Source organism: Nomia melanderi, chromosome 2, assembly GCF_051020985.1.
Source record: "Nomia melanderi isolate GNS246 chromosome 2, iyNomMela1, whole genome shotgun sequence".
In the NCBI taxonomy this organism is placed as follows: Eukaryota; Metazoa; Arthropoda; class Insecta; order Hymenoptera; family Halictidae; genus Nomia; species Nomia melanderi.
Genome location: NC_135000.1, coordinates 15,818,157 through 16,934,599, shown reverse-complemented (window position 1 = coordinate 16,934,599; position 1,116,443 = coordinate 15,818,157). Strand labels below are relative to the sequence as shown.

The following is a 1,116,443-nucleotide window of genomic DNA, read 5'->3' as shown; positions in this document are numbered from 1 at the left end:
TTTCTTTAAGAGACGTAATTAATCTAAAACACGAAGTACAATTTCTAAACCAAATATTAACAACTACAACTGACAACGTTTACTTTCCCTATAAACAAGATAAATGCTATCCATATAAAACTCACAATTTCATCACAACAATAAAAATTCCAACATCTTTATGTCACCTATCCGAAACGAAATTCAACAAAACGTGATCCAAAGCGAAGTAATCTAAAAACAAATGAAAGTTCAACAAAACAAACGCGAAGCCACAAATCACAGCCAACGGCTTAACGAAAGTAATGAATCTCTATCTAATCAGCCGAGGAAGGAACGAGCGTTAAACAAGTTAGTTTACACGCGGCTTTGCGCGGTTACCGAAAGCGTTGCGTCGGTGCTTTTTGCGCCAGGTAAATCCAAGATTACGAGCCATAAACGAGGATGTCCGAGGACAGCAGTTATTTGCTCTCCGAGCGAATCTGTCATGCGATGTCTCGGTCATCCCCCGTAACTCGCGATCCCTACGTAATTAACTGGCATAATGACCGTTGTAATTATATCATAATTGCCCTGCGGAACGCGCAACCCTCGTGAGCGTTGCAGGCCGCATCGCGACACGCCTCCCGTAAGATCATTCAATCCCCGGTTCTTAACGAATGCATATCATTGTTTAAGGGCGGGTCGGGGAAAGAGAAAGTGGCTCGAACGCGAAAAATTGAATACCCCGCCGCGGAGTGGTAGCGTGCGAAGCCAGCTCGCGCGGTTGCTCGTTTTGCTTCAGTGATACAGTGATTAGTAACCACCGGCCGCGCTGGATCCGATTTTAAAAGTGTCTGATTGCCGGCTCGATGCCTGGAATGCAATCGTGTATCGATTTTCTGGTAATAATTAACTCCTCCGATCGCCTGGCCTCTTCCGCTGGCCTCTACCGATCTGTTAATGAGATGGAAGTCGTATAGCATTTAATTATGCAGCATCATTTTTCCCGGTTCTCTATTTAGGAAAGACATGGTGAATTTATTTTCTGATATCCTCACGGAGGATGCCGCGAGGGTAATTAATGATTCGTTAAAGTGTGATTAAACGCGGGGTCAATGGAACACGCGTCAACATAAATGGATACCCTTTCGTTGGTTAACCTTTTACGACTATTGTCTCTCTGTTTGTTCTCGTGCGCTTCCTTTACAATTATAATTTGTTCATTGTTGGTCTTGTTTGAATTGTTGTGAGCGTTCCAGTTGGAAATTTAATACCCGGTGTTCCTGGAATTTGAAGGTTTAAGAGTGAATCGATGGTTATGGTTAATGTATATTTATTTGAATAATGGAACTATGTTTTCAAACATTCATTCCCTGTTAGACGAATTGATTTCCTGTGTGAGGAGATTATTTTTCAATCAATTAAGAGTAATTTTTTAAACCATTTCTATTGTATTTCGTATACACGTGAAATCCACAGAGCAGAGTCTCCTCTAACAGAAAGGTAGCATAATAAATCGCACTATATAGAATTTTCCAATCCCAATGTGGAAACACAGAAATTGAAGAGAATATCTTAAGCAGCAACAGCCAGAATAGAATGTTGAATACTGACAGATTTTTACATAATTCAACATTTCTGTCTAAGAATCGAGGCCGAATATTATATCCCCATTGTCCATGGTGTCTCGTAATCTCGCATAATCCTCTCCATTCATTGCAAACAAGGAAAAGGATTAGCCAACTTTTGGGTTATTCAGTCTGCCTAAAAATAGGCACACAACTTAACAGTAACGGGCGCGTTCGTGTATCATAAATATTATAAGTACGTGTGTGTCGTTATCCGGGCTCGTGCCAGCGCTTTGTCTCGCCGTTAGTGCGGCCCGTGGTCGAATAACTATACAGATAGCTAGATAATCGGACGGATGGCTAGATAAATTGCATGGTGGGCGGCGAAAAGGGCGCCTACGTCGGCCGAAGTTTAAAAACGGATAGAATGAGCTCGGGGATCATTGTGCAAATCTTGCAAAATCTTTTCAATGTGAGCCCCGTTTTGCAATTCATTGTATGTACGCCGGAATTTGTTTGAATTCTAATAGGTTCATTCATGCGTTCAGCCATCGAACGGCCGACGACTATCTATCACGATGCAGATGACAGATATCGGGTCATTTGTGAGCCACGTCGATATTCTTGTTGTACGTAATTTAGAATATTGGTCTATGAAGTGTCTACTAAAAGTCGTTTAATATTAATAATACATGGAATGGAGTGAAAATGTTCAAAGAATATGAGTATTTAGCATTTTGTTTTAATTTGATTTATTCTCTAAAGAATTTTCATTTAGAAAAGTAAAAATTAAAATTCTTCTAATAAATGATTTTCTACTTAGATATCCTAATTTTAGTGAATATACTAAATACTGTAGGAAAAGTTATCATTGAAGATAGAATGTATAATGTTCATTATAAATAAATATAAAAAATTATGGTGTACTTTAAACTTACGAATGAGGTCTATTTTTTAATGGAATTTCGTGGACATATAGCGAATATTTATAATTTCAATGACACGTCGTTGTAGCAGATACTCGATGACACATTTAATGATGACAATAATATAGTATCCTCTCATCAAATTTCTACCCATTAATTTGTCTTGAACAGCATATTATTTATTATCCTATTGATATTTTTATTTTATTCAAAAGTCACATGATTAGTTCTCCATGAATACTGACAGGTCTATGTGGACAAGAAAAATGCGACAAGTTAAACCGAATTCGTACGTGAGACAAATCAACGATCGTTTTCCAAACGACAGTGACATTTGAGCGATAGTTCCTTAATATTCGAAAACAAGAATTTATACCGTTTCTATGATTCCAAAATAAAAATCGATTGTGCGATCAATGATAAAGCGCTCGAGTATACTCGATGAAAATCATAAAACGCAAGTCGTTGAACATTGTTCCGTCTCCATTCCACTTAATAACACAAAATTAATTTTATAGATGATAAGACGTGTAAATGTGTTTCACAATTGGTCGATCATTTGTTTTTTTTAATTTATTTATAAAAATTACTGTAACGTAAAGGTTATTAACGACCTCGCAAATCCTTATTAGCGTACTTTATAGCTGAATAACAACTGATCAATGAAGCAATGAGCTATATAAGATCAAGGCGAAAGAATATAATTAAAAATCCTCTCAGCTGCTTGGACGAACACAATATGATTCTCCCATTTATTTTAACTGACAATAAATCATATCAACAATTAATTAATATTCATGTCAATTCCTATATCTCTATATTTATACTCTGCCTGTTTGTACAATAACATTTACATCCTACACTTGCCTACAATTAAACGAGCTTACGCAAGTAGCATATTAGAAACCACATCTTTTCAACCACAAATAATTGTCCGTGTACCGTCGAAATGCCGGAACTCAACGAAAAAAGGAAAGACTGAAAACAACAAACTCCTCAATCAGTCATTTCAATCCAGCCGCTTCGATTCCATTCAATACAGGGGAATCCCGCAAGAAACGTTCTATAATACCCTATCCGAGGTAGCTAAAAATCCGAGCAGAATCCTTCCCATTTGCGGCTGACATTCACCCCGATTCCGGGTTGTCCTTATCGCGGCGGCCTACCCTACCTTTCCCCATAAAAGCGGCCGCGCGAGAAAAATCTCGTTAATTACACTGCGTGAAAAAGCAACGGGCGGAAATCCTGCGGACCCAATGAATGGACGACCCTCTGAAAGCGTTTAGCAACGTAAGCTCGCCCCGAAGGTGCCGGGTCTGCTTGAAGCACAAAAGTGCATCGCAGCAGGATGCGCCATATACTGCATAGAAGGTGCATCATATAACACGCGGAAAGGAACAGGCTGTCACTAGGCGGTATCCTATTATCGTAGGTACAGTGTAAGCGAGAGAATACGGTATTTATGCCGATGGACAAACAATGGCCGCTCTATCTTCAGCTTAGCCGCGGGAAGGCTAGGCCACGCGACAAGAAGTTCACCGTGCGGCGCTTTATACGACGGGAATGTTAATTATCGGCCCTCCTGCGGGATCTATTAAGTGCACTATTCGCCTAGCCGTCCCTCTCTTCTACTCTTCCTCCCGTGTGTACTCCCATCGGACCCGTATAGTTTGCCCTCCGTGTCCTTATCGTCCCACCGGTTCCTTAATTAATCAACCGGTCGTGCCGACGTTCGACGACTTTTCTAACACCGGGGCGAACGAGGTTCCTGAACACGCGGGACTGTGGAACAGAGACAAATACCCGTGGAAATTGTTTTGAATTTTGGTTAGAGAGATGAGAGTATAGATCGTTTACCATTTGATGGTTAGATTGAGAAATGGACAGCTACTTGGATGGCATCATAGGAGATACATTACTTCATTTTAGGGAAAGTGGTACATGTACCTTTTTATTTGTGAAAAATTCTGTTGTTAACTGGGGTTTGGATGGCAACTATTATGCAGTAGTTAGCTATGTAACAGGAGTGTTTGTTTAATAATAGGATTATGTAAATCACTGGAGAAACTGATAGTGATGAATAGAGCTATCAGGGATAATTGATTGTCCATTATGTAGATATAAGCGTTGTAATAAAGTGGTCGACTGTGTTAGAGGTTCTAGGAGTGAAGGTGACACTTAACATGGCAACACTCACCTAAGTATCGTGTTGAATTAAGATCGAAGTATACTGTCATTTTTTGGATTGTTTCTTGTGTTTTTAAATTAAATTAAAATAGGTTTCTAGTTACGTGAGTAATGGTTGCGATAAAAGTAAGGAACAAATGAAATAAATTAAACAATGGATATATAATTCGATTGTTAAATACGAGAAACAATTAAACAGCAGTTACAAAAGGATGCCTATGACATTTATAAAATACTTCCTTTTAATAGGTGAAGACATGAAACATTTGAATTAAATTCAAGGGAAAAACTTAATTAACATGTTAACTATGTTTGTTTTCTTTTATACGTTTTTCGAGAAGTTCACTGTTTTTAAATTATTCGATTTTTCTTTGTGATTCTTACATATTTAATGATATGTACAAATATTCATCGAATTCACGTGGTAATTAGCAAACCATTGATAAAAAAGAGCAAAAAATAAAAGCACGTGCACGTTCTGCACTTCCCAGCTGTCGTGTTATTTTATACACTGATCCATTGTCCGCCAAACAGGCTTGTCTTCTCTCTGTTACTCCCGTTCGTTCTCCGTTCCTCTTTTCCTCTCTTCCAGTCCTCAAGTTTCGGTTTCCTCATTCTTTCGAACTCTTCAATAATGTTTTCATGAATCTTATCCTTCTAATTTATTTTTATTTCTCACATATAATTATTATTCCACTTGCTTATTCCTGTAAACTCTTTCTGGTGTATATAACATACAACCTCATTTAATTTTGTTTCATGATAAAACAATGAAATTCAATGCAATATTTGCATAAAATTCTCTGCTTCCTCTAATCAGAAATATCAACGAAGAATTTAAAATTGATTTATTCAAAATTCTAAATGAATTAACTATCTTATTCAGTAAAATTACTAACAAACTAAAAGGGCGCCACTTTTAGTTAAGATAATGGTATAATCGATTAATTCTAACCCACAGTTGAAAGGATCGAGTTAGATTAAATTGAAATCGATGGATTCAAGTCAGGTGAAGTCAGGATACAGGAACACGAAACGAATGATTTTAGTGTTCTGAGAGGTTCAGAGGTCCCTGAGGTCTCAGGGTCTGAGCCGTTCGAAGTTAAATATCCTACCATTCTCTAAGGCCTTCAAGACCCCTAGAAGCTTCGGCATTCCGCGGAAATCTCCGCGGTATCGAACACAGTAAAATTTCCGAATTTATTAAAAAATATTAAAATAATCTAAATTGTTTCGCAATTATAATTTTGGAGTTTTAAACTAAAATTGCTTCCACTTGAGAATCTTTACTTTGAGATTCTATGACTTGATTAGCTTAACATGAACTGATATGATTTAAATCCATCGTTAATAGAAGGAAACTGTTCGTAAATTTTTTAATTGCTTTGGAAAAAATCATTTTATCATTTAAAGCGTTAAGTATTTTAAACAACCTTTTGAAACTCGACATTCTGGAAAGTAAACAATGCTCCTTTTTCTTACAGATATTTCTGTGTACAGATTCATCAAGTTTCCTTTTTTCAAATTTTCAAAGTTTGAAAATCAAATGTTCCTATTTTACTTTGATTTCCTTCACTTCTGTAACTATGTATCTCTTATCTTGAATGGTTTAATTTCTATAAACTGAAAAGTTTGGTTAGCTTTTACTGAAACCTGTGTTCGCATTTATTTCCTGTCGCTATTTATGAGTTCTTCCTCCGGATTTTACTCTCTTTGGAAGTTTCTTCTTCGTTGCACTTGGAGCTCATGCGGTCGCACGTGTACACATTTTATATACAGAGATTTGTACACATGAGTACCTCGATGGAGGTGGATAATATTTCATAAACAGTGTCGGGTGTCCCGATCGATTTTACTTTTTCGTTTTTCTGCGTTTTTTAAAGTTTAACCGACGGGTCGCCGATTTGAACTGTTCAACGAAGATTGATCACTGAGGTCCTTAATCGTGAAACTTTGATATTATACTGTGAGTTCCATGAAAGAAATAGAGTATCGAAACATATTCATAAGTTTAAACGGAATAAACCATTACTTATTAATGGACATTAAATGAACATGGAAAGTTTTATTTACTATATGAATGATTTGAAGATCGAAATGAATTAGGCAAAGAACTACATGCATACATCAAATTGTCAAAATTAAAATTTCCCACTTTCTTTCTTAAATAAATTAATTGATCTCTAATGGGACGAAGAACTTTCTTCGATACGTATTGATACAAATATTAAAGTGAAAACAGAAATTTATTCCTACATAATAATTAAAGTGCATATGAAGCATTCAGATAGTGGTATATTGTAATTAATTGCTATTAAAATTGTAGAGTACATATAACGTCTAAACAGAAAGATTATAAGTATAATTAAATGTAATTAACTATAGCAAGTATTCTAATTAACTCAGTATTCATATTTGGACCATAGGAACATTTGTAAACATTTGTGAACATGATTGCTAATTATTGCAAGGTAGTTACGACTTCCATAAATAAATGAAAAAAAGGTCATAATTAAATGAATCACTGTCCCATCCATATAAGTATCTAATTAAGAACTGTTACGATTAATTCAGATGTCACCATACAGCAATTGGCATTGCGCCAATCAACGTTAATGTAGCTAAATAACAACCGTAACAAAGTTAACAACAAGTTTTTTAACACGTTGCGAACCAGATAGTCGATACCACGCCTAGTAGGCATCAATTTATTCGCGTCAAGTATTCTTAAGTTACTTATACCTGATAAATAATAGAAACATGTATTATCTTTTAATATTCTGAAACTACATTTATATCCAAACAGAAAAAATTGAAAATTAATAAATAGGAAATTTTCATTGATCGGAAATGAACACATGCATTTATATTATATAACCCAACAAAACATATTCCACTATCGCCAAACACTTTCTCGTTCAAAATTAATTAAACTCTAGAAACACGTACCTAATATCGCAAACAATACAATCAATAATAATAATACAATACAATTACCTTATCTATTCAAAACGATTAAAACTACCCAAGAACCCCGAGAAACCTCATTACCCGTCAGCGCGTTAACAAGGAAACACGAGAATCGAACGCCGACCGTATCTTCCCGCTCAAAGGACGCGAAGATCCCGAAGCTCTCGCATAACTTAAACGAAAATTCGCGGCGACGACCCCAAGGGCAGGGAGTCGCGCGGCGACGACGAGGCAGCCAGCCCCTGCCCACCGAAATAATAAAAGAATCGGGCGAATGAACCGTTACAACGATCCCGCGTTCTCGCGCACACATTAATTACAGGAGATCAGATTCCAATTTAGGATCTGGCTAGGTCAAGCGACGCGACAAGATAACCGCAGACCTTCGAAGAAGGAGGACATATCGGTGGAAGGTCTTGGCGCGGGTACGTGCCACGTATGTAGTCGCGTAATCCTGTACAACAGCTGGGCCGACCAGTGTACCCAGATGCCTATCGACATTCCATCCACCCACGATGTTCGCGCGGCCGCTGGTGGAAGCGGGGAAGTTCGTCAGCGTGGACGGCCCCGCGCTCGCGCGCACGGTTCCTCGGTGATTCAGGATTCAGACCTATTTAGCATAATGATCGCCGCGACGATCCTGGGCCCCTTCGAGATCATCCGACGGCCGGTGCCTCGATTAAAGGAGATTATATGCTAATAAATTCTCGGTTCTACCTGGGCCCGTTTCGACGTTCATGTCTCTTTCTCTCTTTTTCCATTTTCTCCTCCCACTCTCTCTTTCTCACTTCCGCGAGCCTCGATTTCTGCCACCATTAAGTCATCTGATTAGGTACGAACCGTCGTACCCGCTTGCTTTCCGATCGACTTGCCGGACGCTCTGCCCTCGTAATTGCTTAATCGGCAATTGCCGGGAACAATGGCTCCGAGCTTCATGGATCGCCTCTTTTAACCCTACCGATGCTGGGTTCGCGAGACTCTCCGGTGAATCGGCGCGCGAAACGTGGAGAAATCTGTTTCAATGTGGAACCTTGTTAACACTTTGTTGGGAAGCTGTTGAAACTAGGGAGGTTGATTTGGTGAGATTCGGACCGGATTGGTTTTTATTTCAGTTGAAGTCTTGTGAGTATGAGGTTTGATATTGTGTTTATAGTTTATTTGTTACGAACAAAAAGAGAGAGAAAATATTTGGGCTAATGTTATAGTAATTTTGGTAATTTTCAGTCTTGAAACTAAAGGGAATCAATCTTTCTTAAAAAAGAAATTAATGATTTTCTTTTATTTAATGATCCTATCAGATATCCTTTTTTTAACAACTCGAAACATTTTTGAAAAGGGAAAGGGTGTTATTTCATTTAAATACATATTAAGTAAATTAAAAAATGGTATACAAAAAACTGAAACTACAAAAAGATTAATATTACAAAATTTGTTATATTACTTTATTAAACAAGAGAAGAATTTAGCGGTAAACTAGCTTCTTGTGTATCCGCCGATGGATTACTTTAGGAACGACCACACTTGGATCTCGCCAATGGAGTGTATGGGGCACGCTCGGTGATTCGACTCTTTTTAATCGCCCACGTGGCCCTTTTTTTCCTCGAACACCCACTTACGTCATGGCCTTTGTACACGCTGAACTGTGCTGCATATGAAATAACGGCCCGGCTCGAATTCGGGGTTTCCTCTTCGCGTGGCGTGCACCGTGGACCATGCTTCGAGGCAGCTAGTGAGAGAGAAAGAATTTATTACTTGTTGCAGTGATATCATATACTGTTACGGTTTCTTATTTTCCGTTAGGTCTACCAATAAATAATCTACTATATTTTTCTTTTTCTTTTTGCAAACCGCCACTAGAATTTTAACAGTTAGGCAATCGATTAAGAAGAACCATAACTATAATCTTTCTCTTTTCAACTCATAACGTAGAAATCCATAATACCTAAACAGTTCTCTTTTCGTGATCAAATAAAAACCATCTCAAGGCATTCAAAACAAACATGCAAAAATAGCTTTACTAATACCTACAACCACTATCTAAGTTCCACATAACCTCACGCAAACCTCCAAAAGAGAATCATAACTCCCCAAACCAGCATACTCACTGCCATTCGTACAAGTACCCATCAAACAAGTCAAATCCCATTAACAAAATCCGCTGTCCAGTTAAATGGTGACGGGCAGTTGCGAATTAGCTCGGTGCACCGTTGATTGCGAATTGTTTGCGCAAACGTAACGCGAGCTGCCGCACGAAATTCGAAGTTACAGTTCAGCTGCAGGCATTCCCGCGCGGCTAAGCGGCCGACGATGCTCAGCATTGTCAGCGTTCCCTGGCTACCGGGATGTTCGCCATAAATCAGAAATATTCCCGTGCGCGTCGCGCGAGACAAAGCGGTCAATCAAAGGCGCGCGGTGTCCCGCGGGCGTGGTGGTGAGCGTCGAGGACGAAGGAGGCGAGCAGGAAAGCGCCCGGGTCGGCGTACGGGAGTCGTTTGAAAAATTCCAAATGACCGGGCGGCAGTGTGCAGCTGGTGACCGCTACTTTCTCAAATGGTGACGCGTAGCCGGTCAGCCCGGGTGCGCGCTACTGTATAAGGAGCAAATATGATATCAGTAAAACATCTGTATATGGCCGACGGTACACGTCCCCCCTAAGTGCACGTCTTTCGTCCTCGAGCGGCGGCGGCGGCGCGCGCGCGATCTTGCGCCTCTATATCTGGAGCAACCGGGTCCGTACCGAGAAGCTGGTAATAGCGGTCGGGTACCTCTTTGACAGACTTATTAGCAAATATAAATCACGCTCTTTGCCGTTACCAGCATCCCTCCTCCTCCTCCGCATCCTCATCCGAGCATATCTCTTCGAACGATACCGCGCGGGCTGCAGCCGACATCTACACGCGTGTGTACCTACACGTTTCTGCAGTGGTACATTCGACGAAAAATCGCTAACCCCGACATGAAAAAGCGATCAGATCTTAATTAACGCGAGGGACACCGGGGTATACTACTTGCTAACGTAACGATCCAGTTACGTTTGATTTACGGGAACTGTTTCAACGGCTCAGCTCCTTCTTTGTGCGTGATTTTGTTGCTGTGTTTGTCGAGGGACGAGTAGTTTGTTCTATTTTGTGGGTTGTGTGTACTTTTCAATGCTTTGGGGGTGCAAGTAACCCTGTGGAGAATCTTCGTGAATTTAAACTAGGTTCATTGTATGTTAGACTTTATTATGGGACTAGTTTCTATTTTGATTCGTTTTCCTTTTAAGATTTTCATGAACTTTATAATTTAGATTGATTCGTTGTTACGAAGTTTTATATTGAGCTTTCAGCTTCATCGTGAAAATGCTACGTTACACTAACCGTCTTTCTAAGTATTCTTTTTCTAATACTTTACATTGTACCTTTGAAACGATAAAGACACTTAAAAATACTAAGTATATTAGAATTCAAAATCTTTTCATTGGCAACTAATTTACAACCGAGTCAGTTGTCAAACGAAAACTCACCCCAAGTTCATCTACCTTGATCCAAGGCACAAGGAAACAGTGGAGATAGTTCGGAGTAACAATACAGTCGCAACAGTCTTTCGTGCAACTCAGAAACCCTCGATGCATCTAGTGATTCATCAGTTTCCAGAGGGTGCACGTTCATCGGAGTGGTACAAGATTTCACAGGCGACATTTATCGTAGCCAGAAATGAAAGACAACGCGGTAGAACGGAAAAAGGGAGACGGCGCAGCGCGGCCGTGTCGAACGATCCACAAATAAATGCTTCCCTGCGAGCACACGCATCGACTATGAAGTCCACGCAGTCGATGACCGTGTCACGGCATGTCCAAAGTGTCCGTTCCGCTCATCGCCGGGGAACCTACCGCAAGAGCGGCTTCGTAATTGGCAGGTATGGCAACACGATACCGCGACGCATCGCAGTACACTGCACTCTGTCGCATCCCTCCTCTCGCTTGCGGCCTCTCGCAGTCCCTTATCCGCCAAGGTTCACCCACACTACTGCCCTTCAACCTTCTCGCGGCGCGTCTCCGCGGGCACTACGCTGCTCCACCGTCCACCCTGAAGACGAGTATCACTTTGTATCACGTCACGGCGTGCAGCCTGCAGGCTGCGTTCCGCATGAAACTTTATATTTGACGGCCTTCGTTTCGCCGATGAGAGAAAAGCTGAGCTCACCTTCCTTTCCGTTTCACTGTTGCGCACGGAAATCTTGATCGATGTTTCCCATTGACTTCAACCCCTTGAAGTGTCATTTCTTTTTCAACTGCGGGCATTAGAAGTATTGTTCTGCTGATGATTTACTGAAAATAAAAAAAAATTTTTAAATTGTTCTGCTTATATTTGAGAATTTGTAATAGGTAAATTATATTTAATTTTTAGTCAAACGGATGGAATGGTATTTGTATTTGATAATTTTTCTTGAAAAGTTTTGTTACGAGCTTGACATGTGTGGTAAGGTTAATGACGATTTTCGCGAGATGTAATTTACTGTATCTTAGGAATATTAATATTAGGAATCTTAGGAATATGCTATGCGAACTAGAATTTGTGAGTATTCTAAAATAATGATATTTAATAAAATTGATAGTTTATTTGTTATCCTACTAAAGTTACAGTTCGATGATAGCGAATATTATTTCACTAATAACTACTACGCCATTTGTCACATTAAAGAATATTTGCGTCATACCTAAACATACTGAAACTGAATTTTTCAATTTTGTGCGGAACATTTCCATTTTCACAGAGTAAAGAAAAATAGAGATAAAATTTTTTAATTTCGTATAGATCTACATTGCTTTCAGAAATGGATAAATGAAGCAAAACTGTTTTGCTACTATTAATAGGCAATAAGTGTGGATGATTAAGGCACTAAAGATTCGAGTGATACGAAAAATATTTTCTGCAGCGTGTGCATGTAAATAGACGCAAGTATCAGGCACCAAGCCCGGAAGCAGGATCCACGGAGGTTGCGGTTGAGTTCTGCTGACCGCGGTTTCTGACGACGCGTGAATGATCCAATAGAATTCCATTCGTCTAGAGTCTAGAGGTCTAGACGCATACTTAAAAGCATTTCCCTTACAGCGCGAAGAAACTGCTGCTTTGTACAGTGCGCGCAGAGTACGTCTCTAGCACGTTAATCACACTTAATTCCCCTGACACACTGATAGGAACAAGAGAAAGCGTATCCCTATTGTTCGCAGACACGAAGAAAACTCTCGTATTTACCTGCGCATGTCGCCATAGATTTTCTTAGCGAGAGAAAGACTTCCATCTTCGATTGGAGACACAAATTTCTTTACCGAACGTTCAAGTAAATGGGAAACCTCGAGCTGCTGTATCTGTTTAAACGTTAAAACAGTATCGATTTTCCTCATTTTTATTAGAAGCACATTTAAGATTAAGTAGTTGAACTTAATTTATTGTTACGTAACTTCTAATATGTTCTAATGTGAACTTTCACTCTAATTCTAATTCGTTAATTGTAATTCGTAGATGTTGTGCAATTTTTATGCAAATTCAAATTTTTAAAGGTATAATTAAGAAAACAGAATTACGATAGAGAATGATTTTTTCACAATGAACTTTATAAAACTGCACTTCAGATGTATTATACATATTTTTGTTTCGTGTGCGTTCTATATAATTGAGGATTTTGAAATTTCTCACAACTGCATAGAAATCTGCAGTTCAATAATAGCACATAATATTATTGCTGTTGAGTTTCTCTAGTAAATTAGGAATGCTGGCAATGATACATATTTACGTAGTTTACCTATGACAGTCTAATCAAATTCAATTAGCTTCTCCACTTTTTCGAATGCATAACAGAAACCATAAAAAAAGCCAAGCTTATAATCCATTAAATTCATAATGAAACTAGTCTGTTATAGTTTTATTTAATCCTATCGACCCTAAAGCAACGAAATGAATTACGTGCCTAATCGTATCCGCGCCGTTTAACACTCGACCCAGACTAACGTAATCGAATTGAGACACACTCCGCGGCGTGCATTGACTCGCGATAATCTCGTTTACCGAGACTGCATCGTCTTCAATTCCGTCATTTCCGTGACTATATTCTACGTACATCATTAAAATAACATTACAAAACACTTAAGAAACAATTTTAAAATATCTTAAATACAAGTTTCAAAAGTTACCGTCCCTTATAAAGAAAATACATTACCGATCAGAAATTTCATTCTACATATCGAAAACCTCCCAACACCTACAATCCACACACAACCTCCGCACAGAACCAGATTAAAAATCATCCGCTATTAACATCTACAGTTTCACTTTAGCATCGAATAACAATTTCAAGCTCAACTCCGAAGCGATCGAGGCGACCAGCATCAAGGAAAGGAACACCAAAAAAGAAAAAAAAAAGTAATCCACCGTTCATACCGCAGATAACAAACACTTTCCCGCTTTCGACGGGTTAAGGGGCCACAAAGTGATCGCGATTGCGTAAAAAGATGACCGACGAAACGGCGAGCGGCGTACAGGGTGTGCAAACCTCAACGATTGCAGGAATGCAATCAGAAGTTACGCTCAGTGGCTTGCTCGTATTCTTTCTTATCAATAGTTATCGCAAGCATCTCGGGTATTAACGTTAATCGAGCAGAAAGATGACTCCGGGGCTGCGCGAGGCGGTGACCGGCGCGGAAAGCAGAAGGCGGAGATCCGCATAAACGAGCATGGACGGAAATTAATGCGCGGCAAGTCGGTGCGAAATGCGGCGAAACTATCTTCCATTGGAGATAATTAGTCGGGCGCCAAAGCAACCCGCAAGAACTCGGGTATGGCCGTGGTGGCAGGAATGCCTGGCAACGCACATAATGCCGCGGATACGGGAGAACCAGCTCGCGGAGACACGCGATCCCGGTTACACGCCGTCTGGTCGCTTCAACGTTGCGCGCCACTCGCAAATGGCACCGTGACAATTACCGTGATACTATTTAACTCCTTTGCCCCTCTCGCCTCTGCGTCCTCGCGCAGCAGCAGAGCCAGCCATTTGCGAGACGCGCGCGAGGAAAAACTCACGGAATTGTTTGGAAGCTCGGGATGCGTGTCGTTTTAGAGATTCTGGACAGGTTCAGGACGATGTTTAGTGTCGCCGTTGAACATTTTTAACCTATTTTGGAAAATTCAATTTGAAATGGAATTGTTGGAATTTTTGAATGAAGGTTGAATGCGGAAGATGACTTTGATGAAGTTTTGGGCATAGAATAAGGTTTGGGGACATTGGTGTTGCATGGAAGTATATTCGTTTTTGTAAGAGTTCTGTTGAAAATATGTTGAGAACGTTTTTGAACTGTTCTGAAGTTTTCTTTATTTTCTTTATTTTCTTTATTTTATATTCTATATTTATATAGTGAATTTTAAGAGACTACATAATTAAAGATATTTGTTGATAATGAACGAGAGTATAGATATGATTTTAATTCAAATAAGAATGAAATGGAATATTTTAATGTCTAAGAGGGAAATGTGTTAAAATTTTTTAATATTGAAAAGAAGGGATTAAAATAATAATAACAATAATAATTAAGCACTAATGGAATAGAACGGACAGGAATAAAAGATAGAGCATTAAAGATTAACCCTACTATGTCGACACATTCGCACGTAATAACCGAACGTGATCGAGTATCCCGTGGCGCCAGCAACACTGCAATACCTACCAAATATATAATTTCTGATTGCACTAAATTTGCAACGGCTCGTCAGAAGAACCAGCTTCGAGTAAGGTTAAAAAGCGATCTCGCAACACGCAAGAACGTCAAAATAATACTTCTCCAAGAAGTGAACCTTGCGGACAAGGTTCGTAACAACACAAATGATAATTATATATTCGTTCCAGAGTGTCGCTAATAACCGAAAGGAGTTGCTAATGCGATACTAAATACTTACGCAGAACTGAAAACACCGGACGCAATCTGCCAATTTAAATCCAATTCATGCCATTCACCAAGGTACGTTTCTTTATTTTCTGCAGTCTCAATAAAGCTCTAATCATAAAGCTATTACCATAAACTGAATCAATACTTTCTCTACAATTGGAATGATCCTATTAAAATCTACAGTTCGTACGATAAGAGCCTTCAAGAATACAGAAATAGCATACCTACTATTTTGTGTGTACAATGATCTTACCGCGTAAAAATGGTAAGTATCGAAACCGGGTTTTGTATTCCCTACTCGAAGTAAAAGTTCCTTCCGCGGTACAATTGCTCGTACACATATGCACGCGTGTGCACGCACGGATCGTAGGCCGTTCTCCCTTGGAAATCATTCTTCTCTCCTCACTTTCGATCTCCTTTCTCGCGTCTCGGAAACTCGAGGCCGCGGCCTCATACTGTTTCGGTCATTAGCTCGGCCATATCTGCGCTCCCACCGGCACTCTTACATACTATTTGCATCCAACGTAAGTCCCGATGGAATTCATAGCCCCGCGCGGTGGCCGTTCGAGAATGCAGCCGCGGCGCGAGTGCATACTTCGTGGCGCCCGCCCTAATCATCCCCAGCCGCTCTCCAACCACTAACTTCGCCCGCTTACTTAGACCGCGTATTTTCGGTCCTTCGAGCATTGCGGAGAAAAATCATCTCGCGTTATAATTCACCGTGGAATATGGCCCCCCTTTAACGACGAGGATACCCGGGGAACACGGGTGGACCGATGATTTCGTCCTGCGAATCTGTTATTACGTGGAAATCGCGGCTCACGTGATTGCCGGTAAAGGTGAGCTAAGTGCGCGTGTTCCTGCCCCTCGGAAATGAAAAACTTCCGAATTGGCTCGCGAGCGATTCCATTGTCCGATCGGTAACTCGCGGATTGCAGAATATTGGAGAGTTTACTGTGAAGACAGTTTTTAAAGTAATTCTTGAGAAGTTCAAATGAGATGGAAATGATGGTGTAAGATATAATATCGTTATACAGATGAATCCTATTTAACTGTACATGTGTTTCACACTAGAACTACCAAGTTCTATGAAACTTATAACTGTGTATTTACTAAGATTTCAATTGCCTTATATTTCAATGTAGGTATTACTAAATCAGCTTCTTTAACGATTTCTCAGAGAAGCATCTGTACCTTTCCAGTAATTGTAAAAGAATAAATCAGGAGTGGGTCATTCTAATTCATCTGGTAGTTCTAGTGTTAATATAAAATGAAAATTCTATTGATGTATGTATTGAACTACTATTTTCTAAAGCAGATTATATACATATTATGCTCGAATTGTGAAAAATATGTAAAATTGAATGAATTATTAGTGAAATTATGAAATAGATACATTTGAGAAGAAACAAAGTGGTATGGATGAAAATACGAAATAGTTTATTACAAGACATGGAGTTTTGTCTTTTAAATACTCTCACGTGTCTTATTGCGCGCATATGTATACATTATCCACCGTACTATCCAAAATATGTTGCTGTTATGGTGCAATAAATTCGTTTAAAGGATTAATAAATAAAGAAGAAACTGCAGAGAAGCGTCTCGCTTCTCGACTCCACTTTTCGAACCTCTGGTCGTTTGCCAGAGCAGGCATCGACCTCAGTCATTCAGTGGGCGTGTCCGCCAGGATATCGATTCAGCCATTGGTTCCAAATATACCTTCAAGTTTCGCTCGAATTTAATGCAACTATGTGATACACATCAATTATATCGCTGTCAATTGCTTATTATACAATGGAGATACAAATTCGTGTAAATGGAAGTGGTGGGCGTTGCCTGGGCAACCCTTTGCAGGCAAAGTAAGGATCAACGGGTTTTGGAATGCAAAAGACGCCAATAACGACTCTTCGATTTGAATAAAAACATCGTGGCATAATGTTGCGAAGAAGTTCGCTGTCGTATTCGAATTCTTCCTGATTGCCAAAATATTCTTCCATATCGAATATTACAGTTGGATGCGACGTTGTGTGCACACTCAGCCACCAAAACTCTTTTACCGTTTCAGTTATATAAAACCTGATATTTATGTTAAATAAACGTCTATTATTATGTTAAATTTATTCGAAGTTCGAGAAAAATAATAAATTTCATTTACTGTTTAGAACGATGCACTATATTGCTACTGTGCATGGAAATTAATTCCGATTAATATGATACTACTGTATAAAATTGATACGATACGCAAACGGTTAAAACATTCTATTGAAGCCTTGTTCGAATGCCGGTTAATATATTACTAATTAAAATTCTTCTATCAATAAATTGTCATATAAATAAAATTCTTAAACATTCAAATATATTTTTCAACAAATGTCGAAACATCTTAATATAATAGTTCGTATACGAAACGTGTCACGTTATTAATCATATCCAATGAACCGAGTTTCAAATATCAAACCGACTTGTACTCAAGAACGCCTACATATTGAACTCATACCGATCTGACATTCTACTAATTAAAATTCCTTCGAAGCTAAATACAATTATCAAAAAATTACTTACAATGACTTGTATAATAGATAACCTAAACTTATATAACAATTCATACGCAAAACGAGCCAGATTATTAACACGCTGAATTCCGTACGATTTCATAGAGCAAAATACACACAGTCGAAAAAATATAATATTAAATCATTTGATTAAATTACATTATTATCATTGCACGTTTAAGTAGCTGAATGTCACTGCATTAGTATTATTTTGTAATACAGAAATATTTTAAAATAATCATCCTAGTGATTTGATTTTGTTGGGATCACTGGTGACCTTCGTGGCATTCAACGTATTAAACCTTTGCACTCGAAAGTTCTCCACTACAAATATTCAGTATTTCTCAATATAATATAGACGAAACTCTTTTGAAATTAACTACTAAGAAGACATACATAAATTAAGAATCAAAGCTATTTTATTTCAATATTTCACGCTCGATATATTATATAAAACTAACATTACATATACGAGTTTACAATTTTACTATATAGAATTAAGTGGTGACTGAGAGTCGCCTCTCGAGTGCAAAAGGTTAATTGTCCGCAATAAAGCAAGTCTCAGTTATCGAACTGATTCATATTCACTGGCACGTACCTACGCATTGAACCTGGTCCCATCGCTACTCATGACGTACCGGCATTGCGTCGATATTACGGGAGCGCAATAAGCACCTACATACGTGCGCACGCGTGGGTGCAACGTAGGAGTTTTTTCCCGAATATCGTTTCCCGAGTACGCTTCTCTATGCCGTCTGAAGTGCGCTCGCAGTGCGTGGGGAGGCCGAGCGGCTGTATACGTTTCAGGAAGAGCCAGAAACGTCATTTTACATAAGCGTTACGAACGTGAGACGATATTTTTAATTCGTCCACGGGGCAAGAAGTAAACGGCGCGTTTGAAATAAATTGTTGGCCTGTTCCGTTGGGTCGAGCGTAATTAAATTTCTTTGCACCGGCCCTCTCCATGCTCAGCTTGAATTAACAATGAGGAAATAATAAAGATGGCGAGATAAGCTGTGTGTAGAACATTGTGGGACTCTTGGGTAACAGATGGAAATAGTGTTCTTGAATGCGCACGTGGGTCTACGGCGAAGATGTTTTGATGTAAATTGTCCGGCGAGATAAAAAGGAACGATCTCGGGATCCTCGGCGAGGCGATGCAACAATCGCCGGGTAAATTGTCTTTATTTTCTAATTCGGCGTATCCACGTAGGAATGCTTCGCGGCTGACGCCTAACGTAGGAATTGTTCCAGATGTCTCTGCATTATTCACGGTTATGTATTCGCGCTATTGTGAGTTCTAATCTGATGGCAGGAATATTACTGAATCAGGAAATTACTTTCGCAAAAAATAAGGAACGGCCTGCGGTTGTTTATGAAACGTGGATTTTCTTAATTAACGAGTGTAATTAATGTCTAAAGCCTTACGAGATCTTCATTAACCCTTTTCCTTCAGTGTTCTCTTTTCCGTTCCGGTGGTAATTATTGCGTGTTAATAATTTTGGAATGAAAATTATATTCACTTTTCCTCGGTGAATACTGTATACACAATTTTTCTGCTATTTATATTGATCAAGACTGTTAAACAAACCGCTTGCTTGAAAACTTTTAAATAATTATGTTCGATAGAACTCATTTTTGAACGTTGCATTAATAGGCAGACATCAATTTACAGTATAATATCGATGTTTATTAAAGTTAAATCGAAATATTCGCCTCATGAATTTCTTTCGGATTGTAAATCAAAGGATCAACATTTTTTCGATAGGATTTATGGTAGGAAACGAGACTTGCCTAACTGAACAGCTTATACGTTTCAGAATACATAATGTATTACTACTTGGAACGTTTTGTTTGATTACTGAATATTGTCTAACATATAATTTTTAAAATATAATGCAAGCCTGCTGAATCGATTATTGAGAAAATTCAAATAAAGACGTGTAAAAAGGATGATACGAATTTGATTTCATGAAACTTGAAGATAATAGTTGAATATTATGGGGATATTTACCAGAAGAGAATGGGTACTTTCAGCGTTCAGTGCATCAAATATCCTGACAATAAATGAATTTCAGGTTTGAGAGAAGCATGCAGGAACAGTTGATATTAAGCACGTGCACGGAAGTCATAATCTCCTTGAAGAGGAAACATACTGATGCGTAATATCTGAAAATTATATCTCCCTCGAGGGTTAGGTCAGTGAGATGTACCACGATGTTGAGGACCGGAAATGAAAGTGGGTGGAGTTTTCGAGCATATGTATAAGTAAGAAAGAAGCAAAGATACTGTTATTTGCTAGCATTATCTATGTCACGTTTTACAATTACTATTCATTCTATTATAAGTGCCCGGTGATTTTTTAAATAAAACTTTTTAACAATATAACTGTGATCTGCTTAAATATTAGGTACACACACTGTTCTAACCTTTATCTACAAGATCTTGCTACGAGATTATTAAATTTAGGTAAAAATTTGTGATGAACTTTCGATATTTCTTAAGTTAAGGAACTTTTAATTAATTTTTTAACTATAATTATGGATTAAAAAATTCTGTTAAGCAACATAATATAAATGTTTCTTTTGGGATTATTAATCAGACTAATATTCTCAAATTTATTTCTGATAGAGCACATTCATTGAGAAGTTTATTAATAGATATCAAATAGGTCAAAAATAAATTATTATCTTATCGTAAAATTCATGACACTTTGAACATATTAGAGGAACCATTATTTTTATTATATTTGCAAAATATATAGCGACTGCATAAAATGAAGCAAAAAATGCTTCGCTTAACGATTAATAAATTTTCTTCACATCATTCAATTTTCAGCGATCCATTATTACCCATCTATCTATTTCAATTTCAATGCACACAGAACATTCAGTGTATTTCCTAACTGCCATAAATTATTCGAATAAAAATTTCCGATAAATCGTAACAGCCGCCACCTACACGAACTTCAAGTCACAGTGGTGAAACAAAAAAGTTCAATGAGACTGTTTACTTTCCCGAACAGCTTGCAATTTGTTAAGATCTTGAAACATAATCAGCTTTATTTTATGATCTACTCGGATACTCGACACTCCCCCGGTTCATTCGTTAGATGGCTGTTAGCAATAAGTAATTACATAAGGAAATTTGTAGACAAACATACGTGTATACCGTAAATTAGTTTGTAAATGGTACCGATATAATGTAACTCCGCGATCTCGGTCGTGGGTAGGTTAGAATTAGCGAATCCATCGAGCATGCCTCGCGAAATCATCAACCTGCAGCTAATTGGACGGCAGCCTACACCTGCGGGCGATCCTGAAATAGTGCAACGCGTGCAAAGATACGTTCCCCGTGAACTTAACTGTTCGCACAATAAAGAAGGTTTCTGGAAAACGATTAGAACGTACCGCGAAACAAGTCAGTTCGGTTGGAACCTTTTGTGGTTTAAATTGTTTCCGAGTTTATTGAAATAGGGATCACATTGTAAGTGTACACACAAATGAGATTATTTATGCAATGTTCGACAGAGCTATACATTAGTATGTGTGTACTGTTGTTCAGTTAGTTACCAATACAAGTATAGTGTTAAAAAGTACTTGTTCACTTGGTTACTAGTACGTGTGAAATGTTCAAAAGTATTTGTTCACTCGATCACCAATATATTATGTTCAAAAGCATTTGTTCATTTGATCGTCAGTACAAGTATTATGTTCAAAAGCGACATAGTAACCAATACAAGTATAATGTTCAAAATATTTGTTCATTTACTTACCAACATATGTGCAAAGTTGACGAGTACTTGGTTAATAATGATCTTTGCTTTTCTAGTGAAAATGATATAAATATATACTGGAACTTTTGTACGGATAATATTTCAGAAAGTTGCTGTTATTTGTCAGGTAATTTTGCTTTACGTTATCATTCTTGCAACAGGTAGTCTGTCGATGACATTCTGGTTTCAAGTTACTTTCACTTAAAAATCGAGTTTCACATTAAACTTGACAACTTTCGAACTCGTTTCTTGTTCTGTAACTTTCATTGAAAGTATTTGAGATTAAATTTGTTGATAGTTCCTTGAATTTCCTTTAAAGGTCAACCACTATGTATATCTGTACATTATAATATTTCTATTCTATTGGTAATGTTATTGTTGATCTATGAATTTTTATATATTTCTAGTTTTTAATTAGACTCTGAAAAGGAATAAAACAAAATTTTTATGAAATTTAATCTTTCGTAATTTTATTTTTAATCTATTGAAACTATTAACGTAAAAAATAAAATTATATTTCACCTCAGTTTTATCATTCCTTAAAAAATGTAAATAAACATGTTATCCTTTTCTTAAATATCAGAATGCTACTCTTTTTATTTGTAAAGTACCTTTTATATATAAAAATATTATTTCCGGTAAACAAAACATTTCTTAAACAATTTCACTTATGAGTAAAACTATAACTGCCATTTCGTAAGGGAACAAACATATCGTACATATAATTTTGATGAAATTCGTGACATATTAGCCATGTTCGCAAAATCAACATGAAAACGGGTCGAAGTATTTTAATTAGTTGCAAATATAATTTCGCGCGTTGTCGGCCACGCTGGAAGATTCCCGGGTATGCGAGCGGTTGTCAGTGTTCCTGCCGCGCCAAAATTATTAGTTCAACAATAACTCTCCGCTAATCCTCAGGGCGGATTAGCTAGAGACTATCTGTCAGTTACACGTAACGAGTAGGAATATTAGTCAACCGGTGACACGAATCTGCGATTCAAAACGCGCCACGGTATCCCGGATACGCAAATAGAACTTGAAATTCAATATTTATATGCCAGCGTCGCGAACGAATCGAAAGAATTTTTCCGAATTAAACGCGTTACGATGACGTCGAGTCGTGTAACAGTAATTCTATCACTTTGTAACTGCCCTGCCTCCCCCTTCTATCGTTAATACGTTTAATGTGCGTTTTACGTAAGGTTAACGATAATATGCAGATTTAAGTTACCTTAACCGTAAATATATGTAAATTATAACTCTCGCAAATTGCTGTGCACAGATGCAAATTCTACAAAGTATACGGTTAATTAAATTGCACGATGGTGGTAACTGTACTTTCACATCGCGTACGTGTGCACGTGGACACTCACGATTCGTTATTTATTTATGAAACCGACCATCCGGCAGGATATCGTACGTCAGCGGGCCACACGAACATCAAAAGACCGGTAACCAGTTTCAAGCTTCTCAAGTATCCGGCAAATGGCTAATAAAGCACACCTGTTTGTTCCCCTAGGACTACCGAATTATTTGATAGTAACCTCTCCCTAATCCCTTCATACTAAATTACTTCCAATTTCATTTCATTGTTACTACAAACTGGAAGATTCTGTTTCAGTTTATTCTTCGTGTAAATGGTTCACTTGTTGTTAGAAATTTAATATTGTAATAGAAACAGGTCTTTACGTTTAATGGCAAACAATCTGCATTGTACAGCTCCTTTTCCTCTTATATGTAGTAAATATAAAACTATATGACTCGTCATCCAAGCAAATACAACATGGATCATTAACTACCTTCAAAATTATCAAATACATACTCCAACTTTGCAATTCAGAATTTACCAACAATTCCTTACTAATTCTTATACAAATTCACATTTCCGACAACTCATTCACGAAAACCAAAATTACATAAAAATTTACATCTACCAAATATCTTAGACCGAAACCAACGCAAGAAACCAAAAATTCCATAAAACAACACAAAAATGTCGATTAGCTTGTATTTCAAATATATTCCTCTATTATCTACAAACACAACCATCTACAGCCTATTCCTCGAAATCGCTGTCGCTTGTATTTTACATTCGTCAATTGAAACGCGACTGCTATACTGCAAGAAGACTCCAACGAAATCCAATATTTATGAGAGGAAAAAACTGATGTGCGATCCTTGAAACTATGTCGCTTCGATGGGCCATATATCTGGGGTGGATGTAGGACTCGGCTCGAAAGAAAGGCTAGCGGAGAAAAATGTAGGTAAGTCGAGCGCAGGCTGGACGCGATCGCAATAAATCGTGCGCCGGGTCCTGGAATCGTCGAAGAGATCCGCCGGTAAGCGGCACCTGTCCGCGTTCCCGCGACGCGACGCCTAAATTATTCGATAATAGTTCCACGCTAATCCCCCCGCGGCAGATTAGTCCGAGGCTATCCGTCAGTTGCGCGAGGCGGATAGGAGTATTAGTCCCTGTCACCGGATCGCGACAGCGTGTGTAACGAACGCGTGCACCGCACGGCAGCCTCTTTCTCTCTGTTCCACTCGCGGCCGCGATATTTGCGGCTGAGAGCGATTCGCGAGAACGACGACGAGGCAGCCAGCGTTACGCAATACCGAACCGCCCCGATGCGTTACCGCACTGCGGTACAGAATCAATTTTTGGCCCGCGGAGGATCAACCCTCTCTGGCTAATCGGTGGCTCGGCGAAGATCTGCTTGTGAATGAAATGGAGATTCATGATTCTAACTGTTATGTTTTTTAATACTGTAACTACTGAACAGTTAAATTGAGCTTTTGAAATTTCTCTGTAACAACTGCAAGAGTGCATCTGTTAAGACTAATTGATTCACAATTCAGTTTGCGTGGTGCTAAATCAATTTCTTTCATAATTTCTTGGAGAAACATCTGTTACCTTCTTAATAATTGAAAAAAGAAGACCTCAGGATTGAGCCACTTTGACCCGTTTGGTAATTTTAAATGACAATTTTGGAGGAAATTTTTGAAAGTTTGGATTTATTGTTTTATTAACTGGTATGTGGTTGTTGGCGGTAATATGATATGTGGATGTGAAGGATTTGTTATAGGTGGTAGATTAATTTTGATTTGTTAATATGGTTCGAGAGGAATTGTTATTTTATTTTAGTTTGTGTATTGCCTAAGTAACCACTTTAATAATTTGTTAAAGAAGTATTTATGTCTTTTCTATAATTGCAAAAGATAAAATCAGAAATGGATTATTTTGATATATCTGGTAGTTTTAATGTTAACAATTAAAATTCAATCCAACGAATAGTCATCAGTATTTAAATAATATAAAATAACAATTCTTTTGGGATCGTTATTTAGAAAAAATAACAATTACAATCACGAAGGACCAAAATTTTCTAAGCAATATAAAATTTCTTTTGGTTTATTACTAAAAAGATACATTATTAAATTTATATTTAAAGCAACGTCAATATTAAGAAATTACTTAACAGTCTTCCAGTAGATAAACTCTCAAAATAAAGAAAAAGACTATCAGTTATTTTAGCAGGAACAACAATAACTTCAATGTCTTCGAATTGCCCATTCATTTCCCACAATGAATTCCCAGATCTTCGACAGATACGAAAGAATCACGATGTGTTTCGGGAGAGTAAACGGTTAATTATCGAGGCAACGTATCAGAAATTAATTGACAAATAAATTGTAATTTTAACTGCCTAAAAGTTGATATGATGGCAGGCGGTTCACGGTGCGTCTAACGGCGCCGTGTGTCTCCATAAAGTCGCGTGCCACGCACGAGTGAGAAACGGACGGTCCTCTCGTCGTTTTCTCGCGAGAGCGAGTCGATGAGAGGAGCTTGGTGGGGAGGAGAAAGAGAAATAGAGAGAGAGAAAGATGGAAAGAGATGGAAAAGGATAGAAGACCGGGCTCCTCTCTAAGGTGGAGAGGATGACAGAATGGGCTCTCTACTTTTCTCGCGGAATCCGTAAATTGGCATCGAAATAGTACGGCACAGCACACGCGTGCAGCACCTTGCGTAAATCTCAAGCGCGGGTCAGGGACCAAGGTTCTGCGAAAAGATGTAGGATAAACCTATCCCCCAGCGTTGTTTACCCCTCGGCCTGTCTCTTCGTTATTCTTTTGGCTGCTTATATAAATTGTTTCCCATGCATCCTCCGAGGAATTATAGGATCTTAAGCATATTTATGTGTTTATGCGTCTTTTGCGTTTTGTACGGACCTCTTAACCCTTTGTCATCCACATTTTTATTGGGCAGTTTCAGTATGATTTAATTTGGACCCATGACAATCTTGCGTCTGATTAACCCCTTGCTTTGTTACATGGAATCAACTTATGAGGATTTGAAATAAAAATTATAGATATTAATGTCGTTTATCTTTTTGAAGTTGAAGTCATTCATGTTGAAATTATTTATTTAATGAAATACGAACTGAAAGGTTCAAGCTCATCGATTTTCTAGAATTTTTTAAAGAAATTCGAAATTTTGTATTTTTATTTGGTATTATAAACTGGATAAAAGTTGTGAGTTGGATTGTGGAAGCAAAGGATTTTCGGTAAATTAGTTTAAATGTACGTTTTCATGCACGTGCAAGAATACAGTGCTGTGTTGCTTCACTGTAATCATGTTTCGTCGACCTCTGTAATTGTATAACCATCTCTCCATATCATAGAGCTAACTGACAATAGGCGAGTCTTGTTTCTCGTTGACAGTGAAAGTGTTGAATGAGTAAAGGAAAACAATATAAAAGCTGAATGGTATCCAATGAATGGAACTTGAAATTATACCTACTGTTCTCTTCATGTTAATAGCCCTGAACAAGAGGTTAAGAAACGAAACCCTTTATCTTCGTCTTGAAAAGTTAAAAAGTAACACTTAAAAAGTGTAATAAATAAAATCAATAGAGAATTCAAAATCTTATTGAGTTAATCAATTTACAACTAATTACAATTAGAAATATTTTAAAAAGTTCACTCTTCTCTAATACTTTAGTATACCTAACAACCTCGCACGAAACAAAACTAAAAAATAAGAGTCTCACGAACAATCGCACATCTGCTATCATTACAAACTAGAATCTAGCAACTGATATTTAGATTACAATAATTGAAACTAACAAAAACACGAGACACTAACACTCGTCATTAAAAATTTTACTAAACCCTCAAAACTTCGATCATTCGAATAATTAAATTCTAAGTAAACAATCAAATGATATTTTCAGCAATATTCATATCCTTTCCAAAAGCAAACTCTTCAAGATTCTACGCTAAGACAGTTCATGTTTCCTTTACTATTCCAAATAAAACACATCAATTCCGCAGCGACCCTCCAAACTCAATTTACACACGGAAAGATCGTTATGCAGGGAATTAAGCAAGATTCTTACATTTCCGCGTATTAGTTATGCTGTTGGCGCATGATTATCTTTCATGGCTGTTTAGCCGGCGTCCGATGCGCCCCGTCGCAGCCGCGCGAGCCGAAAAGAACGTGAGAGGATCTCGCTAACGGCCCGCACACGACAGATTTAACACATCTGCCGAACTAATTGGCCTGTGTTACTGATGAAGCGCCGGTCCCTCCTCCCCCGCCGCCGTCCGTTTCTCTCCACTTCCCTATCATCTCACCCGGTCTCTATTCCGCGCGGTTATACAGTTATTTTCTTGTCCCCCGTTCAACGGGGCATCGTACATGCGCGCTAAACTTCTCCCTGTTGATTATTTTCAGATATAAATCGATGTCCGCGCAGCCACTGTCCGATTCTACTTGCGTGTCGCAACCACTTAAGCCAGCAGCGTGCGCCGTACGCAACTGAATCCCCTTACACGCTTTTGTCTTCATTCGCCATTGTGTTTAGGCCTAACGCGCGCCAGCAAAAAGCGATAACTATGTATACGCCAATCGTGTTCGCTCTCTAACGGGGCCGGGAGTGTAGGACTCCACGCTCGCTTCCAGGAGCAACATCAGAGACACTGACAACGAGTCGCGAACGGACACAGCTGCTTTCTGTCTTGCTTACAATTAGACAGCGGGCGCTTGTTTATTAATGACGGCTCGTGTTTTATTGTCTGACCTGGAGCGCTATTGCTGGTCGGCTAACTGATGAGTGTAGTTGCAAGATTGTTGCAAAAATAACTTATTATTACTGTTAGAATATTAGAGGTAGTCTAGAGTAGTTCGGAATTGAAAATGATCATTTGAACATTTTTTTAATGCTACGGATGGTAATTGATGATGTTTAGTTTGCGGGGGGTGTGTATATAATATGTGTGACAAAGATATACATAAATATATAGGAATAAATTAATGTTTTGTTAAACGTTTAAGTGCCATAGGATGCAGCTTCCATTGTTACAAAATTTAATTATTAAAATTCCTTTCATTTAATTCAGTTACATGAATTTCAATAAATAAATCTTAGTTAAATAAGTCTCACGAGAATGACGTGGAAGATACTTTTAACATAATTACTTACTTGGGATATTAAAAATTACAAAAATTATGAAGTTTAAATATTAATACTATCTCATTTAATTTCGTATCTGTACATTGGTACGCAAATATTGATCAGAGCTAGAGAACACGTGAATGCATTCACTCATTTTTCTCGGGATTCCCAGACAGTAATCATTCCAACTGCCATTCGTAGCACCTAACTGTATTCTAACTGTATCCTCTTTTATACATGTATAAAGGATCGATAAATCACTCGGCAACGATGAAACCTACGTAGCACCCTATATTGCATTCTGCTGCGTTTCTGCGAACGTTCACGAGGATCTTTGGCCCTTGATCATGAAATGCAGCAATCTATCTGTCTGTCTCCCCCTTCTCCCCGTCTCGTATGAATATACAAGAGATCCATACGAAGGTTGGATGTTCCGTGAGCAAGGAGAGGAGAGGAAGACGCGAACGAGGATGATAGAATTCGACGCGGATTCCAGTGCCGGACGGAAATAGAGGGGCCGCGCATCGTGAATACCCTCGGTTCACATGCCATGCTGCGATGCACGGCGGTGCATGCATCTATGCACGGAGTCTGCGAAAAGTACCAATCTGCTGAAAAATTAGGGATTATAAAGTTTCAATTAGAAAACATTTGCACTTTCTCCGTGTAACTTGAATAAACATTCTTGACCGAATTGTGGAAAGGGGATGATTTGAGGGATGAGAGTTGATCAATTAACCCTGAAATATATAATCTCTCCAATATTATAAAATACTTTGAAACCAACATATTATGTGGTAACAATTATTATTGCAATCATAATGAAGTTATAATTATTATTCTTTATATTACAGACATTTTATGTGAGGTTATTAGTAAAATTAAATTTTTCATAATATTAATTTTCTACTTTTTTATTAACAAAAAATATGGTTTCTGTTTAATTCAGGTATATTGGGTATGTAAAGGAGTTTAAGTACCTACTTTGAAATCCTAGAACCACGTAGGTGGTGCCTTCATGTTCCGCCAAAAAATTGCGGGTAAATGGGCACAGGCAAATCAGAAGAGCTATAAAGAATCTAGAAAAGGCGGATAAAGTTGGCATAATGGTAAAGAGAAAGTGTAGTATTGGACATTGTTATTCGTTTTTGTAAGTCTAGATACACGGTGTAACAATGATCTCTCTCTCCTTATGCACACTGTGTTCCCCGGAAGAACAATCTTAGCTACGAGCATAAAATAAACTTGGAATAATTATTGCAATTACCGAGGGCTTACGTGTAACCCTATTGAAACGCCAATTTTGTCAAAAGTATTTATTTTCTTCAACAACGTTACAATTCCTTGTTCCTCTAAAAAGCTACGTGAAACACAATATTAGCAGCAGTAAATTGAAGTTGTCGGACATTTTCTTGAACCCCTCTTTCTTATACACGTATTCTTTATTATTATTTGTTTATGTTTTGTATAATAGATCACCCATTCGTCTCATGGTTTTCTCAGCAAGTTTATTTGCCAAGATGGTTATCAATTTTCTAAAAGAAAAGGATACACAATATTCATTATAATTCTACATTTATCCTAAAAATTAAATTTGTACAAGAAACGGTATTTAATTTCAAATTAAAAGAATCATATCCAAATATATTCAACTCGCTCTAAAACGTTCACCAATTTGCTTCGATGTTACCAGACAGGGAATTCGTAATAAATAATATTAAATTAGCCAAAAAGTAGTCATTATATTTTTCAATATAGAGTTTACATTACAATGTGCTAACAAATATTACGAACAGACAAATTAGAAAGCAATAAAAAGTTTTCAAATAAAATACACAACGCAAAGTTCAATGGAGATTAACTTAATGTATCGAACTTTTTCCTGAAACTTCATTAAAAAATACGACAGGACTTTTTGGCCAAACCAATGTAGAAGTAGTTTGCTCGATCGGATACTTTTCGTCTGGTAATAGGATATTTCAATAGCGGTGGCAGGAATTTCCCATTCCTTGCCACCTGCGGCGTCTAAATTCGGTGGACGTTCCGGCCCAAGGGAATTATTAGGGAACCGGCGTGATCTATCGATGTTTAAACTGGCATTCCCAAGAAGATTGTAGAACCGCCGTGGAAATATCGCTACCTGTCTTCGGGGTGACTAATTTTCGTGGACCCTAGAGCAGGAAATTCTACGCCGGGATATCGTGGACCTCAAATAACCTAGCGCCGACCCCAGAGAATCCGCAGGAAAGACGCGAGGACCAATTTGCATAGTTGCCTTTGACCCCACCGTGGTCGTGTGTACGAGCGACCCTGATGATTATCCTGCGGGCCGAAGGCTGAATCCATCGTAAACGTCGACGTCATGAAACAAACGCCACCCACTGACTACGATTCTCTCCGAGTTCTTTGTCTCGGCCGTCCGCGAGGAAAGAAACGGGGCATCGCTGTGTAATTTGTAATAATTGGAGACAAAAAATCACTATCATTAGCCATCTCCGACGATTGTTGATCCTTTTATTCAAATTTCCGAGCCGTCCACTACTTTGATAAAAAGAACAAATCGCGCCTCGGGTGATTTAAAGAACGAGTCGGGTAATGAAGTAAACAGAGCGTGTCAGGTTACAATGAGCCGTGTAACCGGATCAATTTAAGTAATTTCGAGGATACAGTTGTATCGACGTAAATCGGTTTCCTGAAAACAGTTGAAATAATAAGACGGTTTGGAAATAATTGTTTTTGAAGTATATATTTAAAATATAAACAATTTTAATTCTTTTATTGTTTCATTTAACCCTTGCTTGGATGGATAATTAATTCTTTAGTAAACGTCGTATAGATAGCTCGTCAAAATTTCTCTAACCACATGTTCCTACTAATTTACATAGAATATTCTCCCATTTTAGACCGACAATTCTGAATGACTTGAAAACAATAATAACATACAAGATAACCGATGTCGAATGAAAATGTTTAATAACGTAACTAAGCCGATGATAGTGTAATGCAAGAATAGTAACGCCAAATATTGAATAATTGTTCCTGCTTTTTTTCGCTACAAAAGAATAACTCTACGGCAAAACGGTCAAGATTTTCGTGGCGCTTATTCTGTTAATCCTTTGTGCTCGTATGTCATGCTGGAGATGACAATACAAATTTATTATACTTTACTTATGGTACTCTAAGAACTACCACATTTTAAAAAATTATAAAAATTAAATTTTATAATAATAATAACTGAAATAAATATAAAACGTTGTATTCTATCGCTGTAAATTACTTTAATTCATTTCCCTAAAAATAAATACAAGTTAACACCCAACAACATTGAAAATAAATCGAATGCAAAGAGTTAAATATCGTTCTATCATGTCCATTTCAAACAGTTCATCATCGTGTCATCAGATTTCCTCGAAAACCCGTTCACAAAATGTATATCGAACTTAGCCAATTCTCCAAGAATTCATAGGACACTTATTCCTGATCGGGTCGGAACGGACGCCGTTTCGGTCGACATAATTAAAAAGCACCGTTATCCAGTGACGTTTGTGGTACGGATTATCGGTAGTCCCGATCCGGACAAATAAGTATAGGCTGCGACAGGATATCGATAAATCTTTCGGCGAATGACGACGCCGTGGCGACTGTCATTGATACAAACTATCCGGCCATACCAGGCCAGCCACACGTGACCAGACGAAAGAAGACTACATGAGGCAGCGAGACGTGAAAGAATCAAAAGCGACACGACGAACGTCGAGGAGGACAGAAGCAAAACAAAGCGAGGCGAGACGCAGCTCGCTGAAATAATCGCGCCTCGCAGGATTTATACGTCGGCGTAGAGAAGCTTCGGGGCACGCGGTGTGTCCGCCTGTCAGTGACATTGCTTAGCGTCGTGTTATCCTGACCGTGTATGCGAACCGCGTATCGTGAATGAATCTTGATCCGCATAACGCGGAATGACCGAGTTGGAAGAAGCGATAAATCTCCGATGGAACAATAATGATTGGAATGCCACGATCATTTATCTACCAATTTATGACGTGGCATTAGGAGAAATATTTCTGGCTTGATTAAATTTCAATTTGTTTTCGGAAAATTATGTGTAAAATATTGACTACTTAAGAGTGTAATTAATTATAATAGGAATTTAATTATAATAGAAATTCTAAAATTAAACAGATTTTTATTTAATCGAATAATTTGTCTATAGTTTATATTCGTTTAAATTGACTTCATTATATAATTCGAAATTTTAGAAAATATAGCAATGAAATTGTATCGTGATACATGTTCAATACCAATTTGAAACAACACGAAAACAGAAGGAAGGAGCTTTATTTCGGTACACTGATAAATATCCGAACGAAAACTGTCTAGTACTCAATAAATATTCGCTATAACAAGAAACACCTCTTTCTAATAAACATTTATAGAACAAGTCTCTCAAGGCGACAATGCAACACCGATCCATTGTTAAAATTCAAGTTTATAACGTCGGAGCCAACGATAACCTACCGATCGAGCGATTCGATGTATTATCGAACTCCCGTATAATGGACCATCTATCGTCTCGATTTATCCTAATTGCACCGCGCGCCTTAGCCACGGTTATGGGTCTCGCGCCGGGAGCCCTCGATCGCGATCTATGACAGCTATATACCTATTCGACACGCAGATCGTTTCGATAAACGCGTAACGCGCGCGTTAAATCACAAAAGCGATAATTTATGGTTCCACGCTGTCGCGACGATTCTATTTATAATTGCGCGGAACCGGCGGCGGTCAGAATGCACGGTAGCCATCCGTGTGTCATTTCGCGCGGAACGAGCTTTGACGAGCTTTTGAGATTAGCTTTTTCAATTTCGAGGATACCGAGACGGATCGCTTTCCCGCCCACGTACCTTATTGGTCTCCCTCTCATCGGGCTCAGGGAACGACCCGGAAACCGAATCGATAAGGAAGTTTAAAATTGTCGCGGGACAAATTAGACGGTAATCGGTGTTGCTAGTTATATAGATTAATGACATAATTTAGATAGCCGTATGCAGTCCGTCTGAAAATAAGATAGCTGGGCGTGCTAGAGACTGGCTAGGTAAGATTACAACTTTGTTAGCACGGACAGGTCAACGTACCGGTTGTGGACATCTTATCCGTTTCAGTTATTTGATGTTTGTTCCCTACGCGTTTATTAAGTAAACTGACGATATCTGCACGAGTTTCTGGTTTACATCAGATTGATAATGTAATTTGTGATTAGAAGTTAAATAGAAGGTTGAATTTTATTGTTAAATTGTTTGAATTATGTAATTATGTGTATATTGCGCGTATTCGTATATAATTTCTGTAGGTGTAGAAATGATGAAAATGATTAGAAGAGGTGTATGAATTATTTATTCGTCCAAGTGAGGCGAAAGTTGAAGAAGTAGATAAAGTAATGTAGTTAGAGCATCAATTAAATATTTTGTTATTCGAATTCGTATAAAATTGAGTCGTTTTAGTACTAGGAGCATCAAGTTTCTTTGAAGAAACTAATTGCGAGGTTCATCAATCTGAGGATAGATAACGTGGAAAATACGCTATTGGTAAGATGCAAAAATTATTGTAGGTTCTCGCTCTTAAGACCGAAGTACAGATGTTACAATTATAAAATATTAGGGGAATAATGGTACAAGTCGTTAAATTTACTGAAGGTGCTAAAACTGAATCATTTAAGAGAGTTTACTGCCTCATGAAAGTCCTTATTAAAATGTGAAACCGGTTCGTAGCGGTTGCCTGCAAAATTGAAAGAAACCCTACGTGTACAGTCGGGATCTTCGTGCCCTGGTAGCATAAGTAAATATGTGAAACGTAGGTGTAACAATAGAGACTACAATGAAACCTACTAATGTTTATTTTTCATTGAGAAACTAATAAAGCCTTTAATAGAAGCAATACGTTTCAATTTATTCTCTGTATCGTGTATGCATAAATCATCAATATTATCACTCTAAAATATTTGATCTCTAGATTAATAAATAATGTTTACACTACGCATTTTATGTATTTATTGCTGTCTTGATAGCGTGTCACTCGACACAGTAAAGAATATTATATACAATAGTTCAACGAGGTTCTCGTTTTATTGCGACCTTAATAAATCACTTAATAATAGATCCAAATTTTGATTTTTAAATCTTGTGTTTGTATGAAAACTGCAATCTAATAATAGGAAATTAACCTTTCATACTCGAAAACTTCTATTGTCCACATATATTTATTATTTTCCAGTGAAACATTGATTAAATTATTGATTCTATATATTAAATCGAAATAATACATGAACAAATGGATAAAACTATATTTTAATATTTTATGTCTAATTACGTTATATAATATATAATATTGAAGCTTCTCGAGTGTAAAGACTTAACGATTACAAAATGATGATTCTTTTATTTATGTTTTCTGTAGACTGTGATTATTAAAACTCAACAAATAGTTGCATATGTTTGTAGTCCACTTATATAGATAAAGTACACAACGCTCCCTACTAATTGGAAAGTTACATAGTGTTTTTCCACACTCTAGCAGCGTGACTCTTGCTATTTCTAAATAAGGTTCATACAATGGATACAGTACGAAAAGAGAACAACAACCTGCAACATCATTTCTTGCACGTCTGCCAAGCAAGTAGATATTCTAAGAATCTTTATGATCCAAACTGTAAGTTGTACTACAAGAGTGCTCTTACAATTTATCGATAAATCGATAAACTTTAATGACTAACCACAATCATGGTTTCTTCTTTCTATTATGGAAAACGTAAAAAATATTAAAATATAAAAACACAGTGACGTCACCCGTATTTTTAAAAGATTAACTAACATGAAAGTATTAACTAACTTACGCGATTAAAGTCTCTTCTATTATAATTTACACTTCAATCAATTAATTAAATTTTCTTCTCTAAAAATGAAGATATTAATTTAATTTTATTTTGAAATATTTCTTTTTTTATTTACTTTTCTTTCAAAAAGGATGTCTGTCCTATAAAAAATGTTGCCTATCTGGAACCAATTAATGTTTAAGAAATTTTATAGATTATGAAAATAACTAAAAATATTTATTTTACTCTGAAATATTTATATATTTTCATAATGTATAAAATTTTCGAAAATTAGTTGGTTCCAGATAGACAACGTTTTTCTTTTAAGAACACAGATCCCTTTTTACGTTTTTGGCTTACAGTTCTTGTTCAGTAAATCGGAACGAGTGACTGGTAACTTGTCATAACATGCTTGTAACGGAATGAAAGTGAAGCTGGTGCGTTCCCCGCATTATATCGACCGAATAGCAGATTAACTTTCTTGACTTTCCTCTAATTTGATAATCATTGCGTGGCCGCGCCTCATCTCGCGAATTTGTAATGTCACGTGCTGTCCTGGCGAAGACAACGGTCTGCGGCATTCTTGGGAAACATCGTTCAACGATACTGGTCTAACTTTCTAAAAGTGAGCAGTCGTTGTTCATGTTAATGTCGAGCAGAATCGCAAAAACGAAACGCGTAATTTACTTGTAATAATTCGGGTTTTATCCGCCCAAAGAAATCTCGCAAACGATTGCTCTTAATCTTTATAACGATATCGGTCTGTAGAATAATCTACTGTTGAAAATATCGAATTACTTAAAATATTGACTGCTCCTGTTGAACGAAAAAATTGCAATAAAATATTTCACTTGATAATTGTATGATCACCGCTTCGTTTTTAATATCCTTTTGATTCCCAATTAAAATTTAATATATTTATAATACATTAAAAATTAATGAATTAACAGGAGATCGTGAAAGAATTTTTTTCCTTTTGATATGATAAACTTTTATGACATGGAAATTTTATTCTGCGCCGAATTATTGTGTACGAATAACCAACGTCCGTAATATTTTACGAGTTACCACACTTTCAAGGGTATTACTTTCGATTAACACGTTTAGATATAAATATTTAACTATTTTCCTTGGTCCATGACTTTTTAAAATGTCATGGATAATTACTCGGGGAATATTTAATTGGAATTCAGGTTTTATGATGTATACAAATGTACAGGATACAGTGATAACGGTAGTGCAAATGTATAATTTATTCCTCGAGCAAAAATAAATCGAAAATGCAGTGTAATTTTTATTTACGCAAAATCCTCCTTTACATCTGTTTATTTATTTACTAATTATCGTTCTAAAGTTTGGCGTTGCTTATACCACTCACTGTTTATGGAAAGGAATACAAGAAAAACCTAATATAGTTCACTAGTTTTTGCCTTCAGTAGGTTTATTATTGGTTTTTCTATTATATTGCCTCATCCGGTCTTTACACCACCAGCAAGAAATGCTTTGTTGTTTTTTCTCTTTTAATTCATACACCTCGAATAATTATACAAATTATAGGATTTTCTCGTCTGAAATGATTTTATTGCATTCTATAGGCCATAATGCTTCGCCTCGTCATTAGGCAATTAACTTTCTGCGGCAAAATCCTCATTAAGAAGGGGGAAATGTGTTTGGTCAAAAGAAGAGTAATAAAATAGACTGAAGCGGAAACTTTAATAAATATGGATGAATAATTGTAATGTTATCGTTCTTCTTAGATATTCGTTCGTACTTTTCCCCTTAAAATATTCAAGTTATTTTATTAGTAAGTAAGCGATCCTGCAGTTTCGAATGACTGTACGTTTATGCTTACAATAAGTAGAAATGGTAAGTAATGGACGGACACGACAGCCTACAGCTCCCGACATATTTGATAATATGTATAGCAAATAAATGTTCAAGCATAATTTTCCTAAAAATGTGCAAATAATTACTTAAAAAATCTTCCTACTTAATATATTTTTATCGAAGATTAAAAAAATAAGTGCTGCGATAAAGTTGGATTTGCAAAACTTGAATTTCGATAAGAGGATGGTCGTACCTTTATGAAAAGTTTTATGCGTTCTGGACTGGCGATCAACGTGTTAATTGCTCCAACTGCGATGTTTTACGATCGTTACGCCAAAAAGAAAGAGTATAGCCGTGCAAGATGTAATTTAAATCTCGCATTAAACGGTCTAGAGAAATCGAAATATGAGGGACATTAATCATTGCTGATGTAACAGCGAAATTTATTTTCGCTCGTTTCGTGTAATTATCATTGTTCTTACGGTCGTTATTACCAAGATAATAAATTTTCAGTTCCATAGTGCACGATAAAAATGAGGAAAAACAAGTATTAGGTAAATCGTACCAATAAGAAAAATAATAGTAACATGTAACATGACATATCATTAAATTTCTTATTGTAACAATAACTAGATTATCAGTATTTACACAAATTTAAATATTTACACGCTGGTTTTCGAAGGTTCAACAGAAAATCATTTTCCGTAATAATTATTTAGGAATGTCTTATTGGGTCAAAAAGAAAATAAAAGGTTCCTACAAAAGCTATATCAAAGAAATCACTTTCAACATTTTCTAATGCTTTAACATTCTTCAGCCTAACAAAGTCGCGATGAAAACTGACACACATATAATAAAATAAGTATTTTTCTATCCACGGGAAAACACATATTTTCGAAGGAATTCTAGCGCTTATTTTGAAAGAAACGCGGCGAACGGTCTCATTACTCGTTGAAATTGTAGAATTAATGCATTATGGTATGTATGTTAATGTATACACGTTCCACTCGACGTTCCCATCTCCCATAAAAAATTCATTAGTCACCGTTTTAGCACGAAAGAAAAATCAGTAGTCACGTTATCAGGAAGCTGCGGGAATTCCTCGCATTGATAAACTTTCGCGCTAATTACCGCCTGCTACCCGTGACGGAGTAATGAAAATCGCGTAACAGCGCTAATTGTACTGTTACGATTGTCGACGAACGATACAAAACGCATTCCGCGTTTTTCTGATTTCGTGAACCGCAGAACGTGACGAACGATCGTTGACCCCGCTGCGCGGCTGTGGTGCGGCACTCGTAATGAAGAATGACAGCTGTTCTTAATGGCTATTGAATATCGCTGCGCGGATCCAGCTGTTCCCTCTCACTAGAATTCAGTTACCGCGGATCTCCTCAAATATTTCGCAGAAGCTGCTTTAATTATTTCAGAGCTGCAGCGAAAACTCCGCGACGGGACGTCTTTCAATTAAATTAATGCCTCATTTGTAGGATTCGGTGAAAAATGTTATTCCTTTCGAGCGATTCCTGCGCTGAGACAATAACGCGAATTAAAGGTTTTATGGTAAATTGGTGGGATGCACGAGAAATGGATTAATATTCGACGGCGAATGAAGATTTCATAAGAAATTATGTTCGCGAATAAAGATTGGAGTTCTCCTTATTTGTACGTGAAATATTCGACGATCAAGTATTACGTAAATTTTTGTGAAACACTAATTGCTAATTTGTTCTAATAATAGAATTAACGAACGAAGGATGGGAGTATTATATATCAGCAATGGTATCGCCGTTATTTAGTCTTTCTTCTTATAAAGAAGAAACTGTTAAGTGAAAAAGTTGTTTTCTTAATTTTGAAATAAAAAGATTACTCTACACAATTAAAATTAATAGAGAACTACAGTGCGAATATTAAGGGTAGACCTAAAGATATTTTCTTGCAAAAGTATGATTCAAATCTTACAGAATCCTTTCTGCTGTCAGACTGCTAGCAACAATGCTCGATTCGTTCTGTGCAGTCGTGCACCATGGATTTGACAATAACAGCGACAAACGCAATTTCCCGCCGTGAATTTATAATATACCTTTGTGATTTCTCGTGCGTATAACTGAGTCGGAATTATGTCGACACTTCCTGCGGAACGTGTGCCCGAAGAAACAGAATACGTGCACACGTTCGTCAACAGATTCAGGTAACTGTCGCAAACAATAAAACACGGTTTCCAGCGTAATTCTTTTCACTGGGGCAATTAGAAACACGAACGCCGCGAGCCAGTACTGTTATCAACACCGCAATTGCAACCCGATGCATTGATTGTACAGGACAATGCGACACGCTTCTTTGTTGTTATTATTAATCCCTAACCTGTAATGAAGATGTGTACTTAGCACGACATTTACACGGTCAGTATTGTGTGACGCACAATAACGCCAAGAAAGTAATGTGAATTAGATCATATCTGATGGTTGCGATCGGACTGTTTGTAATTAGAAGTCCGACAGTTCTAGATATGCTAAACCAATTAATTATGATTTTATTATTTGAAAATTCTCATTGCTGGAAGTACTTGTGTCGTTTGTAATTAATAGTACTTACTTTAACCCTTTGCTTTACAATTTATTTCTCAATTATAATCGTTACAACTACTTTATTATTAATAAATTATTGAGTATAAACAAGCATTCTAGATATAGTCTGTGTCATTATTTGGTATAAAGTATAATAATTGATAACAAAATTTGAATTTACAAGAATTCGTTAATATTGATGTTTGTTAAGTTTTATTTAAAATCTTCACCACGAGTCTAACACGTTATTGTAAGGCAAGGGGTTAATTTACAACCATAGTATGTGAAATATCTATGAATCATTTTAAATTAAAAAATGAATATTTAAACTGTTACTGTTTATATAATTACTAGTTTTCACTTTGTGTCCTGAATGTCCTGCAAGGTATCAGCTTCATTACAATACTGCTACGTATCAAATATAGTTCAAATTCTTGTCAGGTGAAATTTGATTGAAAAATAACTAAATGTAGATTTAAGAAAATAAAAAAGTTAATTTCTTGTAAAATTGTATTTTCCAAATGTCACTTTGAAATAAATATAAACATGGCAAACAGAACTAATTGAACGTATATAGCTACACAAATACTATACTTTTTACTAAAATTAGTAACTATAAAATTGCTTGTATTCAAAAGAGTGCAAACATATTTTTCCTCAGACTCTAAACATCCAAGGACATAAATACATTCTAATTAGCTTTCTAGTAAATCGATGTTGCGAATGCGATATCAAAGTTTAATTTTTCTGTAGTTGTACCAGTAGCTACTCTCACATGGGAGAAATAGTTTCTCGCGACATTTGACACGGGACACTGAAAGACACCGTCCGCGGTTTATCTCCATAGAATACGTGGAATACCGAAGATTAAGAACCGGAAATTCCTGAACTACAGTTATTCCACGGGGGCCCAGCATCTCGTGATTCCTTCACCCGCACCCGCCCAACTTTCTCCATTGTCGACCCAATCGATTATTATTGTTGCGATCCGGCAACAGATAAAACCACGTACAACGGGCCGTCGCGTTTCTGTCCTGTCGCATTACAGCACCTCTTATGCTGTTTAACATTTTTATCGATACCGCGAAAATAATAGACTTCCGTTCGAGATTTTCTATGCTAAGTATACGGACGTGTGTAATGGCAAAATCCGGAGGATTATATAATGCGAAACAATGCAACGATAAAATTGACGAGGTTGTGCAATGCGACGTGGAACCAATGAGGAATGCTTGGTGCCGCTGACACGCTTCGAACCTCATTGATTAACAAAATATGGTTGCGGAAAAAATTAGAATTGCCTCGTACACAAGTAATATGTATAACGATTTTATTGAAATACTATAATTTTATTGTTTGCAACGTTTTTTAACGGTTATATAAGATAGTACAGTACAAATGTGTATTTATTTTTTATAAAAAAAGATTATATGATTGTGTTCATTGTTTTATTATTTCTTCTCTATTAATATTTAAGTTTCATATTATATCAGTTTGGCGACTTCGAATTTCTTTATTTTTAAATATTTCTACTTTTTCGTAAAGCATGTAAATGATCCTAAATTTTTAATGCTAAACTTTTGATCGAAGCATGAACTCTGAGTTCATCACAATTCAGCGATATATGTATATAAAATATAGAAGCTGTTCGCTGTACTTATGGTACATTACAATGGCGGCATTCTGGAGCAACTACAACTCGAGCGTGACACTGGCTTCGATTTTAAGGTTGGCACGATATATCAACACCGGAATCACGTACCGTTTTCGCTCGCTTTCAACTTCGCGAAAGTCCGGCTTCTAAGAAAATAATGACCCACAAAGAAACCTCATATAAGAACCAGCAACTATAAATTATTTATAAAATTCAAACCGTAGCTGTCTATTTTGTGATAATATTTTTTAATTACACGAACGATAAATAAAAGTTTCCGCTTACGTAACTGTAGAAATTATAACAGGTGTTGCTCAATTGAAAACAGTAGGTATACGTTAAAACTGTTGTTTATTGTGTATTTTATATAAGACAGAAATAATTTACGAAACGAGCGAACATGTAGAAAGTTTTCCTTGAAAATCTAAGGAGCTGTCAAATAGATACCGTTAACCGAGAAATTATAAATATTTTGCGATCAACGTGATAAAATCTTGTTTACTACTGCGGTCACGTGTTTACATATTCAAAAACAATAAATGGTCGTTAGTGCTCGGCCGTGTTCGTAAAAATAGTCTCGTGTAAAACGATTTCAGCAAAACGGGTCTTCCTCCTGCAGTATTTCATCTTTTTAATAAAAGCAGAAAAGTTTTACATAGATAGTAGAGATAAGTAGTCCAAGTTACGTAAAGTGCGTTTCACGAGTTCCAGCCGACCGAATGATCATATCTTAATTAACTGAACATTTTAATTATATCTGAAAAAAGAGATTTAATTAACTGGACGAATATTTAAGAACCGTATCCTTGAAGAACGATAATCTCCGTTGGTCCTTGGGGAAGTTCATGAACATCATAAAATTTCACCTACCTAATTGGCAAAAATGCAATATCTTTATATTAATAATTATCACTTTGGCTGTCTGACGGATTTTATGTTTTGCTATAAACAATACAATAAAATTCTTACTGTATGTAATTATTTATTGTATATGAAATATTTGAAAGTATTAATATGGTTTAATTATACGAATAAAAAGTAAATACAAGATACTAAAATGTCAGTATTATAACTATTCGTTGGACTACAGAAATACGGTGAACTAATATCTTTGTAAAAATTGTTATATAAACGTGAAAAATTTTGATTAGAAAGTCGATAAAAATTATACTTAAAAATACCATTGTTTTATGAGGATCTTAATGCTAAGCCATCTTTGTAGCACTTTGTTCCTTAGACCTCCGTCGGTGATTTCGTTTGTGTAAATAGTTTGTCAGTGATTTGACTCAATCCAAATACAACTATCAATACTGTATCGCAGTGCTAACAATTTAATAGAATGTAGCTTTAAAGCTACAACTTTTAAGGAGGGAAAATTCAAAGTTCTGAACCGAAAGTGCATTTTGATTTTTCATAGCAAATACTGAGAAATCCAGTGTCAGTTATTAATAGGATCTATGGTAATTAATAGATTGCAGATGTTATTCAATTTGTAAATTCACGCAGTGATGTAAATCTAAAACATGAAAGAAAAAATACTAAACATTTTACCAACACATTAAACATTTCCATTATAGATCAACTCTGGAGGTAAGAATTTCAACTTTTAATGTGTCGGTATTATATTAACCTATACAAATTAGAAACAAAAATGATTGGGTTTTATTCATTTAAGAATCAGAAGTTCTATTAATTTATTACAAATCGCAGTGCCATGTTACATTTACGAAATAGATTGGATCGTTGATCAAAGAAAATTGACCAATTCCAGTGAATTATCAAAGACTCGATTATTGCGAAGTTTATACACGCGGCTCACCTCGAGTGTGAAGTGCATACAAGGTAGCGCGGCGCAAGAAGCAGATACGGGCTCATATTGCAATTTGCCGGGCTTATGGCGTTGTACCGCGATAATTCCGCGATTTTATCGTGCACGGTGTTAGCTGTAACGGAGTGTCGGGAGCAACGCAATATAATTATATTTATCACAGGGAACTGTTTTTGTGTGGCCGACCTTACGTAAACGCGTCCACCACGAAATAATAGAACGCACAAGAAACCCGCGCATTCCGACGTACTATCGCCACGGAATGATGAATCGTCCACGGCGATACACGATCGATCGGTAGATCGACGCGGTATCGGCTTCAAGCATGATATCGATCGTGGACCACCGGTGTACCCAGTAACGTGTCCTGAAACGCTCGCCTTCCGGGTCGAAGCTTCCTATTATTGGATTCAGCTCTGATCAAGATTTTCAATCAATTCTTCTACCATATCTTTTGTTTTATTCTATTTTTATTTTATCTTCTTTATTTGAATTCTTTAAGATTTGATCGTTAAAACGCTTCATTGGCTCTTGACTTTTCATATTAACAATAAATTTCTTTATTACTGGGTGTGATACCACAAAATAACAAAAATTCTGTTGCCTATGCAAAATTAGCTGTAATAATAAAACTTACTTTGGAGCTGTACTATTTTATACATTGTACATATTTTTTAGATTAACCGTTTGAGTGCTGAGGAGCGCTATAGCGCTCTTCTTGTGTTGTGCCAAAATTGCGGAAAGCGCGGAGGCGCTTCTCTTTATCAGTATCAATTATAATTTTCTTACTATATTCTTCAAAAAGTAAATCAAAGTAAATTTATTTGAATAAATATTATTTTTTGATATTTTTCTGTAATAACACAATATTTGTTATCTCATTAGATAAGTACCCTTATTAATTTTTTCGCATACACAACCCAATCACTTCCGCATTTCTGGTAAATATCCACAAAAGTTGTTTAGTATCCAAACGGTTAAAGGTATGCCTGTAATAATAAAGTGAAATATATTCTATAATGATTATTTAATTTTCTATGTAAAGTAGTTATTGCATCACTTTTCTCCATTTTTTGTTGTATGGAGTTAATCGATTTAGCAAGTGAGTTATTCAATTACGAAGTTATATTTAACCTGTTAGCTATGGAATTGAGTTTGAAAACTCTCTTTTCTTGCACGCAATAAAATCGAAACATGAAGTGTGTACTCGTCAAACATAGGACGAATGCACTTAGGGTATATTTTAATGAAAACTCAAAGCGAAACAAAGAAGAACTACATACTTGTCTTAAAAAATAAATAATTCATCGTTGAAAGAATTAGTATCATTTCAAGCTTTAAGCTGACGTGAATACTCGTCAAACGCAGTTAACTGATTGAACAGTTTCTAAATGCTTCAAAACTGATATCAAAACAATCTCAAAGCGACTGTAAAAATTATAAAAAAAACATGTGACAGATGTAGTAACGTGAAAAAATATCTATGGAAGAAAAGTATTGTTTTCTATAACAGTAAAAACCTCACATATTCTAATAATTACATAGCAATTGCCTAAATACATAGTTACACGTTTTTGTTCTTTAATATATTATAAACGGAAAGTAGAATTAAAACAAATCTGAAAGAGGTATCTTCTCCAAATAAGACACACTTGTTCCACAAATCCTAATGAACAGACCGTACACGTTTCCGATCCCATTCAAGAAACTGTTAGGTCATTTTAAACAGCTCGCAACAAATTATCATTCATCACAAAGCATCCGAAAAAATATAGCGAGGCATTAGAAATCTACAATGATATACTATCGCGCACGCGGTGCGAATACGTGCACCTTGCACCTCCTCCTGCAGCCGGAGGGCGCAGCGCATCGAAGACGGTAGTTTCAGGATTTTTCCAGGCTCATTGGTGTGGTCTGCGATGAGGTCAGACTTCTGACGAGGAAGTGCCACGGGGGCGTTGGGCGGGGCACGTCTTTCTCCGTTTTCCTTCAGGAAGACCATCGGCGACTGTAAGTAGGATTCCTTTCCAACTGATGTTTCCGAATGCGGAGATAATAGATCACGTAGTATTAGGCGTACCAAGAAAGTAAGTTCCGTTAACAAGACCGCCCGAGAATTTTGCATTGTTACTTACTTTACTTTACTTTTATAACCGGACTGCCAAGCTTTATGCAAATTTAAGTTTTCAACAATATAATTAGAGAAATAGAACTACTTTATATATTTTTATATGTTTAAAATATTATTTAAAGAATATTATAATATATGTACGTTTAAAAAAATGTTATGTTTTAAAATATTAAAAAAAATTACAATTATACTACTTTTATATATCTTTTTGTATAGCGTGCATTTTATACAATTTTGCACTTTCTTTCCTGAACGTCGGAGAACTAAAAAATTCGTCATTTGGGTCTTGTAGTAAATAGATTTTTATTATTTTTTCGAATCTAAATGGAATAAAATTTTTGCCAAGTACAGATTCTTTTATGGAAAAAAATATGTGAAATGTAAGCGATTACCTAAAAGTTATAATTTTATATAAGGTATAGTGTTTTTACAAATTGTATAAAAAAGACTACCTTCGATCGATGTTGAAGCAAGAAACGCTTGCCGGATATGTGTTAATATTCACTGCCGTTGCAAAGTTGCAGGCGCAATTGTTCCTATGCCTGTTTCGTTCTTCTGTTCATTAGCAAGCCACAGTCATAACCTTTCGTTATTCAAGTTACATTGACTCCTTTTTGTGTCTTTAACATGTAGAAGAAAATTAAACGACCAGCCGCCTATGAAATGCGGTCTGCTATCTGTTTCCTCGATGCAAGTATTATGCAATCAGCAAATATTCACCGTCAATTTTATGAGGTCTATGAAGAAAATGTTATGAATGACCTAATGGTAAAAAGGTGGGGTAAGAACTTCAATAATGAAGGTAAAATGTATAGGAAAAACAGTGAAGATACCTATTTAATTAAAAAATTTAGCTGGGAATAAATTGATTATCGCCGTTACAGCCTAGCCTTAGTACCAAGTGCTTCTCATTTGTCTGTGCACGTGAAAATGTTCCTTAACAATTGACGTTTTCACGAAGATTACGTCAAGGCTGTAAAATTTCATCAAAAGCTACATCATTTTTCGAAAAAGATATGCAAAAACTGGTGTCCCGATATGACGAATGTCTTATTGTTTCAGATCTGTAGAATATCAAAACAATAAAATTTGTTTAATAAAAGTTTCCATTTTTCGTAATAGTCAATTGGAGTTTACAATCATAATACGTCAGAATGTACCGCGACCCACATCCTGCTTGAAACATGAGAAAAATCTTATCGCCCGCTGAGAAGTTCATTCTGGTTGCATAAGTCGTGGCGATATTACGGCGATGCAATAATTCCGGATACTTCGATTGTTATGTCATCGAACGGTTGCGGTGGAACGCTTCCACAGTGTTAATTGCCGTAGAAACCACGCGTAAACCGCGCGGTTCGGATGTTTATTGCTGGCTATTGCCAGCGACGCGTTACAAATTAGATTTTCCGAAGGCATATTACACGTCATTAGAATCTTAATACGTTACTTTCGTACGGGCAACACCCCGAGATTTCTCCGGCACTAACACACTGGACGTGTTGTTAGCTGCCAAACGCGTTACAATAGAAGGAACACGTCGATAATGTTTCTGTAATTTTCTGCAGTCGAATTGGGAATACAATTGACGTAACCGTTGCTCCAAGCAATTTGCATTCCTGTTCAATCATTTACGCGCGTCTAGATGCACTAATTTCAAATAGAAAAATTTACAATGGAAAGATAATGGATATTTCATAAGTGAAATTTCGAGACAGCTGAAACGGACTTCAGATCTGTTTGGGTCATCTAGGTACACTAAGAAAAGTGAAAGGCGATGTAAACTTTATTTTCTATATTGACAGAACAATCCGTTGCGTGCAGACTGATACTACATGTGCTTTCAAACCGTCAGCGAGTTTTGAAAAGTTTATTAGCAATCTGTCATGGTTAATTTGAAATCTTTGTAGCAACATTGTTGTCATAGCGGAGTGGACATTCATTGTTTGCGAATAGAAAATAGGATAACTATTAACTAATATTGATGCAAAATTGATCCGGATTACAGTTTTAACATTTAATTTATTATCGATTATTTAATAGATAGTCTTATATACAATTAAATAAAAGATTCCATACTAAAAAGTAGGCTTCAAAGCACTCAATTACTTAAAATAGCACAACTTCCTTTAAAACTACAATTAACAGAAAAATTATGAAGTTCTCATTTATTACAACAATACTAAATAAACTACTGAGCTTAATCATTTTAAACAATATAATTTTCAAAATCACTATTTAATAGAAAGTTCAAAAACTCTCAGCCAACACAAGACAGACATAAAAGAACTTACCAAGTCCACTATTCAAAATGTCACAAAATATTGAGCATTCTTTCAGACTCGTACATCACCCGAAGCAACCCTTAAATCATCCCGCCGCGCGCTTCGCCAAACTCATAAACTACATCCGTCAAACAGAAATTACCCCTATCAACGTTCACTCGAGCGTCGCGCACAGCTTCATCCGCGACCAGTTTCACAGCGCGATGTCTCCGCGTCAGTCTGGAATCAAGTGGAACAGGAAGAGGAGGAATCCGCTCGGCGCAGAAATCAAAATGGAGTATGGAAAGCCGTGTTCCTTGTCGCGGAGGCGCGAGCAGAGGTTTCGCGACGCGGAAAGAAACCGCACGGCGCGGTGCTCACCGGTACAGGACACGCGACTCGTTAAAACGTCCCCGCGCGACAAAAAAGAAGTCAGACTAGCATTGCGTGCGAGGGCGTGACGTCAATAAAACGTTATTTACAGCGGCTATGCTGGGCCTAGGTACTCCTCGAAGGGACACACCACTGTCCGGGGCCCCGAGTCGAAGCGCGCGTTATTCCCGCAGTTACTGGCGTAAATTATCCGGCAACTTACCGGGAATATTTCACGGCGTTGACGGTAAACCTTGCGTTAACGTCCGACTTGCTTGTCCGCGTGAATTTACGAGCGGTGTCCGTTCATGCACGATGCGCGCCGCTTTTTCGCGGCCCGCCTTTTAGATCCGTTGGGTACCTAAATAGGTGCGCGCTATGAGACCGCTTGTAATGGATTTTTATGGATTCTTTCGACTCTTCCTTTTCGTACAGCCGCCCTAGCACGTGTCCCGGGCTGAAGGACCGAGTGGACAGCGACGCCGAGTACGCGATATTTAACGGGGCACAAATTCTACTCCGCCGACCGCTCTCCGAGCCCGTTCCGATGAAGCCGTTGAAAGCTCGAGTTGAATGGCTTGTTTGTCTTCTTCAACCCTCGGGATCACCGATCCCGGGAGAGTTGCTTCGACTAGTAGCTACGATCTTGTTCCTACTGATGCTCGCAGGGGGATTTTACTTGTGGTGGATCGTTTGAATTGCGTGGTGAATTGAACGTTGAGCGTTGGTGTGTTTGAAATGTATATTTGAATATGGAAAAATAGGCTTTCTATTTAACTAGTTTACTGCGTTCGACGAGTATACACGTCATTTGCTTCATTTTATTGCGCGTAAAAAGAGAGATTTTTTAAACTGAATTTCCCAGTTAACAGGTTAAAAAGGTTCAGTTGACCTAACAATTTCTTTTAAAGTTTTATCTACTATGGAACAATTTTTATTATACTATGTTTCGTTCCTAATTATAAATTTATTGTTATGGTCGATATTTTTTACTGTTAATCATAGTGATTACAATTTTCTAGATAAGGTAGATAAAGTTAATAAACATTCTTCATATTAAAAACATTCCAATGGTGATGATCACACACTGAGACACCTTTTTAGAGTAAAATCGTCTATATTATCATATCTAATATACTTAGCTTAACAATAATAACAATTTAAATTCTTAAAAATAAATTTTTTAATCGGAATCCAACATATCATTAGTAAAATTTCGAACCGCGTTACCTTAATGTAAGACCATTTAATGCGAATTAACTTAAACACTACGCAATATAACCTCAACGTGCAAAAGAATGAAGCAAGTATAAACGTATACAAAAGCAGATACATATAAATAAATTACTTCATCAAGCGGAGAAAGTCAAAGGCCGATAATTCATCTCATAATTCCGCGCGTTACAGCATAGTTCGAAACAAGAGGCAAACATTTTTGTCCGTGCCGCGAATGAAAATGCAGCTTATAAATACCCGAAGCGGCGTAATAAATGTAAGGATTAGCGGGAACGGGCCGCGACTATATTTACGAGAAAGTAACCGAAAGAGAAACACAGGCCACTCTAAATCCTCCCTGGTAAAAAGGAACGCGCGCCGCGCGGCGCGGCGTGTCTTTCGCAAAGAAATCAATAATGAAACGTGCTAGTACTTAGGTACCTACTCTAGGCCTCTAGCCAGGCAAGACGAATGTCCACCGGCGGTGGAAAAATTCGCAAATGAATGTGCGTTTAAAGTACTTTCATCGGACGCGCCGTAGAACATTGCCAGGCGGATGCAAATGGCGGACTTTCGCCGGAGATGCATTCTCTGCCGGGTATCCATCACAATAGAGCCAGCGGGGCAATTAATTTCGAACCGAGTGACCGTTGTTACTTGTATTTACGACGCGTTCTTCGCTCCTAGTGCTGACGCGCGCCTCCTTTAAGGCGGCCCCAAGCCGTTTCACCAAAATTCCTACGGAATCAACACAAGCCCGAACTATTTTAGCGCTATTATTCTTTGTTGCAGAATGCGATCGGTTGTAGCGGTTAGGGGGACCGTTATTCTGGTACGGTTCGCATAGAGGAATCCAGACGGTGTTGAACGCGAATTGAAATGCTCCCCTTGGAGATTCATTAAACTGTCGCATCCCTGTTCAACTGAGAGACAATTGTTGCGCGACAATGAGAGGAAGTCGCGGATGACTTTTGGCCTGGATTTATCTATTTGGGGATTGACCGTTAGAAGTTGAATATTCTGAAATTTATGAAGGGTCAAATGTGTAACTAGTGTAATTATGTGAAATAGAAATTGCGTAAATTGTACTGTTAGTTATGGTTACGTTGCGCTGAGGTGTTTATATAACGTTCGAGTGGTAATTTGTGGGGAGAAAAATGAAGTTTAATGTATGTGTGAAATGGTTATTGAGAGTGTAGGGTATTCAATTAATGGATATAGAATGATAAATATTAATTTAGTATCGGTAATTATTAACTGTTAATTACACGGTGTTGTTATTTCATAAGATACCTATATTTTCTGATTTAATAAGCACGTGAACGTTTATTGCATATTGCGAAACAGTTTAGATAACATGTGTACACTATTAGAGAATATAACGTTCATAAATCAAGGGTAAATTATTGAAACTTAATTTAGCCCTGGCTTATACGAAATAAGGAAAATGTAGAATTACAGTGCATTTGAGTTTAATTATTTCTGTTTAAGCAAATGACTCTAATGATGAAATGAAGATGAAACACCTTTTAAAAAACTCTTTTCCTGTGGTTTCGTAGCACACAAAAGAATAATTCTAGTTAAAAATATTTAATCTCAGAAAAATAAGGTATTTAAGGATTAAAAATGCTAATTCCGTATTTGCGTTCTAAATGAAGCAGCCAGACTACGGGCACTTTTACAGCTTAACGCGAGTGTGACGCAGGGTTCACGTGTGCGCAATTAAAACGTTAACTAAGCCCGTGCGAATATTATTAGAATATCCGAATGCTTCGGATGCCAAGAAGAGTAAGAGGTCTAATCACGATACACCCGCCAGAATTCTTGCCCGTAGTGACGATAGCTTAACGAGCGCCTTGTTAGCGCGAGCACGGTCGAACAAGCAGCGAAATGAATATTTCATCGCGGTGCAGGGACGCCACGTGGGCGCCACGTTAGCCGGGCCTCGATTCATAATACCTGAGCCGGCGCCGACGAATTGTGGGGTAAATGATCGAGCATTGCGGATCATAATCAGAATTTAGCTTCCCCGTGTTGTCTCTGTTAGCGCAATAAACCATAGTGACACGTGCAATAATTTAATAACCATTGTGCATTTATAGAACGCCTGTTTTTAATTCTCGAAGGTATTGGTCGTTAGCCAGTTCCAGTCAAATATTTCGTACACACGCTTAGCAAAGAGAACAAATCATAGAATTTTAACAAATATCATAACTCACTGTTTGTTAGAATGAATGAAAATTAATTTTGCATTCTTCTATTCGTTTTTATAAAATAGAAAGTGTACATTCTTCTTAGTTTTGTATAGAGTATACCCAGAACATTTCTTTTTAATTTCTTACAACTGTTTAAAAAAGTGGAAACATTGGTAACACTGAATATTTCGAAACGAAATGAAATAGAATTTTGTTTACCAGTTTTACGAATGTCAAAGTATCTCGATCAATGGTGAAATGAAGTATAAAGCAATCACCGTAACTTTTTTTCCATAGAAAAATGCACACGTCCGGAATTTTACGGCGACAAAACTTTCCAAAGAATATGAATTAAGACATATGGAACCTCTAAAGAGGCTGATCTACGATGCGCCGAATAAAACAAGAAATAATCCGATCGGCACAATTTTCTCCTAATCTTTCCGCAAATAAGAGGATCAATTTTACGACCACTTCTAACCTGCTCCCATAATTTGCGAGTGCCCTTTATACGACGGGTGGCGGGCGTGTACTTAATAATAATTGATAAACAATGCGGAATGGATCGTGGAGCCGAACCGAACGATCGTTTCCTGGTCGCGTGGGCGTGCTTGTAGCGTGCATTTACGCACCAATAATGCGGATGCTACAATAACGCAAGAGATCGCGATGCTTATAGGGCCACGGAAGCAGAATGAGTTTAACCGCAATAATAAACTGGAGAACCCTGGACGATAACGTGTACCACGTGCACGGCAATGCTTGATGCAATCGTCATAGTTGTCGATGGTTACATTTTATTTCGCCATGTTTCACATTACACTGATGGCGGGTGATCAATAATAAAGATTGACCACATTTAAACATCTAAGGAAAATGTTAAATTCTTTGAGAACATAAGGACATCGATGAATCTCTAGAAGTAATATTACGGAATTTGATAAAATATTTACGTCTGTGGAAAAAATATTAATTTTATTGCTTTTTAGGTATACAACATTCAGTTTCATTGAAAAATGAATATGTGAAATGATTTTAAAAGCTGTATTCAAGCATTAATGTTTAATAAAAAGCTAGTAACATTTTTAAGGAATTCGTACATTATTCTATATATGAATTTTAAATGACTTTAAAAGGATTTAATGAAGAAAACATCTTGTTTAATTTATGCGTGTAAATTGTGCAAGGTATGAAAAAGTTAGGTATTTGAATAGTGTTGAAAAGTTAATTTTCTTAATGGTATACACTGAGCAATTAAATTTCTGAATCATTAAAAAAATCAGTAGACAAAAGTTCATTGTGTAATCACTCGGTAAGCTATTAGTCATTACAATCTGTAGTCGAGTTTTCTAGAGCAGACAGTATTAAATGACTCGACTAAACAGTATTTAATGTTATGCGGCATTGTCAATTGTTTCGTAAAAATAACTAATAAAAGAATGACACGTAACACGCCGTTTTGTATCAACTTTAATAAGCACACTAACCGGAAAGTGATAGACATCAATATCAATGTCATAAACTGATAAAAAAGCTCGTAGAAATTAATAGAAACAGCGATATCGGAGAAGTACTAAATCAAATTAAATTGACGTTTAAAAGATTTATGTTTGTTGCATCTATTTGACACAGACTGGCGACGTGTATGAATAAGCCTCGAATCCGGAAGCAAGTCACAAACGGGTCAGGTTACGTCACCATTAATTAATGATGCCTTAAACTGGACACAGACACGGAGTAAACGAAAAATAAATGAATCTGACACTTCGATCGTGTTTGAATGCAAAATTTTCAACAGATTAGATTGTTTATCGTCAACGAAGGTAAAATTAATAGCCTACGTCCCCGCTCACAGCTAGTATGATAAATCAATACTATACTCATTGGTGCCCCTTCAGATCGATAGCAACGGGATATAATTTGTATCATTAAAACCAATAACTACTTTAGTCCATATGCGATTATAAACGTCTATTTGTTGAAATTATTTAATGGTTGGCATAGTTAAATTTCAAAAGTGTACTTGCAAAGTTTTCAAAAAGTTTGAACTATATTTTTCAATTTGCCAAGATTTCAAGATATTCAACTCATTAATAATTCTTATAAACATTCCATTGTAATATCTTAATACACATTCACTATAGACTACTGTGCTTAGATCTTATTCACTTAACACTTAATGCTCTTTTAATTCCCATAAAATAATAAACAAGTTCTCATACAAACAAAATCACGATAATTCTTAGAACTTTAAAATCATTACTTCGATAATTATATTTAATTCTTTACATTCTGAAAATGTGTTCAAACATCACTTCCATGAAAATACCAATACGAATAAATTATCCTTTAACCATTCAACATATTCTAGTAAAACGTGTTCTTTCATTCTATCATCTCATCTTCCATAAAATACCCTCATAGTCAGCACGTGCTTCATTTAAACAATTCCAAAGCAAGCAGAACGCAGATAACCTGGGGAAAAAATGATGCTGTCGTAATTCAAGCCAGAAATTGTTAAAATCGTGCAAGTTTCATTCGATGCACTTTCTTGCGTATGCTAATAGAACACGAGTTATTTCGAGTCGTCAAGTTGGGTGAATCATCGTATGCTAGACCAAAGTGTGACTGATCCTACAATGCAACGAATACTGTGATATAGTTTCGTATTACGTATACGCACGTGCACGCGACGAGCTAGCCTGATACGTGTGCATTCTTAAATCCTCCGTGAATGCCTGGGAAGCTCTTCGTCGTTAATCTTGCCACAGTCACAGTGTAATCACTGTCCAACGATAAGACGATATCGGAATGCCGAGGCGGCCCCACCCGATCCTGTGGCAATCTTAAAATACCGGCACGAGACGGCTAGAGATATTCGATACATCCTGTACCGGGTCCCTATTATCGAGACGCTTTGCGCTTCACTTGAACGGGACGAGCAACCGTGGTTCTACGTTCCAGGCAGAAGAATCTTCGATGCAACCCTGATTGACTGGTCGACCAATCGAACGATTCACATCGAATCAGAACTTTCACGTGCATCAACCCCTTGCCTTGCGACTTATTTCTCAACTATGATCGATACAACTACATTGTCATTAATAATTTATTGGAAAAATAGAATACTTTTTTGTTATATTTAGAAATGAAAATAAATGAATACCTTTTCTAGCATATAATGTTTTCCTTTATTATTTACAGATTGTTCTTCATTATCTAGATTAGATGAGAAAAAGTATTGTTCATCTTAATTTTTGAAAATGAAAGTATAAACTGCATTATTTATGCGATGGTGGAATATAATAAATAGTCAAAAAATGTTTATGGTGAATAAGATTTCCTTCGTGTAATATGTTAATGTTGAAGTACAGACAATATTGTACTTATATTGTACGTTATATTTTACTACACTCTTCATATTTTTATGCCATATAAACGTATAAAAGTTCATCCAGTTATATGTTGAAAATGCAATTTTATTAATGACTGAAATTGTTTATACTAATTATCTGCTATTACCATCACCTGGTGGAAAATATCCTTCAATGAATTTCCATGTATGTTAAAAATACAACTTTAGAAATCGTGTCAGTAATAAAAATCTGACATCCAACACGTACTTGTCAACATACTATTGTTTCCTTTTCCAATGGTTTTTACATGGTAATATTTACACTGACTATGTAGAAAATTGTTCAAGCTGCAACTACCAGTAATCTACGAAATTTGATTACTTTTAAGAAAAAGGAAAACCTCTGACATACATTCGAATAAGCCACAAAGTGGATTTCTGTTCCAATTTTCCATAACGGCGGGTACTTTCCTCTCCACGAATTCGTCCCACTTTCGCGTTCCGCTACGCACATTCTAAAGCATATTAGCAATAACAAAACCTGACAGTTTGGAACGTTATTCCCGGCGACTCTTTCGTTCCATTCCATTCTACGGTATAACTCACCGTGAAAACGCGCGAAGAAACAGCAAGACAGTCCGATAACTCCTTCTATATTCTTCGCACCTCTCCATCAATCAGATTAAACGCATCGCGAGGTGTTGCGGAGCTGTAGGACTCGATCTGATTTTATAATCTCGAACTCGTAAACGCCACGGCGCGTCGTAAAACGTTATCGAAGTCTCTCTATTTCATCTGCGGACAACCTTGGCACTCGTAGTACTTAAGGAAGCGTCGGGCACGGTGCCGTTACAGATTGGCATTAAAACACTTGCCGTGAATCGTTGGGTAACTGATTGTTCGAATTAAACCGAGCGGCGCGTTGTACTTCCGGAATATCGACTTGTCGCTCGCCAATACAATCGGGTGAGGTGTAATTTGATTGTACATCTAACTTTTGTGGACGAGAATTTTTGAATAAATTACAAATCTTTTTTATAGGAAGCTGCATTAAATATTAAACTTATCATTCTATTTTTATTAAAGGTGTGAAAATACATCTTTTAAAATTCTAATTCAAAATTATTCTATAAGTCGAATCACACTTGTTAGATTGATATTTTAACTTTTCCTATGACGATTATAGAATTAATTTTGCAGTGTATGATTTTATTGAATTATATTAAGTAATTTGATTGGTTTTACTCGATTACTGTTTTATACCATTTTAAAAATGAGTGTATGGAAAGAGGGGTAAAAATAGTGTTAAATACTAGAGAGTAAGGGAATTACATGTGGATCTATTATTAAGATTATTCAACTCTTTGGTTGCAATTTTCATTTTTGAAAGGAAACCTTAAAGGAGTTAATAACAGGTTTCTATTAGTAGATAAAGTATTAACTCCTAAGTTTCTGATTATTTGTGCTGTATGAAATAATGATCCCAAAAGACATTATTATATTATAATATTCCCAATAACTGTTTTAGTTCATGATGACAATTTAAAGTGCCTATTGCAAAATTGATTAAGAAACCATTAATTGTTAATTATATTTCTAGGAGACTATCAAATTTTTACCTAGAATTGTTAATTTGAATCACCATGATTACCTCAACTTTCTCCTAAAAAAATCCGCGATGGCCAACTCTTAACCTCATTCTCCCAATGGACATCAGGACGACCAGGACGATGTGGCAGCTTCTGAAGGACGAGTCAGCATGAACTTCGGTATCTTTAGGCAACACGGATGCAATTATCTTGGTGAACCTTGAATACCATATTTCATTGCACTCAATGTTACACAAATGTTGCTTAATAACAATCAAAAGTCACAAAAATAATTTTTACTGAAATCAACAATATTGCCTGGTCAACCATTCTTATCGAATGTCATTTTGGAACATTCGTGAGAATTTTAGTCGGCACGATCATCGTAACTTCGCTCGGCCTTTCACGAAAAAAATATTGCGGTTTCAATGTTGCGGTCGCGAGTTAGGTCGGGGTGCACCGTATGCCTCAATCAGCTGCTCCGGTGCGCCCAAGGGAATGAAGTTTAGGAATCGCCGGAATCAATTACTTAAATGCGGCGGTAACAGCTTCGGATGGTAGAGGATCGTGTAATGTTACTTTAGGAAGATCGTGTCCGTGATTTTTGTGGAATGTAATACTGATCTTGCATACTATGTTGCGAAGATGTTCGCGGTCTGAAATATACATGCGATCCTATTAACCTGTTTACAGTGAAACACAGAATCCGACATTACTCTAACTGAATTTGCTTGGATCGTCTTCTGGGTTATGGAAACTCGTGACTACTTTGTGGATCACATATGGAGTGAGCAAAAATGTGGGATCATTTGAAATATGCATGTTTCAACTATATATCGAGAAATAATAAACGTTCTGTAAATTGAGGTTCTTTTTCATTATTAATGATTGAAATATAAATGAAATTTGAATTCACAAATGGTGAAAAGTTTTTTAATTTATTATTTCGAATGATTTTATGCTTTTGGAACAGTCTGTACAATTGAACGTTTAAGGGAAATTAGATTATAGAGAATTTACAGAAAAAGATGAATTAGAAACTTTCATTTTTAATTTATCGAAAGCATTAAGAGAAAGTATAAATTAGGTTTTACTGTCCCATATAAATTAAATACTCCAATCTGGTGGAAAATTTATTTTCCCTAATTATCACAGTAAAAATGTAATTAAGAGTACATTAAATTGTAATAAAGATTGAATTTTATCGTCCTTTATATAACAAGAAACTATTTAATTCAGTATCCGACATTTAAGTACGTTCGCAGTTTAGTAATACATGAACCGATTAAAAATAAGTAGCACAATCATTTGCAGTATCTTTCTAAACTATATCTACAATCTAAGGGCAAAAAGCATATATCAATTTTATATTTCCTCAATAAAACATTTGTTCAAATATTTAACATATTCTTTCAATACAACTTAATTCCTTCAATACGTAATTAACCTTATTGATTAATACAAAAATAGTTAATGCAGCATATACAATTTGACATTTATAGTAAGTGTTCTGTGCTCTACTTTATCGAAAGAAATCTCATTAGAGTTTTGTTATCTAACGTTTCACGTGGTTTGACGTCTATTGCAGTACCGGTAGTATTGAAATGCAGATAGAGGTGTAGATACTTCCTTATCAGCCGAATAGTTGGCACGGAATAATTTGAATTTGATTTTTACGACGGCTCAATTTGTATCCTGGATATCAGTGACTCGATACCAACACCTGGTTAACATCCCTCAGACGACCATATAGAGGGCTGATGCGTATCTCGGAACTGGTTGGAAGATTGGGATCCGGTCGTCACTAGGTGCCAGGCAATGATCGTTATTTTACGGAAGTATACTGCCGTACTACCACTTATCCCTCTATGCACCCGGGATGCACTTATCAAGACGACATTACCGGTAACGAACAAGGAGAGTGCGTGGCTCATAGCTGTACATTTTTATTTTATATTAACTCCGGAGCCAAAATAGTTCACGAGCTTCGTATTCAAATGTTATTGCGGTTTTTTGTAGTTAATTTAGTAACTTCCTTTGCTCCTGATCACACGGTGAAATAAACTGTGAAATAAGAAAGTCGTCCTGTTTGTGGCTCGAAGATGATCTTCTCACAGCATCTGGTTTCTTATATTATTATGTTATTAATATATTATGGAAACGAGTAAACTCAAATAGGATATTAGTCAGTAATATTTGGAGTACAATTTTAGAATTTATTTCGTATTGGGACATTATTGAAAGTCACATAATATTTAAAAACACATTTATAACTAACTTTGAAGCTTGACGTTTTAGAAATTAAAACCGTGAGAACTGAAAAGAAGAACTGAAACAATACTATTATCGAAAATGCATATTTAATAACAGCTTTCTTAATTCCCACCTAGCCTCGTTCATTAGATTACATTTACAATTTTTCATTCTTCTCGCACATCTTCAAAAGATCTTCAAATTCGATGAAACTTTATATTCCATCGAAACAGTTAGCTAATGAATTATTATATAACAGCTTATGCGCTTTCCTTTCGTCCTTACGTAAGATCGGACCTACGACGGGTTATCATCAGTCAACGAAACGAGGATTTAATGGATGAAGACTACGACGGCCATACCGATAAAGTATGATTGCACTCTCGAGCTAATTAGATAACATCAAGATCACGATACACGATCCGATCCGGATGGATCGCGCGAATATTAACCTCGAAGAAAACTGATTCCTCGCGTTGTTCGGGCTAATCGGTCCCCTGTCGTAAAATCGGGAGACAGATACCGAAAGTAGGTGAACCAGCGACTGCGTCTGATATTCTCGACAGCGTTTGATATGCGGATGATCCAGTGCCGTTATCCAGCTAGACGTAGGTGTAGTTTTATGGTCGGCCTTCCGTCTCATGTTCGACTTTACCGTGAACTCTTTTTCCTGCATACAAAGCGTCGCTATACGCGCGTTACTGTACTCTGCCGGTAACGAAACATCCAGCATACGATATTCCTGTCTCTGTATATATTTCATACGGTTTTTATTATTTCACTGATACTCGGCTGCATTCCTACGATATTATTTCGAGGTCGCGGATGCTTATGCAAATCCACATTTGTGCACGCGAGTTCAGTCAATCAAGTGCCATGGAAATTAAAATTACTTGCATTTCTGTTGAAACTTTCAGTTAAAATTGTAGTTAAATTCTTTGTAATTGTGTTTTAAGTATCATATAAAGTTGTATTTGATGTAAGTGATCGGTTTTAATATGTTTGAAGAGTTCTCGTGAATTGTGAATATAGAAAATAGGAGTATTAAGACCGAAAGATAATGTATAATTTTTTGTAGTGTTTGTTTAACAGTATTGTAAATGGTAGTGTATGTCGAGTAATTTGAATCTAATATTTCGTTTCATGAAATGGAAACTTTTTTCTTGGTTTTATATGTAAATTTATTGTTTTTATAATACAATGCAATAACTATGCATTTATTTTTCTATTTGGTAGTCGTATTATGCATAAATATGTATTTTAATATCAATTTCATGGGGGAAATAGAAATTTTCGATAAGTATAACTATGTAAATACTAGATAATCATACGCAGTTGATTTTTCAGTGGTGCGTATCAACCAACGGTCAGCCGTCAAAGACAAACTTTTTCCTTTTACCGCAGTACTCTTCTTTTGTAGCATATTCTTTTCGAATAGAATTCAAATCTCTCAAATGATTTATATTACTCCTCGTAATTCATACTCATTTTCATTATTTAATCATTTGTAATAGACTTGTCAGCTGTCATGTTACTTCACGAACGGAATAAGATTAAATTGATTTGATTAGATACTTATTCCCCTGTAGAAGATTTATGGATATCCACTGTGCCATCAATCTTATGTTAAAAAGATTATTATAGAGAAATCCTTAAACTGTAAATTGCAGCACGCTATACTTTCTTTGCAGAACTTGTTCCAACATTTTTCTATGTAACTTGTCTTATATATCTCTCCGTATATATTCAAACATAAGTGCTATCTTATTTCGTTATTATCTTAAAAAAAGAAATTAAATATTAACAATTTAATTTCAGATATTTATGAAAATTAGCATTTAAATTAGTTAGAACTTAATTCACAATTAAATAGAATTCTTATTGCTATATTAATGAACCATAAAAAAGGACAGAAATAAAAATAAAATTGTGTTATAAAATATACAATAAAATTAAATTAAATTATATAGCAGACTAGAAAACTATTTTAAAGTGGTATTAAAGACCATTGAATAATTATAAATGTATAAAAACGTGCATTATAAGATAGAACATGATTGTAATGTATAATTACACGTTTCATTAAAAGTAAAAAATAGTCGAAGTAAGTTTAGAATAATTACCGATTTCCTTAAATTCTAATGAATAACACCGACGTAATAGATTATCTCCAGACAGCGTCAACAGTATCAGATGACAGGTCACATTCAACCGATTTTGTTACCATTTCAAACCGGAAAGTGAGCCGTGTATGAAACGGAGAAGTCCAAGGCCACATATTCATTGATTAAACATCTGTTTCACACTGAAACGAGCTTGTATTTCACGCGATCGTCCTCAATGCATAACGACAGACCGATTGATCGTAAAAGTCTTTAAGCGCGTCATGTTAAAGAGACTGAAAAAAGGGAGCAAAGATAGATGAAACGCACGACTATTCATTCTTAAGGCCGTCCAACTTTATTATTATCTTTTCGTCACATTACGCTTGAACAACTGTATCTCAGAATAATGTTTTCCGACGCATCTCTGCGGGGATACCTATTTCACTGGTTCTATTTATTATTTAATGAACTGCTTTTCTCCTAACGGATTTCATGTGTCAGTCGTGGACACTGGCATGTGGCAGACACGGCGAAATGGGAAATGCTTCTTCTCCTACTTTTCCATGCTTGAAATAAACCGGCTTTCAAATCTAAACAACTAGTTGATTTGATTTTATGCCAAACGAATTTACATATTGCGGTAACAAATAAATAAATCTTATATTACGTTCTTCGTTTCATTATCTATTTTGATGATGGTTTTCGAAATTTGAAGTCAACGTTGATTTCTTTTGGAAGGATAATGATAAGAGGTTATTATTAGTTAGTAGCTTTTTAGCTATTTACTTCTTCTATGTTTATTGTGAACATAGATTTACTCTAAAGCTTAATTGTTATCAACTAAAGGTGATATTTTATCTTGACTTTAAAACCTGAATAATAACTACTAGTAATTCAAACACAGTAACAATTAAAACTAAAAATACCCGACTTTTGGAAAACATTAATCCTTTTGGAATGATTAAAAAGGTAACAAATGTTCTTCTAAGAAATTATTAAAGAAACTGATTGAGCAATACGCAAACGGAATTGTAAATCAATTAAAGTCTCAATAGATATACTCTTGAAGTTTCTATAAAGGAATTTCAAAAAGTCAATTTAACTGCTCTGCTCAGTGTTAACAAAATTTTTTGGAATAGATCCAAATAAAGTATTTTATTCATCTATCTATTGGAATAGATCCAACTAAACTATAAAATTACTACTAAATTCTATCTACCTCTCCTATTCGCCTCAGTCACTGATTAAATGAACACTGAAGGATACTCCCGATTGACAGGCACTTACTCCTAGTCCATATGTTGATAAAATTTCAACGGGAACTCGCAAGGAAACAAAAACTCCAATACCCACGACACCTTATCAGGTTTTTGTTCAATCGTCGAACAGTTGCACAAGAAAGAAAAATGAAATTTCAATTTCAAGTCCTCTTTATCATTCCAGTCTTCCTTCTAGCAACTTTAACCGTGGTAGTTTTTCGGCCCAACAAGGAGGAATCTAATCGATCCCTTTTTGTCATTGGCTTCGGAGATCGAGCGAGCAGACAGGTACGCGCGTGTGTATACCGCGAGTGTGTGAGTGTTAAGAATCACCCTGGCATCGACCGCAATGATCTAGGCCTTGGCCGGTCCGCAGAACTAGTTTCTCTATCCGTGCAGAGGATCTCTCGGAGAATGGCACGTAGGACGGCGATTATTTAGTGGCACTTCGGTCCCGAGCGCGGACGACATTGTAACGGTTATAATAGGCGCGTATCGGTAATGTATGTACCATTATGTACATACGCACGTGTACGTGCAGCTATTGCCACGTGTGGAATGCGCCCCGGTGATTGTGTACGCTCGCGTCTTTTCGCGACAAAGCCCGGTGCATTTACGAGCGGCCGGCCGCTGGTACGATGTCGGTCATTGCGCGATGTTTTTGCTCGCGCGCAGTGGTTGTTGTGATGGCTAGCCTGAACTTGAAGGAAAATTCACCTAGCACGGTTTCTCGCTCCATTTTGTTATTAATATATTTTGAATACACCCGGGTACAGAATTGAAGAGTTCTTGTGAAGGACATTGTAAGGAAACTGGCAAATTTTCTTTTTCCATTGTTGTCTTGTAGTGTACAAATTGAATTTTAGTTTTTTAAGGAATCGGAAGATAATAGCAGGTATTTATAATATTGATAATGTTAATAGGTGACGTTATTATGATATAATGTTCAATGAAACATTCGTTGATGGCACTTGCAATATTTTCTACGAATGCTCTTCAATTGATTGTGTTCTTTTACAGGAAAAAAGAAATAAAGGTTTGTTTCGTATAGTTTTTCTGTGAAGAGTTTGGGAAGTTAGAAATGGAATTAGAATTGTGGTAAAAAGTATTGTTTGGAGATACGAAGGTTTACAAGTACAAAAAGTTAAAGAAGGAAGTGACATTTATATTTATGTACAATATTGTATTTATATTTTATCAGTTTGTAATAATACTTATTGGTGTAAATACTCATCAGTCTGTTAAGGAAACTGAACGAGACTTAGTTTTAGCAGATTTTTATTAATTAGCACATTACAAGTGTGTAATAATATGTAAACACACATATGCAACACTGTAATGATGTATAATTAGAAACTGTGTTGGTAATTACATTTCTTATCTTCATAAAAGAGGGTAGAATGTTTTAATAATGGTGGGTGGTCCAGATGTCTCCTTTCATTGCTTTCCCTGTTTCATGAAACTATTTTATTTGTGTCCCGATACCTGCAGGTAAGTATGTTAATTACTGTAGTCTCAATCAAGCTAAGATTACCGCCAATTACAGCTTGCTGCATCCAGTAAATCAATTTCAGTATGGAAGGATATTGTGATTTTCAATTTTCTTGGTATTAGTAATTAAAATTGTCCTTGATACAGAACAACTGAAAGGAACCTTCAAACAAGAAAAAAGATAAATTCCTAATAACATTTGTATTCTTAAATATCTTATTAAAGAAGAAGGAAATATATAACATATGTTATTGAATATTATTATTGGAAGTTAGTATCGTTTCATTGTTTAGTTCATACTGATAAAATAAACGTAAATGCACAGATATTAACTTCGTCGTGAATTTATGAGACAACGTAATGTTCGAACGCTAAATTATTGTCTCCGTTTATCGCAAAGACGGATAATAATTATACACTCGATACGCAGCGAACAGTTGAAAGACTTGTTTTGTAAAGAGGAATTTCAGTTCAAAACTGGTCTAATGCTATCTAATGCTTACCAATGTGTGACACTAATTGCATTCAAACTAATTCTCAAATAAAGACATAATGATATCGGAATAGCGGTACAGACTTGTCCAAACGTAGTGCATGTGAAATGGTGCGTGTAATAATTTCTGCATCAGATATATTCAATTATTTGTTGAATTTGAATAACCTTTCCATATGCAATGTAAGTAGGAGACGAATTTGAATAAACATACCATGTACAATATACGTAGGAGTTAAATTTTAAATCATTTCCTTATGGTTAATATTATAATTGGAACGTTTTGATATGTAATACGCGACACTAGATTAAATTAATAACTACAAAAAATTTGAGCCACTGTTGAAAACTATTTATTAAAAATATTATATAAACGTAATGAGTTATTATTAACGTAGAAATGTATAAAAGAAATATTTGTAACATATGAAAGTATATTAATTACTGAATTGCGTACGTATTATAATTTACGTTAGAGTCATCGTATGGGACACCTATATCAGATACAAAATGTGAAGATTTGTTACCACGAGTACCAAGGAAAAAGTGTACAGATACGATGTGTACTTAACGAGGTACGTGTTTCTGTCGTTGACGCAAACAAATGTTCCTAACGTAGATAATGGTGTTTAAACTTATACTTAGATATAGTGCATTCCTAACGAGGTGCTTGTACCTATCTCCACGGAAATTAATGTACCTCGATACAGGCGTGCAGACTCAAAATTTAAATGAATATTTGTATCTAGTACCATTCTTGTTATAAAATTAAATAGAAGAAACTGTGGGTCTGACAATCAGTAAAATTAATTTTTAATTGTTGTAAAGATTTTGATCAACGATTCGTGGTATAAGAAACCTATTTGCAACAACAAAGATTACTAATTCAACATTTCTCCTGACTTCAAGAAATTTTCTTGGAACAGAGTGGTAAACTTTAAGTAAAAAATATTTCGAGAAATTAATAGAATGTTTACAATTAAAGATTACTATAAAATTACAATGATTATTTACTCCCTTCTTAAACTTCTGACTTCTTATTCATTTTCACAGGGTATACAGACATGCATTATCAAAATCTCTATTTCTCCTTGCAATTCTATAAATATTCTAATTATTCTCCAGAAATTCTAAACAGCAAGACATTAATCGCGGATACGTAAACGAAAGTATTAATTTTTAAGTACAACGTAAAATTTTAAATATTCCCATTTTCCAATTTTAGAAACGCTTCAACCCCTCATCTTATAATATCATGTTAGACTCATTATACAAATTTCAAATAGAGTTTAACAAACATAAATATTCTTCAATTTTTTCGAATTTAAATAAAATTCTCCTAGTATCAATTATTGCACTTTACACCAAACATCGACATAGAATATACCTAGCATTTTTCAATAAACTATTAACGACCAAGTAGTTGTATCGATTATAGTCAAGAAAAGAATCACATGGCAAGCGTATATTAACACCATTTAGACGTGTTCCAAAACTTATTTTAACACCTTGCCCTATGATTTATTTCTTAACACTAAGCTTACGGGCATTTATTGTACGGTTCATTCTACTGTTTCTTGAAAAATTCATATTCGTTCATTTGGATTTTGAAAGTTCGAAGTTTAAAAGTAGACAATTGAGATATACTGGTGTGATTGTATCAATAAAAATAGTGTTTATAAAATTCAATGTGTGTCACTTGACGCGTTCCGTAAACCTAGTGTTACGGAACGACTACGTTATCCTTAATAATTTATTAGAAAAGATAAAATTCTGGTGCTAATTCTATGTTTACGTTTACTCTGAGTATTAACAATTTATAACAGAAAATTAATGTTTAATTTAAATTTTTAAAAAGAAGCAATACTTAGATTTGTCAAATTCAGTTTAAAATATTTGTCACGAGTTTGGTAAGATATTGTAGGTCAAGAGGTTAAATCAATCACATACCGAACCATAGACGCTGGTATCCACGGATAGGTGTGTCACGGATGGAAATTAGTCCAACATTAGGCGCGACCGTGGCCGCTCGCGCGCGGCACAAATTGCTTGTGTCGGATATTCTAGGTACGCGAGGGAAACGACGCCGTACAATCCTTAAAGGAGAAATTAGTGGCGGTGCTCGAATAACAGAACCGCAGCAGAGAAGGTGTGCGGCGCACTTGTATTCGTTAAACACGCGATATATCATCGCGTTCCTGATCGTTCGTTCGCGCGCGCGCGGGCGCGCGAGTGGAACAGAGTGAACGCACGTAAAGTGCACGCGCCGCGGAATCAAAGGTGAACGATAGTGCGCGGACGCAAAAAGACGTGTTACACACCCAGGGACTGGGTTATTAACGCGATTTATCCCCACGTTATACCCCGAGTCGCGCGATAAAATTGAAACTATGATGTAGACGTTTGCTCGGTACGTGGCTACCATTATTTTCGGCTTCCAGTTTATCGCGTGATGTAACGGGGAAAAGGGGACAATGGGAAAAAACCTGCGCGTTCGATAGACGATCCTCTTTCCCTTGAGACCCGGGAATGATAGCGCTTGCGTAAACGTCAATTTCTTTCACGTTATACGCGTGCCGGGCAATAATTTAGGTTTAACGGAATTGCGCGAAACCGGATGGTACTTGGGAAAATAATTTATTTTCGCGCGCAGAGTTCGTTTTTTTGTGTGCAGGGTGATCGACATAAATAGTGAGTGATAGTTTCTTGCTGGTGTAATTGGAATGAATGAATGAAGGAAGGTGAATGAATTGGAAGGTGCATTTGTTAGATTATTTTTACTTCGTTTCTTAGATTTAAGATTTGGATACTTGATGGAATTGTTAATAACTGTGAATAATAATGTGATATATTGCGTAGTTGTCTTTGTTTTGCGGGATTGTCATATTCAATTGTTTAAGTATCGGTAATTAACATGATTATTAGAAGTTAATCACCAAACGTCTGTAGAAAATAACACAGAGATTTGTATTAAATATTTTTAGATAATTTTTATATAGGTCACTGTTAAATTATCTAACCGAATTGTATTCAAATTGTATTCCATCAACCCTCAAGTTCCGCACATAATTCGGAATATAATTCCGCTACCGAGAACCGACCACGGAAGCGAGACATGGAAATCCATTTAACGAGCGTATCGGAATCATTCTCGGAAGCCCCGTTCCGGGAAAATTACGGATTAACATTGTGTAATTAACAGTCGCGGAAAAATCTTCCGTACCCTTATCAGTTCGTCCGGCCGATAAAAGGGTAGGACTCCGCGAATACGAGGAAGGCGACTGCCTCTTCCCATCCCTCGCATCAAACGAACCGCCTCCGCGTACACCGGGTAGAGACCGTTACGCCGAATTTATCAGGAGACATGATTTCGCAAGCGTTTACACGTGAATCTCTGAGGCGGAGGCGGAAGAGGCGCTGGGAAGCAATCAAAGGGAGCATCTTTCGAGAGAGCATCGAGGTCACCGACGTCGCCCATACGTCGCAATCACGCGTGAACGCGAGAAAAAAAACGGAATAACCGCAGCGGAGAAACGGGAGAAAAAGGAAAGGAAGGAGAAAAAGGCGGACCGTGGCCCGAGCTGAGTGACGATACACGCGGAATCGAAGGAGCCAATATCGGGGAGGAAGAGGAAGAGATGCGCACCGGCGCGCCGGAATAAGAACAAATTAAACGCGGGGAGGCAGATAAATGCCCGGCATGGTTATTCGTGAATATTCATGAACGCTCGACGCGCACGGCCGTGAACACTCCGATGGAAAGTGAAAAATGTTATCGTGAATGGAAATCGAGTGGAACTTCATACCCGACCGCTGAGAGTGAGTATATTAATCTTCCGCTTTGCTACTGTGCGCTCCGAGCGGGCACGGGGTGATTGTCTTATTTCATAACTTTGATTGTGAACGAAGACTTATTATCGGAGTCATTACAGCAGCTGAGATTACTTATTATTTCGCGCGCGAGATTTCGTGCAATTCGATTAGATCGGAGAAACGCCGCGGAGTGAATGGTATTCACGGTGCCGGGGCACTGTTATCCGCGAGCAGTACAGGGTGGCCTGAAATTATGTTAACGCTTATATGGAGTGAACATTTGAATTTTATTTTCTATTGTTTTCAGATGCGCTCGGGTTAGTGCTGGAAGAAGGAAGAGCTGGATTCAATCGTTTGTTGTTCCGCGTTGAAAATGGAGGACAGGTTGAGAGTTTATATACGTACAACGCTGTTTTATATGTATGGTGTGGGAAATGTTGATGAATTGTAACTCTTCCTATCATTTGAGTATTAAAAAATATTTCAAATTAAGGTTTTATTATACATTCGAATAAGCTGTACATTTATTTATTCGCTCCAGTTAGGCTGCTGATATTGTAACAGTTTTTGTGTAGAAATCTTTGAACAAAGGTTATGAATAAAAATAATTAACGCCAATCAAGGTAAAGAAACAAATTATCAGTATCACACCAGTTTGGGCTTTTTAAACAGTTTTCTTTATAGGTTTTATCTTATAATTTCGTGAAGCGAAAGTAATTTTTGTAATAGTAAAAAATTGATAAGAATTGTTAAAAAGAATATGAAACAGTATAATAAGAACAGCTATATTTAAGTTGGCATTGTAATAGTAATGCAGTAGAATCTTAATAAGAAGAGTAACTGTTATAAAAGACCGATGCTGTTTGGATGCAGTGCCCATAAACAACATCGTCAACGTCGTCAAGCAACTTGAACATGTCTGGACTGCAGCGAAAAAAGAATTCTTTAGGCGAGGACACTTTCCCTGCTTGACATTCTGCAGAAAGGCACTGATTCTGCAAGGGTAGGCATCGATAATAGAGGATTGATCTTGCCCGAGAAAGATCGTGACGTAACTCCGATTGCTGACTTGCGTTGCATCACTTCTGTTACGGAATTCAGTTATAGCATCAGAACCGATAAATAGACTGCAACTGTTCATGCAACATTCGATTTTTAAAAAGATGTTTCCAGAGATGTACATGAAGTGGAATTTCATTTTATTTAACAAAAACTTTAATATATTAAATTAATATACAAATTTGATGAAAATTTAATTTAATCATTATTCCTTATGTTCATTTCAATACACAAACGTGCGATAATTGCATCTTTTTATAAAATTCACTACTGTTTAATTCATCGTTGAATACTGTATACTACGTACACATGCTGTATTCGAAACCGAAAATACATCTTAAAAAGGGCAAAGAAATGAAGTATAAACACGTTAATACAATTTCACTCAACAAAATATGAAACAATATTAACCTTTTCCCGTCGAACATTTTTCACTAGAACTATTCAACATTTCCCAATGAGATATAGACGATACTATTTGAAATTAATGAGAAAACTTTTATTTCAATATTTCACACTTTGATGCATTCTGCAAAGCATAACCCATTTGCATCCTAAGGAAGTATGAAAAAGCAGGCCCGTATCACCAATTTGTAAAAAATTTTATTTAAGTAGAAAAATTACAGCAAGTAAAACAAAATTCATATTTCAGCATTCTCTAATAAACGATAGGAAAAATAATATAAAATATAATAGAAGTTACATAAAAAAGACTGTATCGCAAAGAAGTGGTATTGATGTTGATCTCTTGTGATAATAGCCAACAAAATTGAGCGTGTATATACGCTGTAATGACAGTGACCGTATATATAATGATGCAAATGGGTCAATATTATATATAAGAGTATAATTTTGGTACATAAAATCAAGTGGTGATCCAGAATCATCCCTCGAATTCTAAGGGTTAACAATGGTCAATATTAACTCTCATACTATCATCATCCACAATACCCACAGAAGTACAGTCTGAGAAAGAGAAAACTTTGTCTGTCCTAAAAGCTAAAAAGTTGAGGAGGAAAGGGGGCACTTCCACTGACAATGTTAGAGCCGCCTCGATCTTCCACGCATGACCGCGAGACCGAATGCGGCGGAGTGAGATGTGACGATAGAGAATGAAGGCGACACTATGAATTTTATTTTGTATCGTTACATCTCACTTCATCGCATTCGGTCTCGCTTCCAGTGTCTTGTTGCCACCCTAACTTTCTATCCTTTACGAAAAGCGAAATCTTTTCTCCGTTGAACTATACCCGCGCAAACGTCACGTGCACCGTGCGAACGCATGAAGCGCATTAATAAAAACGATCACTCATAAATTCGTGCGAAAGTCCCACGGGCAAGGGGTTGAAGGATCAAGAAAAAACTCGAAAAGAAACGGGTCTGTGAAATGGCGCGCACACAAGAAGGCTCGTAAAGTTACGTCCTCGCGAATGATGGAAACATAACGAAGACCGCATAAACGGGAATAACATCGTTCTATGCTATCAGGATAAAGGGAGGCGCGGAGGAAGCGGGTCGAATGAGCGGGAATGAAGAAAAAGCGAAACAGAATGGCTCGTAAAATGAAGATAAGGCCGGAAGAAAGGGGAGGGGAAAATCCAATGGGATAAGAAAAGAACGAAGAAAGCGAGCTGAGTTCGTCCGAGGAACCGCGAAGAAAGGCGGAGCCGGCGTTCCGTACCTGCGGAGAGGTCGTATTTCGGGATACCGTAAAACAGCCTCGAACCAAGATTTACTCTACGCGGAGTTTCGTCTTAGACTCGCTCGCGTCTGGAAACGAATATGTAGACACCGGGCCCCGTGGAAGAGCCACGCCGGAGAATGATGTCGCTGGGCGAGCACAGCGATGTAGCGATTATATCTGCTCACGGTGGCCAGAATAAACGATTACACGCGGCGCTGGTGAATATTTATCTCGGACGGTATCTACCATCTCGCGTCTGATCGCGACCGGGGCCCCCTTGTCGTCACATGTACGCTGGGAGTGATCCTTGTAAGACGACGCGCCGGTTTTTCACCGCGCACCGGAACGATCGCAACGTAATATCTTCGGACCTACCAATCATAGCAGCGTGGATGGGAGAGGCTAGGAGAAAAATTCTCGGATAGCGAGTAAAAGTGAAAAATGACCGTTGTTTGAAGGGATGGATAATCCTTGTTCCCTGCTTGAGTCGATCTTACATGCGACATTTTGACGGTTGAAGTGCTTTTTAAAAGTCGTTAGATTGTACATGAATTTTATTATTGTTGTACATGGTTTATTATTATTTTCTTATGTTATTTGCGAACTATATGGAGAATGTGGGTGTCATTGTTGCGTGAATAGAATGCGTAAGAGAGGGAGAACTGAAAATGTGTAAATGAATTCTGCTAATTTAAGGTTTAGAGGCTGGACTCTAGATTCTTGCGTTATATATATATAACTAACCATATATATATATATATATATATATATATATATATATATATATATGTATATGGTTAGTTTCAATTAAATGTTTAGTAATATGCTTACAATTTTAAAGGGGTATGTAAGTATCCATCAGTATTCCTCGGGTAATATTTTCTATTCTTTGCTTGATATCTTCTAATTACTGTGAAACACCAAGAAAGTTATGGCTGCACTTCGAGATGTGAAATTGTTATGATTCGCAGAGATTCCTTACCATATATGGTTCCCTTTTTCATCCATAATAATGCATTCTTCGAGTCGAAGGGATCGAATGACGCGAATTGCAACATTAATGAAATCGAACGGTTGATCGCAAGGTCGATTACTCTTGGGCAATTATTTCTTCACGGATCGATTCTTTCTCCGATGTAATTGCCCGATAGAAGCACGAACAGAGCCTGGAATAACCGGCGAGTTGTTTGTTCGACAGCCGTATAATTATTCGGAAATATTCTTGTCATACCGTTCCTTTCCATGTAAATACGGTATCAGTTCTTACGTCTGTTAATTCGTGTAACGAGCTTGTCGGAATGCTCCACATCAAGGAAAAGTTTGTCATCTGTAAGGATTGTTGTTTTAAAGTATTTGTATCTGTCAGTTTTTTTAGGAAAATGTTGAGACATGCTACTAAATGTTGCGCAGATTCAGTTACTTCGTTTTCTGCTCGCCTTTTTTTACATAGAACAGAAATACCATTGATTGCAAAATGGTAACAGGTGAACATAAATCACTGCAGATATCTAATTCCACAATCGGACAATGTCTTTGTCGACTTTAAGAGTTAAATAAACCTTCCTAAACCAAAGAGTTGAATAAACTTCATGGCTAGAAGTAGAAGATTTCCTGTTATTTGTAACATAATCAGAAAAATAACGGTTCTACAAGAAATTTGAAAATGAATTTGAAGAAATTTGTTTGTAATGTATTTTATTTGGATAAAACCTGAGAATAAATTGTATTTTTATTTGAGAATAAATCTTCAAAGATGATTTTTTCAAAAGCAATGGTTTGAATGAAAGAAATTCTATTCTAGATTTTTCGTTTATTTATTCACGCAGAATTATTATTCTTCAATTTTCATTACAGATTAATAAGATTTTTTACCTTTTGTGTGATATAGATAATATCCCTACTTAACAGACATTTCAAGAATTTCACTTTTACAGCAGCAGTATTTTCTTTTAAAGTTTTAAGTAATTAAATTGCTGTTCCAAAATGGCAAACATTTTTTTTAAATACTCTAATGAGAGGTGCGATGATCCAGCCGGAAGCAAAGAATAATTTTCGTACCAAAGTAATGACATAGTGTATTCGCTGTTTACTCGGGGCTACGTTATCAAATGGAAATGCAAATTACTTGTAATGAGAATTCTTGCGAGGGGTACCGCAATCATTAGCGTTCTATGTCATTAATATTAACTCGTGATGCGTACTAGTACTTCCGTGTTCTGATTGCATAAATAGTTCAGTTCATTACATTTATTGATTATCACGATCCTAGCTGAATATATTGAATTTGCCACGACAGAATGCTATTTGTCATAATTAAACGAAGGATGGATTAGTCTAATTTTGTCTGTGACAAATGATTTTGATTTATATTGATCCTTGCATTCCTTCCTTTTTTCTCTTCCATTTTACGTATATTTTAAGTGAAATGTCAGCGAGATGTTCGTAATGTTAAGTTTTACGAGAAAAAAATTTAAAAGACAAAATTATTACATATTTTCTGATACAATACTATTTTATATTTTTTAAAACTGTCCTTTTATATTTTGTCTCCTTATCTTTTGAAGAATATTCTCTCTTATATTTATATGCAAATATTTTCTCTCAAATACGCATATATGGTACAAATGTAATCTGGGTTATTTTATGTTACAAATCTGAGGAAATATCAAACTGTTCATTATTAATTACATTTCTATATTTCCCAAGATAAGAAGTTACAAAAGTGAATAAATGGCACAACAAGAAAAGTTTATGCAATTATTAAAAAAATCTTAATAACATTTAACAAAGAAATTAATTTGCTTCTCAACCAATTAAAATTGTTCATTAACGTAATTAGTTGCTAGTCAAGCCTTGGTTTCATATAAAAATCTATGAAAATATGGATATGTATTAATTAACGTTCATGGCATATCTATAAATAATTATTTTCTACAACGAAACTGTGCTTCTTTATGAAAGTATTCTAACACGAATTACTTCAAATCGAATTGGGAATTGATTTGCACTTTCTTCTATGCGAGATGAGATCCTAGTTTCCAATTACCCGCGAAAGGAAAATGTACAACTACAAATGGTATTCGGTATTGGGGTTAAGAACTTCATTAACTTGATAGCTTTGGCATTACGATTTATTATATAATTTCGATTCAAGATTCGAGAATACACTGTGAGAAATAACATGTAGTCAGTTACATGATTGCAACCGAATTATGTAGATATGATTTCTGCTATGGATAAATATGTCTTCGATGGTGGTCGATTATCTCCTCCGCGATTTTTACGATGAAGTTTGAATAATGACATAATCAGGGAAAAGGTACTAGTTGAAGCGATATTATTCGCTAAGATTCAATCCGGTGCAGTATAAATTACACCGCCTACCAATTTATTAATTCTTGAATTGACTTACGTGCATTATATTAAAAGTATTCGAAATTAGTAATTATTCTCCGTCATCAGTGATGAATATTGAATAAATTTGAGTTAATTTATAAAATTAGTTGCAGCTTCTTTATAAAAAAAATTAAATATCAATTCTATGGTAGCAAAGCATAATTAAATGTTTCTATTTAATCGATTTACAAGAATAATTAGAATTTATAAAAATCGTTAAAGACGTAACTAAAAATGCTTATTTATTTGAAACTTGAATGTCCTTAATTTTTCAAAGTATTTCTAAAAAAATTCAATTTATGTAGTGAAATATTTTCAATCCATAGATTTGCTAATTTTCAATTCAATATAATTGAAACAGTGAAATTGCTCGTTGCTCGGAAGAAGGTTTATAAGATTGCACTGTATCTCCTATAAACGAATTGCATTTCGTGAAATGCCGATTACAAAATGCGATGTTCCATTTTTCCGGGATAGTGTCGGACACGGCATCGATTTATGCGTGAAATATCATAAAACCGTTACGGTACAGTATCAACGATGGCCACTTAAAGACCAGCTACAAATCACCACGCCCACGCCTCCCACGAAATGCATTAACTTACTCAATCATGGAAACGTTTTGACACTAAGTCACATTCAGCGGGCCTCGTGGTCTTACGTAGGCGTAATACTTTCACTCCGGAATTTAAAATGTCAAGGAATCTTCATAAGCCGCTGCCCGGTGGCAATTAATTCCTCACCTCGCTGTTTCACCATTCGTTTACAATCAATAAAGGCACTAAAAGACGAGTAGAACAGAGAAAAAGACAGATTAACCCTAGACATCTATACATTCGTCTAATCATTTTTTGCCACATTTGGGAATTCGAATTTGGGAGCGCACTTTTAACATATTCCAAGAATACTAACGTTAACCCCTTACCTTATTTAGATTTATTTTTCAACTATGATCGATACAACTATTTTGACATTAATAATTTATTCATAAAAGAGAAAAATCTTAAGTATATTCTACGCGTATGTTTGCTCTAAAATATAATAATTGAAAACCAAAACATAGTATTTAATTTGAATTAACAAGGATTGGGTAATATTTATGTTTGTTAAATTCTGTTTAAACTCTTCATCACGAGTTTCACACGTTATTATAAAGCAAGGCATCAACTTTGAACGCTTTTTTACTTTTTAATTAAAATCTAATAATATATCTCTTAACCCCTTGCCGTACAATATCGTGTCAGACTAGTGAGGAAGATCTCAATCTGAAATTAACAATAGTAAATAAATCTCAATTTTCTTGGGTTCAAAAATAAACATTATGTTTCTGTTATGAATTGTTATATTTTAAAGTAAATGTGGATTAACAAAACGTGTTTATGGAATTCTCCTTCGTTTCTAGTAAGTTATTAATGACAAAGTAATTCTTGCGAATGCAATTATGAAAGAGGTCATAGGTTAAGGAGTTAAGTTGTGCTACTTTCTTTGAAATAAATAAATGAAATATGAAAATACACATGTCCTTAATTTGTAGTCTATGAGTCGAATATTTAGTTACATAGTAACACTAATTTCAGTTTAGTTATCTAGGCTTAATCTTCGTGTTCCGATGAATGAAACCGAACGAACCCGAACCTGTAATACGAATTCCGCTGCAAGTCATGTAACCGAGCGGTATTCTTTGAATGGAAAATATGCTGGAAGCTGATCATTCCCACCGATTTTCTTTCACTTTCACATATGGTTACTTCTTTTCCTTTTTTCTCCTCTGGACCCCCGTTGTGTTCCTGCATCGCGTGTCTCGTTGCACAACGGGCCCCGCGTATTTCCCACCAGACGAATTCGACTAGAAGCGGATGGGAAATCTGATGATTTTGATCTTGCCATAGAAACTCGTGCCAGTTCAATTAAGACGGATGCTCCGCGGTTGAATAATCATGGGATAATTCGAGAAATCGCCCGGCTGAGCGTAATTCTTTCGGTCCGATCGTCTGATCTCTGCAAGTAGAAAATATTTTGATTAGATATTATTCCGATTACCATATTGATAGACATACTACGATCAAAGTATGAATATTTTTACATTCATAATACTGAAGACCACGCAATATCAATAAAATGTGAATATCAATCATAAAACTGAAAAGAATTCTATCTTTATCCTAGGAAACTCACTAATAGAAATAGCACATTTCATTAACAAGAATTTAAAAACGAATAATCAGGACAAACAAATGTCACAAAAATAAAATGACTATTTCTCAAACGTCAAGTCTGAGATTTGAATATCAAATAACCATTCACCTTTGAATAATGCTATAGAAAAATATTAAACACGATCTAATCGATACGTAACGTAAAACTATTAAAACATACGTCGATTAAAGAATTCTCACGGAACAATGTTATTATTGAAACATTCATGCTCGAAACCACTTAGCTTGCGAAAATAAAAAGGAAGACCGGTAATATAAACGACTGCGAGCCCTATTTTCCCCCAGTGATTCTTTCACAACGGAACGGCTCGCGTTCGCCAGGACACGGAACAGTAAAGACGGTAACAGTCCAATGAATAAAACAATATGATAAACATCGAGAGTTCGATCGTTCGTCACAATCGAACGAATTCGTTCTAGATTCCGTTCGAAAGCGATTCCTACGTAAATACTTATTCGAGAACGAGCCGGGCCTCGTTCCAGTGAAACGCATCAAGCTAAAGAAACTTACGGTCTTTTCTTCCGATCGGGATTATGATTTCCATCCGAGACGATACGCTGCGGGCCCCAACGGGCGGATATTACCACGCCGGTGATAAAATTAGTTTCACAACCGTGCGAATGGCTGACTATCGTTCACGGTATACCGAGGATGGGGTACAAGCCTTTTTTCCCAATAAAACGTTCGACGGTCTGGAATAAAGTGGCCCGCTAATAGAGATAACTGGACCAGGCACGAGCCTGCTTCCAGACAGTAATGACGACAACCGTTTCTAATCGCCGGAGAAAAATAGCCGCGTGGATTTGTAGTTCCGAACGCGGCCCGCCATCAAATATCGATGAGTAAGCTTCGAATAATCGTATTCCTGTGTTCCATTCTTTGGGTTTCAGTTATGGCTAGACTATAGAGTTTTACGCGTTTATGGGAATTTCGGGAGTGCAGAATTACATAGAATGCATGTGATGGGAAAAGATATACAGAATTGAAGTATAGTTTTTGTAATGTGTGATGGGAAAAAGTATTTTCTATTATAGTTCTGTTTTCCTGCTTTTATTCTTAAAGATTGAAATTTGTATCAAGATACACAGTTTAGTTATGATAGTATATGAAATTATTATTTGCCTGCCGAGGATATTTGCGTTAAATAAAATTCTTTTGGTATAATTTACAACGACTGGAGTTGGACAATAGATTACTTGTTTCCGAAATAATTTTAGTACTTTAACCTTTGTTTTAGTACCTTGCAGAAAGGCGTAATAATTGGAGAGATTCTAATGGGAATTTTATTCTGAGTGTAAGAGAAGAACTATGTAATTCTGGTTTATGTTTAGAAGATTATAGTTTTAACTTTGGTTCTGATTTATTATTCGTGTTATACCATTTTAAACACATTCTAAGTGTTCTCATTTCTAAGGTGTAATGCTATTTTAATAATAAAATGCATGCAATAATGTCTTAATTGAAATGTATACAGGTGTATCTGTAAGTGCTATGGTTGTTTTGTGTGCGCTGTACGGAGTCCATAAAAGTGTTCCACCTCCGCAATTTAAATCAAAAGTAAAAGCACGGTGAACGTAACCGTACACTGAGCAAACACTTGTGAATGACAAAAGACACCTGTAATTACTATCAACTATGTTATTTCCTCGAGAAACATTACATGGAAAATTGCAACACAGCGATTGGCAATTTTCTAATACCGTATGTGTCGGTGACACGTATGTGTACTCTCACCAGAACTTAAAACACTCACTATTTACACATAATATGTAAAAAATAAAATTGATTGCCTATCTTTTGTTATTTCGATATTATGGTATCGTTGTAACAGTATATGCTAATTTATGAATAAATTTGTGAACCCCTCCTCACATTTCCTACTTTTCCTAGCATATTATGGAAAATAATTGCATTGTTTCAAATACAAAGAATGCATAAAATGCATTTACGATCCATGAAAGTGCAACCTGACACTTATAAACAGCCACAGTCTATTTATCACTTTAACGATATCCTGTTCATTTATGCATTGGAAGCATCATCGGAGAAAATTGTCGGCCGTTTTACCTCCAAGGAGATATAACTTTTCGACCGAGTGAAGATGAGGGTGCGGCGTAAAATGTGCGAGATTAGATACGTGTTAGGCCGATATGAAAATTCACGCCCACGCGTAATTATCCTAGCGATGTAAGAATGCTTACCGATTGGTTCATTGCTAAATACCAGGTGAAAACCTACCACCTGAGTTGGATTACTTAATGGTAGTACCTGTGGTTACACGATTAAGCCACATTCATTTACAAAATGAGTGGTTTTTTATCCGGCTACTTCCACGTTTACGAAATCCCATTGCGTGATACTTTCGCCAAATAACACCGACGATCACAGTAAATGAGAAAATAGAATAGATATTTCGATAACCGAAAACATAAGATTCTATTTATAGAAATACCTTCTTTTAATAAAATAGTAAGAAGAATTGAAATGAACTTTTTCGATTATTTCCCTATTTCTTGTAAATGTAAATGAATATTTTCGAAATACTTTGTTATATTTTGAACAATAATTTACCTAAATATTACATTAAAGTGTAATTCTAAATTTTATTTTTATATGATCAGCATATTTTCTAATACAGTAATAGAACCTGCCAAAAGAGTTATTGTGAAAAGTACTTTCACCATTGGTCTTAAGAATTCTTCACTATGATTCGATAAATATCTATAAGTACTATCGCATATCACGTATAAACTTTTTCTTTCAAAGGTTTCGCTGTGGTGTTTAGACGAGCGATATTCTATCCGTGAATGATTCTTAGAAGGAAATCTTAGACCTATGTTAGTACAGTGTTAAATACTGATTATGTTTCGGTAACGATGAGGAATAGAGGAGCTATGCATTTCAAAATGCGTCTCATCAAATTAGTTAATTCTCCATTCTTCTATTTAAAATCATTTCTATATATAATAAGCAATAAAAAATATAATAAACGAATTAACATTATTAAGTTCACCATTTATATTCCACAAAACATAATATCAAAAAGTAATAAAAATTATCATGAAGAATGAATGTTAAAATCATGTTAACACTAAAACTACCAGACGTGTCAAAATAACCCGTTCCTGATTTCTTTATTTTGCAATTATTAAGCAGATAACAGAGATGGTTCCCTGAGAAATGGCTAAAGAAATTGATTAGCAATACGCAAACTGTATTGTAAATCAATCGAAGTCTCGGGAGATATATTCTTCAAGTTTCTATAGAAGAATTTCAAACAGTCAATTTAACTGCTCGGTAGTTTCGTGTTAAATCATGTTAAAAATCACGAAAATTCACTGTTCCTCTAAAGCATCGATTTTCTGAGCAGGAATTATTCTGCCACGAGACTCTCTCGCTACTTCAGCCTTTGACGACACGCCGCCATTATTACGCGTCCGAATCTTTCACTTGCAAGACAAGGAGGCGAAACGCATACTTCCACAGCATAAGAAAATGTATGTTGTATCTAGTTAACGGACGCCGGCGCCAGGGGAAAATTTAGCTACGGGAACCGTCATACCGTTTGAACATCTAAGTTAACGACGCGTCGCCGAGCAATCTGTCTGACCTCTCGTCTACGGCGAATTGAGTCCCGGACAGTTTGAGATAAGTGCCGGACGCGAGCCGTCCGTGAGTACTACTGTACGCGCCTCCGCCGATAGAGGCCGATGCATCGCCTTTTGATTTATTAGACCGCATTCTACCTCGAGCTTCTTCTGCCCCTATTTATATTCTCTTTACGACGAGCATTCATCTCCACTCGTCCGCCTATTGGTCCGTCTATTAATCTTCTATATGATATCGGAACTCGAAACGGCCATGTGAAAAAGGAACGACATGACCGCCGAGGGTCGTGGAAATTGGTAAACGTCGGCTAATTTAATGCACCGGTCTCCACATTCTTCAGCGTTCGGACAGCCCCTTGATGAAAATCGTATTTCCGCGATGAAAATCGTTTCTGTGAAATGTACTCGCGGATAAAGATGACTTACTATGATTTCAACGCTGGACTAGTTCGCCTACGATATATAATTTTCTGATTAAAATACCTCTCTAATTGAATCGATAATATTTTTAACGCTATCTTGTGCATACGACTTACAGGTTTATGTGATTTGTGGAAAGGTTGTATAAATCATGCATTTGATCTTCCGTGTAGTTAGTGTGTTAGTAAATCTTGTTAAATGGAAATTTTAGCGTCGTGGATAAATGTTGTGCAAACAACGTTTCAATTAAAAATGATGTATACACCGTGTGTTTAGTAAGATATTGGATACATACAAGTCATTTATTTTATCTATACTTGTGTAAATTTATTTTTCTGAAATTATACGTGTCCTTTATGTCTTTTTGTATTATTACTATTCATGGTGTATAATAATGTTTGCAAGATTATATACCTTTAAAAGAGGTGAGCTTCGATAATCACAGAAGGTATTTAAGTGTTTCCATTAATAAGAATTACGTATATAGTTGTTTGACAAGGCTATCTTGCGAAGCAGGAATTCGCGAAAATATTCGGGATTACGGCATGGTACTTCGTGCAAGCTTGGAGGAGATTTTTCCCCTTACCTTGAAGGGTCTTGGGAACAATTACCTCGCGAATCGAATGCTACGCCGGGATAATTATCGTTAAGCGATTTGACCTCGTACTCTGCAACTTCGAGAGATTTCGTGACCTTCTCACAGACGGAGTCGAGTAATCGTTCGCGGATTTTTTAATGCAAAGAAGTTTCAAGACTTAATCGTTTCAAGACTGAGGACCTAATTTCGTTGGACACGAAATAAAACGATTTTGTGCACATCGCACGTTTCTAGCGTGGAAGATCGTTGTATGAAAGTGCCTAGCAATTATTGAACACAAGATTACGAGATATGAAAACCTCTAAAGGTACGATTTACTAATTAATGGAAACATTGTAAGCATATCTACTGAATAGTAACGCAAATACTAATTAATCTACTTAATTGAAGAAAGTTGTCTACTTTTCTATAGTCAGTGTGTTTACTTTTAAATAAACCAATTATTATAAGACGACGAGGTTAAGATACATAGTACGTAACTATAAATTTGTACATTCTGTATAAGATATTGAGAATATTTATATTTTATATAGAAAGAGGTAATTTATTACTGATTTATAATACACATAAGAATGTAAATATTGTATGAATATATATTTTGTAAGTATTTGTTCTTTTTTCATAATGTTCAGTAATTAATAGCGTTCTACAGAATCTCAATGGTTGCAATTTCTGGCTAAACATGTTTCTCTCTCGCGTAATTGAAGACGCTCGACGTGGGCCTAATCACAACTGCCAAGCCCCGAATAGAGTGAGGACCGCGCAATCTAGGAGGAAAAGCAACGGTATACAAACAGCCCTAATTATGTAAATTGGATTCTTAAGCCTGATTTACAAGAAGATATCGTTGCCCCAGGGGCAACTTCGCGTAGCTCGATCACGGTGGGGCACGTTTTGAACCTATGCTTTGGCGAAACACGACGCCGATGCTTCTAAATTAAGTTGCGGACACGGTAGCGCAAACTGCTCATCCATATGCAAATGTTTTAGTAAGTAATAAATTTGTTAAAAAAATGAATCCAGTTTTCCGAATCATTTTATATGTTAATTTCGACAGATGATACAACTGTTTTTGGATTAGGGATGCAGCCAATCGAAATGGTTGCCACACTTTTCCTGCGTATAAATGTTCATTTCCATAGTAGACACATTATACAAGAATGAAAAAAAATATTTTCTGTCGTGTCAACGTAAGTAATTTACGTTGAATTATAACGACAAAAATTACCATCAATATTATGTCAAATTAAGTAATATAACTTGAATTTTCTACAAAGAGAATTAATTTTCTAGATTATTTGTTTCATAACGCAAATTTTAATTATTGCAATAAAAATCTAGTACATTTGAAAATGATTCAATACCGTAATGACATTCATTACGTATAATGATGTAAGAAATAAGTATGCTCCTCATATTATTATCTTAATGGTAAACTGCACATTTCTATGCAAAATAAAACCATTCAAGTTTCTGTTCCAGTAACTTAAATTAAGTGATATTTTATACGATTCGCTGATAAGATATAAAACTAATTGATCCTTCAAATTACATACTCGATGTTTATTATATTGCAACTGACACACTCGAGTACAGTATAGAAACAAAATTTACAATTCAATCATCACCAAAACAGTTTTAGAAATTTCTTCTTTTTTAGAAATTATTGATTGAGTAGCATAAACAAGTGGGACACGTCATATTATAATTAACTCACATGACACAAAACTATCCAAGAAATACATACCACAGGATATATGTCACCTGTTGACACGAATTTAACTGATCCATAAAAATGTCAAAAGGTTTAAAAGTGTTCTAGCTTCTGCAAAGCAATACCGAAATCGATATACACAAATCCTATACCAAAAAGAAATATTTTAATCTAGAATAAAAATTCCATAATTCATATTTAAAGCTAAGAACCAAAAATTTCGGATCTTTACACAAATATTCTAAAAACATTAATTAGCAAAATAAAATTACGATAGCAAATAGCCGTCCCTAACAATATATATTATATATATTATATATATTATATATATATTCATATATTATTTTATATCGCGTGCACCCTACACAATCCTGCACTCTGAAATTCCCCATAAAGCATCAAAATCCAGTCTGTCCGTAACAAAAAATCATCTCACAATTCATAACACAACCTTTTTTTACAATCTGTGTTTCCGAGGATGTAATTCGCCCCCCCCCCCGCATGCAAAAACCCATCAAAATGTTAAAAGATTGGATTAAATTTTCGAACAAATATAGACAATTTTTTTAATTTAAAGAAATTTGAAAATGATGAAAAAAAGTGGTAATTTGACTAGAAAAATAATATTATTATAATATCTGTATTAAAGAAAAGCATCATTTAAAACTATTTCAACATAAATTTAAAAAACAACCCTTTCCTATGAACAAAAATTTAAAGAATATTTTGTGTAAGTTTTGACACTTTCGAATGAAATTGATTGAATTATGAGCAAATTATGTGCAAAATTTGGGTGGATATATGTTCTACAATAATAGTAGAAGTACAAAAGTAGTATAACACTATAGAAACAAAAAATATTTTTTCCGTGAAATGCCTAGTGTTTGACGATTTCGACCCACTGCGAATCGTCTCTCAACTTACCGTCGTGCTCGTTTTCGTTGTCCCGCGGCCGTCGCGACGTTCCTGCGGGTGTTAGGGTACGCGTCCATTTGAGAGTGAAACTATCGCGAGTGGTTCTCGAGAACATTTCTCGCGAGTTCATACTGCCTTGAGAGTGACGATGACTTTGACGATACTCCGAGACAGATACTTTTAAGCCCTAGACTGCTGAACCTCTTTTTGCTTCGCTTTGGGACAAAATTAAGTTAACGCTATGCGACCCGATAGCACCACATTAGTGTCGAATATAAATCATCAATATTCATCAATTTTTTTGTATTTTCTAGTTTATGGACTTAAATATTTTGGCAATTGAACGACTTGTGTTGTTCTAATTTTTATAAAAAGTTGGAGATATGTCGTGTTCCTTATTTGGTAGGTTTAGTGTTATCGAATATTTTTTCGGTGGTGAATGTGTTAATGCAGTATCTAATTAAGAAAAAGAGAGTAACTCGCGATAGTTTTATCAAATGTGTCCGTTTTTCCTTCGTTAATCTCTCGTTACAGTTTTCTTTGTTAGAATGTTAATCGTGAATGTTCACAGTACTCGAAAGACAAAAGGATCACTAGCATTTGCTTGGTATCCCAGGTCAAGATAGACACCACCGAAACGTGAGGGAAATACCGGTAGGTATGCAAAGAGAGAACTGTGACGAAACGTGAAGGTAAAAGTGAAGGTTCAACGGATTGGGTGCCCTGATGAATTATTCAATTGGGTGCAGGGAAAGGATCCAGGATATCTCATATTCTAGGCTAGTAGGAGAGCCGTGAATCGAAACCGGAAGGGGAGGAGAGAGGAAGAACACTTTGCGCAACGTGTGAAAGCGATGTAAGAGATAATCTTATCGATCGTTACTTTGTAATTAGAAATTAATTAACAGGTCTCTGTGATATATCTATTTTTTGTTACGTGTAATAGTACGCCCCACTATTTCACTAGGATATTGCATCTCAGTGAAAGACATTATGAGTTACTTAATTATACAGAATACTTTGAATGAAGTAAATCTTACCCTCTTGCATTGATTGTTTACAATCTTCGACGTTATGAATTAAAAGATGACGCGAATAAACAATTTTGATATTTTAAATTTCAAATGGCAATAGATAGTTCCCTTTTACTTCATTTTTTGAATTTTACACATAAATTAGTAGACGAGATGTTTAACGAATCCAAAACACATGCTGGGCTTGCTAAGCAACTAGCATCTCCGTTTCTATAAACACCTACTTACAAAGGAATTTAAATAAACCTAAAAATTGTTCTCTTCTACATCTATTTACTTTGAAAATCCTCCAAAGAACTTCAAGAATCAGAAAAACGCGGAAGTCACCATTACTGTCCCATGCGACTAGAATAAATTTTTTTCCTTTGTTCGATCAGCATCGAGAGATTTAACCAGTTAACTATGTTTGGCGACTATAAACGTCATCTTAAAACTTAAAATGATACTAATTCTTTCAACGATGAATTCTTTATTTTTTTCGGATAAGTATGTAACTCTTCCTTGTTTTGCTTTGGTTTTTCATTAATACATTCATTATTCTGATAATTGATTAAAATATCAATTAACATTTTTTGATTTTATCGCGCAAAACGAGAAATTTTTCAAATAAAATTCTACAGTTAACCGTTTAACACTTTGATGGCTGCACAATTTATGGAGTCGTTTGTAGTGTAAGTGAAATAATTACAGTATATTCATTGAAATAATAGAAACATGTTAGCAACAAAAGCAGTTTTCGACGAAAACACGTGATGTGTATTGACATGTACCATCAAACCCGTAACCTGAAAGCATTTTTATACGCTTTCTGAAAATAAGGTTGCGAAGTCACATCTACATAACAGCAGTCATCAAAGTGTTAAGAGTGAACAAGGAGATCCTAAAACTATTAAACGAACGAAACAAGAAAAAAAGAAGTTGCGAGAAAGAGTGAAAGTGGAGTGGGGCGCTAAAGGTACGCTCTCTTGGCACGGCTAAGGCGGATGCTGCAGGGACGTGAGATTCTTGGCAACGGAACCGCTGCCTCCTAACTCGGTACCACCATAAGGATCGCGGTCGTCAGATGTTTATATTCGTGATAGTGCCTCTCTCTGTCCCCAAATAACCGGCCCGATGGCGACCGATTCCCGTGCCGGTACGACATATTGGCCGCCTTCAAATAGCGGCCGCCCTGGTCGTTGAGAGAAAGAAATATCGTCGCGTGTCCGTCGTGTTTTGTACCTACGCGAATATGCTCGCAGTTACCGGCAACTTAATATTGCCCCTTTCGCCTCCGGGACAAATTGACTCTGTGTGTAGCGAGGCAATAGAGACAGCGCGTTTACCGCAATCAGAGGACTTTGAAAATTTTACGAGCGGACCTAGCGCGGTAGGAACGAGATTGCTGCTGCAACAGAACCGTAAACGCGGACGCGGGATATGAATTCGGCGTGACTTTTACTGCCGATTCGAGCATGCACGCGTACCCGCCGCTACTTGTCACGTTATTGTCGGCCGTTCGGCGACGATCGAACCGCAATGTCCAACTTACCGGCGATAACCTCCTTCCATCGGGATTGACGTTGCCCGCGAAAAGTAGAACGCTTGGGAAATATTATGTGAAACAGTACCAGCTTTATCCTGGACAGCACGCATCTATATCTAACCACGTATTGCTCGGACACTTCGTTGGTTTATGTTCTTTCCTGGAAAAGAATGCTTAGGGTAGAAAATGTCAGCTGTTCCGAGTAAAAGGACTGCATTCCTATGCGACGGAGAAGGAAGGGATGCGGATGGGCTTGCACTGACCCATTTAAGGACTTGCGAAATCGCAAAAGTGCACTGAAGACTAAACCGTTTAATTTGTCTTCGAGAGTATTAGCTTCTAGAAGCATTTGTTCGGACTTGCATATTTGAATTGAAGAATGTGTTGTTCGTAAGTTGATAGTGTATTTGAACGCTTGGAAATGTTCTTGTGCATGTAATTTTTGTTGTATTTCTGCAGCCTCTAATCTATTATGCTTAAGGAATTTTGTTAGCACTAAGTAGCTTGGGTATTCTATGAGAAAAGTTATTACTAAGGAATTGTAAAATATTAATTCTACTAATTCTACTACTAGATTAAGCAAGGAATACTTCAATAAAAAATTAACCTATGATATTACAAGTAACTGAGCAACTGCTAAGGCTGACAATATTCTTCCGAATGTTTTTTAATAGAAAATCCTCTTTATTAGATTCTCACTTGTCCACGACTCGATGTATTTGCGTTACAAAAATTTGTGGTGGACAATGAATCCTGTTTATCTCGGGAAATGCTTCACGTGGCTTTCGGCAACGTGATAAATCCTTCCACCGCGGTCAGATACGCGTCACGTGCTATAAATAGGCAAAGGTACGTTCACGCGGGGACGATCGGTTAAAACATTCAAGACATCTTTGTATGGACTCACCGCGGCGCGAAGTAATAATTTCATTACTCGCCAACCAGCTCGGCCGAAGTGGTGAAGGTATTAACGGCAAGCCCCGCATTCTAGACACTTTTGTGAAATGTCCTTAAGTAAAATGCTAGGCTTATTTTGCACGCTGAATCGCTGAACACGTTGATTAAAAATATCGTCTAGATCGAGCGTTTGATAAATCGACTGCTGCGCCGTTTACGCATGTTCCATACAATGTTCGGTGAAATAGTTATTAAAAGTAAACGTTAAACGAAACGAGATCCGTCGAAACAGATAAAATTAATTGAAGAAAATTGAACATCCATATAAAAATTGCTTAATGTAGGTAAATCTAGAAAAATTGTGTAAACAGTTGTATCTTTAACCCCTTGCGCTATGATTTATTTTTCAACTGTGATCAATAATTCAACTGTGTCAGCAATAATTTAATAAGAAAGAGAATAATTCTATGTTTATTCTATGTTTACGTTTGCCCTACAACATAATAATTGACAACTTTATTGTTTTTTAAATTCTATTTAAAATGTTCACCGCGAGTTTCGCATGTTATTGTAAGACAAAGGGTTAAAGCTTCTACAACCATTCTTTCGAACAGTTTCAAATAAAATGTTGGTTACCACTTTTTAATGCGAGAAAGAAAGTTTCACATTAATATATAGGGTCATAGTCAACATTGAAATCGTTATGTACCATTTTTATTGGCCATTATTTATTATAGTAAAATTATTCTTCGCCGTAATTCCAGAATATTCGAAGTGGTAGACTAATTTCTCTTTTGGCACGGCGATATGTAATTAGGCTTGGCGCCGTAATTGGCGTAAATAATATCCATCGGTGAGTTCGCCAAGTGGGTACTCACGTTGCAAGCCATAAACACATTGTGCACCAGAGACGACGCGTTTAGAACCGCGCGCCGCGCCGTGAAGCCGTAAACTCAACATATCGTCAACGAAACAGGATTACCAACATCTTTCCCTTATCTTCTATCTGTTTCTTCGCCGCCATTCTATCTGTCGTCGGAACACGTAATTAGAATGGAAGCGCACAATGGAATTCTACTTCTAGTTTCTGCAATCATTTTCGTGTGGACTGTCTGCATCGGTTCCTCGAGATTCTTTCGCGTCGATGTTTACATTAAAAAAATGAACAACGCGATATACGACGGAATGTAAAGTGCAACGCGACTGTTCCAGGAATTCAAGAAATCTCCGAGTACGAATCCTTTCTGGCCACCCTTCTACCCAACACGGGGTACTTTGGCATTAAAAATAGCGCCGGAATCTTGGCGTCGTGGAAAGGACATTTTCGTTGCTTTATTTTCGACATGTAGGGAAATACGCGTCAACCCTTCTCACTCCACATGCACTGTGATATGAATGATGTTTTCTTAATGGAGAAAGTCGCAAGCGAACTTCATTCATAACATTTTAAAAAGACTGAAAAGTTAGTCTTATAAACAAGTATTTTCGAAAACGTTGGGAAAACTTAGAAATAAAGACGTCAATTCACAAATCAATGTTTTTTGATCTTTTTGAAAATATTTTTTGTTTTAGTAATGAATGATGAATGGTACACTTTTTTAAAACTTTCACTCTGTTGTATTTTTAAACAATTACATCAACGCATGACGGCCACAGTCTAATATTTACATTTGTTTGATTTATATTTTCGTTTACATTTCAATACATTCCCTATGCATTTTCCCTTGATATAAGCTGGATTAAAATCTAGTTATTACAATGAGTACTCACTTTCTTTGATGCTTTCTCTTTTCTATGTTCGGCGAGCCGCAACGTACACTACCGAGGCTAATGGCAGTCTGACATTATCTGGCAGTTGATCCCTTTGCTTCCGTGTCCATTCTGAAACAGAAATCATTAATTTAATTTACATTCTTCTTATTACTTAAAATCAGTTTTAATTAATTCTTAGAAAATGTCAAGAGCTTCATGTGAAAACGAAGGAAATGAATGTAACTTCCAAAAATACGTTAAATATTAACTTTGTTGGGAATTTTGCGTATCCAAATATGATCTTACAATAATCAATGAGTTAATAAAACATTATCGAATTCATTTTATATAACAGTAATATTATAAATTAATATTTTATTGCGTAAGAGATGTCTAATCTATATACAAACAAAATTTCTCAGACCATAATGACATAATTTAAATTTGATTAATATTATTAATATTAGAGGCTTCATTTTAAATTTAATGGCTTAAATTTAAATCATGCTGTATGCTACAGTAGCTGCAATTTGCAATGGAATAATGAAATGACCCGAGCTCCTAACTGCTTTTGCGAAGCTTGTCTGACAAGGGTAGTTAGTACCGGAAAAAGAGAAATATAGCTTCGGCAAAGAGTAGTCGGGAATCTTGGCGCCGGTCATACGACTTCCACTGCTCGATTTTTGCAGCGTATGAGCTGAACATTATGCAATGTTTCTATGAGCTATGATTGTTATTTTCGGATATGTTTTGCCTTGAGGTATATTCTGGGATCTCTGCCGAACGCACGATTTATTTATACAGTTTCATAACAAATCAATCTTTTCAGTAATGTTTTATAAAGACGCAACATTTACTCTAATTTTATGGACACTATGATATTAAACTGATTATTGAACTGACAGATGATTGTTGAATATTCAATTGTTAATATTTGGAAACTAATAGTCAACTTACACGGTGAGCAAAAACTTTTTCATTAATACTTCTGTGAGGAATATAGAAGTTATCGATTGTCATATATTTTTAGGATACTTCGTATTCAGCAATTTATGGTACACAGATTGTAATTGTTCTGGATATTTCATATAATCTACAAGACTTTATGTAATGTACATTTATATCAAATCAATTCAAAGAATATAAAGTTAGTATTCAATATTGTTTGAAATAATTCACGTAGAATAAAATGAGTGTGCGACAGAAGTTAGAATGTTTCTGCAGGAAATAATCAGGAGTTAATGCAGAACTATATAATAATACATATTACACAAACAACATTCTTTCTTCTGAATCAAATTTCCTGTAATAATTCCGCCTCCCTTAAGCACTTCGTTATCTGCTAATGTTCCATAATATGAATGTGTTCAGCTAAGTTCACCAGAATCATCCATGCCAGAATACGTTCTTGTATGTACAGTGAATACATGTGTTTACATCTCGACATTATACACGGTTATCTGTTTCAAGCTAACTCGCGTGCTTGCCCCTGACGCGTCTATCTAATATCGTCCGCCTTAGCGTCGACAGTGCAATTACGGTGCAAATGTGTAGACTACGTATTCACGTACTGATTTTTATGATTCCGCCGATACGATAGGAAAAGAATGAAAAAGTTCATGTAAAAATCAGTCACATCTGAAAATAGAAAATGTGAAAGCAAACCTGTTTCACTGGTTGAAATTGAAATTTCGTTTTCTGTTGATACGTACAAAACTGAAATTTACTGCACATTAAAATTGAAAATTATACAGAGGAATTATTATGTAAATTATCATGTTACATCATATGTAACTGTGCAGGGAACAGCAGAGTTTATATGTTATTATAAATTAAATAATGTTATCATTTAATTTCTATAGACGTTCTTGAGGTTTTAAATTCATTAGATACGTGGAAATATAAAAATCTGTAAGATCCTCGTTCAATAAAGAATTATTTACAAGGTAAGATGATGAATTTAGAGACAGTGAAATTGGTTAAGATAATTATTAACGACTCAAAACTGCGAGTGTAATTTGTACATCAACCAGAAACACCAGAAACTTAAGTTATAATATTTTTAAATGGACGTCGATCTGATTATGAACTTGTTTCATGCTTCTCAAACTATGAGTGCATAATCAGTGGAAATCATTCAGCCAGCTACTCACTTTCTGACAACTCAACTTCATCTGTCTCCACCCAGGCCTTCATACAACGTGAAATATCCGGGATGAAAAAGATTTAACGTGCAAAAAGGGTCGTTTATGTTCGTCTAAGGTGGACAATAATCTTTAATAGAGTTCTCATGTCGGCAGTATGATCGTTCTAACGGTTGTAATGCATGACCGTTGAAACAAGCTATTAAACTCGACTATTTCTATTTCATCGAGCCTCAAACGTGTTTCGTTCTGTAATCGATAACGATAGTACTAAAAACACTGCCTTTGAATTTTCAATTGCTCGCGATCACAAATTATCACAAGTAATATTTTAATCTCCGATGATATGTATCAACTATTGGAAAATCGTTTATTTCACTAAGCAGTATCGCATTGGAAGAATTGAGACTTATACATTTCGATATGATCGAGCGATGCGTGTGTAATCAGTTGCTGAATCGTTTCCGTTCGATAATCGAATTTCTATTACCCGTTATGCAATTAAGTTGATGCGATTCTTCAATAAAATGTGTACAAAATACAGTTTTACGTATTACAAGGAGAGAATATAAATGTGGAAGTAGTTTTGTAAAATGAACACATTCTTAAACAATGTCACAGTGGATTTCAAATGATTAAAAACATAGGTTGAAAATCCAAATCTAACATCCTACCAGAGGATTCTTTTTCTGTAAATCTTCAAGGATGTCACGAGATGATTCAGCGATGGATGCATGGAAGAGACATGCCAAAAGTAACTTCTATGTTTATCGCGCCTACTACGGTAACTATATAAATCACTCTCTTTCTGAAAGAAAACCTCCATTTGGCAAGGTTCTGCTTCTGAGACAGCAGAAAGAATGAATGCGAGCGCCGATCGGGGAGATATCGAGCGAACGAAACTTTTGTTCGATGCCAAGTTCTTAACATTATTCCGGAAGAACTAGACTTTCAGTGTGAACAGCATTCTAACATTAGAACACATATTTTCTACTTAATGATGCAGGTTTTTTTGCAAAGAACAAAGATTAAAGAAAACGTACTAAAGATTTTATCTGTTTAAATACTAAGTATCGTCAATATGCTGTTGATTTTATGTATTTATTACATTCTCTGCTGTGTAAAGCTTCATTTCATATGTAAACTGAACTCTTCATTATATTATTGATTCTAATAAAATCTTTAACGAAAGAACTGAACATTTATTTGATTCATTTCTGAGAAACAATCTATAAGTGAAGTATCTAAGTGAAATGTGTTATGTAAAACAGAAGATCACAGAAAACATCAGCTTTTACTTGGAACAAGTTGAGAGAAATTCCTGGGTCTCGTTTTCTGCAATTATCGCGTTGGTACCATCTTTGTCAGAACGAATTTCCCCATCGACAAAAGATGAGACGTGTATGGTATTCTAAGAAACCATTGCTACAACTGTGAAGAGCTGCATAGTATTTATAAAATAGTAAATCCACATCTAACATGCACAATTCTTTAGAAATCAATTTTTTGAAATTTAATGAAACTCATAGCACAGTGTATTTTTTATTTAATCCCACTTTATATAAATTGATCTTAAAAAATCTACATTCCTCGATAAATTCTTACAAGTTCCTCCGCCTATTTCTTGTTCATTCATTTAGAAAATTTAATCATGTACCATAACCAAAAACGTTCCATTAAAAGAAACCAGATTATGTCTTGTTCAAATATTATTCAAAGCTATACATAAAATAAATGTGCCGATAATTAATCAGTTAAGGCTATAAGAACACTATATTGGTATTACAAACGCATATATAAAATATAAACATAAATACTCATGTAAGTATAAATATTTATATTAAACATTTCATATTAAATATTTCCATTAAAATATTTATATTTATACAACGCTAACTAGCTATTGGTACATTTACCTTACCCTCTTTTGTAATATCGGTGTTAACAGGCGACAGGATTTACAGCGCGAAGGAACAGTTTAACACACTCATTCCCCGACACCGGTGAAAATAATCGGCGCGACAGAGAATTAAGGGAACGTCAACAGATGCACGTGGGTGCATATGTCAAATGTCGAAACGTGTTAGAATGTTTCGTCGTTGGGTTCGACGGTACATGTCGGCGCGGTCCGGAGACGGACCAAGTGGAGCCAACACGCACGTGGACTCGTTCCAAAGTAAAGACGGTCGGCGTTCATCGCGTTCGGATTATTCGCGCGACATTTTACTTTCTCGTTTCGTCCCCTCGCTAAATTTATGCGCCGCGATCATTACTTGCTCTGTGCCGGCTCTATCGACTAATTCACCAACCTCGTTTTCCGCGCTCTGCGCCCAGATTCGCGATCGTCGACTGCGCCTCGCGAAATCGTCATCTTGTTAGTGGCGCACCAGCTGTTACGCTCAACGTTTTACTCTTTCTGTTGCAATTATAAGGAATCGGCGTTGAAGCGTGCCAGTACCGCTGCCTCATTTAATAATGACGCCGATTGTAACACCGGAACAGGTGACGCGTTCACAGTTTATAAACAAGCGGCGCGCCACTCGTAAAAATCCTACAGTCGAGGACGTTTATTCAATGAAGTGGAAAATAAAAGTTTTGATTTAACATAATAGTTATTTTTTTGACGTTCTTAGATTTTATAGATCTCCGAAGCGTTAAATTTATACAGTTGTGATTGATAACAAATATTTTCTGAGTTTGCACTGAGAATTGAGTTATTTGTAATTTTTTAAATAAATTGAAACTTTTATTATACATTTTTGTTTGTATAATATGAAAAGATTTTTTTGTCGAGAACATTGATATATTTTCAGTGGTTACATGAAACTGTTATTATGAAGATGAATTGTTTTTAATTGTTTTTAATATGAAGAAATTTTATAAAAATACTTTTAATAACACAACCACTGTATCAATCAAAATGACTGGTTTCGGTTTTCTTGTTTCGCAATTATTGATGTAGTCAAAGCATTGAATATTCGAAATGATTTTGAAAATAAATAATTTCATTGAAATACTATAATGAATGCGTGAAGGAAGTGAAAATAATCTATTGTTATAATTTTTACAGGGATTACGTGTCAATCATATTGAATTTTAATATTGAATGCTCGGTAGTTCTAATATTAATTACGTAGATATATGAATGTTTTTTAATAACTAGATATTTTTAGTGGAATAATGTTCTATGTGTACATGTAATATAAATCACACAATTTCGCAGCTTCTATAATAAAATATACTGCAGCTCACAAGTTGTCGCATGTTCTGTGGTCAGATGCAAAGCACAGGAAGCAAAAGAAACAGGTTAAAACAAGAGTTTGTTTCGTATGACATATCATTTCAACTTCTTGAAACACTATATGCGTCTATAAATATATTCCTAAGCAGATATACTTCTCGTAGATTTTCTTAAACCTATCAAGAAAAAAATGCATTCAACTCAATCAGCATTCAATTCCCTCCAGCAGACGTCGAATTAACACATTCACGTCGAGGCATGTTTCTACATCATAGATCATAATAATAACAATCTTTACAAAACTGACATCAAAATTTAATCTGTTGCCACGTCTCTACTTTTCTAATTTCAGTCTCTAATTACACGAAAATATAAATAAATAGTTTGATAAATAATTAACTTATTAACGTTGACTTATTTTAATTTTATAAATCAACTGTGTACCACCAGTGGTACATACCAGCGTGAACATGTTAATCCGCGCGACGAGCAATTAAAGATTGCAAACTCTGTAAACGTAGGTATCCGTGTCCGCGGGATTCGGTTACAAAATAAACAGGCAAGTAACGAAACTGCTGGTCGCAGTGCGGTGAATGGGCTAATAGCGGCGACGAGAACAGGTATCGTAGGTCGTCGGAAAAAACTCGAATTTCTAGTGAAAACTATATCCATAAAAAGCAGAAGCAAATCGACGGAACCTATCTATAACGGTTGTCCCGCGTCTCGGGACCGTTCTTCCGCATATGAAATGGATTCCGATCGATGGACAGCAGAAAATAGATCATCACGAACAATGTCGGGTGCTATGCCGGGGCAACCTTGGAACAGGAAGCCAGAGGCTGCGGTGCTGTAAAACGTCTTCGGTTACAATCGGCCGCAAATCTCTGTTTATACGTCTGATATCTTGTATCTGATATTAGTTAACGCGTCAACCCGGCTAGATAAATAAATGTTAACGTCACGCAGCCGTGGCACCCGGTAACACGATCGTAGGAGATGCAGAAGCAAAACGAGCGGCCGGCCGTCACGGAAGCACGCGAAACTCTCCCGCCCCGTGTCGCGGACACTCAAAACGCTTTACACTTTCCCTACGATTTAGGACAACACTCAAAACCGGCTAAAAGCACGAGATATCGACGCGTTAGCGCTACGACACGTGCTGTACATTTTCGCGCGCGATAAACCGCGCTCGGAACATTATCGCTTGGCTTTTACAGAATTTTCTTCTTTACTTCATTGTTCGAAAGATATAAAGCTTGATTAGTTTTTATAGACGCTGCGAAGAATGTTGTTGGGGTTGGGTATGCTATTATGTCAAGAACAGTGAGAGCATGTTTATACTATATTCATATATATAGAGGACTTATGCTAATTTAGAAGTAACAAGTTTTAAAATGAAGATAATGAATACGAGTAATTGATGGATTTTATTTTTGAACGAGAAAATTATTGGTCTGAGAGGAAGTTGCTAAAAATGGTATGTGATAATTTAAATGTTAATAATGTTAATTATGGTAATATTGTGTTAGCAATCAATTTTAATACATAAGTAATGGATTATTTGAGTTAAAGAACACAATATTATAATAATGAATATTTGCTCTTTATTGTAATAGTTTTCTACAACTAATGATTACTGAAATACAGTTTCTGCAAAACAAAATAGTTTGTCCAGAAACAAAATACAGTATATTCGCAGTGACTACTTCAGTTCGTACATGTTTAACGAGTGACGGATTGAACTTTGGAATTTTCGATGAAAAAATTTATTGTGAAAGAATGGCTGTACGCTTAGCGTCCGATACAATTCGTTAGTAATAAGGTCTTCATTGATGCTTCCTATTAATTGTATTCCACTTAACTGTACGTATTATTCCAGGTTCATTGTACGCCATTCAGTGTCTAAAAAGAGACATAAAAGATCGGTCAAAGTCTCCAATTTACAAAAATAAAATTCAAGAGCTATGCAAAGTAGGGAAAGTTCAACAAATTTTATCTAAATCATTAAGCAGTTCTGATTCACATAAAATTCCTCCAGAAAATTTATATCGATGTGAAAAGCAGGTGACACATTAAATTCGTATTTATAAATTAACATCATATAGGTACTTATAAATTCTATTGAAAATTAAAAAAAGAAAAATAACATAAACATTAAAGATTATATCAAGATTTTCATTTTACCGTGTTATTATTTATGTTCGTATTGTCATTTTACGAATGTATGTCTCTTGTAATAGAATTGAATAACTTACTGTAATTATTAATTCAGCTGTAAATTTTCATGAACATTTAAGCGCAAAAATACAACCAGCGAGAATGCACTGGTGCACAAAGTCCATCGAAATGATCGTCCTCTACGCAATAAAGTACCAGAGCGAGCAAGATGCGACGAATTGAATGATATTCTAGCTAAATGGAACGTGCGCAAACCAAAAACTTAAAATTACTTCATTTATTTCAATTTTCATAGCTAATAACATCGCGCAATGTAAATTTCATGTTAATCTGTGTATCATGTGAATTATTGTAAATGTCTAATCGAAAACCATTTTAAAAACAGATAAAGTATATAAGAGATATAATTTTAATTATTTAGTATTTTAATCTTTATGGATCTCATAACTTAAAATATTAAAAAATTTCCAGCAAGTATGTCAAGATAAGAGATCTGTACCATAATTGAAATGTGTAGTAAGTGTATTTAATTCAAAAGAAATGAAATAAATACATTTTCCAATAAACAATCTGTCTTAATTGTCGGTCCACCCTTAATCCATTAGTTTCTAGGAGTACATAGTCTCTTGGCAATATAACAAAATGCTAAATGAAGATATATTATCATACATAATTTTGATGATGCACAAATTATGTCCGTCACGGTATTCTGCAAAATTGGCAAACGGTACAGAGGATGATCCTCGAGAGTTCTCTAGGTAAATACGATTCTCTTTGTGCCCAGACTATTTTAATGGCAAGTTTTGCGGTCATCACTCAAACCAGCAGTCTACTGTAGCAATGTAGTCATAGTTCAAAGGCGAATTTCGAGAAAATGAAAAAGTTGAAAAAGAAAAGTGGTTCGAGATCTTTTCATATGTAGGTTAATTTGATACTTACAATTAGATAAGTTATATTGATTTTCTATTGTGGATAAGAAAAATGATCCTAAGAAATATATAATAACGCAACATATCTTTTTGGTGACTTTTTTCTTTACTTGTATAATTTCTCAATCGTTTTTAAACATTTGAGTTTGCACTCATTATTTATTCTTTTTAAATTTTCTGATATAATTTCGTTCTGAGGTATAAGAAAATATTAGAAGCAGAGATATAAAAGAAGTAAATATATACGTAGACCAAAAGTAAAAAAGAGTTAAAGCAAAACGCAAAACAGCAGGATACACAAAAACTTTCATGCAACATTCATCAGATCCTCACAGAAAAGCTGCGTCGTTAGACAAGATTCAATATCCGTCTATTTAGGTCAAACGTAGTCCCCTCACGAAACATCCGAATCAATGATTTAGCCGATCCTAGCAAAAAGGATCCTGAAGATTGGATCGGTCGATGAACTCAGTCCTTCTTAGAATCAACTAAATGTTGCCTAACAGAACCACATTTATATACTACACACGTAGTACCTAAAAAACTAAAATAAAACTGTAAAATAGTTGTAACCGAAGTAAAGTAAAAAAAGGAAAAGTTATTCTCGTTTCAACCTAATATAATTGTAAAACGAAATCCGAACGCGTCTCTGGTGTAAGAGGGAATAACCGCAAGTTTTAATAGGAAACCGTATAATTACAAACCCTTTGTGAGTCGACAATTTCGTCCAAGTCGTAATGGTATAATCGTGGTTCCACCAAATTACAAAGTTCTTAATGCTTCGTTCGTGATTTATGACCCACAGTGTGCACAAAGGAAGGGGCACGTGCAAATTCGATGCTTATGCTTAACGGTAACGACACGCCACACCACGCCACGCGACGAGACGCGACCCGCGCCGATCTGTTCCTTCGCAGCCATGAAAGCTCATGTTCGTGCTAGTTTGACAAGCGGTCAGGCCACTTTGTCACGTATACGACGTGCTCACGTTAAATAATGCTGACCCCGGGTTACACGCCCGATCTCATTGATATTCCACTTATAAGAAGCGCGAGCAAACACTATCAATACTCGCGAGTAGGCGCCACACAAACAGTAATGCTTTCCATTCTGCCATAAATACCGTCCTCCACTTTGTTGCTTGCCTATCTTTACATCTATCTTTGCTACGACTTAATACATTAACACTAAAACTGCCGAGCAGTTGAACCGAGTGTTTCAAGTTTTTCTATAGAAACTCCAAAAGTGTATCTATTGAGATTTTACTTGATTTATAATCCAATTTGCGTATTGCTAAATCAATTTCTTTAATTATTTCTTACAGAAACATCTGTTGTCCTTTTAATAATTGCAGAAAGAAGAAATCAGAATTGACCAGTCTGGTAATTTAGTGTTAATGTACCATAAGACTCCTTATAACACAATTAAAAAATCGCTGAAACATAACTAGAAAAAAGATTCTTCATAAAAATTGGCCCAGTATTCAAAAGGTAATGTGAAACTTAACGAGAAATTTGTAATTGTGAAATCCTTATAACAGAGAATATTTTAATCTCATGAGGTTCTACTGTACTGTATTTGAGGTTTTAATAGTAGGTATATCAATGTATAATTTATACATTTTTTATTAATTTATTGAATATTAAAATGTTATAGTTACTTATGCTAAAATAAATTTTCAACATAAGTGTTTCGATATGTAATGCTTGTTAAAATCAGAAATATTCAATTATTAAACAATTCCAAAACTCAGCCATAAGTTCTTAAGAATTGTTCGTATAAAGTAGTATTCAGTGATAGATGATGAAACGAGAACTGTTATTGAAGATTATACTCGCAAGTTTGTTGCGTAAACGAGCAGCATGTCACGTAAAATAAACTCGGAAGTATAATATAATAATAAGATAAGAAGCAATAGACGGTTCGAAGTAATTTCAACGGTAACCCTTTTTTCCGGCAGCGCAATGAAGCGAGGAGAGTGGTTTTTATCGACGTAAATGTTTCCGGGATAAAGCTACCATTGGTCATGTAATCAATTCCGTAAGATCGATGTAAATACATGATATTACAACTATCGTACGTTATCGCCCATAATGCGACGCATTATGAAGAAATTACGGATTACCTTTAAATCTCCGTCAAAAGTCATAAATTAAAATCAGAAAGGAAGCAAGTACCAGCTGCTTCATTAAATCAGGAAAGCATGGGGCGCATCAAGAAGGAGAACCGTTAAAAAGCGAATATACATATATATTTTTTATAGCCGTAACGTTAGGAATATTACGCGGTCATTTAAGTGTTTTTCTTTCTGATGGTATTCCGGTCAAAGCGACTTCCTTTTTTTTAAACAGCCTCCGAAGTGATACTCCGCGGAGCGAATATGACACCCACCAAATTTACATCCGTGAACTCTGCTGAACTCCTGAACTCATCTCATCTTTCCTTCGAGGACAATGACGGAGGAATGGCATCCATCGTTGTGCGTGTCATTGCTCACCGGTTCTGTCTCGGAGCTTACGGGACTTTAGGACGCACTCCCGCCTCTTTTTGCATTGCAAATTACACGGACCGCAATTTAAACGCCCTCGCAATTGAATTAAAATCCGAAGAGGCGAGGCGGTACACCACTAGCCCCGTTACAATGTGAGATCTGACTGTACCGAAGGGAAGAAATATTTTGTCCTTGCGGATTACCGACTTTTGTAAAGATTCAAATAATTATTAGGAATTATTGTGAAGCGTATTTCAAAATTGTAAGTGAACGAAAAAAATAAAAGCGAAAAAAGAAATTCCCCCACTTAGCAGAGCGTGGTTTCGATCCACGGACCTCTGGGTTATGGGCCCAGCACGCTTCCACTGCGCCACTCTGCTTGTTGTATGTCTACTCCAAACATATATATAAATAGCACAATAAATAACAATTTAAAATATAGAATGAATATTGTGTAATAATTTATTGAATATTCATTATTGAAAACCAGTGAAATGCACAATGCTTTTGTCAAATTTTATCCTGTGAGTTTATTTCTTAGAACTTCTTCATTTATTGATCCATACAATACAGACGGTAGACGTGAATTAGAAACGCGGTTAAATATTGTTTTTTTAATACGATGTAGCCAGACCTTTAATTTTAGACGCCTATATTATTCTTTTCATTATCATTAAGAATAGTAAAAGTTCCGTAAACACCTAATAAAGTGATAATAAATTAAAAAATATTGTAGCATAGACATTTAAATACTTACTAATATTACTATCCCATTTGTAATTCTGCAAAGTACATAAGTTATCATTATATAAATTAAACGTACCGTACTTGTTCTTCCTGAACTTTTCCATGGTAAGTTTTTATATTAGCAAGAAGCAATGTAAACATTCACCAAGATTATCCATCAACGTATTATGTTGTTCTGTAATGTTTTTTTTCGAATGCGAGCTCACGGATATGGAAATAAACAATTAAGATTAATTGAGGTAAAAATGTGCTACCTGAATTGAGAACAACTTTGTTGCGATGCTGCCTGCGTAAGCCTCGAAGCGTGTAATCTAACCGATGTAAGATAGATCAACCACCTAAGTCAAAGTATGGAGTTGCAGCGGATGCAAATAAGTATCTTGGTCGATCCAGGTGCGCTCCCCTTTTAGGATCAGTAATCTTAAACTAGCCCCCACCTATACAGTATTCGCAGAGCCACGTGCTTGGACATGAGCAATAAATCTACTTTATTCTTACGACCTATTAGCATTTAAACGTTTCTTTACGAGTGCGCTTAATTATTATATTAATACATATAACATTATACTGTCGTTAAGTGTACGTATGTATTTCGATCTGATAGTTTAAGAACATAATTTAATATATGATCGTAAGTGAAGTATCATGTCACATTGAAAAAAGTATACATGTTGTTTTTAGCACAAACTAATTAGATAATAACAAAGTAATTTGTTTGATGTAAAATTTGATATTAAGAAACAAATGTGTGTTTTACTTTGAGCGTAAAGGGTAATTAAACAAGTTAATAAAATAGCTCAATTGCTCTTGAACTTAATTAAAGTAATTACTAAAACTTGAATTAAGTTATTCAATTTAATAATTGAAGTAATTATTTAAATATGAAAATTTGAAAACGATATTATTTATTTATTTCGAATTTATAGTGCTCAGTTCTATCTTTAAGTTTCAAGCATTCCTCTATTGCTAATACAATATACCTATCCTTTCTTGATAGGTAACCTACCTAGCCAGTCCTTTTTCCGAGGACCCCATGATTCCAATCATCTCAGTCAGTGGTAGCCTACCTGGTCCCTTAAGTTCCACGAGCCTTTGAATACCAATACCATTCTCATTTTATTACTGACCACCTAAATTTCATAGTCTATAGACTGTCTAAGCCTTGCTGACAAGTAAATGGGGCATCTCTTATATTGTTTTCATTGTTAAGGAGACTAAGCTGCTAAGCATGATACCGTCTACAACCATTTGTAATGAATACCTGAAACTGAGTCCTTTGTCTTGTAGTGCTATCGATGTCCTCCCTTATTGTTAGCTGTGATGAGTGTTTGAAAAAGAGTATGAAATATAATAAGGATCTCACCCTTAGACATGACGAGTCTAGCGAATCCTAACATTTGATATGGTATATTATAATAACCTATCAAATTAAATTCAAAACATATTAGCATAAACTTTTCCAAAGTGTTCAATGATTTGTTTACGATTATCCTGTGCATCGAACGACACAATAGAGTTATCAGGATTCTACGAAGCAATGGCGGATTTAGCAGCGATGCTATCGCGTTTTAATTTAATGTAACCGTGCTCGTCTATGGCTCGCTATAACAACGTCTTCATCTACACGGTGGCAACTTAAGTGTGCGCGTTTCAAAGGCTTGATCGTTTCTAGTCTCCATAGAACGTTGAATAAGCGCATAAAGTGTAACAAAGTGAGACGTGCATGCGTGGCGGATCGGTGACTCGGTGGATGCAGTTCCTGGTGACGTCTGACTAAGCGTTCTATTTCGACGCACCCACAGAGGCCGCGTGAGTAATCCCCAAACCGCATATATCCGTGCAGGTGGAACCCGTTCGAGGATTTCTGCGAGTTTTGGATAGAAGGCCGGAAAGTCATGTTCAGATGTAGCGGACCCTATAATTACCATTGTGATATTATTAACCTCTAACTACCATCTCTGTTTTGACATTGCGCCGCTATAAATGATCCGACTCAACTGGTCGGACCCACAATTAAGTCCGTAATTCGTGGTACTAATTATACTACTAATAATTTGAATATATGCCATTAACATACATATGAATTCAAAATTTGCATTTTCAGTTGAATGCATTATTGAAAGCATACTTATTATTGGTGGAATTGAAGATGTATATTGCCTATAAATTTTGTGAATTTGTTATTTTTTTTGTAATATTACCGTAAGTATTATTTGTATTAATACTACGGTTATATTTCTATTAGAACTGTAACTATACTACCAGATATTTCGAAAAATAGAAATTAATAAATTGATGAAATTATTTTTAGTTTCAGAAAACGTATTAATACAAAAAGAGAAACATGTATGGAAAATTGCAAATTACTTTTATTAGGTATTGTTTTAGCCTATAAGAATGGTAAAAGGATTATGTTAGAAGGATTTGAAATATTTAATCCAGTAACGTAACGTAGAAGTCGATTCGATGCAATAAAAATATTCTATCATTATTTTCATAATTTTATAGATTATTGTTCGTTAAGTTTCCGCGTAACTTTCCTCGCCAATAGTGACGGTAATTGACTATTAATTACTTCATAAAAGGGCGATCTGTATAGACGGAATAAACCGGATTCCCGAGTACTTTTTGATTTTATGCAATTAATTTATCATTTGGTAGACCCTGTAGGCGGTGATTTTTCATGGCGCGTCGTTAATATTCTTTGACAAGTGTTATAACTAAAATGGACATACGTCCATTTGGAAATGGAAATTTTCATCAAAAATGAAATCCAATTTTGAATTGGAACTAAGAAAAATATTTACAAATTCATTTTACAGTTATGGTATACAAAAAAAATACAAAATATTAATATTCATGATCTTTCTTACAATAGTATTTGATTAAAGAAAAACTTAATATAATATCTTTCTTATCGTAGTCTTTTCAAATCATAAAATTATTCACTGTCATATTCTCATTCCTACACACTATCACAATACATTAAAATATTAACATATTCCGAATCTCTTATATTTCTATATAGTCTTTTATAAAGTAATAATAAACATAGTGTAATACATTTGGCTATGCAAACCTTTTTTACACTTTAATGATTCTCAATATTCTTATACACTTAAAACAAATGATTTACTTCACCAGTATAAAAAGAATTATAATACATTTACAAAATATTAATACATTGTTGACCGGTCACAAGTTAACTCGTGTTTGCATTTGCATTAGCTATTCGTCTTATTAAAACGAAGGTAATGTAGAATGTTCCAAAAGCAAAATATTAAAAGTTATATAAAATATATGGTAATTTATATTAAAGTTTATTTAAATTATTTCACTTTTATATTTAATTACAGAATAATAACCGGTGACAAAAGATAGCTTCTACGTAAAACTGCTGGCGAACAATATGTTAATAACAATTTTTCGAAATCCCTGTCCAATACTCAATTTTCATCTTCAATTCCAGATACACTAAGTATGTAAGCAACCACAGTAGCACTTCCACGAAGATCATAATCTCCGAACTTTAATAAACATCTCTTAATAGCGTTACGCGGAATATCTAACACTGCGAAGCGTTTAATCAAGATCCCTCTGTTACCCAAACAAGCATATCTTCGTCCATTCCATTCGAGCCCATCTTCGCAATGGGGGCACAATGCTCGATTACCCGCCAACGGGCGCGTGGCGCGACCTTGCTCTCCATTATGCACACGTACGGACGAACATTTGTATTATCTCGAAAAAAAATCGGTCCCCGGCCTGCTCGGGCATTATCTCGGTTCGCGTAGCATTAAATCAAAGTGCATACTCTTGTATGGGTGCAACGCGGAGAATACGAGGCTGCAGTTGGGTGTGATTCGACGGTGCACTTAACAAGTCGCCCACGTGGCTCGCATCGATCGTTTGGTCACGGTGTCTTCGTCGTCGTCGTCTTCGTTGTTCGTACGAGTCCGCGTGTATAAGTATGCAGGTACGTGGAACCGCGCGCGTGCACGCGAAATGGAGTGCATTAGAAGACGCTGCGCGCAACCGCATCACGTCACTCCTTTAATGCAAATTCGAGCCGCGAGCGTAACAGAAAAACCGTATCCCGCGATACCAAACACGGCGGACTCGTCGATGCACGTAAATGGCCACTACGGAAAATTCTGAAACGCGGCTCCTCCGTTTGCTTGCGCCGCGTGTCTGCGACGCGTCTTCGCAAAAGGGATTCCCTGCGGTTCGGTTTGCGCGAAGGAGAAAGTTCTTTGAAACGTATCGACGCGCCAGCAGGTTTTTACTCGGTGACAATCTCCCGGAGAACCGGGAAAATCGTGCCTCCCGGTGGTAGAACGATGCTGCGGTTTTTCTTTTGTTCTCTAACAGAGTAGCTTACGGTGCCATTGTGCGGGCGTTGAATGTTGTAAAAGATGTAATACGTGAAACAAACTTAATTGCCTTTTCTAACGGTAGTAGTATTAAACATGAAGAAATGTTCTGTTTTGTTTTGTTGGAATTATTGTATTCGTTGTGTTTATATTAGTTGTATGAGGAATTGTTTTGTTATTATATTAGTGAATAAGATTTTCGGAACATGTTGAAAGTCAAAGTTGTTACTTAGAATATGTGTTTTTGTGATATCTGTTTAATAATGTGAGTCACTGAAATAGAATGCAATTGCGATGATGTTCAAAGGGTTAAGGAGGGAAAAAGCTATTTTTTGACTGTGGAAAGAACGAAATATCAAATAATATTTAGAATTGAACACTAGAACAATGGTATCATAAACAAATTTTACTTTTAACAAAAAAACACCTGATACACGCTGATTACAGCCTGATCATCGCGCAGATGCAGATTGGAGTTATTTGAATGCACTTAACTCCAAGTGGAGTTAATGGTCAGGAAACTCCCAGGAACTGCATACTATATACATGAGATATAATTATAATGCTATTACTGGTCAAGCACTTATTAATCTTGTAGGTTGGCTAGATCAATTTTGTACGTATGCAATTGAGATAATCGTAGGTGCATTAAGTTATGGCATTGTAATGAACATACTTACATAATATATGACGATATTAATTCCTAGGCTACGGTGTTACGCGCATGAATTTACTCGCGAACGAAGCTAACACATGCTTTTACGCATGTTTAAATTAAATCGGTTTCACTTCAATACGTATCGGATGTTATTATATGCGCAATATCAATCTTTTTGTACATCTACTTACCGTATTTTAATTAAAACCTCACCTTTTTAAAATTCACTTTTCCTCACTGGTAAAATCGAACAAATTTAAAATCAATTTCACAATTGAAATTAACAAATTTGAAAAGTTTATCTAAAATTAAATCTAAATTTTAGTTTTATTTAAAAAATTAAAATCACTTTATAAATTTAGATTTTAGAAACAAGTTGGACTTGATGTTTTCGCAATTAGATTTAATGAAATTAAAATAGTCTAATTTATTTATAATAATTGTAAACGTCGAGTTTCGATAAAAGTAGATCATAAAAATGGGCATATTTATTTCAAATAAATCGTAAGGTAATCGATTAATGGTGGAGAAACAAATTACGATGTACATAATTGAAAGGTTACCCATATAAAAGTTACGGAGTGCTAAATGTGAATTCTTTATCGGTTTCGCGAAATACGCGTGAGCGTTAATGAATCGAGCAGGTTGTGCCGCGCATCTACTTTTTCGAATCACATTACTTCGAAAAGGTACAAAAAGCACCGGCTCGATTAAAACGGTAGGCGGAACGGTCAACCCGTCACTCGTGTAACTTTTTCCTTCCTTTCTAAAGGAATTCCTCAACGTAGGATGCAAGAACTGTTTGCATGGAGAGAATTCTCGCTGAAGTGTCAATTAACAAAAATATATTATCAACACTGTTGTATGTTTTAAACAGTAAATAAGAAAACTTATTACATTAAATTTTCTTTAAATATTTATTACTACATACATGGTATATGTATTTAAGAACCTTATGTATAAATATAATTACTAATACTTGGCTACATGTGTTTAAACTTATTTTTCTCCCATACAAAAACGTCTCAAATATTTTATAAATATTACTGTACTCTACTTTTATACTCCAGAATTTTATACATAAAATATGTATTCCCATTTTCGAAAACATTTATTAATTTAGTATCTAAAATCAGACAAATAGTTCAATGGAAAAAGATAGATGAACCAATAATTCAATAAAGCCACTAAAAATTAAAATAATTGCGAGCTTCAATATTCATAACATCTAACTAAATAGTATTACATTAGACAGTCAGAATAAACAAATATTGCGTAAACATTTACCAATGTCGTAAGAAATATCGTTCTACCCTTTTTCTATAGTCGCTAGTATAGAATAGAAGATCTAAACTGAAGGTAGCTCCTACCACATGTAACATCAAAGTCAGACCAAACTAAACACTCACGTGACTCTTCACAGCATTCCCGGAAACGTAACAAAACCTTACGTCACGGTCGTTTCATCGTCGTTTCGTAGCTAGTCCGGCAAGAAACAACGAATATGCAAATCCCGTGACACATAACGAGATGTGGGGAATGCGTCGCGTCGCGTCGTCGCGATCGCTTTCGTCGGCAATGTGACAAGAATGGCGAATAAGCGAAGCGCGCCGTTATGAGATCACTTTCGTTGACTTTCTTCTCCTGCCGAGACAATTTTTTTGCGAGCACGGTGCACGAACGCTCTAAGATTTCCCGGTCTCGCTAGAAAGTCCGAATCGAAAATTCGAATTGACGCATTGTGATGCCACGTGCGTGAGACCCGTCACCGGGAAGGTTCGAGGGGACGATTGCCATTTATCGAGTTGCCGCCGCGACAATCCGCGCCGATCCGCCATATGCCAGTTCGTTAGTCCTTTTTCCAAGATCAGAATGCACGAGGCGAGACGCGGCGACTGTTTAGAATGTCAAATAAATTTGGTGTCTGCCGATGTGCGAATGCGCGGCACGCCTCGCACCGTCGAACGTGATTTTAAAAGCGGCATCGTTTTCTTGCTTCCTTTAATCACCGGCCAGATTGGGAAACGGGAAATTAAATCGCGCCTTCAAGAATTACAAAACTATCCGTTAACGTCCCGGCTCGTCGTTGCCAGTGTTTTTACGCAACGTTTGTAAAATTACACCTGTCGCCGTCGTTGTCGGGAGTAACGGGTTACGGGAGTGGGCTTGCAGGCCACTTCCATTAAAGCTGACGAGCATCTTAGTCGTAAACGGTGACTTAACTCTGGTGTAATTATGATTCTGGTTCTCGATAAAGTAGAATCGCATCAACGGACCAGCGGGGAACGATCGGCACTTGGTTCTTGAGAATTGGAACAGGCGTTGATGCTTCCCCGGGAACTTTTTGTTTTCGATGTAATGCGTGGAGATACGAATATCGATAACGGTCGTGGAACAATTACGGGGTAGGGAAGAGGATTAGAAAGAAAGTAAACAAATTTATTTCAACGACGATGGCCTTCTAAAATTTCTCCTCGTGGAATCCGGCGGGGAAAGTATAAAATATAGGTATAACTACAATGACTCACGCATTGAAAAAGAAAACAGAAACGATATGACTCGTGTTTCAGTGTCTTCTATTTTTTCCAGGTTTAAACAACTTGCTCCGGACACGTATGTGTACATTTCAGACGGCTGATTACGGAAAAAAGCATTCCAGTTGGAATATGATCGCGTTGAAATTTCGCGAAAGCGGTGTTAAGATGATCCTTTCTCGTTTGTAATATATGTAATTCTAAGAAGTTTACACTTTAACAGATGCCGGTTGTGACATCGTAAATAATGATATTAGCAGATCTTGTACTGTTACGTGCAATCGTGTCGGGAGAGAAATTTGATCAGATTTTTGTATTTATAAAATTCTTCGAATTTAATTTTAAAGTATTTGACTATAAATGTAGAAGATGTAACATAATGCGTGGAAATTGCTGTGAACGTGGATTTACTATTGGAGAGCAATCAAGTAATTTCATGTAAACCTTAGTTGAATCGTTCTCGAAGTTATGGCATGTTTCTCGTTATATTAGTTAGACCGATTAACTAGGTTGTTATATCTCATTTCGTCCTGTTATTTAAAACTGATGTTTGATATCTTACGTATAGCTGTCATAAATGATAATAACCTTAAAGTTAATTAATTATAAGATATCTATAAGATATAAGATCATTACAGTCGTCTCGGACGTTTCTTGTTCAGATAATTTATAACGAAAGGCCACTGATGTGAAGGACTAGCTACAAGGTATAACTAAGGTCAATTGAGAAGTACATTTATCATTTTTTATTTTAGTTCTCAATTTTTATCGTTCGATTAACCAAACTGTTACTTTTTGTTCACATTCGGTACGTATTCCTAGAATATTTTTCCTAACACTGTTTCACCTGTCTTAAAAGATTAGGAATACGTTTTAAATTCAACTTCCACATACATTTAATTGAAAAAAGTAGTTTGTTATTCATTGAAATACATATCAAAATTATATAATAAGAATATATGGAGTAAAGTATACATTTACATGTATAAATATAATATATAAATAATAAATCTATATCTACCTATATATATCAATCTACCAAACTTCTAAAAAATTTTCCTAACATCAGCATCCAAATAAAAATTTCATCGCGATCTTTTGCACTAAAGAAAACTGCTAGCTTCGATCTTTCATAAATTGACCAACTTTCTCAAATAACTTGCCTAATCATGATTTTTTGCGATTCCATGACCGGCGGCACCTTAACGACGACCCGAACACTGGAGATGACCACCAATCTTTTTGCGAGGTCAGAACGTTACGGCCCATTCTACGCGGTGTGGTTACATTCCCCGCGCAATTAAAGCAATTAGTGTGGTCGAACGCAAGAAAGGGTTGAAAAATCCTAGTAGCTACACGACGCTCAACATTCTCGTTTCTTCCAGCCGTTCCAGAGCGACTGGCTGGTGCCCTTCGAGAAGCCTTCTCCCCTGCGATGGTTCAGCAAAAGCAAAGAGAGGAATAATACGTGGGTGTCCTTTTATTTTCAGTTGCCGAGCACGAGATTCTGAGGTGGTAGGTAGTACGTATCGTGTGCCTTGGGGAAGGACGAGCACAGGGGGTGAAACAAAAGGGTCCAGATGGTCCGGGGGGGGGCCCAGGCATCTTCCTGGTTGTAATTTAAAGCGAGAGAACCCACAGGGCACCGACGCGGCCTCCTCCGGGATGATTTCGACCTTCCTTGACTATGCACGCGTACAAACGTCTAGCTCGCCTTTCACCCTCGCCCTTCCTTTCTCGAAACGTCGTCTCTGTTGTGAACGTCCCTACACACGCCTCCCGATACTTTCAATATCCTGACTGTTCGCAGACCTGGGGAGACGGAACTCTCTGTTGTACCCAGTATATTTTCATTTGCATTCGCGCTGCGAAAGAAGTTACGAGCATTTCTCCTTTAACGGAGGTTCCGAGAAACCAGGGCGCTTGTATCCCCGCGAAAGCTCGAGAAATAAAAGCGGGGGAAACGCTTTGATGTCGTTTCTGCTTCTTCAAAGTTTTCCGGGTCAATTCTGACGAATGCGTCCGTACGTGCTGATTACTTTTCCGTTCCTAGAGTCTTAGTTATCGGCTTTCTCTGAGCAAAAGGTGTGCGACTGTTTCGAAATTTCAGTAAAACGGAGTATTTCTTAGAATTTTTTACAACCTAATGTTTTAGTAAAGAAAAGTCAGTTTTTGAGTATTATTAAGCGCTTGGATAAAACGTTCGAATATTCAAATGAAAAATTTGGAAGAAATGCTTGGTAAAATCTCAGCACATCCCCGCAATAACCAATTTTAATACAGCCATTAAATACTGCAAGAATTGTACATTTTGAACAATTTTTTCCTTTGAGAAAAATGTCGCTGACATTTAATTTTTAAGATAATCGCGAAAAACTTTTGCTACCACTACATTGAACCGTACCGCGGCTGCTGGCGGCTTACATCAATGAGCTTATATCGTCTCAGGTTACGTATATGTTCCCTGACAAAAGTTAAAACAGTCCCAGTCAATGGCAACAACTTTATATCTTTCCTCGCATTTGGATAATAAATATCGGTAGGGATGGAGCTAGATTTTTGGGTGAAGGTGTGGGAAAGGGGTATATACTATCGCTCTACCTACGCTTTTATTATATAATTGCCAAAATTCTTCTGGTATGAATCCGACGATTTTTTAATGTAATATGATATCGTATTATTATTATTATCGCCATTAATATTATGTTTTATTACTATTATTATGGTTGTTGTTATTGTTGTTGTTGTCATTTTTTCTACTGAAATTATAGCTTGTACTTCAATTTTACTGTTTCAATAACTATACCTATTTTATAGTTGTTACTAACACTCTACTCCTATATAACCCAGTTAATTTTAAATTAGCAAAAGTACCTAAAATTTAGAATTCTTCCACTTTCTATACAAACTCGAGGGATTCATACGAAAAGAATTTTGACAATTATAAAATGAAAGTTTAACTAAAAAAGCGACAGAATACACCGCCCCCTCCCATATTCAGCCAAAAAAATATCCCCACCTATACTGGTATTTATTATCCAAGTGGAACTCACACCTATATGTACGAGGAAAGGTATAAAACTACCGCCATCGAGTCAAAACTTTTGTAACGCAGCGTGCCATGTGAAATTCGAGTAGGCGACCACGCGGCTGTTTGTGTTTGTCTCACGGATGCACTCACGTTAAAGAATTCAATGAAGTGGTAGCAAAAGTTTTTCGTGATTATCTTAAAAATTAAATGTCAGCGACATTTTTCTCAAAGGAAAAAATTGTTCAAAATGTACAATTCTTGCAGTATTTAATGGTTGTATTAAAATTGGTTACTTCGCAGATGTACTGAGATTTTACCAAATGCTTTTTAGAAAGTGTAAGTATGTTTGTGAAGCTTCTTTAGAAGCTCGCGTTGTAGGTGAATGATCATGATAAAACTTTCCATCGAACACACGATCCACGGAAGAGAAACCTTTTCAAGTCTCTTTACAGAGCGGAACGAAATTGTAACACCGGCCAGATATAAGAATAGATCGAACACCTTACGGGCTTTCGTGGACCAAGGGAGACTATTTTACGAACCTAGAAATTCAAGACTAATTATAGGGTCCACTTTTCATGAATACATCGGCATAGAAAACCTCTATCTGAATCACAATTCGCTATGAATTGTCTTGACCACAACTTTAGAATTACTTTGAATTAACACGTAAAAAATAAACAAATAAAACATGTCAGAAAATATTAATCAACATTCACTAAGCAAATACAGACAACAAATGTCACCTGGATAACACAATACGTAAAAGCTAATATGTTGTTCGATGTCGATCCGCAGCAAACATGTTGAAAAAGCATAATTGAAAGAAAAAGAATCAAGGAATATGGAAATGTTGTATTGATATTTCTGAAGACGTGAATGAAGAATCAATTTTATCTTCGTTAAACGGTGAGGATTGGCAATGTCACGGTGTCAATGATACTGTGACACCGTTGCTGATGAGAGACGCAGAAATAAAAAATGGCGTCGAATGGTCACGGACAACAAAGGCTCTCGGAAGAACCTCGCATAGGTGGATTATCCATCCTCTTCTCCCCGGGATAATGATCTGTACCGGTATGGTGGGATCTCCTGAATATATATTAATGCTCGTCCTTTTTTCGCTCGTGTAGATAATGGTGGGCTTCGTCGAGTCCTGGGAGGGCGAGAAACAAGGAAGAAAGGGAGAAGAGGGTGGGGGAAAAAGATGCGAGAGAGGCGGAAAAAGAGCAGGAGAGAAAAACAAAAGTTGCATTCGTTGGAACACGGGAGCTCTCTCGGCCTAAACGCCGCGCGCCGGCCTCGGCAATAGTCACGGAAAAAATTTTTAATTGCTTTGTGGCGAGAGAAATTACAGACGGTGAGCCGACGGGTCGCGACGGGTGCAACAACCCCCTTTCCGACTGTTATCTAGAATACCAACGACGCATAGAAGGGCCACTTTTATCGATACGTGTGTTTACCGGCACACAGGATATCCACCTGTTAGGCAAACCGCGAGATAATCCGCTTTCGTGCGCTCCACGCGCATTCTTCTTGTCTGGTTTACTCTGGCGCGTAGATTCGTGCCGATATCGAGATACCGTGAACACTGGACACGCATTAAAACCTCTGTTCGTAATTTCAACTGATGCTTCCGAGCTTTGCGGAGTTAATAATCACGTGTGCGTAACAAATTGGCCAAACATTGAATTGATCTGGATGACTTGTAATTACTTATTACTAATTGCTGACAATTTTCACGTAACATTGATAATAGCATCACACGAAGGATTCGTTGGTATCGCTGTATGCAAATTCTCGAGTAGTGTAATTCTTATCTTAAGCGTTTTCAGATATTTTAAATGTTAAGAAAGACATTTAGATGGTCTATCGTGATTCACAGATTACAGTTGTAGAATCATATTAGAAGCTTGCCTACAGGACTGTTATTGCCGACGTAAGGAGCAAAGAGTTTCGTTTCTGCTATTAAGATTGCAGAGTTCAATAAACACCTAATAAAATCAAGAGATTTACATCCTTTCGGTGTGGGACATTTTTCTCATTTTGAAACGCCCGTCATAAATTAACCGCGTTTCCGTTCGCCAGCAAATAAAAGGCATCGCTATTCTTAATAGGGTAATAATGAGACTTGGCATAGACGTATAGACGGTACCGCGTTGAATACGATACATTGCAATATGTTTTTGAGAAGCTGTTTAATCGCCGCGATCATCGCAACGGACTAATAGAACGTCAAAGAGATTACTGGCCGGCGTAAAATGCTTTGAAGCATTTGTTACAGGCTCTCGCGTGTAACACGCTGTAAAAGATACCGCCTAATTATACGACGGTGCACCATGTTCATCGGCCATTTCGTTTGCATACTCCACGTGCCCTTTGGTATTGCAATAAATTTTCAGTAGCCGCGTATAGAATCGTGCAAACGACTGGATCCCCAAGAACGCTATGGGTCCGGATTTCATGGCGAATGTGAACTTGCGTTTATCGGAATCCAATTTTAATAAGACTGTTTTATACGCGCTGGCGGACGCAGTGTGTACGATAGTTAATTAACTTCAGGCATTCGTGGGGCACGGTTCGGTATCCTTTAAAAAGTTATGCTTATTGCGTAGCCGTATAAAGTTCAAGCACGAAACAAAATGTAAAAGAAGACATTATTGAAAGCGTGTATATATTCGAAACGAATAAAACTTCCCTGTAACGAAGTTCTTACTTTGTTTCGGCGCGTTTTGTTTAACAAATTAATAACAGCGCGAAACCGTTTACGAGCATTGTAAAAATGAAGAGTGAAAATAATGAGACTTTCTCTTCTCCTGTGATCCTTGTTTTCGATAATTAACATAGCAGCTGACAAGAAGATGAGTTAACCGTCCGCCATGTGACTCCATAAAAAGGTATTATTAACTCGCATGGTTTGCCATGCGCTTTCTTTTCTAAATGCGGTGCCAGACAAACGTGCACATTAAAGACAACGATGATACAAGGCAGTTCAAGTTCCCGCCTTGTAAAAATATTTAGCTTTTATTTCGTCTGCACCCCTGCGTTCGGTTCAGTTACACAGATGTTGTAAACGTACAACTGTTTTGTAATTCTCCACCTTTACGGTTTTGTACGAAACAAGCCTTGCATCAACAGTCTTAGCTTTGTTCACGTATTAAAGATTATTTATATTCTTCTATGGTATCTTTTGGTGTAATTTAAAAAAATAAGTTACAGTAATTTGTAACGACATGTCAGAATACTTTTGTAATTTTTAAAATCTGATTTATCCTAAAGTAAATTAAATGAAAGATCGTAAAAAGGTTTGACTAAATTCGAAAGTGTTGATATGACTCACTCTTTTACTATTTGTGTCAAAAACTTTATAGCATGTGAACGACCAAATAATCCGCTGTGCCTCAAGAACAAAGAAGATAACTTTCAATATACCATCAATTTTCTGTATACAAACGGTGATTCAATGGCAGGATGTTCTTATATAGTAAGGATGCTTCCTCATTTCCTTTTCCTGTGGAAGGAACGCCCTACATTAGTGTTCGAAATTGTATAAATAATAAATCTCGGCCCCGCCGTTCAGTCTCGTAAACGTCTTGACCTTGGCTCTTTTTCAGATGCTAGACAGCATTTAATCTGGAAGTAACGCAGCGCTGGCCTACTCTGTTATTAGGGGAACGGAGAAGTATCGCTTTATTTTGCTACCGGTTTCATCCGACGCAATTTCGAAGCTACCAACACAACACAGGCTTATAGTGTGAATGCAAACTAGCCTCCTTCTGGATCCAATGGATATTCGTAAATTGCATATTCTACGGATACTTGCTCTTTATTTCAAACAATTTCCTTGATAACTTATTTATACAGGAAGATAGAATAGAATGATGCGAATATAACTAATTTAAAGTTTCAACAAGCAGAACGGAAACGAAGTATCAGAAAATTATAATGGATGTTATTACTGCTATAACGGATTTCATTACGTACACAGTATCAACACTCAATAAGTACATATAATTGCATTATATATATGCACAAATACCTTTGTCTTTCTTAAAATGCAAATTTAATATGCTTATGTTTTTCTTTAATTTGTTTCTATTATTAAAAACAATAAAATTAAGAGAATTGTTGTATAAATTATGCACTAAACTAATTAATCTGGAATCATGAACATATTTTCTAGAAGTTTCTTCATTTATAAAGATGTTGTATCATGTATAATTTTAGAATCAATTACAAAAAAAAATTCAATTCGAAGATAAGCAAATATACTTTAATTGCGTAGTTACGTAGCTAAAGGGCAAAGTTCTAGGTCGCCCGACTTAACTATTTATCTTTCCTCGCGAACATAGCTGACAAACTTATCATTGCTTCTACTATCAAAGATTAAATTCCATCTAAAGTGACAAATATTTGTATAAGAGATCGTCTTTGTGGTCGCGTGTTTGTTAGCAAACCTCTACCTTATTTGACGAAAGTTGCTTTAAAATAACTGAACTTGTAATTTTTACAAGTGACCAAAATTCAATTTCGAATAATTATATCACAAACTGTCAGACATACGTGTACCATTGCAAAATTAAAATATGAAGCTCAGAAAAAATAGAAAACATTTTTCAAAACAATTTCTTTGCGCACAAATACCGTGTATTTTTTAATCAATCATAAGTTTATGTCCGGTTGAAAATTATTCTGCACCAGTTTAACGTGTAAAATTTACTCAAAAAAGATACTTTCTATTTCACTATTAACGTGAATGAACGCAAGGTGTTTAACCAATGAATTGTGTTCGACGAGTATACACATCATCTATAAATTAAAATGATACTAATTCTTTCAACTATCAATTATTTATTTTTTCAAACATGTAATTTTTCTTCATTTTGGTTTAATTGTTCGTTAGAATATATTATAGGTACATCCGTCGTGCGTTTGGCTAATATACACTTCATAGTTTGATTTTATTTCGCGCATAACGTGAGATTTTTCAAACTAAATTCCACGGGAAACAGGTGAAGAAAAAAAAATTAAATTATCGAAAAAGAAAACAAAATTACCTTTCACGTTTCGAACGATGTGCGTTCAAGTCCGGTTTCAAAGAATGGGGCCGGTCGGTTACGTAACATTGGGCAAGGGTGCATTGTGCGTTATCATTGGTCCGATCCCGAAGGGGGCTCTTTAATTCCAGCACGAAAACAGAAACGTTCGTACGGCCTCGACCCGAGCAAAAGTTCGTCGAGGTTGCCAAGCCTGAGGCCGGTCTATGTTCTCTCTGGAACTCGGAGTCAGGACTCGAGAAAGGTCGAAGCTTGCCGGAGGTAGTCGAGCGGCGTCGAGCGGTCGCGTCGAGAGCCGAACAAGAGAGTCTGCGGAACGGAGCGCGCAGCAATCGAACAGCATCGTCAGTCTCTCACGGTGAGCCGGTTCAGTTGGTTTCCTTCGCTCGTCCCCGACTGTTCGCGACGATTTGCTCCGTTAATAGGTGGCTACGTAAACTTCTCTCTCGTGTTCCGTAACGAAATCACAGTGCTCCTCGGCTCCTTTAAATTCCCATCCCGTGTTTGACCGCGCAACGCCGACGAACAATCAGTGCGCACGGATTTTTGTTGGTGGACACCAAGAACTTCCTCGAGAGGACAGGGCTGCTCTGTTTGTGGATTTCTACCCCCCGTCCACCAGTGGATTACTCGACGTCCCGCAAGGGGAATTTTTCTCAAAGGTAGGAACCGTCTCGAACTCTCCGATCGACCCATCGAATCGCGCACTTCGCTCGACCGTTGCTCTGTCTCCCGGCAATTTAAAACGTCCAGCCAGGAAGCTTATTGCTTTATTATAATTCACGAACGTTTGAAGTTCTCACAAGAGATTAACAAGCGAGTCGATGAAATGTCAAAAGCGAAACGATGTCGTACTTTGAATTACACGCGCTTCAAACACTCCGCGGCCGGCCGTCGCTCGGGAACACGCACGTCTAATCGAGGTTAGGATCGTTTTTGAAACAGTACAATTACAACACGAACGGACTTGACCCGGCTAACAGAATCCAGCTTCGGATTCGTTGCAACGGAGATCCTTGATGCGGCCGTTTAATCGATGGGAGATTACGGTAAGATTGAGTTGGAATTGCGTGCCAGTTTCTGCGTTGTGCGTAGGATACTCGACCCGTTTCAATTGTTGTCAATATTTCCAATCAAATTCACGAGTCGGGAATACGATGCCCAAGTGATTCTTGCAGTTCAGTCCGTAAGACGTCTTTTGGCACCTCATGTCTATATACATTAAATTCTTTTGGAACACTGATTGTTAGTATAGGAAAATTTTTTAAATAATGTGTTTACGTGGTTGTCCAATGTGTTTCTTGGGAAATGGTGTAGTCTGATCGAGGAAAATGGAATACGACGATTTAGGAACAGCCGGAGTAGATTAACGCTGTTAAAGGATGCCGGAAATAGATGGTATATTTATCGATCGGCCACGTTCGGGGCACACGGATGAAATGAGCGCGCACTGACTGGCGATTACGGTCTGTGATCTATAATGAATGGTCGTTTAAATTGTAATGCGAGACATTTCTGCGTCCCAACGCATAAATAGTTACTCTGCCTAAGCCGGTCGGCCCTTTGTGAACATCCAGCAAAACGGTTCGAAATTTTCTGTTAAACTAAGTGTTGACACTTAAACGACGACTTCCTTCAGCCACGAAATTACGCGAAACGTTATTTCGTCCGCCGGGCCAAATCTCGGTTCCCCTTAGCTTTGGACACTTTTCAACGGACAATTGTTTATATTTTGATACACTTTCCCTCCATTATTTATCTGGACAGATATGCGTTTTGTTTTGCTGCAAGGAGTCGGTTAAATTGATTCCGATATTTTAAGAAAGAAAATTGATAATGCTGAGCCGCACCGGAGGTGGTACTTTATTAACAACGGTTGGCTCCACTTTCGATTGTGTCATTTCATCCTATACGTCCGCTGGTGTTGCTTTTGTAATAAATTGTCTGCCTTTCCACTTTGCATACTAACGTTAGGCGAGATAGTATCAATGTTTGCTTTTAACTATTTTATTATTGAGTATGTTAGCTTGTGTTGATATTGAGGATTTAAAGGGCTGAATTGAGGACACAGATCTTTATAAATTGTATTTTTAACCTTTAAATAAGCATAAGTTGTTTTGAAAAATCCGACTTGATAAATGTGAGTTAATTCATAATTTTTAGGGTAGTTATTTGTTTAGTTTGTAAATTAATAAATGAAAATATAATTCAAGATTATTTATTGTGGTAAAAAATATGTTAATATTAAAAATGTAAACTGATTTAATCAATAGTAGCAAAAAATTAAAAGCTGATGACACTGTTTTCACAAAATGGTATTATTTTACCAATTCTCAAATTATATACGAAAATGTTTGGTATTTTAATGAATGCCAAGGACTCTGTTATTTGGACTTTCAAAATTTATTTAAGAGGCATTTTAAATATGCATTTGTTAATATGCAATTTTTATGGTTATATGATTTATAAGGTTCCAGTATGGAGAATAAGATGGATCGATATTTTAAAGCTGCTATGGGTGTATTTATGTTCACCTTTAATATGCAAAGCATAAATTCCTTCGAAAAACTAGTTTGCTTCAAAACTAGTTAATATTGAAGATTTATCGACTCGATAAATGTTCATTTTAATAATTTATTCCTCCGATACACTGGTTTCTGCGAAACAGTAAGTTAAAATATGAATCTGCATGGGGTTAAAACCAGTCAATCCGTTAATTGCTTTTGTAATTCTCTTTGGATGATAATTCATTGGCCAGGGAAGGCTTAACGTATATTATCTATAGCCTTAATCGCTCTGTTTATAAACTAAGTTCCGAATATAAGATGCTTCGATACATTGTCGGTGTGTATTTTCAAAGTACAGCTCAGTGGCACCTTGGCATTTAAATACGATTTGCCTGGCGGGTAGACAACACTTACTTGTTTGGCCGAGTGTGTCACGTAGCCACTTGTTGGGTGCAAGTGTCACGTGGTAAACAGTATTTAAATTCTCGCGTAAATGTGAATGTCCCACACGAGGAGATGAGCGTCTAATAAGACCCGTTGCAAGCGAGCAAGTTTTGTCGCGCGTTTCAGCAATGTAGTTCATCTGGACGAGTTTTTATCGCTTGTTGTCGTCGGACGCGCAGTAAATAAAACACGCCTAGCGATCTAAGTGCAGTATAACGTCCGAAAATGGAAATCGAAAAAACGAAAACGAGCTATTGCGTATTTAGTAGACGGGTTTACGACTAACCCTTTGCATTCGAAGCCATTTTACCCTAATACGTCCGACAACCGTACGTTATCTGCAAGTAAAAGAGATTAAAGTTTAAAATAAAGTGTTTAAAGTTTCAGTAATTTATTAGATGCAGACCATTTCATTAACATAAAAAGTTGAGGCGCCTGTAAAACATCTTTCGGGATCCATAGTAATTGGAGTAGTGCTTCAGGGTTCGTTTTAAATAATTCAGTATACTAGTGGGATGCTGGCGCGACAAAATTCGCTCGCCTGCTCCAAGACTAAAACTAGTAACTGGCCAGAAACTTTCCAACTCGACGAATGATTCAGAAGATGTTTCGTAGGGCACCCCACGTAGTCACCCTCTGACTAATCCGCAAACAAAACGCGAGAAGTATCTCTGAGGCTGCTATCAATTGTGCTTTCCGCTTATTTGGATTGAACGATGAAAAGTAGTAAATATAAGAGAAGATTGTCAACATTATTAACGAATTTCGTACAAATATGTGAGTCTGTTAAAAGATATTATTTGTATGTAAATTATTCGCTAATATAAATTTGAATGTAGATATCTAGATATTGAAATTTACATTCAAATTTGAATATTTTGTAATTCATATATGTTTTCGGTAATTGTAAATATTTAAAAAATAGAAACAATGATTAAATGCTACTTGGTTACAGTACCATTTGAGCAGGAAGGTTGAAAAGTGACACTGTTACATTTTAATAGTTCTGTAGAATCCAGTGACAATCTTGCAATCAGATTGCGGTTTCCAAGGAAACGTTGCCTATCATTACAGTTTAATTCGATGGAACGTTTCCATAATCTCGTGACTTGCGGACGAATCATGAATATTTTTTAAGTAGATGTACCGTTTAATGCTGCGGTAAATTATACGTTTTTTTAAGGAAAAAGTTGTATGATTATTAAGCATAGTTCAGAAGAATGACCACAATAAAACAGTGAAATAAGAAATTCCAAAGCACCAAATATAATTTTAATAATTTTTTTTTATATTTCAATGAAGTTCTCATTCATATGATTTCTTCTCTCTGGAAGTAAAATAATTTCTGAAACTTTTATACATTGCAATGTAAGATGAAGATATTACTTCTTACATTACTTGCACGTTTGGTATTTGTGGTTAAACTATTTGGATTATTTGTGCACTTGTTGGTAATTAATATTCTTGTTTTATTTTACGTGTCATGTATCACTATATAAAAACTGTTTTAGTAAGGAGCGACTTAAAACGAAACTTTTAATCAATCATCAGTAAGACGTGCAGTAATGCAAAGCGTTGACATACACGATAGGTGATACGTGCTTATTGATTAATTCCTTCCGCGGCGTTCGAACTTAGAACTCTATAACTAAGATTAAAGCGTTATGAAATACTGGTACTCTTGCATATAACATTTCTTAGATCAGTATTCAAGATAAATATTCAAAAATGTTAAAACATGGATAAATGCATGAAAGCTCAAATATTTGTAAGAATTGAAACAAACATTCATACATTTCAAATTTCAAAAGTTCAAACATTCCAAAAACAGTCATATAAAGCGTAAAAACCATTTCAAACTTCCCCAAACCGAAATAGCCCGCGTCACCCATGCCTCGAGTCAACGGTAGTCGATAGAGCGGTGAATGTCGTGCTCCAGAACCTTCATTTTTATATCCAACGGGAAAGAGGAGTAGAGGGAGTCGCGAACGCAGAAGGGGAGAGGGTTAAAACACAAGAAGGGGTTTATGAAACAGAACGCGGATCGGTGTACCGTTGTCATTCGGGGACGCGTGTTTGTTTGGTGCCCGGTATAAACCGGTCGCCCCGGCGTGGCGCGTTTACGATCGTGTAGGTGAGACGGAGGCATGCTTGCATACTCGCGGGGGAACGCGTCGTGCGTGCGTGTACGATCCTCTCGCGCGAGTACGTCGAGCGTGAGGCGTAGTGGCGATGGGGAGAGCCTTGCGCGCCGGCGTAGACGGGATGGGAGAGAAAGAAGGAGAGAGACGAGCACGAGCGACGTCTCGAGTGCCGTTACAACGTCCGAGGGAACTCTCGATAAACCTGAAACGTGCATCTCCGCCGTGGAGAGCATTAGGGTGAATCGAGAATGGATGGAAAACAGGATTCTCCGCGACGCAGGACTCTGGAGCACTGGCAGAGTCGCTTTGTGCTCTTCGGGGTATGTACTGTTCCCCGACCCGTTCTTTGTTGGACGTGTTAAGTACCCCGAGATTATTCCCCGGATTCCGAGGCTACGTCATTAATTGAGTCTGTTTGGATTTCTGCCCGAGAGAGCCCGGCGCGGAGAGGTTCGACGTTGTTTGGGGTGGTTCCAGTATCTGATCCCTTGGGGCATTTAAATCTCCTCGCGGAGGAAGTAATGTGGTTTTATTATATCGTAGATGCGGCTGCGAGCACGGAGAGATAAACATCGTTTGCTTCTTCGGACGAAAGTTCTTGAGCAGGGCGATAAAAAAGGGTTGGGGTTTAAAAGACAGGCTTCATGTTTGGAGTACGTCATAATAAATATTTTTGGGCCTCTTTAGTGCTTTTTGTTTGGTACGCTGTGCGACTATTAGAGTTTTTGTGTTTTGAATGCCTTCTTTGTTCGGAATTCGTTTTTATTTTTGTGGTTTAAGGACTTGGGGTGAGTTTCATTAGTTTTGCGAAGGATAAGAGGGATGAAGATATGAGAACTCTACGATATGAGTTACTTTTTAGATTTACATTTATTTTAATGTATTGTGTTATCGCATACAATGTGGAGTTTTCATTTTCCGAAGAGTTTCTTTATTCTGAATTTCGTACTTCAAGGGGTTAGAGTAAGTTCTGTGAACCTCGTCAGTATCTGTAAATATATTTTTAAATCATTTATCGCTGCGTGTAAGGTTTGCATTGTATTGAAGAATGTTTATTCGTCATGTCACGCACGAATGAATATCGTTACTGTAAGGAACGTGATTCTACGTGATAAACACGGATTTATTACACACGTTTATTTCTCCGAACGTTCTCGGTGCTCATTTTCCACGAGCAAATAGATATCGAAGGAAAAATAATTAGAAAACGTGATGAATTCGATTCGTCATAGAATTATTCTTTCATTCTCCAGTCGATCTCTCAATTTCTCGAAGAATTTGTAAGAAAGACATTCTTTGAGCGATATCCAACGTTTAATGCTTGAACGCAAATGCGTTTAACTGCAATGACAATTCTCGCTCATTTGCTGCTTGAACGATTGGGCAAACGAAGAAACGTTAGCAAAGTTTTCTTTCCTATTTTTCTATCGCTGATCCCTTCGATTGTATCCAACTCAGGATGAGGAAAAATGATTGTGATCGAAAGCGTGAATCCGTTGTGTTGCACAAAGAAAAATTATATCGTGGAACAGGCTTAAATGGAACGGTTTGGATTTACAAGTAACAATCTCGTTAAAAGTCGAAATAAATTTTCTTTCAGTTGCGTTTAGATTTATTTGAAATTACTCTGGTATTGTTTTATACTTTCCTGGAATCCATGTTGCACAACGTTCGTCCAACTCAGATGCTATTACGAAACGGACTCGATACCAAAACAGATCTTCGCTCCCAACTTTGTGTAGCGCTCGTAACGGCGATAATCGTGAACGTCGTCAGTTGTTATAGATCAACTGATCCCGGTTAGCCAATCCTCGGGTGCTTATCGATCCGAGCGGACAACTTATCGTCGGAGGCCGCAAAGTTGCCGTGAAAAAAAAATCGTCGATCATGCCGTGTTTTCTCTCATGGGGTACCAATGGGTCGCATCCCGCGATTTATCGATCACGTGGTGAAAGTGACGCCGTTTGATACAAATTTAGAAAGCCAACCGTGTCATCCTACATTTTGCTCTGAATGCGACGCGTGTTTTCGCGTTGCGCGGTTTATAGGTCATGTTTCGTTTGGAAATCACGGATCGGTGTTTAATTAACCCGGCAGATCGTTATCGATCTTGTTCCGCGTGTCTCTTGTCACTCTGGAAGCACCCTAATTAGCTGAATTAGATTCATCGCTGATCCAATCGATAACGGGATCTGTGTTGACAAAGTTTCAAGAGGTAGTCTTAATAAGGAATTTAACGATTCAACAGGTTCATTTTAATATTGTATACTGAATTTATATTTATATTTTTATCTTGATTTATTGTTAAAATATTACGATATGATGTTACATTAATTATACAATATTTATGAATTTAAGAATGCATAAATTGACTTGCGTTCTTAAATTAATTTTACTTCAGTTTTAGCACCTGTATTATCGGTATTGGTACTAAATTCGATGTTCACTTCACTATTGATCTTTATTAGCTTACTACATACAAAGTTTACATGCCATTATTTTATATTTACTCAGAGTAGGTACATATTACGTTATAGTGAACATTGTACAGGTTTCTGACGCAACTGGTAGTGGGTGCTAAAAGTGTGTATAGTGTGGACAATTAATACAAGATGCTTCAATTAATTTCAATGTATTCAATTTTTATCTTTTGTTACTAGTAAGAATTTTAAAGGAGAAAATTATTGTAATCATTGTTCTAACTCAAATTATAGCACTGAAAATAAAAAAAGTGTAGGTATAAGTAAATTTTTTACAAAATAATTGGCACATACTAAATGATCAATTTGATTTTTGAATTTATTGTTATTTTACTTTCTATTACTTGATTCCAGTTGCTGTAGTTATAACGCAGGCTTGATTGCACCTCATCGCACAATTGATCGTACTTCCAAGACTTCCACTTCATCATTTGAATCATCAATTGCACATTGCAACAGTAATGCGCAATGCACATTTTCATTTCCCGGGAACAATCGAACCGAGAAAGCGAGTTCCGTAGCCAGTTATTACACGCGATTAAGAAGTCGGTCGCTTTTACCAACGCTGCATTATACTTTCTTCGACACAAGCCCTATAAGTACCATGACCATATACCTCATTTCAAACAGCTTTTCTTAACCTATTTGTTTTTATAGGATTTAATTTAAACCTATATTAAAATGAACAGTGTTAAGAGCTGCAAGGCTAAAAACAAAGTCGAAACATGGTAAAACTTGCAGAAATTGCTTATCAGACGCAATATTTAAATTATTTAAATGTTTCAGTAAGGAATACATTTTTTCCAAAAATATATACAAAGTTACAGAATTTTTATAAGATTCGAAGAATATTTCCAATTATGAATCATTCTTAGTGAAAGGATGTAACTTAAACTTGAAATCCTAAAAACTTACATTTCCTCTTACTTACAATTCTTTCAACGATGAATTATTTATTTTCTCAGATAAACATGTAATTTTTCTTTGTACACACTTCATATTTTGATTTTATTGCGCGCAAAACGAGAGGTTTTTAAACTAAATTTCACAACTAACGGGTTTATTGATGTATAGTAAAAGTTACAATTACATACGTATTTCAATATCAATATAATCTACATTCAAAAAATAAATCTCAGTATGATAGAAACTTGGATTTGTTCAATCGAAGGTACCTTTTGCCAGTGCTAATGTTTAGCTTCTGGTAAGTAGACCAGAAGAGGTCGACGCACGACGGTGACCGTAGCGCAGCGCGCACTACCATGTGCTTCGAGAGACGTTCGTTAATGCGTAAAAAGCTCGAGTAGTCGTAACAAATTAGCCGGACAACAATGGAGAGAGCCACGTATCCCTCAGCCGGTCCGCTGCGGTCACGGAACAACGAATCGGCTCGGTGCAGCAACTATCCGTCATTCGAACCGCTTCGGCGTGATGCAGCAGAATTTCTTCGTGATTCATCTTCTTGGCTGCGTATATCCTTTTAACTAATCAGATTTTCATAAGATTCATCGCGGCGTACGCGCGCCGCGCCGGCTGATTCCGTTTCGAGACAATCCTTGCGTTCGAGGACGTAGTTTCATTATTCCCCGTGTTGCCGCAACAATGCAACCGGTAAGAGAAGTATTTATCGCCGGAATCAAGGTTGCGGATGCAAGCCTGTGTGAAGTACGCTTAATTGTCGGTTTTTAGGGTCGAGCCATTCACGTTGTGGCATTGGGAAAAACGCATGACGTATGCGCTAGGTTTTATACTATTTGATTCTTATTTTTGTTGCGTAACTCGATATAAGTTCAGGTACTTCGAAGTATTTTACCTCAAGCCTGATGGAATTTAACTTTAAAACTACCAGATGGGTTAAAATGACTCATTCATAATGTCTTCTTTTTGTAATTATTAGAAAGATAACAAATGTTTCCCTAAGAAATTATTACAGCAATTTATTCAATACCAACCAAACTGAAATGAAAATCAATTAAAGTCTCAACAGATGCACTCTTGGAGTTTCTATTATTGCTATATAGAAATTTCAAAAGCTTAGTTTAACTGTTCGGTAGTTTTAGTGTTAAACTGGATGCATTTGTGATGCCGGAGGGTATTTAAATGAAATCGCTATTTTTGTGGAAGGTTTTCTAACAAATTATAACTTCTTAGGAATATATTTCTTTAATCTATTATGGGGGGGGGGGAGGGTGAAACTTTACAGTTATGAAATATACGGAAGAAAATTGAAATGGAAAACCTCTTATGAAGAAAGTTGGTAATTAATTTAGCGTTGAGGAGTTAATGAAGAAAAATATTTATCTGGAAAAATTCAGGTGGAGGAATTTTTTCATTTGAAAAATTACTTTCGCTTCTGTTGAAAAAATAGGAAGAAAAGTATTTTCGAGAATTATTTTATTATTAGAATTAATAAAAAAATGTTTTTCTTTACATATAATATCAGACAGTGTGTATGAAACGTTGAATTAACACAGTTACAGTGAATTAAGCTTTCAGTTTTTTTTATTAGTAATTCTGTTTTCCATATACATTCAAAATTAGACGTATGTTAGTTCCCTCTTATAGTTCAAATATTCGCTCTACAATCCCTTGATTGGCAACAATGCATAGAAACTTTAGTTCTAAAATTACGCTGTTCATAGTTATGTACTAGCAGAATTCATCTGTTCATCAGAAGTCTCGAAGTTTGTGAGTTCGACAGTGGTCTGCTATTGTACTGACAGACAGATATTCAGGGTTGAATGTACAGAGGAAGTTTGTCGCGTGACAGAAACTTGTCTATTGTTTGCCGCGCAGGCGCCACCACGGGTTTGCATTGAAGTCTGCAGTGTATTTAGCAGAAGCCGAGTTCCCGTGAAAAGCCTACGCTCGAAACAGAGAGACTGTCTGTTACGTCTATTACACGTCTACTATCTGCAAGGTGTCTGAAAACATCGTTGTCTGCCTCTCTATTCAGATTGCACAATAATGGAATCCTAGAATGCGGAACGTTAGAGCTTTTTGCTACTTCGAATGACGTAGCACATGTATTACTTTCACCGAACAAAATATACGTTCTTTTGAAAACGTTAACACTTTTTCACTGCTTCTTATTTCGCTGTGATCTAATAGTCTCTGATATTTTAATAAATAATCTTCGACATTCTAATAAAGGGACTTCAATATATTTTTTTTAATAATGCTAATAAGTAGAATCATACACTAATGATCCATCGTGAATTAATTATCTACCTTGAATGACATAAAATGACAATTCTTTTTTTGAGATTATCATCAATGAAAAATTCCTAAGCTGCTTTTCTATATGACACAGATATCGAGGAACGCATTAATAGGCTTCCAGTATGCAAAGTATTAAGGCGATCCAAAAAAAGGGACGTTCATTTCCTGTAAACATACTTTCATTCAGTCGCATCGTCGCGTTCGGGTAAGAGAAGTGGAAACGGTTAGAAAGCTTCAATTGAAATGCGACAATCGTTCTTGATAAAATATATGTGTTTTAATGAAATGCATCAACACGAAGACCTATTTTGCTCGTTTAGAAACCGGTTCGCCCCCGGCCGCAAAAAGTAATGAGATGCATCGCTTAAGTGCGCCTACTTTTGACGGATTCCAGGTATACCTTGATCACTGTCGCTACGAAAACGAAGGTAAAAACATAATCGCGATGGCGCTGTAGGATTTCAAGTGCCCGGTGAGTTAAGGAGGACGATGTACCCTTTGAAAGGCTTCAGAAACGGTGACTTTCGAACGATCGATTAAATTATATGGTAGTCCTTGCTCGATCTACTGTGACTTTCGCTGGCGCATCTCGAGTGGAATCGCGAGATCCGCTGGATGCACCTGACCGCGTCCAGTCGCTCGAAGTGGGGAATCAATGGCAGATCTGGCAGCACCGTTTTGTCCATTCATTAAAGTCTTGTAACTTCTCTAACCTAGTCAATCTTCGCATTACGCGAGTGGACAGGTCGTTTATCAAAATTGTCCTATTTACATGTGATTACGGGATTCAATGATAAACTCTAAATTCCTAACAGTATTCTGGAACTGCAATGTCGAACTGTAGCACTTCAACTTCAAATCTTTTTATATTTGATTGCATACTTGGCAGCGTTCCTGAAATGAACTACTTAAGAATTTTCTCGAGCATATTCAATAATTTTAAAGCATTTAAATTAAATGAAATTTTTCACGAATTTATAGAATTGAATTTTTATCTAATGCATACAGTATTGTGTTTGACTTTCATTATTTCATAATGACACCGGCTGTGCATTTGCATAGTGTGCACATCGCACACAATACTTCCAGCACATCTGTTCCTCGTCCTGCCTGTCCTTAATCTGATGGTTTGTCAACGGTGCTTAATCCGGCTTATTCTGAGGATAAAGTGACACAGATGGACTATATTTATTGTGTTCAATCATATAAATTATAAGTTTCATTCTTCGTGACAAAAAGTCATTCTCTGTGTCAATAATACTTGCTAAAAAAAACATTCTTTCGGATATCACATAGTTGAATTATCTCAGATAAATATTGGCATTTGTGTCAGCGTCTTCTTTGCAGTACTATAGCTCTACCAAGGCCTTTCTTCTCATGTCGTGTACACAGTTTTTTTTCTTCCGCCCTTTCACTTCCACGAGGCTGTGTCGCTTTTCCTTCCCGTTTCCTTTCTTTTCAGTGTTGATTCAAAACTTCCATTTACCCACAGTTTTTAGTTACCACGTCTAAATCTCACGTTAAATCGTTTAAGTAATAAAGACATCCCTGTGACTTTTTAACGCTTTTACGAGACCAATCAATTTAACTGATTTCTAATTCCATCCGTGTAGTTAGAGAGGTAACGAATATTATTTTTTTAACAATTTATATTGACTTTAATTAGTGTAATAATATCCATACATATTACAATTTGTTTTTCCCCCTTTATATACCTTATTTCAAATGGTACATAGTAACGGTACAATACAGTATACAATCAATATCCATAAATCTAATGTTATGTGTTTACTAAATTACATATTACATTCTAATAGTTTTGGGTTTATATGCAATTTATAGTAAATTCAGGAAGATGCTAAATATCTAAAAGTTTTAGGTAATAATTTAGATACCATTGAGAATAGTTTAGGATTGAAAGGTTAAGAGAAACTATTTACATTAGTTTTACGATCCCATTTGATCAGGATGCATTTTTCATAGCCTCTTAAAGATCCTCTTCTCAGCGACCCTCGGCTTACCATTTTTTTGCCGTGGAAACTCGGTGCAATGTAAAAAAAAGAACTTCTCACGCTTTGAGTGCACCTCTCGCGGAGGATTTCCTTTTCGTAAGTAGTCGAGTGCATACCGTGAGAAGTAAGGTCCGAATATAATAAAACACTGACAAAATCTACTATCGCCTTACTTTACAGAGAAATGGTAATGAGAGAAATTACGGGGACGATATGATTTTTTAGAACTTTTACTTCTATCTATCGTGTTTACTATTAATACGATGCACAAAGTTTTTAACAGTGATACAGTACTAAAAAAATTAACAGAATAATGTATATTTACAAACTGAAATTTTGATATTAGTCTTTAGTATATAATTGTGTTTACTAAAACTACACTATTTATAATTATCAATTAATTGTATATTAATATTTTACTACCTAATATAATATCTAACGTCCTTATTATATTAAAATATAGGAATTGTTAGTTATATAATCAAGCAAAGAAATGATCAACAAGAACGTAATGGATTGCAGGGACGATTTCCACGCAGACTTGCAAGAGATTAAGGTGTGCTAAGTTAAAAGGGGATAGAATGATGTGTGTTGTTTGCAAACAGTATGGGGGAATATGAGTTTCTCATTACGTAATACACGCACCCTCCATGACTTTTTGTTCGACTGACACTTCGGGATTCCAAGAGTGGAGGGTGAACACCCTTACGCAAATGTCAGATGCGACGCACCGCGATCAATAAGTGGACAAAGTCGGAAGTCTAAAGCTTACACAGTACTTACGCATCCAGTAACACTCACTTGCTGATACATTTTATAATCCTGTTTCATTTAATTATAATTTATTTAAACACAAATAATTTAAAGATAACTCAATCATTTGTTATCAATTTTTTTATTCTTAATTTTCAGTTTCATTAAAGATCAAAGTATCTTATTAGTTTTTTCTTTCTATGAGAAAGGAATATGAACATAGAATTAATATATTTCCTATCGTAAGATTAATTTTTGATGAAGTTTTTTGAAATATGTAATTTCAAGTTGCATCTGTAAACAACAGTATACCGGAAGTACACATTAATAGTTCCTTACATTTATTTTATTAAATATAGCGTCATATTGCCATTTCCTTTTAGTAGTATGTAATATACAAGAAAACAGCAAAATCAAAAAGACGGATGAGTTACATTCTATTGATTTGATGGAAGAGTTTTATTATAATTATCTCATCATTATCTCTCAGACATCTTATTATAATTATCTCATACATTAGCCTACAAACGTCGCATTAAAGAAAATATTAATTTCTTTCTGTTTGTTTTTTATACATTATACATTTATCTTAAATTAACTGTTATTATTTAATCGTAACATTTTGTATGTTATTAACGTGCAAGGAAAAACATGAATGTATAATAGATGTAACAAAGTAGCTTCTTATCTGACTCTGCAGCCGGTAGTCTCGATGGAGGGAGGTGAATCCCCTGCGCACTAGGGGAAATATTTCAATCAATAGTCCGTAGTCGGTTGTCAGGGTGCTTAGCCGCATTCCTGGGGTCTAAAAATTCCATAGCGCTTAATGCCCAGACGTCTCAAGCCCCGGCAGAATTATTTATCAAAGTAACAGGTGTTCTCGTCTCGCTTTTATCATAAAACGTCATACGGTTGTGAATATAACGTTTAGAAACCGTAAATTGGTGCAACAACGTTCTGCATATTAACTCATGTAAATCGAGCCTAATAGCGGTAGGCAAGCGACATTTTTATCCGTTTAAAATGCATATTAATGTTAATATATTCAGCGACGTAATACACGTGAACGGTGTCCCGGTTTAATTATGAAAAAAACATACTCACAGAAGAAAATGTCACCTGTGTCTGTTTCTGCTAGGCAGTCTACGGAATCTAGCGAATCGCTCGCGCATTTATATTCCGATTAAACAGGATTAATACTTATACTTTTGGTTTATTTCTAATTAGATAATACTTTTATTTTAAATAATCTATGCAGGAATGTATTTTGTTTGCGATGTTGAAAGAGGTATCTCTTAAATATCTGAAATATTTATGATTAAAAAGTTGTATTATTCACAATTTTGTTGTTTATTCATATTTTAGAACGATAGCTTCAAAATAAATAGCTTCTCATTCATTATAGATTTATTCTTACGTTTCAAAAGACACATCTAATTTTGTTTAAAAATTTTATTTTGATCATTCTTTCGATAGTTTGTTAACCTTTAGTCACTAATAAAGCAGTCCATTGTATAGAATTCCGCAGGAAGCGACGGATATCCGATGACAATAACCAACAACAGTGTGACCTGTGATGTAACATAGGTGGTATTCGTTTCCACGAACCGTAGCTAAATTTCTGTTTGACTACCTGTTTCAAATTAATCACAGAGTGGGTTATGAAACTATGCATTTGAGTTATCGAACGTAAAAGCTGAACAAATTTGTGAACTCTAATTATATTTTTAAAATTCTGCTCAACATTGAAATCGAGTTAAACCAAAAATTAATAAAAATTCTAAATTTCAGAAATGTCGAAAAAATCATGTCGTAAAAATCATGTCGTTTTTAAAAATCTATATAAAAATATGCATTCGTTACATTTATTCGTAGCTTTTCCTTGTCACTTACTTGAGCACGCTGCGAGACGCTTTGAACGAACATATCTTTTCGTTAGTAGTTGAAGGGAAAGTAGAGTAGAAACAGCGGTACACGTTCAATCGTACTTTAAGTTTGATCTGTAAACGATTAAAACCTCATTAGACAATCAGACAAACGATTGCCAGTATGTACTCGATGGAGCAGTGGCCGTGCACATGTAAACTGTGCGTTACGAATGCAGTACATACAATTTCCTCCCGGCATTCCAACTATTAGAAAGGTGTATCGTGCACAGTTGCAATACGTTAAACACTTATTAGAATTCCAGGATGCTGGAATAAATGATTCTGCTCGCTTCGTTCACCGTCCTTGGTTTAATAATGTTTCTTTGTTGACTTGGATACATGTAGTATTGACGTCGATGTATTATGCAGAATGTATCTGAGATTTCCGTATTTGTTCTTTAGCTGAGAAGAAGGCGTGAAACTTATGTAACAAATTAACCATAAATGATTTATTTGAAAATTGTAACAAATATGAAATAATTCTTGACATTTGTATCTGATGTATATGTGATATTAATTTTATTTTAGATCTTGCTTCACTGTAACTTTTTTTTTCATCGAATCGATTAATTCATTTTTCAATCAATTCAGTATATTTGCTTTGGTTACATTGAATTTATATGCTATTGTAATCGTTCCATAAATTTTTCTTTTTTCATATTTTCCATCAGTTTGTTCGTGAAAGCATTAGACAGTTACCGGAAGTATTAGTAGCCATCTTATACTCTCCGAGGTCCTCCGGCGTTTCAGAGAACTGCAACAATACGAAGATTAAATCTTTGGCAGCTATTAGAAGGCTTTGTGCTTATTTCCAACTGACCTGCTTAACTCTTCGTATACCTGCCTCATCGCAGTTTCTCAAATCATGTTTTCACTCGATCCAGCTGGCGATGCGCTCATCTACCACAGCCTTCCTGTTCATTCAAACTATTTCCTGTCACTGGGATGGCAGATCCATAATTTTTGTCGATTTATCTTTAGACGTTTAGAGGGCTCATAGTATTTTCGATTTACCACCTTTTGTTAGCCTCAAAATTCTAAATTTAACTCTTGTGCGGGAAACCAAAATGTTGGTAGATATCAAAACTTCAAACTTTCGAGAACGTGCAAAGGTATTTAAACAATTGACATGAAATATTTTTTATAATTTACGATACTTTCACGAAATCGTACAAAATTTTGGATAAAAATATAGAGTTAGGTTCAGAGAGTGCAATTGATGATAATATTACAAAGTTATACTCAATTCATAAAGATGAATGGTAACACAAGAATATTTCAAAATTTTTAATACTAAAATTGAACGAAGATGTAATTGTGGACGTAGACGAACAGCCTGTCCCGAAGTTAACAAAGACGAACGAGACAAGAGATAAGAATGTCGTTAGCTAAAGTGACGCATAGATTCAATTAAATTTGCAAATAATTATTTCGGGCGTCATTGAAGTGTTGGTATGTGCGTTTTGGCTGTGATCGTTTCATCCTGAGGTAAAAGAAATTAGTGGGAGTGTCTGGCGAGGAATCGTAGCTTGCGTCGGTTCATCGTTCAATGTCGGACGATTTGGCAAAAACGTAACACTGTTCACAATTAATGCTATCTCTGCGTTAATAAATTGTCGACCCGGTGCTTTTGCGGAAGCGCGAGGGAAACGTTGAAAATGAGCCAGTGGCAAATGAGGACAGCTGGAATAAGCGATGCGGAACACGATGTAACCGCCGCGTCTATGTGTTCCCTGTGCACAACAATTATCACTGATAGTAATGTCGAAAATTCAAGTGACAAATAAGTGCAAATGGAATACACAAAGTTTGTGTTCTACTGTCGACGAATCTGTTAGTCTCTTCGAGAATAGAATCACTATTTATTATGGTAAAGTTAGAAAACAAAGGATTTTTACAACAAAACCACTAAAGTTATTGATATCATACATTTGTTTTTCGCAATAGAACGATAGAAGTTAATAACAGTGTGTCATTAATGAATAATATAAATTATAAAAAGTCTTTGATATAATTAAAAAAATTTTTATTGGTTATATCGAATACGATATTCAGAGTAATATCAGAATGCATTGTCCTCTACAAATTATACTTCATCGAAAATATATCACGAACCGAACAGATTTACATGTATTATCATACTAATTTTAAAAACCAATGAAACCTTTCCAATTTTTCTTTACCAGAAAAGTAATTCTTTTTTTCAATTGTTCGCCACGAAATGCACAATTTAGATTTATTTTCTACGCCCCCTAGTTTTAGAGATACCGTAAAAAATATATTTTCAACTCTCAACTGAGGGGTGTTTTCACCCCTTCAAAGTCGATGTTGGCCAATAAGAAAAAAATACGCGTGAAATGTTTTCCTGCTAACTATGTCTCACATAAGTTCCATGAAAATCGGCGTGTGCCGATTGTAAAGATTCCCTTGTTAGAAGATTCGGGAGGTCAAGTGGGAGGCGAGCGAACGAGTGCGGTTCGGCGATACGTGACGCAATCGCCGCGTAAATACGACGAAGTCGTTGACCTCATCCTTGAGGTCCTTAAGGTGCAAAAACGCACACGCGATACCGTTGGCACGAGTCGACGACGTGGAAATGCACCTGCTTCTGGTTGCCGCGCGGAGCCCCTGCAGTCACGCCGCGTGGACCTGGCGATCCGCCTGCTGAGCGCGCGCGTTCAGCTCGTCCGTGCGCGCACGGCGCGTTTCTTCGGCCGCGGCGCGCCGGTTCCGCGTCGTGGAATCCGCGGAGGTCGCGCATCGCGCCAGTATTCACCGAGGAATCCTCTTTTGTCCTCGACGTAAATTACACGGCGGGACACGGGGGCCGAGAAAAATGACAATGCCCAGTGGATGGAACAGTTGATTTCTGCACAAGTACAAGGCACAGTTAGAGTAACTACCGCCGCTGACAGTTAGCGCTTTTCAGCGCCAGCCAACGTCCCTTTCAATGTCAAACCCCGAGGCGTACCGTTTTCTTTCATCTCCGAAATGAGACGTCCGTGACACGAGCGGATTGTCGCGGGAGACATGCTGGCGACAACGGATCCGAAACGTCGCCGCCGCCGACGACGACGATTCCTGGAACGTTATCCCGCAAGGCGAACTGGAATTTGCGAGTGGGACTGTCACTGCTAAATAGTGCACAGGCAGGTACAGTTAAACAGCCAACCGTCGTCGCCGGGTCACGACGTTCTGATGGGTTCACCGCGGGAATGGCGATTAAACCGTGATCCGAGCGATTGCATTACGGAATTCCTTTGAAGCTTTACGTAACCTTGTTTTCTTTTCTTGTGTTTTTTTTTTAATGAAATTCCTAGTGACTGGGAAAGACCTCGAGGATACATTTCTGCGGATAGATTGCGATCTTGGATTATGATTTGCGCCGCAGTGTATTGTTCACAGTAAAGAATTGCTGGAGATTTGACATTCGACACTTTAAGGACCTGGGGCTAGATGTTCTTGTTATTGTTCAAATAAAGATAAAGGTTCGCTTTTTAATGTGGTTTAATACTTTTATCCTTAGTTTGTATGTTAATCGGTGTACTGTTGGATACTTAACTCAATGACCTATTACTAGACTTCAATGTTTTATACGCTATTGACATTTAGAGTACTGAGTAGTACGATTCTGAGTAGTACGATTCTGAGCAATCAATGCCGATCCTTATTATTTATAAACTAACAAGCCTTGTAGCTGAAACTTTCTGCTCGATAATTGATAAAACTTTCGTGAAAGATCTGTGGTACTATATCAAAATGATAATTATTAATTACCCGTATCTGACATTAACTTGTAGCATATCATCATTCTGAGCGTTTACATGCACCATTACGTTACATCTGCAACTTTTCAGTGGACGTACACATTCACCCGCAGTATCGTAAGAGTTGTAGGCTCTAAATTCCTAAAACTATCCAGGAAGTGGCCCAATAGTGGCGACAATACGTAACGGTATTCGATCGGTGTAACATTATCGCGAACGTGCACGGCCAATCGTAAGTTCCCTATGCATTTGAGTACAACAGACCTAATAGCAGCATTCTAATCTGGCGTTGATTCGAACGTGTGAAGTGGGTCTTACGGTCCCGGTTGCATACGTGACCAGCCGCGATGATACTCTGGGGCCGCGTTCAATTATTTTAGGCCCCTCGTAATCGGATCGTTCACTATTACTTTTGAAGAGTAGTTAAGTCATTACATGCCGGATGGGTAGCTCTCTACGGGAGTACCGCTACGCGCCGATGATTATGCAACTTCGCGCCTATCTGCTACCGTAAAACGACCGCGAACGAGCGGCTCACCTGGCCGATCCAAGAAACGTGCTTTTAAATAAACATTGCCAGCGGCATTGATAACCGGCCAAACGCACTTGCTCTCTTTCGACAGATTGTATTTTAATCTCGTCGTCAGGTCGTAATTCCGTTTTGATTGTGTTTTAACGGGAACGAAATTAACAGCGAACTGTCTGACAACGACATGTTTAGAAGAGCTAGGTCTGCTATGACCCGTTTTGAAAAGTTTCGCGCACTGTCGTTTATAAATATGTAGGCACTAATACATTTTTCAGAGAATAAAGAACATGTTGATGTCTCTTAAAATAATATTCATCGTTAGGTTGTTCACATTATTCTGCAGGACATATCGAATTTTATACACTTATAGAGGTAGACTATACGAATAAAATATACGATTTTAATGCAATTTTTAAATATTTTTGTATTATTGTATGTGTATTATTTTTATTATTTATTTTTGTATATATTGATATTATCGTGATAATTTAAGTTGTAGCAAAACAAATTTCTATTGACTTCCAGTTTTTGTATGTTAATTTATATAAGCTGGAATTTGTACAAAATCTCGCAGTCGAGTGGTAACGGATTTTCCAATGGGCATTGGAAGTAAATGTTATCATTTTGAAATGATTATGTAAGTTTGCACTTCTCGAATAAATGTATGGAATCTGACATTATATAGAAACTTAAATATAAGAGAAATGTAATAGACGTCGGATTTTATTAAAGTTTACTTCGTGCAACACGTGTTCCGTACATTTCACATGCTTTGCAGTGATGAGACTATGTTACGCAATGATCGATTTCTCCCTGTACGAGTTTTTTTAATAATTCAGTGGAAGAAACTGCTTATAACGTAATTTGATATTGACTATGAAACTTGTACCGTGTTACACTACTCAAGAAATGTTGCGAAATGACGCGGGGATTTAGTAACCGCATGGTATATTAATGACTAGATTAAACTTGATTTTAACGGTTTCTACCTTTAGCAAATTTTGATCGCAAAGAAATTTTCCACGAAGTAACAACATGCGAATCGTTGTTGGAGAAGTAAATTGGTTGGTTTGAAACAAACTTTCCAATTGGTGATCACTAATCCGTGAAGTTAACCTAATTGAATTTAAGAGACATGATGCAGACGAAGTTGCGTAGAGAAATATGTCATAGTGAAGACATAAAATGTAGTAAAAATATATGTTTAAGTAATGGATTTACGTAAGACTTTAGTAAAAGTACCAGCTAAATAGAGAAATTATTTTCTATTTAAAACGATTTGACTGTTTTTAATGAATACAATATTCATATATTAGACAGTCTACATACCTACTAAAACACGTTCGTAAAAGCATAATATTTATGTAACTTACATAATAATCTATATACCAGTCCAATCTAGTTCACAGATTTATAGAATGGTCTAATTTCCTGTTGTACAACTGTCCACATTTTATAAATGCATAAATAATAAGTCTAAGTTTGGTCCGGATTGAACATGGCTGTAAATATAAATAAATGAATACGTAATAAAAGTGTTCGTTTAAATTACTCTTTTTTATTCTGCTATCTAGTTTCTGCACTTACTGTTCGAACTTTCCAATAAAAGTGTTAATTAAAACCGATGAATTTTTTATCGCGACATATTCCAGTAGAATTAAGTGTGAGAATATACGTTTTCACTGGTAAATGTTAAAATTTCATTGCTTATGAAATACATTTATCTATTAGTACTGTGTACAGTTACGAAATAGCTCGCAACGATACACGTAAAAGTAAAAATAGAATCGTGATCCACGATGCTTCCTCATCAATTTCGCGCAACCGGCACAGTTTTTCGAGATTTACGCACACGTATGCAGCTTCGAGCGCTACTTATGCACCGTGCACTCGTAAAATATTCTGAAACGAAGTAGAAACTGTACCCGATTACGTTCGATGCCGGTCGCCGGCCGATATTAATGGGAAAAACTCCCTTTCACTGGTCGCACACGCGCTCCCGCGTCAGGTGTATTTAAATTTAAATTAGCTGCGTTCTTATATTACGCGGAGCAAAAAACAGTAATAACAGGGATCGAATGTACAGGAGGCTATCTGGTCCTGAACTGGCAGCTGAACGAACCTGGGCAGACAACACGTTTCCGATTCTCGCTCGGTGAAAGCGAAAGAAAGGGAGGAGGCGTTAGGGTACAGAGATGGTTACGATAAAACGGTAAACCGAATGAGAAGACATCGGTTACATAACAGAAGGAATGCCTGACCTCATGACTGGACACACTAGTCCCTGACTCGGACGTTGTTGCAGTACGCGTGTTCGGCATACGTTCACTGCCGCGCCGCGCCGCGCTCCGAAAGGTCTTTTATCTACGATTGCGCAACCCACTGGAGCCGACAAGGGCGTCGATGCGCCGCTCAAACGACAGTCGTTCACCCATGACCGAACGATTCGTTTGACGAGTTTACACGGCGAATTACCGGGTCTCACGAGTTGCCGCTATTAGTTTTCGTTGACGTAAGGATATTTTTCATCCTCTAAGGCGCTTCTGCTTGGATGCCGGCGTTCGAGTTTGCAGATCTTCGAGACTAGGCCAGCCGATGATGAATGACGATGAAATTGGAATCTTTCCGCTAAGAAAGTTTGTTCTGTTCTAATAGATAATAATGTCTGTATTCTTGACGGAAATGGAACTTAATTCTTAAGTTCGTAGGGGATTAAAGTGTTCAAGGTATTTATCAAATTGGAGTTTTTAAGTTTGATAATTTTTTTATATTAATTCAAGGATAATAGCTACTGAATTTCTCCTGCATAGTGTTCACTGGTATACATATATCAGTAGCATCAAAATGTCAAGATGAAGAAAAGTGAAAACTGACATTATAAATACGTTTACTAGTAATAATGATCTATCAAGTTGTTATGTCCCATTAAAAATTGGTTTAAAGATAAAAAGGATAAAATATTCTAAACGAATTTACTATTATAAGTTCTTGTTAACCCGTTAAACAGGGAATTTAGTTTCAAAAATCTCTCATTGTGCAATAAAATCAAATAATAAAGTGTGTACTCCTCCAATGCAGGTCAAATGCACCTAACGATAAACTAAAACGAAACACAGAAGAATTACATGTTTGTCTAAAAAAGTGAATAGTTCATCGTTGAAAAAGTTAACACCATTTAGAGCTTTAACATGTCGTAACACTCACTAAACGCAGTTAACTGGTTAATTGTACAATTGTCGTTAGTTACCAGTATTCAATTTTTGAGATGCCGAAGGTTATAATTATCTGTTTCACAGTCTGCAGCGCGTTTATAACATTCTTTCGAACAGTTCGCTTTTTGTCTCGTTGCCCCTATTGTCTCCACCAAGAGTAATTTAAGCGATGACCAGGTAAAATCGCAATGCGAATACCTCACTCATCAGGATGTCGTCGTCCCCGCGGTTCAGTCGAATCGATGTTCCGTTTGGTTCGTTCCAAAGTGCCAAGCAACTGCATTCTTATGCAACGGCGCGCAAACGCGCGAAAGAAGAAACGGCCGAGCGAAAAGTCAGCCGAGCTACCGTGCGACTGTGCGTATCGTTTGCGTGTGCGTGACCGTTATGCAATTGCACGGGCGACGTCCGAAAGCATGAAAATAAAACACAAGCGGCCGTCCGAGACGGAGATTACTCCCCTCTGTAGCGAGGTGATGGACGCGCGGGAATGCCACGACACTTTTTGCGACTCCGATAGAAGGTACCTTGCAAAAGAATCTGGACCACGCGGACGTCTTGATACGCAAAGGAGACGAGCGATTTCAACACGGTTTTCCGTGGAATCTTGGAAACGTTAGCACGTTGTTGACGGAAGCGGAGTCAAGAATTCGCAATGAAAATAGGACTCAGAAATAGATTATCATCTTCGAGATGATAATTTGCCAGCAGTATTTTCCACTGGTACACTCAACTACACAGCTCCCAGATTTACATTTCTGAGCTGTCCGTAAGAACGTAACATCAAGATGTTCATAGACTTAAGCTTTTCTTTCTAGATACTGGACACTTACAGCACCTATTAGATCAAATAATTCTGCCAATAATAACACTGATCGAGTATAAAAGTAGAAAGCTGTATCAGACGTATCCCAGTATGAAACACGAAGAGTATTCTTTCGTAAATATTCAAGCTCCGGCACCAACTTGTACGATTTACACGATACCATTAGCATACGTATCCGGGAATGTCCAACAAAAACAGCAAGTAGCAACGATTCACTTGGTGTGCCCCGCGTATTTACTCGTGTGTTCTAGTAGTAGCCCGGTTACGATTCTAACTGGACTTCATTCAGCTGTAGCCATGGAACGATCAAAGGAATTCGAGGATCGCGGCTGTAAGAGATGCGTAGGTGCAATGGTGCACGATCGTCAGAGTTTGTAATTGATAGTTAAGTGGTAGTTGCCGCGCATCTCGAGGCAGCGTAATATACTTACTACGACTAGTGAGCATTCTAGTGCTGCGCCGTCGACAAGAATATCCAATTGCAGGCTCGGTTAGGTGGTTGCGGCTGCCGGAGGTTCCTCAGCACCGTATGCCACGCGAATCGGTCGCGTAGCGTTTCGCGTGCGCGCCGTGAGAGCTGTGCAAATAGTCGCATTAATCCTCGCTGTTGAGATCGACGCGTCATCGACGACCGAGGTAAAAGAACGCACGGTTCTCCCGCGGCCATTTTAACGGAACTGCACCGTTATTTTTTCATCGTCCGTGGCGTTTCTTAAAACGGTGAAAGGCGTTCGGTAAAAGGATATCGGCGGAAGCGTGGATATGAATGTCGAGGATACGGTACGGGCGAATGTGATGAATCACAGTGCAAAGAGTCGTATGACTAAAGCGACCTGATGGATAGTAAATGTTAACTGGAACCGAGTGTATACACGTCGATCATTGCAGTGCGTACATATTATTTCTCTGTTACGTAATGTTTCGCTCGAAGGATACTGTAGCATTTTAAAGAGCTATTTGTTCACAATTCATTGGAAAAAGAGAAAATTTTTGTGTATTATATAAATTTTAATATATTTTGATGAAAGGAGAAATCTCAGATCTTAAAAAGAATGTTCATTCACAAACATGCATCCTTCTGTTAGAAAGTTACATAATTTTACTTAGAAAGTAGTCTCCTATTATTTTATATTGTATTTTCTCTTATCGATACTGTTCTAGTTTCTATATAGATGTTTGCATGTCTCATTAAAATTGCTGATTTTATGCACTTACAGCAAACAAGAACGCACAAGTGTTTTTCATATGCATAAAATGTAGAGTTAACTTGGTATCTAGGAAATGCGTTCAGAAATTGTTTCGTCCAATAAACATTTACAGTCTTCTTGCGCAAGTCGGCTAGTTATGATCTGCCTTATGAATGAACTTAAATAATGGCTTCGTTAACCACGAAAACTCGGTTCGTTATTGAAAACAAGTTAACTGAAGGTAAATACCATCGAGATAGCCTCGAGAGGAAGCAAAGAACAGTCCCGATGGAAATATTTTCTCGTATTAGCGGTACGGTCGTAGTACGACTTCCAAGTCTTCTAGGTTCTCCGCGGAATTGAGAATACATAAAGGTCGTCCCGTGTAAGTCGGGTTCTTACACAAGGTGGGGCGCGTGTTACTTGATGTAATAAAGAAACACACGCACACGGAGGTACACACGTGAACACTCACGTAATCGTTAGACGGCTTCCACGCCTCTAAATGTCATTTATACAGGTTGCACGCTGCGTTGCATAATTTTTTTCTCATTCCATTACTTGAATACGATAAAACTTTCCAATGAACGGATTTGCTTTTGCTTCTAATACCTTCGACAAACTAGTGCTACTTTATTTGATAATTTGAAGTGAATTACTCGATGTCTGTTATTTTAGTAATCTTATGTTGGTTTTAAATGAAGGAGTCTATGTTTATTTATTTATGTTCCTAAAAGTATTAACTTTGCTATTTATTGATCCTTGACGTGGGACGTCAAAATAATCTTGGCATTCAATACTTAAAATGTCACAACTATTTTACGTATAAATCTAATTTTTATACTTCTTAACTTTTACAAATGGATCTCAAAAATGATATATTGAGCTTGAATTGAAAAACATTGATTTAACTATTAAAAAGAAATTTCAAGAGTGCTTTAAAATCAAGGGGTTGTTATTTAATTTTTTTTTACTTAAATACGATATTGAAACAAAAGTATCCCTGCTTACAAAAAATTGTATTTCACCAAGAAGATTATTTCTTGTTCTTTCTCTAGAGAATAACGCTAATTGACGCCCAAAAATCAAGTACTGTGTTATCGTGTTCACGTATTTTTCAACTCGATTATAAAATAGCCCGATGGACCAAATGTGGCGAGGAAGACGTTTACCGTTGAAATTTGACGTTACGATGTAATCTCGTTGCCTGCTTTCACCGTGCAGCACGGATGAAATATTTCCCAATAAACGGGCAATATAAACGTGGACAGGTGGAGACCGCTGACGCTCGTTTATCCCCAATGTTAATGTTACACCACGGCGATTTTCGAATCAACCATGTTTTTCCGTCCGCGTTTCTCCGTTTCCTTTCAAACGAACGACGGTTCCATTTTGTTCGCACCTGGGAGCCGCAAGAACGGTTTAATTCTTCGGTGATGTTTTACGACGCCGCGTAAAAAGTGTCTGTAACAGCGTTTCTCAATTTCTTTTTAATCATTCACCAACGGCTTCAAAGATCTCGATGTCTTGTCTAGTACATTAAAATCTTAAAAAGTTTAACATTACGCTTTACACCCAGGACCATTCAAATACTATTTAATTTACTAATTTTTTAAAATATTTCTTCTAAATACGTCGATCTTTTCATTAAACACAATATAACCAATTAATGATTAAAGTTAGCTGTAGCTAATTAAGTTTTGCTATCATAAGTTAAGTAATATTTTCGATACCCTAATTCAAAATATACATTTCTTTTCTGCAATATTAGCATCGCACTATCAATAATTTATTGCCGACATATGTGAATTTTCAATAAAGACGCCGACGAGGTGACAAATGAGCCATTCATTGTACATATCGATTAACTCCACAAAACAAAAGCAGAGAAGAGTGATGCAATAGTGTGATGCAATAGAGTGTATTTCACTGTATTATCGTAAGTACAGCTCCAATCTAACGAACATGCAAAATGCATAAAATAGTATATCCTTAAAGTAATTTTTATTGCAATTTTTACATGGCCAAAAGACCTTATTTTCTGATACCAAATCCAGTCACAACGAAATTTACTTGAACCAGTTAATTGTGGAATTTAGTTTGACTAATCTCTCATTGAGCGTTCAATAAAATCAAATAATAAAGTGTTTACTCGTCAAACCCAGAGCAAAGAAAGAATAATTACATGTTCATCTGAAAAAATAAAAAATTGATCGTTGAAAACCTTAGCACTATTTCGCGTTTTAAGATGACGTGATACTCGTCGGGCATAGTTAACTAGTTAAATATAAGAAGGTAAGAGCCAATGAAGTGCTTTAACAATAAAATTTTAAAGAATTCAAAAAGTAGAGTTAATCGATTCGGCCAATAAACGGCTCGAATGTCAATAATTCTTCAGTTACACCCCTTCCCCAAACATTCCTATTGCTGGGGCGTTACGTTGAGAAGCACGGACCTACACCTATCGAAATAGAAGGGGGTGGTTGCACAAACGAGGCACCTGTCGTATCGCGAATCGACGGCCCCGGTGTGTTCTATTCTGTTTCTGCTAGCCACACGACCCACCTTGTTCTAGATATTCGATACTCTTCCTTTCTCCTCCTGCGCCCCGTTCCAGACACCGTGACGAAATGCGCTGCGCCTCGTAATGGTGCTACACGCCTTTTATAATAGAGGCGCGCGCGCGAGAAAGAGGGAGAGAGAGATGAGCGGACACCGCATTATGCCGTTGAAGTCGTCGCCGCGATGCCACATGGAGAGTAGCCACACGATTCCTCAAGGACGCTGAGGACCTTCGGGGCCGGGCTGCTTAGCAGTCGAGACACGAGCATCCTTGACAATGAGGAACGGACTTTTTCCTTTCATTGATCCTTCGGTTATTTAGTCGCCTGGGCTCCCCGGGTTGAATAGCTCACGTTCCGCATGGTTAATTCCCCCGGTAATTCGGAATGCTCGGGTGTGGGAGTGCCGGTGCGCGAGTATTCCTCAAATTGGCTGGCATTTGAAAGTCTTCGCCCCGACGGCGAATGGCAAAGAGCCTACAGTTGTGTTCAGATGTGCAACTATTTTCTTTGTAACGGAATTGAGCATTGCGTGGATTCTTTCTAATAAGTGTTTGTTCGAAATAATTAGCTGGATGAGTTCTAGGTATTCGAATATTCCGGATGGATGGTAGCTATTCGGTGTTCGCTGCAAGTTATTCGTGTATACTTGTTTGAAGAATTTATGCTTGTTTCTTTTACTTACGTGGACAAATGATAAGTTAGAATTTTGTGTTTGAGATTGGATATAATTGTCGTTTTAATTGTTCATTTTTTGAGCCCTATACCTGCGAATTTCTAACTTTAATGGCTTCTTGTAAGGAAAAACTTTCCCGTGGACCCAGTTCCCACGACTCATGGCAACTTCAAGCCACGTATGCAACCGCGTGAACGTGCATCCTGCGTGCGATGCACCGTTCGAGTGACATGCGTACAACTTTCAGACAAAGCGAACGGTAAATCAGTTCTCGCAGTGAACTTAGCATCAAACACGGGTGGATATCTATCTATTACTGGTTTACGGAACATGTAATTAACAGGAAATGTAAAACACCGTAATTGGAGAAGCAAGCGTTATAGTAAAATAATTGTCTGAGAAGAATTTAAATTGTTAATTAAACATGTGATGGTCATTAATAATGAATAGCTCCAATAGGATTATTTATTTAATATATTTTTAGTGAAGGAAATCTTCCAAAGCATATATTTTGTTATCACATATTTTTGTGATAGATGCGCATTGGATGTAAAAAATTGAAAAAATTGAAGAAACGTTTGCTTAAATTGGGAGTTAATCTTGATAATAACATAACATTTTGTCATTCAAATATTTTCTTTGCTTACTATACCCAACGTTTGTACAATTGTTTAGAGTCATCGAAGTGACTGTGGGAATTTTATATATGTTTAGGGCTGACAATATTTCTGAAGTCACTGGCAAAGTCTTTTATAATCTGTTATTTTAAAGTACTATATTTAGACACTCAATAATTAGTCAATAGAGGGCTGCCAAGTAAGTCAGAACCAGGGAGTGTGTGAAAATCAACAATAGAGTTAGTTAGACTGTTGGAAGAAAAGCAGTCATAAATTAACACGTCGACTGGTAGATCAATAGCTCTAGAGGTTCTCCCACGGAGTCAGAACGTTTTTACTAACAAAACGGAAATTGTTTAATTCAAAATTCATTGTTCATATAATATTCACGTAATCAGGTTTCACTATTTTTTTAATACAAATCAAAATTTACTACAACATAGTATTTTTAAATAAAAATTTACAACAATATCTTCTTTATTATAGCAAATAGGTAAAATATAAAAAGATATTCTTCTTATACATATAATATTCATATAGACATGCTTACCACAAATTTTTTACAGCCTTTAAATTTCTTCGTTAATGACTAATTGAAGATTTTGTTAAGTTATTATTAGGGCGATCGAAAAATTTGTATGGTCTTGAACGTCCAATAAAAAACTTTTTTTTTAATAGAAAGAATAATCTTCATTGAATTTTATATTTTCTATATTTGGGTGATAAACTTTTCTCACCTTATGCAAGATTTCATTACACCTGTTTTATAAAGACGTCACTTTCGATGTGATTTGTAATGGTTTCTTACATGATATCCAAGATATTTTGTGAATGATATTACGGTAAGAGATTTATTTTCATCGCTCATTACCATTTCTTAAAAAATGAATCTCATTTTTCATATTTTCGCACTGTTAATAAAAATCGAACTATTCGGCCAACTTTAGTACATTGTGGAAAATGGCCTGTTGGAATTTATATAGTCCCGTAAAGATAACAGGATTTTTCATATCGATTGAAAATTATCCTCGCAGAGTAACAGCGTTCTCGTTTCCGGCTTTACAGTCTCCCGCGCCGTGTACCCGGTAAATGTTTCTAATGACTTATAACTACAGACTGTGTCCGCGGTATAAGTAAACAGAGTTGTCTCGCTCGAGAGATTCTTCCAGTTCTTAGTACCGAAACGGTAACTTCGTGGACTGGCTCCTCTGAACGATATATCCGTGAAGAGTTAATGCGGCCATTTTTCTCCTGCCGTTGCAGTAGCCGGTACACTTGAAAAAGAATGCGCACTGGCGCCAGTTTATCGTAAATTTACATAACCCTCGCCGTGCAATCCGTGCATGTATACACGAAGCTTACATCCTAACTTTCCTCGACCTTGCTTTACAATTTCTTGGTCGCGGTTTGTTAATATTTCACTGTTATGGGCGAATTTTGTCATTCCTTTACTATCTAAGTGCGAAAATGTTGGGTCTTAATTCATTAATTATACTTTATTCAGCGAGAGAGATTCCTGTACATATAATAGAATAAAATAGAGAACAGTATGCCGTACCTTTTATTATTTGGATATATTACTTTTCTAGAAAAAAAATTCAGTATAGTTGTATTTAATAGAGTATTGATTTTATTTCAATACTGCAGTTTTAATAGGGTAAAATTCAATATAATAAAAAGTTTAATACAGTTTAATGAGATTTTGTTTTCTTTGATATGATTATAAGTACTGGGAAAACCAAATTTTTATTTCATTATCCTTTCTATTATTTGATGGATATCAATTCGTATTTGTATGAACGTCCTTACAGATGAGCCCTCCAGTGAATTAATCGTATAAGGGCTCTGTAATTGTAACTCGGAGGTTTTAACCCATAAGCGTTTAGCATACCAGACGAAGAAACGATCGGTTAGACATACTACCGAACGAATTGGAACGTCTTCAAGATTTCAAGCTGGTACTACACCCTGGCGCCGTGTCTCCTCGAAGATAACAAAGTGGTTCTCTGATTCACGATTACTCTGGTATTACTCAAGTTAGAAAGCAAGATGGCGCGTTAATACGTTCCTGTATAATTAAGGAGATGTTAGGAGACAACTACACAGTACTCATTATCAGGAACAAATTTGTACACAGAATTGTTCGACAAATATTAAAACGAACAATTAATATAAGACAAAGTCTTAGACAGAGAGTACATTGAGATAAATAGAGAAAATTTTATTAACTTAAATTTCTTTGAAATTTCTCTATTTCTCGCATATTTTAGAAGATGTATCAAGTTGTTTTTATTTATGGCTAAAAATTCTTTGTTTAATTCTACTATATATCTCTACCAGCAAATTTATATCGTATTATAAATCATTCCAAGTTATTTTGCTTTATATTTAATTCTATCTAGATATCGATGACCAACAATTTACTTGATCAACAGATTAAATCAATCTTTATCCTGTCTCTACAAAAAGTAAATTAATGTGTAAAGCAACTGACCAAAAATTCATACGGGAGCTTTTCATCGTAAAAACAACCATATTTGTATCGAGTCACATACTTCAATAGGTATATTATTTGATCAACAAGTTTAATGTTAAAGTCGTACTAGCTAGAGCAAATTCTCAGTTTCCGATGAGACGGAATCGAAGTTATTAGCCAGCACCGACTAGTCCTAGTTGCGGCGGTCGTAGCACTGAGGTAGGGTTAAAAGAGTCTACGGTTTCACAAGAGTTCGACTTCCCGAAATGAAGCACAATATAATTATCTTGCCTAGCTGAATCGTAAAGGTCGTCGTCACGATGAGAGCACGATCGTATGGAGTATCGCCAAAGAGAGGCCTCTGACGCGATGTACCTGGCATCCCCGATCTATATTTATAGGGAGAACGACCGATGGAATATGCGATCGATTGTGTTCGGTGCCAAATGCCTTTTGGTCCCTCTTAACGCAGCTTCAAAGTAACCGAACAAAAGTGCCAGCCCGGTGCCGACTACCGGTCCCAGCTAGAACCTGTCATCTATTCTTTCTTCCCCTCATTGACGGTTTCGTTTCCATCGAATTCGTCACGGAAATCGTAGAAACATTTCAATCGAACCGACCACTCGTTTCCTCGTTCGAAAAGTAATTATTCCCTCTTGAAATAACATTCCAATAACGCTGCACCAAGGTTTCGCATAGACGTCTAACGCGGATCGTTGACACAGTTCAATTAAAACGCCCGCATACGTTCCCAGAATCTTTTAAAATAGCTCGGGGAGGTGCCAATTGCTGGCTAATTGCCGTTCGACAGACATGCTCCGTCGATGAACCGCTTTCGACGCCAGTAAACCCCTTGCATTCTATAAAAAGCAGAATTAATTGCCGCTTCACTGGATTTCAAGGTTTTATTTCGACACGTTGACATTTTGCGCCTGCAGATAACGTCCTGCCAACCTGGAGCAGCAATCGGTCTTCTATTGTTCGATTTAATAAGTACGAAAGAGATCCCGCGATCTCGAGGGATCGACGGTGACGGATTAAAAAGGTTCTTGCGCGCGCTCCCTTTCCATTCTTCGATCGTTTGCGCGAAATAGTGTTGTCCGCGGCGCGCGCCCACCTGTTCGCCGTTCACGGCGCCTTTCTAGCCGCGGATCGGCTGGCAGGATTTCAAGAAATTATTCTAATTAACCGTATTATCTGGTCGGGGAAAAAGAACACCGCCGGGGCCGTAGACCTCGACTCTGTTTTCACAGAAAATCGCGGCCGGCCGCGACGAGCCCTTCCCTTTCCCTGCTCAAGGACACCCGGGCGACGCGAGCCTCGATTTTCATTCCGCGGCGGGAGCATTATTTATCATAAAACTGCGCACCTGTAGCACGCGGCACGGTCAGCGCGCCGCCAGAACCGCATAAATCAGTCGGAACTTTTAATGCAACGTTGTAACGAGTTCTCACCTTCGATCCTCGTGTCTCTCTCCAGCGGCCGTCGGATAAAAAAGAGTGGATACACCTTTCGCTCCTTTTGTAGACGACGAATATGGCCTGCAAGATGAAAACAAAAATGCCACGGCATTAATTGAGCTCCGTGATCTCGCACAGTGGCCGTAGATGCACGGAGATTATACGCACATTGTTGCACGATTTCTGTGGGATAATGCTACCGTGCACTGCTGATTTATCGCTCGAAGAGGCTAAATCTTCGTGCGCTCCGTTCGCACCTTTATCGACCCCCTTGTACACTCGCCGGCTCGCTGGTGTCTTTATTGGCTCGTTCGATCTGAATATCGCGAACTTGTTCTGATTGTGAAAAATTGCGTAATGCGAGTGCGTATTTATGTATACGGTGCAATCAGGATTACTGAAATGAAACATGACTTTTATTCGAGGCGTTAATTTCATGCGTTTTATATGAGAAACGCGATGGGAGTGTAATAATGAAATATGAAGCGATGAATAATGTATTTGAGGTATCACTTGTTTTTTCTTGAGCAGTCATGATATTTCAGTAAATATTGATAGAATGTCTGTGTTTCGAAAGCACTATCGCTTTCGAATTTTATATATGAATTATAGTAATGTCAAGCAGTGAGTATTGAATTCGATCGAGGTAAGTTTTCACTTTCAGTGACCGGGTAACTCCTTGGCCCACAATATCGTGTCAGATTCGTGGTGAAGATTTCGAATAGAATTTAACAAATATAAATGTCACTTAATTCTTCAAAGTCCGAACTGAATATTATTTTTCTATTATTAATTGCAATGCATCGAGTAAATGTAGACATGGAATAAGTATAGAATTTTTTTCTTTTTCTACTGAATTTAAAACAGTAAAACATCTCTTTTAAACGCAATTGGGAAAGAAATCATAGGGCAAGGGGTTAAAGGAAGCTGAACTTTTAACGCAACTCTAAACAAATAGTTTGTTAGCAAACATTGCATCACGCATCGGCGAACCCAGTACACAACGCGCGAAGTTTGAGGTAGGCAATATTTCAAGCAGTAGTCAACGCGAGACTTTCTCACCTTATTATATAAGTTTCGACGGTATGCACCGAACGTCTATAAAACAGATCCGAGCGGCCGGGATTGAGACATTTGGTCACACGATGAAACTATAATGAATTTACTTCGGCGGACCTATCGGCGTATAAAATTCATTGAGCCATTATCCGTTCGATTCCGTCCCCTCGCCGTAGGAATGTAGCAGCTACCATCGGTCGTCCTATTTGCGTGGACGTGGATGCACACGTACGGTCCGGAATGCACCACCAACGTGCGCATTATAATTTCATTGCGTGGGGTGCAGCAAGGACGCCTTTACAGCACTTGTCGCACTCGGAATTTCTTCGTGCCGGAGTCGCCAGACGCCGCTCTCGACAAATAACAGCGTTATGCAAATTCCTACGGTTTTATTTCCATTCAGCTGATTCATACGAACGGCACGATACACTTAGGAATATAACCGGAAAAAAAGAGGCAGACACGTCATGGGATTTTTTTCGATTGGACCTGGACTGGTTCCAAATATGGCCGGTGATTCAAGCAGACTTGCCATAAGATTATTATTATGTGCGTATCTACTCTTCGATGAAGCTTCGCAGAAGCATCGAATTTTTATGAATATATAAAGATTTCCAATACTATCTCCAGCGACTCATTAGATTCTTGGTTACTGTTTCTGCAAATTACTCGACTAACTAATTTGAAATATGGTACGTAAAAAGATCGTTTTTTCCACGTGCTTCAAATAGGTTTCATGATTTATTCAAATCTGTGTTGCTTAGTATTTTGTAATAAAATTCCTTTTTCACAATTCAAATAAGACTCATTTATAATCTTGAAAGTGTAACAATCGTGTTAAATATGTAAGAAGTTAATTGTTTGGATTGAAATATCAACTTTACTGATAGAAGACTATCTACACGTCGTCAACACGGTGCAAAATCCAAGCAATATATTATCATAATATTCAAGTCTGCAACTTTTTTGCTCTTTACGGATTCTAACAAAATTCGATTCAACTGCGAGAAACACGTTCCGAGAGCGAAAGAAAAACAGTCTCGTCCGTATATGATAAACGCACCAGTTAATACTTCAAAATGAAGAACAAAATGCTCGCGTACGCCCATAAGACCACCCAGTGTTTCTCGCAAGACCGTAAATTAAATCTAGGTCCTCGATCCATTGTCCTTGCGTGCATCGAACACCCGCGGAGTCGGTTTCCTTCGCGGAAGCCCCGGCGAGCAATCTCGATCCGCGCTAATCGAGCTCTGTCCAACAGTTTCAAACACTTGTTCATGCGCCATTTAACATACGGCAGTTTAGCTCGAGCCAGGAGCTTATCTCCGCGCATCGCCATCTTAATGGAGGAACGCGGGGGCCGTTCTCCAATCGTCCGCGATCGCACCGTTCCCAATCGGCGGTCGGACACCGTGAAATTCCATCGGTGCTCATGCGTCATTGGTGCAACAATAAATCGCAACATATAATACGTAATATTCGCCTCTCACGTTAATTCCATCAGCCTCCAAGTTAAACAGTGGACAGGGGCAAAGGGACTTTTTCACTCACGATGCTCGCGCTGCCTCGGCTTTTTGATGCATGGACACTATTGGCGCGTGCAATAACAAAGAACGGAAGCGAGACCAAATACGACTGCATGAGACGAAATTATAAAGAATTTTGTTTTCTATCGTTATGTCTCAGTTCATCGCATTTGGTCTCGCTTCTGAGGTGGTTAGTGTGAGGGGAGCGCGACGCACTAGCGAACGAGAAATCGCGGTGTCTCGATGATACCTCTTTTAATAGTAGCGCGAAAGGAACTACCCGAGTTCGGTAGATGAACTGAGAATACGCGGTCGACAAAGGAGTGGACTCGCGTTCGGGCGATGTAGCGTTGTGGCGAAGTTGAGTCTGACCGAGTGACGGTGCACGGATGTGCACGTGGCGGATAGATAGCTGAGAACTGAGGATCGTCCCGCCGGTCTTCCGGGTTATATCCCCCTGTCCTTAGACAAGGACAGGAAGCAAGCCACGCGAACCCCAAAAGCGCGGGAGGAAAAGCGCGCGAAAATCCCGGAGAAAGTGTCCGCGTGGCTGGCTGGAAAAACCCTGGCTCGTGCAAATCTGGCTGCCAAATGCGTGAACTGACCGTAGCCAGACTCGCACGGCCCCGGCGGGACGCGAGAAAGTGTACTATGGAAAATTCCCAAATATTTTGCCTCGCTACACTTCCATCCTGTTACTGCCGCGCGCCAATAGTGATCATGCGTCGAAAGCCGAAGCAGCCTGACCGTCGTGAGTCGAACAGTCCCTTTGCCCCTGTCCACTTTTTAGCTTGGTGGCTGATAGAATTAACGTAAGAAGCGAATAGTAAATCAACCTTGCTCGAAGCTTGCGCACCACGGTTGCAGCGTTATTCACGGCATTCTTGCGAATGCAACGTAACAGGCTATTCACGGTTAAAGCGTCAGTAATGAAGCCGAGTTGAAATTTTCGCAATCAACACCTGTAAGAGGTCCGATCGTTATCGCGTTAGCGGTACGCAAATGTAACGACAGGGCGAGAATAAAATTGCTGGCGCAACGTGGATTATGCCACCGCTCTCGGATGCCGGTTGTATAACACAGGGATTGGTTCACGTACGCGTTTTACCCGCGATCGGAGCAGTTACGTTACCATTCAGACCACGCCTCAAATGCGTGTTTCCTCGTTCCACGGAAGACATTACCTTGCCCTGGCTTCTCCCGCTGGAAACGACCGCTCCGCGAGCGATCTCGACATGAATCCTTCGACTACGCGGATCGATGTTGCCGCAACCGACGCTGGCGGTAGTCGCCAGATCCGATCGCGCCGCTCGCTGTACGATCGAGCCCACTGATTAGTTCCTTCCACGAATCGGCACAGTTAAAAATCGCGCTAGACGCTCGTCGATCCGTAGATTAGGGATTTATACGGACCCGTTCAACGGTTCGTTACTACGCGGTTAATAGTTCATTATCTTGGTACTACGATTGCTTCATTCGCTGGGACTTTACGTCATTATCGTGGAAGAGTACTTTTATGTAACAGAAATGGGGCCCCAGGAGCGAGACTGCGGAAAGGGTTCGACGACTTTAATAGGATACGCTTGATATAAAACGATAATAATGTAAATACGTGTTTCGTGTCTGGTGTCGGGAGCTTTTCCGTTGAGAGGTTGTTAATGGCTCGCTGATCGGGGATTATTTCTAGTATATCAGATCGTTCTATGAGGAATGCCGTTTTTTTACGTTAATTTTCAGGGAAGATTATTAATATTTACATACATTCTTGACATTGAATTCATTGGAATCCTCAGAATGGTCCGTTTCAGGTTCTTGAGTATATAATTGCGGGATCGTAATCACGTTTCTACGAGAAATTATTGAAGAAATTGATTTATTCGTGCGTACCCCGTAATCAGAGTTGCATCAAACCTTAACAAGCATGTTCCTGTAATTATTATAAAAAATTGAAAACACGTTAGTTTTAGTGTTCAGTGCATGTAATGTTTAGTTCCAATGAAAGGAATGATTATTTTATGCTTTATAATTACGAACAAATTTCTTTATGTTCTTCATGTGTAAGAGAACTCTTTAAATATTGAGCTCTATGCTTTACTGGGAATTATACATGCTATGCGATATAGTGATAATTACAGGAAAGAATTAATTACCACAAATATAAAAAGAATAATCTCTATCGATGCAACCGGTTATTTACCATATTCACTTATCTCTTACCACAGCAATTTTTAATTCGCCTTTCATTCGGCTTTCCTTCGATAAGACGAGCGGTTGAATTAAAATAAAATTTATCATTTCCGCGAAAAATTGCGTTTAAATAAAATTTCCGGTGGATTCAGCAGAAATTAAAATTAAAAAGTGTAATAACCTCTGGCTTTATCTTTATGTTTCAGGTAAGTGTCGAGTCAGCAGCCACATAAATCGAGCGAAACGGGCATGGCCGGGGGATACCTCAGATCCGAGCGTAAACTATAAAATTTGAAATTTAAACTCCATTAAGTTTTCACATCCGTGCAAGTAGCGTTTAGCGTCGGATCATTCAACCGATAAAGTGGTCTTTTTAATTACTCACCGGTAAGTCTGAAGAGTAATAGCCTTAAATACATTTAGCGGGGCCGAATCTGACATTCCATCGCGCACCAAAGAGGCAAAAAGAAATAGTGTTTGTAAACCTAGCGTGCGTTTTAGATAATATGCAAAACCATTCTGTTAGGAACGCGTTACTATGAAATTCCAGCCGGATTCGTGCAATGTAAATTACAGTGGAGAATCCGTTTGATACAAAATAAATCCTCAAGTATTCCTGAATTTTGCTACTTCAATTTGGCTCTTAATATCAAATTAATATGAAAAGAAATCTATGTACTGAAAATTTTGAAAAATTCTGTTATAAAAAATGACTAACTGAAGCTGTTATACATTAAGAAATATTATTGTTCGCATTATTCACAAACAATACTGTCTTGTACATTTACCGAACTCGTCAAACTCGCGTAAAAAAGTTTCGACGTTAAAAAAATCGAATGCAATGAACAATACAAAATTGTCGAACGCTGCATATCTCCACGTTCCTATTTTGCTACATGCCGGAAAAATAGGTCAATGCGTTATATGATTTCACTCGAATTCACGGGCGACGCCCTCCATTTCCATTTGAAACCACCCCGCTTTCACCGTGGACCAGTAATACTAGGGTAGGAGTAATTTGCACCTCAAGGTCACTCGATTCCCACGAAGCGGGCACCGTCGTGTTCGCGGATTCAGAAAGAAAATAAATTTCTTCGGTGGCGGCGTCTAGCTTTCGCTCGTTTTAATGCCAGCTCGTGTCCTTCGGCAAAGGAGGTGATCGCCGCTACCGCTTCCTCTCGGTTGATTAACCTATTTAACCCTCTCGCGGGCTTGCAAATACCACGCGGTAAGAAATCGATCATGGAAACAAACGAGAAGCGTGTACATATATACATAGGTACGTACGATGCAGTGTGGCCTGGTCGTGCTGCAGAATAACGTTTCTTTTAGAGCAATATGTTAGGCATTTTCCCTTGTTGAAATTTCTTTCCTTTGCCTATACTAGGGTTAATAGTTTCGAGGTAAATTTAACGTGAAACGAATATTATTGTTCCTGCTATAGTGACATTTTGTGTAACCAAAGCTGTGTAGCAACAAAAATACTTAACACTAAAACCACCAGACGGGTCAATATGACCCATTTCTGATTTCTTCTTTTTACAATTATGGAAAAGATAACAAAAGTTTCTGTGAGGAATTATTAAAGAAATTGATGTAGCAATACGCAAACTGAGTCGTAAATCAATTAAAGTCTCAATAGATGTACTGTTGGAGTTTTTATAGAGGAATTTTAAAAATTCATTTGAACTACTCAGTAATTTTAGCGTTAATCTATAAGTAAACACACTGGAAGAGTTACACAAGTAAAAGCATAGTTAGCAGTAATCCCAACTTCCTTTTTAAATTTATGGTAGATCAAAAGGTATAAAAATAAGAACAAATATAACTGTTATTCAATGTTTATAACATGTAAAAAAAAAACAAAAATTAAATGAACAAGTAGAGACCCTTTAATTCCGTGTAGATACTTAAGGGCTAACGTATTTTTACAATTCTACAATTGTCTACGCTCAGTTTGTTGAAAATGCAGTAGATCACGAGAAAGTTTGTTTTAGTAAATGTATTACCAAAAAAGTTGATTTTGATTAACTCTCTCTGATAGAATGACAGACTCTTGCTTTAAATGCTTTAATTGAATCTAAAGTAAGATAATTGTACCGGTTACACAATCACTTCCTTTCTATCAAATAAACAAATAAAGGATCGGTAACACGAGGCAACCAAGCTAAATGAATCCCATCATATAATTTCTATTGCATAATCTTGCGCGGAGTAACTTTCAAACTTTTTCCTATTGTTTCATCGAACGAGCAACTTTGCTATAACTTCATACAAACGTACCGGTTATTACAGAGCATCATCAAATAACAGGTTGCATTTGTAATCCCGGTTACAAAAGAATGAAAGACACTGATGAGACGCAGCGAAAGAAGATGATCGGTGCTGTTCAGAAATCGTGCCGAACGACTTTCGCTTGTTATAAAGTTGCGCGTCCGTAAAAAACAATTCAATCATATCCATCCCCTAACCGATTAACCTAATTAACCGTTGGAAACGCGGTGAAGACGTTCGTCTATGTCGGTGATCTTACACCGGGAAACGATATCTCTGTTATCTCGCCACGAGAACCAGACCGGGTTTACCTACGCCGTGATAATCACGAGCGATTCATTAAACCAGCTGTTAGCCGAAACGTCTAATTAACCGGTAACCCGGCAGAAAAGCGGATACAATAGCGCTCGGGAAGCTTTACCGAGCTTTCTTCGCTTAAATCGGTAATTGAATCTAAACGAGAAAGTCGATTCTCTCGGGACCATCCTTCGGTCGATCTAACGCCGTTGAACTATTTCTAATGTTGACGGTGTAATTGCTTTGGCACAGTTACCTATGTATCTTATTCCGGAGGAGGAACAATACGCGTTCATCGTGTCCACGCGGAAGTTACAGTATTTAAACTTGCAGTACTGAAAGAGTTTATTGTGTTACTGAAATATTACTGTTGTGTAGAAGCTTCGTCTTAGGGGAAATAATTATTTGTTTTTAAGAGTAGTGATAAATTGCTTTCTAAAATTACACAATGTTATTTCAACTCGTGTTTGCACTTGCATTAGTTATTTATATTTTTGAAATGCAGGGCAATATAGAATATTGCAAAAGCAAACTATTCAAAGTTATATAAAAGATATGTCCAAATTCACTTCATTTCAATTCATTATGTATAAATGAAGTGAACTGAAGTTTATTTCGATTGTTTCACTTTCATATTTAATTACGGAATAATCACCGGTGACATGGGATAGCTTCTGCGTAAAATTGCCGGTCAACAATGTATTACACTGTCTTATTGTTATAAAAATGGTATACACTGTGTAAATTTGGAAATGATGCAATAGATATTTTCGGTAATATTGTTCTCTTCATGAGAAAAAATTTACCCTTGAAAGATAAGAGCCTTAAAGCTTGCTAATTACAAAATATTAGAAAAGTATTACTTTTTTACGTAGAATACTTAAAAAGGACTGATGATTGCTGATATTAAAAAATCATTTTTAGTTTCGCAAAAATATTCTTTATTAAAAACAGCGTTGAAACAAAGGATTTCGGTATCTTCATACCTTCCCAGGGAAAAATTTCCATTTTCAGCACTTCCGTTTAAGAATTCTGTCACATTTTTCCGAGTGAAAGCTGTTTGAGGAAGTGCTGTTCTAAAGCACTCAAGAAGATAGTCTATTTTAGAATTTTATGAATTCTTGGATCCACATAAAAAATTTATTATCTATTTTAGTCATATTTGGTTGATTTTTTCTCATTGTTGTAATTCTGTTACGTTAAATTGCGATCTTTTCTATAAAATATCAATAGGTATTCTATTGATCGACTTTAATATGTTGCTTACTACGGTTACTTCAGATCGTTAACAGTGGCCCGTGCAATTTACTGAATTTTAACACGTAAATAAAACTTTCATTCTGAATACATTTTATCAAGATCGTGTCCTAAGAGCATAAACCGAGGCAATCAACGTGTTAATGCTTCTGTATCCTCATTTATTCGTATCTTATCGCGCAGAAGAACACTTTAAATAGTTTTTATATCCCTAGGGCTTTTATAGGAGAATATGTTTCTACTTTTATTACCATGGAATGGAAGTCTCGTTTGATACACGTTTTCCTAATGCACCGGCATCATTGAACGAGTTAGATTTAGACGAGTTGTAACTGCATACTGGTGCTTTAATTTGTCATCGCGTTTTAGTAATTCATATTTCAGTTAATACCTCGTTATTTGTTTACGTGAGAGCGAATGGCAAAGATGATCAAAAGAAATTAAGTGAAAATTTTATTACTGTATTTTAAGAACAAAGAGAGAAAATTTGTGAAAGATACGTAAAATGTTTTAGAAAAACGATGTCAACAGAATTATAATCTTTAATTTTAAGAAATGATTTTAGTATCGAAAAAATTTGATTAATTATTAAGAATAAAAATTCCCAATATTGATCTTTAAATATCTAAGGATATCCTCAAGAAAAAAAGAAACTTAATTCCACAATTTACGAACTTTTTTCTCGAATTGCTTCAAATATTCAAAGAAATGTTCATTACGAAGGTAATTAAGTGTAAACCAATTTGATCGTTAAACGTACGGTTTAACACAAAAGGACTGTTTCTTCGGAGTCATCGCTGTTTTTCAGCCAGATTTGGGGCATAGTTACACCTGCCGCCGTTAGAGCAACTGTTAGAAAGCTCCGTCTTAATTGCGCACGAAGGAGACAATAAAAGTGTGTAAAAGGTGGGTGAACACGCCGCGTACGTCTCATCGTGCTCCCAACTAATTATCCTAACGAATGGAAATCGTAGTGAGCCGCAGGTTAGCCTGCGTTAGCTCGTATATCCTCATTAATTAACCGGAGTCCTCGTTCACGCGAAAATTGGGTCGAGCACTTTGCGCGAGCGCGCTTCATAACGGGGAGGACTTTTATCGCGCGAGCTCAGGCCTACCATGTAATGGTATACGTTGACTAATTCCTTTCATATTTCACCGTAGACTAAATTAATTTTCAAACGAAAACACCGGTCCATCAAATTGTCTGTTTTGATACGTGATTTAATGCCCGCGTCAGTTTATGGATCCTTAAATACCGTTTACATTTTCAACAGGTGAATGAAGCACGACGTCCGCAATTTACCATCAAAATAACGGTTAGGGTACTATAAAGTTTAGCAACTCCTTAGCATTCGTAACGCTGACTTAAACTGTGTGTATCAGCGACACGGGAAATCAATATTGAGTTGATTTCCATCCATGTCCAATTCTTTTATTACACGTATGTAGATACTTTGGTAGTGATTTATAGGGTTCTAAATATTGCTTTTTAACAGAGGTTGGAAACTGTTGTAATGGAGGTTCCGGGTTTCTACATAGTTTCTAAGAGCTGTTAATTTCTACGACAGTTGTAAAGAAATTAAAAATTTGTTATATTTGTTTCGGTTTCGATTATTCGTTGCAAACTGCTTTTATATCAATTTGGATCACTAATCTATTGATGTTTTACTGACATTGTGTTAATAACGTATCGGTTTTTATTTATCTATTAATTCAACTTTTTTACGATTTACAATATTGACATTATCAGCTAAGGAATATAAGTACTTACGTGAACTATTGAAATGTTTTAAAATGTAAGATTTTCAAAATAAAGTTCGAAGAATGAATAGAATTGTCTATTTAATATTGAACCTACGAGATTTAATACTATTTAATAAACTTTACTATGAATAGAACAGATATCCTTGTAAAACTATATTTTTATGTTATTCAATGAAATAGTTTAAAAGTGAAAGTAATATAAATAGTTTTAATTTTTTAAAGACTCGGATATGGAGAGTTACTGTGCAAAAACGCCAGAATCTACGAATTTCCTTAAATCATTCTGCACACCGCAGATTCCCGGCTGCATCCCTTGTAGCTACGGTATTAATCTTCATGATGTATCCTTCTTCCCACGTCGACTCCGAGGTAACAGCTTCGTAGGAAACCTTATGATTCCTTAAAGCACTGGAATTATCCAATTACCGAGAATGTTTTCCTTCCGGTAATGCCAAGGGGTTTGGATACGTCCTGGCTTCGAAGCTCTATCTGAAATATTAACAATTGGAGCACTTCCTTTGTAAAGTAATACTTAAAGCAGCTAAGGAGAAAGCTATTACTTTCAACAGATTCTCCGTCCTACAAGTTACACTCATTTCTTTATTAAATGAAATCTTTTAATTGAACATTAAACCATTATATTTATTAAATTAAATTTTGAATCTTCCCTATGAGTTTTATATTAATAGAATCTATGATATTATAGAACCGAAAGTTAACATTACAATGTAAAATATTACAAAAGTATTAAATATCCGAAATTATTTTAAAAGTTAATAGATTTACTTACATGATGTAATCAATGTTACCAAAAACTTAAGAAAATGTATTCTTATAATTTTTTGGAGAAGTACGTAACTTTAAGTGTTAAGGACATGGTAACGATATCGAAATTACAATCTTATCACTCTTGATTTTACTTTTACATCCATTAGTAGGATCACTTCCAAAATATCTAGTAATCAATCACTGTGTAATATCTGTTCTCATTTCTTAAGGAACCAATGTAAACTCAAAGAGATTACCAAAATGACTCCGTTTCCACCGCACAGTCATCAATAAACAATTTTTTTATTTAAAAAGACAATTCATCTATAACGACTTAATTTACATTTGGTATACAATATCTCCAATAAACTTAAAATTATACATATATTTAATCGCCTGCTTAATAATCTAATTATTATATAGCTCTAATTATAAATCATTACTTCGCAATAACAACTTGTTTACATTTGTTTTTTCATCCGTGTAAATCTTAAATAATCCTAACTTGATTCTACTACTATATTGCACTATTTATGCCAGTTTATATGTGAATTCCAAAAGATAGGGTTTCTACTTCACAACGGAAAAACAGAAAAAAATTGAATTTATTCAGCGTGAACGTCGTGTCATATCGATGGGCTTTCACCAGGTACGTTAAACCCTAAATCCGGCGGCGACTGTTTCCTCGTGGACACACGTTCGTTCCGTGCAGGTGCACGTCGCGTACGGTCGACCTCGAGTATAATGTTTCCGTTCATGGATATCCCCGGGCACGTATGATGTTACCTGCACAGGTTCTCTATTTCCGTGGCTTTGCTCGAAACTTGGGTCGCTGTCTACGAGAATCGTGAAACGAAACTCCTTTCTGGCTTGGTCGACTCTTCTATGGATTTCCGTCTCCGCGATGGTTACAGAGATCCTTATTGTACCCCGTCCGCGGAAAGAATCGCGGAAACGCCGAGAAATTCGACTGGTAGTCTCGTTTTTCTGCGATTCTCACGGTGACCACAGCTTTGTACACGATGGTTTCGGATTCTCTTTTCATTCACTTGTTCCTTCATTGTCGCTGTAGTTCCGAGAGTGGCGTGAACACAATATTGTCTCTCTTTAGAAGTTGTCTTTATACGTTCTTCCCTTCTGTCTAATTTGAACTGGAGCATCACATAGTGCATATTTTTATCTATAATGTATCAGGTCTTCCATGATTGAAGAAGGTAACACGTTCCCTGAAAATAATTTTTTGCTACCTTACTGTGAAAGTAATGTAAAGAAATGTTTTATTTTTTTTGGAAATTTTTCTAACGAAAATGTTCTTATGAGTGGAATCAACTTAATAATGTACATTAGAAAAAGATATGTAATCACAGTAGCATTAATCTACTAACAACAGAATTTTGTAACAAAATGTTACAATTTTCAAGTATTTTACATTTTAATCTAATCGAGTTAATCGATGCTTATATAATACGTGATGTATAGTGATGTTGAAGTAGTTTTATTTTAATGAATGAAATCACGAGGAAGACAGTTATTTCTACATTTAAATGCCCGTGATGACTTCAGCTGCACTGCAGTAGAGTCGCTGGCAAAGGAATTGCAATCCCCTTGAACATTTCTCGAAGTGACACGATCGCAGAGTCAGCACTACCGGGGCGTAATTGAACCGAAGATAATTCTTTTGAACGATGAAGAGGACTGTTCACCGTTATTGTTTCCAGACTCTTCAATTTCCGCTGTTCCTGGTTCGCCTCTCGTTTTTGTCGTCGTCGTCTCTTGTGAGAAGTCAGCTACCGTGAGACGTCGACGACAGAAAGAAATAAGTATGTACTTTGTTACGAGGAAACGCCTCATGGAACGTACTCGAGACATTCTTGTTCCGTTGAAACGCGAACCATTTCCTCCCAACCCAAATCGAAACGACGACGCGCGGCATTTAACCCGGGGGAGGACGGGTAACTGGACATTCTTGAAAGTCTGTGCTATTTGGGTGTTTCTTTTTTCGTTGTTCGACTTAAAGGTCGTGCATTTCGTTATATCCCAGTAGTTCTATTGATTCAAGCATCGAATTCTGGGTCAGTTCTATCGGGAATATATATTTTTAGTTATTCAATCTATGGCCTCATTGAAAGATATTTCATGGAATTTTTAAAAATCAAACTAATCGTAAATTATAACGTTTTGATCATTTGATTTAGATTTGCATACAGTAATAAAACGTGCAAATGGAATTTATTTTATGAACAAAATAATTAAGTATTGAATTTTGCACTAAAACCAATAGCATCGAAATCTTTTTATCAATAGTTCATTACTTTTTGCAATGTTCTTATAACTTCTATAGAGTACGTTAAAATTATTTGAAAATTGCAATGAAAATTAATTCTCACAAAAGAAATTGCAGATTTTCATGGTATTTTCGTTCTGTTGAAGAACTTATGAAACTTTATGAAAATGCATTTATCATTACTCTTTCCATTCACATTTCTATCACGTCAAAATTTGCAGTTTAATTAAATACAATTAGATACTAGATATTCTTGAAAATTATTAGAGCAGTAAAATTAGTTGCATCGTTTGATTTTCTCTTGTCTAAGAAACAAAACATCCATGAGATGCAGCATTTTGCTGATTGTTATTATATGAAAGTTTTCTTCGCTTGAATATAATCAATAGGAAGGAAGCTTATATAGCTTATTTCTCGTTTATTCATAATTGCGCTATTAACTGCCGAAGCTTCTAATGGTCTCTTAGTCCTTAATTAGCATACCATTCAAAACAAACACGACTGTCTCGTATAACACACATGAGGCCAGAACAACCATACTGTGGTCCATGGTTACCACTATTATAGTGAAGCAGTAAACTCATAAGGGCGTCATAAACAGAAGCACGTTTTATTGTTAGAAATTCAAGACGACAAAATTTTAAGGTTAAATTTCACCCTTTATAGTCTATTAGTAAACATTGTGAATCAGTAACACAGCAGTTTCAGACCATTCTTGATAATTCCAAATGTTCTCGACCTTTTGTTTTTAACCTAAAAATTTAAAACTTTAAATATTGTTACCAATTAATACAGGTTTTTCACTCCAAATTCACCCTTTTACAGATCATATCCTTACCGAAAATTAAGTTTTTCGTGAGGCTAATTAATCTACACCCATTTCCTTCATTATTTCTTCTTTAAAACAACTAATTAAACATTACGCAACTTAATCAAACAACTGACAAGACAAATTCACCCCAGTCACAATGTATTCCTCTACATTTGAATAAATACTTCCTACATAGAACTGCCTTAACGTAGAAACAAATAGACTGGAATAGCATCTGCTTTCAGGATCTTCAAATCAGGACTATTTCCAAACGGTAAACACGCTCGGGTCACAAATGACCCGGTCGTCGATGGATAAAGTTTAATCCTCGAACAGTCGAGGGAACACCCTGCGTACCAAGACGAGTCGGTTATCCAAATTGAATTCTAACCAGAGTGCTCGAAGGAAGGAAGCGCCCGGGCCGTTATTAGACGGAAGACTTGTTCGGGGCGGGTATAAACCGCACCACCGGCGAGAGGAGGCGGCATTCCGTCGATCGTGGCTGTGTGCCTACAATTATCGCGGTTTTCTATTATGGTACCCGGGCCAACGGTTCAGACCAGGCCAACGCGCGGCTGTTCTCTTTGCATTGCTACGTTCCCACGTGCCTCCGCGAATACCTCCACATGCTATACATGACTAATGCCCGGCCTTTCTGGCCTCTGCCTGACTTTTCCTCGGACTAATGGTCGCCTACCTTGGCTTCACCGGACGATATTTCGGTGGTACCAAACTAATAAGTGACCGAGCGAAAATAGACACCCGTGTAGGGTCCCGGCGCTGTTGACAGACAGAGAGGGAGCGAGGCTGGTGGTTCCTGGCATCGCGGTGCCGAATATTAACCCTTTCGCATCCGAATCATGCGCGTGATGCGGTTACAATTAGCACCGGTCTACTTAAACCCAACGCTCGTTGGGCCAGATCCATCCGCTGTTTTGATTCGACGTTTCGGAATGTTGGATTTACTGGCACATTTCAAGCCTCGCCGCAGCTCGACACGACCACTGGAATTTTTATTGCGCGACGATCGCGTGTTTACTCACACTGTCGCTGCTGTCTTTCTTACGGAAATTGAAATTGTATTGTTACCGTAACGGTCGGGATGATGTTGCTTTGGTTATATTCATTGTAAGATCGAATTCCTGGGTTACGAAACAAATTTTGTGTTTGTTAAATCTTTCTGTTGGAAAGTGGAAATTGTGAATAATTAGTGTTATCGAAATGTGTATTGGTGGATTGTAGTAGATTAAAATTCATAAAGATTAGGAAAACAAAAAACAATGTTATAAATATTTTATATTTTGTTCATACATCGAAATTCTTTATGAAGAAAATATGTCTATTTGACGTGAAGGTCTAAAAATTTGTTTTTAAATACTTATATAAACATTCACAATCAAACTGTGATAAATAATGGAACTAATACTAAAAGATTCTCTGGATTTAGTTAGCTACCTAACAAAAATTTACAAACTTGCCTCGATTGAGTATCTTTAGATTAGTCTAATTTTAGACCATTCGTTTTACACGGTGACTGAAGGCAATTAAGCGCCGGCTGTCCTCGTATCTTCTGGTTCGTTGGCAAGAATTCGATATTACTTTGGAATCTTCGTTGACATAATTCCTTTACTTCGGCGCGCTGGACAGACGGAAATAATTTTGGATGAAAGGGTAACAAAATATAAGGCACTGAAATATGGATCACAGTGCTACTGTCTCTATGCAGGCAATTTTAATTGGGAGGAACTAACGAACGTAGCTCAGCGCTTGTATTCTTCTGTCAGAAACAAACATAGTTTCAATCCAATTACAAATTATGTATAACTCGACAACTGTAGAGCTTGATACAATAGAGATTTCGAACATTTATCTAATCTTTAATCTAATCTACACCCCAAACTCTATACAATAAAATTCTTCTAAGTACAATTCAGAAAGATTGAAACTATGAAAAGTTTACCAACATTACACTTCTCTTCCACTATCAATAATTCTAATCCGTTAACAAAAAGTGCAAACCATATTAAATTTCATTGATTATATAAATCCATAAAATCCCACTGTCTAACCGTCACATGTCCATATTTATGTTATCCTTATTTTGCTTTCATCCCTTTATCTATGATTCGACACCACAACTTTCTACCCACACAACAAAATCAAATTACTTATATTGATAGTTACTCCGAAAATCTTACCATTTACGTAAAACTACTTACACTTATCCCATTTTACTCGAGAATCTCCAGATGAAATTTCTCTAATACTCAGCAGCATCATTACAAGCCGCTCGATCAATGAATAGAACCACTCGTTAACCAAGAAAGAGCGTCCCACGTAACCCGGTAGCGGAGTGTTCTCCTTGAGACGGTGCACGCGCGAATGCAAACAATAGGCTTCTTCCGTGACTGACTACATCCGATTATACAGCACGAGCCGGTGGTATCCTGAAGCCCCGGTATTTTCGGAGGAAGAAAAACGGATCTTACGAAAGCAGTGCGCGCGCCCGCGCGCGCATGTGTGTGTTTGAGTGCGTGCATGCGTGCGTATATGCGTGCGAGAGAATGAAGAGACAGAGAAAGAGAGAAGGAGGGAATATATTCGGGTGGCGGACAGGTAGGGGTAGGACAATGACCAAAGAATATATTCGGGAAGCGACGCCGGTGATCCCGCTTGATCGAAACGCAAACCGAATAAATTGGCGTCTGGCGATGCGGACTTGACCATCGCAAAAATTACTTCCTGCTGCTGAATCGTTACCGTGAGTAGAGATTGGATCAGGTTCCATGTACGTTCACTCGTAGATTTGGAGGATCTCGGCACTAGAACATCGTAAAGTGCTGACTATAAGATTCTTTTATGGCAAAAGCAAGGTTGTAACGAAATAAGATCGTTCTCCAGAGAATTATTGAAACTGTACTTAGTGCAAGTTGTCTAAAATATTTGAAGCATTTTGTATTCTATGTGCTTGAGTAATATATAGATCAGTCTAAAAATAGTGTCTATATTTGTAAAAGCTTATGCTAGAAATATTTTATGTTTGAGAAATTTTTCCTTGAGTTATATAAGAGAAAACATGTAACATATACAGTGTGTTTTAATCTTACTAAATAGTGTGCAAATTATGGAAGATACAAAAGATATTTCTAATGAAAAGTAACTTTCTGAATAGAAATTAATGAGCAAACAGTAAGGTAAACTAGGGAACAAGTCAGAGAAACTATAGAGAAAGAATGTTGTGGTACAAAAATTGATTAGCAGTTTATTAAAGCTCCTAGTATTTAATCTAATAATAATATTTCAATTCGGACCTGCTTCACCCTCAATCTAAAAATATTGAAAATACTTTTCATTTAACACTTAAAGTACTGAGCAGTTAAATCGACTTTTTAAAATTCTTCTATAGAAACTCCAAGAGTTCATCTATTGGAACTTTAATTGATTTACAATTCAGTTTACGTATTGCTAAATCAATTTCTTTAATAATTTCTCAGAGAAACATCGGTTATCTTTTTAATAATCATAAAAAGAAGAAATTAGGAATGGATCATTTTGACTTGTCTAGTAGTTTATGTATTAAATCGAAGTTTTCTCAATGGATTCAGAGTTGCGTGATCAGATACAAATCTATTTGTGAGTCGGTTTCACGTTAATCTCTGTGATGTATCCGCCATTCATGACCCGCTAGACAATCAGCTTTCTATGTGAACACGAAGTCGTATTTTCACAAGCATCGATTCGTAAAATGATATGTTTTCAGACAGCGTCAGCGACAAGCTCAGCCTCTTCTAAGGGAACACGATACCCGTTTCGTGTCAGAACTTAATATTTAATAAACCTCTCAGATGTTGTTAAGAGCGAGACTAACGTTTCGCGTGATCGATATCGAGCCGGTGATATCGTCGGTATCGATAGCTCGCGGGGAAACATAATCTAAGAAACGGTGATCTATAGTGAAATCGACTGGAATAGTCAATATCGCGTGCCCTGTTATTATTCATGGCGACGATCGATCGAGAAAGTTTCATCGTGAAATATACGCGGTTTGATAAGTGATTTCCCCGAGGATGGTCATAGAAGTTTATTCTTCGGCAACTGACTTGAACAGTTAATGAGGACATCTAACATCGTCATTTCGAATTCCTAAATTATTGGCTGTATGATAAGTTACTTTAAATAGGAGTTGAATGGAAGATGGGTCAGAAACTTATTAGTTTCTCATCAATTTACACTTTTATGGATACACGTTGTAACCTTTATTTGAAATGTTTATTTATGTAAACGGTAATTTACGAGTAATACGAAGTTGTCAAACTAGCTGTGAGTCCAGCTTTATACAATCATCTAATTTTCGCATATATAAAATGCATTACATGCATTTCATTTATACGAAAAATTTTATTTTAACACTAAACCTACCAGGTGGGTTAAAATGACCCATTTCTGATGTCTCCTTTTTACAATTATTAAAAAGATAATAGATGTTTTTCTGGGAAATTATTAAAGAAATTGATTTGGCAATGTGAAAACTGAATCGTAAACCAATTAAAGTCTCAATAAATGCAGTCTTGGAGTTGCTGTAAGGGAATTTTCAAAAGTCAGTTTAACTGCTAGGTGGTTCTAGTATTAAGTGAACCTTCATACATTAGCAATTAAGTTCATTTTCCAACCTTCCTGAAACGTTTTCTAATGTTGATCTTATCAAACAGTATAGAATTGGAAAAAGATCGCGATCGTAACAAGCAACAGTATCCTACATTACCAACAGTAACAAAATAAAAGTATCAAATGAAGTAGACGTCGCAGTCCTCAAAACCATAATTTTCCAAGGATCGGAAGACCCAGAAAAAGGATCAATTAAATCACATAGTGTTTACACACTTCTTATTATCCAATTCCACTAACTGGACGACATCCACGGCAATTATTACTGCGGACAAAGCGCAATTAATAGATTCCGAGAGACCTTACTCCCCATTAAAAGGTTCCTGCGTCAATACTTATCGTCCGCATCTATCCGCCAGTCGTAATCACCTGGGCGCGTTAAAGTTTAATGAAGTCAGTAGACCAGCACAGTAAATCCATTGTCACAGTCAATTAATTCTTGCCTAACGATACACGGGTTTTCCCCCGCGGCCGAGCCACGGACACGCTGGCACATCTAAATTTCTCGCTCGACGTTCAATACCCGGCGCGACGATAGGATCTGTCCGCGTCGCGGCGATCATCGGCTCAGTAAAGGCGGCCCGCGAGAAAGAGAGAGATAGGCAGGATCGTTAAAGAGTTACGAATTGGTTATCTGAAACTGTTCCGACCGGTACCTATTCAAAACCCGTCATTACTTTCCCGCGCGGAAGAACGAGGTGGAAGGGGTAGGTTCTGGCTGAAATCATGGGGAGCTATTCGCTCGGTCGTAAAGCGACGAGCCGCGACGAATGAGACTCGCATCCGTCTCCGGATGACATCGGCCGGTGCCCGTATTATCGTAACGGTTTTCAGGTAGATTTTCTGAGAAGCGTGGTTTAAGGAAAGGCCACTCGGTTCTCGGTGGAAGAACTGGACCTCGGGATACTGGACACCAGGCAGGGTGACATTCCAGAATAGGCCGATGCCTCTCTCGCGCTTCGCGCTGGTGTCCCGCGAAATGCAGGTTATATGCGGGCTCCTATGCAACCGTTTCTAACAAGACGGGTTCTATACGACCGGGATTCTGTGAAACGCGCGCGTGTGACGAGCCCCGGCCAGAAATTCTCGTGCGATCGTCCCGTTAATAAAAATCTGAAACCGCGGATAATTGATCCCCGCCGCAACGTTTAGACGCGCCGTGAGAAAGACGCGGCATCGACGAGTTAAACCATTGTCGATCGCTTGCTCGATGAAGTAACGGGGGCGGGATTTATTGCCGGTTAATATGATCGACGCGACTCGATCCATGTCTCACCAGGGAGAGGGGTATCCTTTCCAGGGAAGGAAATTTAATGGTGCTCTTACGTTTCATTCTTTCCTTCGTCCGCCCTTGAACGTGTCACGGTAGTTACGGGGACTTTTGCGGTGGTTGCAGCGAAGTTAATGGGCTCTGGATTTTATGTGTCGGTAGTAATTATCAGTATTAAGCGCGTAGTAATCTTTTTAACACGTTTAACTTGGGTTTTTATTCTGTTTCGAAGTATTAGTCGTGTACTTGATGGAGGATGTGAGATTCTTTTTCGCTTCGGATTGTTCAGAGTTTAGTGATCTTTCACGCTCGCTGTAAATAATTTTTGATGTTATATAATAATACTTATTAATTGCAACACTGTTGTGGTTTACTACATCATATGATTACAAAAATTGTATAATTTTAAATGCATAAAAATCCATAGTCTACTTACCTATAAATGCAAAAAAATCCGTAGTCTACTTATTAAAAATGAAAACAAATCAATGAACAACCGACGCAATACAGTGAACTTTAATCGAACCCATCATTATGTCATGCATTATGTACCAAAGGGAAAGAAGAAAATATCGAATAAATGAAGACCCTAAATAAGTTCACTCATGCTCTAATATATTGAAATTTCTAAAAGAATTCAAAATAGCACACTTAATTTAATCAACCATCCGCAACTAAGGAGTACACAATACAATCATACATAAGTAGATAATCATCTGCATAATTTAAAGTAGTGCCAATGACCCATTGGGATTGGTGCAACTTAATGTATACAATAAAAAAAGACCGTGTATTGTTTAATTATTGACACAAAGGTTTACGTGCATAATCTTTGATTACTGTCCACTGTTATTTGATTCCGTATTATTAATCAAGTCCTCGCTGCGAAAAAGGCAAAATTTAATTTAACATTCTGCTGACATTTAAAACCGGCACTCGCTGTTCGAGTATTGACGTGTACGTTCGTAGATTCGATTTCTGAGCAGTCGGCTAATGGAGGCATTCAGAGTTCATTACGGTACCACAAGTAAGAATCTACGGTTCCAAGACTCTCATTATTGTCTCGGGGTAAGCCTGACTGAACCTCGGTGAGTTATTACTCGGAAGCAATCTTCTCTGTGAAAAAATTCACCGGGACACCAATATCTTAGACCAATATCGATTTTTATAGGGTTTCTCTGTACCAGTACCGGCTGGGCTAAATCTTGCGCACTTTTTTCGTAGAACTGTTTACATGCTAATTTCCAACACGAATTCTTAGCACTGAAACAATGGACTTCATCTGTTCAAATTTGTTTTAACCTTTACCTTATCATTTATTTCGCAATTGCATTGAACACAATTATTTTATAATTAATAGTTCACCGAAAAAAAAGATGTCTCTGCTTTTTTGTAAATCGTTATTTACTCTAACGGTAAAATAATAACGACAAAAAAGTTAATGGCAGAAAATGTCGTGTTTGGACTTTAAAAAAATGTAATTGTTTATTAGTTCCTGTTTAAAATGTCCATACCCAGTTTGATTCAATAATACACGGCAAGGAATTAATTTCGTACCTGAATCTATAGAAACCGTTAGCTGATACCTACCAGGTTATTTTAAATTCAAGACAGATAAAACTTGTCTTAAGACGATAACGCGTAGCTTGTGTTTACAGGGATGAAAAAAATCATAAAATAATGAAAATTATATATTATCGTCATATAAATCTAAACAAGTATGAACCGGTGTTATCAATATATATATATATATATATATATATATATATATATATATATATATAAATTATGATTACAATTCGATTAAACTCTTCTAAATTAAAGTTTCACAACAGCCTCTCTACAAGTATATTACTTACAGAAGAATTAATCCATCCTCGAAACTGCCTCCAAAATTCATCACGGTGACATTCCAACGTTCATCAAACACGCTCCAACTCCATTTTGATTAATACGTACATTAATTACATCCGCGAAAAAAAAGAAACTAGTGCTATAAAACGGTCGCGGTGTTGGGGGCTATAAAAATATCGGAGTCTAGTTAAATTTTATGGACACCGAGAAGCAGACTAATTATTTCGCCAATTATTCAGAAACATAGTCCCCGTATACCATATCGGTGGTGCCGCTGCATTCTTCGCTGTCTTCCAATAAACTTGACAGCGATCTATACGCGGCGTTAGGTAATCGACGGCCGATTCCATGAGTTAGAAAGGAAAGAGCGCCGGTTATCGGGGGAGAGGGATACTGCTGCTGTTTCGGGCACGTCGTAAAAGGCACGCGGGACACAGCGATACGTCGAATTAATTCCGTTGCGAAACAGCAACAAGCAATTATTTTTCCAGCAATTACTCGGCCGGCGTACGTATACGTGTGCAGCGTGCAACTTTGTACCACAATGCCGCAACCCGGCGAACAATTGAATTTAATTAACGTAATGGAGAGCGATCAGAATGCTAATTACCGTGGCCGGAACGCGGCGAGCCATTGGCGACCGTTTCTCGATACTTTTTTACGATCGCCGACACTCCCAATCGCGACAACATTCGCGATCCCCAAAATTCGCCGCCGACCGATTTCATTCCTTCGCCTACCCGTTTCTGGAAAACCACGCGATGATTTAACATCGCCCCCAGCGAAATAGTTTATGGACTTTGCGAGCCAATCGAAGGAGTTAACGAGGGATCGGGAATGCATTTTTTGCGATCCGTCGAAAGTGTCTGTGAAGCGATTAATTATTCGGTTAACCTCTTGCCTTATAATAACGCGTGAGATTCGCGGTAAAGATTTTAAATAGGAAGTAATAAACATAAATATTATTCTTCTGTTATCGATTATTATACTTCAGAACAAACGTAGACTGAGAATACGCTCAGAATTTGTCTCTTTTTTCAATAGATTATTGATGATGAAGTAGTTGTATTTATCACAGTTGAGAACTAAATCATAGGACAAATGAAAAAATTAATCGAAATTGAGTCGTTGGATGATATGAGTGCAGGAAGGGGATTCCGACAAAATGAGGTTCGAGGAATAGGAATTAGAATCGTTTAAATAACTGAGAATTATGAGTCATAAATGAAAATTGCAAATTCATAGAGGAATGTTTTATCTGGCTTTAGCTTTACAGAATAGTATAAATATATTTTTGTGATATGAAATGTTGTAATATATCTAAGACGAAATATTTACTTAACCGTAACGAAATATTGAATTTAGCAATATCAGTTGGTTGTGTGTAAAGTATATAAGTAAGTAAATGATAAAGTTAACGTTTGATACCGTCGGACATCCTTGAAGAATCGATTGATCCGTTTCGGAAACAAGCTTCTCCTGGCTTCGCTAAAAGCATGAATTATTCTTCCGTCGTGCAGGGAATTATGCGACGATGTTGTTTACAGCGACAACGGTTATCGGTGCAACCGTTCGTTCCTGGAGTTGCTCGATTGCCCTGGGGCTGCTTCCCATGTCACCTGCACTTACACAATCGCTCGAACGTGCATCTATATCCGCACGTACACACACAGAAGGATTTTGCACGTGCCCACCTACGTGCATCCTATTAATCCTGGCACAGTTAATCTAATAAAACCAAAGAGATTCACGTGTCTTATTTATGCAAAATCAATTGACCAGATGATGATGATAATGGTAATGTTAATAACTATACGACATTATTACTCGTAATTATAACATATACAGTGTGGGATTCATACATAAAATACCTAAAAATCTTAGCTGTTTATAAATACATTAATTTAAATTTGATTTAATAACTGAATCACATTTGGGTCTCAGCAATATTTTAAGAGAAGTAGTACTCTCTTCCGGGATACAAAAATATTAATCTTTTAAATACTTCTCGAATAACTTTTAATAAAAGTTATTTAAATAAAATCCATTTATCAATTAAAAGGCTAAAAAAATATCTTCTGACAAATTTTTCCATAAAAATCTAAACATATTCATTCATAGTTGAAGAGCTTACAAGGATAAATAAGCTATCAAAAAGCCCCAGCCATAACGTATTGCCTTACGAATGGCAAATAAGATATAATTACACTCAAATATTATTCACTTCACTCTCTAGAATACGAAGACTTTAGCTTTTCAAGTGGACAGATTCTCAGACTTCATTTTCATCGGTGACGGTGCTTTCAATAGCCCTTGGTATCCTTTTATTGGCCGAGGCTCGATGTCTTCCATTCGATAGCCGTATCTTCGCATTCAAGAATGCGAATCGTAAGCGGTCGCGACAGATTTACTTTCCGCGGCAAACTTCGAGTCATGCGGCGTCGACGCGGAGAAGGTATGCGATCTACGATCGACGTCGGCGTAGCACGATGGCGGTTATTACCAGTCCATCGAATCGGGATGCAGTAATCTCTGCAATGTTGCTCGATTATCGTCGTTCTACGCCCGTACGGGTATCGTTTTCCCACGGCTGTGTATAAATACATACGGCGTGGTGACAAGCCTTTCGTAAAGACGCACTTCTTGCGAACTCGGCCTCGTTCACGCAATAATTCCGCGTCGAGCACGCTGCCCGCGCTGCTTGGGCAGCATTAAGCCCCGTACATACTTTGCGGAGCCTAATAAACCGTTCCAATTAACGAGACAATCGGAAATAATAAATAAGATTTTCGATCGCTTTAAGAGACTTTAATTATATTGAATGGAAACGTTACTGCCTTTTCTTTTTATTTTCAAAGTTATGGTCTGTTTCGTTTCAACCGATTTTCTTGAGTCATGCAGATTCGGATCATAGTATTTGGCTGCCGAGTATTTATGGTCTTGGTTAGGTCGACGAATAGTTTTAGACGACTAGAAAGCGTTTTATGATAGTTTTTGATAATGGGCGATGAAGAATGTATGAAATTAGCGCCGTAAAAAAGTCAACCGATACTTTTTCAGTAGCCTACACTGGTAGTAAATTCGATCAACCAATCGTTATCTGTCAATATCATAAAACCATGATCTCAAATTAAAATACCCAGGCTTAACACTTTGTGTGTCGACTAAAAATATTTCTTAATGATGTACCTAATAACTGATATATCAAACCCACACTCGCCAATTTTAATGAAACTTACAGGAGAGATTCTCGAAAAACATTGAACACTATTTTTATCAGACGTTATCTGTATTAAGAGGGTAAAAACAGCCCTTAAAGTTAAGGGTTGAAACCATATTCTTCAGAATACCTCAGAAATCAAAAACCAAATAAATCCAATACATATAACGTCTAATAAAAAACCACTATTAAACGTACAATGTACAAAAGCAATCTTGTAAATATCAAATATTTTTTCGAAATTCATCCTTCCTCCAAATTTCATCAAAACTCAACATACACGTTTCGATCAATTAATTCCTAAGTAAATATTGTATTTCGAAGTACAGTTTATTCTTTAACTTAACCAGTTGATTGCGTTTGACGAGTATGCGAGCATAAAATCTTGATTCACTTCATTTTTTAACTTATGGAAACGAGAGATCTTTTTAAACTAAATTCCACAGTTAAAACAGGTTAATATCTAAAGAACAAGTGCGTTCGCTTTCATGAACACAGTGCATGAGTCTTCGGAAAGCGTCAGCGGCAGGTAATAAATTCCGCAATGAAATGCGCGGATTTCGAAGCGTTAAAGGCTAGAACGGTCCTTGGACTCGTATGTTTTCCAACGGTACAGTTCCTTCGGTTCGATCCGCCGGTGTCGCGTTCTGAATCGTTTGCTCTAGTATGCATACAGCTTTAAGGTTCGCGGGCCGTGCACGTGCACGTCCTTCGTGCGCCGCTTGGCGCCGGCCTGGACGACCGTAATTGCCATATTATGCGAGTTCTGCAGGAACGTTCCCGGGACGTGTCGACGTCCACCGACTTTTTGAATTCTTTTCCGCCGCGACGCGATAAATGCCGTCATTCCTGACCGAAGCCTGCCCGCTTTTAATGTAAATCCCGGACGCGATTTTTATGCCGGCCGTGGGCGAACGTTCGCCGTATTCTCTTTAAACCGCTACCAGCAAGTTTCCATGTTAGTATTCGCTCCCCGGACGGATCGATCTGCGGTTATTAGACGCTGCTATATGCGTAGGCAGATTTTTTCCAGGCTAGGGTTTTCCAAGAATTACAATTAGACAGAAATTTATTCGTTCCGTCGAGATTTTTTTTTTGGTTTTTGCTGACAAGCCAATGGCTCTTGCCAGGATATTTGAAATAAATTTGTTTAGTATTCGGAATGATTATAATGATCGGTAATATAGTTATTTTAATTTAATACGGTACAGGAAAAATGCGGATCTTTTTTTCTATAGTGAAAGCTGTTGCAATGGATGTACTATTATCGTGGTAGATTTCAGATACGCTTACGAAATGTCAACTAGTTTTCAAGCAACTTAGTCGTGAGTTTAATTATCAGCTGAAAAGCTGTTCGACTCGATTGAGTAGGTAGCTACGTAGAAAGCAACTATTCGCCATTTTTCATCAAGACCTTGCGCTAAACTTTGGTAGTGTATGTAGTGCGGCAAGTTTTCATGTATCCGCATATTTTGTAATGTAATGTTCCTCGTTGTATATTAATTGAGAATTTTATCTTAAAATTATTGTCTTGTTGAATTTGTATTTTAGAATTGTCTTTAAATAAGATATAGTATCTTTAGTAAATTAAATAATAATATGATTTTTTTTACAAAAATCTCTATGACCTCCTTTACTTATTTAAGCGCTCAAGTAAATCTTGGCAATTCATTACTTTTAGCGTACATTTTATGAATACGCTTCGGTATCGTGTTTAAAAAGTTTATTAAATAATGATACATTCATCTGCATGCAAATTCATAGGAAAATATAATCAAATTTTTAAAGCTTACACTTAAATTAGACATAATATAAATGTTTCACTACGTTTTCGCTGAAATACTAATATCTGACAGATTGTAAGTGAAAAAATTGATGCAAAACCTCTCTTTGACTTGCAAATGTCTTTTTCCCTGTCACAGTTGTACATATTACTTATGGATAGACGTCGGAAGTGTACGTGCACATTTGCATTTGTATGATAAGCAATGTCTGTATAAATACAGTGTCGCGTCCTTGCGTTTCCTCTCGAGTAGAGGAACACCACTCCTCTATAGTTCACTCCCCGATTACATTCACTCTCTTTCCGCGCGGCATATTGCTAGGATCACTGACTCAGTTTTCTATAAGCTCCCGTTTCACTGTTAACTCCGACATTACATTTGCATTCAAGAAATCAAACAGTGCAATTTTACAACAAATATTTCCTCGTGAATAATGTTACTTTAACCAGAATTTATTTCATAAAATAACAAACAAATAAAACACTAAATAAATATTAAATCTATTTTACTTAAATTGAACGTCGATACGGTTGAATTTCTTATAAACCTGTTTTAAACTTCACTTCTATATGACAAAAGAAAACACGTAATCATTTACAGTGAGCCATTATATTTGTTGCAAAAGACAACAAACCATTAAACCTCACTTTAATAGAACAAAATCAAACACAAAACATTCCACTCTAAAAATAAAACGTCATCTATGTTCTTCAAAAAATAGTACATACACAGGAAACTTGTAATGAGCCATTATATTTATTACAAAAGACAACAAACTTCTCTCGTCTTTCATTTTCTCCGCCGTCGCCATTTACGGTACAGAAACGCCGACTAGCAACCGCGCGAACACCCCCCGTAATAAAATTCCGCACAATGGTCGCCAAGTGAACGAAATTAAATTCAGAAAACAAAGGAGTAGGAAGCGTTATCGCGGAGATCAATCGAGTCTCCCGCGATCCAGGTGTCCGCGACAGTCGGAGGAACGCCGGCAGCCGGGTATCGATGGTAAATCGTCGAGAAAGTGCGCGTACATCGAAGATCCTCCACGCGGATAAGACCGTAACGCGGAACGCAATCGGGCTTCCAGAATCGCGGAGACTCTCGCCGGGTTAACTTAATGGCTTTCACGCGATTTATAAACTATTATATCCGCGACGAGATCTTTATGGGACGTGGCCTCCTAAGGACACGTCGGTATCCGTTTAAACCTGATTCACACTAGCGGTCAGCGATACGGTCACATCACGTCAAGTCATAGTCGGTCACGATCGTTACCAATATAATAACATTTAATCCAATGAAAGCATTTACAATGATTCCTGGTGATGATGGAGCACACCGAGATAACACATACGGTTCAGATCTCGAAACTATAAGCAATAATAACGGATTAACACTAAAATTACCAAGTAGTTAAATTGACTTTTTGAAATTTTTCTATAGAAAATCTGAGAGTGCATCGATTAAAACTTTAATTGATTCACAATTCAATTTATATATTGTCAAATCGATTTTTTAAATACATTTTTAAAGAGACATCTGTTATCCTTTTAATAACTGCAAAAAAAGATTTGATTATTGAGAAGCAGAAGAGACTAGTATTTTAATAATAAGAAGAATGGAAACAGAAGGTTCTTCTATATATTAAAAATATTAACGAAATCTCTTTGGAATTGAATTCAAATTTATCAACAGCAATGAATTCTTTATAAGTTCGCATCAAGTTGTGGAATTAGTAGCTCCAGTAATAGTTATAGTAGCTAATAACTTATGAACATGCTGGTAATCATGAACAATTACAAACTTCGGCTGCCAATAAAAATAGATCATGGCTGACGAACAATTAACAGGATTTGATAAAAGAAATAGCGGTTCATACGATTTTAGTCACAAAAAGCATTGCGATCTTATAAAATCGCATAAAAGAAAATTATGAATTGAAATCGGAACTGAATGGAAGTGCAAACTAAAAAATTCTTTGTGGCGATTGTATAATATCTGATTTGCTCAAAACCATCGCCTTTTTAACCATGATTTTTATTAAATCGTGTTTAAAAATCATTGTTCCTTTCTCATTCGAACGAACAGATATGAAATAACTATATGTGTCAACGGGACTTGGTTATTTTTCGTATGATCGTGATCTGATCGTTGACCGTTAGTGTGAATGAAGCCTTCTTAAACAGGTAACGGAAATTTCTGAAGAAATCGCGAGCAGCGATTCGCGTTCAGGGGAACTGGGGCCGGCCGAAGGAGCGTGAACGATAGTCGCGTGCATCGACATCATTGAGCTCGCCTTTAATATGTTAATTGATAGTATAAATCGCGCGAGAGCGAGCTTGCTCGCTGGCCGTTTGTTGGAGCGCACGGCGTGCTTCTTCGAACCGGGCGAAAGAGTTACTTTCCGTTCACGTGCGAAAGTGCAACCGGCCTGCACGGTTTCCATAAACATGCGAGGAAATGAATGCTTTGATTTCCACGAGTATAGCACGCTCGGTTTCAATGTTGCGCTGGGGGGCTGGGAAATTACAGTGTGCGAAGCTACATACGTGGAAAATGATTTGGTGATTTGTTTCGCGGGTGCAATGGGAACGTGAATCCTGTTGCACTTGCGAGTTGCCGTTTGTTAGAATGCTGTCAGACGTAAATGGAATGAGCGTAGCGAGAAAATGGATTCATCTGGGAAACACGAAATTTTTTGTTTGGGTTTCTTTTAGTGTCTATGTGAATGGTGTTATGAACGGAAAAATAAATGTTACTCTATAAATATAATTTATGTATAAAGAAATTACTTTACTAAATGAATTTGATTTTAAAAGCAAAGAAAAAATGATTGAAAACTGTAATGATTTACTTAATTCTGTATTTACATGTCTAGATGTAAATATTGATGTTGAAGAATTTTTATTGTACAATAATATATGTAACCAATTGATTGACCAGTATTTTGAGATTATGGAGATAATAACCTTTGTAAGTTTGGTTAACTATTTCTGCGTTAAAAGACATAAAAAGTAAATTATTCTCTTGTGATTGGTTGTTCCCTGTATCCTTGACATTCGAGAAAAAGGTCATCAAAAATTCTGGTTTATTATGAATTCACCGGGGACTCGGGAGACGGATAGGTCACATGCAGCAACCTTTCTACCACAGACAGTTTATGATAATATGCAAATTGCTCCTCGGATAGAATAATTAAAATGTCATCTTTAATCATGTGAATGTGTACACAGTATCCCTTGTCAGAAACGCGGGATTAAGAAATAAACTGCTATTCCCGTTATTCAGTACCGGAGAATAAATATTCAAGTTTACGTTGCTCGGAAGTTGTATTTTATTTAGATAACGACTCATCCTTTCGCGATAACAGTGACTTAGTTACCGTATTACGTTTACGCGTTAAACAACCACCATTTTCAATCGGTTTCGTTGCGAACTCGCGTGAAAAAACACGTAATTTTATATTGATTGTGATAGAGTCAATTGAACACGCCTACGGTCTGCGATAGACTGTTCTATACAAGGCGAGTTTAAACCCTTGTCTGAGATGTAACTTTCTTATAAGCAGAAAAATAATTTTTATTGACAAAGCAGGTAAAAAAAGTTAGACTATTTACTCAAAAAATATTTTAAATAATGTAAGAGTTTGAATATTTACATTAATCTTATAGTTAAGATTGACTTGAATGTTGGTTTCATTCAAAAACATATATCCGTTAATATACTTCCATGCAAAAATTATTGAAATCGATAACTAAGATTGAAAATTGAAATTGCAATTAAAAATTAACAGTAAAAATACACAGCACTAAAAGTTCGATGCAACTTTAATTATAATATACGTTCGAAATGATCAAACCATACACTTATTCAATAACATCTTAGAAAAGCTACTTTATGTTTTCCATAATGCTGAAGTGAATAACCTGAAATTGATCGTTTTGACCTGTCTGGAGGTTTTAGTGTTAAGGCTCATCCATGGAGCCAATCATAGAGTCACCCTATACATCCTGTATATTGTATATACGCGATCAAGCTCGTCATAAGCCGTGATCGTTACTATTATTGTCGTCGGTATCGTTTCGCCGGCCAAATTGGCCATTCTCGAAACAATTGCCATGCTATCAAGCTGAAATTTATTGCGCTACGTGTTCGACACACGTCGCGATTTCGTAGAACAATATGATGGGTTGCCGGCAAGGGTTCTCCAGAGGAAAATGTCGGTGTTTATTCGCTAATTCCACTGGTGTTTCCTTCGTGGGCGTATCTTTATACCTACTGTATCTAGCTCATGTAAAATCAACCATCCCGTGGAGTTATGTTTCAGATTTTTCCAAACTGTGCTCGAGAAAGTCGCCTGTAACCTCAATACAACTGTTAGACAAAGGATTTTACTCATCTGTTCGATACAAAATTATTTAATCCTTGTTAACGCGTTGAATGCCGTGTCGGTCATCGATGACCGACACTTCTGAATTGCTTAAAACAAATTACAATATGCAAGATGACTGCTGCCGTGTAAAAATATTTCATGACGTAAATAAGTTAACAATTTTAATGCACAGATAATTAAGAATTGTTTCTATCTACCTTTGCTACGAAGGAATAAATCATGTATAAAACATTCAAGATTCTCGTAGCGCTTAATGTGTTAATATACTGTTGATTCTTTATATAAACCCACATTGTGAAGAACATAATTAGAAAAATAGAGTTACGATAAAAGGTAGTTTTTCTTAACAAATAGTACAGAAAACAGTACGCTTTAGATATTTTATATATTTTTCGTATTGCGTGTATTCTTTGCAATTTTGCAGTTCCAAATTTTCTATAAAACGCAAAATAGTATTGATTGAGTATTTATTTTGTAACATCTCTTATTGCCATTCTCCTAGAAATTTGCAAATGGATTTTACGTAATTACACCGTATACTTTAAGAATAGTCATGAATTATTACTTTTCATTTATTTAGACTTATTTGTGACACTGTTTCAAAGAATGCTATTTATAAAGTAGCTATTCCAAAACCGGAATACAAAAGCTGAAATTGAAATTTAATAAGACGTTTACTTTATTCCGAATTTACTAACAAACTTCAAGAAATAAACAAATTTTTGTTTAAATCCACATATCTCTATGCCTCAGTTCTTAATCGGTAGTTTAACGACCAAAACGTCGAAACCTATCTCCCTGTATTATACAGCAGACTTCTCTACAGTAAAATTTTACTGTCGTTGCTCACATGCTTCCTGATTCATTATTCTTTTTAAAAGGCGATTCGATTGGGATTTCACAATTTAAGTGTCCAATAAATGAGCCACTTAGAATTTTCCCCTGAAACTTCTAACGCCAGGGAACCACTATTACTCAAACTTAAAGTGGCGCATTAATTTTTATCGCGTTGAAAAGAAGAAAAAAAGGACGCAAAGTGGAAGGAACTCTTATTTCTACCACCGTGGTAGTAAAATGCATACAATTTAACAGTGCAGGAGCACTGGCAAATGCTTCTTCCCATCGGCTGTTCAGTAAAATCCTGTTGCGTCGTATCGAAGAAATATATTAGCATGAACGGAGAACATAAAATTCATATTCCCCTTTTATTTTCTGTTCCAGGTGAGTAAAGGAGCGCGGGCGCGAGGCAATTTGCAATTACGGGAAGAAAAGAGGCGTGCGTGATTACGTCGGTGAAACTGGATTTCCGGATGAATTAATAATACAGCCAGCTATAAAATCCGGCTAGGCGTTGTGTCAGGTGTTCATCCAGTACATTAGCGAAATTATCGTTCGGCCGGTAAGGAACTTTGCGTTCGTTCGGTCGTTCGTTCGTTCGTACCTCGTCGTAGACGTTCAGTTTCGCAAGCGACCGGTGCGTGAACGGGTATTGCCTTGGTGTCTCGATGAAAAATACTTCTTCTTTCGCGGCGTTGTTTCGCAAAAGAGAAAGACGCCGTTCGGACGCGTGAACTTTTGCGAGAAGACGAAAGAAGAAATTACACGCAGGCGAAATGTCGCGATGAATAAATAGAGAAACACGGGGAAGTGAATGTCTGCGAGCTCCTACGAGCTGATAGAGATAGAGATACGCTGGAAAAGAGAGAGGGACCGAAGGATTGGGTGTGATCGAGAAAAGTATCCCCTCGGAGCAGAAATTCCTTTTACGATCGTGCGGTTTTGTGTCGACATAGGGAGAATACAATCGATGATTATGATCAGAAATGATGGCTCGAGTGTCGCCGTCCGGCACGCCGGAAGACAATCGTGGAAAACGTGAGCTGTCCATTGGGTTTAATTCCAGCGAATCACTAACGATATTTAAATACGATTGCGTCGAACGAAATGGAATTTAAAGTCTGTCGGACTGTAATAAGTAATTGTATTCATTTAATTCTTTGTTTTCGAAATTGTATTCTACTGTTTATTACTTATTTATTACTGCTCGGGAGTTTTCGGGACAGTTGAAATAAGTACAATTCTAATACACAATAGAACACAAATGTCTATGATAGCATTTTAAATTATATCAGATTAAATTCAATTTAATTAAAGTAGCCCTTGTATGAAGTTCACGTAATTGCAAGCATAAATGATTAATTCGTATTACCAACCTGAATACATTTTTGAAGGAGAATATTTTTTCACAAATAGTGATTTCACAAATGTACTGAAATAATATTTTTATATACAATATAATTTTTTAGTCTGTATCGTGAAATCCAATTTCATAGCTAATAAAAGAGTAATTAATATGAAATCAATCAAACATAATTACTTACATAAACCTACATTTTTAGCAATCATACATACGGACTCGAACATTATATCGTTTAGTCAGTTTCTGGAATCAATATTCCACCGTACTATCATTTGAATTATTAACACTAGAACTATCGAGCATTTAGTACGATTGATATGATATTTTCATAAAAATCGTGGCAATAGATTACTTTCAGTTTCTTCGGATATCGTTGTAGTATTCAAGTGAAAGTGTTTATTTTCAAAATCATTTCAAATATTCGATGCTTTTAAGGTATCAATCATTACGTAACAAGGAAACCGAAACCACTCATTATAACTGTTATGGTAGTTCTAATGTTAAAAAAAAGAATCAGTACCTTTTCATCTTGCATGTAACCCCTTGCCTTATAATTTATTTCTCAACCATGATGGATACAACTACTTTCCCACTAACACCTTCGCTGCCATAGCGATCCCATGGGAGCTTCGAATTGACTTGAAAACAGTTATAATTCATGACACAAATGACGTCGAATAAAATTGTTCAATAGCGTAAATAACTAGACACGTAAAATACTGATATTTTTTGTGACAGTCAACGTCTTAATAATTTATTAAACAAAAAGAAAAATTCTATGTACATTCTACGTCTATGTTTGCTCTAAAGTATAATAATTAATAACAGACGAGTAATGTTTCGTTTAAATTCACAAGAATTGAGTAATATTCATGCTTATTAAATTCTGTTTAAAATCTTCACCGTGAGTCTGACACGTCGTTATAAGGCAAGGGGTTAATTGATCAAACGAGATTGCCTCTCTTCTGTTGTACCGGCGATAAGAAAGCTTCAGATTGAAATCAGATTTCGGCCAAAGGACAAGACATCTATCGACAGATACACGGCCGATCGATCTACTTATTTATTTTATCTATAATGAATATGTAATTTGTAACGTTTCTTATTGTTATTCTCCTAGGAGTATGCAAATGGATTTTACGTAATTACACCATATACTTTAAAAATAATCATAAATTAGCCCTTTTTATTTATTTGGAATTATTTGTGACATTGTTTCAAAGAATGATATTCATAGAATAACTATTCTAAAATCGGAATATAAAACCTTTAATTAAAATTATTACATGGCAAAGGGTTAATTGATCAAATGATATTGCCTCTCTTCGGTCGTACCGGCGATAAGAAAGTTTCAGATTGAAATCAGATTTCGCCTAAAGGACAAGGCCTCCACCGACAGATACACGGCCGATCGATCCGATGTTATCTATCCGAGGACACGTGTATGCACTTTTATTCGCGGCGGCTGCACGCGCATGCAACTTACTCCATATGGCAGACAGGCCCCGAACCACAAAGGCATTCCTATCGGCGTATTGTGATCTCGACGATTTCTCTGGATCCACCGGTGAGGATCCGTGCTCCGTGACCATTGCCGCCTGTCCTTGAACTCGTCCTCAACAAGGCCCGAACCGCTGAACCTGCTTTCCTTCATGTCCTCGCCTCCTGCACTTCCACCTCCTGTTTTCCTTACGCCTCCTTCGCGTCTTATCTTTACGCTCGTTTGCATTTAAATAGGCGCACGGGGGCTATGCACTCCTTCGTAACAGCAGGTAACAAATAATCGCGTGATATCGATTATCGGAAAATGAGATAACACGACGTCTCCCGAACAGTGTTTTTCTCTTGTTTCAACCCTTACAGCTTATTCTGTATCTACGTTTTCTCTGAAGGTTAACGATCGACAATAGGCAAGTAATATTTAATTTATATTTAAACAAAATAAATAACACTCAGATTTCGCAAATTCAGTTAAAAATTTTCGTCCCGAATTTGACACGATATTGTAGGTCAAGAGGTTAACGTATTAATTACTATTAATTGAAGGGTAAATAATAGATTGTGAAAGTGAAATAGAAATGGGAATAAGAAGAAACTTAAATACATCCATTAGAAAGTTCAAATTGTATAAGACATTTTTAAATACAGGATGCATTAACGTACACGTGAATCAAGAAATTCATTATACCTCCAGAAATACAATTATTAAAAGAAGGGAGTGGATCTAGATCGAAGCGAGGAAAATCAACGAAATATTATTTATGTAACAGGAAGAAGTTTTTGAACAACTGGAATACTTGTTTTTGATGAATGTTGGTTGCCCCGCGTTTCTTCCGCCTCGCGTACACACTTGTAACCATATGTTACGATTATAATAATAAATATGAGTCTCGTTAACCGGCAATTAACCACGGGCTCTTCATGTACGATGCTTCAACGAATCCGGTACTGCTTTCAAAGGTGTTTTCCTGTCGCCACACGATTTCACCGATTTCGTGATTACCACACATACGGAACCTCTGTTCTAGAACGTTTAGTTTGAATGGCCGATCACACTCTGCAGATTCCAGAATGATCGCCTTATTCCGGGAAACATGAGTCTACAGGAACCGCAATTGAATTGCGCATTTCCCATAATTTAAACGGTTCGATTTATTTCCTTGTTCTTGTTGTAATTCTTTTTTTGTTGTATGTGTGAATAAGTTTCCCCTTTATTTTCACTCGCAATTTCATTACTGTACATGTTTTTCTAATCTGAATATCATACATACTCAAAGCGTACCTATTAGTTTGTTGTAAAAATGACAATTCTCGGTTAAAATGTATTAGGAACTAATTTAATTGAATGGCACGTAATTAATGTACTAAAGAGATATTAACAGAATAAATGAACATGAACAGCTCATTTCGTTATATTAATATGTAATGAATTACTAGTCTATTAGTCAAGTCTTTAATAAGACTACTTATTTATAATATGCTAACATATATAATTTTCACTTTGTTGAAAGAAACATGAAGCTTCATCAATAATTCACATATCAATTGGTTAAATATTTAATGTAATGATGATTGATGATTAATGATTGATGATTGAACGAGGAAAATATATACCTTCTTAAACTAATGATAGATGAAACACTTGAAGTAAACAAATTGGCTAAAGTTAGTAGCGATCAATAAAGGAGATACCTCCACAAACTTAGTCCAATTTTCCAGGGATTAGTGTTCACAAAGTTATAATCTTGTTTGAACTTGTCTCCATTAGACACATACTTCATCCAATTCTCCTTGCTTTCAATACATAGAAAATATTTCCAAACAAGTTGCGTAATCCGAATATCAAATAAAATGTTTATAAATTAAATTTAAATTTACATCCACTCGCACGTATCATTCATCAGGCGTAGTTTAACACTAAAACTACCGAGCATTTAATACGATTAATATGTAATCCCTATAAAAATTGTAACAACAGATTATTTCCAGTCTCTTCAGACATTCATTATAGTATTCAAGTGAAACTATCTATTTTCAAGATCAGTTTGAATATTCAATGCTTTTAAGATATCAATAATTGCAAAACAAAAAATCGGTACGTGGTAATGTGGCTTTACTATATATCATTTCGTCTTATCGCAAACGCTACATGTTCAACAAATAAAAATTAAACAATATCCAACTTGTTCGTAATTAATGTCCCTCATCAGAAAATATCATCCAAGTCTTTACAACGAATAAATTATCAACATCGATTTATTTGCAAATGAAGTTCTGCGCAAGAAAATATCGCTCTACATTTATAATGTATTTTTCATGTAGATTCATCCCTGTAAATGTATTCCTCGACCAAAAAGAAACATACCCTATGGATTAGCGTTTACGATGCGATCTCCGATTTGTCGCGAGTAAATCCGCGAAGAGCCACCGCGATCCCACCCCATGACTCGATTAAACGCTAACGAACACACTGTTAAGCCCGGCTGCATCATTCGTACGTTGAATTACACGGTACGGTGAAATGGAATTTTCAATGGCCTTCATTAATAATCTAGAATCCGGACAAGGAGGGCGGAGAGGGACAAGATCGAGGAGAAAGGAGAGGAGGTCGTAGAAAGGGAAAGAAAGAAACACGGGGCGAAGAAGAAATCGCTGTAAGAGTACGCGTGCGCGGTAATATCCGCTGCGCTCGAATAAATAACCATCCGCGTGAAACTAAGGCCACCTTCACATGATAATACACAGGAACATCGATTAACACTAAAACTACCAGACGGCTCAAATTAACACATTTTAGAATTTTTAGTTTGCAAGTATTTAAATTATGGCAAAGCGTTTACGAAAAGTTGTCAAATAAATTTGTGTATTTATACAGATACAGCAATAAGGGACCCATCGAATCTTGAGAAATATATTGTTCTAACTTCCACAAAAACGTAGAAATAAGTCACTCCAATTGTTTGGTAGTTTTAGTGTTAGTTGAGTTAATGTTTTCACAATATGGTCGATCAGAGTTTTCATTACTTGCAGATATGTATATGCTCTACTTTGTTATCCAGAGTTCCAGTACTTTTTTGCGATAAAATATTTGAAAATGGAATTATATAAAGCTTAATATTAAATATTAAATTATATAATTCTGTATGTGTTAAATTACGTGGCCACTGGTAGTGGCTATTGGAGTACACAGGGTTAATGAAAAACCAAAGCAGAACAAACAAGAATTACATGTTTACCTGAAAAAATAAAGAATTCGTCGTTGAAAGAATTTGTATTATTTTAAGCTTTAAGATGACGCGTGTACTCGTTAATCGCAGTTAACTGGTTAATTCTTCCAGAGGACAATAAATGTTCCAGTTTAACCAGAACTTTGTTTAACTTTCACGAAAATAAAAGTTCGCTGTGTACGCATAAATGTACGGAACAAGAGTTTCAGTTAATATATTGTATTTTATAACAGTGCTCCCGGAACAGAAAGGATGATAATCATAAAATTACAGTTATCTCATAACTAATTGAAAATTTTAATAGTTTCGTTTGACCTCCGGTCGCGATGTATCGCCGTGTGAAAGCGGTCTAACCGATCTGGTTGTGCAGACGCACGTTCGCGCTGCGATACGAGCGTCGCCGGCGCGTCGACGGCGGGAAAAGGAGAGAAAAAAATCGAGCGGGGAATTTCTGTGCCGGCAAGGACGACGATAAATCATAAAATATCTGTAAACGGAGCCCCGTGTGCAACCGAAGGGCTCGGCCACCTCTCTCTTTCTTTGCTCTTTTATATAATATCGACGGCACAACACGAGCGGTCGTATGTCGAACCTAACTATGTATTACGGTGAACACATGTACGTATGGGTGTACCCGGGAACGGGGCAAGATGCAACGATGTTGCAGGGCGCTACCGGATGCGCCGCTTGCACGTTACTCGATCAAAGGTCAGCCACTGGGTGCATCGGAACAATGCGCTCAGCGACGCGCCGTTGATCGAGTTATTTTCTGCCGATTAGGAGCTGCGGAAGTGTTGCCTTTAATGATTATAGCAGCCTGAGTAGTATGTGTTTAATGTTTTATATTATTATTATTGTTGTTGTTGTTATTAATAGACGGAAAATGAGTTTAAGAATATGATGGTATATTTAAATATTGATACAGTGTGCCATAGCAATGAAGTATCGTTTCGAATAATTAGAATTTGAATGATTTTCTTTTGATTGTCTTAGATTATTATTATTAAAATCCCGTTAGAATCCCGTTCAAATTAATTTTAGTATTTCAGTTTATTTAATAAATATGTTGCAGAGTTGTTTATGTAATTGTTAAAGTCTTATTACGAGATTATGTTCTTTTTATTCTTATATCAAGCATATGCTCTGGAAGTATTATGTATTAACAAAAAAATGTGTCTTTATTCCCTTTTTCTAGATACTATAAGGTTGAAGAATAATAGTGTACATATGTATATGAAAAAATCGTGCGGTTAGGCATAAATGTAGGTTGTTTCATTAATTAAATATAAAAATGTACTTTTTTATTCCTTTTTTTATGAATACCAGAATTGTGCGGAAAGAGAGCATAAGGTAAAAGAAGAATAGTATAGATACGTACACGAAAAAAGTGTGCAGTTAGACATAAATGTAGGTTGCTCCATTAATTTCGTCTTCGATCTGAATAGAAGTTGAATAAAAGAACTACGGAGGTTTCTACACGACGCAGTGATCGACGGACAGAAACTGCGAGCCAGACAGGTGTTTAAACGTAGCCGAGTCAGGTTCAGAACCTGGCAACTGGTCATTAACAGGTTTCACGAGCAAGGATGTAGCTAGACAAGGAACAGTTTTTTTTCTATTTCAGTCTTTTCTGGTGAAAAAAAGAAATTGACTCGTTTCGTTGTGGCAACCAGAAGTTACTACTCGTACCGCTCGCTTCCGACATTGTGGAACAGAAATTTCATGTTTGTATCAGGAAGAACGAAATGATTGTAGATTGTTGTAATTTTGCTTTTTCAACGATTCAGATCAATATTGGCGATTTACGTAACGTATAAGTAATACTTTAAAGTGGTTTACCCTGATTCTTGTTCTTAGAAGGCGAATACGTATTTAAACTGAGCTCCCAACAAATAAACTTTGTACTGCCTATTGAATTTCTGGAAATATATACTACACCACTAATAACAGCAATTTATTTTTACGGAGGAAAATCTAAGAACCTAATCTACGTACCTAATCTACGTAATATCAACTGAAAATTGTGAAAATTCTACACTGAATTCGATAAATATTAATATTATTCATACCAATTCGAAAAAAACAATATAAAGAAACTATTAACAGTAAAACAAATCCTGCAAGTTCAATCAAGAATTCATCTATTTACTCACCCAACATTCACAAAAAAGTTTACAGTCCGTCCAATAAATATCTCCAAACTTCAAACCGTAGTCAACGCGCGGCTAGAAGAAGTCCTATAAAAGAAGCGTTTCCCAAGCACGAAGCTCCATAAATATCGAAATCCGACTCGCGGAGCCGCTGAAACGTCGGAAATATTAACATTCTCTCCGCACTGTCCTCACTAAATCATCAAGGAATATTTCACCACATCCGACTAGTTAGACCGTGGCCGAAAAAAAGGAAGAAAAGAGGCGGAAAAAGAAGCAATGCGCGACGCGTCCCGAACTGGTTCAGCAACGAGCGATCAACACTTGAGGCCAGGACACACCGTCTACAAGAAAACTGTGTCGGCCAAGCGGGAGCGTCCTGCGGCGCGCGTCGAAACGAGTTTTCAGGCTGATCGCTGGGAAAGATGCGCTATCCTAGGACCCTACCACCCTAGGACCCTCACGGATGCAACACGGAGCCTGCTACTCGGAATCGGCGAAGGACAGCGTGTCCGGTAGCCGTTGGAAACGTGACCGGAAAGTCGCGGAGGTTGCGCCGGGTCCTGAGGAAAATAAGGCACGAGCCTCGGGGTAGCTAACAAAACGGCTAATGGCCGCCCCGTGAGAAGCGAACCATTCGAGATTGAGGCAAGAAATGATTTATAAGACACCGGTGTTTCATTCGATAGTCTGTAAACGACGCTCTACACGTGGACAGGATCGTTGCACCCTGCAGGACGAGCACCAGAAGCGATGCCGGGTAATTGCTGTGCTATTTAGCAAACGCAATAACGATGTTAGTTAATTGTTACTCTCCTCCTCGTTGTTTTGTAAGTGACGGTTGGAGCTGGGCGATTTGGGTTAATTGTTTTATGGTTTTGTTCGGGGCTGTGAATGGAATTTTAGGTATACGGGTTTTAAACTGTTTGGTAATTGGAAAGTGGATGTTGAACTGTATTCAATATTTTTGTCTAGTTAAATATTATTTTTATTGAGAATTATCAATTATTACTTGTTTATTTAAAATATGTTTATAGACCGAGATAGTAATACAATTTTCATAGTTTAAATAAATTTTCTAATAACAGTGTAATATATTCTTGAAGCGGTTGGAAAGGTTTTATCTGCGACTATTCAGTTAAAAATAACCGTTTTATAGTTGTTGGCAAGAATGATATTTGAATTGTTAGAAATATTTGGTATAATTTTAGAAAGTTCGAATTGTTCGGGGATTAGAATTTTCGCAGCTCTAATTTAATTCGAGGGAAGCTCGAGTAGGGTATCAGACGCTATTCAACACGAGCGTAATAAACCGAGTCTCCGGAGTTGTAGGTAAATAATTTATATCCCGAATGTTTCACCAGCTGTGCTTTTATTAAACCTCTCAGTGCCAGCAGCGTCAAATGCAATTGTTTTGTAAAATATCTTGAAGCTTAGTCACGATGGCGTTACACGTAAATATAGTCAAAGCTATTATTGGTGCTATGCGTAATGATCATTAAATTAATTCGAAGCATAAATTCTTTCTTTGGGACCGTGTATTTATATATGCACACATGGGATTGTCAGCTGAGGTTCGAAGAACAAAAATAGATCTATGTAGACGGAAGCTGAGCGATAACCTCGACAACTGTTTTAAGAAACAGACGGACAGATCTACCACGTGCTTGTACTTTGTGAAACTAACTGCGCGAGCCCGGTTGGACGCATGCCTTTTATAGAATAGACAAGTTGGTGGTAGCGATTGTCCTTTCTGGTTTGAGTCATGTCGAAAATTCGATGTGAACTCTCTCAGATGACTCATCTGGTGAGAATAAGTACGATTAAGGAATGCTTTTAACAACATATTAATGTTATAGGTAATATATAAAGGTTAAATTAATTAAAATTATATTTGAGCGTTATTAAATTAAAATCAAATTTAAATACAGAAATAAGTAGATTTTATTTGTAGATTAGATAGTTTTACTTAATACTGTAGTACAGTAATGGTAACTGTTTTTATTGTGAAGTATATGTTAATATACGATACAAAGTAATCGACGGTAAGAAGAGTAAAAGACGCAGTCTGGCAAAGACGCTGATAATATAGCTTATTTTATCTACCTATTCTGAGAATTAATACTTTTTTGACATTTCCTTTCTGTATCATCATCTATCATTATTTTCGTTGAAACGTTTCAAAGAAAAATTTCTACACACCATTGAAAATAAAAATTTTGATCATAAAACAAGACTCTATGTAAGTACAATAGAAATTTGCTTACAAAATTATTTAATGGATCAGATATGACAGTTCTATGCTTTCTACGCAATAGTTCGTTATCTCTCTGTAACTTTATAATCCGATTACGTCAATCCGATTTTTCATAGCCACCTTTATTCTACTTACCAGAAACAGTAAATAACTTAATAACATAAAGCGCTAAGGTCGTCTTGCACTGTAAGAACAAAGATAATAACAAGAAAACCACGAACGGACCAATAATAATTACTCCGGACTATTGTCTCCGCAATATAATTTCCAATTTCCGCGAAACGATCGGAGGGATTCGATGAAAACGTATAAAGCGAGGTGCACGAATAGCGTTCGCAATGACCGACAAACGAATGCAGCTGGTGCACCGAACCGCGTCAGAAAGAGGGCCCTCATAACAGATCGGGGGACTCGTTTTCTCCCTCGTTGGCAATCTTTTTTTTCCCTCTCTCTCTCTTTCTCTCCTCGTCGTCTCTTCGTCAATTTATCGGGCGCTCCTGTAAACGACCTTGCCAGAGTGGAAGGACGATCGAAACGACTCCCGGAATGCATCCGCTCGTGACCTTCTTCTCGGATGCACCGGTACCGAGGCGCTGATGCATACATGCACCTGCAACGGGTTTCGGCGTAACCGGTCGTAGACTTTAGGACTTTCACCTGATATCGGCGTACAACGATCCACGGTAAGAGCAAAACGACCGCCTCTTAACGGAACGATAATGTCGGATCACTGTGCCGCGCCGTTCGGTTCATCCTCGGGATTCCTGGAACGTTGACGTCGACGGAATTAGCATCGCGGATTAGCTGTCCGTGGCGAATCTAACGTGTAACCCATTGAACGAGGACTGATAGCAATGTTTATATTACGTGCAAAAAAAGTAAATGACACTGGAGAAGCTGATTTTCATGTAATTATTTCGAAGGAGGACGCCTGCATAACGACAATGCGGTTTCTATTTGCATAAATACACTTACCGGGAATGTTTGGACTTCGACTTTCTCTCTTTTGAATGTTGAACGTTCGCGTAAATTGTCTGGGGTGTTGAGATTGTTGGAATTGTGACTCAATGAGTGCTTCTTTAGCTTTGATTTAACCAGTTAACTGCATTTGACGTGTACACGCGTTATCTGAAAGCTTGAAATTATACTAATTCTTTCAACGATGAATTCTTTATTTTTTCCAGATAAGCGTATAATTTTTCTTTGTTTTGATTTGGTTTTTCATAAAAATATACTCCAGATGCATTCATCCTGCATTTGACGAGTACACACTTCATTTTTTCATTTTATTGCGTGCAAAACGGGAGGTTTTTCAAACTGAATTCCACAGTTAACAGGTTAAAATACATTTTGGGAAATATGATTTATTGGTTTATCTTATAACTTACTGTATAATAACTTACGAGTATATTACGAGGAATTTCATTAGGAGTTTGAGTATATTCGCATAAATAATGCATAAAAGGAGTTTCTTAATGAATTAGAAATGATAGAAAATCTAAATAATATGGATTATATTGTTTCATGATAAAAATTCATTAGTGAATTTTTCACTGATGGGCCTAAAATAATACTCAACATAATACTTTAAAAAGCGTTACATTTTACATTTTTACGTCATAATAAACTAACTAATAAGGTACAAAATAAAGTATGTACGTATTACACTTTGAATAGATAAACTTTCCCAAGGTTCCTTTGTAAAATTCAATTTTACAATAATGTCTCCTCGCTGCTTTTACCGGCAACTTCGCCGTCTATAATTCGATACCTTATACGCGTAGCCGACAGTTGGATTTTCTCCTAATACGGTTCCCCACAGTTAGAATCGTCCCGTGAACGCGCACTCACTCCCACTGTCAATATGTCCGTCGAGACAAGAAAAGATCTAGTTTCTCCACGTTCGACAGGAAAAAGGGAAAAATTCAAGGAAGGAAAGCGAAGCCATTTTGTACAAATATTGGATTCTCACGTAACATTTTCTTTTTTCCAAGCAGCTCCTAACTAGGTAAATACCTTGAACAAATGGATCGACGAAGATATTTTTACCTAGTTAACAGCTCGTGACAGAAATAGGCACGACTCTTGTTTCCTTTTCGTTGGAATTTACATGATGAATTGGAGGCATTCTTCGGTTTCCATGGTGTAGCGAGATACGGATCTAGTATATCACGAAACGTGTCATGATACGGCTGATCATGAAACACTGTAATCCAGTAATAAGAGACACTTAAGCTTCGATCATGATAATACGTGAATTGTTCGTATCTTTCCAGCTGATAAATGTTGGCTTACGGTATCATTAATATTTCATCGGTTATTTTCAAAATACCACCAGTATCATTTTGCATACAATATATCTTACTCATAATGATTGATTCTTTGCTAATGACTGTGTTCCGTATTCCCTGGCGGCGCGTTTTGTGCAGTTGTAACATATGCACATGATTAAAACGCAGTACTGTGGATTTTGTGATGAAGTTTCGATACAACTGACTAGACACTTTATTTCATTTTATTGTTAGTATATTGTTAGTATATTCATTGTAACATTTTTCATTTACTTGCGTCTGTATTAAATGCTGTTTAAAACACGTTGTTTATTATTACTTGTTTTCTTTGTCTTCTATCACAAAAAATATATATTTCAAATGTTTTAGTACTCATTACAAAATTTTCAATACAAAACACAAAGCATATAGTACACAAATAATTAAAATAATTCTTTCTATATTTGACACTGCTTCTCGTTCACTTTACTTTGCATAAATATGAATACAATAATTCATACCGTTTCCTTTAAACTGTATGAACTATGAATGCCGCGATGGAATAAAAACAATAAGCATTGTTCAATTGTAAATGTTTGAAACATTCATGCATATTATCCATGCAATTAATAATAAATATTCCTTCTAACAATAAACGTTGTATTTCGATGACGCCATGCTATTTTGACGCAAAAGGCATGAAGCTTTGAAAACTTTTGAAATAAACTTCCAATAAAACGAGTCTGTTTGGATCGACTGTTTTGTTTATCGCTGGTCCGAAGATTTAGACATCCTGGAATCACAGTTTACGATCCTGATCGATGGAATTCGCGGCATGGCAACGCATCTCTTTCGATTATTTTGCTTTCCAAATATAATGAAGAACGCCGGTTTCCAAATTTTCTGAATTTCGCGTTCGTATTCCAGTCCTACGGTCTTGCCAGGCCGGTTTATTTTCAAAACACTCGTCGGCAATAGTAACTGTCTGTGTTACTGTTTAGTGAGACAGCAGTGGTGTTTCGAAGAATTCGAAAACTTCGGAATTTCTACGTGTCTGGCCGCAAAGGCAACGGATTCGCAGCTGTCACGGTCAGCGTTTACGGTAGGTCAGCATTGCCCTCTTACTTACCAACTTGCTCAACCGTATCAGCCGGAGAATCATTTGATTCGTTCTAACTGTTAGATCCTAAATCATTCATAAAAATCTTGTGTTTAACAAGTTAATTGCCATGGCAGTCTTTAGAGAGCGCTATCAGAATCTTGTATTCTATTTATACCTATGCGTATATATAAACCTTAAGAAATTAACGTGTTAACTGTGGAATTTGGTTTGAGAAATCTCTCGTCTCGCGCGCAATAAAATCAAAAAATGAAATGTGTACTCGTCAAACGCAAGTTGAATACACTTAGGGATATTTTAATGAAAAACCAAAGTAAAATAAAGAAGAATTACATATTTATCTGAAAAAATAAAGAATTTATCGTTAAATGAAATTTGTATGATTTCAAGCTTTAAGATGACGTGTATACACGTCAAACGCAGTTAACTGGTAACCATATATAAAGATAATACATAATTATTGATTTCTTATCAATATTCATTTATTAATTGTAAATGAAATAAACAAATTTCTTTGACCCTACCATCTTTTTTTAAATATTTTCTTGTGGTACTTAACGTGTTAATCTCTTGATTACCGCGTCATAAATTTTAATCACTAACAACAATTTCCAATGTTCTTTGTGCAAAATTTAAAAAACATCTCTGGTAGTCAAGATAATGAAAGTTTTGATTTTAAATTCTGGAAAAACGTAACAATATCTTTTTCTGCTGAAAATTTTTGCTTAAAAAACGTATTTTCGAGGCTTTTATCTGGAAAAGTGTTAAAAAATGAAGAAACGATAAACAATCGGATTAGTGATACTGTTATTTGAACATAACATTTCGTGAATATAAGGTTAAAGAATATTTGTAACATATTCACACATTTAAAATTCTAAAATTCTTTTCAAATTGGAATTAACGACACAATTGCATTTTTAGTCTTAATGATCTCAGTAAATAGCATGGGGTCACAGATAATTAAAGAAAATTCATAATCTGCAGAAAATCTATCTTTTCTAAAATCTATTAGACGAGTCTCTTACACAATTTAACTTCCAAAATCCAAAAATTCATCTGATTTCAATAAACTACAATTTTTTCTCTTTCATTTAAAAGAAACTAGTTGCAAGTTAAAATTCACATCCTCACGAATTCCAAGAAATTATCGTTTCCCTTACACCTACCAAAGTCTTCGATTTCCAGTAAATCTTAATACTCAAACACGTCCGTTGCCTCTTCCTCGAATTCGTCAGATGAAAACGATCAATCGCCTGTCGTTTACACTTTCTCCTAGGATCGGCAATTTTCTAAGGAATCAAGCCAGACGATAGACGAGCGGGATCGATAAACAGAAAAGCAATTCGCCGATTGTCCTGCGGCGAACGTTTGATTTTGGCCCGGAAATTCCGCGTGGTTGGTCTCGCACCATAATCAAAAGGACCAACCGTTGCAGCAGCTGATGGGTCACGGTACGAAAATAGGCGGTCCATGGTTATTTCGGGTTCCTTTATTCCACTGTGTCGGTGCTGCCACCGAGATCGTTACCGAGCTTCGGTTAGACGAAGATTTGTTGTTTCTCGCCTACACGCGAGAGTTTTCACGGAAGGCCGCTTTGAAAGGCTTCAATCGCCAGCATAAAATGCGGTGGCCGCGCGTCTTCAAAGCTCGACCCATTTCCCGCTGGAATTTCCAGCTAGCGGGAAACTTAACTCCTTTGCTGCGAAACGTATCTACTCATCCGATTAATTGAAACCCTCAAGGATCGGTTACACCTGCACGCCCGTGTTCACGATTTACTAAAATCCCTGTATAAGCTGAATACATTATATTCGTAAGATAATTACCAAATTACTTTACTTTAAACTGCCGAAATTAATATTTTGTGGACACAATGCTCGTTTTCTTTGAGTTAACACTAAAACTGTCGAACCGGTCAAATTGACCCACTACAGAATTTTTATTTTGTAAATATTCAAATTATAAAGGCGTGTTTGCGAAAGATTTTCAATTAAGTCTGTGTATTTGTACAGATACAGAAATTAGTCACTCTAATCGCTCGATAGTTTTAGTGTTATTAGTACTTACGCTGATGACAATATTTTAGAGAGACTAGAAGACATTTGTTTTTTAAATATTTAGGTGATTTCATGTGTAAGTAGCCTATGTATTTTGAAGCTAGGAACGAGACTTTGATATTTAATGTGATATTTTAATTATAGCAGTGAATGAACTTTTCGACTTCTTTCTTTTTTGAAAATGGCAGATAATACTCGAGAAACGGCGAAATTTTATTAAAATGGTATACAATATTGATTTTTTCATCGTTTCCAGTGTTTGTTAATTTCATTTCTGAATTTTGTTATTGCTGGATTCTTAATTGTGTTTTTGACGTCATATCTGCTTCAATAATAAAATAAGGAGTATTAATTTATCACACAACTCTCTTGCAAGAATATGAATAACTTAAAACAATAATTAAGTAATCTTTTGATAACTTCCCTACAGAAAAATGAAAATAAAGTATGCAACAAATACATTCTCTTCAACTGACTCCGCTATAAACAAATAGAATTCACAGTCTGCTAATTATACCGAGAAACACGTTATAAATAGAACGTTATGAATAGGAAACCGTTCGGATAATATAAACGTCCGGCGCTAGAGGATCTGCAGCATTCCTGAAACTCCAGTTCGATCATTTTGTTTCACCTGGTTCTCGGGGCGATAATAAGATTCTCAACATTAGAAATACCAGGCTGGCTAAAACGGCTCATTCATGATTTCTTGTTTCACAGTTACCGAAACCGTAAATTTGCTTTACCGGGGTATTATTAGACGAATTCATTTAGTCGCACTCGATATCGTAATAAACGTCGCGTAAACTTTAGACAAGCGCGGTCGTGTCGTTTTTCTGAAAAATGACGAACCGTATACTTTAAATCGATACTCCTGGTGTTAAGAATGCGCGATGAAATACCCTAAAGCGATATTAGTGATAAAAGGAGGATTATATTTCCGTCATCGGACACGCACATGTGTTCCCGTGTACGCCTATGTGGAATAAAATTATATTAATTTATTCAAGTTATACGCCCCGATCAATTCATTGCTTCCAACTATAGGTGGGTTCCATCTGTGGGAACCTATCTTGGAAATTTTTTCGTAATACGTGTTTAAATGCGTGGAAGCTCTTCAGGTTTCTCACATCGAAAGAAAATTAATGTGGATACGAGCGTGTCGAAATTGATGCAAATTATTGCACATTAATATTCAATTCGAATTTTAACATCCGACACATGCTATAGTTTCTTTAATCATTATTACGGAGTTCCATCGCCGGTTTCATTCTTTTCAATTCGTCTGTTTATTGAAAGATTTGTTTAATAACTAAATGTTTCAATTTCCTACGGAATTTCATCTTGTTTATCTTGTTCTTTCTGAACGAAGTGAATTAATCCTTTCGGGAGATTTCTGCTCTTAACGACTCGAAATGACGTATCGTTTGCGTTTATCTTATTTCTGTCGTCACTCAACGAAATGAAAGGTCGAGTGATTGTAATCCTCGAGTGCTGTAATGAGATTAATTTTTAATCAACTGTCAGTGGGTATTTAATTTCGGCCACAGTGACATTTTTAACTCGCTATCGTCCAAATCATATCAATTACAATCTTCTACTTCTGTCAACGTGAATCAAAGTTCTTTAGTAATTGTTGAGATTGATATATTATACTCATGTTTTCGAAATATTTTAGAGATATTATCTCAAAATTCGTCTCAGATTGTAACTACAATAGTTTCATTAGGAAATGAAATATCATATTGGCGTCGAATAAATTTTAACAAAAATTCTTCACCCCCTATACTCCAACATTTTTTTATAATCACACTAATGTTTAATTTTTTAAATCTCAATTTAAAAACGATTCAAACCCAACTTTTGTATATCTTATTTTTCACACATAAATTCCAAATCACCCCAAAGATTCATAGAACACTAAATTATCAAAAAAGAATCACAATTCACACATTATTTTTATTCGATTAATTCTCCATGAAAATGTGGAATCTACAGAGAAACAGAAGTTCTGGAAAAAGGACTTCTAGGTGTCTCGTATTTCATACATGAGAACTATCCTCGATAATTTACTCGTACGCCGACGTGAGGTGGTTCGACTCACACGGGGTCGTCCGTGGAAAATTTACTCGCTCGCGTACGAGGAGCTCCGCGCATTGTGCGCGAAGACCGCGTGATCAAAAAATAATGCGCAGGAGGCAGGATGATCCTCGCATAAACGTTCCAGGCAGCGCCGGAAAGAATAATCCTGAAAAGATCCGTTCTTCGGGCTTTCATACGAGAATACAGAAGACGCGCTCCTCCTTCCATTCATTCCCGGCGGCTCTGAAAAGCGGATCCTTGAGGTTCGAGAGGTGGGAACCGTCCCGGGACGACATAGATTCGAAGTACTCATTATTCGTCAGTGAACGCGGCTTGAATTAAGTTCTACGCTGCCGTGGAACGCATACAACTCCGAGAAAGAACGTCCAGTGAATTGCGTTCTTTAATTCAATTTTTCACATTATTCAATTAGACTTTTTGTGCTTGATTGAAAAGGAAAGAAAAGTCTGAATCATTTTTTCTCGTTTTTTTCTTACTCTCGAAGCTTCTGTGCTGCGCTGTTGGTTCTGAATGTGCGAAAAAGGAAAATTTAGCGAGAGTACGTTAATATAATATTAATATAATATAGTGTAATTATAAAATTAGTTAACTCTTAAGACTCTAAGCTGATTTTTAAAGTTATCAACTCCAAGCTATTTTTATAGTACCCCTGGTGAAAACTAATGTAATATTACAACATTTTTTAGATTTTTCATGTTGCTTCTTCGGAAAAAATTTGCATGCGTAGTAAATACAATAATCTTAGGGTAGTCTCTTGAACTTGGTTCATCAAAATATTTAGTGTTATAAATAATGTTGTAGTGAAGCCTACAGAGTGCAGAGAAGTAATATATGTTCCGTATCACATAGCACCAGAATTCGATTTTTACATATACATTCTCATTCATGTGCATTCCACAAATACGATGAATACCAGTGTTACCATCATTATCTCCTACTTCTAACTTTTATCCCCAAGCAACCAGAAAATAACCCCTAAAATTTCTTAAACAAACGTTCCACTTCTTATATTGCCCTACCACAGCTCGTTGCTGTACAACACGTAAACCATGACGTGATAAATAGCGTTAGCAATAACTCCACGGATATTCGATCGAATGTCCGCTTTTGCAACATCCTGGAAAACACGTTCTTCACAGACGTGCGACCGAGACGTATCGACAAAAATCCTGATGAAAAATGGTAATATTCGATTCCAGATGATCTATGTACTCCGTCGGTTCAGGTTACCTACCGACGCACGCGTTCAGCTCTCCATACATCCCGATAAGCCCATTAACCGTGGCCTGGCTCTCGTTAAGAGTCATTAGAAAGTGGACTCGTTGCCGTTAATGAAATAATCGATAAATCCCGGCGGTTTTATCCGGATCGCTGATAAATCCACATTGCGTCACACGGTGCGAGAACTTTATCGCCGGCGACTGCCGGGTATTTCCGTTCCTGAAAATTAACATACGGCCGAGCGAAAAGCAGATTACTTAACAGGATTTATGCCTGCGTCTCTGCTGAAAATTAACCGGATGGAATGTGAGGGGCGGCAGGGGGCCTCTCTCGCTCTCTAGATCATAGATCCTGGCTCTTGTTGAACGTGTCCGACTGTCCGGTTGCGAGCACGCCCGTTGCTCAAAATTAATATACATAAAACGAAATTGTTGGTCGCGCGCAATTACGCGCGCGCCCCGCGGCAGGAAGCGGAGGCTTCCAGTATGGCCGAACCGTTGTTTGTTCAATTTATTGCGCGTCGCGGTAACACAACACGCGCTGCGCAACTTGATTTCCTTCTGTTTGTTTAACGACTTTGTTATAACGTCGCCGGTGATACATTTTCGAAAGTCTGGCGAGCGATGCGTACGTTGAGACGCGGTGAACGACCGTGCCGCGGGAGTGCTGTTTTATGGTCTCGATCTATGCGGCTTGACGATGATTTCAGTGCAGTAGTTGAAATATTTGGTTGTTTACAGTTTTCACTCGAGGAAGTTTTATTGTTTATTGGTATTTATTGTGTTATTATTTTAAAGTAACTGTATGCTTTAGGGACAATTTGTAAATTGAAAATTATAGTGTATATATTGCTGACATAATGCTTATGGAATATTTCCCATTAGGGGACGCAGAAAAGAAATCGATTGTTCATTTTGAGACGAACAATTTAAAAGGAAAGTTTCTTTTCTACATCCCCCAGTTTCAGAGGAAATGAAAAGAATATAACCCTTTTAATCCGTCAAAGTAGATGTTGGTCGATAAGAAAAAATACGTGTCAAATATTTTCTTGAAAACTATTTCTCACGTAAGTTACATCAAAATCGGCGTGTGTTAGTTCGAAAAAGTTCCCTTGTTACATTCAATACTATCCTTAACCCTTTGCCTTACAATAACGTGTCAGACACGTGGTGAAGATTTTAAATAAAATTTAACAAGTAGAATATTACTTGATTCTTTGTCTTTCAATAATTATATTTTAAAGCAAACATGCTGTGGACCTAAAATATACCTAGAATTTGTTTCTTTTTCTCAATAAATTGTGAATGACAATGTAGATGTATCGATCACAACTGAAGAATAAATCGTAGGGCAAAGGGTTAAGAAAACGAGAACACAATTAAATTAAAAAATATGAAACAAACGTAATATCGATACAAGAACGAAGATATAATTGGGTTAAACAGGATTCGAAAGAAGCAAGTAAGATTAAAGTTATTCTCCGGTTATCCCACGATTCGAAAGTAAATTCTGCGCCGCATTCCGCGTCTGCCGCTCGTAAATCGGCTCGATTTCCAAAAAGTCAACGTCCAACTGGAAGCAAGAATCACTATGTACCGTGGTTTCGTAGCTCGGATCATGCGCCTCGAACGTGCCAGTCCAAGGAAGCTCGATCCCAGCTATCACGAGCGCGTGATCCGGTAACGTGTGTATTATGCATGTTCGTATATAATATATATGGCAACGAGATTATCCTCCTCTTGCTTCGTTTCGCAGCGGTTGCACGGCCTTCCGCGAAGTATTGTAACGATCGTGAAATTGCGGCTTAAGTAACAACGATAGATCCTTCAATCCCGATCGGAAAGTCGTAGAGCGTATCGAGACGCGACGATGGGAAACATCTCTCGATCCGAAACGACCGCCACAGCGCAGTGCCGGGAACACAGGCCTTTATAGATATTGAAATCGATTTGGCGGGTATCGGATCGAGAACTGTGCTCGTGATCGCCGCGGAAGAAACAGGCTGCTGGAAATCCAGATTTCCGAGAGGCTTTCGTGCATACGAATTGCGGTGAAGAGGCTTTCATCTATTTCGAGACGATCATGTCTGTATCTGGAATTAATTTCTTTCGCTTCTATATTCGGCTTGGCCCTTTACTGCAGTGCCATTAATCTGAACTCTGTTTCCTGAGATTAATTTTCTTTTCCTTTGTATAGGTAACCATTGTGTAACACGGTTGTTACGTTCCTAAAAAATGCCGTGTTATATGAAGCAAAGAAGTAGTGCAAAAGAGGGAATTAGGTTCGAAAAATTAGGAAAATTCCCATTTCTAAAAATGGTTTGATGATACGCACCTGAAAAATGTTAATCTATATATAATGTAGTAAAAAGAAAACGAAGTTTTAATATGTACTTAATACTCCACGAACAAAATAAGGTTCCAAATTTTAATAAATTTCAAAACTCTGCAGGCAAATCCGATACAACATAGACGCTCAAATAACAAATTTCCAATGAGATGTCTTGCGCACTTAAAAGTTCTTACTTCGTTCCGTATTTTACGGGGGTTTCTCTAATGTCGAACTTTGTTAAGTCAAGAAATTAGAATCTACATTATGTCATTATCAGACTGCGGATTTATATGCAAATTCAGGTTTTCCAAAATATAATTGGGAAAATAAAATGTGCGTAGAAAATGGTCTTTGACAATTGTTATGATACTTTGGATATTTATATATATTTTTGTATTTTATGCATTCTGTGGAAGTTTGAATTTTCAAATTTTTCATAAATGTATAAAAATCCATGGTCTAGTTATTATTATTTAAATTATTCCAACGTGTTAAAATGCTGTGAAACATTGATTGAGCATTGATTCGAGTTGCTTATAATTTAGCTTGCGAATGATGTGTATTTATATATGTCCGCTAGTATTTACACTACTTACAAAGGATAGTATAAGTACTCAGACAAAACATGTCTGTGTGTAGCGATCCAGTTATTTGAGCATTAAGTGCTATTATATGAGCGGATAAACAATAGTGGAAGGAAGAATAGGTGGAATCTCATTAAATGAAGAATCCAGTTATCTAAACTGTTTTGTCTGGTATAAAGGTTTGGTTAAATGGAATTCTGATCTGTTAAACGGTTGATTTTAAGTATGTACAAACCTAGCGGGAACTTTTCCTCTTCTAAAGAAGTGGAAATTGCATATATGCGACTGAAGGATAGGGTGTGTCTCTTCTTCCGGTTCGAATTACTGAAGGAAGTGTACGTTATCCTTCCTGTGCGCAGGCTGGTTTTGTCTGTGTACCGGCTCGTAAATTAATTTATTTGATTCATACATTTTTACCCCCTTTGATCATTGTCAGGATTATTAAAATTAGCTGAAAGTAAACTCATAGTGCAATTAAATACTTTTATAGGCTATATTATCATATGCTGGCGAACGACGGTAAAGCTGACATAATTCTAGGATTTGTTAATATCTTCTTAGTGACAGTTTCTGTTACAAAATTGCAGTCTTACATGTGGCACTCATAAAGTCTATTAACTTTTTTGCATCAGTATTATCGTTTAAACAGTCTGCGTTTTGTATTTCAAAGAGAATGTACACAAAATGTTTCATGAAATAGCATTTCTTAACTGCAAGACTTGCTTTCAAGTTTATGACAGTGTCAGTTGTTATATCTATTATTAACAACGTCAAGAAGTTCTAGTCTACAAAACATATTGAATTTAAAATTTTCATATTTCACAAAACCCTTTAAATTAAAACTAGTAAACTTTCAAGGGAGAAAAACAAAATTCTACCTCATCTTCTTTCATATTAAAAACTATCTAAATTATGAATTCGGATAAACATTCTCAATTGTTTTCAATATAAGTCATATACACTGTCGTGCAAAAGTTTGGTACCGATACATCGGTTTAAATAAAAACTGCCATTTTTTGTAAGCAACTTTTATTGGAGAACATGGACATATGTGTATTAGTCAAATGTAAATATGTGTAATTATTATTTTATTTTATATATTTATAAGATATGTAATTTTGAATTCGTGACGTTACATATCAAGTAGTCCCACACTTTTGACCGACACTGTATAACTTTGAATCAACCAGATGATTAAATATTGATCCTGGGAAATTCATTCGAATCAAATACGTCAATCGTTGAGGATGGTATACAACTTCCGTTCACATTGAACGACGTTAGTAGCTGACGTTATACGGCATGTTGATGGTATGTTCAGGAATACTGTTACGTATGAAATTACTGTTTTGAGGAATCGTAAAGAGACTATGAGCGCAGTATATAGTGCGTGACAGGTGTAATATTCCGTGCCGTCTGTACGCGAGAATATTTTCACGCGAAAATATGATTTAATATACTGGTGGGGAAACACTTGGACAGCCCGCTATACGGAAGCACTTAATTACACTCTTATGTGGGTTATAATCCCATCGAACACGTAAATCTTTTCCCGGACAATCATCAATCTAATTTTTCGACTATAGATTTTTCTTAATGCTCATTTGAAATTGTTTATATAGTTGAATTTTTAATATGAATAATACCACCTTTATATAACATCGCTTTCATAGATTTAATTTTTTGTTACGTTCAAAGACACTAATTACTGGAACAAAGCATACTGCATGTGTACAGTATTTTTATTCCATTGAAAGCAATTATATCTTATTTCTGCGTACAGGATTCATAGAAACCCTATTGTTAACAAAATTAATTAACTGTATTAGGTAATCAGTGCAATTGAAAACGTATTATCAGAGTGAACACGAAAAAAAATAAGCATCCTTAATAGATTTTGTAATATTACGTGCCGTTTGTTTTTCAAGTTCTTTGTAAATTTATTTGAAAATACATATTTTTAAATAAATAGTTATTTTTCAAAACAAGATTATTATAAACAGTATTTTTGAAATTTAAGAAACATCAAATGTCAGTGTGTGTGTACGTTCAGAAGAATTTCAAAGTAGTACATCTAAATTTTTGGAAATCATTCCTTATGTATATTTTCGTAGAAAAATATATAGAATTTCATTGTTTAACATTATATAAATTCTTATTTATAATAATAATCTATTATTCGACGTAGACGCGATTAAATAGGAAAATGATTTAAAAGTCCGTGTAGAAAGTACGAGGCAGAGGGAAACGAGATTTGTTCGGAGTTACTAATCACGGTCCATGCAAAGCACAACGGCGCGGCGGCCGGAAGGAAATTAACCTACCGTTCCGTGAAAATAAAGCGTGTCATCTTTCGCTTTCTAGGACTAGTGGCGAATTTTGTTTTGCGACCTGTGCCGCTAATTAAGCGCTTTCACCGTTGTTCGCCGAAGTGTAGCGATTTCTCTCGCGTCCAGCAGGGAAACGAAGCTTGCTAGAACTCGACGTGTAACTAAACCGTAACACCGTGAGTGCATTGACATTCAAGGAAATAATACATTCTTCATTAATTCCGCTTGTTACATAACACTGACAGATTTGTACAGTCTTTTACTTTGTTTAACCTCTTACTAGGCGATATATCAAACTTTTAATTGTTCAATCTCTTAACTTTTCCCCATTCTGATCAGAAGTTTGTAACAAAACAATCAGAGAAAAATTGCGCTTAATTTTAATTACTACTTACATCATTATTACTTAGCTGCTACTTAAATTAAAATCTAATCGACTAAATCGAAAAATAAAAAATGTTCTTTTAAGAAAGAATTATATAAAGATACAAATAATACCTGCCTTAACACTAAAACTACCAGACGCGTCAAAATAACCCATTTCCGATTTTTTCTTTTTGCAATTACTAAAAAGATAATGGATGTTTTTCTAAGAAATCATTAAAAAAATTGATGTAGCAAATCCGCAAACTGAATTGAAAATCAAGTAAAGTGTGAATAGATACACTGTTGGAGTTTCTATAGAAGAATTTTAAAAAGTCAATGTAACTGCTCTGTAGTTTCAGTGTTAAATTCAAAAAGCTATTATTAAATTCATAGACGATAAAATTCCTTTTATTTATATTATTCAGAAAAATACTTGTTGATAAAAGATATGAGAAAAGTCCATAAAAGCAACGTTTTCAGACGAACCTTTTTTCTTTCAATGCAATAGAAATGGTAAAATGCGATTCGAAAGAGATTAGCTGGGAACAACGGGCTGTCGAGGTTGATGGTAGAACGCTTTGTACTTAATTTTATACGTGAAGCTTGGCTGCTTAAAACCAGGAAATGACTGAAAGTACCAGGACGGTCAGGCTCGGTGCTGGAACCTCGGTAATTAAACTCGGGCGTCCTTTTTCAGAGACACGCCGAGGCAGTTTTCTGAACAAGTTCCAGCAAATTGCAATGTCCAGCGATATCCTCGTACGGATAGAACTGTATTGCGCTTGTCTACCGAGCGACTAAGCAGTGGCGACCAATTCTGCGACAAATTACACGATGAAACCGTTTATTCTGCCGATTAATCCAATTTCGCGGGCTTCGAGGTAATAATTTATCAATGTCCGGCTATCTGGAACAGACACTTTGATATTCATTAATAACCGGGTGTAATTAAAGAAATACTCGAATCGTAATTGAACGTAATATCGGCGGCGTAGTTGATCCTTCAACACCTATAACGCGTCTAATGACTTTCGAGTAAGTTAATCAGTTACTGGTTGCAGTACGATTTCCCATATGTAAATGCTGTGGAGTAATAGCCGCTGCTTTAACACGCGCAATTATCCATCTTCGGCTCGATTACGCAACGCTTCCTCGTCGAGGAACAATTTAACATTTATTTTCGTTTGCTGCGGAACGATCTAATTTATATTCCTCGTTATTTCCCACTAATCATTCTCGAATGTGTTCGAAATATTTTTACTTTTTCTTACTTCCTCCTTCCCACAGTCTGTACCCTCAGGAAATGATATAAGTACTGCAAGTTGTTGAGGAAGTAAGTCAATTATATTCTTTTTTATGTGGTAGTAAATTGTGCTTTTTGTAATGGATTATGAGGGGATATGCGAATAGAAATATTCAATGTTTTTTTTCTGTCCACATTGCAATTAATTTAGATCTTTTTCTGAGGATAATACGACTTCAATTGATTCGAATACTGGGTGATATTGAATAGCCTCTTCTATGCTTATATATTTCTTTATTTATTAATTTATCTATGCGATATATATATATATATATATATATATATATATATATAATATATAATATATATAATTACATTATACGAAGTTAAAAATACGTACAATCAATATGTAAAATACCTTTTAAAATTTTTATTTATAATAATAAATAAGAACGTTGTTTTTTCTTTGCTGGTTGAAATGAAATATTATCATTCAGTTACTAATATTTCATGTTTTGTACAAAATAGTTAGTCTTTCAAACTCTCCATCATATTGCATCCAAAAAATTTTACACCTACATTTTATTTCCATTACATTAATTAGTGAAACAATTCTACAGCAATCTCCGCCATAAACAATACCAAAAAAAGAACGAACTGCATTATATTTTACAACGACCCGAAAACATCAAAGCCGCAAATCCCTCGAGGATCAATTCTGAACCCTGACCGATCCGCTCATTTTTTTCCGAACACAAAAACTTGAAAGGCAAGCATGCTTCCAGGAGTTTCCCGGTAACGGGCAAAAAAAGAAATTTCTCTAGAACCTAATTACCACGAGCGGTCCGGAGGAATCCGGCGGTTTCGGTTGGCTCGGAGTCCGGATTCCGAAAATACATGCGTTCCGAAACGCGAAATTCCTGGCGTGTCGTCCGCAGCATCCTTTTCGCAGTTCGAGGCCCTCGATGTCTTGTTTACACTTCCTCGAGCGTGACTACAAGAAGAACGGAATGAAAAAGCGAGTCAACGACATCGAGGAACGTAGTACCGTCCGAGCTGCCCGGCTGGCTGCTGGTCGGATCGTAAAAGGATTTAGTGCCGGTTGTGGGACGAGGTCGTTCCCGGAGATGACGTAGTAAAATTTACAGTGGGCGTACGGCCGTGAAGGCCTTCTTCCGATCACTTACCTGGCCCCCGTACTTACTCTCTACCGGCCACTCGATCCTTTCTGCTCCAGAACGCAGTCTCGGCCCGGGAAGAAAGACGCTTACTCAAAAATGACCTCCGGACGAACCCGATACCGAGACGCTTCCAGTCTTGACTGTGAACGGCTCGCTTCCCGCGTGCTTTAAATGTTTTATTATCTCCAGAAACAAATTCGTTGCGGTCTCTATTGGCGCTTGGGTACTTAACACCTTGCTGACCGGTGATTTTCTTTTATTGCTTCACTACTAGAGATTTTTTTTTAATTGATCTGGCTGTCGCTATCTATTAGATCCTGTCGCGAATGATGAAGTTGTCGAGACTAGATGACGTTTCTGAGTTTTCTAACCTTTTAATTTATAACAACATGGATAAATATTTCCGAATTCTTTTGAATTCAAATTAAACGTTATTCCTCTGTTAGCAATGATTGTACTTTAGAGCAGACGTGGACACAGAATATGCCTAAACTTTGTCTCTTTTTTCATCAAATTATTAGTGACAAAGTAATTGTATCGGTCATAGTTGAGAAACAAATCATAGGATAAGGGCTTAAGCTTTAAATGTTTTATTAGTTTGAGAAATGAATTCGTTGCGGTCTCAATTGGCACTTGAATATTTGACAGCCTACTGACCGGAGATCTTGTTTTATTGTCTAGTTAGTAGCGATTTTCTTTAATTGATCAGATGTGCAACCATCTTTCAGATCCTGTCGCAAATAACAGATTAGATGACGTTTCTGAGTGTTTTATTTTTTCGTGTGCTGCTATGAGTATTGCTAAGCGAAAAGGTAGGGTAGTTCTGATGAAGAAGATTAGATGGTGTTGAGAGACTTCTGTGCTTGTTACGTGATATGTTTATGACGCGAACACTTAGGTGGATAAAGAAAACGTCTTCAATCTTCAATACACTTTTTTTATTCACCTATATTACGTTAAAATAATTTAAGTGATTTTTATTAATGAACACGATCTAAGATATTTTTACAACAATCTACGTTGCCTGCAGATATAAGTTAATGTAAATGTTAAATGCAACTCAAGTCGTGAAGGTATCGGCTTATGAAAGTGTATAATTTCTTTCAGGTAGGAGATTAAAGAAAATTTATTTATCGGCTCGTGTATCTTTGAGAATGATATTGAAGAATCGTTTTTATTATTTGAGTGGAGATATTATCTCTTGCAAAAAAGTATCGAAGACAAATGTTTATATACGGGGGTAATTTTGTCTGGTCTCAAGGATTAATCTTTCTGCGGTTAATGTCTAGAAAAACTGGTCATTGGCGAAGAAACATTACTACCGCGTTGATGGGAAAATAATGACGGTTTTTGATCGATCTGAAACAGGATCGTAATAGAAAAGATACGATTGGAGATAAAAACATTGGAGATTATGTAATTGATTATGGAATACAGCATCAATAGGAGAAATTGATTTGTGCATTCTCAAAATCAACCTTATTTTCTCACTGATTCAACATATTGATGATTTTATTAAATTTCGTATATGATAAAGATTTCATATTGCATAATCTGTTTCTTCTACAATACAGTAAAAGAATACTTTTCCGTTATTAGAAAAGTATAGTCCATTTTTGTCAAACATACAATAATAAGATTTTTAACGTGTTATTTTAAGTGGACATTTATGTAGAATATACGGTTGGATATAATAGCAGAAAATAGTATATGTATGTATACCTTTATAACACGCGAAGAAATATTAATTAATGATGTCAATGCTATTATAGCCCCTTTTTCAAAAGAAATGACTTAACATAATACCTATGCACCCCAATACAAACACTCCAGACTAATGGTACTATCGTAGTTGAAGGAGGATGAACATCTATTGTGGCTTTCTATGTTTTCCAAATCCTCATTTTTGTCCGCATTCGTCCGCATTCGTCGAATAAAAACCAAACAAACATTTACATATATATACTTGACATTTGACCTATTAAAATTTAAAAACAAGGTAACTCGTCATCTTCACGCATCTTTACCATCATTCACTGCCTCGCATTTATAACGACGTACATTATGAACTAAATTACTCTACAATATTTTATTCACCTTAAAGTAAAATTTCATCAATCTCATAATTCAAAAGTCACTGGATTATGGTCACATACAACATTACATTACTATTATAACGCATTATTAGCATCTTATTATAATATTATACATACATTATTATTGGAATACATTATTAGCATCTTATTATAACATTATACATACATTATTATTAATGTAATATATTAAATCGAACCGGTTACTTTGAAAATGACTTAAGCCCATTAAAAAAAAGGAAAACTTGTTAAAAATAAAAAGATGATATAGAATTGGAATTGCTATAACCATTTTTCTTTTTTTTTTTAATGGACGCAAAGCCACTTCCAAACTAATCGATGCAATGTACAATTATCATAACATATGATACGTATGAATTAATATAATTATTACACACAAATATAATAATACGAAACGAAAACAGCGTCTCAAGCGGAAGACAAAAGTGAAAATGTAGGTATATAGAGGCATAAACGTAGAACGGTAGGGAAAATAAATCGTTTGCCGGTGTTGGTAGCTTGCCCTCGGAGGAGTCTGCTGCCTTGCCCTCGGCCTGTCGGTGCAACTGCAACTGCAACCGCGGCAGCCGACTCGGTCGTTACGGCATTAACGCGTAAGTGCATAAGTGTGGACCACGGTGGTCGAGATAGAGCCGCTTCGGCAGGAGGCTAGAAAAGCTGGGGAAGGTTGCAGCGGCTGTAAACGATGCAAACGGCCGAGGTGAATGCACTTCTTCTCTCACGTTGGATGCACGCTGTGAGCCGGAGTGAACGTCATCGGGTTGAAACGCCGATGCAACGCGGATACCGGTGGCTTTTAGGAAGTGTCTTCGACGTTAATCCCGCTACGATCCCTCGCGTCCCGTATTTCCGTCTTCCCGCGAGACAATCGCTATCTCACGAAAATTTCTCGACAACTAAACGACTCAATCGGTGTGTGTATGATTTGACAGGTATGTTAGGCCAGTTACAGATGATTTATTGTATTTGATGAGTAATTGATCGTCGCAGTCTCAGCTTCATGGTCAGGTCTAATGGTATTAAATGGCTGATTTTTGCTCCTTATGTAACTTTTGTGTTACTTTGCATTGCTCAAGTACTCGTGATTAGTGTTTATTCTTGTTTCTGAAATAGATACTGTTAAAATAAACTTATCATTCATAGATATCATAGAACTTTGTCTATGAAATTGAAGATTACATTAACTCCATGCCTTATGATTTATGTTTTAACTGTGATCGATTCAACTACATTATCGTTACTAATTTGTTGGGAAAAGAACAAATTTTGATGCTTATTCTATGAGCACGTTTACTCCAAAGGTTAACGATTGATAATAGAAAAGTAATGTATAATTTCTATTTAAAAAACACAGATAACATTTAGATTTCTCAAATTCAGTTTGAAATTTTCGTCGCGAGCCTGGCACGATATTGCAGGTCAAGGGGTTAAATCATATTAAATACAGACAGAATTTTAAATAATACAAACACTAACTCTATAATTTAATGCATTTAATAACTGCATTGTAATACATGAATCGTTGTTCAACAAAGTTTGGTTAATAAACAGGAGTCACATACCTAAATACTGACAAACAAGGTCGCAAGCAACAGAAAGTCTAACTTCTCACGGTTTGCACTTCGCCAAAATTTAACAAGGTCCGATGAAAACTTCGATTACTAACGTACAAAGGTGCTTCGAATACCAATAAAGAAAGTCACAAGCCAGCCAGGTTTGCATTTGCATGACAACATGAGAAAAACCACACGAACCGTGTACACGCCAGAAAAAATACAGTTTGGAACATGACGGATATGCTACGGGTCACTTTAGAAATTTGCATTTCGGAAAGTGCGGAGACAAACGAACGCTGCAGGGTCTGTTGCCATAACGTGGATAGAAATAATTAAAGCTTCGCCCTAGCGCCGTTAATCCTCGGCGAACATCCCCCGGCCTTGGGTAATGCAAATTTCGGGAAGCCGAGGCTCACGATCATAGTTTAGTACCACGGATGCCGAACGGATACGCGAACATTGTACTTTACGAGACTCTTTTCTACTCACGCGTGTCTTCTCACGGGGCTCGGCACATATCTTATCCCGCGCAAGGTGAACGAGGTAAATTTACGGCCGCCTAGTCTTCTCTATTGAAAGGACAAGGCACCGTGCACGACCGAATGCACTCAAGCGCCCTGTGTTTTCTGATTTCAGGTGAGTACAGGTGATTCAAGGCTGCGGGGGCTCTCCCGCCCGCGTCCTCGTGTTCTGATTTACAAGGATGCGGGAGCGTGGAAGCGGCCCAGGCGTGCGTCGCATCGGGGAAAGGTGAAGGGATCTCTACGGAATATTGGTAAATTTAACGACGTTGTAAATCGGTGAAAAAAACTTCCGTTCCTTCTGTTTGGATTCTTAGCGACCACAGGAAACGTGGGAAGATATTTTAATCTTCGTGCAACGTTCGGATTAATCGAGCTCGGGGTAACTATTTACATACATTAATCGCGAGTCTTTATCTTGCTTCTTCTTCTTTGTTTCATTCGTCTAGACGAGATTTTATTTGTGCAGATGCAATGTGTGGATTTCTTGAAAACAAAAAATATTATTGAATAATAGATAAATTCTTTAATAAAGTTTTCAAACTCTCTTTGTTAGCCTAAATTTTCACATGTTCTTAGTCTAACATATAAATATGCAATATTATATTCGGAATATATTATAAAAATATAATATGTAAGTGATAATTCTTAACACTAAAATTACCATACGAGTCAAAATGACTCATTTCTGATTTCTTCTTTTTGCAATTATTAAAAAGATAACGAATGTTTCTCTGAGAAATGATGAAAGAAATTGACTTAGCAATACGCAAACTGAATGAAATCAATTAAAGTCCCAATGGATGCACTCCTGGTGGTTCTGTAGAGGAATTTCAGAAAGTCAATTCAACTCCTCGGTAGTTTTAGTGTTAAAACGTCCAAATATAACATCCATTATTCTATACAAGGCATACAAGACGAATTTAGTTATATCATGCTAGCAGATCAACTTACGCATACAAGTTCCGCGAGCCCATGACTCTCAAGTTCGGAATCTCGCGTGGCATCGGAATAATTACAACGTTACTAGCGGTATGACGGGCAGCGCGTAACAAGGGACCGTTGAAAAGCCGTGAGACGTTCGATTTTCGGTTTGCGAAACGGGGGACAATGCAGCATTGTCAGGTCGCGTCGTCGCGTGCGGAACGTGCTTGCTGAACGTTGGAACCGTTTTCGAACGCAGGAAAAAGTTCTTGTCACCGTTCGCGGCTGATCGCAAGATGTTTCGCGAAACGTTACATCGCGGAACAATGGGACACGAAGTTGCGTAATGTGACAGAAAACGGGTTATTTCGCCCTATTCCTCGTGTTTCGTGACAATAGCACGTTGCGCCGGCACCGAGTCACAGACGGCGTCCTGTCCCATGGAACGTACAATGACGAACCGGCGAAGAATTCCTCGGAGAGTAAATAGGCTTCCTGGCTCGCGAATCCCACGAGGCCTTCTGTTAACAAGTATACATTCCGTCCCGTAGTCGAATATCATCGCAACGATGCGACGCGCGCACATGGTCCTCTTTCTTTCATAATCTTCTGCGCAACTCATTCTTACCTTTCACGCAGCGTGCTGAGGTTCTTTGCAAATTTGTAAGAAGTTGGGAATATGCCACTGGATTGTATAATATGCCAGAGATTGTATGAAATATTGTGTTTGCTGTATTTCGTAAGAAATCGTAATCGTAAAATTAATCGTAAATCTTTACGAATTCTTGTTGCTTTATTTATACTCAGTTTAATATATCTAAATAAATTTTATTAGTCTTGCACTGATCGCTGGTATGATTAACAAGGAAACGACCTAAAAAAAAAAAAATAATTTGCATCCTAATACTTAAAAAGGCGTTTCTAATTTATGTTTGTCAACTAACTATATAATATTATCCAGAAAATAATTCATAAAAATTCACAATCTCGGAAGAAATCCATTTAACGTTTAACCCATTGCACTCATATGTCATGCTAGAGATAATACAAATTTATTATAATTTATTTGTAATACTTTAAAAAGTACCGCACTTTAAAAAATTATAAAAATTATATCTTATGATATTAATAATAAATTAAATAAATATAAAACGTTGAATTCTATCACTGTAAATTACTTTAATACATTTGCCCAAAAATAAATCGAGTGCAAAGGGTTAATATCAAATCCCCAAGAAATTTCTGTTCACGGCTGCAAACGAGCGATTGACCTTTTCCTCCCACGCATCCTCGGAGCTCTAAAAAACTATTTCCACGGAGAAAGAGGATTCAATCAGGCCCTCTGTCGCTGACGAACCGTAATTGAGTAATTGTCGTCGCGCGCGCTGTCACCTACACTCTCACTCTCACGCGCGTATATAGAACAACGTGTGCAGCAATGTTTCGAAAGCCACGGAGGTCGTAATTGCAACGGAGCGTTAATTACACGCGACCGTGATTGCACCTGGTGATTGGTCCCCTTTGTCGGTGTGACGCCGGGCCATAATAATATATCGTAATGTTCGCAGCACGAACGATTAGTGGGTGGGGACGAATAGAAGTTTTCGCCGCTCCTTGGAACCAGAGCGGAACCGAATGGAGACCGAAGCGTGGACCTCCGTGATTTGCCGTACAGTGTCCTTACAGTTCCTACACTGAAATTGCACGTCTCGACGCTCAGGAAAGAAATTCTGTCGCGAAAAACATCGGCTTTCTCTGTCCAGTCCTGTACGTTCATTTTTCTCTGCGATTTCTAAAGGACTTTCTGTAGTAGGTCATCATCAGAATCTAATTTTATGTATTTATAATATATTCAATTGTGTGAGACAGTGTCCCGTTGTAATTCTTACAAAAATATTTAGGATACCTTTACTTTATTATAATATGGAAATATACATTTTTCTTCTGTTATACCTCTATTGTATTCTGATAATAATTCTAACCGTATTACGTTAAACATAAAATTGATACCTGACATGGCAGTACTTGACTTTTTTCTAAGTTCACATAGCATTATCATTTTCTGCTTGTTGAAATTAAAGTCAAACAGATGTACTGTAACGTAATTATGTTCCAATATAGAAAACTTATGGCATGCCGGACTGGAGGAATTGTTTGACCCAATACTCTACCTCCTTCAGTTAAATTACTAGGTAGACACAGCTCGATCTCCATAACAGCGTCATGCTCCTCGTGCACAAAGCCCCACCCTTCGAGTGGTTCGGAAGAAAAATGAAAGATAATCAGCGGGTAATGCGCCATTGATCAAACGAAGTATACTCTTTGCGCTATCTCGCTGGTGGTATATACCAAAACCTCCTAACCAGTTGTCCGACTGCATCTTATCTTATCTTGTTTTAAAGTAGTCAGAAAGTACACATTCTGTGTCACGAAACCGTGCACTCGGAATAATGATTGCAACCAGAAATGTCTACACGATTTCTACGTATCCGAAATATCAGAGTTTCTGCCCTTTCTAAAATTTATCTGCGAAGACAAACAGAATCCAAACAATTATCCGACACGCTCAAGCTCCAGTGTTTTTTTTTTAACTTATCTGCGGAGACAAATGGAATTCGAAGAATTATCCAAGATGTTCAGTCTTCAGTGTTTCTTTTTAAATTTATCTGCGGAGATAAATACGATTCAGGAAATTAAACGATCGAGATTCCTGTTGAAACAAACCGCGTCAAAGATCCGACAACGTCGTCATTCCTCAAACATCGTCATTCCTCAAATATCGTATCCACCAATCATCCGGTTTATCGTTGCTGTCGTTTTACGTTTCACCATTCGCGATGCGCGTCACACGCGAAGATGCAGCCCGTTCTATCGGTACAGAAACATTCTTAGCGGGTGATATATCGAATGATAGAATTCATTTCGCCGGAACGGCTTCGCGTGTGAGCCGCATGACAGCGGCAAACGTTCGCCGTTCCCTCGTAGGCGGAATTCCACGCTTTCGGTACGACGATTTCCTGATTCAAGTGCAACTGTCGAATGCACAAGCATTCCTCCTCGTGCGGCAGGAATTTAGACGACATGGAAACGACCTCCGCGACGTGACTGCGTCGCTGCCCGCGCCGCGCGCCGTATTTATGCGTCGGGCATTTATTATGACACGACGGCCTGCAAGATACTTGTTCCACCGCCGGTACCAATGGCCCGTTACTATTTTTCGTTTTTACCTCGTGCATGTATCACGTGTTTCTCATTTTCGAGTTGTGCCCTCTGACGCGCGAGCTATGCACACGATGCAATTAATGTCGCCTAGTATTGTCCGGCCTGGAAAAATGAAAACTACGTGGAATTCGACGAAATCTCGACGAATTTCGACGATGTCGAAATTTCTGTGACACGGACAATTCGATACATATTTGGAGTGAAATGTGAATGGGTGTCGGTTTAGTTAACACTATGGAATAACATTTTTCCGTTTTGATAAATGTTCTTTTATTGAATGTTGGTAATTGGAGATTGAAAAAAATTCTTATTTCTGTGTTTAAATTTTGTTATTAATGTTATATGTTTTTATTTGCAAGCATTAACTCATGTCATTAACACTAAAGCTACTAAGAAGTTAAATTGACTTTTTGAAATTTCTCTATAGAAACTCCAAAAGCACATCTACTGAGACTTGAATTGGTTTACAATTCAGTTTGCGTACTGACAAGTCAATTTCTTTAATAATTTCTCAGAAAAACATCTGTTATCTTTTTAATAATTGCAACACGATGATATGAGAAATGGATCATTTTGACTTGTCTGGTAATTTTAGTGTTAATGGTGATCAACTGTTCTCTTTTCATTTAAAAATTATAAGTTGAGAATATTTGGAAGTATCAAGGTTGGACTCGGTTTGTCGATATTATTGGTCTATCGTATGTAGTTATGTGTTATGAAAAATTAAACGTTTGATAAATGTAAAATAAAGAGAAATTATAGTAGGAAGCGAAGTAAAATTTTTATTCTATAAAATTCCTTTTTCGTAACGGAACATTGTTCTTATCGTTATAATTTCATCGGATCTCCATCAAGCCACATGCAGCAGCCTTCGCCTTTTAGTCTTACTGTAAAGAGACAAAGATATCCAAATGAGCGTGTGACTTATGTAGTATGCAGAATCGTGTCCATTTCTCTTTATAATTGCACTACGACTGCCGAGCAATGTAACTATTTTAAGTTCAATAGCACCTCTGTCTAAAATGTTCAAATGTACCTTGTAAAGTTAAAATTTTGCATACATCAGGATGAAATTAAAATGTGGTTGATTTATAATTGCTAGTAATATTTCAGCAAGTAAAGAAATTTTATTGCAGTTAAATATTTATAAGTGCAAAATAATATTTCCTTCAATTAATGTTATTATTCATAAAATCCAATTTAAAGCCTTATTCATCGTTATAAAATAAGACGTCTAGATACTTTAGTCAAAATGAAATCAGTTCAGTACAAATCCTCCCGAAATATTTAACATTCAACGCTCGTAATCAACTTTCCAATTAAAAAATCCTATCCAACAGGATAATTATTATATATTCCCAACAAACACATTTCACTTTTAAATCAACACCTAACGCGTGAAAAGCGACAGGGTTTCTAAACCAGAATAATAAGTCTATCTTCAATCTAATCACGAAAACTCGAAGAAAGTATTTCCGTTTCAAACGAATCTCACTTTTATTTCACTCCAAGCCAACGTATGTTCTAACATTAAATCAGTTAAGATTACAATTTAGATAGAAAACCTGCAGAAGAAATCGCTGTCATTCATCGCTCAGCTTAGCTTTCTTGCTCTAACGTTATTGTTCTTTATAAAGTAATAAACCTGTTAACTGTGGAATTTACTTTCAAAAATTTTTTGTTTTACGTGCAATAAAATCAAAAAATGAAGTGTGCACTCGTCAAACGCAGATTGAATACACCTAGGGTATACTTCGATGAAACACCAAATCAAAACAAAGAATTACATGTTTATTTGAAAAAACAAATAATTCATCTTTGAAAGAAATAGTATCATTTCAAGGTTTAAGATAACGTGTATACTCGCCAAACGCAGTTAACTGATTAACACTAGGTTTACGGACGTTTATTGTACAGTTTATTCCACTGTTCCCAGCAAAACTGATGTTCGTTTAGATCCTGGAAATTAGGGATTTAAAAATAGACTATTATGGTAAATATTCATTTACTTCCATCAATCAAAACCGACATAGACGTTGACCAAGTAATGTTTATAAAATTCAATGTGCGTTAAATAGACGCGTTCCGTAAACCTAACGTTAAACTACCGCGGGCCTATTGAAAACTAGATAATCCATATTTCCTCGATATAAATCCATCGAACGCGGAACACTTGGAATTCCTATGCGAACTAATGTCGACAGATTGCATTTTCACCTCGTTCCTCTCACGGATAGCTCAGCTACTATTTTCCACCTGTCCTCTTCGCCCCTCTTTCCCGTCTCTTTTCAAACATCGTGTCGTGTCGCGTGTTTCTCGTCGTTAATTGTTGTCGCGAGCATGGGGACATGCATTTTGCTTAACGAGCGTCGCATGTAACGAAAACCGCATGCCGTCTACCGGTCGGGTACAATGAAAATAGCATACTGTTAAGCGGAACACCGATATCCCGCATTGTTCGGGCGACGGTGTACCAGAACTAATTATCAGAATTTAATATTCAAATATTAATCCCGAGTGAAATTCAATCACGACGGAATGCGAAACCGTTCCCGACACGATGCAAATAACGGTGCTTGTTTCCTTGTACACACTGTACGCAATTTCTCATCCGAGTCCTCTCTTTTTCTTGCGCGTCATGTCACGCGTTTCTCACTCTCAATTGTGCCTGCGGAACGTTGCTTCCTCCGGGGCCTGTCGCATATCGTGTCTAATTATTACAAAGGATATATTTTATCGTAACGTTACGCAGGATGCTGGGTCGTGATATGTTTTACGTCGCCTAGGTCATACGTGACCCAAGAGTTTAACAGGTTTATCAAGGAAAGAGTTATTCGTAAAATAATGGAAGAGAATGTAGTAGTAAGAATGAGAATGTAGTAATAAATGCAATTAGGAGAAATTGTTATTTATTGTTCAATTTCGTTAGAAAAACGTTTATTGACGTACGATTTTCTATAATATAGTTTTTATTGTTTCATGTTATTTTAACATTTCTTACGAGTTAGTTGAATTTTCAACATATTATTTAATATACAATTCTAATTTTCTTATTAACAGTAAAACTAAATATATTATTTAGTTCTAATTAATTAGGAATATATTATTTCTAAATTAATTAGAAATATATCATTTCCTGGCAAGATATGGTTAATGTTAGATAAATCGTTACGAAGAAATGATATTATCTTGGAAAGTAGCAGCCACGATACGTTGGATTAATACAAAAATAAACACACTTTTACAGGATTCCAAAGAAAAACATTAAAAATTACAGAATTCTCAAATGAACATAATAAAATATCTAAGTAATTTATTTTATTACAATTGTAACTCCATTACTGTCATCAGTTAGATAGCAGTGTCATGAACATCGGCACGTCTAGGATACTCGTATTATGATAAAGAGAGATGCAATTAGAAAATGACCCAGATGGAAAGGGTCAACTTGTTGAAATTCCGCGAGCGTACTTATGGCGGTCATGACTTCCTGCTTATCCGACCCAAAAGTAAGGTCGACAATACACCAGCCGCATAATTACATTTATATTGGCCGTACACGTGGTCGATCGATGCGCGCGCGGCGTTTCACTGGAAAAAAAATGTTGACGACCCACATTCGTTCAATACTCGATTCGTTCGTTCGATTCCGTACTCGGAAGTCGATTCACGAGCATTAATTACGGTTTATCCGACTCCTAGACCAGATCGCGTTCTCCTGTTCGATCAAGTACGCGATTTAATTATTTTTAACCGTTACGATTAATGATATTAGATTCTAGAACTTCCAGCTTGTCGAAACCGAACGCGAACCTTCGTTACGTTGGCTTTCTCACTGTTTTACATACTAGGTGGCCTATTTGACACTAGAATTGCTAAAGGAGTGGAGATAACAGGTTTCCAATTCTTCATAAAAATCTTTGAGACACATATCGGTGCAGTTTCTGCGATTTTGCGAGAATTCTATTCAAAGTAGATAGCAAATAAAGTAGCTTTTTTTTAATTTAAAAATTTTTTTATTCGATTGCTATAATAGAAAGCCGAACGTGTTACGTATTGAAAGTATACTCGTAATAGTTACAAACATAATCATTAATTTTACTTTTAAGGTAAATGAAAGAAAATATAATTTTTCTAAATAAATTTATGTTTCAAATAATATTATATAAGATTATAACGATCTATTCTATTCCTATTTGTTACATTACAAATAAATAAATTAATCGCGCCACATACAAACAATATACATAAATACTCTCCGAATAACTCAAATATTAACCCCTTGCCCTACAACAACGAGTGAGACTCGTGGTGAAGATTTTCAACATGATTCAACAAATATAGATATTACTCAGTTCATTCGAATTCAAAGTAAATATCATTCCTATATAATCAACTATTATACTTAAAAAGAAATATAGGCATAACATATGCTTAGAATTTTTCTCTTTTTCCAATAAATTATTAATGACAAAGTAGCCTTATCGATCAGAGTTGAAAAAGAAATTACAGGCCAAGGGGTAAAGTGTTAACATCTTGAATGGCGCATCATTTTATAAGATAAACTACACGAAATGGAAAAAATATAATATTAAATCATTCGATTGAATTATTATTATTGCACGTTCATCTAGCTGAATATCAGCGCATCAAGTAGCTTTACTTATAATACAGAAATGTGTTCAAATAATCTCCGTTTAATCGAGTAAATTATAGTAGATGACCCCATGGCATTCAACGTGTTAAAAACGAACTAACCTACATACCAAAACACCAATATTTCAATAAGCAAATCACCTATAAACAAATTAACAGAAATCGAAGACGAAATCGAATGATCCATAGAACCATATATCAATCAGAAAATCCCGAACGATCGTTTATTTCCGATAAAATCGTCTGAGCAGCCAGACTGTTACATAAGTGGGTCTCGCAATTACTTGTAATTAATTCATTCCCCGAGGGATCCAGGGTCGATCTAGAAACTTTAATTACCAGTTATCGAGTTTATCGTCTCGATTACATTGTCCCGCTGCCGATCGTGCGACCGCGATCCCACTCGCGCACCGTCTCGATCATTCGATCGGCCGCTCGCGCGCGTGCACTCCGTCCTCTCGTAGATCGTTAGCACGATCTTTGCCAACCCTATCTGTTCTCCCGTGTCTGGTTTCTGTAACACGTGCATTACGTGTAAGCGCATGCACGAAACGCACGCCGGACTTTTCACCTATGTCCCAACACGGGTGCACTGTGCTTGTTCCGTCGCGGGCCCGTCAAACGTTCGCACGTTATGAAACGCGATTTTTCCTGTACCTCCTCCACTGTTTCTTTTCGTTATCGAGCAATTTGCTACGTCCCGGCAACGATCCCTCAACCAGGAATCGATTTCGTAGCTTGCCGGTTTCCGTGTCGGATCACGCTGTTCCTTCGTGCTCGAGATTTGTTCCTCGTTTTACGAGAAGATACATATTAAGGCCCGATAAGTTTCACGTTATATGCGGGGTGGGATTGGATAGACACGTTAGACTACTTTATTGAATTTATTGGCTGACTGTTATGGCTTTATTTTCAATTCCCGCAGAATTAATTGCTTACTGGTTGTACGATGTTGGCGTTGCTTTGCTTTTGATCGGTTATAAATGCAAGCGGACTCGATTGATCGCTTACTGCGGAAACTTGGCACGGGGATTGAATAATTTGCGAATGTATTTCTTGTCTTTAATCGTTGTCTTTTGTAAGATTATTTTGTGAGACCCGTAGGAAATGTTTACCGCGTCCAGTGCCACGTGTACCATATACGGTACACGCCCATTTCTGTAAGAAAATATTTTTAAGGGACACATGGTCATGGATGGTGGCATGCGTTACAAAGCAGCGAGAACATAAAAGAACAATATCAAAATATATAAAAATGATCAAAAACTTGAATATAAAATAATATTTTATTTAAAAAATCAATACAGTTCATAAGCAAAATATAACCGAAATTTCCGTGATACGAAATGTGTTAATGAAAGTTTACAGCGATATATTGAAATTGTTGAATTGGACGTCAGTTTTGAGAAACATTTGTAAAAATAATAGGAAATGATGTCCGGTTTTGGAAAGTTCAAAGAATTGTTTAGTGAACATCGCTTGAATCGCTGTTACGTTACTGGAAACTTTTTGCAAAGCTCTAATGATCCTGCACGCAAGGTTGCATGCATGTGACTCATTGGATTTAAGTGCGTGTACATGGAAAAGTAAATTTAAAAACTCATGTTGGAGAAAATCGATAATAACCGCAAATTACGCAGGACTCAAGAATTTATGTAGGGAATGGTGTTTCAGTAACGTCACGTTCAGTGTTTATGAAAATAGACATGTACTCATAGAAATGACAATAATCAAGTACTCTTGAAGACAAATTTTAACATGCAAAAAGTATTACGAAAAGTAATTAAATGTAACAATAATAATTTCTAATGTTCTTTATTTAAATTACTAATGTTATGTATAATAATTATTATACTCTATGTTAACTTCAAACACAAAAAATATAATATTTGCAATTTATTTAAATAAAATGTGTCAATTTTCAAATGTAGGTCCAAGAATGATGTATAGAATGCGGAAGTCATTATTGAAAAGTAAATTTCGGAGGAGTTTTGAATGCATAGAAAATCGCGAGTAATCGAAGGTTGCGATGGTATCGAAGTCGTTTAGTGAATGCACGTAACCACTATAAGAAACTTAGAGATCGGCACTGCGCAGCCGTAAGCCGTCTAGTGGGGGATCTCTGAAATACGAAATAATTAAATCCTCAGTCATCGTCCGTCTCTTGTCGGAGAGGTTGTGTCGTTGTGACGATCTCGCGTCCTGTTACGTTCGTCTGACATTGGAAAATCCAATCGAGTGATTCAGTCTTTACCAACCGAAATCAGTGTCGTTTTCAATCCATATTTGCGTCAATATTTAATATCGCTCTTTAATAATATTTTTACTAAACAAAAAGAAGAAAAACGTGTTCAATTCAAATTATTATAATTAGTGTCGTCGTTTTATTTACCTTTACGTGTTAAGATTGTAATTGACATGCTTAAAAAGTTTTAAAGAAAAGTGTTCGATATTTAAATAAAGTTCTTGGTGAGAATGAAATTTATTGTGAATTTGGAGTATCAAACTGTGGACTTGGTTTTGCTTGGACAATTTTAAAAAGGTGAGCTATGTTTTTATTATAGGTATAAGACATTTTTTTAGCGGTTAGAATTGACTTTGGATTTTTCTTAAAATTCTTATGTAAAATCATGTTAGAAATAAAATGAAATGTATTTTGTCAATTTTATAATAGATATTTGAGAGTGATTAGGATTGTAAAAGAATTTATAAGTAGACAGATATTTATTAGAGAATTATGTATTTTATTATTGATTATTTTTGTTGTCAACTTTTTCCTCCATTTTACTTTCGCAATTAGGACATCTAACGCAAAACTAATGCAAGGCACAAAATAGCGAATTTATATTACATCGTGTTTGATCTAAATTGCTTCAAATTAAACCCTCTGTTTGAAAAATAAAGACGTATCCGTTAACTTCGAATGGCAGCATCTTCCACCATAATAAAATTTTAATTGCATCTACATTAAATCTTATATCTAATTTTAATTGCATATGTGACAATTACATGTATAAATGGTTCTTTTTCTAACGGATTGGGTGAATCTGTATTAATCTTTACATTTTTATCAAAAAATTTCATTTCAAACAGTGTCAATATTACTTCGATAACACTGATATACATCTTGACAATCGTATATCATACTTCTTATCTAATCTTGCATGCTTGCTCAAATATACAACCCGATAGGCGAATCGGTAGGTGAGATTATGCTTCGGCAATTCCTCGTGGAATTAAAAATCCGTCTAATCTAGTATCCTTGGATGGCTAAATACTTATCTTCGGCAACGTGTCTGACTAAAATGAATGTTTACTAGATAGAGCCGACGTCGATAAACATTGCCAGTGGAAAAATCGCGAACATGTACAAACTGTTGGTCAAAATCCTGCAACTACTACCAACAGGATTTTCCCCATAAAAATAAATCGATATCGAACATTTTTTATGAAAGTTTCATTTTCGTGAACATTAATTTCACTCTAAAATTAAATTTCAATGTTTTAACCATAATTTATATTAATAATTTAAAAAATGTTACCAAAGTCTCTACTTATTTCATTTTCAAAAGAAAAGAGATTTTCAATTACAAATTTAGAAATACCTCAAAATCACAAATAGAAATATTGTTTCACCCTTTGCACTCGAGGATTCCGAAGCAGAACCATTTCAAGTCTATCATTGCAAAGTAAAATTTTGTCATTAAATATATTACAACATTTATGTCTATAATCGATAAAAAACAGTAAAATACCTGTATGATCTTTTATTAAAATTACTTCGACGTGCTGGTAAATCAATGTGAAAAAGCTTTGAGTGCAAAGCGTTAGAACATAATACCATTCACAATAAACTTTTATATTAACAATAAGTTACATCTATGAAACACTCGTAACAAAATAAATACCCAAAAAATACTTAATTTATCCGAAGACACTAACCGCTTCCCATAATCACAATTACCAACGCATCCAGTTACATTCGATGGCACAAATTCTACTCCCCAATTGACATCAATTAAACAATGATCCGCTCGTCGTACACTTAAAACAACTCACAGATCACTGTTTTTTGACTTATTGTACAGGAGATGTTCCCGTGACCTTTCTTACGGTGTTTCACAGGGTACCATGGTATTTCTTGTTTCTTTTTATTCTCTTCCGGGTGAAAGAGCGGGACCCGGTGTCTGTGTGTGTTTTTTTCATACGCAACGTACGGGACACGATGATTGGCCCGGAGCGTTTTGCAACTTTGTCCGCCCTCTCGTTTCTCGAGTACATACATTAAACGCGTTCGCCCGGCGGAGATCGGCCGGTCGGCCTCTCCACCCACGATTAAACGCCGCGGTCCACACTCCTTTTCGTCGCACGCGCCGCGTGTGGTACGCTCGTGACCGGCCATTTCGTAAATTGGATTAACGGTCGTGCAGGCTGGATAATTGACCCGGCTCGTAATTCGTACGTTCGTTCCTCTTGGCCCTTTGTTGCGTGTATCCTCCATTATTCTTCGACCGCTATACATTGGAAACGTGTATACAGTCATTTCTTTCCTTGACCCCACCCCCTGCCACCGATATTTCTGTTAATCATCTTATACGCGAAATTAATCGGTGCTCGTTGAGGGCCATTGAATTGCAAATTCGATGAGCTGGATTCTTCGTGGAACTATATTTTTCGGTGTTTCTGAATGTGGGTGATACATTTTTTAATTGTTCGATAGTTCTGACGTTGATACGTTGCGAACAGTTTTTATGAACGAACTGAAATTTGGATGAATAAGAGAAATATATTTGTTATAATTATAGAAATATTCGTATTAATAATAGAAGTGGGATATAATAATTTGGTATTTTATTAATTGCTTCTGGAGTTTTATTCTCATTTAATTAGATATGAAAAGATCGATATTAAATAGGATAAAGATGGAATGTGAAAAATGTTGTTATGTTAAGTAATAATGTCTATCGTGTTTATTTGGGTTTGATCTTTTAGAAATATGAAATTTCAATAAAGAATCTGATTCTGTTTTGAAAATTTACTTCAATTTGCAAGAATTAGAATATTGTTATTCTAACGCTGTAATAGTACAGTAGGACTCCGTACAACGCAATTAAAAATTTGCTAAAAAATAACTATGAAAATCAGAGTCTTCATACGAAAATAGTACAAGCAAAAGGAGTTGAAGCAGTATCCAGAGGGCGATGTCTGTGGAAAATAACACGAAATCTGCAAAAGAAGTCACTATAACGTGAAACTTTTTAACCACGTTGTAGGGGATCCTACTGTATATCATGAATCAATCTCCATCTTGAGAATCCCAGTGCGTAATTACAGTTTTTACAACATGCTGGATGTTGTTGTATTGAGAAGGATATAAAGTGAAGTGAACGGAGTGTTACTCTGATTGAAATCTGAAACTGTAGCTTCGCGTTGAATGAAACTTGTACAAAGTAAATTGAATGGGGATGTTCATTGTGCTACGAATTACACTCTTGTGTGGTTTAAATAAATATATGTAATTAGAATGTTGATTCATAATGAATTTATTCATGTGACACATTCTTTCCTGTATTCAATAGTATGACTGCATAGCGTAAATTATTTTCGTACTGCAGCGGTTAAAACGATTCGATGCAAAGTAAATTGGTGATTTTCATCATCATAAACGGTTTCCCCCTGCAGCCTAACGATACTATTAAGGCTTCTTCGTAACACAAATTCTTTCATAAATATGACTACATTGAACTTGAAAATTAATGTTTACAGTATACTATACAAACTACCAAATAAGGATCAGTTATCTGAAGCTAATCAACATACCTCTTGAATAGAAACATTGTATATCAGAAAACAATGTATAATTATTAATTTATTATTCAAATAGGTATATTTATTTAACATTATTAAATATAATTAAACATATTTGTTTATCATTATCAAATATCTTAACAGTAGCTCCTTGACTTTGTAAACCTTTCGAAATGTGAACATTCGTTGCGTAATCATTCAACAGCTTACATGTAACAGAAAAATAATATATTATTATTTGGAAAACAAAAAGAATTCAATGAATCGTAGTCCACGGAGTACGTGGATGAAATCAAGTTGCTTTCCTCGAAACCAGAGCTCCTTCTTTACCGACGCAATTCGCTGGTAGTTACGATTCCATAGCTGTTATCCTTGACGAGTTTCTTGTACACGTGCGCGGAAACGTGCCGTCGCGTTTCAGCGTAACAAAAGGAGAACGAAACTTGCATGCAAAAAAATTTCATAGAAATCCGCCGCATGATTGATACGCGTTTGTTTAGAATTCGTACGGCTCCGGCTGTAGCTTTTCAGGTCCGATTTGACTTACGGTAGAGCGTCGGTTGCTACGATGACGCAGCCGAACAGTACCGTTTCGAAAGGTTACCCCGAAACCGAGCAAGCTCGATCGTTTCCTCAAATCAGACGTTGTTCTTCATTCAGACTTACCGTTCACTCGCTGTACGTGAATTCTTCACGCTCGAACCGCTCGTTCGGTAATTAATTCCTAGTTGCTGCTACTGCCGGTATTATTAAAAAGCCCGGGAAGATCGATACGCGATCTTCTCGTTACTGCATTATATAGTATTCTGCATAAATAATCGCATACGATCCGTAGAAAATTTACAAGTTTACTGATTTCTGTATTTTTATGTAATCTTTATATTCCATTTCTTTTACAACGCTTGTGCGGTGGTCAGGATATTACTACGTTGATACTTCCACCACTAAATTAGATAACAGTTAACATTAAATTAATACGTTAAACACTATGTCATTCATCGATGATCGATAGATGCAAAGGGTTAAATTAATTTATAGAAGTTTGTAACAAAAGGCGCAATTGAGAATTTCCTCGAGTTGTATTCAGTTTTAAGTGAACAAACTTTCGAATATAATTCTGTATAGAGACTCGTCATATTACAGTTTCAGGCATACTGACGCTCGACAGCTGAAGACTTGACAAGACTGCAAAATTACCTCGTCACAATAATATTTCTTTAACCCATTTTTGCCGGAATTTCTTTTCTTTTTTCTCTTAACACTAAAAATACCAGATCGGGTCAAAATGCCCTATTCCTGATTTCTTCCTTTTGCAATTATTATATTAAAAAGATAACAGATGTTTCTTTGAGAAATTATTAAAGAAATTGGTTTAGCAATACGCAAACTGAATTGTGAATCAAAGTCTCAATAGATGCACTTTTAAAGTTCCTATAAAGAAATTTCGAAAAGTCACTTTAACTGCTCAGTAGTTTTAATATTAATTTTTACTGCGTAGAGATCAAATAACGTATATTTATTTTCGAAATCAAATTCAAACAGAATACAAATTTTATTCAGATGATAAAATTCTGATACTGTAGAAACCGCTGTTTGCCTACTATGGATGTAGGACGCAAAATAGCCCGACAGCAAAGTGTTAAGCATTATACTCATTTCAAATGGGAACAATTGAAAAAAATTTCTACGATTTCTCAGATAAATCACCTCATAAAAGAGAACTCTTGCATCGGTAACTGCTTTCTGATTGCACGGCAATTTCCAATATGTCTCGTACTTAGTTACCAAGTTCTTTTTCTGGGACTCTACTAGCGATCATTAGTCAATAGACAGAAAAGTAATTAAATCCGTCGTCACTCGGTGAAGCGTTTAATCGGGGTTAGCCTTGTGTTGCAAGGCTCAGCGATGAAAAATTTGCGTACCTGCTCACCACCACCTGTGAAACGGATACAGGCCCTGCCACCGGTTATAGTTCACTTCTCGAGCGGCCCGTTCACGTCGGATTATGCAACGATATTTTCCTTTCCGGGTGTATCGTTGGAATAAAAATATCCTCGTTTCGAGTTACAACACGTCGATGGGGAAACGGTGTTAATATTGACAGCGTTCCGAGCGAGATACAGTTACGCCGTCCGAATGGGGAATGTTACGTGACTCTAATAAAGGGAATCCGTCAAGTGTTCATATTCGTCTCACTTTCTTTCAGTCGGTTCACGTGCAATATCTCGCGTTCGATGAGTTGTAATTTCTCGTTTAGTTCCGACACCGTTGCACGTTGATTCCACGTTGGGATAGATTGAAGGTACTTCCGTAGGATTTACGTAAATTATCACGTTCGCCACCACCGCCGCCGCCATTTATTTCGGTAACGGTCTTTTCGTGGTTGTGATGTTTTAGTAATCGCTGGTGCATTCCCTTTCCATAAAAAATACAGAACATTTAATGAAGAAGAGTTAATTGATTTCCTGAAGCACTTCAAATAACACGAATGGAATTCGTATAACCGGCTTTATGTAAAACGGGAAACCGTGATTGTGCCGATTGTATAACGCAGATAGCGAAGGTGTTGCGAAAACATATCAAAAATATTTGTATCTCGTTTCAGATTTTTTGCATTATGAATTATTCAATTTATGCAATCCGATTTGAATCAGACGAACGAGTTCGGTGTGAATGCATAAAATCTGCAGGTTGGGTTTAGTCAGAAAGTACTATAAGAATATTATGAACGTAATTAATTTTTAAGCAACACAAACTGAAAAGGGTATTAAGATTATTTCTGAATATTTGAAAATTTGAATTCTAATCTGTTGAGTGCATATGCTGTTCAATATTTATATTGTAAGTTTAATGCTTACATTCTCTGGTATCGTAACCGAGTATCAAGATAACATTAACACATTATTAACCGGTCGCAAGTTAACTCGTGCTTACACTTGCATTAGCCATTTCAATTTTTGAAACGGAGGACAATATGAAATATTGCATAAGCAAAACATTCAATGTTATAAAAAATATGTCTAAAGTTTCATTTCAATGAATTATGTAGAAATAAAGTATATTTAATAAATAAAGTATATAAAATTGCCAGTCAGCAATATGTTAAGGGTAGGTTTATAATTTGCAATTTAATTTCAGAAGAATCTATACACACCCTATTTTTCCCTTCTCTTTTCGTCCTTCTCTTTCTGTAACTCTAACTGTGTTCTGTAACTGTTCTCTGACTGGAATGTAAATGTTACACCTTTCTAACCAATGTGGATATGAATAAACAGGATACTTGAAGGAATAAATCAACTTGCAATTAGTTTCTCCTTTTGTTGTTTGATTTCTGGGAGAACGAGAAACTGGAAATAGGATTTATATAAGCATAGTATATCCTACTTGTTTGTCGCAACTTATAACTACCCTTCGCTGCTGATAACGAGTATTCGTCAGGGAAATTCGGAAAGTAATAAATCAACGACCGGAATTTTCATTAGAATTGATTCCAAGAGCAACTGAATGCAAGAGCATTTGAACTTTGACTGAAATCTCTGGGTCAAATCGCGGAGATAAGTAGATTAGAGATCGGTAACATTAATAAAATCCGTGAATGTTCTACCGGTTCTGCAGGAACGTGTCTTTTTGTCTAGTCAATCGTGTCGGTTACGTAACAACCGGTTACGATTTCTTTTCCGGGTAGCCAGCTGACCGAATCGCAGACGTCACTAATCCCAGGGAAAATGTCGTAACAGTAGCATTGTCAGTAGTTTCAGTGCTACAGTCTGGGGGTCTGAACATTTGGACAGAGTGCAGGGTCATTCATTCAACTCTACAACCTCGATTTTCTAGCTACTCCTTCACCAAAACAAAGAAAAGCATACAGAATTATTCCAGACAGAATTATGATGCCATACACTAATATTCTTATTATCCCGTTTATTCATGGTAATAACTTTTGAAACTAAAACCTATCAGAAACACTTTAGTTCAACGATAATATCAGATTTATTATTCATCAAATGATTTATTAAATTATCAGTCCTTTCTTCTGAAAATTGTATGCAAAACTTTGTCTCACTTATTATAGGTTGCAAATTATACGCCAACTGCAAAAGTAAATAAATTAATATTTTAAGAAAATTATATTACCACCAACAAAGAAAAATAACAATACAATACAACCCTAACCTCTCAAAAATATCGATTTTCAACTAATCACTATCAGGTACCAATACAAAAATACGTAACCTAAAACAGAAGAACACAAGCAACGCTGAAATGAAACGCCATTACCGAGGCAATATAAATACATAAACCATCGGCATACAATGTAACCACCTTAAACGCTTGTAAAGCCCTTATATAAATAGCTCGCGAAACATTATGCAAAGCCGAGTCTCCCCGAACAAGTTAATGAAACCGCAGAACCACTCGGGGCCATTATTTACGCCGGCGAGCGATCTCGCGTGGCATCAAATAAAACCGAGATCCTATTAAAACCGTCATAAAGGTTTTAACTTTTATTTCGTTCACGTGCGTCGCTCGGGTGTCGGACGAGGGTGCGCACGAAATCGACTTATAAGTACTTGTAAATGCGCCGATAATGCGGCGCGGCTCGTGGTCCGAAGGACAGGATTCAGCGGGAGATAGTTCGCCGCTATTAAATTTAACTGTGACGCGTAATTCGAGCGAATTTCCATAATTACACGACGCTGCACGCCCGATGTTAAATGAATCAATGTCGAATCCGCGGCCGCGACGTTGAAATCGCCAGGATCCCGCGGAGAGTCTCGCAGCTGGTCGTCCTTGCGCCGCGTACGCGAGAGACGCAACAGCTCCACCTACGTGTTCTCCGTTGCCTCTCAAATGTCACGTAGAAAGGCCGCGTTACTCGCCGAGAACATCGTGAATATGTTGGGCCCGCACCTGTGCGATTTAATCCTCTCCCTCCAACCACGGCATCGCCACCTCACCTTTAACACTCTATCGGTTAAACCTCCACCGGCCGTAATTAGGTTCGACGAACAGCAATTTACTAATGGCCCCATAAAATTGGAATATAAAACGCGATACGTAGACCGCGTAAATTGCCCACGTACATTTATTAAATTGTATCCTTGCCAAGGCACCGTGAACATTCCGATATAAATATGCCGTTTAATTCGCGGCGCGGCCGGCTGGTTGCTTGGAATTTTATTGGCCGATATTGAAATAGTTCGAGTGGAGCTGTCGTTTTTGATATGGGAATTTTAAATGGATCGGCTTCTTGTGATTTTGACGGGTTGATTGGGGAAGGACTAGTTTTCAGGATGGTTTTAAGTATTGGGGTGGAAGTGTTGTGATTGTATGTGTTTCGGTATTTTGTAATTATGAAGTGATAGTTTTTAGTGAATAATTCGTGTCCTCAGTTTTGTAGCTTTCGATGATAAACATGATAAACATCATGTTTGTGAGAAATGAAATTTTGTGCAGAATTTAGAGTAACTATGACAAATATGAGAAGTCGTATTAGTTCTTTTATGTTAATTGTCTCGTGTATTTTTGTTTTAGGTGAGTGCCATGGTGCCTCGTACCCAAACCGATAAGTTGTTATTGGTTTTAACATGGTATATTATGGCTTCTGGTATCTGTAAGTATTTAATGATAAAAAGGTCCATATTTACACTCAGTACAAGAGATTCATTTACTATAAAGTAACGTAGGAATTAATCAACTACCTTAAAATCAGGGTTACAGCAGTAGCCATCTGCTTGGATGATGGAATACTTTCGTCTTTTTCTATATTTTGAGATAAAAGAAAATCAAATTCAAATGATTCATTCCACATAAGTATTAATATAATTTTTATATAAATTTTACGTTAAAGGAAATGAACAGCACAATTGTACATTCACATCACGTAATTTTCTCAATAACGTTGCTTTTATTTACAAACCTATTGCCAAGAATTTTTTCATTGCTGTAAAACAACGAATTCCTTTTCGAAAAGTCGATAGATTGCGTTGTTTATTGGCAAAGCTCATTAATATGTCTCGTTTGTACGCGACGTGTCACCTCGCCGCATGCCTTCCATACGCGTTGAATACAAAATTATTCACACTCTCATAACTGGCGACGTAAGATCGAATATCCTTTCAAATCTGAGCTATAAAGCTGTCAGTGTCGCATTAATGTTTCAGACACGCGTAATGATCTATGCTGTTTCGTTGCTTGCTGTTTAGTTGATTCGCGGTCACGCTAATCACGGTTTCCATTGTTCGATCGTTGAAAATTCATTGCCAGTTAACGCATTCACTACCACGGTGGTCTCTAGCGATCGGTTCTACAGCCAGATAAAAACATTCAGTTCTACTTATGTAATAGTCCTTGTGATTTTACTAATGTATTTAAAAGTAGAATAACAGTTATCGTTGCTTTGTCTTTGAATAATTTTCTTTCTTTTCTATCGCATACATTATAAATGTTTAGTAATTTGGAATATCATTTTCAATTTGTTCGCATAAAAATATTTGATAAACTTGTCTTTACGTTTATTCTAAATAGTTAAAACTGAAATGCATATAATCTATTATACCAAATAAAATATACAAATTTTACTTTGAATATAGATTTTCGGCAGTAACCATATTAAATTATTTCTTAGAAAGTATCAAAATGAAATCAATATTCATTGACAAATAATTAAACCGTAGATATTGCAAAAAGCCAATATCAATCGATTAACACGAAACCGGTTGTTTCAGTAATACATCTAATAACATCCTTTTGCAATACCAACATCTTTATGGAGGTGCCATAAATTTATATTACTGACTATTCTAAATAAATAATAGCATATAACACAACCATTGTGCCACATAACACCGTTGCGTGTGTACAAATAAAATCGCTAGTCCTGTAAGTGCTAACTTCTCCTCAGTGTCCATCAATCAGACTTTGAAATTAATTTTTCGTGTCACATAAAGGGGAAAAAAGGAACGTAATGATCCATTAGAAGCGAATTAAATGGCCATGATTCAACTGGAAGTCCCCCATAAGCGACGTTAATTATCGCAATTCTGAAACAATTACCGTAATTATGTGTAGTAAGATAATCAAATGCGTAGCCAAGCAAAGGGGGATAATGGTCATTTCTGTTGGGGGGGACCATCGTGGCAGAGGTTTATTTTTGCCTTTAACAGCCGTAGCAACAGGAACATGAATGGAAGGAAACGATAGGCAAATTGCCAAAATGGTGTCCATTAATAGCCTTACGAAGGTGGAGAAGCTGGAAGGGTTCAATCACGGTACGTCGGCGTCCAGGAACGTCATTCTACTGTTCCGCTCGATTAATTGAAATTTATTCCGTACGTCTTAATTTGCCTCGTATTTTCTTGAATTATCGAACCTGCACGGCGCACGCAATCAGCTGAAACTGCTAGAAATATAAATCCGATCATTCTTACCGTTAGAATTCGCCGCGATCTCGTTAGCCGTTCTTTTTCATTTTCGAATGTTGGGCAATTACTCTGTATATCCTTTACTTTTGCGCTCATTATGCACGATCGTTTCGTGTTTAGCCATACCTTGACGGTCGCATTGTACCTATCAGTTTCATGGATAAATATCAAGCAAGAGTAGTTCATAATACATTGAGAAGAAATAATAGCGCGTGTTTGCTTGTGTTTTAATAAATTCACTCGAGTTCCAGGATCGAGAACAATGTTGCACCCATTTCTGCAACGCTTATGTAAATATCTTATTTTACATATATGATCAAAAACATTTCTTTATACATTCTCTTTGAATAATCGTTTAAATAAGTACACGTAATATTAAATACAATTCTATTAAAACGTCTATTCGTAAGTTCCCTCTGCTACGTCTTACGAATACTAATCTGTATAACAGGAATGGGCAACAAGTCGACCGCGAACCAATTTTTTGTCGATCACAGCCAATAAAATATGTTGGTTTAACCTTTTGCAGTCAAATGCCGCCATAATGGAGACCTCGAGCTTTAATATCTAAATTCGAAAGTTGCAAATCAATAATTTAATTATTCAAATAACAAACAATTGATATATACTTTTCTCTTTTTTTAGTATTTATGATTCCGATAAATAACTCAGCTGTTCTACGAAAAAGCTTTTCAAAAGTTTAAAAAATTCTCGTCCGCAAAGGGTTAACACTCTCTCCCCTATTGTCACTTATTAGTACACAAGACATAAGTACGAATGTGTTAAATATGTCAGGATTTTAGTAAGTAGATCGGGACAAGTTTTCAAGAAAAAACATCGATCATACATATATATATATATATAAACAGAAGTCGGCCCCGTTCCCCAGCATATAAAACAAATTCGAATATTAACGCAGCACCGTGCAAAAATAATATTCCTCGTTTTGCTGAAATTCTACACCCAAGGGATAATCGTTAAGATGAAATGGTGTGCTCTAAACGTGTGCTCTTTCAGCGGTGACCGTCTAAAAGCGAATCGTGACACAAAGCAGAGAATGTCCTCTCGAATTACACGACTGTCGAAATCCCCCGAAATATCGAACGTATCTCCCGAAAAGCCGGTGATAATTATAGAAGATGGAGAGACCCGCTTAACCAGAGTGTGGCGATCGCGCAGAATTCGGCGCCTTCGGGCGCGTTTGGTGGCCAAGGGGATATTCCAAGCGGAATATCAACGATCTTTACGACCCCTACGCGCCCAAGGGGATTCAGGGTGAAACACTCTAATGCCAAAAATATATCCGCGGCAAGGCGTACGCTGTCTCCATGGTCTTACTCGTATTTCGGTCTAGGGTAATGCACGGAAACGCGCCGTTCGTAAACACGTGTCCGCCATCTGCTTGTATTCGAATTTTTTCGCGCGACCCGGACCTTGAAACTCGTCACACATCTAGAGCCACGCTGCGTCAACGATCGCGAACACATCGATGGAAGAAAAACGGTCGGGTTGCATCAGACGTGGTGTAAGAACGATTTGTTTAAGACCTGGCAACCTTGTTCGCGGCGCGTGGGCGTACTATTATTGCGGAAATGGTAGGTGTTGAGTTGTTTCGAGGGAAATCGCAAATTATGCTGGATATTCTTGCAGTTCTCATAAGCAGTGGGGTGTGATAATTTGCAATAATTCGTTTTTTGCGCTTCTTTTTTAATATTGAAGCCATTGACATGGAAAATGAAATTGTTTCTTACCTTTGTTTTCGGAATTCTTGATAGCAATGAATTGAAGTTTGCGTAAAATTTCGTAGTTTAGTTCGTAGATGAAACAAAATCGTTTATTTCTGAGTATTTTATATTCATAAATATTCCCCAGAAATTTTTGAATATATTTCCAATGTTTCTAACAGATTCAACTGTATTACATTCATAAAAAGAAGAATCACGTTAAACGTTTATTTTCCCAGCGAATATAGCGAGTACACAATATATCAATTAATGCAATAAAACGCAACAAATATTCAATAGCGCCGCTGACAATTACATTCAAACCGTATTACTTGATACAGTATTATCCTACTAAAGCAGAGAGCACAACGTTCCTACTTAATCGTACAAACTGATTCCGTCGCCGAGATTAATTGCCCATTGTCGAGATCACGATCATCCATCACGTTGATGCAGATTAATATACGATCCGCGGTACAAGAGAAGTCGCCGGGACTCGCATCGTCGCAATTATCGCGAGAGCCACTAATGAAAAGCGCGGGACAATCGCGTGGAGTTTGTGCAATCTTCTTCTAATTAGATTCCTAAATACGAGTGAACCCATAAAATTCCAGTAAATCAGAATCGTCGCGCGAATAGTTGCTCGGGCGTCGCACAATTGACCAATTACAGGCAAACAATCGAAACGCGCATTTAATTGATCGTAATTTCGCTGAATCGCGGAGTCATTCTGTTCGCGGATACCTTTTCAAGCGTGGAAAGAAAAATTCATTTTCTAAGCAATTCGAAAGTCGTCGTCTCGTGCGCGCGCCAGCCTGGCCGCGGTTTCTCCTAATTGGAGGCGGCGCTTCGCTTTAAAAAGCCTCGAGCGCGCTTCGACAATCGATTCCCTTTCCCCCGCGTCGCGGAAAGCGATCGTTCGAGACAAAGAAAGCGCGCAACTTTGGCGAAGCCAGACCGCGAGCGCCACGCGCACTCGTAAATCGAAGTTCGAGCGGAACGCAGAGAAACTATAGAATTTTTGCGTTCGAATTATCGGGGCAAAAATTCCGTACGGCCTCTTCGAATTACGGAGGACGAAATTAGCCGCTTCTCACATTCCTGCGAGTTCAGCCGTAGTGGCTAGTTTCTCGTGAAATATTCGTTACAGAATGTCGTTTACGGTACCGTTGATGATCGACGCGCGGCTGTTAATATGATGGAATTTATTTAACATGTGGTTATTCGGTTGCGGATTTTGGAATTTATCGCTGGAGAACGGAAGCATTCGATCAATGAGTCTCGGTATCTTCGCGGATGTAATAAAATGTGTACTATTTGAATATGTAGGTAATACCTTCTCTCGTGAAATTGATGTGTATGGATACACAAAGAAACACACTGATGACCTTTTCTGTGAATTAATAACCCCATTTTACGTATAATATTAATGGGGGAAAATAATAATATTATTGATTCTTAAAAAACCTATAATCATACATTTTTCCGATTTTAATAAATTTCAAGCATTGATTCTTAAAATAAGTTTATACGTAGTCACCTTTCTAGAGTCAGTTATTGCAAAGTAGCAAAACTAAGACCAATCATTCTACTACCAACATTTCAACGTTAACAATACCTCCAATAAAGTCACAAATACCAACAAAAAGTAAGAATAGCGTCAATCTACAAGGCAATAGAGTTCAGTACACAAGAAGCTAAAGTCCATCTGCACACAAAACATGAACATAAGCTAAATCGTTCTTTTCGAAGCAAGCGTCCGTCGCAGTTTCGCTAAAAGAATAAATCCACTCGACAACTTGGAAGCGTTTCCTCGGGTATGGTAATTGCAACATCGGCCAGAAAAATGTCCGGTGAAAACAGGAACGGAGGTTCGCGGCGCGCGCCGTGACACCGATATAAGCGGCGACGAGCGATGAAAATTTCTACCTCGTTCGTGAAACACACGGAGCCCGGTCGTTCGGTTCGCGTGGATCCGTACGCTTCGTGGCTATTTCTTCTCCGACCCACTTCCGCCGGTGGATCGGCGTCGGCGTCAAGCGCCGCAGGTTTTCTCTCGTTGTGCGCGCGCGGCAAGTGCAAGTGTGACACACTTTAAATCGATCGCCAGTTGCAATTCCCGCCGAGGGGATCGTTCGCCGAAAAAAAGGCAGGTCGCTGTTGGCGATAAAAAAGAATGATCGCGGAATCCGTGGCGCGTTCGCGGCCGAACGTCCATCACTTTTCCACTCGATCGATCAGAGATCCAACGCGCAGTCCAAGATGAATCCTGTGGCAGTCCTCCTTCAGCTGCGCGCGACCGTCGCGGCGGTTTGCACTTTCATCGGTAGCTGATTATCGTGGGAACGACAGGGGACCGTTGGGAATGAGAAAGCTTCACCGACGATTTCGATGATTTCTCGTCACCTTGACGGCATTGATCGGACGCGGGAGCAGGCAGAACAACGAGCCGGTGGAACGCGAAACACGCGGAAACGACCGGTGCCGCGAAAGCACGCCCCGGTATTACGTAAGATTTATCTGGCGCTGGTTCAACGAGTCGTGAGCCGGACCCCTTCTTTTTCGGGAAGCGTTTAAGAGACTAGCTCGGCTAATTAATATTCCGGAATTAATCGCGTTTTAATGCCGCGGACACGCGGATATTTCCAGCCGAGACACCGAGATGCTGAGATACCTGCGGAACACTGTATGAATAATGGAACGCTTAATGATTTTCCGAGTTGGTGAGCGCGTTTGTTGTGTCGGAAGTAGATGGGTGCGATAAATTGGCGCGGTGATTGGGAGTTCGAAAATATGCGATCTGATGGATGTCAGTTGAATGAAATGGAATTGATATTTCAATTTGCTGAAAAATAGGAGAAGATTCTTTTATTGGTAAACTTATGAAAACTTGTTCGTGGATTTTGCATTTGTTGTGTTACAAATGAATAAGTGCGATGAATGATGACTGAAATGTAGAAAAAGTGAGATATATGTAATCTAATGAATGTCTGTTCAATAAAATGAACTGGTTTGTAACATTTTTTTGAAAACATGAGAAGGTTTTTTGATGAAATATTTACAGAATGAATCATTCACCGAGACATACGAAAAATCGTTTGTAACGATTTGTTAAATTTCTTCGAGCATAGTGACATTAACATTACCGTGTAATGGATAATTAATTGCTCACTTGCGTTGGATATGTTGTCCAGTTTTGATACTATCCGACAGCTGACAACCTTCGATTAATTTAGTTACGGTTGAAAAATATTCTGAGCCCGGGAGATTGCAGTTTCTTCGATCGTTACCACGGGAGGAGAGCTATGTTTTTGCTGGATGATGCGTCAAGTGGAAAACTACGAAGAAAGTTGAGGATACCGATAATTTTATGTGATTGCGGTTGTTGATCAAAGGTGAAATGAATAATGTTGTTGTTGATGACAGGCGAGATGAATAGTTCGCAGTCCAGGATCGAATTTATTTAAAGTCGCGATCTACACTTGAACCCTGCAGGGAAAATTCTTTTTGCCATAAACTTTCCACTGCTTTGAAGTTCATAATTTCTGCATTATAAATACATTTTCATCGATCACGATACAATTTTGAATTGACTGATTTTATCACTGAACTATATATTTGCAAATCCATTAAACATTTTACTAAATATACAATTATATTTCTATACAGTAATATATAAAATAATCAAATCGAAAATTATGTATCGTTTTATCCAATTTTCTTACTACAGTCAGTTAACCAGTCAGATTTTTACGTTAACTTATTTTAAGAATCTTTATTATTTTCTTAGTTCTTTCACGGGGCTAACATTAAAAATCCAATAGTTCATACAAATATCCATAACTGTTAATAAAAAAAAATCAAATTTATTATTTTAAAACTGGTTACTCTATAGTACGAAATTTATTATAATTTTATTATTTTTGTTCTTTCAGTTTCACACTACTATATGTAATTGATGAGCTATTTGTAATTTATTGCTAGACCGTTTTTATTCTATATTCAGTTAATCGTAACAGGGTTCAGCTGCAAAGATGAAACGATTGCTAGGAATTCCTGCCCTAGACGAATCAAAAGATGCAGTCCAAGTCTTCCCATGACATTATCAGCCACCGTAAATCACTAAGTAACCAGAAACCCTTTAAACACATGCGTTACGTACAGGCGTACCGACAGCGTCAAGCAATTAGTTGCTGTCATCCGTGACGCAAGAAACGAACGGTCCACACTTTGCGCCTTCCTCGGACGCGTATCCCCTTATTTAAATGTTGTCCCCTATTAATTTCTCAATATCTTTCGCGTACGATATTATAGTTTCGATCGGCCGCCGATGCGTTTGTTAATTAGTCTTAGCTGCGTTTTCTCCTTCCGGTCGAAATCATCTCTCTGTTACTAATTGAATACATACGCCGTACATTTCTCAGTTACGATTTAATTAAATCCGAATTCTCATTAACCATTTTTGTCGATGTTCTTGTATTCTAGTGCGGAACATCTTCACTTGTGGGATCAGTACCCGCGCGAAATTAGAAGAGAAACGAAGTGTAAAACTTTGAAAATAATGAATACATTGAAGATAATTATATTTCTTGAAATGCTTGCAACAAAGATCTTGGATAACTGTTTTATCGCGAATTGTTTAAGGAGATTCCATTCTCGAACGCGCAGGAAGGAGCTTAATGTAACATGATCCGCTGAAAAATTCTAAATCGGTTTTATGAGATTTTTAAAAACATACCACGGAATTAATTAACTTCTCGTACGAAAGAAAGGTATTCTCGTTAATTGTGTTTTCTGCCTGTTAGTTTACCTGTTACAACTAAATTACGTATGTTTGCGAAATCACTTTCTCCCTGAGCGATTTATGAGCGACGCAATTTCAACATGAAATTCTTCCTCCGAGGAACTTCAGTTCATTAATGACGTAACGAAACCATTACTAAATTAATTGATATATTAACGTTATTGCATGCCGCGCGTTCGCATGCGTTACGACTTTATAAAATCTATAGACTATGTAGTTAAAAAAATTTAGATATACTTACGTCACAAAGACGAGTTTACTGTTTCTTATTAATATACTTCTCGTGACATATATCACGACGGAATTGTAAGACTTGTATGAATATTATTTCGTGGTGTATTAATAGTATCTTAAGAATACAATGGGACCAAAATAGCACGCTGCGAAACGTCAACATGAATCGAGTATCATTTCGATCGATCGGCCATAGCGGAATTTATATTAGCCCGAGTTTATTGCCGTGTGATTTATGAATGTGTCCTTATCAGACTGCGACGCGCGTATATTAAAATAAGCGGTGGACGTATAGAACGGTAAATACTGCGCGAACTGTACGCCATCGTGAATAGTGGACACTATGTAATACCGGGTAACAAGAAACGCGTTCGATTACATGGAAGTTTAAGAAGTAAAAGTAATTTAATCTGGAATTTTGTTGCATGTTCATTCGTCACGCGTTCCCGTATCTTGTTCTATGTTTTGTACAATGAAAGCGTGTAATCATCAGTGTTGCGGGCTTGTAATTATAAAGTTTCGGAGATGAGCAAAAACTCGGCTGCTGTCCTAAAAAACAAAATCAATTCTGTTTCTCCACGTTTTTAAAATTACAATACGCTTTCCAATACATTTTATTTTTGGTTTTAGCTACGTAATAATACGTTCGATTCGTTATGTAAAGTTACGCGAATAGTTTTTCGCCTTTGTAAAATCGCCCAGTTAAGAAATTAATAATGTGTGTCGTGACGTAGCACAAATCCTACAAATTACAAGCAGGTCTAACAAACAGCCCCTCGGCGTCCGGCCTGCGATAAATCAGGAGTCCTGGACATTTGTACATAGCGGAGCTAGTCAATTTTAAAAAGACGATATCCAGGACTCCGCATTTGTGCAGACTTTCCCGTGATGGTTAGCGTCACCTTGGTAGGGAAGTCTATAGCATACCCTCCCACGAATTGGAAAATTCAAAAAACTACACGATAACGTCACCGAAGCGGAGAAGAAAAATACAGAAACCGACAGAGCGCATCAAGACAGCGTCCGAGACATATCCGTTCGAAATCGAATACTAATATTCAAGTTTTCTGCAAACGTTCATCAATTCTATCCCCTGGAAGTCACGTCTTCCTCTCCTAATACTTAATCGTTTGGATGCTAAACAACTTTTGTGGACATTTACCAAAAATGCAGAAGTGATCGGGTGTGTAGGCAAAAAAATGAATAAGAGTACTTATCTAATGAGATCAGAAATATTGTGTTATTACACAAAAGTATTAAAAAATAACATTTATTCAAATAAATTTACTTTGATTTATTTCTTGAAAAACATAGTAAGAAAATTATAATTGATACTGATAAACAGAAGCGCCTCCCCGCTCTCCGCAATTTTGGCACAACACAAGAAGAGCGCTATAGCGCTCCTCACCACTTAAAGGGTGAAAGATCTTCCATCGCAATGAAATTCGCATTGGAGGTAAGCATATCGAAAGTATCGTTCATATCGCGTCGCGAATACCTTGCTGACGCCGTAACAATGTGAAATTGATCATTTGTGTGTAAAGTATTTTATTCCAAATGCAAAATATCCTTCATATATTTTGTAAGATTGAAAACGAATCTGCTAAGGTGTCTGATCATTGCTCACCGTTTCTACTTCTAAATACCAAGGCACGCGTGCCCGGACTCTTCAACTCAATGAATATCATCTGCCTATTTTTTGTAATGCTCAACAGTTTCTTTATGTCTACATTTTCTCCAAACATTGTCGTCGAATTTTGCATTCTTGATAATAATTAATAACATATTCAACTGTAAGTAAGTCGTCAAACTTTATCTAGAAATCCATACCTACACTTGAGAAATGACTTGATGTCTAGCGGAACGGCACAAGGACGAGATGTGTCTTTATAGTTTACAGTTCTATATTTTTGATTAGTTACTTGTAACTGTCTTGAAGAACAATAATTCAGTGTTAAAAAATGTCAGGAATTAGAGTATCCCTTTTACAGGATACTAAAACGAATTCAACAAACGTCATAGCAAATATTTCTTTCTGAATCTAAAAAAACTGAAGAAAATTCTTAGTTGGAAGAGCTGTACAAGATTCTTAAATATTATTAAAGAGAAATAGCAAGTCACACTATTGTACACTTTCTACAGGTGTTGACAGATTAGTATTAATCATTATTCACTTGATCCTTCGCATACTGTTTGTAAACATTTCGTTCTGTACCTTGGAGCACGCTTGATGATATTGGACGTGAATTGTTAGTAGTAGATAGCAACACCTTCGCTATCTCTGATTTTCAATGAATTCTTAATAACAAAGTAGTTAGATCGATCACAGTTCAGAAAGAAATCATAGAGCATGTTGTTGATTACCATGGCGCAATAGATCAAAAACAGCAAAGCCGACGAAAAAAAATACCTCGCATTGAACACTGCGAGCGGCAGACCATAACCACGGAAAGTTCAAGCGGCCCCGCTATAATGCTGTCCTTTACTGTCCCGCGAATCGAACCGCGCACGACACCGACGGGGTCGCATTAATTATGCTCCTCTCGTCTCGGGGTTCAGCAACCCATTTTCAACTGGTCCATTTGCACGATGGAATCCAGGCTTCGCCTGCACCCGTCGCCGCGCGCAGCGCGCCGCGTGATTTACTCGTGTCCCTGTATCGGTCGATACCACACGCGCCCGTAAACGAGGCGAACGATGGCACCCCGCCGAGCGAGAAAGTACGACTGGCGGACGGCCTGACGAAATGGCAAAAAAGTTGGAAGATTTTAACGATCACACGTGCAGCGTGAACCGCGCGGCGCAACGGGTTTAACGAGCTCGATGTTCCGTTAATCCCCCGGTCCTTCCGATCGGGAACGAGTAGTAGAACACTGACTCGTTTCCACCCAGCCGTTTTTACGCCGGGAGATTTAGGATGACACGTGACGGGGATGATGATTAGCCCTTTGTGGCCTGCCTCTGCTTCGAGGCCGTCGGCGGATCGGTGTCGCTTTAAAGCGGCGGTGCATTTCCGGTGCATACGCCAATTTGTTTCTCCTGTTTCGTTACGGGTGGTAATGGAAATTTTGATAATGGACATGTAACTGATCAATGGGAATTACTAAATAGTACTGATTATTATATTTGTTAGTATACTATTATTATTTGTTGGCTTTGTTATTATATACTATTATTATTGTTATTAATATTGTTATTGTTGTTGTTGTTGTTGTTACTGATTAATAATATTTTTAATGAAATTTTGATTTCTTAGTATGTATTTATGGCGTAACACATTGTTGACCAGTCACGAGTTAACTCGTGTTTGTACTTGCATTAGCTATTTCAATTTTTGAAACGCAGGGTAATATAGAATATTGCAAAAGCAAAAATGTTCAAAGTTATATAAAAGATATGTCCAAAGTTTCATTCAATTCATTATGTATAAATAAAATATATTGTAAAACAATGTGTTAAGAATACTTCATAGAATTGTCGGAGTTATTAAACAAAGCATCCAAAAATACAAGACGTAGTACTTATTACAATAAACAGAATAAAAGCTTTCTCAACATTTTATTTAGGGAAAAAAGTAATAAATGTATGAAACATCAAAAGAATCATCCGTACATGTTCTTTTACTTGACAAGTATCTTAGGGTGAAGTTGCAATAATTGTTGCAAAAAGAGTCGTCCAAGGATTAATTCCTCTCTTTCAGATGGTGAGTTATCTGAACAATAAAATCCTTAAATGGTCGGCGAGATTGAGTGCGTAATCTATTGTCGCGAGTTTTATGCGAGAACGATGTTATAATTTGACCCCTCTCGGTGGTAAGAACCCCTTTGTTACCTTTGCGTCCGATTTTACGACGTCCGCCCACGGGTTACATTAACATTCACATTACATCGTCATTATCTCTGTCATTCCGCGGTGCTATTACCATTATTACTTGGATCCTTGTCGGATCATTATCGAGTATTATAAGGCGCGCGTTTCTCCCTCGTGGGAAGAAGAAATTCTAAAGTGTATCCCTGTTCCGCGATCCTGTGTCCACGCTGATTTACTTTACAACTTTACCTTTCACTGTCGTTGAAGTTTGAATCGTTTGAACTCGAATTTGTAGCAAATTGATCCTTATGATCTTTTATAGTCGTCGACGACCATAATCTCATATTTCCTGGTCTGAAGTCCTTCGAAACAAGGAAACGCATATAGCAATAGAAATATGTATTCAGTTTCAAAGTATCTTCAATTGAATCGCATGAAAGGATGGAACAAATTTTTATTGGGCGCTTTCGAGCACAAAACTATAAAATGTACACGGTACGCGTATAAAGTTATTCTGTGTATTTATTATTTATAAATGTAATCAATGAGTACCTTGTAAATTAAAGAAGACGAAAGACTCTGAAAATTATAAATGATTGATTCGTTTACCAAAATGGAAAGGAAAAAATTCATAAAATTATACACATTGATCTTTAGAATTTCCTTCAAAGAAATGTTCAAACAAATATTTATAAAATATAATATAAAAATATATTTTCTAATATCATACTGCTACAACCATATACATCAATTAAACGTTCCTATTTCACAGATAAACATCCATAAAATCTAAATTACTAATAAATACAGGATAATATCTTCACCGATCGTAAATTATTACCTGTCATATGAAATTATAGCTATCACATGGCTCTATCCTTTCTCCTGCAGCATTACTAAAAAAAAAAAATATTAGTCTCATTACTTTCATCCCACAGAGACTTCTCTATGGATGAAGAGATATTCATTTCGTCCTTCTGACTCATTCCTAAAGCAATGTACCCAGTACAGCCATGAAATACCAACACCTGACCTTCATCAATGGATTCAAGGTCAGCATTCTTCGTACGGCCGCATTGCAGCGCGAAGGGGATCATATTCTCCATCAAGAAGGTATAGATTCTCCTAGATGAACTTAAACCCCCTGCGCTTGGTACCTTCGAGCCACGAGGTGCAGTACCTTCCAGTCATGTAGGACTTATGTAACGTCGACGCATATGTGCGTATCGGCTCTCTTTCATCGACTCGGATAATTGATAGTCCGAGTTTCCCCTCCGGGCCTATTTCCTTCCACATCCTTCCTCTCGAACACCTTCTTTCCCTTCTGCCTCATCCCATCCCCTTCTCTCCGGGTCGTGTCGCTTTTAATTCTCCTTTTCACCCCTCATCTTCACCAGTCCTCTCTTTCCTCTCTTTCCCCTTTCACTCTGTCCTCTTTCTTCCTTCTTGTTTCATCCCAGCCGACGCGTTGGCTTGTTCGTTTTATTAATCATCGTACCAGATGAAACTCGATTCGCCCCCGCGGCACTGGTATCAATTGAACCGTCCGGTTAATTGAATCGAAGACACCGACGTGATCCCTAATTTACGGGTCGCTGATAGGTCGCGATCCCGTCGCGTAACGAATACGAGAATCGCCGAGTGGGATCCTCTTCAAATGTTCTAAATTATCGCAGTCAGTGCCCTTTAATCGATCCCGTAGATACGTGTACGGGTTTTTCGTTTTGATAATTTGTTAGAGACACCTCAACACTATCGTCAGGAGTAAATAATAAAGCTCGCAGCCCGGTGTTTTGTTGTAATGATTAAGCATTTCGTTGCGGAGATGTTGACTGTCGCTGGGCTGGACAGGGTTGAGCGGAACATCTGCTACTTTGTCGTGTTATACAAATTGTTGGCTTTGTGGACGAGTTGTTTTAAATTACGAATGTTTTTTAGTATAAGTGTCTGGAATTTTTATTGTACTTTTGTTAGATACAATGTATTTGAAGATTTAGAAATTTCGTCGTTGTAAAGAAGGATTATAGAAGTTTATGAACTTATGTCTTCTTATGTTTTTTATCAATACAAACGGGTCAAATTGATCTATTCCTAAATTTTTCTATTCCAACAATTGTTAACAGGATAACAGATGCTTCTCTGAAAAATTACTAAAGAAATTGATTTAGTAACATGCAAACTTAATCATAAGTCAGTTGATGTCTCAGCATTTGCACTCTTAGAGTTCCTACAGGCAAATATTTGTATAGTGTGATAGTAAATGCATGTCGTAGTAATCAGGTTTTAAATATCCGAGTTCTGTCCGAGTTCTCGAGTAATGTGAAGAGTGACTATAGTCAATTTTAGAATGCAGTGAGTATTGAACGTTGGATGACTATGGTCACCTTTAGCAACGAGAGGGTTAAAGAGACGAGTGGTTGAGGTTTATTAATGGTCGTCGGACGCGGTGACCGGTTCAGAGGAACAAATGAAACTTGGCTAACGTCTAAACGACCTCAACTGTCTCCGTGTCATCCTTAATCAAGACAAAGTCACCTCTTTAATGTAGAAAAGATGTCGAACGTTGGAACGTTTAATTTCTTATCCAACTGCACTTTATTCCGGTTTTCTTTCAGCTTTAATTATAGTGAGAGGATTTGAACGTATTCGCATATTTAATCATTAAATAATATGTTTAGATTATCATATTAAAATTACGTAGATTATAAGTCTCAATGTTTCTTTCTTATTCGAGTAATAGACATTAACTTTCTATAAAAAGCAATACAAAAACCTAAATAGTAAAATGAAATTTAAAATCACATTCTATATTCAGAACCAGTGACATTTTGTTATCGAATCTTAGGAAATACTCAAAAGATAATAATGTAGTTTCATTAAAATATAACAAAGTTTGAACTTGTACATCTTAGGCAAATAAATTCATTGAAATTGCTAAGTTCAATATACATGAAAAGAACCAGCAAAAAAGGCATAATATTAAATTAAATTTTAACTAATTTTCATTTCTCTCATTCAAATTTATTCACCTCCTAGACAATTGACATTTAACAATTACCCCTAAAATGCTATTCATTATCTCTAAGTAAAAGTTTCTACGATTCACATTAATTATCAGCCATGAAATATTCGTTGTACGCAACAAAAGTTACTTCCTCCTTACGTAGTAAATTTCCCCGAGACAGTTGAGTAATGATATAAGCAAAGAAGCATGATCCTCCTCGACAGGAACCTGTCGATGTCGGCCTTGCCATCACGTAAGGATCGTGAAACGTCAAAGCTGATTATGCCGATCGATTTCTACTTCTAACTCGGTTATCCACGCTACGTTATGTTTGACATTTGGCTGACATCGAGCGTTTCATTTAAATTCCCGCGTGGCGACTTTTATCGATCTTCCCCTGAAATCGCCGTAGCACGGTCTGGTTAAGATCAAATTTCTTTTCGCGCGGGGAACCGCAATCTTCCAGCAATCGGCCGCACAAAATTACGCTCCTCTGCCCGATGAAATTGCGATTCCGATATTTCAAACCGAATATTCCGAGCGAACTGGAACAGATCACCGGAGAAAGCCCGTTTCTTTCAGCAACAAATTTCGTTCTCGATCTCGCAACGCGATCGACGCAGCAAAGATTTTTCAGAATCGTAATTCAAAACTTTATGGTATCAAGTATATTTTTCATTGAAATCTCTTGCAGTGCAGAACTTCTTTGCGAAAGATTTATTATTTCGCGTTAATTAATTTTCTTCGGCAGCGTTTTATTTCTCATTATCAAGAAGGAATTATTAAAGTCTCCGTGCTGGCTTCTTGCAATCGGGGATCACGATCGCGATCTTTATTATATAGAGTTACCCCCCCTTATCTTGGCAATTATGATCATCGTTCATTGTGGTCGGTGCGTCCAATAAACGGTCTAGTCGATCGTTTTTGGATTCCGGTATCAAGGTCGACTTCGTCGAATGTGATTTCACTGGTAGACACTTAATTTTTATTTGGCCGGTATAGACGTGCCTCGTTACCTTATCCACGCGATGCTTTCCTTTCGCGGATATTCGATTCGTTACCCGCATCCATAGCCATCTGAATCATGTGACACACTTCGTCCCTGATTTTATCGAAGATCGCATCTCTTCTAATCGATCATTTGTCTGTTGAAGTGAGACTGGTATCATCTTAAGTATGCTCATTGTGAAGAGAAAGAGTTTTTATAGGTTGTATTTTATGGCAACCATATTTTTCAGAGTGTAACATATCACTGATGGGAATGTTGCTTATTTTAAATAGTTCCGAAGAAGGTATATATACATTGAAACATTTATTCCGCATCGATTGCCTACAAAGAATATGATTTAAATTATCTTAATCAATTTATGTACTACGATAGGACTTCGATTAACTGAGTCACTATTTTCTGCGATATAGATCTTCATAGCCTTGATGAAATTGGTACTCAATAATTCGAATTCTTAGCTTGCATCTCAGGATATTATGATTGCAATTTATAAATATATTTAACATATTTCTTCTTGAGTCTTTATTTATCTAGATTGTTAGTCACCCAATTAAACCGAATAATTAAGGTTCCACTATATTACTAAGCTTTATAATTCACCGTTTTCACGAAATAGAATTCAAATATATTTTAAATCTGAAATATATTTTCTAATCCAGAATACGTAAATATTAACGTAAATTTAAATTTTCCAAAATTGATTAATAAAAAGAATATTTAACCAAGCATCCACTCTCTGCACACAATTCTAAGTAAAATCAAAAACGAAATAGAAACTCAAGAAACATTACCACAACAATTTCAACTTGCATATGTTCCCCGTCCTCCCTTGCGGGTATATACTAAAACGCATAATGATCCGCGGTTCGTTTGAAACGGAGTTAATATCGTATCTTTTTCACGGTATCCTTTGCGCCATAAAGTTGCACAAGGTACAAAACAAGCTCGTCTCCCAGCTAGAGGTGTGTCAACTCCATCGCCATTCGTAACGAGACAGCCGCGATACAGCCGACTCACGGCGTGCGCGCAATTTGCCGGGGAATTAGCGCGTTCGTTATAATGCACTTACGAAAGAAAAGGAAAAAAAGGGGAACACGACGAGGAGGAATCGCTGGTTACCGATTGAGTGACAGTTACTTCGATCACGCCCGCGTGGAATCACGCGTTTCGTCCACTTAAGCCTCGTTTATCCTTTTTTTTCCTCTTTGTCATCCGGTTCCTTTCTCGGCCGAGCTGTTAAGCCGATTAACCCAGATTTGTGCTCGCACACGTAGGATTATCACGTTCTGCTCAATACTGCTAATGCACTCCGACAGAATTTTTAATTAACACCAGCGGGAACGCCTTGTCAAGCGGATGCTCCATTCACGTTTGTTACTGTTCAGAAAATCGTTTAATTGTTTCAACTTCCTCTTGCTGTTTTTTCGATGTTTACCCAAGAAGTACTGATACCCCTGCCGAGAGAGGAGTTGAAACTGTTTTTGTAGATTTTATTTCTCCCCGTGGAACGCGAGCCTCCCAACACCCGTTGTCAGTCTGAATATTCAAATTTTATGATCTCCACATTGGTACTTCCTCAACGTTCACCTATCAAATTAGTGTCATCGGAATCATTTTATGATTTCCATAAATTCGGGGGAATCTCCTCCAGACGTCTTTGACGTTAAATGCCTCGTTAAATACATTGTCTATGGATATCATTTAATTAGTGGCTCTGTATCCACCGGTGGAATCTGGAAATGCAATTTTCAATTAATGTTAAATGGGAGAATTAGTGTAAGTTAACGTGGTACTGAAATGTAATATGGGAAAATTGAAATTGGATCAATACAGTATTAAAACATACATTAAAGTACTACAGAACTAAGAAACATGAATCAAATGCCAGAGAGTTTAGAGAGTACTATAAATTGTATGAGAATATTCAAATTTGAATGCGCTTATACTTAATAGAGTCAAAGTGAAGATCAAAGAATTGGTAGACTCGAAGTAGAATATATAGCAATATCAAAATGGAACAGCATACAAAAAAGACTGAAGTGGATTTGCGAATACCAATAACTTTAAAAGTAGCGTCTATAAATTCCCGTGCAATTTGAGTTTATGGTTAATTGAATCCAACCAATCTGAGAGCGTCAATCATCGCAAAGGAAACAAACTGAAACGGTTAATTAAATTTGACAGTTAAACTGAAACTAGTGGCAATCACAATTATCAATCAAACATTAATCTCAATAAAATACTGAGAAACTAACCTTCTCAATGTTTTCAAACTGAAATCAAACTGTTCGCTCGTAACACCCAGCATCCGCGTGGGTACCTTGACCTACAAGTTCCGCAAACTCCTAAACACGGTTCCATACGTGAACTAACAACAATGGCTGCTCAATAAACCAACGACGATAAATGATGCGCTCCGTTTCGTCACGATGATAGCACGTTTTCCGGCTCAACTAGCTCCATTTTCTAAAATTATCAACCCACTGCTTTATGGTGGATGATTGCTCAAGTTAGCTCATGCCACGATCGTTAATCTTGGATTTTACAGCGGCGAGAAGATTACTAGTTAGCGATATTGTTGCATCGCAGTGGCAAATTTAAGGTTTTCGAATGGTCAGCCGAGCCTTCGGATCGAGGATCCAGTGCGGCGGCGTTGGTTTCTCATGTAACGAGCCAGGTTGCGCAACCGGCGCGGCGTTCGCCATTGCGCCGCCTAAGCTACCGCCATATAGTCGACACCGAGCATAAAGCTGTCCTTTGCCAACGAACTGCGAGATAACGGTGCGCTCAAATCGTGTCCTATCTGATCGTCACGCTGTTATTCCGTTCGTAGATTTCGCACGCGAATATCGCAGTCACTCCTCGGCTTACGTAAGCTTTCTTAATTCGAGAATCGTTTCCTGAAGTTGATCGCCAGGTACGTCGCATCGGCGGATGCAATGTAGCTTCGGTGAGGTTTCGTGTCTTCACTAGGCTTTCGATATTTTCAATGTTCAGTCCTTTCTTGTAATAATTCAATAAACGAGTTCTGTGTAAACACAAACTGTAGAATAATTTGTGAGAACTAGGATCTTGTAGGAATTTATTTCGTTGGTATCGGGTATTCATATTAATACTAGCATTCAAACAGAACATATACTATGATTAAATACTAACAGTAATATTCGAATAGAGAGACTTGGAGTATAATTAAACAATTGTGACGCCATGTTCAAACTATTTAAAAATTTCGACCTTCACCTGATTCCTTGGGACTTGTTTTACAAGCCGAAGGTATTCGCTTACAGAGCTCAAATAACTGCAGTATTGCCGTCAGCTCACCAAACAAAAAATATTCTGCTTCGCAATTGTTCACTGACATACCAGTTTAAATTGAAGTGAGTCAGTGCGTTACATAAGTATACAACGAAGATTAAAATCTATTTTCTTTATGATATATTTTTACATGAAAGGCCACCTGTTCCGTCAATTAGACTAAGATTAACGTCTTGTGTGTTTATATACATTGTTACATTTTATTAAGTGATCTTTTTTCTTTGGGCTGAATGCGCATAATCTATGTGCCATAAACGTGCAAAATCCACGGTGTATTAACACGTCAGCTGATAGACGAAAAGTCGTAAAAATTCCGCAGATTCAAAACAATTTTTTTTAATCACACGAGATGTTATTCGCTAAGATTTACTGTTGTACTTATTCTTCTACCATTTTTCGGTTTTACAAACTTCAACTGAATCGGTTTTACACGATATCTTACTATTCACAGGTTGGGCCTCATAATTATGCTCACCTACATAAATGTCTCTGTTATTTTTGGGTACGTGAGAACACAGTTTACTACGTTCTAAACAGTTTTTTCAAACACTCATAACTAATCTGTAGATCGGGACAAAATCGAACAAAATAATTTTTAACAAATTTGAATACAGGTTTAATAATCCTTCTTCATCTAACAAAAATATTAATAAAAGCAATAATTTTTTCGACAATTCCACTTTCATTAATTAGTTCTCGAAATCCTAATTTCGCAAAAAATTCACAATTTATCTATAACTGGTCTAACCAGTATAGATATTTCTTTGCTAATCCGAACAAAGGATTCTTTTATCTATAATGTCCATAGTAGTAAATGTATTAGCGATATTATTATAAGTATTAACCCTTAACGGTTGACAATTTTCTATTAACTCCTTGCGGACGAGACTGTCTTAAACTTTTAACATTTCTTTTCATAAAAAATTGAATTATGCATCGAAGTCTTAAAGACTAAAGCAAAACAGCTACATGACAGTCTCTCGTTAGTTGAACAATTAAATTATTCAGTTGCAGCTTTTAATTTTAGCTATCGAGGTTCGAAGTCGCCGTTACGGCGATATTTGGCTGCAAAGGGTTAATACATAACTAATACTACGAAGTAATATCCATAATCAAAAAACAATTTTTCGTTGAACGTGAAATGAAAAAACAATGGAAAAAGAAAAAAGGTCAAGTCCAATGAAAATTTTCGCTGTTAAACAATTTTCACGGACATTGTAACTGCAGCACGCGCTACCATCCGATTAACAACTTCGTATTTCGCAGTCGAGCAACTTGTTAATGCGCGACATAACGAATGTAACATTCTATTAAAGTCGCGGCAATAAATATCGTACCGGTAGCCGTATCGCCATTAATTCAGCCGGATTTTTCTCGCCGGCCAAAATACGAGTCTGCGAGCTCCCTCGGCGATTAGTCGGGGCCCTAGACCAGCATTTGATCGGTTCACTTAACCAAAAGGTAGACACGCACACCGTTGGAGACCAATTAACGCCGCCTCGTTTATCATACCACGTATTTATGTCTATCCCATGATGTTTCGAGCACTCGGCATACCCCGCGTCCTCACCTTTCTCTTTTTACTCGCGAGCATTTCGTCGCAAACACGATCAATTTATCGTTCAATCCCCGGCCGAAGTGAATTCAGCAGAATGACTCACGGATTAGCAGCTTTAATCGGATCGATTAACCCTGTTTTTTTCCCTTTACGTTTCGATAGTCTTGATACGCTAGCTGAACATTCTTATCTCCGTATCCGCGATATAGTTTCAGTGAAAGTCTTCATTCTTTGAATTTTTGACCGGTTGCCAATGTATTTATGTGTAAAATGTTGTTATGGAGTCTTTAGATGTGAAACAGTTTTGAATTTGGTTTTGAATAAGTGAATAATAATTGTTACATATTTTTTTATGTTATGAGATAAGTTATTACTTTATTATATTTCTTTTTTTTCGTTCAAATGCCCTCTTTCTAGTTATTATATTTACTCAAAACTAATGCAATTTTTCATTTCTTTATATAATATCTGAAGATTTGTTTTATTCGTTATTGTAATTGTAGCAGACTGCTACAGTTTAGACGTATGATTATTATTTTTAGTATCACAAGAATTTATAATCGCTTGAGAATGTATAGAGTAATGTGTATTTTTGAAATATTTTTTGAAAACTGTTGATTGCAGTCGAGAGGCGAACGTGTAATAAATCGTTCCAGCTCTGTCGCTGGGTATGATATTCAATGACGAAAATATTGAAGATCGTCTTACGGTCTTTAGCTAGCACTTATAAATCTCTGGTGTAAACATATTATTGTCGGTTTATGTGTCTCATTAATATTGCCGACATCCGTGAGAACGAACTATTAAAGGTAGATCAGCGACAATCTTCCAGCGGTCCTGTGAAACTACGATCTCACGTTGTCTACCATAATTCTTTATCATAATTTATACGATCGTGTTCCTCACGATTTTAAATGTTACAAAGACATGCAGTATTTCATTTCTATCCTGGCCCTGGATTTGATGCATGTGTAGCAGATGCAAGTGACAATTAGTGCAGCACAATCGTTTACTCTGGAAATCGGTTTGAACCTTTTGTTTTAAAATAAGAAATTACGTAAATATCAAGAGGTCCCATATGAATGTAATGCATGTTTTTCAATCGCAGAAATAATAAATATTTTTATACAATTATGAATTTATAGTCTATAATTTCTAATTATTTTTATAAGACTAAATCTCCTTGTTATATACATTAATGTGTGTTAACCTAATAACAAAGACATGCTATAATAATTAATTCTTCAATATCCAGTTAAATATTAATTTTATTAAATTAAAAAATAAAATTTCAATTTTCCATAAATATCCTCAGCCTACATCGTCAATGGCATTAATTCTATAGCTTCATTCGTGGATATAGATCAATGGTGACAGAGTGAAAATAAATTTCTTGTGAAACATTTACTTCACTAAATTGCAAAATGAAATTCGAAATTTCCACCAATATACTTACTCGAATGATTACGGATGACAATGATGCCATTGCTTGATGCTTAGATGCCATCAGTACTGCCATCGTTCACAAGCCGCACGCTGGCTCACCCAAAGCGAAGTGCATACTTGAAACCATAACAGAAACGAGGTGTCGTTATTTCATTAGTTTCGTAGTCGGAAGAAGGTCCCGTAAAGGCATTTAAAGCTTCGTCTGTCTCCAGTGATCATTGTCGGCAGTGAACCCAGTGGATAATATTCGCCTCTCTCACTGCGGGACTGGCGTCGCAAACTGAAATACGCCACGAAAGAATGTCAGGCGCAATAATTCCGAAGAATCGTCATAACACGAGGCGAATTACGACCATAAATCCAGCCAGGTTTACGAGTCCTGTATTTTTACGATTATTGTTTGTCGTAAAGAAGCGAGCTGCTGTGTCGATGCAGCAAAAAGTGTTCCACGTGGATGTGTCTCGATCACGGATCTGTCGATCCCGCGCGTCTCAATAAAAATTAGCGTAAAACATGGGACTAGATGCTTAAGACAAATAAATGATAATAAATTCAGCGTTCGCTTCCGAAGAATTCGCGCGAACGGTTCCGAAGTGTTTATGTCGCGATCTTTTTCGTGTGATCGGTTAGTGACATCGTTGATGTTGGCCTTTTCTGAAATTAAAATTATCCGAAAAAATTTTATTGAGCGACTGCAATTCTTACAATTATATCGCTATTATCGCTATATATAAGGTGATGCAACGATCTTTTTGGTGCGATCAATTTGTGAAATTATTAGCGCTGGATTTTTTGAAATTCAAACTATTTGGACGAATTTTATTGAATGTCTGCAATTCTTACAATTATATCGCTATTATCGCTGTGTATATAAGGTGATGCAACGATCTTTTTGGTGCGATCAATTTGTGAAATTATTAGCGCTGGATTTTTTGAAATTCAAACTATTTGGACGAATTTTATTGAATGTCTGCAATTCTTACAATTATATCGCTATTATCGCTGTGTATATAAGGTGATACAAAGATCTTTTTGATGCGATCAATTAGTGAAATTATTAGCATTGAATTTTTAAAAATTAAAATTACTTGAACGAATTTGAATGTCTACATTCTTTCCAATTGCATGAGTTTTCTCACTGTATTTAAAATTACATATTGTTTAGTATATTTAAAAAGGCTACCAAGGAAAAGAAAACACTTCAACAATTGATAAAATATTTTGTTCTTCGATAAGTATAATGATGAAACACAGCACAAAACGAATTCCTTCTGTTAAAAAGTGGAAGTATAAGAGGAATTGAACGGATCAACCACAGTACTGTATTGTGTATTAAAAATAAACTTAGAAAAAGTATATCTCTGACACAGGGTCAAAGAACGATAATGAGATGCGATCTAATACCATCCGGTGAAATCAATTTGAAAACCGCAATGACATGGCATATTACGCGCGCATTATATGCCTTATTTTCTGTTTATCGTGCGTGTACAGATGTGCGCATATAGATCTCGTTAGAAGGTAAAAGTGTTTTTACAAAAGCAGTTCTTGCCAGCTGGATGTGCGGTGGTATTTCTTGACCATTCTGTTCCATCACGCCAGGCGGTTTTCGTGCGAGCAAAGGTTTCGAAATTCTTTAAACGGGATACGAATTGTCCGGTAATCTCTCAAAAAATTTCATTTTTTTGCTTTAGAACAGAGTATCTTTTAAATATTCATTCTTTTAGCACCATCATTTTTCATTGGATTATAGATTCTATAGAACCTATTTCTATGACATAAATCGCCAAACAATACTTTTTGGCACACTTTTTGATGTTAATTTGAGTCAACTACTCAAAATTAATACTGAATCTATAATATTCAATTGATGAATTTCAAATTTTCTGTTTAACGTTATCGTAATTATTTATCTTATCTTTTAGCAATTAATTATTAAATGTGATTAATTTTATAACTGTATCTTAATACTTTTCTGGGAACGCTTCAATAAAACACGCTATCAATGATCGTGAATATAATATGAATCTTTTAAGTTTCAGTTAACAGGTTCTCCAACGATTTAATCGTTTTAATTTTAAGTGTTACAAGGTCAAAAGGTTTTAATAAAAGAATCATGGATGCTACTTGTGACAACACTCGTTTATGTATAGAAGTTCTCGTACAAGTTTCAACATTACGGTTTCACCGAACTAGCGAAGTCAACTTTCTAGACAATCTTGACCGCGTTCAGAATCTTCGGAGTGATGTAAAATTCATTTTTTGCCTGTACTCGATCCATCGCGACCCGGTTCGCGATTCGTTCGACGCCGGTTTCGTACATCTTATCCGAGATTTCACGCGGATTTTAACCGCTTCCGATAGCATAATGCACGCGACGCAGCACACCGACGTGTCTACATACAAGGAATTCGAATTACTTCGTCGTGAAAGTGCTTAAAATCGCGATATCACTGCTCTTACATATTACTTGCAGATTCTTTCCGATAATATTACAACTGATTAATCAGTTTATTTATTGTATTGAATTAACATTTTTCGTTCTTTTCTTTTCATTTTCCATAGATATTTCAACAGTGAACGCAAAAATGAAATGGTCCAGTCAATTAGAACTTCTTTTTATTCAAGTCTTAAGAATGTCTTTATCTTGAAGGATTAAAAAATAGTAAGAAGTGTAGCCTTATACTTTTATTGTATATCAGGGTTAGAAATATTTTACTTCAAATAAAAGTAATAAATAAAGGTGGCAAATTAGTCTAAGAAAAGTAACAAATAAACTTAAGTATAAATGAGAAATGAGGAATTTCGAATTCTTATTTTTGAGAAAATATATTTGCAAATGATGCATATAGAAATTTTATTTGAATAAATATTTGGATAAAAATTTATTTCAACAATATCCAGTTGTATTTTATACTTACACTTTAAATCTGCAAATTTGGGGGAAAATAAAGAATATTGAATCTCAAAGTCTCCCTTATCGGTCACACATGTCCGTATATATTAAACATTAAGAATAATGGAAAATAGTTGTCGTTTTTGTTTTATTCCGTTTTATCAATTTAATTATGTAACATATTTATTATTCCACAGCAGTAACACTTTAGAGACAGCAAATTATGCATACAATTATCATACAACCACGGTGCTCGAGTGAAGTGCTGTTTTAAAACCTAACACTTAACTTATAAACTCACTTAAATTAGTTTTGCAATGGCATCATATTATTTTTCTATAATAAAATGATTCGCCTGCCGCAGTGGCGGGTACTTTCGTTTCAATGAACAAAAACTGGATAACGCTCATATAACCGCTCCGAGTCCTCAACGTTGAGCAATAAAATAAAATCTTTATTGATCCTTCTTAAAATACTTATTTTATCGTGTTGCTGTACACGCTGTAAACGCATCCAATCAGCTACTTAATTATTACGAAAGCCGCGAGAGAGCGAACCTGGGTAAAATTTAGAGGAAAAATATTTTTATTTTAATAATCTAAACCATAAAGTGAAATATTTTAATCTTGTATCTCAAATGTGTACTTTAAATATCTTTAGCCGATAAAAGTAAATTGAGGAACGAAACGATATTAGAACGCAAGAAACCATAATATTTGGCAAATTAAATCCATTTTTAGCTTAACCACGGCCATTCGCGTATAACAAAGTACGCCGTTTAAAATTTTCATCTATTTCTCCTACTGCTTTGTGGACACAAAATATACTCAGCTCCTCAATAGAAATATTTCAGAATAAAAGATATTTCATTGTATTTCAAACAAAATATTATTTTTATATGTTATTTTCAAAATTTACCACAAATGTACAACTATATAATCCTTTATTCTTCGAAATGGCTTTAATCTATTATTTTCACAAAAACACACCTAAACCAAATACATCAAAATATCCACTTCAATTTCATTTACAATACAAAAATTACAATAAAAGAAGTATCCCAAATTATCCCATACAATATAAAAACTTATAAATCAAAACACGAAAAGCCGGAAAGACGAAATAAATTATAAAAATCCCACACTCAGTACAAAAGTATAAAATAAAATTCGCCATTGACCACTACAGTAAATACGATTCGAAACAATGTTTTATTCGACCTTTCCAAATTCCATCGCCAAAGAAGAAGAGCCTCATTGGTACGGCGCCGGTGAATTTGCGTTACGTCGCGGAGAAAGTGACTCGCGATTATCGCTCGATCCGCGAAACGATTCTCACGGCTACGACGCGAATAAATCATCGCGACGGAAAAGGCGCGTGCGCACGCACGTACGGACAGGCCGGGAAAGGAAGGGCGTAGGGAAGCTTAGAATACACGATACACGTAAGTACATAGTAAGAAAGGCGTCCGGCGTCCTCTGCCGCGGAGAGGACACCGGGAGATCGGAGTTTCGAGATGCCCCACTTTCTCGCGATGCAATTAACGTAGCCCGCCGCGCCGATAACTGCATTATACGGGAGAGTGCACCTACGGGGCTTCTCCCGCCTGGTTTCACGATTGCATACACCGATAGGCTGACGTCTCACGGCCGCGCGCGCGTTGGTACCCCTATGTAGAGCGAAGCACGCGCGCTCGCCGCGATTCATCTACAGAATGAAAAGCATTGCTATTGGTTAACCTCTTGCTGTGTGATTTGTTTCCTGATTAGGCTTACAGAACTTACTTTATCGTTGATAGTTTCTCCGTGGAAAAAGCAGCTGCGGGGCTGGTGATGTTTATTGCGTTATTGCTGGATTTATATAGTATGCACGGGTATCGGGGTAAGGTGATTAATGAAATGATTCGTATTTCAATATTTTGCTTGGAGTGTTGGATGATTTTGTGAGGAATATTTATTTCGATTGGGTTTTTGACTGTTAACCATTCGCACTCGTATGTCATGTTGGAGATGACCATACGAATTTGTTATAGAACGTTGGAAACTCTTTGAAAAAGTATCAGCTTTAAAAGACTATAAGAATTAATAATGATTAATCAAATAAGTATAGTACGTTGAATTCTGCCGCTGTAAATTGCTTTAATTCTTTTGCCTAAAAATAAATACAAGTTTACACACGACAACATTGAAAATAAATGATTGTTCTTATGATTGATAAATGTTTCTATATAGTATTGTATACGTTGATTGTAAGAATTTTATTGTAAAGGTTAAATTTAATATAATTATAAGCGACAAATAGTGTATGTATGTAAATAGAAATAGTGTTTCACTTCAAGTGTGTGAAGTAACTAGTATTGGTATTTAGTAGATTTAATGTTTATTATTTTAGAAATTCTTTTTATATTTCTGAAAAATTGCAATCCTTTAATGAATCTGTTGACTGTGGAATTTAAGTTCAGATATCTCTGATAATGCTCACAATGAAATCGAATAATGAAGTGTATACTCGTCTAACGCAGTCCAAACGCACCTATAATATATTCTAACGAAAAGCTAAAGCAAAACGAAGAAGAATTACGTGTTTATCTGAAAAAATAAATAATTTATCGTTGAAAGAATTAGTATCATTTTGATTTTATACTCATATACTCGTCGAACGCAGTTAACTAGTTAAGGAGATATTGGGATGTTCTTATGGTGTGCGTGGCAAATGACACTTTCTCGTTTTTAGACTATGTATCTGATGTCTGCCAGGAACCATTCGATCAAATGGGTTAACATGATCACTACTGGTATTACTCGCGCCTGTGATATAATAAGGGTCAGAAATGTTTGTACAATAAGACAGTTTAGAGGATAGCCATGAATCATAGTACAACTGGAATAAGAGAGACTTTATGTCTGGAAATAAAACGAAATAATGGGATAACGTGTTGTTTCCCAGAAAAATCACTCTGAAAATCGAACGAGCACGCACCGAATGATGCTGAGCGTAACGGATATCGTCGCGGAACGGTACTACGACTGTTCCTGGACGCGATACAGTGTCAGAACTTGTTTACTATCGGGATTGTCACATGTTCCACCGGTATTAACTATCAATTTTCACTGAACAAACGACATGAAACGGTATACATGTACACTCGTTTGAAATTCAATGTGATTTTTATGGAAAACGATGCCACGCACGACAAAATGCTATTCTATAACACTCCGTTTTATTTTCAACCATAGAATCTTCTCACTCCACTTGTGCTACGATTTATGACTCATCGCGTTATAGCTACGTTTTCTACATTATTATAATTGAATGTATAAAATCTTATACCGTGCAAGCATTTGCGCGAGCAATAGTCTCGCATTAATGACTGCAGATGTTTATGCATTTACGACATTCCTCAATGTATAAAACGCAGTAAAATGAAAATTCAAATATAGTGTATCATTTATATGACGTATAGTCTCCATATACGTATATTACTATTAAAAACTCCATTGAACACCCTAGCACAGGGCATAATGTTATTTCAATTCTCCTTTTCTATGAACATTTGTTAACATTACAAACCGTGTGTGAGCCCAATTTTTCAAATTTCATACTACAAGACATTTATTAATCTCTTCGTGCGATAATATTAATACCCATAAAGAACGTTCCAAACCCAATTTAACACACACTAATATTACTCACTTCCTTTTGGTTGAAACACTGTTTTTTCATGATTAATATTCAACGTTCAGTGCAAACATAATCTGACAGTGAAAGTAGACTTCATTTTCCTCCCACTAAATCATTAGCGATATAATAAGTTCGTGTAGCCTGGTCGCCAGAGAAATCGCAAGATAAAAGGATTACGGTTTAAGTATAAAATATGATACTCTAACGTCGAGACACCAAGAGCGAGGGGACAAGAACTAAACCGAACGAATTCTCGCAGCGCTGTTTTCAAGTTCTGCTCATTGAGTGTTAAATCTTTCCAAGAAATCGCCTGGCGAGCAGAAACGGGTAAACGGGTATGCGCGATTGGCTGGTTTAAATGAATCAAAGCGCGCGCCGGACTCGTTTGATTCGACAGAGCGCGCCCTTGATGCAGTGGAACCGTTTAGAGGCGGCTCGGCCAGGCTCGCTGGGTGGTTAATAGTCAGCGTTCCGTGGCGTGCACGATTAGCGAGAAATTATATTTACGAGCGCACGTGGGCGGTGCGGAATAAAGTCGATCACTCGGGCCCTCGAAAAGGAAGAGAGAGAGCAGACTTCCGCGATGATCTTTCCGCGAGGGTGTGACGGGCCAGAGAGTGTCTCTTATCGATGATTTCCATCGTCTCGGCGCAACGGGGATCACCGTGGAAATTTGAGCGGCGCGCGCTGGTCGATAAATTATAACGGCCGACGCGGCGCGTGGATGAACGCCTTAACGCAATAGTTAAACCCGAGATTATTGATGGATCGACGAGTTTATTACGCTTTCTGAATTTATTCCGTGGAATAGATTCTAAAGAAATCTCATCTCTAACGAGCATGCCAGTAGATTTATGGACACTTGGTTAGCGATATATTGACGACGCGATGGTTTTTTTTTTCTTTTTGATGGAGCCTATTTGTCAGGCTTCGATTGTTTTGAACGAATTATGGTTTGAAGTGACGAGGAGTTTAGAGAGTTTTGTTTAAGAAATAGAGATTAGATTTCGTTGTTTTGAAGGAGTTCTTGTGAATTCTTTTGGTGATCGTGAGGGTCTTTAGATGCTTCACACATTCCGTGACATCGGAAGTTTATTAGAAGAGAATATTAAGTTGTAATGAGGTTTTTGATCATTTTAAATATCATTTGATAATGTTGCGTTATATTTACGCTACTTTGTAACGCGTACCGCTATTCGTGACCATGTGTGTTTTAAAAATATGATCACGCGGCACTGAACGTGTTAATGTTATGATTATTTGTCCTTCTGTTCCTATACATTTAGGCGATTTTTTATCTGTCTATATAATATACGATATTATATAATTATATTAATTATTTAGACTAATTGTCTTGTATGTATTTCTGTTTTAGGTGAGTAGTAAGGTTCTCAAGTCAAGAATCACCTAAGGATTTTTATCGTACCACGCGATTCTTTCATGTCCGTAAGTTCTAACGCAAAAAATTCAAATTATCTTAATCAGTTAACTGTGGAATTTAGTTTGAAAAATCTCTCATTGTGCGTGCAATAAAATCATATAATAAAGTGCATATTCGTCAAATGGAGGGCAAATGCACTTATAATATATTCCAACGAAAAAACTAAAGCAAAACGAAGAATAATTACAAATTTATCTGAAAAAATAGATAATTTATCGTCGAAAAAATTAATACCATTTTGCGTTTTAAGATAACGTGTATGCTCATCGAACGCAGTTAACTGGTTAAGTAGATTACGCAGGACTGTGTATGTACACACGTCTTTGACTACTAGAAATGTTCCCATTTATTGTACATTATTCTAGTCGTCATCAATTTCTGTCAAATCAAGATACTGAGGGATTGTATACTAACATTCATCAAACGCATATATTTTTAAATTGGTCCCACTAATGCGTGTATCTCCTATTCATCATTTCTACTTTCTACTCGCGGTAAAATTGATAGATGAGCACATCAAACTTTATTGGAAAATATTACAAAAGTAACGTTAATATTATCATTACAAGAATAGCACTGTCGTGTGTCTTCCTGTAACCTATAAATATATCAATCAGAGGCAACAGAAGTTTCAAGTCTCTTATTTTTTAGAATTTGAAGTTTCTATCTTCCATACAATTATTTTTACCCGTCAATGAACAAGATGAAACATTTGCATATTTTATAAAAACTCCATAAACTGCAGTTCAGTCATGACAATTCTAAATAAAAAGTTAAAAAGTCGCACGTACTTGAGGGCAACAACTATTGCGAAATCTAATTGATCCGGGGGGCATAATTGAAACCAATGTAATGTCATTGCATAGCCATTAACCGTTTACGTCCCGCGCACACTTTGAAACACCACATTCATTACGACGAAACTATGAACGAAACGCGCATAGATACTCCTCAAATTCAAATTAATTCCATTAAATCTCACTTAACTAACCGAAATAATAACAAAATAACTGTACATTCGCCGATACGCGTTACTTCAAACGCACCAAAACCATCTAACACGAGGGTCAATTTAAAAAAAAACCAAAGACAAAATAAAAATGACACAATCAGTAACATAAACAAACTTAAAAAAAAAAGAACATACTTTGTCACTGCTCCGAAAAGAGAAAACAACAAGCTCCCCATAAATCCGAGCCGAAATGTCGGGGCGGCGGGCGCGTTAAGAATAGGGTAATCGAGAAGATACAATGCTTCAGAATTGTATCAAAAATTAATTTCCCATGAAAGCGGCGTGAAACGGCGCGCGATAAATACGGCGTCGGCCGTCCCGTAAATTACGCGATCGTGGTGTGTACGCGGCTCGTTCACCACGCATTGGCCGCTGCGACGTGTCTAAAAACGGCACTCGATTCGCAAAAAGGGCCGGCTTAACCGAAGTAGATAGTCCGAGCGTCGCGGAGAGAGATACGCTCGAACGGATGCGTGGATCATCCGAGTGGGGACTTTCAGCATGATCTAACAAGGCGAAGAAGAAGAAGAAGAAGATGTAGAAGAAGAAGAAGAAGCAGAAGAAGAAGAAGAAGAAGAAGAAGAAGAAGAAGAAGAAGAAGAAGAAGAAGAAGCGAAGGAGAACCGACGTAAAGTCTCTCCTCTCTTCCGAAGGAAGAGGGCATCGCCCTGACCGTGACCTAGCCACCGCTCCTCGGGCGAACGTGCACACACGCACCGCCGACGTCCACACACGCGCGAGGAAGTACAAAGGCTACGAAGGGCCACTGACAATGAATACCTTATCTGTGCGAGGCTTCCTGAAGAATCTTATACATATGAAATTTCGTATCGGCTTGAATGCTATTTAATTGGCTGTTTCAAAGATACTCGAAAGATTTCGGTAAATGAAGATCTACGAGAGTATTAGTTTATCTGATCTATGAAAGATTGATTATGGATTTCGTAATTGTTTCAAAGTTAGATCGTATTTAGTTAGATTTGTGTTTAATCTTTTGTACGGGCGTGATTTAATTATGGTTTGACATTTATAGTGGAATAGTAAAGTTGGATGATCGGTATTAGATTTGTATAGTATCATTTTTTTATTTACGTAGGGTAGGCCGAGGCGAATCGGATCACACGATGAATCGGATTGGCAGAAGGATCCAGTCCACATTTGTTGTATCTCAAATAATACTTCTCGTTTTTTGTTCCTTATTTGCTAAAGGAAGATTAAAAAATTCCTTTGCGTTTTTCATCATTAACGTTCAAGTATTTTTAGTTCTCTGATGTCAAATATAAAATGATCCGATTCGCCTCGGTCTACCCTATATTAATGATTTTTATGGAAGAATAATGAAGATTTATTGTGAAGATACATGAAAGTACAAAAGGTTAATGAAGTTGGAGATTTAACACCGGAATTAAACGTTTAAATAAATGGAAATTGTTTGGAGTTTGATGGAAGAATTAATGAGGTAAGCAATTTTCTGTTTAGCTATAGTCTCCTTTAAATGGACTATTACAATTCGTTTTTGCATAAACGTCCATTATCTACTGATAATATATGTATATCCTTGTGCCATATGTGTACATAATCGTAACAAAAAAGTGTTTATACATTGTGGGCTCTTATCTTCAGTGGACGATAACTTTTGCAGTAATGCTTAGTTAAAAGTTCTTTATTGTTACTAGCAGAAAATAGTGTTTATGGTGGATTGAAATATTAAGGATATAAGAAACAAGGAAACTAAAGGAATGACGATTTAAAATAAACACACGAAGACGAGTTTCGGACTAGAGTATGAAGTACAGTTATATCGGACGCTGTATCAGCTTACATCAGGTTATTTTATGAAAACCAAAACGACATATCCGGCTGAAGAAAAAATTTATCCCGAACTTTACAGACCTCAACGGAGTATAAAATACTTGATTGTAATAGACCTTGTGGTTAGTGACATTGAGGGGTTTCAATTGATCCGTATAACATCCGCCATTTTAATAAGATCAAATCGGATGGACTCATGCGTCAATGCTATAAAAATCATAAGAAACAATTCTATTATATCATTCAAATGTTATTTTATGTGCTTTTTTAAAAAAATTTACATTTTCCTTAGTGTAATTAATTAATGTAAACTTAACACTAGTGTTTATTAATTATTAATGTAAACTAATTTCGTCTTTCATAATTATTAAAAGGATATAAATCTTTGTCTGAGAAATTTTTAAATAAATTAATATAACAACGTACAAACTAATTTATAAATCAATCAAAATCTCAATAAGTATACTTTCATAGTTTCTATAAAAAATTAAAAGCTAAATCAGTTCGACTGCTCAATGGCTTTTCTATTAATTTTATTAATAAGTTTGTTTCTTCTACAGACTTAGCGGTAATAAGAATGCAGCCGTATGTCATCATCTTTGTTATGTAATCTATACTTGTCTCTGTTTTATACTAGTGTTTTTTTATATTAATGCTCGTATTCGAATTCTAAACTTGAAATTTTTAAATATGTGTCTGGATTAAACGAAAATGATGTACATTTCTTCTAACAACATAAAAAGCATCGGTTCGTCGTTCGTTGATAATAATACGTGGTGTTTTATTCCCATCGCTGGATTTGTAGAGGCATGAAGACAGAATCCACATACGATCACACGAATCGTGACGGGGAAAACGTGTCTATCGTTGTGTCGTGGTCTCGCCGGCACATGTTACTCGTGTGGATTGACTCCGCCGTTTGCATGGTCCTGGAGACAGTGAAACTGAGATCTGAAACGTTGGCTGTTCCCTTATTGAGCACAGAAAATATCTCGCCCGCCGTTGCAATCGTCGATTAATGCAATATTTTCCTGTAATTAATAATGTATAAAGTCCTTTATTTGTCAATCAAGGAATACGAGTTCATTTATCCTTTTGAGTAATTAATTTATCTATATCTTTTAACTATTCCTCATTCTCTTAATTGCTTCACAAAGAATCGGTTACTTCGACGATGTCATAATATCAAACAGTATAAATTACTGTATTATGGGACGCATCACTTTAAATAACGTTTATTGACACGTAATTACACTGTAGGTGGCGTTAAGCAGAAATTCGTTCGTTCAGCAGCTTTAACAGACTCAATTACCAAAGAGTATAGTTGCACGTAATTAAATAATATAGTACGACATCTCAGTTTTCATTTTTATTAAAATCTTTTAAACTATTCAGAAACAATATCATATAGTTTTACTTATGGCGCACAGTCGCCACTTTACTGTTATTGTAAATTTCAACACAGATTTTAGTAACAGAATAAAAAGTGTCAATAAAAAGAGATTTAGTCACACACCTAAAACAAAGGAATATAACCATAAAGCAAATAGCCATCATTTCCCAAAATAACCTAAAAATAAACGTTCGAAAATCTTTCATCTCAATCCTCACATTTCAGAATAGCTCTTCCCTAATTAATCAGCCTCTCCCCTACCATCCGTAATAACAAAAACTATTAAACAGTTTTTATATATTTATAAATATTTATATAACTAAAAAAAGTATATATGTTTATAACGTTTTATCGTCGAAAATCGAAAATATTATTGTAAGGTTGTTGTTAGTAGTTTTATTTGCACCTGTATGCATATAATTTTATTATTTTTGCAAGTAATAACTTTAAAAAAAGAGGGTTAAGCCTTTTCAATTAACTTCCATTATACCCTAAAAAACGAAGAGAACCTCCCGAGCACCAGATTCTGCGATATTTGTAGCCCAGTGATTTCGCAACATGCTGGATGAGTCTCGTTTTCTAATGGTGCATGAAAATCGCTCGCGTACGCAATCCCGAGAGTTTAATCGGCGTAAATCTGACGGCCCAATTAAATTGATCCAGGCCGGTATAACTGGATCCGTCGAGCAACCGCGCATCGGCGATCGTTACGATCATTTTCCGAGAATATAAGTCCAGCCGAATCGTTTCATTAATTTAGCGAACCATTAATATTGGACGGATTCTGGACACGCGGCCACGACCACCGGAATTTTCCTCGTCCCGAGAGCAAGGGGGAAGAGCCACACTCGTATTAATATTTTACAACGAGAACGAACCCGTCGGCTGGATCGAATGATTTTTGCCAGCCGTTTTTCCCTCTCCGACCGACGATCCTCCTGTGCGACGACGCCTGAATTGTAACGTACGAAATAGCGCGTTGCGCATAAAGAAAGGGAATTGAAACGTATCGGGAACACGCGCGAGAATTTATGGTACATATATCTTTTCATTAGGCCGGCATTCGATGAACCTGATCGCCAGGGTGTAACCTTGGAACGGAGACAACTCGCGTAAAGTATTTTGTTGCGATGTTAGCCTCTGCGCAGGAGCATCGGCGATGGTAATTCCGACGGCGAGATAACTTTCGTTCGTAACTAGATGGGGGTATTGATACCTACCGGGTGTCCCACGGGGGAAGTGATTAAAATTTGAATTTATTTTAGTCTCGGAATTTCAAATCAATTAGGGCCTGCAATGGATTGGGGAGCTATTTTGATCGGAGATCACAGATCAAATTTAGTTAGATATCGAGATTCCATGTTGGTTGACAAAATATATGTATATTTACTGTACTATTAAAACTATCCAAAAGATGGAATATAACTTTGATAGAACAATTTATTTTAGATTACGAAAGAAAAGAGACGCGTGTGATTTGAATTTTTCAGTAAAATCTTCAAGGTTACGTTAAGATCATATAAAGATCATATACTTTTTTTTAAAGCGATATATAGTCTTCGAATTAAGTGTTGAAGCAAAGTTAAATAGAAATCTAAGAAAACTCGACGTATTACTTTGAAATGAGCTTGCGTGTGTACACAAACTACCTTCGACAGCAGTTCTTAATAGAAAATAAGTGATCTGTTTAAGATTCGTGCAGAATGAGCACCATAAACTCACTTTATGTGCACAATTAACTGTAATTACACGTAGAAACGAATTGCCCGTCTAGAACTCTAGATTCTCGAAACTGAAATCGCAGTATATTATAAAAGAATCGTTCCTTGTAATTTCAGTTTTTATATCGCGGGTCAATAATTTCCGAGGGGTGACTTTTAGCAATTTAACTCTTCGGACGAAAGTCACGAACGACGACGCGAAGTGCCCGGTTTTCCGGTGGCCGCACGCAGCCCGGTGTAATTCACAGTCGCGGGCGTGCACACGCATGAAACGCAACGCGGTAGAAAAGAGTCTAGTAATAAACGCCCGGCACAAATCGACGTCATAACTATTAATACGTGTACGATATACCGTGTCTCGAGGCCAAATCGAGTGTAACTATTCACTTTCGCCCCAGGTTGTCCGGATTATTCGATCTCGCCGTTTCCATTCGCCCGATTTAGCCATACTTATTTCCCTAACGATAATATCTATTATTCTGTCTTTTACCCTCATTAATTATTTACGAATATTCTCTCATAAATATAACATATTTAATCAATAATTTCTAAATTTGTCACATTCTTCTCAACGATGAGATAATTTTGTTATTCTTGATTTATTGCGATCACTAGACTTAGAATACGAAGATTATTCATGTGGTATTGGCAGATACTACTTCTACAGTTCTTTCGCGTCCTGAGATAATTTAGTTATTAACAGTAAAACTACCTAGTTATTAATACTAGTTATTAATAGTAGAAATTTCTTTAGCAATACGCAAACTTTATTGTCAGTTAAAGTTTCAATAAATACACTCTTGAAGTTTTTATAGCCAAATTTGAAAATGTCAATTCAACTGCTCGGTAGTTTAGTGTTAAAAGATTACTTGGAGAAATGTAAATTTGTGAATATAATATTTGAATAAAGAGGAATAATGTAGGAAAATTTAATTAGCGACGGTTTTGCGTAGCAGTTTTTCATAAAGTCTTTCATAAGTCTCATATTGTCGTGTAACAAGCTGTATTTTATCTTCTTCTTTTTGTGAATCAAAGACAGTAAAATTAGTTGATCACCGGAAGAAGCGTAAGGAATCAGGTGTAAATTATTTCGACCGAATATACGACGCCCGGAAAGGGTTTCGATCACAAAAAACTGCATTTCATACGCGCCAATCTAATATTTTCGCTTTTTTACGTTTACTCCGGACCCGGTTCGCGCGACGATCGAAAGGAAGAAAAAAAACTTCACCGATTACAAATTATTCTGTAAGAAGGACGTTTACTGCTACGTACGGTACAACGCTGCAAATCATTGATGAAAATAATATTATAACGACAGTAAATCCGTGTTCAATTAGCCGGTACATGAAACTTCGGGTGACATTTAAGGGGTTAGTAATAATAATAAAATCGAGGGAGATAAAGCGGTCCGATGCGAAGGCCGTGACACGGATTGCGAAACGAAAATTAATTCTCCATAATATTTCGTATAATTTAACGTTGCGGCCGGCTACTGGAACTTAAATTTGACAACGGCATGTGCTAGACCAGCGGTCCGATGACCGTAAAACACCATGATGTAGATTAATAAAAGGCCCACTTGAGCTCGTGAATCGTGCTAACATAAAGTCACCGTTTTATGTACCATAAAATGTTACGGCACTTCTTCGTAAGCCGCGTTTGCACTCTCCTGGCGCGAGAAAATAAAAAGTGTAAAGGGGAGCACGCTATACGTGAACCTCACTCTTAAACATAGGTCGGATTATACGATGATTCCTAGATACAGACCTACAGGCGAGTTGAATTACTCATAAGCAGTTCACGCGTACACTTGTATTAATTCAATCATGCTGACAGAAGATTTAGATATTCGTTTTTCTGAATGAAAGAAGGACATTGGTGCATGTACCTACATTTTCTGTATTGTCGTACAATTCCACTGGAGTGTAATACAATTCATTCCGCGAGTTATTTAGTTTCTTAACCCCTTGCCCTATGATTTTTTTCTTAACTCTGATCGATATGAGTATTTTATTATTAATAATTTATTGTCCGTGTTTGCTTTTAAATATATTAATTGATTGCAGAAGAAGAATATTTACTTTAAATTCGAATGAATTGAGTAATATTTATGTTTGTTAAATCATATTGGAAGTCTCCACGAGTCTGACACCTTATAAGGCAGGGGGTTAACCATACAAATTTTCGATCTTCTAGATAATTTCTTTTACAGAATAGATTTTCCAATTATTTCATCGCCACATATTATACAATACATTTTTTTTTCTCTTTTTCACACCTATACACAATACAAAGAACGTACATTGTTAAAAGTAGATTATTAAGAGACTCAATCTAATATAAAACAACGTACAAATACTTGCACCATTCACTAGAACGTTTTTGCTGCGGTGTAACATACAATAACGATTATTTGAATAACAATAACGAGTAAATAATTATTTGTTATATGGTTATTTGTTATCCAAGTCATTTACTTATAGGCGTTTACATCCGCGCTCCTTGCATTTTTTGTCTTTGGACGTAACGTTTCTTACGCGAACGCTCAAGGCGTTAAAGTTCGTTCATTATCTGTGATTTGTAACGTCTTTAAATATATCAATATTCTATATCAAGTTTACTTTTCCTTCGCGGCTACTACATGCTATTCATAATTTCTTATTCGCATTTACAAACTCAGTTGATAACAGAGCAATGTCATTTAAATTTCTCGTACTATTGCATTCAGCGCTGAGAAAACTTACTCAAAATAATACGAAAAAATATCGAACAAATTGAACTTATTTATTATGCACGTTTGAATATCCACATCGAATTTATTCTTCCTGTTTTACTCGTTATTTTGTGTAACATTTGCCCAACACCGGTACACAAAGAAGCGTTCCAATATTAGGAGAACGAAGAAGCCGCGGCGAGAACGTAGAAGGGAATAAATCCGGGGTAAAGACGAAGAGGGGCCTCGTTAGAGCCCGCTCATAAGACATGGGAGATACGAGGCTGTTTTGGCGAATCGGCGGATTTATCGTACGATTCGCACGCTTTTTCAGACCGCGTAGCCCCAGCTGAAATTGCCTCGATATTTTCAGAGACGGCCGAGCGCCGTCTGCGACCTCGTCTTCGACCGTCTGCGAACCCTTCTTCCGATTTTTCCACGTCGCGGTCTCCGTCGCCGCCGCCGCTGCTCCGCGCGCGAGCGCGTACAAGAGACGCCGTCGTCTCTTTGCCCATCGACGCGACAAATGATCTCCGAAGCGATTTCTCTCCTTCATTATGGAGGCAATTCGGACGACGACGCGGTCGGGTCGAAGAAAGAATCCCGAGATTGGGGAAATTCATCCTGACGGTTTCTTGTCGACGGCTGACCCCGTTCGTGTTGGCTTCATTGCATCGCGGCGCGGCGTGCCTTTTTTCTAGTTCAGTTGGCAGGCGTATAGGTGACACGGGAACGAGTCGTTTCGTTTTTTAGTTATGGATCTTTTCTTCCTCGATTTAATCGCCGCTTTTATAGTTTCCTTTATGATTAATCGCTGCAAGGTTACTGGCACGCACGGGCGCGCTTAATTTTAGCTTCGCACTAAAGTTCAACAGTCACATGCGTGCGAACTCTGTTTTATTAATACATTTACGATTATTTACAGCTTTCTTTATTTATACTGTTCCGTTCTATTTTTTCCCCTGTTATAGCCTATTCTTTTACTCCTGGCTAGGTCTTTACCGTCAACTCAGCTCAATATTATAAATCAAAGACTTAACACGTTAAGCGCCACGAAAATCGTGACTGTTTTTCACTATCCTTGTAGTACACTATTATTAGCTTAATTACGTTATTAAACACTTTCATTCGACATCAGTGATCTTGCATGTTAGGATTGTTCTCAAGTCATTCAGAAGCGTCGGTCATCAGTGACTGGCATGGCTCTTAACGTGTTAATTTCTTGGTTACAAACATACCAAACTATAATTAGCCAATTTTTCCATTCGACAAAACACGTGTTCATCTCGGTTTATCTCCTGGCACGGTAGCCTCCGCAAACAATGAACCATATTAACTCCGAACAAAAGTAAGGGACTCTTCGTAGAAGGAGTTCTGGAAACGTTAAATCAACTGTTGACGCGGGGAAGGCCGCGCGTTGCGATGTTAGGATAGGCACGATAGACAAAGGAAAAAGACGAAAAAAGAGGGAAGTGGCGAACAGAACCTCCTCGCTCGTTCCTTTTGTCCCTCCGCATTGCCTACGAATCCACGATGCTTCTCTCGCTTCCCCTTTCGCGGCGTTCCTCTCGATTCGCGGCGTATCTTAATGCACGGTACGTGTGCAATATGGCGGCGCGCGGCCCGTATATCGAGGGTTCATCGTGGGGCCCCACAGGGTCACGACCCAATCGCCAGAAATTCCTTTATCTTCATTCCTGCGTTTTTATTACACCCTCGCCGCCTTCTCTGTACGTCGCCCGTTCGATGAACCTTAATTGCTACCCACGGAGGAGTCTTTGTTGCGGCGGGCTCCCCTTTCGAAACGATCATGAATTCCACGCGAGGCGTCAACGATCCCTGCTACAATGTGCTTTATCTGGACAAGCCTGATTTTTGAGGGCACCATACCGACGTAAAGATGGCTCATCAATCACTCAGACCAAAGAATGCACCTTCGGTACGTTTTTTACCGTTGTTCAATTATCACCGATTGATTTTATCGATCGAAAGGTTTGTTAACCCTTTGTGTCCCGAATGATCATTTTTACTTTTTGCCGCTAACTCTATTTCGGGCGTTTCCGAATTGTTCCACACGTAATTACATGACGGATGGAGGTTAATGGGTACTGAGATGAACTGTTATGAGATATAAATATTAATAGAGATAAAGGAGCACACAGAATTTTTTCTTGAAGCGTTCTGTATATTACTAATTCCTTATGACCTGAATTATTTATTTCGCATTGCGCTGGTACCTTCGAAATTTTTTAATAATATCCTTCATAATAATTGGAGTATTTACATAGATATAGTGGAATCCTGAATTGAATTAAACGATTCCACAAATATTTTCTTCTTTTCAACCAATAGAACATTTAGAATGTTTTATTTTTCAGGTGAGCACCTTCCATTAATATTAACAAGAGTTTGATTTTCTTCCTACGTTGTTTCGTCACAGAATAAGTAACACAAATAAGTAAAAACAGTTTTTATTAAAAAAGTATCTTCTGAAACAAGGAAATACAGAAGAAAGGAAAGAAACATTATTTTCTTCCAATATATTTTATATACCAATAAAATTGTGTTATACGATATATTAAATTAAAAATATATTTCAAATCATACAACAAATACTGTCGAAACAATTTCATACAGAACAGTATCGTCACTTAAACTACTAGTCAGAATGACTGGTTTCTGTTTTATTGCTTCGCAAATATTGATATCTAAAAGCAATATTCGAAGTGATCTGGAAAATAAATAGTTTCATTTGAAAACTATAATAAATGTCTGAAAAAAATGAAAATAATCTATTGTTTCAATTTTTATAGGGATTACATAACTAATCGTACTAAATGCTCGGTAGTTCTGGTGTTAATTAACATTATTTTCAAATTTCTATAAGGTTTCGCAACCTTTTCTTTCAATTTCTTGAATACTCTTCCCGAGAAAAGAAGGCACCGTCGCATTTACCGCGTCCCGCAGCCGCAACGCTTCAGTTGAGACTGAAATTACTCCTCTTGCTTCTATCTCCGTCCCACTCCGCGTTTTCTCCCGCGCAGGAAGTTTCCCCGATCGTCAATTTCCTGAGGCAAAACCGCCGTAATGTTTCAATCCGGTCCGATTGAATTCTACTAGCGCGAGTGAGATTTTCGTGCCGCATTTATAATCGCTTATCGGCCGGAGTGATCTCGTTGGGGAGGGATGATGATGAATTCATAATGTAAAAGGGTTCCCACAGGAATTAAACGGATAGCTGGGTACAGGATCGAGATCCTCGCGATAAGGAACACGGAACGATACCGAACCTTGAGATTGAAAGACGGCGGAACGATAACTCGACTACCGTTAAAACAACGAGCGGATTACGTTACTCCGCGCGAAATACTGTTACTTTAGCGCAATTTCGCGAATTAAAGGCTATTTTGCACTGGCCATATCGTACCAAACAACTGGCCAGCTCACCAGTATGTGCATGACCTTATACGTTTCCTTTATTTCAGTCAGCAACCTAACTGTTTCTTTTTTAATTACAGAAAAACGTCTCACAGTCAGCAATAAAATCGAGACAATTGAAACAGATAATTCTAAGTACAAACGGATCAATAAATTAAATGAAATCTTTGTCATGGTTTTGAATAGTACAAGAGTATAGTTTGCTCTTAACTTCGTAATTTATATAATAAACTTCATTTATAATCTTTCATAAATTAATTATCGAAAATTAGAATTTTCTTTGTAAATGGCAGATTTTATTAACACTAAGTTTACGAAACGCATCAATTTAACGCGCATTGAATTCCATAAACATTATTTCGTAAATGTTTACATCGATTTTGATTGATTGCAATAATGCAAACGTATATTTTAACAGATTGTCTGTAAGCTTCTAATTTCCAAAATCTAAATGAACGAATATCAATTTTTCTAAGATCAATTGATTAAACTGTACAAAAAATAACTGTAAAAAATCGTCTTTACACTAAATGTATAAAATTCTCCGTGTCATTAATCAATTTTCTTAATTAAAGATCCTAAACATTCTGTTCAAGCTTGTGGGAGTAAAGCGTTCCCGATCATCGGAGAACAAAAACTATATGACTAATAACCATACATTTTATTGTCCCTTACAAATTACAATTTTAACGATGTCGGGAAGTCGGAATGGCGCTTCCGTCTACGTACATTAGAAAAATCCGTGTAACGTTACCCGGTCACGCAAAAAAATCGCAAAATTATTCGTTTCAGCTATTAGACACGTAACATCCTCCCGATTGTTTTTACATTTCTTTCATTTATCGCGTGCAATGACTGTATCTCAACACGCACGCTTCGTTATTTCGCGAGAAGTTACATTTATTCGTTAATGAGCGCGTAATGTTTTCCGTGTACGAACCGTTAGAAATCTAATCACACTAATTGCGCCAGCACCGATCTGCAGACCGAGCAGAAGGATTATTTTTTTAAACAGACTCCGTTGCAACATATTTAACAGTTACGAAATAACTGAATTCCAGAAAAGTATACTAATTTTCGCATTTCCGTTCCAAGAAAACCTAGATTAAAACTGACTGCGTTATCGCAAAATTAAAGTAGACACCTTGTTAGCACGCCACACGAATCTCCATGAAAATTCCCGATTTTCATCGGTTATTTTCTAAAAGTTGAACGTTTCCTTCGCTGACTACGAGAACAAAATAAACAGCTGATTGATTTATATTAATATGCACATTCGTTTAGATTTTACAACGTTGGACTCGCGATAAGCACATAAATATATCCGCAGTCTGGTTATTAGCTTGGGTTATACTTTCTGTTCCATCAGTGTCTTGCTCGCTCGCCGGTTTCACGGAATGCAGAAAATCCACAATCCAATAATAACAGGCTCTCCTTTTTTTGTGCTGGTCCTAATCACATTAATGTAATTATGTAACATCGCGAAAAAAAGTGGCCGGTTCGTAAAGAATCTGCGATGGGAGGTTGGCTTGCTCCTATTGATCTACCCGTGAACTCGTTAGATTTTAAAAAGGATAAGAATCACCTTGATCCCGATCTCCGGGGAAACCATATTCGTATTTAATAACAAGCGTGTACTGCTGGAATTCGAACGACTAACCTGATTACCGTCCATCGTCCGGCATTACCTTCCACGTCCATTAACCAATATTATTCATGCATGGATTGCCCGTTGAAATCGTAGCCGCCGGATTTCGTTTCGCTCCGCGTGGAAACGCGATCGAACGGAACCGCGCAGCGCCGCGCGACTCGTCGATCTAGCCTCGTGAAATGATATCGTCCGAGGAACCGCCGGGGTTTCTCCTCGATCCTCTCCCGTAGCCTTGGTGCCACGGCCGAGATTTCGTTGCGACGCCAGAAGGTCGTGTTGGACGATCAGAAGTGATTGATCTTGGCGGACAACAGTTGGAAATTTATTTGCCTATCCAGTATATTAGGTTGGCCAAAAAGCCTTGTGGCTTTACTTCTTAAGCCCTTGCCCTATGATTACAATTCGTCTCTTTTTTCTAATAAATTATTAGTGGCAAAATAGTCGTATCTGTCAGAGTTGAGAAAGAAATGAATGACTCTCTTACCAAATCGATTAATTCTTTTAGATTTCTCAAAGTAGTAGAATTTTATGCATTTGCATTTTGTTTTGAGGAGAAGTGTGGAAGATAATATATATTCTTTACACAGTAATGCCGAATTCGCTGTCACACAGACACACGCGCGCGTGCGTTCCGTGCCACGTGTACTATTTCTGGTTCAAACGCATTGTTTGCAAAGGAACATTTTTTGTTGAGACACGTGTTAAAGAACAGCGGTACACGTCGCGAAACAGCGAAAACGTAAAGAAATAATATGAAAATATATATAAAAGTCACAAAAAATTTGAATGTAACTTCATATTTATTAAAAAATCAGTGTACTTTATAAGCAAGATATAATCGAAACTTCCGGTGGCTCGGAATTTGTTAATACGAAGAGAAGAAGCATGGAAATCATGGTTCCACGTAAAAATTGGAAGAATTAAAGGGTTCGGGGTCGCGAGCGCGATTTCAATGGATTCGTTAGCGGTCGAGAAGGTGTTAATGCTGTTTCCAGCAACCCTGCGCGTATCGCTGCTAAGAAGATTACGTAGATTTGCGTTAACGTTTCGAAATTAATGGCCATTCGCGATTGCCACGGGCTAGAAGGTGCCGGTGTTAAGAAGATAAAAGGGTAGAGAGCAGAAATCTTAACTCACTCCTAAACATGAAAGCCACCGCGTCGACTTAGCACGAGTTATACCGATCCGCGAGTACTACGCGGCCGCGACGCTTTAAATTACGGTTCAATGCACGCGATGCTGCCGCACTGCAATCTACTCTAACACGCCGCGCCGATTGAGTAAGGCATCCATTTTGGTACCTCATGCACAGGGCAGTCGATAGCGGGCCCTTTATCCTTTTGCTTTTCAGAAATTCTTCGATTCTTGTATTGATTTACTTCAATATATGAATGCAAATTTTGCATTTTATTCGTCCTTAGTATCTGAATATACTACGAAGTATATATTCACAAGAAAGATCAAATCAACCATAAAACGGAAGAAATTAACCCATCACAAACATGAAAATTGTTATCTTAGATTAACTCGTGTTAACACCTTGGCACACAATATCGTGTTAGACGAGTGAGGAGGATCTCAAATTGATATTAACAAACATAAATAAAACTCAATTCTCTTGAGTCCAAATTAAATATTATATTTCTATTATCAACTATTATACCTTATAGTAAACGTGGATATAGAGAAATGTGAAGTTCTTTTTTGTTTCTAGTAAATGATTAATGACAAAGTAATTTTTAATGGCGTAGTTATAAAATAAATCGTAGGTTAAGGGGTTAATGACTATAAATACAAAAAGAAATTCCGAGTATCCTCGAGATAAAGAGGCAAATGGCCGAAGTATTATACGCATCAGACAAGAACGTTAGCAAAAAGAATGCAGATTTAATCGGTCAGTCTTCATCCATTTTCATCTCAGATTCGATACTGATATACTATTCGTCAATACGGTTATACGCAGTAAATCAAATGTATAACAAAACTATAAATAGAAAACACCCAGTCAAAAAGCTCTTGCCCCTATACCGTCTCACTAGCGTTCTTCTGCGAGACACATGAGTCGAAAACAAAAATTGAGAAAATTAATGTTTCGCCTTCTGAAATTATTATACAATATATTCAGAAATTATAAAAGGAAGAGCTTCCCGATCTAGGAAAAACGAAGAAACGAGTATATTCTTTAATAACTAAAAAGAATATTATTTATTCCATTAAAATTTACAATAATCCGAAAATATCAAAAAATGGACTGAACCGCATTAGTTTCTGAGCGACTCACATAATGTTTAGCTGGTCGCAAAACAGCGAAATGTTCGTCGGACGTCACTTTTACAGGCCCCTAGATAGATATACAGTTGCCGTGACCCGATGGCCAGGGGCCCGGCCACGATCAGGTCGCGGATGCGCGAAAATGTCGCAAGAACGGCGACAGTTAGACGAGGCCCGCCGCGTAGCGCTTTTCCGTGACTCGTTTACGATCACGTTTGTACCTGACATTCCGGGTCTACGCTCGCGGAAGAACGTGTTCTCTCCGACGAGTCACTCCTCAGGAATCCCTTCGAGGCAAGTAAAACCGGCCTTGGACCTCCTTGAGGCCCCTTGTGTCAATATGCTGCGACTGCACAGGCCTTCCCCTCTTTGACATGCAGATCAGTACTGCCAGAAGAAATAAACGTGCCTCGGCTTTTACGAACCGGGAACGCCAAGTCACGACGCGTTCGCCTCGCTGCCCACCGAATCGTAATTGCACCCTCCTATAGATTATACGAAATTGTGCAACCTCGGCTGTTTTATTCCCAATCGAACGGTCGATCGATCGCATTGCTCGACTCGACCCAACTGCGGAAATCGACTGCGATACGCGAGACCGTTTTACAGTTATACAGGGTGTCTCAATTATAATCTGCCTCTTAATACATGTACGATTTTATTCTTATTTAGTGACACTGGAGCGTTTGATTTTATTGTTGATAATTAACCAGCCGAAGAAGATATTGTACGTTCCAGAAGTGAATTTGCTGTCAAGGTTAAATACTCGTAAACGGGATACAATATTTTTCTGTGATCGAAATAAGAGTGAAACGAATTGCGTTCGTATTTATTGAGTTCAGTGCAGAGTCCGTGCCACGGGTCTGGGTCCGATATTGTGAGGCAGGGATTAAGGAAGAATGAGTAAGAGGGGTTATGCCGTTTCGAGATTATGCCTCTGATTTTAATGAAAGAGGATCTTCAAGGTCTTGTGGCAAGTCATTCCAAGGTCATTTGTATTGTATTCTTCTTCTTCTTTTTGTTATTATCGTTAATCAATCGTCGTCGTAAATATCTTTATGGTTGTTTAAAAATTAGAGCAGATTACATACTTACTGATTAAAAATGTGTCCAAACATTGACAGAAGCTGCATTTAATATTATAATTGTTTCGTAGGTAGGAAAATTTGTATTAAGTAAATAAATTTACGTGTAATGTTTAATATAATATTTACTATAAAATTTTGACGCAAAACATTTATTATGAATATATACAGTCATACAAACTACATTATAGCCATTAACAAACAAGAACACGATTAAAGCTAATTAATGTCACGAATCCACTAAATCTGCTTTAACTCTCAGCAAACATCCAATCAGTTCAATCTAATCATCTTTTCGAGTTTACTACTACTCGCAAACGAAAACGCACACGTAAGAACATACCCAACGCGTAACGTATCCAACCGAACAAATTAACGTATCTTCCATTACACGAACCGCATTTCAGCGTCCCGTAAACTCATCAGTTTCAAGCATTAATCGCAGAAGCTTCAGGAAACTCGCCGCGCAGCGTTTTTACGGTTTCCCTATTCGCGTGGAGGATCACCGTGGCGATCAGTGCTCGGGATCTAGCAGAACCTGTGCAGTACGAAATTCTTGGATCGATGGAAATCGAGCCGCAGCACACAACAGGAAATATAAATTTAGGGAAGTTCAATCCATCGAAAAGTACCCAGAGCCAATTAACACTATTGAACGGGCGCAGACGCGAGATGAACCACGACGATTACACGCGACGTGGCATCGGGATCGATAAAATCTTTGAATGTGGTTTAGATTTACGAGGATATCAAGGTATACACAGACGGCGCGCGATCTGTATCGAGGTGTGTGTGTGCGTGCCCGTATCGATATCCTGATTTCCGCCAACATTCTTGCCCGGCCGCATTGCGCTCTTCGATTCAGTATCATCAGACGGAGGATACAGAGCGTGTCGGCATCACGGTTAGAGTTGTCGCCGATTCCATGGCTTCCTTTACCCACTCCCCAAATGTGATTATCGGTGTGAACCGTGTTTCTCCTTCACTCGGAAATCTCGGTATAATGGAAGACCAGTCTTCAGTTTTGCAACATTCTGTAACATTTTTCTTTTATACACTTGTTTCGTACATTCGTTTTGCAAATTGAATTTTCTCATTTTACGTGTGTAAATGAAAGTAATTATGACATAATGAAAAGCGAATGTATTAATCAATAAGAGGAGATTTAATTATTGTATATTATGTATGTAATATGTAGCTGTTTTTCAGTATAATGTTAAGAAAGGAAATTGCTTTTATTATTCTTTTAAATTTAGTGTCGAAGAGTTTAATTACTACTTATTCATATAATTTCTGCTGTTTTCATTATGGAGTTGATCACGCTGCGAATTAACTCGCGAATGATTTGTAATGAAATCTCAAATTTTTATCTTGATTTGTTGCTGTGGCATTGCAAAATTCCACTAAAATATAAAAGATATACGGAATAATAATATAATGACCATAATTGTGAGAATCTGACAAACTCAAATTTTATCAGTCGTAACCTACCTTCTATAAAAATTAATGGTGCCATACGATTTTCTTGTTTCAAACAATTCATAATAATCGTCTAACGCGTGTTTTTACGTCTCAGCATAATAATTTCTAACGAGAATGATCGGGCTCGCGATTGTCCGGCCGGTCATTGTCATCCGGCCGCTTTAAAGCCGTCTCGTTTTCGTCGCAGCGCACAAAGGGATGTATTTTATGTAACGTTTAACGTTGAGTTTTATGGTACAGTAGCCACGCGATGCCGAGAAATTTTTACGGGTGGCGGAAGAGCCATCCGTGCATTCAACGAATTGGATGCATTGAGTCGTGAAGAACAAATCGTCTGACGATGGAGTTGCACATTTATTCGACTGATGCGATGGCTGTAAATCCTGGCTGGATGGGGGATAAATTCCTCGGAATCGAAATAGGAGAAACGCAATCGCAAATCAGTTTGTGAATACAAGCAACGCCATTTTCCTGCCACTTACGCTCGCCGCTTATTCGAGCGTGCTTCCTTTCTTTCAATTCGATGATCTTTCATAATATCCCCTTGTACGGTTTTCAATACAAAAATTACACTGTTTAGCTTACTTGAAATAGAATCTGAAAAATGATTAATATTAAAACCACCTAGCAGTTAGAGTGATTTATTTTCAATTTTTTTATAGAAATTAAAAGAATAGGTTACTTGAGATTCCAAGAGTTTCCTAGTTTTTTACCTGGACAGATTCACAAATTTAATTTAAAATCTTTCGCAAAATGAGAATTCTGAAGTGGGTCAATTTGACTCGTCCGGTAGTTTTGGTGTTAATTGAATTTTAAGCTGTATACCTTAGAAAAATTATTTGTTAGGAAATTAAAGGTGGAAGTTAAATCAGTTTGATTGGCGTGATGTTATTTACCACGCATTAAAATCACCGGGACGACGAACGTGTTACGTGTGTATCGACTTAAGTTTTTGATTTATCTTTTTGATGTCCGTCACATTATATATTGAAATTTCATCGTGATTTGTTTACGACTTAGTTTCCGATGCATATGTCGAAATGATTTCAATTTATACAAATGCGAATGAATGTTATACCACAATTTTAGAATTACGCATTTACAAGATTAAGATTATCCAATTATAAATTCCAAGCGTATAGTATGTACAAATTAGAAAATTATTTCGTGTATAATGGAAAAGGGAAGAGACTGAGGGAGAAAATAGTTTTCATAATTTTTCCGTGAAAATATAAATGTTATTTGTAGGAAAGGAATTCAATATACGTAAATTGAAATGTACAACCGAGGTACAATAAAATTGCAATTTTTTTAGAAAACTGACAGATTTATTCAGGAAACCTTATTACGATTTTTAAAGGAATGAAACAATTAAGGGTGCGGTAGCACTTTTTCGTTCCCACGACATACGGCCCTCATAATGACCACTCCTCTACATGAATATAGAAGTCCGCATACGGTTGCACATGATTTTGCATATTCTCGTTCTCAACGATTAGAGAGATAGAGGCTGGCGACCATTATCGATTATCCATGCTATCCTTCGTAGCAGTATTTCCTTAATTTCCTAGCTACCAGGCATTGATCAATCATTATTGCAATTTTCCCGCAGGCTTGGTTTGCCATAACGAATCGACAACGTTTTTCTTTGTTGGTTATTGCTTCATTTTATATAATAAACTGTTAATATTATTCGATGTAACTCCATCAATTTATTATTCGATAAATATTAGTTATACTCATTTTATTATCAATTAACTTGTATGATCGAGTTTCTTATCTTCCAGACATAAAGATCTTAATTAATCTTATTAATCTTTATATAAAGTAATTTTATGTACGAAATACAATGTCTACGATTAATTAACCTGTTAACTGTGGAATTTAGTTTCAAAAGTCTTTGGTTGTGCACGCAATAAAATCAAACAATGAAATGCATACTCGTCAAACGCAGGTCAAATGCACCTATAATATATTCTACCGAAAAATTTAAGCAAAACGCAGAAAAATTACACATTTATCTGAACAAATAAATAATTCATCGTTGAAAGAATTACTATCATCTTGACTTTTAAGATGACGTGACTACTCATCGAACGCAATAAACTGGTTAAAAAATATATTTTAGAAAACAGTTGAACATCTTAGAAAATGAATGCAGCTTGCACAAAATCTGTACACTCATAAATATAGTACTACAAACATTACGAAAGGGAGAAGGTACACATTTTTCTTTCTTAAAATAGAAGTTCGCGTTTATTTGTAGATAAAATGAATAATCGGCGTGCACAGGCAATAGATTTCCTTTTCGATTATTTTTAATTTCTCGCGTGCCAGAGGAATCCCAGCGACCCAACTTTTTCGCTGGCAGTCCAAGATCAACAGCCTTGAAAAGCTTTCAGCTGATCGCGAAAACGGCGCTTCTTGAAATAGAACTTTCGCAACGGATGCGCTACGCAAACACGACTTTCTTGCAATAATATTTGCTCATCGAACGATATGCGAGGGTTTAGAAACGCGGACCGGAAGAAATATGTCTGTATGAGAATTTTTGGACGCGCCCCTAGCAAATTTCTCGTACGATTACCGCGACAAGTAGCAAACTTTTTATCAACCCTTTGCCCTATGGCTTCTTTCTCAACTATGATCCAAACAACCCTCTTGTCATTAACAATTTATTGAAGAAAGAGAAAAATTCTAAGTTCATCCTATGCATATGTTTAATTTAAAATAAAGCAATTGATAATAAATGATAATATCTTATTTGGATTCAAAAGAGTTGAGTAATATTTATGTTTGTTAAATTGGGGTTAACAATTAGTATTGAAGACAACGGAATCTTCAGTTATAAATTATTATCAGTAGACTGCGGATGTTTATGTCACTAAAGTATGTCAAAGTATGCAAGTGAATATGCATTAAGAGTATGTCAACATTTACTAGAAATATGCTATAATAATTTTGTTACTCAAACGTAGTAATTAACAATTACAATTTAAATTATTTTGTGTAAACATGATGCGTATAAGTGGATATATTGTCCTCTTTCTAATGAAAGCTAAATACATATGGCAGTTGTACATGATCAGTGATCACTTAATCAACAACAGATAATATTCGAAAGAGTGTGAGCATCGATTTCACGAAACAAGATTGTCAGAAACGTACGTGACATATGTAATGTGTTTCTACACACGTTCTTACTAAAAAATAAGTGAAGCACATGAAATATGCAAAATATGTAAAATAAAAAACACAATTTTAAAATCGTGTAGCGATAAGACAAATTTCTTTGTCCAGATTTCACATTTCTACCTATTTTCTGTAAAAATATGCATTTGCATAAACATTCGCAGTCTAACTATCAGTATCCAATCATTCTTATTTTAATTAGAAACTGCTTCTATATCGAACCGTTACCCACAAAGGTGCAAAACATAATAACAGAATATGGTAACGTTACTTCCATAGACTTTTACGAAAGTTTAACAAGAGAAAGTTTAACAAAGATAAGAGACTAATGGAATACTAAATTCAGTAAAACAAGATACATCGAAGTTGCAGTCCTCGATTTTGCTGCAATATTCCCAGGAAGTAATTCTCGCAAATGACATTCAACGCATACATTCTTTACCTATCAACATTCGCACTACAGCTGCGAAAAAAATTTGTCATTGATACTTTCGATGCGAAAAGCACGTATTGAATATATTAGCAAGATCAACTTTCTAGCAAAGTTGCACAAAAATCGACAAATATAACTTCGATACGTTTGATCGCAACGAATCCACTCTATAATCTTCTTACCGACTCGTACATCGATCGCTTATCGTCGACAACTTAAACACACATAAAACATTATGGAAATCAACGAAAGATCATTACACGAAACACACTCCTCTCGTGCCAATTTGAAACTAATCTGTCACGCGATCTTCCGTTAATTGTCACAGTCTCCGGTAATTATCGACGGTGCATATTGCGAAACATCGGGAATTAATCAGTTCATTAATGATCGCCGGAGGAGCCTTTTTTCTGCGTTTCGATACACGCCGGACGGACGGAACAGTTTGCTCGATTTTCCCGTATCGATGGAACCCCTTTGATACGGTTTTACGCCTGTCGAGGTTCTGAACCAGTTCGGTCGTCGGGACTCTCCCATACCTTTTTCCCTGGAGCGTTCCGCTTACCGCGGTCATCCATTTCCCTGTTTCTTTCCTCGTCTATCCTCGCGTTATCTCAGCCGTCTGGCACGGTCGAAAACATTAAATACTCCGCGACGTAACGCGAAGTAATTTAATTATCTTCCCCTTGTCATCTATTTTTCCGACGTTTTCTTTGCGATATGGTTTCTTGCGGCGCTACAACTCGACGCATTCTTTTTGCACCGGTATTCCTCCGATGCTGTTAACGATCCCGGTATTCGATACCGGGTTCATCGATTTTTCCATCGCTTTTTCCTGCACCGCAGCGGCGGCACTGCTGCTTCCTGTCTTTTTGCTCGGCTCCACCCTTTCTCCCGATCTTCCTCGTTATCTGCTCCGATGCGCTCGTTTCTTTGCACGATATACTTTTCTGGCCGAACCTTTTTTTTCTCTATTGCCCGGCCTCTTCTTTTCAGTTCTATTGTCTCGCTGCCCGGTCATCCTCTCTCCCGTTCCAACCTTTCGCCTGTTCACGGTTGTTCAAGTTTTAATTGCACTCTTTGTCCTGCTGTCCAGTGGAGATTTTTCTGTTACTGTTCACGTTCAATTCTTCTCGATTTCATTATTAAGGAGAATCTGGAAAGTAATGGATTTTTTGATAGAAAAGGATAGGTTTAGAGGAATATTGGAAATATTTCGAGTACCAGATCTACAAACCCTCAAAATAAAATTAATGGAAAAAGAAGTAAGAAGAGGAGAAAATGATGATATAGACGAAAAATCAAGCAACAATAATACGTCCGTGTCTATGAGAAAACATTATAAAAATATTAACTATAAAGGAAAGTCCCCGAAATTTGTAATATTCATATATTTATTATACATCACCTATAGAAAATTAATTTTGAAAATATATATATTTGCTTCAACTAGTTGATACTGTCACCAGAAAGATGTGTCGATCGTAAAGGTTTAATACAGTTAATAATAATAATACAAAAGTGTATACTGCTACTGAACAGTGCGTTCAATCAACAGGAAAAGAACAAATTGATAAAAAAAATGAGTATTATAAGCAAAGAGAAAAATGAGATTAAATTAAAGGGAGCAATGTTAGTGCCCAATTTAAAAAATAATTTATTATCATTCTCGCAAATTGTTAAACACGGTTATAAAGTGACATTTTATAAAGACTGTGCTAAGGTGAGAAGACGGTTCGGTGGTGATGTGTGTTAAAGACATAAATGGTTTGTATGTTATGAAAGAAAGCGGAAACCATAGCAGTGCCATAATGCAAACAAAAAGTAATACGTTGATTAAATGGCGTTAAAAACTTCGGTATTTAAATTTTAACGATGTACGCAAGTTAAAGAACAAGCAAATGGTAATCAGTACAAAAGAGGACATGATAAATTTGGAGAACCGTGTTTGTAAAGATTGCATGCAAAGTAAGATACATCAGTTACCGTTTAAGTCTTCAAATAGGAGAGAAAAGGAAGTATTAGGCTTAGTTCATAGTGACATTTGTGGCCCATTCGATAAAGTTTCCTTAGGTGCGGCGAAATATTTCGTCAATTTTATAGATGACAGAAGTAGCTATATTCATCTAATTTTAAAGATTATAAAGTTTCCGTGGAAAAACAAACTGATCAACAAATTGAAAGATTAAGAACAGACAATGGCGCAGAATATTTGTCAAAGGAATTCAGTAATTTTCTAAAGAAAGGAGTTATTCGAAGAGAATTAAGATTGTGTTATATTCATATTATAGCTTGTTTGTTTGCAGTGTCCTGCGGTCAGTGTTACTTTTGCGTTTCGTGTACTTAATAAAAATTTTATTATTTATTAAAAACCTAACAGAAACATCGGACCGAATATAGTTTTCGTCATAATTTTCTTGCCAACAGTCACATTCCACTTATTGCCTTCACTAAAGAACCAGAAATCCTAACAGTCCTAATAATCAATAGTTCATAAAGGTATCTATGAACGATTCGAAAAAGGTATCAATATTTACCACGTTCTTGCGTTCTCACCTCGTCCCACGGGACTCGAGTAGATAACTTGTTCTCGAAAAGGGTTCAGCTGTCGTTAAAGCGAGCTCGCTCGTTGTCGGTGTATATAGCGTCGTAAAACGGTGAATAAAACGACCCATTGACAACGTGAAATTATTAAAAAAAAAAAAAAGGAAAAGCGGGGGTAGGAGAAATCTCGAACTAATGAATCATTCGATGTTTTGCAAGCCTTTTTTCGAGGCTAACAAGAAGCGTCTCTCCCTATTATCGGCGACAGCGGACGCGACGCATGAAATCGCCTGGACGCGGTTCTGCGATCTGGAACACCTCCGCTGACAGAAGTTCATTTCCCGTCGGTTCGTCGGTTTAATAAGGTTTCCTGTTGCTCGGTGTTCCAGGGACGAGGCGTAGGATGGGCCGGACCGTGCGAGGAGTCGTGCTACACTGAAGAGGAGGAGCTCCCTGAAGACGAGAGAGAAGGAGGAAGGAACGAAGGATGCCTGCCTCGCAGACCGCCGCCACGGAGCGGCGAAATGAGAGGATGGTGAGTATCCTTTCGACACCACGTGTCGTTATTGATAAAAAAATGTTCCTCTTTTTCCATCGTTCTTCGTTATAAATACACTAGTTCAAGGAAGTATTAGGTCATCCTATAAGTAATACCGTTTTCTTCATGTTAACTGTTAGTGTACAAAATTAATACTTGCTAATAACTATTAATATTTACTGAGTATTCATTTCTAATACTAAATATTAATAGTATTGGGTCATCCCGTAAATAATTGGTTTTTATATTTCTTTTATTTTTAACAATAATGATACACAAAATTTGTTCTGCATAATTATAATGTATAGATAGACAAGTTGTAAATAATGAAGGCGAATATGTTTTAGATTGAAAACAGTTTTGTTTATCTTTATTTAAAAAAATAAAAGAAATATTAAAAACTCCATTATTTATGGGATGACCTAATACTAAATATTAATATTTTAATAATTAATATTAATACTTTACTATTAAATACTAATACTTAATACTTTTTCTTTTTAACACTGAACATACCATGCCCTGTCAAGTAACCTATTTCTTCGAATGAAAAAAATGCACTTATAATTTCCTGTTTTCGATCGTCGATTAACCGTCGAGGTATCGAGCATCGTGGTATATAATCTTTTCTTTTTTTTTCAATTAATTTTTTAACGTCATTTTCAAAATATTGTCTAACGTTCCCAGCTACTAAAGGTAGTTTTGTTTTATGACGTTGATTTCAAATGTATTAAACGCTTCCTTCCTAACGTTGCAGTAACACGACTGCTCGGAAGGAAAAAGAAAGGTTACCTTAAATCATTAATCAAGAAACTTGTCTATCAAACACGTCTCCAAGCGTTCAAGAATTTACTGAAATGAATTATCTCGTCCTGTCTATCAGAGAAGTGAAATTTTTAACCCGGTGTCTGATATGCGGTAATTCTAGAGGTATTATAAGTTACCTCACCTTTGGTCCACTTTAGTTCCTTTAGTAACGTATAAAGTCGTCATTCTTGAACAAGAAATTCATTTTTCTTCATTAAGTTGGAATTTAGTTAGGAATGTTCTTATATTTTTTATTTTTACATTTATGTACCTTAACATACTTTACTTGTACATATTTATTATGCGGCATTATATAAGTTTTATCCATTAAAAAATTCTATATATCTATATCTCATGCTAGTTAATTTACTGTTGTAATTTCATTCGAATCAAATTTCTAGACATATACGATTTAATTTTGTACTCTATAATACACTCCAATTCCAAAGAAATCAGTACACATTAATATGTAATTCACTTATTCTCTCAAAACTAATGGTATATTAGTACGTGCTATATGAAATAACTGTTTCGTTTTTGCTCTGAGATACGCTCTTCCAATAACAATTTACAAAATCGACGATTACGTTTCCAATACCGTTCCGCTCTGTGTTAGAGTTCCCTGCTCCAACGTTTATTGAATTGAAGTATGAATCGTTAATTTCTAGCATTCGATTTTTCCGAGCCACTCGAAAAACTCTTGCGATATTAAGTTCATATAAAACACTCCTTGCTATTTTCGACATTACGATGCCGTACTTCGCAGGCGAAACACATCAAAACGCTATTATTAGTTCCTACGTTGTAACATTTCTCGTATTACTCGTACAATTTTATTATGCAAAAAGTTCGCCGTATTAACCTGATTTTTCTTATTGTAGACAAAAAAAACTGTAAAGTTTCTTATATACCGGCGTTTGACATTTACGAGTAATTTTACGAGACGGTTTACGAGTAATTTATTTAAATGCACGTGGAGGCGCGTACGCATTTCGAATGCGAGAAATTACAAGAACGTGAAGAGTAATTCTTGTATCGGATTCGCAACGCGTAAAAGGGTGAAAGGAAGAAAGGAATATGATTTTTCGAGGACTCGCTCGACAATCGTCGTTAATTACCGCGCCAGCAATTCGCGACGATACTCGCCATTCGAGAGCCTCGCTGTAGTACAAGCGCGATTCCACTTCCGGTTAACAGACATTGCTGTATCAAATACTTTGATCAGCTATTGGCGTTAGCCCTTTACGTCCTAAAGCTACTTCAAAGTACCACTGTCGTTAAAATGCTTCTGTGAGCCGGGTATGCTTGTATTGTTATTTTTAATTCCTTTTAATTTCATTTAAAGTAGAACTATGCGCATTTATATCCTAATATTAGGAATTCATGTTTATCCTTAAAACAGGTGTATGTTATTTTACGGATTTAAAATATCTCGTACAAGGATAATAGCGAGAAATAAGAATAATAAGTTAGGACATAAAAGGTTTAATGAGGAACAGATCATCTCTTTTCGTATTTCGTTTGCGTCGATTGCTTCCCATTCTATTTCTGAAAGTTAATCGAACTCTTGGCATCATTTTGTTCCACTCGGCTGGCCTGACAATTTTAACAGTGTAACTACTGAATGGTTGAATTGACTAGCTGGTATTTTCTTATTAGAAATTACAAGATTGTATTTATTGAGATTTTGATTGTATTTCTGATTTATTTGTAATTACATTTTATATGAAAATTAAATGTTAGTGTTTCTGTTAATAGATACGTAATTCTACGTTAATGTATATAGAACATTATTTCATATAGTTAATATGGAAATAAAAAAATATTAAGAATATTTTTATTTTATACTGAAGAAGAATAAGAAGAATATTTATCAAATCTGGGTTAAAATTGTGGGAAACGTTATTACTGTATGCCTTTTACTCAGTTCTTCCCCCTTTCATCAATCAGTGACTCGTTCTGACCTATTCTTCTTGAAGTGTTCATTGAAACTATGGCACATCATTATACTCTGCCAGAGCTGCACCCTTTATTGAAAAAATTTCCGTTGTAAGCAAATCCCAAGAGCAATTCAAGTTCGCTGCTTGCATCTCGAGGGTTCGCTGCTTGATAAGGGAACGTGGAGTACATGTCATTAACAGTTCTCCTCGACATAAATGTGCTACAGGATAATTTTTCAATAAATAATAATAAATGTATCGTATTGAACTTTATTGAATATTTTGAATGTAGAAAACTTATGTTTTAATAGATTTTAATGAAATATAACATTATAATTGAAATGAAATAGAATTTACTTTATCTTTGATAATGGATACGATCTCATTAATATTTGTTTGTTTATAATTTACAGATTACACATGAGCCGCCAAAATTGAAAACCACCCTGAAAACGCCTCCAAAACAAGCAACTAATCCTCTTCAATTCGTCAAAGTTGGACCATGTTCCTTGTATCGTACCGCCCAGGAACAGCTGCAAAAGGTTCAAGAAGTAAAGAAAATAAAACAAGAGGTCCGGGATGACCCCGAAGATTGGCAATCGGTATAATCAATAATTTATTATAGTAAAATTTATTTTAGTATTGTATTTTAATATTGTAACACTAAATTCACGAACATTTACTGTACACTTTATTTTATTGTTCCTAAAAAAATAGGTGTATATTCATATAGGTCTTGAAAATTAGAACTTCAGAAACAAAGATTTGAGATACATATTAGTATAATAGTATTATTTAAAAGATTAACAGAAACTTTTAGCAAATAATATTTATGAAATTTAATATCCGTCAAATTAATGGATTCTGTAAATCTAGTGTCAATGAATTGACTTATTGTTATGTACGTGAAATTTGTTCACAGAATTTGGACAATTGGAAAAGCAGTCGAAGGAAGCGTCAAGAGCACATAATAGAGCGGGTGGTGGAGGTGAAGAAACTCGAGCTGGAGGAACATGATCGGCAGCGTCGTCGAAGCAAAACTTTCTCGGAAATGATGGAGGAGAGGGGTAATAGGGGCCGCAAACTGAGTATCAGCTTGGCCATGTACCATGAGGAGGATGCTAATGACCTGAGTGACCTTGGAATAGGCACCAGCAGTGGAAAGAGCTCGGTTAGCGGCGACACTCACGATGACACGCACAGTGTCCTGGTAAGACTAACTATTTCAGTAACTAAATATGTTCTACTTAAATTCCATTGTTATACAACCATGAATAACGAAAGAACAAACATTTCCTCATTAAAGAGAATAAAGATCTCATTAAACTCTCTCAAATATTTCCCTATACTGATTTTCAAAAAATCAAAAATGACAACCGTGTAATCTAATTATTACGTTTAAAAAGAATTGAAACCATTCCATCAAAATATTATGCTGAATACTAATAATCCTTAATCATTATTTGACTTAAAAATGAAGTTCACGAATATTTTACAGAGCGACAGAGACAGCGAAATAGAGAAGAACCATTCTGATTTGGATAACGTACCAAGCGAGAACGTGATCGGCAACGATATAACAACATCCTCATCTACCACCGTATCCGCGGCGACAACGACGACGAAGAAACCGTTCGGCAATGGTTTCCATACGAACCACAACCACAACAACCAGGAATATGACTCAGCAACGACAGCGACGACCAGCTCCCCTGAACCGGAAGAATACACGTACGAGGGTGCGATCCGCAGCTATGTATCCAGAGTATCGCAGAACATACCTAGAAGATCCTTAGCGAGTCTGGACGCGAAGCTGGACAGCGCGAAATCATCGACGAACGGTTCGAAAACGAGTTTGAACGACGAGAGCAAGTCGACCATACCGGTGGTCAAGGTGGACATACTGAAAAGGCGGGAAATCTTCGAGAAGGCGTCGCTGAAGAGCAGCGAGGGCAAGGCGAACAATAGGCTCTCCGGCGATTTTACCGGCACGAAATCGATCAAGGAAAGGCTGTCGAACCTGGAGAAGCAGAAGCACGAGACAGAGAGCGTTGAAAAGAGTGGGAAGTCCCTGAACAGACTGTCGGGCGATATGAGCTCGATCCGCGAGAGACTGTCCCACCTAGAGAAACAAGCTTCGGAGCGGGAGAGTAAGAACTCCGCTCATCGCAAGCTGAGCACCGAGGAATTGGAGACTGTCAGACCACTCAGGGAGAGATTATCAACGCTGGAGAAGTACAGCAGCAGCGACGAATCATCGGCGCCAGGCACCGCTCACGAATCCCGGCACAATGGCGAATTGTCCGCTAGAACAATAAAGGATCGCCTAAGTGCCCTAGACGCGGTTAGAAGTAAAGAGTCCACTGACAAAAGATCTTTTGTTGGGAAACATTCGCTATGTTTCCGGGATCAGGAGAATAGGATCGACACTTCGACTCCGAGCGAAAGAAGCTCGTCACCCGATTCCGAATATCGCGTGCCGAGAGCTGCCTTCCACAGGAGCCTGGACTCGCTGGACGCCGATGCTTCGAGCGGTCCCGACACCTTCGAGCGTGTACAAAGTCTAGAAGAGCTCGACTATGGCAGACGCTATCCGGCATCCTCGTCGTCCGCGGAGCTTCTTAACGATACGGACCGCGAGGATTCCGGAATCCACACGGCTGACGTAAGCTGCTCCGTCAGCCAGGCCGACGAACCGGTGGACGAGGACATTGTGCACGCCAGCGCGATCATCGAGAGGCAGGAAGTTATCGAAGAGAAACCAGAAGAATCCCGAGACGTTGAGACAGCGAATGAACCCGTAGCTGAACAGAGCACCCCCATACCTGAGATATCGACGATTTCTGCCAGCCAGCAGGACGCAGTAGTAACAAAGAAGGTAAGTCGCGAAGATAAAACTGCATGGTTGTTCTTTTATCGGATAAGCCCAGTTTCGACTGTCGTCGTATCTAGTAATCTAGCTTCTGTGAAAGTAAAATTATTCAGTGGAATTATTTTGATTGTTGTCGTTTGAAGATTGTGAAAGTTTATGGTAATCGAGACATTTTTAGTATTGTACAGGATCGATCTTGTTGATTAATGTCTCAGAGCTTTTTGAGATTTTACTAGAAATTTGTTAAAGGACCATATGTCATAGTTGAGTCGAAATGATAGTAAATTCTTTGAAAAGGTATTTGTATTTGGAAATGTGAAAATTATATAGATTTTGTGATTTTCATTTTTATGGATCTTCGTAGTTCAAACTATAGAGAAGATATTCATTTCCAAAGTTCATTTCTGAAATCAATTTTTGCTATTCGGATACGCAACATCAGGTGATACGATCTATCCAATAACTCTTTGGTTCTCTAGGGTACTGCTGACACTTCTGGGGAACTGTCGACTAACAAATCACAATCGCAAGCTCACATAGAGGTTACTAACTCTAGCACACTTCGTTCCTGTCCCGCTACGTGTCGCCCTATCGTATACCAAAGTCCCAAAGTACCTCCGCGAAGAACCCCGCCCGAAACGCTTCCCAAACCAAAGTCATCGCTGCCCAAAGAGCTCACCGATGCCAAAGCAGACTCTCTATCTACCAAAGAAACGAATATATCGACAAGCTCCAAACTCTTCGCAGAGGAACAAGACTCTATCCGCGATACAGACGAAACGAGCCAAAGTTCGAAAGAGGATTCTGTTAAAACCGCTAGTTCATTGTCAGTGTCGCTAGATTTACCCGCGAAAGATAGCTGTCCTGTGTCTTCTGGTAGGACGGCGACCGTTCCAACGACCCTTCAATTAGAATCTAACACTACCTCAGCTTTCATCCCTTCCACGAAGGAAGTCGCTAAGACCACACCGGTCACGTCCCCCAGGTCGGCATCCAAGATCCCCACGCCGCTGCCTCGGAAGACGATAAGTAGCAAATCGTCACCGACAAGTTCCACGTCCTCCCTGAGCCCGCCCGTCTCACCCTCCTCACCTAAAGCGCCGATAATCAAACCGAGAACATCGAACGCTAAGAGTCCGGTCAGTCAGATGTCTTCCCCCCAATTCCCGAAAGCGTCAGAGATACCTGTCCCGGTTAATACCACCGGCCAGGTGTCTGGCAGTATTCCATCCGGCGTACCGTCTCCTTTGGAACCGTCGTCCCCGATGTCCTTCGCGAAACACGTTCCATCATCCCCCCTGTCATCCAGCACGAATCATCAGGTGACGGTGGGTGAAGAGACACTGGCTGCCGAAAGACGCCGAACGGTGGTGGAAATTTGCGAAAAGGTGGTGGTACCTCAGGGCAAGACTCCTACGACACCTACAGTGACACCGTTCATCACCGTGGATCGCGTGACACACAAGCAGAGCCCAGCGACCGAGGTTAGGATCGAACAGCAATCTAACTGCCCTTCGAGAAAGTCTTAAGCGGCCCAAGGAGCGACTCGTGTCTCGCTGTCTTTGCGTAGCGCGTTGTCTCTCTTTTTTTTCGTTCTTTCTTTCATTCTTTTTTTTCCTTTTTTTCTTTCTTTCATTCTTTTTTTTCCTTTCTTTCTTTCTTTCATTCTTTTTTTTCTTTCTTTCTTTCTTTCATTCATTCTTTTTTTTCCTTTCTTTCTTTCTTTCATTCTCTTTTTTTCTTTCTTTCTTCCTTTCCTTCATTCTCTTTCTTTCTTTTTTCTTTCTTTCTCGCCTCACCCCCTCTTTGTTAGACCTAGCTTCGTCTAACATCCATTAGATCTTGTACATAAAAATGGGCTTAGAGCGGGCGCCCAGGTGGTGGGAATTACTCGGTCGCTTGTGGACGAAAGAGCCTTGCGGAGAAATTTAAGTTTCTGAAGAAATAAGAACATTCTTTATTAAAAATATAAGGAGACTATGTTAAAAACGGTAACGAGAGAAGGATTCTTGCTTCAGGCAATTTATTTTTTGCTAATATTTGGGATATTTATAAGAAGATATTCTTTCTACGTTTATTATTTTTCCTTCGAGTACATCTGGTAAATGTTTCGTTTCTACACATTGATTTAAATATTAATAGAAATTCAAAATTAAAATACCCACATAGAAATTCAAAATTTCGGGCAGAAAAAACATTGATAATTCGCTAATGAAGATATTGCAAACCTGTATGGTTAAGAAAAATTACTCATAAACGTGTTTAAATATTTATTTACTAAATTTGTACAGGTAGTTTGGTTTGTATTTTAGCTACCACCATAGTAAAATGACGAGAAAATACATTTTTAGTTTATTTGTTATCTTTCTTCGAAGGTTGGTGGTTCGTTTCGACGTTATTCCGAGAAACGATTTTCTTGTCTCGAATTGTTTCGATCAGGAAACCTAATCCCGCCACTTAGGACACCCAGATAATGTAACCCGTCTTCGCCTGTCGCTTCCACACATATTTATTATCTTCCATTACGCACAAATCTCGTTGGAAACGAAGGCGTGAGACCATAGCTAACGATGTAAATAGACGACGCAGGAGCAAAACGTATATAATAACCCCCAGTATCGAGTAGAATTAGATCAGGTAGCTGGAAACACGTACTAGACGGAGGTAAAGGACGGTACCAGTTCGAGTGAAGTCGATAATCATGATGACTTGCGTGAAACTCGATGGCCTAATAAAACGGGACATCCATCTTGGATCTGCACTGTTTATTCCAGAAGCCACCGAACGTAAATTGAGACAGCTGTTTTTCTGCGAAACCTTAATGACTTCTATTATAAACTTTTTAAAGCGCATGTAGGTTCCCTTTTAAAGGAGCACGCAGTGTATAACGATTATGCAAACACTGGAAATATCTCATTTGTCTTCAAAATTTCTATTATTCATTATTCATTGTACTTGCCTTATTTCGTTTCTTCCGGTAATTTTTTCTGATTAAAGTAAAGATTAAATTGAAAGAATCACATGTCATTTTAAAGATTAAAAAGACTTCAAACTTTTCGTACAATTTATTGTGATTATTTTACCTGTTTAAACGGAAGTTATTTTCTGTAATTTATAACGAAAATCGTAGATATTTTCAGGAAAATTGTTGTTTCAATTCTAGTCTGGAAACTTTCCAGAGAGCCGTGTAACATGATGTCTGAGCGATCGATCACTGCCTAATATATAAATCGTGAGAAGACATTGTGATAATAATCTCGGATTTCTATACGTAACTGTCATTGAACGAAATGGAGATAGTGGCCGTGAAGAAGTAAAAACCGTAAATACCATCGTTGTCAGATGTACTCCAAGTGTAAAACTCCGTTTTAGATTAACTTGTAATCGGTCTGGAGGCGGGTCGTCGACACTTATGTGCGGATAACGATCGATTTTAATACTCAGGAGTATATGCGGTTAATCATATATTAAATTCACTGGGCAGAGGAATTTATCGTGTCGTGTCGCATCGCCATCGTCACCGCAAATAGAATTCAGGTTTTGTCGAGGAAGGGATTTCGAAGCACAAATGAAACGGATTCGGACAATTCGCCGATTCTCATTTTGACGGACGGACAGTCCGAACATCTCCTCCGCAAATTCGGCTCATTTCTGCTTCGGAAAAATCTCGATTTCGAACTCGTCGAACACGTAGCCAGTGTATGTAATCGAATATTAGTTTAAAATTACGCGCACAAGGTGCACACGTCAAATATTTCTATCGGAATTTTTCAGTCTCAACGCATCGATTTTACCACTGTCATCGTCGTCGTAAATTGTTCGAAACGGAAAGTGGAAAATCCTGCTGACTATATTCGAAACGTCTGATCATAAATAAAGGGGAAATAGTATAAATTTTCAAATCGCATTTCAATGATTTGTCTTCCATTGAGTTGATTAATTAAGATGTCCCTTCGTTTTCCAAAAATTACGCAAATGTTTCAATCAGTTGTCCATTGTACGAACAGAAAAGTGTTTAGCAATGAACAATCAATAAGAAATTTCTAATTTTTATCTTGAATTTTGATTTCTATTATTTCTATCATATTATTTATACAGAATTTTACATTTTGCTACAGATACAAATTTGACACTATTAACACTTTGTTCGCTGGCAATTTTATGCAGAAGCTATCCCATGTCACCAGTTATTATTCCGTAATTCAGTATGAAAGTGAGACAATCTAAACAAACTTCAAATATACTTCATGTATACTTAATGGACTGAAATGAAACTTTAGACATATCTTTTATATAATTTTTAATATTTTGCTTTTGCAATATTCCATATTGCCCTGTGTTTCAAACATTGAAATGGCTAAATGCAAGTGCAAACACAAGTTAACTCGTAACCGGTCAACAATGTGTTAATGACAAAATAAAGTTTCAAGAAAACTCGTAAAATAAAATCACCTGTTTAAGTAATTTCTGGAAAAAGAATTTTTCGGTCATTAATGGTCATCGATCGATAAATCAGGATCCACGTATAAACGCGCGTCGCACATCGAAAATCGGCTTATCGTTTCTGCGACGCGTATCATCGTCATACTGCTCGAAGTACAGCACAAGTCGCGCTGCAGCGGCGAACACATTTGATGTGTCGTCCTCGTGACCTGCGGATCGTAGGTCGGTCGGAGTGGCGTTTAATTATTAAAGAACTCGCATTTGACCCGCCGCGATAAAAGTGTCCTGAATTGTTACGATTACTCGTCTCGCTATCGCGAGTTCTCGTATTCGTTTCGTGATCGTGAGTCAAGGAGGTAAGAACCGTATGATTTGCTGGAAATATTAACCAATTGATTGATCGTTGAGAACGTTTATTAATTGAATGTTTGAGCTCTGCGCTCTCGTATAATACCCCTCTTGTTTATTAACCAGGAATGTAATTAATATTAAAAAGTTGTTGGCCTGTAGCTCGACTATTATCGCTTCATATAGTAAAATCATAATTCTGTTTGAGCATAGAGAGTGTTACGTATAATGGCGACCAGGTTTGTGTAGTATCTTTAAAAAGTTCACTGGATGAAAAAAATATTTTTATAACCTTATACTTGTAAATTCTTCATTGATATATAAAAATTTGATGTTTCTAGAACTTTTGAAAGCTATGTTACACAGTTTTTATATGGTTTTAATATTACTGCAAGATATTGTTTACTACTAAACACCGCAAAAGATATTGCATGAAGTGTAATAATATCTTCGCAGAATATGTAATCTAACTGTCAGATAACAAAGTGCCAAGCAATCGAATAAAATGTGGATCTGGGTCATTTCTAATCTATAAAACTCTACAATGCATATTCCATAATTAATAACATTTACCAAAATCTTGTTGTAGAACTGCAACAAAATAATTATTGATTAAATAAAACTCCAGTCTAAAGAAACTTAATAAAGGATTTACAAGCACAAGCTTGAATGTTTTCATCTATTCGATCTATGATACTTCAAATGTCACACAGACAACGTCCCAGTATTTTTGAACACACTCATTAAATCCATCAGGCTATCTAAATCTTTGTCCCTGGTAACTGCTAAATAAGGAAAATTCGATTTAACATTCTCCCACGCCAGAAGTATAAGCCTTCGTCGGAACGACGGAGCATTTGTTCCATGTTACTAGCTTGTTTGGTGTAGGCTAGGTCGGCAAACATCATCAGTGCAAAATCAAGCAAACACCTTAAATCTAAGCTCTCGGCTGCAGCGAGGAGGTAAGCTGGTGCTTTCAATTGCTCGAACTAGCGATAATCCCCAGATCCCTGTATTTTTCCAACGGTTGTTACACTAGTTACCCGCTTATCAGTAGCGGTGTTCGCTCTCGAGACAGGATTTTAATTTATGCATGGCTGCTTAGTTTATTTCAATCCCGTTAAATATTGAACCTGCTCTTCGTCTTTAAACAAACGTGCACATTCCGAGTTTTCAAATATTTTTCTTTTCTTCCAAACACTGTGTACATATGTCCTCTTTTAACACGTTGATTGTCACGGTGGTCACCGATGACCGGAGCTTCCAAACTGCTTGAAAACAATAACAATAAGAAAGTTGATGCCGAATAAAAATATTTAATAACATAAGCAGCTAGATAATGGCGTAATATGTGTACAGTGATACCAAATCATTAATAATTATTTCGAATACCATTTGCCTTTGTTATGAAAGAATCAGTAATACTATACAAAACTGTGGAATTAACTGTAGAATTTAATTTCAGAAATCTCTGACAATGCTCACAATGAAATCAAATAGTAAAACAAAACGAAGAAGAATTACATGTTTATCTGAAAAAATAAATAATTAATCGTTGAAAGAAATAGTATCATTTTGATTTTAAGATGACGCGTGTACTCGTCGAACGCAATTAACTGATTAAGATCGAAAAATCGTGATCCAATACCCTTTCTTTCAGCTTTACGCAAAGCTGATGTATTTCGCGCAATACGACAGAACGAACTGATTACTTAAGACGTCGTTAGCCGTTCCGTTATTTTCTCCCGCACATTATTATATGGTAATTAAGTGCACGACTGTTATTAACGCACATTATGTAGACACGTGGAAACCACGGATTTGACGATGGCTCGGCGACTTCCGGTGACATAAAAGCAAATTGACACATCATTTCGCGAGAAAAAAAACGTCATTGCAGTCCTTATTACTTCCCTTCTGAAATTACATACTGCAATTGCACATTTTTAGGTGTCCTTGATGCTATTTCTTTTAAACAAACGTTTCGGACAATAAGGTAACAAGTGAATCAAACATATTATTTGGAGAAAATGTAAACTTCGAAACTGTATTAACACTTAAGCAATCGCCTAAAAAGAACTATAATTATAACCATTTTCTCTGACTCTAACTGAACTCATTCATCTGATTTGATTAAAAACTTTGTCTTATGAAAGCAAGAAATGTTTCTGATGAATTGCAAATAATCCCAAATCAAGACTTACTAAATACCAAAAGAAGGAATAAACAAAATAGAAAGCAATGCGTTGCTGAGTGAAAAGTGGAAGATCTTCTCATTCGGTGGATTAAGTGTTAAGGAAAGATCAAATTTTTACATTTGTAGGATTCAAATTCTATTTGAAATAATGCATTATAATAATATCTTAAGCATAAATGTTATAAATATTTTCTTCCATTTATTCTGCAATTTATTTTTGTTTTTTATAAACAAAACTCTCACATTTATATTTTATCAAAAAGAAATCCCTGACGAACAATCCTTTGTGTTATGGAATGTTGTCGAACGTAAAACTGCAGTTTCTCGTGATAAGACTATGGCATCTGTTTGAACATAAATAATATTTTCGTTTTTAATCATTTCACAACACCTAAACCATCAAGCAGGCGATTAAGGAAATGTAAAACTTCCAATAATACGTTCAAGTTCATAAAACTTTGTCTTTTATGGCGGTTTTGTGTTTATTTTGCAAGGTGGTCAGTGGAATTAGAATTTTATTGCTTGTAGATTTCTCTGTCTTTACGATGATGGTTCACTTAGAATTTATTATCGTGACTGGACGCGGTTGAGCAATAAATTCACACTCAGTAACAGAGTGAGGCAGATAAAGTAATTAATTCTTTGCTTTCGTTTAGAGATATAATTTTCATACACATCTATTATTTCTTTATAGAAGATTCTTTTAGAAATCAGGCCTAACAATGGCGATATTCGAGAAACACGTTTAGTTTCGAAACTCGAAAGTTCACTTTCTTTTTTTGTTTACTTTCAAGAAACTTTCCTCAGATCTTTATCTTTACTCTATTCTTATTTCTATTCTAGCAAATGCTTCAATTCGCAAAGACACGTGCAAAATTTTTGAACCATTTACAAAAAAACAGTCATGATTTTTTAAATATGGATACAAAAACTATAGATCATGTACATTGTACACATTTGCAAATGGTAGGATAGTATGAATAAAAACTTATACACTGAACGAAGCAAACAACAAAATAAAACAGGAATATTGATCAAATGTTATCAACGTTCTATTTTATTTTCATTAAAATAAAATTCTCAATATTTTTGTGTAAAACAGATTTTACCTATAGTTTCATCAATCTCGATTTTCTAGTCAACCTTCTACTAACATTTATATTAGCCTAATAAAGCGTTGCTTTAAGAGAAAATAATTTAATTTCTTGGCTTCTTAAGATATCTATATGAAGATATGAACCATTCAATTAAAACGAGACTTCGTCTCGCGCGTGTTTATGTCTTTACGCCTAATACGTGAGAAATTGGCGATAATTCACGGTTAAATTAATTTTGAAACTGTACACTGCGTATCTGGAGCAGACAGCGCGAATTGCGAATTCAGTTCCCACCGGATCAGGGATCTAGATAAATTGTTATCGTTATTTTATTACTGACAGATCTTATCTCTGTTTGTTCCCGCTTTCGTCAGTTGGCGGCAATAGCACATGATATCATATTTGTACCAAAACTCGTGACATAAGGTACTGCTCGAAGTGCATGTGTGTCATTCCTTTGATGCAAACGGTTATTTGGTGACGAAATAGTACAAGTAATTGTCTCATACGATTAACCCCTTGCTTTATGATTTATTTCTTAATTATAATCGATGCAACTACTTTATCGTTAATAATTTATTAACAAAAGAAAAAAATGTTGATGCTTACTCTCTGTCTACGTTAACTCCAAAGGTTAACGATTGATAAAAGAAAAATAATATTTAATTTATATTAAAAAGGAATAAATAACATGTAGGTGTCTAAAATTCAGTTGAAAATTTTCGGTTAACAGTAGCGTGTAATTGTTCCAATGGTCCGAGTATTAGTGTTGTTACATCAATATAAAATTTTAGTTCAAATATTGAATACACATTTTACATTTATATATGCTTATAAATAATGTGAAATATATATGTTACGCACATTAAATGTAAATATTTGTATTTGAATATAAAAACAGAAAAGTTTGAGAGTATTTTTTTGCCATTTGTAGAAGAAATTTAGAGCGTGATATCCGAGTTCTCTTGCTTTATTTATTGAATATATATTTGTTGTTTAAGTTTGTGACCTTAACAATTGATTTCACTATAGGAACCTACTTATGATATGGCTTCTGACTGTGATTAATTTTGCCTTAACAAATTTTTCTTACAATTAATTATGTTACATTTAATTATGTTACATTTACTACTACAACTTTTAAAAATTCAAAATCAAATTTAATTAAGTGTTTACTGTATTTACTTTGAATAAATTTGTACGATTTACGCTGTTAATAGTATAATATGCATTTGTGGAACTTATAAACGAACGTTTCATTTCATGTATTACATTCAGCACCAAAAAATTTACAGGAATAATCGTGCATGAACGCCGGTGCATCGATGTCTACCGAAAACATAGTAAACATAAAAAAAACAACAGACGAGCAGAACGAGACCTATAGAATGCAAAACAATCTTCCATTCGGAGTCGTACTTGCCACTCAAGTTATTACTCGAAATCCAGTGTTTCTCAAGCTTCGTTCTGTTACAGTTATTTTTGTTTTATCGCAAATTACAATAGCTAATTTATCTTGATTCCGATAGTCATTGTCTAGCCCAGAAAATATTTTCGCGAGGAGGTAATAATGAGTGCATGAGAGTATACAATAATTGATTAACTGCACAACATGCTTTCGTTATTATTTTTAGTGCACGAGAATGTATAACAATTACTTCAATTTTGAAACAATATTCTTTTAGATGTAAGCAGAATTTTTTATCGAAATTGCTCATTATCTATTGAAAGTTGATATTATTTAAAATAGTAAAAGATTTGTCATTCTTAATAGCTTATTGTCATTTAGAGCTTTTTTTAATTCCAAAAGAATACTTCCTATTTGTCTCTCACTGCACGAAATAAAATAAACTTTTTTTTCAAACTAACTTAAAATGATGTAGATATTCCATTTTCAATATACATATTACTGTAAAAAAGATCAGCTTACATCAAAAATTAGTTACATAGTCATCGAACGTGTTAAAACTACAGAAGCTTTTATAAAACAATTTATCACATCACAGACTTTGCACATGTGTAATACTGTCTACAGTCTACTTGCTTGAAGTAAACTACTTCAAATAGTTTACACCATCACAAATCAATAAATTCACAAACTATTAAAATTGTCTGCGTACAGTTAACATGCAAACATAGACGCAACCGAAGACTAGACATCAAATGGTTCACTTGAAACTGCTTTTTCAATTAATCGCATGCCCCACATGCATGACAACATGACGTCAACCCTTTATGACCGACAAAACCGAATCTGTAGCAATTCAGCTTATATTATATTAAGCTCCATTTTCTTGAGCTTGAAATTGCCATGAACTCATCATTTATAAATTTATACACAAAAACAGAAAAACATTGCTCCCCATCGAACTGCATCCTCTTTATAATAAACGCAGTCAAATATATTTCTATCATGTCATACAATTTCTAAATCTCTTTCAATTTATCTTTTATTGGTAATAATTATTTCATACTCAACTTTATCCACATCATTCGCTTAATTGTCTTAACAGAATGATTCAAAGCAACAATAACCTATGTAATTAATTCTTTTAAGCAATTCATTAAAATGAAACAATATCTATCACTAAAAAAATGTACAATTAAATTACTGACAGAAACTATCCCAAAAAGGGACTAGTACATTATTCACCGAATTGCAATTATAACTTCATATTAATAAAAAAGAAAGAATAACTAAATCACTAATAGAAACTATTTTATTAAAACACTGTGCCATTTTTTTAACTTACATTAACTACATTCGATTAATTTATTTATTGTCCAATATATTTTTGTAAGTTTCCATTATAAATATAGAAATACTCCCAATCACACGGAAGAAACACACATACCTACTTTTAATAAAAAAAAACATTAATGAAATAAATACGAATATTTATTTACTACTATTCTATACTATTTGTTAAGAGAATAAATAGAGTGACGAATACTGATCAATCCATCACTGACCAAATACCGGTCATAAAGGGTTGAAACCACCGGTAGATCGTACACGAGCGCGTCCCGGTTTAACCCTTTGCATTCGATTTATTTTCAATATTACCGGGTGTAAACTTGTATTTATTTTTAGGAAACTGGATTAAAACAATTTCCAGCGGTATAATTTTAAAAATTTTAAATGTTAGAAACGTTTTATGTATCTTTTATTTATTATTATCATAATGAGATTTAATTTTTAGAATATTTTAAAGTGTGGTACTTTTTAAAGTACAACAATCAAAGTATAGCAAATTTGTATTGCCATCTCCAGCATGACGAGTGCAAAGGGTTAAGTTTGAGAAATCCTGTCCATCTGGCACAGCACGACGATGTCAATTTGCATAGAATGTGGCGTTGCAAAATTCGTACGGTGCTAGCCGCAAGCCCAGTTCTGCGCGGCAGAAGCAATAACGTAGTACGCCTCGTCTCTACAGGAACCGATCGTTATCGAGAAAGCGGACGAAGAGGAGGCAGCGACGATTTGTCAGCCGAGCCCGCCAGTCGAACACGAAGAGCACGAGGAAAAGGAAGCGGCGATGAACGGGAAGATCATCGAGGCTTTCGAGCCACCGCCGCGAAAGTTGATCGAGGAGTCAATCGACGCGCACGATGCACCTGAGACCACCGAGGCCGCGAACAACCCCGCGCCTGAACGACCGACGACCTTGACCCTCGGCAACCAAGAAATCGGCGCGCTGGACACGTTCAGCATCCTCAGCCCGATGTCGCCCATCTCGAAACAGGTAATTTTTATTTTAATTTTAATTCGTTTATTGTCGAGTATTTTAGAATTTTTTTTTTTCTTTATTAGTTTTTATTCATCACTAATAATGTTACTCCGTTTTTCGTTTGTTATTGTAGGTTCGTTTTTGTGTTGAATTAGTGATTTATGGAATATTCATGGAATGGTGTGTAATTGTAGTTTATGATGGTTCACAGTGTTTGAAAATTTTCTGTGCGAATCGTTTTTTGTGTTCTACCTTGTGGCGAGATTTGGAATTGTATTTGTTACCAGTTTTTTGCAAATGTGGAATCTCTGTTTTCTAAATGTTCTTTTTTTTCGTTTGTTCGTTTTGTGATTTATTATTGTGGGAATCTCGGCAATTTCTTTTCGCAAATTGAATTTACTTTTCAAATATTCTATTATGGATTTTTAAATTCTGTTCTTAATTAATTTTTATTTTCTGCAAATATGGATTCCCAATTTTCTACTTTTTATTATACATTTACTTTGGTATTAATTTAGTAGTTCATGGAATATTCTTTTTGTAGTTGATTTCTGACTTGTAATTTTGAAATACGTTCTAATAAGTTCTGCAATTTTTATCTAAATAAACCTTATTTCTTCGTAACATAGACTTCAGTTTGCTTTAGTGTGAATTACGTTTTTTATGGGGCAGGTAGGCAGCATGAGTTGTGTAATTAACAGTCTGTAATTAGTTGTTATGACACCTTGTTAAATTTCTCCTCAAAAATCTCTTTTATAAGTATCTTTATCTTTTGTTTAACTTCGTGTCATGGTGATTTATCTTTGTTTGCAAACGGAACTGTTCGAGAGTGTGCTTTATGATTTCAAAACTTGAACTAGTTTATAAAATTAGATTGTAGTTGAAGCATGTACAAAAGAAATGATTTTAAGTCTTTGAACTTTTCTGTTTACGCGGAGACAAACGTTGTTGCATAACTTTGTTGTTTCACTATTTTATATACTAACCTCTACATATATTTTTGTAAAATGAAATCATCGCATTAAAAATAAAAAGTTTTTCTTTTTAATATTCAGGTAGATTAGAAACGACAGGTATCTGATTTCTGCTAATTAAACTTCCTTTGGGAACTTCAGCTAGTGAAAGTGCAAAGCATTGTTCTATACTTAATAAGGCTGTTAGAAAAGTGATTTAATTAATTTAATAAGAGCTATAGAGAAGAAACATTCAGAAATTAAACAAAGCCTTATTAATATCTTCATTGGAAATGAAATTGCTTCAAACTTCCTGATATGTAAATTTTTTAAATTGTAATTGTAAACTGTTTCTGCTTCTCTTATGTTGCTAACAACTACAAAATGCTATCATATGAATTCCTTTAAGTTCTAAACATTTATAGCAACTTTAGTGTAGGAATAAGTTTAATAGTTCAATAACAATTTTTACCTTATTTAAAGAAAAAATTTGTATCTTTGATTACAGACATTAAATTCTTTGAAAATTTATATTTGCCTAAATAGTCACCATTTGATTGTAATATCTTACTGTCATTATCTTGTATAAAATATAATCATTTTTAAAGCAGATATAAAATGAACCTTAATTTTTATTAGATTATAACTACCTGTCATAAAGAAAAACCGATAGTTTTTTTTTTTTATACTTAACTCATTGTTGACCGGTTGCGAGTTAACTCGTGTTTGCACTTGCATTAGCTATTTCAATTTTTGAAACGCAGGATAATATAAAATACCGCAAAAACAAAACATTCAAAATTGTATAAAAGATATGCCCAACGGTTCATTTTAATTCATTACGTATAAATAAAGTATATTGAAGTTTATCTAGATTGTTTCACTTTCATATTTAATTACGGAATAATAATCAGTTACATGGTATATCTTCTGCGTAAAATTGCTGGTCAACAATGTGTTAATAGTTTATTTAATTTTTCTCATTTGCTGAAATTTTTTACAATTTTAACTTCTGATTGGTGTCTTGTTACAGATCTTGCCGCTGAACCTCTCCAGCGACGAAGAGATTGTTACTGGTCTGTCATTTCCTCTTGGACCACCTACCAGTGTAGAACCGCCGAAGGAGAAACCACCGCCACCGCCCGTAGATGTCAGCGACGAGGAGAGTCTTCCAATAGAACCTTTGAAGAGATTAAATTCCACCCGCAGAATCAAGAAAGAATTGCGAACGAGGCGTTCGGATTTTCTTGGAATCGAAGGAGTAAGTAATACTTCATCTATTAAAAATTAAATGTAATTTATACTTACATTATTAAACTCACAATGCGACTCCCTAATAATTATAAAGAAGCGAATTATTATATAAAATAATTTATTTAATCGAACATATAAAATTTTCATAATTTTTATCAAACACCTTAGATTATTCTAAAAAAATTATAACAATTATGACAGTTTTAAGCATGTTTATGAAAAATAATGTTTATAACTTTTATAACAACTCAACAGAGTATTCGTCGATTAGATTAAAATATTTAGGTTATGGAAGTCATAAACGTTGTGAAATATGTTATACGAAGTTTCTGATGAGTATTGAATATAGAATATGGAGATTATTCAATAAACTAATTTTATTTAAAATGTGAACATTAGATTGAATATAAAATATATAGAACTGCTTTTAAAATGTTATATATTTCTGCGTAGAATGAACGTCCAGAGATTATCGCTGTAAAAGTCGACACCTTTTACACTTGCGTTTTTTCACTTGTTTCTTCACTTGTCGTTTCTTCTCACGCGTTTCCACCACTTCGACAACTTTCACTTGTTTCCGGAAGCTAATGTGCCCCATGCCTGTTAATACACCCATATTTAGCGTTACGAAAGATAGTATCGTCGATGTAACATCATTTAATGGTGTTAATTGGAGCACATGAATAGATTTACGCAACATACAATTGTAATTATTAAGTAGAAATGTTAGAATGAAGTTCGCAACTTTGTTCATTGATTAACATAGTTTGAAAAGTAGGGATTCCTTTTACAGTTTAATCACACCGATTCTTCTCCCAAAGAATTATAATATATTTTTTACTCTGTTAAAACCAAAAATAATTTAAATCTGAATTTAGGTATACTTGACAAAGTGTTTACCAAAATTCTAATAATTTTTCATTTCAATAAGAAGTCAATAGTAAAACAATTTAAAGATACTAAGTATATGAAATGTTACAACGAAAACCAAATAAAATATTCTTCTGAGGACATTGAAAATAAATAACACTAACTTTAACCATCAAGTAATAATCAATTAGATTATCCACAACACTAAATTACAAATTGCAGTACTTTCTACAATTTCAGTGTAACACAAATAAAATTGTTTAAATATATATTTTCTTAACTGTAAAATTCTCGAGTCGCTGTGCATAAAAATGGCGGAAGGCTCTTAGATCCCAGTACCAAAATGGCGGGAACAGCCTTCAACCCGGAGACCCCAAACCTAACTTCAAATTTCAAAGAATCATCCTCAACTTTTAGGTGAATGACGACGATCTGGAGCGCGAGCTGACGTTGACGAAGCCACCGGATATGGCGGCGATCCTTGCCGAGGAGAGGCGCATCGAACAACTGCATCGTCGCTCGTACGACACCGACAGCAACTACGAACAAGACTCCAGCCACGAGAGAGACTCCGGGGTTGAGTTGGGCCACGCGGAGGACTGGACGAAGCAGCCGGTTAGTCCGGACATGTCCCAGCACAGTCGTCAAAGCAGCGAGCCGTTTGGCGCGAGCGTGACCTCGTCCGAGGAGGACGAGATCACGAAGAAAGAAAGGGAGATCATCGAGGCCCTCGAGAAAGAGGAGCAGTGGCGGTACGGGAACAATTGTGAGATGAACAGGTAGGAATTCACCGTGACGGTCTCAATGATGAGCCGAGGGTTTAGAGTCCTTATCTGTCGATTCGGTTCGATCTCGCTTATCCTTTGGACCGGCTGTACAGTTCTTCTTCAATTATTCGGGGATTACCACGACATGCGACATTATCCGTCTCCCGGAATTTCGTTCTCTTTGGCTTTCTGGTTTTGTTTATTTATGCGGTATCCAGGTAATTTTTGTTATTTAAATTCACTTTTTTTTCTCGTTTCTGTGGTGTACACCTTTCAACCCTTCCGAAGTAACACATGCTAGAGTGTTCTCCTTTCTTTTTTAAGTTCGGCTAGCTGGTGACGAAGTTTCTCTGTTATGATTTCGTAGCACGGCTACACGGACGAACGAGCGGCTTTCGGAAGATTGTGAGTCTGTGCTTCGACAACCAGACTGCGGATGTATAGGCAAATGTAGATCTTTGTGGTCCAATTCACGGAGATTGGAATCAAATTTATTTATTGTGTTAAGGGTTTTGTTAGATTTTTAGGAGAACGGGAAGCTCTTTAAATTGTAGTATACGGTGTAGTTCTTTAAGTTTTGGACAGTCGCGTGAATTAGTGCGTAAAATCCGCAGTCTGTTAATATCGAAAGATCCGATTGTTCTATAAATGTTTCATAGAACTCTAATCAGTTTCCAATAATTAGAGTTTTCAGACTCATATGTCTTCTGAACCGTCGCTTTCGTTCGGTTCAACGACACATCTACTATCTCTAAGCGTGTTTTGTATGTATATATAAAATTTTATGTTGAATCTGTATGTCGGGATCAATGTACAAAAACGGTTATGAATAAAATAAAACACTTTTATTTAAAATCTGATGGTCCTTTCCTACCGCTTCTACTATCACTGTCGCTACTCACTGCGTTACTCCTTTGGTCTCGGTCATACTTCTCCATTTATATTCATATGCTAGCCTATGTACATATCATTGAAAATGAACAAGCAACAAACGAACTTACAAATAAATAAACAGCACACATACACTAAACAAACATAAAACGATCATTAAACAAACACCAAAAAACAAACAAATATTAAACAATCATCAAACAAACACCAAAACACCAAAAAACAAACAACAAGCAAACGATCAAATAAACAAATGAGACAATTAAGCCCGTTATTTCGAGTAATTGAGAAATTCATAACGAAACAGTGACTTGGGGGAGAAATTGGCACACAAGCTGCGCAAGCTCGAAGAGGAGAAGATGCAGTTAGAGCGAGAACGGGCCCAGGAAGCGGTCCTCCGCCGACAGGAAGAGACCATGCGCAAGAACGAGGACAACATACGCAAACAGGAGGAAGCGTTGCGCAAACAGCAAGAGGAAACGGCGAGGCAGCAGGAAGCAGCGCGCGCCGAGAGCGAGGCGAAGCGAGCCGAAGAGAAGAGGCAGGAAGAGGAGTTGAGGGCGCAGGCGGAACAGTTGAGGATCCAAAATGAGATCGAAGAGGAGAGAAGGGCCGCGGATGCTCGACGCAAAGAAGAGAAACGCATCAGGGCTATGGAGAGTCAGATCCGCGAGCAAGAGGTATGTTCGATCTTGCTTTTTGGTTGCTTGTGGCTGTGATTGGTTTAGATGTGCGGTATTCTCTCTTAATACGTCAAATTAATTGACGTTTATGATTTAGCTCAGTGATAAATCTAAATGAATCAATGTAGATAAGAATATAAATGTACATAAGAGTCTAGTAAAAATAGTTAGCACTTGTTCCTAAATAAGCTAGCAGACTTTTTTGTTTCCTCCTGAGCTAACTAAGCGAATCTGCAATTAGTAAGAGTTTTATTGCAGATTTGTTACTACACACCAATAGCACAACGTATTCCGGTATAAAGAGATCACGCGACTTCTTATACCTACGTAATTCTAGATTCATTTAATCAGACTATGGTTAAACTAGGAATATATAAAAAATTCGAATTTTTTCTAATTCAGAATCAAAATTGTAGTTTATAATACATAATGAGAGAATACTGTACGTGAACGAAAAGATTATAGTACACTAAGTGTACAGTGTTGCACAAAGTTTGTTTAGTCCACTTATTCACCTGCTCACATTATACGTTGTGTAAATCAGCTTAAGAATTGAATGGTTCGAGAGAAAACTGTTTTCCAAGTAAACATTAGAAAATTGTCTAAGGAAAAAATGCATGGTGTTGAAAAATCCACCTTTGTGTAATGTGTGTTTCTTTGTTTGTATATTTTTTTTCTATAAATCTGTATTCTTTGTTGTAATGTATTGTAATATTTATTTAAGCAATAGTAATGATAGTAAGAAGGTATTTTTACATCTGTGTATTCATTATACTGCGTATAATAGAGAAGGTAGCAAAAGTAAATTAAGACAATCATGTAGTGAAGATCCGATCAGGAAGCCAAGTAAAATTAAAATATCTCTTGCAGGCCATAATTTTGAAATTATGTTTAGACAATTCTAACTCTAATCATAGGAAGTCCAAACGTTTGTGTAAAATGTTCCACGAGAGACTTTATCTCCACAAATGGATACAATTTCGGACATCCTTTTTCCATGACCGCAATCATAATTATAACTGTTCCAATTGCCTGTATTTAACCCTATTTTTTCAATCATAATTTTATACGTAGCTTCATCTTTGAAAAGAAACTTCCATACTAAAATAAATTATATTCCATAGCTTCCTTTCCTTTTCTGTTAATCAGTAGCCATTTAATCAGTATTAATTAATTGAATGCTTAGAATCATTTACTTAAATTGATGATTTAATTTGTAGACATTTAACTAACGATATAATGCAAAACAAGAAAATAGAATACCTATTAATTCATGCGACCTAAACATATGATTACGAGTTAGAAGTACACCAACGTTTGCAATTGAATTAGGAGTTTTTATCTCAGAGAAGCTTGCATGTAATTTTAGTCACGCTAACAGGCATTCTGATCTGCATGCTGTAAATGAGATTTGTTGCACAGTAAACCGTTAACGGGCGAATCGTTGATAATTATTCGCAGAACACGACATTGGTTGGTGCTGGGTTGAACGATGAAGAAGACGAGTTTGCTTCTGGGGTAAGGGAACATCATTTTAAACATCGTTTTTGTTACATTGTTCAACGCTTGCTTCTAACAAAAGCAGCTATCAATTTGAAAATCGAAACCTTGAAATTTGAATCAAGTTTTTCTTTGCGACTTATTGAAGATACACCATGAAGTGTACATAATTATTATTATCATTATTATTATATATTATAAAATAATTGAAAAATTATACTTTCTCATTGGGCAGAAAGAATGCAAAATAATGAATGTACTACTATTTGAGCAGGAAGTGCTCAGAGTGGAAAGAGAGTTGCTTCAATTGGAGCAGGAAGAATTGAAACGCCAACGCAATAATCTGGCGTACCGTGAACAGAAGCAACTGAAACTGGCCGAGCAATTGCAGGAACAATGGAAATCGTTGCAGGACGTTGCGCACAGTTCCGCAAATAATATCCAGCAATACAAGAATCAGCCACCGGTGAATTATAGGTCATCGATGCCGAATCTTCAGCTACAAGATGTGCAAAGAAGAAGACCGCCGCCACCACCGATACCACCAGCGAAACCATTGCGTTTGGTGGAACACAGACAAAGAGATGTCACCATTAGGTAATCACGTTGCTCAATAATCATCCAATATTCTTGCTAATTATAATTCTATCGATAGACAATTTTGTGTTCTCTTTTAACGTAATTAAAAATTTGTAATCTTATATAAATTAATAATTACATAAAAATATATGCAGAATTTGAAATTAAAACATATTAGTCATACACATACAAATATTATTTTATTTTATAATTGAAATGGCTATAAATAATGAACATAGTATAATTAATTAATTTCCTACCTTTAATTTATGATACAAAACTATCGACTAGATAATGATATTACCTATTCCTAGTTAATCCCTTTGCCTATGATTTATTTCTCAACTATAATCTATATACTACTTTATCATTAATAATTTATCAGAAAAAGAAAGAATTTTTATGCTTGTTCTGTGTTTACTCCGAAGGTTAACGGTTGATGATAGAAAAGTAATATTTCATTTATATTTAAAGAAAATAAATAACACTTAGATTGCTCAAATTCAGCTTAAAATTTTCATCGCGAGTCTGACACGATATTGTAGGTCAAGGGATTAATTTAAATGCCAAGATAAGAAATCCATGTAACCATTGTTACTTCATTCTCACCAATATAATAACCCCATGAAATCGTTGCATTTTAAAAACGAATGTTTCGCATCTCGTCCGTGCGGCAGCTTCAATGCTCTTCTACCAATGTTAACAGGACACGGTTATGTCAACGCTTAAACAATCGATCCCCAACAGGAAATGCAAATTAGAATCTGAACATACGTGCCATCATTGATCGTGACGCTTAATTTCCTGCTGTAACTTTCCGCTTTGCTGCGCTTGGTGTAACATTTTCTATCTGGGCGACGCGTTGTTTCGGTACTGTGGTCTTCAGTTACCATTTCATCATTCTTACCGTGTATTTCTTACTGTAACACTCTAATTTTCAAGTGATTAAACATGCGCATTGTAGATCATTTCACTGTAATTTAATTATCGTTCTATCGAAGGAATTTTAATGGCGACAGCAAGAGCATTTGGTTAATAACAATGATTAATGGACTGATGATTTGCGGGCATGAACAGGAACAGCAGGATACCATCCGCGGATTCGATTCCGCAACAAGTGGACGCGCCCCTGCGACACAGTGCATCGGTCACAACCCTTTCGAGCCACGCTGGTCAACAGATGAGTAGGCAAACGTTGCAAGCACTTAGCGCGGTTCCTCGGCCACGAATCGTTCAAAGTGACCAGTGGGTCCAACGAAGGAAGAGCGACGTGCCGCGAGGTGCCCACGATTTGAATTACCAACATTGGCTCATCCAGGTGAGTCTTGCATGAAAATTGCGAATTTTTATGCAAATCCACGTCTTTGATCAATTTTTAACAGTAAAAGTTGTAGACGGCTAAATTTATGTTGGCTACAAAATTTATTAACACGTTGAACGCTATGAGAGTCACCGGTGATCCCCGACCAAATTGAATTACTATAATTCAGTCGGTTAAACGATGATTACTTGCAAACGTTCTTACATTATAAATAATGCCGTCTAATGCGCTGACATTCGGCAAGATAAATGTGCAATAATAATAAAACGATTCAATGAAATAATTTGATATTATATTCTTTTCATTTTATGTATCTTGCTACGTGAAATCTTGCGGCATTCAACGTGTTAATTAAAGGAGAATGGCGTGAAAATATCGTTAAATATTCATGACTTTAATTATTTATCGTGGTTTGTATACTGAAATATAAATATTCTAATATTTTATAAAATTGTGTTATGAATTTTTTGACAAGATAATCGTTACACGGTTAAATGTAAAACTGTAAATCTAATAGAATTTCAAGTTCCACATTAATGTGAAAGAAAGACTAATACAGTACACATATTGCAAAGGAGAATTTGAAATAAATGGTAGTTTTATTCATGTATGTTAATAGAGTATATGTATGAGCGAGCAGAGACTCAGATGTTACAACCCAATAATGGAGATAATAAAGTATATTGCAGATTCTGTAATGTCGTGTTGCAGGAAGCGGAACAGAGAAGGATTAGCGAGAAAAATCAGCGATCACCAGCGCGGAAATCTCAGATGCACGTAACAGGAACGTCCGTTCCGTATGCTATGGCACCGACGAGAACGGACAGTAAACCATTACCGGACTCCATTATACAAACTCTTACTCAGAGAGTACAGAACAGAGCGCAAGAAAAGCCTCTCCCACCAAGAAGAAGGTGAATAACGGAAAATTTCATTTGCAATATAATATAAATTTCTAATTTTTGTTTTAGAAATTGTTATAAATTCTTAATTTCTTAACATATACTGTAACTTCCATGTATTTAACGTATAATTTAAATCGTTGAATAGATTCAAATATTGTTATTGTATAGTACAATAAAATTCTATTTGAAATTAGACATAATCATTCATAATATTATTCTTATAGAATTATATCTGCTTTTGTATCTTATGAAATTTGAGTCTCATTTAATATATTTAATGATTTCTTTTGATTTGCTTTCAGACTAGAACACAGCACCAGTCACGAGCACCTCACTGCGTTGCAACATCAATCTCCACAGCATGTTCTGCAACAACAGAAACCTCCACAAGCACCGCCTATGAATCCCGAGAATCAAGAGAAAATGTTGAGCGTTAGTGGGAAGAAAAAGTGTTCGCATTGTGGGGATGAATTGGGTACGGTACAAAGTTATTAAAGAATCATGTTCATACCATTTAAATTTGGTGAAAAGTTTTCTTGAAGAGGTGCTTAGTTACCGATGGATTTATTAATGTTTTACTATGTTTGCATTGTGCTTTTATGTTGTCAGGTCGGGGCGCAGCTATGATCATCGAAAGTTTACGGCTGTTCTACCATATGGAGTGTTTCAAGTGTTGTGTATGTCATGTGCGGCTTGGTGACGGATTAATGGGAACAGACGTGCGCGTTCGAAATCACAAGCTCCACTGCCATAACTGCTACTCCAGTGACGACGGTACCTACATTTAGCTTACTATTAATATCTAAAATCGAAGTCAAATAAAGACTGAAAGTTTTCAACGAAAATGCTCGAAAATAAAATCATTTAACGAAACACGTAGGAAGTTCATTAAAAGTCAAAATAATCTCAAGTTTGTTTTAACTGATACATTAACAATACGTTTCATACGTACTGTTTATAAATAAAAATATAAAAATTGTAATTAAACCTTGAACTCACAATAAATTGAAATAATCGAAATAACTCGTGAATCTTTTACAGTGTTTGTCATTCAGTTATCACTAAATCAATAATTACTAGCACGACAAATTATTAATAAATTATTTAATAAACTTCATTGTGATTTTTAATAAAATAAACTTTTAATCATTAAAATTCCTTTAATAATATTTTCTTTTTCTCTTTAATAGCATTAATGTAGACGTCATCTACCTGTTCCAGGTGTCAAGTTCAGTTGCGTGTGAGACCCGGAAGTAGGACTACGCTGACTAACTTGAATATAGCACTTTCAAGCTATATTTTATAAGTTATAGTTGACCGTTTAACTACCGGTATCCGCGTGACCACGACACCAACTATTCTTTCTGTAAATAAAACTCTGACGGTTGGAAGGAACAAGAGGAACGGCTCTCCGTTTCCGTCACTGTTCCTTCCATGCACTGTAATCGATCGCGGAGCATCGTAATTTCAATGTAACACACCGATTTGTTTTCATCGACTAACAGTAGAACGTACAGAGAACTTGTAAATAAACGTGTATTTATGTAATTAGCATAACAATAGGGAATCAATGGAGCGACGAATCACAAGACAGCCATATCGGTTGTCCATTGAAAACGATTTAGGGTAATGTCGGCAAGAGTTCACTGTATATTTTTGTATGATAGTTATCCCGTGGTATTTATAAGAGGTCCCTGATGCGTGACAGCTATAATTACAAAAACCATTTCTACCCATCTTCCTTTTTTTTCGTCCATCTTGCTACACTATTTGTTCTACTCAAAGCATCTCTTCGAACGCTTGGCAATTAGTAGATTCCTCTGAATCGAATCGAACGATCGTTCTCTTTCCCTACGAAGATTGTTCAGACGTCTAGTTGACTATTACGTAAAACGCAGTGACTAAATGTAGCTGTATACCAAGATATGATTTCTTCTTTTTGTCTTTTCGCTCGAAAAAATTGACGCGTCACGTACCGACGACATCGGAAGTGTCTCCCCCGCGATAGATGATACTCATCGTCGTTCGATACCGCGTCGAATTTACTTACCTATTGTGAAATATTGTATGATACGGTCTCGTGTTATTACAACATGTAATTTTATATTATCGAGAATAAATGTTTATTATAGCGACCATGGCGTACTTGCTTCGACTACCTTCCAAGAAAAATGTTTTTTATACAAACATGCAAAAATAAAATGAAACATAATTTCCTTATCCTTAAACAAGCATTATATTGAAGAAATTAGACTTTGGCAATCTTAGAAAGTGGAGGGGGGGTGGTTTCTCAAAAACATCAGTTATGAAATATTACGAATTTCTTTCTTTCATACATAAAAAAACTTATTTATTATTCTTTATATCTTCAAAAACTGTACCAAAATATGATTTTAAGTTTATTTTTCAAAATTGGTCTTCCTAGGGTTAGCCATAACAGAATCTAGAAATTATTACACGAAATTTAGCAAGCTAGTAGTCTTATACTTCTATTTATATTCTTCATTGTACATTAATTATTATTTAAAATGTCGATAACAGGAATATAATATTTAATTTCCGCCGAAAAAAGAAAAATGATTTTACTGTATAATATAAAAGTAGTATAATAATAATTTTGCTGTAAGTTTACTAAGTAGTTTGAAACCTTTATCACTAGTCTAATTCTACGTCACACAGCAAGGGGTTGAACTCTCGGCTACGATAATGTAAACAAATAGAGCGTAATGCCCGTAGCCACGGGAACCGGGTATCCGTTTCGCCGCACCCTACTTCCTCGGAAGCAATTAATTCTAGGTCGCGTTGCATAATCGTGAAAAAACCGGCGTCGAAGGGAGATGGAATCGGTAGACCGAGCACCGGGTCGCGGTTCGTCAAGCGGAATTGAATTACCGGCCACTTCTCTACTCGCTTTATCAGTTTCAGTAATTCGAGCGGCGTTCCTCTATTAATAGGTGAGCGTCCCACGGCCCTGTGGAAAACGCGCACACACGCGCGGGGGTGCAACGCGAAACTGCGCGAATCCCTGTGACCAGTTTCCGCGATCTTCATGGATCGCACGTCATGTTTCGAGTCGTATTACAGAGGCAGGCTCGATTACAAGAATTCGTTGAATACATAGTTATAACTCCTGCAAAAACTGATTCCTCGAATGATTCTAATTTACGATCTGACTCTCCCACAGTGTACAGGTCAATTTAATAAAAAACGTAAAGTTATTTTTGGATTGTGTTTCTTGTTATTGTAATTCAACCCTCGCCCTCCCCTTGAACTATTCAAAAAATCTTATGTTCAAAAATAAAGGTTTTATTTCTTTATTATCATCAATAGAAAATGTTAAAATTTACTTGTAGATATATTTTTTCATGAAATTGAATTTTTAGATTTGAGTCAATTTAATATTATAGGATGGATTAAGTGGGAAAAATAAAATAGGGATTGGACTTGATATTAATATTTTATATATATTAAAATAATCTATAATATTAAATTATAGGTGAATAGATTTGTTTCGTTGTATTAATTCGTTTTTTAGTGAATATTTAATAGGTAGAACAGGATAGATTGTTTTAGAGATAGGGTCAGTAGGGCAGAGTGAATACTCTTCTCTCTCTACTCACACCCTTCTCTGTCTACTCATCTACCCTTCTACCTCTATTGATCACCCTCGTTTCTCTTATCTCTTCAACTGTGTCGTCTTAAACACAATCTACTCTGCTTTACTTAGCAACGCGTGTACAAGGATGATATATTACAGTTCAAGGTATTTACACGTTTAATATTTATAATGATAATACATTTATAATTAATGAAATGGAACGAGAATAAATATTGCCAGAACTTATCCTTGAATAATACTAAAGCATAAAGATATTTTTCTCAAGAAGTCCTTAAACGTTAAAGCAACAATTATTTATGAAGTTAGTTACAGTAATATAGTAAATATAATAATGATTATTTAGCAATAAATCAAAAATAAACATAGGGTAATTTTCTAAGTCCCTCCTTCTCGTTATCACAGGCTTATTCAGCTTGATTTTAGTAACTACAATTAATTATGTATAAAAAACGATTACACATTAAGATTAATAAAAATGTACACTGGTGTATACGAATAATATAGCAGGCGTAGCTTAATTAACGTTTATATTTTCTTTTTTAAAAAAACAGACAGCAACCAGTATTTTACAAGCTAAAAGAAAATGATCAGCTTCAACAGACGTGGTGTATTCGGATATATTTCCCATTTTGGTTCGCTTTCTTGATATCTGTGTCAACGAGAAAGGGTACACTTTGCATGTCAAATATAGGCAGTCGATAAGTTTTTAACATTATATTTATTAGCGAGAGGACTGTGAGTGAGAAAATTGGGTCGACTTATGTAGGTCGATATAGGGTAGTTGCCCTCTACATAGGTTTTATGATTTATTTCGTAATATAACGAGTAGTTTCAAGTATAAAAAAAGGTGAATTACTAAACGTACAAATTTAGAAATATTTTTTTGTATTTTTGATACCCAAAATCAATATTTCCTCCAAAAAACATAAAAGAAGAAATAAAGATTGACAATAGTAATTATGGAAAATATTTACAGCGGATTATGAAAGATCATCAATTTAAGGCTGTTGACTAACAATACTGGTGTCCAAAGGATTCTCGTTTAGAAATTTAATATTATTCGTAATAAATTTGAAATTCTAAGGAGCAGATCTGCGAAGTTTGATTCATTAACGAACTTCATATATTTTCATTATTCTATTGAACAAAAGCTAGCACAAGTTAAACAGTATGTTCGGATCACATCCACTATAAACTGATTATACTTCAGACAATTCAAACGTATTTGCTTAATCCACTCATTTACATTCAGTTATATTTCTCTCTCTTTCTCTCTCTCTCTCTCTCTCTCTCTCTCTCTCTCTCTTTGTCCTTCCAGTGAAGAAAGATTTCCCTCCTTATTCACTCGGCACCGTTACATGTGTACGCCTATCCTCACTCCGTTGAACACAATACAAACCCTGAACTAGAGCGTGGCATTTCGCTCAGATTCTTTTCAACCATAAAATCATCAATCCATTAAATCGAGATATCCATTAACATCTATATGTCTTAATAAATCTGTATGAAAATTAATTTCGTAGACTTATAAAATAAAGACACATATTTACTATGAAAATTTTAGAATCCTTTAATACGTCAAAATTATGTCATTCGATAAATATTCTCTTAAATAGAAGATAACACTTTTGAAAACAATAAATGAAACCTTTTATTCTTAATCTTTCTAAATAATGTAAAGACAGAATTTAAATTCAATCATTGAGCAATGTACCTACCTAATTTCACTGAACAGAATGATTCTAACCATTTAATAGATAGTGTATAAAGAACAACGGTTTATATAATAAAATCAAAATTGCTTGTTTATACGATTACTATGAAAATCGATTTTATTAGTTAGAATGATCTTTGATTGACGAAAGAACCGTAACGATTTCCAGAAATCTCGCGTGTCACGAAATGATACGACCTGTCGAATCATTTTATCGACATCGTTAATTCGGGTAGTCTCTATTAATAGGCGCGCACCTGCGTCGCTATGCTTCACGTTGTAGCGTGATCGAGCGGCGAGAAACGAACTTATTTTTTCGATAGAACGCCGGAACGCCTGCACCCTCGAGAAGCGAGTTGCTCACGAACTCGTTTAACCTTTAATTAGCGAACCCCTTAAACGGCCTGTTAACGCCGCTTATAAGTGAAAGCAATGTACACATTAGGAATCAGCTTTAATATCATAATCATATAAACAATATATTGAATCGTTATTTTACGAAAATAATGCCTTATATGTATTCCTTCCACATTGTATTAGACAATTACATTTAACGAGTATAGAATAAAAACGAGTAAAATTTATGAATTTTTTATAAATTAATATTATTCAGTTTTTATTAATTCTCTGTATTATAGAGAGAATTTCATGTTGCGTTTGATGAAGAATGTTGAATCCCTTTTCTACAACCTCGTTCATTTCGTTTTGGTTTCAGTGTTCAAGTAAATCATTGCGTTCTGACAGTATATTTTCTAAACATTTCCCGGGCAATTCCACTTTGCAAATTCTTTGGTAAGATTCAGAACACATTCCTAACTCTTCTGGTATATGAATAACACAGTTTTAATAAATTTGAAATTACTATTTGTTTGAGTGCAGAGTGAAATATTCAAATTGTAACAGAAATATATCATAATTTCTTGTTCTAATTCTTACATGGAAATCTTAAGAATTTTTATTAAACAGTATTTAAAACTCGAGCAGAAAGTTATTCTAAAAATATTGCCAAGGTTGAATTTAATAAAAATTAGCAGTCTATTAAATATTAAACTGATTATAATTTTAAATTAGTACATGACAGTATGTACGATCTTTCGTAATATATCTTAATAAAACAGAAAAATGAAAAATTACAACAGAAAGAAACTTAATACTTGTAACCACTGCTGATGATACGAGCTGAACTCTGATCATCTATAATCCAGTTAGAAGTTTTACAGTGAAAAGCAGTGGTTGTTTGACATGTTATGTGTATATGTATACTAACCACAACAGTTGTTCCTTGTCAAGGAACCACGACATATCTCATAGCGGTTAACGAGGCTCTGGATACCAGAGTTGCTTACATTGAAAGGATATGCATCGACTAGGTGCAACATCCTTACACGTATACATACAACGAAATCGTAGATTCCGCTTTTGCATACTAATTATTTATTAATATTCAACTATCTGTTTCGCAAATCGTAATTTTACGTATGAAATTATGTAGAAACTTTCAAGTGTATTAATCAATACTGCTGCAACTCCTACTTCGTTCATTAAATTGTTATTGCGATGCTTCTAAGCTTCTGGGAATCAGTTAATTATTCATTGTAATCCAAATACCGCACCATGAAAAATATTACCTTACAAAAATGTTTATAATTTTAAATTACCTTTATTCTGTTTTTTTATGCACATATTCTTTATTAAGTTAACAAGCTAACATTGTTTTAATATTAGTTTCTTTTTAAATTATAGTTCAATATTTAATTTCCTTTCGGATTTCAATAAATAAACATAAATATTATATATTTCTCTATTATCCTAAGAAATTACATTATATCTTATCCACGAAATCACCGTAAGAACAGTTAATGCGAAATGAAATCCAAGAACAATACTCTCAAAGCATAGTCCTTCATTGAAAATGGTCTTATTATTCGAGTACAATTCACACGCTCAAGTCAATACACCGTTCAACTAACCTTCTTCTCAATGTACTCAGAAATTAACCTACGCACACCGACACATTGCTAATTTCCAACATTACCGCAAAAATCACAATCCAACAAGCATATATCAACGACATTAAAAAAACATAATACTCTAAAAACACAAAACCCCATCGAAAATAATCACGATTCAAGAAGAAAACGAAAATCGCGCGAACTCGAAGTGATCAACAACGGTTAAAAAAGAAATGGGTCAACAATAGAAAGTCCGTATGTACTTTACAAATATCCTCAAAATCCTAACAAACGGTTCCTCGCTCGCAGATGAGCACGCGACGAAAGTCGAGGAATAATTTATTTAATTACAATCTGCCCGGAAAGTGACGTTCCGACTGCAGTTCATTAAGACCGGGTGAAAAGGGAAAAAATCACCCATTCTGTCAAGTGCGATGTAGACGCGCCGAGAAGCGAACAGAGAGAGGAACTAACGAACCGCGAAACGTCAACATTCTCGCTTTAGCGTCGCTGATAGGTGAGCCGCTGAAATTCACACGTGCCTGCCGCGCGCCGCGGGACAAAAGATCTTTCTTTCGCGTTCTTCGGGTTTCGCCCGCGTGTCCCATTTTTAATTTAGTCTACCGCGGATTGCTGACCACTGCTGACTACGCCGTCTACCAATAGACCGGCGTCATATCCAGTATTATCCAACGAAGCTCCCGGCAGAGAGCTGGCTCAGTCGTGTGATAAACGTGGAGCACCTAGGTAGGTGGGTAGAGGTGCGTCTGCACATCCATCGTCGGCAGTGAATCGTACCGGCGAACAATGCGCTCGTGGACCCCGTGAAACGGAACACGACCTGTTCAATAGTCGTGCTAGGAAGTGTTGCGAAACCCAGCGTGTCGTTCGGTTGCCGTATTTTTGTCGGGATCGCGCTCGCCGTGACAATGTCACTCTGAAAAGCGTCTCCGAACCTCGACGAGAACTTGCTACCGAATCGTTCCGCGGTGAACCACGCTTCAACGAATTTGTATTTACTTTGTGTTCAGTGAGTGTCATTGGATCATCGAGAACTGTCCGTTTCCTACGCGAAGTCTTTAACCCTGCTGCGTTCTTCGGGTCTTTCTGAGTCAACCACATTTTCATTTTTTTTTATATTGTTTCATTTCTTTAACAGGTTAAATTCCATGGGGATCACCGGTGATCCACAGTCAAATCGAATTACTATAGATCACTCAATTAAACGGTGACTATTTGAAGACATTCCTATATTATAAATAATATTACCTAGTGAAGTGATATTGAACAAGATAAACGTGCAATAACAATAACGCAAGCCGATATTCAATAATTCAATATTATATCTTCTTCCATTTCGTGAATTTTATATCGTAGAGCATTCAACGTATTAACTAGTTAACTGCGTTCGACGAGTATACACGCCATTTTAATATTCATAGTAATACAAATTCTTTCAATGGTGAATTATTTATTTTTCCACATAAACACGTAATTCTTATTCGTTTCGCTTTAGTGTTTTATTAAAATATATTATAGACACATTTTTCCGTTTGATTAGTGTACAATTCATCAGTTCAATTTTATTATGAGCACAGTGAGAGTTTTTAAATTAAATTCCACAGATGGGTTAATGGTTTTTGATTTTGTTGAGGATACTTTACATTTGGAAATGGTGCATATCGTTACTGGATTATGCGTTTCTATTTTTTTAGTAATATTTCAAATGCGTTGATAAATTGAGGATCATAACGGGATGATATACTTTTCTTCTAAGAAAATGTTAGATTTGTCGCAATCTTTTAGAAATGTTTTATGTACGTTTTTTACGAAAAGTTGGATGTCTGTTTTTTTCAATGTTTTCGGCAAATAAAACTGAAAGAATGTGTGAAGTGTACACTGATTTGATATGAAAATTTTGTTGTAGAAAAGCACATTCTAAGTACGAAAAGCGTGGAAGATGATCTTGCTATACGAAGATTTCACGCAAGGATATATCAATGTATTTTTTAAGTATAGCTATAGAAATGAATTTTTAAGTTTTCAATTGTGACATCCATATATGACTGATAATACAATTAAAATGTCAAGATACACTCTCAATGACGTTAAATGTTACTTCTTATGTGTTTTTTATTTAGAATATTGAGGTAAAACAAGTTTTGCAATCAAATGTTTGAGAACATTCAATTGAGCATGGTCTGATGTTTTAATCAATGCTGAAGTAAATACGCAAAGTCCATGGAAAACTACTCTCTTGAGGAGGTGTGGTGTTAATTAATTCCTTGACAACGTGTTCTGATAATTTTTCTTTGAGATAAGCAACCCATTTGTACATTTTTTATTAAAAAATAATTACAGAAATTAAATGATGAACTTTGAAGTACTTGCATTTAATTAAACAATAGCAAAAGCAGACTTTCTACCGTAAAATGGAAAGTAAATTGAAAATCTAATTAAAGAATTTGTAAATGACATTTAAGTGGATTCAGATATATTTACCATTCGAATTACGAAATGTTCTAATTGTCAAATTGTTAAATTTCAATCAAAAGAAATACTCGTAAATATCGTTATTTATTTGTACGACCGACAGCGAATAAGACTGGCGCCTGGATATCCTAAAAATAAATTCAGAACTTCTAATATAATCTTCCTTTGATGTATATAAATAACGCATAGTGCATGTAAATAGCATCTGTATTTTTTATAAGACATTAATCGATAATTAAATTCCAAACCAACGTATTAATACTGTACATTGATACTTGTGGTTGTGTCATTGTTTTCTCGATCATATAATTGAAAATTAACAGACCGAAACCACCGTTAGTCCCTTGTGCTTCTCCTGTTTATAACCCGACAAAAGGAAACACTTTTACGACACTCTGACGAGAAAAAGTTTAATGTGAATTTAAAAGTTTAATGTCCTTTAATACCTATTTCTATTCAGTATTGAAAAAGCTATATTAAACAATTATAATAGAAATAAAATATAGTCGTAATAAATTAATATATTAAAATATACGTTTTTACTTAATAATTTAATTGAATGCATGTAATTATATAATTATATGTCATCTGCAATAATATTATAAAATAGATTCAATTTTATTTAATGATTTGAATTAAATAAATTGTAAACAGCATTTTATACTAATAACGTGCTAACAATTATTGTAACTAATATAATCCAGACTACTTTGTAACATGAAAATTACCGGTTAAATTCACTTTTTAAAATTCCTTTATAGAAACTCCAAGAATGCATCTATTGAGACTTTAATTGATTTACAATTCAGTTTTCGTATTACTAAATCACTTTAATAATTTCTCAAAGAAACATCTGTTACCTTTTTAATAATTACAAAAAGAAAACATCACAAATGCGTCATTTTGACTCGCCCGGTAGTTTTAGTGTTGAAATAGAATAACACATTTCGTATTCAATATCGTTATAGCTCAGAAAGATTGTGTAAACTCGTATCTTTTACACAACCCCTGCTTTAACAGAGCGAAACTATCTTAAATTTTTAGCAACACCATTTTCTGTTGTTTTGTTCGCCTATTCTCCGATTTCTACTTGCGTTCATAAACTTTTAGTTTCACAGAAATATATTATGATAGAATTAAACTGAAAACATTGATTTTATTCTATTTGAAGAAAAGGAGACGTGGTATTTAATATAAACGTTTGGACTAACATTTTGAAATTCTTCAACTGTAGGTGTCAGAATAAAGAAACTATTAGAAGAGAATGAGTCTTCGCTGGATCCACGAGAACTTAGAAGCTCCAACATGCGACGAAGAATGCAGCGACATTGATGACAGTTGTAGTGATGATAGCTACGATTCTGATCTATCGATCGGCGAGGAGAAAGGGACGAGAAACGAAAAAGAGATCAATGGAGATCGCAAAGGGAAAAGAGAAACGAGGCGGCATCCGACTACCACAGTGAAGTTCGATGAGAATGGGTATTTGCCTGTAATTAGAAACTATCGACAAGATGCAATCTTTGTAATCCTGTTTAAGCATTGATTAAGTTTAGAATCCGGATCGAGAACTTCCAACTAGTAGTTTAACCGATCCGTCGCAGATTTTCCAATTAAAATTCTATCAGTAATTAAAGCGAGTTTGACCTTATTCGTCAAAATCCCTATGGAACGAAACAGTTTGTCCCCGCATAAATCAAATGAATAGTTAAAATGATTCAAGTGTAGAAGTTCAATTAATTCAGAGTTTATATAAATCAGATTTGATTACTAATTCAAAATCAAATATTCTTCTTGTAATAAATGTCGCTTGAAAAATAGGCTAAGAACATACAATATGACACTTAGCTTCTTTTAACGTTTTAACAGACAATAATGCACATAAATACGGAAAAATAATTAAAAAATGAATGATTTAAAAAATTATTTAAACAGTATATTATTCTCTAAATATATCTAGTAATTATAGGTGTCTGAATTAAGTATTCTATGAAATCTTCCGTTTAAACTTACCATGATTATTGTGTGTGAAAAGAGAAATAACATTCAGACGATTTTGCAAAAGAATAACCACTCTGTATAATGTAAAATTTGAATGATTACAGCTACAGGAAATTCATTTCATTATCTATATTAACAATCTCAGTGATATATGAATTACGGACGTTGATGAAAAGGTAATGCATATTTTACAGTAAGTTTCCCGCGAGCGTATTGTGCTGATAAATCCGCGGACGTAATTTCCCTGTAACGCGTACTACTACGAGCGTTCATTAATCACATGAATCGATTAACTCTTCATCCCGTACTCTACAAACTTAATAGTTTTAAATTTGCCGTCACTTCCGCAATTCTTTAGAACTGAAATGTTTACAACATGTCTTAAGATAAAATTAATTAATTTTTCTAACAGTAAAGGAAAAAACATTCGTGAAACATCTAGAATGAATAAATATAAACTGACGTTATTTATTTCTAATCATTTTATTTATTCGAAGAGGAGTGTTACAAAAACCGTACTATAAATGAATTTAATTCCGTACTCAGATTTAATAGGAAATTTAAAAACATCATGAATATTAAAAGTATCATACAATAATTTTGACTTTAAGTAAACATTAAATGAATTATTAAATATAGCCAATAATAACAGTATTATAGAATATTCTCAGTGTATCTAGTAGTCATGTTTATAATATATAAAACATTTAAAATCATTTAATTCTATCTTTTCGGTAAGTTTCGAGAATAGAAATCACAACTGAACTCTAGATCATCTTTTCAATAACATACTTTCTAACGTTTCTACTCTCGAGATTAAAATTCACGAAAGTCTCCTATCAAGTAAATAGGTACACACGTGAATAATATTCCCGAGAGTTACTCACTTGTGAATAATACTATTATATACTTTGTCCAACGAGACGAGGCAGTAGACATAAACAAAACAGTCAGGAGCTAAGCACAACAATTTGCTGACATATATAGTTGTCTCGGTTGCATCTAACAAGAGAACCTTTTCAACCAGCACACGCTACTTTTGATGGAACTTATGTGGGACATAGTTCTTAAGAAAATATTTGACACGTACTTTTTCTTATCGGCCAACATCCACTTTGAAGGGGTGAAATACTTATTACAATATCTCTGAAACTGCCGAATGTATAAAAAAAACTAAATTATTCATTTTGAGACGAAGAATTAACAAACTAATTTTTTTCTACCATCCTCTAATTTTAGAGATATTGCAAAAATATACTTTCAAGCCTAAATTTTTTAGGAGTGTTTTCACCCCTTCAAAGCAGATGTTGGCTGATAAGAAAAAATACGTGTCAAATATTTTCTTAAGAACTATATTTCACATAATTTCATCAAAATCGGCGAGTGCTGGTAGAAAAGGTTCCATTGTAAATTACTTATAAAGAGTTTTTCCACATAAATCCAATTTTCACATTTTTCTTTGCGATTGGTGCCTCGTCTCATTGGACAGACTACGGATAAAATGGTAAAGAATCAGCGCAATAGTCTGCCCCTCGGTCACGACATTGATGACGAACGCGTAGTTACCCTTCGATACTTGGTACGATTTGCACAGATTGGTCACTTGACTCGATTAACTTTCAACTCTATATTGTTGCAGGGTCACTAGGTGTAGTAGGTACCGTTCGCGTTATCTCATTACCGACATTCGAGAACCGTGGTAACCGACAGAACTGCAATTCCGCGGGAATTGCATTAAAGCGCACACGCACGCTACGCCACGCAAAATTAGGATCGACGTTTATGACCGTGCTGGAGTTATAACAAATAGATCGTGCCACGTGTAATTGACGGAGGCGTCTTTACGCAATGAGAAGACCTAGTTCTACAAACGTTGCATTTTAAACTACTGTTGAACTGTTTTTTAGATTGACCTTCTAATCATTCCTTAGGATTTGAATTGCATTGACATAAAAATATTAGTTGATTAATAATGGAACGTAATTAGTTTATACACGAAAAAGTATATAGTAATTATTAGAATACTTTGAATTAAACATATTTAATTATGTCGCTTGAAAATGTTAATATTTTTATAATATATATGTTATCGAAATAATGCAAAAGGAATTTTTCTTTTATCATTTGTAATTCCATTGATTTATAACAAATTTATATTTACTTATATAAATAACAATAGTAAAATACACATAAATTTATTTATTAAATATATGTTTCCATTAAAAGGATTATTAATTTTTTGAATTGGATTACACTGATTAATGTCAATATATTACTCATTTTTATTAGAGATGAACAGGTTCTCGCACACGATTGCGTAGGCACTCGAGAAATATTAATATATACGTGCCTTGTTATCGGTATCATTAGCTTGATTATTATCAGTTGACGTTCCGCTTCTTGGCTGAATTCTATCGACATTACCTTTCTTCCCCTCGAGCGTCTGTTTAAAATTAACGGGGTTGGAAAACGTCTACGGTGCAACGAGCTACGCTTCATTCACGAAGCTTGCTGACCTGAAAAGCCGATCGGCCCATTTTTCCAAACGCAATGAAATGTTATAAATAGCACACCATCTCCAATGTGTCTCTTCACATTAAGTTTACCCATTATACTGTACCTACCGCATTTGTTTCATTGGTCGTGAACAATGCATCAACATTTAGAATAAAAAGAAAAATACGAAACTCTATATCTAAAAATGTCAATTAAAAAATTTGAAAACTTCCATTAAAATTCAGTTGTTGAAGATAAAAATCACGTAAAAACAAAAATGCTGTTTTAAATAACGAGGATGTACAGTTAAAATAATCACACGTTAATCCGTTAATAAATAGAATAGATTAATGTTATTACTGGGTATAATTGATGTATTATCATTATTATCATAAACAGATAATTTGTTAACAGAATGTATTCGTTCTCAATGGTACAGTTGGAAGTTATATATATTTATTGAAAAATATTTATATTTATTGGATGTGAATTGAAATCTTCAAAATCTCTAATTTCATTCGATACTATAAAGAAAAAGTTTAAATTTTACATTGATTGCCATTGGAGCAGCGAAGTTATACGGAAAGAGTTAACACTCTAAGAGCTGACCTCTTATGAGAACAAACAAATTCGATTCGGCAAATGGTTATTTGTGGCACACTGTATTCGATTTCAAAACTTGTAAATCTCGTTCTTTCAGAACTCCGCATTTCGTCACGTCTGGATCGGTTAAAGCCGCGCCTTGCATCATATGGGACCCGAGAAAACCAGCGGAAAATCCAGTCTACAATTGCCTGGTAATCAAATTATTCTGCCGGACTGGTTATCATCTTTCTATTTCAAATTCAGGACGCGTCCGAGGTTTGAGTGGTACTAATGAACCACATGGTAATTATAAAGTTGTTATAAAGAATTTACTATAACATAAAATGCTGTGCTATGCTTCAATTAACAATCAACTTTTAGCCTTGTTTCACATTATACCGGTATCGTTTGGTATAATTCGAATGCAAAGCATCGAGACTGGTCTCTACTTAGCTTTCAACAAGAAGGGTCGTCTGTATGGAGAGGTAATAACATAAACTTTAATTAGAAAAAACACTTCTTTGATGTGAAACAAAAATATTCGACAAATCTGAAGCGAAAAAAAATTAAAAACATAGATCAATTTTTGTGTCAAAATAATTTAAAATACTTAAATATAAAAAATTGGTAGATTCTGTGACGAAGAAAATTTTATTCACTACCTACTTTGTTTATGAAACATTAAAATGTAGATATTATATAACTATATTTATAAAGAAATAGGTAAAATTGAATATGAATGAAACTAATCTTAATGGTGTTAAATATTTAGTTAAATATTTATTCGTCGATATGTTTTCACAGCCAGACGTAAACAAGGACAACACAGAGTGGGAACAATGGAATGTCGGTTCATATGACGCATTTCGTTCACGAAAATATGCGAATTACGGATGGTGGATAGGAATAAAGAAAAATGGAAGAGCAAAACCGGGACCAAAAACACGTTGGGGCCAAAAGGCGATACAATTTCTAGCTATACGTCAAGATTAAATTCCACTGATCATATCTTATACCTCATACTGTAAATCGATCATTTCATTAAGTAACAAAAATATTGCAGATTAATGGAAAATTAAATCTTTACCGTTGAGCAGCTAGTTCTGTTGTGGACCATTTTGTATACAATACTTGGGAGAGAATTTTGTAAGCGAAATCATATATGTCCTCTGTTAGTAACAACACAATTAAAATTCGCATTTGGAGATTAGTAATTTAAATACGAGTTTTTATGGTACCTGTGAGATAAATAAACAACTTCGTTACCTTCCAATAGAATATAATGTTTATTATAACACTGTTACTCAACAACGGAATAGTTTGGGATTGTGCATTCTGCTTGTGCCCTTCAACTGAACCTTCATCGCAATTTGCAGTTTCAAATTGCAGTACATCCTTCTTTTTCTTTCTTTTTTTAATAATATCAGTCGTCGATCGATTATGCTACAAGCAAAGTGTGTCGATCTAATCTGATCACAATCTGAATTTTTCACTTCGCTTGCAGCATTCGTACGAACACTAATCTGTATTTTATTACATTATAATTATATGTAATATAATATATTTATATGCAATTGTATATATATATATTTATATTTATATATAACTATTTCTTATCTCTTTTGTACACCTACATACATTGCATACAGGTATATCGAAACTCTTAAGCGAAAGCTTCAATTAAAAAACGCCGGTGTTCGATTAAATACAGTAAATCTACAAACATTTATTACTCTCGCATTTTAATTTGTAAATATCAAATATGTTGCCAGCAATCAATTTCAACAACCGCAAATTAAAATATTGTAAATAAAATTTATTTCTAAAAAAAATAATAAAATAAAATTCGTTTGTAAGTTTTATTGTTAATTTTTGAGATTAATAATTTCGTTGCTAAAATTAAATCATTTTCCTGGAAATAATGCCATAATGAAGTAGAAAACTTAGAAAGTCCATAAAAAGAGGATGTAAATTCAGTAATCACCAAAGTATATCAGTAATCATTAATTGCTATGCAAAACAGTCATCTTTCCAATAAATTTCTCTTCCAGACTAACTGTAGTAATTTCTAAATTGTTTGAAATTATCTTAGATCCAAGAATTCAAGAATATAAAAAGCATCAGTTTATGATTCAAATAAGCTTACTACCTCAGTACAACCTTACTTTAAAAAATTGGGGAAGAAATATAGTGACTTTCTGTAAGGTGTCTCAAATAAGGTGATTGAAATTAATTCAAAATACAAATAACAAAGTCCACAACCTACAATTTCACAAAGAATGGACTATTCATAGACCATGAAAAATAATTTGAAGTGTAAATTGGGTCTACAGGACTCTAACCTTCATACCTTGTTCATAAAATAGTAATGTTTGTGATAATGCGTAAGTACGTGAAAAAACATAAACAGTGATCATATAAAAGTAGAACAAAGAAGTCACTGTATTTATTCCATCGGGAGTGTATCTTCTGCGCGGAAAACTGTTAACCCTTGGAAAGAGGATATTATTGGCGTCACATAGACCAATTTTTCCTTAAAGACATATGCGACTTTCTTTTTAAACCTATTTCTTATTTAACATGCTACACAAATAGACTAATTAATTAAACAAAACTTTTAAGACATAGTCCAAGGATTAAAATTAAACACTCAAAACAAATAATCTAAATACACAACTCAATTAATCGAGCATTTATAAACTTTGTTTTGAAAATATCAATTCTTTTTCTTCCTTTTATAGATCCTCATGAACTTTGTCCATAATAAACGAGATTCTTACCCTTCCACTATGAGTGAATAAATAAAACTGTAATATATAAATGGAAATTGGAATTCTTTGGCAATATAGTAATTACAAGTGCATTGCTTCTCAAGCAAAAAGCATATAAAGCGACAGAAGGAGAAAGTAAATATACAGTTTAACCCACAAATTTTTAAGTGAATATGATTCAAATAGGAATCATGAGAAGAAACAAGGAAATTTTCATTTATATATGTCATCTTCATAAAAAGTATGTACACACTAACAAGAAATAAATTGCCAGAATAAGCACAATTCATTAAATAATATATTGGATACTCTTATATCTACATTAAATTTCTTTTCTATACTTTTCCTTTTAAATTAGGGTGTTATAAAGGGAAAACATATACATACTTTTTATGAAGAGCTAAAGATCACATTATTTTAAAATCCCTGTTTTTCAGAATTTTTCTCTAATTTAAGACATAGATTCACTTTTTTTTGGTGTTAGGGCTGGTGGATTGAAAAACACTGGATGCAGACATTAAGTTTTCGATATATTGATTGAGTACTTGATTCTCACTTCTCAATTTTAGATTCTCTTCCTTTACACTGTCCACTCTCTGTGACAAGTCTAAACAGAGGGAGAAACAAGAAAAATTTATTTGTTTCTAAGAGATTACTTTTGTAAATTATGTTTAAATGTCCTGTTATATTTTATTACTTTAACATATTAGAAAGTTATAAAAAAAATTAAAACTTCATTACTAATAATCATGATTTTTAAGATAAAATCAATAAGAAGTTTCATATTATCAAATAATAAGTTACATGTGACTGTTGGTTTGAAATTATAGGAATTACATCAACTTTTTGAAACTCTTATTGTATTAAAATATTAATTTCTTACCGTCTAAAGTATTCTGAAGTTCAAGTACTTGGGCAATCAGTCTAGCTTTCTCTTCTTGTTCATCGGGACTGATATCAGGATCTAAGCCTAAAATAAAAATTTTAGTAGATATTAAACTAACAGATAGTTATAAAACTAAAACTAAATTTTTGCAACATACTATTGGGACTACAGCTGCCATTTGTGAATGTTGAGGGAATAGAATCCATGCTGCGTCCCCTGCCCAATGCATCAGATAAATGGCAGCTGTTATCCAGAATTTCTTCCTCAGGAATAATTACTATACATAAAGATATTTTCATAAATATTATAACTTTTCGATACATGCAATGTTAAAGAATGTATAAGGATAATTAATTATTACACTTAAACAACTATTCCTTTAATATAAAGAAAAATATTTACAAACACTGTTTTCCAACAAAAAAGCCGCATGTAATTATTTCAATAAATAATTTTAATCTGATTAAATTTAAATTAACATATATGGATTATGAGTAGTATATTGGTTTATGTAAGGTTTAAAAATTGTTTCATATACTTGATAAATATTTAAGTATCTTATTAGAGTTAAAACAAAAGAAAACAGGTTATAATTGAGTAAGAGGCAATAATGAAATTAGGAAATTGCATTAAAACGTAAATGCAAAGTCCTTTACCTTGAGGATCGTCGTCTGCCAACGGTATACTGTTCATGTCATCTTGAAGTTTGGCTGTGACGGATGTAGACATCTTGACGCCGAAGATATTCGGTGAAAGAAATAACACACGACAGGCAAACCTGCGCGTAAGGTTCGACGTTCAACCCGAACTTATCGATTTCTACGCGAAACTAATACACAATTACTAGCACATTTACTCAACGAACATTAAATATGTAGTATTTTATTAATTTCTAATTGATGTGGGTTATTCCGATTATAAATTAATACAAACAAAGTCGTTAAATCGACGATAATTACTGAACTACTTCAACTTCATTTGACACCATTCGCCATTTGCTTTCCAGCTGACACCTGCAGGTGTTTTGACTTACTATTTCTTCAGCATTATCAAATATAAGATATTTGTATTTTAGGGACAAGAATAAACGACAAATGTATTTAAATGAAAATATTATAACTAATAATTACGGTGTGGTCGGCACCATTATTACAAGTGGAGATTTGATTGAGATATTTCAAATATTAACTTCATAAGACAATGATGAAGGCAAAATGTATCAGCATAAAAATTGTAGAAGTTTTATTGATCTATAAATATGTAAAATAAAATGAACATTTTGCCTCTATCATTTTTTTCAAAATGTCAATATCGCTTGTTCATATTTTAAAACCATGCGCAAGCACCGGCATACTAATCAAGTGATACCTTTCTCAATTACACTGTTAATTACATTGCACTAGAGACACACCTCGTCTATGCTACAGGTTGTGAAGCTAAAGGTGACTACAGCGCTATGATTTTAACCTTATATTTTATTCTAACTACACGTGATTTCGCAAACGATTGTCGGTAATATAGATCAACTATTAAATATATTACATAACTTCAATCAGATAATAATAAACATATTTATATAAATTTATATAAATATATTAAGAAAATGAATTATTTATTTAACAAGACAAATACAAGTTCTACAGTAAAGTAATTGACAAAAGTAATTAAACGCACACATATTATTTACTGTAACTCCTATACCTCGTTTGTGCTGGTATTTAAATTCAAAAATTTATTATTATAAAATTTATGTATTTATAAAAATACAAAATATGAAAACAATAGAGTTGATCATTTACAAATCTTTCATTGGTTTATTTTGTACTTAGCAGAACGGTATTTTTTGCAATAAATTTAAACAAAAATCTTGACTTTCAATTTTATAAACCAAATAGTTTATTAAATATCACATTACCAAATAATATGACTAAAATATACAAATTCTGGCCCTTACATGCAGAAGTGTATTTTTGGAATATGTACTTAAGGGATAAGTACATATTGTTATTTGTTTTAAAAAAACTCCATTTTTATATTGAACCACGTTGAACCGAATATCCATTTTAAAAAAACACATAATCACTATTGTTATTTATTTGCATTTTATGAATATTTTTTGTAATATTCTATTCCTATTTTTATAGAATGTTAAATACGATATAAGTAAATATATATGTGTTACATGATGCGATTCATGCCACGGAATAGCATAACATAGATAGGAATGTGTTTAATTTTTTTACAAACATTGCTGAAGTGTACACTTATTTTGTTTAAAAATATAATTGCAAATGCATTGTTGAAGGGTATATTTGATGCCTGCGTATATATATATATATATTCAACCATAAATTAAAAAAGGTATTTTACATATTCATAAATAAATCATCAATAAGATACTCTCATTTACTTGTATAGTAAAGTAAACTTATATGTTGAAAAAGATTATGATTATATGTACTTGTAGCTAATTACATTCCATTGTATGAATTATAAATGCGTAAGTAAATTAAATATATTCTTACTAGATGACTTGTATTCTATAAATATATTTTTCTAAATAGTACTTTAGTAATAAAAATTCAGTTTTTAAAAGAGATATTCGTAAATAAAGATTTGTTATTGATTTGGATGTTATATTAAGCAAATTGAGTATGCAATATATCTGTAGACGTGATATATTTTTTGGTTTCTTCCATCACTATACATTCATGCTTACCAATTTGGGCACTCAATTGTTCCACAGTTGGAAGTGAGATTTCTCTGGATTTGTAAATTTTGTTATTGTATTTTCTGTATTGAACACTTTTAAATACTAAAAAGTGAATGAAATGCCACCCAAAAAGGCACCTGCTCCTAGTAAAAAAGCGGAACAGAAAAAAAAAGAAAAAGTTATTGAGGTATTTAAATAAAATAATTTTATGTTGTTAACCTAAAATACGTACCATATTTTTGTATATAGCTGCACGTGTACACTTGTGTCTAATATTTTTTCATATAAAACTCTTCTTCTTTCATAGGATAAAACTTTCGGTATAAAAAATAAAAAGGGTGCCAAACAACAAAAATTCATTCAGCAAGTAGAGAAGCAGGTAAAATCAGGTGGTGTAAATCCACGAAAATTAGAAGATCCTAATGTTAAAAAACTTGAAAAAGAAAAAAAATTGAAGGAGCAAAAAGAGTTAGCTCTTATATTTAAACCTGTTCAATTACAAAAAATAGATAAAGGTAATACATAAAGTACAATTATTGCCAAGATCTAATTGAATAATAATGTAGTTATTAATAATTTTCTAAAAACAATGTATATTTACATATAACTTTATTATCATTGATATATCCAAAAATAAGATGATTTTTAATATAAAAGGAAATTAATAATGTAAACTATAATTTATTTGTAGAACTTATTTCAAAAAGAATGGAAATTAAGAATATATCGAGTAAAAATAATTTGTAGTTAATGTTTCTTGTTTTTGCATAAATAATAATCTTCTTTTTAGTTGTGCTGCAAATAATTCTGCATCCATTATGACATTCACTAATGCTTGCATAGCATTGGATTATACAACCATACAAACTATAGATATTACATTATTTAAATTTATAGGGACTGATCCCAAATCAGTAGTATGTGCATTTTTCAAACAAGGACAATGTACAAAAGGAGACAAATGCAAGTTCTCACACGATTTAAGTGTAGAGAGAAAAGCAGAAAAGCGTTCGTTATATTGTGATATGAGAGATGATGATAAAGAAACCGATACTATGGATAAATGGGATGAGGATAAATTAAAAGAAGTTGTAGAAAAAAAACATGGCAGTGGTAATCGTCCAACTACTGATATTGTAAGTACACATTTATGATGTAAAGACATTACCTTTTTTTTTATAATTAAACAAACAATATTATTTGAATTTTAGATTTGTAAACATTTTTTGGAAGCAGTAGAAAAGGCGAAATATGGGTGGTTTTGGGAATGTCCCTCAGGGCAAAAGTGTATTTATAGGCATGCGTTACCTCCTGGGTTTGTACTCAAAAAGGATAAAAAGAAAGAAGACAAAAAGGATGAAATTTCTTTGGAGGATTTAATTGAAAAAGAACGTGCTAATTTAGGACCAAGTCAAGTATGATTTCTTATTATAATTTGTATAATATTGTTCCTGCATAAGTGTTATGAAATATGTATTAATATCTTATACATTTTAACAGACTAAAATAACACTAGAAACATTTTTGGCATGGAAAAAAAGAAAATTAAAGGAAAAGAAAGAGCAAGCAATTAAAGAAGAAGAAAGAAGACGAAATGATTATAAAGCGGGTCGTCAAGTTGGTATATCTGGCAGAGAAATGTTTTATTTCAATCCTGATCTTGCAGTTGGAGATGGTACGTTCATCATTATTTTGTGTTACATTCCTAAACTTTACAGAATAGTTATAAGAAAGTTTACATTTATTATATTTTCTAGGCATTGATGATGGGGATGAAGCAATATCTAGTTATGTCCGCGATGAAGAGGAGGATGAGGAAAAGATTGAGTATAGAGAGCTTGATATGGATAGGCTTGCATTTGAAGCCAGTGAAATTGATACTAATGGAATAACTGTGGCTAGTACAGATCGATTAAAAAATAATGCCAGTGAAGATAAGGAAAACTCCTCTGGTAAGTATTCAATATTTAGAATTACTTGAGAATAACATTAATTCTTAGGAATAATCATATGTTTTTATAATAGTCACTGTAGGTGAAGGTGCAGTTGCATTAGCAATTAATGAAAATCTATTCATGGAAGAAGATTTGGAAGGTTTAGAAGAGGAATTAGAAGACTTGGATTTAGAAGAGTGATCTAAATATTTTATTTAACTACTGTCCCTTACTGTGTGTCTTCATTTATCTATACTCTGACAATATGTATATGTATATATGATTTATATATATATATATTGTCAACATTATTCATATTTTCACTACTAGTTTCAAGTGTGCTGCCTTGTACATTGTTATTTACATTCTACTTGCGAATATATTTACTTATAATGTATATATAAAGAGCTGGTCTCGTGCAAATCACTTTCATTTAAAAGTTTAATGTATTTAAATGTAATTATCCTTTTTTTTTTAATGATTAAAAGTATAGTTTATCAGTTTTTATTATATTCGTAAACTGTTTCAGCACTTATTACCTTGAAAAAGCAAAAACGAACACGATTACATCATTATTATAAAAGTAGTTAATAAAACCATTAAAGGTTTTAGCAGAATTTATTTGTTATAATATAATTTCTAAAGCAATAATTAAAATAGCACTTTAATACAGTTAACGAGACTGGCAGGTGAAACAAAATATATTCTACGATTGAATATTATGAATATTAATAAATTTACAGATTTAAATTTATTTTATCTTTTACAAGTATGCATTATCTTTATATACGTAGCATGCATGAATAAAAGTAGATATACAAAACTTGTTGTACATTACTACATTTATTATTTTCTAAAATATGAATAACAGACACAAATTATCTTAGTTCCTCCGAAATTAAACAATTTTAAATAAACATAAATTCATGAAACTTACTAAAAAAAACTTATATATAATTACAATAAAATTTTATGAGAATGAGTGAATTGGATTTTATGTGATTTACTTATAGTCTGTAATCTATAGATTTATCAAATAGTAAAATGATATATACTTTTACGCTTGTAAATACTTTTTTGAATATATATTTATATTTTAGGAGAGGAATATTTCAATTTAAACCTAAACTATACCTTATGTAAAGAATGTGAGGTTTATTTTATTATATACCGATGCACAGATCATTAATCAAATTATAATGTTTCAGATTCCATTAATTCTACATCCTTTATCTTTGATAGTCCTAATATTCGGCGAGATGCTCGATACTCATACAATTTAAGTTCTGGATGTTTTTCTAATAAGTATTTATAAGCACTAACAAGTCTGTCAATTTCTTCCACTGTCAGTTGCATTGGTCTTATTTTAGGATTTAAATCAGCAAGTTTATACATTATTTCACCTAATTCTTTACGACGTTCTAGTGGAAATAATGTTCTATAAATGAAATAAAAACGTTTAGTATTAATTCATAAAAGGTTTGTACATTTCTAAGTTATAACAATAAAATTTTTACATAAACTATACTTACCCAATGCCTTTCACACTATGTTTCTGACGAAAACTAAAAATGTGACGAGTTACTTTAGTAAAAATGTCATGTTCATGTTTTGTACGTGGAGTAACTAGAGGTACAAATGTTACCACACCAACATCAACTTGTGGCTTGGGAAGAAATGCAGAACCTCAAATTTAAAGAATGGATAAAATAAAAACAGCGTATTAATGAAACATATATTTATTTTAAAATGAAAATTAGAAATATTAATGTACCTGGTATAATAAAACGTAGTATTGGTTGTGTCCAAGCTTGTGCCACTATAGATAATCTACATCTTTGATGATTTAATGGTTCAGCTACTAAACGCTCTGCAACTTCTTTTTGAAATGTCAATGTCATTCTAGTCCTACCATACATCCAAAGACTTTTCTTTTCAGAAATTGCTTGGATCCATTTAATTATTAGGGGTGTCGATACATTAAATGGTAAATTACCAATTATGTAAATTTTTGGAGCTGCCCCATCCCAAGCATTTGCAACACTTTCAGGAAATAAATTAGTTAAATCTACTTTCATGATATCATCATAAATAACATCCATTTTGCCATTAACTGCTGCATAAGCATCAGTTAGCATTTCCAACACCGGTTTAAATCGTGTGTCTTTTTCTATAACAATTAATTTTTCTGGAGAATGTCTTAAAATTGATCTAGTTAATGCACCAGGACCAGGTCCAACTTCTAATACATAACTTCCTGGAAGATATCCTGCCTTTTTTACTATTTTATTTGATAACTTTTCATCTAAAATAAAATTTTGTGAAAGTCTCTTCATTGCAGATACATTATATAATTTTAATATATCTCTTATTGTTGGAAGAGGAGGTAATCTTAGAACTCTTGACATTTTTCTTCGATTTTATGGCAAACTTCAATAATGATTGTAAGTTTAATGTGATTTATTTATAACTGTTTAATATAATTTACAATATATTTGCTTAAATAACTTCTATTTTTCTAACACACAAGGTATAAAATAATACGTATTTCAAAAACATATTACTTCTGTGCATTAGGTGCATCGATTAATATTGTTTCAGGTTCATTAAAGTCATCCAAAAAAGTTTCTTGTTTTACGGCATATATAGTGTAAAGATAAATTGAAAAACTGAAAAGTCCTAGGCACACGCCAGCAGTATTAACCCTTTTACGAAGAGCTTTATGCTTAATTAATCTGTTAACATTTATTGCCTCTGCTTGTTTCAAATGCAGATAGTCTACAGGTTTTAATTGCTCCTTTTTAACTGGTGACATGAGGTCACTATCTTTATTAGCTGTAAGTAAAATGAATTATTAGAAAAGTTAAAACTTTTTTTGAAAATGTTAATTAAGGTATTATTAAGCTTGCCATTCACCAGGATTCATCTTCGCAGTATTTTCTTTCAAATGATGTTATGATCAATTGAATTATCTCCAACAGTATTTAATATTTTAGGTTGTTGTTTCTAACAGAAAAACTCAAAATGTATTACAAATACATTTTTATAACCTTCAAATAGATTCAAATTAAAAGAATTTATATTATATTTATTGTATTTTGTTATTCTACTTTTGATTTTTTAATGATCTACATCATTGTATACAAATAATCGTTGGTAATTTGTATTTGAAAATATAGGGACGTAGTTATATTACGCTATTTTTACCAACTGTATTAAGGTTATATTAAGAAAATTGAAAAATTAAATTCAATAAAACGTTAAATAATCACACAAATTATGTTATATAGAATAACTGTATTACAGAATTATTTTAGTAACTATATTCATAAAAGACCTTACGTAATTACCTTCTAATTTGTAAATGAAACAAAACTGTTCTTACTGAAACAAGCTAAACCGAAGTATAGAACACACGTGCTTCTAATGTAATGAAACATAATACGAAATAAAAGATTCGAGTTTTAAATAGTGTACTGCTTACATTTCTATATTACAATACTATATAATATTTTCAAAAAGAAACAGAAAACAAAAGTGTTTCATTTTGAATATTACTAAATTTTGTAAGAATTTATAATCGTTAATATTATATAATTTCATAAAAACTTTATTATCAAATACAATTTTGTACCTCGTTTTCTCTTAATATTATACTTTCAATATTATTCTTCTATATGTTATTATAGTAATTATTTAAACGGTAATTATTGAATTTAATAAATTATTCTATGGATATACAAGTTTATTTGTATATTATAATTTAATTCAAATACAAATCGTGTATAATAATTTAAATCAGCAATCTTGTCTTCGTATGAAATGGAACAATTATTAACATAATAAATTGTAAGTGAAAACATAATAGATTGTTAAAATAAAAGATATTATAGATGGTCCAAGAATTTTTTATAAAAAATTATGATAAAAATGATAAAATATGATTAATTATTCTATCAATCATTAACTGTATTATAATACGATATTACTTTACTTGTATGGAAAATAATTGTATATTATTCAATTAAGTTTTATGTATCTTACAATCTCAGATAGTTGCTAGGGATTAGCGAATAAAGGTATAACAGTTAAAATAATATAGTGAAGTTAGAAAATACACTGTATCAGAGAAATAGATTTTGAAGTTAGTTGGCGGTCACATTGAAATGTAGGTAATTAATTTAATTAACAACTGATGATCATTTCCACAGATTTTATATTAATATCTTTCGTCTTTTCCGTCGGTCTCTCAATTAATGCCGGTCAGTAATATTTTTATCTAAGATTTTTATTTTAATTAACAAGCGCCATGTCCAATTTAATTGTTCAATTAATAATTTGCACTAAACTACATACCCTTATTAAAATAGATTTTATGGATGTACTACATATTAATTGATACGTAATTAAAAATTGTACATCAATACATTATGAATATAAATGACTGTTTCGTAAAAAATTTAATAATTAATAAATTTTTATAATATTTGTTGAGAAAATACTTATCTTAAAGGTGATTTTCAAAATAAAAATATAAAAAAGGTTATTGATATGACCATGTTTGATTCAGTCATTCTACTTTTAATGTTCACAAGTAGTAATATTACTTGATTAACACTAAAATTTCATTTTTCCGAGAAAAAAATCTTGTATTAAGAATTTATTTTCGTTTTATATTCAATCTTTAAGATTGGATAGTCATATATAGAATTGTACACTATTGGAGCGTGTTATTAGCGTTTTCACTCACATTATTAGTTTACTTTGTGATTTCATCTGCTATATTTTATGTAAAGAGTTAGGCGTAGCCAACAGGGGCATTTAGTGTCACACCGTAACCGCTATCTATTTGCACCTGAGGCAGCTTCGTGACGTTCTGGCGTAATCACACAGTTTTAGTTGCCTCAATTTCCTTCGTAATTTCTAAATATTACTGTTGCGAATTACTGACGACTAAGATGGAATCTACCAATTAGCTTCAAATAAAGGAAATATTATATTACGTTTTAATAGTTCTTACTAAATACGTTTATTATTTCTCAAAAATGATACTAAGAAAATATGGATAAATTTTATATTTATTAAATTAGGTAAATGACCGTGATATGTGTTAGTAAAATTTTATAAGTATACCGTTCAAAGAATGAAGAAAAAATGCATTGCAGTATTCAAACCGGATTTTCCTGAAAAAATCATTCTATATTTTTTTACCTAATTTTTCATATAACATTGTCCTTTTTCCGGTTATATCACTGGTTGCAGACCATTGTGTATGTAAAAAATAGTCAGCCACCTAAAATCGGAGAGAACATAGATGTGTCCAACGACGAAAGTATTTATCAATTGACCGCTGATATTTCGACAGTATATGTCTGATGGTTATTGTTTCATGACAGAACAGACACGAGCTAAACCGCAGCGTGATCTAAAACACGTGGTTTTAACACTGGCAGTTTTAACGTATAACCAAGTTTCACAGATATTTACTTTCCCAGTGTTTACGTTCCATAAGACTGCTAGTATACAACTATTTCATATTTCAAACAAAATTCGAAATATTACGCTTTAAAAAATCAGAAATATTTTCCCCTGAAAGAGTGTAATGAACAGGCGATTAATTCAATTGTTTAATACTTTCAATGATGTGCAACAGATGCATAGTATTATTCAACACAATAATTCATAGAGATCAACAGCTTTAAAATTTGTTACAGTTAATTTACGAGATAGACTTAAACAGACCCTTAGGCAATTTAGTGAATTTTGTGGATTCTGTGAACCGTGCTACCAATGTTAAATAAAGTACTGCTTGAGGGCTAACGTAAACATGCCTTAGGAAATGCTTTAAGATTGGTAATGAAATTCTGAACTCAGTAGCGTATGCGTATTGCCAACATTGATTAATTAACAACTAGAGAAAGTTGATGCCAACAATGTATTTGTACCAAAATGATTCCGCCATTAGAATCATTTGAAGTATTAAAGTATTCTATGTTTTTGTAAGCAAATCTTTCTCAGTATTAAATAACCCTTTGAACTCTGTAGGCTCCAATATCGCACCAGTTAAAATATTAAATATTTTAATGAATCTTAAAGAAACTACCCTAAAATTATTCGATTTTCCACACATCCAAATTTCGTACAGTTGCTGATAGATTACAAAACTATCTGGAGTGCTAAGGGATAATACCTATGAGAATAATATAAAATCATAATAAAAAACAACATTCACTTCACATGTAATTGAAACCACACTTTAAAATGTTTAATCATTAAGAATGTTCTCTGTGGAACGTTAGAAATTTATACTTTAGGATATTTTCATATTTATCATATTTGTATTTGATACTGAAAATATTCCGTAGATTTGATTTGATTAGATTATGTTTGATTCAGCAAGTGCCAATCTTATCAATCTCCTTCTCACGTGTTTAACTCTAAAAAAACAATTTATTTTCAATAAAACCGACCTATGAAACTGTCACAGTCTACAGTTTATAAAATTAAGTTTAATAGAAAATCTTTTTCATTATATAAAAATCTTTTCTTTACAGGCTAGAGAATATTTCATAACATCGGTTTATCACAATAATTTCATTTAAAGGATTCCTTTAATTAAAATTTCGAATACACATGTAATACACAAATGCAGTAACTTCGCGTAATCCGTCGGATGAAACCTGAATATTTAATAACGCTGTATTCCGTTAACCGTGACGGTTATTCTTTTTAATGAACGGTAAAGCAAACGACGTCGTCTACGCGGAGAATTTAAGGCATGTATTAATAATAATTTTTCAATTTACCAAGAAAGTATTTGGAATGTGTGCTGCATAAAAAATTTTATCGGCCGGCCGGGGGCGAAGAGTTTTTTCGCGGACACTTTTTTACCTTGCGGAGAGAAACTGTTGCATGTGTCGACTGTTTGCACGGAATTGATCGATATACCGCATCGGCGAGACCACCACGTTCTAACTCTTCCTCATATAGTACACCAAACGCGTCAGTTTACCCAGCGGGTCAGCAGGAGGGCCATGTGTAATACGCCGCGAGTTTGTATTTTCGGTAGACAACAAGCAACACTACTGAAAAACCCATTTCGGTCGTCGTTTTTCACGTTACCTTCACCCGCTTTTCCTGCCAGATATTTTCCAATAAATTGATCTTCGAGATGCAACGGTTTGTTTCTCTTCGTAGACCGTGGACCCACCCTCTGACCGAAATTCTGTCGCTCCCTCGTCTTTCCGCAACCCTTCCGACAGAAGGCAATTTCAAGGTATATCGGCCAAAACATCTCGAAACGTGATCGGTTCATCGGTTGTACTTATGATCGGGGTGCTCTCGGTTCCTCTCCTTGTTTTTCACAGTAGGATAGAATATTACGATAAAGTCTTGAGCCTAGCTTGGACTACCCAGCAGGGAAGTTCATGTCTCTATGGGAATCGATCAGTCAACGACACTTTCGCGATGTTCACCGATTATGCATTGAATCTATAGGAGGGGTCCACGGTATTCTCGATCTCTCTTTATGTTGCTGTTATGGAACGAATTATAGTCTCGATTTATGATACATCGTTTATTCTTTACGTTGAATAATTCGTTATTTATGGTATGATAACTTCGAGAAACTGTATCATACAACCTTGTGATTTACGGTATCGAGTCAGATAAGTGGTAAAGATGTAATATAGAATTTAATTAATGTATTATTCGGTTCACGTCGACTGGAGGGTAACAGTTTTCATGAATGATTAAACTCTACGGTAAATTTACACTGAATGTACAGTTACGCTTTCTGCCGAGAAATTATTAAGAATGAAGTAACTCTTTTGAGCCCAATGAAGAGGAAAATTATAAGATAAAGAGTTCACCACGTGAAGTCAAGGTTCCTTCTGCACATTAGATATATATAATGATTGCAGAAAGGTTAAAGTTCTGTAAAGGAAGCTATTTACATGAAATATGCGTTGTCAAATAAATATCCTAAATCATCTTTGCAATTACTAAGTGCTTCATGATATACTACAGGTTAGTCTTCTTTGCGTATAATAGATTAGGAAAGGTACAGTTTATTGTAAACTACAAAAATCTAATGAACTTTCAGCATTCGGTGTTACAGCTAATAGTTGATCAAATTAGATAAAGAATTAATGAAGAAGGAACCGTCCATTAGTAGTAGCGAAACGATTGGAAGTCATGCTAGGTTGCACGTTATTGAAACTGTAGCCGAAACTATATCCAAGGTAGGATGGGAAGTTTTTCCTTACCCTGCCTATTCTTTAGACGCCACACCTTCGGACTATCATATGTTCCGTCCCATGCAACGCAACCTTAAAGGACAATACTTCAAAAATTTCGATGAAGTAGAGAAATTGAGTGTGTAACTAGTTTGCTTTCGTGAAACCTTCATTTCTTTGTTGTAGAATTCAACCTTTGTCCTGGAAGAGAGGAAGAGTTATCGAAGCTGGCTACTGTTATTTGAAATGTACAAGAAATTTTTAACGGGATTAATATAATAAACATTTTAAAGTATAGTAACTTTAGTGACTACTTAATATAATGTAAATTTGATATAATTACTGTTATAACGGTTTTAGAATACATATTTTAATGGTCAAAATAAAATAAAACCGTTACAAACAGTTTTTTAAATCACAGTGAATGTTGATTTCGTTCCTACGAAGAAATTCTCCATTACCAGTAATCATAAATTCATTTTAAGCGTAGAATATCGATAATATCGAAATATTCTTTCACTTCTACGCATAACAAACACCATTCATTTTCATTAACACTGAAACTACCGAGTAGTTACATAAATGGACTTTTTGACATTCCTCTATAGAAATTCCAAGAGCGCATCTATTGAGATTTTAATTGATTTGTAATTCAGTTTACGTATTGCTGAATTGATTTCTTTAATAATTTTTAGAGAAACATCTGTTATGTTTTTCATAATTGTAAAAAGAAGAAATCAGGAATGGGTCCTTTTGATCCGTCTGGTAGTTGTAATGTCAAACCGTTCCAAAAATCTTCACCATAAGTCTCACTGCTCATTTTACCCAGAAAATAGTTAGCAAAAGAATTTCCGTGATTCCCCGAGCAACACAGAAAAAACGTACCCCGTCCACGCGTGATCAATCCATTCTCTTTAAATCGTTCCGTACTGGCCGAAAAGAAAGTTTCCTCGGCATCCCCGAGAGCCGCGGGTCTCCCGTCCGCCGACCCTATTCCGGCGTCCACGTGCGTGGAAACGCACGCGAAATAAGGTGCGTCAACGGATCCCTCGGGTCCTCCCGAGGATATTCCTCCTAGCGGTCGGCCGACGGGTCTTTTTCCCTTCTCCTTCGCTGGGTAGCCGAAGGACGGGCTTGCGCCTTGAGCTGGTTGCTGTTCGCTAGCGGAAAGAATAAAACGCGAACGGGAAGAAAAAGGAGTAGGGAAGACGTCGTTCAGACTTCGGCTCCTAAGTTCGTAGTCGGTGTGACGTCCGGAGGCCGGCGCGCGGGGCGGCGCAGGGTGGCTGGCAAAGGATAGAAACCTGCGAAACGGTGGAAGGGTTGAATCGCCGTAGGTGGGAAAAGGACGAAGTTAGGAGCGTTCGAGGGTGGGCGGTACAAAGAGGGCGAAGGAAGGCTGATAGGGGGCGATAGGTAGGGCAGAGTAGTCGAGCTTTTTCGGCAGGCACGTTCTGCGGCGGGGGCTGGTGGATACAAGGGTGTAAGGAGCGAGAGCCAGGAGAGGCAGGAGAGCCGGGAGTAACGGGAATCGGAGGGGCGGCTGGTTTGCTCGGTGGGAGAAACAGGAGACCCGGGCAGTGCAAGTCGGGCAGCCTGCCTGACGGTATCATTGCTATAGGTGGTTGCGGACGTTCCTCCGTCGAATCGTTCGCGCTCACGGCGAGCTTTTCCTTTGCGCGTTTATTTTTCAGACGCGGGCATGCGCGCGCTCTCGTTCACCAGCTACGCAGAAACGCGTTAGGGCACCGCACACCGTTCGCGTAAGAACGTACATGCACGTACGCGCGATCGCGGAACATATGTGCCCTAGGCACGCAGACACCTTTGTCGTCGCGCCACGGGGAACGAGGAACACGTCGATCCTCAGATATGCTGGTACACCGTGGACGACCGTCGCCGTTCGCTCGCTGAAGTACAAGCACGTGTAGCCAGCTGCTCGGAGGGGCAGCCTGAGAACACGAGAGCTGATAGAACGCACGCACTACCCAGCTCGCTCGCTTGGCGCCCGCCGCAGCTTTTTCAAGTAACAGGTTGGTCATTCCGGCTTCTCTCCTAAAACCGCTTTCGCGCGCTCCTATAGAATCGAGTTTCACGCACAACCGATGCTGAGGGTAGTTTGTCCAAGTATTCTTTAACAAACTGCGAACGGTACCGCGTCACTGGTTGCCTGGCGCAAATCGAACGATCGGGTTTCCGCCTACGGTGAAATAGAGTAGGATCGATGGGACTGGTAATGCTTTAACGATGTATCTTATTGTATGATGACAATTTAAAATAGTACGTTTTGATTCACTGTTTTTTATTTGGAATTTCGCTGGCAATCGGATTTTGGGCATTGGAATCGGTGGCGTTATTAATCGCTAGGGGATTTAGGTGACTTCGCGTAATATTCCGTGGAATGCGGTTCACCGTGGAAACCGAGCTACGCATGTAACGTAATTTCGAGATGGATTTGATACCGTTTTAATCGACCAATTTCCGGCCCTATTTCCTCGATTCCCGGGAACGTTCCATTCTGTGCCTGATCTTCTCTTCTTGGACGCGTATCTTGCCGTTCCTCTTGCCGTTCTTCTTGTCGCTGGATCCGCGATCGAACGTTGGACTAAGGGAAGTGGTGTGATTCTTCCCGTATGGGAAGAATTTTCGAACGATTTCCCGTCGATTCGATCCCACACTTTTGGCCAGCACGGGACAGAGGCTGATGGAATCCTGAAAGTGGATAAAAGTGGATAATAGTTTGAAATGCCTGTCACAAATATTTATCAGGGCCGTGTGCGTCGGTGCGCGTGTATGTAACAGGTCGTACGGTGAATTAAGGTTAAACGAATTAATGAATCAATGATAACAGTGTTTGATTTCGAATGTTCATTGCGTAACAAGGTTGCATGTTTTATTAAAACCAGTAAACCGAGTTTTGCTCGGAGTGGTTCATAATTAATATGCAGCCGTTGGAATGATCGCCGTACGTGATTTGTAGCTGCTTTGTGCATCGTTGTCAACAGTTTGGACGGATGTTTAGAATCTTGTCGGCTGTTTGTAAATTTTAAATATAGGTACTCAATGGTAAAATGTAATAGGTAATAAGATTGTGTGATTCCATTCTATACTGAATATATGTATACATTTATAGTGTATATAATTTTTTTTACTGTAAAGTACTTTATCTACTTTTAGTGGAATTTTTTATGATGTATATTCTATGCGAAATAGTGTTTCAAGTAAATATTATTTAACTTTTTGTTATTCTTGATTTTAGCTGTGAATTCATCAAAGTGAATAGTGATAAAACGACTTAGATAAATATAGATTCAGTTTTTCTGGTTTGGCAAGGATTAATTCTTTATAAAGCAATACACTTATGACACGAGATAAATTTATTTATTAAACATTATTAGTTAAGAATTGAAAAAGATTAATTAATTTATTACTTAATATTTTTTAAATATCTTAATATTTTCAGTATTTTTTAAATGGTGAAAATTAAAACTTGCGTGTGTTTGGAATTATCGATGGGTTTAAAATTTTTAAGCTTTCAATATGTCTGGTACACCATATGTCTTAGTTTCAAACTAATGTGTTTGTACGAATAATTTTGCTTGTTCACTTTCTAACGAATATTATTAATTAAATATAAACATTCACAAGCACAGAAAATAATTCTCTATAAATTGAAAGTTTAGAAAAATGTGTTTGTTATGAGATATATTTTGAAAACAATAACTTGATAGATATGTAAAAGATTTCATAAATCCAAAACCGTGTCTGTCTATTATTATCTGTTTTTACTAACTGTGAACTGAAAACTCATTTTTTGTTGTCTACATGGTTTAATTGTATTAATTACTATTACTTTCCTAAAAGTTACCGTAAAAAACAGGGAACAATAACATACGTGAAAATAGTAAGTAATAATCAGTTACATGAGTGGTTGTACTAAATTCATCATGTAACTAAGTATTTTTTTGAATACCTTTAAAATTTTCATAATTATGTCAAATTAAAATACTCATTTTTAACTCTTTGTGTTTGATTATAAATATTTCTTAATAATAAAATAATATTGCATTTCACAGTTGAAATAACTATAATTTTATTAGTTTTCATGCAACAAGTATATTTATTTGTGTATAATATACAGTACTTCTTAAAGAACGTTAACGATACGTAATCAATTTTGTAATGTGTTGAAATAAATCTTCTTTGACTATGAATATAGTAAAGGGAAATTTTTATTTATTATCAGTCGTAAATGTTCAGTTCAAATGTACTGTATGATAATGCATTTTTCTTTTTTAAAATCATTTAATTTCTTAATGAAAGTAATCTATACTTACATAGAAAATTAATATTCTTTACTATAATAAAATAATAAGATAAGATTTGCTTTTGATAGTTTTTCCTTATTTTTTTGTTGCTTTTTTAACTGAACATACTAAATCTATATGAAAAAGTGTCGTATATTCTAATTCCAACACACAATAGCGTAGCTAGACGTTGAACCAATTGTGCCGTCGGGTAATCAGTTCGAAGCTGTCAAACTGAATGTTCGAAAACATTTCAAAGGATCGTTGGAACTAATCTGAAGAGAAACTTTTATAGAGATTACAAAATTTCTGACCAGTCTACTGATAAGCAAATTCGCATTGAATTTCAACAAATTCACTACGTTATACATAACAGACGATATCTTTAAATTTTTAGTTTGAAACCTCGTAAAAGGAACGTGAAACATCTATAAACGTCATTTTAGTGGTTATTTATGTTTCGTGCTTAATACCAGTGTAACATGTTTTCCAATTTCATGGAACCGTTATTGAAGTCTTTCTACAACAGTTTTACTTTTACAGTGAAAGACATTTGTGAAAACGTTCAAATAAACAACATCGTGCAAGCTGTTATTATTCGCGAAACATAGCTAAACTGCCTTTATACAAAAATTTACGTCATTGAAATCGCATGTTGCGTTCGCATTAAAGGTTTAATAGATCGTTTATGAAAACTTTCCTACGTTTTACATTTACAGAATGTTCACGGTACATCGGTGTTATGATGAGATTAAGTTCTTTGTTCGACTCTTCTGATGCATTTATGTGGGACAGGTTTATATATAAAATCCGATTTAAATTTACGAGACAGAATTTTTTACGATGTACCAGATAGATTTTTTTTTCGAAACGTTTTCGAGAGAAACGCGCGTTTTATGTTCGATGAATGTGCATTACAATTTTATTCCGCGTTTCTCGTTCGATACTCTTATTTTCTTCGCGCTTTTGTCTTTGTAAATTGTGAGGTAAAAGAAATATCATCGGCGGAACACAGATGCACGTAGAGCATGGAAATGTTAATAATTGAAAGTACTATTGGAACAATAAAAAAGTTTCTTCGATTTTTGCTGGATGTGGAAAATAAAAAATGATATCTGCAATAAAATAATTTTAAAATGTTACCGTATTCTCTGTGAAAAGCAACTGAATATTTTGCAATCCTTTTGCTTTTATATTGCCTGTTCTAAAGTAGGTTAAAAAAATAAAATATTTTTTCAAAAGCACTGGTTAAAATCTAGGGAAACCGTATAAAATTTTTTGACGATGTTATCCGATTTGGTTGATCAATTAATCTGACCGATCAATATTTAATAGGACTTTCAGTTCATTATATTAATTCGTATTTATTTCAATGCAAATTAATTCAAAGAGAAGTATTATTCAGTGGAACATTATTCAATTTTCAGTCAGATGTATAACGTTCAAACACAACAAGGGGGATAAACTTTCATAAAGCAAAATTGGTTTAGTTTGCTATGAAACCATCGTTTCAGAGGTTAATAATTTCAACAATACATAATAAATGTTTTTAACAATTTTTGCAATTCTTATGAACCAATCTTATTTTAAATTATTAAATCCCCATTTTAATGATAAGAATTTTCATTTTGAATAAATATAACAACGCGATATATATGGTGTCTTATAATATGTGAAAAATATTTCAGGGATTGATTTAGTATCTAAACATATTGAACAAATTTTACAATGAAAATGTAAACTGAACATGTGTTTGAATGAATGTTTCTTTTTGTTTTCATTTACTAAATCATTGTTGAAAATATTCATACATTATACATACTTCTACTTCATGCAACGATTGTTTTATATCTAAAACGTAGTACAATTGTGCAGTATCAATTCCAGACATTAAACAATTGAAACACAATTCTACACACATATGTCAAATTATAGTTAATTCATTAGTTATGACCTGCTACTGATTCATTGGAAATTTGCAGAATATCAACAGATGAATAATTTTAACTCGTTCATTCCTTCAGGTGAAATACACCGTAATCAGTCGGAATGGCATAAAATTAATCAAAGATGATAGCGAGTTTTTTGAGAATACAAGTACGAGTTATTTATTGAAAAAATTGCAAGCACAGTTCAGTACTTCTACGCGTAGGTACCATATCTTTTTGTTTCTCTGTATTTTTGATTCTGTTTTTATTTCTGGATTTCTAGAATTTTATTTCTTTAACCTTTTGTTTCTATGGGTAGTTTGGTGATACCAATCACTTGAGAACGGTGTGAAAATAATTCCAACATCGAAGCTTTAGTCTTTTTAACTTCTTTTTCTAATTTTTTTATATAATAATATTGATACTGTTTTATACAATATATTGAACATGTCTCCATCGCGAAGAAGTTAACTATGTGGTTTTCGGATACTAATTTATAGTTGAATGAACGAAAATTGTTAATTACTGTTATAACGTCATGATATTATTATTAAAATAAGAATATTTCATTTGTCAGAATTTATTTTCCTATTTCAAATAATATTTTATTTGAACTGTGTATCATTTAATATTTGAATGTTTAAATTATTGGAAATGATTTCTACTGAAATTGCTATTACACATGAACGACACTATGTACATTTTGTTTTGTTATCAATGCAACGAGTGACAACGCTAATTTTCGGGGTAAAAAACATTTAATTACATTTGTTTGAATTTATTGATTTTTAAAGTAAACAAGAATGCACTGGAGTGAAATTTCATCCATTAACGTATTTTACTTTGACAGGTTTTAAGGGTTGAATAGTATTTAAAATGTTTTTTCACTGATTTATACCAGTTCCAAAAGTTTATTATTCTACAAGTGTTTTTAGCCATTTTCAGATACAGTTTCATCATTTATAATTAAACTTTATAATTATCGAATTTGATTATTAAAAAATTCAGTTTTAACCGAAGAATATACACAATAATTATTTTACTAGTCCATTACGTATATGATAAATTCTATTTTACACAGTTATGTATAAAATATTCTATTAAATACTTTCTCTATTACCATTTATTTTGCTATCATTTTGTAAATATTCCACGTATCAAATATTTTTAACATTATCACCCCTTCCAAAAACCCTCTTCAGAATTAACAATATTCTTTCGAAACTCTTTTTCTATATGTCGTATTACGTCGACAACGACAAAGAACTCGATCGAACATCGCTGGTTCAGGGTTCATTTCCCATTCTCAAACTGCCGGATACACTCCCGCAAGATAGTTAACGCGTCGTCGAAAGGCGCTATGGAAATATGCTTCGCGTCCCAACGAGAAATTGGTCCGGCGCTCCAGCTGAGACGCCTCGTTTGCAACGAATATGTAACAGAGTTAGTGAGAACTTCAAATTTACAATCTCGAAAACGCAAATTAATCCGACTCAACTCGGCTTGAAAGCTGCACGAGTAAACCCTTCGCTGCTTGGTCTTTCATACACTTCGCGGAACTTGCGTTGCGTTCACTCCTTTTGTTCGTCTGACGCACTGCGCTTCTGGGCCCACGGGATGTCTCTTGTTGTGTTCGCGTGTCCGCGATTTCCGTTTCTGTTTTTCCATTCCATCTTTGTTATCCGTACGAGGGAACTGTGGCGGATAGTTCCTGCTGTTGCCAGCAATTCTTCTAAAAGCGTCTGCATCGATGACAACGCTAAAAGGGAAAAGAAAATCTCGCGCGTATTCGCGCCCTCGCTTCCTTTACCCGTAATAAACACCCTACGGACGATGTTTCTTTATACTACACGTTCCTTTCCTTTGACCGGATGAAAAACTCGGCCCTACCCTCGGAAATTCACATCTTGCTTCTTTTCTTCAGTGTTCGAGCGTCCTGGCTGCGACGCGCGTTTAACCCTTCGTTTCAGTGTGCATGCTCCCGTTGAACGGGATGCTCTGTCGTTTCAGTGCAATTTTTAACAATTGAGGTACCTATAGTATTGTAAAATAAACTCCTGATTATTTTAAATTGTCAGACAGTCAGAATGCAATTTTTAATTGTTCATATACTTACAGTATTGTAAAATAAGCTTGTGAATTTTCAAAAAATCGATTCTTCTTGCTTTTCATTGTTCACTTAATTGATGTTTCAATAATACTCATCTGAAAGGAAATTAGCGAAGTTATAGGCATTCTAGTGACTGCATCCGCTGGTTGGACTTATTGTCACGTAGAACTTTAATCAGAACAGGATTAAAGGGATTGTTATACTACGTAAGAAAAAGTATTTAAATGATTGTAGTGGCAGCCTTCAAAGTTACCTATATTCGACTCTCGGTCTTAACATCTTAACAGATCTTAACATGGATGCTAACTATAATTAGGGTTAGGAGCAAAAGGGTTAAGGTAATCATCCGCTGATCCCTTCAGAACGTCCCAAAAAACAGTTTCGCGTGGGCGTACTTGAACACGGTGTTTAGCACCTCGAGTATTTTTAGCCGAGTGACTTGTCTCTTGACATTTCACCGAGCGTAGGTTTTATCTGGAATTTCTTGCCTAGCTATTGAAATAAGTATCATTTGCTAATGTTCAGGAGGTCTTATTGATGATTCCCGTACGTTACACGAACGTGGGAGTATCAAAGGGACAGGTCATCTGACGTGGGAATTTTATATTTCATCTACAGGTTGAAGGTTCAGAAGACTGATAACAGCAGCAGTAAAAGTCAACACCGGTTTAATTCTGTCTTCATAAATTATCGTTATGGTTACTCCTGGACTGTCTTGTGACGCACTGAATATTATTTTATGATATATAAAACAAAATATATTATAATAATATTATAATAAGATGTTTTATTATATACATTATCTTAACGTAATGTACAATTATTATGCGATTTACGTATAACACGGCAGTGCAATATCTCGTCGCGTGGCGACAACGGTTACGCGCAGGTCAAAGCGACCGAGCAGCTCGAGCAATCCGAGCTTACAGGGTTTACAGGGTTTACAGGGTCGACATTTTGAGAACTGTGGAGGGTAGAATCCGTGAAGTCTTGAAGTAGAAAGAGATAGCCCGAATGGTCCAATCTTGTACAAAAATTTAGTGAAAATGGCACACTAGGTGAAGGATAAGAAAATTATTAGGTTGTTTCGCAAGTCCATACTGTTTTTCTTCGAAGAGAAACCTTTCCACGGTACCACTGTATTTATTTTAACCCTTTGCGCTCCATGATATTCTGTACTATAAATATTCTTACTTTATAATGAACATAAATATTCATTACCTTCTAGTGAAATATTGATAGTACTTTTTGCAACTAATATAAAGTATAACCTTGCATTAATTAAAGGATAGAACTACTTTATTTTAATGTTTCATGTGTTAATACATTTTACAAAATTTAGTATTGAATTTGAATTTTTATAATTTTACCGTGTTTAATCAAATTGACGATTGTTTTTCGAATGCAAACTGTTAAATGTTTTATATTATTTAGTGGTTTCTTCTTTCCTGTTCAACATCATGTTATAGACTTTTAAATTTTGATGAGAATTCCAATTAAATTGTTAAGAAAAAACCAAATAATATTCGGGTTGAATTAAGATTTAAACGCTACTAAACGTTGCTACAAATATTTGAGCTATTTGTGATGAAAATTCTATCAATAAATGAACGTTTCAAATAGTGGCGTATAATGCATTAAAAAAGAAAAATTTCACGCTACTTTTTTCATAATGTAGTTCAAGATTATAATTTTTAAACTGTCTGAGCAGTACTTACTATCATACAGGTTTTTCTGCAGTACTTGAGTGTTGAAGAAAACTTGTTTACTCTACGCTTAATGCTTCTTTTATCATCACATCGACCGAATAATGTGTTACGCAGACGTTCAGGTGAAAATTAACGTTCTTGTAAAAGTGTTGAAGCACGTGCATTTATACTTGCATAGAGAAATGAAGAAGAAGAGTTGAACGTTTTAAAAACTGCAAGAGATAGGAACAAACTTCAAGTAGAATTAGAATTTCATGAAAAGAAATGTCGTATTCGTAAAAGGGGTGGAAAATGTGGAGTAGACTATTTCGTTGTTCATTCAGAGCGAGATACTTATGTTAATGTATATACAGATACACTAGTAAGAAACTTGCATCATTTTTTCTAATAGCGATTGTCGTGTCGTCTGTAAATGTATCTAAAATTGGAAGTCTCTTCCCACAAAAAATGTTGTAAATTTCTTGATAGTGTATCTGTATATTTAATTTATCAAATTATTATTTGTAATTTGTATTCATATTAATTTCATCTCTCATTAAGCAGTTGTTTCCTTGAATTTTCCATTGAAATCATGCAATGTATAAGGTTACGCAACTCATGTCGCTAAGTTCTATTATTAAATCCAAATAATTATTCTAAATGATTAAAAAAAAGTTGCAAATAGTTTTAACGTCTACCTTTAGCATACTTATATTTGAATATTTTAATATGAAAAGAGTAAAAAATATTGGAATGTATGTATTCTACAGAAAGTAATAAATAACAAATACAGAATAAATTGTCTTCCTTTCTAAGAAAATCCAGCTTAAAAATTTGTTAAATGTACACTTGCATTTAGTTATTTACACATGGAACATGTTTCAACTCGGTGGGAACTCTTTTTAGGAAGCAATCCTCCAACAAAAAAATGTTTTTTACATTCTTTAATTTCATACGTAGAATATTTTTTGCCAATTTTACGTTCTATCAATTATTTTACTAATTTTTTTGGAAACCGGATTTTTCACGAAAAAATGTATTCCTTGTATCGATACATTTCTTTTTATAGAATTATATACACCATTCTTAGTTGCATTTACAATTAGTTATCTATATACATTAAGATAGTAACATATCAAGAGATAAATAAAAATTATTAATTTACAATGATCAATCAATTATTTCGAAAACACATTCAATAAATTATTTAATGTAATTTCCTAAATACTGGAAAATACTATGTCAGTCGCTGACGTTACGTATGTGCACACATACACCGATATAAAGTAATAAATAAAAATCACATTAATTGATTGATTATTATCCGCTTAGGAATTGTCGAAATTTAATGCTGTTTGAGGAGTTATCTGTTATTAAAACTTATGAATGAAGTTCCAGAATTTGTTAATCTTGTTCCAGATCGCCTGTTCAGATTTACGAACGCGTGTAAGCCAATTAGTATAAGCCAATTTAGTGACATAACGATATGCACTCGTTTTCAAGGGGATGAACAGGCTGCAGTATAATGTGTAGATTTGAATCATCGATGTGTTGCTAGCAAAAATGTTGTTTTAGGAAAGAATCAACTAAAATACGCGGAGCCAGACTTCGTAAAGGATGAGAAAATATTTGATTATTTATACTGGTTTTATACAACCTCGAGAGCCCATTAACATGTACGAAACATTTATATCCATATGTCTAACTGTATACAGAATAAACTTTTTGCGATTCAAAATAAATCATTTTATTATATTTTGTATTAACTAGACACACAATAGATTATGTTTTTGAGATTATAAGTCCCTTTTGAGAACTATTATAGCAATTTTATCATGACGTTGGTGGTCTACAATCAAGTGTTAAGTTAATAACGTGATTGTGATTCGAATATAGTTTCCGTGTTGCAAAATTTGGTATTATATTACAAAAGCAAATGTTCCAATCAACGCTGTGTGTTCATTCATGCTATGACCTTACTAACATATGTCAATTCTCGAATACCTGAAAAAAATTAGGATTTTGGTTACTCCATGAAGATTAATTCATTTATTAATTAAGAGTAGATAAATTCTGTAAAAAATTATACAATTTTTCAAATTAGTTTCTAAGAAAAAATAGTTGATAGGCTGAACATACAAGTTTATAAAAATATACAGTTAACAATAATATGTTAATATGATTGATATTCGTCACAACAATAATGTATCTATTATTAATAACGTGTTTATTAGTTAATTATCTACAGTTATTTAATAAATGGTTTTATATATGATTCAAAGCCAGAATTTTCATAGCCACATTGGTTTATTGTAACGCTCTGATATGTTGACAGATTGACACTTCCTCATTTTCGTAAATTAACCCAAGTTACAGTATTACTCTAGAACGCTGGTCGCAGGTACAAACTCAAACACGTGTGGTAACGTCGACCGTGCTGACATATTGACATCTTAACGTACTGATATCATGACATTTTAGCACAGGGTACGATATCCCCTCCGGTGTCAAGTGTATCGGCCGATCAAAAGAGAGACGGCAGCGTTCAACTTGAAGAAAAGGAACGTAACAATTAAAAATATTTCACAAGTTGACAAACGTTTATAATTGAAACTGTTTCATAATAATTATTTTTGATGTGAAATAATATTGAATAATTGTTCATTTTTATAGTAAAAATAACCTTTACTCAGTTGTTGATAAAATATAATATCAACCTGAGGAATTTTTATATATAAAAATTATAAAAAAACATGGAATGTTATTTTAGAATTGAGTTAATATTATACAAGAAAGAGTTAAAGATAAATTCTGTCCTGTTTTGTCTCTTAAGAATGATTAATTCTTAAGATTCTTAATTTAATTCTTAATATTGATTAAATATTTTAATGCTTTTTTAAAAATCTAATTCAAATTACGTATAAAATTCGAACATTTATACATACAACTCATATTTTTATTTATAAATAATTATTAGACATACATATATTTTTATAAAGATAGTGGAATTGAATTTTTTTATATTAAAAAACTATTAGATATTTTCTGTTAAACATATCTTTTATTTAATGTATGAAAGTTACTGCTGTTATTGTCACCTACGCTATATTTAGTAATAAGCGTATACAAATTAAAATTTTGATCGGATACTGTTAATTGATTGGAACCACTTAACTGAAATCCGATTAATTATTTCAATAATCTGGTCGGGGATGATGTAAAAATCGCATATTTCAATTTTCGATGAAGCGGAAAATGATAAGTCCCGAAAATCCTTATTGGAAAATTTTAACTGTTAGGCTAATTAAGATTTGCATGCGCATTACGAAGTTATTTGTGTGCGTTAGTTGATATGAAATGAAATGTCTTCTCCAATATTCTGAATGTGTAACGAACATATAATCAAGCAAAGAATATGATGATATTTGATATTGTGTTGCATTATCCATGGTTTATACGTTATGTATTCATTAAATGTTTAAACAAGTTTACAAAAATATATAAATATTTATGTTCTCGGAGCTTGAGCTCAGAAAAATAGTTTGCACTGTTGAATAAATTACTCTAAGTTTTAATGAAAAAATACAAACAAGAAGAAGAGAGAAAATATAATTTGTTTGAAAATAATTATTTACTTAATAGTTTGATAACATAGGATATAAAAAAAGTAAACAAGATTATAATACAATGATATTTACGTTAACAATTTTTAAATATGATAATGATAACAAAAAATAGTTCTTTGCCATTTTGGAATTATCGATATTATTAAATATCATCTTATCTACAAGTTTGGGTTAAAAGTGACACTACTTGCCACAGAGAGGATTAATACTACAATGTCAGAAGAGAACAAAAATTTCGAAAAAATGTTCAATATGTTTCACAAACTTGATTATTAAATTCTGCTAGTATTTTTATTTAAACATATCTGTAAATGTTGAAAAATAAGTACACAATGTAGCAAATGCATATGCCAATGCATCAAAGTATAATCACCAGATTATCCGAAAAAATCGATTACCTGATCGTCCTGTGCCCCAATTAGCCGGTATAATCGAAATTCTACGCTATTGTGCAGGTTTAACGACCAATCGGTTTATTTCTTGTTAACTATTTCCGGTGAATATTCGTCGACCTTCCCTCGGAATTGCCGTTATAATTTTCCACGAGGTGTGTATTACCTTGGTTACTTATTGCAAGAAGGTCACAGGTTGGCCCACTTTCTCACAGCTGGCAATGCGATCTGCTGAACATCGTCGTTCATTATTCTTTCCTCTTTTTCTTCAATACTCTTTGCTATGGCAACTTTATGATTCACATAGTACTGTATGGAACTATTTTGTAGGATTTAATAATATTTGAAATGGACAAGTCATAGAGTTTATAGCAGTGGACCATCCAATAAATAATTCGGTTTTTCTATCATTCTTTTATCTTTAAAAATTAAGGCAAACATTTTAAATGCAATATTAAATCAAATAATGTAAATATAGGAAGATAAGAATAATGATTCTGCTTATTTGGTTAGATATTCAATATTTTAATTATCCACCTTTAGTCTTACTTTCTATAGCAGCGTAAATAATTTAGATATTCAACTCACGTGAAACAAGCTACATAATCATAATTATTTTGGAGAACAGAGGACATAATTTGATACAGTTCGTCAATTTACTGTGCGTCGCAAAGGTGTCATGTATTGACAGTATTAGCAAGTTAAATACGTCTATGGTAATACATGATTCGTAATTTATAGTCTATCGACGGGAACAGTGGTATCGTGTGTTGTGCAAGCAACATGATAATATGTTTGTTAGACTAATTTGTAATTCAGAATAGGAACCTGCATTCAGAAATGATCGAATATTAATATTTATCATGTTTGCGATTATTGAGAAAACACGACCGTTTGGTATACAACGAAAGATTAATTCATTACAAATAAACGATTACCTACATTTAAAAGAAATGTTGAAAGATTGGATATAAATATTTTGTCAGCTTTCAGGGAAAAATTTATTCCATTTTCCACAATATTCTCTAAAAAATGCATGATACTGTGCACTAAAATCGCTACGTCAAAAAACGAATTGGAAATATTGTCTACTACGGCTACCGTTCGCAATACTTCTATTTCGTTTGAATTCGACAAAAATAAACAGCTATTTTAGTCATTCTAACTCAGAAACAATTATATTTAATAAACTTTGAAACTCGACATTGAATCTATTTCAAATTATATTTTTGACAAAATATTTCTGTGTAAAGAAATTTAATTGTTTTTGTTTTAGATTATTTTATTAATTGCAAGATTGTTATTTTGTAAAATAAATATTTACATATATATAAATAGAAGCCTTTTTTCAAATAAAACTGTGATTTCGATTTAATTTAGATTTCGGTACTTCGACTTTCATTTTGAAACCGTTGGAAGTAAAAGTTCAGAAGCAGAATGTCCTATTCTTCTGCATGTTCGATTAGGGAACTCTTCTGTACTCTAGATTTTCACTGCAGATTACACTACGTAAACTACAATGATTATTTTCCTATTACGCGTACGTGTGCTCACAGATATCGATTTTTCAATCACAAAGTTACTGCAATTTCACAGATCTCCCTACATAAATTGAAACTGTTTTTATCTCTTGAAATGAAGTTTTCGTCAATGAAACGTATTTTCGTTCGCTCAATGCACTTCAACGTCATTTAATATAATGTTTTTTTTATAATTTATAAAAAACTACCCAATTTTATTATACGTAAATATTTGTAATGCAGGTTCACCTTATTATTGAAATAAATTATTTATTGTTGGTATAAAATATACATTATTTTAATATTATAATCTTGAGAGTATGATTGATATATAGGAAGTGTTATGTTCCCTTAGTAATAGACTAAAAATTCAAATATCCAAATCTAATTTCTTTGATATACGTTTGACTATACACTGTCTACTTCTACTTGTACATAGCATATCTTTCATTGAGCTTATGAGTTTCTTTAACGTTCGTATAATTATGGAAACCTACAAGTGGAAATTGTAAGAGTTAATAGAAATATTATCTGTTCCTAACATGTAATATTTATTTAATCGGGAAATAAAGTGTAAGATCATTTTTCTGTGTAATTATAACTTTTACAGATTTCTCTTTTCTTGTATCGTGAATTCTTGTAAATTTAATAATACGTTGATAATTTAATAATAATTAATAATTAATAATAATAATAAGTTGATAATATGAATTGTAAAAAATAAGTCTTTATAATTTATTTAAAAAGAAGATAAAACACGTTAGAGACTATGATAAAATTACACAGTTTTCCAATGATGAGAACGAAAAAACTTGAATGAAAAGATCTTATTACACGTTCCACAGTTTTCTTTTTGTAGAACCTTTTCCGATGTTTCTGTAGGCATAAACTTTTTCTAAAACTTTTTATAAAACCTTCTCCAGTAAAACAATAATTATTATTTTATTAGAAGACCGATAAAGATTGTTAAGAACAGCTCATTCGAAAGTGGTCTAGAACAATTACCCAAAATAAGGCATGCACGATACAAAAGAAAAGAAAATGTGCAATCGCTATCAGAGAAGGGACGATTTTATATAAAAAAATTGCAGTCAATTCCAGGCCACTTCTATACAGGGGTATCCGGTAGTTTTCTAAATAAAATAGGTCCTCTGGCTGTGTAACAAGTACCATTTTATTGGAAGTCCGTGTGTGCACTGGTAAATCTCTTTTACTACTACTTGCCTCTTATTGTTAGACTCCTTTCGTAACCGTCGAGGAAACACGTTTCCTTGCCGACTTGAAAGCTAATATTTATGCGGCTTTTTCTGATCATAAATCGCGTAGGCGAGGGAAGGGCGAGCCGCACAGGGGTAACTTCGAAGGGCGCGTTGCTTTGCTAGGCTAGGTCGACGGAAAAGTAGAAAGCTCTCGATGGTATCAAAGGAGCCATTATGCGTTTTCGCGTACTCCCTTCGTCAAATGTCCCTCCCTTTAATGTTCTCCCGGCTAAATTTCGTCGGCGTTTACGTGCACCGCTGCGAATAAAACGCTGGGGCGGGATTTATGTCACTCCTTCCCACTTTATTAGAACAAATTTATTAGTAGTGTTCCTGTTACACTGGTGAAGACGTTAAATGTGTTGGTGCCTGTCGAATGTTACCGGGGTTCGTTCTATAATGCACGCACTGGCTTGGCGGGGGTGCAATATTCAGGTCATTCATGTACTGACTATTTTAAAAAATATTTAACAAATTCTGTTTGATAATAGAAGTGTTGACAGAATCCTTTATTTTATTATTCTTATACATGATGTACGATAGAATTATATATTACTTGTAATTAATATTTGACAATAACAATGTTGATAGAATTTTTTATTTTTTGGTGTTTCATTAGACTATAATTAAATAATGATTTTGTTTCATTTGCTCTTTTATGCTTGAATCAAAATTTCGATGTAATCGTACGATAAAATTACATGTTAATGAGGTTAGTGTCTAGAAGTTTTTCGTTAAACTATAATTAAATAATACTTTAGTTTCTTAGCTCTTTTATGTTTAAATCAAAATTTTCTCGTAAATACGAAGAAAAATGAAAGATGCATGTAGCATAATTACTATATAATTGTAAGAAAAATTTTAAAAATGGAAATTTTCTAATTACCAGAGATATTTTATTAAGAACCTTTTATGTGGCATAGTGAATAAATTGAGCATCTTAATTGCAGTTTTTCTTTATTATTATTATTAGAAATGCTTTTAAAAGTATAAAGCAATAGACAATCAGTAAAAATTTCCCCTTTATCTGAAGCTACCGGAGAACAATATTTCTATAACTAACGTGGATTTTATTTTAGAACAACCTATACTCGTGGAAACTACTCTCTATTATTTCCGTTTCCTTTGTTCGTTAAAATTATCCTCGAATCAGTGCACACATTTCACAGAATACTTTATGCGAGGATTAATTTCGCGATATCTTCTTTAAGCCGCCTGAATATGTATGAAAACTGTTCCCATATACAGGGCAAATGCATTACCGACTCTTATCAAAAAGTTCTTTGATGCTTGCATATTTCCAACACTTTATACTTACCGCATACAACGGTATTCCTATTATAAAAGTGTCACGTTACCTATTTGCAGATTCTGTTCGAAGATATAAGGATACAAAGTGCAAGTCCACCTAAGTACAGATTATTTATAAATGTTATTAGTGTAAATTAGTATCTGTTTTAATTGAATAGTACGTTCGATTTCCAATGGCAAAGTGGTAAACGAATCTTTATTACATACTGTTATACTGGTATATAATGTCCATGTAATGCAATAGATACGATATAGTTACCGTTTGTCTTATATCGAAGACCACTGCTATACGTATAAATACAAATACAAATACAAATACAAATACAAATACAAATATAATTGTCTCATCTCATTTTCAATGTTAATTTACTATTCGTCAATACGGTTACACATAACCAATCGAAACTATAAACAAAGCACATAACGAGCAACCCTTTTTGCCCTTATATTGTCCCGTGAGCCAACTGTGGTACAACGGACGGTAGGTACGGTGAACGGAGGACTACTGTATATCACACATCAAAGATCGCTCGCAAGAGATTTCATTCCTACAACATAAACAAAGAATCAACACCAGCCCCATTGTTGTCAAGTTTACGAGACGGAGTAAAAACAACAGATACCAGACCGCTTTTCAGTTTCCGCGAGAGACGGGGCGCGCAAGAGTCCTTGGGAGAGCTGTACTTTCGAACACCTGTAGGGAGATCGATCGTAGAGGCCTTGCCCCAAAGCGGTGCAGCGCTGCGTGGCTACGTCCGAAACACTTGTTGTCAGTTTCAGGAAGAGAGGGAAGAGGGAGAAAAACTTACATTCCGAACAGATTAAAGTCACCAGCAACAGTATCGGTTTGAAATTCGCCCGGCGGACCGTCGGTTCATGGCGTTTTTTGCAAGCGCAGGCCAACACAGGGGACTGGGTTTCGGACACCTGTAGCTATATTGATCGGTCGACAGTTCTCAACCTCGAAACCACCCCTTTGCCGGTGGCATTCGAGTAGGGGAAGTTAAATTCAATCCTCTTTCCCTTCTCCTTGCCCACATCGACACCGAGCAACTTCGTCTTTTCCGCCTCGTGCATCGAGGAAATTTAATGTTTCCCTGATCAATCACGTCGTGCGTTGTGTTGGCCGCGCGTTGCGAGCAGATCGCGTGGGTGGTTTTGGCGCGAAGAAAATGAATGCGGGCTTAGAGCTCGAGGTCGTTTAGTTTCTTCATTCTTCGCGTCTTATTGTCAGACACTTAGACACGTTGAGTGGCAAGTAAACATTCATCAAAACTCCAATGTGGTTTTCTTAACACTAGAACTACCGCATCCGTATAAATTACAGATTTTAATTCCCTTATTTCGCAGTCATTGATATCTTGAAAGTGTTAAATGTCCGAAAGGATTCGAAAAATAAATAGTTTCATTTGAACATTATAATACATACATATTCCAGTACTTTCGTTATCCACTGTACATTAGAACTTCCGTCAGATTTCTCAATTTATGCCACTTAATTTAAGTTAGCAGCCATTTATATTACGCTTGAAATAACCGTCGACGTGTCTCGAAGAAATAAGTTTGAAATCGTATCTTAAAACATAAATTACCGAGAGTTTTAACGAATCTAAAGACAGCTGTTTATACAGTTGCCAAGAACATCTATTTAACATGAATAAATGAAAAAATAAATGTGCAGTGTAAATTCCTCAGGTTCAGTTTTGTATATTGCTATCACAGCTGCCTGTTGAACAGCGTAAAAGTTCACGGGCAGAACAGAACGCGAGGTGAAAACAAAACGTGTGCGAGCATACCTGCGGCGATTACACGCGCTTTTGCAGCGGGAGTTCGCTGGCATCGCCATAAAAGCAAGCCGAGAATGAGAATTATTGAAAACAAGTGGTCGGGCAAATGGGTAATAAGAGCGTGTGAGATCTGAACGTCGTCGTATCGTGCGATGCGAAGTATCTAAAGCACGATCTGTGTCACTTCGTTTTTCATATCCTCATATACACGTCCCTTACCTCTTCGATCGTGTGCAAAGCTGATACTCGCAGAAATGGAAAGTGTTCAAGCACGAAGTATACGTACCACTTTCAACAGGGTAATGATCAACAATAATAATCCAAATTGAATATCGTATACAGGATGTCACATGTTAATACATTGCCGACTGTTAATGTTTTGTTTAAATTTTCTACGGCAATTTGACGCATATTGAATTTTATAATCACTATTTGGTAAATGTTTACGTCGACTTTGATTGATGCAATTACACAATTGCATATATATATAGAAGAATAGAATATATATATAGATATATATACATGAACTGTTAAATAATAATCTTTTTTTGTTTAGACATAAGTAACTCTAACATTTTTTTTTGAGTATGATATTTGGTAATACAGTTGCCTTTGTGTAATGTAAAATTATAGATGTAGTATCATATGAGAAAACTCGTTTCCGGTCGCCAATGTGTTCATACATAACATGCAGACCATTTTGTTCATTTTAACTTATACTGATTACAATCAACTCGTTTATCTATTACTCAACATGTTCTCGGGATCTTTAATTGCAAATAGAAATACTTTTAATTATATGTAATTCTCAACGTTGTGGGTACCCATATCGGCAGTGCCATAGCCTCTGCAAGGTAGCTATAGTTTTTCAGTATTATTATGGTTTGTTTTTCGAAAGAAGAGTCGTGAGATACACCGATAGCCACAGTAACTGTCCTCCCCACCATAACCACTCCAGACTTATGACATTCGGATGCGTGGAGTGGGGTGGGCAGCTGTTGCAGGTCTCAGTGAATCTCAAGGTTTTTCTTTCGAGATACAGACCATAATACGGTGCCGTTCTTCCATTTCCAACTGTCGCCTGTTCTCGCCATTGCTTCTACACTCGTTTTCAAGTAGCTGAGAGTTTTTGTTCTTTTGCAAGTCAGTTGCGTAACATGTTTTGAAGTAATCTAAACGTACTCTAAGATTACAATTACATGTGTTACTTATCTTCTTAGAGATGAGAATTAATATTCTGGAAATACAATAACGTTTATGATATCTTTCCGAGGCTGCAAGTTATACAATGTTAAAAATATATTATGTGTCACATTTAGAAACTTAAAAATAATTTATTTTAAAAGTATTTATACTTGAATAAAGGTATTATTTTTAAAAATTTCGTTACGATTATATACACTTATAAGTTGCTCAGTTTCAAGCTTAGTGTTTTCAGGGTGATCCGTAAGTGGATTCTATGTTTCCGAGATAACATGAACTAATATACAACAAAACTTACGTTAGAAAAGTTTTCGAAATTTAGTTAGGAAATTCTAGTCCATCTTTATATTCTTCAGGTATTTCGCTAATCAATTATTACTTATTATTTTCTAAGTAAAATTATTTTAACCCGCTGACCTATGATTTATTTCACAGTTGCGCTCGTTAGAACCATTTCATTGTTGATAATTTACTAGAAACCAAAGGAAATTGCATGCCCTTCTTATGTTAACATTTACTTAAAGGATTAATAATTGACGATGGAAAAGTGACATTCAATTTTAACTTAAAGGAATAGAATGACATTTACATTTGCTAATTTCTGCTTGAAATTTGTGTTACGAATCTGCCACGAAATTAACACTGTTATAGTTTGATTTATTAAAGTGGATAAATTTTACGAGGAACTTCATAGTTAATAGTGACTACTTGAACTGAAAGTACAATAAAAATGTGCAGTAAAACAGAAAATAAAAATTTTAAGTTACGAAAATGATAGAAGTAGGTACGAATTTTCGGGAGTATCTAATATGAAACTGTAATCCTTTAAACTCAAATGAATTGGTGCATTTGAATGAAATACCCTATTTCAGCTGACGGTGCATACGCACCTTTCATAAACATAACTGATTGACCATAATGTTTCCCACGTATTTTAATGAAATTAATAATCCTGAAACAATGAGATATTTGTGATCAGCAATGAGAAAGTGATGAATTGAATATCCTGTTGCAACCTAGCTTAATACAAATACTCACATAGAAACATCTAAAATATTGAATAATATTTCAATGAAAATTTATTTGACCTGAAATATATGTTTACAGTTGTTAATTAATCGATGTATTTGTTATGATGTTTATAAGTATTTACTTTTCAAAAGTATGCGAATTGTAATTGTATTCTCTGATGAAAAATATTTCTATTCACATTTTATTAATATACACTTATTGTTAATATTATACTTAATATGTATTCCTCTATTTTTGCCATTATTTTTTAATTTTGCTTTAATAACTTCGTCGTACATAATATCAGAGACGCATTAAAATATTTATAAGTTTATCTTTCGTGTTCTGGTCGCCTTTAGAAGTTTTCTTTTAACAATAGCTTTCCAATCTTACGTTGGGTTTATGTCTGTTATATTGTATTTCTGAGTTGAAGAAACAGTTTTACATTGTTCTCGCTTCGTAATTTTGGTATTGATCGGGCTTGTTGAATGAAGGCACACATTTCCTCTCTATTAATATTGATTTCCATCGCGAAACTTTCAGATTGCTAACTCCCAAATGAGTATGGTAATTTTAGCCACAAAATTATCTCATATTTCTGCGGGAAATCAGCAACAACATACACAAATATTTTGTATTATTTTTTATTATTATATATATATGTATATATAAAAGAAAATATTACATTTTCATGAAGCATAATTAAAGTCAGCGAACTTTAACTTTAATTATTTTTAAATTGATAGATTTAAGGCCAACTGTGTTAATACCCTTTTTACAGAGAAAAATTTTGCATTTTTAGGCGCATCAAACATAAAAATACATGGACCTACTCTTAGATTATGCTTATTTTTTTGTATCTCCAACGCTTTTAAAGATCCAAATGCGTAATAACAAATATATCTTAATATTCGATTAATCAAATTAACTAGGACCAAGATGATTCGGATAATCAAATAACTCGGTTAATTCAATAATAAAATAATTAATTTGACCACAAACAGGAAAATGAAAAACGATTCATCACTAATTTGAATGATCGAAACTTCGAATAACCAAATCTTAGATAATCGAGATTCTACTGTACTTCGATTTATAGCTATTAATTAATTAATGCTTTGAGAAGAAAAAATGAAGAAATGACAAGAAATATTTATTTCTTGTCTCAATTTTGTCATTAATAATGTCTACTAAAGAAAATAGATAAATTTACATTTCCGATTTAATGTTGTACGAGGAATTTTTTATTCTTCGATTGTATCATGATTTTCTCTATGAAATCGAATTGTTTAATCAGTGAAGCGATCAGTAGTAAAATAAAATATCGTAACCTGCAACTGGGTTTATAAATAAGTACGTGCTGTTGTTTAAGAAACGTCAAGAAACGAAGTAACTTTCTATTCGGATCGGATGCGGTCGACTAAGAAAACGCAGGTTGATTATGCATACAGGAAACTTCGACTGGGTATACGGCTGAATACTCGATAACTTTCCACGGATACATGCGGAACGTGTTATCGATGATATTCGGCCAGATAAACCGCGCCCAATCGATCGGCTTGAAGGCGGTGTACCTGCGAGTCTCCTCAAGCCAGACATTAACTGGCTAACAACTAATTCTCAACGTTCAGTGGGTTGGAAGAGTAGGGTAGGGTGGAGATAACAGTCCCGTTTTTCGCATAAATGATTGTATAATTTAGTAATAACGACCTGCAGATGTCTTTTTTTATTTTTCCTAAACCGTAACTATCGTGCTTTACTTTTACACTGTTTTCTGATTGATACTGATATTGGTGTATTATGTTATAGTATAAAATGTTTGTAAACTCCAAATAGACTTTTCGTTCTATACACAGGCCAAAAAGTAAAATATAAAATTATATAAATATAAAATTAAGTATATATAAGATTAAGTAAGTAACAAATTCTTTTCTAATTAACAGATATTTATTAAATAAATCCTTTTTCACATATACCACTTATTTTCTACCACTTATTCTCTAGCTACTCTATAAAATTTCATTTTGTTTCCTATTACCCATTTTGCAACGTACTTAATTATACTTAACGGTTTATAAAAAATACAAACATTTTGTAGTTAAGATGTATTTGGATACTGCTGATCGGTATAGTAAACCGAATTTTTATGTAGGTATAAACTTTACAGACGGATTTATAGAAATTATAATTAAATAAAAATATATTTTTTCCATTAACGTTTTGCATACGGTTAAGACAAAGTACAAACTTCATTGCACTGTATTAAGGTTTGCAGAATTAGAATGAAACTACAGAACCACCATCGGTATAATAGCATTATTCTGTGTATAGTAGAATATCTGGAAAATAAACATTCATTAATAATCAGAGTAGAGAGAAATGGTTGAAATACGCAAAACTAAATTTACATGAATTAACAGACGTTTGGAAAAATCTACCAAAGAATAGCATACTGTCCTCGACAGAAAATGTTTGATCAAACAAATCAGATTTTTGTTAAAACAATTCTTCACTTATTAAGCGTAGAAAATATTTTCATCAATAGCAAAGGCAAATGTAATGATAACGATCTGGGTGTATAAATCAAATATTAATGTAAAAACGTAAAAGCTCTTTGCAAAGTACGCAGTAGAAAATTGAACATGATAATTGAATAGCGAATCGAGGATGCGTTCAATCATCCCTAGACGTTGATGAAATTATTGGCAATCTCTATCGTCGTCTTCTTCATTCGTCGTACGTGTATTAAGAGTGTTTCAATACTTCGTCGTGTCACTTAATAATTTTTCATAATTACATATTACATAGTTGCACACATTATGTTATTTTATGTTTGGTAGAAAGTCGTTTACATTTATTATTTTTAGTAAAATATTAAAATTCTTTTTAAGTATTAGATTAAATATTGAATACTAAATTTTGTTTAATATTATGTAAATTTCTATTTCATTATTTTTCATATAAATATAATATATTTTCTGTTTCAATGAACACATACGCACAAAAAGTTCATGTTCAAAATTTTAGTCGTATACTTTTTTTTAGAGGTACTGTTTATAATAGTTGGACCATAAACATTTTGCATAGATTGTATGTTACACAGAGACAATGTATTCGTTGTCTGTTATTTTATTCAGAGCTTGTTACATTATCTGTAAATTGCATTGTTGCTTTGGGATTACGTGAAAAGAAAAGTTAGATAATGTTGAGTATATTTTAACAATAGGTTTATGGAACACATCAATATAACGTGTATTGAGTTTTATAAATATTATTTGGTAAATGTTTCTTCGATTTCGATTGGTACAATTAGATGAATTTCCATTCTAGTTGTTCACTTTTGAACCTCTAATTTCCAAAATCTAAATGATCGAACATCGATTATTTTAGGAATAGTAAAATTAAAAATAAAATAAATAAATAAATTGTACGATAAATGTCCGCAAACCTAGTGTTAAAAACGAAGTTTGGGACATTTTGTTATATGTTCAAAAGAATATTCCTCACATAACAATAATTAACTAATTAGACAAATTATTTACTAACCAATTTTGTCATTTTCACGTAAATGGATAGAAGGTAATAAGATCGATTGAAAAATATATAATGCTATATCATAATTGATGTAACCAGTAAGTTTCGATGCTGGATTCTGATGACTCATTTAGCTAATTCTGTGTAATACTGAACATGTGTAACAATGAAAAATTACTTGTAACCAGAAGAGTCTGAATTTTAAAGCTCTTTAGCCGAATTAATTAATTAATTAATTAAAAGATTATTAGGTACAGATCATCCGACTCATCCACCTTTGATAGTGCTTTCACTTCAGTTACTTCTACCATAAATATATATATAGACTAATCATCTCGGTATTTAGTTGATGAGTGGCTTTACCAGTTTAAACTACACCATGTTCAATTTTGACTACCGGTAGAGGTCAATAGTGGTCAGACACAACCAATTGTGTTTGAAAGCTAATACCCAGTAAATTTTAAGGTTCAAGTTTCTCGAGTATAAAGGTTTCAGGTGGTATGACTAATTAAACAACCAAGACTTGTGATCTTAATTTCAATTTAAAATGAACAATTTTATTTTCAACACTACTTTTGCATCTTAAATCTTTTATGGCGTGTCTTTGAAAAAATATATGAATATAAACATTATGTCGGTAAAACGAGAAAGTCAATGGAGAAATATATCAGTGAAATAAAGTCGGTAAAATCATTGAAAAGCAGTTTCTGAAATTTCATATAAAACCACCCCAATTAGTTCAAATAAAAAAATTGTTGAATTAGACTCAAGTTTAGTTAAGTTTTAGACTCTCATGACTTTAATTCCATTGTTCACATGTGAAAAACAAATACACATTCATTTTGGGTAAGTAAGAATGAATATAATTTGAAGTGATCTACTATATTTAGTTATATATCACACTAATTTATAAAATATTGTAATACATCATTGATTGTAAGATGTAAAATCCTCTAACAAATAAATAAAAGGAAACAAAATATCTCATGATCTCACAAAATAATGAATATACTAAGTTTTATTTAATTTTTAGTGTCTCCATGATTCCTTATTTTCTCCATGCCCTATGACATAGTGACATCGTACACAAAATGGCGTCGCACAGTGGGGCATTTGACCAGGAAAGCTAGCTAAAATTATTATAGTGTTATTTAAAGCTGAAAAATGATCATGTAGTATATTGATGGATTCACCTAGATATAAGCTACAATATTATAAAGTTAAAAATTGAATATGCTTGAAAAATGTCGGTCACTTTAATTTTTCTTTACTAAAAAAATTATTTTTCGGAATTTTATATATTGAAATGTATAGATGATTGAATACCATTTATGTTTTGTTCGAAATATTTGTTCATGTTATCAGACAGCTTTGAAAAATCATGGTGCACGCACAGATAACGATAAGATTATCGACCTCTCATCTATCGTGTTAACCAAGTCTCAACATCTTGATTTTCTCGAATATGACTTTAAAAATGTAGTAGTATGTTTTTAAAGTGGTATTCTTTTGATGTCTGTAAAACAAACTGATTTTTTCGACTCGTTACATTAGAGTACTAAAATATTAATAATACGTAACCAGGTCAACACTAGGTAGCAAATTTTTATATAGTTATATAAAGTTACATCGAAATATTAACATATATAAAATCCAAAGGGGAATTTTGCGGAGAAAACAAGTTTTCGATTGTTATGTGTTTGATTTTACAGGAGAAAGAATGTTATACTCACATTCTGGGTTTGTAAAAGTCATAAAAGAAAAAAGGGATATAACTGTTAGGAATTTACTTTATATACCTTCTTTTACCATCTATACCTGTCTTTTATGTACTTTTTCATCGGTGCACTTACAAAAATCTACTTGCTCGGTATGAGTATATTAGTCTTCTCGACCGTAAGAATTTTATGCACTTATTCATCCGTGCACTTACAAAATTCACTTGCTCGGTACATATTAGTCTTCTTCCCCAGCGCTTGAATTATTCATTTTCAAACATAACATTTTTCACTAAATATTGCTGTTCCTAAAAAAAACAACGTCACAGTTTCTTTTTATAACTATTCAAGAATAGAAGGACAAAATTTAACACTAAAACTTCCAAGCAGTTAAATTGACATTATCCTATCAATCTCCGAACTTGAAAGTCATGGGCTCGCGGAACTTGTATACGTAAGTTGATTTGCTAGCGTGATATAACTAAATTCGCCTTGTATGCCTTGTATAGAATAATGGATGTTATATTTGGACGTTTTAACACTAAAACTACCAAGGAGTTGAATTGACTTTTTGAAATTCGCCTATAAAATCATCATCTTTCGAGACTTTCATTGATTTACAATTCAGTTTTCGTATTGCTAAATCAATTTCTTTAATAATTTATCAGAAAAGTATATGCTAGCTTCTTAATAATTATAAAAAAAAGACATCAGGAGTGGGTTGTTTTGACCCGTCTGGTAGTTTTAGTATTAAATTCATTTTACTTGAAAATCAAATCTGACCTTTTAGCCAGCTTTTCAAGACGAATGTCCCACTGCACGCCACTCGGAGCGAAAACTCGAGCAACTCTGTCCTTCCGTGTCCGATGGACGCGATTAACGTGTAAAAACGAAACAGAATAGAAAGTAAAAGTGTTTGGGAACGCAACTTGCAGGTCCCCAGTCTGTTTCGTTTTCGAGATGTTATCGGGTCGCTGGCTGCGTTAACAGGGGGCGTACGAGTCACGCGAGATCGCAGTGGTGCGGCGCGACCCGCAGTGAAGGGACACCTTTCACGACCGTAACTTTTCAATGAGTTAAGCAAACGTTACTCACGACCGGTCGCCTGGCATGTGAATTGACCGGCGAAGGCTTATCAGACACGCATCGGACCTTCAACCCTCCGCGCCGACCTTTCCACCGATCGTTTCTAACATTTTTATGACGGCTTTATCGTGTGCCCAGACTCCCATCAGCTCGATCTCTTTTTTCCGACCGATTCTATCTGTGACCCGTGCCCCTTGGCTGCCCTTCGATTTCTAATACTCTTGTCGCGGCTTTTATTCCTTTGGCTCGGACAACGCTTTATTCGATTGCGATGGCTTTGACAATACTATCGACACCTTTAACGGGACCATTCATTCTTTAACACGGTCATTGGATCCGGCCGGATTACTTGTTACACGTCTGAGCTACGGATTTGTCCTCGGCTGTTAACACGTTGAAGAACATAGTCGTAATCCATTTGCATCATACGGAAAAATAGAAAATTGATCCTTGTCACCAAAAATGTTTTTTATTGCAACAAAATGTAAATTAATCTATCTAAAAAATTAAAATGAAAATTTTAATACAGATGTTTTTACGTGAAAAATACGTGTAATGTACGTGTCCACTTAAAAGTGATGCTGCTTTTATAGAAAGCATAATGTTTCGTCTTATTTTGCTCTAAATTTCACTCCTCTAATTTCACCATTTTCCTCATTACGAAACTGCAGATTAATATGCACTTATGCAAAACTTAAAAGTGCAAAGTCACAACAACTGTACATCATGCGAAAAGGTATGTAAAATACTCAAAATGTGGTGCCTTTTATATTCGTTTGAAAGAAACATTTTTCACCGTAATTTTATTTCCTTAATTGCATTATTAAATATTTAAACTTGCGGGCAGACTTGCAGCTTATTAATTACTGTCAAATAATTAACTGATCATACTAAATTATGTGCATGACCAATATGTCAAGTCACCAGTTATAGAGATGAAATTTTGCATGACTCAAACCGTGAGTCATCGATCTAGAATGTATTAGTACCTTCGTAGCTTGTTTGCAATTATATCCGATTGTAAGAATCTGTGTTATATTGACGTTCGTTCTCGCTGGTAATATACTCGAGCGTTGCATCATTGATGGAGAGACCGAAAAAAATGTTACATGGGTATTTTTAGCTTGATGGACGATTTTATTCTATTGCTGGTCAGATTTAGTTCACGAAAGGTTAGGTATAAGTGGCCGAATTGAAGCAGGACATAACGATGAATTAAAATAGAAAGGAATCTACAAACTTGGGCCATCAGTTTCGGATATATATGAACGATTTTCGTGTTCAATGTGTGGGCGTCTAAAGTTAAGTGAACTATACGAACATTGTACAAATGTTGTAACTTTTTGGAAAGAATTTTTCTTGGATTTAGGCTGTTTATTTGAATACTCTGCAAAAGTTGCAACTTTTTGAAAAGAATGGTACTTAGGTTTAGATCTTTTATTTGAATATTTCGTGATATTGAATTCACGTAGTTAAAATATAAAACATTTTTATTAAACAATTCTGATGTAAAAGAAGTTTGGGAAATGTATCTATTTTATGAGATTTTAAATTGTTATACTTTATTAAAAAGCAGATTTTCTAAAAAAATGTGACATTTCATATTATTATCATACATTGATAACTAGAAAATCTTTATTAAAAACGTTTTTCAAAATTGTTCATGAAAATTCTTTGTAGATGCAATAACTGATCATAGATTCATAATGTAAATATTTGAATCTATATAAAAATTATATCTATATAAAAATATAAATGAAGTTGATACCAAATATATTTTTGAGTATGTTCGATATTCAATATTTGTTAAACCAGTAACTTAAAACAGTTCCTCTTGTAATTATTGTTATGCTTTTTTGCCGTATCTCTCAAGTTCTTTAAAAATGACTGATTAAGGAATTAACAAAACTAAAAATATAATAAATATCTAATAATAAACTGTATACTCTTACTATTCACAAACATTAAAATATTATTCACTTGAATAATAATGTATTTGTTGACAAAGCCTTCTTGTATAATTTCAAAATTCCCTGTACCAGACCGAATGCCTCTCATAAATTTTTTATTTCTATTACTATCGCAGTTTCGTCGCTTTGAATATTTTTTACCAGTTCAGTGAACGAAAAGCTGCAGGCAGTACGTTTAAATTTGAAAAACACACGACTAAGTTTCCATGAATTAAATTTGTGTTTCCATCATGGTTGACTGGAACAGCTTTTTCAAGGGGGGCGGTGTATCTCGTTGTAATTCCGCTCATGGCCTACTCGGGAGATCCGTTTCCTGAAATACCGAAACCGAGCAGTTTTACGAACGTAGAACTTCTTTCGCATACAAAAAGGAAACATTCGCCAGGAAAGCAGAATGATGTTTCCAAACAAAAATCATACAAATGTACATCATCTCTTTCTCTTTCTGTACCTTGCTCCATATTAATACACGTCATTTTTGTTATTAAAAATTTTAATCTTTTTATTGTGTATAATAATATACTTTTACTTAGTTCTCTATATATGTAGATCAAAATGGTATGTTTGCCTTAATTGCAAAACATAATTTCTTTATTAATCCCTCACGTTTTAAATCAAATGGTATCTGATCATTTCGACTTAATAGTAATGGCAGAATCTCTACACCCGAAACCGTTGAAAATTAATTAACTTGCAGAAAGTTTATATGAATTCGATTTACAAAAATCGATATGTTTATTTGCTGTGTCTAAAAATTTTATCTAATTAAAGTTTGTTAACTTAAAAATTGTATTATTGTGTAAAATAAATTAGACAGTCACCAATAAATTGATTACCACAGTGACCCAACATGTTTCGTAACCCTGAATGATGGATACTCTTAAATGTACATTTGTTGGTGACAGAACGTGATCAAGTGTTTGCCAGGAAACATTCTTTTAGCGAGTTACATAAGGGACATTACGAAGTTCATTTAACCAACTTTATTTCAGGCAATTTGAAGGAAGAACACATTTAAATCTGGCAAAGCAGATACTGGATATTATAAAGGTTAAAAAGAGACAGCTTTAATTTTTAATTGCTCCTTTTCGTGACGATTGTAGTCAAACGAAATTAATTGTCTTCCATTTGACCTCCTTACACAGATCCTTTCAACCACACGGCATACGAGGCTAAAGGAAAATGCACAGTCAAGAATTAAACAGCGTGGATGTACAGGGTGAATCACCTAATTGTCTTCTTCATTTATCTTTGTTAATTGCAATATTAATTTAATTTAAATTATAATTTACTACTTCTAATTGTCAGATGAATTTCAACAGGTACACTGAAATTATTTAATAAATAGTAATATCTAAATTCGAGGAATTCCTTGTTCATTAAGTTTTGTCATGTTTTAGTAGAAAACAGTATCTATTATTACATGATCTCGCGAAGAATTATAATTTAAATTATATATATTTTATAGAAATGTTATTTTTCAATTTGATACCTTCGTATTTATGTATTTAACATTATATTTTCGCAAAAAATACATCCATGATTATAAAATATAAATTCTGTTTAATAGGTAAATTATTCAGAGTGAATAATGCTTTTTTTGCTTTTATTTTCTTTTAGTCAATAAATACAAGCATAAAAAGTTAACAATAATAACAACAATCAAACAACAATGATAACGAAGAATAACAAAAATCAAAATCAGTATCAGACAATAAATGCTTTCAAAAGATTCTGCCATCTAAAATATAACATATAATGTTCGTATTTTGTTATATTATTATTTCGTATCATTTTCAGTATACTAGAAATCAGCAATAGAAATCCTCAAAGCAGCGTCTAAAGTGTAGTGATCTGAGTGTTCCTGCCAGTTATTGCATGGAAATGTAACTTCATTACCACAACCATCTTCTTTCCTCTCAGCATACACATACAATTAAAAATACCCTATGTCCTTCCACCTGTTTCTTTTTTTGTATAATTGAAAGAAATGTTTTGAATATCCTTTGCAACAGGCGCAGGGACATTTTCATAATTCAATGTGAGATGATCTAAATGTCACGTATAAGAAGAATTATTTCAACAATTTTACATTACATAAAGTGTCCCTTGATGGTCGTTCCAGCCTATGAATAATTTATTACTCCTTGAGAGCTACTACGCTTCTCTGATACGAATTCACCGTCAAATTGGAAATTTCAAAGGGCGAGGTGTCGTTAGACTTTAATGATGAATTCAGGAAGAAGATAAAATCTTTGTTTAATGAATTCGCCCTGTATATTATCATTTAATCGCGCAGGAAATACTCTACTGAAATTTCGTTTCTGCTTGCCTTTGTGGATTAGTATAAATGCATTTTACTCTTTTATTCATTTCGAATTTATACTGTTTAACGTGTTTCAAACTTATCGTGTACGGTACACACCTCTTTTCACACTATAGAGCAATGAGTTTGCTGTTCTGGTTTTGTTTATTACCTTTCTCGCCACTTTTAAATAAAGTTTTTGTAATACTCTTAGTTACTGTATGGCACTTACGCGGAGATGAAATCTGACGTTTGAAACATGGGGAAATTCATGTTAGGTGTTATATTTATGCAAATTTATATTTTTAATCCTTTTGAGTCGACGGACATGTAATGAACATCTGCATGCCGAAAATAAAGTTTTGTCTTACAGTTTAATATTTGAAAAATGAAATAAGAAAATTATTGTATAGGATGTTGGAATATTATGATATAAGTTTTATTCAATGTATGTAGGATTGGGGTTGCACTGAACTGACACCCTGCGTAACGTATAATCATTAGATTTAATCGATAAATTTTACAAAAACGCTAAAAGGCACGAGGTGTTCTTCTTGCCAATGTTCCAACATGACTGACTCTCTTTACCCTCGCGTTGACGTCGTTTGTCTTTTTGTTTCGTTGCGAACGCACCGAAACCTGCTCGCTGTCCTCCGATCTCGATATATTGTATCTACTGCTACTCGCGCGCTACATTCTTCATATGTATATGTACTATAAATTAATATGAACAAGAAAATTTGGCTAGGTTTAGACCTAGAAGCTAGATATCTTATTAGTAACGTGAGTGAAATAAAAATTTGTATTGTATGAAGTAGATTTTGATTAGTTGTAAAACTAAAATGATTGAAAACAGAAAAGTTATTAAACCCTTATTAACCCTTTCAGTTTCTTAAAATTGTTGTGAATAAAATTCTTAACTTATAGTAATAGAGAAGAAATAGGTAGAGCATTTATCGCATTATCTAAGTTCAAAATTATTTACATTATCACGCACTTTACAAAAAAATATAACTAAATTCTTCCTAAATTCTTGTTAGTATAAATAAATTCACCTTAGTATCATGTTTCAAACACGATTAACACTTTAACGGTCGTTGTCACGTTCGCGTGACTTCTTTCAGTCAAGGCGTTGTCAGTCGTTGTCACGCAAACGTTACTCAGCTATTTACAAGTGTACCATTCTATATTAGAATCCTCAATTCTAACACAATGCATCTGCCTTTCTTAAATTATTTCAAGTGATATGTTATTCATATCATTTTTACACATTTAAAACATAGTAATTAAACCAAACACAGCATTTTACGTAAATGTCATATATGTGTGATGTTTTAATATAGCCAAAGTGATAAAACAGGGTACTTCTTTATACCATACGCCAAATATATATTAATATCATCATAGCAACGGTAATTAACAGTGTCACATATGCGACGCGTGATCACGGATGTATCAAATAAAACTTTGATTTTTTTAAAATCAGAAAGAACTTTTTACCACGCCTAATATGTCAAGCCCAAAGGTCATGTAAAGTGTCAGAATTATTACTAAATTATCATGTCAAATGTCAAAATTATTACCGAATTATTGTGTCAAATGTCATGTCATGTCAATTTAATTCATATTAGGTAATTCAAGTTCAGTTGCTTATTTCCGGAAAACACGTTACGTGTCTCCACTGTCGAAAAATTTCCCGTTTTTCATTGCCACTGTCTCTTTTTCTTTAGAGCATCACGACGTTTCATGTTTTCGCGGAAAAATGGCCGCGCTATGACCCCTTGAAAGCTGATTCCTTTGAATTGAATGCGTGCGTCATTTCGAGACCAAGAAATGGCATCTTGGATTTTTGCACGAATGATTTTTTGTTTTCTTGTGTCAAATGTGTGTTGTCGACCGCGCCTGAATTCCAGGCCTAACTGGAATCGTGACAGAATTGATTGATTGCGCGAATCATTAATTTCATTGGACGACCTTGTTATTTTCCTGACAAATTCCGTGCATCGGTATAGCACAGAAAAATAATTATAACGCTTTATTTGCAGGCCATTTCGGATTTCCGCGTTGAATGTGTTTTAAAAATTTCAATTTGTTGAATTCGATTTTCATTGAAAACATGTTAACTCCTCGATGGATTCATTAGAATTTTACAGTTGGTAATAGTGGTATGTATGTATGATCTTATAAGAGGAATTAATCATTTTTGTGAAAATTTATGACTGTATGCTAATATATTTTTGAGTAAATAAATAAAATTATAACTTGTAGTACTAATAGTATTAGCAATGAAAGCTATTACTTTATCAGATTACTTTTTTAATTATCTGAAATTTCCTCAATACTTTCCGCAGAAAAATTATTTACTATCTCCTTTAATTTTACTCTCACAAATTAAAGTTTTATCATTTTTCAAAATAAATTTTTATTATCAATTTTTTATATCATTGTTGTGTCATGTTTTATGTCATAGTTTCATACATTTGCCATCTAGAAATTCACAGTGATTAAAGAAAAATGATAATTTGCTTCAAGTAAAGGAAAATGAGAAAATACGACGGTTAACATGGAAAAGTATGATATATTTAAAGTATTATCGTTATCAAAAGTTGGTTACAGTGCCAAGGTTCTGTCCAAAGGTATTTATTAGAGTTTATTTTCGATGATCATAATTAACTATTTCTACATTGTCTATGTATTATGAAATATTCGGTTAACTAGTTAATGATTTGATAACATCTAGTTCAAAAAAATCCTCAAAATGACTACGAATGGTGACATCAATCCTTTAAATAACGAACTTGTTTTTAGTATGAAGTATTACGTGTCAGATAGTTTTCCATAGGTCGAAAACTGTCCAACGCATTATCAGAGTACAGATCGAATGACCCAAACAACTGAAATTTCAATCGAATCAGTTGACTGTCATATCGTGTGACGTGAGGGTTAACCAAGGTTAATTGTGACAGATAAAATGAATAAGGGGTATTGCGAAAATGGCTGTCCGTTTTACGAATGTAATAATGTTGAACGCCTTTGCAAGCTTGAATTAACTTTTTCAGATCTGATTTTTGTATACAGTTATGTTTATATACCTATTAGGTACCGAAAAAAGATTTTGCAAATTTTCTGTTAGCAATGAATCAGGCCCATTTTCAATTAGTATTTTACTAGTTTAATGATTTACATTGGTGTTAGCAACAAGTTATGTTTATAGCGTGGGTATCAAATAAAATAACATTATTTTACAAAAATGTTCTCTGAGTTTAAATATTGATTTAAGAACTTGCAGGAACCTTTTCTGATACCTAATAACAACAATGGGCCGTTATTCAAGACGCCACCAGTAACAATATTATTTCAAATAAAATAATTGGTAATAAAAAATATAATTTATTTCTTAATTACGATAAATATAATTATGTACTTTATCGTTAATAATTTATTAAAAAAAAAATGTCGATGCTTATTTTATGTCTACGTTTACTCAAAAGGTTGACGATTGGTAATAGTAAAGTAATATTTGAATTATATTTATAATAAATAAATAACACTTAGGCTTGTTAAATGCAGATTAAAATTTTCGCCACCAGTCTGACATGATATTATAGGTCAAGGGCTTAACAAGTTGAACACCACAGTGTTGAAAAATATTTTGATTCTCTGACCACCTTCTTTTTTTGTAATTTGCTGGAAGTAACATAAAATAATCATATATTATGATTTCCTATCTATTTTATACGATTAAGTAGATTTTTTCAATTCTCAGAAAAATTGAAACTCGTTCATTTAGATTTTAGAAATTAAAGATTTAAAAGACAATTAGGATACCTATTTTCAATACTGCGTCAATGAAAATCGACCCAACCGTTCACCAAATAATGTGTATAAAATCCAATATCAATCAAATTGGCTTGTTCTGTAAAGGTAGTGTTAATATTTTGTCATATATCGAAGTAATAAAACGGTGTATATTATAATGCGCGATGATCTGAAGGGGTTAAACGAAGCTTCGATAGAATCAGTCGCAGAAATAAAGACCGCGTCCAGAGCTGGATGGCATGTTAATCAATCATTTTGGCCGCAATCGCGGTTTCATTTTCAAGCTGCATTGTTGAAAGCTCCGGCCGTACAATGGCCGCTCCGCGGAAAGTAGTTGGCTAGAAGCCAACGCGGTGGAACGGGAATGCGTGGAAATGCGAGCGAATGAATAACGAGGCTCGCGAGCAAGGAAACGTTAGAAAGGCGAATAAAATTTCAATGAATTATCGGGTCGGAATTCGAGTTCCCTTGGGTAGATAGGAGATGCCGTTTGTACTCGTAGACCGCAACAAATCTAGTTGTTACCGGCGCGTCTTGGTTCCTTTACGCTTATGCAAACTGGTCCGGCCGCTTTGTCGGCTGCATTGTTGTCATAGAAGGGCGCATTTCGAAAGTCATGCCATTGTTGCGTCTCTCCAGGGAATTCCCTCTTGTAACGCCATCCCGGTTTCGAGTTCGCTGTCGAGTTTATCTTCGGCGACGAATGCGTTGGGTGATGAGAATATTTTGGGGCTTGTAGCTGAAATTTACATTACCGGTCGGACGCTTGACACTAGACCTTTCCATTAATCTGTTAACTGTTGAATTTAGTTTCGAAAATCTCTGGTTTTGCGGGTAATAAAATCAAAAAATGAAGTGAAATGGGAAAGCTACCTGAGGGCGTTTGTTATATTTCGTAACCAATCAAATAATTGGTTATAAAATAAAAGTAAACAAGTTAGGTCTTGGTTAGGTCTTGGTTTCTTCTTCGAGGGAATGTGACAGTTGTCTAAAGTTTATTCGTAATGGTAAAATTGACATTGTTAAGTATATTCTTAATACATTATTAACTATATTATCAATATATCTAAGAAACGTCTTTATAGATACTTTAGAAAAGTGTATGATTGGTTTATGCAATTTACTTTTTAAAAGAATTGAAAAGGAGAGTATTTTTAAAATTGTAAATTGTTGTAGTAGTGATTATTCGAATTGCTTCAGGTTCATATGTCAACGGATATAAAATATTCAACTACTTACATTACGATGAAATGTTTGCAAATGTGGAATACACTTAAGGTTGTTGCATGTCATTTATATTTATATTAATGACCCTTATATTTTATTAATAACTTGTTTGATAAAAGCAACAAGATTCAGCAGTCGCAAGACGCTTAATGCAAATATGACATGAAAATAAAAATTTCCTGGAAATTATGATGTTTCTTACAATAAATGTGAAGAAGATCGTCGATGAATGAGAATGCAGGGATGTACGAGTGGATAACAGTCATGCATTGTAGCGTACTAAACTAACAAGCTTATTACTATTTCCCCAAAGGCCTGACACCAATTTCCTGTGCAATTTCCCGATAACGTGAGATTGATCATTTTTCATTTACGTAGTGACTTTTCACGTAGGACTCCATATTTTCACCTGTATATGTGTTGATAAGTCGTATCAGACTGATAACGTCGACATTCTTCATTTCTAAACCAAGTTTTCTACGTGAACACATTTTTCTCGGGAAAAATTAAAAAAAAGTAAATTAAAACGGGAGTGAAGATTATAGGTATTCCGTGTGTGTCAATTAACACTTTGACTGCCACGTCACCTGACTTGGAGTGACATCATTTTTGTAAAAATTTAAACATTAATTTTCTTGGTGACATATCGAATGAACCGAATTTTTCTGGATGTATCTGATATAAGAGAGATAGTAGAGCAATCGTTATGAAAAATCTTGATTCTTTAGTTTCTACTTTATTAAGAAAACTATTTTGACTAGATAAAAATTTTGATGAGTGTTTACTTGGTAGTCGAACTGTTAATGTGGTCCTTTAGATCAGAGACTTTAATTTTGAAAAAAGCAGATTTGTTTGGATGTTTTTTCGAAATATTGTTCTTTAAAGTTGTTCCATTTTCTGTGTTCAGAAACTATAAGCTCTATCGACTTTTCGGTTTAAACAAATTCTATGCATTTATTGTTACAATGAAAAACTAGAATAATTTGAATGCAAGCAAACTTTAATCAATTCAATACAAACAAGCGTCAACCAGCTGAAACGAAGGAAAATTCCATAATCGTGTTTTATTCGAAAATTATGAACATGTATATAGCGAGAAAACTTTTAAATAAAAAGGCTTAAAACACTGGGTGAAAATGGACCCGGTCACCGCCAAGAGATAACATTGAAAAAGTAACGAATATATCTCCCGAAAGTAATTCCAGATCATTGCTTAACACTAAAACTATCGAACGTGTCAAATTCACCCACTTCAGAATTTGTATTGTACAAGTATATAAATTATAGAGGCGTTTTTGCAAAAGACTTTCAATTAAATTTGTATCTGCACAGATACAAAACTAGGAGACCCTTCGAATCCCCAAGAAACGTATTTTTCTACTTTCGATAAAAAATTGAAAATAAGTTACTCTAGTTGCTTAGTAATCTTAATTTTAACACTAGATTTACAGAACGCTTCAATCTAACACATATTAAATTGTATAAACACTATTTAGTAAATATTTACGTCTTACTGCGATTGACGCAATTACACCAGTATATACTTCAATTATCTATTTTTAAACCGCTAGCTTTCAAAATCCAAATTCACGAACATGAATTTTTCTAACAGCAGCAGAATAAACAGTACAAATAAATGTCCGTAAACCCGGTGTTAATCGCGTTCACGTCTACAGAGATCTGATGGCACACGGTGTGTCGGCGAGGTCACCATACATAAACCGGGTCTGAGCGGGGTCAAAACGCGACGGAACGTCCGAAACTTAGCTATATCGGGGACGGGATAAGCGTGGACAGAGTAAACCGAATGTCGACGCGGACAACGGCTCGTAACGGATGTAAGCTTACAACGTTTTTCTGGTAAAGCTCTGTCTGGATAGAAAGGGGATGACGGGAAACTTCACTACACGCACTCGGCTTCGCCCTACCGATCAATAGCTACAGGTGGCAGCCATTTCCTAGCCAACGGCTGCTTCCACCCTCCCACCATTGCTCCCTGTTTCCCTTTAACTGTATCATTTGCTCCTTGCCGTTATTCTCGCGAGCCTTTGCTTTTCCTCCGACGCTTTCTTCGTGGCTATTAGGCGCGAACATCCGCGAGAAACTAAGTTTCGCGAACATTTTTCTGTACGCAAACCTAATTTTTGCTTGGACTACCTGGGACGTCGTCTTTTCTACAAGCAACACGTTGAAGGATCTTGGAGATTGTAGAATCTTCGGATCCAATTTTTTGATGTTAAACCCCTTGTTCTATGATTTCTTTCGAAACTATGATCGATATAACTAGTTTGTTATAAATAATTTATTGAAAGGAAGAGAGCAATTCTAGGTATATATTATGTCTTTGTTTGCTCTAAAGCGTAGTAGTTGATAACAGAAGAATAATATTTCATTTGGATTCAGATGAATTGAGTTATATTTCCGTTTGTTAGATTTTGTTTGAAATCTTTGTCGCGAGTCTGACATGATACTATAAGCCACGGGGTTAACCTTGAATTGTTGATAGTTTTGTTTAGTAACATTCATTTCATCTATGAAGCAGGAGATTAGTAGCTAAATATTGAGCAAACAATGATAGGGTTTTAATACTAGGTTTACGGTCATTTATTGTATCCTTTATTCTATTGTTCCTTGAGATGTGGATGTTCATTTATATAAATCTTGAACATTAAAGCTTCGAGAACAGAGAGTCTAATATGTATTCGTGTAATTGCATCAATGAAAATAGATATCAATTGTTATCAAATCATATTTATAAAATTCTATATTCGACAAATTTACGGGATTTCGTAAATAGTGTGAATATACTAAAGCAGAAAATGTATCTCAAATTACAGTAAAAATAATAATAAAATAGTAAATAAAGATGAAAACACAGTTTAGTATATTTCTTTATGGTAGAATCTTTTAACGGTTAAGAGTTAATAAGTTCCATACGAGTACAAACAAGATTTTATCAATTTGTATCAGATTTGAATTTGTATTGACAAGTAGAGTAACTATCACCTAATGTTTAATTGGAAAAGATGAGTTCACCTAACATTTCAGAAATTTTTTATTTCCTTATTTATTCAATCCACGATACTTGGAGTTTATTGAACCTTTTATACACTTTTGCATTAGGCTTTTGTACATTTTTATGCCTAACAAATCATTCAGTTAATAAGTTGAAGTTATACATTTCAATACTTACAACATCTTTGTTTACAAAAAGTTTTTATTATGTAGTTAAGGTTAAAATAATAATGTAATAATTCCAAACAAAATAATAGATTCAATACATTTGGATATGAATTATTAAAATTGTAGAAAATTGTAGGAAATAAAAACATACATAATTAATATTTCAGTATTTGTTGGATAATTTATAATCGCATTATTTATTAAATATAATACTGGATCTCGTTATTATTAGAGTGGAAATGATATTTCTAGTGTGATAAGTTACAAATAGAAGTTGATTGCAAATGATTTAAAATGATATGAGCATATCGCTATGGATACGTTTCATGAAATTAAATTTCAAAGATAGAACGCGCGTAACGTGCTTACGATGGTTTTAATTAAAATGAAGTGGTCACACAGATTTTATTTTTTTAACAGATACAATGTTTCTCTCTATAATTACGTAGAAATCTTAGGATAACATTAGTTCTTTATTTTTTCTTTTTTTCATTTCTATGTTATCATACCATTTTAATAAACTTTTCACATGCATATATTCATTTCTATTTTCTATTCTCATAAATATCCATGAACCTTGATAATAACAATGTAGGCTAATTGATAACTAGAATTTTCTGTCCTTTATGAAATTATACCCTCGAAACAGTTTAAATTTCCAAGTACTATTTACCATTCATGAAAGTCACATAAAATTGAAATAATTTATGGAATGGAAACTGAAATAGAAAGATTCACTATAATCATTACGTTTTCGCATTTCACACAGATGTTAATCAAATTTATATCGTTCAATACATTACCATAAAAATTAATATCTAATTTTGAACAAAAGATTGTGACGCCTACGTATGATTGACGCGACAGTCGACGTGTTAATTGAAATTGAAACACTCAATAAAAAAAAGGTGTTCCTGTTTTGTTTTGTACAAATCGAACGTTCTTTGACTTGTATAAAAGAGTACTAGCGAAGGTTCAATTGTATGCATCGAACAATGACCAAAACTATACTAACTGTTGTGCCGATTGGTTTGCCTTTGAAAGAAACCTTTTTTTTTATATGTTACTGTATGTCTAAAAGATCGATTTCCACGCTCTCGCACATTCCAACTAACTCGTCGCCATTCGTCTGACAAAAAGCTAATATTCGGTACGATGATCAGCACTGACAAAGGGAAAGGAAATTCACAATGGAAGCCATACGTGCAGCAGGAAGTCCTTTCTCGCAAAAATGCCAGTGAATTCTTCCGCTGTAATTTTTGTTCGATTTCGTCGAAATGGGTGTGCATATTGTGAACATAAAGTGACAATCGGTTTAACAGCTCAATATACAGTTCTGTGACGTACATGAGTTCAAAGGATTTACAGAGAACCGTATTAAACTTTACTAATTTATTTCAATTCAAGTTTATAATTTATTTCTTCTATATAAACGAACAGCTTTTGTTAATGTACAAAAGATTAATTTTTCATTTTCAATGTTTGTCAATATAACTTATTTTGTAATTTAATAAAATGTTAATGTACCTTATTATTATTTATTTTTTATTATTTTTTTACCAAATTGTTTATTCTGCTGTTTGTCAAGTTAGGAAAAATTGAATGGTAACAAGTTTATATTGATAATCAAATAGGAACATAAGTACTGATTGACTTGAAGTTCGTACATAATGTTCCACACCGAGAAAATTTGTGTATTAAAGGGTTAAACAAGTTGAAGAGTTGAAGAGTACAATATCTATATTAAGTAACACGTTTGTTGTTAACATTTGTTTCATTTGTAATATTCTATTTAATCCAACTAATCTCCCGAACAAGATATTGAAAAAATAAAACTAAAACTGGTCATTGAGTTCCCAAATATAATGTCGAATATTCTAACTTTAAATAACAATATTTCCAAAATTAATTTCATTTTTTTATGCAAAGATTGTTTCCAAATATGTGACATTGGTAGCGAACGTATTAATAACACTACTGTATTTGATGAAATATTGTATATTTCCCTTATATCTCACTGTATAAAATAATATATTTCATTATTAGTTTTTGAATATTCATTATTATGATTATATATAAAAAATGAAAAATTCAGTATAGACATGAGTATATATTCTTTTGTCAGATAATTTGATTTCCTGCAAACAGGAATTGTTTTCCTGTATCCTGCATTTGTTTTCCCAATTCCGTTCATAACTTGTAAAAAGAGGAAAGCGTTCTCATTGCCCTTTTAGGGGAGATAAATTTTTAATATACTTAAGAACAGCTGAAGCCAAGCCAGGGTCTCTCCTGGATTCTCGGAACGTCTTGTTCAGCGAGAGTTTGGTCGTGACTTCAACTTATACTTGAACGTGACGATATACAATAGTGAAGCGGCAAGCTCGGCGGAACCATAGATAGAAGCTCCTTTTGCGAATCCGGGACAGCTAGATCTCTCGTGACCTATAAAGTTTAATCGTTTCAAAAATGGTCGAAATAGTACTGGACTGAAAGAAAGATTAACACATTGATGGTTGCGTATTGTGTTGTAAAATTGTTCATATTTCACTGTTCATTAGTGAATAATTTTGTATATGGTACGTACAGAAATTTGCTGCTTCTTAGTTTCTTAAAATATATGATTATTAAACATTTTATCAAAAAAGGAAGGACACTATTATTGAAAAAGGTTCTTTCAATTTCAGGCACATTATTAACTGAGTATTAACTTGAAGGACCTTATGATATTGAGTTGGAATAATGATGATTTTACAATGAATTTAATAAGTATGGATGTTATTTAGTACGTATCGATTGGAGGAAGGTGCTAATTTCTGTTTGTGAAGATTTAAAGTTTAAACTAGGATTCTCTGGAGAAATTTTGTATAATACAATAACTCTTACCAGTTTAATCAAAAACAGAATCTTCAGGATAAAGGTTGGAAACAAGTATTTTCATTTTGTGCCTTTAGCTTGAAAACAGTAATATTATGATTGCGTGACATTGGTAGATAACCTTTTGCTGACAGGTATCACGGCTGTCTAACACCGGCCAGTAATGTATTGATAAATATGTACATGATTATGTTGAGATAAGATTGTATATACAATTACAGTAAAAAGTGTGTATAACGTATAAAGGTTTATGAAAAGTTTCACTTGAATATTGTTTTATTATTTGTGAATGACGTGAATTGAGTGTGCAAAAGATTCATTTTTCAGTTTTAATCTTTGTTAATATAACTATTTATCTTATTATTATTTACTTTATATTTATTCCTCCCCAAATTGCCTAGTCTCCTGTTTGTCGAGCTTCGATTTAAACTTCATACTAAATGGAACTGAATTTACATTTACTCTAAATTCATTTTAAATAATTCAACTTATCCAGATCAATTTACTTAAGAGAATTTAATTTCTCTAACGTAATTTATCTATTTCTAATTACTATAGTTTAAGACTTAAAATAATCGACCTAGTGAAACATTTAATAATAACTTTAATCTAATAATAAATTTAATAAATTCAATAAACTATTTAATCATTTCTTCCTATCAAGCGTTACTTGAAATGATCGTCCGAATATATCAAAAATACATTAAAGGATAAACATTTCCACTCACGATCAAACTTGATTATTCTAATTTAAATATATATCTCATTCATCCTTTCACTCCACCACAAATACAATAAATACCCATTGCACGATCGAAATTTCATCGGTCCGTTAATAAAAATTAATCGATAATTTACACGTAACAACCTAATCTGGGCTTTATTATACTTGGACCAGCTAAAGTAAACCGTGCGCTGAAACTACGGTTAACGTGGAGGATACTGTTACCTTCGAGATGTAGTTTATCTCAGGGGGAGTCTCGATTACGACATGTAACAAGCGCAGATCGAGTTGGCAGGTTTTAATTGAGCCGATCGATTGGTCGAAGAGCACAAAAGCCTTCGGTAACAGGACAGTACGCAAGGAGAGCTTTGACGGCCCTGTAATATGATCAGAATCCATAGAATTACCATTTCAAGTATTTTAGGCACCGAACTTCTCGCACGGTATTTAAATTTTTTAGGGGAGGCTATAGGGAGTTCAAACTAGCTGGGACAGTATTAAATTGATTCCGTGGAAAAGGAGAGGCACATTCGAATTTCAGTCTGATTCATAGAACGCGTTGCGCATTACCATAATTATACGAATCAATGGAGACATGATATGCATTATTCATTTCAATTATCGGAACTTCTTTCGCTGTTAAATATTAATACGACTCCCTCCTCAACCCCTCTTTTTTATGCACACCGTTTTAGATCGCAGCATTTACCGGAACACGCCTGAATATTTAGGTCATTGTCATATTCATGTTTACGCCATATCGTATTAAATTCTGCTTATTCCATTTATTGGCGCGGTATATAGACAGAATTCTTCCTTCGCCCGGAGGAGCTTCAACGAAAATAACGATCGTATTTTAGCTATTTATTGAACCTCTTCAATTTATGATTTCTCTCTCGATATTATAGTTTCAATCATTCTTTTAGTTAAAATTCGATCTTTTGTCGTTTGTTATATGTCTGTGTTCGTTATACGCGTTGGAATATTAATTAGCGGATAAATGCTGTTTTGTTTCGTTTCAAGGAAATAATTAATATTCATGTGTACTGAACTAGCTAATTAAGTAATGTTCGTAGTTATTAAAACTGAAGTTGTTTCTCTGAGTTGGTGTACATGGTCTATAACAAAAATTGACGTAGTTTATAATAAAAACTAATTTTCTAAGTATTCACCTGATATTACAGAAAATTGCAAATTTCTAAACAAACTGAAATTTCTAAAGAAAAATTTATAATCTGATACTCTTCATACAATCTTTTTAAACGATACAAATGTTACATCATTTACATCAGAATATAGGTTAAATGAATATTTATTGTAATCAAATATAATCAAAAGCCTTTATAAAACCATATTCATATAAAAATATCCAATTTTTATATCACAATTTTTTAAAATTCACTACAAGTTGACGTTAGAAATTTCTTTAATACAAATTTCATGTGTAATCTCCTTTTATAAACTTCTATTACCAATCAGAACTCGTTATTCATTAATAACACGTCGCTACCACATTTACCGTCAGGTTGAAGCGGAAGTCGTGAAAGAAAAATAAAAATTGTCCACGTTCAGTTAGCTAGGAAGCTATAATGTCAGTTCTCATTGGTTGGCCTGTCCGCCTGTATTTTTACAGCCCCGTAAAACGATCGTTCACTCTTATGAGAAACCATTTATGTCGTCGGATTAACCCGCGCTCCGAGGAGAGATTAAATGACTCGGGGGTAATCTTGACAAAAGCCATTTCCCTAGCCGGTTAAGCGAGCATGGTTTCTTGGAGAACCCTTTTCCTGTCCGAGCAAAGACTTCGACGAGTCGTTACGCGATTCATAACCCCGACATATTGATTAAACCGCATATATCGCGATCCATTTCCTTCCCTCGGTTAACTAGAGCAGCCAGAGGGTCACTAGAACGAATCCTTTCCACTGAATATTTCCGGTGGGACGACCGTGTCTGCGTGCGTTCGTTCGTGTGTACACAGGGTGTGGCGACAACTGCTGGCACGTTTGAGCAGAGGGTGGTTTGTTACAATAAAAATTAACCCCTTTCACTTGAAAGTTTCTTGCTAGAAGTATTCAACGTTCTCTGATGAGATATAGATGAATTTTTATTAACACTAAACGTACCACGAACGGTCAAATGACCGGTTTTAACATTTGATTAAACATTCTGAATTCTCTTTCGTTCATTTTATTTTATATCGGTTCTTATATTGTCCGATTAATCAGTTTTTCAATTTTTGTCTTTTCTTCTGTTACTGTTGTTAGTAAGAAATATTTATCGTTTCATTCGTTTATCTTTATTTTATAACCATTTATTTAATCGTTTATCAATTATTAGACGAGAAATCATTTATATATTTAGGAACAGATATTGTATTCTAAGATTTCATATTTTGATGCATTGGTATGAATATTATATTGTTTAGTATTAGCTTAATATTAATATTAAATTTAATTGTAATAATGAATTTTATTATTGACTGGTGTTATTAATATTAATATCAAGAATAGTAATATTAATATTAAACTGGATAATAATAATAAATATTAAGTTTTATAATTTTGCTGTATTAAATCGAGTATGATTGTGTTTAGTTAATAAATATATCGTTAGATTCACGAGAACGTTTATGAAGTTTTATTGAACCTTTTTCGGGAAAAGGTTTAATTAATGTGTTATTAACTGTATTATTAACTTTCTTATCTTATAATTCTTTTCATAACTGCACTCACTAGAATTGTTTTATCATTAATAATTTATTGGACGAGACCGGAATTTATTAGTTTGCATTTACTCAAAACATTGAACACTGATACCAGAAAAATAATACTTTGTTTCGACTGAAAGAAAATGAACAATATTTATGTATATTAAATTGAGTTTGTAACCTTTATCAATCTTATAAGGCAAGAAATTAATGAGATCCTTATAGAAATATCACAAAATTAAAAAAAAATCTGTTCATTACTTTTTATTTTGTAATAACTAAAATCGTAAAATTGATTTTGTGGGAATTACTTTAGAAATTTGATTACTTAAATAAAATTTTCAGAGCTTGAATAAAATGCAATCAATGCATTCTTGCAGTTTTTAAACGATAGTAGTTCTCAATGCTTGATACGTCTGATATTAATGATACCGAAACTCGTATTGGACAGACAAGAAATAAAACAAAACACTGGGCTTCTCGTGTAGGGAATGATGTTGAGACAAGGTAATCTCGGAAACTGTGGGGTGTTCCATTTGTCGTCGACGACCACGAAGACATCTATAAAAGAAAGGCTATTCTTCATGTAGTAGCAGGTTGGATGGCCGCAACAAGTAGTAACGGTTGGCGCTTGGGCAGCCGCCAAGTAGTTCCGAAACATTAAGTAGACGAGGAAGTGTTGCTAGACGTCCAACAGTCCTGATGGAAGTACTGATGGCTCTAATAAGGCAAGGACCTCGATTGGTCGACTTCGATTACGATGATGGCAGCGTTCAGATCCTTGATAGTATATGTGAAACACGAGATGCACCTTCTTAATAATTTTGAGTATATACAATATATAGAATTTAAATTTGATATATATTTTAATATAAATTTAATATATGCATGAAATAATCAAAGTTATATATATACATATCTGATTTTAATATGAATGTTGATTATATGTGTATATATTACATAAGATTTGTTATTTAGATAGTTAGATTGTTAAGTTAAATATATATTGTACATTCAATATGTATTTCAATATATGACATATTTGTACATATTAAAGACATTAAAATGAGTAACTTTAATTAGTTATATTATTCGATTAATCATATTTAATATTTTGTGGGTATTTCACCAGGCATCTTAAGAGGTTTCATGGAAAGTAAAAGGTTTGTTTAAATATATGAAATTTTTCATTTTGAACTTTAAAATAATTCCATTCGTTATGAATGCATAACATTTGCAGTGAAAATTATAACTTATCAAGGATTTGTCTGCTACTATTATGAAAAGCACTTTTTAATTAAAATCGACTAATTGGGGTGCTTTCCTTTTGAGCTGAATTAGTGGCTTGATAATTGTTTTGTTGCGTATCCGAACAATACAAACATATTTGAACATTGACTGAATATAATATAATAAAGTACAGTTTTAAAGTTATATAAAGAGCATTTAAATTTAGACGGGATTATAATTAATGGAACAATAAATTCATTAAAGTTTGTTTAATATAAAAGTATTTAAAATTTTCATGATTAACATCGTGTGTTTTCTGGATCAGATGAAGTTTTCATTGAAATTCGTAATTATAAAGTTTTACTACACTGGAGAATAAATTGACATGTTTTGTTTTAGTAAAAATAGGCGTGTAATGTGCAATTTTGTAAACTGTGATTTATTTTCCTCGGTATATACAAAAGAAAATAGCAGTATAATTTAATTTTCTTACATATAATGAATATAAACAACGCATTTCATCTATAAGAGAAAGAATAATTAAATATTGAATAAACATCTGCAGAAATATGCACAGAAAGTAGAAATTCGACTATATCAAAGAAAATTTACAGAAGAATATTATTTCGCTATATATGCACTTTAATTATAATTTTTTAATTTTCCCTTGGAATACTTTAATATTATTTTAAATATGATCTATATACAAGATAATGTTTAGTCACGCTCCAAAAAGAAATAACTACTTCGTTTGGAAATTTTACAATTGTAATTACATTGATGTGAATCGAATAATCGTAAGAAAAGAATGAAAGGCATTTCCCCTTTCTTTGCGAACGAGATAATCTCGGTATATAAACCGGAAGTGGATTTATGGGACACTGATCTTTGAACGATAATTTATTAGAACTGGTCTCAACGAAAGTCGAGGGCGAATAGTCGTAAAGTTTCTTTCTCTACATCAACAAGATTAGAAAATTCTCCAATTATGTTCATTCCGAATGACCAATGAATGAACAATTTCCTACTTTTTCAATAGTTTAGTATGATTTTGTTTATTTTCTTCAAATCTGATTAAGATGAAAATAAAAATTTATATAAGTTTTTACGAATTCAATTTTTAATGTTACTATATTTTCATGTATTGGATTAAATAGTTATTATTGATAATAATATAAGAATATATTTTATAATTGACAATTGTACACTTAATACATAGTAGAAAAAGCAGTCTTCAATAAATTTACAATAGAAAATCACATCATATAAATTGTGATCTTACTGAAAAAATCCTTACGATTTTATCAATAATCGTAGAATATTTTTATTTCGTGTAAAATTTAATTTATTCCACAGTTTTTAACTGAAATTTGTATTATTTCAATAATATTCGTATATTGTATTAATTTTCTGGATGTGTGTAGAAAACATCCAATTTAACAAACTTTCAGATCAACAATAAAATATATTTCAATACATTTTAAAGTATAAAGTATAAACAAGGAAATCATGATCAATCTATCATACTTTGAAGGTTTTTCGAATAAATTCTTTTTAATAAATACATTATACTTTTTCATAAAATGTCATTTTATCTTGAAATCTTTCGCAATTAATAACGAAATCTTCAACGGTTCTCTATACTGTAGCTTCCGTTATAAGGTTCCACTTATACATATAACGTGATACCGTGATAAGTAGATTCACCCCATAATAGGAAGACATTGATCCAAGGGGCGGGAAATGTCACGTGGAACGAAGAACATTTTTTTATCGAGGCTAGGGGACTGATTTGGCTGTAGGCGGTAAGTATTGAGCTGCTGGAAGAATAATGCCAGCTTTGTAGGTGCATAAGTAAATTCATTTATCATGGCGCTTTCGATACAATTAATCATCTATAAAAAGTGTCAGTATCGTTTAATGGTTATGTTTCGCTTCTTCACGTTCACTTGTCATGCCTATAATCTGTGGACATTGCGAAGAAGACGAATTCTTTTTTATGAATTATAAACTTTTTTATATCAATTTTTATTAATTTTATGTAAGTTGAAATTGAAATTAAATTTAATTTCATAAAAATGAATATTGAAAATATAAATTAAGCTACAATTGCTAGTGCGTTTGAATACAAATTCAATGACCTTTTTGGCAATACAAACCTATACCAAAGAATCTAACATTTAAGACATTTTTAGAAGTCTTTAATAAGAATAATTATTATTTTTATATACAATAGTGTTTTTAATGTATATGTAAAATCCTTTTTTTGTACTCGTTCAACAAACTCATGCTTGGCCAGTTAAAGTTAGGAATAAAACTACTGATCCGCAATATGTTAACCGTTAAATATGGACGTGCAATCTCACAGACCTCCATATAAAATATCAAGAAGTTTGAAATCAGTGAAATTTTCGTTATACAGTTGACACTGTTGCTATGTAGAGATATTTAAATAAGTAAAAATAAAGAAATACAGTAATATTTTTTATTAGTTGCTACAAATGAGAAAATTTGACATTAATCGGTAATTTGCAGACTTCTACAGTTAACATTTGAACTACTAGACAAGTAAAAAATGATTCATCTTGAATTTATATTTTTGCTATTTTTTAAAAAAACATTATGCACTATATGGTTCACTAATATGCATTCTAAGGTATACATCAATTGCAACCCTAACACTAAATGGAGCCTCAAAAAGGACTCTTCTAAAATCGATTCTCTAAAGCTTAAATTTATCTACTTTTTGCAGCATTGTTGGTTAAAATCGATACCTCTTAACTTTTACGAATATTTTTTGGGAAAATTCAATTCTGATAATCCATTGGTTATGATCGAGGGCCCACGTGCAGTTCGGTATTATTCCGAGGATGTAATAACCATACTCTATACTTTCGCTTGAGCGATTTTATGTGGAGGGTGAAGAAAATAGTCTACCATCGGATCCCACAGTTTTGAGAATATCGACAAAGAAGTTGGTTCGTCGCCTTTGTAACATCTGCGCCGCCTACGAATGTTCACGGTAATTCAGTCTCTCGGCTGTAAAGCCATATTTCCCGCGTATTCGTCAGAATTTTCGATGGTTCCTTTGGTGAAGAGCTAGGGCTGAAAGCGAGACGTGGCTTAGAATTTTCCCCTCGGCATAGTTCTTCCCTTCTTGTAGAAACTTCTCGCCATATCGGTAAAAATTTCGATGGTCAACGACCGAGACTTCGGATAGGCTGCTCTGAATCGATATCCGGTGAAATAAAACTTTGAAGGACAAATTTCTGTGAATATACAGAGAAAAAACTTACATAGCGCCATTAAAAATTATCCTAACTACATAGCTTGCTGTTTGAATAGATTCTAAGGCCGTTGGAAATATAATTTTGATTAGAAACCATGGGTAGGTTAAAGTCGTTTGTATCTGTGATAATAAATTTTTAAAAATTTAAGTAAATTTAACATTTTAAGCTTAGTATTTTTTCGCGTAGAATAAAAAATATTTGACAATGTTAAACTTGTAAGGTTTTCACTTAAATTTCTGTATCTTAAACTTCTTGTAACTTACATTTCTGTATTCATTTGAAAATTGTGTGTAAGCATTAAAAAGTGGGTATGTATAATGTTAATAAAAAAAAAATATGTTACGTGGTGTGGAGAAATGACAAATGACAACTTATTGTTCTCTATCCTGAACTTGTGGAACGACCTAATATTTCATATAATGACTACAAGGCACAAAATTAAATTTTCAATTGATAAATACCAATAAAAACGTTTCAATTCAGTGCACACAGTATTAAGTGTTCAAGTTTTAGATATTCTGATATATAACTTTAAGTAAATACTTTGAAACTTAGAGAAGTTTTAAATAATGATATTGCCCTGAATGAATAGTGAAATTCCGTTGTAATGACACCGTACGCGGAGAATGTAAATAAAAAGTGAAAATAAGAGTTGGTATTTTCTAGACGAAGAAAGAAGCAGAATATGGGTTGGATATGGAGGGTGAAGTGGAATTTCAAGCATGAGTCTCATAATGGTCTGGCACATATTAGTTTATCTCGTAATGATGCCAACGAAGCGGCAGACACTCCCTAGTAATTCCTTCAATGCTGTGTGCTCCAAGGAATTTGTCCTCGGTGACCTCAAGAGAGGTGCAAGCTGTCACTCGTAATTACTCATCCAGATCGATTAAATTTGAGTCGATAAACAATTAACGGCGCAACGTGTTTAGATCATGGTTACTTCTGCTCCCAACAAATAATAAACACTAGCGGGTTCAGTGAAATGACTGGTTTCAAAATATGATTTAAAATTCTGCGCCTTCTTTCAGTGATTTTAATTCTTATATTATCGGATTGATCAGTTTATCAATTTTCACCTTTTCCTTTGTTTCCGTTTTCAGTACGAAATATTTACTGTCTAACTGGTTTACTTTTATTTTATAACCAATTATTTAACTGGTTACAATAGGAATTGATACGTACAAAACGCAGTTACGTTTAGTGTTAACACTAAGTTTATGGAACGCGTCAATTTAACGCATATTGAATTTTATAAATATTATTTGGTAAGTGTTCATGTCGATTTTAATTGATGCAGTTATATAAAAATGTATTTCAATCGTCTCCTTGTAACCCTTTGCACTTGAGAATGTTTCTCTCGACTAATAATTATTATTTCGATGCTCAAGTCAAATGGCGACTCAAATGCACTTCTCGAGTGTAAAGGGTTAAATTTCTAATTTCTAAGATCGAAATGAACGAATATCAACCTTTCTAGGAACAACGAATGAATCTTAGACGAAATTTTACTTCATCTGAATTTTATTTTGATATCACTGGAATTATATAAAACGTTTGATGAATGAATTCTTTTTTTTTTTAGTTTTACACCACCAATAATGATAATGATGTCATAACACAGTTCTCACGAGTACTTTGCTGTAAATGTAACAATAGCATTTACGTGTAATGGCAGCTTTTAAGGGTTAAGTAGGCTGTTCCTTTAATAGCGTTACTATTTCGATAGAGCATTCATATAGCGTAGAATTCACAGTAAAATTAATGTACGATGTCACTATAATACATTTGCTAATTACACGCAATTAATTCTCTGGAATAAGCTATTCTAGAAAGAAATATTAAATTATTAGACACCTTTGTGTCAAAGAAAGACATAAATTTTCTGTAAATATCTTATATATTTTAATATAATTCTTAGTATAATATTCCTTAAATCTTGAATTGAATATACACATAAAGTGAATACTTGAATATAAATACGAACATGAAGCTAAAATAAAGTTTCTGTCTCGTCGAACGATAATCCTTTTACTTTAGCAATTCAAATAAATTAAAAACTAAATTAACAGTATCTATAAATAATAGATAATAAATAATAATATTTAAAAAATAAATTTAAAATATTTTCCAAGTTTAATTATCAACGAAACAACTTTCTTGTTCCAGATCACTTCATCGAGAAACTTTCCAAGGAATTACTTCGATGTTGCACGTAGAGAAGCAATCCGGGATTCATGGGAATGCGTTTCTGACAAAGGGGTGAGCCAAGTGGCTCAGGGTTGTGCCGATTCATTCTGAAACATTCTGGTTTTCGGTGCGTTGAAGATATTGTTGTGGTCTTATTGTGAAGTGGCCAAGCACAACCGACATCTGGCCTGAGTACAACTTTATGTCGGTAACCAGGGTTCAGCGAGCAGAACGCCAAAGAAGGCGCAACAGGAAGCTAAAAGTATTTCCGTTTCACTCCTTGAAGTTAGCGCGTTCTTCACCCGCCAAGATGTTGCGTGACAACATGATGTCCTTCGTGAAAAAGGTAACTCCTTTCTCTGAAAATTTAAGACGTCATTAATTTTCTCCTATTTATTATATATCATCATTTTTTCGTTGTGAAATGAAATTTTTCAAAAAGAATATTAAGTTTTGTCAAAAAGTCATATTTCTAAATGAGGTTTAACCGCTTGCCTTATAATATTGTGTCAGACTAATTAATTATTTAATTTGAATGTAAGTTAAATATTACTTGCTTATTGTTCATCTTTATCCTTTGGGGTAAACATAGACATAGAATAAGTATAAAATTCTTTTCTTTTTCTATTGAATTATTAATAATGAAATTGTTTTATCGAACGCAGTTCAGAAATGAATCATAGGGCAAGGGGCTAAAGAAAAACTTCACTTCGTCAAGTTAAACTTCATTGAATTGTGTTTTGTGTATTTTAATCGGAAGTTTTTTATTGTCCTTTAGTTTACTTATTTCTAATGTTTATTGGTGCATTATACTATAAACAATGCATTGAACAGTAAAACAGGACTTTTTGATCAATCTAATAGTACAAAGTGAAAGGAAGTTATACACTTCTTTTATTCTTAAACTAAAAATACGAACATATATAAAATAAATTGAGTAATTATGAAAACATAGTTGTTCGTGACAGTTACTGCACAAATGCTATAAAAACGGTGTTGAATATTAAGATCAAAATTAATTCAGTTTTGACTTCTGTTTGATATTCGTTTCTGAAATGATTGTAATGAACTTAAATAATAGTACTTGCTAAAAAGATATGGGTATATTTAGAAAGAAAGTCTGGTACATATTCGGTGAATGCAAAAGTTTTGATGCATTTCCAATAAATGGTGTAATCGACATTGTCTCATGGAAACAATGGTACAGTCAGTTGTTCGAAATATACATTTTCTGGCTTAAGCGAATCATTTTATGATACTTCATATTCCAATTAAAAGTGCACCTTACTAAACATCATTTACGTGTGATAGCGTTGTGTATTTCATAGAATGTTACTTATTACAAGCACTGTAAAAATATATTTGTAATGTGAAATGTATAAAACGAATATAATCCTTATAAAAATTTCGATTTTTCGATATTTTATTTGAATAAAAATATTAAAAATGTATTTCAATCGAATTACATGTAAGATAAAAAACACTTTAATTTGGTTACAAATGAAGTAAAATACCTATTAAAATATTATTACAGATTAAATGAAATTATATCTGGTTACTCCTATGCACCACAAGTAAATTTTGTAGTTTGATATGAATATTCTACGCAATTTAACATATGCAAATCTATGAATCTCGATAGAATAGGTTGTTACAACGTTGAATATTAATAGACTATTCGTATTTCGAAATGAATAGATTTTCAATTATTTTTATTTCATTGTCATGGACTATTTGCTTGTAACAGAATGCATTCGTATTTATACCCATGTACAATATGTATGCACAAAAATCTCTTATTACATCTTGCAATAAAAAAGTAAATTCGAGTAAATATGTTTCAGAAATTTATTATAAATTTGATAACACATATGTTTAGAATAAATGAATAACCTTTTTATATTATGCTCCTGAAATATGAGTATTGATTTGTACATTTCGTTTTATGTATTTCATTCGCGTCTGTAGTTTCGAAATGTTCAGAGCATGTAATTTTCAAACTTTTCTCATTATGTCAGTAGATCCCGTTTACGCTCTACGTTTTTCTGCGAATATCTAACATTTTAATATATCTACTACTTTGTTCCAATTTATCTCTGTATCCTATATTTTCTATATTAATTTCACTGACTAGAATATTTGCTAAGCTTATGCTATTATTTGGACTGATTCTACACATAATCAACTTTTAATATTTTAATACTTTTTAAATTAATATAGACACAAGTAATCAACGATTAGTTGTACAAGTTCATTTGCTAATGTTTATTTGTGCTTATTGGTGTTAGTTTCATATGTAAATTCACTTAACTCGATTTGTTTACTGAAAAATAAGGTTGGATGGTTTGGGTTTGTAGACTTATAGGTCTATTCACAACTTGTTGCTTCTGTTTTCGGACAGGATATTGTTGATCTTTGAGGGATATCTCATTTAGGAACGTCTTTGTGAAAATTAATCTGTATGCGACCAAAGTAGTCTATTTGAAACTGTACAAGAGAAAGGAATTGCTCGTGCACGCTGTCCAGGCAGTAATAGTAGACGTGGCGTAACACTTTCACACGCCGAATTAACCTTGTGTGAAATAGATGTGATGAAAAAAGGCTTCTCCTTTTCTTGTTCGAAAGTGGACTGTATTTTGTTTAATATTGAGTGAAAGGAATGTGTATATGTTTACAAAGTTAAAGTGTGTGTGTGTTGTCCAGTGAGTACAACGTGATTGTTATGAACTTGTGATGTATGTCTGTCTGTCTTGTCTCGCAATGTCTCTCTCTCTCTATATATATATATATAAAAATACTGAGATAGGGCGGTGTCCTTAGTGACAAATCAGAAGGCTAAAACGCTCGGGGTGTTGCTAGTTATAGTTTTTTAACCTACGCCTACATTACTAGTAGCGGAGGTAGGGGGTACGTTGTCCCTTCTGACCTGCAAAGGTACCGGTGGCTGTGCGCTCGGGGTTTAGGTCGTTGAGCTGCCGTTTTTTTTATGATTAATTTAAACAATCAAACGAATATTTTTAGTGCTCTGACGTTGTAATTTCTTTTTATTTTTTAAATGCTTAAATAGGTTATTTAAATAGATTTCAAAGAATAAGTAAAACAGAAAGATTTTGAAGACAATGGTTTCTCATCTATTTAACTTTTTAAATAAAAGCTATTAATGAATTATTCTTAAAACTTTATAGAATGTTACATCTCATGCACATTTATATACGAAAAAATTGTCATAATATATATTTTCAAAATAGTCATAATATATACTACATTTTTAATAAAAAAATTTATTGGTTTCCGTTAAAGCAGTATATTTTACAACATTAAAATGTTAAAAACCGATAGTTATTTGGAAAGAAAATAAACAAGAATTATTTAAAGTTAATTTGATTTACTGGTATAGGTTATTTTTGTCTTCTTGTTTGTTTGATTTTATTTCGTAGAATAAAGTTGAAAAAATTAAAATTTGCACACTTACTAAAAGAACGCTGATAATGTATATAAATAATCTTATGTGTTCGTGTACATGTGTTTATTATTACTCTCTACATATTCTTATAAATTATATTAATAATAAGTTAAATTTTTCGTTTTAAAAAGTATGTCATATTATCTATGTACGAAGCATCAGCAAGGAGACCGAGCTCGATTACGGTGAAGTTAGTATTTTGAGGGCAAACATGGACTAAGTTTCTTCTGTCTAAAACATAAAGTTTTCAACCAGGTATATGTCATCATGGAGTCATTTGTTATAAATAATTAAGCATCTTCCGTGAAAACTGGAGTTTATATACCCCTAATGCGCGCGCGCATATTTGTTTCCGCGAAAGTTGAACACTTTTCACACACCACATGTATATCCTCTCAAATGAAACTTCGCGATATACAAGTTTGCTAAACAGTTGTTCCTGAACTTAAATAAAGCAATTTTACTTTTAACTTCACAGCTTCGTGCGTGAAATGTAAAATCTGTTCTAAATGACACGAATCAAAGTGGTTTAATTTATTTTCTAACGTTAAATTTCCAAGAAAATGAAATTTGAACATTTTCACTTTCTTACTTGTTCTGTCTATTGTTTCGGTGACTTTAGTGTCTTCACAAGTATTACTAAAGACACTTTAATTAATAATAAAACAAACAAAATTCAACTAGAATAATACATACCTAAGCACATTTGATTTATAAGAACATTTTAATCAAATAAATACTTTAAAATATCAAATTGTCGGCCATAAAATGGTTCTAGAGCGTAAGTGTATTAGATTCGAAGTACTAATAAAATAAACGATTTTTTATCATCTACCTTCGATCAAATAGAGGAAAGAGTTCAAAAATTCAATTTCTGGGGGACAAGGTACAGATTGAGTTGGAAGTCTGCCAAAACGAATCGTTGCAGTTACTACTGCCAGCGGCTTGTGGACATGATATGAAATTTAGTCTAAATTGTTACATTTCCGACGGTACAGAATTGAGAAGAAAAATGTATAAGAAGATTTGAATAAGTAGTAAATTAAATAGAGTATAGTAAAATTATTGCACATTTATTGTAGAACATTAGTATATAATAGTATGCATTAGAATAAATAAAATTTATATGTAATAGTATGTATAAAATTAGTAAAATAATAGTGAAAAATGTTTATTAGTTCAATTTTGCTTTTTGTTCCACCTTCATGAGTTTTAAGACTTAACTAACACGAAGAGAAGGACTTAATTATGGAAGTGAAAGGGTGAGGGGTGTAGACTATCATCAAAGACGTGCTACGCATGACTACTTTGTAACTGAAAGGAGTAAGGATGTTAGGTAATCCGTCAGTTCAAGTACAGAAGTAGTTCTAGTCCGTTCTGTGCCCAAAACTTCGACATACTTCATTAAAGACATGTCACGTCTGTCTACTTCGTAAGTTAAAGGAATGGCAATGTTAGGCAATCTATCTATTCAATTACAACAGTAGTTTCTATTCTATACCCAAAACTTCGTCGCGCTATATCAATGATTAATAGCTTCCTTGGGTAAATCATAACAACAGTATAAATCAACTTTGATTACCTTAAAGCAGTTCTTTACCCATCAACGAAAATAAAATACAGTAAATTATTAATTAATGTCATTTAGAAAACGACGAGAATTAAGAAATTAGTCGAAAAATGGGAAAGGGTCATAGACGACGACGATCAATACCTCAGAAATGAACAAAAAAATATAAGTATTTAATGAAATAGGTAATTTCGCGATTTGTTATGCGGTCAAAACTAACTTATTTACAGCAGTGTCAATAAAACTACATTTTATTGGTTTCAATACCTATATTTTAATTTTTATAGTTTTTAATATATAGTGCATTTGGTTACCTGAATAATTTTTGGAACAAGTACATGACTACTTAGTAACATGACTACTATTAATAGAATATTTTTCAAAAAACTGAATCAATTAATTTTTCATTTGAATACAAAAGAACTCTGGTATTTATCTCCTGGTAACAAAATACAATTGTAACGTAATAATTATTATTAGTACTACCACTAATAAATCGTGCAAAAATCAAGATATGCCCGTGTTAATATATATGAACATTATAAAGAAATCATTCGGATCCCTGATTTATGATAAATACATGATAAATAAGAATAAAAGTAAGAAAGTGATAAGTATTTCTAGGGAAAAATTTGGATAGTTTGATAATTTTTGCAAATTTGATAATCTGAAAAAGGTTAACCCTTTGCACTCGACAATATTCCTCATTATAAATACTTATTATTTTAATATTATATTTTACAACTAACATAATGAAAAACCTTGCATAAATCAAATGACAAAACTTTATTGCAATATTTTATATGTGGCTATATTACAGAACTTACTTTTATAACTTAAAATGATATTCTAAAAACAATTTTAACATTTTACAAGCTTACTGTATTAAATCAAATGACGGTTGAAAGTCGCCTGTCGAGCACAAAGGGTTAATGCACCATCAGAACCATAATCGCTGGTATGTACACGAAAAAGGCCACCAGTATGATATAATCAACCAGAATACAGGTTGTTGTCAAGCATAGAAGTAGTGGATGTAGGACAACGACGAACAATACTGTGTAACTGTATCCATCCGAAGGCTTTCTCTACGTGACGGATGGCTTTAGCGAAGATCTTGTTACTCGAGTATATACTGATTCTCCCAATGGGTTCCGAATCTTGTCAGATACCGAAGGGACGTCAATACAGAAACTGATTTAACAAACTCCTGCGCCAATTGAATTTCGTCCTGAAATAGCTTACGGATGTCGGTAACTTTTCGCTGTAAGGCAGTAGAGGCACTGTTTAAATAATATTAAGTGTCTTTCGTTTTTCTTTTCTTTGGTTTCATTTAACGTCTTTACAGTAAAATAAAAACTGTATCCAACACGGAAACGAGATACGTGAAGAAAATGCCAGAAAACACGCGATGAAGTGCCAGTGAAAATGGTAACAAAGTTGGTTCATGGAATACCGAAAATTGAAATAACAACCAATGTATAGGTTAAACATATTGATAATTACTATTTAAATAAGGAGTAGTAAATATTTGTATAAAAAATACACTAAAGTAATCCTTTTATTACAGTTTTATTTTTTAAGGTAAATTATTAAAAGGTTAATGCTGATTCTTTTATTTTCTTATGCAAATAATCTTGGTAAACAATCTTGAAAAAGTGTGGTGTGAATCGTATTTGATTCATACGAAACTCAGCGTGTTAACACTTTCGCTACTACGGTGGTCCCATGAGACCAGAGCTTCGACATGACTTGAAAATAATTATAATTCATAAGATAACTGACTTCGAATAAAAATGTTTAATAGCATAAATAACTACATAACAGTGTAACGTAAAAATTGTGGTATCAAATAATTAATAATTGTTTCTTTTTATCTTTGCCACAAAGGAATAAGTGATACGTAAAACGCTGATGTTTTTTGTGGCAGTCAACGTGTTAAACGAATGCAGCGATAAAAAAGTAAAGGCGTGATTAGGAAAAAAAAGACCAGAACAGTGTAACGGGGTTAAGATCGATCGAATAATTATGAGCCTATAGTGATCTTGCGTGGCTCTCTTGAGGACACATGTATACAAATGCATACAAACGTAGCATCTGTCCTTCGCCCTTCGATCCACAAGCACAGTATAACTAGAGCCTCGCTTTTGAGAGGATTCCAAAGAGGCCGAGACGAGGACTATCTTAATCGGAGCAAGCGATGGAATCTCGGAATGCAAATTCGCCGAGAATATTAAACGGCCGATATTCTACAGTGACCTTTAGTGATGTATTGTTGACGCACTGCACCATACGAGGAGCTGCTGTCTCACGTTGCTGCGAAGAAAAGAGAAAACGCAATTGAATTCCGTCGATTCGAATATATCGGATATCTGCGTACACGTGAATAAAAGCGAATCGCTTCTTTGAATGGGATGATTGCTGTTTGTTGATTTTCATCGAATCAATTTGTATTATGCTTTATTATGCGTGATCCTGTCAACGATCTTTTATGATACGGAAACTTATAATATTAGATCGTCCCATAAGTTCGTGTCGTTTATTTTTTCCACACATATATGTATATATCTTAAATGTCTTATCTATAAATTTAAACCGAACCCCTTCAAATTCAATTTGCCTCTATAAATCTATTGGTTTAATTAAATAATTTTTTCTTGAATAAATTTTACTTATTTATTAACGTTTTTAGATAACTTACTTCATCAGAATGAAATTTTTCTATATATATAAAACTTTAGAAAAAGTTTTGTTTATCTTTATTTTTAAAAATGAAAGAAATATAAAAAACCGCATTATTTATGGTATGATCCAATATATGAAATAATATTTTATGAAACGTAAAATTCTTATAACATCACGACCTATTACTCTCGAATACTTTCTAATAACTAAATTGAAACATAAATTTTCAGTAAGGCGAGAAGTATTAACACACCACGATACGAACTTATTGGATGATTTAATATAGCGTATATAAAGGGACTTGTTTATAAAAATTAAAATGTGGATGTTTATTTGGAAGAGATAATGTCTGATTACTGCATTGATCTGGATAAGCGCATCGAGTATTTCAAGTAATTAAGTCATAGTTTTAAAGCTATGAAAGAGAAACGAAAATTTCATTAGGAAAAATCAAACGAATGATGTATATTTGCATACTGAAAGTATTTGAAATATTTCAAGCTTATCCCTATTTATGGTGAAAAGGTAATAGTGCCATTAATTCCTTTTTTATTAATTTTATAGACGTCAGTTTTAGTTTCCTTGATATTGCACTTTCGATGCTAATTATCAATGTTATATAATACACTATGTTTACTATACTTAAATTTTAATGATTTTTCTTTAATATTTTAAAGGTTAACTTTTAACATTTTTTTAGTTTAACTTTTAACATTTTCTTTCAATCAAATTTTATTGAAAATAAAATTTCTCGTTTAATGGTCGAATATATATTTTTATGCTCACAACTAATTATTTATAGATCTTATTTAATGTTTAAAGCCACCAATGCATGTCACTCGAAATAACAGAAAAACGCGTTAAATTTCCGAATCACGTACAAAGTTAGTTATCTATAAATTTCGACGGTTTGGGACTCTAATGAAGATTACACGGGAGGTGCTCGCTAGGTTCTAGAAATCGACGATTTCCTGGCGTCTCTAGCTATTACAAAATACAACTTCAATTACGGTTCGCGCGCCCCTGTAATAACTGTGCACGTAACACGAGGTGAATGGATCGTTTTAAACGCTACCCTCGCGAGGAAAATTATTTTCTATTGCAGATCACGACTATTCAACAGTTGAATAAAATCTTCGTCTCAATAAAAACGTCATATAAGCAATAAACAGTTTTATTCTTGAATAAATCTTCTGTATCAAAGAATTCATTGAACTTTCATCTTTTACATCAAAATGATTATATCAGAAGATTATATTGAAGAATTTTCTATAAGGAGTGCTCATGAACGGATAAATTAATTTTGTATCGAGAAAAGAAATGTACTGATACTAATCCCTAGTATAGATCATCCTATAAGTAATGTCTTTTCTTATCTCATCCATTAAGATATTTCTTAATGTCATTTCGAAAATGACAAAAATTAAATTTCGAGAATTAACAAATTAGTCTATAAATAGGGAAAAGTTACAGACAACGACGATCGATGCCTCAAGAAGAAAGAAAATTTAATACCTATTAAATTGATCACATTAAGAAGTCATCATAAAAAAAACATTACTTTTGGACTGACCTAATATTAGCACTTCTAATGTTGCAAGTTAAAAATTAGAATTTTCAGTGCTTTGTATAATATTATAATACTTATTCTTTTATACCAATGATAAATGGTACTAGAATGAATTATTGTTAATGATTTGCTATTACGTTTCTTACGTTACATTATTATCTAGTTACATACGTTACTCAATAACTCTATTTCATATTTTTGCCCCTGTTCCTATGATTTCTTACACAACTATGCTTGATAACAGTACCTTATAGTTAATAAGTTAATAGAAAAAGATAAGTATTCGATGCATATTCTATGCATTTAATTGATGTGAAAAATAAATAAATAACGTGGAGATTTGTCGAACTCGGTTAAAAATGTTCATCATGAGTTTGACTCAGTACTATAAAAGAAGAGATTAATCTTATTGTCATTATTCTCAGATGATTCGGGAGCTTCGATCAGCGTGTTCAAAGCACGGATTGAAAAAGTTCCGAAAATAACTATTTGAAACTGTTACATATCGGTTCCGACTAAAACAGTTGTGAATATTACAACATAACTGTTGTTCAGTATATCGGTTTCGGTCCCGATTCTTCAGAACCGATATACTATCTAAGTAAGGAGGAAGAACCGGAAAACCCAGAACGGAAACCGATACACAGAATAACAGTTATAACTTATTTCGATTCTTCATATCTATTTCAGAAACCAAAACCGGCGTCATAACTTTTTTCAATCTTGGGTCAGAAGAAAATATTTTTTAATTAACGTCTCGAATTGTCTTATTTCATTCAGATGATACCGACCACCGCAACGCAGCCAGATTCCGGCACCACGGGATCGGTTCTGCCGGACGAAGGCGTTAACACCTTCAAGATATTGAGGCAGCTGGGTGGTGGCGTAATACGGGATGGTAAGTTCCAATATCGTTGACATACGTAACTGACCGACTAATTCCGTGACACGAAAAAACTCGCAGGGAAGAATCTTTTTTGCCTTTCTCCGTTAATGTTTTCTTCTCATTTCTTTCTCTTTCCCGCGCGTCCTCTGTTGAAGAGGATCCGACGAGACACGGCCGTGCGTGAAAGAGCTCGCGCGCAAATGGAACAAACCCGCATAAATAGCGTGCTCGTTTTTCACTTAATTACTGTGGGAGCCGCGTTTAACAGCGAGACGAGCGGAAAAGTGAGAGTCCGAACACAATCGCGGAACAACGGATGCCCCGTCCCCCTTTTTAAAAGGCACCGCAGTTCTCGCGAAATTACGGGAGACAACTATAATTCATTCCGTGGAACACGAAGTGCGTTCGCAATTTGAATGCAAATATCAATGTAATTTTAGTCCGGGCATGTAGCGCGTGCCTTTGTCACTTCTGTTTCTCCGGGACGGAGTGCTTCAGCACTTAGTACATAACTTAACGAGCAAAGTTTACCTTATTATAATGGCGTAGTACACTTCCTACCTCGATTTGCGCGGACCCATTTTTACGCGAGTTCTCTTTTTACGCGGTAAATTAGAATACTATTTACACGCTAGTTTTTGGTTACTTTTGTATGATTTTTGGATTTAGTAATATTGACCAAAATGTACTTTTATTTTCTGAAATGTTATTATGATTGTTTCTTTTGTTTGGCTAGGTGAAATAAATATGTATTTATTCAATCATTTGTTTTCTCTTGTATGGATACACTCTATTTACGCGATTTTCATTCGAATTCACGTGGCACGAATTTTCGCATAAATCGAGGGTCAGGTGTACTTACAAACAATTAATGTTTCGTTTTGTGTGCGAGCTCTTCTCGCCGAAGTAGTAAATGTGATAATAAATTTGACGGCATTGAACTTGTACACTGTCTCCGATTATGTGACTTTTTAAAACCTGATTTTATCTAAATAATGAGGTGAGTTTATGTGCTTGTCATCAGAAGGGTTCGTTTAGAGTTTTTATTGCTTTTATATTTAATCTTGGTCCTGTGAATGACTTTAAGTTTTTTGATGTTGCATTGAAACTTTGTGTGTGTGTATATAAACTTCGTGTGAAATTTGATTTGAATACTAGAGACAAATAATTTTAGAATAAATGTTAAAGGAATATTTTGTTCCTTTCATTCGTGGAAATAATAATTTGCGAGATATTTCTAATTCAAGAATCACCATTTTTGAAAACTTATACCAAATCACACAAATATTTCCAAAATTTTTAGTGAAATCAGATAAAATTGATATATTTTCTCGAAATTTAAATAGCTTTAGAAGCTTCGTTAAAGAACTATTTATTTAGTGAAATTTAAAATTTAAAATTTAATTCTTTATTTCTTATTATTTTATTATTTATTGTATTCTATTGTAAAATTCTTGCCTTGTAAACTCCTCACACTTGACTTGTATCTCTTCCTTTCCTGTACTAAAGGGCATCCGCTCGCCAAATGGAGAAATAAATAAATTAATTAATTAAATTCAAGAATTACTGTTAGTGTTGTATAATCTCGAGTGGTATTAATAATTACGTAATAAAATAAGTATACATTCAAAAACTTTTGCACAAATAAGGTCTTCAAGTGTGACCTACATTTTTATCGTCCTTAGCTGTTCATGACTCTCTAAGAGGTGTTCCGTCCGATACGGAACACCCTAATAAAAGATTCTCGAAGTTTCGTTTATGACATGGACAAGACGGACAGTTCAGTTTCGCATTTATTCTTATTTAATATTTTTGAGTTTTATTTTCTACAACGGACATTTTTACCGTCGCGACAGTACAATTTATTTTAGTTAATTTTAATTGTATACAATAGTCATAGAATTTCGTCTCGTTTGTTTTAATAACCGACCAGGTCATAAGCTCGGAATTTCCGGAGTTCGACCAAACATATCTACAACGGTCCTTACAGACAGGTCTCAACTTGCAGGAAATCTCCGCAAGCCAGCGGACCTTCGAGAAATCCCTCACACACATTGCTCGTCAGCCCCGCTCGGAAAGGGGCTGGCTACAGGGCGTTAGCTAGTATTTAGAAAATAGCAAAGATACGCTGATTGGCGTAAAACTAAAAGGACAACTACTCATTCTCAATCCAACACGAGATGTCGAAATCGGAGACGAGAAGACACTTCGTCACTTCTCACAATCCAGTGGGGCAGTCAAGATAGAGTCGAAAGGACTTCGGTCTTTATACATACACCACACACCAAATACATGATCACTGTTCATATGTTTATAATAAATTGAAATATTAGTTTATCGAGTCGCAATTACTGCAGCATCCAACTTCAACATTTTCTATATCCACTGTCCGTTAAATCAGCGAGTAGAGCGGAGTATCCAGTGAAAGTTCCTTTCAAATTTTAAATAAATTTTTTGCTCACGCCTTAACAAGAAGTATTATATAATTCCAGCAAACTCAATATATCCCTCATGTTTCTTATTTTTGACTTCTTTGGTACTTAAACTGTGTTTGACACCAAAAGAATCGAAACACTTCTTAGTCAGAAAAATCAACCCACCTATTTTAATGTATGCATATATTTTTATTGTTTATTAAACCTTCGATATTTCTTGTATCTGATATTCAAATCTTTTTTAATTTACGTAGACAACAATTATAATTTCTTATTACAATTGTATCGATGTAAGAAATAACATAAATTCTATAAACCACGACACTGCCCGGAAGAATGGTTGAAATAAAAATGAAACAGAACCTTAAACTGCATTCCTGCTACAGTTGAAGTATAAACCTACCATATCTTTTACCCTAGAGAATCGGTATGGCTCTTCGGATACGAGAATTTATAAACATTAGGATGAAGTACGGGAACACAAATCAAATAAACTTAGGGAGAATAAAACCGAGAGAAAGGAAAACGAAAAACGAGTTGAGGAAGTTCTTCATCTTTTCCTCTTGCATTGCCCGTTACGCTTCTACGAATTTGAAAAATTACTTCTCATGATAATATATCATTTTGAAATTATATTCCAAGGAATAGTGGTATACATTTTTTTCTTTACTGAGGAACTGGACAAATATTAGGTTATGTACCCTGCATTTTGATCAAAATAATTCACTTTGTTCTTCCATATACGTATATTTTCGTATTTTCAACTTGAAACCTTATTAACACTAAATTTACACACTAATATAACACAAGTTTATTCTATAGTTTCTAGAAAGATTGGTGTTCGCTTGTTTAGATCTAGGAAATTAGATCTTTAGAAATGTATTATTACGAAATATAGTATTATTAAAATATTTTTTTTTAATGTTCAAGAAATTGGAAACATCTGTCAGTCTTCGAAAACAAATTTTTCAAGGAGATTCTTTCCTTTCTTGCACAAATTATGCCTGGTGTTGTATTAAACTATTCTGATTCAACTTTTGTTCGATATAATATATATTTCCACAAAGACAAATTTGCAATTTTCCGAAAGTAAATTAAATAAATATTGAAAATCTGCCTTTTTATCTATTTAATTGCAATGTCAATATTTTTAATCAAGATTGATTTTTGAAATGAAGCAACGGAGAACATGAATCGCAGAAGAAATTGAAGTTGGGACGACCGCAATGTTAATTATTGAAAAGGGGGGCGGATTAGAACAGTCGATAGGAAACTAGAGTTAATTTGCGCAACAAAGAAAAGAATCTCCTTGAAAAATTTATTTCCGAAGCCCGACAGATATTTGCAATTTCGAAGAGGTCTCGGCTCCTTCGAGGCAACGAGGTAACCTACTTTTCGACGATGTTCGCTCTCTTCGTTACAGTCATTCTCATCGAATTTACCAAATGAAATAAACTCTAACTCTGGTCTGTGAAAACAGTTTCCCTTGCTACACGATGTATTTGTCTGCTCCCGGCTCTTTTTTTCGTTTGCCCTACGTCTATTCTTACACCTTTTGAAATCTCTTGAAGTAAAAGGAAAGGTTTTTTTTGATACTCGTGAATTTGTATTTCTTCTCTTTCCTAGAATCAGTTTTAACACTATTCTTTTAATTTTTCTAATACTTAAAGTTTTAGTAGTTTTTGAAACAACTTTCAGTATGATTTTCCTAATTTCTCATATATTAAAACAGTAACTTCAGTAACTTTGCAATAACTTCCAATACTATTTTTCTAATTTTTCTAATATTTAAAGTTTTAGTTGTTTTTGTAGTAACTATCAATATGATTTTTCTAATTTCTCTAATTTTAAAACTTTTAGTAGTTTTTATAACAAATTTCAATAGTATTTTTCTAATGTATAAAGTTTTAGTTGTTTTTGCAATAACTTTCGATATGATTTTTCTAATCTTTCTCATATTAAAACTTTTAGTAGTTTCTACAATAAGTATCGATACCGTTTTTCTAATTTGTCTAATATTAAAACATAGTCGCTACTGCATTCGTATGGATTTAAAATATGGGTTCTGAAAGTAGTAATTTAAATATAAATTTTAAATGTCGGTTTTATTTCGACACTTCTCAGAATAAATTTGATTAGATCGTCCGTCTTGGGACAGATGAAAGCATTTTAAATTACGTTGTTGTAACTGAAACACTCGTGCATCGTCTCTTGTCGCTGAAAATTTGATGAACAGTGGGAAAAGGACAACTGTGACGTTATCTTCCATAACTTTCACGGTGGTAAACTGAAACATGGCACATCCACCCACATCATATTAGTGTTTACTATTCTGTAAGCTCGCAACGATATAACATAATAATCTTTCGCAAATACATGTTCAAATATATACAACGTAGGAGTATACATATAGAATGATATCATTCTATTTATAATCTTTTCTATTAAAATTTCAGTTTATTCGAGTTATCTATTTTATAAAGTTACGCGTAGGTAGATTAACATTTTGCAGAAATAATAAAGTAAAAGGATATTAAGTTTTTAGTGTATTATTTTGAGTGAATGGTTTTTTAGATGAATACACAAGTGAATCCGTTCGTTGAAAATATAATTTTGTAATCTAAAATTCTCGTTTAGTTATAAGTCTTGTTTAGTTTTTAAATAGGTTTCTCAATTTTCAGGTTAAAAGCTGCTTTTATATTCTCAATATATTTTATATTGTTGTCAATGATAAAAATACATGTAAAATATTTTTGATATTTTAAATATATTTGATATTGTAGTGGGAGTGACGATATTAATTGCACAGTCAATTTAAACAGGATGTTCCAAAAATTGAGTTCGCTAATTTTTTTTAATCGAATATTTATTGAAAATGTTTTTGTAGAAATTTGTTGTGAAACAGTGTTCGGTCTATTGCAATTCGTCGATATTTATCTGTATACGTGGTTTACAATATCGGTGGTTTTACGAATTGCGAAATAAAATGTACGTCAGAGACGACGATGACGCGTTTCGTTGATCGACATGCCAGAGTTGCGCAGAAAATGTAAATGTCGTTACGATTATCCTAGAAATTTTCTGCGAAATTTCTCAAAGCTTGAAAATATTGTTTTAATGAGTTTATTAATGCAACAAACATTATTTTTCAACGTGAGCATTAAGAAACATTAATAAATATTGGAAACTTATTGTGAACATTTTATAAACATTCAAAGATAAAGATTTCTAAAAGAATCAGAAACTAATCTGACTATTAAAAAAACACACAAAACACATATAAATATTTAATAATTTTTATTAATATTTTACTAAGGTATTATCATTGAATAAAAATTTTCCACAGCGTAATTGACTAAATAATAATATAATATAACAATTATTATAACAAATAAAAGTAAATATAAATAATTATTGCTTATTGTTACAAATAATAAATGGTACCCAAAATTCTCAAGATTTTCGTGACAGGCAACGTTAATAAAATAAAAGTGTTATTAATCCCGTGTCCTATGATTTCTTTCACAACTCTGCTTGATAAATCTACATTATCATTAATAATTTAATAAAAAAAGAAAAGAATTCGTTGTTTATTCTCCGTCTACGTCTATTCTAAAGGTTAAAGGTTAATAATAACTAAATAGCATTTCATTAATATGAAAAATAAATAAATACCATTTAATTTCGTTGAATTTAGTTGGAAATATTTATCACGAATCTGACTTGACATTATAGGATAAAGGGTTAACAATACATTTTTCAAAAATTTTAGATCACCGTCATACGTATGTATATATGAAAAGCTCTTGCAAATCGAGCAAATACGAATCCATCTGTCTTCCAAGCGAGAATTCCTTGTAATTGTAAAATTGTATAACGCGGATATTACGTAATAAATCGAGAAAATAATATATAAATGCGTTGCAGCGGGCTGTGCACATTTTTCCGAATGTTACGGGTTCCCTTTCCACCGCATTGAACGTATGTTCAAACAGCACGCGATGTATGCCCAGTGATACTGTTCCATTGTAATCTACCACGGTTGTATTCAGGCTGCTTACCGGTCCGTTTGATATTGAGGAGGTCATTGCTGTAATTGATCTCGAAACGCAATCGCATTGTTAATCATCGAGGTAATTAATGGAACACAGAGTAGGTTAGGAGAGAGTCCGAGGTCGGATAAACTGAATATCTTGCTTCGTATCTAGCGCAGGGGGCGAGGGGAAGCAATGGACGCCAGAATCTGCGAGAGAATTTTTATAAACACAGTATGTATGGTTTTATAAGATTGAATTAATATGATATGTTGAACATCTTTTTACATCAGATTCATGTAATGGAGTAAATAATAGTAATATAATAAATAATAAATATTAATAATACAATAAATAGTAACAATATAAGAAATACTATTTATTATTGATATAATAGATAGTAGTAATAATATAATAAATAATAATAATAAAAATAATTAAATATGCCATCCACCATTTACTATATTCGATAACATAATTTATAATTTTCAATTTTTAATATGTCACGAGTCATAATAAAAATCACAGAATCACCATTCTCTGAAAGTTTTCTTTATATATCTTCTTCGTAGAAAAGTGCCTTATATGTTAATGTTTTTTCAATGTCTTTGAAAAGACTTTGAACTTTAATTATTTAATATACTTTATGCGGGAAATTTTGTTCGTGCCAATTTAAATCAGTTACATACAATTCATTCATTTACTATTCAATGTATTTTTGAAAGTTTTCAATGCAAACAGAAATCCTTTCAATTGTACCCTAAAGCAATTGTTCCGTCGTCCTAAGACGGAAAGTTCTAATCGTAAATCTTCATAAAGCCCTCCGTCATTAACAACTTGGCAAAAAATATAGTAAATGACGGGGGTACACGTGTTTTGCAGCCGTTCGGCCGAATGGTAAAAATTCGGTCCGTAGTCGACGGCTTGCAAAACACATGCCGCAGCCTTGGCAAACCACCCCTTGGAGACACCCTCGGAGGGAGAGTGGATGACGTCACACGAAGCCGGAAAAACCCAAAAAGAGCGGGCTCTCGCGGCTGAGGTGCACCCACGAACGGACAGGTGGCGCACGAATCGCCTTGGCCCGAGGGACCCGCCAATTGGGACCGTCATTTTCCGGCATTTTCCGACTCGCTGATTGGTGCATTTCTCAACCACCAGTCCCAGTGGAGAACACGCGAACACGTTCATCTCAGCGAATCGGAAAATTCGACGTCTCCACTTCCGTGTGCCTTCCGTCAACGCGGCAAATTCACTTCCGGCGTGGGTGAATCGAAGTGAATTTGTGTCTCCAAGGGGTCAGTTAGCATCAACAAGTCAAGGGAACAACATCATTCTCCCGCAAAAAACGTATCATTCAAACCGAAGCCTTATCGGAACACAACGTATTCACCCTATCTCTGTAAAAAGTCGTAGGGTCGTACGCGCATCGTGACGTCGATTTTAAAATCGTATCGGAGATTTACGCCCTCCGTTGACTCGGCTCTCAACGCATCCTACAGTCTCGTCGCGAACGCGTACTCACACATTGTGAAACATTAAATGGTCCTTCGAGCCGGATCCTCAGTGACGCGTGGATTCCAAATACTTTGGTAACTGCTAACTGCCATCTCAACGCGACGCTGTCGCTAATTCACCAGCAGCGGTCCACCGTATCGGTCGCAGCATCACCGAAGGATCACCTCAGCATCCTTCGAATACCCTAGTCCAAGGAGCATCTCGAGGACAGGACATCGCAGTAGGCATCAACCATTGGGAAATCGTCGCATCGCAAAGGTAGGCTCGTTTATTATCGCCAATTCCTTTCGTGTGTCTGTAATCCCGTTCCACGATGCCGAAAGCAACAGAACAATCGTCCAGCCAAACCCAATCCACTACGATCGGTATTAGTCTCAGTACCTTGCGACGCAAGCGCGGCAATATAATCGGGCACATCACGACGTTCGCGAGACTCGTTGATAACATGCAACATCCCGAACAACGCGATATCGGTCTCTTACGAGCGCATTTGACCAGCCTCAACGACGTATGGGCACGGTTCGATGAACTCCAATTTGAAATTGAAGAAATGGACGAGTCCGAAGCACCACGTCGATACGAAATACACAATGATTACGTAACCGTCATTGCGCGAGCAAATGCATTAATCGAGGGAGAGCGCGCGAACAGAACCCCGCGACGAAACACGACGGAGTCACACGCGTCCTCTGTATCCGCCCCTATGGCGATAAGACTGCCGGAGATGCGCCTACCAACGTTCGACGGAAAAATCGAAAATTGGGCGTCATATTTCGACATTTTTTCGTCGATAATCGACCAGAACGCGGATTTAACACCCGTGCAGAAACTACAATATCTGCGATCGACCCTTTCCGGAAAGGCAGCCGCGTGTATTGAGTCGCTGAGTACTACGGACGCGAATTACTCCGACGCGATCGAGTTATTGAAGGAGAAATTCGACTGCAAACGTAGAGTCCTTTTGAAACACTGCGACGCGATTCAAGCGATCTCCAAATTACAAACCGACTCTCCGGAAGAATTAGGGGATCTAGTCGATACAATCCGCCAGAATCTTCGGTCGCTAAGAAACCTTGGCGTCAACACATCGTCGTGGGATTGCATGCTCGTCTCAATAATATTATCAAAAATAAGCACGGATACCGCGTGGCACTGGGAGCTATCATTAAAGGACAAGGAAATGCCATCTTACTCGCACCTGCTCAACTTCCTGGAGAAACGCGCGAACTGCAGACCAACGACGCAGAAGAAATCGTTGACATCATCCGGACATATCGTTCGAAACCCGTCGACGAAGTCCCCAGCGCAACGATACCCCACGCGCAGTCAGGCATTCGTAACCGCGAGCAATTCGCAAGATCTCCAGAATCAACGCGAATCGGTTCAAACGCCAGATAGATCCGCGAACACACCGAAGTGTCCCATTTGCCACGAGGCACACGGCATCTGGCGCTGCGAACGATTCCATGCCCTATCAGTCGAGGCGCGAATTACCGCGATACGGAGGGCCTCGTTGTGCTCAAATTGTTTGCGATCAGACCATAACTCCGAAATGTGCAAAAGGGGCTCATGCCGAATTTGCAACAAGCATCACCATACGCTGATACATCAGCCGAAGCAATCATCAAATCGCGCGACCACGCCACCCGCGAAACGCGTCGCACCACCGGTTTTACAGGAAGAAACGAGCGATTGACTACTACGTCCAGAGGATCCCATGGGAACAAACCATCACAGAGCCTTCATTGTCAACGCGATCAACAATGAACTTCTTGTCACCGCTCAGATCTGCGTACTGGACAAGGAGAAACGACCGATCCCTTGTCGTACATTGATCGATACGTGCGCGACAACTAATTTTATGAGCGACGATCTCGCGAGAAAGCTAAACGTACCGCGTAACAAGTGTTCCGTTCCTATCGGGGTCCTCAACGCGTTGACAACGGTCGCGAAGCATACCGTTACAGCCACCATCCGTTCTAAGGTGAGCGACTATCAACGCACATTAACATTTTTAACGATTCCAAAAATCGCACCGCTCGTCCCAGATCAACCCATTGACCGATCGGGAATACACATTCCAAAGGGCATTAAGCTGGCAGATCCAGAGTTTCACCGTCCAGCATCCGTCGATCTGCTAATCGGCTCCGGAGCAACGTTGTCGCTCTTAAGCGTCGGGCAGATTAATCTGTCTCCTCCAGGCGGACCAGATCTGTATCTACAGAAAACGAGAGTCGGCTGGGTGATAGGGGGAAGTCCTCCAGCTTCCACTTCCCCACGCAGGGCCTCGTGTCACACGGCCACGACTCTCCAAGTCGATCTGGCTCGGTTTTGGGAGATCGAAGAAGGTCCACAGATCCAGCATCTGTCGAGTTCGGACAAGAGTTGCGAGACGCATTTTCAGAAGCATACGACACGGAACATCGACGGTCGGTACGTCGTAGCACTCCCGTTCAACGACAACGTTATGCAGCTGGGAGAATCCAAATCGCGGGCGTTAAAACGATTGGAATCTCTGGAACGAAAGCTACATCGTGACGCAACCTTACGGAAAGAATATCACGCCGTCATGAATGAATATTTCGAACTGGGCCACATGGAACGGATTCCTGAAGATCGAGATTCATCCGGCGGATATTACCTGCCTCATCACGGAGTCACGAAGGTCACGAGTGCAACCACCAAGCTTCGAGTGGTTTTCGACGGTTCCGCTGCAACGAGCACCGGAATCTCGCTCAACGACACCCTCCATACAGGGCCAAAAATACAGGACGATCTGCTGTACATTTTGCTCCGCTTCCGTATTCACCGTTACGTTCTCACCGGTGATATAGAGAAAATGTACAGGCAGTTTCTCGTTCGTGACGAAGATCGGAAATATCAGCGGATTCTTTGGCGCGATGATACCGGTCGAGTCAATACTTACGAGCTGAAAACCGTCACATTCGGGTTGTCAGCCGCGCCGTACTTGGCGATCCGTTGTCTCACTCAACTCGCCCAAGACGAAGGGCACCGGTTTCCGCAAGCCGCAAAAATTCTGCGTCGCGATTTTTACGTGGATGACGCACTCACTGGAGCATCTACCATCGAAGAAGCGCGCTCATTGAGGGAAGATCTAACGCAATTGCTACAATCAGCCGGGCTAAACATCAGACAATGGGCGGCCAACCATGAGGAACTTTTAACAGGATTATCGGACCAGCCAATCGACAGGAAACACCATCTCGGCGATTCATCAAACATAAAAACGTTAGGGATTGTTTGGAACTCCTCGGCAGACTCCATGTCCTATGAAGTCCAAACAAAACTCGCGACCACGCACATAACCAAACGCCTCATTTCCTCCGAAATTGCCAGGATTTATGACCCATTAGGCCTCCTCGGTCCCGTCATCATCGTTGCAAAAATCCTGCTTCAGAGAATTTGGTCCGTTAAGGTAGACTGGGACGAATCTCTGCCGATGGACATACATACAGAATGGTGTCAGTACTATAAACAGTTGTCCTTGTTGAACAACATCACTTTCCAAAGGAAGACCGTTATCAACTCACCAGTTGAAATCGAATTACATGGTTTCTGCGATGCTAGCGAGAGAGCCTACGGAGCTTGCGTCTATGTCCGTTCAATGGACGCCAATGGACGTATAAACGTAGAGCTTCTCTTCGCGAAGTCAAAGGTTGCCCCGTTAAAAACGCAATCGGTACCCCGGCTCGAGCTGTGTGGAGCGCTGCTTCTCATCTCGCTCATCGCTACTGCCAAGAACGCGTTGCACGTGGAAATCAACAATATCAGCTTATGGACCGACTCCACCATCGTCATCAACTGGCTACAGACTTCACCACATCTTCTGAAGACATTCGTCGCAAACAGGGTGTCCGAAATTCAAACTAGAACTGACATCGCGAATTGGCGACACGTTCCGACTAATGACAATCCCGCGGATCTCATTTCGCGCGGTCAAACGCCAGAAGAATTCCTACGACCATCCATCTGGCACCATGGTCCAGAGTGGCTCGCCAAGGACAAATCCCGATGGCCAAACCATGAAATAGTTCCGCCCAACATAGTCCTGGAGCACAAGACAGCAGCGTGTCTAACTACAACATCATTAGACACGAGCATCCTCGAAAATTATTCGTCGTGGGGAAAGATGCAACGGATCGTCGCGCGCTGTCTTCGATGGAAAAGGACGCACAATGAAAAGGGTAGCCTGACCGTATCGGAAATCAGGAATGCCCACGACATTCTAATAAAACTTTTGCAAAGCTTGCACTTTGCAAAAGAATTACAATGTCTGACGACAAACAAATCAGAAGTCGGTGGAAAACTGCAACGTCTCAATCCATTCATCGACAAGGACGGGATATTGCGAGTCGGAGGACGATTGAAACACTCCTTAATGCCATTTTCGCAACGGCATCCCATCATCTTACCAAAGGCACGCGTGACGGGACTCATCATCGAAGCCGAGCATCGTGCTCAACTGCACACCGGCGTGCAAAACACGCTATACGCAGTTAGGCGCCGATACTGGCCCGTTGACGGTCGAAGTCAGGTATGGAGGGCCATAAAGACCTGCTCGCGCTGCCTCCGAGCGCAACCACCATCAACAGACTACATAATGGGTAACCTGCCCAAAGCAAGAGTCACCGAATCCCGGCCATTTACTAACACCGGGGTTGATTATTGCGGGCCATTTTATATTAAGGAAAGGAAGAAACAGAATCGAACGCGTGTCAAGGTGTACGTTGCGGTCTTCGTGTGCCTCGCGGTCAAGGCCATTCATTTGGAACTGGTAAGTGACCTTACCACCGAAGCATTCATAGCTGCACTTAGACGATTCATTGCTCGACGGGGATTTTGTAAACGTATTCACTCGGACAATGGCACAAATTTCGTTGGGGCATATAACCAACTACGAGAAATACGCGATCTCTTAAAATCAGATGACCATAATCAAAAGGTAAAGACATTTCTCGCGGAGCGGCATATCGAGTGGAGTTTTATCCCACCACACGCACCACACTTCGGTGGCTTGTGGGAAGCAGCTGTAAAGGCCTTCAAACACCACCTGACCCGCGTCGTAGGTACTGAGCTGTTTACCTTCGAGAATTTGAATACCTTAATCATTGAAATAGAGTCCATCCTCAATTCACGCCCTTTAACTCCTATATCCGCTGATTCAAACGATCTCCTCGTACTGACACCAGGCCACTTCCTCATTGGCGATTCCCTCACGAGCCTACGCGAGCGCGATTTTACAGATATTCCCTCAAACCGTATATCGAGCTGGCAGCACATTCAGAAAGTGAAGCAACACTTCTGGAACCGCTGGCATAGGGAATATCTGAACGAGCTAACCCTGCGCAGCAAATGGACCAAGGGCAGTCATCCAATCAAGGAGGGTACAATCGTTCTTCTAAGGGAGGACAACATTCCCCCCATGCAGTGGGCCTTAGGCCGAGTGATTAAGGCTCACCCCGGCTCTGACGGTATTGTTCGTGCTGTGACCCTTCAGACGGCTACGGGCGTACTAGATCGGACCACGAAAAAACTTGTACCCCTGCCATATCAGCCCGACGAGGACAACCCTGTGGACCCAACATCCACGGACGGTGTTGAACCACCATAGATTCACTACGTATTTCACTCTTCACTGTTTAATCATATATTGCGTGTACTCGTATTTAAGAGTCTTAATTAAGCTCATTACTCACATCATTAATCTACACTTAGTCGTAATACCATTCACATCTTGATCGGTACCCTCTCAAGGGGGGGAGCATGTTCCGTCGTCCTAAGACGGAAAGTTCTAATCGTAAATCTTCATAAAGCCCTCCGTCATTAACAACTTGGCAAAAAATATAGTAAATGACGGGGGTACACGTGTTTTGCAGCCGTTCGGCCGAATGGTAAAAATTCGGTCCGTAGTCGACGGCTTGCAAAACACATGCCGCAGCCTTGGCAAACCACCCCTTGGAGACACCCTCGGAGGGAGAGTGGATGACGTCACACGAAGCCGGAAAAACCCAAAAAGAGCGGGCTCTCGCGGCTGAGGTGCACCCACGAACGGACAGGTGGCGCACGAATCGCCTTGGCCCGAGGGACCCGCCAATTGGGACCGTCATTTTCCGGCATTTTCCGACTCGCTGATTGGTGCATTTCTCAACCACCAGTCCCAGTGGAGAACACGCGAACACGTTCATCTCAGCGAATCGGAAAATTCGACGTCTCCACTTCCGTGTGCCTTCCGTCAACGCGGCAAATTCACTTCCGGCGTGGGTGAATCGAAGTGAATTTGTGTCTCCAAGGGGTCAGTTAGCATCAACAAGTCAAGGGAACAACATCATTCTCCCGCAAAAAACGTATCATTCAAACCGAAGCCTTATCGGAACACAACGTATTCACCCTATCTCTGTAAAAAGTCGTAGGGTCGTACGCGCATCGTGACGTCGATTTTAAAATCGTATCGGAGATTTACGCCCTCCGTTGACTCGGCTCTCAACGCATCCTACAGTCTCGTCGCGAACGCGTACTCACACATTGTGAAACAGCAATAAAAAAGAAAAGCATAATTAACGAGATTTCCTTCTACCAACGTTTCCAGTTTTTCTGATAATAATAGTAAAAATAAAAAAAATATATTTTCCTGTTACAAAAGTTTCTTCAAAATACATTCTGATAATACTACTGTATTTATTTTTCTGATTAAAAGTTATTTTTTCTTCAGTATTCTTTCTTTGCGTGAGTTTAAAAACACACTTTTTTAAAACTTTTTTCTTTTGTATAATATTTCCGTTAAATTTTAATGATCTCTTCAAGTGCTAAGCTAAAATAATTGAATCAAAAGAAATCGTATACAGTAACATTGGATTTTAATTAACGCCATTAGATTTACCAGAACTCCTCTTTAAATCTAAATAGAGTTGAGCTTTTACAATGCGGAATTACGCTTTGTCCCATTGTTTCATTGCATCCTCGTTAACATGACCTGCTTTCTTTCAGTGTGTTTACATTATTTGTTCATGAACGTATCTTGTCAAAAGTTTTCAATTTATACGTTATGTATATGTTTTTTATAATTATACATCAATATCAATTATAAATATATCAATTTATATGCATACAACATTAACACATAAATTATATATCCACGTGTCAGTCGTAGATAATATTGACTAACCATGTGAAATTATTCAAAATGAAATTATTTTCAGCATGCACCCTTGTCAGATGTTTTGCTTTAAACCAGAAAAGCCATTGTTTCATATTCATAAAATCTCGCTGCGCGAGTTTTACAAAAGGGAGTGAAAAAATATTCCCTTTACTACACGCACTGGCTGCAAACAGTCACAGTGGTCAAAAGAAATGAGAGTTCGTGAAAGAATATGATATATAGAGGGAACGATTTAGAGGTTTATAAAAGCGAAGCATTAAACAAGCTTTTATGAAATTTTCCTGATATTCAAGGTAAAAATTTCTTTCTTGTCAAATATTCGCTATTCGAGTAGTTAGTGCAATCGGGAAACGTGCTGTTCGATTTAAACATTCTTTGTCAAAAATTTTCGTTCGTTTGAGATGAGTAACGTTCGTGTGAAATTCACACCTGGAATTATACTTCCTGGGGAAATAAGGAATTTGTTAATGCATGAGAGAGGTGCGAAAGTAATTTATTGCGCTCGAATATTAAACTCGTTGTCACCTGTACTTTTCGTGCTGATAATATTTTAATATTAATTGGAACAGTCACATATTGTGAAAATATACAGCTCACTATTTCGAAATAACTAAATAGGATTTGAATCGTTTTATTTAGTTTATCATAGAACTGTGATGTTATGAAAAGTTATGAAATAAATATTTCCATTACTTTAAGATAATTTTAAAAATTTTATAGAGTACTGGTTTATTAAATAAATAATCATAAAAATTATTTGCACGAAATAGAACTGTAATTATGAGGATTCACTATAATTTGTAAGTACTAATAGTTATTTAATGTCCCTTCAGTGAGATTTTTAAGTTAAATGTTCCATTTACCAATCCTTTTGCGTCCAACGAAATAAAATTTGATAACAATACACGTATAATATCTAGTAATGACTGTAATTATAAAACTCAAGAATAAATCAACAAATAATAATGCAATTTAATAATAAGTTTTATAATAAACATGCGATGGAAAATATATGACTCGATCAATTTCCGTATGTGGGAATGTTAATAAACATAAAATAACGTAAAACTACGTCAGCAGGTGCTAATGTATTAAAAGATTCATAATAAAAAGATTCACTTTGTATAGACATCAGAAAATTTCATGAAATAAGACTATTAACGATTTCCAATGAGCTGCAAAGTTCAGTTTAGGAATTTTACGGAGGAAAAATAGATTCAAAGTTATTTCTTTATGTACATGTTTTTTTCTCCGTGTACAACGTTGTTTAAAACTTTCCAAGAAATTTCCTTTCAGCCATACTTCGGAGGGGAAAGCCAAGATGAATTTTAGATAATATCGAATTAAAGTCTGATGGGGGAGGAAAGATGGAGGTACGGTCAAGTAGCATTCTTCTTATTTATAGGGGTATTTCACCCTCGAAAGCAGAACTAAAGAGGTAATTGTCTGGAAACTTTTGCACGCTACTATAAGTATGAAACTTCATCTTAGAAAAATTGTTTCCCATCTTAAAAAACATTAGCCTGATAAACAATTCTCCTTTATAACGAAAGTATAACGAACATAAATGTACGTACAAGATGTTTCAGTTCTATCTTACAAAACGATGCCATCATTTATTACGTGTAAAACTGGAGAAGGTAGTAGACGAATGTTTTATTACTTGTCCTATGATTTATTTCTCAACCATGATCGACACAACTACTTTGTCACTAATAATTGATTGAAAAAAAAGAGAAAAATTTTGGGCATATTCTATATTCATGTTTGTTTTAAAGTATAATAATTGATTACAGAAAAATAATTAATTTGAATTCGAAAGAATTAAGTAATATATTTATGCTTGTTAAATTTTGTGTAAAATCTTTATCACGAGTCTAATTCGTTATTATAAGGGAAGGGGTTAAATAGGGGTAATACATATAAAATAATAGCGAAGTAAACTTTTGTATGTAGTAAGTTAGTACCGATAAGACATTTTTATAGTAATAAATACAATTTTCCTTGTATATGTTATGCTTTATATTATCGTAAATGCTACAGCAATAGATATTTTATGCAAATAAAATAGTGATCTTCGAATTCTTCTCATGCTAATATCAAAATAAAGCTATTAAATAGCATCATAAATAAAGGGGATAGACCTCGATCGTATTCCGCCTATCCTTCTTATCTTACTCTAATCCCATTTTCTCTGAAACACATTTTAGTTCTCCCCTTGCTGAGCACGATCAAGACTGCAACTGCGTGGAAAATTTTTTACGATACCATGCGAAAACTGTAAGTTGCAAAAAATTGTTTTCAAAACGGGCTTTAACGCGGAACCTTAAATTAATTACACGGCAACCCTTAAAAGCTGCTATTAACGAAAAACGAGTTAATGCTATTCTATGGAATAGAAAATGGATAAAAATATAAAATAAAAATATTATTCCAATATAATTGTTTTATTTTAGAAATCAATTCATTCAAACGAACACAATTAAATGTATTTTTATTCTAAAAATTAATTTTACGTAGATATTTTCTCAAAATATATAACATAAATTTGTCTTTCAATATAATAATGAATAATTTAAGAATAGTAGTAAGATTATTTGCATTCGTAACAGATTTACTTTATATTATTTCGTAAGCTATATATTTTATACTGATTTATAGTTCTGATGTGATCATTATTCTTACGATAATTTGACATGGATGTAAGTAGATCTGGTTCGGAAAATTTCAGAAGTTTGCTCACAGTGTGGCTGTCGAATGGTTTGTTCGATCACCGCAAACAAGACGGATTACTAAAGGATAGAAAGACCCAAGAAAGTTGAGGAAATCCTAACAGAAAGGCCGCTTTCAAGTTCCTCGGGTCTTCTCTATCGAGCTACTTTCGTCAATGAAAATTCGATTGTCAAAATAGTCTGAAGAAACATCTACTGAGAATAACCACTAGTTTAACTGATTTAAAAGTAACTCTCGCCACTTTCGACTCTGTTTAACGTTGCTTTTTTATAAAGCAGATTTATGGATTGTTTTTATTCCAATCCAAAATTTATCTTTTCTTCATTTTCATGGGATAATGACATAAGAATAAATATTAGAAATAAACGAATGCACTGATAGAGGACGAAGAATACCATATTTCTAACAAAATAATAAATTGACGAGTATATTTACTATAAAAGTGATATCTGCAGCATTTTTTAAATACCACACACGGAATAATTCGCACAATTGTTTTTAATAAATATTTTTATAATCAATTGATACTTATTCAATCGTATTGCATTTTCAAACAAAGAAAACAAATAATTTCATTAATAGAGTCTGACCTATTTCTGTAAATAACAGAGTCGAGCTCGTGAGACGTCGATACTAGTAGAATATTTAGATTTAAAACCGTCTACTGTATATAAGAAAATAGACAAAAAGTAAGACACCTTATATAAGAACATATAATATAAAAATGTCTCAAACAATACGCGAAAAATTTCAATTTTCCTTTTCAAAAATTTCGAATCATTATTAGCTCATCATTGCTTATTCCCTTATCCTACGATTTCTTTCATAACTATGCTTGACAGAACTACTTTATCGTTAATAATTTACTAGAAAAGAAAAGAATTTGATACTTATTCTATGTTTACGATTACTCCAAAGGTTGCAGATTAATAATTTTTGTTGTTAACAATTGAGGTAATTTGCAATTAATCCATTAGAAGATTGACAATAGGCAAATAATATTTCATGTATAGGAAAAATAAATAAGTCTGTTCTGTTCTCAAAAAGAATTCGGTCCCGAAGAGGTTAATCTAGGATCCCGAGGAAAAACTGCAAGGGCAGTCAGTCAAACAAGTCATAATTGCACGACTCTCCGTCTAATTTTGTACTACAGTTTGTTGAATAAACTTAAGTAAAATCAATTCTGTGAAATTTTCTCCCTGGAAGCGTTCTCTCAGAGCCACCTCGGTGACAAACGGGATGTGGTGGGGATATGGTGGGGATGACGATGTTGCAATTATCCAATGTTCACTGTAGTACGATGCCAGCTTGTATTCTAATTCCTGCGGACATCAATTAAATCAGCAGAGGAAGTCAGACACGTTTTCGAGGGCGACAGCAATGTCGTTCGATGTAAAATATTTCAAATGGCCCTCCAGAAATAATTTCGTATCCGTTTTTTCCTTTACCAGAGTTTTTAACAAGTACGCTTGAAAGTCTGACGATGCCAGAGGCAATTACGTGCCTAACTCTCTGCCAGTTGAAAGGTTTACGCGAGCAACGACTTCGATTCGACTGCTTTTTTAACCATGCCTTTTTACGTATTCGAGTGCTTGAATGACTGTAATAATAAGTTGAAGCTTCCATTGGACGGGGAGCTTAGTTAATTGAGGTTCCATGAGGATCCAGGAACAAAGGTATTCCCAGATGAGCTCTTTTCGAGAATTTTCCGCCACGCTTATCTCTCTTCACGAATGTTGAAAGAATGCTGATTCTAACCCCCATTTCAGAATAAATGCATATTGAGTTGTTTAAATAATGTTTGGCCGCCTCACATATTTACTTTAATTTCTCGAGCTTCAGTGATAACTATCACATAGTTTTCATGGTGGTTTTTAGCTCATTTTTAAAGGTTCATTAACATTAGAACTATCGAGTGTTTAACACTAAACATACCGGTACTTTATATGCACTTATTTCTACCGTAGCTGGTTAAATAATTGATTATAAAATAAATGTAAACAAATTAAACGAAATTTGTCTTAGTGAATGCAGAAACAGAAGGAAAGACAACAATTGGAAAACTGATTAATCAAATAATAAAATAACTGATTAAGTTAAATGCACAAAAGCAAATGCAGAATTTTTAATCAAATTTTAAAATCATTTTATCAATCTTGGTGCGTTTAGTGTTAATATGATTAATGTGTATCTTTATATAGATTTTATCAACAAATTTTTAACTATATTTTCACACATTCATTATAGTATTCAAGTGAAATTATTCATGTTTAAAATCATTTCAGATATTTAACACTTTTAGGATATCAATAATTGTGAAATATGGAAACTGAAACCCGTAATTTTGACAAGGGTGGTAGTTCTAGTGTTGAAAAGACAAAGAATTGATATTTGAAGTGTTTTTTTAAAATAAATTAATTATTACATAATTAGGAAAATTTTGTAGTTAAGAAAATAGATGTTTTCATCAATAATATTGAGATAAATTGAATGGGTAATAAAATGATTCTATATTTGAAATCGTATTGTATATGTGTAAAATAGAATTCTTAAGAAAGAAAGGTACAATAAGTTTTCGAAAAAATTGAATTTGAACATTCATCGTGTATGCGTTTATTTGTGTTGCGGCAGTTTGGTATGTCTGATTATTGCGAGTGACTTCTACTTCTAAAGAATACATGGTACTAAGAATAATAATAACCAGAAATCAATTTATACGAAATGGTTTTTAAAGATTAATAATATCATTCCACTAAGAATGAGATAAATATTAATACAAATAAAAGAATCTAATTATAATAATGGGTTTTGTAACTTTACCCTTCTCGAAAACAAGTTCTTCTGATAAAAAAATGTTTTCCATTTTTATTGATATTTCCATATAGAATCATTTTAATTGCAGTTATGCTGTCTGTTTTAACCCATTCTCTATTACAGATATTACGAACAAATAAAAGGGAATTTTGATGCGACACACTCTACATAATTAAATGGCTGTTAATTTGTATTGCTCGTAAGTGCGTGCATACATGTTTTCACGTAATTACGCTGGTTTCATGATAGTATTTATACGGTCTTGCTTGATGCACATTCATAATTGAAATAGGTAGATACTGCATATTACACTAAGCACTTTCAAGTGCAATATGCGTTTTATATGGAGTGCATCATTCTACGTGTAGAGAATACATAGTACTGTTTATTCATTATTACATCCACTACAAAGTTCCATTTTAAATATTCAATTCAATTTCATATGAAAGCAGAAGATGAATAAATATTTTTAACTATTTGTATAAAAAAATCGGTTCGATTAATATTTTTTTTAAGGATAGAACTTCATTGTCATTTGAATTTTAGTGAAACAGTGATGAACGTTGCGTACATAAACATTCGAATTGCTAAAATATTTTGTATCTTTATCAAAGATAAAAGCTACAAAAATCATTTTTCATTAAAAGGTATACAGATTTTAATTAAATTTCTGAAATAAACAGTTTTTGATATATATGAAAAATATAGGTACATAATAACCCTTTGCGGTCGACAGGCGACTTACAATCACCATTTGGTTCGATGTAGTGAATTTATAAAGTCCGATATTCGATAACAACATACGTATAATGCAATTATAAATGGAATAATGAAATAGAATAATTTTATCTCTTTACTCGCATATTATATGCATTTGTATTAGTCGTGAAAAGAACCGTTAATATTTCATTAGAAAATGATAAATATATCTGACGAAAAAAGCTTTCGACTGCAAAGCGATAATAAATAGTAATAACATTTGATATCTATAATACATAATAATAATTGATACCTATAACCCACAAGCTCCCATGCGAAGTCATGTAGTACCAAATAATATTCGATTAATGTTGAATAATACTCGTTGACTACGAATTACAAACGTTCGCCTCATTATCTTCGAGACTCCGTTGGATTTTCATCAAGCGCAAAGTTTAAGTAATACGTAAACAAGGATCGCGAATGACCGATTTGCATATACGTATTATAGCGAGGTACTAAAATTTAAGCCTATTAGTCTCCGACGTTTGCTTTGAAACAGGAATCCGATTGTATCGCAATGGGCGACCTCGCTTCGCTATTTGCATTCGTGTTTTTCCATGCACAGAAATTTGCAAGTCTCTTTGTTCGAATCCGTCCTGAATTTTCTACTGTAATCTCTCAAAGCAATTCTTCGTACGAGGCACGAGCATAATTGTCTGTCGCGTTGTGATTGTATTTGGTACCCTCATAATGTGTGATTAAAATGGGCACCCAGTGTCTTTTCAAGGTGCACATTTAGGGGTGATGAATATATTCTTTTAAAGTTATTTTGGGAATCAATTATTATTTTAGGTATCATTATTTCTCTTATGAATATTTGTTGTTTATAATTTAATATTGGAGTCAACAACGAGATGAATTCAAGGACACACATCATGAATTTCAAATAACCTCGTATCAAAATGAGTTTAAATTGAAATACTGTTGGAGTAATGAAATAAGATTGACGAATCCGTTTAATTTATTTAATCACTTGAGTAGGAATAAATTCACCCACACAGAACTATGTACTTCAAGGTACAAGTATAGATTACATGTATTTTACCCGGGGTCTGACTTTTTAATTTGATTACAGTTTTACGTGTTTTCCGTCGCCCTTGTACTTTACGCAATGTGAACAATTAATCACGGAGCAATCAAGTCTACCAGTTTGTATTTCCTTACTACAAATTACAAAAACCCATGTATTAAGATTTTGATTATTTTATCCTTTGGTTTGCGTACTACTAACAAGGAAACATATTTAATAATTTTTCAAAAAATAATTTGTAAGTATCTTCACAACAAGCGAAAAAACAGAAATCCCAAATAAATTATTTTAATCAATCTAATAATTCTAATGTTAATTATAGATACTAAAATATGTTCGTATACCACTAAAGTTATAAGAACAGAAAATATTTAATTTTATTACATTCTCGAAAATGTTCTCAATTACTAAAAAATTAACAGGATACCCGTAATGTACATAGATGTAAATTAAATTCCAATTCGAGTAATTAAGACTCTAACACTTATTAACAGTGAAAATTAATTTCTCAAATATTGCGAATCGATCTTCTTCTACAAGAGACGATAAGAAAGAATTGTTTTTTCTATTTTTTATGATAAGTGTTCCTATTTCATGTATATGAAATAATTACATTTTTGATAATTGTTACAACAACGATAAGAAAAATGAAACTTGTATTTCTTAGATGATACTTGTACGTGTTACCCGAGACGTGTGTATAATAATACTTCGCTGTGTTTACGAAAAGTAACGTTAAACACAAAAATATCAAATTTGCTGGATCGACGTTGTTTTTCTTGGGGGTGTGTCAACTGGTGCGGTAACGATGGGGTGACCGTTCGGAACGACTAGCCGGTTGACCCTGGAGGTTGTGTCTCGACCAGCCACGTAGATTTTCAATTAAATCCTCTTGGGATTGTAAGGCTCAAGATTGCCCTGTCGTAGGACGTATTTACTTGGGCTAGCATCCGCCAAATTAGTTTTGAGCGACTGATTCAAATGGAGTGCAAACAGTATTTAATGATCTGTGTTGTACGAACTTGTTATATGAATATTTTACGCAATAAATTTTGCCCTGGAAAATTGTTTATTGGCTGTGTGAGTACGTCGTTTGCAGTTATTTGAAGAGTTTTGCTGAATTTCAACACGTTTACCTTTTTTATAATCGATAAGTGTGGTTATTTATAATATGTATATCTTAGCATTAAGAAGTAATATGAACATATATTTTGTATCCTATTTTAAATTAATATATTTCAATTGAATATATTTATTTTAAATATTAAATAAGTTACGAGAAACGTAATTTTCGTAACATGCTTGAACAACGACAGAACAACGAATGAAATAAACAAAAATCGTTTCTAACATAATATCGATTATGTATCGCTATGTTATCATTATGTCAGGTGTAATCTCTTACATAGAAAACATTTTATGTATATTTATACTAAAAATACGTAATGGTGAAAAAAATTAAGTTTGAATGTATTACATTCATCTTTATCTGTAATGTATGATTGGGATTTATATTACAAAATAATTAGAGCATTAGTAAGTTAAACATGGAATTCTTAAATTTAAACTGTATTTATTCTATACCGTCCGATTATGAAAACAGTGAATTAGGTTAGGTCTGGAGTATTTAATATTTAACGTATTATTGTTGTACTTTATAACAGTTTCTGTTCTTGTCTTTTGTAGTTACAAAATTCGGTCCTGCAAAAGCTACACCTGTCGAAGAAACACCATCTAAAGAGGAATCAGTACCGGAACCATTGAAAACGTAAGTATTTTCACAATACTGTAAATGCAAACTCTTGAAATCATTTACTTAATTAGTGAAGAAATACAACATTTATTGTTTACTACATTTTATAGTTATGGTATTATTTTTGGGAAGTTCTGTGAAACCAGTTATTTTTGTACTCTAAATAGAAAACGATACATTTTGAAAAAAACTTGAGTTTATAATTAGTGGAGGTCTGCAATATAAAATTTACATTCTTGTAGAATAATTATGGTTTATACTAATATTGAAATATTAAGTAATATTGGCAGTCTACATTTATCAAAAAATTTTGTTATTGTTCGCTCTTTCAATATTTGTGTATTAATACATTTTCAAAATACTAAAGATAAATTTGATTTCGTCTGTTTTATATAGAAAGTATGTTTTCCTAGATCGTTATATGAATAACGAGTATTATGGCTGACATACTATATTAGCGACAAGCTATTAATGATTAATGAAGACAGACACATGTCTATTCGTTACACGACATCTGACAGTACTCATTAAGTGTAATGTAATTTTCGAATTGAGATGCTTGGAACGTAGAGGAATACTTAATTATTGTGCAAAGTTAATATACTAAACGCATTGACTATCATTTTCTTAAGTCAGACAATGAGAAAGAACTTTTTCCTTTCACGTGCACGGTAGTTGAAATGGCATTGGGTCAACAAGCATGGTTACAAAGTGAATTCACTTCCATTTCATTTAATCAGAAGTTATGAAACAGGTTACACAATCATTTTCTGATATTGTCGGAAGAAATAAAACAGATTCTTTTCCTTAGAAATACTTATGTTATTGTGACTTTATATAGCATCATTCGTGGCAATAATTCTTGAAACGATTGAAACTTAAGATCATAATTGGAACCTAGAAAATGATAAAATATAATGTTTCCATTAATTCGATCCTCCTCGTATTAATTTATATCACTTTTATCGACTAAATCAATTAATGAAATATTAAATACGTCAATACGAGAAATTGTTTGACACTAGAATAGTGTGTTTTTTCTGTAGGAACAATTGACTTATTCGGTTTGCGTATTACCGAATCAATTTCTTTGGTAATTTCTTTAAGAAGCATCTGTTATCCTTTTAGTAATTGCAGAACGGAAATTCTGAAATGGGTAAACTTGATCTATTTGATAGTTTTAGTGTTAATAAATTTACTTATTCGAGTGTATGTTATATGTAATAAAAGTGTGTCAAATCTCAATAAACATATTCAGTGAATTTTTAAATTCATTAATCCAAAAGAAGTCACTTTTACAGTAAGATAGTTTCAATGTTAAATTGAGCAAATGTGCACATAATCGTTATCGACAAGTTGCTACGCATTAAGGAAATATTATTTTGTACACGGTGTTCTCGGAATACGCACACTGTAGAATTGAAAAGAATTGTCGGCGAGAGATTCGAACTTGAAAGTTCAGTCAACTTTAACTCGGATGTTTCAGGAAGTCGAAGACCGGAGTCGAGTGCAGGGTATGTCGGAAGTCCATTGCACCTGAAGAAGCTTCGAGAATCTGCTGCGAGTGCCAGCAAAAAGTTTGTGAGGACTGCGCAAGCTATTCGACGACTGCGAATTCTGATGATGCGGTAACACTTCCTGATTTTTAACATAATATTTATTTATGGTTCCACGTCAATCAGTAGTTTCGATCTTTGTTTACATTACCTTGACCATGCTGTTTCCAAGAGGTAACAAATATATAATGAAATTAGAAAGAAAATTAGAAAAATTAGAAATTTTTCAGTAGTGTTAAGAAATGTAAATAAATTTATTCAAGTGTACAATAGGACATGAAAACGACGAGAACAAAAATTTGAGAAAAATTTCCAATATTTTCTGTTTAGGATTGTTTATAATGGTCGATATCTTTTTGCGTCAGTTGTGTACTCTGTTTGTGCACAAAAACATGGCGGCTTTCCAATTAATAGAGTTTAAAAATTGGAGTCTTTTCCTGATGCATTTCTTTTGTAACAAATGGGTATTATTTTGTAAAAAATACCTTGTTCTGGAATAAATATAAACAAGTACATGAAACATATAACACCAGTATTGTTATAGTGAAATTATAAAAAGTTTGTGTTACAGTTCAACAAGTTTTTCAAAAATAATTAGTTACCGTTTATTAATCGACATTTAAAATTTTAACTTACAAAGGATTGTTAAAACAATTTAAGTAACAATTTAATTAAATCAATTAATAATTTTTTCGAAATTATATAAATATTGAGTTTGTAGATTAATTATTGAGCAACGTTTATTTATTTTATTTATTAATATCTTTTAACTTACGGGTAACAATAGTCTGCAACATCAAGAATTTGAAAGTAACCAGAAGACAAATACGACGTAACATGTTTATATTTTCTCCAAAATGAGGTGCAAATTCATTAGAACACAAGGTAAAAATAAATACAAAGAAAATGAACTTAAAGAATAGAAGAATGTATTTCAATTTGTAGGCATAAGCATCAAAGGTATTACAGAAATGAGATGCTAAAAAAGATGCAAAATTATACTAAAATTCTACTTTTAAATATTTTATAAGACTCAATTTAACGAGTTTCATTAATGAATATTTTAAACTCTGCCCATTAAGTGGAATAAATATTAATTCCGTTTGCAGAAAACTCGCGCAACTTCATTCGGTGTAATAAATTTCGTGGAACATAATATTTTAAAAAGACAGAATTAAATATTCAATTAATGTTAAGCCAACTTTTTTTTTAATGAATTGTATTACACTTTTGTACAATGTGCAGTTATGCCTGCCCTTCATTGCCGTTTCCAATTATCCCAATCCCTTTTCTCGTCTATCTCGAATACTCAGGGGGTTTTTAATAGCAGAGCAATGGGCTAATGTATTACGATGCAATTTATTCTAATCTGCTCCCCCTAGTTTCATTTTCCTTCATTTATGTACTTATTCCCCTAACCTTTTCTCATTACTTCCTGTCAGAGCTTTTATTTCTGTTCCGCATTTAATATTTCATGTTCATTTCTGGAATATTCATTCTCCTTTGTTCATGATTCTTATCGCGAAAAATTATTTTTATTCGGTTAATAATAAATTCTTTCTCGCCGTTCGTGGAATAACCGTTCCTGGGAGAATTCTAAATATTAACTCCTTCCTTCTTCCAATTCTTCTTTGATTTTCGTGTTATCATAAATAATTATTTTCCACTATTTAGTAATAATCCTTTTTACTTTTTGTGCAACACCTGTTGTTCGGTAACTAACGAATAATGAATATTAATTTCTTCCTTCTCCTAATTATCCTGTTCTTCGTTTTTTTCTGCTGTAGAAAATTATTGTTTACTATTTAATAACAATTTTACAACTTCTCGTGTAACTTTTATTTTTTAATCACTGAGGAAACAATGAATATTCATTTTTCCCTTATTCTCCTCTTCTCTGTTTTCATTCAGTTATTGGAAATTATTTTTAATCATTCAGTTACGAATTCTGGTTACACTTTTAATGGAAGAAACTTTTTTCAGTAATTAGTGATCTTTAATTATGTGGTATCTTCTACCGTGTTCTCTCATTTAGAGCTTTTTTCTATTTTTGCGTCTTTTATTTTGTTCGTGAGATTATTTTATATTCAATGCATTATACTGTACTTACTCCAGTTGCTACCCAAATAATGATCGTTTTCATTGTGATGAAATCGTATGATCGTATTTAACGAGGAAACTTGTAGATTAATTAGAGTTCGGCTGTACGTGTCTTAACGGTACCGTGTTAGTCTTCGTTACTAGGAGAAGATTAAGATAGGCATTATAGATTAACATGCTACGGTCTCTGGAAAATTTTCATCGTTCTAGTTTATTTTGTAGTTTGTGTACATATAAAAGATTGAACATGATTGGAAATATGGATATAAATATAATATCATTTCAAACTTACTAATTATTTATCGTTTAAGTAAGAAAGGAGACTAAAATAATTTCATATATTTGGAAATTTAAATTTCCCTATCGTTTATGATTCTTATATTGTCTAGTGTAATAATATATTACAGTAATGACATATTTTCATTATTATCTTTAATCGAAGACGAAAAATAGATTTCAGATACCTGAAATGCGTTGATCTATTTGATTATTGTAGAGCAGAAAGAAATAAAGCGTTCATTATTCTTAAAATTGTTTTAATTTCTTAAACAGTTCATACATTAATTGTATTAACAGGTTCACATCAGCATGTACCACCGGTGGTACACAGCTAACTTAGAACATTAATAAGTAAATTATTTTCACTACATTATTTATTTACATTTACCCACAATTAGCAATTAAAGTTAGAAAACTAGAGATGTAACAGAACAATGCATTTTAACATTATTTTCGTAAACATTATTATTATTACGATGTATAATTAAACATATAGAAACATGTCTCAACGTAAATGTGTTACAACACTCTATATATCACAATAAATTTTAGGTATAAATTTTCTTTTACTGTATTTTTGTAGTTATTGCTATGCTCAGAACACAGAAAAATTGTTACACAATTAAATTTTTCCCTTGTTACAATATTTAGTTTGTTTGTCTACGAAAAATTTACTTCCAAGAAAATGGATTGAGTGCTTAAAATGTAATGAAGGGAAGAAATTGAGTTATGCATTAAACTTTTATTTCTCATTTGCTGTCGTCATTTCTTATACATGGGACACTGCACCGCGTTTCAACAAGATTAATCATTCTTCAGATCTTTTAACCGTTAGTGTGATTGAAGGAAACAAAGATTTCAGCGGTATTAAAACTTATTTTATTACTACATTATAGAACTTCATACGGGTATACATTAATATGTTGATATTTCAAAAATATGATATTATAAATAGATATGATAATTAGATATAATAGACATGAAATAATAAAGAGATATTATAATTAAAATGAACATTCACACATGGCTTCTATCACCCTATAACTGCGCTTGCTCTGAAAAGTATACCTATATGATACTTTTAAAATTAGTAATAAATTATTAAGTTAGACTAACATTTCTGCAGATGATAGTTTATATAACCTTTAATTAGAATTTTCAATCAAATTTAATTTCTATAATAACTTATTATAAACGATAAGATTATTAAGATATTATTATTAATAGGTTACAAAATTGCATAGAGAGTCTATCCCGAAAAATAATGCGAATAATACAAAGAAGAATTAAAATCAAAGATAGATAGGTGTCAAAATAATAATAGAAGCACATCGATAGAACAAATAAGTTAAAATAGTATAAAAGCATGTTGCCATAATTGAGACAGCAGCGGATGTATATACATAATAAGAAAAAAATAAAATAGATAGCGAAGCAACAGAAAACAAATAAAAGATGTGTTGTCAGTTAAATAAATCGATAAATAGATAAAGAAATAGATGACTAAATGAACAAACTTTTAACCCTTTGAGGACGAAGGTTGTCATTTGACTTTCACATTTGGAATACAATATTGCAAACAAATGATTTAATTATTCAAATAGGAAGAGACAACACAAAGCTCTCTTTTTCTCTAACATTTAAAAGTTCAATATACACTTCAGATTTCTCTGCTGAAGATTTTGAATACTTCAGAAAGTCCTCGTCCGCAAATGGTTAACATTAAAACTACCGGGCGAGTGAAATTGACCCACTTCAGAATTTTTATTTTGCGACTATCTAAAATATGAAGACATGTTGGTGAAAGATTTTAAATGAAATTTGTGTGTTTGCACAGATACAAGACTAGAAGACCATCTCAAGACAAATATTGTTCTAATTTTTATGAAAAAGTTGGAAATAAGTCACTTCAACTACTCGGTAGTTTTAGTATTAATAAGTTACAAAGTTACATAGAGATTCTATCCCGAAGAATAATGTTCCGAATGAAAATACCTTTTCAGTCTTCTTGGCGATGTAGCGTCTGTCGACTAAAACTCGCGTCTCGAGACCAGCCAATCGTGACACAGGAGTCAACGGATTCCCTGTTGGGAGTTCCGGTCCTGCAGGCTCTACACAGGAGGCACAGCGAAGCGAGACTCGGCTGCCAGAGCGGAAGTCAACTCGGTGGTTTCGGTTCCGAATTGGAACCGCCAAGGAGTCCGGAATTCAGGAGGCATTCGGATGTGTCAAATGCCAGTTTGAAGGATCTCGAGAAAGTGAGTCAGTTTTACCACGTAATACAAATGTCACGCTTCTCAAGGTTTTCTTGACGATGAAGTTGAATACATTGCAAAAATGATGGTATCATTTGAAACGTATTTATCGATAGACTTCAGTGTTGAGTATTATTTGAATTGTTTCGAATAAGTATTTCAGTAATTTGATATAATTAATAATAAATTTTTAAGTAACTTGATAGAATTAATAATCAATATTTAAATAATCTAATATAATTATACTTAGATAAATTCTTGATCGTTCAATAAATCATACAGATAAAAATTAATTGTTGTTCATAGAAAACTACTCTATTTATTGGAAGGATTATACTTTCTTTACTTGTATACTTTATTCGAATAAATTATTTCCAATTTTATTTAGATAATGAATGAAATTTAGGGCATACGAATATAGAGTATGATACATTAGCAATTATCATCTTGGAATTCATTATGGAATGAGAATATTAACAGTTTTATATATCAACGTAAAACAGAAGTATGAAATTGGTCATTACAAATTTGTATTTCACTTTCAAATGGAAAAATTGAATTTCGTTAAATAAAATTTTATAGGAAATATTATAGGTAAAGTTATTAGTTTATTATCATTTATTACTATAAAAGATGTTATACATATATTGCCAGTACTAAAACAGGCCTTTAAATTCAGAATATGCTTCGAGGAAGTAAATAAAAATTTTAATTAATGAATTAATGAATAGTATTTGCGTATTAATAATATGCAATGTATTCATGCCATTAATAATCAGATGTATTGTCCACAATCATGCTTTCATTGCTTTGGTCGTATGCCAAGGAGTACATACATGGACTTATTGTCAATGTGAATGTCAACATGGGCTACTCAACATGCAATATGGTTCTCTAAAAGTGGACGCATGTTTGTGTTTGTTGCAGGGTGGTCTGTGCTTAAAAATACGCTTCATCATGTTTCCTTTTTCGATGATGAAAGAAAATTTCGATACATTTATAAACAATTTCAAACTACACACTGCAACTACAGCATCAGTTTACTGTTGTAAAATAATTCAAAGGATACACAGTGTGTCACATTTTCGTCGATATCATGCATATACAAGTCTGTTACAACTTGGAAATTTTGTTTAATGAATTAAAATATTATATGACTAATTCGATTGTTTGATCTGTTATATTAATTGTAAACAATTTCACAAAAATTATGGACATTTAAAACATGACACCTATGGATGCACAACACCATGAATTGCAAACATGAATATACCTATTATTAAATAACTTCTATACATATTTATAATAAACAATAAAATTTCCATTAATTAAATTATTTAACATAATATAAAATAAATTAACTTATTTAAATTAATTATAACTGAAAATGCTAAAATAACTTAAAAATGTATTAACATAAATATTATTAATATTAACACTTATAAGAAATGAATAAATAAACAATATTATTCTTTAAGTAATATAATACATTTTTAATCGAATTATAATGTTCTAATTAACGTAATTAGTTAAACTATTAAGTACATACCTACATCTTTTATAATATCTATTTCACCACAATCATTAACTTATTGTTGAATAACACAGCTTGGGGTAATCTGCATGCAATAAAAACCAATCTTGAAAGGTTGCGTGATAAATTATGCTACGTGAAGACTAGTAGAGGATAAATGCGAAAATAAATTAATATCTCGAAGCGTATGAGGCTTTCGTGCATATGCAAATGAACTTCGATATCAGAAACGAAGGAGGAAAATATTTCTTGAAGGAAATTTTCAAGGAGAATTCTTTGAAATATCTTGCATGTAAATCTACACTAAAGTATTGCTCTTCTTTATGTTTCTATCTATTTGCCATGTTAAGCATTATAATATTAAATAAAACATTTGAATATTTAATACTAATTACAGTGTTAAATATAATATAATGTATAATTACATTAGTGAATTTAAGAATTTTTTTTCTTATGCACTACCGCAACTGTAATATACACATTGCTCATAAACGTGTACTAATATACGTATACTAATATTATCGAATTGAATTTAAAATTTTCGTCACGAGTCAGACACGATATTATAAGGCTAGGGGTTAACAATGACATCATTATTTTATTCCTAGGCTGTGTTATTCGTGTATGTGCAGGTAGACACTCGCTCAGCTAAAAGTATGTGTAAGTCACGTGATAATGCTAAGTGCGTACAAAATGAAAGTTTAGCTAAGTTGATTATGAGCAAAGGATAAGTGGTTTTAGATTTAGGTAAATTAGTAGGTACTTTAGTAACTGAAGTACTTTAATAACTACTTTAGTAACTTCACTGTAGCGTGGTAACCGATGTAATTAATATTCACAGTGAGAACTAAAATTAAGAATATTATCTGAAGCTATCTAATATAAGTTGGATTAAATTAGAAATAAATGACATGATATATAATTTAATAAAACATTTTGTGCTCCAGAGAAAGAAGTATCTTAATTTTTAATTAGTAGCGCACAAACGAGTATCATGTAATAAATCTTTAAACACTTTACTTACTGGCAAATATTTAGTATTTTTAAAGACTAACTAATATTAACAACTAACAATTTCTTAATAAATCTTTCACTAATAATATTAACTATAATCATAACTACCGAATTCTCTTAAATAATGTAATACAACTTCTTTTGGAATTATTGTACAAGGAAAATTATAAAATTTATTTTCAATGCAACATTTAACATTAAGAAATCTATTAATGGTTTTCAATAAGAAAAAATAATATACATTCTAAAACAAAATAGATTTCGAAAAGATTTAGAATTACTGACACAGAATGATAGTAAACATCTGTGAATCGATTCATCTCTTACCTATGTAAAGTTAATTAACAATGAAGTTCGGATGAGTATTATAGATGTTTCTGACAATCGCAGTGTAGTGGCAATAAGGAAAAGCTATGCAAATCAGTAAAAATGAGACAGAAGACAGGGGAAGACGGTCAGGTTTCGATCGTAAGGATTTATTGGAAATTGCTTTTTGTTGGTCGAGAGAAAAATCGACAGAATCTCATTTCTCTGGAAACGACTACGGAAACGAAAGAAAGTGGAATGAAATTGAAATCAGAGACGAAGCAGTGACGGCGCGCGACAAGGAGCGGGCATCGCGTTAGGGAGGATCCGGAAATCGCTCGCGAAAGGAACGAAAAAGTAAAAAAAAGAAGGTCGTAAATGAGAATTCTGACTCTTTAAATCTTTACCCGGTAAACAAATGGGAATTAGTAGTCATTAGTGATAGAGGATCTCTCTTAACGTGGGCGGCAAAGGAATCTAAATAAGGATAATTCCGGTTTTTTGTACTCCCATTACTACATTTCAGAACTCTTTCACGCATTCGTTCTTTTGCGATCGTTAAGTAACTGAATATTTATACTTTTTATACATAGAATAACTCTTCTTCGTTTTACTGTTAATTTATGCATTGTATCAATCGAACATATTGTAAAGTGTACTATGTTGTGAATTTAAACAATTTTTCTTAAGAACAATATCATTTATTAAATAAAGGAAGGTATTTCAAAGAAGGACAGCATTATTTATTAAATAAAGAAAAATATTTTATTTAGACAAGAAAAATCTAAGTTAAAGACTAAATAATGATATAGAAAATGATAGTGTAAAGTGTCAATCAAATTGGGTCGTCGGTCTTCAAAGTATCGTTAAGATCGATTTGAAGAACGTTTTTTTTGGGAAATAGCATTTAAAGTTTCAAATATAAGTTAAAGTGGGAAAAAAATGTTGTTTATTTGCTTATATTTACTTGTCAATTTCCAGGTAATATAAGTTACCTACCTTAAACGTTGTCGCATTCATCAATTTGTTTTTCATTGTTCTTTTTTTTAATAATTCTCTCTGCTTTCGATCGTTACTAATTTTTTAACAACGACTATTAACAAACATTAAACAATAGAAATCTCTTTGAGAATGAATGTCGCCATTTTCGAAACATCACAGTTTCATACCTGAGGTACCTTAATTATTCAAGTATCAAAAAACCGATACATAGTTCTCATTTTCTTTACCGTGTATGATTTCGAAGCATAATTTAGTTTCCTCTGTTGAAGGTTTTGAATGTTTTAAAAAAATCCTTGTCCACGAAAGCCTAATAATACTATGGGACTTATTTAACTCTTTGAGTGTCGAATATTCCCAGTCGAAACGTACCGTATGGACGGAATATTTCGTTGCTCATCTGAAGATCGATAAATTATGTTAATTCATACAATTAATTGAATTGTAATAAATTGTAATTTATTATAATTTATTAATTGATTAAAAACCAAATTAAATAATGCTAAGAAACGCGTATATTTATCACAGACACTTATAATTGTTATCACCGCACGTGTGAGATTAAAAAGATCGAAAAACACATACATGCGCCCATAGTCCACAGTGATGACTTCCGCTGGACGCATATACGCGCCCACAGCACTCAAAGAATTAACACTGGAAATACGGAACGTGTCAATTTGACATACATTCATTTTTATGAACTGTTGGTTTTCTAGTCAAATAAAAAATCAGTTTTTATTTAAACTGACAATAGGAAAACACGACGTTTTTCTGGTAAATACAGAAACTCGGGATGTAATGAAAACTACCTGTCCATAGCCGACGTGTGCTCCGATGTCCTTAATTCTGAAGGGGCAAGTGCAGCAAGGAGACACGGCCATTTGCTATGAACGTTAAACGCCTCGGTTCCTACCACTTTTTTTATTATTTAAACAAAATACGACAAAGTAAGATACTAATAAGAAGTTTACTCTATATTCATTCTCTACCGTTATATCTCACTTTATCATATTCTGTTTTATTTGCGATGAATAAAAGTAACGAAAACTGCAAATGAAACAGAATACGATAAAGTGAGACATAACGATAGGGAATGAATAGGGGCGTCGACTCCTTATTTGTACTCACTTCGTTGTATTCTGTTTCATTTGTGATCTTCGTTCACGCGATTCGGCTAATAACAAAAACTGTCGAAACTGATGCGAGGTTCATCCCAAATGGTCGTATCCCTTAGCGCACTTGCGCCTTCAGAATTAAGGACATCTGAAGAAATGTCGTCTGTGGACAGTACATACATATGTCACATACACAGCAAATTTCATCTTATACCACATACGCAATTAAAAATATTTCTTATTCCTTTTTTATAAATATTTATAAATTTTGTAAAATTTAATTAAATTTAATATCGAAATTGTATAAAATTCGTTTAATTGCGTATGTGTTATATGTCACAATATACTGTCATATACTGTCCACAAACGACGTTTCTTATATTATCATCCTTGTGATCTGTTGCGATCGTACAGTGACGTCGACACTGCAGTTTGATAAATGACATAAGATCATTGCCACACCGTTTTGTCAATCGCGCGGTATCGTTGCGTGTTCTTATTTTCTCAAACGTATTTAGTGCCAGTAAATTGTTGAGATTGTTGTGATTAAAATAAGTTCAAACACGATGTAAATCAGACTAATTTCAGTGACTTAATGTACTTAACAAAATTAAAGCTTCATTTCTTTAAAGCTATGCACGTCTCTCTGGGAAAAACAGATTTGGCGCATTTACTTCCGTCGCGTTTGTCTTTGCTCAACGGGCCATTTCAATTTCAGTATCGCGACGTCAGTGATTTTCCGTTACGAGTGACGTCTGTGAACATACGTCGTAAATTTGAAGGATTCCAGCAAATCGAAGGGTTCGACGCGTGGCCACGGCAAAGCGAGCATTTCCAACGTGAAGATGACAATAAAATTTATTAGGATTTGAGTTGAAAGGTTTATGGCCCATCACGTGTAGAAATGGTATTTCCTTCTAATGACACATAATTAAGGACTAAATTACTCAAAAATATCAAAATGTCGATCTTCTTCTACACATTTTGATGATAGGTATTTTAGTAATATTATAGAGCGGTTTCATTGTAAAAATTTGAGACTTGAATAAGGAGTAATGAAATTGTAACAGTTTGAATAATTTAAATTGCTCATTGAATTGGCAGAATATTTGACAGTTACGTTGGGAAATTTTAATACGATGTTTGGATTTTTTATATTTTTTTCTTTTATTGATATAGAAATTTTATCCATTAATTCGAAAATATTGTATTTTTCACTTCTTCGCGAAGAATTTTTGACTTTTAGAATAACTTATTCTAAAGAAGAATAATTTTGAAAAAATAATTTCATCGTATAAGAATAAAGTAAGTTTAAAATGTAGCATACATTAACGATTTCTCGTATATTTGGTTTAAGGAAATTACGTGAATGAAAGTTTTAGGGAATAAATTCTGGTATATTAAAGGATATGATTATTCTATCTTCAAATTGTGTAAAATATCTTTATCTACATAAAGAAATGAAAGTAAATTAAATGATTTAATAAGATGTAATAAACTGTTGGATTTAAATATTACTGTTCTATTTATTTCTGTCCTATTATAAGTTTATAACACACAATTTTATACGCTTGTTCCAAATATTGAAGCATTTCATAATACAAAATTTAGTAAAGACTCGTCACTAATGAGGTTCACGTTGACCCACAACATGAATCAATAATTATTCTTATGAGGACATAAATGATAAAATGGTTGAAATTAATATGCTGCCAAGTAATAATCCAGAGAGTCCAGATAATCTAAATAAATTTGAGTTGCGAAATTGCAGCGTTTCATTACATAATAAATAATGGTATTTTAAAAATCATTTAATAAATTGACATCATTACGCTATTAGCAACAAATTTAATATCGAAATATTAATATAATTCTTTTAGATCTTTTTGAGGAAGTAAATTATATTAGATTTTATGGACATACAGCGTGTGAAAATAAGATAAGCATAATAAAATAAAAATATTAACCAAAGCTATAGTTATTTAACCTTCTAAAGATATTAAACAAAAAATATTTAATTAAATTTTTAGTATGTTAAATAACATACTAAATACATTAGTATGTTTCTATCAGATTCTGATTAAAATAATTAAATAAAACAGCAAAATAAGTCAAGTAAGAATTAAAATGAGAAACGTATTTGAGTGATCATTTGAATGTAAATAACAAGTAAATAAACATATTTAAATAAACTTTCATTTCAATTTCGTTCACTCCAAATCATTATACTATCTGCCACTTATAATTAATTAAATACCTTCATTAATAAAAGCCACTTCGCTTTTACCATCCATTTCAATAAATCACTGTTTAAAAGAAAAAATTCATATCTACATCCTAATAATATATTTAAACCAGCTTCTGACGCGTTAGTTACCACACGAACCTCATCTCTTATAAAAAACAATGATTAATTTATTCAATAATAAAATTTTTAATTTTCACTGTTCTACAATTACATTATTCAAAAATTCATGTTCATGTTAGTCTAACAATAATCGTCATAATCTAATCATTTTTAAGCAACTCACTGTGGCGGTCAATGTATTAATGAACATAATCGTATCAGTACAGACGTAACAATTACTGCTTAACAATTTTCCAGACACATCAGACAATGTGCTCTCGACACATAGCTTCTCACAACAATAAACAACTCTCTCCCCAGTGTGAGCATTGTCACGCCAGCACCTTCACAACTCCATCACGCAATGGTGTCATTCCCTGTGAGACTCTAATCTGCGTATCGTAATGTTATAGTTTCGAAAGGTTGCAGGAGAACGCCGCGAAGACCTCCGATGGGAGAGAGACTTGGATCGGAAGAGCAAGTCTAGAGCAACGTCGCCGGATCGTTACCAGGTCGATAGGGGGCGAGGTGTCAGCTCCCAATGGGTCGCTGTCGAACCTTCTTCTGCTGCTGGTAAGGACACTTGTTCACGGTTCAGTATACTATGTTTTCTCACATTGACATCTGTTTTCCTTATGGTAATAGCATCCCTAGTTTTCAAACAAACTTCCATGAGGAACCGCGGGAACGCGTTATTCCTTATTTGCGACGCCACTACGGGGGCTTCTTTGCGATATACACCGCGACGCGAAGTTAACCTCTTGCCCTACAATATCGTGTCAGACACGTGGCAAAGATTAAACAAAATTTAACAAGCATAAGCATTACTTAATTCTTTCGAATTCAAATTAAAATTCTTCTGTTATCACTTATTATACTTTAGAGTAAACATAGGCATAGAATATGCTCCGAATTTTTCTCTTTTTCCAATAAATTATTAATAATAAAGTAGTTGCATCAATCATGGTTATGAAATAAATCATAAGGCAAGAGGTTAATATTAACCATACCGGTATTTTACGGATATCTATTCCTAGCGTAACTGGTTAAATAACTGGCTACAAAATAAGGATAAACAAGTTCGATGAAAAGTTGTTCTTAGTGGAAATGGAAACAAACAGAAAAAACAAAAATTGAAAAATTGACTAATCGGTCAATACAGGAATTGATAAATGAATGAAGGAATATTCACCGTTTTAAATGAAAGATTAAAACCGATCATTTGATCGATTCGTGGTATGGTTAGTGCTAAGCCTGCTACGGTCCTCGGTTTATGTACAAATGTGAAATATTATCGAAATAATAAGAGCGTATAGAGTAATAATAATTTTATTATAGCTTTTTATTTAGAAAAGAGAGAGAAGAATAAAGCAGACAAATGTAATTAATTCAGTTCAGTTTGTAACGTTCATTCAGTGATTCTCGTATTGTTTCATAGACATTTTGGTAGGAACGAGGCAAAATTCATTAATCCTAGATAAACAAACATTCGCTTATAGACTCTACACATTCACTCCTTTAATATCTGTAAAGAGTGCAAACAAAACTTTGAACACTTTTCTAGATTTTAATTAGAATCTAATAATATATCTTTGATATTGCTTTATTTTGTTTGAAATAAATAGAAGAAATATAAAAGTATATATGATTATTAGTAGTCTATGAGTCGAATGTCTAGTTAGAAGGTAACACTCATTTCACTTTAGTTATCTAGGGTTAATACAATAGAATCTGGTGAATAAGTATTAGTAAGTAGTAATAAATAGACTGTGGATTTTATGCGTATACAATGCACATGATTATTTAAAAGAAAATCAGTCAATCATTAACAGTTAGAAGTTTGTAAATTGAGTTTCATAAATATGAATATGTCTCACTTTATTTATGTGGAAGGGAACGGCTATGTTATTATTAAGTACCATATAATTTTGTCGCGATTAATTCTTCTAAAGTGTAAGGTAATTTTTATGATAATTTTCACGAGTTTTTCACTCAAGAACTTTCACCTTGAAGAAGCAGAAAGTAGCAGAATAAATGGCCTAGTATTTTAAGTCCTCTATAAATTTAGGAAGTTTCCAAAAAGTTGGCATTATCTGGTCACCTAAATTTTCCCGTACGCTTTAAACGAATTAAATCATCAATCTAATTATAAGCCGACAGCGAGCAATTATGTAAATTCACATTTATTGAGCAAGTTTCTAGAATCTTAAAGAAAAAAAACAAAAAAAAACCTTAAAATAATAAAATTCAAATTTTTCTAGTTTACTCTTTTCTGAAAGTTTTTGAGAATTTGCAATTTATGTACTTGTATTTACAGAACAAAACGATGATAGTTACGTTTCTTAAAAACTTTTCAATTAACGTCTATAATTTAAAAGCTACATTTTCAAACAAGAAAAATATATATTAAAGCAATTTCTTTTCTTTTTCCACAAAAGAAAGCTAAAGATATCAGGATCTAAAATAATCAGATACCGATGAATGAAATTTTCAACTACAACATGAGAGGCTCAGTATATGTTAATAGCGTATGTTTTGTGAAATATTCTTGGATTAATTAAAAATTAATATTACAATTACTAATAATCAACAATATTAATAACACAATTAATTAATATTCCAATGAATAATATTAACATTTAATTATAACTAATATCATTAACGAAACTCGAATATTAGTATTAAATTAACTCAAGAACATTTCACAAAAGCTTTTCCCGTTACTTTTCAAAAATCTTAAAAATAGGACTTAAAAATATAAACTCTATAAAGTAAAGCGTTTTGGAATGCAAGCATAGATACCAATAAACAAATCTACAGTCTTACTTATGCGATCATTGATTTTAACACTATATTTACGGACATTTACTGTACAGTTCTGTACAGTACTATACAAGTTTGTTCTATAGTTCTTAGAAAAATTGATATTCGTTAATTTAGGTGTTGCGAATTAGATGCTTAACAGTAGAAAATTAAGGTATAATATATTTTATGTTATTTACATTATGTTGTTTACATAAAATAACATAAAATAACATAAAATAACATAAAATAATATAAAATAATATAAAATAATGTATTTGACCGGTTCGTAGTACGGTTAGTATTAAAGTAATATTTTCGTTCGTGATTTGAACATAACCAACGGGATCGGTGTTTTTGAATGTAGATGAAGAAGACGAACGTCGAAGTCGTGGCCGCTGGTCCGGAAGCTCGGTCCGAGGTCCATCTCGCATGACCAGGCAAAGGTCGTACGACGACGAAATGAAGAACACGGAACAAATGAAGGAGCCTTGCCTGAAGCTTCCAACGATGTTGTCGAGGCGGGCCTCAGCCTACGATGTTTACACTGCACCAGGAGTCGGAGGTCTTAATCCCATCGGCATCCCGGCCACTCAACCAAGGGGATCAATCTCGGCACAAGGTAGAATAGCTTATCCGTTATGTTCATGAAATTAGCATATGTTTCTTGATCTGCAGTTGGCCATGTATGCAACTAAGTAGTTAGTGTTGTTGTACTGTTGTTGAATTTGTAAATGCGAATAAGAAACGATGAATAGTAAGCGAATAAAAAAATCCAATACAAGAATAACGAATAATTTGAATAATAAATGATTGAATAAAGGTTCATCATTTATTTATTACTGTTAATCAAATTAAATTTTATTCGATTAATAACGGTATAAAGTGTAATACATATAAAAAGTAGGTATATACAAGTACATATGTTTATTCATCGAAAAAAAGAAGTTCTAAAGATTGTACTAGAAAGGCTCTCCTAAACCAAAGAACTAGGACTAGAAAATTAGAGCGTTAAGGAATCTAATATAGGAGGTGTGTCAGTAAATGATGTAACCAGGAAGGAAGCGATCGCTCATGCGAAACTAAGTTGGAAATATGGAGTGGAAAGAGATTGGTTGAAAATGGTAATTTTTGTTCCACTTGGAAACGGAAAGTTTATTCGGGTTATTAAAAAGTAACATCTGAAAGTTAAAAAAATCTTACAAGCAGCTTACTTTTAACTTAATTAAAGTTTTATCAAAAATGTGTGCAAATATGAAAAAGTATTTAGCTTGTTACAAAAGTTTCCGGAAAGTATGAGAAAAGTTACATATAAGTTTGAACTAATGGTTTTATTGTTTTCCAAAATATTCTTCTTCAACGTTAATACATTTACCATTAAGTTCTGTCAGCACTTTATAACATTAAAACTGTGAACTTTTACGAAAATAGCATAAACAACTGAATTTCGAATTCCTGAAACTTTTGCAGCAATCTACATAATCAATAGAGACCGAACTAACATAGCATTCATACTTCATCTTCATGTATAGTGAAATTTAAAAAAAGATTTACTTGAAATATACATTGTTTAAATTAATAAGACAGCAAAAGTGAATTTTTAAGTTTATAAATACGTGAACTGTAACGTTCTGCTGTGCATATCCACGTCAGTTTTTATTACGTGCTTGAAATGAGGGCGTGCGTGTATAATTATGCAATACTCACGGCAGAGTGAGTGCATTAATTAATTCCGTTTTAATTAATGATGACGTGTCTAAGCAGCTGATAAATTGCGATTTTCTATTACGATAACGCGACCAGCGGATTTCAATTATTAATCACGTTGTGCAGATCTCTTCAACATCTGTATCATCGGAGATCAAGCATAGCTTGAACGAGCATTTAATAATTTTCAAATAAATATTCTCCGATATGGTCGAAATGAAAATGTTTCTCATGTTTCGACTGCTTTTCAGGTAGCGAAATTTAGCGAAACGGAATAACGTTAAAGTGATAACTGAAAAATTTGTTTTCATTGCTCGTCGAATATTTGCGAAGAACTTCGAGTGTTTCCATTAATTAGAGAATATTTTAAGTTTACTTTTTTTATACTAAGTTCAGTTTTTTTATACTAAAAAACTTCGCTTTTAGCGAGAATTACCATTCTTTTCGCTTTCATCGAAAGTTAATGTTCACGCGTTAATTATTCAATATTAATCCAACATACTGTACTTACCTTTTTAAGACAATTTTTCGTTAATATTTTACTTATTTAATTATTGATTGTTAATATTTTACCATTAAATGATGCTTTAATTCTTTTTGTTCATCATACGATTTTAGATGTTTTAAGTATTTTGATATTTCAGTTTTAGATATTAGAAATAACATTCGCGTATCGTTCCAATTATCGTTCGATTTCTTATCACACGAAATTCTTAATTATTCTCGTGAGAAGTAACGCCAGTTTCAACTAAGTATATGACCATGTTATACTTTGGCTGCAACGGTTATCCATAAGACAGTTTCAAAAGGATTTCCACTCGATTATCTGCTTCATGAGCATTGCAGTCCTTCCGGTAATACAAAAGCTCCGCGGTAACGTAATCGAGTCCTAGCTCCTATAGGAAGCAAAGTTTCTAGTTGGTCACAGCTGTATTTATGAGAGAATCCAAGCGTAACTGTGCTTATTTTTGGTCACGTTGCACGCAAAATGTAACACGTGGACTAACACGAAAATCTTCAGCGTTTTCGGTATTATTTATTCTTTTGTGGCGAAGATAAAAAGAAACAATTATTAATTATTTGATATTATAATTCTTACGTTAAACTATTATCTTTTTGTTTATGCAACTGAATATTTTTATTCGATCTCAATCGTGTTACAAATTACAATTGTTCTCAAGCAATTTGTAGGTGATAGTCAACGTGTTAATTTCTAGCATTTGATGAAATATTAGTCACGTTAACCCTTAACAGTAGAAAAGATTCACTATGTGGAAATGTAAACAAATTTATTTTTATTTCTACTTACTGTGAGTATTTGTTGTAGCGTGTGACGTACTTCCTGTTTTATTATATTAAATGTTCTATCAATGTTTTCTCTACATTTAACCAAGGTCCTCTTGTTTTATGGACAGGGAGAATATAACTAAGAAATTGTCGACTGTGAAGAGTTAATATCTCTAATTCATTTTTACATATTCATGCGCACATTGAGTCATAATTCTTTTATCCTTTATAAAAGGAAAGACGTGCGGTGCAAATAGTCTATAAATTTTGATACTTTGACGACTATACTTTTTATTCAATGTTTAATTGCTAATCATTCCATTGATGTCTTCTGAAAGCTCTTTCTTTCAACTTTAACATATTGCCTAGGTATTAATGAAATAATCGTTACTTCAATCGCAATATGCTATTATATTTATTCAATTTTATTTGTTGAAAAATGATTAATCAAATAAAGTGTGTGTAATTAGGTATTATGTGTATACAAACTCGAAGCAAGTTTAAATTGATTTAAATGGTAAAACAGATAGTAATAATCATGAAAATCTTCATGTTTCTTATTGCAAAATAAACAATATTTTCAATGTTTCGCTTCGATTATTTGCAAAAGAAAAATTACAGTAAATATTATTCCAGCGTTTTGTGGTTTTGTGATTTGATGTTAATATAGCTGCACAGCGTTTTCGTATAGATTTTATTAAACGAATGCATTTGATCGATGGGAATAGAATGCAATCAATCTTCTATTACTTCCTACAATTCGTTCATATTTTTTAATCCGGATTTTAATCCAGACTCTGTGACAGCCATTTCAATGCAGTAACTTTTTTTGTTTGAAAAATATGTAATAATTTCCGCTGAGCGCTTTGGATCGTTATTAATCTGATAAATAAATTTGCGATCGAATTATTTTTTCTGCAACAGGTAACAAAGAATATTTTTAACAATATTCAGTAAAACAACATGACCTGTTGTTATTTCCTTGAATGATATCAGTGATAATAAATTTTCAAACGAACACAAATTCGCCATCTATTTTTATAGTTCTATGAATTTTGTACTATATTCTGTAGTGAGCTGACATTTCACGTAGCTTTTGTCGCACAATGCAAGATTATTAAATTTACTTTCTTTAGTGAACATTTATAATTTTGATCGCCAGTTCAATTAAGATCGTCCTTTGCAAATTGATTTAATTCTACAAAATTAAATTTAATTCTACTAAATGATACTGTATAATTTGGACATCGATTTCATTATCAATATATGGCGATATTTCATTGTAAGTACAATCTGCGGTTTTAAAACTGTTGGTTTCAGGAACCGGTGAATCTTTGATTGCACGTTTCATTGGTTTCCGGCTTACCAGAAATATTTTTAAATGTATTGTGAATATTAATATGCTTTATAACTTTTTAACAAGTTCAAAGGAATATTTCCTTGGTTTTTAAGAAATTGTACTTGTTATCGTTATTGTGATATTTTGTTATTCCTCTTATACATACTTAGAAACTTAAATGAATTGCTGATTTAATTTAAATATACGAAAAAACCAGTGAGTATGGACTTTGAGAAGAATTTAAAGAAATGATTGTCAAAAATCAATGTTAGTAGTGTCTGTAAGCAGTATGTCTGCAATAATATTATAGATCTCAGACAATGAATTTTCTACAATCCAGAAAATCAGATGCGTACAAATTATATAGCATAAAATAATAATATGCACTTCAGATATTTAAAAAATATAATGAAGTTATAAACATTATTGATCTTAGAATACAGATGAATAAAATCTAATAATTATTTGTATGTCCTTAAGTACACATCATTAACTGTACCTTCAAACTACGAAATATTTTATTGTTCTTGATGCTATTATCTAACCTTTTTGTAATTTTATGGAAAAACGCAAGAATGTAGAGTATAATTATAAAACAAAAATCAAAATCCATAATTTGTTGTCCTTCACTAATCTTCTTAATTTAAACTATAATCTCAAACAATGAAATTATAAAGAATTACAAAATAAATAATTTCAAATATAGTATAAATTTTCATAAAACTTAGATTATATAAAAGATAATCTTTGAATAACCCAGTAGATGACTTCGTTTTTAAATTTAATATAATAACATTATTACTTACAATTAGATAACAGAAATAATAATTGTCGAAAAAACATCACTTTTCATTTCAATAAAAGAGAACAGGTTCAGGCAAGAATTTTCATTGACCCAGGTAACAGGAAACCAGTGATGCCGTACGAAGTCGGGGCAGAAGATGAAAGCATGATGAACTTGGACGCTGCCCCAATCTCAGTGCCAGTGGTTTCTCCAGCGGTGGTGACTCAACCACCAATTCTGGTTCCAGATGAGGAACGACGCAACAGACGAAAAGGTTCTCAGTTGTAAGTACCCATCATGTTACAACATACTTGTTAATTCTATATAATAAACTATTCTAAGGTAGCATCTCGATGAAAACATTCAACGACAAGTTAATACACCCCAAACGACACATTGCTTTAGGAATAATTACTAAGTCAAATTTAAAGAGATGCAAAGAAAACGTTTATTGAGTTGAATAGAAAGTTGTATCGATAAATTTAATACTAGAACTATCGTATCAGTCAAAATGACTGGTTTTGATTTTTTTGTTTTGCAATTATAGATATCTTAAAAGTATTGAATATTCGAAATGATCTTGAAAATAAATAGCTTTACTTGAATACTATAATGAATATCTGAAGAAACTGAAAGTAATCTATTGTTACAATTTTTATAGGGATTACATATTAATTGTATTAAATGCTTAGTAGTTCTAGTGTTAAGGGGAAAGTAAATATTTATTTTATAAAAAAAGTAATTTATTTCTCAATCTAAGGTATATTGGTTTGATAGAACTATTTTTCACCTATACTTGGAAAACGAAGTCCTTGAAAAAATTTCGTTAATTCGTAAGAATTGTGCGAACAACATTTTTTATTCATCCCAATATAATAAAATTTGTTACTATTATTTCATGCCAAAACACGATTACACATAAATAAGTGACTTAGGTTATTGATTCTTTGCAATTGTTAGTTGTAAACTTACAATTAATAATGAACTTATTGCTAGCAAATCTATATTTTTTAATGCATTAGAGATACGAAAATAATATCTAATAAAAATTGAATGGTACACGGCAGCATACATTTTGGCTGGAAAGAATACTTTTTATTTTATTACTCCCACATTTTAACGATTCTACATTGAATGAAAGTATTCTCAAGGTTGTTGACAATTTGCATTGGAAAAGAAACCAATTGAATCTCTTCTGTGAAGTAGAGATACTTTAATAAATGAGATTGAGAGGACAATCAAGGCTTACATGGTTATTCTAGCAGCTGAATTGAATGAAGACAGAATAAAATTATACAGGAAAAGGGTGCAGGAAAAGGAGGTCAAACGTGCTCTTCAACAAAATTAAATCGACCATGAAGCGTTCGATAGCTTACCAAGAAAAAACATTGTACCAATTTTCAATCTTCCACCTGGAAGGGGTAGTTATAATGAAAAATGGGATTATCAGGTTTGATTGTGTTTTCCTAGATTAATCGCATGGAAAAATCTTCAAGTAAATCTAGCATACTACAGTTACCAAGGTATATGTACATTGTATTAACGTAAATTTTTCTTAATTTATTGCTTGATCTTACGATGAAGCAAGCTGCGGCGTTAGCGAAGTATTAAAATAATTTTACGAAAATAACTCGGCTTAAACTTGAAAGCCGCGGCAGTGAGAACTGTGTGACACCGACCCGTGAAAGGCTTAAACTTCTAACCGTCTAAATCTCAGTACATGCGTGCTTAATAAAAATGAATCAGGTTTCTATGTAATTTAATGTCTAACGCAACTCTTCAAACGGCAAATACGTTATTAATTCATTTTATGTTTCATAAATTAATTAAATTTCTTATAAATTACAAAAACAACTTGCGTTAAATAATATACTTGTATTTATACTTAAAAAATATGTAATTATTTTTGTCTGTATAGAAAAAATCAATTTATTTGAACGAGACAAGTATAAGATCAATAAAGAAGTTTTTTTATAAGTAGAATACATATTATATAATGTGAAAGGTATATTAAGTATAATAAAGTATTTAACATGTAGTGAAATGATTATATTAAAAACTTAAGTTGAACATTACGTTAATATACAATAATTAAAATAAAATGTTTGGATGTGTGTTTTATGTTACAAAGGGGCGAAGTAATATTTAGTTTTAATGTTATATAAAACGGAACATGAAGGCTACTGCTTAAAAGTTCTAGAATTTCACATCCGAGCAGAATTGACGTACAGTATTTTAAAACTTTGTTGTCTGGTTTTAATCAAAACTTAAGTTTGTTTACGAAATGAGTTAACCATCGAGGGAAATACTATATTTTAAATAGTACTGGTCGAAGTTTCTTTCATTTCATCATATTGTATTGTAGAATTTGCTGAGATCAAGTCAATATTCTTATTTTCTCAATTAAAAAAAAACACAGCCAAATAATTAGTCAGACTAATTTGCCTTATTGCCAATTATGAAAGTTAACCTTATATCACTAATTATGATTATTATTATCAAATGTTTCTTAAAACTATATCTTTTCGTGGCTAATAAAACCGGTAAATATTCAACTAATCGATATATAATCAATTAATCTCAACTTACTGAATTTTTATTGAAATATTTATTAATATAATTATTTTCAAACAGCGTATTAATCGTTTTCTGCGATATTCTATTGATGTTGAGTACGAATATAAAAGTACTAATTTTTCAATGTGTATTTTGAAAATGTTCCCGTTTTTAATCGAAACATCTGCCAGGCATTTAAAGTATAATCCGCATTAAACCGATTTCACATGATCGTAGAAATACAAAAGTACGTGGAACGGTATTATTTTAAATGAGATCCGTACCTTGTTGTTTTAAACATTCTGTACGTTTGAATATCGTGAGGCAGAAACTCGTAACTCTTACGTGGTGGACGTGTTCAAACTCCGTTTCTATCTTTCCTGTATCCCGGGAGGTTCTCTTTCTGCAAACAGAAAGTGTTTTCTCTTTGAGGAAATAAGATAAGAGACCCAATTTTGGAGCATAGAAGAGAACTGAATTTTATTTCGAGGAGAGGAACACCTTGTAAATGTGTTTCTTTACTTATCTTTACGTATTGTATTGCATTTCACTGGCGTCCTTTATATTCTTATATATACATACACTCTCATTCACTAGTGTTGAAATATGTGCTACCTTTCACAAAAGAACACAACGTTTAATTAATATTTTTAATCTTCGACGACTTTTTAATGTTACGTTGGCAAGAATTGAGTGAAACTATTATTATTTACGTTTTATTATATTAAGCTCTTATTGTACTATACATTTTATTATTCGTTAATTCACTACATTTTAAATATGTTATTTTTATCATTTTTGGTCTTTGACACTTTTCAACGTTATTTATTTCATCAGGAGAGAAGGAATTTTGAATAAAAAATGTACTCAAGATTATTGCATCAAACCATTACATGTCTTTTTGACCGAAATAATTTCCCTTTTAGTGAAGATTTCATCGTGAAAGCTAATTATCATCATGATTTCCAAGGCGCAATATAATAATTTCGAGCAGAAAAATCCTATTGCCGGAAACAAGGGACATACAAGAAAGAACAGTAGAAATGAATATCTGATACATTGAGTGGAAACAGAAAATTAATCATATTAATATTATTTTATACCTTTTCACAAACTTTGAATACTAAAAGTTCTTCCAGATTTTTTAACGATTTCAGTATACAGATATCTGACAACAGAAGTTAAGATTAATAGAATTCATTTCGAAGTTAATTTCTCGTGTAGGATTGCATTGTGGTTACATTAAGCCAGTAATTGTTCCGAAGAAACGAAAGTAAGAAGTAACATTATAATGGCAAAGGGTGCATAATTCTCAGGAATCGCGTCGCGAGCACTAAATTGCCATTTCCGCTGGCTGACTGTTCACTCTTTCAATGTGTTCCGCTCTTTTCTTCCCTCGTAAGGATGTGCTCGCCTGTGAAGCCAGCAAAAAGTGGAGTAGAGGGCAAACACGACGTTCCCGCCACTAGAGAAATAATTAATGCCGCACCTATGCACGCAAGTGACTACAAACACATCTTTCTTCTGTTATAGCCACGTCTTCTTTTTATGTGTGCGTTGCTATCGCTGCACCATGGATCTGCTTGAAATTATCTCGAGAACTGTCGCGATTCTTTCAGTATTGGAATTATTAATCGCAAAACCAATTGCTACTGAATTTTCATTAAGTAGTAAATAACTAATAATTATATAAATTATATTATAACTACAATTGCATTTAAACGCTTCTATTATATATACACTGTTGGCAACACGTTGAATGCCATCGACCAAATTGAATTACTATAATTCAGTCAATTAAACGATGATTATTTAAGCATTTTTATATTATAAATAATGCTACCCAATGCAGTGATATTCGACAAAATATACCTGCAATAACAGTAAAACAATGCAATGGAATAATTTGATATTATATTTTTTTCATTTTGTGTAGTTTGTTACGTGAAATCGTGCGGCATTCAACGTGTTAATTTTTAACTGATAATGACTGATACTTAATATGTAAATTAATAATTATCTTATAATTGATTAATTATATAAAGAAATGCACAGATTTTTTCAAATTAAACATTGGGTTCACATCAGTGTCGCGATATTGGAAATCAATAAAAGAAATTTATTTTTGTTTAGTCTATTCCAGTTGTATAAATTTGCTCATACAAGTTTGTGTTCGCAAAATATACAGTTAAGGAATACGGAGACTATTTATCTATCTTTACATAAAAACAACTCTATGCACATAGATATATAGAATGCTATTTAAAAAATATACTTGAAACTTCGTAGTAGTCTTGACAAATTTCATTGTATTCCATATAACTTTGCGACATTCTAAATTTTACTGCGGAAGTTCTTCCCATTTTTATTAATAACAAAAATATTTAAATAATTCTCTTTTTGATGACAACATTGTATTGTACAAAGTGTTCAATTATCTGCAGAAAGCAATTTGTGAGAAAGATTTTACAAGCCATTACGAAATGAAAATCAAGGGTAATAAAATTGCGCTTCGAATTTTATTTTGAAATTATTAACGATCATCAAACTTATGAAATATGATGATCCATCACCATATCCAGAGACAGAAAACGTGATATTATTAGTGAATTTAATGCATTACTAACTTGAAAAAGGAATCAATACTGTAATGTTTTTTCATTCTTAATTTTCACTTTACGTTGTCATGGAAAATCATCCTTCAAATTTCCTTTTACATGTCATCGAATTCCTTTTATGATGTTATAAAATAATTTTTAACAAATGTCTGAACAAATTTAGACTGACATAACACAGTTCAATCATGTAAGAATTTCGTAACTTCATTACTTTAATTGTATATTTATTATTAAATCATTTATATTTGAATAAAAATTTAAAATTATAATTCAATGAAGGAGATCGTTTAGTACACGTTTTTGAATTTGAAAATATCCTACAGTATATACAAAATTCATGCACAATATTAGTGAAAGATTTTACCGTTTGAATGGCCCTTCAAAGAATTACGGTGGACACAATGAATCAAAAAAAGTTCATTGTAATTGGAAGTTGCTTATTAAAGCGCAGAACAAAATCGTTGGCGGATGAGTCTTTGAAAGGAAGCAATTTAGAGTTTCTAGAGGCCGGATATCAGAAAGTCCATTTTAAAAGAGTTTATTGAAGCGATTGGAACTTCCGCCGAAAGTATTTCTTGATGCACCTTTTCCTCGATTATAGGAAAAGTTTTTCTTGTCATGAGATTTGGTGTCCGGATCGGTGAGTAAATAAGGACTGTGGTCTGTACGGGTGAATGAACAAAAAAATGAGACTTTGAAATGAAAAAACATACTTATTTTTACTGTAAAAATTAAGAAATAAAGCAATAACGTACTTTTATTTATGAAATAAAATATGAAACTAATAGAACTATGATTTGTTTTGTACAGAAAATAGAATAAAAATTTTGGACTCTTGAAAATTGATATTTGAATTTCTTAATTTTTAGTACGATTGTCAATGTGACAAAAATTTCAATTTTGGAAGAAAACTATGTTTTTTCTGTAACTTAATCATGAGACTATTGAAACAGTTAATTTTGATACATTAACAATTTAACTATATTGTAATAATCCAGTGTTAACAGTTACTTTATATTCGATTAAAGAAGCTTCTGAAAAGTCATTTATTTCTGAACAAGCTCTTATGCATTTAACATAAAAGTTAGAATAATATAATAATAATGTCATCAAAATGTAGAAGAGAACAGACATTGTAATTTTTATATAATAGAAGTTCAGTGAAAAAATTGCAAGATATTTGTTTGTCACAGTATCAATTTCTTTAAAGCACAATAAATATCTTCGTTTACCTAAAATTTTGGTCAACTTTCAATAGAATAGAAACTTCTTATTTACACAAATCATGGAATAGAAATTTCAATTATAGCATTTTATTAAAAGTGTCATTCATTAATGTATTCTATTAAAAGTGATACATATAAAATTATAATTATTTCATAACTAATTGAAAGTTTAAACAGTTGCATCCTACTCGCTGGTTCAGGTGTTCTGTATCGATTCTTCGACGCTTGTAGGTCGAAGCAAAAGCCTCGCGAATCGCCGTGTTTCACTTACTTCAGCGCTTTTCGAGCACGAACCTCGATTTTCTTGACCATGGCTTGAGCATTCTAGACCAAGAAGATCGTTTCAAGTACTTAAGCCGGAGCTAGAGTAATTAGGATTACAAGAGAGTGTACAACGAGGGCGGGGTGTTTTTTCTATGCTAATTCGAAGGCACTTCCGACGAGAGGAGTGAAATAGTAAGGCTCTCGTTTGCAATTATCGCTTTTAGCAGTGAGATAAATTTAAGTGAACGAAACCACGTATTACGGTTGGATAAACGAGAACGAACCTAAACGAACGTTAAACGTACCGGCACTTTATTATCAGGCACATTATTTCCACCGTAACCAGTCAAATAATTGGTTTGAAAATAAAGATAAACAATGTAGACGATCAATTTTTCTTATTGAAAAGATTAACAAAAGAAAAGAGAAAAATTGAGAAACCGATCAATCGGTCAGTATAAGAATTGATATAAGGTGAAATGATAGAACAAAAATGTAGAATTTTAAATCAAATTTTAATACCGGTCATTTGAACAGTACGTTTGGTGTTAACCCATTCGCTGTCGAAGAAATTAATCCCTCGTAATATGATTTCTTTCACAACTGTGCTTGATATCTACTTTATCGTTAATAATCTAGTAGAAAAAGAATTCGACGCTTATTCTGTGTCTACGTTTATTCTGACAGTTAAAAATAAACAAGAAATATTTCATTTATATGAAAAATATAGATTTGTTGAATTCGGTTAAAAATTTTCATCACTTGTCTAATTCGGTATTGTAAGAGAAAAGGTTAAGAACATCTTGCCTTGGGTGTCAAACATTGATTTCAAAGTAAACAAAATTTTTTCTTTATTTTTTATAAATAATTGATTATTATTTATTATTATGTTTTTTTATAAAATTGTCGTTTGTGGAAAGTAGCAGTTAATCCAAATTTATAGTGCGAACTGTGAGATATTTCGTACCTGGCAGAGAATGAATTAAACTATGAGTTCTACTATCGAACTTATGTAACTGTTAATCCGTTCTGTGTTACTGAGAAAAATGATTAATTAATTGGTTGGATTAGATTACCTAATCTATGTTGATGTTAATAGGATGAAGATGCAATATATAATTTGTTATGCATTATAAAATGTTCTACCTTGAATTTTCTATAAATGCGTGGAATATACAATCAAATAAATTACTAGTCTGTTTCAATTTCACCATCATAAAAGTTACGATTATAAATATTAATATTATCATTTCCTTGTCACATGATAATTAATGTTCTATTACTTTCATTATATTAAATTATATTTTTGTGTAAACAGGATGCAAATTTTACTGAATGTATTTTACTATAATAATTACTAAAGAAGTTTCTGTGGTTCCAATAATTACATTTCTGTCGTAAAATTAATTAAAGAAAGAGAAAGGGGGGTGGGGAGAGTGAGAGAGAGAGAGAGAAAGAGAGACTTGAGACTGGGTTCCAATTATAACACAGTGAGTAAGTTATTTATAACTTGTTGTCACCATTTCGAACGTCGCATTTGCTGTAATTAAACATTAATAACTAGTGGTACAAAATCAAAATCTGTTTCAACGAAAGTAGTTTATGATTCTAAGATTTATATAAAAATTATATGGGTATATATTTTAAATAGTTGATTAAATAGTACCATTTGAGAATTCATTTATACTTTGTAGCTAGTATGACATAATATGTATTCTGTTTACATTTGCTGTAAATAATAAGTACATATACTGAAATGAATTGGCTCTAAAAATATATTAATTACTCGTACTCTGACGAATCTGTGAAAATTAATTTTCAAAAACAGCAATTAAAGGGATACACATTAATTTTTATAGAATGATTATTTTTGTAATGATAAATTGTCGATACATTTAAACTGCTACACTTTCAGAAAATAAATTACACAACAGCCTATCTGAACCCATTTTAAACGGTGAAGGTGTTTTTTCTAAATTCTATTTTGATTTTTTATAAAAACGCTTTGCCAGTGGAAAAGGGATTAGTAATATTAATATCTTTACGAAGTGTAACACATTATTATATTTTTTGGAATGTTATCAGGGATTTAAAGATCAAACGCTTCTCTTTATAACGAGTCTTTAGAACTTGATATATAATTTTTAGCTGTCCTTTGACTGCACTTTACATGAAAAATGCGCTGCTTGCTCCAGAATAACCTTAGGTTCACAGAGCTGTGAAATTAGAGGCTGCACCCTTTAAAGCGAGCCCAGAGTACGTTGTTCTTGATTTTCTTTCAGGAAGTTATAATGGTTTAAGTATCGATTATTTTTCATCGAAGATTTATTAAATCTAATATAGTTTGTATTAAAATTTTCATTCAAAGAATCAACAATATGAGAATGAAATTTTTAATTAGCTTGCTCTTATACGTTATTATTCCTTTACATTAGTTTTGTATTAACTATTGTTTCCTAACGGTAAAGTCCAATGTGATTATCAAGTCAACAGAACCAAGTAATTTTGTTTGTATTAATTCCACACGAAAAAACAAGTAAAAAATATTCGACGAGATTTGTTGATTTATGATTTTGTTTTCGAAAATTTTATACATGAATATTCGTGAAGCATACGTTTATTTAGCTAACTTTTGGATGTGTGTATACATATATATATATAGGCAGCCCAATCAACACAGGGTTATTTTGCATGAGAAAATAAGTAAAAACAGGTGTCCAGCGCAATTCTCTTATTTGCAGTCTCTTTTTCGGAGGAATCGTGTCTGAACATATTTCGCCATCAATTAATAAATTGCAAGTGTGCTCGACAAATTTTCAATCTCAATTTCCTCGAAAAGGAAATCTGGAAAAAAACTCTATGTTATTTTATTTTCAATATATATTATCATATGCAGTAGACTCTCGTATAACGCGAGTTCCAACAACATGAATTCTTACAATCATCAGATTTCTGTCTGACTTGATATAGCAGGAGGGATTAAGATTAAGAACGTCTTGCCTTGGGTGTCAAAAATTGATTTCGAAGGAAACAAAATGATTTGTTTATTTGTTATAAGTAATTATTTATTATTTATTACTATTCATTTATGTTTTCCTAAAATTATCGTACGTGGACAGTAACAGTTAATCCAACTTTGTACTGCAAACTAAAAGATATTTTGTAGCTGCCAGTGAATAGGTTAAACTATCAGCTGTACTATCGAACTTATATAACTGTTAATCCGTTCTGTGTTACTGGACAAATGATTAATTTATTAATTGAATTAGACTATGTTGATGTTAATAGAACGAAGATGCAACAAGGAATTTGTTATGCATTATTGAACATTCTACCTTGAATTTTCTACAAATGCGTGGAACATACCAGCAACCGTTGTACGAGTCTACTGTACATTATTTTCAACTTACTTTTTAATCCCTAATGCTCCGGTTATTTGTTTCAATGCCATCGTCCATCAGACAGTTCTCTACGCTTGAAAATGGAAGCTTTAATTTTAAGAAACATAGGCATCTGCTTATGGACGTTTACTTTTTATTTATTCCATAAATAGAAGTTATTTTAATGTAAGACTTAAACTTTTACATTTTGCAATCCACTTTTGAATAAAAAGAATATTATCGTAATCACGTTACATAATTGCAAATGTCTCTGTAGCAGAGTCAACGGATCGTTAAGGGTTAATAAAAATCAGTTTTCCCTCCATTGTACCATTAGTCAGAGCACACTCAGCGCATTCTGTTACTGGGATATTACCTTAAAAGAGAGCATAATTTTTAATCTTGCAATTTCAGACCGGATATAAACGCGATAAAAGCGTTAGCATCTGCAGCTTCTGGATCAGGGAAGGTACCTACTCCAGCCGTGAACAGAGTTGCTGCTGAAGATCGCGAATTGGCACGGCAAGGCAGCCTTATAGACGGAGAAAGCATCAAGATCGTTATCCACCACGCGGACAATGATATGGGTGAGTATCTGTGAGAAGAATCTTTCATTAAAACCCCCGGCTATTATTCGACACCGCGGAAGTTCGGTTACGAGACTTTTATTGTTTTCGACGCCCGAGGCGTCTTATCTGATAACATCAACTTCGCCTAATAATATCGTAACAGCTGAAGAAGCCACTGGGATATTGGAATATAAGAGGGTTATCATAAATGAAACCACTGATGTAATATTCTACAAATATCTATGCTATCGGAAATCGTTAAATGTAATGGGAGCAATGTTTCGCACTAAACGTGGGGTATTTACTAGGCTCATTAATGTTTTATGCTAGATACTATTGCCTAATAAATGGATTTATAAGGAAATTGACAATCGCTATGTATTAGTAACTGAAAATGACTGCAATCTGCAATAAAGTCTATACAGATATTAACACTAAGCATATCTATTATATTCCCATTCCTATTTCTTAATGATATTTACTATGATTATTATTGTTTCCTGATAGATATTGTTGTTGAATAAATAAATTTATATTTTCGGCGTATCAGATTTGTATTTTTTCTCTCTCTTCAATTACTCTTCATAAATTAGAAACTCTTTAATTAGAAATTGACAGTTTAATATATTTGCAAGCGTTTTAAATACCTCGTGCCACGAGGTATTAATGATATTGTCTGCCAGTATGCCATAAATGTTCGATATCTCGTTAAGCTCCTTTCTTTTAATAGGAACTAGGTCCGTACCTTTTGAAAACGCGATTCTCAGAAATCGCTTAATTGTTATCATCTCTAGAGAGTAATACGTCTCCGACTTATCGGATTAGTAGATTCCGCGAGAAGAAACGAAATGAACGAAAAAAATTTGCAGGATTTTATAAAAATCTGTTTCTAAGCTAATGAGAAATGTTTACCTGGGGGAATAAATATTGACAGAAGTGAAGTTCTACTGCAATTGCAAAAACCTCAGTCGGAGCGTGAACTGAGATTGAAAATATAATGGGAATACATATCCTCGAAATTTGCAAATATTAATAAAAAAATTTGGGAATTAAAAATAACTACTATAATTGCATGTGAAAGATTACATGAAAATTTGATAAAAATTTTTTTAATTTCTTATTTGTACGAAACTATATTTAATTATCAAAAATAATATTTTACTTTTTAAGTATTACCTGTTAAATATTATACAATTTTTTATGTGAAGCTACATTTTTATTGAAATTAAAAATATAGCTCTTTAAATAACTGACGATTATTCATATAAATAGCATTAAAATTCAGTTTAATAATATTTCTTCTTATTGTCGTTAAATATTGTCAACAATGGAATGACAAATTGCTTCGGTAAGGAGCAGAGAATATACTTAAAAATATGGTGGATATGACAATGTACAAGCACTGTCATTCATACTGATTTCTAAGGAAATAGGTTAGAACGTTTTAAATAACGTATCACTCATGTTTATAGGGGTTTATATACCCCAACGAAGATTTAGTAAGGACATTCAAAAAAATGATCTGTTATCCTTGAAATGAAAGTTTTATACGAGAAATAGCGAGCTTACAGAATGTTTTTCCCTGGATCATAAAAATGTTGTTAGGACTGTAATTCTGGGATGTACGAAATTCTATATGCGGAGGGATCTGTCTGCGAAAGTAAACCCGAAAATGAAAAACCGTAATTCTCGGAAAGTAAACGTGATCTTCGATGCAATTTCCGGCGGATCTAGGGGGATATGAAATTTAATCAGTTTACAAGTAGATCCCCGAGAAGGGTATCATAGAAAAACGCATTGACAGCTTTCCCGGAAAGCTTGAATTTTGGTCTGAAAATTGAAGATAAAAGGATTTTTACATGGCATATTTCATGTCAATTCAAGAATGAGTGATTCGGAAAAGCCTATGACGTAGATTTCGCTTTAATTAGCATTTTACTAATAATAAAATACATTAAAGTAAACAATAATGAAATGTTTGTTAACTATTCACCTTCATGTTATTTAATTACAAATTTTTATATTATAGAATATATATTTAAGTTTTACAGATGTTTCGCTATATAGGGTGTCTCCAAATTGTATTTAAAACCCGAAATGATTGAAGCTTCATAAAAACACCAGATGAAAATGCAATAATATTTTTATCACTTATTATTAATTTACAAATGTTTATGAAAATATATATTTTTATAGAATGTATGTAAAATAACAAGTTCAGAAATTTCTTTCATTATTCTATGGTTTAAAAAATTTAATTTTCATTTTACATAGAAATGATTTATACAGTTTGTTCTAACCATTGCTTAATTCCCGACACGAAATAAATGTCTATCGTTTTTCCATTGCAGTACCATGGGCCAACGCAAAAAGGAGAATAAAACTGAGGAGAAATCCAACTTTGGATAAGGGGCATAGAAGTAAGTAAATAATTACTAAATATTATTAGAATTCTTATACCATTTTGTACCCTTAAGTAGCTATACATTTCTATGATTCATTTTTATGCATGAAATAATAGTTTATATCAAACTACTTCTTTCCAAAAACCCAAGCAAATATTTCTTACCTTCTTGTTCATATACCTGAAGAAGTTTTGTTAATACAAACAGCACGTACAATTAAAGGTACTTATGTATTATACGGACTACATTTATTTTTATGAAATAAAATATTAATAATAAAAGTAATAATAATAATAATAATAATAATAAAAGTAATAATAATTATAATAATAATAATAAAATATTAATAATGTGTTATAATATTACCTCTCTATAGGCTCGTGTGACTTTGAAGTCACGTGCCAATATATTGGCATCTTCGCAATTCATTTCATTTTTCATAAAAAAGTGACGAATAAAATTAAGCGATTAATTAACTTAAACTTTTATACGCTCAGGCGTGAAAGTTGAACGTCATTGTAACTTCAAAATTATAAGGTATATTCGTTTTAACACAATTATTAAAACTATTGAATACATCGTTAATTTGTAATTAGAAATTGATATTTTTTAATTTTATAAAACATACATTTTTTTATAGTCACGAAAAGAAATTCGTCCCTAACAGGTTTAAATAAATACTAATCCAAACCTAACCCAATTGACCATCCCTCAGTTAGGAAACAAAGTTGGTCCGTATAATACGTAACTACACAATATTAACACTATCGTACCAGTCAAAATGATTGGTTTAGGTTTTTGGTTTCGCAATTACTGATATCTTCAAAGCATTAAATATTCGAAATGATCTTGAAAATAAATAGTTTCACTTGTATACTATAATGAATATCTGAAGAAATCGAAAATTCTTTCATTTTCGATTTTTCAAATTTCATTTTCATTTTTTTCAATATTGTCACAATATTTATAGGGATTACATATTAATCGTATTAAATGCTCGGTAACCCTAATGTTAAATACACACGTGTATGGTTTTGGCAAACATTCGTCCTCGACATTCTCAAAAACCAATATTTGAAATGAAAAAACCCTGTACCCCACGTTCTTAGCTTATTTTCCCATGTAAAATCATCCCTTCATCCCGCTCGTAACGTCAATTACCATAAAATTTCCCATGATACAATGCGAGAGTCGTTCCACCGTATAATCGAAATATCAAATTGTTCGCTGTTCAATACGCTTTCCGCGTACACCCGAGCAAACAGTGATATGAGCATGACGATATTTATAGATACGAATCCAGCGGACCGTATAAACGAGCATGAAACGGGGTCATAAAGATTGATAAAGAGCGAAAGCAATGAAAATAACCGCGCGCTTCTAGTAGGCGTGCGAATGACGTTTAATTACTCGTCGCGCTTTCAGATAGGTTTGCTCACTTTTCATTTCTCTGGAGTTGCGAAGCGAATTGGTCGTTGCGATGGGGCCAGGAGAAACGCGTTGTACATAGGTGCGTGGTTGTAAAACAGGAAACCGAGACGATCTGCCGCGCCGGTTGCGCGAATAGGCTAATGGCACGCATATAAATTAAGATTACCGGGCGCAATTACCGCACCGGTGACTGTGGCCGTGCGCGACTTTGATGAATGTGTAAATCATTGAATCACGCGAGTGATTTGATCGAATACACTTCGCGCCTTGTGCTACGGCATTGAATCGCTGTTTATACACGGTGTTTCACACTTGAAGGATTAACTTTTGTGATTCTTTTATAGGACGAAATAGGAAGAAAAAGATAATGTATACGGAAATTTGGAGGGTTGTTTGTTTATGGGGTTGTTTTTATTATGAACAGAGATGTTCGAAGTTGAAAATGTGAATTGTATTGTGGACTAGGTTGAACGTTGGATGACAAATGTTTAACCCTTTGCCTTATATTGACGTGTCAGACTCGTGGTGAAGATTTTAAACAGAATTTAGCAGTAAATATTATTTGATTTCTTTGAATTAAAATGGAATATTATTGGTTTGTTGTTAATTACAATGCTCTGGAGCAGACGTAGACAAAGAATATGTGTAGAATTTTGTTTTCTTTCCAATAAATTATTAATGCCAAACTAATTGTATCTATCATGCTTGAGAAATAAATCATAGGGCAAGAGGTTAATATTGTATTTCTCGTTTTATCATTTCGTTATATGAATTTGATCTAGGTGTTAATCTTTTACTATACGATTTTCTTCGTGACTATGGTTGTTAAATTTATATTATATGAACACAAGAATAACAATATAGATTTATTAATTGTTAGATTTATATTATTAATAATTTATTTGGTAAATTTATTTTATTAATCATTTACAAAATTAACAAGAAATTTTCGGTTCAATGTATATTTAATTTGAAGGTAAAATATTGATAACAGCAAAATCTTTGTGTTTAGATAAATTCTCCCACAGTATTAGATACCATGTAATAATAGAAACGTGAAGGAAAAGGTCTTCAGCCTTTTGCCAATGAGTGTTCTACCTTCGCTTCCGGATATTAACAGTTGATTGGAAACTCAACTTCCGTCATAATGTAGTCATACATCTGTGGCTCATTCGTGAACATTCTACCGCGATTATTCCATAGGTTCTATCACGTTTTCCACTTTTTTAAAGTAATGTTGTATATATTCATCCTCGATAAACAATTACAAATCATTTACAGTTGGACTTTCACACATACAAAAAAGAAGTTCACTGAAAGTTCACAAATAAGTTCAAAAAACATATATTCATCAAAGCATAACTTGTTTCCTATACTTACAAGTTTCCGTGACACCCTGAGAACTATATTTTCAAATTTTAATGTGTAAAAACACTTTAAAAACGAATAAAATGAACAAAACTAAAATATTCGAATATTTTTTCGAGAACTGTCTTGCATATAAATTTCATCGAAATCGTGGAATATAGTCTATGATACTCTATCATTTAATGTTATAGTTGTTATAAACAACAGTTATTTGTATCGCACAATTTTTTATGATTTTAAGTTTTGCGGTCCAACAATGAAAATTCCCGTTACCGATGCGCGATTAAATATACGTTCACTTCATGTATCGGCTAACATGACAACTAACGAACATCGTAACGCACGCATATAGCATGCAACAGGTTCTATAGATATGGAACGATAGTAATCACGAGATTAGTGGAAGATCCGAGCTAATCAACGCCGTTAATCTTTGAGAGTCTCACGGAAATTTCAGTCTCGGTCTTCCTTTTCTCTTCTGTCCAATGTTTTCCTCTTCACTTTACTAACCACTTGGTTCTGTGGTGAAACAGCAGAATAAACTCTTAACCCTTTCGTCTCTGAATATGTATTTTTCTCCTAAATCAAAAACAGAGCCAAGAACAGTTGCTTTCAAGTGAAATTGAAGCTTTTCAGTTAAGGAAATAGAATAAGCACTAACAATAATAATAATTAGCATTTAATACAGTGTTGACCAGTCACGTGTTAACTCGTGTATGCACTTGCATCAGTTATTTCAATTTTTGAAACGCAGGGCAATATAGAATATTGCAAAAGTAAAATATTACACGTTATGTACAATAGAAGATTTGTTCAAAGTTTGATTTCAATTCACGTATAGAAATAAAGTATATTGAAGTTTATTTAGATTTTTCCACTTTCACATTTAATTATGGAATAATAAGTGGTGACATAGGATAGTTTCCGCGTAAAATTGCCGGTCAATAATATGTTAAGCTGTCAACCGTAAGCAAAGATCTCCGTGTGGTACAATTTTCCTTTATCTTTAAGGCGTTTTATAGTTTTTCGGTAATTTAAAATGTTCGTGTTTGTACCATTCTAGACGAAAAGGTTTACCTAACTAGTACTATTCCGCTGTAAAACCCTTGACTATTTGACCCTTGATTTACCTGGACGTCTTTTGCGCGAGGCTCTGTTTTACTCGGTAATGTAAAACACGATTTACACGATAGTTTTTACGTGCGATCTTGATTTACGCGGCCAGGAAATATATTGTAGTATCTAGAATATTTATTGTAGAATGAATGGTTTGTTGTGCGTGCGTAAGGGCGACCAGGTCGTATTGCGACGGACCGGCGCCGGGATGTTTGGAAAATAGTGTGACTGTGTTTAGACAATCTCGAGTGGCTGAAAGAATGCGAGGAAGAGTGTCTGAAACTGAGCGACTGGACCGTGAGAAAAGCGTGTACGTGACTGCGTGAATTTTGACTATGGACGAAAGATGCGAGTGAGAAGGGTGCAAGGGTGAGAAAGACAGAGCGAATGGGGGTGTGTGTTAAAAGCGAGTGGAAATGCGTGCATGAGGACATTTTGGTCAGCGACAGCGGAGAAGAACATTTTTGATGCGTGATAGAGAGTCGTGTGTTGTATTTTTACGTGTTGTCCATATTGTTTCTTTATCTCATTAAATACATATATATTGTTTCCTAATTCTCTTTTTACTGAAGATCCACATTTTCAATATCTAATAATAGTAACCACTATAATATTTTCCTAGAAGTTTTTTTTTACCGAATCTCGCGGACACATCTCTCATTTCCTACTTTACAATGATTAAAAAGGTACGCATATTTCATTGAGAAATTACTGAAGAAAATAATTTAAAAATATCCAAACTGTAATGTAAACCAGTTGCAATCTTAATTAAGGATGCTGATAGCTTCTACAAAGAGAAATTAAAAAGTCAGTTAATCCTTTCGTCCTGAATGGTACATATAGGTACCACGAACATTTTGAATTACCGAAAAGCTAGAAAACGCCTTAAAGATAAAGGAAAATTGTACCACACGGGCATCTTTGCTTGTGGTTGACATCTTAAGTGTTTTGGCTGATCAGTCCGCAGGCATAAGTCTTTTTTCCAAAAATTCATACTAAAAAACATACATATTCAGGAAGGAAAGAGTTAAACATCAGAACTACTGCATTCGTCAAAATAACAAGTTTCAGTTTTACTTCGCAATTATTGATATTTTAAACGTTTAAAATATCCTACTTGAGTTGAAAAATAAAGTTACATTTGAATTCTATAATGAACATATAAGAAAATCAAAAAAGAAACTAGTATTACAATTTTTATAAGGATTACATATTAATCACACAAAACGTTCGGTAGACCTAATATCAAAAGGAACAAGTAACAAATCCAGTCTCCAAATAACAATTTATCTCCCAATGACTAATCGAATCAAACTCATCACATTTCAAAAACCCTCTTCGTTAGAAAATCTATCTTCGTTAGAAAAATCCCTAGAATTCTTCCTCGCCGAAGAAAATGTCGCTGATTCCAAAGAGGATTAAAATTAATCCCGCGATTAGCGATGCCGTCGAAAACTGGCAAAAGTGATAGAGAATCGAAGGGAAACGGCGTTTTCTCCTCTGACGAGGCAGAGTTTTGATGGCCATGGGAGTGAGAACGCCAATCAAGAGCCGTCATTCAGCCTTAATTAACAGGCCAGGAACACCGGGCCTACGATAAGGCCTCGCGCCACAGGCTTGTTCTGGTAATGACATTGCAGCCGTAATTATCTGATCGGTTGGTCGTGTGCGCCTCGTTTCGCCGCGGGATTTTCCGTGAATTCTGGACACCGGGTCCATCCACGGCTCGTCTAGACGTCAGGGTTCCGTGATTCGAAAATTCACCTCGCAGCGCCACGGAAAATCGAGTTTCCAGGCCAGGCCTTTCTCCCTTGGCCAGCGTCGCATTAATTCGTTGAACCGAGTTAGACCGTTTCAAACATGCTACAGCCTGGCCCGGTCGGCCAGGGTGCGTTTACACTGTCGCGGCAAACTGCGCGTGTACTACACCACGGGCAGAAGCTTCGACATTCGCTGCGCCCCATTAACCAGTTAGCTGTTTTCGACGAGTATACTTGTCAAGAAGAAATGGCAAGATTTTATGTTATGACCAGTATACTCGTCATGCGTAAACGGTAGTGATAATTTGCAACGAACAAATGAAAAATATGAATAATTATTATGAAAAAAACTCTATATAGTGTACATTGTTATAAAAATAATATTCGTAAATGATCAAGATGTTAGTGTTCGATTAAACTAATCATTTTTCTAAGTAATTGATTTTTCATGAATTCTTTTCCTTCTTATGGAAACTATATATGTTCAAGTCCAGTAAATATATAAATGTTAGTAATAAAATTAAAAAAAGAAACAATCATTTCATTACAACTTAATTCTATATTATAACAGCCATGCATACTTTGTGTTTGACGAGTATATTCGTCATCGGTTACTTTTTGCGACACATTTTAGGTACATACTTTTCAAAGAGGTCGCGGCAGTTAACTGGTTAAGCGAGCCCGGAAGACACTCGAACCGTCTAATGAGAGACATTATCCAAGTGTCCGGGATTGATTTTCTTCTATTCGAAGCACACCGCCCACTCGAAACTTCAACTGCCGTTCGCATTTGCATTCTGTGAGCAGAACGGAGGGGAATGGAAAACCCGATGTTAGACTCGGTTCGTTCACGGCCAATTTATAACGTCACCGAGAGCGTCTGTTTCACTTTCCCGGTTCAATTCAGTGCTTGAAATTTGATAATTAAACCCTTTTCCTACTATATTGTGTCAGACTTGTTATGAAATTTTTGAACCGAAGTCAACTAATCTGAATGTTGTTTATTTTTCATGTAAATGAAGTATTACCTGCCTGTTATCGATCTTTAAGCTACAGAGTAAACGTAAATACAAAAAAACCATCGAATTTCTTTCTTTTTATAGTAAATTATTAATGATAAAGTAGTTGTTTTATAAAAAAAATACCGGAATTTTTCGACAACAATATCAAAAAAAAGGAACGAAATGCAAAAAGTTGGTTATCTAGTGATAGAGCTCAACGATATACTCTCCCGTTATGTTTTCGTTGCTTTTGCAATGATTATTACTATTTGTATCTCACAGAAAAAATATTTTTTTACGAAAATTAATGTGTACCAGTGGTAGTTTACACAACGAAAAACGTCTTGACTCTTTATCACTGAAATTTTTAAAGATCTGTTTCCCATTTCCGTTTGAACGATGTACTTCCCAGAGTTCTGTTACTGTCGGGTAGTTAAATGCTTATATGTTTCTATTGGTTAATCCTTATCGATAAAGTATTTATTTTGTTTAATGAGATTTTGGCGACCGAACCTTACTAAGTTTATTATTGTTAGATGTGAAAAGAAACAGCGGCTGTATTTGAAAGCTTTAATACGAAATGATATTTTTCCATTTGCGAAGAATTAGTCTCCGACACAGGCACGCAAAGTTACTTCATCACTGTACATTTTTACAAAACACGTGTGGTCTGAGAGTGTCCTGAAGTCGGTCTGAGTAGAAAGTATCTCATTATAAGGTAGACTCCCTGCAGTGAAGAATTAGGTTGCAGGAAAGGACCAAAAAGTAAGGTACTTTCGTAAGGGCATTAGGAAAAAAGTGAATGTATAATTAATGCGAAATTTCATACTTGATTTAACTAAACTTTAATAATCCTCTCGTATATTTAAAAACTCGTGTCACTTTTTAATATAAATTTCGAAAATTCGAATTAACTGAATTAAAAGTGTAGAATCTGTTACGAACTATATTATACTCAGTAAAGATCAATAATCTTATTTACTTATTTTTATGAAATTTAATTGAGTAACAAATGTTTCAGAGATTCAGTACAGAATAACAATCACCATAAAATTGCTCACTTTACTGTTTATACGTTTAACATAACTAAAGAATTAAAAAACATTTGTCATCGAATTTGAAATAATATACAAAGTAAGTGAAAAGAAAAGTTTCTGCATAAAAAGAATCAATATGGAAATAAGAAAATCAAGTAACGGTTAGGAAAACATCAATAATTTTAATATTACTGTAATAGTGACCTTTAATTATATTATTACGTATCTACTTATAATAATAAAAATTTGTGAATATTTTGATTTCGGTAATTCACCGTTAATTTTCGATGTGTTTCCTTGATTATAAACTTTTAAAAATGTATATTATATATGGGTATAATCTCGTTACAAAAATTAATTATAACTTGTTAGAAGAAGGTTGATGGGAAGATGCCAGGTAGATTACTTGACGTTATGGTACCCTGTTCCTTGGCTATACTTTTTTCCTTCTTTCATTGTACAAAGACTTTGAATCTTAAAGCAGACAAGTCTTATTAAAATCTTGAAAAAAAATAAAGAGCAAAAGCAAATTACTAACTAGTAAAGTTCAAGCGAATTAAAATTTGTAGAAGGGAAGTTCAAGGAATGTGCTTTAATCAGAAATTTAATCTCTTTGTCGAGTGATTGTACTCACGATGCGATGAAATGTCATGAAATTTGATGATTTATTTCGTAACTTTATATATTCACATGTAAATGCGCGAAACTCGTTGTTTATTAATAATGTTTTTAGAACATGAGTGCGTTATGAATATTCTACGGTCAGGTTTCACTGTTTCAGATCAGCAAAAGAAAATTTTGTTTGCGCGTCAGTAAAATCACGGTTTTACTGTTCGCTGATTAAAGCGGCAAATTTTGTTTGCTGCCTGTGACGCCCTACATGTTCGTAAATCCACGCATCGATTCACCTGCTAACAATATTTAAAGCCGAATGAGAACCGGCTAAAATTAGTAGCCCCGAAATAGCAGGTATTTTTTGGAATAACATTTCCTTGTACGTGAATAAAAACTTTGTGTTTATTAAATTTAGCGAGGTCAGAAATTATTCAACGATGAAAACTATTTTATAGAGAAAAAGAAAAGAACTGCAGTGACGGTTTTTATTGTAAAACGAAAATAATTATAAAATACAATTCATTCGGGAAATACTGTGATAAATATTCTTTCACGTTTCATAAGAATGTCGAATATAACATTTATTTTCATTTTACACTAGAAGTTACGTTATATTATAGTTTCTTTACATAAAAGAGAGGAAAAGCAGCGTAATGTTAAAACAAAATGATTAAACGAATGATATAACAGAAATCAAAAATGAAATTCGTTTAAGAAATAGATATTCTCTTGTCTTGTATGACAATGTATGATTATATAATGTTAACGTTACATATATAAAATACAATATTTTATTTCGCCATATATCATTTTCTGTGTATTAACTCTTTAGCCTCCATATATTCGATCTTATTACAAGCAAATCTCCAATTGTTCTCTTTTATGTCCTCATCTATTTCTTTTAGCCTTTCTCTTTCATCATCCACACCTCCATTGGCACACCTATCATGGATACGTCTCTTGTCTCCTCTTCATCCCCTGCACACATTCCTATCTTCACAACCCAGTACCTCTCACCCTCATCGCATTTCCCAATCTGTATCTCGTAACTCTTATACCTTTATCTTCGTTTCACACACCTTCCGGATATTTCGGTTCCACATTTGTTCTCTTTCTTTGTTTATTTTATTGTATTATCCACCTCGTGTCCAGTTTTTAGGCATTCCCGATTCTGTTCGCGTTTTTTCTTTTCTTTTTGTCTCATCCCTTCTAAACTTCTGTTCTATAGCACCGAATTTCCTTCTCCACTTACCCTATAATTTATTCTGCAATTGTGAAATTACCTTGTCATTAACAATTTATTAGAAAAGAAAAAAATAGTAATTACTCCTTACCTTCGTTTATTCAAAAGATTAATTATTTGATAGGAAAAACTCAGTTTTTAAAGTCAAACTTAGTTTAAAACCTTCGTCATCAGTCTAATACGATATCAAAAAGCAAGGTGTCAATGATGGTGCAGTCGTTTTCAAAACATGAAAAATAAAATAATTTTAATGAATATGGTGTCTCTTACTAATATTTAAATCATTATGTACAAATATGTTATATAAATTTAGTTGAAACGCACTTTTTCAATATTTGTAGAGAGTAGAATATTTGTTTCTCTGAAGCTTACCCATATAACCAGAAAGGAGATGATTTTATTAAAAAAAAAATGGATTAAAAATATTAAATAAAGTCTAGTAACTTATTATCGAAAGGATCAAGATTAAAATTGTGTGGATCCCCCGAAGATTTCGTTGACGCGAAATAAAATCTGTTAATATAACCGATAACATGTTATCCTATACAACCAAAGAACAAAAAAGTATTAAATAAAATACTTTAATCTAGGACCTCGTTATCGAAAAATCCCAATTTGTAAATATTTTAAGCTTGTCTATATTTAACAAATTTCTGGTCAGATGTATTCAAATTCGACTTATCTAAAAATAAAATTTTATCTATATAAAAAAAATGTTATGCTACAATTTTTCTTATTCTCTCATAAGGAGTAACTGTCTGTCGATTGATTATTCAAGTATTCATTATTGTATTATTCATTTTCTTGAAAGAAAAGTGTGAAATGAACAAACTTTTCTCTACACTTCAAACTTATTATTTCATTCAGGGTCATTATCATTCTGGTTGATCCAGTAGTTGTAGGACATCCTGGTTAATTACTTTACTTCTTAACTTTTTGCGGTGAGCCTGTACCAGCATTTCTTGTAGAATCGTCGTCTTCCTTTTTGCTAGCCCAAGTTTTTGTTCTCCTTTTATTTCTTATCTACCACCAGTATATTTTCCTTACCTTTTCCTCTATTCTTTCATCTAGTCTCTCCACCATTTCCGTAAATTTTCTACCACACTTTCATTGACATTTTTCGCTTTCCTAGTTTACTTTTCAATTTTACCACCTTATATCTTAATGTGTAACAGTCTCACACCTATTTTACAATTTTCTTGCAAGTTTTTGCAATCACCATTGAACCATTTATCAACCCCACGAACATTTTGTAACAGATATTGTCTTTTTGAATTTGTTTTTAATGATGACTGTAATACCAATTATACAGTTCTTTGTTCACAGTTAATAATACATTATTGTATTTTAAGAAATTAGATTACATTCGAGTCTATTATACAGCAAAAAATTAAAATGGTAACGAGTAGGCTGCGTGTGTTTATATAAATGTCATATGCTAAAACATGCGAAGATTGTAAATATAGTGCAATATAATGCAACGAAAATGCCAATTTTACATTATGAATGCAATTTTAATTATACATCATTAAAATTTAATGTGACTTAAAATCTCAGTTAACACATTGTAGTGTATACGAAAGAAATATTCAAGAAAAGTCAGAAGTTCCATGACATTACACGATTCTTCTGGGCAGAATATCTCATTTTCGAGCTGAAACTTTAATATGATAATCTGACGTTCTAGAAATTTTTTAATTTTCTGTGAAAATTTTTAGAAAGTTTCTCTTGCGCATATGCATACAATATGGTCCTCGCAGAACATTTGAAATATTCAAATTATGCGGAATAAAAAATATTTTTTATCAGAGTCCAACAATAAAATAAATTCTTGTTCGGATTCAATTTTTTCACCTAGTTTTTATAATATATATAATGTGCAGTTACATAAATATCTGCAGTTTACTGATAAGGAATAAAAATATATTCATATTAATCCTTTCTTTTGCAATATCGAGTCGTGACTCGAGTCAAATTCGTGATGAAAACTTTCAAACGAATTCGATAAATCTAAATGTTATTTATTTATTTTTAACACAAATGAAATATTATTTATCTACTACCAATCTTTAATCCTCAGTGGTTTTATTAAGCACAGTCCTCAAAGAAAGTATATTAAAGGGGTTAAAGCAAGAAAAAACGAGTACTTCATATAGTAAAGACCTCGAAATTTTAAACTCTGATTCGGATAACCCAATACAACGAATACCGATGTTGAAGCAGCATCGTTTTCTGAGCATGTTCAACTTCAACTTTTGTCAATAATATTTATTGCTTTGCGATAGTAGAATGCGGTCGTGATGAAGTTTTACCTCGATAATGAAGTTGCAAACTGCATAGAACTATCGAGCAATTTGCTTTCATTTATACAAGTAATTATTAGGTGTACGGAGTATAATCAATGATGTTGGAATTTCTAATTAGGCAATTCAGTAATTAGGTTGAGTTCGCGCAGCCATACTACTTAAAACATTGTATGTCAGATTTTCTATTCGATGTTAACATGTAAACATGTTCATATTATTTTATTTAAGGGTCATATATCATCTAATGAATGAAAATAGTAATAAGAAATATTACAACCTAATAATTAATACGTGTCTTGATTGTGTTGTTGTTACATATTAATTATACAAATAACAAAGAAAACTATAACATTATTTTATATGTAATAGTTCATGCATTTTCAAATATTACATAAACCCACAATTTAATTAAGGTCTAAGAAAACTCCGCGATGTATGATTTAGAAAGAACACTATATTTTATTGAAATGTTTATTTATGTTTTTATAACAATTATACAAAAGATTTAAAGTAATAGAATAATAATATATTTCTCAAAAATTTATGAGATTTATCAAAATTTATCGTGAAATTCTTTTGGAAACCTAAAAATATAAGATAAAATTACAGTGTTACATTATCGATAACAATTATATAAAGCGATAAAAAATTACATCACTTACAGTTGACGTTACATATAATGTATTTTCAGAACTTACAAAACAAAATATAACGTGTGAATATTCATATTTATTTCTAACTATGAATTTGATTTCTTTGGTACATTTACTTTTTCACATTTCTATCGCAGATTTTTCTTTTTATATGAGTAACAGAAACAATTTCTATACAATATTTATGGTACTTTGCTGTGATATTGTCATAGCAAAATAAAAATCAGCTTGCTATAAACAAATATTTATTGTAGCAATAAAAGTAATATTTACCCGACACGTCGGTTCTGTTCAGTCAACGTGAAATACTACAGTACAGCTGCCTGCATCAACCTGAAAATTGAAACTGAAAGTTCAATATGATTCTTTTTATCAATTTACGCATCAGTGAAACATATTTCCACTGTTAACAGTCCAAGATTGTAAAAATTACGACACATAGAAAAAGAATATTACAGATTTATCACAAGATGTTCTTTTAATCGTAAAATGCAAGATTCTATTATGTAGTTTTATTATTGAGAAATATTTTTAGCCAAAATAACAGACACGAACATTTTAATTAGATAGAGTAAATCTGAAAATAACAAAATCACGTTTGCGTGCCACCAATATGTTAAATCTGACAGCTGTCATGTCAAAGTCTCATCGAATAGACTACAATTTTGTTATTTCAGTAAACTTGATTTCAGAATTTTGAATTCATATTTTTTAAACGTCGAGTACACTCTTTGTGATTTAGGCAATCGCAAAAGAATTGACTCTTTGAACTCATAACCCTAGTGTTACGTCACAGCTCCGGCTCGAAGGACTCAAAATGTGACGTCGCAGCGTGACAACCTCGATAGTTGCACGCCCGTACACGATTATTAACGCGGATTTAATTCCTCGGCTAGGGTTGTAAATCCCAGCTTTAACTTTAGGTCTCGTTAATACTCGCGACGCTTCGATTTCCAAATTTCTTCAGAAATCGACTGATTCGATTCTGATCTCCGAATGATTGAGATCAGACCACCGGTTTCTCACGATACTGAGAACCCGTTTGATGTTGCGCGTTTCGAGACGAACGAATTCTCGAATTTCGAATTGGATGCTTTTTCGGAGTGTGAAGCTGGAGTGTAGTTGTCCCGAACGATGGACTTGCAGAATCTGATAGAATCTCGTTACTCCGAACGGTTGAGTGTCTGAAAATCTGATCGGTATCTGCTTGGTGTCTGAATGACAATTCGTAACTGTCGTGACTGATTGTCCCGAACGATGGACTTGACTGGAAGACTGAGTTTCTTCATTGAGATCGTAACTGAACTAATCTGAATGAATGTTTGTCCCGAACGATGGACTTGATGAATGTGTGAAAGAATGAATGATATATCGTCACTCCGAACGGTTGAGTGATTCTGTGTTAACTGTGTTTCTGACTGTAACTGCGTAACTGATGCGAGTGCGATCATGTAGGTGTTTTTATACAACACCTACAGGTTTTGTATCAAGTGCGCTGATTGGAAAGTCGAAAATACCCAATCGGCGTATAATTCCAAAAATCGGAGGCGTCTTCGACGACGCTCCTTGGCCAGTCCTCTTGGTGCAAGGGTGAGGGCAATGGCCACGTGCGAGGGATCCTCGAAGATTTGTCGATGTCTTGGAAATTCCTCCAAGTTGACTCATGTCTGACGAAACTGTTACGAACGAGGTTCGAGTCGACCCTTCGGAAATTCCCGGTTTATGATATGGTCGGTTGTCTGTACGAACGAAGTAAAATTCCAAAACTATTGTCTGGACATGCGCGGATTAACTAAATGATTTTATCATGGTTTAGGGTGAAATTGCCCCTTGCAACAAAAATAAATAAACTGAGTTCGAAAAAAGCTAATCCCGAAAATAAATTTGTTGGCACGTCCATATCATAAACAAACCTTCGAGGATTTTCGCCGTTTTGTTCCGCATCGAACGGAACACATAGGATATCCTTTTAATACAGTGTATGCTAAAAGAATCTACAAAAATTCTGGCCAGATCAATTTACACAAATCTGTGGCGGCTGCGCGGCCAGCCACGAGTGTAGCGCAGCAGCGCAGACCATGACGAAAATCGACCGTTCATCGATCGTCAATTGTCTCCAGCATAGAATCCAAAAAGCGCATAAAAGGACGGATCCACGCTGAACGACGAAGTGTAAATCTAAACGTCGCGCAACTCACAAATAAAACATTTTTCTACGTACTATTTCTTTGCTGCATTTTTACCTTCACCACAAATCACACAAAAACGTTTACACACAATTTACACAAAACTATGTTTGTATGTTATATATTATACTGTATTCTATGTTATATGCTATATTGTGTAACGTAATATACATTATATTGTTCATTATAATGCATAATGTCATTGAATATAATATATTGATACATATATCTACTGCTATTGGGAGATGACTTGATGTCAATAGGTATCTTTCTGATTTACAGCTTTATAATTTTGATTGATTACGGGTAATTGTACAGATGTATAGTAAATTAGCGATTGAAAATATCAGAAATTAGGAAATAAAAGTAATAGAAAATTGGGTGAAAAGAATGAAAAAAAAAATGAATCAGTCCTCAGCCAGTCCATCAACAATTCCTCAGCCTAGCTATCAAGTGATCTCGTAGCAATACATACTTGCATATCTGTATGAATGATGTGATCTTGATGGATGAATTCATATGCAAGTAATACGTTATTCAATGTCTACTACAAACAGTGCAATAGATAACATTGTTGTTTCTCACACTGGAGGGAAATAAATTTTGTCGGAACTTAGTCCACAGTTATACTAAAATACCTACACTCCTACAGTGAATGGATTATGCAGTAACAATCAAGTAGAGTCGAATGTCGCAGTGTAAAGGTTAAGACATTGTTTCGAATTGTCTAACGCCAACAGACCCCATAATTTCGTTTACTCACCTAGGTCACGCAAAACGATATACTAGGCAACTAAATGAGCTCGTGGGATTTTCGTACCATTTTATTATCATTTCAGTCCTTTTAATCCGACGTATCTTCGGATAAGATCGACCATCAACTCTGACCTCACTTTCATATATAAAGAAGTTCTTGAAAATAAAAAGTGTTGTTCTTTTTAACTTTTGGGTTTCTTATGATATTGAAGTGAAACTATTTATTTTTTAAATTATTTCGGATATTTAACGCTTTTGACGTATCAATAATTGCAAAATAAAAAAATCGAGACCCGTCATCTTAATGAGTAAGGTTATGCTAGTGTTAAAGAACAAATTATTATGCATTCATGCATTTTCGTGACTTTTATTGACTTACTTTATTTTAATGTGAATCAATGTTGCATTTTACTTCTAAAAAATATTCAATATAGAATTTTTATAGAAAAGCATACAATTAATAAAAGTATTTATACAGAATAATGAAAATGTACAAACTGTACGAAGGAAGATTGAAAAATACAACTTGCTGAAGAATTTAGGAAGTAATAGGAACGATACACAGTAAAAATAGAATCAACCATTCCTTTCAATAATGTCATAAATTTCAAAATCACCACTCCAGATATCGTTTGTAATAAACATTACGCCCATTATAAAAAAACGAAGATGAAAAAAAAGGAAGAAATTTCTTATTAATATCTTTCCTGATTAAAAACATTAGAGAAAAATGGAAAATCACTAGTGTTCGATGTATAGTGATTCGTAAATGTATATTCACATTTTAGATAAGAAATCTACGCATGAAAATAAGGAAAAATGTTCTATGAATTTATGTCTTAACTTTTTAGTTACAAATTTTTTAAGAAAATATTAAAAGTATTCGCCTCGTGCTTCAACAAACTGTAGGGTTACTAAAATAAAAACTCGCTCAACTGTTGGTGGAATTGAGGCTTGGGCGTTTTCGCACTGTTCCATGTCCGAATGCCTCTGAAGAGCATCTTCAATATCCGGTTCAGTAGCGAACAACCGGGCGATCAATTCGTTTTTGTTGCCCGACACAGGCAGATTCCTAATTTTTAATTGTTCCTTCAATTCGGCCATGGCCAAGTCATTGAAATTTATCTTTCCTGCCATTGTACCACGGTTCAAACTAAATTATATGACCACTTAATAAAAGTTCATTAATCTTTGCGAATAAAACAAAATCAGTCTAAATTCTTCGTTCCACTAAGCACGTCGCAGTACAACTAAAAGTTCAAAAGTTCTAAAACGTACAAAATTCACAGTGTTAACCTGAATTACCTGTAATTACCTGTATAGAAAAATCTGATTACCTGTAATTGTTGAAAGGAAGTCATTAGTTTGTTTTATTAGGGCCATGTTACTTAGAAATAATGGAATTTACATGGACAACTAGGTACATCTTACAAGAGAATTGCTCGAGTAGTCTCTTCTCAACCTTAACTCATCTTTGTAAGATAATATCGTACAGGGCTGTGTTATTATGCATACAATTTTAAACATATTCGTTTGACAATTTAGAAAATATAAGTAAGCAATAAATCACAAAATAAACTCTGTAAACATAAAATATAACAAGAGTTTTAGATATAAATACAAGATCAAAATACAAAACAATAATTTTCTGATATAAAATGAGGGTTATACGATTATAGTTCTATTTTGTTGGTATTGACTTTATCAGATCCTAAGCAAGATGAAAATTTCAATAAACTGCAATATATTTTTCATTTTGAATAAGTTTTGATTAATCAAGACAATATCGAATGTTTGCGAAGTAAATTGTTGGTCAAACTAATTTACTCTTGGAAGTATAATTGACTGGTGCATGTTTAAGCAATTTCTACAAAATTTTCAATTTATTTTTTCAGCAAGTGGTTTCGGTCTACGAGTGGTACGTGGTAACCCAGGGCCTGACGGACGTACTTATGCATATGTGTTGTGGGTTGTGCCAGATGGACCTGCAGCCAAAGCCGGCATACAACGCGGCAACAAGGTAAGGGAATGCCCTACATATATATTTTCCTTGTGCAAAACTAACGAACTTGAATATGGACAATTTACATATTTCCTACATGTTTTCTCTGACGTTTCAATTACGAACTCGCTTTAAATAAACATTTCAAACTCATATTTTCTTAACCATTGTCACCAGAATATATCATGTATTCGCATTATAAATGAATAGTGGTGATGGCCAACAGATGAAATTATTAGTCAGGGTAAAATAATCCAAATTATTAAATAAAAATATACGTATGAATTTTTTCCTTCAACTATATATAATACTTTAAAAATAACTGCTTGAAATATTATTTTATTTAGATTCAATGAAAAAATTTGATAATACGAGTATATTTATCATTTCGTCTGTATGATGTAAATGGATTAATAGATTCTTACCGACATTTTTCACTTACGTATATTACAATATCTAACATAACAACTTGATCTCAAAAGATTTATATTCTTTATACTGTATAGTGTGAATTCAATTTAGAAATGATTTTTTAAATTTAGACTAAAGTAAAAAAAGGACACTCTCGCAATAGGTGTCCACTGCTGCCGGTGACGTTGTTGTAAGCGGTTAATGCGTGCGAGTATCGACAACTATTCTCTGCAGCTGTGATTTTAATTAAGTTATCGACAGCTGCGCAGATCGGAAACGTGATACAATCGCGAACGTGGACTGCGACGTTATATTTCACAAAATCGCACGAATTCATTGACATATGGTCGCTCGGTTTTACACAGTGGAAATGATTCTGCAAATAAGTAATTACAGGTTCACACGTAGTTGACCCTTTTGTATCGCGGTTTTAAAAGCGAGTCGATTATAAAAGAAGTACCAGCAAAGGAATCGCTGTAATTCAAAGTGTGAAGTTTCGTGTCGCCTGTTTGTTTCAACGTTTTTACTTCTCTTTAACTACGTCGAATATAAAAGTGAAGCTACAAAGGAAAACAAAATATTGCCATTGATATTATTATTGTATTTCTCTCTGTATTCCGATGCTAAAGTTACAAAGTTTTATTTAAATATTTTTATTGACACTTTTATGCAGGGATTTTTATGAAGTATCGTAATATTTTATTCATTACAGACAGGTTACTTCGTTCCTTTGTTAATCGACATTTTGTAAATTAGTTTTCTTTAATGCCTTCTATAAAACTGTGTCGCTGTATTTATGATTAATACTAAACTTATCGCAACCGGTCAGATGACCGGTTTTAACCAGTTAACTACGTTCAACAAGTATACACGACATCTTAAAGTCAAGATGATACTAATTCTTTCAACGATAAATTATTTCTTGTTTCAGATATACATGTCATTTTCCTACGTTTTGCTTTAGCTTTACGTTAGAATATATGCTAGGTGCATTTTGCCTGCATTAGATGGGTATACAATCAGTATTTGATTTTATTGCGACTATTATCAGAGAATTTTGAAATTAAATTCTACAGTTAACAGGTTAAAATTTGATTTAAAATTTTACGTTTTATTTCGTCCATTTAACTTGACCCCTTGCCCTACGATTTCTTTCTCAACTATGATCGATACACCTTTACTTTACTTACACCGATAGTTTATTATTAAAAATTTATTCAATAAAACCAAAAATCCTGGGCATATTCTATGTTTATGTTTGCTCTAAACTATAATAATTGATAACATGAGAGTGATGTTCAATTTGTATTCACAAAAATGGAGTAAAATTTATGTTTATAATAAGGTAAGCGGTTAATAATCTTTCTCATTTAACTTTGCTACGAAAAATCAAGTGTTGTGCAAAACACTCAAGATCCTCTAGCAATTAACCTGTCAATTGTGGAATTTAGTTTAAAAAACCTCTCATTTTGCGTGCAATAAAATCAGAAAATGAAGTGTATAGTCGTCAAACGTAAGATGGATACACCTAGGGTATATCTTAATGAAAAACAAAAGCAAAACGAAAGAGTATTATATGTTTATCTGAAAAAATTAATAATTTTTTCATCGTTAAAAGAATTTAATTATTATTAAAAGAATCATTTCAAACTTTAAGATGATATGTATACTCGTCAAACGCAGTTAAATGGTTAACTTTACTACGAAAAATCAAGTGTTATGCAAAACACTGAAGATCCTCTATGAATGAATATATCAAACGCTTTTTCTTTGTGTACAAAATAACGAAAGCGAGGTGTTTCTCGCAGGTGCTAGAATGGGCTGGTGTATCGCTGATAGATCGGAGCTTCGAGGAAGTGTCTCAGATAACCGATCGCAGCGACGATGTGGTCGAGCTGGTGGTCGAACAGGCTCCTGACACGTAAGTACAACAAAGTAGTCGACCGAACCTCGTCAAGCTGATTGTATTACCGATGCATTTGCCTGAACGCGAACGCAGCGGGGATCTGCTGGATGATCTAGGTACGGTACCAGCGACGGGGAAAGTACCAGGAAACTTGGGCATGCTGATGGGTGAGTATCGTGGAGAGTTACGGCCCATTGATTCACGTTTCATCCGGTGAAAAAAAAATCGACCGTTAGACGTCGAGTATTGGTAGAGTGTATACCCAGCTTTGAAATCGATAACTCGTAACGGAGACTCGTAGCGTCTCGAGAAAAACGTTTCAGACGTGTTCCGAATGGATCACGCTCGGAAGCGGCAGCTATCGATTTCGCATACGAATCAGGTTAAAGTACGTTTATTTTGCTTCCCTTAACGGCTCGTGAGTTTAGGGTGTTCACGGATTCATGGCACGGAGTGTTTCAATGATCCTTGCCGTTCAGAGCATATGCCAACCATCTGTGAACGGTAAGTATTGTTGGGGCACGGTACGCAATGCTTGCGTCGCAGATCACGTATGGTACTCTTTAAAATGGACACGAAAGTCGTGATGAACGGTGGTTCAAAGTTGAAACATTTTTTTTTGTGCGATGCATAGTGTGTTTCGGTAAACCAGCTGGATAAAAGTACCAATTGATATATAACTCATTAAAATAGAAGAAAAGAAAGTTTTTCTTAAAAAACTATGTATTATACATAATATTTAATATCTAATAATATATAATAATGAAATTTTAATAATAAATAGATAAGTAAGAAAAATTGTGGTTTTTTTATATATCTTTGATTAAGCAATGTTAGTTCATACTAAAATTTTTCAAGTTCACATCCTTATTATTTCGATATTTGTATTTAAACGGAAATGATAAAATTATTCAGGGTTGTTAACGTTTACAGTTAAAATTTGTAATATATTTTCTATAAATACGAATAGACAATGCAGTACAAAAATTATCTGGTTCCGGGAGGTTCTTGAATTTTTTCAGTTTTTTCTAGATATAATTTTTCTAGATATAATATAATCTGTCCTTTATATATTTCGATATTCTCAGCTTAAAAAATCTGAAAATATTCAAAAACCTCGTGGAACCAGATAATTTTTGTGCTGCATTGTCCATTCGGTTTTATAGAAAACATATTAACAAATTTTAACTGCAAATGTTTGCAATTTTGCAAAATTCTATCATTTTTCTTTAGATATAAATATCGAAATAATAAGGTGGAAACTTGAATAATTTTAGTATCAGCTAACATTGCTTAATCAAAGAAATATAAAAAAATAATTTTTCTTACTTATCTATTAATTATTACAATTTTTTCACTTAAATCTTTTTATTAAATTAGATAAATTAAACCGTTCAATAAAATTATTAACAATTTTGTTATTATTATATATTATAAATAGTTTCCTAAGAAAAAGTTGGTTTTCTTTTGTTTTGGTGAAGTATATATTAATTGGGACTTTTGTCCGGCTAGATTGCTGAAATGGACCACTGTGCGATGTATCTCTTTAGATCGAGAAATAACGATCTGGTTAATAGGTATAATAGGAAGTGTAATAATTGTTTATGATTTTGTATGTTTTATTAAACTCATAATATTTGAATGACTTTTTAAATACTGGGTGTTCATGCGATTATCAATTAGCGCAAGTATTAACATTAAGTATATGGACGAAATAAATAAGAAAGAAGTTTCATTGTTGTTTCATGTCCACTGTAATAGTGTACGTGAAGTTTTAAAATTTATAACAGCTTTGAAAAAAATGAAAACGACTTTTAATTTTTTTAATGATTACCGTATATTTGTTTATATTGTAGAAGGGCTAGTGTTAAAATGAATTTCAACATTACGTAAGAAAGAAATAAAAATGAAAGAAATAAGTCTAGTATTTCGTATTATTGTATATACAATTTTTGTTTATTAATACTAAAACTACCGAGTATTCAATACGATTGATATGTTGTCCGTATAAAAATTGTAACAATAGATTATTTTCTGTATATAGCGCATAGATATTTTCCGTGCACTTACCAAATGGTAAGTTCCAATCCAATAAATGCTGGCTAGTAATTGCACGAACATCCTGTATACATAGTAGTAATTTACCGTTACATTATACATTTGTATCTGATATGACTGTTATCGTAGAGTTTTCCATCGTGATGCTATTGCAAATAGTTACTTATCGTTACACATGCTTATCAAATACTTAGAAATGTATTATTAAGCCAAGTATTTTAAGAATTCTTTTGTTTTCATCTATTACATCGGTGCATATGAAGCATTGGATTTTTAATCGGATTCCATAACAATAGAATTATTGTGTTATATATTTGCGTTTCAAATATAATAGAATTACTGTATTTTACATGAATTTTATTAGTAAAGATATTAGTATCTTTGGTACTTAATTGAACAGAAATGTGTTCAGATCATTGTTGTCGAAATCTTTAAATTATAGGAGGTAAGTTGATTTATTTCTAGAAAATCGTATTACCTGTAGTGTCTCTGTTGAATGATTTCTTTATTAAACAATAGTTGCTACCAAACGATTAATAAAATGTTCAAAATTTTCCCTTGATTCTGACTTTACCCGAAATGTAAATGCGCATGAGAATTTTTACGAATGAAATTTTAAAACTTCGCCTCGATTCATCATATACGGTAGTTTTAATTTCAAACAACGTCAAAATAATTTTATCCTCGAAACAATTAGTATTCCGCAAAAAAATCAAATAAGAATTCAACACGCAAGCAAAGACCGCTCTAAACTACTCTTATTTGGCGTAATCGAATGTATTGATCATCATAATCGACAATTCATATGCACCAACCTATTACACGTTTTAACAATATACGAAATCAGAATAATTCAAATATAACGTACGAAATATTAATAAAAATAAAATGAAACTGCAGACGAGCTGATTTTCTATGTTAATTATTAACACATTCGCGACTGCATATAATTTTCCATAGTCTATAGCTGAATACCGCAAAGGTATGTTATTTAACCCTTACGATTTATTTCGACTCAAATATTTTTGTTTACGTAATTTAATTTTGTTGCAATTTTATGGACATAACTATTATAAAGAAAAATAAAGCATTATTAGTTCGATGAAATGTATGTTTGAAAATAAAAATATTATTTTGGTTATGATAGGGCAGATTTATAAAATAATTTATTTAGTTATTTCCACTCAGGGGGTTAAATATTTATGAATATAGAAAACATATGATGGAATTATGTTATAAATATTTAACTTCAATTTTTTAATTAATGTGGTATTTATTGACCAGCATTCTTTTAAAAAATTAACACTGGAACTACCAAATGTGTCAAAATGGCACATTCCTGATTTCCTACTTTACAATTACTAAAAAGGTACACATGTTTTTTTTTAGAAATCCCGCAAGAAATTAATTTAATAATACCCAAACTGTAATGTAATCCAGTTGCAATCTTAATACAGTACGCTTATAGCTTCTACAAAGACAAACTAAAAAATCAGTTAAACACCAAAACTACTGTACAAGTTAAAATGACAAGTTTTAGTTTTCGTATTTCGCAACTCTTAATATTTTGAAATCGTCAAATATTCGAAAAGGTTTGAAAAATAAATAGTTTCACTCGAGTACTATAACGAATATCTGAAAAAAACTGAGAAAATCTATTGTTACAATTTTTATAAGGATTGCGTGTTAATCATATACGTTCGGTAGTTCTAGTGTTAAGTGCTTGTAAAGTCTAATGTTAAAACTGGGACTACGTTACCGGTATTCAGCTAAATAATTAAAAATATTAGGTCGTGTAATATGAAATGTCAGATATTGCGGAAAAAATAAAGCCTTATATAATGTTGTAAAACACGTTTAATCAATCAAAATATGCTGTATTCGATTCGATACACTTCTACCGACGTGCTTGTAATGAATTCGTTCCTCTTTTCAAAAATTATGAATGTTTAAAATGAGTAAATTCTAAAGACATCGTTATAAAGTACTGTTTACAGTTTATCACGCTCATTTTGCAAAGAAACATCAGCGGAACAAAATTTCGCAAATCAGCGCTACACTGTTCTTTTATCCACAGTATCGTCCCAAAATGTTTTGTATATTTTCAGCGGTTTTTGCAGCATTATTTCCAAGTTTGAAATAAAAGAACATTACACAAATGTCGACAGTACCCGTGTTTCCAAAAAGCGATGCAAGAAATAGTTATTATAATTCGGAAAAATTTGTTTGTAAAAGGTTACTCCGACAATCGACAATGAAACAGTTTAACGAGTTACATGAAGAACGGAGGAATAACAACAAGATTACGAACATTTATGAATACGAAAAACTCACTTATTACATATTACACGGCCTAATAACATAGAACTACGTTATCATCTTCCGAATGCGTTAATCAGTTACTGTGGAATTTACTTTGAAAAATCTCTTACTGTGCGCGCAATAAAGTCAAGCAATGAAGTATATACCCGTGAAACGCAGTGTAAATGTAGCTATAATATATTCTACCGATAAACTATAGCAAAACGAAGAAGAATTACATGTGTACCTGAAAAAATAACTAATTCACCGTTGAAAATATTGGTATCATTTCGAGTTTGAAGATGACGTGCATACTCGTCAAATGCAATTAACTAGTTAAGTGAAAATTAAGAACCAGTTTACGAAAACATGTCTCTCGACTCGGTAAGAATTATTTTAACGAGTACTACTCGTGCTGCTCGTAAAAAATGTGAACACCCGTCAACGTAAAAAGTTCCGCGTCCGATGCAAACTGTTTTTCTCACGAATGTCTCTGAAATGTTTTGCAGAAGCGGAAACGGATAAAACACCCTCATCACCGACGCGCAGGAAACTGCCAAAGACGCCGGTATAACGAGTTCATAAATTGACACGCCTACACGTGACCGTTTCTCTCTCTTTTTTCTATCTCTCTCTCATTTCCACGCAATGTACACGCATATGCATACCCACACAGGAAATGAAAAAAAAGGAATCAAACCAAAAGAAAAATAATGAAAAACCTCGACTAGACCGAGTTTCGTTAGTGTTAGCGGGGAACGTGCAACCAACGCACCATCTTGTACTCTCCTAGAACCAGAAGGAATAATCTGTCTACCGCCTTTCTCGGTCTGTCGCTTTGTATATAAATGTCACACGATTCGATCCCTAATGCGAGTACCGAGCCAACTTCTGTAACTTCTTAACGCTATTTGTACCACGTTGCTAGTTAGGAGATCGATGTGTAGGATTCTACCAAGAACAGGACAAACGTAGCGGCCAGCGACGTCGATAGAGTTGTGCGAAACGATCGCCTTTTGATGTAAATACATACTTACATGACAACACGCGCCCTTTGGTACAAACGAAACGAACGCGGAAGCGCTGAACATTTCGACCACCGATTCGCACCGGAGAAAGAACGGAGGACGCAGGGAAATTGGAAGAAACTTTAGTCTTTCTTGCTGTCCCTCGGAACGGAATGGTAGCGACTATTAGACAGTGGATTTTGTGCGTTTGTGATGGATAGGGACTGATAGAATGTAAACTAGAGAAATTATATATATTTTTGGAGGTTTTGAGAATATTACATTATTCTCGGTTTGTCGAAATTCTTAAACCTTTTTTGTATATTATCGTCAGTCTCGCGAGGAAACTTTGAAAATTAATGGAAATAAATGACACTTAGTTTTTTTGAGTTTAAATTAAATATTACTTTTCTGGGATTATTCTGGTATATAGAAGAAAATATTATTGTTAATTAAAAATTGTAATAGTAATTCTTCTTTGTATTTAGTCAATTGTTAATGACAAATTCTAGAGAGCACAGTTAGGAAAGAAATCATGAGGCAAGGGGTTAAGAGAAGGAATTCGTTCCTATTTAACCTTTCTTTCTTTGTATCACTTTGGGAAATCTTTATTTTCGCATAAAGATCCGCTGTCTAGTGATAATATTTATTTTACTATTGACTCTCGGATTTGAAAACGAATTTGACATACACACGTGTTAACCTAAATAGTAGTTTGTATTTATATATTTTTATTAGTACTTTCATAATATTAACACGTTCGTGGATACCTCATTAGATCGAAGTCGTATTTTTAAATGGAAATGTGTTTCATTGGTCTAGATAACGTTTCGAAGTCTGTCTTTTTGTGTATACTAGGTGTTAATTTTAACTGGAGAACCTAAATTATTTCCGCTATTATTAAAAGTAAGAAAAAATTGACTAAATAGAATGTATGTGGTTTTAAGGCGTGCATCTGATGACGATAAAAAAATTCTATTTAAGCATTCTATGTAGTCAATCTTCTCTTACTTTCAATAATAACGGAAATAATTTAGATGCTCGAGTTAAAATTAACACCCTGTATAATTAGCAGCTTCATGTTACTTCGTTTTATGAAAAGCACAAGTTTGTCTTATCCCAAGTTTAAACGATGTTTCATTGTTGATAGCTACAGCCATCTTGCTCACGAACGTGTTAATCCTATTTGCTTTGTATATCATATGTATTAACCCTTTAACGGCCATCATCGTGACGTATATAGGCACGCTACATTAATAGAAGATGATATTCAAATTTATTAACTTATTTGAATTCAGGATTTCGTTCATTTTTTTATATAAATGAGATGGTTTACCAACGAGGAATATTATCAATTTTATCTTGATAATTAAATGGGAATAAATTTAACACTAAACGTACTACGACCGGTCACATGATCGTTTCAAAATTTGATTAAAAATTCTGCATTTTCATTGGCGCATTCAACTTTATATCAACTCTTATATTGTTCGATTCGAATCAGTTCTTCAATCTTTGTCTCCTCTTCTGTTTCTGTTTTCACAAAAAAATTCAACGTTTAATTTATTTACTTTTATTTAATCGGTTGTTTTACCTGTTATAGTAGGAATAGATATATACAAAGTACAGGTACGTTTAGTGTTAATATTTAACTGGAAGTTTCAGGGTAGTGTATATACTGGGAAAAGTCGTGTGTTAAGGGGTTAATGAGCAGTTATATCTTCGATTTCTTTCTTGCCCTGGTTATTTTTCTCGTTTATTATATCTTCCGTCCATTATCTCTGCAAATAAAAGTATTCGACTAACTTAAAAGTCTTGTCGTTGTTCTTCTTAACGTGTCGATTGTATTATAATACACGACTAAATGTCATAAATAAATATTCTGCGAGATGATATAACGTTGTTGAGTAAAATAAAGGAATAATTTAATGAAGTTTCATATTTATGTTTTCAATAATCTAATTAAATGACATTTGCTTTCAAGATTCGCGTGCTTAGAACTGTATTGTTTAATATGCCTGTACCTTCATAAAGAAAAGGCGAAAAATATAGGCACATGAAATATAAAAATTAGAATCTTTTGTTAAGAATGTTGCTAAATTTACTTGCTTTCTTAATAGTAACTATTCTACTATGTTTTTTGTACCAAATGAATATTTTTTATGCACCGAAGAAGTAAAAATTAATATTTCACTTTGCCAAAAAATCTGAAAAGTCTGAAACTATTAAAAATGTCGAAAGAAGATACCCCTATCATGCTTCATTCATTTAATCCCATTTTGCTCTCATGGGGAGATCATATTTCGCGTGCTGGCCGTAAATTAAAATTAATGAGTCCTTGATGAAAACTATTGTATAACTGATTATACGGTAATGAATAAGATGGATTAACTGGTCGCTTTTAATTAAAGCACATACGTATAATCAGACTAACATTATAATAAACTTTCTATGCAATGAAATAATTAGTGAAAAATGATAAAAGCTCTTCCTAATTAATGGCGGGCATGATCATTAATGTTGGTGCCTCCTCTTTAACACTCTTCCTCACTGCTCACTGTTATGCGTGAATTTGCATTCTGTAATTCACTGTATTTCTTTTACGTAAAGTTATAATGCCCTGTTTTTATTCCCCTATGTTTCTAAAACTTGTTATGTTATGTGGGTTTGCGTTATACGAATCTAATAATAGAGATACTTATTTGCTAAAGTGATTATCTTGTTAAAACGAAAAGTAAAGACAGCTGATAAAATGAAATCATAAAGCAGTGATGAATTTTACATTACAATTTTTACCAATCAAAAGAACGATTTTAAATATGAAAATAATCACTTTGGTCTGTATGTACATGGTTCAACTAATGAAAAATCAAAGATAAATTGCTAGATCGCTGTGGCTACATTACTTTGCTTTAATAACTGTAAGAAATATATTTAATCAATTTTAAATACTGCGCTTTATTTTTTTTTCTTGCATCATATTGAATGAAATATTTTTCTTTGTAGTGAAGTAGTTTCGTTTTTTGAGCTTCCTTCTGCAGAATGTTTATTCGCATGTATGTACTTTGACAAAATGTCACTTCTGCTTATTTATCTTTCCTTGAAAAATCTTTATTCTTAAAGATTATGCTTTTTCAGCATATTATATATTATACTGCATTCTACAGTGATTACCTGTATTTCACTAAAGGGAACTAAATGCCTATTACAATAATTATTTATTCTAATCTCGTATGCAATATTGATGGTGAACCATATTATTTAATATTTTCTGTTTCTAATACATAAATATATATATTCTACACTGATACTGTTAATGATGTTTAATTGAAGTTTTTATTTTCGAGTTTAAACATTTTGCAAGGAGTTGTTTCAGAGAAAAGCAGGATATGAAGTAAACTGTAAATTTTTGTATTCATATACTTACAACACAGTGGGATGAACTGTTTGATAAAGTTGAATAAGGTTTATTTTAGATCCTCGGGAAACTTATAGCACAGCAGAAAAATTTGTTTATTATTTCGGTTCTTAGGTCTTCACTCATAAATGTTTATATTTACATAAACATTCGCAGTTTAATTATGAAACTTTGACTTAGTTTCCAGCATCATATGAGTAAACTTTCGACTTTTGAACTATACTTCGTTAAGAATTTAGTTTGTCGTTATTTTACCAGTACCTGGTAAATTGCAACGACATCGCGAATTGCATGCGTAACATGCAGTCTCATACATGTTTGAACATCGGTGACTGTAATTTATCTATATGTTGTAAAAGTTCCACTTTAAGCATGATCTATTGAAAACACTAACCATTTTGTAGTATATATTTACCCACACCATGCAAACAAAATTTTATACATTTGTAATTGACGAGGGAACTGCACTTTTCTGTGCGAAACGTATTGAAACATTTCAATCGAATAAGAAAGAATATTCTTTTCATATATTTAAATTCTGTAACTCATATTACTTAATTAAAGTAAAATTCTGCAATAATGTCGAAAGGATCAATGCAGATAATATTATGTAATTAAGAATTATTCTCTGGTTCATGCAGCCCAAATGTAATTCCATACTGGTATTAAATGAAATTTGAACCCTTTCGAAATATAAAAATATCACATAAACAAATTTGTAACTTTAAAAGATTGTTGTCTGTAAACTTTTCTATTGGTCAGAAGTAAATGTCTTGTAATTTTTATAAAGTGAGATGCAAATCTGTTTACCAGCACCATAGCCATGGATATTTGTTTTAATTCTTACACAAAAAGTCACAATTAATTTCTCGAAATTACTTATCTGCCATTCGTAAAGGAAATGTTGAAGTTTTTTATAAAATGTCAAAAACATTGATACTAATAGCACATTTTAACAAACTAATACTGATACTTAACATGTTGGCATCAAATTAATCATCGATAACATTAAACAATTAAAAGTAAAAACGTATGTCGTAAACTTTTGTAAACATTACATTTTATGGTATATACGAATTGTATATAATCTCAGATTTATATCATAACTTATGTGCATGCAAATTATTCATTAAAGGTTTACAACATTAAAATATAAATTGGAATGTTTGAAATTATGAATTCTTTATTTCAAAAACATTTATTAGTGACATCAAAACAAAGAGCGACACTGTGGTCATTTAATTCTCCAATTATTTTATTAACGAATACCTTCTCTTTTCACAGTGATTGACTTTAAAGAAAACACAAATTAACACTGAAACTACCAGACGGGTCAAAATGACCCATTCCTGATTTCTTCTTGTTTCAATTATTAAAAAGATAACAAATGTTTCTCTTAGTGTTAAAAATTCACCAGATCTAAATTATTATTTGATATTTGTCATAGTTGTGCAACAAATAAGACCCAAACAATGAATCATAAAACGTCCAATTCAGAACTAACCATCCAATTTCTACCTTTATAACGTACGCTAATGAAACTTTTTATAACATTCCATCTGAAGCAACAAAGTTCAAACAGACAATCAATTTCTTACCAAAAACGCGTTCTCTTCGAACGCGAGTTGTCCTTTGTGCATTCATTTCGACCAGAATTACGTGAAACAATTTCCTCCGTTCTATCTTCCGGAAAAGTCGCAGAGACTAATGATTACAACGTTCGTGTCTAGTTTCGCGACAGAATTTCAAAGGAAAAAAGAAATGAAACGTAGTCGTAGATGGATGGAATTAATTCGCGACACTTTCTGCAATCTCCAGTCTTCTCGGGGGCAGAGGTTAATTCGTACGCTTTTGACCGACGCTTTTTTCGACGATGTTTCGTTCAACGCAAAACCGCGGCGAGACTAAGAATCAGCGCCACGGAGATAATTAATCTCTTAAATAGACGTTACCTGAGACCCATGGACAAGAAATGCTTTCTTGTGTCAATTTCAAACGCTATTAGAGATTGCCTACGCATAAATGTGAACAATACTTCGAACTGAATATTATCTGGCCGTACATGTAGATGTTTCTCCGCAAAAATTTGTTATTGTGGAAATTTTTAGCTACATCTAATTAATTTATAATGTTATATTTATCATAAGCTTATATTAATGCTGATATTAATACAGTTTCGTTTTGTACCTCTTTCGAAAGTTTTCAAGAATTTTTATTCCAACGTTTTAAATGGCTTGTAACTTACATATCAGTTTATCAGTTAGGAAGTCGAACGAAATACTTATATAACTAATGAATACAAAGTGTTAATTAATCGTGTTATACAGAACAAAATGATATACGTACCTATATATTGTAGCATAATTTGATAAACAGATAGTTAAGTATTATAGGAATTATTTAGATTTTGGTCATTTATTTTGTAATAAATTGAACAAATTATATTAATATTTAATATTTAATATTCTATATTTAGTGTTTTATAGTTTACACCATAAAACTACGTATATGGCCAGCTAGTTACTTGCTGTAGAACAGTTCTACTATTACTTTTCCTGCGATCTCTAATCGAGTGTGCTCTTTGTAAGCTATAATTGAGTATCTCTTTCTGGGCTGAATCCACGAGTAATCATACAGGGTTTCTGACAATAGCCGTATCTCTTGTACAAGCAACAGTTGTTATGCTCTGAAACTTACATCTAGAAAATATTGAAGAAAATGCTTCTGAAAGAAAGTGTTTTATTTTTCAAATGAATTATAATCTTTCATGCAAAGAGAGAACAAACTTATTCTACAAACTAAGTGGAGAATTATTTCTTATGAAGGAATAAATTGAAAATATGAGACGAGCATTTGTTTAAAATATAAAACTATCGTGTAACACATTTCCGGTTTCACCTATAAAAAAGATGCATTTTATATTTTCAATTTATTGTGTCATAAGAAATTATTCTCCATCTTGTTTAAATTATGAATTTTTCCTCTCTATGCACTATATTTTTTCGCTTCAGTTTTTTTCTTACTTTTAAGATTAGTATTTAAATCAGGCAATGTAATCTCGTTGTTTGGTTGTTAGACATAGAATTCACGGTCTCGTGTTTCGTTTCCGATGGAGCAGAAAGCATCTAATAATAATAATTCACCGGGAAATCTTGAGAACAATGCTGACCGATTATTGCGGACAATAAATGAGAAAACGAGGCCGAGGTGCTTCGGTGCCCATGAAAATATTTAATAAATCAACGAATTCTTGGGAATCCCCGCATTGTATGCAAATCTTCTTGGTCGTTGTGACGCAACATTCGAGACTATACAGACTTATCGATCAGCCTGGATGACATTAATGCTATTTACGACATTGCTTCAACTTCGAATGGAGAAAAGGGACACGCTTTTCCATACTTTGATTTCCTTTCATTGGAAGGCACTTATTTTGGACGCGGAATATTTAACACTGTCTATTTAGTTATTGCATTTTCGACTGCGTTAATTAACGCTGCTTTACTGAACTTTTACCATTTAACTTCTTGTATTATTGAATTTCACTGATGTCAGGGACTTTTATACAAATTAATTAATTAAATTTTATGTATTGATGAAATAAAAATTCTGGCGTTCTAACGTTCATTTCAGTGTTGTACGAAATTGCAAGAATTTATGTATGTAGATTTGAAAATAATTGAATGCAAGTATTTTGTTTATGAAAGAAATGATTGAAATGTACTTTTTATAAGTATATTATTTCTGATTGATGCATTATCGTAAAAGTTTCTAAAAATACGAATGTGGCAAATAGAACGTTATTTAACGCACACAAGTTTTTTTATGTATACCTCTATATAAAATATATCATATTTTTAACTTCATATATAATTTTTACATTTTTATATACGATCATACAATGGACATACATAAAATACTGTAATGAGCTTAATTCGATTAAAATTTAACTCAACAAACGTAAATTTTTATAGTCGATATACTATCTTCTTATTACCATTATTTTATTTTCACAGTATTTTTGCAATAATGTTTTTTTAATATTGAAGTGTAATATAATTTTTTACGCTTATGTTTATTGTTTAAAGTAAATGTAAGTTTACATTGAAAGTAGAATATATTTTTCTCTTGAGAAATGAATAACAATAAAATCATAAAACATGTTTTTAATACTACACTATTTCTTTAATGAAGCGTTTTTCATCGTTCTGGTGGATTCCGAAAAATTCGAAGCATTGATCTCTAAAATGCGATTAACTCTCGAACAAATGCCCACATGCATTTCGTCGATCGCCAACATCAATTAACGTAGGCCGCTGCATTCGAATACTTTCGGAATTGATATAGGTCGTCCGAAAGGAGCATCCCTCGGCTGACGTCAATTGAATCCGACCGGCATTGAATGGAATAAAAGTCTATATTTAGTTTCTGCTTATTTCGCGTTTGAGCTTACGCTATTTGCATTTAACAAAAATATGTGAATTAACGTGAATTTTCGTGTTACGGGCGCGTCACGATCATTTTCCAGTAAAAATGTCAAAAATTCTGCGATTTCACGTAAATATCATACAAGAACACATCTCTGTACACATTCACACTTTTCAGTCGATTAAATGTTTCACAGTAATAACTCAATAATTAAATAAAAATATTTCGAGTGTAATAAATTCAGAAAATTAGGTTTCATATTTAAAAACGTTAGGTTTATTCTATTATAGTAAATTACGTGTTTCCAAATTTATTAATTTAGTAATTGGTTGGTTCAGTGTGCACGTTCCGAAATAAATTCCAAAATTCATTTCATTTGCAAGTAATAATAGTGTCAAATTAATTTACGTTTTGATTGATGTGTACTGAAGACGTAAATCAAATTGTAATTCTAAATATTACAATGAATTTATAATAATACATAGTGTATAATTTACAACGAAATCATCAATATTAACAACACGAATTGTTACAATATATTATAATCTACAGTAATCACATGATAATCACATACAGTTAGTTACTCACATGATCCCAGCCGTCCTGCGGTTTAAAAGTGTAGAGGGGCAAGGGCATTCGGCAGCGCGCTCCATCTCAGCTCGCGTCTCGGCAAGTAACAAAGCCGTGTCAAAACTAATTTCAGCATTACTATCGGGTTAAACGCCGCGAGTTGGACGTCCTTCCTTACCTCTTTGTCCGTTTCAGACGCGGGCCGGCTGGAATCATGTGAGTAACCAACTGTACATCAGTATCCATGATATTTTCCAAAACATTGTATACGTTCAATTCGAAAGATATCGATACACGAACACTCAGAACAAACGGAAACATAAATTGTCATAAATTGAAACACTAATCGTCTCCAATAATCGACATTTCAAAGATAAATTTCCTAGATGCTTTCAGCGCTATCGCGTTTCATCGCGCTTCCACATTATTTCCCTATCAAACGTAGCTGTATTGTTTATAGAGCGCGATCAATTTCTGTTATTTAATGGAGCGCACGACAATCGATCTACAATAATGAAAAACACCGTGAACAATGTGCGTCCGGTTATGCGTGAGTTAAAGCTGAGAGGCGAGCATCGCGGCAAAGCAAGCATAGCCGAAGCGAACGCGTTGCTTCAAGCTTCTCGGTCGCGTGTGTCTCCAGAATCACGATAAAAAAGAGGAACACGAAAAACGAAAACTGAACGAACTCCTCGAGGGCACGCGGCCCACATCACAGAACACAGAGCGCAATAGTAACGAATATCACTATCACCTGAAACCTTCGCGAAAGCAGAGTCAGGCGAAACGTAATCCGATTACACGTTCGGGCCACCGATTACAACGTAATGTTCGATTCGATTGCGAGTTATAACCTGCAATTATTAACACTAAAACTACCGAATAATTGGAATAACTAATTTCTATGTTTTTACAAAAATTAGAACAATATATTTCTCAAGATTTGACGGATCCCTTATTGTTGTATCTGTACAAATACACAAATTTATTTTCAAATTCTTTTCAAAAGCATTGTCATAATTTAAATACTTGCAAACTAAGCATTGTAAAATAGATCAGTTTGACTTGGCTGGTAGTTCTAGTGTTAATGATTGTAGAATTTGCTGGTAGTTCTAGTGTTAATTAAAATTCGCTGTGATCACGTCACATATCAATTGTTGTTCAGCCAGGATCAATTGAAGAACATAATTTGTAACCGAAACAGCTGTTACATTTGAATCAGATTCAAATCGTAGTCGGATTACGTTCCGCTTAATTTCGCGCGAGAGAGAACGAATGTTAACACTTTGAACCTGGTGCTTAAATACCCTGTACCATACAGCCATCTATTTATCATCACAGAAACTGGAAGACGTTAGCTGTAGGCCAGTGGAAACATTATGTTTATAACGCAGCTCGTTTCTTTCTAATAAATTCAGGAAGATCATAGTGCACTCCACTGTTGTGTTCTTGGCGATTTAACACGTTCACGTTGGCATGTACCACCGGTGGTACACATTTAATTTATAAGGTTAAAATATATCAACGTCAATAAGTAAATTATTTACCAAATTATTTATTCACATTTACCCGCGATTAGCAACTGAAGTCAGAGGTTGGTTTTTAAAGTTTATTTAAAAATTCTGCGTTTTCTTCGGTTCATTTAACTTTATATGAATCCCTGTATTGCCCGATTAATTAGTTTTTCAATTTTTGTCTTTCCTTTTGTTCCTGTGTCCACTAAGAAAATTTTATCATCTGCCTTGTTTGTTTTTCTTTTGTAGCCAGTTATCTGACTGGTTAGAATAGGAATAAGTACATTGGAAAGTGCCGGTTACATTAATGTTAAACATAGAGAAACATGTCCCGATGTGAATGCGTTAAATGCCTTGGTACAGTGAACATTGGATAACTGCAACATCGGGGACCTATTCATAATTGTAACATCGTCATCCCCGCCACATCTCCACCACGTTCCTTTTAACACACTACACCGCTCGACAACCGATCGTGGTTGAAGGGTGTAACATGATTCGACTATTGTCGAACTCGATAATTTCAATGTTTCTTTCATTTCTATTCGTGGCTCTTTTCCATACCTAAAACTTCAATCACTTACTATTATAGGCAATTATGATCCTAATTCTATCGCGTTTGGTGTCATTTCAATCAGAGAAACATAACGAACATGATAGTGATAGTTTCATTCGTCAAAAGTCAGAAATAAAGAAGTTTGATTTTTGAGTTAAAGGTCTCAAGTTCATCGCTACCCTTTAATGTTGCCGAACGCTTCGACTATCAATCTTTCTTTTTCCTTCACTCGAGTTGTCCTTGTCTACGTTCGACATGCTAGAATCTTCGTTCCTTGGAGTTAATTCGACTCTACCTTTTCATAACTGCAACTTTCCAGTCCGGTTGAGTGTTGCAATTATCCAATATTCACTGTACTAATACCACCACTGGATTGAAAGTGTTAAGCTTTTCGTTTCCGAAGTGATCCCTCATTCTTTTCACTTTCGCGTGCGCACACAGTGCGTCCGATGGAACCGGAGAACGGAAAACGAGAGTGTCAGTTGGGACGAGCCGCGTTGTCGCCATTTTCCTTTCTCTCGCTTCGTGCTTGCAAACACGATTCTGTTTCTCGATCTTTCCGGGGCTCCTACGCCGTGACAAGCTTCCGACTCGCCCTCCCGCTTCCGGTCACTCGCTCTCTCACACTTCTTAGCTCGTAATCTGAAAAAAGGCCCGTAAGCGGATGCGGGGAACCGACAAGTTCATATCCGCGCGAGTCATCCCAACTAAATGTGTGTGTAACCGGATGTAAAGATAGAGGAAATAAAATCAAAGAAGAAACGAAGAACATAGATGAGATTCTTGCGCGGAAGCCTCGAGCTGCGGTTACGCGTCAATTCTACATGCCGTTTGATCTTCTTTTTTCGGTTATGGCTTTCTCATCGACTAACGTATGTATACCTGGTGGAAGAAATGTCGCGTGTGACGGTAATTGTTTGGAACGTGGATAGGAATTGATCTTACTTTGAAATATGTATTGTTATAAGAGGTAATACAATTATTGGATGTAGAGATTAATTCGATCAGGCTTTTTGATGAATTTGCTAATCGTTTGGAAGAAAAAATTGTAGGTTTTATAATTGATATTAAATTGCCTTGAATATCGTAATATTTGTTATTCGTCTTAAGTGTTTTGTTTAAACTTTTGGGCAACAATGGTTGATTCGAAAATATTTATATTTTTCAATCTAGGTATTTAAATTTAAAATAAAATTATAAGTAATTAAGTTAAAGAGTACTGAATGAGTTTTACAGCTAATTGTTTTACGGACGTTGTTCTCATCTCTGAGGATTTCAGCATTGTTTTTGAATAAAATGTACTTAAAATGTATTTAAAATCTATGTGAAAGGAGTACTGCAGTTATTAAAGCTTTATTAATTCGTAATTCTATTTTAGTCCATTTCAATGTTAAATGTTTTAATAGGTTTCTTTTTCTTAATTGTGTAACTAATATATTTTCCTTCGATTTAATCAGTCGATAAAGTGTAAATATTCTGAACCGATCTCATTAATGAATAAATACATTAGCATTGCGTAGTTAATTTCATTTACGAACGAAACTTATCGGGTTTTATTGCTAATTGAATATCGGAGTCATTTCTTCATTTCTTCCACCAACGAGGGACATCTTCCGATCGTGACACGCTAACTTTACTGTAACTTTGTGCAAATAGTAGTGCTCGTAAAAACATTCCATTTCTATTCATTTTAATAAATTTAAAAATATATAAATACTTTTAAACTGTGTTCATAGTGTTTCAAAGTTCAAGTATCAGTCATTGTATTCACACAATTATTCATAAAAATTATATATAATAACACCTGTAAATTTAACAAATTCATAATTCATCAACAGAAATTTTTATGTTCAATATTTCTTGTTTCATTTAACAATTAGAGACATTTATAATATCTTAATTATGAAGATAATGAATTATTAAAATCTTATTCTCTTATTCTCTCATAAGATCTTATATTCTCATTATTAATATAATTAAGATATTTGACAAATAAATCCTTCAAAGTGAACACAGAAAGCTAAAGAAAATCATACTCGAATATGTATGTCACAAAAATCTACATCAACGCACAGAGTTATCAAAATCAGCGTATCGCACGTGAATGATGATCCCCGGAAGTATACACAGATGTGAATGTGTACGAACACGAAATAATGTAAGAAGAAAGGTCATATGTACAGTTCGCCTCTCATTACTTGAGCCGCGAACACCAACCTAAAAGTGCACAGGGACCAGGGGAGTCATCCACTCGTGGCGCTGGCCTCGGTAGTTACGGCAACAGTGACGCCTCAGTTTCGACACGTCCTTGTAGTCGGCTGAGTTGCACAACAGAAAACACCAACGAAATCGAATGCGATGAAGTAAGACATAGCGTCAAGTGCTTGCGACCTGACACTCTTGCCTGAGTGGTCAGATTCAAAGCCGCACGCCTTGTCTGACAAGATAGGAGACTACCCACGAGCAAGAAAGTCAGAGCGATAGGAGGATTCTTCGACTCACAATTTCAGACCACCTCGGTCTTCAACACATTATTGTTAATGGCCGCACGGCAATAACAAAAGGTGGAAACGAGACTAAGTGTGGCGGAGTGAGATGTAAAGTTTCCTGTACACGTTACAACCTACGCTGATGCAGACATCACTATCAGTGATCCTCCTGCCGCTCTGAATTTCCCGTTTGTAGATAGTCTGCTATCTCGTCATTGTATTCGATTACTTCATTGTATTCGATTTCGTTGACGTTTTCTGTTGCGCGACTCGGCTAACCACAAGGATATGTCCAAACTGAGGCGTCACTGTTGCCATAACTACCGAGCCTAGCGCTGCGAGTGGATGTCTTTTCTTGCCCCTATGGACTTTTAGCTTGGTGATCGGCACTATAGACGTGATAGGTGAACTGTATGTCCATAAATACATGTCCAATACGTGCGTATACGTACGCAGATGCGTGATCGTCTAAACATGGATGAACCGATAGACGTGCGCCTTCTTGTCACTCTATATGGTCTCCTTATCTGCTACCTCTCATAATGTCTCTCGCTCTTTCTCTCTCTCTCTCTCTTTACCTGTGAAATTTGCCCCTCTCCCTCTTACATTTTTGCATTTTCTACTATTCTATACAGCCTCCGCAAAGCTGCACAAGATACTTCTCTCTCTCTCTCTCATCTTTAAACTTTACTCCGCCCTGTGTTACTTTCGACGACATCCTCACAGCATCGACGTTGATTCACGTGTTTTCCGTAATTTTGAGACTGCGTGTGCTACCAGTTCCACGGATTAATATCAGATGAAGATTACACGGATTCCATAGAAAAATTGTGTTATGAAATATTCGGAAGCGTATATTTCATGGGAACATTGTGAAATGTTACCTTTGTAAAGTCGTAATACGATCTGTAGAAAAGGGGATGTATAGAACTAGGAACATTTTCAAAATTATAAGGAAATTCTATGTTTCTCATGTGGCATTTGTCTGTGGATTGGAGTACACCTATCATTGTTATGCCGATCCTCCGTCGCTTTCTATGCCCGTCCTAAAGAAATTGTTTGGCTACGAAAATGAAAGAAAAAGAGAAATAGACCCGCTGACGAAAGAGAAAAGAAAACAAAATGTAAGTTGTCCATGTTGAACGAAACTTAGCGTATTGGCCCTTCATGCTATACTATCTCCCAACTGGCACGTCTCTAGTTGTATATTTAGCCTTCATTTTGTTTTGCGGCTCGTTCATCCCCTACGTTGGTACCCCTTTGCGTTCTCCGACCGGCCATCATTCTCTTTTCATTTCATTTAACACTTTGACTGCCATACCACTCGAATACGAATGACAACGTCTTTGTTATTAATGTGAACATGAATTATCTCGGCGACGCATCGAACAAATTAAAATTTTTAAAAATTTCTTCATCTATGAGAAAGGATACTAGGATCCCTGTGAAAAGTTTTGACTTCTCAGTGTCTGTTCGATATAAAAGATTGTTTTAATTCTATATGATTTCGATGAGTGCTGAATTTGGCAATCAACGTGTTTACAGTCGTTTAAGTATGGCTACTTCTTGTCGTATAGTAGTGACCATAGTTCGTTTCAAACGTTTCCGAGACCAAGCCTTCGTTTACGTTTCTTCCGCTGCCTTCGTTTCACGAATTTAGACCGTAATGAATGACAAAGGCATGCCGATGTACTAAACGTAGTTATTTTATATGAACTATTGACCAAGAGATAAAGTTTTTAGAAATTCGATTTAACAAATAATAAATGAGTTGCTCTTAATTGTCGATAACAGGTTTCTTACAGTTCTTCATATTATATCCTAATCACAGGGTAATTTCCTCTGAGTTTAACATCTTTGAAGTTTCTCTTGTCTGTAAGTTGTATCTGTTCTGAATTAATTGAATGCGTAGCATATTTTAGAACATAATACTTTATCCAAGTAACATAGCTACTGTTCTGTTTATATTCTGTAGAACGATAAATACAAGTACCATATTTAAATGGAACAATATTTAAAATCATTGTTTAATATTTATATTTAGAAATGATAACAATACAACATCTCTAATGAGTTCATAAATGATTAAATTCTAGAAAAATAATCACTTCAAATTTTAATTAATTAAATGTTACATTACTGTGTTTACATTTCTCAAAGTTTTCTTCGCGCAAATAAAGAAGTCAAGATGTATAAAGTATAATTAATAAGTCTCATTAATTAAACATTTTTAGGTACACATATGAAAAATCTGCTAAAATTAATTTTTGTAAAGTAATTTCTGTATTAGGGAAGGGAAACATATGAATGAAAAATTAATAATTAATAATCGTATACATAAACCTGAGAAATTTAATATTTCATTAGCTATGATTAAATTTGAAACACAGGATAAATTTCTTCTGTCTCTCTTTCTCTTTCGCTCTCTATACTTTTTTTTCTCAATCTTACTCCCCTCTTTCGTTCTCTCTCTGTTTCTCTTTTTCTCTCTTTGTCTCTCACACTCTACTTTCACCTGTTTGTCTATCTATCTATCTGTTTGTACGTCTGTTTACCTACATACCGAATTTCTTTTATTTCCAAGTGCAGATACATGAACAGCAAACTTGCTCTTAAACTGATACGCGCGCCAAACGTCAGAGCCCTTCACATCGAACGGTTTAAATGGATCTCGTAAAAATTTCACGAATTCTGGACGCTCGCCAGCAAAAAGAAATAAAGCAAAAGCACGAAATCGCGGACGTTTGGTTTACGCTTTCCCTGAGAATTTTATTCGTTGAGAATATATGAACGAAACCGTGTAAAAAAAGCAAACTCTGTTTGAAACATTTTCTTGCGCAGTAAATTACTGTAATTAGCGATACGATTGTAATTAGTTAAATGAGCCAGTTTGGTAGAACGTCAATTGGCCTTCTATTTTCGTGAATTTAATATTAAAGTGCTTCGATAGATGTTTCGCTATCAAAATTACTTGTAAGTCAAGCAAAATAAAATTATTTGCTGAATTATGATTGGAGATCATAAATCGTTTCGGTGACAATTTTTGAAGAAGCTGAGAATTCATTAACTTAATTTAACATATATATATACATATATCTAATATTTTTATATGTATACTTAATATTTTTGTGAATATTGTAATTATTATTTGCTATATACTGAATATGTGTGTTACCGACTATTTCATATGACTGCATGGAATTCAAATTTTATAATTCAAATTTAAATTTTAAAGAAATATAATTTCATTACATTGATTCGTTGTGAGCTTATGGTAATTAAAAAATGTTGCTTGTACGCAATTTAACTTTTATCATACTATAAATATTAATGTTTGTTGTATTATTCCATTTTAAAGACTCTTACTACATTTATCTCTAAATTTCATTTTTTAAAATGTATGCATGTATCATTCATAACAAAATTTTAATGAAACTGATGGATGCCTACATTGAATTATTTTCATGGCATAGAAGTATACAAAATTTATATTCAGAAAATTGTTTAGTAATCATTTAAATTGTTAGGCGTAATCAATAATAATTGTAGGGTTTGTACCATGAGGATTTAAATAATTATGTATTAATACATATTCAATGAATGTAAATTGTTATGTAAAGATCATTAATCTATTCAATTTATTAATTCGTTAAAAAAATTTAATGATTTATTCATAGAAGAAACATATTGCTTTATCATGTGATATTACAAGCCAGTAATTTTAACTGCTCAATGATTTCAATATTAACACATATTGCTACTAACAAGTCTGCAGATGACGCAGCGTTGAATAATTTAATTAAATGACAAATGCTCGTTTCCTTGCGATTTACGTAGAAACTGGACATCATGGACAGTAATAAATTAACAAAAGGTAGCAGCGAACGAGCCGTGATTGATTCTATCAAACTAAATAAATGGTCACCTCAAAACCACTCTACAGAATTAATTGCATCATTGATTAGAGTTCATTAATAGCACAAATGAAATTATGTTACAAATAAATTATTCAAACGGTGGATTGAACTGGACCTAGTATCACTGAATTTAAATCAGGGAACTAAATGTCTAAACATCAATATGTACAACGTTCAGAGACGGGATTAAAAAGGAACGAAACATCTCGGTTTTGAGATTTAACGCATGAAAATGTCACAATAATTGATTGCATCGTTGATCAAACTCAGTTAGCGACACAATTGGAATTACTTCGCAGATAAATTATTTAAACGGTCAATTGAATTGAATGCAACGCCATTGGATTTAAATCAGGCAACAAAACAACTAAACACCATGAAAATGTATGATCATAAATGTAAATTAACAGGCGTATAAGCAACACGTTTAATCTGATGCTTAAACAACTAAAATGTCGGCAGTACACATAATATTTCATATTTTCCGAACAAAAAGTAGACAGAAATATAAAGGTTTCAGATACATAGATCCATTAAGAATATTAAACTCGCAAGGGACATCAACCAACACACAAATTTTAATCAAACTTGATACTCGTGCAGAACATCGAGAAATATTCGACTTGTATTTATTTCATAATTGTCTATAATTAATTACATTTTTTAATTACAGTTAATTGCAGTCACTTCGGATCTTTATGTAAATTAGAATTTTTAATCTAATGATATAATAACATAATAGAGAATATAATTGTTAATTTTTTGTAGCAAATATTATAAAAAGTACTACAATTAGGACATTTTACATTTTTTCATATTTATACAGTGTTGCATTTTTAATTTTCCTATAAATGCATAAAGATCTGGAATTGAGCAGCCCGTGAAAGAATCTATATCGAAAATTGATCAATGCTCTACATTTGTATCAAATTCGATTAACCCTCCGGCAATCTGGATTTTCACTAATGTGCCTGGCAATACAGAGTTATTACGTTCAAGCTTAATTTTTCATTATTGTAAGTTTTATTAAAATCAGAAAAAATTGTAAGATACTTAGTGTAGTTTCTAATTTAATATTTAAATGAAACTTTAGCTAAACCTTCATCGTTTTGCAATAAAACTTAGAAATCGTAATGAAGTCATGAACAAATGAGATTTTCGATAGACCTTTAACACTATGTTTACAGAACGTGTCAATTTAAGGCATATTGAATTTTATAAACTATTATGTGGTAAATATTTACGTCGATTTTGCTTGACGCTTTAAACCTCTATTTAACCCATTCTCTGCCAAGCACCAGATACCTCGCAGTTTGCGCTATAAGTTTGAATTAACTGCTACTTTTCACGTATAACAATTTCAGGGTACAAATTAATGAACAATAATAAATAATAATTAATTATTTACAATAAATAAAGGAATAATTTTGTTTTCTCTGAAGTCAATTTTTGGTACCCTGGGTTATAAATTCTTAATTTTTCTAGTAGTGAATAGGTTAAAATAGATAAATATTTCTTATTGGAAACAGAAAGGAAGACAAAAATTGAGAAACTTATTAATCGAATATAGTAATTGATTTAATATTAAATGGGCGAAGTAAAACAGAGAATTTGAAATCAAATTTTAAACCGGCCATTTGACCGTTCACGTTATATTTAGTGTCAAACCTCTATCTAAATGTCTATTTTTAAACCTTCAATTTCCAAAATCAAAATGAACGAACATCAATTTTTCTGAAAACAATAGAAGAAACAGTTCCATGAATGTCCGTAAATCTAGTGTTAATGGTCCATATTGCCGGTGGAGTGTTACAATCTACGCGTTTGGGTTCGTTGCTGTCCATTGTTGGCGAGGACAGGGGAAGCGTACATGAACAAAAAGATCGTATCTTGTCATCGTTGCACATAGAATACCAACGCCATGTTTTTCCCGCGACTCTGCTTCGGCTTTAAAGGTGTTCGCCAAATCAGGCGTGTACGATCGCGCAAACGTGGACTCAAGTGTAATTCGCCTCTCACATTCATAGACCTGATCACTAAGCTAAAAATGCACAGCCGCTGTACCGAAACTGAGGCGTCACTGTTGCCATAACTACTGTCAGTTGTTTAACACGTCAAATTCCATGTCAGTCACCGATGTCCGATGCTTCCGAATTTGTTGAATAAGCTTACAATATGCAAGATGACTGCTGTCGACTAAAAATATTTAATAACATAAATAACTTAACAACAGTGTAATGTAAGAATTCTAATGCCAAATAATTAATAATTGTTAATTGTTTCGACCAATCGCAAAAAAACTAAAGCCGAGAACACACTAGATTTTGTCGACTTAGACTTACATTCCTTCCAAGGCTCTTCTTTCAAATAATGGGATATACTATATGTCTCTCACGTTAGCTCCGTCTACCGCCAAACTAAAAGTGCACAGAGACCAAGGGACTGCTCCACTCATGATGTTCGGGACGCCTTGTTTTTTGACGGAACTATAGAGAATTTTGTTTACTATCATTACGTCTCACTTCATCGCATTCAGTTTCGCTTCCGTCCTTTGTTATTGTCGTGCGCCAATAATAAGCAGGCATCGAATGCCGTAACGCCCCGAGCATTCTGAGTGGAAGAATTCTCTTGCTCTTGTGCACTTTTAGTTTGGTGGTCGATGAAGCTAATGTGAGAGGCGTATAGCACCTGACTGAGCACCGCGAGTGAACGTCTCCCCTTACCCCTGTGCACTTTTAGCTTTTAGATTGGGGTTATGAGCGTGAGAGGCGAATTGCACGATCTCTAACCACTAGGGATGTTCCGTTACCATAAAGGTATCGGTACTTTTAATCGTTACTTGCTTCGAAAGGAAGCTAAGTAGATAGTTGCTTATAACGAATCAAAAGGTTTGGGACCTATAACTGAATAGTATCTGCAGGCTAACAAGAAGATAATAATATATGAAGAAGAAAACTCTAATAACACAAGGCGCATAAAGAGTATGGGAAATACAAACTATATTTAATAGAGTAATTGCGGGGGAGATGGCCAATTCAGTTATCTCGTATAAATAATTGATACAAATAATATTTAATAAATAATATAATAGTAATATTTGTAATTTTAATTCTTGTTAATTGTTTTGTAAGAAAGTAATTGAAGTTTGTTTAAAAATCAAATCTAGTGCTCCAAGTCTTTCAGTTATCATTTAATTGCGTTTCAAAGAAAATATGATTATCCCCCAGAAATTACCCCATACATATTTATATCGATACTTTGTTTATTAAATACATTTCGTCGATATCGAATAGGTGTCGCGATACAAAGTATCGATGCCAAAAGTACTTAGTATCGAATCGAAAGTACCGATACCTTACTTGTACTTATTTGGATCGGAATAGCCGTACTAACCACTGATCGCCGCCAAATTGGAACTTGCAGTCGAAAACGTACCGGAAGCGCAGGATATCGATTCGCGAGAATATCAGTTGTGAAACAAAGCGTCACGCATCAAATTTTCCGATCGTGTAAAAATTTCGTTATCACGGAGGTAGTTGACAATTCTTTTGCCTCGTTCGTCGCGTTTCCTGAATGCCCTGTGCGCCAAGGAACATCCTTACTAACTTTAAGGCCGAAAAAGCGCCGCGACTTAATTTGTTAAACATAATTTATTTCCGTAACGCATGTTCTATTTTATAATCAGATGCAAATGATTTATATGTTTGAGATTTATTTAATGCTTGAATATAATGAATATAGTGAAATGATTGCATAAAATAGGACATGACGGATATTTGGTAAACTGTTTTTGACAAGATAACATCCGAGTTTTAAGAGTTAAATAATTGTTCGCTACTTCAACATTTAATAAACATTACAAAACATTCGCAATTCGTAATGAAACGAAAATTTTGTTAATTACAAGAAGGAAATGTAACATTTGGCGCAATCTTTCCCTACGTGAACATATTTATTTAGGATTCAGAAGATATGATGTTACTTGAGCAGTTCTATATTATCTTTTTATTGTACATACAATATTTTTTATAATCAATATTATTGGTACAGTTCGTTCATACAAGTCATTCCATTTTTATCTATATGAATTAGAGTAGATACTACGCACAATGAAAATGCCTTCTAAAAAACATTATATTTTTACAAATTATCTATAACTTTTAATTATCTAAAATTTTTTAACATGAAAATTAAAAAATACATATAGTATTGATAAAAGTAGTATGTTTAAATTGCTACCCTTTCTGTAACAATGTTTTATAGCCATATATTAAATATTCTTGATTATCATTTTTTATTAGTATTTTTAGGCTGACTGTTTTGCTACCACGGCTTGTGTAACGGCATGCTTCATTGACTTCGTCTATAATTATGTTTTTGTAAATTACTTTGAAAACAAAAGTATAAATATAATACAGAACACAAACAAAACAGTTCTTTTTTTAATGTTTATATCGCTGTAAATAACGTTGTAAAGGAATAACGTTGTAAACTAATTAGTCACTTGAAAGAAGATTTTAATTATACTTTATATCATGATATTAATTCTAGTTTCCTTCGTTTTGTATTCTAAATATCGACATGATTCTTATATGGTAATAATAATGCGTATGAAACATTATCATTTTGTTTTGTATTTTACATATAGGTAATTTTTATAAAAGGTTTTTGAATATAAATTAAAATAACAATTATTTTATTCGTATTCACATTATTTTGTACATTTACCTTTGCAAAATACATCTATTACAGTTATTCAAACTCTGAAAACATTTCTGATTCTTCTCACATAGTTAAGATGACGGAAAAGGAGATGACTGAAACTGTTTGAATTCAAAAGAAGTTGCTCAGTTTGGTTACCTGATGATATTTACCTAATTTAATTTCTTTAACTATTTGGTCTTTTCCAAATTGAAAGTAAATATTGAAGAACAACAGTGCTACGCAACTTTGAGTAACTGGTAAATTTGAATAGTATTAGTAATATTATTACAAATAAATAATTAAGAATATTCCTATGACATCAGAGATGTAGAATATTCCTATATTATCATCGGAGGCGTATTTATTACTAATATTAAATTAATTTTATGAAATGTGCCACGAAACTTTTCTTTCAACAATATACTTAAAAAATTCTGATTATTTACAAAATGTACAGAATTTTACAAAGATTTCCAATAACAATATAGGTCAATTTTGTTCAGTGCTACTTTTTGGTTCTTCAGGTCAATGCACAACATGAATATAATTACCTATTCTTCCATTGTCTTATACAATATATCTTCAAAACAATACCCAATACAGTTAATACAGTACTTAATTAATAGTAAATACAGATATAAAAAAATAGTTTAATCAAGAACACAAAATATTTCTACTATATTTAAAAATACTTTCATAGAATTTTATAATCTACAAAAAAGATTAAAAATCTGTTACAATAACTTTTGCTTTCCAACATCTCTAGAATATTAAGAAAGCTCTCATTAAACAATAATCCAATTGAATGATACTTCCACCCTGAAGTACCAGAAAGATACAGAGAACGGTTGCCTAACGTTCATCATCACCACGCGTATAACCAGAATATCTAAAAAGGACAAAATTTTAAACAAGCAAAACGTGTACAGCCACTGATACCAAGCGTAAAGAAGATTCACCTAATCCATCAAACGCGGGATGTTCATCACTGGTGCTCGCTATCACGCTTCCGTAGCCCGTAGCTTTCGACCGGAAATGCACCTTCCGCTTAGAATCATTCCTCACAAAAGAAAGGTCCTCAACACACATAGTTTGCTCGCTCTTGTTCATCTCAACTTATCAACGAGTAACCCTTCACAAATTGCTTTTGCATGAGAAAATGAGTCTGCCTTTTTACTTTTCACGTAGGAGTTGCGAGTGGAATCCAGACGTTTCACCTTTCGTAAACTTCATTTATAGAAACGATCCCTTTGTATCATATTAATTGAATTCCGATCAAATAGAATTTCTAATGTTTACCGTTTTAATTTCAAAGATAACGAATGGGTTACGTCTGTATTCGATCATGAACTCTCTGTAATCTCGTCGGTATCGATGGCAGCATTTTGTGTTTGAAATGGCAATCCTGATGTTCCCTTTCCTTTATTGTAGGAGCAAATCGCGAAAGAGAAGCAGGTGTCCGGCCGGGTGCAAATTCAAGTTGTGTACGAGGCGGACCGCAAGGAGCTGATCGTTACCGTTTTTATGGCGGACGATTTATGTCTGAGGGAAGACACGGGTTATGGGACATTACCAGAAGCGTATGCTAAACTGGTCCTTGTGCCGGTGTGGTAAGATACCCGTTTAAAATTCATAGCGATTCTTCCTTGATGACACAATAAACTCTGTGTTTAATAAAAAAAAAAGGTAGAATTCGCGTCTCTATTTGGTAAAGTATCCTCCGTCTAACAAGAATACTTTGCTTGCAGCTTTACGGCTCACAGTCAATTTTCAAGACATTCCACAAGGTGCTTCATTTAAATGAGAATTTAAATGTGTCTTTGTTATTTATAATTTTACCGGAAACTTTCTGATTTTTGGAAAGGATGTTTTTTTTTTAAGATTGTTGTTTTATAAGGTTTCGAGGTCATGTTGCATTTTATACGGAATTGTGACATTTGATTTTTATTTGGCTTCAAATATTATGTTAATGGTTGGAAAATTGTTTTATATGTGTATATAACCAAAGTTCAATATTTTTCTATTATTATAATGTATTTTCTTGAGGATTCATTAATACGATGAGTTTGTATAGACTTTTTAAGTTGTTGATTCCTAAATGATCTGATTTCATTTTTTAATGAATTTATTTTGTATTGCATCCTCGTATTATTTGAATTTTTATTGCAAAATGATTACTTGACATCACGATGGTAAATATAACGAAATTAATTGTTTAGTTCAACATTCAAATTAAGCAAACAGAGACAGGAAATAAAAAAGATTAAGAAAATATTTTTATTATTAATATAAATGTCTAATGCAATAATTGATTTTTATTATAACAATTTTTCTCATAGAATTATAAATAATAGATTCCTAAATGTATTCTGTATAATTGAATGTTTTAATATCAAATAGATATCTATTCATTAGTTAATCAGATTTCTAAATATATTGTATGTAACTGAGTATTATAATAGAAAATAAACGTCTAATTAACAGATAATAGGAATAATGGAAATAGTCAAAGGTTCATGAAATTAAGTGTTTCGAAGTTCTTCGCTGTATAATGTATCGTTCGTCTACAATATTGCAGTGGTGAACAAACTACCTTGAAAACAGTAGTCGCCGAGCCGAGTCAAAAGCCAATTTGGAATGCGACATTACTCTTTTCCGGAGTTGATGGTGAAAGCTTAATGCAGCGCGCAATCGAAGTGACTCTCTGGGATTTCTGTCCTGATGGTGATAACGTTTTCCTCGGCGAATGCAACGTTGATTTGCAGCGAGCTCTCGAGAATGACAGGGCAATGTGGTATGTATTCTAATTAACATATAAATATAAATGCTTCTAAATTGAATTACTTATGTATGTTAGAAATACAGAAGTGTTCAAAAGTTATCTGCCAGAACGTTTTTGGAACTTTTCTTATACAATAAAAGTTTTAAGAACTTTTTGTTGTTATGACATACAAAAGACATATTGTATGAGAGGATACTGTAAAAACTTTAACACCATCTATTTTTTATACATATTTTTAAAAAAATAAATAATTCAGCATATTCAAAGGTTTTTGGTCAGAGTGTTTAAAAAAGAAAATACTTAATGCTTGTTTTATATTGTCATAATAATTTAATGTATGGTATTTAACAAATTACACTTAGTGTTTTGTGGCCATACCCTTTGCATTCATGACAACGGTACATCGGTGTGGCATGGACTCAATTCCAAAAACGATGTGGCTGGAAACTTTTGAACACCACTATATTCCACAGTGGGCGCCCAATTTCAGAACGTTCGTTGTTTCTTTCATGAATCGATCATATTTTTGTTTTGTTTTATATCGCTTTTGTATCTCTCTAAATTGGTTAAAATGTAATTTATCTGTTTCCAAAACATTTATTTCACTTGATGGAATTTATTAAATCCACTTATTACAAATAAATAAAATTTATCTAAGAAAATACTTCGGTTCATCAGTGTTTATGTTTAAACTGTTTATTGAACCGTTATGTTTAAATTATTTATTAAACTATTTATTTTAAAACTATAACATATATAAACCGTTTATCACTGTTATATACATAATGATATTTCTACAATAGTCTAGTTAAATAATACAAATACTTGAACAAAGTGCAATCAGAGTACTACAGAAACCTGTTTATAATTCCTTATTTAATATTTATTTTATGATTAATATAACTTGCAAAAGAAAACATTAATATGACATCCGCCGATTTTGATTAAAATAAGATACAAACTAGATCTCAAAAATATATCTGACATTTATTTTTCGCATGAATCATTGATCAAGTTGAAGGAATGAAAATATCCCTCCAAAGTGGATATAAGAAACACGTGAATATGTTAATACAGTTCTCTAATTACATTTTAATGTTAAAACAACGTTGTAACGTAAAAGCCAGGGAATACGAAAGTATCAATTATTTAGGCACTGCATGGAAATTTATACCAAGCTATCATGATACGATTGCATTCAATGGTCCTTGTATAAATAAATAATAAAGTAGGAACCTAGCAGACAGGGACGGAAAACAAGGGAAGATAAAAACTTGGCGCAAAAAAGAACAAGAAAAATATAAAGAACTGTTGTATTCCTAAAACCGGTATTTTCCAATATAAATTGTTCTTCTGTTTCCTTAATTTCCATCGATGTTGTCTTTTCAGGTCGCCTAGACTGGAGATCGTCTTCGATCGAACCTCTGGTTTCCTTGAAAAGGCTGCGTCACTTCAAAACTAAGATTTTCCAAGACAAGAGTCTCCATAAACCTTTCACGTCTCCTCTAGAATAATTTGAGATGGTTTTCTGATTCCTAGCATGATACATAAAGACAATAAACTCAGTTTTCTGTTTGTCATTTTCCTCGAAATTGACTTGCCAGTGAGACAATAACTCGTAAACTAATTTCAATTAAGTTAATACTTAGTATTTGAACTGGTAAGGGGCCATAGAAGAGAATTGTGCGCGGAACCCATCGTCATCTTCTTGTTCTCTTCATTTCATGATATTTCAACCTTACTTCATAGATGAAAAGAATTATTGAATGAATTTGACATTTCCGAATAACATTAAACAAATTTTTATAATTACGGAGACTAATGTAACTTTTTTTCATTTAACATGTTAGATATAAATGTATAAATATTTGAAGATTAGTTGTAATATTCATCTATTTATAATTAATGTAATCATTATAATGATTACAATAATAATAGTATTGCATAAATAACTATTATCAGTTAACTGCAAGCTTTTATTAAAATGCTAGTTTTAATGAAATAGAGTAATACAATTTTTATTTCACGTTATTGTCTATTTATTTACATCACTAAACAATTTTCCTCGTCACAATCTTTTTTAAATAATTTAGTAACGGAAGTCGCCAGGTGTTGACGACGTCAATCAAATTCTACTTTTCAATTTTTGACTGACAGATGTGTCACCCGTATGTGGGCGACATGACACTCAAATTATTAACCCTGCTACGTTCCTCAGTTTATCTACAAAGTTGAAATATTATTGAAAAATTAAAAATATACAATCCAATTATGATTTTCTAACACTATTTTCAAATTTAAAAGTACCTTTAACAAAATGAGAACATGACTAAGTGAATAAAAGGTAAATAAATGAAACAATGTTAAGCACATGAAAATGTAATTGGATCAAAAAAGAACAGAAAGGGAAATAACGTAAGAAGGTTTAATGATCAAAAACCATTGTGCGACATTATACAAGCAATATTAATTACATTAATATCATATAGTAATCATATATTAATATTATTTATTAATCATATGTTAATATTATTTATTAATCTTAATTATTAAAGGTATCGCCTGGAAGATCCACGAGGACTGCGAGCAAGCAAATCACCATATTGCTCTCCCCGTGGCTCTCTTTCAACGGAAATTGCCCAAAGGCTGTTACGAAAGACAGATCTGCGCGAAAGAAGTTACAGCGACGATACGCAAAGCGACAGCGGAAGTCCCGAGCACAGCTTCTTGCATCCAAACCATGCTTGGCATACAAATTCCAGAAGAGGTTCCAGTCAATCTGAACAACTGGAAGTCGAGCCATATGAACTGAACAGGGATTACAGTAGATCCTTGCCTGGCAGTCGGAGGAGTAGTTTCCAAAGTCAAGGTGGCACCGATAGTAAACGTAAGTACGCACCAGTTACGTTTTAAACTGGAACGAGCTAACGTTTCGAATGGAATGGTATCGAAAAATATATCCAATATGAAGATTTATTCTATAAAGAGAAATTTCAGCTAGAAAGTAATAAGTAGACTGTGGATTTTTCTACATTAAGAGGACAGTTGAAAGTCCAAACTTCCACAAAATGTACGCAGTTTCGAAAAATATATAAAACATCCGTTAGTTGAAAAAACATTCGTTAAGAAAAATCACTTTCTGTCGTAATTCTGTTTTTCTAATTATATTCTTAACAGTTTGAATCTGATCCGTAGTCTAGTAATAAAACTGAAATTATTTTTCAAGAAGTAGCAATATTGTGGAAACCAGATACATAAGATGTACATTTTTAGAGAAAAATATTTTAACGTTATTTAAGAACCAATTTTCAGTGTGTGTACAACTCTGGCAACGCTGAAAATTCATTTTTTGTTCAATATTTTGTTACAGTATAACATTTCAGAATTGCAGTGCCAAAATGATTTAAATGTGCTCGTAAAATTGGCAAATGTATATTTGCTGAATCGTTAGTTTCTCTTTGATTAGAGTTATCTTAAAAAGTAATTCGCACATATTTGAATGAATAAAATTACAAATAAAAGTGCAACAATATTTTCATTCAACAAATTAAACAGTAACCAAGAAATCAATTACTCATCCAAAATGGTATTCACGAAATCATATTCATTTCACAAGTACAGTTTTTTACCTTATTACATTTTGAACACTGCCACGTTTTCGAACGTTTACAATTTCTCGTGCACAATCTCTTTTATCCTGTGCTTCATTGAAAGTGTTGGAAACATATGTCTATAAAGACTGGTAACCGGGTCTAAGTAATATTTCAAGGTCGCCAAAATTGAGGACACGTACTTACCTACATCAAAGGTTTCGACGAAAGCTTTCTCATACACTCGTCCCTCCATTTACGCGGAGTATCCGTTTTACGTGAATTCGTTTTGTGTGAATGAAAATCGCGTAAATAGAAAAGAAAGCAAAATATTGGAAGGAAACGCTGATGTAAGTTTTAGAAATACATACTTCTTTCGCATAGCTGAACATAGAAATAATAATAATGACACTTCAAAAAACAAAAGTACATTTTACTTGGTGTCACCAAATTCGGATTGCGTAAATTGATATCTTGTATAAATAGTACCGTATAAATAGTATCATAATTTATGACGTAAAAAAGAAACTTGTATAAAAAGAAGTGCTGTATAAATGGAAAAACGGGTGCATCTCCATCAACCTACACAATTTTTTAGACCTGGCCTGCATAAAGGGAGGCGATTACTCGTGGATGTCTTTCATTGGATCGCAACCCTACTTGCACACTTTAGAATTTACGAAACCTTTAGAATAAATGAAAGTTCAACAATTCTTTTCTTCAATTTCAATTCTACCTTCATTGGTAGTTTTAATTCGATGACGTTGACATGTACAGTTTTATAAATTGTACACCTGTGAGTATTATTGATGCATTGTAAAAAGCAGTATCGATGTGTTGGATAAGGATCAATATTTAATTCACAGTAAAATCATTGAAATAAATGAAATGGATTTATGGGGATCAAGTTATATGTCAACCTGTATTCTATTTATGACATAGGATTATAGGTGGTATGGATCATTTTTGGACGGTAGTAAGATAATAGAAATGAACCTTGACCTAGAGGACTGAAAAAGCTGGCAAGAACGTTAGGAGAGTGAATACGAATGTGAAAAACAAAGCAACAGCAAATTTAAAAATGGTACCATTTTGTCGAAGAATGAAGACTGATGTACTATGTCGCGGTTTACTTTTCTCAGCAGAGAAATTTTAAATTTAATTCTTCAGTATCAAAAACTCAATAATTGTGAAAAGGATGAATCTACTATTAGTTTATTTCTTATAAGTTTCTAACACGAAGTTACTTAAATTAAAAATTTGATGACATTTTTGAATATTATTTATTCTATGACTCACACTATTTCCTAATGTTACAAAAATTGAAACATATTAATATCTTCAGTAACAATTTACAAAAATATCTTAAAAACAGAAGAAGTCTTCCAAAATACTAGCTATACCGAAGAAACAAGAAAAAATTGTGAAACAAGTATGATTACATTTTTTCCAGAAAGTTTTAAAGTATGTTCAAAATAATAATATAAATAATCTCGTGGAAGCCAGGGAAGACTTATTGTTTGACCTAATAAATGCAGTTAATCGAACTTCTTGTCTATTTTTTAAAGTTGTTTATCGTTGGTCAGCTCCCCTTGGCATGCAAATTAAACCATTCGGTTCCACAAAAATAAATTACTTCGGCAGCTCGTAAGCGTAAGATAGATTTACAGGGGCGCGACACGCTTGAATTCTGCTTGTTTAACTTTGGAATTATATCTGCTAAAAACTAGGTCAGGGTTGGAAATCAGAGTTCCAGCGAGTCCAGATACCGTCGTGGAAATTTCAGGTCACCCATGGTACTTATCTGCGCTTCCGTCCTTGTTCTCAAATAGAGAATTGTGTTTTGCAGTATCTTCAATTTCAGAGTGGTCCTTCGACTTCAAAGTACTTATTTCTGTTTACACCGTTTATGAGAACGCTTCGTGACTAACGGGTAGAATCGAGTCAAAGGTCGTGTAATATCTTTTCCTTTGTGCCTCTTTCTCCTTGTTTTACGTTATTATTTTTTCTACGTTTTGCTTTAACCTGTGAAGTTATTAAATATACGTATTCAACACTTATATGTTAGAGTGTTCTTAATTGCGAGGAATAAAATTCTGTCAATAATATTAACATTTAACCTTTTAGGTCCCAAATAGAAACATTTAGGAAGAAATATTTATTTTCAGAATATTTCTTAACTACTTTATCTACTTGAATAAAAATAAATATTTTTTCGAAAAATGCTAGTTCAATTGTCAAAGAAGTAGGTGATTATTACTATATCGATTTTATACTAATAGCTTCGCAACTGGTTCGCATTTTACTAATATTGATATATATGGTTTCAAGAGGATATCACCAGGAACTGAAGAGTTAAGACAAGAAAAAAAGTTAGAGATTTAATATTCATTATTGGAACTTTTAATCGTTATGTTAAATATCTGCAGTTACTGAAGGAAAAATTAATCTCTAAGCGTCTGAAAAAAATCTGGAGATGATGGAGTATTGAAAATCAGTATGTGATTAATTTTACCTGTAATGGTCTCATTAATTTAAATCACAGTCTTTGCTCTCTTGACCTTACTGGGTAAAAACCGTCTGGGTTCCATATTTTTCATAAAACGATTGGATTTAAGACGGATTGAAAAATATTAGTGCATTGAATATTTTGTGTTAATTTTATGTTTAAGAGTAATGCATTAATTTGTATTTGTTAATATTTGTTAGTATTTTTCTGTAGCTTGCACTTATAAATGAACGTAGAAAAACTTTGTAGATATTAATGTGGTTAGATAGCATATAACAGATATTAATATTACGTCTAATCCTGTGCCCGATAATCATTTTTTGATGTGCATCAAAAATCAAAACCTCAAATATAAAAGATCAATACTGGTTCGGTCAGAAATAATCTGTATTTTAATTGAGGTGAAAAAATGCACTCAGTACTTTGAATGGATTAAGAACGCATGGCGAGATTTTCCGCGTTTCGTACGTAGTTTTAATACATATGTATAAAATAATTTTAATATTTTTAAAATTAAATATTTATTGTAGCCATGGTTTTTTCTGTGCATTAAAAAATCATAAATAACTTAGGAATATGTGACACGAAAAGATAATTGGTCCTTGGTCACGGTTGGCAACGAAATGTCTGAGTTGGAATGTTTTAATTTATTTATATTTTTATTTGCTCGATTTAATTGGTCATTATCACCAGAACAAGTACAAAAACAGGTAGATTTTGTACATTATTTTCATCCCTGTAAATATAATACCTGCTTCCAGTGAAACACATTTGAATGTAATTAATTACTTTTCACCAAGATCATAATTACACTTTTATTGGTTGCAATCCATGCATTTACTAAATTCCATTAATATAATGAGAATGTCACGATTCCTTTATTCAATAACCACCAGAAAACTACCGGATTTAACAATTCTCAAATTGAATTGTAAATTAATTGAAGTCTCGGCAGATGCACTCTCGGAGTTCCTATAGAGAAATTTCAAAAAGTCAATTCAACTACTCGGTAGTTTTAATGTAAATCGAATCCAGATTGATTCAATCAGCGCAGGTCGCACTTGACATAGCAAGAAAATTGATTATCATGCTCTCTACGTTCGATCCGTAATAATCACCTGTTCTATTGCATAGGCGGAAGCATGGGAGAAACCGACATGCCGGCCATGATGCAGTACCACCGTGACCGGCGACGAAGCTCGGTCACCAGACAGGTGAGGGACCCAGAGGAATTTTTGGAGGATCTGCGCACTATCCATGGGCAACGTATGAAAGCGACTAAAGGGGAACTAAGCAGGACGATGAGTCTTTCGGGAGACAAAAGACGCGAGAGCCGTGAGTAAAATTATGTCGCTTTTCCGGACTATCATTTCGCCTAACCATTCGCTGGCCCGTCCGTCACTTCGTTCATCAATTCCTGCAATTGTTTGCCTGTCTATCTGTCTGTCTGTCCGTCCGTCCGTCTGTCTGTCAGTCTGTCGTCTGTCTGTCTGTCCGTCTGTCTGTCCGTCTGTCCGTCTGTCCGTCTGTCTGTCTGTCTGTCTGTCTGTCTGTCTGTCTGTCTGTCTGTCTGTCTGTCTGTCTGTATCCCACGCGCACGTATATTTTACGTTTTATCTCCTTCTCGTCTCTCATTTTCTCACCATCTCACCGTTTTCAATCGTTGGATCGTCAATCCATCTTCGTCCACCAGCCAATCAGCAGATCGAATCCTCCTCGTCGGCCAGTCCCGTGCGTATCGTACGCATGCGAATAAATATGTGTGCACGGACGTACATGCATATACAAGTGTATGCAGCGGTGAACCGTATGAAAACCAGTCAATCATTATTATTTCACGATCGATCAAAATTAGTTGAACAAACGGCACCCGGGCACCGTTCCAAAGATATCCTAGCACCAAGGGATTCGAGATTTCACGAACACGACTAGCCTGGTAGCGATTACGTAGTCTATCACGAGAAGGTTTGTCGAGTGATTCTGATTCTATTTTTTCTTGTCTTGTAAACACTTGTTTCGAATTGATGCACTTATTTTGGCTGATGCGAATATTTCTTATTCTATATCGTATGCATGCAGGTCCGTACCATTTTTGATACATCTTTTTTGTACGTTCGTACACTGGCGCCGTCATCCCAATCGAGCCTTTTGTATTCTTTAACACTTGTGTGTCTCCCTGTGTGACGCCGCGCATATATTTCGCTCTGTTTCGAATCTACTTCTTACTTTTGTGTGTTTCATTGTTCTTCCACCACTGTCCCCCTTTTTTTTCTCTGTGTGTGCCTTCGTGCGATCACCTCCCATCGAACTCAAGCGATTTGACCGAGCGAACGCTTCGAGTGTCCTGCGAACATGTTCGCCACCGTAGAGTCCCGGGACACTTTACCGACGCTCCCGTTTCGAAGGTTCACTCCGACGGAAACTGGATTGTCCTGGAAGGGAGTATCGCATTGTTTGACATACCGGTGAACAGAATCGATGTAGCTTCGAGCAATTTAGATGATTCAGCGGTTCAAGCCTTAACCGACCACGGTTCGTCACGTGCGAATAGTCTTACCATTTATTTGCTCCCTGTTTCTTCTGATACACAATACGTTTACGGCAACTGTATATTCGGTCCCTCGATCGGGCATCTGACGATATAAGTGGAAATTTTCATCGGATATTTGTGAATAATCGATGGAATTCGGATTTATCTTTGGTTTGGCTGAGATAAATCAAACAATACGTTCCATTCTGTAAAAATTATATTTTTTATCAAACAAAATTTTTTTGTATTTTTACTAATTAGATTTTTTTTTTGTTAGACGTTTGCATATGAGACACAGACAAATTTTACTATAGAATAAAATAAAGGAAATGCTATTCTTAATTTATTCAATCCTTCGCTTTAATTAAAAGTATTTAAAATTACAAAAAATGTATTTTAAATGTTAGAAGGAAATTCATTCGTTTTAGAAGAAAATTTGTTTCACAAAAGTTGTAGAAAGATAATTGTTTTGTTGGTGTGGAAGATGGTACAAAGGTATTGCATATAAAGAAAACATCAACTGTGATTGGTTAATCATTTAACATAGTTAGATCATTACTTTCATTTCATAAGAATTGTTACTTTCATTTTTCCTCGCATTCAATAAGAAACGTGCAGTTATTTAGTATCCCATTTCTTTCTGTTTCAATTATGAATTTTAAACAATCTTACACTTTCACCATAAAATTTGTGAACCATATGAGATGCTTTATTTTTTAAAATAAAACAATTTATATCTATTGTAGAAGTTTATACGTACATATAAAAATAGAAAAGGCCTTATTTACTTTCCAAGGACGACTTTAACATAAAAAACCAGATTGTAACAGAAAGAAACTAATCTAATGTTTATAATGACAATGAGAGTTCTTATACGCTTGCACTTTTAAACACCTTTGGGTTCAATCAACCCTACGGAATTTTCGCAGCGTTGATGCAATTATGTACATATTTAGAATGCAGATTCTTATGCAATATCAAGTTTTCAAAACCAAGTTCCCAAATCTTATCTTCTTCATATAGTATTTCTATGTTTACGGAAAATACTTAAATTGTTGTTATAATTGTGTTTTGTAAAGATTATTCATATTAATCCATGCCAAATTATTCATATTGATGCATATTAATACGTATTAATTCATATTAATGTATATTAATGTAAAATAAATATTAATTAGTTTCCTATCAACAAATGAGACATAATTATGTATACAATATGGCATTCAAAGTTATTAAGCACTGAAAATATCAACACTTTTTTATGTAATGTCAAAATATATTGTTCCGTATTCATACACTCAAAAATTTGGTTTTGTGGGTAACGATTACTTGTACATAAAAAATCGAGATTTATCGTTTTCGGTAACGTGTAAATATGTTAGATACCACGGCAGTCATCGATGACCAGATCTTCCAAATTACTTGAAAACAATTTTAATTTGTCAGATAACTAATGTCCAGTGAAAATGTTCAATAGTGTAAATAACTGGATAACTGTAACGTAAGAATTGCGATATCAAAAATTAAGTAACTCTTCCTTCTTATTTTTGCTACGAAAGAATAAACGATACATGGAACTGTGATATTTTTCTTGCAGTCAACGTGTTAACCTTTAAATATAGACGTATTGTCTCACAGGCCTGTATATAAAATATCGTGAATTTTGAAACCAGTGAAAGTTTCGTTATATGAATCGTTTATTTTGAAAGTGGCTTTAGTCCATTTTCCAGAAAAATGAACTTAATGGTTGTAACAATTCCAATTCTATACTATTTTTTTATTTTTTAACAATTCTTTTCTTTTTCTTTTAATGGACTTAAGCCATTTTCAAAATGAACGTCTCATATAATTAATATTATTGCTATATAGAGATATTTAAACAAGTAAAAACAAATAAATACAATAAACTTGTTTATTAGTTGCTGCAAACGAAAATATTTAACATTAACCAGTAATTTTCTTTTCAGACTTACATGGTTTCTTGCGATTGTTGCACGCAATATGTTATTCATATAATTCTTACACGTTTGAAACATAGTAAATAAACTAATCAAAGCATTTTATACAAATGTCATATACGTATGGTATTTTGATATAATCAAAGCGGCAATAGGGTACTTCATACGCCAAATATATGCTAATATCATCATAACAACGCTAATCAACATATGTAACATCGGGCTCTCTAAACGGATCCTTGTGTCACACAGGAGCCACTCATTAACCAAATCGGTTAACTCCAAAAAACCAAAAGTAGAGAAAAGTGATGCAATAGTTATACACTGATTTTTAAATAGAAAATTTCTTTTAAATAGGAAATTAGATAATCAGTGTGGAACGTACTTTTGTTCATTATTATAGGTGTAGCTTTAATTTAAAGAATATATAAAACGTATAAAATAGTATAACTTTGAAATAATTTTTATTATTATTGCAAGTTTTGTGTAATGCTATATCCAACAATAAGGAAATTTATTTTAAATACGAAAAGTTAATGGCCAATGAAACGCTTTAGCAATAAAATCTTAACAAATTCAAAAAGTGAAGTTAATCCATTTGGCTAACAAATAACTCACACATGTGACCCATGGTCGCCAACGTGTTGAAGGTTAAATTCATGACTATACATAAAGATTAACCCCTTGACTTATGATTTCCTTTCGAATCGTAATTCATCTAACTACTTCGTTATTAATAATTTCTTCAAAACAAAAGAAAATTCCAGTCTTATTCTATATCAACGCCTACTCTAAGCTATAACCATTGATAAAAGAGGAATAACATGGTATTTGCATTTAGACAAATTGAATAATATTTGTTTCCTAAATTCTATTTTAAATCTTCGCCACGAGTCCGACACGATATTGTAAGGTAAGAGGTTAATGCGTCTCCCACGAATCATTCATCTCGAACCAAAGATAAATCTTCCACGTGGTTCGTGTCTGTTCCGAGTTCCTCGACGGAACCGATCGTCAGAAGCAAACGACCGTCCGCCTTCCGCACGGAGAACGCGATCGAACAGAAAGAAAAACCGGATGGCCCGCGTTCGGACAGTGCGAAATCGCATCATCCTATCTCTGTCTGTCTGTCTGTCTATTCATGGAGAAGCTGGCATTCCCAAAAGATCACTTCGTTGCAATAATATGTGCTCTTTGTTCATCTCTGTACGATCGCTGTTGCGCCGCTGTTGCCTGTCGCTGAGTTCCGCCTATGCCAGCCTGAGACACCAACGACCCAACATCCGAGACCAAAGAACAAAGTGATTGGCAAACAAACAAAACAAAAACAAAAACAAAAGAGAAAAAATATACAACGTAAGCGAAGCAAAGATCTCGAACAATCCAAACGAAGAACAAAACAAAACAAAGACAAAAATAGAACAAGGGAGACGAGAAGGACCACCAAGTGAGTATGAAAACGAGGAAAACTTGGTTTCTCCTCTCTCCCGTGGCCGCGCAGGATTTTCCAAAGCCGTGTTACCAAATGACACACAAAATACAACCACAGTGGTCTACGTGTCTACCGTGTTTCACTATCGATATCCACACGCCAAGTGCCAAAAGCTATTTGCGCTGATCGTTACTTCACTATATTTGAGTGTGTACGTCTTCTTTCATATATCTGAACCGCCTGACGGAGAAGCGACGTCACGACGGCGTGCGTTCTTTTCTACATCCCTGCAGTTTTCTGTTTATACTTTCACGTTTACCGTTTACGTTTTCTGTTTGGTCTCCTCATCCTGGGTTCTCGTTTGCCTTCCGTTGATTTCTCTTGATCTCCTTTCTCGGTCGGCACCGTCCGGCAATCATTGACACGCATAATGGTCGATCAAAATGCTCGGTTCGCTCGGTCGAAACGCCGTCGGCCATACCGTCACAACCCCGACACCCCGATCAACGGCGAATCGTGGGCTCCCGATCGACCAACCGACCACCATCATCGAATCAACGACAACAGCGTGCGTAGTCCCAACGGTTACTGTGTGGCAGTGCGAGCCTGTATCTCCGAGGACCGGTAACTCGGCCTCCTTCCCACTGCCGCACTCCATACCACCTCGATAAATAACCACAGGACACTGTGGACCACCGTCACTGGCTTTCCGGTAAGACACAGTTTTCTTGCTTTTCCCTTCTGTCTCTGCCTCTTTGCCGAACGTGTTTTGCCTTGCCTTATCGGTTTGTTCATCTGTTCACCATGCTGCGACCCAGTTCCCCCCAGACAAACACGAGAGAGAGTTATCTCGCCGCCGTTTTTCCGTTATGATTTGTACCGGCGGAAGGTTCTTGCGTCCACTTCTTTTTCTTTCGTTGAACGAAGGATGTATATGATGAGTGGTCAAAGTTTCCGGGTGTAAGTCGTGTCCATCAGGAATGATTCCCTGACACACGTCCGTTTCGGCAATCCAGCCGAAAAGAAGTTTTCAATTGGTATACAACTCATGAAAACAAGAGAACAGTAACTTTTTCTTAAGAAAATATGTATGATGTATAATAATAATGAAATTGTTGATAATTTTAGTGAACGGTTTAATTTATTTAATTTAATACAAAGGTGTAAGTAGGAAAAAGTTAAGTTCTTATATATATATATATATGTTTGATTAAGCAATGTTAACTCACATGAAAGTTTGTCAAGTTCCCACTTTATTATTTCAATATTTATATCTAAATAAAAATCATAAAATTATCCAGAATTGCAAATATTTGAAATATATTAACAGAAACGTCGGGAAATTATTTCAAATGGATACGGTTTACATCCAGAAAGTTTGAACACTTGTCATAGTATCTTTGATTGCGAAAGTCTCAAATTAATCGAATGAAATGTAGAAGGAACGAAGCAACGATGATCCCGACTTACGATTTAATTTATTAAAGGACGAAGAGGATACAGACCGTGAAGAAATAGAATCGAAAAGATGCGAGATGGCGTTGAGTGGGAAAAAATGCAATGATTATTTCCTTTTTCCTGTTTCTTTTTTTGGTTTCATTTCTATTTTTTGTGTGTTTTCGTACTACTGAGGAAAAACAGGAATGATTATTTCTGTTTGTTCTTTTCTTATTTTGGTTTGTCTATCTTCTTATGTTTATGTACGATTGTAATGTGACTGTGCTGTTTTTGTTGAAATATAATTGCTATTGTAGAATATAATTGCTATTCTTTTTTGTACAAAATAAGGTAGAGTATGAGTAGATTGATAAAAACAGAAGATAAAAAGCAGTTGTAAGGCATCAAATTTAAATATTGAACTTCAATTGAATCGTTTTGTTATATTCTTTTATTTCTATAAAACTTGTTTCTGCGTATCTTGTTTACTGTATTTTTATGTATTTCATGTATCTGCGATGAACACGTAGATTCTGCGATCCACAATTCAAGTAATGCACAAATTTACGTTCCGTGAAATTGTAACACGCGGCGTTTTTTCTTACAGCCACAGAAGTGTCCTCACGGTAAGGTAAACATGTACTGTATCCCAGTTACCAATTGTTTCTCTCGTGTTACCGGAAACTGTACAGGGACGTTCGAGGTTAAAGATTTTTTGGTTGTTGATTAATAAATTGATCTTTATATTTGAGGACACATATGATTAATATAAATGATTTAGACTATATTTATTGAGAGAACATTGGATGCGTCCTAATGGTTTATATTGAGGAATAAGGAATTTCGAGATCGTTTATTTTGTAACGAAAATTTATAAACTCGGTACAAGTTTGTAAACAGAAACAAAAACTGGTACTTTTATTTATTTATATATATTTTTCATTCTTAATAAAGGAAATCTAGAGCATAGTGTATTTTTGTTATAAATTTCTTAGCAAAATTTAATTTACATTAGCTGAACAAAGAATGTGGCGACGCTAAAAATATCACCAATTATATTGAACGAGAGTATTCTTTAGTATAAAAATACTATCAAACAATCACTATTTTTATGTAATCGAAAAATGCTTACCTATATTAAATGACTTGAACCATCAATATTATTTTTGTTATAATTAATCGGTTAAATAACTTTTTTTCTATTAAATTTACATTTCATAATATAATTTCAGACGAAATTTTACTCAAATAATGTCTAACGAATAAATATTCTAATATTAACTACTATAATATAAAAAATACGCAAGAACTTTCCATAAGACCTGTTACCATTGGCTGAAAACATGGGATCACAAAATTTATTGTGTTTACTTTTTATAATATACATAATCTATAAACATTAAATCTTAAATGGAATATAACATTTGAGTAACGAATATCAAGTCGTTTTTGGAATACAATAATATTTAATATTCATATCTATAGATACCATTATACAAGGAATGCTAATTTTCCAGCATTTTATAAAGAGTATCTTCGAAATTATGATGCAATCGGGAAGGAAATAAAACTATGAGAAAAAATATTCTGGAAACATACAGTACATTTTTTTCCTTTGATTTGAGATAACTGTGTTTGAATGCTTGTCGAGTGCGCGTGCTGTTGAATAGAAATCGGTTAATGAATGTGTCTGTTCGTGGAGTACCGTTTCTACTTCATATAAATATTATTACGTGCGTGTCAAATTTTCGATGTTAGAAAATTATATTGTATGTTTTCAATTTATTTTTTCATACAAATTCAATTTTAAAAATGTCCTGCGCAAACACTTATAGAATACAATGAAATTAATGTCATTGAATAATGACAAAGAAAATTTTTCATATTGCCGTGTACAATAATTATAAAATATGTTAATAAAGTTTATTTAACCATCCAATTAAATAATTTCTAAACCAGAAATATTGATGTGTACTTTCACATCTTAAAGAGGATGGTTTATAAGTCGAATAACAGGAATCATTCAAGCAGTATATTATAAGGTGAATAGTAAAATTTAAGAAATTAAAAATATTTGAACAGACAATTACTATAAACTAGTTAACTTTTTTATGTATTTAACAATGCATTATTAAAAAAGATTTATGAGTGTAAAAAGTTAGCAATAAAAAAAACATATGTATACTGTCATACACATTTAGAGCTAAATAAAATTTAGTCTCATAGTTTTGACCAATGGTGTACATCCCCAATAATTCTATGTACAATTACATTACGTTTTATTTGTAATCACCTTACATTAAATTTTTAATACTTTCAAAATTGACTAATAAATCCTTTTTCTTGAATTACCAACCGTGTAATAAACTAATTGATAAAGAAACTGCTTTAATTTGCTTCCGAAAAACATAACGAAGCAATGAACAAGAAACTTTACGGGTATAACAAATTATTTCTTTCTTCTGAATAAGTTAAAATTATATTAACAAGTTTTATTTAACAAATACAATTACCCTGAAACTTACACTGTTTTGGTGGGTACCTAAGTAGAAGTATAAACCACGTAGCATTTTTTACTTCCTCTTTTTGCATTTGTAGTGCCTTGACTTAAAATATTTGCTTTATGCTGTAGTATTACGTAGTTGTAGATTAGAGTTTATTCTTAATGAACCCTTGCTATATGTAATTGTGGCTCTGAGTAAGGAAAAAGGTATCGTTGAATGCATTTAAAGAACGTAGACTTGCTTGATGCAACAAAAACACTTACAATATATGTATTAAAACATTATACATTAAAAACATGTATCACCTTACAATATTTCATAACAAACATGGTTTACAAGTCGAGAAGTTTTATAATTATAATTACTTCAGTATTGAATTATTAATATTTAATTGTAATAATTAATTTCCGTCTAACTGCAAGTAAAAGTTTTCAATTAACACGAAAGACAGTTAAGTCAATAATTTTTCTTAACAAACTTTCGTAGCATTAATTCTGAAAAAATGTAATTAATAAAATATATATGATATGAATAACATGTCAATTTTTGTATTTAATCCATGATAAATTCTTGTATAATTATTTTGACGTTTGAAATTATTATTAAAAGTATGATTACAATATTCATTCTACAGATGTGTCAAATGTTTTTGTATCTTTTTGAACATTCAAACAAAAGTGTAATTAAAGAAGCAATAATGGAAACCGAATTGGACGAAGTAATTGAATTTTAGTGATCGTACGTACCACAAATTGACCCATTAATTTCAGCCCAGCCATAGACTTCCAGTAGATTCCAAACATGCTATCGGAATTCGTATCAAATATGCTTGACGATGGATTTCTGACATGTTTCCCATATATCTAATAGAACAGTGCTGCGACAGTGGTTAAAGCAGTAAATATGAATGCTACACAATTCCGAGAGCACGCGAATGAAATTTATAAAATGCCAGTTTTACAAATGTACAAAATAAAAATATGAATAAAAGACTAATTTCGTATTTAACATACGAAACAGGAAAGACATCCTCCTATACATATATTTCAACTAATGAGTAATTGTAAAAGAAAATAAAATTTCTTATTTTTCTTCAGATGGAAATTTAAACAAAAATATTTCTTTTCAATTGAAATGGAATATCATTCTGATATTATTTATCGAAATGCATTTGACGATAACGAACATACGACATACAGTAACCTTAATCTAAAACAGGGGATAGAGCATGTTTTAGAAAGAATGAAGTATACTAAGTTGTTGCATAAGTTCTGTCCACCATTTTGTTGGTAAGTCGATCAGTGAATTAGTGTATCAAAATTCGAATGTCATTGTTGATTATGAATAATTTTAAATAGTGCAACAAATGTTGCAACAAACTATATAGCGAGAATATAAAAAATAACAAGTAATCAGTAAAACTTTTTCTTTTAGGTCTCTTTCATAGGAAAGTTAAGAAACTTTGTGCAATCGACAGAAAATTATTCTACATGAAAAAATGGATACAAAATGTAAAATAAAATTGATTCATTTGAAACCCAGTTTTTGAAAAAATTCACTCTGAAAATGTATTGCGCACACCTGTATTTAATTAACTGTAGACAAAACGTGTTCAATTTTTTCTTCAAAAATAAGATTGCAAATAAAAAAACACCATCTTACAATTTTTATATATTTTGATACCCAAAACAACCTTATTTATACATTCGTTAGCTAGACCAATGTATATATTCTCGGCAAACATTCAAGTTTGATATTCTCAAAAAGGAGGTTTCAAATGGAGAAATTTTCTCCATGTAGAATTGTATAGTAGGTGACTTCACATAATCTTCACTTTTTGAATTTTTTAACTTTGAATATCAAATATTAAATTGGTGTTCATTTTCTACATTCAAAATATACATACTTAAACACGTTTAACAACATTAAATGATAAAACATTTTGTGACAATTAAAAGAAAAAACGAAGCACATCATGACAAAAGAACAAGAGAAAAAATAAAATGGACTTCATAAAGTACAATACATTTTCTGACAAAACATAATTAATATAAAACTTTTAAAACAGATTACATTGATTCTTTATTTTATGATTCTCTTTGTATCCTTCTTAGTTGTTAAAATTACTTCGTTGTTAATTGTTTGTCTTAGGGTAAAGGAATTTTATATTAATCACGAGTAATTTTATATTGATTACAAATTTTACAAAGCTTAAATATTGATAATAGTAAAGTAGCATTTCATTTCTATCGACTTCTTCTACTTTCTATTTATTTCCATTACAATTAATGACTGGCACATGAACAACTGGCAACCATAGATTTCATAAAACATATGCAAAATACAAATTTTCAAATATTGTCGTAACTGGCAATAAAATGTACAAATCTCGTAAACCGTTGTTAAAAGTTAAATCTATAAAAGACGTCCTCAAAAGAACAGAACTTATGCCGCAACCCAATACAATTACGTTACTCCGAACCAGAGATTATTTGAACGTGATTAAAGTTGCTGGATTAGAAGAGTGATAACTCAACATTATTGTACGTATCAACATTCAATAACATATCATTGTACTTTTCCATAACATCTGTTCCACATAGAATAGACGAACACAGTAGAACCACTAGACAATATATCTAGTAATAAGCGATGCCAACCTTTGCAATGTTAACAAATTCGTAAGCACTTAAGGAATAGCTATAATTGAAGTACCTGTACCACACTTAGCTAGCGTTTTGCCACAAGTAGCTAAGAAAAGCGTAAGTAGGAAGCTTTAATGTCATTAACTGTACCATTTGCCGATTTACCCACGTTAATGCTTTCCATCCTTTCTTGATTGTATGATGGTAATCGTGATCAAAATTGTATTATTACACCTTTGACGATATTATACATTAATGATAATAATCGGTAGTAGGTATGTTAGTCGTAGTTCTCTTTTTTCACGAAATTTTTCATGTAGATGGTAGAACACACAGGCTCATCACTCTGACAAACAACAACTTTGGCCAATAGCTTTGCTCATCCAAGCGTCCCGATAGAATCGATTAAAAATGGTTTTCATTTTGTAGATACAGTGGTTCTCAACGTCGTTGGGAAGATCTATATATAAAAAGGATATATAACCGATTTAACGTTTAAAAGCAAGCGTAATAATTATTATACTTCAACTTTTTCTTACTTTTCCCATTTCATTAAGAATTTTCTATCTATCATGCTACACGTTAGTGTGATCTTTCGTGCTACTTCTTTTTCGATCATTATTATTATTTCACCTTTGGTTACTTCACTTTTATTCCAAATTACGAAGTCATTACTAGAACGCGAGCAATTTGAAATTATAACAATATATTCATATGTTATTAGCCAAGACAGCTCAAAAATGATTACATTTCATTCCCAAGATTGGTTTTAAGTATTAAAAGAAAGGATTCTATAGAACATTTTTCAAAATCGATCAAATTAACTATATGATATCCTTTATAATTATTCGAATGATTGTAAGTGTTCGAAAAATACAATTTTTTATTCTAAAGTAAAACCTCTTCGTATGATAAATTTATTAAGTATACAATAATATTCGCTTAAAAAATTACTTACTAGTGTGTATTTCATATAAATAATGCTTATAGAATGTTAACATTTTTCTCTAATTATTGTATTAAACTTTTAATGTTTATCGAATTAATTTTTTTAAAGTTTTATAAAAATATAATAAAATGAAGACTTGCTGAATGAGCTCCAAGGTACATTACAATTATTGAAAAATAAGAAAATTGTTAATCATATTAATAAATAGTCATTTGTATTACACATAATATAGAATATTAAGATCAACCTTCGAAAAGTGAGGTAAAGTATGAAATTATTATCATTCGAATTATCATGAGGGATACTGTGCACATGGATTGAAACCAAATAAACAATTTTGTAAATAGAATTATTTAATCTTATATTATATTATTGTACATAGAAGTCAATTGAATATCGCAGTGCAATTTAGAAAGTGGATCTCTTGATGTAATGATGAGTCGAAAGTGTAGGAAATAATGTGTTCAAAATAAAAAAAATTTGTCAAGTTCCTTTGTTATAGTAACAAGCATGGAAAACTTGTTTCTTGTTAGTTTGCAATATGCAGAAACTGTAAATAACGAGAGAATATTAATGAATTATTGCAATTGAACTTTCTTGATAATAGAATCTGATACGAAATAATTTTCCATCTACGTTTTCGGTTCAGTTTTACATGAGGGTTCACCTTGTTCCTTTTTATCGTACTACAATTGTAGATATACATTGTATACAGAGATGCGTGGTTCGAAAACGCTTAACAGTACACTGACAATTTATACCAGTTGAAAGCTTCATTGACTGCTACATAAAGTAAAGCTTTGTGCAAAGAGTATGGATCTTTAGGTAGACAGTCATATTTAGTGGGTGCAAAAGGGATTTCGAGTAACGGCCCCTTAGCAATCTGCGTGACATTTCATGTACAGGGTGTCTTGCATAAGTCTGATATCCAAATTACTTCTGTTGTTATGGAAAACAGAAAGGATTGACCGAAAGAAATCTATATATTTTCAAAGTGTGCATCTAGCTATAATGAAAAAAATATTCTTCTGAAAACATTTTGATTGCCATTTTGAGGTTATCATAACTTTTCCCATATTAACATTTATTGTTTATTTAACATTTCGTAAATGACACGATTTGATAGCGAACGAAAAATGAATACAATTTTAAAATCTCTTTCCATATTCTTTTAATTTTTCATTGAAGGTCAGTGCAAGGTCAAAAATTCACAATTCTGCATTAGTAATAATAATAATATAATAACGATAAGTCAGACGACCAAGCTGGCTAAACTTCTAGGAAGAAATGATTTAATAATCTTAACTGATCAGTTTTATATTCTTCCAACTTAATCTCACTTTTTATTCAAAGTCGTTTCAAAATGTTTCATGACGCCATACATCATTAAATTCATTTTTATATTGACTGTAACGTCATTTCATAAAAAATAAATGATGAGGTTGAAAAAATAATAATAATCTTAAAATAATATTTAAAAATGATATGAGTATTTTCTCCATCATTGCTGGATGTTCATTTTGAAACTACGTGAATTCTCTTAGGTACATTTTCTTCGCTGTAACAACGGAAAGAATTTATACATTCAACTTAAATGAAATACCCTGTGTTCGTAGTCAAGAAGGCAACAACGAAATAACTCTTTTCCTTTGCGAGACAACAAAGAAACGCGAAGATTTTCGTGTTGCCAATGGAACGGGTGAAACACGCAGGTCGCTGAGCGGGTAATCGCCAATGTGCCGACTCACAGAAAGAATAATAGTTTCCTCTACCCACAGGGCGGGGTGAGCGCAAAGACAGTGTAATGAATATTCCGGAGAGGTTTTACGATCGCAACAGTGAATCGGACGAGGAAGACAAGTGGGGGTAAGCAAGATTGAATACGTTCTCATATCTTTTTCAATGTGCAGTAGAACCCATATAACGCGATCTAAAAGTTAAACCCGTCCCTCCATTTACGCGGAGTATCCGTTCTCTACATTTAATCGTCTTACGCGAATGAAAATCGTGTCAATAATCAGAAAGAAAAGATGGTGTAAAGTTTAGAAATACATATTTATTTCAGGTAGCTTGACAAAAAATAATACTAATAATATTTCAGAAAACAAAACTAAATTTTGTTCAGTGCCACAAATAGTGTTACGATTTACCGCGTAGAAAAAGGACCCTGTAAATGGAGGTACGGAATAAGTACAATAATGAGATTCTTCATAAAAAAATAATACAAGCAGACACATTGTCAAATGAGGAGCACACAAATTCTGAAACTAAATCAAATCCAATCGATGAGGAAGTTGGACGTAATACCAAAAATGTGATTTTGTTGCAGACTAATTTTAAGTGATTCCGACAGTGATTAGATTTTAATTTTATCTCCTTATTTACTTTAATTCTTTGCACTCGGCTATCGCCTCTGAGGAGACATTTTAAATGAGACATTAAAATCTTGGAGTGCAAAGGGTTGAGTTGCTCTGTACATAAAAGAAAAACCTTTTACGTTGTTCTTGTTTTAAAATAAAGTAAGTATTATTTTCTGTTATATTAAAACGAAAATATCTAATCTATCTTTTAGCGCTGTTGGTTTCGTACAAGAGGATTCCATATAATAAGGGGTGTACTTATCTGTCGCATTGTGATTCCTACTCTAATTTTCGTTTATGTGCTATTTACTTACGATAAATTATAAATATTCAGATGTTCCAATTTTTATCTAGTATAGGAACCTCAAGCACTTGGGTGTTTTAATTTTTTTTGAAAGTTTTGGAGGTTTGTAAAAATTATATTAACAACATCAAGAAATTTTGTTCTTTTACTACCTTTCGGTTATTTAGTACGAAAATATTCCTCGCAGCTTAAGATTGAAATTATTTTGGAAGCATTAACAGTTAAAAACTGAGCAGAAAGCAGATTTAATAACTTCCACTGTTGTAGAAGTTTCTACTGAAGACTTGGTTATTACATTTTTTTTTTTTAAATAAAACGTAAAATTCTATTTTACTTAAATTCAAAGCATTTAAAACATAATTGAAATAACCTGTGTTCTTCCTGTATTTCAAGCATTTTATATTTGTAACAATGATACATTTCTTTTATTGAGGAGATCATTTAAGTAATTATGGAAACGTGTCATTAAGGAAGATTCAAATTTAGGCCTGCATTATCTAATATGATGCAGTGTAGTATTATCATAAAAAAATATCTTCTGGTTGGTCAGGAGGATTTCAAAGAATGTCATAAAAGTATCGTTAAACCGACGAGTGAGAAATTCATGTTCTATCATAAGGTGATCCTCGATGTAACATGTTATGCTTGATATAAAAATAAATAACGACATAACGTAGTGCATTGAACGCACAAGCCTGTATGTTATAAAAGACAAAGTAGCAGAATAACTTCATTGGAACGTTAATTGAACAAAGCATCAAACGCTATAACGTTCGATATAATTATTGGCGTATTAATTTCAAAACAAGTAATTCTGTATACGGGGTTATTGTAGATTAATTGCTGTGTAGTAATAATATTTACTTTGGAAGCACATTTTCTTTTTACCAATAAATGTGTTCTAGTAGCAGTGTAAAATAATAAATTTACTAACATTTCCTTGTAATTTAAATATTCAATGAAAATCAAATGCGAACATTTTATCTTTAACACGATTGACATATAAGATCAAATATAAATCCTATAAATCATAATAAGATTAATATTAACAGTTAAATACAAATACCTATTTAACTCATAATAAGGTTAATATCGAAATGTAAATATTTATTCATAGTAAAATTAATATTAAAACTTTGAATACAGATATTTAATATGCTTAATATTATCTTGCTATAAATACTCTCATTCGTATTTCATTATCCTACCATTCAATCGTGTGTATTAATTGTCCATTTCTTTTTAACTTCTAGTCAGCCAGCGAGGAACGAAAATGATATTGATATAAGGTTGGGTCGCGGGCAGGTGTCGCCAAAGGGATTCAAAATGAACAATGGTAAATAAATTAGAAGTTGCTTCGAAAATATCAATTTATAACGCTCCTTTTTTATTTGTGTAACCATGTTTAATTATTCTTTACATTAATTGTGCCACTGATGAGGTATAGGGTTGCATTTATAATATTCTATAAAAGAAACAGATGATTTTATTAAAAGGTTTTCATCTTTTAGTAAACTTTCAGTTTATTCTAATAATTTGTCATGAATTTTAGGACCTCAAAACGGCGAGGTGAAATTGGCTTTTTGTCTAAGCAAAGGAACACTCGAGGTCGAGGTTATCTGTGCCAGAGATATTTGTCCGGCGGATAGAGAAGAGCCAGGTAATGTATTTCGCTTTACATATCTTCCATAATAATTGAATATAATTTTTTCCAAAATTTAATAAATTTATTCATCACTTAGTTCTATTAATTCATTGAATTCATTTAAATTTATTTATTTTTAATTTATTAATATTTCTATTTTATATAGTTCAATGAAAATATCCATATAATTTTTTCTATTGTTTTTTTTTTAAAGAGATGTAACGAAATTTTACTCATACTCTTTATAATTCTATTTCAAAATAAGACTTCAGGAGCAGTTGTTTTAGAAACTGTCTTTTGTGCAAGTGTAAACATGTTCTAATTCTAAGAACTTAATTATAATGTAATGCAGATGTGCATGACTGTGTTGAACAAATAGTTACTTCCAGTCAATTTGAATCAAAATCATTGCTTCATGAAGCTAATAACACGAGAAAATAATGTTTCACAAATATTTCAGAAGTAGTTTTTTATTTTAAAAAAAATACAAAGTGTGACGTAAATACAATATTTTGTTTCTTAATTACTACTCTAAATACTAGAATATGAAAGAAAAATAACCTATGTTTATATCATACACATATGACATTCGTGTAAAATGCTTTGTTTCATTTGTTTACTCTGATTTACTTTGATTTTAAACGTGTTAAAATTAATATAAATAACATATCACATGACACAATTGCAAGAAAGGTATGATACACAACGAGGATCATTCAAATTCGACGGTAGTCGAAAAGTTTTAAACAAAAAAAAAGGTTACCGATTTATAAAACACATAATGAATGTTCTAAAGTGTATGATTTTTATGATTTTTTCCGAATTGCGCTCAACAAAGATATAGTACTATCCATAATTCATTAGAAAAAGAGGCAAATTCTACACTTATTCTGTGTCTACGTTTACTCAGAAGCATTACAATGAATAATAAAAAAATAATATTCAATTTAGACTTGGAAGAATGAAGTGATATTTATATTTGTTAAATTTTCACTTTATTTGAAATCTTCACCATGAGTCTGACACGATATTTCTTTCTGAACTGTGATTGATCTAACTATTTTGTTATTAATAATTTATTGAAAATAAGAAAAAATTTCAGTCTTATTCTATGTCGACGCGTGCTCTCAAGTATAAACGTTGATAAAAGGGGAATAAAATGTATTTCGCACTCAAACAAATTGAATAATATTTATGTTTGTTGAATTCTATTTGAAATGTTCACCGCGAGTCTGATACGATATTGGGACATTCCCAATACTGAATCTTTCCTCTGTTACCGTATAGACACCTACGTGAAAACGTATCTGCGGGATGGCGACAGGTGGATCCAGAAACGCAAGACGCGTGTGGTACGGCACAAGAGGAACCCGGAATACCGTCAGACTATTAAGTATAACAGCTGTGACGCTCTGGAGAGAAATCTCCTGGTGATGCTGTGGGAGAAGAAGCAGGCCTTCGAAAGTAATCAGGGCTTAGGCGGGGCCGAAGTGAACCTCGACCGTCTTCCACTGACACGGCTGACCGTCGATTGGTATCCGTTGTTCCCAATCCATACACTTGGCACCCACACCGCGGACTCTCCATGATGGCTCAGGGAAAAATGGGCCCTCGAGGCCGGCGAACTCGACCTCAGGCTGAGCCTTCTGCTCAAGAACGAGGAAGAGCCTGCGATCAAAATTATCTCCTGATGGAACCCGCCACTGTTCCTTTTCAATACCGTCATTCGTCTAGGTACCTTCTCTATTCTATTTGTCGCCGTTGTTGCTGATCAACGCGAACGTACCCATTGTTTGTCCAGTTCATAACATTATGACGTGTTCGTACAGCAGAATCTTGGTCTTCGAGCGTGGCAATGTTTTTTATCGTTTGATTATTATAATTTTAATATGTTTATAAAATAATTGTTACAATTAATATAATTGAAATTTCATGTGGTCTAATTTGATTTGATTTAATTTAATTAATTCATATTCCTTCAAAATATATATATCGAGTGTAATGAACATTAAATATTGAATTAAATGAATGTAGTTCGTAGACGGGTGAGAATGTTTCTTCAGATTTAACTGAACGTTTGGGTTTGCCTTATGATTAGAAGGTTTTAATTATATTTTTGTTTTTAAATAGAAACTGTGAGAATAAATGTTGAAGTTTTTAGATTCTTCAAGTTAATACGTAAAGCTATGGAGAAATTATAAGATTGCAGTTATTGATAAATATTTGTTTAAAATTTTTGTTGTAAAGGTTATTTTCACCTTTACTGATATAACTTCTATTTTCCTTAAGCAGTCTTTGCAGTGGATGAATGCAGTTTGAAACGAGAACATTCCATAATTCGATTGAAATATGTAAATTAGACAAAACAATCAATAAAACGTTAGTGTTTTTGATATGAAAGCAAAGAAGAAAACTCAATAAAAAGAATCTCTAATAAATCTGTTAAGAACAGATTATAGTGAATAGTTTCATTTTGTTATTTGCTTTTTTCGTCACGAATTACAAAATAATCCCAAGCTTTCGACCAGCAATATATATTATTGGATTATATCACATAAAATTGCAATTACTGTAGGTGGAAACAGAAACAATAAGCTTTAATGAATGAAAATATGTACCATTTCCATTATCAACATTTTCTCAACGGAATATCTATTGCTGTTTTCTACCTTTTATAAAAATTAGCACGATTTAATTTAATTAATTCGCAGAAATTTTACAAAAATGGAAATTATCAGTCGGTATTCTGCTGGGAAAGGAACCATTAGCTCCAGTGGTACATATTTTAATTAAAAATTAAATAGAAACATACAGAATTGAATACATTAAATACGCATAACGATTATTGCTTTCAGCATACATTGCTTTCATTTCGACCTACAAAATCTGCGATCTCATTTGATATTAACTAATTAGATAGCTTAACGTGTCTATTAACAGACAATACAGTTTAACATTTTCAAATCAGGATTCTGCTGTTTCAGTACTTGTCAGACGTTCAAAATAGTCTGTCCAATTAATTAATTGCGGCATCATGCTTTAACACATGCCAAGTGACAATCAATCCTATAAACCGCTCCAATCGATAATTTATCAATACATTTATATTAGAATTGTAGTAAACAGAAGCACAAAGTTTTTACCTGGTTCCTTTTAATCTCCTTTCGTGGAAAATAAGGATGTCGATTGTTTCGATACACAACTACTTTGACGATGCCCAATTTTGCTAAAGATATATGACCGTGAAACTGGCCAATTTTATAAAATGGCACATTTCATCAATGTCAAGATCGATTTAACACCTTGAGTATTGGGCAAGCCATCAGTAAATCACATAATAGAACACTGTACGTTTCTGCAATTATATATTCTTGAAATACATTTAACCCAAGTTATAAACGCGATAATTAAAATATTACGTAAAAAGATAATCGAATTATAAATATAACCTTATAGAATATATTATACTTTACCTTTTATTTATGCTTATTTTCTGCGTCTTAAAAGAAGATAATAAGATTATAAGAAAACAATAAGAAATAAATGGCGACAATTACTTTCATTATATACACAACAATATATATAATACAGAAGCATATAATTCAGATTAATTTAGCGTAATACTCAATCTGTTACCTCGGTTATTACAATTTACCGTGGCCAAGAATAATTAACAAAAGAAAGGCAAACCAAAACAAAAGAATCCATCGACAAACTTCCACGAAAGTCTTAGCAATAAGGGTGTACCCGTTCAACGGTAAACGACACACAAAACGAAGAAGTAACTACGACGAAAGCGGCATAAGAGAGATTCTATTTTTTTCAAAGCGGAATACAATTCAGAGGAGAAGCGATGCAGCTACGTCCCGCAGAGACGATGAGGGTCCATTTTTCCCATAAATTAAGGATCGAAGGAGGCGAAGGAGAGACGATCGAAATTCACCGCGACGGCGCGAGCTCTGGTTGATCCAGCTTTGCGATTCGATCGAGTCTCGTGATAAATACGCGAACCAATTTCAATGGAAATTTTTTGATCGTTAGGGACATCTCGAGACAAAATTTTCTTTACGCCATCGACGATGAAATGTTAAGAAATACCAAAAGTGAAAAGAAACAGAAATATTATTAACCTTTTTTTCTTATATTCTCTAATTAACACTAAAAACTATCGAACAATTAAAATAACCTATTTTCAATGTGTCATACAAATTAAAACAATTTCTTGAGATTCGAAGAGTTTCCTAGTCTTGTATCTATACAAATACACAAGTTTATTTAAAAATCTTTCGCGAAAATAGCTGATTATTTAAGTACTTGCAAAATCAAAATTCTGTCAATTTGACCCATCCGGTAGTTTTAAACACTAAAACTACCAGGCAGTCAAATTAACTTTATCTAATTTTCTTGTAGAACCACTAAAAATGTATCTATTGAAATTTCGAATCATTTGTAATTCAGTTTGCGCATTACTGAATCAATCTACTTACTCAATCTACTTAACTTCCCAGGGAAGCATCGATTACCTTTTCAATAATTGTAAGAAAGGAGATTAGCAATTGGTTATTTTGACACACGTGGTAGGTTTAGTGTTAAATAAATTGAAAGAAAATTGAAAAGTAAAATAATTTTGGTGAATGTTCACATGAAGAAATAATTAAAATGGAATGTTTATTTCTAAATTTCCTTTATTATTCCATCTTTTTCACATCTGTATCCTTAATACAATAATTCTCGCAACTCGATCGTGACATCAACGAGAGGATTGTTTGAAATCGTTGACGATGGAAATTCTGGATCGAGACGACCCTTTCGATGCTTTAATTATTTAACGGTAGACAATCGTTCCGAAGCTCGCTGGCCGAGCCCAAATATGAAGAACAGTCAGTAAACGATCACCAACTACTTTACGGGCAACATGAATGACCATTGACATCTCGATGTTTAGAAGTCACGCAATTTTTGTAGCTCGTAGACTGACGAAATGATTCCTTTAACATTTACAAATTTAATATCCGACGTTTTCGATGTGAAACTATCGCGAGGGCCACTGCGAATTCTCGATACTCGAACTATCTGCAACGTAACGTGACGATTAACGAATATCATATAATATATGAAGTTTTTCACTGACCGTTTAGTCATCCGAGGATTATCTACCACCGAGTGATTCTATTCGAGACGATATTGCGGTGACCCTCAAGACGTTCAAGCGAACATTTCGTTCTTTCGCTAGAACAATTCTGATCGGGACTCCGGTGTCCTCGGATAACCCAATGCTATTAAAGGGAGAAAACACGGAGAAAAAGAAGACATGTTTGGCGAAAGAATCGAAACACGAATAAGAAATTCGTGGACGATAAATCGTTCGAAAGTATTGCGCTTACCCCGCCCGAGTTAGAAGCTGAAGCTTGTACTATCAGATATAAATTATTCAATACGTGTATATGGAGATGCACGCGCGACGATGGCATTGACGTCGCGCGCGCGGTATTATACTTTTACGAGATAATTCTATTTAATCGCGTATTAATGGTACACAGAAATCAACGATTTCGCTGACCAAATCCTAACGACGAGCAGATTTAACCTTTATCGTAATAGAATTTTCTAGTAGAGCGTCGGTGTTTCACGAATGGATGTTCTGTTTATTTTTTATAGGCTCTCAAAAGTTTGGAAAAAGTCGTTTAGCAAATGTCTTTATAATTATCTTTACTTTATGTTAATTACGAGGAATGCTCAATTAAAAATCAATGTACAGGTATGTTTTGAAACAAGATTTTGGAATATGTATTTTTATGTAATTTTGGAAAAGAGTTCCTTCAAAGAATTCATCTTACAATCATATGTTCTTTTTGTTTAAAATAACAATATTCTGGAAACTTTTTAAATCCATAGCACTATCTTGGAAAAAATGTCATTCTTGTCAGACAATAAAATCTTATATAATTCGTTTCAACATTAAAAAGTAACATAAAAATACGTATTATCGAAACATGATTTAGTAAAATTTCTCTTAAATTAGAAATTCGTTTCTATATTCAAATATTTAGTAAAATAAAATTTGTTACCATCTACGAGATCAAAACACCTTAAAAATTCAGTTCGTACGATAAAACTTCTAGTTTGATTAGACAAGTCGCTTCGATCTTGACCGCGTTATCATTCATTTGATCAATACCACTTGAAACTGAATGTTTTATTCCGCGGCGTGATGCGCTCAGGTACAACCTCAAAGAGCAATAAACGATAACAGTATGGACCATTGCCTCAGCATCTCGTACGATGAAGGTTAACATCTGATAAGGCCCCCAAGCACTAAAGATTAACTATTATCTTGGATGATGACCTTGTCCCAGCGATAATTGCGAAGTTGTTTGGATAAGAAGTGAAACCATTTAACGACAGAAGTTCTACCAGACGCGAAGACTTGTGCGGTTCATCTTTCATCGTACTTTCTCGTGACTAAATCGTTTTCTGATTCTTCGAAGCGCGCGACGTTTCAAAGAGGATATCCTGCGGCGCGTTGCGTCGCATTGAATCAATGTCCTGAAATATAAGATGCTTTATCAATCGTTTCGAAGTATAGAATCGCGATCGTTCGTGGGCAGATGAAATCCAACCACTCTTCGGTGTCTGCGAAATTTGAAAACGATTATGTACAAAGGGTGACGGTGGCCCATTAAAAAGCGACGAGTAACTAAGAGAGAGAGAGAGAGAGAGAGAGAGAGAGAGAGCGCATGCTCGTAGAGCAGAGGACTACCACGAGCATACGTGCAACAAACGCAAAATCTAATCGGCCTACAAACATATCCTAACAGTTCTTTAAGGGTACATTAGACGCGAAGAGATTTTCGACGAGAGCTCTCGAGACGAACCCATCACGGAAGTGCCACTATCGATGAACCGCTCCGTTGTCGCATTACCGAGCTAACGTCGAAAATGTCTTCGTCCAATGTTAATCGCATGGACAATCCTCTTGAACGAATGCAATCATCTAAATCCCTAGATGAAAGGTTCTTCCTTCGTAAGATGGCTAAGAGCACTGTAGGCACGGTTTTCTACTAGATTTCGAAGCGATCTACTATTAATTACTGTCGTAATCGTGGTCTTTATAGTTTCCACTTGTACTGTCGTCGGAGTTCTCCCCGCAATCGGAACTGCACTCGTCGAGAACACTTTAGACACTGGTGTCAACGAAAGAATCGACGTGAATACATTCTGGAAATGAACATTTTTTAGATTTGGATGGTCCTTTTTTGAAAAGTTTTAGTGAAGGATTTTGAGTTTCTCGGTGATGAAATTTATTAAAGCTTGGACCGTTGAACCGAAACTTTATCAGTTCTTTAGTGTGGAAGTTTGATGCTAGATAAAGATTTCTATGATCGTTTAAAGTGAATTTATTTTTTAAATGAATGACGATATTTTTATTGTTACTTCGGATTTAAATGATTGCTTATTAGTAGAAAAATAGATTATTTGGCACGTTAAGCAATGTGAAAATCTTGACCAGTTTTGCATAGAGTTTTTTTTTGTAGCAAAGAAAAGCAGGAACAATTATTAATTATTTAGTGTTAAAATCTTCGCATTGCAGTATTATCATCATAGTTACCTTATTAAACATTTTCATTCGACATCTTCTATCTTATATGTTACGATTGTTTTCAAGTAATTTAGAAGCGTCGGTCATCGGTGACTGACATGACACGTAACGTGTTAATCGAAGATGCAGATGAAGATGATATGGTATAATGTGGGTATTATTCTATGCAGATATAAATAATTTAGTCATCTCGAGTACTTTGAAATAACATATAATTCAATTATAGAGTTTGTGTTGTATCGATATAAATTCGGGGGAAGCTACACAGTGAAAAAGTCACGGACAATAATACTTATCAGTATCGGAAATTTAGTTTCTTTGGGAATTTAATGCAGTTTTCAAACCAGACTCGAATATAATGTTTAAACCTAAAATAATTTAATGTATTGTGATAAAAATCGGTTATAATAATGATAAACTAATAATATTCTATATTTTCTTCTACTCAAGTTACTTTGAAATCGAGAATTAAAATAATCAATGATTTAACTAAACATAAGGTAATTACAAATTTGGCATGACACTTTTGTCTAGGTTTCAAGTAAAACAAAGCAAAAGTAAATATTCTATGAAAATAATTGAAAATTAGACAAAAATTTATATTCTACTACAATCGGAGTATAAAATTTGTATACTATTTTATTAACATGTATACATATTTCAATATGGATACCGTTAAATTTCATAAGAATTAATCGGAAATAGTATAAAAGTAATATTTAATAGTCATGGAAAATTCTGCAAGTCGATTCTTTCATTGTGATCACCAGAGGGAGACTTGTGATCGTGTGACTCGTGAAATCTGATAGTAATAATTATGTTCAGTGTATGATGGTCGTACTTAATTTATAAAATCTTTATTTTCAAAATCATAAATCACACATTGCAGAATTTGTTAAGCTAGTCTCATCACTTACTTAAGCTTTCGAGCAAATAATGAAAGAAGACAATTCCTTTCTCTCACTGTAACATATTACTTTTCTTCTAAAAAAGTCAGCCTTTCGATGTCGAGTATGAATCAAGTCTGCCTAAATATGTGACTACTCTATCGCCTAATTAAATAATAATTATATAAATAAATATATATACATATATATAAATATATACAAAAATAATATATATATGTGTATATATATAAACATAAAAATAAATATATAAATATTATATATAAATATATATGTAAATGAATATATATTTATATATACACATAATATATAGGTATTTAAATATGAGAAAAATCTATATACATACACATATACATACATATAAAATGCGTACACATATGTATATCGTATCGAAATTGACAATCGAGATCATTGATCCAATTATGTATGCTACGAATCTTTTAGGGAGTATCTCGTAAAGCAGATAATCATACTTCGCCGAGACACGATCTCGCTTGAGGTAATCGTAGTGGTGTATAGGTATAAAATATCACTTATATAATTGTATGTATGTACCTGCGAAATGATCATACGATGTAAATGAATGTAATAGCCGGTTGCATTTGCGTGAATAGAGAGCTTAATGAGAGGCTATCGTGCTAACGTGGATAAAAAAGAGTAAATGTTATTCTTGGATCGAGATTTATCTTTCTTGAACTGAAACTCGAACGTTACCTAGATACGGAAACGATGGAAGACTATAAATTATATACGAGCAACAGCCTCTTCCCGTACATATCTGTGTTGTATGTACTCATTCTACTGTCTAAAGTCTAAATGTTAACGACAATCTCATTGAATTGGACCCACCCACAACTTTTCTACGCGCAGGTTCGAATCAGATTCAACATGGTACCCACGATCGGTAGTGTACACAGCAGTTATGTAAATATATATGTGGGTTGCTGCAAAAGTTTCGGGAAAGTATGAGAAAAAATACAAGTAAGTTTGAAATAATCCTTTTATTATTTTTCAAAAATATTCTCTTTCAACGTCGATACATTTTCCACTGTTTTGTGTGAGCACTTTCTTACCTTAACACTAAACCTACCGACACTTCATGTCTACCTAGCGTGCTCGATCAAAATAACCGGTTCTAAAAAAGCTATACTCTTTACAATTTGATATAAATAATAATTAATTTGGTTCAGGACTAAATACTAAATACAACAACTTTCGTAAAATGATAAAATAAATATATTTTTTTCATTTCAATTATAATTTTGAAAAAAGAATTAACGAAGACAACAAAAATAAAAATAAAGAACTTAGATTTATTATTTTTCAGAATTATTTTAACATTAATCGGTTTTAAAGACCATTTATAAACATTATTTATAAATAACGAAATAATATTTATCTTATTTGACATATAACATTTTACGTGAGAAATTATATACAAAAGTTTAGAATGGTTAATTTGATCGGTGTCAGTAGGTTTAGTGCTAAAATTGAGGCTTTACGAAAATGACATAAACAGCTAAATAGAATCGCTATAAATGGCGGATTCCTGAAATTTTTGCAGCAACCTACATACGTACGTACGATGAAACGTCGATAGATTAGTTAGTAATAGTTCAAATCACTTTTCGTCGAATATCTTTTGCAAATGTTTCTTTTCTGTGCCTCTGTCTTGTGATTTAGTAACTGCTGTCGTTGATGTATCATCTTATTGCGTGTAAAATGGCTGATTCTGTTAAGAAGTATATGTACTTGCATATATTTGATTTCTGTATTGCGAATAAAGATCATTAACGAAGGAAACGTTATACAAATTGAAACTGTAGTGTAGGTTCTCATGGTGTTACTTATCATCTCAATGAAATGTACATGTGCAGTGTATTTAAATAGATTAGAACTTTTAATGAATTTCAATTCGATTCGGTCATGTTCACTATATGAATAAAGTCGAATTTGATGAACAAAAATTGTAAAAAAATTAGAGAGAATACAGATTCAATTAAAGCCTTGGATTGTAACGTTGAATGTAAAATTTATTTATAAATTTTTATCGCGTACAATATTTCGATGAACATTTTCTATTCGTATCGTATCGACAGAATGTGCAGTTAATGTTCAATACGATATTAATTATTGTTAAGAATGTCGGCCATTTTACGTCGAGCAACCTAATGAATTAGTAGCAGATCTATAAAATTGATTAAACTTTCATTGTCGAAGAATAAATGTAAATCTTTGAAACATCTAATCCCTCCAGTACATGCGACTACCATGATTTACGTGTCAAGATTTCATTGGTTGGGAAGTAGATGACACAATCGGACAGAATTATGGGACTAATTACTAATAAAAATATGATACTTTAAATGTTTTGTGCGTTGGGCGAAATTATGTTACTAAGGCAATTATCATTATTTATTAATACGTGTTGCAAAAATCATGAACTTTTATTTTCGTATAAAGAAAAGCATGTAAACACTCTTATTTGTAATATGCATATTATACTTAAACTGTTCAGACTTTGAAACTTTCAATTAATAAAAATTGCTGATTCAGTTCTAATGGACTTTATATTTGATTTCTATATAAAATATAAACATTACGTGATGCAATGATTTACAACATTTTTTCATTAAAGTTAAACTTTAATTTAGTAAATCAGTAATTTATTCCAAATTTACATTTATTATTTATTTATTAGGTACATCTTTTTATCAAATCAAAAGTTTCCACTATTATGTCGATACCCAACCAACATTTCACTAAGAAGTTTCATGTTTCTGTCTGATAAACGAATTTAGTTTTTGCCAAATTCATTTACACAGTCCTAGATTAATAAAGTAAGTAGATAAACAGTTTAAAAAATCTGACTGAGTCTTCTTGCAGAGCACTTATTCCGCAAGCACGCAGTTTTACGCAGATCGTATAAATACTGCTCAATTACGGCCTAAATCATGAGAAAAAAGGTGAAGAAACGAGCGTAAAATTGTTTTCAATAAGTGCTTAGTCTCAGTGAACGAATACTTAGTCACAAGACGCAACCCTTGTAATTTCGACGTATGTAAAATCGCGCGCGTATGAAAATGACGCCATTAGCAACGATCGGTCGGTGCTACTGGCGATCGAAATTCATCAAGTAGACAGCATGTAATCGCAAAGCAGATGTAACGTGGGTAATATTTTTAATATCGAGAGATTCGGAAAATTTAGCGTTTTTATGTGATGAGAACAATGATGCCAAAGTATGGCGATAATCTTCCAGGATCTGTAGATATTCGCTAAAGGAAAAGTATTAGGAAATGTATCACCTGCGCGTTCCAAACTGAATTTTCAGCTCGGATCGATCTTCATGCTTTAAACGATCGTCGAATCTATACATCTCTCCGACCGTTGAACAACCGAATAGTTCCTACCTTGAAACGTTCTAAATCATGTCGTGAAAAAGCTTTGATCTATGTAAGTACTCGAGGATCACGATCACGTCAACATTTCAGACTGATCTTCCATCCTCGTAGCTCGGAGTATCGAATGTTGCATCTCTTTAGCATCAGATTCGAAATTACTTCAGGTTTCGCGGAAAATTGTTGAAAGGAAACTCGCTGAAAGCATTTCGATGGTGCTTAACCTCCGCTTAACGTTTTGACGGTCGTCCAATTTGGAATTGATTTGATTTAAATAATAGATTAATAGATTAATAGATTTAAAACTAATGTTTAGTGTTTCAGACACGTTGTGTCTTTATATTTGTTATTGAAAAAGTATTAACTTTAAATCTACATTTTAATTTTATTTTTATTTGAGATATAGATATCAGAGTTGAATTACAATCTTCAATTTTTAAAATTATTATAATTTTATAAGTACCATTAAAATCTTAATTTCATTTTCTAATTTACATTTATATTAAATTTTTATTTTAAAGTCCAGTTTTATAATTAAAACCAAATTTTTGACTATTTAAGAATAATATTATTTTATAAGTACTATTTCAATTTTATTCTTAATTATAATTACAATTAAAAACATGTAATGAATATACACATACTATGTCGCAAACAACCAAAATTCCAGTTTAAACACGAAATTATTATGTTCACGACCGTCAAGACGTTAACAAAAATCGTTTCGATCACAACACGACGCGCATTGAACACGTCCTTCTACGAGACTCGTGTATTTATCTACGTGAAAAGTCTTTTTTCGGATTAACCCACGCTTCACGGAGTCTGCAATAGGTACCGCTGGGTGAGGCATCTTTAAAGTAGCTGCGCAAACTTTAAATGGTGTACCGTTATATACAGAATTTCATGTGATTCCTTATGTGTTAAGTGTTGATTGTCGCACGTGTGGATTAGACTCACGATGTGCGGTAGACATAAGAGTTAACCAAGTAAACGAATACAACTTAGTGGTCACAGAATCGACGGCGATGGATCTTATTCTGTGGCGATAGTCCGTGTGTAAAGTAAGTGGATATACTTAACACTAAACGTACCGTGACCAGTCAAATGACCGGTTTTCAAATTTGAATAAAAATTCTGCTTTCGTCCATTTTACTTTATATCTTATATTGTCCGATTAATAAGTTTTTCCATTTTTCTCTTTCCTTTTGTTTTCGTTCTCACAAAGAACAGTCGTTTAAATCGTTTACCTTTATTTTATGACCGATTATTTGACCGGTTACGGTAGGAATAGGTGTATATAAAGTGCTGACACGTTTAGTGTTAAAAATAGAAGTTAATGCGGGAGTGTCTATAAGAGATTCCGTTTTGCCCGTTTCGTTACGAATTCATTTCTCTGTTCCCATCTCCGCGCTGCGAAATTGTTTGCTAACGATAGTAAAAAAATTTATCGAACCCCAGAAGCTGTAATAACTGAGCGTACATGTGTCTAGCACACAAAAGTATTTAGAAACACGCGTAAAGTGTATAATATTGTTCGATCACTCTGTTTCTTTGCTCTGATTTAAAGAATCTTTGCTATCAATTCCACGAAAACAGACATTTCAATTTGAATGAATTTAATTAACACTAGAACTACCGCGCCAGTCAAGATCAGTAGTTTCAGTTTTCTTATTTTGCAATTATTGATATCTTAAAAATATTAAATATCATAAATGATTTGGAAAATAAATAGTTTTAATTCAATACTATGATGAATACCTGAAGAAACCGATAAAAATCTATTGTTGCCATTTTCACAAGGATTACATATCAATCGTATCGAATGCTCGATAGTTCTAGTGTTAACGACGAGCGCTTTCGAATCATCCCATTCTGTAAAGTTACTCCTGATTACCTCTTCTTTCGAGTGTTTTATCTGTGGCGCGAAAATATCTTCTAGGACAGTGCATTTCAACCTTTTCATCTCTGTGGTGTCTGTTCTTATTTGTGCTGACGTGAGCAACGCGAATGGACCGTTAGATCAAGTCCACAGCGCTGTTCAATACGAATATCGATTTGCAATATTCATCGGATGGTTCTTGCAGAGTTTCTCGTTTGAAATTCAAATTTGAATGCAAAATTTCTTTATTGCCGTCGGTTTTTTAGTGATGTTAGAGAAAAGAAAATCAAGTTTTTAAATGTGGAAAAAATATCGTATCGCTGATATTAAAAATTTTTGCCGGCATTTCGAATCCTGACCCTTGAAGTACCGAGCCTTTATTGGAGTTAATATGTAATCCTTATAAAGATTGTAACAATATAGTTTTCTTCCATTTCTTCGGATATTTTTTATAGCATTTTAGTAAAAATGGTTATTTTCTAAATCATGTCGGATATTGTGTACTTTGGTAATACTAATAATTGCAAAATAAGAAGACTAAAGTCATTTTTACGGGTACGGTAGTTCTGGTGTTAAGAAAATATCTTAATTACTTATATCTTATTTTCAAATATGTTCAAATATGTCGAAATGTTTATTGTCGGTTCTTTTAAATAGTTCTTTCATTTTTCATTTTTCACTTCCAATTTTCAATGCAAGTCTAAAAATATTCGTCACAATAGTTCTGTCAATTTATAATATTGTTGAATTATATATTGCTTAGATTTTTGAATTTATATTTCTATAAAAATTAAAGATGAGGGAAAAATGGAGTTCAGATACGCACTGCGAGAAAATTTAGAAGAATCATTTATTGCAGTAATGTGGAAGGGATGCGTGAGTACTCCTGATTACAGCTTCCAGAATGTCAGGGGTTCCAAACACTCTCAGAACTTAATTCAGGTTTATGCTGCAAGTAAATAGTTTATATTAACGGTAAGAAGTTACGAAGTTTCAAATAATATAGCAATTACGAGGAAAAAATAATATTTCTGACAGTTTTATTCAAATTAAATATTACATTTTAGAACTTTGTTACCTTATCTTGAAAATAAGATACCTGCATATAGCTGAATCTTTATTTTATATAACCTGTATTTATTATCAAAAATATGTTTCTTTATAAAGCAAATGTTATAACTTCATAAGAACATAATTTAAAGAGAAAATAAAAAAGGAAAAATTGAAATTAAAATTAAAATTAACTTTCTGTACATTAAAGCTGTCTTATCGTTTATGCTACTTTATAGTAAACAAAGAAATATTTCTAAAAATAAAAGTTTATCATATTCGCTTTAATTATTCGATAACTTCAAAAAGTATGTTGACGCAAATCTGAATCGAGTTTGAGTACCCCAACAATTTTGTCATCTTATATATCAGTATATAAGATACTTTTGAGTTTTTCTCCTCACCCTGTTCTAACTCTGTCGAGTGTACAATCTCAACCTTGAATGTACTGCACATGCATTCTTAGACTATAGATCTATCGAATGTTACACGGAAAGATATATAGTACAATTTTATGGAAAGAGGCCGTAAGAAAGATTCTAATAACAAGTTATACGTGCATAAGTTTATCAATGTTGCAAAATCCACTGTAATTCCAGAGTTTATCAGAAAAAAGTCGCGAAGATCTCGAAAGAGAGTACGTTGAATATCAGGAATTTTATCAATGTTGATAGCAAAATTTCGAGTTTATTAAACACGCAATAATTCAAAGTATGAGAATTCCCGTCTGTGAATTTCTCAATTTTAATCAATTTACTCCCTTCACGCGCAACAATTCAATCTTCTTAGAGGATGGTCAGTCTCGAATGGCAATGAAAGTGATTGCAAGATGAAAACACGTATTATATTTGTAAGCAGAAATATTCTAAGGGAAAAGTCTAACTGAACAGCCAATATTTTCGTGTTGGCGGGTATTATGTGTGTACGGTTGGAAGTCACTGTTCTAGGAACAAAAAAACAAGAAAAATGAAAGAAACGAATGGCGAATCTTCAACGACTGTGATCAGGTGTGACAGCGAAATGCAGACGATTATAAGTTACACGGGAGCCGTGTGTGATGTCGTGTAAAGTGTGTTTCAACGAGAGATTGTTAAGTCGCTCATAATTTATTATCGTAACGATGAGATCTAACGACTTGTAGTGTGTATGGGCGCAAGATAAACGCGTCTTGCGAGTTTTTCGAATTTTTCGCCCGTTTCCTCGTCTCGAGGAACTTTGTGGATTTGTGTACCCTATTCGTAATCCCGCTGGCCTATTCCCTTAAAAAGAGAAATGTATAAACGGATATTGTACAAATACAGACATGAAAAAAAATGCAGTTTAATTACACCGAACATTCTACATAAGGGTATGTTTATAGCAGAAATAAACAAGGCGTTAGAAAAATTCTAGATCATGACCGATCGTGATCTAATCATATTGGAATCATAATATTTTATTATGCAGTAGTTTATAAGGTAAAGGCACCAATAGTTGACCAGTTAAGAAAAATTTTCTGTGTGCATAATAGTAAACACCTGCTCCTTTATTAAATAGAGAGACTATGCGTGAACATGCTATTTGAACTTCTTACATTATGTAACAAACTGAAGTTTTTTGAAGTAGTCATATTATCCAAAGTTTATAGACGTTTTAGAAAATTCAATACTTGTGCCAGAAGTTGGCTACCCTATAAAACGAAAGAACTGGTAATTGACCATGTTGGGCGTTCACAGCAGCGTCCTTACTTGGAGCTGATTAAATGAGACCGCTTGCTTCTTCGTTAGTGGACTGTATTTTTCGTGTGTACAAATATGTCTGAACACTAAGACGCGCTTGTTTGATGTGTTTCGTGCGATCGTTTTGAGTTGTCTGTTTCGCTGGCGATCTGCGAGTCAGATCGTCAGCTCCGAAATTTAAGAAAACACTCTGATTGGTTATCGCCAAAATTGACAAGTCCCAATCAGGGGCTTTCGAAACGAATTGTCTCCACCGTCGCTGCGCCCTTGGCGCGCCTAGTCTAACGAGGGTGGGGTGCTACCTAAGACATGCAGAGACTATGTTTTTAGCTTGGATACAAATTTTTTCCAGGCAAACCCCAGGTACCGAGTGTCCTTAGGATACCATTTGGTCGCCCTTCAGAAATATGCATTTACAACCCGTCGCTGGCTGCCACATGCGGGTGAAAGGAAAGTTTTGGAATTTAATTTCAAAAGGCCAATGAGTATTGCCGCGATGTGCCGTTAAAATATTAAACAATAAGAGCCGTTTTTTGCCCCGTGCTATAAAGAGCTTAAGTCTCTGCATGTGTCGCCTCTATCAAGCCGTGACGGCTCAACAGACCATATGTTAGTTAGCGGGTGACCACTTGTAGTAAAACTAAAAACACTAAAGGTGATTACTTTAATATTGTATATTTACAACGATTATGACAAATTGCAATTAAAAATTGCAAAAATTGCAATTGTTTACGATAAACAATTCAAGGCGGGTAAAAATGTTTCGGAGTTGGGTCGGTAAATGCAGCAGCATTTCTATCGTGCCTTTATCGAAAGATTATTACTTTTAAAAACCATATTTTTTACATTTTCCTGAAAAATGGTCAATTACTGATACCAGGTCAATTACTGGTGATTTTATCTTATACAAAAATGGAGACATTATGTATTGAAATAAGTTCATGCAAGTTTCATATAGATTTACTATTATTTCAATTCCCATCATTGTTCAAATATTTGCGTTTTAATCTTTTTTATTCGGTTTTATAAAGCATTATTTAGTTTTATGGAGAAAGTTGCCTCAATATCAGTTTAGTAATAGTTTTTATGAATAGAAATAAATGGTGTTCGGTTGGTGAAAGAACTAAAGATGGTGGCAAACAGGTTCAAGTGTCTCAATTAAACTCTTGAATGTTTGTTATTCAAACTTTTTCTGTGGTCTTGCATCACTTGCAGAAACAGATTTTTTGAATCGGTCTGGTATAATCCAACTTTTTTATATCACAAGGTAAGACGCAAATTCAATTATTTATTTGTAGTACAACAAGTATTCATACAGATTTCACTTCTCTGTTGGTAAAAATGCAAGTAACACGGAGATGGTAATATTATAATGAATGTCGAATTCCATCAATCTTTCATTCCTGTTTTCGATCTTATTTCTATGATAGAAAATGAAATTCTAGATTTTATTTCTCTGGAATAATTAAAAGTTTTAATTGTAGAGGGCATATCAAAACATTTGCTCTTTTTACACAATCGGTATTTCAGAGTACTGGACACGAAGTCTCATAAGATACTGTTTTTCGTCGGTGCTAGTAACAAAATTGTTGAAGCGCTTTCTTTTCTTATGTAGCCAACAATACTTGCTACTTTACCTATAATCGGTATTACGTATAGCCAGAAAAATCAATTATGCAAAGAATCTGCTCCTTAGATTGGTAATTCATTGGCTGTAATTGCAATGCAAGTCGCACTATAATTGAGAAAAAAGTGGGAAGCCTACGAATACTAATAGAATGATGAAACTTCCTTCTAATAATAGTTAATAATTCTGAGTAAATAGCAAAACACGAAAAATTTCAATAAAACGTATTCTTTATTTTGATTCATAGTTTTTACATACAACTTCACAATATGGTAAACAAATATTTAACAAGAAAAATTAATAAAAAGTTCATATAAAATTGCAATTTTTAATGTATTATTTAAACGAATGGTTTCTAAAATATATTTCGTATACGGTTAAATTCGTAATTTTTATGCGAATAAATAAAAAGAAATGTTTTTCCTACACACTCTAATTTCAGAAATATTCTACAAAGTGTTTTCAACACTGTATCTGAAAGAGTATTTCCACTCTTTTAGTATTTTCAATTTCTTCAAAACCATGCATTACGTTTTATCAAAAACATTCCTTTGTTAGTTAAACTCGTTTTTAATTAATTGTAATATACGTGTTATAAATAAATACGTATACCAGGAAATTATTATGATTATTCATATAAATCAGACACTTCTTCAATTCACCTCTCTTCTGAATGAAACACATCTTTCTTGATTCTTCTCTTTATTTCGTTCTTTTCTTAATATTCCATTTATCTTCTTTGTTTAAGAATAAGTCCTTCGTACAGTTTACATTACTGCTAAGTTCATTTTAAGTTAAATTTAACCTCAAGTGAGAAAACAGCAACGATCCATCGAGGAATTTGATATTAAGTGTGTTAGTTCTAAGATCATTAATAACAAGATCAATAGATTAAGGAAGGGAGTTAAATTTAATTGTATCTGCGATTGCATCTGTGGAATTGTGTTCTATCTATTTCTCTGGGTCTTCACTTGCATTATCCTCCATGTGGCAATACTTGAGTAAACGGTGTTATCTTTGATAGACGATTCTCTATGAAGGATTGTACCGAACTAATAGCAATGAAATTAAAATTTGTTGAACCAGTAGTAACACTGAATCTAATAATTTAAAATAATTTATTTTATGTAACGATTGTTTTGAACAATTTCGTTAATTGTAAAAGCAGAAATTTTGTAAACATTCTACAAATTATAAATAATCGTGCACATTTCCGAATATCATTTGCTTTTATTTTCTACCTTCATTCAAATTCCATTATACTTTGATTAGAATATCAATAGAATCATAATAATGTAATCTAATAAATAAAGATAATTATAAATAATCGTACCAGCACTTACCGTAAATTATGATGAATACGTAATAATCAGTGACTTTATTATTTTTAATCAACTGCTCAATATTATTTCGGCAATTTTAATTTAGCGTCCAAAATTTTTAACATTTACGGCTGTAATCTAACACTTACTACCCCAACTGGATTAAAAATATAATTCTATAGTATTTTTGTATTTTTCGCAGAAGTAAATTCTATTAATTTATTAGCTGAACTTCCTCAAAAAATTTATTTGTAAAAAGAAACCAGATTACTCTACTTTTTCGCTTTACACGTTGACATACAACTGAACATATTAAATAAATAGCATACTGTATCAATTTGTATTTATTTTAAAAATGATTTATGTTATTTTGTATAATCAATATTTTATCACAAGTGTTCTACGGCGGTTGTCTCGTAATGGTTACATTTTCATAAGAATTTTACAATGGTTTTCCGTAAAAATCTGTTCAGCAACTTACGTTACATTCTTTATTTAACTGAACAGTAACCAAACCAAATTTCTCTTTTTGTAGGGTAGCAGCAAGTCACATTCGTAACAGCATAACTGCATAATTCCTCATTTCGTTAATCCGCAAGGGTACGTATGTACCTACAACACAGACATCGCGTAATGAGCGCATCATAATGAAAAAAAAATGGAACAGATAAGGTCCGTGGGACTCCAGAAATGAAATATCAGCTCCAGAACGTTATAAAATTCGTATACTTTCATACTTTCTACATTTACAGAGAGATCTACGCGTTAATAAATTTAGGAAATGTACTTTAATAATGAAAGAAAACTATTTCCATAATTTAATGTTATTTAATAACTAACAATAAACTCTACAATGTAAACGTGAGATTTTATTTATACACTTGCGTTTCGTCGAGTACAAAATATTTCACGAATCCGAACTATTTAAATAAATAAACAAGTACATGCATGAATGAATTAATAAATAAACAAATAAATAAATAAACAAACAAATAAATGAATTAATGAATAAATAAATACATAGTTAAATACATGGATAAATAAATTATTTTCTTGTTTGTTTATTATTCTCTTCCATCCAATGAGTGAATGTAATTGTGACTCCGTAACGATTAGTGCACCAGAATTTTATATCAAGACTTTATTATTCAGTGACAACAGTTGACATGTCATTTTCCAGTTATGAGTTTCCTTTTTACAGTATAGGTCATAGAGAAACAATACATTCGAAACTGAAGTATACCAAATATTACACTTACTCGCATCGTCTAATGTATCAATTATTCGTTTACTTGTCTTCAGTTTGGAATAATGTGTGTAAATACATTGAGTAAATGGTACTGATGTGTCGTTCGTATGCTTCACGATGTTCATTTCGCAATTAACCTTTTGCACTCGAGCTTCTTCACCATGGTGAACAGTAAACCTTTTAATTTTATCGGTCAAATCAACGACTAAATACCGAAATCAATGGAACGTGAAATCACGTGCGACTAAAGTTTACCTGTAAATTCAAACAGTTTGACCTTCAGTGCAGCATATTGTTGGAGTGTATGAGAAGCACACTTCGAGTACAACGCCAAAACTTTGGCAGTGCCTGCGAAGAATACTTCGAGTGAAAAAAGTTAATGCAATACAAATTGCAGGAGGCCCAGCGCATAAAAACAGTTTAAAACTCTCCCATTGCCATTGTGCGTATTATTTTGCTCTTCACTAATCGGTTACCGTTATCGTAATCGTACTGGTACTTCGTATACATTATCCACCAATTTGTGTTTCGTTTCAGCAGATATTGTTTTTAATCTTAAATTATACTACTTGTACTGGTTTCATTTCTTAATATCTCTATCAGTATAAATGGAGATTTATCGAACCTTTGCGGTCCTTTATCGAGACGGTTCTAACATTCAATTTTATGATTCTTTATAATATATTGAATGTACATATAATATGTATATAATTATAATTATTTTATATTTAAGTACAATTGTAATATTTCTCAGATATTTTCAAATAAATAATAAAGGCAACACATTAAACCATAAGTAACTGAATTTACCAATGTTGATAAAAATTTCGGAAGATTCTTTTATTATTTTTAATCATTTTTTAAAAAATCGAGATACCCTCGGACCGCAAAGATTATTTAATTAAACGTACGATTGCCAGAAAATGTTACGCGTGTAACCCGAATTCCGTGGACCACATGGTCAGTTAGGCTTCATCCACACTACCAGGCCATTCACGGTCCAATCATGTCCAGCTCTCGGTCTGATAAAATATTCATTTCCTCACAGTACCAAATCGATGATGGTCCAATTTTTTTTCAAAATTCTAAATTCTTTTGTTTTCTATATTGAAAATAAAATATTAAACTTGCTATATATTTTGTTGTTATTACCGTAAAAGAGTGATGTTTGCCGAAACTGATAATAAAACATTGTTTATATCATCAGAATAGACGATTTTTATGATTTCCTCTTCAGTCATGTTTACCAAAATTATATTATACATAGTAAATTATTAAAAAGTGAGTCTATATAGTAGACTTTTATTTACTTTAGGTATTTAATATTAATTAACATTAAGAACTACTGCACCCGTCAAAATTACAGGTTTCAGTATTCTCATTTCACAAATATTCATATCTTAAAAATGCTGAATATTTAAATTGATCTTAAAAATAAATCATTTTACTTGAACACTATAATAGATATATGAAGAAACAAAAAGAAATCCATTGTTACAATTATTATAAGGATTACATTGAATTGTATTAAGCGCTCGGTAGTTCTAGTGTTCAAGAAAAAGAATATCTTATTTTTGTTTAAAAGAAATGAATAATATATTTTCACGTTTGTTGAATTTAATCCAAATTTCTTTCACTCGATTTTATAAGCCAAAAGTTAAATATTCTTTCTTTCGGAATGGTCTTGGAACTAAATGGGACCTGGGCCGGAACCTTTGCTCGTACAATGAATACGTTCCTCGTAAAGAATTGAAGAATACTTGATCGTATCAGGAGCAGAGCACAATCGAAAGGGTAAATGTTCTAGTAGTATAGCTATAGCTATAGATTAAACCTTAGTGCATTGAGAACATTATCATCTGTGGATAGCTCTCAATCGGATTAAAATGTAAGCAGAAGGAAAAGTATATTCGAATTATAAGTTTTTGCGATAGTTACATTGTATTTTTAAAATAAATTATAAACGTTTATCTAATAAATATGAAATAAAATATTAAATAAATGAATTTAATCATTCCACATCTAGTGGGATTAATTATCATCTCATATCTAGTTATACTATTATTACTGCCACAGCCTGCATAGCAATCGTTGTATAATCCAAGATTCAACATAACTTAAAAAACGTGGTTCTGTAAGACTCATATTAAATGGAGCAAGTATTTCCTTAACTTCTTGTAGAATTTTTTAGACATTAAAGAAATCGAGACTCGAATACGCTGTGATAATAAATATATACAAAGGATATTCTTCATATTAAATTTAAATATTCCTAGAGATCACAATAACGTTAAAAATGAAAAATTAAATGCAGCTGGTTAAGCAACACTTAAAGAAGTCATTACCTCAGGCTTTTTAATTGGTTACGAAAATGCATTTTAAAAATGTGTTTTAAAATATTCTAACTAAGGAAAATCGTAGAAAACTCTCCAGAAATATTTGATACGCATTTCTCATCTAGCCTTCTCTTTTATCGTTTATTTTGAAGTAAAAATAATCATAAAATTTTAAGTTGAAAGAATACCTAATTAAACAATATTTGTGCACAAAATGTAGCAAAATTTATTGTTAGTATGACTTCATTTCTGTTCAATTAACTTATGAAATTACAATATCTTATGAATGCATGTAATGATCAGAGATAAAAATCTTTCATAAAGTTTGAAAGGTTATTACTATGAAACAAAAACAAACCAGATATTCTGTCAAAGAATATTTCTCTTGTTCTACGTTTAACGTCTGCAGTCATTAAAATAATGTGTCGTGTTAAGGGCTGAGGAACAGTCGCAATGCTCGAATGCCAGAAACCGTTTGTATGCGCTAGATCATAGATAAATCACAGTAGCCTCGAACTCAATCACAGTGGTCGAAGGATTTTCGCTTGTTGGTCTTCACGTCCTCGAGGTTTCTTTCTTCCCATTCGTAGGAACCGGCAGTTTTCGATTACTGCGTTCCAAGTTGGTTCTGCTTTTGAAGCACTTTCGACACGTGAGTCGCCAGAATGCTAATCTGAAGTCGGCCGAGTAAAAGGCATAGATGAATGGATTTATAGCCGAATTAATCCACCCTGGAATTAATATTGAAAATTATCGTTAACTTTTATTTTTGAAGTTCAGTTAAACACGTACAATAAAAAAAATTAATAAAACGTTTCAATTCTTAAGATATTTGTTTATTTATTCCTTTCTTATAACAAGGAATATATCGAATAAGCTGGAACATTTCAAATTGAAATTGTTATTAAAGCACAGTTTTGTCAATGTTTAATAATAAAAATAGTAATAATACTATAATAATAGTAATAACGGTTTAATATTAATAATAGCATTATTATATTATTATGTATGATGTAAGTACATGTGATTTAGAAACTGAAGAATAACAAACGAAAAACGTTTTGATAACTATTTAGTATAACCATTTATTTTTTAATTATCGATAGATATTTACTCTATGTTACGAAGAAGCTACGTGATTTTTTTCAATGAACTAACTGTAATGAGTTCCAACTACTGAAAATATAAGTTTCTATTTTAACTAACTAATTTTAACTAACATTATCAGATTAAAAAAAAAAGTATATGAGTTTCTTTTTAAAAATACTTCATACATTAATGATACCGTAGAAAAAATTTTTTAAAATAAATAAAATGAAAAACTTTATTGATTGTTCGATAACATGTTTTGGTGGTATAGTCTCAACAAAAATATTAATATAGTTTATCATTAATAGTGTAAGAACATTAACACGTTTACGGTACCATGATTCACACATTAATTTTAATTATAATTATAATAATCAAATAATTATCTGACAATTTCAAATAAGAAGGTAATAGTTACGTAAAGTTCAAAAGGTCACATGCTACGAGTGTAATTAACCACGAAACCATTTCGAAACTTGTGGTACGACATTTTGTACTCTTTAAAAGTAAACTGTATGTTGTTGCTCTTAAAAAGTCATTCTGGTTCTCAAAGTTTCAGCTTAGATGTCCGGACAGTGAACGTGTTAAGTATACGCTGACGCTTAACACTTTGAGTGCCTAATTAACCCCACACAATCTTCGCAAGGTTAATTTAAAACAGTGCTTCCCAACCTTCTTCCGTTTATGTACTATTTGGCAAGCTATTTTTGTAAATTATACTTCCACGTTAGTGAAATGTTTGTAACTTTGTTCAAATGTTAGTTGTTTCAGTGATTACTGTAAATAAACAGTCTAATAATAAAAAAATAATAATGGAATGATTATAATTATTATGACACTAGCAAAATATATACTGAGTTCAAGATTACACTTAGCTGATATAAAAACTATATTATATTAATTAATATATTGAAGATTCAACATTCAATTTAACAATACCGAAAATATTTAATGTTTCGATATTCTTGATATATACTGAAATTTTCGTACGATGCTTAAATTTATTTTAAAACAAATGAAGATATGAGGTATAAGAAACAAAAATATATATGTAGAAGATTTTTCATTTTCCTTTTATGATACATTTTTTCTCTCGATTCATTTATTTATTCGTTCATTTCTTGATTTAAATATTGGTCATAGATACATTACAGATGTTTATACAAAATCCAGCCTATATAAATTTATTTTCCAAACATCAAATAAGATAGAAAGTTGCTTTTTTTATAAACAATTCCGACTTATCAAAAATAATATAGAAAATCAAACTTTTTTGTCACATTATTTTCACTGTATTTTGTGCAATCAAGTAGAATGCATGGATATCCACGATACAAATATAATTGTTCTTTCTTCAACCCTCACCAGCCTTAACCCTTTCTCCTATAATATCGTATCAAACTCACAATGAAAATTTTCAAGTGAATTCGACAAATCTAAATTTTTTTATTTTTTATTTATTTCATTATTTATACAGATGAAATATCGCTTGTCTAATATTAATCTTTCACTTTTAGAGTAAATGTACCTATAAAATAAGCATCAAATGTTTTTATTTTTCTACGAAATTATCAACGATAAAGTACTTTCCTCCAGCACAGTTGTAAAAGACGTCATAAGACTTCTACACTAAATCGATCGTGCACCGCATCGCCCAAAAAATATTCCATTTTTCATGTGTACGCGTGAATGGCACTCAAAGTATCAAGAGGTGTTCTCATCCCGAGGCACCAAAAACTAGCAGAAAAAAAACCGCGCGTTACTACCACCGTAGTTCCCTGTGAACGCATAAAGTTTTATAAAAGTCCGAATATCCAGTCGGGTCTAACGGTTCCGCGCGCGGCAACGTTTGAACGCGTTGAAACGAAACGTGTAGATACCTAGCCACGTTAACGCTGTCATAAGTACATCCGGCGGGTTCATGGGTACGAAAGGGGTGGCCAGATAGAGGATGAAAAACGGTAACCAACACGCCACGAATCCACCTACGACCACTGCTAAAGTGCCAGCAGTTTTTGTCTCTTTGACCGCTCTGTTAATGCAACTCTGCTGATGACTACGTACGATCCCGGACTTTTTGCTGGTGGTCGCGGGCTCTGCTTCCTCGGACGTCCTGTCGCAGCTCATCGTATTCGTCACGCATTCAGCCCTTCGTATTCTAATACTCTTCGCCCGTTCGATCTGCGCAAAATCGATGCATCAACAGTGAAAACCTTAATAATGGTTCAAAGTTTCCGGGTGTAAGCAGTGTCCATTAGGAATGATTTCCCTATGGTTCGCTAGCATTGTAGCTGGTATCATTAGAGGTTAAAGCATTCACTGATTCAGGTTAACTTAAATCAGTGTTTTCTATTTAACCTGTTAACTGTGGAATTTAATATAAAAAATCTCTTGTTTGCGTAGAATTAGGATACGTGTTCGCATATTTATATCAGTCAAAACCGACTTAAGCTTTTAATGAATAATGTTTATAAAATTTAATATACGTCAAATTGAAGGGGTCCGTAGATGTAGTGTTAAATCCTCGCCATATAATAAAACTCATGGTGAAGATTTTTAATTTAGTTTAATAAAAATCTGTATTAGTCATCACATATAAGTCGAACTATTTTTCTATTCGAGAGGCAATCGAGGATCTGCTAATGACGTAAACTCTTGGACTGCCCCCAGATTACGGGAACGTGTCATTTCGGTTTTCGGTCAAGACATGAAGATTTTGAAAATTCTTGATAGTATGTTGAAGAAACAAGTGATTTATGTTTACATAGATTGTGTATAAGGTGAGCTAATTATTTGTTACTAGTAGTTTCCTATGAATTATAGCAGATATTGATTTTATTTTTGTTAATTAAATAGAACTGGGAATGTTTGGTAAGTAATACATTTTTCTGAAGTAGCTAGAGCAATGAAAGTTTTCCCTATAGTTTTCTTGAAAAAAAGTATATTAATTAATTTTTTTAATAATTGGATTTTTAAGTTAGATCACTTTTATTGAAGTCAGTAATATTAACTTAAACTTTTCTTCCAATGCATATAAAACATTGCATGTGTGGATATCAGTTTAAGAATAAATATATTATACTTATTGTTAGTTAATAAGACGTATATGACTGAATAATGTAACGTATAAAAATAACTTATTGTAATTTAGGACAAGTTTGTTCATAACCACTAGAATGACTCTTTGTAATGTTACTTTCTCTACTTTATAGTAATACTTAATTGAATGCAATATGTGAATAATATTAAATGTATAATAATCTTCGTCGAAAGACGCATAAGTGATTTTAATTATTTGCAATGTTAAAAATAAAAAGTTCAAAAGTCATAATTTACGATTGCCTAGTGAAGTTTATTCATTCTATTCTTCAAGTCTATTTATTAAGTTTCCTCAAGGGAAATTCATAAGATGCTACCACTTTAATGAAATGAGGAGGACTTAAAGAAAAAAAGGAATTGCTTCTTAAAATTAAGTTGCAATTAATGTTTGCACAAAAACTATATAAGAATCGAACAAATACTCTCTGTACATTTTTATTCAAATTTAATATTCTATAATCATGAATGTAATTTCAATATTTTTTTAATGACATATGAAGTGCTACTTGAAAAAATGATTGCAATATTATCTGTTAACATTTTTCTTCATAAATAATAAGTTTCAATTTGTTACAGAATAAAATTTATGAAAATTAAAATTAACAGTTCTTCAGAAATGTGTATATTTTTATAGTGTATAAATAGCTTACATATCAGAATTTTGACGCAAACATTATGGAAATAAAATTTTGTATATTCTGATTTGAGGCAAATATAATAAATATTCAATAGTTTGAAAGTGCGTTCACAGGTTTCGAATTACATAATGCAATTTTATTGAACGGCGTCGCAATAGATTTGTAAATATTCGTGTCAATAGATTCAAATTGCCAATCAATTTCTCATTTAAGCGTGCTTGTTCGACTTTCCGTACAACTGTAATCCAAGTCCACTTCACTCTTCTAGCGCAGTTAATAAATTCATTACAAGTCATACTACTAATGTTACAAACTTTGCTATTTTATTTTTCAAGTATTTATTTAAAAAATGCATTGACACGGAACACTAAAATTATAAAAAGAATTTAATTACCATTCTTTATAAAATGTAATATTTTTCAAACAGAAGTGGTGGAGAAAGTTATGCTTGGAAATTACAAATTAACAAACTCTTTCATGACAAAGAATAAATAAAATTTAATATAATCTCATTTTCTTATGATATTAAATGCAACAGTATCATTAGTACTTAAATATATACTCATCTTATTACTTCAAATTATAATAATTATTATAATACAGTAAAACCACATTGTATGCAACATAGAAATTTCGCACACATGTTCTAGGAATAGTAATCACCATGTCACCATTTTCTTCAATAATTCGTTTCTTCATAATGAATTTTGTATTTAATAAATTAAAACGAATTAACTTCTTGTAAATACCAACAATTTATACAATTATTTTTATTACGGTTTCGGACGGCGGTCGTCCGATTAAATTTTCTATACATAAATGTAGATACATAATCGTTTTGTCTTTCCTGTTGACTGCCTCGCAATACAAAGATAATAATAATGTTTCTTGACAACGGATTCTGATACAAAAGAAAGCACAGACTTCCTATCGTGTAAACATATATACTGGAAACTAGAACTGAAAGTAGGAGCTGTATTTGCGCGTGAACAACTTTTACGATCGTTAAATGCATTCCTTACCGAAAGTATTGTATAGGTCACTAAATCCTAAGAACAATGGCAAGTGCACTTGATTTAAAAATTGCGAGCAGCAACCGTCATTAAAAAAATATCTTACTAAAAATTTGTACACTGAAACCCGTATACAAAATATTACACATAATATCTTGTACACAATTTTGGATATTCAATATTTTATGGTATCTGTAATTGCAAAAGTAATTAGTTAAAACCACATATTCTACTTAATTATTGTTCCATTGATGCAATATTGTATAATATTGACAAATTATTGCACCATTGGTATAATAATTCTAAAATTCGTACAATGTTCTACCATTGATACAGTAATCCTAAAATCAATCATCTATTTTCGATCAGATTAACACAAACAACATACCAGAATTAATACAACACTTAATCACATTAGATAATTTATACAAATAATTCTAAAAACTTGTACAAGATCATGCTTACCAAAATCTTTTTTCGTGGCTGCATGTTTTCGTTGCCGGTAGCTTCTAGGTTTCTGTGGCGGCTTGCGATCAAGCAAGATATTCTCCCGTAAACGTAAAGCATTACCAGCATCGGTAGAAAAAAGGATCCCATCGCGGAGAATATCACGTATGAGGAGTCCATATTGTACGAGCATTTTTTAGTGTCGCGATTTGTTGCACGCGGAAAGCACCCCAGAAGAGGTGGGCTGGTTATAGCACCGGCTAGGACCCAGACTGCTACAATCATCAGACCAGCCAGTCTTTTACTTCGACGTCGTCGGCTATATATTAGTGGTTGAGTTATGGCTAGATACCTTAAACGGAAATTGAGCTCATTTAAGTATGCAACAAGGCAAATCGCCAGGGATTATTAACTCTTTGCAATCGTATGTCGAAGCAGTCTCGATATTTAAATTTATTCCAACTACAACGAAAGTTTACCAATTTTCGTCACCTTTCTTCGTGATATTACAATTACATTTATATTACATTTGAAATCTTTTTGAATAAAAGTATTGTATTCACTTATAGTTACCTAAATATAGTTAATTTAAATTAAAGAAAATGAATGCAAGTTTTGAAGTGAGGATTCTTTGGACCGCAAAGGATTAATACATTAACTTTTATTTTTCTTTGAATATATTGATTATATTGTTAGTGGTTATTGAACTGAAAAAGGTGTGTGTTATATAAAAAATTTGTTTACATTTTTTTCTTTTGAGGTCTCCTGTCCAAAAAGTCAAGTCAATAATGGAATTGATAGGAACATTCTTGTTTTGATAACTGCTGATATGTACATATTCGATTGTCTCGAAAATCATACAGTTAAAACATTGTTGATCTATATTCCTTATTTAGTTTTCCGTATAGTATAATTCCTTGATAATTGCATCACCTGTACTTAATCGGAAGTTAGTTAAATATATTTATTTTTCTCGAAAAAATTTCAAAAATCAGAACGGATTATTGTTTGTGATTTATTTTCCCATGTAGAATCGTCCTCTTTTCGATTGAACACAGTTGTATGTTAGTAGTTGTACGAACACTTAAACAATACAACTTTTAAAATAATTATGTTAGTCATTTCGTAGTATTGCTACAGTTGCTTGAATAATACAAGTTAGTGTTTCATACAGGAAAGAAATTGGAAAACTTCTTTTGATTATACGATACAAATTTATATTGCATCTGTAATGTCTTCCTCATTTACCTTTCAAAACTTACATATTATTTCACAGCTTCTTACAATAGCAACGTGACAGAATTGTTCAAGAAAACTGGAGAATGGAACGAAGAACAGAATATTTCAAAACATTCTAACAGAATATTCGAAATAATTCACATGTTACTGTAACCTGCATAAGAACTGTTGCACTCTTCATATTTCAAAATCATTTTATTACAAAATTTCATAAACAAAAATTTTCTTAATCAACCGTACAATATATAGCAAACAATTTTTTAAAAAATTCGTTCGAAAATTAAAATACTAAAAACGAAATCTTGGAAATAAAATTTTACCTATAGTCTGTAATATATCTGTCTAATACTGAAAAGCTAACTTTAAATTACACAATACAATAGTTTTATTTTAAACATTTTTTTTCCTTTATAGTATTATTGATGGAGAAAATTTAATTATGCAATGAATTCTTACATAATTCATTTCGGAGAAAAGAAAGATTAATAAACTTATATTCGATACTTTATCTGCAAGATAAATTGATTTTCAATAAAATATCTCATCCCTTCTCTTTAAAACATAATCTTGCTTAATAATTTCCTAACAAATTCATATATTATATTCCAACCTAAAAAGTTTCTCCAAGTAATCGATCCACAAAGTAACCACTGTATGAACGAGAACCGTGTATACAAGCTATCGATTATTAAAGTGTTGAGCACTACTAATTTTCGTTGATGTATCTGCTGCTCGTTCGGTCAACGAAGGTCGATACAAAACGAGGGGATGCAGGAACTGTGGAACGTGATCGGGGTGTTAATTCTCGGTATTTAAACGGTCTTTTCTTTTCTCCTGTAGAATATCCTATAAACTTCCGACAATTCACCTCCGTCGACATTCTTACCGATTAATCCTTTAACACGGAAGTACAACAAAACTCAATGCGTCTTAAAAATATTATTTAGTCTGACCCGACTGAATAGATCTATACTGGAGCGAAACATAACGAAATATTTAATTGACTCAATATTGTTCAATGATAATATAATACAAATATAATACAAATATAATAAATATATTACATATTGTATACATTATATTATACTATATTATTTTCGTATTATTATTATCTAATTTCACGAAACAGTAAAATAGCAGAGCTCGATTTAAATAGATCAGAAGTTGTTTTATATTCAACACAATTATGCGTATTCTCAATAAGCTATAATTAAATCCTTAGAATTAGAACACGATCATATCTGCACTCGAATGTGTTTATGTTATCACTTAATATTCTCAAATCGTGGTACGTAAAAGGAACGAGTTCAAGGGACAGGTTTTTTCTTTATACGCTTCAAATTAACACTATAAATACCAGACGGGTCAAAATGACCAATTTCTAATTTCTTATTTTACAATTACTGTAAACTATAGATACTTTATGAAATGTATAATATATAGAGTGCAACTAAATTGTTGCGGACAAATGATAGGGCGTGTACAACTCACTAAACCTCAAAACTCAAAAATTTTTCTAGATGAAAATAGGTTTAGTTCAAAAAAAATGTATGGGATCTGAATCAATAACACCGAATTGTCTCGAAAAGTATCAGTCATACGAACAAATGTGTCAAACAAAAGTTACAGGATATGAAATACTACATGTCCAGTAATGGTCACGTCAAAATTCTTAAATAGAACCCCATATTTTCTATTCCATATTTTTAAAGCTGACATTCAAACATTTCCAAACCATAAACACGAAATTCTCCGTGTAAGGCGTTATCAAGATATCAGTATCCACATTTGTCGGTATATAAATAATATAAAATATATATCCACTAAATTCGAAGGTATGTATGTTACAACCCAGTACGTGTGATAACTCACCTGTCTATGGATATGGCGCATAACGATAGTATACTGGCAGTACAGAGGAGAACGTCGAGGGAAACCCAAAAGTCGCAGAGCACTTCGCCCAACTCCCAAGTACCACCTGTGAGCTTTGTCAAATTCGTTATATTAGTCACAGGATTTGGACTGCGGGCTGTTAGCAGTTCTTAAAGCACGCGAGGATTTTCAGTTTAGGGTCGGCCTCGCAACTCGGCCGTTCCTCGGGGAAATGACTCCGACATTCGGCTCGCTCGCATTGCAAATAGTTTCATAGGGAGTCTGTGGACTTGTTGATAGTGAAGTTTTCATGAGTTCGGCATAATATACGGTGTCCCGTTTTAAGTCGTGAACAGGTGTACTTGCGCAACTGCGTTTAATCGGTGCACTTGAATTTGAATAATTTAACATTAAGTTTACGGAACTCGTCGATTCGACGGATTTTCAATTTTAGAAACGTTATTTGCGAGAAGTTTAAATCGACTTTGGTTGATGCGAATACGTATCCTAATTCGATGTTTTTAGAGCTATAATTTCCAAGATTTTAATGAGTACCTGTTTTTGTAGCTAAATTTCAAAGACCTGAATGAACACATGTTTTTGTAGGAACAATATAATAAACTGAACACTAGACGCTCGTAATAATTATTCTTAATCCTCATAAACACTTTAATTACATATTTATATTTGCATTCGTTAGATATTTCAATTTATTAATTTAAGTAGTACAGTCCAAAAGTCGTTGCGTACGTAATGATTACAATATAGATACTTACAAGCAATTTTAAAGTTGTCATCGACATAGAGGATGATTCTCAATTAACTATTGAAAAAAATAAATAGACACTCATGTTTTGTGTAGTTGTCAATAAAATTACTATTCAAATGATTAAACCCTTTCTACTTCCTTCTAAGGTAAATAGTCAAATCAAATTCAAATATTTGAACAAAATCAGACGTCTGAATATAGAAAAAATTAATTTGGAGTGACATGATCCAAATTTCGTAGAATATAACAAATTATAAAATCACTGAGAACAAAAATAGATAATTTTGAAATATTCTTTTAGTCTGTGTTCCCTTTCTTGTTTTCCTTTGCTCGACTTTTTTAACGTGTTTAACAAGATATGTACCAACTTGAAATAAGACACCGTGTATGCAGCTTGTACCGATTCTACGAATCCATTACATTGTTCCTTGTTCTTAATTGATGGCGCAAGAAACTTCAATGCTGTCAGCGCGAACTCATTTTTCACGTAATCTCCACTGAAACTTGGAAACATTGATTATTTAATTTCTAATGGAATGTAATTCTCACGCTGCTTTAATTTTCTAATTGAATAAAATTATATACTATATTTAATAAAATCTACCATAGTCCATATTTATGTTAATGATTAAAAGCTTCCAATAAAATTGTAATATTTTATGAAATACCTATTCTTTTATTTAACACATAAATATTCAATTAACTATAATTAAACTGCACACTTTTTCTCTTCATATTATACACAAATATGTAAAGCTACAGTGAAACACCAAATTCAACAAGAATTTATATTATTTTCGTTCCACATAGAATTTGATAAATCCTGAAATTTATAAAATAATAAATTTAAATAATATTTGTAAGATAATTATAACACCATATAAATACTCAAGTATAACAAATCCCTAGAAATAATTATTAAATAATAATCCATTAATTAGAACCCAAAGATCACTAAGAATTTTTACAACTAGATTTAAACTCTTAATAAACACTTTAACGAATTATCATAATCCAGCATTTCACTGTTCTAAGATCTAAGAAAACTTCCTTACATTACGCAAGCTTAGCTTTATCTCCTTAAGCACAAGCATATATGGATAAACGTGGAAATAAAAGAAATGATGCTCTGAAGGTTTTAATAAAGAAGTCTTTAAACAAAGTTTCAATATTTAGTTGCGAATGACGTGCGTGCATTTCACGCGTTTTTTTTATTATTACCCACGAAGAATGTTCCATGAGTCGCAGCATTACTCGGTTCATAATGCTTTTCATCTTCACGGACACTCAGTAACACGTAATGTAAGAAAATACGAGGAAGAAAATACGGATCGCCATTGTACTTGTTTTTCCCCTTTTCACTTGGAAGAACCGTATATATATCAAGGTAGCCGTGCATTCAATGTGTTCAGGGTATTGTACGTTTTTAATGCTTGATTCCATTACGTACAATACTTCGTGACGTTTCAAGGCGGATGGTAGACTTTCAAATTTTATAAAAAAGAACACAAAATACGAAGGAAATTGTAAGACTTTAATTTACAAATTTTTCCATCGAATTTTAAGCAATAAAGTTTTTCTCATTTAGAAGTACGCGATTAAACATTTCTCGTGGTGCTCTAATTCTCTTCATTTTGACTACTTTAATAGCTGAAATGTGTCCAATAATTTGAAGTATTTTTAAGTAACAATATAACAATTATCACAGCTTAATCCTTCCTATTCAAATCTATTTCATACATTCTGCATTGTAATAAACAATACTAAACACAAAATTCTTATGTTACTTCAAATTTGTTTTCCTACATTAATTGCATATGCAATAATAATTGTATAATTTCGAAAATTCTTATTTAGATACTGTTCGTACTCTAAATTTCTGTACAATATTATGTACACCTTTATACAGTTTAAAATGAATAAAAATCAATTTGAATAAATTTGTATAAATTAAAATAATATTTAAATAAATTTTCTTTGCAGAGTACTTTTCATTATGGTAAGAAAGAATTATTTGAAGGACACTTTTCTTTCAGCATCTCATGTCGTCTCTGTCGCAGTAAAATACTTTATTGGTCTATAGGGTATAGATGATTGGACTACGTCGTATCGAACAGCATTCATTATGCCCAGACTCAGTTTTAATTTATATGCAAAATTGCTCTTCGCTGTTCAAGAAGAACGAGGGATCAATGTTGGCAATTGTCTCTAATGTAGGCGAGGTGAATGATAAATGCACTCAGAAAACAAAGGAGAAATTTACAAGTCCATTCCGAATGGTTACATTAAGGTTGGCTGATTTAAAAAATCCGGATGTCGAACGTTATTATGCTGACAGTATATAAATGGTCGTTTTCAATTCATATATCCAGGACATTATGATGTTTCAATGCCATTTGCTTTAATTCCGTGAAATCCAATCTTCATGACACTACAAATAACCGGGGAACCTCTATATATTTCGCATTTTAATAAAAATAAAAATACGTGTTGGGCAACTAACAATGAATTAAAAGTAATTTGCATCATTAACAATAAGTAATTTACAGATATAGTATATATATTTATTATGTCATTTTAGTAATTAAGAAAAAATAAAATTAATAAATAAATGCTATACAACTTCATGTAAATTAACAATTGATACCTTTATTTCTTTATTTCGGGAATATTAAGTTAAGAATTCTAACTTAATTTTACTTCGTGTAACCATATTATTTTTAAGTCAATCGAAAGGTGATTTTACACTTTTCGATAAGCAATAATATCAAACTATTGAGTAAATGTTCATAAACAATAATAGCCATTATTAAATTACTGATGTAATTGATTAAAATTCGAAAATTCGAATTAAAGCTTTAGGTGTGTGTTACAATACAATTTTGTATATATAATACAAAATAAGTTTGAAAATAAAAAGTGACATTTATGTTTTTACAGTAATGACATATTGTTAACATTATTATAATAAAGAGAAACCAAAACTGATTACGGTTACGAAGTAAATTTATTACGGAGTAACTTATACTTTAAATTTTGTGATTTATTTAATCTCTGAATATATTACAAAGTATTAAATATTTTAACATTGAAAAAACCAGTATCTAAAATATAAGGTAACACGTAAGTGAACAAAAATTTAATTTCAGCATTCTCATTTTTAATATATAACCCATATAAATGACAATGTGTAATATATAGATATACCCACAGTTTAACAATTAATTTTATATATTAATGAGAGTATTCCCAGTGATGCGCAGCAGTTAAATATTTTGATTTTTAAAAAATCGTAAACTGTTGCTGACCCGGCTTTCGATCGTTATCCAGCTGCAGCTATAGATATTCTGTTTTTATGGCGTGACATATTGCCTTGATGTTTTTCGGATACCGTAACATACACTGGTATCTGGGGACATTCATTTTATATAGGAAAAGTATTTAAAATACTTTTGGATCAACAACTTATGTTTCCCAGGAGGGACAAGCAACAAAGGAATTTTCACTTCATTATTATTGACCTATACTATTCACATATGATATATGATACATAATGAGTAGGTAACGGTAAATCTACGTTTGCAGTAATTAACAAATATTCAAAAGCATCGGATGACTCATGTAATAAACGTAATAAATATGTTATCAATTACTTGTACAGTAATTTGAAGAATTAATTACATAAACATACATAATATTACATGAAATTAATAATGTCATTGAAAATATTGTTCTATTAGTATGAAATGCAAGATTTGTTACAATTTTTATAGTAATTCAAGTATATTAAAATTTGTCATAGAAAATATAATTTTTTACTTGATATCGCACACCAAAAAATTATTTTTAATCATTTTTAATTGCACAAACATATGCAGTTTAATTATAAATACAAAATATGAAAGTTGCAATTGAACCATTAGATAAAATTGGTGATTTGACTATTTTGAAGAATGTTTCCAAGTTTCCTGTCACACAGTCCTTACCTCTGTCTTTTATCTGAACATATATTCAGCAACAAAAGTATTCGAACGTTATATATGCTTAAATACAATTAATATTCCATAATATGTTTATGTATTAACAAATATTTTTTTCAATTTTATTGCACGTATATACCATGAATGGAGTTTGTTTCAACAGATAGCAATATACGATGTACAATTTTTTGAAAATTTGTCCTATGATCCCTTGACCTATAATTTCTTCCTTAACCCTTTGCACTCGGGAGGTGATTCTCAGTCATCACTTGGTTTGATACAGTTAAATTATAAATTTTGATATTTAATATTGAACTTTGTATAATGTGTCACTATGTGAAATGTCATAGTAAAATACTTTTGTCCCATAATTTATCGATTAAATTAGTTACATTATTCGCAAAAAACATCGTCTATATTTTATCAAAAATGTTGAATATTTCTAGCAAAAAACTTTCCAATGCAAATGGTTAATTGTACTTAATAGAACTATTTTATCATTAGAAAAAGAAAAGAATTTGATGTTTATTCTGTATCTACGTTTACTTTAAAGCTTAGAGATTGATAATAAACAAGTAGTATTTCATTTATATGAAAAATATATAAATAAAATTTATATTTACCAAATTCGATTGAAAATTTTTGTCACGAGTTTGACTCGATGTTAATTCTTGATAACGATAATTTATTTCTTACCATGCTTCAAATACTTTCGTTGCTGACTGTGTGTTTCAACGTTTCTACCATATTGGAATATATCACTTATGTACCTGTAGTAATACTGCCGGTGGCATGACGGCCAAGCCAACCAATAAATCCGCAGCGGCCAGACTGGATACGAAACAATTAGTAACGGACCTTAGGCGTCTAGTTGTTATCACAGCGGCAATTACTAGGGTGTTGCCTACCTGCAGGACAACAGAAAATACGTATGATAGTAATTTAAGATTAATCGAGGTCAGACGTGAACAACTCGTTGCCCTTACGAGCTGATGCTGCGACACTATGGCGGAAAACTAGTTGGCAACGCAAGGTTAACACGTTGATCGCCACGAGTATTTTGATCATTTTCTAACATAGAACATAGAAAATATTTACAAACTTCCGAGGAAATATTTTAAATTGAAGATTGGAACAGGATCATTTAAAAGTTTCTAATAAACATAATATTTGATTATATTTGACAGAAACGGTATATAAAAATGTGTGACAAAATCAAAATTTAAATACTTCAAACAGCTCGAACATTTCATTTTTCAAGCATTACACGAGACCTCGCAGTTCAGAGTAATAACAGTGTGATGGTTTTTGAACGCAACTGTTTGATGATTGTAAATATAAATTTCAATACAGGAGTACGTGCTTAATATCGAAACAACAAGGATGCATGTTCAGTATTATATAGAATCGATTATTTGCCAATATTTCTTAATTGTTTCAATTTTTTACTACCACTTCAAAAGATTTGATAAATTACAACATAGTATACAGTATCGCCAATATTTATGAAGTATCCTTACTGTTATTGCCGATTATATACCGTTACTAGACAATTTTGTATTAATAACAATTAGAGGTTCAAATAACTTTTAAAATAACTGTTAATAACACAAAGTAACTGCAACAGTTACAAAAACCAAGACGATATTATAAGAAGAAAAAGGCGTCTGCTTTATATCGGTTTCACTTACAGTTCTACGAAAGAGTTATTTAGATAATTTCAGACAGTTATTTCTAGCTATTTCTTCCTGTGTGCAATAGGTTTACTGTTAAGTACTCGTGTTTACCGCAAGAATGTTCGAGCGTTGTAGGCGTTTTGCACACGGTGTGCCGACGTATAAACTTATCTTTCTCGAAGGACCACCCGAAACGAACAAAACGTAGGAACAAAACGTAGGAAATGAGTAGGTGCTTAGGTATGACTAGGTTCTTGTTGTGGTTTGTAATATTCTGATATTGTACTATCTGTGATCTGACTTCCTAGTGTCTGAACCTCCCAGAATCGTATTCGACGATGCCTCGGTAGAGTCGTCTTAGCGGAGGTGAAGACGTTCTGGTTGGTTTTTGTAAATGTAGAGGATTGTGGAAGGGAGACAAAGTTCCCTCCCTTCCTCCAATCCTTGACCGTGGCAGATAAAAGGCAAGAAACGCGTTGGCCTTAATAACACATGCTAAAACAGGCGGATTAGAGAGTTAGAAATGCTGATGGCTGGCTGCCATATGTGAACAGGGAAAGCTGCAGTAAGGATCGCGGGCCTTATGGGTTCATGGATTTATAGCTGCCACGGATCCTTCTCGTAATACCGAAAGGACGGTTGCAAGTCGCGACGGGACAAAGACTCTTATTATTAAAGAAATCTAAAGAATGTACAAATACCTCTTAAAGAAAGATAAAATGTATACAAATCTAAAACTATGGTAATCTAAGGACCCGGACGAAACGGGAAGGCTCTAAGTGGCCTTAACATTTACTTTTTAAATAAACTTTGCCAAGATTTATGTAACGGTATAGTTAACAAAAATATCTATAGAATAAAGTTATTTTGATTTTCACACATTGAAAATATTATAATTCATAATTAGAAAAAAAACAAAGTAAGAGTAAAATAAATGTAGCTTCTGTAAGAGTTTCTAATGATTCTGATATATGTGAGTTTACTTCAAATAAACGAATTTAACAATAAAGAAGCATACTGTACACATATGAATAAATGAATAGCGAATAATGCAACTAATAAACCATGACAAATAATTCGATTATATTTCTAAGCAACTAGCAAGTAATTTTAATTCCAATTAAACAGTTAAAATCATTATTTATCGAACTATCAATCAAATATTTTTAAGTAGTGGTATGTAACGTGACTTTAATTGCATATTAAGTTCCAATTATATTTTAATGAGTAATCCAAATCCATTAATCATCAAACAATTGATTAAATAGTTTGATTTTTAACGGTAGTGTTTTCACATGGAAGAATAATTGAATCCTGCACTAAATAATGTAAAATAAGAGTTTCTTAGTTTTAAAAGATAAATTATTAAAATATCTATTTTAAAAATAACAAACGTTTGCACTACATATTTAATATAGGATACAAGTATTCTTCTCTGTAAAACATTTTCAAAGAAAATTTAAACTTTAAATTGTACAGGTCTCCTTTCTGCAGTTTTTCAGGTACAGTGATGTTCTTACTGAATTACAATGTGAGTATATTTGCATGTTGAATAACACATTTTAAATTCCTGAATTATAATATACAGCGAAACGCATAAACGAAGGTGATGTTTCTTTAGCAGAGAGATTCTTTTACGAAGTGTGTGCAACGTTGTCGAAAGCGTTACATTAAAGAAATGTGGAATAAGTGATTGTCAAACACAGAAACGGAGAAGAAAAATAACAGTGATAAAATAATCAAGATGGAATAAGCACTTACTTCTTCGAATAACGCAGCAAGTTGTAGAAAATCAGTTGTTTCAACAGCGAGGAATATTTGTTTAACAAATGAAACATTTTAAATATTGCGAAAGCTACGACAAAAATTAAGAGGAATTTGTCTGTTCAATGGTGGACGTATGATAAAAAGTTTGAAAAGGAAGAGGAATTGCAGAATCCAAAAAATTATGAAAATAATTTTCTCGAAATTCTGGGTGACATGTAATACAACAGGAAATAAAACTGTGATTCCAAACTTCATAAAACTTTCAAATATCTTGGTTTGAGTATTTATGTTTTATATTGATTCTCTACGGGTGGGGAAAGAAGTAGTGAAAAAGCCCAAGAGTTCCAACTAAATGAAATTCTTTCAAGAATATTCCTCGACGTTCTATAATATAATGGATACATCATTCATTGATCGTTCCATAGTAGTTTCGAAAAAAGCAACTATTAAAAATAATGTAAAACTATGTAGTCGAAAAATGAGGAGAAATTAAATGAGAGACGTGACAGTAGAAATGTCTAGTAACAAGAATCAACTTCTTTTATTTTTGAAACACTGATAATGGAAACTGGTAATTCACATCTTCATTTAAAGCGTCACGTTGCATTCACTAAAGTTATTAACATTATTACCACCGAAACTACCAGATGAATCAAAACAACAATCGTTATAGCATACAGTCAACGATGTATTTAAAAATGTAACAATAATATAATAAATGTAATATAACATAGAAAATAAATAGAATATAATATCTAATAAAAGTATAATATAATAAATACTGTTATCACTCATCAAATAATTCTGTATAATTTAATGACACACTAAATAAATCCCTTTTTCAAGGAAAATCTCAAATAAAGCATTCAAATAATAACTCTCGAATAAACGCTAACAAAAGTTTCCTTTAGTTGCTTTGAATATAAACCATTGCTTACTATAGTAACGATGATCAACATGGTGAATAGTCCAGCTAAAACGAGGTCTGTCCATTTCGGCAGGTAATATTCCACCTGCGAGTCCTGATCGTTTGTCGACACAGTATGATTCAATTGATAAATATCTCCATAGTAATTGCCCGTTTGATTTTCCATGGTGCTTATCCCCGGTCCATCGACGATGACTTCTGCTCACCAGTTTCCGCATCTCCGGACATCATAAAGCTCCCTGAAAAATAAATTAATCAGAATGATTACTGTGTGATGGATCGCAAAGAACGTTGCGTCGTTTCGAGAGTTATTACCGTTCTGGATTACTTCTTTGGCGTCAGTCGGGACAGGGAGCTTACGCTACGCCAATACATTTCACTATTGACAACTCAAAGCTACATCATATGATTTACCCTTTAGCTTTTAACCCTTTGTGGTCGAAAACGTTCCCAGCTTTTCATTCCTAAAGAAAGTGCATCAACATCGTTGAATTGAAATGCACTTTACTAGTTCGTTTTACTAATTTATGATATGAATTGGACATTACAAATGAATGTAATATAAATCAACGACTTATGCAGTGATTTTTAGGTGTATGATTGAATATCGAATCTTGACGTGGGAGCACGAAAGATTTAACCATTTAACGGTCATGTCTGCAACGTAAAACGGGCTTGAAGGATTTACGAAGGATTAAACTTGAATAATTTATTAATATTCAAAATTATAATTTATTTCTTCTATATAAACGAAAAGCATTTGTTAATGCTCAAAAGATTCATTTTTCACTTTCAATCTTTGTTAATATAACTATTCATTTGTCTAATACCTATTCTGCTGTTTGTTGAGCTTTGGTTAGAGCAAATTGAATGGTAATAATTTTATATTGATAATTAAATGGAAACAAAGGTAATGGTTGAGTTGAAGTTCGTATATAATGTTTCTCGCCAAGAAAATTTTTCCGTTAATAAAGGTTCATAAGAAAAATTGTTTAAATATAGACTTTACAATTCTAATCACTTGGAAGATTTAGGAATCATTATAGTGACAATGTAAATTGTAAGATGCAATTTGTAAGTTAGTCAGTTAGTTGTTAGTAGCAGGTTGAGAGGTATTTATTAAAATTTTGTCTATCATAGTGTTTTAAAATCGCTTCATTATGATTGCTAAAAACCTAGAAAAAAATATCAGATACTATCTACAAATTGAATTATTAATTGAAAGATTAATTGAATTATCATTACAAATAGAAACGTTTTATGATTTCTTTTATATATCTACGTAGACAATTTAAAGTCAAAGAACATTCTATTGTTCCTCTTTTGGAGAAACTTATCAAATCGCATAGCAAATCGTCCGGAATGAGAAATGGTGGCCAATACTTTAATATACTGATGCTTTGTGTCTTAATGCGAGTCATAAATTTTAAAATATTTTTCACTTTTTAATCTTTATTACAAGGTTTATTCAAATAACACTGCTTTCATGTGACATGGTGAAACGTGTAGCTCAGTTACCAGCTCCAAGCAGCGCAACAGCAATTAAGAGCTTATTACTCAGTTATTAATTAAGGAGCCACTTTTAAAGTCAAGCATTTTGTAGAGCAAACTTCAAGTACTGTGGTAATACTTTTTTTCGAATTCTTCGAACCTAGCCTTTCGATATGTAAATGTTAAATTAAGAACTTGTAGTACTGGTATTATTAAATAACATTAGAAATAAAGGAAAAGTTTCATAAGGTTAATAATCTTAAATATTGTTATTACAAATACCTTTCTTGTATCTTTCGTAACTATAAAGAAAAATAACAAACTATAATACTTCGTTCTTTTTTTAATCCAAAATGAATTAAATAAATAACTTTCTCTCTGTAATTTTATATAGATATACGGGGATTTGCATAGACATTATAATTTCAATAAATTTTCTGATCCTTTAGTATCACATTTTAATTAGTCTAGTACGAAGTAATCCTATAGCTATTATATTTATTTTTTGCTAGAATTCAATGCTAGAATTTTAACACTAAAACTACCGTACGGGTCAAATTAACCCACTTCAGAATTTTTATTTTGCAAGTATTTAAATTATTATGAAGGCGTGTTTGTGAAAGATTTTAAATGAAATTTGTGTATTTGTACATATACTATACTAAAAGAGTCTCAAGAAACGTATTGTTTTAATTTTTATAAAAAATTAGAAATTAGTCACTCTAATTGCTCGGTACTTTTTATATTAAAAAAATCAAGCGACTTGGATTCCGCATTGCCTGCGATTAGAGGGTTAATGAAGTAGAATAAATACGAGTGCACAAATATTTACTGCTTTCAATCTCTGTATTCGAGTTTCTCATTGTTGATCCATCGTCTCTGTCACATAAGTTTCGAAGTGATAGTTGTCCGTATTATGTATCTTGATTCATATTCCTATAACAATGGAGGATAATTGACGGACAAGTTTAAAAGATACACGCTGACGTTTTAACCGCGCGTATACATTCACGACGAATTACCGGATGCAAATGCTCGGCATGTATGTTACCTGGAATCTAAAAGATTCCGGTAGGAAGAACGTTAAATGAGGACACCGAGGAAAATAAAGCAATTCGCAAACGATAAGAGCGGATCGTTTTAGTATACAGGGTAAGCGCTATAGAAATACGGCTCATACGAATAAAGCACTGAAGAATACCTCAAGCACTTTGTTCTCAGTGATTCAGCAATGTTTTCATCAAGCAATGTTGCATCAACGAGAAAGTTCTCTGACGAAGTAGATGGTATTATATATTAGGTTTCGGAAAAAGCTCGTGCGGGTGCTTAAATCAAGATTAAAAGACGGAAAACGAATTTGTAGAATAATTTCATTTTACTTGATACGAATGACATAAACTTTGCTGCTAATACCAATTTCAATTATTAAATGAGAATGAATATGTTCAGAAATGTATTATTACAATTTCGAGAAACATCACGGTATCATGGATTGAAGATCTTAATATACATGCATTCTATGCAATTAATTTCAGCTGTAACATAACCGTGTAGAACTGTGTCATTATGTACGGGTAAGTCAGACTGGCGGCCTACACCGCACTACTAACTCTGAGAAGCGAATTCGATTCGTATTACGATGAAGATTCTAAGATAATCTTACACTGCTAATGGATATAACGAGTACATTAAACGCACTATTACACAAATTATTTTCTGTTATAAATAGAACGTGTTGGAACATTCCCGCGGACAATTAACATATTTAGCCAAGGTAAATAGAAAATGAATTATATATTTTTATCTGCAGTTTATATCTATCTTATAAGTAAAATTGATTATTTTCTAATGGATAAATAATGGACTTCTATGAGCACAAGATAATCTATTTTTGTTTTACCTCCAGCTATAAAGCATTTTCATTACCTCTTTAGTTGTTTAATTTTCTCTTAATTAGAACGTTAATATTAACCATCAATATTAAGTATATTTGAATTGCAGTGTGATTATTTAACAGTTCAACTTTATTTAATAATATATAACAGTATTTAAATTCAAATTAATGAATTCAAATTATATGTGAGATTGAATTTATGAAAATGCCGCTTGAATTAGTAATAATTGAGTTTTAGTTTGACACGTTTTTCGTGGAAATATAACAGTTGTCACACGCAATGCCAACAATATTTTAAATTTATGGAATAACATTTATCGTTGTTACTCGAAGAATTGAAACTAAATTATTAGTGTGGTTTCCATTGACATGTTTCTCAACTATTAAACCAATCAATAACGTTTCGGCGTATTGTCCCTGTTTTTACGATAAGTCGGTTCTGCATGAATCAATTATGCAAATGAATAACAGTGTGCGTTCGGGTTTAAACTCAGTGCCCTCTCCAATTCATTTGTTTGTTGTTTGTCCCGTTTCTTTGTAAACATTATCGCCCCTTGAATCACAACCGTTTGTTTAAATATTTCAGAAATGTTAAATTCACATTTATCGTGCCATATGTTTAAGCAGACAATCAAGATTTATTAATTAGCAACAAATATTTTAAGGTCAATTAATGTGAGTTATTCTATTTACGTTTAATCTGAATTTATTCATACGAATACAGTAAACACTCCACTATGTAAATATGTAATCTTTACGCGATATATTTATTAGTAAATAAATGAAAAAGAATTGTCAGTATTTTGTTTTTTAAGAAATTGAGTTTAGTAATAAATTGAACAGAACCAAATCGCTCAAAAACTAATCTATTGAGAAACTTCTTTTCTATTTCTTGTAAATATATTCTTAATTATATAAACTTTTAACCTTTCTCTGTGCAAGCTAATATATTAATTACAAATATGTAACACTCAATAAAAGTCGCATTAACCTCTTGCGTTGGAAATTAATTTAGGGATTTAACAATGTCTTGCGCAAAGAATTTTTTTTTTCATCTATTTTACGCCGATATGTACACTAATTCTGTTTATTAATAATTTTGTATAGAGTGATGCATTTCAAAACAGGCCGGATCGCGTTAAAGTTGTCAAATATTTTCAATTTTCTAAAGTGGTATACTGAATCTTGTACAGAAATCTATTTAACCATTCTTCTTATGTACTTTTATACATATATATTTTTATAAATATATTTTATTTTTTGTCAGGTGTCAATAATATTTTTGCTGTAATATTTCTTTTTAAAAAAATCAAAAATCAAAAAAATGAATAATTTTTTCCCAATTTACTCTATATGTAATGCAACAAGACTATTAATGTCTATAAAACGTCATTAGCAATTTTAGAATAAAAACATCTCGACCTGCGTAGTACGTATTTCCAGCACAAAACGTTAAATGGGAAGAAATATTAGCAGTTTATAAGAAACTTTGGAAAGCATCACGAAAGTATCGACACAAATCGTATCCATAGGTGGAACGGGCTCAACGTTGCTCGCAATTAATATCCTTAATCTGAAGTGCCAAATAGCCTGGACACCACAAGGATTTTCACAAGAAGTTTTCAACTAAATCTCGATTGAAACAGCAAGTTTGTCAAATTAATTGCGAGAATACCATGGTTGGCTCCAGTGAAACTGTTTTCATTTGGCATCCGCTCTATGGATGCTTTGGAATTCATCTGCATTGGCTGTAAACAGATTATTCAACTAAATGGACTGCACAAATTAATCGTATTTGGGAGAAAGTGCATAAATCGATTTACAATTTCACCGTAGTCGATGTTTTCAATATTCTTCAATTTAAAAGCTTTTGTGTGAGTGCTAATATAATTTATAACGTCCAACGAAACTGCGCGTACAATGTGAAAATTATAAAAAAGAATATTGTGTTAAACTGTAATATAAGAATTTTACTTCGATGAAGTTTCCTCGGAATTGACCGGTATTTAATCGAAACAAATGCAGTGGAATTAACTTGAAAATATTTATACCTTAATATAATTTGATTCTTTATTTAATATCCTATAAGAAATTCAATATAAAACTGTACTGTTAATTATATTTGTTAGAACTATGTATAGATCAATATTATATCAACGTGTTAAATAACTCGTATTTTGTTATTGGACACACTATTTTGGAAAACAATTCTGTTATTATGTTATATACATATTTTACATGTCTTCCAGCTCTAAAGTGTTGTTTCAGTTTATTATGAAATATTGTATTTTATGTTAAATGAAAGTGTAATTTATTGGAAAAAGTGCAATTCATTGGAGATATTTATGTTAATCAGTTAACTGCGTTTGACGAGTGTACACGTCATCCTAAAACTCGAACTGATACTTTTTTTAACGATGAATTAATTATCTTTTCAGTACACATGTAATTCTTCCTCATTTTGCTTCACTTTCTAAATTATTTATTATTTAGTTTCATTAGAATGTATTATAAGTACATTTCCACCACGTCTGACGAGGATATACTTCTTCATTTAATTTTATTATACGCGCAATGGGCAATTTTTGAAATTAAACTCCATAGTTAACAGGTTAAACAGTGTTCTTTAAAACTTCGTTTTAAATTGTTTCCTATTCGAAATTTAATCGATATTTTCCTAAAAAATGTCTCAATATGAGACAACACCTTTTCTGATCTTTGTTATTATCTGTCTAGATAGAAGTGTCGAATTCAATATTCATCTCATGTTAGTAGTATTCATCGTTTTTCCTCATTTGTGGCAGCTTTGATACTGTTTCCCTTCTATTATCACAATTTTCAGGAAACTTCCGGGAAACTTCTAACGACCCAAAAAGCTTCTGCTAAGTTTTCTTATAATTATCCTCAGAGAACGAACATTAGATTATAATGCTTTTGTTTGGACGATTCTGTCTGTCGTTAAAGTCATCTCAACACCCATTAGGAGAATTATTAGACTAAATTTTTGTTCAACGATGCTTTTCAACTGAATATTAACGACTTTTTGCTTTCTACGTCTTAGAGTGTGCTATTTTACTTACAAATGAGATGAAGGTTGTTACTATATTGTATATTCGTTCCAAAAATGACAATCTGCACAGAAATTTCTAAAATCTTTTAATTTACATAACAGGTATAAAATATTACGCTGTAACCTTAAATTTAATACTATGAAATCACAAAAAAATGTGTCATAATTTTAGATAGCATTTTCATTGTAATATAAAACTCAATATAAATAATAAAAATAATTATGGTAATAATAATAAAGTAATAAACCAGTTAATAGAAAGTATTTTATTAATCATAAAATTTATCGAATATGCACACGTTCAAGTGAGAATATTCAATTTAAACTAAGTACTTTACACCATATTCCCATTAAGCTACAATTTTATTCCTTCTATTTCACAGTCAAATAATTTCCATGAAAATGTAACAGAAGGAGATTTTAACATTTTGATTCAAACTAGCGAAATATTGAAAGCAAAAGTATTTGCATATTTAATCATTTTAAAAAATGTATTGTTAAAATTTATATTTTATACTTTATAAAAATTTTATAATTTCTCCGCATTAGTACTCTATAATTTTCTTTCCTTTCATACAGGAATATTTTCAATGTACATTTTTCAGAGAAAGGTCGTTTCTGAACATATATTTAAAAACATTACATTTAATATATTATAACTTAACGATAATATATGAAAATAATAATTTGTTGATTAATTTCACAATTATGCAACGTAGTAAGTAGAGTACTTTTGCAGGAAACATTCAAATTATATTAAACAATACTTACGATCAATACAGTCTCACGTTCCTCATTTATCGTACAGAAAATTTCAACTTATTCAAACATTTTCGACTCAGACTTATGGGAAACGTAATAATGCATGTCGTTTCATCGTTTCACAACACATGCTAGATATTAAGGAATATAATGTGCTTGCATAATATTTAAGGAATAAATGTAAGAGGAATTCTGCACGGTAAAATAGGATTTTAAGCCTCCAAGAACATAAATTTCTGCATCTAATAAAGCTAGAGACATCTGCACAGAGTAATTTGTGGTGTACCTAGAAACCAGCTCAGACCCACCTTCATTTTAACTGAAAATTTCTAATGAAAAGAAAAACCGTACATAATTTCTATCTTTCGTAAATTTATATTTGTTGTTCCTTCCTAATTGAGTTACACATGTTTATCTCCATATACGTGAAATTTGCATATCTAAACGTATTGAAATATAATGCAAATTTAGCAAAGAAAAATAGTTTTTTATACTCCAATTTCATTTTATCCTGTTGTTACTAAAAACAATGGTCTTGTCATTTACTTAACAAGCAATTCAGCTTATTGCTCTCTTCAAAGAGGTTTCTATACTTCCTTTCGTGCTCGAATGTACAGATGCGGTGTCGCATTAATGTAAAGAAAGTAAATTTGCAAAGTGAAGTCGGCGTTGAAGTTCAAGCATCTAGTTTAATCTCTAAAAGAATTGGAGGGATAAATTGAATGGAAAGTTATATTAAGTCAATTTGAAAGAAAGAAACAAAGTTTGTTTGAACGAATTTAATATCTAGAGAAGTTACAGTAGAAGAATAAAATATTTTTTTTAATATAAAACACTAATTGATAAAATGAAACAAAAATTTGTAATATAAAACAATTTATACGCAGGAGAAAGAGTGTGAAGAACCATATAATTATTCTAAGGAAACTAAAATAGCTGTTCAAATGGCTTATAGACATTTAATACTTTGTGTTATTTTACGGTGTTAATATTAAATGAATTCAAACAAAATATATGAAACACTGCTTACTGATTTGACACTGATATTTATAATTAAATCACGAATCCGTATACAAATTCAAATTTTCAATATTATTAAAAAACTAGAATTACAAGAGAAACAGGTTTTACCCAACAAATAATATAAAAAGCATTATACATCGAATATTCTAAGCATTCTTTTATATTATATGCATTCTTTGTAATATTGCATCACAAAATTCCCTATAATTACACAATAACCTATCCATCTACAATATTCTGTATCCAAAAATCAATAGTCATATATAAATTATATACAAAAACAAACGTTCGTTATTTTCACTTAACACAATTCATTATTTCACAACCAAACGAAAACAAGTTATAAAGGGTTAAACGGAAAAGAGAAAAAGAGAACCACAGAAAGTAAAATTCGTAGTCGTCCATCGGTAACAATTAAAACTGTGCCGCATGTTTACTCAATAAACGCGGTCGGACTTTCCTTTTATCTTAACTTCGAGAATTTCCGGGCGTGTAACTTTTCAATCTGCTTAGCTCTCGGTCCGCCCGTCGCGTCGTCTCCACGGGAAAGAGCAGAGCTCGCGATTGAAATGGCGGTATTATAAAAACCTCAAAGTAGAAGGCGAGAATACAGCCCCGTGTCGTTATGCAACCAGAGCATAGCGCAGAATGCGCCGTCCACGTGCATGTGCACTGTATATTTATATGTATATGTACCGCGAGGTAGCATTGTAATACGGAACGCCATGCTCAACGGAGTTTACTGAGTGGGCACGTTTAAAATGAAACGCTTTCTTCGACGGCACTTCATTTTCCGCAACCGCATTACGGGACATTTTGTTGGGAAATTCCGCGATATCGTATGCGGTGTCGCCCAGAACGCGTATCCGACGGAAAAAGAAAAATCTACCCGGGTGGAAGCTCCGATTTAACACTTCCAAAGAATTCAGCGTGGAAGAAGGTGAGGCTTCCGTTTTGAAAAATTAGTCTCGTGCCGCAGAGTGAGCCAAGATCGTAAAAACACGCGCGGAAGTGAAATCTTCAATCTTTCCTAGAAATGAATGAAATTTGGGCTATTAACCCCTTGTCCTACGATTTATTACTGAACTATGATCGATATGACTACTTTGTCATGAATAATTTATTAGAAAAAAAGAAACAAATTCCAGGCATCTTTTATGTCCATGTCTCCCCTGAAGTATAATAATTGGTAACAGAAGAATAACAATTAATTTGAATTGAAAAGAATGAAGTAATATTTATACGTATTAAATTCCGTTTAAAATCTTCACCGCGAGTTTGATATATTATTATAAGGCAAGGGGTTAATTCTGAAATTTACAAAGTAACTTAGTAATTGGTATAAAAATTAATTGTTATAGTTCACACAAAATTGGTTAGAAGAGCTTTGAAGTTAAAGACAAATGCACATCTTAGAAAGATCACACGTGTTTGTGGAAACACCGTACTTTAATGCATGATATTTTTATGCAGCTAACAGTTTTGACTAATTTAATTAAATATTTAGAAATATTTTTATTTTTACCTTATATTAACGAGAGTCTGTTATTATTTTTATCATTCTTCTTATTTTTTTGAACTGATTTCTTTGTATGAAAATACTAAAATTGATGTTCTTTTCTATCAATGAAGGTAAATCGAGGTAAAATAGATTAACCTGCGATGAAAATTTATTTTGCTCATCGATTGCCTGAAACGAGAACGTCTGCTTCCGCAATCTCTCTATTCCGACACAGTTGGTGCACAAGATACAGCGAAATCGTAAAATTAACACACTAAACTTACAGTTACATAAGGTTCCATTTTAGAAACATTGATTCGCACGTGAATCTAACAGAAATCAAATTTGAATGAAATCCTATCTAGTCTCCCCAGTGAACACAATGTTTCTACTTTGAAGCATTTTAAAATCCCATTTTCATTGAAATATTCATATAAAACAACTGTGCTTAAATTCTCGTGTTTTCATAATTCAAGCCATTCACGAATTAAGTTGCGTTCCTTGTAATATGTGTACTCGAATTTCATTTGGATAATAGAGGTTGGTGTTAGTGAGTCTACTTTTTCTGGAGTGACGGTGCAGATCTCGCCCCCCTCCCTTCAAAGAAACCAGCCTCATTAATACCAATCTCTATTATTTAAATAAAATTTGAGTACATATATTATAAAGAACAATTTCAATAACTGAAAATGAAGACGAAAATTTTTAGCGCAAATTCGACGGATTCAAATCAAGAATCCACGAAAAACAATAGCACACTGTAAGCACATATATTACACGTCTCTCACATTAGCTCCATCGACTTTCGATGCGTAGTCATTATTGGCTCGCACCGAGATCCGAACGTTGTGAGTGGAAGAGATCCCTTGCCTTATGCACTTTTAAACCTAAGGTCGATGGAGCTAATATGAGAAGCGGGCTGTATCTTTCACGCGTGCTATCATTCGTACATAAGAATACCACATCGATTTTCCGACGTTTGCTCCGAAACACTTTAAGTTTTATCAAAATTATTTTTCGATATCAATATCGAATTCCGGTGATGCATACGAGAACCGATGTAAAATGCGAATATCTCGCCGAGAATGGTGAAAAATTCGAGGAACGTAATCGTCGACCACTACGAAATATTCGGACGCGAGTGATTTATGCACGGAATTTTCGGCTCCGAACGGGAAATTACGATTACGCGCTGCCGGGAACGAGCGGACCGAGACGGAGGAGAAAACAAAAATAATGTTCCCACCAGCCTTGAACTACTTCGGTAATTTTCGAAGTTTCCGAATTGATCGATCAAACAGTAATAGAAGGCGGCAGATTCCCGGTCAGACATTAATAATCGGCCGGTCTGACGTAATAACGGAGAATGGTTTACGGTATAGAAATCGCGACTTCAGGAACCGCAGTGAATAAAGCGTAAGACGATCGAACTCGAGGAACTCTGTGTGTGTGTGTGTGTGTGTGTGCGTGCGTGCGTGCGTGCGTGTGTGTGTGTGCGTGTGCGTGTGTGTGAAAAGTTGACCCTTTGCCTTGTAATATCACTTCCGACCTTCGACGAAGATTTCACACAGAATTGAACCCCTTGAGAATTTTTCGTTAGAAAGATTCAATAATTTCTGATTAGTTGTAGGCGACATTTTTTTAAACTTACCGAGATTTTGGAACTTACAAATTTTGAAAGTTACTTTTTAGAGTTTTAGAAACAGAAATTTAGGATGCCTATTCTTCTAGATGTATCTATTAGAATCGCTTTAAACTTTTGCTAAATATTGTTTATAGAATTAATATCTATGAGATTCATGGATTCTGTAAATCTAGTGAAACAGAGCTATTGTATTGCAATATTTTACATATTGATGCTTGATAGAAATCTTAATATTAAATATCACACTTTATGGTTTTTCTGTATCAAATCAAATGGTTGACCGTTTGAGATTGAATTTTGCTGTAATGGTGACTTCGAACTTTGGCGTCTAACATCGAAAGCTGCAAATGAATAATTTAATGATTCGAGTAATGGGAGATTGATACGTGATTTACATCTTATCTAGTATTTAATGCTTCAATGCATAATTCTGTTTTGTATGAAAAAGATTAACACTAGAATTACCAAATGATTCCTTCTTTTATAATCATTGAAAAGATACAGATATTTTTTTGATAAATTCTTCAATGAATTGATACAATAACATGCAAACTGAAACATAAATCAATCAAAATCTCAATAAATTCACTTTCACAGTTTTTATGGAAGAAGTAAGAACTAAACAATTCTACTATTCGGCAGTTCTAGTGCAAACAATAAATTAAATATTCATTTTCTGTTCGTAATTGCTAATCTTTAGAGTAAATGTGAACATAAAAGGAGTATACAATTTTCTCTTCCTTTAGTACAGTACTAACAAGAAAGTCTAAAAAGGGATAGTAGAGTAAAGGGATGAAAGCGAAAGGAAACAGAATTCTTGTTACACAAATTAATGAATGAATTATTGAAGCTTTTCAGTGAGACGTGTAACAATTATATAGACTGCAGAACTTTATGGATCCATGACACACGAAAATCTTCGAAAAATGATAATATAGAAATTTTAATTAAATCTAGTGCAGCATTACATTACCTTAAATCCAGTGAAGCCATTTACGATGGAAACTGAATTTTGTTTAATTAGAGTTCCTTTGAACGTTTACTTAAGAATACATATTTACATGAAGTTTCACGGTATAGGAATAATCGAGAAATTGTCAAATATAATTATGTACGTTACTGGGCAAAAGTTTGAAACTACTTGCTAATTCTTACAAAATTATATTGAAGAAGTTTCTTTTACTTCGAATGCTAATGTGATACGCGTCGCACAATATGACGCATACTAATTAAATTGTGAAATGGAAAGTCATTATGTTACATTTTTGGTGTTTTGTATCCTTTTTACAGAATTATTATACAAATTATTGTTATTGCAGAGGGTGGATACCGTAAATAATATTATAAATATAATGCGTATAGCTTCGATATTTGTGAAAAAATTTAAGTATCAATAATCTTGAAATATTCCAAAAACGATCTGAAAGGAATTTTCTTTTTCATTATTGCATTTACCCTTTTGGATAATTAAGTATATTCTAAATAGTTTTAGACATACAAATTTTCAAAAGCTTAAATGTCATTTCTGAAAACCTATCTTATTCAAGCCGCTGCGTCATTTTCAAATATCTTTGAATTGAATTTTTAGAAATAAGTATTTCCTGTATTGTCTAGTACATGTTACCTATAAGATTATGTGGCACTGGCATTATTTAAATATCCGCCATTCCACTAGTGAAACAGTTTAGTATTTGTATTCTGCAATGATAAAAAAACTGGAGTGTTAAGAATTATAATGATGCAAATCATACGATGCATGTACTTCAGAGAATTAAGTTCTACCTCAGTTATTGAAAACTCACGAAATATTTTCTTTCCTAAATTCATGAAATTTTGAAGCTGTTTAATTTATTTAAAAAATACAAACAAAAATCATGGGATTTAGAGAGAAAAAATTATGCCAGTTTTGACAATTTTGTACTTATTGTTAGACCAGAATGACTCTTAACAGACCTTGATATGTATATTAAATTATTACTACTACTATTATTGTTACTATTACATACTATTACTATACTGTTATTATTACTATTAAATTATTACTATACCTTATAATATTTATAAATAATAATTTACTATATAGTATCCCTCTATATTATAAACTTTTACAAATAAAGTGGCATTATATCTTCAAAGCTATTGAACATAATTCAGCTCATCAAAGCTATTGCCTTGCACTATATATCTCATACCGCTATAGTACAATTATTTGGATAATTCAGAGTATAATAGACGATGTGCTCTGTGGAATAATTTGTAGCATCCACTAACGTGACTATTATCCTGAGATTCCTGGACGTCGTATTTATCAGCATACGATGTAATCATGTATGACAAAATATTAAGTAATCGAAAATACTTCGAATCTCAAAAATTATTTTCCTCCTAATTCAATAATCGTATAATTTGAATTAAAAATTTCTGGAAACAGCAATGCATCCGTTTAATTAGGACACCCTGTAAACCTTTGGACCATTGCGTGAATCAATAACCATTGTTACACAAACAAGGAGTTCAGAAAGTCGCATTAAAATGTAAGTCGATTTCTTGGAGAACTGCAGCTGCTGTTTGTCAGAGTGCTTATTTAATTGCATGAAAAGTATGGAACAAGGTAATGAGAAACTTGAAAAATATAAAACGGCATGATTTCTATTGCTGGTATTAATTCGGTGTACGTAAAACGACAATGCAGAAGCCTTTTTTAAGTAATGAGTTGGTGCTTATTAAGTTTAGAAACTACTTTGGTGCATTTTTAAAATAAATATACTGCCTATTTATACAAAATTCATACCATTTGTCGATCTTTAAAATATTTATTCTTAATCTCAATGACTTTCTTCTATTTCTGAGGAAAAATGACATATTTCGAAATGTGATTCATTTAAAAATAAATAACTTCACTTAAATAGTATAATGAATATACGAAAAAATTGAAACAATCTATTGTTACAATTTCTGTAAGCGTTACATACAATTAAACGCTAAATAGTTTTAATCTTAAATGAAACGACATTTCTGAACTTTATACAAAATGTATATACAATACATTATGAAAACAAAACATTGTAAAATTACTCTATTTAAATCGTTTTTAAAATAAGTAGATATTTTTAATGTTATCAGAATACTATTTCAGTGACACTTTTGATAGAGAACGCATTAATGAATTTTTAATTCTGATTTAAGGTGTCGTTTTTGTAACACTATCCATTCAAACACTTGAAATAATTTTAAATGAATAAAAAATGCTCTTTTAAAGTTGTCTGTTAAAAAATGGAAGGCATCTTCTCAGACAATATTTTCTTTTCAGAGCATACATATACGTCGTCAGTCCAATAGATGTCCACTCCACTCCAATCACTCTAAACTCATAACATTTAGGTGGTTGGAGAAGAGTGGACAACTATTGTGACTGTCGATGTATCTGTTCTCAATAGCTCAGGAACATTTATAAGTTACTCTTTCATTATTATTTTAAAAACAGTTCTCGTAAAATAATTAAAAGATTGAAGTGTAATTTGCTTCTTTATTAAACATATTTAATAATACTCTTCAATTTTCGTCTTCAATATGTGTACGGTTACGTTGTCGTAACACACGAAAGGATTTCCGTGAAAACGGTTAGGTTGTTGTCTCGATCGGAGAATGACACACGGCGAGATGTTAGTGTGAAAGAAACACTTTATTGTAACTATACAAATTTTTTAGGACTGTCGTACAAAGTTCGGTTTCATGACGTTTGTGAAAGTTGTGTGTTTGTTGAGTTTTGTTTTCGGAGAGGTTTCCTAGCGTTCTGTTCGGTTCTTATAGCATCACATTTTATGTAAACTTGAGTTTTTTAAGATTGGTCAGTTGCATTTTTGGGTGGAGGAAAGTTGTGTTTTATCTCTGCAGATTTAAAATGTTAAAATCCATGCAAAATAAAATGTACAGAATAAAACAATATAATACAAAATTGATTCTATATAGTCTAATACTACATAGACGAAAATATTTTTTTTCGAATGTCAATAAAATTATAACGTTGGCCGTCTAAAACAATTTCATAAAGCTAAGGGATTTTAAATATCAAACTCTCAGCATCATTAATTGTACCTTCCATTTTAAATTCCTTATCTCACGGTTCCTTTTGCAGCTGCACTTTTCAAAATCATTTTGTTCTTAAAAACTATCTAAAAGGACGTAAGTTTTTATAGTATAATACGTTGTAGAAAATATGAAAAATATAGAAAATATGGAAAATATGGACAATATAGTATAAAATAAGATATAGAATAATAAATAATAGAATAATAAATAATAAATCATCATAATAATTCATAACAAATTTATATCTACTTTAACTATTAAATATTAATGAAATGGAAGCAAAATTACATGTCAACTAAAAAGATGCGAATAATATTAATATTTACTAAATGTAGAAACTTTAACACGAATCTGACTCGATAATACTTTTTCCATTCTTCTACTATATCTCCTTATTACGAGAAAAAATGCTGTCAGCTAATTATGTAACTAATTTCCAGAACCACGAAGAAGAAACAAACGAATTAACAACTCACAAAATTGTAAACATTCACTTTCGCATTCTGAAACCAAACCTTTTATATCATCGTATAACTGGTCCTAAACTTGTACCGTGAGTGCGCTACATAACTTTCCTGTGCGGGCTACAATATGCAACTGTTGATCTAAAGGGAAGGATGCAGTCTAGCGAATAAAACAAAGCCAGTTTCCTCTGCTTCGGTTTCGCACTTTCCCATGATATTCGACCGCATTTGTATTAAGGTAAAAAGGTCGATATTACCTGGGGATTCGACAAATTTATTTTCAAAGCGTTTCCATGAGATACGTGACACGACATGGTTTGTTGGTTTTCAGGATTTTTCCTTTACCCTCCTTTTACCTTTCAGCTGTCCCCGTTGTCATTGGTATGTACCAAACGTAGAAACGCGAATCCAATATCTCATTTCGGTATGCCTGACGCTTGCATGTAGACGTGAGGTATTTGTAACGTCAGATTGTTAACGAGTCGACAGTCTTAGACGTTAAATTCATTCGAAGCATTACGTGCTGAAGTAGCAGTACACGTTCCCAGATATTCACGAGAAATACTTAATACGTGGCGCACTTGAACGAACACACAGAATATGAAACCACGTTTGTGTTATAATGATATTATTGAAATAAATCATGATAATAGAGAATAGAAAGGAATACTAATCTCTTGCTTCGCGATTAGTCTTGTGATTACAGTTGTTAAACAGTTTTTATTACAGTTTTAGTTGTTTAAAAGGAAAAGAATTTTATACTTATACCAAGTGTATATTCTCTTTGGAAATTAAATATTACAAGATTTTGTAGAATTTATACATGTTTATTACTTAATTACTATTATTCTTATTATTTAATTATGAGTACTGTACAATAGCAAAGTAGTATTTTTGTTTATGCGGAACGAACGGTAGTGATGTTCAGTAAATTCAATTAGAAATCTTCGATTCGTGGCAGTTATAATAGTAAATATATTTATGTATAAATAGAAATAATATTAACGTAATATAAAAGATTATTACAAAAGTATACACAATCATTAATTCGTTACTTTAAGTACTATTTATTATTTATCTCACAATATAATATAATTCTTTTCGTAATTAATATTCGCAATTACTTAATTTCAAAAAATATTGAACCTAACATCTTTTTACTTTGATAAATTAATCATCAATGCATAACCAAATAATTCATTCCTATTTATAATTACCTTCAACATATTTCTAAAGTCCTCATTTATGCACGTGGAAATTCTTCTTAATGTTCCGTTAAATTATATCATGTTTTTAGGAATGTACATTAAATTGTAACTGTATTCAATAAAGAGACATTGTTTCACGTTTTTAACACTAAATGACCGGTATTAAAATTTGATTTCAAATTCTCCATTTTCATTCGACGATTTAATCTTATATCAATTCTTATATTATCCGATTAATCAGTCTGTCACTTTTTGTCTTTCCTCTTGTTTCTATGTCCACTAAGAAAAATTTATTGTCAACTTGTTTTCCTTTATTTTATTACCAATTACATGACTAGTTACGGTAGAAAGAGGTTATTATAAAGTGCCGGTACGTTTAGTGTTAATATTTATGTAGGAATATTTATGTAGGTCAACAGGTCAATGTGATATGAAATTTTATTAGAAGACCGGAAGTCTCTTTGACCCCTTGCCTTACAATATCATATGATATTCGCGACGAAGATTTCGAATAAAGTTTCACAGATATAAATATCATTCAGTTCTTTTGAGTTCAAATAAAACATTATTCTTCTTATTAGTAATTTGTGTGATTTAAAGTAAATCTAGACATAGAAAGAACGTGATATTTTTTATTTTACTAGTGCATTCTTAGTGATAAATAGTTCTGACAAGTGAAACTGTATAATTAACACTAAAACTATCGGGGATTTAATTGATTTTTTGTAATTCGACTATAAAAACTTCAAGGATGCATCTATTGAGACTATAATTGATCTACAATTCAGTGTATGTAATGCTAAATTAATTTCTTTAATAATTTCTGAGAGAAACATTTGTTATCTTTGTAATAATTGCAAAAAGAAGAAATCAGGATTGGGTCATTTTGATCCATTTGGTAGTTTTAGTGTTAAATCGTAGGGCAAGGGGTTAAAAAAATACCCTCTCGCAGTTATCCACACGAATGGTCCCTTTAACGTTGACATACGCCTAATTTTATTCCAATGGCGTTCGACCACGAAAGCGAAGCATTTTAAACTTCCGCCGACGTTACGCTCCTGGATTAAACCAAGGATGCAATAATCTTCTCCGGAAACAATTTCGCAGTAGCCGTATCAGGGGTCAGGCCTTCCTGAGAGTCCTGTACATAGATCCGTTAGAGGATTCGATTTTCAGTAAATATGCTCTAGTAACTTCTAATACCGTTATATCCCTAACTTTGTTCATACATCGCCTTTGTCGTTCCAAAAACATTTCAAAAAGTTGTACTGGGAAATTGTAACATACAAACATATTATCTGCTTATATTATTCTTAAATAATCTATAAAATATTATTTAATTTATATAATAATTATTTATATATGATATATATAATAAATATTTAATTATGTTACTCATTAATAATCTATAAAATATTATTTGAAAATGTGAAATATGAAATATTAAAAAGAAGAATAATATAAAAATAATTTAATATTTTAGAATTGTATTTAATACTATTTAATACTTTATATTTAATTAATCCTTTCACCATTATTCACTGTGAAATCTGTTTAATGTATTAACTCTTTAATAAAAGAGTAATTTATAATGTTTTAAGGGTGCATTTATGAAGAACAGAAACAAAAACTTTCCGAAATTATGCTTTATAAAATATAAAAGCATATGGGAAATGTTTTTTTTCCAATATCTAGATATTATTTTTACCTTCTATAAAGTATTAAAAGAATAACTTATATTTTACTCTACAAATTGCGTTTTATATGAATAAAGTAAAATAATGAGAAAAAATTAGAAAGTCCTTTAAAAAGCATTACAAAGTCACTTGGACCGAAGTATGTTCCCACTTCTAATTAAAATTGTTATCGACTAATGAAATTTGCGAACATTTACACATCAATGAATGAATACAATGAATTACATTCCATCTTCATTCTTATATAATGACTACTTTTATAAACCACCCACAGCAAAGACAATATGATTCTAATTAAAACTTTGTGACGAAGTCTGTTCATTGAAAGAAAAAATATATTTTCGTCGATTCCCTTGCTAAATTCTGCGAACATTCGACGTATCGTAAAATTAGCAATGACGTAGAGGCAGATGTTTTAGTATGCAGTGAAGTTTTCCCACCATTAAAATTTCTGCGAGGTCAACTGTGACACTTCGGATCGTTCCATTCTAACTGGAGACCTTTGACAGCGGAAGGTTACTTAAACATAGACTGCAGGCGAGAAGATTCATTTTAGACGATCGATATAATACTAACTATATTTTGAGGAAATGTATTTTATAATACATGTAACGGTTTGAATGAATGAGCTATCCACCATTTTCATTGAGACTATCACTACCGAGCATTTAATACGATTAAAATGTAGTCCCCATAGAAATTGTAACAACAGATTATTTTCAATTCCTTCAGGCATTCATACAGTATTTGAATGAAACTATTTATTTTCAAGATCATTTCGAATATTCAATGCTTTTAAAATATCAATAACTGCAAAACAAAAAAAAATTGAAACCAGTCATTTTGACTGGTACGGTAGTTCTAGTGTTAATCCCTTGCACTAAAATATCGTGTTACGTTCGTAGTGAAGATTTTAAATAGAACTTTCCATATATAAATTTTACTTAATTCTTCCAAGTCCAAATTCAATACTATTTTTCTATTATTCATTTTAGTGCTTTTGAGTAAACGTAAACATAGGATGAGTGTATAATTTTCCTCTTTTTCTAATAAATTATGATCAATAAAATAAAATCGTGGGCAACATTCATATTTAAAAAAATATATTTAAAAAATAAAATTATCTAATAAATTTGTAAAACAAGCATAAAAAGTATATATTATATTACATGCTATTTGCAGTTGTATACTTTTATTAGATAGATATACAGAAAATGTCATAATGGTTACTATAGAATAAATTATTGTGATTCTGTATGCACAAATATCTAGACAACAATAAAAATATTAATTTAAATATACAATTAGTTCTTTGAATAATACAACAAAGCAATAAATGTTAGACTCTTGTTACGAGAATATGCACATTCGCGATGAAACCGGTGTTAACAGTGGTAATATAATGTTAGCCAGTTCTGCTATAGCAAAGGATTAATTAATTTTCATTCACAAAGCATTGATCTCTTGCAGCAAATTACTCCAGTCCTGCGTATATGCCCGTGTGTGTACACTAGGTGTTTCCTTAAACTAAATAATACTATATTAAATGATGAAGGACACCTTTTATACATACATGCATTTCACGTAATTACTAAATGCGTAGCTTTAATCTATCGAGCACGTAAAATGCATAAAACAGTATATCCTTAAACTAATTTTTATTATTATTTCAATAATTTTTTTCCATAGTTAAAAGAATTTCCATTACTTTGTGGTACTAAACCCAATAATGATAAAACTTGCTACACAAAGAAGCAAAAAATATATAACACAGAAGAAAATTACAGAAGACAAAAGATATATGATCAAAAAGAGAAATATATAAATAAAGTTAAAAGTAATCAAACGTTTCGAAAATAAATTTTTTAAAAATTCAAAAACTAAATTTTGACGCTAGAAGTACTAAGCTAAATTGACTTTTGGATACTTCTTTATAAAATCCAACAAGCGTGGATTTCTTAAGAATTCAGTTGCCTTATATTTCAGTTTAGCTATTACTAAATCAGCTTCGTTAATAATTCCTGATAGAGGAATTACAAAAGAAGAAATCAAGGAACAGATCATTTTGACCTTTTCAGTAGTTTCAGTGTCAATCAATTTAGCAATGACCGTCCAGGTTATCCGACGAAATGTTATTCGTCGAAAAACTGTCCAAACGTTTTGCTACCACCCCGTACATTGCCCATGAACTTGGTTACATTACTACTCAGCAGTATGCAAATTCGAAGAACACTCTTCACAGTTATATCACTGGGAAGGTGTAAGGGACAGGAGTGAATTGGAGTTTACTACTTCACACGACGTTTATGGGCTGCAAGTTTCGTTAAAACTAGCAATTTTTCCACAAGGCGGCCACCTAGAAGGCTTAATGCGCGGAAGATTAGTTCCGGGCGAGTTTTCCATTCATTGTTAAACGATTCTGCCCTTGCGACACTAACTACGGAACGGATATCGGCTCTTTCGATATTAGTTCCTGAACAGCGGGGAACTATCGTTACTAGTCGCATAACCGTTGGGCAAAACGCTGAGACGAAGTTAATGAATCTGGCAGTTAGCAATTATTGGTATTCCGACGGTACGGTTTTGTATTCGCCGACAGCCGTGACAGTTTGTCGGCAAGCTGACAATCGCTTAAATGATTTTTGTTACCGCAATTGAATCCTATCAGGTCTGTATTATGAAACCAACATTGGCTTTCTCGACGATCGTTAACCAGTTAACTCTGGAACTTAGTTTCAAAAATCACTCGCTGTGCACGCAATAAAGTCAAAGAATGAAATATATACTCGTCAAACGTAGTGTAAATGTACCTATAATATATTCTAACGAAAAACTAAAGCAGAATGAAGAGAAATTATATGTGTATCTGAAAAAATAACTAATTCATCGTTGGAAAGATTAGTATCATTTCGAGTTTTAAGATGACCTGTATACTCGCCAAACGCAATCAAACTGGTTAACCTTTTAGCTACTATACACCACTGTACTGGCTTTCATGTATTTGATCTTTGGAACATTATCCTCAAAAACCTTAAAATAAATATCATCAAAAAAGAAATGATTCGCTTCAGTGAAAGATATGGGCTAAGAATCGGAAACCACCCCAACCTGCTAGCATCAAATCTACTAAATGAAATTCAAGTCAAAAGACTTTCGACATAAATTCTCAGTATAAAACCAAAAACCAAATCCACGAACTATCTGGATCATGCATCACTGAATTCCGTCAACGTCCTGTACTACGCTATCAAAATTTCTGAGTGTTATAATAATAGCAGATTACAGTTGTTATTGTGGTTCTGAGTGTTATGTTAACACTTAGGCAACCGTATAAAAAATTATGACCACGATCTTTTTCAGTAACTTTAATTGCACTCGTTCAACAGATTTGATTAAAAATTGATTTTGTACAAAACATCCCCACGTTTAAACTTATGAAATAACGAAAGAAAAAAATAACGAAAATAAATGGCAATGCATTGCTAAGTGGAAAGTGGGAGATCTCCCCATTCAGTTGGCTAAGTATTAATATTTCATATCGTACCTTTTGTGTAGTATATTAGTATTAGTATCGTACTTTCTGTATAATATATTGATATGTTCATATCATAATTTGTTTTATATGTTGACATACAACAGGACTCCGTGTCGATTTTATTATACGGATCGATGTGATCGTTTTCTTTCGAATTTGTTGTTCATTTTCCATCTTCTGCAGTCAGGTCTCTAATGAAATCGCCCTTCGGAACAACGCGGGACGGCGACACGCTCCGAATGCGGCCACCGTGACGGAGGTTAAAACGCGTGGCGTTCGAAATTACAGTAAAATGAACTGCGCAAAAAGCGGTGTAAATCATACGGGTCAGGAAAGTGAATAAGGTCGATTCTAAAATTGTGAAGGGACGCATTTGTACACGTCGAGACCAGTTTCATGGAAACCAGACGCGAATTGTAATACAGTTATCAACACAACCAACATGCAAAGGAATTGCAATGATTCCAAAATTTGAGGACGTAGAGAACAATAAATTAAAATAAGCCACTGTTTCTATTTTAGTATTCCAGTTATTCATACTATACATCATTGAAATAACATTCTGTTTTTATACATTTTATTTATATATAATTAAGTATTGACTAATGAAATAAAATTTCGTATAATTATGATATAATTTCGATTCCTGCATTTGTTCGAATATTTATTTTTAACCGTCATTATTAAATTCCACTACTTTAGCTTCCTACACTTAATTCAATGTTATTTTCTGCAAGTTTTCAGACTCAATTCCTTTCGAAACGGATTTATTATAATATATTATATATACATATACCGTGATTATAAAATTTATATAATTTTATATGCTAATCAAATAATCACATTTGTTATGCTTAAAACAATATTTTCACAGAGATATAAGATAGAATCTTTTATAGAGTTTATTTCTGTTTATATAACTTTTAAATCATTGAAATTAACATAGAAATTAGATACTGTAATATTATTATAGATACTGGATTCTATAGATAATATAATACATGCTATAATAATTAGTAGAGAAATTAAATACTACGCTAAACTAGATTAATACCAAAATGAGATACCACTTTGATTCTAGTCTAGTTGTGACTAATTAGTTTCGACGTTGTTCGCGCATCCCGTTATTCTTCCGAATCCGGGAAACTAGAGATCGTGTTTGCACGCTTTGGGACATTTTTCAGTGTCAACTCACCTAAAACAGTTTTTTAATAGTATGTTCTGGTTAGGTACAGTCATAAGTAAATCAAACGGAGTTTAAGTTGTATCCATCTCATTTATCATGCTGTTGCTACCTGTGCAGCTACGAAAATAGAATTTAACAGATTTTTCTTACACAAGCAGTAGTTTCACTCATTTATATGACAGATATGATAGACCGAATTATGTTCATGGATATAATAAATATTTGCTACGGAAAACACGTTAATGGTTTATGTAAGCCATACAAATTATCAGATTTATATGCATATATATTATATTGGGTTATTATGTACATATATATACAATAATATAATAATAACAATAATAATAATAATAATAATGATAATAATATTCAATTTCATATTTAATTGTTTAGACACTCGCAGGACACGAAGAGAAGGTCTACCGAAACCAAAGCTTCCTACAAATATTTATAAAAATAGTTCAGTTATTATCAATTAAAGATAAACGTTATACAAATCGTTGAATTCGTCTTGAAAAATACAATAAACTAACACTAATGAAAATGCGTAGTACCATTTTAAAAAATAGTATTGACTTTGAAATATCTTTAAATAACAATGTAAAAAAAAATTGAAACAGCTTACTAAATGCCCCTCGTTATGCTAAATAACTCTTGTCTGAAACATCTTTTCGTATCTTCAACAATTACAAACATTACAATTACAATTCGACTGTATACATGAAGGATGTAGCGCGCGAGTAGCAGTAGATACAATGTATCGAGATCGGAAGGACGACGAGCAGGCTTCGGTGCGTTCGCGACAAAACAAAAAGACAAATGACGTCAACGTGAGGGTAAAGAGAGTCAGTCGTGTTGTAACATAGGCAAAAAGAACACCTCGTGCCTTTTAGCGTTTTTGTAAAATTTATTGATTAAATCTCATGATTATACGTTACCCAGGGTGTCAGTTCAGTGCAACCCCGATCGTACATACAAATAAAACGGACATACTGTTCATATATACTATATTCTTTATTTTAATGTAATTTATTTTATATATAATTTCTATTACAACTATTCCACACCGTACTTTTATTTTTCGAATTATTTTTTTAAAAAGTTAAATTTGTCTAATAATTCATTTTGTAACTGTGCCACAGCGGAACCGTGTTGCACGGATGCAGTATTATGCACAAGTTGCCTGTACTTACTTCCCAGAGCGACTGTACCTTCATTGTATTCTGTCGATCAAAAATCACAGCTCTTTGTGAGCTCCCTCTTACTCTTTTGTATGCAACTGTGAATCAAAAGAGTCATGCGCGCGCATGCTATCGAGTGTAACTTCGCTGTCGCGTCTGAGCATAGACTGATCACTTCTACTTACAACAAGCCTTGATGCCAGTATTACACCATTCCTTTTTTACTGGGCATCAATAACCTGGGCACTTTGTAAGTTTCCAAACTCGAGTCTCTTAAAAGTGTGATATAAAAGCATGTAACTTTATTTTATTAAATAAGTTTTTATTGATAAAATACAACCTGGTAAAATGTAAATAAGCTTTCTATGATTCAAGATTAATTTATCATGCCTTTAATGGAATTATATAAATCTATTTTGAATATCTATTTTTAAACATATATACAATAATATTATTGAAAAATACGTAAGCTTTAAAAAATATATAATATAAATTACTCATTGTTTTAGTCATCTATTTATTAATTCATTATTATATTATACTGAAGTTATCTGTAATTTCCTTTAACCTTTCCTTTTAATTAATAATAATTAATATATATGGACCTTCACTCATTTTTTCATATAATGTCAAATTCTCTAGTAAAAGAATCTCTTAATTATTTCAATCTTTTTCTAATTTCCCTGAACCTACATCCTTCAACTTCCATCGTTATATCGCATTTATTTACTATCTCTTTTAACATTTAATATCACTAATTCACAGAGATTTGTTCCTCAATTTTCTTAATCTTTTCCAAAAACTTTCCCGAAAAACTCATTCAAAGTATCTGTTTTTAATTAAATTTCTTATACCTTCCTTTCCATCAACTATTTCACGTGTCGTCAGTCAAGATCGACAACACAAATCGTAAACTACAACAGTTCCAATTCTCAAGAAAATCTTCAAATGTTATAAACTGGGAATACAAATATATGCTGCAGTCTCGCGTTGTGTTCTTTATAAAGAAGGAAACCATTTGTTTTTTATAGGAATCTTTCGAGAGCATCCTATTGGCGTATGGAACTTGAACCTCTCATGTCTTCCAGCAGTCCTGTGAAAAACACCGGCGCACGAATGTCAACAATTTCGATCATTTATTAACGAAAAAGTAAATACTCATTATATGTATGCACAAAATATAGTGAACGCATTCTGTTCGGATCGCATAAAATGGGACGATCAATCGCTCAGCTGGCTGTACAAAACTTGAAGTACATGTGTCACATTGTTTTACTCGGATCCTGAACATAGCGCACGTGAATGCGGCGCCGTTCTATTTTCTCTTTTTTAGAAAAAAACACAAAAGCTACTATAAAAACGCGAAATCTTTGTGCGAATCCAGTTCCATGAGCCCGTAGCACACGAAACGGACGGATCTTCTCCGTTTGAACACGTTGAAATATTCGTCGAAGACATTAAATAGTGCGGACATTTTACGACAAGAACTAATTGTTGGCAGGATAAGAAACATTCATTCTTTCTTGGTCGAAAGCTAAAGAAACAATGTTAACACATTTGCATAGGGCAATTTTTGCTAAAATTGCGATAATTATTTATTTAATTAATATACAATATAATATATAATCTTAGTATCATAAAAACAAATGAACATCGTTTATTTTATTAGCAAGTTGAATTATAACAATTCTTAACAGATTACTTATTTTATGAAAACAAGAATCTTCGTTTCCTGATGTATGTGAATGATGTGAATTTGTTAAAATGATTCGCAATACTCTTGAAGAAATAAAAATGATTATTATTTTGGATCGTAGAATAATACATCTTTATATAGCATTAAAGTGTATGTAAACACAAATTCAAGCGTAGTCGATATAATGACCTTCATGGTCATTCCGAACGTACTCCAAGATTCCACGATATAATACTTGCTATTTACATACTTAAAGACTTGATAATCTAATGACTTGACTTGAAAATCCAAGACGCAAAATAACGAACGGCTTAACGTTTACTATTACTTAAGATTTAATTATAGTACATTGCGTAACTGCTTATTTTCTTCTGGCTCCTCGCGGAGGTACTAAACAAATGGTCGCAGTAACAAAACAACGGCGCTAAATGAATTTAGACGTGTTCACTGACCACTCATTGTCAGTACGGTCAGCTTGCAGTAACAAATGTAACTTCAACGTGGAAAATTATAAAAGAGATCCTTTGAATAGAAATTTGAATGGCGATTCGTAGCAATGCGATTGCATGAGTGGCAGATTTATAACATACTAACAGATAATTCATTTACGGAGACAACGGCAATCATGAAAAGCCCATTCTTCGAGACTTTATTAACGCTAGAACTACCTCACCAGTTAAACCGACTGGTTCCGGTTTTCTTGTTTCGCAATTATTAATATCTTAAAAGTATTAAATATTCGAAATGATTTTAAATATAAATAGTTTCACTTTAATACTACAATGAATATCTGATAAAACTGGAAATAATTTATTGTTACAATTTTTACAAGGATTACATATCAATCATATTAGTAGTAGTTCTAGTGTTAATAATAGTGCACAAATTCTTCTCTTCACTCAAATTATTACAAGATTACGAATTTCTAATTAAATTATTTAATGCATTATGGGATTATTTTTTAAATAAAATAATTCCTTTGTGGACTACAATAAATTTCATTAGATTTTTATAGAAACTTTATTAGAAATCAGAAAGATTAAACTCCATCTTCTCTTGATACATTTTATAAAAGATTGTGTAAAAATTGTAGCCACGTAAGCGAAATATGATAGTGTACCAGCACATTACAATATATTAAAAATGACTGCGCAAGGGTTTTACGAAAATTTGTATGCGATATAGGTGTACTAGGAATATCCATTTCAGATTAAATGTACTTGAACAGGCCACAAGGACTCAGAGAACAACGTGAAAAATCTTGACATATACGGTTTCAGCTTTAAAAAAGGGATTTCCACTCATTGTCAGTCAAAATTTGATGGGTTCTAGTCTGGTAGAGGACATTCCAACGATAATACATCTCAGTTTTAGAAATATATAAAATTTTTCCTGTAAAGGTAAAATGCGTACCTTCAGACATACATGACAATTACTAATTACTGTTAATATAATATTGACTACCTTATTAAATAAAATTTATTAAATAATTTTAGATAATTTTAAATAACATTAAACAACATTAAATAATTCTAAATAATATTAAATAATTTATAACGCCTATTATAACGTCTATCTTCAGCAAAATTGGAGAATTGAAAGACATACATTAACGTTCCTCATTAACAGTGTGTTAATATTAAAATCACAGATTTATATTTTAATCCAAATCTCGGGACTCATCGTTACAAATTTTTATACTTATTAACCAGAAGACAATGGAATCTTCATTAGCTAAAGTGTTAAGCTCGTGGGTGCAGCAAGCTAATTATAAGCGGAATAGGTGATTCTTTCTGACAAGCGACAAGCTTCGCTTGCTGGTACGACCGAGAAAACTTGCGTGTTAAAGTGAATTGAAAAAAGTATGTCACATTCTATAGGGTGTCACTGAACTGGTGCTGCGGTCAAGTGCAACAATGCCTTCCAGGTCAAACCCCGAAACTTACCTTTTCCAGCACAGCCTTCATGAATCTTTTGCACTCCATCTATGTTTATTACTATTAAACTAGCCCAATGGCAATAAACCAACTGTTCTCAAAATTTGTGATAAATACTGTTTCTATGAAAATTAGTTTAGTGAAGTAAAACGGAAAAAACATTTATTTAATCAAGTAAAAAAGAAATAAAACTGAATAAAAGCAACTATATCTTATTAAAATACGAAGTATCGTATCTGCCGTTCGAGACAACAATAGTTTAGACAAAGTTAACAAAATTAACCTTTTTTTGTAAATTAAATAATAATATAAAGTAATAAAATAAGAGAAATATTTATTTATTAGATATAGAGAAGTAGCATGAAGTAAAAGATAAAAATATTACTCAATAACATTTGCTCCGTATTATTTAATAATAAGTGGAAACTTTTATTATTTTGTCATATCTATTTCATGAATTGCTATTAATGTTTGATCTGGATGAAATAGATTAAAAGATGTTTTGTAACTGCTGGATCAAACAAGAAAAAAATGATTTTATTTGTGTATGAAAAAATATGTCAATAATACAATATAAAATGAAATACATTTATTTCAGGTTTCCTTTCCGAGAAAATTACGTTTAAAAATATGTAGAATACATGTGCGGTTTACTACTTCGACTGATTACAAGTGAGATAATTAACAGGGAATTATGTTGCATAATAGTATCTGTAAAACATAAATAAAGATTCTTTTGTATTGAAGTTTTGAAAACATTTAGTTTGAAAATTTATTAAACGCATATCTAATTAATTATAAAAAATAATGTTCAGACTCGATTTTTAAAAAAAATGAAACTTGAAATATATTTTTTCTTATATTCGTATGAAGAATAACTTTCTGTTGACTTTATTGCGTATTCTGTTGAGAGTTAGCTAAGTGCACGCGTGCTTAACAAATATTGACGTTTAATTTTCTCAAGAAAGAGATCTCAAGTAAAAAAATGTTCTTACAAATTTTGACTTGTGCTCGAAACCTTGGGATTTAATCCTCTGAATTGCAATTTCGAATCAGACTCGTAGAGATTATCAATTAAACAGTTACAATAATTTAACCTTCAAAATTAATACGTAATTTCTGTTTTCACTATGCAATTATTAACATTAGAACTATCTGATGAGTAAAATTGACCCTTTTCCAGTTTCTCCTTTCGCAATTATTGAAAAGACACAAATGACTTTCTACCAAATTATTCAATAAATTGATTTTAAAAACTTCACACCAGAATATCAGGAAATTGTAATTTCAATAAACGTGTTTTTATAAATTTTACAAGGAAATACAGCATAATCAATTTTACTGCTCGGTAGTTTTAGTATTAACAAAAAAAAGAAGATTAAAATGTGAAGAGCGAAGTGCCAGGTGCAAAAAAGTTATATTAACGTTCAACTAATGCTTGGAATAAGTAAGTAATCTTTCAAAGTTTTGAGAGAAGCTTCAGTTGGTCTCCATTGGTCGTTTTTAGTGCTAGTAAATACAGATAGAGAACCAGAAACCAAAGGAAACGGACTAATTAATCTTGAACTGGCGAAATGCAAAGTTTGACCTGGACGCCATTATTGCATTCAACCGTACAATTTTAAATGGCATAACTTTGTATGGGAAAATTTCAATAATAGAAAATAAAAAACTAAAATGGAAAAAATATTTTTCATACCGGGTTTTGTTTTCGGTAAAACGAAGTCTAAAAATTATTCGTGGACACAAACTCTCAACACGGCTGGTGTCCAGACTAATTACACTGTGGAACAAATTTTAACCTATTTTGCTTTTTACAATAACCACTAGGTAATTCTTATAGAGTACCTTACCCTAAATACGAATCCGAAAACCAAATTGCTGGGTCACGTACAGTTTTCGAAAAACTGAATTTCTGTAAAAACGGTCGAATTTTTCAGAAAACACAGCTATGCAGGGCCGTGGCTACGCGTTGTATAGCCCTGGACCCCGGTCACTTCTTATATGTATATATAATGTTTAATTGTTTTATAAATTTTCATAATAGTTATGAGAAAGCTTTTCACGATCCTCTCCTTTATATTCTGCGATAAATTTTAACTGCCTATCGTTTTTATTTTTCACGTAACACTTGGTTTTCTGAAAAATTCGACCGTTTTTACAAAAATCCAGTTTTTTCGAAAACTGGACGTGACCCAGCAATTTGGTTTTCGGATTCGTATTTAGGGTAAGGTACTCTATAAGTATCATCCAGTGGTTATTGTAAAGAGCAAAGTAGGTTAAAATTTGTTCCGCAGTGTCATTTCTGTTTGTAGGAAATATTGAATATGGCACGTTGTTCCCTGGGTTTAAAAAATTTCAGTACACGATAAGATATTACTTCAAACAGAAAAAAGTGAATGATTTCTTTTATTTTAAATCGTGCGTATAATTTTGAAAACGAAATACATATTTCTCGAGTTATACGTAGTTCTCGCTACATATTTTTATAAGTTTTTAAAATAGAGTTTTAAATTTTCAAGTGGTGTTTTTTATTATATGATAATCGTACATAACATAAAAATAAAATTGTTTTTACAAAAATTATGGCTTCTTACCTTGTAATTTGCTACCTTTGTAACTATTTTCTTCTGAAATATATATACTTATGTATATATAAATATTATATCTACAGTATATGACTGAATTCTTATTTTATACTTCACATTATTAAAATAAAACTTAGGATAACGTGAGGAAATATTATTGTATATTTATAATTCGTACTTTATGTATTGTAAAATAACAACATTCGAGCAACTCCTGGCGTTATTTTACCTGCGTGTACTTTCTTTTCATCTTTACTTTTAATTACGGTCACGGAAAGAACTATTCATACAAGCGTGATACTTTACAAATGATACAGTTCAATGCTTTATAAAGAACTGGCTAAGTAATATTAATTACTTTCCGCGTTGATTCCTCCAACGGATCAAATTTATACACGTCATACGATATTACTGCTTAAGTAATCATTACATAGAGTCTAAAAAATTAATTTCCTGGGCTTAGTTTCTTTAAACACGGGTTTAAAAAATGAAAACAAATAATACTCACTCGATCCAATTAATCAACCTTGTATTTCGTAGAAACACCTGTAAATCATTTGGATATTCACAAAAATTAAGAAAACTCATTTCAATTACATGTAACAACAAAATAACTTACCTAAAATATGTTAATTTCAATTCCAGATTCTCTATTTTTAAATAAAACGATTATCCAAAAAGATTACAATATTTAAAGGAGTACAAGCTCCATTGTAACAGGCAATGACAATCTAGCATAAAATTTCATTACCATTGCAACTCTATTATAAAAAACATAAAAACTGTTAAAATTGATTTTGTATATTTACACAGATGACCAGAGTAACAATATTGCAATTACCTTACTACAAACGCAACAAACAATAGAATTAACTCGATTTCCTCTAACCACTTAATGTACAGTTCCATGATATACACGGGTTCGAAGCATTTGCAAAGAACCATATTAAACCTTACTAATTTATTTAAAAATTCAAGATTACGATTTATTTATGTATAAAATTATGTATATTCATTTATTTATGTATAACAAATTTAATACTGCCAATTTTATATTGATAATCAAATGAAGACATGAGTAATGAGCAGCTCGAAGTTCGTATATAACGTTGCACACTGGAGTGTAAACTCCAACTAACTTCGAATTATTGATTACAAATTAAAGTGGACTGTAGTATCTTGGAGTTATACTATGCGGCGACCTTAGTCGCTGAAATTAATATACAGAAAAAAGATGTATAATGTAAATTACATATAAATGCTCTTGAGCTTATGGAATCTCGTTACTAACTAGTTCCTGAAAAACTCTTGTCGTTGACAAAAGACGAAGGTAGGGGTGTCTTTGACCACTTCAAAAAATCATGGAAGTAATTATCCCATTAGTGGTTGAATTAAGCAGATTTGTTATTGAATGGGCTACACGCGTAAGTACATTATTTTAGCGCGTAAGCCCCTTATTTGACCGCGCAAGTGACCGTGCCGTTGGCGAAAAGGGGTCCGCAGGTAAAAAGGTCTTAGCGCTGCGTTCGAAACTTCCCGGCACGTGTTGGATGACTTTACGAGAAGCCATAACAATAGGCTATTCTCCTGGAAATAATACACATAAAGACGCGATTACAAGCAATGAAACAGTCCCTGTCAATATAAGGATGCATAGAAATTTAACACTAAAACTACGGAACAGTTAAATTGACTTTTTGAAATTCCTCCATAGAAACTCCAAGACTCCATCTATTGAAACTTTAACACTTTGAGGTCAGGTGGGTTTAAAATTTCTCCACTTTTCTTGACAGTTAATGGGTGGTGGCATATTTTTTAACCCATCAAACTTAATTGGAATTACTTACACTCTTATACTATTATCGTGCAGGTCGAATTTTTTGTTTCTTTAAAACTGCGTGCACCTAAGAGCTAATTAATTTACAATTCAATTTGCGTATTGCTAAATCAATTTCTTTGATCATTTCTCATAGCTTGAAATGATACTAATTATTTCAGCGATGAATTCTTTATTTTTTCTGATAAATATGTAATTCTTCTTTATTTTACTTTGGTTTCTCATTAAATATATCTTATATGCATTCGTTCTGCATTTGACGAGTACACACTTCACTTTTTTATTATATTGCGCTCAAGAAGAGAGATTTCTCGAACTAAATTCCACAGGTAACAAGTTAAGGGGTCAATGGTAGCATTTAATCCCTTGCCTTCCAATAACGTATAAGACTCCGAAGATTTTAAACAGAATTTAACAAACATAAATATTGTGCAATTCGTGTGAATTTAAATGAAATATTATTTCTCCGTTATCGATAATTATATTTTAGAACAAAGGTGAACATAAAATATGCATAAAATTTTTCTTTCCTTTTAATAAATTATTAACGACAAAGTTGTGTCGATCACAATTGAGAAATAAATCATAGGGAAAGAGGTTAAGGATAAAACAATACGTTAGCGTACAATGAAAATATTGAAACAGGATTGATAGAAAGCCAAATTCCAACAGTGAAGTCAATGTTGCCATGTTAAAGGCTCCCACGTAGCCAAATGTGCGAGAAACGCAAGTTCACGGTGATAAACAAGAATTTACAAAGTGAAATCGAGCAAAGAAACAATATGTCGCGTAGCCTACAACGCGCACTCTACTTTTCATAATAAACACTGTAGGGAGGACGGAATTCCGAGCATAATTAAGCTCGACATTTCAGAGTACTCTTTCCTTGATTGCCGCTGGCGCTGCCATTCCGCGCTCTACCCTACATACGTTTTATTTTCGCTTCTAAAAGTGGATGAGCGACGCTACAAATGCTCAACTGCATCGCGCGTGAACTTGTCTGTTCTTATTGATGCGACACCATCGAGTCACACACAAGAAACAAAGGGACCAATAAAAAATCCATAAAATTCGATACTCATTCCGAAAATGGAGAACAAGGCCTAGGTTTCAAGCATGTGCTCGAGAGTGTGATACGCCTCAGGGAAGTTGGCCAACTACCAACGAGGAATCGTCCGTTCTTTAAGGTACGGATACACTGGCAAGTAATTTCCGACAGTTTTTTCTGATAACAGCTTTCGTGGCGTATGTGAACACATCTGAGATTGCTGGTAGCAAGTTCGATTCACTTGTAATACTAGAAAAATAAAATGAGTAAATATTTCTGCAAATTAATATTAAATTGTCTGTACTTTAAGAGTGCAAATAAGCTAAAGTAGTTTGCGACATTTCTTTTATATGTTGACTTGCAACAGGGTGTAATATTTCTATTTTATTTTATTTTATTATTAAAATCATATCAGATATTTAACACTTTTAACGTTAGAACTACCGTATCCATCAAACTGATGAGTTTCAGTTTTCTTATTTTTCAATTATTGATATTTTAAAAGTATTCAAGATCCGAAATGATTTTGATATAATATATCGTAATAGAACTTCCATATCAGCGAGATATTGGGATGATTACAGTCAACCCTTCTATAACACGATTAATTCTTTCGCGGAGTATCGAAACCGTGTTGTAAGGGCACCATCCAATAAGATGGTCAATCACATGGGAACACATCATATTGTACGAGAACTGTCCAATTTTATGGAAACCATGTTAGAAGAAGATCGTATTATAGGAGGGCTGTCACAATTTTTGTATCGTGTTATATAGAATCTGTGCTCTTAGAGTACCGTGTTATACAGTACAATTAAATTACTAAATTGTAATTCTTTCTGTTTTAAAGGGACAGTAACTTGGTACACTTATTTTGTCTCTAAAAGGATGATTGTAGGAGATATGACGATCACTATTACTGTGTTTTTAGATAATCATGAAGGCATTTATAAATTAAAATGGAACACCCTGTATAAAAGGGTTGAATGTCTTAGAAATTCCGTAAATATAAACATGTCGCTCTCTATTGTTACACGAGCCGCTGATTAAACAAAAGTGGTTAACTCCATTAAATTTCTCTATTTAAAATAAATTACCTTATTATTCGGTTCAGTAGAAGGATATAAGAAAAATTCTTTTTACTATACAAAAATTGCAATAATAATCAAGATTATATAATTCAAGAATATGTTATTTTATACGCTTTACATGTTCCTTAGATTAAAGCCACAGTTGTAATAATACAACAAAAATATATTTTATAACCTTCACTCGATTTTCCAATTAAATAGAAATTTCAAAAAGGAATGTATACCTGCTACTGTATCACTTTTCTCTACTTGTTGCTTTGTGAAATTAATCAATTTGGCCAATGAGTGTCTCGCATCTCATTATCAGTTTGTCGCATTTTGTTTCTAATATGTCAAAACAGAAATATCTCTGTTGCAATAAGTAGTCAATCGAGCATCGCGAGCAGACGATTCCCTTGCTTCCGTGCAGTTTTAGTTTATAGGTAGTCGGCCAACTTCTGAGAGGTGTACTTTACGTGCTCCCACCGGAGAGACCAGGATCGCAAATTCCGGATTCTAAAATCGAGCAGCAGGTGGTAAAGGGAAACCTGGAATATTGGCCGCTCTTCCGCGTCTGAGAATGAGAATAATATAACCGACTGGAAAATTAAATACTACCTACTTCATCTTGCGAGATTAAATGCCTAAAAACGACTCGAATGCTGTTGAACTGGTCGAATCCCGCGGGATAAGGAATTCCACTCCCTATAATTTACCGCGGTGTGAAATTCTAATCTGCATGATTTACAGCGGTATTAAAGTATTTTAGCAGATAAGTAAGCTTATAATTGAATTATCCCTAGAAGTTAGTTATATAAATTTAATAGTAAATTAAAGTTTGATATAATATGTCCTGGATATGACACTTTATTTAAATATGATTTAGTAAGGAATAAAATTTATAACTCCTCAATGTCGTTTATAATTATTTGCATATAAATGAAAATAATCGTTTGTATAATATAAGTGATTATTCGTTAAAAGAATGAAGTACTATCGAACATTTTGTACTTCGAAAATGTAATGTTATTACTGTAATCCTGTTATTGACGTAAAGATAACTCATATTATTAAAGTGAGACTTATGGTTGGTAAATATTGCATTTATCACTAAACGTTGCGGCAGGCTACGTAATAATTTCATGATAAATGGGACACAATAACGTCGAGGGATATCGATTTTGTTGGTAGCGTAATAAACGCTTACCAAATTTATTGACATCTGGTTTAATAATTTGCCACAAAATACATCAAAATCAGATATCGGCTGTAAGTAACTTTCGACAAGATACTTGAAATGTATCGCACTCTGGAGACACAATTTAAATGACCAACTGATTATTATGGCACCTGTGCATACTCCGTTAATTTAAGTGTTTCACATGCAGCATATCGTTCGGTGTTCTACAATTAAAGTGGCTACAGGAATGTATTTCAAATAGTGATTTAAGTCAATATAAGTAGAAACTGAATGAAAGTAAATAAATAAAACCTTTATTCTGTTTTAAAAAAGTGAACGAATAGATTTTCTGAAAATTTTATAGAATATATAGATTTGAAGTTAAACCTTTGAAACTCATTGAAGATTTAGTATATAAACATCACAATGTGGTTTTCGTTTGTGTTTTTCTTAGTTTCAATTACTTAAATAATGCTAATTTAAAAATACATTGCTAATTTTTATGTTTTATTTCTAAATACCTATTCAAAAGTATGTATACGATGCGTTAGTATTGTTGTTAATTGAATATAAGATAATCGTTAAAACTGAAACCTTATAACAGAGTTAAATATGTACAAAGTTATTTTAAAACAGAACGGAAATTGTGTTAAAATATTACACGTGTGATAAATGATTTTTATTTATAAAAAATATAAAAAACTTTCTTTCGACCCCTAAATATATGTAAGTGATGGAGTAATATTTTATATTACATACCACATGCAATATTTTTCAAATTTAATCTCTGTACTATCAAGATATTTTTGGGTAAACTAACACCAAAAAACAAATCATTAAAATTACTGGAACAAAGTATCGTCATCACATAAGTAATGCAGATTTTTTATACATCTCTTATTTTTACAAATTAAAGTAAACAGAACTTTTCTTAATCTTACATTTTGTTTTGTTTTAATTTTTAAAAATAAAGGAAGGTACAAATATCACATTAATTATGGAATGATTCAATAATAACAAATTCTATTAGAAGTTTATCCAAACTGATTAATTTAAAAAATACAAAAATAAATATCGCGAATACAAAGTAGAATATTGTGGAATGTGAGGTAATGTATCTTAAAACATAATAAATTTATCATATAATTCATATCTATATACACGTATGACTGCTTTATGCTACATAAAAGTTACGACAAAATATAAACTCACAAGGAAGATTACACAAAGTGCACAATTGCACAGAAAACAGGCTTTAAAAGAAGTAAAAGATCCGACATACTAAATACACGGTTCTCAGCCAGTCCATTGAAATAAAAAACTCCATAATTCTCACAAAAATGAAATTCGTTAGCAGACATCTTTTTACAGCCTATGTATGTACATATTACTAAAACAATGGGACATTTCCATTCGCTTACTGTTAACGTTTTAATCTTATCAAAAAATGTTCGAAAACCATTAAAAAAAACTGTTATAGAACAATTTATTCAAAAATTTTAAAAATAATGATTTTTAAACAATATATAGCAGTAGAAATATTATTCTTGTCCTATTACCTTATTCATTAATTTATATAATGTATAAATTTATAAAATTTATATTTTCTGCAGTATCTTTAACAAAGTAAATGATATTTATTAATCACTTAATAGTACTTAATTAGTGGCGAATAACGTGGCGTGTCACGTAAATGTGAGAAAAATTTGATCCCCGAGATTCGATATAATACGATTACTATAGAAGTACTCGTGGGAATTACATTAACATGTAAATCCTTTCCCTACCATTGCTGATCGACGTTTTATCTTGATTATGTATAACATTTCGCCACAAACTGAATATCAACTCAAACCAATTTCGTATTACCCCGTATGGTAATTATACATGCAACTGTAAATTGAAATTTTCCGGGTTACAATGTCAGGCATGCGAAATTAAATCGCTCGCTTAACACTGTCACAGCCGGAAGGTGGGACGATTAATTTCCGATATTGTATCCTCTTCTCGGTTGAGGCAGCGTGTACAAAATCGGAAAGGTCCGGTCTACATTATATCCTCGACATACATAAATTTGTCATTTTCATTAAAATGCTACTGTGAGCTAAACGTGTTCGGATATGTAACAAACTTAACTTAATTAATTTAAAATATTATTACATGTATTTATCCACCAATTATTGTGAACAAAATTGTTTAAATTTGTTATTACAAATTGTTTTACACTTATTATCGTTATAATAATCAATTACTATACGTTTTATTATTGTATTTATTATAATTATTGTAATCAATATTAAAGATTTAATCTAATTTATATAACAATATATATATTTAATAAAATATATTGACATATGACCAAAAAGTTTAACGAAAATGTACTGTCTTTTAATGTAGCATTTAAACAAATAGAGTTTCCTAGACTCTGTTTACACAACTTCCTTATTAAGGAATACATACTTCTGCTATACGTCACCTTTTTTCATCTCCAGTAATTTCCCGAGATATACGACGAAATGTGTTTCTCATCCCTAACTTTAAAAGCTCTTTTAACCCCTTCGGCACGAATCATGGCCAATAAAAAAGAGACATGTCGAATATTTATGCAAGAACTACTTTCTAAAGCTTCGTCAAATTTGAAGGATATCATTTTGGTATTTTCTCTTCTCGCAGTCAGCCTAATATAACATCCTAGGTAGAAAGTAATTCTTACAAAAATATTTGACACGTACTTTTCTCATCGATCGAAATTCACGTTGAAGAGGTTTAGAAATAACTCTCCATTTAACCCTCGAATACTTTAGAAACTACCGGGACTATCTAACTATTATAAATAGAAAAATTACGTATTTTTTAAATAAATTCTTGTAGTACATACAAACTTCGGAAGTACTCCATTTATTTAAATAACAATTGGTAATAGAAGAGAGTCTATTAAATGTATTAAATATGTATTAAATATTAAATTTATTCATTTATCAAATTTCTAAGTATAGTATGTAAAAATGTACGTATGCAGGTATTATTAGAATTACTGTTACAATTATTGTTACAATTGTTACAATTATTGATAAAATTATTCATTGTTACTATTACGGTTACAATTATTGTTTGAATTATTTATTGTTAGAATTATTGTTAGAATTATTTTGGAGATTATTTATTGAAAAATAACCAGATTACCTGTTTCTTCACCATTCCTACGTAAGTATCATGGGATCGTCCACTCACAAAAAGTCGACCACGACTTCCCCAAACCCAACTAGAAAAAGTATCCTTATTTTTGAGACAACGCAATGCTTGGCAGCTTGCCATTGCCAACTTTAACATGACCCAGCATTGTCACCAGATATCGTCAGACGACAGCTCTATGTAACCCTTATGTCAATAACCTAAACTTTTTACGCTTTTCAATATCCGGAGTACCATGGTACCTGAAACGTTCAGATAAACCAAACACTCGGCAACAATTTTCCACCCATACTCTTTCTTCAATTATGTTTTCATTATTTGGTAACACATCAAGTACAATTATAAGATATTCAATTAACCAGAAAGACCAAGAATCTCATTATGTTACTTAAAATTTATTTAAGAATCAAATAAGATTATTACTTTTTGTTATAAAAATCTTCACTATAACGAATTTTGTTAAATATAACGTATCGTCTTTATAAAACATTAGTAAAATGTAATAGAGGAAAATAATTGATTCCTCGATACCAATAATAATCACCTATAATATTGTGTATAACATTAATTGTTTATTTTATACCCCAATGCAAAAGATTTTGGTTATTATAAATAGATAACGCTAACAACGGACAAAGCAAGATCAAAAAATAATGATTCTTAATGTAAATTGGTAAATCAACAAATTTTGATAAATTAATAATCTCTGCACTCTGATTACTGCTTTATATTTGTCATTATTAAAAAAGTCCCATAGTAACATATAAAACGAAAAGAACATTGATAATCTAAAAATAATAACAGTAAGTATGGAATTTAAAAAAAATGTCTTTTTTCTTATAATATACATCAACTTAAAACAAATATTTTGTTCCTTATAAGTTTTCTCACGCAATTAAAAGCAACGGGAAAAATTTATGTTTTAACTTCAAATTACTCATCCTGTATTACAGCAATATGATGGAACAAATAAACGATCGAAGTTCGCGATCTTCCAATCTTGCAATATGTAACCCAGAAACCGAATTTTATGCGATTAAAATAATTGCCCCTATGGGTCGAACAATTTCTTTCTTTACCCACGTTGGACATCTGTAATAGGAACGGAAATATGTCAGATATCAGAATTTTAAAAAAACACGGTGTATAATGATTATATTTGTTTGACGTCATTTAACCGTGCATCCTTTTATCACCGTTCTATGCTCATAACGTAGTCAGAAATCATGTACGATTATGAGGAAATATTTTATCATTGTGACAGATTGCATCGCGCTAAAGCTGGATAAATCTTAACCCGTTTACATCATTAATGCACATAGACCATGCTTAAATTGTCAGTGACTATCACAGTGACAGTTATGATTATATCATGATTCTAATTCTCGTTATTATATAAATTATTCTTATTATTTTATTACTATATAATATTATTGTTCATATTATTTGATACTTATATTGTATTATGATCTATCTATAGTATTTATTCAATTTTTAAGTGAAATTATCATTTACGATTCATTAAAATATTAAATTTTTGATACCCTTTAAAATATTTGTATTGAATATAATAGTTAATAAAATTTAATGAGATATTAACACTGGGACTACTGAGTATTTAATACGATTTATATGTAATCCCTATAAAAATTGTAATAGTAGATTATTTTCAGTTCCTTTAGACATTCATTATAATATTCGAGTAAAACAATTTATTTTTCAATGCTTTGAAGATACCAATAATTGAAGATATCGAACCAAAAAAAACCGAAATTAGTCATTTTAACTGGTATGGTAGTTGTAGTGTTAATAAGTTAATATTCAAAGGAAAAAATAGAAGCTTATATTTATTATTTAAATACCAGCTACCGTATAAATTGTTATTATATTTAGACAATGTACATATCAAGCTGATTGAGTTTTAAAATGATTTAATTGACTATTATGTAATTAATGATTGTTACTATATATTTTCACTTTTATTGTGACGTATGTTATAACGTGTGTGTTCCCATGTGCTAATTAACGTGAACAAGATACCTATGCATTTGTATGTAATTGATTTTTTATATTTCTGTTCTGACACCATTCCTCCGATATTTGTCTAAAGAAGAAGAAAAACGGAGAAGCTTTCTTTTGGGGATGCAGTCCAGACATTTCTGGAAATTAACTGCAGCGAACGATATTGTTTGACACCATCGTCCGACTGTCAGATGCACGGTTTTCAGCCATCAAAAAATCCCAGGTCTCGTCGATCTTCGTCTATGTCGCTCCCAGACTCTGACATTTATACTCAGCCTCGGATAAAATATAACTGTCGATTTCTTAGGTATTTTTTAATTCTGTATACGCGTTTCAACAATTATCTTTAAGCAAAATTATAAAATATAATGTTCGGTATACGTACATGTATAATATATATAATAATATGCATAATGTTTTTGTAAGTATCAAAATGTTAAGTTATAATCAAATATGTCTGAGAAAATATTATTAATTAATCATCAATTAATGATTAAAGTATTGAATAATTGTCCAAATTATTTTGTGCTACTTATAATAATTATTAAAACAATACCTGTGTCTGAATTTTTTAAAAATTATTCCTAATATGTTTACAATTTAAATAAATAAAAATACGTTCAATTTGTCACACAGGGAATTGAAAGATGAGAAATCAATAATTTCGATAAATCTGCACGATCGTTAAAGAAAACAATTGCTTTTTCCTATCTCCGAAAAATTAATATAATTTACACTGCCAACTTAAAGTTTGGAACTGTTCGTCCATTTTCAGTGAAGTTTTATTAAATAATGAATTTTTTCCTCATTCAAAAGTGATATCTGCCTATAAGAACGTCTGCTGAAACTCTTGGTTTGCACCTTTGCTAAATGAATGTAATTATTTGCAATTACTTAAGTTTGTTAGTTCAACAATCATTACATTACTCTCATCAATGCATTCAGCGATTTCAAACTTTCGGGCGATAGAGTATATGTTTAGAAGGAAAATGTTCGTGGTTTGATTTTCGTGGAACAGCTCTGAGAAATTAAAATAATGTTTCTAATACTAATTCTTCAAATTAGTACATTTAAATAAATTACTTTCATATTCACCCCTTTATAATATTGAGTCAAATACATAACGAAGTATTAATAAAAATTTGGTGATAAAAAACGTAAGCATGAATATAAATATGAATTTGCTTATGTTCATTATCAACTTAAACTTTTACAGTAAAAATTTTACAATATTTCTATAATTTTCATACCTACTAAGAAACCATTATCAATATAATAGTTCTTGTAAATCTGGTCACGAATGAAAATATCCTTGTAATTTTAGTCACGAATTAAATAACTCCTGTAATTCTAGTCACGAAATAAAGTGGAAGACAAGAAATTTACATGCATTATATAAAAAGAAACCTTTATATTAATACATTAGACAAGAAACTTTAAAATATAAATGGTTGTGAACACATATATCCTAGTTTAAACTGATTGAACCAAACACTGAATCACATACATTGATCGATACAAATTCAAATCAAATTTATATGAATTGTTTCTGGTGAAAATAATTGAACTTGTATTTGTTATACACTTTAAATTCATCTTTTAAGAAAGAGATAAAAGGTACTAAGAACTTTAACCAGTTTATTCGTTTTAAGAGAAAAATTGTTCTCCCTTATTCCTGAAGAAATAATAAAAAATTGCTTACGCAGTTTACAGTCACACCAATTTAATTGTCGTCTCCAGCTGTTTCAAACCGTTGCTTCGTTAACGTTTAAACGTTCACGAGGAAACTCTTAAACGTTTGCTTGTTCGCCAAGAATTGATCATTTGCATTTTCCACGAAATCCTTGTTGTGCAATCAACAAATGAAAAGAAGAAATGACGTGTTTTATTCGATTATTTTTCCTGAAGCTGGAAATTAATCAGTCCTCTAGGACGAATACTACGCGAAACAGTTCGACCTACTTAAGGGACTAATTTCGAGGACTTGTCGCGTTAATCATCAAGGGTACCTTGACATTGGTGACAATATTGTTCCATAAACCAAGGGTTAGCATTACTAGCAGTACGCTGAAAACGACAAACGTGTTAATTGCTCGTTGTCCACCGTGTCATCCATAAAACGATATCTACATCGGTTTTTGTGAATGGCAATACCATCCGAACGAAGTATGTCCTCCGTTCTATTGTATATGTGTTTTTGCAGAATTGTGTTTTTTAACCCTTTAAGGACAAATGTTATTTTAGCAACAATAAACTTTCTATTATACATCTACTACTTTTGGAGTTAATATTCACGAATTTAAAATGTAAAAATATTTTATAATGTTTTACAATGTTATATAATATTTTATAATATTTTGGGGTGTTTTACCATGTTCTATAATGTTTTATCACATTTTGCAATATTTTGAAATAGTTTGCAATATTTTACAGTATCTTATAATATTTTACTGTACCTTATAATGCTTTGTAATATTTTGCATTAGTTTACAATACTTTACAGTATTTCACGAACATTGCAGCCAGCATAATCAAGAGATTAAACGACACACTGATATTATTTGAATCAGATCCGCATAATATCAGGCCGTAAAAGCTGCAAAATCTTGATTTCCAATTTAACAACATCGTCATTTGCAACAGTAAATACGCTTGAATAAGTGTTATCGGTGATCAGCCAAAAGAAAGAAGTAGATATTGGTTGAACATAGAATCAAGTTTTCAATTTAATCGTTTACCTTTATGTCTCATTTGTAAGGTAACATTACTCAATGCGATACACGTATGCTATCGATATTGGGTATGCAAATTTCAACCTTTAGTACGAAAATGGTTATCGTTAGAAATCGACGTACATATGTATGCATTGCGTGTATCGAACACCTGTTAATGTCAAATTCTTGAATTGTATCAACTATAACGGTATACATGTGGGAGTACATGTTGTTATCAAAGATACTATCTAATACTAGATAAAATTATAATTTATTAAGAGAATATTTTTTCTGCAATCAATATTTGTTAATTGTATAAAACCATGTGTATCAACATTCAAATCCATGCATATTTATTGCTAAAATGTTAGTGGATTGATGGCTTTTTAAAAACTTTTCTGAAGAACACAATTAAAGTGCTACATTTGCATACGTCGAGAAAAGAAGGATAAATTGAACATCTCCAAGAACTCTATCAAAACATCAATAGTATTCCGTCAAGACAATTTAAAATCCATATTAAACTTTCTTTTTTAATGAGTATTATGAATTATTATGTTTTAATAATTTCTGATGATATTGCAAAATAAATATACAGTTTGAAGATTGTAATAAAAAGTAACAGTTAAAAAGTTAATATTCTTCCTTCTCGCTATGTCCATTTCCTTCGAAGTTTATAATATTGTGTTCGCTAAAATTTTGTTTAATTTGATTCTGTTTACTAACTTCCTGCAATATTTTATTATATAAAATTTATTATTTTATTGTGTAAATATGATAATAGTACTTACATTATAATATCTTTATTATAAAATTATATTATAATATTGAATTGTGTATTCATTTATGTTTAATCAGTTTACAGTGTTTAACAAGTATACTCGTTATCTTAAAATGCACGATAATACTAACTTTTTCAGCAATTAATTACTTATTTTCTCAAGTAAACACATTTTCCTTTTTATTTTGCTTTAGGTTTTCGTTTTAATATACATTAGATGCGTTTGTGTTAAGTTGGACGCGTACACTCGCCATTGGTTAAACTTGACTAATTTATTTAAAAATTGAAAATTATAACTTACTTTTCCTATATATACAAAAAGCTTCTATTGGGAAAAATTTAACGGCAACAATTTTATATTGATAATCAAATAGAAACAAAATTAATACTTCTTGAAGTTTGTATATAACGTTGCATACCGAGAAAAGTGCATTAACCCCTTATCTTATGATTTCTTTCGTAACTACGCTTAATAATGCTACTTGAAATTCATAATAGACAAGTAATGTTCAGACAACTGTTCAAGTCATCCATATTCAAATGTTTAAAGTTAGTATTATCCCAAAACCTAGACCTTATTTCACACGAAACCACGTTCGAATAAAAACAATTCCCATAATACCCCTTTAATCCCTCAGAATCTACATAATGGTCACATACATACTTAAGCAAAGCCCCCGTAGCCGCAGGCCACAATTTCCTTGAAAAATACGATCCGGTCTGCTCCCAGTCATCGAGGGAGCTTCAATTCACGACATAGTTGCGGCACGCTATTCGAGGCTGCATCTACATGTGTACGCTAATCGACAACTCCTTCGAATGGATATGAAATACCAAGGAAATACCATGCGAATATACTTCGTACTGAGGTCATGTCGCGCTGTTAAATCGTCTGGTATTTCTGCATGCAGCTAAACCGACTTCGACACACGAGATAACTACGGAACGCCACTGGCTCCTATCTAACTGGCCGCCCGCGAATCCACGTGCTCGCCTACATGTATCGTCGCCACAATGCGTTATCTCCTCGCGGACGTCAATGGATTGCCGAGCTTTTTCTCTTGCACGGTCGTCTGAATCGTGACTAGGAACATATAATCGATTATAATTTAACCGATCCACGTTTCTCTTCTTCAACAAGTTTTTTTTCAATTGGTTGCATACATTCCTGCACCCTCCTTGGTTATTCTATAGAATGGTGAAACTCACGAATATGGGTTGAGGAATTAGTACTTTGAAAATTGTAGGCGATTTTTCGGTACTAATATTGTTGTTAACAAAATAAAGGTCATGTCAGCTACCAATGACCGACACTTCCGAAATGCTAGAAAATAATTATGATATGTAACTTAATTGATGTCGAATAAAAGTACTGAATAACGTAGGTAAGTTGACAACAGTGTAATGTAAAGAATTATAATACCAAACAATTAATAATTGTTCCTATTTATCTTTGCTACAAAAGAATTAGTGATATGTAAAACGCTCAAGATTTCTGTGGCAGTTAAAGTGTGAAATAATAGTACAGTAATAATAAAATAATAAGAATGTAACAATTTTTATTAATAATTTAATAACAAAATAGTAATAACGTAATAATTTTTAGTAACCGTATAATAAGAAAATAGTAATAACGCAATAATTTTTAATAATAATTTAATAACAATATAATAATAATATAACAATTCTTAATAACAATATCATTATAATTATAGTAATTCTGTATCACAATGCACAGTGTGTAAAGACAAAAAATACATTGTTTCTGTACTATACCATAACTTTCCAAGGAAATCAGTCACTTTAACCGAAACAAAAAACTATTTATAACTTCGTCAATATTAATCTTTCACCGTATGTTCAGCAGCACTATTTTCTTCTATCCGACAAGTATCATCTACCTTCGAATTATTGGAGCCTTTTTCCAACACCCTATATATCAGATAGTGCGTCATTACCGTTGGATGTTTTCAGTAGTTGTTTGAGGCAATTTTGGCATATCGTGATTGTCATTGCTGAATGTGGCCGTACTTCGAGATTTATCTCCACGGTCAGTCAATCCTATCTAGCCGTGTACATCTGTTCGTAAAGTGCAGGGTAGAACAGGCGCAGGCATACATTATTCAGCCTGCAGAATGTAATGTAATGTTCGGAATGATACTGGTGCTCAGAATACGCGAACCTGATAGTTTTAGACTTTGGGTCAATAAAATTTGCAGGCTGTTCGATAACTCTGATACCAGGCATTCCTAAGCTTGAATAAATCAAACATACTGCAAGGATCTCCGTTTTGCAATCTTTATTCAACCCTACTTTGAATTTTTCGTAGCGAAATATTTCAGTTAAAAGTAACAATCGCGTATCGAATGATAATAATGATATAATGGTATAAAATTAACTATAATGATATAACTACTAATTACTGTGTGTCTTTCTGAAATTTATAAATATACCTTTTCACTCATTTATTCTCATAACAAGAATACTTGTTAAAATTAAGATATAAAATATAACATACTAACAGTAAAACTACCGAGCAATTAAATTGACTTTTTGAAATTCTTCTATAGAAACTTCAAGAGTGCATTCATTGGAACGTTAATTGATTTATAATTCAGTTCGCACAATTATTTAATAATTGTAGAAGGTAGAAATTAGGAATGGGTCATTTTGACCCGCTTGGTAATTTTAGTGTTAAGATATAAATACTTTATACTTTATATATAAAAAATATATAGAGACTTAGCTTAGAATGTGTACCAGTCAAAAATAAGCCAGCCTAAGCTTTCTGCAGTTAGCTTCTCGAGAGTTAAGCAGTCATATAAAATTCATGTGAATATATATTGTAGTATTTACGAAACCATTAGATTTGCTATTAAATTCATGAAAATAACTTATCATGCTTTTCATTTCAAACTTATTATAAATATTTCCTTCTTCCTTTAAGTTTTCTTCCTCGAGCTTGTTCTTCTTCTTTCTCTCTTCCTCTTTTTCTGAAGTTTTTAATATTTAAAGATATACGGAATACCAATGATCAGTGAATTGTTTACAGAAATCAGTTCTTTTAAGGATATTTGAAAATTCCTTTGGCTGCGAAGAGTTAAGGAGGGCCTATGGAAATGTCCGGTACATTTTGTCGCAGGGTAATCAACCCTCGGAAGGTGGACATTTAGAAACTGGAAACTCAGTTATCCTTTTTAGTCCCAAACAACTTTAAGCTGAAGTCCTAATTCAACACTGCCTTGAAATAAATTACAATGAACTGTGTTTATACTTAATTTAAATGATTACGAAGAAAGTTTCGAAAAACCCAGGATTTAAAGTAACTTCGATGCTCAGTGGTTCAAGTAGGTAAATCACAGTTATAATCAAGCTTGAAAATTTTTAATACACCTCATTGTTAATTATTTTTTATGCATAAGTACTAAATTATATCAACTGCAGAACATTTCAGTTGAAAGCAATTAAATGAAATAAAATTCAGATTGGAGCTGCCATTTTCAATAAATTACTATCCATAAAGAAATAATTCGAATAAATTTATAATAAAATGTACTAATTCACTACTCTTATTTCATTATTTTTAGATTGTTTCAATTTCCACTATTTATGCCCGCTTATAACCGACAATTAAGCGAATTAAAGATGGCTGATTGTTTCGAAGTCAAACTTTTCCTAAAGATCAAGAGGAATCTTTTATTCATATTTGTAAGACGAAATCTTGCAGTCAGGTTCGATATACTGAAGGTGAAAAAGAGAAGACGTCGCCATGAGTTGCTTTCGGTCCACCATAGGGTTCGGGAAGAACAACTAGAGACAGGACTTTTTCAGAAAACTGAAAAGAACCAAAAAAGGTGTCACGTTACCGCGTCATCTTCCACCAAGGGATATTGTGATTTCGGTAAACGACCTGAAGGTGCTGCTTACACCGATACAGAGCTCGACTTTCCCTATCAGGTACCTCAAAGGATATACTGTCGAGCTAAGTTTTCAACTTAACCCACGCTGCTGGGAAGAATTATTAAAAAAGTATTTCGAAGACTAGAACTAATTCCTTTTTCTAATTTTTGAATAAATGCATATAATTTTCCAATAATTTGATTTACTAATAAATAAGTAAATAAAATAAATGAATAATTTTCTAATAAATAACTTGATTTACTAATGCGCAGTGTAAAGTATAATTGAAATTTTAATAAGTTCTAATAACTGTACTTGCATAATACTTATATGAAAATAAATGTCAGGCAATTTTACGTTTAAATTTTATAAATGTCTCGTTTCCTGAATTTTTTCAGAAAATAAACCACTTTCAAAACAAATGACTATACAACTTACCAACGGAATTTCAATTGACTAAAACAAACGGTTCTTTCCAGATTTCTATTGTTAGTTTATTTTAAGGAAACAAGTTCACATTCAAGTATACGTAAATTTTTTGTTTCGCCAATTTTTTTTTTACAAAGATGAATTTACACCGGTTTCTTCAAAAAATAGACTTGCACTGCTTTCGAAATAACCGATTGAAATGTTAACGCCACTTTGATCAAATAGATGAGACGTTAAGAGCTTTATATCCCTCGGAAGAGAACACGATATTTCATGCGCATCAAGTTGATGTCCCATCGTAAACCCCTTCTTAAAGGCCATTCAAACGAAAGTTGTGACGTATTCATAAAACGAACTTGTAAGAAGCGTGTCTTACTTTCGTACCGAAGAAAATTTACACGAGCTTCAAACGTGCGTGTGTGAGGAAAAGAGAATAGGGAAAGCTAGAGAAATACACATTGAAACCTTGTCAGGTAGATGCAAACAAATCGAGAGGGTGAACTCTCAGTTTCCATAATTCAAAGCAACTGGTTACTGAGGCCCATGAATAATCGTTTACAATTAACAGTATCCCGACACAGATTTAATCTCCGCTAGATGCTGTGACCTTTGTCTGGTAAAAACTGGAGTACTACAGAGGAGAAGTATGTTTCATAAATGATCATCATTGAATTCGTCCTTTTCCTTGAAGTAGCCTTTTGAATTCTTCTGTATAGAATTATTTAATCAACTGAAACCAATCTGATGTTTGCTTCGGTTCTTTATATAGCCATTGAAATATTTATTAGAGCTAGGTCGTTTGAATTATTAAACTAAGATAGAAATGTATTTAAAATAAAAGGTTTCCAGTAATTCGTTAATGGTACACTATTTAATTGGAATACGTTATTTTTGTTTCTAAATATAATAATTGTATAAATAAACACTTTGAGGCTACCAGTTGTAAAATATTACTAAATAATACTAATTGATCGTACTTTTTATAGATATAATTAGACACACATGCACCCTTGGAAAATTAATTAAAATTCTCTTTGAAATATACTGGGTGGATCAAAATACAAAATTTATAATAATCATGGACAACAATACATATATAAATAGATTTCATAAAACTATTATCGCAATCAAAAGTTTTTCTGTAACGTGAGGTTCTGTCACAATTTTGAAATGCTTGAGAATATACTTATAAAAATATTGAATATATGTTTCCTTTAGGTAACATCGCCCATATCAAAGGGATAAAAATAAGTCCCACAATCAAAATGACGAATACATCCTTCAGGAATTTTCAAAATCACAAAATATCTAACCAAACAACTTAAATAATCTGAAATAGAAAAAAATTTTGTCATAAAGGATTAAACCAGAACACGTTTTTCATCGATCGACTACTTCATAGATAATCGGCATAAAATTAAAAAACGTTTAGGTAGCATACACAGTACATTAGTATAAATAATAAATAAATATGTGGTACATGTAATAATAAATAAATGTACGTATAAGTATATACGTTATTTCAATATTAAGTGAGAAATTGAGATTTATACTTTGCTGAGTGTATTGCCTTTCCTACAAAATTATTTTCAAGTATTATACATGATCTATCTTAAAAATACTGAAACTGATGTTGTAAAAACTTCTTTACGTTGCTTCCTGAATAATCTAAGTAATTTTGATCAGAATACCTTTCTTAAAAAGTGATATATTGATCGAGACGTTTTTCCCATCTGTTCGAGTATCGTTGGAAGTGTTTATTTTTTAAGGTTCATCGCGTCGGTCGCAATCGAGGAAGCAGTTTTTATTACTACGCTGGCTGTAATTTAATTTCTAACGTCAAGGAAAATTGCTGGAACATCTCACCCATTACCTCTCACATCACATTTATCTATAACTTTTTATTACCAGCTATAAAGTAAACTATTAAAAGAAATGAAAATTAAAATAGTATTGAAGAAACATTAGGGGTTTATATCGATATCAATAAGAAGATAAAATTTTTCAAATAACAAAACAATTGTTTTTCTAATATTAAATTTAATCAATTTCATCACAGATTATAGAAACCGAAAATTCGTTCGGACATTTGTAAATTTCGTAGTTTATTAATTTCTGAATTGTAACGTTTTTTTCCATTAGTAAAGATTTCAATTTTTACTTAAATATTTCTACATTTTAAACTTTGAAATTGTGCAGTATTACATACTGTGTTATTATAAGTAACCACTTTAAAATTGTGCAAACTGTAAAATAAAATGGAATTATAAAATTCTTTTGATCGATTCAATTATTACTAGGAGAGATTCCAGTAGCAGGACGTTCGAGTATTAAGACATTCGGATAATGAGTCGTCAGATATGGAGGGCTTCACTGCATTTAAAAAGACACTAAATTCAGTGGGTTGTAAATATTCAGAAGGCCGTTACTGACTCAGTGAATGTCCTAAGTCCTAAGGGATGAAAGCATCCAGCACTGCTTCAAAGAATAGCAGAATAATTTCCACCGTTTCGTAGAGTGAAGTTTTCTGACAGATTTAAATAATTGCATTGCTGCATTAAAATTAATACACTTATAACATAGCTTTTTACAAATTGCTTACACCCTAATATCCAATTAAAAGTTAATAAATGTATTATAATAACAGAAAAAGTATTATTTAGTTAAATATGTTGTATGTTTAAATTTATATCATCATCTTTACTAACAGTATTAAATGTGTTTAAACACATTTCTCATACTGCTTAATAATTTTTCAGAATTTTTCCATGTAGGTGAACACTGTGCTGTCTTACATTTAATAGAAAAATATAAATATTTAATATTTCTTTAATATTCTGTTTAAACATTGTTATATATTAAAAAGTATTCCATTTCTTCAAGAACAGTACCAAATATAATATATAACATATGTAGGATCGGGATTGCACTGAACTGACACCCTAAATAACATATAATCACTAGATGTAATCAATAGATTTTACAAAAACGTTAAAAGGCACGAGGTGTTCTTGCCAATGTTCCAACATGACTGACTCTCTTTACCCTCACGTTGACGTCGTTCGTGTTTTTGTTTCGTCGCGAACACACCGAAGCCTGCACATCGTCCTCCGATCTCGATACATTGTATCTATCGCTACTCGCGTGCTACATCCTTCATATATGTACATAACATATTATTTTTATTATATATTATATTTATATATGTAGGAGTAGAGCGGTAACCGCTGCGCCGCGAATAGGTTGGAAAGATCGCGAACACGACAATAATAATACCGCGCGGTTAAACAGCTGATCTGGCGAAGCCGTTACCGACGAGCGCGTCGACCCCGTGTGTATGTGTGTATGCATGAGTGATTGTTGACCAAGCGGCAAGCGAACGAACGTTAGAGAACGGACACAATTTTAACGAACATCGAAAACTCGCGAACATCGAAACCTCGCGAAGGGTTCAAAATCAAAGGTCGAGAATGTTCGGGCGCCGCGTGGATATAAGGACGCAACCGCGACGCGGAAAGGAGTTACGAGTCACGAAGCGAGTACGAATACGATTACGATATACGATTACGATATACGATTACAATTACGATATACGATTACGGGTTACGAAATACGATTACGGCTTACGATTTACGGATTACGAATGCGGCTTACGATTTTCTAACGTTTTTGGTTTGTGTGTGCGTATTTTGTAACTTTCGTGTACCTGTTCGTCTATTGTTCTTAATAAAGGATTGGATCTAAAAATTCTAAACCTACATATATTATTATATATTATTATTATTATTATGTTATTATTATTATATTATTATTATTATGTTGTTATTGTTGTTGTTATTATTATTATTATGTTGTTATTGTTATTATTATTATTATTATTATATTATAATTATTATTATTGATATATATTATACATTATTATTTTACATGTCACTACATAGCAGTCATTATTATACAATTCATTCACTATTAATGAGTAGCTAAACAATTCTTAATAAATTTCACAACAAGAGCAACGACAATTACAGTTCAGATTCAAAAATCATCTTAAATATCATAATTTTATCATTGTTTTAAGGAAGACACTGTTCAAAGAAAATTATCAAAGAGAAAATATGAAAGCTCTCTGTGTATCCACCGACGAAATATTTTTCCGTGACAGTTTCCGGAAATTGCTATAACGAAAATGGAATCCTAATTGCGAGATATCGCTTTCGTCTGCATTTTTACGAGAACCTGCGACAGGTGATTAAACCGCCGCATTATCAACCAATGGGTGTTAAAGTAAACACGGCTCGCTCGTGTTGATTACAATGGTGCACCCTACCCCAAGCATAATTTCCGTTAATGTGTTATTTGGATAAGACCACATATAACACGTCGGCACCTGCGACTGCAGTTGGAAATGAGAAAACAACACGCATGATTCTCATGCGAGTCAGCGCTTTCATATAATTACAAAACTCCGAGCAAATCTGGTTGTGGATCTTGCATAACTAAATGCCAGCACGCACACGTGGTGATTAAAAGAAGGAATCCATAGATTTAACCCTTTGCTCTGTGATATTGTGTCAGGCTCGTAACGAAAATTTTAAATTAAATTGGATAAATCTAAATGTTATTTACTTTTTTAAAATAAAAATTGACAATAAAACTGCCGAGCCACTGGGATGACTTGTTTCTAAGTTTTTATAAAAATTAGAAGAATATTTTTCTGGAGATTTCATAGGTCCTTTATTATTGAATCTGTGCAAATACACAAATTTATTTTGCAATTGTTCGCAAATGCCTTGTCATAATTTAAATACTTGCAAACTAAAAATTCTAAAATGTGCCAATTTAACCCATCTGGTAGTTTTGGTGTTAAACATTATTTTTTTATTATCAATGGTTAACCTTTCGTGCAATCGTAGGCATAGAATGCGCATCAAATTCTTTTCTTTTTCGAAGAAACTATTAACGATAAAGTATCTGTATCCAGAACGTTGTAAAATTTCTTTATCTTTTCCAAAATGAAGGAATAGCATTGTATAGACTGTTTCGTTTAAATTGTTTCAGTTAGTATTCAAATTAAAAGCGACAAGACTGGCATTAATTGAGTTTACGATATTTCAAAGGTCATATTGTAAGTCTCCTATTACAAGAAGAGTTCAGGGATCCATACCATCATAATTTTAACACGGTCAAGTCTGCACGATAATTCACGTATTTTCCCATCTAACGACGAAACTCTTAAAATTTTGGAAAATATTCAAATTATCAATGAATAAATTAATTTCCAATTATATGAAAATTTTTCTATTTACCAAAGCAGTTTAACTAACTACACATTTGAACAGGTGGTGAGTAACAAGTCCTTTAAACATATTTTCTATTTTGAATGTTAACCAAAAGAATTTCACAGTTCATTAAAAGTGAAGCATTCTGTATATCGTCATATGATCTAAATGTGTGCTAACAAAGGTAAATTATTTCTGCGAGTAGTCAAGATTGCTTAATTAGCGAAGGATTTATCTGGAACAAGAATTTTTTCCCTTATGAAGATTCCGTCTAATTAGTATTAAAATCATGTTTCAACTACAATTAGTTTGCAATACAAAAATTAAATACGGCGATATACGTTATTAATCCGATAATAAATCAGTATAAAGTATCGATTACGAAGAAGGTGATTAAATAGTAATCACATTGTTAAACAAAAAACGGTCTGTATAAAGTCATTATGAATTAAAAAATGATTTATGTATACAGTAAGTAAATTACAATTGTGTTATTGTTTTCTAATTTTTAATAAACTTATTAATTCCAAAGTCTTTGGATTATTTAAAACTAATATATTTTCACTTCATAGCACCCTTCACAGAAAGATTTCGAGATATATCGATCGTTACACGAGAAAAATTGGTGAATATAATATGATAAAGAATTTTTTAGTCCATAGTAGCGTTGAAAATATTACCTTTCTAATGAGATGTTAACTAACGCATTGAGATGTTACAGGCTAATTTATTAGAAGGGTTAATTACATTGAACATAATTATGGCCGACGTAAATGAAAATTCTTACTTTTAGACTGTTAAAGAAACGATATTTGTATAATATTTTGAGACAGATGGTATAACTTCATTAGCCACACTTAGATTGCGAATATTTATAAATAAAATAAATTAATTAAATGTGCTTAATGTGCTTTACAAACACTAGAATAAGACAACAATTTATTCCTTTTTATATTCTTGTTTTATATTCTTGTTTTATATTCTTGTTTTATATTCTTTATTTATATTCATTTACAGTCCATATATACATATTAAAAAAGAGAAGGATATTTAATAATATCTATTAATTGCAAAATAAGTGCTTTTAAGAGAATGACTGAAAGTAAAATGAAAAAATAACCTCATTAAAAAATGATGAGCAAACATTAGAAATTCCATGGAATAAGTAACTACGACCTTCTGAATTACAAAATATAAAAAATTTATTTAAAATAAAATTTTTAACAAACATTTCATGATTATACTTAATAATTATTCATTTCAGTCCGCTACGTAAATATATCTTTATTTCTGTAATGAGAGATTCAAAGCATGGTAAATTATTAGAGAATTTTGTCAAAAACCAATAACTGAATTATAAACTAATTTATTAACTGATACAGTGAAGTAAACGCAGTTAACCTTTTACGTACTGTAACGGAAACTTCTCCTCTAAACTCTGTGTTGCTTTTAATGTTTGCTGATAACTTGCATAGTAATAGCATTTGTACTCAATTTTTATGTAATGGTTGATCTTTCTTGTAGATTCTAGACTTGAAGAAATCTACACTTATAGACCTTAATCACGCAGTTTATCGCAATTTATTTTCCTAATTACAAAATGAATATGTGCAATAAGGATTTCTTTCAGTGTAATTCAAACTTAGAAGAAAACTATTCATTAAAACTTTTCAGTTAAGACATATCATACGATAGCATAATTTTTAATTCAGTTTCATTTCATTTCATTCGTGAGATTCACCCTTTAATATCACAAGTAATAATAAATTGAAAGCAAATGTGAAAACTTATGAAAAGTATCTTTGCAAGTAACTACTGTAATAATAGAGAAAAACATAATTTAAAAAGAAAAAATAATAATAATATATGAAATAATGTATAAAAAAAATAACAAAATAATTTACAAAATTCACTTGAGACCCAATAAAATTAATGAAATACTATTAGCAACAATTTAAGTTTTGAGCGTTAACAAAGAATCAGTAAAGAAATCAATCCTAATACAACATAAGATTTCTACTTCATGAAATTAATTTAATCAAGTTGTACTGCAAATTGACTACTGATTTGAAATTGTTGGTTTGTATAAATATTTATTACGTGCATTTTACCAACTTCAAAATATAATACTACAAAAACCGCAATCAGTTTTCCGCGACTCTAATAACTTCCATCCACATTGTGTTTTCAACGTCGCATGCGTTTCACGTATGCACAGTCCCGGCAATTAGTGATACAAAGAAGAAATGATTCAAAGTGCAACTGCAAACTGTAAATGCGGGAACAAATTTTTACATATGAAGCATTATTTTTGAGAAAATCTGGCACGCGTGCATTGGAGTACTTTCAGCTGAGCTGTTTGCTCATTAACGATATAATAACTGAATTTACGTTGATAATGAAGAAATAGCAAGGTACTCGATTAACCATTAACAATTCAATACAATGCATGCGAATTTCATTTCTTATTTTCAATTTATTTTCATTGTAAAGGTACTTGAATTTTATTTTTGTTCACAACTCGAGTATTAACGGGAAAAGAATATGGAACGTGGAAAATTATTTAAATCATAGGAAATTGTTTTAATGCTAGATACAGAATGATATACAATGAACTACGTGGATGGAATTAAGTAAATTTAAATAAAACTGTTTAAAACGTAATCGATATTTTTCTTGGCAAACTTTTTAAAAAGACAGGAAAATTGAATATTTTTATAAATGTTTTTGTTTTATTATTGGCGTATAACTTTTGACCAGTATTCGATAACACTGATAACCCTGGAAAAAATGGGTTGATAAAAATTTTAGTAGAATCATCTTAAAGCTCTCCTTGAAGCTTAGCTAAGTTACTTTAGCTAAAAAAATTTCCAATGGAACCGCTAGCAGCAGAATAATCTAAGCTGATCACACTTTGTGGTCCACCCTGTATATTACAATCTATTATAATAATTAATAATAATTATCATTATTTAACTCCTTGCCCTATGATATAGTACTAGACTTGTAACGAAATTTTTCAATTGAATTTGATAAATCAAATTCTTTTCTTTCTCTAAGAAATTATTTACAATAATGTATCTTTATCGAGTATAGTTTTGAAAGAAATCATAGCGCAAGAGGTTAATGCGTAATGTACTTAGTAATCGCGAAGCAAGTTGTACACGCGATCCAATATCTCAAATTTCATGACAGAACCGATGTGAGGAAGTCAATCACGCAACCATGACAGAACACCGAATAATTGTCGATCTTCCAATAGCCTGGACCTTGTTTTACCAATTCCCGTAACTCTTTATCTGTCACGTGCGGGCAGCATTCACACGCCTCGGAATCACATTCAGCTCGATTGCATTGTGAGCTGACATCGCGGTGCTTGTACGTTGATGGCTGTATTCAAAGCGGTTATATAGGTAACGTAATCATAACTTGGAGGTGCATATACATTTTCAAGTGTTGCTCTTATGTAATTGAAATCATGAATTTCAAAACAGCGCAAGTCCACAAGATTTAACGTTATTTATACGATATATTGATTTAACTGTTTTTATCTTACTCAAAGCTATTTAACACTAAAATTACCGAGCAGACAAGTTAACTTTTCAACATTTTTTTGTAAAAATCCCAACAGTGTATCTATCGAGACTTCGAGCACTCGTAACCTAGTTTGCGTATGACTGAAACAATTTCTTCAAAAATTTCTTACAGAAGGATCTATTATTTTTTCCATAATAGTGACAGAAGAATTTAGGAATGGGTCATTTTTACCCATCTGGTAGCACTAGCGTTAATAATATTAAAAATGTACACGTAATGAAACTGTTTTAGTGTTAACACCCTAAAATATATCATAACCACATTATTTCAAACAACACATTATCATAACAATATAATTTCAAACAATTTAATTACAATTGAATTGATAATAAGATTTCAATTAATATTCCAGTTGAATGAAAAACTCATTAAAACTTATATTTATATTCACAGCTATTACTGAAAATGTAATGATTTCTTAATGTTATGTAACAGTCTAATGAAATTATTAAAAATTCGATATTTAAATAAACAATTTAAATAAGTAGGTAACCTTGATTTTACGTAAAAAAATAATTTCTTGACAATTTTGCATACTGCAATTTATAGCTGATATCAAGCACAACTTTTGTTTAAAACATTCGTTGACTATGTTAACAAAATGATTTGATGAATTTATTTTAACAAATTTAACGAATCTTCTACATGTATATATTTTTCACTTTAGAAATGAAACGAATGTATTCGTAAACGTGACACGCATACCGAGTATTCGAAGATTTGAACAGTTTCCAAGTTGAAACAGCATTGTAATGCAAATTAATGTCATGCTGGAGTTTACGCGAAATTAACCATGAACTCACCTCCTCTGCTCTGTGTGAAACCGCAGTGGTATCATTGCCATTTCTTGTAAATATTAAATTTCAACTGGTACGATTTTATTTTACTGAAGTTATAGGTACAATGAAATGCTACAAACAGCAAGTTAAACGTCTTTTGTAGTTGTGATCAATTTTGATCAACAACTTCCTTTTCTTCCGTTTACTGGAAATAATAAACGATAACTTCGGTTGAATCGAATCCTTACTTTGAAATATTTAATTTTACTCTTGATGCAAATTTCACACTAACCCTTTACGGTCAAATGGTATGGTAATAACGAATTCGAGCTTCGATATTGAAAATCTAAAACTGCAAATGAATAATTTAATTATTTAACTAACCAGAGTCTGACACGTGGTACTTTTTCTTTTAGTATTTAAGGCTTCGATGCATAATTCAGTTTTTTATGAAAGGAAATGTTATAAACTTGTCCATAAAATGTTAATAGAAAATTGTCAACCGTTAAGGATTAAAATTAAAAGACTTCAACATACCTTAATACGCATTAATCGAAATAAATTATTGCCTTTCGTTGAAGAACGTTTAATTCGTAGAGCAAATATACATTTTTTTCGTCGTTGGGAAATTATTAAAGAAAAAATAACTGTTGCGAGTCTAATGAGGAAAATAACTATCAAGCAATAGATTAATACTGAATTTAATATACTTGTTCCTGTTATATGCAATTCTAATCTAAGGAGATAATCACTGAAACGTAAGACATGGTCTTGACATTTGACAGTAGAATTAATAGATCTATGATATTGATATTACATTCGAATGATACATCACATGACACCTGACATTTTCCAATATGGCACAGTGATCGAATGATATGCAGTGTATGTATGTACATTTTCAAATGTGTGGGTATCAACGTATAATATGTATAGAACGTCACATTGTAATCTACGATCTGTATACACTGTGTCCACAAATCCATGATATGTTTATCATAAATCGGAGAATTCAATATTAGAATTATTTATAACATTATTATTTCAGCGAAAAATAATTAATATATAACAAACAAAATTAAGATATAATAGTGTGGGTATGATTGTATTGAATTGTGAGTGTGCATGTGTGTATACCATAAATAAATGTTTAAGACGTTTGGATTATTGTATATTATTGATTTCCTAAAATATTGGTTTTACGTATATATTAAATGAATTTAAAATACTCCAAATGATTATATTATAAATATTTAATATATTAATAAATGTATATATTAGTTCTTGAAGTTAATGAATGGTGACGAAAGAATGTTCCAGAAAGTGTTCGAATCAGATGAATGTATCTAAATGTGCTTATATACGTACGTTACTGCAAAAGTTTCGGAAACTTTAAATTCAGTTGTTTATATTATTTTTGTAAAGTTTTACAGTTTTAAGGTCCAGTAACTGCTGACAGAACATAATACAAAATGTATTAATATTGAAGGAAAATATTTTGAAAAACAATAAAACCACTAGGTCAAACTTATTTGTAACGTTTCTTATACTTTCCCGAAACTTTTGTAGCAATTCACATAAATTGATATTCAGATATTATGTTTCTGAGCATAGTGTAAATAATATATAAAAGTTGTGTCATTAAAATATTATTTATTTCAATAAATTCTCTTCCTCCTACGATAGCATTTATTCGATTTTATGTATATTACATACACGGAGTAGAATAGTTCTAAACGATAATATAATCCTAAGTGTGATTCATGCCTGTGGGGAACTTCCAAGTGTAAATACTTGTCTTCATTAGAACAATAGATACAGAAATTATCATAAACTATACGGATACATTCTGTTTAACCCTTCGCACTCGAAACACTTTTCACTATAAATAATCACAGCTCTCTAATGAAACATCGATAATATTTTTTATAAGATAAGAAACTATACGTGAGTACAAGAATACACGAACAGAGGTATTTTATTTTAATATTCCATGAACTAAAACAGTGCATACATTTTTAAGTGAATATTAAATTTTATCATTTTGCCATTAAACTTAGTGATGACTGAATCTCGAATGTAAGGGATTAAATGTATACAGAGTGAATTACCTAATTAGGAAAATCAAGCATTTAACAACAAACGTCGATTTTGATTTACTTTTAATTTGATATTAATTTGAATTTAGTTTAATTCTATATCTACTCCTAAATGTTTAACTTTTCAAAAGGGTTAAAAATATAAATTGAGATTATAATGGTTCTAACTAACAATTTTAATATGCAGATTTCGTGAAAAAAGAGTTCATATGTGTAATCAGATACGACAAATAATTATTTCTTTAAAAAAATAATACTATTTTGCGAATTTTCCATACAATATACCATCACCGTAAACAATATACTGATTTCAAAACTTTGAAAAATAGTATATTACAAAGATTATTTTTATCATAATACTTGTCTGTATAAAAACAACCGTTTCTTCTTTATAGGAATTTTCTGATATTATGAAAAACAATATAGGCATTTTAATTTTCTGCTATAGACTACGCACTTTCAGTATTAAATTTTACTGTTTCTCTTTTAATTTTTACGTTAAATTTGTACCTATTAAAACCATGATAACTTATGTATTTCGATTTCAAAGAGAAATTCTATAGCCTTTAGCTCGTTCTTCAACGTAACGTAGTTTTTAATCAAGTTAATTTGGACATGAGGGTAACGTTTCAATTGAAATTTTAAACAGGTTAACGAGTTTGTTATACAACCATTTTACGTGAAGCTTGTCGCGAATTTCATTTATTTGTTTATTTTATATCGAAATGGTCCTATTAAGTGAAAATAAAATCATTGGTTTCGACAAATACGTCCAAGTTTACAATGCTGATGCAATAATTTCTAATTTATATATTATAATAATATATAATAATATATTATATAAAATTAAATTTATATTATTTGTTATTTAAAGCAAATAATATGATAGAATGATATAGTCTTTGAACACAGTTATGAAATGTTAATGATACTCAATTAAACAATTAATAACATATACTCCTCTTTATATTTATCCGTTAATTTATAGTTAATAACTGAAAAAAGAAAATACTGTTATTGCAGTATTTCCTTTAAAATGAAAATCGTTTCGGTTATTTAACAACTAGTAAAAGTAATGGCGATGCGAATTTTTTTTCGAGTGACATATTCGACCGTAGAGCATTTAAATTTAATCTCTCGGGAGTAATAGATCTTGACAGCTTCAACAAATCAAAATTTTTCCACCGTAAAATGAAATTTAAATCATAGAAAATAGTGTGAAAAAACTTTTATAAAAAAGATTCAGCGTAGTGGAGTAAATGGAACTATTCGATCAAAAGTGTGTACAGTTTAAAATATGAAATAAAGACTTTAAAAACGTTGTTTTTTAAAAAACATACTTTTTCATCTGTTTAACAGCACTTATTTTGTACAATTGAAATTTTCAAATTTAATACAATTGTTGGATATTAATTGTTGTATATTCAATACAATAAGGTACAATTAAAACTTACAATCCTGTAAAATTAAAAATATATTGTCTCTGACACTGCAGTTTTCTCAAAACAGTGAAATTAATACTTAAATATTAAACTCATTTTCGATTCTTCTAATGTACGAAAATTTAATAGTTTAAAATATTTGTATTATAAATTTCATAACGAACAAGGAGAATATTATTTATGCATTAATGAAGTCAATTACAAAAAAAAATCATTTTTATACATGTATATTATTTTATATATTTAAATATGTATATTCAATCTCTGTTACTTTCATTTAATTTTGTTCATATTCCCTTTTATTTGAGCATTAATATTTTAATTTTCGCACTCTCATTTTACCATACTACATAAGGCTGGTCTTACCATTCTCGATTATCGCTCTTCTCTCATAAAATAGCTTCTGTTTTGCAAGCATTATCCGGGACTCGAAGAAAAAAGTAGACCGCAGCTTGAAAGCTCCTCTGCAACATGGTGTACCTGTACACACACATCGTTCACAAACTTGTATTTATGAATAAATTTTTCATAGTGATTTCCTTTGTTCTAATCATTCTTAACTTATCTTCTAGAAAATGTATATCCCTGAATATTTATGAATAATAATTTAATAATGTATTAAATTTTATTTCTACGTACATCGAAATGAATTAATGTGTTATTATTAAAATAAAATTATCACCGCTGAAAGACGGATAAAATTTTATATTCGTTTCATTCATTTATGTTTTGTCTTTTATTATTGTAGTTTATTATTTCGAACATTTACTTCTTTCGGAATGTAATTACAAATTATGTGTGTACTCAAATACTGTTTCAAAGAACGTTAAATGAAATCGAAAGAAAAACGTGTGAAATTACGTAAAAATAAAAGCTTATACTTTGTATTCTTTGATTTAACAATTTTTCAAATTCACTGTAAATAAATGTTTCACAAATTGTTACTTTTATAATATTCATCGATATTTTCTTACGCACACTGTCTAGAGAAATCGAGTGTATTTATTACAATAATATTAAATTTCGTTTTAAGAAGTAATGGTTTTAATTTTCTAAAAAACATTGCATTTGCGAAAAAATAGCTCTACCTAAGTATACTTTTCAAGTTTTTCTTATTCACAATAAAGTTTTAAACACAGCTCCTTCCAAATGCGTACTTTAAATTTTATCTTAGAAAAAATTAATGTTTAAAGTAAAAATCTACTGTATTCATTTATTATACCATGCACAGTGGTATCAAATCCTTTTTAACTCATATGTTTAATTTCCATAAAATACTAATTTGTACACTATTTATGAGAAAGCAATATAACAATGTTTACAGAATTTAAATAACAAACCGTTATTAAAAGCTGCTCTGAAACTCGATTATGCAAACATCGAGTTTTCACATGACACGTTATCAATGCATAAAAAGATAAAAATTTACGGTTTGCATATAAAAAGGCAAAAATTTATATTTTACAATATTGTATAGTATTATCAAAAAATAAAACCACACATTTACTTCATTAAACATTATATAATAAATCTATAGTAAAATTGGTTATTTCTAATGTAGAAACAATATTTATTTAACATGGGAAACGCAATTACGCCATCTTTATACCATAATAACTGAGCAACAACAGCACAAAACATAAACTATTTCAAATGAAATGGGTATCATATCAATTGTGTTGCTATATTATTTATATAATATATGGGGTAATATTTAAACATAGCAAACACTATTTTTATGTATATTTTACATTTCATATAAGATTTAAATGTATAAGTCAGACTACATATTTCCATTTATTGTTATTAAAAAATTGCCTTGATGATGTTAGATCGTATCGCTCGTGTATTCACATTCATCATCGCAAACAAGTAACCACTTATGCTCAAAAATATCGGTATTATTATACTGTTACACGGTAAAGATACCACCCTATGAAAAGAGGAAATGTATTTTCGATGTAGCAGTTCCGGACTAAGTGCCTTGGTGTCCCTCGCAGTCCTCTTGCCAGGAGGCAATCCCGTCTTTTTTTTCGTGATACTGTTATATCCTCGAAGAACGGTTTTCTTATTCTTTAGTCGTGAATATGATGGCATATCGTGCATCTTTAAGCATCTTTGAACTTTCAAGCTATGCAGAATAAAATACTCAACTGAACATGTCCTAATAAACTGTTTTAATTTCTCTTCTGTCAAAAATGGTTGTAACATCAAATCTGATATGAAGATAAACTTACTGAATTCATTGTAACCAATTGTAAGAACCATTTTTCTTCACAAAATGATGTAATTATTAATAAAAAATGTTATAAATAAGAAAGATCTGTTTTATAATAATAATTTATTGTAGTGATGATATTTTCTTAAAACGACGTAATAATGTTATCATACAGAATCTAATTGTGTTTTTAATTGTTGATGATCACTGATGACTGTATTATTAATGTGACTATTTTTAAATAAACTGAAATATATGAATAAATTTAATTAAAGCAAATTATATCTCCAGTTTAGTTGAAAATATTATACCGTAAGAAGTTAAATTTTATAAGATAATTTATTTCTTTACAAATTCATATTTTTTGTCAATATAATAATATGTTCAAAGAACACAAGCGCATCATTTTCATTAAAAGGATGTGATCCTGATTTTCTCAAATATTAACAACAGTAAAACATTTTATTCCAGAAAATAATGGTATAAATTATCAATGTTGAAATTTATATATCTTTGCAACATTCTAAACATTTAAACAGGTTTAAACAACTTATAAATAATGAATACATCCATCCCGCATCAAATGCTTTCAGTAATTTATTTTGGATGTTTATTTTGAGCATTAAAAAGCGGAAATAAAATCTGTCTGCACCAAAAGAAAGAGCAAAGCCTTTTCGTACGGAAACCGCAAACGAAAGCTACAACACAGATCTTGTTTTCGATTGAGAAAATAAAACTTCCAGAAGAAACAAGGTACCGCTAGGGATCATCAATGCCAACGATCTCTAGAAATGCTGACTTCCATGCATGCAATTGTTCTAGTTCACTTCTTATTTATATCTATTTTGTAAAAACTGTTGTATCACCAAAATAATAAGTTAGTAAAGATGTAGCTGGAGGTAGAAATATGTTCCTTATATTTTAAATAATCTGAAAAGAATAAATATAATTATAAAATAAACTGAACAAATTTTATAACATTGATATGTAATTAATATTTTATTCGCTTTAATAATTTCATAAATTCGTTTGAATGTTGATAATATTATAAATACATATATCATATTATTCGAAGAGTTCCTAGAATTAGATTTTACAACAGACATTTACATGTTGGAGTCAAAACATAATTTTTTTAAATAATATGTAATATAATAATTTTCAAAGATGAAAATTTGATCTTTATGGTAGAATTAAATATTGTAAAGAAAACGGTTTTTAAACTGACATTCCTCATACAAAAGTTTACAAGAATCATCTGTCGCCTATTGGAATGCAAAATATGCATTGGACCGTACTATCGACATCAGTCACCCACAACAGCCATTTTTATCTCCATCGTCGTATAACTGATGTCGGAATGATTTCACCCTCATTTTTCTTGTGCACGGCACAAAGCTTCATGTTGAAATGGACCCAGAAAAAAGAGCATTCAGCGCCACACATTTCATCTAGGGTGGAGCAGATCAAGTGAGCTTACAAAAGAATCGGCCTTAAGTGACGATCACCGCGTTTGTTGAGATTTTTTAGAACAGTAAAACGTTGAAATATGCGCGTGTTTCTATAATTATTCTGTTATCGACAATATTCTTTCTTTATCCTTTTTATCGACAATCTTTTATTTTGAAAGTGGTAAAACTACCCTTAAATGTGGAAAATGTATTCCCCTGAACGTTTAAAAAATTACAGGTATAGAAAAAATTAATACCACATCATTTTCTCATTTAAATTTTATATTTCCTTATAACTAGATTTGGGATCTTTATAAAAATTCTAATTTTTAAGAACATAATTAAAGAAATAGAATTACGAAAGAAGAAGGTTTTTCCTAATAAATACTATAAAAATTATTACACTTTGTACGTTTTATACATTCAATTATATATTGTGCATTCTGTGCAATTTTAGGCTTCCAAATTTTTCTATAAATCCATTAGAATCTGCAGTTTATTTAGAATAATTATTTATAGTGACGTTTAAAACAAATCAATCAATTTCTGCAAATTTGTATAGTAAAACAGGTATAAGTAAAATGCAAAATACGGATAAATTAGCATTTTAATATTTCGTGTTGTGAATAAAATTGTTGTCACCAAAATTACGAAGGTGTATTATAATTTCTATAAACTATTTCTTTTTGAAAACGCATTTCTAGAAAATATTGGTGAGAAAATATATAATATGTTGAATACACGTTCATATATTTTAGTTTATATAAGGTATGTCACCAAACTATTTAAACATAACAGTGTAGTGGTGTTTAACGATCGAAATAGAATATACCTACCTGATTCATATTTACATATTTACAGAACTAACAGTGTATTTCAAGTGAAATAAGAACCATTCGATTATATTAAGTTCAATGTCTATTCAATTCTGCAGTAATAATGATATAAACCTTAAATGCATACTATTACTGTTTAACTATATTTACATCTATTACTTTAGATATTTTAAAATACTATTACAGTTCATCAAAGATCATAACTATTTTAGGAAAATTCACAAATCTCAGCTTAAAATTTATAATTCCATCTATGTGATATATATGTATAAACATTTCACAGCAAACCTTTCTGAATAAAAAAATAATTTAATAAAGTTATGAATATTATGAATAATTTTATAAAGATATGGATCTTTAAAACCACTTTTTTATTGTTCTTTGATACATTACCATTCTAAAATACTTTATTGCTCTTGAAAGAATCACCTTTTCAGAGATTAAAGTTGCAAAACATATAAATTTTTATACTCTATATCACTTGTTTTGGATTTTACTAATTTTACAGATGAAATGAAAAATTATTCACAGATTTTGTTATGTTTGGTACAATTTGATATAATTTGTCTGTATCAGTTATTTTGAATTTTATTAATTTTATTAATATTTGTTAAGTTTACAAAATTGAAATATGTACAAGAGAAAGTTTAATTCGCAGATAGTTACTGATACAGTGTGACTGTCGAGTCTGCTTCGTAATGAGCCGTTCTAAATAATGTGGTAACCGGATTCTTGCCTAGAAGTACACATGATTAACAATGTATCCTGTATGCAGCCATAAATCTCGCGGGCAAAAAAATCGCGTCGCTCAACGTGCCCTTATGAAAGCATGTTTCGAACTGCAAAATAAATTTTCATTAGCTAAATTTACACTTCTGCTCGATGAAAAAATTCCAGCCAATGGTAACTTCGTTCGTTCATTAAACCTCTAGATCGACTATCGATGGAAATCTGAAGACGTTGTATAAATGTAGTAAAAATAGATACATAAAATTGTATTTTATTGAATAATTCTTATCATCGTTAGTTATATGTTCATATTATATTGTTTATTGTTACTTATTATGTGATCATGTTATATAATAATGTAGCTTATCATGATTTATATATATAAATATGTAAGGGTTTTTGAATGCAACAATTACAAACATGTAAGACAAGTTTATGATCTTCTGTACCAGAAAATTAAACCAAATACAAACGAGCTCTCAGATTCGGTGTATTAACTCTAACATTTCAGAGATTATGTAGTTTGTATAAATTAAAATTAAATCTTATTCGTTCATTTAGAAAAGTAAATTTCATACATTCGTGTATTTTGCGAATGAATAAAGTCCGTAGTGCAATTGTGAATTTTGAAATAAATGCACAGTTTCCAGCGAAAGTAAACGGGTTATTCTTCGAAAGAGACAAGATGTCGCCATATTTCTTATCCAGAATTTTTGTCGTCAATTTCAACTTTTGCTTCATTCTTTTATGTTTCCTAACACCTTGTTCCACAATACTGACGCTGTGTATTGTTCAATTTACATCCAAAAAAGATGAATATTTTATGCAGTAAATATTTAAACTTTATAGTAAGTTTGAATTTACGTACTAGACATACAATATATTTCGTTGCTGTGATACTTTATTTTCAATAATATCCATTTAATCGCCTATTATGCTGTAAGAATGATTTCATGAATTCGGTCATTTATTATACTATTCATTGTATCTATTATATCATTACTTTTCCACTTTGACACTTTGCTTTATAACTTCCTTGGTAATTATGCTCATAAAAATTACTTTGTTGTCAATAATAATTTTTACAGACCTAATTATCAAGAAAATTATAAAGCAAAGGGTTAAAATGCAAAACTAATAATCTAATAAATAAAATTAACACTATAATAAATAAAAAACAACGGAATAAATTAAATAATTATTTCAGGAAAGCAGTTAATTATATGAATATATGAAGAACTATTTGAATAAATATATTTGAGATATTTACATAAATTAATTCATATGTTTACTGAAGACGTGAAAATGGTCTATTTCTTTTTTGCGCACCAAGAAAAAATAAGGAAAATGTTTATGTACCATTCCGTATTTGCTGTATTTTTTTTATTGTACATCAAGAGGAAAATAAAAAAAACGTTTATATACAATACAATTCCATATTTGCTGCACTTTTCTATTGCACATCAAGAAAAAGATAAGTTTTCCTTATTTTTCTCGTGATGTGCAATAAAAAAATAGAGCAATTGCATGTTTATATACGATTTATGTACGATTAAGGACAACGTTTATATTCGATTTTTTAACTCAAGCAACATTCGTACAGCACAATGTCTAATACGATACGCTTACGTGTCATTAGGTATATATGAGGGCAGGTAAGGAATGCATAATTCATAGATGTTGGTGGGAGTGCGCATAATGGCTTCAAGCCCCACAACTCAATCACTGTCTTTCAGTAGCTTGGTCTTATAAAAAGAACAACATTTTCGGCGAAAATTCACACAAAGAGGTTTAACACGGCACCTAAATTGTATAATCTCATTAATGCACTTACTGCATCATTGAGAACAGTTATTTTAAAATAAATCAAATTTCGCATAAAATAAAGTAATTTAAATACTTTATAAAATGAATATATAATAATACATATTGCTTTTAAACAACACTACTTAAGTTTATACTCTTTTATATAATATTTTAATAGATCATATATATTTTCTAACTTTTATTATTTGAATTTGAATGTTGAACATTTATTGCTTGATATAATATTTCTTATCCTTAGTAACTACTGTTTCCCGTATAAAAAGATGAAAATTTGTATTTATAAATTTTATAAAAATTTAATAAAAGCGTATATAAAAATATTTAAAGAAAAACTAGAATTTTTTAATTTTGCTTTTTTAGAATGAATTCGCCGAAATATTGTTCTACGTATATTACAGTATTTTCAGTTTCATTGAAATTGTAAATTCCTGACCCCAAAGCCACTCTTCCAAGGCTAGCACATTTCTATTGTATTCTAGAGACTATGTACAATAATTTATACCGTTGTACTACTACGCTTTAATCAGATTTGCATTACAGAACACGTTCAAGTACCCTCAATAATTTTTTAATCGTATGCGACACACGAAACGTATGCGTGTGCATGGGGTACTTTATCGTTTACCTGCGCCATGTGAATGTTTATTCTGCGACAAAAATTCTTCCCTTCCACCAACGTAGTAACTAAAAGGTTCGAATTATATATGGCCCTGTTGTCAATCCGTTGTCAATACAACTGATCTATTTGACTTGAATACAATATCAATTATGGGTTCCAATAACAACACTGTTACGATAACAAAAATTCATTTCAGATATATACGCTTACAATATATGATGTGTTGCATTTTCGTGTAAAATTGTTTTTATAATGAACTCACTGGTGAATGTAATGTCAAAATCTTTTATTCATGAAAATGTCATTTGGGAATATACTATGAAGAGATTGATTATGAGAATAATTTTCTGTGAACATCCGTACTAAGACTCATTAACTGCAAATAGCATTTTCATTTTCTTTTTTTCTATGAAATTACCTATAATGATTGAACGAAGCCTTGCAGTTTGTTCATAACTAACTTTCAGTGAAATATAAAAAAAATTAGCAAGCTGCGCAGTATATTTTTTCTTGCATGTATTAGAGTTGAACGTGCATTGGAATATAATGTTTTTTAATGTAAAAACATTAAAATCTAACTTATTTGCCTACAAAATGTATTCAAAATATTCTGCTTTACTTTCGATACACTTCGAGATGCATCGTCTAAGGGAATACCTAACTGTTTCAAATGTATTAACACAACGGTTCAAGGTCGAGCATGTATTTACCATTCCGTGCTTTATGTTTCCCAATATTTCTTTTTTCATTCGTTATTTACTATACTATCAAAAACTTTTCCATTACTGTTCAAATACCTCAACAAAATTCACCCGTTTCCTCTCTATACAATTTTTTGTTCTTCATAAAAAATATCTATATATCGGATTCAATATATTTTTCTCCTAAAAGTTCTGTTTACATCATGTTTAATTGTAATGGATACAGCATTGTTTAGCAATACGAAAAGATGAATTAAACAAACCTATCTAGTGAAATATTGCAAATAATATTAATACAATTTGTATAATTTAATTCAAATTTAATGGTTACCATTTGTTTAACAATGCTACCTCGCAATAATTTAATTTTCATCGGTTTACAGATCTATAGAAATACTGTTTCAAACAATGTTAAACTTTTTTGAAAGGCAAAGGTAATGATAAGAGACAAATTTCCTAAAAGATTCAAAAGAGTTCAATTTTATTTCAATCCTCGTATATTTTTCAGATAAATATAATCTTAATATTTTGTAAATTGAATCGGATCAATGTTAACAACCACTTAAAGGAAAAATACTTATCTGTAATACATACAAACTGTTTTTACTAAATTACATACTGTAACACTATTGATATGTATTACGTTTTGTGTTTTATGTATCACATAAAATAATATATAATTATTTTATTTTATTATAATTATATTATCTATGAAAATGAATAAAAAATCCGTCAAAAGATATAAGTAATTCAGTCAAATCGACTATTTTTCAAATACTTTTAACAACGAAAATATATAAATCGGTTATGTCAGTAACACGTGGTTAACCGTGAAAAATACGTTTATTAAGTATCTCGTTTATCAAGTAACCCCTCTATATTTGAATGTTTATTGTGTTTTACACCGCACATTATTTTATGTGGCTAATATCTAAAATTAGTTTTATTATATTAATATCGAATTATGCAATGCAGTATAATCACTAACACTAGAACTACCGAGCATTCAATATGATTAATATATAATTCCTGCAAAAATTATAACAATAGATTATTTTCAGTTTTTTTCAGACATTCATTACAGTATTCGAGTGAAACTATTTATTTTTTAAATCATTTCGAATATTCAATGCTTTCAAGGTAACAATAATTCTAGTCATTTTTACTGGTACGTATGTAGTTCTAGTGTTAATAGTGCGGAGTTTGAAACGGCGTACGATCTTGCGATAGGTGGTATTTTGAAAGATCATAATGGCGTTTTTCAATTTTTTAAGGGTTAGTCAATAAAAATTTACACTCAGCTGGCAAATACCTTTGGGACGCTTCTTCAAATGTTAAAATAGCTGTATTCGTACTTCATTTATTCCGTTCTATCCGAAAACGAGTGCACACTTCTATCGTGTTAAACTGCAGAAATGAAATATTTCTCGAAATCAGTCTCTGTGTTCTTCCCTTTGACTTCTAAATTCTGCGATTAGTATTTCTTTATGCAGTTTCCAACGTACACCGTCTGCAAGAGTGTGCCGAGCACTTTTTCCTTTTTCAAAAACGTAGATTAATGTAGCGGGACGTTGAATAGAGGCGGTATATTCATGAGTCCGTCTCTTTTTGTCGTATTTCCCACTGCTTTAAAGCCTGTTCGTGTTATCTGCAAATTACGTAATTACTTTGATCTGGAAATTTTTGGAATATTGAAAACACTACTAAATATGATGTCTGGTACGTCTTGCAAAATATTAAATAGTAACCTAAATGAATGTAAGTATGAACATGTTTTAATTCTTAAAATGTAATTATGAGTTGTGCAAGTGATATGAATAAAGAGCAATTTCTAGTCAATTTAAATTTAACATTATTATTATTTATGGTTAGCAAGTTTAATTTTAAATAAAACAGTCTTAAATAATTTGTTAAATCTCATTCACGTTCTATAAACTCATCAATATATTTTATAGAAAGTACAGCTTGATTAAATTGAATATATTAATTAAAAATTTAATACATTGCAAACCAATATTTTAAAATTTAACAAAACAATTGATCGTAGATTCCATTTATTTCAGTACTTGCGCAAGGCGTACGCGTTAGGTAATTAAACCCGCAATGTACCGTATCGCGCGTACACACGCCGTCACTCCGGTTAATTTGAACAGCAGCTAGGTCGTGAAATATATTAAAAAGTCCTCGATTTTACGTAAAGCTCTTCGTGGTTTTAGTACGAAAATACGTTTCACGGTTCGGGGAACAAATCGTCCAAAGTGAATTCTTTGCTTCGAGATCGTTTTAAATCTCGCGAAAGAATTTCCGTGCGTGGAATAAAAGAGAATTCTTTGATAATAATTAATAGGACAAACATTCAGCATAGAAAAACTTTTTGATGTATGTGTGCGTATAATTTTACGCAGAAACTGTGACAGCTGAAGAATGTCGATATTACTTAAACATTACTATTTGTAGAAAACTTAATTAAGTACATACATATGTGTTTTATAAATAAGAATAAATGTATGAAACAGTAATTGATAATTTATAATTTTAGTTTTTCATAAAAGTGGTTTTAATTAGTTTTGAACTATAATTTTGAATAGCTTTATAATTATAATAGTTTTATTATCTTATTGTAATTTAAATTAGTTGTGTTACAGAAAATTCTCTGAAGAGATTGTTTGAAAACAATAATATAAATAAATATATTACAGTGTTATTCAACAATATTATCATTATGATTAGTGAAATAGAAAAGTTTCCATTACTCTTTAAAAGTTACTTTCAATCTAGAGAACCAAAATGTAAGAGAAGTGTTGGGTAATAATTCTGCTCAGGTTCTCTAGAAACTTGCGGGGATTCAAGAGAAACGAAATTTTCGAGGTCGCTGAGTTTTCACGATAAAACGTATTATGAATAACAAATTTCAAAGTTATAATTTCTAATTAGTTTAAAAGGATGATTAAACGGTTGAAAGGAAAATTACAATAATTCTTTGTCTAAAAGTATTGTCCTTAAAACAATATACTAAGCAAATTCTAATAACTCTGACAAAATAATAATGAAAAGTGGAAAGAATTCCAGTAAAATATGAATATATAATTTTTTCATGGACTTCAAGTCTTAATAAAAACAGCTTCATTTGCATAAAATCCCTAATGAGTAGTCAGGAATCTTTTAGGTACACTAATAAACAAACAAAAAATAAATTTAGCTGACATACATTTCTACATTATATTTCAAATTCCAACATTTTTACTAGTATGTTCTGAATACTATAAAGATATAAAACTATTAGAAAAATCAATTTTTCTATACTCTCTATAACTCGACATGAAAAGTCTGTCTTAACATCAAAACTGCAGAGCGTTTAATATGATTAATATGTAATCTTTATAAAAATTGTCACAATACATTTTTTTCCGTCTCTTTATGAATTCATTATAGTATTCATATAAAACTATTTATTTTCGGAATCATTTTAGATTTTTAACACTGAAGATATTAACAATTGCAAAATTATAAAACTGAAACCCATCATTTTGACGTCATTTCGAGATATTTTTAGCGTTAAGTTAACAAACTGATAAAGAATCAAAAAACATTTTTCATTTTACTATACATTATTTTATAAAGCAATATTTTCATTCAACTACTAATCGTCTTAAATTTATTGTAACCAAATCTTTGTGCAGTTTTTCATATAAAGAATTTTGCACTATGATTATGGTAGTCATATGTATTGCATATCTGAACGTAAAAACTTATTCATGACGATATGGCGACCATGATCGCCTTCTGTTATAAAACAGGGAATGGCCCAAGAATAACCAAGTGATGCGAGAGAAGCCATTTACTGGAAAACATAACAGAAAAAGCGGAAGCATGCTTTATGTATAATTTATAGAGTGATCGTAATCGGCACTGCAAGTTTAAAGATAGTGATATTCTGTGAAAAAAAAATAAATTATAAATATATAGGGGACATATTTATATGAAATTTGTAAAACACTATTTTCCAGTAAATAATTTATCTAATAAACAATCTTTGAATAAACATCTTTTTGAAAAAATTATTTTCAAATAATTCTTATTGTTAAACATAATTACGTTAAACATAATACAAATTTTTATCAGAACATATATTATATATAAACTTTTCGCCTCAAAATACACTATTTTCTTTTCATACAGTAATTTTAGACAGCATAAAAGCCAATTAAATTGTATTATCTTACATTAAAATCTTAAGTGCCCTGTGATCATAAAATCCATAATTTTTTACCAAAAATAAAAATAACTAGAAACTTTCTAAATTAAACTTCTCGATAATAAACCCTAAAAATCCAATTCCTAATACTGCATAAATTATTCTTACATTTCCAAATGTTTCCTTCTTTCCTCATTCATTTATACTGGTTATACATATAGATACTGTAAGTTATTAGACTTTTATATGTACTGCATAACGTTTAAAGTCTACGTCTAATTGTAAATGGTACACAAAGAAGAATGAATGATACATGTAAGAGAAAGAGTCGTAAAAGAAAAAATTGTATTTCTTTTCTCATAAATGAAGCATTTATCAATGAAAAAGAAACAGATCGGGGAGCACGATTTATACGGTTAACCACGTGTTACAAAATATACATGCAATCGACTTTCCTCGGATCGTTATCCACACCCGCCGGTGATATTCTATTTCCACCTAACTGAATAATTTCCGTCACAACGCGTTTACCGAAAGCTGCAACGCTCGTGTATTTCCTATTGATCTGATGAAGTTATAATTATTCGGGACGCACATAAGTGGATTTCTAGATGCAATGTACGAGTGCGAACCAACATCCGCTGAATTGTTTTGTTAATCAATGCAGTCATCGTTCCAATTCAGATTATTGATTTGTCATAAGTGCATCCTATCTATTCGAGCATGAATCGGGAATTCCAACGATGCAGCTCGTATCGCGAACGCTACTTCGCGTCCGTCATCCTTTTAAACCGTTAGTACATCAAAAACTACTAAAACATACCATTATATGTATTATTAACCCTTTCTCCTACAATATCGTGTCAGACTTATGATGAAAATTTTAAACCGAATTCGACGAATCTAGATGTTGTTTATTTAATTTGAATATAGATTGAGTATTATTTGCATGTTATTAATCTTCATATTTTAAAGTAGCATGAATATCGAATACCTTTCTGTTTTTAAAATAATTTTGTCAAGTACAGCTGTGAACGAATTTATAGGGTAAGAAGTTAATTTTGTTGCAGTTTAACTCACTTCTGTCTGATAATGTCATCTAAATGTTTTCAAAGATGAATGATTCTACGGAAATAGAATTCGCAAAATTATCATCATACTGGGAAGAAGTAATTAATTATGATTGAAATGATATTGTTCGGTAAATACTGATAAATGTACTGTAAATGTATTATTTCCATTTAGTTCGAAAATAGACAGAACATTCCTTTAAATTTCATTTAAATTATATTTCCATTTAATATATAATTCAATTATAGACAAAATTTCGTTTAGATTATAATCTAATGAATTTTACTACGATCATAAAGCAATATTCCGATATTTCTTTTAAAGAGAATAGATAAGTATATAAAACTAAAACTTTGTGACTAGGTTTAACAATCTTTTAAGAGTATACAGGTGTACCTTTATACATAAATAATGATTCTGCCCGAAGTTATAGCGTTTCCAAGATGGGTATATAAAAGGACTTAACTCCATGGCGGACATAAAATCAGCTGTTATGGTTTTATAAACTAAAAAGTTTGAAAGAATTTTAATCCGAATAGGTGCGGCTATCATTTGCATTAAAATAAATAAAAAAACAGTGGTAAAAATAAAAAACTATATAAAACAATGTTTATACGTAATTTATTTTTGAAACACCTCTATGAATTGATTTATATTTGATATATCTTTACTTTATATGAAACAAAGTGAGAATTAAAATATAGGGTATTATAAAAGTCAAAAATCATACTTCGAAAACAAGTAAATTGAAAGAGATATTGCCAGAAAACGATTTTGTCGATTTCCAGGTTTAAAAACGCACCTGCAAATTTTATACTGTCAATTTAGGATCATCCCGTGCAACCATGAACACAGTTATGTCTTCACACGTGAAACATATCAACCTATAAAACGAACCCCAAAATCCAAACGGACTGAATATGTTTGTACGTGATTCGTGTTTCTATTTCCAACATTAATAGAATTGGTGCAAAATTATGCTATGTTAATAAATTCTATATAACTCACTATATTATAATATTATATTTTTATGAACAGCAAGATCTGTGAGTTATAAAAATAAAAGTTAAAAATACCTTTCACTCACACATTGGAAAACACATTGGAAACTATAAAATGCTCTACCCTACAAGAATTCAACGACTTAATAATCCTTTCTTGTAAAATGTACTTCCACCTTTTTTAAATCACATTATGGTAAATAGGTATATAAGGTAAGTCAAGGAGAGATGACCCACTTTTTTAAAAAAGAACCACTAATTATTGTGGCATTAATACCTAAGTGAAGAAAATATATTCATGAAAATAAATACATATAAGATAAATTGTTAAATATACCTCTGTGCAAGATTCAATATACCGCTAAAAACAATTGGAAATACAGATATTTGACAATCTAAATGAGATCGAGCTATCTGACACATAGATCCATCTCACTCCGAATTACCCTAGACGTATCTATTGCAGCCATTACCCAAATTATGACCATGTTTGTGTTTATCGTGTCTTATGTAACTTTAACTTGAAAGAAAATAATATTGAAAACTGCATAGCAAGCCAAATATTTGTAAATTAATACTCTAAAAATACATTCAACGTAACTATCAATAAGTTAAAATATAATTTAATACGTTGTCTGCCAAGGCAAATTGCAGGTTTCCGGTCACGGAAGTCAATTTGATTCAATAAATTTTCTGTTTGTGTAAGCCAGCCTTGATTTTTATTTTTGTTCTTAGGAGCTAGTGATCCTAAATAACCATTATTTTCTACGTATATAATCGTAGCTCCACGAAAATGGGTAATAAAGTTTCTACGAAGTAATTCGTAGTCAACGAGTTACTTCGTACTTGGCAGTCAACGTATTAATTCTATAGTAACATTTTCTTTTGTATGTAATAAAGCATACAATTTTTCACAGTGTATCCTTATATTGCTCATACGAAATGTTTTTAACTTAAGGCTTTTGTATTAGTAATTGAAAGTTACTGCAGGTGATACCAACCATAAGTAATCCAGAATGGTGATCAAAACTAGTGAAATATGGATTGTTTAATAGTTTACAAAAGTTTAGATTCCTTACTAAGAACTGCAACAACTGTTACGAGAAATTGTAACTACGGCCGTTATAAACGCATTAATCAATCGTGAATAACATGATACATACAAGATCAGGCAGATAGTGGTCAATTGTGCATTCTACTAATGGAAACTCCAACAAACGTGCTTCTATAAAACCATTCAATATGCAGAACACGTTTTGACTTTTCAATACGTAGAAATATAATTTGTTGCATATTTATTTGTTCGTGTAATTACAAAATAATATTACATTACATCAATAACAACTGTTTTAAAAGTTTTTGTATTATTCAATTTCCCATCGATATATCTATTATACCAATTTAGTAGCAATTTGACAAAAAATCTTTTTGTAAAATAGAAACAAATTTCTAATAGTATATGACTAAAAAATTTGCTAATTTTAAATATCGATTCTACCAAAAAATTATATCGCATTGCAATGTAACATCTGTATTGCTATCGATTTTAGTGTAGTTTAGGATATTTTTAAGGATCATGAATGTGAGGATGAGTGCGAGCAAAAGGCAATAAAGGAGGAAAGCTGTAACTGTCGAGGAAAAGTGGCCTGCACAATGTCGCACACCCAAGGTTACCAGTTCAGCTTTGAAGGGGTGTGTTCAAGAGTTTGTTAAGAGTGTGAGTGAGAAGAATGCTTGTGGAAGAGAGTATGATTTTGGAATGCTAATGTCGAAAAGAGAATGTGGGAGAGAGAGTTATATAGTTGTAGAGTTGTGTCTCGTCGTTAACCGTTATCTATTTTAGCATTATTAAACATTTATATTTGTTAGTTTTCTATATTCCCGTGTTATTTCCGATTCATATATACACACTATATATAAATAAATATGTATTATGCATAGATGCACTGAAAGATAATAGAAAGTTATCCAAAAATAAACAGTGCATCATTTAACGAACCTTTTTGTTTAACATAATATTTTATTAGAAAAAAACAAACATTCATGACCAATAATTCAACAGTATTATTTTCATTATAATTCAATAACGAATAGTCCTTCCCATTCAGATTTTTATGTAATACACTATATATATATATTTCCATTATAGAAACTGCAACTGTTACTTTATGCTCCTAATTGGTAAGGTATTGAGTTCAAAAATTCCACAACATAAAATTAAATCGAACAAGGCGTTTTAAGTAAATCCGAATTATATTAAATTGATCCTACCAAATGTAATCAAAGGGAAGTAAGATAGAAGAAAAGCATAATCCTTCTAACTCGACCTGATGCGATTCGCTAATTTTACGCAACGAGAAGTCCGTGCTCTGTTCTCGTCCTGTATAATAAATGGAAGGTTTCGAGGAAGGTATGTCGCAAATTAGAATGGACGTGAACCAACTAAAGGACTTGTAATTATCACTTATCAGCACATACGGCTAGCATTTAATGAGAACTACCAATTTTAATCGTTTGTACTATATACATAAAGAACTTCCAATTAGTATTTATTGTATTTTAGCACTTGATCTTATTTTTATTATAAATGTGTATAATTCTTTAATGAAATGCCAATGATGTTATTTGCAACTAGCATAAAGGAAAATCTTGCATAAATTACAAGACAAAACTATTTTATTCCTATACGAAACTTAATATTGAATTTTTAAATTTATAATTTTGCTGTGTTCAGTCAAATGGCTACTGAGAGTCACCTTGAGAGTACAAAGGGATATTGAATTTACGTTTTCTAGTATGAATATAGTTGTTTCTTCAATATTCACACGTGCAAACTTTCATGTAACTTTTATTCAAAATTTTGCTCACATGCAGATTTTATAAGATTACCATCGATGAATTCTGAGAAAGATATTTTTACTGCTCTTTCGATTATTTAATACAGACTTCCATTTTTTTGAATATCCTGTTTTAAGTCTTAGAAAACTGAGGAAGTTTAAAAATACAAAAGGTTTACTCTACGAATACAGGCAAATAACATATTGGTACTTAAGAAATAAATATATTATAAGATGAATTTTCAATGAATCGTATAAGTTTTCTTTGTATTTTGTTATATTTCTATCATTCCAAACAAATTTTACCTTAATATTCCAATCGAATATAATACTGAATTATTTTGTTATACTTTAAAAACTTGAAACGAGAAAAGGACATTTTATATTATTATAAATAAAAAATAGTATTGCAAACAAGTTATATTTATCATTGTGTACATATTATACAGATAGCTGCCTGAGTACTTTTAATTCAATATACAATGTACATTCCAACATTACTGTTTACGTGAACAGAGGAACAAACTTCGCTACTAGTTTCACAGGTCGACATTTTGGTACTGCGCGAACAACGCAAAATGTAACGAGAAGCTACGCGCAAAAAAAGAAATCAAAAATCGATTTTTCGTTAAACTAGTCATTCGCGAGTCGTTGATGTATTCGTCATATTCAGACGATACAAAGTTAGTTTTCCATATTGAATAAGCTACACAGAATAATATCATTTAAACCCAAAATCGCAAAAAAAATATTTAAAATATATAATAAATAACAAAATAAATAGTACGTAAGAAATAATTCACTAACAAGTATTTTTAAACAAATCCTTTTACTTCACCTATTTTCTTCATTATATACTAATTTTTTAACTCTCATTTTCTATGATTTTTTAATTTAAGTACTTTATCAAATGACACTATTTTTCCTTTTAATTTTTCTTAGTAAAATATCATGTTAGATAATCAACTCTTTAAAAGTAAATAAACATAAATGAAAGTAATAAAATTACAAAAACACAATATCAAATTTACAAGAGACACAGTTCCAATGTTCACACAAGCATATTGACAATATGAATAACATTTCACGATAGTGTTCCACGTTACTAGTCCATACATGGCATGTTCCGCACGAAACGAATAAAAGAATCACTTTAACGAAACAAAAGTCAGAAAAGCATCTAAAGGGGATGCGATACCCGACTGCATCGGAAGAACGCCGATTAAGACCAGTTTCTATCCAGGCAGCGTGAGAAATAAAACAACAAATTGTATGCTAGAATCAATAGATCGGTCAGCTGCCAGAACAATCTCCATTCGCAGAATATCGAAGACATTAGGATACTCAAAGAATGCTACGGATCGGTCGCGGATTTCAAAAGGACCGATAAATCTAGCTATTTCCCTTTTCGTCTCCTATCCGACAATGGAGAGGAATCGACGATGCAGAAAGTGGTCAACGTGTTCAATTCATGGTTACGTTGGCAAGAGCCCCGGAGCGTTTGAAGAGCAATGTCGATAGACTATTTCCGTGAATCCTTTTGTAACTGAGATAACACGGTCAACGGGATTCGTACCATTACCGAAGTATATAAACAATACCTTAATATATTCCTCGTGCTTTGCGTAACCCAATCGCATCGTATGACGAGCTGTATTCGTATCGCGCCTACATATAATTATCGCACCAGAAATAATATTTCTGAATTAAGCCCGGCTTTTTCGTTCGAAGGAAGACTTCAAATAATACTTACAAGACTAAGGATTGGACAAACGAACCTCTCTCACCTCTGCTTTATTAAAAACGAAAACAAACAAATGTGCAACCGATTCAACTCACTGAACTCAATCGAACACATCACTACATCGTGTATTAAATACCAAAGGGAAATAAGAAAATATCAAATAACAGAAGACACTAAAAAAGTAACCCAAACAGTTCCCTCATTTTTATCATTTCTTATTCCTATCTAGTAGCTTTCGGTCAAAGGTGAAAGAAAGTTAAAAAGAAAACGTGCTTAAACTTTGCAATATACTTTTTACATTAGATATAATAGTTTTTTGTAGTTACATGTCATCGTGATTCTTTATGAATTTTTCAATAAAACTTGTAGGACAGATGCTTTGAGAATAATATACCTACGTGAGCAGATTTTTGAAAAATTAATGTTTTTAACTTACTTAGGTAACCCCTTACCAGATCGTAATGACTGAATATATAGACAATACCCCATCACAGGTCGTATTTTCACGTATGGAAAGATAAACGGTAGCTTAATTCTGCTGAATGATTGTCTAAGACGAATGTCGTAGAAATTTGTTCGTTTGTTAACCATGTGGAATTATTTTAATATTTAAGAAAATAAATATATTGTATACAAGTCAAATTTAAAAATAGCTCATTAATTTTGGTGTCATCTTTTATTTTAAATATATTTATATATTAAAACATGTAATAATAAATAGTATAACATAAGAAATATAACACAAGTATAATCACAAGAAATAAAATATATTATTAGCTTTAAGCATTTTTTCATAAAATTATATTTGATCTGAATTTTTTGCTCCTATTTGTAACTAAGAGAATAGAAACTTGACCTGCAAGTCATAAACTTGATTTATGAACGTAAACATCAAAGTTTAACAAAATTGAAACATTTTACAGCAAAATATACAATGATAGATGAAAGCATTCGTACAATACAAAGTTTCTATCAGAAATACCTAGCAATTGTGATAATTCGAATTGAAACTTGTTTTGTACTAATGTCTTTAATAAACAAAAATATTCCTATACTAACAAATTGGTTAAATTATAGCTTTATTTATAACTTAAATTATAGATTTTCATGTACACTGTAATCAAGACAAATACCTAATACCTTTAATAAATTATAATAGAAAAGACATTTTATTCCTTTACATTCTTTTAAATATTAGTCTGTATTTTATAATCAATTAAAATGAAACTGTTTATTTGCGGATCGTAACTGCCTCTCATAATTTTCTCATTATGTGTATAAAATAATTATCATTACTATGATCTCTTCATTATCATATTTTATACGGCGTACAACAATGCAATTCAAAAGAAAATGGAATTAGAAAGAAATATTAAATAAAATAAGAATAAAATAATGATAAAATGAGATCTGAAAAAAAAGAATGATCTTACAGACAGTTTATTGTTTGACGATAAAAAAAGTAATATTTTTTTAGCAACCAATGAAATATTGATTACTTATAAACGAGAACATATCCTACATTTTACAATTCAAAACAACTTTTACGGTGTAGATACTGTATCCATAAAGATCTCAACAGCAGTGAAATTTCCTCGAAGTCTGTCATTCGGCAAGACTATTCCAAACGAAGAAATAAATAATACAATTTCACTGTTCACGATATTTCAGCGAATACATCGACAAAATACGAAGTACGAATAAGTATGCGTCTTAGGAAAGAGACATTCTCCGTCTCACGTTTCGTCCGGAGCGAAACGAATCAAATAAACTCGGGGTGCGTTTTGCAAACACGATTTATACGTCCAATGGCGGATGGAGTGTTCATGGAAGGAGCATGGAATGAATGAAATGGGTTTAACTGGTAAATGAATACTTTTATTTCAAAGAATATTTCATGATATCTACATTAATATTAAGTGCAAACAAATATAGTACAATAGAATTTATATGTAGTAAACTCACTGTTTTCATTGTATATTCATAATAAGATGTTAATCCGTTTGTGCAAATATAGTGGTATATTATGAAATACTCCTGTTATTATTTAGTAAAGAATCTTTATTAACGCACAACCATTTGCTGTTTGTAAGGTATTAATTATTTCAATTTATAAGATGTCAGTTATCTCGATAATATAAGTTTATTTGTAAAATATTTATTATCTCCATTTAATAGACATAAAAGACATTGATTATTTCATTGTTGTTTTACTTTTCCTTTAAAATTCGTTTGAAATATTCTTTTGACGCTAATACAGTGTTTTCATATCCACTTTCCCCATTTTCAGTATACACACACAAAGCGGATTTAAATCCGAAGATTAAGGAATCTGGGAAGTATGGGGTGCATTATATAAAATCCATTCAGAAATCATTTTTAACATGTATGTACTTAGGATGTTAATCCCGTTGAGAGCAACATGTGCTTCTAGTACAAAATGTGTCTATGTTGCTATGTAAATTGTCCTTTTAAAAACTTTAGTAAAATTTTATATGTTTATATAAATTACGTTTATATAAAAACTATTAATATACGTTTATCTATAATTTATTTTATTAATTCTTATTATTATTAAGTCTCAATTTTAAATTCTCCAATTACATAATATGTAGACTGTTAATCGACTAGTATGCACAATCTATGGTTTTAAATTTATCTACTAATTTTAAGATATTACACAAACAAGTAATTTTAATTATGACACACTGAAAAATACTTATGACGCAAGAGGATCATATTATATATGTGAGTGTATATATATTATAAAATTATAAAAATATATAAATAATAATAATAATATATAATTATATAATTTCTATTATATATATATATAATATGTATATTATTTATATTTTATATATATTATATATTTTTATAATTTTGTACATTTTTATGGAATCAGAATTATATATGTTTTATAGCAATTATATATAATCACGTATAAATGACACAATTATCTAAAATTCCCCTTAAAACAAAAAATTTTAACAACTATGTAAAACTATGCGCACAACACGCTGCAGCCATTGATCGACCTATTTGCGCACTTCGAATTTAAGGTGCCAAATTGTTTACGAAGATTAGACAATTTGTTTGCATTCACGCGAGACTTCAGTCGACAATATTTTGTAACGGCAAGACATTCCTTGACATTTTATCTATACTATTCGTTTTTCGATTATCCTTGAACAACTGGAACTGCCTTGAAACTCTGGAAACATTCAGAAATCGTGTTTCTGAATGTAAATTAAGGAAAACATCACTAATGCTTATGTGTCAAATAAAAATCTGCAGAAACACACGTAACCTCTGAATTAAGTAGCTACTGTTCTGAACATTTGACAATTGTTTAGAAAAACTTATTTTCATCCATGATCTTTCGGAATTATTATCCTGCTTCAAACGTACTTAACATTAGATTTACGAACATTTACTGTGCAGTTTATTCTATCGCTTAGATAAATTGATATTCGTTCATTCAGATTTTGGAAATTAGAAATTTAGAGGTAGGCAATTAGGATACATGTTTGCGTATTTGCATCAATCAAAATCGCCCCAAACATTCACCAAATAATGTTTATAAAAGCCAATATGAATCAAATTAGTTCGTTCCATAAGTCTAGTGTTAATACGTTTTCTTCACCCCTTTCTTTTGGACTTTCAAGGTAGACAAAATGAAATGCCATTCTATAATAATCTCTATTTAATCTTTAACTCCTGCCATATACTATGACGAAGATTTCTGGATTAATTTAATAAAAATCAATGTTGTTTGTTGTCGACAGAAGAAAGCAAAAATCTATTCTGCAATTACTAATACATCCTGAAATAAATCATAAAAGTAAACTGAAATTTTAAAATCAATCGATAATATATATCAAATAAATATGTAATATTTAGTTAATTCCTAACTAAATCCAGATGGTACAATTATTAAAGAGTTGTATTGCATATGAAAATAAGTATTTTTAAAAAAAGTGTCTATCTTGAGATCTTATTCGCAAAAAGCAATCGACAATTACTAAACCAATTCTAACGACAAGTAGAACATGCAAAATAAAATTGATTTTATGAATTGGTTGATTACTGAACAAATTAATTTAAAAAATTCCTCGGCAATTCGTGCTCTCGAATATAATTGTCTACATAAGGCTGGATTTAAATTTCTACAACGACGGCGCAAGAACCTAAACTTCATTTAAAAAGATGTAATTTATGAGGAGACACGTACTGAAGAAACCAACGAGAAATGCGTGATTGCTTTATAGATATATTACATATACACAGTCGCAAATGAATTAAAATTTGATACTTCATCGAATCTGTAACAATTTTAATAAGTAACACATGTAAGTTCATTAATATTATGTAACTATTCATGTTCTTATTCATTTTATTACGTTTCCCATTTACTGTCCGTACTACTAAAGATATTTATTACACTAATAAACTCACGTAATATTCACAATGTTCATTTCCATATTAATGATAATATAAAGTCACGTGACATTATTACATCGCCAAATAATAGCTACTGAATTCTTAATTGAAAATCACGAAATAATATTACTTCAGTACTATTGGAAAAGGAACATAAATAATGAAATGATTACTAATATTCTAATAATGCAATAAATATATGCAGTTATGTATATTATATTTTTTTTTATTCTACTAATTTAATTAAGACATTTGCTTGCTTTAAATGATAACATTATATTCATGTCTAATCTTCTTTCTCATAACTTACATAAAAATAATGTATTTTTATCATTATTCGATTAAAAGTGCAAAATCCCTAAAATCCATGATAAAATTTCTGCATTTAAACACGGTTTAAAAAACAATATACTTCGTTGTTAAAATTATATTACTCGAATTATAAAAATATATTGTAATAAAAGAATTATATGATTATTATAGTAAATATCATTGAAATTGATTTCCTAGTTTCTTTGACCCGTGAAAACAATGGAGCAATCTTCTCTGAAGATTCTCAAGTAACGTGAAGCTTGGTGCTCCTCTTCTGGCTGCTAAATTGCAGTAATCGGAGCAGATTGACACAAATAAAGAAAACTGCACTGAAAAATCAACATAACACAACGTATTTGAAAACAAAAATGAAAGGGTTGTTTCACTTTCCATTGGTTTTTATTCATTTTTGTTCTTTTGCTTGCACTCTGCGTTCGCTCAGGACAGCAGTATCGCCGCTCAGTTTCTATCAATGCTCATCGATTAAAATTCGGGTCAGTAGGAATCTCCGTATCTTGGATTATTTTTAATTATAATTTTGTGCATTCATTAAGTACACAAGCAGCAATATTAGCCGCGGTTTCAACTGCGATTCTCCCGTTATTTATTTCGTTTAGAAAACAGTTTCCGAAAGAAATACGTCAACTTTATTTATTATCTTGTTTGCTTCCTTCTATGCGATGCGCCAATAAATTGTCAGTCGCGGGCTATCACTTTCGATCAAAACTTCTGGAGAAGTTACGTAGTAATCTTGTGTCAGGTTGTAAAGTTCCATGAAACCGAGTACGTGGCAACTGCATGTTAGATCAGTTGTTGAAAGTTACATCTACTCCAATTTTACAAATATTTGCATGAAATTTTCAAAAACCGTACATAAAGACATATTACTATCGAATACAAATATTTTTGAAATTTCAATTTTGTTTCGCCCATTTAACCTATATTTTTCAGTGTCCATCTAAATTATCCATTCTTAACATCTTTCTTTATAATATTGTATAACATTCGTAACGAATATGTCAAACAAAATTTAACATATACAGATGTCATTCGATTCTTTTAAGTTCACATTGAATATTTTTTCTCTATTATCAATTGCTTTACTTTAGGATGAATGTATACGTATAAAGATCAGCTTTCTTTTTTCCAGTAAGTTATTAACCCCTCGGTGTATTTACTTTTGCTACTAAATTCAAGTAACATCTTACTATCTACAATTTGAAAGAAGTGCAAAAAATTTCCATTTCACTATAAGTGCAAATTTACTTTGAAGCTAATAAACTGGTAATAAGAAAATAGTTTTTTTGTTTTGATCCGTGGATAGTGAACAACCTTGATTTTTATTAAATTAATCTAGACATCTTCATCTTGCGATTGTATACTAAAGGATTAATGAAAGTAATTCCATTTGAAATGGAATGCCATGACAAAGTAATTCTGTTCCTTTCCCAACTGTACTCTATCTCAATGTTCCTTTCCTAGAGCTATTGCTCAATCAAAAACAAGCTTACGACATTATCGAATCATAACGTAAATTCTAAACAGCCCTGCTTGTCTTATATGTACATCAATATAATGCATAATTCCACATTCTCAATTCCCCACTACACACTCAACAGCTCCTATTTTGCTCCCCTTTCCAATACGTCTACTGCTTCATTCCACATCCCATCCTGAATCTGGCAAAGCTTATCATTCCTTCTTCCTGTTCCTTTTTCTCTAGATATCTGGAAATACTCGTCGGTTGTATTCTCTCAATACCATCCGTTAAACCTTCAAGCACTAATCCTTACTTCTGTTTCCTATTAACATATTTGTTTGACTTTTTGATGCAATCCACCTCGATATTCCACTCCTTTCGTCCCTGATCCTCTTTCCATATCGAATCTCCTTTCCATTTTCCATTCTGATTCTCTATTTTTCCTACTTTCTTTTACCCTACTGTAATATTTCCACGCCAACAGCCTTCCTCACCTTTCTCCTGCGCCATGAACTTCCTTCAATCTACATTCACTGTCGATTTTAACCTTTAACCTCCGCTTGGTGGACAACCATTTTGATCTAACAGAATTTGCATGGTACGCAGATTTTAATCCATTCAGCTGAAGTAACGGTCTTTATTTGTAGAGCGTATATTCGATCATATAACGTATTTTTAATATTTTTACTAAATTTTGTTAACTGTAATGCCGATAATATATATTATTATATGTATAATATATACTGCCACTTTTAGTTTATAATATACATATCAAGTTTGAAACCACTTGATATGTAACGTCATAAATAAAAAATGATATATCTTATAAGTATATAAAATTAAATAACAAAAATTATATATTTTTACATTTGACTAGTACACCTATGCTCATGTTCCTTTATCATACACAAAAATTTTCCAATAAAAGTTGTTTACAAAAAGCTTTTCTTTTAACCAATGTATTGGTCCCAAATTGTTGACGGACAGTTAATTTATTTATTATGTATACAAACAAAAATAATAATATAATGATACTTTAATAATGCACGCCTTTGTCCTTTGGACATACAAATAATATTCACATGCATATCTTATTGTCAAAATACATTATAATACCATATAAATTTATATTATTTGAAAAAGAAAAATATATATTGTTCAAACTAACATTTTTTGCGTTGCGATTGGAAATCTGTGCACAATAAACGAACTAATTGTTAGTTCAATACTTAGGTATTATACAGACTACCCTTATTTCCTAACTAAAGGTCGTTCTGGTCAGTCATTCGGGTTAAGTCTGTGTTAGTATTTATTTAATATTATAACACATTATCAACATCTTATTATTATTAACACTAATACTACCAGACGGGTTACAATGATCCATTCCTAATTTCATCCTTTTTCAATTATTAAGAAAATAATAAATATTTATCCCAGAAATTATTAAAGAAATTGATTTAGCAATACACAAACTGAATTGTAAATCAATTAAAATCTCAATAGATACATACTTACAGTTTTTACAAAGAAATTTCAAAAATTCAATTCAGCCGATCTATAGTTTTAATGTTAATATTTTATTCTTTAAAAACAAAGATATTCCTAGGAATACGTAAGTACCCTTAGTTCCGGTAATCTATCAACACACTCCCGTGAATTCATGTACCTATCCGCGTTGACGCTGAATCTCGTCTTGACGAACAATCTCGAGTCTCCGGGCCACGACCGTCGTAAAAATCGACGTTTTTCGATGGTGTCAAGTGGTGTTCCTGACGCGCGTGATCCCACTATGTACAACGCTCTTACGTATATACCCTGCTGCCACACATATGTAAGTACGTATGTAACATGTAGTTATCGTTTAGTTTTAGTACTGTGCAGGTTTGCGAGGGTTTCTTAGCGGACATTGACGAAGAGGATAATCGTGATACTTTAAAACTCGAACCGTAATAAGTGAAGTAATCACATTGTTAGTGTGGGTTAACGCTGGAACCACTGTGTTAGTCAAAATAACTGATTCCGGCTCCTTTGTTTCACAATTATTGATATCTTCGAAGCATTGAATATTTGAAATGATTTTGAAAACAAATAGTTTCATTTAAATACTGCAATGAATGTCTGAAGAAACAGAAAATAATGTATTGCTACTAGTCTTGTAGGGATTACATATCAATCGTATTAAATGCTCGGTAGTTATAGTGTTTACCCTTTGGACTCGAGGATTCCGGAGCAGAACTATTTAAAATTTGTGGTTATAAATTGTAAAGTTTTGTCATTAAATATATTATAACATTTATATCTATAATCAATAAAAAACAGTAAAACACATTTATAACTTTTCACATTTATGCTTTTTCTATTAAAATTTCTCCGAGTTGCTGATAATACCAGTGAGAAACAGATTTGAATGCAAAGGGTTAATGGTCAGGAGCGAGAAGAACAATTTATTGCATTATATAGGTAGATAATTAACATTTATTGTTAATTAACCGAATGGGAAAATCTTCCCACTTCTCCCTTAGCAACGCATTATGTTTTAGTTTGTTTATTTTACCTTTTGTTATATAGTAAGTCTTAAACTGAGATGTTTTGCAATTCATCAAATACCTTCCTTGTTTTTATAAAACGAAGCTTTTAACAACATCTGTTAAGTGACTTACATTAAAGTTATTGAAAAGGTTATAGCTATAGTTCTTTTAAAGTGGTTGCCTATGTGTTGATATCATTCGTAAGCTTCAGTTGTGTGTATTAGTACATGAATATAGTTTCTAAGGATAAATTATATGTATTAAAGGAGATATTTGCACAGTTTATTTTAAAAAGTATGATAAAAACTTGTATCCTGCAGTAGTTTAAATAATGTGCTATTTCTTGCTAAATTTATTTTTATTATGTGTATTCGTGTAGTTTTTTAAATGTATTCTATAATTTGTTTGTATATTAGCAAATATTTAAAAAATTTTATTGCATATACATACCATGAATGCAACTTGTTTCAATAAATAGCAATATATGGTGATATGTAAGTTTTTTGTAATAATTTATTTTTTGCTATGTTGTTCAAATATTTTCGTTGTTTACTGTAAATACTTCACAAAGTATAGGAAACTTGGTATTTCTGAGATTCGTAAATGACAAAAATGAGGAAATAAATAAATAAAAGTGTAGTATAATATAATAATAGTAATAAACACTATTATGATCATTTAAATTAATGATAACATAATTAGAATGCTAATATATTCATGTTTCCGATGATAATGACCAAATAATTCAAGCTTATGTATATGCTAATGATGCAGATGAGTTAATATACCCCAAGGGATTTCAACGAGTAGATTAGTTTAATATAGTAGAATAAATAACTGAAATGAATCACATTTTATCTTATAAATATAACGTTGACAATACAATAGATTGATAACAATAAAATAACATTGAATACAATATCTCAAACCATGAACATTATATATATATTATTAATATATAATGCACAAAGTTATTGTTCGCGTTACTAATAATATACTAGGTTTTAAAAACATTAATTTCAAAGAATTTTAGATATTCCATAATCATAATAAGTTCAATACAGTATTCTTAAAAAATTATTATTCCCATAAATACATAGTAATACTTTAATTTCACTTTACAAAATTTTATGTTTAAAAACTATTATCGAATAACACCACAACAAATACTTCCGCATAACATATGAATACATATTATTTTAAAATATTCAAACTCACCCGTTTCAAATATACGAGTCATCAAAACAATTGAAACCATTTAAATTATTTCTTTCAAAAACAAAGATACGAATAACAATAAACATTGTTCCAAATTTCGCTTTATTGAATTCGAGAAAATCGATACAAAAACACGAATCAAAACGCCGCCGAATTCACATAAAACGTTTAGCAACAAAATTCTGTGTACCCGATGCAACTCACGTTCCTCAACTCGCGAAATTCTATCAAGCGTCACTTTAATTGGTCAGTTCAACTCCCCCGGTTCTCAGGAGCCGAATTTCGCGTTCGCTTATTTGGATTCTGTATTCATACGAAACACATGACTTATGCATACTATGAACAGTGTATAATATAGCACCGTAGTAAATATTCCAATCTCTTCCACCTGACACCATTCTCATACAAACTAATAAGAATTATGAGGTGACGCCCTACGAAACTGTAATTGTTAGGCCTCACTCTCGAACGTGCTACCCTTCCGGCCGAGCAATTTACTGCAACTCTTCCTTTTTCCTTGAAATGGCATGCAACGTAAGATTCATGAGCCATTTGTGACCATTTCAAACACTTTTATGAGTTCCAATATGTTTATTGTTGTAACTGACGCAGCATAAGGAACTGTGCACGTTTTAATAGACTGCGTAACTTCAATTTTGAATTGTTTGCTCCATTTTCATAAGTTTAAACTTTTTGATTCGTAAAAAAATATGCAAACCATATGAATTATTTACCTTTAGCAGAAAAATATACTTGTTAATAAAATTTTCATTGCAGAACATACTATAACCGATAATAGTAACTAATAACCGAGTAATTGATACAGTCCTAACCGAAAACAATTTAATGGTTTTTATAAATGATCGTAATAATTAACAATAAAACCCAACTCTAACGAACTTGATTGTAGATTACATTTTCTCTTTAGTTGTTAATATTTATACACTACAAACGTGTACAATTGCGCACTATACTATTAGCTTGGCAAATAAGTTCTCGAACTTAACTGTTTTTAAATATAATAATTTAATAAAGTTACAGATTAAGGTAATAGAAAGTTGTACAGTTTTAAGTCAAAATATGTGGAAAGGTGCATTTTAATATTCTCCAATTTGGAAGATCATTTTTCAACCAAGAAATTATGTACTGAGATGGACAAATATAATAGTAATCACTTGGAGTATTATGTGCTAGATGAATCTCTTTCTTATTATAATAGTATTATAAGAGTAATATATTAATATAGGTATTATACTATTATACATATGAATAATCACTCGAAGCATTATCTTAACTATATAGTGGACAAATTTTTCTTTATTAATGTAAAATTAAATGTTTTCAACTGAACTCATAAATTTTACTCCTATATATTATTATTTAAATATCACTTAAATTCCTATATAACAAATATTATTCCTATGTATTATTGTTTAAATATTATCTAAATTCGTATATAATAAATAATAATTATTCCTATATAGCAAAGAAATTATTCCTTCCTATAATTTTTGACTGAAAAATTTTGAAAGATCAACTTTTCGCAATACCTTATACAAATATGATTAACACAGTAATTACATATCTACGCTACTAACATCTCCGACTAATTCCGAATAAGTAACACCTCTAATTGACCAGTAAGCAATAGATCGCAAATTTAATTGCCAACCCAAAAACAAACGTCCGCAACTGTTGCACAAATTCTGCTGTCGAACCGACTGTTACACACCACAATTTTTCCAGGCCGATTAAAAACTTTCACTCCTACAACAGCTAGCTTCAATATGACCCAAGCGACACATTACCGGCATCGTCGGCAGGTAAAAATATACTCGGTTTCCGCGGGAGCATTAGAGCCGGTAAACTGTCCTCAACGAGCAATAACTTCCGCCAACTATGGGTATAACAGCCATAAAATCCATCAAGGTTTAGAAGCCCAACGGACAGGATTTATAATATAATTCACGCAAGCGTTAATCGAAAATTAATAATAGCAGTCTCTATAACGCGAGAGGTACGTTTCAGATACGCTTTAGGATGTCCTGTTAATCCTTACGTTATCAACCAAAATATCTGCGCTTCTTTAACCTTAGACAGCTAAACTTAAATTAGTTTTACTATGTGATTAAACTATGTAATTAAAGTATGTAACTGAACGATAAATATTTCTTCTATTTATTTCAAACAAAGTAGCACAACATAAAAATATATATTTATAAAATGTTAATTAGGAAACAAAAACCTGTACAAAATTAACGTTTGCAATCTTGGCAGATGTTAAAAGTGTACTCCTGAATTCAAATTCGCAAAAGTGGCGAAAGTCGATAACTACAATATTTAGACGAATACTAGTTATCTCTAGTATTGAAGGGTCAAACTCTAGTATTCTAATAGTTTTGTGCAATTTTTTTATTTTCGTAGGCATTGATCAACATTAATGGCACTACATTCAAACACTTAATGAGTACGTTAAAGAATTCAACTGATTGATCAGTCTTCATTTTTCTCTCGCCCAAACATCGATTGGTTTACCTAATTCCTGATATTTTTAATCACTAGTTTACTATTTGTCCATACGATTACACGTAACCAACCAAAGTTATAGAACTGTAAACTAGAAAGACACCTCTTGCTCCTGTGAGGTTCCGCTAGACATCAAGTCATCTCTCAGCTGTATTTATGCGCACTGAAAACTATCGTCTCTACATTCATGAGAACAGAATAAATGGAGTATATGAGAATATAAGTCCCTTTTCAAATATATAATTCAAATGAAAAAAAAATTAATTTATTCTGTCATTTTATAAAAATTGTTGTATTTAATATTTGATTCCGTAAGGTGCAGAGAAATGAGAATCAAGTGTGATGGTAGTGATTTTTAATGATTATCAAAAGAATATATTCAATACCTTGAAAACAAAAGTCGTTTTCTCTGTTATTTTCTTACAAAATTACTCGTGATCAGGACAATCACTCCCAAACGACCGATACAATTTCCCCTATGCGTGTAGGAGTGTACGCTTCAACTTGTAAAGCTCCATAATTTTAAAATCAAATTATTATATTTATAACGGATTCTCATTATGTTGTTTTGGTTTCTATTCTTTTAGAGCAGCATAATAACCTTTTTAAAAAACTGGTTGCGGTACAAATAGGTAGACATGAAGTGTCGGTAAATTCAGTGTTAAACATGAATACCTGGATATTCTTGGTCGCTAACATAACGAAAGTTCCACTGACATCATCTTTTGAACACCGGACCAACTTCTTCCTCTGCTTGTATTATTTTCTTATGAAGAATCTCACTTTTACAGCTCTTTTTTAACAATTTATAGGAGATTATACCGTACCTATTTTTTCACGGGGAAAAAGTAAAATCTCCACGAACCGAAAAGACACCAAGAGAAATGCAGTCTCTTCTAGACGTGAAACCAAAATTACACAGCACGGAGTATTCCGACGAACCCGACCTCGCTGAAAATAAAGAGATCGTTTAATTCCGCAGCTTGCGGGACAAGGAAGAATCGAGTTTAGGCGAAACTGAAAATTAAATTAAAATATATTTTATCTTTCGATATTTGTATAAACTTTCGTGCGTGGGGAAGTAATTTTATTTCGCTTCTTCTTCTTATTTACTGATAGATCATTCTTTAATTAAAGTAAATTCAATATTCAATATAATATTAAAAATTCAATATAATATTAAATCAATATAATAATAAAATATTAAATATTAAATCAAACGTCGCGAAAGGAATTAAATTAAACAGATTAAAATAATTATTCGCTTTTAAAAATAAGAATTACTTCTGTCCACGTGAATCATAAAAGTTAATGTCGCATTTGTGGAAATTAACACTTTATGTACTGTTCCTCCAAAGCAACCACTCACTGCCATTACCGTTTCCTTCATCTCGCAGAAGAATACGTTTTCACTTATAAAATTTTGTAACGTTAAGATCAAAGGGAATCTTGTAATGTCTTTCTGATTTCTTTTGTTTTAAATCAACGTAATTTTAATAGGTTCTGAATTGTTAAGTACATTCAAAATCAAAAAACTGATTAATAAGCTTGCGGTAGATATAGTGTTAAGCATTTCGACACCGAGATATATATGAATTTTATTTAATGCGATATGGTAATTTTATGACGAACTGCGGAGAATATATAAATACTGGTCGTCGTTATACAAACTTTGAGTTACGTGTGCGTCCTATACAGGAATGCATTTATAATAAATGCATGTGCAGCCATGTGCCGAGCTCATAGACTGCACCTGGAGAGAACTGATGAAGTACGCAATATATACTTTATCAAGTCTAATATTAAGACTATAATATCATTGAGAACCTTAACTAAAGTGGTTACAAAATGTGTTTATGATTCACGTGTTAATTACCACGTTAATAGTTCAAGCGGCTGGTTACTGATTTATAGTAAGAAGTTCTTTGCAGTTTACTTAAAATAAAAACTAAATTAAAATTTTAATTTTAAAAATCATTAAATAAAATTTAAGTTAATTAAATTAAAATTAATTTTAAAATTAAAGTTTTGTTAAAATAATTTACAAATGCTTAATCATCAAAATAATTGCTATTGGTATTTATAAGATTCTGCAATGTCTATACAATCTAATGAATACTGATGGATACTTGATAACTTTGATGAAGTAAATTGATTTGATCAATTGTGGTCACAATTTATTTGTAATTACATTTATATTTAAATTTTTCACTTAAATCGGAAGTCGTAAAATACATTTGGAAAAGAAATCACACGGCAAGGAGTTAAGGGCTGGATATAGAAAACTTACTTTTCAGTAAGTCTGTACGTCATGAAAAGGAGCTATTATCTAAATTTCATGTTTTTAGCTTCAATGATTTTATTTTGGCGTTGATGAATCAGTTAGTCAATCAGGATATTTCTCTTTATATTGTAGATAATCCTACACAGGATACACCAACCGAAAGAAAACTCAGGAACGTCTCTTTTGTTTTCTAATAATTCTGTGCAAAAAAATAAGTAAAATGCTTGAGAACATTGTTGTATTCTTAGCTTAGGATCTTAAAGAGTATCGTGTCAAACTCGTAATAAAGACTTCAAACAGAATTTAATGAATATAAATTGCAATCAGTTCTCTTGAGTCGAAACTAAATACTATTTTTCTGTTAACAATTATTATACTTTCTTATAGTATATTAATCTAGTAATACATTCTTAATAGTCTAATATTATCTATTCAAAGTAATCTTAATTAACAATATACCTATTATTCATTTATATTAAACGTAAATATAAAATAAACGTATAATTTTTTTCATCTAGAAAATTATTAATTACCATAGGACAAGTGATAGAAATGATGTTGGAACTTTGTGTTTAAGACCAAAAGTTAATTATTATGGTTTCTTATATAAATGTTTCTTATACAAAGCACAAATGTTAATTATACAATTCATCGTACGTTCTAGGATGAAAAAATTCAATGGCGTCGGATTCAATGAACGTGCGCGCCAAGATGTACAGCCATTATGTCCAATCCAATGATTTGAGAATTTTTGATTGAGCACTTGAGCAGCTGATCGTGAATAATGACCCGGGCAGTAATCAAGTTTCCTTTCCCGTATTCCAAAGTGATAGAAGCTGCCATCGATCAACGTTTCGACAGAAATGTTCAAACTTTTCTAATCTGCATGCTTTAATCAAACAAAAACAATGAACTCGAACGAAAACGCACTGTATATTGTACGCAATGTTTACAGCGTAATTAATATAAAACTCAAACTTTTATTTCATGTCTGAAATGCACATTGTTTTAATTAAAATTAATGGCAATACATTAAAATGATTTGATGAAAGTGGAACGGTGATATAGATAATGAAAGGATAGCGCGTCGACTTACTGTTCAGGATTCTTTAGAACTTTAATATCCAATATCCCGTAAAGTGTTTGAATAAGGGATTACAAGTTTACTCAACTTAATTTCTTAAGGTACAAAACAAGCTTAACACTGAAAGTACCAGGTGAGTAAAAATGACCCATTTATAGTTTCATATTTTACATTGACTGAGCTCGTAAAGCTGCTTCTCTGGGCAATTATTAAATAAATTTATTCATCGCTACAAACGTTCCATACAAATGACGAAATCTCTGTTCACGTATAACATTTTTATACGTACTTATATTAATGTTAACACTATATTTACGGATACTTATTGTACGGGTTATTTTACTGCTTCTAGCAAAATAGATGTTTGTCCATTTGGATTTTGGAAGTTAGAAATTTAAAAATAAATAATTGAGGTACGTAGTGATGTAATTGCATCAATCAAAATAGACGTAAACATTTATCAAATAGTGTTTATAAAATTCAATATGCGTTAAATTAACGAGGTCCGTAAACCTAGTGTTAGTTTTGCTATGCTAAAATTAACGAGGATAGTACAAATTTTATGCACTTCGACGTGGAATGTCTCGCACGTGCCTTCACACTGAATCTCGACGTGGAATGTCTGAATATTCTTGGATCTCCCAGAGTATTCTCATTTGTAAATATTGACTTTTTCAAAGATATTGAAATAACGACTGGAAAAGTATTAAAACAGTATTTAATAAAAGAGTATAACAAAGGCAATTGATATTTTCATGCAATTAGAAATTGCATAAAAATATTTTTTAATAACATTTATCATACAATTGCAATACCATCTGATATGTGGGTTTATATTAATAAAATAAACGGATCCTTAAAACTCAATACTAATTATTTCTAAAATCATGAATCATATATTCTTGAAATTTATGAAAGTTAGATTAACCTTCAATATTTTATCACTCAAGAGTTCATTATAAAATAAGAGCAACCTAATGAATATTGCATAAAGAATCAATGCAGTTTTCTTATTTTACCTATCCAGAATGTCTACAGCTCAACAGAAAATTGTGTTCTCACTGCTGCAGGTAGTTAATATAAATCAAAAATATAATGGTAATAATATATTTATAATATATATAATAATTATATATATATATATGTATAATATATATAATAATTTTAAATAAATAATTAAAAGGTATATATTTCCAAAGAAGGAAAAAGCATTATCATACACGGTATTCTACTAATGATGACACAATCTCATAATAAGTAATCTTTTATACAGGAATAAGAGAAAAATACATAATAAAAAGCTATTCAAGCAGGACTTCGATTTCAAAAAAATCAACATTAAAAATTTTTCTGACGTGAGTGGCTTCGTGGTTACAGTAAGGAACGGTGAATCATGAATAGTCGATTCTTATTCAGTAGCACGAATACCCCGACAGATCTTTAAATTCGATTACATAGGAAATAAATCATCGCTACGAGTAATTTCATTCCGCATTTTCAACTTCCGACTCAGTATTAACACCGCAATGGTTCAATTCAGTTAGAAGAATAGTAACTTAAAATTAAAAACGTTCGCAACTGCAATTTCTTATTTGTTTCTCGTACAGAATGCATTATACGTTGCATTGTTCGTTGAACGTCGACTGCAGAAGAATTTTATTTTCTTTTTCCCTTCTTTTCGTATCCAGAACAAGTCGTTCTAGCCTTTTTCTTCATTTTTATTGCTAATTACGAACACGTTGTTTCAGGATATAGGTCGTCCACTCAACTTTTGCTTGTTAGGACACGAACTATCAGATACTCTCGGTTCCATCCTCCTCATTCTTTTACATTTGCATATCAGTTGTATATAATAGTTTTTTACTTGTAAATTAATCATCATCGACACGGGTCGACAAACAATTCGTGATAATAAAAATTAATCAACTTTTATTAGTTACCAAATATTTATATCTTTAGATTGTAATTATATTAAATATTATATTAAAAATCAATTACTAATACTTGACAAGATACATGATAATCATTAGTAGTATCTTAGTAAATCTATATTATTTCGATATTTTCTTATAAATAAATCTAATTGTTAGTTAATATTTGAAGACTGTTCAATGATTGTAACTGTTAACGTCTAGTCGTTATTCCTATTGTAGGTTATAATAACATATTAAATTCTGTCAAAGTACAGTCTACGTTAACCTAATTCAATATTTATAATCGCAATTGAAATTGAAATTGAAATTGAAATTGAAACGCAAATTAAAATTAATACGCAAATTAAAATAAAAATAAAAATAAAAATTTTATTAAAACAAAACTTAAGATCCAACATTTTCTTCAACATTCTAGTAATTCAAAGCTCGTTGAAACGAGATTTTCATCGAAAGTATTATTTGATCTCATAAAAATCAACTTGATACCACGGGGGCTTTAGTTTGCCACAGTTTGAACATGGTAAGCATGGGGCGTAGTGGCGCAGGTGTCCACTGTCGGGAAGGGGAAAACGCGGCTTGGGGTTCTATGAGGATTTCGTAGGTGGGCAATGCAACTTTATAGCCACCTGCTGCAAACTCTTCAAAGCCCACCTACTTGCTCCACTTTAACCCCTACCTTATCTTTAATGCCTGCTAGGTAAGAATCTTCGAATGTTTTTTTTCGATAACCGTGATCTTGATATTCATGAATCCCTTCAGTTCTACACGTAAACTAACCCTTCACATAAATAAAATGGAACCTTCCTAACACGTAGATTTAATTACGTAGTAAATAAAATGTAATTGTGTTTCGTATAATTAATTTTTAATTGTTTAATTTGAACGTGTAAGTTATGTTACTGTTTCCCAAAATACTGAAATTGCTTTTGCGTTTATATAGATTGAATTATTATGACAGGTTTATCATCAATTGGTTTGTTTATGATTCTGTACACTTCAATAGATGCACTGAGCTCATGAATAGAATGACATTTTCAGAAACAAATATTGTGCAATTTCAATTAGTAATGCAATTTCATTTGACTAAAACAAACAGGCCTTTTAAGATTTCAAGAGTATATTGATTATAAGTAAAAAATCCACATTAATGAGTGTATAAATTTTTCGTTTTCTCAGTTACTTCCAAACATGGATCTGTAACATTTTCATAACAAATAGTCCATACGTTGATGTAAAATCTTTGCATTCAAAAGACGGTTTTCATTGTCAGTATTAATTCGATTTAACGCATTAAAATTATAAAATTTAAAGTTCAAAATTTAATATGTTTATATATCAACACGTGAAACATTGAAATAAAATATTTCTGTCCTTTAATATATGCAAAATTTTTCTTTAAGTTAGTCTGGAAAATGATATTTTATCAGAGAGTAATGATTATTTATAATGTAAAACATCGTCGAGTGCAAAGGCTTAACACATTCATGTCAGCATTAAAATAAATTAACCTTAATAATTGATTTATTTATTAAATTATTTATTAACGTTCACCTACAATTAGCAACTGAAGTCGAGAAACTAAATATGTAACAAAAGAATGAACTGCAATATCAGTCTTATGATACATAAGCGTCACTGATGATACAACGAATAAGCGAATGACTCTACGAAGAACTAGATTGATATCTAATGAAATTTTCTCCGTGGCGCTTCGTTTTCGAAGTAATCGGTTTTGATTGTTCGCTGGAACACGAATACTCACCGCTAGATGAAGTAGAATCGCCCGGCCATGGATAGACACGTTAGCCGATTCATATTCAATAGCGCACGTACTCGACAAATTTTCAAATTCAATTATCTCGGGAACGGAACACCGTATGAACAAATTTTATTTTATATTTTTGATTTATCCTGGTGTACGGAATGACCTCGAACTCAATTTACTCAGAATCAAAAATTGTAACAATGTAAATTATTACGCACGATGTTGTATGAGTGAAAAATTATGTATTTATTAATACACACGTTATACGGAAAAGTTTGATAGTTTGTAGTTTTAGATTAATTAATAGTTTACATGCAATAAACTATATAAACGTATAAATGTATATTATTAAAACTTTATTATGATTTTATATTTATTTTATTCTATTATATATCATTGCGTGATACTTCAATGATATAAAATGCAATGTCATTTTTTTTATTCAACAAAATGTGTTATATGTCACAATTTTTCATATTCTCCATTAAACAATTACAAAAAGGTTACTTTACCGAAACAAATGTTTTACTCTTTGAACAGTTTCCATGAGCACTTGTCGACTACCCGTAATAACCGCAAACATCATCCTTCACGAACATGAAGCTAAATCAGTATGTAACTAAACAATATGAATCACGTACACTATTACATTCAAAAATCGATTCCGTCACAATGGCTGGCCTTTTTTCCTTTTATTTTCGTTGGATTAAATATCATTCAGTCTGCAATTCCTCTTGTACGATGTCCTTTATATAGACCGTGTTAATTACCAATCCCTTTCAAAGAATCCTTGGCCGACGGTTAACATGAAACAATATTACCTTGTATTTTCAAAAGCAACACCACACCATTCCTCTGACCAACATCCGTGAAATTCAAAAAGATTCTCAAGATAGAGTGTACAGTTGATGTCCCCCACGAGTGTCCCTTCCCGTGCTTTGTTTGTTACCAACATTCCAGTTTGTCCCGTGATACGAGGAAGAATGAAAATGCATACAATTACCGGATCACACATATTGTTTTTTAATTTCACTCGCAACAAGCTTGAAACGGTAAGCTGTCCTGCACAATCGAAGCGTAAACTGGTTAACACGTTCAGTGCCTGGTACCGGTATACCACACTTGATACGCTGTAAAACTTATTTACACGCCAAATGATGTTTACGTCGTTGATAAGTGTTTGTCGAACGCGAAACACTTGATGGGTTTTTACATGAGTAAATAGATTGGGAATATTGTTTTAGCGGAATAATTGATTTAGTCGGTTATTGTTAATAATATTACTATATATTTATATTTGTAATGTCGTTATTCTTATTATTAAATAACTTTCGCGGTAATTATGTTTACGTCGTTGATAAATACTTAGTGAGCACAATAGATTTGATGCGTTTTTTCGTAAATGAATAGATTGAGAATATTGTTTCATAGAGGATAATTGATTATTCTGTTATTATTAATATTAATATTATTATTAAGTAATATTTACATATTTCAGAAATAATTGATTTAATTGGTTGTTATTAATGTTAATATTATCATTAATTAATTTATGTTTATTAAATTATACAGAATATCATTATAAATAACGAAAAACCAGTAGAAGTGAGATTTCCCGCTACAAATATTTTTTATTATACTGAGTTATACCTGGCAGTGTTGATTTAGAATCTTTTATTCTTCTTAATTTCTATTCTAAATAATAACTATTTGTATTATCATAGAGATACAAAATTTAAACACAATTCTTAAATTGTACACACATATTCTATAATTTCAATACTCGTTGTAGCAATAAATAAATTTATTAAACTATTTACCATTTACCATTTCTTGTACAAGCAGTGTTTCAGGGCAATTTACTCAAAACTGGCGCAGCACTGAACTGGATGAAAACGGAAGAACCTCACCTCATGTCGCGGCCGAAACTACACTGCAACTAGATACAACGTTCCTTTCATAGAAGCACGTAGCATACATTATCGTTTGTCAATTCCTCAGAAGTCACGTATCCCTTGTTAAGTCTAGCTAATGTCGCTGTCAAAAGCCACCGAGTATTCAATACCATTTATACTTTCGTCGTTGTTCAGAATGTACATTAAGTGAAGTGCTAAAAATCATAATGGTATGGTATGGTATGAGTCTCTATTTCATCTCAGAAAAAATGTCATCTACTAAAATTTAAGGAAATATTTTTCTCCCTGAACACTTGGTATTTCAAGTCTAATTCAATTATGAACTAACATCTTCCATCAGAACTAAATTAAAAAATAAACAAAAATTAGCAGTTAAAAAAACAGTTATTTCATATCTGACAATTTTTTACTCGTATCATTATAATTTTAAGGATGCTGAATGTCCGTTTAATTTTTTGTATTGAGACCATTGTATAACGAAGTTTTGGAGAAATGACGATAGCTTTAAAGTATTCGAATGAAATTTAATCAATTTATTATTTGTTATATTTTTGATTTTGTAAATTGACATCTCGATTTCGTAAATTCATAAAAGCACAAACTCAATTATTGTTTAAAGAAGAACAGATATGTTCAAAGGTAAATGGAAAATGTAAGACAATATATCTTCGCGTTCCATTTCGCTTCTGAAATAATTGAGTTGTGAAAATTTGTTGGCTATGCGTACTATTGAATATGAATCGACTAACGTGTCTGTCCATAGCCGACAGTTTCTACTTTGTATGGCTACGGTAACATGCGTTCCAGGAAAACTTTTGAAATCAATTTCACCGAAAACAAAGCAATCGGTGAACAAATTTTATTTCTTCCTTATTCTCATTTATTTATATCTTTTACCTATGTTTGGGTGACTAGTAAATATAGCTGGTTTTAGGACATTCTCTCTATGTTTCACTTGGATATAAAAATTGAAACTACGTAAATCATTGTAACGAATTGAGATATAGCAAGTAAATTATCATTTACTAATTAATGTAAAAACTTTACGTAGAGTTATTAAAATTTATATCTTCAGGTTAGATTAGTTTTAAAATAGTACCGATGACGAATTTAATGAAGATAATATTTAATTGTAGTTACAATTTATTTAAAAATATTAAGTGATAATAATAGACTAGAAATTATGAAATAATGGATGTAAAAAATTGAAATTCCAAAATAATGATTAATCTTTTTAAAAATTGTTTTTCAATAGAATATCTATGGAAAAAACGTTATATCAATCTTTTGCTTTTACCTACTAACTAAATTAAAATATTAAATCTAATATTAAGTTTCATATTAATACAATACTAAAATATTCAATGTTAAAACAAACGTCATGAAATGAATTAAATTAAACGGATTAAAATAATTATTATACTTCTAAAAACAAAAATTACTTCTGTTGGCATGAATCATAAAAATTAATGCCGTATTTGTAGAACTTAATACTTTATCTACCGCTCCTGATCATGGCAACTACTTACTACCAATATGGTTTTCGCCATCGCGTAGGAGTGTACGTTTTCACTTGCAAAGCCTTATAACTTCGAAATTAAAATATAACGTAATAATTTGATTTCCTTGGTTTTAAATTTACGTCATTTTAATAGGTCACCGATCATTAAACGTTGAAAATCAAAAAGCCGATTATTGGGCAGATAAAATGTTAATATGAGCATTAACACTTTACTCTCGAAAAGCAAGTTAACCCTTTTTCACTAGCTATATTCAATATTTACGATGAGATATAGACGACATTCTTTGAAATGAAATAATAAGAAAACAGACGAATTAATCAAAAAGCTATTTTGTTTCAATATTTCACGTGTTGATACATTATTGTAGTATCGAGAATATTTATTGTAGGATGAATGGTTTGTTGTGCGTGCGTGAGGGCGACCAGGTCGTATTGCGACGGACCGGCGCCGGGATGTTTGGGAAATAGTGTGACTGCGTTTAGACAATTTCGAGTGGCTGAAAGAATGCGAGGAAGAGTGTCTGGATCTGAGCGACTGAACCGTGAGAAAAGTGTGTACGTGACTGCGTGAGTTTTGACTATGGACGGAAGATGCGAGTGAGAAGGGTGCAAGGGTGAGAAAGACAGAGCGAATGGGGGTGTGTGATAAAAGCGAGTGGAAATGCGTGCATGAGGACATTTTGGTGAGCGACAGCGGAGTAGAACATTTTTGGTGCGAGAGTCGTGTGTTGTATTTTTTACGTGTTGTCCGTATTGTTTCCTTTATCTTATTAAATATATTGTTGTTTTCCTAATTCTCTTTTTACTAAAGATCCACATTTTCAAATATCATCTAATAGTAAAACCACCATATACTATATTATAAAATAATATTTTATATTGTATTTATAAGAAACTACTTTGCTTAATTGGGAATATTGGTTTTTTGACCATTCCCTCATTTCTTCGAATACATTTTATATGAAATTTTATATTATATGTAAGATTTTATAATTTTATTGTATCAAATCAAATGATGAGTGAGAGTCTTCTCTCGAATGCAAATATTTACATCATCGAGAAAGTTCCACCTTTTTCCATAAGCACGTTGAAAGTACCATTTTTTCATCGACCTGTACACATGCGACCTTCTCGGAAAGTTCCTTCCAATATGCTACGGCAGCTCTTCAAGACATCAGAGCAACTCTTACCTTCCGATTAGCACTCCTCTTTGTCCGTCCAAGTTGGGTCGAAGCATTCCTCTTACGAGTCCATAATCCTTGGCATTCTACGAAACAAAGGAAAATGCTAACCTGGAAAATCAGTTGCTTGCGGGTTTCGCGTTTCGGCATTATATTATTCATATCACGGAGCGAGTATTTAGATTAGCGTCAATAGAAATCCAATAGCTGCTTACCCTGAAGAAGTGGAAGACGGAAATAAGCTGCTCTCATTAAAAATGGAAAAGTACGTAGATAAATCGATAATTAAGGAACACAATAATCCGCCGTAAATGCTCGACGAGTTCGCCTTACATAAGGTGTGAATAAACAATGAACACAAATATATTTGTACGAGGTGAAATATCAAGGTTCAAACCAATTCCTATTTTGCAATCTGCTGTGTAGTCTACCTGCACATTTGGAAATTGAAAATCGAACGAAATTTTTGCGGAAGACAGTACTATGCGTATTAACGTTTACTTTTACAAATAAGTTTTTGAAACAGGCGAATAGTTTTAAAATATATTTGAAGAAATGAGTGAATGATCAAAAAACACATAATTTTAAAATATGAACATTCATTTGTTTATAATGTTTGTTAAGACATTTGATATAATACAATTCCTTATTTAATAATTCCAAAATATTTTGTATTCCCAATTCAGCAATGTAATTTCTTATAAGTACAATATGAAATATTATTTTAAAAATAATTTCAATTTTCAAAACTGATTAATATGCAGTTTAGCATTAGTGAAATCGAAACTAGAAACACGGTTTTGTATTCAAACGTAATTATTTATGGGTATATATAAATCTACTAGAAATCACTGTAAAAAATATGCAACCATTTAATGCAACATAATTCGGTTTCGTTGTGATTATTAATTACAGTCAGGGAAAATGCAAATTGTAAAGGGAAAACAATGAAATTGTTGTTCATAAATTATGTAACGCGAACGAATTTAGGAATAAAGGTGGATTATTGAGAATGCAAGAAATAAGTTTGCACGTGTACATACACGAACACAACTCTACTCTGGGAATCGCGATTGGGTTATGGAAATTGCGCCATTCCTATATCCACAAACGACTGATCTCTGGCAACCAATAAAAATATGTATAACATGCATATTGAACGATTTCGGCGCGAATATCCTGCAATGTTATCTAAATACACTGATAGAAGTTTTACATCATTTGGTGCTTTCAAATAGAGTTTTCTGTTTTGAATACTAATATACAGTATAGTCTGCATATTTTCAATGAACTTATACAATTAAATACTTAACCCCTTGACGTATGATTTACTTTTGCTACTAAACTCGTGTAACATTTTATTATCAACAATTTTTTCGTTCCACTAGTAAGTGCAAATTTAATTTAAATATAATAAATTGAAAATAGCAAAACAGTTTTTTGCTTTGATCCGTACAACAAATAACATTGATTTTTATTGCGTTAATTTTAAAAATCTGCATCACTGAATAAAATACACTCAATAACAATATTAAAATTATTTCAAAAACATTATTGCAATGCTGTTGTTATAAATCAATGATTGAAGAGTTTTTCTTGAAAACTCTGTAAGTGCCAAAATTGGAAAATTTTGTTTTTTTATTAGCCTGTAATGTACAATTTTAGCGCAATTTTTCTTTTTGCGAATAGTCTTTTATATTATCTTTACAAATAACTTATATTTTTCTTGAATTCCCTCAATTTACTTTAAAATCAATTTATAAGAAACTCCATTCTTCTTTTTCACAAAAAATTGTGGTTAAAGTGACAAGAAAACTTATATTTGGCGTACTATTAATTTTTCGTATTATGTGCACTGCATGTCTTCTTAAAACTTTGGATTTTTATCCATACAAGCTGAAATGCGTTTGTAAGTTGTTCGAGATATCACCCAACATCAGATTTTAAAATAGACAATGAAATAACTACCTACCACGAAGTTTTATTACTACAATATTGAAAGATAACATCATTATAACATACAGATACAATACATTCAACATAACATTAGATAACCTTCCTCTTTCTCCTAAAGAAGTTTGACATTCACAAATTTTTCTAAAAATATTCTTCCATTGAAATTAATTATAACAATATAATTTAATAGGAGGTTAATACATAAGAACCATTTTTCTTTTAATTTAACGATAAATAAAACAGCGTTCATTTGTCCTAATTTAAATTCGTTTTAACACCTGATATTCTCAAAAATGAAGATCTGCAGTATGAGATACGTAAAATGGGAAATAACCTTTTTTGGTTGTCTTATTTGATTGTATCAAGAATATTGTTGCTCCCTGTATCGAAGCCATCGAGAATTCTGTCTATAAATAGTATCTTAGAAACTGACAGAACAAAAAGATCAATTTCAAAACCAATCAGAAAACACAATTAAATCGTAACAATGGTTCGCGAATTAAAGTAGAAATGCTTCGTACGATTTTGATATCACCTTTCCTCGCCCACTCTAGACGAGTTCAATTCTACTTCGAGATTTATCGCAAACCTAAGACCGTAAACAGTCTGACTAGAGCGGGTGGATCTGGGCTAAGATAAATTGCGGATAAAGTAAGAGAGAATTCTTTGACGGTAGCAAATAACACGTGTTTTTGATTTTGTTTGGAAAGGAACGGTGCTACGTTATTGACATTTGAAAACAAACTCGTTCGCTAACTCATAATATAACCTATAGAAACGGAAAATTATAAACTTTGCTATTCAATCGCAACACGGAAAAAAAATTGCAATGAAAAATGCGAAAATAAAAAGTTTTACATGTTCTGTTGTTAATTAAGCAGTAAAATATGTGAAGTGAATATATCGGGTCATCTTATAAATAATGCAGTTTATTTATATTTCTTTTATTCTAAAAAATTAAGGTAAATAAAATATTTTTTTAATCTTCTTATAATGTATAGATAGATAATCTATAGATAATAAAGAAGAACAGATTTTAGATCAACAAATTTTATTTATCTTAATTTTTAAAATAGAAAAAATAGAAAAAAACCTCATTATTTATAGGATGAATCGATAAAAATAAATGGTGTATATAATTTTTAAGAGATATAATGAATATTAACACGTTGAATTTAGTTAAATAAATTATATATTTATTAGTAGACATTACTTTCAACAATGTATTGTCACATTGTTATAGCTGAATAATATTTATGATAAAGGAGTTACTTATTTCTGGATTGTTTTACTTATTGATAAATTATAAAATACTGCAAACTTTAGACATGCAGAATATATAAACAAAAATTAATTAATGAGTATTTAATATATAAAATTTAGCATATAGAAATATAATACTTCACATTTTTAAGTTGTTTCATAAATACTTTCATTTCTCAGGGTGCATACTGTAAGATGTATTCATGTTCTTTTGTAATATAATTATGTATAATGATGCCAATATTTTTGTAATGTAATATTTATTTTTAAGAACACTAAAAATTCGTGTTAGACCAATAATAATTAACTTTGTTCTTTAACAATTTACGTCTATCTATTAAATAATAATTTAAAGCAATCTAGTTGGTCATCTATTAGTGTATATAATAGTAATATAATAATATCACGTCAGGTGCCTAATATATGATATTTCACAAATGTTAGAATGTTTTCTAAATTATCGAAATGATTGCATAAAACGTTAGGGATTCGCGACAACATTCCATAAAATGACGTCTGTGAAATTGAAAGGATTAGGAGAATCGCAAAGAAAGGGTATTAAAGTACACCAATACACCCACGTTCCGAATTTTCTTCTTTCCGGGGGAAAGGAGATTCTCGCGTCAATCAAACTGGTCTGAGCTACTATCGTCGCTCAAAATCGGATAGAATTGCAAATCGTTTCGATCTATTCCGGAAATTCGTCTGTCGTGTTAAAATTTCCGATGCCTGCAAATACTTTTCCACAATATATTTAAGTTATTTCTCTATTATAAATAAGAGATCGCGAAAGGATTTTCAAATAAAAAATATCAATATATATATATTCTGTAAATATGAATTAAGACATATAATAAATTACTCAAATTGTATGTATTATATTTACTAAACAAATATCTCAATAATAGATTTAAGTATATAAAAACGGAATATCTATTCAGCCTTGCCTGATAAGAGTGAATAAAACATCAAAGATTTCAAATATAATTAATTCGAGGTAGTATGTGCAGGAATGTAACTTTTAATTGCAAAAACTTTCTGTGCCTATTGAAAGTCTATACTTGCAGCAAGAAATTTTTCTTAAGCCAGAGAATCTTCAAAGGTTCCGTGATAAACTTGTAGAAAAACTTCTAAAAAATTAAAAGTGACACTATAATTATTCTCAATTAATGTACATAAATCTTATGTCACATTGTAACGTATTTATATAAAAAAAGTTAATGTATTATACTTTAACATGCTTTTTAGTGTTATACATAGATCCACTAAAATCAGTTTTAAAAAAGTTTATAATAATTTGTTAATATTTCGAAGAAATCTTCACTAAGTGATAAAAAGTCAAAGTTTTTCTTGTTGCAATTGTTTTCTTAATCTTCTTGCCTTCCATAGATATAACAAATCGAATTTAAAAATGTATTTAAAAATTAATTTTGAAATCTATACAAAACATTATGTCACCCAAATTCAAATGATGATCAAAATTTTAATAACATTATGTTTCATGAAAGCGATATATAATTGATATCTTTAATGCACTAAACAATTCCAGTAAAATGCATGTCTTTAGAAACATTTTTCAGATACTTATCCAAAAGAATGGACAAATGTGGTAACAATGGAAATATTTCTAGTGCACTATCGTCATCATATTATCGATCCATACCGAACTATTGAATTCTGCTTGACCTGATCTGCAAGACTAGTAAATACCTTAAAAATATTTTCTTAATTATTTTTCTCACTGATATTTCTTTTATTTTACATGCTCTTTTTATTTGACAAACTTAAAACATTTTTTTTAATATAAGACAACTTTTATCATTAACCTTCAGTCAGAATTATAAGTAATGTATTTATTAAGTAATTATTTATCATTAGTCAAGTTACAATACATTCATGTTCATTAAGTTGCTTTACATAATAATTTTGAAAATTTTAAAACACCATTTAATAATTCATAATAAGTTAAAAAAGTATTTATACATAATTAATATTTGACTACAAACATATCTAGCGTAACACTTGAACAAAGTATTATACTGCCACTATAGAATAATAATACAAAATTATGCATAAATACATTCTAAATGAAACTCTTCGTATTTATCATTCATATTCATCATTTTTATACTTATAAAAAGAATTATACTAAATTACACTATATTATACTTTTATATTTCTAAATAAAATTGGAATCTTTTTCAGATATCGTCGAACAACAAGAATATTTTGAACACAATCAATCATACTTTTTAATGAAATTTTCATTTCAATCTGAAAAGTTTCCAACAAAGAGATATTGTATGCTTTCTGCCTTTTAGTGTAATAAATGAATCAAATACATTTTACGCTGCAATTTTATCACAATATTAATGTGACAATCAGATGAGTAACTCTATGAAATAGCACCAACTTTCTGACACATTTACAGTAACAAAGCCGTAATTCAAGTTATCGGATATAATATAAAACGAAGTATCGGACATTTTGAAATAACGTTAATGAAAATGTTTCAATGCATTTACACCCATGCGCGCCAACAGCATGAACTATGTAAGTCTTTATTGAAAATCGAATAAATACAAATCTTTGCAACACAGACACGCAAATAAAATGAATAAAATCGTTGAAACAGGAAACGCCAGAATGTTCTGTATCGAAACGACCCTGCATTCTTCTGTCAACAGGCAAAGCAGTATCACATATACAAACCGCGTACCGGTATAAATATTTTTCAGATTGGCGTTTCAATATATTCGTCCCTTTGTACTGTATGAAGCAATATCATAAATCGTACGTAAACCATTACCCTTTCTATTCCATCGTGATTTTCCGTTTCATATCGAAGCCTGCAAAGATTGATAAAGATAATGAAAGCTAAGTGAAACAAGTGAGTCACCCCTTATAGAGTATTAACACTACAGTTACCAGATGGATCAAAATGACGCGATTCTGATTTCTTCTTTTTTACATATTGAAAAAATAACAAATTATTCTCTGAGAAATTATTGAAGAAATTGTTCTTATCATACTAAACAATTTTAGTGCTTTTATTTAAAAATTATAAAAAGGCAATTCAATTGCTGGCTAGTTTTAGTGTTAACTCTATGAATTAGTACAATGGTTCCCTTCACAACTGTGTTCAATAGAGTCTCATTGTTCGTAATTCGTTAGAAAAAGGAAAAGATTCTATGCTCATTCTATGTTTACAATTACTCTAAAGTATTATAATTGGTAATAGAAAAATAATATTTAAATTTTGATTCGAAAGGATTAAGCGATATTTATGTTTGTTGAATAATATTTGAAATATTCGCCATAAGTTTGACATGATATTGTAGGATAAAAGATTAAAGAACGGTTTAGTTAGTTCGTTGCTTTTAGCATGTGTGTAAAATCTTTACATTTAAAGTGAAGAGCTTAAAATAATATAACATTTTAGTAAATTAGATATAAATCTATCTTTCACTTGAGACATTCTTAATTTTCGAATGTCTAAATGATTGTGTTGAGGCGTTCATATAAACCGCGGCAATAAGCACGCGATGAACAAACGAACATCATTTGAGCCGCGTTCGCTCCCGCGTATTCTTTGATTGTTTTCTTATAATTCGCTCGCAGCCATGGCATTCCCTCGCGTTAGTTTATAAGTTTGTGTATCGTCGCATGGTGGACCTAATGTTCATCGAGGTTCGTCTCATCAATCTTATCAGATTGCTTTGTCTTATAGAAATTCGAATTACCATTAAAACTGCATTTGAATTTTGTTATTCAAAATTACTGTCGATTGATATAATAATTTTGTATAAATTAACCTGTTACGGAATTTTCTAAATAACATTTCAAAAATTGTTTACATTTTTTAAACAACATTGTTACGATTTTTCACATTTTTTAAATAATATTTAAATAAAATTTTAACAACTTTTCTCATTTCTTAGATACCATTATAGTTTACAATGGTACACCCTGTATATAAAAATACTTTTCAGGAAAAATACAATTAGAGTCTCTCTTGCCCTTTGTCTATTAGGATGCGATTTATCGCACCCTCAAAATTGACATATGAAGTCATCAGCTTTCGCTGAAACAGAGTTTTGAAGAAAGAAGACCCGTGATATTTTTTGTCCACGAAGAATTCTTTTCTTAGGCTAGTTTTTAACTAAATGCAGCAGTACTCCAACCCATCAGCGGAACGCGCTCGCTGAGAAAAGATATACAGTGGGTCACAAAATTATTCGCTCAGTCGATAGTGCGGTGAAGATAAATGAAGTAACCCTACAACGAAGAACTTTTTCAGATTTCTTTTAATGGATATACATTATTTACAGTTCAGTGTAACAAAATGGTATAAAAAAGTATAAAGTTTTGATTTATAATTGCAAAGAGAACGAATTGTAACAAATATCTACACTTTTTCACGTCACTCGTGATACGTACGTTGCATTCGTGATACGTACATAAAATAAAATTTACCAAATATCTTGTGAATGTCATTTGAAAATCACTATTTTTACTTATAATGGTATCTGTTTATTTTATACAATAATCTATTCATTTTTCTTTTATAACAATCTATTTATCTATCTTTTACTTTGCACAATAAATGGTATCTGACAATGACAAACGATCTTCCCACGGTTATTCCGAATATCATTTCAAGGACGACAATTAGAGCAGCGCCGTGGAAAATCCAAGCACCGATCATTGACGACCATCGTGACATTCAACGTACTCAGCAATCGGTGAGATACAATTTTCATCTTCCCGAGGTAAATTACACCTGGCGTATTGCCAAATTAAACTTGCCAAGTCTTCACGAGACCAAGAAATCACTATCTATAAATGAGGTCTAAACGTATCCGCAGAAAATATTAATATTTTACTATCACTTCAGAAGTAAGCGTTAAAGTTTTCATTGCAAAATGTCATACTGTTAAGATCTCGGTTGCTATATAATTTACAAGTGCCTGTCGCATGTCTGTTCTAAGAATTACGACCAATGCCTACAATTATGTATTGAATTGCTAATTACTGGATTTGTAGAACAGAATGTGACAAATTATTCAAAGATGATATGTTTGTAGAAAATGTGTTTTTCATTATTATCACTATCGAGTGGTTTTAGAATCCTTTTCTTTTCTAGAAAAACTTCTCATTTGTCTGGACAATGAGTTATTTTAGTAATACATGATTTTACACTTATTAATACACTTCTTCTTAATACACTCCGAATACACTTCTTGTATTATATTCATCTTTATTTTATGCAACTTTTGAAACTTTCTTTTAGCGTACTAATATAGTGATTAAAAGAGCTTGGAAAATTCTTTACGAAAATATTTTTTTATGAAACATGTTAAAATTCTTACTGTTACACTGTATGTCATTTTTTTTCTTAAAGAGTTATTTTATTTAAACGTGGTTGGTATTTTTTTGAAGTGAACAAGTTCACCTCTAAATGTTTTACTATTTTCCTGACACGTTCAAAACTGCAGTTATATATTGTAATCTCGTTTCCATATTTGAAAACATTCTGAAAATTCTGTTCCTATGTTAGAGTGCAGCTCTTTCAGCGAATTTTGTTGTATTCCCTAAATTAATCCAAATTGACATCCTTGTAGCACTTATTTTAATCGTAGGAATAAAACAAATTGCAAATATTTTTTGCATTTTTGACTAAAACATTTCGAACAAGCATTGCACTTAATAAATTTTTACACGACAAAAACTGACACACGATATAACAAAAACAACTGTTCCACGTAAATTATTAGACTAATTTGAACTATATACAGGAAATATTAAACTTATATCAGAGCTGGACATTGATCGATTAAAATATTTGATTTAATTGACTAATTAAAATTTTACGATTCAAGAAATAAATCATCAAAACTTAGGAGATTAGTTTAATCGATTAACGATAGTAATCTTCAATTTATTCATCAATGATTTCGGACTCGGGCTGCGAACGACATCAAAGGTAAACCAAAAATGTTTCAGTTGTTGACCATCTCTGTACTTACTATATGCTATACATCAAATTTAAGAATTTAATGGCCTTTTTTTAAATTAGTTACTATTTTTTCGTTACTACATTGATTTACAAACATAATATATATAGACAGTGTTCTGAAAACAGCTGTCAAGTTGTCAACAGCTGACAACAGTCGTCTATAATAATATACGCTAGAAAATAAAATAAGTTTTAATAGAAAAAATTCAACACTGATCTTTGCAGACTTCACCAAAATTATCGCAAGATCAAACAAATGCTATAATTTATACTCTTTGACACCATGTAACTTTTATCCGAAACATTTTTTCAGGTTGTGCATCTTTCAACATATTTATAGTAGAAGATAAATATGTAATACCATGTACATTATAAAAAACTACCGAAATAAACGGAAAGCAAATAGCAATTGACATAGCAATTGACAGTTCCTTGAAAATGAACTTTTTGAATAGGATAGTATGTTGCCGGAGTGTTATATACTTCTGTGCTATAAATCAAAGACGTCAGGTGTTCCCACAAATAAAAATCCGTCGGATTTATGTACAGCCATCGAGGTGGCCAGTTAATTGGCCCCCCACGACCGATCCATTTATTTGAAAAGTGTTCATTTGAAAACTGTCTTACTGGTCGATTAAAATGAGGTGAATCATCATCACGCGAGAACTAAACAGGACGTATGATTTCGAATGAAGCATCCACCAATAATTCATTTAACATTAGAACCACCGACCAGCTAAATTGACTTCCTTTTAATCTTCTGCAAATATTATAAAAATATATTTATTGAGATTTTCATTGCCTTGTGTTTTAGTTCGTACATTAGCAAATCAGGTCAATAATTTAAACGAGTAATTTAGTAATTTCTCTGAAAAACGCTTGTATCTTCTCAATGGTTGTAAGAGAAGAATATATACTACTTATTTTTTTTCTTACTGACAGTACTTACCATTGAATAGCACCTATTCTTTTGTTGCAAAATATCTATCGTGAGTTTCTCTCTGCTGCACCGTTCTATTTCTATTATGCCCACTTCCTTTCAAGAAGTTTGTTATTTCCACAATTTATTTCCACTGTTATTTCTACAAGAAATCAGAAATAGCTCATTTTAACCTGTCTTATTCTTTAAAAATTCGTGCAGCCAACTATAAAGACATATATGATGTAACCAATACAGTTTATAAACAGTTAAATGTAGAGTTCAGTTCGTCAAAAGAATTACTGGAAGACTGGGGTATCAAAACTGGAATAAGTTGGAAACTAGGTCAAATGAGAGAAACTTTTACGTGAACTTATTTTGGTGTGCTGTATGCATCAGTGCCCAGAAGTTTTGATACACTCTGTAGAATGGACTCTATGTAATTGAAGTAATGGTTTCATATGAAATTATGTAAATTTTAGTTTGATGGTTATGTGTAAGACAAAACATGAAGCAAGTTAATATATTAATTCCATGAGTTTATTAATTCTTGTAAATTAAAATAACTATATAGAAACTAATTTTAATTTAAAACTAATTTTATACAGATATTTATCATTTCGTTCCATTTCATAATATGACATAAATATAAGTTTATTTCGAAGATTGTATTTCACAACTCGGATATAATTCTTTATATAACAAAAGAAATACATATTTACTTCAACGAATGATCGCAAATAAGATTTGATGACAATTTATAGTACTAAGATCCACGGCGTAACACAGTAGATAACTTTATAGCACGGGTTTTCTTTAACAATATTTGAGAATTACAAAGAGAAGCAGAAAGTTTAAAGAGATTTCAGAAAAGTCGGTCTGTATTAAAGAATTGATAAAGATCTCTGAGGAAAAAGCAAAGAAGTGGAAATAACAAACTTCTTGGAAGAAAGTGAGCATAATAGAAAAAGAAAGGTGCAACAGAGAGAAACTCAAGATAAATAATTTGTAACAAAGGAAGAAATGCCATGCAATGCTAAGTATTATCAGTAAAGAAAAGAATAATTAGCATACATGCTTTAGCATCAATATTTAATACATTTATATAATTATTAGCAGATATGTTTAACCTATTGTTTATTATTTTGATCTTGATTAAATTCAATATATTTACTTTATTATTAATTATTTTTCATCAATATTCATCAATAGAAAACAGTAGTTTCGTTCAATTAATATAAATTTTAAAAAATCACATTTATTAAATTCAATGTCAAATCATTACCACGTGTGTTGTTCGATACATTATAAGACAAAGAGTTAAATAAAATAATTAAATATGTTTCTTATGGTTATAAAAATAAAATAGTGTAATTATATTGACTTCTGGAACCTGAACTTTTTCAACAAAATTTTAAAGAACGTATCTAGCGTATTATATATACGTGGATTGCCCATAATAAAGTTTAAATGTCAAAATATATTAATTCCACAACTATACAAGAAATCGGTATACATATACACACAAAAAACAAAACATTTCTTCTTACAAACCGTTCTATTTTTTAATCATTAATTTAAAAAATAAGTAATTGACAAACAAACTTTCTTAACGTCAAAAACAAAGTACAAGTTTATAAAATAAAAAACTAACAAAACTGTATACTGTCAGAAATATAATAAATTCTTAGACGAAAAAACGTAGTGTATGGAAAATCTACCAGCACTTCGAAAAATTACTGAGACGCAAATTTGTATTTTCCTTCCAAACATTCCTTGGAAAACTATGAAAATGGCGAGTTCACAAAAAAAAAAACAAGTAGGAAGTTAGAACACTGTCTTCGGTTCGGAACACCTGCAGGCACGATGCACAAACTTCACATAATATGCTCCGTTAGAATAGTGAACGTGAATCCCTTGGTTCGAGAAAAACAAACTCATAAATCTTTCTCCGTACATTGCGTAAAGTCTCATGATACGTTAATGGCCGTTGAAAACGCAACACTGGTGAATGTCATGGTAAAATTCAGTGATCACCACGTCGTTCCTAAAGCTTACGAAAATATGATAACAGAATATCGCTAGATAAAATTCAAATAATTACAAATGAATATTTACTCACTTTTATTGTAATACATTATAGCTAAATATATTTAAAATTATCATACCGATCAAAAGTATGCAAATACTTTTACAGCACGTAATATTTGATATTTGCTACTTATTCTTTAAAGAGAAAATATTAACATTTCTAAATAAACAAATTGTTTTTGTGTGTAATCACATACTGAAAAATTTTAATTACAATTATATGGTACTTTTTAATATGAAATTATTACAGAGAAGCTGAGTGTAGGAGTATTTTTTTCTTGAGAAATGTGTTGGTATAAAGAATATTCCAAATAACAGATTTCATTAATAAAAATTTAATGAAGTCTAAAATAAGAAAATTAAAATAGAATCGAATTATTGATGTAGATAATAATTCAAATTTATACTTTGTTTAAGTACTTATGAGTCTTATATGTTCTCTTTTGTTTTCTATTAATTTTTTAATATAATTAATTGTAAAGTTTCACACTGAATCGGTTTAGTCGAAATTCACTTGATTTAACGTAGAAAGGTTTAAATTAAACTGTTCAAATAAACCGAAACTCAGTTTGAGTAACAGAACAGTCAGAGATTAACCCTTTTGAAGTTGGTTCCGTAGTATGTGTTCAATTTCCAAAACTGTGCAGCTGAATGCTGCAGAGTTTTGGTATTAAAATTCAATTGAAAATAAAAAATGTTACTTTATAATATTTTCCTTGCGTTGCATTTTTAAAATCAGAAAAGAATGTATATATGACGAATACAAATGAAAAAAATTATAAATACATAAATATGGAAATGTTAAAATCCCAAAAATTTGGAAAATTTATTAAATATATTGATATGCTTTAAAAAGCAATGAAATATTTTTGCATAAAAATAAAATTTAATAATCATTTCATATAATAATTTTAAATAATATATATTTAGGAATAAAATGTCGAATTAATAAAGTTTTACAATGATCTTAATTATAAAGTATCATACTTGTTAGTAGTGGTTTTTAGATGTGCAGGTTAAGTAATAGCAGTAATAATAAAGGATATACCTATCTATATAAACAATTTACCGCACTCATAGAATGACATAGAACGTCACCAGTTACCAATGTTATGTTAAATTATAAAAAATAAGGTATAGTTATACATAATGATAACAAAGTAGTAAGTAAGTACGAATGATGCATAATTATAATAAAATGGTAAAAATATTAATTTATAAAGTAGGTACTAGATACGGATTGAATAATATTGCTTAATCCTTACTTCTTACACAGTAAAATCCTTCTAATAAAAAATTAACTAATTTAAATAAAGAAAACTGCGGATACATAAATTTGCATGAACATTCACAGTCTGTTGACGACATGGTGTTTCACAGGTTGTTCAACACGAAACTTTGTCACAGGTAATAAGTTCTTAAAATTTATGCGAAATCTTGTTGCAATAATATACATAGCCGAACATTTACATACTTTGATGCATTATTAAACTAAAGCAGGGCACTTATTCGGTCGAGAGCTAATCAAATTCTGCAGGAGTAGTTGCCGAACACAATTTAAAGTTTAAATGTAAGTCGAGGACGTAAAAGTGCAAATGCATTGCCTACTGTCTCAAGTTCTTATAAAAGTTTCGCAGCCGTTTTATAAATTATGAGCCGAAGATATATCCCGTATACACTCGCGCATGCACGATACTAAATCATACGAGTTCGATATTACGCGCATTCGTTACGATCTTTAATCTACATGAAATTTCTGATTCTTGAATTGCTTACGGGGGATTATCACACGCATACCTATTCGATTCTGCATCCATTAATATAAAAACGTCGAGATTAAAAGAATATCCTGCAATGAATTGGATATGTCGAGTAAAATTATACGTTCTACTTTCATTCTTGTTTTATCCATTGAATTACTGTACTTACTTTAATTGATTTTCATATCATCAAATTAATTAATTAACTCTATGAATTAGATTATTATTACATATCGTGTATATTATACATGCAAAATATTTACCGTTTAAATATAAAATTCCCATCACTGTTAACATTTCATTATTATTTAATGAATCTTTATCATATCATCTATTGTATTCCGCAAAAATAATTTCCGCAAAATAGCAATTCCATCTAATACAACAATATAAATACATAATTATATAAATCGACCTTTACTACTATAAAATGTCTAAAACTAGAAGATAAATAATTGATTGTATTTTTAAATATAAAAGAATACATACAATGATAATCAAACTGTAATTAATATATTTTTATAATAAATTTGTATATAATACATAACAAATAAGTTAACATACTTTCACGTTAAAACAATGCTTTATTGTTCACTATCCAGCCATAAAAAGAAAATAGTAAATAAGATCCAAAAGTAAAATGGAACAAGTTAAAAACGCAACCTGTAAGAAATTCGAGTTCATGAGGTTTAGATGTAGAAGTTAATATTATTTGTGTATCAATTAGCGTACACTATCGATTACACAACCAAGCCGTTTAATTTAAACCCAGTTGTGGCCGCGACTTCTCATCGACTAAACAGTTTTGTCGAGTAGTAATCGAGCGCGCTGAGCATACCATCGAACAACGATGAACCAATAGCTTGTGCTTCAGCAAGATATTCGACACGGAGGTTCTCGTTTGCCTATTAATTCTCAGAGACAATGGAAACGAAGAAGAAAAAGGACAAGAAACAACAGAAAGGGATCTGATCAGTTCACAACCAGCTGAGTTCAATCGATACCATGGACCGGTCAGGAGTTAACCCATTGCCTTATAACAACGTGTTAGACTCACGGTGAAGATTTTCAACATGATTTAACAAACATCAATATTACTCGACTCGTTCGAATTCAAAGTAAATATTATAATTCTGTAATCAACTATTATACTTAAAAGCAAACATAAACATAGATAATGCCTAGAATTCGTCTCTTCTTCCAGTAAATTATTTGTTTCAATTATTTCGACGAAGTAATCGTACTGTTCAGAGTTGAGAAAGAAATTATAGGGCAAAGGGTTACCTCGATTTTCAACATATTTTCCTTCAATATTAATTTTCCATTGCGTTGTGTCAGCACTTTCTAACTTTAACAGTAAACGTATGTGTCATGGCTGGTCAAACGGCCGATACTTCCTAATTAAAATATGCAGCTATATTTTTCTGTTCTTATTAAAAGCAACTGAAAATATATAATCTTTTTCTTATTATTAAATCAACAGTCACCTATATTTTCTTTATAAAAATTTTATCGGTAGCTAAAGTGCTGGTATGTTCAGTGCTAAAAAATATGAAGTTTTATAAATATAACATAAACAACTAAATAGAAGCACTAGAAATGGGATATTTTTTAAACTTTTACAGCAGTCTACGTATTGATATTTTTGACAGAAAATCGCCAATTTACTTATTTATTTCATAGTAAATTATATCACAATGAAAGGTATGGGAATTATTACTACCAAAATCACTCTCATATGGCGGATTCAGTGACATTTTAATTATTAATATTTTGAAAATTATTGACCATTTATTCCCAATATAAAATACTGCAATGAACAACTCTGTAAAAAACCTACTAGAAAATCAATATAACAAAAATTGCGAAATTTCATTCGTTACGCCATTGTTTTAATAACTTATATATCAAAGTAAATAATATTAAATAATAATGTTAAAATAAATAATATATATTATTTTTATTATAATAATATTCTAAAAAAGAATAAAATAAAAATAATAGATATAGTATAGATTATTCATCGATTGCAAAGGGTTGTTCACTAGAAAATGCAAATATTTCATATAGAAATAACGGATTATTATATTGCTATGAATTTCAAACATTAAAATTATTTAATAAATTGCTAGATATAAACTTCGCTCAATAGTTCTTTCTAATCATACAAAATTTGTTAAAATAAACTATTCATTTTATAAAATAATTATTCATTTATCAGTCATAACTATTTCCTTCACCATTTTCTCATCGTGCAAGTACTTTTGTCCGTTACTGTATATTTATACGACCCTTATTCTTCCTTCAGATAAGGTGCTGTCACACTTGTTACACTTCGTGTATCTTTCCAGCGCCTACAAACTTTCCAACAAATGCGAAAAGCGTTTGTTTCACAAAATTTCATCGACCGTATGTACTTTACTCCTATATTCGCACACTGTGCGCTTACTTGCATAGACAATGAAGGACGAAAGTATTATAATTTCCGCGAATTTCCACTTCCGTCGACGATTTCACAAGGAGATAAAGAAACAATAATAACACTCTCCGGAGGACCTAATAAATATTTAATCTGAGCGACAGCCCTATTGTTCGTGCAGTCGACGCAACAGCAGTGCAGTAAGGTAATAAATGGGGTAGTAAGCGGGGCTATAAACGGAAGCAATCATTTGGCAACAGTATGGATGATTTTTGGCTTCCGTGTTGTGTCACGTGCCTTTCGAGTATCCAGACAAATTGCATTCGCGTGTTCCCTTTTTTACGAAAGCGTTATACACATACGTTGGATTTAGTGATCAGTAAAATAACCAAACTAAACAATATTGGTAAAATTCGCATTGAATTGAAGTTTTATTGGTTATGTCTTTCAGTAATTTAAATTAGAGTTTTGTTGATTATGTTTTTGTTATTTTTTGTATTGCATATTGCAGATATACCAGTGTTATAATCTTTTTATAGAAACACTGCTTTTTTTGATATTTTTCAATTTTAAAAAGAGAGGACCTCTGAAAAACCAGAATAGCCTAGACCTACAACTATTATTTCAAATAATAGCGATTTATAGTTATAGTTATAACAATAATTAAAGTAATTATAAATTAACCAATCAATATACAACACAAACTAATAGCAACTATATGTCAAATATCAAGAGGATATTTTTGAAGTTCGCTAGGAACTAGATTTTTGTATAGAGTTTGATTCTATACCTAATGCAAAACACAAAAATATAGGAGTTACATTGAAATTCTCACGACGTTTTACCCTAAATACTCCAAAACCTTTTATACAGATAATGACTTTCTATATAGCACCGTCTATTAAAGATTTATTCTTAAAAACTGGAAATCCATAATATGTTATAAAAATTTCTAGAATATCCGTCTGGACAATAACACGAACACCTTTTTGCTTACCCTATTGCTTCAAATTCCATTAAATCTTTAATCGTTTAGATCAGCGATTTCCAAACTAAAAAACGCGAACTAATACAAAAGCAGGCACGAAAAGATTAACGAAAATGTACCTTACGTTTTTTCAGTTTTTGTATTAATACATATTTTACCATTTAAAAATGCGTCTACATTATTTTATACAATAAAGAGGGAGATGCCAGGATTAGATTTTTTTTAAAGAAGAGCGTAGTAACAAAATTTGGAAACCACTGGTTTGGAGTAACAATTTAGAGATATCACACGTTTCTAACAGTTCAGAGAAATGATCGACTAATTATAGGATTAGAGCTTGATGCTTTGTAACAAGGGTCCTATGTTTCTTGGTTGCACGCATAGAATTTGTTTGGTTCTACAGAAATGATACTACTTCAAGATCTTTGTTCAATATTGGTTCGTCGAAGGGCACCTTTACTCAGTAGTCTCGCCTATTTGATGTTCTTTAGCTGGTAACAGTAATTAGGTTGCGTGTACGTGTATACGTGCCCGCCAGCGCCAGAAGAGCCACCAGTACCAATACCACTACTACTTCCACTACAATTACCACTACTGTTACTGCCGTTGCACGCGTAGATGTTATTTTAGGCAGTCCGCACAGGCTCTCATTATGCACATCTTAACACTTTGACGGCTGATCTCACGTACGCATAACTTCTTTTAACCCGTTAATCCCTTGTGCCAACGATTCTTAACACATTGTTGACCAACAATATAAATATGAAAGTGAAAAAATCTAAATAAACTTCAATAAACTTTATTTATACATAATGAATTGAAATGAATCTTTGGACATATATTTTATACAACTTTGTATATTTTGCCTTTGGAATATTCTATATTACCCTACGTTTCAAAAATTGAAATGGCTAATTCAAGTGCAAACACGAGTTAACTCGTGACCGGTCAACAATGTATTAACACTCGAACTACCAGACAGGTAAAAATGACCTATTCTTGATTTCTTTTTTTACAATTATTGAGAAGATAAAAGAGTTTCTCAGATTTATGAATTAGTTAATATAGACTGAATGAAGATTTAATAAAACTTTGTATATTGAATTGTAAATACATACGCTGCATAATAACTAAACAAAAATAAAATGTCTATCCTCGATAACTGTTAAGAAGAACCACTACGCATTTTTTTTACCAATAATAGTTGTTAACACTGAAACAAATTTTTTGTCACTCGTAATTATTATCTATAATCAAAAACTATTTAGTTGGACAAATAATTACGACGCTATTACTACTTTTTTATTTTGATTGTAAAGATTATGACCCCTGTCATCTTGAGACCAATAGCATCTAATTAGCAATAATTAGAATACATGTTTCTACTATAGCATGTCTCACAAAAAATAATTACTATTTCAAATTATCTCTAAACGGTTCATTCATTAACGCTATCATCGCCAAACGTAGTGTTGATATTGCGAGTGGTATGAGCCACGTTATTACCCAATTTGAACAAATATAAAAAAACACCCTTAATTCCTTGGTCGACGTACAAGATTTCTGCAAAAATTGCACTTATTTGAAACCTTAAAGAAAGGTAATTTAAATGGTAACTAATCACTTGAACAATCAACTTGTGGCTGGTAACAAAATTAACATTTTATGTTACACGACGTAATATTATATTTACAAAAATAATTCAGCATAGTTACATATTACTGTATTTCAAAGTTGAAATAATGATAGATTCATTTTGCAATAAATAGTACCGTTATTAACACGCTGATTGCCAAATAAACACTCATCAAAACTTCCACGCAGTCAAAACTATTTTGTTAATAAAACAGAAACAAAAACGTCAAGATTCTTTATAATAATTGCTCTACTGTCTCTGCTGTATCTAATACATTCAAAAAAATTCAATTCATTCGATACGTCACCAAATAAGACTAATATTACCCGAATCCGACTGACATGGCTAATAGCATTTACTTTTTGTGCTCGAAGGTTTTTCTCACTGACATTACCAACAACTTCCAGTAATTTTAATAGAAAAAGCATATTGATACATAAAGAAATGATATACGCATAAAAATAAAGGCCACAGATGTATTCTACTGCTTTTTATTGATTACAGATATAAATGTTATAATATACTTAATGATAAAATTTTACAGTTCATAATAACAAATATTAAATGCCTCTGCTTCCAAGCATTCGAGTGTAAGGGGTTAAAGTATTAAAGTATTAAAATATTAAAGTATTAAAGTATCAAACTATTAAAGTATCAAAGTATCAAAGTATCAAAGTATCAAAGTATTAAAGTACTAAAGTATTAATACATTAGTCATTGTAAAATCGTAATTAACCAACCACATCACAAAACGCAGTACAACACATCATTACGATCTAATATTAACGCACTAACGAATCAATCTAATTAATCAAATGCATAAGTTCAAAATAATCTCACCTGCCAATCTTTGCAAATCGGTTTTCACAAAATTACATTAAAACTTTTTATTGTAAACGGAAGATGCATACGTATGGTATACTTACTCGATATTCCCAAACTCCTGTTTTCAAATTTACACGACACATTCTCGGCCCGGTAAAATATGAAAATATTACAAATCAAAGCATAACTTTTCCGATACATTATACTGGATATCCTCCTCTATGAACCGATCAGCATAATGCGCTGAAAACACGAACGAAGTTTGTGCAACGCACGCTTGTTTGGCGGAAAACATCCGACAAACATTCTGGAACTGCCGCAACGAAGTGACTTGACCTGCGTAAACAAGACCATTTGACATTTGCCGTAAGTTAGGGCGGAGTCAAAGTAAGAAACCACTGGCATCACAGTTTGTCAAATAAAAGAGCAACCGTAGTAAGACTGGGGGCGCAATATTTCAAAGACTCGGCTGAAGTTTCGGCGATGCTCCACCAATTTAATTATTTCTTACAAGCGCATTGTGCCAGACGGTCCACGCGACACTGACCTGGTACGCTATTGCACTTCAGATTTCAAGACAAAGCTGAACCACCGCTGCGGTAAGCGACGTGGAATTTGAGGCGATTGTTCAACGATCGACGATTGAAGTCAGTGGAACTCTATTTAACCAGTTAGTTGTGACGATCTCTATGAAAAGTGTGCGTCTAAATTGTGTAACTAAATTCGTACTTCATATTTTTTTTCTATAATGTACTTCTTTAGTTGCTGAGATTTTCTCTCAATATTGTAACACTAGAACTGCGTATCAGTCAAAATGACTGACTTCGTTTTTTTTCTTTAGCAGTTATTGATATCTTAAAAGCATTAAATATTCGAAAATTGATCTTGAAAATAAATAGTTTCACTTGAACACTACAATGAATGTCTGAAGAAACAAAATAATCTATTGCTACAATTTTTATAGGGATTACAGGACAATCTTATTAAATGCTCGATAGTTCTAGTATTAAACATCTTGAAACTTGTGAATGTATTTTGACATTCACTAAAATTGTGATTTAAGTGGCAACTACTTAATGTGTAAGTACTTCCTTGTGCGTGACGAGTAGTAACACAAAATGTTGTTATTTGTTTATGACGAATATATTTGTCGATCGTGGCTAACTGATTAACATGAACTCGTTAAAAATTCGGCCCAACGAAAAATCATAAGCTTACAAAGTTTGAGATGTTATGACATAAAAGGTCCATTAACAATATTACAAATACAAATTAAACGTTAACCGCATATATGTGAAGTTTTATGAGTTTGGAAATGACTTGTGAGAACTGTAGTTTAGTAAAGTTTGTTGCACTTAGTTTTCAGTTTAATAAGAAATCTAACAAAGTTAAGTACTCCTTAATATTGATAGCATAATATTAAACTGACCCATAAGTTTAGACTGGTAGAAGATTAGGAAAGTTTGCATTATTATATTTGCAGTGAGATGGGGGAAACGATACATTAAAATGAATCGTAAATACTTCAATAACACATCATAAAGCTTAAAACACGATGCTTTCATTATGTACTAATAAAACAAAAAAATTTTTGGAACAACGTAATAGGTAAAGTGTTTATACAATTGGAATGACACTTAACACTACATAATGTAGGCAACAGGAGCTTAGTTGCATTTCATTTAATCACGTACTTAGGAAAATTTTGTTAAGATAAATGAAACTGTTTAATCGAATTTTGAAACTGTATAATCGTATAAATGATACTATGTAACCGAATGAACAAATGCACTGCTTCCCGAAATAATGTTCGTATAATAAAACTGTAGAAAATGATGATCGTTGCTAACAAGCAAACCTTTTTAACCATCACACACCGATTTGGATGAAACTTAAGCAAGATATTTTCTGATCGGCCAACAACCACTTTGAAAGGCTCAAAACACCTCTCAATGTTGAGAGTTGAAAGTATATTTTTTACAATATCTCTAAAACTAAGGGATGTAAAAAAGAAATTTTCTTTTTAAATTGTTCGCCTCGAAGTGGACAATTTAGGCTTCTTTTCTGCAGTCCCTAGTTTCAGAAATATTATAAAAAATCTATTTTCAACCTTCAACTTTTCACCCGTTTAAAGTAGTGTCGGTCGATAAGAAAAAGTCCGTGTGAAATATTTTCTCGAGGATTATATCTCGCACGAGTTTCATCAAAATCGGCATGTGTTGGTTAGGAAGGTTCCCTTATAAGGTTATCTTGCGTGTAAAGATATAAGTTTAGAAAGTAGCGTGAACTATGCACTTAATTGTACAGTAAATTTCGTGTCCCTTTGGTGAAGATTTCTTGCTTAAAATTCCTGCGTAGTTCGAGAACTTCACTTTTATCAAGTGGTTGACAACCCCCCGGCACACTTCCCATTAAAATAAAATAGAACTTACAGAAATTCCTTAACTACTAACTAGGTTCACTGTAATTGCTGTCTAACTTAAAATGCTGGTTATTGCGGTTATGCTGGGAACTTGTTAGAGAAGTGGAAAATATTTGCTATTTACTGTGTGTTGCTATGTTTTCGATATTCTCGAAAGAATCGTTGGAGCCATTACAAATTTAAATTATGTATCTTGGATCTATATACTCCAATTATTCAACATTTAACCCTTTACACTTAACAATACATTTCATTATAAATATTCATTACTTTCTGATGAAACGATAATAGTATTAGGAATTTATACAAAGGAAAATCTTGCATCTATTAGGGAGTTGAATTATTTTATTCCTATACTTCATATGTTGATAACTTATTCAAAATTTAATATTGAATTTTTAATTTTATAATTTTGGTACATACGTTGAATCAAATGACGACTGAGAGTCGTCTCTCGAGTGGGTTAAACTCTTCAATAAGAAAATAGATATACTTAGATGTTTAACTAAACATCCTATAAATTGACTGCAGATATGAAAATAAAATAAAAATCAATAGCGAAAACATTTTAGCAAAATCTTTGATTTCAAGATATTAATAATTAGAAGTATCCTTAGACTATAGAACGAAAGACAGCATTCTTAGAAATTGTAATCTGAAGCTTTACATAGTAATTTTTTAAAAATTGACATTTAAATTATTGGTCGATATTAAATCTATTAAAATTTGACCTAAAACTCTGGTGGCTTTTCAAATAAAAACAGAGAGTTCATTTATAAATGTACAAATTGGACCTCAAGCATCGTTCAATCACATACAGACATAAACACTGCGATTATCCAGTTACCAATGTCAATGTTTATTAAGCACTACGATCGTCTCGGGAGTAAGTGTTAATAATCGATTATTTCGTGTCCACCGATTCTGTTTACAAAACACTTCACAAATCACGCGTACTAAGATTAAACTAACAGTAAGTCGAAACTGATTAAAATTTTAATTAAAACTGGAATTACTAGTGTAACTATAATAATATTATAATTATGTACAATAATAATATTAATAGAAAACAAGCATGAAAGTAGTAAAATCAAATACGCGAAACAATTGCTAGAGGACATTTAGGTGGACTAACAATCCTTTTTTAAATTAAATTTTACATACAACTGTGTATATATATCATTAACAATTTTTCTTTCTTTCATCAGTTATTAACTAATCGATTTTATCGTAGAATTGCAAACATGCAAACAGAAAAATTAAATGAACATATACTATCTTTTAACCAGTTAGCTGTGGTGACCTCTGTCAACCTCAATTCACATTGTATATTGCTTTTCTTTAATATTTGTATTATTTGCTTATTTTATTTCCTCTCCTTTTTCGAATATTTTAACACTGAACCTCCCAAACAGGTCAAATTGACCAACTTCAGAATTTTTATTTTACAAGTATTCAAATTATGAAGGTGCGTTTGTGAAAGATTTTTAATTAAATTTACGTATTTGCACAGATACAAGACTAGGAGACCTTTCGGATCTCAAGAAACGTATTGTTCTAATTTTTATAAAAAATTGGAAATTAGTCACTCTAATTGCTCGGTAGTTTTAGTATTGAACATCTTGAAATTTACGAATGTATTTTGGTATTCACTAAAGTTGCGATTTAAATAGCAACTACTTTTAAGTAGCTACTTTTTCCGCGTGACAAGTATACTCGTCGACCACAGCTAACTGTTTAAAGACTATTGCATTGCGGATACAGTGAAAATTCTATTAAATTAATTAATTAGAATATTTCAAAGCTCTTTTCAATTAGTATCAATACGTTGTTGGTTAATTGTATGCCAGACAATACTTTCTCAGTGATCTCTCAGCGACAAAAACAGAGCAACAGCAACGAGGTTTCACGCCTGATTAAAGTAAAGACAAATTCAAAGAATGAAACCGCAAGGCACTGGCACAGATTCGCTGCACGTTGTCAAGTGAAAGGAGTCTTACTTCTTCCATTCGTTGACGCGCGCGAAAATGATGAGTTACCTCGGAGAATCTAAAGCAGCGCTGTCCAAACGGAGGCTCGCGGACCCTTTGGGAATCTCCTACGCCCACCCACGTCGTCGTGAAAACCACACGACGCTCAAGGGGTAGCCATGACAGCGTCACGCGTATTGTTAATTCTACGAGCTAAGTTAACCCCTTCAGCCCTGATTCTCGTATGAAATTACGGTCATTTCTCTAGCAACAAAGGATTGTCAATTGATGCATTACCAGTAATGACATGTATTTCAAATGTGGTAGCATAGAAGGACTTTATTTTCAAAAGAATAAAAATGAATATAATAAATAGATAAGGCAATATAATAATAGATAAAGAATAGAATAAATGTAAAGAATGAATGTATATAAACTTAAATAAAGTCAACTACAGATAAATAAATATTAATATGGGTATGTGCATGCAAATAATATGAAAAACCAGACGGGCAAGTGTCTATAAGATAGAATAAAAGATTGAGAAAATAAAAATAAGTAACAGAACGTAGCATAGAATAGTAAAGTATACTATATAGTGAAATGCAATAGGAAAACAGTAAAATGACAGTTATTTTCTAGTTATTTATATTCTAGTTTTACTTTCTTACTTTTACAGTTTTAATTGGTTATGTGTAATCATATCGACGAATAGTAAATTAGTAATAAAAAATATCAGGAGATAAGAAATGAAACCAACAGAAAATTGGAGAAAAAATGAAAATTGATCAATCAGTGGTAAATATAATAAATGTATACATAGGCAATTAAACTAAAACACAAAACCTTTCTATTGGTAAAAGAATTTCCACGAATTTCCATTCTTTAAAAGGGCTTAATTTAAATTTTTGTGCAAAATTAAAAATCTGATAACACTATCTTGCAGAACTATGATACATAATATTTAAACCTGAACATCATAAACAAATATTTCGAAAAAGGAATTCTACGGTCCTACGCACTGCAATAATTACAATAAGATAATATTATAAATAATACTGCAATAAAATAATTACAAAAAACACGTTCATCAATATCTAAATATTTATAAACTTCTATATTTCGTTTCAACCCTGCATTTTCGTTCTTAATGTTATTTCTGTAAAAAATTATGGTTCATTAAATTATTCATATGTATTTTCGCTTCGTGACCATTGTCACAGGTCTGATACGCTTTTACGAAAGTTGCACCTACACTAAAATTCGTGCTCCTTCTACCTACATTGCTTTTCATTCCGATTATTTACAACTAAACGACCATCCTTGCCATGTGTTAACGTAATACATCAAATGAAGTTCACTTGCAAGATATAGGAACAACCATGGAAGATTTACTGTTGCGCGTACGAGCAGTCACAAGCCACGTTCTTCAATTTTGAAATTCGTGCAATGGCGACAATGAATAACAACAGCTACAACGCCCATAAATCCATCTGCACGGACATTTTTTTTACTCGTATGGATCTAACAGCGTGAAAGCCAAATCGACGTTCAGATAATGTATAAAATTTGATACTTTAATTTGTTTCGAAGTTCAAGATGTCAGTAAAAGACAAGTTTCAAACACGAATTCAGTGAACGAAAATTTATAAGAACCATTTTATAAGAATTATGTCAGTTTATAACAATTTATGAGAATTATATTCGAAATATACAATTGGATTGTATGATTTGTCAAATGACACATAATCTAGTTGGGAAAAGATTAGTTAAAGCCTTTTAAATTTGTTGTAAAATTAGTTAGAAAAAATGTTTTATCAAGATTATAATTACTTGTTTAAGTAGAAATTGTTTTACCTATTTGATCGAAGCATTTATTTTTATTTATTGGAATAATTTACTTTAATAATAATAGAAATAATTTTGATGGTGCTTCTCGAATGAATATTTGGAAAAATTAATCGTTAAATCAAAATGAAAGAAATTATGCCTATAATAACGTATAAAAAGATAATAATATTAATATGAACCCTGAATAATGAATAAGTAATACCTATAATCAAAAAACACCAAAAGCAGTATTGCATATCTTATATTTCTGCTGCCGTTATTCATCTAATTTTATTAAATAATTCATAAAAAAATAAGGGAGCATACAAAAAATAATTAAAGAAGTTCACTCTTTAGTCCAAAGTGTTTCAATATAAGCAAATGGCGAAATTTGACACATTCTTTGTAGATTATAATTCCTTTCCACGTCATATTCAACCTTTCAAAACTATTCATACCAAAAAAGTAAAGTTAAACTTCATCGCAGTTTGGCGATTTTTTTACTACAAGGCTGTAAAATGTTATAAAAACCTGTCGTCCAGTTATAACTTTCATAAAGTGTTCCCTGAACAATATACAAAGGTGACAAAGCTGCAGAAAATTATTTTCAATTAACAATTTTAAAGCCTCAAAGAACTGGAAGTGTTCGCGTTTAAAACGGGATTAATATGGTAAAAACGACTTACAATCATGAAATTTTAAAAAACATAAAAAGGTATAAATGTTTTAATAAAGAGAAAAGGTTAATGCTTACAATAATGTAATCCTGCCAAAGTGAACAATAAATCTGTATTAAGCAAATAATTAATAAAATAACAGTGGAATATTCACAATATTAACAATAGTATTTTGTTAAGGATAGCATAGTAATACTTAATGAATATTACTTTAAAAACAAAGTTTGTTTATTTCAATCATGTTTGCAGTTTTTTGTTACTCAGTTACTGTCCAAACATATCATAAATATTACGTATATTGATTAAACGTATTTAAATTTATACTATAAAATATATTTTTACATTATCTTCTTACCCAAAATACTCCAAATTACAAATAACCACAATACATTTCCAAAAGAAAGTTTTCATAATCTTCATCCTACTTACTAATATTAATCAAAAATTCGCAAACAGAAAGAAAACTGTCGGTTCATTAAAGTTTACACTACATTAATTTAAATAACTTATTAAATGTTAATTGCTTACAATTTTTATATTTTTTATGTCTAATGTCTCATTAGAAAATCATGAATATATATATAGTAAAGAATTTTTCAAGGGGTTAAATTTTAAAACTGGTCATCCGACAGGTACGATTAGCATTAAAATCTTTAGTGTTCCAGTGAACACTTTAGCGTCAGTTGCCAGTTTACGACACAAGACGGACTTTCCATTCAGACGTGACAGCGTTCATATTTTTAGAGCTTTAAAGTTTCCAAATCTCCGCATTGAATGTTTTCAATTGGGTGACTCGGAAACCACAAAAAATGTCAAGATCCCGATTCCGAATCGGAAAGTTCCGAGCTTTTTTCCCCGATTCCCTTGACAGGAACCGTAGGATTGCTGGCTGGCTGCCCGAATTAAGAACGCTTGTAACGGTCCGGCATTATGTATATACCTGCCTACTTTATGCGTCAAAACCACCAGTGTTCTCGGGTTCCCCGCTTTCATTCACAACGGCACGGAAAAGCTCCGATAAAAAAAACAAGAACTCAAGATAGCGCGCCTTCGGTTGCGCGTTGTAGGCGAATTCTGTGTCGCCATTACCTGAACTCCGCCGCGCACTACGCGCGTTTACAGAAACTGATAGGCTCAACAAATTTCATTCTTGCTCCGACGGAATTGTCCGCGTCGGCAAAATCGATCGTAAAAATTTTGTACATGTGAAACTCGGAACAGTTTCGATTGGACTACGTTACAAATTTGCAACTGTGAAGGCTGTTGCTGAAACAGACGCTGAACCTGTTACAGCGCAGATAAATACACTAGCAAGTAGTTTGTGATGTTTACTTCTGATAGGAACTTACAAGATATTGTATAAAATTCTATTTTGTAGAAGGTTAACTCAGGCGTTCAAAAATGTTGTCAAGAATAATGAATAAAATTTATTTGTATTTAATAAAATTGGAATACCATATGTATAGTCTGATACAGAGGAGCCTTACAGGTATTTTTACGGACGTGTTAAAATCTCAACCGCTCTTACCTGCCGGTGGCTAAGCTTAAATTAAACTTTCTTAAACTAAACTCTAAACGATACCTGTACAGCATTTCGGCGGCGTCGATGAATGAAAGAAAAACGGTTATTTGTTTATAGTACTACCTAGTACCGTTACTCATCACTGTCGCTATATTCCTGATCTGTGATGCCACAACCGAAGTACTAGCAGACCAATTGTCTTGACTAATTAATGCCTAATTGCCGCTATAATGCATCAATATGCGAAAATCGTCTGCGCAGATGTACGGTTGGATTTTGCCTTGGTCGTACATAAATAACAACTACTAAAAAGAAAAGATACTGTATTTGTTGCATTATACTAAACGTATCGTGATCAGTTAAACAGTTTTTCAATTTTTATGTTTTCTTTCGTTTTCGTTTCCACTAAGAAACATTCATCGTCTAATTCGTTTACCTTTATTTTGTAACCAGTTATTTGATTGGTTACGGTAGAAATAGGTATATGCAAAGTGCCAATACGTTTAGTGTTCAGGTGCAGATACACTAGCAAGAAAATTGCGACATTTTCTTCTGGTGGCACCTCGTACAAATGTTGGTGTCCGGAGCTTCCGAATTATTTGAGAACAATTACATTTGTCAGATAACTGATGTCGAACTAAAATGTTCAGTAGCATAAATAACTAGAGAACAAGGATTGGGATACTAAATAATAATTAACTATTCCTTTTTATCATTGCTACAAGAGAATAAGAAGCAATAGAGAAAACTCTGAAGTTTTTCGTGGCAGTCAACGTGCTAACTGAAGGCCACACTAGTCAATAATTTGGATTAAATTATTAATACTTTATTTTTTCAAATAACGGTAGTTCGCATAATAAGTAAATATCAAAATTTGTTTTTTCTTTGGGCTCGTAAGTAAATGCTTTCAAATATTTTAATTCTATCGGCACATAGCTTACGATTATAAATCGACTTTGAAATGATTTGCAATTGAAATTTCCTCAGTTGTTACAGTGTAATTAATTCGTTTGATTTATATCAATTTCGCAGGGATGTATGTAAGAGGTTCGGAGATTTATTAAATTGAGGTTATGCGGCGCATTTTAATGGGGAGAATCATTATAACGCCATTATATTACCGTTTGAAAATCGTGTGAATATCCAATGAGTGGAATATGTATTCAAATTTAAATAGATAAAAGATAATACGTAAATGTTGATAAATAAATAATACTCCAAAGATGCAAAACTTTATGTTAGAAATATTCAAAACGCGCGGCAAAGTTCAAAGCATTTATTCTTTGTTTATATCGTCTTGTTTCAATCTCTTTGAACTTGTTAAAAATAAAATCTATTTCACTTCAAATATTTCTTTCTTTTCACATAACTTATTCAATCAATACCAGCCAATTACAGGAATGTGTTATTTAAATAAAGTTTATTTAAAGCATACTTCGTTTTATCACATTACTTAAATAATTGACAGCGTATATAAATGAAATAGTGGTACTTTATAAATGAAGAACTTAACTTTAATTGTTATAGTATGGTATTTAAACTAATGCTCAACCAAAAAATATGTATATGTAACAGTAATTATAATGTATTTCCTCTAAAAGTTTTAACTCTATGTATGAAGATTTTGTTAATAATTATCTTTTGTAATATTGCGTTAAAAGATACATAATAATCATAATAATAAGTGTTTACATAACTTAATTCGGAAAATTTTTGTCATAGAAATTCATAGCGAGAAAATCATTGTTAGAATCGTTATCTATATTATCACTTAAGATATAATATTATAATTATAAATAATGAAAACTATATAGGCTTCTACTGACCTAAATGCTTATCGATGAGCACTGTCAGAAAATGAGAGGCAATGCAGTTGGGCACAACGTGCAACGACGAATGCAAACAAAAAAGCGAGAAATAATTTTTAAAAATAACAATGGAGAAGGATTTAACAAAAAATGAAGTGACTCATATTCTATGGAAAATCTGTTTTCATAGAACTCTTTTCCAATAATACGATTTACTGTTTTGTTTAATTAGTGAGAAACTAGTGGAGAAAACAAAGTGAAAACAAATAATTTTCTTAAAGCAAATGAACAAATAAGTCTATTCAAAAATAAGGGAATGTGTAAATATTGTTCAAAATTTTATTTTCAAGAATTGATGACATCTAAATAATTTCGAAATTAATTTGTGGCTTAACCCTTTGCAATCGACAACAATTTCTACATTTACTTTACAGCAGCTCCATTTGTATAGATATATTTTGTTAAATTAAGTTTAAGATTGTTTATTATGCCAAGGAAACATTAGACTTCACCTCTTTAAATGAAGTTTAGAAAATACTTCATAATTTAATTTAATTAATTTTATAAATAATGTTTTGATGTGATATCTCTAGAAACAATTACCCAAAATGCAGCATATCAGCAACTAGCTTTTCGAGTACAAAGGATTAATCCAATTCACTACATAATTATGGAATGACATAATATCACACTCCATAATTAGAATTCAACAAATAATAACCGTAATGTTTTCTCATTACAACAAATTATTGAATAATACAATCATTACATTATTATAGAATAAAAATGGTATAATACAACAAATTTGATAGAAAAAATTAGAAAATAGTAGAGTTTTATTTATTTCTCGTTTGTTCATAAAAGTAGAAAGCTTAAACATTTCTACATAAAATTTCTCTTCTACAAACGAAATATTGTATATACAGTACGTAAGAATAGAACATAAGTCTCTTATTTAAATAAGAAAACAACTTTCTCCACTGTTCATTAATTTTCAGGTTGGTTTCCTTTTGCCCATAGACAGCGTCTTATGTAATTAAAAAGTTTATTACTTCAAGGTACAATGGTCGCAAAGACGGAGAACAAACAAAAGGAGATAAATCGATTCACGCCTCAATTCTACGTAGATGAAGCAACGTTACAGTTTCCGTTGTATATGGAAACTTAAAACAACTACTAATAACAGTTAATATCGGAATAACTTATTTAGTTACCTAACGCAACTGACAATGGGTTCCAAGACCCCTTTACAAACCAGTATGGTCGACGTTTCAAGACGCTCGCATTAATCGTATTACTTCGAATTTGTGAAGTTTCAATTAGTCCCTTGCCTTATGATGCGTGTCGGTATCAACAAGTATTTCTTTGTTGATACTTCGTAGTAATAAAAAGAATCGCAGCAATAAAATCTTATTTCTTCATAACTTCAGCACGATTTTGAATTTCTATATCTGCCGGCGGAGGCAATACTAAATACTACGAATATTATACATTATATAGGAAACGCAGAATAAAATGTAATATTATATTATTTCATTTCCTTTGAAATATTATAACAGCGTTCATTTCCAATAAAACTATATCCATATAAACATCCTCTATCTAATCGTGTTATTTGACTAAACCGAACTATCTTTGAAACATAAAATTAGAACAACTACGAAGCAAAAAACCATACAAACACAACAGTTCTATTCTTCACATAAATGTCTGAAAACATCTGACTAAATTTTTACCGAGTCTTACCAGTCATAAACTAGAAACGAGACTCGATTTCTTAATCGTTCCCGTAATGAGCACTCCAGTCGGTGAAGAAAGAGTTTTCGCCATGAAAACAGAGGCAGCACTGCTGAAAATAATGACAGGTTGAAGCGAAAAACGACGATGGAATTAAATTGCAAGGAAACAAAACAGAACGGAGAATATAATGAAGCCGCAGATGAGTCGTTGGTGAATTCACAAGTTTTTGAATATGTGGCGGTTCAGCTTTCCTGTTAGTTTAATAATATTTAATTTCGTGATTAATAATTCTCATTACTCATTGTTCAAAAATAGAAAGTATACAAATCAAGTTGTCGAAACTGATATTTCACTAAAATTGGGCAAAATTTAATCGATACTGTCAAATCAAATTGTTCCAGTATATTTGCACAGGCCAAAAAATATTAATAATAAAGTTCCCATATGGCAAAACTGATACGTGAGTATATCTTATCACATTTATATTACCAATATGCGGATTAGCAACATTACGAGTTACATCTGTTTTATAATTTATGAGTCTGATACAGTATCTTATAGCAAGGCGTTAACCAGTTATCTGTCACGACATCTTCGAAAAGTGTATACCTAAAACGTGTTACAAAAAATAAGCTATGACGAGTATACTCGTCAAACATGTATGTGTGGCTGTTATAATATAAAATTAAGTTGCAATGAAATAACTGTTTTATTTTTGAATTTCATTACTAATATTTATTTAGTTACTTAGCTTAAATATATATGGTTTGTATATGAAAGAAAAAAATTCATAAAAAATCAGTTACTTAGAAAAATGATTAGTTAGTTTAATTTGCTGTTGTGAAATGATATTGAGTAATATCATGCAATATCATTAATATATGATGCACTGACAAAGAAAAGAACAACTATTGTACTTTATTCACACTATATACAGTTTTCTCACAATAATTATTTATATTTTTTTATTTGTTCGTTTTATTTCGCCTCGGCCTCTAAATATTCGAAAAACCTTGACATTTACGAATGTATTTTAGTTTTCACCAAAATTGCAATTTAAACAGCAAATCTTCAGTACTTTTTATACAAGGCGAGTATATTCGTCGTAACACAAAATCTTGTCATTTGTTCCTAACGAGTATACTCGTCGTAACACAAAATCTTGCCATTTTTTCATGACGAGTGTACTTTCCACGAAAACAGCTAACTGGTTAACACGTTGAATACCATGGAGGTCACCGATGACCTTCAACCAAATCGAATATCTGTAATTCACTCAATTAAACGATGATTATTTGAAAACATTCCTGCATTATAAAGAATGCTACCTAATTGCGGTGACATTCAGCTAGATGAATGTGCAATCATAATCCAATCCAATCAAATGATTTAATATTATATTTTTTTCCATTTTGTGTATTTTATTCTGTGAAATGGTGCGGCATTCAATATGTTAAAGGACGTTCCACCTTTTATAATTTGCGGAATACAATTTCAAGCATATAATCATCTTTACTCGTCTACAATGTAAAAATTTTACGTGTCACAGAGTCCAAGAACGAGGAAGGGACGAGATAATGTCTATGGTTCTCGGATCCTTACAAATCTCTTCCGTAGTCTTTAATAATAAGTATTCATAGAGAGTTTAACGGTACAATATAAATTGCCGTCTCGTGGCACAGCGCCAGTGGCACTCAGTGAAATTGCGCTGATAAAAGAAATCTCAGTATTATCAAGATGTACTAATATCATTGAACAGGAGGCACTTTCCCCCCGGAATCGTGTACGACGCGCAAGGATTGTGCCGGCATTATTATCTTCGCCCGAATCTCGGCACGACAGCAGATTTTTGGAAAAGGGAGACCACCGCCATCGTTATCGTTACTAAAGAATAAGTGGTAACGGCTGATTTTCCACAGCACCGCAGTTTTTTTCACATTGGACACTATCAACCGGCGAACCACTATCTGCGAATCAACGACTTCCAATGGTTGCTACTGAATTCCGGTTAATTCTCCTTATCTTTCTATTTGCTGACAATAAACATTATAAAAAAAGACTGAATCGAAAATTGAACCTTGTAGGGAATGACGACTGGAAAAAGTGTCTTTACAATTTGTGTAAATTTGTTTTTACCGATGTCACATGAAAGATTCGTATTTTTAGTCAGACTAATATTGGTGAATTATAAATATTACTTAGTTTGTTGATGGATGAATTTGTTTTATTATGAATTGCAAATAATAATTGCAATACATTCGTATTCCTTTTTTGCTATGAAAATAAAAAGGTTGGAGAAACATAAGAATAATATTTCTTTCATCTGAATATGATATACTAGTACGAGAAAGCTTATGGAACATTTTATTGTCGAATTTATTTTATGAAAACTAAAATTAGAGGAACACTGATTTAGTGTATAAATGAATTTATTCACAGAAGAATGTTTTCAACCATTTTTACCTTATTATAGTACTATTTCATAATGCTCAATCCTCAAAATGTACTTTAACGTTAGAACTACCGCACCCAGCAAAATGACAGGATTCGAAGTTATTATTTCGCAATTATTTATATCTTAAAAGTGTTAAATATTCGAAATGAAATTTAAAAATAAACAGTTTCACTTCAATACTACAATGAATATATGAAGAAATTGAAAAAAGGCTATTGCCACAATTTTTATAAGGATTATATATTAATCCTAATTAAACATTTGATAATGCTAGTGTTAAATGTTACTGGCATCAGTGTATACAAATAAAATAAAATGAAAAAAATATCTTTTCATAAGATATGAAAAAGCGGACATTAGTCAAATAAATGGAACAGAAACTACAACAGCTGTTAGCGTTTATTATAAGTATATATAAAACAAATGACAACTGTACAAATCAGAGAGTCGTGCGACTTCATCTGTAAAATCGTGATGCACCCTTTCGACTATAAAACGTCACAAGAGCGTTCACACATTTAGGTAAACGAATCTGAATTCCTTTCTGCAACCGAAATCAATTTCTATCCTTTTTAATTTCGCAAATGCTCCGAATTCTTCTCCCACGTAATGAAAAGATCTACTAATTTAAGTAGAAAACGATTCTTCTCCTTTCTGAAATAAATCGAACGTAATCCTTATAGTTAATGTTAATTTTAACAAATGAATTATTATCTACGGTTACTTTTGTGATTAATATTTTGAATATTCGTCTTTATATATACATTCCATCTTTAAATCATTTTTATATTCTTTTTTAAATAAATTATTAAGTTCTTATGTGAATTCTTTGAAGACCTTCGAAGACCTTCAAAGACATCTATATTTTTAATGTCAGTGAGATTTATTTTGGAATCATCAAGTTTAAGCACAAACTCTATGGCTATCATTAACCCCTTATCCTATAATATCGTATTATATTCGTGATGAGAATTTAAAATTGAATTCAACAAATTTAAAGGTAAATAACATTTAGATTTGTCGAATTCAGTTTAAGTTTTTTATCAAAAGAAGTAAAGAACAATTTTTTAATATAAATTAAATGCACACGTAGACATAAAATAAGTGTCAAATTCTTCTCTTTGTCTAACAAATTATTAGTGGTAAAGTAGTTTTACCAAGTACAGTTACAAAAGGAATCATAGGACAAGAAGTTAAAAGTATAGTGTTACGTTCAAATCTGAATAATGATATTCATATTTGTAAATAATTCTAAAAAAAATATTCTTCGATTAATTGAATATTTGAACATCAATCTATTTAAGAAACAAACAAGTGAATAATGAATTTTTGATAAAAACTAATATAAAAAATATAATAAATAAAGTAAAATATTTATTATTCATCTATTTATGAAATTAAGTATTATAATAGTTCAATAACTTGCAACGCAAAAATAATTGGCTAATCTCATAAAAAATTACATTAAAGAAACAACAGTATTCTTTACAAATTAACATCAAGAATCTATACAAATTTCTATTGAAAGCAAACATTTCTATACATGTTTGTCTTAAAAAAGCAAAACACTGATCATCTTCAAAACCTTCACCCCCTATTTACTTCTACCAAAGTCCCAAAAGTCACTTTATCAAAATACTTATATGAAGAAAGACTTTATTAAACTCCTATGTTCGAATATTCGCTTATTAATCGCTCAAAAAAAAACGAGAGCAGATGAGTTCAAGTATAAAGATTTGGTCAATTAACTAAGTGATTTGGCCACAGCAGCTGTCCGCTGCGTAGCAGTACCCGGAAGAACGAATTCCCGAGGAAGTACCTCTGGCGTTCATTTCACCAGAGGTTCCCCGAATAGAATGTATCACCTTCGGATGCAGAGATTAAAATTTATCGATCGCAGATTTACACGGCAAAAGAGGGGGAGGAACCTGCTTACTTGTTAGCAGAGGCTTTGCTGTGGACAACGGACAACGGTGCCGGTACAATGGCCGGAGCTGACATTTTTCTAAAACACCAACGACCAAAAGACGAAAAAATACTTGTTGCCTGACGGGATTCGCTCGGGCCATACCAACCATCCTAAGAAAAAACTCATTTCTAAAAATGGAACGTGCCAGAATCACTTAAAACCAAGTAACTTCACGGTCCCTTTGATCAAATTCATAAATTTCTCCATCCAATACATCCCCCGCGTGTACCTACCTAATTCGGATTCCCGTGCTTCAACCTGTTCCCTATTCTTCTCAACAGTTCACCGAATATTTATACACACACTAAACCGTCGCGCATAATTCTACACGAACAACTTCCCTTAACCGCTTCCGATTTAAATCTCTGGCTGTCCACAATTACTTGTGCTCTCCGTAATCGACACGCACTTCTTCAGCTACTGGACACTAGTTAGACTACAACTTAAACGACGTCGCGTGCAGTCATCTTCATGAGAAGATGCGGCTTCCTGTTGAAACTTCACTGATTCCTTGTCGTCGAGCTTACAGTGTCATCGGAAACCCGCACACAAACGTTGTCTTATTGTTTCCAGTGTCTGCAACATATTGTTTTGAAAAGCTTTGCACCCTGTGCTACCGCACCGGTTGCCCGATGACGGATTTATTCGTTTCGCATCGAAAACCACCCCCTCTGTGTTTTCCCTGGCATTAGAGCACTGTTGTTTTACGCAGCTCAAGAGGACACCAAACTGCTCCTGTTTTCTTTTCCCATTTTTCGGGGTACACGCTAAAGAGAATGTCGCGTTTCAACATCACTGAACGGGAGGCATCCCCGAACGCGCGCCAGCGGATACGTTGGAGCCGTGTTTTCGGCACGGCGATCGCGCGCGTACTGAAAATCCCAGTAACCATCCCCCATCGACCCTCTCTCCCTAACCGTCCCCGTTCTAATACAGACGACACTGTTGGACGCATAGACTCGACTGTGTGCAGAAGAGGTAAGTTACGTGTAGAGAATGCATCCAGTGCACATTCGCGCGGCCGAACTTCCACGAAATCGTGGTCTTATCGGACGCATAACCAATCTTCGCGTCTTGCGGCGATGATGTTAACCCCTTTCTTTAAAATACAACCACTTATTGTATGATACGTTGTTTCAATATAATTTATTGAAAAAGAGAAACATTCTAGACATATTTCATGCCAACCTTTGCTCTGAAGTATAATTATTGACAACAGAAGAATAACATTTAATTTCAATTCAAAAGAGTTGAGTAATATTTATCCTTCTTAAATTTTGTTTAAAATCTTCATCACGTGGCTGACACATTGTTGTCAGGCAAGGGGTTAACCCCTTCAACGTTCGATATTCGATTCTTGTGGACAAAACGAATGATGTGGATGGTTGACTATTACAGTCCTGTGAAAATTTCTTTTTTTTAATGGAATTTTTATATTGTTGGGTAGCGGATTTAGTGACTTTTAAACAGAAGTGTTTGTGTAATTAGATAGTATACGAGCAAGTTTTGGTGAAGGTAACATGTTCTAATTCAAAGAATGTAATTGTGACTTACAGACGTCTGTAATTTTTATGAATTAGAGCTAATTTTGGTTAGCGTTATAGTGGTATTTCATTGTTGTGATGGAAATGGAATGTAAAATATATCTCAACGTGTTTATAGTACAATATAATTTTATTAATGTAGGAACGGACTTTATAGTTAGAAATGTATATAGCTTATAAATGATACTAGATTTTGGATCTCATTGAAAATTAACGACGAAAGAACTGAAATGTTCTTTTGAAAATTTCATTATAAAATTGATAAATTTCACAGAAAGAAAGTAAACATTCGAACGACGTTTTTTCGATTAATTTAAATAACATTACAGTGGAAGTAATAACATAAATGTATTTAAAAAAAATGAAACACAATTACACTGTCAGTTTGATTTTTTCTTTTAAAACAGTATAATATCGCCTGTTTTCGTAATTAATCATAATTTTCGACAGATTTTTGTTTCTGGATTTTTTTTGAGAAATTCTCTTAATCCAAATTTGGTGATCTGGAAGATTCCAAAAGAATGGTCATTTTAAATTAAATTGTTTTGAATTTTTTTGTTCTTGAAATGAACTTACTATATTAATCTATTAGTAACTCTGAACTCGTAAAAAATGGTGGATGTTTTACAGATATTCCTATCAATATGTCATAAGGTCAAACATAACACTTCTTTAGAAATAAATAATATTCCAATATTACATGTCGTTAATTATAGATTTATTTGGCAGTATTTTAGATTCCATTTTTTAATTTATTAATATATTTATCACTTTTTAATTGACTGGGTAATACTTTTTTCGCCTTATAGACTGGATGGGAGAAAATTGTACCAAATTTGAGTAACATGTAGATGAAAGGGAAATAACAGAAAGCCTTTTTATGTTTTAATGAAGATAAAAAGTACTAGAAGCTTCAAAAACATTCACTTTAGAGCAGTGTCGGCAAAGACAATTGTTACCGGTAGGTACTTCTAGATTTCAATTGATAAACTGTCGTCCCGATTGAGACGCCTTTGCGTGGATGAGGAGTCCAAAGGGTTTTAATATCTTTCAATACCTTTTATTTCCACTCCTCAATATATTTTTATTTTTATTTTTAATGATAGTACGATGTCGAAAGATCCGATTTTTATCAAGAATTAAATTCATAACAAATGTAATTTGATTTATTTCTATTGTCATCATTATTCAAATAAGTTTGCACGTATGTTACAAACTCAATTATTGGATTGATGCAAACATTTTTACGTTTTTTGGAACAAATAAACATATCATTTTTCTTTTCAAAATCACGGTTTTACAATAATGGAATAAATAATCTTATAGAAAGATCGGAGTGGGTGATAACAACTAACGGAAATTACACAACAGATGAAATCAATAAAAATATTTGAAAACCCGGAAAATATGGAATAATATAACATAGATTCTTATTAGAAATAATAATAACATAGATTCTTTTAAACTTGAAATTAAAATTCAATTTTAGTGCTATAAAGAATTATTGATTAATATTCCTACCTTATAATATTGTAGTTTTTAAAAGTTCCTAGTCATATTTTGATCTTATAATGAACAAACTTTCAAATGCCAATTCTATTTGAAATAAAATAGCATTGAATGAATTATTTAAATTGTAATACAAAATTTGTTGCCATTTTCAAAACATTTAAATTTACTTTTAAATTAATACAATGTGTATAAAGTATGTTCCTCGTTCCTATGATATTTACTTATATGTTTTATGCATTTATTGAAATGTAGAACATACGAACTTAAATGTTCAGCTCATTGTCAGGTAAAAATACTCACTAAGCGTGTCACGTTATAGATTTATAATATGCCAATATCTATCAAAAACAAAACGAAAGTCGAGAATCGTTTACATGATTCCTCTATTGGTAAATCAAGTTATACAACTTTTATTTTTCATATAACTGCAAACCGAGGGTGACAGTTTCTTAAAGTTTCGACGTGTCTGTATCATAAATTGATCGTACCGAGAAATTCAACGAAAATTGTTCATAAAACCAGAAGATTCGAACCATCAAATGGCGTTACAATCGACTATTAAGCAAATAACAAAATTAGTATATATATTAATAATAATGAAAGTAATCATTACCTACTATAGTAACTAATAATTAAGGAAAACAAATTCGTTTCTTTAATTAATGTTTAATTCTTTTTAAGTGACATATTCATATCAATTATTAAATTTTGTTTATTTAAATGCGACATGTATAAAAATTTACAAATTCAACTCATGATATAAAATATTTAGTTTATATGTTAGATACATATACAATTATAGATATTCAAAGACAAAAACGTGAATTTCATTCAACTGAACAAAAAACTGTCAAACTGCGATGTTATTTCAATCACGCACGGACGAATTATTTAATTATTCTTAAAATGAAAATATTAAAATGCATGTGCACTTGCATACGCACGAGAATTTCATGCTGAACGCACACGCAAAAGAAACGAATTCAATTTTAACGGGTTGACAATAGTATATTATGTCATACATACTAAGTATCAGCGTACGTACACGTTTCACAGATATTTCAATTCGGTATGCCGGTTATTGTGAAGCGCACTAGAAGATTTAATTTTCATGAAATTTCATATGTCTCGGAACCATCGAAAGACGAACGAAAGTTTTCTGAATGCTTTCGACTGCCTGCAAAACTTTCAAACGACTTACATTTCGTGAAATGTAAGCCGAACTTCTCAGAAGCTTTAAGAGAATCCCTTTCCCTTTGCTTTCTGAATTACTACGGTTATAATCGAAATGACGTGTTACAGAATCAAATTTCACGGAAATTAATCGATCAACCTTATTTTGATATAAATTTCCAGCAGAAACTGTAATTTAACAAAATTTTATTTGAACACGTTGCATTAATTTTTTTTCGTGAATTCTTTAATCATTCTGGTTGAATCAATTTTAATCAACAACTCTACACAATGGTTCCCTATCCTTTTCATCAGCTATGTTTTCTTACTGTTTTAAGTGAGATGCATTGCCTATATGATAATTCCAACTCTTTCATTTCAATCGATTATTTTGTAATTTGTTTACCGTCATTCATGGAATAACGTGGAATTTTAAATGCAATTAAATTCTTTCGAAGTAATGAAAAATCATCAAGACGGATTTAAACTCTAGGAATCACACGTTCATAATGAAAGTCAAAGGACAAACCCGAAAACATATACATTTCAATTTAAAATAAAAATAATGAATTAGTATATTTTAATAGTCGCATTGGCAAGAGTGACAATACTTTAAGGATCATTAAAGAGGATATTTACATATATCTACTATTTATAGCTACTTAGATTTTTATAATGTCCAATACACTTATTTTGAAAAGCTCTAAGTTTTAATATATATTGTGCCATATCTTTAGTTTTAAGAAAATCATTAATAGAATAATTTAAAGAATAATTAACAGAGTCAAATATTATGGACAATCCATATTTCGCTATTTCTGGTCACCTTCACTCCAATTCCGGCAGATCTACTTTTATATTTTTTGCCACTATATTTCGCAGTTTTCGCAAAACTGATGTCCGCCACATAACCAAATACTTTTGTACAAAATTAACTGGATACTTTGAAAATACATTACTAGAAAATTATAAAAACTAATTAAAAGATGTAACAAACCTTCTTAACACTAAAGCTATCGAGCAATTACAATGACTTATTTTCGATATTTTATAAAAATTAGAACAATACGTTTTTGAAGATTCGAGTATCTTAGTCTTGTATCTGTATAAATACATCAATTTAATTATAAATCTTTCGCAAAGGTGCCTTCACAATTTAAGTACTTGCAAAATAAAAATTCCGAAGTGGGTCAATTGGATCCGCTCAAGAATTTTAGTGTTAAATTAAATTAGCAAATTTTTCTTGTCGTTATTAATGATAGATGATACTTGAAACACTTAATTAGAAATAAACACTCTTAAGTAGGTAACTTTATTCTTACGCCCATGTAAGCAGAAAACTTGTATTTTCTTAGAATTTCTTTAACTTGTATCTGAATTGGTATTAGTTTGAATATTCTACTCATCTCGCGAGCAGAAAAAAGTGTGTTATCTTTAAAGTCTCGAGAACGCTTTTCAGTCATCACACGAACTTTTATTTACACATCTCCGTGTAAATACACACATATGGATACGTAGGTATTTTCTTTACTACGTAGCGCTGAATGCTGTTGTGATATTTAAATAAAAAGGTGCCATATACTTGAAAGCCTTCTTAAAGCATTTTCTAAAAATAGGGTCACATCGAGTTAACGCTTCTTTACTTTTTTATGCAACTTCAAGCTTTTTATCAAGCCTGTGAAATGATAAAGTAACGATAATTTATTGTTTCATTAAAATTATTAACAAATAAAACCGGTGATACATTTCACTTTGAGTTTTGTGATTAGTTATCTTAAATTGGATTATAAACTTTGATTAAGCAAGGATTTAATTTCTATCTAAACTTTTCGAAGAACCTAACAATAAACATTTAAGTGTTTTGTACAACTGCTGAACTTTCACACTTTCATTAACAATATAATTTCCTCTCCTATATACTTCATTTATTATTTACAAAAGTAGAAAGTAAAAATATTGTATTGAACACTAATTTTGGATAAAAATTGGATTACGATCAAAATTTCTCGTATTGAAGCTAAGAAATATGGATGAATAATGAAAAACTCGACATTTCAAAGAATACTATTAAAAATTTGACTACTAAAATTATAATCACATAGAAAAAAAGTAACATCTCTAGGAGACATCGTCAAAATAATTTAATTTTATAAATAATTTTACAAAGTCTATAGAAAACATCGATTAAGAGTAATATAAACATTAGAACTGAAATATATTCACAAGTACTCAACCCTTTTCTATACCAACAAAATGAAATTGTTGATGTAATTTTCAATATTATTTATTATAGTTTCCTTATAGCCCTTGTAAAAATATAAATTGGCAGGCTAGAATTTAAATCTTTCTCTTTGCAGGGGGGAGTTTATTGTAATTTACAATCGCCCACTGACTATAATTAAAAATCCAGTGCATATTGCAATAATTACATTTGTGCTGACGAAAGCAGATAGTTTAGCCTAAATTATGGTATTTCTTATCGTATACCATGCAACTTTATGAATGGACAATATCATTATCGTTATCAACGTTTCAGCAAAATCGTCGGATAACTTGACATTTTATATTTCCAATTATCAATTCGTACCTTTGAGTGCGTATAGAAGCACAATATGAAAAATAAAAGATCATTCTTTTACTTTGGAAAGGTAGGATTTCTACATAAAGGGTTCAAAGAAATGGACGACATATTTCCATGGCTCTGGTACTCGTTATTTCCTACTTTAAAAGAGCGGTTCTATATGGTATCAATGCTTATACAAAAAATGTCATTGTCAAAGTTTTTAGGAGGATAATCCATATTTTTTTGTCAGAATTTCACATGAAATTCCATTTTTGATATTTAACTTAAGGAAAATATATCACTTAATGATATTAAAAGCAAGATTAAAATTGAACTTGATACTTGTATTTATATGATAATACTCTAATGAATAAACTATTAAAGAGAATGACAAGTAACTTATAATTAAAAATATTTTTACTGTTATATTGAGACTCAAAAGAACACATTAATGAAATATATTATACGATTTAATTTATTTAAAGTATTATACTAATTAGAGATATTTAAAGTGTATGTTCTTCAAATAAAATTTTCGTATTCATATAATTAAAGTAAGGTCATGGAAATTATTAATATAGGAACTAGAAGAAAGGAAGTTCGGTATTCATTACACATTAGATATTAAATACTACACAAAAATATTTAAGTAACATGTATTAGTATCTTTGTAAAATTATTATTTTTATAAAATAAAAGTATTCTTATAATCTGTTAAATATATGAATATGCAGATATCTCATTGATAGCATTAAAATATCACCATAGTCATTTCGGCAATGTATTGCAATAAATAATTATTATTACAGAAACAAGTATTAACAGACTATTGACCAATACGACAAAATATTTAATAATCTTTGTGATATTATTACGCACTTATCGTTAATAAGTTTTGCACATAATAAGAGGAATATAAAAATGAATCCACAAAATAAAAAATATGTAACTACATATAATAAATTTCGACCAATTAGTAAAACTAAATTGTTAATGCGAATATAGATTCTTATAAGCATTTACAAAGAAAGTGATTCCTCTATTAAGGAATTTTGTATTAAGATCTAAATGAAATAAAATTTCATTTTACTTTTGGATAATCATGCGATTATAAATAAAAACCACTAACACACTGATATTACCTTCACAATACCTCTTTTAATGACATGAGAAAATGATATCGTAATCACATAATTGTATAATTCTTCGCTCTACTTTTATCTTTACGTTACATATTGTCACTTCTTTAAAAGAAGTTCATTTCTTTTAAAAAAAGTTATAATACAACATTCATAGTATAAAAATAATTAAAGTAAAGTATTTCTTTAAAACTATGTACATATTTTATACAAAGATAATATATTTATAAAAATTATTTTGAGAATACTAACACCTTGACAACGGACAACTCGATATTGCATCAAAACGAATACCTTTCTCAGTTACAATTAATGAATATCAATATAAAGTATAAAATGAATAATTTATCAGAATAATAAGATGCTCAGTAAATTGCAAATCATTTCAGACATTTCTAATGAAGAAGAATCACACGATTAATGTAATCGATATACTACATATATACCAAAATATGTTTTCAATATAATAGGTCCGTCGATAAAATATTAAATTTTACTTCGATGCTTGTATAATAAAAGTATGTACAATATTGCTTAAAGAATCATTTGCCGTGTTCTAAAATAGTCGCAAATAATTGTTGTAATCTAAAGCATTTTTAATTAAATCACATTTTACTGACATTTTATTTTGCTATTGTTTATCATTAGGCAAAAATAAGAAAAAAATAAAATACCACAAAATCGTGCAACATAAAATACTAGTGAGATATTACTAAAAAAGTACTTTATAGTAACATTAAACTACATATTGATAACATAATCAATAATGTAATACTTCTTCACCCAATAAAAGTTTTGCATTGTACAGACTGTCTGCACAAAATTCTTATGAATGAGTTATAAAATTTTTTCTGATGAACGTAACAATAAACATTATTTAAATAGAAGTAACATGACACTGAAAAATACTGTTACAAATGTAGTGTGAATTTTTTTGAATAATTTCATATCTGAAATCATTTCATAACAATTTCTCTTTTACTTGTACATTATATCCTACGCAGCAGTTTGTGTATTGTCTAAATTTGTGTCATTCATAAGACTATCAACTCCAAAACTAAATCTGTCATTTATTTCTGTTACAGTTTCTCGAATTTTATCTACATTATTACATGTTAATAATCTTTGATTAAGTGGCACATAAGATTCACTTATACCAGCAAATTCGTCATCAGATTCATCACAAATTACAATACTCTTATGACATTCTTTATGTTCTGTTTTGACATTAGCGACTGTATGAGATTGATTATAGTCTTTGATATTATTCGTATTAAGTGGCACGTAAGATTCACTAATACCAGCAAATTCATCATCAGATTCATCACAAGTTACAATACTTTTATAACATTCCTTAGGTTCTGTCTCGATATTAGCGACTGTATTAAATTGATTATAGTCTTCAGTACTGTTCGTATTGAAATTTATTTCATTCGTAGGTACACTATTAAACTGAAAAACTCTTTTTTCACTACATATAGTATCAATTACTTCTGTCATATTTAGGTCATAGTCATCGTTGTCACTAACAAAATCATCTGGTGAAAGTTCATTAAACATTGTATCTAATGTAGTATTCAGTTTTGAATTTACTTTCTCTAATTGTAACACCTTATCAAACTGAGGACCACGTTTTATTTTATTATTAATACCTTGGGTCTCTCGTTGCCTTTCCCCCTTTTTACATCGTTTTGGTGTAATGCTCATTTCTTCAAAAGATTGTTCCAATAACAATGGGGGTTTTTTTGAAATAAATTCATGGATCTTCCTATTATTGCCAATATTTACTGGATCTTTATTACATTTTCTTGGTCGTCTTTTACGTTTTTCCACATTCTCCTCATTTATAACATTTTCTGTCTTCTTTTTAGTAGGTCGCTTTTTTGTTTTCAAGCTTCTTGCATTTTCAAACATTTCCACTAATTCTGGATAACATTTTACTACCAGAACTTGTGGTTCAATACTAGTTAACTCAAATAAAGTATCAATATTACTATCATTATGTTCTTTGTCCAATGACATACACTCCTTTAATTTTTCTATGATATCATGTTCATTTTGCCAAATTATTTCATAACTTGCAATTGACCTTATATTACGAATCTTTTTTATTGCCTCAGGTACAAATAAATCGGGTACTGATAAACGATTTTCAAGAGAAATGTTTGGTAAATGTAAAAGTTGCCATCGTGTTACTAGTGGAAAAATTTTTTCAAATGCATACTGTGGCTCCCAAGATAAATGTCGTTCCATGAAATCCTAATTATGAAAAAATTTATAAGTTTACAAAGTATACTTAAAATTCAATGTTTTATAGAAAGACTTACTATCAGTTTATTCATTTCTGGTTGTTTCCATTGAAGATCTACTTTTTTAGGTACTGGATCTTTCCTAATCAAGAACTCGTCTATCAATTCCTGATTAGGAAAATCTTCTAACAGAAGGGCTTTCTTCCGTAGAGAAATTTCATTTAATATCAATGTTCTTTTCTCTCTAAAAGAATATGTTTGAAGAAATTTTATATTCATTTTATATATCTTATGCAATATAAATAAAAGCTTACCTGTAAGAATCATTGCACTTTACAATAGTACCGCAATCTACACAACCTAACTTTGCATGTTTCTGTACTTTACCACTGTGACCACAAGATGTACATAGATTTGAATTTTGTAACTCAACATCTTTTTGATCTAAACTATTATCTGTTCTCCAACTTTTTATTCTAAAAGAAATAATCCACACATTTGTAAAATATATATTTATAAAAATATATTATATATTTATTATATTTTACATACCTTTCAAGGATATCTTCATCCTCTACAATCTTAAACAACTTTAAAGCAGCTTCTTTACCGACTCCACTTAAACCATCACTATAATCGCATCCACATAATAAAGCTAATGCTATCATTTTATTTCTCCCCAAATTTAATAATCTCTCTATTTTTTCTAAGCTATATTCATCCACAGCACCGCCAGAACCACCTCGATTTCCTTGAGCACTTGTACAAAAGTTTCTATATACTACCTTTGCTCCATACAAAAAGCAGTCGCTGTCTTGACTTATACATCCGTCAACAATCTATAAACATATTTACTATAATCAAAGTTAAGAAAAATTCATGTTAACACTAAATGTACCAATACTTTGTATATACCTATTCCTACATTAACCAGCGAAATAACTGGTTATAAAATAAAGATAAACAAGTTAAACGATAAACTTTTCTTAGTAAAAACAGAAACAGAGAAAAAGATAAAACTTAAAAAACTGGTTAATAAGACAATATAACAACTGATATAAAGTTAAATGAATGAAAGGAAATGCAAAATTTTTCATCAAATTTGAAAACCGATCATTTAACCAATTGTGGTACGTTTAGTGTTAATCAATATATAAAAATATATATACCCCATCTTCATTTAGGTAAGCACACATTGCTTCAGCTTCTCCATGTCCTTGCATGCAAGCTAAACCCATATACACAAGCATTTCTTTACACTCTTTAAGAATTCTGTTAAACTGCGATCTTCCTCCTTTTCGTACAGTCTTCCTTTCCCTGAATCCACTACGAATATCATTCCTTTTTGCAATGGTACTGTGTTTCAAAGTGGGTGCTTTCCCTTCCAAGACAAAAATAGGTGATATTCCTTGTAAAAGAAGGAAAGCTGTTCGAAAATATAAATTCCTATAATAAACAGTATAAAATACAATTTTATCTAATTTAAAATCCAAATGAATCGTCTTAAAAATGTGACATAAACGAACCTGAGATACATTTTCGGTTGTATCATATTATCTGTGACTGTTTGACTGTCTACAACCCAACAACTCAGATCAATTGCAACTGTTTTACCTTGAAGTTCAAACAGTGGCCTTCTCTCGCATAAAGGCGACAGAATATTCCAAAGATCTTTCACTCCCATTTTAAACACTTTGAATCAAATTCTACAACCAACTTCTGTCATAACCGCCATCTAGAGAACGCTTCTGTTAGGACTTCGACATTGTACCATATAGAAGTTCCATACTTTTTGTAAAACATACTCTTACTAAACATCTTTATTCGACAGGAATACAAAACATCCAGATATGTGTTCTACACACATTTTCTTATTTCTTATACAGCTCCACCAGATGTTATAACCAACAAATTAAATCGTAGAAGAAATTTATAAATTCCCTACTTCTCTTCTTATTATCACTTTTACTTATTATACAATACCAACTTATAGTGTTAATAAAACAAATTAATAAATATATGTATTAATAAATGAAATTAAAGCGTATTTCACAACGCGTCTATTCGAAGTAAATTACTTTATTGAAATAAAAGTGGATGCAAGAAAATATTAATAAACATAATAGAACACTCACTATTTTTATTTCAAAAACAAAGCTCATTATTTGAAGAAATCGACTTAGATTGATTTAATTTGCGTTTGTTCTTCTTTACTAGAGTTTATTATTTCCCAAATTTAAGTAACATGTATCCAAGTATGTAACAAAATTGGTAATTATTACGTCGTTTTACCGAACGAAATATTAATTCTAACTTTATAATATTCTAATGCTAGAAAAGACAACGATATTACGCATTATTTCTATCTTATCTGCAGTAGTATATAGGGCACACAACTGAATATCACTTCTCTGTGGTGATGAAAAATACTTTTTTCTATATTATTTGCTTCATATTCTTGTAAAGGTTGTAAAACAGAATTTAATTACTTTAAAGTCATATTGCATCAATTATACAATTTGAAGAAATTTGCTTTTGTGTTAGTGTTAAAGTCAGTAATCCACGATAACGACAGGATATGTTATCCATTTTTCGAAATTACACAATCTCTATACGAACATGGAACAAACAGTATACGGTTCCATTAAAAAAAATAACAGTAACCTTGAAATCTCGGGAAAATGGCCTTAGAAAAAATAGTTGTTTGTCAGCGTCAAATTTGTCCCCTTGAGTAATGTAATTTCATCCTCAAAAGTTTTTCTCTAATATTAAAAATAACGATAATTTGTAGATGTTGCCATTTACGTAAGACATTCTTCATAATCGACTTTCATTCTTATCTCTAATTTCCTGTGTTGGCTAGAATAACATGCGTTGCCCCTAGTCACCTAATAACCTGATAAATGCGTTGACAATGAAACTACTTTCATTGGACATTACATTAGCAATAATAGGATAATTCTGGGTGAGGTGACCTGATCTCATTTAAATTATCAAATATCGGTATTTTTAATTGCCTGTAGTGGTATATCGAATCTTGCGCAGAAGCCTATTTAACTAATTTTCTTACGTGTATTTACTTTCACAAATATAAATTACCTTTTGTTAGGTATTCGACTTACCCTATACCGAACAACTAAATCTTCCGATGCCCAAAACGATTAAATGGCCAATTTCATAAACGTTTCTTCGACTTTTGCAATTTTTGGTGCAATTGTCCTGACATTTTTAACTTTTAGATAGGACATTAACTTTGAACATTTTCATTTTGTTAAATTATTTTATAATGTTCAATAGATCAAATATTCGAAACCTGTTTGTTGCTTCCGACACGAATAGATCAGACATTAATAAACGATTGTTAAATAAAGTATAATATATTTAATAATGTAAAAGTCTCTGTCTCTCACTAACAGAAATATTTCTTCAAATACATTCTGTACTTTCCAATGCAACCTAATAATTAATTAACTGTAAAGGAACTCACAAGTTTACATCACGTAAGTACCATCTAGTAAATAATATTTTACGTAAAAAACAGTTTATCTATCGATTACTCATTTTCTTTTCGTCTCATCTTAATCAGAAACTCATGTATCAATTCTAAATTGAAAAAGTCTTTATGAAAGAAAGCTTACTTCCGTAAACATTATACGAAAGAAATTTTTGTCTTTGATTTACTTTTATCTGATTACGTCAATTTGTTCATCATTGCGACCATATCTTGCGTTTTTGAAAGAATTTTCGACTATTTCAAATTGTTTCTATGTCCGTCATACTTCACTGTCATAACATTTTCATTATTAAATGAAACGATATCATGAATATATTTATACCTCAGTTTCTTAGTAAATAGTTCGACACCTTCATGGAAATGGGTATCTAAGTAATCTAATCTACCGTTACGAGACAAGTTACATTGCACAGTAATTTTCTTACATTTTTCTTAAATAATCTTTATTACAACATTTTTCTGAGATTGATATTAGATCGCGTGAGATGTGATAAAATTATCGATTGGCACTGATTTATACTGGAAAATATCTGGGTCTCGTGTATAAAAACGATTGCTGGATCGATTCGCAATATCAGTTGTTGCAGTTGCATTTCAGACGAACAGACGTAACAAACAATACACTATGAAGGGTAAGTTTCTCCATGCAATAATTATTTAATTACAGTTTTGTTTCCATCCCCTCTTTCCTGAGAGGTCCATAATACAAATATCCTTGTCCAATAAACGTTTTCTCGAATGTAGAATTAACAGTATCCTTCTTAAATATTCGAACAATTAAAATTTTATTTTTTTACCTACGATTGATAATAGAAATTTCCAATATTAGCTTATGTTACCTTTTACAATGGTATAATTACTTTTATCCTGTATTAGCATTAAGAAAATTGATTTACCTCGTTAAAATAGCTCAGAATAGAGAATGGTCATATTGATGAGCATCATTTAAATGTAAATTAGTTTAATGTTTTAAATTTTCGACGTTTAACGCATTAACTGTTATGGTGGTTACCGATAACTGCAGCTTCCGAATTCCTTAAAAAAAATTACAATAAGAAGATTGGTGTTGAATAAAAATATTTAATAATGTAAATAATTAAATAATAATATAACGTAAAAACTGCGATTCCAAATTACTAATAATTAATTCTAACACCATTTGCTTTCGCTAGAAAAGAATAAGTAGTATTATACAAAACGCTCAAAATTCTCGTGGCAATCAAAATGTTAGTCGTTCGAATGCTTATGACGGCATGTATATAATTGTTTCTCCAACGTATATATTTTTATCAAATTACTAATTATTATATGTCCACGTCTATACATTCATTATACAATGTACAAACAAATACAAAGTTATTTCGGCAAACCTTAAAGATACATAAATACAGAGATATATAAGAATTTTCAATTAAATAGAAGAATAAGATTTTTCTATTCGTATGAAAACGTATATAATCAAAAAATTAGCATGTTTACATGATACTAAATAACACTGTTTTTATATTTCCAGGAATAAATGTGGTCCTTCTCGCCGTATTTGCCATAGCGGCCATAATTCACGTTTCTGAAGCCGTGTGGTGTCCACCAATCAATGAAGCATTAGTCACTTTACTTCCGAACCCGGCTAATTGTAAAACCTTTTATTCATGCAACGGTGGCGTAGCTACTTTATTAGAATGTCCTGTTGGACTTTATTTTAACCCCGAATTAAAAGTATGCGATTGGACAATACGTGACGAACGCTATAATTGTGAGGTGCTCCATCCCACTTCTACCCCAAGCTCTGTCAACCCCTCTACCGCAAAGAGTGTGCAATAAATAATTGTAATTGTAATATAAATATATACGTTGCTCTTAAAAACTTTACGGCACATGAAATAATATTTATATAATAATTACGAATAGTGTAGAGACGTCGAAATTTGTTAGTAGCAACATACATTTAGATATGCAAAATATGTAAGAAAATAAATAAGTCACAGCAAGAATGAATGTTGTTCTCATTTAATCTTTTTCGTTAAATCTAATTGAATTAACACAACCGCAATCGCTTTTAGTTGTGTTTTTATGTGAATTAAGCATTTTTTAATAACCAAATGTGGAGCAAACATTTAATCAAACTTTTTAAGATTCGACTAATAGAACTTTTTTATATAAAATTTTTAACTTTATGAACAATAGACTTCTACTCTTTTACAATTTGTTTAAAATAATGATAAATTAAACATCTTGTTTAAGAACCTTTACATTTATTCGCTAACGTACCTTTGTTGTAAAAGAGTCGAAATAAACTAATGAGACAATATGAAATTGTATATTCCTTATTCATTCCTTTTCTTTAATATTAATTTTTAATAACAATAATTTTATTTTTAAAATAATATTAAAACTAATATTTATTAAAGTAAGAATTTTAAAACTGATATTTCTGTACGCAATAAGGGGAAACATTTACTTTAACGAACGATTAAAAATAGTAATTAAAAGCAGTTTACCACATATTATTAAAATGAAAATATAAATGAATTTGCTTTTTAATTTCAAAAATACAAAGAGTCCCTGAACGTAAATAGTTATCAGCATGAATCTGTGGTTCATAGGTTTTCATAGTTAGCAGTATAAAACATGTGTAGAGTAACATACAATGAAATCCAAGCGCCACTTCTAGTGATCTTCCTTCATAGTGGTTTTAAACTTACATTCGTCCATACATTCCTATATTCGTAGATTTCGCGCTAGGAAAAAATAACGGAACATTTAACACATTATCATATCTCAATAAATTTTATAAATACCAGCTTCCTTCATCTTAAAGTGATAGAGTTCTTACGATATCAGACAAAATAATAATTATTTAATTACATACCCAATATTGCATTAATTTCATTGGCTGAGTTTGAACACAATTAAAGTTGTAATAAAAAATTATATGTTATTTAAAAACGTTACAGCCAATAATTTTTAATGAACATTACCAATTTCAGGAAATTCCTAATTCCTAATACCTATAACATTTTTTATTAAAATATGATGGTTAATATTATGTAATATAAAATGTGTTGCGTTACGCCGTTCGCGGTTAGGGAAAATTTAGAGAACTTTACGTGGGTAAGGTGCCCGTGGAGTACTAAGGTACTCTGCTCGTGGCGCGTGAAATAAACCTTATACTTTTGGTTGTGGAAATTTTGACTTCTGTTTTATTTCTGACTTTATAAGTAGTTAAACGTTCGAGTTTTGAAATTGTTCTGCTTTTTCGTTGTCGGCTCGCATCCCCTCTTCCTTGATCCTGTTTTCTCCTTCCGAGTCTCCTTGGCCCAATGGCAGAGGAGATCTGGTTAATGCGCGGACGATTCCATGTGCATATGCTGAGAGAAAGCGCGGGACCCAGAGAAACACATAATGTTCTCGTAAAAGCGAACGCGTCGACAGCTAACAATGTATCGAATTCGCCGAAGTGAGGACCGGATGTAACACGTGTCAACTTTTTGAAGAGAATTTATGGCCCCTTACAATGTATCGAATTTGCCGAAGTGAGAACCAAAGATGATTCTAGCTGAAAATAATAATTCTCTGGTTTCCAACTTTCTCTCAACTCGGCCGTCCGCGTTGAGTGTTTTACGATAATATACTGTGTCTATAATGTTCTCGCTAAACCGTTCGTAGTTCCCTCTCAATTTATGAGCTTCGACCACTGAACGCAGCTGTAGCTATCCTTGCCCGGCGTTACCGTCGTACTGTGCCTATCCAATTCACGCGATAGCATTACAAATGTATAAGAATTGAATTCTATTCTTGGCCCCCTAGTGGTAATAGTTGGAAATGCTGTCACAATCTTCTCATTTCAATAGTAGTTTTCTGTCCAATCTCTTTTATAGTTTTTGATTAGAAGCGTGGTCAGCCTTTTTGACTGCAATATTGTGGTTAGAATTGTTACCGTTAAAGTTTCTTTAAAAGCCAAAATGGCAAAATTCGATTTAACATCACGTATAGGTCAATATTTGGATCGACATTTAGTATTTCCTTTGCTGGAATTTTTATCTGCAAAACAGGTATAATAAAGTAAAAATGTTTTTAGCCATATGCAGTTTGGTTACAATTACACTTTTCAGATTTACGATGAGGACGAGTTGCTTCAAGCAAAGCTCGATATTCTCAGTAAGACGAACATGATTGATTACGCTATTGATATCAGACAACAGCTTTACCCCAATTTGGAAGTGCCAGAGGTATAAATATGTGTAGTAAATGAGTCTAAGAAGTAAATTCCATTGTTGATTCATTAAGATGTGCTCCCTAGTTTTAGAAAATTCATAAATGTTTATAAGTCACTTCTACGGCTTCCTTCTAAACATTTGCAAATGACATAAATATAAGGATTTCCATTGTAGGAATTAAAAGCACGTCGACAGGAGGTACTCCAAGAACTTGGTATTTTACAAAATAATGTATCAGTTGTTGTGTCTCTTATGAATAACGAAGAAGTCATGAAGAAGATGGAAAACATGCGAGATTCTAAAGCATTAAATAATTATCTGACTCAAGAATCTGATGTAAGTCAATAATAAATAACTTCTGATGAAACAAGCTCTAAAAAAACACTTAGTGACAATCTGTCATAAACATTAAAACTAAATTATTAAATATGCGGTACTATGTAATTATTAATACCACTGAATAAGAAAATTTATATTTTTGTATATGATTTTTAAATAATGAAAATATAATAATTTTATTTATTACATGTTGATAGTTCAGGGTCGAAATGATGGATAGTTTTGTGAAATTAGCGAAATATCGCTATGAATGTGGCAACTATTCTGTCTCAACGTCATATTTATATTTTTATATGCTTATAATGCCACCATCAGATAAGGTATGACAATGCTAAATCATAAAGTAATTAAAAAAAATTAATAGTATATTTTTATACAATTTCTTGTTAATTTTCAGAATTATTTAAATGTTCTTTGGGGCAAATTAGCATCAGAAATTTTGGTTCAAAACTGGGAAACTGCATTAGAAGATGTAAACAAACTAAGAGAGTATATTGACAGTAATGTTATAGGGAACTCTCTGCAAATATTGCAACAACGAACATGGTTAATCCACTGGAGTTTGTTTGTATTTTTCAACCATGTGAAAGGCAGAGATTTGATTATAGAAATGTTTCTATATAGACCCCAGTGAGTATATTTTTATTATCATATTAAGTAAATATATCAAACATGTTAAAAAATAAAAATTTTATATATAATTTTTAGTTATCTAAATGCTATTCAAACAACGTGTCCTCATATATTACGATATTTAGCAGCAGCTGTTATTGTCAATCGTTCTAGACGGTCTATATTGAAAGATCTTGTAAAAGTAATACAACAGGTAAAGAAATTTTTAACAGTTTTTAAGTAAATTAGATTTTTTTATGAAAATTTTATTCTACCGCAAATAATATTATTATATATACCGTGAAGACTTATTCTTTTGTTTTGTTAACAGGAATCGTATACATACCGTGATCCAATTACTGAATTTTTGGAGCATTTATATGTCAATTTTGATTTTGATGGAGCAAGGCAAAAATTGCAAGAATGTCAAACAGTTGTATTTAATGACTTTTTCTTAATTGCATTATTAGGTGAATTTGTTGAGAATGCTCGATTAATGATTTTCGAGACATTCTGTCGTATTCATCAATGTATCAGTATTGGGTACAGTAACATATTTTTACGCACAGTGGTACCTCGACTTACGAACTTCATTCATTCCAGTTTGAAATTCTGGTAAATTGTCGAAAAGTTTGTATCTCAAAACTCAGTTTTCTATTATATTATAACTCGGGATTATAAAAGCATTACGGTTCGTTTCTGGAAATTAAGTTCGTATATAAAGGTCAAAATCTATTTTTTTCGTACTCTAGTACGAAAAAACTTTATATGTTGAAAAGTTCGTATGTAGAGCGGTTTTTAAATTGAGGTACTACTGTACATTATAAATGAGAATTATGTTTTCAATATATTTACAACATATATTTATTTTGCAGAATGTTGGCAGAGAAATTAAATATGAAAGCAGATGTAGCTGAATGTTGGATTGTTAATTTAATACGGAATGCAAGATTAGATGCCAAAATAGACAGTAAATTAGGTCACGTTGTAATGGGTGGACAGCCTGCATCACCTTATCAACAGTTAATTGAAAAAGTAGAAACGCTAAGCGTGCGAAGCGAAGCGTTGGGTAACTTAATTGAACGCAAGTTAAAAGCTAAAAATCAGGACCCTGTAAGTATAGTGTGGAACTAAGGAAGGTTAGTATCATTCAAAATCATTTTTCATGCATTACTACTTTCCCCTCTTTTCCGTCTTCTTATTGATTCAAAATAATTCTCTTCATCAAGAAATATGATCTTTTATTAACAACTTTAATTCAACATTGTTCAATCATTTCTCACTCACTTTTTCTTTTTAATCGCTACAAGATTAATTTCTTAACAACATTACTGTATCCTATGCATATGTTACTCTCGTATAATGAAAATAAAAGGAGAATTGTATTATACTAATATTTGTTTATTAGCCTTTTTAAAAATGAACTATTAAATTAAGAATTACACTAACATTGAATGATACACTCGGCCCTCAATTTACGCAGGTTCCTTTTTTACGCAGTAGTTCTTTTGCGTGATCTGGATTTAGTCAAATCAAATAAATTGTACTTTTTTTCCTGAAATGTCATTATTATTTCTTTTGTTTGGCTGTATGAAATAAATATGTATTTGTAAAACCTATATCAGCTTTTCGTTCTAATATTTTATTTTCTTTTATATGGACAGTCTCTATTTACGTGATTTTCTTTCACGTAAGACAAATCTACGTGGAACGGATTTTCGCGTAAATCGAGGGTCAGGTGTATATATACAATTTACAAGGTATTGTCCATTCATCAAGTAATTCTTATATTTCTAAATCAAACACGAAAAGAAAGAATCTAACTTTTTTAAATTCTCTTATTTATATGTATTATACAAAAACTTTCTTTACAGTATCAAAATTCTTGGAATTTGGATTTATGATATCGTGACATAATTCTCAACGATACTATTAAACATAGTATTTGAATTATCTCCAAGTACAAGCAGAATATCAACACTCAAAGCATATGTTCGTAAGGAAGTCCGTGCAAAGATTTATTCGTAAAAATAATATATTTTTATTCATATATATTTTACAAAAAAGAAAATGCTATGAATAAAAATATATTTGCATGAATATTTCATGAATACATATATGCACACATTGCGATACAAAAACTACTTGTAATATGTATTCGTATGTTTCATACTTAGAAATGTGAAAAAAAGAGAATTAAATACTTGTATTAAAAAAAATATATACTTTCCATATCGAACGTTTTGTAATAGATATTGGAAAAACATGTTTAATGCGAAAATTGTAATCGAACAAGCGGAAGAATTTTTGAAAACATAAAACTGTATAAATCCATACCTTCCATGAAAAACTTTATCGTACATTTTATATTAAAAACATGAATTGACATATTCAAAAATAAAGTAATTTTGAAAAGATATTATAAGTAGTCATTAATGATATCATTTATTTCTGTGTAAGAATTGATGGAAAATATAAAATCCTGTGTACAAAAGAAATGTAATTTTAAAATTCAATAACGAATACCTTGATGTACATAAAATGTTCAAGATTTTCTAATATTATTATAAGTCATTATGAAATAGTCGTTTTGTCAAATAAAATGATAAATTCTGTCTATGAATCTTCTGTACCAGAAAACACAAAACTGCAACCAGTGTAAGAATCTTGGTCGATACAATATTTTAACACGTTCCTCCAATACGGATCTTGAGCTAATAGTCTTGGGCATCCTAAAACTATTACTAAAACACGAGCACGTGTAATTGCAACATTGAGTCTTCGAGGACACGCAACAAACCCAAGAGAGTGTTTAATATCATCATTTATGAAATCGTTTGAAGACCTTACAACTGAAATAATGATAACATTACGTTCCTGACCTTGAAATCCTTCAACACTACTTATTTTTGGTAACTCCACATCCAATTGCATAAGTAAATCTCGAATTTCAAGAACCTACATTAAAACAATAAAATAGATCAAATATGAAATAATTTATAAATATTATTTAAATAGAATTCAAATATTTTACCTGTTTTTGGTAAGGAGTTATGATTCCAATATCATTCGGTGAAAGACCACATTTATATAATTTCAACAAGTAAAGATATACCTGTGTGGCTTCTTCCGGGTTATACCAACTAGGACTGTCATTATCTTTACGATTCTCTCCATTTACACCATGAAAAACTATAGTCGGTGGTGAATCTTTCCTTTCCGGTAATTCAGCAGCTAATGTACGTAAAAGTTTTGCTTCTTTGCTTCTTTTGGAGGATATCTACATTATTTAATTAAATTTGTATTGAGTAGTAAAATATAATTTTAAAAAGTATATTCTTACAGATATACATACTTGTGATATTAATTCAGAATCATAGAACATAGAACTTGACAATTCCAATATCTCCGGTAAACTTCGATAATTAATAACTAATTTTGTGACTAGACGAGGATCATAATTAGTTTGAAAACCACTTGGGTCTTTTTGATATGGAAAGTGTTGCAATAATCTTACTAAAAACGATTCGTCTAAACCAAAAGTATTGGCTATTTTACTTTGTACAACTGGACCAAGTTGCAATGGATCCCCCGCAAGTACTACTTGTCCATAATCGGAATGTATGAAATTCAGTGGAATCATAATTTCTGGTTCTGTTGCCTGACCAGCTTCGTCAATTAATACATGTGTAAAATGTCCATGAGGAAAGCCTATATTATGCAATATTCCTAATGCAGTACATGTACCAATAGTAATTCTATGACGTCCAAGTGTGCTCATAGTACAATTTAATCTTGGTCCAAATCCATCGTACTTTGTTCTTTCATGTGTTCTCTCTTCAGCTAATTCTGCAGTAGCACAGTACGGCAACAATTTGTCAGATATAGAATCACTGCCCAAACAATGATGAGCTACAAGTCGTACCTATTAAAAACAAAAAAATAATTCTTAGTTAAATTAATTTAAAAATTTATAACAGAAAACACATTTAAGACAGTTGATATCTTTTATGTTCGTTGAAATGAAATGAAATTATATAAATCTTATAAGTCTAATTCGATAAGAATTATTAAGTTTTTATAATGTTACTGTTATACATTTTTATCCAAAATACCATGTCACCAGGTTTGAGAACACCACTATCTAGAAGTCTTTCTGCTATCAGATTGGCTGAACTATTAGATGGTGTTGCAATTAACAGTCGGCTGTTTGATATGGTTGATAATATCTGTAAAATTGCTTCGCAAAGAGTAATAGTTTTCCCAGTGCCAGGAGGTCCGAAAATTATATAAGGTAATGGTCGTGCATGTCCTCTCAAAATGTTTCTTACAGCTTCCTTCTGATAGTAATTTAAACTTTTATTAAACCAAATTAATTTTCTTTTTCTAACTTGCGAAATATATGGTTCTAATTCAGTATCCTCAGAAAAAATTGGTGTAGAGTTTTCTGCATTCTTTCCTGCTCTCGATTCATTTTTTGCTGTGTTAGTTTCAATAGATTGATTATCTTTTATTGTTATAGCAGAGGTAGTTGTAAGTTCTGAATTTTGTTCTATTGATTTCACATTAAACAATCTTTCTACAACTGACATTCTTTTAGACGACTTTGATGTATTACTAGATTTATTGCTCATGGATGTGTTAGTACTTGTACAAGAAGATTCCGATGATATGGAATCAGTCCGCTGATGAATAATCTGTTTTGGTATTGTCTCATTTAATAATTCAATTTCTTCAAGATTTAATTGAGAATCTTTTTCAATCACATGAGTGGGAAATAAAAAGTTAGAACCCAAACGGCAAGTAGCCATGTTAATAGCATTATGACAACGTTGCACAGCAGATTGTGAACATTTAAACATTACTTGACAGTCCTCACAGTTGTATTCCTGATGAAATTTCTCATTAAATTTCAAAAAAATCTCTGAACTTGTAACTTTGTGAATAAACCCTTCATACTTCCGTTTTCCTACTTTAAATATAATATAATTTAAATATAATATAAAAATAATTTAAATATAATAATAAAATTGTAATAATTATATAATTATATATAATAATTAAATATAATATTTAAATATAATTTTCATTTTATACATTACGATTCACAATTATATTTTTAGAAAAATTTAATTATATTTATAATTATATTTATGCATTAATTATTATTAATGCATACTTATTGTAAATATAATTATAAATAAATAAATAAATTAGATATTTATTTATAAAATTGAAGCACGTAAAAAATAATGAAAATAATTATCGGATTCTATTAAATAAGAAACTAAAAGTTGTAAACATACCTTGAGAATTATCCCATTTAAAAGATACTATAGCTCTGTCACCAACAATTAGAGATGGACGTTTCTCAGCAAGGCCAGGTACTTGCATTACTAGATATTCTCCAGATGGTCTCATAATTGTGGTTTCAATGCTGTATTGTTGCATGTTTATTACTTGAGCAATTTCTTCTAAATATAATAAAGCGTGAAAACGATCTTTGTACGATTGAAAGGTAAGTTTACTTAATAGAATAGGTATAGCATTCCCCATAGCATATGTACATTCTGTTTGGGATTTTCCATCATTTATACATTGCAATATTATGTCCCAGTAATGTTTAGGAACTTTGAACATCACATTGCGTACTTTAATGAACGATGGTGGTTTACATGAACGAACGCCTGGAATATACATTGACTGATTCCAGTCACCCAAATCTGATATATGACATCCATTGGTTTTAATATTGCTGCTCTTAGAATATACTTTATTATGTATATTTTTAGGTTTAACTGTTATATAAAAGATCCTTCCAATTTCAAAATCTTTAAAACTGAAGATATATAATTCTTCACTTGTACCAACAAATTTTGCTTTACATTTAAATGTATAAATTAAAGTATCAGAAGGATTTAGTACTGAAATCGTATCTATTTTAGGCTGTATTAATTCTAATTGCGACTGAGCTTTCTTGATCATAAAACAACCTTTTTGTAATACATGAGAAGTATTGCCCACATTTTGTATCGTAACAGTCACAATCTTTTCTTCTGATATATTTAAATCGATATTTAAGTTATTTGTGATTATTATGCCACATTTATTTTTTGTGAGCGTATTTACATTTTGTTTTGTTAAAGGTGCCTTCCATAACATTGGCAGGGTATGCTTTTTTGAAGCCTAAAAAGACAAATTACTCTAATAGATTTATTAAAATATTGATTAAATTATTTGAAAAAAATTAATTTAATAATTTTATGTTAAAAATGTTTCTATACTTATATTATGTTCAACTATAATGTACTTATTGCAAGTCACACGATACATGATATTTATTATAACCATGTTTAGATTACTTATTGTTAATGTTACAAAAATTACCCCTAGTAACTTTTCTAAATAGTTGAATATTAATTGAATAAAGTGACTTAAGTAGTGAGTATAATGAATTTTTTAAGCAATTTTATTGGTACAAAAAGTCAAAAGAAGATAATGTTTTCTACTTTGATTATATAAACTTGTTAAAACATTCTCCAAGTAGCATTATAATGTTTTATTTTTATATTCTTCCAAAAATGCAAATCTCTAAAGAAGTAAAAATTTTATTATGATTTGTATTCTTTTCTGTAAATAATAAATTAATTTTTTTAGTTCTCATATTGGTCAAGTTCTTTAAAAAATAATTATTATAAATATTATTAATACTTTGAACACTTTTCAGTTAACACTTACCTGAACCATTGGAACTACAGTTAATGACCTCCAAGTATAAAACCCTTGATCACTTTCAATGCTATCACTAATTACTTTATCACCGACGCAAGGAATATAACCGGAGTCACATATCCTTTTGTTAAATACGATATCCTTTCCAATAGTACCAATTTCTTTGACCGAGTCATAACTAGATATAGTTCCAATATCCAATTTCGACCGTAAAGGTTTTATTCTTCTTATCTGCAAGATTTCTTCTTGTGAATCATAACTTTCACTATTAACTTTTATTTCTGCTTCTATCTGTAACCAATCTCCAATTACAGGAACAAATTCCGACTGCACTTTATTTAAATTGACACAAATATTATTAGGTTCAACAAATAACTCTCGGTTCTTGCATGTCAATACTTTCCCAATCATAGATTTAATTGATATTTGTGTTTCAATAAATTCTGTTTGAGACTTTGTAATTGCATTATCCCATGAATCATCTGTTGCAAATATAATCTCTTTTATTTTATGTTCATTTTCATAACCCTCTTTTAAACTCAAATAATAAACTTTATCGCCCACTTTAAGATTATTTACTGTAGAGATATTTGCTGCATCGCATACATAAAAACTATCAACCATGACATAATCAGTGGTGATAAGAGTAATTTTTCCAGTCTTATAACAACAATCATTTTTATTAAAGAACTCATTTCCCTTTATATCTTTTTCATAAGCATTCTCAATACGAGCTACAACGCTGCTGATTTCATCAGTATCATTTTTACTAGATAACTTATATCCTATGATATATTTTATAAAAGTATATATTAATGACAGCATGTTCAATTTCTATTATTCCTATCCATATACCTACAAATATTATTTTCAATTAATATTCTTATTAATACTTTCAATTCAATAGAAACAATGTTGATAGTCGATACGGTACCGATCAATTGGCTGATATCTCCACTCCGTTGCTTTAATATAATCCAGTTCTTTCTTCAACGACTGAACACGTTTTAAGTGTAACTCTCGAAGTAAACGTTTCTGTTGCTTTTGCTCTTGTAATTCTGATTTCATTTGATTCAAAATTTTTGATGTTTGATTACCATTGGAGGTTAATTCTGAATCTTGAGACTCCGATGTTCTCTGTCCTGGAGAATGGCCCAAAGTTCCGGATGATAAAGCAGAAGAATTCATAATTTCACGAGAAACCTTTTGAAATCAGTTTGTAGAGTGTTTGACAATCATCAGACACATGTGTTTTCTCAAATTGCATTGTTAGTTCATATTACAAAACTTAGTGTAGTATATAAACATGTTTACATAATCAACCAATCGATAACAGGAAATATAGCGGGAAAATTATTTGCGCAGTTTAAATTTTGAAAATATTTTCATATGTCTTATCACAGACGAGGTATACAGTTAATATTTCATATTAACATTTGTCTTTATTGTATATTCATTCCAATATATTATAAACGTAATAAAATATTTATAAATATAAATAAATAAAGATATACATTAATTATATTATCATATACTGCATGTCATAGACACCTACCAAATATATACATAAGAACAAAGTAGATTATTTACATTGGAACAAAAAATAACAAGTTCGCAGTAAACATTTAAACAATACAACTTCCATAGACAGTCCTTTTAAAATTTCATAGTGTTAGACTTTCTCATATTTCGGTACTCAAAAACAAAAAATTCTCTCTATTTCGTTAATATGCTTTTTATCCAAATTTAATATATAAAAATGTCAAAAGCTCTGTCAAATAATGAAAAAAAATGCAAGGCATCAACATCATGTTGGTACTTCAAAATCTAGTTTACGTCCGAAACCTTATGGATTTTGTTGCGAAGTAAAGGACCAAGATACAAGGTTAGATACAAAGAATGATGAGGACCAGCTATTTTCTCGATACAATCTAACGGAAGGTGGACCTGATATAAAATTTCGCCTTCAAGAAGTAAATAACGCTTCAGCATCCCCACAACGCGTTAATCAAAAAAGCGTGTATCGATCAGGATTTCGAGGTCGACCGCGGGGTCGACAGAAAGGCGGATATGACGATCTACCTCGAAATGGCCAGCAGAAAGGATATCGAAGTGGTCAACGAATAGAACGGGATCGTAGCGAAAGCGATAAGAATAATAAAGGTTTCCATGAACCAATGATCTGTAGACACTGCAGAGGGCCTCTTAAATGGTACTTGGAAGATGAGATAGCTGTTGCTCGTGAAATAATGATGCAGGACCGACAAGAACAGTATAACACAGAAATGGAACAGAATATTAAAACTGCTAAAAAAAGGGTATGCAACAAAATTCTAGTAATGGGTTTGAAAGTACTCTAAAAATACTTGTAATCAAAGTTGAATCTCATACACTTGTACTTAAATATTTAGATATAACTACTCACGAAATTGAAGTTATTTTATATAAAATATTTATTTTGACACTAAAACTACCAGATGAGTCAGAATGACATATCCCTGAGTTCTCTTTTTTACGGTTATTAAAAAAATAACAAATGATTCTCTGCGGAATTATTAAATAAATTGATTCAGAAATAAGCAAATTGAATTGTAAATCAACAGAAATCTCAATAGATGCATTTTTTGAGTTTTTATAGAAAGATTTCAAAAAGTTTCAATGTTGAAAGATATTGACAGATATATTAAAATGAGGAAGTAGAAATTTGTTTTATTATGTATTCTCAGTATTTGTTCTGGTATTTTAGTTACGTATGTACTGAATATTGTGTGTACATATTATTTTGGCAATTCATTTGTCGATTGTTAAAAGCAAAAGCAAAATTAACCCTTTGTCTCTCTCTTTGACTCTCAGTCACCACTTGATTTGACACAGTAAAACTATAGAATGTAATATTTAATATTAAACTTTGTATAATGCCTCGATAGATGAAACATTGGAATAAAACAGCTTTGTTCCTCAATGTACTGGTTATTTCTCTTCGAATTAGTCTCAAAGAACATCGTCTTCGCCTCGTAAAGAAATGTTAAATATTTCTAGTAAGAAACATCCGAGTGCAAAGGGTTAACAATCCAGAGATCCTTTTTTTAAATTTGTAAAACCAAAAGCATAAGTATTTTTCGACGCACTATGTTATTGCATGTATGCAGTATATTAAAGGGGTCAAATTTGTATTATGTAGAAAAAGAGGAAAAAAAGAAGAAAAAAGGTAGAAAGTTAACAGCAGAAGCCGTATCTTGAACTGAATGAAAATATGTACAAACGGTACGACTGTTAAATAAAATGTATGGAAACAAAAATTTGCAGGATAAAAATAACAATATTTAAATAAAAAACACTTTTTATATTTTAATATTTATATTTATACTTACTGCTGCTATTATTCTCGTTACATATAAAAAAATATATACCCATATTAGAAAATATACTTTATTTTAATAGAAATGCTTACACAATCCACTATTTATTAAAGAACGCAATACTGTGAATATACTACCCAAACATTGTTTGAAACTTCTTTTTAGATATTCTCATAAGTTATGTAATTAAGAACTATAATTAATACATATATAATTAATATATATCGAAGTGAAGTAAACAGAAAAGTAGTTTTCTACAATTGCAGCAGAACAATATATAATCTCATTGTCATGTAAAGAAATATATTTATAATTAATGTTTGGTTTTTTTTAGTGAAATCATATGCTTATTATTGTTGACAAAAGACTCAAATATAAATTTGAAGTTACAAAGATTTGTAGTTGGTATCCTTATTATTATGATGTTTTATAAGGGCGGCATTAATTTCTTTTGTTTTCATTTAAACTATCATAACATGTTTCATAGATGTATTCGATCTCTACAAAGCCTGCTTCTTAAACGTCAATATATATTCGCTAATATATAAATTATGCGTAGAAAAATCATAACTGAAGCATACATTTATGACTGATGTTGTCTTATTACAATAGATTTCTTAAAAAAATTTATTATTAGTTAATAAAATACTACGTATGTTAATTTATTAACAATATCACTATTAAAGGCCCTGCGATGTTATTAAGAATTGTTTAAATAAAGAGAAATCTTATTTTTTATAGAGATTATTAGCACGTTTATAAATTAATTTTTCTTATATTTTATAAGAGAGAGAATATAACCAAATAGTAGCATACTATACTTTCTGTAATACAAATTAAATTTAAATTGACACAAATTCATTAACCATAAAAACCATAATAAACTTTTGTAAATATTTTAATTTCAAATACAAAATATCATACAAATTTTATGTTAACTATATATTTAGAAAAAGAAAGTGAGTATTTTTTGTATTATTTGTTATCATAAATGTTGTCTCTATAATATTAATAATAATGTAATTATAAGTTTTGATATATTTTATTAGTAATGTTAATGCACTTTTATATGCAATTTCTCTTTATTTTCTTTTGATATTCGTATCTTTTTTAAGAAAATTAAATTTAAAATATATTATGAGAAACAAAAAGTTATTTGACAAAATACTATAATAAAACTATAAATACAGTGTGATAAATGTAACAAAAAAATTATTTTATACTTCCAATAAAAATGTTTGAATTATGAAAACTTGTTTGAATAATTCAATTTCTTAAAATGAATTTCAAATAATTTTACAATGCAATATAAAAATGAATAATCAACTCATATTAAATCATATTTTACGTTAATTTGATATATTTATTACTATTATCAATGTCATTAAGGAAATATATAACGCTTACTAATTATGGAGCCTTGCACAATCGCTGCGCTCCGATTTTGACTAAACATAATAGGTTTATACAATAATCAAAAATAGAAGATACACATTCGTTCATCAACGGAAACTCAATTTTAAAAATTGACACCTCTAAAACTATCTTAAAATGTGAGATGTTCTTTACTTTTGATTATTCTAAATACAAACTTATAAAGTTTCATCAAAATTGAAGAGAAACAATTGAATAACATTCTTTATAAGTAATACACATATCATAATTATATGAAGCTTCTGTTAAAAATTCGAATAGTAATTGAAATTGAATAATTCTGTATTACGATAAAGTTATAAAAGAATATAAAATGTGAAAATAGAAGAACTGTTTCGGACTATTATACCTGAAATATATTCTTTATTACTCTTTGGTAAAACACCGAAAAATACTTCATTACTGTTTTTATAAACAGATATTTTATAGTAACATAAAAAGAAAAGTTACTTTTAGTATAGTACACAATTAAATAATAATCACTAACGATCTTAACATAGTAAAAACATAAAAAATAACAAAAGTAAACGTGCTAGTTCACATTTCAATATTTTTCTTTTATATTTAAAGCTGTAGTGTACATTTGGGAATGTTCTCCTTTATTTAAACTTTTTTCTTTCAAAGGAAACGCAGTAATATTATTTTTTGCTCGTTTATCGTACGTTTTCCAATCTTTTGAAGTAAAATATTATATAACATGATCATTAAATTAAATATAACTTTGTCTGAAAAATCAAATGATATATATTTTCAAGATAAGAAATTGGTGTTGTTTAATATCTATATTTAAATACAAAGTCAGTCTTTGTATATATTTATTCAGAAGATTTAGGGATATTCTCGAACTCCACTTTGTCGTTAATGTTGTTAATTTCATTAGTGTCTGTGGAAACGGTTGTTTCAATCAGTGAACTTGTATTTTGTTGGTTTGTAATCTCACACTGCGAACCTATATTTTCTTTAGATTTTAAAACTGCAGATTCATTCTTATCTGTACCTTTTATCTTTGAACCATCTTTATCATCAATTGTAGTAATATTAACTTTTTCAATATCTTGTTTATTAAACTCTTTAGAATTACCTTCTGTTTCTTTAGTAACATCACCTGCTAAAGATACATATTCTAATTCATTTGATAAAGTATCATTTGATACATTTTCTGAGTTTATTACACTATCTCCTTCTTCTTGGAAATTATTAACATCTTTTTTTATATTGTCTGTTTCTTTTTGAAGATCATTATCATTTTCTGCATTCTCCGTTTTTTTTTTAATGTCGTTATCACTTTCTGCATTGTCTTTTTCTTTTTGAGGATCGCCATCATTTTCTGCATTGTCTGTCTTTCTTTGAAGATCATTATCACTTTCTGCAGTGTCTATTTCTTTTTGAAGGTCGTTATCATTTCCGTCATTGTTTTCTTTTTTCTGAAGAATGCCATCATTTTTTGCATTGTCTTTTTCCTTTTGAAGATTATTATCATTTTCTGTATCATCTTTTTCTTTTTGAAGGTTCTCAGTGTCAGTTTTTATGACATTAATATCTATTACACTTGATGAAATATCTTGTTCAAAATAATTACTACTTTGATGTGAATGGTCTGTATCTTCATTTACTTTAAAATCAATTTCTAGTTCTGATATTTCGTTATTACTATTACCTGACTGTAATTGATCTTGCATTTCTAGGTTCTCTAAACTTTTTGTTACTGATGTAACATCATAATCATTAAGTGATTCAGTATTACTGTTGTTAAAAGTTTCTACCTCTTCCTCTCCTTCATCTGTGATAATTCTTTTCATATTCTGAACTATTTCGTCTACAGTAAGTTCTACAACAGAATTAGAGTGTGAATTACCAGTGTCCTGTATCTTTGTATTTTCATCTTGTTCTTCAAGTATATTTAAAGATTCATCTGATTTTATAGTACAACTACTTGTATTTTGTTCAGTGTCACATTTACTTCTTTCTACTGTATCATTATTTAAAGCTTCATTTCTTTCATGATTTTCTGATATCTCGTTTGCATGTGCCTTTTCTTTTACTTCAACTTCATCGTAAGATGTATTGTCAGAATGTGGAACTAGGATATCAATGACGTTATTTCCATTGAGACTCAATTTAACACAAATTGGATCACACGAGTCATCAAGAACTTCGAATTGAAACATTGTTTCTCCTTCACCAGAAAGTTCCTCAAGTTTTTTATAAGCTTCTGGAGGCCAAGACTTTATTGTTTCCGGCTTCTGCAGTGCACAACATTTGGATAAAGCAGGTATATTTATAATATCTACTGGTAACATTCGCACTTCATTTGTGACCACTGTATTACCATAATCAATGTAATTAACAGTAACAGAATCACCAGAATGCGAAAGAATTTTAGCTCTATACCAATTACCATCATCTGGAAATTTTGCAGCACAAATAGTGCCAACTTCAATTGTATTTAACGGAAGAAAACTAGGAGCTGCTTGGAGTCTTTTCAACATTGTATTCAATTCTGTAGTTTTACTTTCAGCTTGAACATAGAATTCATTTAATGAATTGACACGAGTAATAAATACATTTGGTGAATTTTCTTCGCCTAAAGGAGGCAATCTTTCTTCTATGATTGGTGGATGATGACAAAACTTAGCAAGCAGATCTGTTACATTTTCATTGATTAATGTTAACTTCACCAATGATGTCACATCATCATTTAATACATCCAATAAAAATATTGTTGCTCCATCAGCAGCCAATTTTATAAATTCTTCGCAAGCCTGTTCTGACCATTCCGTGATTCCTGCTGGCATAACTAAACGGCACTTTCTTGATAATGGTGGTACATTCATTAGGTCTTCGGGTATAGCTCGTATTTCAGTTGTAGTAGCTGAATTTCCATAGTCAATGTATATAACCCGTGTAGTATTATCATTATGTGATACAACGCGTGCTCTATACCAGCAATCATCTTCTGGGTACTTAGCAACACACAACATATTTTCTTGAATTTTGTCAACTTTAGGGAACATATGCGCTACAATAAATCTGTCAGTCATGACTTCTAAATCACCAACAGACTTTTCTTCTTGCACCCAGAATTCGCTTGGAGAGTTAACATGACTTACAAAAGCGGAGTGAGGATCCAATTCTAGGTCGACTATTTCATCAATTAAATCATCTTCAGTGTGAATCATTACAGCAAGATGTTCTTTAACCAATGTTTCGCTAACACTCTGACCATCTATTAACAAATCTACTCGTGTGGTAATGCCATTAGCAATCACCAGTGTTTCTAAAGATTCAACAGATGTTACTAAAGTTTCGAATTTTTCACATGTTATAGCATTCCAATCTTCTGAATCTACAGGAATCACATCTAGTCTACATTTAATCGCGAACTCCTTAATTTCTTTCCATGAATCAGGAATATGTCGAATATTTCCAGATTTATTATCAATAACATCAGTATTTCCGTAATCAATAAATCGCACAGTCGTTATATCCTCATCTGCATCGAGTACCTGTGCTCTATACCATAAATTATCAATTGTATATATCGCAACGCACAAACTTCCTTCTTCTAATATCCCATCTACTTGTGAAAATGTAGAAGCTTGTATTTGAAGCTCTGATTGTTTCTCGTTAAGTCTTTTAGCATCTCTAACAGACTGAAGCCAGAACTGACTAGGAGAGTCCACATGCGATATATATACATTATATTTATAACCTATTTCCATATTAAGAATGCTAAGTTGTATTGTTTCTGATACTTCTTGTTGCAATGGTAAATTAAGAGCATGTAATTTCTCACTAATTTTTTCCCCATCATATAATAATTCTACTATCCACTTCTTGTTTACATTACGGAAAACAGCTGTGAATACTTTGTTCGACAAGTATTCCTGCAGTATGTTTAGTTGTTCAGATACTGTACCTTTAAGAGTTACCGGTAACGACACATTAATAGCTAGCTGATGTGGTGTATAAAAGCAAGAATCCAAAGTCATTATTACATCACGAGGAACTTCCTCGTTATTGCCATAATCAATGAAATTTACACAAACTTCGGTTTCTGTATAATTTATGACTTTAGCACGATACCAATTACCATCAGCACTTTTTGCAGCGCATAATAGATCTACTTTAGGTTCTACTAATTTTCCAGAAGCAGGATAATACTGATTAAGCGCTTCGATTAAATTTTTATCCAAAGCATAGTCTGCATTACGTTGTAACCAGATGCTGGTAGAGTGATCCGCATATGATACCAACACTTTATGAGTAGAACTTAAGATAGACATTGGACATATTGGTGATATTCTTTCCTCAATATCTTCAGTAACATTAATTTTGTTACCCAATGAATCAAATAACTTTACAATGAGCCTATAAAAACCAAACGTTTATAGAGAATACAAATTATAGGAAAAATATGGATATATTTTATATTCGATTTCTGTGTTATATAAAACTTCAACAATTAATGATAATGAAAATAAATCTAGATAATAAAAAATTGTTTAAATCTTTATATTGTATATTAGTTTATTGTTTTAAAATATTGTTTATATTTTAATTTTAATATATAATACAAAATTATATAAACTAAGAACTTACCTGTTATTGTCAACTTCATCGATATACATAATTACTTCCTTTCCTTCAACACACTTTTTGAACGTTGTATCTACTTCAGGTGAAGACTTAGTTTTCATAAGAGAACATTCTACTGCCTGATTCTGCATAACAGACAGGTCTCCTGGCAATGCTAACACCTGAATAAAAGCAATACTATATCAATATGTGATACATGGAAACATTATAAACAAAAGTAACGTAAAAGCAAATATTAAAGTGTTCTTATTATAAAAGTATTCGCTGCCTTACTTTTACTATTTAATCAGGCATTTTTATGCTTAACGAAAATAATATATAAAGCAATATGATATTAGTTCCTTATTTTATATGATATTTGTTTCTACGAAATATTTATACTTTAGTAAAATTTACATTATATCATTACATTAATACTTTTCAATGCGACAAGTATGGTATTAAGTAACACCTATGCCTAGCAACAATGCTGTAGTATCTATCGAAAAATTGTTTTAGCATGTAGATTAATCTCTTTCTTTCAAAAAACTCACGCAATCTGAGAGAATTTCATCATATGCTCCAGTATCAATGAATTTTACATCAAAGCCAGCAGATCGTGAATGGTTACGGATTACTGCTCGCCTCCATACTCCATTTGCATAAACCAAACAACCTGTGCCCAGGCATATCTCATGGACTGATAATCGTTGCATCACCTGTCATTGCCATACTTATCCTTACCAATATTATTCACTTAAATTTTGCTATCCATCAATAAGGAATCTCAATTTCGAAAAAAATTAAAATAATCGATATTTACTGTCCTGCTTATTGTAACGAAAAATTGAATTTTTAAATTTGTATAAAACAGCACGACGTTAAGATAATGTTGATGTTAAGTAATGTCTTCGTGTTAATGTAATTAATAACATTCTTAAATATTAAAATTGAATTCGAATACTGCAAATTGTTGTATCAATTTGTAACATACATTCAGGTAACATACGCATTGTTACATGTTATAAGTAGCATGCAATATTAATAGTAAAATCAAAAAACAATAAACCTGTAATTTTCGCATTTAAGTCAGTTAATAATAAACTAGGTTCGAGTAAAAAACATTACAATTGGAATTTATGTAATATTACCTAACATTTTACTACAAATTATTAAAAATATCTGAACAATACAAATAATGTACTATATGAAGGAGCAGTTTAAATTTACTAAATTGACAAAGTTATTGAGTTGAATTGACAAGGGAAAGAATTATTAACTACTGCTTACATTTAATACATTTTGGTAATAAAATGGATAGCTCAGGAAAATATATTTAACTAATTGTTATTAATACCATACATCGTGCAATGAAATGTAAAATACTTTCTATGAATAGAATAATAAAGATTAGGAAGACTATTATTTAAATTATTTTTTCACAATTAACAGTTCATGCACTTTGATATAATTTTGTGTAAATTATTTCGTATACATATCAAGCAATTAGTAAAGCAAATATATTTCTAAATAGATATGTTAATAGAACTTATATTGGTAACATGAAACATTTAATCATTAATACAAATTTAAGTATTAAATTTGTATATGTGTATTAGATGCAACAGTATTAGTATGATACTCAAACAGTATATTTGTAACATGATTAATGTGTAGTTGATATAAATATTATTCATCAATTTTTAATAGTATAGCAGTTAATTTTAGTTTAAGTGTCATGTCCTGTAGTTCATATACAATGTTTTTGAAATAAACAAATATACAGCTAATAATATAAATATACATTTAAAATTTAAATATTATTTACTATTTTATAGGTTGGATTTTTAATAATATTTAGAATTCAATATGTTTCATGCATCAAATACAAAATGCTTGTTAAACATGCTTATAAATCTCAGACATCACATTTGTAAAAATAGTTTATATATACACACATTTATACAATAAAATAATTAAATATTTATGAATATTTATAAATATGTATGTATGAAACATACCTTGGGATTTTTGTCAGTCATATATGTATTGATCAAGTTTTCACATTCAGTAGCGAAAGGAAGTTGCACGTAAAATTTAGACACATTTTCCACACTCGATACTTTTACTCTAAGTATCTGACCATTTAAAAGATTTATGTCCACACTTTCAATTTCACTTGGAATTACAGGTGCTGGAATCTTATTCTCTGTAAACAAAATAAACTATATTACATAAAGTTCGATTACCAAAATTAATTAAAATATATTCCTATGTTTAATTAATATCTTTGTCTTTCTATATATAGAGATCTACATTCTCTTTACATAGGAGATCTGAAATACACTAATAATTACAGTATTTGCTTACCCTGCTTTTTAATTATTGTAGTTTCAAAATATTTGACTAGTAGAAGTAAAAAACAAGTATTGTGATCATTAGTGTAGCTGAGATCCCTTCCTTTGAGAAAAAAAGACTATAATACAATATATAGATGATATAAAATTATTCAAACATCAAACCATATATTGTTTCATATTCAGTCATAAGAAAGAATATTTTCAGAAATTATATATTTTTGTAGAAATCAAATATAAAATCATTTTTACCATCAGTAATGTCGTTTGATTTAGTTTCTGAAGAAAATGAAGCCAGATTGTTTTCAACCAACATACTACCCACATCATTTCCATTATTATTTAACGAAATAAAATATTTATTATCTTTCATGCAATGGAAAGTGCATGTATATTTATCATCATTAAAATAATTATCAATTGTTTCAGTATCTATGTTAGACCAATTAAGACCATCTTTCGGGATAATATTTAATAGGGAACACTGAAATGCTTGCTTAGGTAGATACATAAATTCCTTTTCTACAGGATAAATATTTTGAAAATCGACTACAGCGCTATTTCCAAAATCTATATAATGAATAAGATGACCATTGAGCTTATTCAATTCTACGATTTCTGCGCGATAGAGAGCTTTATCTTCGAAAAATGTTGCTATCACAGGTGATCCAACCTAAAAATAATGATAATAAAAATATTTTGATTACAGTTTATGTGAATTATAAAAAAAATCATAATCAATAAAAAGTACTTTTAATGTAGATGATACAGGTTCTCTGCCAGTATATATCTTTTGAATTTTATTCATCATGGTCTTAAATTCATTTTCATTGTCAAGCGTTTGGCAATAAAAATTATTCGAATTTGTAAACCAGGTAACAATCACATCCTTTTTAGTGCCAGGTGTATGTGAGATTGTTGACCATACAGCATTCAAAGGTGCATAATCAGGATCAGCAATTTGTTTTTTAATTGTACTTATTTTACTACGAGATACCGCAGCTTCCTTCGCTTGTAGTAAATTGATGCCTTGACAAAATTCTTCATTTATGAAAGTATCAGTTTGACAATCATCGATTACTTCTCGTATTAATACGCTATATATACCATTCTCTTCAGTAACAAATTCAACTTCCAACACTTTGCCATTTACTTTATTTTCAAAGCTTTTTATTTCGTCTTCAGTCGAAGTAAGGTTTTTCATACCAAATAGTCTACAATGTATGGCTTGTGTTGGAAGTTTTAAGAACTCCTTTTGAATGACTTTGAGTCTATTAAAATCGACTGTTTCTGTATTTCCATAATCTACAAATTGAACAGTTGCATTGTTTCCTTCAACAGATTTAACAATAGCTCTGTACCATCTCGAATCTTCGGAATATTGAGCAATACAGTACAAGCCCTTAAAAACCTTAGATTCTCTTACTAATTCTCCACCATTTTCATATATTGATGCAATGCTTTCCATTACAGAATCTAACGCAGTGTAATCAGGACTTAACTGAACAAAAAAATCAAGTGGACTATTCGTATAAACTACTTCGCAATTCTTTGTAGATCCAATAACTATATTAGGAACCGGAATATGAAAATCACTTTTACTTCGCATAGGACTACATCTTCGTCCTTCTTCCATGTGATTCAAGTTTATAATATTTATCTATAAAAAATTAAATAATTATAAACACAACTTTAACAAAATTATTAATAGATTATATATATATATAATAAAAAGTAATAAAATTGTACGTAGTAAGTATGATTTAATAAATTATTGTAAAACTTTTGTATTTTACTAATGTTACTCATAAAAATAAATGGCCATTATTATTGACATACTTTACCTTGCTCTGTGTTAGTCTATATCCTTGTCCCTTTCGATCTTTAAATTTATTATTCCCGTAATATGAGTCACCTATTAACAATTTTTATGTTTTTATAATATATCTAATAAATACGAACAAATTAAAATGTATATTTACATTAAAAATTCACATAAACTCTATTCTGATAATACATTAATACTAACTGCTTGTCTTTCCAGATTTTACGCTGCTGTCACTGTCTCTATCATTAAATCTGTTACTTTGCGTTCTTCCAGAAAATCCATCACGTTTAGAATAATTACCACGCGTTGTGTTACCTCGTCCACGTCTACTACTCCCTTTAGACGATGTATCTGAGTCTTTATCACTCCAACTTTTATCGGAAGAATGACTTTTTGATCCATATCCTGAAGTTTTATTTCTACCACCTCTACCACCTCTACCAGCTCTGCTACCCTTAAGCGAATCATTGTATTCGTTTCTGTTATTCCATTTATCCTTTACATTTCTACCATTAGAGAAGTCATCCTTACTAAACCTTTCATTTTTTGCATTAGAAAAATCGTCTTTACCAAACCTATCATTTCTGGCATTAGAATGATCATCTTTACTAAACCTTTCATTTCTCACATTACAATGATCATCTTTACTAAAGCGTTCATTTCTGACATTAGAATGATCATCTTTACTAAATCGTTCATTTCTGGCATTAGAAAAGTCGTCTTTATTAAACCTTTCATTTCTAGAATCGTTGCGATGAAAATTACTCCTTTCATTTCTATTTTCATATATTTTTTCTTCGTTGGATTCATCTTTCCAAGATTTAGATTTGTGCCTTTCCTGAACTGTGGAAGTATTCTGTGGATCATTCCATGTGTCTATTTGACTGTTTTTCTGCCAATTATTTATATTCTCACTGAAATGTATAAGCTAATTTATATTAAAAATAATAGCTTTTATATCGATTTAACATGCAGAAAACGTGTGTAAATCTACAATATATAAGTCTATGAAATTCTAATTAATAAATATGTACGAATGAGATACTTTGTATATTTTCCAAATATGAAAATAATATTCATATTTTGCAGATGAATGAGAAAGAATTAATATATGAAGGTCATTTTGTTAACTGCAGTGTTAAAGACTTACATATGGTACCTTTATATTATCGATACAGAAATGTATAAAAAAAACTGTTGAACTCAAGTAAATTTGTAATAATATGAATTATAATATGAATAAGATGTAAAATAATTAAACAAGTACTAATAATTCTTAAATAAATAAAATTCGAAAACTTTAAAATTTTCTATTATCTACTTTCTCATATTGATTTTATATTTATTTTATTGGTTGTATAAAACCTGTGATACCATAAAGAATACTATTTTACCTAAATAATTATTATAATTATCATGTTAATAAAAATTGGGATATTTATGTCTACAATGAAACCATCATGCGTAATAAAATATATCTCAAAATACCTTTGATTAATGTTTGGATTTATTTTAACAGTATGTTGTTTCTCCATATTTTGATAGTTTGGTTCATTTGTTGATTTCCTATCATCTACAAATATACGCAACATTTTTGACTTAATGCTTTCCATTCTCTCAAGTTCATATAAATCTACTATTAAACCATCTGACTTTACATCCATTACTCTTAAAAGTAATTGTTTTTCCAAGGTAAGTAATTCAAACTGATTAAACACTTCTTGAGTGCACGGAAGGAGTTCCCATCCATTTAAAATGCATTTTATAGCTTGAGCTTCCAATTGTTTTATTAAATCATCATGTATTAAACGAAGAGATATTACAGGGATAGTTTCCTCATTACCATAGTCAACATATAACACCTTCACGTTATTTGCATTTATGCCAAGAATTTGTGCTCTGTACCTAATAATTAAATAACATTAATAAATATATAATGTAGTATACCTACCATATTACTTAATATTATACTGTGCATCATTTTAATATCATCAATAAATGTTCATACATTCTTAGCAGAATGTGACCAAATAAGTATTACAATAAAATTTTACAAAATTCTTACACTATTTCGAAAAGATTGAATTTTTAGAAAGAAAATAAGCTTCTATTTTATATTGACCTATGAAAATATATTTAAAAAAATTAAGAATTGCATAAGGATTCGTATCATTAATACTTATCAGAATTTTCAACTAACCATTGATTATCATACAAAGCGGCACAAGGAAGACCAATCTTCAATTGTGTTAAACTCAAAGTAGGCGCAGTTTGACAAAAGTCTGCTAGACAATTCATTATTGATTCCAAAGATCCTGTGTTGCTATTTAGCTGTACAAAAAATTTTCTGCAAGTTTCCACAAATGAAACATGTACAACTTCTTCAGCACCTTTCGACAATTTTGCTGGTTCTTGATATCCAAAAGATATAGGAGCTGCAGTTGGTGTTGGAAATGCTTGTCTCAGAATATTCTTTATGTTTTTCCCATCATCATATAAATCTCCATATTGAACCAATGGTGGTCCTTCTGGTGGACAAACATGTAAAACAAGCAGTTTTCCTGATACAATTTGTTTAAAATATTCTTTCATTTCATCTCTGACATTTAATTCATGTACACCACTTAGAGTAAATCGAATTGAAAGTACTTTGGGATTAATAAAATGAGATGGTAGTTGGAAGATATCCGTGTATGGTAATACCTCTGTATGACCAAAATCAACATAATATAGTTTACACTTATTTTCCATTACGGACATTACAACAGCTCTGCACAATACTTTATCTTGCGTGTAACGACCTAAACACACTGACCCAGGCAAAGGAGGTTCTTGCAATGGTTCTATAGGATGATTATTAATATCCCTCATGAGCAAACTTAATATTTGAGATGTACTTTGAAGTTGCACAGAGAATTTATGTGGGCCGTCTTCAACAAAAGACACATATACTTCATGTTTGGATGGTACATCTAGAACACGTGATTTAAATACAAGTGCTTCTTGTACAGGCGAGTGCATCATGTGTTTTTGTTGCGCTGCACAACATAAAGGAACACTTCGTTGATATCCATGTATATCACTTCCATCACAATGCAATGGATTTACATTCTGCATAGGAGCCACTGACGTTAAATTATTACTTATAAGGTGTTTGCTTGATTGCTGGTATATCGGTACTTCAGGTTCTCGCATACATTTTGGTGGCCTATGAAAGTATACATAAAAATAATCAAATATTATATTAAAATTATAAGCACATTATAACTTTTAATACTCTACTATTCTTTTTAAACTTATCTATCAAAATAGAAATGGAAAATCATTATTATTAAACTTATAAATTAAAAAAATAATTAAATTATTATTTACAATAACTTTTAATCCAAAAAGAGAGGTTTCGCAACAGTATTGAAATAGTATAAACTTCTAAATCAAATTATAAAAAGAATTAGGCTAACACTTACTGCTCAACAAACATATATAAAAATGAAAATAACAATAAAAGTGTAAATAAAATCTCCTAACACTAAAATACCTACCTAAACATCTCTTGTAATGTAGCACCTACTGCCATATGTCTCTTGATTAATAATTCACTGAAATCTTCATTATTATACCAAAGTTTAATAAAGCGACGATTATTAATTACAGTGTGGATCAAGATTTTATATTCATTGTACCATAAAGTTTTTTTAATTAATTCAATTACTTTGTTTTCCCAAATCCCGTTTATTGGTAATATATGCATTAATGTGAAATCAAATGCTACAGGTGGAAAAGATTGCAAAGACTCGGAACCAGGTATGTTTTCAAGTAAATGAATTTCTTGAGGTGGTAATACCTCAATATTACCATAATCAATGAATTGTAAAACTATCATACCATCTGGGCGTATGTTAATTACTTTTGCTCTATAATATCCTTCATTTTGAAATCTAGCACAGCAAAGAGCATTCACGCGTAAATTGGCAGTTCTTGACCCAACAGAACCCTGACTTCGAGCAAATTGCTCAACCAGGGGTAAAATCATGCGTTCTACGCATGTCGCAGAATTTTTGTCAACCTGACCCCAAATTTTAAGAAGTGAATCCTCTGCTTCAACATGAGTCACAAAAATAATCAATTCTGTGCTTTGTTGTATGTTCATGATGTTTTATACTTTTATCTCCTCTTATGTGAAGCACCAGTCTTCGTTAATCACACAGACCAATCTGTTCACAATCTAAAACATCAAAGTTTGTCAGACATTGTAAAAGTATTTTTATTCAACCCTAACCGTTAATGGAAACTGGGCCACTCTAGCCGAGAATTATCGAGTAATACTATTGGAAAGTCAAAGTATGTCGGCTGTTCTATCTTGAAATATGCTTTGTCAATGACATTGTTTTTTGTTTATTCGATTTTAATAATTACTTTTATAAACGCATTCTTTTGTTTTTTACCGTAATCTATTACGACAATCTGTAACAATTTCACGCTTTGTTATCCGAAATTATAGGACCATTGTAGCGTAGGTTAATATATTCGTAATAATAATTTTTACAGAATCTTTCTTGTAAATTTTAACCTTCTTCTTTTATAACACAAAACACACGTGTAATCTATATATTTCTAATCAAAAGCATACGTACGTAAACTGATATTCTTTATATGATATTGCGTAAAAAAAATGTATGTCAACGCTGCAACTATAAGTAATACAAACCTTATGAGTAAGATATTAGACGCATCTCTTCTAATTCACTTCATTAACAGTTATGGAATTACAATGTTCTTTCTACAAGGTTTCACTTTTGTAAATACCTTCAGAATCTGGCGGTTGACCGGCTTTTTATCACCCACATGGAAGTTTCTTTGACCATAGTTTTGACATATTTGGATGGCGCGTAAATTGAATTTACATAAATTATGTGCACTTCCTTTTGTGTATGAAAACAATAGTACACATGGATTTTAATACTTTTTGCTGGTACTAATATCTTTAAAAATATATTTTACGAACGTATACAATAAATGATAATAGAGCATATCGTACTGAATGTCTATAAAATATATAGTTCTCATGTGCCATAAATACATAATACATGTAGCAGATGATAGATATATTGAAAGGTAATTCTATACATCGCAGTAATACGAAAATTAAGAATATTGAAATTATATTAAAAGCTTTAGTCTCTCTGAATTATAATTGCTAGTAATAACGTTCGTAAGACAGGTCAATAGGAGTATTTATAAACAGTGATATAAAGTGAAAAATAAGGATAAAAATCTGATTTACTGGACGCTGTTAGTGGATTTATAATTATTAATAATTACCCAAGTGTAAAAATTAAGCTTCTAATGCAATTTCGTAATTCTTAATATTCGTTATATTTTAACATACAGAAATGCCTGAGCTATCTACTATATCTAATCGAATAACCCATATAAAGTTATATAATATATAAATTGGACTGAGAAAGTAATTATAATTGAAAATTTCTGTATGGCAATGTTTTTTAATACTGTATTTTCAAGGACAATATAATATACATAAAAAGAAGAAAATGGAACAATATTTTATAAAAGTATATTATTTTCATTTTTTTAATTTATTATAATACATATTAAAATATTAAAGAAAAAGCGCATGGTATATTCGTTTGTATTATATCTTCTGTCAAGAATTAAATTTCTTTGATGCTTACATAATCATTTGAAACATTAGAATATTTTATTTATGTAATATATGTAATATTATAATCTCATTTCATAAAATGAATTTTTCTTTATAATGTACTTATAACAACTTTAAAACTGTTGAAACAAAATTCTTGGCAAATCTTTTTAATTTTATTTTTATATGCTTCATTCTGAAATAAAACATGAAGTCTGTAAAGTATGCTGTCCTGGACAAAGAAAATAAGTCAGTCATAACACAGAAATAATATAAACATATAAAACCATGTAATTTTGTTTTTAATTCTTATGCTTTTTAAAATGATCAGACCATTTGTACTTTAAATATCTAAGAAAACATTATTCTAATCATTACCATTCAATGGTTCATTTTTTCGGTTTATTCTAACTGAATTTACTTATATGATATTTTATTGTTAAACAAAAATGTAAAATATTCACAATGTATATCAACTTCAATTTGTAGATGCTGCATAATATTGTATTTGTATGTATTTGTAAAAAATAAAAATGAAGGCATATAATACATTATTCATTACTTTAATAAACTAATAAATAAAATAAAATTAATATAAAATGTATTAATAGATGTGTTATTGATACAATAATAGAAATGTTAAATTTCTACCAAACTAGGGAAACAAATACAACCTTCTTATGAATATTAATTTTTCAGTAAACAAATAAGTAGATAAATATGCAGGATGTTAACTATTTTTCAGCATACTAGTAGAAATTTAGTGCTTAAATAAATTATATTATTGCAATTTACTAAAGAATTTCTAATTATTTTCAACTGTTTGTAATTGAAAGCTGTATAATAAAACCTATAATTACAAAAATTATTGCTAAGGTGTAGAAGAATGGAATGATATTATCATTTAATGAATATTCTTTAAAGACACTGAAAATATAAAATTACAAATATACTAACTGCATATTCGTAAATATCAAGCAATATGCTTAAAACAATTATTTAGTAAACATTTAATTGTACTTCATTGTTTTGTTTTTAATAAGCATCACAGAATAATTAATGCACAGATTTGTATATTAATACATCACATATGAACATTCTATATTATTAAACAAACACACGAATTTTTTATATTATATTTTTCATATAATGAGATGCACATTCATTTTGCTAAAATTAATTCATGTAAAAGTAATTTACATTTGATGAATAGGAATTGTTAGATGTTCACAGTTATTATAATGTAGGATGAGTAGAAAGTGATTCACTTTCTTCAGCTTCTTCTAATTCGTTATCTGTACTTGAAGATAAATGTTCTCCTAGAACTAAGGAACGCATTTGTTCTAATACCCGATGTAAAGATTCTGACCTCTGCTCCATTCTATCGTTTAAAGGTGTAGCATCACCACTTGCAGTACCACCTGCTGGTGTTTGCGGTGTATTACTAGGTGGTATGGGAGTATTTGTACCATCCCCAGTACCTATAAGTACAAAATTATCATATTTAACAAATTTAAAATTTTTATAAACAATTTTGAAATTTTGTAATTATACCCATATTATCACTTGCAGGACTTGCAGGTCTCTCTGCACCTCTTATTTCTCTAATAATTTCTTCATCCTGATTATTTAATCTTAAACCTGCAACTCCCTTTTTCGGAACATTATACAAATCACGTTTAATTTTTCTTCGCCTAGAAGGATCATTCCTACGCAACTGAAGCATGGACCCAAAATCAGCGATATAAAGAAATCCTGCAATTAATAGTTCACAATTCCGTTTGCCTTGTTTATACGCAGTTTCTAATTCATGGCTTGTACGTTGATCATATTGCCACCAACCTGAAACAGTATAATTTAAAATCATACACACTACAATTTTCAAAATATCACAAATACAATAAATATCAATAGTAAATAATGTTTTAATTTGGGAATTTACAAAGAAAAATAACTAATGTTGCGCAATAAAGACGTTTTATTACAAAAATACAATAAAATTAAATATTAATTTTTATAATATAGTAATAGAAATTCTTACAACTTTATTTCAAGATCTTACATAAAGCTTGGTGCCATAATTTATAATTTTATATTAAGATTTTACATGGAAGCTAACGTGTAAAAATATACACGATTTTATAAATTTCTATAGGAATTATATACATAAATAAGAATGCCAATTGTGTTTGAACCACATAAAACATAGATACAAGTTATTTTATTCCTGAAACACTTTTTTTTTTAACCCTGGATAACCTGCACCAGGCACCCCTCACCAGTGGGGCTGGCAAGGGGTAGTGTGAGATTTTTACTCACTAAAGCTCCAGGGGTGTTCCATCCTCGGCCATAAGGGGGGGTGCACCGGAACCAAACATTTACCCTCAGCGACACCCCCCGGCCCAGTATATGCCAACACGACACGCTAGTACTAGTTCCGGAACCCCGGGCCCGGCGGCAAGAATCTTAAAATGGGCGAGCCGGCGGTCCCGGACTTCTCGACCGGCGACGCCGCCGACCCCGCCCCCCACCCAATATTCCTGAAACACCTTTGCAAGGTGCATCCCTTTTATCACGCTTGATGTTACGTTTATAGCGTGGTTGATGTTTTCTATATTGACATTTATTTTCAAAGTCAACAATATAAAGTATGCCGCAAATTAAAATTTCACATTTTGTTCTACCAAGGTTGTATATAGTTTCCAAATCCTCGCTGGTCCTCAAATCATATTTCCACCAACCTATGAAGGGGTACATTAAAAACTATCCATACTTCATCACATGTTTTTAACAAATAATGAAGTTCCCTATATTTTACCTTAAGTATTTAGAAAGTCAATTATATATATAATTTATTTTTTATGTAATACAAATATGTATTTATAACATGTTTCAATTCTTTTTTAATTTTCTATAGCTCATGTATGAAATTGATTATTATAAGAAATGATACTTTACCGTTCCTGCCTTCATAAAACCACTGATATTCTTCTTCGGTATGATCTAATTCCTTATGCGCTTCCTCTATTTCTACTAATTGTGGTCTGTCAAGGAAGTCAGGAGGAATTTCTTGACGACACATAGGGCATCTTTTGCTTTGATTTGCAACACCTTTGACACATAGATAACAATACACATGATTACAAGGTAATCTTGCTGGATAAATGCATGGTTGAAGGCAGACTGCACATTCTGGTATAACTGTTGAACCTATGAAAAAAGATACGAAAATGTTATTACAATTATGATAGACATTATTCACATCATTGAAGATATTAGCAACCTCCTTTAATAATGTATATGTAAATACAAATTTACAAAAATTTTGTAATCAAACTAAAATTAACTTCAATCGATTAATATGTTTCTACCAGATTATCACTGCAGTAATTGATATCAAATTATTACGTATTACTAGGGTCAATCAATAAAATTTTACATATAAGTAGTAACACATTTTTAAAATGAAGGATACAGACATGTACCTTCCTTTTCGTCATTTTCTTTTTCTTTATCCTTGAGCGTGTTATCTGCTATGTCTTGCGAGTTAAGTTTCGCTTGAGCCATAGTTTTAAATACAGTTTACTTCTTCATTGAACAAAGTCAAACATTTCGTTCAAACAGGTAAGTATTTATTCGTCACATCAATGAAACCAACAGAAACAGAATGTCGACCATAAGCCATCTTCGTTGTTTACGACACACCAGGGGTTCTGAGCTTTAAGAATAGCTTGACTGATTTAACCGATTGATTGAGAACCTTAGGAACTCATAGCTCACTTCGTAGCACTTTATGGTACGTGGCATAAATAACTGACATGTGCATACATATTCAGCTGACTTGTAGTCGAGGATAAACCATTTTCTTATGAGATTTCGAGAGAAACGATGTTAATATTAACAAAACGGTGAAGTTGAAAATTATATTTCATCTAATTTGAGTTCATTCATGGCATAGATAAAATCTGTGCTAGGTATTTGACAGACCTTAGATATAGTACAAACTGTGCATACAATGTATTTTTCTATCTACTGTTCTGAAATACTGACACCATAAAAAATGTCTCGATGCATTAGCGAACTCTGAATCGAACGGTCAATTACTGAACTATATAAGACTACACATGAAAAATGTGAGCTTGGAAACTTTATGAAAAAAAATGTTTAAATTCTTTTAGGTCTTACCAGATATAAAAATATATTATTTGAAAAAACAAATTTTCCTTAATCATATTATATTATGTATAATGAAATTATTTACAGTTTCAGTAAGGATTCAATATTTATTTTAAATTATAATGTGAAATTAAAAAAGTCTTTATAACTAATAAAAAAAAACAGTATTTTAATTTAATATTGTATTTAAGATGAAATATTTCGATGTTGCATCATTTAACTAAAAATATTGCAATTTAAATGAGTATGTAATATATGAAATTCAACTACTATTAATCAAATTTTCTAAAATATTAATCACGTAAGAATAATCTTGTAGAATACTGGGATATTAATTAAAATCTTAAATAAATAAAATAACAAAAGATTATTGAAATATAATCTTTTTAGTAATTTATAAAAATACATAATTAATACAAATAATTGCGCGTATAAATATATAAATTATTACATTGTATGATGATTTACAGAATAAATCCATGTATAAAATGCTACTCCCACCGTTCAAATATTCCCGCTGCATGGATTTGTCGTTGTCACAGTTTGTAAAACGCTCGTAGTAGAAATGAATTATAGCTACACTGTAATTCGATCTCTATTAATAAGTCTAAAATCTTGTATTATCAGTAATATCAAGCGCAACATTACTCTTTACATTACTGTAAATACATTACAAGCTAGAAAACTAATTACTACAAATAAAAATCGTTGATAACTCATTAGTTCTACTTCAAATGTAATAAACCTTAGTACTGTAATATTTCTAAAAATCCACCTAAGTTTGTTCAAGTACAAAGATTCAGCAATTATTTCTATAAAATTTGAAAGTCAATGATATACTGAATGCCTGTCCAAAGGTTTTTACATAATTACCTTGGAACAATGCTTCGAAAACTCTAATAAATAATGAATGCGAAACAAAATCTTACTAAAACTGATATGGAAAAGTATTAAAGGTTTGTTTTACATTCTTTAGTAACAAATATTAATGAATTGTTAGCGGTTGAGAAGTTATTAATCAATTTTATATGCGTTGTACAGATCTGTATGGAAAGTATCGTGTGTCTTTCTCTTACTGCCACTAAAACATATATCTGTCCTTGTCGAATACCTCTTTCTTATCATGTTTCGCGTATAAGAATCAAAGATTTATGAAGTTGTTCTAAAACTTAGTGGTACCAAATTTTCTATTTTTACCCTTGTTTTACTCATTACAAGGGTAGAAAAAAACACTTGACTCTGTCCTCTAAAAATCATCATCGTGTTGATGATGTTGTCATACTGTGTCTCTGATTAACTACAGCCAGCATCACGTAGATATGAGCTCGCTCTGCCGGCGCACAGTGGTCTGGATCGGAGAATTTAGTAAAATATTACTAACTTTTTATTTAGTAGAAATCAAAATTTGTATCTATTTCTAAATGTTCATTAACATAAAAAAATGACAACATTAATACAATTTAACAAAAATTATAATTGGTACGAGTACTGAAAGTTGGACATTAAGAAGACTACATTTTTCACTGAAAAATTGCTCATCTTTCTTGTGGTACCATAACGACTATGTTTAATATTTCTTATTAATTCTTTTTTTGTATAAAGAACTACCGCAACGTCAATCTATCAGCAGGGGTATTGAACTGGAAGCTCACAAGTCATCTAAGGTCCCCTAACGGCCTGGTAAGCGACAGTTACCCTCTCCATATCTACCTTCACATATTTGTATTGAACATTACATAGAGCTGCTCATGTACTCCATGTTGTACTCGGGAAAAAAACCTCGGAAACAGGATAGGGGCAAAAAGCGTTTCTCGCTATGTGTTTTATTTATAGTTTTGACTGGTTACGTGTAACCGTATTGACGAACAGCGAACTAATCAATTTTTGTCGATGTTCATTACATCGTTGAATTATGTTTAATATTTTGATAAACATCTTAATATTAGTCATAAATGGCATGAGACACATCTTAAAATACATTAAGTACTTATTTATTTATTTAAGTCTGTGTTGGTGATTAGATGTCCAGTCTATCTTATCTCTTGTCGGTGCATTGGTTATGTAGTTTATCCTATCTTTGGTCGATAACCCTACCATTCTAAAGTACCGACACCTACAAAAATACTCCTGTACACTAGCGAATTCTAACTAAAAAAATGGTTAACTTGTGAACTACATAAGGCTACAATATAAATACTGATGTACATATTCTACTATATAATAAATATATATTTTAAATATACTGACTCATTTACTTACATAGTTATATGCTGCGTTCAATTTGAAAATGTAATTTTTATACCATAAAAGACGTCCTTATGATTTTAATTGGAGACAATAGGTAACTTGAAGTAATAATAAAAATAAAAATTCAACATTTTTGGTTTCATGAATTAATAAATGATTGCACAAACTACAAATCAAAATAAGCGAACGAACTGAACAAATGTATTTTATTAGAAAACTAGGAAAATATAGTTCACTAAAATATTATAATAAAACTATTAAGCACGAGACCAATAACAGATTGATTGTTTCATTCAAATCTTGATTTTATCCACGTTTATTTGAAAGCGGTACAGATAATAAACAGAATTTGTCAGTTTAAAAACGTTCAGCTATTATGTTTTATTTATAACTCAATTACAAGGCAGGTTTCCATTAACATTCATGAAATATTTCATTTATTCCTATTAATTAAATATACCAATCACAATAAAACAATATCAAACCGTTTCATATATTATTCACAAATACTTGGGACGGAGACTTCGATAAAATTATATCGAACACGGAATAATCGAGCATCTATATTGTAGAGCAACGTTCAAGATAAATCGATACACGCGGCAACGAGGTAAGCGGCGCCTGCCGCAGCTCACTTCAGAGCACTCGCTCCTCTTATTCTCGCTCTTTCTTTATTCGCTCGCGCGAAAACGTGACGCTGATTTTTCCGAGCGATTGTGTCTGCCTTTGTTCCGTCTGTCATGTTTTGAAACTCTCACGTCTGTTTTTTTCGATACAGTAGTTTCCGCAAAAAGGAAAGGGACGCACGGTCCCGAGGATCGAACGTGGTTTTTGAGGTGTCAACGATGTCACGGTGAAGTCGGTCCGTGCGTGAAAGTTCAAGGAAGGCGCGAAACGATCCTCCAGTAACATCTTGAGACCTATCAACGTCAACAGTCGTTAAAAAAAATCGTTCGTCTTCGTCGCCGTATTAAGATCGCATTGTAGTGTCAACTGGTGTGTAATTAAAAAACGTTGATCCTTCAAGAAACACAGCAGTGTCCTGACGGATCAGAGAGAGGATGCTTCTTTTGATAAAGGACGAAGATTTAAAAGCTGGATTTGCTTGCGTCGCGTGAAACGAATTAACCTAGAAAAAAATAGTGCTGAACGCAAGAATGTCGAGTCCTGTTCAATCGGATGAGAATATCCTCGAGGAGGCGCGGATATTTTTTAAGGAGCCGGAGTTGTCCTGAATTATCGAGCGACCTCTTGCACTGCATGAAAAAGCCCGCATATCAACATCAAACATGTTCGGCTGTCCTAGAGAGGCCGTTCGCGTCAAAGTGAAGGTACGGTTGTGTTATCATGTCGCATTCTAATTTTTGTTTTTTTAAAATATTTAGCACAGTTGACATTGTCACGAGGACATTCGTTCGTGTCTGGTGTCAACTTCTAGTATCGTTAACGAAAATGTTTTTATGTAAAGTACCAACTGGTAGTATGTAACGGTATATTCTACAAAATTATGTTACTGTGCTATTGATGGAATAAATGATTATTCTAAACCTTGATAAGGGATTGCTATCGAATTTCGCAGTGTTTAGGGAAGATAATGTTTATCTAATCCTTAGGATCAATTTTATAATGTAAATCGCACCACTTATAAGTGACTTTATTATTATTATCATTGTTAGCTTAGTGCAACTGCTTTGTCCTCCGTTTTTTTTCCATATATTTCGATAGAGAAACAATGCTGAAAAAAACAGTAGAAATAATCAATTTCGAGTTTGCAGGAGATTAAGATAAGAAATGTTGAATGTTTTTTTTAACACTCAAAATTAATGTTTCATATGAGAGTATATTAAGAAGAAAATAGGGGAAGCATTATCGAATTAAATAAAAACTTGTTTTATTAACTTATGTTAATTATTTTATAGTCATTATTCACTTTATTAAAGGCTAACAGTATAAGTCAAAAGAATTAAATTTGATACAATTTATGTGACTTCAAAGATTAAAATAGTTGAGAACAATATTTTATGGATTTTAAAGGTCTATTGTGCTTAATTTACTTTTATTATAAAAGATTAATATAATTATTGAAATTGTTTTCTATAATCAAAATAAACAAAAATCCTACTTAAAACAGGTTAAGCAGAAGGGAGATTATTTTACTTATATGTAGTGGTAAAATTTTTAAATACGAATTATTGCAAAAACCTTGTAAATTACAAGTAAACATTTTAATTCTGATAAATAATTAGTAGAATATTAATATACATCAGCGAACATTAAATAACAAGTAAATAAATGAAAATATCAATTTATATTTCTAAAAATATTTTTTTAGTTATTCAAACAGAAATTAATATCATCAGCCATAATAGGCAATTAAATCGAAAGATGGATAAAATATTAGATCTAAACTATTTCAGTTACATTTTATTCCATGTCAATTTAATTTATAATTTCAAGATACATATAAGTAGACAAAATCTTTTATATTTTGAAAACTTTAAATAAAGTAATGCAGCATGTAGTAAAAGTAATTCTTTTTTTTTTATATATTCTGAATTCTTTTACATTTTGTAAGGTTTCATCTTTTTAACTCAATGTATTAAAAATAGAGATGAATCCATTGTATTAACTGTATATTGTATGAAAATCATACAAGTTACATATTGAAATAGTGTTTTTTTGTATAAACTCACCAAACATTAGTAATAAAACAAGCAGTAATAACGATTGTGACCTACTTATTAATTTGGTAATAATTGCTGTTATGATATTTTGAATCACTACCAAATATTTATATGTTCATTTCGGAATTATAACTAAATATTTCTATTATATATCTTGAAAAAAAAAATTTTTTAATCTTATACCACTTGACTTTCCCCATTTAAAAAGCCATTAGAAATTTCTCCAGATGGCTACGCGTATCTTTAGATAATGACAAACGAACTCTTTTCTATAATCCATCATTAAGTGCCACCATTATTCAACTAAACGGAATGAGACTTCATAATTGGATTAAATAAAATTTTCATCAATTTTTTCCCTGAAAACTGCCACTGCGTTCCGCAATTAGAATAACCAGCGTTCTGTAAAAATAATTAAAACGATGCTGCTTCACACTACCGTCGAGCAAATAGTTCTGCAGTACTGCGGTAAAAAGGTATAATTACAAACTGTAGCAGCGAGTTACGCGCAGAGCATACATAGGCGTCCATGTTTTTCATTTTCCGAAATGCTTTAATCGGATGTCAGACTCCCGATTTCGTATAGGGAATCACGGTTAGGTAATCGTGGACGGTTAACGCTCATGAGCATCGTTAAAACGTCGAACTTGATTCGCATTCTACCGACGAAACGCCTCACGATCACGAGACAGAACTCGACACCTAACATAACCCTCAAAAGTTGGGTGGTTTTATGGAGATGCGAGAACGGATACCGGATTTCAATCGAGCCTATAGCGGAGTTCACTTTTTGCATCTTTGCAACCAAGAAATATGCATTAGAATTGTATCTTATCGCATTTATGTGTTTTCAATTAAAGATGACCTTATTATCACCTTATTCATTGTTCTTGGTAGATACGAGATACCATGAGCAACGCATAAGAAAATAATATTTATGCTTCTTCAAAACGTCCATTTTGTTAATGCATCGTAAATAAATGACACTTGTTTTGTTGAATATTTTATATGATTTTATAAAATATTTGATCACAAATTGTAAGAAGTTTTGTATGGTTATTTGTATTAGCATAAAAATTTGCCTTTCAATCTTGTATTATATATGTGATCAAACGGAATTTGTTATTGTAACATTCCCCTGTATAAATGAAGAAAGTGTAATCCTTTTCGTCTTTAACGTTGAATGCACTTTGCACAACCTCTATAAACGATGTGTAAAAAAATTAATGCAAAAGTGATTTTATAAAACGAAATAGAAAAGAACGTAATTTTATTGTTTCCAACTGCACGAATTCTCTTTGTGCAACCCATGTAAACGGGGTATGGAAAATTAAATAGAAAATTGAATGAGTTTGATTAGTGTTTTTTATAACTATTTACTTATAGTACTCGTTCAATTGATTTCTAAATGATAATTTTTATCTTATTACAATGAAGGAACTCTTTATAAATATGGTACTAGCAGCCACATTTAAAGTACTGTAATAATTAATGATTCCCGCTATACACTTCGACATGAATTTAAAATTGAAAATCATTAGTGAATAATATAACAGGTTGCTTATTAACGCGCCGATACATATATTTTGAATAAATTTGTATATAATTGAGGCGACCCTTTTCATTTGAATCGAGACGATCAGAACAGTCTTTAATTAGCATCGAGTTCATGCAATCGATATAGTAGTTCAATCTTGAAGTCATATGAGACCCAGCTCTCGTTTAAGGTGCTGTATTGGAAATCTGACAGTATTTTATGGATCTTTTTTCACGTATAAAATCGTGAATTAACACATTAATGCATTAAATTTGTAATTTTAATTTATAAAATTTATATAACTTGTTATCATCAGTTAAGAATTAGTTACGTTCTCTTAAATCATCCTTTTTCTATTATTTTGTTTATAATTTATACTTTTATGTCACTAGGTGTTGAATAACCTAAAGGTCTGATTACGTGTAATTATTTTCTCATAGGGATGTCTTTTCCATAAATAGGACACTGTATCTGCAAAGTACAGTTACACGATTTTTGAAATAAAAACTATTTACCATATATTGTTAATTTTATTTTGTTTGTTTACTAGCCGTTTCTCTTTTTGTTTGTGCACTTCTTCAACTGTATTTTAATCTTCGCCAATTTTATTATTGTTGACTGAGTTTCTCATTTTTATGTTATCTTTATTATCTAAATATGTGCACCGCGTTGTTTTATTATATGCAATAAAAACGATATTTTCACTATAATCTTTGTCTATATAAACTTTCAGTAAAAAACTGTTAGAACTACGTTCGTGAAATAATATTATGTGGAATGTCTAACAGTAGTAATAAATAAAACATTAGCGAATAAATTAATATACTCGTGAAATTTTCACCATCTTTAATACAGATAGTACTTGACTTATTTTATGACACTAACTCGATCGTTTTATTTTTTAATATCGTTTTATGTGTACTTATCGGAGAAATCGTTTTATGTCAAAGAAAGCGGTTCCATTTAAAAAAAGGCACCAATACACTTTTTAAAGTACCCACTTTGTCTTGTAAAGAATATTTTTTATAACTTTTTAAATTCCTGTAAAATCAAGTCAAATCAAATTTAGAATGTGACTTGGCCTAATTGCGGAAATAATCTATTTTCATCTATGTCCGGTGTGATACATTATCAGCTGTTCGTATATCAATACAATAAATTTATTATTTTATTAAATCGATATAACAATGGAAATGTTATTCATCATTTAATGACGAATCAAATAATTGTCTGAATGTTTTTCTTTTTTCAAATATTGAAATTTAAAAATTAAGTATTCCTAAAAATAAAACGGACTTGAAAAATTTACCATCATTAGTAATGGTATCACCTTATTAAAAAATTGTGTCTCTTCAGTTTTCTAAAGTAGGTGTGCATTCATATGTTAGCAATAAAAATATTTGTGTTTGTTTAAGCTTTGATATTACAATATATTTTAAGGTCAGTGATAATTCTTTTTTTTTTCTTTTGGTTCAAATAAATGTATGAGCTAAAATCACCACCGCCAATATGAAGCAATTTTTCGAACACTCTTTATTTAATATACAATAATTAATTAATTAAAAATATACACCTATAATCTTTTTACAAATTGTTTCTTACAATAAAAATATACAATAAATAAACCAACAAGTAATTGAAATTACAAAACACTTCCTTGACACAAAAATAAAAAGAAAATCGTAAATATTTTTTAGTTTCGGGACCATTCAACTAGAATGAATTATTTTTGAAAACAAAGTGGGTAAATAGAATTCTTTAACACGTTGAATGCCATGGGATCACCAGTGACCCTCAACCAAATTGAACGACGATTATCTGAAAACATTTCTGTATTATACTCATAGCTACCTAATGAAGTGACATTAAACGAGATCAGCGTGCTATAATAACACGATTCGATCAAATGATTTAATATTATATTTTTTCCATTTTATGTATTTCGCTTTATGAAATTGTGCGGCGTTCAACGTGTTAATAATATAGCGCTGTTTTACAATATTTTTTTCCTGTGTCATTTAACCGAAGTACCTAGAAAGCTTTTCAAACAAGTTAATGTAAATGTTCAGACATCATTAATCAGTTACTTACATGTCACGGCGTACGTGCAGTTTGTACTTTATGTTTAAGCTAATAGGAGAATCTATAGCTGGAGAAAAAAACTGACTTCTATACGAATTTTTTTAAAGAGTACACATATTTTATATTGATAACTTCTTTATGTAACAATATTCATTATGTACTTCAGTTGTCGAAGTTAATTTCAATTTTGTTACACCTTCTAGGCATTTGAAAAATGAATTGATTTTTTACAATATTAATGAATGACGTTTTAACACAGTTATTGCAGTAATTTTAACTTTATCTTTTCAAATGAAAGAAAATAAATCGGACTAGTTTTACCGACTTAACGTAATTAACGAAATTAAAAGTTCATTTCCCCCTAATTGATAAAACTAGATCAATTTACGTCGTGTTTGGACTCATTTTAATGATAAGAATCTTAATATTCTATCGGTACTACGATTGAGAAGGTAAGGTTAAAATTATTGCAATTGAAATTTTCTCCATTAAATGTTTATAACACATCGGTCGAAAAGTCCCGGGACTAACTACTAAAACAACTACTTTTTTGCAAAATTTGGCTTTATTCATCAACATAGTCTCCTTCAAGAGTAATACATTCATTCCAACGCTTCTCTAACATTTCGATGCCTTTCTTATAGAACGAATTGTCAAGACCTTCAAAAAACGCTTCAGTTTCCGATATGACTTCATCATTTGAGTCAAATCTCTTTCCCTGGAGCATCCTTTTGAGGCTTGCGAACAGGTAATAATCGCTGGGGGCCAGGTCTAGAGAATACGGTGGATGGGGAAGTAATTGAAAGCCCAATTCGTGCAGTTTTGTCATTGTAACCACCGACTTGTGACACGGTGCATTGTCCTGGTGAAAGAGCACTTTCTTCTTCACCATATGCGGCCGCTTCTTCTTGATTTCATTTTTCAATTGGTCCAATAACGCTGTGTAATATTCACTATTGATGGTTCTACCTTTTTCAAAGTAGTCGATGAATATTATGCCATGTGCATCCCAAAATACGGAGGCCATAACCTTTCCAGCCGATTGTTGCGTCTTTGGCCGCTTTGGCCGGCTTTCACCGGCTGCTTTCCACTCAGCTGATTGCCGATTTGACTCTGGAGTATAATGATGGATCCATGTTTCGTCCATTGTCACATACACACGCAAAAAGTCCTGTTTATTCCGCTTAAACAGCTCCAAGCAGCGCCCTGAATCGTCAACGCGTTGTTGCTTTTGTTCCACTGTGAGCAAACGCGGCACCCATTTGGAAAACAGTTTTCTCATTCCCAAATTTTCGTGCATAATATTGAATACACTGACTTTTGATATCTTTAGGATGTCAGCTATCTCCTGCAACTTCACTTTATGGTTGTCCAAAACAATTTTGAGGATTTTTTTTATGTTTTCTTCTGTGGTAACCTCTTTTGGACGTCCTGAGCGTGCAGCATCATCGGTGTCCGTACGACCTCGTTTAAACTCAGCATACCACCGACAAATGCTTGTCTTCGAAGGAGCAGAATCTTTATAACACTTTTCAAGCCATTGCTGAGCTTGAGCGGTATTTTTTCCCATCAAAAAACAGTGTTTAATCAACACACGTAATTCAGTTTTTTCCATCGTTTTGAAAATAACAAATGTAGCGTCAGTAAAGGCACTGTAACTCAATGATCAATGGTCGGAATGGCATGAGATTTTGACACGTATCTTTTGAAGGTTATTATTAACAAATGATGGGATGGATTTTTTTTTAAAGGCGCTATCTGTGGGTTAGTCCCGGGACATTTTGACCTATGTGATACTTGACGCTTGCAGCATCTCTTTGACCTGTCTATTTCTCTTCTCCTCATTGTGTTCATTTTCTGTTCCTGTTTACAGGGATCACATTACACTGAGCTCGAGACAGTGAGTAGTGCGCGAAGAGTAGAAATGATGCAGTGGTATTAAGCCGAGCAGATTTCTGTGGAATTTAAGCGAGCATCATGCAGGTTAGACTGAGGCGAATTGGATCGAAATAAGAATCCAGTCCACATTTGTTGTATCGCAAATTATATTTCTCATTTTCTGTTTCTTATTTGCTAAAAGAAGAATAAAAAAATTCTTTTCCGTTTTTTATCATTAACGGTCAAGTAATTTTAGTTCTATGATGTCAAACAGAAAATGATCTGATTCACTTCGGTCTACCCTACAATCGACCAATCTAGTTAGCCGGGATCCCCAGAAGACGCAGGGTTAACCTGGAAGCCCGTACGAAACCGAATGAGAACGCGGTTACGAAAGCCCGATGATCGGTGTAATAACGTTGCATCTGTTTTATATAAGTCGACGATCGGACGTTGCGACGTGATTTTATGTAATCGTGCACGCTTTCCACTTTCGGCTGGTCGAACAAACTTAAATCGTTCGCGAGGGACGCGAGTGCTCGAAAAACGAGCTTGGTTGGTTGGACACTTGACACTGAAACTGCCAAACGTGTCAAAATGATTTACCTTGGATTTCTACTTTTACAATTTTTGAGGAAATACAAAATTCATTGCAAAGTGTAAATCGATCGAAATTTTAACACATCCGCAACCACGGTCATATTTGAAGTACCCTTACTGTAGATCGTGTCTTTCTTGCAATTGTTTCACGTGATATGTTATTCATAAATTTTTTTACATTTAAAACATAATACATAAATTAAAGCATTTTACATAAATGTCATATATATATGAAATTTTGATATAGCCGAAACGACAATAGGCTATATGTATGCTAAATATATCTTAATATCATCAAGCTAATCAACAGCGTCGCACATAAGTATGTGTCAATGAATCCATTTCTATAATTTGTGTGAGAAAACATATAGGGTAACAGCGCCTAATATGGAACACTACAATATTTCGAAAAATAAATAATTTGATATGTCAGTTATTATGGGAAACGCTTCGTTGGTAATAAAAAACAATCTATTAAAGAATCAAGATTATTAATAGTTGAACATCAATTAAGAATTTGTCATTGAATGCGAAGCATTATTGTGTTTGGTAGTTTTCAAATCAGGTGTTCCATATTAGGTGCCGTTACGCTATTAGGCGATTTGATTGCTCGGTAATTCTAGTGCTAATATCATCAACCGTTGATCTTTAGGGTAAACGTAGACACAGAATGTTTCTATATATAATAATTCTATCAACGGTACTGCTGTGAAAAAAATTATAGGATAAGGGGTTAATTACGCTGGGAAAACATCACGGAAACGAAACCGTCGGTAATCCGCCTCTTTGTGGATTCTTGTGTTCGAACGTGACTGCTAATACTTACTTACCCGTGGATCGATACAACCGAATTTCACTCGCTCGTTAAACGAACCAATTATATACACGTGTCACAAATAAAAGCAGAGTGTTGCGCACACTTTGCGGTCCTGTGTTCTCGATTTTTCAATTTGGAAGTTATATCAGCATTGCTTCGTTTATAACTATTAACGTTTATAACATATATAACTATTATTAAATAAATATTTTTTCGGTAAAATAAAAACTTTATTTAAAATAATGTACAAAAGCCTAATCCTTAAAGTAATTGGTATTAAATCTTTTATCGGCTTTGAACTATTTTGTAAAAATACGTTTGCATGATTTTTTGAAGTGTTCCAAGGGTTTCCCTAGACAGTATATGTATTCATAATTCTTTATAATTATAAGATTCTAAAAATTATTACGTATTTTTGAAGGTTCCGAATAACGATCTGTACAAAGAAATAAGAATGTTTTTATTTATAGGGAAGAATAACATTATTCCCATTCTGTACAATAATTTCAAGATGGAGTTCGTAATGTTACTCCAATGTTCACTTACATGCATTATCAATGTATTATTAATTTTCGAATTATAAATTATATCAATCTTATAAATATATGATTAAACGCAGTTACCCAAGAATAAGCCGAAAAAGCCTCAGAAAAATGGCTCTTCTTGTAAAATTGTTTCTTCTCACCATTGCATTAATTCTAATCGATTGATTTCTTCGTGACATAAATTAAAATGTCAGGATTAATTAGATATTGTTAATTAATATCTAATTTAAATTAATATAATATAATTAATTTTTTTGTGATAAAATTAAATTTAGCAATTCCTAGTTGCCCACAAATGAAAAATTATATCACAACAATGAAAATTTTCTTAATTTTCCAATAGTTCATTTGCTTTACCTCTAGGTACTAATGAAACTATTTTGAAACTTTCTTCTACTTTTGTTTTATTTAAATTTTGTTCTATCCTCTGATATTTTCACAAATCTGCTTTAGATCATCATTGTTTCAACATTTGTACGTCGATTTTTGCTTTGAAAATAATTTATACAAAAGTATTGTAATTCTAAAATTTGGATAAATATGGAGATTTTGGTTATCGATACAAGGATTAATTGTCTTAACCAATTAACTACGTTTGATGGGTACACTCTTCATTTTTTTATTTCATTGCGCGCAAAACGAGAGATTTTTCAAACTAAATTCTACAGTTAAGAAGTTCAAAGGTGCTTCACTATTCGAAATTTCCTTGATTTAAGTACTTTTCTTTCTGTCGAAAAAGCCAATTAAACATCGCACGTGTCATTTATGTGTAGAAATGTGAGACCAGGCACCAACCCGAGTACCGGAAATTCAGCGTGGACCCACAGATAACATCTATCGAAGTACTTCAGAGTATACTCATCAAAGCGTTCGACATCAAAGGGTAAGACAATGCTGTTATTAATATCCGTGTAATCGCGAAACGTGTTACACGATGAAAGAGAACAACGTTAACATGTTCTCGCTCACTTTGGGGCGGCGGTGATTAACACGTTGACTGCCATCAGAATTTCGAACGTTTTGTATAATATTATTTATTCTTTCGTGACAAAGGTAAATGGTATTAGAATCAATTATTAATGATTTAGTATATACCATAGTTATTAAGTTATACTATTATTTAAGTAGTTACTTGGTTTGTAGGGACAATCGGCTAGACATAATAAATATAACCAGGGAAAGAGACAGGGAAGTACAAAGGCAGGAACAGACATCGAAAATACAAAAATTAAAATGCAACAGAAGATATCAGTATTTATTAGGAGTAGGAACACCAAAATACTTAAAAAAGATCCCCATATATGGGGACGCTAGAATAATTAGTAAACGCGTGTAATAAAACAGAGTCAGGGATGACATTAGAATTCATTTTAAACGGTAGGGGGAACAAATGTGTAATAGATTGACTGAGATTTTTAAAAATGATTACTTAAACGTTTAACATGTATCAAATGCAATGATTTTCGCGCAACACAGGAGTGTTTTGTTTACTATACAATTTTTGTAACACCAATTTAAAATAGTTTTACAAAAGTACATCGCCATGTACGAGTCAATTTGCAAATACATAAAATGTTTCATTCGATAGTTTCTTTGTAATTGATTTTTACAGAGAATTCACCGTTTCATATCGGGCAATAGACGATTATGGATCCGAAACGTACTTATTCCTGCTTTCCGATTGGGACTTGGATGCAGCATTCATTAGGTAATCTTTTATATACAATCGTTAACACGTTCAGTGCTACGTGTACCACATATGGTACACGTAAATTCTTGTAAGAAAATATTTTTAAGTATTTATTATTTAAAAAATATTTTATAAAATATTCAAATATATAAATATTACCAAAAACTTTAATGTAACTTAATATTTCATTTAAAAAATCAATATAGTTCATAATGTGTTAATAATAATATAATAAGAACTTCATACCTTTGGGCGCATATACATGTATGCGTCCAGTGAAAGTCATCGTTATGGATTATGAGCGCATATATGCGTTTTTCAACCGTTTTAATCTCACACGTGCTACGGTGACAATCATAAGTGTATGTGATTATTATACGCGTTTCTTAGTATTATTCAATTTGGCCTAATTGAAGAATTACAATCTTTGTCGTAAGATCACGATTTCGATCGAACTGTACGTTATTTAAAGAATTATTTTTAACTATTAACCACTTGACCTACAATATCGGGTCAGACTGGTAACGAAAATTTTAAACTGAATTTCAGAAATCTAAATGTTATTTATTTATTTTTAAATATTAATTAAATATTACTTTTCTATTATCAATCGTTAACCTTTGTAGTAAACGTAGACATAGAGTAGGCATCAAAATTTGTTCTTTTCCTAATAAGTTATTAACGATGAAGCAGTTGTGTCGATCATAGTTACGAAATAAGTCATAAGGCAAGGGATTAAACAGCGGACTGTAAAACCGTGGTCATAAAATAAATAAAAACTGTGTAGACTTGAAACTGTTTTAATTCGATGTTGTTGTCTTTATCGCTACAAAATGAGTGTCCTGAAGACACTATTTAGTCAGAGGAACCCCCTTGTCAGCGAGGCTCTCACTGTGTTCATTGTACCCCAAGACTTAAGAACATTTTCCCTTAACGCCAGATTTACGGACATTTTTTCTACAATTTATTCTATTGTTCTCAGAAAACTTGATGTTCGTTCAGTCTGATCTTGGAAATTACAGGTATAAGAATAGACAATTAGGATAAATATTCGTGTAATTGAATCATTTAAAATCGATGTAAACATTTACCAAATAATGTTTATAAAATCCAATATGCGTCAAGTTGACACATTCCGTAAATGTAGTGTTAAGAAGGCAAGCATTGACGAAACGCAGACAAACTGCGTTCAACTTTCCCCTCGTTTAGATTTTTTTCCAAAAGAGTTAATAATATTAATAACCAGGCAAGTGAAGCCGCGGGTGTGAACTAGTCCATAGATAAACCTGACGTACTACGTATCTTGATACCGTGCGATAAGACTTGCAGTAGCGTTGACCGGTTGTCGGTTGTTCCAGCGCTTCCGAACCATATTTGTACCTACAAGTCAACTTGAAACCATTCGGAGAAACGGGCGACTGCGAGTGTTACTGGGAGCAGAATGCCCAGGAAGTATCAACGCGACAGGAAACCGGGTTTCCGTACAGGACACCCAAGTTACCTGGTCTCATAATGAATAAGGCGAGTAACTATTACCTTCTTGGCTTACATATGACTGAATACGACGTTACGTGAATAATTATCTCCTTTCAAAGTGGAGAGTTTGCACGTATTTACACGAGCGATAACGAGGCGTTCGGGTGGTTAAACTTGTTTTTATAATAATCTTATAATTATCCGTGAATTGTAAAATCTCGTCTTAATATCGGTTTATTTGTCTATGTAAAATTTAAATATATAATATTCTTTATTAAAGAATGGTTTGTGTTTTTAAAATTTAACTCAATTCATTTAAGGTATTATTAATTTCTTGCTTTGTAGCATCGAGACAAACTTGTTATAAAAATTTTAAATAGAAATCAATAAATATTAGTATTCGTTCATTTTTAAATCGAGGTAAGATATCAGTTTTTTGTCAGTAATCAAAATTTTAGAGTAAATATAGATTTCCTTTTTCATTTGAAAAATTGTTAATGATAAAATTGCTTTGTTTAATAGAGTAACGAAAGAAACTATAAAACAAAGAATTACGAGACGTTCAAAGCATATTAAAAATAATAATTGTAGGGCGTTAATTAGTATTATGAAATGGTAGCATTTCTTTATGTTACTCTTCTTTAGCATCTCCTAACCAACGGAATTTACTTTCTTTAATTACGCAATAATTAGTCCTTAAAATACATTTGTATTACGTGACCACAACAATGTTTATATTAATAGCCTAAAATAATATAGCCGCAAATTACTGTGATTTCAATTAAGATTCAAAATTTTAACCCTTTACAGTTCTACGCTAAAATAGACTCAACATTTAATCTCGTTTCAAAAATTACATGTTTCATCAATTTTTATAAATTTAATTATTCGCATATCATATTCATATTGTACATAAGTACAAGTTCAGTGTTAATTGTTTGTCCCTTATTAAACTATAACCAAACACAGTAACACCGATATAACTTCCAGAGTAAAAAAAAACCGAGAATACTTCAGACTCGAGAAAACCAAAGGATTAACAAAAGTTAGAATACAAAGCACCATGTCTCAAAATGAGAAATTTAAAACATGTAGAGTAAAACAAATCATAGGAGTCTAACGATTAGAAATGGCATTTCATAGATGGAGAAAACGCTGAACATGGTTCAGCGTGCTCTGGGTAACTTGGGTGAGGATTCGCATCAACAAAGTGTTCAACCACCACGGCAGCCGCTCACGGATGCAGAGTTCCGCCGATTTCTGGATCCCATCGGACAGGTGATACACCCGAAGGAATTAAGGGCCGTAATATACTTTGGCGGGATTGAACCCAGTCTACGTAAAGTGGTTTGGAAGCACATATTGAACGTGTACCCTGAAGGCATGTCTGGACGCGAGAGAATGGACTACATGAAGAAAAAGTCGCAGGAATATCAAAATCTTCGAGAAAGGTGGAAATCCCTTGTTCAAAAGGGACAAAACGTAGGGGACCTGGGTTACGTGACGAGTATGGTGCGCAAAGACGTTTTAAGAACCGATAGACACCACAAGTTCTACGGTGGATCCGATGACAATCAGAACACGGCCAGTTTGTTCAATATCCTGACTACGTACGCATTGAATCATCCAAGCGTCAGTTATTGTCAAGGCATGAGCGATCTAGCATCTCCTCTTCTTGTCACGATGAGGGACGAGGCGCAAGCGTACATATGCCTGTGCGCTCTTATGAGAAGGTTGAAAGATAATTTTATGCTCGATGGAATTGCCATGACCACTAAGTTTGCCCATTTAGCTGAAGGTAACTGCGATTTAATACAACGTTACTGTGTAGTTTAATTTGTCTATTCCTTCAAACAGTGTTATATTTCGCAAATATGCTAATTATAAAGAATGAAAGAAGTTTCGATTCTAATGGTATCTAAAATATTATAAATAATATCGAGTTTTATATAAATGCTTATGTTTTCCAAACTCGTGACTACTTTTATCTTCAATTGTAGCCACGTTTTAATGTAACGGCGATTGAAACGTGGGTATACTTGAAAAAGTATTTTATAAAAAGTATTTTAATTGACTATGTATATGTACTACGTATAATCTTCAGTTTTCTAAAGTAGGATTATAATATATATTTTTTTCAGGTTTACAACATTACGATCCGGATTTCTACGTTTATTTGAAGTCTCATCAAGCGGATGATTTATTGTTTTGCTATCGGTGGCTTTTGTTGGAAATGAAACGGGAATTTGCTTTAGACGATGCTTTAAGGATGCTTGAAGTTTTATGGGCCGCGTTACCAGCTTCGCCACCGAATGGAGAACTTAATCTCGCGGAAGTACCATTTCCTCCACCTTCGCCGCCACCGAGTCCAAATGTGAAACATATTCGTGAAAATGCATACACAAAAGTCTGTGCTATCAGGCGACAAAGTTCTTCTGCAAGCATTGCAGCTACTGGAAAGAGAAAAACAATGAATACAGAAGAATCTACACAACTTTCGACAGAAACCAATGGAGATTCGAAACGGTGCGTATTTCTAATAGAAAACTATAAAGTTATTATTATAAGTGGCAATGAAAATTATTATTTATAGATCAAATTCTCCATACGAAGCATTCTCTGAACCAGAAAATGATTTAACAAGTGCAAAAAATCGAAGAAATTCCGAATCTACGGAAAAGTGCCTAAGTACAGGATCATTACCTGGCAAATCTAAACGTGGAAACTTGTTGGAACTGAAGGAAAGATTATCATTACCAAGTAAAGATCAAAATAAAAATAACGAACAAACTGAAAACGAGAAAAAATGCGCACGGGTGGTAAAAAATCTAAATGAATTCTTGAATTTTACAAGCCTTAATCGTAGTAAAGTAACGCCAAGCGATACCGAGCCAGAATTGAGGTTAGTTTATCCATTGAATATTTTCTTTAAGATCAATTGTATAAATTATTAATAAAATATTTCTTATAATAATGTAATTTTATATTGAAAATGACTTATTTTCTAGACGAGTTTCGAGCGAGAGCGGTGTTATAAGGGTATTAAAAGACGAGCCTAGTTCGCCAGATGATGCAACAGACTTCTTCCCAATGACTACTTCGATGACTAGAGAGTTAAGACTGGAACTAGAATCACTGGATCGACAAGTTTTCGGACCATCACCACCCAGCGATCAGCAATGTGATTGCGTTCTTTCAAAACGAGATAGTGAACTTGTTGAAAATGAAACGGACACAGAATTAGCAAGGTGCAGTCCAGCCGCAGATGTATTCGTTTGGGAAAATCCTCTTCATACATTACAGCCTAAAGCTCATCCAGCTACTCCTGATGAACAAGCAGAACTTGAGTACGATGGAGAAATATTGGAGGACCAAAATGGTGTTAAATCTGTTACTCCTATTAGATTATTAAAACGTACTACTAGGTATAAATTACTTCTTACAAACACTGACACTAATATTGCTTGAAGTAAGATTGCTTATTGTATACGTATACATATAATGCAGGTCTGAATCGGCATCAGATAGCGAAGAAACAGAAAGTTGGCATCAAAATGCAACTATACCTGAAAGTCCAACTAAGCAACCTGTACAAGAACACTGTGAAGAAGCTGCAGAATTGATGAATCTTATACCAGCAGGTACAAATGAAGATCAGTTAGGAGAAAGTTCTTTACCTCCACCCAACGAGTTCGGCGGTGGTAACCCCTTCCTTATGTTCCTGTGCATTACGCTTTTACTTCAACACAGAGACTTTGTCATGCGTAATCAAATGGATTACAACGAAATGGCCATGCATTTCGACAAAATGGTTCGTCGACACAACGTAATTCGAGTGCTCAATCAAGCGAGGCAGCTGTTCGCTGGTTATCTTAGAAGACATTCTTCTTCATCATCAGCGACGAAGTCAGACTCTATAAACGTATAAATACTATAAGCTCTTAATGCCTGAATGTATTTGCTGATACCATTTAACATGAATTGTGAAATTATCAACCTTGAATCGAAACTCTTCGGTCGAAAACAATGAACAATAAGTGGAAGGATGTTTTTTAAATCGGAGAAGTGAGTCGATATGCTTCCATCGACGAAAATATGTCACATGAAATACGTATCGGTAATAGAATAGGCAATAAGAAAATAAAACAATCTTTCCCGAAGGTGCTCTTCCGATCATTAAAGTCATCGATTTATTGCGCATTCTCTTAACCCTTTCAGATTTGCAGTTTCTTATTTACACACTTATGTACAAAAATTGTTATTGTTTAATGGTGAAACTTTTAAACACTGAGAATAATATTTTTTATAATATTTATTTATGTCTCTTTTACTGCCCATCGATCAGTTTTTTTAAATAAAATTTAATTTTTGTTTACAAAAAAATTAATTTTAAATTGAAAGGGTTAATATCCTCACGTGTATATACATACTGAATGTGTATATACACTGATGTAATTATATTTGCAATTTAGTAGCGCTTGTTATAAAGCAATTTAAGATACATTTGTATCATACATATTTCGAAGTTCGTGAAATCAAATTAACTGAATATTTCTTTGATATTTAATGTATGAAATTTATAGTACATCCTAAAATGGAAGCTAAAACAACACACCATGTTATGAATGGCACTCTGTTCATTTTATCTGTTTATCACGATATCACCTATACCATATGCACTGCATCGACAAACCCTTTCGCTGTACCTCGATTTAGAATTAAGCCAATAGTTTAAATTTGTAAAATACCTATAATTACCGTAGCAACCGTCTCTTATTTTGTTCTCAAACTGGATGCTTGAGAAACGACAATAAAATGCATTTAATTTTATCGCTAATAGTTGTGAAGTATTAATTCATTTGTATTCTTTGTAATTTCAGAAAGGTTAACGCTCATCTTAATTTTTTATACGCGTAATATTCTTAGTTTTTATACTTTATTTTAAATAAACTAATAATTTACAGAATGGTATCTATCAATTACAATATTATCCTTACTTATTCATCATATTAATACATTATGAATACCACTATTTTGTATAAAACTGATAAATTAACACTTCTCGATTTGTGTCGTTTTCATACAATATTTACTATCTTACTTTCGCCTATTATTACCTCCGCCTGCCAATATCATGACGATTCTTGTGAAGATGTTCAATGTGTCCAGATAAATAGATATAGCACTAAAATAATGGAAAGAAATGAAAATTTTCATGTACATGTAGATTCGTATAATTTATAAAGAAATTACTTACTTATTAATTGGATCGTACGGCTTTAGATTATATCCGTATTTTGGATGTGTTTCTGCCTGTTTAATAATTTTCTGTGTATCATACAACAGGAACATAGAAAACAGAATTAAACCACCATACAAGGTCATTGCGTGTAAACCAGACCCAAGAACTGTAGTTGGTGGTAAAAACATTGAACCCACAGAACTCGCAAACACAACTCCTAAGCCAAGTGCTAATGGTCCTCCCATTTGTAGGAATTTCTCACTTGGAGCAGAAACAGCTATCGCTGACAGGCCACAAACTGCTCCAGCAGTATACCATGCCGCTCGAAGTATCAAAGGACCACCCAAAAAGTATAAAGGCGCAAGTACTCCGCCAAGAATACCAGCATGGGCTAACCATGCCATTTGCTTTGCTCCAAAGCCTTCCTGATAAGGAATACTATGTACTAACATTCCACTGCCAATCATAGCTACCAGAGTAACACACATGGCTCCCAATCCTTGACGTGAAACTATGTTAAGAACAGTTGATGAACGTAAACAGGCAGCAGCAGATACTGCACTAGTTACTATGGTCGCACCAAAATACATGTATGTATCTTTAACTCTATCTTTCACGTACTGGGGCCATAACCTATGAAAAATTATATGTTATAGTACATCTATCTTGTTTGTATCGCTAATATGTTGACTATAATAATATTGCTAAAGAAAGACAATACCCTGCATTATCTATGGCACCTGTAGATGATGATAAACCTAATCCATAATAACATAAAGCACCTAATCCTATTACTGCACCACCAGCAACAGCACCTTTTCCAATGTTGAATGCTACAAATTAAATATATAATCTTTTTAATAATAACTTGTGTAATAGAAAAATTTAATTGCTATCAGTGCATAATAACAATATTGATCTTATTTTATCAATTAGTATTAGTCTGAAACATCTGATTCATCTGATTTATGTCATTTACATATTCTAGTGTACAACTCGGGAACTAATTATCAAGTATTTGTTATACACAGTATCCCAAATGTAGACAGTCAAACTGCAAGGATTTAATTTACACATAAAAGGAGGATAAGAAATATTCATAAAGTTTGTCACAAAATGTTCTATTAGAGTTATAAACAAATATTGTATGTATGAAATACACAGCTACACAGTTTTCTGCAGAATGCACGTCAGGTTGAATTTGTTAATTTCATTTGAATACATGTTATTTATTATGTGCCAACATGAAGAACATTTTCTGACAAACTTTATATAACATTTTTTTTATGTGTAAATTAACATTAAATATACTGTGAACTGTCAAATGACCAGATTTAAAATTTGATTAAAAATTCTTAATTTTTCTCTGTTCATTTAACATTAAACTAATTCCCATATTATCAAATTGATCAATTTTCAAATTTTTGTCTTTCCTTCTGTTTCTGTTTCCAATAAGAAAAATTTATTGTTTAAGTTGTTTACCTTTATTTTATCACTACTTATTTGACTGGTTACGGTAGGTATAGATACATGCAAAGTGTTGGTATGTTTAATGTTAAGCTTTTGCAGTATAGTCATCTAAGATTGGAACAACGTATATACATATGAAAAATTGTTGAAAATGATGACCTTGACAATGTATACCAAAAGCATCAAAATTGGTGAGGAGACAACTATTTAAACATGTTAATAGTTAATATTAATTAACAATATTGCTATTTACTTCTATATACAGTATTATATGCGGTTATTTTCGGTTACGATTACATCATCTTGAGAAAGGCTCTTATTTTTGTATATTAAAGTAAAATTTTTACCTCCTTCACCTGCAGGAGCCATCACCTGTTCTTTAACAGTGATAGATCTGCGACCAGATCTAACGTATGCACTACGTCCATCGCTGGCAAACAATCTTGCGGATTGAATCCTTGGAATAAACGGTTTCGACGCAACAGGATTTTTCATAAAACTAACCAGGGGTGGTAAGGTACCCCGGCATACTCTAGCGAGCATCATCTTCACTCCTTAGAATTTGGTTTATAAAACTGGCAAACAAGAAAAAAACATTGAATGGTTTGAGAAAACGTGGTATGTTGGAATAATTTAAATATTACACACGACTTTTTAACGTAATAAAGGAATCTTGAAGAATTCAAGAAATTTGCACGTTCAGTACGATTTATTCGGAATGCGTGATTAATTTTCAAAAATTTTCGTGATTACTCACATTAGGCAACAAATCGCAACTGCTTCTCTAGAGCAATCGAAGTCACAATCTGACTAAACTGCGTCAGTTCACGTTATTATTGCATTTATTTGACGCATGCGCTTATTTAAAAAAACACAATCGATAATGATGGTATTTTAGTGTGGCGATATTGGCGCCATTACCGACAAAGAACAAGATAGACTGACATACCGATTCTGTAAAAAAAGTATTTAGTTTTTTCATAGTTTTATAAGCTATGTAATATATTTATTAACTATTTCACCACGAATGATTAACACGTCTGCTCTTTTTGAGATATTTTAATGAAATGGATAACTATTGTTTTCTAGTGAATAACTAATCTTTTCAAATTCTATTCCTCAGTGCTGCTGATATAATTCATGTCTTTCAAATATAACAACTTCCAAAATATTTCCATTTGCAACTTCTTTAATAAAAAGTTTTTCATTTCAAATAATAAATTATTGCAAGACTAATATTTCAAAACAAATTTTCTAATTTTTGTTCCGCTTTTAACGTCAGAAATTTTCGGCAATTAGCTTTAAATTTTCTTTATTTTGAAAAGTGAAAAATTTGTCAGTTGTGAATGTGTTAAGAATTACATCTGAATCAATAGTTGAAGTTAGAAAAATTGACAAACATAAATTATTAAGTATTAAACTAATATATATGTATATGGATTTAAATTTATTTTTAATGAAAGACTGCAGTTTCATTGCAATATAATAAGAATATTATTAATAAATATAATAGACTATTATATAGACTATATAAAATGGATCATATCAAACTATTCTAATGAATTTGAAAGTATAAAAAAAGGTATGATACAGTATATTATAAACATTTTTTCTTCCTCAAAAAATCACTTTACCTTTCAATTTGCAAGTCATGCATGTTTATGTTTTAAAATGAAATGATCTTGAATTTAGAACATTGATATCTAAATGTGTTCAAAATTAAAGTTGTATCAGATACACAGTCTTTACACGCCAAATATCTATGTTTTACAAATTTATTTTGTATTTTCATATCCATTAAAAATGTTAATGTTCCTCATAATTTTATATGATTCTGTATATGATCTAGTAAATACAATCATATTTTTCCATTTTCTTTTTTCTCTGATCTTTTAGTCTGTCTTTACATGTAGTCTTTGTAAGCAATATTAGAATGGATTTACAATGTTGAACCACTACAAAATCATCTTTTTCCAATTAAATGTGGTAATCTAATAAAACACATTTTATTTGAGAAAAAAAAAATTCATTACAAGTAAGTTCAAAATGAACTCAAATATTGCCATTGGTCTTTTTCTAAATTTATCAGTTTTAACTTACTCGCTTTCTTATTTTGTTTACAGCCTTATTCATGTGTGGTAAATTTACCTCAAAACTTATGGTGGTAATGTAATGATAATATTTGCATCAACACTTCTTTCTTTCTTTTGTAATGTTAACTTATACTTTCTTAAACTTGATATAAATTTTTTAAAGTGATTAAGATGCTGAGCCTGTTTCTCTTTTTTAGTACTCTTACCATTGTTTTTCTTATTATTTCCATCTTTGTAATATAGATGAAGAAAGCCATGCAATTCTGATCTTGTTAATGTACGTGGTAAAAAAATCTGATTGTATGCATGAACAGTACGTAAATACCATCTATCTTTGATGTCTATTGTTCCATGTGGTGAATTGTGCATCATACATTTTAATTTTTTAATAATACATTGTAAACCTATTATGTGACGACTTAACTTTGAGTTCACATGAGACATATATAATAATGTACCCCAGAAACTTAATATCCTTTCAGAAATATCCTTTAATATAATATAATTCCGAGTTTTCAGCTTTGACCTTTTTAATTCTTCTATCTGCTTACACAGAGAGTTAGGGTCCTGTAAATTTTGTTCCAATTCCAGCCACTTTGTAGACAAAAATTTAAACATTTGTTTACTATTACGTGGAATATTTATATAAAGATTTAAATGTTTTCCTTCATCTTTAACTTTTAACCAAAACAAGAAAATTTCATATATGTGTGATGGATTACCATTTGTTGAACGTATTCTTATTTATAATTCACCATCTGAAGAACGATATATTAAGACTTCAAATTGCACTGTCTTTATCAATTCACTGAAGAAAGGTGGAGGAAAATGATCTTTTAAATCATTCAATTGTGCTTCTTCAAGTCTTTTATACATTTCTTGGCAATCAGGTTTTGTCGTATGAAAAGTACCATATGAATATAAAACGGAGCTATCTGGAATATTCACTGATCCTTGGGGAAGTATTATATTTCTATAAGGATTAGTTTTTTTTAATTTTTTACTTTTAACCAATGGTATAAAGTCTTCATTCGTAGTATTTATTCTTATAGAGTTTTCACAGTTTGATTTGTTTGTATAATCTGATACAAATTCTGGTGCTGGATAGTGCTGAGACCACTGATAGTTGTAACATGTAGAGGACTCATGTCCATGTTTAGTACAATTATAACAGTAAAGCAAATCTGTTGATGTCATAACTTTAGATAAATTTTCTGAAATGTTTATTTCACAATTGTGTATCTGAAATAAAAAATATTGATCAAAAATTTGAAATTTCTATTTCTACCATTTATATTATCGAATAAATAACAAACTTACTGTCTGATAAAATCTTCTTGAGAGATCAGGATTCTTTGTTGACTTGTATCCTGTAATCCGATAGCAGAAGTGTCAAATTGAAATCTTGCGAGTTTTCTAGAATCTTTCCTCTCATTGAGAATCACCCTCTTTATACTTATTTTCACCTGTTTGAATCGACACTCGTAGAGCTGCTACATACACAGTCTCGGGCAGCTCTTTAAGTAGAGGTACCTACCGAGGAAACGCTGATGGAGAGTCAATAGCCTAAGGAGAGGCAGTTCGATATCTTTATTGTAATCGAATGTATTAAATTCATCACCCTAATTCATAAATGATATAAAAAAACGATCACTTTTTTTACAAAATTGGTATTTCAAATCATCGGATATGAAGTCACTAACGAGAGACAGGATAGACTAAACATCTTATGGGACTTCGTATCCAATGTCTGAAAAATTTAATATTGAAACAAGAAAATAAAACAGAACATGTTTTTTTATTTATTTATTTGTATTTATTTGTACTCTCTTGGTAAGATTGTAAATAACACAGAAATAGTAAGGGGAATCACGATAAGTCCCCAGTCGCGGGACAAAAATTTATATTGGACGTGGACTTAAGATATTTACGTATTTAAGTCAGGAGTGACAAACTACCTCCCTCAAGCTAGTGACTCCCATTAGGGATTCCCTACTAAGTAGTACTAGGTAAGTATCTACTTCTACTCAAAGAGTTGCCCGAAATTGTGTATATATGAGCAGTTCTATAGTGGTGTTCAATACAACAGGTGAAAATAGGTATGGAGAGGGAAACTTTTCATGAGGGGAATGTCACTAGAATGCCCACGGGTTATTCAATTAGACATCTTAGTCTTAAGTCTGTGCCCTGTGCTAATAACGCTATTACAATACCTAAGAATCTAATAGGTAAATATCTACTAAGAGGTAGGTAGGTATGTACTACCTCATCTGTGGCGCTACACAACGTTCAAATCTTTAAGCAGAAGTTACTTATCTATCGTACGGATTTCAAGTCTGTGTTTATAGTAATCCATGTTTAACAGTTGTCAAAGAACTATTCAAATACGAAAAAGTATTAAGAAACTATCTTTTATATTTTAAACTTTTATCAAATGGAAAATATTAAAAAAATGATAGAAGTTTTACATATGAAAGAAGTAATTTGTGAAAAACAGTTTGCGGAGGAGGAAAAAAAGCAAATTGCAGAATATGATTATTTGATTGAAACATTACAAACTATGGAAGGTTTGTACTTTTTTATTTAACACTTTCAACCCGGCGCATTTTTTCGAAGTTTCTATGTCCGGCGTACATAAAATGATAAGTTGTTTATTCATCTGGCAGCGCTTGTTTACTTCAGTACTTTTCACGTTATCAGTAACAATCATCAGAGTCTGAGTAGTTATGTGAGTTCTTAAAAATACTATGGTGAAGGTATAAATGCAGCAAAGAAGTAGTACATTGAAAAATGTTTTATTTGTGTGGACCACCTGTGGTTCACGCCGCCAGATGATAGTAATGCCCGTGGACCACTGGTGGTCCACGCCGGGTTGAATGTGTTAAGGATAACTTATTTTACTTTTACTAGTTTTAATATATAGTTCTAATTATATATTTATTTTAGACGAGAGAAATGAATGCAAAGAAACTTTATCTAAAAATCTTCAACGTATTACAACGCATAAGCATTCAATATATAACTTATGTATAAACAATTCTGAAAACCCTATGGCATTACCAATTTCCCATGAATACCATCGGTATTAAAGCTTTATTATGATGTACATTTCATATTATAAAATATGTTTTACATATTTTCTTTTAGGCAAACAGTAACATTTTTATCAGAAGCAATCAATTTTATAAATGGAATACAAAATGTGTATAGAAATCTTGATAATACCACTGAAAGGAAAATCAATTCTATAGATCTTATTAATGATATTGTAAGTTCACTTTATATCACTTATATTAAAATAACCATTTCCAACTTCTTTTTATGTTCTCGTGCTTTTTTCAGATGTCTTGCACAAAGTTCATAGGAAATGAAACATGTAGGATAAAATCTTTAATAACTGGAATAGAAACTTTGCAAAACAATGTAAATGTGTTACATAAAAACTAATTGGTTGCATATAAGTTTCAGTCTATAATAACATTTCATTAGGAACTGAAATAAAATTTCATAAATTAAACAAAATACACTTACTTGTTTTTGTCAGAATATTGAAATTACTTAGCGAGTAAATTTTTAATAGAACAATTTAAACAAAGTAATTGGAATTATGAATATAAATACCTTAAGACCATTAACTTATGTTTCAAACAGAATCAGTATCATTGTCATATTAAATTATTAAATCAGTATCTTTTAATAAAAATTTTATGTATTATATTGTAAATAATACTATAGGATTTAAAATATTTATAATAAATCCATATAAAATCTTATTTCTTAACAATTTATATGTATTAAGTGATAGAATTATAATGATCGTTAAGATTTAATTTCAGCATGAGTAGATTTGGATCTACGATTTTCTGCAAGAAGTAGTTTAAGGTAAAAACATATTTCATATGTCAGTATTTGTTTTCAATAAATAATATTTCCTTACCATTAATTCTGAAGTAACTTGAGATGATGAATGCATAACAGATAAAGGTAAAATTTTATTGTAAACGTTACGTGACACATTTATGTCCCTTTCTGGTTTTTCTGTTTCACAAGACACTGAGATCATCTGTCCTCTTTGAAGTAAGAACATATATTTAAATATTAATAAATATATTTTAAGGTAAATGATTGTATTGAAAATATTTTCAAATTCAAAACGGTTAAAATTAAAAGATGTGTAAATACTTTATATATACATACTTTGAAACATTATATTGTTCGCTAACAATTCTTTTTTCTTTTTCCATTAATGCTTTAAATTGTATTTGTAGCAGACCAAGTGTCTCTTTATATTGATTTTCTAAGTGTTTTGCATCTTTCAAAGCTTTCATTCCTTCTTCTTTTTTTCTTAAAGCTGACTATAGTATACCAAATTATATAACATTTAATTGTGAATGCTTTATAATATAATTGTAACCCGAATAAGTATATTTATATTTAATATTACCTGTGTAAGTTTTTCAAGTTCTTTAGCTCGCGAAACAAGCAGATTTTCTTTGTCTTGTAAAATTTGTTTGTGGACATTAAGTTCATTAATTTTTTCTTGCCATTTTAACTTTGTTCTATCAGCACATGCTGCAGCTTCTTGTGCAGTCTGAATAGCTGCTTCTAACTGTAAACGATTATTAAAATATAAATATTATTATTACTTCAATATACATTCAATATAATTAATGTATTGATTCATAAAATTTTATACCTCAATTTTGGTAACGTCATCACTATTAATCTTGAGTCTGTTCATAATTTGTAATTGTGCCTTTTCTGCTGCTACTTCTTCTCTTTCTTGTACAATTAATTTTAATTGTCTATCGTGTTCTTTTACCCAAGATTCTTTTAATGCCTATAGTTGTAATTTACATATCAATATCCCCAGTAAATTATTTTTAAGAAGCATGTATAGACAATACTACTGACTTGAATATAAACTTGATTCATACCTGTAAATAATCTCTTTCCCATTTTGCTTTTTCTTCGAATAGCTCTCTTTCTTTTAAAAGACTTGCTGTTTTGTTTTCAAGTGTTTCTTGAGTTTGATTATTGTGCACAGTGACCTTCTGTAGTTCTTCTATAAGTTGTGTAAACTGAGTACGAAATATTTCTATTGTTCCAATAAATTTATTATGGTCTTCCCTTAAAATGTCACTCTGATTTTTTAAATCAATCTTTTGAGCTGCGAACATTGTTTATATAACACACACGAAATGATTTATATTTAATATTACAGAAGAAGCTAAAATTAATATGAAGTATTAGGGGGACCGGAAAGAAATTCGTTATTTTTAATTATAACAAAGTTTTATTATTTCATACAAATTTTTAAATATTAATCCAAAATATAATTCCCTTCTTCTTTTAAGGCAGTGTCCCATCTAGTGATCCATTTTTAAGAATCACTTTTTTGAATTAATATTCAAAAATTTATATGAGATAATAAAGCTGTCCTGTAGAGATTAAAAATAATGGATTTCTTTCCAGTTTTTCTGATATAATTAAAAAACTGCATATTAATATGTAATTTAATATGGTCACCTTTTATGTCATCTTCATAAATTTTTAAATAATTTTCATGGCGATCCATCAGCTCAGTATCTTTAAGTTCTGTTTTTTCTTTATTTTGCTTGATATTCTCAATAATAAAATTAGCTTTCTGTAACATATCTTCCATGTCGACTTTTCGAGTAGTGATAGTCTCTATTACTTGATCTTCTGTTTGTTTAGCTCTGCATATACTTTCTATTGTATTAGAATATTCTTTTTGCAAAAGCTTTATATTTTGAGAATGCAGTTCATTAAGTTCTTGTACGCGTTGAGCATGTTCATTCTATGTATAAGATTTACATTATGTAAATAAATAGCTATTATTATTTTCAACGTATTTTTTATTCGTTTAAATGAATAATTAAAATTGATTTTAAAAAAACGAATTTTCTGCGATGTAAAGTAATATGAAATTTAATATAACTAATAATGTTGTTAATATTATAATATATATTAATTATAATATATTATATTAATATTATTATTATAATATATATTTTTATAATATTTCTTTTTTTTATTATAATATTAATACAGTAAAGTATGTTATTGCAAAATGTATTTTATTTAAATATATTATGTTGCTATAAACCTTTATATTATAGATTTCTTCTTTATGTAGATTTTCCATTTGTATTTTCTCATTCCTTAATTTCTCCAATTTTGCTATGTAATTTGTTTCTAATACTTCTGTTTCTTGTCTTATTCTTTCTTCAAATTTTAACATACCCTCCTTTAAAAATGAAATTTGCCTTCTAAAAGTTAAATTTCGTTACTACACTTTACTTGAAAATTTCTATATAACTGGAACATCTTAGCAAACATACTCGTAAAATTGAACTTGACACGTTACTTCATTATTGTGCCTTTCATTGATTGTGGATAATACACTTTCTAATTTAGATTTTTCTGTCTGCAATGTTTTTATTGTATTCTCCAGTTCTTCTGGTTCATTTGATACATTTTTTATTTTCTCACTTTCGTCAGATTTACAACTAGTATAAACTGATGTAGTACTGGATATTGGAGTGGGCTGAGCCATCAAGGTCTTGAAAAATAAAATATTAATTGTGCTTTAATCTGCTAAATCACTTTTTATTCTGGAAAAAATTAATTATTATCTTTAAGAGACTCTTACTTGTAAATACTGATTAATACGTTCCTGTTGTGTTCTTATTTGTTTTTCTAATAAATGTTGTTTTTCAAATTGTAATTTTAGCAATAAATTGAATTGCTTTTCTTGATTATGAAGTATGGAATGCTGCGCTTCCGATACCTTACCCAATTGTTCATTTTGTTGAGAAATTATACTAGCAGTCCTTAATTCATGTTCCTGTTGCTGCATAGTTATAATTGCAGCTTGTTGATTAAACTGTGCACCAGATAATAACGATAAATCTTCTAGGACTAACTTATTTTCGTTAACTACTTTAAAATCTGTTTCGATATCTGGATATTCTATAATTTCTTTAGTAGTAGGTATTCTTTCATCATTATTTGGTAATTTATCTTTTAAAGCTACTTGCTCCTTTATTTCATCCCTACTTTTGTCTTCTAATTTCTTTGTACCACCCAACCATTCTGGCAAATTTTCTTCCAATTTAGATTTCTGTGCAATAGAACTTTTAGCTGGTACATTCTTATCTGTTACCTTAGAAATAGAAAAATATTAAAGATATATTTTAAAAAAAAGCAAATAGTTCAATATGTTTATAAAAAGTTGATGTCTATATAGCTATGAAACTGAAATTAAGATATATGTACTAAATAGAAACAATGAAATGTGATTACCAATTCAATATTTTGTTCAGATAACAATTCAGTGGATAGTAAACCAAGAGGATCATTTACCACTTTGGCATTTCTTCTGCCTCTACGAGATTCTCTTGCAATTAGTTTACTTGATTGGTCAACAAGTTGAGGTGTTTGCTTTTGTGCAATAATTTTATGTTCTGCAGAATGTGTAAAATTTTCAAGTTTCGCATTTTTAATGGAAGATGAATGAGATTTGCTCTCAAACAAACTCTCTATTAGTGACGACCTTTTTGATTTATCACCTATTACATCTAATTTACTACTATCATGTAAATTCATTAAAGTATCTTCATCATTTTTAAATGCACTTTGTGGTTTTTGTTCATATTTTTCTGTACATAATTCACTTTGTAATAAAATAGAGTTACTTTTAGCTGTACGACTGTCTGATTTCTGTAAAAACAATTCATTTATATCTCCATGATCAAAATTAAGTTTCCTTTCTGATTCGTTATTTATTTTAGTATTTGTTGCTGATGTAACTGGTGTTTTGATCTTAAACAGATCTTCCATTAAGCTAGTTTTACTTCCACTTGTAAGAAAATTTTTTTTTTCTGTTAAAGAAGTTTCATCATCAAATAGTAAATCAGTTAATGAATCATCTTCATTAATATCTATACAAAAATGATATTTGTTTAATAATTTTAATAATTAAATTTTTTAATTCAATTAATTTATAGTAACTAAATAAATCGATATAACACTAAAAACTATATGCATAGCTGTTATACTTAAAAATAACAGATTAGTATTCAGTCTTTTATTATAAATTATAATAGTATACTTAAATAAAAATAATGATGTTATATTCTATTTGTATATTAAATATCTAAATAATGTATTTTCAAATCACCTTTAAATATGACCTTTTTTTTCAAATCTCCATCCAATTGAACATTAGAATCTTTAAAAATGTTTGTAGCAGATTGTGCCTTTTTAAATGAATTATTAAGTAGATCCATATCTAAATTATCCATATCTTCTAACACTTGTGTTAGTTCTTCTAAATTTGTGTTTGAAGTTTCAGTAATATCAACCATCTAACATAAGAAACAATAACATGACACTAAACAAGTAATAAGTTTCTATATTTTAGATAAATTTGTTAAAATATTCAGATAATATAGAAGTAAAAGAATTAATACCTTTAAATAACTATATGCCTTTTACAGTACAGATACATAATCAGTTAAGTTTTTATAAACTATCACTGATTTATTAACTAAAAAATTGGAAATGTAACTATGAATTTTATTTCTTCAAGCTAAATTACATAGGTTTGCAATGTTTTGGAGTTAAGTGAAGAGTTACTATAGGAACAGTCAATGAAGATGAGCAAATCCTAGAGAAGATAAAGAAGTGATTAATATATGTTACATTGTTCATAGTACAGATAATCTAACTCTAAAATAATTTACAATACTCACATAAAATACAAATTATGAATTTTTTTAAGAACTATACAATTATAATATTTAGTTTGTAACAAAAGATATGCTGTATTATGTTCTGTGTTTTCCATTATAGTGTACCAATTATTTAATTATACTGATCTTTACAAATAGTACTTATAAAACCTGTAAAATTTATTGCATACTACAAACATATAAAATTGTTTTCAATGAAACAATATCATTTTAAAAATTAATGAAATGTTTTAAAACATTTTGTATTTTCTCCTTACATTTTAAATCAATCTAAATGTATAAAGAATCATAACATAATATTTTATATAAATATAAATAGCATATATAAAGCAACATATACTTCAACATATTTAAAAAAACTTTCAAATAATTTATAAATTATATTACATGAAGTGACTTCATATTACAAAATATGCGTATTATAAAATTATTATAAAGTTATTATACAAATTTTGTATACGAATTTGCCGAACATTTAGGCATTTGTTCATTCTTTATTTTATAATTTGTTAGAATTCATATAAATCTGTCACTCTAACTCCGGTTACGCATGCTCATTCTCAGGTGTATATGATAGTGGGGTGAGAATAAATGATAGTAGGGGACGTTCATGGAAAGGGAACAGTTTAGTACCGCATATAGAACTTCCATGTTCGCTCAAATCGATAATACGTTGGAAACTGTTGATATCACACGAATGTTTGTACTCAACGAACCTTCTCTTTGATTATTTTCAATTGCAATAAAATAGATTTCTTACTTAGAGGAATTTGCCATGCAGAGTGTTATTAATTCCGTAAAAGGCACTGCGCTTGGTGTTGCCGAATACTTAACCCCTGTACTAAAGGTATGATTGTACGTAAATGAGATATTAAAAATAAATATCTTAACAAACAGTAAGCAAGTAAAATATATATAAAAAATAACATAAAATTTTATGTAATAAACATGTCATCGTCTTTTATTATTTAATTATTTATTTATACGATAAGATATATTCTTAATATTACTTATAATAATTTAGTATTTTTTCATAACATTAACTGTCCTGTCATTGTAAAGATTTTATATCTTTCAGCGATAGATATTATAATATTCTTTTTATTCTTTTGTTTTAAGTAGAACATTTATTTTATAATATATACAGAATATTTTCGTTTATAGTAACGTTAAAGATCATATTGTATTTAATATATTTAAATGTTTTTCTGTAATGAAAAAGTGATAAATCCAAATAAAATAAGTTTTGAAAATTTACTTTTCTTATTATACATAAGTCTTTGTTTTTATAGAATTTACAGAGCAAGTTAAGTTATAGCTTTTCACTTTTTTTTATATATATGTGTTCATTGCTTACAATTAATTTCAATTAGTACATATGTACATATATATACATATATATATGTGTGTATGTTTGTATATATATATATATTTTTTATGCTTTTGTCAGTTTGCTTACATTGTTTATAGTTTTTTATATTACATTTATTTGTATCTTTTGTTTTTTTTTCAATATTTTAATCTTTATTATGTTTAAGTTTGGTGAAATAATATTAATTTAAAAACTAAGATTTTATATTATATTGCAAATATAATTTATAACATTAAAGGAAAGTAAATTTCGAGAAACTGGTGTTTTAACACCAGAGGAGTTTGTGGCAGCAGGAGATCATTTGGTACATCATTGTCCAACATGGCAATGGGCTACTGGTGATGAAGATAGGGTGAAATCGTACCTTCCTAAGAACAAGCAATTCTTATTAACACGGAATGTTCCTTGTTCTCGTAGATGCAAACAGGTATTATTGGTTTTATAAGAATAATGCGAGATTATCAGTTTGTATAGTTACAACTTTTCAAAATAAATGCTAAACATTTTTAAATATTTCTGTATTCTTTTAAACAGTTATGATTTAAAAAATATGTTAAACAAATTTTTTTTTTAATTGAATTTTAGATTGAATACAGTAAAGAGCAAGAATGCATTATAGAAGAAGATGATCCGGAGGGTGGTTGGGTAGATACACACCATTATGATACTACTCTTGGCGGTGTCGAAGAAAGAGTATCAGAAATGACATTAGAAGAAACACAACTTTCTCAGTCAATCAATGCAGGTGAACATAATGACAACGACGACAACGATGATGATGATGATGAAGATGCTGCAGATATGGAAGCTTTTGAAGTCAGTGGAATGTTGGATGAACAAGATAAGGTACTATTTGTACAATAATTATATAATTATTAGGTCATCCCATAAGTTTGTGTCATTTATTTTTCTACCATATAAAATATTATTTTATTAAATATAAAATTTTTATAACTTCACAACCTGTTGCTTTTGAATACCTTTTACTGTCTAAACTGAAGCAATTCAAACTCGTATCATTCTGTGATTACAAAATGTAACACAAAAAGTATTAACAGAAAGCGATGCGATTTTATGGGACAACCTAATAATATCAATAGCATGTATTTTATTTTAAAAAGTATTATAACCTAATTGTATTTAAACTAAAAAGTTTGCAGCAGAAACTACAAAGAAATCTGTGAAAGAAAAGTGGGAACCATTTTCTGAAGGAGAAATCATTCACACACGCACATATGACTTATATATCACATATGACAAATACTATCAAACACCTCGATTATGGCTTTCAGGATACGATGAGGTCTGTTTTTCTTATGTAATAATATAAGTAATTATGAAATCATAATCATGGCATATAAACATTACTTATAGTATTTAAAATGATTTCTAATTTTAACATAAACACTTTTTCCGAAAGAATCGTAAACCCCTCACAGTAGAAGAAATGTATGAAGATGTAAGTCAAGACCATGCCAAAAAAACTGTTACAATGGAAATTCATCCTCATATACCTGGACCTCCAATGGCTTCTGTTCATCCCTGCAGGTAATTTCAAGTAATCAACTTATTTTTAAACTCATATATTTTATTATTATAGTACTTCTAACTTATTCGTGTGAAATTTCAGACACGCAGAGGTAATGAAGAAAATTATTGAAACAGTAATGGAGGGTGGTCGTGAACTTGGTGTACACATGTACTTGATAATATTCCTAAAATTTGTGCAATCTGTAATTCCTACAATTGAGTATGATTATACGCAAAATTTTATGCTAATTGCATCTAGTTAAGAGCTTTATAAATTTCTATTGTACCTTGAAGATGATCGTGACTTTAGTTTTTAAGTATATAATAAATAACAAAACTAAGAGGACTGTGAAGCATATAAAATAATAAACACGCTTAAGTTTATAAAATTACAATATTTGTACCCTTGAAAAAACTGTTAAGATAACTGTTAAGATAAGATCAAATTTGGTTTATCTTATTTTTATAAAACATTCCATAAAAATAATTTATAATCTTTCATTTTGTTATTTTATCATTTTTATGTAAATACTGAATTACTAGATTTTCCAATAAACGATAAATTTAATACAAAATAGTATTTATTTATTATTTAAAAGAATAGTATATAATATGAAATAATTTGTTACTTATTCAACTTTAAATTTTGGATAATGATATAAATATTCATATGTTTTTTTACTAGGGTTTGTTACTTTTACTTGGTTTCAAAATGGTGGCAGTTCAGTGTTTCATGTGTAACTGTTATTCGTCATGTTCAATGTTTGTGAGTGAAAATTTTGTTTAAATCTTTTTTTATCTTTTTTACAATCTGTTTGTAACATGTTGATCTATTCGTTACATACTGTATCAAATACATGTTTTTCATAACTTAATTTTTTATAGGTTAAGGAAAACGTACGGTGATAGAAATTAGTGTTTGAAGTAAATACTTTATGCTTTAAAAGAGTACTCTGGTAAAAATGACGACTTTATATGATCAGATAAAACTTCTTTACGATCAGTCTTTATATTCAAATGTTATTTCATTAGTAAGTAAATGCAACAAGTGATTCTAAATATTCTTTTTTTTATAATGAAAACAATGTGATATTGTATTTAAAAGTGTAAAAATAATCGTAATTAACACATTACCTACCAGTGATTGTTCAATATTTCTTTAACAATCAACAACTGAGAGCTAAGGACTTCTTTATTAATTTTATAATAATAATAACAATTACAATAGCAAAGTAATAAATCCTTTCAAATAACATAATGAACTAATTTTGTATAGTATTATTACTTAAAAGAAAAGGTATTATACTGTTTTTCAATCTATAGATTTCTGGTAGATAAAGTGTTAATATAACATGTAATTGACTTTAACATTTAAATTACTTTTTGAGAACTTTGTACATCCAATAGAATTATTTTATACTTCAGGCAAATTTAGTATTGTCGCTCAGTGAACACAATTCAGATTTACTGCCGATACATGGAAAGTTCCATATTTATGTTTATTATGCAGACGCTCATTTCTACTTAGGAAAATATAAACGAGCTGAAGCCCTTTATAAGAAATCATTGCAATTTCATAAGTGTTTGTTAAAGTCTAAGGGTGCTACAAAACCTTTAGAAGGACAAAAAGATCTTCCAACGGATGTTGATATAAAATTTCAAATACATTTGTGTTTACTAAAATTAAAAAATTCTTTGGAAGCACTACAAGTCTTGCAAAGCATTCCTGGAAAACAGAGAACTCCAAAAGTAAGTTCAATAGATACAAATTTCTGTATCTATTTTTATATTAATAAAATATTAATAAACTTATTTTTTATGTTTCAAGGTTAATATGGCTTTGGCAAAAATGTGCCAAGAGCAAGGAATGAAACGAACGGCTATTACCACATATAAGGAAGTTTTAAGAGAATGTCCATTAGCATTAGAAGCTGCAGAAGGTCTGCTTTCTCTTGGAGTAAAAGGGATTGAAGTAAATTCATTAATTGTAGGTTGCGCATCAAGTTTATCAAATTTAGATTGGTTGAATACTTGGATCAAAGCACACGCACACATACATAATAGAGAATATACTCATGCAGTATCAACATTAAGGTCTCTAGACAATGTTAATTTGCTGAGAGATAATTTTAATTTATTAACAACAATGGGAGAGTGTTATTACTATGCCGGAGATGATAAAAATGCTTTGTTATGCTTACGAAGAGCTAGAATCATAGAACCAGACGTTATGAAAGGGTAATGGAAATTTTATTGATAAATGCTTAGCTAATTTGTTTCAAAGATATAATTTTAAAAATATATTTTTAATATTAAAATATAATTTTAAAAATATATTTATTAAATAGGGTTGATATTTATGCTGCAGTATTATATAAAAATCATCATATTAAGGAACTTGAAAGACTGATACCTATAATAACAGCAAGTAATGAATGTACTGGAGAAATATATGTTGCTATGGCATATTCTCTTTATGCTGCTAGAAAATTTAGTAGAGTAAATACTTTAACCACACAAGCTTTGAATTTGAATCCAAATGATATAGAGGCAACAATACTTCGGGGAAATATACTTCTGGAGCAAAAGAAATACCAAGAGGCATTGTTTTTCTTCAGACATGCAGTAGGATTAAAACCATATCGTTATGAACCTCACAAAGGTTTAGTAGATTGTCTTGTAGGAATGCACAGACTACGAGAAGCTCTTAACATCGCAAGTGGATCTTGTAAACAACTTGGACATACTGCAAGGGTTCTCACGGTAATTATATAAATCAGATTTAATATGCAAAACCATAAATTTTGTTCTGTTTGATATCATGAAATATGTAAAATATGTACCAAATTTTAAAATATAATTGTAAATATAATAACATTTTTTCTACAGCTCTATGCATCAGTACTTATGAAAGATCCAGTTTCCGTTGGTAAAGCAAAAAATCTTTTAGAAAAGGCATTACTTCAAGATGAAGTGTACCTACCTGCAGTTTATTTGCTGGCTGAAATATATGAACAAGAAATGAACTTGGAAGCTGCAATTGCATTACTTGAAAGACAAGTGGAAATTCAATCGACGTGTAAATTACATCAGATGCTTGGGGATCTTTGGGCCAGAGTACACAATGAGGAAAAAGCTTTAGATCACTATGCCATTGCTTTAAAGTAAGTTTCAGATAAACGAATTATGATATAAAAGAAAGCTTATTTAAATTTTACTAATATTTATGATTGAAAATTTTGTAAAGAAAAACATTGAAAATACTTAAATTAAATTGATGTTTAAAACCATAGTCTAGATCCGAGGAATAGAAGAGCATTGGAAGGTATGCATAGGCTGGATAATTCTTCAAACAAGTTAGATTCGGCATATTATATGACCGTGGGTGAAGCACAAACTGACACAACATATGATGTTGGTGATGGTTTACCAGATACTGATAACGATGAAGCACCCGATGAAAGTGAAACTGAAGCCGTGTGGTCTGACATGGATCTTGAAGCAAATAGTCAATAATGTAACAGAAAATATTAGAAAACTGAATAGTTTTTAATACAATTAAATTAGAATTATAATTAATTTTTACTGTATGATATTTTTCTTTTTGTTACCTATTTGCTTATTATAAAAAAATAAATGTATGAAATCTTTATTTCTTGAAATAGAATTCACGAATAATAAACCTTAACTATAAGTTAGTTTTTACAGAAAATTGATAATAGCATTTCGTAATTTTTTTATATTGTTACGAAATCTTATAATAAAAATATTACGTTAGCAAATGTTTCATTGAAATACTTTATTTTGAACATTTTTGTTCTATTTCAAAAAGTAGTAATGCTGATCGATACAATTTTAAAAATTTATGTGTATTATACATTTAGCTTGAACAAAGCAGATTTCAAAAATTCTTTCTCTTTCAAAACACTAAATTTATTACAATTCTTAAATATTTTTGAGAGTATAGTAATTCCGTTTCATTACAATTAGTTGTAATAACCGTGAATATTATTGAAGGTACTTGTCATTATTTTCTAATCAGCATAATTTGTAATGAATAGAAAAAACATTTCTAAGTTTTAAAAAAACACCCACGTACATAAGATATATGAAATCAATCACAATTTTTATAACAAAAATTATATAAATTTATAATGCTTGTCTAGTTTTGAAAAAAGCAATAGAAAAGAGTAGATACGTATTTAATTCGATCTTTCATATTTATTCGTCCAAAAATTACAGTTTCGTTTCCTACGATATCATTCATTTTCAGAAATATTGTGTACACAGAATAAAAGAACATACTACAGATAGTTTATTTACACACTATACAGGATTGGAGATTCATGGAATCAATAATACTATTAATGCGCGAATTTATTAATCGACGTGTATCGTGTATATGCTTTTTTCCCTATTTTGAAAAAAACAGGAATCGCGCAAAAGACGAGTTGGCGGGGTTATTCAATGAAGAAAAGGGTCGTACTTGTTATGACGTTCTTTTAATTTCTCCCTTAAAATAAGTAATGTCACGTGTAAGTACGTACCCTTTCTACAGAAAAAAGAACGTTTGGATTCGATGTATTAGAAAACGCAGAATTCAGTCTTAAAGGTAGGAAGCACGCGTATTTCCTAAATAGCTCGCTTTGGTCTTCGAACTGCGTTCATGTTATATGTATGTATATGTTTGTACATGTATTTCATCGCATCATCTTTATCTGATAATGTAATATTTATAAACAGCTCAGCAAGACTGTATTTAGTAATGATGCAACTGATATACATTTAAAGAATTTTCACAACGCGAAAATTAATAAATAGGAATGACCAGAAAATAGTTGGGCATTAAACTTGAAGAACGCCTCTACAGCACGATCAATTTATATAACCGACCGCTATAGTGATCATTCTTTACTATTCACAAGAAAATAAATTCGTCATCGCAATGATACACGTTATTTTTTAAACATTTACCTATACATATTCCCTTATCCGTGATTTTCTCGTGCAATCTTTTCATTCCGGCTTTCTACGAAAGTTTTATTCTGAGTCCCTAATCCTTCTGAGGGAACAGTGACTGAATAAGAGGAAGAAGAAGACGATGAACACGAGGAAGAAGTTGAAGAAGTTGAAGAAGTTGAAGAAGATGAAGAAGACGAAGAGGAAGATGGCTCGTCATTAAAATTCGAAGTGACAGTTGGACCAGGAGATGGACTATCCACAGGTCGAAAAGAAAACCCAGAGGAATCGAGACTGGAACAAGATTCTGGAGTTCCGGCCGAGTTAATAGTTGAATGGAGACTAGATATTGCCACATCCAATCTGTATAGAAAAAGTATTATGAGTATCAATGATTAAAAACTCCTTTTTATCGTATCAAACATAGAAGTAACGACGATACCTAGACGTGGCCGAAGTTAATAAACCAGAGGTACGTTTTGTTGGTGGTTGTAATTGATGATCCATTCCAGAGTCATCCAATTCAAACTTTCTTTTAACTGAAGCTAAACAACTTGGCCGTATCGCAATAGGACTTAAACTTCGCCTAAATAATACAATGTATTTCAATACACTTTACTATATCATAAAAAAAATATCTTTCTTGCAAGTAAATTATATATACCTGGTAGCAAAAGCTTTCCTAGTAGGACTAGGTGATAAATTATTCTTCCAAGCAACTGCGTGAACACCAGGCGAATAACACTGTCTCTGACCAAAATTAGATCTTGTCGGCGATGGTGAAGAATACGTAGTTTGACCATTTACAGACAAGTTGATACTGAGTGGATCAAGCACTCGTTTTGCAATTGGACGTGATTCTATTTTAAATTGTAACGAAGTTGATTCTGAATCTTTGAAAGATAGTCCTTCCGCTTCAATTGTGAGATCCTCCCAAGACTGTGAGATTTGCATGGCACTGTGAATTTCTTTCTCATGTGCTGCTTCACGACCAGCCACATCGATACATTCTTCTTGTCTCAGCTGACTGACGCGTGGAGTTAATCTAGGAACAGTTCCAGAACTCTACAAAAATAAAGTTTCCATAATTTTATGTAAAACTAATCATATGATAATTAAAACTAGACATAAAAGATTTTAATTTCTATTCTTTCATATTTTATGTATTTTATATATGGTTTATCCATTTAATATTGCGATAAATTATTATATAATTTCTAAGATTATAGGAAAGTACAGAAAATTATTATGGATATATAAGAAAATCATTTTCTTACACTAGTGCTGAAGCGTCGTATGCGAGGTGAATTTGAAAATATATTAAAATTCGATGGTACGTCCCTAAAAATAATAAACATGAATCTTTTTGAAATAACCATTGCTAGAATTTTGATTAAATTAATCCACATAAATTCCACATGAATGTAACATTGATTACATAGTTCTTAACGTTTTGTATAAACGTTAAATATAAGTTTAAGGGATAACATAATAAATACCTTGGTGCAGTAGCAGAAGGTGATGTTACGGACATTGTTGCACTAATTTTGTTGATCATGGGTGCACTATTAGATCGTTTCAAACCAACAACTGTACAATCAACATCCATGATCATACAAACCAGCTATCTGATGGTGCATCTGTATGAAGACACTATTCAAATAATCGAAGTACATTGGAGCATACACAACAATGTAATTCACTCAATAGAGAAATAACTAACTTTTGGCACAAGGTAAATTATTCCTTTTTCCACTGGTGATGTTCGAAGATTCAATATGAGAGAATCCTGTTCTTTGGCACAAGAATTGAGAAGATGCCGCATTTGAGCTTTCATTTATACTCCGCCGCTCCAATTTTCCTTATACAATTTGACACGCTGTTAGCGCGAAGTCTTTATACTCAATCTTGAACTTCGAAAAGCAATATAACAGCCTAAGAAAACTACCGAAGAATAAATACTGTTGAATTGAAAGTATGCATAACAAGAGAATGAAACATTAAAATGCAAAAATTAATTTTCGACTCTTTTTAATTTCTAGTTCAATAGCAATTACCGTACATAAACCGGGTTAGAAATCGTAACTTCGTTTAATTTCGCAACGTTTGATTTTCCAATAGCATCACTAGTAGAAGCGAATTGTAATTTCTACGAGTGCTTGGTAGAATTCCTGTAGTTTCTTATAGCAAAGCACGCGTATGTCGAATCTGACTACGATCTCTTTGCCTCCTTAGGAAATATGTATCTCTCGTGATTAAGAAACACACCGAATTTGTTGGTAGCCTTGTGTCTTCGTTTAAGTCCATGGACCTAAGAATACATGAACGTATCGTAAAACTTAGCTACTGTATAATTTATCAGAAAGGGGAAAGCAGAGAGGAGAATCGTAGTATCTTCAGTGATCCTTTTCTAAAATGATTGTTTCTCGCTCTTTCTTTCAAAAGGCGCAATATTTGAGTATTTTCAATAATTTTGTGAACACTGAAATTATTCGATCTATTGTTGTATTAAAAACAAAACACTCGAAATGTAACAATATACATGTTTTTTTAAAACTAAACTATAAATTTGTAAAACAAAAAAGGAATTAATTTCTCCTTGTATGAATTTGTATGATCCATGGTGTGAGATGGGGGTGCTTTTTTTGTGAATGCATTTTCAATCATACTATTCTAAAGTAACGTCCAAAAGGCTCATTCAAACGTTGCTATTTTTTTCATTATTTAATAATATATACATTTTAAATATTTAAAAATTTTTATTTTAATTATTAATAAAATCTTATTGCCGACCTTATTATTATAAAAATAAAATAATATACTTTAATTTAAGCGATTATTTTATATATTAATTTGTAAATTTTTATTATAATACAAATATACGATATCCATGTAAAAAAATATATAAATATCCATACCCATAAAGAAAGGAATATTCATTCATAATAAATATATTTTGTAAATTTGAAGTAGTACTTTAAAACATAAATTTGTTTTTTGTAACTTATATTCTTTCTCAATCAATTTATCATTAAATTAAGATTAAAAATATATATATTTAATAAAAATAAAAATTATATATTTATTATATTGCATACAAATTATAGGTGACAAAAAAAATTGAATAATTTATATTATTACTTATTTCTAGTACAATTATATTTAGATTCTATTTAATTAATTTTATATTAAATTACATTGCATTGATTTAATATTTATATTGCAAAAGTGTATAATAATTAATCATTTATTAAATTTAACCAGAAATAAACAATTTTTAATATTTTTTTACAATTACGTATGAAATTATTAATTTATTGATCTCAAATATAATTGTTGTTGATTTACATTGTAGCATAAAATTATACAAAATTTGATTAAAAATTTAATCATCACTTTATTAAGAAAATTTATTTATTTACATTATAAGGAAACTAATTCCTTACTTTTTGCAAGAAACTGTAACTATTTAACTTATTTATTATAAAATTATAATTTCCACAATTACAGTGTAATTAAATTCTAGTCTAAAATTTTGAAGGAAATCACTATATTCTGCTTTTATATGAATATTAAATAATATTGTTTTCCCCTATTCCTAAATTAGGTTAAAAAATTAAAGATGTTCATGAGCAATATGAAAAGTTTTTATTTTGTAACTTTGTTTACGCAAACTCTATCTATTCTGTAGATACCATCTTAAGAAAATGAGACACCTATAGCAAAATTTTTAATGAACACATATACAAGAAATAGAAATGACAGTATTTTTTGAACATTTATAGAATTGCAAAAACGTATACCTCATAATCATAATAATTAACATTTGGTACAAATAAAAATGGTTTTAAATTTTTTAATAAAATTAATCTATCCTATTATAGCTTTGTCTGCATATTGGAAATCCAAATGAATATCTATTATTTGGAAAAGTTCAAGTGGTTGTGGTATTCTACCCGTTTCCAATTTCGACCACACCGGAAGATCTAAAACAAATATACAAAATGATGAAAACATAGTTATGAAATTTGGTAGGAAGAAAGTAAATAAAAATGTTCTGCTTACCATTTAAATATATTTCGAAAGCTCCTGACGATATGAGTTGTCCTTCTATTGCATTAAAAATAAAGAATATCGTCATACAAGAATAAAACCTATTGTCCATGCACCATTGCCAAAGAGACGGCAGCGGTTGACCAAAATCAAATCCACTTATTATTAGAACTATTAATGAAATTTTTGCTAAACCCTAAAAGTGAAAACATAAATGTTATTCGAAGTTTATTTTATATTACATAAAGTTTATGTTGAGATAATGTAATTACTAATAATTTAGCAATAAACATGATATTTGAAGAGGGATTATAGTTCTCTCCATCGATTTGTAATTCCGGATATTTTTGTCGAAGAATACTAACATATTCTTCGTATACTTTTCTGTATCCACAAGAGTAACTGAAAAAACAGAGATATAAAAAATTGAATGAACAATTAATGGATGAAGCTAACACGATTATATGAATATACAAATAAAATAAACGTGGTTCATTTAAACGATATAACAATATTTACTTTTATGTTTGAATTTTTTTAACTTACCAATAAAAGAATTTTAACCTCGGTCCTGTTTTTGTACCAAGTTTGGTTAATGGAGCTTGATTGTCATCGGCTTTAGTGCTTAATGCGCATAAAACGACACAAAAGCACAAAATTAATTTCATAAGACGCATCATATTTTAAGTCATTGGAGTCGCATCAATTAAATCAAGTTTAACCAAAATAGTTAATTTGATTTGTCCTTATGAGAAACGCCAACCTGCACTTTTCTGTTCCTATCTTGTACCGATCCATTCGCTATCTGCTGCTAAGCAGAGCAGTGCCGAATTGAACCGAACTGAGCCGAACTGAACAAAACAGAACTAACCATAATGAGGTTTAATAATGTTACTGAATTCAATGAATCGATTGACAAATGAAATTAGACTTAATTATTGTTATATTAATTACAGGTCTCTATATTTTAAATTAGTTCCTCACGTTTTGTTAGATATTTTATTAAAAATTTTATTCATTTTAAATTGATATAAATATATGTACTATGATATAAATAATATGAAAACTCAATTTTCAATATGCATTATGCATAAGAAACATATGTATTAAAAAATGAATCCTTTTTCTTTCAATTAGATATGTCATATAATTATATAATTATAATTATATATACAAATTAGTATAATCAGTAAAAGGGGGAGAGAAAAAACATATATATAAATACTTTGTATACAATCTTTCTTAGGGTTGGATTAACTGTTTAGTTACTCGAATTACAGTTGAGTTAACTATTTAAACTTCAAAATAATATTCACAAAATTATGATTTGCTATAATTTTTATTTAAAAATTTTTGTACTAAACACACACATACATATAAGTATCACAATTCTAGATTAACTAGCGAAACATAAAATGTATGTAGAAAGGTACACTTGAAATAAAAATAATTCTAATGAATTATTCCACTACATTTTAAGGATCTTACTTGTGATGATGATACATACTGATATATTAGAACAGGAGGCACCATTTGGCTATTATTTTAAAAAAGACTTTATTTGCAATGGATGCCTTTCACATGCTTTTATTAGTTAATGATATCCTCTTTAAAAGAGATGAAGATTGTTCTTTAATTATAAATAAATAGCACGAGAATTTTCATCTCGTCAATAAAATACTTTTCAAGTAATAATTACTAAATGCAAAAAAGGAAAGCTCAGAACTGAAGCTGAGAAAGTAAAGCAAGGTGCTCAACATAGTACTTTTTATGCACTGAGTGAAACAGTGTTCATCTTCATGTGCACAGATTTATTAAGTTGCTTTCTTTCTTAGGATGTAGCACACAATTTTGTAAGTAGAGTATACTGTCCTTTAAACTTACTGCGAACTATGTAGTTCAGTAGTTTATAAGACTTGCTACTTTTAGTACTCAAAGTAATCTTTCTTTATAAAGTACTGTGCAACTCTTCAAAAGGCCATTTTGGCAGCAGTAAGTCCAAGGAAACTTAAAAGTTGAATAATGTTGCAAGGGAGAAACGGCCTTGTATTTAATTTTATAATTGACTTGAATCGTTTTCGGAACGTGAAGCTGTCATAAATCTGGAAATCTAAAAAAGGGAATAAAATTACAAAAGAAGAAACAGAATACAAAATTTAAATTAGTATACTAAATTATACGAGAAAAATTACAAGAGTTTTTTCAAATCACCTCATTGGATCTTCAAAATAGTCTGATGGTATTTGAAATAATTGTGGATCTATATCATTAAGAAAGGCGAATTCCTGAAACGTGATTTTTGCTGTCACTGTAGGTAAAATAGGTATATCAATTTTTACAGGGAATCCAGGTGGTAACTTCATCAGAACAAATTGTCGTAGTTTGCTAAAGTGTTTGAAAGGTGCAATTACTTCCAAAACATTGAGTAACATATCAACAGTCAGTGGAAAGTCTGGACTCATGGCAACTGTAGCTTTAAATGATTTACTACTTTCTTTGTAGACTAAACTTCTTCCTAAAAGTGGGCATTGACCAGGTGGAGCCATAATATATTCTTCCCAAGTGATGTTTGATTCTGGCGGTGGATTTAGAGAAGCTCTTCTTACATGAGGCTAAAATGTTAACAAGTAGTTATAAACCTGCAGAGTAACAAGATCTTTTCTCTTTTTTTACCTCTCCATTTGCAAATCCTTGTGAATTTCCTTTTGTTAAAGATTCCATAATAGCCTTATTTTTTTGCAAGTCTTCTTCACTTAAATGTTCCCGGCGTTTCCTACTTTCCAAAACCATTCCGTTGATTTGATAAAAGTCCGCGTTGAAAGGTCCTACCATCTCCTTTATTAAATATTTGAGATAAATCTCAAAAACACTTTAAGAAAAGAATAGGAGAAGGCAGTAGAAGAAAATGGGTGAAACTAACAACATTGGTCTCTTACCCTTTTATCTTCGCGAAATATCCAGCCAGTTTGAGCTCTTGAAAATGTAATCCCTTTTGTTGACATTTGTGCTGCCATAATATCGCTTGACATAAGAATATCAACTTCATCTTCTATATCCAATTCTGTTTCCTATAAGTCATAGATGAATAATAATGCTGCAAATGTTCAGCATCAAATATCGAGTCACAATGAAAAGAAAATAATAAAGTAATTAGACCTCGTATCTCACTCTTTGGAAAAGTTTAGCTTTGTTGTCTAGTACTGTTAATGATTTACTTGGCTTCTGGTCACCATTAAAAATGAAAGATATATCACCCCTTTCCCATCTCATATTATTAAAATCTACTAAAGTGGTGTCCATTCTAATGGATGCCCCACTTTTATGTATCTTACAGATATCAGATGGAAGTACTCGGGAAACAAGGGGAACTGAAAAGTACGAAATTTCATAGATCACTCTTATAATAATTGTAAGTACTATTTAAAAAAAAAAAGCTTTAAATTTCAGTTAAAATGTTTAAAAACATAGCTCATAAGTAACAGTAATGAAAAGTACCCCAACTCTGAAAATCCCATCTTAATTCCATGTAAAAATCACCCATTTGTCGTAATGTGGCAACCAAATTTGGTCTTCTTTCTTCCATTTGTTCTCTAGCTTGCTGTTTTAGTTTGCGTACTAATGACGATACTGCAAAGAATGCAAAATTAATTATATTATTCTAGTGGCATAAACAGTTCATGAATATTTCTACTGACTGGTTTGTCTATCTCCATAACTAATTGCTTCAGCAAGTGGACTCCATCCAGCTAAGTTTTTTACTTTTACTGGTGCCCCATGTGCGAGCAACAATTGGACTGATTCTACAATTTTTGGAGTTTGTGTATTAATATGTGTTTTATTTTAAATATATATTTCACGTCCAATATGTAACTTATTACCTTTCCTTCCTAACATAACTGCCAAATGCAGAGGTGTATTTCCTAAAAAACCATTTATAATTTGTAAAATACAATACAATGTAACAATAGAATTTATATGTATAAGTGAAAAATTAAAGTATTATTATTAACCTTGCTTATCTTTCTCAGCAATGTTGTAAGGTGTAATTAAAGAACTTAAAGTTTTAACATCCCCTTGAAATATGCATTTGTGTAAAGGATATTTTTTGCTTTCTGAATTCTCGGCCATGACCGTTTTCCTTTGTTAGAAAACTTATAGAAAAAATGATAGTGATCCCTTTCTTTATCTAATTGAATCCCTTTTGATATAATAATAATTATCTTGTATTCCATTTCCACAATGCGGCATGCTACATTGAATAGTCATACCAAGAACTTTGTTATATCTGAAACATTTGTGAGCAGAAGCTCAATGTCCGATGTTTTACTTCTAACTGTTAACATCAATAAATATTCTATGTATTTCAATCAGTGTTTTTATAAATTAAATTCCAGTACAAACAATTTTGTATGTTTTGTAAAGTACTTAAGGAACGTTTTCTAGTTTAAAAAAATTCTTTTCGTGTTATTATTGTTGTTCTTGTTGATGTTTTTAGTTCTACCGCTATTGTTTTTAATCCTGTTTGTGTAGTCGTATTTTTCTTAGGTGGTTGTTCTTTAAATCAGTATGGTTAAACACTTCGACACATTTATTATTTAATGTCCTTTTACAAGGTTCAAACAATACACATTTGAAAACCGTGTATATTTTACGGATTCCTATATATTTCAATATTATTTATTTTTTATTATACAAAAGTATATTACACTGAACCACCACACTAGTAGGCCAGTACCGATTCGTTAACTTATATAGCTTGTGTAGGTACTGTACGTACACGTTTCGTTATATGCGTGTCACGTGAATATCTGAAGATATGTCAATGCATTGTTAGGCAAATATATATGAGTTTAATTTTTGAGAAAATAACATTACAAATGTAAGGATATATATATTTGTAATTTTTTTGTGTCTTAAATTATAACTGAAGTAATACATAAAAAATCATATCATTAAGTGATAAAGTTGAAGTTACTAGAGATATACTGATACCATGTAAGTACTTATAATGATGTTATGTATTATGTGATGTTATATATGTAATACATAACATCATTATATATATAAAAATTTTAGGATTTGTAAATAGGTTTCAAATTTATTAGAATATATGATAATACATACTATACAAGAAAATTTTAATTTCCCATGGTATATTGAAAAGTTCAATAATAAATAACTGATTTTGAAAAAAATATTTTAACATACAATAAGAAAAAAAACTTACAATTGTTCGAAATAAATAACAACATATTTAACAAATTAATAAATTAGTTTCAATCTCTAAAACTATTTATTTTTAATTTTTAAAATTATTATCATTTATATTTACATTATCAAGAGGATTTATCTGAAATAATTCTTTTAAGTTTCTTTAATTTTGGTTAGTAAAGAAATGGAGCAAGGTATCAAATTGAGACTATACTTTAATCAAAAAATGTATTTTACAACTATTTTTACAATAATAACTTATTTAATATTATACAAACTTGTAAGAGTTTAACATGTGAAATTAACATATGTAGTATTCAAAAATGAAAGTTGAGACTCAATGTGTCGTTGAATTAGTACTGGTCGAATTTTATGTGGCATTTCTTTTTAAGAAATTAGTCAAACAAAGGACAACTATGAACAAGCATTATTATAACTAGAATTTGTTTCTTCATGATCGATATTTACTGCTTCTGTAGCTGTTTCCGGAGGAGGTGAATTATTAGGTGTTGGTGGTTTTCCTTTATGAATTGGAGATTTAGTTATATCTTTATCATTTGTTTGAGCAGGACACTCAAAGTGGACACAGTGAAAAACCTAAAATATGAAATATTTACATCTATACTAAATATTTTCACTATTTAAAATGGTTTTACTTCTTAATATTTCTATATATGTAAAGTAGATACATAGATTTGTCACAGTTCATTAATAATAACCTCATTTGCTGTATTATGTGTTCCAACAATGCGTATAAAAACAACAGGGCGAGGTGGTTCAAAGTGAATAGTTTGCCAAGAACGACAAGCTTCTCTAGTTCTGTCAGCAACAAGAGTCCAATTCCAACAATTACCAGATACCTCTATGTAATATGAGTATGAACGATTGTCACAGTCCCATAATAATAACCTCAATATCATACAAATGTTAATTAGAAAATTTTCCTTTGACACCTAATTATATAAGACGTAATTATGCAACATTATTAATATAACATTATACCTCATAGAATCTATAATATATGGTTGTCCAAGCTGTACTAAAATAGATCCAGAACCAAGTTGATGACACGTATATCCACTATCCCAGTCATAATTTAATGTATCACCATTTAATAAAGCGTTTCGAGTTCTAAAGTGAAATGAGTAATTACAAAAATAAGTACAAGAGTAAGGACAAAATATAATTAATATTTCACGTACCTACAAACACCTTCTGTAACAGTAGCACTACGATCCATAGTAGCAACATTTTGTGTTGGAACAACAAAACCATCGCAAAGTTTCTCTGTTTGATTTGTATAATAAGCTTGAAAATTTACAACATGGAAAACCTATGAAAAAAAAATTTGATAGAAATAATTCAAAGGGAGCGGTGCAAAGATTTTTTTTTTTTATAGGAAATATATTCGTTTACCTTGTTTACAGTATTATTTGTCCCAACAATGCGGATATATAAAACTACTCTTGGTTCAAAGTATAAATATTGCCAACTGCGACATAAATATTCTCTGTGATCAATAACTCGAACCCAATCGTTTTGATCCATAGATACCTTTCAGTAAATATATAATAATATAATAATTAAAATTATTCACGTTTATAATAATTAACTATTTGATATTTTTTATTCAACTTACTTCTATATAGTAAGAATATGATCGTAAATCTTTATCCCATAGTAACATCTTGATATAATTGATAATACACTGAGTTCCTAATTTGATTAAAATACCATGTTCTTGAGATTCGGTGATGGTGTGCCTCGTATACCTAATAAAAGAGGACATGTTATTTACATAAATAATTCAAAAATTATATTTATTAATTTACCCGCGTTCCAGATCGTAGTTGCTTGTATCTCCATCTAATAAATAACTACGCATTTCGCCCTGTAGAACTTGAGCCCCATGTACAGCATGGGCAACATTTTCATCTACAAGCAATCGACCTCTGTAAGTAAGATCAGAATCTCGTATTTGTATTCTTGTAGCAATTGCATCTAAAAGTACGTTTGGAGCAACTAATCCGGTTGGTCGAACAATATTTAACAGATCCATAACAGGAATCAAGGTTAATCGTACCTTATCTATAAAATTACTTGAATTACTTTGATGGAAAATTCTAATATATTTATATAAATGATTTTATTTTTTACTTTCTTATTTGTGTTGTATATTTGTTTATTTATTATATTTTCCTACCTAAAACACTTTTGTCATCAGTATCAGCATTTGCTTTTACCCATGCTTGTACAGCTAGAAAGATATCAATCTCTGGTGCATAAAAGGAATCTCTTGAAACTAACTCATTTAAAGCAGCAGCACTTAACTGTAAAAAGCTCTCATGCTGTATCACTTCACAAGCATGTTTATCCATATAATCTTGACAAACCTAGAATAGAATTCTTCTATGTTCAAATATTCTTTAGGATATCATTTTGACATCATGCTCACACCTTTGTAAGAAATTCTATTCGATAAAGAAGTGCTGCATCAAATATGAGACAGGCATTTTTTATATTTAATATTTCTTTTAAATAATCTGATATAGAGGTTTCCAATTCTGAAAAGCCATAAAGATGAGCTAATCCAAGAATATCCAAAACCACCTAAAAATAATAGAAGATTAAAAACATTTGTTTATATTAAAAAGATTAAAATTAAATAAAAAAGAAAAATAATAAATACCTCCTCACGTCTGTCTGTTAATGACATACGGCCTGTATATATGTATTCAAATAAACCCTTGAACGCAGGCAAATTAGCATCTTTTAATTCAATTTCACGCTGTGTTGATTCTTTTAGTCCTCCAAACAACAGAGCTCTAAAATATTGACTACGCGCAGCTAATATGATTTTATGACCACTAAATCTTTGTCCACCAACAATTAAAGTTATGTCTGAATAATCATCAGAAAGACAAAGAGCACCAATATCTTCGGAAAGGTAACTAATGTGTTCAATATCACCAGACAATGGATTTAAACGGTGATGAGAACTCATTTTTATTACTTTCCAATTTATTTACTCTGAAAATACTCTGAAAGCAAGTTCAACTGAGTTATTATATTTTTTGTTCAAGTTTTTATCTAATAATGTAGATCATATCATAGTTTGAAAACTTAAATATATTAAAGAATATGTTCCATTAGAGATTTATATACTCCACATAACAGTGAAATAGTGAAAGTATAGACGTTCCGAAAATAATTAACAATTACTATAGACAGCAAAAATAAGGTTAACGTTCAGTTTTCTATATAAACTTTCTTTTCAATTCACTTACATTCTTACATTCTCTTATAGTTTCATTTGTACACCGTACACGACGGTGTTACGAACTTTCGCTAATGAGAGCTTGTTTAAATTTAAATAAATCTTGAGTGCGTCACAATGACATTAAAATAATGATTTTTTCACCTCGTATATAAATTATATCCTCTAACAATGAATTTCCATCAATTCCTATCACAATATAAATATCATAAACTAACAAAACTAAGAAGTGAAAATCGCGTACTTACCATATACAGTGTCCCTTTATATCAAGGATGCTAAATCGATGCCCGCGAGTACTCTAGTAATACTCCCCTCACGAGAAGTTACTCTCTCCATGCTACTTTTACCTGGTGATTGAACACTACATAGAACTGCTTATATACACAGCTCCGGCAGTTCCTTAAGTAGTGGTAATGGGGGGAACGCTGTTCCATGTTACTAGCGTGAGGGGAACAAGTTAAATAGACACTTCTGATCTAAAATATTTCATATTACACACTCTGCCGTTAGAGAGCACGCGAGTTGCAATTTCTCGGTGTTTGAGATTCACAGGCTATTTATTGTACTTTTAATGGTAAAAACGAATGAACATTGTTAAAGAGTATTGCGCTTGATCGAGTGTTTGGTGTAATTAATTGCAATTGTACCTCCACTTTTTTTTAAAATACGAATGCTGAAGAGGATAATAAATATAATTTTGAAAATATTTTTTTGAAAATATATCGACCATCATGACAAAAGGTATTCTTTCATTCGATTTATGATCACAATGTAAATACAAACTCAATAGACCAAATGGTTTATTTCTATTATTATTAGATGGTTGTAAATGAAAGTACACGTTATTTATGTATTAAACAAATTGTTTTATGTTATAACACGAAAGGATTACTTAAAACGATATTTTTATCAACATAAATGCACTGATCGTATTTTGTGTTGTTTATGAGCAATATCACTTTAATTTTCAGTGTAATTAAAAAGTTTTGAATAAATTACTGAATAAAACTACAGATACTCATGTATAATTATTATAAATTCATTCATGTTATCTTTAATATTCTTATCTTCATTGACATGAATTCTATATATCTATATGTTATATATTAATTCAAGAATTATTAGGAATAGAATTTTAATAAATATGTATAATGATTAATAAAACTTATTTATTTAGACGAAACCCTGGAAAAGAAATCAATAGAAAATAATGATACTGATAAAAAAGCTGCATCTGAATCGGGGCCAGATCCATCAGCCCCTGTAACAAGAAGAGGAGTATTAACATCGTTTTTGACTGGTAAACCAATGGAAATACCAGAACAGGATATTGTAATAATTATTTCATCTCTATTGTAGTTATAATTGTATTTATTAGAGGAGTAGCAATATTGTTAATTATATAATTTTCTGTTTCAATAGCTAGGTAAATGTAGATTTGTATCAGAGTTTGAAAAGTTAAACCGCATAGGAGAAGGTACATATGGAATTGTTTATCGAGCAAGAGACACTAAAAATGACAAAATTGTAGCTTTAAAGAAAGTACGAATGGAACATGAAAAAGATGGTTTACCTGTTAGCGGTCTCAGGGAAATATCTGTTCTCTTATCTTGTCGTCATGAAAATATTGTACATTTAAGAGAAGTGGTAGTAGGAAGGAGTCTAGAAAGCATATTCCTTGCTATGGAATATTGTGAACAAGACTTAGCAAGTTTATTAGACAATATGCAAACTCCATTTTCAGAAAGTCAAGTTAAATGTATTGTTTTACAAGTACTGAAAGGTTTGCGGTATTTGCACCATAATTTCATTGTGCATAGAGACTTGAAAGTCTCTAATCTTCTTATGACAGACAAAGGATGTGTAAAAATTGCTGACTTTGGATTGGCTAGGTGGTTTGGTTTACCTTTAAAACCAATGACACCTAGAGTGGTAACATTATGGTATAGGGCACCAGAGTTACTATTACAAGCAAAAACTCAAACAACTTCTGTGGATATGTGGGCTGCTGGTTGTATTTTAGGTATAACATTTACATTATTTTCTTGTTATGTAATATCATAATATTATATTTAATTTTATTTTTTACATCAGGTGAATTACTTGGACATCGACCTTTATTACCTGGACGATCAGAAATTGCACAACTAGAATTAATAGTTGATTTATTGGGTACACCAAGTGAAGCAATTTGGCCTGAATTTAATACTCTTCCAGCGTTGCAAAACTTTACACTGAAACAGCAACCATACAATAATTTGAAACAAAGGTTTCCATGGTTAAGTGCTGCTGGTTTAAGGTTATTAAACTTTTTATTTATGTACGATCCAAAGAAAAGAGCTACTGCTGAAGAATGTTTACAAAGTAGCTACTTCAAAGAAGCTCCCTTACGTAAGTAATATTGAATTATCTAAGTCTTACAGTCTTTTAATATATTAACTACAAATCATTAATAATCATTCAATTTAATTATGTTCATAGCATGTGATCCTAAGTTGATGCCTACATTCCCGCAACATAGAAATATGAAAAAGGCTGCTCCTCCAAAGGAAACCAGAGAACCAGAAGCAACTGTTACAGACCAGACAAATAACTTACCTGCAATTTCTGATCTTGTAGGTTTATTACACATTCTTTTGTATTTAACAGTTTATGCGCAGATTGATATTAAAGTATATATTTTTTTCAGCTTGGATCACTCGTTAAAAAAAGAAGAGTGGAATAAGTTATAGATATCAATACATACATAACATGGAATCCAGTTCAAACACCCTTTCATTCCTCGTTATAATTTGTAACCTTATCTTAGGATGTATGACCTTATTCACAAAACAATCTTTTTAATAAACAAACTTTATTACTGGATGCATACAAAAAATTATAAAACAAATGTGTTTGTTGTTACAAGAAAACACGCATTCGTGAAAACAAAATGTGCATACGTTAATAAATACGTTATGCGAAGTGTGACTTCATTATGTAATATGAAACTTTTGACAAATTTTATAATTTCGATAATAATTTGTACAAACGTAAGTGTTAAAACGAGTACGTGCATACAATTAACATTGAGTATATTTGACGTGATTAACAAATTCTCATTTTTCATGCAATCTTGATTGTATAGATAGTATTACAATCCTACATCTTAAGTTTTCACGTTTTTTTTGGCAATTTCAGTACTGTCGTAGCGTTTCTTGTATTCACCATTCGGATCGTATTTTGTCGTAAGTCGTTCCCAATCTCTTGGTCTCTTAGTTCTGAGATGATTTATTACTTTTTCTGCAATATCTTTTTGTTTCTCATTGCATTTACTGCAACCCGTGGCTAAAGCGTCTGGTAATGTCTCTGAAATTACACATGTGTTACTTCATTAATATTATTTTCAAAAATTTTAAATAAAATAAAAATTCATAACAAATAAATAAGACTTACGAAAAATAAATAAAATATTTTGTAAATAAAGCAAACAGTATTTTATTGCTATTCTAATAATTAACAATTATTTTATTCATTAATTATTGTACAATTAAATAATAAATAACTTATAGGTATATTTATTAACATTTTTGTATAGAATAAATACTTATATATAATAAATTTTGATATATAATATATATAAAAACATAATAATAGTAATAAATGTGTTTTGTATACAGATTCAGTTTTGCAAACAATGTTTAAAATAGTATTTCAACTTTTTTTTAATCATTGGATGTTTTAAATACTTTATCAAGATGATTATTATATAAAAATGATGATTTTTATTTTAATTTATAAGTTAATTTTAATTAAAAGATTTGATTTTATTAATAGCATAATTTAATGTTGAAGCAACTCATACAGTTTCTATGGTAAGTGTCTAACAGTTATTAGATGAATTTTCAAACTTGATTTTCTCGAAAATAAACCTTGATATGGAAAAATTGTATTTTCTCCTTCCTATTGACTTTTATATTAGAATTCTATATAATAGAAAAAGTTTCTTGCTCTCAAAAAGTAAATTAATTTCGTATCTTTAAAAATGCTTGTCTCCGACTTCATTACTGATATTATCGTTTAAAACTGTTGTTCAGTTTTTCTCTTTGTAATCGTTGTTTCGAAGAATCAATTATCATTTATTTATTGCTTGTGTAAATTAATTTTCATAATCATGTGTAATTTGTCACAGTAAATTTGGTTACGCAGAAAATAATTATTCGTTACTTGTTAGTTAAATTACGGGGACGTAGATGATATCTAAAGGAGTTCGATGCACTCTAAACGAGAAAGTTCAAAGCAACTTACGTAATAAAGAAAGAAAGAAAGAAAGAAAGAGAGTGAATGTGTGTGAGGTGAACTCTTTCGTAATATCGTTGCAGATGCATTAAAGTTTTCAGATGAAAACAATCTTTCTTTTTTATCATGCGTCTGGAGGAAGTTGTTATGCTATACATTAACTAAATTAAAGTTTCCTTGCTTTCTTTCGTTAACAACATGTAGAGTTTGAAACCAAATAAATAGAAATTTATTTCTCTTATTATAAAGATATCTTTCGCTAAATAATTAAAACCTATAATAGACTGCAGATGCATAAGCAAATTAAAAAATAATATAATTTTCGTTTTCTTTTATTTTTATTACTTGCATGGTTTTGTAATAACATAAATTCCGTTCTATGACAAAAATAAGTAAACCAAAAATAAAAAAATTCTCTGTTACACGTTTAAATAGTTTTTAGAAGAAATTAATTCATTATTTAAAAGATATTAACATAGCATGACACAGTAATATTTTAGGCATTGATTTTCTACGTATTATATAATTTTTAATTGTTTCTTTCAAATATTTTGAAATAGTACATCTTCACAAAATTTTAGAAAGAATAAAATAAAATTATAAAAAATATTGTATCTTTCGGTTGTATGTTGTGAAATATGCACTGCCAGTAATGTTTTTATGAAATCGAAAATTTCATTTTATACAGGAATGTTTGTAGGTGATTATAAGTGTACATAATATGAAAAAGTTGTACGAATATTTTTAATCACAACAATTGTTATTTTTCGGTTGTAATATGATTGGAACTAAATAAAATGTTGTTCCTTCATCGAAGAATTTGTCCAGTTGAAAACATACTACAGATCTTAGTGAAGTTTTGCATTATAATAATTATTTGTAGTCTTCATTTTCTTCTTTCGGGTATTGAAACTAATTTAAGTTACAAATTGTTTTTGGAAGATATTATCTGATAAAAACGAATCTTACGTATGTTATTTATATATAATTAAGGTAAAGTATTTAAGTGTTTTTTTATATAGCACAAAAATAAAATTGTTTATAAAATGATCATATACAATGACAATTATTAGCTATCAATTTGAAAATTTCTCATTAGGTAGGAATACCCTGTATATGTAATAACTGTAATGGATGTAATTTTTAAATACGTATTTATTATTCTTTAAATCTTTCTAACGACATTTTTACAACCTCGATTATATATGTAGTTGTATTATTGAAAATTGTTTTTTAATTATGCATTTACACACTAAAAATATTTTAAATTGGGCTGCGGATGGCTCTAAAAACTTATACTTGTGCAGAGTAATTCCCATGCGGAGGAAACGAGTAAATATTTAATTTTACTCTTAAATAATATAAAGTATTTTATGTAAAAGGATAAAATTCATTGTTTGCTTATACCATTCAATAAATAATAAGTTTAACAAATCACAGATTTTTCGCGTTCCAATTAATTTCGTATAGCACGGAAATGCAATTGCTTATTGTGAAGTTTTAAACGAAATCACGTTATGTAATTTCATTAAATTTTTGTTAATATTTCACTTTATTACGTTCCACATAAATGTCTTTTGATTTATGCAAAATAAAGTATCACGTGTATCATTAGATTTGTGTCAGAAGTTAACAATAATATAACTTTTGGCTGAGGAAACGAATCCAAATTCCGAAGAACTATTTAATCCCGTTTAAAATAAATATGACTCAAAATAGAATTGTAAAAAGTAAATTATTTTTCCTGGCAAGGTTGCAACAGCGATGCAAATCCCGCGGTTATAATAACAAAAAGAGATCATAAAAATGAAATTATTTAATGTTCTGAAGTACGAAATACTTCTTAAAACATTTAACACTTTTTTGGGGGGGAGGGGGGTTATATAGATAAAAGGAAGTATTTTATTAGGAATTCGTAAGTAAATACTCGGTTTTGTACACGCACAGTTCCTATTTATTGAATCTATCGAATACTTAAAATTCATATGCATAACAATTATTATTTACCAAAAATTGAACTTAATTAGAAAAGTTTAAAAGTTATTTCAAATACCATTCGCTTGTTTTAAAATTGTCCAACATTTACCGTCTAACACTAGTAAAAGATTATGAAGTTTAAGATTAAGGAATCTAACATTCGTTTCTACTTCTACTTACTGACTACAAGCATTGACTCATTTGTTATGCATAGAATCTATTGTTTGTGATGTGTTCGACTCGAAAATCGCTCGTTCTAATACTCACTTTTCAGTTCCCGGCCTTCGTTGGTGCACGGACCCTCTCCCAGCATGCATTTGATGTAATTGGTGAGGACACGTCCGTTCTGGAGGATCTTCTCAATGTCGATGTCATCGTACTTGCTCGGATATGTGTCAGCGCTTACGACAGCGATTACAAGCAGAGCGGCCAGTAAAAGTGAAACTTTCATGTTGCCTCCGCAAACGCGATTCTTATACCGGAAAAACCTGAGCTGGTCTACGAGGAACACGGATGAAATGCTTGAACAGATCCGGACACGCCGGTCGTTTCACAGAAATTTTACAATGAAGTCGACGGTTTGCCACTGCTCGTGAAATCCGCTCTTCGCAACTGTTCGTGCAAGCTTCCGAATTATATAGCTGACCCGTGAAGGACGTTGGGGGGAGTGGATGAACGTTTTACCTGCCCCCCATGAACGGTGAACACATTAGACGTCGCGGAAAGATGAGGAAAATTGTCATTTAGTCGTGTAAGTTGTTACATTTCGAATAGGGTAATCCGAGTGAGATGGCTCGATTTCATTTGCATTATCAAATATCTATATTTTCAACTGTTTATATAATAACTATTCTTTTTATATGTATTTGGTTTCATAAATATATTTTCTTTTCGTTAGCTATTAGTATATTAATAGTTCTTCTAAAAAAATGGGCCATTTCTCCGTTGACTTACCCTAAGCCGACTAAATGTTTTGTCCGTGACTATGCAAATAATTTTTACAATGAGAATTGCAATAAGAAAATTGATATCATATAAAAATATTTGGTAACTTACAGTCAACTCACGATAAATGTTTAGAAAATACGTTGGATCTAATAAAATATAAAAATTTCGAAGTTTATTATCTAAACAAATGATGGGAGTAAATGTGTTAATATCTATTAACTGAAATTTGTTATACATATAATTATAATTATATAAAATACAATAGGATTAGTGTTAATTATTTGAATGCAGAGATATCTACCTACGTACATGTTCATTAACAAAACCGGGGTAAATGTGAAATATTTATCAAGTAAATAATTATAAGCCATGACAATACATACAAATTATAGCTTGAGTTATAATACATATAAATAGCTCAATTATTCTTTTCGATTAGTTGATTTTATCGTTTTAATGCTTCTCAGGGGAGTTACACCGAGTGCAAATATAATATACGTTCAATTACGTGTCGCGTATTTCTGTCACATTTTTATAATCCATATAATTCTATTGAATTGAAGTGATATAGATAATAAATTTACTACCTATTTTTATTTTGTAGTTTATTGGGTATAATTATTTGACAATCATTATAAATTACAAATTAATACAATAATGACAATATCTTCCTGTTACATTGGAATTAAATCATCTATATATTTATAAAAAATTGCGACAAAAATTTCTAAGTAATTGTGGCAAGATTAAGAACTCTAACGCTACATTTAGTTTAATTTATAGAGTTACAAAAAAGAAAGAAAGAAATTTGTCTTAGCGCGATAGAAACCTTCTTTTTGAAATTTTTAAATTATTTTTGTATAATATATTAATTAATGAAATTGATTTGGAATAAAGTGTAAACCAGTCTGACTATGTTACTTGCTTTTACTGTAAGTTTGAACTTATATAACAATACGGATAGACGTCTAGCAATTTTTTCTGCCAAAAATGATGTAATAAATGCGAACTCTTTATATTCACTGATGCATTCTGAGGTTTTTTTAACCCCTCCAGATAGACAAACAATAAAAAGTTATGAAATTCAGAGAATAGATGAAAGTAGTAATTACTTGAGAAAAATTGCGCAACTTTTTCGTGTTTATTACTCTGGCAATGCAATTGTTTGAGAAGAAAAGATTTTAAAGGAAATATCAAACCCAAAACATATTGACAATTTTACCGGAGTAACGATAATTACAGTTACTATATAACAAGAAAGAATTTTTTTAAAAATATTATCATGATAATTATTTTATACCTAATAAAGATTTTGAACAAAATGTCAATTACTATTAAAGTTGCACTAAATAAAGATGATAATTACTTGTTACCATTATTCAAAATATATTTTTTGAGTTTCGTAGATCATAAAAAGACTTTAATTTTTTTCACAATAACTCTGTTCAATCTGTTATACTTTTAAAATATTCATTTTTTTTAATCTTTCACCTCTCAGAGGATTTATTATCCCTTTTTATACTATTGTTTACAATCTAATGAACATTTTTTTTAATCCTTTAAATTCAAATTCTATTCCTTTACTTTCTAAATTCTACCTGGCAAATTTGTGTAATACCCTCATCGTTGCGTCAATGAAACTTACAAATATAAGGAATGAGATTACAAATATCAATCGAAATTTTGTAAACATAAATCGCCCTTATCGTGCTGGCTTTTCAAATTCTGCTGACTTGTAAGAAACTTCGCTCACAGTATGAAAAAATGTTTATTTGCTTTACAACATCTCCTTACAAAATGGATATCACTGTTTAATCAGTTCTTTAATAACACACTTTGAATTGTCAAAGAAAGAAGAGTACAAATAAATTTTTATTTTATTTTTAATTTCTAAACAAAACAAATAGACATATATTATCGAGGATTTTTTAAAATAAAATCTTTTATTTTTATTGAAAATCTTATTGTATGTCGTGAAGTTGTTTAAATCGTGAATTTTATGCTTAGTTGAATTTCAAAAGTTTGTACAAATATATTGCTGGTGCAAATATCATTTTTATATGAAAAATACATTTAAAATTATAAATAAATTTAACCCCCCGAACAATAGTTATTTTAATGAAATAAATTCACGTTGCATTGTTCATTAACAATGTTCTTATAGCAACTACCAACACGATACACACAGTAGAATGCTGCGTACGCTACTAGAATAATGTATTAATGTGTTTCGACAATGACGATTGTCGTACATTTGCTTTAGCATATACCTTGAAGCGATCTTTTCCTGAAATATAATAACTCTTTTTAATTAATTATATTTTGCATTTTGTGAGAGGCACTTCTAATTGTAAGTTATTTCTCTCTAAAGCTGTGAATTTGCTACAAATTTTGTATTAAACATTTTTGACACACTCAATTTATAATTATAATAAATCGAATTTTATTTATTTCGGTTTCGTAACCCTTGATTATGAAAATATAAACTTGCACAAAAATTTAGAGTTTACTAATGATAATAAAACGCAAAGTAGAGTAACGTACTTTTAAGTGGAACGTGTTATCACGAACGTTTCGAAATTATATTTCAGTTACTCGATCCGATACTGATTCAACGAACATGTTATGCAGTGTTTACTACTAAGCAACCCTGAAATTATTCTGAAAAACATCGCACGTCATGAAACGTTCTTTGGCTGACACACTTCATTGAATCTTCTATTAGCCAGTGATTTATTACTAGCAAAGTATATTATTTATTAAAACTCAATAGTTTCTTTTCATAATAATAATAATAATAATAACAATAATAAGACAGAAATGTAATGGAAATAATGACTTACAAAAGTGAATTTTAAAATAGTATTTAATAAATAAATTATTTTTAAAATGACCTATTTGTTAAGTATCCTATTGTTTTTCTTGTAATTTTTATTATATGCTAGAACATAAATTTTTACTATAATTAGTAAATGCTAACAATAGTAAATATTTCAAAAATATTAAAAGAAGCTGTGCCTTTAAAATAGAACACCTATGATACGAAACTAATTTTATTTTCTTGGGAAACCTAAATAACGAATATCGAAATTGTAAACAATATAGTAAATATGAAAATATTAGAACAAGGTGAATGAAAAGCATGATAAAAACTGCATTTTAATACAGATTTAAATAAAAGCCGATAATACTCATTTTTCTGCTTATAAATTTAATGTATATTTCTTTCGACATTAGAGAATCATGGAGATAATTAGAATGCAAGACGTATTACTGTTTCAAAGAACTTCATTCTATCATATTGCGAAAAACCGACCATAAAAGATAGAAACTTTCTACCTTGTCCTTTGAACTTCCTGTTAGCTATAGAGAGAGAGATACTAAGCCCTGTTTACTTAAAAATATTTCTCTAGTATTTACATGAACATGTAAAAGTACTAAAAGTTCCCCAGCCCTGGATTCTTAAAGTTCTTTCAAAATAAAATTGAAGTAATTACAAACTAACTATTAATATACATATATCAAAAGATACTATTTGCAATAAATATTTATTTAAAATTGAATCTGCATCTTACGGCTAAAACTATTAAACTTTTAATTCGTAGCGTTATAATATTGACATAATATTTAGAACATTAATTAAGTATATGTACTATCAACCTTCTCATAATATTTGAAGGATTAAAATAACATAAATAAAAGTACGGTTCATAATTGTTTTATTTAGAAGTCAGTAATCTAAATATGTAACAAAAGAATGTACTCCATCATTCTTACAAACATTGATTTGTTATTATTATAATTTAAGGTTAAAAATATAAGAACATGTCCCGACATGAATGTGTTAATATTCGAAACCTCGTCAGATAATTCTAATTAAATCATATTGAAATCAGTGAATTGCTTATTCCACAAACTGTAAGTCATTTATGCGTGATTTGCTTCGTTGAACAGAGTTCTTCTACTGAGTTCTTTAATGCATATATCGCCTAGCCGTGTAATATTGCACAATCGAATACCATTCGTTCGGATAATTCTGTCGCATAAACCCCATCAATATCTGTGCATGCTCCATTTGCCGAGGTGTGCAACGTCGGCAATCGTTGTTCAACGCTTCCGGTAACAATCCTGCGAAAAATTCACAAAGGTCGTTAACTTAATAATTAGTTATAAATGTGTTAGTAAATACATAAATTCAAAAGTACGAGATGAATAATAAAATTTAACTCTCACAATGAATAATAAAATTGGACTACGAATTTTTATGCATTTTGTAAAAACATACAAATACTTGAAATATGGTAAGATGAAATCTGCATCGAATTCTAATCAAATTTTTCAAGGAGAAAAATAAATTTTGATTATGAATTTGAAATGTTAGAAATTATTATTTTATTTATTATTTAATTGTAAATCTGAAAATATTCATTTTTTTCAGTTTCTACTATATATTTATATTCAGCGATACATAAAAAAAATCTTGATTTTTTTATAATACTATGATTGACAAATCTTCTTAATATTAATTTCCATATACTCTTCATTATAATTACAAATAATTATTTTTATATTTCCAAATTTTTAATACTATTCTCATTTACACAGCTACTTGTACAATTATAATATACATTATCTTATTATTAAATACATGTATGTAAATAATATAATTTTATAATAAGTTTTAATTTATAATTGATAATTATAAATACTTTAATTTTAATTTATAATTATTTCTATAATAACTTTAAAAAAATTGTTAATCTTACCCTTAACTGTTTTTCCTACAACATCACATGGTGCTCGATTCAAAATGCAACTGATTTGCCTTTCCACGTAACGTCTGTCCGACAAAAGATGTAATATATTTTGCGCTTGAATGAAAGATGCCAAAACAAGTAGGGTTACAAGAAAACCAATTTGGAGTTTCATGTTTGACTAATAAGCAATTAATTTATATATTTCTTAGAAACGAAGTGTCTAGTAGAAACGAAACTGTCTACTTTACATTTCGGAATTTGTCCTTATATTCTCTTTCCCCCCTAAAGGTGATCCTTAGAGATAAATAGGCCTGGCATTAGTCAATTATACTTTCGAACTCATTAGCTAAAAGGAATTATCGACAGATAATGAAAACGGCGATTTTGTTTCCTTAATCTTCAGTTTTACAAATGAGAGGTAGGTAATTTACAAACGGTAAAGGAAGTTAACGTTAGAACTACCGAGTATATAAGTAGGTATACACTTACTTAATTTGACTGTTTCAAATTTATTTATAAAAACTGTGGACGTTTATTAAGATTTCAATTGACTTATATTTCAGTGTAGGTACCATTGATTTAATAATTTCTTAAAAATGTACATATTTGTACCTTTTAAGTAATTGTAAAAGTAGAAATCAGGAATGGATCATTTTGACTCATCTAATAGTTCTGGGGTTAAACTTTCTTAATAATAATTCAAATATACTTGCATCATCTCTAAGATTAGAAAATTAAAGAACCTTAAGAAGAAAATAAGATCAGAGAAATTTACATTTTATATAATGAGGTTTTTCAAAATATATTCTTGTGCATAATTATTCACATTTTGTACCAAAATGTGATAAGAAACATAACCTGATTAGCCTGCAGTAAAAATAAAAATTCTAATAATAATTGGAAAATAAAAAAAATTGTTCCAGTAATTTTTTTTAATTTTGCAAACGAGTTGGTTATAACACGTTAATGATTTATTGATGGTATAGTTTTACATTTTGCATATATATAAATAGTATTCGAAGATTTCAAAACACTAGACTTTATATTTCCAAATTGTTTTTTTAATAAGTATTATGATTATTCATTTCATATATAATTTTCTTCTTGTATCTTTCTTGTTAGAAAAATTGCAATTTTTGGTAAAAAATATTTAATTGACAAATGTAAATAGCTACAACAAAACTTATTATATATGTAAGTATATACAGAACAGCGCTTTTTACATGTCTCGGATTTTAATTAGTAAAAAAGAGTTATTTGTTAAATAAGTTTATATTTTGTAATTTAAACATAAAAAATGATACGTACATTAAATTAATAAATTGATTTAACAAATAAGAATTTCCCTATATCTATTTGTATTATGTTAAAAATTGCAATTTTTATTTAATTAATTAATACTGTAATTGTATATCTTATACTATAATTATCTTCATTATATTGATTGTACTCTTTTATAATAGCAGTAATTATTAATTGATTTAATATACGGAAAATAATAGACAGACAATATATTATCAACTTACCGATTCTTACGTAAAGTTGAATAAAAGATTTTAATACTTTCTAAAGTTAAAAATAATAAAAAGATGAAATAATAAAATTAAATAATAATAGATTAAACAAATTGATGTAATTTTATATAAAAGTTTATGAATTCAATAAATATCTTATTTGTTATAAAACCGTAGTTTTTGTGAAGAAACAGTAGTTTAAAGAAATATTTATATTGCCTTCTTAATTATATAAGCTCTCTACCATTTCTTTAAATTTCTTTAAATACTTCATAGTTCTATAAGTAATAAATAATTTATTAACATATTCATGTTTTTCGTGTATGATTTTAAAAAACAATTTGAAATTATTTATAACGATACTTTTGAAATATTAAAATACTTTACATAATAAATGAATTTTTTGTACAACTTAATTTTAAAGTTGAAAAATGAGTGTGACTGTTTGTAAATACATATATTCATTGATAAAGACTGTAGACGATTAGTTTTTAATGTTTTGATCGAACGATTGATTAGTGGATAATAACTCATTCATTTCTAAATCAGTTATTAGCTGATATTAATCTCTCTAAACATTTGTTTCTTTGTGTTATTATTGTATTCAGTTGGTAGTTTTTAATGTATTAAAGGTAAGATTGTAAATCGTAGTGAAAAATTATGTCGACAAAGAGAAAGTGAATATTAAATGGATACCATAAAGTGTAATATAATGCATAAATTAGTGACTTGTTTAACCAAGTAGTAGATAGTATTTATTACTAATGTTTATTTATAACCTATATATTATAATAATGCATACTTATAACCTGTCAGTCGATAAATTACTTGTCAGTGTAATATTTACGAATATGCTTACTATATATTCTATTTTTTTATAGGTATAATATTCTAAATACATTAAAAAGATATGTGAATTTTAAATAATGAAAAAACTCTTTAATATATTAATAGAATATGTAAAAACGAAGTTGATGTAACAGAAAAAATGTAAGTGAACATACCGATTGTTGACTATTTTATAGTATATTCCATTTATTTATATTATTTAATTGTTTTATAGGGAGGAATTTCCAGTGCAAAGTGTTATTACGGACGTAACTAACCCTGTTCCCTCTTATGTTTCTTTAAATGATACCAAAAAAAAGTGTAACCTATCATTTTCATTTAAATTCGATTTTGATGATGTGAACAGTGATGTATCCTCCGATTCAGAAACTGCAGACTTACAAATTGATGTTTCCGAAGTTGATAATTATGAACCCTCTAGCAGACACAAAAGAGATGCCGTGGAAGAATCTTCTTCAGTTATTAATGAAATGGAAGAAGAAATTGAAAGGCAACTTGATGCTAAAGCAGCGAAAACTAACTTGACAGCTACAAATGTAAAAAATATCCTAAAACATGTTATTACTAACGAACATGTAATGGCAATGGTTAAAAATCGTCTTCAGGACACAGAAGATGACATACTTTTCGAACCTAAACTAACAAGAGCTAAGGCCAAGTATGATACATGAAATATATTTTATACGTTTTATAACTTTCTAGAATAAGTAACTTAAAATAGAATATTTCTATGCAGAGAATTAGCAGCGGCACAAGTTAATATACCATGGCCAATTACGCCAATAAAAAAGACTACATCAGAAATGCAAGTATTAATTGAAGAAGAACTGCCCGAAGATTCTTCTGATGAAGAATATAATCCAGAACAAGATAAACAAAGTGACGATGAAAGGGAAGTAGAAAATTCTACAAATAATGATGTCGATTTACAATTCTCAACATCAGCAAATAATCATGATGCAACTCCAATTGAACAACCCAAATCACCAAATATTCAATATGATCCAGAAGGCATTTTTAAAATTCCAATGTAATACAATTTATACAACATTCATAAATAATAATCAAATTACTTGAATTAATTTTAAATAACATTTTTCAGTATTCCTCACGTACCAACAGAAGAGGAAAGTATTGGCCAAAGAACACGTTCAAAACTTTGTTTGAGTGAAACACCTTTGGAACATATTGAACAAGCATTTATACCACCAGATATAACAACTGATATGTACGATTGGGATTGTGAAGTTGACGAAGATTGGGATAATTTTTTAAAAGAGTTTACTCAACCATTAGCTCAAGTTCCTATAATGGAAGATGATCCAGAAGCAGATCCAGAATATAATATTTTAGAAGATGAAGAAACAGAATTTTGTATGTATATTTTTTATTATAGGTTTCAATTTATACAGATAATTGCAATAATTTAAATATACATTCATAGTGGACAAAGAAGAATTGCGAGCTGATAAAGCTGTGAAAGTTACTCGCAAAGAATTAAACAATTTAATTGCTGAACTGTTTGAGTTTACTGATACATTTTCGAAAGAAGAACAGGAAATTTCAAAAAAAAGAAGATTTCCAGAAAATTTAAATTTATCTATTGAAAATAGTTCTATGGTAAGGAGAAAATGCAATTACTGATTTATATAGTTTAAAAGAGAAACACAATTTTGTCTTTTAGAATTGTTCTGTAACAGATTTATTACCTATTTATAAAGAACCTGAAATTCCTGAATTAATGAATTACAATCAAAGACAGTTATTGGCAGTTCAACTCTGTCAACATGTTCAGTTAATGGTACAACATTTTGCTATGACATATATGCATCCAGATTTACACTTTCAATCGAAAACATGTAAACAAAATTTAATTAGTTTAAAGTAAGTTTATTGTTAAATATTTTAGAACTAAAAATGTATGATAAATATTAATCGGAATCTTTAATTGCACTTACATTAGGTATTTAAGTAATGGCCCTAATTCTGCATTTAATGCACAAAATTTGCCTGATGCTTTAAAATTGGTGTCTGATTGGGAAGAAAAATTTTTGGATAATCAATTTTCTGAAGATTTTAAAAAAACTATTATAGATGAAGATGCAGTGAAGAAGATATATTCTTCAAATAATGCAAACTACATTCCCAAATTTCATCCAGAATTGAAGAAGTTATTTATGGAAAGCAAAGCATTAATGCATCCACAACTTTTACCCGTATCACCTTTCAAGAATGAATTAAATAAATTTATACGCAGTCCATACCTAAAATCTGAAGAATTGTAAGTTGATATTTTATTTCTAAGTTCTACTTCAATTTATTAACTTTTCTTTTTAGTTTAATTGCACTGGGCATTGAACAATTTCTCCCTTTTGCTGCAACAAAACCAAGAAAATATAAAAGTAAATATATTCAATTTATGGATGCAGTACAATTAATCATTCAATATTTAATACCATGTAGAGAACCTCAGGCATTATATCATCACATTAAAAAACGTAGATGTGCTAAAGATGCTAATCCAATAAAGGTATGTATTGTATTATATTTTGTATACACATCTTGCTTAAATTAAAACAATACTACTTTATTATTAATAAAATAAAAATGATATAATTTGTTGGTAAAGTATTATTTCGAAAAGGGTTGTGTCCCCAAAACAATACATTATATAACACTAGAATGCAATCTTAAAGCACCAAAAGAGCAACCAATAGAATGTCTACCTGTACAGTGGCAGAATTATCTTAACAATGTAAGTTTATTTAATATGAATTTTAAATTTATATTATATTTAAATTATGTTTTAAAATTACATATATAATTCTTATATTATTAAAATTTGAAAATGTTAATAAATGAGTTATTCACATTTAATGCAGAAGGTATACAATAATTTTAATTTGTTTACACAGACAGAACAAAAAATTGATGTGTTAAAGCGTAAACATATATTGAACTCATATAATGATCTTGTGAAGAAGGATAATGGTATAAATGGAATTATGAAGACACATATATCTATTTCCAATGTTCATTCCTTGCGAAATCCTATTGTAAACATGTTACCAAAAATATTACCTGCAACTATGAATAAGAAAAATTCAAATAAGCAGATAATAAAAAGTACTCCATACTTAAATGAAAACATTAATTCTCAGTATTCAACAAAAGTAGCCAACAATGAGTCAAATACAGGATCTGGTAATTCTAATGCAGTAAATGAAGAACACAATTTGCAACGTAATAATAATGAATTATTATTCCTGGAAACTACGATAAATTTAAAGGAAAAAGAGAAGTCATTGGAAAAAAATAAAGGAAATGAAAACAATCGAAATGATATACTTACAATTTCAGCAACATCAAAGCATTCTAAGTTTTCTAAGAAGTGTTCTGGAATAGTTCCAGAATTGCCACAATTACGAAAAACTACACCTAGATTAGCAAAGACAAGAAGCGCTCAAAATATGAAGCTAATGGCTCAAGTTTTAGGACCAAAAGGATTATCATCTAATTGCAGTACTTTAAAATCTAGGGAAAAGAATGATATGGACAAAAATTTGGAAAAAATACCAGCCTTGCCAAAACTTGTAAGTAAAATTAACAGTATACAGAGACAGAAAGTTTATTTTAACTTAACTATGTGAAATGTGTCTTTTATTTTTATTATTATAAAAATATATTGACTTAAAATATTTACTACTTAATATTAACTTAATACAATTTTTAATTAACGATACAGAATTAGTTTCTTCTTTAAATAATTTATTAGAATGGATGTAAATTATGAAAATTCTAAGATTTTTCTTTAATTTCGTAAACAAATATGACAACTCATTATTAAAGTCATATGAAGATCAGATTATTGTACACAAATATACTTTTCCAAAAATCTGTTAATAATGTAGAATTCTCAAACAAAAAATTACATTATAGACATTTATTTTATTGTCATATTTTTGCCTTTTGAGGGTCTGCTTGAATTATTTAAAGTACAAAAAACATTTGAGGCGATTAATGAAGTTAAGGGAGAACATTGTAGAAATAAAATCGCCATTTTGAATTCTTTTTTTATTCTAGGATAACGAAGATGAAATAGCAGAGCTTATGTTAGCCAGTACAACTATTAAAAAAGATTCTCTTAGTAGGAAAAAAGCAAAGGAAGCCAGAGAATTAGAAAATATTAAGAGGCTTTTAGAGTCTGAAAATCCACTAAATGAAGAAGAAAGAGGATCAAGTATGTTTTCTTTATCATAAGATATGTTCTTGCAAATTAATATAATATTATTATTACCTTTTGTTATGTAGAATTTGCAGCATCATATCTTCAAAAGTTGCATTTGACATTAGAATCTAATAGCCCTGATATATTTCGATCTGTGATAAAATTATATTTAGATTATTACGAAAAATTAGATAGTATTAATCAAATGGAAAGTGAACTGTCTTTCTCTAACATATCTGGAGCTTCGCAAAATGAAAAAATTATGGAACAAACTGCAAAGGATAAAGATGCCATAGCTATCCATTTATATCAGGATGTATGTGAAAAGTTACATGAATATCCAGAACTTTGTACAGATTTTTTATTATTTTTAAAACCACATCAAGCTGCGTTAATGGATAAATCAGTTGAATATATAATGCTTCGAAAGATAAGTGAATTTATTAATGTTGCTCAAATATATTTTGCTAAGCAACCCTCTCGAATAGCAAAAATGATGCAAGCCATCACACAACTTTCGTCTGATCCGCAGACAGTGCTAGAACATGTTCATGCAACTATGGGTCCTATACTTAAGGGCCACCCTCTAGTTATGGATTTATTTTTACAAATATTACCCACTGCTAAACCACCAGAAAGGTAATATATGTATAAAATTTTAAGGTGTACAAAAAAGATGATATTATAGATATAAGATATTTTCTTTTCATACTATATATATTATTTTACAGTTTATTTGCATCACACATGTTTGAAAATTTAACCTGCCCAGTGGGGCCACATGATAAAAACAAAGTATATACTGAAGATGCATCTGAATTATATGAAAATATCGAACTGCCACTATCAGGATCTCAAGAAGATCCTTATGGTGGGGAAAATTGTAGATGCAATTGTCATAATGGGGATGATTCTATTTGTAAAACTATTTCTGAACATTGTGTGTCTTGCGGAACAAGGGTAAATAATTTATGTTACATTTTAGTATGTTTTTTTTCTGTATATTGGAATAAATAAGACAACAAAAATTATTTTAATAGTTTCTCAATGGAAAAATCTATCTTCAAACGTCTGAAGGTTTAAGACCTGCAAAAATTATTTTTCCTGGTGCTGATGAAGAGAAATTAGAAAATATTGCTCGTGTATCTTTAAAAACAACAGATAAATTTGTTCCTTCAATTCCATCCAGACAACGGAGAAAATCATCGAAGAATGAACCTAATTCTGATGAACAATATCAGAAACTTTGTGTGTCAAAAAGTTCACCGATTAAAGATAATGAGGAGACCGGTAAGGTAATAGTGAAATCTAAAAGAAATATAAAATCTCCATCAAAAACAGCAGATCAGAAAAAAGGTTTAAAGAGGTTGGGCAGTGCGGATCGAATGGATGTTGCCACAAAGAAAGTGCGTATAACACAGTGTAAAAGTAAAAGAGAAAAAAAAATCGATAAACAACAAACAAAATTAGAATGCATAGATTCTCATAATGATTATGCGAAATTAGACGAATCGTCAGGCATAAATACTGTTATAGAAGTAACAGAAAAAACTGTATCAGATGAAGAAGGCGAAGTATCAAATGATAGCATAAACAAAGCTGATTCATCTGACGAGATAAAAAACTGTATTAATGTAGTCGGTAATGTAAATGTTAAACCATGGACGCGGCAAGAAGACATGATTCTTTTACAAACTATTAAAAAAGAATATTCTGACAACTCAATTGTTATGGTTAGTAAAACATTAGGAGATCGTACAATTGAACAAGTAAGTATTTTGTATTATTTTTATCTATTTCCAATATAGGTTATTTAATTAATATCTTGGTATAGGTTAAAGAAAGATGTGAAATACTTTTGTCATTATTGGAAAAAATGATGTGACTGAACAGCTCACAAGAAATGCGTTTTGTTAAACATATTGTTCTGTGAAACATATTGAATGAATACAGGTAAATTTATGCTTTTTTTATATAGAATACGGTGTCAAAATATATTTATACTCTTTTAATATTTTTACAGATTGTTTTAATATATTCAAATTTGATTTAAAATTATGACGAATTAAATAAAAATATAAATATATGAGAAAATGTTATAAATTCAAAATAAATATTGTGCGAACCTGTGTTTATAATATTTAGAGTTTTAAATATTGTTTCCAGATTATTTTTAAAGTTCACTAAAAATTAAATTACATAATGAATTTTGTTGACTACTATTACATTACCATAATTATAGATAAATAAAATAATTATTAGACTAAATAATACATGCAATTTGATACAGTAAAAAGTATCAAATTCTTAAAATATACATGAGAACTCCATGTATTATGTAGTACATATGTTCTTTAATTTATTTTTGATAAGCAGTTCATCTTAGTTGTACATAATAATATTAAATGAAAACTAACTTGTTTGAATATGTATAAAAATAAATACAAATTATAAATTTAAATTCTAATAGTTTATTTAATTTTTTAGAATTTAGTAGTGTAATTGAATACAGTGATTTGCACACTTTGCATATTTTAAAAATAATAATCAAGTATAAAAGTTAGTATGCAATTTCTATTTTTTTACTCTTATTATGTTTACCTTTAATAACTTTCTGTAGTATATTTTCCTTTGATTCCGTATAAAATTTTATCTAAATTATATCAGATTTTGTATGGAATTCAATCAAATATATATATACATATATATATATAACTCGCTTTGAACAAACTTTCTGAGTCACTGTATTTAATTCTTTTAATCATTTTAATGTAATTTAGTAATTAAAAGGTCACACAATTGTTCTTATAAAACAAAATTATTTTTTAAATATACAAAGAAAAAATTTAATTTAGTTAAATGTTATACCTACATCTCATATGTTATAATATATTCATTGATCATTCAGTGAAATAATTAATATTCATGCAGCGTACTGAGTAAAATTTTATATACGAGATAATTCATTTAATACATTATACAAAGTACAAATACTTTAATATTTATTTTTGTAGTGACTTTTATGTACATAAACAATCTTCAACAATGAAAATTTCATAAAAATTACGCTTTCTATATTATGTTGTCGCAATTATTATGAAATTCCATACTTGTTACGTCTCTTACATTTTTTTACATTTATCTTAATAATAAAAACGAACATGTTAAATGAAACATAAAACGAGTATAGTTGTCCCGAAATGAATTAAGCCAAATAGAATGCATGTGCTGCCAGAAGATAAGAGAATGAAGCAACTTGTGGATTTTCCACCATCTGTTTTGAGAAAAATAATGGAACAGAAGACTTCACAAATGCATGATGTACTACTAATATTATAGTTTTCAGAGTTAAAACGCAGTTGATTTATTTTCAAATTAGACCTTTCTTATCCTGTTCGACCCTATGCATTTATCTTTTTTGAAGTTAATTCATTACAGGAAACCTATACAAAAATATTCTATGTTTTTCAAAATGTAAGAAAATGACACTGTACGTTACCATAGTATGTACACTTGATAAATTATGTTATCACAATATGGAACGTCGTTGCAGTTAATCGATCATTCTTTGATCACATTCAATATTTATGTATATAGTAATCAAACGTACAAACTATGTGTAAACTGTATTCACATGTGTGTATGTATATATGGTTATTTTTGCAAAGGTTAGAATTTCATTTTGTACAATTTATCTGCACATATAAAAAAAATATAATAAAATAAAAATATTTTAAAGTACTTCCATACTATCTACATCGATACCAATATCAAGGAAATCTTCCCTGTAGTCTTGAATGTGTCTTTGTACAAGTGGATGTTCAGAATGATCTGGATCATCTGTTACAGGGCTCGGTGGTGGATTTGTAACTGTACGATCAGAATCCATAGGCATTCTATCCATGCCTTCACCACGTCTCAATCTTGCTTCTTCGGCTATTTCTTTTGTGGAAAGTTCCGCTTTCGTTAAAAGAGCAGGCAAATCCTTTTCCGAACCATCTATATTAAAATTATTTTTGTTACATTTTTTTCTTTAAACAATATTGGGGGAAACATAAAACAACACTTACTTTCTAGACACTTAATTAACTCTTGTGCTTTTTGTCTTCTAGCATTAGCATCAGCTTTTTTTTGATCACCATGCTCTTTTTTGTCATAATAAAAAATTTCTCTGATTTTTTCTTGTGGAATATGTTCATCATTTTTTACTAACCATAGATAAACTCCACCTGCAGTTCTTCTTCGAGATCCATTCATTATTAAAATACCACCTCCTTCTTCGATTTTTTTTGTTTTTTGAAAAAAATCAATTGCTTTTTCTTTACCAATTATATCCACGATTCTTCCTACAAACAGTATGCATGTATAATTTAGCTAATTACTTGACTCACACGAATGTATAAACAGCATCTATCTAACAAAGGAACCTTTTTAACTAGCACATGTTAATTTTAATGAAACTTCTGTAAGACATAGTTCTTAAAAAAAAAAAAAAAAAATACACCAAATATTTTCTTAAGAACTATGTTTCACATAAGTTTCATCAAAATCAGTATGTACTGGTTGAATACGTTCTCTTGTAAGCTACAACTCTGATATACAGAATATTTGCCATTACCAAGGTATATCAGTTAAGAGTCATAATTTTACTAGATATATTCCATACATTTGTGTAAGTACTAGATAGATCAGATACGCTAGATATATGTACATATTTAACACATTAACACATTCACAACCATGCATCATATATGCTGATACAATAACATTAACATATATTTGACATGTGGTATACCCTATGTTGCTTTGGCTATATTGAAATATCATACATGTATAACATTTATGTAAAATAATTCGGTTGGTTTATTTACTATGTTTTAAATGTGTAAAAATTATATGTATAACATATCATTTGAAATAATTGCAAAAAAGACACAGTCCACAGCAAAGGTATTTCAAATTTGACTGTGGTCGCTAGCATGTTAAGCACTAAATTAGTCACCAGTGAATGATAATAAACTTTTCATTCAGGCTGTATTGGTTACTGGTAACTGACAATCACCACTTGACAACACTGAGTAGTCTAATTGAAAAGCTGAACAACAGATGTTTGGCATTTAACATGTTAAATGTAACATAGAACTATGTGTCTTACTTATAAGAAGATCCTTTTTCTCGTTAAGTTTGGATGCTATATCCGCAGCCACATCTGCATCAGCTGATTCGGCTGTTGTACTTAAATCTGCTATTTTTCGTACTGTTCCTTTTTGATGATCTACATCCATTGAATTACGTCTCTTTCCTAATCTTAGCTTAACGTTACTTCTATCTGAATTTGTTCTTTTATTCGTTAATCTCCTCTCAATTTCTTTCTCATCTTCTGAGCTATTATTGTTATGTTGTTCTGAATTCCATCTACCATTTGCAGAATAATGGTATGGAATGTTATAATTCTCAACATTGCGCTCTTGGAAGCGTTTCTTTGTTACACCGCACAACACTAAATCTTCTGTCAAAGAATCCTCTTGCATTTGAGTGCACCAAATTTTGTATTTGTCATTTTTATTTTCCCAACTTTTTAGTGAATTTCTTGACCGTTTCAGTTTCAATTTAGGTCTTTTACTCCTAACGTGTCTAGAATCTGAGTCGGAATCACTTTCAGAGTCCACAGATTCATCAGATTCATCATTATAGCCTATTCTTAATTGTTCCTCTTTATTTGAAACTGCATGAGGTCTCTTCAAAACGTTGTACGTCTCAATATCGCTTGCCTAAGTAAAGATGTATTTAAATAATTAATACGTGCATTTCATTATGAGATATCTTATTCGAAAAAGTTATAAAATATCACAGATTATACGCAAAGTTTAAAATTATATTCATTCAAATAACATGGAAGTAATTTAAATTTACATTCAAAATTGAACATTTTAATTTAATATCATTTTCGCTGAAATAGGTTAGATTTCTGTAAAACAATAGAATTATTGTATATCCACCTCATCGTCGATAACCTCGCCATCCTCAAGTTCTAAAGGTTCTGCTTCCATATTGTTGTTTCCCAAAAGTAACAATTTCTTCAACGAAGTATCACGAAATACAATCACGGTCACTGAACAACTTCGACTAAGTCCGTTCGTCTACACCTATTTTAATATTAGTTTTGTCACAGAGGACTCTTACAGATGCGAAACTCCGGGTTCTTTCAAGCCAGTTTTCAATATGCGTGCATATAGCAGAGGTCTAACTTACACCCCTGACACTAGTAACTTGAAAATAGCGATCCTCCATTACCTTTACTCAAGGAACTGCCTGAGACTGGATATGTGAACAAGTCTGTATAGTAGTGTTCAGTCCACCAGATAATAGTAGATATGGAGGGGGTAACTTTTCGTGAGGAGAGTGTCACTAGAGTGCCCGCGGTCACCGATTTAGCACCCTTGAATTAGGTGATAGAAAATAGTACATTTAGTACAGTTTCAATAAATCCACAAAACACACTTATGATCGACAAATTTTTCGCTTTTTTAATACTCATTGCCGCTGAAAATTAAGAAAATCTTAAACAGTTCGATCATGAAGGACGGCGCCACAATCATTCCACGTGTGGTACCGTTGCGCCAGCACTGTCGCAGCTACTCGCGCGAAGTTTAAAAAGAACGACTATCGCCTTGGTGCCGTTGCGCAGCAACGCGCGTGCGAAGTTTAAGATAGTAGAATATCATTCCGCTCTCTTGTTCATCAGGACGCAAAAGAACTCGGACATTCGGACGTGATTGATAATGACGAAACTATAAAATAAACTTACTTTGCCCGTAATTCGATAAAAAGTCAGAACATTGTTATTGATATTTACAGTTAACGTTAAACGCGACGTACAAGAAAACCCTACCCTGCCTAACAAATAAACCAAAAAATGCTACTACTCTTGAGTATACCTCGCAAAGCATATCCGAGGCCACTGCATTCACAAAATCAAAAACTACTAAAATAGTGCCACCAGTCACCTATGTCGTTACAGACCTTTTATCTTACGGCATGATCGGAGGCCGGAGTGAAAAAAAAACCATGCGACTCATTGATCGCTGTTCGCAATCGGTACATAACACAAATTGAGACAAAGATCGCTGGTTAGCACTGGTCATTAGTGATCACTAGTGGTCAGGGATGAAGGTAGGAGTACACCACTGATGGTCAGAAAGGTCCAGGAAGGACTAGAAAGGACCAGGCGATCTCAGGAATGGCTACTAGTACGTGATGGAGGACCCCAGTTCAAGAGTTTGCGACAAACTCTGTACTGTCAAGACTGTTCCATTTACAACTAAAGGTCGCCGATGTTAGTTCGCGATATCCTTGATCTCGCTATCCAAAAGAATACCTCGTTTAACCGTTTACACTCGATGATATTGTAGGAACCTTGTGTTCGCGACGATAAAGGTAACGCCCGTGACTGTAAACATCACGACGGTTAGCCGATCACGGGAATATATGAAATACATAATGCATACTTTACTCAATCATAACAGGTTATTGTTTACCAATAGCTTCTTATTCAATTTATAACTTTAATAAGCTTTTAATAATAAAACAGCAAAATCACAGTTTTTCCGATGTTGATTATTACTTTTAATAGATTCAATTCATTCAAATGTCAAAATACAAGTCTCCTTTCATTATGGAAAATTTATTCGTGTCATTTCACACATGAAGTTTTATTATCTAACAATATTGTTAATAAAAGCATCATATGTTTATGAATTTTTTCTAATATTTTTAAATAAATGCAAATAATCAAGTATGTAATAAATTTTTTATTTTTTATAAAAACTAAAATCATTGAGATATGTTTATTTGCTACATCCTGGTAACCGTTTATCTGATTGTTCTAAATTATGTCCATAATTACGAGTGAACAATGTTGAAATTATTTTCCTTTTTGTTCAGCTGTGTTTGAATTTATGTCAATCGTTGTTCTAAGAGACTGCATTATTTTACTACTGAAACGTTATGTCGCGACAATCAATACAATGAATAAAGAATTTTTGATACCAGCAATACTGTATTGATTGTCATTTAAAATTTCAGTATTTTTGATTCTCATCCCTATCATTTATAGCGCTACCATGCAAAACCAGCCTCAATCGATGTAACAGGGCGTGACATAAAAATGGTAAGGGATACTAGTGCCCCCGATGGTGTGTGACAAAATTTTACATTGCATGTTATATCTATCCTATACCTCGTCTGTAGTCTCGGACAGTTTCTTGAGTAGATATAATTGAGGAACGTTGTTTTCGGGTTACTAGCGTGAGGAGATTAAGTTATGTAGACACCTCTGGCTTACAAAGAAACTGATTCTATGAAAATAGCCGCAAAACTCTGTAATATTAAATTCGCATGCGTCGCAAAAAATATATTTATGAATATAGTTGTAGAATTCCGCCGTGGTAAAAGCACATGAGTTTGGTTGTACAATTTATATCAAGTGTGCATATGTAAAAAAAAATTGTTAATTTTTTGTATACAATCTCACCTTTTCTTGTTATCTAATTTACAGAAAGTATTAGAAACATCATCTGTAAAGAATTGAAGAATTCTCGAAATCCATGTTAATAAAATGCACTATTTTAAATTAAAACTTATTGAAGAATGTGCACAAGTTCAGTTATTACTTTAACTCTAAAGCTATAATTGATCATATTTATTTTAATAGTTAATTTTTGTTTATTTAATTGGATTGTGTAGCATTAATTGAATATTACACATGTTTAAAACTGTTTACTTTAGAAAGAATGAATGCTTATCTAAAAATGGTTTCTATATATGGTTTGAGATGGTACAAAAAGTACCTGCCTTTAAATGTATTTTATTTCCAGAGAGGTAATATAAATTTATTTATTACCATTTTTATGCAACTATTGATATTAATTATTAAGTTATTATTTATAAAAATCATTAAAAAATAATTACTAACTCTGATTGTTTTAATTCTGATTGTTTTAACATTTTTCCACATTTGCCATAGCATAGCAATCAGTGAAATCAATTTGTAATATGTTATTCATTATAAATAATCTTCTAAAAACATCAGGAGAAACTGTTTATTTAATTGTGTTCTGTGTATAACAATAGATGTAATTTTTTATTTTGTTTAGTTCTCATTATAAATCTTCTTTAACAGCTAATATAGCCACACTAAATGGAGTCAACAATAATTTTAATAATCATATTGTTTGGTTGGATATGGAAGTATGTTAATGTTAATTATGCAACTTTATACAGTTTCTATATTTGCAATGTACATTTCAATATTATTATTTTATTCAATGTTTTAGATGACTGGACTTGATGTTCAAACATGTCGCATAATGGAGGTAGCTTGTGTAGTAACAGACAAAGATTTAAATATTGTAGGTAACGAGTTAAATATAGTTATACATCAACCTAATACAATATTAGACAATATGAACAAATGGAATACACAGCAGCATGAAAGTGTAAACATTTTTTTATTAAGAATTTTTTAAAAATTAGTCAATAAAAATAGTCAAATGATATTTTTCAGCACTATATAAATTGTTTCGATTTTTAGACAGGATTAATTAATGAATCACGTTTAAGTAAAATAACCATACAAGACGCTGAAAAAATTCTATTAAATCATTTAAAAACATATGTAGAAGAAGGTGTCAGTCCACTTGCAGGAAGTTCTGTCTATATGGATCGTATATTTTTACAGAAATATATGCCGACAGTTGATAACTATCTGCATTACAGACTTATAGATACTTCTACTATCAAAGAATTAATTAAGTAAGTATTGTATGTATAAGAATTTTTCACAAACTCATTATGGAAATATATAAGTTTTTTTTACTGTAGGATATGGAATTTAAATATCCCTATGTTTAAAAAGGGTCATAGGCACAGAGCATTAGCCGATATAAAAGAAAGCATACAAGAATTAGAATATTATAAAAAAAATTTATTTCATTCGTAACCATTCCATTATCTAGTATGTATACATAAATTATATATAATTGTATATGATTTGGTGTGAGTTATGTTCCATTTGCATTTAAATGGACGACAACATTTCATTGCTCTCAGAAAATTAAGTATGAATAATTTTATAACCTAGGTTAATTCATACATTGTTTATTTTCCTAAATTTCGCAAGATTTTAAATGATGCGGTTTCTTTAACGAAAAGTTCTTCATTTCAAACAACATATCGTTACAAGATTAATATTTAAAAAAAACTTCCGATCACTAGGTGATTACACGACAGGTCGGTGTTCACGGACAGGATTTGGCTCATGCGCATAGCGTCCTCAACGAACACAGATTTGGCCTTCATGAGTTATTTGCTGATCATCTCTGCTGTAGAGTCGCGAGAGCCAAAATTTTTGGTTAGAATATTTTATAAAATAAAATAAACTTACATTAAAGTGACAAAGTGAATAAAAAAATATTTAAAATTACATTACGTACAAGTTTTATTCTTTCCATTTTATTATGACTTGCTTGCTAACACAAAACAAATTTGAATGTCGGTAGGTTATTGTTTAAAAAATGTTTATGTATTTATATATTTAAGAAATTATTTTGTAATTTTATGAATATGTGAAATGTATGATAATTAAAACATTTATAAACCTTTACATCTGAATATAATAAACTTTATATTTACAATACTCATACAGGGTCAGTTCAGTATTAAATAAAAATAATCGTTCATATGGCAAGAAACATATGTTTGATAATTGTCCAGAAACTTGTTGGAATTCTGATGCGGTAACAAAATATTTCTTTAAAATATTTTTATATTTAAGTTATGTACTAAAATATTCCAACTGTTCAAATTTACATTGTCTCAAAATAATATACATATATTATAGGGAACTCCACAATGGATAATTATTAATTTTGAACAAGAGTGCAATGTAAGTTCTTTTGAAATTGAATTTCAAGGTGGATTTGTTGGTAAAAATTGTCAAATAGAAATTGTTAATCAAAATATTGAATATTTGGAATCATTTTTTCCAGAAGACAAAAATACAACGCAAAGGTTTAATTTAAAAGAATCAAAAAAAGCAAAAACCTTCAAATTTATATTTAATGAAAGTTCAGATTTATTTGGTAGAATAATCATATATAAATTATCTATGTATTCATAGTTTTATACTTTTTAGTGGAATAAATAATTTTTTAATATTATGTATTTACTTGTATGTATTCCTTTTATTGACAAGTATATGTTACATAAGAAGAAAGCTACAAAAAGTTTTTAATGTATCATATTTTTAAAACATTTGTAATAAATTGATTTTACATAATATAATTTATTATTAAACTGAATTTTATGACATTATTCCATAAAATATCAGAGTTAGTTTTTTAATATTATCCATTCATTTATATGTTTTGAATTAAGTTGAACTTAATTTAAATCCTATTTATTTATTAAAATGCATTGATAAAATGTATGTTCTTAAATACATATACACATACTCTCGCCCCTCAATTTACGTGGCATATTTTTATCTGAATCTCTTTCCTTGCAGCTTTCCTTTTCAATATTTTGTTTTCTCTTACACCGACAGACTCTATTTACGCGATTTTCATTCGGATAGAACAAATTCACGTAGAACGAATTTTTGTATAAATCGAGGGTCAGGTGTATTGTTACTTTCGTAGCAAATGCTTACAATGACTGTGTTATGAAATCAGCCAGAGAAAAAACTTATGCATGCTAATTTTTGGAAAGATGAAAAGTAACAATTTATTCAGAATGTACCGCTCACAGTGTTATTTGACTTAATAAATGTTTTGTTTACAAATTTTGGTAATTTAAAACGAATGTTACTTTAGCAAGTTTTTCAAAATATAAGTAAGAATTCTTCAAGGAATGGAAGCTACCCTTTGAGTTGAAATTCATGTTATACAATTTTTATTGATACAATACAATACGTACAATGATAATAGATATATGATAAAATCATAAACTGACTTGAATAGTAAATGATATCAATTTACAAAAATATTCACTTAGAGTAATTTAATTTAAACGATGTATTAAATAATCTAATTTAAACATAAAGAAATTGCATGTTTTGAATTCTACATTCAAGTATATACAATATACTTACATAATATATTGACAATGGGATTGAAATAAATCAGATACATTTTTATGAAATGTATCAATTAACAGAAATAGCAGGCCCCAATTGTCGCATTAATTTGTAACATTCCTGAAGCCTTTTTCTATCACCCACTCTTTCAAGAGTTTTAGCAGCTTCCGCAAGCATACCAGCACGTTCTCCAGGAGAAGCTAACAACAATGCAGGTAAATGTCGGCATGCTAAGCACAAAGCTACTGCATATTCCCTTTCTCCACTATATTGTTCTTGTGATCGATCTTTACCACAAATAATTGAAGAACGAGAATTTTTGTGATGCAAACTGCGATCTAATAGTATTTGAGTTTTCACTGGTGTTGCTCCTGCCATTATACGCGCTGTAGCTTCGTAAAGGAATACACGTGCTAATGTAGACTAAAAAAGATATGATTAATAAATATAATAAGTCAAAAAGTAAATATTTATTTTTTCATTATATTTAAACTTACTGGAATATGTTGACACAGTTGCCTCAAACAAGCTAAATCACGCTGAAAACCTCCCAAAGAAATGTTTATGCTTGGCCTTTCCAAATCATTGTCCAACTCTTGCCAAAGTGTAGTTCGCATCTCAAGTAACCAATCACAAATCCATAATTGAGTAAGCTAAAAAGTTTACATAAGTTAAAAAAAAATTGTTACAAAGTATGGACATATAAACACAAATTTCATTGGGACTATTTACATATGGTGCCGAGACTTGCCACAGGAGTTGCACTGTAGAAGTATTGCATAGTTATATTTCATGCAATGCAACTACAATGCACACTTGTAACAAGTAAGCAGTTGTATAAGTATGTAAATGTTATCGTTACTAAATAATTCTAACATCTAAATTAAAGAATATGTTCTAAGCAATTGTTTTATAGAATATTTATACATCAAAATAAGCTTATTAACAAATAGCAGACATAGAAATATTAAATATCTTACCAAAACATTTTGTGATGACTGTTGTTTACAATTATAATAAACCAAACACTGTTCAAGTAATATTCCTGCTTGATCAATTATACGCATGGAAGCCGATTTAGTTGTAGCTTTTGCTGCTTGCAAAGCATTCAATACGATGTACGGCAATGGACTAACACCATTACTATTATTACAGAGTTGGTAATTCTTTTCGTAAGGAAATTTGCTCTCAACAATGCTCCAAGCTTGTGAATCATCCTCTCTCAATCTCCAACATGCTGCTACGTAAAGAACTGCTCCCCACCATAAACCAATTTCATCTTCACAATCTAAAATATAATATTAAAAATCAGTTTCTCGAATATTAATATATTACAAAAAAAAACACAAGTTTTGTTAATATTAACGTACGTGTAACAGTGACTTTATCAGTACACAAAAAACCAGCATCGACTCCAGCAGAAGCCATGATACTTTGTCCATATTCCAAAATTGAAGATAAATGAGCGTCTCCAGCCGTACCGGTTAAAATACGTAAACAGTGACCAATTAAATAATCTCTATATGCACGCGATGCATATGATAGCGGATCAGCTTTGCTATTTTGAGATGTAAATTCATTATCTGACTGATCTCCGTACTGCCATTTTTGAAGTATTAAAAATCTCACTCCTTCTTCGCTCATAATCCATTTTAATTTTGATGGAACCTCACATGATGATAATAATATGCGCGCCTTACCCAAATAGTATTTGTGAATAAATGGAAAGAGTGACTGTTTAAAGCAAAGCGCGGCATTAATATATATTTCAGCTAACAATGATTTTGGCATAGTTTCACCAGCAGCTTCGGCATAATTTACTGCAGATAAGGCAAGATACAATGTTCCACTTTTTGATCCTTCTGTCAGTCGCAAACAAAGCATGTGTTGATAAATAATAGCTATTTCCATAGCAGACATTTCTGCTTGTTGTCGAGTGGTTTTTTCAGAAAACCATTTATGAGTACATAAGATCCACTTTCCAATCATTAATTTATGAAGAAGTTGTCTTATGATTTGCCAAGTAGTGGCAAGCCAAGCTTCTGTACGCGATGCTGGATATGGACGACCAAAGTACTGTAAGCATTGATGCAAATCACGGCACGCTTGACTGGATTCATTTTTAGATATATTAAATTCCGCTTGCCGTCTCCATCGATGAAGTTCAAGGAACACTTTACTATCAGGTGATAATATTGGATCACCATAAAGTAGTAGTCTACAAACTCCACCAATTAAAAGTATAATATTTGTTAACCACAGGAATACATTACTCCAAATTGGATTTTCAAATTCAGACTGGTCTGAAAAGTGAACAATATTTATAAATTATATATTACTATTATATGTTATACAATGTTATCTGATCTGGAATATCAGTACCAATATATATATCAGTATCAATATCTGTACCTTGATAATTAAGAATCGTACGGCCATCTAGTTTAGTATTTATATAATCGGATTTCAATCTTCCAACATTATTGAAAACAAAACCTAAAGGATTGAATACTAAAAAGAGGAACATGACACCACAAAGTGTAAGCCTTGTATGATCTCGTATTCCTGTATTTGTCAAAACAGATGTTGAATGAATATTTTGTAACGCATCTGGGTCATCTTTAATAGATGATGGAGATGGTGGAGATAATGGCGCTGGTGCAGGAGACAGAGACGGTTCGCTTGAATCTGACCTGGGTGGTGTTAATTCACCACACACTAATAAATCGCGCAAATTTTGCCTCTGTGCAGCCATTTTTAAAGCCATATTTTCTGCTTTCAGTTTTGCATTAGAATTCTGTAGAAATCTGAAATTTTCATATTTGTATAGAAAAAGTTTCTGTACAAATATGAAAATATAATATAATGCATGCATAGAAAATGAAATACGACTGTATATACCTTATATAATCAATAGTCTTTCTCAAGATAGCTGACTTATTTAACTTGGCATCCTCACCTACAATAATATTTTTCAATTCTATAATTTTATCATTAATCGATGTTCTGTAACGACGTTCAATAGCATTGTGGGCACTGCGCTTGACTTCTTTTACCCTTGGTACACCTACGTGTGCACTTGTATTCAGACGGTTAATCTGTACTTTGTCTGTGTCCAATACAACAGGAATACCTAATTAAAAATTTAAATGTAATTAATTTTAATATTAGGTTTACAGGATCCGTCAATCTAACGGATTTTGGACTTCATAAGCAGTATTACAAAAACCATTACTATTATTTCCGTGCAATTTTTACTGACTTTTGTTGATAAAATGATACGAATATATACTCAAATCTATTTCCCTCTCAGTTTTGTAATTTCAAAATTCTGTATGATGTATACCTATTTCTCCGAATACCCATCAATTGGCGGGTTGCATCGAACCAGATATCAACATGCCGCGGTTCGTCAAAGCAAGGAGTTTTCACTAGTATACCACTTGCAAAAAATTATTTATACAAAAAAACAACTTTAGTGGTGACTATTTGGACGGACAAGAGAGTTACCGAAACCAGCAAAAGGAAGCAAAGATAAAATGACCTCGTTTACCTCACTGTATTGTAAATTAGATAACTGCGTTCTCACTATTTACCAGAGTAAACTAAAAGTAAAAGTATTGTTATTAAACACAAAACATACATTTGTGAAAGTTGAGAACTATTACAAACGTGTTCCGAAAATAATTAGATTTTACAATATGACCAAATTTAAAGTAGATGTAGTCGATAAAATGGCGTGCAAATAAATGGATTCAATCATCAAAGATTTTTTTCCTATCAGTCTGCAGTTCACAAATACGAAAGTTTTGTCAAATTATAAATAGGCAAGTCCTGTAGAAGTTTGTATAAGTTAATTAAATCTGTTAACATTGTATAAGTAAATTAAATCTGTAAATATGTGTAGTCATAAAATCTGTATAGTTATCATAGAGAGTACTAGCTTAAGAATATTTTTGGTCACTACATCTTTGATGGTTTAAATATTTCATTTTAAATAAACCCATGTTTTATGAAACCAACATAACCAAATTGTTTTTAAATTAAATTAATCGTTTTTTTTAAAATACATGTTTTCCTTTATCCGTCAGTTTGATAACTGTCCGGAAAAATAGGTATACAAAAAATGTCTGTAAACGTAGTGTTTATAACTACATTGATTACTATACTAACCAGTAGTTAGAACTGTTCCATTGGCAGTATTTACTAATGTATGTATTTGATGTGGCACAGATGTTGAAGTAACAGCTTGTGCTCCTCTGGAATAGACAACTGATTCTGACTTTATGAGTTTCGCTGGTAAAAGGAGCTGCCTCTGTTGTGTAACTGGTGCTATTGTTACAACAGGTGATTGAACACTGAAGTTTACATTTTGTGGAATAGCGTATTGTGAACTAAATACTGTAGGTGCTGGTGTTACAGATATCCTTTGAGGTCTACTTGGTACAGATGTTACATCTTGTAATTGTGGCTGTTGTTGTTGCAACTGCTGCTGTGGTTTTTGTTGTTGTGATTGTTGTTGAGTTATACAAGAAATCTGTTGTGCACTTTCTGTCACTGGTGATGTTAACATTACATTTCCATTTGATAAAGATTTAATAATATTTGGATCTTTAAAATCCTGAAATTCTTTGAAATCTTTAAATTCCTCGGTAGCGTTAAAATTTAAGAAATCTAAGCCCTCAGTATCCATGCCCAGAGGTTCATCCAATTGTGATAATAATGCGTCATCGTTAAATAAGTTTCCATTTTTTAATAGTTCACTCTCACAATTTGTAAGGAGATCTGAAAATCAAAAATAAAGTATATAAATGTAGAAAGTAAATTCAAAATTATAAAATGTATAGATACTATTTATATAGATAAATCCTAAATATAAAAATAAACTAAACTTATATAAACAAACACCAACTATAAAATAAGTAGCAATAAAAAATTTAGTGTTAAAATTTTTGAATACAAATACTTATTTATAATATTTAATTAATTTCTAAAATATGATATATATTGTAATAAGTTAAATAATGTTAACATTATTATGTAGTAAACAATACATTGATTTTTATATATTTTATAATATTTTCAATATTAAAAGTTTTAAATATCCATAATTAACTCTTTATGTTATTTTTTAAACAACATTTTGTGACTCATTACATAGATAAGATTATAACAGTTTTTTCACATAATTATTTGGAAAGATTTGTTTATAATATACAAGAAATAACTGCAAAAATATCTTTCTACAATTAAATTTTTTATATTCATATATATATTTACAAAATCATAGAACATTAAACTGTAAATAGCAAAAAATATTTAAAAAATATGAAAGGTTTAAATGACTGTACATGTCACGTTTAAAATAAATTTGTGAAGTTTAATTTAATAAACACGACATGAGACTTACCATCGATACCAGTTACTTCATTTAAATTGAAGCTGTCATTTGACTGAAAATTAGAAAAGTCGTTGTCTTGTGTTGAGGACCATCCCTCGGGATCTGCCATTATGGCATATTATGTGTTATAGATATTTATTTTCAGTAAATACACGAGGTAATTAAAACAACAGAACTTGCTGATATGTCAAACGTAATAACTAACAAATTACGAACAGTCACCCTACCTTTACTACAACCAATCACAGAGTTTCTAAAGATCGGACGATATTACGTCAGTTATGTGTTACTAAGATTACAAAATTTATTACAAACTATAGACGCGTTTTTATCAAAATATGTCACTGTTAACAATGTGCAAATTTTCATGAAATAGAGAAAACATGATTTGTGTATAAGATTTTATATTGTTAATTAATATTTATAAATTTCTATTTAAATGTATATTAAAAAATATTTCAGGGAAAATTTAACATTTCAACCTAAAAAATATTAAAATTAGTGAGATAAATATATTATCTGCACAACTTCAAAACAGAATACGTCGCAATAACAATGATGGTAAAAACGGTTTGTCACATCATATCCTTTCATTGGTCCATTTTATATCAGTTGGGAATGTATTAATTTAAATTCAAAAACTCTAAAATTAAGAACTATCTCCTTTGTTTCTTGAAATGAAATATTATAACGACACTTTATAATGTAAAATATTTTAATAATCCGTGTTTAATTAATAATGCAATAATCAAGTAAAATTTGTAAAATATATTATTTAAATATTGTCCAATAAACAAGTTATCTTTTCAAGTAACGCACCAAGGATGCATAAATCGGTGCCCGTGGGCACTCTAGTGATACTCCCCTCATGATAAGTTACCCTTTCCATATCTACTTTTACATGGATTGAACACTACCTAGAACTGCTCATATACACAGTCTCTCAAGATATAGGATAGCATTGCAAGCTTATAGGACTCAGTGTCACATATTCTGAATTACCGACTGCATAAAAAGACAAGGGTTTTGTTCTATCCTCAACGCCTAGAGAACGATCAATAGGAAAACTATATCAAAGTAAAATGATTGAAATTGACCAAGTAGTAAATATAATAAACTAATATATAAACGTATCCACATTATAATGTTGCCATGTCTTCAAACTCCTGACGCGCGAAGCTACTTATTGTACTTATCATTTTATTTTTTCTACGAGTGTATCATATGATTTAGCGGCAACAAATGTATAAGGCACTTCGTGAATTTCGTACAAACCTAATTCTCCAAACTCGACAATAACGTAAGTTTTAGAGCTGACAACACTTTAAAAATTGACTTTCGAAGCATACTCTTTTCATTTTTTAGGATGTCGGTATTTCAGAATAGTCAACAGAAAAATACATTATATATTTTTTTAATAATTTTGTATTTTAAGTTTGTGTTCAATATTTCTGATTCTAACTTCTACCGTTTATAGAACTGCCATACAAAATCAACCTTAGTCGATATGACAGGGTGTGACAGAAATGGTAAGGGGTACTAGTACCCCCAGGAGCGTGTGACAAAATTTTATATTGCATGTTATGTCTGTACTATACCTCATCTGTGGTCTCGGACAGTTCCTTGAGTAGAGGTAATGGCGGAGCTGTTTTCGAGTTACTAGCGTGAGGGGAGTAAGACATCTCTGTCTAATGCTATAGTACGTTCTTGCTGGGACACGCGTTTAGTGCATTTTATTCTTATACTGAATAAACAATAAATCTGAACCGTATTAAAATAATATAATTAATAAAGTAGAAATTAATTTACACATGTTTAATGTGATATTGATTTTGTTGTATTAAATTTAGTACTGTTTTTATATATTTTTTATTTAAATATATAATATGCTGAAAATGATGAATATATGCACAAGCAAACTATAATAACTTATCATTCACAGTCTCTCTTTTAGTAGTTACTATTTTATGACATAAAAAAGGGTTTGTTTTTAGTGACTTTTGAAGATTATTTGAATGTTAATCCTCGAACAAATATGTTTCCTCTATTTCGTAATTTAAATCGAACAAAAGTATCATTTATTTGTAATTTCCATTCTGCAGTGAGTGACTTATTTCTATCTGTGTGTAAACTATTGATTAAAATGTTAAGAATGTCAATTATATTATAATTATCTCTTATTTAATAATAATTTCGTAAATGAAATTGTACATTTTTTTATTTACATTTTAAGATTAGAATATTAAATCTATATTGGTTTTATTTATATATGTGTATACAGAAGTTTACGAAAAAAAGCAATGAATATAATTTATATAATTAAATCTTTGTCAATGTATACATACATTTTAATTAAAATTTTACAGTATTCCAAGGCTATAGTTATAAAGTCGTTTATTTTTTTGATAGTTAACATATGCTAATGATTGTGATTCAGTTAAAGAGTAAGAAGTCTTTAAAAACTTCTAACCTATTATGTACTTTCGAATTTCAAAATAATAAAACTCGTATTATACTTAAAATAAAATTTATTCAGTCTATTTCATTATAATATTTTCTTTCCCCTATAGAATGTCCAATGTATGAAAGAAAAAACATTTTCTCAGAAACTAGAAGATGGTCCTAATTTGGAACACTTTATTAATGGTACATTTAAAGAATATAATGGAAAATTAAAGTTAGAGAAAGGAGACACTTCTCGTTTAAGGCTGCCACCATGGGTTAAAACAGAAATACCAATGGGTTCAAATTACAATAGAATAAAGTCACAACTGAGAAAATTAAAATTAAGCACAGTATGCGAAGAAGCACGATGTCCTAATATAGGAGAATGTTGGGGAGGTGACAAACATGGTACAGCAACAGCCACTATCATGGTTTGTACAAATATTTTATATTTTCTATATTATTATTTGTAATTAAAATTTTAACTGCCATTAATTAGTAAATGTTTATAAGGGATAGTCGTTTACTAATAGAAACCAAATAATTTAAAAAATCAGAGTTATATAAAATTTTACTTTGCCATTAGGTCTAAATTTTATAATTTAGAATTTTATTATAATATTATTAAGAAACTTATCCATGTCGAGTATAATTAATATTTTGAAAACAATTAAACTGGACAACAATTTAATATAGTTAATGGGCGATACATGTACTCGTGGTTGTCGTTTCTGTTCTGTAAAAACCTCTCGTACACCATTGCCATTAGATCCAGAAGAACCAGCGAATACAGCAATTGCAATAACAGAATGGGGTTTGGATTATGTTGTACTTACATCGGTTGATAGAGATGGTTAGTCAATACTGCTTATAATGACATACTTATAAAAGTATAAACTATATGTATAAGAATATCAATAAATTAAAATTATGTACTTTATAGACTTAAGTGACGGTGGAGCAGGTCACATTGCAAAAACGGTGAAAGAGCTGAAAAAAAGGTATGAAAATTATTTAAATAATTGTTCAAGTTATTATAATTATTTTTTTAAAAGTAACCAGTAATTATAATAAATTTTATACATTTTTATAGGAGTAACATTTTAGTAGAATGTTTGGTACCAGATTTTAGAGGGAACGAAAACTGTATCGCAACAATTGTAGATTCTAATCTCGACGTTTTTGCTCATAACATTGAAACTGTTGAACGTTTAACACCGTTTGTTAGAGATAGGCGAGCTCAATACCGGTATATAGAATTCATAATTTTAAAAAATATAATGTTTAAAATAATTTTTTAAAACTTATATTTTTGTACTATTTAGACAGTCATTGAAAGTATTGGAAACAGCAAAAAAGCAAAATCCAGAATTAATTACAAAATCATCAATAATGTTGGGATTAGGTGAAACGGATGAAGAAATCGAACAAACTATGAAGGACTTAAGAAATGTTCATGTGGGTGCTGTAACTCTTGGACAATACATGCAACCCACGAAAAAGCATTTAAAAGTCATTGAATATGTTACACCAGAAAAGTTCAAAAAATGGGAAAATGTAGGAAATGAAATGGGATTCTTGTATACTGCAAGTGGTCCATTAGTACGATCATCTTACAGAGCTGGAGAATTCTTTTTAACAAACATTTTAAAAAAACAAAGGAATAAAAATATTAAAAAGCAATAAAGATATAGCTCTGTCGTGATCATGACCGTAAATATAAATTTACGTTTGTTAATATTGTAATATAAACTGTAATTTTGTTAAAATGTTCAAAAATATACATATACAATTGCAGTTGTATAGAAAATGAAGTATGTTTTAAGTATTAAGAATTATTTTTAAAAAATGTATATGACTCAGTAATAAATTCTGTTGTATTGAAAGTGATAGTAATATAGTAAAGATATACATTTTAAACATAAAATGCATTTTTTTTATGTATACATAAATTATGTTACAGTATTTTTAATCTGTATCCATTGCAACTGCAACTTGAGGATCTTGTGGACCTTCATCGGATGGTGGTGGTTGTGGAGGTCTTGAATCCTGTTCCGCATCTGGTTCGGTAGGTCTTCCACGTTTGTCGTCTTCAATTTGAGATAGATAGGTAGAGGTCGTATCTTCGTCAAATACTGTAAAATCTGTATTCTTTCCGACTACGGCAATGGAGACATTCTGTAAAAATATTTGTTGATTAATTATAAGTATTCAAAAACATAAAAATACTTTATATATTAGAATTCAGAAAAGACTGAATTATTTTACTTTAATTGATAAATCAACTTCATTAGGCAATGTATCTCTTAAAGCACGAAGACCATGCTTTACAAGTTCATCAAGATCACATGACATGAATTCATTTAAATGTTTTTCTAAATATGTTCTAGCACTTTGAGAACGTGCTCCAATAGCCATTGCTTTGCAATCAAAATAATTTGATGAAGGACAAGTTTGATAAATATGAGGTCCTTGATCCTGCAAAATCATTAACACTGTTTATTATTTATTATATTTTAATGTATGTTATATATTTAAATATAATAATTGTTATAATAATTTTTGATATAATATAATAATTTTTGTAATAACTTACATCATATCCACCTATTACTAAACCAACACCGTATGGTCTTCTATCGTATCTTTGAGTACTAGTTTGTAATTTATTTCCTAATGATGTCATTAACCGACTTACAGGTAAAACATCATCATGAGAATATTTATAGTTTAAACATTCAGTTCGCATATATCGACTGTAAATATATAAATATAAATTAATGATTTCATTAGAACAAAAATATAAGAATGATAATATTAAATTATATTAATATAGTTGTATGAATAAAATATTAACATTAAAAAATTTATTATATACCTTAACATTCTCGCATCAGCAGTTAAACCTGAAATAGAAATTCCCATGTGTTTGTCTATAGGAATAATTTTCTTCTGATGAGCTGAAAGTTCAGAAGAAGCTCGTTTCAATGCAATAAGAACAGCATGCGTTTTATTTTTAAGTCCAACAGTGGCTGATCCCAATTTTACAGCCTCCATTGCATATTCAACTTGGTGTAAACGTCCTTGTGGACTCCATACAGTTACATCGCTGTCGTACTGATTACGGAACTGAAAATTAATTACAAAAGTTATATATTACAACTATGATTATAACTCTACATTAATACTAAAAACTATTTCCATATAAAAACTTTGATATACATTTCTTAAAAAGAAATCAGCATTAAAGCAAAATAACATACGATTAATAGATAGATCTTTTAAAAGATCTTAATTAGAAAATTTTAAACTACAACTATAAACATAACTATTCTTTAGTAATATATTTGGTTAAATAGGTATCACAACTGATCATGAAAAATATTTTCAATTAAACCAAATTATAAAATAGTATATGAAATAAATACCATTGTTCAATAATGCACAATTAACAAATAATGTAAGGTTGTAAAATAACTTCACACCTATGGTGAATTTTCAGAAAACAACTGTCATGCACCGGGATAAATGATTGAACGAGTAATATAGAGAGGAAACTTCAATAGTAAAACGTAACCTTGTGATTGAATTTTTAACCAATGTTATTAAAACTTTCATTTGAAGCAAAATTCTATTGGTTAAAATATTCATAAAATTAATATAATAATTTCAGTTTAATAGAACAGCATTAAATCAAATTAATCGTTATTTATTTAATTTAAATTATTTTAACATGGTTATTTAAAAAATATATTTAGCAAAAGGGCTAGCCAAATTTAACTTTATGTAATTATTTCATTACAGTAGTATTTATTAATCTAATTGAAAGTTAATCTATTTCGAGTAAAATTGATGTGGTAATTCATTACAATTATCGAAAGTATACATGATAATGAAAAACTGTGTTGAACATTGCATAGAGTAAGTATCGATTATTATCGATTTACGTATCATAAACTCGGTGATCACTCTTAAGTTCCTTTTTTCATCGACGCGAGTGGCTGTGCTTGCTTTTTGTACGTTTGATGATATTTATAAGAAATTTCTTATCATTCATACGGTATTAATATTGTGTCTCTTTTCATATGTAACAAATGATTTATAAAAATTCTTTGAAATACATTTGAATCATCATTTTGGTTAAAAAAAAGTATAACTTCGTAAAATTATTTGGGCAAACACGTTTGCACGTGTCAATAAGCTTTCATATTTTATAGCAATGTATTTTAATTGTTAATAAAATGATATCGTATTAAATTCATTAATATTGTTATAATTCAATAATATCAATTAATATCATACAGAAGTAATAAGATATTGCAATCATAACTATATTACGCTGACGTTAACATGCCTTTACGTATTTTACAGATTGAAGTATCAAAATGACGAATTCGAAAGGTTATCGTCGTGGAACGAGAGATTTGTTTTCTCGAAAGTTCCGTAAACATGGGACAATTCCGTTATCCACGTATATGAAAGTATATAAAGTCGGTGACATTGTTGATATTAAAGGCAATGGAGCTGTTCAAAAGGGAATGCCCTACAAAGTTTATCATGGAAAAACTGGACGTGTATTTAATGTAACTCCTCACGCTCTTGGTGTTATTGTAAATAAAAGAGTACGTGGACGTATCATAGCCAAGAGGATTAATGTTCGCATTGAACATTTGACTCACTCCAAATGCAGAGAAGATTTTCTGAAACGTGTAAAGGAAAATGAGAGGCTCAGAAAGGAAGCTAAGGAGAAGAAAATCAAAGTTCAATTGAAAAGACAACCTGCTGAACCAATGCGAGCACATATAGTGTCAGGACGCGAAGAACCTGTTCTACTCGCTCCTATTCCATATGAATTTATTGCTTAAAATCTAAATAAACACATTTTGACATGATTTGTATTTCTTTGTTTAAAATTCCCCTTTGTTTTTGAAAGAAAATTATGTATCATTATTTTGTAATATTCTAGAGAATGTATCTTAAATTATAATTAATGTATTAAATTTTGATAACAATGATTTTATTTTCAGTCATACTTTTTTACATACATATAGAATTTGTTAGCACTTCCAACATTTCTAAATTACTAGAGAAATCGATCTAAAAATAAAACAAATAATTTTTATCAAGGTAGACTAGTTTCTTATTAAAATTAAAATAAATATTTCTTATATAAATTATTAACTTATTTTCTTAATAAAAAAGTGTTCATCTTTATCAAGGCGATTATATCAATGAATAACCATAAAGCTAATGAATTTCTCTATATTTTATGAACAAAATATAATTAAACTTATTTTGTATATACTTTGCTTTTATAAATAATCTAACATATAACATTTCTAATCTTATATACTGTACTTTGATAAAATATGAAATTACTATATAGGATTTATTTACTTTGCTATATATTTATATTAAATTCTAACTGCAATCTCTCGATTGGTAGAATAGGATATAACCAGTTTCAGAACTCTTCTGAATATCTGATGTAAGTCCATAAAAGTCTTCTATGGTAGATGCATCAATTTTCTGAAATAAAAATTCAACGTATATAAATATTTCTATGAAACATGCATATAGTGTAACGCAATGCAATGCAAGCTTACATCAACCATATCATCATCAAAAAGCAACCAAAACCCATGACTTTTAACTATTGAAATATAGTGTCCTCGATTAGGCCCACTTCCGCAATGTATCACAACTGCGACTAAATCATATAATCGATCTGGGTTCACCGCATCATCACTCTGCAAGTTAATAAGAAAGAAATATATAAATATAAATTAATCTTAAAAGTAATAAATTTGTACAATTACTTACGGTATTAAAGAGCCGTAGTTCTAAAGGAAAAACTACCCTGTGAGAAACTTTGATGTAACGATTATATTGTTCCACATATTTAAATCTCTTCAAATGCAATGCCAATATCATGGGTAATTTTTTCACTCTCATTCGTTTCTGGAATATAATATTTTATTGAATATTAATTAGATAAGATATTGTATGATATACATTTTTCTAAAAATACCTGTGCTTCTTGATAACTGCTACAGTGATCACACTTAAACTTGTTATCACTACAAAGGGTTTCAGTATTAGAGAAACATCTGAGGCAGTGAGTGATTGAAGTATTTTGATCTACGTCAACTTGTAGGTCAAAAAAGTCCTCATCTTTGCTTGATACAGTCTCACAATTAAGGCAGCGTGTTTCTGATGTCAGGATTCCTTGAAATATTTCGTGAACCCATGTAGGTTCTGATGGTGAACCTGCATCTCCTGCTCCACACTTTCCCCCAGGCGGTTTACTCTGACTTCTCTCTGCTAAAATTTAATAACAGTACTTCCAAAAACATATGTTGGTACACGCACGTACGCACGCACGCGCACACACACACACACACACACACACACACACACACACACACACACACACACACACACACACACACAGACAGAGAACTAGTGTCAGGACATTAAATGCTACTTTTGATTGTTTCCATGCATGTGTTGATAACATTGGATAACAGGTTGAGACTCAATTAAAATTGCATTAGATAATTTCATTAGTTATCAGTGAAAAGTACAATAAAGCATTGTTCGTCTACATATATTTACACGTATATACCTACCTAAAATATTTTCATTTATGTGATTTATCAAGAAATTCAGAAACTCATGCGCATCTTGTTGCATATAATTATCAAATTCCTCTGTAAAAAATCATATCTATACTATACGTATTACATATACAATTATACATGCTACTGAATAAATAAGACTTCATAAAAAGTGGAAAAAGTCATATTACACTAACCTTTCTCTTTCCTTAACCTGGCAATAAACTTTTTGGGAGCTATAGACCCCACTTTCTTTTTTTGCGTTGCAATACTGTAAAACAAATCTGCTAAACATGTTAATAATGTTTCCTTTGTTCGCTTATTTCTAGCTTTATATTCAAGAACTTTTTCTCTAAATGGCCGACAAAAATATAATGCTTGTAATACAGAATTACTGTAACAGGTATTTCCAAACTGTAAAGAACATATAAACATTAGAATATTAGAAAAATTAAATATTATTCCAGTTATTCTAATACTTAATTTTTGTTATTTAAACAGAACATTTTTCATTTTATACTTACATTGACTAAACCAAAATAATGCTCATTAGGTGGAAATTGATCAGAGCCAATATCTCTCTCTAATTGTGATATATTTGCACCCTAAAGAAATATAAAATAAAAATTGTAAATTTAAGAAAGTAAAAGAAACAACTTTACTGTAATTTTTTATAGTTTAAAAGCATATTTAAGAAGCTTAAAATCACTTTATAATTACAATTTTAAATTATTTTTTGTTTAATAATATAGAATACTTGTTTTATTTGTTAGAATCTGTTAGAGTATATTTTTTTTTGAAAGAACATTAAATTTAATAAAATATTTATATATTTGCGACATTTAACGTTTACAATAAGTATTTGTGAAATTAATATAAATTTACATAAAAATTTTGGAATTATTTACATTTTTAATATACATATAATATTTTCATATAAATAAATCTAAAATTTCTAATAATTAAAGATTGCTTTTAATTATACCGTACTATTTGTTAAGCAATACAATGAGCAGGTTTAAAAAAGGCTTAAAAAAAGATAACATTTTAAGCATGCATCACATTGTCATCGAGATTGTACAATTATATGGAATAATTAAAAAGAATGTTATTCACAAAATATATTTAGCCTTACCATTTTATGATTTTATAGTTGAAACTGACCACTGACAAGCATGTAGCGTAAAATTTAGTAACAACAAAACCTCCATGGTATCTTGACTTACGATTTATTGGTTGAAGTATTATAAACGCATAATTACACGTAATTGCAACAGTAACAACAAGAATAATTATTCAGTAAGCTTGATCCTGCACTAACTTTATCAAAAAATGATTACATGTGTTATTTAATAGATATTTATTACCATTTACTTTAGATAGAGATTTGTCTCTCGATTACATTATGATTAGTTTTCGCGAAATGACCAGAAGCTGTCGTGTACTCAAACGCATTGAAAATAGTATCAATGTCAGTTATAAAATGTGATTTCGCAAAGAAAGATGCTCTGTGTAAAAAAAGTAATGATACTAAGAACAAATGAAGAACAAAAAGAAATAGCTCTTTTAGAATATGTATATAAAATATATCTATTGGCAATTTTATTCCGTATGTGAAAAATTTCATATAATATAATTTTACTGTTCTAAGTAAAAGATTTGGAATTTAAAATTTTTTATATGATTATGGAACTTATGGAATTGAATTATTTGAAGTTCTTTAATTAACCTTTGTTGGAAACAATACTAAAATATATTGACGGTTTACGTTATCAATTATTTCATAGCAAGGGTGCTAAATCGGTGCCCGCGGCACTCTAGTGACACTCCCCTCACGAAAAGTTACCTTCTCTATACCTACATTTACTAGTTGTACATTTGCACACTATACTTTAGTACCTACATAGATCCCTTAGAGGGCGCCACTTGTGGAGTTACAGGGTTTGCGATCCTAGGGGCATAACCCGAACTGGACAAATCGAGTCATTGCAGGGACGAGCGCCTAGATATGAAAGATAGAGGGTAAAACCCCTATCTTTGCGGTCCAACCATAGACCGTGAGAGACTAGTACCTCGAGGATTGGTGCCTGGTGTCTATGAGGATACTTCGGTCATCTGATATTGACTTCAAGGGGGTAGTGGTTTAAAGTTCACATACCGGACTAGGAAAACCCTTTTTCTCAGATCTCGGCGAGTGAATAGCGTCCCACCTGCTTCGGTACTAGTCAAGAAGCTAAAAAAAGTTTTGAAAAGTAAGCTCAGCGCTACCAACAGTCTACCACCACGGGACTCGTCATCCCCAGGAGGTAACGGTGGCAAGGCTTCGGCCTCGGTCGATTGAGCCTCATCTCAATCCCTCGTCCATGGAGGCCATCTAGTAAAACCTTCAGGTATATACCAGACGTAAAACTCGGGCATTTTCAATTAAACATTTTCAGTTTCACCTCCTTAAGTAGAGATAGTGGGGAAATGCTGTTGTAGGGACAAGCCTTCACACTGTTTTCGAGTTACTAGCGTGAGGGGAGTAAGTTAAATATTTCTGGTTTTGAATGTCGTAAACACGTATGAACACGTTTAAATTTGATGCTTTGACGAACATAGTTTATTTCTCTAACCTTCTTCTTTCCCGCCAATTTTGTGATAATTATACAGTTGTCAAAGGTGAAACAAAAATATTAGTATTATTAATGTAATGGAAGCACTGAAACCTGTCTCATGTGTTTTGATAATGTATGACAAGAGTAATGTAATCGAAAATGTCATGCTTTTATATTTTCAGATTTGTTACAAAATTGATTACAGTGTTGTATGAACTTTAAAAAGTTTATTTAAAAGTAAACCATTATTATAAATTATATTAATGAATAATGTTGCATTTTAAGTATTTTGTAAGTAATGATGAATATATATATATATATATTAGATGATTCATTTCTTCGATAGTGCTCATGAAATTATTTTTTATTATAGTTATAGTACACATGTTTATATAAATATGTTTAAGTTTTACTACTTTCTAATACTATGCAGTACTAAAATAAGAGATCGTGATATATGACAGGTAATACAAATATATAATACTTATGTATTGAATATAATCTGACATACAGATACATTATAATTATAATTATGAATATTCAAAACTTAATTTTTAAAGTAATTGCTTTTGAAAAGCTGCATGTGCATATGCATTTATTTAATTTATAATTACTGAGTGATACTATAATATCTGTTTTGTTATTATAAGTATTTATATTAGTTTTTTACTACTAAGTTTTAAAGACCTTAGAAATAAATTTTATGAATAATATTTTATTTTATAATGTTCTCTAATGTTTTTTGAATGTGTAAAATTTTTATTTAAACTTTATCTAAATAAAGTACAATATTTCATAACAAATGTTGGCTAGGTAGTTACGTATGTACATAATACATATTTAAAATCAATTTTCACAAAAATGCTTTATTAAAAAACATTATACATATTGTGTGTTTCTTTCAGTAATATAAGTAACAAAAATTAGCGATATAGAAAAATAATAAGATGGCGGCACGTAAAAGTATGGCAAATAAATTATTGGATAATCCTATACGTACAACTTCACCTTCTTCATCACCATTACGACGGAAATCAATTTTGATGCAAAAACCTGTTGTTCTTTCTTCTTTGGGAGAAAATGATGATGAAGCAGAACGTTTGGCTCGTCGTCGTGAAATTAATGTTACTTCCATGCCAGTATCTACCACGAACACATCTGATAGAAGACGTTCCTTAGGTCTTAGCTTCTTGGCGAATATGCCAAGTACTCAAATGGCGGAACGTATATCTCAGTGTATAAAACTTGGTACAGAAAATAAAATCAATCTTAAAAATGCGTTTAGCTTGGAAATGATTGATTTTATGACATACATGATCAAGAAACAAGATGTCAATATGTCTAATTTACAAATAGCTAGTACATCTTTAGATGTAAGCACTAAAATTTATGGGTTTCGGGTTGATGGTGTACATATGGACATACTTAAAATGGTTGGTGGATTAGACAAACAAGGCAAAAGAAATGAAAATATAGAGGATAATGGTATGGAACAAATGGATACTCAAGCAGAAAACAAAAATAACCAAGTACAGAAGCAAGAGAGAAAAAAGAAAAGAAAATGTAAGCAACGAATATTTGCTACAGTGGAAGCTTTGAGAACGAATGTTGAAACTGAAAAACCTTCTCTAATAACTATGGAAGCAGATTTACAAACTGCAGACATGTTGTACCAAGCAATATTGCCAAACCATGTGACATCTAGGTTTTATTTCCATCCGTACAGTGATATCTTAGTGGATGCAGTAGAGCATAAAGAAATACAAGATAAAGATATTGGTTGTGACATTCCAAAGATAAAAGACTTTTCACAAATGCAAATTTGTCCACCTATGTTTTATTTTGATTTTCAAAGTTGGAATGCGAATGATGAACTAGAGAATCCTAAAGAAGAAAAATCTAATGAAGATGCATTTCAATTTGATCTGGATGCATTATTACCAGAAGACAATGAATATGCTGGTAGAACTTATTTCGATGTTGAAGAGAATGAAGAGGAAAATGTGGAGAGATTTGTTGCAGCGACAAATCAAGTAGAAAATATTGTAGACTTTCGAGAAGTTTTAACCACTACTTTACCATCTAAAACATCAGAATATACATTTATTCAAAAAAATTTGAATATACATTGGACAGGCCCATCCCATTGGAAAATTACCAACTTTAAAAGAGGTAACAGTAAAATAATTCAAATGTGTTGTCAAGCACAAAATAAGAAGAGAAAAGAAATAGAACTGCATTATGACGATGAAATAGTGGAAAGCATAAAAGCTAAATTTCAGCCAAGTCAAGCAGTTAAAATGCATACTAGAACTGCTAGAAATGAATGGAACGAGGAAATATTAACGCTACCACCAGATGAGCACTACGATATTGCACAAGCTAATAAACTGTATCTTCATGAATCAATATTTGCATCTGAAAGTACAGCAAAAATAAACACTGCACGTTTAAGCGATAGTATAGAAAATTGTAATTATAATTGTGAAAATGACATATCAAATTATTGTCCTGAAACAAATGATGATCAATATAAAAGTTCGGAAGAAAATAATACAGCTAATAATGGCAATAGGCTCAAAGATAAGTCTTTAATGCCATCGCAGCCTTTTACAGGCGATAATTTAGTTGCCATGCCTAAATTGACAAATAAAGTACCTATTACATACTGTGTACGTGCAAAAAAGGTTGACATGAGACAATTAAAAAAATCTATTTGGAAATGTTTAAATACAAACAGTGAAAAACAAAATGAAAGTTTAGACACAATAGATACAGTCTTACAAAATTTAAGTAATAAAATGAGTGGTTGTAAACAATTCAGTAATGTATATAAAAGACTACCAACTTTATTAACGAAAACTAACTCAGAAGCATTAAGTTTTCCAATTTCCTTTGTGTCCCTTTTACATTTAGCAAATGAAAAATCATTGAAAGTAATTTCTTCACTTGATATGAGTGACCTTACTGTGGAACAAGATTGATTATATAGTTGATTGTAAAATAAATATCTACAAATGCTTATATGTGAAATGTATTATAAATAACAAGCGGAAAAATAAACCGATATTTTATTTATATTAGAAAATTGTAAATTGAAAATGTAAAATGATTATTATATTTTATACCAATTTAGTATTACTCTAACACATAATAAATTAATTTCTTTAGTGTTTTATATATATTTCTTTGGTTTCGCGTAAAATTTTTATTCTGTACCATTTTTTACTATTACAGAAAAATAAGAGAATGGAAGTTCAGAAAAGGTAATTGAAATTTTATTTGTTATCGTTGTCAGTATTATTATTATTGTTATCATTATCATTATCATTATCATTATCATTATCATTATATTAAATTCTAATAGAAAGATATGTTTTCTTTGTTATTGCATATCAATTTTACTACATAAACGGAAATATTATTTACCGTGTCAAAAAAATGCCCGCAAAAATTACCACGTAAATAGAAGAATAAGTGTCCATAATTTAAAAAATTATACTGATGTACACATTAGAAAAAACGGTGTAAACATTATATTAATATATTATCCGAATATTTGCAAAAATAAAATCATTTAAGTAAATAATGTAATATCTATGGAATAATAATTACACGTATGTTATTTTAAAAGATAAAATATAAAATGTTTAATAATAAAGTATAAAAATTATATAAAGTTTTATACGTTAACTCATAACAAAAAATGTTTTGTTATTAATATAATATGTAATAACGGATCGATTAAATTTATTATATGTTCAATTTTTTTTTTATTTTTCAGTAAATAACATACTTTACAATATTCTACCTAAAAATAAACGATTACTATAATGTTCACTGTAACAACATTATAATTATATGTAATATTACAAAAATGGTACGAAATCATATTAATCATAAAATAAAATTAAAAAATTCGAAGTTTTAAAAATGTACAGTAAATAATTTAAAAAGGTCTGTCTTCAACTTGTTTGTATGTAAACATCTAAAATGTTGGCTAACCTGAAATCGCACTGAATGAAAAATTGATGAGCTGTGAGCATCTGCAGTGCGCATCGTGTGTTGTGTTGTGAATGGTGTCGTTACAAACCACTTTGAACCAAAAGTTTATGTCTGGCCTATAATTTGTGGCCGCGAAAATGTTTATGCGTAATACTTAAGAGTGAACACACACGCGCTACAATTTTGTGCAAAATATAAATGAAAAGAGGGCCTGCTTTTTAGTAGGAGAAATATTGTTTCTTTACAACGATATAATCGTGTTCATAGAGCGGGAACCGTCGAATATCGTACAATGGCAGATTTCGACGCGATCTATGAGGAAGAGGAAGAGAATGAACAAAATTTGGAAGAACATTACGTGACAATGGTTCCAGACCCTATAGTTATTCGAGGAGCTGGAAATATGACTGTGTAAGTAAAATTTTATTGTCTTCTAAATTGTTATATGTGTATTTCGAAATCTTATTCAATGAACAAGGGAATGAAAACTATTTTTACACGAGATACCATCTTCTTTTTCTTTTCTTTTGCACTTTGTCCTTAGAACTGAAATCATATACTTTGGAAGATGTCAAATTACAGAAAGAAAATAATAATTGTAATGTAGCTTTTAAAAATGTTTTTAAATATTAGTAATTCAAAGAACAAACGAGAAAAAAAATTATTATTGTAATAATATTATTTAAATACACAAATTAAATATTACTCCTATTGTATTATTGTTTATTTCTGCTGAAAAAAGAAAAACTTATTCAATGTAATATGTTACACATAGAATTACTTTTCAGATTTGGTCTTAGCAATTGTTTTGAATCAGGATTTCCAAATGAATTAGTGTCGCGTGTTGCTCCGGAAGAATTTAAAGCAACTGTTATGAGAATAAACAGTGTGTTGAAAAAGACTTTACCAGTTAACGTTAAGTGGTTGTTTTGTGGCTGTGTCTGCTGTTGTTGTACGTTAGGTTGTTCTCTTTGGCCTGTCATCTGTTTAAGTAAAAGAGTAAGTATTTAATTAAAGTACAAATTACATTATTTTAATAAAGTAGCATATTTATTCAGTGATAAATTTCTTCATATCTTTTTTAGATTTATTTTTTAAAAACATTTTATTAAATTCGAAATAAAAAATTATAATGGTAGTAATGTGTGCTTAAATTTTTACATTTTTATTAGACGCAACTTTCGTTAAACAAATTATTAGAATGGGAAAACAGTAGGCTATATCATAAACTTGGATTACATTGGAGGTTGGCGAAACAAAGATGCGATACTTCATCTATGATGGAATATGTAAGTAAATGTAAAAACAAATCAACATTAAAATATCCTATTTATTTATATGAGTTACTACATATTATTTTAATATATAATTTTTAACACACTTGCAACTGGCAAACTTTTTACTTTTCTAATATTCATTGCCATTGAAAATAAAGAAAATCTTAAAGTAATAGTCAAAAATTTCTGACATTAAAACAGGGACAAGAATTCAAAATTTGAAAAAAGTAAAAGAATAAATTATTTTGAAAGAAAATATTTTTAAAAATGTAAATTCATGTCAATGGTTGCGAATGTGTTAATGTTAATTGTCTATGATCAGTTTTATCATATATAACATTCTTATAAGAAGAACAGGTTCTTCGCAATTGTGCAAGAACTTGTTTATATATAAGTAACTCACTTATTTGTTTTCTCTTTTCATATTACAGGTTCTCTTAATTGAATTTATTCCAAAAATACCCATATACAAACCTGACTAAAGTTAAGATCTGGATTTTTATGTAAGTTCTACACACAACAAATCAGTGCAAGTCCGTGACATGCAAAAAACTGTACACTTTTGGCTTAAATTAAAATGAAAGAATGCTGCTATAGATAGCACTCGCAGGAGGCATATTTTTGTAAATATTACATGTAGGATTGCACAGTACAATAATTTGAATGAAGTTTGTATGTAGAGTAACTATTGTACATCAGTTTTATCCCTCAAAAATCATCTATTTGATTAAGTATAAAAATATGGACAATTTGTTCATTTTGTATTAAGGAAAATTTTATTTTTGCCCTACTATTGTTCTATTAAAAGCTAAAATTATTACAAAAATATGAAATATATTAAATTTACCATTTTGCACTGAAGAAATTATAAACCAAGATGATATACATGTTTAGAAATACTGCTTGACGTCTAGTTTGCTAGTCATTAACGTGTAATTGTCTTCAACAGTTTTCATATCTCTGTTAATACTTTTCCAAAATGTACAATTTTTTTAATTAATCATTAAATTTTTAAGTAAGAAATTAATCTGATACATTATAATGAATGCATTCAAATCTAATATAAAAGTTGGAATGACCATTGGAAAATTTTTATATAACAGCAAAATGCAAAATGTTTACATATACGTTTATACATACAATATATTCCCCCCGTAACTTTACGAAGCTCAGAAGGTTCAGTAAGATGCTGAGTAACGCCACGTACGAAGGCTGTATAAAGAAAGGCTAAGGAGACGCAAGGTTGCGAGAGGAATATTGTACAGTGCAGAGATAACAAGTTGGTAAGGAAAAAGAATCAGGGTCTGATTGACTTGCATTTTTTAGTTCCACTACCATTTAAAATTTGATAACCTTACCTTCTATTAAATTTATTTTCATTATTAGTCAAGATGGTTACATTTACCGATAGAATTATACGACGAAATTCTATTAAGGGCTGATGATGAAAAAAAGGGTTACACAATGAAAATGTTAAAGCTGGAGTTAAAGAAAGCGAGCAAAGTATCTTTTTTATGCTTGTGCTGTTCTATAAGTCAATTTGTCATCTCGGCATTGTATTTATGTATACAATAAATTTATTTTGATCATAAGTTGATTTATTACCTTGGTGATATTAGAAAGTATGATACATACGGACATGCTTTAATTTCTAACATAAATTTTATTTATGCCAATTTTAAGAATTAAGTAAACAATTGAACGTAATGTTTAACAAATGATTCGAGATAAATTACTTAGAATTTGAATACGGAAATAATTGTTTGTTTACTAATTATTAGTTTTAGAAAATTAGTTCTTCAAAAAAGTAAAAATCTAACATGCTATATTATTCTATATAGAATAAAACTTTAAAAACTATTTTTTAAATTAATATTTCAATTAATTTTCAATTATGTAACATTTTACATTGCATCATTATTAACAAAAATTTTCTAAAATAATATATGCTCATGCAAATAAGAATCTTTTTAGTATATAATTATGAAAAATTTTCAAAGATCAGTCAAATAAAAACTTTTTAGAAACTTAGAAACTCTAGAACTTATTCTAAAGATTTCAAACTCTTTACAGTAGTATGGAAGATTTTTTTATATTTTATTATCTCTTTGCATATTTAAATATGTTGTAAATATAAATTCGCAGATCAGTTATGATAAACAAAATTTTGAAAAAATTTTAAAAGACGTGCTAAAAGTTGGAAAGTATTACAGTTCTTTATGTTGCTATTCAGTGGCTGTGATTGAGAATATAAGACTAGCTTTCAATTCAAGCATGTATATTATACATCTTTTACAAAATAACATATATTTGTGTTTGTAGTTTCTATTCATAAGCACGACAAATAATTTTTGATTTCTCTAAAATGTATTCTTAAAGTACAAAATTAATAATTATAATTAAATTGCAGATGTTTATGTAAATGCACAACATTAAATACTAGTTTAAAAAAGAAATTGTGATGATTTTTATTTTGTGCATCGATTTTATTATGTTTATAATAATATATAAAGAAAATATTATTTTTTAATGAAACGTTAAACTATGTTAAATTCATTCATTTGCTATATTTTGCCAACCCGGAGGTATTAAAAATATGTAAACATCTACAGTCTAATTATAATATTAGTTTCTCTACATTAGAATAATGATTTAATATCCATATAATAATTCATGCAAACGTTCATCTTTTGAAGTATAATTAAGGAACATTGTGTTGCACTTATAAATGTTTTAAGAGGATTGTTTTATAAAACAAATTAAATAAAATATGTTTACAATTGCACCAATAAAAACTATGTAACTAGGTATAAACTATACATAATGTGAGTTTTAGAATCTTTATTCAGAAATAAGTAGAGATAGAAAAATATTTTGAGATGTACTGTGCAATGGAGTTATGAGTGTAAAAACATTTGCTTTTTTATGTGTTTAAAAATTATGTTTAAAGTAGTACTGTGCAAAATTGATAAATATTAAGGTGAACGTACTTTTAAACTATGCATTAGTAATATACACACGTAACTAATGTTTTTTTTTAATAACAAAAACATTAAATTGTTTACTCTTATTAATTTAGATAGGGTGCAAGTATTTACTGTGGTTCGTAAATGTGTAAATGTAAATATAGTATCGGCTAACACAAGAAGTGAAAATGAGTCAATCCTCTGTTAATACTATACGGACTCGTATCGTAATTGAATATTGTAATTATATTTAGTAAACTGATAGCAGTTAAAAACTAATCGTTTTGTTGATTATATATTAATATTATAAATAGTAAATTATCTATATTATATTTCTCTGTAGGTAAAGTTAAACTATGTTACACATTTTCATGAGTGTGACTGTAAATATGTTTAAAAAAAATTTTAATATTTAAAAAGATACTAATAAGCAAATAAGTAAAGAACAATTATAGAAAATTTAAAGTTCCGAATATTATAGGATTATTTTGAAGTGTATATTAAATCTGACGAATTTACTAGTATTCGAACAAATAAACATTGTTATTGAATGAAAAATTTCTTTAAAAATATACAAATTTATTTATATATTGGAATTATAATAAAGAGGATTGGCGTAAGAAGGAAAGGTATGAAATATTAAGTCAACTTATATAGTATTTATTATATATATAAAATTAAATGAGAAGAATATATTTTTGATAGGGAAAATCAGTAATGCAGAATAATGTCCCTAGAAACACTGTATTAATTTATTTTTACAGTCTTACTCTTTAACTTCAAAATGAGACAATATACTACAAGTCTCATTTATAATTGGCCATTAGGCTTCATTTTGTCTTAATGTATACAAAATTTTTAAGCATCAAAACTTTTTCTCAGTGAATGTAGCCTAATAAGTCAATCAGTTCATCCTGCCAGTTTCCATAACAATGATCTCCATTTGCCTAATATTAAAGTGTTCTCTTATTCCATGAGCCTTGGTAGCGCCAAAAAAGTATGTGTTGTCTACGCATGCTAAAAATTAAAAGTTTAAGTTCTATTTGACAATATTTGAGAACTGTATCTGGCAACTTATTTTTTCCAATGACACTATGATTATTTAATTAAGTAACTAATTTCAAGTCTACTTTTCTTAAGAATATGAGTCCAAGAGTATTTCAAGTCAAATCAAGTATATTTGTCAAAAAGTTCTTTGATAACATGTACAATGTATTTATTAACATGAAGGAATTGGATGATATGCCAATCCCTCTCGCGCCTCTCCTCGTAATCGGCAATCGTTACATTTTTAATTGACCTCTTATCCAGTCATAATATTAAATTGAGACAAATCTAGGTTTAAAATGTTTATGGTACCATTTATGATGGTATAACAGTAATAATTATCAGTTTCCTGAGACACTATAACTATTGACACAATGCTCATGTTTGTCTAGTCAAGTGTCCGATTATTCATTAAATGATACAAACACTTAATGTGTACCTTATTTTGAGGTAGAATATATAGGTGTTTGTCAGTTCAATTTGTTTATTACTATTAATAACAAACTATTTTTACTTATGAATAAAAAGCTAATCCCTTTTTATACTTTCTTTAATTTTGGGGTTCTTATTATAAGTATAATATTCAATTTTTGGAATATATCAAAGTATATGGATAAGTCACAACTATATACATTCTCATACTTTAAATACGTTTTATTGTCAATTTTAAGTTTCATATATTTGGTCCATAAGTATTCATAAACGTTTTCTTTCATATTTATATGTTTAGATTCATTTTGTCATCATTATCCTTTATTTAATACAATATACTTTTCTAATATTATTAACTCTCTAGCCGCGGATAATTTCAAAAACGCAGACGAAAGTTTATACTGATTTATTACAAAAAAAATTATAATAGAATACGAAAAAACGTAATAAAAATAATAGAAGATAAAGAAAATGTGTTTATCATTAAATGTGTTCTTGAGTGTGATATAGTTCAAAATATGAGCCAGTAGGTAAATCAACATTAGAATTTTTAAAAATTCAAGTGACGTGTTTCCGCGTTGCTCGCGGATAGAGGGTTAAGCTATTCACGTGGTATAATGTATTACTGTGGTTAGGCATTATATTTACTATTGAAAAGATCTGGTTATTCCTGGTTTTTCAATTGAGTCGACTAAATTCAAATATAGGTAAACTAGACCTTTTTTGTACAGATAATTACTTTCAATTCATAAGTTTCTTGATTTTTGCAAATTACTTCTAATACTTCATTCTATGTGATCTAATGTTAGGTTGTATGATATAAAATAATTAAATTGTTTTAGTTTACTATGTAGGTCCTATCTATGATGTAATGCAATTTTTCTATGTTATATGTAGTATTGACATAGAAACAAGTCATTGGGTGCAATTCGTGACTATGAGAGCAGGTAGAGTTTTCATAATATCTGAAAAATTGAACAAGAAATTTAGATCAAATGTCAGCTCACTTTCTATCTACTTTATAGAAGCATAAGCTGCTTTTATCCTGTTTCTTACATAGTCTTGTAATTGGCACTGTGTTTGTATCAAATCAGAAGTAAATCCTTTGCATGTGACACACACATTTGATATTTACAGCACATGTGTTATAGTCTATGTTAATTAAAACATCTCTAATTTTGTTATTTGATATTGTATATGCAAAATAGATATACCTAAGAGTTTAAATTCTTGACTTTATTTCCACTACATTTGAAATATCATTCAGATGTTTTAGAACACTCTGATATTTACCGCTAGAATAGTTTGTATAGGACTTTGTTTCTGTGAATTTTAAATAATCTGTTTTGAACATTGTGGAGATCTTAAACGTTCCTGGATACTTAAGGTTTCCTTTTGCTGCTGAGCCAGGGTTGGTGCTATTACCTTCTTCACATAATAATTTCCTTTTAGCCAAATAATTCTTATAAGACTTAGGAAATTTGGAGCAGGTAATCTATATTCACCATCTGAGACAACTTATTTTTTCATGATTACCTGCTACTTGAAGGGTATAATTATAATTTTAAAATTCTGTGACTGTTTTTATACTTGAGAGCTTGTTAATGATTGTTAAAGAAATGTTCTGTTTATTATTGAAATTTATACTATTGGCCACAATTTTATGTCTCCACTTATACCATGCAACAGTTTTATTTTATTTATTTTTAAAAATGATCAACACTGTTAATAGATTCTACAAAGGTGAATCTAAATTACATGGTAATATATATAGTTGTGTAAAGGACGGTTTGTTCTACTATTGATTCATCATCAGCACCATTGTTTTTGAAACTTTCATTTGTTTTGTAATATGCTTCTCACTCCATCGCAATGATCGTTAGTACTAAATGTAAAACATGGATAATCTTACCATACTCGTGAATGTACTTCAAATTTTTTTTCTTCTTGGACATAAAACACCTATCTCAGCTACATTCATAAAAGACTCATTTTGGAGTGTATGACATTTACACTGGTTGTCTATTAGGCATATCTACTTACATTTTACAACCTCATAATAGGACACTACAATCATGCTTAATACAGTCAAATGTTAGTTGTTTCAAGCATATATATAAAAATATAGTTTGTAGAAAAGTGTTTAGAAAGATAAAAAGAGTTAATAATCAATCATTTATTGGAATGAAAAAAATAATAAGTTTAGTGTAAAAGAATTTGTTGAAAAAAGACAGTATTCAATAACATTGTGAGAATAAAGATTAGACTATTATGGTTTCAATGCGTGCCTTTCACTCATGGATTTGTGTGAGTTATATATGTACATACTGTATGTTAATAATATATTGCAGACTATATTTGTATGAAGTGATGATGATTCCTATAGAATACATATAATTAAAGTAAAAATTCTTATAGTAAATATGTGTTGCATAATATTATATGTATGAAAACTCCATCTTTCCATTACTAGTATACAAGTTTCTATCTGTTTTTGTTTATTTATTAAATTGCTTTATTTTAAATTTTACGTTACTTAAAATTTTATAGTGTTTAAAATGAACTTAATTTTTAAAAAAGTAATTGTCAACTTTTATACCAAAAATATATTAATTATTTTAATGCAATTGTAAATATTTGGCATTCAGTTTTGGAATTTCAACTTTTTTTAATAATACTTGATAAGTCTGTACTTAATTTATTCAATAATATCATCCTTGTTGACAGAAATAATTTTTTTTCGAGTAATATATCACAGAATTAGTTAAACAATTTTCTAGGAATATAACTATGTTCTGAATTGGTAGAAATTTTAGGCAAATATGTACTCTTTTTACTATTAAATTCAGTGTACAAAATTTACGCGACAATATTAAATGAAATAATTAAAAAGAATATAGATAAGAAAGGGATACTAAATGAGACACAAGCTGGTTTCAGGAAAAATAGTTTACTGTTCGATGCGCAGACAGATCTATATTTCATTGATAATATACAGAAAATATAGGTCTGCTGTTATTGATGTACAGAGCATGTAAGCTGTTGTCTGCATTGAAATGATATTTGCTAAGAATAATTGTGTGTTATGCTAATTGACAACAGGTGCCTTTGCAGCTCTCAATAAGAAGTAACACATCATTATTAGTCATGGTAGTGAAAAGTGCTTAACGGAAAGAAGTACACAGAATTCAAATAATAACATCTTCTTTACAATATATTGAATGTTTTTAAAAAATATTATTCTATAAATAATTTTATGTATAATTGTATGAAAGTTTTGTTTCCTAAAGTGAATTTGTGCGTGTTCACAAATGTTTTTATTAAGCATTATAAATATGCATATATTAATATTAATATTAACTGTACAATTACAGACTGTAGAAACCACCCAATTTTTAATAAAAAATGATATCAGGTGAGAAGATATATTACAATTATGTTTGAAAAACAAGCAATTGTGAATAAATGTGATTAAAAAATTGTCTATAATGCCACTTAATATTATATATTACAAGACTTTTTTACATATATTGCTTACACACAGTTTATTTTTATTAGAGAAAATTTGCCATGTCCATTACCATTAACAACTTTAGACTTCATTCACAATTTCACAAAACCCAATTTAGAAAATGTATGGCCTTGTGAAGTGCGTTTTTACTGGTTATCACTGCAACCATTCGTCAATATTGTGCGGTTTTTACTTGGATACATAACTCCATTTATAATAATTTTAGGTAAGTGTGATTTCAGTTGGTGTGAAGTTTTTATGACTCTCGTTGTATTGTACTAAATTAAATCTTCTTTACATAGGTGTGTTATTAAACACAGTTTCCTTTGTAATGCTAAGTACTCCTATACTTTGCGAATCAAATTTGTCACTTTACTTAAAAACTCTTGCGTTATCTGATAATGGAGCACTGATTTTCAACTACGCTGTGGGTATTGCAAAATCTGACTTCATATTTGTTAATAATCTTTTCATGGTAAACAATTAATAAATTATTTAATTTATATATAATGTAATTAAAAGTTTAAAGTTATAATTTTTTTAGAATAGCAGATTTCTGTGCAGTTTAAATTCTGTTACTATGGAATTCTTTCAATTTACATCAACTTGGCTTGTTGTAGCGTTAACATGGACGCGAGTTTTTGTTATTATATTTCCTTTTGGAATACCTGGTCATTGTAACAATTGTTCTGAAATGATAACTATAATAACTTTAATATGTACCAGTTTTATAATATCATTAACAAAACTATACTCGGGAGGTAAAAGTATTTTTTTTATTATATTTGCTATTTAATATGTCGATTAATGTACATGTTAATAGAATCGTAAAAAATAGTACAAAATTGTATCTTCTTATATGTTTGAAACAGTTTACTTTAACTTTAGGATATGAAACAGATAGTGTCTTTGAATTTATACCATGCCAAAAAAAAATAAAACCATGGGGTAGTGCCATGTACCTTTACATTGCTTTATCAACATGGTTACCTTTGCTCTTTATATTTATCGGAAATATTTTGCTTATTTTTCACATGAAAAAAACTGAAAAGATTCGTAATCAATTGACTCGTAAGTGCATTGCTTTATTGGAACTTTAAAAGCTAAAGAAATACGAATATCTTCAATGATATTATTTCTTAGAAAATTTCAGACAGAAAGCAAACAGAACGCATCATACATCTAGAATATTATTTGTGGTATCAACTGTTTATTTAGTGTTATTATTACCTCTGGGTATTGTTGAAACTTTGGAACTCTATTGGGATGTTATTCTAATTAAATATCCAGCTACAGGGGCAAAGAAAAAAGCAGAATATATACATTGGTATGTAGAAACTATAAACTGAAAAAGACTAAAGTATTTATATTGAAAGTAGAGCATGTAGTATTTAATTCTTAAATTTTTTACTATTTTTCAGGTTGAAAGAAAAGATGCTATTAAAATGGTGTCGTGGATTATGCTTCCATATATACCACTGGAATTTTGCAATTAATTTTTTTTTATATTATCTTACTGGTGAGAAGTTTAGGAACGTTGTGATACAAACAATGTGCCGCTACAAAACTAGAATATTTTCATTATTTTGCAAGCATATTGACAAATGTATACCTTGTTCAAAGTACCCTATTCATTTTAAATGTATGCAGTCTTCAAATGTGTCACTCATAAGAGCTATTACATTAAGTAAACATTCTATTAATGAGATTAATTCTACACAAAAAAATAACAACTTTGTTGCAAATTGTTGAATAACATGAAAGATACATTGAGAACCTTCTTAAAGACTGTCAGTATTAAATATCATAAAATATTCCTTCAAATACACATCCTTTTATTGTGTACATTATTACATACTTCATGGCAAGTTTTTACAGTTATTTCATTTTTTACAGATATATTGTGTTTAAATTATTCTCTTCATTATTATTCTTATTATTTTACTTAATTTAAAATGAATACCTTTATTGTGTAACATATTAATTTGCTTTACATACATGACAAAATTTATTACTAACATAGTCAAGTATTACATAATTTTTAAATAATTTCGTAAATCAGATTTTTATGTGTTCTATGCATGCACATAAATTGTTATACATAATAATTGTAATAAGGATTCTTCTTCCTTTTTTTAAATTAATTTCGTATCTGGTCCCAATAAATATCACGAGATTTATAGAAATTACAGACTTATTAATACTGTAGGTCAATTTTTCTCCAATTTTTTAAATCAATTATATAATAATTTGGTGAATATTAACAGTTAAAAAACATATCTTCATACACGCTCGCACCCACACATACACTAATTTTCATTCACGTACCTTTAAGTAATAAATATACATGAAGATATGTTTCAATTAAATATTTAAATATATTTCATTGTAAGATTCATGTAATTATATATTTACATTAAAATGTATGATTTTTTTAATGTAAGGAAAACTTTTTTACATTCTTAAAATACTTATTTACATACATTAACTATAACATTATTTTTGTATTGGTAACTCGCTCAATATGCATTTATTAGATTAAAAAATATAATTAGATATCTACTAAACATAAATAATATTATAAATGAAATATAACTATAATTCATTAGTATATAATTACTTTTGATTCTAAAAATACAGTATAAAACAAATTGTACAAAACAGTCATAACAACTGCTGTTTTTTATATATTCAGAAATTTGATCTTAATGTTTATTACACAAACAACAATAATATATGTACATATGCAAAGATACAACTGATTTATGTGTGTTGCCCACAGTAATATATAAAATTTGAATTGCTTTTCTACAAATATTTGACAATCAAATATTTTATGCTAGCTGGATTTTATCCACTCATTAAGTTGATTGTTTTAACTAAAATACATCTGATCCTCGATTTACGCGGAAATTTTTATGCGCGATCTGAATTTAGTAACACCGAATGAATAAAATGTACTTTTGTTTTCTAAAATGTCATTATTATTTTTTTATTATATGGTATAAATATGTATTTCTAAAACTTATACCAGCTTTTCTTTTCAATATTTTCATGTAAATCGAGGGTCAGGTGTATAAAAAATTATTACTATAAATATGAAATCAAGTTTGTGGATGATTAAAAACACAAATAAGAAAACATATTGTCTCAAAAAGGAAGTGACCAAAGATTATAAAACATAAGGTAATATTGATGCACAAAGTAGATAGTTATAACAGCTGGTCTTCTAAGTAGCCAAATATCAGCACCTTAGATCCAAAATTTGACTTTTTGTGTAAATATAATAAGAAACAGATGATTTAGATGATCATCAATGGCAAATAATATTCATATTTGGTAAAAGACTGACAGCTTTTTTATATCGCAACACCCGCATTCGGATAAACGGGAGATTCAATCGGAATCATTGATTTGTATGATTAAAACTGTGAAATTCAGGATAAATCACTGTAAAGCATGTGGTATGATTACAGTTTTTCTGTTAGAAAGTGGTATATACTATTGGGCAATAATGCATAGAGGAGACATATATTAAAATAAATGAAAGGCGGAATATGCTTCATGAATTTCTAAAAGAATAAGAAAGTATGCTCACAGATATGTAAGTAAATATCAAATAAGATGCCTCGATAAAAAGGAAAAAATTATATGAATGCATAGAATGTTTCAACAACAATTTGTCAATCAACAACATTTTCATTTCAAGAGTTTACCAGAAGTTGAAGCTGCGTAGTAATTTCTAATAATAGGTAAAGTGCTATTTAAAAGAAAAATCACACTCCAAATAACAAAAAAATTGTCTTGAAACACAATCGACGATAATATATGGAAAATTAACCATACTAATATAATTGAAGGTTTTTTTCATGGAAGTTTCTATTCTGATGGATGTTCAGCATTTGTTATAGTTAGGCTAAAACATACTCAATGTACAGAACAGTATGGCCAATTTGATGAGCCAAAGTGATTACAGTTTTCCTCTATTGTTTACTAGAATGTAGCAACATTATGATCTTCTGGCACTTTTACCAAGATCGAAAAGTCAAAAATTTTGAGGAATTTGTATACCATGAAACTGACAAATAGGTTGTAAAATAAATAATCTTTTCTAACAAGTTAGATCTGATCATGTACTGATACGCTGTTATACCTAAAGGAAGAATTCATTATAATGACACATAGTATAAGAGAATAATCAGAAAAATAATGATTTAGATTTTTGGCATTTATGTGACTAATGATAATACTGGGCCATTTATAGAAATGAATGATTTATCAGTTGTTAAAATGGAGTTGGACTTAAGATATTAATCCTTGGCAGGTGTTGCATTTTTGTAAGAAAAAAGATTAAAGAGATATATTAAACAAAATAAAATTAATACTTTTGTGCATAAAATAGGAATTGACTTGTGTTATTATGGGTGTCCATATTTAAATTCAAAATATGGTATATATTAGATTTATGCACACATCACCTGGTTAAAGGTTTTTCACTCTATTGATATAATGACAGTGGCGAGCATTATCACCATGTTGCATAAAATTTTAATATTATGTCATCATCAATATGCAACAATATGTATTAACTTTAAAGGAAAGATACAATTCAAATAATATCTACAATGTAAGGTAAATATTCTTTGATAGGCACTAACGCTTGTATTAAGATAATTTTAATTTTGTGCATAATTATATTAAATATATAAAATTGTATTTATAATTGAAAAATTATTACAAAGCTTTATATCTGCATTTTTCCATATATTTCAGAATATGTTCATATGTTAAAGTGATAATACACATTATTTGAATAGAGATTAATTTTAATGATTGATTATTTATCATTATGATACTTTAGAAATAGCATTTTATATAGTATTTTGTGAGAATAGTGGAAAGTTATTTTTGTTGTGCCCTTTAATCTTATAATGTCAAAAATAACTCTTTTACATTTAAAAATCTGATATAAGAACTAATAAAAAATATCTTTCTTGTAAAATTTGCAAGACAATATATAAGTGTATATAATTCAGTCTTTTTATGAATAGAACTTTATAAGATAAATCTTTATCCGTTCAATATGTCTAAAAAAGTACACTTTGAACAATGAACATTAATCTTTCATCTTTTTTCTTTAAGAAAAAATTATTGGAAAAATATTTATCCGATATAAAGAATGAGAATTAAATTTGTCATAGAGAAAATACCAAAATGTTAGTACAATGTAACAACTAATGTGATAATGGAATATTACATGGGATTTTGTTTACATAATTTATTGGAAATTGCCCTTTCTGACCTTCACACTCACCATAAAACCAATCTTGTGATAACCTTGATAAAACAGTAATTTTTGCACCTTCCTGTAATATGTATATATAGATAAAAAGTAAGAAATTTTATAGTAGGAAATACATACATAATGTACATTTAACGACTTACATCAAATGTTAAATCTTCTGGCGTTTCACCTTTAAAGGAATAAATAGCAGTAACTATATTGTCTAGTATGCTAGGCAATTGTACTTTGATATTAATAAAATTAATTGGAAATATCCCTTGTTGATTCCCCACTCTTCCCTCCATCCAGTCATCATTAATCTTTTTTATTAAGTATACTATATCTCCTTCTTTAAGAGGTAAATCATCTGCATGCGTTACTGGGAAATCATACAGTGCAATTCCATATGGTTCTTTAATATTAACCTACAAATACAAATGAGAAAATAAGAAATACTTTAGTACAGTATGTAGATAAATTAAACAGTAATTACTTACTAAATGATCAGATTTTTCTTCTGTTAAATATTCTAATGGTGGTGCTGGTGGTGGTATGGTGGGCATTGGGGGTGAAGGGCTATCTTTAGTATCAGATGGCCATGAATGCATTAAGTCTAACATCACTGGCTTAAAAGACACTGTTTCATTGCTTAATGAATGTAGTCCTATATCAACTTGATTTACTTTTTGTTCTATGCTTTTTTGTGAAATTTTTGGTGCAGCTGGTTTGAGTGGTTTTGCACGAATAATAGTTGGCATTGATTGAGCAGGTTTTGAACAAGCCTGATTGGAAGGCACTTGGTTGTAATTATTTGGTGTAATTGTGTTAAAAACAAAGAAAGACGCATCTCCCACATGTTTCACAGGCTGCAATGCATTATGATTAGTAACTTCTAATGGCCCAAAAGGGTCTGACACTGAATTAACCTGCCAAGGATCATTTTGTGATACTTTTTTAGCAGACATTCCAAAAAAGTCAAAATCATCTTCAAAGGCACTTTCTGTTTGAGATGTATTTCCACTACTTGTAAATACAGAAGGATTCGAATTACCATCGCTGCCAAAACTATCTACACTAACACCATCACTACTCGAACGAGTTGTGAAAGTTGGAGATTCGGGTGGACTCAGGTTTATCAAAGAGACTGACCCATTTATATTTTCTGATTGCAGTAATGTATTCTGTACTTGGTTATTAAATTGTGTTGTGCTTGGATGATGATCATTTCTCTTTTTACCAAAAAGGCTGGTTAATAGTTCCGTTGGTTTTGCCTATACAAATAAGTAAACAAAATTATGTAACAATTAAAAACAATATATTATTCTAATTTAAAACTAAAGATTTTAAATAATATATATTAATGTAATTAGATAGTTCCATATACCGGTGGCTTTTTTAGTCTGTCCTTTTGATTTTGTAAATAATTTTGATTAAATTTTGGTGGTGGTGGTCGAGGTGGCGGCTTCTTTTTCTGAACTGGTTGTTGTGTTAAAGTAGATCGAAAAATGTCATTTCTGAAAACACATTGAAAAGTAAAAGAATATATTATTAAATCAAATGATTTAGTTTGTAAGCTTGAAATTAAGGCTAAACATATATAGTGTTATTATTTAAAAGTTAGAATTTCTCATGTCAAAATATTATTAGCGTCAAACATAACATGCACACGAAAAAATATATACTGTCTATCTATATAATGAACTACAGAAATAAAAATTGCCTTCGCAAATCAGTGCAAAACTTACGAGCTATTCCAAAGAGCAGCTCTTTGTGTCGTTGAATTAACAGGTGGACGAGGAGCTGATCGTGTAGGAATTCGCATTTCTAAAAAGAAATAGAATAAGATGATATTTAAGACGTAACTTCGTCAACGCACACTGTCATGTGTATGCAATGCACAGGCAGACATCGATTGTACAGATTCTTTTCTACACAATCATATACAGCGCAGATGCAGATGCGTAGAAACAAATGTACAACAGGAACCATGAAAAAAGTAACTATATTTTGAATAATCAGGTTTTTACGCCCCGATTATGTGTTCATTATCGGATACGGTTTGACGCAATGCAAATTCCCAAGGCGCGGCGATAACAACGGAAATTTAACGAATCGTAATTGTACTTCGATTTGACGTATGAATTCAAGGTGAAACGTAGAATTAAAATTCGAGAATAATCTCAAACAGGGTCACGATACTTTTTAACACTTACATTTCTCACTACATCAAAACAATACTGTTCAAACGATTGCAAACAATGACAGGTTTGAGGATAAACTCACCTGTTCTTACGTTTGCGGCCATTTTTCATTCAATTCAGTAGCGGATATATTCACTATTACGGCAGAACAATGTGTTTAAAATAAGTTAATCATATGTCGTTTAAGTAATGACGTATAATTAACAAATAATTGTCACTTTATCGTAATTTTTATTTTAATATCAAACACTAATGATAAAACTTCAAATGTTTTTAAAAATTCTTTTCGTCTACTTTTAAGCGATATCATCTAAAGAGAAAAAATTGTAATTACATTAATAATCTTCAATTTCTAGAATTACAAAGCATGGTTCCTTTACGATCACTATGATAGACGTTCGACTAGCTTCATCATTTATACATTTGCTTATTTCTTTTCATTTTAACCTATTGAATTCGTTACATATTTTATGAACTTCACTGAGTTATTTAATTATCTTCTATCAAACTTTTAATAGTTATTTGTAAAATATGGAAGATAATTTAACCATGAAGTCTAGTTCTTAAAAATTCTAGGTATATTTGTATTTTTGTAGTGGCTAAAGTGCTGTTTTATTCCTGTCAATCATTCAAATATACACGTCAGAATACATATAAAAGCCTCCAATATTTTCATTAATTTATATTTTAGTTAAACTATATTATTTTAGGATTTTAATTTCCGTACTTGAACTTAAATGATATTTTACGAATATGATATTACATAGTCCCGTTAGAAATTCAGAATGTCCTATATATATAAATACTAACAACTCGTCGCTATCTCCTTTATTACTTTTGTCTCCCTTATTTGCTAAAAGAGGGAGTGAGACAAAAAGTACCCTGTTACACGACATAAAATCCCCAAAAATATATTTTGACCGTGTAAATCGAATTATTATTGCCTGTGTGGGAAATAAAAATTGATGTAATAAATAATGTACTTATAATTCAACATATAAAATATTACGTTCAATTCGATTTTATAATTTTTTATGTATTTTATTAAATTTTCTTATTAGAGAAGTTTAATATAAAAAATTTTATTCTTTTTTTTATTGTATAAATATATGATTGGTATTGAGAATGTAGCAGGTATTGCACAAGAAACAACGAAGTTGCAAATAAAATGGTATGTTGTAAAAATAAAACAAACCTTTAACTGATAACATAGAGTGTAAGACCAGTAAGGTTAGAAATTTGTAAACTGAATGAAATTTTTTGAAAAATGTATTTCTTGCTTTGTAACATCGTTAATATTTTCAAAATAAAATTATTAATTATATAACTTTGTTGGATTCACAATTTATATTTTCTATTTTAATTTTATTTTATTCTATGATATTTATTTTATTGTACAATTTCATTTGCAACTTTGTTAATTTTTCGGTTTAGAGTAATAACAATTACGGTTATATTACTAATTAGGAATTTTAAAATGCTGATATTATGAACAGTGCGAAAAATAATCAAAAACGAATTTAAAAAGTAAAAATATGATTTTCATTTCTCTTTAAGGAATACATTCCTCTTTATGATACAATATGTTTAAACACATACAGTGACAGGAAAAGTATTTTTATATACATACATACATACATTTCTAACTGTTGGTTTCAACTGGCGATATATATGTTTTTTTATGTAGTATTAAGTTAAAATGTATTTACACAAAATTGTATCTTTATTCTTAATTATAGAATTAGAGAATACTTCAATATAAATACATTTTAAGTAATTACCACATTGAAAGGGGAAAGTCGACAGTGAATACCTTTCTTCTGTCACTGTATACAAATATCTTCCGGTCAGTTTTCACTTTGTAAAATCTATGCTTCAGGCTAATCATACTCCATTAATAGATTTTTTTGTGTGCCGCCATATTGTACCAAATATTGAAAGGTACATTTCAATTCTGACGTAGGAACCTACGTAAGTATTCTTTTCGTAGAAAATGTGTACATTATCCGTAGATCGCAATTATTCAAATACTTTAAAATTTTAAACGGATATGTTATATTTAGAAACCAAAGATGGTTGTCAAATTTGGTTGTATGTACATATTCGTAAGTATAAAGAGAAACATTAGATATTGACATCCAGGATAATAAAGGACCTGGCTGATTGAGAATGCGGTTAATTGCAACCCGGTTAATGGAGGTTCTACCGTGTACAAATAATTGTACGAGGTCCGATCAATTACGCGCAAGTATATACTTACGAAGAGCAGTGTGCAAGTGAAGAGAAAGCATAGCTTTTAATATCATGTAACATTGCCTTCGAATGCATTGAGCTTGAAAATTTATCAACCACACATTATGACAAGAGCTCCTCGGTTGAGTAAGAGCAGAACTGTTATCGGACCAAGCTGCATGTTAGCACAGCTGTGTGGGTAAAGAGCGACATCTGTTTTATTTCAGTTCGTGGATTCTAAATTACGTGATTCTGAAATTATATTAACCAATATATTTAAAATATTACATTTTAATTTGTTAAATGACTTTTAGAAATTTCTAGAATTTTATTCTATATTTTATCGCAATCCCTTCATTTTTAACCTATTTAATAATTAAGAAAATTTGTGTAATAATATGAAAACTTTTAATTTAACACATTGTAGCTACAAATAGTTTAATTGATTTAACAATTTTTTTAAATACATACGTTAATATTTACTGTACTCTAATATATGTAATAAATAAAATTTCCTATATAATTAAAAATATTGGATTGAGTTATAAATATTTTTTACCATCAATAAGAAAAATTTATTTTTCTGAGAAAACTATATTTTAGATTTGTAATTTTAAAAAATCATATCAGTAATGTGTGAAATTTAACAAATGTATATTTCTTATGATGTTCGGATTGGAAATAAATTTTTATCAAACATAATTCCTTTATAATTCAATCCAATGTATTCATTGAATTAGTCAGAATAGGAACTTAGAATGTGATAATGCGTAGGCAGTTCAGCAATGATTTTATCATAAACGCCACTTTATTTGTCTATGTACAGAACATCTTATTAATGTTTCTATTTAACGTTTTAGTAGGACTTAGTGGACTGAACATATATACATTTCAGCGTTAATTAACGCTCTTACCATTGTACCCTGACTCAAATGATACGAGGAATTGTGTACTGAAACGGCCGCTTTCAGTGCACAGAGGATCGCGTTAGAAAATATAAAAGAAAAAAGTCTCTTATAGTCACATTTTCATAACACGCATGCGATAATCTTGCACTTAACCTTATTTTCGCGAAGTTAGAAAATAATTTGCATAGATATTAAATACAAGAACACTTGGTACTTTCTTCGAACCAAACCATTAGCGAAGATCAGAGGGTGTAATCGTTCAATATAAATTTCTCTATCAACATTGACTTTATAATAATCCCATGAAGTTGTAACAATTTTTAGAACAAATACCAATATAAACTTAAAGACATAATGAGCTGCATGTGTAAACTATTACACATTAGGTGTAAAAGGTTTGTAAAGTCCTATTGAAAATTTATAAATACTGTAACAAACAATAGTAAATATGTTGTCCCTTAAATTGTATGGTCACAAACCGTGAATAATTTAAGAAGTAAGATGGAACTGTAATTTTTTCAGAATTAATAAGTATCTTTTTTAATTTATCGCCATATACGCTTTATCATCGACATTTATTTGTTCTTCTAATAAGACAATATTCGACACTTCGATGAGTTCAGTAGTTTAGTACATGAAAGTTCAGATACAAAGACATACGAGCTTTTTACAAATTAAAACTGATTTTTAAACAGAGAATAATGTTTAAATGGTATTAAGTGAACTTTTATATGCAATCTTCTTCAAATGTGGGTATCATATCTCTTTCACATATTTTCAAATTTTATAGTCTTAACAGGAATAACTTTACTCGGAGGTCTTTGTTCACAAGGAATTGGAATAACGATTATTTTCCCTTAGACCTTCTCTAACGTTTTCCAACAAAATTTTTCCTTATCCTAGGCCGTCTTCTATCGTCGTATCGACGGAACAAAAAATAAAGATTCGGGATCAGACAATCTTTCGATGCAACAGCTATTTAACCCTTTATTTGGTAACCTTTCAATGGATGAACATGGTTTTTACACACAAATTATATACGAAAGCATAGACGAATTTTAATCCGACATACATGTTACTAAATAACATCACATACAAAGGAACATCGCGTTCTAAAGGCCAGTATAGGATACTCTTATAATTCGCGGCTAAACAGTAACAGCGATTACTTTTCCATTGAGAAATATAAATATTTGTTAGAAACTGTTTGCATAAAGTTTCATTCTTAAAACAATTTAATTTGTCAGTAAATGAACCTTTATACAACTCATCAGCTTTTGTACATTTATAAAGATGAATTATACATGGATACTTTCTATTTCAATGTCAAGAATATTGGTTACTTATAGCCTATTAGGAAAAAATTTTATTGCGATGCACCTACAAATTTCCATTGTTTATTCTTATTTTGTACTAATGAAGACAATTAGTTGAAATGAGAAATAATCTATGACTTGCACAAAAAGAGTAAAGTGATTTCGATCACTAGATAGTATTACTCCTTAATATATGTCTTAATCTAATGGTCATTGTCATTGTCATTTCCATAATTGCTCTGTACCTTGGATTTGATTTTGAAATAAATCCATGATCTGATTACTTAGAATCCATGATTAATATAATTAATATAATCCGTAATCTGATATTACAAACATAAATCGAGGTTACTAATTGACATAAACAATTAACTTAAACTCAACTCGTCCGATGCAAGCAAGAGTAATTCCTCTTTACTACCGCATACAGAAGTCTTTTTAACCAAATAATCGCTGCCTTGTAGGTTATACCGCGAATTACATCAAATATCCCATATAGATATCACGAATAGAATTTTCAGTAATTCTCGGTACCCGGACATCGTAACGGGGGAAAAAACCATGTCCTAACCCTGGCAACAGTTACTGATGTCCCTCGGCCAAATAGAGGATTAAGAAGGTAAATTGGCTGTAGCGTGCGCGGAATATTAATCTGTCTCCCGGAAGAATCAGTCTTGATGATTGTTAGGTAGCTCTGGTACGACTTGATCCTGACACGAGGATCTACTGGTTGTTGTGCAAACACGCAGCGGTTTCGACAGCCACGGGTGTCTGGGTACGTCTTCGGCGTATGGTCTCTCGGATGGCTCTTTTCTCAGTAGCGAGCGGATGAGGCACCGTGCTCGTGGACTGAGACACTCTGGGACCGCGAACTGGCCGCGCGAAATTTTCGCAAACAAGGATGCATGCTCGGCGTCGTTGAACGGATAACGACCCACCAGCATCGTGTACAGCAAAACACCGAGGGACCAGATGTCGGCGGCTTTGCCGGAATAAGCTCGGCCTGAGCGTAATACTTCCGGTGCGACGTATGCTGGACAGCCCCTCCGATCGGTTAATTTGTCATCCTCATCCTCGACGATCACAGCGTCCTCAAGACTCTCCAAACGAAGTCGTGTCCTGAAAACGGATAATAGTCAAATTAGAAAAATTGAATTTATAGATTCGGATGGGAGTTATGTGTTAAGTTTTTCGTCTCCCCCAAGTGTCATTGCTATACAACACAGGATAGCAGGAGTAATAAAAGATAAGTAGTCTAAAGATTCTTGTGTCGATGCAACTGGTTGTTAACAACGAAGACTAATTTACCTCTTTACAAGAAAACTCTACGTACTTAGAGTAGATCTGTCGTATATTATGTACATTTTTTAAAGGTAATTGATGAACATAAGAATTATATAAGAGCTTTTCTATCTCAAACACATGTTCAACAAGAATATTAAATCTCCGTTCAACTTTATTAAAATATTCATTTTGTTAAACTTTCTTCAATGGCATGTGTTGTAAACATACAAATATCCGCGGTTGAATTATAAGTATTTTTGAGTGAACAGAATTATCATTAAATTGTGAATGTTCATTTAAATTCAAGAAGTTTCCACAAGTTAATTTATAAACATTAGAAATACATACAACTCTGTGTATTGTATTGAAAATTCGTATCGTTTCTCATCTCGTGTCATCGTGATCGTTATCAAATTTAATTATCGGTTTTAGTATTGCACGTGAATTGTCTGTAACGTTGTTCGTCGAAGTGTTTCGTACCACAACCTCAGCGAAATGATTCATAGTCTGCATATTATATGGACCATTGATAGAAAAAGGAAGTCGCCGATGTGAAACGTTGTTTCACGCATGCGTCCGTAGGCGAAATATTTTAATGTAGCAAGAGGACACCGCGATTGAGCCATAGCGGCGTAACTGTCGACGAGGCATGGTCGGGTATCGTGGAACAGGGCACAAGGAAAGGACTGGTGAAAGAAAAGAGAGTGCCGGCTGGCGGTTGATCAACCTGCAACGCGGAAGTCGCAGAACGTGTGTACGTAATATTCCCGGGTCTTGAGTAACTTCAAGCTTTCCACGATGTTCCTTCTCACACCGGTTACGATACTTGATCGATACGCAGCGGATAGGAATATTTCGTAGCTCAAGTTTTAGGGCCAGCTTTCTTTGTGATCAAGTTGATCTTCGTGCGAGTTCCTACACCCACCCCTCCGTTTACGTGGTACACACTTCCTTTACGCGAGACATTTTTGTTTGTACGAAATACCAACTTATGCGATTCGAATTTAATGACACCGAACAAAATTTACTTTTGTTTTCTGAAATGTCATTATTATCGTTATTTGTTTGTTAAGCTGTGTGAAATAAATAAGTATTTCTGAAACTTATTAACAATTAACTGTTTCCTGGACAAAAAAGGTAGTTGCAGAAATTTACGCTTTAGTATTACAACATGTATATGCTTTGTTAGTAACGTGATTTGTATATTTCAGTTTTATGGTTTCGTCTGTAATAAAGAGTTTCTAGCGTCACAAAGTTTGTAAATAAGTGAAGAACAGAATGAGATTTTCTGTCCGGATTATGTATGGTTTCTTTTAATTACATTTCAAATAATTCTAATTTTGTATTGAACTCCTTTAATAATAGTATTTGACTAAGTAATATCAAATACATTTTCCCGCCATTGTGCTCGTTAAATGTTTAAGAACGGTACAAGTTTTCCATGTTCTCCGACGGTATAAAAATCATATGTTACAAAAGAAGGTGTACACAAGAAATTTTTTTAACCACTTAACGACCGAATTATTTCGCAAAAGTCTGTATCTGAACTTTAACCAACCGATGCGTGAATATAATAAAACAATAATCTGACATATTGGCACATTTGTCCGTTAACCCTTTGCAGTCAAAAGACGACTTACAATCGGTATTTCGTCAGATACAGAGAAATTATAAAATTATATATTCAATACCAAATTGTATGCAACGTAATTAGATATGAAATATTAAAATAAAATAGTTTTAACCCTTCATTCGTGTATTATTTGCGTTTAATATCATAAAAAATTTCATTAGATGATACTTTAGACAATACCATCAAAAATGATGAATATGTGTAACGAAAAAACTTTCGAGTGCAAAAGGTTAATACATCTAGCAGACATGAGTATACTCTGTTTTGTGTCAATTCAATTGATAAAAACTAGGTCGATGTTAACGTGCTATAAAGGAAACTGATACAATTGAAAATTTTGTGTATATACGGACATGGCCTTTAAGCGATTGGAAGCTTAATAATCATTCGAATAGTAGTCCTTTCAGATAATTGCGAGATACAGGAGCTTCGAAATCGAATTATTGCCAACGGTGACGTTCTTAGAATACATGTAATACGGGCTGGCGGGAATGCGCGTACGTAATATTCTCGAGTATTGAGCAACTTTTAAGCTCTCGACGATACTCGTTTTCATATCGGTCGGGACACTTGGTCGATATGTGATGGCGTAATCGATCTGGAAGCGCACACGCGCCGAGGAAAGGAAATATAATAGATGTCACGGGACTACCGGATTCATCTTATGCTCTTCGGGATGAATTATGCACAAATTACAGCACAAACAAAATAAAACGACCATTGATCTTTCCTTTGATTCCTTATTACATAAGGACGTAAGACCCGCGATGAATATTTCTGGATTAATTTCATGAAAATCAATATTGTTCGTTGTCCATGGATTAAAGCAAAAATTATTTTGCTTTTATTAATTTATTATTTCCAAAGTAAATTTACGCTTACAGTGGAATGGAAAATTGTTTTGTGTTTCTTTCAAACTGTCGATAGTAAAATGTTACTCCAAGGGGCAATACGACCAGAATTTATAAACCACAAATAATATAAGTTTTACTGAAGCACAAATGTATCGAGTATTGTTTTCCTCAAATTATATAAGTTACTTTCTTCGTGACTCATTGCTGAGAATTAACTGAAATTTTAGATGATCATCTAGAGTAAGAGTAACATTTTACATTGCATTACAACTTAAATCTCTTAAAATAAGAGATACGAACTGTTTATATCCCATTCTAATTAACTGATAATGACTAAAATCATTATTGCTTTTACAATATGCAAAAAAAGAAAGTTTTACGTTAAACAATAAAATTATATAACAACTTATTATTTTCATTAATAATGGACTTCTGCGTGCTTAAAATATCACAGTATTTGCGAAAAATAAGGTGAAAAATCATTAGAGTATTCAACTAACGTATAAAAATTAAAATAATTTTAATTACAAAATGATATTATAGAAACATTCGTGTCTATACTTCTTTCATTCGACACAACTCCTTTTTTCGATATCAAATATCGCAAGTGAAAGTATCGGTACTAGAAATACTTGGTATCGATGATACTTCATTCATATTTACTTGGATCGGAACATCTTATGTAGCTGTTACTAGTCTTAGCAAGAGGATCTACCGTAGGCAGATCACTTAATGGTTAAACTGAGCAACAAGGATCTAATTGGTCAGTTCTCATTTTTCTTACTATGATAATTTGCTATTTGCCCATTATAAACAAAATACACAGTAAAAGACCTCTTTTCCTCGTGTGCCATCCCGTTAAAAATCAAGTCATCTCCCTATAGCAGTGATTTTCAAAGTGGGGGACGTGGACTAGTACAAAGGGAGACGCTAGAAGTTATTATTCTGACAATTAAATTTTTTTCATTTTTTGTACCGATACATTTTTTACCATTTAAAAATGTAATAAAACGGGATGGAGGCGCCAAGCCTACTTTTTTTTAACACTAAAACCACCAGACAGGTTAAAATGACATATTCCTAATTTTTTGTTTTAAAATCATTGAGAAGATACAAGCGTTTTCCAGAGAAACGACTAAGTAAGCTACTTTGGTAATGCACGAATTAAAATATAATCTAATGAACATCTCAATAAATATACTCTTATAATATTTCCAGAAGAACAAAAAGAAGTCAATTTGGATTGTTCAGTAGCTTTAGTGTTAAAGGAGGGCATAGTAACAAACTGGAAATTACTACCCTACAGTATGGATAGACCATCGGTATTGTCCGAGCAGCTCTTCTCCGCTTTCATCGATTCGCCGAGCCAGAGCGATGAGGAAAGGAAGAGAGAGCCTGGCGAACGATCTTGAAAATCTGAGCGAGTGTCAACGGCCTCGAGTTATCGTTTCTGAGAAGGAACCCGGTTTCGCTCGTTTCTCGCCGGCATGGCACGCTCTCCACCTCGGATGCACGAGATGCTATAACGTGACGAGGATAGGCGACCGGCAGCAGACCACAGCTTTCTTCGCAAACTTTCACTCGTAAGCAAACGACTCCTACGACACGCGGCGGGTTCAAGAACCCCGACGGTGAATTCTAGTGCGATGATTTCCTCAAGAGAGGCCTCGTGTATTCTCGAATACCGTTGCTCGAGGGACACCGGCGGCGCGGCCATTGGCTACCGTTGTCGCTTTAATCTTTCCTCTTATCCTTTTTGTTCGTTTTAATAGGTTGATATATACGTATGTGGTACACTGGCTGTTCACAGAAGTATTTAAAAATGATATATCTATAGGGGAAATGTTGTATAGTAGATGCTGGATAGTAGATATAGTAGAACCTCGATTAACCGATTTAATTGGCCAACTAATTGTCCAGATAACTGGATAGTTGAGAGGAGGAAATTGTTCGAAACATATTTGTAACATTCGATTGTATATATTCTGAGATATAATCCAATGATCCAAATTATTCAGTTTCAATTAACTAAGACTACGAATGATCTAGATCGTGAAAAATAGTTACTCAATTAATCGAGGTATTTTGAGGTTCTCATTTTTTTGGAATTTCTTGTGTATGATGCTTGGAGTACATGTGGAAGTAATGTGCGTACATTTTATTAACATCTAATTGCATACGCCTGAGACGTCTATTTTTATTACAAATTTATCGATTTTAAGTACTTTTGTGGACCAGTTACATAAGAACCATTTTAATTAACAAATCAATTTTTTTTTATCGAGCCAACAATGGAATGCTTTGAAGCTCTTCAAGAATCCTGACACGCATATGTACACATGAATTTAGCTTAACATTAAAGTTCAACCATGGATATTTCCTTGTTTTTCACTACGTTTTTCACGATTACTTTCATCCAACTTTATATGAATTATAATTATATGTATACAGGTAATACGTTCACCATTATTGCGCACGACTTGCTCAATGTCAAGCACTTGTACGCCATGAGCTGAAACCAGTCTTTAAGCAACACTAACTCAGTATATGTTTGTGATGAAACTTTTTATGTACCAACTCAATATATATTGATATTCGATGCAATGACATTTATTTTTCTTTTAACTATATAAAAATGAAAAGGACTGTGTTAAATTTTAAAACTATACGCGAATTCCCTATCTGCATTTGTAGCATCCATGATTTTATGTATGCTTATAACTGCGCGTATCACAGTTATATGTGTATATTTCTAGATTAAGTAATTAATAAAAGAAATATACAAATACGGTAACAATTAAACTAGAGCAAAATGCTGCGGTTACTCGAAGAGTGAGATCTAAAATCGTTTGTAAGAAAAAACAAGTATCCCTTTCATTTCTTTTGTCCGAATTTTGTTTAGGAAGGTGTGAATTTGCGTAAGCATCTGCACTGTACTTGTGACTCATTGTACAGTACCATTTTTAATTTTCGTATTCTGTCTAGGTGCAAATACTAAAAATAAGGAAAGGCTTTAATCGGTTGCTTATCATTTTTAAGAAGTTCCTAAATCTTTTTATCTTTTCGTTAATTCGGAATGATTTGACCTCCAACGAACGAGCCGCTCTTAAAAATTTTTTTTAGGCATAATTGATATAAATACGATAAATATGATTTTCAAGCACAACACGTGTATGGCAATAAGTATAATAAGACGATGATGGATTCGATGAGTTAATGCTACAACTATCAAGCGCATCAAAGGGCCTTTTTAATTTTTCTTTATAGAAACAAGCGTGCGTTTATTAAAATTTTAACTGGCTTATATTGCAGTTTGATTATCATTAAATCAACTTCTTTAATCATTTTTCAAAGATGCGTCTGTAGCACTTTTAGCAGTTGTACAGGAAGAAATCGAGAATGGGTCATTTTAATCCACCGGGTAGTTCTAGTGTTAAACACGAACCCACTATTCACTGGACCAACGACACATCGAATCGCAAGATTTGAAAGTTTCAAAAGCTAGCCTTTCTGCGGACAGTCAATCTCTATAATTTAATTCCCTCCAGCTATAAAACCGGAGTTCTAGTTGGGCATGTTTTAACGGCGAGCAATGCTCGGGCAGTATTCAATTTCAGAGTTCATCGGCAAGCGCCGTAGACGCGAGTTAAAAAGACTTCCGGTAGGAGGATATTATTCCTGGAGGCGTGGACGATGTATGCGTCCTGTTGGTGTTATCAGGTAGCTAACTCGAGACACTTGAACTCCATAAAAAGGCACATCCGGGAAATCGCTGATTCGATCAATCGATCGGTTCGTCGTTCGTAAGAACGGAAGGTGCCAACAATAAAAGGCGTCAAGGTCTTTAATGGAAATGAATTCTGCACTCGATTGGTTATCGACTGATCGATTGATCCAGGGTCGAGGGACACGAGCTGCGAGGGGTCTGGGGAGGATTCCACTGCCAAGAACCTTGATGCCAATGAATTCTATGATGCTGTGTATACCAGAATTAGACGCGAGGGAGACCGGTCGCCATTTGTCGGGTCAGAATCACGGCAAACCTTCACCAGGGGACAAAGATCTTCGCTTATAAGGATGCTGCCACGTGTCTGATGATCGTATCACTGTGCTACGTCATTTGTAAATGACAATGAATACAGAGAAAACGTTCGAAAAGGAACGTGTATTCGAGCGATGAGACATCTGACGAAGAAAAATGTAATTTTTGATGATGATGCATTATAGACTCAAGAGCTAAAGTGTAACGAGCGGGTATAGACAGTAACCCGCGTAATTAATTAGATAGAAAATTTGAGATTGTATATGTTTTTGATTCTAGAAGTAATACTTATATGATGGAGTTTTTGTGTGCCATATTTTCATTTAATTTTGAGGGTTTAATAATACAATGTTTGGGAATGTCGGACGCAATTTTGATTTACTTCTACCTGCTTTTCTTTATTTATCAGGCAACTGTGCAGAGATTGACGAAATGTGATTGTAAAAAGGAAATATTGTTTGGTATTACAATAGATGTATTGTGATTCAAACTACAGGAGCAGGTTGCGATTTTAAAATAAAGCATTATTTCTCGGTGCGTGATGAGGATGCTGACGAATATTTTTTATCTTCATTTATCATGGTTCACTAAAATTAGTTTAGAACGATCTGCAACCGCTGATGTATTTATTTAATACTTCAATAATAGAAACATGCAACTATTAGCAGTTCTAATAGTTTATGTGACAACGTATTAAATCGCGGTTAATAGGGTTAACGTTTGAATTGCGTATACACGGATAAGGCGCGAACAAATATTCATAATTGCATGCGAAAAACCTGACGCAAAGCCGAGCCAAAGGGGAACACAAGGATATTTACATAAGTGCGATTGCTGCAAGACGGAGGGATAGTTACGTATCGCGTTGCACGCTGTAACTATCGTAATCATATTTGTAACAATTCATTGTGCAAATTTGATTTTCTTCTACAATTTCTACATTCCTGACCTTTCACTAGGAACGGTTACTGCAATGAGCCCGAAAACCGATGAACTTTCCGAAATCGCTCCAAACCTCATTTGGTATTGCACGCTGAATTATTTCTGCATAACTACCAATCTATCGCGCAATATTACAATGAAACCTGCAATCCATGAAATAGAATGCAATGCAATTATGTTTTAATAAGTTACAATGGAAAACTTTAATAATTATAATTTGTTAATATTAACATACGCTATTAACGACACTTCAAAAGTTTCAAAGCATAACGTGAAAATAAGAAATTTCTCTGCAGGCGAAACAATAAAATGCAGGTATTATTTTGTTATTACCGTGAAAAATTATTATGTGCTTCGAAAGGTTAGTTGCGTTTATCTATACACCGCAATGAAAAAACAATGTACATCAAATTTTTACCTATTTCTGAACATACAACAAGGAAATCGTACATTTTGCGCGTTCTATAAAACTTGCGATTTTCCAAAATATTGATTTACACTTACGTTCGTTCACTTTAATACGCTAAAAAATATTTAAAAACGGTGTCTACGCCTTAAACCACTTAACACTATAATAACAAGCAGTATAGAATCTTAAAATAACAGTATTAATTTTAAAAAACTAGAAAAAAACCGGAAAGTGCCAGAAACTGCATAAATCCATATTTCGGAAAATATTCGATTCGTTTGACAGGCACTAGACAGATAAAAAGCAAAAATTGAACGTAGGAAAGAAAAAATACATTAAAAAAAACAAATAAAATACGCGTTCCATAACGCAATCGGATCTGGACTCGGAGGTTCTGGGAGGTGGAACAAACCACGCGTTTCCTAATTATACCAGCATTTCAAAATCTCCCCAGCCGATGAACCAATATGCTTTTCTGGCTTGCAACATTCCCTGTGCTCCCCTCCCTCCCCCCTGGTGACCCCTCCCCATGTAACCAACGGTGATCTTTCCTTCTCGCTTCTCGTTATTCTACGCGCGGGAGCAGTTCACTGAGCGGCAGGAATGCGAGCGCAAGACGCGATTGGCCAACACGCCGAACCGACGACACGACTTGCACGAGAGTTTCTTGGTCTGGTTCGTTCTCCATGCTTTTATCGCGGTGCGCAGCAGACCACACGCCGGTGCGGCCCGCAAACACGCATGCGAGAGAACCAACACGTCTGGTCCTCCTCGCACGCGCGTTGTTATGACCGTTTCGTACATTGCGGATCAGACATTTTACTGATCATACTAATTATTCTTTTTTTTTACGTTAACCTCTTGTCCTTTGAATTCCTGTATAACTGTGATAACTTTTATCGCTGAGATCACTTTGCCATTAGCGATTTACTCAAAAGAAGAGAAGGACTTCTACTGCTATCTATATCCACGTTTACTTACTGTAAAACGTAACAATTGATAATAGAAAAATAGTATTTAATTTGAGCTCAAAATAACTGAGTAGCATTTAGTTTTTTTTTCACTTCCATTTGAGAACTTTTTTACGAGTCTGACTCGATATTGTACGGCAAAGGGTTAAATATTGGGTTATCTCATAAGTAATGCGGTTTTTGTAATTCTTTCATTTTCCAAAATTAAGATAGACAAAATGAGTGGAAAATTAGACATTGTCTTGGAAGAGTTAAAAGACAACGGTGTGATTCGCCCTTTGGATATGGTATTGCCCTTCATTTTCCTAACGGAGTCACAGCTATAGCTAAAATGTAGCGAGGTTCTAAAATCAGTCGGGCGTTAAAATAAGCATGTTTTAAATATTCAGGACAAACGAATTGAAAGGTATTCAAAAGTGGCTTTCGGGTGAGAGCCATGTCTAGTAGGAAATCGTTGAAACGAAAGCCAGTTTTGAATATAATATTCCAGGCCGTGAAATCATTAAAGCTACTAGAATTGAAAGGTGATTTGATTAGGATTCGAAACTATAGTCGACATCTGTCGTACGTTCTTAACAACGTTGTTCTTGCAACATCAATTACTACCAACCCTAAGAGTTTAAGATTTGTCTCTAAAGTTTAACCTCCTAGCAGCAAGTGACGTGAAGTCCACTTTTAATAATGAATATATTTCTCTCATCTCTGATGATTTTATCGATTTATAGCATGATGCATCGCTGTCCGATACTTAAACTCTATCCTTTTCTATCATATCATCATTTTCCATTTTATTGTCATATTTGACAGTCTTTTATAGTTCAAGCAGTTTACATGTCCATATTACGTATATACGTTGATTCAGTACCACACAGTAGGCTACTTTCAATCATTATTTCATATGTATTGGTTAATATAACAGGTTTGTTAACTGTGAAATTTAGCTCCAAAAATCTCTCGTTTTGCGCAGAATAAAATCAGAAAATGAAGTGTGCACTTATCAGATGCAGTTAACTGGTTAAATATCTCGAATGTTTGTAACCGTTACAAATTTTCTTATAATTATTCAACATAACTTATAAATTTCGCTCGCATTTCTAGATAGAAAAGTCAGGAAATTGTCCGCGGTGGGAAGGTTAATTTACGACTTCATTGCATCGTGGTTTGTACAGACTACCAGTCTGGATATTCCCGTATAGTTGCTACCCAACCTGAAAACAGCCAATGCCCTCGAGAGTCTGACCCGCGCATACGCGAGTATCCACGAGGAACACGAAGTAGGTGCGTCGCCGGCGCGCGGTCGCGCTCACACTCGGGGAACAGTCACGTTCGACCGCGAACACGCCTAGCGAATTGTTCGACGTGGCGTGGCTCAGTGTGGTCTACTGTGCCGCGATCCGCTCGTTCCTTGAATTCATTCTTGACGCCGCGTTGCACGCCAGCTGAGACGAGACGCTTTCGGGCACCGCGCGATGATGGACTTCCTTGCATCGTATGAAAGCTTGTGCGCGCTTCCAACGAACAAGTGTTTCATTCAGGCGGATATACAGGGTGCACCAAACTTAACGCCAGAACTACTGAGTGTTTGATATCATTAATATGTAATCCTTATAAAAATTGTTACAACAGATTTTTTTCGATTTCTTCATATATTTGTTATAGTATTCAAGTGAAACTTTATTTTTAAAGCCAGGATATTGGCTATTAGGATATTTAACGCTTTTAATGCAGCAACAACAATAGCGAAGTAAGAAAACTGAAACCCGTCATTTCGATGGGTACATAGTTACAAGTGTTAATACGTGCGGTAGCGACATTGCATATTTTTGACAGTTACAAGCCTATACTTTATATAGAGAAAATTATATTAATGCTATAGATATTCCAATTTAAAGTTACAAGACATTGTATTAATATTTAGAAATTCAGTAACTCTTTAGTTGAAATTTTCCAATATTTTTTTTTTAAGATTTTTTGGATTTAATAAAGTATTTCAACTGAGAATATTTTTTTAGAAACATGTCATCGAAACAACTGCTGGTAGCGAACGTGTTAAACAATTAAATTATGAGGGTTTGATCTGTAGATGATGGCGAGAAAAAATGTTATATAAGTTTGTTGGAAAGTGCATTGTTATAGAGTCATAAACAAATATTGTTACCAATATCAAGCTTATACCTTACCATTACAGTAGCACTTCCACTACGTGAAAAATTAGAAAAATTAAGTAATAATGTTCCATTATATTGTTATAATTTACAATTATTAACAATATGGATTTGTTACATGATTAAACATGTAGGATTGACCTTCTGTATGCTATTACGAAAGCTGCATTGCTACATATTTGAGGCATATAAAATATTTGTTTACAGTATTTGTAACTCTGTAACAAAGCATTTGTTGACAAACGTTACATATCACATTTCCCCCTTTTTGTTTGTAAATTGAGCCCTTGCAATTTGATTGTTTAACTTTGGAACACTTTATATATTTTATTTATATATATAAAATTGTATCTGGATGCGATATAATTATGACATTACAAATAATTATACCAGAAATTGGTAAAATTGATGGCCTGCCTTGATTTGAAGTTGTAAACTGTTAAATTGTACAGTTGTTAAGAATTCAATGGTATCTTAAAAATAATACTGGATAGATTTTATAATATATGAGGTAGAATAAAATATCGTGGCATAAATATTGTATTTTAGTAAAGTTTTTTTTTACGTCGCACGTCGTTTTCAAAGAAAATGGATTTTGTTCAAAGCCGATTTGCCGATGAATAATGACTTGTTTAATGTATCCGCTCGGTAATGACCGTTTCTATGCACTGTAAGATTTAATATTCTTACAATGTCGTGTCACGTTGAATTCACATGCCTGCGCATTTACAACTTTTCTTAACAATAGGGCTGCAAACCAGTCAGAATGATTGATTTGTAACTTCTTATACGAAATCTATGAAACAATTCTTTGCCATTCAGTGTAACTTCATTACGTCACGTACTAAATAAAAAACGCTATACAGTTACAGATAGTAAAATTTGATGCCATTTTATTTAATCAATTACAGATTTTAAACATTTTCCATTTCAAGACTTTGTTCCATTTCGAAAGGAAAAAGGTAATGACAAATATTTTAAAAGTTAAAAGATGTATGATCTGTTTGTAAATAAAAGGTAAATTTGTTTCGAAAAGACAAGGAATTAATTTTTGCTTTTAATACAAAGTTGAAGTTGTGTTTAAAACGATCAATTTTCATCAATAATACATTTGTAATTCGAGTTTTATTTCTTTTGATGTTTTAACATAACTTTAATGTTTTATTTTTTATATAAAAACGAAACTTTAATAGATCCTGAGATAAATATCTGTTTAATGTATGTATTCGTTCCATTTCAATAAGAATATTTTTAATATTTTTATTTGCAAAATGTTCTTATATGACAACTTGCAACCAGGTATCATGAATAAACGAATACAGATTCGCAACAAACATGTATAAGAGACTCTTTGAAATCCCTTTCGAAGAAAATGATAAGATAAGTATGAGTCGATGATGTCAAAATTAAAGTCGTGAATTCCAAAACAGCACAAATTCATTTTTTAATGTTATATATACGAGTTATTGATTTAATACTAGAACTACCGTAACAGTTAAAATGACTGGTTTCGGGTTTGTTATGTTTCACAATTATTATCTTCGAAGTATGGAATATTCGAAATCATTTTGAAAATAAATAGTTTCACTTGAATACTATAATGAATGTCTGAAGAAACTGAAACTAATTTATTGTTACAATTTTTATAGGGATTACATGTCAATCGTATTAAATGCTCGGTAGTTAAATAGCGGGTTAACTGTTTTCAACTTACTTATTTAATAATATTAAAAATGTACATGTAATGAAAATGTATGTGTAGCCAAAGCTTACAACAAGAATCAATAAACTGTGTGACGAGTAAATGAAAGAATATAGAAAGAATAATTTTCTCGAAATGTTAATTGGTTGACTTCCCATGTTTTGATTCAATTAATAAAAATAAAACCGCAGAAGATTAACCGAACAATATCATCTTTTATTTACAAAATAAACGCAATGACAACAGCGTTAAGACTCAGTTTGACGCACAACGACGACAGTTTTCGAGCCGTTGATTATGATAAATAGCCAAATGAAAATAAGTCCAGAAAATAGAACGGACATTATTGAACGTAGGTGGGTTACACATTGTGCGGCGTCGAGTGAAGGGGAAGTTAATTTATGTAGGTGTGGAAGTACTCCTTTTCCGAGATACCTCCACCTTCCATACTCGATGGTGCAAAAGAATTACAGGCGAATATGGAAATGAAACGAATACGAACTGGTTTTCCATGGCTCTCCGTAACTCGTGCTCTCTCACTGCCTCGGAGAATGCCGCAGACGATACGTGGGCGTACGGTATCGTTAACAGTCATGTCAAATTAGCGGCTAGTTTGTCACCTTAACGTATCTCCTGCTCCCTGCTTTTTCTATCTTACAATATGCTCTATCTGTTCGATTCGACACGTTGCCACGTTCTTATCGGGAAAACAGGAGCACGAGTCGAAAACAATTTCCACCCTTAAAAGTGGGAAATCTGGCACGAAACATTCCATTCTGTCAGAAAAGTAACGACAAGCATTTTTCACGAGTAGCTAACAACGTCTACGTTGAGTCACGTGCATCGATCACCTTCAATTGCGTGTGAAAGAATTTTCTTATGTAAATACTTGGACAATTTTCTGCGAAACGAATTGTTTCAACGAATCTTGCAGTATAGCAGTGTATTCACTTTACATTTAAGATTTCTTAATGGATGAAACAAATTATTTTATTAGCGTCATTTAATCCGTTAAGTGCGTAATTTAGTTCCAAAAATCTCTTACTATGCGCGCCATAAAATCAATGCACGCCAAATGCAGTTATAATATATTCTAACGATAAACTAAAGTGATACGAAGAAGAATTACAAGTTTGTCTAAAAAAATAAACAGTCCACCGTTGAAAAAGTTAGCACCATCTAGAGTTTTAACATGATGTGTATACTCATCAAACGCAGTTAACTGGTTAACTTAAATTATTGTGCAATTTGAATTAAACCTTTAGTTCCTGGTGACATCGCCTTGGAACCACACAATTCAACATCAGTAGAATGGAGACTAACCGCGGAACTACTATATAAAATCGACATAATAATCGCCACCTATTTTGTTGACAATTAGAATAGCAGTTTTTATAAAAATATTTAATCGTATTAAAAATGATAAGTTAGTTAACATGTACTGTGAAAATAAATGTATTTTTCCCAAAAGTTTTTATTTGGGACTTAAAGGATTAACGCTCTGTATACGAAAGGAAAATTAATACCTATTGCTTCGTTATGAATTTCTTATAAAAAGACGAAATGAATAGGTACAGAAATCGCATGACGTCTCCCATATGTCATAAATAAGTTTGCCACTCGAAACCTGCAACATCTTGGAGACGTCATAATAGGAGAATGTGTCTGGGTTCAGATAATCATATCTACCATGTGTGTATTTTTAAATGTGCTCATACATGTTGAAACATGCGATGATGGAGAGATCATTACAAGCAGTGGCCTTTTTCACTTTTTGTTTGAGTGCAACATGTATCATGTAACCTTGATAGACTCAAACTCATCGCTAGTAGCGATTTCGCATCGCTGTAAGTTTCAACGTGTATGGGGGCCTTAACCCATTGTCGTACTTTAACGAGTCTGACCCGTGATAAAAATTTTGGAGCAAACATAAATATCACGAGTCCTGACTCCAGGTGACAATACTGATAAGAGGTTAAGGTTCTCGGCACTACCTCAGGAACACAAGATGGTAGGATTGCCGTGAAGGCTTTAGCAAGTAAGAATACTGGATAACCTCTGATTTCCCCCCAAAGACCGTGGTATCTTTCGAAGGTTTCCCCCGTGTAAAAAAGGGGTTAACCCTGTCATCGCTGATTAAAATGATAGATGATTGGAAAAAACGGACCGTTTTCCAAAATATTTTTTACTAAGCACAGTTCTATGTAAATAGTCTAATAAATCTTGGACGAAAGAGTGAAGAGTACTATCAGCAATAGTATCTTACATCTTTTATTACTCCTTTTCCATCAATACAACAACTACAAATAGAATCACCGAACTCACATTAATGTACTCGAATGAACTCGGTTAATCTTAAAGACACGCGAGAACCCGAAAATTGTTGGGAACCCAAAAATTTGAATAACAGAAGATAATAATAAGAAATAGAACAACATATAATAAAACATTACTCGATTATTATTTAGTGATAGTAATAACAAATGTAACAACTCCATATTAATATCCTTTATAACTCCTTGAAACTCGATGCTTTCGAGAAACTTGACTCTTTCGGGAACCTAACTCGAGACGAAAAAGAGAAAAAAGAAAAAAAAATACCCAACCCGACTCGATATTTTTAGGTTCTCGCACACTTCTAGTTGATCTACACGTATGCTCACCTTGCTTCGTCGGCGAAGACGAACTTCCTAAGCTTCAGGTCTCTGAGCACCACTCCGTACTCGTGACACGTAGCTACGGCTCTGGCCGCCTGCCGGAAGAGGCGCCTCGCCTCGGGTTCTCGCAGCCTCCTGCGTGCCCTTACGTAGGCGTGCAGGTCACCGTGGTGGCCCTCCAGCAGGAGATATCGTCGACCTCCAGGTGCTTCCACCACGCCTGCGACGCCGCTCGCCGCTCCAGTACCTTCTAATCGAAGGTGAGCTTGTAACAGCGCCTCGCAACCTTTGTCGCCCACGGTCAACGCCTGAAATTCAGGAAAACCGTTGCGTCAATCCGCCGTCTCTGTGGGTACTTACACGCCGGACAAGCCCCGGTGTGGATTGGGCAACGACTCCGGAGGAAGGACGAATTTGTGCCTCACGGATGGGTACTTGGTCACTTGGCTTTCGATTGTTCGCAAGTGATACTTTCTCACGACCGGTTGCGTACAGGGGATCGTTAAAAGAGATTGTGCACAGAGGAGTTATGAGATCGCGTAGAGGATGATATGTATTAACCCTTTGCGCTTCGAATGTCTTTTGCGTTTTTTTCTCGATAATTCTGTATTATTGTAATGTTTGATTTGAAATGCATTTTGAAAGATAGTTAGTTTGTAGAAAGTGTAAATAATCCCTTTTACTAATAATATTGAAAATAACATGATAATATAATGTATTTTAAAAATATCTCGAAAGAAGCACACTTGTGAATAAAACTGGCGACGAGTTACATTTGACATAGGAGCACAAAGGGTTAACCCTGCTGGCTCTGTTATGGGGACGTAATTTGCATTACGGATATTTACTGTACGGTTCATTTCAAATTGTGAATCTCGATTTTTAGTTTTACTAGAATGCACAGTTTAATTAAGGAAATCAGAATATATGAATGTATAAGCGTTTAGAATTTTTCTTGTTAAAACGAAAGTCTGGATTTTTAGGAGTTTCAGTATAAAAAATAGGTTGAAGTTGATTGACTGTATTAACAAATTTTCGGAGCGCAAGGGATTAAGGAAATTTCAGTTGTTCATTTATGTGCCAACTGAGGATGAAGATTTTTATGCTATACCATTTCTATTTCCACCATGGTGTAGTATAGAAGATAGATTCTATATTCGTTCGAAGAAATGGCATAGTAAAGAGTGTTTGCCATTCAAGATAAAAATGAAACAATCCTTGCTGCTGCTAGTAGTTTAGCAAAGAATAAATGCAATCAATTTTCATTGTAATATTATATTTTATTATATCTATCTTGCCAGATTCATAATTACGTTATCATCAAGTGTAATGACTGCAAGCATATAAGTACAAGTGCAAATGTAATTACTATTACTATTTTCTGTCTCAAAGAAAAAGTCATAAAAATGTTAGTTAGACAAAAAGTTTTATTCTGGTTGAATAAATTCTATTTCTATCAAAAGAACTTCTCTTATTTACAAGAGTCCACATTCATATGATAATAAAACAGAACGTAGTAATAAAATATCTCCAATTGTTTGATTTTCTATCATTTCATTTAACTCTTTTAAGGTTTCATTCAAATTCGAGGCATTCATGGTTGTCGATGAATCCAAAAAACCTCCAAAACTCTAAGCCCGATCACTCAATCTTTTCAAAGGTTATTCCCGCAAACGCTTGTCATCGGGACAATATAGACATTTCTTTTGCTCAATTTTAATGTTCAAAGGGTGGCCAGCTGCCAGCTACACTTGTGAAATTAGCTTCTGTGTGCATCCTTTACGGAGCGCGAATCACATTGAATGTTCTCAATAACGCGCACAATATCTGCCATTGTGCTAAATTACATTAGTATTGACCGGTTAATACGGACATCCGCAGCGAGAGTACAATACAAATATCCGGATGCCTGGCTTGGCTATTTCGACTTTCACATCGTATCACAGACGACGCTCATCTTCATTTTTCATTTCGTTTTCTATCATCAGTTTTGCAATTCTCCGCTTGCGTATTGTTCCGAGTAGGCACTTATCACTTGGATAAATTCTACCGGGTACGAACAACGTTTAGGCGTTGCAAAATGTTCCTCTGATAACCGTTTGAACATCGCTCTTTATTATCGTTTATCAAGCGATACTGCGAGTGATCAGAAGTCGACGATTGGCATCTGAAGAAATTTCGTGGAAAACCGAGGAATTAATTTCGTAGTTGTATAACTTGTTTCAGTCTTTATTCCGAATGAAGATGAAATTTTAGAGAATAAAGTTTGCAGTTTTAAATATATAATTATTTGTTTCTGGTAAGCTAATATATATTTGCGTTACTTTGTGGTTACAAATCGCGACTTTTAATCATGAAAAAACTTGTTAAAGTTAGGTGTTTAAAAAATTAGACTGTTTAAATATGTATTTAAAATGTGATATACATAAAAGTTCAACCAACATTCGTAGACTTCGAGGATTTGTATGTATGTATTTGTATGCATGGTTAAAAGTGTAAAATGTAACCGTTTATATACTTGCACAATTTTATATTTGCCATTTAATAAAACTCTTAATAGAGAAATTTAAATTTAACCCTTAACAGTGAACTAATTATTTGAATAATTCAACTCCGCACACAAAATATTTAAAAAATCATTTCACAATTTCTTTTTTTCAGTGACATAAAGAGGTTTATTTAGTAAATAAGAAATTTATATTGAATTGCGAAACTAATTCAGAAAGTATTACAAATTCGAATGTAATCATATAAATGAAAAAGCGAATTCATTGATCGATGGAATACCATCGAGCAAAGTCGAAGGGCGTTACACATTGACGAGTTTATCTTGACTGTACGAGGATAATTAATCGATTTCCTAAATACTCGATTCTTTCATGCGGAAACAGTTGAGAAATACAAAAAAATGTTATTTTATAAATTCCAATTGATTGATGTTCTCGAGAATATTTGATGCTTTGTATACAAAAACAAATTTTAGCAATTTTCAATTTGATATACTTACACAAATTGCAGGTAATAATCTAACAAGGTCAATGGAGATTAGACACGAAAACAATTTTTACATTATGTTTGCACGTTATTGTAGGACTGTTGTCTAAAAATTGTGATCTTATCTGTAAGGTTGATTTTAATTATACTGAAGAAATCATCTTTTTTGTAATAAAAACTATTTAATAAAATTAACGAAATTAATCAATACTTTCAATTTTGTGCTTCAATATCTTTAATCGAAAACTGCAAATGAATAATTTAGTTATTCAAATAACGAGAGGTGATATTCTGTTCTTTTATGAAATGAGTTCATAGAAGTTTTAAAAATTCTCGTCCACACAGGGTTATGCTTAAGTTAAAGATTAGAATACAATTTTTAACAAAATTCTTCTGTTACAACTAGATACATTTGAGCAATACGTTTTACGACTTTTCACAATGGGTGAGAATAAATGACACAAAGGATCGTGGCGCATGAATCAGGTTTACAAGAAGGCTCGATAAGAGGGCACACGAAATCTTGGTTACTTTTGAAACTTTGTTCGTCTGACCGTTCATGTCGAGTGTCGAAACCTGTTAGGGTTTCGAAACTCGAGTCCCATTAGTTTAATAAGGGCACAGTGCGTTCTTTACGAAATCCTGCCCGATTCCGATCGATTATTATAATTAAAAATGCTGGACCGTTTATCGAGTAAGGACAAATATTTCGTGCACTATTACTGTACTTAGTAAATTATTGCAGTTGAGTCTTGATTAATACTAGAACTACCGAGAATTTAAATTGACTTTTTTCAATTTCATTATAAAGTTCGGATCTGTGCATTTTTTATTATTTCAATTGACATATATTCCTAGTTGTTACTAAATCATCTTCTTTGACACCTTTTCAAAGAAGTATTTGTACTTTTTAGTAATTGCAAAAGAAATCAGGAATGAGTCATTCTGACTCATGTAATGTAATTCTAGTGTTAATCAAATTGCTATTTTCTGTGATCCAGATTATCTAGAGGTTTGGTTAAATTGGACCTTAAAAATTTGGATTCTTAGATTATACCTCGGAATACGTAGAATTGGATGTTATAAATATCATCTGAAAAATTTCTTCTCGGGGTCTTTATTTATCTGTTTTAGTCGCTCAATTAACACTAGAATTACCGAGCGTTTAACTCATTTGCGCAGAATAATGTATCAAACACGTGATGTATTTTTGTAGACGAAATGCGCAGTAACGTATCAAACACGTCCTGTACTACATCTTAATATTCTGTACTGCATCTTAATATACTCAACGCATTTTGTCCACAAAATATACAAAATATAAAAATTGTAGCAACAGTTTTTTCCGGTTTCTTTATGTATTCGTCATAATATTAAAATGAAACTATTTATTTTTAGAAACTTTTCGGATTTTTAACACTTTCAAGATACGAAAGAAGAAAATTGAAACTCATCATTCTGATGGGTGCGGTAGTATTGGTGTTAAATCTGATAATTGAGGTTCCACTGTATCTCATACAGACACATGAAATTTAAAAGATGAGATTTAAATTACTGACAATATTCGTTACCGTTATAATTATATCAGAAATTAGAGAAATAAAAAAATACTTTCTATATCATTGACTCCAAATTTTTTTGATTTTTGTGAGTAGTGACGTATCGGTTCTTAATTTTGCTGCTGAAGTTGAACTTATTCGAACTCTTGAAACGAATTGTGCAAATCGAGAAGAAAAGTACTGAACAAAATATTGGATACTTGCTGGTTTTTTTGCATTGCAGAAAAAAGTCCGCGTTTTAATTGCTTTGTGGCCTTTCGTCAGAAGACTAACGCAACATTTTTTTCGCAAGGTCTTTCAAATTTGCCTTTCGATTGCGACAACCATACGCCTTCTGTCGGTCTGTCACCGAACGATTTATGGTTTTTCTTTATGAACGTCTCGAAAATCCTAAGACCTCGAGGGAATCGTAAACACGAAGAAGGAAATTAACTTCTTTTTTACACCTCGGAGATCTAGACGTGAATTCAACAGAAACTCAGCCGCAAAGTATGTGAGTACGTGCCGGTTGTTCTTCAAACGTATCTCAGCGTACACATGTGAAGCTGTTGCCACACCATTTCCAAACAACTTTTGTCGTAAATAGACTGTGGATGTTCAACCGAATTCCCAGTTCCCTAAACTTTTCCATAGAAACTGAAATTAATGAACATTTTAAACCCTAAATCATTAAGTTTTGAAATAAAATTAAGATTTCTTATATCTCTTATGAAACTCTTAACACAATCTGCGTAGTTTTATTTAATGTTCGATTGTAAAAATAGTGTCATACAAATATGCAGAAAATAGAAATAATTATACAAATAGCAAACTGAAAATTGAATTTTAGAAATCTTATTTCATTTAATATCAAATTCGAATGGTTAATCTTTCTTTATTGACAATTAAATCGCATGAATTACGTGACGACTGGCTTAAGAGATTTTTGCACAATTGTTTTCGGTTTCATCATTCCTTTTCTTTTAATATCTTAAGGCTGAATAACGATAAAGACGCATTCCTTATCAATCGATAAAGCGCATATTATATAGAACGATATATCTGTTCTGACAATTTCATCTTACTTACTGACTACTTAATTAATTATTCGAAACAAAATTTCAACATCTCGTATTTATGCAATTTCTTTGTATATTCTTTGTATACTAAGTTTCTCGGAATATTATCAATGTTTCTTAATTAAGTGAAAGATTCTGTTACCTTCTTACAAAAAATGGAAAAGTATCAGTTGTTAAGTATAAAAATAGCATAAAAACACAGGAAACTCAAAATAGAAGTTGTATTTTATATTTAGCGTACGTGCCTTTTCAACTTGTAATAAAATTTACAGAATAAATCAACATTTCAAATAGAGGAAAACGATAGAGCAATTTAAGACGTTAGTAGTTCCATACATGTACGATAGCATTGATATAATTTTATACTTTATTTGAATATATGTTCTTGTAATTTTCAATAAATATTGTTATTTATTACAGGTGACGCAAATGACGCATCAAATCAATGCTGAAATTCAACTAAATTTATTCACAGCACATTTCTATCTTATTTTTAATCATTTTCATAAAATAACTTCTTCGACAAGGTATTAACGAGCATTCCGAAATTTCGATAAAGATCCGTCTAAATCCCACCTACATTGAACCACTTGAATTTAATTCTTCAATATTGGATTCAATAAAAATAATCATTTCTACTTATGAAACACATTTATTATATACAGGTATAATATAATAATTACGTACAAAATATAATATAAAAACTCAACGCGTATTTATAGCGAATAATTTAAAAATCTGTAAAGAAGGTATTCAAATATCCCGCCATTACGTCTACATTTTTCGAAACGCTTCGGGGGAGACTCATCGGAAGCTGGACGCCACCGTTGCGAAAGCGTGTCACGCGAGGCTCGCGTCGAGGTAATCGGTAATTAAATTAAACGGCCCTGGCTTTAGGAGCGATTATGAATAACGGGTAGCGGCGATATGGCGGGGTAAAGGTAAGGTGAGGCAAGGTAGAGCCTTGTATTTGTTCATGAGACGGTGATGTAAGCGACACATTGTATAACATGACGATTGTAAAATGTTTAATGGAAACGCGGCAGCAGCTGCCACTGCTACGGTGAGAACGCGGCGGCTGCTGTACAGAGCGGCGCACGGTTTCACGTGCGTGCGTGCGCGCGCGCGAGGGTTGCGTGGCGCCTTCGAGTCTTTCAAATCACGACATCAGACCGTTAACATGGGTTCTCGCTCGCACCAGATTTCCACGGCTCTCCTAGACGCCTACTTCCGGTAAAGAAGATAACGTTATCGCAAGCAGCACCGGGAAAACTTCTAAACCGTCTCGCCGCGTTTTCATCGATTATTTATGACTCGCTTGTTATTGCCCCGTGTATGTCAGTAAGCACATCCGCATTGCAACGTGAAACATAAGAAGTATAGAGTGAAATATTCCACGCGGTAAATGTACGCTCTCTTCGGTTACGCGTTTATTCAGCTGAATTAATGTTCGTTAAAGAAACCGATGGCATGGAAGAATTATTAAACGATTTTCGAGTATCCAGACTGCGAATTTGTTCTTGTACGCTTCTGTCAGGTTGGATTCCCCGAAAAATGTTTGGGCAATAATTAGCAACTGGCTGCATCAGTGGATTAACGAGAAGCCACCTTTATTTGATGTAATATTTTTGTTTGATGTGTACATGTCAATTATACGAAAATCAACTGAAAACTGAATTATTTTTATGTTGTAATACTTTGTAGTAGAATTTATAGCGTATATACTGAAATAATATATGGATAATATGAGTAAACATACTTATTTTTAAAATGTAATTTCATTTTCAACAGCTTCTTCATGTACAAAGTATTTCACTTATAATATGTCACTAAATATCTTTAATTATATTTTTCTTTAAGTGTCGTATATTGCAGCTGATATTAAAATCCGATTAAACATATATGGTGCATGACCAATCTTTGACATCACTTAAATCGCATAGCACCTAGACTATGGATATTTACGACATATACAAATTTATGAAATACACGAAAATGTGTATATTAATGAAAATAATATTTTTATTATAGTTTTCATTCCGATTCGTATAAAATAACTTATATGAAAGAAATTCAATATACTTTTTTTTATTAAATTAGTAATTATGTATTTTTTATATCCTAACTAATTGTAATGTTATGAAACAAGAATAAATATATTTCTGTTCCTGGAGTTAAGAATTAAAGCGATTCGTGGGCGAATTACGATAATTATAATCCAATTCTATTACCATGAAAAAGGCGCCCGAGGATAAATGCAATTAATTGGGTTGAGAATCCGTAATGAGTTTCGCGACAGGAGAGCTTCTACCGATCTGGACAGCAGTGAATCGTTATACCTGAACGTCTCGTTGTATAACCGTTATTGGAAATTGCACGCTGCTGCTGCTGCACCGCGTAATATATGCACCGCAATTGTAACAGTGCATGGCTCTTGGCTTTTTTAATGTGTGCCTTGTACGAGCTGGCGTTCTTACGTACTCGTGTTTACGATCGATTCTAATATCTGTTATCTAACTTCTCGATAACCACCGCTGCGAACACCTTTCGGTTGTAGTGAACTCGAAGAATATACTACGTAAATTAATTGAACGATTGTTTCAATTACTATATTTACTAACGTAAGCTCAATGAATGTTAACGTAACACATACGTTAATGCGACAATTGGTGCATTCTCAATATTTTCGGTTGTTGTTAATTGTATTTATTAATTGTCGTTTCGTATTACCATTAACAATTATATTTTGACCTTTCAAGTATAAAGGATTAATCTGAACTGTGATAAAAGTAGCATAATCATTGTACCGATTTATGCATAAATTGTGATGTTTTATGAACGATAATAAGATATAAGTATAATCAATATTATTAAAAAATAATCGAAAAATTTTTGCATTTTGTTTCCTTGGTAACTCATTTTGGTAGAGTTGAGGCCTGCGAAGATATGTAGACCGTAGTAAGAAGTCTTACAAAACCAATAAGTTCATATACCAGCGGCATTACTGAAATGTAAATAGTTACAAAACTTTGTAACACGACAGACAAGACGATTGATACTTTTGGATCATGTTCCCCGTTTCTTGTTAGAAGTGCACAATGGCTACCCGGAAGATTAGCCGCATAACGGAATGCACGAAAACCTCAAATAAATTACTTCGAAATATAGTAGCGAGTTGCGTCAACAGCCTCAGGAAAGGTTTTATATGGCGGAAGTAACGACTGCGCGATCTGTTACGACGTTGCAACGTGTTGTATAAACCAGTGGTTCTCTATGACGACGATTTTCTTTCACCTGAAGGTGTTCACGTAAGGTCTATTCATACGTATATTACAATAAGATATAGATTACTTCAATATAAATGTTTATATTTGTCTACTTTTCAATATAATTATACTTTTGCGATTCCAGAAGGAATCACAATTAGGCACAAAATAATGTCTGATTACACAAGACGCACGAGATGAACGAGTCTTAAAGGATTAATTGAGAATAAGTCACGTTTACAAAGAACTGCAGACACTGATCCATCATTCTTTTATTTGCAATTCTGTTGATCTGTAAATTATTTCCTTGAACTGCTTCATCCTGCTCTAAGAAAAATATACGTAAAAATTATAATGATCATGCATGAAAACAGGAAACCTATATTCTTGACAATTACTGTGAAAACAAGTTGTTTCTCGAAATAACTTTAAAATCAGAATTTAAACTTCAATCATGGATAAGTGATGCTTTCAAATTCTGAATTGATTTTTTGTATTATTTAGTCGTTATGAAAGACCGCTTTGCATCGAAAAGTGAATCGCCCTATACGATCTGAAGTTAGCTTGAACGAAGTGATTGTTAGGAGATATTTGATGTAACAATCAATTAAAAAGTTGTTCCTCTGATCAGCTGTCATGAACGTAAGTTTCAATTCAATTAATTATAATCACAAATATTAGTAAACAAGTACTTAATATTTGTGTACATAGTACGTCTTGTAGAATTACTCCTCAGTACAGCAATATTTATTATTGTAATCAAGATCCAACAATAAACGAAAATTACGATCCGTTCTCAACCTATAAACAGTAGGGAGTCTAAGGTCGACCCAGCGAATGCAAAGCATAGATTTACCCTCTCCAGTGGTTCGACGATCGAGCTGTCCACCACTCCTCGTTTACCGACTGTAGTGCCCTCCTGGTTTCATCGCACGAAGACGATTCTCGCTGATTAGTTGGCACGCGCTGACCATTTGGAATTTGGTTACTTTGTACGTTGGACGAATATATAACATTAGAACTACTGGACTGGTTCACACGTTTGTGACTACGATCGAATTCGAAATACCCTTGCCGTAGACCATGACTTTTATGCAATTGTTTCAACTAATATGTTATTCATTTAATTGTTGCACACAAAAAATAGTAAAGAAACCAAATGAAACATTTTACACAAATGTTATATATGATATTTTTATACAGGCAAACTGACAATAGTGTATATCATATGCCTAATATATGTTAATATCATAATTAGTAACGGTAGTGAACAGTGTCACAGATATGTGACGCGTAGTCGAAAATGTGTTAAAGACCAATGTATATTATCTGTACGCTTACGCTTCTTCCAAAATTCATTCTTTGTCGATTGTTTTCGATGAATGAAAACAGTGCGAAATTGGACAAAGATTCACAGAGTGAACACATGCATTACAAACAATTGAAGATTATTTGAACGAACTGAGAGCGGATCGAGACCTAAGCTATATTAATCGAAACTTAATCGATAGTGTGTATCGAAGTTAAAATAACCTATTTCAAATTTTTCGTTTTATATCTACAGGGATTATAGAGTTATTTTTGTAGAATACTATTAACAATTAACTATCAAGATGAATATTAATGTATTTCAAACTTTTTCCCTTGTATCATAAAATGTTTTAAATTTGGATACTCAAGTTAATTTAGGGCATACATTAAAACAAACGATACTACTTCTATGTAATTGATCTATTAAACACTGTGAACTGAAATATTTTGTAAAGAAAGGGTCATTCCATGAAAACCTTTAAGGTCTTTTGAATACTATACATCCAATACGATTTGTACTCTAGTACTATTAAAAAATCCATAGCGTTACCCTGAAGTTCCCCCTATTAGCGCAATAGACGCGTTTACATCACATCAGTAATAAAAAAAAAAGTCTTTTAACGATACTGTAAGAGGTGCCGACGCCCGTTTGAATTGCGCCGAAATGCGCATCGGTAATTTTGGGGGAGAAAAAACAAACGCTTGAGACGTTATGGGATATCGGGGCACTTCTCGTCGAGCCGTGGTCGGGATCAGTCACGTCGACGGAGAACGTATTTTCGTTTTATTGCGTTTTCTATGTATTCATTTTTTGTGCAGTCGTGAGCCGACTATTTTTCTATTCATTAAAGCTAACTGAGATATTAAGACTCGTTTGAATACTGGCCTAAGTCTGCCGAATTTTTCCTGACACCTTACAATACAGTTTAACAAAATTCACATATTTCACAGATTCTTTATAACTTTGAAAATTTACTTTTTCAGCGCTCACAGTCTTATATCGAAACAATTTAGACATTAAATAAACATTTTATCGATTTTTGTTATATTTCTCTGCAATATCATAATCGCATTGTATGTAAGTACAAATTAGGTTTTTTAAATACTTTTCAATAAATTAGTGATTTAATGTCTTACCATATAATAACGAATAAGATTCGACTGGGATTTTACTTCTGGTTTAATTTAATAAAAATCAACGTTATTCATTATACATGAGTGTAAGGGAATGAAAAATGTTTCATTTTTGTAGTAAATATGCATTTATAATGAACAGAAAATCTCTTTACATGTTCGTAAATTATTAATGTTGAAATAAATTTGAAGAGCACAGTCGAGAGAAACATCATCGTTAAGGGTTTAAACAACAGGTAAATAGAGTAACAGCCGTTGCAAGTTCTCGAACGAAAAACAGAATAGTCTGGACCGCAAAGGATTAACGCGTGAAGGTAAACACCGTGTGCCCAAGGATTGCGTTCTCGAAATAGCAATATGTATTAGAAATGCAACAACGATGGGATTTAATTGCGAGAAATGCGGTGAAGGTTGGCGTAATAATATTCCGAGAAACTTTTCTCGGAGAGTGACATACATGTTTGCACCATTGAAGACTACGACACTGGTGACAATGGAAATAACGGTCACTGGTTACGCGAGAAGGAATACCGGAATGATACTAGGGGATCCGCTACTTTTTCTAACCGATGCAACTGTATTTACGGTCGAGGACATGCTCTAAAAAATATTCAAACCACTGATTCTACTTCTCAGCTTCCACTACCGATCTTCATTTAAAGATATTCATAACATAGAGAACAATCCTCTTGAGTTGACAAATATTATTTATGCAATTTCGTTAATGCTAAAATTATGGAACAACGAAATTGTTATGTATTTTTTAAAATATAAATTATAATTTACATGGGATTTATTTATGTAATAATTTATAGAGGAAGTAATTATACTTTTTTTTAATTATACAAAAATCTATTGTCTATCATCTGGTTGCCCAGGTATGTAATTTCGTATGTCAAGACAATCAAAACATTCTATTTTCATTCGAATTATGTTGGAAGTAACGAGCGATTATTATATAGTGCCCGAAAACTATTACATGGTGGTCCTGTTAAGTCATCATTAAATCACAGAAAGATAACATAAGCATTTCATATCGTGTGAGTCAGCAAACATCTAATGACGAGTTGATAGTACGTACAAGAAGAAAAACTTCCATACATCACATCAGTTTAATAAGATAGTAACGAAATGAAACATACACGAAAAAAAAGAAACACATCAAATTTGTTTAACATAGTGCTCAAGAGATTCTTGCGACCATTCGAATTCTGCGACCATAGAACAGTAAACTGATTTTTCTTGGAGTAAATGTAAAATTTATCATTCGAACAAGGACATTAGAATTAATCGAATAAAGTTGTATGATTTTTTAAAGTATATATTCACTGGTTAACATCTCATTCTATAAACATTGTTTAAAAAGACCTTACGTAGTAATTAAAATGATCATTAAAATTATTGATGAAGACGCAAAATTTGAAATTTACCGAGAAACCGCCTCGGAGTTCAGAAAAATGGCGCCGGTACTCAAAGAGTTGAGCAATCTTTCCCAGCAATCGGTGTAAAAATATTTCCACGTATGTATTTACGTGTAGTTCAACGTGTAAGACCGTGCATCATCGTCAACAAGCATATCCGGTATAAAGAGAAACAAAGTAGACCATTTTTCGCCTAGTGGGGTTATGTATTGGTGGCATCGACCGATAACGCGCGAAACGTTCCTGTTCGACCTGAATACGGAACGAAAAGCCTGCAGGCAACAGTTTAGAAAGGTGATTTTCATCGATACAACGTGTAAACTTTTATTGGACATGTTCTTGCACACCTGCCTTCGAGTCTTACGTGGCACGTATCCTGGAGGCGGGATGCGTTTGCTCTATCAAGGATAAACACGAAACGTTTCGACATCATCGTCGGATACTATTTTTTCTTGGTCGGCTTAGAAATACCTCACGTTAGATATTTCTCAGTTTTCAACGATTTTAATCAAATTTCGACATTCACGAATCTTCAAAAATTTACTTTATTATTCAATCACGCTGCGTACCATCATTTATTTTAATTCAAATAGAATCATAAATTAGGTTAGACTTAATTTTAAACGAATAGTTTGATCAGTAACTACAACTTGATATTACATTATTTGTATAATTTTGAAAATACAGTTCACGTGCATAGAAAAATCATTAAATATCGCACTAATAAATCTATTTTTCTCGAAATATTCATTTGAAATTATTCAATTAATGACAGTAACAGATGTCCACAATAAATATTGCTGTCATTCAAAATGCGCGCGTTAAGCTCGAGATCTTCGGTTCCGATATGCAAAATGTATCGGGCCGTATTGTCGTGCCGCTTTGTTGAAAGCTACACAGCGTATTACATCATCGCGTACTATGCACGGTGCCGAGTTAAAATCAATAAACGCTGGTATGCGTGCCCAATCGAAAATTGGAAACTCACCTTTGCGACGAGTTGTTGGCCGGTGTGGACGTCGACGCATCGATACAGAGCGCTCCCCTCGGCCGGACCGAGAAGTACATACCGATCGCCAAGTATGGCGGGTCCATGGTGATCGGTGGGCAGCGGTTCATAACTAGGGAAGACAACTGGCGGCACAGAATTCGTCTCGTCGCTTGTTGGCTGCTGACTGATGTCCTGACTATTGTTGGGATTAACCAGGAACTTTCCATTGTTGGTACGAGTCCCTTGCAGATGAAGAGGATACTGCCTTGTGGCGGCTGTCACTCTCATATTGTGCCGTTTTCACACGCGCACCGTTTCTTACACTACACTGTGTTTCGTCTCCACACTCCTGTGTCTTCTGTTCCGTAATATCTCCTGCGGATTACGTTCTCTGTCGCGGATGACGAGTGCCGTTGCGCCGTTCGAATTCAATCAGTTTTTAGAATTCAAAAAGTAATATTGTCGGTGTACCGTTAAAACGGAATAGCCTTGAACACACTTCACGTCACGGGGTTACCAACGCGGTAGCTGCGACGATTATCGATTTTAACAGGCGATTAACGCCTTTTAAAGCTTTATCGAGGTACGAAACTCGTGTGTATATATATACATATATATATCAATATACATATATATATATACATATATATCTATACCAATTAATTATAGTTAAGAATATCACTTGTGCGAGGGCCCACGCAGAGAGTTGCTTCGCACTACCTGTGGGTCCTTGGACGGAGATCTTCGTGGGTGACAATCGGTCACGTTTACGAAAAAGCTCTGTAACACACAGAAAGAAAAGGAAATGTAAATGTAAATATTTGAAATCTTCAAAGGTGCGTTAGAATTCTTTAAATAATGTGTAAAAGTAGTAAAATGTTGATGCAAGTTTTAAATGATTCGGTTTCGGGTACAGAGCAAAGCGCAGTGACACACATTGTGATGCGAAAAAATTCTGATGTCGGTTGCCGTGTATACATAATGGGACTCAAATGACAAGAGTTCCGTCCATTAACTCTATGTGATTCACGGACAATTTCAAAAGACTACGTTTCGACATTCGTCCTGCCTTGTGTGCAATTTCTATGGAGAAGGGGACATCGTAAGGTCAGGGATATCGCTGTAAGGCGGTCGTTGTGCCGTAACGTTCTAGCCAGCCGAGGAAGCCCGGTCGCAGAAAAATTATAAAACGTGATGCAAGAGAATCCTCGGTCGTTATTAATGTCGGTAATGTAACACCCAATTTTTATCAAACCTTCCCCTCTAGTTTATTCACACCTCATTGCGCGTCACCCATAACATGCGGACACTTTATTACCTCATTTCGGTTACTATTTATATGTACTCCGATCTCAATATCTTGATATTGTATCAATCTTCTTGAGTAACGGAATTTCTCTCTTGTTTCATGGTTTACAATTCATAATCACTTTTCCAAGTAAAATACAAATTTGAAAATATTAATAAGCAAATCGGTTAAAAAGAATACTAGTGATTCATTTTCATAAAAACAACTCGTTTCTTCCGTAAGCATTGAAATTCAAGGATACGCAAGTATGTAAAAAGAGTCCTTTAAAATACACAACGCAGGATTCATTGCGACCAAGATGAAAGTTCGAAATTGAGACAAATTACTTGTTACTGGCCATGTTATTTCACCGCGTCGAAATGTGCGGAGCTACGTTCGCGTCTTGCTTATTATAGTTGCCGAATAACGCAAAACTGAAAGAGGTTGACCTTGAAAACGAAAACGAATAATTTGGGCGCGTATCAGAAATTCGAATTACATAGCCGGCTTGATCGCTCGCTCGAGTTGGTCATTGGCACAACCGTCGACTATCGAGACATTAGCGAAAACGTGCTATTACGATATCTACGCACTTGCGCAAAACTCCCGCCGTTCCAAAGATCAGGGATGTGCGCGAGATATTTCTTGCCTGGTTCCTTCCATTCTGGAATGATATTTGATAGCCGGCCACGGCTCTGATCGATCGTTTTTATCTTGAGAAGCTAGTCAAAAGTCACCCCATATCCCGTTCGAATTGCATCAGGGTCAGTATTCAAGCAGAAAGGCAGCGGTTACCACCAGGTGCCACGGACCCTGGAACCTAGCGAGCGTCCCCTATCCACTTTTATTGAATGAACGACTATCTGACGAAACAGCAGGCTCGAAATTAGTAAAGCGTTGCGTCGTCGGCACGGTAGCGCGTGTCGAAACGCGTGTATACTTAACACGTACACTACCCAGCAGATAGCAGTATCCTTCGGTAAGGTCAAAATGGCGGAGTTTCACAGTTGTCACGGCGATATTGCGGGCACCGGTTGCATTAATAGCGCGCGCAAACGTGACGCAATACCGCGAAATAAATTAATTGCCTAATACGTCCGTTCACGCAGTCCATGGTTTTCCGTCAATGAATAGCGCCGGCGTTAGCGGGACTTCCGACGTCTATTAACTACAAGATTAGTGACGAAAATGGTTTATCGTTTTCGATCTTCCGATCGAGCAAACTTCAAAATGATCATTTGAAATGTCGAATGTCATTACGAGGTAAACATTCGTATCATTTTCGCGACATTCAAACTCGTTCAATAATTCCAATGAAAAATGTTGTCGGTTATCGTGAAATCTTCAATTACGAAAGTAAAAGAACCGATGGTAAACGGGAGCAGGGGTGCACCGATATCAGGGCAAGCGCACCAAAGTAAATACACGATACAACCGAGAGACTGACATCGATCCGGTACGCGTCAGTAATAATCACTGCACTTTGCACTGTACTCGCGCGACTTCGATACGCAAAATACGGTTATGTACGCGCACAAATTCCTATTTTTTTCTCCTATCGTTTATTCCCAATACGTTTTCCAGCGTGACGCTAAGAGCGACGCCAGCATGCAGGGCAGGTTACCTTTCAATGTTCTCGTTGTTGCCGTACGTTCCTGAACGGGAGGTTGGAATGGAGAAACGGTCGAACGTTAGGACCGAGTTTCCCCCAAAGACGTTGTTGATAAACCGCCGTTTGCTAGAAAATCGAATTCTCCGGGACACTTCCGGGAGTATTGGTTTTTCGAATAGCGCGCGCGTCGGATCAAACCTGGCTCCTTCCTGTTTGGCTGCTCTACCTGGATGGTGTTGGTAGTGGTGTCTCTTCACCGTTCTTGGTGTGTTCGTTCACCGACGAGTGGTCGGAATTTGATGATGCTTTTTTTTCTCTTCCGTCGCACAGACTGCGGCTGTTTGAATGGAAGGCTCCAAGAGTGAACTGGAAAGCTGAGCGGTTGACGAACGGGGGAGACTGCAGAGAGATTTGTATCCCGCGCAACGGACGGTCCAACGTTTTGGGCCGACCCTCCGCTCAGAAACGACGGCGGCAGCAGAACGAGCAAGTACAGACCGATCGCGCCATTGTGCAGCAAACGACTAAAGCCACGGTCGCCGCCTCGAATTAACCCGACGGAATCGGTGAGCGAAATGCCATGGGGAGGGGTTGCGGGGGCTGAGGGGGAGATGAACGCGCATGCGCGCTCCCTGGACTCTACAGTGTCGGCGCAAGGCCCGTCCCCGTGGATCGGTGCCCTCGCGTGCTTTTTGTGCTTGTGAAAAACGTGACTGAAATTTTCGAAGGTCCATCACAATAGACGGGAATCTTCTTTGTCCCGTGCTTCCTGCGGTAAGATAGCTTATTTTTTTTTTAATCGTTAAAAATTGTAATGAATGCACTCCGCGTATCGATGAGAAACGAACGAGCTCGTATTATTTAATACGACTTCGAATCACGTCAACGTTTTTAACTTTCCTGTGAAAACGCGTTCGTTCGGCGATCAACCACAAAGACGTTATTCATAATACAAATACGAACTTCTAAATCCCTATTAGTCGCGTTACTGATTCACCGTGCGTGGCTTTATCTTCGACTCGCAATATTTTGTTGAGTTACATTTAATCTTGACCTGTGATGCAACGCGCAATAAAGTTGCAGAACATTCGACGAACGGTACTAGAAAATTGTAGAACGGTCGGCCCGATAAGATTAATGGGGCCTCGCGATCCAAAGCTGCGTCACTGGCTACATAAGTACGTACGTGGGCATCCTAAACCGCGACACGCGGTCATACATGCAAATCCGTTGCACGTTTACAACAGGCTATCTGTAACAGTATTTACCTCTTTTACATCATCCCAGAGTCCGTAACTTATTATTAATCGGATTGATTGCAATTTCTTGCTGAAATTTTCCACTCGTGTTGCGATCGAGCACCGTGATAAAATCGTGTGTACGTACATACGGGATTCGACGCGTGTTTATTATACGAGAAATTCCCTAGATAAGGGATCAGATTTAGCGGGTCGAATTGTATTTGGGAGCGTTTTCAATCGATAAATCGTGGCCGCGGGACGGTGGATCCTTTCGGGATATTCTTTTCGTATAAACGATGCGCCCTTGACCTACCTTAACGTTCCTTAGCAACCGAAAGGAGGCTCGCTTTAAACAATCGTCGGTAACTAAGGGCATGTAACCTCACCCACGTACTCTGATATGACCGTGAGAAAATGTAGAGTCGTCGCGCGGTAGCTTTCGTCACGAAGAAATTGAAACGCGTTTGCTGCTCTTTTGAGTCATTTCTTGAAATACACTTTATAACCTTATTACACGTCTCAAGGTAGCAGACAGATTGAAAATCCAAAATTATAGAAATATGTAGAGGCTATATAAAAAAAAACACAAAATATTGAATAAATTGGTGGCGCGTTAAGTCCGATATGCTTTATAATGAAATCACATTATTAGAAAATATTATCGTGTATAGTTAAAGATATCAAATTTTCTGAATAATAGAATGAAATTAAAAATTATAGCGTGAAATTTGAAGTTGCTCTTGTTAACACTCACCACACCGGGAATCGGTCAAATAATGATATTTAAAATTCTGCATTTTCATTCATTCATTTAACTTTATATCAATTTCTATATCGTTTAATTAATCGGTTTTTCAATTTTTGTCTTTTCTTTTGCTTCTGTTTTCATTAAACAAAATTTATCATCTAACTTATTTACTATTATTTTGTAGTCAGTTATTTGACTGGTTACGGTAGGAAAAGTGCTGGAACAATTAGTGTTAAAAATGATTAATTGCATTAATATATTCATTTATATATCACAATTAGGAAAATGCTTGGAGATGTACATATGCTTCATAATACATTTATAATTTTATAAGAAATTACGAAATAATTGTTCTAGTTATTCTACAGTTCTAGCATTCTACAAAAATATTTTCCGAAAGGCAAATTTCAATTTTTAATAACTATATTTCATATTCAATTCAATTTTCGATAAAATTACTTCGAAAGAGCGAAATGAAATTTCCGGTATAGAAATCAGATTTCCAAATACTTCATTGCTGGGCGTGACGAAACATAAGAGGGTTTTAAACTCTTGGTTATCGCGGTACTAAATGATCAAACAATGATAATTTGCGAAAATTGATTACGTTCGTTCAGATTGCAGCGAATGATTCGTATTTTAAAAGAGTAATCGCAATTGTATCATCCAAACATAGTAGTCATTTTCGTTAATCAGAATTAATGCACAATGCATACTCGTTTAAATTTATTACAGCATGTTGTGATACGTGTGTGGGTAAACAGTTCGCAAATGATTCTTACCGTTGATAACTCGATGATATACGATACACGCGGCAAAAATCATATAAGCATGGTTTACTGAAGAGGTCTGACTTTTCAATTGCGTGGCGTTTGAATCATACTCGTGTCAAGCCAGGCCTTCGTATTTCCAAACCAGCTCATCCTCAAACCGGATATTGTTTAAGCTAGTCTTCTTTTTTAATACAACCCATTTTGGTTTTTCTATGAATGATGGTTGAATCATTTCGCAGGTCAATGACTTATACAAACCGTGAAACTTCTGTAAAAATAACTAGTCAACAGTTTGGGATTACAAATTTATGGATAAATATAAAATATGTTATTTAAGTAGTTTAAAGAATTTTCTTTGTAAAATGTTCTATGTCATATTTTAGCAAAGAAAAATTATTAGTTTGCTTTTTTATGTTATGAATTCAGAATAAAAAGATGATAATGATGCTAAATTATAATGATTGTAATAAATATGTATTATATATCTGAAGTATATGTGTACAAAATATCAAAGGTAGGGCGTCAAGTAAATAATATAAAATTAATAGTCACTGTTTGTATTCAATGAAATATTGTAAGAAGCAATGGTACTTGTCTTTCAATGAATTATCTAAATATGGAAAAATTCCACGATATTCATTTACAAGAATAAAATGGTTGGAGTGTAGCTTCCTGTGCCATGTAAAAGGCCCTGATAATACATGGAAACAAAAAACACAGAATTTTTTTGCTATCCTTAACAGGTTCCCAGAAAATAACTTGTAACACTTTACAGGGACCACCCTGTAGAATGTTAAGCATACAAAGTGACGGTCCCCACAACTTTCAAGCCACTTTACTAGATCCAGAGAAAAAAATTATATTTTCGTCTATTTTTAACGGTTATGAACCTTGAATAATAAAAGTATTACTGTTCAAAGCATTTTTTATTTTAAATCTTACTTATAATATCTTTTTATGCTATCAAAGAACTTTTTAAGTATTTTCGTATTCAATTTTTAATGAATTTTAGTAAATTCCATTTTATAGAAATTTACGATCTTAATCTTGTTATTTAAATTTTAAAAGAAAAGATCATTTTAAAAATGTGAATATTTATAAAGATTATTGTTATGTTATTATTGTTGTTTTTTCTGCTTTTTAATTTCGTATAAATGGAATACAATTAAAAATCCGTTGCATCATTAAATAATTAAACAAAGTAAATAAAGCAATTAGAAATCATTCGAAGATATAATCAAGTATCATTAATAAGTTTCGTTTGTTTGTTTGGAATACTGTGCGCAGACGAAGTATTTATCCGACACGATCAACGTTTTCTAATAATAACCAATTATTATGTCATTCACCTAATTATCAAACTTTTTCAATGAAACAAGATATACATATTTCTTGGTGCATTTAAGGGAAAGATAGCCAGTAAGAGAAAGATAGTCACGTTGGACTGTGAAACACAATTGGTGTACTCTTCCTCTTATCGTAGATTTATTATATATCTATGGTGGAGTGCAATAGGTATCGATAAAAAGATTGATAATCTTCTACTGAATGTTTTGCGTTCTTTGATCGATTTCATAAATTTTTCCACATTCTAGTGGAGGTCGTTCGAGGTATTGATTAAACATCGAGAATATCGATTTATCGATTTACAATTATGGAGACTGTCATTATGTTAATGATTTTATATAAGTATCGTGATACTTCATGACAAAGATATAATCATAAAATGTGAAATGTAAACCTTAAAAAATTAACGTTGTTTCACAAATATAAATTTAATAATTATTAATTCTAATTTACAAAATTATTAATTCTGATTTACAAAATATTTTATTGCTCATGTATTTTTTGTTACTGTAATACTATTGTTGTCAGTATTATAGCATCGTTTTGTTTATCTCTTTTAGTTTGTCAATTGTGATCTGTTCCATCTGTTTTATCTATTTATAGTGCGCATATTTATTTGATTTAATTATGAACATCTTTACAATCTGATCATAAAGTAAATAAATTTTGTAATTGTCGAAATAAATTTGAATTTAAATTTGATATAATACTTCCTGAACAGTTATAATTTATATATGTTTAACACATACATTTGTTTTATTTATATAACAAGTACACATTACAGTTACTTTTATGAAGAAACTGCAGTGCTGCAACGAGTCAATTTGATCCATATTGAATTTTATGTAAATGTTTGGATCAATTTTGATTGATGCACATACGCAAATATGTATACTAATTTGAAGTGACACGTTCGGTCAATTACTTTTAATTGTTTCCCTTTTTCTGCTTCTTGCAACATCTGGACAGCTTTTCCATTGCGCGATTAAAGAGTCGTGTGATCTTTTGCCGGATATTGCCGTCGAAATTTCGTCATATAGTCTGGAATGGCCCCAAGGCCGAACAGCATTTATCGCGACTTTTTGATAACGTATTACGGTTTTCGATTTTTGGGCTTTATTTTGGAGATTACCTAGATATTTTTAGGTGGACAAATGTTCTGTCGTCGACCAGTCTTCCGGATCGTTACCTGTAAAAGTATCAATCGATTTTTAAGCCTTTCTTCCACCATAGTGCTTCCAAACGCGAAATCTACCGTGATAGTTCTTATCTTTTATCGCCTGGTCATAATGTCCGAAAAACGAATTCGATACAATTCGAATAAAGTAATGCTTCGTGATTATATTATTTTATTATCGTAACAACATTTTTAGCGAATATAAATCCATCTATAATCAATATTGAATTTTTCAGATGCGTTTTCCTTTAAAATTGTGTTCAAACTGTTGAAAGTAATGTATTTCAAGATATCCTTTTATTCTGATCTGCTTAGATAGCGATTCTGTATGACTAAAATTTTGTTTGTAACGGGTTTTTAAATTACTTTCAATTTTTAATTTTCAGTTTTTAATTTGAATTTGATGTATTAATTTGGCACCATAAAAGCAGCGGCGCAGATGAAACGAATGTTAAGTTTCATATTCCACGTAAATGGGGGATTTGCAAATAAAACAGATATTAGTGGATTTCGAAAGTTATCGACGAACCATGATTGCGAAAGGCTATCTTTGATCCGAACAAATACACTCGCCACGACCTTCGTTTTGGAAACAAAAAAAGGGAAAAAGCGAGTATATCCTGTTTTTCTTTTGCAAATTTGAATTCCTTGAATATGCCATTGTAAATATTTATCTCTTTCCTCAGGGAAAAGCTTTTTTATCTGTTTTAAGTTTTTATGTCAATGTATTTTCCGCTTATTTTTATCAGCGATATTGTACATTTGCTTATTTCATGGTCGCGTGGTTGAAAATTGCAGCCGTGAATTCTAAAATAGCACAAGTCAACCAATTAACAGTTTGAGAAAATCAATTTTTCTTTTCATCTTCGTTCATTCATTTATTATGTATTTTATTGCTTCTCGCTGCAAGTATTAGCTACACATATATTTTCATTGCGCGCACTTTTTTTAATATTTTTAAACAGGTCTGAGTGAAGTTAAAAACAGTTAAGTCCTTAATTTATATAGATAATGTTCGACAGTGGACTCGTATTGTTTTGGTAAATGTCTCACATTTTTAGTGGTTACGTTTATATGATTGTTCCAAATAGTATATGTTTTTATAAGAAAACTATTTTGAATAATCAATAGTAAAAGCAATAAACTAGGAAATATTGCTATTTATTCTTTTTTAATTTAAAAACTTTATCTAATTATTCGTAACAACGGTTTCCCCTTATAATGACAATACTGCGAACTATTGAGTCTATTCAATATTTTAAAACTAAATTCATATAGATGTTATAGGCAGAGTTTTTTTTGGCTCTAAGGAATGAGAATAAAATGAAACCAAAACACATTTGTACGAGAAAGCTTTCATTGGTATAACTTTTTTCGATGATATACGTAGGTGTACTCATACAACCCTATTGAGAATTATGTCAGATAATAAACGATCTACAGCAATACTGGTATGATATTATTGTTTAACAGTTACATAATGAAGGTTTAGGTAAATTCAGTTTCATTACCAGTTCAATTTTATTTAGCAACGAGAAATGTTTGAATAGTAATTATGTATATGGTTTCAAAAAGTGTATATGTCATTAGTTCCTTTGTGGGTAGACGCATCAAGGGTTTCAAGATTAACTTTAATTTTTTAAGTACTGTATATTTTTTATGCATCAATTGATGCAGCCTTGCTCCCCCAATAATAAGTATTAACTCAAGCATGTCGAAAAATTAATAGTTCAGGAGATACTTCAGTTTGATTATGCACAAGGGACAACTGCTACTTTCTTATTGATGACAACTCCTTTTACGTATATCGTTTATATTTGTAATTAAAATATTATAATATAATAATGGTCCGTTTGAATTGAAATTTCATCTTAAATGAAAAGTGTTCAACGTACTCAGAAGTGCCCATAGTTTAACACGTTCACGCCGGCATGTATCACCGGCGCGCCGGTACATAGCTAATTTATAACATTAGAAGAAATCAAAGTTAATATGTAAAGTATTTATCAAATTATTTATTAACATTTATCCACAATTAGCAACTAAAGTCAGAAAACTAGATACGTAACAAAAGAATCCACTTCATTATTTTTCTTGTCAACGTATGATTAAACAAATAGAAACATGTCCCGGTGTGAATGTGTTAACCCATTTACATCATAAGGAAATATGAAAAAGAAGGTCCTTATCAGCAATTTTAAAAAAATTTTATTCAAGTAGAGAATTACAATAAATAAGAAGAGCTACTACTAATCAGAATTACTACTTTTAGTTTCGGTAACATCCTCTATTTTTATTTTCTAGCTATCGGAAAATATAACATCATACTCAATTTTTTTGTGATAATGACCAGGAAAATTGAGCGTATGTATACGAATGATGTGAATGGGTTAATAATCACCCCTTTTTATAATGGTCAGTGATCAATGCTCGCCTAGCCAGGTTTTTTGACTGACAAGCGAAACAGGTCTTAGTGAAATCCGGGTACGGAGACAAAGATTATTGAATTGTCGAGATAGACACAAGGTCACCGGTCGGTTTGATAATGCCACGGTAGATGGATGCGCGCGAGAAAAACATTTGGACGAGTGTACGTGACACTCGTCATGCTACTACAAATTTCCTGACCGGCTGTTACCTTTGGATCTTTACAGGCTCGTTAACGCGTTGACTGCCACGAAAATTCTAAGGGATTTGTACAGTTGGGAGTTGACTTGATGTTTAGCGGAACTGTACAGGGGCAAGAGGTGTCTTCCTAGTTTACAGTTTTATAGTTTTCATCGGATTACGTGTAACCGTATTGACAAATACTAAACGAGCGATTGAAGATGTCAGGAATTATAAAATAAAACCAACAGAAAATTAAGTGAGAAAAAGGAAAACTGATCAATCACCGAATTCCTCAGTCTAGCCATTAAATGATCTCTTAGCAGTATAGAATTACTTAGTCTTTTAAAGCAAAGACAAATGATATTAGAAACAATTGTTTTGGTATTGAAGTTTTATGTTACTTTATTGTATAGTTATTTACGTTACTAAATATTTTAATTCGACAGAAAATTAGATGAGAAAAATGAAAACTGATCAATCAATCAAATTCCTCAGCCGAACCATTAAGCGGTTCCCCAACAATATAGGTAGTATTGCTTATTTTTTCATAGCAAAGATAAAGGATATTAGAAACAGTTATTATAGATTTGGTGTTACAGTGTCTACATTACATTATTGTCTAGTTACTTATGTTATCAATATCTTCATTCAATATCAATTTCTCGTTATAATAACTTTCGACTAGTTTGAAAGCTCTGGTCATCAATGACCACCGTGGCAGTCAACGTGTTAGCGCGTACTTACTCACGGGCCAACAAGAGATTCGCCGCGTGTCGTGATTACCCTGGAATTACTCATCGGCGAGTGTACATTGCTGACACGCTGAACCAAAGACAATAGATCACGGTGACGGGAATATCAACGACATTCGCGCGCCATGATTCGAACGAAAATGCCGAGATATCCGTCTACCTTGCGTAAGAACCAGGAATTTTCAAATAATTTCCGGTTTCTTGAATCGTGACGATGCGTCCCTGGAATTATGATTATCTAGTGGATGTCCTGAGCGTTTTCAAGATATTTTTACTATAAATCGTTATGTGGTTACTGTATGCTAATGGAAATTCGTGTATACTTTAACTAAGGTAAATATACCGATAACTATTCAGCTAAGGCCATTAGGACAACATATTTATATTATAAATATAAATATACATTACATTATACTATTATAAATATAAATATACAATGTAAATATGAATATTTATAAAAATATTCTATATTAAATATTAAGTATTTATATGTATATAACCTTAATTGCCCAGTTATTGCTATATTTATTTCAAGTAGTTTATAGAATTCAGAATTTGAAAATAATTATATTGTATACTAAGAAATTAAGAAAATGTCTTTTATCTTAATTAATAGCTTGTACTTTATTATGTTTTGTATTTATATATATGTTAAAAGTGTAGGATTATTAAAGAAAGGAAAGAAGTAGAAGAGTGAAAGGGTTGTTTAAAATATAAAAATATTTTAAATTTATGCTTGGGTACACTTTTTAAGTTTTCCAAAATGTCTTTAATTAAGCCAAACTGGTTGCATTCTCATGATGCAACGGATTTCCAATGTATTTCGAAAAATTATCACTAACGAATTAATTTATGATTAATGCAAATAAGTAATAATTGAATGACTGGTTCTAAGTAAATGTAGAAAACTCCGTATTCTTAATAACTGAATGAAACTCTTTCAAGTATTTATCAACGACATCTAACGGAAAAATTCTGGTCTAGTTATGTCATGTTTTCATTAGCAATTGTAAATAGTTTACGAAATGTTTATCAGTTTTTCTTTCATTGCGTGCAATCGTGGAATCATTCACTGTATTAAATATTGAAAACTGTAACATGTTGAATGCTGCGACCATCATCAACGACCTACTTATGTTGTTTCTTATAAATACTTTGTAAAAGCGTACTCGCTAAGGTAAGAAGTTAAACAAATTTTACAAAAGAAGAAATTGGGAGTATTGTTCGTGAACTTTCTAGACAGGTAATCTTTAGACGAGTAAGGGTGAACACACTGAACATTCTTGGTATAATGAAACTTCAAATGTATCTCTGGTAACTAGTTTAACACTTTTACGTAAGTTTCTGATATTGAATTTAGGTAACATCATTTTTATACAGATATAAATATTAATTTGTTTGGTGTTGTATCGAACACGCGGTATTTTGTTGGATCTATGAGATGTAAGAATGTTAAGAAAGCAATTGCTACTCAGAAATTTGACTTTCCAATTTCTATATTATTAAGAAAATTGTTTCGATTTTATGGAATTTTGATAAGTATTGATTCAGTAGTTAAGGTTCAGTGTTTTGAATATTTATTTGAATGTTATTAGGATTTCTGTTTTTAAAGAATGTTGAACTCTTATATTTCTTTTCCAAACTGTACATTGACACCAGCAGTTTTGCGATACGAAGGAGATTTATACTTTTGATGGAGATGATAATGCATTTACGTCAATCGCGGATATGAGCCATTCACTGGCTGAAGAAATTAATACCACTTTCTGAATTTTTTAAATTTTAAGTGCCGATGTAAGTACTTGATTGATGTTTAACTTTCTAAATTCAAAATCAATTTTTTTAATAATAATGTTTACGCCGAATAAATTACAAATGTAGAAACGTGATAACAAGAACATAATACGAAGTAAGGAATACGAATAAATTATGGCAAACTTCTTACTTTAAGTCATGCCGTTATCTATACTATGGCAATTCAAACTCATGATGTGTATATTTATAAAATATAATTTAATTTTACTACAAATACGTAATTCAGTTCCACCAATACTAAAAATAGATTTGCCAGTTCTTGTTTTGTGGAGTTAAATAGAGTTTAAGTAATTTTCCTATCTACACTAATTTCTATTTAAATCCATGCACATAAATCTATTTTTTAATTTTAAAATTCTTTCAACGTATTTAAAATTCTCAGTTTTAAAAACTAAGAATAAGTATCAAACACCTTTATACATACTTGGCTAATATTTCGGTCGATTCAATTCAAAGGCACCGATATTTATGAGAAACTATATACATCATTTTATTATAATTTCGTACCAAAAATTGATGAAATAAAAATGATTTGGAATCCTTGTTCTACATCAAATATCTATTTAAAGATAGAAAATCCTTTAACTATCTACGCGTATTTCTAAAATAACTATTATACAAATAAATTCAGATACTTGCTTCTTTAATAAGATCTCACAGTATCTTGACAATTAATTTATAAATTTTCAGTTAAAATTCGATCAACAAGTATATTTGTTGTAATTAATATAAATATAAAGTAATAACAAGCATTCGAATAATATCGCACAGTAACAACGTTAAATTTCTTGTACGAATGATTTTTCCTGTCTTTCTGAAGTCACAGCTTTGTTCTGTTTCAAAATTTGTCATTGTTCATGATTTCATACGAGTGGTGGGTGTTTAGCGGCAATCACGATTTCTCGAGTTTCTGCGAGTCCTTTTGTAATGCCTTGTATAAACACAGAGTCGGTCTGCAGGTTGGCGCGATGCAAGCTCACGAACATTCTCATGGCAAACGAACCGGACGTACGATTATGTTCACGGCCGAAACTATTTTTGCGGATGCCTCACGAGACGATCCGATGCGGAGGAAAAAGTAATGACGTGGGCGGTCGTCCACAAAAATTGTTTCTTCCGGTGACTTTAAGTGATCTTATTGCTTTCGAGGTGCTATTCGCAGTAAACGTATGTTGTAAGATATATTATTAATTGCTTGATAATGATTGCGCCATTCGTTCTTAGTTAATCGCGCGTTTAATTAATCGTTTCATTCGTTTTTAACGAACGTTAACAGTGAAACAGATATTCTTCTCTTTTTCTATTACGTGAATTTTATAAACTTCAAACTTTGGATGTTTCGCTAAAAGAGAGAATGTGACTTTTTTAACGCACTAGGATTACGGACGTTTATTATGCAGCTTGTTCCATTGTTCCTACATAGAAAGATTGATGTTCCTTCATTTGGATCTTGAAAATCGAAGATTGAAAGGTAAACAATTAAGATATATATTCGTGTAATTGCGTCAATTAAAATTGACTTTATCAGTTACTAAATAGTGTTTATAAAATTCAATGTTGTTTAATTTGATGCGTTTCTTGAATTATTTTTGTATAATATTTCAAAATATTTGAAAAGGAATTATCATTCAAATAGTATTTTGCGAGGTTAATTTAGTACGTGTGTAAAAAGTGAGGTGAATATAAATGAAGTAACTTAACCGGATGTATTTTGATAGTCTGACGCAAAACGGGAAGGGTATTGCTTCCTTCGTATCGCACGTTTACCACAAATTTTATGACGAAACTTTCTCACACATTATCACGTTTTAATCAACCAAAATAATAAGAAATGAAAAAGTAAACATAAAAGTGTATCTTCACGTATGTAAAAAAGTTAATACTTCAATTGTATTTATACCTATTTTTTCGCATTTAGGTATATTATATTTATTTACATTTTTAACATTTATATTTATGAAAAATTAATATGGTTATTTAAGGAAATTTAAGAAGGTATTAAATTATTATTAACGTTAAAAATAATTACTAATTAATGAAATTAGTGTACAGCATGAAAGAACTATGTTCATAAGTAATTAGAACGGTAATGAAGTCTGCGGTAAATTTTCAATTTTTTTATTGTATTTCGCATTTTATCGTAAATAATTACCAAGGGAAGTGTATAACCAGCACAAGCGTTACTTTTGTGGAACCTATTCCAAATTGTAGGTCCTGATGCGTATAAACAAAATATTAGTTGCTATTACTATATCTGTTTTATAAAAATGGGTAGATTCAATTTTTAAGGTATTCATTCAACTTATTTCTCATAAAAGGGTAATAATATTTTCAACTTTGCTAATAATCGAGTTGATTCACTTCCGAACTATTTGTCAGCTGATAATTTGTGTAATATTATCCATATTTAGTATCCATATTATGTAATATAAAATATCATTATCAAAATAAGTTTAAACCATGACAAAAAACAAACATAAGAAAACAATATATATCGTGTTAGTATATTCTGTGTCGTTTAAAAAAGTATGCAGTATGTTATTTTTAAAATAATTTTGATATGACGCATGATACAGAATTATTTCAGCTATTTTGAGAACAACAAAGAAGTGGAATGAAAGTCGAGTGAAATACATAAATTTCTGTTAATGTTTCTATTTTCATTCATGTGATAGTATTATACAATCGAAGTAATTAAATTCAGTAATATATGTATAACAGATATAAATTACTAAGATTGTATTTATGCACTATTGTAGTAGTGTATATTTGATTACTGTAGTAATTGCAAAACGACTTAACGTTGTGTGCGCTTCGTCATAGCATCACGAATTAATTCATGTATTGGGTGAATATATTACAACCTTGTTAATACCAGATTAGCATTCACACACGAGCAGTTGTTTTGAAAAGACGTCGTAGAGTTTGAGTATTACATATACTTATACGTGCTTTCAAGTTCTTACGGTCATACATATCAAAATTTCATCATTCGTTTAGGTTTCCAATATTATCAATTAATTCATATACTGCATACATAAACATTACGAAGTCCTTTTAGATAAATTTGACTTTTTTGTTCGAAACGTATTTGGTTGTTTCAAATATAAATTTTTATACTGTTTCTGATGATATATTTTGTGTTGATACAAAGACTTTGACGTTTCTTGTGCGTGATTAACAAAAAGACTTTTCTCTTCGAAGCAAATAATACCTGTTTTCAAACTATTGTAACGTATATAAAGGACACTTCTTTCTTCGTCTTTATTTTTTAGAAAAAAACCTCAAAACTTTGCATCAATCCAATAAAAAGTACATTGTTAGTACAAGTACGTTGTACATTGTGAAGATTTAGAAAACGAAAGAACTGCCGACAAAAAATTTTTTCGCGATAGCTCGAAATCATATTATGATAACTACAAGGATTGTTTATCTTGTTTCTGTTTTTATTCTAATAATGTCGAAGGTGAATGGCGAGTTCAATGCACCAAGTTCATGAATATTACGGGGCTACAGACGTTGATTTTATGCATTTAAATTAGACTTACGGACATTTACTATACAGTTTGTTTTATCGTCTTTAAAAAAATTGATATTCGTTCATTTAGATTTTAGAAGTTAGAAATTTAAAGGTAGACAATTATGCTACATATTTGCGTAACTTTATCAATCAAAATTGACCCAAACATTTACAAAATAATATTTGTAAAATTCGTTATGAGTCGACTTGACTCGTTCCATCAATCTAGTGTCAAATTAATTCAAAAGAGAAAAAATAAATGATTTTTAAATGCTTTTGATTCAAGGTGACAGCTTATCACATTAACGCGTTGAATGCCACAGCGGTCATCGATGACTGGAGCTTCGAAATTACAAGAAAATAATTATAACGTGTAAGATAACTGATGTCGAATAAAAATATTCAGTAATGTAAATAGTTAGATAATAGAATAACGAAACAACTATGATACCAAATAATTAATAATTCTTCCTTTTTACTTTTGCTAGGAAAATAATAAGTGATGCATAAAACGTTGTCGTTTTTCGTGGCAGTCAACGTGTTAAGAATCTCGATTCAAAATTATATTTTCTTAATAAATAAGGTTTCCTATTGTGTTAATAATACTTTATTCATTTACTTATAAATGTATTATTGGTGTTATAGTAAAATTATTTTTAGTTTTATTCAACTTCACAATAAAAAATAAAAAAGATAACAAAAATTTTATTTTGTTCAGTGGTTTCCAAATGGATTTTAATTTGGTACTGAATCGATTAATCAATATGCTTATTTAATGCATAGCCATTTGATAAATAAAGAATGTTTGTAAAGTTCTTTCTTTAATCTTATGTCATACTAGTAATAATATAAATAAGAAATTATCTTCCTTTTTAAGCTCATATAATAATATTAGATATATGAACTGTTAATAGATATCTACTTGTTATCATTACTAACACAATATAAACAAAGAACTTTCTTCCTATATTATTAATCTAGGATAACTCTAACCAGTATATCGGATTATTGTCAATTTCTGTCGGTCATAATTCATAAAAGAAGCAAACAAAGTTATCAGCATATGACACAAGAAATTGACAGAAGTATTGAATTCGCTTAGTAATCGAACATTGAATCACTGAATTATCTTGATATAACATTACATGCTTGGTACAATACAGGTACTTAGCAGCTCTGTTGCACATGCACTGCCCACAGATGATATCTTTTCGCGTCTCCACGAACTGAAGGGGCAAGTGCGGCGAGGGGACACAGAGCACAGTTTGACAAAATCGGCGAATGAGAATATGTAATAAGAAGCATCAACGATCGAGGCACGAGACTTCAAAGTGATTATGACTTGCAATGAACGAATAATATTATAATTAATGAATGTAATTAACAAAATTAAAGGTTCATTTCCTTAAAATCGATAAAAGTAGTCCGATTTACATCGTGTTTAGCCTTTTTTAATCTATAATACATATATTCTAATGAAAACCTAAGCTAAACGAAGAAGAATTACACATTTATCTGAAAAAAGAAACAATTGATCGTTGAAAAAGTTAGTAGCATTTTGCGTTTTAAAATAACGTGTATATTCATCGAACGTAGTTAACTGGTTAAAAGCATTAAATATTCGAAATAATCTTAAAAATAAGTAGTTTCACTTGAACTCTATAATGAATGTTTGAAAAAAACTAAAAATAATCTATTGTCACATTTTTTATGTAACGCTGGTCACGAATGTATTAAATTGTACGTTATAAGGAACAGTATCGATGGCAAATTCAAAATGCGGTTGAGAGCGAAATATTAGTGATGTGTATTAGTTACGTACCACGTTGTGTACGTGCGATTCAGCATGTCGGTAGTCTCCTTAATCTCTTAGGTCCCCTGATCCAGTAAAACTAACCACTGATACGCGCAGCCGCAAATCAAAGACGTCAAATTTTGGATGTACCCGTGACCACACTAAGTCGACCCGACGATTATGACTGTCCCTTTCTGAAAGCTATAGCTAATAGATATACTCACTAATACAAGAACACTGTGTATATGATTCTGTGTGCAATACGTATGTACACAGAATGTAATACTTGTAGACTGAATTACAGATTTAAATTCTTCGAACGAAGGAAACCACCAGGGACAAAAGAACTGACCTAATCATCTGTGATTGCAAAATATTACTTGAAATCTTGTAACAATAAAATAATTATTGAACACTTCTGGATCGCTTACGAAATATTCAGGATTTGTGTATACATACAAGGTTGCATATTAATTACATGTAATAATAACGTATTTATTAATATAAAAAAATACAATACTGTGTACATAAAGAATTAACGTGTCTGCGTTTTAAGGTGCTACATAATTGTAGTTTAAGCAATCATTTTTTGTAATAGGTTATAGTCTGTACCATATTTTATTATAATCTTTTATTTCAGTTTGACGAATCCAATATTCATTTATAGCTTTAAAATAAAATTTATAAATCAATCATATTATTAATTATAATAGTAGTACATAGTAATATACATGATAGTTATATATAATAATTATTATTATAAAATAAATAACCTGCTGCTTTTCTTAAAAATATGAATTAAAAAAGATTATTTAATTGAGGTCTATTAACAATAGTTAATGTGTCAATGTAATTTTGATTGAACACCACTTTGAATTTGCAAGAGATACTTATGTACTTATTTATGCGTGTAGGATGAATGTATAAGTTAACATTACGACACATGATACATGAAATTTTATCTAAATCATATCGTTCGATTTTACGAGCAATAAATAATATATATCGGTTTTTGTAAACACTGATTCTCGTCCATTACATCACGGTTGTGCATCGTTTCCACACAGTTGCAGAATTCTACTTTTCATAAGAGAACCGCCGTGGTGCAACAGTCTCGTTTAATCAAGTCGGATTGCACCCGATTACAAAAACTTGCTTTTAGATATCCGATCCCACTGAATCGTATAATTCACCAGTTTCGCAACACAACAAGCTATAAATTCCGTATGTAAAATGTTCGTCGGATGAATGTAAACAACTGTTTCCAGTTTTTCATATTGAATTTTGATAAAACAGAGTATGTTTCAAGGAACCTTTATTTAAATAATTCATTCTTATAACTGGATGATATTAATTCAATAAATTACGTTCGCAGAAGGAAATATTTTGAACAGAACAGACTTCGTTTTTAACCAGTTCTCAATGCTTTGAACTTTGGTGCATGTTTTGAATATTTTTTTGCAAAAGTTTTGCAAATTTTAATTACCAAAATAGTTAGGTTTACATGGTAGAATATTAGAAATTATTTGTTTCAGGTGAAGATAAAACGTTTATTTACGTTGATTTTATTTTAACAGAGAAGGGAAACTTTTATTGATAAATGAAGAAAAATGTTTTCATTATATTCATTAATGCGATATAGCTTTTTCATCAAAACTAAATTAAAAAATGATCTTTTATCAATCGGCAATAAAATAATATTTTACGAAATGTTACAAAGAACAACTTTTATAATTATATATAATATTTATACTAAGAATAAGGAACAATTAATATTTTTCGTTATGAATTATTCATTGCAAATTTAAATAAATTTAAAGAATGTATATTAGAATGACAAATTATTCGTAAAATAACTTTTAAATCATGAAGTGGAAAATATTGAAATATTCGAAAGGAAGGTATTTAAATATGTAATTATTTTTAATACTTAGTCAACTGAATGGAGAGATCTCTCACTTCTGCTTTAACAACGCATTGTCATCCATTTTGTTTATTGTTCCTTTTGGTTATTTAGTAAGCGTTAAACCGGAGATATTTGCAATTCATTAAATATCTTTCTGACTTTTATAAAACACAATTTTAAAACTCAAAATTATACTAATTCTTTCAACAACCAATTATTCAATGAATAGATTAAATGAGTTTAATTAACGATAATGAAAAAGGTTATAGTTACAGTCCTTCTTTCAGGCGGTTGTATAAATGTTAAAATTGTTTAATATAATAGAAAGAAATAATGGTGGATTTATTTGGATACAAAAATATTTAAACATGGAAGTGTTTCACACTTTTGACAATTATTGCTTCATTCCCGCATACGTTTCTTTACGAATACACGACCTTCTGTATAAACCACTCATTTTTGTGAGGGCGATAATACATGTCGCAACTGCACGTTTAGTCACGTCAGATTGCACCCGATTGCGGTCCTCAGTTTTATCAACGAGAACGTCGCACGTCGACCGTATTATCGTCTCTTTCTTGTAAACGCGAGGGAACACAAGCGTAGAATGGCTTTATGAATTGATTAAAAATGGAATTCACATAAAGGACAAGTGACATCACTTTCTGCTGAGGATTGCGAGCTCAGATGACATCAATTGTTACACCGCGATGCGTTTTCAACTTGCCCATAGTGGACACGCATTTTGCAATAAGCGTACAATCGCAATAAATAATATGACGTAATAATAATGAGAGTATTGTAACTAAATCGATTATTACCCTTTTTCGATTAACATTTTATTCTCTTTTCTTAAGATATTATTATTTATGCTTCCTTTATTGTCGTGTGTTGCATGTTGTGAATTTTAATATTATGGAGATTGTTACATTAACAAAGAACAACTTTCAAGTACATGTTCCTCATTCTTATTATATAATTGTCTGTTTTATTTATCTGTAACCCTTTGCCTTATGACAACGTGTAAATTTGTGGCGCAAATTTGAAAGAGAATTTCACTAGGATGAATATTACTCAACACTTTTGAATTTAAATTATACAATTATGGTTCTGCTATAAATAATTAAATTAAATACATTAAAACAAACATTGACGTATAATGTGCTTAACATTTTTTTTATTTTTTAAAAGAGTTGGTAACGGAAAAGTAGTTGTATCGATCATAGATAATAACGTACGTAAAATAAATGTACCCACACTTTATATATACACCTGATCCTCTATTTACGCAGAATAACAGTTTCAAGTGGATTCGTTTTACTTGAATGGAGATCGCGTAAACAGAGTCTCTTTGTACAAGAAAAAACAAAATATAGAAAAGAAAAGTTAACAAAAAAATAGTAATAATGACATTTCCGAAAACGAAAGTAAATTTTATTCAGTGCTGCTAATTTGATTGTAACCCGTCAAAAAATTAGTTATAAAATAAAGATAGCCAATTTAAATGAAGAATTTGTCTTATTGGAAATAGAAGGAAAGACAAAAATTGAAAAACCGATTAATTGGATAATACAAAAATTGATATGGAGTTAACCTGTTAACTGTGGAATTTAGTTTCAAAAATCTCTCATTTTGGAGGCAATAAAATTAAAAAATGAAGTGTGTACGGGTCAAACGCAGTTAACTGGTTAAATGAAGAAAGAAAAACGTAAAATTTTAACCTCTTGCGCTGGAAAGACGTACTACGCATGTCGAGAATTTTTTGTTCCAAAATTTGCTAATGACGTTTTATACAAATCGATAATCTTGTTGCATCACACAGGCTAGATTGTTTTGAAATGTTTCACTCTATACGAAAGTATTAAATAGTTAACTGCGTTTGGCGAGTATACATGCTATCTTAAAGCTTGAAACAATACTAATACTTTCAACGATGAATTATTTATTTTTTCAGATAAACATGTAAATATTCTTTGTTTTGCTTTGGCTTTTCATTAAAATGTACCCTAGGTGCATCCGTTTTGCGTTTGACGAGTACACATTTTATTTTTTGATTTTATTGTGCGCAAAACGAGAAATTTTGGAAACTAAATTCTACAGTTAACAGATTAATAAAAAAGTAGTGTACATAGCCGCGTGAAATTAATAATCGAATTTTAAAATTAGTCATTTGACTGGTCGCGGTACGTTTAGTGTTGAATAATTAACGTTCGCATAGAACATGTGGATCCGAAACATCCATGTCTACCGTATTCGGATAATACATATTTATAGATCATTCCACATGCTGACCTTTTATGAGCGACAGCAATCACTTGACAAGCGGCGCAACTCGCGGCTTTTCGTAAGAGGAAGAATTAACACAGCGTGTTTGTCCGACATACGTATTGCGATTGACTGCCGGCATCGTGTTCTTGATGTAAATGTTGGCCAATGTAGATCGAACATGCCGTTACGCTTTTTCCGTTGGCGATTGCACGACTTAACCTGTTAACTGTGGAATTTAGTTTCAAAAATCTCTCGTTTTGCGCGCAATAAAATGAAAAATGAAGTATGTACTCGTCAAACGTAGGGCGAATGCACTTCGTGTATACTTTTACCCCTTGCCCTATGATTTATTTCTTAACTATGATCAATGCAACTACTATATCGTTAATAATTTATTAAGAACACGACAAATTTTAATGCTTATTTTATGTTTACGTTTACTTCAAAGGTTAACGATTGATAATAGAAAAGTAATATTCAATTTACATTTAAAAAGAATTAATAACACTTAGATCTCCTAAATTCAATTAAAAATTTTCGCTAGATGTCTGACACGATATTGTAGGTTAAGGAGTTAACAAAAAACCAAAGCAAAACAAAGAAAAATTACATGTTTCTGCGAAAAACAAATAATTCATCGTTGAAAGAAGTAGTATCATTTCAAGTTTTAAGATGACGCGTATATTCGTCACACGCAGTTAACTGGTTAATGCAATTTTCCTTTGGAACATGGCTCACCAGCCTGGTCCCAGGTTTCGGTCGAGAGGAAAATTCGTAGTATTTCGCTTTGTTGACCGTGAAATTACGGTTTTATAATGTGACTGAACGTAAACGTTGCTTTTATTTGAATATATTACGTTGTTCAATTAGTTCAAACAGTTTTATCTGAAAGTAAATTCCTTACGATAAAAATAGACTATATAGTATTAGATGCATGCCAGTCGGTTAATGTCGATTTTCTTACGGTGCAACGGCTTAATAATAGTTTATTATTTTTTTTGTTACGTTTTTGTAATGTCGTGAAGTATTTTCATAAAAAGGTTGAACTTAAGAGGATATTTGTCAGGTATTACAAAACATTTTATTTTAAACGGTTGCGTGAACATAAAAATAATCGAAATTATAAAATCAAAATTGTGCTTAGCAATTATATTATAAAATATTGCGTTATGCAATATAATAATAAACATGCAATCGTTTAATACGATTCATATGTAATCCTTATTAAAATGGTAATAATAGATTTTTTTCGGTTTCTTCGTATATTCATTGCAACGTTCAAGAGAAACTTTTCAATTTTAATATTAAAACTACTGAGTAGTTGAATCGATTTTTTAAAATCGTTAAAAACACCAAGAGTGCATCTATTGATATTTTAACTGATTTACAATACAGTTTGCGTATTCCTAAATCAATTTCTTTAATTATTTCTCAAAGAAACATTTGTTACCTTTTCAATAATAGCAAAGAGAAGACATCAGGAATGAGTTATTTTGACTTGTCTGGCAGTATTAGTATTAAAATCATTTCACATATTTAACACTTTTAAGATATCAGTAATTGCGAAATAAGAAAACTGAAACCCGTCATTCTGACGGATGCGCTAGTTCTAGTGCTAAAAAGTGTACGTAGCGAATCTTACAAAAATAGTTCTCCATGATTTTGGATAGAAGATATTCCAACATTTTTTCTACTCACTTAACTTTTCTCTAACGGATCATCCTTCTTTCTATTTCTTCTGCAACGTCTCAAAAGAAAATTTCCTTCTCTCGGCGAAAAAGAACTGCGAAGCTGCCATTAAAATGAATTTCTGCAGTCAACAGACGAGTTCGTTCGATAGTTCACCGAGAAAATTAATGTTTAAGTTTATCCAAAAAATGATATCACCTCAATTCGGGTGACATGGTAGTCAAAGTATTGAAAAAAACGGGTACTTACGTATTAACCAGTTAACTGCGATAGACGAGTATACACGTTATCTTGAAGCTTGAAATGATACTAATTATTTCAACGATGAATTCTTTATTTTTTAAGATAAACTTGTAATTTTTCTCTATTTTGTTTTGGTTTTTCATTAAAATATATCCTAGGTGTATTCGTCCTGCACACAATTCATTTTTTTATTTTATGCATTGCGCGTAAAACGAGAGATTTTTAAATCTAAATTTCACAGTTAACAGATTAACTTTTTTTTTGTTTTTTTTTTAACTGGAGGAAATCTGACACCAGACACCCCCCAATCGGGAGAACTATAGGGTTAACAGATCAACTCCTATTGATGTAGCTATTGGTATAACTTCAACTTATTCCTGTTTCTATATTCCCTTAATTTCTATAGCTAGCGGGGTGTTATTTATTAATTTTTTCTTTTTCTTTTTCTTCTTCTTATTATTATTCTTATCATTATTATTACTATTATTATGAATATTGTATTTCTTAAAACCAAAGGTAGTCTGTATAATATATACATAAGTACTAAAAAATGAAAGTTTTATATTCGTGAGAGATCGTATGAACTTATTGAACAATCTAATAAACGAGTTCATCGACGTATCGTTTAAGTTACAACATAACGGTTTATGAAACACGGTCCCACCTTCCGGAGGCTTATTATTTCCTTGAGAGAAGCCCTCCACGTGTCTATTTGAATATTGCTCTTCTATTCAAAGGTCCGCGGTTGCATCACGTTATACAATGTGTTTGTGTAACTTGGGACACGCTTCTTATACGATGGCCGATAGGTGACACAATATAAGTTGGATTATAACAACGATTAGGAAACGGTAATCGCTTAGAATATATAATACAATATCGGCAATCATTAATTTGAATGTAGTAAAATTGAAAAGAGATTTGAAAGATTAATATGGATTTCTGACAATATATTTGAGAGTAAATATTTGTATAATGACTCGTTTAACTGTAGGTAAGTCTGTGAGTTTTTAAATGTGATTTATTTGAACATTTGAGTAGACGTGATTGATGCTTTTATTTTTATTTCTTTCTGCTCTCTTTAATCCTGAGTGAAAATCAATTTTGTTTAAAATTTGGAGGACATTATACTGATAAAATATAATAATTGTGTATTGAAGATTTTAAAACTAACAATTAATGGATGGAGCATGCCTATTGCCGGTCAAAAGTTTAAAGCATGTCATGATTTAAAAAAAATGAAGTTTCCTTTATGTAAACATAGTAAATTATAATTAAAATGTTAACTCCTTGCGCGAAAAATTTTAAATAGTTTGATGAATGTTAAAGAAAGAAAATTAATTTTTAGATAATTATAGAATTATAACTTCGAAGAACATCATAGGAAATGTTTCCAAGTGTAGTAATGGAATATAGTGCATGTATAAGTCGATTGCAGTATACTATGTCAAAGGAATTTAGGTAATTACTTCACAGTTTTGTGCAACAGATATTACTGTTGCAATCCATGATATTATTGTTCATACATTATTAGATAGGTTACAATTGAAGATAGTATTTAAATTTTATTGATGTTTAAAATTTAATATATTTATTGTAACACAGTGTAAACGTTTTATTGGAAATATTATTTTGTTATAGTCATAAAGTTGGTTGTAATTGGAAGTAAGAGTTATAATTTATTTATAATATTTTTAAAAATTTTATATGATTTCATTTAATAGTTTCAAAAATGGTAGAAAATGGTATAATCTAGAAACGCTGTACTGAGTAGTAAATCTATAGAATAAGATTTTATAATAAGCAAGATAAAATTATCATATTATCGTTCTATAATAAAAAAGGTTCAACCATCAAATATACATATTGCGCATTTCATATTCTGTATTTGATATCTTGCTTTATGCATGTACATATATGGTGTTCTGGAACTAGTGACTCAATCAGGAAAGTTGTGAATCTGTAAGGGAAATAAGTCGAAAACATATACTAATAAATGCTTCGAGATTCATGTTTGAAAATATCAAACGTAATCGTTTGTGGAGTACAAATGCATTTAGTTTACTCATAACTAAATCGAAGTAGTGCAATAAAATGTAGTTTAAAATTTTATTACTTGAGTCGATTGTGCTATACTATTAGTTCACTTATTTGATGAGTCTTGAAGTTGGGTTTCCTCGAATATCAAGTTTCAATTAAGAAATTTTGATTCTACATTTTTTACTTATTTCTAAAGATAGAATAAAGATTTTTTCGATAAAGAATAGACCCCGAATAAAAATATTTCATTCTATATTTTGGGCTTTATTTTTCATGTAGAAACGGTTACTAGACATTTCTATAATCGACTTTTACACATAATTATTCTACTTATCACGTTTAATTGTATTATAATTATTTTGTTAAAGTTATTCTACTTTTTGTCTAGCATGCACGATCAATTTCTCTGTAATAAGCGTTTTATAGTCACGCAGACTGTATCTTCCTCCGCCGCTTTCTCTCTCGCACGCTTTTACACTTTCTCGCGCCTTCTGCTAATCAGTGTATCAATCATTCAAACTTAGTCACGCTATTATTGTTTGTATTGTCTTTTGACCTTCATTCACATCTTCTTTCATGTAGTTCATTCGTTCTTTTCTTCATCGCACACGTTCTTCAATCATCGCAATTGAGAATATCTATTCTTTTTTTTTAATTAGACATTTTGTAGTTATTGAGATATTTTAATCTAACTTCATTTACTTCAATTCATTTTTTATTTCTATGCAGATTGTTTAATAGATAGAAATGTAAAATATTTTATTTGGTATTTCCATTATACAAAACTACTTTAGTCAGTGTGAGCGAGGATAAAAAATGTAACAAACCTTGAAATTCCTCCAACATCTTTAAAAAAATAAAGCTGGTTAATTCGATACTATTTCTATCGAGTATCGTTTAATAAAATCTGCTTAATTACTTAATATAATTTAATAAATAATTCTATATAATCTAATCAAAACATATACTGCTAGATTAACTTCACAGTCATTATAGAAAAAGTCGAAAAGCTGTGGAAAGATGATTAAGATTGGGAAATAATTTTAAGATAAACAGATTAATTTTGAAATTAAATTTGTTAAATTTCTTGTTCTATAAACATTCATTAACACGTTTAAGTGAATAGATTAATTACTTTTGAACATTACAGTTTAACAGAAGATTAATTTGAAAATTCAACAGACCTACAAATTTTTCATTTAAAATTTTCGTTTTCGGTATCTGTACCGCTGACCATTATTCCACAAATACCAAGCTCCGTAAGATTTACGATAGCGAACCCAGTACTTTCGGTAATTACGAAGGTACCCGGAGACTACCGCGCAGTAATGAACGGTCAAACACCTGCAAGGTAGACCGTTCAGAATGCTTGGCCTCGTCTCCGCGACCGATAGCCCAAGAAAGCCGCGATAAAAGTGCGCGGCCTCCAGGTTGACGTGGTTTCTCGGCCTCGAGACACGTCTTTGCGGGAACGACCGCGCGTCACGGACTACAAAATGGTCACGTTTCCTCGATTAAGCCGGCAAGGGATAACAGCAGTCGAACCAGGTCCGAAGACGCACCAACTTCCGGTGTGAGTTTGTCTTCTCCGAAACGGATTACGAACGTAATGGGGGGCCAATACGATTACAGTCATATATCCATCAAATGAATAAAGAACAATTGTTCAGATGTTGTCGTTCTTTTCTATGAGTGCTGGAGTTATCAAACCCTTTGCACTTGAGAGGTGATTTTCAGTCACCATTTGATGTGATACAGGAAAAATGATAAAATTTGATATTTAATATTAACATTATAACTACCGAGCATTGAAATTGACTTTTTTAAATTTCTTTATAAAAACTTCAGGAGTGCATGTATTAAAAATTTCAATTGATCTACAATTCAGTTTGCTTATTGCTAAATCAATTTCTTTAGCAATTTCTTAAAAAGCAATTTCTCAAATTAATTTAAAACTAAAGTAATTGAGAAAGAAAAAATCTTAGTATTAATCTTCATATATTGCCTCAGTACGTATAACATAGAAATAAAATAGCTTTATTCCCTAATTCATGTCTGATTTTCCTTTAAGTTAATCTGATAAAAATGTTATTTGTATCTTATTACAAAATGATGAATTTTTCTACTGGAAAATTATTATGAGCAAAGGGTTACTTCTACCGGTGCTGAACACTTTACTATGTAAATACCTTAGCGTAGACAAATTTTGCAGAAATTTCATTCATTTTCCAAAATTTTCACCAACATTCTATGTACATGGATACATATCTTGATTTCAAATCAAGCTTATAAATGTGTAGAATATGTATGCGAATAAAGTAAGTTATAGTAATGAAATTCATTAAAAACATACACAATGTTTATTTCATTAGAAAAAAGTGTTATGTGTATGATGTGGACGTTATAAAATATTATATAGTTTCAGTTAAGAAGTTTTTTATTTAATATTATAGTTTTCTTTAAATTTTATAGAATGTAGGATGCATTATAAGAAATTTTTGGAAATCATAGGATAAGGAATTTGGTAAAAAATTAGTTACTAATTTTCGCCTTGATTCTTGATTGTTATTCATACCTAATATAAGGAGTTAAATATTATTATTTTGTTTGATTAATAAAGAATGACATTTAATTTATAATTTTGTGTGAAGGAAGCGATCGAATATCACGCTAGAGATCGGTAATTCGTTTAATCGTGTACTGTACTGAGTACTAAGTATGATGCATTCTATGCAATTTCCATTTTGAAGCACTGTATGTACAGATGCAGATGGATAATTAGAAACCGACAACCGTGTATAACTGCACGTATTTGTAGATACATAAGTATGAATATCAAAGTCTAGAAATTTCGAGGAACTCTGTGACGCATGTAGAGGCATTTGACAAAACTCAAGCCTCTTTCTTTATGTCATATTTTTCTAAACATTTTTTCTTTGACAGTGTAAAGATATACATATGTTACGTGTATTTAACCACTTGGCTTGGAATAACATATCTCATACGTGACCGAAGTCTCGAGACAAAAATGAATCATACGTTTTCAACTCAAGATTTTTTCACTGTATGTAATTTAATGTAATTCTAGTATTTACAACTACTAGTTAACAAAGTAAACGAAGTTATAATATTTCTATATATTAATTATAAATATTATCTATGTTTAATATGTTTATCAATGCAAATGAAAGAATGAGTAAGCTATAGCAATTCATGATTTTCATTGTGTAGCGTTTTAACCCTTCGGAGGCTAATGCCACCATAATTAAATCTTCGAGCTCTGATATCTAAATTTGAAATTTACAAATGAATAACTTAATACTTAATTATCCGAGAGATTGACATGCACTTTTCTTTTTTCTACTATTTAAGACTTCGATGTATAACTCAATTGTTTTATCAAAAAGATTTTCAAAAGTTTAAAAAATTCTGGCTCGCAAAGAGTTATATGATAACAAAGAGATACATAAATAGCTTGACATCGAAGAAGACGTTTGAATTAACCCACCTCTCTTCTAATACTAAGCAACGGTGTGCAGGACTGTTATCTGTTCCCGATAGAGCCCCCCTTGTGCCAGGAACAGGAACATACACGCGGAAGTTCTTAGTGGGCCGACAGATCCATTTCCGGCGATAGCAACACTTTATCGTTTGTTCCGGAAGTTGTTTCAATTAAAAATGATTTTCTTTCAAGTGCGTCACGTACTCAAGCGGATACGTACGCGTACGTAATGATTTTGATATTAGTTTAATTATTTACACGATTAGTTTCTTTCTAATATTTAGGTTTAATGCTTGATTAGCTGTGAAAATAATTTCTTACAGAAATGTAGAATAGAATAATTAAAATTAAATAGATTTTGGATAAATATGAATAAAATTCTACGTGGTTATTCATCCTTTTATAAAAATACTTAGAAGTTAAGATTAAAATGAATTAAATTACATTTTAAAACTAAATGAAATTAAATTTATGGTAGACATTACATTAAATTGTACAAGAATTTTTGTTTCACTGCATTTGTTATGTTGAGATGTTATAAATGCATCATTATTTACAATCTGTAATTATAATAATGGTGTATTAAGTAATATATTACAAAAAGAGATTTACTTTGATGAGATTTACTTTGCTCTTCCATTGTCTATAAATTCTATAATTAATATTTAATAAAAAAAGTAATAAAAATAAAAAATCATTAAATAAAACATTAGGACGTCTATTGTGACAAATTTAATAATCGCAGATATATTTTATATAACAGTGAAGTTCGATGCTCTGTTATCGGTTACTACTGAAATAATTATACTTTTCCTTATTAAAATGTGCGACAACCTAATCTTGCATTCACACGTGCTGTTAAGTACACGCAGACATTTTAGAAAAAGGAAACGCTTGATAAGCTGATAAGTTTATTTCTACTAGCGACAAAGGGAGATATGCGGGTATGTAAACGAAAACTTTTTTATCCCTTATCTGTTCGTCCTTCGAAACACTCGTGGAGAATGAAGAAATGAAACAGATGAAGATGTTGTTATTTATAACTAAAAAATCTGTCTTGAAAGTTTTCCAAAATTAATTAACTAATTAATCACTATAAGATTTTGAATAACGTTTGCAATTCTTTGTAACTAAAAAACTCTTGCAAGTTTAGAAAACTCTGCAAATCTTTATTAAAGGTTTGACAATATTTTTATTCTAATTTTAAGCTAACAAACCATTTACTACATACAATAAGTTTTTATCGCACCTTTATTATTTCAAAACATTCTACATATATTATATATATTATAATCATCTGTGAAGTATTTATAATAAGCCTTGCTCGATGACTTCTTTCCCAATTGCACTCAACGGAAATACTTTTTGTTCATGATTCATTATAAAAAGAGGAAAATTCTGAACTCATTTTAGGTCTACGTTTACTCAGAAGCATTACAATTAATAATAGAAAACTAATATTCAATTCTGGCTTGGAAGAATTAAGTGATATTTATATTTATTAAATTCTATTTGAAATTTCAAGAACGATTTGAAAAACAAATGGTTTCACTTCGTATTGTTACAATTTTTATAAGGATTACATATTAACCCCTTGGTATACAATATCGTGTCAGACTCCTGGTGAAGATGTTGAATAGAATAGTTCTATTATTAATTGTAATGCATTTGAGTAAACATAGACATAGAATAAGTGCAGAATTTTTCCCTTTTTTTACTGAAATCTGAACAATAAAACCTCTCTGTTGAACGCAATTGGGAAAGAAACCATAGGGCAAGAGGTTAATCACATTAAAGACTCGGTTGCTCCAGTGTTAACTACTTAATCGCGTCAGAAAGGTGCCTCAAGAAATCCTGTTACACGACGTCGCATCTTTGCTGAAGATTCTTTAGACCCCGTAGCAAAGAATCGGTTCTTCAAACTGCAGCTTAAATCTGTTTTTCTAAATCTATTTCTCGCCATTTTCGTGTTCCGGAGGGATACCGTTAAGCCCGGTTAACCCGGAAATGGGGAGAAAAGTGAGTGGTGGCATCGGGAACACCCTTGTTGTGATATTTATCCGTGGTCGTCGACAGAGGGTTAAGTTTTTGGGGCGAACCGGCCTACATCCGAGAGATTTGTAGTACGCGCGCGTGTATGCGTCGCCGCTTCAATGTCTACGGATGTTACGGTGAATGGGACGCTGCCTGTTGGCTTCGCTTGTCATTGTCAAATGTCGCAATCCACCGCGAGCGAGGTTGTTCTCTCGAGGTTTCGAGGTCCGCCCTTCCTGTGATTCATCCGGTCAAAGATGCAGCTGTGGTAGCCATAATGGCCGGACTCGCATAATCGTATCTACATGCCTGTTTTTGATCTTCACGCTGATCGGATTTCCGAAATCTCCTCTAAGCGCCGTTCTTCACCGTCCACCGATTCTTGGAGACGGTTGAACCGACAAAGAGGCACCCCGACAATGGATTCGGTTTGTTTGGGAGCCGCAGCAGTAATTCACCCTTCCCCTCGGCGAATAAACATCTATTGGGAGTTGTTTTAACCTTTGTATAGACATGCGGTCTCACAGACTTTCGTAAATTTTGAGACTAGCGAATTTTTCCTTATACAGTTGATACCATTGCTATGTAGAGATACTAAACATGTTGAATGCCATGGGGTCGGCAATCGAGAATATTTATTTATTTAGTTAGTTATTTATTTTATCTTGTAAAATGCTTTAAGTTTTTTAGATTCAAGATACTTAGTAATTAATATGTCTTCTGCATTAAAAAGATAATTATCCAAATTTTAATTCATATTTAATTCTAATTTTATCAAATGATTATAAAATATTTATAAATAAATTCTTATTTCGATAACATTTGATAACGTCCAATACATATAGAAATAACATAAAAAATTGAAAACTGTAAATATATTAATCTGTAACGGACATTTTCCCTTACAATTTTACTTAGCACAAAAAATCGAAATTTTCAAATTTCCTGGTGCGATCGATGTCGAATAGCGTCCCGGACATTCACACGCACGCGCGCACACCGACATGGCGACACACATCCGTTTCATTAGGATCGATCAAAAAGTATCCCCGTGAAGTCTGCATTGCGCAAAATGCACCTGCGTTCAGAGACCTCGCTGAAAATAAGTATATATTCATGACACTCAGAAACGGGACGTAGAACTTCTACTAGAACTTCCAGATTTTTTGTTTTAACACCTTGCCTTACGATTTAATTTCGCAGTTGCACTTATTAGAATTACTTATCGTTAATGCTGCACTAGTAAAACAGAAAATTCCATGCTCTTCCTATGTCCAGCTTTATATTAAACCATAACAATTGCTGATGAGAAAAATAATGTTTCATTTGTACTCAAAAAAACTGAATGATATTTGTATTTGTTGAACTACATTAGAAATCTTTGCTACGAGTCTGACACAATATTGTAAGGCAAGGGGTTAACCAGTCAACTGCGTGTGATGAATGGAATTTAATTTCAAAAATCTTTTGTTTCGCGCTAAATAAAATCAAAAAATCAAGTATGTATTCCCGAAACGCAGAACGAATGCATCTAAGGCAGATTTTAATGAAAAACCAAAGCAAAACAAAGAAGACGTACATGTTTATCTGAAAAAATAACGTGAATGACGTAAATGACGTGATACGTATCAAACGCAGTTAACTGGTTAAAATTCTAACTGATATTATAAGGTATACGAAGGTGACACGAGATTTGTTTTTGAATTTTATTTACTTTATTTTATTCATAAAGACGATTTCTTGCGTTTAATGAAATATTGTATCACGAAGATTACTACTGAAATGCTGACGTTAATGTTAAATCTGTATTCGACTTTGATACTCGAGGCATATTCGTTCAAGGCGTTCAAGATGTTCAAGGTGACCGAATGATAATTCAAATTTTCGACCCGCGAAATACATTTTTCTGTCGACCGTCCAGAATATTGATAGTCGGTAATAAAATGAAAAAATACACTGCATCAAACGCGGAAATTGTTATGCGAATATAAATAACGAATTAACTGGCGAGCTGCTCGGTCCACTGATTCAGATCGTAGTAAAGAACTAAATATTTCTTTCCTCGGCGGGAGATTTACAAAACCGCATGCTACGCTCTCGCTATGGTTAATTATCTCTAGAAAGAATAACGTGACTGTCCGGCGAACAAACGTCTTATTGATAAACCTGAACTTCCGCTTGAGCGTAGCCAGTCGGTTGAGATCATCGGCTGCATACGTTGACTCCGAAAAGGTTGAGGGTGCAAGGAGTTATACGCTTCGGATGCGCGGTTGATAAAGGCTCTGTGTTCCGAGAACGATTATTGTTTGAATGCTTCTCACTTGAGCCGCAGATAACGATTGCGGCGTGTACAACTTGCGAAAGAACTTAACTGGAAGGTCGCTTGCGAAACGGCTACAGTGGCCTGCCATAAAATTCGAACCTGGAGGAAGAAGTTTTGGACATGAATCGTTGCACCTACACTGTTCTTATTCTTGTGGTACAATGATCGCTTGGCCTTAATGATTAATTGTTTAATAGAACTATAATATATTTGGACGAACGAAAATGGAAGTAGAATCATCATCCTTGTTGAAGATTATACGGCTTTAAAGTAATTTAAGAATTAAATAGATTATTGAACAATTTTATTGAATTAGTAGTAGTACAATAATTTAAAAATTCGATAAATTGAAGCTCTCATGTTATAAGAACCAATTATAACTGTGTTAGATGAAGTAATTTATTCTATATATAAAAGTGTAATGACAAATAATTCCTAAAGTTTCTAAAATATAATTATCAGAATATAATTGTATACCAAGTTCAACGCGAATTATTACATTTCCTAATGAAAACGTTCTAATAATCAGACCAACGTTTGAACTAAAAAGATCAGACTCAGATCACCAACGAAACCGTTCAATCGGTTACAAAAACATTTTTCGAGATTTCGAGAAAGTCTGGCCTGAAACAAGGACACAACCAGACGTATCTTTTGTTTCACGTTTACTCGCGTTTCTTCGGCAACATTTGCATCGTTTCTATCCGCGCGTGCACGAAGCGGATATGAGTCGCGTATTCGTGACACGAATGTGGTACGAATTCGCGTATCCGGAATGGACGGCGATCCGCAAAATGCACCGTCGGACAGCCTACGCATCCTGCGGCAACGTGGAGGAATACCGGTCTAAAGTCCGGGACAAGGAACCGACGAAAAATTCTGGAACCGGTTCGCCGGCATTTTCGCTCGTGCCCTGGCTACGGCCGAGAAAGGATAAATAGTCGAAGGGAGAAGCCGGGAGGAAAAGGAAGAGGATACAGGAACGAGCACACACCGGTTGTTTCTGCGGCAAGGGGAACAGGACACCGTCGACTCAATCGAGCTTTTTATTGAGGAAGATCGAACGCACCGCAGCATCCGCCATATTGGCTTCAATGAAACCTTCCTCTAGAGAACATTCTACAATCTCTGATCAAGAAATTAGGGCTACCACAGCTTTTATGCCACATTTTTTTACGGTAATCCTAGCATTGGACATTTAAAAGGCAATTTAGTAAGAATTTCTTCGTTATGGTAAATCTTTGTACTCCAGAAGTGTTTTAGTGGGAATGCTTAATATTTTCTAATGAAATACAGACGACATTTTTTGAAACTAACTTGAACTCGCACATAAATTGAGGAACAAAACATTTTTTTTTCAATGTTTCCCATATTGATGTACAAAGAACATACAAAGTTCAATATTAAATATTAATATTTAATATTAAACTTTACAATTTTGCTGTGTCAAATCAATTGACACCTTTAGAGTGCAAAGGGTTAAACAAAGAAATTAAGCTTGACTTATAAAAAGTTAATGATTTGACTAATTAATTTATTGAAAATTATTTAATCATGTAGCATCAAAGTAGTATTGATTTGTGATCAATTTCTAATGTTGGAGGAATGCCTTTTACTCAAATACGTGGATTTGAAGAAGGAAGACAACCAGAAATTATTCTTTTTTCATTAACTGCTATATTAGATAGCTAAACATATGTAACATCTCTACTATAAAATATAAAATTCACTACGTGTAAGAACCTTTCGTAATTTGTGTTGAAGATATTTGCCTCTCTGAACATATTTATCCTACATATTTTTTGTGATGTGTATAATTTATTGTTCTGTGTAACTTGTATATACTTGCATACATTACTGAATGTACATGAAGTTTCCCAATTCTTGGTGAGTGCTAATAATCGATAAATCGATAAATCGAATTTAGTAAAGTTCGAATGCGAAATAATTCCAATACTTAAGAGACTATTAGAAGAACATAATCATATATACAGAGTCCGTCTATCATCAAATTTAAATTGTTAACTTCTTGCCTTATAATAGTGCAAACAGAATTTCACAAACACAAATATTACTCAACTCCTTTATGTTCAAGTTAAATATTATTCTTCTATTATCAATTATTATACTTTAAACTAAACATAGATACAGAATATATCTAAAATTCTTCTCTCTGGTTCAAGAAATTATTATGTAATGATAAGGTATTTATATCAACCGTAGCTAAGAAAGAGATCATAGAGTAAGGGGTTAATTAATAGAGGCAATTTCAAAAGTTGTCCGAATGATCAACGTAAATAGGTGACGAAGATTTCAAACTGAATAAGACACAAACGGAGATGAAGATGGAAACGGAAAAACTCTGGGAAGGATATACGAATCCTCCCACGCGCGAACGGCGCTCACAAACGACGGAAAGGCGGTGTCGAGATAAGAAGGCGAGATATAAATTTACTTATGTGCAATGGATGAGCCTTCGATGTATTATCGATCCCGGAACAGTATAGAATATAAATACACAAGCCACGAATGATTTTGATTCTTGCAACCTGGCGGCATATGACTTGAATGCTAAGAATTACGGCTGCAATTCACTCCTGTGGACCGTGATCTGGCTTTCTCTGTGGGCTTTCGGGAAAAGCTGATCGCAACTTGTCTACCGACGAGATCTATGACCTTTCTGTAACAGGATATACTTTCTACTCTGGGATTTGCAAGATTGTGTCAGCAAGATTCCGATGTCACTTCGTTAACTTGATTTTCTTGATAGGTATTTCGAAAATATGTAATATTTTCGGTTGTTTCGTCATCGACTTTTGTAGCGTAAAAAGTTTTTACAATAAGAATTGCTGATGTCACTGAGATAAGAAAAAGCTTGCTTCAAAAAAGGAAAAAGTAAAGTGATTGAATTATTTTTGAGTGTTAATAAAATTTTATGTATGATACGTATACAGGGTGTTCACACTATTACTAGCCAGCATTTTTCTTGTAAATAGTAAATATTAGAAAAAAAATGAAAGAGGAAAAAGTAGTACTGTTTTTTATACGCAACACGTTTTGAACATTTCTTACAGAAAACAATTATATTTAAGCGAAGCAAAATGAAAAACTTGAATTGAAAAAGACGGAAATACAAAATCTGAATAAAGAACTCCAATCGTGACACGTTTTATTCACGGAAGATGTCCGCGTACCTGCAAAGAATAATAATATCCGGTGATCACCGTGTGTGATCGGGGGTGTTTTCCATGAAACGGATTTTCCAGAGGATATGTGCATCCTGCCCGATCGTAGCCTCTATTTTCCGGCGCGCATGCGGCTCCGAGCAGCTGCCGGAGAAAACCGGACGAGGAAGAGGATGCTTTAGGAACGTGAAAGGCGAACAAGGGATAGGACTCGTTTCGTTTTAATTTAACCACAACCCCATAGGACCGTGTACAAGCGGTTCGCCACAGGTAAAAGATGTACCGGCGTACGTGACACATTATTTTCGGTTTCAAACGAAATTGGGACAACCTATAGCGTTGCGTAACGTATCTGTTCGAGCAATCCGCATTATTTTCTTCTTTTTAATATAAGTAGGATCTTGATTAACCTGTTAACTGTGGAAGTTAGTTTGAAAAATCTCTCATATTCCGCATTATAAAATCAAAAAATGAAGTGTGCACTCGTCAAACGTAGGACGAATGCACCTAGGGTATATTTTAAAGAAAAACCAAAGCAAAACAAAGAGGAATTACATTTTATATGAAGAAATAAAGAATTCATTGTTGAAATAATTAGTATCATTTCAAGCTATAAGATAGCGTGTACACTCGTGAAACGCAGTTTTGTGATTTCCTGGTATTTTTGTAAAGAAGATGATTAAAAAAGAAAGTTAAAAGTAAAGACTTATATGTAATATCTCTAATAACGTTCTACTATGGGACAGTGTGTGATTGTGCATGTAAATGTTATTGGAATAAAATATTTTACAAAAATAAAGTAAACTAAAATAAAATAAAATATATAAGTTAATGTTTGAAAAGATAATATAAACTTTAGAAAGATAATAAAAATAAATGTAGCTATGTTGTGTACAAGATAATCTAGAGTGCAAAATTCAATTTAAACAGTTGAACAACATCTTATCACTCTATTAAAGTTGCCTATATTATCTTTTTATTGGGCACAGAAAGTGTTTCGTAATGTTCTGTTCTCTCATAGGAAGTGATTGGGAAATTGAAATTAACTTGATAACTAGGTGATTTTTCGAGCATAAACACTTACGAAGGCGTAACTCGAAATGAAGAAAATTACTGTAATCAAGATTTTGCTGTAATTAACATAAACGTAACATAGTTTGTACTGGTATAGATTCTACGACGTAATAATATGCAATGAAAATTGGCAGAAGTTAAGAAAATGAAGTTAAACACATTCGACGAATCAACTCGTCTTCTCCGGTTAAGAGGTTTAAAATGAAAAGGCTTAATAAGATAAATTACGCTATATCAACCGGTTAAGAAGAGAATGTAAAAGATACTTATTGGTGCCCGTTAAAACATTTTAGGAATGACTTCAGTACAGAGTAGATACTGACATTAACGCCATTGCATTTTAATTAAATAGTAAAAGAATTTTTATTAAATAATTAAAAAATATAGTTAAATAATAAAAAAAGAATATCAAAAAATTTTAAACATCATTAAAATATAGTAACATTTGGAGTCGGAAAAGAAGGATTTGAAAGAATTAAAATAACTCGGAATTGGACGTCGGAGTTAAGGTTCGGAACAATTAGGACGTTCATGTTAACACTAGAATTATAGATAGTACAGTACAATAGTCACATTGACTGTTTTGCATTTCTTTACACAAACTATAAAATTGTATTCTTTAAGATCTAGATTCACTTAGCTATTTTATTTCAATATTTTACATATTGATGCATTATACAAAGCTTAATATTTTATATGTCTTCATAATTTTGCCATATAAAATCAAGCCTTGTCTCTCAAGCACAAAAGGTTAGTAGTCTTCTAAGAAAAGATTTGTATCTTTTTGATAACTGTAAAGTGAGAAATACAAAATGAGTCATTTTGAGCCATCCGGTAGTCCTAGTGTTAACAGTACTGAGAATCGATCGTTATCGTGTAAACTTTCCATCGTGACGGAATCGGCACGGCCGCGCGCTGAAACATTCTTACGTAAATTCCGATTGTTCCAGTGACACCGTAATGATCGGCACGCAATGACTGTGACGTTCCCCCGCGAAACGTGGAGCGTTGCACTCGAACGTGTGTAAATATCGCGCCGGTATGCGATACCCACTGATTCATTGGGACCAATAAATCCTATTTCATCGGGCATGCGAGCGTACACACCTACATTTGTACCGATAATGATCGTCAACGGTTGCGTCAGAGATTCTAGAAAAAAAACACAAACGAATGGAAACGATAGAATGCCAAGAAGAATGGAAAACAGAGAAAAATTACGTCGATCGATAACGATCGTGTGCTTACCCGGGGAGGAATGACTCTATTCGATCGGGCACTAATCATCGATATAAGTATACCGATTACGTATCCGGAAGCATAAGATGAGTACCAGGCAATCAGGCTGTTCCATCCGTGATTGTGAATTCCCTGTGATTAATTTGCATTTTTCTAGACCACGTGATGATAAAACTAGATAATGAATACTCTGTAGGGGAACTCCGAAAGTTCCGACTTCTTTTGAACACCGGCACTTTGTACTCATTCTTACCAGTCAAATAACTATTTACAAAATAAAAGTAAACAAGTTCGATATGAACTTTTTATTAATGAAAATAGAAACAGAAGGAAAGACAAAATTTGGAAAAGTGATTAACCAGGTAATATAGGAATTGATATAAATTCAAATGAACTGAATAAAAGGAAACGCAGAATTGTCAGTCTTTTAACCAGTTAAATGCGTTTCATGAGCATACACATCATTTTAAAGTTTGAAATGATATTAATTATTTGGAATTTAGTTGAAAAATCTCATTTTTCACGTAATAAAATCAGACAATGAAGCATATACTCGTTAAACGCAAAACGAATGCACCTAGGGTATATTTCCATGAAAAATCGAAGCGAAACGAAGACGAATTACATGTTTATCTGAAAAAATAAATAATTACCGTTGAAACAATTAATATCACATTGATTTTAAGATAATGTACATACTCGTTGAACGCAGTTAACTAGTTAAACAGTATCTCATAGTCATATCGCTCTCCTGCCAGCCGAATAAATGTTCCAAACGGAAAGGGAAGTGAAGTCGGTATTAGCCAGTGTTCAATGACACCGCTATCATCAAGGTAGTGCCGAGCAATGGCACGTTTTCGATACAGGTCGGCCGTCTGGCTGGCAGCGCTGACAATGAACGCTTGCGTTGATTTTCGAGGACACTTCTCGTGGAACGAGCGAAACGACAGTCATGAGAGAATGCCGACCTCGGGCCGAGGTTCGCGTTGCCGTGTTTCGCAGCCGCTAGTCACTATCAGACAAACGATGTCAGAGCTCGTTCGCTGCAGGAGACCCCGGTCGTTGCGACAGTACGCAACGATATTTTGTGTCGTTTTTTAAAAATCTTTATTATTTACAAATAATTACTTGATTTGTTCATCGGTATTTATTATATCCCTTTCAAAGTAACCCGCAATAGTTATAATATATTTATACCAACATTTCCGAACTATTGGAAACAATGTTAGCACTAAAACTACCGAGCAGTTAAATTGAGTTTTTGAAATTTCTCTATAGAAACTCCAAGAGTGCATCTGCCGAGACTTTAATTGATTTACAATTCAGTTTGCATGGTGCTGAAGTAATTTCTTTAATAATTTCTCAGAGAAACATTTGTTAGTTTTTCAATAATTGCAAAAAGAAGACGTTAGGAATCGGTCATTTTGATCTGAGTGGTAGTTTTAGTGTTAACGGCTTATTATGTTTTTAATCATTTATCGATATTTGGTGAAGTTAAAGTTAACGCCCTGTCATATGATTTCTTTCACAACTGCGTTTAATAAATATATTCTCATTAATAATTCAGTAGAAAAAGGAAAGAATTTGATGCTTATTCTGTGTCTACGTTTACTCAAAAGGATAAAAATTGATAATAATATGAAAAATAAATAATATTTCGAAATCTGTGAAATATTTCTGTCAAATTCGGTTAAAAATTCTCACCACGAGTCCGACTGGATATTATAAGAAAAGGGGTTAAGAAAAAGGAAAGTGAACGAAATAAATTGTTATTTCGGTTGAATTCCTATGTTACATGTATTATAAAAATGTTGATGCGTCAGTCGAATTTGTCATACTTTAAATCACCATTTCCCATAGGAAAAATTTTATCAAAATGTATTTTGTTTATGTTGTTATAAAAACAAAATTATGCTATTAACCAGTTAACTGCGTTCAACGAGTATACATGTTACCTTAAAACTTGAAATGATACTAATCTTTTTAACGATGATTTAATTATTTTTTCAGATACACACGTAATTCTTCTTCGTTTTGCTTTAGTTTTTCCTTAGAATATATTACAGGTACGCTTGCACTGTGTTTGATGAGTATATAGTTCATTGCTTGACTTTATTGCGCGCACAATGAGAGATTTTTCAAATTAAATTCTGCAGTTAACTGGTTAATTGGTATGCAGCTTGGTCATCTTAATATTTTTTAGGAAGAAATACTTTTAAGTTATAAGGTACAAATATTAAGTATCTCTTACTAAATTTTTTGAATTTTCTCTTGAAGATTACGATTATTTGGACAGTGGAACATAGTTGACACATAGAATCAAACAGATATTACAACATGACCTTTTGAGGTTTCGTCTATTGTCGACCGCACCGCGCGGCGTTTCGATACACACCGGGTATAAGCAACTTTTCACACCTACGGCGTGTGTAGGTGCGCCTGTGACGCAACAGGGGTGTAAAATCTGATCACCCACGTGCACGGTTTGTGCAACATTGAAACGATTCCGTGGCGACACCCGTGGAAATCGATGTGATTCGAATTTCGCGGGATTGTGATTCGATTTCGTTGAAATGCTCAGGTATTACGCGAAATTTATCAGCTTTCCGTTGGAATTGACGAACTAACTGAGAATAAGAATTGTATTGTGCTATTGTTACCCAACGATTAAAACGATGTCGTTAGAGGGCTGTTTAAAAATGTACAGTGAAGTGGTCATTATCTTTCTTTCGAAATCATCTAAATCAATGGTTTCGGAACTTTTCTACTGCATAGTTTGTTCTATTGTTTTTAGAAAAATTGATATTCCTTCATTTGGATTTTCAAAGTTAGGTGCTTAAAAGTAGGTAAGTTATGGTACGTATTTGCGTAACTGCATCTAATCTGTATCTAATACCTAGAAATAATGTTTATGACATTCAATATGAGTTAAATTGATTAGTTTCGTAAATCTAGTGTTAACACTAAACGTACCAGCACTTTCTATATACGTATTCCTACCGTAACTAGGCGAATAATTACATAGTTACAATTTTTTATTAGACACATCAATTTTTCTTAGTGGAAACAGAAAAACAATACAAATAAAAATTGAAAAACTATGTATAACTATATAATCGTACAATACAGGAATTGATATAAAGTTAAATGAACGAGAGAACATGCAGAATTTGAAATCTTTAAAACCGGTACTTCGACCGGTTGTTGTACGTTTAGTGTTAAAAATGAATGAAAGTATGTTTACTTTCCTTCAACTTGCAATATTTGTTACATAAGCGTTACTATTTTCCAGTTGGAACTATATATTTGATTGTAATTTGCGTGTGCTATTTACGCGTAACATATTGCGTTAGCAAACTTACAAGGGAAATAATGTAATACACCTCAATGTTGGTTGCGTTGGTCGTATAACATAATTTATAACGTGCAGCTGTCATATATCGCATATCTATGTTTCATTCATTCAACTAAGTTAAGTCATAATTACTGCATAATAATAACAACGTTCGCCTCTACAGTAATTACGTACACCTAACTGTGTGTCTGAAACAGTTGTGGTTTCAACTTTTGTATACAAATTGGAAGCAATTTTCAGTGTTTAATTTATCATTAAAATTTATGAAATTCAGTACAATAAAATGTTTGATACAGTTTAATGAATTTTTTATTCTCCTTGAAATGTAAAGAAAAGTTTAATGAAATGAACAAAAGTTTTCCTATTTCACTTTTTGTAAATTAAACTGCTGTGTTTTCATTATTCAGTGTCAAACTATAATTTTGTATTCCATTCCAAAGGTCATTAGATGACTTTACCTTTTTCCCTATACTGTTTTCTACAATTGTGATCGCATCTACGTTGTAATTAATATAATTTATTAAGAGAAAGAAAAAGTTTTATGTTTGTTTTATATATAAATACTATTTTAAAGTGTAACAATTGACAACACAAAAGTATTTCATCTCAAGTTTAAAACATTGAATAACAGACATATTTACTAAATGCGGATTGAAATTTTTGTCATGTGCCTAATTCGATTATTATAAAATTACATTATAAATTATATCCATACAATACTTATTCAATATAGGAATTACAATTATCTATGTCATATCACAGACCAATAATTGTAACAAGAATTTTTCGTTATCATTAGTTTCACTTTAAAAATTTAATTCCTAAAGTATTTACATAGGATATTGTGTTCAGGTCTGAACTTTGTTCAAAAACAGTCTCGTCAGTAGCGTTAGTCTGCAGAGGTAAATTTTATGAGTTTATTATATTTTACCCATTAATAGTAAACCTATTGGTTACGATCAGGCAGTTCATATCAAATTGAAATAGAATTTTTTATCTTTTATGGCCATCTGACTAACTCCATTGTTAATTATTTCGAAAAAGCTAAAGAACTTTTGTTCCAATACAGGTTACATTTTCTTGGAAGATTAAATAATAATGATTTGATAAATGTTAATTATATTTATTAAATTGAATTATACTGTACATAATAATATATCTACTAATATTATCAATAATAGATAATAAAATTAATTAAATTATCACGAGTATCGTTTGTTACTATAAAGCAATAGGTCACCAATTAATTTTTTACAAGTGTTAATTCTCAATTTGTCTAGTCTTGGCATTGAGTTGTTTGCATCCCACCATCTAAAGGCGTAAAGTGTAAGCTAATGCCAAGGTGGTCCATTAAGTGGCTGGAGACTCGTTTCGCCCAAGTAAAATGACACTATATCAACTGTATGTATGAAGATATCATTGGCACCTACATATAGTTGATATACAGTTATTAAAAAAATTAAATCAGATATTGTTAGAAGACGTGTAACATTTATTTACAGTGAAAAGAGTGAAAAATGTCGGCAAATATTTATTGTAATGGGCACTGCGTATAATTTTGAACAACTATTAAATATGAATAATTATTCATTATAACGGAATTATAACATATATCAATTCTCTTAGATACTTCGATATAATTGTAATAATGATAGTATTAACATTGTTTTCTTTCATGGTTATTTTTAAAGGTCAATACTCAAGCTCATAATATACAGAATGTTTAATTATATGTAGTAAATATGTTAAGGAGTGATTCTGTAAGCTAAAATCAGACGAAAATAAAAAAAGATGAAATTACAATCATGTTTTCAAGTTATTAACGATGAAAAATCTTCCTGAACTTTGAAAATTCGCCAATAGTGACGCGCATGAGGCAGGTCAGAACAAACGTGACAAATCTTGTAAGAGATAGAAACAGAGACTGATTCACGCGCCGCATTTGGCGGATTTTAACCGTTAATAATTCAAAAACGAAGTGTCTACTACAATTTTGTCACTCTTGATTTACATCTTATTTTGACTTGTAGATTAACATCTTAAAATATTGACTATTGTTTAATATTATGAGCATATCTATTTTGAATTTTATTGTGTTTAAGAATATTTATATCACACTTGTCAGTTACATTTTTGTTTGTTGTTTCATGTTTCATTTTATATATTTCGTTTTTTGTATACATAATGAATGTTAATATTATTATAAGCTTTGGAAATAATATTTCATTATTATATTAATTATATACTTTATTAAAAATACTTTATATCAAATTTAGATGCTCAATTTGTTAATAAAGTAATAAACACATAAATAAAGAAATATAAAGAAAGAATTATAACTGTAGAAGAGTACAAGACACCCTGCAAACCTAATAAAGAGAAGAACTATAAAGAATAAATTATTTTAAAAATATTTTAAGAGGTTGGTTATTCGTAAAGGCAAATGTTATTCATAAAAAATAAACGTAAAAGCAATATTCTCAGACCAAGAATTTATAAAAATGATTATTTTCTTCTGATTATTCAGGGGTTAATCCTTAATAACCTAATAAAATTTGGCAGATACATTTCCAAATTGATTTGTTTGTATAAATTATTTATCCAAATAAATAATAATAAATAAACAATAATACTTGCATAATATAGAAAAAATCATCTATTATAATATTCAAACGTTTCAGTAATTTACCCCCTAAAGACTATTGACCGATTACGATACAAAAGCAGAGTGTGTTAAATTAACCGTTCACACTTGAGAGGCAACTCTCAGTCATCATTTGACTTGATACAGTAAAATTATAAAATGTAATATTCAATATTAAACTTCCTATAATGCATCAATACGTAAAATACTGAAATAAAACATTGTTCCTTAATTTACATATGATTTCTCTTCAAAAGAGTTTCAAAATATATCGTCTGCACCTCATCAGGAAACATTAAACATTTCTAGTGAAAAACTTTCAAAGGGTTAATAATGTACCAGGTTGTAAGTGTTAATCGTAGTTGGCGAGCAGGAAGAAACACGTGCGCGTTGTTCGAAAGGTGTTACGAAGCCGATACGGTTGGTGCAATTAAGAGACTGCGCGTGCGCATGTGTGCTGCTTAGCTAGCCGGTGTGCCACTATATTATAGAAGCATCCGATGCGTCGTTGCGGCCACGTACTGTTAGTGACGCAAAGTTGAACGTAGTTTCGCAGAAAAGAAGGGAGTACGCGGTACTATAATAGACATTTCGGGAGCTCGACAACACTTCATCGGACATTCTACCCGATCTATTTTTGGCTTACACAATCACGATTCTTTTCACGGTCATGAAACCCGGCGATTCTTTCTGGCGATCATTTTGGTCTTAGAGATTTAGGAGGATATACATAGGACCCAACGGCAATAAATTACGACGAGCTTTCAAAGCAGACATAAATTGTAAAGTTCAATGATATATTTTTAACTTGTAATTTACATTGATGCTCAACATTTTGGAGTAGGTATATTATTTCGAAATGTAATTAAAGATTCTTTTAAGTTAATGTATCGTTTATTAAATTATTCTGTTATAGTAATAATTGTATTGAATATTTGATTGTAATATTTAATTGTAAGTAAAGATATAATTTATTATAATTTATACTTACTATATACTTGCTTTGCTTCCTATTTATAATTACAATGTATTTCTATTAGAAAAACTATAAACCCATATAACAATAAAAGTTATTCTGAAAATATGATAATATAATAATATAAAGTTCAATTATAGGTTTCTGATAAGAGATTTAATCACAGAAGAAAGTTTGCAGATTATTGTCATCATTGTAAGATAATTATTATAAAATATGATAAGTAGTTCTCTTTGTATCCCAACTATCAGCCTATAAAAAAGACTGTCTAACACTTATTCATAATTATGCATCGAAAATATTTTGCAAAACTTCGAAAAATAGATGATGAAACTAAAAAAGGTCCAGTACCTGTATTATTTCGATAAATTATCGAGTATATTCTACTATTCTCCATTGCAACATCGAGCGTGTGTATGCGTGTCTCATTTAATCCAACAATTATGTCAATCTTATCCGAGCAACTTTATGATTCACCGTGACTAATTTATTCGCCAGGAAGGGTTGTATGTACTTATAAATATTTGATCGATCGAGTTTCCAAATACAAAGGAGAACGAGTAACCTCCATCGGAGGCCAGGGAACGGGTGGGATTTCATGGATCTCGTTATCAGGGCCGTTTCTCAATCGGCCGCCGCGGTGGCACGTGAGCAAATCGAGCCAATCCCCTTCGGTCGTCGATAGTGAACGAAGCAACGCGTCGCGTCGCGTCGGTTTCACAACCCGAGCCATGGATCGCCGCTCCATTCCGTACGATAAACCATCATCCCGCCTTCTTCTTCTTCTTCTTCTTCTTTTTTCTTCCTCTTCTCTCCTCGGCACCGACCTTCGTCACCGAGTCCCCGAGACACGTCGGATTCGGTCAGCCTGGCCCGCGTCACACGCTCCTTGCAATATCGATTTCGAGGCCAAGTCGATCTTACGTTTCTAATCCGAGTTAACGAACTGCCTCCTCGTACGTACACGAGGCACAGGGTCACGTTCATCGTTTCCAATCAGCCCGGCGCGGCGGGTAGAATAAAATCAAGGTGGTGCTCGATAACGTTATCAATTGACCCTTCGCGATCGAACACCGCTACCTCGGTGGCAAATCATTTCATAATTGGGAGAACGTAATCTCCACTCCTAATATTTGATCATTGAAGAGCTTACCTTCTGATTGCAATGCGAAGGATGGTATCTGGTCAATTGAGGTTCATAGTATGAAGTAATTCCGGGTGAAATGGCCTGATTTCATTTATATTGTTAAATATTTATATTTTCAGTTGTTCTTAGTGGTATACTGCATATTGCACAGGAGCCTATTTAACTGTTCTTCTTATACGTATTTACTTTCATGAATATATTTTCTTTTCGTTAGGTATTTTTGATATTTATAATGTAAGATCACTTTTAGGAAATGTGGGCCGTCTCTTTTCGACTTATTTTATTCGCAATGGATCGCTTTGCAATCGAACACCGGTACCATAGTGGCAAATCATTTCATAATTGGGGAAATATAATCTTCATTGCTAATATTGGGTTGATGCAAAAGTTTTGACGTTTTTTATAAGAAATAAAAAGAAGAGTTCTCAACCGTTAAACCAAAATTAAGTAAAAATGAAGAAAAGAGTGTCCTTTATACACGTTATGTTATTCCTTCCGAAGAGAACATTTTTTTTGTTGACCACGTATAAAAAATGTCAAAATTTTTGTATCAACCCAATACTTATTCATTGAAGAACTTACCCTCTAATTGCAATGCGAGTGATGATGTCTGGTCAGTTGAGATCGCAGTAGATTCATGTAGCTTCCAATTAACGTTTTGACCACCAGGTTACTCGAACTTGGGTGATATAATTTGATCTACAGATTTAAAAATTAATTTCCTCTGAAATATATCGAATAAACCGAATTTTATTAGATTTTTAAGATTCAAGACAGTTAAAGGAGCAATCGCTATGAAAAAAACTTGATTATTCGAGATCTATTTCGTTAGGAAAATTGGTTTGATTGCATAGGTACTATTAAACACAGCAGAATGTTTTCCATTCCAGAATTTTTATTTTGTAATTATTGTAATTATAAAGACGCTTTTGCGATAAGTTGTAAAATGAATTCACGTATTTGAGCATATGGAACAATAAGAATTGTTTCAAATCTCTAGAACAATTCTCTAGAAGTTATAAACAAGTTACTCCAATTGCTAGTATTAAAGGAAAACAATTTCACACACTATTTTGACTCTGTGGTTGTTTCCATTTTATCTACACATTTGAAATATTATTAGAAAAGTTGGAATCCCTATGTTATTAATAATCTTCTTATTCTTTTCATAAATTGTTTTTTTAACTCGAACAACTAAATTAAAGGAGATTAAAGAAATGTTATTAGGTCCAAGAAAGCTCACAAAGTACAATAACATTAATTAATAATGAAATCTCATTACCAGTAAACGGAGATTACAATTAATTTAATTTTACAAATACTTTATTTTTTAAACGTATACTTTACAGGTCTTGAGACAGAAAATTGTATAAGGAAAGTATACTGTCATAGCTGAAGTGAGTACAGAGTTTTATATAATAAGTGTATTTTGATTTTGGAACAATTATTTGTATTTAACGAATTACTTAAAATATTAGAAAAATTTCATTCTACTATTTAAATAGTTTTTCTCACTAAATTTACTATTATTATTTATAATATTACGCATACATTTTATTGCGATGGAGATGACATTGATAAAGGGTAAATTAGTATAAATAAATTAGCTTAAAAATCAAATTATAGTATCCATAATTCCTTTTTCATTGTATTTAAAGAAAAATACTTTTATACGCTCCGTATAAGATTTAAAATGAAAACAGATTACGTATCATTTGCTGTTTATAATGTATCTGTATTTTTTCCTCAGTCTGAATATTCCCTCCTACCAATTACACGTGGTCAACTTATAACAGCCTATTTTCTGTGCCTTATAATTTGAAAGGATAACAAGAGAAAAAGATGCGAGTCATTTTATAGTTGCATCATTAACCTCGCGGCTTCTACATCCGCATTTCCTACGAACTTTTAACTTCTAAGATAAATTATTGATTCACCCGTATAGTACAGTTTGGTACCGAATATTTTCATGTAAATACATTACCATGAACATTATTGCATTTTATACATTCTAGTGGATTTGAATATATAAATTTCGAATTGATATCCCCTTTAGATGAATTTTAATCTCTTCATTACCAAAGATTACGTAAAATGCTTACTTATTACTTCTTACAGTATCTACTATTTCTTGATTTTGTTAAATAATTTATCAAACGATGACTGGAATATATCAAAGTATAAATACACTTTATACTCATATGAACCTGTTTACAGAGCACACCGAATATTGTTGGATTCTGCATCTTCTTTTCCGTTCTTAACCTTTGGAGTGTCATCTGTAATTGTTAAGATTCTTTCGAAAATTGCCATGCAATTTTACCGAGAAATGCTTAGCTTACGGAAAATGTCAATACAAATTTTACTATTTATATCAATGTGCCCAAACGTTTACAAGGTATAGTAAACATTTTCATCTTTTGATGGCCGTGCATCTGCAGACATTTTCAGTGTCGCTCACAGCAACGTTTGCACTCTAAGGGTTAATATAATATAGTACGTGTAAGAAAAAGTCTTTCCTGATTTTACGATAAAATTAAAGTTTTATTTAAAGTAATATGCAAATGCTTAATTGTCAAACTTATCGTTATATGACTTTCTGATATTTTCTTGGGGCCTGCGAATAGATGGCTCGATCTCATTTAGAATCTTGCACAGAGACCTATATAACTATTTTTCTCGTGTGTACAGTACGACTCCCTATAAGGCGATTAGAAAATCGTTGAAAAATAACTCGGAAAGTGAAATTTTCTATAAGAAATTGAAAGAAGTAGAGGATCACCTTAATATTGGGTCATCCCATAAATAATGCGGTTTTGTATATTTCTTTCATTTTTAAAAATAAAGAGAAACAAAACTGTTTTTAATCTAAAACATATTCTCTTTTATTATCTATAAATTGTCTGTTTATACGCAATGATTTCGTTAAAAAATGTTTTGTTTATCTTTAATTTTAGAGATGAAAAAATATAAAAAATCTCATTGTTTATAGGATGATTCAATATAACTTGGACCAATATCTAAAAGGGGAATTTCAAACAAAATTCGTAAACGTGAATATTTATTCGTAAACACGGAATATTTTAATCGCGTTATAGGAAGTTCTACTATATTTGCTTTTATGAACATATTTCTTTTTGTCAGGTATCAATGATATTTATGATGCAATTGTTCTTTTTGAAGAAAATGAGTCATCTCTACCCGAATTACCCTATCATTCAGACAGAAATCTGGTGACCTTGGTGAAATGAATTCAGTCAACTGAAACTGGCGAGAAAGAACTTTTTACTACGCCTATATAAAAATTAAAATGTTTGTACTAACCACTTTGTTTCTATGAATGTCTAGTATTTACTGCTACAAAACATATTTTTTATCGTTCGTCACGGACGACAAAACCGACACTTGGGTGTTTATAGCCGTTACATCCGTCAAAAACGACGTCTGTCGCAACGTCCGTTATTTCAACGCTTATGTGACCGCACAGTTCCTCACGTGTCATAGGTACATATCTACATAAGTATAGCGTTGTGAACTTACAATTACAAATTCTTTACAGAATAAAATGACAATTATGCTAATACATAGTAATCTACAATTAAATAACGCTCTTCAGATTCAACATTTATTAGTAAAGGGATTAGAAGTCTGTATTAGTGTTTTTCAATCCGTTTCTAAATTTTTTATGGAAAAGAAGGAAAATGGTTAGTTTGTAATTAATGATATTTGAAATTATTTTTCAGCAGTATATTTTCATGTACACTATGTTAATAATTTCTAAAAGCATATATAGTCGATCATTTTTTGGTCAACTTATCTATACTTATGTAAGTCATACGATTTGTACATAGGTAAAAGAGTAAACTTGTAGATAGGTATGAAAGAATATTTCGATATAAAATACTTGACTGGTTTTATATATATTTAATTTCATCAAATTTGTCTACCTTTTTGTGGATTTAATTACTTTAGCACATAAATAGCCTATTCCCGTATTTCTTTCTCACCACTGTTCAGCGCCATTGCGACGTGTTTTCTAGTTCAGATTTGACGACAGCTTAGCCATAATCAGTGCTCAAATTTTTGTCACATGTAAAACTGTGAATTGTATTAATTACTTGGTTGAACCTAGTTTTCTTGGTACGCGAGTCACGGGAAACTCTTTCGCTCACCTTCGCGAAACTTATTACTAATACGCTAACGAGAAAAAGGAATGATATCATACATTGTTTCGAAAGGTCAACCGTAAAGTAGTCGAATGAACGCGATAAATACTACTGATCACGCGTTCATGATAATATCTTGCGAATCAAAGTTTTCACAGATCACGTGCAAATTTTATACGAGTTTCGCGAGTTCAAAATAACGTATTTTTGCGTGAAATTAATTTGTCGAATGTAACGAAAAATAATACATAGTGGTGATTAAATAATGTATTTTCTATACATTTGTGGTATATCCATATTTTATAACTATATGAAACACAATGAAATAAATTTATGAAAAACTCAAAAATTTTCTACTTTATTTTTGGATTATCAAATCATTTAGCCCCTTACCCTATGATATATATTATAACCATGATCGATACAACTGCTTCGTCATTAATAATTTATTGGAAAAAGAGAAAAATTCTAGGCATATTCTATATCTATGTTTGCTTTAAAGCATAATAAATGATAACAGAAGAATAATATTTAATTTGGATTCAAAAGAATTGAGTAATATTTACGCTTGCTAAATTCTATTAAAAATCTTCACCACGTATCTGACACGATTTGTAGGGCAAGGGGTTAAGCAATAAAGTAAATTTTTCGTGGAATCGCATTTTTTATGAAAGAGTCGTTTTAAATTAAATTATACACAGTGTACATAGTACATATTTAGTGAATGATCACACCATATTGTTTATAACATATTGATTATTTGAAATGAAAGTTATGTAGAATAAAAATTGCATAGAAAATACGGTGGCAGTTAAGAGGGATGTTGAGAAAAGATTACGAGAGAATGACATTTGGAAACAGGATGCAAAGACATCAAGGAAAGGAGGTAAAAATAGTACACGTATAAATAGAAAATGTTTAATTTTGTTTTTATAAATAAAAAATGAAAAGTTAATAGGTTATCATGTTTATATCTAAATCGACTTCGTATGATACATATTATTTGTAATTTTGTACTTATCACAATTCGTTGTACATAATACTATTAAAGTGACTCAAATCTATAACTTTTCGTGACTTTAAAATAAGTATATTTTTTAAAATTACACTTGATTAAGTACACGGGTATTTATTAAAATTTAATAATGTATGTTAGTTTATCATTTTCAAGGTTCTGTGAAAGACATAATAATTTTAATGATTTCTTCTTGTTCTTGGATAAATATGCAAAATTTTGACCGATAGATCGTAAAATAATGTTAGCATGTTTTATTATTTGGCAATTTATTAATTTTCTTTTTAAAGTATTTATCACACAATCTTTTACTGTGTTTGCGACCCTTTATTTAATCTGTTAATATTTTCATTCGTGTTAATTATATAATTAAAAAACTTTAATATTTAACGAAAACGTTGATATTTTAATTTGTATTAGTTATACAATTAAAAAATTGCTTATTTAAAATTTCTATTATACAAAAGAATAAGCAACAGAAGCTCTATAATATTTACATACAAAAATTTTACATATTTACATATTTCCTTTTTTCCATAAAGGTTTGGTTATTTTAAGAATAAGTTAAATATTTTCACCAAAATTATTGCAATTCTTATTGTATGTTAATGGCGTTAATGTTAAAAATTCTCGATCTGTTTATGAATAATTAATAAGTATTCTACGCACATTGTAGGATTGTGAATCGAACTTGACATCGTGCAAGGTTCTTCTCGTCGCTTCAGAACACTCGATAAATTGCATTCAAGACGTATCTTTGCGAGATGACCCAGTTACCTACACGCTTGAACCCCCCGAAACCGTATGTAACGAAAATTTATCGAGTGTGGCTGGAAGGTCGGTGAGCCAATCTTCCCTGTCAATCAATAGATAGCGATAGATAGTAAGTACCCTTTGTTTAATCGAATGAAATGACATTTTTTGCATTGCACGTTTAGACCTTATATATCGTACATTCAAATGTATATGTATATTTTAATTTCTACATTATTAATACAATAAGCAGTTCGACAATTCAATTGCAAAATTGTATGTAAAGAGATAGTCTTTAAAGACTAATTTACAAGAAATGGGATTAACGCTAGGACTACCGATTGTTTAAAATGATTTATTTGTAATCCTTATAAAAATTGTAACAATAGGTACATTGTTTTCGGTTTCTTCATATATTCATTATAGTATTCAAGTGAAACTATTTATTATTGTATTATATATGAAGTAATTATTGTTTTATTTATACTACTATATTTATTCGAACAAAATAATTTTTAACTAACACTAGAACTACCGCAGCCGTCAAAATGACGGATTTCAGTTTTCTTATTCCGCAATTATTAATAGTAATAAATATAATATTATTGTATTATATATTAGTTCTAGTGTTAAGTAAAAATTCATTTGTTCGAATAAATATAATAGTACAAATAAAACAATAATTACTTCATTTAATGAATTCTCGTTTTTCGATGAAAAGTAGCTAAGTAATTTATTAATATTATTAGTTTTTTCATTATTATTACTATATTATTTAAAAAAAATTAGACACATTGGTTAAGGTAGGTATATACCGAAAGATTCTTTTCCTCGAAAAGAATTTAATGCCTCTTCATTCGCGATCCAGTTTTATGCGCTCTTCCGGTGGACCATGGGACTTTTAACGGCAAATTAAAGACATACCGGATGTAACGTACATTTCGCTGGCGCACGTGTATCCGCGGAAATTGCAATTGTGTAGAGGCACGCGCGCGAAAGTTCTGCATCTGACATCATCTTTTACACCTTACGTTGCACTTTGATAACTAGACTGCTGATTTTTATGGACATTCAAATCTTTAAAAACAGATTTACGATAGAAAATACTTATTTTTAACAGCAAAACTACACGAATTTTTCGCGTTTCAAAAAACATCTTGGTAACACGACGGTTAATCCGTAGGTCAGCAAAAATTTTTCATCGTTTTAACTGTTTGAGTAACACAAGTCTTTGCAATAACTTACTCAAAAAATGCCAAGCGATTTGTGGCGTTTTTCTCGTTTCAGCTTAGTAACTGAATTACGCCTTCCTATTTGTTTCAGAAAGAAATTCTGAATAGAGCGACTGTACCATTTCTCAAATTCTACGCAGATAACAACAAAAATAAAAATAAATGATTAAAAGGGAAACAAATAAATTTGCTTCCTTATACACGAATAACATATTTGAAAAAAATAATTTTCAAAGTTACATATCCTTACTGTTACGTTTACAGGTCTAAGAAAAAATATTTTACCAGAAAATAAAACTGCTTGTAGGTACATACAAAATAATAGAATGGAAGATACTCCATTACAAAAAATATATAGACGATTCGTAATTTAATTCATAATCGTTCATTATAATATACTTAAAAAGATTAATATCTTTAGAATACAGTATTACTGTTATTATTTAATATAGTTTTATATTTTTAAACAATATTTTGTGTTCATAAAGTTTTTATGTACTAATATTTTTATGTACTAATTATAAATATTATCTATATTTAATGTCTTTTGTCAATTCAAATAAAAGAATGAGAGCTAAAGTAATGGACAATTACAGTATCTTTGTTATTATTTTTGATCACAAAATACTATGTAAAAATATAAAACTCTATTAAAGTAAATATATATTACATTTAACGATTCCTATCAATTCAAATAAAAGAATGAGTAAGCTATAGTAATGTATGGATCCACTTTTGGCCAGAGTAACGAAGAACCGCTTACCACTCGAACGGTTAACACGTACGCACCCAGCGTTTGTTTCAGTAGCAATCTTCACAGTCATCATATTTCATTGAATGCGATAAATCGTCCTTCTAAAAAAATAATAAATTTCAGAAAAAGAATCGCGTCAACTTCCAACATTTTACACCATACGTTACGATTTTAAATACAGATACACGTGAAAGTAATTTAATTTCCTTTACGCAAGATACAAAATGTTAAGCGTCACAAATGGTTACATGAAAGAAACGAACAAGAGAAAAGCGCACACGAAAAATGCGTGTATGTACGAAATCGCATAGAAAAAATCGCATATGCAAAGTATCTCACAATGTAAAATACGCACAGTGCATAACCGTACACATATGAATTATACAATTGTAAAACAAAGGTGTGGGCTGCATCCCCTCCTCCAAAAAAACTAACTCCATCTATACCAATCTGAATTATACATGTAAATCACTTCTAGATGCATAGTAGCAGCAACTGTTAATACTTATCATAAATTACCAGAAAACTTTTGTATTTAACATATTGCGTACTGGTAACGAGAAATCTCGTTTTTATATAAAGACTCTTAGCTATGCAACTTTGCTAATTACCACAGTATCTAAACAAATATTAAATTCGAATTGAATTGATTATCTGTTTAAAATATATTACATAACAATATGATATCTGAATTTTTGTATGTATAGTGATATAAGTTGATTTCACTGAAAATTTCCATCCGTACAATTCAGTTTTCTGAAAATTAGCCGGTACGCAGTGTGTTAAGAAGAATTGCGAAGCAATAAGTAATTTGTGTAACAATAACTAAGTATTTTTTACAATAATTCAATAAATATGCAGAAACCTTCCCACACCTTTGTTCTTGCTTTATAATTGTACGATTCTTATATGTACGAGTTGTGAACTGTTCGTATTTTACATTTTGCGCATTTTTCCACGTGTCATTTCGTACGTGTGAACATATTTCTGTACGATTTTTTCTGGTTACCGTCATAAATATGTGACGTTGGTCACGTGTTAAACTTTCCACCAGTGTGGCAGTATTTCCATCTTCGTTATCGCGCAGTATACAACTCACAAGAGGAAATTCCGTCTCGCGCGCACGGAGAATCCATGCGCGGGGAACAATAAACTTGAAAATGCCAGCGTTATCGATTTCGCGGGAAATTGCGTCAGTTACGGCACGCTGCTGCGAGCCACGGAAGTGATAAGCGGCGTGCTGGCTAGGCGATCATGCGAGAACATTCCCACGTTTCCGATAACCGTTCGTAATTGACCGTGCCGTGTAGTGGGAGGACACGCGGACACAGATCTGGATTAGCAGCCAACAATAGGCATAAGGATCGTAGAGGACGGCTGGGCAAACAGATTTCAACGATACTCGGGGATCAACTGAATTAGAATTCTCCAGCTCTTATTCCGGATATGACGGCACCGCTTACGAGACAGGCTTCCGTTGGCGGCACGACAGTTGTTAGTAGATCGCGGATGTTCATGCGACTGCATACACTTATTAAGCAGACGGCGCAAGGATCTTCGCGCAGTTGTACATTTTTATAGGGGAATTTACAAATACTCTTAGCCCTCGATTTATATGGCATTCGAATTGCATGATTCCGGTTTAACCAGTTAACTGCGTTCGACGAGTATACACGTTATCTTAAAGCTTGAAATGATACTAATTCTTTCAACGATCAATTCCTTATTTTTTCAAGTTCACATGTAATTCTTCTTCGTTTTGATTTAGTTTTTCGTTAGAATGTATCACAGGTGCATTTGCCCTGGGTTTGACGAATATACACTTTATTATTTTATTTCATTACGCGCACAATGAAAGATTTTTCAAACTAACTTCCACTGTTAACTGATTGAACGAACGAAACGAAACGGAACAAAACAAAACGCAGAATTTTTAAGTAACTCTGAAAACCGGTCATTCGACTGGTTCGCAGTACACTTATTGTTAGTGTTAACACGTTGACTGTCACGAAAACTTTCAGAGTTTTATGTACCGGTTATTGTGTGGTAACAAAGATAAAGAAAAATAGTTACTTATTATTTGGTAACGCTTACGTTACACTGTTTTGTAGCTGTTTACGTTATAAAACATTTCCATTCGACGTTAGTTATCTGAAAGAATCATAGTCGTTTTCAAGTAATTTGGACGCTCCGGTCATCGGTGACCGCCGCACAGTGGGCTGGAAAAATAGGTGACATTTTGTTATAACTTTTCAACCACAGGAAGTATCGAAGTGAAATTTGCTCTAGAATTCATAAAAAAATGATTGTCTTGTAATGATAATCATTGTAATATATTTTATGTTTTTCTAATAATTTTTTAATTAATTGTTTAAATAATATTACATTAAAAAAAATTTCTAATCGTTTATTCTTTACTTCTACTCTATTTCTGCACATATTTATAATATAAAGAATAGGTCTTTATCTTTCTTCGAAAATTTCCTATTATCGGAAATTTGTCAGTAGTAAATAATAACTTTTAAACACGAAACAAAATAGTTGAAATAAATGTAAAATATAGTAAACACATAATATAATGAAATGTTTAAACAATATCACATAACATTCTTATTATTAGAATAGTTTGTACAGTTGACAAAGTATGTAAATCTCAGTGTCAAATCAGTGTTTTCGTGCAACTTTGAGTACTAATAACTTGTGAGTTGTGACAAGTTGAGTTGTAAAAAAAACTATGCTGAATATATTCCTATTTGTTTTATTCTGGGACTTTTTGGTATTTAAAAGTTATTCCCTGTCAAATGTAAAGAATTTTGAGAATTTTCATTAGTTTATTAAGTTTTATTGTTCTAATAGATAACAAAAAATGCTGTTTACTACAAGTGTATTTTGAATCAAAAAAGTATGCTGAACATTTTAAGATTAAAACGAAGCAAAAATATTGGATATAATCGTCATAACATCATGTAGAAGTGAAGCAATTTTTTATGAGAAACGGTATTCTCAATGTCTAACTTTTGACGTTTATTAAAACTATAATATCTTCTAAATTATATTAATTTGTTCGTTTCCGAGAATTATCGACATTTAACACTAAAACTACCAGACGGGTCAAAATAAACCATTCCTGGTTTCTCCTTTTTACAATTATTAAAAGAATAACAGATGTTTCTTTGAGAAATGATGAAAGAAATTGATTTAACAATACGCAAACTGAATTGTGAATCAATTGAAGTCTCAATAGATACACTCTTGGAGTTTCGATAGAGAAGTTTCGAAAAGTCAATCTAACTGCTCTATAGTTTTACTTAACCCCTTAGCGTACTATTTACTTTCGCTAGTAAACTCGCGTAATATTTTACTATCAACAGTTTGGAAAAATGCAACAAAATTTTCCACTCTATGCACTTCAAATGGAAATTTCATTTGAAAATAATACATTGATAATAGTAAAATAGTTGTTTGCTTTGATCAGTGGGTAATGAACAATATTGATTGTTGTTAAATTAGTCTAGAACTCTTCATCACGAGTCTCACTGGTCATTGTACGACAAAGGGTTAAGAACCAAAATACTTTCAGTAGATACCGATTCCAGAAGTTGACTTTCTGGCGAAATGTCACCTATTTTGCTGATCCAGCCCACGGCGCGCCGTGGTAGTCAACGTGTCAAGAACAGTGCAAAGAAGAAGCCATCCTTACATGGTTCGACGGGATTTACGCCGGTATTCCAAATCTCCTAAGGAATTCGTAAAATCCAAAATCTCCTAAACAGATTCGTAAGGCGGAGGCACTCGGCAACCAATGAAGTCGTGTTTGCGGATTCAGTTCAGGGAGGAACGATCCCCGAAAAATCGGTGAGATCACGCGCGTGGCAAATACAAGATACCCCGTGATCCCGGCATTCACGGTAACAAGCATACACGAGATTCTCGGATTCCGACTGTTTCCTTCCCGGAACAAATTCGAGCGGCTCAAATACGACTCCGTCCATTGTCGCCGGTGATTGTCGTCGATCGCGAGGCGCGCGGCCATTCGTTTCATCGTATACGAGGATTCGGAAAAAGCGGATTTCCCGGCGAGGAAATTGCCAGCGAGTTTTCAATGCACCGGATACGAGCGGATCGCTTTACGGTCGACTTTCGGGAACATTTTACTTTACCTGGTCCTGGGCTTTCAATTCCCTTGGATCTCGGTGTGACGTAGGAGAGGAGAAGGATCAAAGGTGTACAAACGACAGGGGCCAGCTGTCCCCCATCGCACTATTGAACGAGACTCGGCACTAGAAAAATATTTACCCTTTCGTCGTGCCGCCATTGTTACACACGGAGCTGTAATTCGCACTCGCTGCACTGGTATTTATTTTGTTTACTAATGCGTTATTATTGTTATATAATAATATACAATATTATACAGTATTATAAATATTATAATATTATTTATAGTTATTATATTATGTTATATTATATTATATTATATTTTTATGTTATTAAAGTATTATATTGTTATATCGTTTAAAAAATATAATAAAATTTACAATATTGTATATCTATATTATATAATATTTACGTCCACGACGCAGAGACAGGAATTGTAAATAAGAATATGTGATGATGATTTAGAGGAGACGGAGCAGTAGTGGATCATGAGAATTTATGGTGGTGGGGCTGCAACAATAAAATTAAACTACTTATGTATTTTGCATTATACAGGTATACGTATGCAAGTATATGAATGTAACTCAGCGTTAAGTATATTTAATAATTATTATCATTCCTAGCCTATGCAATATTTATTAAGTTTTCTCGTAAAATTAATAATAATAAAAAGTAATGAAATGCCCACAAGTGTGAATCGTTTAATATCATTATACAGAATGTAATTCACCATCACATCGAAACGCAAAAATTCAAGTGACTCATTGACAGAATGAAAGAAATATAAAGTAAGCTTAAAGAGTTTCTGAAATTTCATTGTTATAGAAAATACATGATAGTGTCATATAAGTTCCACGTATCATTGATACATCATTTAAAAAGTATGACCATACATAGCAGTTGCGACAAACTCAAGTAAAAACCACAGTGAAGATGTAAGAACGTTACTACTTACTTTAAAGATAAAAACTGCTTAAATCTTATCTAATACGTCCTTCAAATTATTGTATTATTATGGTGTAAAGAGATCTCTTGATGGCTAGGCTGAGGAATATAAGGCTAACTAGTTAGTTCTCGTTTTTCTTCTAATGCTAATTTGTTATTCGCCAATTCGGTTATGCGTAAGCAATCGACACTATAAACAAAATAATACTATAAAAAAAGAATTGGGTCATCCCCTAAATAATGCGGTTTTTTGTATTTCTTTCATTTCTACAGATAGAGATAAACAAAACTGTTTTTAATCTAAACTATATTCCTCTTCATTATCTATAAATTGTCTATCTGTACATTACTTTAAAAAAAATTTTAATATTTGACACTGCTGGACGCGAAGCAACATCAACATTTTTCAGCGTTGAATGATATTTGGATTTAATAATTTTAGCTTAGTTTTTAATATGTGAATGTAATGTAAATTAAAAACAATGGAGATATTGCAACTAATATTTCTTTAAGTTCATATATCTGAATGAAATTTTCGCAACCCCAACATTTCGTTTTACGTCCCCATTTGCAGTCATGTCCCATAGTTTAACACTATACGTATCAGCCCATTATATATAACTATTTCCACGCTAACCAATTAAATAAATAGTTATAAAATAAGGGTAAACAAATTACACGAACAATTTTTTTAGTAGACACTTAAACAAAAGGAAAGATCGAAACTGATAAACTGATTAATCAAACAGTATAAGAATTTATAAAAAGTAAAATGGACGAAAGAAAATACAAAATTTTAAATCAAATTTCAAAACCGATCGTTTAACCGATCGCAGTACGTTTAGTATTAAGAAACACTGTAGTGCGTTCAACTTTGGTCTGCTAAATCCAACGTCGCCATCGGAAAACAAGATGCCAAAGGCAGAAAATAAAACTCAACAGATAGTTTGATCGCTATTCGAAGGTGGCAATAGATTCATCATCTCTACGTTTCCATTGGTCAGCTCCCTGGCCGCATTGACGTATTTGTTTACGATACATCTGCCATTGGGTGCAATGACGTGACTTTACCAAGTGCACAAGCCAAAGACTGTTGCAACACAGTAGAATACCTTTAGGCGGTGCTCGTTTCAGAATCATAGATGACGATTCACCGATGACTAACGGCAATGCATCATCGAATCGAGTCACCAAAAGAGTTCGTTGTCCTTTGAGTCTAAAATTCGTCGCTGCTTTCAGTTCCAGAAGTTGCGCATCTCCGAAAAACTCAATTGTTACAAATTGATTCTACGTCGAATGAACGTCAGACCGGTTTGCTACGTCTTCATTCATGGAATCATCCAATGTGAATGCTGTAATGATTTCTCCAATAGTCTGCAGAATATAGTCATTAACTTGTCAATCTTAACAGTTTTCGACGCCCATGCAGAATAATAAAAGCAAATGAAGGTGTGAATAACAACGAATTGAAGTACTTGTTTCATACCTGATTTTTTTAGGATAATATCTGAATTACAATCTGAGATTTGATTCAATAATGTATACTTTTATTGTAAACAGTATTGATTGTAAGTTAATATTTTCCATCATTTCAACATTCATTTGAAAAGTGCATTTCATTAATGAATGAGATAGAATATTCGAGCATAATAATTATCGAATGATTCGTCAAAAAATAATGTATACTATTGAGTATATGATATAATAAAGTATATACTGAAATACAATCCAGGAAAATAAAAAATTTTTGAAAGTTGGATGACAGTGTAAATTTAATGGAGTGTAGGTGTGTTATAAAATTCAAAATTCTTGGATACTATTTTAATTCTTCAGATAAGGATTCAATAATATTAAAATGAATTTTTAATTAAGTAATTATATAAACGACATTTTTTCAAGTGTTTGTTGATTACTCAGATTATAACCAATATTAGATACATAGATAGTAATGCATTTGATAAGCAAGGTGTATGTAACACAATCTGATCGAGTAACATACCAGGATAATATCACTCCACGTGTCATGTGTTTAAACGCATGTATTAGTGGACTATATATAACAAACGTACATAAATGGAAACAATACCGTAAATTCCCATCCACTGGTCGCAATTATTACGCCACATTTGAGTTTAAAGTGGGGTTTCTAGATCAACGTAACTGTTCAACGAAGGTTCCGTGGCTAATTATGCCACGGAATGCAATCCGTCCGTGATTAGTCGAGGCCTCCCGTAATTAGGCAAACCATCCAGATACTGTGTTGCAATCATAGGCATAAAGATGAATGTGTCCATAAATATATATCAGTTTTGCTGCTGCTAAATTTTGAGTTGCCAAATTCTCTATAGTAGCAATTCTTTTGCAACGTACTGACATCATTTTAACGATGAATAGGATTATTCACCTACATTTTCAGAACAAAAGTTGTGTAACACACAAGTAGTACTCTATATTTGATAGTAACTTGCTTTCTTTCTAGGTACAAATATCATTATAATTAAAGGTCACCATCATTTTTACAAATTGACCGCTATGCTTATTTTTTTTATATTATAATATGTATTTTGATATTAACAAGGTACTGTCTTTTTATCTTTATATCAGAAAATTAATACAGCTAATATTTAATTAATACGTTGAACGTGGAGCTATTTTTGTTTTGCTTCTCGTTTAGGCGACACGCAAATGAAAACTATAAGTAATAGATATAACAGAAAAAATCTTTTTTCCTTTAAAATGCTTTAATAAAATTCATTATGAAGGACATAAATCAATTTTTTAATATCACACGATTTATAAAATATTGTTTTTCAGATACTGTCAGTGCCTAGGGACCTTAACGTGTTAAAGAATGTTATAGGCATCTAATAATATTGTAGGTGTGTACAAAGATCGAGACCATTTTGTGATTGCTAATATTGAAGTAATTAATTAACAAATTATAAGTTTGTTCAAAATGTTTACCACGCGTTTAAAAGTATCCAATTTTTATGCTATCTTCCGAGAATAGTTTTTATTGTTGTATTCACATTAAGGTACAGTATCAATAATTTATTAAATTTATTAAATTAACGGCACTATTTAATATTGACTTACTTATACTTTTACACTTATTCAATATCTCCTGTTCATTTGTATGAGCATTGCATAAGGTTAGTGTTCGATATAACTTAATTTTGGAGCACTCTGTACAGTCCTTTAGATAAAAAAAGGGAGCATTCCACAACATCGGAACTTCGACATTCGAAAGCGCGTTCCGAAGGAGTGGAATTATTTTTTAATTGAATACCAGTGCACATTACACAGCGAACCGGAGATGATGAGTTTGCGAAGAATGCGAGACATGATATGAATGACCATCTTGCCACCTCTAAGGTATCCTTCGCCGTGTGTCCCTGCACATAGCAACAACACAGGCTAAGAATAAACAGCGAACAGTAAAGAATCCGCAAAATGATTGGAAAGGTCATACCAATCGGTTTTAGACAGGCGTATTTATAAAAAAAAATATCGCTGCTATTTTTATTCCTTTTCCTTGTATCAGATGTGTAAAGAACATTTGCATTGCATTGAACGATCTTGACCCTTCTTCTTCCAAATTGAAGAATGCTTGCGCAGTGTCATTAACTTTTTTAAACATTTCCAAAATATCAAGGGGTGACTTAAAGATTGCATAATTAATTATTTTGGTATTGCATTATCTTATATTACAAAAGTAACAAACTTTTTAGCTGATATATTTTTTTGTTCTTTTATAAATGACATTTTATACAAAAAAGTAATTTATTTATAAGTGGTACATTATTAACAATTATTTTATTCGAATATCAGAAATAATGAATACGTGAATAATTTTTACATGTGATGTTTTATTACAATTTGTATGATTACAAGGTTATATCTAAAAAATGGTAAAAGGTAAAAAAAACAGTCTTTTTACACTTTCTGAGTGAATTTCTACAGAAAAAAATTGTTTCTTGTTTTATTCTAAAGTATTTTCATAAAGTTTCATTAAAATTGAACTTCTCAATTATAAATATATCTTTAATTTTAATTGGTAGGACATTTTTATATCAAGTGATATTTTAAAATGACGAATAAAAAGAATGTTTTGGAAGTATCTAGAAAAATAATCAGAAAACTTGATAACCTACCTTTTTGCAGTATAATGATTTCCTCATGGAATTCTAATATACTCACTGCGAAATGGAACATCGTTACATTACGCAGAGTAACTACGAAACCAGAGTAGTATAAAATATAATACAAATTCTAAATTTTTCATTTATTCTCTCTACCGTTTTTTCTCAAACGATTATATTCACAGAATACATGTTACAAAATAAAACAAAAAAGTGGTATATTTCTCATTCCTGTTTCACCTATCAGCATTATTTAAGTATTAAAATGACCTCGTTTAAGTCTTCGTAACACGCAACCCCTAAATCATGAAAATCTTTTCGAAAATGTTTAAAGCAGATTAAAAATTTTGTAATAAAACATAATAAATATATATTTTCTACGAAACAATTTTTTCCACTGTTGAGACATAACCCAACATTACAAGCGTATTTGCAAATTTAAATCTCATTGCAAATTCAAGAAACAATAGAAAAATTTGATGTTCGCTGGAAACACTTCATCACAAAGGGTTAACATTCTTTCCTTTAACATTTATTCTTTCAACATATCCCTCTATGAAACAGGATCAGGCCTCACTCCTCCAAATTCAGCTAGAATCTCTAAAAAAAAGTGTTAAATCAAACCAAAAACCAAGACACGGGTCCAAAAGATCCACTTGAAGGATCGTAAAAAAGAAAGTACAAATCTAAATCCGGACCAGAAGCGAAGAAACGTTTTTTGTCGGGGGTGGTGCCGATGGAGGCACGTGAATGACGAGGACGCGTTCTGAAAGAGGCATTTTGCCGTTCATTAGTTCGGATCTGTTGAAACTCGATCCTCGTCGTCCGCGTGAAATACTATCGATACACCGCACCGCGGCGATGCAGCAGCAGCCTGGCCACGGCGGAATGGAGAAAAAAAAGTGGGTCCTGCCGACGGCGCACACGAGACACACGATGTGCCCTGGCAGCTTGCCTGCCGCGAAGGTATCCCTCCGTATAATCCTCGGTTATCTCGTGCTGCGTGCCTCTGCACCGGCTTGCAGGCACATCTGCCGCTGACAAAGAAAGAGGAAATTGCCGCGCGGAGTAGGCCCACGGAGAACGAGCGTTCTGTTCTTGGACCCGGTGCGTGTATACACCTAACACCTGCTCCGTGAGCTATTCCGTTTCTGCTTCCTTCCCCCCCTAGCCTGATTACCTTATGGTACATCGGCGAGAGGGCGCAAAAGAGAGAAACAGAAATAAAAGGGCAACGACGGACGGACAGACGGATGGGTGAACGGGACGAGGAACGAGAGAGGCTCGTGCTACTCGTCCACCGATCCTCGGGTTACCTGATCCTTGCAGGTTTTATGGTCAGCCTTGGCTCATCCTAAATTTCCGGAAACCTGCCGACCTGGCCGCCACCCGGACATTCCTTTTGTAAGCTCTGTACAGTTCGAGCGTTAATCCTGCCGCGCGCCATACACAGGTACTTACAGCTGCACGTTTCAATATACTGGGTTTATCGTAACACGAGGAACTTGTTTTAACACTTAACCTTTAAGTGTGGACGTGCGGTCTGGCAGATCTCTATATGAAATATCGTGAATTTTAAAACCAGTGCATTTTCGTTGCATAGGTGATACTACTGCTATGTAGAGATATTTCATTCGGTAAAAACAAATACATACGATATACCTTTTTATTAGCTGCTACAAACGAGAATATTTAACAATCATCGGTAATATGCAGACTTCTATACTTAACCCTTCCGTTACAATGGACGAGATATTTCGGTTCCACGATGTCGAAGAAACGATGCTATGAATGATATATCTGGCCATTATTGACGTACGTACGATGCTATCATGGTGACAAGATATCTCGTCCATAATATCGTTTCTTCGACATCGTGGAACCGAGGTATCCCGTCCATTGTAACGAAAGGGTTAAAAGTTACTGTTTTAGTAACATTAAAGTTTATTTATAATTATTATAATTTCAATGATACTATTATAATTTTGATTATAATGCAATTATACTGTTATAATTTTAAGTATAATACAATTATGCCATATAATTTTAATACAAACATGACGGGGTTTTCCGTCATACTCAGTTTAACGGTTAAATTACATTTTCTCTGTTAACCTCTATTTAAAATGACAAATTCTATTCTATGAAAAAGCGTTTATGAATGAGCTTCCCGCATCTTTTACGTTCGAACAGTTAAAGGTGGCTGTAGAAAGAAGACAATGGAGAAAGTTTCTGTAAACGCGTGCCTTGTTGGATATTCTTTTTGAACTATAGTTGCCTTTGTACTGTAGTGGTTCTTAATAATAAAGTGTGCCGCTACAATCGATTCGATTAAGTTGTTTGTACATAATGCTTGATAAGTTTAATCTTTTAATCTCTTGTTTTAACATGCTGAATCCGGCTTGTAGTGATGATTTTAAATTGAATTTAATTGTTGTGAACATTGTTTGATTTGTGGTTGAGAAAAGATAAATGTTTTCTTATGAAGATTTTCATTTTTCAATAAATTTGCATTTACGAAGAAAATAGAATTTTTTTCTGGGAAATTAAGAATGTTGCACTACTTTCGAGCGTAATTATTTAAAAATCATAAAGCAAGGGGTTTACGAGGTGACTGTGTGATTGGAAAATGTTATGCAAGAAGTTTCATGAAGTATATACTCTAATGAATTTCTTGAAAAATTAAAAATCTGTAAGTATAATTCTTTAATATACATATATAGATGCTTATTATCAAATCTGCGTTATTTTATTGCTATTCAATTAATCTGCGTACAATATATTTTAAGTCGTGTTTCATAATGAAAAAATAAGAGCATTGTTATTTTTGGAATTGATTCATGCAATTTACTCTTCAAATTTAAACTTATTAATTAATAACATGTTATTATAAAATTATGGAAGAATTCAGGTATTATATAAATAGTATTAATCATCACTCCTTTCGAAATATTTTTAATTAATAAAATTACTATGTTCCAATTATATGGACCGTTATAGTAAAATGATAAAAATTCAACGACACATAAGAACGTAGCATAAATGGAAAATAGTGAAGGTTAAGAAACTGAGGAATGCTTACAAAAAAATAATAATGTTTTAAAAAATAGTGGGATATGTAATATTCTACCACACAGTCAGCACATTAAAAATTGTTTAAAAGATTTTTAAATTCTATATAACATCTTCAAAATTCGACATTGTAGGCTAACAGTAAGGATGTAAGGTTTCGTAAACAATGAATATTAATTGAACATTTCAACAATAAACTTTTAAATTATATTGTAGCTTGTTTTAATTGTATAACAATGTGATTCCATTACATTTCAAGTATCTAATATTTTACCATAAAAAAAATGTTCTTGATAAGAGAAAAGGTTGTAAAAAATATCCTTGAAAGGATAATAATATGCGGAGAATTAGTGAGGAATGTATCATTCGCAAGAAACAAACAAAAATTATTTGTTTATAGCTGAATGCAGCAAATTATCTGTAAATTGTCATTTAAATCCTACGAAAGACCAAAAAACGACAGTATGAATGTCAAGTATTAAATCGATTAATATTCGGCTCCCGATTCGTGCTCCGCGCGAACCTATTATGAATTTTAAGAATTACACTCGGCGTTTCGAAATTCTCTTTCCTTCGATTATAATCGGTTTTACGCAAGGGGGTGCAAAAACTATTGGACACGTGTATAAATAAAAACGACGCGTGGAAGGAAACGTGTCGCAACCGACATTGGAAGGTAGTATGTGCTCCCTGGTTGCCAAATTATTGTGACAGAGGATCGTGGATGTACTATTTCTTTGGTGAAGATTTTCTCTTATCACACAGTCATGCGCAATATTTATTCAAATATCCGTTTCTATATGTTCCTAGAAAGTGTTTAAGCGATTACTAAAGTCCGATTACGAAAGGAAAATTTTCTGTGTTCATTAATTTAGCATAATTCTGGTTAATGACCTATTTAACACTAAATACTCGTGTGTATATATGTAGCTCGACTCACTGACATTATTTTCTTTTAGTCTGGTTTTAGTAAAATACTGTGTAAACATGAGTAACATAAATTATCACTGTTATACTATTAAGCTGCTATTCTTTTCGTTATACCGTTATAACTAATCATAATTGTTATTCAGTGTTAATATAGATTTTTTATTGTTTCACTACTCTTTCGGATGCTTTTCACATAAAGTATATCCTCCAAAGTAAAAATTTGATAATAATCTGCCGATATTTATTTATTTACGAATTAGTAACATAATTCATCGTATATTATAGTTGTAAAGAATAATACATGTATAATGAGAAACAAAAGAGCTCTTACACTTGATATATTATGCATAAATAATAAATTACATTACAATAACAAGATACTTAAACAAATATTAATAATGTGAAGCTTCAATGCTTCTGTATTTGTTATTAAATTTTAAGTTTCGTAAATCGAATTTCTGTTTCTTTCCAGTCTTGATAAAGTGATCTAGAAAAATATATTTCTAGATCTTTCTCGCTTTATTTTATAAAGATAGAGCGCTGTGTTCAGTTATTAACTAATATTTGTACACGAACATAAGATATCAGAACACAAATGTACATGTAATTGATAATATAGAAAGAATATAATTCTTTATTTCCATACTTTTACTATATTTATATTTTTTGCAAATATCTTTAAATATTTACGAATAATTATATTAACCATTCAGTCTCGTCCTTTGCATCTAATAATTTATGTCAATTTTATTGACATATATATGTGTCATAAGCGTGTAAAAATAGCCTCCCTGTTGGTATAATTAATTACATATATATAGATAATATATATTATATATGTCGTTTTTATTTAAAGTGGTATAAGTCCATTTTTTCATGCATTAAAATATTTAAGGGTTTGCATTCGAATCAACTTAAAAATATTGGTATCAATTCGGGTGATGTTTATAAAACCATAAACTTGTTAAATTTTATTATCCAATAATAATTAATAAAATGGTTAAAGAAAATAAACGATTTTTTAGTCGCAAGTGGACTTACATATTCCACTTTCAAAGAAAACATTTTTGCGATAACATTTCACAGTTAAATTTCTTTTGATTAATTTATGAGGATATCGTTCGTCATTGATTGTACGATTATAAATATAAAAAGAGGATACCTATACCTCACTAAAACTGCCATCAACTCATTTTTTTCCAAAAATGGACTTATACACTTTTTAAAACAACGGCATATATTACGTTGATGCAAAAGTGTTAACGTATTTTTACAAGAAATAAAAAAAGTTTTCAATAGTTCGCTGACCAAACCAAAACGAAGTAAAAACGAAAAAAGGAATGTTCTTCATACGCGTTATAATAGTTTGAAAAAAAATGTTATTTGTTTCGAAGAAAAACATTTTTTTGTTAACCATGCATAAAAGATGTCGACATTTTTGCATGAATCCAATATATCCTAAATGATATAGTTAATTATGAGTTTCACACCGAGAATCCAATTCTATGATAAAATTGCTACCAGTAATATCAGTAAATGAAGCTGAGTTTCTCTGCGGGTATAGCAAGACAATGTATCATCGATTTCTCAGGCCTTCCTCGTACCCAACCGCGAACGTCGATCGAAGGCTGCATTTATTTGGGTCGCGGACACCAGCGAATTATCTCCTCAATCCTTCCGTTCTTACCACGTCTCTGACCCTCATTCTTACTTTATCATACTTTATCACGTGTTTATAGCCGCTTCGCATTGTTTTTACCGTAACCTATCAAAGATGTCTAGACGACAACGTTACATATTGAAACTGTTCTTCGAATCAAAGTAAATATTTTCTCTGGTAACTGTTAGATGAATTTTTGATATCTGCTAAGCTATTCGCTGTGAAGGTGACTGCTACTTTACGTGCCACTAATAGTGACAATTATAATTCATGAGTAATGAATTAATGAATTAAAATATTAACGGATTAAGTTATAACTTAATTTTAATGTGACAATTAATGGCACATTTCAATGTAGTTTATAGTAAATCAGAATTAAAAAGTTATAATTTTCAATAATGCTACTACAGTATTATGAATAAAAAATGAATGCCTAAATTAAAACATTACGTTTATTTGATATTTTATAATAATATAGGGTGTTCATGCGGTTATTAGCCTGCGTTTTTCTCGTAAGCAGTAATTATATGAAAATAATTAAAGAGAGATAATAGAAGTATTTTATTTTTTTTAATAAATATGTTTGCAATGTTTTTGGAGAAACGAGAATGACTTATAATTTTTTAAAACATAATATATACTTTTTTATTATTATGTACTAAATAATATTACCAAGCAATGTTTTAGTAATATACACTAAGATAGATCGTATAATATGAAAACTCAGTAGTGAAAATCTAAAACTAAAAAGAGAAACAAAATTCGAACTAGGAACGATTTAGTGTAAATATGTAATAAGGCATAATTGACAAAATGCTATTGAAACTTGTAAGAATATTGAATTGTTTTTCACTAACCACGGAGAAGCATTGATATCATCCATTGTCCAAGATACATAATATATGTTTTCAACAGCTTGAGTACCACCTCGTAATTGCAGAGTAGTGAGTAATTTCCTGAATAATATCAGTTGGGACAAGTGGATTGAATCGTACGAACGTGTGAAATGGCCGACAAGATCTTTAGATTTATCACCTTTAAATTGCTTTTTATGGAGCACTGTTAAATGTATGGTTTAAAATACACCGTTCAAAGATGTAAATGACCTACGAAAAAGTTATGTAAATGTATCTATCATTGTCTTAGTCAACATTGGTAGAAGGCAAAATTATAAATAATGTAATTCATTCAGGTGAAAAGTATATTATTCTGCATGGAAAATACATTGAACATACTACGCAAATTTATCAATAAGAAATACTACATAGTAATTATAATAGTACAAAATATTAAAATGTTTCTTCCAACCTTCTTTTATTATTTCTATGTATTTATTGTTTACGAGAGGAACGTTAAATATACAAAGAGTCCCATTTTAATTTATAAGTATAGTTATCTTCGAAACTAATCATTATTTAAAAAATGTCTCAAAAAAATTCTTCTGTTTTGAAAGGACAGTATTTTGGTACATTTGCTTTATTTCTAGGTTAACGTGTATAAGAGATATGAAAGTCATTACTATTTTTTCCAAGCAATTTTTTGCATTAATCAATGTGACAGGTCATTCTGTAAAAAAGTGTTATTTCGAAAACTTATTTAAGACATTTTTTAAATGACAAATAGTTTCGAAGATAATTGCATTCATAAATTAATACATTCACGACTGGCAAATCTTTTGCTTTTCTAATACACATTAATATACAGATTAATAATTCTTATACACACTAATTGCCACAAACTGACATTAAAACAAAGGCAAAAATTAAAAAATTTGTTTTAAGATATCAATTTTGTAACGATCTATTGTTTGAAATGAAAAACTTTGAAAAATGAAGGCATTAAAGAAGTCGCAGATCCAAAAGAGGAGAAGAATAAAATATTTTGAAAGAAAATATTTGGAAAGACGTGAATTTACGTCAGCGGCAACCAAAAATAGAATCTGAAAAGAACTTGCGTCAACGATCGCGCATGAGTTAATAAATTAATAAATTAATGGAACAGGCTCATAATAATTGCGTGAACACCCTGTACATTTTTTAGAATGAACATTTTGCTCTGACCTCACGCGTCATTGCATGAAATTCGCTTGGAAATCAGTCTGTCAACGTGGCGGTAAACTTTTCGACGAGATTTGTATGGTACAATTCACACTGTTACAGTTACATTTCGTTTCAGGCACATCTCGACGGAAGCAAGCAGACAGCTATGTTAACGGATAGTGAGAATTCAGTTTAATTGCGCAAGAGACGAAGTTTCAACGAAGTATGGCGGTGATCTCATCGTTATAGAGGGCGTCTTACTGTAAATAGATCACCTAATTATCCGCGATAGTTACGCCATTACGAATAAATGTATTGTAGACCGGCTTAATTGGTTTCGGATGATCGATGTTTTGTAAGATGCGTCGTGTTGCAATATTCCAGTCTTTCTTAAACAATTTTTAAAGTCACCGGCCACCAATTTTTTACCCACAAGGTGAGATGGAAGGAATCATGCAATTTCAATTAGCTGTCAGATCTATTCTAAATTGCTTCGTCCGTGAAACCCTGGAGAACTTAAGAAACTAACGTAGAGTATAATACATCAGAGAAACGAGAAGAAACTGTTGTTCTTTTACTAAAATAATTCGAGTGTTTCCATGTTAATAAATAATGCATGACGGTGATGTTAATTAATTACCAAGAGTAGATTTGGTAACTTCAGATTTTGATTTATAAGAATGGTTAAAGAGAATCGTTCATATAAACAGTCCACAAACATTGGGAAAAAACCGTCGAATTAGCTTTACTGCAAAAGATTCATGTTTTCAAAAAGAAGTACAACATCAAGATCATTTTTCTCTAAAGAAAAATAATAATCTTATATTATAATAAAAAATATATCTCTCTCTATTATTATAGTGTATTAAACTTTTAACTTCAATTTAAATTCAGTTTACGTAATGAATAATATTAAAATTTGCATTAAACAATACAGAATGATCTTGACAAATAATAATTAGTTCAATAGTTTCACTGGTATCACTAAAAAAAGTATAAAATGAATACACGCATTATCAAATTCACACGTAACACTATGAAACAAAATTCTATATCTTTATAGCTGTTCATATTTGAATTAATCTATATTATTCGATTGTGAACCGGCCGATGACTCACTGCATTTCAGATTTTTCAAAATGTCGAACGACTCGCCGCCACCACCATCTAAGGAAAGGCAGAAGGATAAGACGGATCCGGGCGCTAGTAGGCACGGGAACTTCATGAATTATTACCAATTCCATCCTGCGGAAGAGCGCGTGCGACAACTTCCGTGTGGCGTGTGGCGGCCAGCCCATCCGGGCCGGAAATACGTAGGCCTAGACGTCGGCTGTAACGCGGGGGTGAGACTGAAACAGCTGTCAGACGAAATAGGACGAGCCGACCGTGATCCGAAATTACAAACGACGCGCGGCTAAATTTAACGGTGTTATCCCTTTTTAAAAATCACTCGGAAACTTCGCTGCTTCCGGAAATTCCTTCCCTTTTGTTATAAATACGCCGCGCGGGCCGCGGCGTTTTTCAACCGGAACACGTTTGCGTAAACAAAGTAAATGTAGAGCACGCGAAGGAACAGGTCCCGATAAATCTGTCAGTGAAATCATTCGAATACTCGAGTTTTTAATGTATCCACTCTTTGTACAGTCTCTGATCAAACGATTGGGGGCAACCACAGTTTTCAACATTTTTCGCGGTAATCGGGAACTAGATAGAATTACGTAGTGTACTGTGAATTATAAAACATTTTACTCGCAACAATTCACATCGATTATATTAATTAATCTGTTACCTCTGGAATTTAGTTGCAAAAATTTCTTGTTCGAAAAAATCGAAGAAAAACAAAGAATAATTATATGTTTATATGCAAAGATGAATAATTCATCGTTCAATGAAATAGTATCATTTCAAACTTTAAGATGATGTGCATACTCGTCAAATGCAGATAACTGGTTAAAATTCGTCCAAGATTAGAAGGTTGAAATGTAAATTAACGTTAAATATATGTACTTTAAATGACTGGCATTAAAATTTGATTTTATATTCTGTATTTTCTTTCAACCATTTCACTTTATATCAATTCGGTTTTTCAATTTCTGTCTTTCCTTTTGTTTATGTTGTCACTAAGAACAATTTTACATTTTTAATATTTTATATTTAACTTGTTCACCTTTGTTTTGTAACTGATTATTTGACTGGTTACGGTAGAAATAGTGTTATATAAAGTGCCGGTATGTTTACTGTCAATAATAACTTTGATTAACTGTTATAGTAAGTATACACGTATGTATTAAATAAATAAATATTAATAATTTGTGTTTCTCCCTTTTGCTTTCATTATAGCATTCACTTGTTTTGACATGCTGCGTTTGCACTTAGATTTTTGCTTTTAAATCTGCTACTGTAGTGGTAAGTGATGTACACAAGAGTTTTCAGTAAACTTCAGACATTTTCAATGTAGTTCATGTCTGGAGAATGCAAAGAATGTTTACTGTTTGGACAATAAACTCTCAATAATAGAACATTATATATTATTAATATGCATATTATTACTACGGAAGTATGTAATATATATGTACATCGATGAGTAGTTAATAAGAATTAATATTAACTACATTGTAGCATTTTACTTCACGATTACTGCCAAAAAACTATGGGTGACCCGTTTTTGGTCAGGGACTGTACGTTCACGGTGATTGATATCATTTAAGTCACATGTGCCTTGATTACAAGTAACAGGAATCACATGCGTATTTTATACACATGTATATAATAAGCATGTTTTTTCAATTATGAACGCTTATGAGTACTCATTTTTCTGTATACAGCAGACATTCTGTCACGCAAATAATATTTAACGTGCGATCTATTTGCAACTAGTGTTCCGTTTACAGTAAACTTAAACAAGGTAGACTAATGGAAATGCAAATACACGGAAGAAAAATAAGTTTACAAAGTTGGTTTGGAATTTTCAACAGACAGATTGCAACTTTTATTTTTTATAGATAATGACAATGTTACGAAAAGTATTGCTTGAAAGTTTTATATCATCCAATTTTCAATAATTGTTTGGAGAAGCTTAATACTATAATTTTAAATAAAGGACGCGTGTGTTATAAAAACGAAGTCTCATTTGTAGTAGTGATAAATTTCTACTTTGTCTCAATATTTACAAACCTGTATCAGGACGTAAATTTGTTTAACGATTTACACTCTATTAATCTGCAATTCTTTCAAAGTTAACGTTTAAGGTGTTAACAAATTCTAGATAGAAGCATTTACGCGATAAACTTTTCTCGATACTTTTTCATAACATTTTGTCTTTATGTTACTTAAATTAATCAAATTCAATAAAATTTTATACGAATTTCGCTGCATTTTAATCATAATCTTTATTTAACTTTTAATAAAAAAGTTATTAAATGGTATTAATTCGTCAATTAATATCAGATATCTACATTTTTTAAATATTTTCAGTCCAATAATTTATACCTATATATATTAGTCCTCAGAAGTATTTAAATTTGATGTATTTACTATGAAAATTTTATACTCAGAGGATATTACATATTTTGAAATTTTTGAAGATAGGGTGAGACGGGGAGAGATGGCCCATTTTATTTGGAAGAACTATTACGTTATAAATATTGTTAATACTTAACAAAACAAATTGTATTCATGAAAGTAACTTACGTATACGAAGATAAATAGGAACAATTATTAATTATTTGGCATCAGAATTCTTACATTACACTATTGTTAACTTATTTATGCTATAAACATGTTTAATCTACAGCAGTCATCTTGCATATTATAATTTTTTTCAAGCAATTCAGAAACGTTGGTCATCGGTGACCGATACGGTATTTAACGTGTTAAATATGAGAATAATGTGCATAATACAATTACAATCGAATGCAGTAGAACTTCGTATAACGCCATTATAAACTTCCACATTATAGGGATTTAAATCAGGTTTACGAATCTCGAGTTAAATTCCCTTTTTTGGCATTGGCCGAACTTCTTTCTCTGCTTATATTACTTTCTTTTGAATAATCTCAATTTACAGTTATTTTTCAATAATTTTTCAGTCGCATTATTGGAAGTTCTACTGTAATACATGCCTATGTCCATCTCTCTTACAAATATATCGATTTTAAATCCTTTCATGGACCAATTCAGCTACTCGTAAATAATGACAACTCGCCTAAATACTTTTCAGGATTTAACATTCGTGTTGCGGGAATTCCTGGAGAAGACGTTATCCAATGATCGAACAGAGGTTTTTCTGTTAGGAATGGATCTTGATCCTATCTTAATTGAACGGGCGCAAGAACGCAACCCACGACCGGATCGGATTATTTTCGAGTGCCTCGATTTCTTGGCAGTAGACAGTAACCGGACGCTCGAGGAGCACCTTCGCCGATTCGAGAAGTCACGCTTCGACGTCGTGTTCTGTTTCTCCGTTACTATGTGGATACACCTGAATCACGGAGACAAAGGACTGGTGGAATTCCTGCAGAAAGCCTGCTCGCTGACAGAGATGATCGTGATCGAGCCGCAACTGTGGAAATGCTACAGGAACGCGTCGAGACGACTGAGACGGTCGAAAGGCGAAGACTTTCCGTTACTGAAGACGCTCGAATTCACCGGGGATCCAGCAACGCACATCGAACAGATATTAACGGAATCGTGCAACTTCCGAAGAGTAGCGGTCACTGCAGACAACCAGTGGAAGCGGAGACTATTAATTTACGAGAGAACGTGAGCCACCGTTCTTAACGATTTATGCGTTTCCGTGCATTGATTGACGTCTAACGATTCAGTGAATATTTTGCGTGCGAATGACGTTGGGCATATAAATGAATACGGACTTAGCACGATCTTTGATCCTGCGATGTATGCATAGAAACATCAAGCGAATATGATATTATCTTCAATTATCTTTTTGAGAATGGTAATTGAGAAGGATATTCATTCTGACCACAGTTGAACAGTTCCTGCTTATTTATAATTCTTGATAAAGTATGAAACTGTAGTTATCAAATTAATTTTATTTTCTATTTCTTAAATTTTGGGGAGTAGGTATATCTTTTGAATATTTTTACCATTTTTCCTTATAGGTTTGAACGAGTGCGTGGTTGACGTATTTAAACGGTCATACATCATATCTAGAATTAAACGATCAAATATATTTGTGTGGACTGTAGCATGTTAGTCTGTTAATTATGGAATTTAATTTCAGAAATCTCTGATAATGATCGCAAGGAAATCAAATAATGAAGTGTAAACGTAAGCCAAATACGCCTATAATATATTCTAACTAAGAGGTAAAGCAAAACGAAGAAGAGTTACATGTTTATCTGAAAAAATAAATAATTTATTAAAAAAATCTATCCAATTTATCCAAGACATCTAATTCAAAAGAATTAGTATCATTTTGATTTTAAGACGAAGCGTATACTCGTCGAACGCAGTTAACACTAGAATTAAAAAAACGGCTCTGTTATTAGATGTAGAATGTTATAAAGAGTCTACGTCAATTCAATAGGCGTTTTTGTAGGCAAGAGCAATCTTGTTTGCCCACGGGCAGAGCTTAGGGCAAAGCTAAGGGCATACATTCCTGAAGTGGGGAAATACAGTTGTGTTAGAGTCCGTGCGTTAGGGCCTTAACAGGCGATCAATATTACAGCTTATAAAGTAGTACACAAATCAACCACCTTTGCACGAAGCGGCGTTACGAGCTGTCCAGCGGGTAGGATTGTACCCGAGCGATCTGTGGGCTGCCCGTACGGGCAGTAGCTGGACAGGCCTCGTCCACGTTCAAAATTGAAAATTAATTAATTGAATGTAGTTCAGGTTTTCATGTTATAAAAACAAAATTAATTTCTAGAAATACAAAATTTTGAGTTTTCTTTCGTTCATTTCATTTTATATCAATTCTTATGGTTTCTGATGAATCAGTTTTTCAATTTTTGTCTTTATTTTTGTTTCTATTGCCACTAAGATAAATCGTATAACTTGTTTATTTTTATTTCGTTAATGAGTTATTTGATTGGTTACAGTAGGAATAGATCTATATAAAATGTGGGTACGTTTAGTGTTAACATTTGACCGTACCGATAAGCTACCTAGACTGTTCTTTTAAGATTATATCTTCATCAATTCTTCAAATTCTTGCATACGATCCATGCTTTTAATCAGTCTATGATATATAAAAAGATCGATTTTTTAATACTTCAACTAATTGCACTCCATCATCCAGATATTACTGTAAAGTTTGAATTTGATAAAGAGAAACTGTAAAGGATGTACATTTATTTAAAATAAATTTGCATGCATTACAAGTTATAAACATTGTCGCCTGTAATATTTATATATAATAATGGTTTCTACAGATTGTTAATCCATTACCGCGTTTAATTATGCATGCAAAAACTGACGTGAATACATATTGTAAAATAAAGCATTAAATTCGAAAAACAGAAATCAAACGATTGTTTCTCTTATCCAACTTGTTTTTCTAAATTTAGTTTATGTAGTGATTTATTCCATTAAATAAGCCCGTGTATATAAATACAATATAATATAAGAAATCCAATTGACAACATTTTTCTATTTTAATATTATTTAACATTTTTATATATCGATTTAATTAAAATATTAAACTTGATATGATATATATTTAAAGTTCGAATATTTAATGAATAAAATATGAAAAATCATTGATCCATATAATTAATTGAAATAATTACACTATGAGCAATAATACGTCTAATATAATCTCTAAAACAAGCGAATGCACAAAGTCGTTTACATTCATGCTTGTTAATTAATAATAATTGTATGTCAATCGTAATTACATTCTATAAACACCATTCTATCATTCCAGTATTAGAATTACGTATATATATTACTTGATTTCGTAAACAAAAAATTTCGTAACATTTTTACATTTGTCGCATACTAAGTTTGTGATATACGAATAAACGTTCCTATAATTATGTAACCTAAGAAAATATTAGAGAGCTGTAAAGAATCTATTAATTTATAAACTTATGACGCAGAATGGAGTTCTTACTGCACTGATACTTCTAATACTCTACCGATCCACGGGCGTTGATGTAAAAATATGGCAGGAGAATGAAATTGTCTGTGACCTAATACAAATAATCTTAAAGGTCAAAGGTAAGTGAAATGTACGTCAACGCTAGGGACATGGAAATACTGCGAATACTGCTAATTCTATTTTTTACTTTATCTATTAAGTATAGAAGCTAATTCGGCACCTTTTTATTTAATTAATTACAAATTCATTTTACATTTAGACGTATCCTGTTATTTTGAGATTTTCCTCAGTTCTGTCTAAAAAATGATACATCGGAAGAAATGATTAAATTAATTGGAAGTAATATTTGAAAATTAAAAAATACACTTATAACTTTTATCGCAAATACGTGTATTATACTTTGTACGTTATAAAATTGTAATATGTTTGTATCAATTGTTTTTTAAATGAAAAACCTTTATTTAAAAGACACTTTCATTTTAAATCTTCTACATATTCAAGTTTAAGGGATACAGCTGCATGCCAAAGTTTCCAGACAGGTATATTTTTCGTTGAATTTTAAAAAACGATATCTAAAAGAGTCATTACAAGAAATTATGTAAAATATACACGGTATTTATTGTTTTGTATATACATATTAATAAAATCATTAAATTAATATTGGCGCTAAAAAAATAAGGTAATTAAATCTCTAATAAAATTAATTAATAATTACCACATATTACAGAACAGAAGTTATATGTTTTCAAGAATTCGCAACACGAGGCTAAATTTTTATTCATTCTGCATTACAGTGCTAAGAAGAATACGTTTTCATAGAATTAAGTGTATGTAAGGCATAACGTGTGAGTTTATGGGTCATTGTATGACAAATCAATCACTGTTTGACGTTAATGAGAGAGAACTTATTTAAAAACAAATGTGATGTAGTACTTATATATGAAATTCCAGGAAACGACTAAATCATCATTTTTTGATTTTGAATTTTTTATGTAATACAAGCTTTTAAGTTTCATGATTTTTGCCTAGTTTTATATATAAATATATATATGAGTCTTCTATCTTGAAAGCTACAATATTTGTTGAGTTAAATTGAAATTTTCATTATATTAATTTGAAGGGTTTGATTAACTTTCATAAATTTTGTACATTGAAGAATTAATATTATACTAACGAAAATGATAAATAAATTTTTATTTTATAAATTTCTTTTTGGAGGCCGAATGTATTTAAACTTTATATTATTTATAAAACAATATTCTTGTAAAATATGAACTAATCCAAGATGGAGTCTTTAAAATTAACATTATAATAAGTTGTTAAAAATGCGAAGTACTCTATTTTAGATTAGCTAGAAACAGTATGAACAATTATTATCGTATCCGATTTAATAAATTCATTCGTACATACTGTACAATAATTTATGAAATGAATGTATCCGTAACAATATCGATGCTAATGAGTCAGTGACCACTATATTTCTGTCATAATATATTCAATAAACACTATGTTTATCATTATATTTAAAAGTACGCGCCGTATGAATTTGTTGCCGTTAAGTCGTATTCAATGTCCGTAGTAGAAATGAAGTATACAGAAAATATAATTTCTACTAACAAGGCTAATTTTGTAAATTATCAACAATGTCAAGTATGACATTGAAATGATACAGGGTCCTATGGACCCCCTAAACAAAAAAGTCTGATATAACATGCAACGTCTGTATGTAGCTTGAGTTTGTGGTGTAGATGACGTTCTACACTGACAATGAGACCGACGCGAGATGGCAATACCGTACAAAGGTTTGTGGACTGATGGCGAAGAACGACAACACAAACTGACATGAACTCTGCGAGCAAGGTAAGCGAAAAGGCAAAGGTTGTCGCCGATTTTAGGCAGTTTCCCGCCATATAATACTTAACGGTCGTTTTCCCCCACCGCTCGTCTTCCTTTTTCTACGTGAGTCACGTGCTTTTATCCTCGGGTACCCTAGCAATGGAGTCTGTAAGCGGTCAGAAGGTTAGGTTATGATAATGTTTAAACAACATTTTTCTTTTTTTTTAATCGTTTCTTCTCCTTTCAAAATTTTTTTAGATGTAGTTATCACGGTACGCTTATTTAGTTGTTAACCAAAATTCATATGAGTAACATCAATTTTTGTTTCTTATATATTTGAAACGATCAACTAGTTTGTTATTCTTTCAGGTTGGTGAAATTTTCACCGCAGCCGGAGCAGCGTTTAATAAGCTCGGAGAATTAACCATGCAGTTACACCCGACGACAGATTCACCCGCAGGGTAATTAAAAATGGAACAATATAATATCGCTTTTGCCGCAAATAATAATAGTACGTTTAGCTTACGCTTGGAGTTCACATGAGCGCTTTGTGTATGGAGAAGCGCGGGAGAAAGTCACGTGGTACCGCTTGCCGCCCAATAAGAAATTCGAAACTATCGCTTTATTTAATACTTTAAAATGTATTAAACAGGACGAAAGTATTTTCTTTTTATGAGTAAATATCATACGAGATTTTTCATATCATCACTTTTGTCACAGAATTATTTATCTTAATTTCAGAATGCATAAGATAAACGTCCGTAAATGCTGCGTTTCATATAATCATTAATGCATGTAAACGGTATTATTATACAAATTAGTTTTTATGTCGTAATCATTTTTTAATTAAGTTAATAACGATTAATTGAGAGCTGTAACATTATCACTTCACCGCAAAAAAAAAAATAAAACGCTGACTGCATCTTCATATAATCCTCTGTGTTGCTTAATCTGTAGTAAATGGACTGACGAGGAAATTGAGATGCTCCGTCACTCGGTAAAGACCTTCAGTGAAGATTTAAACAAAATAAGTGAGCACATCAAGGGACGAACGGTGTAAGTTAATAAGGCTGCATCGAGCCCACGGTTGTTCCTCAATTTTTCCTGCGTCAGTCTCGGTCCAACGTTAACCGGCTAATTCTGCTTTTCAGCTCGCAGATTCGAACAACGTTAAAGAAGAAAGCCTTTGAAGAAGCGGGAGTGCCGATTAGACAACAAATGTTGTCCCAACAACAGTCGGCACAATCGGCGGTTCAGCAGCAGTCGAAACAGCAGAGCGGAAATCAAGGGTTAATGGGGAAGTCAGCGGAAGTAACGTTAAACATGTTAAACGCACCAGAATCGGAGGTAGACGTCGAAGGACTACCGGAGGAGTGCCAAGTGAAACTTGAGTTCGAGGGTGCAACAGAAGAAGTTGCATCTTAACACGAAAGCTTTCTATTAAGGTGCGGCTTTTCCATATCTTCGATCTCTAAACTTAAGATAATATTTACGTAATATACGTTTAGTATTAAGTATCGATAATGTACATTCAGTAAGTTATGTTTCTCAATAAATTCGTAAAAGCCATTATAAGAGTATTTACTAAAGGGATCTGTAAATAGGTACCTGTAATCATGTTTCTGTCCCTTTTACCGACGAATCGTCTAGCGTTTTCAATGGTGGCGCCACAGATCGGAAAATCATAGTGTTCGCTGTTACCAACAATTCTCTTCTGATTCACGATTATTTCTCCTATTTCATAGAGATTTTCTCGCTTACCTTTTGGTATTCCATTGTTTTGAGGTTCTTGTTAGGTCAGTCGCATGACGTATACGATTGACAGATTAGTAATGACACATCTGGTGGTATCATGTACCTAACTTGCTCGAGTAGTTAATCGACAGTGTTTACGAGTTGATCTTTGGCACAATACTTTTCTTCTTGGAATCGAATTGCAGTTGCTTTATTTTGAAGAGGGATTAGCTCGTGCATATTCATTGAATATCTAATGATCAGTACAGTGAACTTTTGTGAACATCTGCATACCAAGGCACCTGTAGCTGTGCCTGCCAATTGTAAACATTAAAAGAATAGCAGAATCAAACGTAACATGGAAGGAGGCATATTCGAAAGTCCGGATACAACTTTGGACAGATCAGAAGATGAAATTGCGCTACAAGGATTCTGCAGCCCCAAGAAGCTGCCGTTCAGATTTCTTGGACTGGCATTGATGTGCTTATTAGGCTTCGGTACGATCCATACTGCAATATTATCTTTACAACGCGATTGAACAGGCATTGTTTATATTTGATCGTGTTTATTTCGATACAGTATGACCTCATTAGGTATTTTTTTATATTCTTAAATATTTTTATCAATATGTAAAAACAAGAGTGTCAATTGTAATATATTTTATAATATGCTAAATTATAGCTATTTTTTCAAAATAACAAACGAATTTACAGTACACGCCAATTATATTCTTAGAAATATTGAAACAGACTATGATTAAGACTAGTGCAATGGAATTAAGAATATCTAAAATTGAAAAAAATTTTTTGCTTTTTTTAAGATCAATTTAATTTAAACAAATTTGCATTTTATTATAAGGAGGAATATATTTTTAGAACTTAAATTACGTGATCAATTTTTATAAATACTACTTAATATTGAATATCGTATATTTTATTAATAATATACAATTTTAGACACTACAGAAAAGGAAAAAAAAACAAAACAAAATTACAGTTTTCTTCATTATTATTGTCATTTTTTTTACGCGATGTAACATTTTATAATACATTGTTTTCTATTGATTAAATAGTAAATATTATACTTGTACATGTGCATTAAATATTCACTCGAAGCAAAGAAATTTTTCCACGAAATATCATTGTATGATAACATTTTCTAAAAGTATTATGTAAACAATTCCAATCATTCCTTAGCTTTTCACGGATGCACGAAGAATTATAAGACACAAACACAGAAGTATCAATTTTAGTGATATTTCAGCGATATTCTTACGGTCTTTGTAGGTTGGGTATAATGTTCTTTTCGTGCTGCACATGCGGCAGAGATAAGACATATCAGAGCGTCAGTACTGTTTCACCCGCGAAATTTTATTTTTCGTCGTTTTTTGTAACATTTCGATATCGAAGCATTGTTAAAGCTTATTTCGAAAGAATACAGGATACATGTTCGCTACGCTCAATTATTCGAATTATAAAACTTATTTTGTCAAAAATTCAAACATGATTGAAATAATCAAGTCACTGACTCTACTTAGGGTAATTTGCTGATGGGTGCACTTTTATTTTTTAAATCAGTTAATGTAATCTAATATTTTTTCAGGTTCCTTCTTTTGTTTTGACAATCCTAGCGCATTACAAGACAATATGAAATCTGATCTAAGCATGTCAACTAGCAGATTTGTGCTATTGTATTCTATTTATTCATGGCCAAATATGATTCTTTGTTTCATTGGAGGATTTTTATTGGACAGCGTGTTTGGTATTAGAGCAGGAACAATAATATACATGGGACTTGCTTTAATTGGTCAACTTATATTTGCAACAGGAGCTATAATTAATGCATTTTGGCTTATGATGCTTGGTCGATTTGTTTTTGGGTATGTTTTTTTAATGTAGTGTATTCCTTATGATAGATTATTGGAATTAACTTTAATACCTGTTACAGTATTGGTTCAGAATCATTAGCAGTTGCTCAAAATAATTATGCTGTACTGTGGTTCAAAGGAAAAGAGCTCAATATGGTATTTGGCTTGCAACTGAGTTTTGCAAGACTTGGTTCAACAGTGAATTTCTTGGTCATGGAACCAATCTATCAATTTGTGTCTCAGTATTATAAAGGACCTGAATGTATTGGAATTATTCTTTTCCTATCTTCTTTAACTTGTGTGGGATCTTTGATTTGCGGATGTGTACTGGGTATCATGGATAAACGTGCGGCAAGATTATTAAGAAGAGGAGAAGGGCAAGAAACCGAGGTTGTTAGTCTAACAGATGTCAAAGACTTTAAGCCTATATTCTGGTTAATAGCTTTCATCTGTATTGCTTATTATGTCGCAATATTCCCATTCATCACCTTAGGAAAGTAAGTATGAATAGTAGGAAAGTTTCATAATCATATTATACATATTTACATGTATTATATAATCTTATTTCCTTAGAGTATTCTTTGAACGGAAATATGCATTCCAGCCATCAAATGCAAACACAGTTAATTCCCTTGTATATTCTATATCGGCTGTTGCATCCCCCATTTTAGGATATCTTGTTGATAGATCTGGAAAAAATATATCATGGGTATTTATCAGTATTTTAGCAACTATAATGGCTCATGGATTACTCGCATTCACATATGTAGACCCCTACGTGTGTATGATTCTCATGGGATTAGCATATTCCATGCTTGCAAGTAGTTTATGGCCATTAATTGCTCTTGTTACACCAGAATATCAGCTCGGTACAGCTTATGGACTGTAAGTGGAGCTGAATTTATTTCTTTTAGTATATCTAGAATTCAAGCTTGTTTGCATTTATATGATTATAATATTCTCGATTTGCAGAGCGCAAGCTGGACAAAATCTAGGATTGGCTATAGTTAGTATTATAGCAGGAATAATTGTGGATCAAAATGGATATTTCATGCTTGAAGTGTTTTTCTTGATTTGGTTGTGGAGTACGTCTTCTGCTTTTTATTTTCCAATTTAATGATCGTAATATGTTTATAATTATCTATAATTAGCATGTTTTCAACAGTTTCTTTGATAACTTCTGTTGCAATTTGGGTACTGGATATAGTAACAACTGGTGGTTATCTAAATATGACCCCAGGTCAAAGAGAGAAGCATGAGCAACTTCGAATTACACCCGAAAGTCTCGAAAGAGAAAAGCTGTTGTCAACGGAATCAACTTCCGATTTGTTTACCGATGATCTTCTGCAACCACAATCTGATATTAGTATAAGAAACCGTTATTTATCTCGTATTGGAGCAATGGTAATTTGTTATTCACTTAATTACTTATCATCTGAATGAAAATGCTTTTTTTGATAAAAATTAAATAATAAGATCTAATTTACACAATTATTTATATTTTTAGGTGCCTCCTTGTACGAAAGTGCCAATTCATCGATCTTTACGATGATACATTCCATTTAGAAATAACTTCGAATAAATAGTTATCCTTGTTTAAGGTATCATTAAAATATTTGCTCACTGTGTCTTCCTCTTACACAGCGTTAATCTGTGATAATTTCTTAATCAATACATTTACAATTGACTATAACTGATTTTTAATCTGTCGACAAGCGGATGTTTTACAAATAGATCAATATGTCGACACATGACAATTAACAGAAATATATTATTTGTTTTACACTAACTGCATTGTAATCACAAAGTTCAATAATAATACAATTTTAAAAATTGTCATATAATTAATAGCATGCTTATAGCATGAATAAGTAAGAAATTATTTTCTACCTCTTGTTTAACGAAAGAACATGCCAAAATGTTAAATTTATTATTATTATGTATGATCTCTAACATATTGTAATATATCAGTGTATCAAAATGTACATATAATAATAAAATATGAAACATATAAAATATTGAGAAATATTATATCATACCTAAATATATTAATTTCATACATATTCTCATACAAATTGTTTTTTTTTTTATAGTAATGAATTCATAATTTATGAAGTTAAGAAATTCAATTAATCATCATCATATTTCATATCATAAAAAGGTGCTGTGTTAAATAAATTGATACTTATAATAATTTGTAACTTTTTCATATAGAAATAACTTTTTGTTTAATGCATTATATTCATGCGTTATACATTAAATTGAAAAGAAAAACAAATTTTGTATTGTACAATGCCTTGTTTCCTTTTCTCACTATTGCTTTTTTTCTTTAGAACCTGTATAAAAATTTATAAAAATTACAGAGGTAATAATTTGCAGAAATTATTCTTTTTTTCGTTAAAAAAGAGCGAATGAAAGTAAAGTCTAAATTAAGGAAACTACGCCATTGGTCGCATTTTCCTCCTGTCAAGGTACTTATTTGTACACAGCTGTAGTGTGCAACACGTGCGTGCTCGTGGTCAGAGCACCATTCTTGAGTTTGCTGTTTGTGTTACATTTTTTGGTGACATGGGGGTCCACGACAATATGGATTCGAAGTATAACGTTATGGGTACTTCGGGCTTTTCAAAATTAGCACCGAAACGTCCTACCACCGTCGTGTTTAACGAGAGCCCAAGCAAAATTAAAAAACTCGAGGATAGTCAACACGTTCAGACAGAAAGTGTGGATAAAGGAAACATAAGCATACTACAACAAAGGAAATCTTTACCAGTTTACAGGCTTCGCAAGCGGTAAGTGCTGCATCATTTTGCTTTCGATTTTCGATTGATTTTCGTTACTACATTAGCTCACGAACAATATCTTGACAACATTCTTGCACGTGAGTATCACAAAACAAAATGGAGTATCACCGACCGTGCACGGCTTATAACTTCCTAATTTACCGCATAGATGACGCCACCATACTATGTCATGTTTTCATTTCTCAAATATTTAAAATAATTTTTTCATGGAATTATCTATTATAGTATACATATCTAAATAATTTTCAATTTTTTAAATTATTATGTAAAATAAATATGGTTTTCTAATTACTATTACTATTAATTTGAACTCAAATAAGTAATATGCATATACCATGTAATTATGATGCATATGTACTTATCTATAATATAAAGTATTTATCACTCCTGTTCAAAGTAATTAATTACCTGAAACTACAATTAATCGAATGTTGAGCGTAATTAACATAATAATGTAATTAAACATAATTAGAGTTGATAAGTTATTAATATTTGAGAATGCAGTTTTGTAACAAATTAATTCAAAACTCTGCATTGATTTAACCCTTTGCACTCCGCTGTCCCCTCTCAGGGGACATCGTGATTCTAGCATATCACTCGGATGTCCCCTCTCAGGGCACATTAAAGTTTATTAGTGATTACGGGGAATTAAGTTATTTTAGCGTAACTTTTTAAGACATGTTTCCCTGAAGTTTTCTCTTGAAATGGCACAAGAAATCAAATCAAATCAAAATATAGTAAAATTACTGAGATATATAAAAAATAATATCAGCTGGTTTTGTGTCAGAAGAGAACGCGAGAAGCGTGCTCACGACATATTTATTTTTTTATTTATTTTTTTGTCCTTTAATGTTACGTTTCATTCTTGAATATGAGTTTCTCATATTCATTATTTATACATGTTGTTAGTTTGGTTTAATATTGATATAGTAAACACAATAGTTATTTCTTTTAATTGTTAACGATTTTTAAGGTCCGTTTGTCTATTATATACGTACGATACATGAAATGGGTTATTAAAGTATCATATGAATCATTCATATAAATAAAAATATATTCATAGGATAAACATTAGTAGGAGGATATAAAGTGTTTAGTACGAAAGTCAATTAAATGAGTAATACCGATATTCGTATTTACATATAAATACCAATTTTGATACTTTCCTTTGTATTTCACACACGAGTTATTTAGATAATCTCATAACAAGAAGAAATCTACTGTAAGACAGGATTTTGTAGATTTTGAAGACAATGTTCTTCGCTCGAAGGCTACAGAAAGAATGTCCTGAGAAGCACTGTTCAACCGGAAGACCCCCTCTTGTCAGCGTCAATTCAAGGACGCTTTTCCTTAAGAAAGCATCGATTGACGAAATGCAGACGACCAGCTTTCGACTTTTCCCTCCTTAAGATGATCTTACACTACGTTAAAGATAACAATAAAAAAATTAACATGCGATTAACTATGTCAATACGTAGTTACCACGTTTCTATATACTGATAAATTCTACATAGTTGATCTTAATAAATGTCAATGCTACTCATTGCACAAAGACCAAAGTAAAAATCTATTTCACTATTACTAGTTCTTCCTTTAAAGTATTTAAAAGTATACCTACAACGAATAAAGACATTCTTTGTGACCTTACGAATTATCAATAGCAATAAAATAAATTAGACGATCGTTAAGAAGAAAATCAAGCAGCAAGGGGTTATATAGCATTTTACAATCTTTTCCAAATCGTTTGACTTTAGACTGCTTGAGGAGATTCGACGCAACAGCACGCTGATCGTAATTGGTGAAACTGGCAGCGGCAAGACCACGCAGATTCCTCAGTTACTTCTGTCTTCGGGCATAGCAGGTGTATCAGGTTGCATCGGCATCACGCAACCGCGAAGAGTGGCGGCGGTCAGCGTGGCACGTAGAGTGGCCCAAGAACAAGGGGTGGAAACAGGAAAGTTGGTCGGTTACTGCGTGCGTTTTGAAGACGTTACGTCCCCCCAGACGAGGATCAAATATTTGACCGATGGTATGATGGTTCGTGAGGCGATGACCGACGAGAATCTGTCCAATTATTCTGTGGTGATTCTGGATGAGGCGCATGAAAGATCGGTGCAGACCGACGTATTGCTCGGTGTGGCGAGGCGGGCGCAGAATTTACGGAAGCTTAAAAACCTGCCACCATTGAAGCTGCTCGTGATGTCGGCGACGATGGACGTCGATAAGTTCGCCAAGTATTTTCAAGCACCGGCGGTGTACTTAGAGGGTCGTCAGCATCCCGTGAAGATTTATCACGCCGTCAAGTCGCAAGAAGATTATGCGTTTTCCGCTCTTGTTACCGCTTTCCAGATTCATCGCGATAATCCTGCCAAGTAAGCGAGACTTTTATCCTCGAATGCCTGCCTTCTTTTACTGTGCTATTTTATAACTAGAACGTGGACGCTTTTTACATACGATCGCATAGGCAATTTGCATTTGTTGTTCCGCAAATTGACGAAGCCTGGTTGAATGAGAATTTGATCGATGATGCAGGTTTTACATACCAAACATGTCTAAGCATTTTTGGCTCAACACTTCTACAAAATTTGTAATGTACAATTTTTTAGTTTTTTACACAACCGTAATGCGACTTCCTTTTCATTCTGTGATATGATTACTGTAGTCATAGTTTGTACCATATTAGTCTTTTTAATAGAATTTCATTGACCTTGGTACTTTTCGACAAAATTGAAATTAATACATATGATAAGCAGGTAATAATTCAATAATTTCATAGAAAGTAAGATGTGGATATTGCTGAACATCGGAGGCAGTAATAAATTCAAACTTCAGTTTCAGTTCAAATTTTTGTTTTGAGAAAAACTGTTGACCGAAACGCGCAGAAAACTCTGACACAAAATGTTAAATTTGTATCCCAAGTGGTGGTAAAAGAATTGAGAAAAGAATTAGCCATTGGAAATCCTATTAGCTTACCATATAACATTTTAAACATCCTACAGAGGTATCTTAAACGAGATGTTTTAATTTTATATCTTATAAAAATAACTATATTAGATGATGTCAGATATGACATTTTCCAGGGCACATTTCCAAACAAAAAACGTTTGAAGCCGTTGACGTTCAATTTTATGATTATATTCTACGTACAATCCAGCTATTTATATATTCCATAAAACATGAACAATATCTTAGATTTATTTTTAATCTATCTGAGTCTGTAACAGGATTGTGGAATTTACATACCGTTACTTCAATTAGATTAAAGGAAAACAGTCCGTACGCAAGTGGAAACTAGGTCAGAAGGAAACGAACGATTTCCTGAATTTTTCTGTCTTTCCCCAGCGAGGACATTCTGGTCTTTTTAACTGGGCAGGAAGAAATAGAAGCTGCAGTCGTGAGCGCAAGACAAGTAGCTAAACAGTTGGATGGACAGGGATATCCGCCATTAAAGGTCTTTCCATTGTATTCAGCTTTGCCAACGCATCAACAATTGGAAGCCTTTAAGCCGTCTGCTCCTGGAATGCGGAAGCTTATTTTGTCAACCAACGTAGCTGAAACGTCTGTTACAATTGGTGGTAAGTTATAATTATGCAAATTTCTGCGGGTTTCAAGGATACATGGGATATGCTAAAAGTGACCAAATTTCTATGTTAATAAAGATACAACGGGTGAAAGGAGTTTGTACAAATTTAAATATTTTTCAACATGCTTTATTAAAGAATTATTACTCTGTAAACATCTGTAGATGCTATTAACGACGTTGCCTTATTAGAATTATATTAGATGTATTTATAAAAAATTAATTTACTATGATTTCAAGAAATAGTTGAAACAGTTTAATTCTTGAATTGTTAACCGAAAAATATGATCTGGTAAACTAATACCGTGTTACTATTGTTCTATATCAAAATTTTCATTCTACGTATTTTCAATTTAGATTTTTGATACAAAATATTACCTGATAATATGAATATTTTATAGAGACACTTTTCTTAATTTACTTTTAAGTTACTTCGGTTTAACTTTATTTTTTTATTAACATTTAGAGCATAAGAATATTAGATTGTTTTATTCCATCTTATTTACATATGTGTCTTAAAGATTTTGTATAATTTTTTCTACCCAAGTGTGAGTGTAAAGAATTGGTGGTACTGAGATTGTATTTTATATAACCCCTTGATTTTCTGTCTGATTACAGTGGATAATGTTTATATAAACATATGATAAATGTTATTAAATTAACATAGAGCTTTGAGTCACTTCGATATAAATATAATATCTTCTAATAAGCATCCCATTTATTACATATAGATACATAAGGTAGGCTTATAAATCATTTCATTTTTCACTTCATTTGAATTTAGAAAGTAGAAATTGGGTTTTCGAGGAATACAAATATTAGAGAGATTTGTTCTTAATATACTCAAGTAATATAAAATATATTAATGTCGAATAATATTTTTTCGTATAAAATGTTACCGTAGAAATTGAGGATTAGGTATCATTTAGTTTATCTATCTGATCTTTGCTAATAATTTCTATTTGTTTCATTCGTTTTTGTTTGAATTAATTTATTTTAATCGTTCATTAGATTTATGTTATAATTTTAAGTGAACTGTAGATTTTATGAATAGTATACACAATTGTGTAGTGTGAGATATATGTGCACTAGTTTATTATGTTTTCTATAAATGACGAGTGTTAACAAATTCTTCTCTAAATTTTTTGCGTTTTTGATAATAGCTTCAAATTAAAATTCAATGTAAAATTCAATATAGAACAATTTAAAATTTAATATTAATATTTTTAACAAATTTTAATTTTCTCAAAGTTACCTATATCTATTTAGTCGAGTATTTAATCGTACCGTAGTGTCTATATCATACAAAGTGACGTAGAACAAAAGAAGTTGTTTTATACAAAGCAAAACAATTTTTCATTGAACATTTCGGTTTTGTGGAGTACAGCGTGCAATAGGTTTTACAAGAAGTAGATACAAGCAGTAACGAACGGACACGTTAGTTGATTTATATTCAGCAACACGTATCCTCGACGAATCTTCAAACACGATTTACCCGAAATCAAGTTTCAAATGAAAAACTTATTCTCTTTTCTCAACTAAATTTCCACCTGTCCCACTTATCCTACTTGTCCCATGACAATTTACACATTTACTTAACTTGTTAACTGTGGAATGTAGTTTAAAAAATCTCGCGTTTTGCGCGCAATAAAATGTTAAAATGAAGTGTGTATTCGTCAAATGCAGGACGAATGCACCCAGGGTATATTTTAATGAAAAACCAAAGCAAAACAAAGAAGAGTTGCATGTTTACGTGAACGAATGAATAATTCATCGTTGAAAGAATTAGTATCATTTCAAGCTCTAAGATGACGCGTGTACTCGTCAAACTCAGTTAACTGGTTAACCATTCACACTCCATGAACTCTCAGGCAAATTAATACACTCGGTGCTCGACACTGTCAGCGGTTCTAAACGTTTCCAAAAAAATCCTTTCCTTCCGACTCCGTTCTGCGAATAAATCGTCTTCGCCGGACGAGGTCGTCCTTGATCGGATTAATTCGGCAAATTATCCATCGGCGTGGGCCAATTTCATTTTCCACGAGCGCCGCAATCTGCTAATATCACGACCGAAACCCCGGTACTCGTTCGTGACAGACTTGATTACTCGGCTCGCTTTCGTGATTACATTCGTGAGAGGATTGTGGTACACAGAGATTCCCGGATGAAATTACACAGGAATTCGACATGTGATCGACACTGGAGTGGTCAAAGCGAGAACTCATCACCCGACGACAGGATTGGATGTGCTCAGGGTGGAAAAAGTCTCAAAGGCACAGGCCTGGCAGAGGACAGGCAGAGCGGGCCGGGAAGCGGCCGGCAAATGTTACAGAACCTACACGAAAGAAGATTTCGAAAGGATGAAGGAGATGCCGGTGCCCGAGATACAAAGGTGTTCCCTCGCGGGAGTGGCGCTCCAGCTGCTCGCCATCGGGATTGATATCACTACCTTTGATTTCATGGACAAACCGCCGACAGAAGCTGTCGACGTCGCGGTGACCTGTTTGGAGAAGCTTGGCGGTGTTAAAGGTGAGCATGGTTTCCCTCGAATGTATTGAAACTGATTATTTTTCAACCTTGTTACCCGCTGGATCTGAATCGAAAGCAAATGCGGTTTAATTCGAAGTGTACTGCTTGGGATTGTATATGCATAGCTATTCGTTGCGAGTCTATAACTTCTGGTAACGGTTTCGAGAGTCTTTCGACATCGCAATCTTAAGCTCTTGATTGCATCTTTCTGGGCATTTCGCGTTCAACAATTGAATTATTCATTCATCTGTAGAACCATTTATTTATACGGTTTTCCCTCGTGAAGTCGAGCGACTTGGGAGGTCTAGCGAGACACTCGGCTTTCATTGATTGATAGCTGGTTTTTATCGCGCGCATCGCGAATGACTTTCAATTCGAATAATATTACTTCGAACACTTCGTGGTTTAGTTCTTCAGGTTTTTTTTACGTGAAAGTGCTGAGTTTTTCTGAACTTTTGGTGATGTATTGAAATTACGATGTTAGCAAGTAATGCAGACTACAAAGTAAAATTGCAAATTTTAAATTTCAAGTTTCAAGTTTCAAGTTATAATTCTATATTTATGAGTCACGCATTTTCTATTTACTAAGACTTCTATATTTAAATTTGTTACTAGGTAAAATGTAAAATTGCTATTAAATTTAATTTTAGCGTTACAATATTTTTCAAATTTTACCGGTTTTCCAAATTTTAATACTTCAATATTACAAATTTTTCATATTTTTAATTTACATTGGTAACGTATAAGTATGATTTATTTTTAAATAATAAGTGGTTACAAGCACAGTACAACAAAGCAGTTACTTTACTGTCACTTCAATTTTAAATTGCACGCAGCATCTGGCTACTCAGCTTAATCATGCAATGTGAACTAGTAACTTTAGTGTCCTAATGTGTAAGCTGCTGATGAAAGAACTGAAATCAAATGTTAGTTACATACAACGTCTAGTCACATGTATGTGTAGGTGGTTTCAAGGGAGTCAAAGGTGATAATAGTATTCAAGTCAACCAGAGCATAGAGTTTGCTCTAAAGACATTGTTAACAGTGTACCATGCGTGAATGGAACATTGTCCCATTGGTACCGTATTTGAAGTTAAATTGTGAACCAAAGATAATTCCAATAGGATTGCAATTACTATTCAGTGTGTAGATTCGATGTAAGACCAGTATTTAACAAAGGACTTGCTCAGGTTAACGGTTGTAAGATAGGTCTAAGTTTAAACACCATTCTTCATCGATTCTAAGCTCAGGTGTTCTAGAATCTGTATGACTTTCAATAGCTTCCCTTAATCTCATTTTCTTCGCACAGTGTCTTACCAACAACTTACGCTGCAATGCTTGTTCCAGAACATGCTCGCTATTACCAGTAAGATAAAAAGTAACATTTTTGTCAGTGAAAACTTATTTTTATGGAAATAAAAGTGTCAATTTTAGAAAATTCTACAGTTCCGGGTAAAAAAATTAGGGCCATCCACAATTCTGGTGGTAATCGTGGAAGTAAAAGGCCAAAATGTAATTTGTATTAATTTTTATTTAAGGTTGTACATAGTATATATTACATATTTTTATAGTAATAATATGCGTATTATTATACATAATGTTCTATTATTGAGAGTTTATTGTCCGACCAGTAAAAATTTTGTTTATTCTCCAGGTATGAACCCCATTGAAAATGTCTGGAGTTTACTGAAAACTCTTGTGTATAACACTTACTACTACAGTAGCAGATTTAAAAGCAAAAATTGTTGAAATTTGGCAAGACCATTCCAAAGTCAAAGACGTGATCACCAAATGCAAACACAGTACGTTAAAAAGGGTGAATGCTATAATAAAAGCAAAAGAGGGAAGCACAAATTATTAATGTTTATTTATGTAATATATATGTACATATCTTAATAGATAGTAAAAGTTATTATTAAATTAATTCAAATTTCCGATTACTGTGAAAAATGTTAAAAACTGTGGGTGGGCTTAATATTTTGATCAGAGGCTGTATATCAACTGAACAGTGAAATGATTTTTTTTTTAATTAAAAACAAATTGGATTACCGTTACGGTACCGTCAACGTTTATGGAACAATGATTATGTTTCTGGGATGATTGATTTGAAAAGTTTGTGAAAAATGTAAGTTTTATTCACATCAGAGTTGCGTCGATACCACCAGGCACGATAGAATTATTGCCTAACAAAATTCTGTAGTTGCAAACTTTCCCAGAAGATTCTGAAATTCAAATAAGCGACATCGACGTACGGAGAAAATATATCTGGGTTCACAGGAAACAATATGTTTCCTCGACTTCTTTCTTTGTGGAACAATATTTCATTTCTTCGGCGCTGGTTGGTATTGTGGCCGCATTGAGCTTGACTGCGCTTTTGTGAAAACTATTGCAATTCGCCTTGACGCTACTAAAATTACGATTTAGGAGGACGTATTTAGTTTGATCATTAATAAATCTTGTGTTCGAATTTTTTATTATTTATGTTGCCAAGACAATGTTTCAATTCTTTTTAATTATATAGAAATATTTATTAAAATTGTAGGTGTATTTTTCGAGAAAACGCAAGGGTGCGAGTTCTGAATATTTATAAATATATAGAAATGTATTAAAATTATGAATGTACAAATTATTGTAATATATTTTAATAATTTAGCTTTTTATGAAAATTCTCTTATGTACCGTGAGTGTCTGAACAATATCGTCTCAATATCGTCAACTGTACTAATTTAAAGTATTCTACGCAAATAAAATGGGTATACTGTATGTAACAAAAACGCTTCCGCGTGCAAAGGGTTAAATGCACCGGGAAACATTGTAGATGCTCGGATGAAGATCCGGTGAACAGACTGGAAAAATTTTGATCACCTCTACGTTGAAGAATGATTGAGGTCAATTGACAACCTCTATTTGCCATTTATTTTCGACCCACTGGGGCGTTACTAGACAGTATTACCATATCATATAAAACTTTCACATTTGATTTTCACGCGAATAGGTTCTCCGCCGCAGCTGACTACACTTGGCAGGACGATGTCCTTATTCCCATTGGATCCAAGATTCACCAAAGTAATTCTTGCATCGGTGGAGCACCAGTGTCTCGAGGAAGCGTTGTCAGTGATTGCACTATTGTCGGGGGAGTCTGTTTTCACCGATCCACCTGCTAAAAGGCAACAAGCTTATGTTGCGAGATTGAGGTATTCATTTTAATCGACTTCAGCTCCTTTTGTTGTTGCTTCATTTTTTCAAATACCAAAATCAAATATGTTAAAAGACTTAGTTTACTTGGAATAGAGTAAAAGACAAAAATAGAAGATAAATTAATCAAATTTAAATACAAAATTAAGAACTTGTCTTACTGGCAGTAAAATAATAATACAATATGTTTAGTTGAATTAAATAAATTTAAAATTTGAAGGTATTGAATGAACTTAATCGATTTTTCAGTGAAGAAAGTAGAATATAACAGCTCATAATACACGAAAAAGTGTTATGTACTTGCTATTCTTAGTTTTTCACGATTTAAACGAATGGGTGTCTAGAAGGAGGACCGTTTTTACAAATTTTTCAAATAGCTTTTTGTTAGAAAAAGGACAGAATATGATGCAAAGAATATTTTTGCAAAATTTTAGTTCTTAATTGTTATTCTTGATGTCACAAATTAAACATAAAAGAAAAATGAACATTAAACAATTTCAGACATTAGCGCGAAGAAAGAAACGAATTTGCTTTTATTTTGTATTTTTTAAACTTTTCAATTTTCTTGTATCTTCCAAACTTTACAAAATGTAGCATAGTCGTATTTTGTAGATTCCGATGCAAATACAGTAGACTTCCGTATAACGCGACTTCTTACAACGTGAAGTCCTATAATGCGCCGAAGATTTTGCGACTATAGTTCTCATATAACGCGATTCCTCGTATAACGTGATATGTAATAAAATCCAAGAATTTATAACATTTAAAAATGAAATAAGGTTGAATTGAACATTATATTGTTTGCTTTACTGTTATCGATTACTTCTGTTTCCATGATTCTTTTATTTAGCCTAAAACATAAAAAAATAAGAGTTGGCGTGGTAATAATCATTCGAAACATGTTCATTTATAATAATCATTCAAACAACTTCATATTATTCATGTTATAGGAGATAAATCTCGTACAGCACGATTTCCCATAACGCAAATTCACACAACGCGTAACGTATTAGATCGTATAATATGAAATGTCGGATTTTTCTCACTCATAAATATTTCTACTTCTATCGTCGCTATTCCTTTGTTTTTCATACAACTTCTCAAACAGTTTCATTGTCGATTATCAAAGTAAATTTTTGCAAAATACCTTCTTCGAATTATTCATAATAACTATTTCTTGCAACGTTTTTTCAAAACATGGACACCTTTAATATTTGTGGAATTTTCTTATGTGAATTCAAACTTCGAAATAATGCTGCGAAAACGACTGAAAATATAAACGAAGCATTTGGGACGATACTGTGAATGAAAGAACAATGCAGCGTTAATTTACAAAATTTCAAAATGAGCCGCGTGGTAAACCAGTAATAGTAGTTTATAACAACGTCTTCAGACTTTATTCATTCTAAACATTCAGGATTTTTCAAAAAAGAATATATTTATTAAATAGACGTTGGTAGAAGTGTATCGAATCGAATAGAGTATATTTTGAGAAGTGTTCAAAAGTTTACGCGTGTAAGACATGTCCATCAGGAATTGTTTCCTGATGTTCTTCTAGCATTGCAGCTGGCATCATCAGAAGGTTTGAGGATTCACTAATAGTGGCCAGCCAGAATCAGTGCTTCCTATTTAAGTATACCTTGCTCGGAGTTACGGATGGATGATCACCAATCCGGTGTTTTTAATTAGTCAGCTGAAAGTATGCTTAAATACGAAGCACTGATTCTAGACTCGCGTTATACGCGTTATACGAGAGTCTACTGTAATCATAACTTTCGTTAGAGTACCAATCAGGCTGAAAGAGTTTCACCTGGAAAACAGTCCAGTGATATTTTGAATTGCCTAAAAATCACGAGATTTAAAAAGCTCGCGATATCTGGTGTGTCAGGTATCCGAGCGTTCTTTTGCGAATGTCAAATGGTCCGAAGCGTGATCGATACTTGTAGCTTGTTACGTGACACGTTGCCGGTGTTTCGTTCGTTCCAGATTCGCGTCACCCGAGGGAGACCATGTCACGTTGCTGAACGTTTTTCGCGCATACATGAACACGAAGCAGAAGAAGGTCTGGTGTCACGAGAACTTTCTGCATCATAGGAATCTGGAGTATGCCGCGGAGGTGCGCCAGCAGCTTGCCGCATTAGCGAAACGTGCGAATTTGGAGAAGGCGAGCTGCGGAACGAATACAGAGCAACTCAGGAAAGCGCTCCTCGAGGGCCTCTACGATAACCTCGCCGAACTGCAGAGGGATCAAACTTACATCACCGTGAGTATTCGATTCTTCCGATTGCGCTAGCCCTCTGTGCCGGTTGGCACTCGTGGCCGTTTTAACACTAAAACTACCAAATGGGTCAAAATGACCCATTCCTCATTTCCTCTTTTTGCAATTATTAAAAAGATAATAAATGTTTCGTTAAGAGATTATTAAGGAAATCGATTTAGCAATACGCAAACTGAATTATAAATCAATTAAATCAAAAACTCAATGTAAATGCTCGGTAGTTTTAGTGTTAAATCTGTAGATGTTTTTCCAGAAAAAACTGTTGAAAGGTAAAGGTGAATGGTTTAATACGTCGACGCCGTCATCCCGATTGTCTTAATATAGATGAAGTAATTATTTTTCAAGAATTTATTTCTAAATTTACTAAGATTATGAATATTAATATAGTTCAAATGAAAATTATTAATAAATATTTATTAATTTTTATTGAATTTGTTTATTAAAATTTATAAAATTTATTTTATATTGATCATTTATTTATTTATAATTTATTGGTCTATATTTACTTATTTAATAATCTCATTTACTTAGGTGAATTAAACTTTTCTTATACGCCGTGTACCACTGGTGGCTCACAATTTTATGTCGATCAAATTTTATAGACGACATATACCATCAAATAAGTTCGTTAAAGTGGTTCGGTATGTAGTTGGAAAAATTCAACATGTATAGTTGAAAATGAATTTAATTGTTGATAATTTCATTAAGTTCAACAATTTTGGCCACCGGACAGGCAAAAACGTGAATTCAGCACCGGTGTCAAGGTGTTAATCCTTCCAGAATGATTGTCGTCATATCGACGATGTTAGGTTTCCGTACCTGGATTCAAAAGTTGCAAACAAACAGTTTAATTACTTAAAAGTGGGAGATTGTTGCATAATTTTCTTTTTTTTTAATACTTAAGAGCTCGATATGTGATTTATTTGTTTATAAAAAAACAAATAGAATAGAAAATTAAAATTCTTTTTTAAAAGAATTTTAATAAAATGTCAGGCCTCAAGATAAATGATGCGATTTTCACTATACCTTTCATTTTTAATTTTAATTCTTCGTCTTATGACTTCTTTTACAAACTGTACTCGACATAACTATTTTGTCGTTAATGTTTTAAATATTAGAAAATCCAAAACGTAATAATTTATAATAAAAAATGATGTTCAATTTAAACTCAAGAGAATTAAATAATATTTGTTAAACTCTATTAAAAATTTTTTTCGTGAGTCTAGTACGATATTTTGAAGCAAAAAGTTAAGTAGTTGAAAAGAATAAAAATTATGATACCGAGATAATTTCAGTTTCACTATAGCGACAAATAAATAGAATGAGTGTTTGAACGGTTAGGACGAACAGCTAGTATTTTCTCATGAAAGCGTGGAACAAAGTCAGGAAATTAAGTTTCAGGAAAAACTTGTTTAGAGTTCGGCAAATCATTTTAAGGCTATCTAATGGTCGGGTATTTATGACGCTTATTTGCAGTTGTGACAATATTTAATCTTTTAACGTTGAAAGCGATCGACGTATTCATAGTTTGTATGGGTGCTCTTCTGTATTTAATAAATTGTTTATTGATTATTCATCTTGCTAAATGCATTGCACTTTCAATTATTCTTTTTATTGACAATATAAATGTTTGGGAAAATGAATTCGTATGAATGAGTTTAGAGATTTATTTTTACTTTGTGTGAATGTACCAAGATATCATCCTAACATCAGATGTTAACTCCAAATAAATTAAAGAATTATGTAAAATATATATTTCATATATATATATATATATATATATATATATTTACGCATTGTTAATATGATGAAGTTTTTCGAATCTTTGATATTTTTCTAATTTTCTAAATTATGTAAAATCGTTTTCAGCACGGAAATTGAAAAAATGTTCTTCTAAATAAGATTTTCTCAAAGGAAGTGCTGAAACGTTTTTTCGTTGAATTTTAAACAATTCACATATTGCTTTTTAAACGTCGAGCCATAATGAACGTGCGTTGGTTATAGAAAGCTCATAGCTGAAAAGAAGTAGAAACCAGAAATAAGATAATGCCTATTAGTATTAATGTTAGTATTATTAATTATTATTATTGTTAATTATTAACAGTTAGTATTTGTATTTATATGTGGTGGAAAATATTAAATAACCAGTATTAGTAAGTTTTATTTTGTGTCGTTACGGAGTCGATTCAATTAATAAATATGTCCGTATAAAAATCTACTCTCCACGTTGCAACACGAAAGTCAATACTGTCAGTTTCAAAGAGTTAATTCCTTTTAACAATAATATTCTCAGAAATTTCTTAACTCGGTTCACTTTACAATATTCCCTACAGTTAGTTCCATTTGATTGTTCGGACAGGCAATTCTAGTAGTTAACAATAACAAAGGTCTAGTCATTCAACTGTCTTGTTCACGGACAAGAAGAAGATATTGACGTTACAAGATGAAAAACTACACGACAAAATTAAGAGAAGTTTTTGAGAAGGGGTAGCGTCATTTTGTTGTTATTCCGGGAATTCGAGGCTTAAACTAGTTTCTCGGGTATAGGGTGCAGTTTAAGTAAGTTTTCTCCCGGCGAGTGGATAACGAGAATTTAGGAGTAATTGGATTGTACATGTGTGTAGGTGAGCTCGAAGCAGCCGGTAGCGATACATCCTTCCTCGACGTTACATGGTTCCAAGCCGCCGCTAATATTGTTCACGGAGGTCGTAGCCACCGGAAGATGTTATATTCGCGGTTTGTCTGTCATCGAGTCCTCGTGGCTGTCTGAAAAAGGGTTTAATATCGGAAAACACGACTAACAAGGATCCACTGGACTCCGCAAATGAGTTCCACTGTAAAAAGATGAAACATTTCAGGATCTCGCTTCCTCCTAGATCGTTGCTTGTTTTTCTACTTTGTACAGTCGTTTAATAAAACTTTTTACAGCCTCGTTGGTAATAGGACTTACTTTCTTGTTCTCTAACTCAGTGACCTCTTTATCCTTATTACGTTTCCACTGGACATAATTTTCAAAAATTGTACTGATCATTTTTAAGTACATATTATTAAGAAATATTTAGTTTAATTTGGGACAAAAATGATCATGTTTCAATGATACTTTTGATTTTATTTTTGTACTGTTAATATCTTCGTATGTTCCAGTACTTAAGTAAGGGGTAGAGTATAATTAAATTGTATTGCATACAAGAAATGGTTTTGTATATATGATAAAGAATATTATTCATTAATGTCAACGATTTTACTGCATTTACGTTGTAATAAATATTAATAAGATATAATGTTTTTGTATTGTAATGTAATGTAATGTAATGTAATGTAATGTAATGTAAATTACGTAAATAAATATTCTATATTACATGAACTGACAATATCAATTAACTATAAAAATTTGTACCAAATTATACCTATTCCTAACTATCTTTCAAATTAATTCATTGTTAAGTGTTTGTAAAAAGAAGCAAAGAAATTTTATTTTATTCATTGTAAGTGCACATTTTTTTAATAGATTAAATATTGATAATAAAAAAACTGTATGTTTATTGTGACACATTTTTATTGTGACGATGATTTCTTACTATAAGATAAGGGATTAATTTATCAGTAAATATTCTTGCAACCACGAGTAAGGAATGTACCCGTCAAGAACGAAGATTATCAATATTTTCACCACTTGCGGTACAGTGACAAATGATGATGATGAAGTGACTTTAATAAAAATAAATGTTATTCATTGCATATAAGTCGAAGTTAGAAACTGTATTTCTATTATCAACACTATAGTTTCAGAGTAAGCATATTCTTACAATAAGTTCTATAACTGTTATTCTTCGGTTCTGAATGAAATGTAAGAACGAGATGCAGAACTGAAATGCAGAACTGAAAACTAACAGCTAGTGTAATGTCGGGTGAGATGACCCAATCTCATTTATATTGTCAAATATCCATATTTTCAATTGTTCTTAGTGGTATACTGAACCTTATATAGAACCCTATTTAACTGTTCTTATATGTATTTACTTTCATAAAATATATTTTCCTTTTGTTAGATATTAATGATATTTACGATGTAAGAGTTCTTTTTAAAAAAGTGGGCCACCTCTTCCCGACATACCCTATAAACGCGATATTTTACCCTAGAACCAAAACCCATGCAGCTCAGATATAATAACAGTTACGACTTTATTTCCGTTCTCCATAACAGTTTCAAACAGTTATTTTCAGAATCTTTTCAATCCTTGTTCAAAATAAACAAAAAATTCCATCGCGTTCTCCCAAATCACAAAAATGTTGAGTGCCATGGGGTTCACCGGTGACTCCTGCCCAAATTCAATTATTGCAATTCTCTCAATTAAACAATGATTATTTGAAAACATTCCTATACTGTAAATGATTCTACCTAATGCGGTGACATTCAGCAAAACAAACTTGCGATAATAACAATGCAATTCAATTAAATAATTTAATATTGTATTTTTTTCATTTCGTATATTCTACACCTTAAAATCGTGCGGCATTCAACGTATTAAAGAAACAGTATTCTGCACATTACATCGCGCAACAATAGCGAGCTACATGAAGTTTCACCGTTGGGAGACCTCTTAGAACCTAACACGGTCAATTACGCTGTTAACTAAAAATGGATAAATATTTCCAACTTTGTACACGACATCCAGGGCAATTAACGAAACATAAGACGAGGAAGCGTAGCCTAATGCAAACTCTCTATATTCCTATCATACCTGCACCGGCAGGTAGCTCAATGTCTTCATCGTGATTTTCCGTTTACAGCTTTCTAGGAAATAGGCTATGGTTTCTCGTATAGCACATGTCGAGACTTTTGTCCACCGCGCGCGTATCTATCTAACCTAGCGTGTTTATGAAGTAGAACATCTCACTTCATGAGACGACATAATTAGATGTAATTAAAATATAACGATACGGGATGAATATGGGTGTTGACTACTTATTCCTATCTCACTTCGTTGTATTCAGTTTAATTTGCGATCTTTGTTTGCGCCAATCAGCCAATAATAAAAGCGGTTGAAACCGATGCGTTAACGTCCATCGCCAGTAGACCTGCCCCCTTGCTGCACATGCCTCTTCAGACCTAAGGACATGTAAAGAAACATCGTCTGTGGACAGAGGGTGTCCTAGATTATCCTCCAAAGTACTTACAATTGGTAAAACTAGGTATGGAGAGGGTAACTTTTTGTGATAGGGGTGTCACTAAAGTGCGGGCACCGATTTAGACACCCCTACCATATCTTGTAACATTCTACCGCCGCGAATACACTTTGTGCCTATAGTTTGTAACGCATTATTCAACGTTTCTAAGATCAAATTAAAACAAATATATACAGTTCACTAAATATCGTTAAATCATTGAAATGTCCTTGTTACTTTAACCAATACTAAGGAACGTTCACGTACAAACATTGCGGTATTAATTCTGATCGGCAGAATTTTGGAGTAAACGAGGTATACAAATGCAAGAGCGGCGGTACGCGTTTTCCTTGGCCCGAAAGTGCTGAAGCGAACACAGGCACTTGGCCGCGTTCCGAAGTCGTTAGCAGATCGCGTCGATTAATCATGCCTGCGCGAACGTGGTTGTCTTTGTTGCAGTTCGCGGCGGGGCGGCTGCACAGCGAACTGGAGACAACAGTGGATTTCGTAACAGTTCAGTAAATACGCAAATTGGTAGCTCCCCGAACTGATTAGTTATGAAGACAAATAATTCACCTGTTCGTTGCGCTGACGCGGCGACCGGTCTTTTTTTTCAACGGTGCGTTGCTCTCGTGTTTTCCATTCGCGGGCGATTCGGATGATCCTTGGTACGGCGTCGGCCAGCAAAACGGTTAATTAACGCTGTGCAAACGGTTTGTTTGACGAGGACGAACGGATAGGGCACAGTCGTCGTTCGGTTGAGCGCGTGTCACCACAACAGGTGGCTACCTCCAGAGAACGCCGTCACAATTTCATGTGAATGGCCCTACTATTTTCGACACAGCGATACGCAATTAAAGGGTGGTCGCATGATTTCCGTCGCGTAAGTGCCGGTGGAACAGCTGTCGACATTCTGAACGGTTGGAAATAGGTCACTTAGAACATTACGGGACTGGAGAGCTGGCGATACAAGGTGATCCTGGAAGTTTATGGTAGTTTTGTGCGGTTGGTACGAGGTGTAATACAAATAGGCAGAGATTATTTGGGGTATGTTTTCTTAGTTGAGAAGATAAAGAACGAATAGGTGAAACGAGTAGGTGAGACGCAATGAAAAGCATTATTATTTTATATAAATTTTTAAATATTAAAGGAAAATATAATTCTCTTTTTTTTAACTCTTAGGGGCGCGCAATTATAAAGAAATAAGAAACTCAACCTGCACGATAATAGTATAAGAGTATAAGTAATTTCAATTAAGTTTGGTGGGTTAAAAAATACTCATCATGCATTAACTGACAAAAAAGTGGGATAATTTTAAACCCACCTAACTCTAAAATGTTAAAACTGCTTTCCATCTAGTGATCCATTTTTCAAATCTGTTTGGGTTAACTTTTACAAATTTATATGAAATAAAGCTTTCTGTTGAGACTAAAAATAATCGATTTCTTTCTGGGATAGAAATAAAAGAAAATTTGGGTATTATAAAAATAAACATCATATTTAATAAATAAAGTATTTTAAATGCTTATATTTTCTTAACGTATTTATTTCCCTTTATGTAGTAATTATGATTAGATAATATTATACAAGGTGATAGAAAAATTATTGGTTACTTCTAGGATAGATAGTATGTATCAAATGCTGCAAAAAAGTTTTAGTGAACACGGGTCGAAAAACTAATATTTCCAAAGTAAAGTTTACAGACGTACAGATACACAGATAAACTAAAACAGAAAATATATCTCTAACCACCACTTATATCTTTGTAGAGCGGAACCTTTTTACCGTTAATGATTAATTATTAAAAGAATTGGTTTTTTATTTCCTTGATAATTATTGGTTCTATTCCGAGATAATTACTGATAGTATTCTGAGATAGAATTTTAATGGGTGACTATTAGCGTCTGTTCTATCGAGAGGGTTAAGTAAGTATTCAATATACGGGAGTGATTTAAATTGTGAAGTTCGACGATCTATTTAATAATGAGAAGTGTGAAGGGAAATAGGAAGTGGTGTTGAAAGTCTTATCCTAAACCTGTAGACCGGATACACAACGCTCCTGCGGTTTCCTGTAAACGCTTGCACTTCTACCCTTGCTCGCCAGTGTAAGAAAACTTGTTGAGATACGAGGTTCTATCGTAGTCTACATGTAAGTAGCTACTTACTAAACTAAATTGGCTTGGGATGGGATCTTCCTCACACCATAGCCAGCAATAGAAATTATAAATGCAACAAAATAAAGCAAAAATAAATTAGAGTCTAATTGAACAAGGTTGATGAGCTCTAGATGGAAGATCTTTATTCACGATGAACTGGCTAATGTTAATGTTGAAGGGAAAGAGACAGTTGATGAGACGAATGGACTTGACGTTAACTCTTTGCGGTTCTATGTCGAGTCAGACTTGACATTCACTTTTATTCGAATAATTACGTACTTTATGAATATTTGATAAAATTATTTGTAATGTTATATTTATATCATATATAATTACAATTCTAACGCGCTTAAATATTCTCAAATAAATTAATAAAGAACCATATTAAACTGTAGTTGCATTGAATGATGTTGATCTAAATTTCAGAGTGAAAAATCGGAAGTACTTCAGATCGCAAAGGGTTAAACAATTTACAGTTCGTACATGTGGAGGAAGAAAAGAAAATGCAAGAAAACACAGTAGAGCATCAATTATAATTTCAAATAATTATTTAAACCGATAGAAATCAAAGTAGTTCGAAAATCGAATTGTTCGTATAATCAAACAGCTCAGATAATTAAATTCGTATGAATTTATCAAGTTTATATTAGGCAAAATAATAATTCATTTTTGAATAAATACTTTGCAATGACAACATACACACACACATTATGTAAGTTAGCAATTAAGTACATCGTATAGATAATATTGTATTTTATGGGAAATGCAAAAGATACTACATCGTGTTACCAATCGATTTTGATGACAATCGAAATTGCATATAGCGCGAGCATCATAATGAAATTATTTCGGTCGTTATAGGTGTTACCAGTATAGCTGTTTACTTATTGGTATTAACACGTTACGCCAAGCGCAATAGTATTCCATTGGGTCGCGCTGATTGCAGCTTTAGCGAGTGAATATTGGATTCGCCGTGTGTAGGCCAATCGCTGTTCGATGGCCACTGTATACCAAATTACACGTGATTACATGCATTATTTACAAATATGTTTGCATTTGAAGGGAAGTTAATGTTTTATTTATCTTTATTACTGTATTGAAATTTTCATACACAAGTTAATTGTATAAGATGAATGGAACAGATACAACAAGGATTTTCCACAAGCCGTGGAAGGAACAAAGAAGTAACCCGAACAGTTCACTCATGCTCTAATATTTTGAAATTTTTAAGAGAAATCAAAATAGTAAACTTAACTTAATCAGCCATCCATAACTAAGGAATACACAATGCAATCATGTATATACATAATGATATGTATAATTTAACACTGAACGTACCGCGAATGGTTACATGACCGGTTTTAATATTTCATTTAAAATCCTCCGTTTGTCTGTGTTTATTTAACATTACATTAATTCCTATATTATTCAATTAATCAGTTTTTCAATTTTTGTCTTTTCTTCCGTTTCTGTTTTCAATAAGAAATATTTATCGTTTAACTTGTTTACCTTTATTTTATAACCAATTATTTGACTAGCTACAGTAGGTATAGATATATACACAGTGTCGGTACGTTTAGTGTTACCAATGACCCAATGGGATTGACGCAATATAAAATATACAATAAAAAGAATGTCAAGTTTATCTATAGTCCCAGATTTAAAAATTAGGACTACCATTGATGTCGTCTTTGAGAAGACCAACAATGAATCAGCAATTTTATTCTTGTTTGGTCATTTTTATTATATTAATTTTGTATAACTTAACCATCATTTCTTTTTTTAACTCTTGGTCTGAACGCTTTCCACTTTAGAGGAGTCTCGCTGTGGCCAATTGATTAGACACAGCAAAATTGTAAAGTCTGATATTTAATATTAAACTTTGTATAATGCATCGATATGTGAAATATTGAAATAAAATAGTTTTGTTCCTCAATTGATGTGTGATTTCTCGTCAAATTAGTTTTAGAAAATTTCGTCTGTATCTTATTAGAAAATGTTGAGTATTTCCACTGAAACACTTTTGGAGTGTCAAAGGGTTAACACTATGACGAAGAGGTTATTATTAAATTATTTTTTGGATTTTCAATATTATGATTGCCGCAAATAATGTGGCGTAAAAACTATGGTGGTCCTAATTTCTTGATCAGAGACTGTACATATAAAACTAGATAAAGAATGAAGAATATAATCTTTTCACTTGACTAGAATTCTTTTGTTAAGACTTTCCTCTTTTAAAGGAAGTTAAATTTGAAAATTTGTTAACTTCGTGTGTATTAATATTTACAAGCAATCAAGATAGTAAATTATGATAATATATTAAGCGATTCCTGTTTAATACTGATTCCTGTACTTAACGAATTTTCAAATTCATTGAAAAGGAAGCTTCAAATAACAAGATTTTATTGTCTTGTTTCGGCTTATTTTTGAATGTTGTATGGGACAATTTTATATATATTGCAAAGTACACAGTTTGTAACGCTGAGAAAAACTAAAGAAATTGTACAAATTAGACTTTTCGTCTGTTGTTTTAATGGAATGTTTTAAAATATAGAGCCATACTAATGTGGAAAGATGGCGATTCATTTTTTATCAAGTTTGAAGCTTGAAGTCATTAAAAAGTTTTTACTAAAAGAACTTTTCCAAAGTATGCAGGGCAAAGAATGTATCATTAAAATGTTATTAAGAAGGTTAATAGAATTACCAAAGTTATAATGTTTGCAGTAATAGGCGTTTATTCGAAACTTTTAATTCGGTTTCAACAGAAAAGTGTGTCTATCGTGTTTAAAAATTCGCAATACTACAAGACTTGTTGTTAGTTCTTTTATTTTATCATAAAATAATAGTGTTTTCTACAAGATTATATTAATATAATTAAAAAAGAAACGTTCCTTAAATGTCAAAAACGATCAAAAATGAACCATTGAATTTTTGTAGGAACAACACAGTGTAATGTACATTAAATATCCCTAAATCTGGCGTTGAAAAACTGATAGACGCCATTAAGACTATCAAAGCTAATATTCGCGTTTAGAACGTAGCCAGAGAACTTATACAAATGTCAAAATTATTGTTAGGAAGCATTCACAATTCGCTTGCTCGTACTGCGTGTTGCGAATTGACCTCATAGAAAAACAAAAGAATGTAATCGGTCCTTCTAGGTAGAAGCGTTGTTATACTTGTAATATTGGGTAATCCATAAATAATCCAGTTTCTTATATTTCTTATAATTTTAAAAACAAATGTAAATATATAAAACTAATTTTAAAGTAATTGTAATGTATGAGTAGACAATTTATAGATCATGAAGATGAATATGTTTTCGATTAAAAACAATTTTGTTTGTCTTTATCTTTAAGAATAAAAGGAATACAGAAAACCGCATTATTTATGAAATGACCAAATCTATTAAACTGAACTCATGTGGTGTAATCATTTTTCGTAGATATAACGCAAGGATCTCAACAATATTATACAGTGTCAAAAAACTGATAGACACCAGTAGGACTACCGAAGCGAATGATTCGCGTTTAGAGCGCAGTCAGGGAAATTATACAAGGTCGCGCGGTAATTATCCAGATTAACTCATCGTCGAATTATTCGTCGCGGAGTACGTCAGCCGTGTGTTTCGCGTGCTCGTTCAATCGAGTTATCGTTCGTCCTCGCCGGCTGCGCCTCCTATACCCATCCTCTTCGGGATGGCTGTTTCTCGAGCTCCTCGTCTCGGGGAAAATCGCATTCCTCGTTGTCGCATGGTATTAACCGTATCAGCAAGCTTCATCGTGTAAGGTTCTCTCTCGATTTTGCTCGGCGTATTACGCTTCGTCGTCTACTCGTCACCCCATTTACCGAGAAACATCCCTTTTGTTCTCAGACACGTTCCTTCCAGAAGATCCTCCTCCACGGGCTTGACGAGCCGGCCGTGTCGCGCGCTCGACGTTCGTTCCGAATCTACGGAATGCCCGATAACCATATTATTTTCCACCATTCCTCATCGAGAGATTCTCATATCCGTTCGTCGCTCCGCTTTTGATCTTTTTCCACAGACATCGTCGTGCGCTCCCTGCATTGGCACCCGGTATTAAATTCCGTAGCTTTCCTTAGTTAAGCGAGAACCGTTCCAATGCCAAGCGGTTTTTAATTTATGGCGTTACGCTGCGAATCGATTTAATAATGAGCGCTGTCGACTAACCCTGTCGATACTCATAAAATAGGTGTCTGATGTGTTGTATATTATTTTGATTCTGTTTGTGAAAAAGTAGCGTCACTCTTGCGAGAGTAGGGGAAAACGAGACGCTTTTTTTTTTAATTGTAATATCGAAGTATCTGGAGCAATAAACGTATGAAATCTTTTTGGGAAGTTTTAAATAGACCATTGGTCATTTTGACTTTTGTCCGTATAATTTGTATCTTTTTAAATATGTTAAGGGCAATTAAATAAATTTAAGTTTTTTTAATACATTGTTTACCGATAGTGGATTAGTAGACTTTACATTGCCAGCGTTTAAGGACCAATTTATAAACTCTAGACCTATAAATAGACTCCATAAATTTTAAACGTTCAATGCTTAATTTTTCAATATTTTACAATTTTTAATATTAATTCTTATGGCAAGTGTTTTTGTTTTATTTCACTCATTTGTAAGCTATGGTTAAAAGCTTTTACTGACCAGTCTTATATACAGTAGGTATGTACCCACTTAATTCACAGTTAGTAAGTAATTTGTTAATAATAATGTGTTATAAGAAATATTAATAATACTACATAAATTACATAACTCTTATTATAAATATGTGACACAAAGAAAATTTTAATTTCCCAAGAATATTTTTTTCATTACCTTTCTCACCACTTTTTAATCACGAACAACGATTTCCAACATTTGTATGTTCGTAATTAAACAACCATCTCTGGCAATCAGGAATTTAAATATTGGATTGAAAGTGCATTTCATTAAGAAGAAGAATTTCTTGTTCGATACATTGTCGCCTTATTACCCCTTATCGCGTCGCTTGTGTAAAATATGGTATCGAAAATTTCGCAAAGTTCTCGTTAAATCCGCAGTGCGTCGCTTCTTGCCTTAAACGCCGAACAAAGAGTTTGATATTCAAACAACGATACACTTTGCGTCAGACGGGGCCCTTTGTGCGGATGATAAATCGCGCGCCATAATCTATACCTTCTCCGTCGCGAAACTTTCGCCGCATCAATCTTTCGGCCACTCATCCGACGATACGAACTCGTAATTATTTCTACGACGCCGCGGTCCGCGGCACAATGAATTCCACCGAGGTATCTACACAGGGGTATTATAACGGAGTACGCCAGGAAGTAATAAGTGCACGGCTGTTTATGGGGAGCAGCGTGGAAAAATGCATGCACCACGATGGAACACCTTTTCTTCTTTTCGCGGTGTGCCTAAGAATGTACTATCGCGTTTGTGGCCATTTTAAGCATTTTTTTGACTTCTAATGCGTTTATTTTTAGTGCTAAAACTACCAAACGGGTTAAAATGACCCAATTCTGATTTCTTCTTTTTTGCAATTATTAAAAAGATGGCAGATGCTTCTCTGAGAAATTATTAACGAAATTGATTTAGCAATACGCAAACTGAATTATAAATCAATTAAAGTCTTAATAAATGCACTCTTAGAGTTTCTATAGAGAAATTTCAAAAAGTCAATTTAACTGTTCGGTAGTTTTAGTGTTAATTATACCGGAAGGATTTATAATTTTAAGACATTATAGATTTTTATAAATTTTATTATTATTGCTACCATTAATGCGTAACATGTTGATGTTACATGGAGAATATTTCATATTTATAATAGCAGAGTATGATGTGATGGAAAGAGAAAGGAATATACAAATGTTTCTAACAAAATTCTCAAGAATTTCAAACGTCTGACCGTTTATTATATCTAGTATGATTGCATAATGCAACATGAGTTTACCATACATTAATTATATTAGGAAATATCTCGACTGAATAAGACTATAATGTTTCTTACTTCCACGTGTATTGTATCATATATATAATTGCCATGTTTTTAAAAAGATAATCAATGCAAATGTAAATTATTACACTAGAAGGAGCTTATCATTTAAATATTTTTACTAGAGGACAAATAAGAATCAATCGATGGTGTTATCAACTCTTTCTATTTATCTTGAAGATAAGATTTAGAATAATTGTTGCTAAGGTGAGATTGGTAGAGAAAACATTGGAAATTTTAAGTTACTAAATATAGAATGTGACTGTGTGGGAATTGTAATAACTCGCGTGTTTAATTATTAAAATTAAATGATTAATAATAAAAAAAGATATTTCTGTAGATTGCTTGCATTAGACTCTCGCTTATATTCTCTTCGCTTATTCTGTCATACTTTCTCCTGTCATATTGCCATACTGCCTTGCCGTTCAACTTCCACGCACTTTTAACGTTCACCTCCAATCACTCTTTCTTTCTTCCACATGTATCCCTTTTCACTTGCACCCTGTCTCTCGTATTTATAGGGAGCATGCTCTCCGTCACGTATACTTTCCAAATCACGCCATTTTTTCCGTCTAGTCGCTCGGTTCTAAACACTGTTTCCTTGCACATTTTCATCCATTTAAGATCACCTTGTCTTCAATCACGCTTTTCCACAAACATACGGCGTCACCCCGTCACAACATGACACCAACCACACGCTTAACCAGTCGTCCATTCATACCTTAAGAACTATTACAATATAGGTATCTACTGCGTCGCAACCGATCGACAGACCCTTCGAATTCCGGGTGGTCGTTCCGCTGCGTCGCAGCGCGTTTTAAATATTTAGTAGGCTAGACCGCAAAGAAGGAGGAAGAACTAAAAAGAAAAGTAATAATAAATATATCATTAAAATCATTAAAAATAAAAGTAAAGTAAAAGTAGAGATTTGGCGGGTAATTAATAAAATTGGAAATCGCGATTGTCATTCCAACAAGTACAATATAAATAAAATTAGGTAACCTTAATAAATCTTTGATTACCACTTTTAAAACTAAAGCAATTAAAATTCGACTAATTACTTGCTGCTGGTAGCGTGTACGAAATGTTTCAACTGTTGCTTTCCACGCAAGGTAATCGGGATCTTGTACAAACACCACAAATATTTGAAATCAGAGTTTGCCACAAACTCTCATTAGATTTCTCTTAATCTTGTCGACTTTTGGAATCCTATAACTTTGATGATAGCCGATGAGAGAGTTGAAGGTAATTTCAAGACTATATTTTACGTCTTTAATAACCTGTGGTACCTCTTTATGTACCTGTAGTAAGTACTAATATTTATTCATTAAATGAAAAGTGTAGTTAACTACTTTTGTTTGAAAGAAAGTAGTTATATAATAACACAGAAATTTGTTCGTAGAAAGCTATAATACCTATTTGCTTAAATTATATAACATATAATTATATAATAACACACAAATTTGTTTCTGGAAGCTATAATATCTAATTCATCAAATTATATAATATATAATTATATAATAACACAAAAATTTGTTTCTGGAAGCTATAATATCTATTTTATTAAATAACACATAAAATCTCAAATTTTATATTGACGTTAAGGAAATTGCATTAGCATTAAAAATAAAAATAATAAGTATACACGAATAAAAGCTATGCAAAGATTTCTTTTTCGAAAGTATATCAACAATTGTTAGTTACTCTATTTGTTCACTCGATTTTCTAGAACCAATTCATATGTGAAGTCCTTTACTTACATATCTTTTCTGTCGATAGCGTCTTCGTTCCTGTTCAGTACGTATATAATATCTAATATTGAACGTTTCGATGACGGTGCATGCGTTTCATCGCAAACGGCACGGTGTTTCTGTATTCAAGGTGGTAGTTCGGTATCGAGAATTAATCTCTTAACTGAACTAGCACCACGACCAAAATACTACTAGAATTTCACAGAGTTCCGAATAGAGTCAAAATTGATAGCTTCCGGGTGTTTGATTTAAATTTGCCTAATTAATGCCGCGCGTGTTTTCGATTTCAATTGGGAATAGAATGACTTTAGTAATTTAACTATGACGCGGAAATCAATTCAATAATAGGCAATTCTACTATGTGACAAATTATTTATTAAGTTTATATGTGAAATACATATTCAAATGTATAAATCTTAAAGAAACAAAAACCGTAAAAGGATTAATAAACTCTAAAAATAATTAATTTTAGTTCTTGATAAATTCTTCAGTTGGTAGAATGCAGATATTTTATTTATTCCTGTTTTTATAAATAATCTAGTTTAAAGTAAATTAATTGTACTTTATTTTTAAGGGATCCTTTCTGCTGTAATAGTTAATAAATAAAATGTGATTTTCGGATATTTTTTTAATGATATAAATTAAACATGCTAAGGCCAATTTTTGTACATTCGATAATACGAAATTAAATAACAAATTAATCCGAAATTATGGCTATTTTTGTCAGAGTTTCAAAAGAATTATTGACCCTGGATAACATCATAGCTGTTACTGTATTTGTGTGACACTGAAAAATGAAGATTTTCGTGAAACGATACTGTCTTGTTAAGCTGGAAAATTAAAATCTTGCAAATATACAGCTCTAAATCGAAAGATAAAAGAGTATAATATTGAATGTATTTATAAAAGTTTTAAGTAAACTGGACAATTGATATTCGAAATATTATTTAAGCAGTTTCAAAAGGTTATAAATATATGTAAAAAATTGGGATATTTAATATTTATTCATTTATAATTGATTATTATTATATATTATTATATATAATCATATTTTATCGAGAAAATTCGATATATAGGTGTTTTTAATTTTGATTGACTAAAATAGCTAAATGGGCCACTAGTTTGAAAAAAATACGCTTAAAATTTTGTAATACATACACCTTGTTTATTACTTACTATATAAAAAACAAAACCTAATATTTAACGATAACTGATTATTTTAACACCATATAGTTTACCTTCTTCTTTTTTACTGAGAACGTTTAAGAACGTATTAGCTTTTCTTCGAGCAAATCTTGCCTCCTTCATCACTCCGTGTTTTCTCTGAGTTTCCACAGTTCTCTTCCCGTCGCATTCAACAGAAGAACTTGAAGTAATTACAATTCTTATTATTTTGAATATCTTGAGAACTGTAGAATAGTCTTTATTAAAAATTATTACTGCTAAAAATTTAACAATTTATTTCTTTTTAGTACAAGATTATAATTAATATGAATGTTTTTGTGTGAAGTGTCGTAATAAACTGCCAAAGTTTTCATTATTATTTTGAGCATTTCTAAGAGACTATTTTACACATTTTTCGAAAGTTCCTTTAGGTGCTTTAAAAAAACAAATTTTACTTTTATTTATACTTCTATAAATGTTGGAAAGGTATATACAAATCGATATATATCAAGGTATTTAACATATTGTATTTTGTTTATTGTTTTGGGTAACGATTTTGTTGTTTTGTTATATACATATCATATCTTGCTTTTTTGCGGTGCCTTGCGGTTTATGATATTTGTGCTTTGTGTATTTAATGAAAGTATTATTATTAAAAATCTTACAATAAATTAGTTAGAAGATATTTACGTTAACATTTTCACTGGTTTCACTAAATTGGTAAACATATTCTTTTCGTTTTAATACTTTTGTGTGAATTTTAATTAATTACCTGCATTTTATAACAAAAGTTTTTATTAATTTTTCCGTGCATAAAGATCATTAAATTTTCTATTTAGAAGTCAACCCTTGGAGGACGATTTCTACTACATTACCGACATCAAGTTTTTACTTACATTGTAAAGCTTGCAAAAATTAATTTAATTATTTAAAGATCATAAAATCAGTACATACTTTTCGTTTTCTTAAATATTTATTATATATATATATATATAATATATATATATATTATTATTATTCTTATATTATTTATTCTTTAGTGGACAAGATTTTAAATAAAAATTTATCATTCGTCACAAGTTAAAATAATTCACTTGTCAATAGTAGTTATTTTTCAACACGAAGGTTTCGGGAAATTGACGCGTTGAATATTATAAGGATCACAGGTGACCTCCAACCAAATCGAATTACTATAGTTCACTCAATTAAACGATGATTATTTGAAAATATTTCTATATTAATAATGCTACCTAATGCGTTGACATTCAGCTAAATCAACGCGCAATAATAATAATACAATTAATTCAAGTAATTTAATATTATATTTTTTCCATTTTATGTTTTTTGCTCTGTGAAATCGCACGTAATTCAATATGTTAATGTGAGTTTAATTCAATTTCATAATAAAGTTAACTGTCATCTATCTCATTTTATTTTCATCAAATTCCTTTTTACACTTCGAAAACAATAACTTTCAGTAGTGTGACCGTAAAGCATATTTCTGTGCACATCAGTAGAAATATGTAGCAGTATTCTGAAACGTACGCGTAACTTCGTCGTAACGACCCGTTGCTAGCAATGTGCCCTTTATCTCATTTCCCGCATTTCTGCGGCAAAAATTCGTATATACAATATGTCAATTAAAAAAACATAACAACTCTCAGTCAACTTTCAACATTTCATTATTTTACACGCATTTTTGATGTCTTAGTAATCTGGAAAATAACCATAACAGAGTAAGTTAAACAGAGGAAACAGTAAAAGGATTTTAATTGTTTAATGGCAAAAATAGTAAAAGAGAAGATTAAAGATAATAGTGATAATGAATTAATATTTTTCGAGTATGAATAATCAGTTTATGCAAAGGTTCCTTTAAAATCGAAGATTATTAAATGAATGATAATTTTTATTAGTTTATAATTTTATAAATTACTATAAATATTCAGTGTCACTTTTACATTTTATAATATTTAAAAAATTGTAGATATTGGTAAGTAACTTTATTAATTATATAATAATATTTGTATAATATTAATTTTTATAGAAATGTAAGCTTCAATACTGGTTTTTGATAGGTACTGAAGTAGTCACTGTAATTCTTTGCGTCTGACTAATGCGAAACATATACTATTGTAATCGCAGATAGTCTTCAATTTTTGGTCTAATAATAATAAAGCTTTACATAATTTTTACACAAAGTTACTATTATTGTCATTCTATTATTTTATGTGAAAAATACATTTTCAATCACATTTTATATGTGATTAATTGTTAGACTACATTTTTCTAGCGCACATACAGTACCTAACTAGTACTAGTCTAACAATGAAAAATCTAATTCACATATAACATGTTATTTAAATTTTTCACGTCGATGAGAATTAACGTTTCGTATATTTGCAGCAACTGTTATTCTCGTAAAATGACAATTGCATACTTCTTACGACAATGAAAGGAAATAATTACGAAATATTTAGAAATTCAATTCGATGCCATAACATTACAAAATGATGAAGCACAGGGGATAAAATAACTTTGAAATTAATGCACAGCTGTTTCGCATTACAATTTAGTAGATAAAATTCGATATTAAACACTGTCAAAAAGCATTCACAGATATAACTAATATGCTGGTAGAGAGGCATATCGTTCTCAAACAGTCATAATTTAAAAAACAATATTTTGCACTGAGAAAGTTTGTATTCTCTTTTTTAAAATATTTTTAAAAATTTTCTAGTACTATATCTAATCAATAATTGTATTTCTATAGATTTTTTATAAAGGATCATTTGATGAAATTTTCATAGAAAGTAATATTTACAAAACTTTTGAATTTGTATTTTTTCATATCAGCATGTATATTGAAGGGGTGAGAACAATCCTCAAAATTGAAAGTTACAAATATGGTTCAGTATGTTGGAACTCCATGGCGCTAGACAAGAATTGAGTGACTAACTTTCGAGGTATGCCATAACATAACAAAAAAATTTTAAATAAAGGTAACAGAAAATAAAATAAGTATTATAATGTGAAAATTTAAAATAAACTAATATAACATAACATACAATAAAATAAATTACATCAAGGAGCACTGTCTTGAAAAATCTACGAGAAAAGTTCAACGGTAATAACCTTGTTTTATAATTAAAAACTATAAATTCTAATCTTTTATTTCCTGAATTTTATTGATATATTATTATTATTATTAGAATTTAATATATTAGATATATTATTATTAGAATTCAATATATTATTTACACAAACAGAATTTTTTGGAATTTGCTCTCACAGCTCAATTTCTTAAAAAAATCTACACAATTTAATCTATACGTACTTCTAGCTCCAGCAGTTTACAAGACATTACCTGAAATTTATTTCTCACCTCCAACGTTTAGGGTTGTTCTCACCCCTTCGACACGGTCGATAAGAAATACATGTGTCAAATATTCTTGTGAAACCAATTTCCTACCAAACTTTCCCAAATATCGACGAACGTCGCTTTGATGGGTTCCTTTGTTAAATGTACAGAGTTATAGAAAAAAATTGTATTTTACTTACTAACTTTTTACGTATTAATTTTTTTGATAAAACGTATAGTTATATTTTGTATATTTTCTATGATTTTTGTATATTCTGATATTGTTTCAACCTTTTAAAGAAATATTTCCCGTGGAAATTGTATTTCTAAATAAATCTAACTGAAAAAATCTGTTTTTCTACAAAAAATGCTAAGGAATCAATATCTTTGTTTCAAGATCACCGACAAGAAATGTTTCAATTTCACTGACTGGTCAAAAGATCAGTTTTAAAATTCGATTGAAAATTTTGCGTTTTCTTTTATTCATTTAAGTTTATATTAATTTATATATTATCCAATTAATCAGTTTTTTAATCTTTGTCTTTTCTTTTATTTCTGTTTCCGCTAAAAGAAGTTGACCGTTTAATTTATCTACCTTTATTTTGTAACCAGTTAATAGACTGGTCATGATAAGAATAGGTATATACAAAATGCTGGTATGTTTAGTGTTATCACATTGTTGACCGATAATTTTACACAGACTCTATCCTTTGTCGCCGGTTACTATTCCGTATTTAAATATGAAAGTGAAACAATCTAAATAAACTTTAATATACTTTATTTACACACAATAAATTGAAATTAAACTTTGGATATATCTTTTATATAACTTTGAATATTTTACTTTCGCAATATTCCATATTGCCCTGCGTTTCAAAAATTGAAATGGTTAGTCCAAGTGTAAACACGAGTTATCTCGTCACCGGTTAAGAATCTGTTAATTATGAACTTGTACATATCAAAATTACACAAAAAACCCAAGATACCTCGTCATTCATAACGTGTGAACACGCGAAAAAATTTACATTTTCCTTCTCCCAACCATCCCATAACCACACAGCAAAAAAATAAACGTTCCCAGCAGTCCGTCAATTTCCTTCGGCATGAAAAGCTTAAAGCGAACGCCGCGCGCGCGTACGGTGAATTGCGATAGCGAGCATTTGAAAAGAAGCGGCGATCAGCCGGCGATATCCGCGGTCCCGATAACCGCGACGCATTTACCGAACACGCGACGAATGCAGCCAACCAGAGGGCGAGCACGAGGTCTATAATTACTCCGACCCTCAAAAGAATCCGAGAGTCTGCCGGATAGTTAGAAGGCCATTCATCCGACCCGCGCGCAACTTAGGTATACAATACGGGTATAACGGCGCGCGATAGAGGCTTAGAAGAAAGAAAGAGATACCGGGGGTTGATACGTCCGCGGAAAAAAAAGCTCGGAATAATCGCGGCAACATGGACCGAGTGCCGAGAGCAAGGGAGAAGAGAAGAGAGCAAGGGAGCAACGGAGAAGGAGAAAAATGGGAAAGAAGACAGAGAGCACGCCAGTGAAAAAAGACAGGGGCTTGTTAGACCCGGTCGCCGCTTCAGCCTAGTGGTTCCCGGCCGTTTTTCCATTCCGCGTTCCGTCCGTCGATGTATGACGAGCGGCGTGATTAAGAATTAAATATTTACGAGGATCGCCCCGGCGGAAATTCGAGCCGCGTTCATGTTGTCGCCGTCGGTGAATAGGGAACACGTGAAAAACCGTGAGGCACGGAGCACTTGAATAGGGGACGGAAATAGGTGTGGCATAGCAGGCGAACGCAAAAGCGTCGGCGTGTCTTTCGCCCCTTATTTCTATGGTTGCTGTAAGAGAGAGGGACGTTGCGCCGGACTGTCCTCGGTAAGACGATCCTTAAGAGATCCTTAATAATGAATTCCCCTCTGAATGGTCCGGGCCCGTATCGCTACCCTCTTACGTACACTCCGTGTATATTTACGTGGCTCCTTTTTTCATAGTCTCCTAGTGTGTGTGTGTGTGTGGAGGCGGGAGCGGGGGCGGATTGAATGTACTAGCGACTGCGAATATGAGTGCAGATGAGTACTGTTGAATGATGGACTCTCGGCCTGCCGGCTAACTTTTTGCCTCCTTCCTTTTTTCCTCCTTTTTCCCCCAGCTTCTTCATAGTCTTTTTCTCCTAGGCTGTTTTTGCGCCTTCACCACGGCGACCGGGCCGCCCAACGCTTAACGCGGCAAGCGATGACGCGACGATGATGGTTTCATATTTGAGCAATTTTTTGCTGGGAATTGACGGTTGATTTAAGGGGTCACTCCCTTGATGACGGGAAATAGGCTGATATCGGATTTTTTTTCCGCGTGGGTGTAATATATGTTTTCTTCGAATCTTGCGGTGGTTTTTAATACTAAAACCATCAGATGGGTCCATTCCTGATTTCTTCATTTTGCAATTATTAGAAAGATAACAGATGTTTTTCTGAGAAATGATTACAGAAATTGATTTAGCAATACGCAGACTAAATTATAAATCAATTACAGTCTCGATAGATGCACTCTTGAAGTTTGTATAGAGGATTTCAAAAGGTCAATTTAAACTGCACGGTAGTTTTACTGCTAAAGTATGGTTTTGTGGTATATGAAAAATTGAGAAGCTTGTTGTTAGAAACGTGTGAAATAAAAGGACTGTTGAACAGATGGGAAAACTGGTATTTAAAGACGAATCCTAGCTGTGAAGATCGATTTCTACAGCTTCATTCTCTAATAAAGTTACCGACATTTGAATTAATGATACGACTTTGGACTTGAAAATTTCCTTTCGTTTCATTTAGTAAAGAACATTCAGTATGTATACAGAAATAGGTTTACAGACATTAAACAATTTTGCGTAGATTGATTTTTGAAATCTCAACTGAAATGGTACAGCAATTTTAGAGATTTGTCTCGTATCAGTTTCAACAACATTGCTTCGTGAGAAACGCGTTTAAACTTTGAAGTGCAAATTACACTCATAGATAGAGAAACTTTTCCAACTTACGCGGTGTTATCGATTTCGGAGTTATAAAGTAATCCTTTCGCTGACGTTGTGATTTTACTGGAATCTGTTTGTATAGTTGTTTGTACGGAACTCTTTTTCCATTTTAGCTTTCCCCCGCTACACGTTCAGAATATCCAATTGTCAAGCGTCGCCCACAGACCCCTAATGGCATGCATTTGAATCAGTTGCTAACTTTAACGTGTGCATTATCCTGAATAATGCTATTGATCTCTCATTGAATACACATGTTGCTGTATACGAGGCAATATCTACAATAGGGGCACCACTATGGGACTGATGAGCTGATGCTCTAAATAACATTTAACATTTAATTTGCATTATCAACGCTTCAAATTTCCGCTTTAATTAGCGATTTCATCTTCAAAAGTTGATCTTATTGTGATAAATAGATTTTTTCAAAGTTTTATAATTATGGGATATGGCGGGTTTAAACAGCGATATGTAACATTGCAATTAAAAGGAATTACAAAGGAAAGAACCTACAAAACGTATTATGAACGACACTGACGATGATACATTGTATTTGTACATCTTTTAGCTCATTTATTTTTTAATCTTTTTTTATTTATATTTGTATACAGTTTGAGAGTCACTATTAAGAACCTTATTTGCCATTTTCTGTTGTACAATAGTATATAATATTGGATCTGGATAAGATGCCATCCTCTTTCTCGGGAGTATTCCTCTCGTGTGTTGTGGCAATATAACACTAGAGATATTTGTAATTTAATAAATACCTTCCTTCCTTTTGTAAAACATAATTTTCAATAAAACCTATTGAATGAGTTCGGTTCAAGTTAATACTAAACCTACCAGACAGGTCAAAATGACCCATTCCTGATTTCCTCTTTTTGTAATTATTAAAAAGATAACACATATTCCTCTGAGAAATGATTGAAGAAATTTATTTGGCAATACGCAAACTGAATTATAAATCAATTAAAGTCTCGGTAAATGCATCCTTGAGGTTGCTATAGAGGAATTTCAAAAAGTTAATTTAACTGTTCGGTAAATTTAGTGTTAATGAAAAACGTTATAGTTACAATTTTTTTAGACGGTTGGCTAACTGTTAAAATCTCGGAGTCTTAAGGACTCATCGAGAGCGCGTGGGTGAGCCCTGCAAACGCGGTCGTGTAAACAAAAATCTAAGATCAAGGATGAATGTGCGGGCGACTGAAGAGGGCACCAGTGAAATAAACGTGTTCCTTGAACGGTCTAGTCCCCGAGGAGAGTTTCCGCTGCGTTTAATCAACATCTCGCTTCGACTCTTCCTATGTGAAGACAATGTCAACAAGTCGACCACGAGACAGAGAAAAAAGGGAGCCGGTCCCCGTTTCACGCGAGTTCCGTCCGTCTACATAAATGATCGCCTCTATTTCCTTGTCCTATCATTTTTTCTTTTCATCCGCTTCCTTGTCTCTTTGATGCCTCGCCTCTGTTTGATCTTTTTCGTGCTCTTCATGCGAGCCCATTCACGACTTTAATCCTTTCATGAGCATCCGACTCCATTTTCTTCGCGGCTATTCACCGGTTGACTAGGGAAAAAAGGGGACAACGTCGAATCGGTGTGTTTAATGAATCAAAGGAAACCCGCTTGATATCGAGTATTCCGTTTGCACGGGCATACGGAAGTGTTCGAACGGCGATACGCTTACAAATGAAACGGTTGTGGATTGGATAATCAGCGTTTTCAAGATATACCTGCCACTTTATTTACGCGACACTTATTCTACGTGAATCTCTTTTATACGTGAAATTTATAACGCGATTTACAGCATATTAATTTATGTAATCTGAATGTTGCGGTATCAAATAAAATTTAGTTTTGTTTTCTGAGATGTCATTGTTCTTTTGTTAAGCTGTGTGAAATAAATATGTATGCCTTTCTATGTAACTTATGGCGCACAATGTCAGTAATACAACAGTTTTTCACTTTTACCTCGCATTGTTTTCCTCTTTTTCTTTATAATTAAATTAAATATTTAGAGTTCCTAGTCGAATTAACTATGTGTAAGCAATATATTTCACAAAAGTCTCCATGAAGCAGGCTATAAAGTGCATTTCATGAATTTCGGGGATTAATTGTATCTGTGGCCGCATCATTCCTACTCTGCCAATAGAGAGCTACTGACTGTCCTCACGTCTAACGGTCTACGACCACGGATCTACCAGAAAGCCTTCCTGCTATTACGCAGCATCACTAATATAAGGAGTAACAACTTATCATTACATCACAAGAGCAAGTTACCTTATGATAATTTATTAATATTTAATACTTATAAAGCTGCTTTTAGGGTTAGACAAATTATAGAAGTAGGTTTTTCTAATTTGTTTCCTGCAACACAGCAATAAGCAAGTACGTAAGACCAAAACTGTAATTAAGATAAACCAAAGAAATGGAACCAACATGTTAATGCCAGTAATAGATTAAGCTTTATACTCTGAATAAGTGCTAAAATATGTAATGTAAATATTGTTAAGTGTCTTTAACATGTAGTTCCTATACGTATAAATGTACAAAAGATTGTTGTTATTTTGTATATTATATATATTGTATTATATATTTTTGTACATTATAAAAGAAAAGGAAGCCTTAATGATGAGTCCTCTGTTCCTTCCATAACATCTTCAGGTCGCTTCATATCTATGACATATACGTATCCATTTTAATCGTCGACATACCACTCGTCCATTATTATTTCGTTTGTCTGTGTACATCTTGGATGGTGAATAAATCACAGTTTACTTTTCATTGCTCCTATCGCAACTCTCCGGGAAATCGAGTTTTGTATACAATTAAGAGCTTTAGACCGAACACTTTTTATAGAGATAATTTATTTGAGCGGCGACAACTGTTTGAAAGTGTTGCTTCTTGTTAACTGAAGGGTATTGGTATTTCAGTGCTCCTTCCTGAATCGTTCCTTGACAATCTAAATGTGGACGAAGTGTAACGCTTTGCGGTAGTATCTGGATTATGAATAATTTATACTTTCAAGATTGAAGGAATGTAATTTGCCGTATATCAAATTCAGATCGTTCGTCTTTGAAGCCAATCAATTAAGATAAATCGCTAATTCTAATTACAATTTGAAAAAAAGAACTCGAGAAATCAGCTGCGTAATATTTTTTAATAGAAAAGTATATATTTTATATAAGTTAAATTGTTTTATTATTCTACGAAAATACATTAAAGTAGGTTGGTAAAACAATGAGTGTTATTTTACAGTGTTATTTTCTTATGAAACATTATAAATCTTTGCTTCTTAACAAGCAATAGAAATTAATATGCCGTGGTCATGATTTAAAATTGTAGTGTAATAATTTCTACAAATTAATGAGACATGATTACTTGTTATTCAACAATTTCTCGTTTAGTGCCCATATTTAAGTTTGATATCACCTTACAGCATCTTTCGAGTAGGTAGTGTTTGGGTTCGTTATCAGTTTCATGGGGTAATTCTGCATGATGGAATAATTGTAAAGTGTTAAATGGCTACACTAATAATAACATAACGAGCAGCAGAATTTACTTTTGATAAAAGATTAAAAATTCTCGGAAATGTATTATATTAGTTAAGTTACTTCAATTCGATTCAATCTGAAAATAGAAAACGAAATTCCTTGACGCCTATTCATTTAATCATTCAAGAAAACCCATATTATTGTAACACCCTACATATAAGTAAATAGTTTTCAGAGTGTCAATATTTTTTACGGTCTTTATAATTTGTCCGATGTTAAATAAATAACAAAAACTACATATATACAGGTAAAAAGAAAAACTATCTGCAATCGAACATCATGCACGTAAGAATATGGCTTTAAAAGGATTTTAATACTTTCTTTTAGTGCCTCGACTTAAAACTATAGAATATTTAATAAATAGTAAAAGCAAACTATGTATGTATATAGAGTTAATTTCACTTTATACACCAAGATATCACTGTATTTTATAAAATAGGACCAGCTGCTCGAGTAACCAAACATCTACCATTTTCAGATCAGATTAATGTACTACTAATTGAAATGTTAGCACGCCTACTTCACGAAACTAAGTAAACAAAAAATAAATTTCATGGCTGCACATAATCGTTCGAAAATAAGTTGCAATGGAAGTTTATCATAACCCACGATCGTCTACCGCGATTCATACGTTTTTCCTGGAAGAGCAGGTACACGGTTGAGATCGAAAATTTCCGTGAAATTCATCAGGGAATATCCAGATCATTTCTCCAACCACTATACACCGACTTTGTTTCGTTTTCTGTAGTAGATATTCTCCGGGAGAACTCGAGAAGGTATCAATGCAGTGAGCGAGAAAGGAGAAAGGATAGGGAAAGAGGGAGTCGGTGGTAGCAACAGGTGGCATCAAAAATTCATTCGCGATGCTTGCAATCGACTACAGCGGACACCTGTTTCTGGGGATCGATTGCTGCTTTTAATTGTAACGCTGAACCGTCGTCGGATTCACTAATCTTTCTCTGTCGCAATGGATAGCCTTCTCGAAAATATCAAACATCGTTCGGTCAATCTTATTTAACCGTTTGAATGGCAAGCGGCGTGGTCGCGCTTCTCCATTGCAGTGTCCAAAAGTGCCAGCCTCCGTAGAATTGAGTTAAGTTTATTTATTTGTTTCCTGCTAATTATTTATTGAGTTGATGCAAACGTTTGAACTTTTTTGTATGTGGTTAATAAAAGAAATGTTTTTCTTCGAAACAAATAACATCTGTTTTCAAACTACTCTAATGCGTATAAAAGACACTTCTTTCTTCGTTTTGATTAATTTTGGATTAGTCACCAGACAGTTGAGTTACTAAACTAAATCTAAAAGCCAAAAACATTAACATTTTTGCATCAATTCAATATTTTTATTTTTGTTATTATCTGCTTGGAAATGGAAGAATGGAACGATCGTACTATTAAGAATTTTTTTATGGAAAAACAGAAAAACGTAATTCAGTTTCTAAACTGAAACGAAAGGAGCGCGGTTGCTTAGTACTTTTTGACGGGGTTATGGCATTCAAATGGTAAAGTCACATTGGTCACGTTGACCATCAGTTCAGCACTGATTAAATTGCTCATACAATCAAAGCAATTTCCTCAACTCTTTGTCCTCTGATTTATTTCTCAACTATGGTCGATAGAAGTACTTTATCTCAACCCCGTCATACCTGATTCTCGTACAAAATTATGTGCACTTACCTAACAGCAGAAGAATGCTATTCAATACACCACCAGTAACAACGTATACTGTGAATAAAAAATGGTAGTATGCTACTTGTCTGATAGAAATAGGTTCAAATATAGGTTATATATACGGTTGTCTGTCATAGTTTTAATATTTTATCAGATATTGAAAGTAGTAAAAACGTGGGAAATGTTAGGCATATTTTATGTCTATGTTTACTCCGAATGATTAAATTTGACTGAATTTGAATTCAGAACAATTTAGTAATATTTATGCTGTTTAAATTCTATTTAAAATCTTCACCACAAGACTAACACGTTATTATAAGGCAAAGGGATAAGGAAACAGACACTGAAAAGTCAAGATTTTTCACAAAGATTGCTCTCTCAACCTTCTTGCAGCACATAGATACAACAAACTTTGGTTAGTTTCATATGTTACCGAGAAAATTAATTTTTAAATCTATGTAAAACATTATGATACCTACATATGGATGACATGACGATCAACGTATTAATATATTTAGGTACATAACTACTTTCTGAGCACGTTAAATTTCAATTTAAAATATGTAAGCTTGCTTACCAAGCAAAATTTATTTGCATCCTTTATCTATTAACGAAACTCGTATACAGGGTGGTTTATAAGGTAATGAATATAATAATACTTTAAGAGATAAACCAACACATTAATATAAGTAAAAAGTATTATATGAACATAGTACAGTGAGTAACATGTCAATATAACAAAAATGTAATTTTGCATAAACAGGAACAAAATTCTCACAAGCCTGATGATTTAGATTGTCTTAAAAGTATCATAAAACGCAACGGAAACACAACCAAATGTTAGTTATTAATACATTAATTGTATTTTCAGTATAACTGGTATAGATACAAATACTATTGAGAGACCAATTTTTACGTTGCATTACATTTTTGTTATATTGACATGTTCTTTTGCAATAAAGTTTATATAAGTTTGAAAGAATGAAAGAAGGAAATACATTCCAAACAAGAAAATATATATATATTTCTTAAAGTGTTGATAGGTAGGTTTAGATTAGTATTTATTTAATATTATAACACATTATTAATATTTTATTATTATTACTATCACTATTATTATTATTATTATTAATGTTTTATTTCTTAAAAACAAAAGTAGTCTGTAAAATACGTAAGTAACAATTTCATTTGCGAACTTCCACGGACCATTTCGCAGCTCAACGTGTTAACACTTTAAAATTCATCATTTTACGGAAAATATTAAGTAAATGAATACAATTAAACACTTGTATCTTAATACAAGCTTTCATATGGTATAAAAAAATATGTAGCATTCAATACAAAAAATCAAGGACCATTCTTGTTTCTTGAAAAATATAGCAAATATAAAAAATTGATAAACATTATTATGTTGACCATAAGAAACTACAATTTTCTTCTTCTTCTTTTTTTTTCTTATATGTACCATTTTCAATAAAAACGATGGTTAGTAATAGCATGGATACCCTGCATATCGATTCATGCACACTTTTCTAAGAATATTAAGGAATTTCAAAATATTTTATACTTTTGCTTGTCCATCGATAAGCTGAATCAGGAGAAATGTAGAATAATCCCTACCCACCCACTAAGGGCGGTGACGGCCAGAACAGACGGCCAGGAGCTAACGAACAGCACGGCTTAACGATTACGTTCAGCTTTACGAGAGTTTTACGACGCTTCCCACACCGTGGATCGATAAATCACTGTCGGTTGGCAAATAATTTTGAACGCCTCTATCCTCGGGTCTCTCTTCATCCCTCCTTCGACACTCATCAATGTGGAAATGTTTTAGCGGAGCAATGCTTTGAGGGACAATGGACAGGAGTATCCCGAACCTTTTTATAGGTGCTTTTAGGGTCAGCTTCGGTCTTGCTGTCGAACGATTGGGTATATGCGCGACAAAAATGATTGTCGAGGGTTGGTAAAACGGATTTAGCAAACCTATCGATGCTACTTAATGACCGGAATGAGGGCACCCTTCCAAGATGTTCCTCATAGGAATGGTTCGGAGACGTTTTAACTTTTTAATCCCTTGTTTTATAACATCGTGTGAGAATCGTGGTGAAGATTTTAAACAAAATTTAAAAAGTGTAAATGTTACTCAATTCATTTGAATTCAAATTTAACGCTATTTCTCTGTTATTAATAATTATATTTTAGAGCAAACGTAGTCATAGAATATGCGTAGAATTTTTCTCTTTTTCCAATAAATTATTAATGGTAAAGTAGTCGTACTGGCCACAGTTAAGAAAGAAATCATAGCGCAAGGGGTTCACTGGGGAATTAATTAATGGAGAATTTAAAAATGTCTCTTTTCTTATGGGTATTTTTCTTCAGGCACTGACGGAATTGGGTACCCATGATAAAAAGTACAATGGTGTAAATGACCTTGCATATATATCAATCATTAACACTTCACCAGCAATGTGGACCATTAAAGGACTGTCGTAAATCTCATTTATTCATGACTTCACCGATATTTTCAATTTTCATTGCAACACGATATGAAAATTTGGTTAAAATTTTGTTTGTATATTAACCCTTTGCACTCGAAGCTTTTTCGCCTGACATTACCAGCAACTCGAAATAATTTTAATAGAAAAGCATATTAATATATAAATAAACGATATGCGCACGAAAAGAAAAGTCATAGATGCATTTTACTGTTTTTTATCGATTATAGATATAAATATTACAACATATCTAATGACCAAATATTATAGTTCGTAATGACAAATTTTAAATGGCTCCGCTCCGGAGCCCTCAAGTGTAAAAGGTTAAATTAGCGACTATAAACAATAAGTATCTTAACATTTTTTCAGATTTTCACAACATTCACAACAATGAAAAATCAAGACTGATCATAAATGGTTTATATTGCTGACCGCGTTGGTGCAAAACTATATAAAACTCGGCGGAGGGTTAAAATTGCGCGACGTGCACATGTCATGCCATTATAATTTTAATATAAATATCACAGGATTTTATGTCATGCCCAGTTAAAAATTTAATGATAATTAGTCTGTGAATCTTTACACAAATTCAAAGTTTTGAAGAACATAACGAAAGAAAGGGTATTGCGATAAAAAATATTATAAAAGGTATTATATGTACTTCGAGTATTTTATATATTTTCTCGTACTACTTGGGTGTGAGTTTGCAATTTGAAATTTATCGTAAATACATACAAATTCGCAGTTTAATGATGACGATAGTAATGAATTTTTACAATAAGATTTATTAACAATTCTGATATGTTCTACATACAAATATTTTTTGGATGTTTTATTCTGTATGATATGAAGGATTATATTTTATACTTACTTTGGTTGTTGTTTTAGTTTCTTTAAATTTTACATTTGGCAGTAATTTAAAATTACTCCGTATATAATATTATGTAAATGTAGTAGGGAATATGATCTGAGGAATTTGATATTTGAGTGACCACTTTTTTCATTTTGTCTTAATTATTCGATTATTATTTGTACTACTGCACACTTAAGAAATATACTTATTGTTCATACATATTTTGTTACCAAATTAATGATTTTTATTTTATTTTACATTTGAATACATGACATTTTGAATAATTGTATACATTTTTAATGTTAATTATTCAGATAAAATCGAGACCACTCATCTTATTTTGATATAAGATAAAAATACATATTCTAAATTATTTTGATACTATACATAATCTGATAACTTAATGTATAAAATATATAGATATATTTTTAATTTAAGTAATATCAGCATTACATTTTAGGAAATTTCATTTAAATGAAATTGTAATCAATTTTACTTACATAGTAGTTGTTGGTAATGGATTAAAGAGGACATTAAATACTACAGTACAAAATATAAATATAGAATCTTAGTTAAGCGAACTTAATCACTATATTAATTACAAATAGATATAAAGGTATTTATCACTTACAAATACTTGAAATAAGATTATAAATTAATAATCTTAAAGAATATTTCCATTTTACTGAAAAATTAAAATAATAATCAGGCTTAAATTTTAAATGAAATAATCTATATAAAGATCATAATGATAAAATAACCGTACAATTCATTATTAATAAAATAATGTTGACGATGATAACTTAATAGAGGAAATAACGAAAGATGTAATAGATTATTTCTATAATGCCCCGTTCTACTAATCATTACATTTATTTCACGAATCAATCCATTGAATAGCCTTGTCCACTAAATAATCTTTAGTGCATGACAGCGCCATATTGGACTCCACATAGTTTATCGTTTCCCTTCCAACTCGAATGAAAAATTTCATAACTTTTAATACTGCCATAAACGCCAGGTGAAAATCGAAAACTGTCATCATCATTGTGCTAAGTCCACGTGCTTTAACGACGGCATTCGAGGAGCGCTGACCTTGATCCTTAGCTCTTGACAATCGACTCGGTATCGAATTTCGACTTATTCCACTCGTTGGTCTCCCATAATCTCCCATAAATCCTTGGTAGGTGAAGGGAAGTAACAAGGGACGTCGTAGGGGATACTTAATAGTCTCCCTTTCCTCTTCTCCTGTACCGATTTGATATCGATTATCCGTCGGGGTCAATAATTGTTTAAAATTGCTCCCCAATACCCAATTGTTTTCTCCTTCGTTTCTTTCCTTCTTTATCGATCCTTTCAAGAACAAATGGTTGATCGATGGGCCAAGCCTTGTAGAATCGATAAACGACGAAAAAAGATAGATTCTTTTAAGATTAACAGGTGACATTTCAGTATCTCCAGATCTAAATAACCGATATTTATTATTATTAAGAATTCTAGTAGAATACTTGGAGAAGGCTGTATTAGAATTTGTCGAAACTTGATTCATATTATTATCTGTAGTAGTTGACAATTTTCCAATGGAATCTCTCAGCTTCCAGTTTCCATTTTCTCCCCAAAAGTGTGTTCCTTTATTATTTCTATTTTTCCAAACACCTGCATTCAGTGCTTTCTTCTTCGACGACAAGAAAGATCCCGGAAATCGACCGGAAGTCAACGGAGTATAGAAAGATTTTTTATTTCTTGATGGGGGCTCGACAAATGGATTCCTTATCCGATTCTTCGTGTTACGTTTGCGACGGGAATTCTTTCGGAGAGTCCCTACGAGCATCCATGCTCGCCCTGCCCGCCGAAACTCGGGATTCGACTCGTCGAACGCCCTCCCGCGACGAAAATCCTCACGTCCCTTCTTATCATTGAACTTTTTCATCGTATTACGGCCCTTAAATCGCGAATCACCGACGAACAGGACCCTCCGGGGAGGAAGCAGCGATTCCTGGCCTCCCCAGCGTGAGAACGCATTGCTCGTTGAGCTACCGGAAGCGCCACGATCTTTCCCCGGACGTAAAACTTTACGACGCGTATCCACTTCGGGGCCCTTCAATTTTCTGTTAAGTTCACGATCGCCTTCTGCTCGACTTCCTTTAAATTCAAGAGCGAGCGGAGTTTCGACGATCTCCGCGCCTTTCGGAGACGGTAAACTATCATTGTTGAATCCGATTTGCGAAAATGCAAATGAAAACGATGATCCGCCGCCGCCATCTTGTTTCATAAATACGCGAGAAGTGCGTGAACCGCGTCCCCCAGGCGTCGTCAACTTTAAATCGTATTTAGTTTTGCTTTTTCTGCAGCGGTTCGAAGCTGAATTTTTTCTTTGAATCTCTTTTTTAGAAATAGCTCTGATTCCTCGACTACTGGTCAGCGAAGTTAGGACAGAGGAGTGGTTCACGTCGACAGCTGGAAGTCGAGGGGTTTTTTCTTCTCGGTTTACAGATTTGAAACTAGATCCAGCTTTTGAACGCGCACAAGGAGCCCGGAACCTCCGAGCAGGAAAGTTCTTCTTATCATCCGATGCCGCGTGCTTTTTAGGAGACTTCGGAATTTCTTTCGCGAACTGGTTGAAGCAGGAGTAGTTTGCGACGTAAAAATTTGAAAATTTGTGATTCGTTTCTCCGCGGAAGCGATTAAACCCGAGGTCCTTGTTTTCCGTGGATGTGAAATCGTAAGGGTTCCTGTGGTTTGTGTTCGTGGCCGTTGAAGTCCGTTCTAAAAGTTCGTTCCTCTTCATAACCATTTTTCCTGAAACAGTTCCGGTCTCGTATTTTTCCGTAGAATTGAATATTCCGTACGAACGCTCCAAACGAACGCGTTCTTTACCGTGTATCGAGCGATAGAAGTTTTCTCTAGTATTTTCGTTCATCTCGACTCCAAAATTGATAGGATTCAGAGACGTAAATGGCGACCAGCTTTCTTCGACGTCTTTCTTCTTTCCAAATTCAAAATTTGTGGGACTCAGAAACGCGGATCGTGACATTGGTGTATTCCACACCGTCTCCCCCAGATGCAGAAAATGTTCTGCCCAGCAATAGCCAAGAGCTACCTCTTCCTGGTACATTTTGTAGATTCTGCGCCAATATTTGAGCGTCTCTCGTATCAGCGCAACGAGATCTATCGCTTCTTCAGACGCGGCCGCCAGCGGGAGAAGGAGGAGCGACAGTACGAGGACCGGCGGAATCGTTGGTGACATTGATCCTTATGTAAATTCACTGCCTGTAGAAATAAACTGCGGGAACGAGCCTTGTCAGCGGGAAAGTCCCTTTTTTCACGACTTAAATCAGGAATCATCCGGCTTTGAATCGTTGCGTTCACGCATTCTACTTCGCTCCTCGCGTGGATCCTTCATCCCACTGCGAATTCACGCGCGGCCACGAATGAGAACCTCTTCAGTTACTCTTATTTTAAACGTCGCGAACGTGTCGTTCGCTCCGTTCGATATTTTACGATAGCTACCAGCTCCGGCACGGAAGTTGCGAAAGCGCTTGTTTGAAATTGTTTCTTCGGCTTTCTCCGCTTCACGGCTGCGTTACCATTCTTTCATATTTTTCCTAGAACTTTCGTTTGCGTCGACGTGCTTCCTTCGCCGAGAGAAGGAATTGATGAAAGTTCGGCGCAATCGATTCGGATGCATTTCGAAACTGAACTGTTTGTAAGAGTTTCCTGTAACAGTAAAAGCTTGTAATTTTTATTGTTTTCGGTAATGTTGTTTTGGGTGGTTTTTGATGAAAGAACTTATTTACAGTTATTTTTGCACTTTGCAATATATTTATATTTAAAACAAATTTTCCTACTTGATAAAACTAAGTAATTTGAAGTGCTTTTATATTAATCTGATTTTTATTATTGACGCTTTTGTATCCTAAAGGTAGAAGAATGATTTCCAGTTATTAAGTAGTTAATGTCGCGATACTATTTTCTGGACCTTCTGATTAATGTACTAATTATTGAAATTAATAATGTTTCAAGCCACTAATCATTTCTTTCATGTATCATTATAACCTTAAAATTGGTTAATTATTAAATTGTAAAATTATTAAAATGTTTTAATATCTTGAATCTTTAGTTACATCCTAATAAGAATTGGTTGATTACGTACAAAGTGATGATAGAATTGTTATAAAATTAATAATTCTTTGTATTAATTGTATCATACATCATGCGATTATAATTATTTTAAATTGGTCTAATCAGATATAAATAGTAGTTTTTCCATGTCATGGTAATGATTGCAGTTATCATATTTATAAAATGCGCAAACGTTTCTCAATTACTTTTTACAACACGATTAAAGTTAGCTTCATACAACAGAGTTTGATTACAATGAATATTACTTACATTATTACATTATTGTACGTTAACCGAAAAAATATCGCAATATAAATATGATCGACTACATATTTCTCACTAACTTAACAAATTATATAAAAAAATTGATCTGACTTTAAAATTAATTGTTCATTTATAGTAAAGAATATTAGCATACCAGTCAATATTTTCTGAATAAAATATGCGCATTAAAGCTTCATAAGCTTGAGAATAATCAACACAGAACTTTCATAAATTTTGAGCAATACATAACTTATGAATTTTTTTACATTCAGAATACATCAGAATTTTTCAGAGGAAGTACCATACATTTAAATAATTGCTTTATAATATAATAAATACGTTCGCAATGAAAATATAATCCCATGTAATTCAATTTTTTCGAATTCTTTACTCAGATTAAAATTTTAATTAATCTGCAAACTTTATATAACAAGAATATTTTAAAGAATTATGAACTTATATAATTGAAATGATAATTGAATGATAATTTAAAAAAATGTTTGAACATTTTTTAAATTAAACTAAGAAGCTTCAAGGCCTTTATCAATATATGTCAAAAAAATAATGTTCACTTAATTTATAACATATAAAGAATCAACTGAAGACATTTAATTGGGTTTTCTGTTCCGAAAATTACGAAAGTTCTATATACATATACTGTATATCACTCAATTTAAGAATGCTTATAAAAAAGGCTGTAAGTGACAAACATGAAATTTTCCAGAAGAAAGAGGAAAGTTACCTAAGATTACATTAAATATATTGTATTGCTATGTCATAATAATGTCACCTTTCATAATCACCAGTATTACTGATGACTATATAGCAAAAGAAAATTGCGCTGAAATTGTATATTACAGGATAATTAAAGAAGAAACAGAATTTTCCAATTTTAGCACTTACACTGTTTTCCAAAAGAACTCTTCAATTAATGAAAGACGTTACTACCAACGAAGATATCACTGTGAGTTACTCGCGAAACTGGCTGCCGTTTTCGCCGAATTACTCGCGGTGAATAGCGGAGGGTGTGTTTTGAACGGATTTTGCTCTCGTGAGGTTGAACGATGAACTGACTGGTCTATGCTTGGCGACTGCCGTATACCCGTGACGGCAATTAGTGTCCGCGCCAAAAGTGCAGAAAGTGAACAACCAGCCTAGTAGAATTTCCTGCGTCGCATGGTGCGTTCTTCCAGCTGTGTTGGTGTTACGTGACGTCTTAGCTATAAGACAGAGTTAACGGGACGCGTTCGGTTGAAACGAGGATGGGGCAAAACTGCATTCCTCATTTAAACTGTAGCATTTGGTTGCAATATTTGTTGATGCAAAATTGAGCAAGAAAGACATTCGATTTTCAAATTGACATTTTGGTTCTTGTAATTTTTTGGACGATTTTGCATGATTAATCAAAAGACAATTGTAATCCCTCAATAGAAAATGTGTGAATGGAGGAGTTTCTACGAGTGTAGTTAACATATATTCTGTAAAATTTAATTGTTTATATTTATTTTGTAAGTTGATATTATATGCACTTAATGTATACAAATATAAATTCATATTCATTGAAAGTTATTATTTTAGATTACTGTCTTTCGTTGAAATAATTTCTCTTCTTAATGAGGATTTTGTTATGGAAAATTCATTATTCGTTGAAGTAACGAAGTATAATGTTATAGGTCTGACGCTACAATAAAACAATTTCGGACAATAAAATTGTTCGTTAATTAAAATAAAGAATAGAGAGGACAACATAAAAAACTTCTAATAAGCTTGTAAAAAATAAGGAATAGCGGGTGGCATAGTTTTCTTGTTTTACTTTCGTTTGTTAATCGTTATTACTGGAAATGGTCCCAACCTTTTGAACGATGGTGTATGTACATCTTTTAATATTAATTATCCTGAGTTAAACGCGAGACTAGCGTGTAAAGTTAATAGAAGCATCATAAATATCTACATGTTCCGTTAATCCATTCCGACCGATAGTGGATTATTATTATGAAATATTTCTTATCGTGAGGTGTTTCATGCAAACGAGTTAATTGAAATCAAATAAAATTAAATATTCTGCGACCTGCCTACATAAGTTGTATTAGCAAATGAAAGTAAAAATTGTAAATGTAGTAAAAACAGTTGATATTTTGAAATAACCAGTTATGTGCAAGTAGCAAATAAACATTTAATTAGTTTAAACTGATCCACTGATATTCAGATACTTTGTAATTTAATAAAAGTAAGATCATTCTTAATTGTTAATTATTTTATGTTTTTATCGTGGTGTAACAATAAATGTATACTTTTATGTTAATATAATTTAATTATGTAATTAATATAATTATGTTTCTTATGTTCATTTAGGAAAATTTTCTGACTTAATTTTTTTAAGGTTATTGTATTTTTATAATGATTACAATGTTAATAAAATTGATCCTATTAAGACTTCTTAATTCTTTGATATTAACAATATGAATTACTAAAATAAATGTTGTTAAACTTCTGCTTATATTTACATGTACTGTATTTTAGTAGATTGAAAACCACGATCTTTCGAACGAAGTCTTATTCTTTGTATACTTTATGTGGGTAACAATTATGTATTTTTTATTCAGTATTTATTTGAATCATATATTTTTCTTTATTCAAACAACTTGCAAATCATTTTTAAATGAGTTTTAAGATAAAAAAGAATTATAAAGTAATGTGTCAGAAATTAATATTAATTAGCACTTCGTGAAATTATCAGGACCTACGAATAACAGCCAACAAAAATATTTCAAGTAACAAAGAAAGAATACAATTATCCAAATAAACCCTCATTCAACAAATGTTTCATTCAAAAACTTCCCATTCGAACGGCCATTACTCTAATTATGATCGATTAAAAATTTTAAATCTACCAGTTTTATCTTCCATATATAATTCAAAGAAAATTTCGCTTAACGCGGTTCGTCTTATCGGCACTAAACTTAAACAAACTCCGTCAAACTAAATTCCCCAGTCATTCGAAAAAAACCGCGAGGGAGGCATCATAAAAACGAAATGAAACTTTCCAGGCTTGCGCTGCGTCGTTCATTTCAGCGGCCACGCCGCTCCGTCGCACCCTCTCAAACTAATCGGCGGAACAGTGCCTCTAAAATCATCAGGTCCATGGGTAGTATCTCATTCTCCTTTCCCAAAACCGTGAAACTACTCCGTGATTCATCGTTCCCCGCGTGGTTCACTCGTCGAAACTCTGGCGGCCTTCCCAGCGGAGTTTACGGCGGCCAATCTCCTGCTTTGGAAATCCACACCGGGTGCTGGGCTGGTTCTTCCTTTTTTCCTCTCGTTCTCCCTACAGACCGGAAAAGAACAGACAGATACGGAGGATGAAAGTTAGAGGAAGACCAACGAAGAGAGGGGAGAGAGAGAGAGAGAGAGAGAGAGAGAGAGAGAGAGAGAGAGAGAGAGAGAGAGAGAGAGAGAGAGAGAGAGAGAGAGAGAGAAAGAGAAAGAGAAAGAGAATCCGGAAAAAGCAAGCTCGTAGGAGAACGAAACTACACTTGCCCCAATCCTGGATCCCCCTTAACCTCACGAAACGCCGGTGAAAACGATAGCTCACTCCCCTCTGCCTTTCGACCGGGACCGTTTTTCCTTCTTTATCCGGCAGAGTCTCGCTAGCCGCCTTTTCCATCCCGCGGTCCTTTCCACACTTTGTCTTTGCCTCGACAGTTACACCGACACCCACTCGTCCGAGGCCAGGGTGAACCTCCCGACGATGGCGATCCTAGGACCCAGCCTCCGGGCTTCTAAAAATAGAGGAGTTTCGCCCGTAACCACGCGGAGCTACCCACTGCGCTGGTCAACAAACCGATGCCTCTCTCGGTTATTACCGGGATAAAATTGCACTAGTAAAGGCTAGTCCAGACTGAGAGACAATTGTATGCGGACACATGGCCGCGGGTAGCCTACGGATAGAGGCTAAATACGAGACAGTCGGTGGACAAATCTTTCGCGTTTATTCTGTTTTAAGTTGGAAGGGAAGGTAAGAGACAATGTATGAAGATAAATGTTGGAAGATACTTGTTCTTCGGTCGGCTTTGATCACAGTATTTAACCCTTTGAGTGTTGGGGGAAAATTTTCATACGCGTTCAAGAAATGCCAGACAATTTTGAACAAATGATTATAAACAAAAATGTATATTTCGGTGAATTTTGATCGAAGGTTCATACAATTTTTAGATAATACTGAACACATGTTAGACTTTCTTTATTACTAATAAAATCGAAAAGAAAATTTTCGCAGGTGCATGAAGGTATTCAAAGAGTTAAGTAATAAATGTATTATTCGTAGTGCTTCTTTTAAACTTGGTATCAGAAGGTTTTTTTTCATAATGATAACTATGTACCAAAATCGTACTCGTTTCTTGAAATACTAATTTGATGTGTCGAATTATTAAACAATGTGAAGTTGAATAAAACACTGTAAACGTATTAGCGAGTTTTGGCGTTTTCAATAGTTTAGAAGAAAGACAATTTTGTAATTATTAATTTTTATAATTGTAGTTATATATATTTTTCAACCGACATTCTTTTGTTGATTGGAAGTGTTAATAAATTTGATAAACATTGTTTGACTATTGGTGGACAATGTATACTAAGCCTTGCACAGATGCCTATTTAACTATTGTTCGTATATGTATTCACTTTCAAAAAATATTTTCCTTTTTTGTTAAATTTTAATGGTATTTATGAGGTACGAGTTCTTTAAAAAAAATGGACCATTTCTCCTCAACTTATCCTATTACAATATAATAGTACTATACATTCTCTTCGTTTTATAGGAGTTAATTTCTAAAAGGAATGCAGGCAAAAATGATTTAGTATCAATTTCTATTTTTTCATTTCATTTTCCATGCTAATTTGCTTTTTATCAACACGGTTACACGCAACCAATGAAAACTATAAACGAAACATCCAACAAGAAGCTCTTCTTGCTTCTATGTCGTCTCTTAACACTAAAACTATCGAGTAATTAGATTGACCTTTCTCCAACTTTTTATATAAAAATTAGAATAATACATTTATTGAGATTCGAAGGGTCTCATGGTCTTCTATCTGTGCAAATGCACAAATTTAATTTCAAATCCTTCCCGAAAACAACTTCGTAATTTAAATACTTGCTAAATAAACATTCGAGAGTGGGTCAATTTGATCCGTCCGGTAGTTTTAGTGTTAAACATCTAGTTATCTCCCAATTTCGCTTACTGTATCGTAGATAGTCCGCAGCCAAAGTTTGTCAGTCTGAACAAGCCTTAAGAATCAAGGTAAAAGGAAGAAGGATAGAGGAAGAGGATCATAGTGGTCGGAGACTGCACTTGGTGTGTCTTGTCTTGGGCGAATCGATTGGCCCCGAATCGGCGATTAGAAGCGGTATTATTGGCATCGGAATTGGATCGGGGCGCGTTTTACGTATGCGATGACTTCGCTAGATAAGCGGTAATAGCGTGCCAGATAATGTTGCCGATTCGAAACGATATTTTACGGTAACGTGTGATCAGCTGGCGTACGTCGTGTGTAATTTAGACGTTTATTTGTTCGGCGACGATTGGCAGAAATTGGCTAATTTCAGTTGGTCCAGTTCGCGGATGTTTTACGATGGCAGTTAGAATGGTTTATGATGGGAGTATCGGGGACGATAACAGTACTCCGTTGGTCTGTGCATTATTCCAGAATATATATGAGTGCGAAGTCTATACACTGTACAGTGTACAGTAATGTATATTCGTTTGTGTGTTTTCGGTGTACTGTATTTGTGTAGAAATAAATTCTTTCACACCAACTTATTTCTCAATACTAACCGTACCAGGAATCGGTCAAACGAGCAGATTTAAAATTTTACGGCTTCTTTTGTTCATTTAACTTTTAACTAACAATTATGTCTATTCGTATATCACCCGATTAATTAGTTTTTCAATTTTTGATGATGACTTAACTTAGTTGAATAAATGAAACATAGATATGCGATATATGACAGCTGCACATTATAAATTATGTCATACGACCAACACAACCAACATTGAGAAGTATTACCTTATTTTCCTTATAAGTTTCCCAACGGAATCTGTTACGCATAAATAGCACACGCGAATCGCAATCAAATACATAGTGTCAACTGGAAAATAATAATACTTATGGAATATGTATTGTAAGTTGAAGGAAAGTAAAAATACTTTCTTTCATTTTTAACACTAAACGTACAACAACCGGTATCGGTTTTAAAGATTTCTAATTCTGCGTGTTCTCTCGTTCATTTAAGTTATGTTATTCCTATATTGTTCGATTAATCAGTTTGTCAATTTTTGTCTTTTCTTTTGTATCTATTTTTACTATAAAAGTTTATTATGTAATTTGTTTATTTTTATTTTGTAGTTATTTGATTGATTATGGTAGGAAAAGTGTTCTTAATCTTGTGTTTATTTTGTGAATACGTTCTACGACCAATGTAAATTTCCAGATTGTGGCATAGTAAAGCGCCTATTACCTGAACACCAATTATTCGACTTTCCAATACGATGTCTGATAATATCTGATATACAAGTTATGTGCACAACAAGGTTTATATTTTGGAAATGTAAGAATAATCATTTGAATAAAGATCAATGATATCTTTCTATGTAGAATATAATACAACAATAGAATTCTTTTATTTGTCAATATAATTAACGTTAAATATTAAAGTAAAGTGAAATAAACATTAAAATTGTAAAATATCACATAATTTTTTACCTTTACGAAAAAGAATGTTTTCTAAATATGTGACTGTTGCGAATATCAACTCTTTTTACAAATAAAATAATCTTGTTTTAAGAGCAAACGACAATCGCACGATGGAATGTACAGAAAAAAAAATAGAAGCAAAATGATTCTAATGACCAATTCACCGTTTCTTTGCCAATCTTCTTTTTGTCAATAGTAGTCTAGTATTATTAAGATCTAGTAAACCCAGTTCTTTATAGAGGAGTTTGGATTGTTGTTTTTCATAATTACTTAATAATCAATTTGCTATTCCAATGGCTGTAAAAATGTGAAACTTCTAGTATGAGTATTGTCTATGTAGAACGACTGATGTATTTTGTATATATAGTTCCATAAATGTGTTACTTTCAAAGATGCTATAACACATTAGTTATTCTGAGCTGATAAATTCTTAGATAACGTGTTTATATGTAACAATGGCACATAAAAAACAATATCAATACTACTTACATACAACTCTTGAAAATTTCAATAAAATATATTAATTAGAAAAATAATTATCACAGTTTTAATATTAAAACTACTAGATGACATTCCTGGTGTCTTCTTGTTGCAATTATTAAAAAAATGACAGATGTTTCGCTGAGAAATGATTAAAGAAATTGACTTGCCAATACGCAAACTGAATTGTAAATCAATTGAACTTTTAGTAGACTCACTCTTGGAGTTTTTATATACAAATTTCAAGAAGTTAATTCAACTCGGTAGTTTTACTGTTAATACAAGTATGTTGAAATATTTATATCATTAAAACATCGCGTTTTATAGAAAAGTTTTACCAAAAATTGCCCAATGCTAATGTGGTAAAATAACTATGCCTCTGTCTCGCCTAAAAGTCATCTCGCGTATTTTGTTTGTATCTGGTTCCCCGACTCGTTGAATGTGTATAGTGAAGTGTAAAGAAATGAAGATGTAGAGGATAATGAATACTGACGATATGGTTGTGTGCCGTGGAGGATGCCAGAGTAACGAACTTAATAGTTTTAGCATGCTTGAACGGGCGCTGGGAGATTTCTTCCGCTTATTTTCTTCGCATTGAGCTTCTTGTTTCGACAGCTACATCAACGTTCACTTACCCAGGATGAGTTTGATCAGCTTCGTGTACTTACTCTCGGATCTACTAAATATAGATTTCGTTTGCTCTTCTATCAGACTTTGTGGTCGTCATTTTGCCGGAACGTAATGCCATGAACCACTTCGTGCAACCTGGATATGTGCTATACGTAATTACGGCAAGTCAGTTTAAACGTGTGTTTGATTCAATATGAAATGAACGGTGCGTTATTTACAATAGGGATGTAATTGTTCATTACAATTCAATGTAATTGTGTAATAAACTTGTAACTACCGTGTTGCAGAACTCATTACCGAAATACGGATTGGAAGTAAATTTTGAAGGAAATTAGCTGTTTTACGTGTACCGCGACGAGTGCATTATGCAAATTTTGAATTTGTTTAAGTTAAGAGATGTAGAGATTTGGAACCACGTAAAATAGGTAAGTATCTTTTTTTGAATTTTATACAGCCTATCAGTTTCACGAAAAGTTTAATGTTATTTTAGATGGATGCATAGTGGACAAAGGAACAGTTGTTACCTGAATTAACAAAATTAAATTTGTTTTTATTAACTGTGTTTGTAATTATCTTTTATTCGACTCTTTTCCTATATTTTGGACAATAAAATGTTAAACGAAGAGTTACGGTTTTGTTTAAAAAGTCACGAGAAAAATTATAGGAATCTTATTAGAAATGTAAAAAAATTTGAAATCAGTTTATCGAACGCTGCCTAAGTTTCCACGTTTACTGTAAGAGAAAAATAATTTTGAGAAAAATGTTTTGGCTGTGACACCAACTTATTTGAATCAAAATGTAAGTTCGTCAATTCTTTGAATTTGTTAAACATATTGTAGTATCGAGAATATTTATTGTAGGATGAATGGTTTGTTGTGCGTGCGTAAGGGCGACCAGGTCATATTGCGACGGACCGGCGCCGGGATGTTTGGGAAATAGTGTGACTGCGTTTAGACAATTTCGAGTGGCTGAAAGAATGCGAGGAAGAGTATCTGGAACTGAGCGACTGAACCGTGAGAAAAGTGTGTACGTGACTGCGTGAGTTTTGACTATGGACGGAAGATGCGAGTGAGAAGGGTGCAAGGGTGAGAAAGACAGAGCGAATGGGGGTGTGTGATAAAAGCGAGTGGAAATGCGTGCATGGACACACATTTTGGTGAGCGACAGCGGAGTAGAACATTTTTGGTGCGAGAGTCGTGTGTTGTATTTTACGTGTTGTTGTCCGTATTGTTTCCTTTATCTTATTAAATATATTATTGTTTTCCTAATTCTCTTTTTACTAAAGACCCACATTTTCAAATATCATCTAATAGTAAACCACCACCGATATATACTATAATATTTTATTATATTATTACAAAATGTCTGCTATGTGAAATTAAGAGAGCGTATTCTGAAAGTGTTTATTCATTTTCTACACACACTGCGCATTAATATTACTGTTTCAAATCAAATATCGTGTCATATAATATTGTAATATTATTCAAAGTTAATATAGGTTTATAGGTTTGTACGTGTAAATTTAGAAGTAATGTGAATGCCAAATATACATTATTATGTGATTTTAATTCCTCTTCGCTTGCTATTTTCAGGTTTTATGACCAGATTATTATGTCTCTGTAAATTTACATGTTCATAATCTGTTATATGAAAATGTACCTCATAACAATTACAATTTATCAAAATTTATTAATCATTTCATTTTCTTGTGTTATGTATGTAGTTTATAAATGTATTACTATTGTATAAGATAATTTTTATGGAAGTTAAATTTTATACGACATAATTAGAGTCCTGCAAATATTTGGAGACACGTTACAGTTAGCAGTGACAGCAAGTTTAAATTTCCCTTGTGATTTCTCAGATAATTACAGTGACAGGTGTATTTCTATTGAAAATCATATTAACATAAGCTGATAATCAGACAATTGATGTAAATACTTATTATTAGAGATATACATATATACATTTATAACATATTAACTCATATTAATATGATAATAAACGTATCGCATTAAAAATGAAATAAAAAGCTAAACGTTTTAAAATAATCTTCTGCGTATAATAAATTACACACAAGGAATTTTGTAAAATTTGTGAAATTTGCTTCATTAGGCTTTCGTGATGCGATGGGTGCAATACATGTATGGTATATATGTATAATATGTATGGAACTAACTATAGAAAACCTAAAAATATGTTATAAAGTTGGTATGAGAGAGAGTTATTTACTGTTCCAATAAAAAAGTGCTAATATTGGTGCATAAACTTTTATTTATACTTACATTTATAGGAGGAAATACTTTGAAGCATATATATGTAAACTTCATATCGATATATCATATGGTAAAAATAAATAAAGAAAACACAAAATTAAAAGCAAATATAAGAACAGATAAAATTAAACACTTCATTGATCAAATCTTTTTTAGTAAAAGTGAAAAAGATTTTACATATTTAAATTGCTAAAGTGCAAAAATATTTACAAAATAAAATATTTTAAATGTAATATTTATCTCTATTTAATTCCAAATGTGTGCAGTTATACAACCCGTTTTCTGCAGTAAAATATTATCATTAAAAATTGTTGATTAATTTTTAAATGATATGCTACGATAAATATTTGTTAATTCTAGGTCATATAATTTTTGTTATATATATAAAAGGATTCAATTATAGTAGGAAAGATTTAGTTACAATCAAAATATTTTATTTTATAAAATAAGAGGAATCAAATAAAAAAAACATGTGGCTGCTAATTAATAATCTTTATTATCTTTATGGTATTACATTCTACTGTGTTTATTATTACAAATACTTCTTAGTAAGAACTATTTTGTCTGTATTAAACATAATCGGTAATTGCAAAAAATATCTAATTCGTCTGCACATAATCATTACATTATAAAATTCAATTAATTATTTTTCAAAAATAGATTATTCGCAGTCTATAGAGGTTACCTATTTAATGAAAAGAGAAACTATATTTTTAAACTTTATGAATATTTGTTTATACTTACTTTCTTAAGATTTCTATCATTAACCTTTTGTTCAATGATTTTTTTCAAAATTGTTCTTGATAAAGCATCGTTAATAATTTATTAAAAAAATAACAGAATCTGATATTTATTCTATACTTCTATTCCAAAGATTAACGTAGAAGTAGAATAATTGTCAAATTCCTTTGTTTCCTAAAATTTTTAATTGAATTTGACAAATCTAAGTTTAAAATTTTCTTCACGAGTCTGAGACGATATTATAGAAAAAGAATTTAATAATACCTCTTATTTCGTTGAAAGAGGTAGATTTCAAGTAGCTTGTGTGGAATTCCGGTCCAAGTACTCCGGTGAACATGATTAAGCCCTTACGATACCTGTCACTGGCCACCAATGTTTCCGTTTGTCGGAATGGTGTCGATACGTTTCCGGAAACTATATCGAGCGGATAACGATCCGTAGCTTATCGCGGATGTTACGATCACATGTGACTAGCTGTGGATCAATTCGGTTCACTCACCATTACAGGTGTATACATATGTATTCAATATTGGCAGATTTATGTTAACACAATTTACGCTACTTTGTATTACCGTTACATTATACTGCAAGTTTAAGCCTTTATATCTATGTTCATATCTATATTTCCAATCGGTTTTAATGGTACACTGAATCTTGTGTAGAAGCCCACTTAACTATTCTTCAAATATATAATTCACTTTCATAAATATATTTTGTGTAGTTATGTATTAACGATACTTATGATGTAATAGTTCTTTCAAACAGAGTGAGCCATCTCTCTTCGACTTACTCTAACTGTGATAAATATCATGTGGTACAACCTGTATAGTGGTATTACACGCTTCGATCTTCAAGTGATTTGCGTACTGTCGCAAAAGGTCGAAGCAACTAGGCAAAGTATCAACCAAAAACTGAAAGGAGTCGGTTGAGCGTTTATCTAAAGCCGCCCGTGAAGTTTCTACGGGCTTTGGCCCGTCTATCTCAATAAGATAATAGTAACTCTTGGTTTAGCGCTTATCCAAGGAGTAGCAGCGTTTACCGGGCACAGTTGAGGAGCCGTATAAAGGTGTAGCGGTCGGATCGATGCAGATTGCTTTAGAAGCGGTTCGAAGGAACGTCTCGTCTCTAGTGACGCATAGTTGACTGCTCTTATCTACGAGACCGTCTGCAGGTGAAGAAGGAAAGCATTCATCGATTCTGGGGACGAAAGCCACGATTTCTCGAAATTGCCTGGCATCTGACTTGTTGGAATGCTCTTCTCACTTTCTCCCACCCTGCCAGCAAGCCAAGTCTTCCAATTCCGTTCGATTCAACGTTTTTAATTAGTTGTATCTGTGACTCACTGGAATGAGTTGTTTTTCAAACTTAGCCCCTTGTCCTACAATACCGTGTCAGACCCGTGGCGAAGATTTCAAATAGAATTAACGAACATAAATATTGTTCAATTTGATTGAATGTAAATTACATATTATTCCTGTGTTACTAGTGATTATACATTGGAGAACACGTTAACGTAGAATAAGACTGGAAATTTCTCTTATTTTTAATAAATTATTAATAACAAAGTAGTTAGATTGATCACAGTTCAAAAAGAAACCATAGGGCAAAAGGTTAATACTTAGCCAACTGAATGGCCTTCGTCCCATGTCAACTTTCGTCATATTTTGTCATTTTGCACTATACCAGAACACAGTCATTTCACTTGCTGTTTCAGCTAATCGATGTTCGAGTTGTATATTTTTTCCTATTATTTTGTATATTTTTCCTTTTGTTGTTTAGTAAGTCTTGAACTGGGGTTATTTGCAATTTATCAAGTAGCTTTCTTGCTTTTATAAAACAAGGTTTTTAACTAAATCAGTTGAATGAGTTCAATCAGAGTCAATGAGACAGGTTATGTATAGTCCTTTTTAGGTGGTTGTATATATTAAGTTACCCTGGTTCACAAAAGTAGATAAAATTGATATACAGTAGGATCATTTGCTACTATTATTTGTATCGGTAACAATAGATCGGTAACAAGATTAAACTGAAACTTTTGAAAATAGCATAAAATTCTGCTGTAAATGTGGATACAGTGTTAGTGTCAAAATTTTTTATTTTATTTATAATATGGAATTGATTGTTCAATATTAACAGTTTTACCATAAAGAGAAATTACTCCTCAGGTGTTCAAAAATACATATATTTTCGATGCACCAAAAATTCCATAGGTAAACTGTAGATTTCAATGCCTTTATGGGAAATTTGGAAATGTAAAATTACACAAACTGCAAGTTACACGAAAAAATGTATGAAATAACTGAAGTGTAGTGTTTTTCATAACGTTTTTCAGGAAAAACCATTGTTTATCATGATTCTGTTTTCCAATTTATATTCTAAGAAATTTGAATTTGCATAAAAATGTACAGCCTATTTAAAAGAATCAGTATGCGCGAGTTGAGCGATGTTTCTTGTAGGACATGTAAGGGAATCGATCTTACCCTATTTTTTCGTCCCGACCTGAATTTCGGATATCTGCAAACTTTCATTCCACACGCTGCAGCGTTCTACCCTGTATAACTGCTCGATATCTCGAAACACTTGAATACTCAAGTTTCCATTCGGTGTTCCGAAAGTCTGTAGAGCTCAAGCATTAGTATGTGGAAAGATGTATCTATGATTGCGAGCAAATTTCGTCTGACTTTCCTGGTTTGACTCGGTCTTCTCACAATAAAATATATATCTATTTATATTACTCTATATTGATCAGTAATTAACGAATTTATTCTTGCTTACTAACGAGAAATATCAGCAAAATATGTATAGATTCTACGGAGTATGAATTTAAAAACTTTTCTTCTTTTATAGAAGTAATAATAATAAATTTTTTATTAGTAAATAACAATTACCCTTTACTTTTTTGAGAAATAAATGAGAGAAGTTAATATTTTTAGGTAAATATGGAAAGACAAATGTTGATTATCGTGTGAAAATAAAGGTTCTATTAAAATACGTTTATTTAATACATTACAGACCCGCTTAACTATTTTTTGAACGTAATACTTCAATGTTTATTCATTATATATCCAACATTCGGTATTGAGACCCAATTTTTCAAGATGCCCTTTCTTAATGTTTCACTAAATAAATATAATTTACCGAAGTTCTGACTCCTTGTAGGATAATTTAAAATTAATGGGCGTATCAAATATTCATGAAAAGTTTAAGATGTGTGATCAAGTAGGCAGCAGTCTCTGGTTCACTTTTTTCTAGGAATACTCACTTTATAACTAACGAGCATTCACGATGTATTAAATATTCAGCACCTGTCTGTTGAATATGCATGCCCCACTATTCGATAGAATAATATACTCTACTTTCATAGTATGACTCGTACTTTGCGAGAAGATATTATTTTCATGAATTTTCATTGAATTTAAATGTAAATAGGTATTTAGCGCGAGAAGTGTCACAATGGAAACTATTCGATGTACGTCATGAATTTAACTGCTTCGTATTAATTTCTTGAGTTGAATTCTTAAGAACTAAGTACATAATGCGATAATCGGGACAAATGTTTTCTATGTGAAATATCTGTTTCAAAGAAAGTCGAATTTGAAACTTCGTTCTTCCATGATTTTGAACGAGACTAATATGTCTGACTAGTACTACCTATTTCCACTAGTACAGATAAGTAACGCATGTTTTCATTTGATTTCATCTTTTATCGTTTTAATATCGTTTTTTATAATATTATTGCAAAGAATAAATAATAACGTATTACTATCAATGTTTATAATAATTAATCCTTTCGTCCCGAATGGTACACATAGGTACTACGAACATTTTAAATTACCGGAAATCTAGAAGATGCCTTCAAAATAAAGGAAAGTTGTACCACACGGCGATCTTTGCTTATGATTGACGGCTTAAGTGCTAATTATTATTATTGTTAGTACTATCATATTACTTATCTTATTGCTTTCACTGAAAAGCTTCAATTTTACCTAAAAACAGCTGTTCTTAAGCCCTCTTTGATTTAAGGAAAAAAATACATATCCATGAATGAAAGGGTAAAGTGCATATTACAGAAAAGTAAAATTACGAAATAAAACTAATTTGTAGCATCTCTATAGAGAAACTATTTTGTCTATTCCGTTACTGGATTATAGTATAGTATAGTTGATTTTGTATAAAATAAAATATTTGATGTTCGAGGCAGCGTCATTTCCAATCGTCCAATATATTGTGGTCTACCATATATAAAATATCAAGGATTTCATTTGTATTGCATTCTAGTTCTTCTCTTTTAATATTTTCTTTCTCCTGTAATTAAATCTTGCACGCTTGCACGGTTCATTCGGATTTGTTCTTATGAACAATCGAAGACCAATAGGTGTGCCAATTTATATCATTCCTTTTTCTTTAGAACGAGAAGATGAAGTTTCATCGTTGCAGAGATCCATTTTCTAGTTGAAGCATCTAGCATTTCTTTTATCAGACAGCAAGAAACACTCTACGCCATAGTTAAGATATTGATAGAGTGAAAAATGATTGGAAAACAAAGGAAGTCTGCCTTTTCTACGTTACTAAAGATAATTGCACTGGAGGATTTTCATACACGTACTTTGTGAATGCAATGTAATGGAACAGAATAAGTATTTTATGTTGAAGTACCATCAATGCAATAATCTTTTATAAAAAAAAAAAAATATTCAATTCACGGAATCGTGTAAGGTGTGAGATAATGGAGGCATATTAACAGACAGAAGACACGAAAAGAGAAAAAGACGGATGAGCCACAGACTCCGTGCTTTCCGTTCAGTTCGTCATTCTCATGAAATCGTGTTTCCGATAACTTTCATATTTTATCGTTCCTTTTGTTTCCGCTGAAGGATGTCCCCCAATTCATCGTTGACACGCCGAACTGCAGGAGGACGGACGATTCCATCGAGTTAGAAATAAATCTTGATCTGTGCTTGTCGACTTTGACCATTTACCATCCGAATCAGAGCCGCAGTTCATAACGTGAAAAACGCACGATGTTGGATACATGCGCGGCGTGCATGTATGCACTCCTGGCTTTTTGTACGGAGAACTCCACTTTCGAACTTTCCCGGGATGAGATACAATTAATTTAGGTACGTTTTGCATTCTGTGATGGCATTCATCGAATTCTTTGTGGATTCATTTTGAAAGGAATTATTCGACAATGAAAAACCCTTTGTAAACTGTAGCTATTACGTAGAAAATGTCACTGCGGGTTTCAATATTGTATTATACGAATTAATCCAGATACGTATTCCAGTGAATATTATTCAGTTAATTTAATTAATGAAACGGGATACTAGAATTTATTTTACAATTTAATGTTTCTAAGCTAGGATGATTTAAACGTAAATCATGGACCTCAAAGGGAGGAATAACTTTTTGGTTCACAAAGGTAATATAAAACAAATTAATTGATCGTCCACGAATATTCTGGAAATGTATTGTTCGTAATGTTTGAAAAGTTTATTATGTGCATTTTGAAAAATATTGAACTTTTTATACATTAATGATGAAAGAAGAGGAATGAGGAGTGTTGTTGATTATTTTGTGTGTAATTCACATTTATACGTAATGTATATGAGTTGGCGTCATGTATTTCTATACAATTATTTTGTTGCTCAAATTTTGTCAGAAGGTAAATTTACTGTATTCAAATATATTGCTGATCATTGTACGAAGCAAAACAGGAAACATATTTGTCAACTATGAATAGACATTTCATAAGTATTAATAATCATTCGTTATTTAAAGAGTGTCTCAAATGCAATTTTTCCTGTTTCCATGGGTTTTCCACGTGGAAAGGTTGGCACATTTTTGTAAAGAATGACCTGTTCCATCGATTGTATTTTTAAAAACACTAGTGACCCTCATATATTCTACACACGTCCACCTAAAGGCAAACTAAGTGTACCAAATTACTACCTTCTAACACCAAAAACAAGACGTTTGACGTACTTTTGGAGACACTGAGACAGAACAGAATTTGAGACAGTTTTTAAATAACGAATATATCCAGGGATAATTGCAATTATAGATTAATATGGGACGTCCTGATAGCTATAATAATACAAATATAATGTTTAATTAATATATATGTTATTGACTATTGTTTAGTACTTTCTTATATTTTTACTTCTCATAAGGAAGACGACTACATTCGAAATAAATAAATTAAAAATTAAATACGCATATATATATATAGGGTTGATGCAAAAGTTTTGACGTATTTATATAAGAAATAAAAAGAAGAGTTCTTAATTGCTCGCCGGCTAAACTAGTACTAACAAGGAAAGATATCGAACTCGGAAATTTATGAAACACGTACAAATTATGAAACTTTGTGTGTTTGTAGGGTAAGTCAAGCCTAATGCATTGCAATTTCTTTTGCGTGCCGAGGTTCAAGGGATGAAACGACCTCTTGAAGAAATACAAATTTTTCTTTCCTGTGGATTATCTTGATAAGGGTAAGAAATAGCAAAAAAAGTTTTAACAAAAAATACATTATTCCTTAACATTTATAAAATTGTAAAATGCAATTTTTAAATCAATCCTTTTCAAAATCATAATTTTAAAAAGCAACTTTTTGAAAAACTGTATTTGTAGTTCTATACACATGAAAGAACAATATATATTTTGTTTAAATTGTTTTTCGCTATCTCCTACCGTTCTCAAGATAATCCATGGGAAAGAAAAATTTGCATTTTCTCAAGGGGTAGTTTAACCCTTCAAAATGAAACTCGGCACGGAAAAAAAGTTGCAATATATTAGACTTGACTTATTCTACAAACACACAAAGTTTCATCATTTTCTGAATTTCCGGGTTCGATACAATTCCTTGTAAATAAAAACCATGAAAGAAGTGTCTTTTATAGACATTATAATAGATTGAAAAAAGATGTTATTTGTTTCAAAGAAAAAAGATTTTTTGGTTAAAGCACATATAAACAACGTCAAAATCTTTGCATTTAGATTGCAATCTAAATTGTATTTTTTCAATCCAATACATATATTTGTGGGATGCGGTACTTCAGAAACTTATATCCGAGAGGTTAAGAAGTAGAATCGATTATTTCCCTCTGTCAGTCAGAAGAGTTTGAACTTCACGTCGCACAGAGTGGCTCAAAGGAGCACTGGACCCGCGAGATATTGATTTTGCGCTTACCGTGTTTTCCGTTCAAACACAGCCTTGTCGAAGCGGACGGAAAATAGATCGCGATTTCGTTAAATCGGATCGCGCGAGTCCACGTCTACTTTTTCGAACCGTATCCGGCACTTCTCTCCTGACTCGATTAAATTCTGCGATTAGATCTATTGATCCTTTACGGTTCATGCAGCGAGATTTTAGAAAGCACAATAGAACGGTTCGTTACTGACTTGAACATTTTTACGCCCTTCTGATACGATCACTCTTAATTACCTATAACCGTAACAATAATCGTTTCCTCGATGAGAGGGATGAAATTTCGTTTTCTTATAAAAGAACATACACTTCAATAACAAATAAAGTGATAAGATTGGAGAATTTAATATTTAAATTTAAATAATTTAATAAATTTGTTGTTCGGAGAATTTATATTTTTTACCGTTAGCTCCTTAAAGTTAGTGTTTTACCTTTTGTAAGTATAAAATGAATAAGATTATATTTGTATCATTTTGGGTTTCTTATATTGCAGTCCATGCATTGTAGTGTTGGAATTATTAAATAGTGAATATTTCTTAGTTTATAATATATTAAAGAATATGTACTATTTCAATACAGTAATGTTCTTATTCTTGGAATTTTCATAACGTATTCTTGAAAGAAAAAGTTTGCACATTATGGTGATTAGTTAAAAGTTTAAGTAAATAAAAATTTTCGTAGGGATTCTTTACGCAGTTGATAGAATTAAATCAAATTTTATTTGTTTAACGAATGGTTCCAGTAAAATAAAAGCAAAATAAAATTGTACAAAATTTCATCAAAATTTCTGTTTCATGATTTCTTATCAATTTTTGTACGTTATAAATATGTAAACTTGCAACACTTATTCGTAATAAGTATACTTTGTCAAATAAAAACTCAATTTCTGGAAATTATGAAGAAATATATTACATTTGATTTATAATTGTTTTAAGATACATTTTCTTGTTAATTTAAAAATCTATTTTTTTTCTGTATAGTCACGAACACACTTTTTACATAGAAGAAAAAAAATGTCACCACGTGCATTGCCATCTTTCTTCCGGGGGTAAATGCGCGCGCATTTTATTTCCTACCTCAGTAAGTTCATTTTCAATTTTCTACGCTAAAGCAATATTTAAATGCATTTTTAAAACATATATTAACTGAAAATTACAAATTTATAGATACTTTCGTATTGCACGCTACTTGGTTATCCACTTGCTCCAAAAAGTATTTTTGTTTTCGTTGCCACCTGTCTGCACTGGCCTATGTAAGTTTCACCATCCGCGTGGGACCGATCAGTCGTGTTTCGCTCGTTGCTTCGACGACATCGTCATCTCATAAGTCAATGCGACGTGTAAAAGCTGGTTCGCGAAATTTTCTTAATACGCCAGGAGATATTTACGTTATGCGCGAATTCTTCTTTTTGTTTATATTTCCTTTTAATGGTGTTCCATGTGAAACTTCTTCGGTAACTGAAATGAGTTTGGATGGTTTGAAATATTATTTCACCGGAAGTTCAGGAAACCTCATCGTATAAAGAACGGTGAGTTTCTTCTAAAAATATCAATCACTTCAGGCATTTATTAATTTACTTCTCTAAGTATTTGGTTTTAATTTAAGAATTCTTATACGTTTTTGAAAAGTAATTCTGCGAATGTCGTGAGAATACTGCAACATTTATGTTTACTTTAAGTGTTAAACTTTATTAACGTGTATGTAACAGTTACAATTTTCATTGATTTTTTATTTGATACTTTTCTTAGTATAAATTCAGTTAATAAGTCAAAATGTTTCGGCAACACAAACATTTATTATGATCAATATTAGTTTCAATATTGGTATTATTAAATGTAGTTTGTATGCATATTTGTCGATTATTTTTAAAGATATTTGATATAAATGCAGAAGTTTTTATGATATATATTGTTGTTATCTAATTGTTCTTTCTGCATTATGTATTAGTCGTAGTGATAATTATAAAATTTAATTTATTCAATAATATTGAAGATTGAATTGTTTTGTTGACTACAATTGTTGAAAAGTATACATAACATTGAAACGAATTTTGCATATGAGAAGGGGATGTAAAAACATATTTTTCGAAATGCAAGTTGAAGTTTCAAAACTAAACTGACAAACATAATTTCACATGTAAAATTAAAGAAACTTATAAAGTGTGAACTGAAATCTGAAGTTTATACATAAAATTAAATCTTTTTAACGAACATTTAACCTGATCTGTTTGTATAACTCAGGTTGTTATGAAAGATTAAAATTGGTATTACTACTGCAACAAATTTATTGTACAATCCTGACAATCATTAACAATCACATGTTATACAAATTTATTGTGTGTTTATTGTTATAATATTTTATTGTAACAAATATTATTCATTATATTTATTATATGTATCATATCAAATATGAACACACTGTTAAGAGTAATTTATAACTGTAATTAAAATTTAATAACACATACATAATGTATGAATAGGAATTTTGAACATTTGATTCTCCTAAAGTATAGTTGTATTTTGTAGCAGTATTTTTATATCTTGAATAAAATTAATAAAATTCGAATACTGCTTGACACCGTATATAGTCCTACGTATATTTTCACTTTGTACATAGTTATTTACGAATTTTAAGAATTCCTTCGTAACACTATCTACATATTAATAACTTCAATAATGTTTAAACTATTAAAATATAACTGGAAATTTAGAACTTTGAAAATGTTATACTCGTAGTTTCGCAACTTCAAAATTGGAATTTTAATGAAGCATTGCGGAATTTTAAAGGATATTGAACTATAATACATGATACAGCTTTTCTTTTAATAAAACTGAAATTTAAATATTGAAAAATAAATTCACAATTTTAAGAAATAGTTTCCACGGTTTTAACAACGTACATTGTCAGACTGTTGTAATGAAACTTTAATTTTTATATTTCAATTTCTCATTATTCTTAAATACATCAAGGCAGTTTAGATAAATAATTTTCTATTTGTTATGTCCGTTTTCCTAAATTTGTGATTCCTGAATAATTTTACTCATAGATTATAATTGAATATACTAAAATATTATTGAATTAATAAAAAAAAAATTCGGTGCTTAAGTTTTTAGCACTAAATATACCGACTCCATACCTATTCCTACCACAATAAAAGTAAACATGTAAAACGATAAATGTTTCTTAGTGAAAACGGAAACCAAAGGAAACATGAAAATTGCAAGGAATCAAATTTTAGGTCATGGTACGTTTGGTGTTAGCATCAGAACTACCGAGCGTTTAGCTTTTTAAACTGCATTTTATTAATCACGAATGTACAGAATGCTTCATATTATTGAAGCAGACTGCAGATAGAGTAGTTCAAATTTTATTACATACGTACGTGGAGGTAATGGTACAGTTACAGCTTTTTGTTTAAAAGCGTAATTTTATACGTTATACTAAGTACTGATAAATAGAAAAATTCGTTGGGAGAAATGTATTTTAACTGTTATTAATACTGAACTATCGAGCGTTTAATACGGTTAATATGTAATGCGTATAAAAATTGTAGGAACAGATGTTTTTCGTTTTTTTCTTACATTCATTTCTAAAATACAGATGTAGCTTTAGTCTACAGAATATGTAAAACGTATAAAATAGTATGACTTCGAAGTAATTTTTATTATTATTACAAGTTTCGCATGGCCGAAGGAATATTTGTTATTTCATGATATCACACTCGATAATAAGGAAATGTAATTATTATACCATACTTAAAGGTTAATTAACTGTCTGTTTCCTTAGCGAACAAACAAGGAGCAGCCAATCTCTTATTTCTTTTCTTCCTTCTCTTTTCTTCCGGTCGGTTGCTTCATAAGTTACGGTTACTCCTGTGTCGGCCAGAAAATTCGATCTATTTGTCCGCGGGGGAAGGATCCGCATTCCCTTGGATTGCACAGGATTGAGAGGATCTAATTAACTGCGACGGGAATCGATCGACTGCCTTGAAAGCCGTGGCTGCAACGGCTTAGGGAGCCAAGAGATTTTTTTAAATTTCCCGCCGATCCGCTCCGCTTCTCTGGCGAGCATTTGTTTGTTCGGACTGATGGAGACGAATCGGAGCTCGCCCGAGGAATCTGACTGTACTTTATCGAGTTCACGGTTTTTAGTTCAGTCCGAACCTTTTTATGCCTTTCCCGTAAAAAGTGAATTAATAAATAGGGTCCTACTTATCTGGAAGTTCCGAGGACGTCACCGCGTCCGATCGATTTCTGATATTGGGTCGCGAATAGTGAAATAGGAAATAAGAAACTGATACTTGAAGGCTAATTGAATGGATGTTTAGAAAATAGGCCCATGTTAGATTTCATACATTTTAGTGGATGTTGGAAAAACGATGTACTGTTCATTGTAGCAACTGGACAAATGACTGGTGTAATATAGATTCTTTTATCAAATTGAAAAATAAAAATAATGATTCAGTAATGAATTTTTTGCAGACGCAGATCGTATGTTTTTACACGCGGTTGATATATGAGTGCAATATTTTTTTTGTAGTTTTCTATTTAAAAAATAAGATAAGGAAATTATTGGATATTTATGTTGAATTATTATTATCATATTATTTTGATTGAAAATGTACGTTATAGCACTTCTCAAATACATTATAGGTTGATATCAAGATGAAAATTCGGTAGTAATTTATTACCTTCTAAAAATACAAAATTGAAGCTAATGTTTTTTCCCTTTTCGTTAATAAGTAATACATTTTGTTACAGAATGTATTGGTAAATTATTAGGTTCTGATATGTCGACTGATATTCGTAACATAGGCCATTTTTCCATTGTTCGTTAATGTTCATTTTTCTTCTATAGTTATTTTCTGACATTTAGAGTAATAATTAAAAAACTAAATTTTGTAGAAACGTTCGTCACATTACATTTTATCTTTTTTCTGTAATCACTTTTGAATTTGTGCTAGTTGTTGTTGTTGTTATTTTCTAAAGAGGCGTTTATATTGTGCATTGTATGAACTGTACAAAATTGAGTATTATTGAAATAGAGTTTTATTAAAATTATTATTTACATACCGTTTCTATTTTGTTTCTTATTTTCTTAATTTTCATAAATGCATTATAATATACAATAATAAGTTATTTTAGTATTTGTTATTTCACTGAGAATTTAGGCATTTAATATTTATTTTTATTACGAAAATAAAGATATTTTTCTTTGTAATGGCGTGTAGAACGTCTATCGCAAAAACATGTTTCATACATCAGAATATATTGCACATTTATTATATACAAAAAGATCTATCTGTTATTTGATATTACTATTTGAAACAATTGAATATTTAATAAATAAGTATAACAATCATTTATTGTCAAAACTAAAAGGTTAGAAAAAAATGTATATATCTTTAAACTAAATGTTACAATCCTTCATATAGAACTTATACCATTGTACTCATTTTAGAATGTTAAATTTCCATCAACTAATAAGCCAAACTGTAAATAATAAAATATTGTCCCACATTTCTTGTTTCTGACAATTATTATATTTCTGAGGAAACAAAGAAGCATTCAATTACCTATAAACAATCAAATCGTTCATAAAATAATATTATTCTACATTTTCTGATCCTTGCACCTGTAGTAATTCTTAGAAAGTTACCAAGTGTTCTTCATTAATGGAAGGAATAGATTCCTTTTCAAGGAATACGTTCAAACTTGTGATTAGTTTCAGTAGTTAATTTGATTGGTACTTATGCGAAGCAAACAGACACGTTTGGGTCCATTTTGTCGCGTTCTGAAGAAATAGTAGCGGACCGTCTTCGAATAATTGGACGTATTCGTCGGCGAGAGAAAGGTGGGAATAACATAACTCGACTAAAAACATAGTGGGGAGAGGGCTGAGAAATTTAACGGTCATCGTAATTAGCGCGGAAAAAGGTGACAGGGCATGAATACCAATTAATGGCTCGACAATTACGAGGACTGTGCAAATTATTCTCGCGGGAAATGTCGATATTGAAAGGACGCGAATAGGATTTCATTTTGTACGACGTGGAAGTTAATTGGAAACTGCACGACGAATCTGAAAAAATCTGATACGTATGACAGAGCGACGGATGAAGGTATCGACGTTAAGTTTAATGGGAACGCTGAAAGTCTCATGTAAGTAAATAGAAATGAAATTTGAAATGGACACATAGGAGCAGTTTCCACGTATACAACATAGACAGCACAAGATAAATAAATCCTGCACATCGGGGATTTAATTGTCAATTTTACAAAAACTGACTAAACTTGGTCAGTGTTAAAAGTACCGAACAGTTAAATTGACTTTTTTAAATTCCTTTATACAAACTCCAAGGGTGCATCCATTGAGATTTTAATTCATTTACAATTCAGTTTTCGTATTGCTAAATCAGTTTCTTTAATCATTTTTCAGAGAAACAGTTGTTATATTTCTAATAATTGCAAAAAGAGGACATCAGGAATGGATCATCTTGACCTGTCTGGAAATTTTAATAAAATTGAATGAGAATATAAAAATATTGAATCTGTTAAGCGATTCTAAATTAATTATTTACGGAGAAATCTCCTTAAATGTATCACGTTTTAGAAAGGACTTGTCCGATCGTTTGATTATTATTTTATACTTGAAATGAAAGTAACAAAGAAAGAAGATAATTACTGTAACAAAAATAATAATTCTTTTCACGTGAAAATAGAAAGACGCATGTAAATAAACTTGAAAATATTATTTTTGGACAGAAATGTTTCTTATATGACATATTTGTTAAATATTCCATTACTCTAAATAATAATATAAAATAGTTAATCATATGTTCTGTTAAGTAATAAATATAACTATTATATATAGACTTTAAAATTAGAATATATATATATATATATGTATGTATTTATCATAACAGATGAAAATACTGGTGGAATCAAATAACAAATATTTGAACTTTTTTTGCTACTTTTTAGTTATAAAATTTAAAAAGGAACTGCCATCTTTATATTATACTTACTTTATAAATCCTATACAGATCAAATATTTATTAAGACAAATTAGTTTTATTTATTATAGTTTTCAATATATCCAGTAAAATAGAAAGAATGTGGATTAATTTTTAAAGTTGTTATCATCCTAAATGGCTAAGAGGGTGTAAAAATTGACTAATATTTTTATCGCGGATTTTCATAAGATATAAAAGTGGCTTTAGAAATTGTGCCATTTTAGATATAGTAACTTTTTAATTTAATTTTCACATGAACTGCTACCGTCAGCATTATGGATGTTAAATGTTCGGTTTAAAATAAAAAATCGTAATTCGTAAGAATGAAATAGCAAATAATTCAAAATAAATAAATTGTCCTCAATTCGCCAGAAAGATTCATTTTTAAATGAGTAATGAACTGTGAACTTTAGTATTAAGTTTAATAGAAAACATGCGTCGAAATTGAATGCGAAATCACAAACAAATTTGTGAAAGTAAATTATTCAATAGAGGTACATTTCATTCAAACACAAAGGAGCTTAAATTAATCCCGAAAGAAATATTTGTTATAAATTCGTTGAATGAATTATTCCAGTAAACAACAGTACAAATTATTGAGAAGCATTTTAAAAAACCATATTAATTTTATTGAATCTAAAGAATCTCAATGGCGTTTAAAATTAATTCGGAATAAATTTGACGAGAAACGCAGAGAAATATGAGGAACTCCTCTCTTCAATTAACACGGCGCATTTAAGGTTTATTGATTTCGAGTAACGCTAACTGGTGGAATCAGGAAAAGGGATTGGATATCGATATGAAGTGCAGCAATGTGGAATGGATTCTAGAGACGAAATCAATTATTCAACCCCTTCAGTAGCAGTCAATAGTTGGTGCAAAAATGTTACGGAAAATTTTATTTATTACTTTTGTTTTCTGCTGTAAGGTAACATTTTAATTAAAAAACTCGGTGAAATTCCAGTACAAATGAAAACTTATGATTCTAAATAAAATGAAGTACGTTCACTTTCGATAATTTTTATTGGATATCGAAAAAAATGTAGCCAAATAGTGCGGTTTATTTAAAACCAACAAAAATATGAAATTATTATGCTTCAATATTTAACAAAATTTATTTGTTATCTTAACAGTGAAATCCAAAGTAATTATAAAAGAAATGTTTTCTGTTTATTCTTAATAACATAACGAACATTACATTTCAATGTATTGAAAAATGATTTCAATATTTTGAATATTTATATTTTAGTGACTGAAATGTGTCTTTTTTAAGTAAGTAATGTAAATTTTTCATTTAAATACTTCTATTATTGTAGTACTATTGTGAATATCATTTTATTGGAATATCTTAGTACATTAACAAAATTTTTCGTCAAATCCTCAAACCTCTCCGTAAAAAAGTATATATTACACTTATATTTTCATTGTGTATATTGCATTTACATATATATTTTACATGTTTTATTATGTTTACATTTTTTCCTATGATTTTGTGCACAACTGCGTTCGCTAGAACTGTCATATCATTAATAATTTAGTAGAAAAAAAAAATGCTACGTTTATCCTATATCTAGATTTATTCCAATGATTGAACAGTTGATAATAGAAAAATAATACTTAGCTTCAACTCGATTCAATATGTTAATTAGACTACAAAGTTTTATCCATTTAAGAGAAATTTGGGATTACAAATTTGCACAAAACGCATACAATACGAAAAAATATATAAACTATCTAAACTATACTGCTTTTTTGAATATTTGCTATGGAAAACCGTTTTCGGTATCAATTCTATTCTTTAAAATTAAAATTTGCACAAACATCCGCAGTCTAATAACGGCAGTCAGATTTATCATCCTCAGTTCGAAATTTTCCGAACGTGTCTGACACGGTACCGAAAAACAACGGATTAATCATAATTGCTTGTGTATTCGTCCATTTTCGGTATCCACGAGGCAAAAACCTCGATTTCATTCGCGTTCTCATGAACTCGCATTGCCGCGTGTCAATCCGGAACAACGGTACAGTTCTGATCGGTGGAAACCTCGTTCCGGCGTTGTTCGTGAAAGACGAGGGGTAAAAAGTGCGGAAAGAAACGTGCGCACGCTCGTAATCGAGAATCGCGTGTGTCTGCCGAGAGAAGAGGCGAAAGCGTAAGCTTTCGCTCGTTAAGGTCCGTAAATAACGACGGCGTCGAGGACAACGAGGCAATTTCTGGGCGAGTGCTCGCCCACCAGCGCAGCGCGCCGGTGCCGTGTTTCGGTAGCGAGCGCCATGACGGCGATTTAAATATTTTCCACGGATTTTTCCTATCGCCGAGGCGCCAGGCATCACAGGGGACCGCGCCGTGGGGTTTCGTCTCATCGATGCAGGCTATTTGTCGTGAATTTTCTGGTTTTATCCGAATTGGAGTTTAAGCCCTGTTTCCCCCAAGGACCGGAGCCAGCATCCGTGGTACGTGTATCGCGTATCCGTCCGGCGACGTATTTAGCTTGACCAGAATTCTCATGAGAATTTTAGCTTAATCGGAGGGACGGTTTACGAACCATCGGGGGGACATCGCTAGTTGTTTCGAGGTGTTGTATATTTTATTCGGTTTAGTCGGGGAACCCGTGGCTTGGAATTAACGCAATCACGACGGCCACGATCCTGTTCCGCCGTGGAGTGCCTATACTCGTCTGTGGGCTTGGGGAAGATGGGTTTACTTGGAACATCGAAATATTTCTCTAGATACTCGTTGGTGTAGATTAACTTTAAACGTACCGCGACCAGTCGAATGACCGGTTTTTAATTTCATTGAAAATTTTGCGTTTTCTTTCGTTGATTTAACTTTATATTAATGTCTATATCGTCCGATTAATCAGTTTGTGAAATTTTTATGTTCTTTTTGTTTCTGTTTTCACTGAGAATTGATCTCCTAATTTGTTTATTTTAATTTTGTGACCAGTTATTTGACTGCTTACGGTAGGAATAAGTATATGCAAAGTGTTGCTACGTTTAGTATTAAATGAAGATTTTTTCTTTGTAGCCATGACAAATATGGATTTCATTTTTATTCTTTATTATGTGGTTGGGGGTTGATCATTTGATGTGCGATACATTTTTCTAAGGCTAATTTAAAGAGAATATTGTTCTAGGTGCTTTTTTTAATGAAATAGGTTTTATTTTTTGCATTTCGGTAGATTTTATCAGAGTGAATAACAATTGATTGAAGATTTTGTTGTTGTTTTGCACGGTTGAAGAGTTATAATGAACAATGAACTCTAATTTAAATGTAAATAAGAACTAGTTTGGCGATAAGGATGTATTTTAACCAATTAAAATGTATAAAAATATGTTATTATATTTACACCGTCTCTTAAAAGTTCTGCGATCAGTCATTTCGTTAGAAGAAACCATGGACATATTAATAAAGAACATATTTAATGCAAAATAATATCATACTACGATATTAACTGGTAGTATCATGCTAACAGTATGATACACTTATTTGAAACCAATATTTTGTTCTCTTTTATAATTAAAGTTGTTTTAATGCATTTAAAAATTAAATTCCTCATCAATAAAATAAATTTTGAAATGTCTATTGATTGAACATTTCTCATTTTTATTGTCAAAGACATTTGTGAATCCTTAATGTTTTAAATCTACCTTTTTATTGATATTATTTATACTTCTTATTGTTTGTTATGTTTCTTGTATCGAAAGAAATGAATTTTCAAATGTTAATCATTTTATTGAAAAAATGTCATTTCTCTCTTTAGAATATCGTGGCTTCAGTAACGTTCCTAATTTTGTAAATAGGTATACCAATAAAGAATTTTCAAGCGACTAATTACAAGTTATGTTTCTTCTTATGATTCCGTTGATTTGTTATTACTGTTATTAAACAATTATTTTATAACATAGTATGTGATATCTCATCACATCAAATTTGCCTAACCGCTGTTACCATTGTATTTTAAAAAATGTTGATGTTCTCATTCCTCATCATTAATATCTACAAAGCAATGTCAAAAACAAAAATAAAATGTTTTTCTAATACATTAATTATTATTACCAGTAACCGATTTTCATTTTCCCTATTTTTTCCACTAAAGGATCAAAGAGAACAAACTTTCTATTCTCAAAATTCTTCCAAACAGTAATTACATTACAGACAGTAATTACAACTTCCCGAAATATACATTACAAAGCTTGCATTAAATTTCAAATTTACTTCGTCCCCTTGATTCCTTATAAAATGAATTTCCTCGCCTTCGGTAACATCACCTCCAACTAAAACTTTCACGATAAACAAAGCGTTCCCACGAAACGAAGGAACTGTGTTCCAAAAACCCCCGACATTCGTTCATCTCCTAACGACATCTCCATCGCCCTTTGTTCCATGATGAACACGCAGTTCCCTAGCAAACGCACAATCGCGTGTGCCCGATCTTCATCTCCAGATAGACCGGGACTCGAGGGTCTAACTCGATTCCCGTTAATTTAACTTCGACCGGTATCTTCGATGTTTGCTAATCCTACGGCTTTATTTGTCTGAGGGAGGACGCGGTCGAAAACAATCGCGCGCGGAGGGGGATGCGGCCCGGTGCTCACCGGTGTGGCGGTCGGCTTTCAAAGTGCAATTGATCGCGAGGCAGCCTCAGACAGCGGAACCGGTACGGACCTAAGGCGTAGGTCGCGGACGGTGCCTCTCCTTTTCCAGCCAGGGGGTCTGCTGTCTGTTGCTGCCAACTTCGACAAAGAGAACGTCTCCTGTTCCCCGTGTGCCCATCCTCGTCGTTCCTCGCAGCCGTTCCTCACGCTCCGAGTAGTAGTCTAGTCGCGAGTACCCGCGAAAGGGGGCGAAGGCGCAGCAGCAACAGCGAGTAGTAGCGTATCTGGCCCGCGGGTGGGGAAAGAGTGCTGGCAGAAGAAAAGAGAAGGAAAGGAAAGGAGGGTCGCGGCGAGTAGTGCGAGAAGAGGAAGGGATGCAAGCTGTAGGACGAGGAGAAAAATCGGGAGGTGGGTGGAGTGTGCTGACTGAAAGACGCCGAGAGGAGCCGAGATGAAAGGAGAAAGTAGGAAAATCTAACCTGGGGGTAGCTGACGACGAGAGGAGCGAGAAGCTTGTCTAGAATAGGGGATGGGGTAGGACGGAGATGGTAGTTCGAAGGAAGAAGAAAAGCGTGCAGAAATGGTACGGCGGAGGAAAGAGGGAAAGAAAGTCGACGCGGAAGAGCGATAGAAGGTGAAAAAGGGAGAAAAGTGTGGAGAGAGAGGTGGAGAAGAGCCGGAACGACCCGGGGGTTGCCGTGGCGTTATCGACCGGACTGGTGGTCGGTACGAAACCAGGCGTCGGCGCCGTGGATGCCCTGGCTTCCTCGAGTGCCGGACCATCCTCCACTTCCCCTGCCGCCGCCGCCGCCACCACCACCATCGTCACCACCACCACCACCACCACTACCACCACCATCGTCGGCTCTACCACCACCGACGACAGCAGCAGCAGCAGCAGCAGGACCAGCACCAGCACCGCCACCTCCATGGAGGTCGCGCGGCTGGCCGTCAGTAGATCCCGGGACAGACAGCCGATCGCGCACACGGAGGGCACGGGTCGTCCCTGGGATTGCTCGTCGGATCGGGTTTGGTCGGTGTGTCAGGGGTTTGGACGGTGATCGGTCGAATGCACGGATTTTAGCGCCGGTTCTCCGTGGTTCGGTTCGCGCGGAACGAATATTTCCTTCCTGCCCGTAATGTTCTTCCGCTGATCTGTTTTAAATCAGCGTGCGAACTTCTTGGTAACTTGAACGCTGTTCGCGCGAGGAGATCCGGCGACACTGTAGTGACGAAAAGGATCGCGAGATGAAGACACCTCGTGGGTAGTGGTGGTGAGGGTTGGTGCAGGTGGTGGAGAGTGGTGGACGAGTTTCTTCGCGAGCCGAGCTGACGGAGTTGATCCGCACGAGTGCAGTGTGAACTGGGCTAGACGGTGGGATTCGACGGCAATCCGTCGATTTCATCCGCGCGTTACGCCGGCTCTATGTCGCACCTTTGAGGGGACTACGTATCGTGGATCACCGTGTCGTGTCGTGTGGCTGGATACGCTGAAGGGGTTTTCACGGAACTGAACTTGACCGGCTAGGATTTCGTATGGAATTTTTTGGTGGATTTCTTGTGGACCTTCTTTCATGAAATTCGATGGAAGAAAGAGGAACTCCTCGAGTGTGATGAATCGGACGGTGTTGTCCGGTTGTTGTTGTTATCCTAGCGATGTTAACCACGGATTTGTGCGGTGGCGGCGTACCGATGTCCGCTAATCATGTGAATCGCGAACAAGTTGTTCCATCAGACTTATGGTTTAATAGTAAACTACTCAACGAAGTGTTAACTTTGTTCCACTTCTTGAAGCCGTTTAAATTTGAAGGTATGCAAATACGTGGTGGATGGGGAACTTTCAGTTAGCTCGCCGTTTAATCACGGCTGAAAAGGTCCTGCAACTTTACCGCCTGTTACCTTGCTTCGTTTCTTGATTGTTGGAAAGAATTGGTGGAATAATGCGTTTCTACCCTCGTGATTTCGTTTGTCGATCGTTAGGCTTGGCTAACTTCTCCATTGCGATTGATTGACGCGAATCGGTGTAATTAATCTGCGAAATTATCTCGTATTTATTGAGATTTGGATTAATCATTACTAAGATACCTATTGACATTTGTATTTTACGGTAAATTGTGATTTTTGCTTATGATAGTAGCGGTCAAGGTTTGGATTATGCAACAATTCTTAAACAACTTTAGGTCAATCGGTTTCCTACCTGGTATTAGTGAACCTGAAGGAAAGTCGTACTATTTTTTACAAATGTATGGTATATTCTCTGGTTTGTTTCTTTGTATTAACTCTACCTTCACAGGAATAGTACTTATCACAATTTCTATTTCCAAAAATAATACAAATTGTATAATTATTTACAAAAATTAGGTAGGAAAAAAATTAATTGAAGACTTCTTTTACTGTCTTTTACTTTGTTTATCTTATTTATTCCTTGACTTATGTGTTGTATCACATATGACATTTACAAAAATATTTTATATCTTAACTTTTTTTTAAAATACACTGTCGTACACTATCGACAAAACTTCTCGATAATCAACAAACATTTTTACTAAAACGATAGCCACTGAACACCATACACCAATCGAGATTCCATACAGTTAAAATTAACACGCGTGATCGAAGGTAAACGACATAATCAGTACTACAATTAATCAGAAAACGTTCCAATATACATAACAAACGTTACAAAATAAATTCCAGCAATATAAAAATTTCAACTAACTCCAATGCAGTCTTCACCAAAGCAAAGCGTCGATTAAACTAATCGACTTCTACTGCCACCAATAATTATCCCGTTTTCCTCGATTAGTCCTCAGAAATTCGAATTTACATAAGGATCCCAGACTAATTAGAATACAACGAACCGTCTTCTATTTCCGTCTTCCGCGAACAGTGAACGCCACGAACGATCAAACAGCGCCGCGCATTTAAAACCCGTGGTGGCAGGTCCGCGCGGAATTTTCGTCGCGCAATTTTTTTCCCTCCGCAGCTACTGGCAGCTCGAACTTCTAATTTTCAGCTCGTAATCCGCCGCCATTAATTGCAGCGGAGGTGTCGGGCGCAAAGTCGTAATTCCCGTGGTTTCCGAGAGGCATGGGCTCAAGCGTCACCGCCTCGAGACACTTCGGTCGAAAAGTTCATAGATCCGGCGTAATCCGACTGTCGTATCCATATCTCGATAATTCCCCGAGGATCGATCGCTGGTTGGAAGTTTCGAGCGGACAGCCTGGCTCGACGAATTATTAATCGTCCCCTCCCCTCCTCCATCTCGTGCACACTCACATACACCGACACACACTTCGTTCTCGACTATACCTAGCGGCTCGTCCCGTGCAATTAGCGCGAGCTAGGAATTTCATTTTGTTCGGAACAACTCTCCGCCCTTTCTCTCAGCGTTCTATCTGTCCCGATTATTGGCACGGTTTATCGATATATCCCGATCACGCGACAGGGAAGAAAGGGGGACACGGTCGAGTGACGGATGTTCATCGAGTCGATCCGTACGCGTAATCCGACGACACTTTGATCCTCTTTTCAAGTTGCAAAGCCTCACCGACACCCGGCCAACTTCCGCGATGGAAGCCTCTGATAGGCGACGAATCGGCAAGTAGTCGGACTGTCGTCGGTAGCGTTTACGAGTCGATCCTACTTGGATATTTTTCGCGCTCTGCGAGCGTGTGAACGTTTTCTCTTTTGTGGATTTTGCATCTTTGAGTTGAGTGACGAACGAAACGCGGGTCTGATTGGTCAGTTTTTATTTATTTTCTTCTTATTTTCGAGACTGATGTGCTGCTTGTTAACCTCTGTGTTATGATTTATTTTTTTTCATATGTGCCAGTTGTTTCATTTTGTCTGAAGTTTGTGGTTTTAATTGTTGTAAAAAAAATTGAAGTATTAGAGGTTGAATTAAGTTTCTTATGATGTGGTGGTGATACATTAAATTTATAAAATAAATTGTGTTTTAATTGTACATTTTTTCATTTTTTAAAATAAAATTAGTCATGTTTTGCACGGAAGTAAGCACGAGTGAGACTCGTTATTTTTATTTAAGGGATTAATATGGTTGGATATATCCGTACCTCTATTTACGCGGCATTTTTTTGGATGAGTCTAGTTTTTACGCGGAAAATTATAGCATTATTGACGCGGTATTGTTTTCAGGCGAACTGAATTTAGTGAAACCGAATAAAATTGACTTTTATTTTCTGAAACATCATTATTATTATTTCTTTCGTTTGGCTGTGTGAAATAAACATGTATTTCTAAAAGTTATATCAGCGTTTCTTTCGAATATTTTGTTTTCTCTTGTAGCAGTATATTATATTTACGCGGTTTTCATTCGCATATAACGAATTCACGTGAGGGATGTAATCAATTAAACCTCAGAGGCACTCAATTTTAAAGAAACAAGAAACCTTGACTTGAACGATAATAGTATAAGTAATTTCCATTAAGTTTAAAAAGCTTTAAAAAAAGTTAACCCCAAAGTGTTAGAACTATGAATAAAGTACACAACGAAAAACTTCCTCTACCTTTGTAACTTCTTGCTAGTATTCTTGTCAGAGATGCAGAATATGTGCGTTGTCTAGCAGAGATTGCTCAGCGACGGAATATGCAAGGACCCTGGGCAAGTGTCTTTTATCGATATTTGAACCATACATTGGAGAAACCAGTTAAATCTGCTTTTACAGGTTTTTAAAACTTTTCCATTAAGGAACTTGACTAATACTTAATTTTTTATATTCAATATAACTGCAATTATTATTAAGTTTGGCACCACGAAATAAGAAAAATTCTTTTGGTTATGCAAAAATTGCAATAACAATAAGAATTATTTCACAGATATATTATTTTGTGCATTTTACTTGCTCATTATATTAAAGCTACAACTGTTATAATAAAGCCAAATATCATTCTGTAATGTTTATTTGATTTTCCATTAAAAGGGAAATTTAAAAAATCAATGTACACTACTGCATCGCTTTTTTATACTTTTTCTATTCTGGAGTTAACCGGTTTGGCCAATGAATGGTTCATTTTATTCTCAGAAGATGAACGTTTTTTACGATTTCATGGAATATAAATTTTTGAAAAGTGACATTGAACTACAAATTGACAATACCATTTTTCATTTTAATGAAAAATATGATTAATTGATATCATTGATAAATTAGAATATCTTTAATGAAATTCTGGAATTTTTTTAACAATAAGAGAGATAAATGTACTCGTATAAGATGCAATGATGTTTTTATAAAATTTGATATAATCAACTGCAACTTAAAGTAGCTGTAGGAAGGTGAAAAGTTAAATGAAGTCTTTGAAAATCTAGGTTAAAATAGATGCAAGCACCGTCGTCCAAGAGTTAAATTACGCAGAGGGATTGGGAGAAGATATTGACTAAATTATCCCGGTAAAAATGATTAAATTACAACGTAAATAAGTGCGCTTATAGTGTATAACATTTAATATTAGTTTAATAAATCAGTGAAGTAGCACTGTCGTGTTTAAACGAATTACTTATATGTGGTTTCCTGTTAATTACAGCCATGCACATTTACAGTAAATCATGATTAAATTCTTAAAATTAGGACATCCCTTTCCTTGCAAATAAATTTGTTTATTTATAGTTTTAACGTAATTATAACTTGTATTACTTATTATTTATATTAATTATTTGTAGTTTCATCAAAATATCCCTGAAGTGTTGAGTTTTATATCATAAGCAATTCTTTATGCATAATTTATAATATATCTTATTTCATCGCATCTTATATTTAAATATTGATTTGAAAGTTTTCTTAAATTCTTCGTATTATTTATTCCTCTTATTTCTCTAACTTTTTCTATCCATTTTCCAATTTTATTTTATTTTGCTAACAATATAATTTGCTTTGCAGTTTTTTTATTTTGTTCTGTTCCATTTTTATCACTTTAGTTTTTTGTTTGACGTTCGCAATATTAAACCAGAGAGTAGTTTCTATATTAATAGTTCTTTTTTGTACGTTTCAATTAGTTAACGTCGAAAATTAATTGCATCTATCAGAACTAGTCAAATTTTTTACACATTTTTTTCGGAAAACACCCTCTTGCTGTACAAAAAAACCACTCAGCACAATTTGCTTAACCGTATGGTCCACAAAATTGTTTCCAGAATAAAGTTCTCTCGATTGTTGTGCACTGAGAATAACTTGAAATTTAAAAACCGCAATAATTGAAAACCTCGGAAAAATCAGTGCAGTGGCTGCAGTTTGTACATCCGCTCTGTGTTTGATATTAAAGCGTGGAAAGAATTCATATTTTTGTTGACTAATTTCCGAAGTAAACAATTAATTACAAATTTATATCTCTTTGTTTATTTTCCATTTGAAATGTTAATGCTGTGAATGTTTAGTCGTTTTTGGATAAAATTCAAAGATTCGGATATGAATTCAAACAATTTTATAAATTACATTTTAGGCGTTACATTTATATGAAATATAAAGTAAAATATAATATATTGATAAAAAGTAGGATCCAATAAAAGCAGATTTATAAATTTCATTCTATGGTAAATGCTAATCTGTGGACATGTTATATTAGAAAACAGACCGCAATTATGAAATAAAATTTTGTTATAAAAACAGCTATATCTTCTATGTTACGTAGAAAAGAAGGTAACGTGTATGATAATACACGTTTGAATATAATTGATTAAATTCTTTTTACGTATTCTTTTCTACGTATTTTTTACTATCATTGATATACACTTAAATAATATATTACATTATAATTTAATAAATTCATATAGCATATCGAAAACAATTTCATCTAGAAACCTTTGTTATTGAATCATTAATAAACGACATGTTTCATGCGTTTATAATCTATTAAATTAAAAGCATTTGGAAGCAATGATTAAGTGGTTTATTTCATTTATAACATAATAAACTTTTTACACGATATAAAAGAATATTTTTATTTCTCGTCGTATTATAGAAGTGGAGCTCGTGTTTGTTATTTCATTAAAAAATGACTATCTGAATTACAATTCATGGTAAAAGAGATAAAAGAGTTTTATGTATCATATTTTTGAAGTAAATAATAAAAAAAACAAGCTTTTTGTTGCCTCAAAATATTCACGTAAAATTGAATTTAATCAATGGTTTTTATAGCTGCACAGTAAAATAAAAAATTTGAAAGGGAAAGTCTTGTTATTGTTAATGGAATATGAGAGCGTGTAATGGATATGAGAGTGTGTATATTTTAACAAATTTGTAGTGAACATTTTACTCGTCATTTATTCTCAACTGCTTCAACGATTTAAATTTAATCATACTCAGAAAATACAGAATCATTTCACGGTCCTTTCCATTAGTTCAATTACAAAGTATTTCCAGACCGTGGTGAAATTAAAATAAGCCATAAAATCTTGTTTCATGATGAAAATAACTGAAATTTCGAAAGTGGGTTAAATTGGTTCGAAACCTTATTATAAAATAAAATATTGCATTCAGTAAAGCTTTCTCTTTAATTTCACGTATATATCACATATATATATGATATATCACAGTTTTCATAAACGAATAAAATTCCCTGTTAATTCGTAATTTCGAAAATAGATATTACTCTCATCTTTTTTCACGATATAAAATTAATTGTATAAATTTTTGGTACTTACGTATTATACGTATTAAAAAGACGGATTCTTTTCTAAAAAACTATTAAGTCAATAAATTTAAACATATACAAACTAGAACATAAATGAGTCGATATCTCGATGAATATTTTTTCATAATTTACATAATAAAGTACTAAACAAACAATTTTACTGCTCGCTGAATCTAGTGTTAAAACATAAATTCAGAATATCTCTGAAAAGATTGTCATCTTGCAGGGTGCGAAGTGGAAAATACCGTTCGCAGATTGCTTGAACATGAATAATTTTTGATATTCGAGGGAAGTTGTTCGGTGCGCCCCAGCATGGCGACAGTTCTACGGATGGGCACAGTATAACGACCTCAGACGGGTGTCGTTTACTGCCACGAACTAGGTCCACATAAATTTTTGTTCGTCTCGTAATTTAAACGACCTTTAAATTTTATTTATCTCACGGTATACCGCCGACAGGGCGTCGTATAAATTTTTATCGGAATGATCATTCGGAACATTCGGCTGGACAGTCGTTAGACAAACAATTGTATTTTCGTACGTCGCCGTGTTAGTTTACGAACGACGTGCATTGTTTTCTAAGCAAATAAGATGTTGTCGAAAGAACTTGGCTACGTAGGTACATAGTTTACTCGAAGGAAATGCTGTTTACGTTGCGGATTATGTAACAGCAACATGTAGATTCTATTTATTATTATTGGACTAGGGATGTTTGTGTAAATATTGGATTTCATGGTATATTTTCCAGAAATTGAAGTTAAATAGATTAGTCCAGTTCGTGGAAGATTATTGCTGTGACTGAAACTGTCAGATTATTTGATCGGTAAATATACACGAATTAATTAATAGAATAGAAATTAGTAGAAATTAATAGAAAGTGGTAAAAATTGATAGAAATTAATAGAATTTATTTAAAAAGTACAAACAACAACGTTTGATATAGTATCACTTCATATCGCTATATAATAAAAACATAACACACTGGTAACTCAAATTCACACTGAACATCGAACTCGCATTGAACAGATTCATTAATCAAATTTCTAACAGAAATGTAACGAAAGGCCAAGGTTCGGTTAACCTTTTTAAGGCAAAACATTCAGTTCTTATCTTCTATGATTGTTTCCAACTGTATACATATACAGTTATGTATTAAGCGTCAAAATTTTATATATTTTTTTATACTGTAGAAAATATCAGACGGTATAGCGAAACTACCACTGAGCAATAACGATCGTACATTATCCAAAAATATAAATTTTATTAAAACTTAGGAATACTTCTTAAAATTTCTTTTCGTAGAATTTTACTAAACAATTTTGGTTGACACTGAGGCCAAGATCGACTTATCTATGGAATAGGGTGGTGGTAATAATATAAAATCAGTGAGCTGCTGCAATATGAGAATTTTAACCAGTTAACTGTGGAATTCAGTTTGAAAAATCTCTCATTGTGGACGCAATAAAATCAAATAATAAAGTGCATACTCGTCAAATGCAGAGCAAATGTATGTATAATACATTTTAACGAAAAACTAAAGCAAAACGAAAAAGGATTACACATTTATCGGAAGATAATAAATAATTTATCGTTGAAAAATTTAGTACTATTTTGCGTTTTAAGATGACGTGTATTTACTTAAAATTTTACTCTTGTTTTGAATTGTACTTAATAAAAAAGTTATAGCGAAGAAATTTCTATTCAGAGAAAATGTCAGTTTTATTATCACAGAATTGAGTTGCATAGTATATATGTACAAACAAAATAGCACAGGTTATTCTTTCAATGCAACAGTGGTTAATAAAGAATTTGCAGAATAAATATAATATCCGCGGAATAAACTACAAGTCTAAACATAAAAATCAATATCCGAATACAAAATCTGTAGCTTGTATTCGTTAGTTCAGTTCATAAAATGGAATATCGAGATAAATTTAAAATATAATACAAGTTCTTAGGTAATATAAAGTATAAATTAACAGAATTTACCGTATGTGTTTAATGTGCCAAAATTTTTTTAAATTACTTGTATATCTATTTACATGTAAATTTCAAACTTTTCTGCCAAATGTTCATTTAGAAGGAGATACAATTAGGTGAAGGCATGAAAACTTCAACTGGAGATTTTAGGTGTATTCTCGAATTTGCAACATCTACAAAATCAATGAGCAGTCCGCGCTATATATGCTGTCAGAATAAGCTGCGCAAGACTTTCTTCTAGTACGAGAAGAACAAACTTATAAATCTGAATCCTTCCGTTGCGCAATGTATTAATTGATGTAAAGAATGGAATGATGAATGTATCTAGTCAAAATCTATATAACATTGTCGCACCTCAATTCTCTTCTGTTGTGGACGTAGATATGTATATAGGCTATTCCATTTTCCATTCCCACTATAAATGCAATTATCTCTGAAACTATTTGTTATTTAAAAAATGTCTCGAATGAAATTTTTCTCTTTTGAGGAGGCAATAATTTGATACAACTTAATTTATCTCTAAATGAACAGGAATATTAAGGACTCTATTGTTTTTTGAAGTATAATCATGTAATTTTTTTGTACCAATCGATGTAGTCGTTCTCCACAAATAAGTGTTAATCTATCTACATCGAAAACCTATCAAAACAGAAGAAATTGTATTTGGGATATTTTTAAATAACAAATATTTCCAGAAATAATTATATTTATGTATTAAAATAGGATATCCTGTATACAATAAAGTATAAGAAAAAATTATTTTTAAAAAGTACTCAGATTAGTCTGTTGCTTGAAGCTATGAAGTGTTAAAAGATATTTAATACATTGATAATCACTGACATAGACCTATGTTATTTTAAAATTTATAATTGGTTATGCTAACATAATTCTACGTCATTTTAAAGTCTATAACTCGTTGCCCCTGACGTAATTTTGTGTCATTTTAAATTCTACAGTTGACGTAGTTTTACTTCATTTAAAGTTTATAACTAGTCACCTTTTTTATACGTCTATGCTATTATACGTTAGTATACCTAACGTTTCCACCTTAACTGTCTTTGTTGTTTTTAAAGATACGCCAAATGTCTTAAAGGCAAGGTTGAATGGGTTAGCGGGGCTTACATGATACCGGAAACATTTCTATTTTAAGTACAAAACTCTGTGTTTAAGAATATTTTTGAAGATAGTGGTAATATGAACGTATTTTTGGTTAGGTACTGATTAAGAATTAAATTACTTTTTTAATTAAATATTTATTTAATTAATCATAAAAAAATAAATATTTCAAACAAAAGTAACAACAAAAATATTATTCATATTTTACACATACATACATATATTTGTTTGGATCAAGATCAGACTTGATTTGTAAAAATAGTTTGATTTTCTACTTGAATCCAAAATTCGATCAACATAACCAATAAGATTATATCATGCATTTTGTTTTCTTATAAATATACATTTCCTAATATTAATCAAGTAAATAAAAAGTGTATAACGTGAATTCGTTCATACTTTTGCTTCTTCTTGCATTATCAAGTGAAGTATGCGTTAATTTTCCACAATCTGAACTTTCAAAACCTTTAGAAGATGTTCTGTAGCATGCAATAAAGAAAATGTGGTTTCACCACGATAGTGCTCCAGAACATTTTTCCGAGAACATACATTACTTCAATATTTAATCGCTTCGCTTCGAATTTAATCGACGTGTGCGTTTACGTAATGTTGCGATATTTAGTTCAGAACAATTTGAGACAGAATAATAAAAGCATGTTGATGTTGTGGTTGTTTTGTCGTATTTTACTCCGTGCAATACTATATTATTCTATTATAACTGCAGAAATACAATGGAACACGTGCAATTTACTTTTAATCTGAGATTTCAGTCACGTATGAGAGACGTTGTTCCAAGCTAAGTGGCTAAATTAAATATTTAGAAGTTAATGAACACAGTGAGATGATGGTCCAGTTCTGTGGCTAACTGAGATCACTGAATTTAACGTATATAGTAATATAGTTAGATTGTTTTACGGAAATATGATAAGAAACAATTTTATATACTATGTTGTTAGATATTCGTAATAATATCTTAACAAATAGAAAAACATGAATATTTGAAAGTGAATATACGCTGTTCGAAATATTTATAAAAGGTAAAAGGATATTTTATTCTTCCATTCTTTTACTCTCGTCTACTTCGATTATCTTCCAATGTTTTCCTGAAATTTTCCTTAAAAAAAATATTGTGTGCTTTAATTATTAAATTTCAAATAATTAATATTAATAACAGCTTTTTTATTAACAAGAAATGATATATTTTTCTGTTTACAAAATGGGTATGGGAGAAATTCTGTATCTTCTTAGCAGTCTTCTTCAAATAAAGTGTTTTATATTAATAACTAGTTCTCTTGTCTTATATAATTAAAAAAGTCATTTCATCGATATCTAGAGTGATTTGAAGAAAACAACTCCTAACATTTTATAAAGCTCACCCTGCGTATATAATAATCTGAGTTAGCTGTGTTTCTTTTTAATTATCAGTGATCGTTAAATTAGGAGCTAGCATTGTTATTTTAATAAGTGGCGTAAGTCTCTTTTTCAATGATCAAGTTAATAGTTATAATAATTACCATTCACATTATCTATTTATTTTTAAATTGTTTTTTTATTTTAATGGACTTTAGCCACTTTAAAAATGAGCTGTTAATATACCAGTGTTATTTGGTAAGCAGGTTGCGTATGGTCGACGCAATGTCTGACCATTGATCGCTATTTCTACTTAAAGTAAATAAAATGCAGGTACGGGTAGCGATGGCTGTTTTAATTTTAATTTTTACTGAACTATCAATTTGCTTGAAAATAAGATGAAATACAGAAAAGGAATGTTGCTGCTAAGTTTCATGAATATTACCTTATATAGAAACATTAAATTATAGAACTATTATTTAAGCATTGCTAAAGAGCAAATACTTGCACTCGACGAATTCTTCATGATACTTTACTCAGAAATGAAAATAGTATTTTCATTTTTTCTTAAGTTTTGCATTAAATCACACCCTCTCTAGTTCGATAATATGGAATACTGTTTATTTTAAAATATGTTAGAAGTATTTTTGGCAAATTTCGGTTTAATAAAATTAAACCCCAGAAAAAGGAAATCAAACATACCTAATTTTAAACAGTTAGCATTCGTTTAGTTGATTCTTTCTTGATTAATCCTAATGTAAACATATCCAGTACTGTAATTTATAACACAACTAAAGCAAATTGAATATATAAAATTTTTGTGTTATGTGTATTATAATGTAATAGATACTTCAAACATATTAGAAAATGTGAAAATTTGGACGACAAAAAAGTTTTAATTTATAATTGTTAGACAAACTTCTGAATTATTGATTATAGGAAGGATGACAACTTAAGAATTGAGAAAGGAAAGGGGTACAACTGAAGAATTCTAATTTTAATAAAATTTTCAGAATGCGTTAGACTAAACAAAAAAAAACAAATTTTTTTAAATTACATTCACTTTAAAAGATGAAAAAAGCGTTTAAAATTGTCGTGTTTTCCAGTTCTTGGATATTACTTTGTGTAATATGAGATAGGAAGGAACTTTACGCGCAAAAATTATTTCGCTTTCTAGTGCTACTGTGATATGCTGAAAGGAAACTTTATATTATGCACAGTTATATAATTAATTTATTTTTTCTGCTTCCGCTAAATATAACACAGATTAAAACAATAACAACTAATAAAATGTCATCTTTTTAAAAATGTTATGGAAACATGAATTAATACAATCTCTTGCAATCTCATTTGCATAAAAGATGTTACCTCTGTGTTCGTATTTGCATATGTATAATTTGAAACTTTTGGTATGAATACATTGAAATATGGTAATATATTGTACTACGAAAATATTCGTTATTTTTAACATCTTACATATAAGTAAAATTTGTGAACTTTTAATAAATTAAATAGCTTTCAGAGACTAAAATAATAAATTACTACTTAATTTATCATTGATCTTCAGGAGATCGGCATTCTTACATAGAAGTAGTGTTTTTTAATAATAATTTATGTTTATGTGTAATGCAATATTATTTAGAATTTATATATTTGCTCAAGGCCTTAAAAGAAATTTTGACATAGATTTTGCATTAACAATTTTTTGTTATCATCTTAAATTTTAACTCCAAATAACTGTAAATGTATAAATATCCATAGCTTAATTATTCTGTTGTCAGTTGTTACACGAATTTCATTGTTATAAATCATTTTATCTAAATTTGAATAAAAGAAAATTTTATTTCGTCGATTAAATGATTTCTTATGATAAAAGGAAAATAGAAAGTAAAATTAGCATTTATATTTGTTAATCCGAATACTTTTTTACATCTCACAGGTTTGAAGACGTCAGACATGCATAAATATTTATCGTGTCTACTTATCACCACGCCTTTTTAACAAACTTATGCCCTTCCGGCACCAATGTTTCCGACTGAATAGCGTCTGTCATGTCATAAACCTCCAGATGCGACACAACAGTCTACGCGTCCGTTAAGCGAGCGTCGCTCTTCGATCCACTACACTTGCAGGTCACTTTATAGTGCATTCTCAAGACCATACATTGCGTTGGACAGTGGTTATAGCTTTCTAAAGTGACTCTTCGCAATTGGAAATTTGTTTTCTTATTTAACATATGAGCCAAATTTAACATATTAGCCAAATTAGTCAACTCCACTTTTTGAATTTTTTAAAATTTTCTTCTCAACGCACTTGATTGATACCTAACTTTGTATACTTATTATTAGAATAGGTTTTCATATTATTGGGTTTAACCCCTTCGTCTCGAATAGTACACAGATATGAACATTTGAAATTACCAGAAAGCTAGAAAATTCCTTAAAAAGATAAAGGAAAATTGTATCACACGGGGATCTTTGCTGGTGACTGACAGCTAAAGTGCTAATTATTATTATTAGAGTTTATATATTAAATAAATAAATAATTACTAAGCATAGGGAGTAACAAAGTGTCTAACTCGCAATGTATTAATCCCTCGCCATTTTTATTACACCTGATGTAGAATTGGAGTAGGTAATTACATAGGTAATTTATTGTCAACGGTTCCGGATTAAATTAGTTACTTATCAATTGAATTAATAAGCAATTATTAAATTATTAGATATTCTTTTTCTTTATTTATCTATTTATCAATGTATTAATTGAATATTCCGATTAATAACTAATAACTGATTTTCCGCCGCGTACTTCGCGGAAACAGGCCCCCCCAATAAACAAATAAAATTTAATGTTTTATTTCATCTGACTCAACAAACAAATTGCACCGCCATAAACAGGAATTTCCAAAGGGCCTTGAGACCGGGCTTAACGGTTCTCCGCCAGGTCATGTCTCGCGACCCAAGTCCAGAGGAAATTCCACCACACTGCCCTTTCTTCGACACCCCTAGTCCGCACAGATTTCGCCACGAGCGCACGGAATAGGTCAGTGTCAAGAATTTTATATTTGATTGGTCATGGTACTTGGGCCAATCAAAAGGAAACTCTCCGGTTCCCAAGGTTTCCTGCTTCCGGGAATCAGTTGGGAAAGTCAGTTAAAAATCATGCTCATTACGGAGAACACCTCCTACCCACACTCACTCTACGCACGTTCAACCATTGCGTTTTTTTAACAAAGTATTAGTAACCGAGTGCCTTGTTTCCTAAAATGTATCAAATAGTTCGAGCCCACGTTCACTGGGTCCACTAACGTCAGTAATCACTCCTTATATCTCTAAGTTGTAAGGAGAATCGTTCAAACTCACGGTGCGACAATAGTCGAAGTCGAGACTTACAACTTCGACCTCTATTGTTGGCACTGACCGCAAACACATCGTGAGGTGTAATTTCTTTACGTGAACGAACAACTGATGATTAATAATTAGTATTTTAATCTACCACTGATGATTAACGATTAATACTAATAAGTACTAGATGAAGATTAATCATCGTAGATTAAGCATTTCGAAAATTAACGTTCACCGAATAACAAAACTATTTTCTACGTTCGCAGTCGAAACGCAATGCAATTAATATATTTAACAAACGCTATATGATTTGATAATAACCATCAATATATTCAACAAATCCCGTGCAATTAACATTAATAATTAGCCTAATTAACTTCGAATAGAAGCGAGATGGAACGACGTGCAGCTGGCCGGCTAACAATTCGTCGCGAAAACGCGGAGGCCGCGGTTTAACGAATCGCGCGGAATTCGCAATATTGATTGTTTCCTAACGAGCGCGACTATGCTTGGTGTAATTGGCCTAGCCGAAGCCTGTGTTTGGTAATTTGTGCTCGCTTCGATTCCCTTTGGAGGAGAGAGAGTTGTCGAATCAGACTACGGTTACACGAATGCGCCAAAGGATTGCACTTGAAACGGCCCAGGAACTTGGAAATTGGAAATTCTCACATCGCCGCGGACCGGTATTATTGGGTTTCGTGTCATTTGCGGCTTCGGCAACGGAGCACGTTACAAATTGAGTTGCCCGTCGTAATTCCCGCTGGGAAACGAAAAAGCCCGCTAAATGTCTGCGGAACGGCAAAACAAAATTGACCGAACGGTTTTCGGGGACCGGATTAATATTATTATTTCATTAGTTTTGTCGTCACGCGATTCGTCCCTTCCACTGGGAAAATATCTTTCGGTTACGTGTGTGGTTTCAGAGTTCGCGTCGTGCGTATGTTGAAACTATTGTACACCTGATCCTCGATTTATGCGGACTATTTTTGCGCCAGTCTCTTTTTTACGCGATAAATTAGAACACGGCAGTTTTTATAGGCGATATGAATTTAGTAACAATAAATATACTTTTCTTTAATAACAAAATGTTACTTTGATAAGAATCTTACATGTGTTCTCTCCTTGCTATTGACTGTAAAAACTGCTGCACTTATTCAAAGTATTGTGATTTACAAAATATTACCTAAAAGTTCCTGGAGTAAACTACCTATAGGCGCAAAAAATGTACGGAGTGTAAAAGCTTAAAAGTGAAAAATTGCACACTATACGAAAAAACATAATTTCATTTGTTTGACTATGTAAAATAAATATGTATTTCAAAAACTTATACTAGCTGTTCTTTAGAATATTTTGTTTTCTCTTGTACATACTTTTTTTATATGATTTTCGTTCGCACAAAACGAATCCACGCGGAACGGATTATCGCGTAAATCGAGGGGCAGCTGTAATTTGCGTTAATACGAAAACAGAGAACAGTGCATTTGAGAGATTCTTTAATTAAGCAATGTTTTTGCAAATATTCATATTTGAAGATTATAATGGGATATCCTGTATACAATACCGTGTAAGAGAAAGGTGTTCTTAAAAATTACGTAATTTAGATTAGCTGTTGCTTTAAGCTATAAAGCGTTAAAAGATATTTAATACTAAATTTATGGACATTTATTCTACACTTCATTTTAGTGTCTCTAAAAAACTACATGTCCATTCATATACATCGCGGAAATTAGAGGTTCAAGAATAGAGAACTACAGTGTGTATTCGCATAATTGCGTGAACCAAAATTGACTTCAATTAACACCAAACGATGTTTAAAAAATTCAATATTTGTCCAATAGAAGGGTTCCGTAAATCTATTATTAATACACTGATAATCACTGACATAGTGCTATGTAATTTTAAAGTTTATAATTGGTTATCTTAACGTAATTCTACGTCATTTTAAAGTCTATAACTGATTATCTCTGACGTAATTCTCTGTTATTTTAAAGTTTACAGTTGATATAGTTTTACTTCATTTAAAGTTTATAACTAGTCACCTTTTTTATAGGTCTATGCTATTATACGTTAGTATACCTACCGTTTCCACCTCAAATATCTTTGTTGTTTTTACAGATAGGACAAATGTCTTAAAGACAAGATTGAATGGGTTAGCGGGGCTCACATGATACCGGAACGATTTCTGTTTTTGTCATTTTTTTTTTTAGAGATTTTAAGGTTACCTTGATTTTTTTTTAATGGAATGACCTACTTTTTTACCATAAATCGATAGAGTATCGAATTCTGAATATAAAAGTGTGGATCTTCATACGTCTTAAACTTGATAGTTAATGGGATATTAGCAATTGTTTGATCCACGTAAAGTGAATGTCTCCGAGTGTTCATTAGCGAAGATGGCAGTATTTATCTGACAATGTTTATCAATATGTGACGTACTCTTACTTTGTGCTATCGTCTACGATCTTCACAGTTTAGTATCATTTCATTACCGAAGGAAACAATAATGTGATATCAACATGACGGTTGCTCTGCACATTATGCACGGCAGACAAGGAAAGTTTTCCAAGGACAATTCCTTAATAAGTGCATTGGTCGTACCGGAGTATTTCCGTGGCCGTCTCATTCACCAGGCCTGTCACCATTAGATTATTTTCTCTAGGGTATATCAAAAGATAAAATGTATTATGAAATACCAACAACGGTAGAGGATATGCAAAAACGAATTCACGAAGCGTGTGCTGCACTTGCTCCAGAGATAAT

The 1,116,443-nt window shown here is 32.7% G+C and overlaps 46 protein-coding genes, 9 long non-coding RNA genes and 1 other non-coding gene across 157 annotated transcripts; 29 read left to right on the top strand and 27 right to left on the bottom strand.

Moving 5' to 3' along the window:
- The first annotated feature begins 18,843 nt into the window (after positions 1-18,843).
- LOC143174211 (uncharacterized) lies at positions 18,844-20,376 on the top strand. Its single transcript, XR_012997986.1, has 3 exons — positions 18,844-19,255; positions 19,337-19,560; positions 20,161-20,376. It is a non-coding gene; the product is annotated as an uncharacterized LOC143174211 (long non-coding RNA).
- Positions 20,377-74,898: 54,522 nt separating this feature from the next.
- On the bottom strand, positions 74,899-92,624 carry LOC116431158 (uncharacterized). 2 transcript variants are annotated; one of them, XR_012997923.1, is made up of 4 exons: positions 92,476-92,624; positions 88,429-88,539; positions 85,768-85,921; positions 74,899-75,728 (listed from the first exon to the last, which is right to left on the bottom strand). It is a non-coding gene; the product is annotated as an uncharacterized LOC116431158 (long non-coding RNA). The 2 variants fall into 2 exon arrangements; XR_004235863.2 differs by lacking the exon at positions 85,768-85,921.
- A 7,077-nt stretch (positions 92,625-99,701) lies between these two features.
- TRNAM-CAU (transfer RNA methionine (anticodon CAU)) lies at positions 99,702-99,773 on the bottom strand. The gene has a single exon. It is a non-coding gene; the product is annotated as a tRNA-Met (tRNA).
- Positions 99,774-116,082: 16,309 nt separating this feature from the next.
- smash (smallish) lies at positions 116,083-317,879 on the top strand. 7 transcript variants are annotated; one of them, XM_076365263.1, is made up of 18 exons: positions 116,083-116,455; positions 194,613-194,713; positions 288,437-288,582; positions 291,746-291,934; positions 292,255-292,542; positions 292,831-294,210; positions 294,684-295,688; positions 305,727-306,035; positions 308,007-308,234; positions 309,515-309,876; positions 311,063-311,435; positions 312,900-312,956; positions 313,213-313,535; positions 314,595-314,835; positions 315,550-315,752; positions 316,046-316,218; positions 316,353-316,517; positions 316,965-317,879. In XM_076365263.1, exons 3-18 carry the CDS (start codon positions 288,535-288,537, stop codon positions 316,985-316,987), a joined length of 5,367 nt encoding a protein of 1,788 aa, XP_076221378.1. In that variant the 5' UTR covers positions 116,083-116,455; positions 194,613-194,713; positions 288,437-288,534; the 3' UTR covers positions 316,988-317,879. The 7 variants fall into 7 exon arrangements, with proteins under 7 accessions (XP_076221378.1, XP_076221380.1, XP_076221382.1 ...); XM_076365265.1 differs by lacking the exon at positions 194,613-194,713 and having other exon boundaries at positions 116,084-116,455; positions 316,934-317,879; XM_076365261.1 differs by lacking the exon at positions 194,613-194,713 and having other exon boundaries at positions 116,085-116,455.
- On the top strand, positions 121,064-232,696 carry LOC143174283 (uncharacterized). The gene is made up of 2 exons (XR_012998108.1): positions 121,064-121,208; positions 232,487-232,696. It is a non-coding gene; the product is annotated as an uncharacterized LOC143174283 (long non-coding RNA).
- Positions 317,880-323,566: 5,687 nt separating the features above from the next.
- Positions 323,567-332,141, top strand: LOC116431133 (fibroblast growth factor 1). Of its 6 annotated transcripts, XM_076374478.1 has the most exons (6): positions 323,801-324,058; positions 324,188-324,256; positions 326,756-327,003; positions 330,719-330,906; positions 330,985-331,088; positions 331,408-332,141. In XM_076374478.1, the coding sequence occupies exons 3-6, from the start codon at positions 326,786-326,788 to the stop codon at positions 331,594-331,596; spliced, it is 699 nt and encodes a 232-aa protein (XP_076230593.1). In that variant the 5' UTR covers positions 323,801-324,058; positions 324,188-324,256; positions 326,756-326,785; the 3' UTR covers positions 331,597-332,141. The 6 variants fall into 6 exon arrangements, with proteins under 6 accessions (XP_031842015.1, XP_031842013.1, XP_031842012.1 ...); XM_031986155.2 differs by lacking the exons at positions 323,801-324,058; positions 324,188-324,256 and adding an exon at positions 323,567-323,779; XM_031986153.2 differs by lacking the exons at positions 323,801-324,058; positions 324,188-324,256 and adding an exon at positions 323,572-323,775.
- LOC116431134 (uncharacterized) lies at positions 331,871-335,724 on the bottom strand. 4 transcript variants are annotated; one of them, XM_031986158.2, is made up of 5 exons: positions 335,629-335,724; positions 334,917-335,089; positions 334,418-334,537; positions 334,258-334,344; positions 331,871-333,981 (listed from the first exon to the last, which is right to left on the bottom strand). In XM_031986158.2, the coding sequence occupies exons 2-5, from the start codon at positions 334,987-334,989 to the stop codon at positions 333,839-333,841; spliced, it is 423 nt and encodes a 140-aa protein (XP_031842018.1). In that variant the 5' UTR covers positions 334,990-335,089; positions 335,629-335,724; the 3' UTR covers positions 331,871-333,838. The 4 variants fall into 4 exon arrangements, with proteins under 4 accessions (XP_031842018.1, XP_031842019.1, XP_031842021.1 ...); XM_031986159.2 differs by having other exon boundaries at positions 334,917-335,079; positions 335,629-335,722; XM_031986161.2 differs by having other exon boundaries at positions 334,917-335,038; positions 335,629-335,712.
- Positions 335,725-336,930: 1,206 nt separating this feature from the next.
- On the top strand, positions 336,931-339,268 carry LOC116431115 (zinc finger CCCH domain-containing protein 15 homolog). Its single transcript, XM_031986106.2, has 7 exons — positions 336,931-337,160; positions 337,281-337,488; positions 337,871-338,109; positions 338,185-338,388; positions 338,474-338,648; positions 338,731-338,925; positions 338,999-339,268. Exons 1-7 carry the CDS (start codon positions 337,092-337,094, stop codon positions 339,106-339,108), a joined length of 1,200 nt encoding a protein of 399 aa, XP_031841966.1. The 5' UTR covers positions 336,931-337,091; the 3' UTR covers positions 339,109-339,268.
- Positions 339,269-339,314: 46 nt separating this feature from the next.
- Positions 339,315-341,468, bottom strand: mtTFB1 (mitochondrial transcription factor B1). The gene is made up of 3 exons (XM_031986099.2): positions 340,682-341,468; positions 340,440-340,593; positions 339,315-340,345 (listed from the first exon to the last, which is right to left on the bottom strand). The coding sequence occupies exons 1-3, from the start codon at positions 341,313-341,315 to the stop codon at positions 340,102-340,104; spliced, it is 1,032 nt and encodes a 343-aa protein (XP_031841959.1). The 5' UTR covers positions 341,316-341,468; the 3' UTR covers positions 339,315-340,101.
- On the bottom strand, positions 341,350-342,404 carry LOC116431114 (Coiled-coil domain containing 56). 5 transcript variants are annotated; one of them, XM_031986104.2, is made up of 3 exons: positions 342,258-342,404; positions 341,817-341,913; positions 341,350-341,742 (listed from the first exon to the last, which is right to left on the bottom strand). In XM_031986104.2, the coding sequence occupies exon 3, from the start codon at positions 341,720-341,722 to the stop codon at positions 341,468-341,470; it is 255 nt and encodes an 84-aa protein (XP_031841964.1). In that variant the 5' UTR covers positions 341,723-341,742; positions 341,817-341,913; positions 342,258-342,404; the 3' UTR covers positions 341,350-341,467. The 5 variants fall into 5 exon arrangements, with proteins under 5 accessions (XP_031841964.1, XP_031841961.1, XP_031841965.1 ...); XM_031986101.2 differs by having other exon boundaries at positions 341,824-341,913; XM_031986105.2 differs by having other exon boundaries at positions 341,817-341,925; positions 342,258-342,355.
- Positions 342,405-348,742: 6,338 nt separating this feature from the next.
- Fife (regulating synaptic membrane exocytosis protein fife) lies at positions 348,743-559,565 on the top strand. Of its 5 annotated transcripts, none has more exons than XM_076374246.1 (24): positions 348,743-349,177; positions 401,126-401,492; positions 411,215-411,332; positions 435,510-435,591; positions 437,063-437,204; positions 441,515-441,769; positions 449,507-449,657; positions 452,254-452,508; positions 457,119-457,287; positions 467,462-467,634; positions 469,968-470,036; positions 487,389-487,513; positions 489,715-489,827; positions 489,906-489,979; positions 494,681-494,739; positions 518,206-518,384; positions 518,523-518,561; positions 519,353-519,568; positions 522,112-522,443; positions 526,790-526,990; positions 540,889-540,976; positions 543,028-543,110; positions 543,327-543,434; positions 544,707-559,565. In XM_076374246.1, the coding sequence occupies exons 2-24, from the start codon at positions 401,349-401,351 to the stop codon at positions 545,006-545,008; spliced, it is 3,477 nt and encodes a 1,158-aa protein (XP_076230361.1). In that variant the 5' UTR covers positions 348,743-349,177; positions 401,126-401,348; the 3' UTR covers positions 545,009-559,565. The 5 variants fall into 5 exon arrangements, 3 of the variants coding, with proteins under 3 accessions (XP_076230361.1, XP_076230360.1, XP_076230362.1); XM_076374245.1 differs by having other exon boundaries at positions 449,498-449,657; XR_013001417.1 differs by lacking the exons at positions 543,327-543,434; positions 544,707-559,565 and adding an exon at positions 532,143-532,287 and having other exon boundaries at positions 449,498-449,657; positions 543,028-543,088.
- LOC143176900 (uncharacterized) lies at positions 467,295-473,131 on the bottom strand. Its single transcript, XR_013001419.1, has 3 exons — positions 472,833-473,131; positions 467,525-467,642; positions 467,295-467,423 (listed from the first exon to the last, which is right to left on the bottom strand). It is a non-coding gene; the product is annotated as an uncharacterized LOC143176900 (long non-coding RNA).
- Positions 559,566-563,610: 4,045 nt separating the features above from the next.
- Positions 563,611-727,914, bottom strand: LOC116431157 (putative G-protein coupled receptor No18). Of its 6 annotated transcripts, none has more exons than XM_031986203.2 (8): positions 727,290-727,914; positions 690,797-690,873; positions 585,037-585,265; positions 581,426-581,563; positions 575,907-576,019; positions 572,814-573,147; positions 569,479-569,779; positions 563,611-567,240 (listed from the first exon to the last, which is right to left on the bottom strand). In XM_031986203.2, exons 3-8 carry the CDS (start codon positions 585,190-585,192, stop codon positions 567,065-567,067), a joined length of 1,218 nt encoding a protein of 405 aa, XP_031842063.1. In that variant the 5' UTR covers positions 585,193-585,265; positions 690,797-690,873; positions 727,290-727,914; the 3' UTR covers positions 563,611-567,064. The 6 variants fall into 6 exon arrangements, with proteins under 6 accessions (XP_031842063.1, XP_031842061.1, XP_031842060.1 ...); XM_031986201.2 differs by lacking the exon at positions 690,797-690,873 and adding an exon at positions 647,729-647,842; XM_031986200.2 differs by lacking the exons at positions 690,797-690,873; positions 727,290-727,914 and adding exons at positions 647,729-647,842; positions 687,989-688,097.
- Positions 637,696-639,323, top strand: LOC143176921 (uncharacterized). The gene is made up of 2 exons (XR_013001466.1): positions 637,696-637,846; positions 638,245-639,323. It is a non-coding gene; the product is annotated as an uncharacterized LOC143176921 (long non-coding RNA).
- A 6,574-nt stretch (positions 727,915-734,488) lies between the features above and the next one.
- On the bottom strand, positions 734,489-739,875 carry Gen (XPG-like endonuclease). 2 transcript variants are annotated; one of them, XM_031986195.2, is made up of 7 exons: positions 739,042-739,875; positions 738,763-738,971; positions 738,406-738,682; positions 737,789-738,075; positions 737,551-737,712; positions 737,315-737,480; positions 734,496-737,246 (listed from the first exon to the last, which is right to left on the bottom strand). In XM_031986195.2, the coding sequence occupies exons 2-7, from the start codon at positions 738,918-738,920 to the stop codon at positions 735,984-735,986; spliced, it is 2,313 nt and encodes a 770-aa protein (XP_031842055.1). In that variant the 5' UTR covers positions 738,921-738,971; positions 739,042-739,875; the 3' UTR covers positions 734,496-735,983. The 2 variants fall into 2 exon arrangements, with proteins under 2 accessions (XP_031842056.1, XP_031842055.1); XM_031986196.2 differs by lacking the exon at positions 739,042-739,875 and having other exon boundaries at positions 734,489-737,246; positions 738,406-738,662; positions 738,763-738,913.
- A 1,105-nt stretch (positions 739,876-740,980) lies between these two features.
- LOC143174187 (uncharacterized) lies at positions 740,981-742,363 on the bottom strand. The gene is made up of 3 exons (XR_012997922.1): positions 742,230-742,363; positions 741,647-741,785; positions 740,981-741,547 (listed from the first exon to the last, which is right to left on the bottom strand). It is a non-coding gene; the product is annotated as an uncharacterized LOC143174187 (long non-coding RNA).
- LOC116431155 (chondroitin proteoglycan 2) lies at positions 741,216-742,741 on the top strand. The gene is made up of 2 exons (XM_031986198.2): positions 741,216-741,382; positions 742,264-742,741. The coding sequence occupies exons 1-2, from the start codon at positions 741,376-741,378 to the stop codon at positions 742,569-742,571; spliced, it is 315 nt and encodes a 104-aa protein (XP_031842058.1). The 5' UTR covers positions 741,216-741,375; the 3' UTR covers positions 742,572-742,741.
- A 1,860-nt stretch (positions 742,742-744,601) lies between these two features.
- Positions 744,602-748,335, top strand: eIF3e (eukaryotic translation initiation factor 3 subunit E). Of its 2 annotated transcripts, none has more exons than XM_076364620.1 (9): positions 744,602-744,802; positions 744,863-744,979; positions 745,142-745,303; positions 745,504-745,626; positions 745,704-745,936; positions 746,015-746,132; positions 746,250-746,461; positions 746,794-747,031; positions 747,793-748,335. In XM_076364620.1, exons 1-9 carry the CDS (start codon positions 744,713-744,715, stop codon positions 747,820-747,822), a joined length of 1,323 nt encoding a protein of 440 aa, XP_076220735.1. In that variant the 5' UTR covers positions 744,602-744,712; the 3' UTR covers positions 747,823-748,335. The 2 variants fall into 2 exon arrangements, with proteins under 2 accessions (XP_076220735.1, XP_031841975.1); XM_031986115.2 differs by having other exon boundaries at positions 744,603-744,802; positions 746,794-747,057.
- A 140-nt stretch (positions 748,336-748,475) lies between these two features.
- armi (probable RNA helicase armitage) lies at positions 748,476-753,733 on the bottom strand. 2 transcript variants are annotated; one of them, XM_031986112.2, is made up of 7 exons: positions 753,585-753,733; positions 752,657-753,505; positions 751,225-752,104; positions 750,034-750,890; positions 749,274-749,843; positions 748,953-749,198; positions 748,476-748,876 (listed from the first exon to the last, which is right to left on the bottom strand). In XM_031986112.2, the coding sequence occupies exons 2-7, from the start codon at positions 753,473-753,475 to the stop codon at positions 748,535-748,537; spliced, it is 3,714 nt and encodes a 1,237-aa protein (XP_031841972.1). In that variant the 5' UTR covers positions 753,476-753,505; positions 753,585-753,733; the 3' UTR covers positions 748,476-748,534. The 2 variants fall into 2 exon arrangements, with proteins under 2 accessions (XP_031841972.1, XP_031841973.1); XM_031986113.2 differs by having other exon boundaries at positions 750,034-750,887.
- A 608-nt stretch (positions 753,734-754,341) lies between these two features.
- On the top strand, positions 754,342-756,702 carry LOC116431124 (uncharacterized). The gene is made up of 2 exons (XM_031986121.2): positions 754,342-754,968; positions 755,832-756,702. Exons 1-2 carry the CDS (start codon positions 754,432-754,434, stop codon positions 755,868-755,870), a joined length of 576 nt encoding a protein of 191 aa, XP_031841981.2. The 5' UTR covers positions 754,342-754,431; the 3' UTR covers positions 755,871-756,702.
- A 244-nt stretch (positions 756,703-756,946) lies between these two features.
- Positions 756,947-771,205, bottom strand: LOC116431118 (protein tudor). 6 transcript variants are annotated; one of them, XM_076364602.1, is made up of 13 exons: positions 770,915-771,205; positions 770,092-770,431; positions 769,749-769,974; positions 768,407-769,414; positions 767,695-768,111; positions 766,408-767,120; positions 766,223-766,293; positions 765,130-766,038; positions 764,631-765,051; positions 764,043-764,230; positions 762,576-762,740; positions 762,046-762,203; positions 756,947-761,814 (listed from the first exon to the last, which is right to left on the bottom strand). In XM_076364602.1, the coding sequence occupies exons 2-13, from the start codon at positions 770,354-770,356 to the stop codon at positions 758,259-758,261; spliced, it is 8,097 nt and encodes a 2,698-aa protein (XP_076220717.1). In that variant the 5' UTR covers positions 770,357-770,431; positions 770,915-771,205; the 3' UTR covers positions 756,947-758,258. The 6 variants fall into 6 exon arrangements, with proteins under 6 accessions (XP_076220717.1, XP_076220714.1, XP_031841971.2 ...); XM_076364599.1 differs by having other exon boundaries at positions 769,749-770,431; XM_031986111.2 differs by lacking the exon at positions 770,915-771,205 and adding an exon at positions 770,841-770,908 and having other exon boundaries at positions 769,749-770,431.
- A 1,506-nt stretch (positions 771,206-772,711) lies between these two features.
- Positions 772,712-775,971, bottom strand: Rnf146 (Ring finger protein 146). Of its 2 annotated transcripts, none has more exons than XM_031986119.2 (4): positions 775,348-775,971; positions 774,827-775,078; positions 773,423-773,710; positions 772,712-773,349 (listed from the first exon to the last, which is right to left on the bottom strand). In XM_031986119.2, the coding sequence occupies exons 1-4, from the start codon at positions 775,433-775,435 to the stop codon at positions 773,105-773,107; spliced, it is 873 nt and encodes a 290-aa protein (XP_031841979.1). In that variant the 5' UTR covers positions 775,436-775,971; the 3' UTR covers positions 772,712-773,104. The 2 variants fall into 2 exon arrangements, with proteins under 2 accessions (XP_031841979.1, XP_031841980.1); XM_031986120.2 differs by having other exon boundaries at positions 772,727-773,349; positions 775,354-775,965.
- A 2,929-nt stretch (positions 775,972-778,900) lies between these two features.
- LOC116431120 (uncharacterized) lies at positions 778,901-795,760 on the top strand. Its single transcript, XM_031986114.2, has 9 exons — positions 778,901-779,622; positions 789,208-789,317; positions 790,047-790,142; positions 791,483-791,645; positions 792,744-793,398; positions 793,742-794,126; positions 794,194-794,502; positions 794,609-795,025; positions 795,108-795,760. The coding sequence occupies exons 1-9, from the start codon at positions 779,581-779,583 to the stop codon at positions 795,526-795,528; spliced, it is 2,598 nt and encodes an 865-aa protein (XP_031841974.1). The 5' UTR covers positions 778,901-779,580; the 3' UTR covers positions 795,529-795,760.
- A 757-nt stretch (positions 795,761-796,517) lies between these two features.
- On the bottom strand, positions 796,518-799,232 carry LOC116431122 (growth hormone-inducible transmembrane protein). 2 transcript variants are annotated; one of them, XM_031986116.2, is made up of 5 exons: positions 799,070-799,232; positions 798,660-798,887; positions 797,564-797,675; positions 796,858-797,475; positions 796,518-796,785 (listed from the first exon to the last, which is right to left on the bottom strand). In XM_031986116.2, exons 2-5 carry the CDS (start codon positions 798,856-798,858, stop codon positions 796,698-796,700), a joined length of 1,017 nt encoding a protein of 338 aa, XP_031841976.1. In that variant the 5' UTR covers positions 798,859-798,887; positions 799,070-799,232; the 3' UTR covers positions 796,518-796,697. The 2 variants fall into 2 exon arrangements, with proteins under 2 accessions (XP_031841976.1, XP_031841977.1); XM_031986117.2 differs by having other exon boundaries at positions 798,961-799,123.
- An 841-nt stretch (positions 799,233-800,073) lies between these two features.
- twy (fas-binding factor 1 twitchy) lies at positions 800,074-809,767 on the bottom strand. 16 transcript variants are annotated; one of them, XM_076364615.1, is made up of 18 exons: positions 809,186-809,767; positions 808,904-809,100; positions 808,612-808,798; positions 807,735-808,372; positions 807,082-807,594; positions 806,771-806,991; positions 806,536-806,698; positions 805,935-806,226; positions 805,343-805,575; positions 805,102-805,245; positions 804,850-805,014; positions 804,603-804,760; positions 804,343-804,475; positions 804,027-804,268; positions 802,364-803,897; positions 801,943-802,027; positions 801,726-801,871; positions 800,074-801,647 (listed from the first exon to the last, which is right to left on the bottom strand). In XM_076364615.1, exons 3-14 carry the CDS (start codon positions 808,796-808,798, stop codon positions 804,200-804,202), a joined length of 2,916 nt encoding a protein of 971 aa, XP_076220730.1. In that variant the 5' UTR covers positions 808,904-809,100; positions 809,186-809,767; the 3' UTR covers positions 800,074-801,647; positions 801,726-801,871; positions 801,943-802,027; positions 802,364-803,897; positions 804,027-804,199. The 16 variants fall into 16 exon arrangements, with proteins under 16 accessions (XP_076220730.1, XP_076220731.1, XP_076220721.1 ...); XM_076364616.1 differs by having other exon boundaries at positions 801,943-801,971; XM_076364606.1 differs by having other exon boundaries at positions 800,074-800,303; positions 800,413-801,647; positions 801,726-803,897.
- LOC116431125 (uncharacterized) lies at positions 802,828-804,178 on the top strand. The gene is made up of 4 exons (XM_031986122.2): positions 802,828-802,972; positions 803,352-803,487; positions 803,553-803,673; positions 803,748-804,178. Exons 1-4 carry the CDS (start codon positions 802,840-802,842, stop codon positions 803,850-803,852), a joined length of 495 nt encoding a protein of 164 aa, XP_031841982.1. The 5' UTR covers positions 802,828-802,839; the 3' UTR covers positions 803,853-804,178.
- A 3-nt stretch (positions 809,768-809,770) lies between the features above and the next one.
- Atg3 (Autophagy-related protein 3) lies at positions 809,771-812,571 on the top strand. 2 transcript variants are annotated; one of them, XM_031986108.2, is made up of 6 exons: positions 809,771-810,040; positions 810,796-810,984; positions 811,143-811,403; positions 811,711-811,860; positions 811,978-812,105; positions 812,188-812,571. In XM_031986108.2, the coding sequence occupies exons 1-6, from the start codon at positions 810,035-810,037 to the stop codon at positions 812,348-812,350; spliced, it is 897 nt and encodes a 298-aa protein (XP_031841968.1). In that variant the 5' UTR covers positions 809,771-810,034; the 3' UTR covers positions 812,351-812,571. The 2 variants fall into 2 exon arrangements, with proteins under 2 accessions (XP_031841968.1, XP_031841967.1); XM_031986107.2 differs by having other exon boundaries at positions 809,773-810,032; positions 812,188-812,562.
- Positions 812,572-812,751: 180 nt separating this feature from the next.
- On the top strand, positions 812,752-815,739 carry APC7 (anaphase-promoting complex subunit 7). Of its 2 annotated transcripts, XM_031986124.2 has the most exons (7): positions 812,752-812,853; positions 812,973-813,118; positions 813,513-813,836; positions 813,916-814,325; positions 814,436-814,850; positions 814,977-815,251; positions 815,381-815,739. In XM_031986124.2, exons 2-7 carry the CDS (start codon positions 813,050-813,052, stop codon positions 815,601-815,603), a joined length of 1,716 nt encoding a protein of 571 aa, XP_031841984.1. In that variant the 5' UTR covers positions 812,752-812,853; positions 812,973-813,049; the 3' UTR covers positions 815,604-815,739. The 2 variants fall into 2 exon arrangements, with proteins under 2 accessions (XP_031841984.1, XP_031841985.1); XM_031986125.2 differs by lacking the exon at positions 813,513-813,836.
- Positions 815,740-816,289: 550 nt separating this feature from the next.
- On the bottom strand, positions 816,290-829,815 carry LOC116434227 (BTB/POZ domain-containing protein 9-like). The gene is made up of 17 exons (XM_076365044.1): positions 829,598-829,815; positions 829,000-829,351; positions 828,768-828,920; positions 828,514-828,703; positions 828,143-828,398; positions 827,950-828,082; positions 827,727-827,864; positions 827,513-827,643; positions 827,313-827,441; positions 827,030-827,219; positions 826,726-826,907; positions 822,588-822,636; positions 818,546-818,670; positions 818,324-818,387; positions 817,711-818,111; positions 817,489-817,632; positions 816,290-817,409 (listed from the first exon to the last, which is right to left on the bottom strand). Exons 2-17 carry the CDS (start codon positions 829,312-829,314, stop codon positions 817,076-817,078), a joined length of 2,934 nt encoding a protein of 977 aa, XP_076221159.1. The 5' UTR covers positions 829,315-829,351; positions 829,598-829,815; the 3' UTR covers positions 816,290-817,075.
- SelT (selenoprotein T) lies at positions 820,418-821,961 on the bottom strand. The gene is made up of 4 exons (XM_031986127.2): positions 821,646-821,961; positions 821,372-821,501; positions 821,112-821,295; positions 820,418-821,032 (listed from the first exon to the last, which is right to left on the bottom strand). The coding sequence occupies exons 1-4, from the start codon at positions 821,777-821,779 to the stop codon at positions 820,917-820,919; spliced, it is 564 nt and encodes a 187-aa protein (XP_031841987.1). The 5' UTR covers positions 821,780-821,961; the 3' UTR covers positions 820,418-820,916.
- On the bottom strand, positions 822,420-825,870 carry LOC116431109 (ankyrin repeat domain-containing protein 13C). Its single transcript, XM_031986093.2, has 9 exons — positions 825,110-825,870; positions 824,978-825,019; positions 824,795-824,899; positions 824,595-824,726; positions 824,256-824,467; positions 824,036-824,167; positions 823,773-823,934; positions 823,311-823,711; positions 822,420-823,209 (listed from the first exon to the last, which is right to left on the bottom strand). The coding sequence occupies exons 1-9, from the start codon at positions 825,225-825,227 to the stop codon at positions 823,194-823,196; spliced, it is 1,320 nt and encodes a 439-aa protein (XP_031841953.1). The 5' UTR covers positions 825,228-825,870; the 3' UTR covers positions 822,420-823,193.
- Positions 829,816-830,082: 267 nt separating the features above from the next.
- Cdc10 (cyclin-dependent kinase 10) lies at positions 830,083-832,431 on the top strand. Its single transcript, XM_031986240.2, has 6 exons — positions 830,083-830,331; positions 830,768-830,922; positions 831,013-831,613; positions 831,685-831,981; positions 832,072-832,205; positions 832,280-832,431. The coding sequence occupies exons 1-6, from the start codon at positions 830,322-830,324 to the stop codon at positions 832,313-832,315; spliced, it is 1,233 nt and encodes a 410-aa protein (XP_031842100.1). The 5' UTR covers positions 830,083-830,321; the 3' UTR covers positions 832,316-832,431.
- Positions 831,683-836,482, bottom strand: CSP6 (chemosensory protein 6). Its single transcript, XM_031986241.2, has 2 exons — positions 836,113-836,482; positions 831,683-832,938 (listed from the first exon to the last, which is right to left on the bottom strand). Exons 1-2 carry the CDS (start codon positions 836,294-836,296, stop codon positions 832,739-832,741), a joined length of 384 nt encoding a protein of 127 aa, XP_031842101.1. The 5' UTR covers positions 836,297-836,482; the 3' UTR covers positions 831,683-832,738.
- Positions 836,483-840,495: 4,013 nt separating this feature from the next.
- Positions 840,496-844,229, bottom strand: LOC116431143 (putative odorant-binding protein A10). Of its 2 annotated transcripts, XM_076364936.1 has the most exons (3): positions 844,069-844,229; positions 841,560-841,844; positions 840,496-840,921 (listed from the first exon to the last, which is right to left on the bottom strand). In XM_076364936.1, the coding sequence occupies exons 2-3, from the start codon at positions 841,720-841,722 to the stop codon at positions 840,767-840,769; spliced, it is 318 nt and encodes a 105-aa protein (XP_076221051.1). In that variant the 5' UTR covers positions 841,723-841,844; positions 844,069-844,229; the 3' UTR covers positions 840,496-840,766. The 2 variants fall into 2 exon arrangements, with proteins under 2 accessions (XP_076221051.1, XP_031842041.1); XM_031986181.2 differs by lacking the exon at positions 844,069-844,229 and having other exon boundaries at positions 841,560-841,856.
- Positions 841,823-850,637, top strand: mute (gon-4 like protein muscle wasted). Of its 6 annotated transcripts, none has more exons than XR_004235858.2 (17): positions 841,823-841,968; positions 843,946-844,054; positions 844,128-844,571; positions 844,650-844,943; positions 845,016-845,287; positions 845,358-845,533; positions 845,598-845,797; positions 845,877-846,194; positions 846,251-846,443; positions 846,543-846,668; positions 846,829-847,506; positions 847,997-848,153; positions 848,225-848,780; positions 848,873-849,101; positions 849,182-849,910; positions 849,976-850,094; positions 850,165-850,637. XR_004235858.2 is itself a non-coding variant. In XM_076364934.1 (15 exons), coding segments are annotated over exons 1-15 (4,425 nt in total). In that variant the 5' UTR covers positions 843,823-844,052; the 3' UTR covers positions 850,027-850,151. The 6 variants fall into 6 exon arrangements, 1 of the variants encoding a protein (XP_076221049.1); XR_004235860.2 differs by lacking the exon at positions 841,823-841,968 and adding an exon at positions 842,009-842,114; XR_004235856.2 differs by lacking the exon at positions 841,823-841,968 and adding an exon at positions 843,474-843,696.
- Positions 850,638-851,130: 493 nt separating this feature from the next.
- Phax (phosphorylated adaptor for RNA export) lies at positions 851,131-854,499 on the bottom strand. The gene is made up of 4 exons (XM_076364935.1): positions 854,141-854,499; positions 853,297-853,912; positions 852,212-852,487; positions 851,131-852,140 (listed from the first exon to the last, which is right to left on the bottom strand). The coding sequence occupies exons 1-4, from the start codon at positions 854,189-854,191 to the stop codon at positions 851,875-851,877; spliced, it is 1,209 nt and encodes a 402-aa protein (XP_076221050.1). The 5' UTR covers positions 854,192-854,499; the 3' UTR covers positions 851,131-851,874.
- A 1,844-nt stretch (positions 854,500-856,343) lies between these two features.
- Positions 856,344-858,612, top strand: LOC116431141 (oligoribonuclease). 3 transcript variants are annotated; one of them, XM_076374465.1, is made up of 7 exons: positions 856,344-856,522; positions 856,929-857,021; positions 857,323-857,390; positions 857,477-857,638; positions 857,734-857,954; positions 858,024-858,156; positions 858,417-858,612. In XM_076374465.1, the coding sequence occupies exons 2-6, from the start codon at positions 856,934-856,936 to the stop codon at positions 858,139-858,141; spliced, it is 657 nt and encodes a 218-aa protein (XP_076230580.1). In that variant the 5' UTR covers positions 856,344-856,522; positions 856,929-856,933; the 3' UTR covers positions 858,142-858,156; positions 858,417-858,612. The 3 variants fall into 3 exon arrangements, 2 of the variants coding, with proteins under 2 accessions (XP_076230580.1, XP_076230583.1); XR_013001480.1 differs by having other exon boundaries at positions 856,349-857,021; positions 858,024-858,259; XM_076374468.1 differs by lacking the exon at positions 858,024-858,156 and having other exon boundaries at positions 856,349-857,021.
- On the top strand, positions 858,546-859,360 carry LOC143176927 (nuclear receptor 2C2-associated protein). 2 transcript variants are annotated; one of them, XM_076374470.1, is made up of 4 exons: positions 858,546-858,696; positions 858,847-858,937; positions 859,042-859,086; positions 859,190-859,360. In XM_076374470.1, exons 1-4 carry the CDS (start codon positions 858,659-858,661, stop codon positions 859,220-859,222), a joined length of 207 nt encoding a protein of 68 aa, XP_076230585.1. In that variant the 5' UTR covers positions 858,546-858,658; the 3' UTR covers positions 859,223-859,360. The 2 variants fall into 2 exon arrangements, with proteins under 2 accessions (XP_076230585.1, XP_076230584.1); XM_076374469.1 differs by having other exon boundaries at positions 859,042-859,360.
- A 710-nt stretch (positions 859,361-860,070) lies between these two features.
- LOC116431140 (Sterol regulatory element binding protein) lies at positions 860,071-865,965 on the bottom strand. Its single transcript, XM_031986177.2, has 8 exons — positions 865,688-865,965; positions 864,451-865,062; positions 863,179-863,410; positions 862,690-863,084; positions 861,648-862,580; positions 861,258-861,565; positions 860,775-860,930; positions 860,071-860,700 (listed from the first exon to the last, which is right to left on the bottom strand). The coding sequence occupies exons 1-8, from the start codon at positions 865,785-865,787 to the stop codon at positions 860,347-860,349; spliced, it is 3,090 nt and encodes a 1,029-aa protein (XP_031842037.1). The 5' UTR covers positions 865,788-865,965; the 3' UTR covers positions 860,071-860,346.
- A 1,325-nt stretch (positions 865,966-867,290) lies between these two features.
- Positions 867,291-870,881, top strand: Las (lipoyl synthase, mitochondrial). 2 transcript variants are annotated; one of them, XM_031986048.2, is made up of 7 exons: positions 867,291-867,377; positions 868,249-868,554; positions 868,820-868,976; positions 869,067-869,124; positions 869,217-869,372; positions 869,449-869,836; positions 870,087-870,881. In XM_031986048.2, the coding sequence occupies exons 2-6, from the start codon at positions 868,261-868,263 to the stop codon at positions 869,807-869,809; spliced, it is 1,026 nt and encodes a 341-aa protein (XP_031841908.1). In that variant the 5' UTR covers positions 867,291-867,377; positions 868,249-868,260; the 3' UTR covers positions 869,810-869,836; positions 870,087-870,881. The 2 variants fall into 2 exon arrangements, with proteins under 2 accessions (XP_031841908.1, XP_031841907.1); XM_031986047.2 differs by lacking the exon at positions 867,291-867,377 and adding an exon at positions 867,403-867,779.
- Positions 869,977-871,696, bottom strand: Prosalpha6 (Proteasome alpha6 subunit). Its single transcript, XM_031986051.2, has 5 exons — positions 871,552-871,696; positions 871,002-871,252; positions 870,720-870,879; positions 870,392-870,601; positions 869,977-870,301 (listed from the first exon to the last, which is right to left on the bottom strand). The coding sequence occupies exons 1-5, from the start codon at positions 871,552-871,554 to the stop codon at positions 870,092-870,094; spliced, it is 834 nt and encodes a 277-aa protein (XP_031841911.1). The 5' UTR covers positions 871,555-871,696; the 3' UTR covers positions 869,977-870,091.
- A 354-nt stretch (positions 871,697-872,050) lies between these two features.
- Positions 872,051-873,015, top strand: RpL21 (ribosomal protein L21). Of its 2 annotated transcripts, none has more exons than XM_031986174.2 (2): positions 872,051-872,139; positions 872,495-873,015. In XM_031986174.2, the coding sequence occupies exon 2, from the start codon at positions 872,509-872,511 to the stop codon at positions 872,986-872,988; it is 480 nt and encodes a 159-aa protein (XP_031842034.1). In that variant the 5' UTR covers positions 872,051-872,139; positions 872,495-872,508; the 3' UTR covers positions 872,989-873,015. The 2 variants fall into 2 exon arrangements, with proteins under 2 accessions (XP_031842034.1, XP_031842036.1); XM_031986176.2 differs by having other exon boundaries at positions 872,075-872,183.
- Usp12-46 (Ubiquitin-specific protease 12/46) lies at positions 872,495-876,298 on the bottom strand. Of its 2 annotated transcripts, none has more exons than XM_031986173.2 (8): positions 875,879-876,298; positions 875,268-875,348; positions 874,941-875,157; positions 874,756-874,836; positions 874,155-874,444; positions 873,947-874,084; positions 873,730-873,873; positions 872,495-873,652 (listed from the first exon to the last, which is right to left on the bottom strand). In XM_031986173.2, the coding sequence occupies exons 1-8, from the start codon at positions 875,879-875,881 to the stop codon at positions 873,545-873,547; spliced, it is 1,062 nt and encodes a 353-aa protein (XP_031842033.1). In that variant the 5' UTR covers positions 875,882-876,298; the 3' UTR covers positions 872,495-873,544. The 2 variants fall into 2 exon arrangements, with proteins under 2 accessions (XP_031842033.1, XP_031842032.1); XM_031986172.2 differs by having other exon boundaries at positions 874,155-874,447; positions 875,879-876,293.
- Positions 876,299-876,811: 513 nt separating this feature from the next.
- Positions 876,812-880,500, top strand: LOC116431137 (condensin complex subunit 2). 6 transcript variants are annotated; one of them, XM_076374504.1, is made up of 4 exons: positions 876,814-877,133; positions 877,523-877,631; positions 877,714-877,804; positions 878,246-880,500. In XM_076374504.1, the coding sequence occupies exon 4, from the start codon at positions 878,288-878,290 to the stop codon at positions 880,322-880,324; it is 2,037 nt and encodes a 678-aa protein (XP_076230619.1). In that variant the 5' UTR covers positions 876,814-877,133; positions 877,523-877,631; positions 877,714-877,804; positions 878,246-878,287; the 3' UTR covers positions 880,325-880,500. The 6 variants fall into 6 exon arrangements, with proteins under 6 accessions (XP_031842029.1, XP_076230619.1, XP_031842030.1 ...); XM_076374503.1 differs by lacking the exon at positions 876,814-877,133 and adding an exon at positions 877,265-877,404; XM_031986166.2 differs by lacking the exons at positions 876,814-877,133; positions 877,714-877,804 and adding an exon at positions 877,265-877,404.
- Positions 880,501-881,368: 868 nt separating this feature from the next.
- LOC116431108 (cysteine-rich hydrophobic domain-containing protein 2) lies at positions 881,369-890,482 on the top strand. Its single transcript, XM_031986091.2, has 4 exons — positions 881,369-881,756; positions 882,134-882,344; positions 882,518-882,634; positions 883,054-890,482. Exons 1-4 carry the CDS (start codon positions 881,638-881,640, stop codon positions 883,102-883,104), a joined length of 498 nt encoding a protein of 165 aa, XP_031841951.1. The 5' UTR covers positions 881,369-881,637; the 3' UTR covers positions 883,105-890,482.
- Positions 887,639-892,356, top strand: LOC116431107 (uncharacterized). Of its 8 annotated transcripts, XM_076364918.1 has the most exons (9): positions 887,669-887,774; positions 887,965-888,014; positions 890,442-890,482; positions 890,626-890,804; positions 890,881-891,053; positions 891,123-891,339; positions 891,467-891,649; positions 891,722-891,905; positions 892,000-892,356. In XM_076364918.1, exons 5-9 carry the CDS (start codon positions 890,910-890,912, stop codon positions 892,328-892,330), a joined length of 1,059 nt encoding a protein of 352 aa, XP_076221033.1. In that variant the 5' UTR covers positions 887,669-887,774; positions 887,965-888,014; positions 890,442-890,482; positions 890,626-890,804; positions 890,881-890,909; the 3' UTR covers positions 892,331-892,356. The 8 variants fall into 8 exon arrangements, with proteins under 8 accessions (XP_076221028.1, XP_076221031.1, XP_076221032.1 ...); XM_076364913.1 differs by lacking the exon at positions 887,965-888,014 and having other exon boundaries at positions 887,639-887,774; positions 890,697-890,804; XM_076364915.1 differs by lacking the exon at positions 887,965-888,014 and having other exon boundaries at positions 887,667-887,774.
- Positions 892,357-895,239: 2,883 nt separating this feature from the next.
- Positions 895,240-900,464, bottom strand: l(3)05822 (SH3 domain-containing lethal (3) 05822). Of its 4 annotated transcripts, none has more exons than XM_031986085.2 (7): positions 900,324-900,463; positions 898,146-898,198; positions 897,608-897,686; positions 897,247-897,376; positions 896,360-897,133; positions 896,024-896,287; positions 895,240-895,944 (listed from the first exon to the last, which is right to left on the bottom strand). In XM_031986085.2, the coding sequence occupies exons 2-7, from the start codon at positions 898,165-898,167 to the stop codon at positions 895,813-895,815; spliced, it is 1,401 nt and encodes a 466-aa protein (XP_031841945.1). In that variant the 5' UTR covers positions 898,168-898,198; positions 900,324-900,463; the 3' UTR covers positions 895,240-895,812. The 4 variants fall into 4 exon arrangements, with proteins under 4 accessions (XP_031841945.1, XP_031841944.1, XP_031841943.1 ...); XM_031986084.2 differs by having other exon boundaries at positions 898,146-898,373; positions 900,324-900,458; XM_031986083.2 differs by lacking the exon at positions 898,146-898,198 and having other exon boundaries at positions 900,324-900,464.
- LOC143174261 (uncharacterized) lies at positions 899,703-908,825 on the top strand. The gene is made up of 3 exons (XR_012998074.1): positions 899,703-900,034; positions 900,127-904,557; positions 907,597-908,825. It is a non-coding gene; the product is annotated as an uncharacterized LOC143174261 (long non-coding RNA).
- Positions 901,082-951,772, bottom strand: trbl (tribbles pseudokinase 2). 5 transcript variants are annotated; one of them, XM_076364919.1, is made up of 5 exons: positions 935,825-935,974; positions 933,595-933,692; positions 932,910-933,440; positions 919,185-919,486; positions 901,082-903,638 (listed from the first exon to the last, which is right to left on the bottom strand). In XM_076364919.1, exons 3-5 carry the CDS (start codon positions 933,198-933,200, stop codon positions 903,188-903,190), a joined length of 1,044 nt encoding a protein of 347 aa, XP_076221034.1. In that variant the 5' UTR covers positions 933,201-933,440; positions 933,595-933,692; positions 935,825-935,974; the 3' UTR covers positions 901,082-903,187. The 5 variants fall into 5 exon arrangements, with proteins under 5 accessions (XP_076221034.1, XP_031842078.1, XP_031842079.1 ...); XM_031986218.2 differs by lacking the exon at positions 935,825-935,974 and adding an exon at positions 951,618-951,772 and having other exon boundaries at positions 932,910-933,692; XM_031986219.2 differs by lacking the exon at positions 935,825-935,974 and adding an exon at positions 951,614-951,759 and having other exon boundaries at positions 932,910-933,692.
- On the top strand, positions 935,329-1,012,562 carry LOC116431165 (putative RNA methyltransferase CG11342). Of its 13 annotated transcripts, XM_031986229.2 has the most exons (6): positions 936,400-936,586; positions 986,178-986,267; positions 987,073-987,279; positions 1,006,215-1,006,340; positions 1,007,208-1,007,421; positions 1,010,298-1,012,562. In XM_031986229.2, exons 5-6 carry the CDS (start codon positions 1,007,218-1,007,220, stop codon positions 1,010,841-1,010,843), a joined length of 750 nt encoding a protein of 249 aa, XP_031842089.1. In that variant the 5' UTR covers positions 936,400-936,586; positions 986,178-986,267; positions 987,073-987,279; positions 1,006,215-1,006,340; positions 1,007,208-1,007,217; the 3' UTR covers positions 1,010,844-1,012,562. The 13 variants fall into 13 exon arrangements, with proteins under 13 accessions (XP_031842084.1, XP_031842091.1, XP_031842093.1 ...); XM_031986238.2 differs by lacking the exons at positions 986,178-986,267; positions 987,073-987,279 and adding an exon at positions 947,235-947,353 and having other exon boundaries at positions 936,399-936,586; positions 1,006,215-1,006,514; XM_031986227.2 differs by lacking the exon at positions 986,178-986,267.
- On the top strand, positions 947,320-951,623 carry LOC143174237 (uncharacterized). Its single transcript, XR_012998033.1, has 3 exons — positions 947,320-947,442; positions 947,653-947,746; positions 950,959-951,623. It is a non-coding gene; the product is annotated as an uncharacterized LOC143174237 (long non-coding RNA).
- Positions 1,012,563-1,014,874: 2,312 nt separating the features above from the next.
- On the top strand, positions 1,014,875-1,016,549 carry LOC116431132 (BPTF-associated chromatin complex component 1). 2 transcript variants are annotated; one of them, XM_031986150.2, is made up of 4 exons: positions 1,014,875-1,015,004; positions 1,015,350-1,015,441; positions 1,015,938-1,016,036; positions 1,016,132-1,016,549. In XM_031986150.2, the coding sequence occupies exons 1-4, from the start codon at positions 1,014,987-1,014,989 to the stop codon at positions 1,016,403-1,016,405; spliced, it is 483 nt and encodes a 160-aa protein (XP_031842010.1). In that variant the 5' UTR covers positions 1,014,875-1,014,986; the 3' UTR covers positions 1,016,406-1,016,549. The 2 variants fall into 2 exon arrangements, with proteins under 2 accessions (XP_031842010.1, XP_031842009.1); XM_031986149.2 differs by lacking the exon at positions 1,014,875-1,015,004 and adding an exon at positions 1,015,021-1,015,163.
- A 174-nt stretch (positions 1,016,550-1,016,723) lies between these two features.
- On the top strand, positions 1,016,724-1,020,562 carry LOC116431145 (lysosomal dipeptide transporter MFSD1). Of its 2 annotated transcripts, none has more exons than XM_031986185.2 (7): positions 1,016,724-1,017,211; positions 1,018,317-1,018,593; positions 1,018,662-1,019,078; positions 1,019,155-1,019,466; positions 1,019,554-1,019,666; positions 1,019,747-1,019,985; positions 1,020,089-1,020,559. In XM_031986185.2, the coding sequence occupies exons 1-7, from the start codon at positions 1,017,073-1,017,075 to the stop codon at positions 1,020,131-1,020,133; spliced, it is 1,542 nt and encodes a 513-aa protein (XP_031842045.1). In that variant the 5' UTR covers positions 1,016,724-1,017,072; the 3' UTR covers positions 1,020,134-1,020,559. The 2 variants fall into 2 exon arrangements, with proteins under 2 accessions (XP_031842045.1, XP_031842046.1); XM_031986186.2 differs by lacking the exon at positions 1,016,724-1,017,211 and adding an exon at positions 1,017,821-1,018,252 and having other exon boundaries at positions 1,020,089-1,020,562.
- LOC116431146 (uncharacterized) lies at positions 1,018,819-1,021,483 on the bottom strand. 2 transcript variants are annotated; one of them, XR_004235862.2, is made up of 3 exons: positions 1,021,352-1,021,483; positions 1,019,360-1,019,476; positions 1,018,819-1,019,270 (listed from the first exon to the last, which is right to left on the bottom strand). It is a non-coding gene; the product is annotated as an uncharacterized LOC116431146 (long non-coding RNA). The 2 variants fall into 2 exon arrangements; XR_004235861.2 differs by having other exon boundaries at positions 1,019,360-1,019,464; positions 1,021,352-1,021,476.
- ath (ATP-dependent RNA helicase DHX33) lies at positions 1,021,046-1,036,294 on the top strand. Its single transcript, XM_031986183.2, has 7 exons — positions 1,021,046-1,021,373; positions 1,023,140-1,023,757; positions 1,024,728-1,024,960; positions 1,027,144-1,027,494; positions 1,030,490-1,030,688; positions 1,032,676-1,032,952; positions 1,035,592-1,036,294. The coding sequence occupies exons 1-7, from the start codon at positions 1,021,150-1,021,152 to the stop codon at positions 1,035,766-1,035,768; spliced, it is 2,079 nt and encodes a 692-aa protein (XP_031842043.1). The 5' UTR covers positions 1,021,046-1,021,149; the 3' UTR covers positions 1,035,769-1,036,294.
- A 28,720-nt stretch (positions 1,036,295-1,065,014) lies between these two features.
- Positions 1,065,015-1,069,596, bottom strand: LOC116431150 (uncharacterized). Its single transcript, XM_031986191.1, has 2 exons — positions 1,069,449-1,069,596; positions 1,065,015-1,067,876 (listed from the first exon to the last, which is right to left on the bottom strand). Exon 2 carries the CDS (start codon positions 1,067,404-1,067,406, stop codon positions 1,065,037-1,065,039), a length of 2,370 nt encoding a protein of 789 aa, XP_031842051.1. The 5' UTR covers positions 1,067,407-1,067,876; positions 1,069,449-1,069,596; the 3' UTR covers positions 1,065,015-1,065,036.
- Between the last annotated feature and the right edge of the window lie 46,847 nt (positions 1,069,597-1,116,443).

Bases quoted from the DNA above. Each gene is read 5' to 3' on its own strand.
- LOC116431134 (XM_031986158.2), bottom strand. From the start codon at position 334,989: ATGTCTACATCCGTCACAGCCAAACTTCAAGATGACATGAACAGTATA. The intron at 334,538-334,916 runs GTAAAGGACTTT...CTTTATGTATAG, and splicing joins GGCAGACGACGATCCTCAAG to TAATTATTCCTGAGGAAGAA. The intron at 334,345-334,417 runs GTATGTTGCAAA...TTTTTATTTTAG, and splicing joins TGGCAGCTGTAGTCCCAATA to GCTTAGATCCTGATATCAGT.
- ath (XM_031986183.2), top strand. From the start codon at position 1,021,150: ATGGGGGTCCACGACAATATGGATTCGAAGTATAACGTTATGGGTACT. The intron at 1,024,961-1,027,143 runs GTAAGTTATAAT...GAAATTACACAG, and splicing joins AACGTCTGTTACAATTGGTG to GAATTCGACATGTGATCGAC. The intron at 1,027,495-1,030,489 runs GTGAGCATGGTT...TCACGCGAATAG, and splicing joins GAAGCTTGGCGGTGTTAAAG to GTTCTCCGCCGCAGCTGACT.
- Cdc10 (XM_031986240.2), top strand. The intron at 831,614-831,684 runs GTATAACATTTA...TTTTTACATCAG, and splicing joins GGCTGCTGGTTGTATTTTAG to GTGAATTACTTGGACATCGA. The intron at 832,206-832,279 runs GTAGGTTTATTA...TATTTTTTTCAG, and splicing joins TACCTGCAATTTCTGATCTT to CTTGGATCACTCGTTAAAAA.
- APC7 (XM_031986124.2), top strand. From the start codon at position 813,050: ATGACGACTTTATATGATCAGATAAAACTTCTTTACGATCAGTCTTTA. The intron at 814,326-814,435 runs GTAATGGAAATT...TTTATTAAATAG, and splicing joins GAACCAGACGTTATGAAAGG to GGTTGATATTTATGCTGCAG. The intron at 815,252-815,380 runs GTAAGTTTCAGA...TTAAAACCATAG, and splicing joins CACTATGCCATTGCTTTAAA to TCTAGATCCGAGGAATAGAA.
- mtTFB1 (XM_031986099.2), bottom strand. From the start codon at position 341,315: ATGTCAAGAGTTCTAAGATTACCTCCTCTTCCAACAATAAGAGATATA. The intron at 340,594-340,681 runs GTACATTAATAT...TTTAAATTTGAG, and splicing joins ACTACGTTTTATTATACCAG to GTTCTGCATTTCTTCCCAAG. The intron at 340,346-340,439 runs GTAAGTATAGTT...TTTCATTTATAG, and splicing joins CATAGTGTGAAAGGCATTGG to AACATTATTTCCACTAGAAC.
- Atg3 (XM_031986107.2), top strand. From the start codon at position 809,961: ATGCAGAGTGTTATTAATTCCGTAAAAGGCACTGCGCTTGGTGTTGCC. The intron at 810,985-811,142 runs GTATTATTGGTT...ATTGAATTTTAG, and splicing joins GTTCTCGTAGATGCAAACAG to ATTGAATACAGTAAAGAGCA. The intron at 811,861-811,977 runs GTCTGTTTTTCT...TTTTTCCGAAAG, and splicing joins GGCTTTCAGGATACGATGAG to AATCGTAAACCCCTCACAGT.
- Rnf146 (XM_031986119.2), bottom strand. From the start codon at position 775,435: ATGGCTCAAGCGAAACTTAACTCGCAAGACATAGCAGATAACACGCTC. The intron at 775,079-775,347 runs GTCTGTATCCTT...CTTTTTTCATAG, and splicing joins TGACGAAAAGGAAGGTACAT to GTTCAACAGTTATACCAGAA. The intron at 773,350-773,422 runs GTATAATTACAA...TTGTACTTATAG, and splicing joins TCCTGCAAGTGATAATATGG to GTACTGGGGATGGTACAAAT.
- Phax (XM_076364935.1), bottom strand. From the start codon at position 854,191: ATGGAAGCAGAACCTTTAGAACTTGAGGATGGCGAGGTTATCGACGAT. The intron at 852,488-853,296 runs GTAAGACACATA...TACTGTTTGTAG, and splicing joins GAAAAAGGATCTTCTTATAA to GAAGAATCGTGGATATAATT. The intron at 852,141-852,211 runs GTAAGTGTTGTT...ATTTTAATATAG, and splicing joins GTTAATTAAGTGTCTAGAAA to ATGGTTCGGAAAAGGATTTG.
- LOC116431150 (XM_031986191.1), bottom strand. From the start codon at position 1,067,406: ATGTCACCAACGATTCCGCCGGTCCTCGTACTGTCGCTCCTCCTTCTC.
- LOC116431118 (XM_076364599.1), bottom strand. From the start codon at position 770,356: ATGAACATACAACAAAGCACAGAATTGATTATTTTTGTGACTCATGTT. The intron at 769,415-769,748 runs GTAGGTATTTTA...ATACTTTCATAG, and splicing joins ACATTACAAGAGATGTTTAG to GCCACCAAAATGTATGCGAG. The intron at 766,294-766,407 runs GTTAGTATTAAT...AATTGTTAATAG, and splicing joins AAAATCTGGAAAGACAAGCA to GTGACTCATATTACGGGAAT.
- Prosalpha6 (XM_031986051.2), bottom strand. The intron at 870,602-870,719 runs GTAAGTTATTAC...ATGATTTTGCAG, and splicing joins TAGTAATAGGTGGATATGAT to GATCAAGGACCTCATATTTA. The intron at 870,302-870,391 runs GTAAAATAATTC...ATATTTTTACAG, and splicing joins AAGTTGATTTATCAATTAAA to AATGTCTCCATTGCCGTAGT.
- LOC116431132 (XM_031986149.2), top strand. From the start codon at position 1,015,140: ATGGAGTCTGTAAGCGGTCAGAAG. The intron at 1,015,164-1,015,349 runs GTTAGGTTATGA...TTATTCTTTCAG, and splicing joins AGTCTGTAAGCGGTCAGAAG to GTTGGTGAAATTTTCACCGC. The intron at 1,016,037-1,016,131 runs GTAAGTTAATAA...TCTGCTTTTCAG, and splicing joins CACATCAAGGGACGAACGGT to CTCGCAGATTCGAACAACGT.
- Usp12-46 (XM_031986172.2), bottom strand. The intron at 874,837-874,940 runs GTTAGTGTAATA...GATTTTTTACAG, and splicing joins CAGGTTAAGGAAAGAGAAAG to AGGAATTTGATAATTATATG. The intron at 874,085-874,154 runs GTATTTTTAGAA...ATTATATTCCAG, and splicing joins GCAGTTATCAAGAAGCACAG to AAACGAATGAGAGTGAAAAA.
- eIF3e (XM_076364620.1), top strand. From the start codon at position 744,713: ATGGCAAAATTCGATTTAACATCACGTATAGGTCAATATTTGGATCGA. The intron at 745,627-745,703 runs GTATGACAATGC...GTTAATTTTCAG, and splicing joins TAATGCCACCATCAGATAAG to AATTATTTAAATGTTCTTTG. The intron at 746,133-746,249 runs GTAAAGAAATTT...TTTTGTTAACAG, and splicing joins TTGTAAAAGTAATACAACAG to GAATCGTATACATACCGTGA.
- Gen (XM_031986195.2), bottom strand. From the start codon at position 738,920: ATGGGAGTGAAAGATCTTTGGAATATTCTGTCGCCTTTATGCGAGAGA. The intron at 738,683-738,762 runs GTTCGTTTATGT...TGTTTATTATAG, and splicing joins CAACCGAAAATGTATCTCAG to GAATTTATATTTTCGAACAG. The intron at 737,247-737,314 runs GTAAGTCTTTCT...TTTCATAATTAG, and splicing joins CAGAAATGAATAAACTGATA to GATTTCATGGAACGACATTT.
- LOC143176927 (XM_076374469.1), top strand. From the start codon at position 858,659: ATGACTTGCTTGCTAACACAAAACAAATTTGAATGTCG. The intron at 858,697-858,846 runs GTAGGTTATTGT...ATACTCATACAG, and splicing joins CAAAACAAATTTGAATGTCG to GGTCAGTTCAGTATTAAATA. The intron at 858,938-859,041 runs GTAACAAAATAT...CATATATTATAG, and splicing joins CTTGTTGGAATTCTGATGCG to GGAACTCCACAATGGATAAT.
- SelT (XM_031986127.2), bottom strand. From the start codon at position 821,779: ATGATGCGTCTTATGAAATTAATTTTGTGCTTTTGTGTCGTTTTATGC. The intron at 821,502-821,645 runs GTAAGTTAAAAA...CTGTTTTTTCAG, and splicing joins AGGTTAAAATTCTTTTATTG to TTACTCTTGTGGATACAGAA. The intron at 821,296-821,371 runs GTAATTACATTA...TTTCACTTTTAG, and splicing joins TGTTTATTGCTAAATTATTA to GGTTTAGCAAAAATTTCATT.
- LOC116431122 (XM_031986116.2), bottom strand. From the start codon at position 798,858: ATGATGCTCGCTAGAGTATGCCGGGGTACCTTACCACCCCTGGTTAGT. The intron at 797,676-798,659 runs GTAAAAATTTTA...TTTAATTTGTAG, and splicing joins GGCTCCTGCAGGTGAAGGAG to CATTCAACATTGGAAAAGGT. The intron at 797,476-797,563 runs GTATTGTCTTTC...AATTTTTCATAG, and splicing joins GGTGCCATAGATAATGCAGG to GTTATGGCCCCAGTACGTGA.
- LOC116431115 (XM_031986106.2), top strand. From the start codon at position 337,092: ATGCCACCCAAAAAGGCACCTGCTCCTAGTAAAAAAGCGGAACAGAAA. The intron at 338,110-338,184 runs GTAAGTACACAT...TTTGAATTTTAG, and splicing joins ATCGTCCAACTACTGATATT to ATTTGTAAACATTTTTTGGA. The intron at 338,649-338,730 runs GTACGTTCATCA...TATATTTTCTAG, and splicing joins TGATCTTGCAGTTGGAGATG to GCATTGATGATGGGGATGAA.
- Las (XM_031986047.2), top strand. From the start codon at position 867,714: ATGTTTCCTCTATTTCGTAATTTAAATCGAACAAAAGTATCATTTATT. The intron at 868,555-868,819 runs GTTTGTACAAAT...AATTTAATATAG, and splicing joins CAGCAACAGCCACTATCATG to TTAATGGGCGATACATGTAC. The intron at 868,977-869,066 runs GTTAGTCAATAC...TGTACTTTATAG, and splicing joins TACATCGGTTGATAGAGATG to ACTTAAGTGACGGTGGAGCA.
- CSP6 (XM_031986241.2), bottom strand. From the start codon at position 836,296: ATGAAAGTTTCACTTTTACTGGCCGCTCTGCTTGTAATCGCTGTCGTA. The intron at 832,939-836,112 runs GTGAGTATTAGA...GTGTAATTTCAG, and splicing joins CGAAGGCCGGGAACTGAAAA to AGACATTACCAGACGCTTTA.
- Fife (XM_076374245.1), top strand. From the start codon at position 401,349: ATGTCGGTAACCAGGGTTCAGCGAGCAGAACGCCAAAGAAGGCGCAAC. The intron at 435,592-437,062 runs GTAAGTATTTTC...CGGATGTTTCAG, and splicing joins GTACCGGAACCATTGAAAAC to GAAGTCGAAGACCGGAGTCG. The intron at 449,658-452,253 runs GTAAGGACACTT...TTTTGAATGTAG, and splicing joins CGAACCTTCTTCTGCTGCTG to ATGAAGAAGACGAACGTCGA.
- LOC116434227 (XM_076365044.1), bottom strand. From the start codon at position 829,314: ATGAGTTCTCATCACCGTTTAAATCCATTGTCTGGTGATATTGAACAC. The intron at 822,637-826,725 runs GTTGTCCTTTGT...TTAAAATAATAG, and splicing joins TATAATAATGCTTGTTCATA to CCAAATGGTGCCTCCTGTTC. The intron at 817,633-817,710 runs GTATATATAATT...TGTATTATTTAG, and splicing joins AGGAAAGCTTTTGCTACCAG to GCGAAGTTTAAGTCCTATTG.
- LOC116431107 (XM_031986090.2), top strand. From the start codon at position 887,939: ATGCAATTTTTCTATGTTATATGTAGTATTGACATAGAAACAAGTCAT. The intron at 888,015-890,696 runs GTAGAGTTTTCA...AACCCAATTTAG, and splicing joins ATTCGTGACTATGAGAGCAG to AAAATGTATGGCCTTGTGAA. The intron at 891,340-891,466 runs GTAAAAGTATTT...CTTTAACTTTAG, and splicing joins AACAAAACTATACTCGGGAG to GATATGAAACAGATAGTGTC.
- LOC116431125 (XM_031986122.2), top strand. From the start codon at position 802,840: ATGGAAAATATTAAAAAAATGATAGAAGTTTTACATATGAAAGAAGTA. The intron at 803,488-803,552 runs GTATTAAAGCTT...ATTTTCTTTTAG, and splicing joins ATTTCCCATGAATACCATCG to GCAAACAGTAACATTTTTAT. The intron at 803,674-803,747 runs GTAAGTTCACTT...TGCTTTTTTCAG, and splicing joins TAGATCTTATTAATGATATT to ATGTCTTGCACAAAGTTCAT.
- LOC116431124 (XM_031986121.2), top strand. From the start codon at position 754,432: ATGAAAAAAAATGCAAGGCATCAACATCATGTTGGTACTTCAAAATCT. The intron at 754,969-755,831 runs GTATGCAACAAA...TGTATTATGTAG, and splicing joins TTAAAACTGCTAAAAAAAGG to AAAAAGAGGAAAAAAAGAAG.
- LOC116431133 (XM_031986155.2), top strand. From the start codon at position 326,786: ATGAGTCTTCGCTGGATCCACGAGAACTTAGAAGCTCCAACATGCGAC. The intron at 327,004-330,718 runs GTATTTGCCTGT...TCGTTCTTTCAG, and splicing joins GTGAAGTTCGATGAGAATGG to AACTCCGCATTTCGTCACGT. The intron at 330,907-330,984 runs GTAATTATAAAG...ATCAACTTTTAG, and splicing joins TGGTACTAATGAACCACATG to CCTTGTTTCACATTATACCG.
- LOC116431143 (XM_076364936.1), bottom strand. From the start codon at position 841,722: ATGAAACTCCAAATTGGTTTTCTTGTAACCCTACTTGTTTTGGCATCT. The intron at 840,922-841,559 runs GTAAGATTAACA...AATTTTTCGCAG, and splicing joins TGTAGGAAAAACAGTTAAGG to GATTGTTACCGGAAGCGTTG.
- LOC116431145 (XM_031986185.2), top strand. From the start codon at position 1,017,073: ATGGAAGGAGGCATATTCGAAAGTCCGGATACAACTTTGGACAGATCA. The intron at 1,017,212-1,018,316 runs GTACGATCCATA...ATATTTTTTCAG, and splicing joins GATGTGCTTATTAGGCTTCG to GTTCCTTCTTTTGTTTTGAC. The intron at 1,019,986-1,020,088 runs GTAATTTGTTAT...TTATATTTTTAG, and splicing joins TATCTCGTATTGGAGCAATG to GTGCCTCCTTGTACGAAAGT.
- mute (XM_076364934.1), top strand. The intron at 844,572-844,649 runs GTATGATACATG...ATTTCTATGCAG, and splicing joins CTAACAAGAGCTAAGGCCAA to AGAATTAGCAGCGGCACAAG. The intron at 845,288-845,357 runs GTATGTATATTT...ATACATTCATAG, and splicing joins AGATGAAGAAACAGAATTTT to TGGACAAAGAAGAATTGCGA.
- twy (XM_076364606.1), bottom strand. From the start codon at position 808,798: ATGGTTGATATTACTGAAACTTCAAACACAAATTTAGAAGAACTAACA. The intron at 805,015-805,101 runs GTATAAAATTTT...AATCGTTTACAG, and splicing joins ATGACGTTACCAAAATTGAG to TTAGAAGCAGCTATTCAGAC. The intron at 804,761-804,849 runs GTAATATTAAAT...GGTATACTATAG, and splicing joins AACTTGAAAAACTTACACAG to TCAGCTTTAAGAAAAAAAGA.
- LOC116431109 (XM_031986093.2), bottom strand. From the start codon at position 825,227: ATGGCCGAGAATTCAGAAAGCAAAAAATATCCTTTACACAAATGCATA. The intron at 824,727-824,794 runs GTCAGTAGAAAT...CATTCTTTGCAG, and splicing joins TTATGGAGATAGACAAACCA to TATCGTCATTAGTACGCAAA. The intron at 823,935-824,035 runs GTAAGAGACCAA...TATTTAATAAAG, and splicing joins TATTTCGCGAAGATAAAAGG to GAGATGGTAGGACCTTTCAA.
- smash (XM_076365263.1), top strand. From the start codon at position 288,535: ATGCCTGCCTCGCAGACCGCCGCCACGGAGCGGCGAAATGAGAGGATG. The intron at 291,935-292,254 runs GTATAATCAATA...ATTTGTTCACAG, and splicing joins ACCCCGAAGATTGGCAATCG to AATTTGGACAATTGGAAAAG. The intron at 294,211-294,683 runs GTAAGTCGCGAA...TTGGTTCTCTAG, and splicing joins ACGCAGTAGTAACAAAGAAG to GGTACTGCTGACACTTCTGG.
- RpL21 (XM_031986174.2), top strand. From the start codon at position 872,509: ATGACGAATTCGAAAGGTTATCGTCGTGGAACGAGAGATTTGTTTTCT.
- LOC116431120 (XM_031986114.2), top strand. From the start codon at position 779,581: ATGTTCGGCTGTCCTAGAGAGGCCGTTCGCGTCAAAGTGAAG. The intron at 793,399-793,741 runs GTAACTGCGATT...TATTTTTTTCAG, and splicing joins GTTTGCCCATTTAGCTGAAG to GTTTACAACATTACGATCCG. The intron at 795,026-795,107 runs GTATAAATTACT...CATATAATGCAG, and splicing joins TTATTAAAACGTACTACTAG to GTCTGAATCGGCATCAGATA.
- LOC116431165 (XM_031986224.2), top strand. From the start codon at position 935,444: ATGTCGAATGTCATTACGAG. The intron at 935,464-1,007,207 runs GTAAACATTCGT...ACTGCATTTCAG, and splicing joins ATGTCGAATGTCATTACGAG to ATTTTTCAAAATGTCGAACG. The intron at 1,007,422-1,010,297 runs GTGAGACTGAAA...AATACTTTTCAG, and splicing joins ACGTCGGCTGTAACGCGGGG to GATTTAACATTCGTGTTGCG.
- LOC116431157 (XM_031986203.2), bottom strand. From the start codon at position 585,192: ATGGAAAATCAAACGGGCAATTACTATGGAGATATTTATCAATTGAAT. The intron at 576,020-581,425 runs GTACATAAGTGA...AATTTGACAAAG, and splicing joins CACCGGCAGTATTACTACAG to CTCACAGGTGGTACTTGGGA. The intron at 567,241-569,478 runs GTATCTACACGT...TATTAATTCCAG, and splicing joins GACAGCGTTAACGTGGCTAG to GGTGGATTAATTCGGCTATA.
- trbl (XM_031986218.2), bottom strand. From the start codon at position 933,200: ATGAGAGTGACAGCCGCCACAAGGCAGTATCCTCTTCATCTGCAAGGG. The intron at 919,487-932,909 runs GTGAGTTTCCAA...CCTGAATTTCAG, and splicing joins GCCAACAACTCGTCGCAAAG to GCGTTGACCGTGGGCGACAA. The intron at 903,639-919,184 runs GTGAGCATACGT...ATCCGTTTTCAG, and splicing joins GTCTTCGCCGACGAAGCAAG to GACACGACTTCGTTTGGAGA.
- LOC116431137 (XM_031986169.2), top strand. From the start codon at position 878,288: ATGGCGGCACGTAAAAGTATGGCAAATAAATTATTGGATAATCCTATA.
- LOC116431140 (XM_031986177.2), bottom strand. From the start codon at position 865,787: ATGGCAGATCCCGAGGGATGGTCCTCAACACAAGACAACGACTTTTCT. The intron at 865,063-865,687 runs GTAAGTCTCATG...TTTGATTTTCAG, and splicing joins TGAAGTAACTGGTATCGATG to ATCTCCTTACAAATTGTGAG. The intron at 860,701-860,774 runs GTAAGTTTAAAT...TATCTTTTTTAG, and splicing joins AACTGTGTCAACATATTCCA to TCTACATTAGCACGTGTATT.
- LOC116431108 (XM_031986091.2), top strand. From the start codon at position 881,638: ATGGCAGATTTCGACGCGATCTATGAGGAAGAGGAAGAGAATGAACAA. The intron at 882,345-882,517 runs GTAAGTATTTAA...CATTTTTATTAG, and splicing joins TCATCTGTTTAAGTAAAAGA to ACGCAACTTTCGTTAAACAA. The intron at 882,635-883,053 runs GTAAGTAAATGT...TTCATATTACAG, and splicing joins CTTCATCTATGATGGAATAT to GTTCTCTTAATTGAATTTAT.
- armi (XM_031986112.2), bottom strand. From the start codon at position 753,475: ATGCTGTCATTAATATATACTTTTATAAAATATATCATAGGATATAAG. The intron at 752,105-752,656 runs GTAAGTGTTAAC...TTGTCTTTTTAG, and splicing joins CTGTAGTTCCAATGGTTCAG to GCTTCAAAAAAGCATACCCT. The intron at 749,844-750,033 runs GTATTTTGGATA...TGTTTTTAATAG, and splicing joins TTCTCAAACCTGGTGACATG to GTACGACTTGTAGCTCATCA.
- LOC116431141 (XM_076374465.1), top strand. From the start codon at position 856,934: ATGAATGCTTATCTAAAAATGGTTTCTATATATGGTTTGAGATGGTAC. The intron at 857,022-857,322 runs GTAATATAAATT...CTTCTTTAACAG, and splicing joins TGTATTTTATTTCCAGAGAG to CTAATATAGCCACACTAAAT. The intron at 857,391-857,476 runs GTATGTTAATGT...TCAATGTTTTAG, and splicing joins TTGTTTGGTTGGATATGGAA to ATGACTGGACTTGATGTTCA.